At 41.2% G+C, this 1,142,417-nt stretch overlaps 20 protein-coding genes, 3 long non-coding RNA genes, 4 other non-coding genes and 3 pseudogenes across 73 annotated transcripts; 13 read left to right on the forward strand and 17 right to left on the reverse strand.

The window, feature by feature from the left end:
* Positions 1-2,102: 2,102 nt before the first annotated feature.
* Positions 2,103-3,442, reverse strand: LOC130844727 (small ubiquitin-related modifier 2-like; annotated as a pseudogene).
* A 2,734-nt stretch (positions 3,443-6,176) lies between these two features.
* On the forward strand, positions 6,177-17,126 carry LRR1 (leucine rich repeat protein 1). 5 transcript variants are annotated; one of them, XM_057725172.1, is made up of 4 exons: positions 6,210-6,494; positions 9,496-9,597; positions 11,742-12,463; positions 16,146-17,126. In XM_057725172.1, the coding sequence occupies exons 1-4, from the start codon at positions 6,297-6,299 to the stop codon at positions 16,384-16,386; spliced, it is 1,263 nt and encodes a 420-aa protein (XP_057581155.1). In that variant the 5' UTR covers positions 6,210-6,296; the 3' UTR covers positions 16,387-17,126. The 5 variants fall into 5 exon arrangements, with proteins under 5 accessions (XP_057581158.1, XP_057581159.1, XP_057581155.1 ...); XM_057725173.1 differs by having other exon boundaries at positions 9,499-9,597; XM_057725174.1 differs by lacking the exon at positions 6,210-6,494 and adding an exon at positions 6,624-6,794 and having other exon boundaries at positions 9,499-9,597.
* An 870-nt stretch (positions 17,127-17,996) lies between these two features.
* On the reverse strand, positions 17,997-19,274 carry RPL36AL (ribosomal protein L36a like). 5 transcript variants are annotated; one of them, XM_057723759.1, is made up of 2 exons: positions 19,150-19,274; positions 17,997-18,443 (listed from the first exon to the last, which is right to left on the reverse strand). In XM_057723759.1, exon 2 carries the CDS (start codon positions 18,407-18,409, stop codon positions 18,089-18,091), a length of 321 nt encoding a protein of 106 aa, XP_057579742.1. In that variant the 5' UTR covers positions 18,410-18,443; positions 19,150-19,274; the 3' UTR covers positions 17,997-18,088. The 5 variants fall into 5 exon arrangements, with proteins under 5 accessions (XP_057579742.1, XP_057579743.1, XP_057579744.1 ...); XM_057723760.1 differs by having other exon boundaries at positions 17,997-18,440; positions 19,150-19,202; XM_057723761.1 differs by having other exon boundaries at positions 19,040-19,170.
* MGAT2 (alpha-1,6-mannosyl-glycoprotein 2-beta-N-acetylglucosaminyltransferase) lies at positions 19,104-21,854 on the forward strand. The gene has a single exon (XM_057723758.1). The coding sequence runs from the start codon at positions 19,791-19,793 to the stop codon at positions 21,138-21,140; it is 1,350 nt and encodes a 449-aa protein (XP_057579741.1). The 5' UTR covers positions 19,104-19,790; the 3' UTR covers positions 21,141-21,854.
* A 1,424-nt stretch (positions 21,855-23,278) lies between these two features.
* DNAAF2 (dynein axonemal assembly factor 2) lies at positions 23,279-29,870 on the reverse strand. Its single transcript, XM_057723756.1, has 3 exons — positions 28,137-29,870; positions 24,896-25,039; positions 23,279-24,114 (listed from the first exon to the last, which is right to left on the reverse strand). Exons 1-3 carry the CDS (start codon positions 29,853-29,855, stop codon positions 23,614-23,616), a joined length of 2,364 nt encoding a protein of 787 aa, XP_057579739.1. The 5' UTR covers positions 29,856-29,870; the 3' UTR covers positions 23,279-23,613.
* A 2,599-nt stretch (positions 29,871-32,469) lies between these two features.
* POLE2 (DNA polymerase epsilon 2, accessory subunit) lies at positions 32,470-61,977 on the reverse strand. 2 transcript variants are annotated; one of them, XR_009051480.1, is made up of 19 exons: positions 61,866-61,977; positions 59,062-59,162; positions 57,434-57,509; positions 55,239-55,316; positions 55,014-55,107; positions 51,381-51,455; positions 48,882-48,965; positions 48,208-48,264; positions 47,741-47,789; positions 46,882-46,954; positions 42,431-42,603; positions 41,381-41,470; positions 41,157-41,211; positions 40,402-40,461; positions 40,236-40,313; positions 38,380-38,488; positions 37,367-37,543; positions 35,265-35,663; positions 32,470-32,592 (listed from the first exon to the last, which is right to left on the reverse strand). XR_009051480.1 is itself a non-coding variant. In XM_057723757.1 (19 exons), the coding sequence occupies exons 1-19, from the start codon at positions 61,931-61,933 to the stop codon at positions 32,574-32,576; spliced, it is 1,584 nt and encodes a 527-aa protein (XP_057579740.1). In that variant the 5' UTR covers positions 61,934-61,977; the 3' UTR covers positions 32,470-32,573. The 2 variants fall into 2 exon arrangements, 1 of the variants encoding a protein (XP_057579740.1); XM_057723757.1 differs by having other exon boundaries at positions 35,596-35,663.
* An 11,552-nt stretch (positions 61,978-73,529) lies between these two features.
* Positions 73,530-122,670, forward strand: KLHDC1 (kelch domain containing 1). Of its 3 annotated transcripts, XM_057723776.1 has the most exons (14): positions 73,586-73,718; positions 74,214-74,585; positions 85,642-85,712; positions 86,190-86,307; positions 86,743-86,861; positions 95,360-95,438; positions 97,055-97,138; positions 100,096-100,179; positions 100,656-100,714; positions 104,015-104,127; positions 105,643-105,715; positions 109,993-110,077; positions 111,706-111,758; positions 120,889-122,670. In XM_057723776.1, the coding sequence occupies exons 4-14, from the start codon at positions 86,194-86,196 to the stop codon at positions 121,073-121,075; spliced, it is 1,050 nt and encodes a 349-aa protein (XP_057579759.1). In that variant the 5' UTR covers positions 73,586-73,718; positions 74,214-74,585; positions 85,642-85,712; positions 86,190-86,193; the 3' UTR covers positions 121,076-122,670. The 3 variants fall into 3 exon arrangements, with proteins under 3 accessions (XP_057579757.1, XP_057579759.1, XP_057579758.1); XM_057723774.1 differs by lacking the exon at positions 74,214-74,585 and having other exon boundaries at positions 73,530-73,718; XM_057723775.1 differs by lacking the exon at positions 73,586-73,718 and having other exon boundaries at positions 73,854-74,585.
* LOC130847157 (U6 spliceosomal RNA) lies at positions 91,312-91,418 on the reverse strand. The gene has a single exon (XR_009051948.1). It is a non-coding gene; the product is annotated as a U6 spliceosomal RNA (small nuclear RNA).
* Positions 122,671-127,396: 4,726 nt separating the features above from the next.
* KLHDC2 (kelch domain containing 2) lies at positions 127,397-180,223 on the forward strand. 6 transcript variants are annotated; one of them, XM_057723768.1, is made up of 17 exons: positions 127,397-127,469; positions 127,506-127,722; positions 130,180-130,259; positions 131,957-132,074; positions 134,403-134,518; positions 134,815-134,896; positions 135,061-135,144; positions 135,663-135,743; positions 135,820-135,878; positions 136,296-136,405; positions 136,805-136,877; positions 137,949-138,036; positions 138,133-138,185; positions 139,199-139,236; positions 171,035-171,111; positions 173,013-173,079; positions 179,817-180,223. In XM_057723768.1, the coding sequence occupies exons 2-17, from the start codon at positions 127,570-127,572 to the stop codon at positions 179,906-179,908; spliced, it is 1,371 nt and encodes a 456-aa protein (XP_057579751.1). In that variant the 5' UTR covers positions 127,397-127,469; positions 127,506-127,569; the 3' UTR covers positions 179,909-180,223. The 6 variants fall into 6 exon arrangements, with proteins under 6 accessions (XP_057579751.1, XP_057579752.1, XP_057579753.1 ...); XM_057723769.1 differs by lacking the exons at positions 127,397-127,469; positions 179,817-180,223 and adding an exon at positions 173,666-173,688 and having other exon boundaries at positions 127,472-127,722; XM_057723770.1 differs by lacking the exons at positions 127,397-127,469; positions 173,013-173,079; positions 179,817-180,223 and adding an exon at positions 171,833-171,898 and having other exon boundaries at positions 127,472-127,722.
* LOC130847260 (small nucleolar RNA SNORA11) lies at positions 133,517-133,641 on the reverse strand. The gene has a single exon (XR_009052043.1). It is a non-coding gene; the product is annotated as a small nucleolar RNA SNORA11 (small nucleolar RNA).
* NEMF (nuclear export mediator factor) lies at positions 134,890-191,312 on the reverse strand. Of its 4 annotated transcripts, none has more exons than XR_009051482.1 (34): positions 190,199-191,312; positions 189,277-189,345; positions 189,054-189,156; positions 185,944-186,069; positions 177,291-177,439; positions 175,946-176,013; positions 174,859-174,945; positions 173,585-173,658; positions 172,655-172,725; positions 172,499-172,574; positions 172,046-172,108; positions 170,375-170,452; positions 170,078-170,286; positions 169,641-169,832; positions 169,258-169,321; positions 167,478-167,566; positions 162,198-162,301; positions 160,748-160,810; positions 156,186-156,298; positions 154,818-154,875; positions 154,180-154,238; positions 153,976-154,096; positions 152,528-152,804; positions 150,701-150,743; positions 150,506-150,555; positions 148,225-148,378; positions 143,106-143,183; positions 142,755-142,952; positions 141,501-141,533; positions 140,633-140,733; positions 140,490-140,533; positions 140,328-140,407; positions 136,552-136,656; positions 134,890-135,245 (listed from the first exon to the last, which is right to left on the reverse strand). XR_009051482.1 is itself a non-coding variant. In XM_057723767.1 (33 exons), exons 1-33 carry the CDS (start codon positions 190,255-190,257, stop codon positions 139,980-139,982), a joined length of 3,231 nt encoding a protein of 1,076 aa, XP_057579750.1. In that variant the 5' UTR covers positions 190,258-191,312; the 3' UTR covers positions 138,890-139,979. The 4 variants fall into 4 exon arrangements, 2 of the variants coding, with proteins under 2 accessions (XP_057579750.1, XP_057579749.1); XR_009051481.1 differs by lacking the exon at positions 134,890-135,245 and adding an exon at positions 136,278-136,412; XM_057723767.1 differs by lacking the exons at positions 134,890-135,245; positions 136,552-136,656 and adding an exon at positions 138,890-140,057.
* Positions 191,313-223,264: 31,952 nt separating this feature from the next.
* ARF6 (ADP ribosylation factor 6) lies at positions 223,265-227,280 on the forward strand. Its single transcript, XM_057723779.1, has 2 exons — positions 223,265-223,404; positions 223,494-227,280. Exon 2 carries the CDS (start codon positions 223,974-223,976, stop codon positions 224,499-224,501), a length of 528 nt encoding a protein of 175 aa, XP_057579762.1. The 5' UTR covers positions 223,265-223,404; positions 223,494-223,973; the 3' UTR covers positions 224,502-227,280.
* Positions 227,281-263,735: 36,455 nt separating this feature from the next.
* On the forward strand, positions 263,736-273,296 carry LOC130845920 (uncharacterized). The gene is made up of 3 exons (XR_009051483.1): positions 263,736-264,002; positions 264,376-264,567; positions 264,987-273,296. It is a non-coding gene; the product is annotated as an uncharacterized LOC130845920 (long non-coding RNA).
* A 1,365-nt stretch (positions 273,297-274,661) lies between these two features.
* Positions 274,662-275,660, forward strand: LOC130844728 (cathepsin Z-like; annotated as a pseudogene).
* A 7,214-nt stretch (positions 275,661-282,874) lies between these two features.
* On the forward strand, positions 282,875-305,672 carry LOC130845921 (uncharacterized). The gene is made up of 3 exons (XR_009051484.1): positions 282,875-294,170; positions 294,778-294,899; positions 304,296-305,672. It is a non-coding gene; the product is annotated as an uncharacterized LOC130845921 (long non-coding RNA).
* A 9,960-nt stretch (positions 305,673-315,632) lies between these two features.
* On the forward strand, positions 315,633-318,151 carry LOC130843901 (uncharacterized). The gene is made up of 2 exons (XR_009051091.1): positions 315,633-316,159; positions 317,724-318,151. It is a non-coding gene; the product is annotated as an uncharacterized LOC130843901 (long non-coding RNA).
* An 84,381-nt stretch (positions 318,152-402,532) lies between these two features.
* Positions 402,533-408,704, reverse strand: VCPKMT (valosin containing protein lysine methyltransferase). 2 transcript variants are annotated; one of them, XM_057724767.1, is made up of 6 exons: positions 408,376-408,702; positions 408,180-408,290; positions 407,943-408,015; positions 406,950-407,069; positions 405,883-405,987; positions 402,533-403,653 (listed from the first exon to the last, which is right to left on the reverse strand). In XM_057724767.1, the coding sequence occupies exons 1-6, from the start codon at positions 408,639-408,641 to the stop codon at positions 403,639-403,641; spliced, it is 690 nt and encodes a 229-aa protein (XP_057580750.1). In that variant the 5' UTR covers positions 408,642-408,702; the 3' UTR covers positions 402,533-403,638. The 2 variants fall into 2 exon arrangements, with proteins under 2 accessions (XP_057580750.1, XP_057580751.1); XM_057724768.1 differs by lacking the exon at positions 406,950-407,069 and having other exon boundaries at positions 408,376-408,704.
* Positions 408,705-409,274: 570 nt separating this feature from the next.
* SOS2 (SOS Ras/Rho guanine nucleotide exchange factor 2) lies at positions 409,275-507,047 on the reverse strand. 2 transcript variants are annotated; one of them, XM_057723783.1, is made up of 23 exons: positions 506,774-507,047; positions 476,879-477,004; positions 474,289-474,420; positions 473,312-473,476; positions 464,259-464,462; positions 460,609-460,752; positions 457,831-457,941; positions 454,103-454,201; positions 444,659-444,786; positions 443,504-444,159; positions 443,016-443,097; positions 441,469-441,591; positions 437,490-437,593; positions 435,400-435,622; positions 431,150-431,269; positions 430,802-430,964; positions 426,765-426,882; positions 425,647-425,819; positions 422,329-422,445; positions 420,864-421,125; positions 420,292-420,333; positions 411,955-412,064; positions 409,275-410,976 (listed from the first exon to the last, which is right to left on the reverse strand). In XM_057723783.1, the coding sequence occupies exons 1-23, from the start codon at positions 506,858-506,860 to the stop codon at positions 410,467-410,469; spliced, it is 3,999 nt and encodes a 1,332-aa protein (XP_057579766.1). In that variant the 5' UTR covers positions 506,861-507,047; the 3' UTR covers positions 409,275-410,466. The 2 variants fall into 2 exon arrangements, with proteins under 2 accessions (XP_057579766.1, XP_057579767.1); XM_057723784.1 differs by lacking the exons at positions 476,879-477,004; positions 506,774-507,047 and having other exon boundaries at positions 473,386-473,476; positions 474,289-474,308.
* A 5,920-nt stretch (positions 507,048-512,967) lies between these two features.
* On the reverse strand, positions 512,968-513,131 carry LOC130847445 (U1 spliceosomal RNA). Its single transcript, XR_009052208.1, has one exon. It is a non-coding gene; the product is annotated as a U1 spliceosomal RNA (small nuclear RNA).
* Positions 513,132-513,185: 54 nt separating this feature from the next.
* L2HGDH (L-2-hydroxyglutarate dehydrogenase) lies at positions 513,186-557,336 on the reverse strand. Of its 2 annotated transcripts, none has more exons than XM_057723790.1 (10): positions 556,783-557,336; positions 551,503-551,618; positions 550,558-550,709; positions 544,930-545,061; positions 533,683-533,845; positions 532,404-532,438; positions 525,492-525,659; positions 524,438-524,595; positions 523,276-523,407; positions 513,186-515,190 (listed from the first exon to the last, which is right to left on the reverse strand). In XM_057723790.1, exons 1-10 carry the CDS (start codon positions 556,920-556,922, stop codon positions 514,995-514,997), a joined length of 1,392 nt encoding a protein of 463 aa, XP_057579773.1. In that variant the 5' UTR covers positions 556,923-557,336; the 3' UTR covers positions 513,186-514,994. The 2 variants fall into 2 exon arrangements, with proteins under 2 accessions (XP_057579773.1, XP_057579772.1); XM_057723789.1 differs by lacking the exon at positions 556,783-557,336 and adding an exon at positions 556,660-556,703.
* LOC130845931 (histone PARylation factor 1-like) lies at positions 525,667-532,390 on the reverse strand (annotated as a pseudogene).
* On the forward strand, positions 556,784-568,105 carry DMAC2L (distal membrane arm assembly component 2 like). 7 transcript variants are annotated; one of them, XM_057723793.1, is made up of 5 exons: positions 556,784-556,901; positions 564,032-564,143; positions 565,072-565,280; positions 565,874-566,042; positions 567,823-568,105. In XM_057723793.1, the coding sequence occupies exons 2-5, from the start codon at positions 564,037-564,039 to the stop codon at positions 567,935-567,937; spliced, it is 600 nt and encodes a 199-aa protein (XP_057579776.1). In that variant the 5' UTR covers positions 556,784-556,901; positions 564,032-564,036; the 3' UTR covers positions 567,938-568,105. The 7 variants fall into 7 exon arrangements, with proteins under 7 accessions (XP_057579776.1, XP_057579781.1, XP_057579775.1 ...); XM_057723792.1 differs by having other exon boundaries at positions 556,883-556,901; positions 565,871-566,042; XM_057723796.1 differs by lacking the exon at positions 556,784-556,901 and adding an exon at positions 557,058-557,165 and having other exon boundaries at positions 565,871-566,042.
* A 2,495-nt stretch (positions 568,106-570,600) lies between these two features.
* On the reverse strand, positions 570,601-622,229 carry CDKL1 (cyclin dependent kinase like 1). The gene is made up of 9 exons (XM_057723791.1): positions 621,950-622,229; positions 592,957-593,078; positions 582,783-582,855; positions 580,325-580,415; positions 579,538-579,738; positions 577,298-577,380; positions 574,599-574,655; positions 573,104-573,259; positions 570,601-571,137 (listed from the first exon to the last, which is right to left on the reverse strand). The coding sequence occupies exons 1-9, from the start codon at positions 622,115-622,117 to the stop codon at positions 571,030-571,032; spliced, it is 1,059 nt and encodes a 352-aa protein (XP_057579774.1). The 5' UTR covers positions 622,118-622,229; the 3' UTR covers positions 570,601-571,029.
* A 25,161-nt stretch (positions 622,230-647,390) lies between these two features.
* MAP4K5 (mitogen-activated protein kinase kinase kinase kinase 5) lies at positions 647,391-763,369 on the reverse strand. The gene is made up of 32 exons (XM_057723801.1): positions 763,229-763,369; positions 762,820-763,036; positions 744,959-745,016; positions 716,576-716,666; positions 716,061-716,125; positions 713,923-713,978; positions 708,954-709,001; positions 708,496-708,538; positions 707,649-707,721; positions 704,020-704,151; positions 702,033-702,095; positions 699,976-700,057; positions 698,928-699,044; positions 685,945-686,023; positions 677,649-677,707; positions 676,598-676,665; positions 673,529-673,571; positions 672,688-672,898; positions 671,731-671,828; positions 671,520-671,561; positions 670,545-670,629; positions 668,057-668,136; positions 667,693-667,753; positions 664,255-664,369; positions 663,826-663,884; positions 661,268-661,371; positions 658,569-658,746; positions 656,421-656,489; positions 655,545-655,637; positions 652,921-652,991; positions 650,228-650,283; positions 647,391-649,023 (listed from the first exon to the last, which is right to left on the reverse strand). The coding sequence occupies exons 2-32, from the start codon at positions 762,925-762,927 to the stop codon at positions 648,936-648,938; spliced, it is 2,595 nt and encodes an 864-aa protein (XP_057579784.1). The 5' UTR covers positions 762,928-763,036; positions 763,229-763,369; the 3' UTR covers positions 647,391-648,935.
* Positions 693,420-693,560, forward strand: LOC130847560 (U4 spliceosomal RNA). Its single transcript, XR_009052313.1, has one exon. It is a non-coding gene; the product is annotated as a U4 spliceosomal RNA (small nuclear RNA).
* A 234-nt stretch (positions 763,370-763,603) lies between the features above and the next one.
* ATL1 (atlastin GTPase 1) lies at positions 763,604-847,243 on the forward strand. Of its 6 annotated transcripts, XM_057723805.1 has the most exons (16): positions 763,604-764,095; positions 765,292-765,379; positions 774,179-774,346; positions 800,315-800,562; positions 802,546-802,680; positions 803,090-803,194; positions 815,525-815,575; positions 817,727-817,783; positions 832,699-832,791; positions 833,887-834,025; positions 838,506-838,633; positions 839,965-840,021; positions 840,834-840,905; positions 842,779-843,210; positions 844,470-844,484; positions 846,392-847,243. In XM_057723805.1, exons 3-16 carry the CDS (start codon positions 774,313-774,315, stop codon positions 846,500-846,502), a joined length of 1,677 nt encoding a protein of 558 aa, XP_057579788.1. In that variant the 5' UTR covers positions 763,604-764,095; positions 765,292-765,379; positions 774,179-774,312; the 3' UTR covers positions 846,503-847,243. The 6 variants fall into 6 exon arrangements, 5 of the variants coding, with proteins under 5 accessions (XP_057579788.1, XP_057579785.1, XP_057579786.1 ...); XR_009051486.1 differs by lacking the exons at positions 765,292-765,379; positions 844,470-844,484 and adding an exon at positions 844,092-844,239; XM_057723802.1 differs by lacking the exon at positions 765,292-765,379.
* A 74-nt stretch (positions 847,244-847,317) lies between these two features.
* SAV1 (salvador family WW domain containing protein 1) lies at positions 847,318-875,334 on the reverse strand. Of its 6 annotated transcripts, XM_057723809.1 has the most exons (6): positions 874,185-874,324; positions 873,412-873,471; positions 871,603-872,046; positions 855,832-856,102; positions 855,016-855,159; positions 847,528-849,253 (listed from the first exon to the last, which is right to left on the reverse strand). In XM_057723809.1, the coding sequence occupies exons 3-6, from the start codon at positions 872,039-872,041 to the stop codon at positions 849,052-849,054; spliced, it is 1,056 nt and encodes a 351-aa protein (XP_057579792.1). In that variant the 5' UTR covers positions 872,042-872,046; positions 873,412-873,471; positions 874,185-874,324; the 3' UTR covers positions 847,528-849,051. The 6 variants fall into 6 exon arrangements, with proteins under 6 accessions (XP_057579795.1, XP_057579791.1, XP_057579792.1 ...); XM_057723808.1 differs by lacking the exon at positions 873,412-873,471 and having other exon boundaries at positions 847,525-849,253; positions 871,603-871,980; positions 874,185-874,304; XM_057723811.1 differs by lacking the exons at positions 873,412-873,471; positions 874,185-874,324 and adding an exon at positions 875,235-875,334.
* Positions 875,335-918,774: 43,440 nt separating this feature from the next.
* On the reverse strand, positions 918,775-1,015,450 carry NIN (ninein). 9 transcript variants are annotated; one of them, XM_057723816.1, is made up of 32 exons: positions 1,015,335-1,015,401; positions 1,014,864-1,014,917; positions 1,006,402-1,006,605; positions 996,294-996,375; positions 984,000-984,169; positions 970,644-970,683; positions 968,751-968,941; positions 964,799-964,945; positions 964,144-964,311; positions 963,495-963,631; positions 963,037-963,177; positions 962,649-962,823; positions 959,961-960,071; positions 959,497-959,586; positions 957,362-957,500; positions 955,370-955,491; positions 953,760-954,265; positions 950,700-952,841; positions 949,290-949,415; positions 949,108-949,177; positions 947,134-947,349; positions 944,210-944,323; positions 940,757-940,879; positions 938,767-938,880; positions 937,821-937,967; positions 936,146-936,325; positions 934,976-935,125; positions 934,006-934,053; positions 932,433-932,534; positions 928,229-928,429; positions 924,691-924,804; positions 918,775-922,635 (listed from the first exon to the last, which is right to left on the reverse strand). In XM_057723816.1, the coding sequence occupies exons 3-32, from the start codon at positions 1,006,582-1,006,584 to the stop codon at positions 922,426-922,428; spliced, it is 6,459 nt and encodes a 2,152-aa protein (XP_057579799.1). In that variant the 5' UTR covers positions 1,006,585-1,006,605; positions 1,014,864-1,014,917; positions 1,015,335-1,015,401; the 3' UTR covers positions 918,775-922,425. The 9 variants fall into 9 exon arrangements, with proteins under 9 accessions (XP_057579799.1, XP_057579800.1, XP_057579807.1 ...); XM_057723817.1 differs by lacking the exon at positions 1,014,864-1,014,917 and having other exon boundaries at positions 1,015,335-1,015,450; XM_057723824.1 differs by lacking the exon at positions 950,700-952,841.
* A 44,055-nt stretch (positions 1,015,451-1,059,505) lies between these two features.
* On the forward strand, positions 1,059,506-1,085,484 carry ABHD12B (abhydrolase domain containing 12B). Its single transcript, XM_057720810.1, is given in 14 exon segments — positions 1,059,506-1,059,567; positions 1,064,569-1,064,696; positions 1,065,782-1,065,883; positions 1,067,730-1,067,752; positions 1,067,755-1,067,856; positions 1,069,755-1,069,796; positions 1,072,244-1,072,289; positions 1,072,395-1,072,524; positions 1,072,941-1,072,978; positions 1,075,011-1,075,090; positions 1,083,066-1,083,148; positions 1,084,607-1,084,685; positions 1,085,245-1,085,363; positions 1,085,463-1,085,484. Coding segments are annotated over 14 exon segments (1,056 nt in total).
* A 500-nt stretch (positions 1,085,485-1,085,984) lies between these two features.
* PYGL (glycogen phosphorylase L) lies at positions 1,085,985-1,122,557 on the reverse strand. Its single transcript, XM_057723830.1, has 20 exons — positions 1,122,228-1,122,557; positions 1,117,631-1,117,732; positions 1,114,909-1,114,987; positions 1,112,642-1,112,745; positions 1,105,396-1,105,527; positions 1,102,157-1,102,268; positions 1,101,741-1,101,823; positions 1,096,824-1,096,967; positions 1,096,210-1,096,302; positions 1,095,379-1,095,525; positions 1,094,874-1,095,037; positions 1,094,289-1,094,403; positions 1,093,374-1,093,475; positions 1,093,097-1,093,244; positions 1,092,942-1,093,000; positions 1,092,697-1,092,838; positions 1,090,635-1,090,842; positions 1,089,573-1,089,707; positions 1,089,056-1,089,122; positions 1,085,985-1,086,342 (listed from the first exon to the last, which is right to left on the reverse strand). Exons 1-20 carry the CDS (start codon positions 1,122,468-1,122,470, stop codon positions 1,086,166-1,086,168), a joined length of 2,556 nt encoding a protein of 851 aa, XP_057579813.1. The 5' UTR covers positions 1,122,471-1,122,557; the 3' UTR covers positions 1,085,985-1,086,165.
* Positions 1,122,558-1,142,417: the final 19,860 nt, after the last annotated feature.

Here is a 1,142,417-nt window from a genome sequence, read left to right on the forward strand (position 1 = left end):
CCCTTTCTTCTTCTTTGTTTGTTTGTTTGTTTGTTTGTTTTTCTTTCTTTCTTAAATACAATGAAATACAAAGAAGAAGAAGAAGAAACGTGCCATCATCTCCTAGCCCAGATACCCCTATTAACAGTTCTGTGTCAAAATTCTAAAAAGGTTCTACTGCATTTTCTGGTTGTACTGTTACATTTTTGGTTTTCAGTTTAAATCTTGAATCCACCTAAAATTTATATCATTGTCCCCCAGAAACAAGAGAGAAATCCAGTTTTCCTCCCTCCCAAATGGCTAGCTACTTACTCTAACACAAGAAATATTAACCAAATGCATAATCATCAGTAAGCTTACTCTATTCTAGCACAATGAAGGCTCTCATAAATATTTGTTAAATGAATGTTAGATATTCATTTACTCATTCATTATTTCTACAGATATGCATTGAGTACCTACTATATGTGAACACTATACTAGACCTTGCATTTAGCAACAGTGACTCAGAACCCGTCCAGGAAGCCTGTAGTCTGGAAGTGAGGACAGGCATTAAATAAGTAATCATATAGCAATTATTTTGGACAAGATAACCTAAGATTCCTCTTACTGTGAACACCTAAACTTGCTAGAAGAAATATGGTATGCTTTATTTTATTTAGAACTTTTATTGAGATACAACTGACATACAGAAACTGCATATATTTAAAGTGTAGAATTTGATTTTTTTTTCTTATTAATAATGTATATATGTCAATCCCAGTCTCCCAATTCATCCCCACCCCCACCCCCCCCTCCGGTTGGTCTGCTTTAAAATGCAGAGTTGAGCTCCAGGGAATCCCAAAGACCAGGTACTAAGAGGGAACTGAAAACCACAGAGACTGCTCTAGGGAGATTTGTCCATCTAGGTAACAGGACCTGGATTCCAATGGGGAAAAGAGACAAGGCTTTGGGTAACTGTATTTAATTAAATTACAGAGTGGAAATCCATGAAGGTTTTGGGGAAGAATTAATTACAACATATGAGACAATTTCTAGCACTATTCAAACAGTGACTATCTGTGAGGTCACAGGCAAATCCCTGTACTCTTTTCAGCTTCCATTCCCCTGTATCAAATGAGAGAATTGAATTAGAATATCTGTAAATTATGTTTCAGTTGAAATTTTAGCATTCTGTGATGCGGGACACCTTCGGAAATTTAATTTGTCAGCAGTGTGAATGGTGGAGTATTGTATTAGCCTCATAACTGATATTGCTGCCTCTGGGCTTGCTTTACCTCCAAATTAATCTCTTCACTGACAACAGTAGCCTCTCTTGAACAAGTCTAAATGTTATTCCCTGCTTCAACATTTTCAATGGTGTTCCAAAATTTTCAGGCTAATGTTAAAAGGCCTTAGTTTGGCAAAAAAAAAAAAGAAAAGTTTTCATCATCTGGCTGTTTTATACTCCTCTAAGATCCTCATCTAACATTTATCCCATTATAGTATAATTATTGGTTTATCGCCTCTAAACAATGTAAACTCACTTTTGCCTTTTTTTTTAAACAGACATTTATTTAGACAACAAGACAGTTGAAGGGAAAACTATCTAGGATTCATTTCTTTTACAGTAATTTAACCCTACTTAAAGACAGATTGCCCATGTAACAGCTTCCTTCCAAAAAGTTATAAAATTGTCCTTGGTTTTACAATGATAAATGAAAAACATTAAAATTCTCCAATTTAACAAGGTATGCAAGGATTTTTATGTTGTCCTTTTTTTTGTTAAACAGTGAGAATAAAATAACTTACTGAAACATAAAGATAAGAGCTGAATGCGCATGCCACTAATGGAGAAAAGGGAGTATTTTCACAAAATCAGTATTTTTCTCCATCCCATTTCCATTTGATGTAGATCAAAACATACCATTGGCCATTTAGTTTTGTTTTTTTTTAATGCAATATACTTGTGCACATACATCAGTTACTTTATGTAAAATAAAAGAAGAGGGAAGGGGAAAATGAAAGAATAAACTATACTGTAGTACTCAGGATGTGGTGGAACCAAACTGCAGTTTTCTAACTGAGAATGTCTTCTTGGTCTGGAGGAAGAGAATTCTGGAGTAATGTAGCAGGTTCCCTTTTTAGTAGACACCTCCTGTCTGCTGCTGAAACACATCAATTGTACAAATCTTCATCTTCCACTTCCAACTGTGCTGCTGTGTCTGTTTCATTGATTGGCTGCCTGTCTCATTGACAAACCCTGTCGTTCACAATAGGTTTTCATTAGTTACTAAGTGGTGCATGCCTCTTAATCTTCAACTGCACCACAGAATCATCCTGCCCTGCCACCTTCAAATTAACATGATGGTTGTTCTCAGTCTTGACTCCTTCCTTGGGCTTTTTGTCAGCCAAGGCGAACACCGGAGTCTCTTCAGCTGCTGCTTCACAAAAGAGGTACCAAGTCCACACTGAATAAGCACAGGAGCAGCACCAGGAGTGGCAGAAGAAGGAGGTGGCGGCAGTGAAGGAGGGAGAGCACTTTGCCTTTTAAACATCTAGCATAGGTGCTGGCATACAGCAAGAACACAGTAAATGTTAAATGAATGAATACATGTACTGAAGTAAGAAGACCTGGTAGGTCTAGAAATAACTGTGGAGGGAGGTAATGCAGCTCTGAATTGACATAGCAACACTAAGAATGAGAAGGTGGGTATTAACAAGGAAATCATAGTGGAAACACAACCTATAAAACATGATCGAAGAGTGTCAAAAGAGAGTGAAACTGCACTCCTTCTTGGATGGGACGCAGATTGGGACTTGAACTCAGGATCCCTGACTTGGGAGGAAACTCAAACACACAATCTTTTAATTGAAACCACTCACCTAGCGTCAGGACTTACTGAGTCTCGGATTCTTTTGTCTAGTCGCAGAAAAGGCAAAGTAGCAGGCAAAGAGTGAGTTTATTAGCATAGGATGCTTGTGAGAGATACAAACGGGCAGGCAAGGCAGTCCCCAAAACAAAGAGGGCTACATGTTTATAATCAAACAAAACATGGGGAGGGGAGAAGACCACCTTCTTCCTCATTCTTGGGAAGGTGTCCAGGTGATAGGGACAGAGTAAAGGGACAAAGGTAAGTAAATGGTTAATCCCACTAGGGGATTGTAAGTAGGAAAAGAAGTATGGGAGACCCCTGTACGTTAATGATTACTCAACAAAGCAGGTTTGCTTCACCACAAAACCAAGCAGGCTGACTTAGCAATAAAACTATGCAACAGAAGCATGAGACATGCCCCCAAACAATAAAACAATGGTGGCATGAGACCCACATCCTGCCCAGTGAGCTCGGTAAATGAATGATTCCTAGGACATGCTCCTCTGGGCACATTAAAAACAAAATATAAGGAAAGGATGACATTAGACTGAAACCTGAAATGCTTTACCATTTTTAGCATACGGTACCACCTTTCTGCTCATTTCCATTGTGCCATGACAGTCCCAGCTTGACCACAGAGGGACAAGGAAACTCACCTGCCCGACCTGGAGGAGGAGCTGGAGGAGCTGATGATGGAAGCGTCATGTCTACTCAAGAATGAAGAAGAAGGTGGTCTTTTCCCCCTCCCCACTTTTCTTTGATTATAAAACTGTAGCCCACTAAGTTTCGGGGTGCAGCACCCTCTAACCCACGTGCTTGTAAGCCTCACAAGTGTCCTATTCTAATACATCACTTCTTATCTATCACTTTGCCGCTCTCTGCGATGAGATATAAAGAACCAGAGCTCTTCGGAGCCCCCTGAAGTGCCACCTAGCAGTTTCAAAGGCTTACATCATTAGCTCCTCTTCTGACCCTGTATGGTCTAATCGGGACTGTCATGGCGCTATTTAAATCAAATGTATATTAGCAAAAGGGTGGTGACGTATTCTAAAATATGATCCTGCATCTCAGGTTTCGGTATAATGTCCCCTTTCACCTAGTTTCTTTCCCCTTTCTCCTGTATTCCTGTCTTAGCTACGTGCAGAAATGCAACCCTTCAAGGACCATTACCTCCCTGACTTCATGTGACAAGATTCAGACCCTATATTTATTGTCTTGTGTTTTAACTATCAGGGTTTGTGGCTTGAGTATGCCTGGGGCTTGGATGCACCTGGATTCTTTTTTTGAATGGTGGTTAGTTTACAACAGTCTCCCAAACTCCCTTAACATTTCCTTTTTGTCTTTAATCCCCTGGTGGGATTTCTAAACTATTTAATTATCCTACTCTATATCAAAAGTAGCACTATAAAGGTCGAGTTCTTAGGTGTATATTTGTTAGCTACATAGCTTTATTTAGTTTAGATGAAATTTACCATTAAAAAACCAACTCCAAGATCTGGTCCCCATGTGCTAGGGCAGACAAGTCTACACTGTCCATAGACTGTGACCTCTCTAAGAATATGATGTCATTATGATTTTACTAGCTTGAAACCAGGTGAGCTACATACGTGAGTAAAGTTTACTGTGGGCACAAATTTGGTAAGTCAGAGATATTCAGTTATCTGTTGTATGCCTGGTGTGCACACAAACCTGGGGAATAAAAGACATGAAAAGTAATTTTAGGGAATTCCCTGGTGGTCCAGTGGTTAGGACTCCGTTGCTCTCACTGCCAGGGACAGGGATTTGATCCCTGGTAGGGGAACTCCTGCAAGTTGCACGGCTCGGCCAAAAAATAAATAAATAAAATAAAATTACAACAGTTTTGTCCAACATTTAAGATGTTCCCAGCTCCCAACTTTTTCTACAGGTTCAGAGGTATATTTTAACATACTTGTTTAGGCAGGTGTTTTATTGTTTTCATCTATACTATCACCCACTCAAAGAACAAAAATAGGTAATTCCTATAAAGTCCAATTTCTTTGAAAATTCTAGCTTAATTCTTTTTCTCTCTGGCCATAAGATTAACTGTTGCTGAGCAGTGTTTTCATTCTCTACATGCAAGAAAACCAAATAGGAAAAAAATAATTTTTTATTACCTTATCATTACTTTCCATGAACCAACTGTTTTTAAGATAATCAACAGATAATACTTTAGATTCAAATTGCTGTACACAGAGGCGGTCATTCAAGGATAAATCATTATATTGCCACAGTTGAATGGAAAAGTACTTTTGGACGCCGTTTCTCACTGGTGAAAGTACATCTCAGACGAAGTGGAATATTTGATACAAGTCTGGGACTAGGGAGAGGCGAGCACGCAAAATTTAAAGGGGAAGACCGCTAGGCCCTGAGGGTAAGTGCCTCTCCCGCCCCACGCAGGGCCGGGCCCTTCTTTAATAAACGGAATAAGGAGTCTGGAGGGTATGCACATGGTCCAGGTCCCAGCGCGGGTTGGAAAAGAATTTCCAGACACAAAGCATCGCAGAAGAGAGTGAGTTTATTGAGAATAAAGAGCAGAGCTTAGCGAGGGGCGCTGTAAAGACAGCTGCAGGACCTCCCCGCGTCCAAGGAGAGTGGACCCTTTCCCGGGCTTGCAGCCAATTTCTATACCCTCAATAGGATAAGGCTTCCTACTGGAGGGGTCGTGTTAGGTGATTGGTCAGGTTGCCACATGTTGAATATTTTACCCAGTAAGGAGTTGGGGGCTGTTTGGCCAAGGTCGAGAGCGCCCTTGTCAACAGCTGCTGCTGGACTCAGCCCAGAGACTTCTTTGGTTCTGTGCCCTTGCCACAGGGCTCCACGCCCATGGGGTCTCAACCGTCTTCCCAGGTCTTAGATGCAGTGAAGCTACTCCCTCCATCCCAGCCCCCAGCGGCTGCAAAGTGGGAATCTGTTCAACAGGAACCGCCAAGTCAAATACTGTCCTATCAAGTCCCCCTCTGGCGTGGCAGGTGTCGCCTCTGAAGCCCCCAAACCAAAACAACACCGCAGCCCATCCGCGCCGGGCCCCGCCGCGCGCCCCCACCCTCGGCATCGGGCACCTCGCGGGGCGCCCACTTCCCCGCCACAGAGGACCCGCCGCCTCCCCTCGGGAGCTCGGGGACCCCGGCGCCGGCCGCGCGGGCCCGCGTCGCCGCGGAAGCCAGGGCGGCGCCCCCGCCGATCGCCGGTTTCGGGAGCGCGAGCCGGGCCCCCGGGGCTGGGCGTCGGCGCGCCGCGGCCCCGCGCGGACTCGGCCCCGCGAGGGAGGGGGGCCGCCGCCGGCCCCGGGGGCCGCGGGGGGGAGGAAGCGGAGGGCGCGGGCCCCGCGAGCCGGCAGGCGGAGGCCCGGGCAGCCGCGCGCCCGAGGACCCCGGGCGCGGCGCGGCGGGAAGGCGGGCGTTCAAAGCCGGGCCCGGGAGCGGCGGGCGGCGCGGCGGCGCGATGCGGCTGCACTGCGAGGTGGAGGTGGTGCGCCGGCAGCTGCCGGCCCTGGGGCTGAGGAACCGGGGCAGGGGCGTCCGGGCCGTGCTGAGCCTCTGTCCGCGGGCGCCCGGGACGCCGCCGCCGCCGCCGCGGGCCCGGCGGCCCGCCTGCCTGCTCGTCTCCACCCTGCGGGACCGGCTCGGGACCCGCTATGAGGTGCGCGCAGCGGGCGGCTCGGGGCTGGGGGGCGGGGCGGGAGGGGGGTTCTGAGCGCCGGGCCCCCCCACCCCCGCCCCCACCCCGGACCCCGGCGCCTCCCTGCGGACCCCGAGGGCGAACGGTTTGTGGGCGCGCCCTTCGCGCGCTCCTCGCGCGTTTCCGCGGCTCTGTCGGGACAGCCGCGCCGTGTCGCGGTGGAGAGCGGCCCCGGCCCCCGTAGGGCCGTGCACGCATCCGCCTGCCTGACGAGACCGTGAAGGGAGCGTCGGTCCGGTCTGGGGGAGCTGGAAAATGGCTGTAGGTTCTGTGTCGCCCGCAGTCTTTTCGCTGGTTTTTGTTTGTTTGAAGGCTTTGTGGGATGGATGCAAGGTCATGAGGCCAGATTAGTACAGTGGTAAACCCGTAACGCTTGTATCGACCTTGATGTTTTTATTTAAGCTGTTGGTTACTGCCTCTCTCTCTCTCTCTTTTTTCCCCCGCAACTGTTTGATCTCCTGAGTCTGGATGTGTTAGGTCCAGGACTTTTTTGTTTCTATCTAGCAGGAGGAAACCCTCCAGAAGAAGCTGGAAGTTGAAATGGAATTTTTGAAGCACAAGTTTTATAAACTCCTTTTACGTTGATTACCAGGCATGTTATTTTGTGAAAGTGCCTGGAATACCCTTGTGCCTGCTGCGATAAAATTCAGGGGGGCAGTTCTTCATCACCCACCGTTGCATCTGACTCTGGGCTGGATTTTATTCAGTTTCTGGGATCATACTCGTAGTTGAGGAAAGGAGTTACTGCTGTTTTCATTCAGAGCCACGTAAATGTTTGATGTAAGCAGTTGAAAGTCTAAATAATTCCCCCCTTTCCATGAGATCGATTCATATAATTTTTCAAATTAAAAGGACTTTAGAAATCACCCGAATTTTAAATGTTAGAAAACTGTTAGGTGACAGAAACAAACTCATAAGCAGAATTGAGTCTCCTTTGTCTTCCTTAAAACCTATCTTTTCGTGCCCAGTTTAGATACTGCCTATTTTAAGAGTTTCTTATGATCTCTCCTTTAGAACTTATACTGCACTAATAGTCAGTAGCTGAAAATCCTAACTAAAATTTTATTGTAAACTGCTAGTTGAAGACTTATTGTGTGCAGGGTGCAGTGCTAGATACTGTGGGAAGTAAACCTGAGTTAAGTCACGGTTTTTCCAAGACTGGAAAGGGAGAAACAGAGACCACCACTTACAAAGGTGGGCAGTGATAAGTGCTGTAATAAAGGAAGAGGCAGAGTAGTACAATATCAGAAACGAAAGGTATTCTGATTAAAGGCCTTGAGGAAATTTTGTAGAAGAGGTGGTGCCACAGGGCTTGGGACATAGTAGGTGTCAAGTAAACATTGGATGAATTAAGGTGGTTTGGTCCTGCGCCTTGGGTAGGAATTGGTGCTGAGTGTGCAAGTACCTTCACGCTCTTTCTTACAACCCTCTACTTTTCTGTCCCATGACTTCAGCTGTCATCCATCTGCCTGTGATTTCCAAATCCATATCTTTAGCTAGTCCTCTCCCTTAACTTCCCCCCTGAGCTAGCTACCTACTGGAAATCTTCACTTGGATGTGTTGCAGTATTTCAAGCTCAAAATAGCCCCAGATTAAATTTCCTTGCCACACTTGCCACTTGCAAGTGTTCTGAAACCTTTTAAGTAGTATTCTGCCCCATTCAGGAACCTTAAAGCCGTTCCCTCCCTATAGCCAATGTATTATTGAATTCTTTAACTTTTACTTCCTAGGTAGTTTTCATATTTTCATACCTCCTTCCATCCCAGCTTTGATCTAAATCAGCATTGTCCCTTGCCTGGTTAGCTTCTTAAAGCATCGCCCTCCCTCTACCATTGTCTTTCATACATCCCATTCACCCCGCTCCCAAAGTTCATTCTCACACTGTAGTTAAAGGGAACTTTTCAAAATGCAGATCTAACCACATTCCAAGCTTAAAGTCATTCAGTGGATACCACTGTTCTTAGGATAAAATCCAAAATTCTTAACATGGTTTACGAAATCTTTCACTATCTAATCTCTGTTTACCTCTCCAGGCTTACCTGCCTCTTTTCACGGGATCTTTCAGGCATGCTGAACCTCTTTCAGCTCCTGGCAGTTGCCAAGCTCTCTTACCTTCAAGGCTTTGCACACATCATTCCATCTTGTTGGTATGCTACCCCTTCTCTCTTCCCCCAGTATCTTCACTTGGCTAACATCTCTTAATCTTTCATTTCTTACTTTTTAAGTCACTTTCATACCTCCAGACGAGGTAAGATTCCTTTGCTAATAAGGTCTTATAGCAGCCTGTATTTCCCTTGTCTTAATATTTGTTACGCTGTAATTACTTGTTTAATAACTGTCTCTCATGAGATTGGCAACTTGATAAGTGTAATTCCCATGTTGTCTTCTTTACCACTGTTGTCCCAAGCCCCCTGTCATGGTGCCCGGTACGTAGTGGCTTCTGAATAAATAGTTGCTGAAGTCTGAAGCAGAAGCAACATCAGTCATTAAAAATTTTCAAGCAGCTGTCATGTGTCAGCCACTTTTCTGGCTCTGAGGAAATAATAGTGAACAAAGGAGACAAGATTCCTGCTTTCACTGAGTTCCTATCTTGCGGGAGGTATGCTGACCCCAGATTAATGGGCTGAAGTTGAGAAGTCCAGTAACTATTATTGGCAGCTCTTACTACAGCCACGTAGAATGGCAGAAAAGAAGCATTCTCCCCAAACACAGGGGATTCTGTTCTCAAAGAAGAAAGAGTTACTGGACAGGTAGAACAATTACGTCTTACCAGAAGCTAGATGAGTATAAATACCTCCCAAACCGAACAAACCAAAACCTTTAAATCTTAAAACAACAAAACACCCAGACTTAAGGACTAAAAGTCAAACCAAAGCCCGGCAAAGTGACTGCCACATTCTAGTTGTAATAAATGTTGAATAACAGTACCTGGTTTTGTCCTTCTTTTCCCATTGGTTTTAAGCAGCTAAAGGAGAACGTTGAGCAGTTCTTCACCAAATTTGTGGATGAGGGGAAAGCCACCGTTCGGTTAAAGGAGCCTCCCGTGGACATCTGTCTAAGTAAGGTATGGTATTAAAAACGTTAATGCTTAGGTTGGTTGACTGTAAAGAGAAGAGACGCTATTTTAGGATCCTGATGTCCCACATAGCTGAGCAGAGGCAGACACTTGCAGGTATGTTTGAAGAAGTGATGGCAGCTTCCCTGGCATGCTTGTGTGGCCTCGAAAAGGGCAGAGTCAGTCTTAGAAAAGTTGCCCAGGATAGGAAGGAAAACTGAGTTTGCTTCTGTGCCCGAGATGGAGCCTCGCAGTGTGCTTACAACTCTATAAGGCACACGTGTACATTTTGCTAGCTGAATCACAGGTGATGAATCTAAATTTGGTGTAAAAAAGAATGGATAAAATACAATTAGAAACACTTTAGGGGGTATTTTACTTACTATAATCACTTTTTAAAAATACATAAACCATTAGAATAAAAAACTGTTTTCTTCTTTGCCTTACCTCTCTTTTTCCATCTTCCCCTTCCCAGAGGGTAGGAGCAGTGATTTTGTTCAACCTTGCATTATCCTTAACCCCAAGCCAAGAGCTTTGTAAACATTAAAAGTTTAATAACTGTTTAAGGTATTTATATCAAATGAAGGTGTTTTGTCCTACCTCCTCCCTGTTGTGGTTTTTCATCTTCTCTTGATACTCAGCCTATCCTTCCACTAACTCCTTCTACCTAAAAATAAGCTGAAAGGTCTTAGAATAGACAACTTTCTGGAAAGTCAAGGCTAAATCTGTTGGCTCCACTTTCTTACTATCTCTTTTGACCTCTGCCTTCACTGGTTTGTTGACAAAACATGCTTCAAAGATCAGTGATCTTCCTATTTGCCAATCACATTGCCATTAGTTCTCATCCTTTTTGAGCTCTGTAGAATTTGATGCTGATGACCACTCCCTTCATAATAAAACTTTCCTTTCTTGCCACCCCTGATAGGGCATTGTGCTGGTTTACCTTCAGTTTTCTTGGCTGCTCCTTTGTCTCCTGTCCCGGGCAACCTTTTTCCTATCTTGGGAATGAAGGCTTTATTCCCATTCTCTGCCATACCTACTTTCTGCTCCCGCAGTTCAGCCTTTAGTGTATGTAACTCCCAAGTCTGCAAACCTATACCCTTTGCATGGACCTACTTGGCCCAGGTCACCAGACTTTCCTTACTCCACTGTGTATGCTGCTGCCAAAATAATATTTACTCTTGTCATGTAATTCTCAACTCAAAATTCTTCAGTGATTTCCCACAGCCTGATCATTCTGTCCTCCTTAACCTAGGCACCAAGCTCATCTGCGAGGGTGAGTCAAAAATTATCCGCACTCCGGTTGTATTAAAACTTGTATAAATTCTACAGCCAGAGTGCGGGTGATTTTTGACTCATCCTGGTATAATCTATCCCCACACTATATTTCTACTCTTTTTCTCCTCCACAAAGCTCCTACATTCCAGCCAAATAGGATCACATACTTAGTTTCCCAAACTTGCTGAAAGTTCAGTAGTCCTTCACACATAAACTTTATGAAACTTCTGAAGTACCCTGCAAGTATTCGTTATTTTTATCGATGATTTAGTTCACATAGCACTTTATTAGTGATTCCTCTGTCCAGCTGGAAGCAGTCTCTTGCTTTTGGTGTTTTCTAGTGCTTTTAGCATTGAGAGCTACTTGGCCCTCCTTTTGACAGGGCCGTTGCTTTTGACAACTCCTCGTCTTTGTGAGTAACCCCCCTGAGTGTTTTGCAGCACACAGTGCTACCTCAGTCTATGTCAGAGGCGCTGGGGATTTGGGTCAGTTCATTGTTTCTTTTTTTTTTTTTTTTTTTTTTGACTTTGGTTACTAAGGTTAAGTAACTTTTTTTTTTAATTTCTTAAACCCAGATCTTAAGTGGAGTCTTTTCATGCTTTCCTGTTTTACTTTATACTCTAATGGTTCCCCCATGAACGGTTTTATTTAGAGTATGTCTCTCAACTTAATTTTTTCAAAAACTTTTAAAGTTTTTTGTATCTGTATTGAAGTTTAGTGAAAATAGAATACTAAAAAAATGTTTACAGCCGTTTTCAATAAATGATTGCATGATTTACATATATAACTTTACAAAGTTTGTTTAGGCTGAATTAGCATGCATGCATTATCTAAAATGGAATTTATAATTGTACAACTTATTTTTATGTATTCAGGCCAACTCCAGCAGTCTAAAGGGTTTTCTTTCAGCCGTGAGACTGGCTCACAGAGGCTGTGATGTGGAGGCACCGCTTTCAACCCTCACACCGGTGAAGACTTCAGAATTTGAAAAATTTAAAACTAAAATGGTTATCACATCCAAAAAGGACTATCCTCTTAGCAAGAACTTCCCCTGCTCTCTGGAACATCTTCAGACTTCTTATTGTGGGCTTGTCCGGGTTGATATGCGTATGCTTTGCTTAAAAAACCTTAGAAAATTAGACTTGAGTCACAACCATATAAAAAAGCTTCCAGCTACAATTGGAGACCTCATCCTCCTTCAAGAACTTAACCTGAATGATAATCACTTGGAGTCATTTAGTGTAGCCTTGTGTCAGTCTACACTCCAGAAGTCACTTCAGAGTTTGGATCTCAGCAAGAACAAAATTAAGGCACTGCCTGTGCAGTTTTGCCAACTTCGAGAACTTACAAATTTAAAACTTGATGATAATGAACTGATTCGACTTCCTTTCAAGATGGGACAACTGACAAATCTGCGTTTTTTGTCAGCGGCTCGAAATAAGCTTCCGTTTTTGCCTAGTGAATTTAAAAATTTATCCCTTGAGTACTTGGATCTTTTTGGAAATACTTTTGAACAACCAAAAGTCCTTCCAGTTATAAAGCTGCAAATGCCATTAACTTTATTGGAATCTTCTGCACGAAGCGTATTATATAATAGGTAAGCCTTTGATAGCATCCTGGTATTCTATTCTCGTCATCCTCAGAGTAACACAGTCTTGAACATAGCTTATGATGCTGTGCGCAGTCTGATGCTTGGCTCCAGTGGCCTTCTTGCTGTTCCTTACTTCTGCTTGGAATGCTTGAGTCCCATAGCTCACTTTCTCACTTCAGTTCTCTGCACAAGTGGCACCCCAGAAAGGTCTTTCCTGACTACCCTATCTAAAGTTTTATCCCCCACACCCTTACATTGCTCGATTTTTTTTGTCACAGGATTTATTACCTGGAATGATATATATATATTTTTTAATATTTCTTTTTTGTGAGGTATTTCCACTAGAATGTAAAATTCATGAGGGTGTGGACTTTGCCTTATTCTCCACTATTTCCCTTGGGTCTAAAATGAGATATCTATCCCCCATGCCTGCAATATGTTAGGCACTTAATAAACACATGAATGAATGAATGAATGAATGAGTGAATGAATGACATTGTTTCTCAGAGTCTGGTTCCCTGACCAGCAACATCAGCATCACCTAGGAATTTGATAAGAGTTGTAAGTTCTTGAACTTCACTGCAGACCTGCTGAATCAGAAATTCTGAGGGTGGGGTCCAGCTCTCTGTGTTTTAACAAGTCCTCCAGGTGGCTCTGCTGCACAGTCTGAAAGGCTGGCATAATGGTAAAGTGTGGTCTTTGGAGTCAGACTTAGGTGTGACTCCTGGCTTCATCCCTTAGTGTGGCTTTAGCAAGTTATTTAACCTCTTTGATTGAATCTCATCTGTGAAGCAGGACCAACAATACCTACTTTACAGAATCCTGAAGGTAAACGATCTAATGCAATGGCAAAGTGTTTGGCCTGTAGTAGGACTCAATAGCTGCTGGTTCTTTTCCCTCGTCTTTGAATACTAACTGCAGTTGGTCATGAGACACCAAACTCCAATTATTCATTTTTTTCAGGCTTCTTTCATATAGGAGTGGAAGCTAAGATGTGAACCAAATTACTATTGAGTGCCTATAAAATGGTAGGCAGTATTTCACAAAAGAGATTTTTAAATTTTTTTAGTCGGGGAGAGACTTAAAAAAAGAAAGAAATGACAAAACTTATGGGCCTAGAAAAATGCACGCATGAATAAACACAGACTTTTGCATACAGTTTTATAATGCTCATAGGCCCCACTGAAACCCGAGCCAGCCTTCCCTCTTCACCAACCCTAGCTTAAGAGCTCTTACCCTAAAGCAGTGGTTCTCAGATTTTACTTCACATTTAGAATCATGTGAGGAACTTTTTTCTGACGGTTAGTCCCCACCCCAGACCTATTAAATCAGAATGTTTGGGAGTAGGACCCAGTATTTTTTTAAGTCCCGGAGTGGTTCTGATGTATAGCTTGCTTCTTAGACTTGACGTGCATTCACATGACCTGGAAGTCTTGTTGAGCAGATTGTGTTTAAGAGGTCTGAGGTGGAGATCTGCGTTTTAAATCTGCATTCTATGTGAGGCTGCTCGTCCATGAACTGCACCTGAGTACTGAGGCTCTAAAGTAACCAAGGGCTCATTATGGTTTAGGGCAGTGGTCCTTGAAAGTGGAGGGTGCAGCATGGTCGTGCTTGCTGTAGCACAGCGCTTATTAGAGCGGAGTGCTGGTCCCCACCCTCAGAGACTCTCACTCGGTAAATGTGGAGTAGGGGGGAGAAACTGCATCTCTCACGAGGTCCAAGGGAATGCTGATGCTGCTGGCCGGGGGACCGCGCTTTGAGAACCACTGGTGTAAGGCATTGACTCTTAGCTAGGAGATTAAAATTATCTGTTCAACGACAATGCATGTAAGTTAAGTGCCTAGAACAGTGCCTGGCTCATAGTAGGTCTCAATAAGTACTTACTGGATGTATAAATACATGTAATTTGCTTATCTGGCAATTAAAAATCAATGTTGCTATCATTGGTTGTGGAGGAGTTCTAAATAATGTAGATGAAAGATGTATATCTAGATTTTCTGGTAATATAGGTTGTAGATCCTACCTCAGACCAACTAGTTCAGAATCTCCAGAGAGGCGCCCCTATTGTACGTCATATATTTTTCAGAATCTCCAGAAGTGATACTGATGATTCAGGTTAAGACCCCTGATTTGAGAGAACTCTACGTGGTGTCTTTTGGCAATGTGTCCTGCTCCCGAGTCTCTTATTCGTTCCCTGAGACTTACATGTGAAAAAAATATGTTGTACTTATTTAAATTTGAAAATTATGTCCAAATGAAAAATACTGTAAATGGTTACTGATGATTTGAAAAGATCATAACGGATTGGCTAAGATGACTTCAATCTTTGCCAAAGTATAAATTTGCATGTTTTCAGCTACCTTGTTTTAAAAAGAATATAGATCCAAAGCCATGAGAACAATATCTAGCTATTGATAACTTGTCCTAACTACTGGTTACAAACATAAAGTTATAGTCTATTAGAAGAATAGTGGGAACTTAAATTATGTTGGATAGAAAGTACAGTTTTTAACTGTTTCCTGTTTCCTTGGACTATAACCAGTAGCCTGAAATGTAAACTTGTGGTTTTAAAAAAAAATTGTTACTTACACGAGTAACAAATTAGTACATGTGAAAAAAGGAAAAATTGCAAACAAGGCCAATAGCCAATCCCTTATGAAAAGTAAACCCGTATTTTTGATTTGATGTTTATCTTTTCAGACTTTTCTAATACGGTTTTCAACTCCAGTTTAAGTTATAAAAATAGATTTTATTTATTTGTTGAAAAAGCTCTGAACACCTATTATGTGTTAGCCTAGGTACCAGAGAAACAACAAAGAAAAGCGTGTGTGGGAGACACAGTGACTGCAGTATGGTTGTTTAGGGTGGAGGAGCGAGGTGGGCAGGGGGCAGGTCTCAAGAGACTGTCTCTTACTGTCTTGTAGGTGAGGGCAAGGAGTTTAACTGGATTTGATTTTAATTGTATTGAGCACCATTGAACTTTTTTTTTTTTGGGCTCTCAGGCTTAGTTGCTCTGCAGCATGTGGGATCTTCCTGGGGCAGGGATCAAACCTGTGTCCTCTGCATTGGCAGGCGGATTCTTAACCACTGCGCCACCTAGGAAGCCCCACCATTGAACTTTTAAGCTAGAGAGTGAATGACTTAATTTAAGCAAGGTTAAGTTGCTTCTTTGGCTAGTAAAGTAAAACTAATGTCCCAAACATGTGTTTTAAAATTGTTTCACACAGTTTAAAATTCCCTTTTGAACGCTTGATGCCTAGGAGAGTATATGGATTTATTTTAATGAATGTTTCTTCAGACAGAACTGAGTAATTCTCTCATTACCATTTATAAGAATTGTATGACAGAGTCATACATTTAAATTATGTTACACTGGTCATACAGTGTAATTTTATAAAGGACAGCTGACTCTTTCATTGTATTCAGTAGGTTATGCTATTAAGTGGCAGTGCTAAAAGATACTTTATGGAGTGGTACAGATCTTCTTAGGTTTACAATATGTCATATTACTGTTATTTAGTATATTTTTCCCATTCTTACCAGTTTGTAAAATAAAACAATATACTGAGTTGAGTAATTTTATTTTTCTATGGTTATAATTTCAGTGTCCAATAATTCATGTCCTATTACGTGAAGTTTTGAATCTAGTAACATTAAAAAATTTTCTTAAAATAATTTTTTCCAATAGGATTCCATATGGCTCTCATATCATTCCTTTCCATCTTTGCCAAGATTTGGATACTGCAAAAACCTGCGTTTGTGGAAGATTCTGTCTAAGCTGTTTCATTCAAGGAACTACTACCATGAACCTGCACTCTGTTTCTCACACTGTGGTCTTAGTGGATAATATGGGTGGTACAGAAGCGCCTGTTGTCTCTTACTTCTGTTCTCTAGCCTGTTATGTAAACTCCTGTGATATGTTAAAGTAGTAGGTAAGATCACAAAAAGAAATTCCATTAGTTACAGATCAATTTGGGACTTGCTTATGGTCTAAATGTCAAATTGGAGAAAGGGCAGCTTTTCTTGTGTTTTGTATACTTGCTTGAGGGGAAGAATGTGTGTTAGTCTAACATTTTCCATCAGTTGACTATAAAACCTTAAAATCATTAAAACCTAATCGATTTTATTGTGGTATCAACTTTTAACAGTTTATTGCACTTGTGTTATTTCAGACTAGTGTTTCCAGAGTGGGTTGTGGGGTTATCTTTTCATGTTAAACAGATATTGATCCCAACCACTCTGGTCACAGAATTTTCTTATCGATTTTTGTCTTGTATTTCAGTTAAAGAAATTGAGTTTCTGGGATTCCCCTGGTGGCCCAGTGGCTAAGACTCTGCACTCCCAATGCAGGGGTCCAGCCCAGGTTCAATCCCTGGTCAGAGAACTAGATCCCATGTGCCACCGCCAAATAAATATTTTTTTAAAACACAAAGAAATTGAGTTTCTGTATGCAGAAAATATACTTTGGACTAATATAGTCTAAACTGTAGTGAAAACTTGTTTGATATGAAACTATAAAAGTTTTTAAGCACTTTTTTCTGTTTCAGGTGTGTTATTCTAAATATATATGGAATTTTATTTTCACCAAACATAAAGTAGGAGTTGCTTTGGACAAATAGACTTGTTTTTACAAGTTTTATGATTTTTGTGTGTGTGAAAAATGATGCAAATAAACTTACTTACAAAACAGAAACAGACTCACAGAGAAGGAACTTCTGATTACCAGGGAAGAAAGGTGGGAGGGGGTAATGGACTGGGAGTTTGGTCTTTCTCTGACTGACTTCACTTAGTATAATCTCCAGGTCCACCGATGTTGCTGCAAATGGCATTATTTCATTCTTTTTAATGGCTGAGTACTCTTCATTTACTTTTTTTCAAAGTTTGAGAACCTTCCCAGCAGCTCATCAATCATAATTATGAATTCACCCAACATATATATTTGAAATTGACCCGAAAAAAGTAAAGTTTCAGTTTTTTCCCCACTTTATGATTTATCTCCATAACATAGTTATAAAGTCTGAGGTGGGGCTCCTATCTTCTTTTTATACAAATACAAAATGCCAATTCTTGTGGAACTAAATTTAAATAATGAATTGAGACGAGGATGAACCTTAATTCACTTACAAATAAATTTACTGTTACTTTCTTAATTTAGAGCCAAATTAGGTGTGCAATTTTGCTTATATTCTAAAAACACAGGGGCTCCCTTGCTGGTGCAGTGGTTAAGAATCCACCTGCCAAAGCAGTGATGTGGGTTTGCTTCCTGGGCAGGGAAGATCCCATGTGCTGCAGAGCAACTAAGCCCGTGTGCCACAACTACTGAGCCTACATGCCACAACTACTGAGCCTACATGCCACAACTACTGAAGCCAGTGCACCTAGAGCCTGTGCTCTGCAACGAGAAGCCACCACAATGAGAAGCCCACACACAACGAAGAGTAGCCTCCGCTCACTGCAACTAAAGAAAGCCCGTGTGCAGCAAGAAGACCCAACACAGCCGATAATCTAAAAAACTAAAAAAAAAAAAAAATACAGAAGATTTGATAAGAGTATCACTATTTATTCTCATACAGATAATTTTTCTGTAACTTTCACATTTTCCTCTCAAAGATAGAACAAGACTCCCAACGCTTAGAACTGGATCACTTGGCCCTTTCTCTTCTTATCTCCTCCTAGTTCAAAATGCTTGCATCTCTTAATGGCCAGCATCCTCTTGGACCTGCAGTTGGGCTCAACACATTCAAGCCTCAGTACGATCTTCTTTGTGGTTTTAGCCTTCTTCCGGAAAATCGGCTTTGTTTGCCCACCATAGCCACTCTGCTTCCGATCGTAGCGCCTCTTTCCCTGGGCATACAGGGAATCTTTGCCCTTCTTATACTGGGTCACTTTGTGAGGCTGATGCTTTCCACACTTCTTACAGAAAGTCCTTCGGGTTTTAGGTACATTGACCATCTTTGCAGCAGAGGTGTCTTCACGGTGAAAACTGCTGTGAAATATTTAAAATACGGCAGCAAACAAACATTTTGAAAGTTAAAGGTGTTTTATAAATATTTACAGGAAAATAACATTACATCAAGTACCGCATAAACCCACCAAGGACTCATTTTCCGTATGAGCACATGCAACGTAAGGGCACAACTTCTCGGAATGCTTACTTTGCTGGAGCGTGTACAGAATGAGACTCACTGAAAAACGGCAAGGGAAGGGTAGCAGCATGGGGACGCCCAGGACGGGCGGTTCCCCGCACCAGGGGGGCTCCCCCGGGGTCTAATCTGCCGCGGTTGCCCGACCACTACGGCGTCGCGGCGCGACCCCCGACCTCCTCCCGCGGGCGAGGAGGGCCGAGGCGGGGGCTCCCCCCCGCGTCTCCGCGCACCCTCTCCCTGCACGCCTAGCTCCCGGGCGCGCCCGCCCCGGCCCCCCTCCGAAAGCCGCGTCAGCCTGGTTTCACTTTCGCCTCCCGAGCCCCGTGAGCCGTCAGCAGCCCGGAGGCTGACGTGTCCTTCACCGGCGCATCGGGGCCCAGCAGCCGCCACGCGGGAGGCCCTTTCCGGGAGGGAGAAGCCAGGCTTTGAAACCCACCAAGCAAGGCGGCGGGCCTCGCCCTTCCTCCGCCACCGGGGCCCGCCCGGCCCCGGCCCCGGCCCCGGAGTCCAGGCGGCCCCAGCTGGCACCTCGGGCGAGCGGCTCACCTGGAAAGCCGACGTCCACGTCCCGGCCTCGCTCGGCTCGCGCCGCCAGGAAAGGGAGGGGAGCGCCGGAAGCCGGCGCGGAGCCTGAGCGACAGCGCGGCGGCCCAATAGGCGGCTCCGCTCGGGCCCGGGGCGCACCAACCGCCGGCGCGGGGGGCGGGCCCGAGGGGTGTGGGCCCGGGGGCCGCGGCGCGCGGCGGGGCAGTTGCCGCTTGTCAGGACGGTGGCCGCCGGCGCGGGGCGGGCGTGTGTTCCTCGGTCCGGGACGTCCGGGGCCCCGTAGAGATGAGAGCGCGGGGGACGCAGGGCCGCGGGAGGCGTAGGTAACGGAGCCGGGGCGCGGTGGGGCCGCGGCGGGCTTCCTCCCGGACCCGCGCTGCATGGAGAGGACCGAGGCGACGCCGGGCCCCGGCTCCTAGTGGCCGCCAGGCGAGGATGTGCGGCGCCCGGGCGGCGCGGGGCGGCTGAGAGCCTTCGGGCCCCAGGACCCCCGGGGCCCGGGATGAGGTAGCGAGGGCAGCCGCGGGGGCCAGTTCCGACTGCTGCAGGCCACGGCCGCCGCCCGCCCGTGCCTTCCGCGCCGGAGCCGCCAGCTCCCTCCCGCGCCCGCCCGTCTGCCTGCGCTCCCGGCCGCGGGGACCATGAGGTTCCGCATCTACAAGCGGAAGGTGCTGGTCCTGACGCTCGTGGTGGCCGCCTGCGGCTTCGTCCTCTGGAGCAGCAATGGGCGACAGAGGAAGAGCGAGGCCCTCGCCCCGCCGCCGCCGCCGCCGCCGGACGCCGAGCCCGCGCAGGGTGCCGGCGCCCGGCCCGGGGACCCTCCCGCCGCGTCCGTGGGCGTCCGCCGGGGCTCCAACGAGTCGGCGGCTCCGCTGGTCGCGGCGGCCCCGCAGCCCGAGGTGGACAACCTGACGCTGCGGTACCGGGCCCTGGTGTACCAGCTGAACTTTGACCAGACGCTGAGGAACGTGGGCGAGGCCGGCGCCTGGGCCCCCCGAGAGCTGGTGCTGGTGGTCCAGGTGCACAACCGGCCCGAATACCTCAAACTGCTGCTGGACTCCCTTCGAAAAGCCCAGGGAATCGACAGCGTCCTCGTCATCTTTAGCCATGACTTCTGGTCGACCGAGATCAATCAGCTGATTGCCGGGGTGGATTTCTGTCCCGTTCTGCAGGTGTTCTTTCCTTTCAGCATTCAGTTGTACCCCCACGAGTTTCCGGGCACTGACCCCAGAGATTGCCCCAGAGACGTGGAGAAGAAAGCAGCTTTGCAGATGGGATGCATTAATGCCGAATATCCCGACTCCTTCGGCCATTATAGAGAGGCCAAGTTCTCCCAAACCAAACACCACTGGTGGTGGAAGCTGCATTTTGTATGGGAGAGGGTCAAAGTCCTTCGAGACTATGCTGGCCTCATACTTTTCCTAGAGGAGGATCACTACTTAGCCCCAGACTTTTACCATGTCTTCAAAAAGATGTGGCAGTTAAAGCAGCAAGAGTGTCCTGAGTGTGATGTTCTCTCCTTGGGGACCTATACTGCCATTCGCAGTTTCCACGGCGTTGCTGACAAGGTAGATGTGAAAACGTGGAAATCCACAGAGCACAATATGGGTCTGGCCTTGACCCGGGATGCCTATCAGAAGCTGATTGAGTGCACAGACACTTTCTGTACTTACGATGATTATAACTGGGACTGGACCCTTCAACATTTGACTCTATCTTGTCTTCCAAAATTCTGGAAAGTGCTGGTTCCTCAAGTTCCTAGGATTTTTCATGCTGGAGACTGTGGTATGCACCACCAAAAAACCTGTAGACCATCCACCCAGAGTGCCCAAATTGAGTCGCTCTTAAATAATAACAAACAGTACCTGTTTCCAGAAACTCTAACTATCAGCGAGAAGTTTATGGCAGCCCTTTCCCCACCTAGGAAAAATGGAGGGTGGGGAGATATTAGGGACCATGAACTCTGTAAAAGTTATAGAAGACTGCAGTGAAAAAAATCACAATTACAAAGGCAAAAGTAGTGACAGTCTTCTATTTTTGATATTTGTCCAAACAATATACAATTGAATAAAAGGGTTTAGGAACTGGTTTCTGCTTTAATACAACAACAAAATTATTGTAAAAGGTGTCCAACTATAGTATCTTTTCACGTCTGACTGATTTAAAACACAAGTTTTCATTTTGAGAATTAGGTTTTAAAGCTCAATGTGTATCTGCTAAAGGTAATCATTATTGTTAATTGATGAGAGAAGAGGGGAGATGTTATTTAAATTGCATCTATTAATCTTTTTATCTGAAACTTTGTACACTTTTCCACTTTCAAGACTTAAGTACAGCAAAATTTTATTTAAAATTGTCGTATCAGTAAAAAGTATTACATGAAATTGTTAAGAGTATTAATGGAACAAGGCTGGCTTCACTCTTGACACAGTTACTAGAAAGGGATTGCTTCACTGGTTTTATAATTTGAAAGTTATGTTTGCTAAACATCCTGTCAGAGCAGCGTCATTTTCAGTATTAAAAGATTCCTGTATTATTGTGTTAAGATTTGCCTGTGCTTTGGAACCTTCATAGAACTCGCTTTCTTTTGGAATGTATTTGATTGATAAGAGTTTAAAGACAGTTTTCACCTCAATGTAGAAATACAGTGGTTTCGTTTCTTTTTCTTCTTTTAGTGCTGCCAAAATAAAATCCTCATTTTTGCATAAAAACGTTCCTAATCATTTTGCATAATAATTTTTACACCAAAATCCAGTAAAGACATTCTAGAAGGTTTAAAGTTACCATTACATCTTATCTGTACATTGTATAACTGAGTTTGAAAAAAAAAAAAAAACAGCTCTTAACAATGCATTCCCTTTGGAAGAAACTGGCTTTCACATTAGTCAGGCATAGAAAATAACAATGAAAAGCTGCTGTGTAAGTGAAATACAGCCAGAAATGACACAAAGTTCAGTCCTGCCAAAGTGAGACATGCTCTAGTGCCAGCTTTATTTTAACAGAAATCATACTTGTTAAAAGGACCGACAGTAAATAATAGGAAACAGGCTTAAAATTTAATCCGTATTTAACAAGTTTCCCTTAATAGTAAATAATTGCATTCAACCAAAAATATAGCCTGATTTCTGTGTAGATGTTGCAGATAGGCATTTCAATCTAAGAAAATGGTGTACCTAATGGACAGTCTCAAAATTATTGCATCAAATTAAGATTACTGTTACGACTGAAAAATGTATATGGTCATCTACAATGGGGCAAATAGTTCTCTTGCTTTATAAGCTACCTTTATCCTGTCCTTAGCCCAGTCTGGTTGCAGCTTTTATTGAGGTTATAAATGTAGATCAGGGTGAACTGCTAGGCTTTGTACTAGATTTTGGTGCTCCAACCTGACCACCCCAGTTAAAAGGACTAAAGAAATCAGGTAGTTTCCAGGACTAAGGTAAGGCCAGAGGTTTATGGAACAGAAAAAGATCAGTTCATGGCCTTGGGGTTACAGATTAGATCAACAAATATTTTCCTTTCTATACTGTCTTTCATGTTGTCCTAAGATTTTTCGTGAGAAAAAAAATCTATTGAGATTTTCTCCTAGCCTCAAATAAAAATACTTTTCCACAAAATTCATACCTTAGCTACTGTTAAGATACATTATCTGCTGCCCTTTTATGTTATAAAAGACATTGATTAGAAAACACTAGCTTTTGTTGTTGTTTTCATGTAATTATATAATGAAAACAATTTTCCTACTGGAGCAAATTCTCAGATTTTTTAATCATCCTGTTCTAAAATTTGTAAATTAATTCTATAAAACCAAGGGATGTTTTAGTAATCTCAAAAAAATTCTTTTAAAATTTTGAATTTTCAGTTATTAACAATTTTATATATATATGCAAACATACATATATATGGTAACTTACATATAAGAAGAGTAAAATACAGAGTTTTTCAGTGTATTTGTATTGTTTGGATCATTTAATATTGGTAAGACAGTCCTTTCCTCTCAGAATCTCTGACAAGCATAAGTGCATCCTATTTATAAACCCATAGTTTTGAGACTCTCCTCCCCGCAACACACACTCTAGTGTGCTTCTAGTTAATTGCATTCTTAGAATTACTCTGTCACAGACACAACTTAATACTCACTTTGAAACTTTATTAAAGTAATGGCAAACAAAGCCAAAAACAACACAGAAGTAAATATAAACAGGTTATATTAAAACTAACTCTCCATTAGAAAAAATATACACCAGAGGAATCATAAAACTTATTTCTATAATTAAGGAAGCTTCGTATAAACTCTACATGCAAAAAAATAAACAGCTTCAGTTTCCCATGAGAATAAAAACTGCAAATTTTAATTTTATACTTTCTTGAATACCTTTGGTTTTAGGATTTGTAAACAGAAAGGGAATCTATTTTAAGTCCAAAAGTTTTTATTCAGCCTTTAAATTCTAAGATGATACAGAATTAATCCAGGTCATAAAGCAAAGAATTCTGAAAACTGAATGAGCAATGAGTCACATGATCTTTAATAACCTGCACACTACCATCCTGCATATTGGTTTCCTTTATGTTGTCAAAACCAGGTGTATTGGGAACCGCAGTTTTGTTCAGTAACGAAGATGGGTGATCTCCATCTAATTCTTTCTCTTCAGTTATTACCGGTTCTTTTAAATTATCTTTTTCTTCATTTGAGTGAACAGCACTTTTGTCTTTTATAAATTCAGGTTCCATTTTTGACTCAGGTTGCTGAGACTTTGCAAACGGTTTTTGAGAAACATCAAGGGCCCCTTGTTGCAAGCCTGCAACTGAACTACAACTGTCTGCTTCTAGTACTTTGACTGCTACAGATGAATCAGTTGTTGAGGTAGCAGCATGTTCTAGACTTTCTTTTTCAGTTAGATGATTTCCTTCATTGACTCTTTCTTCTTTCTCATGAAGCTGCTCAGAGTTACTACATTCCTGCAACTATGTCAACAGAAATAACAAATTAATAATTCTTTGAAACAAATAGAAAAGTAAATTGTACCCTCTATAAACTTTAAGTTGTGAAAGAATAACCCAGTAGACTTACAGATAGGCTTCCTGGCTTCCCCCTCAAAGTCATTCTCCAAATGCTGCCAGTCATATTTTAATAATGCAAACCTGGCATTGATTCTCTAATTAAATCCTTTATTCAACCCTTCATCTCCTTCAGGATAAAATAATCCTGGCCTACAAACCTTTTAACATGGCCTAAAAAACCCATTAGTAGTCATTATAAGGGCATTCTTGAATTCCTTGAATTTTCTTGTATTTCTGTGATTCTTCAACAGTCTCTTTCCCCCAAATTCACATACAAGACAACTGCGCTAGTTACTCATTTGTGTCCGATACTGAGGACTATAAAAACAACCAAACTTAAGTTCAACTAGAAAGAATGAACAAACAAAAGTATGACATAGTTCTCATGGTTTGAGAATCAAAAAAAGCTGTTTGTCCCTGGACTAATAATTCCCAAATGTTAGTTTTTCTCTATTCCTCACTGGACAGTTATTTTGGGATTAAATGAGATAACATAAGTGAAAATGAACTGCAGATGTTTAACAGTAAAATACACATAAAAAGTCTTTACTCCTCGTAACATCACTCTTCCCAGCCATCATGTCCATTTAAAGTTATGATATCAAGAAATCAAGAATTAAGTTATTTGTTAGGCTTCACTCTTGTCGCAAATCGCTACTCTTATACAGCCTACCAAAATCCTTACCTTTGCATGGATTTCAATCTTCCTATCAGTCACCTGAAGAACTTCGATCAATGGTGGGGTTAGGGGCATTGTTTGTTTGAATGGAGGGCTCAGGACCTCTTCAAGAAACTCATTAACATTTTCTTCATTGACAAATAACCTTTCCTAAAGTAGAAAAAGAAAAAAATATTCCACCTTACTGGTCATACTTGACAGAGTTGTATCAAAAAACAGCTCATAAAAGTTCTCACACAGTTCAGGACTGCACTTTGAAAGTGTTTTTTTTAATGTTATTCCTATGTTGTTTTGACAGAAGAAAAGTGAGTATTGTACAGAGCAGTAAGGACAGCAAGAGTACATACATATACAGGAAAAGGCCCTAAAAGAAAAAAGCCTGCATTTCTTTTCTAGGTCTCTGTTAAATCTGAGGTATGTATTCCCTTCAGATAATCTTATCATATCTTTCCTTTTTTCCCTCTATTTTGTAAGAATAACATCATCTGTAGAATTATAAATGCAGTCCAAGCTATAAAATGTAATTCAATTTTAGAATACCTCCTAACGAGTCATCTAAAGATACACAAGACAGGATCTATTCAAATTTTGTGGACCAGTTTGCCTTTTAGTTCTTGGCCAAGTATAATATTTTATCTAACAGAAGTATATTCTATTTTAAGCACTAAGATAATCCATTGCAACACTAGCATATAGCTATATAAGAGTGAGGAAACACTGTAAATGAACTATACTTCAATAATTTAAAAAAAATAAGGAAAAGCAACACTGTAAATAAACTATATTTAAATTAAAAAAAAAAAAAAGGAATGAGGTACATTTCCAAACTATAGGATATGCAAAAATCACTTTCACTGGAATCCCAAACAGAAAGCAATCTGTTCATATTCAAATACATCAAGTGAATACAGGTATATAGTTAGGGCTTTGAAGGAATAACCATATTTAAAATTCTTAAAGTCAGTTCACAGTTGCCCCAAATAAAAGTATCTTCCTCTGTACTCTGATATAAACAAATTAATTACAAATAAACACAATTCATTATTTGGTTCAATTTGGGGGATGCGGGGGGATCAGAAAGAAGTTTCAAGTTCCCTCCTATTAAACATTATTTAAACCTGTGAACACCTACCTACCAAACAAATGTGAACTTTGGTGAAAGAAAAACTTTACTTTTGGAGGACTTTGCCTTGTTATTATTTGAAGATCTAGAATAACACTGTATTGTAGAAACAACCCCCCACCCCAAATCAAAAGCATTTCTAAGGTTCATGTCTCTGCAAAAGACTTACACATTAACTGCAAAAAAAAAAAAAATACACCAAATAGTTAACTCAGGGAAGAATAATATTTATAATGGAAATGGTTATGATGAAAATACAAAGAATTTGCATAAACTTGCCTTCTCAGTCTAATGACTGATTTTACTATAAAAGATACTGAATTCAGTTGTCCTAAAGCTCTAGTAAAATTTCCAATGAATATTTAAGGCTTATAGAAACAGATTTTGTACTTGTTTATGTGTAAAGTAACAAATTCTGGCCTTGACAGCCACAGATTAGTCTCTTTATAATTATTTTCATATAATACACATGATAATGTAATTGTTATATGTCTATCCACAAAATACTCCTGTGATTTTTTAAAAAAATTCAGTTTAATACTTACAGCCTAGTCCACTAAAACGTAAAGAAAAAAACTGAACATTATGGTTCCATGAGCCTCAGCAAATGTGACCATTAATGAAGTAATTATAAATCTATTTCAGGCTTAAAGATATAAAACACAATGGTCCTAATCCCATTTTGGTCTAGTTTCTTTGCTAAAATAATGTTCGCATACTGGAAAATCAGATGAAAATATATTCTTTAGTATTCTCTCAAATGCTTGTCCATATAGCTTTTTTCCCACATTGTGAGTTATTTTCACATTTATTAAAACAATTACAGGAAAACAACCGCCCTTTCCTAAATTTCTCCCTTCTGATGACATAAACAGATAGTCAAATTCATGCTTTATACCTAGCCATGGCTATTTATTTCACCTTTTTGGGGGGGGTTTCAAATTAACAACTTCTCACAGAAGATTCACCTCATAAAATAAAAATTTAACTAGCAAATTTCTAGAAAAACACAGGAAGAAGGAAAACTTTTTGGCAGGTTAAAGCCCAAGGCCCCAAACTTAATTTTTAATACATAATTAGTGCAACTAGTGTTGTGAATTAGAGAATTTAACCCCTGAATATCTCTTTAAAAGAGCTTAAAAAATGTAATATTAATACAAACCTCAATCAAAAGGACCAATTAATTGTTCACTTATGAGTTTAAAAAGGTCTGTAGAACTTCAAACGAAGTAAACTAAGCAGTTTTTTCTTTTGTCAATATTTGCCAATAGTACTGGAGTATTGACTCTCAAGATCCTCAATAACCTAAAAAGTATAGCAGCAACTACAAAATTATATGCTAGGTAAACTTGATAATGTTCAGCCTCAGTTTTTGCACGAAAGAGATGTAGCTGATGTTGGTACCAACCAAGACTTATATTACACTTAGTTAAATGCCCACCATTCTGCCAAATACTAGTAGAGTGCGGATTAAAACAGATGCAAAAAGAGGTAATTTTAATCTAACATAACGCCCACCAGAGGACAACCCCACCAACATCAGCGACTAAAGTTAAGCAGTACAATATGGCCAAGAGAGCAAGGGATTTAGATTCTCATCTGGGTCTGAGCAAAACAACTGTGGGGCACAGGCTGAGTTACTTTTGCTCTCTGGAGGTAAACTCTTACTTCCTAAGGTTAGAGAAAGCTGTTTACCAACTTACAATACGGCCATGATAGGATGCCTCAAACCTATTTGTGTCACAACCCCTTTGAGAATATGACTCAAGTTACCGCTCTTCTCCCCGGAAGAAAGCACCCTCAACTTTCTGAATACAGTTTTAGAGGGCTACGGATCCCTGAGAATCCATTCATCGCATCCTTCGGAGTCAGCTGACTCCTGGGAAACAACTGCATGAAGCTCAACTTCGCAGATCTGAAACCCACCCACCAGAGAGGATGCCTTAAGTCTTTTCCAACATGCGTGAAACGTGTACCGACATCTTTCAAGTGCGTCAGTTTCAAGTCGGCAGGAGAGAAGCGATGACGGAAAATCCTTTGATCAGGATAAAGTGAGAGGATGCCTGCGATAGCAAGGGGAAGAGAACTCGTTCCAGGTACGGAGGCTCTAGAAAGAAGTGTTACCTGCAGAGAACCGCTGTTCACACCGTAATACCACTCTCTCCACTGTCCGCGGCACTCCGGAGACTTGGCCAGCTCTATCACCGCGTTGTCGGAGGAGACGCTAACCACGGGTTCCCCGGGACTCAGTCTATTCTCTGGAGTGAACTGCAACACGAAGGAATAGCACACTGAGTCGCGGGTGGCGAAGGCCAGTGTGTACCGGAGAGCGGTCACCTCCCCGCGAAGACTGCGCGGCTGGATCCGAGGCACTTGCACGAGCAGAGTCAGGGAGTCCTCGCGCTGGTGACACCGCAAAGGCGGGCACAAGGGCGGCCCGCGGGCTCCGTCAGCCGGCGCCCCGCGGGCGCCCTCCCGGGCCGCGCGCGCCTCCACGCCGAGGGCTGGGCGCGCGCCCGCTGCTCCCGCCGCCGAGCCCGCGTCCGGGTCCCCGGATGCCGCCCTCGGCGCGCCGGCACCGCCCTCCTCAGGCGAGGCCGCGGCCCCGCGGGGCGGCTTCTCCCCGCGGCCCGCGGTCGCCGGCTCTCGCCCGCCGAAAGCCCGCCCCTCGCCGGCGGCCTCCGCGGCTGGGCCGGGACCCGAGCCCGCGGCCTCCCCGCGGCGGGCGGAAGCGCGGGCCGCGCCGTCAGTTCCGGGCCGGGCGGCGGCCTCTTCCGGGGTGGCGGCGCGCTCCGGGCGCGTGGCGCTCGCGGCCACGGGCAGCGTGACCAGCAGCCGCCGCCGGGCCCTGTCGAAGCGCGCGCTGCCGCGGCCGTCCTCCACCGGGTACGGGAGCCGGAGCCGCAGCCGGTAGTCGGGCTCCCTCGAGTCGAGGCGCAGCAGCCTGCCCGTCACCTCCAGCGCCGCCCGCTCGGCCGAGCGCAGCAGCGGCAGCTCCACGGTGACGAGCAGCTCCCGGGGCACCGTGCTGGGGGCCGAGTCCCGCGAGTGGCGGTAGTCCTGGAGGTCCACGTGGTGCCGCTGCACCACGCGGTAGCGGGGCTCGGTGGGCGCGGGCGGCGCGGCGGCCTGCGGGGCGGCCTGCGGGGCGGCGGGCGCCTGCGGCCGGGGAGGCCGGGGCAGGGCGGGCAGGGGGCTGTCCGGCTCCGCCTCGGGCCGGGCCGCGGCGCCCCCGGGCAGGGCGGTGCGCAGCACGGCGGCCTCCGGGGTCCCCTTGTACTTGGCCTTCAGCGTCTTGGCGTTCCTGCGGTCCAGCTTCACGCCGAACTGCTGCTCCACCGCCTCCAGGGCCGTGGCGTCCAGCATCTGGCGGAAGCGCTCGTGGCGCCGCGCCAGCGCCAGCGCGTCCGGGTGGAAGACCACGTCGTAGACGGTGTAGCGGGTGCCGCGGCCCCCCGCGTACTCGCGGCCGGGCGCCAGGCTGTAGGGCAGGGACCAGCGGCGGCCGGGCGCAGCGCCCCGGGAGCCGGGCTGGCTGCGGGGCGCGCCCACCAGCGCGTTGCTGCACACGTTCACGAAGCAGCGCCGGGTGCCGTCCAGGCTGGTGCGCAACACGTGGCCCGGCTCCGGGTGCACGAACCGCACCTCCACGCCGCGCTCACGCTCCAGGGCGATGATCTCCTCCTCGTAGCGCCGCCGGTTCTCGGGGTCTGTGATCTCTTCGGCGTACTCGGCGAACATTCGCCGGAACTCCGGGTCCTGGAAGGCGGAGGTGAGCCGCTGGACCTCCTCTCCGCTCAGGTCCAAGTCTTCCAGCGGCGAAGAGGCTGCCTCCCTGGCCATGCCGCCCCTCGGCTCCTTGCCCAGGGGCCAGGGGAGATGAATCCGAGATCGAGCGGGTGGGACGCGCGGTGGAGTCGCTGGTCTGCGGGATAGAGGTGGCGGAGGCCTCGCAACCGCCGGAGACTTAAGCGGTGCGCGGCGCGTGCTCGTTGCCATAGTGACACCACCAACAGCCGGGAGGAGGGGTAGGAATAGGGGTGATGGAAGCGCCAGAAATAGTCTTAGTTTCTTCAAACCAACACTGCGTTTTTTAGATTCCTGGGCCACGGTGCGGTTACCTCTGCAGAATAACCATCTTATTAACTGTCATAATTTCCAGCATCATGTGCATTATTCATTGTTCACAACAGTTCAAGGTGGACTTGATCCCCATTTCAGAGATGGGACCTGAGAAAAGCAAAGTCACACAGCTAATACATTCACAAGCAGTGATTCTAACAAGTTTATCTGCTTTATTCACTTCGCTAAACCAACACTTCAGTCTCCTAGATATTTCACCAGTTTGCCTTGTTTACAACTCTCATTTGGTGCAAGAGATATGGGCAGGCTATTCATAAATAACCAGTGATCAGTAAACATGACTTCTTTAATAATAAAAATGCAAATATAAGATATCACATATCACCTATCAAAATGGAAAAGGCTTCTTTAAAAAGCAATTACTGTCTACTTCCTTGGGGTGGTGGTAGAATTATATTAATAAAACCTTTCTAGAGAGTAGTTTGGTAGCTGTATAAAAAGCCTTTAGAATGTGCATACTTTTTTCCATCCAGCAATTCCAGCTTGAGAGTATGCTCAAGATTTGGGAAGAAGCTAAGAATTCAATAGTGGGACTGGTTGAGCAGATTTTGGTACAGCCATGCAGTGGGATTCTATGCTGCCATTCGAATTGATATTGTAGAAGAATATTTATTGACGAGGGTAGTTATTAGTTGGTAGTTGTTAAATCTAGTGATCATTTTGCTGTTTTCCTGGTGTTGAAACTCTCAGCAACGTTTAACACAATGTTGGCATTACCTCAATGTCAAGACACCATCCAGATTCCTCTCCTACCTCATCAGATGCACTGGCACTTCCTGTGGTTTCCCCACACTGAGACCAAGTGTTGGCTTTTCTCATAGCAGAGAAATCTCAACCTCCCGTCTTGTGTGATATACCTGACCGCTAAGGCATAATGTCACATGATGGCACCTCATACCCAGATTTCTGCGGTGAGGTCAGCCATGCTTTAACTGACTAAACACCGAGTGGGGGAGCACACCACCTCTTTGTTGTTCCCCAAAGTATTAGCTCTGGATACCTGGATACCCTTACAGTGCTGTTCCTCTGCTAGCCCATTTTTCAGACCTCTTCTTCCTTTTCATTTCCAGACAATGCCCACCTCCACCTGATTCTAGTTCCTGTCTTACTTTAATGATTATTGCCTGATCCTGGCAACTTACCTGCTTTTAGTTAACTGCTCTGCTTCATGTTACTTCACCTTGCTAACTCCTAAGCATACCCTGTACCCTATTTTTTTAGGCATTAAATGTGTTTTGTTTTTTTTTTTAATTTTTTTGGGGGTACACCAGGTTCAATCAGCTGTTTTTATACACATATCCCCGTATTCCCTCCCTTCCTTGACGCCCCCCCCTCGAGTCCCCCCCACCCTCCCTGCCCCAGATTAAATGTGTTCTTAAAGAAACCTTTCATATTTAGCTCTGTGGTTCTTCTAACTGGACCAGCAACCTCACAGTGTCTATTTCACTACCACTTTCAAGGCCCAAATTGTAAATTTTTCCAAGTAATCTAGTAACTTTTGAACTTATGCCTTGATTTCACCTTTAACCAAAATTTCCAGGCTGTTCTTGAAATTAAAGCTCAATCTTGCTCTTCTAACCTCAGACCTCTTCTGATATTCTGAAATTTTCTATCTTTAAACCACATCTCAAACTGCCACTTCATCCTTAGCCAGAATTCACTTATTACAACATTCAGATTAAACTTCTTGAGGAATTTTCCTTCAATGTCATTTTTGTTTTCTTACCAGTATCAATTCCCCGAAAAGCTAATTTCTTTGAAAGAAATATCTTCCATTCCAGGCTGTCTGTAATATTGAGATTATTCCTACATTTGAAACACTCTTTGTACGTTTAGGAACTTCCTGTCATTCAGATTCACTTCTGGGCTATCATCACAGTCCCCCCCATGAACTAAAAGGGGATGGTGTTGAGTGATTATACCCAAAGTAGCAAAACAGACTGCTTCAAAGTGAATATTCCTTTTCAGTGTAAAAGCTATGGGGACAGTGCATTTTAAAATTTTCAGTGCCAAAAGGTAATTATGTAATGACTACCATAGTAATATAATGAAACAGAGGTTTTCACTATCATTAGAATAATTTGGCTGTGCCAGGTCTTAGTTGCAGGATCTTCATTGCGGCATGCCAGATCTTTAGTTGTGGCATGTGGGCTCTTAGTTGTGGCACACAGGATCTCGTTCCCTGACCAGGGATCAAACCCAGGCTTCCTGCATTGGGAGCGTGGAGTCTTAACCACTGGACCACCAAGGAAGTTCCTACTGTGTTTATTATAATACTGAAATTTCATAAAATAGAAATTTAAGCAGAACATTCTAAGGTTTATCATAATTTTATTGTTATTTAATATCAAAATTACATAAAATATAAAATTAAGCAGAAAATTGATGAATTGTTTCTTCAGATGGTCTTTAAGAATTTCAAAACCCTTGGAGTTTGCTGAAAATAGAAAATATTCATAAAATTAAACATTTTGGAAATCTAAGTTGTACATTTCTTAATATTTCATTTTAGTTAATTTTAAAAATAGGCCAACACATGCACATTGTTCCAAATTCAAAAGGGGATGCAGTGAAAACTAAGTCTGTCTCATACTGTTTCTGCTCTCCAGAAGCAACAGTATATCCTTATAAAGACTGTCTAATCATATATGAGCATGTGTGTGGGGTAAACTCTTTAAAAACACACACACAAGTGGTAGAATAATGAACACTACCCCTTTTTTTCAATTAATAATGAATACATTATGTTTATAATTTTTAACTAATCCCTTCCTTTATGGCTTTGAAATTTAATAAAAATTAGAAAAGTTCTGAATAAGTATAACTTTTAAACAGACATACATATAAACTTTTGCTATTATAAAAAAAAAACTATAGTAAAAACAGCTGTACCCACTTTTATGCATCAACCCAAGTATACATCTATGATAAATTCCTGGAAGTGGAATTGCTGGTATATGCAGTTGAGGTCTTAAGAAATCTTGTCAAATTGCCCTCCACAAAAGTTTTTACCATTTTTTATTCTGACCATCTCTGTGTGAAAATGGGTGTTTCTCCCCTACATCACCAACATTGTGTTTTTAAATAAAACAACTGCATTTGAGAGCACATGTTGAAACAGGATTAAGTTTATCTACTTTGGCTACACTTCTGTGGTTAACACTATAATATGATTTCACAAATATTCTAAGAAAAAAAATTTTTAGGAGAAACTAGCAGTAAAACCAAATTATTTCACTATATCATGAAAATCTTTCAGAAAAAAACATACATCAACTTGTTTGATCCATCACTGAAAAAAATTCCTCATATTATCACTGCTAAGTTATAGTTTGGAAATTATGTCCAGGGTTTTCAGCATGTGACGCCACATACGATAAAGGGACCAACTACCTCAACTCAGCAGTGAGTGTCAACTACAAGTCAGGGACTGTGCTAGAAACTTTTAAGAGGCACAGGCACAAAAGTGACTTCTAATACAGTGTGTTAGGAACCATCATAGAAGTCTGTATGCAGTGCTTAGAACACTGAACAATTCTGCCTGGCAATCAGAGAACATTACAAGAAATGTAACTGAAGTGTCTCGTGCTATCATAACAAATCAGTTAATTTTCTATTGTGGTTTATTTGCTTATCTCCTAACTCATTTAAAAAAGAATATTCAATGGTTTGCCAAAATAGATGTAATAAAAAAGATAAAAGTAAGGAAATAAGGAAATTCAGGAGAGAAAAATACAGGTTATTAAAGAGGAAGCCAGAGCTGCAGCCAACATTTATGCTAGCGATTCCTCTGCTGCTGCAGAGGCGGGCTGCACGTTCCGCTGTGCTTCTTGGCAGCTAACGCAAAGGGAGTTTACTAGGAGATTTACTGTCTCCCCAAGATGAAAATAAACAGTTGCTTGGGGCAGACACAGACTTCTCTTATCCCAAAATCTGTTGAAAGCGCCCACTACTGGTTTTTATAGCAGAGTAAGTTTTATATGTCTGTAAATTTATAACAAATCTCAGTTCAATAAAAGTCAATCTAAAGGTGAACAAAAGAGAGAATTCCCTGGCAGTCCAGTGGTTAGGACTCTGCGCTTTCACTGCTGAGGGCCTGGGTTTAATCCCTGCTTGGGGAACTAAGATACCACAAGCCACATGGCATGGCCAAGAAAAAGTGGACTTTTAAAAGGTGGGCAAAATATACTCCAGAGGTGACTTAATCCTGGGGTCATAAAATCACTGTCAACAACAGAGAGTGGTTGAGACTGGGTAAGAGTGTTTGCCCTTACCTAAAGGCATTCCAAGTCAAAAAAAATTTTTTTAAGGATTCATTGTGAGCTAGGTAAAGTCAAACACATGTTCAGCTTATGGAATAGAGGCTAGAATATCAGTGACTTTTATAAGAACTTTTTCTCTGTCTGGTTATATTCCAAAAACTAAGCAGTGCCTGGAATACAGTAAGAATCAAATACACGTCAAATGAGTGAATCCAAGAATAAAATTTAGAATATCCCAAAGCGAATGGACTTTAATCCTCCATGAATACTGAGCAGCAAAAATAATGCAGAAATTTTTTTTCAAAAAAAATATATAAGAAGCTATTAATCATGGTTTCAGGGTTAGAAAGCACAGCTACTTTTTCCTTTTCAATTTTATACTTTAAGGCATTGTTTGAAATTTTTATCATGTACTTGTGTTTTTATTTAAATAAAGACGTTAATTACAAAAAGTAAAAAAGACAGTTGGGTTGGGTGTTTGAGACTATATTCTCTAATGAGAACCTGGAGGTATTTTGTTACTGTTCTTAACTGGAGGTGGGAAACAAAATACAGTTAACCAAGAAATCCCGTTAGGATGCCTGAATCTAAGGGAGACTGTTAAAAATGCAGATTTCTGGGCCCTACAACTAGAGAGAGACATTTGATACGTTTGGGGTGGGATCCTGGAACTTAACATTTTTAACAAGGACCCCAGAGGATTCTGATGCACGTGGTCTATAGGACACCCTCTGAAAACCACTACCCACCAGGTGATTATTCTTTTTTCCCCAAGACCTACCCCCAACATCACCACATGCAACTCAGCTCGCCCACAATTCTTTGCTGCCAATTTAAGGCAGATTACCTAGGTTTTGAGAATCAACCGTGTGGAGCAAGGCTGACCTCTCGGAATAAGAACATCATCAGGAGTCGGCCTGCAAAAGAACCAGCCCACCTCCACAGCCAGGCTGAGGTTTCCCTCAGAAAACAGTTCTTGGTCTATTTCATACAAATGTACCATCAAGTACATACAGTTCTGTGTCACACAGCATGAACACAGTAAGTTCAGCCTAGAACATTTCCAATGAGCTACTGTAGACATTTTTAAAAACCTCAGCACACGTATAGAACATAGGAATTTTAGCAATATTTACACCAGGTGACAGCTGTTGTCTTGTTTCTGAGGGCACACTTACCTATCTTCTACTATCTTATTGGAAGGATAAAAAACTTTGAATGAAAATCCACTTCTTGGAAAAGAGCCCTTTGGAGAGAAAAATGCCCACAAGTGAATACTCAACTTTTAAAAAAGAATCCCTATTTTTAAAATCAAACTCCTTGCTCATAACTTAGTTATAAGATGTGACTATAAACAGACAAGTTCTTGCATGCTCTTTATAGAGAAAAAATATTACTATAAAATATCTCCACTTGAAGCAAAAAGTCAAGTTGACTAGAACAGTCATGCTAACAAATGTGACTGGAAATGCTTAGGAGTGGTTCTACTTAGTATAAGAAATAAACAGTACTGGGTGATGCTAGATAAGCATATAAGACATTCAACCCTCATGCTGGAGAAGTCTTTCCTGCCCCCTCCCCAGTGAAAATCTGAGTTTGATGCCCTGCCATTGTTCCCCCAAAGCACTGTGAGCAGTAGGCACACATACAATTGTCTGTCCATTTCTAAACTTTGAAGTTACTGAGCACTCTGTCTTCTCAGTCTTTGCATCCCTGGCAGTAGCTCAATGCCTGGCCCAGTGCAGGCAGGCATTCGTGGGAGTAGGTATCAAGAAACAAAGAAGCAATGTCAAAACCAAGCCTTGGGCTTGCCCAAAAGGTATAAATAAGGTTAAAAAGAGATGAGGATGGTGTAGGAAGTGGTTGTTTACTCATTGACCGTATGAAAAAGTGGAAAAATTCAGAAATAAAATGGTCTCAGAGCATTAACTGTGAGAATACCCAGAGTTCAATTTAAATAAGGAAATAGCCTCATTGTGACAAGCATATCAAAATGTGAATAAAGATTCTACAAAAATCAGGCCACAAATTTCAAACAATGAAACTAGATCAGTTGACTGGGCGCATCCTTAGAGCAGCAGTTCCCAAGCAGGGACAATTTTGTCAAATACCTAAGAACATTTTCAATGGTTACAGCTGGGGGCTGCTACTGGCATCTAGTGGATGGAGGCCAGGGATGCTGCCAAACACCCTGTAGAGCCCAGGACAGCGCCCCCAAACAAAGAATTATTTGGTCCAAAATGTCAATAGTTCTGTGGTTGAGGAAGCTGGACAAAATAAATGTGTATGTGAGAAAAGCTGTAGGGCTGATGTTTCTAGAAGTGACCTAGATGCAATTAACAAGTACTAAAGTTTAAAATTCACAAGAATCAAGGGAACATACAGATTAAAAATCACAAGTAAAGATAGTTGACATAAACAGCAACGTTTATGCAGCATTTAGTCCCCAAATTCAAAAAGTCAATCATACATTTATAGAAATTCAGAAGCACCTTGATGACTCTGAAGCAAATTCAAGGTTATGCATAAAAATAAAATATTAAACTGTGTCCCAGTAAGAATTTCCACATTTATCAGGCTTAGATTTTTGGGACTTGGGCAATTACAAAAAAAAAAACTAAAACCATTAATATGTTTAAAGAGAACGAGATATGTGCTCTGAAAGTAATTTCCAGAAGGGAGTCCCAAGGCCAGTTACTTTGAAGGGGAAAATACTCATCTAGATTTATAAGCTTTGGTGTACTTTTTTTTTTTTAGAAATAGAATACTTTATAATCACATGCTCTTTTGCAAGTTTACAAACTTTCTGTTTATACCAAATTAATTCAGTGTTTCATTTATAGTATATTTTTATCGCACAGTAACTGAATAAACATATATTTTAAATTTAAAGAAGTAACACTCTAATCTTGACAAATTATGACTACATAATGTTAACTACATTCTTACAGGGTTTATGCAGAGGCATTCAGTATTGGTCAAAGTAAAAGGATCGTATTTGTCTGCAATGACAAGTAGGTCAGGCACAGGGTACACTCTCAGAGCATAGTCATATGCCCAATACACCGGGCAGACATAAAGAGGGAGAGGAGTCAGGTGTCCTTGGGATAAGACAGTCTTCACAAACTACAAAAGAATGACACGAAACAAACTTCAGTGCATTTGTAAAAGCTAAAAGAGCAACAGAGAATTTCAAATTAAATACTAATTACCAAAGAGACTTGGGAAATTTGAGAAATGATTGGGAAAACTGAATCACAGAGCTTTGGGAAAAATGATATAAAATGAAATTAACTATCCTGTATTTTAGGAGAAATTTACGAATTTTCATTTAACACCATAAAAGCTACTTCCCCAAATAGCCATTTTGGAGCAATTGTAGTTTTAGCTGTATTATAAACTCATTTACTAATTCTGTTCATCTAAAAATAATTCCACCGCTTAAGTAATGCCAAGAGTACATACTTGGCCTACATACACTTTAAATGTTATAAAATACGAAAAATGCTCCGTATGAGCTACTTCCATACTTGCAAATGAGGGTACACGTAATCAGGGATTGACAACTGGGAATCCTGAAGCTACAAGATAAACACTACACATCCTCCTGATTTGGGCAAATCATAGGAAATATTTAATAAACATGATAAACACAAACATTTTATTTAAACAAATATGTATATGTTGAAGTACAATATAAAATTTATGAGTTCTAAAGGCAAAACAGGAAGCTCCGAAGAAATTTCCTGCTCCTTCCGGGCTTTCTTCTGCCCATTAGGGGATACCTCAGTAAGAAAATAGAAACACTGATTTAGGAACAGAAATCACCTTACTGACAAAAGTGTGTTGAAATTATTTTGAACTATAAATAAAAACAAGAAAAGACCAAGTGATTAAGTGGCTTAACAAAATTTTATATAAAGCCACACGTAAGACACCTTAATGAAGAAGAGACAACTCACGTGATTAGGAATATCCAAACTGCTACTGGGAAAACGGACACAGTTTCTGCACATTTTATTCACTAAGTCTTCACGAAAGACGATAATTTCTTGTGTACAATACTGAATTCTGAAAGAAAAACAGTAGTTGAATGTGACTTCCTCAGAACAAAATATGAGGTAATTTTAAAGGCAAGATGTTTTATAATACAAAGCCATTCCCACTTCCCATTGTTCACCACAGCAAAAATTCAACCAGAATCTATTCACCCATTCATTTGACAGTGATTTACTGAGCTCTTAATATGTGTCTGGCACTATTCTAGGGATCAGCGAACAAAACAAAAAGATCCCAGCCCTCATGCAGTTTATATTCTATTGGGGGAGGGCGGTCAGAGAAAATAAACACCAGGCACGATAATTATATAGCATGTTGGAAGATGATTAAGTGTGGGGCAAAAACAAAAAGGCTAACAGAGATCTTTTGTGGGGAGGGACAATCTAGAAGGCTGGAGTATTAAATAGGAGAATTGGAACAGGTAGGGCTCATAATGAAGTCTGATCTGAGCACAGGCTTGAAGGAGGTGAGAGAGTCAACCAGACATGCAGAGGAAGAACACTCCAGGCAGAGGGAAAAGACAGAGCAGAGACCCTAAGATGAACCATGCCTGGCACATTTAAAGCACAAAGGAGGCTGGAGTGGCTGGCATAAATGAGGAGGAGAGGAAAGGAGGAGAGGAAATCACCGAGGAAATCGGGGGCCAGATCATGCAGGGCCATGACTACCACTGCAAAGGATACGGGCCGTTACGGAATAACATGAGGGGCCCATCTTTCTGAATCAATGAGGGGGATGTGATATGCCTTATGGTTTAAAGGATCACTCTGACATTGTTAAGGATAGACTACAGAGGAGCAGGGGTAGAAGCTAGAGACCACTGAGGAGGAGATTACAGTAATCAAGGCTAGAGAAGATGGTAGAGGGTTGTAGAGGGGGAGGTATAGAGATGTGGCCAGATTCTGGATATATTCTGAAGTCCTTCTTCAAATTTTTGAAGGACTTCCTAGAAGCCTGCATGTGAGGAAAACCCCCAAAGTTTGGCCTGGACAACTGGAAGGATAAAGGTGCCACGAACGACAATGAGGAAAGCTACAGAACAGGGTTGGGACTGGCGGGGGAAGAAGATCAGAAGTTCAATCTGAAGCTACTAGACATCCACGGGGAGATGACGAGTAGGCAACCAGACATGTGAGTCTGGAGTCTGGGAGGAGCTTAGAGCTGGAGACATCAATGTGGGAGCTGTCAATACACAGAGGGTGTTGAGAGCCCTTAGACTGCAAAGGTCACTGAAGGAGTGAGTGTAGGCAGAAAACAGAGGAAAACCAAAGACTGAGGGCATTCCCTCAGCAAGAGCGCACGGCCACAGTGAGTGCCACATACAGTAAATGTGTGAGCCTTTCCACCTTCCACTGTAACTTTTTTTAAAGGATATGTAATTGGCATATCTATTTTAAAATCTCCATCCATTATTCAATGAGCTTCTAAATTCAGTATTAGTGAATTAAATATAGTTAAAATATTTTTAAAGTTCTGAGAAACCTAAAATAAGGAGAAATTTTCTTTTTCTTTTTATCCCATAACAATTAAAATTCAGAGACAAATTTTAAGAAGCAGGTTAATTTTTTTTTCACTTTTTTTTCTTTTTTGGCCACGCCACGTGGTATGCGGAATCTTAGTTCCCCAACCAAGGACAGAACCCACGCCCCCTGCAGTAGAAGTGTGGAGTCTTATCCACTGGACTGCCAGGGAAGTCCCAAGAAACAGGTAAATATTTGAATGAAAGGAAAAAACCACAACACAAAATACTACTACTTACCTGCAAGGATTAGTAGTAAAAACTGAAAATGGTACCCTCTGTCTGAATTCATTAGTGGTGCTTTCAGCAAATGGTGGCCTATAAAAACAATTTATGTGATATAGTATGTATTTTTTAAATTTTACAGAATTTTCTTTACTGTTGCAAATATCTGAATAAAACTTACCTCGGTAAGATGGAACCAAATCCAGGATCCTCTGGACCAGGTACAAACACAAACCGACTACTGTAGCAAAATACAACATAATTCATTCTAAAGATATTATTGCACAACTATACAGTGGTCTAAAACCAAATTATTGCCTTTAATTAAATTACAAATTTTTAAAAATTAAATGTCACGCGTTTAAATAAATGAACTACTAAAAGTCTCCAGACCAATACCATCCAATAGATCTTTTTGCAATGATGGAAATGTTCTATACCTGTACTGTCCAATTACTGAGTGCTTGAACTGTGGCTAGTGTGACTGAATTTTAAATTTCATTTAACTTTAAATGATTTAACTTTTTTTTTGGCCACTCCGCATGGCTTGCAAGACCTCACTTCCCTGACCAGGGCCCCCAGCAGTGAAAGCGCCGAGTACTAATCTCTGGACCACGAGGGAATTCCCTTAAATGATTTAACTTTAAATTTAAAGAGATACATGTGGCCAGAGACTAACATATTGAAAAGTGCAGCTCTAGACCCTTAGAGTAATGTCACCAAGAAATCTGGAATATGGCTGAAATTATTACTCTTATTTTCACTATAACTCTCTGCTAGAGTATAACATACATTATTGTGATAGAAGGACAATTTTAGCTGTTAGCTGTACTAATTTTCTCAACTTTTTCTTCCATCCATTTCTTAACTTAGGATTCATTTTTTGTGTTTCTTAAACAACACTTTAAATTAAAAAAAGGCAACAGAAATCATTACCTTTGGTGAATATTTGGGTATTCACATATTATATCTGCCAAAGTTTTTAGGGAATCTAAAAATTTAAAGGGATATTGAATTTTATTTGCATATGATATACATAAATCAAATCAAATAGATTAGATACAACTCTACATATTTTGAATGAAATTAAAATACATATTATTTCTTATCAATTTAGTTTATATAAATGTAGAAACACTTATTAAATAGACCCTCAATACCTTTCAAAGCTTGAACTTGGTTTTTTCCATGTGGTGCAGATGAAAAATTACCACACAGAATAAAGCAGGTTGGAGGTGCTGGTGAATAACCTGAAAATAAAAGAATAAACGAACATCACTTTTCTAGTCTAGAGATCAGATTAAAATCTTTTAACCATGAGTTTTTAATAATAAAACCTTACTGTTTTAAAAATACTCCCTTATTTTAATAAAGTTATTATTATAAAAAGTAGTAATAATAGTGCCCATTTATTTAGCACTTATTTTGTGCCAGGCCCTTCAATGGCTTCATTAATCCTCACAACATCCCTATAAACTAAGAGAGATTAAGTAACCTGCCCAAGGTACTAGGCTGCAGCTTAAATCCATTTCTGCCAAACTCCAAAAGCCTAAGCTGTTTTTCACTCTTGTACTATTCTTAGGACTAATTCTTATTTATCATGAACACACACACACACACACACACAAAGTTATTTTTCAAATGTAAAAGTGTAACTCTTTAAGATGAACTCATTTAAAATACTTCATGGCTGAATCAATGTTTTTTAAAAAAAAACAGACTACCCAAGGGCTTCCTAGGTGGTGCAGTGGTTGAGAATCCGCCTGCCAATGCAGGGGACATGGGTTCAATCCCTGTTCCAGGAAGATCCCACATGCCGCAGAGCAACTAAGCCCGTGCGCCACAACTATTGAGCCTGTGCTTTAGAGCCGGTGAGCCACAACTATTGAGCCCACGTGCTGCAACTACTGAAGCCCATGCACCTAGAGCCCGTGCTCCGCAACAAGAGAAGCCACGGCAATGAGGAGCCCGTGCACCACAACAAAGAGTAGGCCCCACTCACCGCAACTAAAAAGAAAGCCCACGCATAGCAAAAAAGACCCAACACAGCCAATAAAATAAAATAAAATAAAATAAAATAAAATAAAATAAAAATAAAATAAAAAAATAGACTACTCAAAAAGATATATATATTTTTAGGAATTTAGTTTTAAGACATGGACTCTTATACATAAGAGTTCAAAAAAGAACAGAAAAAAAATGACACCTACCAGAAAACATGGTGTGAAGTTTTTCCAAAACTTCTACTTGGTCCAACCAAACATCAGATATAAACACAAACATGGTATCTTTATTCTCATCCTCTAGTTGTTTTAGTTTTGCAGAAGTCTTCACAGATGTATTAGAAGGTCCTCCAAAAAAATTAATATTTCCATAGTATGCCCTAGGTAATTATAACACAATTATTACCTTCTATCCTTTATCCTGTTGGAGATATTTTTCTGATAATTCCACAAATTTAGCTTCTGTCTATCTAATGAGGTTATTTCCCCATCAATGTAAATCGTACCATGAAAATGTATTACTGTATTTGTAGCACTTAAAAAACAAAGTTTATGTAAATGTTCTAAAATGAGAAAGGAAGCAATACGGAAGCAGTAAACAAAGTAAGATAGGTAGACTATTCCTGTACCTTTTAAAACTTAGTAAAGCAAATATCAAAATAAATAATTTCCTATGTAGTTGAAAGTAGGAGAAATAGGTACTCAATTTGAATAATAACTAATAAAAGTCTCAAAAAAAAGTGCTAGCCATTTGACCAAGCAATTCCACTTCTAGAAATCTGTTCTAAGAAATTAAGGATGTCTACAAAGACTAACGTACATGCCAGAACTGGGAAGATCTGGAAGGAACACTAAAGCTTGCCAAAAATGGTCAGTAGGAAATTGGGGTGATCTTCCACACTCCCAGCCACTACTGCTCTTGCCACCCACCCTTCACTGGTTGCCATCCTACAGTTCCCAGCTTAAACGTACTACATCAGAAAAGCCTCTCCTGAGGATCCCAAAACAACTTAGATTTCCCCATTACACACATTTGTAGGACTTGGCACTTCTCTTTTGTAGAACTTACCAAATTTGTAATCATCTAATTATTCGGGTGAAGGTTTAATGTCTATCTTCCCAACCTAACACCTAGCACAGAGCCTGGAAATACAGTATATGCTCAAAACACATTGCTGAATGTAACAAATCATGTAATAAAAAAATATTTCATAGTAATGGAAAATGTTGACTGCATATTATTAAATGAAGAAGCAGGTTACAAAGCAGTGTACAGTCTGTATCCATTTTTAGGGTCCAAAAAAAGGGAAGAGATATAAACTCTTCCCTTTATGTATGTGGCTAATGTGTATCCACGCATAAAAAGAAACTGTGTATATGCATATCTTGTTAGAGTTGATTCTTGTTAAGTCGCTGTAATTATATCCTATAAAGTCGCTGTAAACACTGCATTAGGGAATACTGAACCCTTGCTCCTAAGGAAAATATGTATATATATCAGATAGATTCTAATATTAAATCCTAAAAACAACAACAACAACAACAACAACAACTCATCTTGGTAGATTCTATTTTCTTTATTTTCTCAAAAGAGAAAGCGAGGTTCAGGTTCAGAAGTGTTAAGCGACTCGCCATCCCAGTAACAGGTGCCAGTGTTAGGTTACAATCTTGCAGTTATCAGAGGAATGAAATAAGATGATATAATCATATGATGATTTCAATTATATACCCAAACACAAACCAGAGCATCACAGACAGAAATACATATTAAGCTGCTTCTTGAGAAATTAAAGCTTAGAAAGGCCTCACTAACATCTTCCATCCTTGGTTCATGGAATACAGTAAGTCCCCTACATACAAACCTTCAAGTTGCAAACTTTCAGAGATGCGAGTGTGCCCCTGGATGCCAGCTGTTGTACTGTACTACTTACTTTTCAAGGTACTGTACTGTAAGATTAAAAATGTTTTTTTTTATGTATTATTTTGTGAAAAATATTACAAACCTATTACAGTACAGTACTACATAACCAATTGTATTAGTTGGGTACCTAGGCTAACTTTGTTGGACTTATGAACAAATTGGACTTACGAACTCACTCTCGAAATAGAACTCGTTCGTATATAGGGAACTTACTGTATAAGGTGCAAAGACAAGAGCAAGAGGAAGGCCTATTTTCCCAAGAAATACTCTAGGAATTCTAGGAACTCTAACAACACACTGGGCTCAGAAAACACAAGTCACATGCCCTGTACCAGTGAAAGAGAGCAACAGGGCAATGAAATCCCAGCAAATCTGTACCCTAAAAAAAATTATATGGGAGACTAGGCAATGGTGGGAAGGCATTAGTCAGTGCAAATCCTTTGGGGATGGGGCCACGTTGTAGACCTATTCGTATTCATTTATCCTTAAAACAGTATTTTACATATAGAAAGAACTCAATAAAACATCTACTGTTGAATTCACTGACTGCCAACAGAATACAGCCCTCTGAATTTTACTTTGGAGGTATTTTAAGAGAAAAGTAATTTATAATCCTAATAGGAATAAAATGATTATTTTACTTCAACATACTTTATGACACCTTATACCAGTCCGTTGGTGTACTACACACACACACACACACACACACACACACACACACAAGTTTAATTTAGAGAAACTGGGACAATTTAAATGGAAGATTATTTGAGACATTACAGTGAACTCTTGGCTAAACTGAAACGAACGGTAATACTCATGGCCAGCTTCCTCAATTAAACCTCTCATTTCGAAGTAGCAATTTTGAGGCTTGTATGAAACTAACACATCAAGACAACAGCAATTATGCTTAAATATAATCCAAAAAACAAAAAACCTACCATGATATAAACCTAGCCACAAACTAGCACTAAAAGCACTCACTTAAAAGTAAGCTGGCTTCAATCCCACTACTGGGCATATACCCAGAGAAAACCATAATTCAAAAAGATACATGTACCACGACATTCACTGCAGCACTATTTACAACAGCCAGGACATGGAAGCAACCTAAATGCCCATCAACAGATGAATGGATAAAGAAGATGTGGCACAAATACACAATGGAATATTACTCAGCCATAAAAAGGAATGAAATTGAGTTATTTGTAGTGAGATCAATGGACCTAGAGTCTGTCATACGGAGTGAAGTAAGCCAGAAAGAGAAAAACAAATACTGTATGCTAACACATATACATGGAATCTAAAAAAATGGTACAGATGAACCCAGTGGCAGGGCAAGAATAAGAATGCAGATGTAGAGAACGGACTTGAGGACACAGTGTGGGGGGAGAGCGGTAGATGGGACAAAGTGAGACAGTAGCATTGACATATATACATTACCAAATGTAAAACAGATAGCTAGTGGGAAGCTGCTGCATAACTCAATGATTGGTGACGACACAGAGGGGTGGGAAAGGGAGGAAGGGAGAGAGGCTGAAGAGGGAGGGGATAGGGGGATATATGTATAAATATAACTGATTCCCTTTGTTGTACAGAGGAAACTGCACAACAGCATAAAGCAATTATACTCCAATAAAGATCCGGAAAAAAAAAAAGTGAGCTGGCTTGATGAGGGTTTGCATTCTCTGTGGTGTGAGCAGCACTTTCCCCCGGATTATGTACTTCCGCAGGAAGAGAAGATGCACGCCAAAGGCTGCCTGCCAGTGACTCCCAGCCAGCAAACGTGGCCTTGGCACCTGATTTATACAGGCATACTGGGACTACAATCTTAATCCTCACACTTCTTCTTGAAAGCATCACCATCATTATGGAATCTCAAGATAAGAAGGCAATTACTTTAATTCCCCCAGATGCTTACTGGCTCCAGGAAGGTAACACTAAACATCAAAGCAGCAGCCAGCTAAGAGACTGACTAGGTGTGAGTGAGGGTGCACACACATACTCTGCCCAAAGTGGGCCATCACTGCAGTACCGATGTCCCAGGTGAGAATTCAGGTGCGAAGTGTGGCCAGATGTCATTGTTGGAGGGCACTCAGAAGTCTAGACTTTTATGAGAAATCTCTTAAGTTTCAAATATTGGAAACTAATTCAAAATGTGTTTTAACACCTCAAAGAGGAAAAAAGAAATGTCTGTAGACTACATTCAACCCACAGGCCACCAGCTACAGCTTTTACACCATTATTCAGCCTCTGCTCAGATACCTTGAGTGACAGGGGAACTCACTCCTCTCAGAGAAGGCCCTTTTGGAACCGTTCTAATATTATAATAATTTTGCATACATTAAAGAACTATATAATCTGCCTCTTGCAACTTTCACTCAGTAAAATACAAAAATAAGAGCTTTACATTAACATGGGAATTATATTCTTCTACATGTTTTCCGATCTCTTATCTCAGCTGAATTTCTCATCAATCCTATAGATAAGACTAATAGATTGGAAATCTTTCCCAGTTAAAGCCAAAGTACAGAGATGCTATTGCAATCAATCTGAAGTCAACTCACTAGTTTTCAGTTTCATGTAAAGCCCAGTCTTTTAACTCTCATTTTCCATTGCTCTTTACCTTCTGACACAAAGCCTGAGGACTTGTAATGATTGAGATATGATATACTATCTTACATTCATTACTGCCAGTAGTATAAAAGTCCTATAGAGTTTAAGTCAAACATTTTTATACCTAGTAGTACTAGAGGGTTCAGTGGGTGGAAATCCAAAGGCATTGACATGAAACACCTGATCTTCAAACCAACCTGAAAGAAGATAAGTAACAAATCACTTTCATTTGTCCAATTCTCCTACTTGTTTGAAAGGACAAAACTATGGAACACAAAGCAGTAATGTTAAGCCATCGTCTCATACCCTGTCAACTATGGAATTTACCAGTCCCACTGGGCTACAAAACAGCTTCAGGTTCACAATTTTAGTTCTTCAGTTTTTGTTTTGGTTTGGGGGGGGGGACTTTTTGCTACACTGTATGGTTTGCGGCTTGTCTAGTTCCCAGACCAGGGATTGAACTGGGGCCATGGCAGTGAAAGCGCCAAGTCCTAACCACTGGACTGCCAGGGAATTCCTGACAGTCTTAGTTCTATCAAAAAATAAAAATAAAAAATTCATGAAATAGTAATAGATTTAAAAGTAAAACTTTTCCCTTTTTTATTTCACAATACATCTTAACAGTACAGACAGATAAGGTACACAGATTTTTTAAATGTCTCATTTTATGACCGTACGTACAATCTGTTTTTTCAACTTCAAGATTTAATTCATATATCATACAACCCTTTAAAAGTGTATACTTCAGTGGTTTTTAGTATATTCGCAAGTTGTACAACTATCACCACTAATTTCAGAATATTTTCATCACCCCAGAAAGAAACCCCATGCCTATCAGCAGTCTGAGAGTTATTTAATGTCAAAAGTATGCTCTCATAATCAATGTTCTCCAGAGTTACAAGATGTTAACATATTTTAACCAATGTAAAAAGGGTTTTACTGTAGAATGATGAGGGGGACAGGGAAAAAATATACTGACTTACCTTCTGCTAAGACAAAGCATGACTCTGTGTATAAACCACTATGGAACTGGTACACAATAATTGAGGAAAATAATTCTGTTTCTATGCTTGAGGTGGTGATAAAGTCAACATACATTTTGGGCTCAAAAGGACTTCCAAATAAATTCAAAGACTTCACATTTAAAACTCTGAATAAATCATAGCTTAAAAAAGTTTAGGTTTAAATATCCCCATATCTGATTCTAAGATGTAATACTGACAGTACAGATCATTCTTAGCATGTTATAAACTTCCTCAGTGATTTGTCTGGATTCTCCAAATAAGGGGGAATTAAAGGTTTTTTGTTTCTGGTTAGTTAGGATTATGTCTGTAGATTCCTACGCCACCATACAGAAGTTACACTAAGAACCCAAATACATTTGAGAATGATATATAATCAGTTTTCCCAACTCATCTAACAGATGTAAAACAAAAAAAGTGAAGGATATAGCTTTACTAAGATCCAGTTGTACTGTTCCTGTAGGATCTTCCAGAAAAAATTTTCCCTAAAAAAAATTAAAAGAAACATCCACATTTATGTAAAAATGAACACTATGACAAAACAATTAAAATACTGACAATTTTGACAACAGAATATAGTAGAGAGTACAGTGGATTGTTAAAAAATCAGTAATTCCTAGTTTAGACTTCTCCATTTGCTAGTCTGGTGATCACAAACTAATCACTTAATTGAGACTCAGAGTCCTCATAGGTACCTAGACAATGACCACTGCCAACCAAGAGATGGCAGGAAGAACACTTGCTGGCTGCCATAAGAGGGGCCTCACCAGGTGCCTTCACCTGAAAGAGCCAACAGCATCTCCCAGGGAGCAGGATGTGGTCTGCAGCTTTGATTATTTAGAAACCCGGTATTCTCTCTTCAACCAGAGGTCAATGGGGGACTAATTTCAGTCTATGCAAACTAGTGGCCTGTATAAGACACTCCTTCCTGATGTCTACTCAGGAAACCAAATGCAAAAGAAAAGGTTACTTGGTGATTCAGGTAGCCACTTTCAGTGAAGAATATGTCCCTGTGCCCTCTGTAAAAATACTGTACGTAACTGACATTCCATCAATCTGAAGGCTGAAAATAAAGGTTGGATGCTTATCAAGTTCAACTTACCTCTTTTAACTGGGTTATCATACCAAGAACAATCACATCTCCGATTTTGGTTGTACTGCCCAATAGGGTTTCTACTGTCTTAAGCTAAAGTAAAACAAAATAAATTTTTAAGAATTGAAAATATGCTCTTTTAAGAAATCTTTTTATAAATAAGTAAATTCAGAATGCACATTTCAGTATTTACAACTATTTTACAGCAGAAAATCAAATAAAACTTAGAAAGTATAATTTTACCCTACAAAAAGCTAAAATATTAACTGATAATGGCTTGGAAGAATTAATGCCTTAAGAAATACCATATCAACACAGGCCCTTACCAATGACTGAAATTTTATATCATATTATTTTGAATAATAAGTATATTTATCTTTAAAATATAAAAAAGAAACACAAATTTTATTTGGTCAGTAACTCTTCAGTACCTGAATACTAGTGGGCTATTTAAAAAGTTGTATTCTAATTTCATTTAGTATTTTGAAAGTCTGTCATTATTATTTACATTCTCAATCTGATCCTTATATTTTTATCAGAAAGTTAAAGGTAGTAATAATTGGGGCACTATTTTTAAAGAACCCTTTCTGACCCTTTTCTATATCTATAATCCTAAGTATATGTTAATTTATGTTAATACACACATATATAATTTATAAGCGCATACCCAGTTTGTTTTATTTGCAAAGATAAAATCATATTATTTATATTATTCTTTAACTTAACTTTTTAAGTTTAACATATCTTAAACATTGTTCCATTTAACTATATATAGATACACTCTTCATTCTTTTAATGGACAGAGATATATATAGTATATATACAACAATTTACCAAACAACTTAAAGGACATAATCACATCATCCCATAATAATCACTGTTAACACCTGACATTGACGTTCCTCTTTAAAAACGTGAACCACAAGCAATACAGGAATACGTTTATTTTAAACAGTTTTAAAAAATGAAATACAGTACTTAGGGATAAACCTAAAGAAAAGATATGTAAGACATGTATTTTAAAAACTGGGTTAGGTAAAGATTTCTTAGAAATAATACCAAAAATATGAGCCATAAAAGAAAACTTGACGGGGATATGTGTATAAAAACAGATGATTGAACTTGGTGTACCCCCCAAAAAATAATAAATAAATAAATTAATTAATTAAAAAAAAAAAGAAAACTTGATAAGTTGGACTTTAACAAAATTAAGAACTTATGTACTTCAGAAAGACCTTTACGAGAATAAAAAGACAACTTACAGACTTGGAAAAATACGGCAATTCGTAATCAATTAATAAAGTAGCACAGGAGTACAAAGCTATAACAAGATATTTGTGAGGACACCATATTTGCAGTTTGCAAAGGGAGAATGCCATATAGGGACTATAAATGGTGGTTTAAATAGATAATATGCCAGCAGGGATATAGAATTAAACAGCTTGGCAAAATAACATTATTTCGCTAAGCCTTAAAGTTATTTTGGCAAAGAGGAGAGGTAAAATAATCCTTCTGGGCTATGGGTATCTGAGTTGCCATAGGAATCCTAATACATATAAGAAAACACATAGACAGTCATTGGTAGAGAAATATAACTACTGCCAATTTCCAAAACAATATAATTTTTTCTCCAACAAAAGTTAAAAGCAGAAACTATCAAATTCTATAAATGTTTTCCCCTTATGGTGCTTCCATCAAACATTAAGCATTGGCTAGTATTATTGCTTTAGTACCTATCAGACGGCTCATCACTGTGAATTCTGATCTAACATGGTAGAGAACTGAATGAGCCTTAGCAGAGGCTGGGCCTCTTCAGAAGCTATTTGGAACCTCACAGAAATGGTGGGGCCTAGCCAGAAGGAGCTAAGGACGATCCCCCAGCAGGATTCCATGTGCTGAAGGGGGAACAAAGCCACAGATGGACTGATGCTGACCAGGTGTGTTGCTAGAACAAAAGTGACGGTGCTGTTTGGTAACCACTTTCTGAAGTGTAACAGTGGAAGAAGCACACGTGGGAGAAAAGAGTCTCCCTCTCCCCAGACAACCCTGTGGCCGGCCTGTGCTCTCTCATGCATTCATGTGGTTTCTTTAGTGCCTTCAGTAAAATTTTCTCTCCAACTGATACAACACATCTCAGCAGAACAAAGTGTGGGGGGTCACTAGAAGGCTGGGCTGGGCAAGAAGCAAGATTTTAGAGTATGAGCGAGGGCAGCAAGGGTAATGCTGAGGGCTGGTCAGGAAGCCAGCGTATCATCCAGCAAATGGACCAGGGGGACTATGGTTCTGTCCTGGTGGCCAGAGACTATCTGGGGGCTACCACAGTCTCAGGGCCTGCCCCAAAGAAGGAATTAGTTGCTTCTATTAGAGATTTGCAGGGCCTAGCACAGTTAGCTCATTAAACAGTTATCAGTTGTTCATTTTCATTTAGAATTTAATAAATTAGAATAAAGCAATAAATATTAAACTTGTATACTTACACCCCTTAAATAACTAGGATAAAGTTCTAACCTGAAATTTGCTTCTGCTTTCATCAGGGTGAGAACCTATCACCGGAGGAGTAAATAATTCATGTCTGTGGGTCCTCTACAAAAAAAGAAAGATTCACATGAATTACTGAGGCAAAAATTTAAAACTAAGATTCATTAAAATAGCACCCTGACAAATAGCACTGTCCTTAAACTAACATTACTATTATTTATTCTCAACAAATCTGAAAACCCACAAAATTTAACGTAGAATTTTTTTTTAAAAGTCATTTCAAAACTTTTTTAAAAAAGGTCAAGGGACTTCCCTGGTGGCACAGTGGTTAAAATTCTGCCTGCCAATGCAGGCGACACGGGTTCAATCCCTGGTCTGGGAAGATCCCACATGCTGCAGAGCAACTAAGCCTGTGCACCACAACTACTGAGCCTGCACTCTAGAGCCCACCAGCCACAGCTACTGAAGCCTGTGTGCCTAGAGCCCATGTTCCACAATAAGAGAAGCCACCACAATGAGAAGCTTGGGCACTGCAACGAAGAGAGGCCCCTGCTTGCCACAACTAGAGAAAGCCCAAGCGCACCAATGAAGACCCAAAGCAGCTAAAAATAAATAAATAAATAAATGGGGGGGGGGGGAGGTCTATTATGTACCTGGCAGTAGTGCACTCTGGGCTGAGGATATAAAGACAACAAATCAAGTTGTCATCCTCAGAGCACAGGGGCCAGTGAGAAAGAAGTGTCAACAGGTCACAACAGAACGAAGGACCCTGAGCAGAAGAGGCCATTTAACAACACCCTAAATGATAAAAAAAAGACTTCACTAGTAAGAAACAAAAGGAGGCTGAGACAAGACATGTCAGGCAGAGGAAGGGACGTGTCACAAAAAAGTTATAAGAGTAAAGGCGTATTCGGGAAGTGATGTGAAGTTTAGTACCGTTGGATCACAAGGTGCACAAGGTAGCATGTGGGACAATGCAAGAGATTGGCTGGAGCTTCTATTTGGGAGACTGCCCTGCCCCCACTGTGGTCCACACAGTTTAGTTAGGGCTGGTGCCCTTCCCCCTTCCACAGACAGACCACCAAGGCTTAGCAAACCAAAGTACTCCATCCCCGTGGCCACTGATTGGTTCAGGGTTGAGCAAGTGCCTGAAGCTGGGCCAGTAAAAGACAGATGCTAGAACTATTGGAAAAGAAGACCTCTCTAAGAATTCCTAAGGCTACTAGTGGCCATCTCTGTCACCTCACAGGGAGAACTTGTTTGAAAGTAAGATCAGTTTTTTAAAATTGCTGGGAGATGGAAAGAGGTAGATGCCTCATGACATTGTGTGAGCACCTGGACCCAGCCATGCTTGACACAGCTAGACCTCTAGACTTCTCCACAAGCCAAGAGGTTCCTTTTTCTGTTTTAGCAAGTCTGAGTTTTTGTATCTTCTAAGAAGAGGGACCCAACAATACAGACTTTGTATGCCAAACCAAGAAGTTTGTCTTATAGACAAAGGAAAACAACAATTTTGAAGTAGGATGATAAAATCAGATTTGTTTTCAGGAAGATAACTGCAATACAAATACACATGGACTATAAAATTCAACCCTTTCGATGAGGCTCGGGAGGGTTTAGTGACACCCCCAAATAATATCATAGGTTTTAACATATCATTGTTAGAAAGAAAAAAAGGAAAAAGAAAGTGGTATTTACCAAGTATCTTCTCTGTGAAAAGCACTACGCCAAATGCGGCAGAGGACACGAACATGGAGTGTGCAGTCTGACAACAGGGACAGGCGCCCCAAATGCAAGGTAAGGGTCGTAGGAGACACACTGAGTGGCCCGCAGGTTGAAAGCAGGAAGAGACTGCATCCAACTGGAGATCAGTAAGGGCTTCAGAAAAGAGGGGGAATCTGAGAAGGCCCTTCCAGAATTAGGAGGGTTTCGACAGTGGAGATAAGATGGAGGAGCAGTAAGAGAGGGAATAGCATAAGCAAGTCACAGAAGAAGTGGAAGAAACAGAAACAAAAATTCCATGTTTCAGTTTTGGCTTCTCTGCTTTTCGGAGGGAAAAGGAGGGATTAGGCCAAAAAATGTGTGACAGGAAGATCTGTAATTAATCCAATAGGCAGTAAACTTCCTTGAAAGACTTGTGAGCAAAATCATGATGTGATCGGGGGTGAACTTTGGGAAGATTAATCTGGCAACACTCTGTAGACGATGAAGGCAGGAGAGAACAGACATCCTCAGTGCTCATTCTCCTCAACCTCTGTTCAGTGCTCATTCCTGCTGACCCTCCTCTCCTCCTGGAAACCTCCTTGTGCTTCTGCCATATACCACCACCCTGGCCTAGCCCTGAAACTCTATCCTCTTCCCTTTTCCATCATCTCTGCAGTCCCATCTACAACTCTAGGCGGATGTCTCCTAATCTCTCTCTACCCAGATCTCTTTCTTTAGCTCCAGATGTACATTTCACCTGATATCCTACTGGTAACCTTAATTCAAATGTGCGAAACAGAACCTGCCATCATCTTCCTCATTCTCCTTTTCCTATTTGTTAATATATTACCATTATTCTACCCGTCCACTATCTCAGGCTCAAAACCTTAATCATCTTTGAGTCTTCACTCTCTCCGTTCTCTTTCATGTCCAACCAGTCACCATGAATTCTGGCTTCCGCTGCTCCAGGACTGTCCCCTCTTCCCACTCCCCTTGCCTTCCTTCATTCAGGCTGTCATTTATGCCAGGACTAATACCACAGACTCTTGAAAGTCTTCTCTCATATTCTAATTCATCCCAAAATCTGCTGAGAGAGGACGTGCTCAAGGAACCCGCTACAATTGAGTTGCTCTGGTGTTTTAAGGCTCCTTGTACCAAGAGAACAGAGTCCAACTCCCAAGAGTGGCATCCAAGTCATTCCCATCACTTAGTTGCCACTTGACTTATTCCATGCTACTCCTCTTCACGAGCCTTCCTCTCCACACAAAGAAGCCTAATTCCTCATCATTTCCTGCATGGAGTCCACTTTTTCCTTCTGCTCTTTGTTCACACTGTTCACTACCTTTTCCCCATTTCCATAAGATCAAAGCAATCAAGGCCCATGTCAAATGCCATCAATTCCTTGAACCGTTCTCTGATTTTTCTATGGAATTATATTCCTTCTATATCACATATAAAATTCTACTTTATATTTATTTGTGCAAATGTCTTTAACTTCATAGACGCTAAGTTTCTTGACAGTAGTATAGTGCAGGAGGCAAAGGTTGGGCTCCAGAGTCAGACTGACTATAGGTCCAAATACTGTCCTTACTTATTAGATGTAACCTCTGGGCTAGTGACTAAACTTCTCTAGGTCTCAGCTTCCCCATCTGTAAAATGGGAATAATAGCATTTATACATACATTGATGTTATGATGATCAAATGAGATAAATAATGTCTGTAAAGATAAACAATGCCTGGCATATCAAAAGCATGTAAAAAATGTTAGCTATTTTTATCATCATGATTGTTAAAGAGAAAGTATTTTTTTCATATCTATATCCTCTATATGGTCTCAAACATAGAGAGCCCAATAACAGTCTATTGAATGACAAACTTGAGAGTATAAAAGTTCCTCCTTTAATTATCCCCGAGTCTTACCTAAGCTGAAACAGTCTCTTTCTCCTGCTCTGACTTACCTGGTGCAAAATTGTGTACCGTTCACGAAACAGCTCTGCTTTATCTCTTGCTGTCCCAAATAAATTTGGTGCAGGGTGGTTGGTCATTAATAAACTAGAAGAAAAGGAATGCCTATTTATGACTATCATAATACAGATCAAAAATGAAACAGGAGACTTGTATACTTTCCAAAAAAAAAAATGTACGTTTGAAACTAGCTTAACATCAATAGATGGCATACTTACGGAAGGAATTTTTTTCTTTCTGAATTGTACACAAAGCGTGGGATGTCAAACGCTCCTATGATATTGAAAATATGTTCTCTGAAAAACAACCCACAAAAACAGACCTGATTTACTAAAACATAAGTATTCCAAGTGGACATGAAAACTTGCATTATACTCATGTCATACACACATACTCTTCACAGATCATGTACACAATTTCTTGTAGTATCAAAAATAATATGCGGGTTAAGTTCTTAGTCTGTGCATTTTCCCCTCAGAGACAAGAAAGCACTGCCACTACTCTGAAGCAAACAAAAAATTTAACCAACTTTTAATTAAGAATGTCACCTGTTGAAAAAGAACTTTTACATATAAAATAGTCACATCTTAAAGAAATCTCTCCTAATGTGTACTACTTTTATAAGATACATTATTAAAGGGTATAATTTATTTCCAACAATTTTTTAATCCAAAATATCATGCGAAAGTGACTCAGGAAAAGATGTAAAACAGAAAAAGAACCCCCCAAATTCTGGGGGGATAATTAGTGAAGGATAATTCACAATAGAATTTACCTTCAGAGACTTTAATATCATAACCATGTTTGAATGAGGTTTAAAAAAATTTCACAGCCCTATTTTATAAATATTCCAACCTAAAAAATCTTCCTCAAAATTATATCTATTTCCCAAAATGAAAATGGTCCAAAAAATTTCAACGCTAGTCTGTTGATAGCCCTAATATAGAGTAGCAGAGAACCACTGAACTTGAAGCAAGCCTGATTCTCAGCACAGCTCCATATTTTCTACTGGTTCAATTTTAGCAAGTTATTTAACTTACCATGCCACTTATTCATCTATAAAAATGAGAGCCTCTCCCTTGTCCTATAATATAATGCCTTTCTGACAACTGGAATTGCAAAGATCATTTATCATCCAGTCCCTACTCAACTTCTATACTGGTTGACTTTACAGTGTATGAACAGCTTGACAGAAACAACAGGTAACTTTAAGGCCTATTTTAGGATTATAATCCTTACACTTCGATATAATCGTTTTGAATTTCTACTGATGGCTTTAGGAGCAAGTACTCTAGCATCTTAAACAATGAACTGGCAAGGATAAAAGTAATTAATTTATTAATTTATTTATTGGCTGCGTTGGGTCACGTCGAGTCTTCGTTGCTGTGTGCGGGCTTTCTCTAGTTGTGGCCAGCAGGGGCTACTCTTCATTGCCATGAGTGGGCTTCTCTTTGAGGTGGCTTCTCTTGTTGTGGAGTACAGGCTGTAGGCGCGTGGGCTTCAGTAGTTGTGGCACACGGGCTCAATAATTGTGGCTCACGGGCTCTAGAGCGCAGGTTCAGTAGTTGTGGCGCACAGGCTTAGTTGCTCCACAGCATGTGGGATCTTCCCGCACCAGGGATCGAACCCATGTGCCCTGCATTGGCAGGTGGATTCTTTACCACTGCGCCACCAGGGAAGTCCAAGGATAAAATTTAAATACCTCAATTTCTCTATTTTTTAGCAGCTCTAATAAGTTCTGACAGGAAAAAGATTAAAACTACTGACCAAAATGAGTAATGACTCCTTTCAGTTATCTCCATTGTCCCAAATAGGAAAAAACTTTTAAAGTTAAAACTGTCTCTATCCATTTTCCCAGATGTTTTCCTCTCAGTTAAACCCTGTGAATTTGGGGGAAAAAGTATTATATTCAAAGGAAGAAAGGAAAGAGGTACACTCAGGGAAATAAAACCCAGAAAAATTACTGCCATATAAATTCCTAAGCTCCAATAGCATGAGACAGGGTAAAGAGTCATAAAGCTAAGGTTCTACCCTCCTGTGCCATTCACCATGTGACCCAAGTTAAGTCACTTAACTTTCAGAACTCAGCACTTTCCTAAGAAAAAAAGTAAATTATACCTCTGAATAATCAATTCAATTCACCTGTAGCATACAGAATATTAAATCAAATCAGCTGAAGTGGCAAAAGTTTGTCATAGTGCAAACAACACCAAAATCTCAAATCTTAGGATAAAAATAGTAAAGATGAGTCATTTCATACTGAGATTTATAATGTAAACTATCACAAAAAGAAACGCTTAAGAAATAACCACTGTAGGAATGGTGACCACTGATAATTTCCCCAAGAAAATAATTTAAAATAACCACTCAATAACACTTCCAACATGGGGAAAAAGTGAATTTTTGCACATACACAGTTTCATCTGCTGACTGACTGCATTCCTGGACTGCTGCTTCCACTACAGATTGTTCGACCATGTTTGATGACACTGAAAAGAGAAGTTCAAAGTCAAATTTTAAAAACAGGTATAAAAAGGAGTTCTTTCCACACATAGCTTTTTTTCTCAAAAATAATCTGCAAACATTAACCCCAAAATTCTCATTATAGGTTTTAGGAGGGAAAAAGTGTTAGGTTAGAACAGTAACTAACAAAAGCCGTATTACAAATGCCTTAATTTTCCATGTTCAAATACACTTATAATACCTTAATCCACAAATGCCTTACTTTTCTAAACATTGTTTAATAATATACATTCAGGTATACAAATGCTTCTGCGAGCTCCTAGGCTTAATATGGTTACATTACTATAACTTTTCATCACAACTGCTGTGTTTCAACAGGTGTGATAGTAACAGTGCTAACGACAGCAACCACCACTCATGAAGCCCTTAGTGAGTGTGTGGCACGGTGCTCAGTTCACAAGCATCATTAGACAGATGTCCTATAAGACTGATGTTCGTAAGCCACGTCTTACACATGGGGAAAGTGCAACTCCAAGAGGCCAAATACCACGCTCACGAACACACCTGGAAGAAGCAGAGAGCAACACAAACCGAGCATGATTCCAGACTGGGTGCCCTTAACCACTGTGGTATGTTCTCAGGCAAAATACCACCTGCCATCTTAAATTACTGTATACTAATTTTCTAAGTTTAATCATTTTCTAAATGTTCAACTGTTAAGGAAATTTTTAAAGCAAAGGGATATTTAAAATTCTGCCTTTAGAAGTGAAAATGAGTTATAACAGCAATTTCTCCTCTATCATAGAACATCTCCTCCTGTTTAACTGAAGAAACTGGGATCTATACAACATATGAGAGCAAACCACACCCACTTCTCTCCTTCAGTGCTCTAGAGAGTGGACAGTTTTAATTAATTAATTTATTTAGTTATTTACGGCTGCGTTGGGTCTTTGTTGCTCCCCGCGGGCTTCAGTAGCTTCAGAACGCAGGCTCAGTAGTTGTGATGCACGGGCTTAATTGCTCTGAGGCATGTGGGATCTTCCCAGACCAAGGATCGAATCCATGTATCCTGCATTGGCAGGTGGATTCTGAACCGCTGCGCCACCAAGGAAGTCCCTGAAACTGGACATTTTTTTCTAGGAGATTCTAAGAGAAGAGCATTTCTCTCTTGTAGGCCCATGTTTATGGTGAAACGTTAAGTATTTAACAAAAAGATCCCTTAAGAAACGCTGAAGCAGGAAGGGAAAGTTATTCTTGCTCACTTACTCTTTTTCCCCTCAAACACTGAAGGGTACCTAACTTATGTAAGACAAATAATAGGCATGCAGAGAGAAAAAAGTGACCATAAAGGAATCTGAGGAGAATCCACACAGGGGAAGAACTGTAAAAGGGTCTCTGAGAATGCCCCAAGGTTGCAACAGAACTAGAGAAGTGCTTGGCAAGAAGTGCTACCAGAGGTATGTCTCATACCACCAGGACATTCAATACTGAATCCTCAAGTTCTCCTGAAATCTATATATCTAATTGAGGATGTAGAACTACATGAAAATTTAAGAGCTGTCCGAAAATGTTACTTACAGGGTTGCTTTTCAACTGCATCAATGATCTTTTCCAGTGCATCTTCAAGCTCTACTTCATTGACAGACTGAAGAGCTTCGGTGAGGTACTTAATAGCTTCGCTAATAAGAGAGATTGGTAATTAAGGTTAAAAGTTTTACACCAAAACCTGGCAAACATACATCAATCTAGCGTTGAAATTAAGATCCACTCACTCCTCTCTGCAAGCAATACTCTCCTTTCCTGTGCTTTCTGAACAAATTATTCCTCCTATCCCCTGCCAAGATAACTGTTCTTAAAGCCCCAAGTCACACCCTTCTTCTAGGAAGCCTTCCTAGACCAGCCTACCTGCTGTGATCTCTCCTTCCTTCTGAAATTGTTAAAAAAAAACTCACTTATAAATACCTTAGATCTGCTGTATCACAGTAGCCTTGTTCTATTTATTACCTGACATCAATAAACTGTCTACTTCAATGTTCTGAACATAACAGACACTTAAACACATATTTATTAATTTGATAAGGCATTTGCTTAAGTTCCAGTAATTTCATCACTGTTTTTAATTGTAAAATAAGAAAAAATTAGGCTACAAAAAACTGACATTTGAATATAGTCATAGAAGTAATAACATTAAAATCACATGAATCCCTCTCACCCCTCAAAAACAATAAAACTGAAATTTTTTTAAAAAATCACATGAATTCCTGATTTAAATACCAATAATACTCAGAATGAACATGGTCTACTTAAGCCATGTGCTAATTCCCTGCCATTCTGTATTTGCAGACCACAGCTTTACACTTTACATCAGTATTACTGTTACAGTCATCACACTAACTGGTTCTAGATTTTGGGTTGCTTATTGTTTCATGTGTGGGTGTCACATGCCTCCAAATTATTATAGATGATGCTCCTTGAGAAGGGGAACTGTGTCATCCTTTGCCAGAGTGCTAAGCACACTGAAGGTGGTCCATAAATACTTGATGACTAAGTCTCTAAAAACTACAAACATATTGGGTGAATCTTGGGAGAGCTCTTAGGATAGACCAAAGTCATACAAGATCTGGCTCCTGCCAAAGCTCACTAGTTTCACCCAGTGTCTCTGGCCCTCCTGGTGCTCTCCTGCCTCAGGGTCTTTATACGGTCATTTCCCCGCCGCTCTTCACCTAGTCAAGTCCTACTCATCCTTTAACACTCAGCTCAAACCATTCTTTAATGAAGCCTTCTCTGACTCCAGAACTGTTTATACACCTGGTTATACAGTAACATAGCACTTCCTTCCTCAGATCCTTTTCACAATTAAAATTAAACAGTTGTGAATGAATATCCGTGGTAGCCAGACTCCTCAGATGACCCCTAATAATCCTTACCTCCTGGTACTCACATCACTGTGCAATCACCCCCCTTTTGAGTGTGGGCTGGACCTAGTGACTTGTTTCTAACAACATAATAGCAAAAGTGATGGAATGTTTTACTGTATTGTAGCTTTAAAGATAAAAAATTTTAAGTGACAAGACGTCCCTTTCTTCCTTAGGTTACAGAAGACTGTGACATCCACTTCCTCACACACTCCTGCTAGCTTTGATGAAGTAAGCTGCCACGCTGGGGAGGCCCAACAGCCGGCAAGGACCGAAGCCTTCAGTCCAACAATCCTGGATGAACTGAATCCTGCCAGTCACTGAATGAACTCGGAAGCAAATCCTGCCCAAGTGACTCTGAGATGACCCCATCCTGACTGCAGCCTTGTGAGAGACACTGAAGCTCAGCCTACCTGAACTCCTGACCCACGAACATGTGAGACTGTAAGTGCCTGCTGTTTTAAACTCCTAAGGTTGGGGGTAATTCGCTACGCAGCAATAAATAATTAATACGCTGTTTACCCCCCAACCTCCACAGTGTCTTACTCTCTCCTACACCCTTGCCCCAGAAGTACTTGGCAGCTAACAGATTTCAGTGTATTTCTGCATGAATGAATGAATGACAGGTCAAATTCAGGTCAAATTCTAAGTGAAAAGGAAGAAAAATTAACTGCTCAACTGCTCGTATTTTCAAAATGTCAGGGAGCAACTGAACAAAATTTCTTATGTTCTCCGGAGCCTGTGCACTCTTGCCCCCCTGTTCACCCCTAACCCAAAAGTGAGGTAAAAGTCCCATAAGACTCATCATTACAAAAACAAAGAAACCTCTACACGCACAAGAGCAACTGACACCTGGTACAGAGACGAGTATCCCGTCCAGCAGATATTTACATATGTACATACTGTATTCTTTATTATTATTATTTTTTTAAAGGCAGACTTGATGAGAAGAATCTTGGAAAGGATCATTCTACAAGTCGTAGGAAACACGGATGTGGGCAGAGAAGTCCTAAAGGAAATCAGGACAAAACCCAGGGGCCTTGGGAACATGCTTCAAACCCACGCACGTGTTACCGCTCCAGGAATTCCCTCGGGAGTACCGACGGACCCAGGACTGGGGGCGCTGGCGGCGCCCACAGCCCGCCCCGGGCCTCGCGTCGCCGCCTCCGTCAGCGCGCGGTCCCCACCGGGCGGGGGCGGAGACTCCGCGGGCTGAGGGCCGCCCAGGCACCGCGGCCGCCGCACCGCTCGCCGCGTGCCCGGCCGCGCGGGGCAGAAACGTGGCGACCCCGCGTCGGGGACCCTAAGAAGGCCCCGCCAGCTCCTCCGCGCGTCTTCACCGTCTCTCAGGGTCTCTGTCAATTGAAGGCCGAACCCCCTCTCGGCGCGCGGTGCGTCCCGCTGCCCCGCACAGTGGTCTGGCCCTGGCTCTCCCCGCCTGCCCCGCACGCCGCCCAGCCGACTCACCCCCGGAGCAGCAAGCCGCGCAGCTTGAAGGCGGAGGCCGCCCGGCTCCGCAGCCGCTCTGGCGCCATGTCGGCGTTTTGGCGCCACGGCCGCGGCCCCGCCCCTTCCTGCGCGCGCCCCGCCCCTTCTCCGCGCACGCCCCGCCCCGTCTCCGCCCTCTCCCCCGCCCCCGTCTCCGCCCCACACCCGCCCTCTCCCCTCCCTGTCTCCGCCCTCAGCGCGCGGAGAGGTCAGCGGCTCCGCGTGCCCGGCTCGCTGCGGCCCCGCACCCTCCAGGCTGCAGAAGGCGACGCCGCACGGCTCTGTCCTTCCCCGGTGTCTGGTTGGGAACGTGCTTCGCTATCTCAAGGGCTTCCTCGAGCCCGCTCAGCGCTCTCATCGCTGCCCTCCACCTTGCGTGACCCCGGCCGGGCTCATCCCGGACCTCGGGGCGCTTGTGTGCTTATGTCCGCTGCTTCGCCCCGGCCCTGGAAATGCTCTGTGTCGCCACAGGGTCTTCCCCGACAGTCTCTAGAAGCTGCTGCACATGACCATCATGCCCACCCACCACGCTGTTTATTTAAGTGGCGGGCTTCCTGCGCACCATGCACTGTCCTAAGCGCTTTCAATGTATTAATTGATGTATTGCTCGTAAAGCCGAAGGAGTTGCGTGCTGTTTCCTCAACATCCTCATTTTACAGATAAGGAGAGTGAGATACAAAGATGGCAGATGGCTCACTGGAGATGAAATGTTCTGTAAGGAAGTGATGGAGCCAGGACTGGAACTCAGTCTGATTCCAGCAAGTGAGCTGTTAATCTGCCAGCTTCAAAATGCTTGCTCCAAAGAGTTAAGTAAAACCGTGGAGTGCTTATACGTGGACACGCAGTCCTATAAAACGTGAGGATGACTTCTATGAACTGTATTCGGTGACCTCCAGGGTATCCGGATAATAACAATATAAAGCAAAATACGGTAAAGGAGGGAAAATAAGAATACAAATACGTGTTTATTTACTTGAATCTGTATTTTAAAAAACCTCTGAAAGGTAACACTGGACACAGCAAAAAATGGTTAGCCATAAACGGCTGGAAGGGATAAAGATGGAAGTGAGACCTTTCTTTGTAGTGAGACTTTGAACTGTCAGTCCATGTACCAGTAAAACCTTGGGTTGCCAGTAACTTGCTCTGCGGGTGTTCCACAAGAGGAGCAAACATTTCCAATAAATTTCAACTTGATAAACAAGCGATGTCTTGCAATACGAGTAGTACCTGACGCCGAACATCACATGATCACAACTGAGCCAATGGTTCTTCTCTCCCTCTCGCTGTGGGATTTCTCCAATTGTGCTTGGAGAAAACCGTGGCCTGATTGTGTTCTTTGACGTCACTTAGAGGGGCTCACTCATGAACAGGAGCGGCCAGTTGTCGATGAAATTGTGTCCTTGGGGAAGATCATGATACTGGAGGTGAATGCGGACGACATTCAAGAGCTGGTGGAGGAACATGGCCAGGAGCTGAGCACCGACCAACTGATGGATCTGCATCGCGAGCAACAGCAAGAGGTTATGAAGGAGATCTTGTCTGCAGAGAAGGAGAAAAAGGCGGAGGAATCCCTCACTTCAGATGAGATGAGGAAGCTGTGTAAAAAGTGGGAAACAGTGCAAAATTTTGTAGAAAAGCACCACCTGAATAAGGCTGTAGCAGTGCGAGCTATGAATTTGTTTAATGACAATGCAATGCCACATTTCTGCGAAATCCTCAAAAGGAGGCAAAAGCAAGTGTCATTGGATAGGTTCCTTGTTAAAATTGCACAAAAAGAAAAAGATTCCACTGAGCCAATAGATAGCAGTGATTCCGTTAGTGATAGTGAAAGCCGTCCTACACAATAACCCTCCTCTCGCGTCTTCCTTACACCAGCCACGAAGGTTTTAAAAGGTAAGTGCAGGTTAATTTGTTTATTTTTCTTTATATTTTGTATTTTCTTTATTATTTTGTATTATATTACAGTATTGTAATCATTTTTATGTGAATAGTTTTGGGTTGTGGAACGAATCATCTGAGTTTCCATTACTTCTTACGGGGAAATTCGCTTTGATATACAAGTGCTTTGGATTACAAGCATGTTTCCAGAACGAATTATGCTCGCAAACCAAGGTTTTACTGTATATGTTTTCATATTCAATAAATAGAAAAGAAAAAAAGTAAACAAAACTGAAAACAGACCAAGACAAATATTCCTGTATGTTGAATTGGTAATGTAACATCACAGGGAAGAGTGATCTTTGAACACAATTCTCTGTATATTTTCAGTGAAATACATTCCAATTATGTTTTCAATCCCCTTTTCTCTTTCTTCTCCTTCCGGGATCCCTATTGTGTGTAGATTGGCACACTTTATATTATCCCAAAGACTTCTTATGTTGCTTTCATTTTTTTTAATTTGGCTTTCTGTCTGCTGTTCTGATTGGGTGATTTCCATTATTCTATCTTCCTGAACACTTATTTGTTCTTCTGCATTATTCGTCCTGCTATTCATTGTCTTTAGTGCAGCTTTCCTTCTCAGCAAATGAATTTTCTAGTTTTTCTTGGCTCCTCCTTAGAGTTTCTAATTCCTCTTTACACTGGTCTGCAGTTCTGTTGATAGCCTTTCTTAATTGCTTCAGTATTTTCATTGCTTGCTTTTTGAACTTGGTGTCTATTAGACTAAAGAGGTCTGTTTCAGGGCTTCCTAGGTGGCGCAGTGGTTGAGAATCCGCCTGCCAATGCGGGGGTACATGGTTTCGATCCCTGCTCCAGGAAGATCCCACATGCCTCGGAGCAACTAAGCCCGTGTGCCAAAACAAAACAAAACAACAAAAAAAACAAACAAACAAACAAACAAACAAAAAAAGAGGTCTGTTTCATTGTTTGTTCCTTCAGGGGTGTTCTCTTGGTCTTTTAACTGGGAGTGGTTCCTCTGCTTCTCATTTTGCTTATATTTCACTTACTCTGTGAGTTTAGGAGAAAAAATTATCTACTGTAGTCTTGGAAGTCTATTTATACGCAGGAGCTTCTCTGTGTAGCTTGCGTGGGTTTAATATTTTTAGCCCTAGGGCTGCTTTTAAATATTTATTTATTATTTATTTTGGCTGTGCCGGGTCTTAGTTGCAGCATGCAGCATCTTCTTTGCAGCACGCAGGACCTTTAGTTATGGCATGAGGACTCTTAGTTGCGGTATGCATGCAGGATCTAGTTCCCTGACCAGGGATCAAACCCAGGCCTCCTGCATTGGAAGTGCTGATGGACCACCCATGGTCTTACCCACTGGACCACCAGGGAGGTCCCAGGCCACTTTTTTTTAAATTTATTTATTTATTTATTTATTTATTTATTTATTTATGTATTTTATTGGCTGTGTTGGGTCTTTTTTGTTGTGCACGGGCTTTCTTTTTAGTTGTGTTGAGTGGGGGCTACTCTTCGTTGTGGTGTGCAGGCTCCTCATTCTGTGGCTTCTCTTGTTGCGGAGCATGGGCTCTAGGCACGTGGACTTCAGTAGTTGCAGCACATGGGCTCAATAGTTGTGGTTCACACGCTCTGAAGCGCAGGCTCAGTAGTTGTGGTACATGGGCTTCGTTGCTCCGCGGCATGTGGGATCTTCCTGCAGCAGGGATCAAACCCGTGTCCCCTGCATTGGCAGGCGGATTCTCAACCACTGCGCCACCTAGGAAGTCCCTGGGCTGCTTTTAATTTGGATGCTGCCACCTCTTTTCTCAGCATGTGCTGCCCATTTCCCCCTTGATAGGGGGTGTGCAGGTGCAGGGGCTGGCACGTGTTCCTGTGGGTGCAGAGGCAGTGATTGTCACCTGCTCCCAAAATGCATTCCAAAGACAAAAAGCTCCGAAGAAAATTTGAACTTTTATGTAAGAAAAGACAGGAAATAAATATAGATAAATATACAGTTGATTCTCATTATTCAAGGTAATTATGTTCTATACAGTCACCACCAACACTAAATTAGCAACTATTCAATCATTGCTCCTAGGGGAAATACAGGGTAAGTTTCCTCTGAGCCTCTGGTCACAACATTTTCATCAACTGATCAGTACATAACCCTGTTTCATGTGTGTTTCTGTTTAAAGACATCTTTCACATGTATTGTTGATTCATTAACACTGAACTCAGAGTCAGCAGCACTGTAATTCATGCCTGAAAGAAGCTTGTCTAACACATGTGTTTGCTCCCCAAGGCGCATGACAGCCTTCTTATGCCTTGGAACACTAGGAAGGACTTCATCACTATGCTTGGAGTCCATTTTAAGCACAAAATCACTCAAGATCTCTTGGGGGATGCCAGCTGCCCTCAAGCAGCTCTTGGAAAGGTCTGTGTGTTAAGAAATCAAGGCCTCCTGCGACAGCCGGGACCACCTTGTCATCCACACGCCAGCATTGTGAACAATTTCAGAAGCAGATCTTCCCAACCTAGTGAAGTTTTCAGATGACTGCTTCTTTCTCCAACATCTTGCCTGCAACCTCATGAGAGACAAGACTGAATCACCCAGCCAGGCTGTTCCTACATCCCCAACCTACAAAGACTGTGTGAGATAATAAAAGTTATTTATTTATTTATTCCCAGTGAAATTTGGGAATCTTGAATATGGATTGGATGTTAAATTATATTAAGTAATAACTCAATTATTAGGTGTGAAAATGATATTGTGATTATATATACAAATGTCCCTATTTTTAGGAAACGAAGTGTAACTGAAGTGTAACTTTCAAATAATTCAGCAAAATGAAAAATGTAGACATACATATAAACAAATATAAAGCTATGATGGCAATATTAACAATTATTAACCTTAAGTGTACAGTTTACAGGTATTCATTCAACTATTTTTTTCAAGGGAAATAGTTCAAGGAACTATTTTTTCTTTATGTTTGATATTTTTCATGTTAAGAAATTGAAGATAGGGACTTTGTAGGTGGCACAGTGGTTACGAATCTGCCTGCCAATGCAGGGGACCCAGGTTCGATCCATGCTCTGGGAAGATACCACATGTTGTGGAGCAGCTAAGCCCATGCACCACAACTACTGAGCCTGCGCTCTAGAGCCCATGATCCACAACTGTTGAGCCCGTGTGCCACAACTACTGGAGCCCACATGCCTAGAGCCCGTGCACCACAACAAGAGAAGCCACTGCAATGAGGAGCCCACAGACCACAATGCCGCTGCTCGCTGCAACCAGAGAAAGCCCATGTGCAGCAAGAAGACCCAATGCAGCCAATAAACAAATAAAAATTAATTAATTAATTTAAAAAAAAGAAACTGAAGATAAAAGAATTTATCCCAACTTCCCAGCTTCCCCTCACAATCTGATAATGATTCCTTTTCCTCCCATGAATTTTCAATTTCTTTTCCTATGACTCCTTCACCTGGCCATAAAGTCCTAATACTTCAGTGAACAACTAAATGCTGATGACTCCAAAATCCATATTTTCTCAAGCTTCAAATTCAACTCAATATGTGCCCAAATGAACTTACCATCATCCCTCCAAAATCTGCTCCCCCTCCCAAGTTCACTACCCCGGTGAAGAGCTCCATCCCTCCCACCCCGTGACTGTGCTAAAAACTAGGCAGCATCCTTGACTCCTCCTTCTCCTTCATCCTCCATAAGCCAATCAGCCAAGTTCCTTCAGTTCTACCTTTTAAGTATCTCTCAAACCTGACCACTTCTCTCTCTATGGCTAGGGGCCTTAGTAGGATATCAGCCTCTCTAGCAGCAGCGACTGACCTGCCAACTGGCCTCTTTTTCTCCAACCTTGCCATCAGAATAAACTTTCTAAAACATAATTCTTATTATGTCACTTCCCTACTTAAAATGTTTCCAAATCTCATATTAGGATAACCTGAACAAGTCATCTTTTTCTTCCTCTCGTTCCATCTGCCAGGAACACTTCCCCTCCTCTTCCCCTCCGTTTGCCTAATGACTTCCAGTCATCGTTCAGTTTTTACCTTAGACTTTACTTTCTCTTGGGAGCCTCCCCAGATCTGAGTTAGGGGCCCTCCTGTGTAGCCCCAAGGTGCCCTGGACTTCTGCTATCATTATACTTACTACAGAGCATGGTAGTTGTGTGTTTGCTGGTCTGTAGCCCCCATGAGACTTTAAGGTCCAGGAGGACAAGTGGGTCATTTCAAAAATACAATGTCAATATTACTCGTAATAACTTTAAATATATGTACCTTTTAACTGAGGTATAATTTACATTGCACATACATGAAGAACACACGTGAGTTTCGATAAATGTGTAAAGCTATGTAATTACCACCCCAATCATGATATAGAAAATTTCCACCACCCAGAATGTTTCCTTGTACTCCACTCCATAAACCCCCTCTCCCTACCCCCAAACAACTACTCTCCTCTTTCTATCACCATAAATTAATTTTGTGTGTCTTGAATTTCATACAATGAAATTATACAGCAGGTATTCTTTTGTGTCTGGTTTCTTTTTCTTCTCTAACATTATCAAGAATGACTGACAAATAAACATTGTAAGTACTTAAGGTGCACGTGATGTTTTGCTATACATTGTGAAATGACTGCCACAATCAAGCTAGTTAACATAGTCATCACCCCCCATAGTTAGCATCTTGCCTGTGTGTGGTGAAAACACTTAAGATCTATTCTCTTAGAAAATTTCAAGTATACCATACATTATTATTAGCTATAGTCCCTTGTAATACATTGGGTCTCTAGTATTGATTCATTTTATTACTGAGAGTGTGACCACTTGACCACCATCTCCACATTTCTCCCACACCTCAGCCATTGATAACCACCATTCTACTCTCTCTTTCCCGTGCTTAAGACCCCACACTTCCACTGCAGACGGTGTGGGTTCGATCCCTGGTCGGGGCGCTAAGATCCCTTGTGCCATGCGGCATGTCCAATACACAAATAAATTATTTCATTGAGATCATGCAACATTTGCCTTTCTGTATCTGGCTTATTTCAGTTAGCATCATGTCCTCCAGGTTCATTCAGGTTGACACAAATGGCAGGAATTGCTTCTTTTTTAAGACTGAATAATAGTCCATTGCATATGTATACCACATTTTCTTTATCCCTTCATCCACAGACAAATACTTAGTTTGTTTCCATATCTTAACTGTTGTGAATAATACTGCAATGAACATGGGAATGCAGATATCTCTTGGAGATATGATTTTTTTTTCCTTTGGATATATACCCAGAAGTGGGATTGTTAGATCATATGGTAGTTGTATTTTTAATTTTTTAAAGAACATGCATACTATTTTCCATGGTGATTGCACCAGTTTATATTTCCACCAACAGTGTACAGGGCTCCCTTTTCTCCACATCCTTGCCAGCAGTTATTATATTTGACTTTTAGACAACAGCCATCCTACTAGGTGTGACACAATATCTCACTGTGGTTTTGATATGCGTTTCCTTGATGATTAGTGATGTACCTGTTGGTATTATACATCACGTACCTGTTGGCCACTTGTATGTCTTTTTTGGGAAAATGTCTATTCACGTCCTTTGCTCATTTTTTAATCTTTTTTCTCTACTGAGTTTTATGAATTCCTTATGTATTTAAGATATTAACCTTTACTGGATATATTGTTGGGAAATATTTTCTCCCATTCTGTAGGTTGCCTTTTTTCCCCCCCAAAAAAATCTTTCTTTATTACTAGGAAATCAACACAAAGTCTGTGCCACACTGTTTCTAACTCAGAATCATTTCTCTTTTCCCATTTTCTTTACTGATGTCCTATTTCAGGTCCTCATATCACTTGCCTGGACTGAGCTGTCTCGCGATGGTCCACGTGTCTTCTGTTCTTCCTCCACCCTGCCTGCTTGTGAGCTTTCTAAAGTCAGATGCAATTGGGTCAACTCTTTTTCTGTATATTTTAAAAAATAAATTTATTTATTTGTTTGTTTGTTTGTTTGTTTTTGGCTGTGTTGTGTCTTTGTTGCCGAGCACAGGCTTTCTTTAGTTGTGGCGAGTGAGGTGGCCACTCTTCATTGCGATGCACGGGCTTCTCAGTGCGGGGGCTTCTCTTGCAGAGCACGGGCTCTAGGTGCGCGGGCTTCAGTAGCTGTGGCACACGGGCTTAGTTGCTCGGCAGGTTGCTTTCTCATTGTTGATTGTTTCCTTTGCTGTGCCGAAGCTTTTTAGTTTGATGTAGTTCCGTGTACTTATTTTTGCTTTTGTTGCCTATAATTTTGGTGTCATCTCCAAAAAAATCACTGCCAAGACCAATGTCAAGGAGCTTTTCCCCTAGGAGTTTTAGGGTTTCAGGTCTTATGTTTAAGTCTTTAATCCATTTTGAGCTGACTTTTGCATAGTGTTAAAAGGAATGCTACTCCTGAGGGCAGTCTTGGAGGGGAGAGTGTAGAGAGGAGTCAGCAGAATGTCCAGAGGCTAGGGCCTAAGGAGAGAAGGCTAGTGTAAAGGTGATCAAGACTCTCTTTTTCTTTCTCTTGTTTTTTAAGATTTTTTTATTTTTTTGTTTATAAATTTATTTACTTATTTACTTATTGGCTGCATAGGGTCTTTTTTGCTGTGGCAGGCTTTCTCTGGTTGCAGCGAGCAGGGGCTACTCTTAGTTGCAGTGCACAGGCTTCTCTTGTTGCGGAGCACAGGTTCTAGGTGCGCAGACTTCAGTAGTTGTGGCATGAGGGCTCAGGAGTTGTGGCTCTCAGGCTCTAGAGCACAGGCTCAGTAGTTGTGGCACATGGGCTTAGGTGCTCTGTGGCATGTACGACCTTCCCAGACCAGGGCTCAAACCTGTATCCCCTGCATTGGCAGGCAGATCCTTAACCACTGTGCCACCAGGGAAGTCCCAAGACTCTCTTCTTGACCAAACTCTAGTCAAGCTCCTCTGAGCCCTATTCTCAACTAGGCCTCAACCTTGGGTTGTAAAAACTGCAGACTCTTGGCACAGATGATTTCTTCCAGACCCCATCTCAGCCCCTCCCTCCCACCCCCACCCCCACCCCCACCCCCCAATACCAAGAGACTTGAGCAAACACTAGCAGTTTCTTAACACCTCAAGGCCACACCCCTAGAGTGACTCCAGTCCCCCTTAGAGTGCCTGCCTGAAAAAGCTCAAGTCTGCCAAGAGAATTTACTGTTTGTTCCAGCCCCAAACCTGGAGATAGGCAGACAGGCCCCTGAACCCTCCCCCATCCCCACCCCCCTCCCTTTATAGCAGTTACTTTAGAAAGTCTGCAATTGTAAATCTTTTCCCTGCCTTTGAGGTGTAAATCTGTGTCTCCAAGCACCTGAGAGCTCTTTGAAATACAAACATATAGGGAGATAATTCTTAACTCCCTCGCTCTCAGTCCCCGTGTGCAGATAAAGGCCTAACTTTGGCAGGTGCCTTGCTTTAACTTGCATCACTGCCTCTAGTCATAAAGATAGAAGAAGTTTTGTTTCTTCTCTGGATATGCTCCAGCTAACAAGCCCAGATGGCCTAACCACAAGGGATCAACCCTCTTGAGCACCGCTCAGGGCCTTCCCTCCGCACACCGAAAGCTTTAAAAAGTCTCCTGCCTTCAGTTTCCACGAAGTTCAGTTCAGTTCGCAGTGAACCCTCTTCCCCACTGCAATAGTTCGTTACTGAACAAAATCTATCCTTGCCTCTTAAACTAGCGTCTGACCTGGTTTGTCTCTGACAAGGCCAAATTGGTGGGGTGGATGATGGGGTTTCAGGAACGAGGGTAATCATGTTCTATTTGAAATTATTTTCTTTCTGTGATATAAACCCCTTCTCCGTCATCCTTTTCATCTTTTACTTCAGTAAAATTCAGTAGAAATACAAATGACCTTTAAGAGTGGGGTTTAAAAGAAAATACAGTGTGCTCTGTGTTTCATGTCTGGCGAGATGCATCAGAGAAGCGAAACGGCATGCTCCATGCAGAGAAGATCCACAAACCTGTGAATGGAATTATTCCAGTAGCAGCAGGAGTTCAAAGCCAGAGACGACGATGAGATGACAGCCCTAAGAATTCGCAGAAATCTTGGAGAGAGCTCTGGCATTCCACTGCAGGTGGAAAGGGAGTTGACGGGACAAAGGACCACCAGGTCCCATATGTTAATAACAACGGGAGCTGGTCTCAGCACCCCCAGAGCTCCTGTGTCACTGCTGGGGACACAGGATGCCATCTGGAGACTCATCCCACCTCACTCCTGGACAGGGAGGTCAAGGCCAGTGCTCAAGAGGGACTACTACTACTGCTACTACCATTTATGAGTGCCCGCATTACACCAGAGCTGTCCTATGGGGCATCTGCCTTTCTGCCTTCAGTCCTGACTGCCCCTCTGGCCCCAACGTGAATCCAAAACAAAAGTTCTGATAATCAAGTTGCATTATTTACTCCCCTGCTTAAGACCTTCTGGCCTTACAGTTAAAGTTCACACTCCTTAGCGTGACAAGGCTGTGAGATTGACTATTCCAGCTTTATCCTTGACTGCTCCCTGCAAGCATTCTACACTCGCGTGGAACTATTTATACAACTTGTAAGAAAAACTTGCGTCTCCCTTTGTGCACCCCTGTGCCTGTCCGCTTTTCTGCTGTGTTTTCTCCACGTTTCTACTATGCCACTTTTCATTCCACATTGCATGCATTTCTTTACATCTTTCCCTCTAACTGGACTTTGAAGCCCCTGTGGTAGAACTATGTCTTATTTATCTTAAAATTCATTTTGTTTATTCATCCAGTCAACAGATTCCCTCGGTGCCTGTGTTTAACAGGGCTTCAATAGCAACTATCTACAGCAAGCAGGCACTTAATAAATATATACTGAATAAATAAATAAATTAACTTGTTCTGGGTGGTGGGCAGCCACGTGCTCTTCATAAGGCACTTATTATAGACACTGGTGTAATTATTTTCTTTCCTCCTGGCCCTAGTTTTACTTCAGTAACATCATTTTATACCAAGGGTTAACCAGCTTTTTCTGGAAGGGGCCAGACAGTGAATACTTTGGGCAGTGGGGAACTTTCTGGTCTCTGTTGCAGCTACACAGCTCGGTCCACTGAACTCTGTGGCTTACATCAGCAGCCACAGACAACACCTAAACGAATTAGGGTGGCTGCGTAACAGACTTGTATCATTTTCATGAGTAATATCATTCTGTTAATTTTTTCAACCATTCAAACATGTAGAACTGTCCTTAGCTTGTGGGTATTACAGAAACAGGCAGCGGAAAGATGTGGTCTGCAGGCCGTAGCTTGCTGGCAGTTGGACACACACACACACACACACACACACACACACACTTCAAGTTCTCGTTCTCTCCCCCCCTCTCTCTGGATAACTCTCTCTGCTGGAGGCTGAATGGAAACGGCAAAGCCTCACGGAGCATTCACGCGTTAGCATCTTAAGCCACAGCAGCGTCCAGCCCGTGGACCACAAAGCCCCCGACCCGCCGGATGAGGCGCAGGGTCAGGCTGTCCCGCCCGCACGACCCAACCGCGAGAGACACACCGCGAGCGCGGCGGGGGGCGGCGGTGCCGACACGCCGGGGCCCCTCCCCGCCCTCTCAGACCTCGCGCGTCCCCCCCAACCCCGTGGGCGGGTGCCGCCGCCGCCGCCGCCGCGGGCTCGGCTCCCCGGGCGGGCTCGGCGACGGCGCAGCCGCACTGGCGCCGCCGTCCCACCAATCTCGACCCTCGCCGCGCTCCGTTCGTGCGTGGACGGGCCGGGCGGGAGGAGAGGTCGCTGCGCGGGCAGGGGCTGCGGCGGGGCCCAGCGACCGCGCGGATGGCGGACCCGCAGCTGTTCTGCGTGGCCGAGGAGCGCAGCGGCCACTGCGCCGTGGTGGACGGAAGCTGCCTCTACGTGTGGGGGGGCTACGTGGTAAGGGGGAGAGGCGGGGCGGGCCGGACGCGCGCCGGGAGCCCGCCCCCCGCCCGGCCCCGAGGCGGCGCCCCCGCGCCCGCCCGCCCGCCGTTGCCCCCGCTGGGGGCGCCTCCCAGCCCGGCTCCCGGGCCCGCCCCGCCCCCCGCCGACCACCCCGCAGGCCCCGCTCTCAGGCGTCGGCGCGCGGTGGAGGAGCGGGTGTGAGGCGCGCGCAGACTCAGAAGCCCACCGAGGGTGCCGCGCTGTGTGCGTGTGGAGATAGTTCCTTAGCCCCGCGGCGCGACCCGAGCGCCCGAAGGCACGGAAGCGCTGACGTGTTTCTGAGGGAGTTTTAGCGGCGTTCCTTTCCCCGTGGGCGATTACGGTTCTTTTTCTCCCGAGTCTCAAAGCAGACTCGCGTTGGCGGCAGTGTACGCGAGAGTATCGTGCTTTACGGTTCTTACCACAGTGGAGGTTTGAATATGTGTGCTTGTTTTGTTTTTGTAATCGGAGGGTGACAGGATCAAGGATCGTGAAGGTGGAAAACAACCCCTTTAGTTTACAGATTTAAAAAAGAAAAAAAAAAAAAAAAGCGAGCCATCTGGAGTGCTACTGGATGTGGAACCTACGTTCTTCTGACGCGATGCTGTTCTGTGACAGATGTAACGTGACTGAATCGCTCCCTGAAATAAAGAACGTTCTGTATATGTTAAAGGAGTCTCAGGTCCCAGTTGGGTTTGTTGTTTTGTTTGCGTGTTTATTTTTAATTTGATTCAGGATCAGGATGGGAAAATCAGAACTCACGTTTGAGTGCCTGCTGTACGTGGCATGTGCTAGGAAATCTCACATCCCTAACCTTGTATAATCCTTACCATATCTTGTAAGGTGAGTAATATCCCCGTTTTAAAAAATAAGGAAAATGAGTCAATAAGAGTAAATAATTGGAATGACTGTTTGAACTCAAGGGCAGCAGGTTCCAACTTAGGTATATTGGATTTCCAGAGGCTGTTTTTTCTATGGTAAACATAAATTAGGTGACTGTGCATTCTTAAGGTCTAATATTTCCACCACTTGTTCGTGATGAAAAAATAGTCTGGATACAATGATGGTTTTAGCTGAAGAAATATTTTGTTTTTGAGCTCTGCCACTTGAAAATGTGCACGTATCAAACTTCATCTGCTACACTGATTCTTAGTGTTGTAAAAGTTAAATTTAAAAAATCTCACTTAAAATAGTAATCTGTAATATTTTATATCTGGTGACAGTATAGACTTCTGTTGGACCCATAACTGAAATGTCTGAATTTTTTATATCTCATTTTAATCTTGAAAATTGTGTAATTGCTAAGATTTCAGGTCTTCAGGTGGCAGTCAGTGAATAGAAGTACTTCCTACTACTGATTGAGCCAATGAGTAAATGCTGTAAGAACCACCCTAGAAAGTGCCACATCGATTTAGATGAAGTCTACTACTTTTTAAATTATAGGGATTGTCAGCACTGAAAATACGTCTAAGGCACACCCAGAAGGAAAGGGAGAGTGGGAGGCAGAAAAGAAGAGATGAGAAAAAATAGAATCCTTCCAACAATTGTTTTATTCAGATCCTCTGAACAGCTAAAAGGCCCTGGGATCTAGAGGTAATCCAGTAGTTGGTAGTTAATAATGGTCAGATGATTCCAAACTGTATGTTCCAAGCACAGTTTTCCTCCTCATTAATACAGTGTGTGTTAAAATTGACAAACGTATACCCTAAAACTTGAATGGCCCGCATATAGCTGTCTAAATTACTTACTACTCTATCGCTGAACACTTTCTAAAGGGCATTGTATTTGAAAACAGCCCTACCTCTAGAAGTAACAGCAGCAATGCTGAAAAACGTAAGTAGTACATTCTAACTGGTGCCAGAATATTCTTTTGCTCTTAGTTCTTCCGTACCCTTTCCACATCACTGAAATTCATACAGACTTTACTATTGCAGCTAAGAACATTTAAAAGTTGTGAGTAGGTTTTTCCAAATTTTGAAGGAGAAGCACAGTGTTTTAGCATGTTTGAAGATATGCTTTCTTCTTAAGGTTTAATCATAAGAACAATTTTATTTCCAAAATGCAATTGATATTAATACATTTTGCCCCAAAATTTTCCTTATAGAAATTAGCTGCTGAATCTGTTTAACTGTATGTTTCTGTTTGGATGAGGACTGAAAAGGAAATAGAATCAACTTAGAAAATCTCTGCAAAGAATGAAGGTTGGAGGTTTATACTACCAGATATTAAAACATATTACAATACTTTTAAATCAGTGGTCCTGATGCAAGTTGGGATAGCATGATGGGATGGAGAAGAAATTACATAAACAGCCAAGCATATAAGAGTATTTTGTATATAAGAGGTAGCATTTCAGTTTTGGAAAAACAATTGTTTATTCAATAAATGGTCCTGGGACAGTAGGAAGAAAATGATAGTGGAGTTTTAGGATTGACAAATTAAATGTAAAGAAATTAAGCTGTATGATACCAAAGAAAATATGTGATTCCTGTAAAATCTTGAGTTGGGAAAAGAAAAACTGAATTGGGGAAAAAAATATAAGGGGAAAAGATTGATAGACCAACATTTTTTTAATGTAAGTGAAAATTGTTTAATTGTCTTAGAGCAGTCAAGATCGAAGTTTTAAAAAATTAAAATTTGTGCTTTTTAAATACCATAAAGTAAGAAGGCGAATGACAAACTGGGGAAGGTATTTGCCACATTTATGATAGAGGTCCTGTAAAAATAAAGATTAATATTTCCCTTGAAAAGTGAGCAATGGTTATGCACAGCAGTTTACAAAAGAAGAAATAGAATATGAATCAAAGAAACCCAGCTGAAAATAATGAAATTTTTCTTTTTCAGTTTGCAAATATTAAAAAATTTTTGAGAAGAGCATGGGGAAATTAGTCACTCCCTGGTAACCTTTTCTGAAGAGAGATTTAGCAATGTGTATTAAAAGCCTTAAGTGCGCATTTCTTTAACTTAATAGTTCACTTTATATATTCATAGGTGGTCACACAGACCATCCATGTTACGTGGAAGACATTTATTCCTTATAGGTGCCCAGCACTTGAATCCCCTTCCTCTTGTAGTATCCCCCACTGAGTGAGTCTTGGTCGAGTATTTATTTTAGTTGTCTGAGTCTACCTACCGTCATGGAATGTATATTCTGTAAAGATAAAGATTTTGTTCCCTTTGCATCCCCGGTGTCCAGAATTGGGCTTAGCTCATAGTAGGTGCCCAATAAAAAAGAACCTGAGTGCCAGTCATTTTTCCAGCTTCCCTTGCTGCTAGGCTGTGGGCATGTAGCTTGGATGCTGTTGGTTAGATGTATGTGTGCTAGATTTGGACTCAAGAATAAAGATGTAAAACTCAGGACCTAAAGAGGATTCTTAGCCAGCAATAGAATTTATTGGAAGATAAGGTCCCTGGCATAAAAGGCAGGGCTGCAAGCTGCAGTGTGATGCTCTCCAGTGGCTGAGACAGTTCATGCGTCAGACTGGTTCTCTGGAAGGGTTTCAGGCCTTGCTTCTCTTTACGTAGATCAGAGGCTTGTTCTCCAGCTTCCCTGATGATTCTGTGATCTACCTAATATTTGTTTCTTAAAATTTTATTCTTTAATTTTAAAATTTGAAATATATGTACAAAAGAGTATGTAAAATAACTGTCATGTTTAACTTCCAGATTAAGAAATCAGCTAGAATCAGTACCTTAGAAGCTTACTGTTTTTCCTTGCCTCCCACCCTCACAGGGTATAACTATTTTGATTTCTTATTAATCACTATTTTCTTTATAGTATTATCACACATGCATCTGTCTCTAAACAATATATTATTTGGTTTTTTAATCAGAGCATGTGTTTTCTTTCATGACTTAATAGTTTTAGTTAGCATTGTGTTTTTTAGATTCACACATTACTTGTATTCAGCTGGTGTGCACTTACTTGCATGGCTATACCTGTGTTTACTGGGTGTTTATTCTGTTTGGTTAGTTTCTGTGCTCCCCAGTTATTAAATATTTTGAAAATCATCCCTGGATTCATTCATTTGATGTGTGTTCTGTATAATATTCTATTGTGTGAATTTATGGCAATTTCCTTATCTGTTCCACTACTGATGAATATTTGAATGCTTCAAATTTTTTTTTGTTTTTTTTTTAGCAATGCTACATTGAGCATTCTCTGTAACATGTCTCCTATTATACATGCAGGAGGGCATGTACACTCTTTAGGGCATAAACCAAGGAATGGAATGCTGGGTTGCCTGGTGCAAACATCTCCAAATTTACTTGGAAATGTCAGTGTTGCCAAAATATTTGTATCAATTTATACTGCCACCAGCCTCCTGGCTCCACATCCTTGACGACATTTGATACCATCTGGCCTTAAATTTTTTGCCAATCCAGTGAGTGTGACATGATATTTCATTTCATTGTGGTTTTTGTTTGCTTTCCATGATTACTAATAAAGTGGAGTGTATTTTCATAGCTTTATGAACTATTTGTGTTTTCTGTAAAAATACTGGTTCATATTTTTTCCTCATTTGTCCATTGAGTTGTCTTTTCCTGATTTATAGGACTTAATTATACGGTGGTATGAGTTGAATATGTCTTCTCAGTTTGTAGCTTTGCTTTGTACTTTCTTGACGATTATCCTTTGTTCAACAGAAGTTTTTAATTTTAACGTAATTTCAGTCTTTTCCTTAATGCTTTGTGCTTTCTATATCTTAAATCTTTCCCAAGGTGGAGATCATAAAGTTTCCTATATTATCTTCTTTTTTTTTTTCTTTTTTCCCTATATTGTCTTCTAAACAATTTCTGGGTTTGCCTTCCATGTTTAAATCTTTTTTTTTTTTAATCAGAATTTTTTATTTGGTTGGTTTAAGGTAGGGATCCAATTTCATTATGTTTTCAATGTGGATAACCAGTTGTTCTTGTTTCTTGTATTAAATAGTCCCTTTTTTCCTGCTAACATGCAAACAGTCTGTCACACATCATTTCCATGTACATGTAGTCTGTTTCAAAGTTCTATATGCTGTGCAGTTTGTCTGTCTGTTTTTCTTGTGACAGAACCTCAGTATCAAGATTACAACAGCTTTAGTAGAAGTCTGTTGGGTGGTAAAAGCCCCATCCCCACTCTATCTTGTTCTTCAGGAATATTTTGGTTATTTAGGGCCTTTTGTTCTTTTGTATAAATTTTTCAATTATAGTAAAATATATAAAACATTTAATTTGCCATTTTAACCAGGTTAGTGTACAGTTCGGTGACATTAATTACATTCACAATGTTGTGCAATGTTACCACTATCTAGATCCGAAATTCTTCATTACTCCAGACAGAAACCCTCCGTCCTTCCCCCAGTCCCTGCTAACTTCTAATTATTCTGTCTTTATGTATTTGCACCTTCCTAGATATTTCATGTAAATGAAATCATACAATATTTGTCTTTTTGAGTCTGGCTTATTTTATTTAGCATAATATTTTCAAGGTTCGTCTATGTTGCAGTATGTATCAGAACTTCATTCTTTTTTATGGTGAATACAATTACATTGTATGCGTGTACCACATTTTGTTTATCAATTCATCTGTTGTTGGGACACTTGGGTTGTTGCCACGTTTTATGTATTGTGAATAGTCCTGATGTGAAAATAGGCACACAAGTATCTGAGCCCCTGCTTTCGCTTCTTTTGAGTACCTAAGAGTGGAGTTCCTGGGTCATGTGGTTATTCTACATTCAACTTTTAGAAGAACTGCTAAACTGTTTTCCACAGTGCTTCCTCATTTGTATAAACTTTAGACAGGTTGTCAAATGAAGTACCATATTGAGATTTTATGTTACTGTACTCAATCTTTAGATCATTTGAGGGTGACAAACGTTATGAAATTGAGACGTCAAATCCAGGTACATAGTGTATTTCTCTATTCAGGACTTTTTGATGTCTTTCAATAACGTTTGATAGTATCTTCATAGGGATCTTGTATATCTTTTGTTGGATTTATTCTTGGCTTGTTTGTATTTTTTTATTGTTTTTTAAAAACTAAATTTCTTGATTGTTGCTAGTGTTTTGAAATACAGTTGACCTGAATATTTTTGATTCTGGCAAACTTTCTTAACTTACATTAATTCTCAAAATTCATCTGTTAATTATCTTTTTATTTTCTATGTAGAGACATTTAATCTACAAATGATGACAGTTTTATTTCTTTCATCCTAATCTTTATTCCTTTTTATTTCCTTTTCTTTACTACACTGGTGCACCTGAAGTACCATGTTATATAGAAGCCATTTTGTCTTGCTCCTAACCTCAGAGGGATTGTTTTCAACTATTAACCATAGAGTTTGATGATTGCTTTAGGGGTTGGTTTGTTTGTAGATGGCCCTTTTCAGATTAATGACGTGCCCTTCTACCCGATTTTCAGTTTATGAATGTGAGTTTTCAGGAGTGATTTTTTTGCATCACACTCAGATAATTGTTTTTTCTTCTTTAATCTCTTAATGTGACAACTGATACAAAAAATAAGTAATGTTTATAATATTAAACCAATGTTCCATTCCTTGGATTAAGTACAAGTTAGTATATTACCTATTTTATACATCACTGGATCCTGTTTACTGATTACTTTTTTTAGCAATTTTACATCTATGTTCAAAACTGGACTGGGTAGTGTTCCTTCTTTTATATTCTGGAGTAGATTTTTTTGAAGATTGAATTATTTGTTCTTTGAGTGTTTGTAAGAACTCATCTGTAAAGCCATCTGGGTTTGGTACTTGTGGAGGAGGTTTTAAATCTCTGATTCAATCTATTTAAAGCTATGGGATTATTCATATTTTCCATTTTTTCTTGAGTCAAGTTTCCTCACTCCCACCTCTAGCCCCAGGAGTCTATCCATTTCATTTAGGTTTTAAAATATATTGCCATAAAATCAAGTTGTTCATAATACAATTTAATCTCTGTAGTAGCTATAGATATGGCCCCTTTTTCATTCCTAGAATGGTCAAACGGTGCCTTCCTTTCTTCCCCAACACCGACCTTGAATAGTCTTGCCAGAGATTTATCAGCCTTCAGAAACACCAACTTTTGGTTTACTTGAACCCCTCTGTTGTGTTTTTAAATTTTTCATTAATATCTACTCCTTATTTCCTCCTACTTTTTATGGGTTTATTATGCTGTTATTTCTTGAATGTCTGAAGTTGAATGCTCAACTCATTTGTTTTGAGACTTTTTAATTCTTTAATGTATGTAAAGCTATACATTTTCTTCTAAGTACCTCTTTTTTTTTTTTTTTTTTTTTGGCTGCACTAGGTCATTGTTGCTGTATTTCTCTAGTTGCAGCGAGCAGGGGCTACTCTTCATTGCAGCGTGAGGGCTTCTCATTGAGGTGGCTTCTCTTGTTGCAGAGCACGGGCTCTAGACACGCGGGCTTCAGTAGTTGCAGCACATGGGCCCTAGGGCGTGTGGGCTTCAGTGGTTGTAGCACGTGGGCTCAGTAGTTGTGGCACATGGGCTTAGTTGCTCTGTGGCATGTGGGATCTTCCCAGACCAGGGATTGAACCCGTGTCCCCTACATTGTCAGGTGGATTCTTAACTACTGCACAACCAGGGAAGTCCCCTAATTACCTCTAGCTGTATTCCTCAAGTTTCGATAAGCAGTATTTTGTCATTTCACAGTTCTAATGTTGTATACTTTCCATTATTATTTACTATTTGACCCATAAGTTGTTTAGAAAAATATTTTAAATTTCTTACAATATGCTTTTTTTATAGTTTGCTTTCTGTTATTAATGTCTAATTAATTGTCATATTTATAAAGTGTGGTCTCTGCTTATCTAATACCAGTCCTTTGGAATATGTTGAAGCTTGCTTTAAGGAGTAGCATGTAATCAGTTTTTGTAAATATACTCTTTGTTCTCATAAAGAATATACTAATTATATATATACATATACATGCATATATATATACATATACGTGTATATATATACACACACAAACACTTCATGGGAGTGTTTTATATATGTGCATTTTATTAATCTTGCTAGTTGTGTTCAAATCTCCTGTATCCTTTTTTATTATTTTACTTCCTGGTCTATCAATTACTATAATAGGTATTAAAATTAAAAACTCCCACTCTGACTGTAGATTTGTTAGTTTCTCCATATAGTCCTGTCAGACTTTATGTGTATGTGTGTATCTTTAGGGTATGTTTTTGGGTGTATATGAATTTAGAATTGTTATAGCTTTCTGGTTAATAGAACATTTTATTATTTTGTAATGAGCCTCTTTATCTGTAGTAATGTTATTTGCCTTAAAATCTATTTTGCCAGTGTTAATGCAGCTACACTAGTTTTCTTTTGGTTAGTATTTGCGTGGCATATCTTTTGATGGAAACGTTATATATCTTTATATTTTACATATATATGTCTTATAACCTGCAAATAGCTGATCTTAATTTTATCCAGTCTGACATATCTAGAGAGTTTAACCTATTTCTACTGAATGTAATTGATACACTTTTTTTATGAGGTGTGTTTTATATTTGCCACCCTGCATTTCTCCTGCTTCTCCTTAACTGTCATTTTGAAAATTTTTTTGTTTTTTGTTATCTTTCCATTTTTTCTCTTTGCTTGTATAGAGACTAGATGATTTATTTCTAGTTATCTAGTAGATACTCTATTTCAGCATGAATACGTCACAAAGTTCAAAGTCAATAATTTTACTTCTTTCCACAGTGTTCAAGTACTTAAGAAATTTTTAAGTCTGAGCATGCCCTTCTCTAGTTAGTCCTGTCCTCTTCCCCACAACCCCCGCCTCAAATTAGGCATAAAAAAAAAACAGCCTTTTTTATGTTTAAATTTACCCACACGCTTTACTAGTATCTTGTCATACTATTGCTTGTTGCATTTCAGATGTTTAATTTTGATCATTTTTCTTTTGCCTGAAGTACAACATCTATTAGAATTTCTCAAAGTGAGGGTCTGTTATTGGCCAGCTATCTCAGTTTTTGTTTGAAAATTTCTTTATTTTTCCTTAGTTCTTTTTTTTTTTTAATTTATTTATTTTATTTTTATTTATTGGCTGTGTTGGGTCTTCATTACTGCGCACAGGCTTTCTCTGGTTGTGGTGAACGGAGGCTACTCTTCATTGTGGTACGTGGGCTTCTCACTGCAGTGGCTTCTCTTGTTGCAGAGCACGGGCTCTAGACACACAGGCTTCAGTAGTTGCAGCATGTGGGCTCATCAGCTGTGGCTCACGGGCTCTAGAGCCCAGGCTCACTAGTTGTGGCACATGGGCTTAGTTGCTCTGCGGCATGTGGGATCTTCCCGGCCCAGGGAATCGAACCCGTGTCCCCTGCATTGGCAGGCAGATTCTTAACCACTGTGCTACCAGGGAAGCCCTCCTTAGTTCTTAAAAGATATTTTCACTGAGTTTAGAATTCCAGGTGGACAGTTACTTTCATTAAGCATGTTGGCTAATATTTAGTCTTGAGTTGTTGCTAATGAGAAGTCAGTCCTTAGTTGCCATTCATTTGAAGATAATCTGTCTTTTTTCTGGAAGCTTTTAAGAATGTATCTTTTTCTTTAATATACAGTTTTACTATGATGTATTTAGGTATGGATTTCTGTTTATTTACCCTGCTTAGAACTTGTTAGGACTCCCTAGATCTCAGGATTGATGACTTTCAACAATTTTGCAAAATTCTCAGGCTTTGTGTCTTCAAATATTGCCTCTTCCTCATTCTCTCTATTACATCCTAATGTAATTTTGATTAGACTTAGCTCTTCTCTGTCTTCCCCCGTGTCTCTTAACTTCTTTTTTTCTTTTGAATATTCCATCTCTCTGGACTATGTTTCTAGATGAATCAGTTCACTAATTCTCTTTTTTAAGGTGACCTTGACAAAAGCAGTTTTAGTGGAATCAGTCTGGGTTGATTAGTCTGGACTGATGAAATAATGAGAGATGAAGCAACAGAGACTTCTACTCTAGTTAACTCAGTATGGAGATTTTGTTGAGAAAGGAGCAGAGAAATAAGAGAAAGGGTTATGGGAGAGTTTGTTTGTTTTTTAAGATGAGTAATACTAAGACATGTTTAGGTATTGAGAGGAGTGATCTACTAGAGAAGGAAAACTTGATGATGTAGACGAAAAGGGATAATTTACGAGTGAAATTGCTGAGAAAGTAAGAAAGAACTAGGGCCAAATTGTTCAATTCTGTGCTTCATTTGTGTTTTTGCAACACCTCTTTAAAGATTAGTGAAACAGACTTCTCTTTTTAATCAGGAGATGAGCATGCAGTTGGTTTAAATAGGTATTATTCATGTACCCATTCACTCAATCCACAAATATTCCATTTGTCGTTTATATGCAAGTCACTGTGGTAGACTCTGGGAACAATGAAGCTTATACCATGGTGGTGGCGGTGGGTGGGTACGATATAGACAAAGGACTTGGAAGGGAAAGCACAGGACTTAAAAGAGCATTTAACAGGGACCTTAACTCCTTAACCTTATTATGAGAGATTAGAGAAGCAACATTTAAGGTGATTCCTAAAGAATGAGTAATTAGCCAGGTAAATTCTGGGAGAGCATTTCAGGAAGAGAGAAGAGCATAGATGAAGGTCCTGTTGCAGCAAGGAACTTGGATGGGTTTAAGAACTGAAAGAAGACTGCAGCACAATGACTAAAGGCAAGAAGAGCTCTGAAGGGCAAGCAGGTACCACATATCACAGAATCATAAGGATTTTAGACTATCCTGAGAGCAACATGGAAGCATTGAAGGGACTTAAGCAGAATAGTGACTGAATCCATTTTCATACTATTTCTGTTGTAAAGGTGTAGGCATGAGACCGCTAGAGCCTGGTGCCATTAAACCTTAGAATCATACAATTAACTCTCTTTCTTAACAGTTATTTACCTAACCATCTAATATGGTTTCCTCAGTCAGACATGAGTGAAAGTTTCCTTGGAATTAATATAATGGTTTTCTGCTGTGTGTGTGTGTGTGTGTCTGTGAGAGAGAGAGATACAGACAGACAGAAACAGAGACAGAGACACAAACAGACCTGGTAGTCAAGATACTATTTTAAAAATCTAACTAATATACCAATGAGAAAACTAGCTAACTCTGCTTAGCATGTTAATAATTTACGCACCATAGTCTTAGAAGTTACTAAACTGACATCTTTTACAACTAGCTATTTTTGAGTTACAGATTCTAAGTAATCATGACAGATTTATGTAAGGATTTGTTTTAACCCCTAAATTTTAAAATTTAACCTAAAATTGTTATTCTATTCTTATTTTTCTCTTCATCGTAAATATCAGAATGTACTATTCTCTTTATGCTATCAGCTTCTTCAGAGATTATTCAGATTCTGAGTTGCCGTTTTGACTAGATAAATTTATCTTTGTCCTTAGATTCTATATTTAATGAACATCTAACACTATGCCTTGCACATAGTAGGCACTCAAAAATATGTTCAGTGAATCAAGGTATGTGATACAGTGCTGTTAATTGTACTTGAAGTTTCCTTTCTTAACTGCTCTCCTTCACCCAAGGTGCCCTTTTTTGATACTCCTTTTCCTCCTGCCTTCATAGTCTTAAATATTCTTCTTGAATTTTATTGTTTTGCTATTTTCTCTTCCTTAAAATTCCTTGTAAAGTTTAACTACCCTGAGTCTTTTCTTGAGACTCACGTACTTGCTATTTTGCATTCTAGCCCTGTTGTTTGCCCACTTTCTCTTAGAAAATGTCTCTCTTCCCCTTTTCTTTTGATCTGTATTTCTACTGAAAAAGTCATCTTTGAGGCTGTTTATGGCTTTGTTTTTTGTACTATTTTCATTGTGGTTTTCCCATCCCGAGGAACTATTTAGTTGTTACTTTGCAATTAATAAACATAATTTTATGTATTCTATGTTTTTAGTCTATTGAAGACAATGAAGTATATTTGCCTAACGATGAGATTTGGACCTATGATATTGATAGTGGGTTGTGGTAAGTAATTTTAAATTGCAGAATGTCCATCTTAATATCTGTTAGACCTGTTGTCATAGGCTACAGGGCATTTGAGACCATATTTAGAACATACTGCAACACTATATTGTCTCCCTTTCCTTTTCTTCAATGATTTATTCTCTCTGGCTGTTTCTTTCCCCCATTCCCTTCCTCTCTGCATTCTTTGTCCTTTACACCTTCCTCTCAAGACTAAGGCAGTTTCTGAAAACTTTACTTTGTTCTACTAACTAATTCCCAATTCGGGTGATGTGTGAAGATCTTGTAATTTTTTTTCCCCAGTAAGTTGAAAAATCTTTACCATGGATCTTCTTATAGTTTTTACGGTATTGGCTACCATTACAACTTAATTGTAATTGTCAGTGACAGTTTTCATTGAAAAAGTACTCGTGGAGTTCAAAGGGAATTTTGATTTGCCTTGCTGGAAAGTTATGGAATTCCACGTTATTCTTGCTGCAGGACAATGCACCTCATGGAAGGAGACCTCCCTACCTCCATGTCAGGAAGTTGCGGTGCTTGCATTAATGGAAAGCTGTACGTTTTTGGAGGATATGATGACAAAGGATACAGCAATCGAGTAATATTTTTTTTTTTAATTCAGGAGTGCAGAAAAATGTAATGTTTAATGTATCGGTTCATCTCACACATTTACGGATATTTTACAAAGAAGACATGTAGAAAAACTTGAGCTTATGATGATAAGGTTTTAAAGATAGAGTGAAAATGCAGCATTCGTGCTTCTCTCTTCTGCCATGTCTTTCTGCTTCAGAATTTACATACTTCATTGCTATCCATAGGGCAAGAGCATGATGGGGAAAAGATCCATTTCATTATGTTTCACATATCATTTTTGCTTCTAAAACATAGTCCCATTTTCATTAAATCTACAATTAAAATCTTTCCCTTTTAGAAATAAAAAAGTAATATTATTAATTTTGAATCAATATCTCTGTGACATATATTTTAATTTTCTAATGCCCTGTCTGCTAATGGTGTTCTCCTCTTTTAAAAGCTTTATTTTGTTAATTTGCGAACAAGAGATGGAACCTACATTTGGGAAAAAATCACCAACTTTGAAGGTCAACCACCCACACCACGTGATAAACTTTCCTGCTGGGTATATAAAGACAGGTAATGCCACAAAACCATCTCATTAACTGCGCTCAAGTAAGGATTATAGCTTGTGACCAAAATAGAGAAAACTTGAAAGTCTGAATTTTTTCAATATAGTTACAAACTTGTTTTGACGCTGATGGTAGAGGCAGTTTTGAACCCTGGTAAGAGCCAGGTCAAAAGAATAAGCATGATGGAAGTAACTCTTTGGTTTTTTAAAATTCATTACTGTATTACTTCATTTTCTGAATAGTTAGTACAGTTACATGGTTTAAAAATCAAAACCATGTTAAAAAGTATACAATGAAAAGTCTGGTTCCCACTGCTGTCCCCATCCATACTGTTCCCACCCTCCACATGCACAAATCGCTACTTTTATTAATATCTTCTTAATATTTTTATAGCAGTAGTTCTCAAACTTGCCTGCCATAGGCATAATCTGGGGATCTTTTAAAAGCTCTGAAGCACAGGTGATACCCCAGACTAATTAAATTACAATCACTGAGGGTATGATTTTTTTTTAAGCTACTCAGGTTATTCCAAGATGCAGACGCGTTTGGGAACAACTGCCATCAGTGTTACTCTGTGCAGATAGAAGCAGTACATGCATGTGTGTATGTGTGGCTCTTTACTGCCTCCTCCTTACACACATATCAGTGTACTCTGTATACTATTCTGCACCCTGCTGCTTCCCTTTTTTGGGGGGGGAGGGGAGCGTGGCGGGGGGGCACTTGCCACATGGCATATGGGAATTTTAGTTTCTTGACCAGGGATTGAACCCACACCCCCTGCACTGGAAGTGCAGAGTCTTAACCACTGGACCGCCAGGGAGGTCCCCCCTGCTACTTCTTTTAGTCAACAGTATACCATGGAGAACTTTCATCTTTCTGTATCTCTAGTTAGAAATCTTGATTTTGTTTTTGTTTTTATCGCTGCATAGTATTCTCTGTGTGGGTATACCATAGTATATTTAAACTTCCCCCTATAGATGAAGCAAAACTTAGATTATTTCAATTCCTTTACTCTTAAAAACTATGCTTTAATGAATATCTTTGTGTGTGTGTATATATATGTATGTATATATATGTATGTATATATATACATATAATTGCAGATCCATCTGTTGGATAAAATTCCAGAATTTGATTTCTGGTCAGAGGGTAATACATTTATAATTGTGATAAATGTTTATTTTGCTAGGGCTGCTGTAACAGTTCTATAAACTGAATAATTTAAACAACAGAAATGTATTGTCTCATAGTCTTGGAGGCTAGAAGTCTGAGATCAAGGTGTCAGCAGGATTGGTTCACTCTCTGGGTTTTGAGGAAGAATCTATTTCATGCCCCTCCCCAGCTTCTGGTGATTTGTTGGCAATCTTTGGTGTGTCGAAGCACCACTCTGGTTTCTGCCTTCACAATCACATAGCATTCTGTGTGCTTGTCTGTCTCCAGATTTTCCCTTTTTGTATGAATACCAGTCATATTGGATTAGGGCCTACCCTAATAACTTCATTCTAACTTGTATGCCTCTATAGGGACCCTGTCTCTAAATAAGGTCACATTCTTTTTTTTATTGTTATTTTCTTATTTCTAGAAAATATAATTGTTTTGCCTTCTTAATTGCAGTGATTCATACTCTGATTTATTCAATATTCTGTTTATTTTAAAAAACCTCTTTTTGAACTTCATGGGGCACTTATAATAATTGAGATAGAGGGTGTTAAGTTTTAAAAAACAATCAGTTTTGGGACTTCCTAGGTGGCGCAGTGGGTAAGAATCTGCCTGCCAATGCAGGGGACATGGGTTCGATCCCTGCCCCAGGAAGATACCACATGCTGCGGAGCAACTAAGCCCGTGCGCCACAACTATTGAGCCTGCGCTCCAGAGCCCATGAGCCACAACTATTGAGCCCATGTGCTGCAACTACTGAAGCCCACGTGCCTAGAGCCCGTGCTCTACAACAAGAGAAGCCACGGCAATGAGAAGCCTGCTCACCACAATGAAGAGTAGCTCCTGCTCGCCGCAACTAGGGAAAGTCTATGTGCAGCAACGAAGACCCAACACAGCCAATAAAATAAATAAATAAATAAATAAATTTATTAAAAATATCAGTTTAAATAATACATATTTATATTTTGAATACAAAAGGCAGACATTAAAATTTGACAAAATATTTTATAATTCTCAAAAAAGCATATCAGAATTCTAAAGAGTGAGGAATAAGATTATCTTGGTCATGAAAAGGTACATGGATCAAAATGCTCTGTAGAATATGAGAATTTGGAAGGGAAAATCTTAAACCTTTGAATTGTGGATTAATGAAATTTAAAGAGAAACCAACTATGATTCTGCTGCGGTTGCTGCCTCTGACCCTACGAACTGATAACCATTAGTGCTCTGCTCTGAGCAGCCAATAAGGTCACATTCTAAATACAGGGGATCAGGATTTCAACATAGGAATTTTGTGGGGGACACAATTCAATCCATAACATTGGATTTTGCCAACATTTCCTCCAAAAAAGTTGTGCCATTTTGCATTGTTAATAATGGAGTGCCTCTCTGTCCACAGCCTTGCCAAGAGTTTGCAAGCAAACTTCGATTTTTTTGGCCAAATTGATAGGTGAGACATGATGCCTCAGTCTTATTTTAATTTGCATATATTTAAGGGCAATTTTTATTTCTTTTTCTCCAAACTGAAAAAAAAATCCTTTGCTAATTACTTTTTATTTGATTGTTGCCAGTTATAATCTTGATTTCTAGGAATTATTTATATAGAGAGAGATTAGTGTTTGTGATATATGAAAATATTTTTTCTAGGTTATTTGTCTTTTGACTTTGCATAAATTGTCTTTTGCATGTATTAAACAGCTTCTTAAAGCTGTTATTTAGGTAAATTTATCAGTAATTTCTTTTCTGGCTTCTTGACTTTGAGTCAATTGCAAAGGTTTTCTCCACTCCAAGATTATAAACTAATTCTCACATATTTTCCTCTAGTACTTTTGTTATTTTTAAAAACCTCTGAGGGATTCCCTTGCGGTCCATTGGTTAGGACTCCAGGCTTTCACTGCTGAGGGCATGGGTGTGATCCCTGGTGGGGAACCAAGATCCTGCAAGCGGTGTAGCATGGCAAAAACAACAACAATAAAAACCTGTGAATGGTATGAGATATGAATCCAAGTTTATCTTTTATTGTTTAATTTTTAAATTTTGTAAATGGTGGTTTCTAACTCTTCATCCCTTCCCCTATTTCACCCATCCCCCCACCCTTCCCCTCTGGCAGCCACTAGTTCATTCTCTGGGTCTGTTTTTTCATATTTGTTCTTTGTTTTGATTCTTAGATTCTGCACATATGTGAAAACATTCAGTATTTGTTTTTCTCTAGTTTATTTCACTTAGCATAATATACTCTAAGTCCATCCGTGTTGTCACAAATGGCAAATTTTCATTCTTTTTTTTATGACTGTAATATTCCTGTGTGTGTGTGTGTGTGTGTGAGAGAGAGAGAGAGAGTATACATACATACACACCACATCTTCTTTATCTATTCATCTGTTGATGGACACAGGTTGCTTCCATATCTTGGTTATTGTAAATTATGCTGCAGTGAACATTGGGGTGTATATATCTTTTTGAAGAAATGTTTTCATTTTATTTGGTAGAACACTCAGGGGTGGAATTGCTGGACAGCATGGTAGTTCTATTTTTAGTCTTTTGAGGTGCCTCCATACTGTTTTCTCTAGTGGTTTTATCAATGTACGTTCCCACCAACAGTGCATGAAAGTTTCCTTTTCTCCACACCTGTGCCAACACTTGTAATTTCTTGTCCTTTAGGTAATAGCCATTCTGACAGGTGTAAGGTGACATCTCATTGTGGGTTTGGCTTTGCATTTCCCTAATGATTGGTGATATTGAGCATCTTCTCATGTGCCTGTTGGACATCTATATGTGTTCTTTGGGAAAATGCCTGCTCAGGTCTTTTCCCACTTTTTAATTTTTTTTTTTTTGTAACTGATACTGAGTCGTTTGAGTTCTTTATATATTTTGTATATTAGCCGCTAGTGGACATATCATTTGCAAATATCTTCTCCCATTCAGTGGGTTGCCTTTTTGTTTTATTGCTGGTTTCTTTTGCTGTACAAAAGCTTTTTAGTTTGATGTGGTCCCACTTGTTTATTTTTGCTTTTGTTGTCCTTGCCAGAGGAGATAGATCCAAAAAAATATTGCTAAGACTGATTTCAAAGAGTGTACTGCCTAAGTTTTCTTCTTAGGGTTTTATGGTATCAAGTCTTATGCTTAAGTCTTTAACCCATTTAGAATTTATTTTTGTATATAGTGTGAAAAAATGGTCTAGTTTCATTCTTTTATAAGTAGCTGTGAGTTTTCCCAACACCACTTATTGAAGAAACGGTCTTTTCTCCATTGTATATATATATATATATTTTTAATGTATTTCTTTTGTTTTTAAATTTAACAATATGGAATGCTTCACACATTTGCATGTCACCCTTGTGCAGGGACCATGCTAATCTTCTCTGTATCATTCCAATTTTAGTGTATGTGCTGCTGAAGCAAGCACTCTCCATTGTGTATCCTTATGTTGTAGCATTAACTGAGCATATGTGCATGGGTTTACTTCTGGGCTGTCTGTTCTGTTTCATTGATGTATGTGTCTATTTTTGTACCAGTACCATACTGTTTGTTTGTTTGTTTTTTGTTTTTTTGGCTGCATTGGGTCTTCATTGCTACATGTGGGCTTTCTCTAGTTGTGGCTAGTGGGGGCTGCTCTTCGTTGTGGTGCGTGGTCTTCTCATTGTAGTGGCTTCTCTTGTTGTGGAGCACAGGCTCTAGGCGCGTGGGCTTCAATAGTCGCGGCACACAGGCTCAATAGTTGTGGCTCACGGGCTTAGTTGCTCCACGGCATGTGGAATCTTCCCAGAGCAGGGCTCGAACGCGTGTCCCCCTGCGTTGGCAGGCAGATTGTTAACCACTGCACCACCTAGGAAGTCCTGGCTTATTTCAAGTAAAAAATGTTTTCAAGATTTATTATGTTGTAATATGTATCCAAACTTCATTCCTTTTTAAGGCTGATTAATATTCCATTCTGTATATACACTGCATTTTGTCTATCCGTTCATCTGCTGATGAACACTTGGATTGTGTCTACTTTATGGCTATTGTGAATAATGTTGCTGTGAGTATTGACTTAAAAGTCTTGTTTGAGTTCCTGTTTTCAATTCTTTTGGATATATACCCAACAGTAGAATTGCTGGGTCAATATGGTAATTCTATGTTTAACATTTTGAGGAGAACCAAACAGTTTTCCACAGTAACTATGCCACTTTCTATTCCCAGTGACAATGTGTGACGGTTCCAGTTTTTCACATCCTCACCAACTCTCGCTATTTTCTTTTGTTGTTCGTTTGTTTGTTTTTTATGATAGCCATTGCAGTGGGTGTGAAGTAGTATCCATTGTGATTTTGATTTGTATTTCCCCAGTGACTAATGATGTTGATCTTCTTTTCATGTGCTTGTTGGCCATTTGTATATCTTCTTTGGAGAAATGTCTATTCTAGTCCTTTGCCCATTTTTTAAAAAAATTGAATTGTTTTATCTTTTTGTTATTGAGTTGTAGGAATTCTTTACGTGTTCTGGATAGTAAACCCTTGTCAGATATATGTAGTTTTCTTGTATTTTTATCTGACTTCAGTTTCAGGATAATGCTGGCCTCATAGAATGCATTAGGAAGTGTTCCCTCCTCCTCAGTTTTTCTTAAAGGTTTGAGAAGGGTATTAATTCTTCTTTAAATATTCACCACTGAAGCCATCTGGTCCTGGGCTTTTCTTTTTTGGGAGGTTTTTGGATTATTGATTCAATCTCCTTACTTATTATATATTTATTCAGATTTTTTATTTCTTCATGAGCCCCTTTTGGAAGTGTGTGTCTTTCCAGGAATTTTTCTATTTCATCTAGTTTATCCAGTCTGTTGACATGCAGTTTTTTGTATTCTCTTATAATACTTTTTATTTCTGTAGTGTTAACAGCAGTGTCCCCTCTGTCACTCCTAAGTTTAGTAATTTGAGTTTTCTCTACTTTTTTTAGTCAACCTAGCTAAAGATTTGTCAATTTTGTTGATATTTTCAAAGACCCAACTTTTGGTTTTATTGTTTTCTCTATTGTTTTTCTATTCACCATTTTGTTTATTTCCCCTTTAATTTTTATTATTTTCTTCTGTTATCTGTGGGTTTAGTTTGCTCTTCTCTTTCTAGTTCCTTAATATGTACAGTTATATTATTGATTTGAGATCTTTATTTTTAAATTTGTGGGTGTTTATGGCTATAAGATTCCCTCTGAACACTGCCTTCACAGTATTCCGTAAGTTTTGTTTTATTGTGTTTGCATTTTCAGTCATTTCAAGGTAATTTCCAACTTCCCTTGTGATTTTTTTCACTCCTTGGGTTGACAGATTTTTTTCTTTCTTTCAGCACATTAATGACTTTATTACATTGCCTTTTGGCTTCCATTTTTCTAGTGAGAAATTCACTCATTTGTATATATCCAGCTTGGAGTGTGCTGAGCTTCTGTGGTTAATGGGCTTATATCTTTCATCAGTTTTAGGAAGTTATTAATTAACAAATATTTATCTTACCCATTTATTTGTCTCTTCTCCTTCTGGGACTCCTATTATATGCACATTAGATCATATGATATTGTTCTATAGAGCTTGGGCTCTCTTCCTCACCCCCACTCTTTTTTTCTCTTTGCTTCAATTTGGATACTTTTTTTGACCAATTGCTTTGTCTTCAGATTCACTGATCTTTTCCATTGTTGTGTCCAGTTTCCTGTTATGGCTATCTAATGAATTTCTTTATTTCTGACATCTTATTTTCCATTTTTTCTTTGCATTTTCATTTTGTTCTTTTTCATGGTTCCATGTCTCTGCCAGAATTACCTAGTTCTTCCTTTACATTGCTCATCTTTTACAAACTGGTCTGTTACTATTTCTATTATAGTCATTTTAAAAACCATGTCTAATAATTCCAATACCTGGGCAGCCTTGGAGTCAGCTTATGTTGACTCTTTCCTCTCTTGATCATGGTTCACTTTTTTACCTTTCCTTCCTTCCTTCCTTCCTTCCTTCCTTCCGAACTTTATTATTTTTTGGCTGCATTGGGTCTTCATTGCTACATGCGGGCTTTCTCTTGTTTTGGAGAGTAGGGACTACTCTTCGTTGCGGTGTATGGGCTTCTCATTGCGGCGGCTTCTCTTGTTGTGGAGCACGGGCTCTAGATGCACGGGCTTCGGTAGTTGTGGCATGTGGGCTCAGTAGTTGTGGCTCGTGGACTCTAGAGTGCAGGCTCAGTAGTTGTGGCACATGGGCTTAGTTGCTCCGCAACATGTGGGATCTGTCTGGACGAGGGATCAAACTCATATTCCCTACATTGGCAGGCTGATTCTTAACCACTGCACCACCAGGGAAGTCCCTTGCCTTTTCTTATACCTTGTAATTTTTTCATCATATAACAGACATTCTGTACAAAAGAACAGTAAAGATTGGAATAAACAACATTTCTCTCCAGAAAAGGACATGCCCTTTCTTCCTTTTTCAGGTTGCTAGAGTGGGATTTAAATCAGTCTAATCTATAGTTGATCTGTGTTTGGGCTTTGTTGCAGCTTTAGTTTGATTCAGTTTGACCACTGGCTTCAAGTGTTTTGATGCAGGATCAAGACTTTCCTTTGCTAGGGCCCCATGTTTGGGCACCAGAGATTGTCTACAGATTTTGAGCAGTGCTTCACAGCTGAGTACCTACCTCTCAGAACTGTAGGAGATCTCTCCTTGTTTCATAGCCTAATTGTGTTGCTAGGAGTTCTCTTTGCTCTCCAGTCCCACTTTATACCTTCTGTACCTTGGGAGAGCTCTTTCAGCATTGCACCTCCTGCCCTGGCCTTTTGAGGGCAGCTACCCTGTATGCTATAATGGGTTGGCATACCTCTGAGGTGTTTCCTTCAGATCTACTCTGCTGGTCCCAGACTTTAGAGTTGATAGCTCACGTGGCCTCAGGGAGAGTGGCTCGGCTCTTCTCTGCTCCCAGCTGTTGGTGACTGACCCTGAGCACCCCCTGAAGACTGTGTGAAAAAGTTGTTGGGAAGGTTCAGACACCCTCTGCAGCTGAGTTTCTTAAGATTCTAATTTGCTATGCCAGCCTACATGTGACTTAAAATTGGGGGTGGCTTCTTTTAAAAACCCTATCTATGCTGGATTCTTTCTCCTCCTGCTGTTACATCAGGGATGAAAGCTTCCATGGCCCTCTTCCTTCCTACTGAAAGCTCATCACTTTTTGGAATTAGTTCATTTTGGTCCCTTTGTTCCTGTAAATTCTTTGACTTTTTTTTTTTTTTAACTATGGTTTTGTAGTTTGTATGGCTTGTTTAGGTTTTGAGAGAAATGATGTCTTCCAGCTTTCTGTGAACAAACTGAAAGTAGAACTTCTAAAGTGTGTCCTTTGTTTTGTTTTTCAGATTGATATATTTTGGTGGCTATGGGTGTAGGAGACACAGTGAACTGCAAGATTGTTTTGATGTTCATGACGCATCTTGGGTAAGAGAGTAATCACTGTTTACATTTTCCTCTAAGTTAGTGTCACCTCAAAGTCTTTAGAAATAATGAGCCCAGTTTTTCTCATTTTAATTTGCTGTAATTGATACTATGAAAAAAAATGTGTTTTCTCTTTTGAATTTGGGTTCAGTTGCAGAAGGTTCTCTCACCTAATGGTATCAGCCTTCATGGCTACTGGCAGAATAATTTCTTTTCTAATGCCATTAATCACTTATAGCTGCTTCTCTTAGACAAGTAGTGGCCTTAGCACAACTTGGAAAAACTTTGTTCATAGGTAACCACAGTGGCTATTGCTGATATACACCTCCTTTTAGGTACGTCCACCAGAACTATTCATAGCTCAGACTGGCTTCTATTAAGAGTGAGTAAGTTAGTAGTGATATTATTTTTTCTATTTATTCTTACTGGTTAGAGAATAAACTATTATTGATGAAAGAAGTCATGACATATAAAAGTGAAATCTTTTAAAAGATAACTTTAAAAACCATTGATCTCACCAAGATACACAGTAACTCTTCAGTTTTACCTTCTACTAGCATGTATTATTATTGTACATTATTAATGTAATGGTATATGTACATTTCATGTATGTCTTCATATATGAGTGTTTAAAAATTTTCCATAGACTTTATTTAGACTATGTGTGAAATTTATTTAGAGTATGTGTGAAACTTTATTTAGACTATATGTTAATTAATAAAACTGAATGGTTTTTAAGTGTTAAAAATGGTTTACATGGTGTTTGAGTTTTTAAAATGAAATATATTGTTTTGCTACTTACAGTATTACTGATAATTTTTAGTAATATAAGTTCCTATTAATTATTGTCTACTCATCATTTTTTTTCTCCCCTAGTACAGTTAGGCTAATGATCATGTCCTGAAGTTTATGGTATACAGGTAGATTTTTTTCATTTAGATTCTAAACTAAGTAAATTATTTAGTTTATTTTGACTTATTTGACAAGTCCTGACAAAAATGAGTGATGTATTCCTGACATATAATATAAAACTGGTGCAGAGGTAAGCTAGAGTAGTGCTAGAGGATTTCAGCAATTCAGAGATGCTAAATACAGTCTAACTGCTAAATCTTTGCCTTACCAACAGTTTTGTCTTCCTAGAAGACAAAGAAGAGAGTGAGCATAAGTTTGATGTATAAGAACAAGCTGCTTGGTTAAGTAGAAATGTTTGGAATTTTTTGGAAAGAGGAACCATTGTTCCCTAAAGTTTCTAACAGCAAAGATTAGGAATTCTGAGCTTGTACTTTAGGAAAAGAGATTTCCAAATATAAATATCATTCTGTTCTCTGCAATTTTAAAAGAGAGAATCCTTTGAGAGAAGTGGAAGATTGTCAACAAGTAAAGTTATGACTCATGCAAGCAATACTATGAGAAGGAAAGTTGCCAGGTGATGCTGCCATGGCCAGGGGACCGCACTTTGTGAGCCACTGGTGTGTGCAGTAGCTTTATGACTGTGGTCACACTTCACTCTATTTCTGTGAAAGTGTCTATTATTTCACCAGTAAATATGCAGTGAAACTATAAAACTAATCTAAAAATTATGAAAAGCTTTTAAAATATTTTAAAAATTTCTGTTTTAGGAAGAGCAGATATTCTGGGGATGGCATAATGATGTTCACATATTTGACACAAAGACACAGAGTTGGCTTCAACCAGAAATTAAAGTAGGTATTGTAAAAAGTTACCTTTATGTTTGTATATTCATTAATACTTTAAAAATCTATTTCTTTTACTAAGTTATTGGATTTTAGTCATGAGTTTGTAATCATGTATAGACGGGTTCTCTTGAGTACTGTCATTAGTACTTTTTTTTTAATCACCTATTTTTCTCTAAGGTTTTCTAGAAAAATCTAAAGAGGTGCCATCATCATTCTTTAACCACAAGTGTGTAATGCCCTGACTTCATGAAGGCTCTTTTAAAAAGTCCTTTAGTAACAAAGTCCATGATTTTATAAAGCCCATGTTTCATAAATCCTTGAAATTTTAATATTCTTCAATGTGCTAGTGAGTGAACACAAATTGACATTAGTTTAAGCCATCAAGAATTCTCACATAGCTGGGAAGTATATTTTGTAGTGGTTCATACAGTGGAAGAGCTACAGGGACCAGGGCCTTAACTTGTTGGAGCAAGTTATCCAACACCATCACAATATTTACATCTCTCTGTCGGCTTCTCCCTGCTTCTCTGTTGTGCTAGCTTCATTCTGTCTATTGCAGACTGGCCAGCTCATTTAGGAGGGAACATGGCCCTGGCTACACCAGCAGTTCTTTCTGTTGGTGCTGTATTCTCTCAATGTCTATGTCTTTGTCCTAGAAAAGGACTCTGGCTCTACTCAAGCAAAGCCCTGCTTTACATCAGTCCCTGCTGCCAAGGGGATGAGACTCAGATCTGTCCCTAGGGGAGCAAGGTATTGTGATTGATCATCTCACCAGAACTGTGCAGAGTAGGATGCTGAACAGGCACTAACATGAATGTATGATTAACATTCCTTGCCGTTCAGCTTTTGTTGATGGTAATGAGGGAGGTTCTATGCAAAATAGCAAGTGTTACAAGGTTTGACACTTCTCTTTTTCCAAGCAGTGACTTTCAGGTTTCCAGTGCTCTTCTGCTCTCTTCTAATTTTGGAACTGATCAGCTGTCAGTTGATCATATTTGTTGATTGAATTTTCCTGCAGTCAGCATTTGAATGTTACGATTTCTGTATTAATGAAATAAAAAGCATCTTATCTCTGTTAAAATAGTTTCATATCAGCAAGCAGGTGGAGAGAAATGTTATTGAGACTGCATCTACTGAAACTCATCCTAGATCTCTTCCAGGCCTTTTAACCCTCTGCTTCCTTAGAGAATAAGCAAGAGTCTGGAGCTACTGCAGGCATATTTTTAAAATATGCTCCTTGGGATAAGTGAACTGAGGTAGCTTATAATTAGTTCTTTGGACTTCAGGTCTTTCTGTGACTCCTTCTCTCTCTCCTTACCTTAATCAGTATCTCTCCCCTCCTTCCGTGCCAATAACCTAACAGGCACTTGACACTATTTCCGTTAATGTTTAACAGTATTTTCACTGTGATTTCTCTGATTATTTCTTCAAATAAGTTCTTACATTGTTTATTATATCTGAAAGTTTTTCTGATGTGGTCGCAACTAGAATCTGTTCTCTTTCTTTTAGAGACATTCTTAAATTAATTAATTGTTCCTAAATATCTTCATCAAAAGGCAAGGTGATGTGGTAGAGTGCAACAGTTATTGCTGTTGAAGAAACTGGATTTGCCTTCTAATTGTGTTGTAAAAGAACTGTGTACTTTTAGATGAGCCATATACCGTCATCCATCAAGTGGAAAGTTGACAGTGTTTTCCTACGTGGGATTTTTAACCCTTGGAGAACAACAGAGTAGCTATAGGGGTCTTTGAGTTATTTTCAGTATTTCAAACAACCTAATAAGCATTGTGCATTATTTACACAGCCACACAGGCTAACACAAATGCTGTTACTTTGTTTTTGTTTGGACTGGTATGAACTCAATTTATTCAGAAGCTTTGGTTGGCTATTAAATGTATTTCATAAATAACAAAGGAGAAAGTCAATATTTGTTTCATAATGAATGTGTATATAGTAGAAGAATTTTTCCAAAATTTCAGATCAAGGATGGGACAACAAAACTTTTGTTTTGCTGGAAGAGTTGGGAACTGCAACACAAATGGTTCTCTCTCATTTATTTGTCATAAAGGTAATATCTGAATTATTTCTTACCATGTTGATCTCATAGTTATTCAAGTAAAAAAGTCTAGGAAGTTATGATATTGGAAGTAGGGCTTAAATTTCCTGTGCCGACATTCAGTAGCCAATGAGCTGAAAATGTTGGATCCTTTCAGAACTTGGCATTAACTATATACAAAGAAGTACCCATCATGAACACATGGAAATCATGCAGAAAATTCTTCCTTCAAATCTTATTCATTCATCTACCCATTATACCCTCTCTTTTCCCACCAACCCCAAACTTCTGTGAAGAGAAGATCTGCTATATTTACTCCAAGTAAAGTGTCAGGAAGTATTATCAGTTAATGTGAAGAGTTTCAGTAAGAAAAAAACACTGGCTTAAGCCAAGAGTGAAGTTCTTATTGTGGAATTTGAAGCACCAAGAGTTCTGGGGGGCAGGTTTAATTTTTTTTAAGTGTCTGAGATCACACTGTGCACTGATCACTCACATTAATATTAACTCGTGTGTGTGTGTGTGAGTGTGTGAGAGTGTGTGAGTGAGGGAGAGAAGAGAGAGGGAAAGAGAGGGAAAGAGGGGGTGAGGTGGCAAGGGAGAGAAAGATAACGTTTTCAAATTTAATTTTTAAATCTTTTAAGCTAAAATTTATGTGAAATCTTATTTTGCCAAATAATAGGCATTTAAGAAAAACACTAGAAAGTAAAGGTCAGGGTGAATAAATTTAATTCCTTAAGAACAGTATTTGTCTATATTACTATTTAGAACGAACTTTTGCCTTAAGGTTTTGAATGAAGTCACATAGGTAGTGGGAGCCTCGCGGTCACGTACTTCCGCACGAGCACAGGAAGGAGGCTCGGTTACAGACGGTTCACGGCTTTGCGCTGTCTCTGATCTCTGCCTGCAGGCTGGTGTTCCACCGCAGCCGCGCGCCGCCCATACGTGTGCAGTTCTCGGAAATAAGGGCTATATCTTTGGAGGACGTGTTTTGGTTAGTGTTTTTTATGGAAATGGTCTTTTATGTTTGATGCTTCTTATAAAAATTGATCCTTTGATTTTGTGGAATAGCTGAACATTCAAATAGTCTAGACATTAAAATGCTATTCAATAATAACTGTTTAAAATCTTCTCTTCCCCAAACAGACCATACATGAGCAATCACAGATGATGATAAATCAGATTTTAATGGGGGAGAATTCTTCACTTCTGAGATTTGTCAAAAAAGTTTAATTTCTTATTACCTAAATCTTGTTAGTTTAAGCTCATTTTTTGCTTTCCCTCTTGACACATTAATTTGGTAGCTCTATGCTAATTTTATTAGTGCTTAGCATTGTTAACCAATGTATAAACTTCCGATGTTAAGTAAAATAGAGTTAATCTATTTTTAATCTGAATTTATTTTAAAACCAAAATTTTAGCTCATAAACTATGTTAAACACTGACTAATTTCATACACTTTTATTTTAGCAAACTAGGATGAATGATTTGCACTATCTAAACTTAGATACCTGGACCTGGTCTGGAAGGTAAGTTTGAAATTTAAGTATGTTTTAATCTATAGGCATTTCTCTGTGCGTGTGTGTGTGTGTGTGTGTGTGTGTCTGTCTGTCTGCCTGCACAGATGTGTATGCACATGCATGATGCAATCCAGATTTGGATCTGTAAAACTGAACTGATATTTTCTTCCCCTTCAGATTGTTTGTGTGAAAAGTATTGGTTTTATACTACATTCTTGAGGACTGGTTAGTAGAAGAAATGAAGTTTTAATGGGGTCATCACGGGTCAGCAGATAACCGAGTGAATCAAAGACAGAGTTTACTGCTCATGATATATATTTAGCAATAGAATAAATATATTTGTCTATCAATTCAGCTGTTCATGTAATGAGATGGAATCAGAGCTATATATTATGCCAAAGTATAAATACTATTGAAAATAAAACCACAAAAGTGCTAGGAGAGAATATAGCAGATTATCTTTAAAATCTTGCATGGAAAAAGCTTTTATAAAGATGATATAATCCCAAAATTAATAAATGAAAAGACTGATTGATAAGACCACTTAAGAATTAAGTATTCCTGTGTAGAAATATAGCTACAAAAAGTTAAAAGGCAAACTGGAAAATGCAAGCAAAAAACAAACTAGAAGTAATATTTACAGTATTTCTAACCGAAAGGGCTAAGATTCACAAGAACTCAGAAAATCAGTAAGAAAAAGATTAAAAGTGAGCGAAGAACATGGATGAGCAATTCATAGAAGAAATACAAATATGCAGAAATTATTTTTAAAAGATGTTCAACTTCATAAATTATTAAAGAAATTGAAATAGAAATAATAGTTTTCACTTAACAGATAATAATAATTACAAATGGGGCTTCCTAGGTGGCACAGTGGTTGAGAATTCGCCTGCCAATGCAGGGGACATGGGTTCGATCCCTGCTCCAGGAAGATCCCACATGCCACAGAGCAACTAAGCCTGTGAGCCACAACTACTGAGCCTGTGCTCTAGAGCCCGTGAGCCACAATTGTTGAGCCCATGTGCTGCAACTACTGAAGCCCACGTGCCTAGAGCTGGTGCTCCACAACAAGAGAAGCCACAACAATGAGGAGCCTGCGCACCACAACGAAGAGTAGCCCCCACTCACCGCAACTAAAAAGAAAGCCCGTGCACAGCAAAAAAGACCCAACACAGCCAATAAAATAAATAAATAAATAAATTTATTTAAAAAAATAATAATAATTACAAATGACCAGTGTGTGCTAGGTTGTGACAACACAATTAGTGGAATTTTAAATTGGTATAATTTTCTGGAAGGTAGTCTGGCAGTATGTTAAAAATATAAAATGGAATTTCTACTTTGATCCAGAAGTCCTCCTGAGACAAAAATTGGACAAGTATTTATATGTGTGTGCATATATCGTTGTATGTGTGCATTCACAGCGAAGATGGTAATTGCAACATTATTTATAAATGCAGAAACATGATATCAACCTCAGATCCATAAGTGCGGGTGTTTAAATCATGGTGTGTTTGCCCAATGAGCTGCCATTCTTCTATTACCAAGGGAAACTGCCTCCATGGAAATATTCTGCAACATAAGAGTTGAATGAAGAAAATCTACAGAACAGAGTATATGATCCTATTTGTATATTTTTTAATAAATATGCTTATATGTATATTAAAGTTAAGAAAGATATATACCAAATTATTGGGTTGGTCAAAAAGTTCATTTGGGTTTTTCCATAATCGCTTACCAAAGACCCAAATGAACTTTTTGGCCAACCCACTATCATTTCTTATTGCTGGAGGACAGGATTATAGAACCGCTCTCCTTTTTAAAAAATATTTTTGTGGTCGTTGAATGTTTTGTAACCCAAATGTTTTTTTACACTTAATAAAAACAGTAAAAGTATTTCCATTTTGGAAAAAATAAATTACGTCTTCTACCAGGGCCCAGGTTATTCTGGAGCTTTCTGGCATGTTGGCAAATGGTGTCATCTCACCTCCTAAATCAATTAAACTTTTGTGCTTATGGTTTTTGGGGTTTTTGTTTTTTGAGGTTTTTTTGTTTTGGCTGCACTGCTTGACATGTGGGATCTCAGTTCCCTGACAAGGGATTAAACCGGTGCCCACGCAGTGGAAGCTCAGAGTCTTAACCACTAGACCTCCAGGGAAGTCCCTGTGCTTATGTTTTTATTTCTGTTTTTATTTTAAGAATATGACAGTATTTGTTTGAAATCTGTAGAGGTTTATCCTGCATCTGGAATAGCTTGCATAATTTTATTTTGAAGTTAGAGTGGCTAGCATTTTCAGGAAATTCTACAATAAATAGACCAAAGTAAGCAACAACAACAACAAAATCCCATAACATCCTTAAGGAAGTCAGCTGAAAATACAAAATTCAGTGTGAAATGACAGTAAAAAATGATAGACATGAAAACAATTATGTTGAAAACCTGAGGAAGTTTTACTGATTAACCAGCAGCGAAGCTGAATCCAGCCTCTGGACACGGACACTGAATTAAATCTCGGAGACAGAGTTTTGAGTGAAGTAAAAAAGAATAGCTTTATTGCTTTGACAAGCAAAGGGGGCCACAGCAGGCTAATGCCCTCGAAACTGCGTGTCCAAACCCGGGCCGCCTGTGAGGAGTCTTATAGTTCAGGGGCGGGGTTGCTGATAAGGATCAGGGTGTGTGCAGGGACCACATTCCTTCTGTCCAGAGGTCATCTGGCATCAGGTGGTGATGGGCACACTGTGACCTTCTCTGGAACGAAGAGTGTTTCATCAAGTAGTTAACATCTTCCATTTGCTGGGGGTTTCAGTTCAGCAGAAGTGCTCAAAGATATTATGTATATCCCTTGAGATGGAACCAGGACCTTTTCCCAAGGCTGCACTATTGTTTCTTGACTGTTCCTCCCTTGTCTCTGCATCCTCTCCCTTCCCTGATTAGCACCTGTCTGAACCTACCTTTGGAACTCAGGGAAGGGGACACAGAAAGGCTTTTGTGCCCAGGAGCCCCACAGGGTCCGGCTCGGTTTCAGTAGGAGTGGTGTGCCGTGTGCATTGTGAATAACTGGGAACTGACTTTTTAATTTTCAGTCTGTGTTCTGGCCAAGTGGAATAGACATTAAATGGAAGGAAATTTTGTAAATTTGTCTAAGAATTTAAGAATGTTTAAAAAAAATTCTTATAGGTGGGGTTAGTAGAATCAAAATGTTTTCAACTAGGAAGGGCAGGTTTTTCTTTTGAGATCTAAGATGATCAAAAACCTTTTATTTTGACTAACACCGTACCTAGGTTTTTCTATTTTTTCCCTCATCACAGAATTCCTATTAATGGAGAAAACCCCAAACATCGGTCATGGCATACTTTAACACCAATAGCTGATGATACGCTTTTCCTATTTGGTGGATTAAGTGCCGACAATACTCCATTAAGTGAGTTGATTAAAGCATCGCCTACAATTAATATCTTATGCTTTTGGCTTGACTGTATTTGATACTTAAGTTATCTTTCTTTTTCTGATCTTCTGGTTTACCTTTTTCCCCAACTATGTGATTATATCAAGAATTAGAAGTAGAAGGCCCCTTTCCTTTTGTACCCTTGCCTCTCTAAGTTCTCCTCTTTCCTAGGTGTAGGGAAAGGAAGAGTGTTGAACCTAGAGGAATTGAAGCCCCTTTCAACTATCGTATTCTGTGGTTTTGTGTCTCCCAAATTTTTGATCCAGATGGTTATACTATAGGCTAGAATGGGGATTCGAAGAGGAGCCTTTCCCAGAAGGCTCTGGAAGTACCAGGTGGGAAGGCCAGTTGCCTCTCTTTTTATTCCAGAACTATAAAGGAAAGTGCTTAGCTAGAGTTTTTTAATTCTTGTTACTGCTGATCCCAATGACTGTGAGTTTTGTAATGCAGTTTTTCTTTCAGCAGTATAATTGTGGCATCAAGATAGACAAATGACCAACAATATCCACTTAGTTTGATACGTTAAGTGTCTTGTAATTTAACACAGAAGTTTTCCATGGCTAGAGACATTTTTCTTAAGAAACTTTATATACCATTAAAACCATTATATAATTTTATGTAGGATATAAAAACAAGTATTTGTTTTTCAACAAAAATTTCTTGTGCATCAATTGTGCATCTGGCAGTCTGCTGGCCAAGAAGCACCAGAAGGTGGCTGGAGGAACAGCAGTTCCTCATAGGGGCTGTTAGTTCCTGTAGATTATTATACTTCTCTAATTTGTGGGGTTTTAATTAAAAGAGATTTGGAATCTAATTTAAAAACTAACATCTATACATCTTAAATATATACAGTATTGTGTGTCAATTATAGCTCAATAAAACTGGAAGGAAAAAAAAACCGTAAAATCTGCCCATTTCTCTAGGGGTTGTTTAATGTCATACCTCCATGAGCTCTATTGTTTCAAATTCCTATTTGCTGGTTTTTGTCACTGAACTACGGAGAATTAAATGTCCTAACTCCTAGTCCAGTCAGTTTCCTACCTCAGAGATTCAGCTTAAGATAGCTGAGATTCAGATGATCCCAAGAAATTACTTTTAGTTTTGTTGATTGTGACAGTGGCATTGTGGTTAAGTGATAATAGCATTGTGGCCGTGTAAAAAAAGTCCAGTGTTTTTTAGCGATGCTCACTGAAATATGTCTTGGGAAAATGTTAAGAGCTCGGATTTGCTTTAGGAGAATTCAGCAACAAGAATAACCAAAAGAGATGACTGGAGCCCATATGGTAAAATCCTAATAGTTGTTGAATCTGGGTTATGTGAAGTTTCTTTGGCATGTTCACTTGACTTTTGTCCATGTCTGAGAATTTTTATGATAAAATATGTACACACACAAAAGATAGTCATATAAATGTAGCATGATAAATATGGGGAAAAAATTAAAATTTATCCCAAAGACCGAATCTTAATTTCTGAACTGTCATAACATTGCAGGTGATGGTTGGATTCATAATGTCTTAACAAATTGCTGGAAACAGCTTACACATTTACCTAAAACAAAACCCAGGTAAGTCTGGAAGTTGACAAATAGTGAAATAGTTAAGAATTTTAAAGTATTAAGATATAGCACTGAATTTATAGTGTTTGCCATTAAAACTAGAAACCATCAGGAAGGATGTGTTTCAGATAAGCTTGATATTACCCAAATAATTTAATTATAATTTTAATTATATCTAATTGTAGAAAGGATCTATTCAGTTTCTATCCATATTTGTATATTTGAAAATATTATTCTTTTAGGTAAATTCATAATCTTGTCTGATAAATATGAGAAGGCTAAGAAATTGAAAGTATCATATAATGTTAATATTTTTAATAAGTAGACAAGAATGGGGTTGGCTTTAGCAGTAGTTATTTGGGTTTAGAAGAGGTTTAGAGCAATTTAATGAGGAAATTGCTTTCATGTTGATCAAGTAGATGACATTATTTTTCTTTATTAACTGTATGATGTATTCATTAATGTAAATTTGTTAAAAAAGAAAACATGTTAGTTATTTGTGGTATGTTATAGGGTAAAAATCTGTAGAAAAATATACTATTATTAGACTGCAAAGAAAATCACATTCATTCTATCATATTTTTTTAATTTGATTGAATAGTATAATAAAGATATATTCATGGGAGATTCAAATTCAGTACCTTATAATCATCATACTTAGTTATTTTACTCTTTTTCATGCCATGTATTTCAGAATTTTTTATTATAGATTATATTAATGTAAAGTCAATTAATGATAAATTAATGCATAACTTAATGATATGCATTTCAGAAATTTAATAAATAACAAGTAACTTACTTGAGAAAAAGCCCTGTAAATATTTATATATATATATCATTGTGTATATATGTATTAATATGCACAATACATTTAGAGTTTATCATAACTACATGTGTGATTCTTATATTTTCATGTATAAAAATTCAGTGGAATGTATTATTTTAGCAATTCTGGATCTTTTGAAATATATTGTTTAACTTAAAGAGTTTTACATTAAAATTCAGGAGCCTGGTGTTCTAGTCCTTGCTCAGCTACCACTTAGCTTTTTGGCTTTGGGAAAGTCACTTAAAGAAACTGAGCATCAATTTCTTCATCTGTGGAATGAGGGAGTTGGACTAGATGAGCTCTTAGTTCTCTTCCAGTTGTTTGATTGTGTGAATGAATTAATTATAGACCAAAGTGGTAGTAAGAATATGTTTAATTTTCATTTGCTCCTATTTTATATTTTAATCCTTAATGAGTAATTAGAGCCATACAACTGTTATCAATAATATGCTAGTTAGAACTGAGCTATGTAAAGAGATTTCTTTGAATTCAGCTGATGTGTCATGTAAATCATATGCTTTATTAGAATGTTTAGGTGATAAGTGTAGAGCAGCTGTGAGAGGACATAAACTGTCAGTCTGTAGAAAAAACATCAGGTTGCAAGCTAGATGTCACCAAAATCAAGGCAGGAAAGGCTTTCCAGTGTTCTTCGATGATGAAGTCCAGGCCAGAGTTCCCCTAAGGCAGATAAGACAAAGGCAGATCTATCTCCAGGTATGAGGTGAGGAGGAGAACAGGTGGGATACAGTTTAGTGTAAGGAGAAAATATATATGTGTAGATATACTAATTTTTTATGAAAGTAAGAATTTACTTAACATCTAAATATATACTGTGCAAACTTTTCCAAGTTATACTTTGAAATGTAAGCTGCCCAATTCTCCTCTTGTGATCCTACGGAAAGATTTCTCAACTTTGGTACTATTGACATTTTGGACCAAATTATTCTTTGTTGTTAGGGATGTCCTGTGCATTTTAGGATGTTTAGAAGCATCTCTGGCCTTTACCCAATACATGCCCACTCCCCCACCCCACCCCCACCACACACACCTGGAATTGTGACAATCAAAAATATCTCCAGATAGTGTCACATGTCCCCTTGGGGGCAAAAATCGTCTCTGGTTGAGAACCGCTGTCCTACAGTGTAGCACCCTCTTCTCCAGGTCTCACCTTAGATAAAACTATGGTTGAGCGAATAGCCATCTATAGAGCCATATCTGATCGCCTGTATAGGTGGTATCAACAGGGTCCCTTTTTTGTGTGTCTGCAAGGATGTGCAGTAAGGTGTTGATGTATAGCGCCTTAGGCACTGTTGGATCCCATGAGTATTTCCAAAGTTACACATAGCTTTCTCTCCTGGAAATGAAGCTATTCCATCCTATGAGGGCATTTGTTATACTTTATCTCCTTTTCTCAGTCCTTCCTCCAATCCCCATCCCCAATCCCACAACATAATCTGGATATTGCTGGAGATCTGTATCAAGTTATGTTCTAACATACAAGTTGGAGAATTGGGCAGAGTATTTCCCAAACAAAATTTCTAATGACTCACTTCTACTCTGGGTCCCAAGTGCATTTGTCCTCGAATGTGTCGTGATTGTTTGAGGAAACTATTTTAACATATGTGCATAACCCCACTGTCTGCACTTGTGGAAATTAAGTTAAAAGCATTAACGTACTAAAAATAAGTTATGTGGTAATAAAAGACGTGATACTGTGTAATTATTTGGGGTATCTGATGCTTCACCAATTTGATCTATTAAGAAAAGTGGGACTTCCCTGGCTGTCCAGTGGTTAAGACTCTGCACTCCCAGTGCAGGGGGCATGGGTTTGGGGAACTAAGATCCCACAGTCTGCATGGTGTGACGAAAAAAAAAAGTAATCAAGTACTCTCAGAATCAAAGCAATGACTGTGTAAAACTTTTATTTTTCTAAAATTGAGAAATTTATGTGTACTTTTTTTCTGAGAGTTAGATCCCCAGAAACATTGAACTTTATAAAACTATAACATTATTTTTGGTAAATAATGTGAAATTGGAGATGGATATGAGCTATCAGAGCATTTCCAAAATAACATTAGATGCTCTACTTCTTTATGAAATAATTTGTTTATTTAATCACTGAGTAAATTATGCTAGTATTTTGTGTTTGCTCTTGTTAATCAGAAGTTTATGAGCACCTACTGGATGCAGAACACCATATTAAGCATTTTTAAGGAGAACATAAAATTAGATTACCCAAAAAAAAAAAATTAGATTACCCAAATTCCAGTGGTGTGCTGGTAAACAGTTAACAACCACTCTCCAGGAAAAACAAAACCAAACAAAAGCCCTAATTTGTAGCATTTGCTGATTTCCATCATGGCCAATGTGATGTCATTGAACATAGAGCTGACAGGCACGGTTGGCTTTACCCAGCTGCAGGCCCAGTTCCAGCACACCACTGGGGCCATTTTTGACCTTACGGAGCTTATAGTCTTTGTAGGGAGTTAGGAGACAAATTACATCAAACAATTAAAGTAGTATATAGAGCAGTTTGTCTTCAAATGTCAATTAGGAGATTATAAAATAAGCACATAAATGTTGAAAGGTGCTTAACAGAGAGGGTAACAGAGCCGACTTGGGTGATATTTGGAACACTTCCGGGGGATTTTGAGCCTGTTTTTAAGGCTCTGAGAGAATTTTTTGGAATTTTAAGCCCAAGAAACAGGGTGAACAAAAGCCTAAAAAGAGATATAGCTTTTCTCTTAGGGAATAAATGGACTTGGCTGAAATAGAGGCTCATTTGGGGAAAGGCAAGAATTAAAATTTATGGGAAAAAGAAATAGCTATTGATCATAAATTTTAGGCTGAGAAAAGTGGCACAGATGCTTCCGGATGAGGAAATGTCCATGGTTAAAATCAATAAATATTTGAAAAATATTATTTATCCGCTATAAGTAGCTAGAAGAGATTAGAGACAGGAAAATGAAGAATGTGTACCCAGGGTGATGAGTAGTGTGACCATATACATGGAAAGAGAATGACCAATTGGATTTGCCCGGTGGTGGGGACCAGAGAACAGGGAAGGAGGTCAAAATGATAACAGCACCATGGCGGGTAGCAATGACACAACTGTTTCTGCGATAGGCGGACCAGTTCTTTTTAAAATTGTTTTATTTCATGATAGTATCTATGAGATAAAGAGGTCAGAAAAAGGTTGGAGGATATAATAAGAAAGTTATTGGGAGGCATCTCTTTCATTGAAACAATGTGATTTAATGAACCCTAGAATCTAATTCTCTAATAATTCTAGAGAAATCTTTAAAATCTAACCCCTTTGAGGATATGACAAAGGCTCAAGTTCAATCACGCCCCTTTTGAAATAGATTAAATTTTAGAGTGTGCAATTTAAAATTGGTTTCTATGTTATGTACAGTGTCTTCCTTGATAGTATTTCACTGTTTATAATTTTCAATCATAGGTTATGGCACACAGCCTGTTTGGGAAAAGAAAATGAAATAATGGTATTTGGTGGGAGCAAAGATGATTTACTTTCCTTGGATACAGTAAGAAAATTTCATATCTAAACATTTCCTCTGAGTAATTGTGTCATTCAGACTAAATGGCTGGTCAGAAAGATTGCTGAGATTCTCACACTGAAAACCATGGAAGGGCACGAAGTGTTACACTGTTGTATGTATGATTAGTCTTCAGAATGAGTGGCTTTTGTGAAGCATTTCAGGATATTTGGGGTTTACACATCAAAATGGGTCTATTAACTTCATTAGTCAAATTATTAAGAAGAGCCTTTAAAGGATGATTCTTCCTTTTCTCTTTGACCCTCCCTGTAGTCCTGAGTGTTGATAATTTTATTGAATCAAAATATTTGTACACAGTATTGGGTACATAGAATGTATATGTAACTACTAAGTATGATAATAAGTACTTGCGAAATTTGCTACCTAACCTGATAACTAGCACATTATCAACGCTAGCTTCTCCCCTCAAGAGGAAACTGCTTTGGAATGTTTAAAGTGTATTTTCTTTTTATTTTATGTGCCTGTTGCTATTGCTTCACCCCTGTTTTATATTTGAGTTTAAAGCATTCTGATTTTAAAATTTGATAAAACTAAAGTCAAAGGAATAAATGAGTAGCATTTGGAAAGTACTGTTCTTTCACTCCTTACACCTTGGGAATTCAGAGAGACAGCTACACTCAAATTCTGTATGTGTTGGGCCCGGGGCTCAGGACTGCTTGCTCTGGTTTGCACGGGACCCTTGGGAATGGCTGCAAGGAGACAGAGCCCACCCGGGGCCCCAGCACCCTCTCACCTCTTCAGGCGTAGATATCTCCAGAGTTGTTCCTACGGGAGTGGTGAACCCTGAAATAAGGTGGCTTTTCTCTAGGGAACTTGGTTTATTTTAAGTTTCTGAGGCCTCCAACTTAAATGTTATGTGTAGTGAAAGTTTTAGAACTTTCTTTGGCTGAGAATTCAGTGCTTCACTAAAAGATTAAAACCACAACATTACCTTTAATTAAAAAGCAAATTTTGTGGTCTGTTTTCTTTTTCTTGGCACTGGAAATCTTTATTTAGGATGCAAAGTTCATCATTAAAATATGAGCTCTGGTTGAAGTCATGGTCATCAATCATGAAGTCCCAAAGACCTATTTGAAAGGATTAGAAAAAATTTCTGCCGACTCCTCCACCTTCATTTTTAGATGAGAGAGTCATTCTTCAAAAAATCTTCTGGATCTGTGATTTTCAAATTAGGAATTATCAGGGAATCAATCTCTCACCTGGAAAAGGGAGGCAGAATAAAGAGGAGATTTTTAAATGAGTCATTTGGAAGAAAAAAGTTCTGCTTAAAAAAACAAGAAACTTGAAAAACACTACTATTCTCATTTTGAAACCACTGTTCTAAAAGAAAAACATGTTTCTGATTTTAAAATTTGCAGTTATATAGGTCGTAGTTAGGTAAAAGTTTGGTCACTGAAAAAATGGTACCACATACCCAATGTTTGTAGTAGCTAGCGGCTATGTGCATATTTGTGTGTGTGTGTGTGTGAATAGTTAGAGATTTATTTGCTGCTTTACATAATTTCTTCTGCATTTATAAAATAAAAATATTCTGTTATTAATGTATTGTTATTTTTAATCAAAAGTCTTGATAACTCCCTTTTTATGTTGATTAGGGTCATTGTAATGATTTATTGATCTTTCAAACACAGCCTTATTCGCTACTCAGGTAAGAAAATTCATTACATTAAAATATATATGTTATTAATGTATGATAATTTCTTTCTTCTTCCTTTTTGGGAAATGTTATAATATTTTTCAGGTATTTTATTACTTGAATTTGAGTTTACATCTTCCTAAGAGTATAATAAAATGTGTAGTGATGAGCCATATACCATGTGATTTTTAAAAATTAAACAGTACAGTCACATTTTTGCTTTGTAAAACTGAATTTAGTTCACGTAGGAATGTTAAACATACTGCATTTCCTTGATTCTAGGCCTGACTTTTTTCATATTTTAACTTTTCTGAAATCAGAGTGTGTCTAATAATAGACACACATATGTATTTGTTTAGTTGAGTAGAATTTCTTTTTTTAACCCCAAAGTTGTTATTAAATTGGTGACTTGTATTAGCTGATATGCTTTTACTTTAAAAGGTATATATACAAAGTTTAGTGGGTAGATTTCTGCCTGGGAGAGTCAGGAAGAAGGATTTAAGTGAAGAGGAAGTTGCCTAGTATACAAGTGTGTGGGGATTTTATGCAGCAGGGATAACGGGTGGGGGATGGGATGGAGGGAGGGGAAGAGAGAGAGAGGAGTTTACATGCTCTGTGTCAAGGAGTGTACTATAACTTCTAGACATTCCACAGCGTAAACCACTTGAAGACCATTGTACTAGCTCAAACTGGATGTTCCTTAAGTCTTTCTTAGCCGCTTCTCTGTTGGTGCTGTGGTTCCCAAATTTGCCTGGACATCAGAATCTCATGGGGAACTTCAAAAAATATTGATGCCTGTGTTCCACCCCCACAGATTGTGATTTAATTGGTCTGGGTTATGGTCTGGACTTTGGACTTTTTGAAAATACTAGAGGTAATTTCACTGTGCAAAGTTTGGAAATAACTGGTGGAATGACTTATCCTGCCTTGTATTGTTACTTAACTTTTGTTGTGAACGTAACCACTTTCTTTAAGTAGATTATATACAGGGATCAAGAAATATAATATTTGAGTGCCTACTGTGGGAAGGCACTGTGCTATGAAATGAAAAGCCATGACCTTTCCCTTACATTGCTAATGATATAGAAGGCAGGCTTTCAAACAACTATGATAGAAAAATAAAATTGCTTTAAGAGGAACAGATACAAAGTTCACGAGGATACTGGAGAAGAAGGCCCTTGGTTAAGATAGCAAAGGTTAGGGAAGTCTGCAGAGGAAGAAAAGTTTGAGACAAGAATTTGCTATGAAGAAGCAGTGCAAAGGTGTTAGTGCAAGAAATATATTTGAGCATGATATGTTCTGGAAACTGAATTCTTGAGTATTCCTGGGACATAAGAGGTTAGGAATTGTAAGAAATGAGGTTGGATAAGAAATCAGAAACTGTCATCTAGCACCTGTGTCTCTCATGCACAAGAGTTTACATTATCTTGTGGGAGGTCAGGAAGCATTGAAAAATAAGAATAAGATGATTATATTACAAGTTATAAAATTTCTTTGGCAACAGTGTAGATGAGAAATTGGAGGGATAAGTGACTGGGTTAGAAAAGTTGGTAGAGACTGTTACATTGATTAGGAACAAAGTGAGGGTCTGATTTAGAAAGTGGCAGTAGAGCTGGAGAAGGGAGGAAGGTAGAGATATTTAGGAGGTTGAATGGACTTGGTAGTTGGATGGATGCTAAGGGGAATAAGAAGGAAGAATTAGTGATAGAATATGGAAAAGGCCTTGGATTTGCAGGTGGGATGGGATAGAAATGATGAACTTGGTTTGGGGCATATTGAGCTTGACTTCTGGCGGAGCTCTCCATGAAATAGTCACATACATGGGGGAAGGTCCAGGCTAGACATAAAGATGTAAGAATCACTGGAGTATGAATGTGTGTGGGTTAGCTCTGCCCAGGAAGAGTTTTGAGAGTAAGGGAGCAGCCAACAACTCATTAAGAACTCATAACATTTGAGGAGTAGGTAGAGGACAAGGAGGCACAAGAGAGTGACCAGAGTTAAAGAAAGGTGAAGCAGGAGATAATGGGAGCACAGAAACTGAGGGAGGAGAGAACTGAAGATAGAGCATCTGCTTACTGTAAGGTCACGGAACACCTGGATTGACACGTGCCGAGGAGTGTGGCAATACTAAGAGGTTGTTGGCAAGGAAAAGGGGGAGCCAGGATGACTTCTGGGGGTGAGCATCACAACCCAGGAAGGAGTGAGCATATGTGTTTCTATGCTCAGGGAAGAAGCCAGTGGGGAGTAAGTTGTTGGAAACACAGTAAATGAAGGGGAAATGAAGGGGGCAGCCTCTTGAGGAGGTCGATTTTAGCAAATAGGTAATAGAATTATCCCTTGACTGGAGGAAGGGATAATAATAATGGGAAAAGAAGGACGTACAGCTATAAAATAGATGAATTTGTTGGTTGGGGGCAGGGCACTGAGAAGGTTTTGGCTGATGGTGAGGTTGTCTGATGAGGAGGAGGAGAGGTGAGAATGTGAACTTAAGAAGGGTGATGAACCAGGGTGGGAAAACAGCCCCACCCATAGGCAGACAAGCAGATTAAAGTGTCACTGAGCTCCACCCACCCAGCCCAACCCACCACCAGTCCCTCCCATCAGGAAGCACCTGGAGCCTCCTAGACAGCTTCCTCCACAAGAGGGGAGACAGCAGAATGAAGCACTATCAGCAGTATTTCATCTTGTGGAACTGAAAATCACAGCCACAGAAAGAGAAAATGAAAAAGCAAAAGACTTTGTACCAGATGAAGGGACAAGATGAAACACCAGAAAGACAACTAAAGGAAGAGGAGATAGGCACTCTTCCGGAAAAAGAATTCAGAATAATGATGGTGAAGATGATCCAGGACTTTGAAAAAAGACTGGATGCAAAGATCGAAAAGTTGCAAAAAAAGGTTACCAAAGACCTAGAAGAATTAAAGAGCAAACAAACAGAGATATGCAACACAATAACTGAAATGAAAAATACACTAGAAAGAACCAATAGCAGATTAACGGAGGCAGAAGGGCGAATAAGTGACCTGGAAGACAGAATGGTGATAATCACGGATGCAGAAAATAAAGAAAAAGGAATGAAAAGAACTGAAGACAGCCTAAGAGACCTCTGAGACAACATTAAATGCGCCAACATTTTCATTATAGGGGTCCCAGAAGGAGAAGAGAGAGAGAAAGGACCCAAGAAAATACTGGAAGTGATTATAGTTGAAAACTTCCCTAACATGGGACAGGAAATAGCTACCCAAGTCCAGGAAGCTCAGAGAGTCCCAGGCAGGATAAACCCAAGGAGAAACATGCCAAGACATATAGTAGTCAAACTGACAAAAATTAAAGACAGAGAAGAGTTATTAAAAGCAACAAGGGAAAAACGACAAATAACATACAAGGGAATTCCCATAAGGTTAACAGCTGATTTCTCAGCACAAACTCCGCAAGCCAGAAGGGAGTGGCACTTTATATTTCAAGTGATGAAAGGGAAGAACCTACAACCAAGAATACTCTACCCAGCAAGAATCGCATTCAGATTCGAGGGAGAAATCAAAAGCTTTACAGACAAGCAACAGCTAAGAGAACTCAGCACCACCAAACCAGCCCTACAACAAATGCTAAAGGAAATTCTTTAAGTGGGAAACATAAGAAAAGGACCTACAAAAACAAAAACAAAACAATTAAGAAAATGGTAATAGGAACATACATATCGATAATTACCTTGAATGTAAATGGACTAAATGCCCCAACCAAAAGACACAGACTGGCTGAATGGATACAAAAACAAGACCCATATATATGCTGTCTGCAAGAGACCCACTTCAGACCTAGGGACACATACAGACTGAAAGTGAGGGGATGGAAAAAGACATTCCATGCAAGTGGAAATCAAAAGAAAGCTGGAGTAGCAATACTCATATCAGATAAAATAGACTTTAAAATAAAAAATGTACAGGAGACAAGAAAGGACACTACATAAAGATCGAGGGATCAATCCAAGAAGAGGAGATAACAATTATAAATATATATGCACCCAATATAGGAGCCCCTCAATACATAAGGCAAATGCCTACAACTATGAAAGAGGAAATCGACAGGAACACAATCATAGTGGGGGACTTTAACACCCCACTTACACCAATGGACAGATCATCCACACAGAAAATTAATAAGGAAACACAAGCTTTAAATGACACAGTAAATCAGCAGGATTTAATAGATATCTATAGGACATTACATCCAAAAACAGAAGATTACACATGCTTCTCAAGTGCACATGGAACATTCTCCAGGATCATATTTTGGGTCATAAATCAAGCCTTGGTAAATTCAAGAAAATTGAATTCGTATCAAGCATCTTTTCTGACCACAACACTATGGGATTAGAAATCAATTACAGGAAAGAAACTAAAAAACACAAACACATGGAAGCTAAACAGTATGCTACTTAATAACCAACAGATCACTGAAGAAATCAAAGAGGAAATCAAAAAATACCTAGAGACAAATGACAATGAAAACACAACGATCCAAAACCTATGGGATGCAGCAAAGGCAGTTCTAAGAGGGAGGTTTATAGCAATACAATCCTACCTCAAGAAACAAGAAAAATCCCAAATAAACAATCTAATCTTACACCTAAAGAAACTAGAGAAAGAAGAGCAAACAAAACCCAAAGTTAGTAGATGGAGAGAAATCATAAAGATCAGAGCAGAAATAAATGAAATAGAAACAAAGAAAACAATAGAAAAAATCAATAAAACTGAAAGCTGGTTCTTTGAGAAGATAAAATCGATAAACCTTTAGCAAGAGTCATCAAGAAAAAGAGGGAGAGGATTCAAATCAATAAGATTAGAAAGGAAGCAGGAGAAGTTACAACTGACACTGCAGAAATAAAAAGCACCAGAAGAGATTACTACAAGCAACTATATGCCAATAAAATGGACAACCTGAATGAAATGGACAGACTCTTAGAAAGGTGTAACCTTCTAAGACTGAATCAGAAAGACATAGAAAATATGAACAGACCAATCACAAGTAACGAAATTGAAACTGTGATTAAAAATCTCCCCAAAAACCAAAGTCCAGGACCAGATGGATTCACAGGTGAATTTTATCAAACGTTTAGAGAAGAGCTAACACTCATCCTTCTCAAACTCTTCCAAAAAATTGCAGGGGAAGGAACACTCCCAAACTCATTTTATGAAGCCACCATCACCCTGATACCAAAACCAGACAAAGATACTACAAAAAAAGAAAATTATAGACCAATATCACTGATGAATTTAGATGCAAAAATCCTCAACAAAATACTAGCCAACAGAATCCAACAACACATTCAAAGGATCATACACCATGATCAAGTGGGGTTTATCCCTGGAATGCAAGGATTCTTCAATATACGCAAATCAATCAATGTGCTACACCATATTAACATTTCTGAAAAAGTTTTTTATTTTTTTATTTTTTACAGTAAACTGCATATATTCAGAGTGTACAATTTGGTATCCCAATCTCCCAATTCATTCCCCCCCATATTAACAAATTGAAGGATAAAAACAACATGATCATCTCAATAGATGCAGAAAAAGCTTTTGACAAAATTCAACACCCATCTATGATAAAAACTCTCCAGAAGGTGGGCATAGAGGGAACCTACCTCAACATAGTAAAGGCCATATATGACAAACCCACAGCAAACATCATTCTCAATGGGGAAAAACTGCAAGCATTCCCTCTAAGATCAGGAACAAGACAAGGATGTCCAGTCTCGCCACTACTATTCAACATAGTTTTGGAAGTCCTTGCCACAGCAATCAGAGAAGAAAAAGAAATAAAACGAATCCAAATTGGAAAAGAAGTAAAACTGTCACTGTTCGCAGATGACATGATACTATACATAGAAAATCCTGAAGATGCCACCAGAAAACTACTTGAGCTAATCAATGAATTTGGTAAAGTTGCAGGATACAAAGTTAACACACAGAAATCTCTTGCGTTTCTATACACTAACAATGAAAGATCAGAAAGAGAAATGAAGGAAACAATCCCATTCACCATTGAAACAAAAAGAATAAAATACCTAGGAATAACCCTAACCAAGGAGGTAAAAGACCTCAGAAAACTATGACACTAATGAAAGAAATCAAAGATGACACAAACAGATGGAGGGACATACCATGTTCTTGGATTGGAAGAATCAACATTGTGAAAATGACTATATTACCGAAAGCAATTTACAGATTCAGTGCAATCCTGATCAAATTACCAATGGCATTTTTCACAGAACTAGAACAAGAAATTTTACGATTTGTATGGAAACACAAAAGACCCCAAATAGCCAAAGCAATCTTGAGAAGGAAAGACAGAGCTGGTGGAATCAGGCTTCCTGACTTCAGGCTATACTACAAGGCTACAGTGATCAAGACAGTATGGTACTGGCACAAAAACAGAAATATAGATCAACGGAACAGGATAGAGAGCCCAGAGGTAAACTATGGTCAACTAATCTATGACAAAGGAGGCAAGGATATACAATGGAGAAAAGGCAGCCTCTTCAATAAGTGCTGCTGGGAAAACTGGACAGCTACATGTAAAAGAATGAAAGTAAAACACTTCCTAACACCATACACAAAAATCAACTCCAAATGGATTAAAGACCTACATGTAAGGCCAGTCACTATAAAACTCCTAGAGGAAAACATAGGAAAAACACTCTTCGACGTAAATCACAGCAAGATCTTTTTTGATCCACCCCCTAGAATAATGGAAATAAAAACAAAAATAAGTGGGGCTAATGAAACTTCAAAGCTTCTGCACAGCAAAGGAAACTATAAGCAAGATGAAAAGACAACCCTCAGAATGGGAGAAAATATTTGCAAATGAATCAACAGACAAAGGATTAATCTCCAAAATATATAAACAGTTTATTCAGCTCAATATCAATAAAACAAAGAACCCAATCAAAAAATGGTCAGATGACCTAAATAGGCATTTCTCTGAAGAAGACATACGGATGGCCAAGAGGCACATGAAAAGCTGCTCAACATCACTAATTAGAGAAATGCAAATCAAAACTACAATGAGGTATCACCTCACACCAGTGAGAATGGGCATCATCAGAAAATCTACAAACAGTAAATGTTGGAGAGGGTGTGGAGAAAAGGGAACGCTCTTGTATTGCTGGTGGGAATGTAAATTGATACAGCCACTATGGAGAACAGTATGGAGGTTCCTTGCAAAACTAAAAATAGAACTACCATATGACCCAGCAATCCCACTACTGGGCATATACCCAGAAACCACCATAATTCAAAAAGACACATGCACCCCAGTGTTCATTGCAGCACTATTTTCAATAGCCAGGACATGGAAGGAACCTAAATGTCCATCAACAGATGAATGGATAAAGAAGATGTGGTACATATATACAATGGAATATTACTCAGCTGTAAAAAGCAATGAAACTGGGACATTTGTAGAGACATGGATGGACCTAGAGACTGTCATTCAGAGTGAAGTGAGTCGGAAAGAGAAAAACAAATGTATATTAACACATATATGTGGAATATAGAAAAATGGTACAAATCAACCAGTTTGCAAGGCAGAAATAGAGACACAGATGTAGAGAACAAACATATGGACACCAAGTGGAGAAAGCGGGGAGGGTTGCGGGGGAATGAATTGGGAGATTGGGATACCAAATTGTACGCTCTAAATATATACAGTTTATTGTAAAAAATAAAAAATTTAATTAAAAAAAGGGTGATGAAGATGAGACAGCTGCAGAGGTGACTGTGCGCGGATGCTGACGAGGGATGTATAACTTCATAGTGCTGAGCACTCAGGAGGGCTCAACTGAGATGGAACAGAATCGATATGCAGTGGGCCACGTCTGCAGAAATGTGGTTTTTTTCCAGAAGCACCAAGCAGCCAGGTTGCAAGTGCAGAAAGGAAATGATCGGCTGTGTTGATTCATGGTTGGAGTTTAGCCAGGATGGTATAACAGGGACTGTGGAGGAGGACATTAATGTTGGCAAGGGAATGAAGCGCATATCCATAGGAAAGTGCCTGCGGCTACACTATTAAGTGCGCAAGGACAGGCTGGATAGGAAAGGAAGTTACAACCGGAGGGGTCTTATTATTTGGAGAACCAGAAAGAGTCAAAGGAGTAAAGGGTGTAAGAGTTAAAAGGATACAGGCTTATGATCCATGAGCAGGATATGCAAGTTGAACATTTCAGATGTGGAACTGTCCTGAGTAAGGTCATAAGAATAAAAAGGGTTTTTCACACAGATGCTAAAATCAGTGAAGAGACAAGACTATGATGAGTCCAGGGCCAAAGTCCTCAGTGATGGGGGAGAATGAGTAGGAGGTTAATAGAGGGCAACACTGGAGGGCACAGTGATCGCAGACTGGAAGCAGCAGTGAGGAGCGAGAAGACATACTAATATTGGCTCCTGACTGTAAAAACAGAGATGAGGGGAAATTTGTCCTTTTTTCTCAAGAAAGCTGCACACAAAGCAATTTTCTTAGATTTCACTTAAAGCAAGGACAGAAAGTCAGAGGAAGCAGGGGTGTTTGTAGACACACCTGGTGTTACAAAAAGTAACAAAGGAAAGGTTTGGAAGGGGAGATAAGCAGTGATAGGGAAGGTGAACCTGTACAGAAATGAGAGGAAGTTCAAGGACAGACTAGATGCACCTGCCTTTGAGGTCAGGCCAGTGCAGTCATTCGTGGAGGGGGTATGGGGAGGGCTGGGTCACAGGGTGAGTGGATGCCAGGTGCTGCATCTGGCCAGGCTGGAAGAAGACAGCTCACAGAGGAGTAAATGGTTATTGGGCTGGAAGGATACGTGGAAAGGGGTCTGCTTCAGACTAACCTGCTTCAAAATTGAGTCTGAATCTTTTTTTACTTAAAGAACAGTACGCATGGTAAGTTGTAACTGGATTTTGGTCAGATACACTCCCCATGCTATAAAAATATACAATTACCGTGGTGCTCTGGAAAGAATATATATCCTATCCATGTTCCAGACAATACAAAGGGGGTACATAATCATGTAAATTTTTTATAATTTTATTTTTTATAATACCTATAAGTATTTTACAAGTTCAGGTTCAAAACTAATAATTCCGTTATGTTTTGTTTACAGGTCATGCCTTGACTGCATTGGTAAAAATGCTATAATTTTAGAAAGTCAGATATCTTTATTACCTCCTAAACTTCTCCAGCAAGTACTCAAAAAAATAACATTTTGGACTGCAGCTAATCACCGAGAAGAACAAAGAGCCCAAAAAGAAGAAACAGAAAATAAGCATCCGTGGATCAGTAGCAATTAAGTTGTTATATAGTCTATATAGTTAATATGTTTAAACATTGTAACCAGACTGTATATTTACCCCCCAAGTTGGAGGCTTTATTTAGAAGATAAAATTTGAAACAAAATTTCTATGTTAGAGTGATTGTATGGCATGAGATATATAGGAAGAAGATGTTAATGGCAGATTAATTTATATTTATATTTGTAAATTAATTTCCTTATAAGCTGCAGGAAAAAATCTACTTTCTGAAAGTAAGTATAATTGTAAGAGACTTTAACTCACTGTGTCCTCTTTACTGGAAAGATTATACAAATTTGAGGTGAATAAGAAATTACCCCAGGGACTTTAGGGATTCCCCAACATAAAGATAGATATATAAAAACACCTCATACCGGCTTTCAGAAAGAATAGATTTTTCTCAAGTCACTTTAAAATTACCTAAAGCTTCCCATTAAATAACTCAGCTATTAAAGAACTTCTTTTTAAATAACTCATGGAGCTGGCCGACGTGATAAAATAGGCAAGCACTGATGTGGGAAGAATGTTGACCTCCTACCCTTTCAGCACTCCCCTAAGTAACGCATTCTTCCTGACCTTCATCTCAGCGGGGGAATAAATGTCTGCCGTCCTCTTCCTGTTGGCTCTGCGTTGTTAGTCTGTCCCATTTTATATGTATATAAGGACCATGTTTGAAAGTGTCTAAAGTGGAGATTTATTTATCATACAGGCTTTGAAAATATTGAGAGGCAGTATAATTATTAACTTCTGAGACCGCTTAAAATACATTTTGCCTTGGGGGAGTACTTCTAAAGTAATTTTCAATAAATAATGAAATGGGATGATAACCTAGTAATTTGCCTTTCTAGAAACCCCTCATTTTGGCCCACACCGTTCTACAGAGTTGGTGCTCAAGACCCAGGATATTCAAAATATGTTATTTCCCCATTTGTTTTCAATATTAACTGCCTGTAAAGAAATGGACATGAATATTTATCTTTATATTCCTTAAATAGTACTTTTGTCATAATTAAGAAGTTGTTCATATATCACAGTCATGCCTGTCCATTGAATTACTAATAACAAGGAATTACTAAAAACTTGGTATATAAAATTACTCTCTACCATACCACCATGCAAGTTGACTCTGAAATTTAAAATGTTAGAGTAAATATATTTCTATGTTGAAGTGTATGTATAATTTATAACGAAAATTACAGTAGTTTGTAGATCTCATTAAATTTTAGAGATATATTTTATATATATGTACTGTATTTTGGATGTGTAAAGCTTCTATTTATGTATTGAAATATTTTGTGTTTACATTTTATTTATTATACAAACTATATAGAGTTACTATTTTCCTAGTTTTGTTAGTGTGAATCAGTCATTAGAATTGATTGTGCAAACAATATTTCAGTGTAAGTGTTCATTTTTTCTTACTATTCTTCGGCGGAATAACAGATTTAGAAAGTGAATCTCACAGGTAATATGGGTCTTAGAAGTAATTAGTTTATTACCATGAACTTCAGTATCAGCATCATATAAGGAAAAAAATATCAAAACCTATTACTGATAGATGACATTGGGTGGGATGAACACTTTTTTTTTTTTAATAAATTTATTTATTTATTTATTTAATTGGCTGTGTTGGGTCTTTTTTGCTGTGCACGGGCTTTCTTTTTAGTTGCGGTGAGTGGGGGCTACTCTTTGTTGTGGTGCCCGGGCTCCTCATTCCCGTGGCTTCTCTTGTTGGAGAGCACAGGCTCTAGGCGCATGGGCTTCAGTAGTTGCAGCACATGGGCTCAATAGTTGTGGCTCATGGGCTCTAAAGCACAGGCTCAATAGTTGTGGCACACGGGCTTAGTTGCTCTGTGGCATGTGGGATCTTCCTAGAGCAGGGATCGAACCCCGGTCCCCTGCCTTGGCAGGCAGATTCTTAACCACTGCGCCACCTAGGAAGCCCTAATAAACGCTTTTTAAAATGGCTTCTGGATTATGTGAATGCCTTTCCTAGCCTCCTAGGAGAGCACTTTTTTTTTTTTTAATATGTATTTACTTATTTTATTTTTGGCTGCTTGGGGTTTTAGTTGCAGCACCCGAGATCTTCATTGTGGCATGCGGGATCTTTTGTTGCGGCGTGGGGGGCTTCTCTTTCTAGTTGTGGCATGGGTTCAGTAGTTGTGCATGGGCTGCATGGTGCATGGGCTCTGTAGTTGCAGCACACGGGCTCTCTAGTTGTGGCTCTTGCACTCAGTAGTGGTGGCGCAACAACTTAGTTGCCCTGCAGCATGTGGGATCTTAGTTCCCCGACCAGGGATCGAACTCGCATCCCCTGCATTGGAAGGTGGATTCTTAATCATCAGACCACCAGGGAAGTCCCAGCACTTTTGTCGTTAAATGGTTTACCTAAACACTAAAAGTTAGATTAGCCCCTTCAAAACACACACTCTTCATTTAGGCTTCAATGAATGAAAATCTGTATATTACCTATGGTACACAAAACTGGTGCTCTTCTTAACAGACTTAATATATTGTACTGCTTCAAAAAGTTATATGTCCTGTGGTAGCCCTAGGGTAGGAGTGGCAGGGAATTCTAATCTGATCTTCAGTTTCCAAAACTTGGCTTAAACCAGGGCTTCCCTGCTCTTACTCCTAAGAGTAGAAATTCTGGGAGCTGGCAAAGCCAGTTTTGAAGATCCCTAGTCAAGCAGTTTTCATTCCTCACTTCTTACCACTTATGGTTTACTATGAACTTTCGTGTTGTTGATCTGTGCAGCGTATAGGAGCCCAAGACAACATCAGCTTCATAACTTTACTTAACTCTCCTTTATAGGTTCTCTGTTTGAAAGATGACTCTAGAGGGTTGGCTTTTTTTTTTTTTTTTTTCAGGTGGTTCACAAAATAGGTTTCTGGTTTGATTCTCAAGGAAAAAGAATTTCTGGCCATCTTCATTATATCAGGATATTCTTCTAGTTGTCAGGAAGGATTCTTTTGAAGTATTTTACCATTTTTAGAATGATAGAGTAAATGGCATTTCAAAGTTGGCGTACATTTTTTACAAATTGTATCTTTGCATAAACACCTTTTAAAAAATTATTAGCCTTTTGATAGAAGCTTAAAAATATTTTTTAGAACTTCATACTGTCAGCCCAGGAACAAAGTGATGTTTTCACCAATACATTATTTATATGTATGTATGTATGTGTGAGAGAGAAATAATATAAAATAAACTCACTAAGAGAGTAATTTTCAGGGTAGTACATACTGTCTGAAAAATTTAAATTTTGATTTCATAACACTTCAAAGGAAAAGAAACAGTTTTAAGAAACAAATAATACCCAATTCCCACCTTTTTCTGGTGCCTGTTTTTCCACTGTATTAATGTGATCCTATTGGAATTTCCAGTTCGATGAGGTTACTATTATGGTCAACCATGTGGGTACAGCAAGAACATTTTTTAAATCACCCATGTAATGGACTCTTTGTATCCCCACAAAATTCATATGTTGAAACCCTAATCCCCAATGTGATGGTTCCAGGAGGTGGCTATTTGGGAGGTAATTAGGTTTAGATGAGGTCATGAGGGTGGGGACCCCATGATAGGATTTGTGTACTTATATCAAGAAGAAGAGACCAGAGCTCTCCTTCTCTGTCCCTATCACGTGAAGATGCAAGGAAAAGGCAGCCATCTGCAAAGCAGGAAGAGGGCCCTCAGGAAGAACCAAGTCTGTCAGCACCTTGATCTTGGACATCCTAGTCTCCAGGACCATGAGAGAGAAATGTCTGTTGTTTAAGCCATCCAGTCTATGGTATTTTGTCATAGCTGCTTGAGCCTTAGCTCAAGTCCATGCCGGAAGTCCACAGTTTACATGAGAGTTCACTCTTGGTGGTGTACATTTTATGGGTGTAGACTACTGTGTAGTAATATGTATCTGCCTTTATAGTACCATACAAACTAGTTGCACTGCCCTAAAAATCTTATGTGCTCTGCCCATTCATTCCTCCCTCCCCCAACCCCTGGCGACCATGGATATTTTATTGTCTTCATAGTTTTGCCTTTTCCATATGTTATATAGTTAGAATTATACAGTATGTACCCTTTTCAGATTGGCTTATTCATTAGTAATATGCATGTACTCCCCCCATGTCTTTTCATGGCTTAAAAAGGTGACATTTCTTTTCAGAACTGAATAATATTCCATTGTCTCAATGTACCACGGTAATTTTTTACAGTTTTCTATATAGATAATCATGTGTCTATGATTTGTCATAAACAAAAGAGGTTTTATTTCTTCCTTCCCAACCTTTTATTTCCTCTTCTTGTCTCACTGCACTAGCTAGGATGTTGAAAAGTTGTGGTGAAAAGGGATCTTTCCCTTGTTCCTGATCTTAGAAAGAAAGCCTTTAGTTTCTCATCATTAAGGATAATATTAATTGTAGGTTTTTTGTAGATGTTCCTTATCAAGTTAAGGAAGTTCCTCTCTGTTCCTAGTTAAATGTTTTTTCTTCATCTATTAATATAATCATGTGATTTTTCTTCATTAGCATGTTATGACGGATTACATGGTTGAGTTTTGCACGTTGAATCAGCCTTGCACATCTGGGGTAATCCCACTTGGTCGAGGCATATAATTCTTTTTAAATTTTTTGTATTTGATTTGCTAATATTTTGCTAAGGGTTTTTACATACATGTTCATGAGAGATACTGGTCTGTTGTCTTCTTGTGATGTCTTTGGTTTTGGTATTAGGGTAATGCTGGTTTCAGAATGAGTTAGGAAGTGTTCTCCCTGCTTCTGTCTTCTAAAAGAAATTGTAGATAATTTCTTCCTTAAATGTTTGTTAGAATTTACCCATGGACCCATCTGGACCTGTTGCTTTCTGTTTTGGAAGATTATTATTGATTCAATTTCTTTAATAGATATAGGCCTATTCAGATTATCTATTTCTTCTTATATGGCTTTTGGCAGATTGTGTCTTTCAAGGAATTGGACCATTTCATCTAGCTTATCAAATATGTGGGCATAGAGTTCTTCATAATATTTCTTTATTATCCTTTTAATGTCCATGGGATCTGTAGCGATGTCCCCTGTTTCATTTCTGAGATGAGTAATGTGTGTCTTCTTTTTTTCTTAGTTAGCCTGGCTAGTGGTTTATTGATTTCATTATCTATTCAAAAGACTAGCTTTTGGTCTGATTGCTTTTCTCTTGATTTCCTGTTTGCAGTTTCATTGGTTTCTTTATTTCTTTTCATCATTTATTTCTTTTCTTCCACTTATTTTAGACTTAATTCGTTCCTCTTTTTCTAGTTTCCTGAGATGGAAACTTAGATGATTGATTTTAGATATTTCTTCTTCTCTAATATATGCACTCAATGCTAAACATTTCTCAGTTCTCTTTTTACCCACCTCACACACTTTGATAAGCTGTAAACATAGGGGCAGTGACTAGGAAGAAATTTCAGACTGAAGATTTTAGTGAGGACAGCCTTTTGTTGTTGTTGTTTGAAGTATTCCTTCCACATAGCGGTCCCCGCGTGAAGTGGGGAAGGGAGAGGATGATAGAACACCCTCCTCTCATCAAACACATGCAAATACAGAGGCAGCATTAGAGTAGGGGTTTAAGATGCAGTCTGTTCTAACCGTGTTTTACAGGTGAGGAATCAAATTCAGATGACAAGAATTCTTCATGTCCTCTTGAGCTAACGGCACAGTATATAAAGTGTAAGCAGTATCTGTGTGAACAGGGTTCATGTTCCTCCCTGAAGGCCCGGGCGGGGAAGGTTTCCGAAACACCTTCTGAGCACAATTTTCCCAGCTGGGTGGAAGGCGCCGCACTCGGGGAGGATCTCCGCCGGGCCGGAAGCGCTTACCGACAGAGGCCACGCGACGCCCCGCGCAGCTCCCGGCCCGAGAGGGAGGGCCGCCGCCCCCGCCCCCGCCCCGGGCCTCAGGCGCACGGGCCGCGGGCGCCCGGGGCCCCGAGGCCGGGGACGCCCGGCCGCCGCCGCCTGCGGCCCTCCCTCTCGGGCCGCGGGCGCGCTGAGGCCGCCGCCCCGTGAGGCGAGGCCGCTGCGCGAGGCCGGGCGGGCGCGCGGCCGCCGTGGGGGGGACGCCGTCGGGCCGGCGGGGGGGACCGCGCGCGGGGGGCGCGGAGCCGCGGCCGCGCTTCCGGAGCCCCGCGGGCGGCGTCAGCGGAACGGGCGGTGCCGCCGCGGCGTGCACACGGGCCGTCGGCCGAGGCGCGGAGCCCGGGGCGGGGCGGCGGGCGGGCGGGCGGGGGGCTGGCCCGGCGGAGGCGGACCCGCGCCGGCGCCTCCCCGCCCCGCGCCCCGCCCGCCCGCCCCGCGCCGGCGGCAGCGGCTGTGCGCGCCCGGGCGGGGAGCGGCCCCCGCGCCTCCCGCGCCTCCCGCGCCTCCCGCGCCTCCCGCGCCTCCCGCGCCCCCCGCGCCGCCGCCGCCGCCGCCCCTGCGCCTTTGTCCTCTGCTCGCCTCCCCGCGGCGCGCGGCCGCAAGATGGCCGAGGGCTACGAGGACCCGCGGGAGGACGAGCTCCCGGGCCCGGCCTGCGAGGGCTGCGAGTCCGCGGAGCTCGCCTGCCCCGCCGAGCGCAGCGGCCACGTCGCCGTGAGCGACGGGCGCCGCATGTTCGTGTGGGGCGGCTACAAGGTCAGTGCGCGGCCGGGCCGGGCGGGAGCAGCCCCGGCCGTGGGCGCCTCCGCTCGCGAGCGGGCGCGGGCACCCCCTCCCCCCACCGCGCGCCCCCAGGCTCCGGGGCCGCGCTCACGCCCGCCGCTGCCCCGCGCGCCGCTCGACATCCCGGCGCTCGGCGGACCCGGCTCGGGCGCGGCGCCGGCCCGCGAGGCGAGACGTGTCTTCCTTACGAGGGCTGCGGGCGGTAAGAGGGCACGCGGCGCGCGGTCCCCCGCCCCGCACCGGGCCGACCCCGGGCCAGGCGGCCCCCCGGGAGCCCGGGCCGCGTGTGCGGAGACGGCCGTGGAGGAAGATGCCTCGGGTCCCGAAGGCCCCCCCCCCACCCCCAACCTTCCCGCCTGCCCAGGAGCTCCAGCCCCACCGGTGCACCTACCATCCCGGTGCTACGTGAACGCTTCAGGGCTTTTTTCCTTTTGGTTTCAGTTGAGAGAGGGTTGAGGGTTTTCACCAGAAACCCCTATTAAGAAAATGAATGGAAACGCTGTACCAATAAACAGAAAAAAGTCAACAGCAACAACTTTAACTACGGAGTTCAGCTCTTTGACCCCTGCTCCTGAAAAATATAATTAGTTACCAGTTTCGTGCATTTAGTTGCATTTCGTCTCTTCCTCTGTCTGGAAATCCTAGCCAAACGTCTCCTATTTAAACCTCTCATTAGTTCGCCTGCCCTTTTGCTTTTAGAGCTTCCCAACAGCACTCCACATTCTAGAATCATCTTAGTTCATTTGCTGGGGTCGTTCTGACCTATTCCTACCGACAAGAGTCTTTTTAAGTTCCTTCTGGTTTTAAACATGATCTTCTTCCCACCCCCACCCCCATGTGCTCGAAATCTAGTCCACTACACCGTAGGTGCCTTCCATAACTTGGAAACACTCTGTGATTCTGGTAATAGGTTTCAGCGTATGGTACAGTTGACACGATCGTAGTTGACCATTTTTGAGATGACTCTTGAAAGATAGATGGGATAACGCTGTCCTGATGACTTCATTTGGCTCCTTTTTGCCAGTCCTAATTAATCTGGAATGTTTTCCCCAGCCTCGAATGAATAGGTGTTCAGAGGAGGGTATTTGGTAGGAGGAAAGTGACCAGGTATGTGGTGACCTTCATTAAAATGTAAATAATTCCCTTGGAGAAAAGTAAACCTGTTCATCTTAAGTCTAAACTACTTTATTTGTAATCCTAGTTGTAAAAATCAGCAGTATTGAGGGAATGGGACTTTTCACAAAGAAGGAGGGTGGGGAGGAGGCTTGTCGGGGTGGAGGATTTCTGAAGCTGGGTTGTGGAGGGCCTGGATGCCTAGGGCCGAGGCAGGGTGAAGCATCATCAATGAAGTAGGCTGGCAGCTCCAAAACAGGCCATCCGCCACGTTTTGGCTAGAATCCTGACAGTACCACAAACAGGAAGCCCTTGGAGACTGTTTTGATGGCAGTAAACTACACAGAAGTCAGTTTTCCTCCTCCAGCCAGACCGATGTACTCTGGGTCAGCCTGCTATCTTGCTTCCAGCCTTTCCTTTCATAAGTGGTAGAGTGGAAAGAGAAATGTTTATATGGCCAGCTGTTCCACTCTGTGTAACAAGTCAAGCTTGTAAGACTCTGACATCCATTTCAGTGAACTGCAGTTGTTTACTGTATATCGACATTGTTCAGAAAGAGGCCAGGGTGGTTCAAAGACTAGAGAGGGCAGGCAGTGGTTGAAGTTCCAAATTCAGGGAAAGGAGGCTGGAATCCTGGCTCCACCATTCCTTCCTAAGTAGGCTTGGGCAAATTACCTCTCTGAAGAACCTGTACCAGCTATTTTTTACAGTTGTTGTAAGGATTAAATAAAGCACTCCGTGGATAGCACTTAGCCAGTTCTGGCATATGGTAAGCTTAGTCTGTTACCTGAAGGGAAATGGAGCAGAACAAGGAACTTAAAATTTTGCACAAGGACTTAATATTTGCAGTTCAGCCCTCCCTGCTTCTCGGTAGAGAATGAATGGATGAAAGGGAAAAATGGCTAGAAAACTCTGCATCGCCTGTTAGTATGGATCAGGTACTTTCAAGGTAGACCTTGCTTTAGCCTGCCGACCATGGCACAGGTAATCTCTCATGAAGTCATGCAAGTGAGATTTGGTGCCTGGGCTGTTCGAGATAAAGTGGCCTTAGAGATGACCTGGAGATCTCTTAACTTCCTGCACCACTGCAACTGCTGTATTAAAATTTTTAATTGTGGGCTGTCTATATTAAGCATTACCTTAGAGTATGTGGCATGGTGCAGGGAGGACTGTGCATTTGATAGAACTGTTAAAATCTATTTAACTTTTCATAACTCTCAGTATCTCAAATAACATACATATGAGAAAATATACAGTAGTGCCTCTTAAAATATAAATTATTTTTTTATTTGCAATTTTTTTTTGCTTTTTTCTCAGAGTAATCAAGTCAGAGGATTGTATGACTTTTATCTGCCTAGAGAAGAACTCTGGATCTACAACATGGAGACTGGAAGATGGTAACTGTGGCTATTATGAGGGGGACTAAAAATCCAAATAAGGTTGCAAACAAAAACATACTCTGTAAAACTCATACTAATGAGTAAAAGTACTTAATGATGCTAAACTATCTATATATTCTGAAAACAGTGTTCCGCTAGTTTAGCTTAGCTGCTAAGCTTAGATACTTTCACGGCTCTTCAGTAGTTCAGTAATTACTAGATGCTTTTATGATCTTTGAAGAAATTTCTGTTCAGAGCTGTCAAGTATTACAGTAGTATTAAAGAGGTAGAGGCTTCAGATCCTGGAATGGAAATATAATAAAGATGTTGTATCTTCTGTTATGTGGTACCTTGAATGAGAAAATTTCTAGATTGTATCTGCTAGAAATAAAGGTAGTATTCTATTTTAATGAGCTCTAATATTAAAATTTCTATGCAGATCTCTTTGAAATACCATGTTTTGCCTAAAAAAACAAAATTAAATTTGCTTTCCATACAAACTGGGGATATTCTGAAAGGACCTTTTGCCAGTTTCATACCAGTATTACTCGAGTATGTTCTTAGCAGAATTAATGTGATTTTCAAAATACTGGGTTGGCCATGTTTGGGGATTTATAGAGCAGTCTTCCCTATGGTTTGCTTTGTGAAAACTCTGTGCAGTACATATTTTAAGCATATTAGAGATCTCAGAACTAGAAGAATAGTTTCACTTGATTTAAGAGGTCAACTAAAAATAAACCAGGATTATTTTTGCACATAGCCAGTCAGTGTTAATCTAGCTGTTCGATGACCTTTTTCTAGAGAATTGGACATTTATAATAGTATTCCTTTAATAGGGAAATTCTAAAAAAAAAAAAAAAAAAAAATATATATATATATATATATATATATATTTTAACAATTCATCCCCATGAGGAATTTTACAAAATAAGCCTGTCAAAACTTAAAGCTTGGGAATTCCCTGGCAGTCCAGTGGTTAAGACTCTGCACTTCCACTGCAGGGGGCACGGGTTCAATCCCTGGTCAGGGAACTAAAATCCTGCATGCCACATGGCACAGGCCAAAAACCAAACAAACAAAAAACTTAAATCTTAACATAGATAACGTGATATTCTGAGCACAAGACCTTGAGTGTCGTATTAATATTTTGAATCTTAGAATTATTAGCTTCTTGATTCAGATTCGCTTTCAGACTCAGAACGAGTTAAAACATGTAAAGAGCACTCAGAGGAGTGACTGGCCTGTAGCAGACACCACCTGACAGTCTGTAGTATTACACAAGGTCCGAATCAGATTCATTTAAACGGCTAAGTGGTGACTGAATTAAAACACCTATTAATGTGTCAGGACTGAGATAGTGAAGTTTTTTCCTTTTGGGTTCTTGGCCCACTCAAAAACAAAACCATCGTTTATGGCCAAGTAAGTAGAAAAGCAAACAATTTAGTTTGAGATATGTAAGATGGTTTGCTCCCAGGATAATAAAATATGATACATTGGCTTTTAGAACCTCCTGTGCTGCCACGTGTAACACCTGCTGTCACAGCCTGTGGGAGGGATGGGTTCATTCTCTTAACTAATTTCAGAGCTAGAAAAGACCCTCGACATAGCTACTCAGCCCGCTTATTTTACTTTTTCCTTTTATTGTGGGAATAGAATTAGACGAGGAATGAATAGATTTTCTGGGAAATTTATTTACATTGTTTTTTCCCCCTCAGGAAAAAAATTAACACTGAGGGTGATGTCCCTCCTTCTATGTCAGGAAGCTGTGCCGTGTGTGTAGACCAGGTGCTGTACTTGTTTGGAGGACACCATTCAAGAGGCAATACGAATAAGGTTAGTGTTTCTAAGGACGACGGTTCAAGGCACCTTTGTTCTTTTTCAGACAACTTCCTGTTCCAGTTAAAACATATGTGTCCTTGACTGTGGTGTAAGTGTGCATTTTAGTATTTCTGTCTACCAGCTGGAAGATCAGCTTTGGTTGGTAAGGCGTGTGCAGTAACTTCCTAGGTTGTTTTTCTTTGTGTTTTTTACAGCTACTTGTTCTCTTAGAACCCTGGAGTATTAGACGAATATTCGTATACTAAGTGAAAACAAGATGCAGTTAAGGGTGGGGGGGTGGGGGCAGGGTAAAATTTCACAGGCCACAGCTCAAAAAGTCATAAGGAGAAATTAACTGACAAAATTTTATATACTGTACATTCCTATAAGGTGCCACCATAAGATACTGTTGTTCAGACTTAGTCTACATCTTTCCCAAATAGGAAAAAAGTATCAGTTTTTCTCTCAGGCCAGTAAGAGACAGATGCAGTCAGAAAGGTGCATGTGATACAGGGAGACTCTTAAAAATTCATTTGTTTGGCAACTTAGTAAGCACCTTAATGCTGAGCACTGGCTTAGATACTGGAGAGACAGAAATGAACAATACTGTCCCCGCCTTTAGGAGCTCACATTCTAGAAGGGACACATAAGTAAATGATTTCAGTAGCACATCATAAAGAGAAACTCAGATTCGGCTCACAATAACAGCTCAGTAAATACTGTTGAATCTGGAAAAGATTCCTCACCATTGTGTTTGGTAGGAAAGAGGAACAGAAAAATGAAAAGTCTTCACCTAAGAGGTGATGCTTGAATGGAATCATACAATTGGAAGGGGTAGCCAAGATAGAGGTAGGTACCATGATGCAGAGGTGTAAGCAAATATGTCTTGTTCTTAGAAATGCCACGTGATTTGGTGCAGCTCGTAGGAACGCTAGGGATTTCTTTGAGATGCCTTGGGACACCTGTGAGAGGAGCATATGGTGTCAGGCAGGCTCCAGACTGCCCCTTCTGCCTGCATTTTAACAAATGTAGCCCCACTTTTATTTTGATTCCTTCATTCACAGTTCACCTAGGGTTCACTTTGAGTAGTGGTGCGCCTCCTACGGGCTTGGACAAGAATGATGACATATATCCATCATTATAATGCCACACAGCATGGCACCGCTCACAGAGGCTTCTGTACTCTGTGCACTCATCTTCCCTCTCCCCTCAAACTCCTGGCAACCATTGATCTTTTTATTGTCTCCACAGTTTTGCCTCTTCCAGATGGCACATAGTTGGAGTCTATTTTTCTTTTCTTTTTCCTTGAAAAGAGACATTCAAAGCCTTTGTAAGACATGCGTGGACCTGACAAGCTCTAGGTGGCAAACTTCCCCACTAAATACTGTATCTTTTCTCCAGTATTGAGCCCTGTCCCACGGGTCCTTCCCAGCAGCTGCGTGGAGGTGCAGGGGGACACGTATGGGCATTTGTTCATAGGAAGGCCACCAGCTTTGTGCCCGTTGTCACAATGAACCCAGATTCCATCTGGGTATGTTGTAAACAGAGGAGCCATTTCTCCAGGCCCTTATTTTTATATTTAGGCTTTTGCTTAAGATTTGGTTTGAAGAAAGGGTTCTATGCCTAAAGGGTTTTGTGAGGCACTGTTGTAGCGTAATTGAGCCATGTATTTTTCAGGGCCAAGGAGGAGAAAACTAACTTGTTGATACAACATGAGAAAGCCTGGGAAAAAGAGAAGCTGTGGCTTTAGGGGAGTGGTCAGAGAAATGGTAGTAGTTAAATGACTTGGGTGGAGGAAAGGAAGCTTTAGCAGTCTAAGTGAAAAAAAAAAAAAAAGTCAGATTTATTTAAATATTTGGCTGTGAACCCTTTGAAAGATAGACGAATACTTAATCTTTTAAGATGTATCCTTGGCTCCTACAGTTAAGTAGGCACTTAAGACATGTTTGTTAAATTGAGTTTGAAGATGAATTTCTAAGTCTGATTTTTTTCGTAATACCATCTTGATACCCATAGCTCAGTACAACTCAAAGTGCCTATCTAAGGCAAAGAATGTAAATCAACACACTTTCTATTCCTTCATCAAAAAGTGTGGTATGGGAAGAAAATAAGCTGAACTAAACAGCGTGCTCAGTGACTTATGTAATTTACATCCTGGCAGAAATTTCTTAATCTAGACTCAGACCAGTTAACATTTTGCAGACTGGCAGCCACTCTGCAGTTACACTTTTAGTAATACTGAATTAGATGACATTCTTATTAGCATAAATGCAGTAAAATTAAATGCCAAGGTTGAATTTCTTTCACGTAACCAAATCTAACTGAAATCATTGCTTCTGACAGTTCTACATGCTGGATTCAAGGTCTACAGACCGAGTATTACATTGGGAAAGAATTGACTGCCAAGGAGTTCCTCCATCATCAAAGGACAAACTCGGTGTCTGGGTATATAAAAACAAGTGAGTTAGCAGCACTAGGTTTGGGGTTTTATGTGTAAAGTGCTTTGCATTCAAGTATCATTAACCAATAGCCATTGTAACCATAGAACGTGCCTTCGAGGGCCCATGAGGATTAAGTGAATTAATGGTAAAGCGCCTAAGACATAACTGTTAGCCATGTTAGCCATTATTATTTGAAAAAGTATTTTTATATACTCAAGTGTGCCTTCTCAACTCATGGAATATGACAAAGCAAAAAAATCTCTTGTATCCTGTGGATGTTTGAATTTTTAATGTCTTGCTTTTTTATCAAACAGGTTAATATTTTTTGGAGGGTATGGATATTTACCTGAAGATAAAGTATTGGGAACTTTTGAATTTGATGAAACATCTTTTTGGGTAAGTGAAGTTTCATATTTCCATATGGCCTACTTAGTCTGTCACAATAATACATTTTGTTCGCTGTTAGCTTTGTTCATTTTGCTCTGTTAATAAACCAAAGGCTATATGACTTTACAAACATTATTTATAAAATAACTCAGATTCTTATTTATTTTCCATAGAATTCAAGTCATCCAAGAGGATGGAATGATCATGTACACATCTTAGACACTGAAACACTGACCTGGAGCCAGCCTATAACTGCTGTGAGTTCCTGAAGAATAACGAATCCTTGAGGCAAGGCTGCTTAGGGGAAGGGGAGTTGGCACGTGGTGTAAAATTGACAATTCACTATTCTCCAAGGAGTCTAAAATTCAAAAAAGTTTAATGAATGTACAGACTAGCCCAGCATCTACTGTCTAATAGCTGTTAACATGGTATTGTTTGTAATTAAATAAGTGACCTAGTGCTGGACTGGAATTTAAGTTACTCAAATATTAGATTTCTTTTTCCTCTGACACAGATGTCACATAATATGCTAGCTTTTATTTTAAAAGATAAAAGTAAAGCAAGCAAGCATTCTATTAACCAGCCCCTTCAGTAATGTATCTCAAAAATTCCCAGTTTTGGTAGTCAGCCTTCAGTACTGCTGTTTACTACAAGTTTGCACTTCAGTTTAAAGCTCAGATGTCTTGCACATTCTCATCCTGCGTCCAGAGAAGACTCTTTCTGGTATTTATAAAACATTCTCGTATTTATTTAACTGCTTTTATGACTTTACTAGGGTAAAGCACCTTCACCTCGTGCTGCCCATGCCTGTGCAACTGTTGGAAACAAAGGCTTTGTGTTTGGAGGAAGATACCGAGTAAGTATATAAAACAGTTTCAGTGATTTGCTTTTGAATTATTCAAAATGATAACTAGTTAATTATCCTTTTTTAGGATGCTAGAATGAATGATCTTCACTATCTTAATCTGGATACATGGGAGTGGAATGAACTGTAGGTATCATTTTAGATAATTATTTAGAAAAGTTTTTCAAAAAAATTTCAATGGATTTTTCCCTTTCTATTATTAGTATATAATGTCCTTGCTTACATTTTCTGTAACTATGAATTTAAGTAAACAAGATCATTAAATCCTTAAAGAAGGAATTTTTAAGTTTTCAGTTCCCATAACTGTGCCTGGCACATAGCATGTGCTCAGTGTTTACTGAGAAGAAAAGATCTAAAGATGATTCTTCCTTCAAAGAAAATAGTTCATTCTAAAGCATGTAGTTGTTAATACCAAGAAGCCTTTTTAAAGTCTCTTTTCAAAATTCCATATAAATTTTTAAAGAAAACTTCTTCAGCATTTCTCTGCATTACATACAGTTGCGGCTTTTAAACAAGATACTGTAACTCAGCTATTGTTTTCAGAATTCCGCAGGGCACGTGCCCAGTCGGCCGATCTTGGCACTCACTAACACCAGTTTCTTCAGATCATCTCTTTCTCTTTGGAGGATTTACCACGGATAAACAGCCACTAAGTAAGTACTTCAAAAATATTTAAAAATTATTACATATCACTCATAAATAATATATAAATAGCTGAAAAAAATCAGTATTCTAAATTTATCGGAGGGCTATAGGGTTGGTTAGAAGGTTTACTATTAACTTTGATCCTATACCATACCTGTAATTGTTTTCATATGACGCATCTATCAGTCCAATAAGATAATGACGTGGAGCCCTTTGCCCTGCTAAAGGGCTGTAACATGTAAAGGGCTTACTTGGTTAACTGCAGGAAAAAAAAAAAGGAAATATACTTTCTGTATCTACTCAAAATCCGATTTATTACCGTTCTTACTGAAGCCATGCTCCTTAAATATCAATGTCACATGGACAGAATAACATACTTCATAGCTCTTTTTCTTTGCTTCAATCAGGTGATGCCTGGACTTACTGCATCAGTAAGAATGAATGGTTACAGTTTAATCATCCCTATACTGAAAAACCAAGGTATGAACTATTTAAAAGGTTAATTCTTATGCTGAATGAATGAAGTCCATAGAGATGTACAGGAATGGTAATGACTGAGGAAATTCGACTGGCTGCATTCAGTTCATCATTCTTATTACAAAAACCCTAGCATTCACTAAGGTTTAACGTCGTACCTTTTGAAAGAAAAGAAAACCAGTGTTACCCTAGTCTCAGTGCTTTCTTTTCCATCATCTGTGTATGAAAAATAGGGCTGGATTTTGATTTTTGCTTCATCATAAAATTACTGACATCGTTAAAATTTATACTCAAGCTCCTTAGCCAAGTGAGTTGAACTGTTTCTAGGTCTGTCATCAAAAAAAGGAGAAACTGGAAAGGAGAGAATTTCAAAACCCTAAAGAATGTTTATGGGGGGGGGAGAGGGAATCAAGAACTTTCAGTCAGATTTGCAGTTGTGCTGTATAACAAAGATTAAGAAGTCAAATTGTCCAAAAAAGAGCCTATTAAAACACTGATAGTTGTTTTTCTTGTTAATCTGAAAAAGAATTGTTACAAATACAGCTGAAGAAAATGATGTAGTCAAAATTAGTGTTCCAAGCACATTTGGATTTGCATTTTTCCCCATGCCTCTAACCTAAGTACAGTCATGTCACTAAGACGTCATTTGGCACAAATATTCTCTCCATAGAGTTATCAGGCCTGAAGACACTTTGTTCACTCAGGCAGAGTCATTATCCCTCAGATGTTTTGTGTAAGGCCAACTGGCCCTGCCTGTGAAAAGAGGAAGAAGGAGAGGGCATATACCACTCATCTCCTGTAAGGCTTTTATTGCTAACAAAAACCTAGCGACCAGACCATTCAGTTCAAACTCCTCATTGCATAAATTAGGAATGGACCAGAGGGATAAAATGATAACATCCAGATAAAAGACATTGATTTTTCTAGCTTTTGCTACTTTTCCTTGAGATAATTGCGTCTCACCATTATGTTTTGGTCTGTGCTAAAGATCTTTCGTCTTTATTTCATCATCTATAATATAAATGATCAGTTTGGTATTTGGGGTGACTTCAAAAGTTTCTGTTTTAAATGCAGATTATGGCATACAGCTTGTGCCAGTGATGAAGGAGAAGTCATTGTGTTTGGTGGGTGTGCCAATAACCTTCTTGTCCATCACAGAGCTGTAAGTACACTACCCTTTATTAAAGGACACTTCATAATATTGCTGAAACTTTCTCGTGAAGTACTTTTAATGTATTATTCATGTCTATTTTTTTAGGCACACAGTAATGAAATACTTATATTTTCAGTTCAACCAAAATCTCTTGTAAGGTAAGTAACTTTTTACTCAGTACTTAAGTTGCTTCTTAAACAGTTCAGTGCTCTTGTAAAACAGGTTTATAGATAATTTAAGGGCAGTAACGGGCCTTCATCGATAAAACTATCCAGTTCCTATGAAAATCTTTAAAGTGCTTTTTCTTTTTTGGTAGTTCTTCAAGTGAGTGTACTTCTAAACAGTAAAATGAAATCATTTTTCTCTTTCTTTGTCCACTTTCAGGCTAAGCTTAGAAGCAGTCATTTGCTTTAAAGAAATGTTAGCCAACTCGTGGAACTGCCTTCCAAAACACTTACTTCACAGTGTTAATCAGAGGTTTGGTAGTAACAACACTTCTGGATCTTAAGGCTTCATAGACAATGCCTCTGACCACTTGCATGGACAGCAATTCTGTAAACATCAGAGTGACATCGTGTGCATAATTAGATGCATTGTTGTAGCTTGCAGCTTTTTAGCTTTAGTGTGCATGTGAATGGCCTAGAGAACCTATTTTTGTGTCTAAAGTTTACAATAAATGTATTTAACACCAGTAACTGTCTTCTATTAAAACAAACGTAAGTTAATACTTGGGCTTTTTACCCCAGGGAAAGGTTATTATATAATTTACTATTTGGTAACATCAGGATATATATCTATAGAAACATTATACTAATTATTCTTACCACTATCAAAATGGTGAAGTTATTTTTAAAGACATTAATATTGTAGACTTTTTTTAATGGCATGAGTAGTCTATTATGTTGTGTTTACAACACTAGGCTACATAAAGGGTTTTTTTGTTTGTTTTTAAACAATAATTTCAAAAGGAAAAATATTCTTGACAGGACTAAGCCGGTAAAAGAAACCTTGGAAGGACCAACAGCTGTTCAGTACCTTAACCTTAATGCTTTGGTGTAGGGGCTGGGGCAAGTGCTCATGTTGACTCTAGGCAGCTGTTGTCTAATTATTTTTAAAGTAACAGCTCATGAAGAATGGAAATAATGTATAACTTTATTCTCCATTCTGTTAGGAGACAGAAGAAGAAAGCTGGGTCAGGAGTCTTTAGTGGTAAGCCTGAAACTGCACTTATGATATTATAGGTTAAGATACTCTGTAACATGCTACTGATAATTACTAGAGGTGAAAAATCAAATGCTACAGAGCTGAATGAGATTACAAAGAAGAAATTAAGATGAAAAGTAAAGGTGTATAAATGTGTCGAAATTATCAACACCAATTTTTTCTAGGTGTTATTAAGTAAGTCATGGAAATGATTTGTATTTAAAATCTGATCTAATGCGAGTAAAGGGAGAAGAAAGTCTACTCTTTCAATACTTTTTGGGTTTTTCAACACTTAATCTTAAATGTTTAACCACCCCCAACCCCCACCAGGAAAAAAAAAACTTGTGACTGGCCTGTAGTAGATCTATTAGACGTTATATACAATAGATTACCAAGTCAATAGTCTTAAGCAGTTGAGCCACTTAACTATTCCATTTCTTTACAACATGAAATGAATACTTAGTATTAACCTCCCAAATTTCAAGAAAATGTAGGAGGATAACTACAGATGTATACAATTAGCCATTTAGCTGTCCACAAATATTTTAGGAAATCCTCTCATAGACAGTGTTTCCTCTCTATAAAACTGGAAAAAAAAAAAACAAGAATAAGTCCTTTTGGTGAATACAACAAGGCAATGTTTAGTTCATTTTTAAATGTGGAAGTCTTGTTACATGATGTTTCCATCTCTGAACTTCCAAAAGGCTATAAAATTGACTCTTCTCAAATATTTTAGGATTTCATTTCAGCTATTTTCTTTTTACATTCAGAAGATTGGGTGCAGACACTTTCACTTTGCCAGGAATGTTTCTTGATAAATCCGTGTCCTAAAAAAAAAAAATTGCTGAATATCTTCACAGTCATATTTTCTTTTATGACACTTAAATGTCTGTTGTCAAAAGAATGGCATTTCTAAAATTTTCACCTGAAATGATTTCACTTATTTTATATTGCTTCTAGCAAAACAGGATTTTCTATCAAAATAATAGCTATAGCTTCCATCTACTAACAAAGCAAGAACAAAAATAGAGAATTACAACTGCCAACATTTTTAATTGCACCACCAATCTCCAGAGAGTTCTAGAGGAATACTTTACCTTTACACTGCGGAATAAGTCTTTTTCTCTTGCGGTTGCTTCTTTGGAATGCATGAAACTATTCAGGGCTGTTTTTGCAGCTGTAAATAGAAAATAGAAGAATCTACTTCTGTTCAGTCAAGAAATGTTTAAAATCATAATTCAAGAAGAGATTTTAAATACCTTTTCCCTTTTTCTGAACTCCAGGAGTAAGTTTCACTTTGTATCTTTAAAAAGGAATTGCATGTGTTACTAAACAGAGGTTACAAAATGATTCGTTAAGTCAGTGTTGTGGCAGCTGTTTGAGTAAACTCATGATGACTTACTTATAGTTTGTCATGGTATTGTATGGGGCACATATTGGAATGGCAAACAGGAGTACATCTTCAGGATGTGGCTGCCCTGTCAAAGAGTCAAACAGGTTTTCCTAAAAAGGGAAAACAATAGCAATTATAAAAGTAATTTATACCAGTCCTAAAAAAGGAAAACTCTAATAAAACACTGTCAGAATCAATATATGTTATCATTTTCTGATATACAGTCTTAATGACAATTTTCAAAATGGCACCTATACATTTAAGAAAAAGGAAGAAAAAACCTTGTTGGAGCCATTTTTGGTTGTCACAACTGAAGCTGGGTTGGGGGAGGAAACAGAATACTACTGGACAGGTACTGGTGGGCAGATGCCAGGGATGGGACAACTCCCCACAACAGAGAATTATTCACCCCCAAATGCGGACAGTGCCAGCGCTAGGAGAGCCTGGGCTGGCACCGCCTCCTCTCACGCCTGTTCTCAGGGAGAACTGCTGCGGCTTCTGAGAGTTCCCCTTTTGTGGGCTGCCTACGTGATTACCCATATGTACGTAAAAACGTGGGTAAATTTAGATTCAGGACAAAACACTTGGTACAGTTAGTGCTTACTGTATGCCATGAACTTTTCTAAATGCTTTATATACATTATCTTAGTTTCTGTAGGGGCCATTATTATCCCCATTTTTCAGAAGAGGAAACTGAGGTGCAAAGGATGTTTCCAAGGTTGTAGTTATATATATAGTATAGTTGGGATTCAAACCCACAATGTGTGACTTCAGAGCTTGTAATCTTTTCTTAGCCTTTTAAGTTTTAATTAGTTAGACATTCTGGGAACTGGATTGCAGTCAGTGTTATAGTAGGAACCCTAACACAAAATCATACCTCATTTCCCTGCTGGTCCAGATCTTGCTCTTCCTGTTCCAAACATAGAAAATTTTAAAAGTCAGTTATAACTTAAGTTGAAATTCCACACCATTAAAAACTATGAGGAGAAAGAAACAGTGATAAATAAGACTGTGAGTAAATGAATATGTGTGTCTGATACATCAGAAAGCAATGCCAAAGAGAAAAAGGGTTGTTTCCCTAAAGTTTCAAAAAAAAAAGACTTCCACAGAATATATGCTAAAGCAGTGAATGCTATTAGGGTAATTTAAAGTGACAAATAAGCTTGATAGGTTTGCCAGGGGGAAAGAAAATGGAGAATTCTGGTGAAAAGAACTTTTATTTGCTAGTTCAGTAGTTTCAGGATGAATTTTTCCTAAGAAAAGTAAGCTTATATTAAGATAAGCTTAATTTTATTTGCTTATTCACATTAAAAAATCTGAAGATAATCTACTGGTGAAAGAACATTCATAATTAACACCTCTGAATATCTGAGTCTAGGGTTTACAGAATAAATAGTATAGAATTTTGAGGCCAAAAATGAATTTTAATATTACTAAACAACACTGTTCAGGGAAAAAAGAAAACAGCGATACACTTAGGATCCCTGTAAGCATCGCCTGCACTGAACAGCGCACAATCACAACCAAAGCTCTAACTGCCATAAATAAACATAAATGGTGAAACGAAATTTTTTTTTTTTTTTACAAATTTATAAAACAATAAGTCCTTTGTTCAGAATTTCAAAAAGATGTGTGTATTCATGCAAGAAGATATATGTAAGGCTGGGCTTTTGTACTGAGATGACAGAACAATTAGGTAACTGTCTTTAACTGGAAAAACTGTTAACGTCTCACACTGTGTCGCCCCGTTCATCATCATGTAACATAATATAATTTATATTCTTATAGAAAACCCTAGAAAACTGCAAGTTCATTTCCCACTCATCATCAAGATGATCCTAATTATGTTTCATTTTAACTAAGTTCCCACCAGAATTTAGCCTCTCCATAAAAATTTTTAATGGCTTGTGATAAACTTGTTATGAGCTGTCAACACTGCCATTTTTATGCTTATATACTGCAATTTTAGTCTTTTAGGTTGTATTTTTTTTTTTTTTCTAAGATGACTTTCCATTAAGAATAGAGTTACCACTCATCCTGGTTTTAGCACTATACATCCTATGTCCTGGGAACCCTGGGATGGTTGGTCACCTAATTAAGAAGCAAAAGCCCACATGTGTGGTAGCCTTACCTTGTCGTCATGTGGATCATCTACAGCCAAGTCTTGTAACTCGTGAGTTGTAACCTCAAGGGATAGAGTTTCTTTCTTTATGCTGTCTGACACTCTTGGCCCACCTTTAGGTTTCTGGGGCTGTTTCTTCACTGGTTCATCCTTTATTTTACCTTTCTTCCCCTTCTTCCCCTTTTCTTCTTTGTTTGAACCTGCAGACTTCAATTCATAGAGGGAAAAACAGTTAATGTTGTCAGTATTTTCAATTTTGTCAATATTTTACCAAAGTATTGAATGCAAAGCATATGAAAGGCAGTGGTCTGGATGCCCCTTGAAAATCAAAAGAAGAAAATGTTTGTAGATGTTACTTACCCCCAGCAATTTCATGATGAGCTCACGTTCTTCTTCATCTTGGTCCTTGTACTTTTCCTTCATTTTTTTCATTTTACTCTACAAAATAAAAAAATTTTGACTGGAAAAATTTAGCAGTAAAAAAAATGTCAACACATGTTTGTAAAGAGAAAGTGTTTCTTTAATTCTGTCAAAAATGCTTATTGAGTAAGGCACTATTATAACAAACAATATGGAGTCTATAAAGATGGATAAACCAAAGTCCTCACCTTCCAACAATTTACCATCTGGTGGAAAAAGAAGATATGCAGAAGAGTGAGGACATACTAATGCAAAATATTCTAAGTGCAAACAAGTTTACTTCTAAGGTAATTTATAGAAAGAAGACATTTTTTTCAGCTTGAGCAAGTATTGTAGAGAAGAAATAAAGCAAAACTGAAAGATTCATAGTACCTAGGAATACAGGATCAGCAAGATTATAAGGTAAAGTTATTGCACTTGGTTGGCATCAGGATACACATGTACAGGAAGAAGAGGAAACAAGGCAGCAAAGCTCAGCTGGGCATTTATTGTAGAGGCTCTTAATACTTTGAATTTTATCAGTTATACTACTGATTCTTTACTCTGGGTACACATCCAAATCACCCAAGCAGTTTTTAAAACTATAGTTGTACAGGCTTTACCTCCAAAGACTTTTATCTTCACTAGTCTTAGCTAGGGCCCAAATAACAAATTTTCTAAAATTTTAAAGATTTCTTTAAACATGACACAAAACAACTACTAACTATAAAAGACTGACAAGTCAGACTGCATTAAAATGAACAAATGCTGCTCATCAGAAACACTGCTACAGGGACCTCCCTGGCGGTGCAGCAATTGGGACTTGCCTTCCAATGCAGGGGGTGCGGGTTCGATTCCTGGCTGCGGGAGCTAAGATCCCACACGCCTCACTGACAAAAGACCAAAACATGAAACAGAAGCAATATTGTAACAAATTCAATACAGACTTTAAAAAAAAAAGTCCACGTCAAAAAAACACTACAAAAAAACTACTACTATAAAAGTGAAAAAGCAGGTCTCAAAACATGAAAAGTATTTGTAATACACATAACCAAGAGAAGATGTGTATTCAGGATTTCAAAGAACTCCTATAAATCAGTGAGAAAGCTAGACAATCCAACTTTTTTAAGCCAAATTAAGATTTCAATATATACACACCTGAATGACTTAAAAAACCTTAACACTACCAAATGTCAGTGATGATGTGAAGCAACTGGAACTCCGTTACACTGCCTCGTGGGAAACTGGTACAGGTACTCTGGAAAACTGAAATATCTACTAAAGCCAGACACAACATGTGTGCTATAACCAAGCATTTCCACTCCTAGCTATATACAACAGAAATGCATACTTGTGAACCTAAAAGATACAGGTCTTCAATTATCAACAATACAACACAGAAATTGTGGCAGATTCATCAATGGAATTCTATTTAGTGATGCAAATGAACTTTCACACACAACATAGATGAGTCAGAAGGCTGAGTGAAAGATGCCAGACAAAAGAATATGTACAATATGATTGCTTTTTTACATAAAGTTTAGAAACAGGCAAAATAATCAACAGTGTTTAAACTAAGAATGATGTTTTTTTCTGGTGGGGATACTATTTAGAAAGGGACAAGAGTGAGCCTTCTGGAGTAATATAAACATTCAAGTGTCTTGTTCTGGGTGGTGGTTTCACAAATATATGTGCATGTAAAAACTGAGCTAAGGACTGCCCAGGTGGCACAGTGATTAAAAATCCACTTGCCAACGCAGCAGACATGAGTTTGATCCCTGGTTGGGGAAGATCCTACATGCCGTGGAGCAACTAAGCCCGTGTGCCACAACTACTGAAGACCGTGAACCCAGAGCCTGTGCTCTGCAACAAGAGAAGCCACCACACTGAGAAGCCCATGCACTGAAACTAGAGAAAGCCCATGCACAGAAATGAAGACTCAGTGCCGCCAAAAATAAAAATAATTAAAAAAAAAAAAGCTAAAAAGATTTGTGCATTTTACTATATGTACATATACCTCAAAAAACAAAAAAACCCTGAGAATAAAATGAACAATATTACCAATAAATTGAACCAAGAAATGGAAAACCCAAAAAACAAACAGTTTCTTGGAAAATATAACTTAGGAAAACCAACTTTGAAAAAAACAGAAAACCTGAATGAACCTATAATCACTAACAAAATTTAATAAGAACTTTAAAACCTACCCATATATTCCCAAATATCAGGCCCAGCAATTTATAAGCAATTGCTAAAAAAAATTACAAGGAACAATCTCCATTTTACACAAAGTACTAGAGAGCAGAAAAAGGGAAAAGTACCAAACTTACTTTATGAGGCTGGTATCCCCTAGTTTCCCAAAACAGGTAAGGACAGTATTAGGGGCCAGTTTAAGAGATTTTCTTAAGTAATTTACCACACTAACTCATTAAGGGGAGAAAAATAATTGATGCAGAAAAAACAATAAAATTTAACTCATCATAATAAAACTAGCCCTTTGCAAAGGATATCTACCAGTAATCCACAAGAAACGTCCTACGATGTTTAAAGTTTTAGAAATAATCCTTTTAATGTATAACAAAGAGGCATGCTATTGTTACTTTTATGCAACAGTGTATTGATGTTTGAGCCAGTACAAGAAACATGAGAAAAACAATAATAGATATTAAGATTAGAAGAAAAGCCATTATTTGCAGACAGTGACTGCTTGAATTTCATCTATAGATGAAATATTAAATATTCAATGAGATTGCCTAATACTAGATTTACACATGAAAATGGTCTTTCCATATACCAGCAAATAAAAACTATGAAGTGGAAGTTTTAAAAATATACCATTTACAAAAAGTAAGACAAATTATAAGCAGGAGCAGATAGGATGTACAAGACTCTAAAGGGAAATGCATCTTTGTTGAGGAATATAAAATATTCTTATGTACTTATAGTCCACGTTCACAAAGTTATACTCAACATGGTAAAGATGATAGTTCTCCACAAAATTATCTAAGAAGTTAATGTATTTTAATAAAAATTCCATCAAGATTCATCTTGGAACTTAAACTATCTTCAGAATATTTCATTATATAAATGCACCATGTTATTTTTTGTTATTTTAATATTATTAGGCATTTGTGATTCTTTTCAGATTTTTTTTGCAATTATAAACATCAACTTATGAGGATTCCCTGGCGGTACAATGGTTAGGACTGTGCGCTTTCACTGCCAAGGACCCAGGTTAGGGAACTAAGATCCTGCAAGCCCCATGGCGAGGCCAAAAAAAAAAAATCGATGAATATCCTTCGTGCATACATATGATTTTTTTAGGATGAATTTCTAAAAATAAGATTTGCTGGAAAAAAAAAGAGTGACGTGAGCATTAGAATTAGAATTTCTCAATTTTGAATAAATCAATTTTTATTATAACAAGATGGCTATTATTTGCTATTTTATTTTCTTAAGATTTAAATTTAGTTATTGTAACAATTGTCTTTTCATGTTTTTGCATGTTAAATGTGTTTAGAAAAAAAAATGTTAAAAAAAAAAAGAATTGCTGGGTCAGAGGGTAGATGCATCATTAGGACTCCTGATGGAAATTCCCATGGTATATATTCAGACTTTTATTGAATGACTCAACACATTACCTGTTAATTTCAAGGGTGAAAAAACTCCCCGTGTTCACATCAGCATTTCTCTGGTCCCTGCCCCGCCCCCTCATTTGCCATTTGTCTTTCAATTTTATTGATGGTTCTTTTTTCTCCACCTAATATTTACTTTAGTATTTTTGAAAACATGACTAGCCACTAACTTTTAATGTTTCATACCCTCCCAATCTGTAATAATACTTTATAAAATACTAAATTTTAAAATACATAATTTATGGTTCTGTGTCGATTTTATTCTGCTTCACTTTTCTATCTGGCTGCTCCTCTGTTAATACCATACTGTTTTAATAATTCTAACAGTAAATGTTTTACTACTTAGTAGGGAAATCATTCCTTAATCTTCTTTTTCAAGATTTCCTTAGCTATTCTCTGGTATTTACTCTTTCAACTGAACTTTAGAACTACTTTATCCAGTTAATTAAAATCTCAATTCTTTTTTGAATGACTTCATGTTGAATTTACATATTAATATGAATTGATTTCTTCCCTACCATATGTATAGTATATCATTTCACTTATATGAAGCCCACTGGAAAAAAGCACAGGAAATTCTGACTACTATGGATGGAAGAAAGATAAAACGTGATCTTTATTAAGATTTCAAAGAAATTTAATTTTTTTTTTTATTTTCTCCTTGATTTATTTATTTATTTTTTGGGGGGGGGTACACCAGGTTCAATCATCTGTTTTTATACACATATCCCCGTATTCCCTCCCTTCCTTGACTCCCCCCCACCTCGAGTCCCCCCCACCCTCCCCGCCCCAGTCCTCTAAGGCATCTTCCATCCTCGAGTTGGACTCCCTTTGTTATACAACAACTTCCCACTGACTATTTTACAGTTGGTAGTATATATATGTCTGTGCTACTCTCTCGCTTCGTCTCAGTTTCCCCTTCACCCCCCGCCCCCTCCCATACCTCGAGTTCTCCAGTCCATTCTCTGTAAGGAAATTTAATTTTTTTGGAGATACACCTATACATCAGTTCACAATCTCTTTACACTGCTACATTTTTTAAAGTATAGTCTATATCCACTACCTTTTCCTTCCTCCCCTATCTTTATAAAATATGGAAGAACTGTACCCAAAACTGCATTAATAATTGAAAAACTACTAAGTTAAATTACCCATTGAGACCAGCATTGCTGAGAGTCTCTGGCAAATAAATCACAATCTCCTATTCCTCTTCTACGTAACATGAAAGCTTCTGTATAGATGATCTTAAAAGAACAGAACAGTGATCTCTATGTTCCCTAAACACTGTATCTTTTCAACTAATTTTCAAAAGAATTCATACATGATTATTCTTTCATCTACATCTTCTGTTTCACTTAAACTTTAAAAACTTAAGAGGAACCTCAAGACATCATTTGTGAATCATATAGTACTAACTTTAACAGCTCACCCCAAATGTGTATTACCTTCTGTCCTCGTTTCATTGGCTGCACAGGCGGGACATTTTTGCTTGTGTTCTGATGAGTTTCAATGTGTAGAGCATTTTCTTTTTCTTTGTCCTTCCCTTCTATCATTTCTAAATCCCCTGAGTCACTTGGAAGCTTTTTCTTCTTCATTTCCCTAAGATATAAATGACACAGAAACATCTACTTCTTACCTTAGAATTTTATGTTCTTAGTACCCTAAAAAATTACACGGGGAGGAGAGCGTGCAATCTATGAGATCGTGGCTTCTGCTTAACTTGTCATCACCAGGCTGCAGTAAGTACACAAGAGGGGCAAGTCATCACACAAGAAAAACCAAAAAATTTTACTCTCGTGCATTTATCATTCTTGCTGTCATCCAGGCTCAACATACTGTCATCCCTGACTTATCCTGATTCAGGAGCCACATGTAGTCCCTCGACACCTTGATGGCCAGGCACTGGGATTTGTAGTCTTTGTATCAGCATGGCCTTGGCAGATGTTAGGTATTCAATAAAACATTTGTAGATTGGTTAGCAGAATAAGTGGATTTAAAAATTAAGCAGATTAAAGAGGAAAGGAAAATTCTGTTACTGTCATATTTTTCATGTGTGATCTCTTCTATTCCCAATGTCACTGCCCTAAGTCCAGGTCTTTATCACTTACTACCCAGACTTCCTCCGTATTTCCCCCATAATCTGTTCTACATGAACTTCTAGATTAATTTTCCATAACTGTTTACCTAAGTCACATTCCCATTCAAAATCTTCCAGAAGTCCTCCTCACATCACTTTCAGGGTAAGTTCAAAACACTTAGCTTGTTATTCTAGGTTCTCCACTGTTGGTCCAATCTCACTTTCCCAATTTTATCATCTACCAGTTCACAAACATGAACATTCCATCCCTTTCACCTCAATCATTTCCCCAAAGCACCCTGAATATTACTTCCAAATACGCACCACCTCCTCCCGCTCTGATCATACTAATTCTCTTTGGAGTCTCTGATCTTCTTAACTTCATTTACCTAAGATCCTGCTATATCCTCAAGGTATAAACTTCTGATGGTATTTCGCAAAACACCCAAACTCACAGTAAATTTCTACTCCTGAACTAACGTATCACTTTCAGATAATACTATTTATAGATTTATGACTATTTCCTGAATCCAGGACTCAAAAGCTTCCTGAAGGTACAAACTTTATATTTTAACTCTGTGTACTCAGTATCTAGCATAATACCATGTACTCAGAGAGTCTTCTGTCATTGTTTATAATATAATGATTATATTTCTCAAACAAAAGGGCTTATTATCCATTCCAACCCAGCCTCTTTCTGGGGTACTTTACTAGTTGTAGTCTTTTTCACTCTACAGTAGTTGTCTTAGTTGTCCCGTTCATTCTTCCTCTTTTTCTATTCACCTCTGAGCCCTACTATATTAAAGAAAAAGAAAAGACAAGGAAAAAACCCCAGGTCTTCCTCTTGCATAGAATTTCCTAATTTCAGTACAGGCGTGCCTCAGATCTCTGCAGGTTCTGCAATAAAGTGAATACTGCAGTGAAGCGAGTCATGAATTTTTTGTTTTCCCAGTGCTTATAAAGTTATACTGTAGTCTATTAAGTGTACAAAGCAATATGTCTAAAAAAAGCAATGTACATAACTTAAAAATACTTTATTGCTAAAAAATGCTGACCACCATCTGAGCCTTCAGTGAGTCATAATCTTTTTACAACAGTAACATCAAAGATCACTGATCACAGATCACCGTAACAAATACAATAATGAAAAAGTTTGAAATATTGCAAGAATTACCAAAATAAGACCCAGAGACATGAAGTTAACAAATGCTGCTGGAAAAATGGTGCCGACAGATTTGCTCCATGCAGGGCTGCCATAAACCTTCAATTTGTAAAAAAAAAAAAAAAAAAACCATATGTGCAAAGCACAATAAAATTAAATATGCCTGTATTCCTGTTTATTTCTGTCAATATTATCCTAGAATTGGCCTGCCTATTTAATACACTGCCATTATTACTGTACATATTTATGTAATAAAAGGTCTGGTCTTGTGTTACTTGACCTATCTCACTGATTACAGTGGCAGACTGGGGCCCTAAAAGAGAAAAACCTATTAGAATGATATATGAAAAACTAAACAAAATTTATGCTAAATCTTGGTAATTTTAACAAGGGAGGCCTTTAGAACAGTCAAATGATCTGTCATAACGGAATTGCTAATTAAAAAAAAAATAGATGCATTTCAGTTAAATAACACAAATATACTTACCTTCTTTCCTTGGCTGACAAATGCCTCCGGCTCTGTGATTTACTGTCATTCTATTAAAATTAAAACAAAAAAGCAAATACAAACAATAATGTCACTACTGTTAATTTTCAAAAGTTAAAATTAAAAAGTAGAAAATTAGTCTATTTATTGAGAAGGACGTGATGTTCTTCATAAAACTTTGAAAAAAAACTTTACCATATTAGAAGATTCCTCTCTTGAAACCAGTTTCTGGAGGGACCTATGGAAACAAACAGAAAGGAGAGTCCACTAGCCTGTAAAAGGGAATCATTTACAAAGTCCCAAAACATTCCCATATCATACTCTTATTAATTAATTATTGGCAATCCTACAAATTTTCAAATTTGGTAAAATTAGAAAAATAATCATGGGCTTCCCTGGTGGTTCAGTGGTTGGGAATCCGCCTGCCAATACAGGGGACACGGGTTCGAGCCCTGGGCCAGGAAGATCCCACATGCCGCAGCCATAACTACTGAGCCTGCACTCTAGAGCCCGTGATCCACAACTATTGAGCCCACATGCCACAACTGCTGAAGCCTGCGCGCCTGGAACCCATGCTCTGCAACAGGGGAAGCCACTGTGATGAGAAGCCCCTGCTCACCACAACTAGAGGAAGCCAGTGAGCAGCAATGAAGACCCAATGCAGCCAATAAATAAATAAATTTATATACATAAAAAAAAATCAAATTGTTTATCTCACTTTAAAATATATTCTTAAATAGCTGACATGTACTAGACACTTACTATGTGCCAGGCACTGCTAGCTACAATTTACACGCATATAACCTTCACCAAAACCCTATGAAGGCGGGTACCATTCTATTTTCACCAAGAAGAAAAGTGAAGCTTAGACATTGAGTCACCTGCCCAAGGACACTATGAGACTCAATACTGGTCTGACTCCTAAGCCTTTTTTTTTTTAAAGACTTATTTCAGTGTTTATTTATTTATTTAGGCTGCATTGGGTCTTCGTTGGTGTGTACGGGCTTTCTCTAGTTGTGGCGAGCGGGGGCTACTCTTCATTGTAGTGTGCAGGCTTCTCATTGTGGTGGCTTCTCTTGTTGTGGAGCACGGGCTCTAGGCTCGTGGGCTTCAGTAGTTGCAGCACATGGGCTCAGTAGTTGTGGTGCATGGGCTTAGTTGCTCCCTGCCATGTGGGATCTTCCTGGCCCAGGGATCGAGCCCATGTCCCCTTGCACTGGCAGACAGATTCTTAACCACTGCGCCACCAGCGAAGCCCTCCTAAACCTTTCTTAACTACTCCAGTAATAAAGCTTTTATAGCTATGGTATTCTTTACCTGGTGATCAGTAAGACATTAAAGACTAGGACACTTTTTTTTTAAAAAATGTAACTGCCTTTTACTATTAGCATGTATAACCACTTACTTGTTTCTATTTTGGCCTAGTTTGGTCACTTTTATATTTACTGCATTTTTCCACCCTGGGTCCTAGGAATTTCTTAAGAGAGAGCTACTCGTCTACCAAATAGTGAAAAAATAGTAAGACTGTAGGACAATGGAGGGTAAAAGCACTGAAGTCAATCTTGGTATTGTTTTTATAAGGAGGATTAACTCTTCATCCTTCCCAGCTTACAAAATAAAACTTAAAATTATTGTTTTTAAATTACCTTTGGGGGCTTCCTAGGTCGCGCAGTGGTTAAGAATCCACCTGCCAATGCAGGGGACACAGGTTCGAGCCCTGCTCCAGGAAGATCCCACATGCTGCAGAGCAACTAAGCCCATGCACCACAACTATTGAGCCTGTGCTTTAGAGCTAGAGCCTGTGAGCCACAACTATTGAGCCCACGTGCTGCAACTACTGAAGCCCACGCACCTAGAGCCCGTGTTCCGCAACAAGAGAAGCCACGGCAATGAGGACCCCACGCACCACAACGAAGAGTAGCCCCCACCCACTACAACTAAAGAAAGCCCACGCACAGCAAAAAAGACCCAACACAGCCAATAAAATAAATAAATAAATAAATAAATAAATGTATAAATTACCTTTGGGGTTGAAGGTGGGACAAGTCAATGGAAGTATCAGGAAAATTTAACATCTCTTCCCCTTGGTCCTTCATTTCACCAACAGGTTCCTGATCTTTTACCACCTCCTCAGATTCTCCTTCATCTTCAGAGCTTTCTTCCTGAATTAGTTCATTAAGCTCATTGCCACCACTCTGAATAGTAATATCATCTTGGTCAACCTGAGTCACAAGTTCCACTTCCACAGGAGTTTCATGTAATTCCTCTTTATCTTCTTCACTGCTACTGTCACCTCCATCTGTTAAATTACCATAACAAAAGTCAGAGTGCTACCACCACAGCAAAGTTTGATGATTTCCTTGAAAACGTCATAAAAATATTCTATTCACTCCCTCTTTCTCCAAAAGATCACCAGAAAAATGCCTGATCAACCCCAAAGGTTGCTCTGACTCGACAAAAGGATACCCTGTATCAGGAATTGTTTGGAATAAATGATCTCCAAGATCCTTTAGTACAATAAATTTCTTAAACATTGCAACCATTTCTACAATAAAAACTATAGCTTGTCTTTGTTAGGTATTTCCAAAAAGGAGGAAAATATAAGTAGTTATATAAATTCTGCCGCTTTTATTATAATTTGCACATGAGAACTGAAATGAGATAAAACAAGTTATATAACTGGCACACAGCAAGTGTTCACACTTTTGCAAAAGGAACACCATCTAGCAGTAATAACATGGTCTAGTTACCTCACCTATAAAATGAGATGCCACCAACCATGTGACAACGATGGTTGTGAGAATTCAATAAAAAATAATGTAAATAAAGTATACATGTCAGGAACATGGTGAAAATTCAAAAAAATGGAATCATGTGCAATAGTAGTTGTAAGTGAAACAATGAAATACTACTCCTAAAAAGGAATGACTCTAGATGTAAAAATAACTTAGAGGGCATATATTCCCTAGTTCCTTTAGGTAGGTAAGTAAACTTATTCCAACAATAAGTTCCTAAAGGAACTAGGTAGGTAAGTGAACTTATTAGGAACTACCTCTTTACTTGAAGCAAATTCATTATTAAATCAAGCTAAATTCTCGTAAGAAATTGCACTTGTTGTAAATTCATCTTTGTGTTGCTTCTAATTCCTAAACCCAAAAGTAAATGCTTACTTGTATATATCCGAGTCTATCTCTCTTAAACACATTTATGTATTACTCATTAAATACTGAAGTTTTACAATATAAACATATATTCAAGTATTAGTTATGGATCTGATTAAGCACTTCATAATTCACTAGAATAAGTATAATTTAACATTTCCAAAACCAAAATTCAATAGTTGATAGCAAGTTGGGTTTTTTTTTAATTTTAATTACCCCAAAAGAGATGATCTTCTAAGTAAGAATTTAGAAGCAAAACTAGACAAAGAGAAAACATTATAAGCTACTTTATTAAAATCTGTAAACTACCTAGTTGTTCCATTTCTTCTGATATGAGTTCACTTGTGCAACTCGCCAGTGTCTCCACGTCTTCATCCTGCACTCTGACTTTTCGTTCACCCTGATGTCTCCAAACACAAGATTCATCTACCTATGGAAACAGTTCTTTTCATTGGTGGAACTTTAGGTTAAGACTAATGAAAATTTGAAAAAAAATAAGAAGCTGAAGAGTACCTTAAAGAGAAAGCTAAACCCCATCATTAGATGTGAAGGAGGAAGGAAATTCTTTTTTCCTACAAAAGATAATGTACATAAACATTTAAAAAATTCTGTTTTCTCCATTTTATGCTTGTAAGAGATCTGACACAATGGTCACACCTGTTCTTTTCTCTGTCATGAAAGAATATTTCCCATTTACAGAATTTTGCATTATGCATAGGAACAAGAATTAAGAAAGAAAAAATATGAATGCTTGCTCTCATCTTCTGGGTTAGTCAGATCCTGAATAATCTATTTTTAGAAAAAAGGAAGATGGTTTTTTGGAGACCCTAGTCTGCCATCTTCTCAGTTTGCCAGCTTTCCAAATAAAGTTGTATTCCTTGCCTCAGAAAAAAAAAAAAAAAAGGAAAAAGAAAAAAGGTCATGCTATACTTTCTTACCCTTTTAAATGTAAACTATATGAAAGTACACTGTGATCAATAAAAATATATGTAGAGATAACATGTCAAATGCTAAATTTGCCACACCACAGCAAAATTTTCCTTATTTAATAACAGACTTCATACATGAAGTCAGGATAATTAGTTTCTGTTATGAGAATATTAGTAGATGGTTCTCAAACCTGTCTCCAAAATCCATTGGCAAGTCATTACCTCTTATCATGAAGCTTCCTGTTGTCAAATATTCTCCAGTTGGTGCTGTTTTAGACACCTGAAAAACACAATAATACATTATACTCTTGTCTTAAGAAATACTTTTTTTAAATTTTCACCTGAGAAAGTAAAGCCATATTGAAGTAAACAGCACTACGTCCTAAAAAGTTTATAATTCAGCAGAAATTCTTAACACTGAAGGGATAGATAGCTCTTCAAAGATAGATATATCTTTGTCAGTAACAAAGAAAAGAAATAATGAAGGATACACTGCATCAATCGTTTTCAAATGCCACGGACTAGAGCCACAACTGATCCACATTTCCTCTAATGTAAGATATAATAAGAAAAACAGGATAGTTTAATAAGCTTATCACAAAGGTATAAAACTATATTTACTATGCTTATTATATTAAATCCTTGCCTGAGATTTTTCTCTTTTTTTGGTTATGAAATAACCTTTCATCTTAGTAAATAAAGACAACAGTATATTTTTAAAAATATATTCTAATTTGGCAAAATAGGAAATGAGCAGGCATAATCCCACAATTTAAAAAAATTTTATACATCTGTGAAACACCCAAATCTGATAGTATCTCTACAAGGGATTAAAACTACACTAAAAAAACCTATTCCTAAAAGAAAGTCCCTTTTATGACAGTAAGGCAGAAAACATAATCCCAGAAGTGATATTAATTTCCTAAGAACACAATATCACAACATAGCAGAAAACAAATATAAATAGGTATAAAATGAAACTAAATCTAAGGGAGGATAATGGTATTGAACTATTTTTATCTTGCTGTATAGCTTTAAGACTTTGTAAAAGCGTGTCATTATCAATTATAATTCTTGAAAATGTGAAATGAATCACAATATGAAGTCATGTATGGAATGAAGTATCACCAAAAAAAAAGCATTAACCACAAAGAAGGACAATTACTAAAACCAAGTGTATAGAAAGAACCACTGGATATACCTACTTTACGGGAAGGGCCAAAGAGAATTCAGAAAATTTCAACAAAGATGAACAGGAGAAAGAACTTTTAAGTCAGTATGCCAGTCATAACTGGAACAGTCTTTATCCCATATAACTGCATGGATCATTCTCTCCATTTAGGTCTCTGTTCAAATCTCACCTTTCTAGAAAGGCCTTCCCTCACACTGTATTCAAAATGGTAGCCCCTATCACTCGCTATCCCCTTACTCTGCTTTAAAAATAAAACTAAATATACGTATTTTTCTTTAGTACCAAAACATCAACTCCATCACAAGGTACTCTGTCTGCCTTGCTCAGTTCTGTACCCTCAAAATTTGGAACACAGTTGCCCTTACTAAATTAAGAAAAAGGACCAGAGCCCTTATTACCTGATGATGGTACACCCACCAAGCACTAGTGATAACTCGTGCATCCCAAGCAGCACTGTAGCAAAGTGCCATCGTGCCAGCTTCAGTCAGGGTCCGAGGGGGAATCGGTTCTCCTGTAACAACAAAACAATAATGCTTCAGTACCACAGTACAGACTTCTAGAGCAAGACATGGAAACCACATGCAGCATGACAGGTTCATTCCTCTTATATTTTAAATAATACCACACTTTAATTTCAATGTTACAAGAAGTTACTGTTTTTATTAAAAATGTATTTACACAGGTTTTTAAATGGTCTAATTAAACAAGTCAGAGAAGAAATATCCTCTCACTTGTATCAGTAATTCTAACTTCATTCCAGAAAAGGATAATTTAGAAAAATCTATTTAAAGGTTGAAGACTTCCAGAATTACTATATATTACCTAATCTGTCAAAATAAAGAGCATATTAACATATCCCTACAGTAAGAATTCAAATATTTTACAATTGGGATATAATTCACAGACCATAAAATTCACTTTTTAAAGTATACAGTTCAGTGGGTTTTAGTATATTCACAAAGCTATGCAATCATTACCATTAATTCCAAAACATTTTCATCATCCGCCAAAGAAATCCTGTATCTATTAATAATCACTCTTCATTTTCCCAGCCACTGGCAATCACTAATCTACTTTCTGTCTCTATGGATGTGCCTATTTTGAAATTTCATGTAAATGGAATTATATACATCTAGCTTCTTTCACTTAACGTTTTCAAGGTTCACTCATGTGAGAGCATGTCAGTACACCATTTCTCTTCAAGTCTGAATAATATTCTATTATATGGATACAGCACATTTTATCTATCAATCAGTAGACAGACATGCAGGTTGTTTCCATTTCCTGGCTATTATAATGCTATTATGAATATTTGCAAACAAGTTTGGACATGTGTTTTCAATCATCTTGGGTGCATACCTAGGAGTGGAATTGCTGGGTCACATGGGAATTCTATGTTTAACTTTTTCAGAAACTATCAAACTATTTCCTATAGAAGCTAGATCATTGTCCATTCGCATCAGCAGTGTACAAGGGTTCCAATCTCTCCACAACCTCACCAACATGTTACTGTCTGGGTGTTTTGTTTGTTTTGTTTTTGGCTGCCCTGCACAGCTTGTGGGATCTTATAGTTCCCTGACCAGGGACTGAAGCTGGGCCCTTGGCAGTGACAGCATGGAGTCCTAACCACTGGACTGCCAGGGAATTCCCACTGTGTTTTTAACTATTTTTGTGGGTGTTGAGTGGTATTTCACTGTGGTTTTTATCTGCATTTCCCTAATGGATGAATGATGCAGGACATCTTATCACGTGCTTGCTGGCCATTTGTATATCTTAGGAGAAATGTCTATTTCACATTTAAAAAATTTTGTTCATTTTAAAATTGCCTTTCTACTTGAGTCAGAAGAGTTCTAGAGTTCTTTGGATACTGGTCCTTTATCAGATAAATGATTTGCAAATATTTCCTCCTTTCTGTGGATTATCTTTTCACTTTCTTGATAGAGTCCTTTGAATTAAAGTTTTAATTTCACTTAAGTCTAATTTATGTTTTTTCTTCAGTTGCTTACGCTTTTCGCATCATACCTAAAAAATGACTTCCTGATCCAAGATTATGAAGATTTACACCTTATTTTCTTCTAACAGTCTTATGATTTAGTTCTTAAATTTAGGTCTTTGATGCATTTGAGTTAATTTTTATAAATGGTGTGAAGTAGGGGTCTAAACTCCATTCTTTGGCACATGGATAGTAGTTGCCCCAGCCCTATTTGTTGAAAAAATTATTCTATCCCCACTGAATGGCCTTGGCACCCTTGCTGAAAATCAACTGACGATAAACAAGGAATTTCAATTGTCTTCGTTAATCTATCAGTCCATCCTCACACCAATACCACACTGTCTTGATACCACCATGACTGCTGTTTTACAGGTTTTGAAATCAGAAAGTGTGAGTCCTCCAATTTTGTTCTCCATTCTCAAGAATGATTTGGCTAATCTGGGTACTCTGCATTTCCACATGAATTTTAGTATGAGCTTTGTCCATCTCTGCAAAAACAGGCAGCTGGAATTTTGAGAGGGACTGCACTAAATCTGTAGATTAATGTGGGAAGTACTACCATCAGAACAATATTAAGACTTCCACTTCATAAACACTGGAAGTCTTCTCATTTATTTTGGTCTTCTTTAATTTCTTTCAATGATGTTTTGTAGTTTGGTGTGTATATCTTGCATTTCTTTTTGGTAAATTTACTACTAAATATTTTATCCTTTTGTAATACTGTTAGAAGTGGATGTTTTATTAATTTCCTTTTAATACTGCTCATTGCTAGTATATAAAAATATAACTGACCTTTACATATTGACCTTATATCCTAGACACTGCTGAACTTGTTTATTAACTAATAATTTCTGGTGGGTTACTTAAGGTGTTTTTTTTTTTAATCAATTAATTAATTTAATTTATTTTATTTTGGCTGCATTGGGTCTTCATTGCTGTGCGCACGCTTTCTCTAGTTGTGGTGAGCATGGGCTACTCTTTGTCACGATGTGAGGGCTTCTCATTGCAGTGGCTTCTCTTGTTGTGGAGCATGGACTCTAGGCACTGGGCTTCAGTAGTTGTGGCACATGGGCTCACTTGCTCTGCAGCATGTGGGATCTTACCGGACCAGGGCTCAATCCCATGTTCCCTGCATTAGCAGGCAGATTCTTAATCACTGTGCCACCAGGGAAGCCCTAAGGTTTTAAATACATAAGCTTATATCATTTACAAACAGAGACAGTTTTATTTTTTCCTTACCAATTTGGATATTTTAAACTCTTCATTGCCTAATAGCCTACTTAGAACCTCCATATAATGTTGAGCAAAAGTAAGGCAAGAACAGATGTTTATCTTGTTCCTGATCTTGGGGGGGAAGTTCTCAGTCTTTCACCATTAAGCATTTAGCTGTACATTTTTTCACAGATGTTCTTTGCCAACTTGAGGAAGTTTCCATCTATTCTTAGTTTGTTAAGTGTTTTTACCACAAATGAGTACTGTATTATTACCAAAGGCTTTTTCTGCACTGAGATCATCATGTGGTTTTTGTCCTTTATTGTACTAATATACTACATTACACTAATTTTCACATGTTAAACCAACCTTGCATTCCTGGGAATATACCCCACTTTATCATGTGTATAATCCTTGTGATATGCTGCTGGATTCAGTTTCCTAATATTTTGTTGAGGATTTTTGTGTCTATAGTCATAAATGATATTGGTCTGTACTTTTCTTTCCTGTGATGTCTTTAGTTTTGTTATTAGGGTAATATCAGCCCTACAGAATGAGTTAGAAAGTTCCTCTCTCATCTATCTTTTGGAAGAGGTTATGAAGGATTGATGTTCAGTCCTCTATAAGACTTCTGTAAATTTTAGGAATTTGAATCTTATTTTTTTGGTTAGTCTAGCTAAAGGTTTTTCAATTTTATTGATCTTTTCAAAGAACTAACTTTGGTTTTGTTGATTTTCTCTATTGTCTTTCTATTCTCTGTTTTGTTTATTTCCACTCTAATCTTTACCATTTCCTTCTTTTCCTTACTATGGGTTATCTGCTTTTCTTTTTCTAAATCTTAATGTGCACAGTTTCATTACTGATTCGAGATCATTCCTCTTTTTTGTTTTTTTTGTTCGTTTTTTTGTTTTGTTTTGGCGCACAGGCTTAGTTGCTCTGCAGCATGTGGGATTTTCCTGGAGCAGGGATTGAACCCATGTCCTCTGTATTGGCAGGCGGATTCTTAACCACTGTGCCACCTGGAAAGCCCCATTACTCTTTTTTATTAGAGGTATACAGCTATAAATTTCACTCTGAGTACCACTTTAGTTGTATCTCATACGTTTTGATAAATTTTGTTTTCATTTCATTTATCTCAAAGTATTCTCTAACACCCCCTGTGATTTCCTCTTTGACCCACTGGTTATTTATGAGTGTGCTGTTTATTTCCACACATTTGTGAATTTTATTCTATTAGTGGTTTCTAATTTCACTCCACTATCATCAGAAAACTTATTATATGATTTCATTAGTTTTAAATTAATTGAAACTTATTTTATAGACTATCATGTGGTCTATCCTGGAGAACATTCCACGTGCACTTGAGCAGGAGGAGTAATCTAATATTGTGAGGCAGAGTGTACTAGAGACGTGTGTAGAATCTAGGTAACTTGAGTGTTGTTCAAATCTTCTATTTCCTTGTTGACCTTGTATCTCGTTATTCTATCCATGACTGAAAGTTAGGTATTGGTGTCTTGAACGACTATTATTAAACTGTCTCTGTCTCCCTTCAGCCCTGTGGGACTTGCCTCATGTGCTCCAGGGCTCTGTTGCTGGAAGCACATGTGGTTTATCACTGTTAGATCTTATTGATGGATTGACACTTTTATCATTATAAAGTGTCCTTTTTTATCTCTATTAGTGATTTTTCTCTTATGCTAAAAATATTTTAAACAAAAGAATTAAAGTTCTGAATAACAGAAAGAAATATGTTACCTGTTGGATTCTTAATTACACAGCTAGTCGCTCCATGAAGGTCAGCATGTACATAAATGTCCCCTTTAAAATAAATAAATATTTTTTTAAGTTGAAATTGTTTACTTATTTATTGTTTAATGGGTTCAAAATCCAAAAGGTATAAGAAGACATATAAAGAAAAGCCCGTCTCCCACTCCTGGGAGATTTCTCATAGCCTCCTCAGAGGAAAGCAATGCTAATAAGGCAGATTACAAAAATGGTCACAGCTCTTCTCCCTCCCTTGATCCATACCTCTTTGCTTGATGATCTGGAAGCTTTTCCCATCGAGAGGTGGAATCTACTTCCCCATCTCTCAAATGTGGAGCCTGCCCCTTGACCTGCCTTGACCAGCTGAATATGGCAGATGTGACCAAATGCCAGTTACCAGCCTAAGTCTTGAGAGGCCTTGTATGCTTCCTCTCTTTCTCTCAGAAATTTGCTGAGCTACCATATAAGCAAGCCCAGGCTAGCTTGCTGAAGCATGAGAGACACACAGAGATGAATCATCCTAGCAAGTGCAAAGGTCCCAAGGACCGCAGATGGTTGACAAGTGTGACAAACAACCACGAAGCGAGACTGAAGGAAGTAAGAAATGAGGCTAGAGGAGCCAGGAACCTTGTAAGCCACAATGAGGACTTTCAGTTTTATTCTGAAGTGTGTGATAGCAACAGATGAATAAATGAGCAAACACTGAATGCAGGAATGAATGGTCAGCTAGGGAAAAGTAAAGTGCATGGTTCCTAACAGAAAAAAATGAGCAGCCATTGTTTGCCATGGATAGTTCATCTGGGATTTGAAAGTCAAAGAAGAGCAAAGCCCATACAGCTCCATGAAAGGCTCAGCTCACAATGAACAGAGTTAGAGAAGACAGAGATCAAGCCCTGGGTACCATGTAACCTGATTCCTGTCACTTTCTTTCCTGATTCTGGATCCTCAAAGAACATCAGATTAGCTCTGATATCGAGTATTGATTTCTGATACCCACACTGAGGGCTCAGCCACAGTGAAGTGGTGGTGATCAGCAAACAAAAACAAATGAGAGGCCTTACCACACATGGCTTAAGTCTTGTTTCTAAATGTGAAAAACGGTTACAAACTTCAGCACTGAAAAATTAAGCTTTTAAAAATTTGATCTACAATGACTTTGGAGGATTGAAAGCTAATGTTAATTAGCTTTATTAAAGTTAATGTAGTAGAAAATAAAAAATCTAATACCGCAGATTAGTTCAGTATTACTACTTTAGGAATATTCACTTAAAATGAGAATTAAGTATCAAAGCACATATTCAATACACCATAAACCATGAACCTCTTTCTACCAATTAAATCTGTCAAACAAAGGAGTACAAGATGAAAATCTACACCTACTATTGAGATAACCGACCCAATTATTTAAGAGAAAATTCTTTAGAATTTTAATCTTACCTACCTGGAGTCAAGTATCTTTTCACAATTATTTCATTCTGTTGCTGATCTCGTCCACCAATAATCAGATAGTTCTCTGAGCTAATGAACCAGAGGAACTTCTCAAACCTACCAAATTTTAAAGAAAAAAAGTTAACATTTCTTTCCCTTCACAGTTGCCTGAATTCACACCCTTTTAACAAAATAAAACAGAAAGCTCTCCTGTCTGTGTAGGTTAAGACAACTTGATGGCTTAATTTCTTTTCTTAAGACATCAGGCTGAATTTTACTCAAAACTTGTAATACAAATTGCCCTAGGATATTCTTAAGACAGTCTCAGTAGAAAGCAATTGCATATTATGTTAAAAACAAGTATGTACTCTTTATCTCCCTCCCATATAGACAGCCTTCTTAAGCTAGCTGTAACAACGCATTTCAAAAAGCAAAAGCATATAATGTTACATGGTCCCTAGGTTTAGCTTTCTTTCAGTGAGGCACTGGACAGGCTTTGGGACCACTGGTAAGAAAGAGAAGTTGTTTGCCATTCTGTCCTCAGTTAATCAACTGAATGTTTACATATACGACATTCTTTACTTTAAAAAAATACTAAAACCCGAAAATTGCCATCAGAAGTGTAAAATTATGACTTGTCTCAAGAAACAAATTAACCTGGGTTTTCATGATTAATACATACCACCATGATAAAGTAAAGAGTGTGTATTTGTATGACATTTATAAAATGAGACTGAACATAAATATTTCCTATGTTACATGACTAGCAAGATAGTCAGTCTTTTTACAATTTAACCTACAATTAAAAAATCTGTGGTTAAAGATGATAGATTGAGAACAGGCATTAAATGAAACTCCCTCATAGCTCCCAAAATATAATAGCAAAAGGATTCTATTCCTATTTTCTAATCTGATTTTTTATTGAGTAATATATATACATGGTTCAAAAAATTTTTTAATTACATAAAAAAGTATAGTGAGAGATCCTACATCTCTTCAGTTCCTACCACTACTACTAACTAAGGGGCCATCAGCTTCCTGTGTATCCCTCTCTAGAGTTTCTTTCTACATACAAAAGCTAAAATAAAATGTTTATTCTAAACCTTTGCTCTTTTTTAGACTCAACACACCGTTCTGCATATTTTTTTTCATTTAAAAATATACTTTCCTCATTGCTGAATGGATACACTATACTGATTTAACCACTTCCCTATTAACGGTAAAGAGGTTTGTAAAAAGACATAAGCCCACAAGGACAAAAAGAATGAGAAAGATAAATCAAAGATGTATTTTGTAATAATCCTAGCTGAGGAATACATAACAGGCAAAAAGAAAAAAAAAAAAAAAAAAAAGAGCCAACTAATCAAAAGAGAGCAACAAGGAAGACAAAAAAGGACACAGAACAAATGGACAAATGGGACACATAGAAAGCAAATAGTAAGATGGGTAGATTTAAGTGCAAATATATCAGCAATGATATTAAATATAACTGTAGTCAATTCTCCAGGTAAAATGCAAAGACTGTCAAACTGGAAAAAAACAATGATATACATATTCCTTTAAAATATAAGGATATAAAAAGTTTGCAGTACAATGATGGAAAAAGATAATACCATGCAAATATTAACCAAAAACAGTTTATACAGTTTTAACATCTCACACAGATGGAAACGATATGAGTTAAAAGGACATTTCATTAAAATTAATAAAATGCTCAATTCACTGAGAAGATATAACACTTGTATATTTGTATCACCTAATTACATAGCCTCATATACATATAGCAAAAATGCAGAAGTAAAAGCAGAAACAGACAATCCATAGTTGTATGATGTTTAACACACCTCTCTCAGTAATTGGGAAAGCAATCAATAAAAAGATAATTAGTAAAGGTGCCAAAGATTTGAACATGATTGATACACATGACCTGATATTTAGAGAAATGCACTCAGTAACTGTAGAAAAGACACTCTTTTCAACTATATATGAAACATTTATAAATAAAAGCTATCCATAAATAGACTGGGCCGTAAAGCAAGTTTCAACAACAAACACCAAATGACTGAGATAATTCAGAGTATCAACTCTATTATACAAATGAAGCTAAAAATCATTAACAAAGAAATAATCAAAAACCCCCCATGTGTTTGGAAAGTAATACATATACTTCTAAATAACACATGGGTGAACAAATCACCATGGAAATCAGAATATATCTTGACATGAAAGAAAATGAAAATGCTAAACAACAAAACTTTTTAAATGCAGTTAAAGCCATGCTGAGGGAAATTTACTGCCTTAAATATATTAGAAAAGTGGCTGGGGGAGGGGGGATATCAATGAACTAAGCTTCTGTCTCAAGAAATCAGGAAGGGAAATGCAAATAAATCCCAAAGAAAAGTAGAAGGATGAAAATAATAATTAAAATAGAGAGCACATAATAATACTGGAGATAGTAGTCAAAAACTGGTTGTTTAATGATATTAATACTATTGAAAATCCTCTGGTCAGATTAATCAAGAAAGAGAGAAGGCACAAATGATTCTTGAATGAAAAGGGAGAAGTAACGAAAGATTCTAAGGATGTTAAAAAGTGATGTGGAGGGATTTCCCTGGCAGTCCAGTGGTTAAGACTCCACGCTTCAACTGCAGAGGGCAAAGGTCTGATCCCTGGTCAGGGAACTAAGGTCCCCCACGGAGTGCAGCCCGGCCAAAAAAAAAAAAAAAAACAAAATATGTAAGTGGAATATTATAAACTTTTTGCCAATAAATTTCAAACTTCGGACAAAATAGAAAAAGTCTTAGAAAACACTGCTAACCAAAACTAGAAAATCTGAATAGTCCTTTCATCTACTAAAGAATTTGAATCTGTAATGAAAAACTGTCCCATAAAAGAAAACTCCAGGTGACTTCCATCAACATTTAAGGACAACCGATAAAGGAAAACTTCCTAATTTGCTTTATGAGATAATATAACCTTGTACCAACAGTTAACAAAAACATTATGAGAAATGAAAATTATGTCAATCATATTCATCAAAAGAAATATTAGAGTGAAAGAGAGAAAAGAAAAGAAAAAAGCATCAAAATTATGAAAGCTAGAAAATAAATGGACAAGTAAGCAAACTCAAGAAACTGAATCCTGAGCTGATGGTGCAAAAAGCCAAGAAACAAATCAACTTACACTGTATGACTCATAAAGAGCACAAGGTACTGCTAGAAACAGGGTCTAAGATGAGGTTTAAAAACAGAAGGATTGGCTGAAAATCTGATCAAGAAGCAATGACTTCCCTACATCTTTCCAACTCTGAACATGGCGGTAACTGCCCCTTCAACACTCTAATAGAAAGCCAAAAATTAAGTCTCTAAAAAGGTTACAAAGAGGATCTCTGGACTAAGGGGAAATGTACCACATTGTAAGTAGGAGTAATATACATAAAATAGGACAATTAAGTAAATGTATGAAATACTAGATACCAAGAATCTCCAGCTCATTATTTCCACTGAGCTCCCAAAACAGTGACAGCCAGGTCTTCAATTTATAAGCGGAAGAGAAAGAAGCTTTTCTGGGAAATGAGACCAAACGAAGAGGCAAAAAAGCTAAAGATATCAAGAGTTCCACAGAAGACTGCCCTCACAGACCATTTTACAAGTCCAACAACCCATAAAGAAATTCCAATTAGCATTTTAATGTTCTACTATAGAAAGTGAGTAGACAATCAAGGATCACCAGACATTAACACAAGTGAATGCTGGAGACAAAACCAACAAACAGAAAAAAGAAACTTGGAGAAGACAAACCTGCAAGAAAAGGATATTAAATAAAATGTAATACATCAAAACTATTCTCAGTTATAAAGAAACTAGAGCAGTAAGTTTTCTAAAAGTAACATTCAAAGAACCCAAAACAGCTTAAAATTAAAACATGATAGGAAGAAATAAAAGATTAAAAAATTCAATGGAAGGATTGAAAGATAAAGTTGAGAAAAATCTCAATATAGAACAAAAAAAAGAGTTGAAAAACAGAAAAAGCAATAAAACTGGAGGACTGTTGAGGCGGTCCAATATGTAAAAAATAAGAGACTTCTAGAAAGAAAGAAAAAGAAAACAAAACAAACAAAAAAAACAGACAGAGGGTATGCAATTTTCTAAGAAGTAGCTCAAGAAAATTTCTCCCGAGTTTCCAAATTAAAAAGGCCCAAAAGGATCCAGCATAATGGATAAAAACATCATCACCAACCTATATTCCTGTGAAATTTTGGAAAATTGAGAGGAAGAAAAAAAAGATCTAGAAGCTTAGAGAAAGGCAAAAACAAGTTTCCTATTAAAATATCAACTATCAAAATGACATCAAACTCCTCAAGATCAAATCTGGAAGTTAATACAATGGACAATGCCTTTTTAAAAGTCTGAGGAAAAATGTTCAAATTAAAATTCTATACCCATCCAAACTGTTAAGAGTAAAATAATAATTTTTTTATACATTGGAGAACTCAAAAACTTTATCTTCTACATACCCCTTCTCCTGAAGCTTCTAGACCACATAGTCCATCACCAAAGAAAAAGGAAATTTGAGATTCAGGACAGAAAATACAACACAGAGAGAGGTTAAAGAGAACTTCCAGGATAATAATAAATCTTAAAATGCTTAGAGTAACCAATCTAGAACAAAGTAGGTCAAAAAGCTCCAGGAAAAACTTCTGCAAGAAGATGATACTGATAAAATTGCAATGTGTATGAACACACTTGGGAGAGGATTTGGACATGTCCAATAACAAGAACAAAAATAAAAAGAAAGCAAATGAAAGAAGACAATTATTAACTTCAGGGAAGATAAAATGCTGAACAGGAAAGGAAAAGAAGACAGAATACTGTATGATCCAGCTCTGACTACAGTTTAACTATCCATGATAATGTTAGTACAGAATATCACAGTCTTAACAAAGCCACATTGTAAGCACACTGAGAAGCCAGGTGATGTGTGTGTGACAGAGCACAAGTGGAAAGAATAGAGCCTTCATCCTTCCATAGCGGGAAGTTATTAACAGACTGTAAGACAGAAAAATTAAGAAGCAGCAATATATTACAAAGAGAAAGGGAGGTATATACCAAAAGGATCAGCTAAAAAAGCTAAATGTTTCCTTGGGAGAGGAGGCAATAAGAGTTAGGTATAACAGTTTGCAGGGTTACTGGTTTTTTCACAAGCTTTCTAGAACTGATTGATTTTCTAAACAATGTGCATGTATAATTTTGATAAAAACAAAAAATATATTTTAAAAAGGTCGAACACTTACCAATACACTTTTCTTGCTTTTTGAATAGAGGTAACTGTCTGGACTTCTTTTAAGGTTTGCTTTGTTTTCTTTTCTGCTGATTTGAATGCCTATTTATAAGATAAGAGTTTTTAAATAATTTGTTGAAAATTTATTTAAATAACACCAAATAAATGATAGGGCAAGAAATGGTTTTTTAAATGTCACAAAATGGCACTATCTATACACACACACACACCATACACACATGAAAGTAATGAAATGAAAAAATTTTTGCCTTAAATATTAAAGTAATTTGTATACAAATATCTGCTCAAGACCTACAAATGAAAAACAGGTCATCTGTTTACCCAATACTCAGTGCAACCACATAATAGGTTTTGGGCTAGATGTCAGAGGCACAACAATGAACAAGACAAAGTTTCTACTTCCTATCCCACTGGGGTCTAGGAGAAGAGACATATTTAAAGCACATAATTATTCAAATAAACATGGCAAATGCTTCAAAGGATGCTATGAGAATATAACAAGGGCACCTAATTTATAATTGATTACGGTCAAAGAAGGTATTTCTGAGGAAATGGCATTTAGGCTGAAGCCTGAAGGGTTAATGGAATTATCAAGGCGAAGAACACAAAGAACACTGTAAGCGTTAAGGAAAAGGCAAGCCTGACCACAAGTATGATCACAGGGTAAAGCATCAAAAAGTGAGGCTGGAGAGGTAGATGGAGAGCTAAGTCATGAAGGCCACTCATTTAACAGATACTAACGTGACCATGTTCCAGGCAATATTCTATGGATGGGGACATAGCAATGAACAAAACAGATAAAGATCCTACTTTCATGCAATCTACATTCTAGAGGGAAGACAGATAAACACATGTTGGCATGGGTGTTTTTAAAGAAAAAAAAACAAGAGTAAAGAGGGTGTGATTGAGGGTAGTATTATTTTTACTAAGAGTGGTCAAGAAAGGCCTCTCTGATAAAATCTTATTTAAATAGACACGTAAATGAAGAGGGGGATCAAACCATGAAGAATCTCAGGGGAGAACATTCTTGACAGAAAGAGCAGCAAGTGCAAAGGCCCTGAGAAGGCAGTATGGGCCACGGTTGTAGAAACAGCTTAAGAGCCCACTATAGCTGGAAAGAGTGTGTAACAAGAGGAGTGTGGGTGATGTGGTCAGAGGGAAGCAGATCGTAGGACCTGATAGGCCAGGAGAAGGGCTTTAAAGTGTCTTGAGTGAGAGGGGAAGAAACTGGAAGATTTTGAACAGAGAGAAATGACTTCATTTTCTATTTAAAGGATTGATTGGATATAAGAACATTCCAGGATGACTCCAACATTTTTAATTTGAGCAAAGGGAAAATTACTGAGATAGAGAGACCTGGGGAAGAGAGGGTTAGGGGAGAAAACAAATACTGTAAATATACACATTTAAAGCAAAATTAAGTTTTTTGTTTTTTTTCCCCCTTTTTATTTTCTGTGGCTTTTATTTATTTATTTATTTTTAATTTATTTATTTTTTGGGGGGTACACCAAGTTCAATCATCTGTTTTTATACACATATCCCCATATTCCCTCCCTCCCTCAACTCCCCCCCCACCCTCCCTTGAGTCCCCCCAACCCTCCCCGTCCCAGTCCTCTAAGGCATCTTCCATCCTCTAGTTGGACTCGCAAAATTAAGTTTGAAAGATATTTCTGAATTTGAAAACCCCATTTAAACAGAAAAAATAATTAAGTCCATTAAATTAATAAAGCAGAGAAAAATAATTAACGTTCACCCTAAGAAATATTAAGTACCTTCTCAGCAGCTTCAACAGTCTTCTGTGTTTTCTTAGCAGCATATCTCTTGTGATCATAATACCTAAAAAAATATACATCTCTTAAGTTTAGATGAAATCTTTATTCTTAGCTTTCTATTTATGTTATTTCTAATTTTACAGACTCAAGTCATCAAGAACAAGTTTTGCACATTATGCAACTTTGCTTCGTATGTTCTGTACGAAAAAGTTGTAAAATGCATGAAACAAGATTTTAAATACTTTTAAAAAAGTATTTCACCTCAAAGAATATGCAGTCAAAATAATGATATTTCTTATCCTTAAGACCCTTTGCAGCACAGCCAAAAAATAAATAAATAAAAGTAAAATAAAATAAAATTTATACTTAAATTTATGACTTACTTTTTGGCATTGGCATATGCTGACAAGCTGAGATCAACATCAACAAGCAATGGCCTGTTTTTCTGAGGCTTCTGCAGTTGTTTATTCTTCTGCTTTTTCTTTTTTCCTTTTGGTGGTTCACTTTCATTTTTCTCAGTATTGATGTCACCATCAACATCATCATCTTCCTCCTCTGATAACAAGTATGGATTTCTATTAAAAATATTCAATAGTATTTCACTAATGTCAATCATATCACTTTTTTATTTTCAATTTTTTTCTCAATGAACTTATAAATGGATTACAGTACTTAAATAGTTGCATTATTTTAAGGTAAATTAATTTTTTTCTGTATTTTCAAAGATAAATTTCCAAATAAAATTTTTAATGAATACAGTGAAAAATTAAATAGCAAAATAAAGATAAGCATTAACTGCTTAAATATGAATCAAACTCACCTCAGCAGCATTGTAACATGATTTGTTTGTAGTTTTAATTCTTTGATTGCATTTGCCACAGGGTCTCCTTGAGCTTGAGCTTCTTTCACAATTAACCCGATTTCTGTCCAGTCTATCTGGTTGGCTAAAGCACTTCGAACAACCTGGATGGCTCTGTCAACTATCTGTAGGTTCATTTCTATAAGCTCTCCTTTAAGTTTGTCTATTTCCTTAATTTAATAAACCAAAAACATTTGTTACAATGCCAATTAAAGTTACCATTTTTGAAAAAGTATTTGAAAAAGATAAACATAATACCTGAGCCTGCTGAAGAGCTTCTAATCTGTTTTCGTGATCCTTTCGGACATTATCTAATTTCTTCAATGCTTGTTTTTCCTTTTGTTGACAAAACAGAGTTTTTAAAAATTAGATTTCTTCTACCTTCCATACCTTCTCTTTTACATCCTGAAACTCACTATTCCACCACTGCTTCTGCCCCGCTCAATGCTGTTACCTGAACTTCCCCACAGTCTACCTCCCCAGGTCTATCCTACCCCAAAGTGTTTCATGCTCCAAAATTACCTCTCCTGACCATCTACCTCCCATTCTCTATATAGGAAGGTATTTTGATTACCAGTTACACTGTAAGTAAGATATGCCCCTAATGCCCTTGCATTATTCAAGCAGGCAGAATTTAAGACATTTTTCCCTATGACATTAAAGTTTGGGGGAATTCCTAAAATAGCTTCCTTTTATCTTAATCCTGCTTCTAATTTTCTCAGTATTATTTCTAGCATTTTACAAAATATTCTTTTTCCTAAATAACACAAAGGCTCATGGTGGTTATTTGGACTTTAATAAGTCAACCCTCCGTATCTGCAGATACAAAACCTGCAAATATGTGAGGCCAACTATATTCATTGTACTACACCATTTTATATAAGGGACTTGAACATCCTTGGATTTTGGTACCCACAGGGGCTCCTGAAACAATCCACTGCAGACACCAAGGGATGACTGTACAGCATTTTATCATATGGAACTCACATTTTAAGGTGAGTGATATGGGGGCTAATTTTTTTAACACTAGTAATAGCATCACCAATTGATGAATGTTTGCATGCTGGATGTAATATTAAAAACATTTAAATTATAAGGACAGTGACTACTAAAAGAATGCACAATGATTACTCAAATAATTCATGGGATTCTGATGCACAGAAAAACATGAGGTTCAATGTTACTCTTAAACATCTCTTTACTTGCTAAAGTGCTGCCACTATGTAACTCATGTGACACACCTGCTCTGAAATTCTACTCAATTCATTTTTTACAACCAAGGGGGTGAAGATACAGGGATTCACAAATTTCTAGTTTTTGCACACATATATTAAGATTTTAATATTTCTGAAAAATCAAATCAAGAGTGACTTTGGCCATTTTCTAAAACTGTTCTGCAGTAAGAGCTCCCCAAACATGGTCAAATGTGCTGGGAAAACACAGCATATTAAACCCTCCTTGTGGAGTCATGATACATGCAAAGCACATTAAAGGCCTAGTTCAAAAGCCCACTTTAAAAAAGTTTAATAATAAATAAATACATACTTATTTGTACAGAAAAATCCTCCCCCTCTCCTTTGGCTTATTTAAAAATCTCCTCCTTGAAACACTATTCCCTTTACAGCAAAGTTTGAGAAGCTCTGGGTTGTTGTAATGAAGTAAATCATGCTAGGGAATAAATAACAGGTCTCCTTCCCACTGTTTTTTCTGGTTTAGAGAATATCTGATATTCCGATGGAGCAAATGAGGGATTTCTTTTTTTTTTAAACACTGACAGTTCCCTTGGACCATCATTAATATACCAAGAGATCAGGGAGTTCCCAAACTACTTCTAAAAGGCTGCCCATTCCTGTATGAAAGCATCACCTACCCAGCAAACCACATTTAAGGCTAGTTGGTTTAATATAAATGTTTTTAATAATACCATACCTGCTGTAAAGCTTTTAAATCTATTTTCTGACCTTCTATCTTGGAATAAAATTCATCTACGGCCTTATCAAAAAAAGAAAAAGACAATCAACTAGCTGAAAAAAAAGAAACACAATAACATGGTTGCTGCTTCAACTTGCATACACAGAATTTTAGATTCCATTTTGTATCATAACATCACTCAAGGAACTTGAGTGGATTCCCAGTAAATATACTATATAGCTAAACAGTCAAGAATCAAATTAAGTTCAAATCTTTGGTCCTTCACCTTGAAATAAAGTGGCAACAAACATTTCCAACAGTTTGTATCTGTGACTGAACTGATTTTTAATGTCCAGATTCATAGTGACTGTAAAGCAAAAATATTTTCAATTTCTTAATCAAAGCAAGTTGATATTAATTTAACAACTCATATCACGTTAACTGGTCAAAAAACAGAATCAGAAAACCCACCTTGTCAAATGATTCAAATTCTATATATGGACATTGTGAATGTTGAGAAAACAAGAAAGGATGAAATTCCTCATACCTGTAAAACATATTTACTGTATCACATTCAAGAACATTAATAAACACCCAAAGCAACTTGACCCATGCCTACATACTTACGTTAGTATGTCTTCAGTTGGTTTATCTACTTCCAGGCTTGGTTTCATTTCTCTTTTCTGAATGATATACCCCTACAAAAAATCCAACATTAAAACTAATTTCTGTTCATAATTTACAAAGATTTACTCCTAGAATGATATTAATTTTATTAACTTATTATTCTAGTTATAAATAATCAGCATTTGTCTATTGACTGTATCACTTCTCAAAATGATGTTTTTAACACTCAGTAAGTACCATTAGAAAATACTGACATTCATATGGACAAGAACAACAGGGAATAAAGAAAATGAAAACTAATGATTTGATAAAGCAGTGGGATTACACATGTGCATTTTGTTTTCTTTCCATTTTTCAGATGTTCTGCAATTTAAAGCCAAAAGCATTTAACTTCCAGCAGAAAAAGTCTTCGGTTCACTTTGCTGGTAGGAAATTTTAATTCATAACTGGGCGCAGGGTTTATATATTTGGACTGAATTTAGCTATAATTAATCAGAACTTTTCCTGAACTTTTTTTGTAAGTAAAGTTATACTTGGAATAGGGAAGAAAAACAAGATATAGGTAATTCAGAAGATATTTAATAATTTAAAAGATGTTAATCAGTAAGTTTTTGGAAAGTGCTGACAAATTAAGATGTGCTTCTCTATCTAAAATCAACCTAAGAGGAAATGTTTTCCAATTCCTCAACTTTTCAGGAAGATACTGACTTGACCCAGTGCCGATACTGACTTGACCCAGTACTTCATAGAAGATTTAAGGAATAGGAATAGCAATTTTAAAAAAGCTACCCTAGAATAAGCATATTACAGGTGTTAAATTTCCAAATTACAACAAAAAATTTACATATACTGTTTTCCACGAACATTTAAATTATAAAAATTTAAATAAGTAAAACCACAACAACATACAATAAGTATATGTGGCACTACCTTTCCACTGAAGTTAGATGTTGTTCTCATATACTCTTCTGCTTTCTGTAGACAAACAAGTACTTTTTCAATATCTAATAGGGGAATAAGAAAGGAAAAAAGGAGTGCCAATCAACTGTCCACTAACTATTATTAAACAACTATGCAGAAAATAGAAAGTGCTTATGAAATAATAAAAGTTGTTGAAGAAAATTAAATACAGTTATTTCATGTTTATAATCAGTTTATTAAATAAGAATATATTTTGGCCAGCTTGTGGTCCCAGTAGCTTTTATTGAATCCATCTTTCTCCTCATGATCCAAAAGGCACTTTGTTCATATGCTGAATTTCCATATATATTTGGGCTTGTTTCTGAATTCTTTATTCTGTGTGTTCCTTCTCCCAAAACTTAACTTTTAATTACTATAGCTTCATGATATATTTAATGTATGAAAACATTATTCTCCATCATTACTATTATTTTCCAGAGTTTTCCTGAACATTTTTGTATGCTTTTTATTGCATATATCAGATTCATTTAAAAAAGGAAGTGCAATAGCAAAAAATAACCGTTTGCATTTCACACAGGATTACAGTGAATTCATGTATTTCAGAAACTAAAGCATTTATTTCAAACGTTCAATTTGTATTTTTAAGTGCACAAAATAATTTTACAGCATAAAAATGATCCCTAAACCTTAAGAAATGTTATAAATCACAAAATATAAATATCAAGAATGATTTTTTAAAAATTTTACATGAGAATCTGCAGATAAAAATGTGTCAAAGATCAAAGCTTCCATTTTCCTTATATTTCCTGTAACTTTTTATTATCCTCATCTGGAAGTTAATTTAGGTTCCCTTAAGTAGTTAGAAAAGTCTAACTCATCACAGTCACACCACAGCACTTACAGAATTAAAATGCATAAATAATGCTACTTCTAGAAGCCCTTCAGGTTCTGAGTCTGAAGGTGAATAATTCAACTCCTTCAAGCCTTGTACCAGAGACTGTCTCACGTGTAGTAACCCCTTCCAAAATTTAGGGGGAGGGAGAGAGAATAATCTAAAGTTGAAAGGTAATAAAGGTAGATCAAGAGATTAAACTGCACGTTACCAGGGATAAAGCATCACATTAGAGTAGGAAGTCAGGAATACCATATGGATAGAATACTCATAGGTCAAATGTTTTAAAGTCTAAAACTACCCACTCACTTATTACTTTTCCCAGCAATAATTTTCACAGGTTTAAAAAAATGAAATAAAAAGGGGCAAAACTTGTAGCATGCACACATACCTTTACTTTCAAATTTTTCATCCACTTTGACATTGCCAGAGAACCCATTTTCTATAAGACAGTGTTCAATGAGAGCTGGTCCGTAGGCTATAAAAGCAGAGGATATTATATGTAGTATTTTCCAATAAAATTTCACATTCAAAATATAACACTAACATATATACCAATGTAAAATGATCTACTCAATAACAGTAGCCAGTGAAAATAACAATTAGTTTACTTACTTTAAATGTTATTAAAAATGACAGTTCAAGTATTTATAAAAATTTGAGACTATAATAAAATTGTAGAAGTCAGTGCGAAAGTTATAGGAATTTAATGGTATTTAGCCACATATAAAAAGGATTATAAACCAGGAATGAAAAGTTAGTTTAGCATCCAAAAACTGGTTAATGTAATACACCATATTATAACAGAATAAAAAAACATAAAAATCCAAACTTACAAATTTTATACATGCTATACTAACAAACAGAAAGTTTTAAAGATAACTTTTTAATGCATTCTAATTTCACAGGAGAGGAAGAGTAACTCCCTTAGCAATGGTACCTGGGTTCCCATATGTCCTTCCCAGATTCCTTAGTATAGGGATAAGTGATGATTTTCTCAAGTACATTGAATGATCTTTACCCTGGTTATTAACAGTACCTGGCAGACCCTGGAATGCCCTGAGTCTCACCAATAAAAAACAAAAAGCAAAACAAACTCAACTAGGCTAAGTGGTTACTAAACCAAAAACACTTACACTGAAAAAAAACAAAACAAAACGGATTTCTTAGAAAACTACAGCTAGTGCTCAAGTGCTAGATAACATATGGTTAGTTTATGTAACTGTATTGCTTTTAAATAAAATCTAACAACAACAACAAAAGATCTAACAGATAAAGGTCAGCGTTCATACAGTATAACAAATTTCTCTTTCCTTGAAAATAAACCCTTATTTACTCAAAAGATCATTTTTAACCCCTTTCTACATTTATCGAATTTTTCTACTTTTCTACTAGAACTAGATTTCAATGTGTTAAATATATTCCTGAAAACCATATTATCTTACAAACACTTCACTGCTCAATGTAGGATTACTCACGAAGTAACGGGTTAAGAACTCTCTTCAGTAGTTCACCCTTAGGTGCACTGGCTATTACTTCAGTCAATCTGTGAAACAAAGTTGACACATCCCTTACTATCTTATATTTAATAAATCTCACAGCAATATTCACGATACTTTCACATGCATCAATTCGCCTGATCTTCAAAATACCCTAAAATATAAGAGGAGTTAGTTCACTTTATAAGTAAAAAATGGGTCATAAAAAGTAACTTCTCTAAGGTTAGTAGGTTCCCGAATAGCAGACCGGGACTTGAAACCAAGTTTTCCGAGGAAAAGCAATACTTGTTCAACTAAGCCATCCTGCTGATTGTCAGCACACCCATATATGGCATGAGAGACACGTTCTTACGCAACACTTAAATGTACTGTAGTTTGTGGAGACTTGTGAAGTGTCTTTTTTAAAAATTTTTATTGGAGTATAGTTGATTCACAATGTTGTGTTAGTTTCAGGTGTACAGCAAAGTGAATCAGTTACACATATATCAATACATATATCCACTGCATTTTTTTGGTTTTTTTTTTTTTAGATTCTTTTCCCATATAGGTCATTACAGAATATTGAGCAGAGTTCCCTGTGCTACACAGAAGGTCCTTATTAGTTATCTATCTTACATATAGCAGTGTATATATATGTCAATCCCAACCTCCCAAGTTATCACTCCCTGGTGATATATCTTAACACCTGAAATGGCTGTACCTAATTACACACTTAAAAAGAACTCAAGGATGCTGTGGGCCACTGTGGGCCACTGTGGTCCCCCAAATCAGCATCAACCTCACCTGCAAACTTGTTAGAAATGTAAATTCCCAAGATCTACACCAGATCTACTTAAAACCAGGGGCGGGGGTGGGGGCTATATTTTACCAAGCCCTCTAGGTGATTCTGATGCATTCTGAACTTTGAAAACCAATGCTGTAGCCTATTAGTCAGCAAAGCCTTCCAGCCACAAGACTAGAGCTACAGTCAGCCCCTTACCCCACCATACTCCTATTTTTTAGCTAAACCAGGATTCCTATCTCCTTTTGCACTCTGCCAAGATATCCGTTTGTCTTCTCACAGAACAGCTAATGAGCTCCCTCATTTTACCAAGAATCATAAACATCTGAAGTAACACAAAACTTAGATTAAAAAAACATGCATTTGCTACTCCCAAATAAGGCATAACTGCTTATATTTAAGTGCACATTTGTGTAGTTCAAGCAGCCCGAATTTATTTTGTGCAAGTAAAGAAAATATTTTACGTAACAGTTCTTTCATGTTCTGACATATGACCTATTTTACTATATAATACAATATGAAATGAGTTAATAAACACGTTACCTTTCCAAGGTAAGCAAAGGTACGGCAGTTCTAGCATGATCAACCGGATAGCGTTCACGAACCGCAAATTTAACATCATCTGACTCATCCGTTCGAAATCTTAGGATATTTAAAATTAGGTACTCATAATCTGTAAGAACAATGTTCCCCTGTAACAGAATAAAATATAATTTAATGCTTTTCCCAGATCATTCTTAAATCTTCTTAAAAACTGAGAAAGAAAATGTAATCTCTTAAAAACCCAACCAAGGCTATAGAAATGAAGTTACACACAAAGAGCATTTGAGCTGCGTCTGAACAGTGCTCCTTGCACTTGCCCAGCACAGGCTATGAAATAAAATAACTAAAGCTAAACATCCCAAGTCTGAAGCATAATGAAGGAATCTAGAGCAACTTTAAACTCACTGTCTGATGGTTCTGCAGAGGTCACTATTAGAAGCAGAATAATCAATTAACAACTTGAGGACCACCAGTTGAACTTATGTTGCACTTGGTTCAGGCAAATCTACAAACACTGTGGCTTATTAAGAAAAACAACATATATTTCAGAAGCCAAACACAGAGCTATTTATACTTTCACCTGCAATTTGTCTTTTAATAGCAATTAGTTATGTGGCAAAATCAATAAAGGTCATTATACCCTTTGGCCGTGGAATTCCACACTTGGTTATGTGGCCTAATGAATAACCCAATAAAACCAAAAGCTACACGCTTAAACTGCATCATATTTACAATAGAAAAAACTGGAAACAGCCAGATGTAAAAATTGGAGATACTGTTAAATAAATTATATCAATATGACAAAATATTTAAAAGCTGTTAACTTAAGACTATGTAAAAAGAGTGGGAAAATGTTTATAATGTTCAGTAAAAAATAAGACAAAAAAATCCTGTATCCTGGGAAGTGGAAGGCAAATACAGGGAAAAACTAAAATACTTATTAAAGAGTGAGGATTAAAAAACCTTTTTAAAATTTAATATTGCTACATAATCTTTTTAATAAAAAAGAGGGGAGAAATCTAATCAAAATAAAACTGCCCAAAGAATACAACCTTCCAAATTTATTACAGACAGTGGAGCTACAGGTTGTTGTATAATTAAAATACAAAGAAGCATCCACGAAAACAAACAGTCACAAATGCCTTAGCCAGTACTTAGAAGGTGGTCATAGAAGATGGTGCGAATAACCCCAATCTCATGAGGAATAACAGGTTGCAAGATAATGTGCACTAGATGGGGGCACCATTCACCTTGATCACAGATATACAGGCATACCTCGAAGGTATTACAGGTTTGGTTCCAGACCACTGAAATAAAGCGATACTGCAATAAAGCAAGTCACGTGAACTTTTTGGTTTCCCACTGCATATAAAAGTTATGTTTACACTATATTGTAATGTATAATAATATATGTAAAATACAATGTATAATAACACAATGCATAATATAGTATATAAAAATAATAATATACTGTAAAAAAAACAATGTACGTACCTTAATTTATAAATGCTTTATTGCTCAGAACTGCTAACCATCATCTGAGCTTCCAGCGAGTTGTTCATAGGAATATGATCACTGATCACAGATTACCATAAAAATATAATACTAGTGAAAAAGTTTGAAATATTGTGAGAAATATCCAAATGTGACAGAAACATAAAGTGAGCAAATGCTGTTGGAAAAATGGTGCTGACAGCAAAAAATTACTTGATGCGGAACTGCCACAAACATTCAATTTGTAAAAAATGCAAGTATGTGAGAAGCACAATAAAGCAAAATGCTCCATAAAATGAGGTATACCTGTAGATAATCTGAAGTTACTAGGTGCTGAAAGAGTAGAAATCAAAGAAATCATGCATTTAGAAATTTAAACATTTATTTAACAGAAATGGAGAAGGAAAGGAGACTTGAATAGAAGTCCATATGGTTCATAAAGATGTGACTTGAAAAACAAACCTGGCCATAGGGCCTGCCACACCAAAAGTGCTCAATAAATGTTTGTTGAATCAAATTGTGCAGTTATCAAGAACATCTGGAAGATTCCAGTAAGGCAGTTACTTCCCTCAAAGGGCTTTCTTTAAACCAAGGTTTCTCAAAAGTATTCTGTTAAGATGGCTTCCACTACTCCAATTAAAAAAAAAATTTTTTTTCTGTAATCTAGTAAACTTTGCAAATCCTATGTAACATCCTTCTCTAGGGAATGTACACATCACACTATCATATTAAAGGCACTGGTAAGTCCTAGAGTTAAAAAAATTTTTTTACCTTATTTATTCTCAAAGTTCTTCAGACTTTTATGACTAGGGGACCCATTTTTCTAGGCTATTATCTTATGGAAGTGGTGTCAAGGAACTTACTTGGGGAAATACTGCACTTGACTCTGATGTACTCAATAATCCACTTTCTAATATTACTTTCTCCAGAGTCTTTCTTACTGGAAACTTCTTATCACAAATTAATAAATCGACTTTCTTAAATGAGTTTGAATAGCAATAGCCTCTTTACCCGAGGTCTGATCAACTCTAGGTAAACCATACATCAAAAATCCAGACATGAAGGCTAGAAGCTCAGACCCTGGTATAAAAAGAGGAGAGAGCAATCTTCAAGATCTACTGTAAGAATCAACCAACATACTTTTCTTAGATACCACAGTGAGTACTGAAAATTCCCAAGCACATATATACAAATCCTGAATATATATTCCAAACGCATCACTAACTGGAACTCTGGAACCTAGACAGTACACATGCCAATTGCACAGAGCCTTCAAAACAGAAAGGCCCTAATGCAAGGGGGTATCCTGGATTGAACCCTGGGAAAGAAAAAAGAACATGAGTAGAAAAACTGGTGAAACCCGAATAAAGTCTGTAGTTTAATTAGCAGTAATGTATCAATGTGAATGTCTTAGTTTTGACAACTGTACCATGTTTATGTAAGATGTTAACATTAAGAGAAACTAAGTGAAGGGTACACAGGAATTTTCTTTATTATCTTTGCAACTTTTCTACAAATCTAATAATATAAAATTAAAAAAATCTTCAAGTTTTTAAAATGATACAGGTTTTTTATTCTATGGAAAGAAATTTTACATCATTAACAGCTAAGTTTAAATTGAAAAAGGAAAAAAAAAAAGGAAAGGCCCATGTCTGATATATAAGCTTAAACTTCACGTTGACTTAAACTAAAGGCAGCCTGCAATTCGTTACATTCTAGAGATTTTCCCCCCAATGAAAAAAACCTTCTCTTGCTTTTTAATTGGCAGGGTGGGGGGAAGGGATCATAAATAGGCCACCAAGCATAACAGTGGTTCTTCTGGGATGAGGAACTGGCTGGGCCAGGAGTGATGAGACCTTCCATTTTAATTCTACAAACTTCTCTATATACTGAGAATGTATTCATGTACTACTTGTACAAACATTTATAACTTAAATGGTAGTCTAGACAATTCTAACTGTTGTCACACTGAGAAAAAGAAAACCTGGACAAAATACAAAGCAAGTCCTTTAAGAAACAAAAAATGCAAACATGCAGTAAACATTTATAGGATCAAAATCTTGGAGAGGAAAACTCAGAAAGGTGAGCTCCACACTTGGAGCTACTTTTCCCATAGGATCATTTATCTAATAGTTAAGAAGCAGCTGACTGGCTGGGAAGCTGAGCATGAATTCTGATAAGACTCACAGGACAACTAAGGAGAATAAAAATTTGAGTTCAGGGTCAAGTAAAGGGGGTGGAGGCTAGGGGAATTTATCCCTGATGAATTCAGCTATGAATAGTGACCCCTGAAAAGGCTGTATCCCAGGAGGAGTGAACTGGAAATTTTCCAGGTTTCCCAGGCCCAGCTTCTGGTCAATTCAGTACTTGACTGGAGTAAGGTAATCTAGGATTACTTGTGTTCTTAGCTACCTGTCAAAAGCCAACAGCCCCTCTAAAGGAAGATAACATCATTCCAGGTCTTATACTGTATCTATTACTTTTCCTACTCAGTGCCTGGCACACAATAAAATAACCAGCCATGTGAGGAGACAAGACAATGTAATTACAATTAAAAGAACAACAGACTATAAAAAACAGACATCAGAGGAATCTGATAATAGTACAATTCCAAATGATTCCAAATGATTCTTGTCTGATAGCAATAAAATTAGTGAATTGGACGACAGATCAAAACAAAATATGACTGAATTTTCCCAAACTGATGAACAACACCAACCCACAGATTCTAGAAGCACCATGAACCCCAGAAGGTAATTACAAAGGAAAATCAACTAGGTACATCATGGCAAAACTACTGAAAACCAAAGACAAAGAAAAAATTTTAAAGCACCCAGATAAAAAGCAGAGATTACCTTCAAAGGAGCAACAGTATGACCGAGACTGGTTTCAACAGAAACAGGGGTCACCAGAAGACAATATACTATTTTTGTAACTGCCAAGAAGTTATTTAACTAATTAATGAGAGAACTAGATGACAAAACTGGTTCTAAGAGAAATGAAGTAAGTGAAGTGGGTGAGAAAAGAATGACTGCATAAGATTGGCAATTTGGGGCAATTAAACTGCAACCTCTGGGGATATCTTTTCTCTGGACAAATAGTTTGAATCTCTACTAGATGAAATTAATTTTCACTGCTATCAAGCAAGAATTACTTGCATTGTTACCAGTTTTCTACAAGTTAAAGACCACCCTTACCAAGATGTAAAAAAAAAGCCTACTCAAGAGTAAATAGCAAATCAAAGATACACATGCCTAGAACCCCCAGGAGTGCCCGCTAGACGACACCTGGCAGGAGACTAAAATGACATTTCATCCTTTTTGGCTCTGTGCAAATTTTGGATAATTTTTAACAGTCTCCTCTCATGATCACAACATCTAAAATTATTCTTGATTACACATATACACACATAGAAGCTTTGTTTCTTGGACTGATTTATTTACACAAATGCAGCAAGAAATGTTAGCTAACATATATAAACCTTCTTGAACTATAGACAGAAAATCTAGAGCCACATGGTATCAAGCAGTTACTGAAACCATAATAATCACTACTGCCTGAAGAATTCATAAAAAATTTGGAATTATATTTTCAATAGCCTCTATTATTCCAGAGGCTTAAAAATTACTATTTGCTTCTAACTCAAAGCTATGGAAACCAAAAAAAGAAAAAAAAATCACTACTGGTTTCATCTGTGGTACACTTATAAATGTAAATAAATTCTTCTCTACCTGAAGTCACACAAATCTATAAGAAGTGACCTTATTTACTTCCTGCCAGCCAGGATCCTATATGCCACAGAAAAGGTACAAGACTAGGTTCTCTGGAGGGCTTTGTGGACACTGGCTCTACATATGACATATAACCTTTGTTCCTTAATGGTGAGCTTTTCACACCTAATTGAATGAGATTTATTCTCAAATGTGACACTCTAGATTTGACCTTAGTTACACAATCAATTTACCTAATTGTAACCTGGTAAAAAGGACAAATTCTTATTGATCTTATGTAAATATACACATTGTCATGGGCAATAAAACAATCTTAGTAAAAGGCATGTGTTCCTTAATTCTAAGGGATCAAAGAGAGCAAACTACCATTTAAAGAATATATATCACTCCAATTTGCACTAGTTTAGTCCACTAAATTATCAGGTCAGAGAAAGGTAAAGGGCTTTATCATGTAACTATCATAAAAATAATATCAACAATATTCTGAAAAAAATAACCACAATTAGATTCTCCCCAGTTTATTCAGTCCTGTGTAATCAATTCTGATTGTCCTAGATCATAGGTTAACACTCTATTTCCATGAAAGCATCTGCTTCTAGACTAAAAAGAATCTTAAAAATCCTAACTTGGTATCCCTGATACAGTCTGGCATCTGTCCAAGCAATATTGGCTCAGACAATATGAATCTATTATTTAAGAGTAGGGATCAGCAAATTCTTCCCATAAAAGGCAACATAATAAATATTTTAGGGTTTGTGGGCCACAAATAGTTTCTGTTGCGTATTCTTCTTTCTTTTTAAAGAGCTCTTTTCAAATGTATTGTAAAAACCATTCTCAAACTCACAGGCTTTACAAAAAGGGGCCACAGGCTGTAGTTTATTAACTCCTATTTAAGAGTATCTGGTATGTCTTTTTCACCAAGGTTCTGAAACAGCCTTCTTTGTTAAAGACCTGATTTATAATGACAAAATTAAGGAGATGGAACAACTTAGGAGTTTCCAGGGTGTAAGGATGGGAGGAAGAGGGGTGGGTGTTACTACAAACGGGTATCACAAGGAAGATCTCTGTGGTAATGGAAGAATTCTGTATCTTGATTGCAGTGGTGGTTACATAATCGACAAAAGTGGTAAAATGCATAGAACTATATGCATGCATTGTACCAATACTGATTTCCTGATTTTGATACTGTAATGTAATTATGTAACATGTAACAACTGAGGGAAACTGGGTGAAAGGTACACCACACCTCTCTCTTCTATCTTTGCAACCTCCTGTGAATCTATAATCATTTCAAGACAAAAAAGCTTTTAAAAAAGTTATCATACAAATTTTTTTAACTGACCACTACCTGAGACCACATACAAAAACTGATTCCAGGAGGGCAGCAGCTATAGCCGCTGCTGCCTGCAGGGGAGGGGGGCAGAAAGAGGGGTACAGGAGTCCCTGCAAAGAGAAGTGCACGGTTAAAGGCAAGCGCGAGGATCAGCAGCCGTCGCGCTGCCCCCGTCCCACATCCAGGTCCACAACTAGTACTGGTGTGTCCACTAGTGACAGCTCACCGAAGTGCACACTTATGACATATGTCACATACCCAACAAAAACCTTAGAATGATTAACAGCATGTTGTACAAACATTCATTAGAAAGAAAAAAAACGCTCAATATTGTTTTTAAAAATTACACAGTATTCTATTATTTGGGTCTCCCTTAATTATTTAACCAATCTCTTATTCAGAGAAATTTAGCTTTGAATACTGGAGTTGCTTGGAATCTAGCTAGAAAAGTTTCACATATGAGGAACAACTAGGGACCAATTTCCACCCAAGAGCTGTGGTAAATCCAGCCCAAGTGACTCATGCAAGAAATAAATGGGAACATTTAAGAGGTGACAATCACAGAGAAATGGAGAAAAAGCAAAAAACAACAAAATAACAAAGACATTTATGTTCCTTCCAAGTTTTAACTATTATAAACACTAAAAAGAATATCCTTGGACTTGAGGACACCGGGGGGAGGGGAAGCTGGGAAGTAGTGAGAGAGTAGCATCGACATATACACACTACCAAATGTAAAAGAGATGCCTAGTGGGAAGCTACTACAGAGCACAGGGAGATCAGCTTGATGCTTTGTGATGACCTAAAGGGGTGGGATAGGGAGGCAGGGAGGGAGGCTCAAGAGGGAGGGGATATGGGGATATATGTATACATGGGCTGATTCACTTTGTTGTACAGCAGAAACTGACACAATACTGTAAAGCAATTATACTCCAATAAAGATTAAAAACAAACAAACAAACAATATCCTTGGTATGGTCCTTCCTGAGCACTTGCCTCAAACATTTCTTATGATAAATTTCTAGAAATGGAATTCCTGGGTCAAAGGTTATGCACATAAACTTTAAAAATCATGTTATATACTGTCAAACAATCTTCCAAAAATAATGTTCTAATCTGCCCTTGTTCGTGTACATCCTTTTTTTTTTTTTTTAATTCTCTCTTTTTTTTTTTTGGCGGCGCCACACAGCTTGCAGGATCGCGGTTCCCTACCAGGGATTGAACACAGGCCATGGGGGGGGGAAGCCCAGTATCCTAACCACCAGGCCACCAGGAAACTCTCTGTACATTCTTGATAATACTGGTTATTGTCAAACTTTCCAAATCATTTATATATTGACAGAGAAAGAAGAGGAGGAGGAAGAAAAGTATCATTTTTATCTGTCAGTAATCTGTGAATGTATACATGTATTCATGCTTTCATAAGCCATTTGTATTATTCTTTTTTGAACTGTATAACTAAGCACTTTACCTACTTTTCCACTTGAATGGTTCATGAAAACTACACAATAGGATTATGAACATTTTATTTACCATACAAGTTAAAATATTTTTTCCCAATTTTTCACTTTTGACATATGTATCAATAGTTCACGGTATTTTCTGCTTTACACAGTTTTTAAACTGCCTTATGCAGTTTTAAAATTAACTAGTCATATCTATCAATATTTGTTTTCACTGTTAGGCCTAAATATCTTTTTCATCCCAAATTCATCTATCTTAATCCATATTTTCACCTAGTGCTTCTATGGTTTTACTTTTTATATTTATATTTTTGATGCAAATGGAATTTATTTTGCTGCAGGTACATGGAGATTAATGGAAAATTACATTTTACTTGTGTTGTACTTTATTATCCTAGTGTATCAATGGCCTTTGACTAATCTCCATTTTATCTAGAGGCCAGAATTTGGCAGACCGTAGCCATTTAAAATAGCATTTGAGGGACTTCCCTGGTGGTCCAGTGGTTAAGACTCTGCGCTTCCACTGCAAGGGAGCACAGGTTCAATCCCTGGTCAGGGAACTAAGATCCTATCACATGAATAATTAACAATATAATGAATTCTCCTCACCCCATCCCCCAAATTTAACTTACCCTGTCATAGAGCTCAATGATTAAGTGATAAGCAGCTTCATCACTTCCAAACTGAAAATCTACAATTCTATCCACACCAAGCTGTTTTGCACTGACTAATCTCCGACTCTTCAAATGTTTTCGGCACTAGCAAGAAAGAGGAAAAAAAGGCATTTATATAGTAAAAGTGAACTCCTAGTCATTCGATATTGGTTTATAAGTAAGCTTCTTTTCATTTCCATCAGGAATAACATCTTAAGACAGCAGAAAAAAACAGTATATAGTCAAAAAATTAAAACGTAGAGAATGATAATCAGAGGAAACATTTTATTTCAGACAACTCTGATTGCTAACTCTGAAACAGTATTTTATATTCAATTTTTAAGTAGACAAAAAGAGACCTATAACAAAATTTACTTTGTTTTATACCGCTGCTAAATAAATCACTGTTCTTGTCCTGATGACCTCACACAAAGCTATAATCATTTTTTTAAGCTTCTTTCTACTCAAATTTTTTAAGTATCCCAAATTTCCTTTCATGTGTTTGTGTTCAAGATTAATTAGTGGTTTCCACTGGTCTTTCATTTCAAATACAAATTCTGAACCAGGAGCTTACTGGAATTCTATAAATTAGTGCTCCAGCTTATAACCAATTACCTTCTAATCCCATAAACTTTATTAATAAAAGCCAAACGGAATTTTTCTGGTATGACCTCCAAGCTTTTGAACAACCTAGCTCAAATCCAAATGCAGTAATTCCTAGCCGTCATCAAATCCCATTCCTCCTGTCCCTAGTCAGAATGTTCTTGTTCTTACTAGCAATTAAAACAAAATTAACGTGTTAAACCCAAAGACAATTTACCTGGTAAAGCTATTTATATTAAATGCACTATCCTTTAGTACAAATATTTAAGCATGACATGGACCAGAAACAAGAATATGCTGTAGCTCCTAAAAAAAATTTTTTACAATTGTTTCTAATTTTTGAATTTGAAAGAGTCCTTAGTCAAGACCAGAAAGAAAGAATGCTTTCTTTTCTTCAAAACTCAAATCCAAGACAAATTTTACAGAGAAGTTAATCAAACACCACCTTAAAAAAAAAAAAAAAAAAAAAAGAGGAAGAAATATACAGGGTCACTCTTCACATTAATGCCAATTCTTTCATAACTAAGAAGCATTCTTCTCCAGATCTATAGTTCAAACTGACTAAAATTCTCATTTTATGTATTCAGGCAGAATTATATACTCACATATATTCAGGCAGATATAAGACTTTTCAACCTTCATAGAATAAATAATCTCCCCCTGCTAAATTCAACAGTTCTCACTTTAAAGTGGCCTATATTAATTTTGATTTAAACAGTGACCTACATTCAGGGCTACATTTAAATCCCCAGGTGAAAATTATAATCAATTCCCCCAGTAATATTTTTATTTGAGGAAAATACAGTTAAAATGAAGGTAAAAGGCATCCTTGAATGAAAAAGAAGTCCACACCACAGAATGGCAGAAAAGGGAAAATTACCGTGAGTGTAGATGGACATGTAATACATGTGGAAAACTTGCTTTTCTCTATTTCCCTACCAGCAACTTGCTGAAGACAAGCTCTGTCAGTGCCACAGAGCTATAGCTGGCACCCCCAAATGTGAGAATCAGGAATAATCCCAGTGATTTACCCCATAGTAAGCATGGCCCTGCCTGTGACATACAACAGTAACAGCTCTACAGTTCCTTGTAAAGTACTTAACACTGTCTGCTCCATTGGAGGGGATTTTTATACACAGGCAGATTGACCTGCACACCTAACTCATAAAACGCTAAGTTGTGTTTTGTTTTTTTTTTTGAATGTCTGACCTCCTATTGATGTAGCCTGATTTGGGGATGTTTACACAATCCCAGTATCGTATATTTTATTATCTGTTATATCATCTGTAAAACTGAAACAATATTTGTTCTTCATATCCACTGAGTTATTAAACAACTTAAATGAAGTATGTATTATTCTTTGAAAAGTGCTATACAAAGTGTCATTATTATTAAGGACAATCCCCAAAAGAACCATTTTGGGTTACTATTAAATAAACTTTTAAAACTTTGATAATTTTGAGATAGGCCTTGTGATTTGGGAAACACTTACCTAACGTGTAATCCAAAACAGATTCTAAGTTGCTGGGGATAAGGATCTTCTCTGTAAAGCCTCTAATGAAATAACACAATGCCAAAACAAATAAATTTCTGAAGGAAAGTGAGGAGGAGAGGAAGAAGGAAATTAATACATATGGAGCCCTATTATGTGTCAGGCATTGTGTTAGGTGCTTTACGTGTAACTTCAATTAATCCTCACCAATAACCCCATGAGGGAGGCATTATCTACATTTTACATTTAAAGAAACAAGTTCCAAGAGCTTAAGTAAAACTTCCAGGTTATGAAATTATCCAGCAGCAAAACCATTAATTCAAAGTTAGGTATATCTGACTCATGTCTTTTCTCTGTATCATGAGCTTTCAGTGTATGTTTTATGTCAATAAGCGAATGGGTAATACATCCACAAATGCAAGATTTCAGTTTTAACAGTAAAAACAAAAATAAAGAGAGAAGTGAAAAGAAAAAAGATACAGTTGGTAGCATATTAATGTCCTTGAGTACTCCAACAAAATACAGGTTGGTAGCTGAAAAGTGAGCCGTGGAAGACAAGGGCAGGGAAGGAGGAAGAAGGGCAGATCACAGAAAGCCAAGAATGCTAGGGTATAGGATATGGATTCACAAATTATAGGATCATAAAAGGTGGGATAACTAATGAAAATGATGCTTTACAAAAATCAATGTTGGTGTAATACAGAATTGTTTTGATAGTGAGAAGTCTAGTAGAGTTAAAGACTATAATGTCCAGCATTATAAAAACTTGAATTAGAACAGTAACTGCGGGAACAGAAAGATCTGGAACACAAAGTGGTGTGAAGGGTAAAGGGAGAAGTTAATAATAAACATCGCCTTTATTCATCCAATATCTGTCAAGTACACTAACTTTATTTTATTTATAACAGTGAAGAAAAACCAGCTTATAACTTCAGTTATCAGTGACCAACCTCAGGGCCTTAAAATTTAGCTTCAAGTATAACTTAAAATTTACCTTCATGGCAAAACTAGACGGCATCATATTCTTAGGCCACTCAAATTCTGTCGTGTGAATTCGTATGCCAGATTCAAGTAAAAGTGTAGCTTTAAAGTCTGGTCTGTAGCAGAAAAAAGTCAAAAAAACATTCAGGGCGTTGCCAGCACTAACTCAGGTTAAAAAAAAACAAACTCATATTTAGTTACACAAAAGAGAAAACAAGCCTATAAAATGCTCTTACTTTTGAAGACGAATAAGATACGTCTTATTATCCACGTCGTAAACATTGTTGACTCTCATTCCTAGCAAGCTGCAAAGAGAAAGGAAACATGCGACACATCATACTATCATTTGAAACATAAAACTTCACACCATTTAAAGCCGTAGGCGGCAGCGGGGCCGGGGAAACAGGGACTCTCCGACCCCAAAGCTGAGGGTCAAACCAGCGTGCAGCCTCTGAAGGCCATCAGACATTCAGCCCAAAGCGTGAGTGTTAACCGTTCAAGAGCAGACGTGGTAGGTCAGCTCTAGGGGCACCACACGATGCCGTGAGTCTTTTTAACAACATTCAATTACAGTAAAACCTAACCCACCTGATTAAAAAAAAAAAAAAAATACGCGAACGAGGCCCTGGAAAACACGGCAAAGCTCACGGAGCTGAATCGCAGACACCAGGCTAGCGCGCGCGCACCTCGGGCCACAGCGGCGACCTCCGGCTGCAGCGGCGATGCTGCCTCCCTTCGGGCCGAGGAGGAGCGTCCGACGAACCGAGCTCCCGGCCTGGAAACCCCTGGGGCACACCACTGCCTGGCGGCCCGGCGTCCACCCGGCGTCCACCGGGCGTCTCGGCTCTCACGAAACGTTCGCGGCCCGACCCGGGCGACTCAGGCCGACGAGGCGAGAGCCCCGCCAAGGCCGGACGCGAGACCCGCAGCCCACGAGAGCGGGGCGCGCGGCTGCCGGGCCCCCCCCACCCCGGCCCGGCACCCCGAGGGCCACGGAGAGCCGCCACGCGCTCGCGCACTCGGGCCCGGCCGGGGCCACGGCGGAGCAGCCCCGGGGGCGCCACGGCGAGACGCCGGGCCGCCCGTGTTCCCGCGGCGGCGCCCTGGCCTCGGCCTCCCGCACCGCCCGCGCGCGCCCGGCCCCCCGCCGCACCGCACCTGGCGTTCAGCTCCGCGAGCACGGCGCGCAGGTCCACGGTGCTGAAGCGGGTCTTCATGGCGCGGCGCGCGGGCCTCCGCCGCAGGCGCTCCCGCGGCCGGCCGCGCTCGACGCCGCACCGCTCACGCGCAGGCGCGCTCGGCGGAGCTACGGCCGCGCGGAAGGCCCAACAGGCCTCGAAGCGAACGTCGTGGCGCCGCTCCGGTGCGGTGTTCGGCTGTCGAGTCGCCGTCCGCTCGCCCTGCGTTGCACCCAAACCAGTCGAAAGGGATCCACTCTATTCTCTTGAAACGGCACTCCCTCCTGGAGCGCTTACGGACCAGTCGGGCTCCTTGGCTCCCCTGCGTGTCGGGACTCGAGCCCGCCTCCGGAGGGACCCCTGCTGGTCGCAGCGATCTAGGGACGCGCGCGGGGCGGGTCCCCCCGCGGGGGCTCCCCCGGACCCGCGCGGCGCGGCGGTCTCACCGGCCGGACCGCTTCACGCGCGCTGCAGGGACCCGCGGCGATCAAGGCAAACCAGCCCTGCGAAGGGAGTGCCTGTGCTGAGAAGTCCCGCTCTCCGAAGGGCACTTTGCCGCGTGCTGTGGGATTCTCCTCCAATCTAGGCATGGGGCTGCCCTCGGCTCAGCACAGTGCCTGGTATGCAACAGGCGCTCCGTAAATGCTCGGCAGCCTGAAGAGCTGTTTCGCTCGATCATGGTGACGTTAGATGAAAAATACAAATAAGACAAGATTGCCCCGCCAAAGGCACACACGATGCCGTGGGAAATCAGTCGTCCAAGGATGTAGCCCGGGAAGAAAGCCCGCTGTAAGTCAGGAACCCAAAAGAGACGGGGTCTCGCTATGTTGCCCAGGCTGGAGTGCAGTGGCTATTCACAGGCGCGATCCCACTACTGATCAGCACGGGAGTTTTGACCTGCTCCGTCTCCGACCTGGGCCGGTTCACCCCTCCTTAGGCAACCTGGTGGTCCCCCGCTCCCGGGGGGTCACCATATTGATGCCGAACTTAGTGCGGACACCCGATCGGCATAGCGCACTGCAGCCCAGAACTCCTGGGCTCAAGCGATCCTCCTGCCTCAGCCTCCCGAGTAGCTGGGACTACAGGCGCGCGCCACCGCGCCCGGCGGTGAGTCCCGACCTAGCAGGAGTCTAGAGTCTGCGGGCTGCGCGTGGTGACAAGCAGAACTCCCACCAGCAGAAGGCGACTCTAAGGGAAAAGGGCTCCGTTGCCATATCAGAAGAAGCCGAGAATTGTAAAGAGACGACTGTAGCACGTACAGAGCAGCATTACTGCGTCGTAGGGCACAGTAAATCATGCAGAATGGTTAAAAATACGGAATAAACCATTCGGAGGGTTTAGAAAAGACTGGGAACCAAGTCGACTCTAGTGCAAACAGTAAAAGCGAGAGGTCCAACTGCACATAAACAATGCTAAGGTTCTTATGTTGGCTCTGAAGGCATTCCCCAAATAATGCCTAAATGTTTTGCATAAAAGCAACCCATGTATAAACTCCACATTGAAAGGGACAGATTCTTCTTTATAAAGGAAAACTGAAATACTTTATAGCAAAACTCCCACTTTAGGGCCCTAGACCCATGAGATAGGAGCAGGATACTAATTGAAGTTATACGTGAGACCGTCAGCCACTCGACTAACCCATACATTGCTACTGCTTTGTCCAGGAAAGTGAGCATCAGAAGGAAAATGCAAGTAAATACATAAGGGGGAGGAGGAGATGAAGATAAGTGTAAAAGTTATAAAGAAACTGTATCATTTACTATTGAATTCTATCATTTCTGGGCTTTGGGATCATTTCTCTACTTGGAAAAAATTCTGAACCAGGGATACTTAAGGACTTGTGGGGAAAATAAGAGGCAACAGGAAATGGGCAAGTCATCATCCAGTTTTCAAAGAGAAGATAAAGGTGAATATCTGAAATCACAAACAGATGCCACTGTTTTTCCCAGCCAAAGATTTAGAGGTGATTATTAATGGATGACTTATGGGCACCTAGAGCTGTGATTCTCAAGTTTTAGTGTGATTCACTGATTACTGTGGAGCTAATCAAAGCAAATTCCTGGACACCACACCCAGAGATTTTGAATCATTCGTTCTCTTTGGCTCAAGGTATCTGCATTTGTAACTGTCAGGATGAAAGGGGCCTGCAGCCCATACTTAGAAGTTTACTGATTTCTAGAAGATAAAGTGGTAATCGTTAGGAACCAATATAGTTTCACTCAGAATAAGATATAATTCATTAATTTTGCTTTCCACTCAACTCATGGAAATATTTGATGTGTAGTGTGGGTAGGGGAAAATCTCCCCTTCTATCCCTTTTGAGTTCTTGTGGCTGGACTAATAATAAAATTGATGCTGGACAAATTAACAGGAGAAAAAAAAAACAAATTTTAATTAATGCACATGGAGGTCTCTTAAAAATGGGACCTGAGAAGGGGCCAAAGCAGGCAGCTTTTATACTTTTAGACAAATAAATAAATTTGTAAGGAATTGACAGGAGAAAAAAACTTAAGTTTTGGGTGCTCAATTACTGAAGAATCTAAACAGAATATGGGCTTGGGTAGTAAATTAAAGAAGTAACAAAGTTCCTTTACATAGGCTTCTCAACCTGAATTCCCTATCTCTGGCGATAAGGGTATCCTTCTACCTCCAGATGCAGGGACTGCACCTTTTACATGAGAGAGTATTTCCTGCTTTCAGGGAAAGAAAAGGAGGGTGAGAGTATCTCTTTTGTGTTGGCCATTTCTTAATTAACTTCAAGATAGTCAGTATGCCATTGGGGCACATTTTGGGGTGCCCACCCTGGCCCAGAGGACACTCCTTTCCCCACAACACTGAGAAATACATTTGTGAGGGGCTCCTTGGCACCCTCGAAGAGCAACGTGATCATGTTTCTCTGTAGGCCAGAACTCACGGTGGGCACTGCTGCCACTCACTTGGGAAACCTAAATGCAAGGGGAGTGATTGGAGCCTGAGTGGCAGAGTCCAATGGCAGCACCCCATGGCCAGAGGCCAGGTGGGTGTGGTTACCAGAGTGGCCAGCAGAGTCAAAGCAGCGATCAGACTAGCCTGACTCGTGGAGACTGATGGTGTTGGCTATTTGACCACGGTGTTCCTGGGAGCAAAATGATCGGGAAGCTAACTAACAGCTTCAGCAAGAGAGTTGTAGCTCAAGTGAACAAAAATGATAAAAATAGAGTCATAGTCTTTTAATCAATTCCCAGACTTGAGCCAGTTTACAGACCCAGAACCCTTCGTATGAAAGGAAATCTGGGTCCCCTTGAGGAAGGACATTGCCCAAAATGCATGCTGTTAATCTTTCTCCCAGACCAGACTTCCCCGAAGGGATCTGTGGCCTTTTACCTGGGTAATTGTGCGTTGGGGAAAAGGAAATGGTCAGGCTTTGGGGGGAACTACTGGACACTGGCTCTGAACTAACACTAATTCCAGGAGACTCAAAACATCGCTGTGGTCCAGTCAGAGTAGGGACTTATGGAGGTCAGGTGGTCAATGGAGTTTTAGCTCAGGTCTGTCTCACAGTGGGCCCAGTGGGTCTGCAAACGCATCCTGTGAGGATTTCCCCAGTGCTGGAATGCATAATTGGAATGAACATACTCAGCAACCAGCAGAATCCCCACACAGGTTTCCTGATCTGTAGAATGAGGGCAATTCTGGGGGGAAGGCCACGTGGAAGCCACTAAAACTGTCTCTGTGTGGGGAAATGGTAAACCAAAAGCAATACTGAATTCCTGGAAGGATTGCAGAGGTTACTGCCCGCATCAAGGACTTGAAAGATGCAGGAGTGGTGATCCCCAGCAAATCCCATTCAACTCGCCTATCTGGCCTGTGAAGAAGACAGATGGATCTTGGAGAATAACAGTGCATGGTTGTAAGGTTAACCTGGTGGTGACTCCTGTTGGAGTTGCTATACCAGATGCGGTTTCATTGCTTGAGCAAATTAACACATCCCCCTGGTACCTAGTATGCAGCTATTGGGCTGGCGATGTCTTTTTCTCCATCTCTAAGACCACCAGAAGCAGTTCACTTGCAGCTGGCAGGGCCAGAAATGCAGCTCCACTGTTGTGCTTCAGGATTATCAGCCCTATATCATGACTTAATTCACAGGGACCTTGATCACCTTTCCCTTCCACAAGATACCACTCTGGTCCATTGCATTGATGACACCATGCTGATTGGACCTAGAGAAAAAGAATAGCAACTACTCTGTACTCATTGGTAAGACTGGCAAGTTGTGTGTCAGAGGGAAGAAATAAACCTGACGAAAATTCAGAGAACTGCCTCAGAGAAACTTCTAGGGATCCAGTGGTGTGGTATATGTCAAGATATCCCTTTTAACGTGAAGTTTAAATTGTTGCATCTGGCCCCCTTACAACGAAAAAAGAGGTACAATGCCTAGAGGGCCTCTTTGGATTTTGGAGACAACATAGTCCTCATTTGGGTGTGTTACTCTGGCCCTTTTACCGAGGGACCCAAAGAGCTGCTACTTTTGAGCAGGGTCCATATCAGGAGAAGGCTCTTCAGTGGGTCCAGGTGCCACCCAGCTGCTCTGCCACGTGGACCGCATGATCCAGCAGATGCAGTCGGGCTTGCCGTGGCAGTGGCAGATTGAGGCGTTTGGCAGGCCCCTGTAGGGGAAGCACAGTGTAGGCCCTTAGAATTTTGGAACAAAGCCCTGCCATCCTCTGTGGATAACTGCTCTCCTTTCAAGAAACAGCAGTTGGCCTGCTACTGGGCCTTAGGAGAGACGGGGTGCTTAACCATAGGCCACCAAAGTCATCACGCAGCCTGAGCTGCCCATCGTGAACTGTCACCTGACCCACCAGGCCACAGAGTTGGGGATGCACAATAGGCCTCCACCATCACATGGAAGCAGTAGATATCAGATCAGACCCAGGCAGGTCCTGAAGGCACAAATAAGTTACATGAAAAAGTTATCCCAATGCCATGTTCTGCACTCTGGCTACACCACCTTCTCTCTCGCCGCCTGCACCGATGGCCTCGTGTGCAGTTCCCTGCAATCAGTTGACAGAGGAAGAGAAGCCTAGGGCCTGGGGTCCAGATAGTTCTGTATGGTACGCAGGCACCACCGTACAGTGAACAGCTGCAGCACTATAGCTCCTTTCTGGGATATCCCTGAAGGGAGGTGGTGAAGGAAATCCTCCCAGTGGGCAGAACTTTGAGCGGTGTACCCGGTTGTTCATTTTGCTTGGAAGGAGAAATGACCAGCTATGCAATTATATACCAATTCATGGGCTGTAGCCAATTATTTGGCTAGATGGTCAGGGACTTGGAAGGAATATGATTTGAAAATTGGTGAGGATGAAGTCTAGGAGAGGTATGTGGACAGACCTATCAGAATGGGTGAAGAATGTGAAGGTATTTGTGTCCCATATGAATGCTCACTGAAGAGTGATGGAAGCAGAGAAGGATTTCACAAGGATAAGATAACAAACTTATTCTGTGGATACTAGCCAGCCTCCTTCCCCAGCCACCTCTGTCATCATCCAAAGGGCTCATGAACAAAGTGGCCATGGTGGCTTGTGCGTGGGCTCAGTGACACGGACTTCCACGCACCAAGGCAGATCCCTGGCTGCAGCCAGTTTCAAGTGCCCAATAGGCCAACAGCAGAGACCAACACTGAGTCCTGGGCATGGCATCCTCCCCCAGGGTGGCAGGTTGATTACATTGGACCACTTCCATCATGGAAGGGGCAAGGTGTTCTTGTTCTTGGGATAGATATATATTTTGGGTGCAGATTTGCTTGCCCTGCATGCAATGCTTCTACCAAAACTACCACCCATGGGCTTACAGAATGCCTTGTCCACCATCATGGACTTCCACACAGCATCCCTTCTAATCAAGGAACTCACTTCACAGCAAATGAAGTGCAGCAATGGGCCAGTGCTCATGGGTTTCACTGGTTTTCCCACTTTCCCACCATCCTGAAGCAGCTGACTTGATAGAATGATGGCATGACCTTTCAAAGATTCAGTTACAACACAGTGAGGTGCCAATACTTTGCAGGGCTGAGGCAAGAGTCTCCAGGAGATTGTGTATACTCTGACTCAGTGTCCAGTACATGGCGCTTTTTCTCCCATAGCCAATATTCGTGAGTCCAGGAATAAAGGGCTGGAAATGGGAGTAGCTAGCAAAAATTATGCCGCCTTTTCCTCAGGGTCTTGTAATCTGCTGGTCTAGAGGTCTCAGTTCTAAGGCGAGGAATGCTTCTTCCAGGAGACACAATAATGATTCCACTGAACTAAAAGTTTAGATTGCTGCCTAGTTGCTTTGGGCTCTTCACGGCTCTGACTCAAAGGCAAAGAAGGGCGTTACTACGCTGGCTGCAGTACTTTGTCCTGACTACTAAGGAAAAACTTGCCTGCTACTCCACAGTGAGGTAAGGAAGAGTGTGCCAAGAATATGATAGATCCCTTAGGGCATCTCTTACTGATGAAACGAGAATGGGGAATGGTAACTGAGAAAATGAAAATGCCATAGAGCTCTGGTACTGAAATTCTGCAGTTTTTTTCTTCATTAAACATTTCCCTGGTTGCTGTAAGTTTTTAAACTTAGATTCTAAAGTTCTGAAAAAGATGATTCTGACAGTTTTTTTCCGGAGTATTCATTGCTTCTGAGAGGGACAGATAGAGCCTGAGAGTTTCCTACTGCACCATATTCCAGTCTGCCAAATTTTTACAAGGTGTTTTATTCATCCATTTATTTATTCAGTAGCTATCTGTGGAGCCCCAGGCATTGTTTTGTATTAGGTGTTTCAGTCTCCTATAAAGTCAGCATTAGGCATCAGTGTTATTTGGCTTTCTCAATGCAAGTTTTTTGGGAGCTGGAATGAGAGAGAAGATATTCTAGTCCTATGCTTAGATGATAAACCAGAGATAGAATACTGTGCTCTGTACTGGGGATCCAAGTAAGATACACAAACTGGACAAACAGGTGAAATGAGACTGAAACCATGCAATGCAAGAAATGGTTGAGGTGCTGATGGGTGGAATTGTTTGATTTCTTATCTGTAACCCCTAGGGTTATAGTTGCTACTAATGAGAGAAGATTTCAGGGAAATACATTGTCTTAATACAGTGAAGAACTTCCTAGAAGTCACCATGATTCAAAGAAGGAAGAGCTATTTAGAGATGCATACACAGGTGGTAAAACCATAAAGTATAACAAGATAATGTCATAAAGTTAGAATTGTGGTTATGTCCAAGAGGGAAGGGTATTTGGATCTGGGCTTCCAGGATGCTAACAAGTTTTATTTCTGAATATCAGTTACATAGTTGGTCACTTTATAAACACTTTAAACATCTGCGTCTTTCATATGTATGACATAGCTCACAAAAGTTAAAAAAAAGCAAACAAACCACAAAGGTAAGATACACGTGGTGGGAATTAAAACTGGTCACAAATTCGTTTTTGTTTTGTTGTTTGTTTGTTTGGGGCCATGCATCACAGCATCTTAGTTCCCTGACCAGGATCAAACCCATGCCCGTGCGATGGAAGCATGGAGTCTTAACCACTGGACTACAAGGGAAGTCCTGGTCACAAATGCTTTCACACCCATAGACTAGGTTCTATTCTTTCCACACCTTTAATCTAGGCTGGCCTGTCACTGCTTTAACTAGTAAAGCACAGCAGACAGAAGTAATGCTATACTATTTCTGCCTCCAGTCTTTGAGAGCTAACCTTTAAGAGGACGGGTAACTTCCAACTTGGTCTCTTGAAGCCCGAGTCACTATGTAAGAAATCTCAGTCTGCCACACAGAGACCTTACGACTGACTGCATGGAGAGGGAGATGGGCCTGAATGAATGCAGTTTTACAGCCAAGCCTGCCAAGGTACCAGTCATGTGAACTAAGGCATCTTGGACCCTCCAGATTAGATCAGCCATCAGCTGAATACCACCAAGTGGCCACACTCAATATTACCTGGAGCAGAAGAATTGTCCAGCAGAACTTTGCTCAAATTCCTGACCCTCAAAACAATGAGATATAATAAAATAGTTATTTCAAATGACTAAGCTTTAGAGTAGTTTATTGTACACTGTCTTAGTCCCTTCAGGCTGCCATAACAAAAGGACCATAGTCTGAGTGGCTTAAACAAGGATTACTTTCTTCTCACAGTTCTGGAGACTGGGAAGTCCAAGATCAGGAGGTCCACAGATTTGATGTCTGGTGAAGACCTGCTTCCTGGTTCATAGGCAGCCCACCATGCCTCAGTTCCACAAAGCTGAGAAGTTCTCCCAGAGGGCGGAAAACACCAAAGGTGGGTAGGAATCCCAGGGCTAACAGAGGTGGCTACTCAAATGCAGTCCTTACATCCACAGCTATGTCATTCAGGATCAAATTCGGGGATCTGTTTAGTGAAACATAAATGAGACACGTCAAAAGTATTTTGCTTCCTATTTTTTGGGTGAAGTGGGATAAAGATTTAAAAAGTGAAAAACATCTCCATATATTAAAGTTTAATGAAAATGCATTCATTTAGAGGTGACTTTTATATTCTTGAAAAGTTGTCCTGAATAATTGGGAAAAGACTTATTCCACATAGTTCTAGAGGGCAGACCCAGAAGCTACAGAGGGAAGAAGTCTGTTCAACTCAAGAAAGGCCTTTCTAACAGTTACATTTGTTCAAATGGAATGAGTCACCTAAAAAAAAAAAAAAAATTGAATACAGTTAGCCTTTTGAAAAGCTTACTACATTGTCCCCTTTCCTCTTCATTTAGAAGGTGTGAAAATCTGTGTTTAGAGCCTTTAAATGCCCAAAAGATTATCAGATTAATGTTAAGACTGATGTGAATGCTTGATCAATGTCCACTGTCCCCAAAATGCCTACATTTAAAAGGGAATCCTCTAAGACGGTTCTTTCATAAAGATGAAACTACTATCACAGACCACCAAAAACTTCCGACAACTTGAAAGATTCTTTTCGTTCATACCTTCTACACGTCTTTCTTTTAAAAATGAGATAAAGATACAACACTTGCTTTCCATAGCTCAGGGGAGGGCTCTGAGGCGTTGCTCCCATCCGCCGATGTCCGAGACCCTACCCCACCCAGCGCTCGGATTGCCTGCACTTCACGTGCATCTCTAGCGCCAGCTGTTGGAAATCCGAGACTCAAGGGGCGCCACAGGCCGCCGGCACCCTCCCCCCTCGGCTCCTCCTAGGCTGCTTTTTCCCCCACCAGGGGGCAGTGTCCGGGTTCCCCGACGGAAGGTCAGCCCTATCCGTACATGGGTAGAATGTGAAAATTCGGACGAAAGCCAGATCTTCCGCCAGCAGCATTTAAAAGCAAAAGGAGATCAACTTGATGATGGGTGATGCCTTGGAGGGCCAGGACAGGGAGGAGGGGAGGGAGTCACGGGAGGGAGGGGATCTGGGGATATATGTATAAATACAGCTGATTGACGTTGGTGTACCTCAAAAACTGGTACAAGAGTGTAAAGCAAATATATTCCAATAAAGAGCTTTAAAAAAAAAAAAGCAAAAAGCTTGACAGGAGAGGGGTGAATGCAGGTGACAGGAGGCGGGGAGGGAAGGTCCGGTTGGGTGAGGGAAATGGCGGTAACAAAGCAGCAAACGGGGCCGCCGCGGGGAGAACTTAGGAAACCTGGCCTCGGAGGTGCATTTTTTTTTGCCCTGATGCCAGGCAGCCGTGCTCTGCGATAGGTCGTGAGAAAACGAGCACCCCCTGCTGGCCTCGAGGGGGATAACCGCTTTCCGCGAAGGCTGTTGGGCGCTTCCCCAGTAGGGGTCAGCGATGAGCAGGGCCGCGCCTCCCCGAGCATCCAGGTTCCGCGGGCAGCCTTCGCTGGGAAGGAGCCGTGGAGCAGCGGACGAGCGTGAAAAACAGCGGGAAGAGAGACCAGTCACACCTCGTCTCTTTTTAATGCATACATTCGTGAACTCCTGAGCACGTGAGAGGTATGAATCTTTAAAACAAAAAGTATGAATCTGGGAAAAAAAGAGGTAAAAATGAATCTGGAAAAAGAAAAAGGTAAAAATGAATCTGGAAAAAAAAAGGTAAAAATGAATCTGGGGGAAAAAAAAGGTAAAAGTTTGTTATTTGTTTAGAGGGATGAACGGATTTAGAAGATACAGGATTCCCTTAGCTCAGGGAGAGGGAAGCAAAAGAGACGGGGTCTCGCTATGTTGCCCAGGCTGGAGTGCAGTGGCTATTCACAGGCGCGATCCCACTACTGATCAGCACGGGAGTTTTGACCTGCTCCGTCTCCGACCTGGGCCGGTTCACCCCTCCTTAGGCAACCTGGTGGTCCCCCGCTCCCGGGGGGTCACCATATTGATGCCGAACTTAGTGCGGACACCCGATCGGCATAGCGCACTGCAGCCCAGAACTCCTGGGCTCAAGCGATCCTCCTGCCTCAGCCTCCCGAGTAGCTGGGACTACAGGCGCGCGCCACCGCGCCCGGCGATGAGGGCCGCGGCAGAGAGACACTAGAGGCTGCGGCGCGGTGACGTCATCCGGGGGCGGGCCGAGGCGGAGGCCCTGGCGGGAGAAGACACGCCCCGCGCAAGGAGGCCTGCGGGCTGCAGCGTGGTGACGTCACCGGGGCGGCGTTGTGGTCCTGCCTCGGCGGCTGCTTTCCCGGTTCCGGCCTCGGCTCCTGGCGGCCTGCTTGGACCAGAGTTCTCATTTAAGAGAAGTTGCTCGGTGCGCGCTTCATGCTCGTAGGTGCTGTGTCCGGACACGCAGCGAGCACACAGAGAGAGGCAGTTCCCTGGTCCCCCAGCATTGCCTGTCTTCAGCAGGCCTTAAATACGATCTGCAAGCTGGGGGGACGTTATCTCCGAGAGAACCGGACCATCTGTCCCTAACCCCCCCACTGTCCACAGCGAGCGTTCAGGAGGTGCCTCTGCTGTGCCCAGCGTGTACCCCGTAGCGGCGGAGGCTGGGGTCCGCAGAGGGCTGCGGGCAAGCTCCGCTTTCACTGGGGGAGCGCGGGGGAGCGTCTGTGTTCAGTCCCCACGTGCTCGTTGCCCGTTTTCGTTGGGGAAGAAAAATCCAGTATCTGAGCAGACTGTGCAAGAACTAGGATCGGGCAGCCTGACGCCTTTTTGGAACAAGGCTAGGTTAGGAAGGCACAAAGAGGAAGAAGGAAAAAATGTCCAGCCGCGACAGATCTGCAACCTGCTGACCTTTTTTGTCTCCCACCAGCAATCTTTTCTCTTAGAAACGAGTCCAAACTTCCCCTCAGCCTCGTCCCGTGCAGCAGATAAATCTGCTCCCTCCTTTATATTGATACGTTAAAGGCCATCAGAAAAAATTCAACTCCACCCTTCTCTAAAATTCATCTCTACATCTTTAAGGAAGGGCAATTCTTTGTCATCTCTTCCTGTCTTAGACACAGTAGGTCAAAATTCCTCCATCCAGTAATCCCACTCCTGGGCATATACCCAAAGAAAACCATAATCCCAAAAGAAACTTGTACCATAATGTTTATTGCAGCACTATTTACAATAGCCAGGACATGGAAGCAACCTAAATGCCCATCAACAAATGAATGGATACAGAAGATGTGGCATATATACACAATGGAATATTACTCAGCTATAAAAAGGGATGAGATGGAGCTATATGTAATGAGGTGGATAGAACTACAATCTGTCATACAGAGTGAAGTAAGTCAGAAAGAGAAGGACAAATATTGTATGCTAACTCACATATACGGAATCTAAAAAGGGTACTGATGAACTCAGTGACAAGAACAGGATGCAGATACAGAGAATGGACTGGAGAACTCGAGGTATGGGAGGGGGCGGGGGGTGAAGGGGAAACTGAGACGAAGTGAGAGAGTAGCACAGACATATATATACTACCAACTGTAAAATAGATAGTCAGTGGGAAGTTGTTGTATAACAAAGGGAGTCCAACTCGAGGATGGAAGATGCCTTAGAGGACTGGGGCGGGGAGGGTGGGGGGGACTCGAAGGGGGGGAGACAAGGCAGGGAGGGAATACGGGGATATGTGTATAAAAACAGATGATTGAACTTGGTGTACCCCCCCCCAAAAAAAAAATAGTCAAAAAAAAAAAATTCCTCCATCAATCATTTCCACACCTATCTCTCCCCCCACCCTCTCTCTCATAAAGAGATTCCAAGCTTTCTTTCAACTTTCCTTTGACCTTGCCTCTCCTTCCATATAAAATCTGTTGTTTTCTGGCCTGCACTTCCTGAAAGCATGTTCTACAACGACTACATTCACTTCCTAACATTCTGTGGTTAGAGCACAGCCCACCAACCTGTTGAAATTATTCTAAGGCTACTATATCTAAGCCTCCTAATCGTCAGTTCTAAGGGACACTTTCAGGCTTATGTGACATAATTTACACCCCCACCTCCCCCATCTGAACCACTTGTGACCACTACCTCCTCCCTGAAGGTTTCTTCTCCCTGCTTCTTGTTGACAGCCTCTGCTGGGTCCTCTAAAGGTCTTCTGATCTTTCTGCACACTGTTTAAATGTTGCTCTTTGTAGTTCTTTCCTAAACCTTCCTGGTAGTCTTGCCATGCTCTTCATGAGTGATCTCACCAATTCTCAAGGCTCTCAAAGCTATAGCGCCAATGTGATGTTCCTTCCAGGACTCTAGATCTGTATTTCAAGCTGCCTACTAGGTGTCATGTAGAAATTATGCAAAACTTCAAATTCAACATGTGCAAACAAAACTGATCATCTTCTGATCCTTTCCTCCAAACGGTGTCTAACTTCCTGTATTCTCACTCTGTCCCATGCATTTAGTTGGTCACTTCAGAACTCTTAGTCATTCTTTTTTTTAAATTAATTAATTAATTAATTGGCTGCATTGGGTCTTCATTGCTGCACGGGCTTTCTCTAGTTGTGGCGAGTGGGGGCTACTCTTGGTTCTGGTGCTCAGGCTTCTCATTGCAGTGGCTTCTCATTGCAGTGGCTTCTTTTGTTGCAGAGCACGGGCTCTAAGGCATGCTGGCTGCTGTAGTTGTGGCACGTGGGCTCAGAACTTGTGGCTCACAGGCTTAGTTGCTACGTGGCATGTGAAATCTTCTGGGACCAGGGCTCAAACCCATGTCCCCTGGATTGGCGGGCAGATTCTTAACCACTGTGCCACCAGGGAAGTCCTCAGAGTCATTCTTGACCACTGTTTCATTCATTTAACACCAGATGATTATTTCTAGTCTATCCAACGACAGACAGTGTGCTAGGTGATGGAAATGTAGTGGTGAAGAAAAGGGACACAGTGGGGAGACAGAGAACAACATAGCAAAAAAAATAGTAATTACAAGTTGTAAGTTCTGTAAAGGAAATGTAGTGCTGTGGTAAAAACAATAATGGAAGGAAAAGTGGAAAGGACCTGCTTTAGAGAAAGCAGCATGTGAGCAGGGGGGTCTCTGGAGAGAGAGAACCAGGCATGGCTTTCTTGACATAAGAGAAGCCATTTTTTTCATAAGCCATTTTGTGATCCAAGCCTGGCCACAATGCTTGTCCTTGAACAGGTCTCTAATGAATGATCTTAAGGGAAAAAAAGAATGCAGGAACAAGTGACTGTTACAGGCAAGAGAAGTAACAATAGATAATAAATGATTTATAAAGACTCCCAGTTCTGTTTCAGTGGTAACAATTAGCCGGAAGCTCTCAACTACAAGATTACCTGGAACCTGAGATATGATGATGTTGACCTTTTCAGACCCTCAGGACTTCAATCAACTAAAGCTTAGATTCTGTCTACTTTTGCCCCAATTCTATGCTGAATTCTCCTCTGCCCAAGCCCCTTCATGATTATGCATTTACCCTTAGCTTAAAATTTCCCCAATTTTGCAGTTCCGGGGATGGGGGGACACACTGCTTTGGGAAAGATCCCTGGTGTTCTCCTTACTTTCTACAAGTAATAAATTCTTCCTTCTTCCAATCTTTGGCTTAGTTGTGTGTTTTGGCTCAACACCCACCAAGAGGCCAACCAGGTTTTTGGGTAACAGCCAGATAAGCCTCCCTGAGGAGATGTCATTTAAATTGGGACCTGAAGAATGGGGCATCGGTTAGCGTACTTCAATCGCAAGCAATAAGGACTGTCTATAAACTGAAGTAAGTGAACTCCTCTTAAGAAGGAATTGATTGGAAGGAAATGGGAGTGTGAAATAAAATTCATATTTTATGGCAAGACGAGAAAAATTTAAACACAAAAAAATTTTCTCTGCCCTTTGGCTTCCTCTCTCCTGCCACTATTGCATTGTGTATCTGCATCACACATTGACCAAACCTTCCCCATCAGCAGGAATATCTGTCCAACCATAAACAGCAACATTCTCCTAGCATCAACGAGACAATGCCTTAAAAGATAACATTCCTTCTTAATCTTGTAAGGGGTCACCTGACCTACCACGATGACATTTAGATCTAGATCATGTAAACTGTCGATAGTAAGTCAGTTGATGTACAGCCTCTGTCTCAAAAAAAAGTATAACTGTGACTTTACTTCTAATGGATGGAACAGTTCTCAGAGCTTTATGACATGCTCTTCCTGGGTTGTAAGCCTCAAATTTGGCTCAAATAAAATTTCCAATTCATTCTTAGATCGACTGATTAGTCTTTTATCAACAGGAGAAATGTGGAATTGTAGCTGTCTCCCCCAAATCTTTTCTTCCCTTTTACTAAACTAGTAAATTTTTAGCTGGGCACATGAAGCCCGGGTTAGAAACCGCATTTCCAAGTTTCTCTTACAACCAAGCGTAGTCAAGTTCTCGCCAACAGAATATGAGTGAAAATGATATATGCCACTTCTGCATCACTTGCTGAAAAATAAATCATTTGTCCTCCAGGTCTGCTCTTTTGCCCTTTCCCAGCACTAGATGGCGCCAATGCAAACCTCTGGCAATGCCCAAGCTTTAACCTTGTAAATGAGGAAAATATCCCAGTGGTAGAGCATTAAGAGGAGAAAAACCAGGGTCCATGGGTAACTTAATAAAGCTGAACCACCCTGCCAGCCTGGGCCACTTCTGCCTCCAGACTGCTACATGAGAAAAATAAACTGTAACCAAGCAGGACCCTACTGGGCCTTACCAGGACAGACCCTCCCTACACCCCCCGGCCCCAACAATGTTCTCTGCTTGCCTCTTGTTTGTAGAAAAACTTTAGCCTCCTAGGCCTTTCCCGAGATCCAAAGAATGAATTTAATCAGAGAAGGGAGAAAATGCAAAAACAAAGGAAAACAGTCAAGCAAGACAAAATAATAATTGATTAGCTATTAAATAAAGTCAAAGACCTTTAGCTCCGCCTCAAGGGCTATAGATGATATTCTAAGCCATATCCTTGGAGCTGTTTCTCAGATACTGAAACCCCCACCAGGGGGAAGACGTTAACTGCATGCTGCCCCCAGGAAAGTAGACCCCAGAAGGCTGCATTCGGAAGGTTGATGATGCTGACTCCGGATGACCTCACCGCCAGCCGATCAGAAGAATGTCCATGAGCTGATCACACATCCTGCAACCCTCTTGCTCACCCTGTCTTTAAAAACCTTTCCCTGAAAGCCACTGGGGCGTTTGGGCCTTTTGACCATCAGCTGCCCAGACCCCTTGCTTGATGCCTGCAATAAACACCACTTTCTTTCACCACAACCCAGTGTCAATAGGTTGCCTTTACTGCACTCCGTTGAGCAGATGCACGTTTCATTTGGTAACACTGCTATTTCATTCAAGTCACTATATTTTGGGGTCTCTATTATTGCAGCATACTCTGTACTCTAATTTAGGGATGCTCACAGAGGAAAACCTAGCTAACCAAAACTGAGAAAGGGCAGGAACTGAAAGAGTTCCAGGCATCTCCAGGGCCACCCCAATGGGGTGAGTCAGCTTCCCCCTCCTGTAAGGGGTCTTATTTTCTATTTTGAGTCCTGTATCCTCCTACAATCTTCTTTTATAATGATATCCATTTTTTTGTACAATTATGTTGTAGATAAAACTTTTATGTTCTGCTTCTCAAATCTGTCACTAGACTTTCAGTGGCAGTGTGTCTCTTAATTAGATGTATAATTTATGATTTAAATGAAACCACTGTCAGTTACACTAACCACCACTTCACTGTTCTATACTTTTCACCTATATTTTTTTTTTGGGGGGGGGTACACCAAGTTCAATCATCTGTTTTTTTTGTTTGTTTGTTTTTTTAATATATTTTATTTTATTTTATTTTTTTTTGGGGGTACATCAGGTTCAATCATCTGTTTTTATACACATATCCCCGTATTCCCTCCCTGCCTTGACTCCCCCCCCTTGAGTCCCCCCACCCTCCCCGCCCCAGTCCTCTAAGGCATCTTCCATCCTCGAGTTGGACTCCCTTTGTTATACAACTTCCCACTGACTATCTATTTTACAGTTGGTAGTATATATATGTCTGTGCTACTCTCTCACTTCGTCTCAGTTTCCCCTTCACCCCCCGCCCCCTCCCATACCTCGAGTTCTCCAGTCCATTCTCTGTATCTGCATCCTTGTTCTTGTCACTGAGTTCATCAGTACCCTTTTTAGATTCCGTATATGTGAGTTAGCATACAATATTTGTCCTTCACCTATATTGTTTTATGAATTAGTGATAAGTTAATTACACACAAGCTTGAATCAGTGCTTGATTTTTTTAGGGTCTGTCATTTTTCTCCCAGCTGTATTGAGGTACAATTTTCAAATAAAATTATAAGATATTTAATGTGTACAATGTAACAAATTGTGTTCATTGTGAAAGGATTCCCGCCATCAAGTTAATTAACACAGCCCTCACCTCACACGTTTACTTTTCTTGTCGGTGGTGGTGAGAACATTTAAGTTGTACTCTCTTAGCAAATTTCGATTATACGACACAATGTTATCAACTACAATCACCATTTTATACTTTAGGTCCTCAGACCTTCTTCATGGCATGACTGAACGTGTGCACTCTTTTACCAGCCTCTCCCTATTTCTGCCACTCACCTGCCTCTGGCTTCTGTTTTCTATTCTCTGTTTCTGTGAGTTCAACTTTTTTTTTTTTTTAATTCCATATATAAATGAGACCACACAGTATTTGTCTTTGTCTGGCTTATTTCCCTTAGCATAATGCTCTCCAGCTTTATCCATATCACAAACGATAAGATTTCCTTCTTTTTAAAGGGTGAATAATATTCCTGTGTGTGTGTGTGTGTGTGTGTGTGTATTCTTGATCCATTCATTTGCTAGTGGACACTTCGGTTGTTTCCACACCTGGGTTATTGTGAGTAATGCTGCAATGAACATGGGAGTAGGAATGTCTCTTCCAGATGATGATTTGTTTCTTTCGGATGTACACCCAGAAGTGGAATTGCTGGATCTTGTGGTAGTTCTACTCAGACTTTCTTGAGAAACCTCCATACTGATTTCCATAGTAGCTAAACCAGTTTACACCCCCCACCAACGGTGCACAAGGTTTCCCTTTTCTCCACAACGTAGCCAGCTTTTATCTAGGTTTTTAACTTTTTTTTAGCAGTGCAAAAAACAAGGTTATGGTCTGGCTCTCTGGGGTTTTGCTCTTTCCAAACGTAACCTGAATGACAGGTAATTTTGAGGCACTAGATGTTAGAATAGATTCTGCATTCATCCCGAGTGGTATGTCTCCATCTGTCTACAGAGCTCCGCTCACGGAGCTCAAGCCATTTATAACTCAGCCCTTCGCGGGCACGTGAAGCAAGGAAGAGCAGGGGCCCAGACGCAGAGGCTCGCCGCCCGGGCGCGGGGCGAAGGCCTGCAGCCTCAGCCACGACCAGGCAGGGGCAGGGCAGTGGGCTGAGGCCGGGCCAGGGCCGCGCAGCCCGGGCAGCACGCCCGAGGAGGAGACCCGACGCGGCGGGAGAAAGGCAGGCGGAAAGATCACCGACCCACGAGAGAAAGGCCTTGCCCGCGGTTCTGCCGCCCGCGCGGGCCGCCAGCCCAGCCCAGGCCAGCTCGCTACTGAGCAATGGGAGAGGCGCCTGGGCGGGACAGCGCAGGGGCGCGGGGGAGGCGGGGCCTCCGAGGGAGGGAGAGGCGGGGCCCCCGGGGGGGAGGCGGAGCTCCCTGGAGGGGAAGGAGGGGCCCCCGGGGGAGAGGGAGAGGAGGGGCCCCCGGGAGGGGGAGGTGGGGCCTCCGGGAAGGGAGGGGGAGGCGGGGCCCCCAGGAGACGGGGCGGGGCCTCTGGGGCGGAGGCGGGGCCTCCGAGGGACAGGCGGGGCCCCGGGGGGAAGAGAGGCAGGAAGGGGAGGAGGCCGCCCGGGCCTGGGGAAGGTGGGGCACGGGACGGAGGAGGAGGGGAAGGGGCGGGGGGCGGGCCCACCCGGGGAGGGAGGCGGGGCTTCCTGAGGGCCGGGAGGCAGGGCCCGCGGGGAAGAGGCGGGAGCCGCCGGGGGCCGCCGGGGGCCGCGGCGGGCGGGGCGCTCCGGACCTCAGGCCGGTCCGGGCCGCGGCTCCCCAGCAGGTCCGCCGGGCCCGCGCTTCGGCAGATGTGCTGGCGGCCGCTCGCAGCCGCGCGGTTGGCTGCCGCGGCCCCGGTGTTCGCGGATAGTCTGTGTGCGCTTCAGAGACGTGCCCCGTGGGCTGACCCGGCTTCCCGTACATTTCATAAGCGAGCACTGGGTTAACGGGAATTACTTCTTGGGCACACCCTGCGTGGAAGAAAAGCCTTCAATATCGTTCATACGCAGTATCTCCCCATATCTGTCGTTGACCCAGAAACACTGCTTGTGGCAGGTTTTCAAATATCAGCGTAAGTCCTGACAGTGGACACAGTTGCTTGCACGGTGTCACGCTGCTAGACCTATAAATATAAGTGAAATTTGTGGGGCTGCCTTCCTCCATTTGAATATGCGTTGGCTTTCGTCCGGCAGTTCTGCGGAAACGTTTTCATGGTTTAGAGCTGAGTAGACCTCCACGGCAGCATGGCTGTTTGTTACATTGATTCTGATCTGACGTGGAATAAATCACGTCCCCAAACCGAACCTTAAGACATTCAAATCCCGATATGTAACAAACCTTATCGCAGCTGTTGATTCTGTCTCTTTACACCAGTGTGGCGAAAGCTTTCTGCTGTATTTAATTTATTCGTTTTGAAACTCTTAGAATGCATTAGCATGTTTCAGTTTCATCAGATAAAGTTTGAAAGAGTGCTTCCTTTGTTTGAGGACACCGTAGACGGAGGCTGTCACACCCTGCCAGAATAATTGGCAAACGGATTTGCTTTTTCGTAAATTGCTAGTCTCAAGGATAATTATTTATCGAGGTTAATAGAGTCGAACAGCCTGGCTTTTGGTAGAAAAACAAATACTTTAAACTGCATACAGCTTATACTGACTAGGTGAGAGAGGATCAAGATAACACTCTTTATTTAAATCATTCATTCACTCATCCAACCATTAACTATTGAGCACCTGCTATGTGCTAGGTGTCCTGAGGTGTTAACTATCAGTTAACATTGGGGATAAAGGTTATTTTTGAGAATGAAACTGTAAGCAGAGAAACAAGGAAGTTGCTTGACATGATACAAATAGTCTAAGATATAAGCTTATGTCTATTCACCTTGGACCCTGAGGAAAGGGCATAATTTCTAAGAGAAGAATGACTGGAAAAGTTCTGATCTTGCCTGACTGCTGGCCTCTGGATATGACTAATATAAAAGTCCTAGGGCTTTCCCTATGTAGAGGTGATGAGGAGGGTAATATCTTCCCCTTGAACTCCTTGCCTTACCATCAATCAGTGGAAGATCACTGAAGCCTTCTGAGGTTCAAATGGCAACCTATTTTCACTTTTATTTTGGAGGGGGAAATTTTAAACTTTTTGGGTGTGGTTTAGACAACTTCTTCATATTAATTGTTGAGATATGATGGTTGAATATATAGCACTGTGGTGCTTGCTAGGGGGTGCTTTATAGATATATTGTTATCACAAGTCACATTGTTAATAATTAAAATACATTGTATGACACTAAGTTTTCTGCGTATGACAATTTATGATCAAAGTGATTTGTAGTTTCCTCGGGGGTTGCTTTTAGGGCTGAAGTGCCCTGAAAGCAGCCCTGTTTATATGGAGAGCACTGAAGACACAGGCTGCTTGTGTCTGTTGGAATGAAGCCCCTTGCTGTACAGTAGCAGAGTTCTACTTCATTTTGTGGCCGGGCTTATTTCCCAAGGGGCCGTGGCCTGGCATGTGGCAAGAAACAAAGAAAGACAAAACCACTATGTATTTTGTTTTTTATTTTTTTTCAGCTCTATTTTTTATAGCATTTTTAAAATTTTTATTTTATTTTATTTTTTTGGCTGCGTTGGGTCTCTGTTGCTGCACTTGGGCTTCCTCTAGTTGCAGAGAGTGGGGGCTACTCTTCATTGCGGTGCACAGGCTTCTCTCATTGTGGTGGCTTCTACTGTTGTGGAACACGGGCTCTAGGTGCACGGGCTTCAGTAGTTGTGGCCTGTGGGGTCAGTAGTTGTGGCTTGTGGGCTCTAGAGCGCAGGCTCAGTAGTTGTGGCGCATGGGCTTAGTTGCTCTGCAGCATGTGGGATCTTCCCAGACCGGGACTTGAACCTGTGTCCCCTGCATTGGCACGCGGATTCTTAACCACTGCGCCACCAGGGAATTCTGAAAACCACTATGTATAAGTTGCAGTATTCTGTAAAAGGAGACAATCTATAGTCACCATGATGTATGGATAAACAATATTACACATTACAAAATGGGTATTTGTATAATCAAGACAAATAATGCTGAGTTATGATTTATCATTAAGAAAACAAACAGTGCTCTTATGCAGTAATATAATAATAATATAAACTAGAAGTGATCTATCCTTTGTGATAAAAAATTATTAAACTAGTAAGCTCCTTTATGCATTCATTCACGCATTCACTCTATCATTAATCATTAAGGAAATGCAATCGAAACCATAATGAGATATGACTTCACACCTATTAGGATCGCTATAATTAAAAACCAAAACCAAAACCAAACTGGATGCTAACAAGTGTTGACGAGAATGTGGGGAGCTCTTGTACATTCTTGGTGGGAATGAAACATGGTGCTATGAAAAACCATTTGGCAGCTCCTCAAAAAGTTAAACATATAATTACTATATGGTCCAGTGATTGCACTCTTAGGCATATACCCAAAAGAATTAAAAACAAGGAGTCAGTTACTTGTATACGGATGCGTGGTGAAGCATTAATCACAATAACCCAAAGGTGGAAACAACCCAAGTCTCCCAACAGAAGACTGGGTGAACAAAATGTGGTATTATGGACCGTTACTCGCCCATAGAGAGGACTGAAGTTGTGATACATGCTACAACATACATGAGCCTTGAGACCATAATGCTAAATAAAATATGCCAGACACAAAAGGACATAGATTGTATGATTCCACTTACATGAAATATCTAGAAAAGACGTATACATCGAAACAGAAAGTAGAGATAAACTGAGGGGAGCAGAGAATGAGGGGGTTATTTTTTAATGGGTATAGAGTTTCTGTTTTGGGGTGATGAGAAAGTTTGGGAAATAGTGCTATAAATTTTCCTTTCAGCACTGCTTTAGCTGTGTCCTCCAAATTATTATACATTGTATTTTCATGTCCACTCATTTCAACGTATTTTTCTTTCCCTTAAGACTTAGTCTTTGAGGGACTTCTGTGGTGTTGCAGTGGTTAAGAATCTGCCTGCCAATGCAGGGGACACAGCTTCGATCCCTGGTCTGGGAAGATCCCACATGCCACGGGGCCACTAAGCCCGTGTGCCACAACTACTGAGCCTGTGCTCTAGAGCCCTCAAGCCACATCTACTGAAGCCCGTGCATCTCGAGCCCATGCTCTGCAACAAGAGAAGCCTCTGCAATGAGAAGCCTGAGCATCACAACGAAGAGTAGTCCCTGCTCTGCATCTAGAGAAAGCCAGCGCGCAGCAATGAATATCCAATGCAGCAAATAAATAAATAAATTAATTTAAAAAAACAGAAAAAACTCACTCTTTGACTCATGGATTATTTAGAAGTGTGTTGTTTAGTTTCCAAGAGTTTTGAGATTTTCCTGTTATCTTTCTATTATTAATTTCTAGTTTGATTCCATTGTAGATAGAAATATACTCTGTATGATTTACGGTTCTTTAAAATTTATTGATATTTGTTTCATGGCCCAGGATATGGCACTTGATAAGAGTGTGTATTCCGTGGTGTTAGTGAAATGTTCTGCAAATGTTGATTATCTTGTTGGTTGATTCCGCTGTTGAGTTTTTCTATAACCTTGTCAATTTCCTGTCTAGTTTTTTTCTATCAGTTATTGCAAGAGAGGTATTGAAGTCTCCAACTATAACTGTGGATTCATCTATTCTTTCAGTTCTATCAGATTTGCTTCACACATTTATGTTCCTTTGTTATTGTTTATAATTGTATCTATAATTGTATCAGCTTCCTCAACAGATATTTAGAACCAAATCAGACAGTGTTATAAATTTTTGCTGCAATCATCAAACATAATTTAGAAAACTCAAAGAAGAGAAGGAAAATCTATTGTATTTACCAATATTTTTGCTTACCATGTTCTTTCTTCCTTCCTGATGTTCCAAGATTTTTTTTAAAAAATTCTTTCCTTTCTGTTCAGAGAACTTTCAACTTTTTTTGGCCATATTTTAGGAAAGGTTTGTTGGTGAAATTCTCTTAATTTTCCTTTATCTGAGAATGTCTTGATTTTCCCTTCATTCTCAAAAAATATTTTCACTGGACATAGGATTCTGGGTTGACAGCTTTTTCTTTCTGCACTTAAAAAATATCATGCCACTTCCTCTTGGCCTCTATGGTTTTGGATAAGAAATTCATGGTCATTTAAATTATTTTTTCCCTGTAGGTAGGGTGCTGTTTTTCTCTGGTTTTGTTCAATATGTTTCCTTTGTCTTTAGTTTTGAGAAGCTTGACTGTGATGTATCTTATATATGATAGGATATATAGATAGATACATATATATAGAGAGATATCTATATATCTATATATATCAAATATATCTTATTCGGAGGTTTGTTCAGCTTCTTAAATCTGTAGGTTTATGTCTTTTGCCAAATTTGGGAAGTTTTTAGCCATTATTTCTTTGGGAACTTTTTCAGTCTACCCTCTTTCTCCTCTCCTTCTGTGAGTCCAATGATATGAACGTTAGAAGTTCTGTTTATAGTCGCACAGGTTTCTGAGTCTCTTCTCATTTTTTTAAAATTCTATTTGCTCTCTATTGTTCAAATCAGGTAATTTCTGTTGTTATAACTTCTATTCTACTGATTCTTTTCTCTGTCCCTTCTATTCTGTCTTGAGCCCATCCATTGAGTTTCTTTTTTATCTGTTATTCCACTTTTTCAGTTCTAAAATTTCCATTTTGTTTTTCCTTATATCTTCTATATCTTTGTTGAGACTTTCTATTTTTTTCATTTGTTTCAAGAGCATTAACAATTGTTCACTGAAACATTTTTACGATGGCTGCTGTAAAATCTTTGTCAGATAATTCTAATATCTTTGTCATAGTGGTGTTGGCATTTATTGATTGCCTTTTTCTCATTCGGTCGAGATCTTTGAGAATTTGATGGTTTTTTGGACAATAATCTGTGATTTTTGGTTGAGAGTTGAATATTTTGAGTATTATAAGACTCTGGATTTTATTTAACCTTCTGATTTAGCTGGTTCCTCTCGCACCTCTCCAACAGGAAAGTGGAGCACCATCTCATTACTGCCAGGTGGGAAGGGAAGTCCGGGTTCCTCACTAGGCCTCTGTTGACAGCCTAGCGGAGTGGCTGGGTGGGGGTGGGATTACTGGCTCCCTGCTAAGCCTCTAGTGATACCTACCGGCTGGAAGGGGTAGAAGTGCCTCATTACTGCTCCCCACGTGGTTTTCACTGATACCACACCATGAGGGGCCAGCAGTGTTAGGGATGAAGAGGGTGATGGTGGAAGAGGGGGCTGGCCCCCATATGGTGAAGATCCTGACTCTCCAGTAGGCCCCCTCTGACACTGCCCCCTAGGCTTACCTCCTTACTGCCTAGTGGAGGTGGACGTCCAGGCTCCAGTGACTCCAAAGGCCTGGGTGGGGCTCATCACCACCTGATGGGAATGAAAGGCCCCATTCCCTACTCTGCCTAGTGGGGAGGCAGGAGATTGGGGCACCTCATTAAGAGCCTGGCAAGGGTGAAGGTCTAGGCTGCTCACCTGGTCCTGGATACCATGGGCGAAGGTGGAGCTACAGATTTTTTCTTTGGATTTTGTCTGGAGTAAAGTGGTTATTTTCTAAAAGTTTTCTCTGTTGCTAGGTTGCCCCTTTCCTAATCCTTTTTTTAAAGAGAGCAAGCTTTCCTTGAGGCTTTTTGGCATTTCCAGCTTGCCAGCTTCTTAAGCTCCAAGTCTGGGATAGATGAGGCAAAAAGAGAACCCAGGGAACTCACCACCATATTATTTCTTGACCCTCTAGGTCCCTTGTCAGACTGCCTCTCTCCATCTTTCAGAGTCTCCTTATGCTTGTTTTATATGTAACGCCCAGGGTTTTTAGTTATACTTAGGAGGAACTGGAAAAAGTATGTGTACTCCATCTTCCTGGAAGCAGACTGTATTAACTTCGTCCCCCCTCCCCGCCCCTGCTTTTTTTGCCTTTGGCTGCACTGCGTGGCTTGTAGGATCTTAGTTCCCTGACCAGGAATTGAACCCTGGGCCACAGCAGTGAAAGCACCAAATCCTAACCACTGGATTACCAGGGAACTCCCCCAGATTTTATCAATTTTTATGATTATCTTCTGTTTAGGGCAAATGATATTGGTTGAAAAAGTTCTCCAGCAATTCTGTGATGTCCCTTTTCCTCCCACATTAAGAGAACTATTGCTATAGCATAAGGGAATGCATTAAATTATTCTAAGAGCTCTATAAAGCAATTCAGGGATAGGCAAAAAGACCAGGTCACAGACTGGTTTAGAGCTTTTTATAAATTAATTAGATTTGTCAATAGTATATGCCTACCTACTCTAACTCTAATGCTGGTTTTATTATGTAATAATAGTGATGATAGTATATAATTATTTTATATTAGGTATTATTATATCATATGTAAGCATTAAAGTCTGTGATTTGATATATTTATGTTATTTGATTGTTAAAATTTTGTTTTGCTTACACACTACATTGATATGTTTTGTAAAGCTATAACTTTTATTTGTAAATAACAGAAGCCTTCTGGAGCTTGCTTTAGGAAAAAAGAAAGGTAATTTTATATAAAGATAAAGGTGTTCATGAAACTCAGGGTTGGTATGGAGACAGACTCCAGGAAGGCCCTGGAACTGTGCACTGGAGCCTGAGGAGTAATCTATTTTGTCTCTACTTCTCTCTGAACATCTGCTTTTCCTTTTCTTTTTTTTTAAATAAATTTATTTATCTATTTATTTATTGGATGCACTGGGTCTTCCTTGCTGTGCGCGGGCTTTCTCTAGTTGTGGTGAGCAGGGGCTACTCTTTGTTGTGTAGGCTTCTCATTGCTGTGGCTTCTCTTGTTGCAGAGCACTGGCTCTAAGCACAAGGGCTTCACTAGTTGTGGCTCACGGGCTCTTAAGTGCAGGCTCAGTAGCTGTGGCACACGGGTTTAGTTGCTCCACAACATGCGGCATCTTCCAGGACCAGGGATCAAACCTGTGTCCCCTACATTGGCCTGTGGATTCTTAACCACTGCACCATTAGGGAAGTCCTTGAACATCTGCTTTTTCTTTCTTCCTAAAGACTAACTTTGTCTGCCACCCACTATTCAAAGCAGAATATGGCTGTGACACAGTCCCTAGTTAGCAGGATACGGACCTATTGGGAAGAGACAGGCTATTATGGTCTTCCTTCAGATCTGATTTTAAATTCTCAGCAATAAGAATCCAATTAGCAAATTAGGGTAATGAGTCTATCTGTGGTGCAGCTGGTATGGCCAGAGAGGTATGTGTGGAAGGGTCACATGGAAAAACCAGTAGGACTTACAGGAGTCTATTCCTGTGTTCCATTTCCAAAGACAGCCTAAAAGTGTCTAATACACTGAGTATCTTGTTTTATGCCTAGAATCTTTGATATACATTAACAATGTATCTGTATTGAAATTGTTATATGATACGTGTATAAAAACAGATGATTGAACTTGGTGTACCCCCCAAAAATAATAAATAAATAAATATAATTTTAAAAAAACCTGCATAATACTCAAAAAAAAAAAAAAAAGAAATTGTTATAAAGTTCCAGGTTAGCCTTCTTACATAACCAACATTACTACTGTGAAAGCAAGTTGAGTTCATGACTTATGTTTCTTGTGACATTTAAAAGATACAATAAGCAGCAGAAAGACCCATTTTTACATTTGGAAATGAAGTCAAACATCAGAAACTGCTTCAAAGGCTCTAGAACTTTTCTTTTCCACATCAATATAGTTAATTTGGGAAGTCAGCAAGGGTAGCAAGTTTTCCCATGGAGAAGAGAGCATAGAACTGTCGCCCTAGTTCACCAGAGAGAGTCACAGCACCGCTGACCCTGATTTATGAAATTGCCATGTTACCCCTGAAGCCAATATTTAGCTCAGCAGGCTCATGTTATTTGACTGTTATTTGTGGACATATAATCCAGTAGGTGTCTTTCTAAGCCTTTTGGAATATAAATCTTTCTTACTTGAAATGGAAACAAACTCATAAATTTTGCCCAGCTAAGCCATAGTTAAATTGGTTATAGTGTAACGTTTGCCTAGGATTTTATAACCATTTCCACACTCATAACTCTTGGTCACCATGCTCAGAACTGTATATTAGAGTAGGAGCAACTACAGACAATAACATGCAGGTGGTCCGGAGGTACTGAACAGCAAAAAACTGTTCCACTGTTTATTCTTGGTGCACGTAAAGCAATATTAAAAAAAGAAAAGGTTATGGAGGAGGAAGTCTCATTTGAATCTATCTGGTTATGCTCTTCTAAGGAATTCTTTTCAGCCCCAAACTGGGTTTTGGATTAGGTTAGGGTATCAGTTTACAACATTGTTAAGCTCTGCTTTTCAACACAATCCTATTCCTTTTCCCTTCCTTCCTCCCTACCTCCCTTCCTTTTTTCCTTCTATCTTCCTTCTTCTTGCTTCCTTTATTCTTCTTTCCTACTCACTTTTTCATTCATTCATTTATTCCCTCTCTCTGAAAGAGCACTATCTGGCATTTAAAACCATTTAATTATCTGGTTTCTAATCTATAAACAGTTGTAAATTTACTGACTTACCAACTGTTTCTTGAGATTTGAAAGATTAATTCTTTTCTCTGGATTCTGCAATGTGGAAAGTTCTTCCACTTTTCTTTCACCACCAACCCAGCCATTAGGAGCATCTCCTAGAGAAGCTGAACCTCTAACCAACAAGTCAGAAGGTAAGTCAGATCAAATGCAAAATCCCAGGCTAGAGGCAAAAAGTAATATAGAGAGCTAAAACTTCATGATGCCTTAATGTAGTAAATCTACTTGTTTAGTGCCATTGTGACACATTCACCAATTAGAGGTCAGTGTTTTTCTTATATGCCATTTTCTCTCTGTATATCTAACAATAAGGGAAAACAAGAACAGAAACAAAACAAGACAAAGCAAAAGACAAAACTTATAAATTGCAAAATTTAAAGCTGCAACCAGTATAAAGACAAAACAAGGATTTTAACCATCAGATCTTTGGTGTCCCTTGAATGTCTTCCTGAAGAGCACATTGTGCACCAACACACCACTATACAGTATGTGACTGTATAATAACAACACAGCTGCATAGCTGATAGCACAGGACCCAACAACTGTTACCGCACACACCACACACACTGTTGTTTACTACTTAATGACAAGGTTTGGAGTATTCAGTCAATTAAGCAGTCTGAACCACTGAGCCTCTCTGTTCGAAACAAAACTCTTTTTCTGAGCATCAACTCTCTGTCAGTTTAGGCCAAAGTAACAGTCCTGCTTTGGCTTAAAAACACTCTTCTGATATTGAAAATTATATTTCTGAGATTATATGCTTCTTCTTAACAGGGATGTTATAAATAGTTTCAGGATATGAAATGTTTCTCACTCCGACAATTTTAGTGATTCAAATGGTTGATTTGAAAACAATACATTCCTAAACTTCCACGAGAAGGAACATAATTTTAACAGATTAGAAATAATGGTGATTCTATAATTTTACTTGTCTGAGTCTACTTTCAAATGACCACCTAATGGGAAAATTACTAACATAGTCAGATGTTCAGTCTGTACAATGTTGGTAAAAGATTTTATTTTGCATTCTTTAAATTAAAATGCGTATTATTCAGGGTTCTTATTCACAATTGAGAAAACCCGACCTTGGTTAACTTGAGCAGAAAATAATTTTATTGGAAATGTATCAAGGGGACCCACAGAATTGCCAGGAAGGCTGTAGAGACAGGGCAGAAAACGCTCCGCTAGGACTATGTCATAGAATTGCTGGCTTTAGACATGTCCTGCGGGTGCTGTCACTGTGATACTGGTTGCCACTGGCACTTTTGCCACTGGATATCTGCCACCATGCTGCTGGACTCAGTCACTCTGGACACTTGTCCCAGCAACTGTGGAATTTTGAACCTGTCAAAATTCAAAGCCCGGACAAGGACGTTGATTAGCTAGCTGGTTGAGCCCAGTTCACTTACCTAAGCGCTACCTACTGGGGAAATAGGAAAAGGAATATCTATTTTCCCCCCTTCATCTTTCCTTCCACCTCAGTTGTGATTAAGTCAAATAGAAGTGTTTGCATACTAGGCAGCCAAATGGAAAGTATCCATGGGCAAGTTTTAGTCTAGAGCTTATCACTGTCATCAACCTATAGTTGCCAAGTATTCTGTCTTACTTTCTCTTCATTTAATGGTGTTTAGTTGATACGATTCTATTAATAATTCAATAAGTTTAGCTATAATGATAGTATATTTTCAAAATACTTTTTTTTTGCAAGAATTTAGAAATATTTGTGCCTTTGTTTGACAGGCCTAACGCCTTGGTAAGTTATAAAGGATTATTGTGATCAAAGTTTTTGCACAATACAATGCAAAAAATTGTGTGTGGGGGGATGTGAAATAAGAAAATAGAGTTCAGAATTCATAGAATTTAGATGTGAAGGGAAGTTACCAGGTAGTTTAGTGGTTCTCAATCTTAGCTACACATTAGAATCCCTCAAGGAGTCTTCAAAAAAAAATACTGGTGGGTAGAACTTCTATCACAGATATTTTGACTTCATTGACCTGGGGTGGGGCTCAAGAATTTACAGTTTAAAAATGCCCCAGTTTATTTTAATGTGCAGCTAGAGCTGAAAAGCATTGATCTAGTCCAGCTTCCAGAGCTCACACAATAGAAAAAAGGACACCAGACCTGGATCCAAAAATGTTCATTCAGATCTCCTCTGTACCATTTATTGATCTTAAGAAAGTTGCTTACCCTCTCAGAGTCTCAGCTCCTTCAACTGAAAAGCAGAACAGCATAAACTGCCCTAATCAATTAAGAGAGATGTCTCTATTGCAGGGACAGAGAAATTGATGATCAATGAGGATGAACAAATTAACCAAGTTAAACCTAAGTCAAGGAGTATTGGGAGTAAATTAAGGATGTAATTTAGTTTTTTCGATTCACTTGTGCCACTAGACCACGTTGCCCCAGTGTTTATTGTTATGGTCTGGAGCCATAAATATTAAACCGTTTGCTAAAATATCAAGTGTAATTCAGCTATCAACTGTTATTGGTTCCATCGTTTCCACTTTTAATACTGCTGAAGATGCGATGAACACTTCATACTCAGGCATAGCTAAAGTAATTATCAAGGTTTTGATGGGGATATAAGGTGTCTTCTGTCTGTTTGGTTTTTCTTTTTTTATATGGTTAAAGAGGAAGAACTAGAAAGTGGCTCCTCAGCTGACACAGGGAGAGGAAGAGGGAGTGAACTATCATTTTGGTTCCCACCCTTGCTGTGTGGTTAGACTTTCCCTGGCCCTGCATGGGATAGGAAGAAAAACATGACAGAGTCATACGGAGTGAGTGCTTTTTAAAAGCTATAGGAATTCAGAAATAGGGGTAAATAGCCTGCGGTGCAGTTGTTAAAGAAGACACTGATTTCATCTTAGAGTGGAAAGCGAAGTCATTTTGTGAAAGTAAATATTTTTCTTATAAGATGGTGTTTTAGTCAGGAATATAATACGCATACGTGGCTGTTGAACAGATCAGAAATTATGAAATGGTGTTTTCTAAAAGGGAAGGCTGGTTTGAAAGCAAGCTGGAGAAATCTCTTTATCTGCAGGCTTTGAGTTAAAAAGCAGAGATCCATTTTTCTATAGCAATTAGTCTTTGGAGCTTTCATTTGTATCCATAACTTAAAACAGTGAAACAGAATGCAAACTGAGGAATCTAATACTTTGTTTTATAAAGGTAAATTTTAGTTTATTTCTAAAATATTTCACTGAATGACAATGTTTTTTAACTTGAACTTTACTTTTTGAATTGTTAATTGTTTCAAGAAATTGTCACGAAAACAAAATGTTTCATCAGTGGTATGACTCAGTAGTCCCTTAAATTGCTACTTGTTGCAGCTATCTTTGTTTTGTTGAAGTTCACTTTTTAAAAAATTTTGTATATATATATATATATATATATAAAGTTAAAAATTTTCACTGTATTTATATTCTGGCCATTATTATTTGTTTTATTTTATGATCATTACTTAAAATAATCTATTGTATAATTTATTGTATGAAGAAGCACTATCAGATATGCCACTGTATGAAAATCTTGATTAACCTATTATTTCAAACCACAGATAAAAATAGTATGTGCCTTTCCTTTTTTGTTTCGTCTCATCTGTGGTATAAAAGGTATTCGTTCATTCAAATAATGACTGAACTCCTGATACCTACATGCCGTCACTGGGGACATGTGGACAAGGCAGTCTCTGCTTCCATTTATTCTGGTAGAAGATAAATGGAAGTTGGCTTTCAAAAATAAACTTTTTTAGCCCTGGCACAGTAGCAGTGCCAGGTAGATGCTAGTGCTTCAACTTGCTTCTATTTTTAATCTCACATCTTTCACTGAAAAATAAATCCAAGTCTAGCAGACCGATCTTCCATCTAGTTGGAAAAACTGGAATCTGCTCTGAGAAAACTATTATGTTGGAATGAAGCAAAATACAGTACTCGCTGCCACATATAAAAAAAATTCCTTCCTCAAATATAATAATAATTACTATGGCACTTTATTTATAAAGCCTTTAAAGAAATACAGTTGACCCTTGAACAATAGGGGAGTTGGGGGGGCTCCCCTCGATGCCGTCCAAATCCTGAGGATAACCTCTTCGCCGGCCCCCCACATCCCAGGTTCCGCACCCATGGATTCAACAAACACAGACTGTGCAGTAACATAATACGTATTTATTGGGAAAACGGCCAAGGACAAGTGGATCTGTGCAGCTCAAACTCGTGTTTTTCAAGAATCAACTGTACCGTAATTGGGCTTCCAAACAACTGGGTGAAGTACTCAGCAAGAGAGCATAATTTTGGGGTTAAGAGGATGAGCTGTAGATTCACCATCTAATCTCAACTCTGTGACTTTCAAAAAATTACTTAACCTCTTCGACCCTCAGTGTCCACTAACACTCAAAGCTACCTCACATGGTTGCTGGACAGATTAAAGTAAAATATTTAAGGTATTTAGTACGGTGTTTATCATAATCAATAAACAGTGACTGTTTTCACTGGAGATATTCTTCATCTTGTTCAACAGATAAAGAAAATGAAGTTTACAAAGACTGAAAGGAAAGGATTCACAGCTATAAAACAGGGGTAACACTCTGAAATCTGTCTCCAAATCCTTTCAGGTTTAAGACAGTGCAGACATATTAAGGCAGACGGTTAAGTAAATTAAATCATTGCCAGAATATTAACAACTTTAGTATAAATTTACTTCAGGCTGAAGCTTATAAGGTTATCATTTAACCAATCTATCATTATCAAATTTTCTCAAATTCTGAAATAAAAAGTATGTTACGTTACTACAGCATCTTCTTAAGACAAAACAAAACAAAAAACCCACTCTTTTCCTGTTTTTCCTCCCTTTGGTTTATTTACACTTCAAGCTTTCACTTTTTTTGAATTTTTTCACTAACCGTTTGATACAAAAAGGTTTCTTTAAGTTTTCTACAAACATCATACATGTTATTTAACCCTCAACTGGGTTTACGGACAGAAAAGATCAGGATTGCCCTCCGTTCACACGAGGTAACTCAGTAAGGTTGTGTCCACATCCAGGCGACCTAAGTCAGTCTTTCTGATTCTAAATCCTACGCTGAGGCTGTAGCGTCGAGGCTCCTTAGAGCTAAGAGTGAGTGGCTGGCTAAGAAGCTACGAATCACACTAAAATGAGATGATATTTAAAGATGAAAAATGACCGCCTTCTAAAAAGGTGAAAAAGCGGCAAGGCGCGGGACCTCTTGACAGCACTGCAACGTTTACGAAACGCGGGCTGGTCCCGAGGAGACGGGTCAGATGGGGCTCCGGCGCCCGAAAGACGCGCGGCAGAGCGCCCCCGAGCCCCGCCAGAGCGCCGCGCCGGCCGCCCGCGTGTCTCTCAGGGGACGCTCGGGGCGCCAGGGGTAAAGGAAGCCAGCGAGAGCTGGCCGAAAGGCGACAGCCGCGGCCGGGCTTCCGGGGCGGGCGGCCGGGGGCCCGCGGGGCATCCGAGAAGGGCCTGCAGGCAGCGCGGGGCAGCGGGCGGCCCGCCGGCCCCACCCCGCGGAGCGCCGCAGCGGCTCGGCTCCTCCGGCTCGCACGCGGGCGGCGGCGCAGAGAGCGCGGACGGGGAAGGCGGCGAGGGCGGCGGGCGCCGGCGCAGGTCCGAGGCGCGCGGGGGGGAGGGGCGGGGCGGGGCGGGGCGGCCGCACCCGCGAGCCCTCCGAGCCGCCGTAGCCCCGCCCCCCGCGCGTGGCGCCCCGACGTTGGCGCGCGGGCCGCTCTCCTTCCAGAGGTCGCTCTGGGCCGAACGGTCGGCCTCTGCCGCGCCTGCGTGGTCGGGAGGGGAAGTGAGGCGGTTTCCTCGGCGCCTTTTCCGGCGGCGGCGGCGGCAGAGCTGGGAGGAGGCGGCGGAGGCCGGAGCGAGCCCGCGCTCGGGGCGGCGGCTGGAGGTACCCTCCGGGGCTGAGCGGCAGGGCGGGCCCCCGCGGCCGCCCGGGGCTGCGGCGGTAACTCCCTTCTCCCCTCTGTGTCTCCGCAGGCGGCGCGCCGAGGTCCCGCGAGGATCGATGAGCTGACGGGGCGCCGGAGCCGCGCTGCTCTCGGGAGGCCCGGGCCGGCGGGGAGCGCGGCGCGCGCGGGCCGGGGGTCGCGCCGGAGGGCCTCGGGCGCCCGCGGCGGAGCGAGGAGCAGGCGGCGGAGCGGGCGGCGCGGCGGCGCTCGCGCGGCGCCGGCGGGGGGAAGGGCAGTTCCGGGCCGCGCCTCGCCGCGCCGCGCCTCGCCTCGGCAGGGCGGCGGCTCTCCCGGCGCAGACGCGGCGCCCCGGCGAGTCCGGCCGCGCGCCGGGTGATGCCCGAGTGAGCCGCGGGCCCGGGCCGCTGCCGCGAGGCGTCGACCCCCACGCAGGCCGCTCGCGCGCCCTCGCCCCTGCGAGGCTCCGTTTCGGTGTCGCGGCGGCGGCGTTGCTGGCGGAGGGGACCCGGGACACCTGAATGCCCCCGGCCCCGGCTCCTCCGACGCGATGGGGAAGGTGCTGTCTAAGATCTTCGGGAACAAGGAAATGCGGATCCTCATGTTGGGCCTGGACGCGGCCGGCAAGACCACCATCCTGTACAAGTTGAAGCTGGGCCAGTCGGTGACCACCATCCCCACCGTGGGTTTCAACGTGGAGACGGTGACTTACAAAAACGTCAAGTTCAACGTGTGGGATGTGGGCGGCCAGGACAAGATCCGGCCGCTCTGGCGGCATTACTACACCGGGACCCAGGGTCTGATCTTCGTCGTGGACTGCGCCGACCGCGACCGCATCGACGAGGCCCGCCAGGAGCTGCACCGCATTATCAATGACCGGGAGATGAGGGACGCCATAATCCTCATCTTCGCCAACAAGCAGGACCTGCCCGATGCCATGAAACCCCACGAGATCCAGGAGAAACTGGGCCTGACCCGGATCCGGGACAGGAACTGGTATGTGCAGCCCTCCTGTGCCACCTCAGGGGACGGACTCTATGAGGGGCTCACATGGTTGACCTCTAACTACAAATCCTAATGAGCATTCTCCACCCATCCCCCGGAAGGAGCGAAATCAAAAACCCATTGATAGGATTATCGCCACCATCACCTCTTTCAATTGCCACTTTCTCTCTTTTGAATTTGAACTCTGGAGTTATACAGTTCTGTGGTTTGGGGGAGGGGGTTAGGGGTTTTCTTTTTGTTTCTTCTTCTTTTTTTTTTTTTTTGCTTTGCGTTAGGATGCTCTGATCTGACTTTTTTTTGACATGAACACAAAGTGCTAGATGCTCTTGTTGACTTCCAGCAAATGGGATGGGGGAAATATAGCAGTTCTTGGTAAATACCTTTATAATAATGGTTTGATTTTTTTATTTCGAGAGAATCTTCTTTTCCAATGTATGCTTTTTTCCTTTTTGCCCAGTTTCCTTATCACTTGCTGTAGATGGCTTATTTTGCATTCATGCAGACTGTGTTGCAAGTCTGTTTCATCTAGTAAACTGAAAATTATTGCTTAATCAAACTGCCGTTTGTCTTTTATATTTAAGGCCTTTCCCCCTCCCTTATGAGTTCTGACTTTAACTTAGTAAATTCAAATGTGACCTTTTATATCTGAGACCAGTATAGTAAACAGCCCACAGTGGCAGATAATGAGTAATGTCATTGTAACATGTTCCAGTTGCACATCAGTGTGTTAAACAGGTAATGTAAGAAGTTCTTTGAAATTTCAGCTATTAAGTTCTGAAACATACATCATGCATGAGTGAAGATAAAACTCAAGTTCCCCATTACATAGCTAACTTACACTGCATAAAACTATGAAAATGTAACCTGTCAAGGACATAGATTTTTTTTTTTTTCACTGCAAAGCTAGCAACTTTGCTGTGTTTTCCCTTTTTTTAACTTTAAAACTAGACTCTTCCAGAAAATGGAGCAATAATGGTGTATGCCACACACAGATGAAATATTTGTAGATATTTTAAGTGACTTTTGGGCAAAACTGGAATTATACTTTTACCATGTTTCAAATGTCTAAGACCAATAGTTTATACATTACTAGAAGGTTTACTTCATTAATGAAGCATTTAACAATTCAAATTATATGGACCTTTTACCTAGTTGGAAAAAAAAACATTCCTGTTTCCACATTACAGCAACTGATTAAGCTGAAGATATGTCTTTTTTTTTTTTTTTTAATAGATGAGTGATCCATATCTCCATTAATTAGAACACTGGAAAAGATATTTTATGGAAAAGGTATTCTGTTTGATTAACTCATGCAAATAGTCAGATATCCTGTTGGTTCAATAATACACTATCTCGATTTTAAGTAAGGAAATGTGATGAATGAATGATGTGTAGACTTGAGGAATGACAAAGGGGAAGTAAGATGCAGAGGAAGAACCTACAGATGACAGTGAATGTAAACTTATTTTTCTTCAAGGCTAAGCAGTGTGCTCACTGGTGATAGCCAGATCCTAACAAGATTACTTGCTTAACTGGTTAGGACCAGTAACTAGGTTATTGAGACCACTATGATAATACTTTGAACCAAATGTTAATGCTTGATACGGAATTGTGTAGCAGCATCTGGTTCTTATATAGCCTTAAGGATTAATTTTAGAGATCCTCAAGGAATTAAACTTAGGAAACTTCAGAAATGTAGACTGCAGAGGCAGTATACAGGAAAATGTGGAGTGGGTTTTGTTTCTGAGGGTGTCTGAAAACTAAAATTGAACGGGATATCATGGTATATGATTGGACAGTATTGGTCCTTCATGCTTTGGCCATATTGTATAATGGAGCTTTTACCAAAGATGTATGAGAAGTATAAGGCTATAAAAAATTAACTCTTCAAAGTAAAACTCTTGGCAAACATTTTACTTAAACCAGATGAAAAAAGGTGCTATGTTGTAGGCTCCTAATGGTGCAGAAGGGTTTTTGAATTCAAACGCAACTAAAGTATAAAGTTCTCAGTTTCACTTTAGTAGAAGTATCTCTAGAAATGAAGCTGACACACATTTAAGAACATTTTAGTTGCTTTTAAAATTCCCATAGCTCCATCATAAACTTAATTACTAGTGTTTTAAATGATTATATATTAAGGTACATAAACATGGGTTATACAAATATCAATGTTATAGTAACATCCTGAAGCGACAAGCACAAAGGTATAATAAATGCCTAAACTGGAGGAAACTTGAAACCCTCATGTTAATTCTTAAATGTAGTATTTCTAACTTGTGACAGACAGATTGGTAGGCAGCCATTTTTTGTGTGTCTTCAAGTAACTGGGGGCATAGTTAAAATTTTATACATCAAGTGATTGCTATGGAATGTTGCAGGTGAGATGTGGTTATTAGTTTATTTGAAATGTCTTAACTGAAGGTGAGGGGAGGAGGGAAAGCAAAAATCTGAAATTTGGAAAACCCTAAACCTTTTGGTAAGAACTTGTAATTTTCACTTACATTTTCTTTGAGGATATAAAAGATTGATAATTGATATTGATGTAGTTAAATTGAGCTATAACCATTGGTGATCATGGGGCAGGTAATTATAGCCTGCAGGAAAAGTTAAAATCTACAAATTTAAGAAATAAGATCCTGAAGTTTTTGTTTAATTGCATCGATTTCTGTATTTTATGTGAATTTATAAACTGAAGTAAGTTTTGAATGAGGTTAATCTTGTCTAATATAAGTAAATGAGTCTGTAGACTGTGATCTCCCCAAACTAAAAAGTACAGTACTTGGAATTGTGTTCTTTATGGTTGTAGTGTTGGTAAAGCACTAATATGCAGAAAATAAAGGAATTACACAGTGCAGTTTCTCACGTTATGTTACTCGTTTGAACTAGATCAAGTGGGACGTGTCGGTGTGTTGGGCCGTGTTATTCTCCAGGGAGGTATGGTATAAAGAGACTTAGTTTGGGAGTCACCTAGCTTTTATATGAAGAGAAAAGAGAAACAGTTTGGTTCTTATAATCCTGGCTATATAGGAGGTCTTGCCCTGATTTAGTTCCACCAAATTTAATCTTACTTAGGACACAAAAACAGTTGAAAAATTTGAAGGTCCTATAGCAGTTTTTATTATGCTACTGTTTTTTAAAGAATCACAACCTTAGAGTTTTTAGAACAGAATTGTCTCAAGAATTGGCCTACAGAGTAGTCTTAACCCTTGACAATTGACTTGAATTTTAGAAAGTTTGTCTTTTAGAAACCAGGTTTGCATGTCCGATAAGAATGGCAGAATTGTAGCCATTTAGAAAATAAAATAGCAGATGAATACTTGTTGGATAAAGGGTATTTTAAAACACATTTTCTTTTTTGTAGGCATTCCTTCTTGTATTAGCAATTTTTGTAGTTTGATTTTAGAATATCTTAGTGTGATCTCTGATATGATTTAACTCCCACATTAATGTTATTAATGGCTGTCAAGTATCAGTTTACCGGAGATAGCAGAAGATATTTTACACTTGAGTGATTTTTTTTTATGTTTTAATATAGTTAGAAATATAGTAGCCATAACCTGAATGGTGGTGGAGCTTACTAAATTCCCAGTTATTTCCTCTATACCTTGCCAAGTATGTATATGTGGATTATGACAAGGCACATCTTTCCTTACAGGTAAAAGTTGTAACACCACATAAAGCAATTAAAAATAACTTAAGTCTAATCACTGAGCATAATGTATTTAGAGGATAATAGTCAACAGAAGCCTTTTGCTTTGTATTGAATGGTAAAGACAAAGAAAGATTTGCAATTACAGTATTATGAAATTTATGAAAAGGGAGTGTTGGGAGGTAGAGTGACAGACGTGAGGCAAAGTAAGTTTTCCCTCCCAGCTTTGCTAAACTTTAAAGTTACCAGATTAGATTAGTGAGTTGAATGGGCAGGGAATGCATACAGGTGAGGTCAAAGAGGCGGAACAGGTCTGTAGAGGGGTTTAGGACTAACAGTTGAAATTTGTTATTAAATAAGCCAAAGTAATGGTAAACTAACAGGAAATTAGTCTGGGAATACCTTACTTTGTGGGACAGTAAAAAAAAAATAGTTTTGAACTTTCCCCCCCTTTGAAGTGTTTTATGACTACATGAAACAATTTTAAAAAGTATTTGTCAGTCTTCTTGAATACCTTTCCACTTGTCTTCATTTGGGTATACAGTTGGCCCTTGAATAACATGGGTTTGAACTACGTGGTTATAAGTGGGTCCACTTATACATGGATTTTTTTTTAGTAGTAAATACTATATAGCATTACACAGTCTGGTGTTGGTTGAATTAGTGGATGCTGTACAGCTACAAAGGTACGTAAGGATTTGGATTTTTTGATTTCACAGAGGGTCAGCGCTCCTGACCTTTGAGTTGTTCAGGACTCAACTGTGTATTTCCTCCATGGTGTTTGTTTTGTAAGTGTGAGGAGATAAACCTGTATCTCCTAGGGACAGAAAATACATCAGTGAAAAAAAATCTGCCTTCATGGACTTTATATTGGTGCTGGGGGGTGGGAATGAGAAAACTGTTAGGTGATACCCTGTGTATTACATAGTGTGTTACATACACAGGGAGACAGGTAGGTGTGTATTCAGAGAACTCCTCATTGAGGTGAGGTGAGCAAATACTTGAAGGAAGAAAAGTTAATATCAGTGGAATTGACACAGTAACAAAAAGATAATGTGTATACTGTAAAACGGGTGGGGAAACTGTGGCTAAGGGCAAATCTGGCTACACTTGTTTTTATAGGGACTAAGCTAAGAATAGATTTTACATTTTAAAGGATTTTAAAAGGCTGCTGCAAAAAACAAATGTGAATATGGGGCAGAGACAGTGTTTATCCTGAAAAGCCTGAAATATTTACTTCTCTGGCCTTTCATTGAAAATGTTTCTTGACCCCAGATCTAAAGCCCACTTTGTTTGGTTTTTTTTTGGCCACACTGGGTGGGATCATAGTCCCCGACCAGGGATTGAACCCACACCCTCTGCCATGAGAGTGCAGAGGAGGCCTAACCACTGGACCACCAGGGAATTCCCGCCACAGTCTTACCACATTTGAAGAGTTCCTGATCTTTGAGACTTGTATTTGAGTAGTCCCACCTGGATTTTTTTTTCCCCTAGATAAGTTTAAATATGTGAATTCAATAGTTTTTCAGTATCAGTTTTAACATTCTTTTGGTTTTTTTTTTTAGAGTTTTACTTATTTTTAGATTTATTTTGTTATTTTATTTATTTCATTTTTGGCTGCCTTGGGTCTTCCTTGCTGCACACAGGCTTTCTCTAGTTCTCTAGTTGCAGTGTGCAGGCTTCTCACTGTGGTGGCTTCTTTTGTTGCTGAGCACGGGCTCTAGTCTCACAGGCTTTAGTAGTTGTGGCATGTAGGCTCAGTAGTTGTGGCACACCAGCATGTGGGATCTTCCTGGACCAGGGATCGAACCTGTGTCCCCTGCATTGGCAGGAGAATTCTTAACCACTGCGCCACCAGGGAAGCCCATTTTTAACATTCTTAAACATTTTGTGAATCATTTCATTTGAAAATATTTCCCTGATTTTTATGGTAGTTTTACTGGTCTTTGGATATAAGTTAAACATGCTTTTCTGTTCAAAGTGCCCTTTCCTTCAGACAACCTAGATTAGTTTGGAATAGTTTCAGATAACATCAGTGAACTGTGGCTTTTATTCAGTTGGTATTACTGTAATCAAGTCCTGAATCTAGTACTTCTTATTATGAAACTTTTTAAGACGAAGTGTTTTATTGACTTGGAAACTAATATGATGCATGATATTTGGTTTCTTCTTGTATTATTCCTCTAACCAGTATAAACTAGGAAAAATAATTTACTAACAGTTCTATACTACTTACATAGTAGGATGTGGGAATCCACAACTATCTTAAAAGAGAACCTAAACAATTTAGGAGTTATGGAAGTAAGTTTTATGGAGGACACTTACAAGTGAGCTTTAAAAAATAAAAATAATTCTTGTTCATAGAAAGATTTATGTGAAACTGATTATTCATGACCATAAAAGCTGTTTCCAATTACATCTGAATAGACTGGCCTGAGAAGGTGACAGCAAGAGAGGGCAAAACCCAAATTTGTTAAAGGGGTTATAGAAGCACGGATCCAGACCTTCGAAGTTTATTCTAATGGCAAAACAAAGTGCTTTCTCTCCCTATCTTTTTATTTTTAAAAGTTAGTTTTGTGAACAAGTCCTAGGTTGGAGCTAGGTGAGCCTGAAGAGATCAAATTGGGAAACATTCTAAGAATAATTAGAGTTAGCGTCTTTTGAATGTTCACTATGTGCCAGGCATGGTTCTAAGCATTTCATGCATGTCCTCTGAATCCTCACAATACCTTGGGAGGAAGGACTCCCGTTTTACAGTTGACAAAACTGAGAGGTAGAGAGGTGTGCGTTACTAAGTAGCAGAGCCAGACTTTGGACTCACACAGTCTGTACTGTACTGGGAATGTGACTGAGGTGAACCATTGGTTCATAATGTACTTAAAATTTTGTGTGGTTTGTTTACAGAAGGCTTACGCTGAGTAATATCTGATACTTTTCTTATTTGATCATCAACAGATTTTGAGTCCCTGCATAATGTGAGTCTTTCTGTATAGTGGAGAACATGGTATTGCTTTAGACTTCACTTGAGAATTTTTTTTTTTTTGTAAAAATCAGATGACTACCTGATAGATTGTGAATTTTACAGATCGTCGTGAAAAAGGAAAAGTTAGTTTTCACTGAGCTAATTATTTGTCTGGTTATATATAGACTCCTGATTTGAGAAAGTTTTAGAAAATTCAGAGTGCACACTTTATATTGTCTCTACCTGATAAATTCATAACTACAGACATTTCAGGTATTGTTTAATAAGTGAATCTCTTGCTTTTTAGATCTCACTGCAGCTCATTTTTTGTAAGTGAAGTTTATTGAACACTGTATCCTCCTGACAGCAAGAGCCTAGAGTCCAGGCTTAGCGAGGGTATTTTAATCATGTATTTTGGAATTTAAGCTGGGACTTGAGTGAAAGTTGATAATTTTGGTAAAATGCAGAATGCCCTATGTAACAATCCTATTTTATCTATCAGTAATTTCTATATGAGGTGGAAATTTAAGGCTAGGTAAGACATACATATGAAATGTTCAAAGTAAGTAATCAAGTCTATCAAATACTAGACTCAGGAGAGAGATATATTGTAGATTGGAGTGAGCTGGAGAAGGCCAGTGGGAATTGAGTTGGATGGATCTGCACAGTCAGAGGAATAACAGTGTTACTACTTACTGCATGCTCATTGTGTGCTAGGCATTGTTCTAAGTGCATGCATTGTCTCACTTAAAATGTGTGAGCAAGGGTAGTAATCTATGTACAGTATTTGGGAGACAGAGAATAGTCAGAATGTCTGACTGCGGTTGCCAGATTTAGCAAATTAAAATACAGGGCACCTAGTTAAATTTCAATTTCATGGAAACATTAATTTTCAGTACAAGTATATCCCAAACAATATACTAAAATTATATACTAAAAATTGTTGTTTATCTGAAATTCTAATTTAACTGTGTGACCTGTATTTTATCTGCCATCCTGTGTCTGACTGGGGTGGTAGGAGAGGAGGTAAAGATCAAATGGAAATTAAAAATGAGAGTTTTAGAATGCCTCAAGAACCAGACCAAGTTGTTGGGATATTATCTTGTGTATCATGGAAGCCACTGAATTTTTAAAATATTTTTATAGCAGGAGGGAGTCACAGTGTTTAGGAATATTAATCTAGTAGCTTTGTACAAAATCATGTATCAGGGTCATGGATAGAGGCTGGAAGAAAGAAGTCCTTTCAAGAGATCAAGAGATCAACTGCTAATTCAGTTGAGAGAACAAAGACTATAGCATAAAGAAAATGAGAAACAAAAAAATGAAAGAAAAAAATGAGAAGCAGTGAGATAAATTGGTGGACATACATTAATGTGGGGGGAGAAAGAATTAAAGATTGTGACCCTTAATTTTTGTGTAAAAGATAATGATAGCACCATTGATAGAAAGAAACCAGGATATACAGCAGCTTTGACTAGAAACACTTTGATAATTGGGTAAAGTATCTCATTTGCAATCTTGAAAAGAGGTTGAATCTGTTAGGCATACTCTCTTTTGTAACTATTTTCTCTTAGAGCAGTGCTGTCCTATATATATAAAATATATATATATATTGCAAGCCACATATGTAATTTTAAATATTTTAGTAGTCACATTTTAAAAAGTAAAAATAAACAGGTAAAATCAATTTTAACAATATTTTTTAACTCAGTGTATCAAATATTTCAATGTCACCGGTATAAAATAATTATTAATGAGATATTTCACATTCTTTGTTTCATACACAATCTTTAAAATCCAAGTGTATGCAAAATTGTATACTTAAAGCACGCCTCAGTCAGGACTAGCCACATTCCAGTGCTCAATAACTTCATGTGGTTAGTGGCTATCGTATTGGACAGTTCGTTTTTAGAGGATGGTCATTTCTTCCTGATACTATGCCTACAATTTCAGTAACTGCATTAGAGGGTACCAGTTAAGATCACTGAGATACCATGAACTTTCTAGGCCAGGGATTGGCAAACTATGGTTTATGAGCCAAATCTGGCCCACTGCCTGTTTTTGTAAATAAAGTTTTATTGGGACGCAATCATAGTCATTTATTTGTGTACAGTCTGTGGCTGCCTGTGCATAGCGACAGCAGAGCTGCGTAGTTAGGACAGAGACCCACAGAGCCTAAAACGTTTACTATCTGGCCCTTTACAGAAGTTTGCTAACACCCTTCTCCGTCCCAAACTAAACTTCCAAGGGTAAAACCCATACTTTATACATTTAAGTGAGTTTTCAGAAAGAAATAATATTGAAACTGTTAAGAGATAGTGTAAATATTGATTCCTTTATTCACCAAGCATTCATCTGCTGGGTTCCACACCCTGCACTAGGCCCCATAGCAGAAATAAATGAATGTCTTTAATCTTCAAGAAGGTCACAGTCTAGTTGAAACATAGAGACATGTTCACAGATAATTACAAAATGTGCTGTAATAGACAGTGCATTGACTGCACACCAGTGAGGCACCTTCCTCTGACTGGGGAATGGAAGGTTTCAGAAGAAGACCATCTGAGGTGAGTTTTAAAGGATGAGTAGGAATTATTCAGATAAACGTGATGGTTGTCATCTTAGAACAGTTATGCGCAAAAGCCAGAAAGTATGAACATAGCACCACCAGGGATTTACAGTTTATCATGCCTGAGGTACAGGGTGGACTGGGGTGAGATGGAGATGGAGAGACGATGAGGAGCTGGACCACGAAGTGCTTTTGGTTTTTTAAGGACTTTGGGTCCTATAATTTGGGTACTAGGAGAGCCTTGTGGGATTTTTAAGCATGAAATTACTTGAGATTTACACTTTAGGGAGCTCACCAAATACAGCATAAGGGGTGAGGAAAGATCCTAGGCAGGAAACCTACCGTATAGACTAGGTGAGATAGAATTCCCCAGTTGAAGCAATAGGTATGGTGGTGGAGAGAAGAGGATACATTTGAGAAATACTTGAATGACATTTTGCCAGTTATGCTCTGTGGCACACTAATCACAGATGATAATCCTTGGAAAAAAGGCTGCCAAGCTATTTGGGAAACGCTTCATATTGTATCTGCGTTTGGGATTCATAAAGCAATTTAGCAGTATATTGAAGATTCTTAGAAGTCCTGCCTCCTTAATGCAACATTTCCCAAACTCATTTGATCACCAAACCCTAATTTTTAAAACAAACAAACAAACAAACAAACAAGGGTTCCAAGGACTATAGTTTGGGAAACAGTATTTTAGAGACAGAATAAAGTTTGGGCCAACAGAATGAAAGAGAAGAAGGGGAGAAGTCTACGTGAATGACCTCTAATGAAGGTTATAATTATAAAAATATAGAAGGAAAAGAGCAAGTTTAAGGGGAGGAAAGAGATGACAAACCTAGTTTTGACAGCAAGTTTTAGGAGCCTATGGTTTGGACGTTTACGTGGAGATATCCAGTCTATATCTGGACAGGTCAGGAGACATCTAGTCTACAGATAGAGGTTTAGCAGTTAGCTTGTCAGTGGCTTTTGAAACCATAGATGCTAGTGAGATTTCCTGGGAGTAAGGATAAAGGGCAGAGGATGAAACACCTCCCTGGGAACCACCAGTGTTTAAGGGGTGGTAGAAGAAGAGGGTGTTTAACAGAGAAGACTGAGAAGATGAGGAACAGAATATCAGTGATGTCATATCCTCCAGGGAGAACAAGACATTTGAAGTTCAAAATGAGTTCTTTGGAACTGACATTAGAAAGTCATTGAGATCTTCCTTAGATACGTTTGAGTGAAGTGGTCAGAAACTAGTTTGCAACGAAAAAGACAGGACGTAGTAGAGAAGCTGTTAATAGAAGCGGTTTGAAAAACTGGAGATGAAGGGATAACACTTTAATACAAGAGGGTCATTTAATTTTCAAAACATTCAGGTATTGATTATTGAGGGTGGAGTGAGTAACAAAGCGCATGTGCTCCACCACCCATTTCCTAGGGGAGATGAAAATTGGAAAAAAAGAATCCATTTGAAAAAATGTTCATCTAAATTCCTTTAAGGTACTTTTTTTTTTTTTTTTGCTTAGTTAGAGCTCTCTTCTTGGAAGTGCCTACAGTGACCATGCCCAAGTAATTCTAGTCCCACTATAATTACAGATGTGGTGATGGCTTCCCTACCTCACAAATGTGGAAAGTAAGCCATGGTGTCTATGACGTGTCTGGTAACTCACAGCAATTAGTGATATGGCTGAGACTAGACACAAAATATATTTGTATTTACCAATCATATAGCCATGGAGCAAAATTTAAAGGAATTTCTAATATGTAGGCATCATGATTAACCTAATCCCAGAATTACCAATATACCATGACACTTAAGATTTGCAAACGGACGCTTACTACTTCCTGCCAGCATCAGTTCTGAATTTCAGGATGTTTCTTCCGCAGTGATTTGGGAGTTAGAGGGAAAAATTCTATAGGATGACAAAATGGAGTATAGTATTAAATAATAGTATATGTTATTGACTAATTATCGTGTGCCTGCCAGTGTGCTGCAGGCTTTAAATGTTACCCTCACAGCAGACTAGAAAAATAGGTGGTTCTCATTTTGCAGGTTAAGAAACTTAATGTATAAAGTTTAAGTAATTTGTCCATGATACCACGGCTGTTAAGTGGGAGAGCCGATATTCAAACCCAAGTCTTGTGGACCCCAAAGCAGCTGCCTTTAGGAAGGGAAGGTTCTAACAAACAGCAATTTTTTTTTTTTTTAAAAACACGGAATCCAGTAAGACATGGTGGCAGTGATCCAGGAGATGTGTCTGTCATTATTCCAATTTATCAGGTGCTTGTAGGTGTTCCTGAAGACAAAGCAACATTTTGGAGGGGCAGGGACTTGTTTGAAGTGTGTGAGGAAAGTGCCTCCCTCCAATGAATGAAAGAGTTGGCAATTTTAAATAACTCACAAACATTCTTCTTTATATATCCACTAGCACCTGAGGGCCTGGCTGACAAGGAAGGCTTTGGGGTCGGGGGTGGGCACGGATGGTGAGGAGGAAGAGGATAAGGTGACATCAACTTAGTTTGAACTATACCTCTATATACCCTCGATTAGGGGATGGTTTGCAAGCTGTTCTTTTTCAACAGCAGCGTCATACACAAGGCTTCTGAACTCTGTGTAGCTGGCTAGATACCATCTTGCCCTCACTTGGAGAGGAGGAGCCAGATGTATTCGGTTTCTGTGGTGCATTCGGCCAGGAGTTGTGGGCGTGTGTAGACGTGCCTTTGATGTATTCATGTTGAACGCGTTTCCTTTGTCTTTGTGAGTCTGAACTTTGTATTGGGTAAGCTCATGAACGTATTCATAAGGAACTCAACATTTGAGGTATATAAATATTTAAAGAATACACGGAAAAACAAGATGAAGCACAGGCTTATTTTCAAAGGTTTGTGCAGGGTAGCAGAAAGATACACATTTTCATGAAATCAGTTTTGTGCCAGTGACATTTTTAAGAGGTGGAAAAAACACCTCTGAATTTTTGCAATAACTTCTGGAAAAATCCACGTAGCATGTTTGAGTTTGAGCCACGGTTAATTGAATTATATAATAGGACTTCAATATCAAACATGAACAAAAGCTTGTAGAAAGAGTTTATTTCAAAGATTATGATGTGGTAGCCCAGGAAAGCTAGCTCTATAGTGTCAGAGGTTGATCCCCCCCCGAATTAAAATTGGAAGGGGGAGGGGAAGGCAAGGCCGTGTTAAAGCCGGGAGGTTGAATCATCTAAGGAAATGAGTCAGTGCCTATGAACCGTAACTTTCCTTTTTCTGAGGCTTTGAGTTTGAGAGCTTCATGTTGAATTATTTGAAAAACCCTCTTCCTTGCTATAAGTAAATTTAAAACAGAAGTTTTTTTTGTTTTGTTTTTAAAACAAGAGCAATTTTAATATTAGTATTTGGGATTCATTCAGTTTTTTTCAACACACATTTAGACATATTAAAAGTAGTAGATATATACTTCGAACTAAGAAATATGTAGTGATCTGGTAGTAGGGCGTTATGTCAGCATCTTTGTATGTATATTTAGCTCTAGGTAACCAATAGTGATTCTTAATCAACTTTTAAAACAAGACTTGTGAGGTTAATAACTGATGACTCATTTATAGACTTAACAGGACGAACCTGGGACACTGGTAGCTACTGACACATCGTATTTCTGTTTGATACACCGGAGTTTTTTCCTAAGCCATGAATTGTTTCTTAGGAACCTTTGGCCTGTAACTGAAATGAACACATTGTGTTATGGCTTATTTTTGATATTGGAAAAATTGGAGCTGTAATGATCAAGTTTAGGGGTAAAGATAGGTAGGTATCTCAAAGTAGACACTAGTACTGGTATATGAAAAATTCTTACCCGTTTGTGTTTGATTGCCTGTCTTTATGATTTGAATTCTTTTTATAAGATTGAATTGCATTTTTTAGTCTCTCCAATTCATAGATAATACTTGATTTAAGATAATGAATGAATGCATTTCATACAAGAACCTAGTATTTATAAACCTACCTGAGGAATCTTAAGCCCTGTTTTTTGTCATTGAGACAAACCTGAGTTATAGAACAAAAAGTAAATTTTTAGGGTTTTTTTTTTTTTTTACTTAAATAGAGATATCTTGGAGAAAATATTTTAAATAAATGCTAAAAGTTACTCATTATTTGTTAGAAATTTCATTGAATGGAATATAGGTTTTATTTTGTTTTTTTTAATTAAAAAAATTTTATTTACTTTTTTTGGGAGTATAGATTTTAGACTAGCACAGCAAATGTTCTAAATTACATCCTGGGTGACTAATCTTCCTGTTAGTATGACTGGCAGGGTTATTGTTTCCATATGCTTAGACACGTTAATATTTCTTTTTCCACACCTATGGCGACTTCTGGGCTGTGGTGTCTTTTGTTATTGTTGTTTTGTTTGTTTGTTTGTTTCTTGATGCATGTCCCATCCTAATAAAACCTGAAGTATGTTGCCTGCTTGTACACCTCAGAGTCTATTTTCCTTTTCAGAGCATCAAAATAGTGACTTAGGAAACTGTATGACTTTTGGATTCTGGATTGCAGTTTTAGAAATACTAGAGGAATTAGGCTCTGGAAACAGCATGTGTATGATGTTGTGAATACCATTCATGGCAGGGAGGACTGAAGGCGGAAGGGTTGCCCCTCTTCTCAAATAGGTAATATAAGACAATTCCTGCCTTTCCACAGGCATTTTTAGGGCCCTGCCTGACAGGGTAGATTTGGGGAAAGAGCATAGCGTTTTGAGTCAGACAGACCTAGGTTTGAATCCTAGCCCTGCTACTCCATAGCTGAGTGACATTGGAAAATTTATCTCTTTGTCTGTTTCCTTTTCTAAACATGGGACTGGCAATGTTCACCCAGCAGGGTTTTATCATTAAACGTGGTGATTTAGGAGAAAGTCTCTAGCATAACATCCGGCATGGTAAGCACTTAATAGATGTTAGTTCTATTTTCCCTTTTCCCTCTAATTTAATAATTTAAAAAAATTAAAGAAATAAAATTCAAATTTTATGCTATCATCATCAAAATACTTAAAGATGAAATTATGTGACTAGGACTTGTATTAAAATAACCTGAGAGTGGGGAGTGAGTTTATAGGTGAAGCCGTGTTGACCATGAGTTGGTAATTGTTGAAGCTGAGTGAATGGGTACATGGGAGTTCATCATTTGTATGTTTGAAATTATCCATAATAAAACATTTAAAAATTATGCGGTACATAAAAAAATATTCAGTGAACAAAGACTTTCTCAAGGTGCTAAGGAGCCCACTGTTTGTTACACTGTACCTTTTTAAAGTTGATGATTGCAAATAGACATTATTGATTTATGAATGGTGGTAGGTTTTTCCCTTCAACTACACAAGATGCGTAGACACCAATTCTTTGCCTAAGAGGAAGGAATGTCAAGAGGGAAGTCTGAAAAAATCCTGGAGAGGTTTAGATGCTTTTGTCTAATTATCTGAGTCACTTCTCAGGGTGGAGGTTCTGTGGCGTGGCTCTCAGCCAACATAAGTTTCAGCTGGAAAAATAGAGCAGTTGGGCCAGGAAACACAGTAACCAAAATGACTGGTGTGACATTGAAACCAGCTTTATGTGCAGACTTCTTCTCTGTTATCTCAGGACAATAATGAATATGTAACAGTGTTTCCTCTTCTGAACCATATTAAATATTCCAAGAATGAACGTATACTGAGGTACAAACACAATAGAAAAAATGCCAGCGAGTGAACAAGTGTGGACCACTTAGTCATAAGGGTGGCTGTTCTGTACAGCACTATGTAGAAAAAAAAAAAAGCTTGACTTTTTTGTGTTTAATGATTGAGTCAAGGCACATTCATTACTGCAGAAAGCTAAAGATCTACTTTTTAAAAATCTCCGCAAATCTTTTGGGGTGAATTTTAGAGACTGATGTATTTGAGAAATACAGAATTGCTGTTAATATGCTTAAACAATTGGCATTCATAATCTAATGTTATATAATGAATGTTTTTAGTATTTCAATCAAGCTTGATGTTCTTGATCATTAATTAAAGACTTGCTTTTAAAGAACAAAATTAGAAGTCAAGTACAAATTTAGAGAGAACAGGGACTTTCATTTTTCTGTTCTGCTTTTATAAAGTAATTGTTTATTTCTTTAAGCTTTCCCTGAGGATGTTGGTATCCTTACCATAACCTGGTGTAGTAAATTGATATTTAAATAACTTTTCATTAAAGTTTCAGTTCAGGAATTATGACCATTCAACAATGACAACCTCTGTGTAGAATATTACTATGAAAGAGGTGTGAGCCAAGTGCTATGGGGTTGAGGGGTAGTGAGGGAAGGAGAAGGCCAGGGAAGGAAGAAACCTGGAAGGGGACTAACATTTATTGGAAATTTACTATTGTGGGTACCGAGTTTTTAAATGTACTTAATTTGCTTTGCAAGAACTGCTTGAAGTTACTGAAAATTAACCACAGTCGTTCCAGACTCAGACTGGCTGGATTCCCACCCTGGCATATCACAGCACATACTACTGTGAGACCTTGGGCAGAATTGCATAGGACATAATCATACTAAAAAAATTATTTTTTTATCTGAAATTTAAATTTCCTGGAGTGTCCTTTATTTTATCTGACAGCCCTCCCACAGGGGATTAAATTAGCAAAATCTTAGAAATTACCTAGAGCAGCACAGGTGCATGTAAGTGCTTCATATATGTTAGTCTTTACTTTGGGAATTATCCCATTTTATAAATGATGGGAAACTCAGGTTAAATAATTTGCATTTTGCAAAAAGTAGTTTATCTGGAATGTAAAATGCTGCAGCCACTTTGGTAAGACAGTCTGGTACTTCCTCAGAATGGTAAGCATAGAGTTACCCTATGACCTGGCCACTAAATCCAGCCCACACTGTAGGGGAGCAGATTAAACAGGGGTATAAATACCAGGAGGTGGGGAACATTAAGGGCCTCCTTAAAGGATGCCTGCCACAGCATGGAATGGTCATCTGTCCAAATCAGGACAGAGGATACTTCAGTACTTTACTGTGAGGGCTCGCCCATCTCTTTAGAGAGAAAGCAAAATGTTAATATATAAAAATTCGATAACTTAGGACTCTCTTTTTAGTTGCGGTAAAGGAGAACTAAATGCTTACAGAATAACTTGAACCCATGTTGCTGTTGAAGAACTGAAACTCTCCCTTTAACTAATATAAGTATTGTAATTGTTGGTTCTCCTAGACTCTGTGAACTTCAGAGAGAATAGCTTCTGCAAAAAGCTGTAATTGGTAGAAGATATGTTTGTCTACCTATCTTAGCCGTTTCTTAGATACACGTTGGAACTATCAAGTGAATGTTAATTGTTGTGCATAAAAAGACTCACGAATTTGTTAGCTATTAAGGGTGTGTTATTGTTTGAAAATAAACATGTATATCAATTTGGAATTTTTTCTGCAGCAAAAACAAAGACAGGCAACTGTAGCCTGAACAATTAAGGGCTTATTTTCTCACACATTTTAAATCCAGAAGTAGGCAATCCTGGCCTGATGTGGCCTAGGGATGGAATCAAGGCCCTCACAATCCATGTTTTACCAGGCTGTAATACTAAACGGACTGACTTGTTTGTTTACAATCCCATGATGGTTGCTACAGTTCTGGGTACCTGTGCCCATTTTTAAGGCAAGAAGGAGAAGGGAGCAGTACTGTTGGCCAGAACTGTGTCACGTGCTCGCTCCTAGTTCCAAAGGAGTCTCAGAAAACAAGTGCTGAACTTTTCCAGCCTCTTTAGTGGAAGAAGACAAGGATGAAACAGGTTGAGAATGGGTTTTAAGTTAGCTTTATCAAAGGGAAATGGTCAAAACGTTAAGAAATACTGTGTGAAATGTTTAACGGGATTTGGATCAGCTGAGAAGAGGAAATTACAGATTAGGGGTACAGCGTGAGCCGAGGATGGCATGAACTCTAGGGGCTAGTTCCCAGGACACTGAGGAACCTAGTCCTGTAAGGTGGAGAATGATGTTGAGATGTGATGGATACTGAGTGTGGGGTTCAGCTTGGCTGTAGTGATTAACAGCGCACCGCTAAGGTGTTCTAAACAGAGGAATAAGGTATGAAGAAAAGGATGAGAAATATTTGGCAATATGAATTATAAGGAAGTGAGCTGGGAGGTAAGGAAGCCAGGAAACTGCGGAGATAATGCAGTTGTGAAATGCCAGTTACTAAGGTTGAAACATATGTAATTCCAACATTCAGCCATTTTTGACAGATGATACCATCAGATTCATTCATGTTGGTGGCAACAGTAGGATGTCCAAATGGAAAAGTCTCGTAATAAGTGAAGATAGAGGACACAGATTTTCTTTTCTTTTTTTTTAACTTTTTATTTTTTCATTTTTTACAATAAACTGCATATATTTAGAGTGTACAATTTGGTATCCCAATCTCCCAATTCATTCCGGCCCCCCCCCCCCCCCCCCCGCCGAGGACACAGATTTTCTAAAAGCAGAGTATTGAAGAAAAATGTGAATATCTACATAAATGTAGAAACTTTTCATCCTAGATTTCCTGGATAATTTCATTTCTTTTCAATGCTGAAGCTGTCCCTTGCGGATAGCTTTAACCCCCGTATTTATTTCTAAGCTCCACATTCTCATATTCAACTGTTCATAGAATATCTGCCCTCAGATATTCCAGTGAACTCTTCCAACTCACCATGTCAAAGTAGATACGTTTTTTTCTTCCTTTCCTTTGCCTCGTCTCTCTCGTACTTGCCTCATACTCTTCGTTTCATTTAGTGACATCACATCCAACTAGCTGACTATGCTAAAATCTTGCCTTTGATCAATCCCTCTCTTTAACCCCCTACATTCTTTTGCTTACAGATCTGATCAATGCTCTTGAATGCATCCTTCCTCTCCATCTCCCACTGCCACTCTCTTAGTTTAGGCTTCCATCATTTCTCACCTGGATTATTGAAATGCTTTTTACCTGCTTGGGTCTTAGCAAAGGAACATCCAGATTGCTACCAAAGGGATCTTTGTTTGTTTTTTTAAAAATGAATTTATTTATTTTATTTGTTTATTGGCTGCGTTGGGTCTTCGTTGCTGCACATAGGCTTTTCTCTAGGTCTCTAGAGCGCAGGCTCAGTAGTTGTGACGCACGGGCTTTAGTTGCTCTGCAGCATGTGGGAATCTTCCCAGAGCAGGGCTCGAACCCGTGTCCCCTGCACTGGCAGGTGGCTTCTTAACCACTGTGCCACCTAGGAAGTCCCGAAAGGGATCGTTTTAAAATAAAAATATGCCCTTGTCTCCTTCTTGCTTAACCCCTTTTAATGGCTTTTAGTACATAATGAATAAGGTTGAAACTTATTACCAGGGCTTAGAAGAACTCTCCATAGCACTCACTTTATCGCCAGCCTCACTTCCTTCTACCTCCTTGAGCTCCGCTAAGTTCTTCCTCACCAGACTGCTTGTCCCTTTCCAAACGTGCTATGCTATGTCTTTGCACTCATTGTCTCCTTAGCTTGAAATTCTCATATCTACCTTTGAGCACTTCGGTCATTCTCCAGCACCATCTCCTTTACGAAACTTCTCAGATGTTGGTCACGTCCTTCTTTCTGTTCCCATGATTTGCATTGACCTTTGGTAGAGCACTTACCACATCACATTGTTGTTACTCAAGTGTTTTTCTCTGGCCACGGACAATGTGTTCTTTGTGTGTCCTGGTGTATAATATAGTGCCTGGTTCATAGCTGGTGTTCAGTATGTTCTCATGCATTGCTGTGGCTGTGGATAAGTTGTCCCCAGGAGAAAGATTAGGCTGGGGGACCAAGGACCAATCCAAAGGGAATGCTCAGAATTAGAGGATGGGGGGGGCGGATGGGGGGGGGAAACAACGAATGGAGGATCAATCAGTGAGATTAGGCAAGAACCACACATTCACCATGCAATAGAGCACTGCTCTGGTGGAAGGAAGTATGCGGGTGTGTTTGTTTTGGCTTAGCTTTGTCTCCAGGTTACATCCAGCCCAGCTACCTAAAGCAGAACTTTTCTCTGTTGCTTGATTTGTAGTTTCAAAACAACTCATATAAGTACTGTCCTATTTTCTTATAGATACTCAGCCTATAGATTTTTGTACTGAAGTGTGAATTAATTTTAATTTGGTGAGGAGACATTCAGAGGGAAAATGTCTGCATCTAAAAATCCCAGAGATAAGGTCCTTCCTAGGCCCTCACCAAGTGGACACAGCCCCTCTGTCGTGGTTTGAAATCATGCACACTTTCTGGGGATGTTATTGCCCGTGTTCACTGTTGGTCTCCAGACTAATCTCAGTTCCCAGAAAGTGAAAGTGAGTTTACCAAGCGTGATGCTCAATCTCTTCTATGTTCACCAACCACAGAAGCGACATTATTATATAACAACCTAGAGGCAAAACTAACAGCAGCTATGCTCCAAATATTAATGCCCAATTGTTTGTAACCTAGTGTTTACACTCCACTATATGTAAAAAGAAAAAAAAATCCTTGGCTTTTTGTGTGCGATTTTGTGGTCTGTTGATGGACTTAAATATGCAAACTCCAGCAACACCTACGTTGAATGTTTTCTTTAGTCGTCCTATTCCACGTATTATTTAGGTGATCACTATGTCCATGTATTCTGGTCTGTGTTTCATTTTTCACTTCCTATGGCCTTGACTCCTGGGAGTTGCCGTATTTCTGTTCCTCTTGGGTTTGTGCCATATGTGTTTGATTATTTCCTAATTCAATTTTCCAAGTCATAGCCTCATCAAACTGCTTCTTCTCTACTAGCCTATCTTACTGCCAACATCTGCTCTTGATCAACCGCCGAGCTACTCACAGTAGATCCTGGCTTATTTAACGAACCCAAAGTCACCCTCTTGAATTTTTTTAATGTTTTTCATTCTTTTGAATTTTCCTCTTTGAATTTTACCTTCTCTAGTCTCTCTTCAAGGCTTTAAAATTATGAAAGTGAGGCATGGATGAAAAATTTGCAAAATACATAAACAATGGGAGGCAGGGAGGAAAATAATCTCTAGTTTCACCACCCAAAGAAAACTACTAAAATAGATATTTCTAGTCTTTTTCAGTTTTTTTCTTAGCATGAAAATATATTTCCCCATGTTATAAACTCTTTTTTTAATTTTATTTTTAATTTTTTAAATAAATTTATTTATTTATTGGCTGCATTGGGTCTTTGTTGCTGCGCACGGGCTTTCTCTAGTTGCGGCAAGCAGGGGCTACTCTTCGTTGCAGTGTGCGGGCTTCTCTTGTTGTGGAGCATGAGCTCTAGGTGCGTGGGGTTCAGTAGTTGTGGCACATGGGTTCAGTAGTTGTGGCTCACGGGCTTAGTTGCTCCGCAGCATGTGGGATCTTCCTGGAGCAGGGATCAAACCCAGATCCCCTGCATTGGCAGGTGGATTCTTAACCACTGCACCACCTAGGAAGTCCTATAACTCTTAATTATAATTTGTAAGGGTACTATATGTTCAGCTTTTAAGACTACCATGTCATTTTTTTTCCTGTTACAATACTGACTTAAAAAAAAAAAAGACCACTGACATAATACCAAATAGCTTTCTAAGAGGATTATACCAATTTATGTTCCCAACAACAGTATGCTAGTGCCAATAACCTCTGTATTTTCCCCAGAATTGATTATTATTATACTAAATTGATAGGCAAAATTTTCTCTTTAAAGATTACCAAGAGCCGTGAAAAATAGCACCATGAACTCTTATAGATCAGAGTCAGAATTCAGGAGTTAAAGGGAGCTACAGACATCATCTAGTCCAGTTTCTGCATCATTCAAATGAGGAAAAGGATCTCCAGTTGATTTGCCCAATGCCATAGGCAAATCATGATAGAGTTGGGGCTAGAGTTTAGGTGTCTTGAGTTGTGGTTCATTTCTTCCCCATTCTGCTCCTTAAACGGGTACTACTTTGAATACAGTGTATAGGATGTTTGATATTGCTTTGAATACAGTTTATAGGACGGATTAGCATGTAAGAAACTTTTATCATTTTTCCTCCTCCCCCAATTTCCAGGAGTAGTTGATTGCTTAGAATTGTTTGGCTATAAATACAAAGTTACCCAAGTAACACTGGCTTAAATTTATCTTACATAACAAGAATTGTGATATATTTGTTACTTAATGCTGCATAACAAATCATCCCTAAAACTTCATGGATTAAACAATAATAATGATTTATTCTTGATATTCTTGATGATGTTCTGGATGATTTATTCATGATTCCTACAGTCAAGAATTCAGGGGTAGCTTGGGTGGGTGATTGTGTCTTCAGGGCTCTGATGAGATTGCTGTCAGCTCTCATGGCTGTAGTCATCTGAAGGCTTGACTGGTGCTGGAGGATATACTTCCGAGGTGGCTCATTTTCGTGATTGCTAAATTGGTGCTGGCTGTTGGCAGGAAGCTTCATTTTCTCTGCACGTAAGCCTCTCCACAAAGCTCCTTCAATGTTTTCAGAGGATGGCTGGTAGCTTTTCCCAGAGCGAGCAATCCAAGAGGGCAAAGCAGAAGCTGCCGATGCCTTTCATGATTCGGCATCAGCAGTCACAAGCATCACTTCTGCTCGATTCTTAGTTATTTCTTTGGCCATGCTGCAGGCATGCGGGGTCTCAGTTCCCCAGCCAGGGGTCGGACCCGTGCCTCCTGCAGTGGAAGCAGAGGAAGCTCGGCTCCTAACCACTGGGAAACCAGGGAAGTCTGCTCGATTCTATTGATCATACAGGCCAACCCTGATTCATGGTGGGAGGGGACTACTCCAAGGTGTGAATCTCAGGAGTGGAGGGTCACTGGGGACCAACCTGGCCTCCAGAGTAGGAGATCCATACGTAATGTGGAGATGTAGGTGTGTTATCTGGGATCGAAATTTCTTCTCGTCTTGCCAGTCTGCCATCACCAGCTATGCACCTTTCTCCTATAGCTGAAATGTGGCTGTGGTACTGCCAACTGTTACGTTTAGGTACTAGAATGGAAAGTGGAGGAGAAGAAATAACCCAAATTAAACTTAAAACTTTTGCGCAGGATAGGAAGCCATCAACAAAATGAGAAGACAACCAAGGGAATGCATTTACATATTTGCAAATGATACGACAAACAAGGGGTTAATATTCAAAATATACAAACAGCTCATACAACTCAATATCAAAAAACAAATAATCCCATCAAAAAATGGGCCAAAGACTTGAATAGACATTTTTCCAAAGATGACATACAGATGGCCAACAGGCACATGAAAGGATGCTCAACATCCCTAATTATTAGAGAAATGCAAATCAAAACCACAATGAGATATCACCTCATAGCTGTCAGGAAGGCTACCATCAAAAAGTCTACAAATAACAAATGTCAAAGAGGGTGTGGAGAAAAGGGAACACTCTTGATGGGGATGTAAACTGGTGCAGCCATTATGGAAAACAGTATAGAGGGTCCTTAAAAAACTAAAAATAGAACTACCATATGGTCCAGCAATTCTACTCCTGGGCATACATCCAGAAAAAACAAAACACTAATTGGAAAAGATACATGAACATCAATGTTCAAAGCAGCACTATTTACAACAGCCAAGACATGGAAACAACCCAAGTGCTCAGCAACAGATGACTGGATTAAGAAGATGTGGGGTGTGTGTGTGTGTGTGTGTGTGTGTTGTGTGTGTGTGTGTGTGTTGTGTCTGTGTACTATGGAATATTACTCAGCCACGAAAAAGAATGAAATAATGCCACTTGCAGCAATGTGGATGGACCTAGAGAATACCATGCTTCGTGACATGTCAGAGAAAGACGAATACTGTATGATTTGACTTATATGTGGAATCTAAAAAATAATATAAATGACTGTATATACAAAACAGAAACAGAGTCACAGACATAGAAAACAAACTTGTGGTTACCAAAGAGGAGAGGAAACAGGGGAGGGACAAATTAGGGGTGCGGGTTTAATAGATACAAACTATATATATAAAATAGAGTAGCAAGGATGTACTGCATAGCACAGTGAATTATACCCAATATCTTGTAATGACCTATAATGGAGTATACTCTACAGAAATTACTGAATCTCTGTTTTGTACACCTGAAACTAACACAACATTGTAAATCAACTATATTTTGATTAAAAAAAATACAGCATACTTTCACTTGTGTCCTGTTGGTCAAACTGTGTCATGTGAGCACACCACACTGCCAAGACAACTAGGAAATTGAGTTTTTAACTTTTATACCTTCTTCAGTAGAGGCAGGCAAGGGAGAATGGTGTTGGAAATGTTGGCTGGTCAGCCAGCATGCAGTGTTCGCTACCAGCAGCTTTTGCCGCTATCACCGTAGGAAGGTGGGGATAATATTTAATATTGAAGGAGTGCACATTAAGTATTATGCATTCTTATAAGCAAGTAAGAAAGAACTTTTCAAATAATGACATAGACTTTCCCTCTCAGAATTTTTGAGAGCAAAGTGATTAAAGGCCTAGCTTGGAAAGAACTAAAAGGATAACTGGATGTACAAAATTATGCTGACTGCTAAATGGTTTTATGTTTAGGTTTCTACTATACCAGATTTACGGTATTCTACATGTGTTTTAGTATTATCCTAGCATCATAAAAACATTTTCTATTTTAATATAGATGTTATGCTACACATGTAAGTGCATAATGCTTATATTTATGTCATATTTTCTTCTCTACCAGTAATATCTTAGTCAACATTTACTGTTAACTGCAATATAACATGGCCATTGCCCTTGGGAATTTATAATCTAGTCGGGGAGGTAGTAGGATCATCTGTTAAACACATAAGCAAAGGAAATATTACACATAATTTTTGAGGAAAAGAGAAGAGTATAATGTTTCCATAAATAATTTGAAATTAATTTAATATACATAAATTCGTTGAATTAAAGGGGTCAATTCCGGTAAGACAGGGACAGTGAGGCAGAGAAAAAGAAACCTAGAAAATGTGATTTACATGATCTCAGTTCCAGTATGAGAGGTGATGTTCAGCTTCTCTGCTGCACTTCATTTCTTGGGACTGTTCTGGAGTCATAAGCTCTTAGATCTTTGGATTGCATTGAGGGATGTTATATTTACAAAGGCAACTTGATACACAATGTATATTTATCAGAGAACACATAGTTGAGAGTATGTACTACAGAATCACTCAGAGTCTTCTTATGTGAAAACCTACAGGAGAGATTCCTCATGCCTAGTGTTAAGATAAACCCCTCGTCCTGAACAACGAATAAGTTTTTACCATGTGAACAGCATAAATCCTGTAACTGGTCACGTTTTCTGCTTTGTTTTGGCTACTAAGCTGCTCAGAGTCTGATGAAGTGAACCACCTTTAAAAGCTACGAAGCACTTACTTCATGCATATATTTCTTTGTACTAATGCTTCCTGGACTCATCATACCTTTGGACTCTTGTTCTTTCTCTTCACTCTGATTTTTGTGTTTGTTTTTTCACCTTAAATGGATTTTAGTAACCTGAAAATATTTTTTAGAATAAGGAGAATATTTTAATTTAAAAATAAAATTGCTTACACACCCACCAAAAGGCTAAAACTAAAATGCTTGACAATACCACATACGTTGGTGGTGAAGTGGAGCAACTGGAATGCTCAAATATTGTGGATGGGAACGTAAAATGTACAGCCTTTTTGGAAAAGACCTGGCAGTTTCTTATTAAACTAAACATAGCCACTTGGGTCCCAGAAAAATGAAACCATGTTAACAAAATGTTCAGAGCAGCTTTATCTATAATGGAAATAGCCTATATATCCATTAATATGAGAAAGGATAAATATACTGTGATATAGCAGAATGCAACACAGCAGTATAAAATAAATCACTGGTACGTAAAACGACATGGATGAATCTCAAAAACACTGTGCTGAGCAGCAGAAGAAACCATGCACAAAAGAGTACACACTTTATGATTTCATTTATATGAAATTCTAGAACAAGCAAAACTAATCTATGGTGGAAAAAGTCAGAATATTGAGAGCTTCTAAGGGCATGGAAGTGTGGATTAACCACGATGGGGCATGAGGGAACTTTTGGGGGTAATACTAATGTTCTATATTTTGATAGAGCTTTGGGTTACACAAGTGTAACCATTTGTTAAAACTCAGTAAATATATGCATTTGTTGAAACAGCAAACATTAAAGTGTGTATTCATTGTATATGAATTTTACATAAAAACTAGAAACAAGTATTGAATTCTAGTTAATAATAGGGAGGAAGTATTTAGGGGAAAGTGTACTGTTGTCTATAATTTAAAAAAATGCATTAACGGGAGTTCCCTGGTGGTGTAGTGGTTAGGATTCGGCACTGCCATGGCCCAGTTTCAATCCCTGGTTGGGGAACTCAGATCCCGCAAGCTGTGCATAGCAGCCAAAAGAGAAAAAAAAAAGCATCAAAAAATAAAATGAATTAATGATGCTGGAAGGATGGATAGGGTGATAAAGCACATATAATAAAATAGAAATGGTTGAATCAAGGCAGTAGGTATATAGGTGTTCATCACAAAATTCTTTCAACTTTGCTGTTTGTTTAAAATTTTCATGATAGGACTTTTTTTTTTTTGCGGGGGTTTTGGGGGGTGGGGTGGGGAAATGCCCTTAGACTTTCTTTAATTTGCTCTGGCTGGATGTATCCTTTCCTATTAATATCTCACATCAACTTTCAATCATTTCCTCTCAGGGCGCATGTGTCATACTTTTCAGAATTTATATAATGTCTCATTTAATCTGTTTCTCAGGAAATCTATGAATGGCCCTCAACCTTGACACAACTCACTTAAAAAACTAGCTAAGTTGTGGTCTATTTTGATACCGTTTGCCTTGTTCGTGGTGGAATATTCCCAGGGATGCAGCCAGATGTGTGCGCTCTGCAGCGTTCAGGGTTTCCCACCTCTCTTATGACCCTGAAATAAAGTTAGCCTATCGACTTTCTAAGAAGACTGAGAGAAGTTCCTGTTATGTTAGCAGAAGACCTGGCATGTCAATAATACTTGTGTCAACACACATGTCACCGTCAAGTTTGTCCTCTTTCACTTAATCCAGTTTGGAATTCAATAGCCTAATAGACCAGGAGTATGGGCTGTGGGGCATCTTCATCCCAGAAAAGGCCAAGTTAAGTGAGGACCATTCTAATTCATTCCACATCTGAGATTTTGTGTTGATTTGGCACATAATGACAGCCAAGATGGGCACACAGAAAGATCAGTCAGTCAGGATGGCTGAGGTGCCCATAGACTGGAGGAAACGGAGGATGGAGAAGAGAAACCAGCTGATGAAGGTGGGAGTAAGGCAGACTCTTTTCTAAATCAGATTTAAACTCCTGTTATGGCTACTTCCAAGGAGAAGAAACACAGCTGATGAAAATCAGTTGCTTCAAAGCAGGTGGACTTTGCCAAAAAAAAAGAAACTCTTGAGTTACGGAGATGTAATGCATAATAAAGAAGTGCTTTAAGTTGTAGATATCGCACTGTCCGTTTTTAAATATTTAAAAAACCTCACAAATCACAGTATTTTATTTTTTGTAAAAAGGCTTTTGTGTTGGTCACCACTAGCCCATGCTTTGGGTTTAGTATTCCAGAAGGATTTCTTCTCTCCCCTCTGCCCCCTTCACTGAGTGCCCGCTGCAGCTAAGATCCAGGCGCTGGCAACATGGTGGTACCATAACAGGCCACGTCAGTGAATAAAGAAATGAACAAATGGGTACTTTGGAAGAGTGAAATGCTTCCACTGAATTGTCGTGGGAGGCCTTCAGAGAAGGTACCATTTGAACTGAGACCCAAACGTGGGGGGAGGAATCCGCTTGGGGAGCTCTGGGAGCAGAGCGTTTACGGAGGACTCAGCCGGTGTAAAGACCCTGAGCGGGGAGAAGAGCCACCATGTTCCCACTATGCAGCTTTGAGACTGGGAGAGAGATCATTTCTGTCACCATAAGGAAGTAGTATCTGTCTATTCCTCTTCTAGGGAGAGTTTTTAATCAAGGGGTGAGCGCATTTTTATCAAATCCTTTTATAGCATCTATAGAGATGACTGTACACATGATTTTTTCTCCCTATATCTATTAATATAGTGAGTTATAGTAATAGGTTTTCTAATATTGAACCAAACCTGCCTTCCTAGGAGGAAACCCCCTTGATGTATTATTATTTCAATGTAATACTGGATTCTGCTTGCTGACACTCAGTTTAGGCTTTTTGGCATTGATAATCATCAGTAAGATTGGTCTGTAGTTTTTTTGTGCTATCTTTGTCATGTTTTGGCATCAGTGTTATCTTAATTGATATTAGTAACATAAATTAATTATTAATTGTAGATAATATAATTAATTATTATAAATTAATATACAAAGTAATAATAGTAATACTAATATTGCAAGGTAAGAATTTATTTGTAAATTATTAATAATAATTTTCTTTATTTTTCTATGCAAGGGAGCAGTTAAATTTTTTTTAAAATATTTATTTATTTATTTAGGCTGCCCCAGGTCTTGGCTGCAGCATTCGGACTTGGTTGCAGCATGAATTTGGTGTCTAGTTCCCCAACCAGGGGACCAGGAATCAAACCCAGGCCCCCTGCATTGGGAGCATGGAGTCTTACCCACTGGACCACCAGGGAAGTCTCAGTAGAACAGTTGAAATAATGTTTCAGTGTCTTTAATAATTTGATATTGTGGTTCTCAGCCTTGGCTAAATATTGGAATCACTGGAGAGCTTAAAAACTACTGCTCTCTCCCACAGAGGTAGATTTAATTTGTCTGGGGCACAGCCTGGTCTTCTAGATTTTTCAGAAGCTTCCCAGGCGATTGTAATGTGTGATTTTTTGAGTGGGAGAGCTGTTTGACCACTTTCTCTATTTCTTCTCTACAGTTGGTCTGTTTAGATTTTCTGTCTCTTCTTGGGAAGTTAGTTAAATTATACTTTCTTAGGTAAGTATTCACATCATCAAGATTTTCAAATTTATTTGAAAGAAAAGATTTTCCTTTATGTTTCATTTATTTTGTGTGTTCAAGATTTCTGTTTTTCCCCTTGATCTGTTAGACAAGATTTTATTTGTTTTTTGTTTCTTTGTTTTTAAAGCAATAGCTCTTGAGATTTATTTCTGCCTTTTCTTTGGTTTTTAATTCACTAATCTCTACATTTATCTTTATTGCTTAAGTCTGGTTTCCTTAGAAAAGAAGCAAACAAAAATAAATAAACCTAACATATTGAGTTGTCAGACTTTAAAGTTTTTCTTTCCTTTTCATTTAGACATAACTATTATCAAAGACTATGAGATTCCCTGAGACCAGGATTTTAGTTGTACCTCTAAGTTATGATTAGTAGTGTTTTTGTTATTGCTATATTTCGGATATTCTGAAATGTAAATTTTTATTTTCTCTTTGATACAAGAGTTTTCTATTAAGGATGATTGATACCATCCTTAATCTTCTATTTCTTTAGCCAATATCTGTTAATTCTCTACTGTGAACACTGATGTTATATTGTACTGTACATCCTCTTTATCTCCCTTCCCTTCCTTTTTCCACCTGTTTTAGTTATATTATCTATTATCTATTTATATTATTATAAAAGATTATACCATCTTTTCTGGGTAACAATTATTCCTATATTCTCATTAAGCGATTTCTCAGTTTAAAGAAATCTTGTGGCCCCCAGCTTGAAAAAAATGGAGAAATTAATATTCTTTAACTACCTCCTACCTTTCCCCATTTCCCTCTCAACTTTTTAATTCAAATTGTTTCCACTTAGGCAGAATTTTTAGCATTTACATTCGGTTCTGTAATCATAATTCCCACTTTTGTATTAGTTCTAGTCCCACTATTAAATAGATTCAGGGCTCACAGGTGGTTCTTTGCTGCAGTTTTTCCGTGTATGTCTTGGTTGACTGAAATTTGTCCTCTGATAGTTTCTTCAGAAAGAGCTCTTGGAAACAGTGTTCCCCAAGTGTTTGCATATTCAAAACTGCTCATTGCCTTTAGAAGTGAATGTCAGTTTAGAATATATACTTTCTTTCTGGGAGGAATTTCCAGATATCGCTACACTTTCTGCCTAATATTGAGTGCTATCATAGAGAAATCTGGGGCTAATTTGATTTTTCTCCTTTATAAATGTCTTGATTCCTCCCTTTACCTCCCAAACCCCTTGGCTGCTCAAAGAACATTTCTTTTAAAATCTTTAAACTGCAAATTTTGGTAAACATTCTGAATCAAGATTTTCGTGGGATGTGATATGAAATTTCAATTTGTAAATTCAAGGCTTCTTTTATTACAGGAAAATTTTCTTGAAATATATCATTAAATGTCTGTTGTCTTCCATTATTCACGTTGTCATCCTCAGGTCCTTTTATTTTGTGAATATTGCCTACTCCTGCTTTGATATTTATAAAGTTCTCTCTTAACATTTTGATCTTTTTTACATTTCCTTTTGTACCTTCTTCTCTTTTCTGACCGCTGTGTTCCATACTGTATCTTTGTACCTTCCCCTGCTTCCGGTTTTGCATGCATCTCTACCATGGTTTTATTTTTTCTTTTTCATTCACTTCTTTCCTGAGCTCTGTGAGCATATGTTTCAGCTCCTTCAGCCATCTCACCTTTCTTCTCTGAATGTTGTTTCTTTGTTTCAGGCTCGCTTTCTGAAAACAATTGTTCCATTACTTTTTTTTTTTTTTTAATTTAAGGCAAAATCTGTGTTCAGAATTTTCATCCCTTCTGAGGTAACATTTTCATGGTGACTTTTCATCAGCATTTGTTTTTGTTTGTTTTTCATTTTTTCCCTATATCTTTGGTTGGTTCCTTTCTCATCCCTCATCTTTGAGTGAGATTTCCTACGTTAAATATTTATTTACAGGAGGTTTGTGTTGTGAAGGGACCAAAGACAGCTTCTACACTGTGGAGAATTTTTTCTTTTGAACTGGGGTTTTGCATGTGAAATATTTTAGCCTTTTCTCCTCCCCAAACAGTGAAGATAGGCAGTGCTGAGCTGTTCACAGTGTACCCTCTTTTCTTTCCACATGGACGTATGATTTCCTGTGTATATGCCTTCTTTGTGGGATTCTAGTATAGTTCTACCTTCTGTGGTACTCAAAACCAAGCTAGGTCAGGACTTCCCTGGCCGTCCAGCGCGCTTGGGCCTCTGCGCTTCCACTGCAGGGAGCATGGGTTCGATCCCTGGTTGGGGAAATAAGATCCCACATGCCTCGCTGTGCGGCCCCAAAATAAATAGATGATAGATAGATAGATAGATAGATAGATGATAGATAGATAGATAGATAGATGATAGCTAGCTAGCTAGCTAGCTAGCTAGCTAGCTATAATAGTTAAAAACAAACAAACAAAAAAGCTAGGTCCGGGGAAACTCAGGCTACCAGCCTACCCATCTGCATTAGACAGCTTGAGCTGCTGTAACAAAGTATCACAGATCAGGTGTCTTAAAGCAACAGAAATGTATTGTCTCACAGCTCTGGAAGATAGAAGTTCGAAATCAAGTTGCTGGCAGGGTTGGTTCCTTCTAGAGGCTCCGAGGGAGAATCAGTCCGGTGCCCGCATCCTAGCTCCAGGTGGCTGCCTGCAGCCCTGCTGTTTCTTGGCTGGTAAATGCGTCACTCCAATCTCCGTCTTCATCTTCACATGGAGTTCTCCTCTCTGTGTCTCTGTGTCCAAATTTCTGTCTTATAAAGACACCAGTCATTGCATTAGCTGCAGAGACACCCTAATCTAATATGACCTCATTTTACCTTGATTATGTCTGCAAACTCTATTTCCAAATAAGGTCACATTCATAGATACTAGAGGTTAGGAATTCAACGTATCTTTTGGAGAGATGCAATTCAACCCACAACACCACCTTACTCCCACTGGTGCATAATGGAGGTACTGGTTTTTCACCTCAGTATGTGCATCTCACTGGTTGCACTATTAAGCTCTTTCTGAGATAGGTAGCGTTGGGTGCCCTCTCTCAGCTTCTTTTCGCGCCTTTGCTCAAACTCCACTGCTTTTGATACCTCTTCCACCTCTTTTGTGGTTAAATGTAAAAGATTTTTTTTTTTTTGAAGATGAGATTTCTTATTCCTGTCTCTTGTTTATTTTTTGTTGGGTGGTTTTTGAGAGATGACAGAAATGCCAATTGTATGTGACATCTTCTAACTGGAAATGCCTTGGGTCTCCCTCATTTTTTAGGGGTCACTGACATACTAAGTTGAGCAAGAAAGGAATGTACACTATTTTTAGTACTTATTTCTGTAAAATAGTCTTCTAGTATCCTAATCTCAGTCCAGCGTGCCAGTTCTACCAACACAGTTACATAGGGAGGAACTAATAGAATTTACTTACATTGAGACTTAAAAATCTTTCATAAGGATCATACTGAGCTGATATGCAATTGTCATTATTTTTTACTTTTATATAACAATAAGCGTCACATTCCTTTATATGGTAATTAGAGAGTTAATATTTATTTTTTGCAGTATTTAACAAGACCGTCGTGTTTTTAGAACTATGTAGAGCCGAACAATTTTTTAAGGATTAAATTGTTTTTGCTCTTGTTGGACCTTTCTAAAAATAAACATTTTAAGAAATCTAAACTATTCTGTCAAAAAAAAAAACTATTTTGTCAACTTAAGGAATTCATTTCCAGGAATAACCACCACTTCTTACATACAAAATACTTAAAAAATTCTTAGCTCCCAGATATTCCTGGAATCTGCTGATTTATTGAGATTTATTCTTGTAACACTTTCTACTATGGTCTAGTAAATACTTGATTCCATTAAATGCTAGTAACAAGCCTGGCTTTTCACATCTCTCTGAGCCTGTCAGTTTTGAATTATGACCCCTTCAGCTTCAGGGTGCTTCTTCTGAATGGCAGTCAGCAGTTACATTCTGCGAAGGAAATGGATGTGCTCACCATACACAACTGCTCAGAACCGCACAACACACGAAGCAGCTCATTTTAACCACTTCTTTGCTCGTGACTATGAGAGGTAACATACAGTCACATAAATGATTGTTGCGGGGGTTGGCACCGGGGAAAACATTTGTCTGCTTTTAAATAATAACATTCCTGGGCTACCATCAACCCAATCATGTAAGAACCAACGTAGCACAGTGTTTCAGCATGTGGACTTGGAGCCCAAATGCCTGGGTTCAGATCTTGGTTCTCTAAGCTGTGTGAGCTCGGGCAAGTATCTGAACCTCTCTGTGCCTCAGTTTCTTGAACTGTAAAATGAGGGTTGGTGTTGAATTAAATGGGTAACATATGTAAAGCCCTTGGAACTGTGTCTGGTCCTTCTTAAGCCCTGTGTGCATGTTAGCTCTCATGATGAGTGTTAGTTATGTTATCCATTTACTCCCTGGACCCGCAGCCAAACCAGCAGAGTAGCAGTTACTGACGAACCACACTGAGAATTACTAGCCTAGTGCTTAGCAGGTGTTCAGAAACTGCTGTTGAAACAAGTCAATGACTAGAGAAGTTAAAAGTGAAGGAGGAACCCCAGATGTGAACCCTTGCTTCAGTATCTGTCGGACAGGAAGTTGCATTCAAAAGACAAAGCACCTCACATTTCCAAGAACAGTGTCTGACACATGGGCGCTCGGGAATCTGAACCGTGAACAACATGGTTTCAGAGTGGGAATGTTTAAATCCTCATTCCAGCTGCAGAGAAGGAAGGCTAAGTTACTGAAAACCAAGGAATGGACACCTTCTAAAAGGAACAAATCAACTGGTGACTCTGTAAGAAAAAACAAAAAAATTGCTGGCCCAGGAAATAGGCACCGGAAAAAATGAAAGAGATGAAATAATAAGATTAAGCTACTGTAGCTGATCTGTTCTATGACTGTTTTAACTCTTGTGAGTAAAACTTCTCCCTTCCTTGTTAGGAAGAACTTATGAGTTTTTAACAACTAAACGTTCTAGGCAGGGTGTTTGGCTTCCCCTTCGGTCTGTGTGGAAAAGGCTGAGTGAGGTGTGCTGGCCATGTCTGTTCATCCCCTCTAAGGGCCCCACCCTGCCCACAGACCTCAACTCACTACTCCTTGTGAGATGTTTCAGTTTTCTTGTGGGAGGACCAAGACCTGTGAAGCTATTTTGGGGCGGGTAAGAGGAGGCCTGGCGATCTGTTAGAAAATAAGAGCCCTGTTTAATAGGTCAGGTGGTGCTATGAAAAGAACAAAGGCTTTGAAGGTAAAGACTGATCTTCCAATCCAGGCTCCAGGATTTACAAGCTGGATGATTTTAGGCAAGTTACTTAACCCCTCTGAACCACATTTTTCCTATCTGTAAAATGGGGTTGATATTACCTTCTAAATCTGTTGTAAGGATTAAAGATAATCTATGTAAAATGCTAAGTACAAAGTAGGCCCTAAGCTATTAGAGTGTTTCTCACTATTAAGTGCAGACAGAAGCATCTGACCTGATTCTATTTAAGCCAGCTTGATATTTCCTGTCTCCAGCAGTGAGGTGAAAACTAGAAGTAAGACAAAACTTTATGTACATAGAGATTATATTCAAGGTCTTATAAAATAATGGAGGATCTAAATTTTTAGAAAGTCATCTATTTTATCAGATGATTAGAACAATATGGCCACTTGTTTGCAATGAAACAAATGTTTTGATGTTAGCTGAGGAGCAGTATAAAGTCAGATTTAGACACTAAGGGTGGAAACAATCTTCTTTAGGGTTCCCGGAAACAGCTGCTCTGGTGTGGTATACACAGGAAGTGCTGAAAGTGCTTGTAAAGTATTTTACTAAAGTGCCCTTTATATATATTTATACACACATACATTTTTATAACTCATTTCTGTACCTTTGAGAATGAATCTTAAAAGAAAAAACGTAGTCAAGCGAAACCTTTGCTAGGATTGTCAAGGCTAGGCTTGAACATTGATTCATCCTTTGTCATTGTCATTGTCAAGAATTCCTGGTGCTGTACAAACAAGCAAGCCTGGGTAGGCGAAAAGATGTGGGGGAAGTAAACAACAATGTGAACTCCTGTTCTATGAGGGCTTGGATGTGAAGAAATTTTCTTCTACCTATGTTTTAATTTTCTTTAATGAATCTATTTTTAAACTTTCAAACCCTGATCTTTTCCCTCTAATCATGGATATACAAGCACATATGCACCCGCCTCCATACACATACGTGCTTTTACAGATGCATACTTGGCTAGGCTGAAGCTAAACTAAAATATTAAACGTAGGACTGAAGGACCAAATGAAAGAGTCCTCGTTTCATTGTTCTCTTGGGATGTAAGTACTGATGCCTCAGAATATGGTCTAAAGAGGTTTGGTTCTTGTATATACAAGCTGGGCTTACAACCCATCATTTGGTCCATAGCTCTGAATTTTGGCATTGGTTAAGGATTCTGGAAAACATGTGAAAATATTATCATGCAACAGATTTGGATTTTTAAAATCAAAGTTACATGAACATAGAGTATACATAGTTTTTGTATTAGTTATCTGCTGCTGCGTAACAAATTACCCGAAAATTCGATGGCTTGAAACAGTGATGAGGACCTACTGTCTCATAGTCTGTGGGCCAAGAACTTGGGACAAGTTTAGCTGTGTGGTTCTGGGTCATTCATGAGGTTGCAGTCAAGATGTTGGACAGGGCTGCAGACATCTGAAGGCTTGACTGGGGCTGGAGGATCCCCTCTCAGAGTGGCTCGTTCTCATGGTTGGCAAGCTGGTGCTGGATATTGGCAGGAGGGCTCAGTTCCTCACCACATGGGTTTCTCCACAGGGCTGCGTGTGTATCTTCATGGCATGATAACTGGCCTCCCTCAGATCAGCTGAGTCACAGAGAGCAGGATGGAAGCTGTAATGTCATATGACTTAGCTTCAGAAGTCATATTCCATCATTTCCACATATGCTATTGCTTATACAAGTCAGGCCTATTCGTTGTGGGAGGGCACTATACAAGAGTGTGAATACCACCAGACAAGAGTCATTGGGGTCACCGTGGAGGCTGGCTTCTAGAGTTCTACAAAATTGGATACAAAAAAAATCACCTTTTAACATCTGTGGGATAGAGATGGAAGTGAGTGGTGTGTGGGGGGAGATTTCCTTCTTTCCTAAGACAACCATTTTTAACTTTTCACAGATTCTTTCGGTATGCTTACTTTTTGGTTATAGCATCTAGAGTATTTTTAATTTCAGTTATTTTGTTATCCATTGCTGTTTGTTTTTCTGAGTTCTTATGAACTGTTTCTTGTACTTTCTCTGTTTTGTTATCGAGATTTTGTATCATTTTTACTATCATTACTCTAAATTCTTTTTCAGGCATTTTTCCTATTTCCTCCTCATAGGTATGCTTACTTTTGATACAGATTTTCTCTCTCCTCTATGTTTTCTCACTACCTGTCTCAGTTTCTAAAATGCTCTCCTTACTCTTCTTATTCTTGTTCTATTTTTCTTGGATTTGTGGGCAAATAAAAATATGGGGTGCTGATGAAGGGACTGAGGTGCCCTTCTCTAAGATAAACATTTAAGTTTCAGGGAATGATTTCTTCAGAATGATATCTAAAACAAAACATTTACAAATTGTACAGTGTTTACCATAAGAACGTACAATTGGCTCATCACAGGAAGAAATGGAATTCGTGATCTGTGTAATAAAGACATTTGTGCATTAAGCGCTATATGACACATTATGAAGTTAGATTTATTAGATGTGATTCCTGGCTTCAAATCCAAAACCTGGGGAAGAGCTGAGATGAACTGAGATATTTCTAAAGACAGTTTGATGGTTGCATATTCATAAAAAGAATATCTACTTAATCCCCACACAAGCTTTTTAGTAGATTCACATGTTTGCCAGCTCTACAGGGCTACACACTGCCCCCAGTGCCCTGGAGGACCCACTCCCCGTGAGATGCTGCTCTTCAGGGTCCATAGAAGGTGACCTCCTTGCTCTGAGGGCTGGCTGTGAGTCAGGCAATGAAGAGACATGAGAAGGGTGGGCTCTGGGCACATCTAGAGTTCCCATGGCTCTTTCTTTTCAGGCTCCTTCTAACTCTCCCAGTCACCTCTTACTGTTTTCTGGGCTCAGCCTCCACCTTACAGTCGCTTCTAAGTTTTTATTCCTTTAGAATTACTGTGGATCAGGAAGCAAAATAAGCAAGCATATTTCACTTGTCTGAAAATGTATATTAATACTATTAATAAAATGAATAATTTAATGCTGCTTAGGCAATATTAAATGAGCACAGCCACTGGGGACCCCTGGGATCTGGCTGTGGGTTGGAGCAGGTCCCGTGCTGGGTAGTTCACAGTAGAAGAGTTGTAAGTTAACCCAATTAAAGTGCTGACCTGCTAATACTGAGTTACTTGTGCAGAGCAGCTCCGATGGCAGCCTCACCGGGGCATTCTGAGAAGGCAGATGACTGCTCCCTGGTGTGCAGGTTGGGGTAAGGGATGGTAAGAAAGGTCTCTGGGTTCCGTCAGTGCAAAGACTTCAGGCTACCAGCTGGGTAACCTTGAGCAGATTATTTAACCTCTTGGAGCCTTAATACCGCTTCTTTAAAATAGGAGAGAAGGGACTTCCCTGGTGTTGCAGTGGTTAAGAATCCACCTGCCAATGCAGGGAACACGGGTTCGATCCCTGGTCAGAGAAGATCCCACATGCCGCAGAGCAAGTAGGCCTGTGCACCACAACTACTGAACCTGTGAGCCACAACTACTGAGCCCATGTGCTGCAACCACTGAAGCCTGAGGGCCTGGAGCCCATGCTCCGCAACAAGAGACGCCACCGCACTGAGAAGCCCCCACTCACCACAACTAGAGAAAAGCCTGCGTACAACAATGAAGACCCAGAAAAAAAGATTAAATAAATAAAATGAAATAGGAGAGAAAAGTACCCAGCACTTAAGTTTTTGTAAGGATTAATGAAAAAATTCATGTAGAGGGCTCAGTACACTGCCTGGCATACAATAAGCTTTCAAGTACTAGCGTTTATTAAAAAACACGCACACAGCTTGGCTCCTCACTGTGTTTCACCATGGGGTTTCATTTTTTAAAAAAATATTTATTTATTTATGTATTTGGCCGCCCTGGATCTTAGTTGCAGCAACTGGGATCTTTGGTTGCGGCATGCAAACTCTTTCGTTGCGGCAAGCGAACTCTTCAGTTGAGGCATAAGAACTCTTGGTTGCCGCATGTGGGATCTCGTCTGACCAGGGACTGAGCCCAGGCCCCCTGCTTTGGGAGTGCACAGTCCTAGCCCCTGGCCCACCAGGGAAGTCCCGGGGTCTCATTGTTAAAAGGTAGGACACTTTAAAATGAGAATCTTCTCTTTTTTCCACCAGTTAAAACCTCTTGGTTGAAGAACCGTGATAAAGCAAGAATCGGTCGTATGGAGTAGCACTGAGGATGTGATTATGGGATGGAATGTCCTCATGGATGCATCCCTCGAGGGCTCAGAGACTTTGCAGGTGTGGTTAACATAGGAAGCCGTCCCTTCAAGAGTTAGATTCTGACCTGAGTTTAAAGGCTGGAGGGGAAGATACGGAGAATTTTAGGCAAAGACAATCCTCTAAATAAGTCAGGAAGAAGCTGGGGAGGGGATGAGGTTAGGTGTTTATTCGTAGGGAGGCTTTCAGGGAAAGAACCACATCCTACGTAGCTTAAGCAAACGTGGGACTTGATTAGCCTGGACGTGAAATCCAGGCTCCAGGCAGGGCTGGAGGCAAGGCTCGCAGGGTGTGGTGTGGGAAGGCCCCCACCTCCACGTGGTAGATGGATTCTCTCCAGTTGGTAGACAGTGAGCAAAACTCACATTCTTGGCTTCCCTGGTGGTTCAGTGATTAAGGATCCACCTGCCAATGCCAGGGACACGGGCTCGAGCCCTGGTCTGGGAATATCCCACATGCCACGGAGCAACGGAGCCCATGCGCCACAGCTACTGAGCCCATGTGCCGCAACTACTGAAGCCCACGTGCCTAGAGCCCGTGCTCCTCAACAAGAGAAGCCACCGCATTGAGAAGCCCACGCACCACAATGAAGAGCAGCCCCCGCTCGCCGCAACTACAGAAAGGCCAGCCGCAGCAAGGAAGACCCAACTCAGCCAATAAATAAAAAAAATAAAAAATTAATTAATTAATTAATTAAACACACACACACACACACACACACACACACACACACACATTTTAAAAAAGACTCACATTCTCTCAGCTCAGGGACCAGGAAGAAAGCCATATCTGAGAACCCAAATTTCAAGAGGTTTGGCTTGATCGGGGTCACAGGTCCAACTTTCTCCCAGTCCCTGTGGCCTGGGAGGACTCGGGTACTCTGGGTAGGGCTGGAGCGGGTGGTCAGCTGACTGAGCACGTGAATGGGTCCACCGCCACCAAGAGGAGCTTTGCTGCCCGCAGACAGGGCAAAGATGCCCGGCAGGCTCCCGCTGCCAGTGCCGGGCCTGGCTGCCCCTCCCCATCTGCCAGTGCCCCCTGGGCATCCGTACCTTCTGCTTCGGCGTGACGCCAGCCCCCTGAGCCAACAAGTCCCCCCGGGGTGACCATGAAGCCACAACGGGTTCCTGGAAACCCCATCTTATAGCAGGTAGCTGTCAAGAGGACTACACGTGGACCGTTTCTTTGTTCCCGGAGATCTCGAGCTATGGCAGAACTCACTGTGTACGAGATGGGCAGAGGGGACAGTGGGGTACGGTTAGCGCTCAGGCGGCCACTGGGACCATGTGGGATCGGCTGCAGGCTGGAGGACGTCCAGGGCTGGGTAGGCTGCCGTAGACAAGCTGTAGGTTAACCCAGGGGAAACGCTGCCTGGCTCGTACTGAGTGACACGTGTAACCCCATTTCTAGTGTTCTTCCTGTGTACCATATGTGGTCTTCAGGTCAATGGAATATTATTTTCCCTAGTAGAACAATCTCAGGGACGTTTTTAGAGAGCTGTTTATTAACAGTAAGAATTAGTGCACGTCCCGTTCGCGATAGGCATGCTTCAAAGGCTTCTGGGCGAGGAGGCGCGTGGGGCTGGGGCATCGAGCCGAGGAGAGAACAAGCACAGGTGACTGGAATGCTTGAGAAACCCTTTTCTGCTTCAGATAAGTGGCCAATTAAATTTGGGGTTGGCTGTTGGAAAAGTGCCAGTTATGGAAACGAGCATCTGTGGATCGCACTTTGCTTCGGATGCTTGGCTCCTGGCTAGAGCCGCGCTGGGGAGAGAGCGGGGAGCCGCGCTAGCACCACACGCAGGCATGGGAGGAGGAGTGATTCATCGTGTTTGCTTTCATCTTGTAACAAGATTAATTCAGTGGAGTTCAACTTCCAGAGAAAAATGGACCATTTATTGTTTCAGATTCGGGCTTAGGCACAGCAGGTGGACTTTCCAAACTGCCTCATCTGACGTTTCCTAGAAATGTAAGCGAACATGATTCCATTTTTTTGGCAACTGGACAGTTATATTTGAACATTCTACAAGTCAGTTGGCAGGACTGGGAATTTCGAACGCTTAACTATCTTGCTTGAGCTTGAGCTTGATTTTGTCGAGTGATTTGTAACTGTGTGACAGCCCATTTTTAGATCTGGAAATCATCTCAGAAAATTTAAATCATTTGCCAACGGTCACTGAATAATATACACGCTAGAGCTGGGGACCAGTGATTACTGATTAGAATCCAGCCCTATCTCAGAGTCATGTGTAGAAAGTGACTGTAATTTGTGATGTAACTTTGCACATGGAGTAAGTGAAGATTTTTGACACCCGTCTTCTCCTTCTGGCTTTTCCCCCCAGTACTTCTAGGGCTTGCTTACTCTGGTGTCTGCCCTTACCATAAGTGAGCATGGAAAGCTGCAAATCATTTACTTTTCCTCTGGAGGCACATGTTCCTGCTGCGCTGGGCAGATTCAACAGGCAAACCCATTTTGCCAGAAGTAATACCATATTCCAGATAATGATGTCCTTTGATCTTTTCAATGGGAACGGGTAGGTCTAAGCGTATTAAATCCCAAGTACCATCGGCTAATGACTTCTTAATTATTAGATGTCTCCTCTTCACCAGTTGTCTCTAAGATACCATATTAATACACTATTTTAATATATGTTTCCATATTCCTTTGGGGATTTCTTTATTCAATAATCTTTTAGGTCATTCTTCAGTGTTTTGCTTGTATGTTTTTATGAGCCTCACAGATTTCCCCTATATTCTTCTATATCTTTGGGATTATTTACTGTGTGTAGTCTTTTCTTGTTTACAAAATTTCTTTCTTTTTCTTTCTTTCTTTTTCTTCCTTCCTTCCTTCTTTCCTTTCTTAAATTATTTATTTATTTATTTATTTATTTATTTATTTATTTATTTATTTATTTATTTATTTATTTATTTATCTGGCTGCCCTGTGTTTTAGCTGCAGCACACAGGATCTTCATTGCCTCCTGCAAGATCTTCATTGTGGCATGTGGGATCTTCAGTTGCGGCATGCGAACTGTTAGTTGCGGCATGTGGGATCTAGTTCCCTGACCAGGGATCAAACCTGGGCCCTCTGCCTTGGGAGTGCAGAGTCCTAGCCACTGCACCACCAGGGAAGTCCTAGAATTTCTGATATTTGAAAATAACTCAGGTTGATAAAATTCAGGCATTTTCTGGGGGTGTGGGTTTGAGAAGGGATGAGACAGTGGATGAGTTTGGATTTAGACTTATTTATTTATATGCCTCTGGTATACCCAGGTGGATATGACCAGTATGCACTTAGCAATGGACCTCAGACAAGAGTTCAGGGCTAAAGGTAGATATTTGGAATGATCAGCTTTTAAGTAATGCATGACACCATGACAACAGATGTAAACATCCAGAGGAGCGAAAGGCTCGTATTAAGCGCAGTCAGTGTGGCATGAGCAGCAGGTGAAGAGAAGGGAGGACAGTGGATTCAAGGAGCCTGGCAGCGAGAAGGTGAGAAGTAGAACTGAGAGCGTTAACCATGTTTCTCAGGGAGGAGAGGGAGGGGGGAGTTACTCGCAAGGGAGAAAATGAAGAGGGAAGAGGATGGGGCCTGTTGAGGGTCTGAGGTTTCCAGGCGGTGGGGAGAGTATCAGAAGCACCATGTGAGCCTTGGAGGGGCTACCCGTTCCTTTAGCTGGAAGGGAGGAGGTGAGTGAAAATGTAACTCAGGAGTAGGAAGGAGAGAAATGGAGGGAGTTATCAGTCATGATAACTTCCTCTCTCACCCTTTCCCTTCTTCATGAAGCGGGAGGGGGGGTTATCTGCTGAGCATGAAGGGAACATTGGTAAAGTTTGGGAGCATCTTTATAAATGAAAATATGTGGTGTACCTAGATCTTGTTGAACTCATATGTTACATTTCCATTTTGGAATCGAAGTCATTTTTCACTTCCTTCTGAACCCTAAACCATCATGATCAAGACAACAACTTATACCAAAAGCCACGGACGCATGAAGGTCCCAGCACTGCTTGTAAAACTCACCCCAGGAATTTCTGACCAGCTGAAGGCCTGCCCTGAGATGTGCAGCTTTGTCTAAGACAACAAATCTATGCAGATCTGATGGATGTAAAGACTGATGGCTGAGTAATTTATGTCTTAACTAACCTGATAAATTGACTCACTCTTTGAGAATGTTCTATCTTCTTTCGAGATGGAGTAAAAACTCCTTGGGGTAGGGAGGTCCCCTGAGAAATGTTAGTGTTCCTGAAGTAATAATAGGCTAGAAAGCCTTTTATTGTGGGATGAGTGTGACAGAAAGAAAGAAACGGAAAGAAAGAAATGTGAGTCACACAAAAACCTCATCCCATGAGCTTCAGCCATTGTCATTCATATTTAAGAAAAGGTTGTGAGGAATTTCAATATTAGGTATTTTATTTGTATTTTATGTAATGTTTATCATCGCTGTATACTTTGGCTTCACCTTGGATGAAAAGTCAGACAGATACGAAGTTTCAGCTTCCCCCTCTGCTTTAGCCTACTTGCTGTGACACGAGGCAGAAACTCCTTTAGCAGAGCCCCTGAAGGGAGGGAGGGGGAGGAGACACAGGCTTCCCTGTCTCAGCGGAGCCCTTAGGATTTGAAGATGTGCTCTGTTCTCCTTCAGGACTCTTTACCTTTGCCCTGGGTTTCCCATTTCGGAGCCTGACTTGGAGGAAGCCCAGCGCGGTCTCCCCACACGCATGCATCCCCCAGACCTCGGACAAGCTTGCCCGTTCCTGTCCGGGGTTCACGCTGCGCCTCAGGTTTGGGTACAAAGCAGTTTCCAAACCTGAGGCGTGTCCGGCTGGGGCCTGTTCACTGGGGGCCGGTGGCCAACGCTGGGGCCACCAGGGCTGGGGCTCTCCAGGCCCTGCTCACTGGCACAGTCAGTGATGCACAGGCTGGGGGAGGTGGAGCAAACCGCAGTCTGGGGTGGCTTGGCCCAACCAGCAACACGAGACCTTTACCTGCAGAGTGAACCGAGTGAAGGCGTGAAGGACAATCAGGAGGAGAAGCGCTGGAAAGATTTTGCCTTTACTTAAAACGTCCCAGCTTTTCATTTTAAAAGAAACTTAACCAATTAGCATTTGTGAAGCATTGGTCACTCACGGCTGATAAATGCTTTCTGAGACCTGTAGCGCTCACTGCAGGTTTGTAGCATAGCTGTCGGTGTGAATGTGCCCTTAGACCTCACCTAGTTTTTCCCTTTCCAGAGCGTGCGTTCCCCTCTGTCACGTCCTGAATCCTGATGAACCTCTTGAAAAAAGGAGGTTCTTTTGTACGACACAGACCCTGAGGCTTCTGCCCTCCAGCGCTGACAGATGTGAGAGAGGCCTTGACCTCTCACCGAGGCTCTGTCTGCTCGCTCTGTCTGCCGCCGAAAGCAGCTAGGAGCAATCATAGATGTGGGGATGCTGTGTCCCTGGTCAATGCCATGACCGCTTGGACGGACCCTTCCTCCTGTGCCTGTGCATCTTCCTTTCCGTTTGGGGTTTTTTTTTTTTAAGTGTACAATTTGATATTTTTTTCTTAGTAGTAATGTATATATGGCAATCCCAATCTCCCAGTTCATCCCCCCCCCCCGCCCCCGCTTTCCCCACTTGGTGTCCATATGCTTGTTCTCTGCATCTGTGTCTCTATTTCTGCCTTGCAAACCGGTTGATTTGTACCATTTTTCTATAGTCCGCATATATGTGTTCATATACGATACTTGTTTTTCTCTTTCTGACTCGCTTCACTCTGTATGTTTTGTTTTGTTTTTTAATTGAAGTATAGTTGATTTACAATATCATGTTAGTTTCAGGTGTATAGCACAGCAATTCGGGGATACATATAAACTCTTCTTCAGATTCTCTTCCCTTATAGATTATTACAAAATATTGAGAATAGTTCCTTGTACTGTACAGAGGGACCTTGTTGGCCACTTATTTTATATACAGTCGTGTGTCTGTTAATCCCAACCTCCTAATTTGTTCCCCCTCCTTCTTTCCTGTTTTTATCAAGTGTTTTCTGTTTTCTCCTGAATCTTCAAACACAGTTTGTGTCCTATTTACTGTTGGATGTGTGGAGGATAGTGTTTTCCTGCCTCTGAAGAGCTTAAAAAACAGGCCATATCCCTATTTTTCTGAGAATTTAGTTCTGCCTCTAAGTAGGGAGATCAAAATAGCTTTCTAATTCTATGGTCCTTAAGCTTATCTCCCCTCTTCACTTTGCCAGGTAGCCAACGGGACTCATGTGCATTGGGCTCGAGGTAAGAGGGGAGCGATGAAGTGAAAATGTTGTTCTGAGTGTGGGTGCCTGGCAAGTGTCTCTGTCCCTGAGCCGCGGAACTGCTATCGTAATCTAAGATCAACAGAAGAAGCAACCCAGGGCCAAGCCCAGGGCAGAAATCAGGGTCATGGGTTACAAATTGATCTGGGAGTGAAATTACAAGCCTACCTAAAGCTTTTATAGGGCTTGATTCCAGGAAATAAGGCCAATATATGTCCAAGGTAGCTCATTTAAAGCCAGAGCTTTCAAAACTTTAACACTCTTTGTTCTCCCTAAGACGTGGTTGGGAACGTGGTGGACATGGGTGTCGTCTGTGTGTTTTCTGCTCAGTGTCCCTCTTTCCAACTGAAGGCAGTGCCCCACTGTGTGTCATATTAAGGAGGTGCAGTGCTCCACCCTGGATCCAGGGTGGTCCCCCTCCCTACCCCAGACCTTTAGGGTAGGACCCAGGCTCAGCCTGTTAGACCCTCCTCTCTGGGACTTTGAATATCGAGGGAGTGAAGCAAACATTCCAGGATGGTTCAGAAACCGCTTGCGGTGCTGATGTCATGCTGTGGGTAGCAGTGGAGTACCAGCAGGGGCAGACAGTCCTGTGGCGTGACGCTGGCTGTGGTCCCCACTGCCCATCCTCTCTTGGTGTCCAGCCCATTTCCTGAGCCTTGGTCTCCAGCCCTCCCACGGGTCCTATGACGTCTTCCATATCCTCCCAATACACTCCAGCTGAGACACAGTGAGCAGGGCTGTCTTCTGTTGCTTGCAGCCAAGCATTAGATTGAGCCATCGGACGTTGCTGTCCTCACGTGTAAAGAGGTGTTTCCGGTGCTGCTAGTTGGTCTCTGTCTAGAACGGTCTGGCAGCTCGCCTGCTGTGCCTCTCCACATGAGAGCTGCTGTACTTAGAGATTTCAAGACAAGTCTAGAGTCAAGGGTTTCTGGCATGTTACCAAAGTGGACACAACTACTTTGATGTAGAGAGGAATTGCATTGAGTAAGGGCCCCACGTAGCCACCGTCTGCAGGTGTGACTCCCAGGCCACAGACCTCGGTGGCAAGATATACCAAGTTTTTTTATGCATTTACATCAACTTAATTTAACGTCACCTTTTCCTACATAGCAAAAAAGGAAATGTATCCACAGGCATACCTGATTGCCCCCAGAACCTCCTCTCCCCAAGGGTTGTTTGGCAGCCCAGGGTCTCACAGCCCCAAGATATAGGGGAAGGCCCTCTGGTCTTCAGTCCTGGACTCTCATGGTGACCTCTGAGACACCCTCTGCCCTAGCCAGTACAGTCCCTTCAAACCTGCTGGCTCGGTTTTCTTCCCCTGTGGCACTTGAAGCATGGGGACCTTTGGCAAGGCTACTGCTTCAGGTGTATCATAAAGCTGAGCCTTTGAACGTCTGGTCACATCCTTAGGGCAACGTGATGGAGATGGCTCTGGTCCCTGATGCGCGAGGAGCCCGTAGACCTCTGTCCTTCCCTCCTATCTCCTGGAATCTTTTAGTTTGATGAATATTCCACTTTCTTCATGTTTCCTTTACAGGTCCCCCCACTCCCCCCCATACACATACCCCACAAATTAATCAATGGCTTAAGCTTTTGAAAACAAAAATCAAGAAGGAAAATATATTGCGGGAAACTTGTGTTTCATGCTCTCCCACAAGCACCCTCTGAGACAAGGAAGCACAGAACTTGTTCTTTGCTCGAATGGTAGAAGGGAGAGAGGGGTCATTGCATGGGGTGGGAGGGGAATAAAAACAAATGAATAGGTTAAAAAAAAACAGTCTTGTCAACAGCATTTAAAATGCATGAGGGGAAAAAGAAAATGGAGGTGCTGAAAGGCTCTCAGCCACCAAATAGAGGGGTTAATTGGCTTTGTGTTTGGTGTCATTCACTATCTTCTGTGACTCCTTAAAGTTTCCTAACTGATGCAACCTCATCTCTAATATTCTGGTATGAATAATGTCACTCCCTCCTTTCCCCCTCTAACTTTTTAGAGTCAGGAATGAGGAGTGTATCCTGTCTACGTTCTATAAACCAAGTCAGCAATTCTAGCTCTAATTAATATGGGACTTCTACTCCAGCTGGAAGCAAATATTTGTGTAACAAATGAAAGAGCATAGAATCCACAATCAAGCATCTTACTGACCCCTTGTTCCAGCTGTTTCTCTGAAGACATTCCACTTATTTTTATAATCTCCAATCTTGGGTGGCAAGACGGCTTGGGTGAGGTACCTCTGCTGACATGTGAGTCTAGTCATTTACTGATACATTTAAAACGAGCGTATGCTAAGATTTTTTATTCATTATAGATGCTGATGCCAAGAAGCAGAGAATCCACATTTTGGGAATTTACAGGTCTAATTCATTCCACACATATGAAAGCTGGATTCTGGTAAAATTGATGAATCACTAGAAGAGGGAAAGTCAGGTCTTCTTAAGCCCATAATCAGGATTGACTTTGAGTCACAGAAACTCTGATTCAAATGGGCTTAAACAATAGGGGGATTTATTTTTCCATTTCAAGGCCAGAGGTGGTTTGGGTCTAGAATTGGTTAATCCAGTGGCTTGGTGACATCATGGAAGACCCAGGTTCCATCCAACTTTCCTCTCTGCCACCCTCTGTGCTCTTCTCTTATGGTCCCAAGACAGCTGAAGCACTTCCAAGCACCAAATCCCAGCAGGATTTCTAGAGTCAGAGGGAAGGAATGGTTACCTCTTGCCTGTCACTCCTGAATAGCAAGAGAATTTCTCCCAGAACTATGCCTCCACCCAGCAGATGTATTCTCACGTCTCATTAGCTAGAACTGAATCGAGAACACTGCATCAGGGCTTGACCCATGGTGCCCTTCCCATGGCACCTGGCCATGGGGACCAGATCTGGGTTTTCCCAAGAGGAAAGAATAGATTCAGACAGGGGATCAGCAGTGTGTATCAGGCCAGCTTATCCCCGTGAGCTAATAAATGGCTTATAAATGTGTTTTCTGGAATGTAGTTAGAAGTAAATATATGATGTTAATACATACTCTATTAACTGCCTTTTCTTTTTTTCCTTTTTGGCCTCGGTTTTAGTTCCCCGACCAGGGATTGAACCCGGGCCCCTGGCAGTGAGAGTGCAGAGTCCTAACCACTGGACTGCCAGGGAATTTCCTACTCTATGAACGGCTAAATATTTCATTTGAACTTTCATCAACTTTTGGAAGACACAAAATAATTTTTCACAAGCACCTTTAATAATCTAACTCTCCCTTAACCCAGATCATTTTTACTTATTTCAGAGATGTCTTAGGAGTCAGGGAGATGTTGTACGATCTGGAGACTCCTACTTCTTGAGAGTCATCCTGAATTCTCGGATGTCTTCCCCAGATCCTTTTCAGATGCATCCGGTCATTGTCGCCACATCCTGGTCCTTTGCTCGTTGCTGTGCTCTGTGCACACCTGCTCCTCTAGAGAGGACATCTACTTCTGTGATGTTGCTATTACGACCGTTTGAATTATGCCCAAATTTACATTTTGGTTCTTTCTTTCGGCTGCTAACCTCTCATTTCTATATGACTGATGGATGTTTCCAATCAGATATATTGCTAGTAACTCAGACTCAGTACACTTAAAATCATCATACCTTCCCTCATCATCTCCAGTTTTGTTCCCATCATTTAATCAAGGTCAACCAACTCAAATTCCATCTTCTTCGTGAAGAACTTTCTGATTGTCATCTGTCCAATAAAATAATACGTATCACTTGCCTGTCATGGGACTTGACCTAGTGTAGACCCAAGTATAAGGTGGTGAGCAAGCCCCACAGAGAGAACCTTCCTGTGCGGTGATGTATCAGATAATGAGGGACCAATCATCTCAGCTGAAACTGATCGCTTGTCTCTGATCTTCTGAAATTTTCATTGTCTATGTGATAAAGATACAGCGATAACAAAGGTGTACCTTGGAGATTTGGGCAGGGCGTTGTTCTAAGTGCTTAAAACGTAATAACTAACTTAACCTTCACAACAACCTTGTGAGGTGGCACTATTTGCCCTACCCTTTTTACAGAGGAGGAGACCAAGACACAGAGAGGTTAAGAAACTCACTCAGGTTTACAAAGCTAGTAAGTGATGAGATTGCTTCCTTGGTAGCCAGGAAAGTAAAATTAGAATAAATTCTATTTTGAGTAAAAATAAAATATTGAAACTTCAAATAATGTGATTTTTTAATACACCTACTTTTTCATTTTCAGTATGTTCTCAACTGTATCAATGTCCCAGAAAAAAAAATAACAGTTAAAAATGCAATGAAACATCTAGGTAGGGATGCACATTTTTTCCTTTTGCTTTGGGCTCCTGTTGCCTTGACACGGGATTGTTGGAGCCTGTCTGTATTTAAATTTTGGCTATTTTGTGCATTGTGAGTTTTTTATATTAATTTTGATTTTTAAAAATATTGCATTAAAATATTATTTATCTTGATGACCAAATTTTTGACACCCTTGTAAATTTTGCGCCCAAGGTGAGCGCCTGGTCTTGGGTAGAGCTGGGATTCAAACTGAGGTGACCTGGCTCCAGGTCTGTACTTTTGACCACAGCACAACTCATGTCCTAGAACTGTTGATTTTTGTATCTATATCTACATACCACTGCTCTTTCCAATTAAACTACAAATGCCTTGAGGGCATGGACCACTTATCATACTGCCTTCTTGCATTCCTAAAGCATCTGGCATGGTGTTTGTCTGGCATGTCGCATGCTTGATAAAGGTTTGCTACAAGGGGGTCAAAGGAGACTTTTCTAGTGGGCTAAAATTTACCATCACCACCAGCCACTTCTGCCACAATTTGTAGTTTTTTGTTGTTGTTGTTTTTACTGCAATTTCCCTCTTACGTATTGTATTTTAATTTTATAAAAATAATTAACGGAATAACCCATCTCATATAAAATGATGAATGAATACATGTTAAAAAACAATATGAAAATAAAATGCTTTCTCCAACCTACTATTTTCTTTTTAGTGAAACTTTTTGCATTTTTCAGAAATATATGGTCTTTGGGAAGAACTTCTATAAGTTTTAGTTTGGTAAGCGAACACCTGAGTATAGTAAAGAGAAGGTAGAATGTCCATTGACATAACCATCGGCTCTTTGGCTACAGCGTGGCGGTTTCTGAAGTACAGCAGTTCTGTGATTTATGCTTCCCTCAAACCAGAGCTCTGCTCATGACCTCCCACACCCCGCTAGGAATCCGCTTCACCTGTAGGTGTACCCCTCTCCGTGTAGTAATGACATGCCTGGGTGGTTATATTTTCCCCAGCACTGCTTCTGGGAGTGACAGGAGGGGATGAGTATTTTCTTTCCTGCCGCTGAACTTAGAAATGTGGCTTTTTGGGGGGAGGTGGGAGTCGATAATAAACGCAGCAATGTCTTCATTATAGAAAAGCCCGTGACTTGTTTTTCTGTATGTTTACATCCTCTGAACGGGTTTTAGCAGCTTTTGAATTTTATCTTTGAGTATTCTATCGTTACTAAAATTCTATAGTATAGTATACTAAGGTATAGTATATTCTATATTTTACTATAGTAAATATAGAATTCTACGCTTTCTAGTTTACTTACTGATTTTACAAAAGAGCCTTTACAGAGCAGAGCCAGGCAAATTGTCACTTGTTTGACATCTGGGAATAACATGGATGCTCCTGTATGCTCGGGGTTCTGCCGGGAAGGCAATAGTGCACTCAGGGTAACTCGGAAATCATACTGTTACACGATGCAGCATGAAACACTGTGTAATTACCAAAATTCTGCAGCTATTAATATCTGCCTAACTGTATGAGGAAACAAGGTGTGAGAAGAACTGGATAGAATTGTAAGTTTGTGTTAAAGGCAGTTTTACTGAATGTCATCCTCCGCAACAGATCTGTGCCCTGAAAACCCTGCTCTATCTTTGGTGCAAGTACAACCTCATGTATTTTAGGGGAAGAAGACGTGCTCTTGGAGAGCACAGTCTGGGCACAGCCTTTAGCTACTCCAGGGGCACATCTGTGTTCATCACTTAGACCAGCACAGACTGTAATGGAAGGTAACAGACCTAAAGCTTAACCAAGACTCAGGTCCATTGTAACTTCTATTTTAATAACCTGAGCAGAGAAAATAGTTTAGTAGGTCATCTGCGTGAAACTGGCGAGAGACAGTCTCCAAATACATGAAGGAGAGTAGCAAGAGTTGCTACCAAATGAGAAAAGCAGTTGCCAAGAGTGGACAGTGGTAGGGCCCAGTGCCTAAGTCCTGGTGTGGATGTTCTCTCTCTGAGTCCTCAGGGAAGGCTGGAACCTTTTGAAAATAAGGCAGCCACAATGCTGTGTGAGGTAAGCCAAGCTTAGAGCAGACACGGCAGAAGTCAACAAGCATCCTTTCCACTCCTCCTGCATCGAGGCGAGTTCTCTGTACCACGGCAGGGCGCTTGAAATTTAGAGACGCGAGGGTTTGGCGTTCCCTTCTCGTCTTAGATTTGGATGTCAAAAGGCTAAGAAAGTAAAAAATAGGAGGTCTGGAAGGATGTGATGCAAGAAACAAGAGCTGGGGGTCCGAGTCGGGTCTGAGCGCACCACGGGCGTCGTCTGGGCCGGAGGGGCCGCCGCGGCTGCGGCTCGTGCTGCGGGAGGCGGCGCCCACCAGCCTCCGCGTCCGCCTGGGATGCCCCGTCCTGCGCAGGAACCAGCTGCCCCAGCTGCGGCGCAGGACCCACCCCCGGCCTCGTGAGCACCTGTCCCCACCGCATCTACCCGAGAGCCGGGACTGGCGCCACGTGGACGGGTCCACGAGGCCGGTGTCTCCGGGCCCCAGCGCGTCCCCCAGCGCGGCGGCCACGTGCGCTCCCGCGAGCGCGCGCGGCATCCCCAGCGAGGACCTGCAGCAGCGACCAGGCCAAGGACCGAGAGTGCGACAAGTTAAGCCGTGCAAAAGATGCACTGAGTTCAGAGTGCCACGTCGTGCAGAGCCGCGCCCTCTGGACGGCTGGCGACGCCGGCTCCCTCTCCGGGAGGGAGAAGATGAGGATGGAAATCTACGCCAACGGTCCCATCCGCGGCGGGGCAGTGACAGGAAAGATATCCACCTACACTGGAGGCATCTATGCTGAGTACCATGACAAGGCCGACGTAAACCACATTTCCCGGGCCGGGCGGGGTGTCAGCGATGGGACGGAGTGCTGAGCTGTCCGGAATTCAAGGGCCGAACCACGGGGTGACAGAGGCTGGCAGAGGATAGCGACCAGCACCTGCAACGATGGGAACGGTGCCGATTACAACCTTGCTGGCGAGAAGAACAGCACATCTGGGGACTCCATCCTTTAAGGCAGACGTCTCCAGAAGGGCAGTTCTTAAAGAAATGACCTCACGAGCCATAATCAGAGAGGATCCCCTCGTCACGGGCGCGGGGTTGGTACTGCCATGGTTGATGTTCAGGTATCTGACGGCTGGTAACAGCGCTGAGCACGGAGGAGGGACACCCGTCAGAACGCCGCATGGGCTGAGAGTGTTCCCGGGGGAGGGTCTGTCAGTGGACCACTCAGCACCTGCACAGGACGGCTTCCTGCCGCGATGACGGCGGCGAACCATCTACCTGGAGAAGTGATCCCCAGACAGTGAGTGATGTGACCTACATTTTCTTCAATAGATGAGTTGACAAGGGTGGTCTGTGATGTATTTAAGAGGTAAAACAGTTCAGACTTGTCACCAGTTCCTTTGTCACCTTGAAATCAATGGTGGGGTGTGGGTGGGGGGGGGATGGCAACTTCAAGTTGCCCAAGGGATGAATACAATACACACTTCACACAGGGAAGGAGGGAGGGAGGGAGGGAAGGAAGGAAGGAGGGAGGGGAGGAAGGAAGGAGGAAAGAAAAAAGAAAAGGGAACTGAGAACGCCTCATGGAGCCTGGTGTTGGCCCCAGGGCTGGAGACACAGGTGTGATCAGACATAACGCTGCCCTCGTGGAACTGTGATCTGTCCAGGATTGTGTGTCTTACATCCCAACCCACTATAGGTTTCCAAGATGGGACGGGGTTGGATAAAGTACAAGGACACTCTCAGAACCATGTGCTAATATGGAAATAATAACTAGAAAAGTCTGCAGTGATAGGACTCTGTTTTCTTCCCCAACTTTAGTGGTATTGCCCACACTTCAAATAACCTTTATGTTACACACCTTCCATGCCATGTTTCTTCAATACCTGCCTTGATTTCTCTCCTCCTAAGCTCTGCTCTACCACACACATTTGCCTCTCTAGAGAACTAATTATAAGCCTGTATTTTAGTGGCTACTTAAAATGAAAGCTGTGTTAAAAGCAGCACATATCTATATAGAAATTGCAAAGAGTATAAGTCCAGAACAGTGATGAAGTAATGCCCTTGGATATGTTGGCCAAATAATGATTCAGGAAAGTTGAAATAGGTCTGGTCAGGTTAGTGCTGGCCAAGTGGATGCCTAAGGAGTGTTTATTGACAATAACTATCATGATAGCGATGAAATGACCTGGTGTGAGTTTATCTGGGACATTTTATTTATTTATTTATTTATTTATTTATTTATTTATTTATTTATTTATTTATTGGCTGTGTTGGGTCTTCGTTGCTGTGCGCGGGCTTTCTCTAGTTGTGGTGAGCAGGGGCTGCTCTTCGTTGCGGTGCGCAGGCTCCTCATTGCCTTGGCTTCTCTTGTTACAGAGCACAGGCTCTAGGCTCATGGGCTTCAGTAGTTACAGCACATGGGCTTAACAGTTGTGGCACAGGGGCTTAGTTGCTCCATGGCATGTGGGATCTTCCTGGGCCAGGGATCGGACCTGTGTCCCCTGCATTGGCAGGCGGATTCTTAACCACTGCGCCACCAGGGAAGCCCTGTTTGGGACATTTTCTAGCTATAAAAAGGGGCAGAGGAACTTTTGTGCTCATCAAGATCGGAGCTCAGGCTACTGCAGCCTTGCAGGGAAGTTTACATCTTTGCAGGCCCATAAGGTTTTTCACTAGTCCTTCTCAATCTTGAGAAATAATGTTTCTGATATAACAGTAGCTTAGAATATTTGAGCATTAGGTCTTAAGTTTTGGACTTTTAATCACAAGCTTTCTTGCTAACGTTACAATCTCTTTTAGGCCTTTGGGCTCTTGAGCCAGTTCTGCATAGCTGGGATGCTGTTATCACTTTCTCTTCTCTATTTTCAGGGTATGAGATGTAAGGGGGAAAAAAGTAGAAATAGGAATAGTTTAAGTGTGCATTTACATCTTGGATTTTTGAAAAGGAAACTCAGATCTTCCAAATTGTCTTTTATCATCTATTCAAAGTCTAGAGCACTATAGAAGCTCCCCTCCCCTTAAAACAAAACAAACACCTTTTTTCAGAGCTCTCATGCACTTTTGTGTTTATAGGTGGAAATATCTATGGGACTACACATTGTCAAGCCTTATTGCAGATCCCTAGTTTTAGTGGGATTATATAAAACCTTATATTGTTGAAAACCCTCCTTCTGTCTTCCATCTTGAAGCAGGGTTGAGCATTTTATCAAATTGATAGCAAGGGAGTGTTTTACCTGCTTGACTTATTCTTACTATTTTACTTGGGTTTCAGTGCAGTGTGTCTACACCCTGCTGGGTACGGAGGCCATGACTCACCTGGAGAGAGGATGCGGTTCTCTGGGCATGTCCAGGGTGTTGCAGGATGACTGAGGCACTTCTCATTTGGGCTTGGTGCCATTTTGTTCCTTCCCTTGTTCTCACTTGGATATTTACTTGGCTACTTGCTCCCAAGGAGAACCAGTCCGTCGAGTATTCAAATATTAATTTCTCTTTCTACACAAGTGGCCAAGCAAGTTTTTACTGGAAACGTAGACTAGTGCCTGAGGAAAGATGGGGGTGGGGAGAAGAGAGATTGAGGTTAAAAGGCAAAGGCACCTGCAAAAAATAGCTTTTCTATCTGATTACGAGTTTTATGATACTTTTCCATTGTCCATGATCTTTGTGCACAAGACTAGGAAAACCTTTTCGTAACAGTAACCTCCCGTTAATCAATTTGTGTCAAGAAGCTTCCTCTTCCTGCTGCAGCACCACCCGCTTGGCCCACTAGAGCTCAGAGAGGGAGAGGGACCTGACCCCTGGCCATCTGACTCCTGTGAGTTGCATTTCATACGTTTTGTACACCTCTTTCCTTCACCCACTCTCCGACTAAGCAGCTGCCCAGAATCCTAGTGGCTACAGGCCAGGTACAGCTGTGGGGAGAAGCTATCTGGATGGAAACAGCTGCTTCAGGTGAAGGGTGGAAGCTGTACACCAGTCACCTGGTTTCTCCTGAGGCTGTCAATGCTCTCCTCACTCCCAGAGGCTTGCTCACCCCTTGTCTTTCTCTTTCCCTCCTGTGGGCACTTCCACAGCTTGGATACGCTTCTTACGCAAAGCTTGGGTATACTTCTTACCCAAGGCTTTTTCTCTCTTTTTAAAAATACAACGTGACTAGTTTATCAAGAGTTATATCCAGATGGGTTCAAATCAGGTATTTGAGGTAGTTAGTCCCAAACCTAACTGTATATCAGAAACATGGGAGCAGGAAAGAGAGAGAAGTTGGCTTAGAAATATGTGTTCCAAAACAACAAGGTCCTACTGTATAGCACAGGGAACTATATTCAATATCCTGTGATAAACCATAATGGAAAAGAAAATGAAAAAGAATATATATGTGTATAACCGAATCATTTTGCTGTACAGCAGAAATTAACACATTGTAAATCAACTATATTCAATAAAATAAATTTTTTAAAAAAAGAAAAAAAAATAAACACACATTCCAGGACTGGACAGCTTTACTGGAGGCATTCTACCAAAAATTTAAAGAAGCATTAACACCACCCTTTCTATAGACCAGGGCCCATTAAGCATATAGATTTTTAAAACATACTAGCAGATAAAATTCAGCAACATATTAAAAGGATTATGTACCATGACCAAATGGAATTTATTCATGGAATGCAAGGATAGTTCAACATTTAAAAATCAATCACTGTAACATACCACATTAACACAATGAAGAAAAATCCCACAGGATCATTTCAATTGATGAAGAAAGCCACTGACATTCAACACTCAGTGACAAAACACTCAATAAACTAGAAACAGAAGGAAACTTCCTTAACATTATAAAGGCCATATATGAAAAATCCTCAGCTAATATCATACTCAATGGTGAAAGACTGAGAGGTTTTCTCTTAAGATTAGGAATGAAAGAAGGATGTCTGCTTGTATTCAGCATAATATTAGACGTTCTAGCCAAAGATATTGGGCAATAGAAAAAAGGCATCCAAATTTGAAAGAAAAGAGTAAAATTATCTCTGTTCACAGATGACAGAATCTTTCATGCAAAAATTCTAAAGATTACACACACACACGGATACACACACACACATACAAAGTAGCTCTAGTTAATAAAAGAATTCAGCAGTTGCAGGATACAAAATAACATAGAAAAAATCAGTTACATTACTATACACTAGAAGTGAAAAATCTGAAATGGAAATTAAGAAAATCATTGCATGTATCAGTGTCAAAAAGAATATAGTACTCAGGAATAAATTTTTAATCAGGGAGGCTAAAGACTTGAACATTGAAAATTACAAAACATTGCCGAAAAGAATTAAAGAACATTTAAATAAATGGAAAGACATCCTGTACTAGAAGACTTTATATTGTTAAGATGAAAATACTACCCAAATTGCTCTACACATTCAAAAATGCAATCTCTTTCAAAATCTCAACAGCATTCTTTTTTCAGAATAGAAAAATCTATTCTAAAATTTATATGGAACCTCAAAGGACCTGGAATAGTCAAAACAGTGTTTCAAAAGAAGAACAAAGAAGAACAGAGTTGGAGGTCTCACACTTCCTGATTTCAAAACTTACTATAAAGCTACAGTAATCAAAGCAGTGTGGTATTGGCATAAGGACAAACATATAGACCAATGGGATAGAATAGAGATCTTAGAAACAAACCCTTGCATATATGATCAAATGATTTTTGACAAGGGTGCCAAGACCATGCAATAGGGAAAAGACAATCCTTTCAACAAACGTATTGGGAAAACTGGATATCCACATGCAAAAGAATGAAATTGGATACTTTCCTTATACTATATACAAAAATCAGCTTTGTTTAGGGACGAAGACCTAAACTTAAGAGCTAAACTATAAAACTCTTAGAAGAAAACACAGGAGAAAATCTTCAAAACATTGGACTTGGTAATGATTTCTTGAATATGACACCAAAAGCACAGGCAAGAAAAGAAAAAATAGACAGACTGGGCTTCAACAAAATTAAAAACTTTAATGCATCAAAGGACGCTCTCAAGAGAGTAAAAAGACAAGCCACAGCATGGGAAAAAATATTTGCAAGTCTGATAAGGAGTTAATATTCACAATGTGTTCAAAACGCCAACTCAACAACAAAAAACCAAAACAAAACCTAATTTTAAAAGGGCAAAGGACTTGAACAGACATTTCTCCAAAGAAGATATACGTGTGGCCAATAAACACACGAAAAGATGCTCAACATCATTAGTCATGAGGAAAATGCAAATCAAAACCACAAAGAGATATCACTCCACATCCCTTAGGATGGCTATTACTGAAAACAAAACAAAACAAAAAACAAATAAAAACTCAAAATGAAAAAAACAATTAGAATATAACGAATGTTGACATAGTTGTAGAGAAACTGGAACTCTCATGCATTGCTGATGGGAATGTAAAATGGTGTAGCTCTTGTGGAAACCAGTTTGATGGTTCTTTAAAAAGTTAAACATAGCATTACATGTGATCCAGCAATCCCACTCCTTGGTATATACCCAAAATTACTGAAAGTGGGCACTGAAACAGAAACTTGTACACCAGTGTTTGCAGCAGTATTATTCAAAATAGCTGAAAAGTAGAAACAATCCAACTGTTTACCAAAAGATGGATGGATAAAGGAAATGTGCTTTATACATGTAATGGATATTATTTAGCCTTAAAGAGGAATGAAGTTCTAATACATGTTATAACATAAATGAACCTTGAAAACATTATGCTATGTAAAATAGCAAAAGGACAAATATCACATGATTCAATTTATATGCGGTACCTGGAAAGTGGAATGGAGATTACCAGGAGCTGGTGGGGAGGGAGAAATGGGGAGTTATTTTTAAGCCATTACAGAGTTTCTGTTTGGGATGATAAAAATGTTTTAGGAAATGGACAGTGGTGATGGTGGCACAACATTGTGAATGTATTAGTGCCACTAAATTGTACACATAAAAATGGTTTAAATGGCAAATTTCATATTATGAATATTTTACCATAGTTAAAAAAATATTTTTTTAAAAAATACACATACCAGGGCCCCATTCTTTTTTTTTCTCATCAATTTATGTTTATTATTGCACCAACACTGTCATTGTTTATTATTTTTTTTTCTTTAAGAACTTTTATTGAGATACAGTTGACATACAATAAACTGCATATGTTTAAAGTGTACAATTTGGTATCCCAATCTCCCAATTAATCCCCCCCCAACCCTCCCCGCTTTCTCTACTTAGTGTCCATATGTTTGTTCTCTGTATCTGTCTCTATTTCTGCCTTGCAAACTGGTTGATTTGTACCATTTTTCTATATTCTGCATCTATGTGTTAATATACGATATTTGTTTTTCTCTTTCTGACTCACTTCACTCTGTTTGACAGTCTCTAGATCCATCCATGTCTCTACAAATGTACCAGGGCCCCATTCTTGAAGAACTGAGAGGCTGATGTGGTAAATACGGGATGAGAACCTAGAATCTGTATTTTCTTTTAAATGCCTTCCTGTCTTTCTCAGGCATAGACAGGTTTGGGAATTTAGGATTTCATGTCTGTCCACTCTTTCCAGGGGTACTGATGCCAGCCTGTGAGGAAATGTTCACCAGTCTATGAGGAATACGTGTTTTTCATGGATCTACGTGTATTAAATTTAAAGTGCTGCTTTTAAAATCTGAGACTGTCATGATCACGTTGTTTTGGTATTGAGGTGCCCACTCATTTATGGTGGCAAGAGTCAGGTTGTTTTTAAAAACGTCTGTACTTGGTAAAATAAAAATGAGCAATCCTTTGTTGGGCTTCCCCCCAAATGGTGACGTTTTGATGGTTTGTTAAATTCCAAAGGCTGGAAACCTTTGCTCCAGATGCCAACCATTTGAAAGTATTGTAACAGAGACTGCTCCTGCTCTTCATTTTATTTGTACAATAAGAAATTGAAAGGATCTATACATTTTTCTGTTGTTCTTAGGACGGTGGAGCAAAAAATGGCAGAGTTGATGGACAGTATTAAGATGTATTGTTACGTATGACGATTTCTCTCCTGCTGCCTGTTGCAATGTTCTTCCCCCATAGGTGGAGGTGGGGCCGGGAAGGGCTTCGCTGGGGAAGAGTTACCTTCTGGGAGGTGCCTTGAACCCCCCCACCTCCCCCACCCCAGCGCCTTCAGCTGGGGGCTGAGGAAGGGCAGGGGCCGGGGAACAGCCACTGCTAAGGGATGCCTCTGCGTTCCAAAGGACTGTGTCTGACAAGGGCGTGCAGAGTCTGTGGGAGCCACACCCACCCCGCCCTTTCGGCAGATTAGTTAATTATTGAAAAGTGCTTCGGAAGCACAAAAGGCTGGAGAGAGTCCATGGGCCAGTGGCTCAGCCCTGTGTGGGAGGTGGCATTTCTGAGACACGGAGGCTCCTCTGGGAGGCTGTGGAACAAGAAAGAGTTCTTCCCTGTCGCGGTGCGGTCGTCTCAGGATTTGTCCCGGGAAACAGAGACGATTCCAGGGAATTCTTATACAGTGCATGCTATCTCCAGAGAGAAGCTAAGTTTATTTTGTGATAGGATTTGTAAGATATTTAGATAAACGAGCCACAGCAGATTTTAGTTCTGTTTTCTTGTTTTAAATTTGGTTTGTTTTAAAAGTTTACATTCCGGTCATTTATACATAAACAAACTCATCTAATATGTTCTGTTCTCTGACATACCTTTTTTTTTTTTAACTTAACAATGTTCCTTGCCGTTTTTTTCTGTGTTAGTACACAGAGACTCCCCTCATTTTCTTTAATGGCTGCATTCTTTCCAGATTGTGGATACATAGGCGGTTTGCTATTTTTCAGCATCACAAACAATACTACAGCAAATGTTCTGGTACACAAATTCGTGTGCTTATTGCACAAATAGTTCTGAAGGATATATTCCTAGAAGTAGAATTTCTGGACCAAAAGGCATGCACACTTGAGTTTTGGGTAAATAACACCAAAGCTTCTCCCCCAAAATTCTGTTCTAATTTACAAAGACACCAGAATACTCAACAACACTGAACATTATCAATTTAAAAAAAAAATTGCCAGCATCATATGCAGAAAAAGCTGTGTCATTTAAAATTGCATTTCTCTCATTTACCAGTTTTATTGTGTATCTTTTCATATGCCTGTTGACCATTTGGATTTGGGGGAGCATTTTCTTGAAGTATAAAAATATAGAAAAGTATACAAGTCACAGGTATACTACTGAAAGAATTAACACAATGTGAGCTCTTCTGGTAACCACCACCCAGGTCAAGAAATAGAATATTATCAGACCTTTTCCCCCTTCTCCCAAAGTAATCACTATCCTGTAATATGACCCCTATAGATAAGTCGTGCCTATTTCTGACCTTCATACAACATGTGCTCATGTCTGGCTTCCTTCATTCAACATGACGAGCCATTCACGAGCTTGCTTGAAGCTGTAATGTATTCATTTCCATTGCTTGTTATAGTCCATTATGTAAATATACCACAGTTTATTTATTGATGGACACTGGATTCTTTTCAACTTTTAGCTGTTAGCGAATGATGCCATGAACATTCTTGAGCGTGTGTGTTGGAACACGTGCATACACTTATGTTGTGTATATATCTAGGGATGAAAGTTTGGAGTCAGGGGTAATATTATCAACTTGGCCAATTATATTTGTGAATTTCCTACGACTATTCCTTGTACATGAATTATTGAGTGGTTGGTTTGTGTTCTCTTTATGCTGGATGTTAATTCTGTGTTATAGCTATTGTAAATATTTTTTCCGTGTCTTTATTCATACTGACTTTTATTTCACAAAGTTTAAAATTTGTATGCAGTCAAAGCTATAAATCTTTTTCTTTATGGTTTCTGAGTTTTATATCTTGCTTAGAAAGTCCTTCCCTATCTCAAGATTGTAAAATTTTTTCTTATGTTTCCTTTTATTACTCATTTTGATTTTCACATTAGGCTTTTTAATCAGTCTGAAATTTATGAGGGTGAGAGACAGAGGCTAATTTATTATCCAACACTTAGGGCACGAATAAAATTATGCCATTTGCTGCCTAGATTTTTAAATATTTATTTTAAAAAATTTCAAGACAGGTGATAACATCAAAGAGCTAAGAAACTGTCAAAAATTAAAGTTATTTTTTTTACTTTGAAGTAGTTTCCCCTAATATAAGCCTGTTAGATTTTTTTTTTAATAAACATTTATTTATTGGCTGTGCTGGGTCTTTGTTGCTGTGTGTGGGCTTTCTCTAGTTGTGGTGAGCAGGGGCTACTCTTTGTTGCAGTGCACGGGCTTCTCCGTGCCGTGCTGCTCTTGTTGTGGAGTGCCGGCTCTAGGCTGTGGGCTTCAATAGTTGCAGCACGCGGGCTCTAGAGCATAGGCTCAGTAGTTGTGGCGCACAGGCTTTGTTGCTCCAAGGCATGTGGGATCTTCCAGGACCAAGGCTCAAACCCATGTCCCCTGCATGGCAGGCAGATTCTTAACCACTGCACCACCAGGGAAGTCCACCTCAGTTAGATCTTAAATGGGGCAAATGTTGTGTATCAGTGGTTGCCATCCCAAATGCCATGCATATAAATGGTCAGTGACTATTTATTCATTTACTGTGTATTTATGGAACTTTAAAGTGTGGTTCTTATGGACTTTGGTATCTAATGAGGAGGAAGACTCCATTCTGGAATCTTCAAGGTAGCCTGACGCACACTGGATTTGGGTTGTAAGGCCAGGAATACCACAGCTGCTTCTTCCCTCCTAAGGCCCCAGGGCCCCTCAATCTGAGTAGATGCCCGGAAGAAGGTTAGGTGCTCTGAGCCCATCCTCGATGTAGAAAGGGGTCCAGTTCAACCTTTATCACAGATGCCCAGGGGCAGCTTTTGTTTGTAAACATGACTTCCTCAAACAAGGCTGCCCACTAGAGGGAAACTATTTTCTTGACCGTCTGGATGATGGGTGTAGGGTCCCCCGTGGGAGAAGTGTGCTTGAACTCGGTCTGTTCTCCCCCGTGGTCTGAAACGGAGCACTGGCTCGTCGTGCCTGTCAGCCAGCGGCGCTGAGCACGGGCTCGTCCGGTTGTTCGAAGACTTTCCGGTTGCTCACAGCGTGAGCTGCTTTTATTCGGTTCACCTCTCCTCGTTGCTACCTTCTTCCTTGCACGTTTTTGGGAACGCTGATTACTCGTGATTTAGTTAACATGGTACAGGACTGGAGCTTGAGCTGGGATGAGGAGACGAAACATCCCCCCGGCCTGACGAAGAGCTTGGTTTAAGGCTGGTGAACTGCACGTTCAACAGTGCACCGTCTGAGCTGGTTTGCTGGGAAATTGCTCTGCTGGCCAAGCGCCAAAAATATATAATCAAAAGTGGCCTGAAATCGCTCATTTTGCTGCTTGCCTTCTTAGTGTCACAGTTTAAAGATGTGGCTGGTGCCTGTGCTGAAAGCGTGGAATTTTCTCCTGTTCGTGGCACATGGCCTTGGGTGCGTGTGCACGCGTGCGCGGGGTGTGCGTGGGCTTGTCCACGCAGGCGTGGTTTCAGCTGAACGATTTATCCCTACAGGCGGGCAGTGATTCAAGATCACAGAGTATGGCCGGTTGTCTTTGCTTTCCAGAATTGCCCATCTGGATTTGTAGGTTAGCGTCTTTGGAGGAATACGATGGACCATCCTGCGTGTGCGTGTAACTGGTCCCCCAGGCAGAGGACCGCGCCTCGGAAATATCTGAGGGTAACTTACTGAGAAGAAGTCAACCTGCCATTTTTTGGAGGAACAGGTATATTTGACCACACATTAGGGGAAGTGAAGACCTGAGCTTTGAGGAAGTCAAGTGTGAGGCCCTCAGAGGTGGTTATTTATATCAGAGTGATGCGTATTGAGAGCCGAAGACTTTCCTTCCACCCGCATCACAGAACTAATTTAGAGAAGAGGAAGGGCGTGCGTTTTGTCTTGTTAAATATCGACCGCGATGAGAGCGTCTGGTGTGGGCCAGACTTCTCGTGGTCCAAGCACGGGCTCCGTTGTAGACAAAAGGGTGCTTACACGCTCTTGCTTCAGCCACTTCGTGGATCAAATGGCTCACTTCCCACTGGTTGGTAGATGTGTGACTTGATTCTGGCTTCCTTTCCTGAGATGGGCCCCCCCGCCCCGCCCCCATCCCTGCCGTGTGAGCAGCCTGGTGTGCATGTTTGGGGGGGAGGGGAGAAAGGACCTTACATTCCCTCTCAGCTCTAAATGAGACAGCCACCCAAAACCATGCATTAGAAACTCTAGTGCTCGCTATTATAGCAACTGAGGTCTCTTGTAAGGAGCTTCCATTTCTAAGTCTCCTGAATTGTAAAGTCCCCTCCCCCACCCCCGCCACTTAGGCTCTTTCGGTTATGGGAAATGAATGTGTTTTAGGACCAACATGTCAGAATTATGAGGAAGAAACTTGGCAGTGGAACAAACTATGCGATATGCTTGACAAGAACCGAGAAACAATACATCTCAGGTTTTCTGCAGCAGTCTTCCATTTTTGGCTCAGAAATGTGACCCGGAAGCCACACACAGGGAAGCATCTTTGCAGCACCATTAGGGTCACAAAGAGTTAGTCTCGACTAAGGAACCAGCAGAGGATGTTTCTCCACAGAAAGACGAGGTGTCTGTAGGAGGAGAACTTAGTCCTGCTTCCACCAGGAGTAGGTGGAAATTGGAAAAAGAGAACTTGTGATCCTTTGCTTCAAATGAGAAGACCAAGGTGCAGAACCCCCAGAAGGATGGAGCCGTGAGGCAATGTGAGGTGGCGGGAAACATGAGCATGTTTATATAAATGTCCAGCCCCTTCTGGGCTTGCGTAATCCCAGTCCTTTGGAGTTTGCCTTTTACGAGGGTAAACATGGTTTAATAGTGAGCAAATATGAGTTCACATAATTAAAACCTGTTGAGTCGAACAGGAAACGTTCACGGGAAACCTGCAGCTGCCTACAAGCAAGGGTGGCTCTGGAAGGATGTTGGTATGTCGGTGCCTTCTCTCCCAAGGGGAGTGTCCCTGGAATGAAGCTTCCAAAGACAGGAGAGGAAACAGCTTGTAAAAATTGGAGCAGCCTGGAAGGGTTCTGAACTGATTGATAAGCTGCTAGCCTTGGGGAGAGTGTAAAAGGCATCTGGGATATTTGCATTTTTGTTTATTGAAGGGCGGAAGGCGTCTCACAACTCCCTGTCTTCCTAATTCATTCAGGACACGATATTTCCAAGACTCCTGCCGTCTCGGGGTTTGAATCTGTTTCCAGCCTCACTCCAGGTTTCACCACACATGTATGTTAAAAAAAGATGGTTCCAATAAGATTTAAGAAAGAAAAGCCACCTTGGCTTCTAAAAATCCAGTTTTGCTCTGGCATTGTGTTTTCTTCCTGGAGGAGGCCACGTGATCTCTCCCCCCTCACCATCCTGCACTCTCGTCATTCCAAGGCCTGGTCACCACCAGACAGAAGCCCTTGTCCTCAGGCTTTCAGTGGTGAGAGGAGGGCCTTGCTCAGCTCCAGAGTGGAGACAAATGGATGTGTAACTTACCATAATCTGTGGCAAGAAATGATACACGCCAGGAGAGAAAAATAAACAAAGCGCTGTGGAAAATTAATCTTATTAGGGAGATGTGTTTGTGGTGACATTTGAAATGAGCCTGAAAAATGAGTAGGATTGTAACAGATGGTAAAGAGTGTCACTGGCATTACTACGGTATTAACTTTCAATAGTATCTAAACGAATCTGAATCTGTTCAGAACTCTAGAAGCTTTTGTGAGTCCTGGTCTGGGCACACTGCTTGGCTGGCAGTAGCACCCCAACCAGCCTCTGGAGGACCATCTTTCTCCCATTCTCAACCTAAGTGGTTTGAATGGAGCTGACCCCATCTCCTGGCTTCAGGCTTAGGCATGTGACCCCAACTAGCCAATAACAGAACCATGTTCCCTTAGCACAGTGATTGGTTCAGGGGTGAGCATGTGACCCAAGTTGGTCCATTCCTGGAGCTTTTTCTGGAACCACTGGGAAAAAGACATCCTCTTTCTGCTGGGGTTGCTGAGCTGGTGCGTTGGTATTTAGGAGCTGCAAGGGGCCCGTTGTGTTACCACAGAGGGAGAACCTGAGAGATGGAGAGATTCCTGAGCACCTGGAGCCAGTTGTGCCTGAAACCCTACTTTGAACTTTTTAGTCACTCAAGGCAATAAATTCACTTTTTAATAAGCCATTTTGTGTTTTTCCCTTGCAAACAAAAATGCCCTAACCAATACAGAAAATTTTAGGTAGTCTGCTTAAACAAACAAACAGAAAACCCGAGTGGGGCAAGGGGAGTCGCAGGTTGACAGAGCAGTTTCCTAGCAAAAAAGAAATCTTCCTGTTGCTAATATTTCCAGGTCCCAGTGACTAAGGATTTGGAGACTTTATTCTTACCCCCCTTGGTCTGAGACTGCTCACCAATCTGACTCCTGTGTGCTGGATATTTTTCCATGAATCAGAAATAAAATATGCAACACTGTAGCCACCAAGCCATGAAAACAGCTCATTTGCCTTTCCTGTCTCTCTAAGCTTTGTTTTTTTCTGGGTTACACTGTTGTAAGTGAAGAGTCATAATGATAATCTTGTTTGGATTTATTAACAGTTGAATAGACTAATGAGAAAATATTTATAAATCATTAGAAGCAAATTCACCACAGAAGCATTGCAGACAGAGAGTGGGACAATTGCCTTGAGCCAACTGATTCTCTGCCCCTTCAGGGAAAATTCTTAGATGTTTGAATTAAGTGCCACATCTGGAAATGCAGAAAGATAATTGCTTTCATTGCGTGCTTATTATGTCCTTGGTAGGAAGAACAGTATTGTGCCTACATTCTCTGAATTTCATCAGCTCTATGAGGTATGTCCTAATCCTGTTTTACAGGTGGGGACTGAGATAGACACTACCAGTTGCTACCCAACATCCATCCCCTCCTTATTCCTTACAGAAAGATAACTCCAAGCAGTTACTGCTTCTAGTGCAAAGCTTAGGATCCATGGGCAATCACTGCAGACATTTATCCTTTTGCAAACATTTTATCACGTCTCTCCTGCAGCTGTGGATGGCTATGTGCTACAGTTCTGGCCAGTAAGACTTGAGTAGAAGTCTTCTGAGGATTTCTGGGAAAGTGTTGCTGTCCTTATATGGACATTACCCCTTCCTCCTTGTTCCTTCCTTCTCCATGCTTGGAACATGGGTAAGAGGCTGGTGGCGGAGCAGCCACTTTGTGACCTTGAGGCAACCGTAAGGAGGACGGCCGTGTCCTAAGGGTGGTGAAGCAGGAATACAGAAGGAAACTGGATGTTCTGACATGGTAAAGCCTCTCTTTCTGCTCCAGAAGGCCTACTTTCAGACTCGTTGTATGAAAAAATAAACCATTATTTAGTTAACCCAGTGAGGTTGGGTTTCTGCTGCAGACAACTGAATTCTATCCATAACTGACACAGGGAAACGGAGCTAAAGAAGTTTAAGGACCGTGCTCACATTTCCATGTAAAGTGGTATCTCAAAGCTGAATGAGACATAATACCCAGCCTTAAAGAGTTCAAGCCTAGTTTGGGAGGCAGATACATAAAAAATCATAGTATAAGGTCATTAGTATAATGATGTGATTTGCCTAGGTATCATGGATGCCTACGAGAGAGAGAGAGAGTGTCAGAAGTGGAACAGGAGTTAGCCGGGCAAAGGAGACAGGTGGGAAAAGAGATTATAGCTTGAATACAAGGTACAGAAGTCAGATGCAGCATAGCGTATGCAAAGCTGCTAGGAGCTGTTGAAGCATAACGTATGAGGCAGGCAGTGGTGAGAAATGCAGCGGGAGGGGTGTTTCATTTTGATATTGCATAGTAAGCCACCCTCAACACTTAGTGGCTTGAACTACATTTTATCATTTCTCATAATTCTGCAATCTGAGCTGAGTTCAGCTGGGTGGTTCTTCTGTTCACGGAGTATCTGTTGGGGTTGGAATATCCAAGGAGCCTTCTTAACTACCAAGTTTGGTGCCTTGGCTGGGATACATGGAAGAGCTCGGGCTGGCTAGGCCTCTCTCTCCCTAGCCTCTTCATGTGGCTAAGCTAGGTCTTCCTCACTGCATGATGATCTCAGGGTCCCTGGCAGATGGCTTCCAACTGAGAGGAAGAGGAAGCTTCCAGCACATTTATGGTCTGGGTTCAGAAGTACCAGAACATTACTTCCACTGCACTCTGTTGATCAAAGCAAGTTGCAAGACCAGCCCTGAGTCAGGGAGAGGAAGTAGCTTCTACTTCTTGATGGGAGGAGCAGTTTGCACATACAGGGAGAGATGAATCCTCTTTGGAGACCAACTACCACAGAGGTAAGAAGGGTGCAGATGAAGGACACCCTTGTCTGCTTGTCAGGGAGGTTGATGTGAACACCAGACCTGGGGGGTTAACCTTGTTTCATATTTGGGGTCAGAAAGGAAAACACCTCTCAAACTGCCCCAGCTTATCAGAGTGAGACGGAGCAGCATGGTTAGGCAAAGAAGGGCTGGAGCTGGGCTTCTCTGAACCCCCTTCAGTTCCTATATCTCATGGGAGATGGCTGAGTTGAGAATCAGAGAGCCTACTATGGGGTCTGCAGTGCTGAAGGGCAGGGGGAGCCCACAGCAAAGGCTGGCCTCTCGGGTCGGGCTGAGGGGGAGGATAGCAGAGCATCCCTGCGGTCAGAGGGGCAGGGGACGCTGAACAGGCTGAGTCCAGCCACCCCGCAGCGGGAATCAGTGAGGATGTGGAGGATGTGGTCGGGATTCAAGCACCTTTCTTCTACCCTCCCAACCCTCACCCACAGGGTCACAAAACACAGCACCCCCCCACCCAGTGCGTTACGCAGGCATCACACTAGAGAGCAGCAAGGAGGAGAGACACCTGAGAGCCTGAAAATGTGCCTGGAGGGACAACCTTTTAAAGGGTCTCTTCATAGCATTTCCTGGACTTCACTGACATCGCAGCGGCAAGAGAGGCTCATAAGGAAGAATGACAAGTTATCCTGAAATAAAGAAGCCACGTTAGGGAAAATTACAAAGACATCACAGGAACCATGGCAGACGCAGAACGGCAGTTACCTCTGCGGGAGAGGCGGTGGCGGGGGGCCCGTGGGGAGCTGCGGCTGTCCTAGAGATAAGGCTTTGTCTCTAAAGTTAGGGGATGGGGATGTCTGTTATTATAGTCTTTATGCCTCTTTGTGGGTTTTAAATAGTTTGTAATGTAACTTTTTTAAAAAGCTGCCATTCTGAATAGAATTGTGAGCCGCCAATGCCAAGTTTAGGCTGCGAACATATTGCCTGGGAGTGGGAACATAGAAGGAGGCTTGACGTGGCGTTAGATTTGCTTGCTTGAAAAATCACCCGGGGTTGGACTTGAGGAGGACAAGAGAGGAGGCCAGGGAGGAGGCCAGGGAGGAGGCCGCCACGCCAATCCCCTGAAAGGTGAGGGTGAGCTGACGTCCCAGGTGGTGGTTACGGTGGCTTAGGAGTCAGGCTGGTAATGGGGACTTGGTAACTGAGAAGATGGGGGTGAGGGTAGGCAGGGCTTCTGGTGTGAGTGAGCAGGGACGGCCACTCACACTGACTGAGATAAGAGACTCCAACTGGAGGGCACATTTAGATGGAAAGGTGAAGAGCTCACTCAGCACAGGCTGGGTTTGAGATGCCCGTGGGATGTCCTGGTGGGGGGTGGATGCGTGAGTCTGGACCCCAGGGAAGAGATCTGGGAAACCCCAGCACGGATGCAGGTTGGAGCTGGAGAGGCAGGTGAGATGGCCTGACGGGGAGCTGTTAGGAGAGCAGCAAAGAGGACCCAGGACAGATAAGCGCAGCACCCACTCGGCCAGAGACACCCCCTTGCCATCCCCGCTGGTGAGCAGAAAGAAGCACCCCACCACCGCCACCAGATGCTCTGGCCGGTTCCCCTCTCTGGCCTCCCCCTGTGGGGCCCCACCCATCCTGCCCCTGCCTGGGGCATTCTCTATGTGCTGTTCTGGTTTGCCTGCCTGGGGCATTGCTTTCCTTTCCCTCCAGAATTAGTAAAAGGGCCAGAGAGTAAGGCTCCCTCCATAACCAGATCTGGATTGAGATCCTCACCCAGGAAGCAGAAGGCCCAGCAACCCCCGTGGGCCTGTCTCCTTAAGGACAGAGCCCAGAAAGAGCCAATCCTGGAGCCTCCTCTGAAGGAAGGGCCTTGTGGAGGAAGAGAATACAAGACTGGTGACCGCCGGCCCCTCCCCTTCAGTCTCCCACCTTCCTTTAGTTTTTGTTATGATGAATGCAAGACAGTGTCAGCCTTTGTTTGTCCTTGTTGACTACCTAAGCATCCTATTTTCTACCTAGCCCCTGTCTTCTTGAGCTGGAAATCTCTGTTTCTTACAATTTGAATTGTGATGTGAAGTTTAGACTCTGATTTGGGCAGGGATGGCTCTGAGCTTTAGGGGAAAAAGTGTTTCTGTCTCAAATGGGAATTGAGAGAATTTGGGAAAAGTCAAAACCACAAAGTTGCATTTCAGAAATATCAATCTCTCAAGGCATTTCTCCCCAAACCTAGAAATATGTTGAAATATGAAAATATATTGGAGGGAATGTTAAAGGGTTTTGCTTTTCCAAAAGCAACCCTATGCTCAAAAATAATACAGCTATGAAAGAAAATAATCAAAAAAGGCAAATTTTCATACAGAACACATTTTAAGGAGTCAGTTTAATGCCAAAGCGTTGTGGCATCTATCTACTCGGAGATTTTAGAGCTGCTTTCAGAGTGGTTTGCTTACCAGCCCTTTGGAACTCACTTGTATAAACCATAACCTTCTGCTCTAAAATATATGCCAAGAAGAACAGGTGTGTGCAAATAAGCAATCTCTAGTCTACGATCTTTCTTTTCACCCAATAATTGGCTTTTCATCAAACTGTGCAGGAGGCACCCAAAGGTCCGTTGGCGCGCTCCTCTGCCTCCAGACTGAACATCCACCATCTCAGAGAGCTGCTCCCCGCTTTGGTGTTTGGCTTCCTTTCCTTGAGCATCTGATCGTTTCTGATGTGCCTTCTAGCTCTTGGGACCCCCACTGCCATCGCTCCTATTCTGGGCTTGTCCTTGGGGGATGGTAACCCTGCCCCAGTCCTTCAGTCTGTCCTTATTCGGGGCCAGGATCCTTCACCTGGGGGGAGGCTGTGCTGCTGAACCCGGGTTGGAAGTGGTGCTTTTCTCAGGTAATATATTTGCGTTTTTAATAGGAGTCTTCTGGGAGAAAAAGTGTTCACTTCCAAGCATTAAAACCAGCTGGGTGTGTGTGTGTGTGTGTGTGTGTGTGTGTGTGTGTGTGTGTGTGTGTGTGTGATGGGAAGGAGAGAGAAGAGGAAAAGGACGACGAGGAGGAAGAGTGGCCACCCTTTATCACTGCAGTGAGGGGACACAGAGAATACCCGGAGATGACCGCTGCTACTCTCTCGGTGTATATCCGCCCAGGCACCTATGTTACAGGTATGAGTGAACATCCTTATCTCTAGCAGTCACATTTAGACACTTTTACAAAACTCAAGAGTCGTATACATTGTTTCTATACGCCCCATTTAGTAACACTTACACTCCTGTTCCAGTAATCCCACTTCTAGGAATTTATCCTAAAGAAAAAACTAGAATAAGAATAACATTAGCTCTTACATATTGAATTTTAATTGTATACCAAGGGTTTGACACACATTGACTCACTGAATGCTTACACCAAGCCTGCAAGGCAGATAACATCACCCCTCACCGGAGGCCAGAGAAGGACCTTGTCCAGGGCCCTCTGTAGCAGGTGGGTCTGGAGCTGGGGCTCACTGTGGGGGAGGGAACCCCAGAAAAAAGCATCATCCACCTGGATCCTCCCAGGATCTCCTATCCTCCCCAAAGGCTCCAAAAGCCCTGAGTGGGAGGAATGTGACCCAAAGTCTTACCCTCACCTTCGGGGGTGGGTTGCAGAGGGTGACAACGCCTGCCGTGCCCCCCACGGTCCGGTTTCAGCGGTTCTTTGGAAGCACCTCTTCCACGAAGCCTTCTCTCAGTCTCGCAGGCTAATTCTTTCTCTCCTCTCTGTGTTCCCTTGCAGGGCTGGAGCTACCTCAGTTTAGCCTGCAAGAGGTTCTACTGCCTTCCAACCTGTCACTGTGTTTCTCAAAACCACGAAAAGTGCCGACTGAATTGGATTCTCCGGATGGGGGGCAGGAATCTGTACGTCACAAGCATGAAGGGATGGCTGTGGCCCATTCGAGTGGGAGGGACTCTGCACTGGCACCCGTGCCTCCTCGGAGCAGGGACTGTCCCATTGCTCTTTGAGTTCCCCACGGCAGTGAGCCCAGAGAGGGACAGCGGACAGTCGCGTTTGGCGGATTCAGCGTAGAGATGTATTTTTTTTTTTGAAGGAAATGAAAGTAGGGGAGGTGGAAAAAGTGGGATTGTGGGTGTGGAATAACTGAAGAGGGTGTAATTTGAGAGCTTTTCCAAGAGAATAAATGGGACAGGAAATCTTTGGGCTGATTTGGGATGCCCGCTTTGGGGTCCTTTGCTACCAATAGATATTCAGGCAATATCTTTCTCCCTCCTTTTTATTCCCACAAACATGTGCTTTAGTCCCAGGAATTTTATTTTAAAAAAAAAATCTGGACTTTCAATGCCAGAATGAGTAATTGTGTATAAAGTGGGTCACAAGGAGGTGATAACTAATGCACAGGCTGTTTTAACTGCTGAATCAGAAATCTCTGTGCTGCATTATGAAATCTGCAGGAAGGAAAGTAAGCAGATGATAGGAGTGGAAGGAATCCTAAAATAATATTTTCACAAATTCTGGCCCAGCATACGCCTGAGGGGTGAGGGGAGGAGAGCTGCAACATCACACACTTCTGAGCATCGAAGAATTGAAGTCAAATCGCCGAACTAGACGGCTTTCCGAATGACATGAGACATTCTGAGGCACGTGACCACTCAGACCCACAGCCTGAGAGGCTCTGGCAATGTCACTTAGTCACATTGCTTCCTAGCATGGGCAGGCAGGGCTTAAAGACAGCAAAGAGAACATGAAACCCAAAAGGAATTTAAACATCTCTTCTATTTGCTCTTCTTAAAACAAACAAAACCCATCTCTTTTTTTTTTTAAGCTCTTTATTGGAATAAAATTGCTTTATACTCTTGTACCAGCTTTTGAGGTACACCAAAGTGCATCAGCTGTATTTATACACATATCCCCATATCCCCTCCCTCCCGCGACTGCCTACCACCCTCGCTGTCCTGGCCCTCTAAGGCATCACCCATCATGGAGTTGATCTCCCTGTGTTATACAGCAACTTCCCACTAGCTATCTATTTTACAGTTGGTAGTGTATCTATGTCTATGCTACTCTCTCACTTCGTCCCAGCTTCCCCTTTGCTCCCTGCCCCCCCAACCCCGTGTCCTCCAGTCCATTCTCTGCATCTGCATCCTTATTCTTGCCCTGTCACTGGGTTCATCAGTACCTTTTTTTTTTTAGATTCCGTATATATGAGTTAGCATACAATATTTGTCTTTCTCTTTCTGACTTACTTCACTCTGTATGACAGACTCTAGGTCTATCCACCTCATTACATATAGCTCCATCTCATTCCTTTTTATGGCTGAGTAATATTCCATTGTATATATATATACCACATCTTCTTTATCCATTCATCTGTTGATGGGCATCTAGGTTGCTTCCCTGTCCTGGCTGTTGTAAATAGTGCTGCAATGAGCATTATGGTACATGTTTCTTTTTGGATTATGGTTTTCTCAGGGTATATGCCCAGTAGTGGCATTACTGGGTCATATGGTAATTCTATTTTTAGTTTTTTAAGGAACCTCCAAACTGTTTTCCATAGTGGCTGTACCAACTTACATTCCCACCAACAGTGCAAGAGAGTTCCCTTTTCTCCACACCCTCTCCAACATTTATTGTTTCTAGATGTTTAGATGATGGCCATTCTGACTGGTGTAAGGTGATACCTCATTGTGGCTTTGACTTGCATTTCTCTAATGATTAGTGATGTTGAGCATCTCTTCATGTGTTTGTTGGCCATCTGCATGTCTTCTTTGGAGAAATATCTATTTAGGTCTTCCGCCCATTTTTGCATTGGGTTATTTGCTTTTTTGGTATTAAGCTGCATGAGCTGCTTATATGTTTTGGAGATTAATCCTTTGTCTGTTGCTTCATTGGCAAATATTTGCTCCCATTCTGAGGGTTGTCTTCTTGCCTTGTTTATGGTTTCTTTCGCTGTGCAAAAGCTGTTAAGTTTCATGAGGTCCCATTTGTTTATTCTTGATTTTATTTCCATGATTCTAGGAGGTGGGGCAAAAAGGATCTTGCTTTGATGTATGTCATAGAGTGTTCTGCCTATGTTTTCCTCTAGGAGTTTTATCGTGTCTGGCCTTCCATGTAGGTCTTTAATCCATTTTGAGTTTATTTTTGTGTATGGTGTTAGGAAGTGTTCTAATTTCATTCCTTTACATGTTGCTGTCCAATTTTCTCAGCACCACTTATTGAAGAGCTGTCTTTTTTCCATTGTATATTCTTGCCTCCTTTGTCAAAGATAAGGTGCCCATATGTGCTTGGGTTTACCTCTGGGTTTTCTATCCTGTTCCATTGATCTTCCTTTCTATTTTTGTGCCAGTACCATACTGTCTTGATCACTGTGGCCTTGTAGTATAATTTGAAGTCAGGAAGCTTAATTCCACCAATTCCATCTTTCCTTCTTAAGATTGCTTTGGCTATTTGGGGTCTTTTGCGTTTCCATACAAATCGTAAGGTTTCTTGTTCTAGTTCTGTGAAAAATGCCATTGGTAATTTGATAGGGATTGCGTTGAATCTGTAAATTGCTTTGGGTAGTGCAGTCATTTTCACAGTATTGATTCTTCCAATCCAAGAACATGGTATGTCCCTCCACTTGTTTTCATCATCTTTGATTTCTTTTATCAGTGTCTTATAGTTTTCTGCATACAGGTCTTTTGCCTCCTTAGGCAGGTTTATTCCTAGGTATTTTATTCTTTTTGTTGCAGTGGTAAATGGGAGAGTTTCCTTAATTTCTCTTTCTGCTCTTTCATTGTTAGTGTATAGGAATGCAAGAGATTTCTGTGCATTAATTTTGTATCCTGCTACTTTACTAAATTCATCAATTAGTGATAGCAGTTTTCTGGTAGAGTCTTTAGGGTTTTTTATGTATAATGTGTCATCTGCAAAGAGTGATAATTTTACTTCTTCTTTTCCAATTTGGATTCCTTTTATTTCATTTTCTTCTCTGATTGCTGTGGCTAAAACTTTATGTTGAATAATAATGGTGAGAGTGGGCACCCTTGTCTTATTCCTGTTCTTAGAGGGAATTCTTTCCATTTTTCCCCATTTAGAACGATGTTGGCTTTTGGTTTGTCATATATGGCTTTTATTATGTTGAGGTAATTTCCTTCTATGCCCATTTTCTGGAGAGTTTTTATCATAAATGGATGTTGAGTTTTGTCAAAAGCTTTTTCTGCGTCTATTGAGATTATCATATGGAAAACCCATCTTCTTGGTTTAATTTGTTTCATAGATTTTTTTTTTTGTGGTAAAATATACACAACATAAAAATTACCATTTTAACTATGTTTAAGTGTACAATTCAGTGGCATTAAGTACCTTCACAATATTATGCAACTATTACCACTATTTCCAGAACTTTTTCATCAACCCAAACAGAAACTCTGTACCCAATAAGCAACAATTTCCCATCCCTCCCCCACCCCCACCCCAGTCCTTGGTAACAATCATTTTACTTTCTGTGTCTATAAATTTGCCTATTCCAGGGACCTCATATAAAAGAAATAATATGATATTTGCCCTTTGGGACAAAAATAATGCAGTATTTGTCCTTTTTCAAGTAGCATAATATATTCAAGTTTCTCCCGTGTTGTAGCATGTATCAGAATTGTCTTCACCTTTATGGCTCAATAATATTTCATTTTATATATATACTGCATTTTGTTTATCCCTTCCTAGCTGGTGAACAGTTGGGTTTGGCCATTGTAAATAACGCTGCTGTGAGCACTCGTGTGCGATATCTGGTTCAGTCCCTATTTTCAGTTCTTTAGGAATGGAATTGATGAATCATATGGTAATTCTGTGTTTAATTTCTGAGGAACCACAAACTGTTTTCCATAGAGGCCTCACCATGTTACAGTCCCACCAGCACACGCAAGGGTTCCAATTTTTCCACATCCTGCCAACACTTGCTGTTTTCCATTTTTTTACAAAAATAACAGTCACCCTAATGAGTGTGAGATGGTATTTCATTGTGGTTTGGAGAGATTTTTTAAACAGAAATCATACCAAGGACAAATATTATAGATAATTTCATAAATAATTTAGGTTTTGAACTGAAAGTAGGAATCATAACATATACTGAGAATAATACTAAGGGTATTTCTAACTCATCTCCTCCTGCACAGTATCTTTTGGTTTATTCTATTTTTGGTGTAAAGTTCTAAATTGCCCTCCTATATTCTCATCTTGTGTAGTAGTTGATTTTTCTTCCTGACACAAGTTTCAATTTTTATCTGATGTTCTTAAAATAATTTGTGTACATGACGCTCAAAGCTGTGTTCATCTCTGATGATCTCTGTTATTACTCCTGGTATCCTGTTGCACCAGTTTTCAAGGTTGAACAGATTCTTTGGATTCCACTGTTAAGTTATGCCGCGTTTTATAGTCGTAAGGAACAAAGATATAAGAAACTATTTCTTTGAAGTTGACCTGTGGTCTTTTCTTAAAAACGCGTATTATAGTCAAATGACAGAACTAATGTATTGAAATACTCTCTGTTAAATCTTAATTTTGGGGGGGGCATAACCAACACATTTGATAAAGAGAGACCTTGCATGAAGACTTGGTTAATACGAATATGGGGGCCTGCTATGAGCCAGCCATCGCGGGGTGCTGGATACATACTGCCTCATGGCATGTGGTAGGCTTGTCCAGAAAGAGATAGTCCTATTGTTTTTTGGTTTTTATTTTATTTTTCTTTAAGAACTTTTATTGAGATACAATTGACATAGAATAAACTGCATATATTTAAAGTGTACAACTTGATATTTTTTTCTTATTAGTAATGTATGTATGACAGTCCCAATCTCCCAATTCATTCCCCCCAACCCCCAGTCCTATTGTTTTTACTGCCTTCTTGGCTAATAACTTAAGGGATGACTCAGAAGTTCAGGGATAAATTCAGCCCAGGATCAAGTTGTACTTATTGAATTGACTTTTACCTGATTTTCCCAAAAGGATTTGAGTTAGCTTATAAAAGATACATATGATAATGTTAATATACAGAAAGGCACAATCTGGATGAAGTAAGGAAGGTAGCAAGCCCTAAGTTGTGTATGTTTGACACAATTACTATTACTTAATTACCTGTACTATGTTCGACACAAACTCTAGAGATGCATTTGCTTGGGGAAAAACAACATTGACTTCAACAAGTAGAGGCTAATTTATCTCATATAACAAGCCTGAAGTTATGCAGTCCAGGGCCGCCACAGTAATTCCGTATCGGGACCCAGGTTCATCATCTTTCTGCTCTGCCATCCTTAGCACGTGGACCTGTGTCCTCACGCTCTCACCACGTGGTTCCTGAATGGTTGCTTCACCTCGAGGCAGGAAGAAAGGAGAAGGGCCATGGCACAAGACCTTTCTCCTACTTTTCTTTTATATCCAACCAAGAACAATGAAGCGTCTGAGCTCTCATCCTGTCTGCAAACTAAGAAGTGAGCCTGCTGTGGTTTCATGGTTGCTGGTGGAAGCCACGAGGCTCCTGGGTCAGAGGCAGCCAGCCCTACCATTCCACACACAGCAAGCAGCACAACTTGTAGTAGTTCTCCTTGCCCTCGAGTTCCACGGGGTGACAGAGATAGGCCCACGGGAATGCTTGCACACTCAGTGGGCTGCCTCACGGGAGAGGAACCTTGAACTCAGGGACCCCGAATCTTACACCGTGGGCAGTAGGCAGGCCTGGCCTTTGCTCTGGAGTGAAACACCACCCCTGTCTTCCAAGGTTCTAAGCAAGCCTCCCCTTTGCTCTAGAGAGACAATACCTCTGTCTTCCAAGGTTGTATGCTATGCAAGCATCCTTGGGGAGACACGTTGTTGCTATCGGTAAGCGCTTCTGCTTGTAAGGTATACAGAAATGAGAGCAACCAAGGAGAACTGTGTCCCAGCAATATCCTCCCCAGGGACGTCTGCCTATCTTTTACTGTCCAGAACCATATCACCTGGCCACGTGTGACTGCCAGGGAGGCTGTGAAACTGGGTATCCTGGCTGTGCGCACTGCTGCTCTAAATCAAATGCTGGTTCTGTTCATAAGGAAAGGCAAATACAGGCTAGAGCTTCGCAAGAGCAGGGCAAAAACCGTGCCCATGTGTTTTGATCTGTGTGACCAATATCTTTTTCTCATTGTATGATAAATTTTATGACACTGTAGTTATTGGTCCTGCCAGAAATAATTTGTCCAACTTAGAAGAAAACTCCCAGTCAAGTACCATTTTGCAAAATTTCAAACAAGCTACTGGTAGTTTAGTGCAGAATTTTAACGTCGTAACTGCATGATATCTAAGTGTACAGGCTTATCACTCCTTAGAACGCTCCCTGTTTAAAAAAAAAATCTGTATTCGTTATTTTTACAGACCATTTTTAGGGGGTGAGAATAACAATTCTTTCAAGACAATGTTTATGTTGTGAAATTTCTCCCAATCTTTGAGTATCTGTAGCTTAAGGAACAGGTTCTACTTTGCAAACAGATAGGTGTTTGGTAAGAGGTTTATAAATATACGCTTTCCGGCTTCCTTTATTTTAAGAGAATTTTTTCACCTCATGACAGTCATTTGGGGCTGACAATGTTACCATGGTAACCATGCTCCACGATGCTGGTTGCGGGTGAGTACAAATCTGAGCACCTCAGCACCTTTCACTACGGGGCTCACCCCCTTACGGGAAGCAGACCTTGCTCAGAGCACATTCAGGTCAAGGAACCCACGCCCAGTGGCAGTTGGTGCTGTAACGGAAACCTACTGGCTTTTCCTCCCAGGACCCAGTCCAAAGCTTCCATTGAGAACCCGGGCTCGACCCATATCATCATGGCTTACGTTTCCACCGTAGCAGGGAGGCAGAACTTCTTTGTTTCCTTTTCGACTGCACCCTGAGAGCTCAGAAGCTCAGTCGATGCAACACCTAAGGCACTGAGGGAAAATTTCGGTCGTGAATGGACATGCCTTCCCCAAAGGCAGAGACGTTTGCAAACTACTTTTCAAAACTCTTACTGTATGATTTTGAAATAAAAATGCTTCTTTCCTGAGAGGGAAGGAGAGATTTTAATCTGGGTGGTGTCCTGGGAATTTCATGACAGAGCACAGGCCAGGGGCGTTCTGGAGGTGACGACGGTCGAGGCTGGGGCGGGATGATAGCAGATGGGGGTGACCTCTCTTCTCCCCAACTGGGGGAGAGCCTCTCCCCTTCAGCAAGGTTTTGTGTATGAGAAACAGGGGTGGGGTGGAGCTTGTTAGAGAAAGCAGCTTTGAAAACCTCATTCTTCTTGCCAAGAACTAATGGACTGTCTTCAACGTGCATGAAAATCTGTTTGGCACGGTGACCGGGGAGCCAAAATGAGGCCTCCACTGACCTAATTTGGCATCAGCCTATCTCCCTGTGAGAAGGTCTGGGTGTGTTTATTTTACTCTCCGCTGTAACTAAGAAAAAAAAACAAACAAAAACCCTGCGAAGGTTCATTGAGACAACAGTTGGTCACAAAAAAGGAATTTGAACCAAGATAACGCTGGTTACATTTTATCCACACGTTCTTGAAGTCGGCACACGAACGGTTGAATACACAGACTTTCACCATGACGTGAAAAAGTAATCAAATCAGCCTAGACTTTACAAAATTAAAGGAGTCTACACACGTACACACATAGATATCTTTTGATATCTCAAGAACCAGTGACAGAATGAAAGGGTTCCTAGACCAAGGGATACATGTCCCTTTCTTATCACCTTTGTCCCATGTTGGGAGAGGCAAATGTGTGTTGGTGGAGTGGAAACCCAGGGAGAAACCGCCCCCTTGTCACTGGCAGCGACAGCCAGCAAAAGATGGAGGGAGCTCTGTGAGCCGATCCGCCGTGCTTCCCTGGGGGCCTCCGCTGAGTGCCGGTTAGCAGCCCTTCCGGGTGAATGTGACCACAGTCCCCGCTTCACTGCGATGGCAGCTGAGGCCCTGGGAAGTTGAGTGACCCGCCCAGCATCACACAGCCAGTTATGCAGGAACGATGCCTCTTGTGTAAAATGCCACGCGCGCCCCCAGCTTGAGCTTTGCGGCTCAAGGTCCCCAGAGCAAAGTGCTGCAGCAGGAAGGGGAGAGGACGCTGGCTGGGCTGTACTGGAGGCGGAAAAACGATGGAGGTGCTTCAAGTCCAGGCAAGGCCGTGTCTCCAAGGACAGTGCCACCTCTCATCGGTGAGCTCTTGGTCAGGCTCCCCAGCCTCAGAGGCCTGTCCAGGGCTTCTGTGCTGCTCGGGTCACATTGCTCAACCACCTGTAGGGGAGCTGCAGCCCTGGAAAGAAGCCCAGGCTGTAAGGCTGCCAGGACCTGGCTGGTCCTCCACTCCAAGATAGAGGAGAATGTCATTCCTGGATAAATTTTCCTTCAAATGACCTTTCTGAGATAAGCCGTGTCCATTTCAGCATCTGCCTTCCTCAGTGTGTCCTCTCCAGCAGCAAAGAGATACGCCCTCTGAGATTCGACCAGTTCTCTGGACATCCTTGGGTACTGGTGACGGTGCTTCTGGGGGAGTGAAGTCATTTCCAGCACTGCTTTTCTGCAGGGATCTTGGCAGGCTGATGGTGGTGTGACACCTGAGTACAGACTGGCTTTTCAGCAGAATGCACTTCTTTTTAGTTTATGCTGCTGGTTTCCCCTGGAGAATCAAGTTCTGTTTAATCCAGATGGGGAAATGTTTGTAATGGTGATGTCACTGTCATTGGAAATTAAAAAGCAGAGGGGACATATGCCAACACCTTCTCTTGGAATTTCTTTACCTGCTCTTTCAATATAGCAACAGAGTCTCTTAGATCTCAAATCTTTTCACCATTTATCACTTGGTCGTCAAGATGTTGAACGCTTCTGGCCCAAAAATATGCATTAGTACAATTCTTTGGCTTAAAAATATATGGACAGCTTTAATAAAAGAGATGACTGGACCAATTAAACTCTCTAAATCCAAAGTCAAGCCCTCTTGGTTAAACCAATGATGTAATGTCTCATTGGTTTAGTTTTTAAACCAGGGATTTAAAGCATAACTTATCTGTTCCTCTGAAAATTTTAACTTAAAAAACAATCCAACTGGGGATAATTGTTCACATCTGCCTAATGATGTTGCTATTTGAAAAGACGTAAGAAAATGTACATTTTTGAGTTACAATACCTTTCAGTTTATAATTAAAATCAAAATGGGAAAATTCAATTTTATGTGAGGACTCAGGGCAACACACGTTCTTAGCATGATCAGACATTAACTCTTTTTTCTAATTTTTTTCTGCTTTTGTGCAGGCGAGGTGGGGAGGAGCAGGTGTTTTTGTCTCTAGCAGGACAACAAGTCACCTCATTATCATTGTTTGCTCGGCCTTGTGTGTGCTGTTCATTGCTAACTGAGGCCTGCAATGCTGTCCAAGGGGTCTGAACTGTGCAAGAAAAGTTCAGAAGAACTGAGAGAGAAGAGAGAACTGAGAAAGAAGTCACTGCCTTGGCCTCAGTCACCTGTCCCCAGGCAAGATCACACCCTGTCATCTACAAAGATTTGGAGACCAGCCCACACTCAGCTATTTTTGACCACAGTCCTTGTCGCCCTAGGCTCTTACCCATGGGACCGAGAACGTTAACGCCAGGAAGAAGTTAGAAACTGATGTTGAAGAACAGACTTGTGTTGGAAAGAACTAGTTCCAGGGAGACTGGTGAATGGAGAAGGGCAAGTACAAATGGGGTCTGACTAGAGCATGCCAGAGAAGACGTTCAAGTGTGCCATGAGTTGAACTGAAGCCAAGATTCTAATGAAAGACGAAGGTGTTCCTATAAAAGTCAGCAGGTGCTCAACAAATGCTTCTCGGCTGGATAAATCAGAAGATGTTGGTCAGGAGATCCTTGGCAGGTGGAGGGCAGGGTGAGGGGGCGGCCAACTTGGGTTGTTAAAGGTCTGCAGAGAGAGTGATTGCAGCTTGAACCAGGGTGTCTCTTTGGAGGAGCAGGTACCAAGCAAAAGAACTGAACACAGAAGCCAGGCTTGGTTGTTAAGTGGGGCAGAAACTGCTAATTGCCTACCCAGTATCTACTCTCTCCTTTTTCCTTCATAACAAGACCCACATGTTAAACTGGATGACAATATGCCCAGCTGGAAGGCTACATTTGTCAGACACATTTGCTGCTGGGTTGGCCGTTGAGATACAAGCAGAAGTTGTTGGGTTGATCTTCTGTGAAGACTCTTTAAGAGGGGCTAGACTACTGATATACTGGTTTTTTGTTTTGTTTTGTTTTGTTTTGTTTTGTTTTGTTTTGTTCCCTTTCTCCCTTCTGCCTGTGCTTTCCTGAAACAGGAAGATCAATGTGATGGCTGGAGCTCTAGCTGCCACATTGGACCATGAAGTGAATTCAAGATGGAAGCCATATACTAAGGATGGCAGAACAAGAAGAGGAAACCTGGAACTCTGATGACACTGTAGCTCCTACACCAGCCAGAATCCAGCCTTATTTTGTATGAGAGAGAAATAAGCTTGTATCTTATTGAAATCACCGTTATTTCCTCCTTCACTTGGGACATCACAAGCCTAGGGAAACTTTGAGAGGCTTTGAAAGTGTGAAAAATGAAGGATTTTATTTGTTTTTTGGCATCTTTATTCTTTTAAGTTAAATAAGCTATAAAATAAAGGTGATATAACTTGACAGAATAGTCTTTGAGCTCAATCATAAAAGGTTATATACTATTGTATTTAGTATTCATTTGGCTTAAACAAAAAGAGACTTTGTTTGCTTATGTAATTGAGAAGTCCAGCAGTTAAGTGGGCTTAGGTAAGGCCAGATGCAGTAGCTGGACAAGCCAATGAAGACCCAGTGTCTTTCCATTTCTTTCTAGTTTCCCGTGGTTTTATTCTTAGATTGTCTCACCTAACGATCACAAGATCCCAGAAGCAAAGTCTCCTTATATCTGGACCAGGTGGCCATCCCCAAACCAATCATTGTGACTAGAGTGGCTAGGACAATGGAACCCACTGGATGGCTTGACCCTACCAACCACCCAGAGAACTGCAGTTAGGTTAATCCCTCCCAGATGCGTGGCTGGGAAGTATGGGGCCCTGCTAGGAAGGGGAAAAAAGAAATGTATATGGGAAGACCACCGTGTGCTCTGTATCTCTCCTGGCCATCCTTCCCAAGTAGTGCTATTTCAAGGGCTTCAGTTTTTAAAAAGACAAAGGTCTTTTGCTCCCAAATTCATTTTTATCAGCCTGAAAGCCAATATCAGACTTGTTGGTTGGGAGTGAGGCACGGGATTGCCAGAGAAACTGTAACTCTTACTTTCATTTATTCATTCAGCGGTAAATATTTCTTGGGTGTCATACAGTCCGTAGGTCTTGCCTGAGAGGAGGAGCACATTTTTTTTTCCATATTTTTAAGACTTTTTGTAGAGTAGTTTTAGGTTCACAGGAAGGACCCCGGAGGATCAGTGGCACCAGCACACAGGGACGCACACACTCGTCACGAAGGTCAGGAAGCAAGTACAAGGGCAAGGGGAGTAGGGCGGGGAAGCCTCGCTGTGAGCAGGAGCTGGGCATCGGGTGATGCCCAGAGAGAGCGCCCCTGCGCGGTCCCCCGGCAATGCCCTGGGCAGGCGGCTGGCTCTGTGCGGCTGAGAAAAGGGGAAACAGGATGAAGGGGTGCCTCTGGGGGCTTCGAGCTGTGCCTGTCTTGCAGTTTTACCAGAGCTGGATTTTGACTGGGGTTCTGAATCCTCCTAGTTAGTCTCTGGGAGGAGGATGGATAGAGTTGGTGGTTCTTCACTGGGGTCTGGGGAATGTTTGGGGGATAAAGTGCTAGGAAATGAGGGTGCAATCCCTGAAACTCCCAGGAAGACTCTCTGCCAATCCAGCTGGCCTGCTGCTCTCCTGACCCTGGAACCGCTTCTTGGGACTTCTCCGTTGATCATGACACAATTCTTTTTTCCTGCAAGAATTAGAGAATAAGGGCTCCGTAACCCAAAATAGTTCACAGCATGGTATTGTCTCTATTTAAAATCATCTCCCATGGGGTTCAGTTAACAATGTACATGTCAAATTATGTCACGCCCTTTAGCTGCTCTAATTTGGTCAAGCTGGGTCAGGCAGTCCCTGAACCGACGGAGCTGTGAACGACCCAGCAGACAGTCACAGCCGCAGCGCCTGAGCTGCCCTTGACTTGAACCGCATCAGGGCGTGACATCCCAGCAACAAGTACCAGGCAATGTCATGTGGAAGGTCAACCTCATGATGACAGTGACCTGTCATCAACCCCCTTTCTCAGAGCTTTGCCCCTGGAGACTGGAGTTTGTGGGTTTGAATCACCGCTCCATCCCGTAGCAGCGACATGATTTTGGGAAAGTTCTTTAACTTTTCTGAGCCTCATTTTCCACATCTGTAAAATGGGAATATTTATAACACTTCACTTATAGGGCTGTAGTGAGAATTCAGTGCATGTGAAGGGTTTGGCAGAGTGCCCAGCACTTAATAATAACTCAATGCTGGCTATTTACTACTAGTAGTAATATTTAATTTTTTATGTCGTTTAGTCCTGCAAAATTGGGGCTCCTCCCAAGATCTCTCACAGGAAGTATTTCACCAGCCCTCCAGAGACGAAGAGAAGACGAGCAGCCCTTCCTGGAGGGCAGGCAGGGTAGCCAGAGGAGTCACAAAGGTATTTGGACCTAGAATTATTTAAAATGTGGCAAGAGTGGCCTTGACTTTAGCTTTGTGTGGGTATAGAAAGCTTCTTTCTCTGCCTGGGGGGCTCACAGGTTGGCTTTGTGTGGCCATGCAATGGGTCTGCAGGGTTCCAAAGAGGCAGACATAAGGGTGCCACCTTCTCTCCATTTTCTACAGAGGTGAACTGAGGCACAGAGACGTCTATACACACATGCACAGTTCTTTCGCCAGCCTCTCAAAGGACAAGTGAAACTGGGGTAATTATAGAGCCGGAAGCAGAATCTCTTGCCCAGATGTCATGAGACTGGCACCATGGGAACCAATAGTGGGGAAACTCTCTGGGGTCACCCTACACGCACAAAGACTACGCTTCTTAGCCTTTTCCTCATCCAGATCCTCTGGGGTCGCCTGGTGTCTCCTTCACAGGTACATCCAGGAGGGGGTATGTTGTAGAAAAAGCCCTGGATTATATTCAAGAGACCCGTCCTTGAAGCCCAGTCCTGCCAAACCAGCTGTGTGACTTTGGAAGTTACTTAGCCAAGGATGGTGCTTCAGAAACAGAAGTGAAGGGTTTGGACAACATCAGTGGTTTCCCAACCTGACGGGTCAGGAGGATCACTGTGTGTGTGCTGGGGGGTGGGGTGGGGAGGTGAGATCTGGAGCCTCCCAGTCTGTATTCTGAACGAGTTCTGGGTGATTCTGAAGAGCAGTTACCATGCGGGACCCTAGGGCAGATGCTATCTAAGATGCCTCACCGGGCTCCAGCGTTTTCTGACTCCAAAGCCCCCTCAAGCACATTCTGCACAATTGCACACGATTCGGCCCAGAGGAGATGGCAGCCCTCACAGTGAGCCCTCGTGAGAGCGTCGGCGTGCACCCCAGGGAGCGGCCAACACGCAGAGCACGTGGCTGGCGCGGTGTGTGGGAGGGGGCTCCGGGATGTGCCTGTTTCTTAGCTGGTTCTGCTTTGCAGCCAGTGAACTGGGCTCGCCTGAGGCCAGCGGGACCTTGGTCCTGACCGAGACTGTCCACTGCCTTGTTCCTGGGGGCCCGGTCCTTCTCACCATTGTGCTGTGGCCTGGAACACCTGATACCCCTGCCCCAAGTCCGAAAAGCCCATCAAGGATCCCGCAAGGCTGTCTTGCATCCTTGAGGCCGGGACCCTTCACGTGAGCATTTGAATTCAGCCACCAGACATCCCGGTTTGGGGGAGGAGCTGTGGAACGCGAAGGCTAAAGCTGCCTTCAGCTCTTCTTTCCCAAGTTTCCATTGTGGGTTAATCCTGACATTCTTTGGCTCTAGTAACTGGGAGGAGGCTTTTGTGTTGGCGTGGGGGCTGAGGCAGGAATAAATCGTGGCTCTCGGGGCTGACTTTGATCCGGAAATGTGTGTCTCGACTGCTTCTGAGGGGCAGAGGGAACAGGGGTGCCGTGGTCCCTGGCGGGACCCTCCCTGCTTGCAGGGCAGCCTGGCAGGCGGGGGGCCGCGTGGGCACGGGTGGGGCAGGTGTGAGGACAGGCGAGCCTTGGTGAATGGGGGGGACCGGCACCTGCTCTAGCCTGCTGTTGCCACACACCAACGACAGCCTAATGTTGCCGACACTTGTGCTTCTTTAGAAAAGTCAGAAGTCTCCATGTCACCTGAATTCTCCCAATTTTAAAATGACGACACCTCGAATTTCGAAAATTCCTCAGACCAAGCAAATCACACCTTCTAGCCGCAGTCTGAGGCTCTGCGTAGAAACCCTGACCCAGAGGACTGCTCTGGGCGTGCTCTCAGATTCTGCTCCCGCAGAAGCAGAACCCCCAGAGGAGGCTATTAAGTCTTAAGAGCTAAATCCACCTCCTTGGTGATTTCCTTGGCTGGGGGGGAGGAAGTTCTCTGGCTCTCTCAGGCCCTCGACATCCCCTTTCCCCGCTGCTGGGTAACCCCCCGCCGCACCCAGCGCCAGCAGCGCTCGCCTGCCCTCTCCCTCTTCTGCCCTGCGCCCAGCAACCCCTAATAACACAGCCCGTTCCCTGCCCTTCCTCAGCCGTGACACCCAGCACACAGACCGTATCACCACCTCCTCTCCCACCCACAGAAACACCCAAACCCAAGCAACATGGCAGAAACGTACCACCCGGACAGCCCTGAGGTTTCGTTCAGTTTTTAAAGGTTAATCACTCGTGTCCTTTGGTACTCCAGCAGAAACAATGGATTCATGACACATCCCAGTGGATGAGTAGTGGCTCCAGAATTTCTATGGGGGCAAATCTTGGGGATGGCATTTTGTTGGAAGCAAGGAATAGCTGAAGGATTGCTTCTAAAGCTACACTGTATATCAAACTCTCTTTATCCTTAAATTGTACATTTATCTAAAAAACAAAGGAAGTCTCCAGAAGCAAGGCTTAGGCCCTGCCGTTGTGATTGGTCAGGACACGTGCAAGAGCAACGCTACAGGTAGAGACACGCCTTCTTCTTTGTGGGGAGGGAGATGGGCAGGATGAAGTCCCAGAAAAACCCACGTGCAGCATAGGCCCCAGTGCTCGAGAAAATGTTCAACTTGTGGCCAGCACCAAAAAGTCTACAAATAATAAGTGCTGGAGAGGGTGTGGAGAAAAGGGAATCCACGTACCCTGTTGGTGTGAATGTAGATTGGTGCAGCCACTGTGGAAAACAGTGTTTTCCTTACAAAACTAAAAGTAGAGCTGCCATATGATCCAACAATTTCACTCCTGGGTATATACCCGGAAAAAAGGAAAACGCTAATTCAAAAAGATACATGCACCCTAAAGTGCAAAGCAGCCCTATTTACAATAGCCAAGACATGGAAGCAACTCAAGTGCCCATCTACAGAAGACTGGCTTAAGATGTGGTGCATATACACAATGAAATATTACTCAGCCATAAAAAAGAATGGAATATTGCCATTTGCAGCAACATGGATGGACCTAGAGACTATTATGCTTAGTGAAGTAAGTCAGACAAAGAAAAATACTATATGGTATCATTTATATGTGGAATATAAAAAAATGAATTTATGTACAAAACAGAAACTGACATAGAAAACAAACTTATGGTTTAGCAAAGGGGAGAGTGAAGGAGGGAGGGAGGGAGGGCCGGCCAAATTAGGAGTATGGGATTAACAGATACAAACTACTGTACATAAAATAGATAAGCAACAAGGCTTTACTATATAGCACAGGGAATTATACCCAATATCCTGTAGTAACCTATAATGGAATATAATCTTCAAGGAAAAAAAAAAACAACTCAAGTTACCTTGTTGTACACCTGAAACTAACACGATATTGTAAATCTATACTCCAATGAAAAAAATACTTAATTATAAGAAAATATTCAATTTGGAGGCTGAGCATTTTGAGCGGAACCCCTGAAAGTGTCCTGGACCAAGAGGATGTGTTCTTACCACCAGCCTGAGCCATTCTGGATGAAACCAAAGCGGCTCCCTGGCAAGCGTCTGTGGTAATGTCAGTAACACCTCAGACACCTGCTCCCATGGGCTCCTTCCACCGGGCAGCCAGACGGCTCATTATGACCAACTCGCATCCCTCCGGGTCCGGTGCCCTGGCTTGTTGGCAGCAGATGGCCTGGGGGACAGGGACTTAACCCCATTGCTCAGAGTGGACCCCAGGGGACACTGCCGTCAGGTCCCTTTGGGGATCAGCAAACTCAGGGATCACCAGGGAAAAGTTTACGCTGACGTGACTTCTAAACTAACTGCAGAAAAGTAGAATAAAATGAGATGTCATTACTTGCCAGGAAGTGGTTGAATTCTTTCCATCACCATAATGCTACTATTTGGTGTGATTTCAAGTAAGGGATCCACGTATATAACTCAGAGGGTTTCAATATTTAAAAACAAACAAACTAACACACCCCTGACCCTTTGCTAGATGGGTGGCTGTCCTCACACTTAATAACTGCCTGGCCAGCACATCATTCCCTTCTGGAAAACCAGTCGTCAGCAACTGGTGGAAGCTTGCGCCGTTGTTGCTTAAGTTTATCTGTTACAGATGGTTGTACGGTCCTTCTTTTCGTTGACTTTTTAAGCAGTAGTAACTCAACACTGAGAAGGCACGTGATGCGTGTAGCTTAAGTTTCTCCCCAGGAACAAAGAAACCTGGTAGGACGTATACACAGGGATAGACATCCACACACCTGTGGGCCTGCTGCCTTCAGAGGTATGCACGATTAGTATTTTTTAGTTGGAGAGGGTGTTTGGGGCATGAGGGGACCGGAAAGTCACTTCTGTGGAAGGGCCATCCATACTGTGGTTTCCTCTGTGCTCAGCCTCCTGCCTGCAGTCACCCTGGGTGTGCACTGCTCTTCCCTCGCCTCACCCAGCTCACCCTCAGCGCTTCCTCCTCTGCCCGCCCCGGGCTTGGCAGACCAGGAAGTCCAGCCACAGCAGAGACGCCGAGCTGAGCATCTTCAATGGCCCCGAAGGCCAGAGGCACTTGGTGACATCCAGGGCAGGTCTGAGGCTTGGGGCCACCTCGCAGCAGGACCACTTTCTGCTTCTCATTTTGGTTTAGAACTCCATGGGATTTCTTTGTCTCGAATGCCCTCAAATGTCTGCGGGTGTCCTGAAGGCTCATCCGGTTTGCGATGCCATATTCTGCTGAACACAGATGATAAGATGGTGGGTGAGGGAAGAGGTTTGGTAACGGCAGTTCTTGGTGATGTGAGATGTAGATGACACATGTGTGATTTCTCAACACGCATGTGGCCTAAACACTTGCACATGCAGCATCTTGAGAACAGAGAGTGACTTCTTTAATCTTTTTTTCTTAAAGGAATGATCGTCATCCAACAAACACACATCATCTGAGAACAGTCACTATTTTCCAGGCATTACCACAAGACCATGAGGTTCAATGTCAGAGAGCCCCTGCCCTCTAGAGTTTTACAGATTCGGTGGAAAGAGATTCTCGCGAAAAAGCACAAATCCAGATTCCTCTTGCTTCTCCTGTCGGGGTTGTGATATCCCAGGATAAGCGGCAGCCTGCCAGAGCCGTGGGCTTAGCATGGTCCACAACTTCCTGCAATCAAAGATCCTCAAAGATTTGGAGGGAACATTAATGATTTTTTTAAATTACAAAAACCACAAACCTATTCTGGAATAGCATACAAAAGTCATGTAGCCCTCCTACCCCCAACTGCAACTCCTCTTCCACCCGTGTCTCTTCAGTGGAAAAGGGGCTGCTGCTTAAGACAGGGATGCAGGGAGGACAGAGGGCAGGTGGAGAAGAGGGAGGAAGTGGGGGCTGTTAGAGGGCCAGCCACAAAGAGGGCAGAGGCATCAAAGAGGTATAAACCACAGCGAGCATCCCTGCCGGTGGGGAGTTAGAGGCCTTGCTGTGCAGGCCCAGGGGGCCTCTGTTAGAAGGAGGCCCACAGAAATGCCTTTGGGGACCTCGTAAACTTCAGCAGCTCTTCATTTTCTTTCAGAAATGGGGGAAGAGGCATTCACTAAGAGCTCCAGACTTGGGGGAGACACAGTCTTTGAAGCAAGCAGGGGTCTTCTCGGCTGTGGCCTTGTCAGCGTTGAGATTCTCGTCCACTCTCCCCAGGAAGTGGGGAGGCTCCCGAAGGCCTGAAGCAGAGACGTTGTGTGGAACAGAAAGAGCTGAGGGAGGCAGGCCATGCCCTCCAGCACGCCAGCCTGGCAGGAAGTGCTGCGGAGCAACTTTGGTTTTAGTTGGAAACCTGCTGTCATGTTCCCACGTCGGGGCCGCAAGGCTTGCGGGGAGGAGTGTGGTTAGATCTCCTCCTTCCTCGCAGTGGACAGGGACAGTGGGTGGGCGTAGTAGGGGGGATGGAGCAACGGACGAGTGGAAGTGACCTTGAGGGGCGGTGGAGGTCACCGCAGAGGGCTTTCAATTCACACATGCATTTCTGCTGTGGGGAGATGGATGGACGTTCGCCTGTGGAACCGGCCACTGGAGGAGGTTCCAGAGGAGAGGCCTGCCAGGCCTCCTGACGTGTGGCTTTAATTACCCGGTTAGTCATTGGTTTACTGTCATCCAAGTTTAATAAGCTTGACTGTGACCTGTGAGCAAAACAGTCGTCCAAGCCAAAAAAACCCACAAAAAACAAAACCCCAGCCACTCTGAACGCTCCAGCACACTAAGGATCAGGACATTGGCGCCCACCAGCCCTGGAGATGTGAAGGCTGCCCACCTTTTCCTTTGCTTTCTTTCTTTAGAGCTGGGATCTTGAACACAGGGCCTCGAGCACAGGCCAGTCCAGTTAAACTGGAAACATTTAGGAGCTGACAGCCTGTAGCACCCTCAGTGCTGGCCCAGAGCACCCTCGGAAAACAGAACCCAGATTTCCAGGCCTGGGAGGCTGTGGCGGACGTGCTGGGGCCCTGGCAGGTGCTGGGCTGCTCCCCCAGCTTTTCAGGGCAGAGGCAGATGCCCGCTGGCCCTGGCCCCTCACCCACGGCCTGGGAGGAACGGGTGTGTCGGGTGGCGTCCTCCTGGATGGGAAGACACGGCATTTTGTCTCCCGACCTTGGCGCACAGCCTGGAGCTCAGCGCACAGCTCAGGCTTCCATATGAGAAAGCTGATCCCGGGACCTGAACTCTCCCCGCTTTGTGTTTTGCACAAGATGGCCCTGCTCCTCACTCCGCTCAGCGAGGCCTCTGGCTTCGGCTTCCCGCCTGCTCTCCTGTCCCCACGTGAATAATTTCATCCCCACGTACTTGTCTTCCAATCACCCGGCCATGTGAGCTCCCCTGCACCACGCCAGCCCATGGCCCTGGCGGCCTGCACCCTCAGGCAGGACACATCCCCTTGAGCGTGCTGGGAGCCTCACCACGCTGGTTTCTTTGTGAGGTCATCTTTGCAGTGGTTTCCGGACACGCTGGCCTGCTTCCTGGTAGCGTCACACATGTGGGTTTGCCAGAGTTCTGAAGGTGCGCAATTCAGTCAACATGTAAGGGGCCTCTGGCGCTCAGCTCTGTGCTTCACGCTGTGGAGGGTACAGAAGTCCCTGGGGCTGGGTAAGAGTTGTCAAAGCGGTGTCCACCCAAAGGGAGACCCAAAGAGAAAGAATTCCACTGTCAGGAGACTGGGGAATCTTGATCCTTCAGAACACCTATTTTTGTATTAAAGTTTCTGAGAAGTCCTGTTGTAAAGGAATTCTGCTGCCTTTTTTTAACCCACCATTTTCCAAACTCAGCATGACATTGACCGTGGACTCTTCTCATAGCGTTCCTACTGACATCTCAAGGAACCAATTAATGTCTTTTGGAATACAGTTTAGGAAATGATTTAACTGGTTTTCGACCTAGTGAGGCACATAACCTCTAAGGAGCATCTGGACATCGGTGGTGGGCTTTTGGGTTATTACAAAGAGAGGGAGGTGCTATGGCATTACTGCTATCGGTGGTGGCGGCAGGGAGGTGCGCCAGGCCTCCTGCAGTGCAGCCCTGCATGCCCTCCGCGTCCCCCGTCCCACCCACAAGCGGTGGTCGGACAAGTGCTCAGCGCTGAGTTTCCAAACCCCCCTCTGCAGGTTCCAAGCCCTGCCGGCTATCTGCTTGGTCCCCTGGTTCCTGGCTCCGTCTTGGTGGGCTGCCCCCACAGGTTACTGGAGACCTTTTGCGGGTCTGGCGGAAGCAAGCAGCGGGCAGGCTCCATGTTCCATCTCCTCTGGAGAGGAAAAGGGGGCTCAAACCTGAGTGGAAACCCCTGGCGCTTAGCCAAGGTCAGGGCCATGGGAAGGAACGTGAGACGGGCGGGGGCAGCCCTCCATCCTTCCGGGGGAAGCGAGACTCCAGCGTTACAACCTGCAGCTCGGAGTCGGGGGATTCGGGCTGTCCCTGCTTCTGTCAAAACAGAAAACGCCCATGGCAACCGGCTGGTGTTGCCTGAAACCACGGAGTGTGTGTCACAAAACAAGGGTGCCTCGTTGATAGTCACCCGGGGAGAGTCTGGCCCCTCCCTGGGGCTGGCGGGCGGGGTTCTGCCGAGCTGGGGGGGTCCGGGCACCGTCGCCCCTACAGGGTGGAGCCGTGGCCCAGCCGCTCGAGGGATCGAGGGCAGCATCCTCTCCCGCACGGGGCCTGGCGAGCGACGTGGCTTGTGATGGAGAAGGGCGGTCATCCCGTCCGCCTCCTGCCCTACACACAACGAAAGCAGCGCCTGTAAATCTGCTCGTTGCAGGACAAGCCCCGTTTCTGCTCTGTGATATGCATGGTTGGGGCGTGTTCTCTGCAGCCGTCAGGACGGCCCTCTCCCAGGAAGCTGCTTCTGTGCCTGTTCACTTCCTCTCTCTCGCTCAGGATGAGTGTGGGTGATGAGGGCGGGGGGCAGGGGGCGGGGTTTTTGTGTTGTTTTTTTTTATTTCCAAAACGACCTTTAGTGCAAAGTCCCGCCAGGTGTACAGTCCAGAAGTCCCATTTTATAGGCAAGGACACCGAGAACCAGTGGATCAAATTTAAGGTCATCCTGCTGGTGAGTTGCCAAGCCGGGTAGAGAACCCTGGGGCCCCACACCTTGGGCATTTGGTCTCCCAATTCACCATCACGTTCCCTTCTTTAACACCCATTGAAGCAAAATGTTGTTGACGTTTCTCCTTGTTAAAAATAATATTTAAATCTTGTGGGGGGAGGGGCAAAGCCCCCTTTCCTATTGAATGAAAGCAATGTGTAATGAGCCCACCGCGGGGCTCTCTGGGGGAAGGTAAGTTTGACTATTTACAGTATTAATTAGAGTCCAGACATGCGTAATCCTGTAAAATTAGATGAGACTATGTAGAAACTGTTAAAATGTAAACGACTTTTCTGTTTAGTAGAGATGCAAATGATTTCTCTCTGGTAGGGAAAAATAACCCCAAAGGTTATAGTTCTGTTGGCCCTGTAGGACGTGAGCCAGTTTTGTGTCTGCCTTTGCATTACTTTCTTCAGCATTCCTTTTTGCTCTCTGAGTGCACAACATCTTTGTTCCCGTAGCCGCTAAAACCCAGCCTTGCCACCCGTCTACATTCGCTCCTCAAATAAATGAAGTCGTGGGCACACGGTCCCCACCTCTGTCCAGGCTCATGCCCGCCTTTCTCTGCAGCCATCACCAGTCCACAGGCAGCTTGAAAGGCACACTGAACACTCACTGCTGATTCATTCTTTGACCCAAGGGGCGCACACACAAGGCGTCAGGGTGGACCTAGGGATACGCGCTCACCGCCTTTGCTCAGTAAAGGGCATCTCTGATTGTCAGAAACACGCCAGACGGTCAAAAGTATACAAACGGCACACGTTACTCCGAGCAGTCTCTGCCCTTCTCCTCTCACACTGTCAGCACACCATGTCTGCCATCAGGGGCTGGAGGCTCTGGCCCTCAGGAACACCTGCTGCACCTTCAGTCCCTGCAAAGAACTTCGGCCGGCACACGGAATCAGACCCGTGACCCTGCCACCCTGGGCCCTGCACTTGGTCCAAGCAGCTGCCCACTTCTGTGTGGCCAGCCAGGGACACCTCAGCCAGAGACACCAATGAGATCCTCTTACGTGGCAAACTTGACAAGGAGACTTAGAGGGAACCCTTGTTAGTAAAGGAGACAGAGACGGAGCAGGCATTTGAGGTCCTGAAGCAGCGGAAGTGTAAATAAGCAGCAGGAAGAACAGAGGCAGAGGCGGAGTCGCCCAGTTGCCCCACTGACAAAGCAGGACGGCAGGGATGGATGGGGCCTCCTTCTCGGCTGGCAAGATGACGGAGTGTCTGTTTCTCAGGGCTGTGTTTGATCTTGAAAGACCTCTTGGTTCCTGAACTACATCTGGGGGTCCGTTGGGCTCCACACAGGTTCTGTGCGGTTTGTCCTGTGTTGCCGTTAGACCGACCGGTCATCTGGTCTATGGCCCTTACTTCCTTATCTATGTGTGGCGTTAAAATCAACCCTCTAGTGCTTAAGGGAACTTAGTGGCTCTCTGCTCCTTCCAATCTAAGACCTGACTCACCTTCTCATCTTTTTGAATACCGTAATAAGTTAAATAATAACGCAGGACTCTTTATGACCTTTTGTTCAGCCACCTCTCTCCAGATTCATCAAGAGTTTTCCAGGAAAGAGCAAGTTTCCCTGCTTGGAGCTGCCCTTCCGCTCAGCGCTCCTCCGTTCATTCCTGCTGGGTTATTGGTTCTCTCGTTCATTCTCTCCACGAGCACACGTGAATTCTGAAACCAACAGGGCCGCATCCATGCTTTGAAGGAGCTCACCGTCTTGCGAGCACAGCGTTTTAGGTGGGGTGAGCGCAGGAGTGAAGAGAAGGGTGGGGGCGCTGGGACCTGGGGCGTCAGAGTGGGGGCAGGGAAGCCTGCTCCTGGGCCCTACGGTCTGCACTGGCCGCGTTTCCTCCCGCCTTCCCACGGATGCTGGCTTCCATGCCTCTGGCCTGGAACCACATGTAATCAAAGCCATATGTTCTACTTGGATTAATTAAATGGTGGCCTCAGCAAATTTCTGGTGTTGCTTCTGATGTTTTGTGTTATAATATCATTAAAATTTGTTACTGGGCACCGTTTGTTATGTTTAACCCTAAGGCTTAGATAATATTAGTCAATAAAGTTTACATGTTGAGAGGCTTCTGGTCTTGATTTTTAAAAGTCAGGATTCTTTTTCATTTATTCCATGAGAACATATCTTCTCTAAGTTGAACCTGGGAGGGTCCACCGTTCTCATTTTCCTGAGAGGTGACGATCATTTCAACTGATTTTAGGAAATGTAAGAAAAGGTTGTGCTGTGAACTCAAAGACCTGAGATCCAAAATTCTTAGCCCCAAACTGCAGAAAAACTTAAATTCCCAATGCAGTTTCTAAGTGCAGGTATCCAAGCACCCAAGATGGCAGGGAGAAGGGAAAAGGAGGTGCCTTTTTCTAGGGAAGGGCCTCTCAGGCCTGGCACAGCCCCTCCTTGCCCGGGGGCCACAGTCAACCACGCAGGTGAGGGGCAGCCTTTGCCCGGGAGCACGTGTGTAAGTGAACCCACTCGTGTCCTCTTGACCACAGAGGTTTGCAGAGGCCGTGCTGCTGCCACCCCGGCCATTTCTCACCTGCCCACAAGGACCAGCGCCAGTGCTGGTGCCTGAAGGGCAGATTTGGTCATTTTTCCTTCTGGGGAGGGGGGTGTCACAGTGATGAAGAGTCCCTGTGACCTTGTACAAGTCCCCTGAAGGGCAGGTCTAAGTCTCTGCTTGTTCCTCGCCTGGGCCAGCCGAGAGCATGCCGGCTTCAGAAGGCGATGGTGACGCAGGATGATGGGGGAATGATTCCTTTGGGGGAGGGGGAAAGAGGACATTGCCTTTCCGATCCTTCCGTCCTACATTTGGGCTGGGGAGACTTTCAGAGGCAAACAGGGCAGGGGCGTGTAGGTGTCTCCCTGAGGCCCCCGGTCCCCGGGCAGGGCTGCGGTGCTGACAGCTGCGCTCCCTGCCCAGCTACTGCAGTGAGATCCTCCTGCCCATCTGGCTGGGCCGGATCTGCGGGGAGCTGGGCTTCCCCTTGGGCACGTCCAGCGCAGGGCCCTCACCCCACCTAACTGCTCTTTACATCCCGCTCTTGGGTCCAGGGAGACTGGCCATGATGTCAAATACGCAATCAGGATTCGGAAGACAGGCTGGTACCGAGTTCCAAGGCCGCTGCCCCGTCCTCCTAGGTTTCAGCTTGGGAAAAACCAAATTCCTGCCCTTACACACTCCAGGCCCCGCCCCAGCCCTCCGCAGTTTCCCTTGCTGGGTCTCTCCTGCGTGTGTCTCTCTAATGAAGAGCTCTGAAATTAGCAAGCCGGTTCTGCCTCCTGGGCAGCAGGTGCCCCTGGACGTAACACATTTAAAAACTTTGTCTTGGCTGTTCCGCCGTGTCCTGATTTTCCCTTGGCGCGTTGCCCCTCCCCCACTCACTGGGGAGGCTGACCCCACCCAGGCCCAGGACGGACAGGAGCCTGGCGGAACAGCCTAGACCACCCTCAAGGTCAATCAGCTGTGCGTTCGTTCAGAGACAGGCCCAGGCCAAGTCAGTCGCACAGTCAGTCCCAAGATTTTTCCTGAAACTGTTGGAAAAGAGGGTCTGGCCTTCCGCAGGGCTGGCGAGGCTGGAACCGGGTGACCCTGTGGCTCGTGGTGGCTCTCTTGCCACCGCCTGGGGAGGGGGAGCCTTGGAGGAAAGCAAAGCTGACAGAGAGTCCCGAGGACGAGGACGCAGTTTAAATCCCTAAATCCAATTGTGTGTGGAGCCTCTGGCCTTCCCAGTTAGATGAGCTGATAAATTATTCCACTGAATTGAAATTTATTTCACTTTCAATTTTAAAAGACCTGACTGCTAGCTGGCTGATGTGTAAACTGATTTCTAGCAATCAAAGATGGTGTGTTTCTTCAGGTAAAGGAAAGAAAAAAGCAGGGGGAAGGGATAACAGAAACCCGGGTGGAGAGGCAGGAGTCTATAAAATGCTGCTTTTTTCTCACTGCTTATTAAAACCCATCTCCTCCCTCCCTCATAATTGTGTAATCTGTCTCTACTGTGCTTTTAGAAACACTCTCTTGAAAAGGAGACTCTGAGCGACTTGCTCTGGTCACGCAGAAGGTTTGGACCATAGTGAGGTTTTCTCCCCAAGATTCCCTTGTGCGAATACTTCTGAGATTATTTTGAGCCGATGGTGATGGCGGCGGCCGTGGGGAATGGGGATCTGGAGCCCGCCTGTGACTTGGAAAATGATTCTTGAAGTGTTGGACTTCCAGGAGTCTTCAAAGCTCCGGTGGGACAAGCAGCCTCCTGCCCTAACCAGGTGCCCGTGAGAATTAGATTCAGTTTGCAAGGACCCCACCCTCCACCCCAAACGGTTAAAACCAGACAGAAATCTGTTTTTTTCTCCTGTAAAGGAAGTCTGGACTTAGGCTTCAGGAAGTGGTCTTTACCTCTCCTTCTCAGCATCCTCAGCACGGGGTGTGGTCCTCCCATAATCCCTCCCCTGCTCCCCCCTCCCTCCCACCCCCACACACCACATCCACATCACGGTGCAGACAGATACCCGATCAGCAAGGAAGACTGAACTACACCCTTCACTCTGCGCGCCAGCTAAATGTTGGGGGGGGGGTCCACTACGGAGGAAGAAAGGTAACGTGGATACTGGGGGGGGCACTAGGAGTCTCTGTCGTATTGGTTACCCTGTGATGAGATAGAGCAAAGCCCCTCCCAGGAACTGCTCCAGTGCTGGGGGTGCCCATGAGGGTGAAACCGAGGCTCCCTAAAACGGAGCTCCCCCACCGAGTTTCTGATGAACCTCCCTGCCCCAAACTTTATTCCCTTTCTTGTCCCTCTGTTAGGGAACTGCTGTCGGAAACCACCCACCTTGGCCAGGCCCGCTTGCCTGAGTTGTCTCGCACCCGGAGGTCCTGATAAGGAGCCCTGTGCTGCCTGCAGAAACTAACCGGGAGAATTTGGGAGGGGCCAGAAGGGGGAGGAGATGACCACCCCCCCAGAGTCCTTCTGGCTGGAATCCATCTTGGCTGAGAGATGCGTGCGTCCCCAGGACGGACCCCGAGTCAGAGCACGGGCCAAGCAAGATGACTGGCCAGGGACGACCCGGAAACTGGCCCCATCACCGTAACACGGGACTGTGCGCCACGTGGCAGAGCAGCCCTCCTGGCTTCCCTGACCCTGCTGCCTCCGCCTTGCTTTGTCAGCACGTGCGTCTCCTCGGACAACTCACTTCCGCGTGCTGGACAAGAGCCCCCTCTCGGGCCCTGGAAGGGGTCCCCCTTTCTGCCGCACCTCCCCTGCTCCCCTCAGGCTAGAGGACTATCAAACAAACGGCGGGACTGGAACCTACCAAGATGCTGCGGGGCCTTCCCAGGTACCAAAGCCCCTCCGTGTTCCCCGTGTCTTATTTTGGAAATAGGCCCTAGAGCCTCCTAGGCCTTCTCTGAGTTCCAAAGAGCAGTCAAGCAAGAAAAGAATGATTGTAAAGCCGTCCTAGTTCCTCCTCGCGGGATAGTCGCAACAGTCTGGCACGTCTCTTGGAGCTGTTTTGCCGAAACGAAGACCCCCACCCAGGTGGACGCTGGTAGCCATGTGCTGAAAACCCAGACTGGCTGGAACCAGAAGGTTGATGACTGAGATTCCTGGAACACCACCCTGTTGCCTCACCACCAACCTATCAGAAGAAAGCCATGTACACTGCAACCCTCCCCGCAGATGTTGCCTGAGGAGCCCTTCCCTGAACGCCAGTGGGGAGGTAGGGTCCTCTGAGCACGCGCTGCCCTTTCTCCCTGGCTGGTGCCTGCAGTAAACGCGGCACTTTCCTTCACCACAGCGCGGGGTCAGTACGTTGGCTTTGCCGCTTGGCAGGCAGACCCAAGGTCAGTTTGGTCGTAAGGGCCACTGGGGAAAAAATAATTCATTCCACTGGCATCAGTTGCGTGTGTAACACCCTGCTGTTCCAAATGCTAAGGAATGGCCCGGGACCACCCGGGGAAACCTGCCCCACCATTATGTGTCCTGACCCTTCAGGGGTCGCTGTCCTCAGGGAGTAAGGACCCAAATCCCACCTCAGTTTCTCAAGGACGGCTGGACCTCTGATGGTATCAGATCCACAGACAGGTCTCAGGAAACTTCCAGGGAACCAGAGAACAGGCAAAGGGGCTGTGTCCCTGCGTGACCCCGTGTCAGCTGAGATGACACAATAGCAGCTTTCTTAGCGAAAAAAGAAAGTGGGGGAAGTTTCTTGATGTATTTCACTACCATTTGGTATGAGTAAGCGAACTGTGGAATTCCACACAAGCTTGTTGGATACCAGAGCTCCTTCTGCACCTTACGAGAGCGGTAGCCACACTGGTAGGGCATTCACAACCAGGCAGCTAACTATCTTAGGGAAGAAATCCAACCTCCTCACTCACTGCTTAATATTTGCAAAGTGCGTAAAATGCTGGTTGGTACTTGGTAGGACCTCAGTAGATATTAATAGAATATGCGCCTGAGTATTTCTGGGTGAGAAAAGCACTTACTACTATCTTTTAAAATAGTTGTTACACATCTATTATGTATAAGGGCCTGCCCTAAGAGCCATGGAAGGTCACAGAGATGAAAAAGATACCATCCTTGCGCTCGAGGAGTGTACAGTCTAATAGGGAAGATGAGAATTGTGTTTTATTTCACGACTGTTTATGTCACGTCAATTACCAAAACAACATAAAAAATAATCAAGAGAAGCTGGAGTCCTGCTTCCTGCATTTGTAGTTTAAGTGTTTTTGAAGAAGCTGGTTTCTAAATCCACACGTCTGTCTCCTGGAAAAGATGGTGACGATTCAGCGTACTTCAGGTGGGCCCAGGCTGGGGGAGGCGCAGGTAGACACTTGGAAGCAGCAGCAGTGGTGCCTCTGTTTGCCCCATCACCTCCCACTCCCTAGCTGAGACTCTGCCTCAATTTACCCCTTCCCAAAATGAGAGCAAGCACATTCGTTCCTTCCCAACTCCCTCCGTCCCTTGCAGTCTGTGCTGACGAGAGCAGTGATCGCTGTGCATCGCGTGGAGTTTCCCGGGAACTGGTTTTACATCAAAACTTTCTTGGGAACGTAGGGGTGAAACCTGGCTTTTCAAAATGGCTGTTTCATGTTGCATTCATCTTCGCGTGAGCGCTTCCCAAGAGACACGATGAGCGAGGGGACGGAGGGCAGCATAAAGTGCCACTGGCAGAGGAGAACCAGATGCCAGAAGACCTGGGGAAAGACCGCCGATCGCCAGAGCCTACTCCTCTGCCACCAGGCGGCTCTTCCATCTCGGGGCACCACGTCCTCCCGGTCTTTACGTTGAGCAGCCCTATCCCTACCGCGGGGCCACGTGCCTCCCACCGCACAGCAAGTGTGGGCACCCAGCAAACCATTGCCCATCAACAGGGGCTTCCAAATCATCCACATTTATACTTCATTCGTTCGTTGTCTCATTTACTCATTCTCTGATTATCCGGCATTTACTGAGCACCAGTAGGTGCTATCTGGAAATCTTGCCTCCCTTTGTGCCAGGAAAAGTGTGTATTCGCACGGACCTTTCTGTACAATTAGTTTCATTTCCCAAGAGTGGTTTTGAACTTGAAAGTAGAGGTTACTCACAAGCTTTTCTGAAAGCTGTGTCTCAAGTTCTCAGGGAGGGGCCCACTTCTCCAAAGAAGTCTTACACATCCCGGCCCAGGTGAGCACTTGTCTCCCTGTACATCCTCACAGGCATTCAGAAGACCCAGAGGTATCTTTGCACAGTCCCGGGTTGTCCCCAGGGAAATCAGAGCCGCTTGGCTGAAAACTAACAAGGACTCTTTGTGCGGATGGGGCTGAGTCACCTGACAGGTCTGAGATATGACTTCCTCCTCTGGGGCCAGGGGAACTGAATCCGAAAGACTAGAAGGATGGGTCAAAAGGAAGATAAGCTTTTAAAGGAATCAAAGTAGAGTGTTGTACTTAGTGGTTAAAAGGAAAAAAAAAAGTGACGAAAAAAGAAGGAATTCCATCTTGATGGTGTGGTATGTGAAACGGACCTAGAGATTTTGTTTGACCGCAAGCTCAGTGTGAACCAAGGTCTGATCCAGCAGCTGGAAGCCCGAGCAACCTTTGACAGCGTTGGCAGTCACAAGTGTCTAGAGAGGGAGGTGGGAACCCTCTGGGCTTGTCCCAGGGTAGCGCCATATCCGAAATGTTTAGGCTCAGCTCTGGGTCCACACTTTTTGTTTGTTTGTTTGCTTGTATCAACTTTATTTGTAATAGCCCAAAACTAGAAACGACCCACGTATCTTTCAATGGGTGAGGTTAAACAAACTGTGGGTGCACACTTTAGGAGACACTTAAACACATTGGAAGGATCTTTCAAGAGGATGGTATTTGTGTGAAACCACACCACGTGAGAAACCACTGACGTTCAGTCTATTTATGGACTTGATTTATGGACTTGAAAACGTCTGTCAAATAGTTGATTGGTCAGGTGGAAAGGGAGCCTGGAGAACTGAAGAAGGGTTACATCATCCTCAGATCACAACTTCCAGCCCCTTCACATTAAAATTTGACCTGCATCTTCCTCTCTATCCTTTCACTTTCTCTACCCTTTCATTCTTATCGCAGAAGAATCGCTGCTCCTGCATTTTGGAGGTTGACCTCACCCTCTCCCATCTCCTCTAGGACATACGCCACCGATTATCACCCCCTTTGAGAATCTTTCATTTCTCCTTCTCCACTGACTGCTTCCCATGAGCCTGCAAATATGGGAAAGGTGATGATCAGGGTACCTACTGTGTGCCAGGTGCATGGTGATTTATCTGCCTTATCTTGCTTGATTCTTGCACCAACCCGATAAAGTAGGAGATATCCTTTCCATTTATAAATGAGAAAACTGAGGCTTCAAGGAATTCAGTGACATTCATTCCCAAGCTCAAGCAATTGCCAAGTGATGAAACTAGGACTCACTCCAGGTTCATCTGCCTCTAATACTCTGAACCTCACTTGTACTCAGGCTGTTAAAAACTCGCCTCCCCTTCCCAGCCAAATTCCTTTAATGGAGTTCCTTTTCCTGTGTCTACTTCCTCCCGTCTCATGCACTCCTCAGCCTGCTGCAGTCTGCTTTCTTCATTCACCCTCTGCAGAAACAGCCCCTAAAAGTTCATCTGAGACATAACAGTCAATCCCAACAGCCTCTCCTCAGTTTCTCAGTTCTCATTCTAGCCAGCCCTCTGCAGCACTGGAAACTGCCGAGCACGCACCCCTTTCTCCCTTCTTCTGTGTCTGTCAGAACTCACTCATTCCCACCACTTCACCTCTCATCCTTCTTATCCTCATCTTAGGTCCCTCCTTCCAAGTGTCACTAGTCATTTTAAAGGATCTGAGGACTCAGCTGAAGCTGGAAACCAGGCATCTGTGTGTGAGATTTCCCTGGTAGGGGTAGGAGTAAGACATGAGGTGCAAACAATTGAACATGCTGGAAAGCGTAGTTCCAATGGTCCAACTGTGCTCACACCACTATTGGGTAAAGGTAGAAGAGGTGGGGAAGTTATAGAGCAGAAGCAAAAGGGCCAGGAAAGGGGATTGGTATAGTCTCAAAAAGCAGAGAAAGCTGGCAGGGCAGAAGGCAGCGCTTAGGGAGGGAGATGCTAAAGTTCAAGAAGAAAGCAGGCTGAGAACCCTGGGAGAAGGTGACCATGATACAGAGCAGGTGAGTTTTGCTGGAATTACAGGAACATTGCTGGAATGTCAAGGAATTAAGAATCTAGACTGCTGGCTGGCTCCACCTAGACTCTACCATCCCCCCAAATCATGGCAGGAGGTGGGCTGAACTTCCCTGACTCGTGCCTGCCTCCCCTGTGAAGCTGTGTCCTCAGCAGCAACCACGTGTGTGGCCCTGGGGTCCATCTTCAATTTTCCAGTTTGCCATGAGCTCGGTGCTCCTGCTCCCGTAAAGGAGGGGCGTACATCCAGGGCTGTGCTGAGTGGCGCGACTCCAGGAGTGCCCGCCACACGGAATTCCCCCTGGGGGCCCCAAACCACGCCAACAGCACGGTGCTCAGCGTGCAGGAGCACTTAATGAACGAACTGATGAACGAGGGAATTCACGTCCTGTGCGTCTTACTCCCGTTCAGCTCAGCCGCATTCTTTGAGCGTTTACTGAAGCTGGGCTCTGTGTGAGGAATTTAGGCAGATCAAGAGGAGAGAAGGGAGCAGAGGGGCAGCCTGCTACCTGGGTTCTAATATCCTTGCTGATTCTAAATTAGGGTAAAACCTTAGAGGGTTCCAAAGGCAGCCTTCATCTCTCTCTTCTGAGCTAAACATTTGCAAATCTCATTTCAAATCTCAGAAACTCTTTAGTCTGATAAATGACAGGAAGTCAGCCTTGGTGAGATCACTCAAGAATATCTGGCCTCTCAGGTAGCAGGCCGTGCCCCACGGAGTCACCAGGTAAAGGAAGTCAAATGTGTGCGCCCTGGACAGAGCTGCTGCTGGTCCTCGAGGGAAGCCCCTCAGGGCTGCATCCAATAAAGCCCTCTAGATTCTCCAGATGGCGTGGGGGGCGTTAACCACTCATCTGTTTTGCTTCCTCTTTCATCTAATTTTATTCTGCAATGAGACGAAGGAGCTCTTCGTTATTTTCACATAGAAACAACCCCTTGTCTCTAAAACCCTTGGCGTATTTCTCGGAGAATTACCTCTGAGCTCCTCCTGTCTGCACCAACAAGAGCTAGAGTTTACAAGAGGTTTCTCCTAATTTCTGGAATAAGAGTGCAGGAAAGCAGCCTTCCAAGGAGAGCCCCAAATCCCTACTTGCTTTTTGCACAGTCAAGGAGCCATTTACCCTTACTCCGTCCCACTCTGTGTGGTGACGCATCAGTGGACCAGGGCCGATGATTCAGCTAGACGGAAGCAGAGGTCTTGGGTGGCTGCCACCACGGACCTGCCCTCAGAGACTTCCAGAAAAGCCTCCCTCTCTGTCACTTGCCAGGGTGGCCCTGAATGTTCCTGCTGCAGGCCCTGGGCACCCAGGTTCCAGCTACACGAGCTGTGAAAACCCAAGCAACGTTGGAGCGTCCGACAGCGGTGGGTTCACCTTTGGCTGGCAGACCTCCTCCATCAGTACCACACCCCCTGCCCCCAAACAGAAGAAAATGCAGCCTGGGAGGAAGAAGATGAAGCGAGGCGCTTAGGACAGTGGTGAGGAATGGATTGACCCACCAGACGAGGGGGAGTCCCTTCACACAGAGCCAGCTTTGATGTGTGGCTGGAACAGGGAACCCTTTGCTGGAGGCTGGACCCCAGACCTGGAGCGCTAGGGTGCTGATTCTATGTAGTTTCCACAGGGAGACCCTGGAACTGGACGGCTCCGGTGATAACTGGCACCCCCGGGGACATACTCACTTGCAGATGTGCTGCAAACTATTGTAAAAAAAAAAAAATTTGACCCAATTTTTATGGACTAGGAGAGTCACAGATTTATGGCTTCTTTTAGAGGAAAACAAAAAATCAAAGGATATTCTATACTGGGCTCTTGTGGCAAAATGGTCTGTGCTGGTCACACAGAGCACGGGCCTGACAGCTCCCACTTCCCTCCACGCCCGTGACAGCCCTCACGCGGCGTCGGGGCTTCTGACCCTGCAATTGTGCTGCTGGTTTTCTCACAGTAGAGGAAGATTTCTCAATGTGCCCTTTGCCATCAAAAGTGATTTTTCCACACTGGACCTCCAGGCTCCTGTTGGCATTTGCATCTGTGTCCCCTGACCCACGTCGCCTAAGGACGGCAGAAGGCACCGGAACGGCCGTTGCAGCCGGCAGCACTCTCCCTGCTCCCCTTTCTGCTGGTTTCCCCGTGTGCTTGCCGGCGGCCCTCATGCTCGTTCAGCAGAGACGCCTCTGCCCCGTGGTGAGGACCGTGGCACCAGAAGCCCCAATTTAGAAATCTCCGTAGAAGAAGGAGCTTCTTTTCTCTACGTCTGAAAATCAACCCCAGTAAAGAACGCTGGCCTCACGTGGGTCGTGTGTCTTAGAACTGCAAGATGTTTTCTTTGGAATCCAGCACTGACGTAGCTGGTCATTGTTCTAAGCAGGTCACAGATAGTACCTTATTTAATCCCTGTTTAAAAAAAAAAAGCCTGTGATTTAGGTTCCATTCCTACCTCTGATGCAAATGAAGCAACTGAGATGCAGATAAGGTATGCTGCTTTCCCAAGGCCGCACAGCGTTCGCTGGTAGAACTGGAATTTGAAACCAGTCTGGCTCGCGTCCATGCTTCCTCCCTCGTGCCATGGCTGTGCCTACGCTATGCTGGTGCCTCCATGCTGTGACTGTACGCCATGCCACGGCTGTACCCACAAGCTGCGGCTGTACCCCATGCAACGGCTGTACCCCATGCAACAGCTGTACCCCATGCAACGGCTGTACCCCATGCAATGACTGTACCCACAAGCTATGGCTGTACCCCATGCAATGGCTGTACCCACAAACAATGGCTGTACCCCATGAAATGGCTGTACACCATGCTATGGCTGTATCCACATGCTATGGCTGTACCCCATGATATGGCTGTACCCCATGCAATGGCTGTACCCCATGCTATGGCTGTACCCACAAACAATGGCTGTACCCCATGAAATGGCTGTACACCATGCTATGGCTGTACCCACAAGCTATGGCTGTACCCCATAAAATGGCTGTACACCATGCTATGGCTGTACCCACAAGCTATGGCTGTACCCCATGCTATGGCTGTACCCACAAACAATGGCTGTACCCCATGAAATGGCTGTACCCCATGCTATGGCTGTACCCACAAGCTATGGCTGTACCCCATGCTATGGCTGTACCCCATGCAACGGCTGTACCCACAAGCTACAGCTGTACCCACAAGCTATGGCTGTACCCCATGCAATGGCTGTACCCACAAGCTACAGCTGTACCCCATACAATGGCTGTACCCACATGCTACGGCTGTACCCCATGCTACGGCTGTACCCACAAGCTACAGCTGTACCCCATGCTATGGCTGTACCCCCATGCTACAGCTGTACCCTGTGCTATGGGTGTACAGGTTTTCACTGCACAGCTCTAGGGAAGCAAATCCTGGAGTTGCACAGAGCATGACCTGCATAGGCAACAAGGAAGGCCGGCCTGTCCCTTGAGCCAATCCCTGTTGTCAGGGTGGATGGGAGACCCACCTGGCTGGGCTCATATCCGGTGGGCATGGGGGTGGGTTATGTGCCTGACAGCCCCCCTCTACCACATCTACTGGGGGAGGACTGGTTCAGGCAGACAGTGGTAAAGTATGACATCTCAGGGACATCTAGAGAAGTCATGGTTACAGCATCTGCCTGTCTTCCTTCTCCCTAAAGATGTCTGAGTTGTGAAATGGACCCAGAGGGATGGAGGGATATTCTGACTCAGGGTCTCTTTTGAAAAAAAAAATATAGATGCAATTAACTAAACAATAAAAGATAAATAGAAATAGTCCTTAAAACTTTCGTAATCACTCTTTACATGTTCTGAGCCTCTTATAACTCCACTTTTCAGTTGAGAGACCACATACAGGTTACCTAACCTTTCTTAATCTCAGTTTCCTCATCTGTAAATTGGAGGGTAAGCCCTGTCTTCCAAGTTGTCAGGCTCTGATGAGATAAGAACTGTCTATCACGGCTCATGGCATGTGGAAGGCTCTAGAAAATGTTGCCATTAATGAGCTAATTCTCACCGTGGCTTTCATGGGCAAGTGTCATTCAGAGCCCTCTGCCCTCACTTTCAACCATCTAGTGTGTCCCTCTGAGACTCACACAGAACCTGCCACCTCCCCTCGTTTAGCCTGGTTTCTCAGGATAAAACATGAGACCCTGTCCCTGTTAAGGACACTTGCAAAGGGCAGAGAGAGGGTTGTGTGCTGGGGCTGGGGGGACTTGGTGCCAGTGACCGAGGGGAGACCAAGTGTCCTCATGATGGAATGTGATGGGCGGTAACTGAGGTGCTGTGAGAAGAAGGAACAGGAAGGGGGTGGGAGCTCGACTTCAAAACAGCTAAAACTCTGTGCCTGGCCCTGATCATTGCATGTGTGAGTTAAAGGAAACTCGGCGATGATCCCATTGAGGGCGTGGTCAATCTGTCTTGAAAAATAAAATCTTGGGACGTCCCTGGCGGTCCAGTGGTGAAGACTCTGTGCTCCCACTGCAGGGGGGCACAGGTTCGATCCCTGGTCGGGGAACTAAGACTCTACATGCCATGCTGCACGGCCAAAAAAAACAAACAAACCTTACGCAGAATCCAGATCTGCAAAACAGATAAAAGCAGGGTGCCCTGGATGAAGTGAGGGCAGGGCTTGGGGAGCAGTTCGTCTGGCCACCCCGTTGCCCTCAGTGCAGGGCTCCTAGGAACAAAGTTTGAAAACCAGACCGAGTCCATCCAGGAATCCAACACCACCGCTGATATCCACTTGACCTGCACTCCACAAACACATGATCTATTTCACTATCCACCAAAACTTCGTGTCCTAGGTAACAACTGTCTTATTTGTTCATGATTCTGTGGGTCAGCCATCGTGGTTGAGCTCAGCAGGGCGCTTCTTCTGGGGTTTCCTATGCAGCTGCCGTCATCGAGAGGCTTGGGGGTGGCGCCCGGACCGTCTAAGATGGCCTCACGCCCACGGCGGGTCGTCGGTGCTGGCTCCTGGCTGGGCTTCTGTGGGTACCTGGCCTCTCCCCCTAGGAGAGTTGCTCTGAGACTCTTCATGTGTAGCGCTGAGTTCTGAGGGGGTGAGAATGAAAGCTGAAAGAGCGCGAGGTGTGAGCCAGGAAGTCACATAGCATCACTTTTGCCACATCCTACTGGTCAAAGTGAGTCCCAAGACCAGCTCTGGACTCATTGAAAAGAGTTGTCTACACGGGAATGGGAGGAATTGGGGGCTATTTTTTGCAATCTACCACAGCTCATTTTCTACCACCTTTTTTCAATAAACTTGGCATGTGTCTGGTATACAAAGATGACAACTTGTAGTATGTGTGGGAGAACGTGGCAAACCCTGCTATTTCCCTACTCATTATTCATTCTCTGTTTCTCTCTTATTGACAGAACCCCAGTTCTGTTTTTGCAGGGCGGCCATGTGCTCAGTTACAAATATCCCCTCATAGCTGGGTGACCACGTGACCCAGTTCTGGCCCGTGAATGTAACTAGAAGTCCTCCGGGCAGGGCCTCCAGGAGAGCTGTTGTTTTCTTGGTCAAAGGGAAGAGGCTCTGTGTCCCTTGCCTTTTGCCTCCTGCCTTTCCCCCTTCCTGTCTCATTCCTGCCTGGATCCCATATGCAACACTCAAGGGGGGGCGCAGCCACCTGGAGACCACGAGGATGTCGTGAAGGACGGCAGAGAAGAAGCACAGAAGAAACCTCATCTCCGACGGCACCGTGGGGCCTCTGTTCTAGTCCTGGACGCCCTACCTCTGCACGTCCCTGAGAAAAATAACCCCTACTTGGTTACTTCACAGTTAGAGCTGTGGGTTCTGCTACTGAAACAGGGCGTGACGAGGAGATGAGACTGCAAAGAGGGCAGAAGGCTGGCCGTGAAGGGCCATGACTATGAGGAAGCCTCCGCAGTTGCTGTGAACACTGAAATGAGTTTCTGTCTTTTGTTATGTGCATGCGAGTTCGTGTGTATTTGATGTGCGTACGTCTGGATAAACGTGTGTTTGGGTATAAAGGTGCATGTGTGCATGGAAGGAAATGCGATAGTCGTGGCAAAATTTAAAATCAAACCGGAGTCCAGATTTTGAAAGGCTGAAATGACAATGTGGAAAGCAAAACGGTAAGTTTGATGGTGATGACTATAAACCTTGTACTTGGATTCTTTTTAAAAAGAGGTCAGGATAGGAGAGCGTAGTTTCGGAGCCCGGGGCTTTGAGCTGACTGCAGAGGCCGGGGATGAACTCACAGAGTGAGCTGCGAGCGCCAGCAGCTCTGGCTCAGCCTCGGGCTGCGATGACTATCTCGGATCCAGAACGCAGAGCAGACGGCCCGGCCTCTGCGTGGGCAGAGCACTGGGAGCCAGCACCCTGTCCATCCCAGGAGCCGCGAATGGAGCCCAGCCAGAGGGCGAGCCCGAGATCTGGGAAAGTCTAACTCGGACAAGAGAAGACACGGAGGCGCCTGATAGGGTAAGAACTGTAATAAGTCATCCATCACGGTGTATAAACCACACCTAAAACTTGGTGTCTTCAGCCAACAACAGCCATTCATTTGCTCACAATTCTGCAGTCCGGGCTGGAGGGATTTTCTCTGCCCCATGGGGTGCAGTGGCCTGGGCTTCGCGCATGGATGCGTTCGCAGCCAGCTGGCAGGCAGACGGGGGCTGGAGGAGCCGTGATTGCTCCACGCGTGTCTGTCGCCTTAACTGAGACGGTTGGAATGGCTGAACTGGCCGCACGCCTCCAGCTCTTTCATCCTCCTTCTGCACGTGGCCTCTCACCCTCAAGGAGGCTAGCCTGGGCTGCACGGCTTCTCAGCACAGCAAGACAGTGAACGTGGATGCTGTAAGGCTTTTTATGCCCAGGACTGGAGTTTTTGTCACATTGTACTGAACCAAACACGTCATGAGATGAGCCCAGATATACTGTGGAAAGATGAATTCAGGAGTGTGATTCCTTGGGGACTATTTTGTAACAGTCTATCAAAATAAATAATAGCTACTATTTTATAGACTTTACAGTTCACACAGGATATTTACTTGCACTGTCTTAATTGATCTTTGCCACTGAGTTGAGAGATGGCCAATGGGGGACTGGTAAAACAAAAAAGAAGGCAACAAAAAGTCCTGATTTATATAGCATTTGCCAAGTTTCATGGTGTAAATACTCCCACCGTGGCTCCCTTGAAGTGACCAAGGTGAGATTCCTGGGCACAGAGGTGAGGGGAGACACACTCAATATCTGGTTCCGGCACACCACTGTATACAGGGGGTACCATCCCTACGTGCAGATGGTCTTCCTCAGAATCACACACAACCAAGAGGGGCAGACCTGGAATTCAACCCACATCCAGACTGCATGCTTTGGCTACGGCATTACCCTGCCTCATAGCAATTTTCTTCAAACATCTGAAAGGCTGCTATGGAGAAGAAGTAGCTGTAGCCCAGATTGCCCCAGCAGGCAAAGTAAGCGTCAACATGAATAAGTTTCAGAGGGGCCGACGTCAGGATGAGAACGTCAACAAGAAAATGGGTTCTGCCGTCCTAGAGCCGTCCGAAGAGAATGAATTGCTTTGTACTGTAGGGTTGTCCCTACCATAAAGGATCTGCCAGAGGCCAGATCTCTGAAGATTTCTGGATTTGGGGAGAGGCTGAACTAGGTAACCTGTAAGACCCCATTGATGTCTTAGATGCTGGGTTTAAGAATATTCCGAACTCCCAGATCTGGAGTCACGTAATGTCCTTTTAAGACCGAGGAAGGCAAGGGAAGGAAGAGAAGAGAAGGGAAGGGCAGGGAAGGAAGAAGGTGAGGGTTAAACCTGGGAGGAGCTTGGCTAGACGAGGAGTCCCAGTCCTGGAGAGCTATAGCCAGGGTTGGGAAATGGGTCTTCGCGAGGGTGGCTCTGGTCCAATCGATGGAGCCATATGACTCATGATACGGAAACACAATATTTACTTTATCCCAAGTCAATTCAAATGGCGGCAGACAGCTCCAGACCTTTTGTCTGAAATGTCGAGACGGATGTTCTCCGTGTAGTAGAATCAAACCCTTGATACTGCCTGGCTGTTTAGAATGCTCTTTCTTTCCAGACAGGCTTCCCTAGTTTTTCTCAGAAGGAGAGCTTGCTGAAGACTTAGCATGTAGTCTCTTTGGCTTAACCAGAACCCAGCTGCTCCTACTGGAGGGTCTGACAGTCTTCAGACTTGGGAGCTCCCTGAAGCAATTAAAATTTCTGTTTTTATAATGAGAACCACAAAACTGGAAGCTTTCCCAAAGGAACAGCTCAAACCTTGAGGAATAAATCTCGGCATTTGGGAATAAACACCTGGGATGTTTCCTGGAATGACTCAAGCATCACCAACAAAGCCAAGAAATTACACGAGTCATCATACAGCCTGGGAGCTTTCAGAGAATGCCCAAGACAGTTACCGGAGTAGAATAACTCATCTCTGAGAACATGTCTTTCAGCTCAAACATTGCAAAAGTCCATGCATCTGGTTCTGAGGCACTGTTATTTCCCTGTGTTGAACCCAAAGAAAGAAAGGCAAGTTGATCCAGGGACGCCTGGCCCTGCTCTTTCAGCAGGTAGCCCCCCAAACTGGGAACCGCCCCATCAGAGACTTTCAAGGACAATTCCATATCGCGGTTCCCAGTTGCAACAAAATATTAGCAAAGTCAATCCAACAACTCATAAAAAGGCCCATGCCCCGTGATCAAGCTGGGTGCATCCCAGGGCCACAAGGATGAGGCAACATACGCGAATCAATGTGATAGACCACATCAACAAAAGAAAAGACAAAACCCACACCATCATCCCCACAGGTGCAGAAAAAGCATTTGATAAAATTCAGCATCCATTCATGACTAAAAAAAATAAAACCTTACCAAAATGGGTGTAGAGGGAACATATCTCAACATAATAAAAGCTATTTATGACAGACCCACAGCCAACATAATACTCGATAGTGCAAAGCTAAAAGCCTTCCCACATCAAGGTTCCCGGGGTGCCTACAGGGCGACGTGCTCCCCCAAGTCCAGTGGATCCGTCACCCATGGGAGGAAGGGTCTGGAACAGCTGGGTAGGATGTGAAATAAGAAGCGATGATGGTCTCAAGAGCTGCTCCCCTGGAGACAGGTCCTGGGGTGGCTGTACTCGACTCTGAAACACATGTAGACAATAAGGAGCCAACATCCACTTACACACAACCCAGCACCAGCGCTGGAAAGCAGGGGCGCCCTCTCCCCAGGCTCCGGGTACCCTCAGTCATCTCTGTGTGGCTCTTGCACAGAAATAGGTCTAAAACCCTCAGAGAAACAGGGCAGCTGCTGTTCAACTAGAGCTTCTCACTCCCATCTCCTTGCGCAGCAAGTGGTGGGACTTGCATTCAGCCTGGGCTTACAGCCAGCTCAGGGCTTAGGTCCTGAGGCTGCTTCCCGAGACCCAAGTTCCTTTCTCTTCCGACTCTTTCCCTTCTTCACTCTTCTCCTCACCAACCTCAAATGACTAGAATCACAGACCTCACAGAATGTAAAGACCACGCTAGTCCAAACACCTGACTTTACAGGAAGGGCCCAGAGCGGAGGAGCCTAGATGTGGGCTTGTGAAAGACACTGGACTAGTTGATATAAGAGTTCCTCAACAGCCAGTTCACGCCATGAACTTTTCCAGTGCGTGACCATCTTCCCCACTTCTCTCTTTCCCAACAGAGTGTGGTAGCCACTCTCAAAGAGGGTCCCTGGGATCCCTGCACCCTGGGATCCACACCCTGGCAGAGCCCCCCCTTGCACTGGGTTGAGGTTAGTCTATGTGACCAAGAGCATGTAGCATTCATGTTACGAGAGTGAGTAAATCCTAAGAGTGCTCATGACAAGAAAAATCTCTTTTTCCCGTTTCTTTAATTTTGTACCATATGAGGTGACGGACGTTCGGTAAACTTACTGCGATAATCACTTCATGTAGGATGTAAATCAGATCATTGTGCTGTACCCCTTACACTTACACAGTGCTGGATGTCAATTATATTTTAATAAAACAGGAAGACAAAAAGAATATAGCAGATGAGATGGGACTCGCTCCTGGGATTAGGTTATAAAAGACGGTGGCTTCTGCCTTGGGCGCGCTCTCTCTTTGATCACTGACTCTGGGGGGAGCCAGCTGTCACGTCATGGGGACACTCGGACAGGCTATGAGATGGTCACCTCGTGAGGAACTGAAGTCTCTGCCCAACAACCAGTGAGGAGAGGGGGTCTGCTGACAAGCGCGTGGCTGGGCTTACAAGCAGATCCTTCCCTAGTTGAGCCTTCAGATGACTGCAGCCTCGTGAGGGACCATGAGTCAGAACCACCATCGGAGCCGCTCCCAGACTCCTAACTCACAGAGACTGGGAGATGCTGCATGTTCGTTGTTTCAGCTGCTAAGTTGGAGAGTAATTTGTTGCGCAGGCGTAGATAAAAAACCCTGGGCTTTTTTTCTTGCCTGTTTTCTTTTCCCCTTTGGGAGAAAGAGAGGAAGGCCAGTCCCAGCTTACCAGTCAACAAGGCCTTGTCCTACACCCCTTTAAGAGATGGAACTGCAGCAAATCAGAGAGGAAAAGGAAGCTTCTCTGGAGGCCTGGGCTAAGGGCCTCATGGGCACAGGACTAGGTGTCTTTCCAGGCCTAAATGAAAGAATTTCAGCTGGCGGGCAGCTAGCACACACCAGCTGCCTTTATAGCACTTTGGAGCACGCGGCCACTGCAGATGCTCTCTGCACACGGTGCATTATGTGTAAACCCGGCAGAGCTGTAGAGATGCAGTGCCTTGCTGGTGACGGCTCTCCAGCTCAAGGGTACTCCCTCAAGTTAAAGGCGATTTCCCATGATTCTAGCTTCCCAGGTGGCATGGAGTTTCCAGGTGATGCTTTCAGAGGCTGCAGCAAAGACAGAGCCCGCACTCCACATGTCCTCCTCCCCGCAGTCCACTCCCATGGTGGATGCTGGACCAGCCCAGCTCTGTCTGCCGTACACGCACCACCAGGAGAAAAGGCTCTTTGAAAGAGGCCTGAGCCAAAAACTTCCTAAAATGCATATATTCAACAGAATATGGTCACAAGCGCTCCTTCTGGCAGACTCACTCATTGGCGGGTCCCAAACGGCAGGGTTCTTAAGCAACAGGCTCTGTCCTACGCACTGTATCCCGTGTGCTCAGAGGTGAGCTTTGTCTTGTTTTCTCTCCAGAAAACCTACAGCTGGAAGCAAAACGGGCTTTCCAGTGCCCAGCATTTGTTTCTTAAAATATAGTTAAACTAGGTTAATTCTTTTTTTTTTTTTTTTGCCCTTGAAGCACAGATTCAGAGCCTCTGGGAAACTTCCTAACTTCTTATTTTAAAGATCCAACAAAAATACGGTTGTCACCTTCCTCTAGGGAGGGGTTTCAGTTGAACACCCTGGAAGCAGACAAGCCAGGGGGTGGGTCTGGCTGGCTCTCCCGGGCCGGTTAGAGACCGTGGTGCATGCAGTGCTCGCCCTGCTGTGGCATCGTGTCTTACTCTACAAGACAGCGCCAAGTTCATTTGGTGCAGCTGGGGCAGGGCTGGAGGCGCTCTCGGGACCTGTCACGTGTGAGCCAAAAACCTCATCTCTCCAGCTGTTCCTTGGTCTTCTAAAGGAGATCAGGAAGTAGAAGAAAATGAAGAAGCTGGAGCCAGAGCCCAGTCTCTGACAGCAGAACAATGGGTGCCATTGTGTTTTCCACATGACAGCAACTGCTCTCAAGGAGCGTATAATAGAATTACACACACACTCTTCCCATCATGAGAACCTCCCCATGGGAACTTCCGGATGCCGTCTTTTGGCGTCTGAGGGATCTGGGAAGACCATTCTAGTAAAAGAGAGATTCTGTAGGAAAACTGGGGAGTGGCCAGTTCTTGGGTGACTTCTCTAAGCAAGAGAAAATGCAAATATGTGCTTTAGGAGTTGTCCCCAAACCAGTGCAAATCTTTCTTAATGCAAAAGCCGTGCTTTCCCCATAGTATTAGAGATAGTCCTGGTTCTCCCTCTGGAAAGCTTCCAGGGACAGTGGCTAAACTGTTACCAAACTCACAGAAAAGGAAGAGCTCCTCAGAGCTGGGCAATGATCCCTTTACGTCAGCGGTCCCCAAGCTTTTTGTCACCAGGGACAGGTTTCGTGGAAGACAATTTTTCCAGCGTGGCGGGGGGTGGCGGGGGGAATGGTTCAGGCGGTAAGGCGAGTGATGGTGGCAGCAGACCAAGCTTCTCTCGCTCCCCCGTGCTCACCTCCTGCTGGGCGGCCCCGTCCTAACAGGCCGTGGACCCGGGACCGGTACCCTGCTCCGCGTGGTTTCTTGCCCCTTACCCTGAACGGTTCTCAAGCCAAACTCTGCGAAGTCTCCAGATGGGGGCTCCTGGGTATGTTGTGATTCTGGGACTTCTGAGAGGGAGGCTGAGGTGGGCTCACAGAGGCCACGTGGTGTGCCAACAAGAGCATGTCACTTGCGTCCTGCGTCCGGAAGTTCCTTAGCTTCTTCCCCCCGGCCTCTGTTTCATCTGCTTTACGGAGATGCTCCATACTTTATGAGGTTTTTTAGTGAGACATTAATGAAACAGTGTATGTGAATAAGGTTTGAAAAGGGAAAAATAATCTCTGGATTCCATTTAATTGTACGCAATCTACCACATGAATAGTCCAATGACCCAGGGTCAGTAGGGGAGGCCTTGTCATGTGCCCCGCACGTCGGAAGACCTCACGCCAGACCTGCCTGAGAGCCCCGCTCTACCAGACGATGAGAAATCCCTGGTGGGCCAACTTGGTAGTCTTGGGACCTCCCTACGGCGATGGAGTGAGGCTTCTGGAAGATCTTGATGTTAGTCCCCCATCTTCCGTCTGTCCATCTAGTATTGCTTTCTCTCTGCTAATGTGGTATCTGTGTTCCAGTCTCACAACCTGTGATGTTTACAGATCAAAAGACCAGTTTCCAAAAACTCACTGGCCCAACTAGCCCTGACCCCAGTCCAAAGTGCCTACTGGAAATTACTACTAGATGTCCACCCTACTTTAAGTTAAATTTTTAAAAAAAGGATATCTTTCTCTTGAAATGGTTCCAACTCTCACCTATGATAAGCTAGTAAATAAAGGATTTGTGTATTTATTTATTTACCCTTTACTCTCCTTTATTCGCTATTCCAACCTGTTACTAAAACCTTGTACATCTTCCTTCAAAATGGCTCTTGTAGTCTCCTCATTCTTTCCAGGTCTTCTCTTGCTATCCTGCTTCAGTCTTCCTTCTCTGATATTTGGATTCATGTCTCTACTTCTTATCATCTCTTCACCTCCAACTCTCTCTCTCCCATTTATCTGAACACACCTTGACCTTTGTATCAGTCAGGCTAGGCTAGGCTATACTGCAGTAACAAATGACTCCAAAATCTCAGTGGCATAACACAACAGAGGGTTACATCTTATTTACATTATGTAGATATCCATCATTGAGTTGCTCTGGCTCTCTTCCAAGCTGTTTGCATTCTGGGACCCAAGCCGATGGAGTCTTCCCTATTTGGGACAGTGATGTTCTCAACGCAAAGGGAAAAGAACATGGAGAACCATTGTTCAGTTATCAAAGCTTTTGCCTAGAAATGACATACATCCATGTTACTCACATTTCATTGGCAAAAGCGTCACATGTCCAAGTCTCCTGTCATCTGGAGAGGGATGTATAATCCTTCCATAGGGAGGGGAAACAAAATTGTGACTACTACTACAAGCTGCCACAGTGCTCACTTCAGCTTTCTGCTTCCCTCTCATGACTCAAATGCCATGTGTTGAAACCCTAGCCATCTTCCTGCCCTGGGAAGCCTACTCTCTCTAGTGCAGAGTAATTTCTCTTTTTTATGGCCTTTGGTTGACTTTATCACCAGTAGCCCCTGTTCTGGATTTGTTTCAGGTGTCTATCTGTACATGGCCCTTTAGATGGTCCTGTGATCCACTACTCCTGGCTCAGCTGACTGGACTTTCAGGGATGGCAAGTGATCCAAGGATAACCAAATATAGGCTCACAGAGGTCTAGAGGCTGGGCCAATTAACCATAAAAAGAACTACCAAGCAACTACCAAATACAGAAAGACTATACTGCTTGGGATGCTAGTTAAGGCTAAAAGGATGCCTTGAGGTGGAGTGAGAGCAGGTGGAAGCTATGGGTAAGCTGGGGTTAGGAGAGAACTGAAACTGAACTCGGAGAGAAGAGCAGGAGCCAGGTGCACGGAAAACGCAGAGGCACCGTGAGAGGGGCTGGACCCTTCCACGAGACAGGCGGAGAAGGCTCGCCAGGCCTCCGTGCCAACCACGTGGACTTGTTACAATCTATCCCTTTTTCCTTGAGACAATTTGAGGGGTCTCTGTCTCTAGCATGAGCAAATCCTGAATAAAGCCGCTTTGAGTCTAGAGAAACATCAGTTGTCAACTCATTTCACACCAGTTTAGTGGATCTTCCCATCTAGACTTTTGGCCCCTAAAAAGCAAGGCACACACTTGTGTTCTCCGCAAGCCTGGCACAGCGCAGGCCGCCTCTTGTGTTCTGCAAATGGCTTTCCCTCCGTTTCCACACATCTTTGCCTCACATCACAATCGTCTTCTTTGTAGCCATTGCTATACGATCAACCCAAAGCTGGGCTTCCTAGGTGGCGCAGTGGTTAAGAATCCACCTGCCAATGCAGAGGTCACAGGTTCCATCCCAGCTCCAGGAAGATCCCACATGCGGAGCAACGAAGCCCGTGTGCCAAAAAAAATAAAAAAAGATCAACCCAAAACATTATTGTTGAATAAATGATACAGGAAATGCAAATTTCCTTACCCAGGAGACGATCTCTACGACCACTTAGCACAGACTTCTGGGACCTTCCTGAGCAGTGCGCTGTGGACCATGGGCACAGAGGGACCTTCTCAGCCTCCCATCCGGGTGCCTCGGGGTGAATTGCTGGGTCCCAGACTCAACCTCTTAACCATAGGGCTCACATCTGCTATGGGGAGCGGTAAACAGTGAACATGAAGGGTCCTCAGCAGAACAAGAAGCAATTCAGACGCTTAGTAGCCACAGGTCCTCGCTCCGCTACACGAAATGCCCCGTGTGCCCAAAGCAGCCTCAGGCGACCTGGTGACAGGAGATGGTGTCAGTGGCCAGATGGGAGGAGCCAGCCGTGGCCGCTTGGCCTGCTTCTGCAGAGCCTTTCGATGTCCTTTGTTCCTCTTCCCCCATCCCTTCCGCCTTCCAATCCCCTGGGCGGAAAGCAGAGTGTGTGTGTGGCTGGGGAGACAGAGGCAGGAGAGGCCACATGCAGTTTTTTCATGGGTGTGTTTGTACACACACAAGAATCATTCAACAGAGAAAGTCTTCAGGTGGGGGTCTGAAAAGACTGCACAACTTGATTCTTACCCATCTAGATATTGACTTTCTGCCAGGAAAATGAAAAAAGACAGAGATGATAGATAGGTAGGTAGGTAAATAGATGGTAGATAGATAGATGGTAGAGAGATAGATGATAGATAGATGATAGATGATAGATAGATAGATAGATAGATAGATAGATAGATAGATGATAGATAGATGATAGATAGATAGATAGATGATAGATAGATAGATAGATAGATAGATAGATAGATAGATAGATAGATGATAGATGATAGATAGATGTTCACAAGCAGAGTGTCAGCCCTTCACCCTCGGGGCATATCCCTGTTTAACATGACTCCTGAGGGAGAGCAGAAAAGCCTCTTCTTCTGATCTCACCCCGTACGCCGCTGGCTGCCTGCCTGCAGGGGTGAAGAGAACTCCCCCGGGGTCTCTGTGGAGAGGAATGACCAAGGGAGACTCCAGCTGCTCTTCGTGTCTTCATCCCCCGAGGTGAGGCAGCAGGGAAATCACCTGAGACCAGGGACTCTCACCAGACTCCTCTGTCACGGGCACTTAAGGGACCTTGTGTGAGTTGCTGGGGTGGCCCTAACAAAGTACCACAAACCGCGCGGCGTAAACGACAGAACTGTATTATCTCAAAGTTCTGGAAGCTGCCAGTCTGAGATAAAGGTGTCAGCGGGGCCGGTTTCTCCTGGAGGCTGCGAGAAGCTCTGCACAGGGGCCGGGAGGGTTCATCCGAGGCGTGATTACTGCTTATTGAAAACCCAAGGCTGTGAGGGAGGATCGGTCCCATGCCTCGCTCCGGCTTCCGGTGGGCGGGTGGCTGGCCATCCTTGGCGCGCCTTGGCTTGTAGAAGTCACCCCACCTCTGACTTCATCTCCACGTGCTGTTCTCCTGTGTGCTCGTCTGCCTCCCAATTTCCCCTTTTCATGAGGATTCGGGCCCACCCTAATGACCTCATTTTAACTTGATTACTTCTGTAAGATCCTGTCTCCAAATAAGGTCACATTCTGAAGTACCAGGGGTTTAGGACTTCCACCTAGTTTTTGGTGGAAGGAGTGTAACTCAGCGTACACCAGGCCTCAGTCATGTGCCCCTGCAGGCCGAGGGCCGAGGTCTGCACTCACCCTGGCCAGACGCCCAGTTTATAGCCGGACACACAGACCTGCTCCCTTTGAATCTTGACCTCTTGGACTCAGTTAGCCAGAAACTGGGGAAACAGACCAATTGAAGCCTGCACAGCCTGGAGCTCTCAACACAGGGAGGTCCCATCGATCACTCCAGTGGTTTCTCCAAGTTGGTGCTCATTCTCAGCTTTGCCTGATTATTTTAACCTCTTCACAGCTCCTTGGGAAGGGGAGAAGGGGCGCAGGAGGCTGGCTGCCTCCCTGGCCTGCCTGTGACTCTCCGCAGTGGGACTCTTGCCAGGCAGCCATGAAGGGAAGGCAGCAGGAGCTCCGAGAACCTTTGGGCTGTGAGCTTGTCATTCGTGGAGGCGGAAACACTGAGGTCAGGCCTAGCTCTGGTGTGGGAGTCAGGAAAGAGAGGAGGTTCAGGGAGCAAGGAGAGCACAAGGGGACAAGGGAGGGGATGGAGGGGGCTGGGAGAGGAGGTATTGTTATCATAGACTTTTCTATAAAATAGATAATTTGTGGGTAGTGTATATAAATGATCTCTTCATTAGCTGAAAGGTCATTGTGTGTAATAGTTGGGATTAGATTTGGCTTTGTATAACAGAAAATCCCCAAATAATAGAGGCTTTGTGAAGACTGACCTTTATTTCTCCTGTCCATAAAAGAAGTCTGGAGAAAGGCAATACAGGGCTGGTGTGGCAATCCCGTGGTCATCGAGAAACCAGGCTGCACTTAAGATACTGCACCTCCAATCTGAGCATGTCTCCTCTTGGTCCCTGATAGCAGCTTAGCCTCCAGCCATCACATCCAGGTTCCAGGTAAGAGAAAAAAGTCCTCTCAGAGACCCCACATGTTACTTTTGCTTACACCTCCTTGGCAGGAACTTAGTAAGATGGCCGTATAAGCTTTTCTCTGGCTAGCTATGTACCTAGCAAAAACTGGGAATGTGCTATTAAGAAAAGAAGAAGGAATGTTGGAGGGCAAACAGTGGCCTCCACCATCGCACCGTATGAAGGGAAGACACTTATCGTCTAACTTCCCAGACTCACCCTTGAGGAAAGAATGTTTCTGAAGCGTAAGTTCTTCGTGTCCCGTAGGGTCTCCCCTTCCAAGCCCACCTTCCACTGCGTTTGAATCGCTCCTCAGGTCTCAGCTTCAACCTCAGTCCCTCAAGGAAGCCTCCCCAGACCCCTCAGCCTGCACCAGCCTCCCTGCCTTACGCTTCTGCCGCACCTTGTGCTTCTCCTTCAAAGCCCTCTGCACCCTCGTCATCCCTGCATTAGCTGATGCCACCCATGTAAGGACCGACTTCCCTGTAAAGCAGACCGTCAGCTCCAGGAGGGCAGGGACTCTGCCTAGCCCACCGCCCGCTCTGTAGCTGGTGCAGGGCAGGAAGAACTTCCTTCCACCCCTTTAGGTGCTGGTGATGGACCTAAGACTGAAGCTGACATAAGACACAGTAGCAGGAGAAAAGCATATAATTTTATGTACAGTTTTTACACCTACACAGGAATCTTCAAAAGAAAAATGAAGACCTGCAGAAGCCATTGGGCCCTGAAGTTCATACACCTTTTTAAACAAAGAACAGAGTGTGGGGATGTGACAAGACCAAGGGGCTTGGGTTGGGGGCAGTAAACTGTGGGCCAGTGACCAGGAAATATATGGAAGATAAGTGTCATTCTAGTCGGGTTGTTTGTACAGGTCCATTTGGGCATCTTCTCCCAGTCTCTGGTGATCAGAATGTCCCACTCTTCCTGGTGCAGGGAGGGCACCTTTCTCGGGGGAGAATTTTGTGACGTACTTTTAGATGGAAAGGGGGAGGTCAGTGAGCCCTTCCTGCATCTGCTGTTTCTCGAGTGACTCCGGCTCAAAACAGTCAATACGAGTGGCATGTTTTGGGGTGGCGTGTTCTGCACCCCTTCACAGACCCTCAATAACTAGTTGTTAACTGACTGACTTTGAGTGATTAGAATACTAGAGAGTCAAGGCCATTTCCAATGAGACTTTGCTTTAATCGACTGCCCTGGCGGAGGCCAGGGATGCCTGGCTGCTCCTGTGCTGTCCGCCCACCAGGGTTCAGGCAGCACGAGCGCCCCTGCTGAGGCCTGGGAGGGATGGGGTTGGGGCTGTCAGACCAGCATCCCTGAGGAGGACTCCCACGCCAAACACTGCTTGACGAAGCCAGCTCCGGCCAGAAGTACACGCAGGAGGGCAGGGGAACAGGAACTGCTGCAGTGTGGGTGAGATTTAGATCTGAAAATGTAACCGGCTGCCCAGTGTTTGGGGAGGAAAAGTAGGTCACCATCTTCCCCTCGGTCTGGTCTGACGTCATCCCCGGCTCTGAAGGAGAAGGAAGGGTGTGTGATCTCTGGTGCCACGGGCTGTGGGCAAATTCGGTCACACTCAGCCTTGTGAGAACTATCCGCCCACCCCCCCGCCCGCCACTGCCATTCTCAGGACTCCCTAAAAATCAAGAAACCCTCAGCCCGGGCTGTTCAGCCTGAGGTCTTGGATAGAGAGTCTTCCCAAGGCCAGCTTTTGGAGAAAGAGTCCATTTTCCCCCGCTCCGTGCCGAAAAAGCAGGACCCAGCATCCAGCATGGTTTCCAAATCCTCCATTTCAAACCCGTCCAGTTAAGGAAGGAGCCGTCTGTGCTCTGGTGTGGGAGCACAGGGTTTAAAGGAGAGAGAGAGAGAGAGGTGGGAGCCCTGGGAGAGCCCTGAGAGGCCGCGACACCGGCGAGCAGCCTGAGAACACGGCCTCCCCCAAGCCCCCAGCCCCAGGAGAGGTGAGACCAGGATGGAGAAATGAAGACTCGTCTCCAACTTGGCGGACCCCAAATCGCCCCCTGCATCCCATCCTTCCACATCAAGTCAGGGCTCCTTCCACCACTTCTGACTAAGACGCTAGGAGGTCCCAGCCCTTGGTATGACGCGGGGATCTCCTGGGGCAGGGCTGAGAGGCTTAGGCCCTGTCTCCTCCAGGTTCACAAGGCCCGATGATTAAATAGTCAAGAATTTTGTGAGCCAGTTCCTAAACCGTTAGTAACTTGAAATCTGCCGCGGCGGGAGTATTGACACTGTGGAAATTGGCAAATACGACAAAGTAGGGGGGTTGTTTTTTGTTTTTTTTTTAATCCCAGAGAGCTGCTGTACCAGTCACACACTCATACGGGAGAAGCTCTGAGAGGGCTGGAGACGGCAGGGGAGGACCACGGGGCGAGCGGCGCTAAGGGCGATCGGTGGTGTCCCGACGTCCTAGAGATGTCATCCTCGGCTTTCAGACATTGCCTTGGGGGCCGTGTTTTTTCTGTGGAAACGCCTGTGGCTACCAGTCTTTTTCCATCAGGGAACGTGAAGAAGTTTGCTTTGAGCTGCCCCTATGCTAAAGGACCCCGAGAGCACAACTTCCAAGGCAGGAGCCCATTGTCCTGCAGAAAGAGGAGGGAAGGAACAGTGGGGGTGGCACCTTTCACAGCAACAAGTCAGGGGAAAAGTAGGTACGGCAGCCTGCTCTCCAAAGCTTGGCTTCCTTCAAATCCCCTGATAGCATCCGCAATCCAGGCCCGCCACAGGGGACGTTTCTTAGGCAAGTGGATCCCTCTGCTTCAGATTTCATTTTCAGAGGTCACAAAAGTTTGAAAGGGAAACATTATTTTCATGAAAAGGATAGTAAAGGAGACCAGGATTGGGATAAAGAAAGGTTCTTAAATTTCACCGTGTTGGTCAACCTGGAGAAGGGGGTATGTGTGGGAAAACAGATTTCTAGGACTTTCTCTGAGAAACTCACATTCTGGAGGTCTGCAGAGGGGTGAAGCACCAGCCTTTGTAACAACCCCCACTTCTATCCCGTGATTCAGCTGCTGGTGGCCTGAGGACCACACTTTGAGAAACGGGTCCTCAGGAGGCGTTTTGTAGATGGAGTGACCCCCGAGGGGGACCGTCCTCTCTACCTGGATCAGCCGCCTGCGGCCAGAGTCCCCCAGGGCCATGCCCAGCACAGGGGCAGCCTCCCTACCCCAGGTCCTCCCCTGGGAATCGAGGGACGACGGTGACCTTGAATCTCGGCACAAGGGCAAAGACGTCCTTCCCCCATGGACTCAGAGTACCCCCCGGGAACGACTGAAAGCCATCAGATCGGTTGCGCTCGTTGAAAGCGCCTTAAGAGTTTGCATTATAAGGCCTAGCAAAACGTATCTCGTAACTCACATCCACTTGCAAAGATGAGGTGGAGAGAAAGAAAAGATGCCAGGCTTCCCCTCTGCCCACGGCACACAGGCTCCTCCGAGGAGACTTCTACTGCAGCCCTGCCTCAGCTGTACTCTTTATATTTCTAAGCCACTTCCTGTTTCCATTTCTAGGTCATAAGCCAGGCTTGCAGTCGGTGGGGCTCACTCACCCAGGAGGCCCAGCTGTTATCTCCCCTCAGAGACCACGAGCGCCTTGCAGGGAGCGTTCAGAGGGTGCAACTTGGAAAACACACAAATTGTCCTGGGCTTTTCAGAACGCCAAGGCCCAGACGCGTGGCCTGCCTGGGAAGTCTGTGGCTTGTTTGGTGTGTGTTTCTCTGCTGTGCTGATGCCCACGTGCTCAGTTCCCTGGAGGGCCTGGGCGAGTACACTTTGTAAGAATCTTTGCAAAGACCTCGTTGGAAACCTTGCTTTTCCAGACTGTTGTCAGGCAACAGCTAGCAGTCCCCGAGGAAGACGTGAACAAGAAGCCACTCACAGGCATTCTCTTCTGGAAACCAAATTTCAAAACAAGGAGGAAGCCACAGCTCAGGTGTGCACTGGTGTTCAGCAGCGTGGGTTCCCTGGAAGAGAGACAAGCACAGACTTTGCACAATTCTGTTGCCTTCGCTCTATGATTTCTCAGCAGGTTACTCGTGACTTCCACAGCTCACTGGGGAGATTATTCTGGTGGGATGCTACGTGCTAAGGGCAAGCCACTGGGATGATCTGGTCAAGGTGCCAGGTCAGCATCGGGCTGCTATTTTTGCCTCTTGGTTCCATTCTCTAAACTTTTTTTTTCTTCCCCTGTGAAAATGGGTCGTAATCTGACACACACCTGAGGTGGCACAGAGGACGCACAGCTTCAACCTTTTCCCCGTACCCCTGAGTGAGCCAGGCATTCAAAGATGATGCTGGGGCCTGGGGCAGGGTCCCTTACGGGTCACCTACGTGGCAGACACCTGCACACCACACCTCCTTCTATAGCAGGGAAGGGAAGAGGAGAGGGAAGGACAGGCAGGAAGACCCAGAAGCTCAGGCCAGCCTGTAACCAAGCAGGACCCTAGGGGGGCTTCCTGGGACAGAGCCCTCCCCCATACCCTCTGCTGTAGCTCCTCTCCAAAGCACCTGGACAATAGCATCTCATGCATATTTCCTGAGATTTTCAGACGCTAAAATCCCCACCAAGGGGAAGAAATTAACTACTTGATGAGGATGAGCTCGTAGCCCCAGACCTCCTAACGCCTGAGGGTCGATAACGGGACACCGTCCTGTCATCCCACCATCAGCCAATCAGCTGTGCACAAGCTGCTCACGTGCCCTGAGCCTCCCCGCCCTCACCTGGCCTTTAAAATGCTTTCCTGAAAACCATCTGGGAGTTGAGGTGTGCTGAGCACCCTGGACCCCTTGCTTGGCGTCCTGGGATGAACGCTGCACTTCCCTTCACCACAGCCCGGCGTCAGTAGGTCGGTTTTACGGCACACGGTGAGCAGACCCGAGTTTGGCTCGGTCGCAAGCCTGGGAGAGGGGGATGCAGGCTGGTCTCCTGAACGCAGTCAGGAATGCGGAGTCCTGGCTCTCCCGAGGGGATGGGCCTGATGGCGGTGACATTATCCCCAAAGAGAGAAACAGGTGCAGAGAAGCAACAAAGCCACATGAAGACCTAGAGAAAACCAAACACAAAAGGCTGTCATCCTCTTAATAATGGAGGGTGTAAGGAAATAGGCATTCTCATAGCCTGTGGTAGAAATATAAACTGGGAAAACTTGGTTGGCAAGTTTGAGGCAGAGACGATACTCTATGTTCATAAAACTCTGTGTTTTCCTCCTGGGCACACACAAAGACTACACTTCCCAGCCTCCCTTGCGGTTAGGAATGGTCACTTGACTGAGTTCTGGCCGAAGGGGACGTGGCAGGGGGACTGATAAGAGTCACTTCCACGTGTGGCCCTAAAACCACCTGTGCAGTCCTCCATGTGCTCACTTGTGCTCTCTTTCTCCCTCCCTCCCTCCCTCTCCCTCTGCCTATCGGCTGAAATCAGAGCGTCCAGGGAAGAACGCCAAGGTCCTGGCAAAGGGAAAGCCGTCCTATGAACAAGTCCTGGTTCCGGGTGACTGGGCAGAGCGCCCCCCACCTCCAGCTCCATAACCTACATCGAAACGCAACTTCAGAGAGAAAAATCCTTGCTCTGTGAAGCCACTGAGATTGGGGGGGGCAGGTGTTTGTTACAACATCCAGCCTGTTCTGACTGATGCAGTATCAAAAATCTTAAAAATATCCTCAAGCTTTGACCTATCAATTGCATTCTTTAGAACACGTGCTAAGGATGTAATTAAGAGTATTCACTACAGTATTGGATATAATACCCCTCGAAGACTCCTCTTTCCCTGGGCGTTGGGAACCCCTGCAGCAAATGAAGACCAAAGCCTGGGACCTAATAGAAGTTTCATTAAATAAATAGTATAGCTCTGCAAAGAAATATTAGACACAATATCATTGAAATGCATTTCTTGATATGAGAAACCTTCATGATATAGTGTTATGTGAAAAAGAACAAGTAACATAACAACATAACCGTTTATATATATATGCATTGAAAAAATCTGTAAATATATTAAAACAGCAGTGATTATTTCTGGTATTAGGATTACAAGCGGCTTTTTTTCCCTGCAGTTTTACGCTTTTTCTGCAATTAGCATGTATTTCTTCAGTTAAAAAAAAATTTTTTTAAGTTGCCTGCTGGAAATGGATGTGTCTCCTTTGAATTTGAAGGCTGGTTTTTCTCCCTCTGTGTATAAGTGTATTATGTGAGAAAGAAACCTAGGTCCTTTGGATGCTCTGTTGGTCAGGGGCTAAAACCCCACCATCCCTAAGGTTAAATAAACATCTGTTTGATCTTCACCACGGGGGGAGCAGTGCCCAAGCCCTTCCGGTGGCTTCCAGGCTCAGTTACAATGACAGGCTGCCTTGGCCTTAAGGAAGAAACTGACTTTTCATCATGACATTGTCCAGGATTTCCTCAGAGAGTTGATGGGCCTCAAAACTCTCTTCTTTTTGGGTCCCAATTTGGATGATTTTGGAAAACTGTGGCCACAGATCCCCTCTCCCTTGAGATGAGCTGGGCGATGCAGACCTGGCCCACGGCCCACGCTGCAGAGAGCAGGGCAGGAAATGACACTCCAACCATAGGCCTTTATTCTGAAACCCAGCAGCCTCGCCACAGAATAAACTCAAGAGCCCTGAAGGCTCGGTGCCTGGACCGACAAGATCAAAGAGTCTTATGCAATCTCTCTTAGTGAACTTTGAACGCAAAGTAGGTCTGCAGCTTTTTGTTTTGACCTTCCACCCACATGATCGTGCCAGAATTAAGTTGGAACTCCAATTTTTTTCCCTCCCAAATGACTCCCTGGCCTTTTCAACAGACCCTCACACAGAGAGATTAAGTCACTGAGGTTTCCTGTGGTGGAAACCTCTTTGTGTTCTGTGACGAGACCATATATTAACACACCCCCTGTTGAAGCTGTGTGTGTAGTAGGACAAAGCTGTTTTGGTTGAACTTAATGTCTTTTTGGCACATCACATGTCCCCCAAATGAAGACCTATAAGGAAGGAACGGCTTATTTTTGACCTGGGATCCTGACGGGCTGCGTCTGGAAAAGGGGCTTTCCCCCACAGCAAATGCAGACCAAAGCCTGGGACCTGAGACAGCCGACAAGAACACCCTCACAGTTCTTTTCCATGCCTTCCCACAAGTCAAATCCTCCCTGCCTTTCGAAGCCCAGCTGCAGAAAGTACCCACAAAGGCCTGCGTGGGCAGGTTAGCCTGCGCCAGTGTCTTTGCTGCTCCAAATCCCCTTCTAGTGAAAAGGCTCTGTCATGCGATATACAACCCGGGGGCCGAGAGCTCGAGTGAACACCTTCCAGGCAACACAGTCACATTCACCCCGGCGCCCAGCCCACCACTCTCGGGGTTCCCACCCACGCAGGTCCCCGTCCCCTGAAGACGCCTCTTTCCCTGGGGATTGGGAGCCCAACAGAATAGTAGTTAAGCACACAGGCATTGGAGCTGGAGTGCTGTGTGATCTTGGGCAAGTCACTAGCTTTCTCTGAGTCTCACTTGCCTCTGTGCCTGGTTCCTCATGTGTAAAATGGTCTTAATAATTGGGAGAATTTAAGGAGGGAGCACACGTAAGGCCCTTCACGCGTAAAAAAACTTAGTGTTCCCGTTTTTAAAAGTGGCCCCCAAGTTCTTTGATTCACCTCCCATCCTCTCCTGGAATCTGGTCTCTGAAACTGCCTGACCGACAGGATGTAGGTGAGAGACGCCCCACGCCTTCAGAAGCTTGGACAGGACTCGAGCCCCGCCCTGCTCCTGGAACCCGGAGACCACACTGTGAGAGAGCCTGGCCGCACGGAGTGGTGTGTTCTGGCGGATGCCCCCGTGGAGGTGTCAGCCAACAGTCAGCACAAAAGCCTACTCCAGGTGCAGCCAGCCTCTGACTGTAACCTCGGAAACTGGAGATGAGAAGCCCTGAACAAGAACTGCCTCGCTGATCCCAGTCAACCCTCAGAACCACAAGCGATAAGAATAAAATAATTGTTTTAAGTCACTACGTGCTCCAGTGATTTGTTGCTCTGAAACCTTTACGTGTTGCTTGCAGGAGCCTCACGTTGGTCCAGGAGCGGTCCTGACCCTCACACACCTTTCCTCCCTCGGCAGCTGGACCCTCAGTCATCCTGCTTCTTCCCCCCACCTTTGCACCGTCAGGTGTGCCCTTCCCCCCGACGTGTTTGTAGGTTTCTGCACCCAACGACGGACCAAACTCAACTTTTCTTTCCAGAAGAAACTTCTCCACTCCCAAGTAACTCAGTGCATTCAAAGAATTGCCTTGTTGGAAGGGTACGGCCTGACTCTGAGACGGAAGAGTCTGAGACATTCCTGGGCTGCCTTGTTCTCTTCACTGTATTTTCCATGTGTGTTAGCTATTGTTTTACCCAAAGGAACGTAAGTTCCTTGGGGACAGGGACCCTGTCTTAATTTTCTTTTTGGAGCAATTTTAATTTTTGAGCAAACTGTAATTTTTTGAGGAAACGATGATCATACCTAACTGGAAAAAGATGAGTCTGTTGAAAAGCCTAAGTTCACGACAATTCTAAAAAAGGGACAGGGCATCAGCTGTGCTGGAGAACTATCTCCCTGCCCCAAGTGAGTCTACCAGCGTCCAAAGTCTCAGTAAATGAAACAGGCGTATGGGGATAAGTCATTCATTTGTTAAAACAGGGTGAAGGTGGCTCACATACATGAAGGGTCCAGGGCTTGGAGGGTTTCAATGATTTCTGTGTTGTCTCCTTATTGGGTCATTTAAGTCATCTGCTGTAGTCTGCCTGAGATGCAAGAAATAGTTTACCTTCTGAGTTGACAGCTTCAAAAGTCTTGACCTTTAGGTCTGGTACTAGATTGCAGGAATTGTCAGGCCTGAAGGAGAGTCCGTGGCTGGGATGGGGACGGGGGGGGACACTGGTGGTCCTGGGGGGTGTTTTGCAGCCTGCATGATGGTTCCTCTACACATGCGGTGTGGAAGCATGTTACATGATGTCGCCTTCTCTGTGGAACCAGCTCCATGACTTTCCCTATGGGTTGCCAACCAGGGAGCTTAATGTGCTCTGTGACTACGGCACGTGATTCGTCAATCACACGCCTTCCCCCCGGGAATACACAGACCGCACCCACCCCCAGCTGGGTGGTGGTGTCCTCCCTGTGCTCTGACAGCTTTCTGTGCTTATTTTTATCCCAACCCTTACTCTGCTATGCTGTGTCTGTGTACACACCTCCCCTCCCAACAGACCGTGAGCTTCTGGAGGGTTTTGACAGGCATTTGTTTTCCTCTTCCTGCCCCTTAGAAGTACCAGGACCTCCTTAATAAGGTTTTAAATGAATAAGGAAGTGAATGAGGGAATAAATGAAAGAATGAAATAAGTTTCCACTATTTCCTTCTAGGTTTCAACCAGCACAGGCTAACCTGCTTCTTCCCAAAGGTACCCGGTGTTTCCTCGTCTCTGAGGGGACCGTGTCTCATGTTTCTGGAAGCCTTCCCAGTGCACGCGGTAGCGTAGCCGCAGGATTGGCTGCATACTTTGTAGGATCCAGTGAAAAATGAAAAAATGTGCAGTCACAGTCTCCGCGGGGCCCGTACTTCAAAAGTTGTTAAGAATGTCAAACGGGTGACAGGAGGGCATTAAACCCAGCACAGGGTCCGTCGAAGCACTGGGCCGTGTGAGACCGCACAGGAAACTGGCCTGTGTTAGCAGCTGTTGTTCGCATCAGCGATGCACACCACCCCGCCCCGTGGCGACGGCAGCTTTCCTTTCTGTGTGGCTCGTGTGGGACTAATGTCACCACTGCCACCTCAGGGGCAGGCGTGGGGTGCCAGCCTGGCCACTGAGAGCACTGCATCCTCTCGGTTGTGATTCGTCCAAGGAAGGGCACGTGACCCAGGCACCACCAATGAGAGCCACACCTCGGAATTTTGCTGTAGGAGAAGCAATCTTTTTTCTGGTGTCACTGAGTCCCCAGGAAGTAAGCCTGGCGTCCCTGGGGGTTGCTAATTGGGGAAATCCTGCCTGAGATAAAGCTGACCTTGAAAAATCAGAGCTGAGAAGATGGGGCACCGAGGGCAGAGATTCTTGCCGGCATCATTTAAACAGTTGATTAAGCTGACCTTCTGGACTTCTCCTTTCTTCATTTGTATAAACCACTAAATTTCCTTCTTGGCCTAAATCAGCTTACCTTGGGTTTCAGTCACTTGTAATCAAAATGGTCCTGACTACTGGGTCAAGCTTAATAAATACCTTTCAGTTTGAGTAATAGACCTGCACGACTTAGCACACGTTCTTTGCTTGGTTCCATTTGACTTGAGAATCAGGGCAAGGAATGGAATAGCCAAAGGAGACTGTGACTGTATTATTAATATGAGAATTTAATAGTACGTTAGGATGGATCTCTTACTCATGTCCATTGTTTTGTATGTAGAAGGAGACAAGAATGAGGAACACGGTTTGGAAGACCTTTTTGCTTTGAAGATTTGAAAACAAAGTTTTAATGTTAGGCGTGTTTTACGTTTATACTATGAAAGAATAATAACAAAGTTTATTGTCTCAAAGGATTTGAAGAGATGCAACTCAAGCCAGTTTACCTTTCCACAGACTGCTAGGGTACCGGTCCCACCTAGGTAACTCTGACCAGCTACGCCAACCCTTCCTGTAAAGCCAAGCTCTGCAGAGCACCCAAGTCCAAGCAAGCCCTGCTCTCCGACCGCAGGGCTCGGGCTGCCCGCGCCTCCCCTCTCTGCTCAGAGGGGCTGTGCCAAGGCCGGCAGGGCAGCTGGGAGTTTCCCTACTTGGACCTAACCACACCCCACCTGCATCCTTTCACATTTCTTTTGGAATCCTGAGCAAATCCTCAGATTGCTGACTCTACTGCCAACAGCAAACGTTATCTATCCTCTGGATGTATTGGCAAGAGAATCAAATTTTTATACCTCCAGTCTGGCCAGAATCTTGAGGCCAGTTACCTTCCCTCAGGATCTCATCCAGGTCATCCTTCTCTTCCGCCCAGAGCGAAAGCCTCGTCTGTGCTCTGCTCAACTCTCAGCCCAGCTCTGCTCTCTGACACCCGCTCCTTCCCCCACCCCCACACCTGTCTCCCACCCCCGTCTTCCCTGACAACCCCTTCCTTTGGGTTGCCCTCCTCTGTTCTATTGTGGATGGCCTCTCCATCCTACTCCTGTGGGCAGACTCTTCACTGACTCCTTTTTGCCCTGGTTGAAACTCTGAGAGATCTTCCCAAGGATACCACCTACCCCATGGGCCTCTTACAATTCTCAAGTGGAAACTTCCAGGGCCTCTTCCCACTGTTAGTCCTGCCATCATCCTGGGAGATTTCAATTTGCTTATGTGTCCTAGCCTTAAATTGTCCACCTCCTCATCTTCAGGAACCTTTGCCCTCTTTAGGATGGGCCAGGTCAAATCACTGGGGTAAGGAGGTTGGATTTTATTCCAGGAACAGTCAGTGCAAAGCCACTGAAGGGCTTGAAGCAGAGAAGACCCAGAGACATCGTTAAAGGTCACTCTGGCTGCCGCTTGGGGAACAGGTTGTGAAGTACAAGCATAGAAGCAGCAAGACCAGTCAGGGGCTGCTGGGGAGCCCAGGACCAGGAGATGGCAGCTCGTTGGGCTGTGGGATGTGGGGAGGAGAAGAGTGGAGACTTGTTTGGGGGTTGGGCCATCAGGAAGAGTCAAGACTTGACCCTGCTCGGTCATGGTTCAAGTCCCCTTCATGCCTAGGTGATCACTGCAGAAGCCTCCTGCCGGTTCCTCGCCAACGCTCCCCACAGCCGGTTGTCACAGTGAGTGCCCCTCCTTAAACCGCATCTTAGCGTTTTTAAGACGTTTTAAATTCCGTATCTTTGCATAGAAGCCAGCCCTTCATCACAGGCTCTACTCCCCACTTAGGCTCGCTTCCAGTCCCTGTCCCACACCTGCCCTTTGCTGCAGCCCTGATAGTCACTGTCCCCCGACCGTGTCCAAGGTCATGATCCCGTGCCTGACACGTGCCGTTTCTTCTTCTTGGAACACATCTTCTCCCCTGCCTCCGTTCGTCATCCCCCAACGTCTATTCCACCTTCAAAACCTAACAGGTGTCACCGCTTCCCAGAAGCCTTCCCTAAAAACCCAGGTTTATTTAGGTTTCTGTGCACCCAACGCAGGGCGCCACAGGTGTCCCCCTGCCTGTCTCTTCCAAGTGGGTGTGGGTGCCTGAAGGACCGGACCTAGCACAGTGCTCCCTAAGTGGAGGGAGAGGGAAAGGGAGCAGAGCTCACACTCTCCTATTTGGCATGATTTGCCCTTGGAGTCAGAAAATGTGCATTCCAAGGTCAAATCCCAGCAGAAAGATGGGGGTGATGGATCCTTTTACAGAGGCCAGTTCTGGGAGGTTAGACTCACCACTTGAAAGAGAGGAGAACTTACCTTTCTCTGGGAAGAGTCTGCCCTCTGTATACACAATGTATCAACATCACTGTTGAGAATAGGATTGGCTTCTGGCAAAATTAGTCCTCAGATTGCCTTTCCCCTGGGAAAGTCTGAAAAGCCTACTGCTGCCAACACGTTCACTGTGAGGTTTAATGGTAAATACGCTACACGCGGCTGACTTCTGAATCTATACCCAAACCTGGTCCTTGCCCTGAATTTCAGACTCTGAAATATGAGTGCTTGCTGGCCCCCAGATGTGGCAGGTCTAAAATCAAACTCATCACCTCTCTTACCCCTGGATACGCAAGACTGGGACTCTACCAGGAACTCACAGGTGAGTCATCGGGGACTATTCGCGTTCACCCTCCTCCTCCTTCTGATTGCCAGGTTCTGGTCCAGGGCATCGGCTTCTCTGGCCTTCACCAGCCTCCCTGCTCCCGGCCTGTCCTCCTCTGGTTTCCAGGGGACCCACCTGAAATGCCAGTCCGACCTCATTCCTCCCCCAACCCCAAACCCTTTCATTTGCCAACACAGGTTAGCAAACCTGAGTTTGCGTCTGAATCACCTTGAGAGCGTCTTAAAAATGCAGATACGAGCCCTTCTCCAGATCTGAGAAATCCAGGATGCGCTGGGTGAAGCCAAGAGACGCACACTCGTAACGTGCTCAGTGCCCAGGTGGGGGCGGGGGGAGGGCCACCTCAGGATGAAGTGTGATTCATGGGAGGAGACCAGGCTCCTCATTCATTTTACCAGGCCCTTCTTGCATCCCTTGCTTTCTTAGGTAAGGTCGCAGCCACCTCCTGTCCTCACCCACCCCTCCCCGCACACCCTGCTCTCCAAGGTACTTCTCATCTTTGACCTTTGCCATAGCTTGCCTGTTTCCAGGAATGTCCTCTCTGAATGACTCCTCTTTTCAATGAGTTGATGAAACCGAGTCCCCCTAAAACCGAGTCCCCCTGACAAGTTTATGATTAGCCTCTCTATCCAAAATTTTACTCCCTCTCTTGTCCCACCCCTGTGCTCCTCAGGATTGAGGAGTATGAAAGCAAAGGAGGCATGGAAACCACGCAGGATTTGCAGGACCTTCCCAGATCCGAAAGCCACGCTGCGGCTCCCACTTCTTTTTCATAGAAAAAGACTTTATAATCTCCCAGGCTTTCCCTAGACGTTCCAAAGGGCAGATGCAAGCAGTTACTCATTAGAGAAGTGAGGGAAGGCAGAAACAAAGGAAAGGCAGTCAAGCAAGCAAAGTAATGATAGTCTAAACAATAGTTGAGCGATGAAACAGAGTCCTCGCTCCTCTTCAAGGGATAAAGGTAACAATTGGCACACATCTTTGAGTTTTTCTGCAGAAACTAGACCCCCACCCAGGTGCAAGACGGTAACGACCTGCTGACTGCCAGCGTGCGGACCCCGGACGGGTTGGAAACTGAAGGTTGATGATTGAGATTTCCAGAACGTCACCCTGTTACCCCACCACCAAACAACCAGAACTCATGCACCCTGCGACCCTCCCCCAGTACTGCCTTTAAAAACCCTTGCCTAGAAGCCATTGGGAGTTCTGGTCTTTTGAGCTGCTGGTTCTCTTTGCTTGGCGCCTGCAGTAAATGCTGCACTTTAACCACAACCCGGGGTCAGTACATTGGTTTAGCTCTGCAGCAGGCAAGCGGACCCAAGGTCCGTTCGGGAACGGTAACTCTTGCCCTTGTAACTTTCCTACTCAGAGCTTCAGGATCACCGGAAGCGTGTAAGAAATGCCGACCTGAAGGCCCCACCCCAGCCCACCTGGATCAGACCCCAGGTGGTTCCTGTGCGCTCCAGAGAAGAAGCACAACTTTACAACTTGGCTCAAGAAGCACATCTTCCAGGAAGTCTTCCTAGATGGACACATTCCCCCCAAGCATTTCTGCGAACTAACGCTGGGCATGACTTCCATGCACTTGTAACAGGTCACGAGTTAGGACTCCCACAGTCCAGTGGCAGAGGACTGTCGTATTTAAAGTGCTGCCCAAAGAGGGACTTCGGTCCCCAAGTATCCCCGAAGCCAGGGGAACACCCCCGTCTTGGTACCGCTCTCCCCTTTCTTCTCTGCCGGTGCTCAGTCTCCCGCCTCACCCAGCCTCTTGGGTGATGCAGTTGGTCTGCTTTGCTGCTGAGAACCTGGCCGTGTGGGGCGGTCTCCTCTCCCCTCCGAGCGCAGGGCAGGCAGAAGGAGGGAGAGAGGCGGGCCCCACAGCTCCCAGGGGCTCAGAGCCCCAGGCTGCCGTAGAACGATCCTCTACGTATCTGCCCGTCCCGCCCCCATCTGTGAACAGCGAGTGTCCTATTCACTGCTGAACACCTGACGTGTTCTTCACAGGACACGGGAAGAAAGATGGGAGCCAGAGCTCTGCCGCTGACTGGTATGTCACCTTGGGCAGCTCCTGGACCTCTCTGAACCTCTAGTTCTTGGTCTGTGCAAGACGAATAATAATACTTGCCTGGTCTACCTCACTCCACCCGGGAGGTGTTTCTACGGAGCCCTGACTAGGTCTGGGTGTGGTGTGTCACACACGCTCATGCACGCACACACTCACAGTCACTCCCTCTCCGTGCCGTTCCTCGGCCCAAACTCAACAGAGCAAAGCCTCAGTCTTTCCATCATGCTTCCATGCCGCCGTAATGGTGCCCGTGGCTCACCAGAGCATCAGCCGTGCCAGAAAGAAAGGCAAACATCAGGGTCTTTTAAGGTCATGCCCCACAGTCATGGCCTGGGTTCCAGCTGTGAGGGTGCAGCATGGTTACCCTGGCGATTTTGAAATCATCGTTGGTCGCAGAGCTGGGAACACTTTTATGAAACTGATGGGCACCTTGACCAGTGTGGGAGGAGCCCCAGGGCTGATGTGCAACTCAAAGGTCGAGAACAGCGGCAGGGAAACCCAGCAGGACCCTGCGGAGCCCTTCTGGATACAAAAGCCACTGTTTCCCTCATTTCTTGTTTGTAGGAAAAAGGAGTCTGCCTCCTAGATCTCCCCTCAGTTCCAAAGGGCAGATTCAGACAGTAGTTCATCAGGGAAGGGAGAGAATGCAGAGACAAAGAGCCGTCAGAAAACAACAGGGCAGGAACATAGAGATCTAGTTCCTCCTCGAGGAATGTGCGCAGCCACCTATCTGTGACTTTCTCTGCAGGAACTAAGCTCCCCCAGGGGGAGGATGGCGCCTTCGGGCTGAGCGCAAGATTCCTGGGCCACCGCCCTGTTACCTCACCACCAACCAATCAGAGGACGGCCACACACCCTGCCACTCTCACCCCAAATTTTACCTGTGAAAAACGTCTCCCTGAAAACCACCAGGGAGTTCAGCATTTTTAAGGAGCCACCCGTTCTCCGTGCGTGGCCCTGCAGTAAACCTTCCTCTGCTCCAAACCCCAACTGTTTGTTTGGCCTCAGTGTGCGTGAGGCACATGGACTCCGCGTTTGGTGACAGCAGGACCATCTGCCCCTATCCCTTTGGTTTGATTGTAGTGATGACCTCAGTGGGCATCATGGATGAAAACACACAGCGGGGAGAATCCTGGGATTCTTTTTCTAGGGATGTAACACATGCATACAAAGAAAATGTCCCAACAGACAAGCGAGGTGGAGAGAGAGAGAGAGAGAGCAAAGCCTGGGTGAGCTGTCTGCCAGCTGCCACTCTGAGCCTCAGCCAGAGGCCTGGACGACGGGGAACTCAGCCCCGTGGCATCCACATGAGTGTCTAGACTGGAGATTGTCCTTCTGGGGAAGGGCGGGCAACCGGTACAGGTGGAAGTTCTCCCTGAGGAATGTCCTGGAGCTGTTAGCGTGCATGGAGGGACACGTGCACAGAGAGCACCGCCCAGCAGAACCTGGGCTTGCTCTAGCAGAAGGGGGAGGGGCTGCAGGCCCCAGAGCTGGGGTGCTTTCCTAGAACCTCTCTGGTACCTGTTTTATCTTTTGCCCGCTGAGTGCAGAGCTAGGGGGTGCGATAAGCTGCTATGGGGCCAGAAAGCACGCGTTTTCCTTTTGGAATGATGCGTACTCTTTGGCAGAAATGAGATTTGAAATTGGACTACACCTCCCCGCCTCCCCTGCCCCGTTTTATTAACAACAACATTTGTGAGATGCCCACTGTGTGCCAGGCAGAGTATTAGGCACTTGAATTAGGCAGTCTGCTCACAGAGTTGAAAATGAGGCCCAGGACCTCACGTGATTGTCAGAACCTAAAGCAGACCCAAAGCCTTTGACTCCAAACTCCACGTCCCTTGCCCCGGTGGCCTTTCCCACAGCACTGTCGGTAAGCACCCGTCAGAGGGACCGTCTGTAGCCAGAGGAATTTGAGAATGCCTGCATGCTGTGTCCCCTCTGGTTTCAAGATGCTGTCAGTTGAAACACACAGAATACCCACGGCCTGAACAAGGAAGAAGCAAACCCAAAGAGACAAGGCAACAGCTTAATCTCACACCAGGGATGGAGTTCAACATCTCTGGATGGTCTCAGCTTTCCCCTCATGACCCCAATACGGCTGCAGCAGCTCCAGGCTCACATCTTCCTGTGATAATGTCCAAGGACTGGAAGAGGCAAGTACTGTCTTGTGTTCTGTTTTGTTTTTTGAGAGTGAGGAACACCTTCCTGGAAGTCCCCACGCCTGATTTGCCTTACCTCCTGTGGGCAGGGCTGCATCACATGCTCATGCTTAATAAAGAGAACACCGTCCAGGAGAATGGCTCAGATCAACCAGCATTCCTCCCTGGGACTGGGGAGGAGCCCACGAAGCACACAGGTATGTAACCAACAAACTCTAGGTTATTTGAGCAAAGAAGTGGGGGCAGGGAAGGGTACTGAGTAGGAAATCAAAGGGTCTTCCAAACCCTTCTTGGAGAGTCACATAGCACATGCATATGGTTAAGACTCTTAAATATGTTTCTTTTCATTTATTTATCTTTGGCTGCATTGGGTCTTCGTTGCTGCACAAGGGCTTTCTGTCGTTGTGGAGAGCGGGAGCTACTCTTCATGTGGTACACAAGCTTCTCATTGTGGTGGCTTCTCTTGTTGTGGAGCACGGGCTCTAGGCACTCGGGCTTCAGTAGTTGTGGCACGTGGGCTCAATAGTTATGGTGCACGGGCTTCGTTGCTCTGCGGCATGTGGGATCTTCCTGGAGCAGGGATCGAACCCGTGTCCCCTGCATTGGCAGGTGGATTCTTAACCATTACGCCACCAGGGAAGTCCAACATGTTTCTTTCTTCTATTAAGAAACCCACTTTACTTCTTTGAACCCAATGCTTCCCAAACTTATTTTTCCTGGGGTTCTTCTTCACCTCCTGCAGGCATGCTGAGACGAGCCCGGAGCCCACCTTGCTGTTTGTCCTCAGTTAAAGGTCTGTCCTGACTGCTCTGAGCACAGCCTCGGAGCCAGACAGCACTCCATGCGCACGCTGGAAAACAAGAAGTACCGCTCAGTAATTTGAAAGAGAGACTTTCCTTTGGCCCAATTAACAGGAAATAAAGGCAGATGCTCTCTGCCTCTGGCAGGCTCCTTTTCTTGTTGGCCATGCTGAATTAATTAAAGGTTTAAGACATAACTTTTAGTTGAATTTCTTACCACTAACCTTGCCACCAGGGAGGGGGATCTGATGGCTTTTAATAATGATGAAAGAGGGACGGGTGGTGAGGTCAAGCCAGGACAGCGTCAGCACCCGCGAAGCCTGGGAGAGCGCTGTCCTCAGCACCTCCCGGGGCTGCTTCTCCAAGGCCGACGCCTGCCTGAAGCCTGGCCGTGGCCGGCCGTCAGCTCTCAGCAGGCGCTCAGCTCTGCAAGCCTCTCTTTTCTCTCCCCCTCCCTTACCCTCCTGTCTTCCCACCCCCAGTGCTCCTCTGGGTCTCTTTCCTTGTTTTTGGACATCTCGAACCAGTTTACAAAAAGGAGACCTTGAGGTTCCTTTGTCACTGATATTTGAATGAAGGTAGAAGCCCAGCCGTGGCCCTCTGCTCGGGAGGACAGCCCGGCACTGCCTCCCCATGTCCTCAGAGCCACAGGGAAGGGGCAGGGGGTGGGCAGGTGGGAAGGCCCCTCTTCCCATGCGAGATGACCAAGGCCCGGGTTGATTTCACAGATAGAACCACTGTGCTCTCTCCTGTCCACCCCTGGCCCTCTTGTGGGCACGCCTTTGTTTCCACTCTTGTACGTGGGTTTTGAGAGGCAAGGCCATCGTGCTGGGCGTGGCGGGGAAGGACAGGCACCCTCGGCCTCTGCTGCCTTCCTCAGAGAAGACGTCCCGCAAGCGGAGACGCCGAGGCCTCCGGGCCAGTGTCCGCTGGAAAAGATTGGGTGACGGGGGTCCATCTTGCTGGGAGGACGGGGAAGACCTCAGCTCATTCTACCTGGTTCAGTCAGATGCAAGAACAACGCAACCAACAAGCACCGTTTGCAAAACTGAGGTTCCTGCCCCCGGGGTTCGAGGCAGGTCTGTGCGGGACCCGGCACAGGCTTTTGTGGTCTTCTCTCCCCCCACAGTACTGCCTTCCTTCTCCGTGGCTTCAGTGGCTGCCTGGTTAAGCCTTCCTGCTCCCTGGACTCTCGTTTCCTTGATGTCTTTGTCTCCCATTTCTTGGGCCCTACATCCAAAAAATATCTTCCATCCGTCCACGTCTCTCCGTTTCCACGGCCTCTGCTAGAGTTTGGTCCCCATCATCTCCTGCCTGGACTGGTCAGCCACACTTCCACTCTTTACAACCCACTCTTCACACCACAGCCAGTGTGACCTTACAAGGTCACTCGTCTGCTTTGGAACCCTCCGGTGGTTTCTCACTGGCCGGAGACCAAATTCTGAAATACTGACGGTGGCACACAGACCCTGGCGCCATGCGGCCCTGCCCCTGCTCTGCTCCCCACAGCTGGCTGTGATGGGTCGTGCCGGCCTCCTGTCAGTTTTGAGCAGGGCCAGGTTCCTGGGCCTGTGACCAGTGCGGCCACACAGGGCGCTGCCCTGAGAAAGGGGGCCCTGTGCTTGGGGTTTAATGCGCTGGGGTCGCCATCTTGAAATTCTTAACAATGATCTTGATTTTTTGTTTGTTTTTGGTTTTTTTTCTTCTTCGGTCATGCCGTGTGGCTGCGGGATCTCAGTTCCCTGACCAGGGATTGAACCTGGGCCACGGCAGTGAAAGCCTGGAATCCTAACCACTAGGCCACCAGGGAGCTCCCAGTAACTATCTTTGAATCTGTGTTTTACGAGTGAAGTCTGATGGGACAATAGAGCCATTTGCACTGGGCTTAGAGCCTGAGCTCTCGTCTGGTCCTACTCCTGCCGCCTCTCTCTCCCTGGGTCCCACCTGGCCTCCCCTTCCTCCCTGTGGCCACTGCCTCCCTCTGCCAGGAGCGGTGATCAGGTACATTGCAGGCGAGGCCCACATTCTGCTGGCACCCTTCACCACTGCAGGGTTGTAGGAAGGGCTGGAGACAGGCGTCTGACATGAGGCCGTCTCCACCCAGGCTGGCAGGCCCACATCTCATTTAACAGGGCATCTCAGGGGTCTCTCCCCCAGTCTGGACCCAGGTATCAAGCATGTCCTGGGACACAGGCTGTGGTTCTTTGGGGATCTCCCGTCAGCCGTGGGTTGGGGAGAGAAGCCCCCAGAGAGGGGAGACTGACTGTCCCACCCCTGGTTGGGCGCCTGCATTTTCGTCTGCACAGGGCTTAGCAAATCACTTAGCCAGCTCTGCCTCTGAGATTCTCTGGGCCGCTGCTGGGACCGCCCTTTCCACGGGTGATTCCTTCTCATCCTTCAGGTCTCAGCTCACAAATCACCTCCTCAGGTCACCCTGCCCCACTCCTCCTGTCTGAAGTAGCTCAAACCTCTTATCCTCTGTTTGCTTTCTTCATGTCGCACTTTGAAAGAACTGCTCGGTTCCCAGGGCTTGCACATTTCCTAGCGTAATTGATACCACGCCTTTATACCCCTCTTTCGCACAGAGGGGACCCCCAGGGAGGCGAGGTGAGGGAGAAGCTGTGTATGGCTCCCAGCTGACGGACGGACTTGAGCTCCCTCCCCAGCCTCACGCTGGCTGTTGCCTCTCCCGCCTTCTCTGGTTCCTCACGGGGGCCGTAGGGCAGGTCCTGGCAATCACGTATCTCAAGGAAAAAAAAAAAAGAATGACTCCCCTTCTCTGTTTCTGTTCAGTCACTCTGTCTTCACCTGGGAAGAGAGCAGGAGGGGAGCAGGAAGCACCTGAGAAAAGGTGCAAGAAATCCTTTGTTTTAAAATAGCAGAAAACAGCTGCTTGGTGTTTCCCTCAATTTTTATTTATTGAAAACTCCGACTCCAGCTGCTCTTGAGATCGAGAGGGACCACAGCAAGGCTTGGAGCCGTTGTGGAGTCTAGCATGCTTATCCATGCAGGAGGCCTTTGCGGAGCGCCTCAGGGGCAGAGCCTGGGCGCTGCTTAACCAGGAGGTCACTGGCCCATTGCACACGCAGGCTGTGGAAGCCCCTACTGCGCACGTCCGTGCCTGTTTAGTTGCTGAATGTTTGTGTTTCCCCAAAATTCATATGTCGAGGCCCTAACTTCCAATGTGATGGTATTTGGAGATGGGACCTTTGGGAGGTAATTAGGGTTAGAGGAGGACATGAGGGTGGGGCCCTGGTTCATGTAAGAAAACACACTGGAGGGAATTCCCTGGCCGTCTGGTGGTTAGGACTCAGTGCTTTCACCGCCGTGGCCCAGGTTTGATCGCTGGTTGGGGAACGAAGATCCTGCAAGCCGTGCGGCGGGGGAAAAAAAACACTGGAGAGTTCTCTCTCTCTCTTCCTCTTTCTCTTTCTCTCTCTCCTTTCCTGTGTGTGTGTGTGTGTGTGTGTGTGTGTGTGTGTGTACAAGAGGGCAGCCTTCTGCAAGCCAGGAGGAGTGCCCTTTCCAGAATCTCTCTCCAAGAACTGACTTGGCCAGAACTATGATATTGGACTTCTTGGTGCTCCAGAACTGTGAGAAAATTAATTTCTGTGGTTAAAGCCACCCAGCCTATGGAATCTTGTTACGGCAGCCTGAACAGACTAAGACTGTTGGGTACCTGGGAGGTACCATGGGGGGTACATGAGGACTTGGGGCAGCGGCTAGTCACCAACTGGTACAGAAATATTTCAGTGTATTTTAACAATTGGTACAAGTATACTGTGATGCATCAGCACCGTTCATGGCATTTACATTACAGAAGAGGCAGACAATACACAAAATAAGCAACATAAATAGTATCTCAATGGTTTTATGTGCTGTGAAAAAAAAAAAAGGCAGGGGAAAGGATTGGGAAACACCACGGAAGAGGGAAGTTGCTATTTTACGCTGTAGGAAAGCGCAAAGAGATGGAAAACGGCAGGTTCCTGTCCTTTAAGGGCACTTTCCAGAAGTTACACACTGCACGTAGAGCCTGTTGCTCAACACTTAGTCACACGGCCACACCTTGCTGCAAGAGAAGCTGGGAAATGCAGGTGTCAGTCTGAAAACCCTTGTGCTCAGCTGTGCTGGGGAAGTGCGGTTCCTTACCGGAGAGGCGAGAACGGATACTGGGGAACAACAAGACCGGATTGTGTGTGGAAAGATAATTTTCACAGATGTGTTGGGAGGCAGTTCTCCATGGGGCTCTCACATTGCTGGGTGTTCTACACGCAGAGGCACTAGCTGCCTTTATTCTGAACGACCTGCAGGGGTGTTTGTAGAGCAAATAGTCTTGGAAGACAGGGACAGTGTCTCCCCGTGCAGCAAAGTGCAGGCGTGCCGAGTGTCCAGTGTAATGAAGATGATGTTTCCTTCTGCAGAAGGGTCAGGGCCTATGGACCATTATAAAATACTTGAGTTCCCTGAGCTCAGGTTCCTCCCCTGCCACGTAACCCACGGCAGGCTCAGGCATCACCTGGTCTTCTCTGCATTGACCTGTGGGAACTGGGGCTCGGGAAATCCCCATTAAAATATGTATTTGTTTAGTCATTCCCGGGTGTGGAAGGGAAATGGTGGCTTTATAATGAAGAACTCTGACTGATACCACCTTTACAAGGGGCTCCAACAGCACAGCCAATATTGGGACAAATTGACATCACGTGCCCCTAATGTAACCCCTGAGAAGACCCAGCACCACCTCAGTTGTTTTCTTGTTAAAAAAAAATATATATATATATATATATATAGCTTGATTCTAATCATTAGGAAAAACTAAGTCAAATCGAGGGACATGCCGTGAAAATATTAACATCATGAAATACAGAAAAGGATGGGGGAACTCTTCCCAACCACAAGGGACTCAACAGACGGGGGAGAGGGAGACCTTGGCTAGTTGGAGGAAGCAGAGGCTGGGAGCCGTTGAAGGCACTGCATCCGTGTTTCTGTTCCATGACTCCATGAAGGCGGCTTCTGCTGCCAGCGCCAGGGCTCCCCGGGAGTCGCTGGGAAAAGAGCTTAGGGAAAAAGCCGAACGAACTTTTTGGCCAGCCCCATACTTGAACAGCATTTCAGCCCTACCCCTGCAGTGGCCTGAGCTCCCCAGGTGCAGGGCCTCCTGCCCTCTCAGTATCTCCTTCAAACCCAGCCAGAGCAGGGAGCCATCGAGCCACTCGAAGCTCAAGTCTGGCTTCCTGGAAACAGCCAACAGCCTTGAAATGTGTCACTCAGGGACAGAAGGAAAAGAAAATACAACCAAAGGGCCAGGGTACAGGCACCGTCTCCTCTCTTTCTCTCCTGCAAACAGAGGCCCCCCCTTTCCTTACTGTGACCCCTTCTCATTCTCGTTATCTGTTCAGGGGAACTTGAGTCTGTGCTTAATCCTTGAGACCCGGAATGAGTCAGACACGGGGCTGGATTCCAGGTTCTCCGTCTACCAGATGAGAATAACACACCTTTTTCCTGGGAGTAAGTGAGCGTCAGTGAGATGACGCCCTGCGGGTGGCGTGCCGGGGCTGGAGGTGAGGCTCAGCTGTGCTCCCCCAGGAGTGTCTGAACAAGGTCGGAGGTGGACATCACCATTCCCGGTGCCTCTCAGAACACCCTGGGGAGGTTTCCAGTCACGGAGCTGGAGAGATGGGCCTCCGATCAGAGGCCCCAGGATGCCGTAGGGAGGGGGACTGGAGGAGCGTGGCTGGGACTTCACTTGTGTAAGCTGCACACCCAAAATAAGCCCAGGCAGAAGACTCTGGGGATTTCCTGCCCTCTTCCCTATAGATGCCTTATTTATAAAGCTGAGTCATGGCAGCCGTTGTTTCACCGCCACTCAGCATGTGCAGACAGGCCGTAACAGGAAACGGGGAGCACACCCAGAAACGGGGGCCTCACCCCCCCACAGGCCCGGGGGCTGCCCTGGGTACAGCCTGGCTGTTCCCCTCTTGGAAGCACCTTAACAGGCTCAGCTTATTTGCGTTTCCAGACCAGGCTTTCTCTCTCTTGTCCCATGGACCCTGTCTCTGGCTTCTTTGCTCCAAAACAGCCTGCTCTGTTTGGGGTTATACACGTCCAAGGAAAGCCTGGCATCTTCACAGCTTGCTTACAAGCAGGGCCAGGCCCAGCTCCCTCTGAGCCCAAAGGATCAGGCATGCTCCTGGACCTGAGGGCGTCTGTCTGCTTCCCTGCACGAGCACATGGCCTGGCTGCGTCCGCTCATCCCGATCTCTGTGTGTGAGAAAAGCACGTTCTCCTAGGACCGCGTCCTGAAGTTCAGGGTGCGGGCGCTGAACGGCCGTGAGGGGGCGACAAGGGGAGCAGAGGTCAGCCAAGACCAGCTGGCCTTGCCCGTTCATCTGCCCGGCCTGGCGAAGCCCTGGCAGGAGGGATGGGGACGGGGGGGCGCCCTCCTCACTTCCTGATTTTACCGTCATTTCTCCAGCAACGGACGTTGGGGTCACCGACCACAGCTGTGAACTGAAGCCCCGCCCTGCCCCCGGCAGCCCCATAAATGCTGGGCGGGGCAGAGGGCAGCCCCATGTCCCCACCTCGCAGGTGTGCAGACACGTTTCCCAATGAAAGCAACCTTCGCAGTCAGCCGCGGTCACCCATCACACAAGGCAAACCAGCCGCCTGGTTAAAACATTCCCCTCCTGACCCTCCCTCCGTGAACTTCCGTTCAGGGCCGCGTGTGGGGACCCCAACCTGGCGCGCCTTGTGGCTCTAGCTCTGACGCGTGGGAGTTCTGGGGATGTTCTGGGGATGCAGGCGGTCCAGACCCTGGGAGATCCCAGGCCCGCAGCTTTGGGCGTTATGGTCACAGCAGGGCAGGCGACAGGGTGGTGTGGGGGGGCCGGGGGACTCTATCAGTTGGCCAGCGTGGGGTGGTGCTGGGAGGAGGTGCGGGCGCTCACGCCTGCCTCCCAGGTGCTCGGGCTCCTCCTGCATCCCCAGGGCAGGTGACCAAAGGCCCCCAGGGCTTCTCTGGGTGACACTGCCGGATGCGGGGTCTGTGGTCCAGCTGCTCTTCTGGAACGGAAGACTCTTTTACCATCTACTGTCCGTGATGTTTCCCCAGACCGACCCCCACCCCATCAAAGCCCCCTGGAAAGAGTCTTTCCCTTTCCTCTGTCTTCCTCCTCTTCTCCAAACCCCTCCCTCTCTCTTTCTGGTGGCATTCCCTCCCCTCCCCTCTCCTGTTACCAGAGAACTTTAGGCCACCCTTTCTCCCTTCATAGTGGGCGATGGTCTGCCTACAGGTCTCTGACGCTGTGGAGACTCTAGATGTTCGCATCACAGAGGCCGGGCCCCTCCCTGTCGGAGGGGGAGGAGGAAACATTTTCCACTCCTACTGAGTCATCCCTCCAAAGCCTGCCACCCATCTACCACAGAGAGTAAATGCGGGTGGGGTGAGGTGGGTGGGGGTTGGTTCTTACCGCAGCAACGGAAAAACAAAATGTCAGCTTAGAAAAAACAAAGGCTCAAACAATTAGAACGAATGAGGTTCAGAGAGTTCGCCAGACACAAGGTCTCCCTGCACAGACCAGTCGCATCACGCCCCCACCCACAATAGCTGCTAGGCGATGTGACTAAAAAGACACCATTTGCAACAGCAACAGGAGGGCATTCCCTGGCGGTCCAGTGGTTAGGACTCTGTGCGTCCATCCCTGGTCGGGGGGATTGAGATGTCACAAGCCGTGCGGCCAGAACAACAACAGCAGCAGCAGCAGCAGGAATTATGAAACATCTAGGGGTTAACCAAGAATATATGAAATCTCTACACAAAAAAATGTTAATTCTAACAAAGGAAAGAGAAAATGATTTGAGTAAATAGAGCGCATGCCATGCTTTTGGACCGGATGCCCTAACATAGGATCACTTCTCTTGGATGAGTCTATAAAGACCTAATGGAATTCATGATTAACCAACAAATTCAGTGCAATCCCACTCAAAATTCCAGTTGGATTTCTTTTCGAGGAATAATAAATAAATAAACTTTATAAAAGAAGAGTGAAGAAGGGAGACTCGCTGAATCAAACACACTACGACCCCATGGTACTGGCTCAGTGACACGGAGACCAGCGGGGCAGAATAGAAAACACGCAACACATCCACGGACATATCAAAACATCACATAGAAACACATCTTCTCAATGGATTTTTTAAAGAACTTTTATTGAGATATAATAGACATACCATAAACTGCATATATTTAAAGTGTACCATGTGATTTTTTTTTCTTATTAGTAATGTATATATGGTAATCCCAATCTCCCATCTCAATGGATTTAGTCACAAGTTCAGGTTTTGTTGGGACATCCTGCTCCCCTACAAGCATCGTAACAAGCAGACCTGAGAAATAGCCTTCATCACAGGACCTTGAGGTCCCTGCTGCATGACTCGGTATGAACTCCATGAAACTGGCTCTGTGGGGAGGACAGCCCTTAACGTTCGACAGGGACATGACAGGAGCCTCACTCTCTGGAGCTGCCTCCCAAAGCCAGCAGCAGCAGCACAGCCCTGCAGCGCGAGATGTAAGAAGCCTCCGAGGCCCGCAAAGCCGAGGCAGGTCCGCACACTCAGCCGCGGGGCGTCAGCGCGCCCCACGTGAAGATCACCGTGCAGCAGGCGAGAAGGTGAGCTCCACCTGCCAGAGGCGCTGGAGGGTGAGCCGGAAAGGAGGTGGATTGAAGCAGAGCCGAAAAGCAAAGAGTCCACAAAACAGCCTCGTTCTGAGTATCCAAAACTTTTACTCCGACTAATCCATGCAGCTCTCCTGAATTCCCAAAAGCATCAACAACTTTCAGAAAACCATGGCAGGAAAAGAAAATCTCATAAATCATGTTTCTGTTCTCTTTACCTGTCACTCATGCAGTATTTCTATGAAATAACATCCTTTCCCCCTGTTTTAGGCAGGATTAGTCTAGGATGTGCTGTGGTATACAAACCCCAAATCACAGAGGCTTAGATCTTGATAATTGCTGAAGTTAAAGTAATGGCTAGAGCAGGTTCAACATACTATTGTCTCTGCTTTCATATGTTTGAAATTTTCCATAATAAAGTTTTTTTTTCTTTAATTTCCATGGCTTAAAACAACAAAAATTTGTTTCTACTACACACCCATCGTGGATCAGTCAGGTCTCTCCTCCCACTTTGTCCTCACTGAGAGCTGGTGAGCTTCTGCTCTCAGGGCATTGCTGGTTACATAGCAGAGGAAAAGAACCGTGGGGGAGTCATTTGATGGCACTTAAGACTTTTGCCTGGATGTGCAACATACCATGCTATTGACATTTCATTGATAAGGCAAGTCACACGGCCACACTTAACTTCAACGGCTTAGGAAAATACAGCCCACCTATCTGCTCAGTAGAAGGAGACCTGGAAACATCTGGTGAACAGCACTCATGATTACCACAACTCTGAAGCTGTGAATCTAGGCATTAAAGGCCAAAAAAGTGCTCTGATACACCACAGTTTTTACCTATGGATTTCAGCACCACCCTGCCAACCCTCGCTGCTCAGGCTTCTCACTCATGATAAACCACTCAAAACTATACCAAGATTGGGAGTTCTGCAGTGCCAGGGACGGTTTATCTGTCTTTACCTTTCCAACACAGAGCGCCTGCTTTGTCTTTATCAGGTGCTCAGTTCAGCTTTGCTGCCCTGAAGAGGCCCTGGAAGTGAGCAGGCTGAACTACCAGGGACTTCCTTACAGAACCCATTTCTCATCTCTCTTCTTACTTTTACCAAATTCTGTCTTAGGACATTCCCAGGCAGAGCAGGGAGGGGCTGCTGCTTTTCTAGGCCCCTGGGTAATTGGGGTGGTCCTCGGTGGCTAGTCTTTCTCGGCCAAGAGCCCCGAGCTTGAGCTCACCCATGTCAATCCCGAGATCCTTCAACCTCGGGATCATCCCACCCAAAAGCACGCCTCTTACAGGTGAGGAAACTGAACCCCAGAGAAAGTAATGATTTCCATTCGCTTTAAGGGTCTGTGGCCTGCAGGGTGCCTGGTGGCACCACAGATCTGTCTCTTGCTTCAACAGTGTTTGGACGGAACACACCCATACATGTCCCTTCTCCCAGCCTCCGGCCACCCTCCAACTTCTTTTCTAGTCGCAACCTTCAGAGCCAACCAATTAGACATCCTCTAGCTCCCTCTCCCGCTCACCCCCACCCCCACCCCCCGCCAGGACCAGCCAACACCATCTTTTGAGCTTCGTTCTTGCCGATCAACCACGAGCTCCCGGATTCATCAGAATTATTCCAGTGAGGTGGAGGCCGCCGTCGACCACCTGGTCCACACGCATCTGCGGGCTTCCCACATCGTCCCCTCCCTGGGCATCTGTTTCAACCGCGACGATGTGGCTCTGGAGGGCCTGGGCCACTTCTTCCTCGAGTTGGCCGAGCAGAAGCACACGTGCCCTGAGTGTCTCTTGAGGATGCAAACCCAGCACAGCAGGTGTGCCCTCTTCCAGGACGTGCAGAGGATGAGTGGGGTAAAACCCGGACCACGTGGAAGCCACCGTGGTTGTGGAGAAGAACCTGAACCTGAACCTTTAGGATCTGCTCGCCCTGAGGTGTGCCGCGCAGACTCCCAGCTCTGACTTCCTGGAGACCCGCGTCCTAGAAGAGCAGGTGGAACTCATCAAAGAGATGGGCAGCCACCTGACTAACCTCCCAGGCTGGCAGCCCCCAGGTGGGGCTGGGTGAGTAGCTCTTCAAAAGGCTCCCCTTAAGCATGAGCCAGGGCCTCCAGCGGCCTTTGAGGAGCCCCTCTGCACCCCCTTGGTGTCAGGACTTCTGCCTGAGGCTCTCTGCAGCCACTGGGTGGCTTTTCGACCACCCGAGACGCCTCTCCCAAGCCCTGGGCAAAATGGAAACAATTAAAAAAACAAAAAAGTCTATGGCCTAAGTTCCTTTGCCTTAGCGTTCTTCCAAATGCTTGTGGCTGAACGGACAACGTAACCCCAGCCTGGTGGTCTCTATCTGCCATGCTGTATCCAGCCACGCTATAAACTGCCGTGTGTTCAGCAAAAGTAAAATTAACAGAGAGAGAGAGAGAGAGTGAGAGAGCACTGTTTGTATAATGCAGGCAATTCTGCCTGCTGTTCCGCTCAGTGAAGGGTTATGTATCTGCTGTTCCCAGCGGGTCTTGGTTCCCGCCTCCTTCTCATTGTGTAAGAACTGGCCAGGCTTTGTGGAGCTCTAGCACAGACCCTAGACCCAGGCCCATCCTTCCCCTGGGGCTCCACTGAAGGGACAATGTGCTGTCCCAACCCCGGAGGGGAAGCTGGTCCAGCTGGACCTCGTGAGAAACGGCATCGCGGTGTCTAACACTGCAACGTCTGACCGGATTTCCCAGGGTCATCTGGCCCATCCTCCCAGGCTTTAGAACCTGAGCCTGGGTGTGATGTGCTCCGCTGTAATCGTTGCCAGCACACGAGATGGGCTGCCAGGAAAGAACCCATTCAGAACAGCACATGGGTTCAATTGCCCCTTGGTGAGCTCTTGGTGGAGCATCTTGTGGGCGAGGGAGCGTGGAGAGAATGAAAACTTGAACAAACCTATACATCACTGGACTATAAAAATCATTAAAATGTTGTCGGGTTTAAAGGCTTAATGAGCCAGTGAAGATGGAAAATACACTTAAATGCAGATCTCAGTCATTAAAAAATGCATTTTGCATGCCACATTTACCTCCCGTGAAAATGGGGGAGGGAACACATTTAGGGCAACGTCGCCACTGTTCCCTGAGAGGGTGTGTCGGGAACGCGAGTGACAGCTCTCACTGAGCGCCCAATGAGGTGAGCGCTCTCAGGGGCTCGGGTGCTCTTTCTGGGGAGGCCGGTGGCTCTGTCACCATCAACGCTGCAGCCAATTCACCGCTCCAGAGACTCCTGAACTGGGCGGGATGCAGGCAGCACTTTCCCGAGAGACAGTCCCTCACAGGGAAAGATGCCAGAAAGGGTCTGGCTTGGCAGAAGCAACCAGAGCTAAGGCAGCTGGAGAAATGTGCATGGCAAGAAACCCTGAGCAACTGGGAGAAACTGGGAGAAGCTTACCAGAGAGACCGAATTAGCCTCCTCCCAAAGCACGTTTCTTTTTTCTCACCAGACCTTAGTCTCTGTATGAGTTTTCTAGGGCTACTGAAACAAAGTACCAGCGACTAGGCGGCTTAAACAACAAAAATTTATTTTCTCACTGTAATGAAGGCTAGACGTCCAAGGTCAAGGTGCCGGCAGGGTCGGTGTCCTCCGAGGCCTCTCTCCTCGGCTCGCAGACAGCTGCCTTCTCCCCGTGTCTTCACGTCATCTTCCCTCTGCCTGTCTGTGTCCAGATCTCTTTTTATAGCGACACTAGTCGTGTTGCATTAGGGCCCACCCTAAAGACCTCATTTTAACTTCATTACCTCTTTCAAGACCCCGTTTCCAACTTGGTCATAGTTGAAGGTATGAGGGGTTAGGACTTCAACATATACATTTAGGCGGGCACAAGTCAAAGCGTAACAGTGGCTAAATGCTTATAACGCCTCCAAAAGGAGGCCTGGGGAGTGGTTGCTTCGTTTTATACAGGAAAGTATAAGTTCATGGTGTACGGAGTGGCTTCTGCCTTTCTACATTATTCGATTCAATGAAACGCCAGCTTACGAGGACTGCCATCAGCAGGGACAGTGTGGGGAAATGCCCGGGCTGTTGGCCACGCGCCCGTTTTGTGATCTTCAGCGAATCACACAGCCCTCCCAACCCTCAATTTCCTCTCTTGTGAAACAAAGGAATGAAGCGGGGAGCGGGACGCGGTGACTGGCACCCAACCCACTGCTTCGAGCTGTCCTGTGCGGCAGAGACAAGAAAGCGGAGAACTGCACTTCTCAGGTTCCTCTCCAGCTCGAGTTCTGCTTCCCCGCAATACGATGCTGTGGTATGAGACCGCAGGACAAAAACGCAGCGAGACCCCCTTCCTGTTGCTGTTTCTACCGGCCTGGCCGATCTGTGGAAGGGAAAGGAGGTGTGGAGGCTGGAGTCCGCATTCCAGGGCCTCAAACCCAGGCCCCCGGGGCACCAGGACAGCCGTGGGGGTGGGGCTGTGGCAGGGCCGTGCCCTAGGAGTCCCTCCTGAAGACGCGTGGCAACACAGGAGAAACGTGCACAGGTGGGTTCATGGCTGCCCTGTTGTAACAGAAAAAGACTACTCACAACCCTAGTGGCTGTGAGTAGGACCGTGGTGGAATAAACTACGATATCCACACGCTTCTCTTACAGCTCTGTAAAGCAGGAAAAAGACCACTTCCAAACACTGCCATGGAGTCATCTTCAGCTAAACGAAAAAAAGCAAAGTGGACCAAAAGGGATCCTGTTTAGAAGGGGGGGTGGGTAGCTATGTATATTTACAAGAAATCTTGGAAGAATTAAAAAAAAAAAAAAAGAGGGAAAGAGGGACTTCCCTGATTGCACAGTGGTTGAGCACCCGCCTGCCAATGCAGGGGACACGGGTTCGAGCCCTGGTCCGGGAAGATCCCACAGGCCGTGGAGCTACTAAGCCCGTGCGCCACAACTACTGAGCCTGTGCTCTAGAGCCTGCGAGCCACAACTACTGAAGCCTGCATGCTTAGAGCCCGTGCTCCACAAGAGAAGCCACTGCAACGAGAAGTCTGCGCACCACAATGAAGAGTAACCCCCTCACCGCAATAGAGAAAGCCTGCACGCAGCAACGAAGACCCAACACCGCCACAAATAAATTACTTTAAAAAAAAAAAAAGAGGGAAAGAGAGAAGTAGTCCTAAAGACCTCCTTGAATGCTAAAAATAGTGTGACTAAGATGTCAGGTCCTGACCTCCGTAGTGAACGTAGAAACCAAGGGGCAAGGGCCCTGGCTTGTTTCTGCCGCCCAGCTCAGGTGAGAGGTGAGGAGGAAGCGTGCAGAAGGGAAACAAGCACTGGCTGAGCGCCTGTCGTTTACAGTACCGGGGCCAGGCGCTTCAAATATGTTTTCTCCTTTAACCGTTTCCAGCTTTACTTTGAGGTGGGTGTCTTTATTGCCCACATTTCATAGATAAGGAAAGGAGAGCCGAAAGAAGCAAAGCAACTTGATCAAATTCATAAAGCAAGTAAAGGGCCAGAACCAAGGCTTTACACCCAGGCCTCTGGGACCCCAGCTGCAGCTGCTCTCTTGCTGGGCCCCGGAGGGAGCTCGTAGGCTGTGGCCACAGGGAGGTAATGCTTCCCTAAGACCCCGTTTTTGTCTCCTGCCTTCACGCCCTCCCAGAGGGGCAGCAGGCCTGGCTGCAAGGGAGAGGCCCCGGGAGGGAGGGCGTGCCTCTAAGTCGCTGGCTTTCAATTTGATTACGTATGAAAATCATCCGAGGTGCTTTCAAAATCACTGATGCTCAGGTCCTACCCTCAGAGATTCTGATTTAATACGTATGGGTTGCAGCCTAGACGTAGGGCTTTTAGAAGCTCCCCAGGGAATCCTTTATGTGCAACCAGGTTTGAGAAGTCGGGCCCTGAGCGCTTGCTGTTTTCACGTGTGGTCAGTCAGGTCCAGAATCACTGGCACCACCTGGGCATCTGCGAGCCCCGCCTCAGACCTACGGAATCAGACACTAGTGGGGAGGGGCGCAGGGTAAGGGACGGGAAGGCGGCAGTAACCCCTATTTTCACAAGCCTTGCACGTGATTCACAAGCCTGTGCCCTAACGCTGGAGAATCACCGCTTGAAGCAGCCAAGGCAGAGACAGATCTTCAGGCGCAGTGGTTTGCTTTGTTCATTGTCACACGACTGCTATGTTATTACCAAGTAAGATAAATTCGATGGTCCCAGGCAGTGAGACCGTCCAGGCTTTTCCCCCAAGAGCAACACTTTAAGCCACGTGAGAATGTGTTTAAATGCGATGTGGAATCAACTGGGACTCAGCGTAGCTTCTGAGAAAGGGACCGGCATTATGAAAACATGATGACGCTATGAAACAGCTCCTGTGAAGCAAAAGCCGCCAAGGGGCGAGTTGGCGGCTGAGAGAGAACATGGCCCTCGGGGACAGAGGGCCAGCCTGGATGGCCCAGGCGACCCGGCACCCCGACAACCTCCCCTGCCAAGGCCTCGCCACTTGAATGGTGTATTAATTGTCTGGGGCTGCTGTAAGAAAGTAATAAATGTGATGACTTGAAACAGCAGACATCACATCTATTCTTTCACTGCTCTGGAGGACAGGAGTCTGAAATCATGGTATCAGTGGGGCCGGTTCCTCCTGGGAGGTTTAAGGGAGAATCTGTTCCAATCTGTTCCTGGCTTCTCGTGGCTGTGGGCAACCCCTGGCGTTCCTTGCTCTGTACACAAATCGCTCCAATCTCTGCCTCTGTCTTTTTCTTTTTTTAATATAAATTTATTTATTTATTTATCGGCTGCGATGGGTTTTCATTGCTGCACGCGGGCTTCCTCTAGCTGTGGTAAGTGGGGGCTACTCTTCCTTGTGGTGCACGGGCTCCTCATTGCCGTGGCTTCTCTTGTTGCAGAGCACGGGCTCTAGGTGCATGGGCTTCCGTAGTTGTGGCACACGGGCTCAATAGTTGTGGCTCACGGGCTCTAAAGCACAGGCTCTGTAGTTGTGGTGCACAGGCTTAGCGGCTCCACAGCATGTGGGATCTTCCTGGAGCAGGGATCCGACCCGTGTCCCCTGCATTGACAGGTGGATTCTTAACCACGGCGCCACCAGGAAAGTCTCTCTCCCTGTTTTCACATGACCTTCCCTCTGTGTCTCAATTCTCCCTCTCATTTCTCTTATAAGGACAGTCACTGGATTTAGGGTGGACCCTAAATCCAGGGTGATCTTATGTCAAGATCCTTCACTCAACTTGATGCTTGGTGATGACCTAGAGGGGTGAGATAGGGAGGGTGGGAGGGAGTCGCGGGAGGGAGGGGAGTTGGGGATACATGTATACATACAGCTGATTCACTTTGTTGTACAGCAGACACTGGCACAACAGTGTAAAGCAATTCTACTCCAATAAAGAGCTGGAAGAAAAAAGAATCACATTTTAAACAAAAACAAAAACAGACCTTTTACTTAATCACATCTGCAAAGATTCTATTTCCAAGTCAGGTCAGGCTCATAAGCTGGGGTTGGGAGTGGGGTTTAGGATGTGAAGGTATCTTTGGGGGTTGATTCTGAGCAGAGATTACCTGAGGAACCTCCATTTCAAACCCTCGGGGCAAACACAGCGGGCCTGGAACTCACGGAGTTCTCCAGCAGCCGGGGTGCTCTCCTGCGAGCTCACTGACGCGTCCGCAGAGCCGAGGCCTCTCTGTGCGCTTGTGTAAAGCAGGAACAGAGGCTCGGGGGGCGGACGTGCCCGAGCTCCCAGAACGAGGAAGGGGTGCCCCCCCAGTCTCTGCTGCCCCTTCTGTGGGCATCACGGGCTGTCAGGAGTCGTGACTTAGCCCGACTGTCTTCAAGCAAGTGGGGGGCTGGGATCTCTTACCACCAGAGGCTCCTAGCGGATGGCCTGGTCACGTCTTTCTCTCTCTCTCTCAGTTTCCCATGACCTTCAGCGCCACTTCTACAAACACAGAGAGCCTTGTGCCCGCCAGGCACTTGGCCTCTGGGAGGAACTCAGTAAATGTGAACAGAATGATTTTTTTGTTTGTTTCTGGCCCTAGCTCAGCAGGAAACCTGTTTGATACACACAGTGGAATAAAGTACACCTATTTGCAGGACTGAACCATCCAGGGGACCCACAGACACACGTGGATGTCCAGTGAAGCGGAAGCAGTGGGTTCTGACACCCGTCTCCCTGCTCCTGTCAACTCAAAAATGGATGAAAACCCGTAACCAGTCAGCCAGGAGACTGCCGTGGGTGCTGTTACCTTCGGGTGGGTGTCTCATTTCCATGGGTTCCATGTGGTCTGGTCAGGGACGTGACGTCGGCTTCATCTTTCGGGTCTTCGTGCCTGAGCCCAGCGGTCTCAGGGTTCCTTGCTCACCTCGGCCACGGCGGCTGCTGCCTCTTCCAGGAATTCAGAGCTACGTGCGGCACGAACAACCCCGGCCTCCCAGCTCCGGACGCCTGCCTCCCTGTCCTCCGTTGCCAGCTCTCAGGCCGTGGGTTTGCAGCCACCAGGACTATCCCACCATCACGGCAAACTCTGAAATTAAAACATCAGCCTGTCTTCCCCTTGGGAAGAGTCTGCTTTCTCACTTCTTCCGTCCGCTTGACGGCACTGCCTGGAGAGCAGACCCCGCGGCTCGGCCCCGTCCTCCCCTGTCTCCCCTGTAGTCCATCTCCTACCACGAGACAGAAGGTGGGGTCCAGAGGAGGCGAGGGGAGGAAGGGAACAGGCGTTGCGGAGCACTCACCACGACGGGACAGACCAGGGGCCTGATGCCAACTCACTGATCTTCTCCGTGATCCTCTGAGGTGGGGACAGGGTTACTGTCCTAATTTCACAGGTGAAAAACGGAGGCTCGATTCTATTCAGGGCCTTGGGGCCATGTAGCCGTGAGGTGGAGATCAGAGCCCAGCCCGTGCTCGTTGCAGGGAGGCTGGGGCTGCTTCATGCTTCCTTTGGCAGCTCCGTAACTGCTGCTTCTCCCTTCTCTTAGCTAGCACTGGCCCGGTCCGGGCCGTCACCCTCTCCCTCCCGAATAGCAGTAACAGCTTCCCTGGTAGTCTCTGCCTCTGCTCTTCTCTGCGGCAATTTGCCTATGTCCAAAGCTTTCTGTTTCCTTTATGTCTCCCATAGTGCCTGGCTCAGGACTGGATGTGGGGTAGACACGTAGCACATTTGTTACTAGAATGATATGGGCCTGGTGCAGCAGGAACTTTATCTTGAAGCATCTAAATATGAGTTTTGGTTAGGCTAGGCGTTACCTGCGGGTGCCTTGAGAGGCTGCAGTAAAATCATACCAGGTACAGACTAGGTTAGTAATGCAGTTGACGTGTTACCATTCTTAGTAATGACGGATAAGGATGGAACTTACACGGGACGTTCATAGCTCAGTTACAACACTTACTTCTTAAAGCCCATAGCTTTAATCTTCTCCCCTGACAAGTCTGTTTCTCTGTACAACTTCAAGTGAAGACAGAAAGTCCCAGGGCATCAATACCTACACACAGGAGCCACAGATCAACAGAAGTACTGGATTCTCCGGCGACTTGGATGAAGAAAGTCAAGTAACTTTAGCTTAACCCGACCCAGGAATGCACACCTTAAGATGTACATTTCAGAGGAGAAGGTGAATTTTATAGTGATGAGTTCTATGTGCTTATCTGAAGTAATCAGGAACCCATACAAGCTTGAATCAGAAATTCCCTTTACTAACCTGGGTGTAGGCAGAAAAAAAGTATGGCATTAGGAGCTCCCAGTGAAATACGGTAAATATCCTACACGAGTGATCACTTGCCAGTTACCAGACATGAAAGCCACAGCTGATCCTTCTCCTCTGAATGCGTGTCACGGCCAGGGAGGGGTCCACCAGGCTCCCACCCTCCCGCCCACTAAGCAACTCAAAATATCTTGACAAATGTGCCCATTCCATTTCCCACCACTCGTCATCACCATGTGACTTACATGTCACACCGCACAGCAAAGCTGTGTTTCGGATGAAAGTCTAGTTAGATAGCAAGGGTGCTAGACCCAGCAGTTCAAATTCTTTCTCATCAAGAGCAAGTTGGTGCAAAGTTTTTGTAGGATAATTTGGAAATAGTGATTAAAATTAAAATACAAATATCCCTTGACCCAACAGTTCCACTTCTAGGATTTCTCCCCTGTGGATAATAATAAGTTATTAGTAAGTGTGTGTAGCCATTTCTTTCCGCATTATTTGTAAGAGCACAGGACTAGACACGATTAAATGTTCTTTAATAGCTGATGGTTAAATAAATTCTGATACATCCAAAAATGAAATTTTATGAAGTGATGAGAAAGAATGAAGTAAATCTTCACGTGAGAATATGGAATATGAAACGTGCTACCAGATGAGTGACAAAACAAAGGCGCGGAGGAGTGGATATAGCATGTATAGCATGTGTCATGTGTGGTATCCTTCCTTGTGCATAAAAAGGGTATCAGTACCTTCACTTATTCAAACTAGATGACTGGTAAGTGCTTCTTCACCATGTATTCACTTCTACTGAGTTTATTACGGATTTTTGAAGACAGTGTGTAATTTACCTTGTTCTGGGAAGCAGTGGTGCCAACATCTCTGAATCAAAATGACGAGAGGGCTTCCCTGGTGGCACAGTGGTTAAGAATCCGCCTGCCAATGCAGGGGACACAGGTTCAATCCCTGCTCCAGGAAGATTCCACATGCCACGGAGCAACTAAGCCCTTGTGCCACAAAAAAAATGATGAGAAAGGGGATTAAGATCCAGGCGCCTCTTTACAACCTCAGGGGGAAAAAAAAAGGAATAGATTGGCTACCATCACACCCCTTCATTAGCCTCCTCACTGAACCATCCTGCTCCCTTTAAGCTGGTATTGGTGTGTTCTTGGGGGTGGGTTCATGTAGGATCCTTTTGAAAAATCTGTGCTACTGAGCCTGGTGCTGGCCTCTGAAGCCGTTTGTGGACTGAAAAGCTGAGCTGGGTTCTGACGTTCATCCAGCAGTGTAAAGTAAGGGGTGCATGCTGGAGATTATATAAGAAAAGATCCCAACTGTGTTTCCAGGGAATTTCCAGGCCAACAACGTGGTAGAGGCAGCTGGACTAGAGAACTAGTGACCACGGACTCAGCTCCGTACACTGAACCGTGGGGTAGTGATGTGATGAAAAGTGTATGCGCACGAGGAATGTCAGGATAGTTCCCGGTCTCTTTGGTTTGGTACCTTAACTCTCTCAAGGTGGGAGAGCACAGTGGGTAAGAATCTGCAGCCAGACTCCAAGATCTGGTCCTGGTGATGCCATGTATTAGCTATTTGACCTTGAGTAAGTTACTCTCTGGTCTTAGTTTTCTCATCTGTAAGATGGGGATAATTCTAGCACCTGCTGCCTAAGGTTGTCATGCTGATTAAAAAAGTAAATATAGGCAAAGTACGTAAGTACTTAACCAATGTTACCACATCCTTTTTTTTTAATTTTTGAATTTTTTTATTTTGACTGCGTTGAGTCTTTGTTGCTGCACGCAGCCTTTCTCTCTAGTTGTAGCGAGCGAGGGCTACACTTCCTTGTGGTGCATGGGCTTCTCATTGTGGTGGCTTCCCTTGTTGCGGAGCACAGGCTCTAGGTGCATGGGCTTCAGCAGTTGCGGTGCGCGGGCTCAGTCATTGTGGCCCATGGGCTTAGTTGTTCCTTGGCATGTAGGATCTTCTCGGGCCTGGGATCAAACCCATGGCCCCTTGCATTGGCAGGCAGGTTCTTAACCACTACGCCATCAGGGAAGACTCACTACATCCTTAAAAGCTAATCTATTTCAGAAAAAAATATCATATTTCTGCTTCAACCCAATTTGAAGCATTAAAAGCTTCAAACTCCTCACTGCCCCTCCCCTCTCCAAGCTCCCTGAGGCCATGAATTAAAATAATAGATTTGATCTTTGTCTCCTAAATTCAACAGTGATTATCCCTAAGCAGTGTTGTCTACTGCAATACCAATTAATGTAAACTATTCATTTTATCTCAAAATCATTTCAGAATCCCACAGTCATTAATTTCAAATCCAGACTTGCCTTGGTACATGGTAATTATTAGTTCTTTTCTCAGGAGTCAGGGATGTAGCACTTTCATTCATTTACAAAAAGTTTAGGTACCCGCCTTGGTGGTGGTGATAGTGGTGGTGGTGTCTGAAAGCGTCCAACAGAGCCCTTGAGCTGATGTGGTAGAAATTCCCATTTGCTGCTACAGAAAAGAGATACCATCTCAATGGCGTTTCTAGGCTGAGAGCGTGGAAGTTTCCCTACCTTGTTGGCAGGATAGGGGATTCCAGAAAAGGAGGCAGCTGTGGGATCCCAAGCAAGCCTTCACTTGTCTGGACCTGAGTTTCATCATCTCTAAAACAAAGAGATTGAATTAAATGGTGTAGTGGTTCTTTCCAGTCCAAAAGACCCTGTGTATTGGTTGGCCAAAAAGTTCATTTGGGTTTTTCCAAAAGATGGTATGGCAAAACCTGAATGAACTTTTTGGCCAACCCAATAGATACAACTGTGAGATATGTCTCAGGAAGTTGGGCTCTTTTTTTGGAAAAAACTATACTAAAATACTCCCCTCTGACCCCAACACTGCCACCACACACCTAAATACACACACACGGTGAAATAATAATAAGTTCCCATTTATTGAGTGCTGAGTGCCAAGTGCTTTATATACATCATTACACTAAAGCTCACAATAAAACTTTGAGGTAGCTGTTAATTTTTCAGACATCCAGAGAGGCCACGGTGAAGGCCACAGTGGGTGCCTGGATTCTCTTCTGTAAAAGAATCTGAGCTGGATGACTGAGGCCCCTTCCAGCTCTAGGCCTTTCTGTACGTCTAGATTCATTGCCTTCTTGAGATTTCCAACTCAGCCACATTCGGGGTGGTGGTTCTGGGACGGGGCCTTCCTGAGGGGCCCTTCCTGATGCACCAGGTGTGAAATGGGACCATTGCCCTTGGATTCCTACTTTTTGAATCTGTTTTGCACTGGCCGTGCTGGTTCTATGACGCGGCACAAAAGGAGTTCTCTTAGGGCCCCTGAGAGCAGACAGAGCAGACAGAGATTCTGTACATTTGATTCCAAACCGCCTCCCTTCCTCTCAAAAACTCAGCCCCTGCACAGTTTCACTCGGGGGAGAGATTCAGCCGAGTTCCCCTCCTGTGGGTTTTCAGCTTGCGTCAGGCCGCTGGGCCCCGCTGAATCAGAGCTCCGAGCGATGTGACCTCACTTTCGGTGTCTGGTTTCAAAGCACATGTTTAAGTCTCCGATGCTACTGCAGCTGCACATTTTCTGAGCCTTTATCTGCCATCCCTGCCTTAAGCATGTCGGTCTCCCCAGCCACGCTCCCTCTCACCCTCTCTCTCTCTTTCACACACATATTCGCATTCATTCTTGAGCTCTTTGAAAATATTTCACAGTTGAAAATAAGCACATCAAAGTTAAGATGATTCCCTGTGACAAGAAAGCATATACAGAAGTGAAAACCAATTTCTTAAAACCTCAGTCCTTAAGGAGTGTCTTTGGAACCATCCTCCTCTTTGCAGGGCTGAGAGCGACAACAAATAGAGCTCATCCGCGACTCCCACATACTCAGAAGGAGAAACACACGTATTTATTACGAGCAGCTGCACTCATCTGAGTTCCTGGAGGGGTGGGGGGATGACTGGATTCATTCACTGCTCTGGAGAAGTTTGATGCCATCAGCACCCAGAGGAGCAAGTTCCCAGCGCCGTGTGTGGCACCCGCCAGGCAGCAGCAGCTGCGGGGGGGGGGGGGGGGGGGGTCCAGCCTCTCCAGGGAGCCGGGGACGCTGGCTCTCCTTGCCCCCACCGCTGGGGCACCAAGGGGCCAGACACAACCTGTCGGAGGTGGGCGGGGCCGCGTGGGAGGAATTCCCGAGCAGCTCTCCACGACGCCCCACTTTCCCCCCTCCTCACCACCCCCCTGCAATCCTCCGAAGAAACGGTTCAAGGGCCCTAAGTCGGGGGCCCGCCCTGAGGGTGGGAGAGCGGCAGAGCCCAGCCCCTCAGGGGTTAAAATCCTGCCATCTGCAAAAGGAAGGTGCCACTTTATTTCCCGTTGGACGGTTCCTTGGGTGGGGCTTTCCCTCTGGATGGTTTTTAGCAAACAGAAATCCAGAACACCCAGCTAAATTTGAATTTCAGGTAACAAATATGTTTTGGCATAAATATGTCCCCAAGACTGCAAGGGGCATGCTTATACTAAAACATCTCTTTGTTATTTATCTGAAATTCAAATAGAACTAGGTGCCCTGCATTCTGTCTGGCAACCACACCCGCTTACAGTTCTCCCAGGGAGTGTTTATTCTTGCTGTGCACTTTCAAGCAGAAATTGTTCCGTTTATTCTCCTGGGATTCCTGATGAAAAAGCAGAGATTTTGGGCCACATCTACTGAATGAAATTTCCAGGGGCAGGACCCAGAAATATACATGTTATCAAGTTGTTACCTAGGTGATCTGATGGACATTTGTATTAGTTGCTTACTGCTTCCAAACAAATGTCCCTAAAACACAGAGGCTGAAAACAGCCAACAATGACTGTCTCACAGTTCATACGGGTCAGGAATTCGGGGTTGATTTAGCTTTGTGATTCTGGCTAAGCGGCTCTCGTGATGCTGCAATCAAGGCGTTGGTTCAGGCTGCAAACACCTCTAGACCGCGTGGTGCTGGAGAATCTGCTGTCATGCTCAGGTCCTTTCTGGCGAGTAGCTGGAAGCATCATTCTTCACTCCATGGCTGCTGGCTTTATCCAGAGCTAGGGATGAGAGAGACAGACAGAGACAGAGGCAGAGAGACACTCCTCAAGACAAATTTAAGTCCAGAGTGAAAAGGGCAGAGAATTACACAAGGTCATCCATCCAAAAGGCAGGCATCCCTGGGAGCTGTCTTAGAGGCTGTCCACCAACATATTCAGGTTTGAGAATTACTGTTACAAAGTAGTTCTCAATATACCACAACCAAAACCACATCTTTAGGATGGGAGCCAATATCTTTCTTTACTTACTTTTTTCCTGTTTCCATCCCTCCTCCCCATACGCCCCTTGGGGATTTGAGACAACAGTGAAGAAGTAAAAATTGAGAAAGAAAAAATAGTCAAAATGACAGTCTTAGGAGAACAGCAAACTGTTAAATTTTTAAATGCTTGCAAATACTGTTTGGGTAGGAGGAAATTATATGCCAATCCCATACATATATAGCTGTGTCCTCCTAAGAAGTCTTAGCACTCAATGTGACTCTCGAAGACTCTCCTATGAGGACTTCTGGAAACATAATACATGAGGTGACCAGTTGTCCCAATTTGCCCAAGACTCTCCCATGTCCTGGAAAATGCTTCAGTTTCAGGCACATTGAGATGTTGGTCATCTTCTTAACGTGGAGCCAACAAGACATCAATCAACCACTCTGTCCCTATCTGCAGACGGTGTGGGTCCACCTTGTGATGAAGCAGAGAGTGCGGGCTTTGAGCTAGAAGCCCACCAGTGTGGGCCCTCAGCTGTGACCGTAAGCTGTCTCACCTGGAAGACAGGCCCCGTAAATCTGTTTTAGTGAAGCTTAAGTATAACGATGCCCATAGAAGTGCCTTGTAAACAGAGAAGTGCTGCACGGATGCTCTTGACGGCTCTTTTGGCGTTTGGTTTGTTTTTACTTTATTTTATTTTTTAAAGAATTTTATTGAGATATAATGGACATACAATAAACTGCATATATAAGTGTATAATTTGCTTTTTTTTTCTTATTAGTAGTGTATATATGGCAATCCCAATCTCCCAATTCATCCCACCCCAACGTTTACTGCTCTTTTGAAGGGAAGACGCTGATCCTAGAATGAGAGGTAGGACCCAAAGTCACCCCTTTACACTTTTGCAACTAAATGTGACAATTTCTTTTTCAATTAGGTGGATGCAATGACCTTCAGAAAAGGTGACCACAGCCCACAAAAGCCACATGACACACCTTTAATGTTCCTTTTAATTTGCCATTTAATTCCCAAATTGATTTACACTGTTCCCTCCAGAAAATGCTACACTACCCAAAAGGACAGTCATCTCTATTGTATCCTCAATGACAAGTTTCCCAGAAAATCTGTGCGAAGTCTTGATAAAAAAGACATGATTCATTTTTCACAGCTGCGAGGGTGTGAGTTCCTTCTCTCAGGAGAAAACCTGTCACCAGTGGCGCTCCTTCCCTCACCCTCTTCCACTTCCATTCCTGCAGGCTTGGGGGACTGTTTTTTGCTGGTGAGAAAGGCAGTAGTCTGTAAATTGTGTTGAAGGGTGTACAGTCCCTCTCTTTTTTTCCTTCTGCCTTTATGAGTTCTGGGCAGGCCTGCACATTTATATGGTGCCAAGTCTCAAAATCAAAATAGGCAATCCATTTTGTTAATTTATTTTATTGGCTGTGTTGGGTCTTTTTTGCTGTGCGCGGGCTTTCTTTAGTTGCAGTGAGTGGGGGCTACTCTTTGTTGTGGTGCGCGGGCTCCTCATTGCTGTGGCTTCTCTTGTTGCGGAGCACGGGCTCTAGGCGCGTGGGCTTCAGTAGTTGCAGCACATGGGCTCAATGTTTGTGGCTCACGGGCTCTAAAGCGCAGGCTCAATAGTTGTGGCGCACGGGCTTCGTTGCTCCGCAGCATGTGGGATCTTCCCAGTGCAGGCCTCAAACCCGTTTCCCCTGCATTGGCAGGCGGATTCTCAACAACTGAGCCACCTAGGAAGCCCCAGGCAATCCATTTTGAATGGACTCTAGTTTTCTCTGAAGTGGGCCGGTTAGCAAGAATGGCCATGACTTGTGCTTTGTCCACTGTTCTCCTCCACCCACCCCTGTACCCTGGCTCTGCATCCCAGGCACCCAACAAAGATGCTGGACTGACAATGATGCAGAAGAAAGCCTATCTGGTCTGCTCTGTTCCCTGCCACTTTGCAGGCATATAACCTAGAACCTCTCTGAGTCTCAATGGAAAGAAGGCTATCTGGCCTTCCTGCAGCATGGGGTACTGTGCAAGGATCAAATCAGATGAATGTAAATGAAACATGTTTGAAAATCTTCAGAGTGCCACATAAATACAGGTGTTCAGTTTTTATGAGTCCTTCCTTTGACATGCTGCGGGTATCCGGCCGGCTGAGTATTCCTGTAGTATTATAATTTGCATCATTTAATAGATGAGAATTTCCACGGACTGACCTTCGCAAGCTTACCTAATAGTTATCATAACCTTAATGCCGCCACAGAGGTGTTGCCTTACGGTTTCTGTTTTATAATTTTAACACTTCAGAGGCTGATTTTCACCCCTGCCCTTCAGGCCAGGCTCCACCCAGTGTGTGTCCTTTCCGTGAAGTTCAAGATGGTGACACTTCAGTTTATGAAGCGTTTAGCGTTTCGTTTTATACCATCTCTACATAAATACAGGCTATTTTAAAAACCTATTTTTGAAGTCATCAGTTCCACTACAATTTAAAAAAGTTTTTAAATGAGCAACCCTTAAGCAAACCTCAAACAAATACCATAATTAAAGAAGGGATTATAAACACATTTTCCCCCAGTTCATTAAGTTGCATGCAAGCTTACAGTTAATATATGATTCGAACACTTACAGCCATAGCAAAAGACATGACAAAAGAAAAAGAAACGTTCACCGACGGCCCTACTAGTTTGATGCCACAAGTGAACAGTCTGAAAATGAAACTAATTATTTCACTACAGCATTTTTCTTCAGAAGGAGAAGGGATGAGAGGGTTGGGCTCAAAGACTCAACCTTATTCAGGGCATTTGGGGAGTAGGGCTCAGGGTAAGTGCCATGCATAAGCTCTCTCAGAAAATCCCTGTGTCTTCTGAGCAAAGACACCGTGAGGGTTAATTGTGTGTGTCACCTTGGCTGGGCCATGGTGCCCAGATATGTGGTCAAACATGATTCTGGATGTTTCTGTGAGGGTGTCTTTGAAGGAGATTAACATTTAAATTGGTGGGCTTTCAGTAAAACAGATTCCCCTCCCTAGTGCGGGTGGGCTTCATCGATCAGTTGAAGGCCTAAACAGAACCAAAGATTGGGGGTGGGCGGTGGCAGGCCCAGCTGAGTCCCTCAATTTCTCTCAGCCTTGATTTCCTCGTCTGAAAAGTTGCAAACACTACTATATAATGTCTGATGTTATATTTATTTATTGCACTTCCTAAACTCATAGTAGTAGCTAAGCTTTGAGGACATCATAGTGCCAGGCTCTGTGCCAAGCACATGTATTATTCCATTTACTCCGTCCACCAACCCCTGTGGTGAACAGCAGTATTGATCCCAGCTTACGGACGAAGAAACGGAGGTATAGAGACGTTAAGCCACTTGCCTTAGGTCACACGGCGGGGACGCAGCAGAGCTGGGACTTACACCTGGAACTATCAGAATTCAGGGGACGTTCTCCTAACGATTAGCTCTGTGACCAGGAGGAGTTATTTACCTGCTTTAAGTTCTGACACTCTTGTATGTACTGAGGGATACCTGTCCATCGCCTAATCCTGGCGTGAGAATTCAGGGAATCACAACGGGAGAGGCATCCAGCACAGAGTCTGGTGTGCACTGCGTGTGCAACCGGGATTTCCACCCTTGACCCCCAGGTCCCGCACTGCCAGCCCCTGTGCACAGAGGACAGTTGGATCACACGTGCAGGGAAGCAGCCGGATTTGCTGGACATCAATGACCAATCTGCCACATTTATCAAAATCCTGTCTTAAAAATCTTCTTCCTGAAGAGTCAATGAATTTGAACAAAGTTTTTTGTTTTTTATGTTAAGACTTTTAATACGTTACATGAATATCTTCTTCTTGAATATATTTATGAGAAGTCTAAAATGTACTCTATAATTCAAACCTTTTGGCAAATCCGACATTTCTTAAAATACTAATGAAATACATCTCACATTTAAAAATATAGCTATAAGATTATTACGCTAGTTTGCTAGGGCTGCTATAACAAAGTACCAGAGACGGGGTGGCTGACACAATAGAAATTTGTTTTCTCCCAGGAACTGAGGTTAGAAGTCCACAATCAAGGTGCCGGCAGGGTTGGTTTCTCCTGAGGTCTCTCTCCTTGGCTGGCAGACAGCCACCTCCTCCGTGTGTCTTCACATCATCTTCCCTCTTTGTACCTCTGTGTCCTCATCTCCTCTTCGTATAAGGACACCAGTCACGTTTGGTAAGGGTCCACCCTGACGGCATTTCAACTTAATGAGCTCTTTAAAGGCTCTATCTCCGAATACAGTCACATTCTGAGGTACCAGGGGTTAGGACTTCAGCATATGAATTTTGGAGATACACAATTCAGCCCCAAACAAATATATATTTATGAACTGTATTCACATTAAAAATATATTCCTATTTGTTGGACAGCGTCAGAACCACTGACTATGCATGAGGAATGTATTTATATTCACTGACTATACTTGAGAAAAATAGATGCAGGAATATATTCACACAGAGAGGCTCTCTGAAACAAGCTTTCAGTACACTGGTTATTTTAGTGAATTTGACAAGCTGGCCATATGGCGAGATGATACGTTTCGGTAGTCTCTCTGAGAATGAACATTTGGGCATATTGATCCAGAGCTGATGAAAAGCCGCTGTGAACCACCATCTAATGGGACCTCCACCCCCAAGAGTGCCACCCTGTTACCTGAGAGAAAAGCACCCTAAGACATGATCACCTGCTGAAACAAGGCAGCAGGCGGCTGGCAGGAGGCCAGGGAGGGGTGTTGTGCGGGAGACGGAGCAGGGGGGGCCTCCAAACCTGGGGAAGGTCAGTGCAGCAGGGCGCTCCCCGAGGAGCCTCCAGATCCTGGTACACGGGACGGGTGGGGGAGGGAGGGAAGGGTGACTCTAGGGTAGCTCCTATTTCCCAACTTGGCATTTCCTCCTCCCCTTCCCCCAGATCTCCCCCAATCAGGCTACACGGGCAATTCTGGGTCACAGATGTCACTTCCAAGGCGCCCCAGTAACGGATCCTTTAGCGGCTTAAGCTCCTTAACGTCGAAGCCCAAGTCCCCTCTTTCATTCATTTAACAGCAAAAACACAGGACATTAGTGGCGAACCCCTTTCCCCCCCCACATCCGTGTCCAAATTTAGCTACGTCTTCCTCCCTCCCTCCTTCCTTCCCTCCTTCCTTCCATCAGTCCTTTTGAAGACTTGACCCTCCTCTTTCCAGGATCAGTGTACCTGCTTGTGTCCTGGATCTCATTCCTCCCCTCTGGGCTCCTCCCCTTGCCCCCGGCAGCCCCCCTCTTTATCTTCAGCCACAATCTCTCCTCTCTCACCCTTTGCACAAGCTTCTTTCAACCCTGACTCTCCCCTCATTCCCACCAAACTCTACGAAATAAGCTACTGTTTTCACTTTCTCCACTCTGTCACTTTTACTCACATCTCATTTTTGCTTTCCCTCCAGGACCTACCACAAGCATCATAGGCGCTCAAGAGAAGAGAGGTGAATTAATTACTGGGTAGCGGAATATTCCTCGAGCGAAATGTGCAAGGATCACGCAGGATGCAAAGAAGGCTCTGTTCTTGTCTTCAAGAGGCGGGCCGAGCAGTTAGCGAGACAAGGTGGAAACATGACAACAACGTCACCAGAGCCACACTGGAAACAGAAGAGAATCTTTAAAATGGAGGCATCGGGAAACGAGCACTGTTGCGTGTCCGCCCAAGGCTTCCGCGAGTGAGTGTGAATCAGCGAGGTCGCAGTGAATGGCAAGGACTAAAGGGACCCCCGGCCACCATGCCCCAGCTGCGCCACAGAGTGAGGGCGCATTGTAAGGACTGGGGACACTCCTCTTGAGAAGGTCAGTGTCCCTGGCGGGAGGAAGGCAGCGGAGGACGCGTGGGATCCGGGCACAGGCCAGGGGCAGGCGGCTGGGCTCTGAGCACCTCACTGGCAGGCTTCCCACGGCTGGGCGCCTTTCCATCAGGCCCCGGAGCCCCACAAGCCGCGCAGTGCTCACAGCCTGGCTGGGCGGGCCTGCTATCCTGATTCTTTCAAGAACAATGAAATAAGGCAGTGCTGAGTTGAGGAGAGGCTGGAGAAGTTGAGGAGACACATCTGCAAAACCAGGCCAACCGTGTCCGCGCCCACAGGAAGAGCAGCAAGAAGAAGGAGGACTTGTAAGTGCTCGGCACACTCTGGGCCCTGCCCTCGAGTGCTCACTCCTTTCAGGAACCTCCCCCTTTCCACGACAACAAGCAACTCACAACCCATCAGTGTCCCCAGCACCTGCCACGAGCCTGGCCCACTGAACACACATGACAAGAGAGGGTGACTCTCTCTGGATCTCTTCTGTGATGAGAAGGAGCCGGCGAGCCATTGATAAGCTCTGGGCCACGATCAACTAGGGTGTGAAAAGAAGAAAGACTGAGAGACAACCTTCCTTACACACACACACACCCATCATACTCTCTACTCACATTTCACAGACCTGGGCACAGATCTTCAGCTAAAGCAAAGCTCTGAATTGCTAAGTAGCAGTATTAGTTATTAGCCTGGGTTTTGTATTAGCCCGGATCACATGAAGCATGATCACACAAGGTAAGACGTACATCAGATTTGACAGTCCCGAGCCCATCCATATGAAACCCCAACATTTAATCTGGTTTCCTATTGGTTGGTAATTTAATTCTTGTACAACTGCAGCCAATCATCTGTCAATTATCAAAGCTGCCTTTAAAATTAACCCAGGTCCCTATTGTGAGAATAATAAGTGAATGGTGTCTTATGCCTTTCATAAACTAGCCCTTGTGAGAGTCAGGGAAACTGAAAATTCATGGTCTTATACTTTCTTTTTTCTCAACTTGCTGTACAGTCACAGCATAAGGACCTCAGATATCCCATACAAGAAGTCACAATTAATTTTAAAAACTGCCCTACCAATTTATTTGGAATAACATGACGTGAGTATAAATTGTATCGACAGTTTCAAATCTGGTGATATAAAAAAAAATGAAGAAATAGAAACCATGAACAGAGCAATCACAAGTACAGAAATTGAGGCAGTGATTAAAAATCTCCCAACACACAAAAGCCCAGGACCAGATGGATTCACAGGCGAATTCTATCAAACATTTCGAGAAGAGTTAACACCTATCCTTCTCAAACTCTTCCAAAATATTGCAGAAGGCGGAGCACTCCCAAACTCATTCTATGAGGCTACCATCACCCTGATACCAAAACCAGGCAAAGATGTCACAAAAAAAGAAAACTACAGACCAATATCACTGATGAATATAGATGCAAAAATCCTCAACAAAATACTAGCTAACAGACTGCAACAGCACATTAAAAAAATCATACACCACGATCAAGTGGGGTTTATCCCTGGGATGCGAGGATTCTTCAATATACGCAAATCAATCAACGTGATACATCATATCAACAAATTGAAGGATAAAAACCATATGATCATTTCAATAGATGCAGAAAAAGCTTTTGACAAAGTTCAACATCCATTTATGATAAAAGCTCTCCAGAAAATGGGCATAGAAGGAAATTACCTCAACATCATAAAAGCCATATATGACAAACCAAAAGCCAACATTGTTCTCAATGGAGAAAAACTGGAAGAATTCCCTCTAAGAACAGGAACAAGACAAGGGTGTCCACTCTCACCACTGTTATTCAACATAGTTTTGGAAGTGTTAGCCACAGCAATCAGAGAAGAAAAAGAAATTAAAGGAATCCAAATTGGAAAAGAAGAAGTAAAATTGTCACTCTTTGCAGATGACATGATATTATATATAGAAAACCCTAAAGACTCTACCAGAAAACTGCTAGCACTAATTGATGAGTTTAGTAAAGTAGCAGGATACAAAATTAATGCACAGAAATCTCTTGCATTCCTATACACTAACAACGGAAGAGCAGAAAGAGAAATTAAGGAAACTCTCCCATTCACCATTGCAACCAAAAGAATAAAATACCTAGGAATAAACCTGCCTAAGGAGGCAAAAGATCTGTATGCAGAAAACTTTAAGACATTGATGAAAGAAATCAAAGATGACATAAACAGATGGAGGGACATACCATGTTCCTGGATTGGAAGAATCAACATCGTGAAAATGACTGTACTACCCAAAGCAATTTACAGATTTAATGCAATCCCGACCAGATTACCAATGGCATTTTTCACAGAACTAGAGCAAGAAATCTTACGATTTGTATGGAAACGCAAAAGACCCCGAATAGCCAAAGCAATCTTGAGAAGGAAAAATGGAGTTGGTGGAATCAGGCTTCCTGACTTCAAACTATACTACAAGGCCATAGTGACCAAGACAGTATGGTATTGGCACAAAAATAGAAAGGAAGATCAATGGAACAGAATAGAGAACTCAGAAGTAAGCCCAAACACATATGGGCACCTTATCTTTGACAAAGGAGGCACGAGTATACAATGGAAAAAAGACAGCCTCTTCAATAAGTGGTGCTGGGAAAATTGGACAGCAACATGTAAAAGAATGAAATTAGAACACTTCCTAACACCATACACAAAAATAAACTCCAAATGGATTAAAGACCTACATGTAAGGCCAGACACTATCAAACTCCTAGAGGAAAACATAGGCAGAACACTCTTTGACATACATCAAAGCAACATCCTTTTTTGACCCACCTCCTAGAATCATGGAAATAAAATCAAGAATAAACGAATGGGACCTCATGAAACTTAAAAGCTTTTGCACAGCAAAAGAAACCATAAACAAGACTAAAAGGCAACCCTCAGAATGGGAAAAAATAATTGCCTATGAAACAACGGACAAAGGATTAACCTCCAAAATATACAAGCAGGTCATGCAGCTTCATACCAAAAAAGCAAATAACCCAATCCACAAATGGGCAGAAGACCTAAATAGACATTTCTCCAAAGAAGACATACAGATGGCCAACAAACACATGAAAAGATGCTCAACATCACTCATCATCAGAGAAATGCAAGTCAAAGCCACAATGAGGTATCACCTCACACCAATCAGAATGGCCATCATCACAAAGTCTGGAAACAACAAATGTTGGAGAGGGTGTGGAGAAAAGGGAACTCTCCTGCACTGTTGGTGGGACTGTAAGTTGGTACAGCCACTATGGAAAACAATTTGGAGGTTCCTTAAAAAACTACAAATAGAACTACCATATGATCCAGTAATCCCACTCCTGGGCATATACCCAAAGAAAACCATAATCCCAAAAGAAACATGTACCATAATGTTTACTGCAGCACTCTTTACAATAGCCAGGACATGGAAGCAACCTAAATGCCCATCAACAAATGAATGGATACAGAAGATGTGGCATATATATACAATGGAATATTACTCAGCTATAAAAAGGGATGAGATGGAGCTATATGTCATGAGGTGGATAGAACTACAATCTGTCATACAGAGTGAAGTAAGTCAGAAAGAGAAAGACAAATATTGTATGCTAACTCACATATACGGAATCTAAAAATAGTGACAAGAACAGGGAAGCAGATACAGAGAATGGACTGGAGAACTCGAGGTATGGGAGGGTGCGGGGGGTGAAGGGGAAACTGAGACGAAGCGAGAGAGTAGCACAGACATATATATACTACCAACTGTAAAATAGTCAGTGGGAAGTTGTTGTATAACAAAGGGAGTCCAACTCGAGGATGGAAGATGCCTTAGAGGACTGGGGCAGGGAGGGTGGGGGGGAATCGAGGGGGGGGGGGCGTCAAGGAAGGGAGGGAATATGGGGATATGTGTATAAAAACAGTTGATTGAACCTGGTGTACCCCCAAAAAAATAAAATAAAATTAAAAAAAAAAAAAAAAATGAGGTTCACGTCAATCTTTCCAAATACCTTGACTGTCCGTGACACTTACATCTAAAGTTCAGTGAAATGTTTATGGCATATAACGTGGGCACCCTGCGGGTCCGTCCCGCCTCCTCTCCACAACCCCCCAGCGTGGACTGGGAAGGGTCTCTGCATCCCTCTCCGTGGCCCCTCCAGTGCTGGAGCCCCCTCTGGCCCTTCCAGCTCTGCCCTGTCCATCTGGTGCGCTCCGCCGGGCCTTCCAGACCCACCCCCCATGCAGTGGACGCTGCTGCCTTCCTGTGGGGACCTCCACAGGGTGAAAGTGGAGCAAGTATGTTTCTTACACCGGCCTCTTCACCTTCTGCCACCACACATAGGCTAGACCCAGGTGTCGGACTTTCCTGAAAGCTGTGTAACTAAAGGGAATTAAAATAAAAGAGGTAAAAAACGTCACACTAAATGTAGGCTTTTCCTGTAACCCAAGGGAAAAAGCAAGGACGTTTCTTAACCTTTCTTAGATGACACCTTCTGTTCCTAGTCTTGCTCTCCAGATCTCAGACCTCACCTAATATATGCTGTAATTCTCCTTCCACTTTTCAGGCAGCCCCCCTAACCACGGGGGTTAGTCCTACCCAAGAATCCACTCACTCTCTGAAGCAATTCGTTTTCTCAACAACTCCTTTCCTCAACACTAAATAAGAACCCCATGATGGGGATGGAGAAGCTTGAAGATTTTCCAGGTGCAAAGGCAGTGGGTGTGCTCTTCTGTAGCACAGCTAAACCACTCCCACAACGGGTTTTCATGTCTTCACTTTTGCTTGCTAAGTAGTTTTATGATGTTTACTTTTGTAGTTTGATAGGTGAAGATTTCCACAGTATGATCAGCAACGAACAAACTTTCTAGGAAGCTTGGAAGTCAATTGCTGAGATGATTTCACTGGTATTATGGGCAATGAAGACAAAAAGCAGATGAGAATACTTCTTGGGAAAGCAGTGGTGGAGAAGGATCATAAGATGGGGTACGATCTGAAAGGCAGAAACGTTTGAAGGATCTACCAGTTAGGACCTGCTCCAAGGCAGGGGAGAGAACCCCAACCCCAAAGCAGCAGAACAAGGTTAACTAGGTTACACAGCGGGGAGTCCCCCCGGCTTCAGGCATGGCTGGTCTCAGAGGCTCAGCCTGAATCCTCAGGACAGTGTTCCCATGTCTCTCTTTGCATCTAGACTGTGCTTTCGCCTGTGTTGATTTTTATTTTGGGGCAGCTCAAGTCTTATTGTATCCTTAGCATTAGCTACCCCGGAAAAAAGGAAGTGCCTCTTATCCAGGAGGGCTCTGTGGGGTTAGCATGGGTCGTGTGACACCCTCTAAACTACAGCGGGGGGACGTGAGGCTCTTCGGCTGGGGCAGGCAGAAGGGTCGGTGCAGTGGGTCCTTAGAGATTTGGTCTCCGTCAGTCAGTTAGGAGAAGTCATAGCTACAAACATCCACCACGTGAAGACTGGGAGCAAAGACACAGCAATGACGCACACGGCGTACGTCCAGAAAAGTCCATTTTGGTAAGAGAGCAAGAAGGAAGCAAAAGGAGACGCACTGAAGAAGGTCCGGCATACCCGGCGTGGAAGTTTCTGCTTCACCCGGCAGCCTCTGGGAAGGTTTCCAGCAGGACGCTGAACAGTTTGGAACTCCAAGTCAGGAGCGTGCTCTGGCACCCCTGTTTGCACAAGTGTGTGTGGAGCGATACTGGAAGTGGGAGACTTTACAGGAGCATAAATTAGAGGTAATGAGCCCTGGCCTCAGGTGACAGCAGTAAAAGGAGGAAGAGGACGAAGACCGGACAAAAAATACTGCTGGGTGGGCGAGCAGAGGAAGGTATCAGGCAGGCAGCTGAAGAGGCAAGGCCAGAACTTAGGAGAGGGGTCACGGTCAGAGGGCCAGAGAGGGGGACTCTACACGCGGCCTGTGGTTGGAATCAAAAGAATTGCAAGCTCTCCCCTGTGACTTCTTACTCCCTTCCTGGGATGAAGGTGGGGTCTAAAGAGAAAGTGAAGAAGTCAGGGTGGGAGTAAAAGAAAATGACAGGCATGCTGCCGCACTGGGAGTCCCGCCTTTCTGACAGTCGAGGCTTTTGTTTCTTCTGGACCACGCTACATGTTGTTTACTTGGGATGACTGCTATTGCACCGCTAGTTTGCAAGAGATTGTGAGTCTGAACTCTCAGAGCAAACAGCTGAGGCTTATGCTGGGGAGATGCCTTCTTCCCCACCCTTGTCCACATATATTATCGAGTTTCAGCATCACCACAGTGCTATCCGGTAGGTGTCATTCTTACTTTACAGAGAGGGACGCTAACATTCAGAGAACTCAACTTGCCTGAGGACATACAGTTAGATTAGGTGGTAAGTCAAGTGAACCATTTTCTTCTTAGGAGAAGAACAGAATGTTCAAGCTTGGGTGCATAAATGGAAGGTGAGTGGATTCAGGACAGATCGGGGGCTGTCTTCCAGAGTTCATTTGGAATCTCGTTCCTACTGGCCACACTAAGCCTCCGCTGTTCTGTCTTCCTCGGAATCTCAGGTTAACAACCAGACACTTATCTCAGACAGAGAGTAACAGACTGAATGTGGGTGTCAGAGAGATGCTGGAGAGTGAAAAGAGTTTTGAACGACAAAATTTAAAAATAAAAAAAAACCCTGTGGCAAGATTTAGAAAGTCGACAGCTATTTTAAAAGTACATTGTACCTACATTCATAAATGTCACTGAAACCCAAAGGCATTCTCTGGTTAAACATTTATTATTTGTGGGAGTGTGAAACTTGTTTTTCCTGTTCTTAAGTTTCAAGAAACCAGGCCTATGTTCAACCTCCATTATATGCCATCAGATTATTCTTTACACTCATTCAGAATGTAAATATCAAGCTTCTAAGTTTTGGATAAAGTGTGCTATTTATACTTGGTGCGCCCCAATATGCAACTGTACTGTGCATGCAGTACAACCAGGTTTTCAGGACACATTCCGAAAAGAACAAGGTCAGGTACTGAATGTAGATACATGGGATTGTTTGTATTACATACACATAACTCGGCAATGATTTATCAAAGCACCGGTGAGCCAACACATGAACCTGGAACTCAGACTGTTAAATGCCTGCACTTCAGTAGATTAACAACTTGGAATAAAAGTTAACTTTTAAAAAATTACTCAAGAGTGTTTAAAAGCACTGACCCGTCAAGGGTTTAACAGAGGACCAGGGGTACTTCATTAGAGCTAATGACATGAAGGAAATTTGCTAAGTACTCAACATTTAACCCTGTAAGAACTGCATCTAGAACAGCTCTTTTCCAAAAGCCTTAATTTTGTTTTGCAAAGAAGAAATATCATTGTTTCTAACCTTGTGAATATTAAAAAGTGTGAACTTATCCTTCATCAAAGTACACTAGTGTATTATAGGTAAGTAATTAAGACATTTCTAAAAACTAAGACCAGCTCTCTAGTGTTCATGACAATCTTTTCCATCAATGGCAAACCAAAAGGCCTGGAACGTTTAATGCAGTTAAGCACTTGTGCTATTTTACACTGGCTGATGGAGAAGCAGATACAATTCACCGTTGTGACTCTCATTCTTGCCTATGGGTACAGACACAGTCATCCTGAGGGATCAGTTAAACAAAGCTCCTCCATCCCCTCATACGTACCGATCACATGGTAGAAGATGGTTTATCCAGGAGGCAACTGCTACAGAAGTACTATATAGTCACCTTGCTCTTTTAGAATGAACACATCTAAACTCTGAAAGTAATTATGCAGATACATCAAGCCCCAGACTTCAGAAGAATGACCTGGTGCCACTTATCTGCTGCTTGTCTGGTCTCAGTTTAACACAGATGAGAAGTACAGAAGGAAGGACTGGCTAAGGGTCCGGATGGTGGAACCTTGGCGCTCCAGCCAGCAAGCCCAGGCTCCGGTATTTGGAAATGAGGATTTCCTCTGCTTTTGTTGGCCTCTGAATGCTCACAGCACTTGCTTTAGAACAGTAAAAATGAACAGCAAAGGTTTTCCTTCTACTATATTTTCTTCTTTCTAAAATTGCTTACTTGTTCAACGAACGGTACTGTGCAAGAGTGGTCTCAGCCTCCTCCCACCCCAGGTGCCATTCCCACCAGACTTGCAGGATTACATTTTCCCAGTACCCTCACGTAAAGGGGTTCCATCCCTAGTGCAAAAACAACATTTACTGAAGGCTCACCGTGTGCCAGGTATTGTATGCCGTACACTCATTTAATCCCCGTGGGAAACGACGAGGCCATCCATCCTGGTCCTCGCCTCACACAGGAGGAAGCTGAGGCACACCCAGTCACAGAGCTGAGGAAATGCAGGAACTGGGGTTTAAATCCAGATAATCTGGTCTCAAGGCTTGTGCTCTGATAGTTTTCAGAATGCTTGTGAGGAAAACATTATCACAGAGACAATTTAACATATTTTAAAATCTATTCTTTGAAAACTATATTATTTACAATGAATTACATAAAATGTATCTCGCAACTGATGGACTCACTAGATCGTCACCAGAACTTCAACAACACGAAAGGACCTAAGACAAAGTCTTAAATGATCCCAAATACCTAATGGTTTTAACCTAACTTGTGAAAACGGCTTCAGAATTTGCTTCCCTACCCAAAGTGAAAATTTTGTCTCTCCATTACTTGATAATTTTCAGTAAAATTTTGTTGCCACAAACTTTTTCTAATTCAATACAGCCTGAAGGTCTCTATGGTGTGAAAACTGAATATTCTACTTTTAAAATGTTTATTATCAGTGAATCAAAAACTCTTTCAAATCCTGAGGTTCCTTGAGGAGAAATTAAAACTGAAAGTCAAATAGGCAGCCTGAGCTTACAAAACTGTGATACAGCCAAAGACAGAGCTTCAGTGTTTTGATGTAAAAGCTACCTACTACTCTAGTGAAGAAGGTGTACTGGTTTGAAAAACTAATTAAAATTAATTAGAAATTTCAAGTACCTCAGAGGTAAGGTCATGCATTATATAAAAGGAACTTTTAAGGTGAATTTAATGTTTAGAACTTGAACTAATTTAGCCTTTGAAATGTCTCTCACAGAAGATACCAATAGCAGAGAAATGGTCTACAAATTGCAATTCATGCAGCTCTATGAAAGGCATTCATAAATTCAAAAGGCATATCAAAAATGCAATAAGCAGAAAGGTAAATCAATTTTATAAGGAAAACAAATCCCGCTTCACGTACGCTACTGTTATGGTCCGAGTGTGTGCACGGCCCCAGCTCCCACGTCATATATTGAAAACTGTCCCCCTGGCGTGATGGTATTTGGAGGCGGGGCATTTGGGAGGTGAGCAGTCAAGCGGGCGAAGCTCTCATAAATGGCATTTGTGCCCTATAAGAGAGACCCCAGGGAGTCCCTGGTCCCTTCTGTCCTGCGAGGTTACAATAAGACAGCTGCCTATGAGGACGTGGGCACCTCGATCTCGGACTGCCCAGTCTCCCAGAACTGTGAAAAATACATTTCTGTTGTTTATAAGCCACCTAGTCTGTGGTGTCTTGTTGTAACAGCCCAAACGAACTACGACGACCACATTATATTCTGAAAGTGACTCACGATAGGTAGGTTTATTCTTTAAAATCTAATTTACTTCACCTTTAAAACACAAGTGGATTCCATTTCAAAATAGTCTATTTTAACAACTTCCTGTCTATAAACTGTTTAATGACAAAGTCGAGCAATGCCATCTACAGGGAACCTTAGGAACAACGTATTTCTAGGACCCACACTTTTCTTTACATGAACAGGATGTCTGTAGTCTGAGTTAATGACTGTATTTGGCGTCATTTAACCTACGTATGCTGTGTAACAAGCCCGCTAACAATCATTCTAGATAATTAATACTTCTTAAAATAATCAAAATAACCTAACTTTACTCCCAAATTCACCAAAGACGATCCACAAGCCCTTGGTTATGAACTGTAGCAGGTTACGATTTAAAGCTATGTAACCTTACAAACTTGTAAGTTATAATTGCTATATGGAGGAAACAAGTCATGGGAGCCCACACCTGTAACAATTTTCTTTTCCCAGCTCTTGAATTCCCCCCCCCGCTCCCCCCCCCCCCCCCCTTTACTCTTGAGTAGCATCACCTTTACCTTCTTGGCTGGATTCTCTAAATTTTCAGATATTTAGTTTCTAAAACTCAGCGCTGTTTACTTTAAAACGTCCTATTTCATAGAAAATTGCACATCGGATTCAAAGCTCTTTCCCTCCCTTTATAGACGCACTTTAATCACAGATTTTTTTTTTTTTTTTTATATTTCTCTTTCCTTTGCTTTCTTCTTAGGAAGCAGATGTTAGACGCGGTTTCTTTATTGCAATAGTTCTCCGTTTAGACTAAACATTAAAACCACCTGAAGCCCTTTAACAAACAAGGGCTCCGGATGCCTCTGGTTTAATTGGACTGGGATGGGGCCTGGATATGGTTTTCGTTTGCTTTTCATTTTCTAGGTACAGTCTGAGACGCACTGCCTTCCTGGGGCGGGGCGGCTCTCTAATTGGCCGTCACTGCATCGTGGTACGCGGCTTCTGGGTTTCACCCTGCACAGCGGCGACCCCCACCCGCCTGGAGAACCAGAGGCTCATTCCTGAGCAGTTTCTCCCAGGACGCAAATCCTCTGAGATTTTAGAGTTGGCTGTATTCTGGCTGACCGCCAGCTAGCGCATCACACCTCACTCATCTGCTGCCCAGCCCTCTTTACCGCCCCACAGTGCTGCAGAAGTCCTCGCGCCTTCAACGCGCGCATCAACTGTCAGGCTGGCAGCATCCATCCCTCATGCCTCTCTGCCTGACAGTCCCCACACCGCCTCTCCAGTGCCATTCCTATGCTCTGGAATTAAACACGTGTTCATCTGCTCAGGAAAGACAAAGTCCACCAGGTGGGAAAAACGCTGGTCTCCCCTTCTTGGAGGCCTCCTGGATCTTGAATTATTCCTCAGGTCTCCCTCCTGTGGCTTCTGAGCGCAGATGCACTGTTCCCTCCCTCATCAGAGCTCAAAGGACTAAATCCCTTTCCCCAACTGCACTCCTCCAAAAGAAGGCCCTTCCCAGGCCTCCCCAGGTGTCTGTGGGATGGAGATTGGTGATAGCATGTGCTATACGATCTGGCACCCCTCAGTAAGCCCTGCAGTGCTCACTGGTCCTGATCACTGTAGTTCTCTGATCCTAGAATGTGGGGATTGGTACCTTTTAACCTCTGCTTTGAACTTATTCCAGAATAAGAAAAATCTCACTTGACTTCGTTACAAATTAGTTTTATAGTCAGTACCACAGGTCAGTCCCCCAGAAACAGATGGCAATGAATGGAGGCAAGTGACTTAGTAAGGAGGGGGTAAGTGAGGCAGTGGGACTAGGACAGGAAAGAGGAGGAAACGCACACAAGCAAGGGTGTGATTCTGGCGAAGTTGCAAAGAGGCCCACCTCAGCCCAACCCCTCCAGGAAGTTTTGGTGTAAGGTTACCTGTCGGAGAAAGGAGCTGGGCTTTCATTACAGGAATGTCAAGGAGCACTTCAGGCTGAAGACCCCCAGCTACTGTTTTAAGAAGTACAGGGAAAGGGGGAGGAGGGCGAAAGGGATCTGAGGAATCCGGGTGGACTACCAGAAATAGCTGGTCAAAGTAAAACTAATTTCTACAAGTTCTATAATGTTGTGAAACAAGCCAGAAAGTGATGCTTTGTTCCAAGACTTCACTAATAATACCTGCCTGGTATTATTTGCAACTAAAAAAGTGTCATATACTTAGGTTACACTAACTGCTCACTAAGCTGCTTAATGAAATGCTAAGAGCAGTTTGAACAAAAACCAGCAGAACAAATGTTAAAGACTGAAGCATGCCTGAAGGGAAGAACTTGATGTTAATCTTAAATTTCTCTAGGGCTGCTTTTGCTCTTTCTGGAAAGCAGTCACTTTCTTTTAAATGTTCATTTTCTCCAAAGCTATTTCGGAAACATTCACAAAGTCACAGGATCTCAAAAACAATGTTTATTTTAACACATAAATTGTGCCACCGAGCACCAGTGCCTGTGAGGACCAGAATTCCATCTGGTTGCTATTACGCTTTGGAACTGGTGCCGCTGAAGTCCTGACAGATCAGTCAGTGAATGGATGATCACCATGAGAACATAAAACAGAGACCACATAGAATCAAAGTCATTTGATAAATGTATACAGAACGACACGCGTAGCTATTTAAATGCCTTTCTCTGTTTCATATAAACAAGTTAACACCAGTGATTTCAGCCACATTTTCCTGGAAGCTCCATGAGGAAAAGTGCATGAGCCACGTACATGCATGCGCCTGAAGGGGGCGTCTTCTTCTCACTCCACTCAAATCAGAAATTTTGTAACCATACCTTTTCCTCCCTCCCAATCTCCCGATTTCTTACTTTCATCTTTATCAACTGACTAATAACTTACTATCTAACTCACATAGTAAATTATACTCTAGTCAGTATGGTGAAGGGAAAACACAGAACTTTGGCCACTAAACAGTATTTTCATTTTTTTTTTTAAAGTAAAAGAACACAAGTATTAAAGCTATTTTAAAAGCAACGAAGTGGAAGATACTTATGATAAAAACCACTGCCTGAATACGTTAAAATAAAACCTTCTTTTAAATTTACCTTGAAGACAAACTAAAATTTATTGATTTGAATTTAAACATCATATAGCAACTGATATCTCTCTTTAGAAACCAGATCAACTTGTCTCTAGTTTCCTGAAAATACACCAAGTCAACTATCCTACTTCACTATTTTTGGCAGACTTTAGGCTAATCTCAGTACCTATTTTTATTTGAGGAGTGACTGATAACACAACGTTTCTTTTAAGCAGGACCAGATGCCCAGCTAAAAGTAAACTAAATCGGATTTCAGGCCCGTTGGCAGGCAGGCAGGCAGTCAGTCAGTCAATTTTCGTATTGCAGGCGGCCCGTGGTGGTTGTCTGTACGTCGGATCCCTAAGGACATGCTGGAAAAATCTATGAACACAATCTTCCCATGCTGTATTCACGTGCTCCATTCACATCATTAGCTTACCCACGTTGTTAGAGGCTTGGGTAAGGTGACTAGATTTCACGATGGAAGTTTCTATAAGAAAAAAATGGAAACCTTAAAAGGCCTTAAATTTATGATTTCTTATCACAAATTAAATATTTACTGGATACTTAATACTAGGTAGTATGCCTAGTAATGGCTAAATGCAACCCAAATGAACAGCCATGCATAATGTTTAGAGATGGTCTTTGCTGATGCCTAAAGTACAAGCAACCAAATGAAAAACACATACAATGGACATCAGCAAAATTAAAAAACCTCTGTGCATCGAAGGACATACTATCAAGAAAACAAAAGGACAACCCAGAGAATGGGAGAACGTATTTGGAAGTAATATATCTGGTAAGGGTCTAATATCCAGGATATATAAAGAATGTTTACAACTCAACAGTGAAAAGACAACTCAATTTTAAAACAGACAAACAATTTCTATAAAGATGTACTAAAGGTCAGCAAGTACATGAAAAAGATACTCAGCCTCATTAGTCATTAGGGAAATAAAAACCACTTCATACCTACTAAGATGACTACAATAAAAAAAATGGACAACAATAAGTGTTAGTAAGGATATGGAGAAAGTGGATCCCACAGACATTGCTGGTGAGAAAGGAAAATGGTACAGTAGCTTTGGAATAGTTTGCCAAGTTCTCAAAAACTTAAACACAGAGTTTCTGTATGACCTAGCAATTCTACTCTGTGTATACATACACTCAAGAGATTTGAAAACATGTGCGGCACAAAAATTTTTACATGAATATTCACAGCAGCATTACTCATTAGAGCCCAAAAGTGGAAACAACAGAAATGCCCATCAACTGATAAATGGATGGATAAGATGTGGTACATCCATACAAAGGGATATTATTCAACTATAAAAAGAAGCGAAGTACTGAGGCATGCTACAACATGGATACACCTTGAAAACTCCACTGAATGAAAGAAGCCAGACACAGGAAGCCACATAATGTGTGATTCCATCTGCATGAAATGATCAGAATAGGCAAATTCACAGATACAGATAGGCAGCTGTCAGGGGCTGGCGGAGACAGGAGTAAGAAGTAATTGCTGACAGGTACGGGGTTTCTTTTTGGAGTGATGGAAATGTTTAAAAAGTGGCAATGGTTGTCCAATTCTGTGAATATACTAAAAATCACTGAGGCGTAAACTTTAAAAGGGTAAACTTAATAGTATGTAAATTATGTCAAGTTAAAAAAAAAAAAAGCCTTTATATTTAAGAAACACAAAATCTTTATACCTCAAAAAGTATATATACGAGGGTGAGTCAAAAATTACCCACATTCTGGTTATATTAAAACTTCTATAAATTCTACAGCCAGAGTGCGGATAATTTTTGACTCACCCTCGCACTTTTAAAACTACACAACAGCTTCAGTTAAAACTGGATCCCTTAAGGCATAAAACATTTTAATCTTTTTATCTCTAGCGCCAGGCCACATAATAGTTGATCTGAATTACTAATCCTACTATTCTTCTTTCCTTTACAGTCCCAGCACCTAGTCTTGATTCCAAAAATCATACTTTATTTGCTTTTGGCTAGAATTCACATAATCAGAATACTCCACCACAAATTCAAAGGAAAGATAATAGAAACAAATGGAACTAAATAAATTTAGCACCCTCAATTCATAAAACTGATGTCACCCCTGCCTTATACCAGTCACATACACAGAAGGTGCTGGGGTACAAAAACGGATGAGATACAATTCTTCCTTTCTACAAGTTCAAATTCTAGGCACTGGAGAGACAACAGTGTATAAAATGTAACTATTATAACAGGTAAAGGAAGCAATGAAAAAGGGGAACATATATAAATTCTATTTAACTGAGTGCAGTTTTCTTTATCGGACAGATCTGCCTTGTTACAGTTTACCTGGACTATTAAAAAAACATTTGAATGGTTGGAGAGAGTTCATAAAGGTCAGAACAGGAATTTTAAAACCTCGAACAGGTAACATAAATTTATAAATAGTTAAGTTACTTGTCTGAGGTAATGCCCAATTATAAAGCTATATAATTTACAGCTAGAGAAGACCTTTAAAAAACAGGCCTGTCTCATTTTAGAGGAAAAACCTGAGACCAGGTAACTTAGATAATCTTAACACTGAGAGTCAGTGCCCGAGTCCAGCATCACAGCTGTTTCCCACAAGAAAATTAACATCTACAACACACACAAGGCTCAGAATCAGCACCTAGCTAGTGAAATCCCCTTTTCAAAGGATGGAGAGCCAAACACGTAGTTACCGATTTTTTCTTTCTGATGTATAAAATGTGAATATCTTCACTTCGGTATTCTTCATCATGTTTTTCCAAAGGAATTTTTTCAAAGTCAAAGTCTAGTTGAAGGAGCTATAAATTAAGAAAAGGTATATTTCAAATTCAATCGTATGAACTACCCTGTGGTGACAGAAATCAGCATGGTGGTTACCTCTGGAGTAGTGACTGCGGAGGCACACATGAAACACTGAGCTAAGCGCTGATACATGCACATTTTACAGGGTTTGAGTCTATTGAAACCGATTAACAATATAAAAATTTCAAGTATACATTATTTCAAAAGTTCATTACTGTTCTTCACATTCAAGAAAAACATAAAAGTAAAAGACCATTTCACCATATATCTGAGGCAGAGTCATGAAGAGTCACTTGACCCAAAGTAACCCCTGCAGAGCATAAAGCTTCAGGGGTATAAAGATGTACCCTTAAGAGGAGTCACTTCTAACGTGATGGATTTTGCCCATAAAAAGGGTTTGGGCGACCACTGGAGGAAGATGCGTGAAAGATAAATGGGATTCTATGTACTACTTTCTGCAGCTTCCTGTGGGTCTTTAATTCTTTCAAAAGAAAAAAAGAAAAGAAAAACCTCAAAATAGGTAGGATACATTGGTCAAAGCCATCATAAGTATACAGTGGAAAACAGTGAAATAAAAACATACCATATATCATGTTTCTATGATGTAGTCTCCAAAAATAATACATACATCATTAATATGTTCCTAAAAGCCAGCAACATGTTTAATAAAGAAACACTGAAAACTTTCTCAGGAAAGACAAGGGTGTCATATGATTATTTTACATTGTTTTACAGATACTAGATCAACAAGTTAGAAAAAAATAAAGGATCAGAAAGGATGAAGGGGGGAGGGTTTGGCTGTTACTAGAATGGTGTGCTATGAAGGATCCTCTCCTTGGGTTCATACAAGCAGAATGTTTTCCCTATTCAAAATTACCACAATATACTTGAACACAAAGTCACATACAGCCTCTCTGAAGGGTAATCACTACAAAGATAGATTTAGTAAAATACTCACCTCAAAATATTTTTTCTCGATTTCTGGATTTTTTCCCATTGTTCGTTGTTCGTAACAACATATAATACAAGTCTCAGATCCACTGAGATCTTTTAGGGTTTTCAAAAGTGGCTCCAAAGACTGTTCAAAAAGGAATATGACTTTTGTTTATGACTTTAAAAAATTTATGTTTACTATAAAAGCGGGTAGGGGAGGTGGAGGGGTAATTATAACTCCCCGACAACTCATCCATCTTTGAATCAATCCAACCAAGTAAATGTAGTTACAGCTCTGTAACTGATGATTAGTAAACTCTTCTTAACTAATCAACCATTGTATTAATTTCAGTTTCCAGAGAAAGGATTCAAGTGACTGCATTATGGAGTCCCCACGGGTAAACAAATGGAATTGACTGCACTCTTAAAATCTAATTTAATTTAATTTAACTTGGGATCTAAACAATCAACAATTTACCTACAAAAGCAAGTCCGACCCTAACTGGAATATAGTAAGTTGGCTCAGTGCTCATTATTGAAAAAAATGAGTGATACCCACAACACTGTATAAACAGATATTCTAAAAAAAAAAAAATCACTCTATAAATACAATAAATCTCGCCACAGAACTATGAATTCTTTATAATGCAACTTAATTATTAACGTCATTTAACGTCACAAATAATAACACATTCACTAGGAATAGCTAACTAAACAAGGAGGAGGAGACATCTTAGTCTTTTACAGGAGACCCAAATGGCAAAGTGCTCTAAAAATTGTGCAGACGCCTGCCGTAAAATGCACATAACACTTTTCTCAAGACGCTTCGCGGGCCTCTATGTTAATCATGAGTGCGTATGTGCAGTTCCCGGTGACCTTTATTTTCTCCTTGTCACCGACTACGGAACAAACATCCTGCATCCAGAGAGGTCAAAACGCGAAGAAACGCGTGCTTCAGAATCCACGAAATACAGCTTACATCCTCCAGAGGACGAGACTTCCCTCGTTAAACACTCACCTCCTCGTAGTAGATGCAGTCGGCCATGAGGATGTAGTCTGGCGGAGAAGGAAGGTCTTCTATTTCTTCCCCCCTTAAAAACGTCAACCACGTATTTTCAGGTGTCGCTTTACTCACCTAGCGCGTTCTTGCTTTATAAACTAGACCCAGGAAGCCCCCCGGCACCCGCCCTGCGCCGGGTGGGCCGCGAGCGAAAGGGGCGCCGAGGGGCGCCGAGGGGCTGCGAGGCGGACGCACCATTTCAGCGCCCTGGCCCGCACAGAGCCGGTGACGAGATGCCGGTTCATCGCGATGTTGGTCCTCAGCAGGCCCTGCAGCTCCTCCAGGTCGGTGACGGTGACGTCCGCCCTGCGAGAGAAGGCGGACGCGGGCGTGGGCGCGGCGGGCCGGGGCCGGGGCCGGGCTTCCCGCGCGGAGCGGCCGCGCCGCCTACCCGAGGGTGGCCGCCATGAGCCCCGCGGCCCCGGTGCCGGCGCCCAGCTCCAGCACCGCCCGCCGGCGCAGCGCGCGCGCCCCTGCGCCGCAGAACCCGGGCGTCTCCAGGAACTTGGACAGGACGATGGCAGCGTCCCAGACAACGCAGCCCACGCTGCCGGAGCCGCCCTGCTGCAGTCGCAGCGCGGTGCCGTCTCGCTTCTCCAAAACGCGCACAAAGCTCCGCCCTGGGTCCTCCGCCGAGGCCTCCGGGGGAGCCGCCATCGCGGCCCGGCCACCACAGGGGTCGCGCGCGGTGACGTCACGGCCACGCGCCCCGCCCGCCCCCCGGGGACGGAGCCGGAGCCGGCGCCACGGCGCGTGCGCGGCGGCACAAAGCCCGGAAGGCGGCTTCCCCCCACTCCGCGCGCGCGCGCGCGCGCGGCCCAGCCACGTGCCGCGGCTTCCCTTACACGCGGAACCGCCGCGTCCTCCGCTAAGGTACAGGTCTGGCTCGCGGCACGGGCAGTTCAAATCACTCTTCCAGACAGAGCCAACCTGAGCGTTTTCACCTGGCTGGATACTGAGTCACACACTTTTTTAAACTACTGGCCTTAAATCAAGGCAGCTTCCAAGATCCTGACAATAATAGCTATGATCCTGCATATGGAGAGTTCCTCACATAACTCCTAATTTTTCATCTGAATGCATAAAAATGATTGCAGGAAGCTTGTGATTGCGTTTAACGGGGAGGACAAAGTTATCCCTCTAAAGTGCACATCACTTAAAGTCTTTAGGATTGCGGAATTTAAACCGTACAAAATTCTGGAAATAACGTGTATATATTACTTCTAACAGAAATCGACAATCTTACCCCCCTGTTCCTTATAATGAAAACACATATTTTAAAAGTCTTTTAAAAATTAAGACGGGGTGATTTATTAATCTTGTTAGGAACTCTGATACAAAGCACAGTAAAAGGCCACAGACCAGTAAATAAACAATGTGGCTTTTGGCTACTTTACAACTGCTGCTAGGGCACTAAGAGCAAAACACACTTTTTCATCACTTTGAATGAAGGAATACAAATGGCAAAAGTTTTAATCACTTCTCTGATTAAAAAGTTTAATAAAGCTTTAAGTGTTTGCTGGTTTAAATATTACCAATCTAAAAAAATACTTTAAAAATTTTTAGTTAACGTGAGATTTATAGAGAAAGTTACTTGGTTTTGAAGGCAATGCAGTTGGTTCCTATGCCATAAGAAACTTATCCTCGGGATTTATGATTAGTAAAGTAGCAGACTGTATTATAGGCCTTGAGTCACATAAATTTATATAGGTTATTAGCATTATCTTTAAATATACAATATAAACAAAACTGTACACATATGGCATATTAACTTTGTTTTCCAAAACAATAGGCAACTCGTTAGCTAAAGACACCATAGTCTGCAAAAACAAAAAGGCACATCTGTATAAGATCTATGCTCTTTTTTCCTCTATGATTGGGTTAGGTAGTCATTACATTTTGACAAAATAAAAAACACAGTGCATTCTATTATTTTCATTCTATTTTTCATTTTTGTCTTCAGCAGCAAATTCTGGCATTTAAGACATGGCATTAAAGAGTTTAATAACAGTGGGTGTTATTCACGATTTTCTTAAATGTAAAAACTAAATGTAAAAACTAGAAGATGGTCAAAGAGGCTTAAAAAATAGTATCACCACACACCCCCTACATGTGTGTAAATTCACTGCCTTAAAAACTAATCTATTACTCAAATTTGAAAAATTCCACAAATGCACTATCCCCTTTCAGTGCAATCAATGTCACTTTAAACCATATTTTAGCAGAGACTACAGTGCAAATATAAATTCTTTATACTGGCCTTTGGGCAGCACTGAGGCAATGCTACTGATCACCTGAGGATAATGGTGAAGGACTTCTGTATTTTTATTTTTCCAATTTTTAAAAGCTTATTTGATCAGTAGCATTTTTGTAAGAGCATTATTTTTAAAAAGTACTAAAATACTATGCCTTTTTTGAATAAATTAAAAAAAAAAACCTTTACAAATACCATTCCAGTGTCAATGACTACATATGGCTAGGGTCATTGAGGAGTTTCTGCATTTTCTAGCAAAGGCAGTCCATAGAGTGGGGGGTGCGAAAGCTCCCGTTTGTAAGTCTTTGGTGGCAGTTTTGGTAGGTGAGGACTTGAATTCTGCCTTGGTGGAACAGGAGGAGCTTGAGGATGAGCAAGATTATTTTGACTAGAACCGAGCAGATAGCATCGACGTGGCACCCTTGGAGAGGGTGTGCTAGGAGGAGTGTTTGGAGAATTTGGACACGTACTAACGTCTCTGAACCAGTCTGGATCTCTGTGAAGATGTCCCAGTGGAGGTGGCTGAAGAGTAAACGGACAGTTTATAAAGTGTTCTGGAGGCCGAAGGGGAACCGGAGGAGGGGTATCAGGAAGAGGATCTCTCGGCGGTGGTGGAGGTGGACTATGCAGAGGCCCGTCAAATGCACCAGTAGGAGCAGGTACTCTGGGTTTTATCTTTGGAGGAGGAGGTTGTCTTGGTGGAATAGCAGGGGGGTCATCATCAGATTTCATAGTTCCCTCAAAAACAAAAAAATTAAATTAGACCTCTGTCTCCTGAAAACTCCGTAAGAAAAAGTTTTAAAAAGACTAAAAAATTCTTATGTGTTAAGTTAAATCTAGAGGCTCAAAATAGGTTAATCTGGTTTAATGATCAGATTTGTGAGTAAATGACTCCCGCTTTCACTAAGGGCTCCGTTAAATATTTTTATATATGAGATGTTTTAAGGGAAATCTTATAAAGCCTCAGATTATCTTCCTTTATATATAGTTTCTCAATTTATGCATTTTAATTATAATGGTAAGTGAGTGAAAAGAATATACAGCTTTGTAGACATGAAAGGACATCATGTCAAGAGGACTTAATATCCAGCTTCTGCTTTTTGGCCAATTACTTCTACTATGCAGCGAGGCTCAGTGGTGGTTCTCAAAGTGTGATCCAGGAATCAGCAGCATCAGCACTAGTATAGTACTTGTTAGAAATGCAAATTCTTGGGCCCCACCCCAGACCTACTGAATCAGAAACTCTGGCCATCTGGTTTTAACAAGGCCTCCAGGGGCTTCTGATGCAACCTAAAGTTTGAGAAGTACCAGCTGAAAGTTTGGAGAATGCTTTGAATACTACAGTTTTTTCCATCTCTACCAGAAATAAAATGTACTTCTGAGCATCTGTGAATCTGCCCAGCCTCTTTTTTTTTTAAGGAAAAGTTATTATGAGGATTAAACAATTACTTAAGGTATTTTCTAAATTAACTTAAAATTTTAAAAACCATAAAGGGTGACCAAATTATAATTGACAGACTCTTTATAAGAACAAGCACTATTTTGAAGATTCAGAACTTTGAATACGTTGAGGCAAACCTAAGTCCTCTTGACTACCTTGGAATGTGTTTTCGGCATGTGGGATCTCTAATTCCCTCACCAAGGACTGAAACCCTGCCCCAGGCAGTGCCTGCAGTGCCGGTGGGGCGAACCACTGAACTGCCGGGAATGCCCTACCTTGGAGTTTGAAGCATCATGATCAAATTTTTTTCGAGGAGGAAGTGGGGGAGGAATCAGTGGCTCTTCACTTAGTTTATGTAAACTACCACATGAACTGAAGAAAGACTCTGGGGGTAAAAAAAAGATTAGTTTAACCACAACTCACAATGCAATCATAAGACATAACTTTATTTCAATCTGTGATCACCTCTGCTCTGGCATCTGTCAAACTGCACTGCAGCTGACTGCTGATTTAGCTACCCTCTCCATTAAGGTGTAAGCTTTTCGAGGGCAGTGTATATTTATTTTCATATCTGTAGCATGTAACACAGTGGTAATGCCTGGCATATACCAGGTACTACTGCTAAATGAAAATATACTATTCAACTAAGATTAACAGGGAGATTCTGCTCCCTGAAAAGCCTTTTGTTTATATAAACTGTACTAACTTCCACAGAAACATCATCCACAGAGACCATGAATTTTTGAAGCAGCTATTACTGGACACGCTTCTACACAGGTAATAAAACCTCCATATAGGAGACTATAGGGTAGGGTTGTATCACAGGACTTGCCTCTTTGCAAGTCTCTCATTGATGACGGACACATTACATAACCACATTAAAGGAAATTTACAAAATAACAAAATATTAGGTGAAAAATTACCCCTGAACATGCCAACCAGACATGGAATAAGAACGATTTTCATGTTCAATTATTTTGTCTTTTTCATATGGTTAAAAAAACACCTGTAATTATAGACCAACTCCCTAGTTGATACCTCCACACACAGCTGTTTATCATTATACTGAGATTGGGTTTATAGGAGCTAGCTGGGAAAGAAGTTGGTGAGCTTAATTTTAAACACACTCAGTTTGTGTGAACTGCTTATGGAACATCCAAGTAAAGATGCCACTCATTACTCCATGTCAAGAACTGCTGTCCTGTTCACGAGACTCTGCGGTCACCTCAGGGCGCCTTGCTGGCTCAGAGTGCCAATAGCAGAAACGAAAACTAATGCCTATGTGGTGCTGGCAGATGGTGTGAGGAGGTCAGGTAGAGCACTACCTGCTGTGAATATGTTCCTTTTGCTTGCCCAGCAAACTCTGCCCTGTCTTTGTCTCTTGGTGATGGTTTAGTCAGCCAGTTCTGCCCAGGGCACCCCAATTCTAGTCAAGAAGTGGACAAAGGGCTCACTTTCTTAATGTGATCAGATTTTAATCTACCTCTCTTTTACGCATGCAGCCATGTGCTTCAGTGAAGGCTGACCTTACCCCTTAGCTCCAGAGATGGGACCTGATTAGACCATTCCCTCAGCCAGAGTAACTGGTTTAGCTGTCGACACATGAACTGTGTCAGTCTGTCAGTCAGTCTTCTCTATACCTCTCTTTCTCACGTGACTGAACAAGGAAGCACGTAAGCTTTATTGCTCCTGCCACCACTCTTATGACCTTGGAAAAACAGCCTTAGATAAAGCTGATAACCTGGACAAAACAACGAAGAGTCAAAAAGAAGCCTGGTCTTTAATAACATCATTGAACCACTGAATCAACCAGTCTTAAAGCAGCCTTCCTCCAGACTTCCAGCTATGAGAGTCAGAATGCTTTCTTATTGTTTAAGGCAGGCTTAGTTGAGTCTTCTCTTCCTTACAGAAACACACATGCTTACGGAAGCAGAAAGTATCTTGATGGTGGGACAGCTGTGAAAGTTTCTGAATCTGAGTCTGACTCTATAATCAGACCACTTAACCACTACGAGTGTTTCTCCATAGGAGGCACTCAGTAACCCTTGTTGAAGTGTGAAGTTCAACTTGTTTTATTTTCTATTAAGAGCATTTCTCCACAAGATTTTACAGGTTTTGTGAGCATTTTAAATAACCTCAGTATTCCAAATTAGTGAATGCAGGATAATTTACTAAACAATTTCTGTAATGTTAATTAGCTATGTAAGTTACTTCCAGTTTTTTATCATTCATTCGTCCATCCACTCAACAAATGTTTATTGTGCATCTGCTGTAGTGCCAGCACTGCTCGAGGAACCAGCAATACAGCGGTGAATAAGAAGCAAACGTTCACGTCCCTATGGAGCTTATGCTCTAGGTTGATAAGAGAGAATAAACACCATAATTACGTAAAAGTATAATGGCTATCAGTTAAAAGAAGAAATATTACGTAGGGAAGGGGGAGCAATTTCAAACAGGGTGATCAGGGAAGGCCGCACTAAGGTAACACTGAGCAAAAGCCGGAAGGAGGCAAGGGAGCATGCCACGAGGCCAGATGGGTCAAGAGCACTCGAAGCAGAGGGAAGAGCAAGAGCAGAAGTCCTGATGTGGGAATGTGTCTGTTTCGTTCAGGAGGCAGAGTAGCTGGAGCAGAGTAAGCCACAGGAAAGAACAGTAGGTGATGAAATCTCACAGATCAAAGAAGGCCAAACTGCATAGGACCTTATGGGTCCTTTTTGAAGGAACTTGGGCTTTTACTCTAACATGGAAAGCATATTAAAGCACAGGTGAGACAAGTCTAACCTATATTCTAAAAAGGACCTACTTGCTTTCAGAAAACAGACTAAAGTGTGGAAGGTGGGAAGTTAGGATGCTGTTATAATAAACCAGGCAAGTGACTGTGGTCACTTAGACCAGGGTGGCAGCAATAAAGATAGCAAGAAATGGTTAGATCCTGGATACATTTTGGAAGTAAATAAGGCTTGTTGATGGATCACATTTGGGGTATGAGAAAAAGAAAGAAGTAAATGATAACTAATATTTTCAGCCTCAGCAGTTAGACAAGTGTGGTTATAACCGAGAAGAGGCGGCAATGGGAAGAACAACTTTAGAGGAGATGATATCCAAATACAGGCATTGAACAGGTCAGTGAGCCTAAAGGTCAAGAGAGAGGTTCTAGGCAGAGGAAAAAAACTGGGGAATTATCATCATACAGATGAAAAAACAATGAATGAGACACCAAGTGAATGAGAAGAAAAGAAATCCAGAGACGCAGGGCCTTTCAATGTTAACAGGTTGGGAAAATGATCAGAAACCAGTAAGAGAGACTAAGGAGTTAAAAGTAAAGTAGAAAAACCAAGGGATTGGGATGAACAATGTGATCTTCATGTATGTGGCTTCTTCACAAAAATTTTTGGTATTCCACATTCATGAAGGCAGAGACTTTGTCTTTCTAGTTTGCTACTGAATCCTTAGTACTTGGCAGAGTAGCTGGTACAAAGTACTCAATTTTCCACTGAATGAATAAGACCAAAGGGTGTGAACATTTTTTTGGTTTGATATGTTGTTTTCAGATTTCCTTCCAAAAGGATCATACTAATATATCAATTTACAAGGGATAAGTAATATATGAGTACCTTTTAACATAGGCTGGCTCATACTTTGATATAAACTGTCTATTCATGTCCATTGTTAATGGAGTCTTGCTGTTTTTCTTGTATGTGAGTACTTTTCATACTTACATTTTATTTCACGATTTTACAACATTAAGAATTTTATGCAGTTATTCTCCATATTTCCTATTAAAATTCAGAACATGATTTTCTTTATCATACAGGAAATGTATTTTACTACTACTCAGAATAATGTCTAGAACGCCTGGTTCTAAAATGGCATAGTGTTATGGGTTGAACTGTGTCCCCCCATAAAAGTTATGCTGAAGTCCTAACCCCAGTACCTATAAGTGTGACTGTATTTGACAATACAGTCTTTACAGATATGTAATCAAGTTAGGATGAAAGTGACCCCTAATTCTGTATGACTTGTGTCTTTATAAAAATAGGAGAAGAGAAAATGAGATACAAGGAGAAGATGGCCATGTGACAAAAGCTGCAGAGATTAAAGTGATGTATCTACAAACCAAAGGATGCCAAGGATTGCCAGCAAATGCCAGAAGCCAGAAGAGGCAAGGAAAGATTCTCCCTTAAGGGTTTCAGAGGGAGTATAGTCCTGCCACCTTGATTTTCAGACTTCTAGCTTCCAGAACTGGACTTTAAGCCACTCAGTTTGTGGTACTTTGTTACAGAAGCACTAGAAACTAATATACGTAGTAAAAACATTTCCACTGGACCTCCTAGGTGGCGCAGTGGTTAAGAATCCACCTGTCAATGCAGGGGACACAGGTTCGATCCCTGCTCCAGGAAGATCCCACATGCCATGGAACAACTAAGCCCATGAGCCACAACTATTGAGCCCGTTGCACCTACTGAAGCCTGCACGCCTGGCGCCTGTGCTCCGCAACAAGAGAAGCCAGCACAATGCTGAGCCCACGCACCACAATGAGGAGTAGCCCCCACTCACCGAAACTACAGAAAGCCTATGCGCAGCAACAAAGACCCAATGCAGCCAATAAATAAATACATACATACATAAATAATAAATTAAAAAAAAATTTCCACTGCTGAACAAGGAAAGTAAGAAACATACACAAACTTCCATGAAGCCAGGAAACATCTGAATCCTGAAGCTTCAGTGCATGAAGGTGGACTACAATGTGTATGAAGGGGACAAGTGGAGGAAGATGAAACGTAAATGTCTATAGTTAGTGGGACTGATAAACAGCAACAAATTTGCCCCCACAGAACCTAAGGAGGGATCAGGAATGAAAGGCACTTGGTATAATGGAAGGCATGGGCATGAAAACAGAAGACTTGATTAAGTCTATGCAAGGGACAATGAGAACCCCAAAATCCTATTCTTCACTTAAGTGAGGCCAGACAATTACCACATTCCCACCACTGCAGGAGACCGAAGGTTTTATTCTCTGGAGAATCTATACTTCAGACTTGGGGACACTAGTCTGTGCTGAAAACACAGATTTGCATATTAAATGCATAGATCCCCCAGGCAGAAGATTCAAAGATCTTTCTTTGGAGAAACTAAACACTCTTGCAGAAAAGGCCTCGTAGATTCTGAAATTTGGGGATTTAAACATTCTCATCACTCTATCACTATATGGTGAAACCCACAAGTCAACAAGCTTTTGCCCACAGATATAGCATTTCCCATCAGTTTATACTGCCTCACTCTAAAATATAAACAGAAAGCTAAGGATACCAGACAAAATAGAAAAGCCTCCAATAAGAAAGACCACAACTAAGAGAAGAAACTCAGAAGAGAAACCAGACCAGAAACAAAATTTTTTCAAAAATTGAAAAATGAAACTAGGATGATATAAAAATGGCATGATCAGAGGGAATTTTGAAAGAGTTCTTAGAAATTCAAAATCATGATAGATGGGAAAAAAAAGAAAAGCTAGGCGATAAAGGAAATCTCCCAGAAAACAAAGCACGAAAACAAAGAGACAGACAAGAAAACATTAAAGAAAATCAGAGGATGAACCTAGGATGTACAATATGGAAAAGACACTCCAAAAAAAGAGTCAGAGAACATGGCAGGGAAGAAATCATTAACAAAATGATACAAGGAACATTTTCTAGAAATCAAAGACATGAATCTCTAAATTTAAAGGGCTCATTAAATACACAGCAAAATGAAAGAAAAAAAAAAAAAAGACCCACATCAAAGCAGATCATTGTGAATATACAGATCATTAGGAATAAACAGAAGATCCTAAAAGTTTCTTGAATTTAATGTGGCAGAGACTGCTAACTGTTCCCCAGTGCACCTTCCCTTCTTCCTTTTAGTAACAGAAGCCCATGAATTTTAGCAAGACAAAAGGCTGCCTAGTTAGAGACAACATTTCTTAGCCTCTCTTGCAGCTGTGTCCAGGTGACTAAGTTTTTTGGCCAATGGGATGAGAGCCAGAGTGATGTCTGCAACTCCCAGATCATGTTTTTATAACAAAGCTCTTTGCCCTCCATGTTCCTGCTGGCAGGAAAATGGTAACAACTCAAATCAGTTGCTCAAGACTCAGAGATGGAAGCCACATTCTGAAAATCCTAGCTTGCCCTGCTGGCTTGAAAACCTTATAGAGCAGAGTTGTTTACTTGCTCTGGCTATTTTGAGAAATAAACTTCTATTTCATTTAAGGCACTGTATTTTTGGGTCTCTCTGCTACAGCAAAGAGAAAGATTGAAAACTCCAGTTTTCAAAAAAAGGATTAAGAATGTAGGATCACTGACAGAAGGATTTTTGTCTATTTTGTTCAATGCCACTTTTCTCACACAATAGTGCCTGCATATAATGGGCATTTAAAAATTCTGCATGGGGGCTTCCTACGTGGTGCAGTGGTTAAGAATCCACCTGCCAATGCAGGGGACACGGGTTTGATCCCTGCTCCAGGAAGATCCCACATGCCGCGGAGCAACTAAGCCCGTGCGCCACAACTACTGAGCCTGCGCTTTAGAGCCCATGAGCCACAACTATTGAGCCCATGTGCTGCAAATACTGAAGCCCACGCACCTAGAGCCCGTGCTCCGCAACAAGAGAAGCCATGGCAATAAAATAAATAAATAAACTTAAAAAAAATTAAAAAAAAATTTCTGCATGAATAATTTATGAGTGAATGATATTAGACTCCTAAACAGCAAGTATGAAAGCTAGAAGACAGTGGGAAACTGTCTTCCAGATTCTGACTAAAAATGATTTAAAATTCTATACCCAGCCAAACTTTTTTTTTTTTTTTTGGCAGTGCCACGCAGCTTGCAGGATCTTAGTTCCCCAATGAGGGACTGAACCCAGGCCCTTGGCAGTGAAAGCTCGGAGTGCTAACCACTGGACTGCCAGGGAATTTCCCCATCCAAACTATTAACAATTAAATGTATAAATACATTTTCAGAAATGCAAGAACTTAAAAATTTATACCCTATGTATCCTTTCTCAGGTAGCTACTACAGGATGTACCCCTACCAAAATACAGGAGCATATCAAGAAAGAAGACAAGGAATCCAAAAAGATTCTAACACAAGACAGATGAAGGGAATTTCTAGTATAATAAAAAAGAAAGTTCTAGGATTTCAGCTGGGTCAGAGGTCGAGACAATAACCAGTCTCAACTGGAGCAGGAGGACAAAAGAGCATCAGGAAGGAAAGTTTCCAAGTTAAAAAGCACACACAAACCCCCAAAACAAAAAAAAAACCTTGATAACTTCCCTAAATGGTTTGACTTTAAGGAAAACTGTACTGTAAAAGGGTGTGGGAAGACATAACAACAGGTGTTTAAAAAACTAATGAATAAAAATCCTAAACATTAATGCAGCTATTATTAACCAGGAAACAGAGCTGTACAAGAAAGGAAGCATTATCACAGTATATACTCCTTGACTTAGCAGTGAATAATATTTTCCCCAAATGCGATAAGTATATTAGGTAAAAGATAAAATCCTCAACTACTGTAATAGGAAAACAGTAAACACTGTCTAAAATTAATGTTTTGAGAGAGAAAAAAATATAAAAACATCATTTAAAAATGTGGAAGAATCACTGGAAAACAAGGGGTGGGGAGTCATGGAGTAGGAAATTTGTTAATTTCATCTTAAGTGTTTTAAGTACTATTTGACTTTCAAAAGTCTATGCATAAAGGGGAAAGGAGGTGGGGGAGGGATAAATCAGGTGTTTGGGATTAGCAGACATAAACTACTATGTGTAAAACAGATAAACAACAAGGTCCTACTGTATAGCACAGGAAACTATATTCAATATCCTTTAATAAACCTTAATGGAAAAGAATATGAAAAAAAAAGTCTATGCATATATCACCTAGATAAAAATTAAAATAATACAGAATTAAACATTTAAAGAACAAACTTACTTTTCTTACAAGACAGAGACTTTCTTGCTACTATCTAAATGATCTACACTTTACTATGATAGAAGCGGAAGTCCTGTAGATTGGGAGAATATTCCTGAAGCTGCTGTGTCCCTTAGGGTTATGTTGTTTTAAACAAATGACCATAGAAAGAAAGGTGACAGTATTTTACTTAAAACGCTGCTTTAACTAAAAGAAGCTCATAAGAAGAAATAAGTGATCAAGGCTAGCCTGGGAACCTGATAAACATTTAGTATTATTACTATAGGAAAATGAATTGGATGGAGTGCAGAAGAGGAGAGGCAACCGATAGGAAATCACTGCTCATTCTGTGCCAAGTAATGTGTGAGGTGCTTCTAGCACATTATCTCATTTGACCCTTAACAAATTGGAGATGCTAAGTAATTTGTTCAATGTCATACAGCCCCTAGAACATAGATAGGCTGTAAAATGATGAAAATAAACTATAGTAAAGTCTAAATAGTATCCAGTTGGAAGAAGAAAATTCAATTTATTTATAAGCATTTCATTCATTTCTTAAAATTTTAAAATGTTGCTAAAACCCAAAATATTCATATATAAATTTCATCAATTCAATTAATATCTTTACAGTCATCTCATTAAAGTCAACTAAAATTCTTACTTACTTGAATGAGGCAAGAGGACTGGAGCAAAGATGCTATTGCTTCCTGTTGGATTAAGAAAAACCAATTTGAAAAGGAAGGTAGTATGTACGGTTTTATTTTAAAAATATGTTTGCATAAAGTAACATATGTAATAACAGACAGAATTCAGAATTGTATCATCTTTTGCCATGTTAGTTTTTAAAGAATGAACCTGGTATTCTTTGTACCTGGAATGTTTTTCTTTTCTTAGCATAAGTAGTTCCCTCTCTATCAGTCTCTTTTTAAATTTCCTCCATAGAACTCATCTGCTTTTTCTTTTTCTTCGTCTACTGCTCCCTTTAGAGTAATATTGGGGCTCAAAAGGTTCTAAATAAATCTTTGTTGAATGAATAAATTAGAAAATAATATGCATAAACAATGCACAAATAATGCTTTACTCCCATGTTAATCACTATTTTCACATACAGATGTCACTTTTCACACTAATATAGTTTGCAAAGGATTCTAGTCTCCTAATTAAAATGATGAAAAAAATTAACTGAAACACAAGATTTTTTTTTTTTTTTGCCAAATAGTTTACATCAAATACATACCATAGGAACTGTTGAGATCCACATCTGAAAACACACTAAGGTCTGAAGAAGCAGACACTGGTGGAGTAGACGGTGTATTTGGAGAGGCTGGTGCTGACACTGTCGATTCGAGCTCTGTTTCAGCAATCCGGCTAAAGCTTATTTTACATGGTTCTCTTTCTAATGGTGTTGGATGACCTCGTAAAGTACCTGAGGTAGAGCCATGTCGGCCTGTATTAGGCCTTATTCCAGGAGATTTTAAAGAGAAAGTTGATTTCCTAGGCTAGGACAAGCAAACATAATTACCATTACTAACTTGCATGTACTTTATTATGACTCAGCACCACCTTATTAATTCTCAGCACACAGTTAAGAGAGTACAGTAAATCCCAATCTGCAAGGACAGTCTGGAACATTCCAATAGACCATTTTGGGATTTGATTGGCTTAATTTTAAGATGGACTCGAATATTGTATCAGTAAACCTCTTTTCAAACTACAGAAATAATATACTGCAAATCTATGTGAAAACAACTGTTTACTTCCCAAACACTTGAACCTACACTCCTTCAAATTATTGATATCAATTTTACAAATACTCGCTGTAGACATAATATATGCAACATATCATGCTTGGTGCTTTAGAAAAAAAGACACCCCCCCGCCCCAATAGTAAATGACCAACCTCTACAATGATATTTTATAGTCTTTGGAAAAAATTGCTATCATTGTCTACCACCTTCAACCTCCACTCCCTTTTAAAATTCTCACAGTGGTAACCTAATGAAGAAACACAAACTCAGATTCAGATAACTTGAGTTAAAACCACACGTGTGCCGCTGTGCAGCCTTGAAAAAGTTATTCATCTCCTTCGAGCCTCAGTTTCTATGTCTGTAAAATGACAGGAAGGTTAGTATCATACACCTGTTGTGGCGATGAGGTAACACGAAACTACCTGGCCCGAAGCTGGTATATTACAAATGTTTTCACTTCCTTGCACACCTTGCTTCCCTTTCAGCTACTCAGAATTGGTTTTCCATTACTTCTGTTTTCACTGCAAACCCCAGGAATAAAAGGAACTACTGTATAGCAGCAAATTTCAGCTCTTATGGCAGGAGTCATGGTCAAGTCAGAAAAACCACAACATTTCTCCTTACTCCTTCCCAGGTCTTTTCATTTCCTGTTCCATTAGCTACCTGTCATTTAGGTTCTCACTTTCTCACAGCTTCTCCCCTTATACTCGAAAGGATCAAAAATGGACAGATAAATAAGTGGTACTAAGATAAAGGATAAACCAGACTTTTATCAAAATGCTAACTTTGCCCCCACAGTATATATAATTTTAGAAACAGTATAATACTGCAAAACAAAACACTTAAAAACAGCTATTCGAACAAAGTGCAATTTTAATAGAAACAGTCTGTTGAACATTAAAGACAACACTGTTTTAAAAAACAGATTTTTTTCCAAAATCATAATGGACTTACAAATCTAGGTGGCTGTTTGCAGTTTCGGGGTTCAATTTCTAGTGACTTGTTGAACAAATAATCTGTAAACTCTTTTTCAGAAGTACTTCCCATGGGGTTAAGGTTTTCAAAGAACCTCTGGAATTAAACAAATATCCATTAAGTACATATTTTAGATTTTATTAAAACATTTACTTCATCAGTTTAATACAAAAATATTATCAACAAATTAACAGTTCCTAATGTCTGAAAAGTCCTCAAGGATTGCTGATTCCAATCTCTCTATTTTCTGATAAAATTATAAAGTTTTTATGGATGTTGTATATTCTGGTCTTAAAGTTCTATTAAGATGAACAGACTTTCACTTATTACCATCTTAACGGCTCAGTATCCCTCAGGTAACATTCCTACGCATTATAACAACATAAAGATCATCAATAATAAGTTGTCAAAAGTGTTTAAAAACAGAATCATCATAATCCACAATGAAACTTCAATGATCAGAAAAAAATAGAGGTAAATTGGATTAAAGTTTATTCAAAAGTAATTTTAAGAACAATTATATATCTAAACATATCTGTGCTAGCCTCTAGCAAAACAACTTTTTAGTCTTTACTAAAAAAATTTTTCTAAGCTTAAATATAAGCTTTTAAGTAGAAATTTTAGATGATTCAACAAAGTGCAAAAAGAAAAATAAACAGTAATCTCAGCAACCAGAGATCTCACTGTTAACATTTTACTCTTGGAATATCCTTCCAGTGTTTTAACTGTGTGTGAATATATACACATATATATATTACAATTCTTTTTCCCCACAAAATTGGGGTCACAATATAGCTATTTTTAGCCTTCTGAAAACATTCAATTAATTTTTTTCTGTATGGTTTATTTACTTTAAATAATACAGATTTTAACCACATAGTACTTCATCAGATGGATGTTCCAGAATTTATTTCACCAACTTCCATACAGGTAGTAACCCACATAGGTGCTTTCTAATGCTTTGCTATTATAATAATAATTACTGTTATTATCAACTCCTTGTGCACATATTTTCCTGTGCATTTCTGATGACTTCATCAGAAAAATTCCTTAGAAGCAAATTATTAGATTTAGCTTTATTTAATTTTGAAGTGGCTTAGAAGCATATATAAAAATAAGTTCTGGGTTTTAGCTTTAGTAGTGGGCAAAGCGAGCTTTAGAATTTCTAGTATAGAATTCTTCCATTTTTCAGGCTTTCTGTTAATTTCAAGAAAATTATATTACTCCTTTAACAATACTGAAACAATATATTCTTATATTCAGGATAACTAAATTAAGTCATATTGACCAACAATAATTTAAAGACTTTTATAAAGTTATAATCATATTTTCTCAACCTTTGCCCTATTTTTAAATACTGTTTAGTTTGGTTAACTATGGTATGAAAGTGAACAGCTACTTTATCTACATTTTAAACTTACTTTGAGTCAATCATAAAGCATTCTCTACCCCTCATCCCTAAGAGGATGCTTTAAATGACTGGATGCTAGATCAAATCACAAAAACCTATTAGGAATTACTAAGCTATGAATGCTAAAGGTACTATTTTAATTACACCCAACTACAATACAGTGGCAAGAAATACAGTGTGAACTCTAATCTGGGCTTCGAGAACATTCCTTTCTTTTCTTTTCTTTTCTTTTGCCACACCCTGCAGCTTGTGGGATCTTAGTTCCTCAACCAGGGATTGAACCCAGGCCCTCATCAGTGAGAGCACAGAGTCTTAACCACTGGACTGCCAGGGAATTCCCTCAAGAACATTTTTTTAGCCCTACAAAGCACCATATCACGGAGAGCTGGCTAAATGGTGAGAGAAAGGAATGAAATAGGTGACCATTTTCTTTACAGCAAGTATCTGTCTATAATTTAATAACTGTATACTTCAGGTCATTTTTTTCTTAGGACTTTGGGGTTCTTTGTTTTGAATTTGGAACAAAGAATAGTTACCATCTTATAATTTAGGAGGACGGGAATGATGGTGACCATTTTCAGTCAATATGCCCAACCTGCAGACTACATCTCAAAGTGTAGCACAATTTTTAATGTGAAAGGTGAATTTATTCTGATAGTTATCATGTTCCGAATTTCAAATAAGCACAAGAGTGAGTGAAAAATTATCCACACTCCGATTATATTAAAACTTCTGTTGGCTGCACTGTCTTATCAGCGGTTTCTATTCAAGGCTACTGTCTCCCCAGTCACTGCAGTGCAGGTGTGAATGTGTTACATCAGTTCATTTGCAACTGTGGTGGGAGCAAAAATGGATGCCCCACTTGTGATTTACATGAAAGAAGAGCAGCGTGCAGTGATTCATTTTTTGTGGTCTGACGGTGTGCACGTCTGCACACTTCTGCCCACACTGTCGACCCTCTACAAAAACTTCGTTTTGAGGTGTTAAAGCATCCTCCCTACAGTCCTGATCTTACTCCACTGGACTTTCACCTGTTTGGTCCCCTGAAAGCAGCCCTACAAGGACAAAGATTCACTTCTGATGAAGAACTGAAGACAGCGGTGCATTCGTGGCTCACAGCTCAGCCTAAAACATTTTTTTAATGAGGGGATACGAAAGCTTGCTGACAGATGGACAAGGTGTATTGAGAAGCAAGGAGATTATGTCGAAAAATGATGTATTTGTCTTTTCTAAAAGTTAATTAAAATAAATTCTACAGCCAGAGTGCGGATAATTTTTGGCTCACCCTCAAATAACACAATAAAATTCACTTACTATAAACACGATACTTTAATTTACTCTAATTTAGAAGATATTTCACATCTTATAGTATCACAGAATCAATATGAACCACTGCTCAAGACAGAGAGTATCAAGTGAGAAAATGTTAAAAAAAGTCATTTTTTACTATGCATATATACATACCACTCTCCCCACCCCTTCCCCTATTTAAACAGTGTTCTTATAAAGGGATTAATGACAATGTTATACTGGCACATGTAAAATCTCTAAAATGTCTATCAATCAATGATAGTACTGGTAAGTGGATTTTCTTTTTACTGTGTAAACACCAGAAAGCTTCTTTCATTCCATTTTGTCACTCATTTTTTGAAAGTGTTACTTAAACCAGCTGCACAAAGAAGCAACGTCAAGACAAAGTGCCTAATAATATTAACAACTGCCGACTGTCTTAGTACAGAGTATCTAATAATCAACACTTCTATCGATTAATTATTAACTCATTTTCATAGCAAAATAAAGATCACAATGTATGGTTATGGCATATCTTAGAGAGGGCAGAGGATTTAACATGTTCTCTTTTAAAGAAAAGCAAAGAAAATATTTACCCTCATTTCTGGTTCTATCCGTAAACAGTAAGGTTGATTCTGATACTGCTGAATTTCTCCAGTAATTTCCGCTACTTTCCTCCTCTTACTGAAATTGATTAAATCTTTCCCTTTCTTTCTTAAAAAATCATTATTCCCTTCTTCAGTCTTCAGAATATTTGTTAAATATATTCCTTGTAAAAAAAAGTATATGAAGAAAAGTTTTAAAATTGGTTACTTAACCATTTGGGAAAACAACTGATCTAGTAAAGTTGAAAGACATTCTATAATACAGCAGTTCTTACTATTAAAATCTCTGATATAGTTAATAATCAATTCTACATTAAGAAGTTTTTTACCTGGATGGAAACGATTTTAAATTGAAAGAAAATTAGGGTTTGTAAAGAGCTTAATTTGCCATTTCTTAGTCTAATAGCCTAAAATAAAAGGGAGGATTCATTCACAAAGTCTAAATTATAAGTGTTAAATCTGTTCTATTTTAATATTTACTTATAAATATTTAATGCCAATGATCTTAAATGATTACTGATCAATAAATTAATTTAAAGCCAATTCTGGTTAATAAGGCCACAGATTTATAAACTAATTCTGCCTTCCTAAAGCCCGTAATTTAGACAGAAAAGAATTATTCTTCAGTTCTGGACAGAAAGAAAGTTTTCAGTTTCTGTTGCATGCATAATTACTGATTCATTTAAATCAGTGGCTCTCAACTGGGGGCAATTTTGCCCCCAGGGGACAGATATCTGGGAATATTTGCAGACATTTTTGGTGCATGCTATGGTTTGAAAGTTTGAATGTTCAAAATTCATATGCTGAGATCCTACTGCCCAATGTGACAGAATGTGGAGGTGAGGCCTTTGAGAGGTGCTCTCATGAATGAGACTACTGCAGGCGAGATCCCACAGAGCTCCTTACAAGTGCATGAGGTAATTACCAGAATCTTCATTTTACAGAAAGGGTTTACATATAGAGTTCAGGTTTTATTTATCAATACAGACAGCTAATAAAAGCAGATGTGCTCAGATATAAAATCAGGACAATCTGCTTCTAAAGGCTGGTCTTTTTTTGTTATATAATAAACTCTCTCTCAAAATATAAATCCATATTTAATAACTTACCAAAAAAAGGCACACAAGGTGGATTGATTGACTTAAGTTTCACTAAATACTTTTTAAAATGATCTTGACTTAATTCCACAGCTTCATCCAAAATTTTCCTTTTTCTTTCCTGCAATGCCTTTAAAATATATAAAATCAGCATAATTCGTTTTTTACAATTCATATTTTATAGATGTAGAGCTTTCAATTCTAAAATTTTGCAAATATTTGAAAAACAATTTTTAAAATTAAGAGATGAGTAGTATTCCTATCTGCACTTGCTGAAAAGGATTTCTTATCTATAAAATAAAACTTTAACACTTAGTTTTTTCTAATATAAATAAGAGGATTAAATAACAAAAAAATCTTCCTCAGGGCATTATTAGTTATAATCCTGATTAGCCAGAGTTCCAAGTTATAGCTATAGGAGAAAAATATAATTCCACAGCATTCAAATATTTTTCCACTGAAAGTTCTTCTGGGGCTAATAAGGGTAATAAGGTTTTGATAAAAAGAAGGTTGTGGGAGAGAGCCTTCCCACCTGAAGAACTGAACAAGAACTGAACAAATATTTAGTAAACCAAGTAAGCACACATTTATTTTACATTTCATTATTAATTTTTTAATTAAAAATGAATTATTTTATTTTTAACCTGATACACACACACACACACACACAAAGTGACAGTGAACATTATACTTGATGGAAAACTATTCAACTCATTTCCTTTAACTTAAGGAAAAAGCAAAGGTGACTGCATTGTAACTTTTAGTCAGTACTATAAAGAAGTCCTACCTAGAATGGACAAAAAAATAAAAGACTAGGGACTGAAAAGAAAAACTGTCAGTATTCACAGAGGAAATGACTGTGAAGAAATGTAATAAATCTACATATAGAATATTAATGAGAGAATTTAGCAATATTGCTGGATATAAAACAAATGGGCAAAAAATCAACTGCATTTCTAGATATCATCTATAAAGAAAAGATTTTTTAAATATCCTAATATAGATCTAACAAAACAGATGTGAGATCTTCATCAAGAAAACTATAAAACTTTATTAAATACATAAATAAATGGAGAGATACACCATGTTCATAGTTGGGAAGACTCATTGTAAAAGTGTCGGTTCTTCATAACTGTTTTATAGAACCAGTAAAATTCTTATCAAAATCCCAACCTTTAAAATAATTAAACTTAAAATGATTCTAAAATGTATATAATGGCAAGGTGTCAAGAGTAAGTCACTCTTGGGAGTTCCCTGGCAGTCCAGTGGTTAGGACTTGGTGCTTCTACTGCTGGGGTCCAGGTTCAATCTCTGGTCAGGGAACTAAAAAAAAAAAACAGAAGTCACTCTTGAAAAAGAATGATTGGTGGGGCCTTCCCTACTACACTGTATCAAGAACTAGTATAATGGGACTTCCTTGGTGGTCCAGTGGTTCAGACTTCGCCTTCCAACGCAGGGGGTGTGAGTTAGATTCCTGGTCAGGGGGTGTGAGTTAGATTCCTGGTCGGGGAGCTAAGATCCCACATGCCTCATGGCCAAAAAAACCCAAAACATAAAGAAAAACAGAAGCAATACTGTAACAAATGCAATAAAGACTTTAAAAATGGTCCACATGAAAAATATCTTAGAAAAAAAACTAGCATAAAATTATGGTTAATTTAAACACATGGCACTAGCACAGTAATAATCGAATACATCAAAGGAACAGCACAGAGGGACCAGAAACACACCCACACATTTACAGATACTCAGTTTATGACACAGCTGGCACTACAGATCAACGAGGAAAGAATGCAATTTCAATAAATGTGTGGGATCAACTGGCTAGCCAAATGGAACACAAAACAAAAAATTAGCCTCCATACTCAAAACTTCTTTCCAGCTAGATTAAGGACTTAATGAGAAAGACAAAACATTAAGATAACAGAGGACACGAGACACCAAAAGCACAAATTACAGAGGAAAAAATAAGTAAATGTGACATTAAGAATTAAAAATGGTGAAAACAGAAGCTTCAATCTGGAAAAAGATATTTACAACACACATAACTGACAAAGGATTAAAATCCAGCATATGAGAGATCTCATACAGATTCATGAGGAAAAACTCAACCAAAAAAAGTCAAAAAATTTCAGCAATACAAAGAGCCAATAAACATCTTAAAAGAGGTTCAAACTCATTAGAAATTAGGGAATTATAAATCCACACCACCACACTAGAAAAAGGAAGAGAAATGACAATATCAAGTGTTTGTGAGAATGTGGAACGACCAGAACTCATATATTTCCGGTGGAAGTATAAACTGGTGTAATTAATACTTGAGAAAACAATTGGGCATTATCTATTCTATCATCCAATAATTCTACTTCTAGATATATAACTTAAGAGAAATTTATGCATGTATGCACCAGGATATATGCAGAAAATGTTTATGGCAATATTACTGATAACAGTGCCACACTAGAAACAATCCAAATGACCATTAACTAATAAATAAATAAGCAAATAAAGAAATACATTTTGCTAAAGTTATTTCTATAATATGATACAGCTATAAAAAAGAATGAACGATTGTTACAAGAAACAACATGGATGAATTTTAGGAATGTAACACTGAGTGAAAAAAGTCTTGAAGGAATTATATTCACAGACAATTAAGAAACATGCAAAATGAAACAACACTGTTTAGAGATACAAACAGTAAAACTATAGAAAAAAGCAAGAGAACGATAAGCACAAGACTCAGCACAGCAGTTGGCTCTGAAGGGACAAGGAAGCAGATGGAATCGGAAGGGGTTCTTAGACTGGATGCCAGGTAAACAGGTGTTCTTTGTATTTTTATTCTTTATACCATATACCTATTTTTATAAATACTGTTGAGTATAAATATTCAACATTTTAAGAAACTAAAGCTTACCCTCTCAAAATGAATATACTTCAGAGTTTTCAAAATGAGAACTGAAATTATTAGTCTATTAGATTAATATTTGGCAATATTTGACTATTAATATCTTTAATATATAAGTCCATACAAATCAATACCATGCAAACACCCAAGTAGAAAAATACATACATGAAAGCAAATTAATCCTCCATTCCCCTCTAATCACAACCAACTGTAAGAAACAATGTTAAGAGTATGTATCCTTCTACACTCTTCTCAATGCTTATGCAACTCCACTTACATGTTTAAAGTTTGTTCTGTTTTGTTACATCAAAATGAAAGCATATTAGTTTTTCGAAAGATTTTTTAAACAGCTTTTCCCCTAAATGTCACAGCTATTCTTCCAAGACAATACACATAGATTCTATTCACTTTTTTTCTGTAGCTAACCAATATTCTACACCATAGGTACAGGATAACATAATCATTCTCCTTTTGATGGACATACAGGTTGTTTCTAGTTTTCTGCTACTACAGTTAATGCTGCAGAAACTAGATCTTTGTAACTTAACTTTTATAGTCCAGTGCTTTTATTTCTGGGTCCAAAACTATGTGTATTTAAACATATATTGCCAGGTTACTTTCCACTAACACTGTAAAAGTTCACATTCTCAAAGGCAAATATATTTTGCATGGCTGAGTCTCTCACTTTTCTACACTTTCGGTATCTTCTGAATTTTCAATGATGAACACTAAACATACACTATTTCATAATTTAAAAAAAAAATTTAAGTTTTAGAAAGCATTCTCTCCATGTTAGTCTTTCTTTGACTTTATACTACAGGTGATTAAAGTAATTTATATATTTATATTTAAAATTCTTTGTCATTTACTTGAAACAATCAATGTACCACTGAAAAAATCCATTTGGAACTTCATTATATTTAGGTAAGCATATTAAACAGTCACAAAGTCCATATTCTTTGGTGAGTTCTAGGCTTACTAGCATATACTGATGTATTTTTTAATACCTTGATATCACTGTGTTTAAGGAGTAAGATGGATTTATAAAGGATTTACTCAAAAAGATCGGTGGTAGAAGGAATCTTTTCACATTAATTTTATCTCCCCCCAAAAGGATAAACTACTTAAGCCTAAAACTTACCTCAAAAGTATGATCTAGTCTATAGACTGACACTGAATTTACTGCACTGACGATCTCTAGTACACCATTGAAATTATTCAAATCTTGAAAAACTTGAAGAATTTCTATAATTCTACTTAGTACTGCTACCCGTTCCTCAAAATTTTCTGCTTCCACAATGCACCTAATCAAAAAAAAAAAAAAAAAAAAAAAAAAAAAAAAAAAAATCATGGCTTAGAAAGCAAGTTCCTTGTTTCACATAGAAAAGAAGAAATATATTTTTAGCCAGAATTTTAGCTTATATATGACTTAATGTTATAGAAGTATAATATAATAATAAGTAATAAGACAAAGTAAGTAAAAACTTACTTTTCAAACCAGAGGGTGAGATTTGTGGTGTGGCGAATCATTTTTAATAAATTTGGAGAATTTATTTCTTTATCTTCTTTGGTCCATACACTCCCTACAAGTTCAGAAGGCTGAACCTTCCTGTGGAACCAAAAATCAATGCACTTAATATACAAAGGATTAGTATCAAAATTTTAAAGGTCTCCTAAAACTTAATAAGAAAAAGACACCTGGCCTAAAAGATCAATGAACAAACATACAAGCAGGTAATTCACAGAGAAACAGAACTGTATAGCCATGAACATGAAAAAATACTTTTACTCAGGGAAAAGAACATGAAACCACACTGAAATCCCATTTCATTCCTATCACACTAACAGAGGTATAAAACCAAATGGATAAAAATGTGGTAAAAGGGGGAACACTCCATCACTGATGTGCAAGTAAAAGTTGATACAACCACTTTGTGAAATAATGTGGCAATATCTCATAATATTGATGATATACATACTAGATCACCCAGCAATTTTACACCTAGGTATATATTCTAGATACACCAGTTTATAAGAAAACACTTATAAGAATATTCAGTTAAGCACTGTTTGCAACAGTGAAAAATCCCAAACAACCTAAAGGCTCTTCATCAAGAGACTGGATAAACTGTGGAGTATTCACACAATGGAATATAATACAGCAATTAAAATGAGCAAACGAGCTATACTCAGCAACCTGAACAAAATGCCAGAAACAATTTAGGTAAAAAACAAGTTGCAGAATGATACATCAGTATAAACAGCCTTAAAATGTGCAAAAGAACGCTACAAATTGTTTATGAATGTGTGTATGTGTATAAATTATAAAGACATACACAGGAACAGTAAATACCAGATACAAGATAGTGGTTATCCTTTGGGAGGAAGAAGAGGAACAGAATTAGAGAGAATTACACAAAGGGTTTCAATTTTATTTGTAATGCTTTTGTTATTGATGAGCCCTCATTGTATTATCTTCTACATTTTTTTAAATACCTGAAATAGTTAATAAAAAAATCAGATGGAGGAGCAGATTAAATCACTGGATATAGTGATTCAGGATTACATAATTTTAAAAAAAAACTGACCAGCGGAACTGCCATCACTGTCCTATAGACTTGGCTATTATAATAATAAAAAAGTTTAGTAGATTTGGGTACAAATGGGTACTTTGAGCAGTTTTGGAAATGTTTTCTTAAGTGGTTCTATTATTTCACCAGGAATTTAGTTTATAAAGAGTGTCAATGTTTTACATATGGTATCCTTCCTTCCATAATACACATATCACTTGACAAAGGTATTTCTATGTTTTGAAAGTAGGTCCACATAGAGCTAAGTCCTTTTTTATTACTGATATCCATTCATGTAACACTATAAGGAAAAAGCTGATTTCATACTATTTACTTTATTTAATTAGTAAGTCCCTTCATTCCTACCTATCACAAATCCCACACTAAAGAAGCAACTTAAGTGTCCATCAACAGATGAATGGATAAAGAATTTGTGAGAGGGCTTCTTAGGTGGCTCAGTGGTTGAGAATCCGCCTGCCAACGCAGGGGACACGGGTTCAATCCCTGCTCCAGGAAGATCCCACATGCCACGGAGCAACTAGGCCCGTGTGCTACAACTACTGAGCCTGTGCTTTGGAGCCTGTGAGCCACAACTATTGAGCCCATGTGCTGCAGCTACTGAAGCCCATGTGCCTAGAGCCTGTGCTCCGCAACAAGAGAAGCCACGGCAATGAGGAGCACACACACCACAATGAAGAGTAGCCCCCACTCACTGCAACTAAAAAGAAAGCCCGCACACGGCAAAAAAGACCCAACACAGCCAATAAAATAAATAAATAAATAAATTAATTAATTTAAAAAAAAAGAATTTGTGAGATACACATACACACACACACACACACACACAGAGGAATATTACTCAACCATAATAAAAGAATGGAGTTCTGCCATTTATAACAACATGGATAAGCCTAGACGGTATTATGCTAAGTGAAATAAGTCAGACAAAGAAAGACAAACACTGTATGTTAAAACATACACAGAATCTAAAAAATATAACATACAAATAAATATAACAAAACAAACAGACTCACAGATATGGAGAACACACTAGTGGTTACCAGTAGGGGGAGAGAAGGAGGGGCAAATTAGGGGTAGGGAATTAAGAGGTTAACAAAGTACTATGTATGGAATAAATAAGCTACAAAGATATATTGTACAGCACAGGGAATACAGCCAATATTTTACAAATAACTTTAAATAAAATAGCCACAAAAATAATGAATTACTATAATGTACACCTGAAACTAATATAATATTGTATATCAACTATACTTCAATTTAAAAAACTGTTTCTTCAGGACTTCCCTGGTGGCTCAGTGGTTAAGAATCCGCCTGCCAATGGAGGGGACATGGGTTTGATCCCTGGTTCGTGAAGATTCCACATGCCTTGGAGCAACTAAGCCCGTGAGCCACAACTCCTGAGCCTGCGCTCCAGAGCCCGCAAGCCACAACTACTGAGCCCATGCACCACAACTACTGAAGTCCACGCGCCTAGAGCCTGTGCTCCACAACAAGAGAAGCCACTGAACTGAGAAGCCTGCACACCGAAACGAAGAGTAGCCCCTGCTTGCCAAAACTATAGAAAGCCCATGCAGCAACGAAGATCCAATGCAGCCAAAAATTTAAAAAAATAAAAATAAAAAATATAAAACAAAAAACTGTACTTTCCTTTCAAAAAAAAAAATCCTACCATGTAAACAAAAATCACCTGAACTCCAAATTAACTTAAACTATAACATGACACTCTGAATCAGACGGTAACAACCTCTGACGTGTGTGCTAAATTCTGAATAGCACAGCCAGGGCAAATCAGAAACCGAATTCTAAAGAAGGTAAAGTTTTATATCTGGTGCCTTCCTACATTCTCCACTTACACTAAACTTTATATACTCTTGCTTTTCCCTGTGTAATCCCAGTTTAAAAAACAATGGCTGCTAATCAGGATAACTTCTTAAGGGTGTTTGTATTTTAAAAGCGGCTCCTGAATGCTAGAAAGTTTTTGATGGAATGATAGTGGTAGGGGTTATTTTTTGGCCAGGGTTGGCGGGTGGTGATTACCTATAAGGCCTGCACTCTTTTTTTTTTTTTTTTTGCAAAGTCTCTACTCTTCATAGGAGTCTGGGTTGAGACTGAAAGAAGAAAGCTTAAATTATGAAGTAGGAGAGGACAGAAAGGGGCTAATGCACTGGAAAAGGATAGTGGTTTAAAAAAAAATGACAGAGGAAGAAATTGATAAAGTAAGCTTTTTGAAAAGAGAAAAAAACTGTGGTTAGGAAGGAAAAAGATGTGTGAGTCAGTAATTTTGGAATAAAATTTGGAATGATGACAAAATTTAGACTGTGACCATGGGAAGTATCTGATTTGGAGTGGAGAATGACATTGACAGTGATAAAGCCATGAGACTAAAAGGTTGGGTGTAAATGGGTGACTGTGTGGATACAGGGTGACAGCAGGCACTGCTTTATACATAAAAACAAATGATGGGACACAGATAAAAATAAACAGCCAAGCACATTTCCAGTGATCCGTGAAAACAAAAGAAAATGGTTCAGAAGATTTAAGAATGGTTTGTCATCATTCTACTTCAAAAATATACTTTTCTTTAAAGTGAATATTGATTTCAAACAGCTAAAGTATTTGAGACTTCTTAATAGAAGTGAAGAAATCTTTATTCCTCTAAGAATTTTGTTAATCATTTGCCTTGCAAACCTAACCCCAAATTAAAATTCTGATTATACAGTATTTGGGGGAAAAAAAAGAAGAAAGCTTATCTCACTCAATATTCTATTTACTTAGCTGCCCGAGCCTAGCGTCCATACTGACTGTCTTAACTGAACCAACTCAAACCAAAGCAAGATGAGGAAGTATCAGAAACAGGAGCTGGGTGACTGCCTGAAGTGGTTCCTCTCCTACTGCATTAGTCTTCTCTCTGCCACGCCTCTTGTGAAGGATTGCTGGGACCTAATCTAGGCCTAAAGAGCAATAATTTGTACGACTTTCACCTGCAGAACAGACTGCAGTTAAAAACTGTGCTGTGAACTTTCTTCCACAAGAACAGATGAAGTATTTTTAAGCACAAATGAGTAATTTTCAAAATGTTCTGAAAATAGATAGAACTCTTCAAAGTCCTTGAAAACAGAGCAGCAAATTAATGTTAATTGTCTACCTGTAAAGATCAGATTCCAAAAGTGTCAGCTGACGTGCAATTTCTATTGGATGAAGTGTCATGAGATCAAACATTTCAAACTGTCCTGGTCTGCTGATATGCCATTCAATTGGTGGAGGTGGACTTTCAAACGTGATATTATGGCTTATTCCATTTGCCTGAGCTTGTTTCTTCCTCTTGATGATCTTAGCAATTGACTCTACCCATTTCTTCATAGCTTTCCCTAGAAACAGAACACAAACAAAAATGCCCTTTTATAACAGACGTAATTGCAAATCTTCGAATAATCTGTAACTCTCATCCACTTTTAACAACTATCAACACATGGCCACTTTTTGTTTCATCTAACCCCACTCATGTCCTGCCCCTCTACTCCCTATGTTATTTCAAAGCAAATCTAAGATATCATATTATAATTCCATTCCTATTTAAGTATGTACCTAAAAGTTAAAGACTTTACAAGAAAACGACAATATCATTATCACATATATAAAAATGACAATATCTTCATAACATCATCAAATATCTAGTTAGTATTCACTTTCCCTGATGGTCTCATGTTTTATTAGTTGGTCTGTATGAATTAGGATCTGAATAAGATCTACACATGCATTGAGTCAGTATGTCTCAAGTCTCCTTTAACCTATAGGTTCCCCTTTTAGCTCTCATTTTTGCTTGCAATTTATTTGTTGAAAATCAACCACTTGTGGTGTTTCTCAAGCCTGAGTTTTGCCAATTCCATCTCTGTGGTGTCAGTTACCATGTTTCTGTTCCTGTATTTCCTATAAATCAACACATACAAATTTGACCTGGTCCAGGATAAAGTTTTGACATGAATACTTGCAAGACTATTTCTTACAGGAGGCATATAATGTCTCTCTTTTTTATGATGCTACTAGGAGTTCAGAAATGGTAATATTCTATCATTCCTTCTTCACTTATCAGCTGCAATGCTTCTATAAAAACTTTCCCTCATCAACTATTTAGTTATCTTGAGGTATAACTTGTATAGGAAACGCCCCTATTTTTTATTTATTTATTTTTAATATTTTATTTATTTACTTGGCTGCACTGGGTCTTAGCTTCTGGCACACGGGATTCAGGTGGGGCATGAGGTATCTGTTGTTGAGGCATGAGAACTCTTAGTTGCGACATGCAGGATCAACCCTGGGCTGCCTGCACTGGGAACTCCGAGTCTCAACCACTGCACCACCAGGTGAGTCCTGGAAAGGCCTTTAAACAAAACCATTTACTTGCTTTATTCTAATTTGTGTGTGTATTTTAGAAGCTTCTTAGATCACATGTAATCTAGTGTCTTCATTAAGAACATTAAGTTAAAAATTAACTTAGTAATATAAACAATTTTAAAGCACACGATTAAAATGTGTTTTTAATTTTAAAGCACACATGATTAAAATGTGTTTTAAACCTCTCAAAATTGAAACAAAGGAATCACATTCTCTATTTTAAGTAAAATTCGCCTTAAAGAACAAGTAGGAGATGAAAGAAGCTAGACTTAAATATGCTATTCTTAATTACTGCCTTATACTATCAGAGAAAACATGAATTTTCTTGATTCAGCAGCATATATTTGGTATGTACATTTGTTTAATGTTCAGTGTCTAGAGTCTCATTTCATGGGCTGTGTTCTGAAACTTCAGGTAGGAAACTCCTACCTTTAAGGTGCCAAAATACACCAAAAACTTCCAGGGGAAGTAAATATTATTTAAGCTGTTACCATTCAAAACTGAAGAATAAGATTAAGGAGGATAAGAAAACAGATAAAATTACACAAATATTTAATTAAAGGAATGGCAACCATGAGATGAGATAAAATTAAATTTACTAAAGCGGACTTTTGACTTCTTTGAAAAAAAAGATTCTCCTAAAAAACTTCAAAAGGCAAGGTTTTAACATTTCAGGTGGTTTTAAACATATGTGAGCTCCTTAGAGTCTATAAAAATTATTCCAAATGTTATTTCTGCTTTTTAAAACTGAAAAATAGTTTAGCTTCTTAAATTGAAAATCATATAAATAAAAAAAAAAATCAAGTGAGACAGAAGATTCAATCAAATCTTTAAATAATATACCTCTTACACTTGAAATGAAGGATTCTAGCCTTTCAAGCAACTCCAAGTCTCTTTCAAAGTCATAAAAATGGTGTTCAACCCAGTGCCGAAACACATTTAAGATCCTGACAAAATGAGAAGAAACACATTTTAGCGAAACCCAAGCATTCAATTATACTTCTTTCACTTCTCTAATGCCATGGTGATAACCTTTATATACTAGGGCCAATATAACACTCAAAAGAGTCTCTAATTTCTATTTAATTAATACCTTAGGTGCTTCAGTAATATAAAGACTATTATTAAAAAATTATACTTTAAAAAATTATAAGCATAAAATTCATGGCTTCTAACTTAATCATCCATTTAAGTTCTGGAAAAGTACTTTTTATTTATTCATATGTAGAAAATTCATACTCTATACAGTACAAAAGCAACTTTTAAGTTCTTCCATTGTAAAGGATTTTTTTAAAAGATCTAAAATTTGATATATTTTCCACATGAAATGGAAAAACCAACTAAGACTTAGTGTATCTGGTTCTAAATTCAAGTGCTATCACCAAATTTCTATGTAATTTACAGGCAGGTTCACATTCTTATATTTTATTTCAAAAGACAAAAATATTTCTGACAGAACTATTCTGTTTTACAGTACCTCAAAAATAATTACTTATAACCTTGCAAATAGAGATTTAAGCAATCCATATAAATATAACATTCCATTAATTACATTAGCATTTTTCCTTCATTATTTCAATGATTATTTCCAACCCTAACCCTAACCCTTTTTTTTCTGGTAGAACAAACACTGATTCAAGCAACAACAGGCTCAAAAGCAAGATGGGTGAAAGAAGCCAAACACAAAAGAGTATATAATACATGAATCCATTTATATGAAATTATAAAACAGGTAAAAGTAATCTACATAGGAAAATGAAAGCTCCTTTGGGCAATGAGAACAAAAATTGAATAGAATGGGCATTAGGGAACTTTGTTGGGTGATAGTAACATTTTATATCTTGATAGGAGTTTGGATCATAGAGATGTATTTGTTAAAAATTCAATCAAAGTACACTTGAGATGTGTGTTTCATTATACACACATTTTTCAACAGAATAAACAGTGAACTGTTAATTATATACAAACTGCAGTATTTAAAGAGAAATGTACTTTGAAATATGTCCCCCAAATTAGATGATTAATGGACCAAGAGAAGAATGATAAATCCATAGATCTGTGATAAAATGTTAACAGCAGATCTAGGTAGTAGATTTCTAGGTGGTACAGTTCATTGTAAAATTCTTTCATCTTTGCTTTATGTAAAAATTTCGTAATATAATGTTGGAAAAAGTTACTATCATTATAAAAATTACTATCATTGCTAAATATCCTTCAATGCTTATAGGACAAGTTTAATAACTTGGCATGCATTTCAAGGCCAATGTCAACTCCACCCATTCCATGTAATTAATCTCATCTACTACTACTTGCAATTCAATTCATTCCTCTCGAGTCATTTTCCTTCCCTATTTTCTCTGCACACTATCTTCATTTCTGCCTTCTTGCCTTTGTTCATACTATTTCTCATGACCCTGAATACCAACAATCACCTTTCTGCCTATCTAAATCCTACACATCCTTTGGGGACAATTTCAGATTTTACCTCTTCCAAAATGCTTTCCCCCAACTACTCTAGCCTAATCTTAGCTATTCTTAACTTTATAGGGATGTATTTTTCTAAGCCACTTAAACACTTGAACATTTAAAGTAGAATAATATATAACTGTTTCATGTTTCCCTTTTCCCCAATAAAACTATAATATCACAGTGGCAAAGAGGATATTCTATGCTATTTTTTTTTTTTTTGGCCGCGCCATGCAGCATGCAGGATCTCAGTTCCCCGACCAGGGATCAAACCTGTGCCCCCTTGCAATGGCAGCACGGAGTCTTAGCCACTGGACCGCCAGGGTAGTCCCTCTATGCTATTTCTGAGAACACAGAAGACGCTTAGAAATAAATACTTAAACAACATATATGACTGAGAGTCTAAGATTATATTCTGCTCTAATACAGCAACCTCATAAATGTGTGCCTCATGTCAAGGGGCTTAATTTGAGTGTGGATTAGTACAAATGCATCACAGCTAGTAGAAAAAAATTAATTACTTCTTTATTGCTCATGGGTAAATAAATCTCATCTTCTTATGCACAGAATGACATATTAAAAGTTTTGGCTGAGAGACATGTAGTTGGGAGCATTATCATTCCTCTAAAACTGCATTTATTTGTGGCAATTATCCTGGAAAATAAACAATATACTCAGTTTCGAAATTTCAATTTATTGGTTAAAATTAATCAAGGTAATTTAACATTTACAGGGAAAAATATTTAGATCATATGCAATTAGTAAGATATCTCAGTTTTCCCATGGAAAAAGGTAGATAATACTTTGGTTTTCACTTGGCCTATAAATAAGCCTAATAAAAGGAGCTTCCAATTTTCAATGCTCAGAGAACATTGAAACAAACAAACAAACAAACAAGCACTGGCTTAGGAAGTCAGATATGGGTTTGAATCCTGTCCTGTCACTCCCTTTATATGACCTATCTCATATCACTTTATCCTGTTAAGTTTCAATTTTCTCTTAGACAAAGTGGAAATAGTAATTGTTCTGTGAGGACGAGATAAAAAAGATAAAGCACTTAGGCATACAGAGCAACCTAACTGGCAGTTGTTATTATCAAATACATTTTTAGAAATTATTAAATACATAACCAACAAGGACCTACTGTATATAACTATATTCACCACCTTGTAATAACTTATAATGGAAAAGAACCTAAAAAACATATATATAATATATATAATGAAACTGAATCACTTTGCTGTATACCTGAAGCTAACACAAGATCGTAAACTATATTTCAATAAAAAATTTTTTAAAAAAAGCATGATAAAAAAAGAAATTATTGAAATGACACTTTTTAGATAAGTAACAAATGTCTATATCTCTTGTGGGGAAAGAACTAGAACTTTCCTGGATATTATAAATGGTAAAAAAGCCCAGAATTATGAAATGATCAAAATGAGACAACAAAGAAAAAAAGGGAAGGAGGAACTGACAGTAGGCAAAATGCATATGAAAATTTTGTAATTTCTACTTATTAGGTACCCTGGTTTGTAAAGCATAACATATTGCATGCTAGAGATATCTGATGCATATAACACAGTATATTTTATTTTATTTTATTTTTTATTGGAATATAATTGCTTTACACTTGTACCAGTTTTTGAGGTACAGCAAGGTCCATCATCTGTATTTATACACATATCCCCATATTCCCTCCCTCCCTCGACTCCCCCCCCACCCTCCCCGTCCCAGTCCTCTAAGGCATCATCCATCATCGAGTTGAACTCCCTTTATTATACAGCAACTTCCCAGTGGCTAACTATTTTACAGTTGGTAGTATATATATGTCTATGCTACTCTCTCACTTCGTCTCAGCTTTCCCTTCACCCCCCGACCCCCCAAACCTCGAGTTCTCCAGTCTGTTCTCTGCATCTGCGTCCTTATTCTTGTCTTGTCACTGAGTTCCTCAGTACCATTTTTAGATTCCGTATATATGAGTTAGCATACTATATTTGTCTTTCTGACTTACTTCACTCTGTATGACAGACTCTAGGTCTATTCACCTCATTACATATAGCTCCATCTCATTACTTTTTATAGCTGAGTAATATTCCATTGTATATATATGCCACATCTTCTTTATCCATTCATTTGTTGATGGGCATTTAGGTTGCTTCCATAGTATATTTTAATAATTAAATTTCTTCAGGGAATTAAGAGTAGCTTCATATATAAAGAACTTTGGACGTTTAACTTAAACTGCTATGAAATTAATAACAATACCTACATCTGAATTAAGGGTTAAAAATTTTTGTGCTAACTATATATTGAAAATTGAATGGCACATAAAAAATATAATATTCAGCCAAACCTAAGTTGTACTGGTTGGACGTATTCCTTGCGAAACCTTTTGAGGTCTGCACTGATTGGCTGCTCGCCTTTCTCTACTGCCAATTTATCTGCTTCAGTAGGTTCTGGCTCTGGAATTTCAAATCTAAGAAGAAAAGCAAAATGAGAGAAATTTTTGGTTGTTCACACAGAAATGAGAAGAAATTCAAATACAGAAGGAAAAATATTTTAACTAAACAACCTCTTTCCTACCATTTATGTGGAAAGTAAAATTATTGATAAACTTCTCTTAAAGTATCACATACTGCAAAAACTGCCCTTTGGCTATATAGTACTAAGTACTTATATTCTTACTTTTATAAAAAAAAAAAAGTTTAATAACTAGCACTGACCAACACAGAAAAAGTCAAAGGAGAAGATCCAATAAAAGAATCTATAGAGAGTATGACCTCTGTAAAGAACATAACAGAGACACCTTATCTAATAATCTGTCCTTAATATTTCTTTTATTAAAATGAAAGCAAATGTAAATTCCTTAAATTTAAGGAAATTCAATTTAAATAAATGAATATAAATCCAAAGAGAAGTCCCACAATGAATTTTAAATAGCATTTTAAAAACATAACTAAGTAGATAAGGTAAAAAAAATCAGTTACAAAAATTAAACCTTCCCCAACCACAGGAAATATACCTGAAATATAAGTCTAACATGTGCCTTCCTTATTTTGGAGATGGAAAGGCAGCTAAGTAAATCTTCATAGCACATTATACTGACTCAGTCTGGTATGCTTAGTTTCATGAAACAATGTAATGATAGAGGTCCAGATAAAATTCTGGTATTAAGTTTGAAAATGTAAAACAAAAATTATTTTTAAGTCCAGATACTATAGTTTAACCTATAAAGCATTTAAAGTACCACTAACACAGTAAAAAAGAAAGTCAATCCAAAACTTTTTAAAAATTAATAATAAAGGAAATCAATTTTTTTAGGTCTAATAATGATATTGTGATTATGCATTTAATAAGAATACTTATCTTTTAGAAGTACAAATGGAAATATTTATAGATGAAATATGTTGCCAACGATTTACTTCAAAATAATCCTGGGATTAGGGTGTTCAAGTCAGTAGGGCAAAAGATGAAACGAGTTGATAATTATTGAAGTCGGATGATTGATATTTGGGATTTATTATATTCTACTTATTCTTGTGTGTGTTTTGAAATTTTCCACAATAAAAGTTTGTTTTAAAAGTAAAAAAGTCTCTTTCAAGGAAGTACTGTTTTATTGCATAGAAAAAATTTCATTAAAATTCAGTTTTTTTATCCTGTAAAAATGGGTCTTTCTGATTACCACTATAAACGTTGCTAAAATTGGAAAAGATCTATGATAAACAGGGACTTCAGTAAGCATGCTGCTTGAAGAGAATAGTTAATACTGTAAATTTCATGTCAAATAAATTATGTTCAAAAACTACCTGAGTACATACTAGATACCTAGCACTTTGCAAGGTACAGAACAGTTAACTTTTTAAAAAATGTAAATATAAGTGAAATAAATACTTTTCTTACCGTTCAATCAGTAAGCTTAGCAATTCCTGTGGTTTACAAAATGAACGATACGTAGTAAGAAAAGTACGAACAAAATTGGGATCTGAAAAGGTAGAGCATAAAACAGATTGCATATTCAATTTACTCAGTTTAATTAATTCAAAGTAGCATATTTTGGAGGACTTCCTTCCTTTTTCTTTTTATTCTGGCTCCTCCCACTGTTGCTCTTCCTGCCAATCGTGGTACGTCTTGATAAGGGATTGTTTCTTGATAAAGGATTGTTTTCAAATTCAAGATTCATGAATATAAAATTTTTATGAATATTAATAATTAATGAAGTTAACATTATAGAGACACTTAGTTAGTTATTCCTTCTGATTCTGCAGTATTCTTTTCATATCTTAGAGGCAGTCCTTTTTTTTTTCCCAGGCCTCAAGTGTTTTCGAACATTCTTGAAAAGGTTTTAGATCCTCTGCCCTACATAACCACTGGTAATAAGTTTCACATACCTGCATACATATGATATGTTAACCTTTCAATTAATTTCACCACAGTTCCTCCTTTAATAATGGGGATGCCACTTCTACTTTGCAAGTTTTCTTCAAAAACAATGTTTTCCTCAGAGTCTTTTACCACAAAACGATATACTTCAGGACTTGGCAATCTCAGTGGCTGTTCATTTTCTTCCTTCAGTAACACCGAATCTAGCATTCGGTCTAGAGTGCTGCGATAATGAAGAGAAGTAAGTGCTGCCATCCAACTGCTTTTCTCTTCAGCAGACTTAGCGGCAAATATTATGCTGTTTTCATCTTTGGATACTAATTCAAAAGCATGTCTGCACTCGCAAGTATCTTCTTTATCACATATTTGTATTTTCCTCATGACAAATTTTTCTTTTAGTCTGTATTCTGCATTACTGCATCCTGGAAGGCGTGACTGGCTATGATTGGGTTTGCAGCTAATCATTAAGCCATCAAAAAGAAAAATATGCCGTTCATGTTTAGCACCAATTCTCGTCAATGGGCCTTCCATAATAAATTCATTACAACACTGCCCAATATCTTTGCCTTCCCATCCATCTATGTTTTTCTGAATTTCATTCATTTTTTTAATGGCCAGGTGCTTGCTTCTTAATTGACGATTATAAAAAGGGCAAACAGGATCCCTAAGAAAAACACACAACAAAAACAAGATAAACTTAGCTCATTCAATGGCTAAGCAACCTTAATTGCCTTACGTATAAACTACCTCAAATCAAGTGACAAAAATATCAAATAATAACTAACACTAGATTTTGCACACAGCAATTACTCTCTTCTACGCCACTAAATCATACATGCCTCAATTTCACTATTGTGAAAGAGAAACAGTAGAGGTGCTTTATATTCTACTGAACGCCATAAGGATTAAAATGAAAATAATACTAAATTTCTTATATAAATGATACAAAATATTATTAAATATATCTTTAAAAATTTTATTAAATATATCTTAACAATGTGACAATGCCAATTTTAAAAGACTAAAGGACAAAAGAGAAATGTAAAACCAAAGTATAACTTTCAAGAATGCAACTATCACTGTAGGTAACACTTCCTTAGAAAACCAGACATCAGATGTAAGTGAAGTATTGCATACGCATATTTTCAACAGTTCGGAATTACCCAGGTCGGCGTCTAGGTGAATACTGCTTGTAAATCCGGTCCAGACTACCTTGGAGATTCATGAGCGCAGTGATAGCCTGGTTCAAACATTCTCGGTCTTCATGCTCTTCACTACAAGCCTTCAATTGCTAAGGAATCCAAAAAGGAAAATCAAATCTGTATTATTCAGTTCCTTCCCTTTCTCATAATTAGAGGAAGCAGCAACACATATTACGAACTCCCAAAGAATTTTAAACACCTAATAAAAACAACTATAATTTTATATAATTATGTAGTACGCCTCCTGATCTTTCAAACCAGCCCTCTTTCTACCTATGTAAATACAATACAGATATAAAGTATTATTACCATTGCAATCAGAAAAAAAAAAGCAACTGTGATAACCATTTGGACACTTTCCAGATATATATGGTTTAAAATACGCAAAACGAAGCTTACAAGTTACTTTTACTTATGAGTAACTATGAAAAGAGAAAAAATAAACACTGATTATTTCACATTCTCTAATGATTACATTCTTAAGTTTTAGAGATTTCTAAAAGCTTCCATATGCTTGTTACACAACACAATCAAGTATGCTAACTTCAGCAATTCAACCTATCATAAACTTTTCTACAAACAGCATCACAGAAAGATTCAATCAATATTTTTTACAACATAAAATCCACCTATTCTAGTAAACATCAAGAAACCATGAAAGTTAACAGCCTTACTAATCCTTAGAAATAAGATTTTTAATTACAAATTACATTATTAACCCTAACAACTCTAGTTTTATTTCATTTAACCAAAACTTCTCTGATAGCTCAGTCTCAAAAGGGAAGAAAATTCACCTTATAATAAATAATTCAGATTGGATGATGCGCCAGTGTTTTAGTTTGTTTGACAGAAGAATTCAAAGTGGAGCATTACACAGAGATTATGTAGATACAAATACAAACTTATGTGAGAATATGGAAAAATTACAATTGCTTCAGAAAATTTTAAAAAATTTAGGTCTACTTCATGATCTTAAACTACCTCACTAGAAATTTTATGACAAATTTTCCTTGTATTCCAAGAACAATCTGAAAATCATTCAGCAATGGTTCCCATTTCTCAAAAGGAACTGAATGGATATTGCTTAGGTACTAGGTCAGATCCATTACCTTTCGTTTATACATCTAGAAATTATTCTCTCCAGGGAGCACAGAGCCATCTGATATTTTTCAAGATACATATAGAAGCCTTGCTATCAAAGATTTGCAATATAAATAATTTGACTACCCTCAAAAATAAAACCTTCATCTCTACATTTAAGAAATAAAAAATGAAAAGGTGAAGGAAAAAGAGACAAAAACCACAGGAAGCCTGAAAAATGATCAGCACTACATCAATCTGACTTCTGAAGGTGAAAAATTACTACCAAATCACTTATTTTGCTGTGAGAAAGACTTCTTACAAAAAGATTCTTTTCAGCTCCACTCTAAAATAACTCCCTAGTAAATATGGACACTGATGATACAAAATGCTTAATTACAGGTTTTTTATTCTTATTGCTTTTGTTGAAACAAATTTCCAAATAATCACTAATAATGAGATTCTACCAAAATGAGAACTGCTTTTCAATTTAGGTGTATGAGGATACGAAATTTCTACTGTCCACTTGTTCTTAAGGCTGCTCAGACTCTTCCACATAAATGGCCTTGTCATTTCTAAATATCCATGAATAATTACAGGCTACCAAAGAGAAACAGAACTTCAGGATATTTAAAGCATAGGATTTCCTGGTGATATAAGTACACAAAACAATGGCTTTCTTTGGCATGAACGTAGTCCAACAATTTGCTACACGTTTCTTGAATTTCTGGCAGTGAGATTCAACAAACATTAGATTAATGAATATCCAAGCTAAATTCTCTTATAGATATTTGAGAATGTATTCTTACAGTGACATAGAAATTACCACACTGAACTACCTTGCAAATGAGCCATGCTTTTTCACACTGAAATGGCTTTCTACATATCTGCCTCTGCTCCTCCTTGTCCACCTGGTGAATTTAGCCCCTATGATACAGTTCAAACCACCCCCCCCTCCCCCCGCCACGAAGCTCTTTCCTTTTTTCTCCTCCTTAAATTTTTTCTTTTGAAATAATATCAAATTTGTAGAAAAGCTATAAAAATAATACAAGTAACTTCTGTATACTGAGTCACCAGTTTTTAACACTTTGCCACGTAGGCTTCAGCACTCTGTGTGTGACTGTACATACATTCTCCCCCTGAACTATCTGAGAGTAGTCTGTGATACAATCCTCTCAGTTCCTTGCTGAGGAAGGTGACCCACTGCTAAATGGTTCTGAGATTGTTTTTGGAATATCAGGAAAACTCAAATATATAACAAACTACTCTCAAACAGTGTTATTCCTCTTTATTCCTTTGATATTTCAGCAGTGTGTCTTAGAACAAAGATTCTTTTACAGTATAGTGATCAACTTCAGGAAATTTAACATTAGTAATGTTCTATAATCTAACTTACAGTGTATATTCAATGTAACTAATGTCCCAATCCTGTCCTTTAATGCAATCCCCCCCCAAACACAGGATTCAGTCAGTGTGTACTAAGCTGTCATGTTTCTATTGTCTCTTTTAATCTGTAATAATGTCTCAGCATTTGGCTTTTTATTGCTCCCCCAATTAAATAACGCCAACACAGGACTTCCCTGGTGGCAGTGTGGTTGAGAATCCGCCTGCCAATGCAGGGGACACAAGTTCGATCCCTGGTCTGGGAAGATCCCACATGCCACGGAGCAAAGCCCGTGAGCCACAACTACTGAGCCTGCACTCTAGATCCCACGAGTCACAACTACTGAACCTGGGTGCCGCAACTACTGAAGGTGGCATGCCTAGAACCTGTGCTCTGCAACAAGAGAAGCCACCGCAGTGAGAATCCTGCACATTGCAATGAAGAGTAGCCCCCCCCCATCCCCAACTAGAGAAAACCTGCATGTGGCAATGAAGACCCAACACAGCCAAGAAATAAATAACTGAAATAAATAAATAACACCAACACACCAGAATACTAGGATAAAACCCTGCATACCCAACACTCATACGAATTTTTTTCTAACTGTCCTAGACAGAGCCAGTTACTCCTGTCTCAGTAATCCCACAGAACCACTTCTGCTAGGCACTGCTACTGTAAATATTTGTCTGATGCTCATCTTCTTTACTAAACCATGAACTCCGCAAAGCTTGGGGATATATTTTATTCATTTTTAGTAGAGTACGCACACATGGTAGGTACCCAATAAGGTAATCAGAATGAGTGATTATTATATAAATACTTTTGTTACATTTTCAGACAAATAACAATGAACATTTATGAGGCTCCTATTCTGTGCATGCTCTTTTATGCATTCGCGTGTTTAATGTTTGTTATAACTCCGTAAGACAGGCACTCTTACTATACACACGTTACAGATGAAGAAACTGAGGCACCCAAGATGAGTGGCAGACTCTGTGTTCAAACCCAGGAAACTTTGACTCCAGGGTCGAAGCTTTTTGCCATACTACTACACCACCTCTCTCTAATGACACCAAACACAACTATGCAAAATACTTAACTATGCCCAAAGCTGGTGAACACGCGTTAAAGGGACCCCCTCTATCTCAAAAACAAACTGGATAATTACACAGTTTAAGAAATAAAATGAAGTAAGTGTGCTCTGGAAAAGAGGTCAAAGAGAATAAATACCGTTGCCATATACGCTTAAACTAAGCAGTAAAGTGCAAGTGGCTCCTTCACTAACGTGTAGCACCTTATGAATCTGACTGAAGAATATATTCCTTGCTTACCTGATAATCATTATTCTCCGCAGCTGTGTATATGTGTGTCCTTACACTTCATGTAAGCTTTTTCTTGACTCTATGAGACTTCACTGAAATACTTACCATGCTTCTCTTGAATTTCTATAAAATGCTGTATCTATCAGAGATATGTGTGACTAAAATAAGGCAGGTTACAATAAATTATGAATTTGTCTCTAATTCATTATGCCGGGAGTTCAGTTTAAATGGGAAATAATACATGTGATCAGTTCTATTTTGGTAAAAATAAACCCCTCTAGATTTTCATAAAAATAGAATTTTAGTAATTTGGTGGGAAATTCAACTCATTAAAACCTATCATTTTTCTTTATGTGCTTTTTTTAAACTGTGCATTATCTTCTTCCAGATGTCACTGAGTGATGTTTTGGTATTGAAAGAATAAATATGACAGTAAAATATTCTTCAGTTATTTTCAAGAGTCAGAACTTTTTTTCAACAGACTATCTCAAGTTCTTGATGTTATAAATACACTTACACATACACAAACACAGGAATGCAAAGAAAGTGACAAAGTAATTGTTACATAATGTTACCAATTAGCAAACCTCAATGGAATTCACCATACTATTTTTGTTACTTTTTTCTATGTTTTTCAAAGTAAAAGGTTAAAAAAAGTATCACTTAAAGAAACAATTTCAGTTTTCTCACTGAAATAAGGGCTTATCTTTCCCAATGAACCTCATTACATTAAAGTCATGAATAATAGGTCTTCCTGTTAAGCTTTAAAGTAAATTAGGATGGATTAAGTTCTCTTGAGAGGATAATTTTTATTCTTTCCATTACTAAATTTCCAGGGTATGACCAGAGTTAGACGGTAAAAGAATGTGACCTGGCTTTGAATAAATCAATTCTGAAGTGAGAGTCAGTATGTTCTTAGAATAAATGTAGATTTTTTTCTTAGAATATGAGAAGTATTATAAAGGTACTTATAAATCAGGAAATAAATTCGTTATTTCTTTTTCCTCTTACATATGGACTGAAATATATATTAAGGAAAAAATCTAAAATTTATCTGAGAAAAATAAAGAAAATGAAAGTAGCTTATGATTAACCCCAGAGGGGCTTAAACTGGAAAAAGATAAAAAAAGAAACATATTACCTACAGAATGAACTTTATTGTTATAAATAATAATAACCCAACAACACACTGTAAAATAATTTCAGGAAAACTATATATGGTATTCTATAATTTCTCATTATGTAGTTGCTTTTCTATCTTGTTTATCATAAACTCTGATTCTGGGAAATGAAACTCAAATAATATTTAAATTCTATGTCCACAAATAAATCTCCCTTGGTATATGACTGAGGCAGATACTGCAAATTAAACCTGGCTTAACACTGCTCCAGGACTGTGTTTTCTATTTCCAAAGGAAATGATAGCCTTACGTCACACTGGTCAAGCCTTCTTTCGTATGGTTCTCATCCCAAAGTAAGCAACATGAAACGAAATTTCTTTTGGATGAGTACTTGAGCCCAAACAGTATCACAAAAAGGCTATCAACAGAATGGGAGAGAGTATTTGCAAGTGATAGATCCGATGAGGTATTAATTTTCAGAATATATACAGAACTCCCATAATACAACCACAAAAATACAAACCATCCGAATAAAAAACGGACAAAGGACTTGAAGAGATATTTCTCCAAAGAAGACATACAAATGGCCAACAAGCAAGTGAAAAGATGCTCACCATCACTAATAGGGAAATGCAAGTCAAAACCACAATGAGATACCACTTCACATCTATTAGGATGGCTACTATCAAGAAACAAAAATACAGAAAATAACAAGTGCTGGCAAGGATGTGGGGAACTTGGAACCCCTGTGTGCTGTTGGTGGGAATGTAAAATGGTATAAAGCTGCTATGGAATACTGTACAGTGCTTCCTCAAAAAACTAAAAATAGAATTACCCATGATCCAGCAATTCCACTTCTGGGTATATATCCAAAAGAACTGAAAGCACAGTCTCGTGGATGTTTCATAGCAGTATTATTTACAATAGCCAAAAAGCAGAAGCAACCCAAGTGTCCAACAACACTGGCTGTATAACAATACAGTTAACACTACTGAACTGTACACTTAAAATGATGGTTAAGGACTTCCCTGGTGGCGCAGTGGTTGGGAATCCGCCTGCCAATGCAGGGGACACGGGTTCAAGCCCTGCTCTGGGAAGATTCTACATGCCACAGAGCAACTAAGCCCGTGTGCCACAACTATTGAGCCTGTGCTCTAGAGCCCGTGAGCCATAACTATTGAGCCCGTGTGCTGCAACTACTGAAGTCCACACGCCTAGAGCCCATGCTCCGCAACAAGAGAAGCCACTACAACGAGGAGCCTGTGCACCACAATGAAGAGTAGCCTCCACTCGCAGCAACTAGAGAAAGCCTGTGTGCAGCAATGAAGACCCAATAAAGCCAATAAATAAATAAAATAAATAAATAATTAAAAAAAAAGACGGTTAATTCATGTTATGTTTTACCACAATAAAAAATAAAGTGTTATTAAAAGGAACAGTATCAGAACAGATATAAAAGTAAAAAGTAGTTTCTAATCTGAACACGTGATAATCCTCTTTGCTTGTGTCTAGAATTAGTCCTAATTTGTGTCTTTCAAAATGCATGTCATAGTCTACTGAATTATGACATGAATGATCCTTTTTTTAAAAAGAAAGGAACAGAATAGAACACAATACACTGTATAAATATATTGCATGAAATGCTAAGTAACATTTTTGTTTCGTGTGCAGAGCATCGTCAGGATGTTAAATGTATTTCTGACTATGGGTCATTCCCACTGTATAGCATACAGACTGAGTCCCACAGGACAAAATGCTATAAATAAGTGGGCCACTTTCTAGAATACCTAGGTCCTTCTGATCCCGCTAATGGAGTCATACACTTACCAAGAATCAGTAGTACGTTTCCAAGTATGTATGACAGTTGTGTTTATGTTGCAACTATGTAATTTAATTACTATATAAGTTAAAGAAATATGAGTATAAAAATATTTATATGAAAACTCAAATCGAATAATTTTAAAGGCAAGTCTTTTTGAAAAGGTATAGGGAAGATAATCATAAAAGATTTGGAAAAATTATAAAAACTTAGATTCTGCATTCAGCTTGCTTCACAGCATCTTCAAGTTTATGTACCATCTAAAAGAAATGGGAAATAGAAATCACAGAAGATATTTTTGTATTTAAGCAAAATTCATACTCAAAGAAAAGGTTTTACCCCAAGTCAACAGATTAGCATATAAATACATATACCATGTTCATTTGTAGGGGTTTTGCGTGTATGTGTTTATAAAAATAAAATGTACATTTTCCTTTTTTATGATTCTTGCTTTATTTTTAATTAACTGACCAACTACTATTTCCAATCACAATGGCTAAGAGTACTTGGAGTCCAGTAATTAACCGGTAGTAAAAGTAGGTGTGGCCCCAGGATGAGTCAGGCCATCATAGTCAATGTCTGATTTTAGATTCTGACCTCAGAGACTTTAAAAGCCAATCATCCAGATAGGGGGAAAAAATAAGCTTCAATTATAGCCAAGCCAGGATTTTTAAATGTTGGCAAATATTAAAAGGCAACTATAAGACTAATGATAGGCCTTTCAATTAGACATGAATTGGAAGTCCTAAAATTCCAAATCTATATTTAGATTCCTAAAATTTTCTGCAATTTTAGGAATCTAAATATACATCTGGGACTGCTAATGTATTATTCATATGAAGCCCACAGTCCTTTTCATGAGTTCTTTATGGATCCATTAGTCTCCATGGAGACACACAGAATCAAGTTGCTCATATATTTGTGCACAAAAGCTAGTGAGTTTCAGCATCACACATTACGGGTAATAAGACGCCATAAAAAAAGAATTATTGAGGTAGGTATTTATTAGAAATCATCAAATGACTTCTTTGCCTAGATGCCTACCAAGTACAGAGTTATTCTGGCTTTTATTTTCATTATTACTAATGAGTTAGATGGAAAAAGTCTGAATAGACGGTCTAAACCAACAACTTGGTACAGAAATATGTCTGTCTATAGATTTAGACATCAGTGCTATATGTATATCAATAGATAGATAAGATAGACAGATACAATATCTATACAGCTGTGCTTTAAGGCTTCAAAGAATGAATAATAAAGAGAAACCACACATAGATATCAACAGTGAAATGAAACTCTTAGAAAAAATATGGACTATACTCAGTTTTAATTAATGCACAACAATAAGAAAAACAAATAGAAATGTGGACTGCAAAGAAAAGTCACAGAAGAGAAGATATTTACAATGGCAAAAGACTTGAATAACCGTATAAAAGGTTATCCAAAAGGCCAATAAATATATACACAAACACATTAATAATCAAGAAAATACAAATTAAAAACACCAGATACCATTATAAGTACACCATATGACAGAAATTTTAAAATATGAAAATATGGATAAAGAGAGATATCACATGCATTCTGATAGGAGTATAAACTGTATAAACTACTTCGGAAAACTGCTTGACATCATGTATTAAATTTGAAAATATGCACACCCCATGACCAACCAATTCCAACCCTGATCATATACTCTAGAGAAACAAAATGCATGCAACATGTGTACCAAAAGATAAAAAAGAACGTCCATAGTGTTATCAGTAATAGCAAAAAAAACTGTTGTTCAACCAGGAAAGGATAAATAAATCATGGTTTATTCAAACAACAGAAGAAAATTAAACTAGAACAACATACAACCACAACCACGAATCTTACAAATATAACTTTGAGAGAAAAGACACAAAATTATATAATTTGATCTAATTGATAAAAAGTTAAAAAACAGGCTACATATATTTTTAGTGATATATACATAGGTGGTTAAACTGCAAAGAAAAGCAAAAAAAAATAATTGTCATTAAAGTCAGGGTACTGGTTTACCTCTGGTGTGCTTACATATTACATTTATTTATTATAAAACATGTTTATGTTTTTATACTTTTCTCTGAGTATATAATATATCATAATAAAGTTTATGCTACATATTAGACCTTTATATATATTTTTATGTGTACTGATCTTTAAAAAGAGTTCAAGTTTTACCTTAATTTTATTTTTTAATTTGTTGCTTGGGTTCTAGCTACTAGACTGCATACTGCATGGGGAAAAGGTGTCAACTTTAAAAGTGTTTTTCTTGACAAGTTATAACACGATGGAAGTTCAGAACAATGTTATACATAAAAGTTATTGATTACTTATATAAAATGAGAGTTAAACCATAGTTGCTGTGTATTTCCAAAAATTAATTTTTAAAAAGTCAATTTTGTAATGTTACTACTTTGAGGATTTATATTATCATATGACAGACAGAGATACATTTTCCTCTATCTGCCCCTTGGAAATGATATGAAGATAAAAAATATAGATGTTTCTGTATGGTCCATGAAAAGACGGGAGACATTTAAGATACGTTATTTTTATGAATAAAAAGTATGAAAAATAACATCAGATTAAGAAAAAAGTTTTTAAGCCTCATAAACGCAAGTATTTTTTTGGCTCAGGATGCTCTCATCTTACCTTTAATAATTCAAAATAGTGCCAACAATGATACACTGGCACCAGCATAAGGCGCGGAAGGACATAACGAACTGCCTCTTTAAAACCATCAGCAATGGACTGCAAAGCAAAAAGACAAAAAAATAGTATATCTCTGATATCAAGGTTCTATAACAGCAGTGCCTAACAGAAGTAGCTTTTAAGAATATAAGATACAGCAATTCTCTGGTGAGGACTCAGCACTTTAACTGCTGGAGCCCTGGGTTCAATCCCTGGTCAGGGAACTAAGATCCCACAGGCTGCTAAGATCCCCATGAGCCATACCGTGCCATGCCGTCCCCCCGACCTCCACAAAAAACCAAATACAAGATACAGATGTATCAAAACTATAATGGAAAGCATGTTCTATATTGAAATTGAAGTGCTATGAATCAAGTTTTTTCCTCCTTTAAGTTGTCAGATAATTAAATATATACCTTTCATCTTTCATGGCTAAAATAACTTTAGCAATAGTCTTTTCAGCTTTTCTTCAAAAGTTTTGACTTCCACATACCCTAAAGGAATGCTGAAAAGCTATGTACCATCTCACACATTTCTATGTCACTTTTATTCAAAATGTTTTAAGTTTAAGTAGTTACAAAGAATGTGTTTTAGAGGATGTGGTACATTGTAGATGTGATTTAAATACATTTCACCAAACAATAATCAAATAAACTTCAGATTTAGCTCATTTAATTTACGAAAAATGTCTGCCATATAACTTATTGATAAAACCAATCCTCACTGTCAAAATAAATAGCCAGATCAGACTTAATTTCTGCAACTAGTCTTACTTCATTCTTAAACTGAAATACACATGTTAATGTCAGTCTTAAGTACAGCAAGCATCTCTTGGAAGAAGCTATAACTGCTTCTAACATAGCACATTCAGGTATGAGAAATTTACAGGCCTCCCTTCTTTATCACAATGTCCAATGAATGATGAAGTATTTTTTAAATAAAGGTAAAATATTCACCCTTGTTACAACCTTCTCATTTCTTAATTTTTAGATAGACATGACAAGACAAAGGTAGATATGGCATTTCAGCTACCAAGAGTTTTTAATACAATCAAGCCATCCTCTGCTTTTGGAACTCTTTTTGCTTTGCACTCAAACTCTCCTTCAGGAGCAATTCTTTTTTTCCCCCTTTTTTCCTGGCTGGTACCCTGGTACCCAAGGTTTTCACATCTTGGATCAATGCATAATGGAAAATTCAATATGACAAGAAATAATGTGTAAGAAAAACTGGAAGAGAATGCAAAAACACAAACAAGGTTAGACTAGAAACTAATTCCTTTAAAGATATCTGTACCCTTATATCGCCTGGAAAATCTTAGTGTACAGCTAGGGTTAGGTATATCCCAGTTTTGAAAACAATAGTCTGGCAGGATAAATGATTTTCTAAAATTTATAAGGCATTTAAAAGTCACTCAATGTTGATTTTAAATGTCATTAAGACTGACTTATTTAAAGCGGTATTTCTCCTCATCAGGTAAATACAGACAAAAGCAATACACAATTTGAAGAAAGAGTTCTAGATGCTGCTTTTAAAACATATCCTCATAGGTAAACACTCCCATAATTCTCACCTATTGTTAACTGAAGTAAACTATAATTTGTTCAATAGACTTTTACCAGGATATGCAGAAATTAATTTCTTTTATCACTTATTTAAGACAGTGATACAGATTATGCTGGATATAGTTTTCTATATTTTATACACAGTGCTTTAACTGGAACCAAGATGAAACTTTAAAATTAGCCTACAAGAATCATTTGTATTGTTAATTAGCACTGAAATGGCTACTAAAGTGCATTCCAAAATATTAATTCAATGTGTGTTTATAGTGTAAGGAGTTCTCTAAAAACAGCACAAGGTAATGTCTGAGTGTTTAATATGTGCCAAATGTGCCTAGTGTAGTCTCATTTACTTTTCAAAACCGTAAGAGGCATACGTTATCATAATTTTACGAATGAGCAAACTGATTCTCAGAGATTAAGTGACTTGTTCAAGGAAAGACAACTACTAATTGGCTCAAAGCCCAAGTTCTCACTCCAAAGCTCATATTCTTAAAGTGTGCCTACATCTTCTAAAGAAGTTTTGTTGTGTTTTTTTAAATAAAGCCTTGCTTTCTCATTTTACAAATGAAGAATCTGTTTTAGGTTAATACCGGACTTAAGTACTGTATTGAGTTTGGCCTGAAAAAGGTTTTTATCTAACTCTGAATTTCACTGAGTAGTTGGAACAACAGCTTAAATAACTGGGTCTTAAACATTCAAATCCCATAGTAAGAATTACTAATAAAATAAGAATGAAACAAGAAACGCTGTGAGTGCTTTTAATGAGTAAGCAAAGATCTTATAAGCAGATTGTCCCATTTAATTAATGCTTACTTTATGGTTTATATGAACATATAAGATTTAACTTAAAAATTATTCCTTCAATTAAGTAAATTTTGAGAATTAAGTGTAACTTTTATTCCAAGTTGACAAGTTTTTGAGTAGAACAGAAGCAGAAGATGATAATAACAGGAATTCACAGTAAAGGAGGCAGGGAGAAGATGGTAAGTTCAGTTCAGTTTTAAACATTTACATTTGAAGTCTTCGTGGGATATTCAAAAGAATTAGTTCAAAGGGCAGCTGGTTATACAAAAGTGTATACATACACACACATACATCTAGTGTTCAAAAGAAAGTTATGGCTTAAAAATACAAATAGGAAGTCACCAGCATATAGGTGAAAGCAAAGGGTATGGATAAAGTCACCTAAGGACAGCATAGAGGAACAGAACAGCAGGGGCTGATAACAGAACTTGGGTAACACCTGCAACCAAGGAGACTGAGAAGAAACCAGAGAAGATGAAAATTAGGCGAAAGTAGTACCATAGGAGTCAAAAAGGACAAGAGGGGTACTAATAAATACAACAGACATAAATATGAAATCAAAATATCCATGGGATTTGGTGGTTAAGTTCATTGTCAAGGGCAGTTTTTGGTAATATATCCTGATTAGAACACAGATGGTAGCAGTTCAATGGAGAATGATAAAAAATAATATGAAGACAACTGGCTACAAATGGAAAAAAACAAAAGGGAGAAGAGCCAGAGTGACAAAGTTTTGTTTATTTGCTTGTTTTAGGACAATAAAGATTTGACCATGTTCATATGCTAAGAGAGAAGGGCCAGTCTAAATATTTGCAAGAAGTTTCTACAGCAATAAGTGGTCAAGGATCATCAATGCCAATGTAACCTTCATTAAGTGTTGAGAGAGTAAAAATATAATTTTGTCTCTTTCCACTTACTCTCATTTTATCTAACTGCATTACTGAACCACTCACCTTGCATACTTTCCATTAATATATCTATTTCCTTTAAATGACATGCCTGAGAGAGAAGTCAGTATGAGCATACATGAGGATATTCTCCGCTCCTTATGATTTCAATTCTACCTCCTGTAGGGAATGAGACCCTGAAATAGCTCTCCAAAATCATCTCTACATCTCAGACCCAGAATGTGCCAGATTCTTCTAGTCAATCAGTATTTGTGATAGTATTCTATAAAAGATTTCCACGTTAATGACAAATTGAAAGAAAACAGAAGACAACCTAGACAACCTAGAACAGGCTTACAATTAACAGATTTTGAAGGATTGGTGAAATATTTCTTCAGTTGCTTTATAAAAAAAATAACATTCAATTTAAGTTTACCTGAAAGTGTAGAGCCACTGCAGGTCTGGCCATCAACTTACTGAAGTGTTCATTAAATTTTGGTGAAAGAATATCCTGTGATAATGTTTCATAAGGATCAAATGCTTGCTCCTATTTTTTTTAAAAAAGGAAAATGTGTTAGGTTTAAAAGAACATCTTTTCTTACTAATATGGCACAGATTATTTAATGGCAAATTTTTATTTAAGTCCTCCATTAGGTTTCAGAACTTTTTCTTTATTTCAGGGACAAATAATAACTATGGCTGTAACTTGGAAATGTTTTAGAAATGTAAGTAATGACCTTGAATGATAGATGACAAGAAGCTACTATTCTTAAGATAGGCCACTGACTTGTGGTCACAAGTATCAAACTATTAAAATGCATATGCACATTTACCCCAGATAAATAAAAGGTGTATTTATTAATAAAATAAAGCTGGGATTTGAAATTTCAGTTAGGTTTACCTAGGTTGAACGGAGTTTATACTGAGGATACTTTCAAAGGAAGCAAAGAGTGATACTCCCGTTGTTTCATCCACTCTACACTTTTTTAAAATTAGAAAAAGAAAGCAAAGACTAATATACAGTAAAATAACAAAACAGAAATGGCCCATGTTTTGTCCATGTTTATATTTAAATAAATTTCTATTATTTTGTAAAAATCAACATCCCCAACGTTCAGTTAGAACTAAGATTTGTTTCATTTTTGTATGTTAAAAATACAGTATGTTTTACAGAAAATAACAAGTGTTGGCAAGGATGTAGAGAAATTGGAACACTTGTCCATTGCCAGTGGGAGTGCAAAATGATGTACCCCTCATGGAAAACAGTTTGGCAGTTCCTCAAAAAGCTAAACAAAAATCACCATATCACCCAGCAATTCTACTCCTAGGTATATATATATATGTATATATATATATACCCCAAAGAACTGAAAACAGTAACTCAAACACATGCTCATATGTTTACTGTAGCATTTTACACAAAAGCCAAAAGGTGGAAAAAGCACAAGGGTCCATCAACAAATAAACGGATAAACGAAATGTGGTATATACACACAAGGGAACCTTATTTACTCAGAGAAAGAGACAGAGTTCTGATACATACTATGACATGGGTAAACTGTGAAAACATCATGTGAAGTGAAATAAGCAGACACAAGAGAATACTGTAATGATTCTACCTTTATCAAATATCTAGAATCAGCAAATTCAAAGAAACAGAAATAGATCAGAGGTTACCAGGGGTTGTGTGGGAAGGAAGAATAGGGAGTTATTACTTAATGAGTACAGAGTTTCTGTTTGGGGTGATTAAAGTTTTGGACATAAATAGTGGTTAGTAACGGTTGTATAATACTATGAATTTAATTAATGCCGTTAAACTGTACATTTAAAATGATTAAAATGGCAAATTTTGTTATATGTTTTACCACAAAAATAAAAATTAGAAAGTACATTTTTGAATACATGTTTTTGATCCATGATATCTTTAAGAGCACAAGAGGCAACCAGACTACAAATTAATATGCTAAGACATCACAATATAAAAAAGCTTTCTAATAAGAGCAAGCCTGAATATCTTGGTTAGGCCTCAGTAACTAAGTATTTCTATGCTATCCGTTCCATTGTCTACAAAATGGATGTAACGCAAGTGATCTATATTTTCAGAAAAATTAGGAAGACAAATTAGAAAAATTTACATGATATCTAAAGAAAGCATTTTTAACACCTGTTTTCCAGAAGAAATAAAAATGGCCAATGAGTATAAAAAGATGTTCAATATCATTAGTTTAAGAGAAAGCAAAATTAAAGAGCAATGAAATTTTTTCCCCCTAGACTAGTAAAAATTAATGCGATAATAACAAAAATTAATGGCATAGTGAAAATATGGGAAAAAAGAGGGCCTGCATATACTGGTACCTATCTGGAAGTAAATTTGGTAAAATATTTCAAAGTTCTAAAAATGTACCTGGTCTTCAGTACCACAATTTCACTTCTAAGACTACCTCCTAAAATAATTACTAGGCTATGAAGGCATTATATAAATATGTTTGTTACAGTGTTGTTTACAATAACAAAAAGAACTGAAACAACCTACACGCTTAATAATAATAAATAGTTAAAACATAGTGTCTCCACAGAACATGGTACTTTCAGATTTTAAAAGCTGTATTGAAGTATATTTATTAACACGGAAAATGTTCATGATATTGAATGAAACAAAGCAGGTTATAAAATAATGAGATCCTATTTTTGTAAATATACATAGGTTTGTATGAATATGCAAACATTCATAAGGATAAATAAATCTTATAAAGATAACTAATCTCTAAGTATTGCAAAACAAAGTGATTTTTGTCTTGTATTTATATTTTTCTGAATATTTTTACAATGACCTACATTACTTTTATAATCATTTGAAGCACAAAAATATGACTTTCACTTTGGGAAAAAAATATAAACTTCCTTTTTCATTTCTGGAAATTAAGACTAAAATCCACAAAAACTAAACAGCTATGGTCAATAAAATTTTTCTTTCATCTTAGATGCACCTTGCCATTAAAAAAAAAGATCCTAAACATTACTAGTCTATCAATGTTTGCTATAAATACTATAAATACACTATAAAGTGTCACTATAAAGACAATGTAATTTTAGTTTGCTATTGGTTAAATCTTAAGTATTTTTTATAGCAGCCAGCAGTGTTTTCTAATTTTCACAAAGAATATCTTACTAAATAACTTAGGACTTTAATGAGAAAACAGTTTTGTAAGCTTACCTCTGCCAAATCTTCAAAACAGCTGCCAGCTAAGGGATGAGGGCTGCTTTCATCAGTCATTTCAACTGTGTCTTCAATCAAACCTAAAAGTTTCACGGTCAATTCATGTATATCTAAAATGTTACTAAAAATCTTTTCAATATCCTAAAAAAGAAAAAGAAAAGGAAGGTTAAGACATGTCAGGTTGAGAATTTCATTACTAAGTATAATAATGTAATTGGGTATATTTTCACCCAATTGCATACCAGTATATTTCAGGACATAAAATATATTCCAAATCATAGCAAAATATAAAGGAAAAGAAATTAAAAAAACCTCTTGGATTAGATTTAGAATTACTGAACAGAACTATATAGAATCTATATCTTCCAGTAAATTTATGGTAAATTTCATACGGTGGATGATTCTAAGCAACTCTTTACATAAAGAATTCCAGCATTTGAGTATTTTAAAATTGGTTAAGTGCTAAAAGTCTTGATCAAGGTCTCATAGAGCTGGTTAATAACAAAAACTGGGATCAAAATGAAGATCTGACTGCTAATCCAGACACAAACTGGTTTCACAATATGTGGCCTGTCTCTTAAATCCAAGGAGGAATTAAAGATTTCATTCAAGCTCTCAGGTATGAATTTTATCTGGGTTAAAACATGTTAAGTCCTCTGGAAACAAGACCATATGACTGATTATCCACGTTATGGCCAACTATTATTCATTCTGCATCTTGTAATGGAAACATCATGGATTAAGTAACCTGACACACCTGAGCTTGGATCCTGGCCCCACTACCTGCTAGGTGAACAACCCTGGATTAGGACAATAATGATGACAGTAACAGCTAACATCTCTTGGTCACTTATTATGTTCCAGGCACAACTGTAAGTACCTGACATGTAGTTTCATAACAGTCTTATTAGATAGATATTATCATCATCCTCATTTTATGAATGAGGAAACAGAGGCACAGAGCAGTTAACTAATTTGCCCAGGGTCACATAGTTGGTATATTAATACCTACCTCATAAGGTTCTTAAGAGGATTAAATGAGATGATTTCTACAAAATGCTCCAGGCATATATTAGGCCTTCCACAAATGTGAGCTTTCTGAAGACACAGGAGTAGGGCCCAAAGGAGTAAATTAAGATCAAGAGTCATTCATTCTTTAATCAAATATTTACTGAGTTCTATGTGCTGATCTTCAATGGTCTTTATTTCAAAATTTTACAGTCCTGTCTATGCTGCAAAAATATAGTAGATACAGACAGAGAAAAGGGATTCTCTCTTTCTCTTGACCCTTCAGTATTATAATAAAATTTTTCTATCAAATCAGCACAAATTCAGTGGAAACGAGACCCATAAAAATTAATTCCTGAGGAATGAAAACTGATGGGATGCAGAAAAGGCAAAGAGGATAATATTAGCTAACAGCATTTGTTAAGTTTTTAATTCTTCATACCACTATAGACAAAACCCAATTATACTGTGGTATAAAAGAACCAAAATTCCAGTTCAACCACCATAACTAACTTATCATGTCTTAACTATTTTGTGTCAATTTCCTCACCAGTAAGTTAGAAATGATAATACCAGTCCTACCTAGCTCACAGAATTCTTAAGGGTCACACAAAATAGAACCGTACTTTGAAAAACATAAAATGTTGACCGCTTAAGGTAGTGTGCCCAGTAGGAGTTATTACCAAATGTTAAACTTAATATGCATTTTTTTTAAAAAAGGATGAAAGCCAATTAAAATACCTTAAATTATCACTGAAATTAATTCCTCTGGAAAAGAATAAAAAGCTAAATCAGGGACTTCCTTGGTGGTCCAGTGGCTAAGACTCTATGCTCCCAATGCAGGGGGCCTGGGTCTGATCCCTGGTCAGGGAACTGGATCCCACATGCCACAACTAAGAGTTCGCATGTCGCAGCTAAAGATCCCACATGCTGCAGCTAAAAGATCCCACATGCCACAACAAAGATTCGACACAGCAAAATAAATACATAAATATTCTTTAAAAAAAAACCCTAAATCATTTCCTAATTTGAAGCACACAGCCAGCTGTGTCTGAGCATCACTCCTATTCACTTATGTAACAGTTATTTGGGGGGAGGAAGTCAGAGGTAAGAGAAAAGCTAAGTATTTAAAGTGAAACACACTCAGACATCTAAGGAAAAACAGATCACGTGAGAAATAAAGGAAAGAAAAAGAAATCTAAAACAAAAAACAAAACAAAAAACAGTATTTGTCTAGCTAGATGCCTTAGAGTTGACTTCAGAACCTACAGAGGTCGGCAAAACATGGACAAACCTCCCTCGATCCCCATACTACTCACCCCATTCCTACCCCGTCTTCCAACACTGGAGCTCTGCCTTTATGTGACACTCTGTATAAACTTTTATTCTTAAAAAGTTCCACTATGTAAAACTTTAAACTACTGCCTTAAAGTACTTACCAAAAGACAGGAAAAAGCCTAAGTCTTTCTTTTCTAGACCATACATTTCTTTCACCATCTTCAAATGAAAGACTATAAATCTCAAATACTGCACAGTAGGAAAAGATTTTATTCCAGTGTAATCCCCCTAATTTTGTGTCTGATTTTCACTGTCACTGCACTTATTATATTAGTATAACAATTCACAAATTAAAAAACCCACAATATCCCCAATGTTCACATCAGCATTATTTACAATTGTCAAGATATGGAAGCAACCTAAGTGTCCCTCAACAAATGAATGGATAAAGAAGGTGTGGGATATATATACACAATGGAATACTGCTCAGCCATTAAAAAAAAAAGAATGAAATTTTGCCATTTGCAGCAACGTGGATGGACTTGGAAGGTTAAGTGAATTAACTCATACAAAGACATATCACTTACATGCGAAATCTATAAAGTACAACAAACTAGTGAATATAACAAAAAAGAAGCAGACTCACAGATCCAGAGAACAAACTAGTGGTTACCAGTGTGGGGGTGAGGCAATATAGGGATGAGGGAGTGGGAGGTAAAAACTATTGGGTGTAAAATAGGCTACAAGTATGTACAGCAATTCCCCTTATATGAACAAGTTCCGTTCCGAGAGCACATCTGTAAGTCCAATTTGTTTGTAAGTCCAACAAAGTAAGATACCCAACTAACACAATCGGCTATATAGCACCGTACTGTAATAGGTTTATAATACTTTTCACACAAATAATACATAAAAGACAAACAAAAATAAAAAAACATTTTTACTCTTACAGTACAGCACCTTAAAAAGTACAGTAGTGCAGTAATAACAGCTGGCACACAGGGGCATGTTCGCACCTTTGAAAGCTCGCAATTTGAAGGTTTATATGTAGGGGACTGACTACATTGTACAAAATGGGGAATATAGCCAATATTTTATAATCACTATACATGGAGCACAACCTTTAAAACTTGTGAATCACTATGTTGCACACCTTTAACTCATACAATATTGCATATCAACTATACTTCAATAAAATTTCTGAAAAAAATTAAAAACAAAGCAAACAATCCCACAATACTATATAAAACAATACTTTTGTTTTACATACTCATAAGGTATATAAAGTTACTATTTACAGTTTTAAGCTACTATCTGACTTTTTGGGATAGACAGGATTTGAAACCCAAAAAGGTACTTACAGAAGGTTTAAAGAGCTTCCTGTCAGAAAGAAAAGCTTCTCGAAACACTTTTATGATCATATTTAGTTCCCGCAGGTACTGTCTTTCTTCTGCAATTTCAGTTCTGACAAGATCATAGTAGTTTAATTCACCTGAAGAACTAGGTTCATCTTCACAAAGAGAAACCAAGCCTATGTCATCCTGATCAAACATGTCCATCAAAACCTAAGAAATATAAGTCAGTAATGGAAAAACTTATTTTCCTTACTGCTATAAGACCATCTCAAAGTACTTGGCATTAAAACATTATTAAACAATGAGAGTTGTGTGCATTAAGGCTAAACTTATAAGAGAAAATTCAAATAAGAGAAATATGAAAAGCTGAAGTGACATAATGTTCAAATAAAACTGGATATGGAAAAATATTTATGAAAATAAGATTAACCTAATAGTGAAATATATATACATATATGTACACATATATGTGTCTGTCTGTATATATGTACATACGCACACATAAACACAAAATATATAACAGCAAAAAGAGCACACATTTGGAGAACAACAATCTGAGCCAAAATCTCAGTTCTACCACTTACCGCTGATTATAGACAAGTTATTTATTCTTTTGAAAGTCAGATCCCTTATATGTAAAATGTAACCGATGAAAGAATTCAATGAGGTAATGAACAAAAAAGAATACTATTACATTTGGCAAACAGTAGGCATTCAAAATGGTAGTTCTTTGTCCTACTGTAAGGTTGCTTATATGCATCCTTGAGTACAGTTTAAAGGAGAAAAGTGAAATGATACACAAAATATATTAACAGCGTGATGCTTTTCTGATGCATATTTGCTACATCAACAACCGCTGTTAAGGTCATTTGTTAAAATCAAGCATCCCAGAGATGCTTAAATTGCTATAGTGACAATTTCCCCTTTCAGAAAACAGTACAGATAACTACTATGGATTTAAGTCAACCAACAGGGGACTTCCCTGACGGTCCAGTGGTTAAGAATCCGCCTTCCAAAGCAGGGGATGTGGGTTTAATCCCTGGTCAGGAAACTAAGATCTCACATGCTGCGAGGCATGGCCAAAAAATAAAAAATAAAAAAAAGTCAACCAACTGGCAAGAACTAGCCATATATCAAAAGCAATAGGAAAAAAGTGACCATACTTCAGAATTAAAAAGTTTAAAAAGAAAAATTGGACCTACTTAATTATATATTCAAGACTGACTGAAAACAACTTCCTTAGAGTTCAGGGGGTAAAAAGGCACAATCCCAAAAAGGAAGCTCCAAAAAGTAAAAATTTCAAAGGGATGAGAGGAAATTCTAACAACACAATATGAGATATTCACTCATTCATTCTCAAAAACATCTACTGATAACCAGAAATTCTGCCAGATGTTGGTAAGATACAGCAATAAGCAAAATAAACACGAACACTGCCCTCCTGATCTTCTTAAATCTAACTCAATATTTCTTAGTGGTCAGTTCTCTCCATTCTCCTCCATGCTTCAAATCAGACTATTAAGCAATCACGCCATCTCTTAGAAGGTCTTGCCATATGATCTCCCTGCCACTGGTTTCTTCCCAACACCATTTCCAAAATTATGTTCCTAAAACCAAATTTGTATCATACCCTACATTAAAATACTAAATTTCACCACTTTTGGTACACAATTTTTTGAAGTAGTCTGTACTTGACATCTCTAATTTCTTACTTCTCAAGCTCACTACTCTATTGAAACTGCTGTAATGACCTCAGAATATTTTTGTTTTCTCTAGTTATTGACAGCTAACCAGAACTTCTTAAAACTTTCTCTTCCCTTGGCTTCTCATATACCATTCTGTCAGTGAGGCCCCCTTCTCTACTACTCACCTTCTCCACCACCCACTGCAGGGTTCCATTTTTGGAACTGTTTTCGTCACACAACACCCAAAATCTTGAATGTAAATGCTACAGGGGTCAGGCAGATAACATCGTGTTAATACCTAAGAAGAGGTGATGGGAATGTGACAAAGTAGAAGGTGTATGCACCTAAAGAGGAAAGGCACTGCTCAATGCTAGCTATTTTGTCACGTATTTTGATTTTGTTTTTTCAAGAAGAGTCTGGAATCTCGATTTTTATGTAGAATTTTCATATTTGTAAATTGAAACAGATTGTAAATACTTCAAAATTTTAAGAAATAAACCTGGAGCTCCTATTCACTAGCAGGCCAACAGTCTGAAACATCTACTATGCTTTCTCCTAAGTGAGCTCACCTTCTTAGACGATTTCCATGACTAGATAATGACTCCCTAAACACTTATCTCAGCACCTCTCTGGACTCTTAGACAAGTGCAACAAAAGGCTTGCTAGACATCTCTCTGTCTGACACACCCATACACATTTACTCCACTCCAGAACCACGAATCACAGCATCATCTCCTTGGCCTTCATAGCTAGAAAATGTGTCATTACCCTGGACTAACAATTCAACTTCCACACCAGATCAGTCCCCAAATCCTGTTAACTTGAACTCAGAAACAGCTCTTAAGTCTGGTCAGTTCCTTCTATTCTCCTGTCTAGAATGTCTTCTCTTACTTCTCTTTCCTTCTAACTCTCACATTTATTCATCTGATAAATCTCTAGCCATTTTCATCACTTAGCTCAAATATAATGTCTTTGTATAGCTTTTTCCACCAACTCTCCCTGAACTCTGTCAAAATCTTTTCCACCAGCTTCAGTCCTCCATTAGCAATCCTTTCTCTTTTCTACATAAGCAGCTTATGTTGACATTTCTAAGGATAAGAGCCATTTCATCTTAAAACCCACAGCACCTGACAAACAGTAAATGCATAAAAGATACTTGCTTAAAGAGTATACATGTACTGTATGTTTGTAAACTGTTAGACTTGTAATGAAAGGCTAAAGCTCAAATGAGTTAAGGATCAGAATAAATGTTAGGACAATAAAAGTATTTTTTCATCATGTTCACAACTAGAATAATAAAGGAGAATCAGTTCTCGGAACAGATGGAGTAATATTACAACAAAAGAAAAAATACAGAAGTGTTCTCTTACTCTCTCTCACCTTTCTTAAACATCAATTTCCTCTTAAGCATGTACGCTCTTATTCTTCCAGTCTGAATATTATTTTCCTTAATAGTGACAAGTATATTAGGGACTGAGCTCTAAAATTCCTTCCTACGATCGTCTAACTATTCTCCGCAATCTCTGATGTGCCAGAATACATCATATAGTCAAATATTGCTTTTATATTTAGGTGTGGAAAAAGGGTTGATTCTCAAGTTTTCTGTCAAATTATACGACCTTGTCTGGGAAATTACACAGATCCCTAAAAAGCGTTTATTTGAATAGTTTATTAAACAGACCGTTTGTGAGCTCTTGAAAGAGTGATCACAGGAAATGAGTTTAGATTTACTAAGATCACACGATGTTACACTAATCTCATTACTCCATTCACATGACTAGTCCCACAAATAAAATCATCTGGATCTTAGCTAAGATATGACAGTCTCTTGTGACAAACTTGGAATCATAGTAGAAAAGGATGGGCAGGGAACTTCCCTGGTGGTCCACTGGTTAAGACTTCATGCTCCCAATGCCGGGAGGCTAGGTTTGACCCCTGGTCAGGGAACCAGATCCTGCATGCCGCAACTAAGACCTGGCTCAGCCAAATAAATAAATAAATATTACCAAAAGAAAGAAAGAAAAGGATGGGCAAACTATAGCCCATAGGCCACAGTGAGCCTACCGCCTTTTATGTAAATAAAGTCTTCCTTAGAACACAGCCCACACTCATTGGTTATGGCTGCCTTCCTCTACAAAGGCAAAGATGACTAGTTCCAAGAAAGGCGTATAGCCCACAAGGCCTAAAACATACATCCACCCATCTGGTCCGTTATGGATAAAGTTTGCTGACCCCTGAATTAGACAAAGAAGTGAAATAGTCGCTGATAAAAAGGCCATAGTGAAAAAAAGTGGTAATTTATTAACTTAGAAGGACTCCTCTAATAACATATGTGAGAAATCTCATCTCTTAAACTTCTCCAGTATTTTTAATAAATAACTCCAACTAAAACAAACTAAGCTTCTCAGATTGGCACATATTACAAAAAGCTGGTAGGATATCTACAATGATGAATGACAAAATTAATTTTTTATAATATCTTGATATGCTGGAGCACAGTCTCAATAACAGTATGAACTTTACAGAGATAAATCTGAGTTCAAGCTTAGATGAAAAAAACATCAACAGCACACATTGTAAGAAATCAAAAATATAACATAATAGTATCTTATGTGGAAAGTCCTAGGGAGTTGAGACATCTGCAACTTATTAAGTAAACAGAGTGATACGTGTGTCCCAAAAAGTTAATGCTGAAATTATAAAAGAACAGCACAGAATAAAAGAAGTGGGCATTTCACTGTACTCTGTGTTGGTCAGACCAAATCTAGAGTGTTGCCTTTAGTTTTAGAAATCACGGTCTAAGAGCAATGCAATAATGAGACCTGAAAATCATGTCACAAAAAGACTGGTTTTCAAAGTCTCAAAAGGTGAAAATTTAATACATGGAAAAATGCTATAAATGACAGAATGACTTATTCTGAAAAACAGTTTGGTCTTACCTAACACAGTTCAGAGGAGAGATTAGAATTAGTGAATGAAAGTTAATAGGAAAGTTAGAAGGAAACTAATATAGATAATATGGATAAACAACAAGGCCCTACTATATAGCACAGGGAACTATTGATATATTCAATATCCTGTGATAAACCATAATAGAAAGGAATACCAGAAAGACTATATATGTATAACTAAGTCACTTCACCATACAGCAGAAATTAAACACAACATTGTGAATCAATTATACTTCAATAAAATTTTTTTAAAAATGAAACATAAAAGCTTCTGCACTGCAAAGGACACTATAAGCAAGACGAAAAGACAACCCTCAGAATGGGAGAAAATACTTGCAAATGAATCAACAGACAAAGGACTAACCTCCAAAATATATAAACAGTTAATCCAGCTCAATATCGAAAAAACAAGCAACCCAATCAAAAAATGGACAGAAGACCTAACTAAGCATTTCTCCAAAGAAGACATACGGATGGCCAAGAGGCACATGAAAAGCTGCTCCGCATCACTAATTAGAGAAATGCAAATCAAAACTACACTGAGGTATCACCTCACACTGGTTAGAATGGGCATCATCAGAAAATCTACAAACAGTAAATGCTGGAGAGGGTGTGGAGAAAAGGGAACCCTCTTGCACTGCTGGTGGGAATGTAAATTGATACAGCCACTATGGAGAACAGTACGGAGGTTCCTTGCAAAACTAAAAATAGAGTTACCATATGACCCAGCAATTCCACTGCTGGGCATATACCCAGAGAACACTATAATTCAAAAAGACACATGCACTCCAATGTTCATTGCAGCACTATTTACAATGGCCAGGACATGGAAGCAACCTAAATGTCCATCAACAGATGAATGGATAAAAAAGATGTGGTACATATATACAATGGAATATTACTCAGCTGTAAAAAGCAATGAAACTGGGACATTCTTAGAGACATGGATGGACCTAGAGACTGTGATACAGAGTGAAGTGAGCCAGAAAGAGAAAAACAAATACCGTATATTAACACATATATGTGGACTATAGAAAAATGGTACAAATCACCCAGTTTGCAAGTCGGAAATAGAGACACAGATGTAGAGAACAAACATAGGGACACCAAGTAGGGAAAGCGGGGAGGGTTGGGGGGGATGAATTGGAAGATTGGGGTATCAAACTGTACACTCTAAATATGTGCAGTTTATTGTATGTTAACTGTATCTCAATAAAGGTTCCAAAAAAAAAAAAAAAAAAAAAAGAATACAAAGGGGGAAAAAAAAAATTTTCTCCCCAAACCAAAAAAAAAAAAAAGCACAGCCATAGCTGATATTTGTAATTCTACTATAGGTTTGTGCTCTAAAAACGCAAGGAATTTTAATAAATTCTCTTTTGTATAATTCTATCCAAAAAGAAAAAAAATGCATGGTGTGTTTAAAATTGTATATATTGAATTATCAAGTATTTCTTGCTAATAAAAAACAGCTGTTCTGGAAAAAAAAAGTTAGTAGGAAAGTCAATCTTAACTCTATGAGGAAGACATTTCACCTAACTAGAATTTTACAAAAATGAATGGACAGTTTTATGAGAAGTAAGTTCCCCAGTGCCCAAACAGAGGCTACATGATCACTTGTCAGTTTGTATGTGGATTTGGTCTCTTGTAATTCTGAGACTGTGAACTGTTTAGAATTTAACTACTTTGCCTTTAAAAAGCATCATGGAAAAGGTAATTGACTCAGCTATGGAATAAAGTCTCTCCTACCCACAGTCCCTCAATAATCCTGTCCAAGGCCACTGTTTGGGGGGGAGGGGGAGGGGAGGAATGGGGAAAATAACGTAGGAATCCCTGCACGAGGGGTGTGGGGAAAGCTGTGGTGGCCCATTTCAGTGTGCTGGTTCCGAGAGGAACAGGGAGGGTGCTTACAGGGGAAGGGGCACAAACATGGCACAAGATGTTAGAGACCAACGGAAGCAGAGACTATCCACACGCTAGAGCAGCCTGATGCAGGGTGTGCAGCCCTCGTGGGCAAGCGGGGTTTCTGCATGGGAAGGTGGTCCAGCAGCAGCAGTGGCCCAACATGGGACTGTCAGAACTTGAGTGGAGTAAGGAGAATGTATACAAAGAAGAAGGGTTTCTATGCCAAAACAGGGTGCCTACACCAGTGGGGGAAGAGAGGCCTGCTGGGAGACTGCTCATGTACAGAACAATTGATCAAATAAATATATTAAGAAAAACAGGAGCTAGGTTTCTCACTATCAGATAAGGGAGTTACAAATGTAAAAAGGGGAGCCTAAAATGAATCCTGTGGTTCTGAACTTGGATTGAAGAGATTTGTGAGCTCATATAAAGATAGATAAGAAATAAACATAGATGTGTGTATGTCTATATATATGTACACACACACAAGAACACACACACTCCCTAATTCTGGTCTCTAAGCGACCAGAGCAGTGACACTTCAATATCAATGAGCTCCTCTAGCACCAAGATCTTGGTTTCTAAATACCATTCTCCACTAAAGGGAACCAGGATTTTTTAGAAAACAACTAATTCCAGGCTTGGGCAGCAGGTAAAGAACAAGTTGAACCTGGAGCATCTTGTGTCAAAAGACAGTGTTCAAAGAATGATAGGGACAGAGACGCCAAATTGAAGGAGCTCCCACTGCCAGATCTGAGACAATGTGAATATCAAAATAAATAATGAAGTAATGGATATGTTCCACTGAATAAAAATCAATGAGTCCACATTAAAATAAACACATTTTAAAGTGTGATGAGGAACAAGATATTTACATAGCCTTAAAATATTGCACAAAATATTTATTAATTACATAAGGGAAAGGAGTCCTTTAAAGTAGAGAAGCCTACTTACAAAACCCTTAATCACGTGATCGAAGTGATCATCACTAGTAATGGGACACATCAAAATTGTGTGTCGTGTGAGAAAAATGAAATGAGAAGAACTTCTATGATATTCCTGCCACAGATCTAGAACCTAAATCTTATCAAGAGAAAACAGCAGAAAAAACTAAAGGAAGGGGCATTTTAAACACTGATTGGTATAATCTTTAAAAATGTCAAGGTCATAAAAATTAAGAATGAAGACCTGTTTCAGAATGAACAAGGAGAAAAAAGATACATAACACGATTTTGAACTGGATCATTTTGCTCTAAAGGACACCGTTGGGAAAACTGGCAAAACTTGAATGAGGTCTGAGGATTACATACTATGATGTATCAACATTCATTTCCTGGATTTTGACTGTCATACTGTGGTTATATAGGAAAATGTTTTTGTTTGTAGGACACACTAAGCTATGTTGGCAACCTACTCTCAAGTGGTATAGGGCACAGGGGAGAATTTTTATCGCACAAGCAACTTTTCTAAAAGTCTGAGCTAGAAAAGAAGTTTAAAAAAAAAGTATTCATTCTTTTCATTTTTTCATAAGTCAAAATAGAAATAACAAGGAATTTTTACTATGAAATTTAAGTGAAAAGTCATTTTTGAGACTACAGCTTAGTACAATGCCTCTCAATCATACTGTACATCAGAATCACCTGTGATAGTTTCAAAAATTTTGAAAATACTGAGGCTTAGAGGTCCATCCCAGGCCAAGTAAATTAGAAGCTCCAGAGGTGAGATGCAGGCATCAGTGTTCTTTAAAAGCTTTCTGGGAATTCTCCTGTGTGAAGCAGAAAACCACTGGCATGTGCCAGGTCCTGGGGTAATTCACCCTTAGGGGTCTAGGTTAGGCACCTTCGCTATGAAGTGTTCCTGGTCTCCCCTATGGCAGAGTTAACCACTTTCTCCACTGAACCTTTGATTTATTTCTGTGATAATTTTAATTACACTGTGCTGAAATTATTTGTTTATAATTCTTTTATTTCCCACTAAAATAAATTCCTTCTAACACAGGGAAGAAAAGGAGGAGAGAGGAAAATTTTAAAGAAGACTCCATTTCTTTCCTCAGTAGCTTACAGCCAGGAAGAAAGAAGCTAAGTAACAAAAAAAATTATCAGAAGGAAGTAATTCTGGCATTGCAAAGTTGTCTTCTCTCTATCTGTGCCCCACTGAACTATGCTGTGAAATTAAAATATGTTTTTAAAAATTACTTCTTAAACTTAAAAGCATCTGAATATTCTGTATTTATTCTCTTTCTAAAAATACAAAACTCAAAGTACTTTTTTAAACTGGTTTGAAGCTTTGGATGTTTTTTCCTGTAGGTAAAAAATTCGTGATAAGAAAAATGAGATTCTCATCCTGTCACATGCTAAAAAACCTGAAAATATCATGGTTAGTATGTAAAGCCACCATTTTTCTGTCTTCCAACATCTGGAATTATAAAAGCACTAATGTACTCATGCATTAAAAAACAGAGGTAGAAGTGACACATAGTCACTATCATTCAAATTAAGTTTAAATACCTTTTAACACTTACCTTATCTGCACACATTGACACTTTAATATCCTGTTGGGATATTTCATAATGTCGGATATTAAAAACATAATTACCAGCCAATTTCAAAATATCTGCTGAGATGTACTCTAGTACAGCCACAATGTATAGGGACACATGGTAGTCCACTTTGTACCCTAAAACTTCCTGTGGAAAAAATAAACAATTTAATTCCAAAAAATGGTAGCGCTGTCAAGTAGCAGTCAAACACTTGAAAATTTTATTTAACATTCTTGCTTATAAAGAACTTTCTATAAACCAAATGTCTAAATTCAAAGGTACCACAGGATATAAAATGAGCTACTGGCTCAGTATCAGGGTTTTTTTCTTTCCTTTTTTTTTTTTTTTTTTTTTTAAAGAGACATCTAATCTAACAAATCTGCCTTTAGTATCAAATAAGAAGAGACAGTTGATTCTAAGACAGAAATTTTGGACTGAACTTCACTGAAAACTTCTTGATATATTATCCAAAACCCACCTAACAAATATCTGCTATTTTCAAGGATCTTGCTTTAATTAATAGCTCCAAATTACAATGGTTTCTATTGAGGGGAGGATGTGTGTATGTGTGTGTGTTGGGGCAGGGGGTGTGCGCACGAGGTCTTGACATTGCTACCAAGGGGTATTCAAATCCACGTACGCCAATTATTTTCTATAGACAAAATAATATTCCATACCCATCTTTTCCAATGTATATAAAAATACCTGTGATACATACAGATGAATTTAAAAACAGTTCTGAACTCACAGTAGCTTTTGCACATATTAACAAACATAAAAAAAAGAAACATATATATGTATGTATGTGTATATACCAGTATACACATCTTCAAGCACACACGCACAGTAACACAGACCATGCTATATAAATATACAAATACTATATAAAGTATTATTTGTTAAAAATAACTTCCCCAATGGTTTTTTGTGCGTGTTTTTTGTTTGCTTATTTGTTTTACCTTCAATGAAGGATGGATTTTGTCCACAGGCAGTAAGAGAGGATTTCTTCGTTTTCGTTTCTCTATGGCAGACTGTGCATCTGCAATAGCCCATTTATCAATTGGATGAGGAAAGGTCTTTTGAACTCGTTCCTGTTCAGATTCACAGCAGAACTATGGTTAACAGAAGTGCTCACAAAAAGAAAATTCATACAAAATTACACTTTATCATCATCCTAATGCCAGAAGTTAATAGTAACATAACATGGTCTGATTCCCGTAATAAATGAAATTTTTTTATTTAAAAGAAAAAAGATCAACATGCTATCAAGATTTTTCCACACAATTTCCATGGGTAAGGAAAAAGGTGAAGTTTAAACAGAAAGCTTTAAGTGTAAGCATAATTAAGATAAAACTGGAAAAAGGACAATGTAATAATATTAGCGCAGACTAAAGCAAACATGAAATACTCTATCAGTAATTTTCAGCTCAAGGTTTCTAGGGCTAAAATTGTTTACCTAGCAGAAGTTGTTAACTTGTTATTAATAATTATTATGTAGTCACTCTCTTTCTGCTAATCTCAGAGCTTTATAGAGAAGATTTTTAAAAGAAATATCATGTACCTCTTAAAGGATCAAGTGTGTGGCAGAGTTCAGAATGGTTTAAAGAAATATATCTCTTGGCAAAAACAATCCAAGCCTTTACATTACTATTACTGTTCATCTAATCTTAAATGTAACCAGTAATTGGTATGAATAATGAGAAGTAATGATAACTGATTCAAACTCCAATTTAGCAGGATTTCCTATTTTTAAAATTATATTCTCAGCTTAAAATTATATTTTAGCTTCTGAAAACTATGCTTTTATTATATTTACTTATGTCCAATTCTTACAGCAGAGAACAGGGAAACAAATACTTTAATTCCCAGAGTCCCTGAAAATCTTAATAGATCTATTACTTCAAACCAAGATTAACCTTTATACTGGAAGTTGCTGCCTAGTTATGGAAACAATCTTCAAAAGAAAGGTGATATAAACAGTATCATGCCAAGGTTACTTTTAAAAGCTATACTGACAGATATTTCTAAAAATCTAGAAATACTCCCAAGTAACTAAGCCAAAATAAATATTTCAGCACTAAATTACACATGATCTTTTAGAGGTATATGTATGTATACATATTAAAAAGATGTATATATTTTTTAAATCAATGAGTAAATATTCTTTATTCTATACTAGTCCTTTGAGGTAATATTTATACGCAGTAAAATGCACAGATCTTAAGTGTACAATTGAATGAGTTCTGAAAAATGCTTGTAACCATCACCCTAATCAAGATTACAGAAAATGTCTATCATCTAAACCTCACCCCTCATAGGCAGCCACCATCCTGATTTCTATCATCATTACTTTTAGGTATCTCTGATTTTTCATATAACTGGAATGATGCAACACATACTCTCTGCAGGATGGCTTATTTTGCTCTATATGACATCTGTGGATTGTAGCTATGTTACTGTATATATCAATAGTTCATTCTTTCATTTTACAATATTACTGAGTAGTACTCCATTTTATGAATCTATCGCAATTTGTTTTCCCATTTTCTTGTAGATGGAAATTTTAGTTGTTTCTAATTTTTGCCTATTATGAATAAAACTGCTTGAATAATCATGTATAAGTCTCTTTGTGAAGATATATTTTCATTTCTCTAGGGTTAAATACCCAGGAGTAAAAAAATTGCTGGGTCACAGGCTAGATACATATTTAACTTTATAAAAAACTGCAAAACAATTTTCCAAAGTAGTTATGCCATTTTATACTCCCACTATCAATGTATAAGAGTTCTAGATGCTCTACATCTCATCAATATTCCATGTTATCAGTCTTTAATTTTATTCCTTTTAGTGGGTGTAAAATAGTATCTCAGTGTAGTTTTAATTTCTATTTCCCTGATGAATTATGAGCTTGAGTGCCTTTTCATATGCTTATCGGCGATAAGTATATCCTCTTTTATGAAGTATCTAAGACTTCTGCCCATTTGGGTGAGCAGGGTATCTTTTTATTATTGATTTGTAGGAGTTTTGTTTGTGTTTTTTTTTAACATATTCTGCATACAAGCCCTTTGCAAGGAATACATACTGAAAACATTTTCTCCTAGTCTGTGACTTATACCTTTTTTATTTTTGCATCAATTTTATTTTTTGATATTTACGGTGTTTTGAGTTCTATGTAAAAAATGTATTTGTTTAATACCAGCTCATAAAGATATTCTCCTGCATTTTCTTCTAGAAACTTTACGGTTTCAGCATTTAAGCTTAAGACTATGATACATCTTGAATTAATTATTGTGTTGAGACAGGTTTCAAGGGTTTTTCCCACCATAAATTTACCCGGTTGTTTCAGCACTTTTTTTTTTGCTGAAAAACTTTCCTTTACTCACTGAATTGCCTTGACATCTTTGACAAGAATGAACTGACCATATATTTCCCATATGATTTCAATGGTTTTAGTTTCCATAATAATTTAGAATGATATAGATTTATATATATATAAATTAATTTGTACAGTGGTTCAATGACTTTTTGAAGTAACAAAATAATTTTTACCTCCACATCTTGCACAGTCCTTGGTTGAGCCATGCATAATTTACTCAGCAGCTGAAAAATCAGCTCTTCAATATAATAGAGAGACTCTTCATTAGCTGAGAGATTGGGATGTACTTGCTCCTGAACCTTAAAAAAAAAGTTCTCAATTTAAGTACAGGCAAATTGATATGTATTAAACAAAAGTCAGAGAATCTTATACATAATTAATACTATTTTACCAGAATGGTTACTCAAATACATACATAAAACACAAAAAAATGAAAAAACAAACTGTATTTGTTGGTCTCTGTAAACTTTTCTTAACTCAGAGTAGTGGTTCTTAATCTTTATCAGACTCTATGAAAATCAACTGAAAGCCGCTGGCCCCTCACCTCCTTACCACCAAAAAAGCATATACACATAAAATATTCTACACAATTTCAGAGGAAGCATGGATACCCTGAAGTTAATTAATAAACCTACTATGTACCAGGATCCCAATCAGGGAAGATATCAATCACTCTCAAAAAAGTCCTGAGGCTGCTAAATGTCTGTGATAAGAGAAGAGGCAGCCATCTGTGATAACTCACCTGACCACCTTGTACACGGTCTGGGTTTTGCCCTTCCTGTGACAATTCTAATCCCAGTGTCTTTTCTTTTCCCTTTGAGCTGCTGCAGTGCCTCAGTGGCTTGCCTACATGCTTCAGTGGGTCACATGTGATAGTAAAGCCCAGGTGTTGGGGGTGGGGTGAAGGAAGATGCTGGCTAAGTGTGGGCCACTGATGGAGCTGAAGGCACAACCTGCCCTGTGCCTGCTTCCCCACAGAGGTTGCCAGAGGGGCCCTGCTCCAAGCTGTATTTTCCCTTCCCCAGAATCCATGCCACTCCTGCTCCCATTCTTACACGTCCCCCTCTCTGGCTAAGGTGAAATTCACAACACTCTGCTTAGAGATAAAAAGTTCAGGTGCTTTTGGCCACTGTCTTGAATTTGCCCTCCCTTTCTAGTACTGAGATCCAACTCCAGAGGCACCTTCTGAGAAAGGTGGTTTGGGCTAGCGGTTATCACTGAAAAGTGACACCAAGGTTGTGCCACCCACGTGAGTCAAATGCTTCTCTTCGGTTTGGGCATGAAAACTACCACCCCCCACCCTCTCAGGCAGGCAAGGGGCAGGACCCTCTTCACTCGGCCTGCTGACTTCATTACAAAACTGTTTTCCTACAGTTCAAAAGAAAGCCACGCCCACCCCTTGACCTTTTCCAAAGGGCAGAGCATTTGAGTAAGATCTACTTTGTACATCTCTAGCAATAGTTAAGTCCCTGACACTGGGGCCAAATTCTTACTGTGAGACACACACATCCTGCCTTCCCTAACTGCTCCTCCCAAATCTACTTTTGCTTCAGATCTGGGCCGTGCACCAAATAAAAGACTCTTTTTTTGATCATCGGCTACTGCTTGAAGCCTGTTTTCTACAAGGGCTCCAAAGGCTGAAGTCTCCCAGGGCACAACATGAGGACAAATTTCTCATCAGATAAACGTGGCTGAGCCTCAAGGAGCTTCCCTTTGTTGGTGTCGTTCTCAGACCATGTTTTCCCGTTACATTGCTCTGACCCCCTTTTCAGTCAACAGGTGAAGTTCTTCCAGCGCACAGAGGCAGTAACATCATCTTTTGTGTCTTCTCCTCTCCTTTGGCCATCTTAGGGAGCAAAATCTTTTTTCTTTTTAGCCTAGGCTTGACAGACACTCTTCGTGGGCAGCCCCCATCTGGATTCCAAACCCTGGCCTAGGGGAAGACAGAGGCTTTCTGACAGATTTCTGAATGGATGTTACTGGGATGGAGGGGCCCCCCAACCTGCTGTAGGGAACAGCCCGAGAAGACATGTGTTTGGAATCTTAATATTTCGGGGGACTTCCCTGGTGATCCAGTAGTTAAGACTTCACCTTCCAATACAGGGGATGAGGGTTCGATCCCTGGTGGGGGAGCTAAGATCTCACATGCCTTACAGCCAAAAAACCAAAACATAAAACAGAAGCAATATTGTAACAAATTCGATAAAGAATTTCAAAATGATCCACATCAAAAAATCTTTAAAAAAAAATATTTGACACATGGCTATGTCCATTTTAAGATCTCTGGTGGGTTCAAGATATTTAGGTGTGGATTAGGGGGACAAGGTGCCTTTTTCTTAGCTAAAGTGTTCAAATACTGTTTTGAACAGTGCCAGCTATCTTTATCACCAGCCCTTCTGAACATCCTACCCCCACACCATCTTCTCTAGTATTAACAGAATCTCTGGTCTTACACGCTTGCCTTCAGTTTCGAGCTATCCCCAGTGACTGACTGGCCTTGGTATTGGCTACAACTTTCTGTTAGAACCACACAGGTTCTACCCTCACCTGGCCAGACTGGTTACTTGGGGCAGTGGGTACAAAAGACCCTTCCAAGGAACAGGTGTTTATGACTTCAGCTTTCAGGGACCCTCTGTGTTCCCCCTTACCTGAACCCTTAGACCTACTCCTTCTATTCTCTTTTCTCTGGAAGCCTCTTTCCAAGAGCCGTATTTTTTAGAGCTGAACTGCACAGATTATAGCTGTTACCATACTTAGTCAAGGAAGAGCAAAAGAAGGCTCTTAGACACTGACTTTGAATTTCTCTCAAGCCAAGCCAGTTTAGAATGGTTAGAAAACGCTAGCAGAACTGGATTTCCATATTCTCATGTCTCCGTGTTTTCCCCCTACACTCTAGAGTTACCCGTTTCTAGCAAAACAGAAGGGAAGGACTCCTCCCTACTCCTCCCACATGTCCTTCTTTGAAGGCCTCAGCTCATTTGTTCAGACCACATCTCTTCTCCTCAAGATGCTTGGTATACATCATCTTGAATATTCCTCAGTAGGTTCATCTCGTGGGCTCGGGTTCTGGATTCTCAACTGAAGACAAGGAGCCAGATTCTCCAGATCTCTGCAGGCACTACAGGGTCTCACAGGGAGAAAAGGCTGGCTGGGGGCCTCAGGAATGTGTGTGCCTGTCTGCCTCCCTGGCAGGCTGGGGAAGGGTGCAAGGCTCAGTGCACTGAACCACAGAACAGGCTCACAACCAGTAAGCAACATCTTTCAGGTAGGACTATCCTAGAAACAAGTACATGTAAGATTGAGAAATCAGAGTAGGTTTCTTCCACAGCCATTCTAAATTGCATATTTTAGACCAATATTGTCCAGTATTTTTTCTGTCTTAACTTTTGCATTTTTCTATTAAGCCAACAAGCCAAGAATTTGGCCCTGCAGGGATCCAAGTGTAGGCAATAGCTGCTCTTTGGCCAAGGCCTTCATAAAGGATTCAGTCATTCCACTGTCTGTTCCCTAGCCCCACCCCCAGACAAAGTCCACCATGAAGGAAGAACTTTGAGGTCAGTACAAACTAAGTAAGTCTGTAAATTACAGCTGTTAGTTTTCCTCTGAGAGAGCATTTTGCATCAGACCTGGGCTATGTGCAGAATCAAACCTGGCTGTTAGAATAGGCACCATTAAATTTGGGGCCCAGAACACCCCGGGAGGAAGGTTTGTGTAGTGTGTCATAAAGGTGTTCAGTGCGTTTGGGCCCACCTCACTACTTCTAGGCCAGCCTGACTGCTGATGTCCACATGAGCACATACTTGAACCCCTCTGCTAGACTCTAGCTCTGCTCCCCTAACTAGGTCAAATTTTTGGCTTCTGGGTTTAGGAAGAGAAAACTGCTATTCCAAGAACCCTCAGGCCCTAAAGTTAGGTGCTGGCTCTTTTAGCCAGCTTTTGTGGGAACTGCCTTTGATTGAACCACTAAAGAAGCAAAGAGGGTATGAGGTCCCAGCTATCCAAGACAGACTAGGTGTCCCTCAAAAACAGCTTGGGTTTCCGGCTACAGACCCTACAAAGGTGAATCAAACCTTTTTCCTCACTGGTTTTTCTTTCCAAATTTATTTGCTTTTAAGAACTATAAATTCTGGCTATTGTTTTCCAAGTTCTCAGGGCCCCTGGATAGGCAGACAAAGCTTGATGATTTAAGAGTAGATATAGGCCATGAAACCATGGCATTCGGTATGCTGAGTCCACGCAAATGATATTTATATACACATCCAAATTTGAAGAGAAAATATATTTCTTTAGGTTTCAAACACTGTGATAGATACAAAGCAAAAATAAAAACCTGCTGCAAAGTTAAAATAAATAAATAAATAGGGACGGGGAGGGTGGGGGGGACTCGAGGGAGGGTGGGGGGGAGTTGAGGGAGGGAGGGAATATGGGGGTATGTGTATAAAAGCAGATGATTGAACTTGGTGTACCCCCCAAAACATAATAAATAAATTAAAAATAAACAAACAAACAAACAAATAAAATAAACCTACTAGAAGTCTGTGAACACTCGGTCACAGAGAGGTATCTCTGAACAACCATACTACTTCATAAGTTACACAAGTGCTCTATGAAGTAGATGCTAGTCAGATTTCTTTTACAATGGTATATGCTGCTTTCTGTTGCCATGTAGCTGTGCTAAGCCTCTTCTGTTGTTAAATTTTTTTTCTTTCTCTCTTTTTTGGCCACACCGTGAGGCATGTGGGATCTTAGCACCCCACCAGGGATCGAACCTTCTCCCTCTGCAGTGGAAACATGAAGTTTTAACCACTGGACCACCAGAGAAGTCCCTGTTGTTAAATTTCTTTCTTTCTTTTTTTTTTTAAAGAACTTTTATTGAGATATAATTGAGATACAATAAACTGCATATATTTAACGTGTACAATTTTATACTTTTTTTCCTTACTAGTAATGTATATATGGCAATCCCAATCTCCCAATTCATCCCACCCCAACACCCCCCCTCCCCACTTTCCCCCCTTGGTATCCACATGTTTGTTCTCTACATCTGTGTCTCTAATTCTGCCTTGCAAACTGGTTGGTCTGTACCATTTTTCTATATTCTACATATATGCATTAACATACGATATTTGTTTTTCTCTTAAATTTTATTTATTTGGCTGCGCCGAGTCTTAGTTGCAGCACATGGGATCTTCGTTGTGGCATGTGGGATCTTTAGTTGCAGCATGTGGGATTGGGTTCCCTGACCAGGGATGGAACTCAGGCCTCCTGCATTGGGAGCATGGAGTCTTAGCCACTGGACCACCAGGGAAGTTCCTAAATTTCTTAAAATTAGAATCTAGTAATCTGTCTAAAAATAATCCAGTCAAACTGAATATGAGGAATAACAAGGTAAAAAACAGTGCCTACCGTTAACAGGTGTCATGTAAATATTTGTTCAAAGAATGAGTAACAGAAAACTATTGTTCTAATCCATGGTATTAGAAGGAGATCAGTGCCACTGCCAAAAAGTAACAAAAAAAATTTAAACAGTCTCATAGTTATTCTGGAAAAATGATGCAGTAATTAAAAATCTTCCCATAAAGAAAACAGCATTAAGGTGACCACTTCATCTAAATTGTCAACATTTAGCATAAAAATTAACATAAAAGCTCACTACATGGCCTAGATGGCGTCACTGACAAATTCATCGAACATTTAAGGAAAAAAATGCAACAATCTTAAGCCAGCTTTCTCGAAAAATAATAAAACAATAAGTAGGCCTCTTATTTTGAGGCTAACCTTGACATAAAAACTCAAAAAGATGGAAAGTATAGCTCGTTTTCATTCATGAACCTAGAAACAAAAACCTAAATAAACTATTAGCTAACTTAATTCTGTAGTATATTAAAATTATACAACATGACCAAGTTGCATTTATTCCAGGAATGTTAAATTGGCTTAATATTGGAAAATCAAGCAAAGTAATTCACCATGTTAACAGATTAGGAGAGGAAAATAATATGATCATCTTCAACAGATGTAGAAAAAGCATCTAAAAATCTGAATATTCACTCATAATCAAATCTCTTAATGAACTTCCTTAATTTGGTAAAGGATACCTACAAAAAAGCTATAACGAACATCATAGTTAATGGTAAAACAATGAAAGCTTTCCTTTTGAGATTAGGAAAAAGGCAAAGATACTAGCTATTATAATTTCTATTCCACATTGTACTGGAGGTTCTGGCCAGCAAAGTACAGCAAGAAAAAGAAAAATATAAGAACTAGAAAAGAAGAAACAAATTTGCAGATGATATGATGCCCACTGTGATAGTTAATCTGATGTGTCAACTGCTGGGCTACTGGGTACCCAGATATGTGGTTAAATATTATTTCTGAGTGTGTCTCTGAGGGTGTTTCTGGATGAGATGAACATTTGAACTGGTAGACTGAATAAAGTAGACTGCCCTCCCCAGAGTAGGTGGACCTCATGCAATTCACTGAAGGCTTGAATAGAAGAAAAGGCTGAGTAAGAAAGAATTCTCTCTTTCTGCCTGCCAGCCCGGGTTTTTGGTCTTCTCTTGCTTTTGGACTAGAACCTGGACTAGAATTACACCATCAGTTCTCCTGGATCTCCAGCCTACTGACTGCAGATCTGCACTTCTCTGCCTTTATAAGAGTGTGTATGTGTGTGTACTTCTGTTTCTCTAAAGATCCCAGACTAATACACCTATGAAGGAAAATAAAAATATTGTACACATAAACTATCTGAATTCATAAAAATAGAATGTTATTTCTATGTAACAGTAACAAAGTTAGAAAATAAAATTTAAAAATATCATTTACGATAAAATAAAAATTATACCATGTATCTTGGAATAAATCTTTGGTAAGTACAAGACTCTGGGAGAAAACCAGACTCTGAGAAAAATTAAAAATCTAAATAAATGAAATAAAATCCCATGTTCATGAATTATCAGACTTAATATTGTAAATACATCAATTCTCCTCAAACTGATCCATGGAGTTAAAAAAATCACGGTCAAAACCAAACAATTTCTTTGGTTAAACTTGAAAAGATAATTTCAAAACTTATATAGAAATACAAAAAGCTAAGAAATCAGTCATATGTTCTTAAAGAAGTATCAGTACTTGTTCCAATTGTTACTGGAATTTATTACAAAGTCACAGTATTTAAGAATGTGCTATTGATATAATGTTAGACAAAGAGATGAATGTAACAGAACAGAGAGTACATAAACAAGCCCACAGATATACAGACCCTTGATGTTCAACAAAGGTGGCACTATGGGCGGGGGGAGGATTGCTGAGGGAAGGTGGGGTAAGTGGATGAACAATGAACAACTAGACACCCACGTGAAGGAGAATTAAACCAACTCCTATTCACACTTGAGACAAAAATCAATTTTAGCTGTATTTTAGACCTATTAAATAAATACTGTTCTGATAATATAAAACAAGATAACAGATAATTATCTTCACGACTTCAGGACAGAAAAGGATTTACTAAACAGGACACAAAAATTACTATCCATAAAGGAAAGAATTTACAAACTTAACAACATTAAAATTTAAAACTTAAGTTCATCAAAAGACACCCTTAAGAAAATGAAAAGGCAAGTTACAGAGTTGAAGATCTATGTAACACATAAAATAAAAGGGCTCACATCCAGAATATATAAAGAACTCCTAAAAATTCAATAGGGAAAAAAATGATAAAAACCCCAATAGAAAAAAATGGGCAAAAAATACAGAAACCAAGGACTTCCTGGTGGCACAGTGGTTAACACTTCATGCTCCCTACGCAGGGGGCCAGGGTTTGATCCCTGGTCAGGGAACTAGATCCCACATGCATGCCGAAACTCACAGTTCACATGCCACAATGAAGGAGCCTGCGTGCCGCAACTAAGGAGCCCACCTGCTGCAACTAAGGAGACCACGTGCCACAACTAAGGAGGCAGTGAGCCACAATTAAGGAGCCCTTGAGCTACAACTAACGAGCCCATCTGCCACAACTAAGGAGCCTGCCTGCCACAACTAAGACCCACCACAACCAAATTAATTAATTAATAAAAAAAACAAACCAGCACTTCACATAAGAAGAAACTCAAATGGCCACTAAATGCGAAAAGGTGCTCTAGCTCTTTAGCAATCAGGGAAATGCAAATTAAATAACAATGAAAACTATTACTCATGTACCAGACAGGAAAACTTAAAAAGTCTGATAATACTACTGCGGGGGATTATGTAGAAAAATAGGAACTCTCACACACTGCCACTGGAGTGCAAAATGACTCTATCAACTTGGAAAACTTTGCCATCATCTATTAAAGTTCAAGATATACATACCCTATGATCCAGTAATTCTACTCCACAACATGTTTATACCCTCTAGAGCACTAAAGTCCAATACAGTAGACCCTAGCCTCATGTGGCTACTGAGCACCTGAAATGTAGCACTACTGAACTGAGATGGGCTGTAAGAGTAAAATATATACCACATGTCAAAGATCTAGCACACACACACAAAAAATGTCAAATATCTCAATAATTTTTATGTTGGCTATATGCTGAAATGACTAGATTTACTGGGTTAAACATGTTACTTAAATCAATTTCATCTGTGTTTTCCTTATATTTTTAATGTGGCTACAAGAAAAGCTTAAATTACACGTGACTAATATTATATTTCAACTGGACAGCACCACTCTAGAGAAATGAGCACCAACGTTTACAGTAAGACATGTACAAGGAGAACCTTCAAGATGTGGAGCTCAACCTTCTCCCCACAGATACATCAAAAATACACGTACAAGTGGAACGAACCCCACAGAACATCTACTGAAAGCTCACAGACCTCAAACTTCCAAAAAGGCAAGAAAATCTCTACATAACTAGGTAGGGCAAAAGAAAAAAAGAAAAAAGAGAGAGAGAGACAAAGGAATCCGGACAGGACCTGCACCTCTGGGAGGGAGCTGTGAAGGAGGAAAAGTTTCCGCACACTAGGAAGCCCTCTCACTGGCGGGGACAGGTGGGGAGCTTCGGAACCTCCGAGGAAAGGAAAGCGCAGCAACAGTTGTGTGGAGGGCAAAGTGGGAAGAGTCCTGCACAGAGGGTCGGTGCTGACCAGCACTCCCAGTCTGCTCACCCACTGCGGCGAGTGGGGGCTGGATGCTAAGGCTCAGGTTTCAGAAGTCAAACTCCAGGGGGAGGACTGGGGTTGGCTGTGTGAGGATAGCCTGAGGGGGCTAGTGAGCCACAGCTAAGGGAGTCTGAGAAGAAGCCTGGACCCACCAGAGAGGCGAGGGACCATTGTTTGGGGGTATGCGAGGAGATGGATGGGCCCGCTATAGGAGCTACTTTCTCTGTGTGCTCACAGGCAGCAGGACACGTCCTATGTGAGCTCCAGGTGTGGGCGCAAGCCATGGTTGGTATCTTGGACCCCAGAGGCGGGTGCAGACCACTACTGCTGCTGCTGCTACCAAGGGTCCTGTGAGCAAATGCAGACCACTGCCCACACCTTCCCAGAAGCCAACACAGCTCTCCACTGCCGAGGGTCCCGTGATCCAGAGTCAACTTCCCCAGAAGAGTGTATAGTACGCCCAAGGCTATTGCAACTTGCTACTAGCCTCTCCCGTGGCAGGCACTCCCCACACATTCCAATTGTGGCTGCCATACATCCCTCTCCCCGTCCTGAGTGAGCCCTAATCAGCCATTGTTTTTGCTCCCTCTTGCCTGGGTGGGGAAAAGACGACTGAGAATGGCCATAAACAGACATGGGGCCAAAACCAAACCTGAGCCCCAGTATCGATGTGACCAAAGAACAGGAATGGAAATCTCTCCATGCAGCTGTAGGAGCAGCAGATTAAATCCCCACAATTGGCTTAGTAAATCCTGTACCTGTGGAATATCTGAACAGACAATGAGTGTTCCACAACTGAGACTGGTCTAGCTTTAACAACTGTGGACTTTGGGGCAAGTACATGCAGGAGCTGGGCCACGTCAGAGTCTAAGCTGGCCCCACAGTGTCCACAGTAGGTCCTGAGACCTATCTAGAGGTACTGGAGGACCTGCTGGTAGGCAATGACACTGACAACTGAGGCCCCAGGAAAACATTACTATTACTATCACTTTTTTGTTTTTGTTCTGTTGTTCTTCATTATTCTTTTAATTTTTTTATGCTTTTATTTTTAATATATTTTTATTATCTTTTATTTCCTATTTTTATGTAACTTTTTCATTACATTATGTTTTTTCCTTGTTTTTTTCTTTGTTTTGCTTTGTTTTTATCTTTTTTTAACTATGTTTTCAGTTTTTCTAGTTTTACTTTACTTTTTTGTTGTATTGTGGTTTTCCTTTGGTTTTCTTCTTTCTTTCATTTTTATCATTTTTTTAAATCCTTTTTGTGTGTTTCATGCTTTTGTTGCCTTTTTTAAGTTTGCTTTCTGCTTTCGATTTCTTTTTTGTTTTTCTTAGTTTAGCTTTTACTGTTTGTTTTCATTTTGGGGTTCGTTTGGTTGCTCTTTTCTTTCTTGTTTTCTCTTCTTTCCTGTTTGTGTGTGTATGTGTTTCCTTGCGTGTTTTTGTCTGTTTGGTTTTGCTTTTACTGTTTATCTTGGGGTTTTGTTTGTCAGTTTTTCTCTTTTTTTTCTTCCACACTGTGTGGCTTGCAGGGTCTTGGTTCTCCGGCCAGGGGTTGGGCCTGAGCTTCTAAGGTGGGAGAGCCAAGTTCAGGATGCTAGACCACCAGGGAACTCTCAGCACCAGGGAATTTTAATCAGAGGGAGCTCTCCTGCAGGTCTCCATCTCAACACCAACACCGGCTCCACCCAACAGTCAGCAAACTTTACTGCTAGATGCCTCACGCCAAAGAACTATCAAAACTTTAACAAAACCCCACCCATAGCAGATAGGCTGCCTAAATTCACACTAAACTCAAAGATACCCCAAAACACACAACCTGACATGGCCCTGCCCATCAGAGGGACAAGATTCAGCTCCACCCACCAAAACGCAGGCACCAGTCCCCCTCACCAGGAAGCCTACACAAGTGACTGGACCAACCTCATCCACTGGGGACAGACACCAGAAGCGAGAGGAACTATGACCCTGCAGCCTGCAGAAGGGAGACCCCAAACACAGTAAGTTAAACAAAATTAGAAGACAGCGAAATATGTTGCAGATGAAGGAGCAAGGTAAAAACTCGCAAGATCAAATAAATGAAGAGGAAATAGGCAAGCTACCTGAAAAAGAATTCAGAGTGATGATAGCAAAGATGATCCCAAATCTCAGAAACAGAATGAAAAAAATACAAGAAATGTTTAACAAGGACCCAGAAGAACTAAAGAAAAACAGTGATGAACAACACAATAACTGAAATTAAAAATACTCTAGAAGGAATCAACAACAGAATAACTGAGGCAGAAGAGCTGGAAGACAGATTGGTGGAAATAACTGCCATGGAGCAGAATAAAGAAAAAAGAATGAAAAGAACTTAAGACAGTCTCAGAGACCTCTGGGACAATTTTAAATGCACCAACATTTGAATTGTAGGGGTCCCAGAAGAAGAAGAGAAAGAGAAATGGTCTGAAAATATATTTGAAGAGATTATAGTTGAAAACTTCCCTAACATGGGAAAGGAAATAATCAAGTCCAGGAAGTGCAGAGAGTCCCATACAGGATAACCCAAGGAGAAACATGCCAAGACACATACTAATCTCACTAACAAAAATTAAATACAAAGAAAAAGTATTAAAAGCATCAGGGGAAAAGCAACAAAGAACATACGAGGGACTCCCCATAAGTTTCAGATGATTTTTCAGCAGAAATTCTGCAGGCCAGAAGAGAGTGACAGGATATATTTAAAGTGATGAAAGGGAAAAACCTACAACCAAGATTACTCTACCCAGTAAGGATCTCATTCCAATTCAATGGAGAAATCAAAAACTTTACAAACAAGCAAAAGCTAAAAGAATTCAGCACCACCAAACGGGCTCTACAACAAATGCTAGAGGAACTTCTCTAAGTGGGAAACACAAGAGAAGAAAAAGGCTTACAAAAACAAACCCAAAGCAATTAAGAAAATGGTAATAACACACATATCAATAATTACCTTAAATCTGAATGGATTAGACACTCCAACCAAAAGACACAGACTGGCTTAATGGACACAAAAACAAGACCTGCACACATGCTGTCTACAAGAGATCCACTTCAGACCTAAGGATACATACAGACTGAAAGTAAGGGAATGGAAAAAGATATTCCATGCAAACAGAAATCAAAAGAAAGCTGTAGTAGCAATACTCATATCAGATAGAATAGACTTGAAAATAAAGACTGTTACAAGAAACAAGGAAGGACACTACATAATGATCAAAGGATTAATCCACAATCCAGGAAGAAGATAAAACAACTATAAGTGCACCCAACATAAGAGTACCTCCATGCATAAGGCAAATGCTAACAGCCATAAAAGGGGAAACAGACAGTAACACAATAACAGTGGGGGACTTTAACACCTCATTTACACCAATGGACAGATCATCCAGACAGAAAATTAATCAGGAAACACAAGCTTTAAATAACACAACAGACCAGATAGATTTAATTGATATTTATAGGACATTCCATCTGAAAGCAGCAGAATACACTTTCTTCTCAAGTGCACATGGAACATTCTCCAGGATAGATCACATCTTGGGTCACAAATCAAGCCTCAGTAAATTTAAGAAAACTGAAATCGTATCAAGAATCTTTACCAACCACACTATGAGATTAGAAATCAATAACAGGAAAAAAAAATGTAAAAAACACAAACACATGAACAATATGCTAATAAATAACCAAGAGATCACTGAAGAAATCAAAGAGGAAATTAAAGAATACCTAGAGACAAATGACAATGAAAACACAAAAACCCAAAATCTATGGGATGCAGCAAAAGTGGTTCTAAGAGGCAAGTTCATAGCAATACAATCCTACCACAAGAAACAAGAAAAATCTCAAACAATCTAATCTTACACCTAAAGGAATTAGAGAAAGAAGAACCAAAAAAGCCCAAAGTTAGTAGAAGGAAAGAAATCATAAAGATCAGAGCAGAAATAAATGAAACAGAAACAAAGAAAACAACAGCAAAGATCAGTAAAATTAAAAGCTGGTTTTTTGAGAAGAAAAACAAAATTGATAAACCTTTAGTCAGACTCATCAAGAAAAAGAGGGAGAGGACCCAAATCAATAGTTAGAAATGAAAAAGAAGAAGGTACAATGGATACCACAGAAACACAAAGGATCGTAAGACACTACTACCAGCAACTATATGCCAATAAAATGGACAACCTGAAAGAAACTGACAAATTCTTAGAAAGGTATAGCCTAACAAGAATGAACCAGGAAGAAACAGAAAATATAAACAGACCAATCACATGTAATGAAATTGAAACTGTGATTAAAAATCTTCCAACAAACAGAACTCCAGGAGCAGATAGCTTCGCAGGAGAATTCTATCAAACATTTAGAGAAGAGCTAACACCCATCCTTCTCATACTCTTCCAAAAGGTTGCAGAGGAAGGAACACTCCCAAGCTCATTCTACAAGGCCACCATCACCCTGAAATGAAAACCAGACACAGATATCACAAAAAAAGAAAATTTCATACCAATGTTACTGATGAATATAGATGCAAAAATCCTCAACAAAATACTAACAAACAGAATCCAATGACACATAAAGATCATATACCATCATCAAGTGGGATTTATCCCAGGGATGCAAGGATTCTTCAACACATGCAAATCAATCAATGTAATATACCATATTAACAAACTGAAGAATAAAAATCGTATGATCATTTCAATAGATGCAGAAAAAGTTTTTGACAAAATTTAACACCCATTTATGATAAAAACTCTCCAGAAAGTTGGCACAGAGGGAACCTACCTCAACATAATAAAAGCCATATATGACAAATCCACAGCAAACATCATTCTCAATGGTGAAAAACTGAAAGCATTTCCTCTAAGACCTGGAACAAGACAAGGATGTTCACTCTCGCCACTATTATTCAACATAGTTTTGGAAGTCCCAGCCACAGCAATCAGAGAAGAAAAAGAAATAACAGGAATACAAATTGGAAAAGAAGTTGTCAAACTGCCACTGTTTGCAGATTACAAGATACTATACATAGAAAATCCTAAAGATGCCACCAGAAAACTACTAGAGCTAATCAATGAATTTGGTAAAGTTGGAGGATACAAAATTAATGCACAGAAATCTCTTGCATTCCTTACGCTAACAACAAAAGATGAGAAAGAGAAATTAAGGAAACAATCCCATTCACCATTGCAATGAAAAGAATAAAACACCTAGGACTAAGCCTACCTAAGGAGTTAAAAGACTTGTACTCAGAAAACTATAAAACAGATGGAGAGATACCATGTTCTTGGATTGGAAGAATCAATATGGTGAAAATCACTATACTACACAAAGCAATCTACAGAGTCAATGCAATCCCTATCAAATTACCAATGGCATTTTTCACAGAACTAGAACAAAAAAAAAAAAATCTTAAAATTTTTATGGAGACACAAAAGACCGTGAACAGCCAAAGCAATCTTGAGAAAGAAAAATGGAGCTGGAGGAACCAGGCTCCCTGACTTCAGACTATACTACAAAGTTACAGCAATCAAGACAGTAAGGTACTGGCACAAAAACAGAAATACAGATCAATGGAACAGGATAGAAAGCCCAGAGGTAAACCCACACACCTATGGTCAACTAATCTATGACAAAGGAAGCAAGAATATACAATGGGGAAAAGACAGTCTCTTCACTAAGCAGTGCTTGGAAAACTGTACAGCTCCATGTGAAAGAATGAAATTAGAACACTCCCTAAGACCATACACAAAAATAAACTCAAAATGGATTAAAGACCTAAATGTAAGACCGGACACCATAAAACTCTTAGAGGAAGATGTAGGAAGAACACTCTTTGACATAAAGCACAGCAAGATATTTTTGACCCACCTCCTAGAGTAATGAAAATAAAAACAAAAATAAATGGGACCTAATTAAACTTAAAAATTTTTGCACAGCAAAGGAAACCATAAACAAGACGAAAAGACAACCCTCAGAATGGGAAAAAAAAATTTGCAACAAAGCAACGGACAAGGGATTAATCTCCAAAACATACAAACAGCATATGCAGTTCAATATCAAGAAAACAAACAACTCAATCAAAAAATGGGCATAAGACCTAAATAGACATTTCTCCAAAGAAGACATACAGATGGCCAGCAAACACATGAAAAGATGCTCAACATCACTAATTATTAGAGAAATACAAATCAAAACTACAATGAGGTATCACCTCACACTGGTCAGAATGACCAGCAACAAAAAAAATCTACAAACAATAAATGCCAGAGGGGGTGTGGAGAAAAGGGAACCTTCTTGCACTGTTGGTGGGAATGTAAATTGATACAGCCATTATGGAGAACAATACAGAGGTTCCTTAAAAAAACTAAAAATAGAATTACCATATCACCCAGCAATCCCACTACTTGGCACGTACCCTGGAAAACCATAATTCAAAAAGTCACATGCAACCCAATGTTCTTTGCAGCACTATTTACTGTTGACAGGTCATGGATAAAGAAGATGTGGTATATATGTATAATGGAATACTATTACTCAGCCATAAAAAGGAACAAAATTGGGTCATTTATAAAGACATGGTTGGACCTAGAGACTGTCACACAGAGTGAAGTTAAGTCAGAAAGAGAAAAATAAATATTGTATATTAACGCATATATGTGGAATCTAGAAAAATGGTACAGATGAACCTGTGTGTAAGGCAGAAACAGAGACACAGATGTAGAGAACAAATGTATGAACAGAAAGGGGTCAAAGGGGGAGTGGGATGAATTGGGAGATTCAGATTGACATATATACACTAAAATGTATAAAACAGATAACTAATGAGAACCTGCTGTATAACACAGGGAACTCTATTTAATGCTCTGTGATGACCTAAATGTGAAGGGAATCCAAAAAAGAGAACTGTAACTTCTCTGTACAGCAGAAACTAACACAACATTGTAAAGCAACTATACCCTAATTAAATTTTAAAAAAAAGAAGACATGTACAAGTAGGCTCCTAAAAAATGTTATTGTTAACACCTTCAAACTAGAAAGTATCAAAAGATAAATTGTGCCATATTCATACAATGGAATACATATACAGCAAAAAAGAAAACATGAGTAAAGACAGTTCCATAAAATGTGGATATATTTTCAAAATAATGTTGGCAGAATGAAGTCAGACAAAAAAGGAAAGCTACAATGGGATTTCATTCACAAAGTTCAAGATTAGACAAAATTAAGCTTTAGTGTGTTAGGGACACATGCTTAGATGGTATAACTATAAAGAAAAGCAGTGATTACCAAAAAAGTGGTTACCTTCAGTGAGTTCTACTAAGAAAAATGCTAACAATGTGCTGTTTTGTCACCTGTGTGATGGTTAAATAAGAATTCCTTAAACTGTATATTTACGTTTTATGCATTTTCTGGCTGCATGTTACACTTCACATAGACAAGGTTTTAACAGTTAGAGAAAATATCAAGCAAACAGAAAATCAAAGGGTCAAATTATCAATAAACTAAGTCATTTTGGGCCCTTCTAGTCCCAGCTCAATGACTGAAATTAAAATGTCAGAACACTGGAGACATAGAGAATAGCTTACAAGCTTAGGGTGGAGAGAGAAAGCAGGTCATGCACAAAGCAGACAACATTAAACTAGCTCCAGACTTCAACAGTAACACTAGAAGCTAGAAGGTAATAATTTCCAACCAAGAATAAGATCCTAACGAACTATCAATCAAATGTCATGGTAAAATAAGGACATGCTAGATATAACATGGCCAAAAATTTATCCCCCATGTACCCTTTCTCATTAAGCTTTACAGTTTGTACCACACTGAAACAAGAGTACAAATCCAAGAAAGAGAAAAATATGGAATATAAGAAACAAAGGAACCAAAACAGAAGAAAAGCCAAAGGAATGCTCAGGATGAAGTGAAGCAGAATTATAAGATGAGAGCCGTAAAACAGGCAGAAAGGTTGCCAGTCCAATTAGAGCAGATCAGAAGGCTCCGAGAGAAACTATCTCAAGATGATGAAACTAACAGAGTATGTGATGGATCTAAAAACTCTTGAGAGGATTCACACAACCGGTAGAGAGTTTGAGCTTAAATTAATAAATACACAGAAAATACACAAACAAGAAAACAATACAATTATTAACTTCAGTAAAAGTAAAAGGTTAAGTAGGAAAGAAAAAGTGGTTTAACTATAAATGACATACAATATAGTAGATGGTCATTATTTATGGTCATAATACTATAAACTCTGAATACTGACCCAATCAAAATTAAGATACAACCACTGGGTGGGAGGAGAGACAGGAGAAGTAAGTACGTGTGGTAAGGTACATGTGGTTGGAGGGGGGAATGTATATGTGTATTAATAAATATTAAATCTTTATCTGCCATAGTAGGAAATCAACAGATAATGCCCTAAACAGAAAAGTCATAGGTAGCAATAGAAGCACTTTTTTTCCTTAGAGATACAGAATACTGAAACTAATCACTCTGAAAAATTAAAGGGACAGCATCTAGGAAGCAAAAAATGTTGTGAATAGTGAGAAGGTACTGCTATTTTTCATAACAAGCCTTATAGAGCTGTTATATTTTTATTTCCATGAATAATTTTGATAAAATACAAACAAATTTACAAAGAAACATGATTTGAAGTGGGGAAGTGAGAAAGAAGGAGGACACACGAAACTGGAGACAAGAAGACTACGTTTTGAAGAAATCTGGATAAGAAGAGTTTAATTAAGGCAGTTAGAACTTCATACAGGACTAATATCCAAAAACCCTGGCTTTATATTTTTTTAAGAAATTCAAAATAGATTTGGGAGAAATAAATATTTCCTCTTATATCCTGCACTTCTTCCATATGACAAGAGGAAACAATTACAGCCTACCATGTATTTCTATTAGATCAACAGAACAAAGACTTTTTAAAAAATAGAAAATAAACATTTATATTGGAAGTTTAGCTTGGAGTTCATAAGGCTGTTTGTTACAATATCCTTCCATAAAAGCCAAGGGCCTTACTCAGTTAAAATGACTGCATGAGAATGAAGATAATGTATAACTGGGATCGATTTATTTTCTGTGATTATAATTTCAGTAAATAACCTGCAAAGCAATCTTAACACTGAGCATCTGAGTTTCTTATGCCAAACTTGTTAAAGTGCGAATATGAAAAGTCATAAAAACAAATACGCAGTGTTAAAATCCCAGCCATTAATAATAAGGACATCAAGATGACACTGAAAGATAACCATACTTTGCACTTTCACAGTATTTACTATCTCAGTACCCTGAGAGAAAGTAAACATAAAATTATCACATCAGAACAAACTCACTTTTCATATTTTTCTCAAAGACTGGTCAGAAAAAGAGCAATTAAAGTAATTTTCAATCAGTAACAGTAGATTAACAAGTCAGACCTATATTTTAGCTACACTGTATTTTCAAATTGCCAGAAGGTATTTTCTTACACACATGCTGTAAACAGAATAGTCATAATACTATATAGATCCATGCATAGACACATATAAAAGCATTAAACTTTATTTTTTAAATGGATGAACACCAGATTTGACAAATTTCAGAAAAATATCAAAAAAAACCTGATGTAAAGATAGGAAAAAAGGTACTTCCCTGGTTGTCCAGTGGTTAGAATGCCATCCTTCCACTGCAGGGGGCATGGGTTTGAGTAAATTGCAGATTAGAGTTTAGAATTAGGTTAGTTTGGAAAAATGATGCTGTCATATATGGGTTCTAGCACATTTCACCATAAAAATTCTGGCCATCAGGTAATTGTAACCTGGTTAATTTGGGATGATGGATATTTTGGACTAATAGTGACAACGTAAATACATTTCAGGACTAGTATCCATGTGGCATACGGACTCGTGGGAAGAATGAAAAGCTAAACGATATAGTTTATAATCCATAACTATTTTATAGTATTCAAAAATAAGGTATCATTATTGATAGTATCAAATAGTTACCCTGAACATTGATGGGTCAAAACACTTTACTGGATTACAGAACGTTAACCCAGAATTTGCTTTGATTCTTGGATGTGTATATATATAATAATGCCAACAAACTTTACTTTCTTGTTTACATGTGGGGTTTTTTGTTTTTAAAAATTATTTTGTTAAAAAAATCCCGGTAAAGCTTTATTGCTGTTTTTAAAGAGATAATATTAAGAGAATAAAAAGACAAGCTACAGACTGAAAGAAAATTTTTGTATACGAAGGACATATTTAAACACAAAAAGAACCCTCAAAACTCAACAATAAGAAAATAAGCAACTCAACAAAAAGAAAGGCAAGAGATTTGAACAAATAGTTCATCAAAGAAGATATATGGATGGCAAATAAGAACATGAGAGATGCCTGACATCATCAATCATCAGGGAAATGCAAATTAAAACAAGATACCAGTACACACCTATCAGAATGACTAAAAATAAATTTAAATACCAAGTGCTGGCAGGAAGAACTGGAATTCTCATATGTTGCTGGTGGGACTGAAAAACCGTACAGTTCAAATAGAAAACAATTTGACAGTTACGTAAAAAGTTAAACATATACCTACTACTGATCCAGTCACTCTTTGGTAATTACGCATGAGAAAAGGAAATATATGCGCATACAATGTCTTGTATACAAATGTTTACAGCAGCTTTATTTGTAACAGCAAAGATATGATAACCAAATGTACATCAACAGGTGAATGGATTAAAAAAAAAAAAAACAAACAAGCACAGTGATATAGCCACACAATGGCATGCTACTGAGCAATAAAAAGGAATGAACTACTGATGTATGCAACAACATGGATGGATCTCAAAATAATTATGCTGAGTGAAAGAAGCCAGGTAAAAAAAAGAATATATACTGTGATTCCATTACTAAAAAACTCTAGAAAAAGCAATCTATAGTGACAGGATACAAATCAGTGATTTGCTTGTGGATGAGGGGTCAGGAGGGATGGGAAGGAGAATTACAGAGAGTCAAGAGAAAATTTATGGGCTGAAGGATACACTCACTATCTTTATTATGAATGTTTCATTTAGTATACATACATACAAACTTAAACTGTACACTTTAAATATGTGCAGTTCATTGTATGTCAATCACATTCTCAAGTAAGTTATTTAAAATAATATAAAAATTAATATTCCAAGGTTGCATTTTGCTGATCAGGGTATATAATCAAGAACTCAACCAGAGTTGTACACTATAAACTCATTAAGGTCAGGAACTATTTCTTATGTTTTTGGTCTCTTCCTATTTCCCCACTCCTTTATTCCTAACACAAAGGTAATTTAGCACCATGCTTTGCATAAAGAAAGCACTCAGTAAATAGCTGCTAAATAAATTCATGGTAGCAAACAGATTTCTTGGACTTGCTGAAATTTGGAGACTGGGAAAAATTAAGAACTCCATAAAATCTGGTTTTATTTCACTGGATTTGTAGGTGGAGACTCAGTTATTCCATATAACATTATAAATGAGGGGATTCCCCCAGTATGTTTCTCTCTTCTCACTGTCTATTAACAGTCACTTCCCTGGTTTAGTGCTCTTAATTAGGTGCTTTCTTGACAGGTTTTCAAGGTAGGTTTACTTAAAATGTAGAAGGTGGACTTCTCTGGTGGTGTAGTGGTTAAGGATCCGCCTGCCAACGCAGGGGACACAGGTTCGATCTCTGGTCCGGGAAGATCCCACATGCAGCTGAGCAACTAAGCCCATGAGCCACAAATAGTAAGCCCGCATGCCACAACTACTGAAGCCCAAGTGCCTACAGCCCATGCTCCCCAACAAGAGAAGCCACCACAATGAGAAGCCTGTGCACCACAACAAAGAGTAGCCCCCGCTCACCGCAACTAGAGACAAGTCTGCGCGCACCAACGAACACCCAATGCAGACAAAATAAATAAATAATAAAGTGCTAAAAAAAACTTTTTTAAATAAAATAAAAAATAAAATGCATAAAGTACAGGCCAGAAATCTCACTCTATTTAGCTTAATATTAGGTAAGGGCTTCCCACAAAATAATCAAAACATACAGGAAAGACTATTATTAGCTGAAACTGAAAGTTTTGTCATTAAAATTTTCCTTGACTGGAATGAAATGGCATAGGAACTGTAAGTACCTTCCCATATAGTTAGGCCAAGAAAGTACAAGATAGATCAATGATTCCCAACTTATTCCAGTGGCAGAGCATTTGGAAGTCATGGTGCTCTTAGAAGAATATGAAATATTAAGATACACTTCACAGTAAGCAAGAAGAATGTTAATAAAAATGACTATAGGGACTTCCCTGGTGGCGCAGTGGTTAAGAATCTACCTGCCAGTGCAGGGGACACAGGTTCGATCCCCGGGCCAGGAAGATCCCACATGCCACAGAGCAACTAAGCCTGTGCATCACGGCTGCTGAGCCTGCGCTCTTGAGCCCGTGTGCCACAACTACTGAAGCCTGCATGTGCCTAGAGCCCATGCTCCACAACAACAACAAAAAAGAAGCCACTGCAAAGAGAAGCCTGCGCACCGCAACAAAGACCCAACACCGTCAATAAATAAAGTAAATAAATAAATTTTTAAAAAATGACTATAAATCTTTAAACTGTAGGCACATGTCTGCGAAAAAGTATCATAAGCAGTTCTCCCCATAAAACCTCTACATCTCTTGTCCATTTACTTTACAATCTTGCACTACTCATTAGCAGATAAACTGCAGCAGGTACCACAGACTTAAGAAAAACTTAGGAGAAAAAAATAAAACTGAAAAAAATTAAATACTGGCTTTTCATCCTGTGACCTGTGGAAAGGATCACTATTACTAAATATGTCTCATTCAAAGTTTAAGACTCCCTGGGCCAAACAGCCATGTCCTTCAGCACAGTATCAAAACTACTATATACACTCTTTCTTAAAGATCTGCCTGTAAGGTGCCTGCAGTCAAGGAGTAAATAAAACAGGTTCTCCTTTCCTACCTCTCCACGACTGCCCTCCTCCCACTAAACTGAAGAATGGCAGATCTTCTACTTATTCTGAATCTCATTATGGTGTGTTGCTCTGCAGTGGAATAAAAAATAAATTCTATGACACAAAACAGAGACAATGGTAAATATTCTTCACTTAACCCTGCTTCTTCCATCCCCTAGCCTATTGTAAAAAATACACTATAATGAGGGCAAAAGCTCATGAGAACAAAGGAAAGAAAGTACCTTTAAGAAATACTAAATAGGATTTCCTTGACGGTCCAGTCTGCACTTCTACTGCAAGGGGAGTGGGTTTGATGCCTGGTCAGGGAACTAAGATCCCACATGCGGCAGGGAGCGGCCATAAATAAATAAAACTAAATAAAGGCAACATCACCTTATTTCATTCAGGAGAAAAAATTCAAAGCAAGTTTCCACACCTTATCTATCTTTCTTACAATTAGAATTCAGAAGTGAGATGGTTGGCATGTGACAGGTATTAACACATTCATTCGAATTGAAAAATTAAGTCAGACTTTGTTTGAAAGACTGTAGAGGCCCTAGCAGGCCACTGAAAGGACTCTGCTTTTATTCTGAGAAGCACTGAACAAGTTTTGAACAAAGGAATGACATGATCCCACTTATCTCTACTGTGTTGAGAAAAGGCTGAATGGGGCAAAGGTAGAAGAAAGAAGACCAGTTACGAAGCCACTTTAATACTCCCAGAGGGTTCCCAGGTGGTAGAAGTGGAAGAGTAAGAAATGGTGACTGAATATTGCTATAGTGTGAAGTAGAGCTAAAAAGGATTTGCTGACAGATTAGATATGGGTTATAAAAGAAAAACAGGATTCACTAACTCGATACCTTGAGCAACTAAAATGATGGAGTAGCCATTTACTAATGTGGGAAATATTACAAAAGGAGCAAGTTTTCAGGGGAAGAGAAAGAGCTCAGTATTAGCTATGATGCCTATCACACATCTTTGTGGAAGTGTTAAGAAAGAAACTGGATATCCAAGCTCAGGAGAGAGATCTGAGCCAGAAATATAAATTGGAAACCATCAGATAGAGATGATATGTGAAGCAATGAGCCTGGGTGGCATCTCCAAGAAATCTACTGCAAACAGAAACAGAAGTCCAAAGACTAAGCTCCAGAGAGGTCAGGATGATGTAGCTGGGAAGATGAGGAGATCAACGAAGGAGAAGAACTAGGAGGAATAGTCAGAGAGGGAGAAAACCAGCAGAGTTTGGTGTCCTGGAAGCCAAATGAGGAAAAGATTTCAAGGAGGAAGAGATCAACTATTAAATGCTGCTAATAAGTCAAGTAAGAAAAAATTACTAAGCGCTATGTAAGTAAGAGGTAGTATTTGAGCTTACAAAGTGTTTTAATGAAGAAAACCGGGGTAATGAAAACTTACTTGGAAGAGATCATGTGAGTGCTCACACCTAGATCTTGATGTTATTTTCATTGTGTTGCTTCATCTTCACACATTAAAATGTGAAGTGTATAACACTTTACACATTTCAAAAGCTTTATACTTACTATATGTTTTGCTTTTTTTTTTTTGGCTGCGTTGGGTCTTAGTTGCGGCACATGGGATCTTTAGTTGCGGCATGCAGGATCATTACTTGCAGCATGCAGAATCTTTAGTTGTGGTATGCACTCTTAGCTGCGTCATGCATGCAGGATCTAGTGTCCCCAACCAGCGACTGAACCTGGGCCCCCTGCATTGGGAGGACAGCATCTTACCCACTGGACCACCAAGGGAGTCCCTCTACTTACCATATGTTCTTAAAAGAATTTTACGTTGTTAATTTTTAACGTGACTGAGATAATGCTAAATCCATTAGTTCCATTAAAATTCCTTCCTGATTTCAAATATTCAGGCTAACAGAGGATATAATCAAACTACTGCTCCCTTGAAAGAAAGGCCATGGTTAATATAAAAGAGATGTACTTGATTTATGTCAAGTGGTAACACAAGTAATACTTTGGATGCTCAGCATAAAACACCTTAATGGAATATTACTGCTCCAAATATATCATATCAAAATTAAACTGAAAATAGAAGGAGACTACTAAATCATGGCTGACAGGAAGCTAAACGCAGCAAGCTAAAATGCATTCCTAATGCTCATCCAGTTCTGGCTGAACCCCCTGGGTCAGTTTGGGTCTTTATTAGTTTGGAATAATTCCAAATGACTCCCCAGAGTTCCACTGTTATATTCAGTGGCTTCAGGAAATCCAGAACAGGCCTCATGTCACAAAAATCATAGTTTTTCCTATTCATTTTAGTTGCAGTGATCTTTTCAAAACAGCAAGTTTGATCAAGTTAATCTAATTAACTTGCTACATAAGTAACCCTACAGGACTTTCTATTCTCAGGTAAAGACCTTAATATGGGTCTATACTAGAGTCTCTCAACTAGCTCACCTCCTTTTCACTTGGTATTGGTTCTTTAAGTCATGTTCCTACCTTCCCCTAGGGCTCAAATCCTTTCTCCCCACTGTCTTTGCTTTGTTAATTTCTATTGATCTTTCAGATAATTGTTTACTTCTTTACTGTCTGTCTCTCCCAGGCCTCTCCACCACAGACATTTAGAATGGAAGCTTTATGAGAGGAGGGCCTTGCCACAACCTCAGTATCAAGAATAGCGCCTGGCACATATGAGTCATGAGTCACCCAATAAATATTTGAATATATCCTCTAGAACAAAGCACAAATGTTACTTCCTTAAAGAAGCCTTCCTTGACCTTCTTTTCTTTTTTTTAACTGTTTTTTAAATTTTATGTATTTATTTATTGGCTGCGTGGGGTCTTCACTGCTGTGTGCGGGCTTTCTCTAGTTGCGGTTAGTGGCGGCTACTCTTCCTTGTGGTGCGTGGGCTGCTTACTGCGGTAGCTTCTCTTGCTGCGGAGCACAGGCTCCAGGCGCGCAGGCTTCAGCAGTTGTGGCACACGGGCTTTGTTGCTCCGCAGCATGTGGGATCTTCCTAGACCAGGGCTCGAACCCATGTCCCCTGCATTGGCAGGCAGATTCTTAACCACTGCGCCACCAGGGAAGCCCATTCCTTGACCTTCTTATGTCAGTGACACCAATTTCATTTTCTCAAAGGACCCCCATGCTTTTCTTCTGGGCCCCAGGAAAGATCCAGTGCAATCTTCTTAAATAGTTTCAAGAGATATTAGTACAAAGGCATAAACACTGGAATCTTTCAGATTTCACAAAAGCATTTCTGAATCAAAACCTTCAACCTTCTTCCCCTCTACCCCTGCATCCTCCCACACCATAACTATAGGCTGCTATTAATGAACTCAAACATTCTCTGGCACCTCTTGAATTTTAACAGATACTAAAGAGCAAATCATAATGGCTGAGGTGGGAGATCAATATTTAACCTGAATCAAATTAGACTCCGGAACAAGGTAATTCTACCAATTCTCTAGAGCTCTCTGTGACATTTGTAACTACAGATAATAAGACAACAGACATTTTCTTTTCCATGGCTAGCCTGGTGAATGGTATCTTACAGAAAAGGCATCTAAAGGGAAATACCAGGGACTTTTTTAAAAACCTGCTAAAATGATTTTAAGGCATGTTTCTCACATGTAGAATGCTTACACTGATTTGTGTCGGCATACAATCAAATAGCACACACACAAAATACCACAGGTATTTCAAAGACACAGGTAATAAGCTTCATTTACAAATATTTATCCCATACTCTTTCTTCCCACAAGTAATATGATAGCTTCAATGTTCTCAGGGAGTAGTGACGAAGGCATTTGTGTCTCTGACTCTTTCAGGTAAGATACATAATTTAGCAGTAATGTTAACAATGCATGTATTATCCATTAGTAGTGTCATTTAGCTCTACCTTACCCTTTGTAGTTCTGTATGTACAAGGATGAGTCAAAAATTATCCACACTCTGGCTGTAGAATTTATTTTAATTTTTAGAATAGACAAATACATCATTTTTCACTATAATCTCCTTGCTTTTCAATACACTTTGTCCATCTGTCAACAAGTTTTCGTATTTCCTCATTAAAAAATGTTTTAGGCTGAGCTGCAAGCCACGAATGCACTGCTGTCTTCACGTCGTCAGAAGTGAATCATCGTCCTTGTAGGGCTGCTTTCAGGGGACCAAACAGGTCAAAGTCCGATGGAACAGGATCAGGACTATAGGGAGGAGGCTTTAACACCTCAAAACAGAGTTTTTGCAGAATGTTAACAGTGTGGCCAGAAGTGTGCAGATATGCACAGCCTCAGACCACGAAAAATGAATCACAGCACGCTGCTCTTCTTTCATGCAAATCACAAGTGGGGCATCCATTTCTACTCCCACCACAGTTACAAATGAACTGATATAACATGTTCACACCTGCACCACAGTGACTGGGGAGACAGTAGCCTTGAACGGAAAGCGCTGATGAAACAGTGCGGCCAACAAAAGTTTTAATATAACTGGAGTGTGGATAATTTTTGACTCACCCTTGTATTTAAATGCCCTAGGTGAAGTTCTGTTTTAACAGTTAACAAAAGCACAACAAAACAAAAAGTTACAGACAACATATTTCTATTTCCAAAGTTATTTTTTCTTAAGTCTATTTCTCAATGTTCGTGTTTCTACATAGTGAAACGAATATTAAATGTTGGTTTAAAAAAATCCCTTGCATTTTCAAAGTCATCCACAGTGACTTTGTCAAATAAATGTATTTTCTGGTTTTCAGAAAAATCAGCTGAAACTTGAAAGTAAGAGATAACTAGGTGTTCTTCAGCACAGTGCTATGCATGAACCTCTGATTACTTTCTATTGACTGGGCTATTTCACAAATTGATAAGATGAATTTTAAGATTAACAGATTTTTCTGGTGCAGATGCAAAAATCTAATCAGCAAACCCCAAACTTACTGCTTATGTTCCTACAGGATATTAACTAATTTTGCGTTTAACCCAACAATCTTACCTTATATTCCTTTATTAAGTTGCCTATAAATACCTACCTCCTCCGATTTTCAAATGAAGTGGCTTTAACACCTTATGAGTTCCCTCACTAAGTGGTAAGTTGAATCAAAACTACTGATACATGTTGATTCACACTGTCATGAGAGTTGTGATTTTACCTTTCTGAAAATTCCATTTTAACAGTTTTGGAGGTTCCATCAAGATGCCCAAGTAGGGACTTCCCTGGTGGCACAGTGGTTAAGAATCTGCCTGCCAATGCAGGGGACATGGGTTCAATCCCTGGTCCAGGAAGATCCCACTTGCCACGGAGCAACTAAGCCCATGTGCCACAACTAAGGAGACTGTGCTCTACAGCCCACAGGCCACAAGTACTGAGCCCACATTCCACAACTACTGAAGCTCATACACCTAGAGCCTACACTCTGCAACAAGCCACTGCAATGAAAAGCCCACGCACTGCAACGAAGACCCAACATAGCCAATAAATAAGTAAATAAATTTATTTAAAAAAAAAAGATGCCCAAGTAAACTAACCTCACAGAGCTAATTAAACAATCTTGTTCTTTTCACACACACAGGTATTCCTTACAGAACTGTGAGCTCATAATTGCTATCTCATTTACATAAACCAAAACCTCAAAGTTTAGAATTTTCAGTCTAGGTGGTAAACACCTTTAGAGCAAGGCCTTTGCTTTTATTCATGTTTGTATTCTTAGGATCCAGCCTGGTGCCATGTACCTAAAATGTATTCAGTAAATGCTAAATGAAAATAGCCTACACATATTTGAAGGCAATACCACCTGGAGGAGAAAAATCTCAGTAGTCTAATACTATTGCTGCTTCTACTATCAATCCTAGTAGTCTTTGTAACAATCTGGTCAGCTAGAAGAAGGAAGCCAAATTCTAGATGCCTTGAATGTGAAAACAGAGCCTTCTGGTAAGTGGCAGGAATTCTCATTGTACAAAGATAGGGGTGGCAAGCACAGACCAGCATTTAACTAATCCTGCAAAGAAAAAGTGAACCTTGAAGCTCTTTAAGAACTACAACTTTCAGCAAGCACTATGAACCTACATGTTGCAATACCACAAATACCACAAAACTGGACATAATCTGAATTACAAACACCAAAAATTTTCCAAAAACATAAAAGATGTCTTCCATGGGAATATACCTCAATTCTAGAATAACAGTAAATTCATAAATTAAATAGAAATTGTTTTCTGAATTCACCTCAAAAGACCAGATTTTCTTAGCTGTACTTATTCCATAAGCAAAGGATATACAAGAACTGTGGAATAAGACAACAGAGATCTACAAGGCATCTGAGTTCCAAGAAAACAAGCATAACATATAAATGCAAAATAACAGACTCAAAGCAAAGGATTAGGATTGGACGATAACCATGGCTGCGTTTCCAGGCTAACCTGAAGATATAAATCTGTATCTGTGCATGAAGAATTATTAGGGTCAAAGCTACTACTGAATAAGTTATGCAACACATACTCGTATTCTATTTGCTACCAGAAAATACTAGTAGGTGGAGACCTACACCACACTGCCAACAATACAGGCCTACCCAATAACTGCACTCACATTTCTATGTGGTGGAAGGTTTAATTACTATCTAAGCATTTCCCCCTTTGCTTTTACCTCAAGCCAGTGTTCATTATTACCACTAAGCACACTTTCCAATCCTTTCCCTCTCCTTAGAGAATCGCGCTGCCCACGGAAGGAAGGTCAATTTAATACTTTAACACCTAACATACCTGTGAAGTGATAACTGTCTAGCTGCTCCTAGCCACCTTCACCAAATTCTTTAAAAGGATATTGCTTAGTGTTTGGCCCAAGGGAGACAAGATCTCTTCGTAAGGATTATTAAAATACCGGCAAATCTTAAACTCTGAATGCATGAGGAAAATGTTTTTAACTTTAAAATATACTACTTCCTTTCATTTACAGAAATTTAATGTATCAAGATTTATTTTCCAAGAGCAGTCTTTTAAATTAAATTAATGTTTATTCTTTCTTTATTATTTTAAAATTTACTCTTGGTTATTTTGCACAAAAGCTAGAAGGGACTAAGTCTGCATCAATGGCAAGGAAAACCCAAGCTCAGTAGGGATGATATCTTCTCCTGCACCCATTTACACTCTTCAAATGTCTTGACCTTACAAAACGTTTTCACATAAAAATGAGAGTATGATTAGTACCTAAATTCAGACGAAAACTGACACCATCTACAGGAGAGATGCAGCTTAGCGATGCACCCAAACTTAAAAGATCGATTTCTATGACCGGCACCTTTTACGTCCCCTTAAAATGATTCTAAGCTCTAAATTGCACTCAGTGAAGAAAATGACCAAATTTTATAGGGGAAATCTCTAGTAAACAGGGGGGACGCCTTTTGCAGGAAGGGAGGAGGCACTCTGACCTCAAGAACTGTAAAAGCAATGCTATGGCTCACTGACATTTCTCGAGAAACACAACCTTCTTACAAAAAAGAAAGAAAGAAAAAACGAAACATTGCTACCTCCTGAGTGGACACCCTTTCGGAGCACACTGCCTAAGGAAACAGCCCCACAGAACTTCATGAAAAGTAATTACCCGGCCTAGAAACGTGCTTTTGTTTCAGAAACTGTCTAAATCCCAGCGGGACCTTCTCTTGCCCGAATCCAGCCTGAGGACAACAAATTGGTCAACGGCGGAAGTCGCCTGACGAAATGACTGCAACATGAAATCCAGTTTTATGATCATAACAAAACCTCCCTTCCGGGGCCAGCCAAGGACTTGGGAAAACGTCCCTCTGGACGCCACAGGCAAGCCCAAGCCCCCCGCCGCCGGCCGCCCCGAGAGCGCGGGGAGGGCGCGCGGCTCCCCGTTAGAGCGTCCCAGGGGCCGCGCCCCGCCCGCCGCCCGCCTCGGCCCCGGCGCCCCCCTCGGGCCCCGCGGCGCCCGGGCCCCGGCACTGACCTTCCGCAGGGCCGAGACCAACAGTCCCCGCCATCTCGGACTGTTCTCTTCGCTGAAGAACTCGTACGGCTGCGGCGCCTGCTGCATGGCCCCGGCCGCAGCGCCTCCGCATCGGGGGCGGCCCGCGGGCCGAAACGGGCCGGGCCGGGGGCCTGACAGGCAGGGCGCGGGCCGCCTCGCCTCGCCTCGCCTCGCCGGCCGCCGCCGCCTCCTGCCCGGGCCGCGGCTACGGCCGAGGCGGCTGGGAGGCGGCGCCGGCGGGCGGGCGGGCGGGGGCTCCGGGGGCGGCTTCCTCGGCCCCGCGGCCTCGCCTCGCGCAGCGTCCGCAGAGGAAGCGCGGCGGCCCGTGAGCCCGGGCGGCCCCCGGCTGCGACCCGAGCGGCGGCCTCCTTTCCCGGCGGCGCCGGCCCGCTCCTCGGGCGGCTCCTCCTCCTTTGTCTGGGCTCGCAGCCCGGCGGGAGGGTCCCGCTGGCCTCGCCCCCGCCCGGACGCCCGCTACGGCCGCGGCAGGCCGAGAGCGACGGCGGCGGCGGCGGCGGGTCTCCTCATCGCCTCATCTCCGCCCTCCCAACCGGCAGCGCCGCCCTGCCCGGCCCGCCCGAGTCACCTCCAGAGGGCCCTGGGGACCGACCGGGCGTGCGCGTCGGGCGAGCGAGCCACACTCTGGCGCGCACGGGGCTCGCCGCCGCCGCCGCCCCTTCCACAGCCGCGCACAGCGCCCCGGGGCCGCCGCCAAGCGCCGGGCCCCAGCCGCCGCGGCTCGGCCCGCCCCCTCGCGCGCGCGCGCGCGCGCTCGCCTCCCCGCGCAGCCGGAGCGGCGCCGCACGGAGCATGCGCGCCGCGGAGCGCGCCGAGGAGCCGGCCGGGCCCGGGGGCGACCGCGGGCGCGCGCGTGCTCTGCGCGGCTTCTGGGGGCGCGTTCCGGATAGGCTCCCCGACGCGCTGGCGGCCTTGCGCGCACACCGTGCCTCCGCCCGACCTTGCCGAGAAGGTCCTGACCCGGCGCCGCCCCTCGAGCCCCGGGACCCCGCGTGGGACGCGGTGTAGGGATGTGGAGAGAGAGGGGCTTTCCGACGGGAGAGGCGCTCTGTGAGGAACGTGTGCGCTGCGCGGCTGTTCCGTGTGCGTAACCACCTCACAGGCTGCGGGTGTGGGGGCCCGAGGGGGTGAGGAGGGGGCGGCCCTCAGCGCACAGGCGGCCCCAGCGGTCAGGGGTCAACGTTCACCAGGCTTGCACGTGAAGGTCCTTCCCTTGCAACAGTTTCATACCGTTTTGGTAAAACTTTCCACGTTTTCCCATTGTTTTCTTAATGGTCTCCTCCAAATTGGGGCGGTGTGGAGGTGTCAGGTCCCCAAAACCTGGGTCCGCCCTTGGGGCCGGCCGTGCTCATGAGCAACCCCCCTCCCCCCCAAAAAAAACCCATCCCCAGACCTTGAGCTCTCCTGAGTTGAAGACTCTGGAAACCTTATCATCCGCATACATTTCATCCCACTAAAGACGCTGAGCACAGACGTGAGTGACGAGAGATGGTTCCCGGCCACCAGCAGTGAAGAAGGGGAAGGAAGAACGCGGTGGAAAAAAACACCAAAAGTCTGTGCGGAGCTTCAGTTCCAGATCAGTTAGCAGAGCGATTATCCTCCCCTAAAACAAGCACCGTTTTGTCATTTTAGTAAAATCATAATAGCAGAGTTGGAAAACGTAGTATCCGCTGAATCATCTTTCTAATCCAAGTATCCACTGAATCAAGAATCTTGTCTAATAGATAAGCAACAAGGATATATTGTACAGCACAGGAAAGTATAGCCATTGCTTTGTAATAAGTTTAAGTGGAGCATAATATGTAAAAAGTATTGAATCATGTTGTACACCTGAAACTAATATAATATTGTAAATCAGAAATAATTCAATTAAAAAAATCTCCTCTAATAAATGGCCATATCCACATTCCCATGTACAACACTTGGGATAAAAGGTGGGACAGTGAAATGCTTGTATTTCTCCAATCTTTCCATCAGTGGGGGCAAAGACCTTGGCTTATATAGAGCGTGTTTACTTTTCTCTCTCTTCCTGAACTCCAGCTATAATCTGCTAGGCTGTTGAACTACTGGACTGTGAGTGTATTTTTTTTTAAGAACTTTTTTATTGAGATACAGTTAACAGACAATAAAGTGCATATATTTAGAATATACAATCTGGTATTTTTTTTCTTATTAGTAATGTATATATGGCAATCCCATGTGATTGTATTTTCTTGTAGGAGAGTAAAGTTCTTAATGGGACGTTTCATTCTTGGCTCAGGAGATCAGAAGCCTTCTCTCGGTCAAATCAGGTCTGAAGACACGTTTCGTTCAGCCAGAGCTATATATAAATTTTTAAAACTGTTGTTAATATTTTAAAATTAAGAAATTTCATATGACAATCTAGATTCCCAGCTTCTCTTGACAAAGATCTGGCAACACTGGGCCCTGATCCTTCCTGCAAGGGAAGAATCAGCAGGCAGTGGGGTGGTGGCTGCCTCTTTAAAAAATATGCCGTCCCGTTTCCAGCTGGCTATACTCCCCACCTGGCACTCTTCACCCTTTTATGTAACCTGCTAGTCTCTACAGGCATCTGAGTTGTGATCTCGGGGCTAGGCAAACAGAAATGTGATCCACGTGCATGTGGAAGATAATCCAAAAATGACACTAGTGAAAAGGGTCCTAACCAGACAAATGGGCCACCTCGAAACACATGCTGGACCCATAGCCTATACTCCACACTAGGCTGAATGCCAGATGAGGCAAATGTTTACGTGTAAAAAAGAAAATCATTAAAATAATCTGTTTATAACTTCAAAGACCTTTCTACTGTGATATAAAATGTGGACTGATAAATTCTATTTTTAAAAATGTATACCACAAGCTAAGCCAGAAGGCAAATGACAAAACTGGAAAAAAATATTCACAACTCATTTCCTACAGAGTTAATCTCTCTAATATCTAAAGGAGTTCCTACAGATTAATAAGACTAAAAATAAGGGAAAAAAAGATAAAGGATATGAAAAGGCAGTCCACAGAAAAGGAAATAAAAATGTCTCAAACATATTAAAGATGTGCAACTTCACTTACAAAAATTGCAAATTTAAATTGTGCTGTTATCATTTTTCACCTATTAGAATAGCACAGATAAGAAGGTCTGATTATATACTATGTTGGTGAGAATATGGGGAAACAGGTACTCTGATATACTATTGGTGAGACTGGTAAATTGGTTCAAGCTCCATCAAGGGCAACTTGACAATATCCAAGTTGCAAAGGCACATACCATTTGACCCAATAAATTCTAGGAATATGTCCTATAGATATACTCGCTCATATGTGAAATGATTTTGCCAAAGATTATTCATTACAGTATTGTTTGCTACAGCAAAGCAACAACAACAAAACACCCTAGAAATAAACAATTTAAATAATCATCAGTAGGTATAAGGGAATGGTTCAACAAATAATAAATCCAGAGAATGGAACCTCTAAAGTCATTTAAAAAGAACCAGGCCAGGACTTCCTAGGTGGTGCAGTGGTTAAGAATCCACCTGCCAATACAGGGGACACAGGTTCTATCCCTGCTCCAGGAAGATCCCACATGCCACGCAGCAACTAAGCCCGTGTGCCACAACTATTGAAGTCCATGTGCCTAAAGCCTGTACTCCACAAGAGAAGCCACTGCAATGAGGAGCCTGCACACCACAATGAAAAGTAGCCCGTGCTCTAGCAACTAGAGAAAGCCCGTGTGCAGCAATGAAGACCCAACGCAGCCAATAAATAAATAAATAAATTTGTTAAAAAAAAAACAAACCAGGTCACTGCGTCAGGTCACTTGAACATTCTCCAAGATACACTGCAAAGTGAACAGAGCAGGATGTATAAGACAGTATGCAAAATATGCTACCACTTGCATAAAAAAAAGATGGAGACTATTTTATTATATATAATATTTCTACAAGGCTGCACAAGATATTGACAAGTTTCGTTGCCGCAGGGATGAGAACTGGGTGGCTAGAGGAGAAAGGGTGACTTTCCACTTTGTACTTTTTTATGATGTCTGTATTTTCAACTATATGAATGTTGTACTTATTCAAAACATTAATTAAAAGCTGGTTTGTTTTTTTTTAATGAAAACTTCCAACCTCATTAGAAATAACTGCTTCAAGTGTTAAAAAATAGAAGTATTAAACACACTGATACCATGAGAGGGAGGGCCTATGGATATATAACAAAAACTCAATCAGAAATTTGAGTTTAAATTAATATGCTATCATATTAATAATTTGATAGTAATTTTACTTGTCTTTAGATTTTTTAATATTTTATTGAAGTATAGTTGATTTACAATAGCATGTAAGTTTCAGTTGCACAGCACAGCAATTCAGTTATACACACACACACACACACATACATTCTTTCAGATTTCTTTTCCCTTATAGGTTATTACATAATATTGAGTACAGTTCCCTGTGCTATACAGTAGGTCCTTGTAGGTTATCTACTTTATACATAGTAGCGTGTATATGTTAATCCCAGTCTCCTAATTAATCCCTACCCCACCCCCTTTCCCCTTTAGTAACCCTAAATTTGTTTTCTGTGTCTGTCTCTTTCTATTTTGGGAGTAAGTTCACGTGCCTTTTTTTTTCTTTCAGATTCCACATATAAGTGACATCATATTTGTCATTCTCTGTCTGGCTTACTTCACTTGGTGTGATAATCTCTAGGTCCATCCAAGTTGCTGCAAATGGCATTATTTCATTCTTTTTTTATGGCTAATATTCTATCATACATATTATACCACGTTTATCCATTTGTCTGTCGATGGACATTTAGGTTGCTTTCACGTCTTGGCTATTGTAAATGGTGCTGCAATGAACATTGGGGTGCATGTATCTTTTCAAAATATGATTTTCTCCATATGCCCAGGAGTGAGATTGCTAGATTATATGATAGCCCTATTTTCAGTTTTTTAAGGAATCTCCATACTGTTCTCCATAGTGGCTGCACCAACTTACATTCCCACCAACAGTGCAGGAGGGTTCCTATTTCTCCACACCCTCGTCAGCATTTATTATTTGTAGACTTTTTGATGATAGCCATTCTGACCAGTGTCGTTTTAGAATTTAGAATGGCTTTAAGGAGATAACTTGAATGATCCAAGCACATCTCAAATTTTAAAAGGCAGTAAAAATTTTACCATTAATAATCTCCCACTGAAAAACACTTTCAAGAAGGACCTAACTTGTTCTCCCATTTACTCTCTCCTACTTCCTCAATTTATCTGAAGGTACAAGTGCTGCCAGTCAGTAGCAAACCAAAGCAATGCCACCGGAAACAATAAATGTCATTGTCACTCACTTCCATGGTCCGTTGCTGTAGCTAACTCTGGTCCTCTCACAGTCCACCTGCTGGAGAAAAGTTGGAGCAGGCACTCAGACAGATCATTTGCCCTATAACGCTTATGGGAGGCTCATGCCCAGAACCCCAACCCCCCGTAAGAGGTAGCATACCAAAAATGCCTTCCCAAGAGGAACAATAACTGTACGAAATTCCAAGACTGATGTATGTATTGCCTTCCTCCTCACGAAAAAAGCACTGTGTACTGATATGTTACATAACATTCTACTGTGGAATAGAAATAATGTTCCCTGGTACTCTGGGTATGAAGATGACACTGAGGTCAGCCAGATATTGCCACCACTACCAAATGGGAAGCCATTGTTTTTAACTTTTTACTTTATATTGGAGTATAGCCGATTAACAATGTTGTGATAGTTTCAGGTGCACAGCAAAGGGGCTCAGCCATACATATACATGTATCCATTCTCCCTGGAAAGCCATTTCTGTAAGTAGGAAAGTGCTCCACTTTTTACCTAAAGTATAAACTACTCTACATCACTTTTATATTATACACAAGTACCAGCTTTTGTTTTTGGATTGGCTGCTATTTAAAGCCTATGATAGTTCATGTTTCACACATAAAATTTATATGAATCAGAGTTTTTAAAAAATCTTTATTTCTCCATGTCCCTGTGTCATATTAACCACCACCCAGTACCCACGCTGAATGGATGACACACTAAAGGTTCCCTCCAGTATTAGATAAACACAAACCACTGGACCCTAGAAAACAGTCTTAAAGGATCTCTATCATTAAAACAGAAAAAAAATAGGGTAAAGCCCAAACGCAGTTCCCCACTACCACAAATCATGCAGCCAGGTATCCCACACTTGGGGAAATTGCTGGAGTCAGCACATCCAGCGTGCGATGGACAAGCTGCACCCCAGGAAAACCACCTTCATGATCATGGCACCTCTCCTGCCAGGTAAGCACTGAATCAAGAGTTTTTATGAAACTAAAAATTATGTTCACAACACCAAGGCTCATTAAAATACTTTTAATATTAACATACAATTCTTCTCTCTTAGAAATACACAAAACTTTTAAATATTATAGCATTATTCCACAACAAAACTCTACTGACATAAATACAAAATGTTTTACAAATAGAATAATCTACACATTCAAAACACTTTCAGTAATTTTTTCACTTGTATTTTTGGGGTTACAGTAAAGACCCAAATGGAATGAGGGTTGCTTTAATTAGGGTAGTTATTTTTATAATTTCAGTCTTTCACAGCTTAGTGTATATGCAACCTTACTGTTAATGAAACAGAGAATTGTAATATTTTCCATCTCTTAATAGTCTTGTAATGAAACAGAAAATACCCTGTGTGTCCCATTTCTTGGAGGAATCAGTTGTTACGAAGAACCATTAGGGCTTGTTTCCTCTGTGAATACTTTCCAACTGCTTTCAGTATTCTCATTCCAAGCGTCGAATAACTGCCTAATCTATTCACCTGGGATGTGCTGTTCTGAACAGGAGCTGATGATGTGTAGCCTTTCAAATTAATTGATGAGGTAGCTCAATCATTGGTTTGAAGTGAAAAGGAAGAAAACAGGTAAGTTTTCCTATTAACCAAAATGCTTATCTTTCTAACTCATCTGTCACAGAGTTTTGGAGAGATGAGAGGAAAGAAAAAATTAAGACTGGAAGATTAATCAGGAGAGAGTATATTTGAGAGAATGGATGAAAATTTCTCCCCTAAATGGTGGTTCTGTAATAAAAGTTCCCCCTATAGTCTACCATATTTTCATTTATATTCTATTTTCCAACATTCTGAATTGCAAGAATCATTTCAACAGATACCACACACACACACATATATAGTATATAGTACACAGTATGGTACTGGGCAACAATTTAAAATCTCATGAAATACACATGATGGTAAGGCACTTTTGCGGTGTACAAAAGTGAATGCCTCAACATTAGGTATTTCCCCAAAATGAAGAAATATCCTCATAAAGGTTTATAGGATTCCAGAAAAGTCAAATAGGCATGAATCATTAGTGATCTTGGCGAACATTTGAGAACCTTGGTGTAACTGAAGAAAAGAGATATAAGAGGTAAATGCTATTTTAAATTACAAAGTTCTATATGTCAGTGTCAGGATTCTAAGTTCTTTTAGTTTCTCAACCACAGAAGACCGAAGAGTAAGCAAAGCACTCACAGTGGATGGCTAGTTAGATTTAGGGATGACACCAGACCAAGTCAATTATAAAGACACTGGAAATAATAAACGCTTTGAGTTTCTTCCGCAAAGTTACAAATATAGATAAGATAGAATCTTTTCCAAACTATTTCAAAATGTGAAATTTCATGTATTTTTAATCAACAATTTTACATTTCCAAATATAAATATTGTTGCTCTAAATAATGTGAGCTTTTCTATGACGCTTCAAAGTTAAAAGGAGGTTTGCAACCTACAATATATTTTCTTGTCTAGGAAAGACAAAAAAGCTTAGATATCATAAAGCCAAAAAGTTAAGGGAATAATCACTTTTTCATGTTATAGTTCCCAGAAATTCCCAAAATGCCAAATCTCTAGATCATGGATGGTGAGGACAGGTCATTAGCAAAGTCAAGAATTCAGGACAGATACAACTGTACTTTTTTAAAGAGCACGGACTTTAAAAAATTATTTCCACATTACATAATTTAAAAAATTCAGCGGTTACCTAAATGGTATACCTAAAAATGACATCTTAAACCATTTTTCTTAAAGAAAGTAGTTGGTACATTCTTGCTGCTGAATGTGGAGATTAAAATGCACAGCTAGCTGCTTTCATTACCTACAATTTAAATCTCTGTTGCACTTCATCTGCAATCATTCCAGAAATTGCAAGGGAAGAAGTGGCAGCAGGGGAAGGTGCGTTTCTCACATGAAGAATGCGATTTCCAATATCCCCAGCTCCTCCGTCAAATACAAAATCTTCCACGAGATTTCCATCTCTATCCAGGGCTTGGGCTCTTACGCCAGCTGGACCTCTGCAAAAGCAAAAGTGGTAGTCATTTGACAAGAAGAGACAGGACACTTTCCTATGTGTCAGCGGTTTCAAAGTATTCTTAAAGCAATAAAGTCTATTCTTCTAAAGGCACAATTATGTGAAAACCCAATAGGTTTGCGTTTAGCCAAAGGCTGTCAGCTGCAGCCTGTCAAGCATATATCCTTAGCCTAAAATACACAAATGGGTTCTTTCCAAAAGTAGCAGATAAATCCCTATTTAATTAGAATGGGTGTATTTTTATTTAAATTTACAAAATAAATTTATTATAAAATCAATCACTAGAATAATAAGGCTCTTCTGATGAACACAAAGCAAAGAAAGCAAGAATTATGTGGGTCGGCTACTTTCCTACATCCGTTACAGAATTCTACGTATTTTTATGTTTTGGTTATACACTATAAAAATTTATGGAGAAAGATATTTGCAAATGGCAGCAAATTCTTGTTTTGTAGTTTGTTTTTATTTTTAACAGCTTAGCATTCAATATGAGGATAACCTGCAATTAGTTAAAAAGAGATGACAGGGACTTCCTAGGTGGTGCAGTGGGTAAGAACCCACCTGCCAATGCAGGGGACATGGGTTCGATCCCTGGTCCGGGAAGATACCACATGCAGCGGAGCAACTAAGCCCGTGCACCACAATTATTGAGCCTGCGCTCTAGAGCCCATGAGCCACAACTACTGAGCCCATGTGCTCCGCAACAAGAGAGGCCACCGCAATGAGAAGCCTGCGCACCACAATGAAGAGTAGCCCCCACTCTCTGCAGCTAGAGAAAGCCCATGTGCAGCAACGAAGACCCAACACAGCCAATAAAATAAATAAATAAATTTATTAAAAAAAAAAAAAAGTGACAGGAAAAACACAAAAATGAATTAACAGCATGTTAATACAGTACGAGCCTTTAATACTAAAAGTTGTTTTACAACACTTGAGTTTACAAGTTAGACTCTTTTTTTAGTCTTTAAAATAAAGTTTACATATAAAATCCGGATAAAATATTTTTGGAGTCCAAAAGCACCTCCACGGAAACTGTTTAAGAAAACCCAGTTTGAAAACAGCTGCCTTATACATACCACCAAGACTCAAGAAATCAGGCAACAATATTAAACACGCTTTATTGATTCTGGGCCAATGAGGAAGATACAAAGAACAATATGAGGGCACTGCCCTCTAAGACCTCACCCTGGCTGAGGAGAGATCACGACTGGCTGAGGAGAGATCACGATAGTAATAGCTATTTTTTTTACTAAGTGCTTTCTCCATGCTAGGAATTCTCTCAGTTAATCCTCACAACAACTCTAAAAGGCTGATATAGTTTATGTTTAACAGCAAAGAAAATAGAGAGATTAAGTAACTTGCCTGAAGTTACACAGCTATACAGTTCCTCTGCAGAAAGATAAATAAGAATGACAACAAAAAGGGTGAAAGGTTCTATAATAAAAAGTAATCTGTAACATAGAAGACTGCAGGGCATCTGGACAGGAGATTTCTGAGCTGTAAGGATTTCCAACTAAGAATCAGATACAACACTTCTAACACAAAAAGACAGAATGGGACTGAAGATGAAATTTCTTAGGGTAAGGATACATGACAGCCAATCAGCCTGCGTGTGGTCCACTTTGCACATTCTGTGTTTGTAGCTTCTCTCAACTGATTAAAGCAAGCATTTCTCCTCTCTTTTCCTGGATAATCTCCTGTTGCTGCTGTGAGCACCTCTGTGAGTTTTCTTGTCCCTCTCCTTTTACCTCGCAGAAGGCCAACATGCAGGGGAGATAACGGTGGCATGACCAGCTACTGATGCTGAGTGTTCAAAATAAAAACTTTCTTCTCCATGAAGGTTTAGTTAGTATATTCTCCTTACTCCCTCTAAGCAAATAGAAGTTCATACCGATTAACTACAGTTAAAAATGTCTGTAGTTTTTATTCCTCTTACAAACACCAACTATGTTCTCAACATCCCCTACACTCCTGCCCAAGTATTCAAAACCTATAATGTAAAAAACAATATACAAGGTTAAGTTTTACTAAGAAACTAGCTTTAGTTCAAACTAAAGTAACTATTTAACATGAAATGTGTAGATTACCAAATTCTTCATGCCCCCTATTCGGCTCTTAATGCAACTTCAGAGGTTTTCTTTGCGTGATTACATACAGGCATTCCCCCTCAGAATATCTCTGCTTGGGATGAATATTATAATTTGAAATTTCAGCTAAACTAAGCCGGAAACGTCTTCACGGCCAGAACTGAATCTTGTACAACACTCCTACTTTGCCCCCATGTCTAGATTTGTGGACACAGGAAGCATTCAACAGGGCTAGAAAAGTTTAATTGTTTAACTTTTAATTCTTTTAAGCTCTATTTTAATAGTTGAAAGAACAAATGATTCAGCAAATTTAATATTTGTGAACTTAGCTATATTTACTTGTTCAATGCTATTTGTAGCCACATACTTTGCCATATTTGTAGCTAAATTTAATAGGAATGCAAGCCATAGACCCTTAAATATATCTAGAAACAACAGGTGAATATGTAACTAATGGCATCCATTCTTCTGAGAAGTGTTGCATTTATTGCTTTATTATTGTGTGGCAGCCATAATCCTGTAGGCTAGAAAACAGCTATGACAGGCTACAGCTGACATCTCTGGCCAGTTCCAAAGAGGACAATTTAGTATTTTATAAAACTCACATGGGATCTACTGTTAATCTAAATTTAGAAGTTCACAAAAGCATACTTAAATTGGGAGTGACGATACAGGGCAAGTCAACCATTTCATCTTAATTTCCAAACGTGAAGGAAAGGTATTTTTATTATTAATACTCAACCAAACTGGATTGTGACAAGAGAACATCGTCTTTCTATGCCTGATTTTTGAATTTTGTTGACAACCTGGTTTAGGGCTTAGATCATTTTGAACCTTTGTAAATGTTTTGTGAGGGCCTGAATAACTGGAGTATTCTGTAACGGGGGTGAGGGAGTTTTATGTATCCTTTAAATAGAGTGGTTTTTGGTTTTGTTTTTTAAGTTTTTGGCCATGCCACGCAACATGTGGGATCGTAGTCTGTACCACTGGACCACCAAGGAAGTCCCTAAATCAAGTGTTTTAATTGTGTTATTCAAACCTTTTTTTTTTCTTTTTGGCCTCACCACGTGCCTTGTGGGATCTTAGGTTCCTGACCACAGATTGAACCCAGCCTTGGCAATGAACTGAGTCCTAACCACTGGACCACCAGGGAATTCCCCTCAAAGCTAATATTTTATCTGCTTGATCTATCATCTATCAACAGACATGTCTTAAAATCACCCACCACAGCTGTAGATTTGATTTCTGCTTGCAGTTATCTCAGTTTTTGTTCTCTGTGTTTCATCGCTCTGCTGTCACGTGCAGCAAGTTTAGTGATCCTCTTTATCTCTAACAGTAATTTTTTGCCTTAAAGTGTCTTTTACCTAAAATGAACCTAGGATTCCTCTTTCTTCTAATAAGCATCTGCCTAACACACAGGTGGATTTTTTTTTAATCCTACCTGACAGTCTCTGTCTTAACTATTAAGTACATTTGCATTTATTGCAGTTTCTGATATTTGATTTCTACTATATTATTTTATGCTATTTAATGTGATTTTTCCTAGGGTTTTCTTACCTCCTTTCTTGACTTACTGAGTTTTCTACATTCTTTTTTCTTCCTCTATTATTTGGAAGTTATATAATCTATTTCCATTCTTATATTTAGTTTTTTAATTCAGATGGACTCACTGTGCATCTTTGAATTTTGTTTTTTTGTCCATTCCAGAAAATTCTCAAATACTTCTCTTCAAAGTATTGTCTCTTCTCCACTTCTCTGGAACGCGTATGAGATGTAGGTTGGAATCTTCTCATCTTCTCCATGTCTTAATTTGTACATGATGCCTCTTTAGCTTGCAACATTGTTCTCTAAATTCTTCAGATTTACCTTCCAATTTACTAATTTTCTTTTAAGGGAGGTCTAACCAGCTATCCAACTTAATCATCTGAGTTTTGAAATTTAAGAACTACATTTTTCATTTCTAGAAACTCTGATTCTTTGGTTTCTAAATTTGCCTAGGGCATTTTTAAAATTATTGTTCTTTTTCGGTTTTTTTATTCCCCCCTTTTTTAATTCATTGGAGCACACTTACTTTATAGTTTCTAATATTACTATACCCAAAGTTGTCAGGGGTCTGATTCTAGTGTTTATTCTACCTGCTTGCTCTCACTTTATGGTGCTTTGTAACTTATGCTGGCGAGTTTCTATCCTGCAGGACTGTATCTGGGGGAATAGCGTGGGGGTTGGGCTGAAGTTATGTCCCTCCACAGAGCTTGCACATTTGCTTCCATCACACGCTCCAGGTGTATCACCATTCTGGGAACACCTTTCTTCTTTTTTTAATGGGAAGTCTGAAACATGCACAAGCGTATAATGAGCAGTATAATGAACTCCCATGTACGTACGACCCAGTTTCAGTAATAATCAACACACAGCCCGTCTCGCTTCACCTACACACCCACTCCCTCTCCACCTGTCTCCACTGGATCATTTTAGAGCAAACCCCGGATGGCATATCATTTCACTTCAATGTATATTTCTCTTAAAAGGATGCTTAATCAAAACTACTAATTGCTTAGTATCAACAATATTGTCTGTGGTCAAATTACCCTGATTTTCACTCACTCTAATCTGTTTAAAGTGAGAGAGGGAGAAGGAGAAGTGTTAGTTTGAAACAGGATCCAAACAAGACTGGATCTACTTTTTAAGTTAATTTCTCAGCTTAAAGTTCCCAGATCAAACTGGTGGTACAAACTGAAACTCCAAGTACTTGTGAGGGCAGGCCCAGGGTTCTAGATTTTTAGGAGGTTTTTTTTTATAGACCTATTTTTCACTGAGTGTATAGCCCTTCCAGAGTCCCTGGTTTTACAACAGGATCTCAGTTTCAACTTTTTGCTTTTTACAGACCCAACACTTCCTTTCCAGCACTTGAGTGGCAATTAAACTATAAGTCCCTAACATTTTATATCTCGATTTTTGTGGTGGATACATGAGTTTATACAATTTCCAAAATTCAATGAGCACTTAAGATCTACATATTTTATTGTCTGTAAATCACATATCAATTAAGAATAAAACTCAGTTATATTTACATCAAAATCAGAAAAGCCTCCCCATCCTTCCAGGTCAGCCTCAGCACTAATTCCTTTTAGTTCTTGCGTTTTCAATTTCCTCTTCGTTTTCGTTTCTGGGGTGCCCTTATTTTCTTGCACTCTCAACGACAAGTATTTCAAAGGATTTTTATTATATTTTCTCCAGACTCTCTTATTAGTATTTTGTAGTGAGGGTCACCAAATTCTCTAAACCAGAAGTTCTCAATCAGGGGAGATTTTGCCCCCGAGAGGACATCTGGCAATGTCTGGAGACATTTTTGGTTGTTAGAACTCAGGCCGGAGATGCACTGCTGGCCTCTAGCAGGGAGAGGCCAGGGATGCTGCTAGACATCCTACAGTGCACTGCACAGTTCCCACAATGAAGAATTATTTGGCCCCAAATGTCAACAGTACCAAGGATGAGAAACCCTTTTTTGCAAAAGGGACTAGATTACCCTTATTGCGGATGTTTGGCTTTTACCCTTGCATCTCACAATGACATAGTGTGGTCTTTAGGTATCACTTATGATGAAAACATCTTGCCTGAAAATTTACTACAGAATTCCCCAAGAAGATATTTTCAAAATGAAGCGTAGGAAAAAGAAGGGATTTTGGCAAATATGTCTTCATGTTTTACATCCTTACAATGCTGACAGATCCAAACTGCTGTTAGTATTACCATGTCAAAATTAATCACAGAACAAATTAAAGGACTTCAGAGCTAAAATTAGGAACCTTAGAGATCACCATTTAATAATGAGAAGTTTGTATACCTAATGCATATATTTGACAGGTTATAACTTTACATTCTAATCTAATGTTCACCGGTAAGTTATTGCCCAAGATACTCTGGCTAGGCAATGAGCAGTCAAGCTGGATCTCCTTTGGTGGTAACGCAACTGAAGAATACCATCCTGAGCTCAACATCCCACTAAAAGTGCTGCCTAACATGCTTCTGCCCCAATATTCATGATACAGCATTTACGGTGTCACACTGGTTGCAAGATAGGCAGGACATGGGCTTCAAAATGTGGGAAAGTCTACCGATCTTATTTATTATTATTATTTAAGATTCTAGGAAAATAACAAGGCAAAGAGAGTAACATAATGAACACAAATTTTTTTTATCAAACAGCTTAAGAAATAAAACATTATAGATATGACAGAAGCCCCCTGCCCAACTCTCCGGATCCCATCCTCTTCCCTCCCGGAGATAACCACTCTCCTCAATTAGGTGTTTATCACTCCCAGGTTTGTTTTTATTTTCACATTACATGTGCAATCCATATACATATATGGTATAAACAGATAAACGGTATCAAACACATCTTCTGCAATTTTCTTTTTGTTACTGATAATTTCCTGCATTTAACAGCTACAGGAATCAAATGGAACTGCTGAATATGTTCAGCTTCTCTATCTCCAGAGAGAAACTCATCTGTGACTGGGCTGAATTTGTCCCCAAATGCACCTGCCTACAGTGCTGTGTGCCCTTTTCTACTACATGGTAATGAAACTGGCAACTGAAATTCACACCCTTCCACCAAGAGAAAAGAGTATTCACCAAAACCCACAAGCCCCAGGTTCAGTTGTATAAAATCCACTGGTCTAAAGAGTTTTCCTCAGGCTTCTACAAAAAAGTGGTCATCAAATCTGGGTAGTGAATTCATTGCAACTATTTATACACAGAATTCACTACGCCCATCTATTGTGTTTTCCAAGGAATATTAACATCAGTAAAAGATACTAGATTTGACCAATCTATTTTCAGATATAAAACATAACAAGTCTGCTAAAGCAGACCACTGAAAACATAAAAGCCTTCATTTATAGGTGAGTAAAAGAACATAAAGCCTAGATATTTTTACCCCTCCACTTCAGGAGGCGAGTAGAGGGGTGAGAGAGAGAAGAGTAGACATTAGCTGGGTTTTAATAGTTCTTCTACGGACTCAAGGAGAGTCAGATTTAGACCAGGAGGCTGCCCGGAGGGAGACAGCTGACGTGATTATTGCTCTCCTCCCAGATACACAGCCGGGCTGCTGACCTTTTACACCGCGCAAGTTCAGCAGCTGTTACTGAGGAGACAGACATTGGTGCTCTAGAGCTTCACGGAGGGATGGATTCAGGCAGGAGAGGACCTCAAAGTGCACTGCTGATTAGGCCTAACCCATGGCTGGTTCAGGGAGAAAGATGAGCATTCTAAACACACCCCCAAACAGAAAACAGGTGTTTGTGGTCTTCAGGACAAGGTATAGATCAAGTCCAGAAAGTCTTTCAAGAAAAAACAATGTTTTTAAGTGATCCTTCCTTTGCCCCAGACCCCTGCAGCAAGGACTTAGACTGACTGCTACCATACGGTCTCCCACTTCTGTTCCGCAAATAGTCCTTGAGTGAAGTAGGACCCAAGAAATAACAAAATAAGTAGAGAGGAAGCAAGACACCAGGTATGAGTATCAATCAGGGCATAATGTTTTAATATGCTTACTACCTAATTAGGTAACAGGGTGATCAGTGATCTTACACAGAATTAAAGTCAGAAGGCTTTGGAATCACAGAAGTAAGTGACCAGGAAGATTAAAAAAAAAAAACTTCAGGTGAGATGTTTTATCATGAGTGACAGCTAGACACAAAGGTGAAGGTGGCATCACAATACAACTGCAATGGAGATTTCGGCTTAGTGCTGCAAGGTAGTCTAGGAAACCATAAATGGACCTAGTTCAAGCACTAAGGGCCATGATGCAGCAATGCCCAAACTGCACGGGAACGAACAACTTGCTGGGAAAGAGAGAGCACACAAAAATTCAGTGGACACACTGACTGAAAGTGTGCTTACAAATCACCAGGCTACACCCACCTCCCAAGTTCACCTAGGTCACGACTGTGTTTACAATCCTTATGGCTTTTCCTTACCTAAGTATGTCACTGACAGTAATTTCAGGGATAAACTTCTGAAGGTGCTTCACTGTTGCACTGAGAAAACAGGCTTTGTACATTTCATTAACGCCATAGGAGAAATTCTGGAACACCAGTTTAATCAAGCCACTGAAAGCAAAGAAAATAAAATCTCTATGAGAGAAAGGAATTCTTTACTATTATATAACACCTTTACAACTATTCGATTTGGGGGTGGGATGTGGCATCACAGAAATCTATGCAAAGTCAGAAAAACCACATATTAAAATCAGTTTTGGGCCTACGTAAGAAAGAACCTTCATCAAAGGAATACTTTTCAAACTCCAAAAGTAAACACCCTTTAAATTCAAATTCCCAGGGAATGCTGGTTTCAAACCAGGATTCTATAAAGCCTGTCAACACCAAGCCTTTCTAATGCAATGTTACATGCTTTCAAAACACATCTAAAGGGTATTACAGATCTTTAAATCAGGGCATTAAACATGTGCGACGTTTGCCCTACTTTTCTGTAGTCGGCCAGCGGTAGGAGACTCCAGCAGTGATTTTCAAGTGAGACTCTGGGGAGCCTACGCACATATGTATTTTCACAACCACACACTGCTTGGAAGCCTCACCCTAAACCTGTTTCAGAATCTGTGCAGGGTGAAATGCAAGTATAGCTTGAAAAGCTCTCCAGTGATTCTCATAATGTGAAACCCTCTAGAGAGCAACACTGCTAAAAGGACAAAATACTTCACTGAGTTATTTCTTACAATAGTAAACAATCTGCATTCTAGGTCAACACAACAGTATTGTTAGTTTCCCACAAAAGGAAACAACCTTGCTTATCAGCAGCTTCCCCAGAGGTTTTCAGAATCATGCTGACTGGCCTGAAATGATCTTATCAAAGTAAACAGAACGAGGTCTGCACTGTCAGATGTGTCACCACTTTTGGTCTTATTCTCCTTAACCAAGACATCACGCTAGCTCATCAGAATGTTCTTCAAGTAGTTAAAAGGTTATGCTTATTCCAAAAGCTCTTAATTTGGGTTAATTAAAAAACCAATATGCCAATCATAAATATGAAGATTTATCCAATAAACAGAATACCAAGAAAGAAAAAATTCCCATATTAAAAATATAAGCACATAAAATCATTTTTTTAAGGAAATAAAGTTACCTCTTGATAATTATATCCACAATATCTCTGGCACTGAAGTCGAAGGGTCTGTAGCCCTCTCGTTTAAAGGCAAGAATTGCATTTGGCCCTAGCCAAATACTGCCATCCATCCTTGGTGTAAAGTGAACTCCTAGAAAAGGAAATCGGCTATCTGGGACCTATGGATTTACCAGAGCAAAGAACTATTAGCCCCATTTCATACTGCATTATATCACACATGCAAACATTCAACTGGTAAAATAAAACACTTTCTTCCCATGCATCTGATTTACATTACTTTTGATCCGTACTCAGATAATACTTTTCTATTTACATGCTTCTGCCTAGAAATGCCACACAGGAAACTTGATGCTATGACAATAAGGCACACTGTTCCATCTATTGCTCTTTCTGGGTAAAGAGAAAAGCCAACTGTCCTACTTTAGGTTCTTCCCCGCCCCTACCCTCCCCAACTAGAGATATATGTGGCTAGCAAGTAAACTCAGAGCTGCCAGAAAAAAACACACCTTCATAGCATAGGCTTTTGTAAAGTGGGAATGGAATACGTTGGAGAGATGAAATGGAGGTTTTGGCAAGGTAAAAAAAACATTAAATAGCTGAATATTGGTAGTTTGACCTAGTAGTTCCAGACAGAAAAATGAGCTTTTCATTTAAGCAGCTCTGTCTTCTATACCATGAAACTACAGAGTGGCCATATCCCCTTTTTTGCACGTATAGATAGTGAACTGAGAAAGTGGGTTGGCATCTGGGCATGCTATATGGAAAAGTTCTCTTCTGAGTACTCCTTCCACCAGAGAGGTGCAAGAATCAGGTTCTTTCTTCACAGCCCTTCCCACGGTGCACTCAAGCTTTCCTCTACTCATGGCTAGTAATTATCATTTAATGACTATGAAATCAGAATAAAGATTTGGGGATTTAACTGCAAGAGAAGCAGGTGAAATGACTGCACCAAAAGCCCTTCAAAACACCCTACTTCCAGCCCTGGGAAAAGGTTTTGTTTCACTCCCCTTTATGCTCACAACCACCTTGAGCAGGCAGAAGCATCACTACCTACCGGATAAATATTTCCTTTTACAAGATAGCGTTTTTCCGGCTTCAAGAGCAGGTAATCTCCCCGGAATGGTACAATTCTTGGATTGGGATTGCAGCCACTCAACTCAGAAATACGGTCCGAGTAAAGTCCTGCACATGTCACAACATACTGACTTCGAACCTCCTCTCCCTGGTGCAAGAGAAAAGAACCATGACTTGTGGGAAGCAGAAAGAATAGGTGGGGGAAGGGGAGAGGGAGGGCAGAATAAATGACAGAAAAGATAATAAGGGCACAGATACAGGCGTCTTTCTTTTTATTCCTCTTAAAAGAGGAAATTAAATACAAGTATCAACAAAATAAGTTCTGTGGCATTTAGGTGGCAGGTTGGAACTTAGGGCAGGGGCACATGAGAGGATGTCACCTTACATGTTGTACTTAAATCTAGACATACAGTAGTTGACCTAGCGAGGATACCTAACAAGCCACACACACATACACCCTTATTTTACTAAAAGACCTAGCGTGGAACTTAACTACTTGCTGCGTAAAGCAGCAAACTTCATTTAGGTGGCCCCAACCAATCTGGCCTCCTTTGTATTTCAGATAGCTTCTCCTGTCTTACCTAGGAGTAATTTATCTTGTTACTCTCAGGTTGCTTCACATTCAATAACCTTGCTCAGTTCCGACTGTAACCTACCCACCAACCAATTTCTCCTTTCTAATCAGTATCAACTTTGCAAACTGAGGCTACTTTCAAAAACTCACTCATTCAACCCATATTTCCTAAGAATGCACACTACGGTCAGGGTCTGCTTTAATGATTAGGAGACTTTCTGAAGCCTTGGAGTTCTCACCTGCCTCAACATTCTTTCTTTCTTTCTAGCTCTTATTGATTCATCCTTATTCTGGTGCATCCTATTTTTGCCTAGCTACCAAGATAAGCCTCTTTTCAAGAGTTAAACAAGTCACATTTTCGACAAAAATCAGATGAAACTTCTTTGCAGTGAATTCAAATTAGCTAGACTAAACCATAAAAGTTTTAAGATGCTTGAAGTCAAAGGACGTCAACAAAAACAAAAGTAGGTTAATATCTTTCCTGTTCATCTAGAGTTATATACCAGAAATACAAAAAAAATTTTTATGTGATATAAATCTAGTATTTACTACTTCAAAGGTCAGCAATTCTTTTGTTCTTAGAACATAAAATGAAGATAAGCCTTATAAGTGTATAGACAAGAAAATTTGTAGAATGGTACCAGAATGCAATAACCTAGAAGTTCTCTTTTAAAAATTCAAGGGACAATTCCAAAGGAAAAAATGATTAAAAACTGTCATTTGTCTCTGAAATCGGTTTATGCTATATATGAAACATTAAATTCAATAACATTAATTTCACACCCAAAATGGAAAATTTGAATTTACACTGAATTATTTGTTCAAACATAAATTTCTTGAAAAAAATAAACTATGCATTGCTATTGCTATTTCATACGTGAAACAGACATTTTCCCCATATGCAATCTATAAATCTTTAGTTTGCAAATCCTCTCCCCAAAAGCTTATTTAAAAAATTTTCTTTTAACCTGTCATAAAAGCACAGATGTTCAACTTGGTAAGTTGATAATAAAATATATTAAAATTATATTTTAAATTTTAAATTATATTATGCAACTATACTAAAAGAAAATGCCAAAATAAAAGCCGCAACTATAGCAACTGTGGGTGAAGCACATACCCACTGGTACCCCACAGGCCCCTGCATCTCCGGCATCACATGATGCCGTACTCTAGTGAACATGTTCCTTACGTGAGGGCAGGGGCAGAAACACTTCTTTTTTTTTTCAGCTTTATAAAAGTTTTTACTAAATGCTTCCATCAGTTTATTTTATGTACTCCTTAAAAACAAAAAAATCACAGGTTTGATATTAATGCTTTCAAGTATTGCACACCAAAGAAAGCCAATTCTCACTGACGCTGCAAGTTGGTCTGTGTTCTCTTTACTTCTGTTTACCAGGTAATCTTCAATCATTTCTGCAAAGAGACTTCTCAAGAGTATATGCAAGAGGTAAAAGCTGGCCAGTAACTTTATGAAAACAGCCTGAACCACAAGAGAAGTCCATTCCCCCTTAAGGCCCATTCGATTCATCACTAACAAACTGCACAAAAGTCATCATTTCTTGAATGAGAGCAAAAGCTTTTGGTCTCTCCTCTTCACTTGGTACTTTAACAATTATCTTGCAAATTCCTTGAAGTCAGCGTATGTTTCAGGGAGCTCTCCATACTCAGTATCATTTTCATCTACTGGGACAACTAAGCCTGAATCAGGAAACGTCTTTGTCATGACTTTCTTATCTCTGTTTCATCTTCATGCCTCTGTGCACTTTTCATCTCTGTTTTTCAAGAGACTAGATTTCTTTTTTATCTGTTACTTAAGTTTTCCATCAAAAAAAAGTTGACTGCAGCAAAGACATTACCTCCGTTTTGATCAATTATACAATTGTTCTTTGCTCCCTCTGTACCCACACACACAGGAAGTTCGCCACGAGACTCCCTGAAAGACCCCACGTGGAACTGCGCTCTACCATCTCCAATAATAACTGTCTGGAACTCAGGAGAGTCACAGTAAAACCTCCAGCGAAGGTTAAAATCGGGCTTGCTGGTTTTTCGTTCATTTTACATTTCATAAAGACCCACCGATCGAAGCCCAAGGCTTGCAGAAAAGTGAGTCAGCTGACTTCTCAGAATCAAGCTCTACACAGAAATTCCAGAAGTGGCAGAATCTTCAGGCAGAGGAAGCTTAAAATGATTTTCTACCGCTTTTCTAAAGTCACTGGAGACATCGGCTTCACCGGATTCACTCCTCCTTCCCATCAGCTGTGTTCTCACGGAGCTGTGCCTCCCCAGCGGGCCCCCACGCCCCGCGTGGCCCACCCTCCTGCCCCCTAATCCGCTTCTGAATGGAGACCCAGTTGCTCTGCCACTTACGGCACATGCTCCAGCAGCTTGGGTGGGGACTGCGACGTGTGGCCACAGCACTGCTGCACAGAGCCTGCGGGAGGCCCTGCACGTGGGACACAGCACAGAACCCGAGGATGCTGCAGGAAAGTCACACCATCCTCTGCAGGTAATTAGCCTCCTTCTGAGAAAGGGCTTCTGCCTTTGACCCAACACAGGTCACCGAGTTACCATGTGAACGACCCATTATGAACTAGGTATTGTCTGACTTACCAAGCCGTAACACTGGGTGTGTACACAGCACTCTGTCATCAAGGGGAAGCGGAATATACAAGATCAGGGTTGTACAGGTCCTGCAGGCAAACGTACACTGTGCAGGCAAGTGCCTCAAATTCCCATGACCTCTACTACTACATCATCTCCTGCCTCCCAGCCTGCCCCCATGGCCCCATGGCTAGTTCTCTGTGATCAGCTGACCAAAGCAGAAAGAAACACAGGCCTGGTTTACAAATGGTCCTGCACATTCTGGCATCACTCAAAAACGAGCAGCTATCGCACCAGAGCCGCACTCGGGAGCAGCCCTGAAGGGCTGTAGCGAAGGCTCATCTTCCGAGGACAGAGCACTGAACGTCATACTTGGTTCCTTATCTCACCTAGAAGGAAACATGGCTAGAAGTACGGATCTACACCGCTTCATGTGCAATGACTAATGGTTTGCTGGGTGGCCAGAAAAAGGAGCTCTGGAGAAAAAGTGTGTAGTTGGACCTCTCCAGACAGGCTCAGGTGAAAAAAGATACTTGAGTTCTATATGAATGCTCGTTAACAAGTGAAGAGGAAGGAGAAGATTTTAATAATCAGGAGACAAGATGACCTGCTCTGTGGACGTGAGCTGGCCTCTTTCCCCAGGCACCCCTGTCCTCATCCAACGGCTTCATGAACTAAATGGTTACGGCAGCAAGGAGGTAACGCGTAGGCTCAGCAGCAGGGATTTAACTCACCAAAGCTGATCTGTTTACAGCTGCCACTGAATGTTTCCAGCAGAATCAACAGAGCCACTGATATGGTCCCTGCACCATTTCAGTCAAAAACCAAAGGCAGCACTCATCCTCACTGGAACAGACACTTGCTCTGGACAGAACTTCGTCTTCCCTGCCCACAATGCTTCTATGGAAACCACCATCTGTGAACTTATAGGATGCCTATTCACTGCTACGGTATTTCACTCAGAAGCATTACTTCTGGGCAGTGAGCTTATTTTACAGGAAATGGTGCATAACACTAGGCTCATGCTTGAGGAATGCACTGATTTTATCATTTTCCGCACAATCTTGAAGCTGCTTGGTAACAAAAAGCAGAATGGGCTTTTGAAGATTCAGTAACAGCACTAGCTCGCTGGCAACACCTACAGGCCTGGGCAACGTCTTCCAGGATTCTCTACGTGCTCTAAACCAGTGACTACTGTGTGGTGCTGTTTCTCCCACAGCCAGGATTCACAGGCCTGGAAATTAAGAGGTAGAAAATGGGAGTAGCTCTTTATTATTATAATACATTTTTTTTTGTTTCCTATCCCTACAACTTCTGGCTCTGATGTTCTAGAGGTCCTAGTTCCCAAGGGGAAAATGCTTCCATCAGAGAATGAGCAATGGCTGCATTAAGTGAGAAACTGACACTGCCGTACTTGGCCGCTTTGGGTTCATCCTGCCAGCGAATCAACAGGCGGGGGGATTCCTGTTCTGAGTGGGTTAACGGATTCTGACTCTCAAATAGAGACTGAGCTGCTACCACACAGAGGGCTCAGGGGTGATAAAGAGAAGTATGTCTGGAATGCAGCTCTCCTGGGATATGTCTTAGTTTCCCCACGTACTATTATAAAAGTTAATGGCAAGTACCACAACCCCAAACCAGCAGGGCTGCTAACAGCACAGGCACATCAGGAATGAGAGCTTGAGTTACCCCACCAAACTAGGAACCGTGACCAGTTGAGAGGCTTGCCAAGGGCCAACGGACTATGGAATGAGGAGGGGAAGAAGGGAATTATAAATATCAGCTACGACCACACGACCGGGGACAGCAGTGAGGCGTGTCGGAGCTATGGCTATTTCTTCCTCATTTTGAAATAAATATATTTGTCTATAAATTACCCAATTCTTTCTTTATCCTCATTATTATGGACTGAATTGTGTCCTCCCCAAATTCATACACTGAAGTCCTAACGCCCAATGAGACTGTATTTGGAGACAGGGCCTTTAGGGAGGTAATCAAGGTTAAACAAGGTCACAAAAGTGGAGCCCTAATCCAACAGGAATGGTGTTCTTATAAGAGAAAGAGACACCAGAGACTGCTCTCTCCCTCTCTTTCTCTGCACACGTGCACGCACAGAGAAAAGGCCACAGAAGAACATAGTGTGAAGGCAGTCATCCACAAGCCAAGAAGCGAGATCTCAGCAGAAACCAATGCTGATGGCACCCTGACCCTGGATTTCTAGCCTCTAGAGCTGTGAAAAAATAAATTTCCGTTGTTTAAGCCACTCCATCTGTGGTATTCTGTTACAGCAGCCCTAGACGACTAACGCACCCATCTCTGCCACTTTCCCATTATCTAATACAGGGTTTCTCGACTTCGGTACTATCAACATTTGTGGCCGATACCTCCTTGTTATAGGGGCCTGTCTCTCACATTGTAGGATGTTTATCAGAATCCCTGGCCTCTACCCACTAAATGCCAGTAGAACCCCCCCCCCCACCTCTTCTACTAGATGTGATAATAAAAATGTCTCCAGATATTGCTAAATGTCTCCTAGGAGGAAAAACTGCCTCCAGTTGAGAACTACTGATTCTCAAAGGGGGAGGATCTCAAACTGCAGGATCAAACTGCAGGACCTCAAAGGGAAAGAGTGACAACTAGCAAAGAAATGAACATTCGTGATCAATAAAGTAGACTTCCTGTAGAGTAAGCACGTCGCACGTCTTCAGGTGTATGAAGGAGAGCTGCACCTTGCGGATGGAAGCATAATTTTTCTACTCTCTTTACCTGGAAGTTAAATGTGGTTATAAGGGGTGTGAATGGATGCCAAGTTGAAAAGGGATGAACCGCAGGGGTTATACTGGGAATGATGCCTCCCTATATGGTTCCAACTTAAAGCTGACCAAACAGGAATTGCATGGGATTTGGCAGGCAGTACAGCAGCAGCCACTATTCTCTGAAAGCCATTCTAGTCTAACGAAGTGACAAACACCCCTGCCAAGTAAATTACAGCTCTGCATTCAGCTTGCTTCCCAACTACCAACCCTACTGGCCAGGCACTGCTCCAGCCCACTAATGGGTGCAGACAGAGGCAGGAGCTTCCTGTAACTCCTCAAGAGCTTCCTGCCTGCATTCCCACGTCAGCAGCTGGACACACCTGGCTCCTCAGACAGGCGGGAGATGTCTCTGATCTACCAACTCCCCTTCTGAACCTTCACTTCCTGGATCCTTTCAAAATTGTGTGAGGCCTCATTCCTATAATATACTCATTGATGACTCTCCTCTCCTGGCTGAACTCTGATCGTTCAGTGCACACACAGCTAACACAAAGCGTCCGTGCCATTCAATACCTCTCGGTTTGGACGACGAGAAGGTGAAGACAAGCAGCCCATCTTCTCTGTACAACCTGCTCCCTGCCCCCAGCCAGTTAGCAGAGAGCTAATAAGTGAATGCAGATAAGCAGGAAGAGCAAAACGTCCACCAGTTTTTATTACTCCAAGTGCTTATAATCCCATCCTTTGCCGGCACCATCACTTTATGAAGACATTTCCAAGCTGAAACCCTTCTTAGAATGAAAGCTGTTACACTGCTCTCAAAGGGTTTCTCTCAGAATAACTTTTACATTAGATAAATTTCATTCAGTGACATAAAATACAGCCCTGTAATTAATTCAACTTTTTAAGAAAGGAGATGGCATTAAAATAGATGAAAGTAGTTTTGCTTAAGAACCTTTACCTTTGTATTCCTTATAACAATTGGATATTTCATCCCTGAAAAAAAAATTAGTGAAAAATTTATTTTTAGCAAAAGAAGGCCTACATTAAAGGAAATATTATTCTAGTAATAAATTTAAAGGGTGGTCTCTGTCATGACCATGATTGCCCCCAACTTTTCTTTAAGTTTTTTTACCAAGTTACAAGATTAAACTAGCCCACATTTGATAACATACAAAACTCTGGCATGTTTTCAGCATATTTTATTTTAATTCATTTAATCCATGCTTATAAACCACTCCCCGCCTCAGCGCCAACACAGGCAGTTCCAGCTTTCCTGTGAACTGTAATCCTAGAATACAGGCTATAAAACAGATCATCGTATCAGTATGTGTTTTCCCACAGGAGTAATGCTCTGACACTTGTTGTTCAAGTGTTAGTTATCTGAATCCTTCCAGATTCTAGGTTGTATAGAGAAGTAAGAGGTATCACAATACAAAATTTCCAATGATAAACTACTTATAAAATTAGTTCTCAATCAGATACACGTGATCTCAAAAACCTATAAAGCCTATGTGCAGCAGGTAAAAACTACGATCTGCTGACTTGTACCATAAACTCGATGGGTCACGGCACCTGCCTGACAACATCGACTATTTAACAACCCTGCTCCTCACCTTAGGGTCTAGGAAGACACTGGGAGGGTGATTCAGACAGCCCAGATCTCCTTAAAAACCTGTCAAGGAAGAATGAACTGAGCACTACTTTTTTCCTCCTTCAAATTTCCCAACAACAAATTAGCTTAAAAGCTAATTCATTTGCTTTAAAAAAAAATTTGTCCCCAAAGTAGAATAAAACAAACTCTAAGTGCAGGCTACAATGGGGGAACTGGGGGATGGGGGTGGGGGAGTTCAGAATGGCTGGGTCCTGTTCCATCCCCAGATAGACTGATTCGGAAAGACTGCTAACATCTGCATCTTTAACAAGCATCCCCAGGGGATTCGGATGCCAACCTACTGGATAGGGAAGCGTCTGGGGGCTAACTTTCCATAAACAGACTTGGCAGTTCGGGTCTTAGCACCAGTCAGGAGTGTCCCACCAGTGCCTAGTTCTATCAGCACAGGACTCACTAGAAGTGCCGGTTCTCACCCTCATCCCTTCTGCACCTGCCTCCAGCTCTGCACCCTACTGTAGCTTATCTCCTAGTGGCCCTCCTGTCAGCGCTACCCTAGGCAAAAACAGTCCCAATTTTGTTTAGAAGTCAGTTCACGTATTCAAAAGAAAAGACAAGGAGAGCTTACCATCTTTACTTTTTGAAGGGCTTTCTTTAGCCATTTCAATATCTCCTACTTCAAAACTGGTCAAAATGGAGCCACCTGCTTCTTGGAAATCCTGGGCAAACGACAAAGCCACCTGCCGATAGTCCACAATGCCAGTATAAGGACAGTCAATGGCCATTAGACCCTGGAACAGAATTGTGAAAACGTCAAGACAATACAATTAAAATTCACTGAGGACAGGCTGTCCAACAAATTTGATTTGGGGCTGAATTTTTTTACTGTTTGTACTGATGGATAACACACAATTAGCCTTTCCTGGCAAACATCTGATAGTCTTAAAGAAGATAAAAGTGCTCAATTCAATGCCTCAATCTGATATTGAATACATATACAATTTACCTAACAGATAAAAGAAATAATACTAGCTCAATAAGAAAACCTCTATAATCAGGGAATCATTCTCCTCCTTAGAGGAGTTAGTTTATCCAGGCTCTTCCAGTTGCTACAATGTGTTTCTCAGTTTTATTTATCCCTCACCATATCTGATTCTGAGTCAAATTCTGTATCACCAGTTATATTTTAAATAAACTACAGAGATTTTCCCAGTAGTATATGTCACGCACACTCAGCGAGAGCTCAGCTGTCCACAATGTTTGCAGAGTGTTGATCTGATTTGCTGCAGAATCTATCTTCAAGACTACAACTACTGAATGGAGATTTTATGTGGTGAATTCAAACTTTCTCTTCAGGTTATACGAGAAATTAATGGCCTGGGTCTTTTGTTGCTATGTTGGTGTGTGTGTTGCCACTCAAAACATGTTTAAACTCTGAATGACCTACTACCACACCTATTTAATTTTTTGGAATAAGTGTTCTGTGTGCATTGGTTTTTTCTAATTCTAAAGAAAAGGACAGGAGCAGAATTTCACACACTAAGTACTAACTGCATTTTGGTGAATCCCTTGGAAAGGGAACCATTTTCTGTCGCCATATTGAATATAAGAGCATATCAGTTCTCCCAATCAACTTCCCCTGAGAGGGCTGCCTGGCTCCCAGGACCGCTAACAACCAGAAGCTGAGCGCCGCCAGGAAACGCCGCCGTCCTCCCGTGTGGCCAGCACCACAGGGCTGCTGCAGTTCCAAAGTGGTATCTGATAACAGTATTTTAAATGCCTCGTCTGCATTCACTGCTCCACCCCTACCCGCTATGTTCGCCTGCTTGGCCTTTCAAAGCCTTGGACTTTGCCACCCATCCCTGACCAATGCTTCCAAATGGCCAGAGGCCACTGAAGGTGAAGGCTCACGAAGGGCCTCACAGTCTCTTTTCACGCACGGAACATAGCACTTGGCAAATTTCACCATTTTCCTGACAGTGTTTCTTCAACATGTGAGAGCATTTGCCAAAAAGAGGAAATCATTCCTTCTGTTTCAATACAGCAGGCACACATAAGATTTTACATTAGAATTACATTGCCTGAAATCCCTAAATTCAGAGGCCAAATAAGCATAATTCAACTTCAACCTACAAATGGTATTTGGGTACAATAATCTTGGAAGCTAACTTAGGATAATGCTAAGAGTTTAGTCACAAAAAACTTCCTTATGAAGCATAAAACTATGTGACAAGGACGGTAACAGAGGGATAAAACCATGCTGTAAGAGTGCTTCACATCAATAGTTTTTTATACTCCTAAACATCCCCTTTATTCACCTTCTCCTCCTATAACCCAGCACACGCCTGACACACAGAAGGCACTCAAATACCTACCGGCTGAAAGAACTTTCGAGGGCTGTGTTGAAACACTAGATTTTCCCCCCTCTAGACCTTCCCTAACTGGCGTTCCTTCTTCCTTCCCTTTCCAGTCTTGGCGGGGGCCCTCCTCCTAAGTCGCTGGTGCGCCTGCACGCGCAGCAGGGGGAAGGCGGAGGAGCCACTGCTGCCAGCAGTCCGGGCTCCGGCCCAGGGCGGGGCTGGGGGACAGGCTGGCTGTGTCTGTCGGCCAGCAGGCTGGGCGTGCGCTGTCCAGATCAGCAGGGCAGAACTTGAAATCTGAGCTCACGGCAGGTCAGGTGGATGGAAGAGAACCAGGTAGGCAGGCCAGGGAAAGCTGGAAGTTGGAAGTCAGTCAGGAGGCTAGAGGAACACAGGAGCGTGCGGCTGACCAATAGCGTTAGGAAAAGGTAGACGGCTCAGCACAGCCAAGGTCAGAGGACGCAATCAGGATTCACCCCAGAGAGCGCTGTCAAGAGCTAGCCTTCAAAGTTTACAGAGGCAGTTTAAAATTTTCCAAGATACTCCCCCAGGGGCATCTAATTTTCTTCTTCAAGAAACACCGCCCAAGAAGCCCTTTCAGAGTTTCCCTGATGAACTGTTTCTTTCTAGAGGGCCTGGAAGAAACAGAAGTGACCCTATAGCATGGAAATTTTGCCACTCATTCCTGGTAGTGGTGGTAAAGTTGGAGGAAAAGGGAGGAATTCACTCAAGGCAGCTTTATGAAATAACCAGAGCATATTTTCCACTATATATTGCCACCCCTAAATACATCTAGACATTCATTGATAATTATAATGTGGCATTCTATAATGTAGATCACTACTGCAGAGGTCTCAGAGAAAGGTAGCATATACCTTTTTTTATAAGTTACACTATTCATTCATCTTTCAAGTGGGGGTTCACCTCTGAGAAGACTTTTCTAGACTCTCACACTAAGCTAAAAGCTCACCCTTACCTTGGTACAAGACAGAGTATCAGTTTTATCATAAAACTTATCACTGTATTAAAATTAAGTCTTCTATAACTTCCTTCAGGATGACGACCATGTCTTACTCACCTTCATGTCCTCAGTGGCCAAAACAGTGTTTGGCACACAGTAAAGAAGAAAATGTTCATCAAACTGAACAGAAAAATGTCAGCTCTGAGTCAGATCTGGGAGGAGGGGACTTTTTAGGAGCTGTGCAACCTTGGAAACTTACCTTAACCAGTTTCTTCACTTATAAGACACAAAAATATGCATAAACACATTATTTGATTATCTATATACACGTTTCATCTACTTTGTTCCGAGAGATGTGAGGATCACATGGTCAGGTGCACAAGACAATATCCAGACTCATTCTTAACCTTTACGATGTGAGAAAAGTTGTTCTTTTTCTTTTTTAACAGTAAGACGTGATATAAAGAACCATGGGTTCCTGTTTCTATTTTTTTCTATCTTTAAAGTCCCTCATGGGGATTTCCCTGGTGGTCTAGTGGCTAAGACTTCGTGCTCCCAATGCAGGGGGCCTGGGTTCAATTCCTGGTCAGGGAACTAGATATTACACGCATGCTGCAACTGAGTTCGCATGCCACAACTAAAGATTCCACATGCCGAAACTAAAGATCCCGCATGTCACAACGAAGATTCCGCACGCCTCAATGAAGATCCTGCATACCACAACGAAGATCCCAAGTACCGCAACTAAGACCTGGTGCAGCCAAAATAAATAAATAAACACTAAATAAATAAATAAATAAATAAATAAATAAATAAATAAAGGCCCTCGCAAGGATACACAACAGACGACTGTTGTTCCAGTTGATTAGCTGGAACCTTCCAAATCCTCCAGATTTTAATACCACCATGAAACCAACAATCCTATTTTCCAAACTCCACAATCAATACTGTTTTTACATCATGACCAAATCTACAGTGGGGTCAGAGGCTCATATGTCCTTTTATTTATCTTTTTTATACCGATGTTTTCAAAGAGCGTCTCGTTAGTATAAAAATAGAAACATCTTAAAAAATAGCATGCTTTTCTGCGGGAGGTTATAAATTTTTTATTCTCAAATGGCAGGGTAATACTTGACACGGATCAGTGAGATTCTGAATCTTAGTTTCACAATCAAATCCCATCAAAATCACATAAAGCTATACAATAGCAACAGGTTTAGCTGTTTTATATTCAGGGAACACTCAATAGTTTTTGTAAAGCACCTACAGATAAAGGATGGGAAGTGAGTTTAATGTCTTCAATTTGTTTAGACTTGGTTTTTTAGAGCAGTTTTAAGTTCACAGAAACACTGAGCAGAAGGTAGAGACTTCCCATATACTTCCTGCCCCCACATATGTAGAGCCTTCTAATCTCATTTTAATACGAGTATGTTTTTTCCTTTAAGTATGGCATCACTGTAAACAACAAGTTTTGCTACAGACTGAATGTCTGTGTGCCTCCAACATTCGTATGTTGAAACATAATAACCAATGTGATGGTATTTGGAGGTGGGGCCACTGGGGAGTGATTAGGTCATGATGATGGAGCCTTCATGCATGGGATTAGTGTGGTTATAAAAGAGACTCCAGGGAGCTCCCTCAGCCCTTACGCCACAGGAGAACACAGCGAGAAGATGATGAACCAGGAAGTGGGTCCTCACCAGACATCAAATCTTCCAGAGGCTTGACCTTAGACTCCCAGCCTCTAGAACTCTAAGAAATAAATATCCGACATTTATAAGGTAACTGGTCCAAGGTACTTTGTTGCAGCAGCCCCAACTAATAAGACAAGCTCTTAACATCAGTTATTCACAACTCTGGTTTGAAGATATGCTGGAATCTCTCTCTCTACAATGTTTTCTGTTTGTTTGTTTTAATTTTTTTGGCTGCATTGGGTCTTTGTTGTTGCACACAGGCGTTCTCTGGTTGTGGTGAGCAGAGGAGGGGCTACTCTTTGCTGTGGTGCACGGGCTTCTCATTGCAGTGTCTTCTTTTTTTTGTGGAGTACAGGCTCTATGTACACAGGCTTCCGTAGTTGCAGCACGCAGGCTCAGTAGTTGCGGTGCGCGGGCTCTAGGGTGCTCAGGCTTCAGTCGTTGTGGCTCACGGGCTTAGTTGCTCCAAGGCATGTGGGATCTTCCCGGACCAGGGATCGAACCTGTGTCCCCTGCACTGGCAGGCAGACTTTTAACCACTGCACCACCAGGGAAGTCCCTCTCCAATGTTCTAAATAGCCTATTTTACTCTGTAGAGGAATTGATATGGCTTAAAGGAAATAAACAATAAAATAATGAGTTACAAGCAAAGCATCAGGAAAAGGGGCAAATGTAAACCAGGAGGAAAAGAACAAACATAACTAAGTTATCTTAACAGATATCATGAAAAGTCCCCAAGTATGTCAAACAAAACCAATTTGAATTACTGCTTAAATGAGCACAAAATAACATCGACCACTTCTTGAGGATTAACATAAGCTGGATGCCTTACATATATTATTGTATTTAATTCTCAGAACAACCTCCATTTTACAAATGAGGAGCCTGAAGGTTAGAAAAATTTTAATCCACTCAAAGCAAACAACTGCTTAACAGGTAGATATGAGATTTAAATTCATGTCTGTCTGACTTCTCAGCCACAACTTTCTGCTGCTCACCTTATGTTGGATCCCACTTTATGGAAAAAGAAAAAAAAAAAAAAAAAAGACAGAATATAGTGAGATAAAGAACAGTATGTCAAAATTCCCTGAAGTCTAGAAATTACTGACCCATGATATACAAGAGTAGCAGAAAGAAATCAGCTATTCTAAAAATAACTATAAGTGGTGTTGATGGTGCTGTGGTGAGCACAGCTGCCTTCCAAAAATAAATATAAATGGCTTTGACCTCCCACCTCAAGGCTCCCCTCTCTCCCATGTCCAGTTCCAACCTATGTAGCAGAACTTGATTAACTTTCTGAAATTAGCACAGTTTGCGTATCATTTTCCTGCCTAAATCTGTCAGTGGCTCGCTACTGTTTAGATCAGGAGCTGGTAATCTTTTCTGTACAGGGCCAGATAGTAAATATTTTTCTTCATGTGAGGCTTAGGGCCTCTGTTGCGACTGCTCAAGTTGGCTGTTTGGCACAAAAGCAGCCATCAACACATAAATAAATATCGTTATATTCCAATAAAAAGTTATCTGTGGACACTGAAATTTGAGTTTCATATGTCACAAAATATTATTCATCTTTTAATTTTTTCAACCACTTAAAACAGCTTATAGGTCATTAAAAACGGGTGGTGGGCTGGATTTGGCCCACAGGCCACAGTTTGCCAACCCTGGCTTAAGACCATGTAGCATTTGCCGAGAGCCTGAAAGAAATAGTCAAAATCAGATACTCAATGACTGTGTCTTCTTTTTTAAAAAATCAGCCATTCATTCACCATCTCAGAGAGGTAAGAAATGTATGGGGAGAGAAAAAGGGAGAAGAAGGCCTACTCCCACAAGCAAAACACTTGGATTATTCTGACTGAGTCCAAGGGGAGGGAAAGGTGAGGTTTGCTAGAATTGAAGACGCGATGACTTTCTCGCCAGGAAGAACTCATTCAACACTATTTGGATTTCTAGGTACTATCAGTTTCTTGAGAACTTTATACTAACTAAGAAAATCAAATATTTTGATCCAACTTTAACTGCACAACTAAAGACAACTTAAGGGAAGTAATCTATTTCTATCTTGTCTTTTCGTGAAAGGATTTGAAGCAGCTTGTGAAAACAAACAAGAAAAACATACAAAACAATATATACTAGCATTAAATACTGATCCGGACAAGTATATGGATTGGAAAGGAAGAAATAAGTTATTGTTTGCAGAGAACATGATTGTACATAGAAAATACAAAAGAACTGAGACTCCCCTGGCAGTCCAGTGGTTAAGACTCTGCACTTTTACTGCAGGGGGTGCAGGTTCGACCCCTGGTTGGGGAACTAAGATTCCACATGCTGCACAGTGTGACCAAAAGAAAAAAGAAGAAGAACTTACAGACAAACTATTAGAATCAATAAGCGAATTCAACAACCAAGATGATTACATGGTCAAAAACCAATGTGATTTCCACATATCTGCAACATATAAGTAGAAAATAAACTTTAAATAACAATACTATTTATGAGAGCATAAAAAAATCAAATCCTAGAAATAAATCGAAGAGACATGTAAGGCCTCTACACTGACAACTGTAATACTTTTTTTTTTCAACAAATTAAAGATTCAGATAAATGGAGTGATCCACGTTCATGGATTGGAATAGTCGATATTGTAAAGATGTCAACTGTCTGCAAATGGACCTCCATAGTCAGTGCAATCTCAACCAAAATCACAAGAGACTATCTTGCAGACTTAGCAAATTAACTCTAAAATGTATATGGACGTGAAAAGACCCAAGAACAGGCAAGACAATGCTCTGAAGAACAAAACTGAAGGACTTACTCTACCAGATATCGAGACCTATTGAGAGGCTACAGTAACTAAGACATTATGGTGATGGTACAGGAAGAGACAACAGAAGAGAACAGAGTCCGGACATAGGGCCCACCCATATATAGTTACCTGATATCACACAGGTAACACGGCGGTGCAGTGGGGAAATAATGGTCTTATTGATAAATGGTGCTGGGTTAACTGGATATCGATACATGAGGGGGGAAAACATACCTTGACCCCCATCATATACCATAAACAAATATCAATTCCAAATGGATGGTATATCTAAATAAGAAAGGTAAAACAATATAGCTTTTAGAAAAAAAAGCATAAGAGAATATCTTCCTGATGCTGAAATAGGCAAAGATTTCTCAGAGTACAAAAAACACTAAGCATAAAAGAGAAATATATGCGTAAATTGATTAAATGATTATATTAAGACTAAGAACCTCTGTTCATCTAAAGACACTATGAAGAATGAAAACACAAGCCACAGAGTCCTAGAAAATACCTCCTTTCTCTCTCCCTCTCTGTGTGTATGTATGTGTGTATTATGCATATATAGGCATATACATACACAAGACACATATTCAGACGATATAATAAACTTACACAGTTAATAAGAATTAATAATTGTTACGAAGGACAGTCAATCCAACAGAAAAATGGGCAAAGGACTGAGTTATTTCACAAAAGAAAATATCCAAATGGCCAGTAAACATATGAAAAGGTGTACAATTTTAAGAGTTAACAGGGACACTACAATATTGTACTCCTGCATACCCACCAGAATGGCTAAAATGAAAACAATAAATAGTATCAAGTGTCCGTGAGGATAAGGAACAACTGAAACTCTCATACACCGCTGATGAGAGTACGATTTCAGACAAATGCTAAGGAAAAAGTCTTTGGTAGTACCTGCCACAGGTAATCTCCCTCCTAAGCATATGCCCAACAGATACGTGTACATGTGTTCACCAAAATGTATGTGCTAGAATGTTCCTAGTAGCACTATTTGCAATAGCTCCAAATTGGGAACGACCCAAAACACCCAACAATAATGTAAAGAACCATGCAATATTCATACAATGGATTATTATACAGCAATGACAACAAAGTATAACTACATGCAATAATATGGATGAATTTTATAAACAACACTGAATAAAAGAAGTCCAGACACAAATGAGCACATACTATATAATTCCACTTACATAAAATTCAAAACCCTATGATGTGGGACTTCTCTGGTGGGGCAGTGGTTAAGAATCCATCTGCCAATGCAGGGGACATGGGTTCGATCCCTGCTCCAGGAACATTCCACATGCCGCGGAGCAACAAAGCCTGTGTGCCACAACTACTCAGCCCATGTACTACAACTACTGAAGCCCATGTGCCTAGAGCCCGTGCTCCACAACAAGAGAAGCCACCACAATGAGAAGCCTGCGCACCACAACTAAGATTATCCCCCCACTTGCCACAACTAGAAAAAGCCCACACAAAGTAACGAAGACCCAATGCTACCAAACATAATAAAAATAAATAAATAAATAAAATAAAATAAATGACTCAAGCCTTAAAAAAAAAAAACAAAAACTTATGATGTAAAAAGACAGTGGTCTTCCTTAAGGGAAAGGCAGTGTCCAGGAGGGGGCATGAGAGGAATACTGAGCAGCTGGTAATGTTCTGTTTGTTGGTCTGGGCGCTGATCACACAATGAAAATTCATCAAGCTGAATACGTTTGTGATTTCGGATGTATGTTATCATTTAATAAAAAGTTCCCAAAAAATCAGAGCATATAGAAGACAAAGGTGGAAAGATAAGATGAAACAAAGAGCAAAGTTAGTACACAAAAATAAAAATGTATGCTTAAGGCTCTCGATGTTTGGCAAGAGTAGGCACGTATGTGTCTCTGCTTAGAGCCAGGGCACACAGGACAATGAATCAGTTAAATAATTCTCAGTGTCCACAGATAAAAACAAGCCAATTGTGTTCAAGAAAAAATTATTCTTAGAACTGGCATCTGAGAGAAATTTCTCCTGAGTGTTCTCCAAGAGATGCTGTTTGACAGTGCACCTATGTCCTCAACCACCTCCTCAGAGGAGAGGCCTGCGTGAGTGACATGATGACGGTCTCCACAGGCTGATGCCATAAATCCACAACACCACTCAAGGAGAGGAGCCCGAGTCAAGGGTTAGGAAGGGGAGAGAAACACACCGCAGTGTAGGTGCACCACAACCTGATGGTCCGGAGAGATGCACAAGAATGGACGGTCTGCATATCACCTAGGCGCTCTCCTTTGAACAGTGTTTCTGTAAAGCAAGCTTTCGATGAGCCCTGCCCGCCAGTGAGCGCGAGGTCATACCCCCTCAGATAGGTACCCAGAGTCCAGCTATTGTATCATGTCATTAAAACACTCAGGACAGATGTAGAAAACAAACTTATGGGTACTGGGGGTAAGAGGGGGAGGGATACATTGGGAGACTGGGACTGACATACACAAACTACAACTGTAACAGGGCAGGACCCTTGGGGCCTTCCCGCATATCCTCTGCTTTAGCTCCTCTCTGAAGTACCAAGATAACAGTATTTGATGCACTGTTTTGCAGATGTGAAAACCCCACAACGAACAGAAGATGTTAACCATTTGATGACCACGAACAGTAGCCCCAGGCCTCCTGGAGCCTAAGGACTGATAATGTTAACCTCCCCGCCTCCATTACCTCACCATCAGCTAACCAGAGAGCTGTGCACAAGCTAATCACATAACCTGCGACCCCCTCCCTCACCTGGCTTTTAGAGATGCTTTGCCGAAATCCTTAAGGGAGCTCAGAGCTTTTTAGGGCATGAGCTACTCCTCTCCGTGCGTGGCCCGGCAATAAATCTTTCTCTGCTCCAAACGCTGACATTTCAGTTTGTTTGGCCTCACTGTGCATCAGGCACACAAACTTGCATTAACAATGTATATAAAATAGGTGACTTGGACCTTCTGTGTAGCACAGGGAACTCTATTCAAAACTCTGTAATGGCCTATTTGGGAAAAGAATCTAAAAAAGAGTGGATGTATGTGTATGTACAACTGATTCACTTTGCTGCACACCTGAAACTAAAACAGCATTGTAAATCAACTATACTCAAAAAAAATTTTTAAGAAAAAACCCACTGGGGAATGGGGAACAGGAGATACAGCGACTCACTGGAACAGTCAGTGGAATGGGAGTTGGATGGATAACCTCTAAAAGACTATAAAGGGAAGTTGATATACAGAGTAACTATTATGTTATTATTCATGTCTCTATCACAAATAAAAGAAAGAAGATCTGGTTTTCCCCATAGCATGTTTTAAGCCAGATACAGGAAGTCCCCTACATATGAACAGGGTCTGTTCCAAGAGTGTGTTTGTAAGTCCAATTTGTTTGTAAGTCCAACAAAGTTAGCCTAGGTACCCAACTTTTACAGATAACGCCAGGTACGTGGACTAATTCACATGACTGGACGTGTGAACACATGTTTGCATCTTTGAAAGTTCGCAACTTGAAGGTTCATATGTAGGGGACTTACTACCGTACCCTGTAACCTACCTTCACACCCTCCTGAAACAGATCAGATATTGCAGCCACTCTCCTCAAAACTTTCCAGTGGCCACCCATGCCTACTGGATAAACTTCAAGGTTATCAGCATGAATATCAGGCCCTGTATGTGGGCTAATTCTCTGCCTTTCCAGTCTCATCTGTTATTTCTCGCTATGATCCAACCACACCTCACTGCTCAGTGCTTTCCAAACATGCCGTAAAGTCTCAGACCTCCTCTCGCCTTTGCCTACGTTCTCTGGACCTGGTAGTTTCTCAGAGGGAAAGAAGAAAGCAGGTATCCAGAGTTTGTGGCAATTGCCCTCTTGCGTCTGTCACCTCAATGCGTCTGTGACAGGATTATTTAACTCTTTCTATGATTCCTGCTTCCTATAAACTCACCCTCAGGCTCCACGTCGCAAGACTGAGCCCTAACTGACGATGTCCCTGCAAGCACGGATGTGGGGTTAGTGAGTCACTTACCCTACAATACGGCTCCTTCTTTTTTATGTCCTCCTGCTGGATCAGCCTCAGGCCCTGGACACCATTCTGCAGGCCCCTCTCATACAGGGCCTGAAGTCTGGGAATTTCTTCTTGTTCAACAGCTACTATAAGCTTAAAAAGAAAAAAAAATAAAATATGAATAAAGGTAAACAAATCATCAGCTATGAAAGATAAAGTCAATGGAAAATCACAAATTATTCTATGATTCAAATTGTGTTGATTTTTAAAAACTGTTTTTTCTTCATATATTCACATCTCACTTTCTTCATGACTTCACTTTCTTCCTCTACCAAAAAGAATTTGGTTTAAGACTGCATTAAAACAAAGGTGAGATGTAGCCTCAGTTTTCACATCTACTATCACAGTTGCTACGTGCATCTTGGCAGTAAGTATAATTGGATATCACTAACAGAAAACTATTTTATTTTCTAGAATAAAGAACATTTCAAAGTATTTACTAATGCATTCTGTTACAAAGGAGAAAAACATAAAATTCATCAACTTTACTCAAGACTCCTTTACTAAGAATGAAATTAGAATACTTCCTAACACCATACACAAAAATAAACTCAAAATGGATTAAAGACCTACATGTAAGGCCAGATACTATAAAACTCCTAGAGGAAAACATAGGAAGACTCTTTCACTATTTATTTCTGGGCAAAGTATCTGTTTGAGGTAGTTTCTTTCTCACTTAATAGCTACCAGTAAAGGAAAGCACAGGTGATACTCACAGGTACATGAGAATTCAAAAATCACTATTTCATAGCAAAGAGTCAACCCAACTCTATGAAGTAATACTTTTAGTCAAGGTGTAAAGGTTATTTAGATCAACAAATAATTAACCTTAAAAACAGATGAGGAATCACAGCGCAACATCAAGAAAGTGAAAAGATAACCCACTGACTGGGAGAAAATATTTGCAAATCATATCGCTGATAAGGGTCTAATATGCAGAATATATAAAGAACTCTTTACAAACTGTGTACAGACTTCCAAATATATAATAAATAAGTCATGGGGATGTAATATACAGTATGGTGACTATAGTTAATAATTGTGTATTGCATATTTGAAAGTTGCTAAGAAAGTAGATCTTAAAAGTCCTCATCACAGAAAAATAATTTTTTTTTTACTGTGAATGGCGACAGATGTTAACTAGACTTACTGTGGTGATCACTTCACAATACACATAAATACCAAATTGTGTTGTACATTCGAAACTAGTATGATGTTATATATTAATCACACCTCAATTTAAAGAAATAAAAGGACTTCAAACTTGAAAAAAAAAAGAACAGTTGTCAGGGAGGGGCAGACACTCAAAGGCTCAAATAAGGGACTGAACCAGGAAAACTGTGAGATCAGGTCACTAAGTCACATTAACACCACTGTGGCCTGGAAGCAGCAATCTATAAATTAATACCTGGAGCTGAGCTGAGATGGGTTAAAAGCAATGCTGTGATTTGATGTGAAGAGGGAATATGAAGCAGTGTTCAAGGCTCCACAAAGAAGTAGGCGTTACAAAGCTCAAAATCATCCTACCGGCAGGCATGGGGCCTGGAATGTTTCTCAAAGGTGTTCAGTGGATGTTGGCTGGTTCCTTTGGCTTAAAGGATTAAAAGTAAAAAAAAGAACTCATAAACTCATAACTCAACTATTAAAACTGCAAATACAGTTTTATATCTTGCTTTTTTTACTTAACACTATGTTAGGACCATTTTCCCATATCATTAAAAAAAATCTTCATTGCCTCTTTAATGGTGACAATGAACTTTTATTCTTAAAAATTACATGGAGTAGAGTTATAAGGAAATGCTTTGAACAACTGTATGCCAACAAATTAGATAACCTACAGGAAATGGGAAAATTCTTAGAAAGACACAAACTTTTGAAACTGACTTATGAAGGAAAAGAATATCTGAACAGACCCATAACAAGTAGAGGAAAAGAATCAGTAACTTTAACAACTCAGGCCTCATGAATGCTACCAAATGTTTAAAGAAGAATTAATACCAATTCTTCATAAACTCTTCCAAAAAACAGTGGAGACGGGAACACTTCCTAATTCTGAGGCCAGTTAACTCACAAACGAGACAAAGACATCAAAGAAAAACAATACTGCATATCAAATCCCTTATGACTATTTATACAAAAATTCTGAACAAAATACTAGTATACTGAATGCAGCAACATAGGAAAAGGATTTTATACCATGACCAAGTGAGATTTATTGCATGAATGCAAGATCTATTTAACATCCAAAAGTCAATTAATGCAATAAATTCATATCAACAGAATAAAGGACAAAAACCACATGACTACCTCAATAGACATAGAAAAGGTATTTGAGAAAATCCAACACCTTTTCAGATTAAAAACACTCAACAAACTACAGGTAAGAAGGAACTTCCTCAGTCTGATAAAGGGCACCTGCAAAACACCCACAGCTAGCATTATATTTAATAATGAAAAACGGAATGCTTTTTTCCTAAAATCAGGAACGACACAAGGACATCCACTTTCAAGACTTCTCTTCCACACTGTATTAGAGCATCTACCCAGGTAAATTAGGCGAGAAAAAAATATCCAGCTGAAAAAAAGTAAAACCATCTTATCTGCAGATGAAGTGATCCTGCATGTAGAAAATCCTAAGGAATCCCCGCCCCCCAACACACACACACACACACACACACACACACACACACAAAACATGAGACTGAGAAATGAGTTCAGCAAACTTGAAGGATAAAGACCAACACACAAAACCAACCCTACCCTACACAGTAGCAGTGAATAAACCGAACGGAAATGAAGAAAACAACTCCCCTCACAAAAGCACCAGGAAGAATAAACTATCAAGGAATAAAATTAACAAAAGATGTATCAGATCTACACAGCGAAAAATAAAAAACACTGTTGAAAGAAATTCAAGAAGATCTAAATAAATGGGAAGACATCCCAAGTTCATGGGTTGCAAAATTTAATACTGTTAAGATGGCAATACTCCGTTGATTTATAGATTCAATATAATCTCTATCAAAAATTCCAGCTGCCTTTTTGGAGAAACTGCCAAACTGACCCTAAAATTCATATGCAAATACAAGGGACCCAGAATAGTCAAAACATTTTTGAAAAAGAACAACGTTGGAGGACTCCCTGATTTCAAGAAATAAAGAGCTACAGTAAACACGTTTGGTACTAGCATAACAATAGACACACATCAATGGAATAGAATTGAGAATTCTAAACAAACCTTCTTACATTTATCCTCCACCGATGTTTGATACAGGTGCCAAAACAATGTAGAAAGAATAGTCTTTTCAACAAATGGTGCTGAGACAACTGGATATCCACATGCAAAAGAATGACGTTAGACCCCTTCCTCACACCATACATCAAAATTAATTAAACAGTGAACCTACGCTGGAGGAACACGTGCAGGGGGTGGGGATGGGAGCGCTGCTTCTGGTGGTGGGGTCTGGGGAAGGGGCAGCAGGCCAACTGCAAAGGTGGTAAGAGGCACCTGGAGCAGCCCAAGGAGCAGGCCAAGGAGCTGGATGAGGACGTAAGGCCCTCAAGCAGAAACAAAGAGAGAAGCAGAAGGCTGCAGGGAAGGCCCCCCGGGATCAAGATATCTGTCAGGGCTTCCTAGGTGGCGCAGTGGTTGGGAATCCGCCTGCCAATGTAGAGGACATGAGTTCAATCCCTGCTCCAGGAAGATCCCACATGCCGCGGAGCAACTAAGCCCGTGTGCCCCAAAAAAAAAAAAAAAAAAAAAAAAAAAGATATCTGTCAAAAAGGAAGCTGGTCCTTGTGCCAGGAGCCATGGTGATCCCTAATTCCATTCCTTTTTAAACAACTGGATTCCCTGCCATAACATCTGTTGCCACCTATAGTTAGAATGAAGTGTTGTCTTGACGCTTGCTCTGTAAGTTTAAGAACAAACTTTTGTTATAGTTTAAAGAAATGAAATCATACAGTGGCTCATCTTCTCTTTAGTTCTTCTCATTCAGCCATTGCTACCTTAGCTGTGTGGTCAGCGTAAGCCCAGCCCAGAATCCTGCCAAACTCTGTTCTTCAGTCTTTGTTCTAGCTACAGTTCTATAGTGCTCAGAATTAAACCAATTCATTTGGGGGAGAAAAGGATCACAGACCTGAATGTCAGAGCTAAAGCTTTGACATTTAGGGAGAAAATGCAGGAGCAAATTTTCAGGATCTAAAGTTAGGCAATGATATCTTAGATATGACACTAAAAGTACAAAAACAAAAGAAAGAAAAAGATAAACTCGACTTCATCAAAATTTAAAGTCTCTGTACTTCAAAGGATACCATCAAGAAAGTAAAAGAGGGACTTCCCTGGTGGTGCAGTGGTAAAGAATCCACCCTCCAATGCAGGGGACACGGGCTTGATCCCTGGTTGCGGCCCACGCACCACAACTACTGAGCCCACATGCCTCAACTAGAGAGCCCGCATACCGCAAACTACACAGCCCATACGCCACATCTAGAGAGAGAAAACGTGATGCCACAGCTAGAGAGGAGCCCGTGCACCACAACTGAGGAGAAGCCCACACACCACAGCGAGGAGCCTGCGTGCAACAAAATACCCCAGATGCCGCAACTAAGACCCGATGCAGCCAAAAATAAATAAATAAATAAATTTTTTAAAAAAAAGAAAGCAAAAATCTATAGAAGAAAATATTTAGTAATATTTAAAACACTATCATTACTATTACTATTATTTTATTTAAAAATGAAAATATATATTTTAATATTTTAGTAGTATTTTAGTAAATATCATATAGCTGATAAGGGACTATATTAAGAATATATAAATAACACATAGAACTCAACAATAAAAAGACAACTCAATTTTAAAATGGGCAAAAGATTTGAATAGATATTGATATTTTTGCAAAGAAGATACATGAATGGCCAATAAGTATATGAAAAGATGCTTAACATCATTAATTACTATGTTTAATTACATAAACCCCACAACAATACAGCACTTCACATCCTCTAGGATGTGTAAAATAAAACAGACAATAACAGGTGTTCATGAAGATGTGAGGATACTGGAATCCTCATTAACTGCTGACAGGGATGTAAAATAGTACAGCACTTTGGAAAACAGTTTGGCAATTCTTCAAATTGTTGAACATGTAGTTACCATATAACCCAGCAACTCCACACCTAGGTGTATACCCGACAGCAATGAAAACACAGGTCCGTATATAAACTTGTACACGAATGTTCATGGCAGCATTATTCATAGCAGCCAAAAAGTAGAAACAACCCAAATGTCCATCAACTGAGAAACGGATAAACAAAACGTGGCCCAGCAGTACAATGGAGTACAAAGAGAAATGAAGTGCGGACGTATGCCTCAAGATGAATGAACCTTGAAAACACTATGCTAAATGAAAGCAGCCAATCACAAAAGACAACATACTGCATGACCCCATTTACATGAAATGTCTAGATTTTGCAAATTACATGGATACAAAGAAAGAAAAGGCAGGTACTTTTCTTAATCAACATTAAAGATTACTAAGAAAATGCTATTTATAAGTAAGTCAAGGCCCTAGGAAAATGCCATACCTTGCCACATTGCTTGTAGGAAATTCCCTTTTGGTTACAGTACTCATAGATGAGGGCAGCACCTTGTACACACAATTTAGCTTTCAGAGAGGCAGGTTTATAATAAATTCCACTATGTATGACACCGCTGTTATGTCCAGTCTGATGAACAGCTATAGAAGAAGAGAAACAGGTTAAGAGGAAGTACAAGACTCATTCAAAACCTAAGGAGTGGGGGAACACACTTACAGTTGACGCTATTAGAGACCACTATTTAAAATTCTGCCTGAGTTTGTTCTTATAGTCAGAGCACTGGTAGCTTCCCCTAGCAGCCAACCATGGTGACTGTGTCACACTCCTCCAGCCCATCTCTGTTTCCAGCTACACCTTTGGTGCACAAACTCACCCCTCACCACCAGCAAACCACTTCAAGCGCCCACTACAGCTCTCTGCCTTCTGCCCCGGGCCTCTGCCCCGGGCCTTCTCTAATTTTGGGGCGCAGAGGGACTCAACCTCCCTAGGGACAATCCTCCACCCGAGGGACAGAAGCTGATGGATAAATGAGCACAATCCTGGGAAACATTAGGGAGCTCCTCCGAGGTCTCAGTGGAATCGAGCTCACAGCTGCAACCTGGAGAATGCACCCTCACAAGGTTTTTCCTCCTTCCCTCTTTTTTTTTTTTTTTTTTTTTTTTGGCACACGGGCTTCGTTGCTCCGAGGCATGTGGGATCTTCCTGGAGCAGGGATCGAACCTGTGTCCCCTGCATTGGCAGGCGGATTCTTAACCACTGCGCCACCTAGGAAGCCCCTCCTTCCCTCTTTACTCTCCCTACCTCCTCACTCCTGCCTCCTCGGACAACCTCGCAAATCAATCACCTACACCCAAGTCCTAACATTTAGCATGAAAGAGGCAGAACTGACAAAATGCACAGGTACTCATTAAGCAACACTGATAACATACATACCTAAATCTTTCTCCTTTTCCAGAACACCAATGGAAAGTGCTGGATGTCTCAGGATGAGTGCTCTGGCAGAGGCAAGCCCCACAATTCCGCCACCAACAATGACTACATCAAAAAAGCTTTAAAGAGAAAGCCACCTTTAAAGAAATGCATGTTTACAATAGACTTTATCAAACTTCACATTTTCATCATCAATGGACAATTAAACTATGAATTAGTAATCATTAAAATCAAACATTTATTGGGCTTTGTGATACTTGCCTTTATACTAATGAAGAAACCTTCAAAAGCCACATGCATGTATCATCAGCCACAGCCAGCAGGCAGAGTGGCTAGTTGCCCAAGCTGCTCTATAATACTCTGCCTGAGCTGGACAAAACAGTGATTACTCTGTTAAGTATCACGCTCTCCTCTACCATCTATTCTTTAAAAATTCAAGTGCAGTGTTCTTGAGGATAAGTTAACATTAAGTCTTTAACACCTTAGTGTACAAGAATTTATAAATTTTTTATTCTGCTGAGCAGGAAACAGTCAGTGAGAACATCATGTCTTAAGGAAATAAATGGTCCAGAAATGGGCTCAGAACTGGTTTTAGTCATGATAACTCTGATTACACAATCATTTAAAAAATTAGAAAGGGTATGTACAGTCTATCTAACTCCTCAATGAGAAGCTTAAAAGATTACCATTAGCATTGATCTCATGGACAACAAATCTAGGTTTCACAGGAATGTGGCCAATCTTGCTTCTTCACCCCACTTATTTATTTTTTTCACCCCTCCTGCATTATATTCTTTTGATCTAAATCCTAAACATCATCTGTAAATATTTCAATATGTTATTTCTAAAAGGGCTCTTTAAAACACACATAGAACAAAAAATTCAGTTTTAAATATCATCAAATATTCACAATAAAACTTTTAGAAGAAAACACAGGAGAAAATCTTTGGTATCTAGGGCTACTTGAAGAGGTCACACCAAAAGCATGATCCATAGAAGAAAAAAGCTGATAAGCTAGATTTCATCCAAATCAAAAACTTTTGCTCTGCAAAAGACTCTCTTAAGAGGATAAAAAGACAATTAACAAATACGGAGAAAACACTTACAAACCATATATCTGACAAGGGACTCAACTACATTTTGGGTTAGCCAAAAAGTTTGGTTAGTGAACACACTGTTCAATAAAGTTCTTCGTGAAAATGAAAAATGTGTCTTTCATTTTTACTTAAAACCGAATGAACTTTTTGGCCAACCCAATACTATCAAGAACTCTCCAAACAAGTCATTTAGAGAATGGGCAAAAGATAGGAACAAACATTTCATCAAAGAGGAAAGATATATGGATGGTGAATAAGTATATGAAAATATGGTCAATACCTTTAGTCATTCGGAAAATGCAAACTAAAACTACAATGAGATAACACTATGCCCCTATCAGAAATGGCTTTTTTTTTTTTAAAGTGATAACACCAAAACACTGGTGAGGATGAGAGGAAGTGGATCAATTCACACATTACTGGTAGGAATGTAAAATAGTACAGCCACTCTGGAAAAAGAGTATGGCAGTTTCCTAAAAATCTAAATATGTGCTTACTATATGTTTTGGCAACTGCACTCTTTGGCATTTATTCCAGAGAAATGAAAATGTATGTTCCTACAAAAACCTGTGCATAAGTGCTCACAGCAGGTTTATTCATGATAACCAAAAACTGAAACAGCCCAGATACCATTCAACTGGTGAGTGGTTAAACAAACTCTGATACATCCACACCACAGACTGCTACTCAACAATTAAATGGAACCCGCTATAAACCTAGGCAACACTTTAGATGGATCACAAGGACATTATGCCGCATGAAAAAAAGCCAATCTCAAAAGGTTACATACTGTGTGATTCCACTTACGTAACATTCTCAAAATGACATAGTTATAGAGCTGAAAAACAGATTCGTGGTTGCCAAGGGTTAGAAAGGGTGGAGAGATGGGATGTAAATATAAAGGGGTAGGTAACAGTTTCTGTATTGATGGAACATTTCTGTTTCTTAATCGCAGTGGCAGTTACACAATAAACACATGTGATTAAAATGCAGAGAAACCCACACACAAATAAGTGCATGTAACAGCAAAGGAAACCATGAACAAAACGAAAAGACAACCTACTGAATGGGAGAAAATATTTGCAAATGATGCAACCAACAAGGGATTAGTCTCCAAAATTTACAAACAGCTCATGCAGCTCAATATCAAAAGAACAAACAACCCAAAACAAAAATGGGCAGAAGATCTAAAGAGACATTTCTCCAAAAAAGACACACAGATGGCCAACAGGCACATGAAAAGATGCTCAACATCAGTAATTATTAGAGAAATGCAAATCAAAACTACAATGAGATATCACCTCACACCAGTCAGAATGGCCATCATCAAAAAATTTACGAACAGTAACTGCTGGAGAGGGTGTGGAGAAAAGGGAACCTTCTTACACTGGTTGTTGGGAATGTAAATTGGTACAGCCACTATGGAGAACAGTATGGAGGTTGCTTAAGAAACTAAAACAGAGCTACCATACGATCCAGCAATTCCACTCCTGGGCATATATCTGGAGAAAAACATAGTTCAAAAGAATACATGCACCCCAATGTTCACTGCAGCTCTGTTTACAATAGCCAAGGCATGAAAGCAACCTAACTATCCATCTACAGATGAATGGATAAAGATGTGGTACATATACAATGGAATATTACTCAGCCATTAAAAAGAATGAAATAATGCCATGTGCAGCAACATGGATGGACCTGGAGATTATTATACAAGTATCATATGATATTGCTTACATATGAATCTAAAAAAAAGATACAAATGAACTTATTTACAAAACAGAAACAGACTCACAGACTTAGAGAACTGAACTTATGGTTACCTGGGAGGCAGATAGATTGGGAGTTTGGGATTGGCATGTACACATTGCTATATTTAAAACAGATAACCAACAAGGACCTACTGTATAGTACAGGGAACACGGCTCAATATTCTTTAATAAGCTAAATGGGAAGAGAATTTGAAAAAGAATAGATACATGTATATGTATAACTGAATCACTTTGCTGTACACCTGAAACTAACACATTGTTAATCAACTATGCTCCAATATAAAATAAAAATTAAAAAAAAAACCCATGAATTCACTTGACATCAGATTTCTAAATTGTGACAGTGAAATCAAGAAGGTAATGGAGCATTACTTTCAAGGAGAAAAAAAGACTCTAACCTAGAGTCAAACTATCCCAATTAAATATGAGGGTTCAATAAAGATATTCTTGGGTAAATAAGGCTATAGGAATTTTAACATGCAAGAGACACTCCTAAAAAGACTCCTGTACCAAAAATTAATAAGTCATCAACTGAAGAAGTTAAATAAAGAAAAAGTACATATAAACATATATATAATATACAAAACAAATATATAACAAAATATAATAAATAAGAAAAACCTTTTATTTGAAAAGATTTATAATATAGACAAACCTCTGGCAAGAGTAATGGGGAAAAAAAGTGAGATGACACCAATAAATAAAACAGAATAATAAGGAAAAAATACGTACAGAGACAACAAGGATCTTAAGCATAATCAAAGAGTATCATGAAGATGTACATGCTAATAAATTTGATAACATAGATGAAATGAGGTGGAGGATTCCTCAGGCAAAATTATTGAGGCAAGAAGAAACAGAAAATTTGAATCAATCACTATACATTAAAATAGTCATCAAAAGCTTTCTACCTAATCCCTCCCACCCACCCACCCACCCACACACGCAAATTTTACCAAACTTTCAAGGGAATGGATAATCTCTAACATCAAAGATGTTACAAAAAAATCTGAAAGGCTGAAAACTCCCTAACTCATTTTATGAAGCGCATGTGAACCAGGTTCCAAAACTGGATTAGAAGTACAAAAAAGCATCTTCTATACTGGTAAGATTCAGCTGAAAGAATAATGTAAGATAGTATTTACAATAGCAACAAAGCAATAAGGGAGTCTAAGAATTAACCTAAGAAAAAAGAACTTCACAGAGAAAAAGTTTAAACTCTATTAAATGAGTATGCATAAATTAAAAGATATGCCAAGTTCACGGATGGGAAAACTCAAAATCACAAAGAAGTAAATCTCCCCCAAACCTATCTACCTCATGTAATTTCAGTAATATTTTCAAAATAGTATTTTAAGATACTAAATGTTATATAGAATAAAGGTCTATAAGTAGTAAAGCAATTTAAAAAAAAAACCAGTGTTTGTAAATCTGATGAGAATCTGAACAAGGTCTGTGGATCGTGCTAACGTCCATTTCCTGGTTTTGACACTGTTATTACAGCTATGCAAGATGCTGTTGGGGTAAATGGGGTGAAGAAGGGTCCATGAGAGTTCTCTGGTTTTTCTGCAACGTCCCATGGATCTATCATCATTCCAAAACAAAACCTTTGCCAACCTTGCTTTTCTTCCCTAAGAAAAGCGTCCCAGAAGAACGGTCTACACACTCCCACGGTGAACCACACATCCCGTCCCCCTGCGGCCCCCCTTCGATGCGCTCATCCACCGCAGCCAGAACTGACATCCGGGACACCAGCGAGCGCGTCCTGCAGGGCAGGCGGGAGCCGCCCGCGCGCCGGGGACGGACGACCACGTGCGCGGCCGCCCTCGGCCGCCGCGCAGCCCCTCTCCGGACTCAGGCCGCGCCGCCGCCTCCCCGCGGAGCCCGGGCCCCGCTCGTCTCGCCCGCCTTCTAGGTCCCGACCCGCCAAGCCCCGTCCCGCTCGGACACCTTCGCGGAGGCCGCCCCCCCACCGCGGGTGGGGCAGAGCTCCGGGCGTGGCCTCCACACGTCACGTCACAGGACGCCGGGCTCCGCGCGGCGGGTGGCCGACGGGGCGCTTCTCCCGGGGCGGCCGCTCCCGCTCCCGTCGGGGAGGCCCGCCCACAAACCCGCGTCCTGCGACGGCGCTGGGCCTGCAGGCGACCGCTCGGCCGAGAGGCGGGGACCCCGCCACCGCGGAGCCCCATCCGCGGGGCTGGGGGAGCCCGCCCAGAGCCGCCCGGGAGGCAGCCGCCGGCCTCTCCCCGGCGCCGCCTTGCTCGTCCCGCCCCCCTCGCCCGCAGACCTACGAAGGCTCCGGGCAGGCAGCGCCCGGCATCGCGGCTGGAGCGCCGGCTCCCGGGGCCCGACGCGCTCCCCCGCCGGGGGCAGGGACGCGGCGCGGGCGCGAGGCCCGGCCCGCCGCCACTCACCTGCTGCGCGCCCTGCGGCCGCCCTGGCACGGCAGCCAGCGCCTCCCCGGCGCGGGCGCGCACGCCGCGGAGCGGTCCCCGGGAAGGCCCGCGCGGGCCCGCCCGCAGACGCCGCCCAGGTAGCGCAGCGCCGGCGCCATCCCCGCGCCCGCAACCCTGCCTGCGGCCCAGAAGCCGACCCGCGAGCCCCGCGCGGCGCAGGTCTCGGCGCCCCCCCGCCCCGCCCCGCCCCCCACGCAGGGGCCAATGGGCGCGCGCCTTCGCGCCACGTGAGCGCAGCGCCCGTGGCCAATGGACGCGCGCGGCGGAGGGCGGAGGGCGGAGGGCAGGCCGGCGCCGCCGTCGACGCTAGGGACGCGGGCCCGCTCCCTCCTTCCGACCCTGTGAGTAGAGCAGCCAGGTCCCGAGTGGGGCGGCGCCGGGTGGGGGGGGGGGGTTGCCCTCTGCCCTCTCCCTTCGCTCGTCCCTAGGCGGACTGAAAATCTGGCCCGCCGAGCCGCGCGTCCTCGACCTTCCCCGCCGAGCGGACTCGGGGCCGCGGCAGAAAGCCTGGCGATAATTACGGTGAAAACTCTGGTTTGGCCAGGCCCATCGGCCTTCCTTCGTGCCGCCAGGCCCCGCCCCTCTAGGTCCCGCCCTCTCTCGGCCCCGCCCGGCGCCCCTCGAGGCTCCGCCCCTAGGCCCCGCCCCTCTCGGCCCCACCCGGCGCCACTCGTGGCTCCTCCCTAATCCCCGCCCCTCTCGGTCCCGCCCGGTGCCACTCGAGGCTCCGCCCCTAGGCCCCGCCCCCTCGAGGCCCGGCCGCGTGTCCCTCGAGGCCCCTTGCAGGGCACGGCGGTGTGCAGCGCGCTAGCAGCGAGTGGAGTGCCCGCTCAAGGGGGGCTCGCTGTCCAGCCCCAGCCCTCTCCGGATGGAGGCGCTGTCATGGCAACGCCTGATAGCCTGCAGGCTTAGGGACTTCCACATAGGCGACTCCCAGCGCGTCATGCGTTCATTTGCTGGTCCTGTAATTGCGGAGCGCCTGGGTGAACCAGACGTCTCGGTTTCTGCCGTCGTTTAGCAGTCTAGTTCCTTTTTTTTTTTTAAGCTCTTTATTGGAATATAATTGCTTTACACTCTTGTACCAGCTTTTGAGGTACACCAAGTGAATCAGCTGTATTTATACACATATCCCCATATCCCCTCCCTCCCGCGACTGCCTACCACCCTCACTGTCCTGGCCCTCTAAGGCATCTCCCATCGAGTTGATCTCCCTTTGTTATACAGCAGCTTCCCACTAGCTATCTGTTTTACAGTTGGTAGTGTATATATGTCTATGCTACTCTCTCACTTCGTCCTAGCTTCCCCTTCTCCCCTTGGCCCCCCAACCCTGTGTCCTCCAGTCCATTCTCTGCATCTGCATCCTTATTCTTGCCCTGTCACTGGGTTCATCAGTACCATTTTTTTAGATTCCATATATATGTTAGCATATGGTATTTGTTTTTCTGGCTTACTTCACTCTGTAGGACAGACTCTAGGTCCATTCACCTCATTACATATGGCTCCATTTCATTCCTTTTTATGGCTGAGTGATATTCCATTGTATATATATGCCACATCTTTATCCATTTTTGAAAAATTCCTGGGCTGAGATACAGTGTTAGATATGCTATGCGGGCCTGGGAGCAGCGACTCACCTGTGCAGGTCACTCCACCCCACTGTGTATCTGTAAAATGAGGGAAGTGGGCCGTGTGATCTATAAAAGACCAGTGTTAAATTACGTGATCCGCTGTCACCACGCCTGTTTAACTAACTCTTGTTCTCTGTGCTTGATGGAAGTTGTTTGATTTTTAGGGTCAGGACAGCTGGACAAAACACATATATAATGATGCAGCTTTATTGCTGGAACAACTTACACTTGCATGTCCGAAGTTGGCTCCAGGTATTCGTGGGGTAGCTTGGGGAAGTCGTTTCACCTCTTTGCCTTAGACCCTCCTCTGTGAACTAGGAGTAATAGGGTCTCCCTCAGAGGACTTTTGTGCGGGTCACATGCGATAAGGCTCATCAGATGTTTAGCACAGTGAAGTGCTCCATAAAATGATGGCTTTTATTATGTTTATATGGTTTTTATCACCTGGACAGTTGTACATATTTTTTAATTTAATTTATTTATTTAATTTATTGGCTGTGCTGGGTCTTCTTTCGTTGCTGCAAGTGGGCCTTCTCTAGTTGCTGCGAGCTGCAGGCTTCTCGTGGTGGCTTCTCTTGTTGTGGAGCACAGGCTCTAGGCGCGTGGGCTTCAGTAGTGTGGCACACGGGCTCAGTAGTCGTGGTGCACCGGCTTAGCTGCTCTGTAGCATGTGGGATCTCCCCGGAGCAGGGATTGAACCCTTGTCCCCTACACTGGCAGGCAGATTCTTAACCACTGTACCACCAGGGAATCCACGTATTTTCTTTATTTGTGAAAATAATATGGAATGTTGCTTGCTTGTCACAAATGAAAAAAATAAGTTATTTTTTTAATTCAGTTTTTTAGTTTTGAGCTATTTGTAGATTCCCATGCAGTTGTAAGAAACATTAGAGATCCTGTGTACCCTTTACCTAGTCTTCCCCAGTGGTAGCATCTTGTAAAAGGATAGTACAATAACATAACCAGGAAATTGACGTTGACACAGCCCATGGATCTTATTCAGATAACCCCAGTTTTACATTTGTGTGTGTATTTACTTCTGTATAGTTTTTATCACGTGTATAAATTCTTTTTTTTTGGCAGTGAGAGTGTGGAGTCCTGACCACTGGACTGCCAGGGAATTCTCCATGTGTAGGTTCTCACATCCACCACAGGCAAGCTACAACACAGCCCCATCACCACCAAGATCCCTCGGTTGCCCTTTTATAACTACACCTCCCTCCTCAAGGCACCCTCTTCCCCATTCTCTTCTCCCTTTCTAAAATTTTGTCACGTTATAATGTTATATAAGCAGAACTATATAGCGTGTAACTTTCTGGAATTGGCATTTTCACTCAGCATAATCCCTTGAGATCCATCCAAATTGTTGCGTGTTTTGCTAGTTTACTCTTCCTTATTGCTGAGAGAGAGCTCACGGTATGAATGTACCACCGCGTGTTTAACCATTCAGCCATTGAAGGACGTCTGAGTTACTTCTAGCTTTTAGCGATTGCAAATAAAGCGGCTGTGAAAGTGAGCACACAGCTTTTTGTGTGAGCCTGTTTTTGTTTCTCTGGGAAAACTGCCCAAGAGTCCAGTTGCTGGGTCATATGATGAGCACACGGTTAGTCTTGTAAGAAAGTGCCAAGCTGTTTTCCACAGCGGCTGCACCAGTGCGCTTTCCCAGCAGCAGTGCTGAGGGACCCAGCCTCTCCTCAGTGTCACCAGCTTTTCCTACTGTCACTGTTGTTTATTTTAACCATTACACGGATGTAGTGAATTTGCTACTAGGCTGAGTACAGAATTATACAATTCTAGGGTCTGCGGTCAGGCTTTCATGGGTCAGCCGGTAGTAGTGACTTTTTTACGACGGTGATTTTGAGCACGTGCTTCTTAGTTTAGCAAAGTGAAAGAACTCAAGATACACATGCTCTTTTTATAAAGTTTTCTCTGCTTACCTTCTCCCCTAGGCTTGACTGTACATTCATTTGTTTCACTTAGATAATCTCAAATCAAAAGCTCGCCTTGCATTCCTTCACCCTGTTAAGTCTTCGGCTAGAGACAGTTGTATTCCGCCACCACCCTCCTCAGCTAAGAACTCGTGTTCACCTCCCATCTAGCTCAGAATCTGTGAGAAGCTGGTTCAATGAGTGTCTGGTGATACTGGCCTAGGAGTGGCTTTGGGACCTTTGCTTCTAATTCCTAAGGAATTGCTCCGTTGTTCGGTTTCACTAGATTCTAGACACCTCAGGAATAAATATTGGCATCCATAGTGGATGATTTGCAGTGAACTGGGGTTATAATTTGGGACAAAAACCTCCCCAATTCTGATACCACCCCTCCCCTCTCCCCGCACTTTTACTGCCCTCAAGAATGAGTGGGCTAGTTCAGTCTTTTGACCACTAAATTAGCCATCTTTTTGAATAGCCCACCTAAATAAGTATGTTTAATATGTAAAAAAGAACTTCCACTTTTTTAAAAAACTTGTTTTTATGCAAATTGGGGGACTTCATATCCCATTTTGAGTCACACTGTAGAGGTCTGGCCTTATCTAAGTCACAAACATAACAGCAACTTTTAGAAACATCTGTTACAAGCTTATGACTCTAAGCCATGTTATCATAATAAGAAGAATTTTTTAAATTTAATTCCTGGATTATTTATCACAGCGGTAATTTAGTGGTTATTTTTTAACTTGCATTTAACTGGTTTCTTTTAATTTTTTAAAACTAAATTCACCAACTCACCACCAGAGGTCTCCTCTTTCCCTCTAGAAAGCATTTTCAGAGGTAGCTGCTTAAATTCATCGGAAATTCTTAATATCGATCAACAAAGTCGCAGTGGAGAATGCAGAAACCTACCAATTAGTTTTTTGGACTTATTGCTAAATAAAAACTTAATTTTCGGGCTTCCCTGGTGGCGCAGTGGTTAAGAATCTGCCTGCCAATGCAGGGGACACAGGTTCGAGCCCTGCTCTGGGAAGATCCCACATGCCACGGAACAACGAAGCCCGTGCACCACAGCTACTGAGCCTGTGCTCTAAAGCTCACGAGCCACAACTACTGAGCCCATGTGCCTAGAGCTAGTGCTCTGCGACAAGAGAAGCCACCTCAATATGAAGCCTTCGCACTGCAATGAAGAGTAGCCCCCAACACAGCCAATAAAAATAAATAAATAAATACAATTTAAAAAAACAAACAAAAAACTTAATTTTCAAGTTTAACTTATAAATATAATATCTAATATTTTTAGAGATCATAAGCTGAAGTAAATTTGGCCTTTTCCTTAAGCTGAAATACAAGATGGGCCAAAATTTATCAAGTGAAAGTACTTCAGTTTTCGCCAACCTCTCTAATTTACCTGCTTAATGACAGTTTCCCTGGTTTCTGCATGAAAATGTAACAGCCATTGAAGATTATTAATTGCCAGATATTTATTACACTTGCATTAGGGGTTGGTGCTGTGCTAGGTGCTGAAAAAAATGGAAATAATATGTGACTCTTGCCCTTCCTTCTGCTCTGCGTACTTTTGTTTTTTCTGCCTGACTAGCAACTCTTAATCATCCTTTGAGACCCATCTCAAAAGACACCTCTGGTATGAAGCCTATCCCTCACTCCCTTCTCTAGGCTCTCACAGAACCTGTCCATACCTCCATTAAGACATCGTGTGGCATGTTATTCATTTGCTTATGTCATCTATACACACATGGTACATATACTACACATCCTGTGAGGACAGGAACCATGTTTTCCTCTCTCTTTGTTGTCGTTTTCTGTTTCGTTTTCATCTTGCCATTGACTCTCTTACACTAAGGATAGCAGACATTCCATAAATACTTATTGCGTGAGTGAATGGATGGATGGAGATGGCACTGGAGTAAGGTCTTGAGGTTGGGAAAGATTGCCATAGGATTCTGGGGGGCGGGGAGGGACGGTAAATGGAGGGAACAGCCTGAGTTGAAGCCAGAAAGCTCCAATTTGTAAATAACGTTGGCAGGCCAAAGGAGTTACTGAGGTGGGGCACAGCTGGAGAGAGATTTAACCAAAAGCTGGGAAGGGCTGAGAATGTGGGAGGAAGCAGCAGGAGAGACGTTTGCAGCGATGAAGACAGAGTGATGGTGGAAAATGGGTGAAGGGGGCAGTAGATGACCCCACGGTTCTGTCCTCAGACCTCAGCTCTCATTGTTCCATAACCTCAACATCCTTGGGCACTTCCTCCACACTGAGGTGGTTCCCACTCAGGCCTCGCTCTAGTCCTCTTCTTTTTCCTGAGTTCTAGAATCATCAAAGACCGAGGAAAGAGCCCTGGACTGTGAAGAGGAAACTAGGTTCAGGTTTCAGCGCTATCTATTCTATTAGCCACGAAACATCGGGCAAGTCGCTCTAAACACATGCATTTATTAACACCCCACCTTGTTCCAGAAAGGATTTAGGGTGTCAGCAATTACTTAATGTCAGGGCTTCAACTTCCTCATCTGTAAATGACCCTCAAACTTGATGCTGCTGAGTAATGTTCCGGAAGCATCGTTCTCACTGTGCCAGGGCTCTGTGCTAAATTCTCGGTGACTCACAGCCACCTGCAGAAGACAGATTTGCTGGCTGATCGCGGGAGACGCTTCCCGATGCGACTGTGTACATCTGCCTCCACTTCTCATGACCCCGTGTGCTAAGCCAAGGGAACCGCAACATGCCTTAAACGCTTCTGCCTCAGCTAAGCACCTGACCTACCTGTTCCTGGCATCTGTGTCTGTTGAAATCCTTGTTTGTCTTTGTTTTCACGCTTCTGCGGTATTTTTCAGGTTCTGTCATTTACCTTAACTACCTGGTAACTTGTTTCAGCTCACGTCAGTCTGCCTGAAGTTGTCAGCTCCTCAAAGGCAGAGACCGTGTTTCATGGATTGATTTCCCCCCACCTGGTACACTGTCAGTGAAACTTGAATTGAGATAAATCAGGTTGAGACCCACTTCCGAAATCACTTTCTCAACTCATAGTTATGGATTTTTACAGCTGGAAATCATCTGAACAAATCTTCTCATTTTACAAATGTGAAAACCAAGGGTCAAACAGGTGAAGTTACTTTCCCGGTCTTTCCTGAGCGCCCTTGCATAGCTCCTGGTTTGCAGCGTTCTAGGGACACTGCTTGCAGCCTTGTCATAGGAAGATACATTTACGTGACTCCTCTCCTTTCCCAGATGTAAGTATCGTGACCTTGACACATTGCTCCTTGGGTGACTTTAGTGTATCATTTTGATAGTGGAAAGGTAGATTGGGACTAGAGCTGGTTTCAGTAAATTTGTAGATGCATTGCCTGGATGGACACCAGGTGGCACCACTGCAGGCGGACTCCAATTGAACAGCTGTGACAATGCCAAGGCTGGATGGAATCATAGAGACCATCCAGTTCTGCCTCTTGTTTCTGCAGCACGAGAGACCAACATACAGACAGGAGTAACTTGCTTAATAACTATTGAGTGGCAAGTGAGCCGTCAGCTTTACCAGCACAAGAGCATTGACTCTGAACTTGTGAAGTGAGGTACCGTATGTATGGGACTCTGACTGCCAGCTGATGATATAATATGAACGCTGTTTTATGTGTCTAGATCGAATGATGTTGTTTGGAAGAATTTCCCGGCAGTACTGTGGCTTAAAGAAACTCCCACTGTCACGTGACTCCCGATACTTCTGGGGCTGGTTGAATGCAGTATTTAATAAGTAAGTTACTCTAACTAAAGTGAAGACACATGGGGATTGTTACAGCTTGATGAGTTCCCTGTAGCTAATGTGATTATTTCCCATATTTCAAATGTCTTTTGTGTCATGCGTGCAGTATAATCCTAATTTTCTCTTAAAACAAGTAAAACTTACACACAAGCATTGAATAAAGACCAAAAAAATAGGTTATAGAATATAAACTGTGACTGTCTGGGTTGCAGGACTCCACTGATTCTTCTTATTCATCCTTTCATTGCCTTTCAAATTTTCTAAAATGAACATTTATTACTTTTATAATCAGAAAAGCTCAGTAAATGTAATTTTAGAATATTTTATTCTCTGGCTTCTTAAGGGGTGTAGTTAACCTTTTGAATACTATCAAGGGAACTCACATTTTTAAAAAGTTAGCTGGTGGCATGCTTAGAAATATTTTGAAACTGACAAAACTAACCTCCTTGTTGCTTAATGCAGCATTAATACCACTAACTAGAGAAAAAGGCATATGTAAAAATTAATAAATATCACTTAAAAACATTTATTTGAACAAAGGTTCAAAATTATTCCCTTTTTGATCTTTTATCATTAATAAAAACGAGAACCCAGTGTAGTCATTCAACCAATACACAGTTACTGAGTGCCTCCTGGGGTGAAGCCGTTGTGCTGCCTGTGAATCAACGAAGACTCACGTCTGCCTGATAAACTCAGATAAGAATAGGCCTTGACAGAATTCACTTGCGAACATAAAAGCACAAAAGGTAGCAGGTAGGGCCATCGAATGTTTCCTTTACGTGGATTTCACCGATATACTTATCTCCCTCCTCATCACATGAAGTGAAACGTGGTTGCTGTTTTGCATTTATGTTGGTGAACACAGTTAAGAAGCTAGGGATGACAGTAGAGCTACCTGCGTTTGTCCTCTTACCGGCAGAGTGGATCATGAACGCATCAGGGCGGTTGGCCCTGACAGGGCGGCGTCTGAGTGGCTGCTGCGCTGCGGGGCCATGGTGCGCTACCACGGCCAGGAGAGGTGGCAGAAGGACTACAGCCACCTCCCGACAGGCCCTCTGGACAAATACAAGATTCAGGCGATCGATGCCACTGATTCTTGTATCATGAGCATTGGATTCGATCACATGGGTAACTCCCCTGTCCTTTGTTACGGGAAATGCAGGTGATTTGCTGTGATATTTAGCTGCAGTTGACTCACTGCTATAGTCATAGGTGTGTCCTTTTTGCCTTTTTCAGTCCCGTCCAGCTTGTTTCTTCCTGTGTGTGATATTTATTTTTAAATGAAACAGAGGTTACAAGTACCTTCCTCCCCTTTCTCCCCTCACTAAGCTTGTCTCTACATGCCTTTATTCTGTGCTTTATTGACTTAAAATTCAAGGCCTTGTTTGTCAAACTATCTTTGTCAAACTTCTGTCATTGAGAAACCCTCACTAATGTAGAAATAATTATATCCACACAGCTTCTGCTTATGTGACATTTCCTTCCTCCAGTGCATTGGGCCCCTGACTGCACAACAGCCCTGTCCATCCGCATAGCCTGTATAGTGAATACCTTGTGTGGTTAATAGGGTGAATACTCGTTCTTTTTTTCCTGGGACTAAGAGGTTTCCTAGGACTTAAGACTTTCAGTCCTAAAACTAGAACAGTTCTGGGCAAACTAGGATAGTTGATCCTCTTAATGGTAAAGCAGCTTCTTAAACTGTACTTTTTTTCCCCCAGAAGGCCTACAGCATGTTGAAAAAATAAGGCTATGCAAATGTCACTATATTGAGGATAACTGTTTGGAGAGACTTAGTCAACTTGACAATTTACAAAAAAGCATATTGGAAATGGAAATAATTTCCTGTGGGAATATCACAGACAGAGGTGTCATTGCTTTGCATCATTTCAGGTAGGTGGTCAGTGCCAGAGTGGAGACTTGATCGTGATGGTAAGGTGAGTAATCGGAATTTAAAACAGTTGAGAGGTGGTGTCTTTTCTTAATTCTGAAAAATGTAATTTAAGAAAATGGCTTAACTGTCGGCTGTAATATTTTTAAACGGCTTATCACCCTTAATATGTTATGGTTGTATTGCATTTTTTAGGGAGCATCTTTTTAAAAACTTGGTCTACATAACGCACCTAGCGTGGTTCCTATTACAGAAGGCTCTCAAAAAGCATTAGTTATTATACTTCCCATCTTTTAAAGGAATTTCCCCCACTTTCTGCCAGTACCCTCAGCATCACAGGAAGTTTGAGAGATCTTAAACATTAGAACCAAAAGTGCTAGATTGGTTACCTCTTACATTAGTTTAGGCTTTAAGGTTTCATCTTTTAATAGAAATTTGAGTTCCTTTAAGAACTTTACCGGTTTCTTTTCCTTTCTAGGTTAAGATTCATATTTTAAAAATTCAATTTACTAAAACGAAAACCAAAAACATAAAACCGTTCACCCATTTCTCTCACTCCCTACCCCCTGCCTTTGGCAACCACCAATCTGTTCTGTGTATCCATGACCTTGCTTATTTACTTATTTTTAGCTTCCACATATAAGAGATCATACAGTATTTGTCTTTCTTTGACTTATTTCACTTAGCATAATGCCCTTGAGGTCCACCCAAGTTGTTGCCAATGCAGAATTTCATTTTTTATGGCTGAATACTACATCATTGTATACATATACCACCTTTTCTTTATCCATTAATCCATCAGTGGGCACTTAGGTTGTTTCTGTATCTTGACTATTATAAATAATGCTGCAGTGAACACACGGGGGGTGCAGATATCTTTCCAAGTTAGTGTTTTTGTTTTCTTCAGATAAATACTGAAAAGTAGAATTGCTGGATCACATAGTAGTTCTACTATTTTTAATTTTTTGAGGAACATCCACACTGTTTTTCATATCACCACCAATTTACAATCCCACCAACAGTGCACAAGGATTCCCTTTTCTCCACATCCTCACCAACACTTATTTCTAGTGTTTTTGATAATGGCCATTTTTACAACAGTATAAGGTGATATCTCATTGTGGTTTTGATTTATGTTTCCCTGATAATGACGTAGAGTATCTTTTCCTGTACCTGTTCTCCATCTGTATGTCTTCTTTGGAAAAATGTCTATTCAGATATTTTGCCCATTTTTAAAATTGGACTGTTGGGGGTTTTTGCTATTGAGTTGCTATTGAGTTCTTTATATATTTTGGATATTAGTTCATTATCAGATATATGATTTGCAAATATTTTCTCCCATTCTGTAGGTTTCCTTTTCATTTTGTTGATGGTTTCCTTTGCTATACGTAAGCTTTTCAATTTGATGTAGTCCCACTTGTTTATTTTTGCTTTAAGTGTCAGATTCAAAAAATCATCACTATGACTGATGTCATAGTTTATATTTAACATGCAAAGGAGTTCTATGCCATAATATACATATAATATTTGGGAAAATTCAGCAGCATTATTGATGTAATTCAGAACAACTAAACTTTCCAAAGTCCGGCTTAGCGCCTAGCATGAATTTCATGTAAAGTTGTTCTCTAAGACTACTGTTCTAAAAGTCATTTTGAAAGTGTAAGATGATATGAACATATTCTGCATGTAACTGTTTTAAAAGTCAATAAAGCAAGTTTATTTTTAATGCTAAGAGAGTAAAGGCCAAATTAAATTAACTTTTAAAAATTTCTCTTTTTGCAGAAATCTCAAGTATTTGTTTTTAAGTGATCTTCCTGGAGTAAAAGAAAAAGAAAAAATTGTCCAAGCCTTTAAAACATCACTGCCTTCTCTGGAACTAAAATTAGAGTTGAAGTAAAATAATAATATTCAGTAAGCGTCTTACTTCAGTATGAAGTATCATTTGAAATGTTGATCCTAAACAGCAACAAATGTTATATAATCATCAACAGAACTGTAAGGACATCACAGCATTCCAGCAGAGTCCATCACGTAGAAGATAAACACTCAGACGTGATTCAAGTTATTATACTAAGTTAGAAGTCAGAATTCATGTACATTAAATCATTTGAAGAAAAATGCAAACCAGCCACCATTTTAATTCTAATGTATTCCTTAGTTTATATCAATATCTATATAAATATCTCTTGATGTAGATACATGAGTTCTTTAAAATGATTTAAATGCACAACACAGATACTCTTTATTTTTTAAACAGTAACTTGTTACATTTTACTTTAAAGTTATTGAAGCATGTTACTATAAAGGTACAATTAGGAAAAGCTGAAAGTTAAACTGCAGATTCATTGAAAGTAGTCAGAGGTTGCTGGGGCCTCACATTGCTTCCCAGGGTCCGCGTGCATTTGTCACGGTCCTGCATTCCTGTGCTCCTTGTAACACGCATCCTTTCTCTGAATGAACAGTTTCTGGCTAATTTGTCTTATCTTGTGGGCCTAGACTAGTGTCTTATTAAAATTAGACATAAATACTTGGCTGGATTTAAATAGCTTTGCTGACTGCAGTAGAACAGAGGAAACAATGATGAAGGCCAACACAGCTATATTTACTTTTTGCTTAAATTAAAAAACTGCTTTAAACAGAAAAATTTAACATGTCGATCAGAAACGAATTTGTAGTCTCTCATATGTGGGATAGTACTTCCCGTGAGCGCCAGGGACGTCATGAAAAGTGTAAGCACAAAATTCATTTTACATCTAGAAAGCAGTGAGAAAGGATATCATAAATAGATAAAAACAGATCTTTATTTTTACCTGCTTCAAATGGCCCTGATTCTATTATTGTTACTTATATGCCAATTTGTGGATTTCTGCATGTTTGGTTTGAATATTAATCTATTGATTATAACCTTGACTGGAGATAATTTTAAAATAAACAGTTTTTATGATGCAGCATTAAAGTAGAAACATGAATTTTAGTTGTGTTTAGAAACCAGCTTATGTAAATAAATAGCACATACCATAAATGATATACTTTTTACTAATATAATTCCGTCATTTTAAAAATCAGAAAATAGTAAATAAAAAAAAAAAGATAAGGATGTAGAACAGTCTCATGTGAAACAGTGGTGATTCCATGATGAAGAAAGGATCACAGAGACGGTTAAATTAAGTATAAGCATACATTTAATAGAACTCATTGGAAGAAAATGACCACTTCCATTTCAGGTTTGTTTGATTACTATGTGGTGAAGCAACTGATTCAGCACAGGTTGGTCTGGAGCTGCTTTTCTACTCTGAATGGTAGTCTTTAAAACTACTGGATAGATTAGGCAGGTGCAGTCATCTGCCTCATCAAGTACCCTGCTGGGGGTAAGAAAAAAGAGCAACACAAAATGTAAACTATTTGCACAAGTTGGATGTCCTTCTTTGTCATTTTAATCAATTCTGCAAAACAAGAATTAGATTATACTGTGACTAATATCAGCTCTATGCAAGAAGCCTCAGGATATCAGTAAACTGACTGGGGTAGCCAAAATTATTGAACAGAGTTTGGTAGATTACTTAGCAGTAAGTGAATAAGGTCAAGTCCTGTCATGAAGAAAATGAACACAACAGTAAGCTGAGAGTGCAGAAGAAATGTTTTGCAGGTGCAGTAAAATACATCTTTAAAAACCATAGCTGAGAACTGCTAGGAAATAGCACATCAATCAGAAGTGGGGCTGAGCAATAAGAAACAGACTTCGCTTCATGCGGCCCTTGTGTCCAGGCAACAAGGATGAAAAAGCTTTTTGTGTAGGAGCAATAGGCCAAATCAGAGCTAATTAAACGTCATCATTTTAAGTATCACTGTTACAAAGCTAGGAATTCCCCATATCATTTTGGTCTGTTATTAGTTGTTAACTTTTAGTTAGGTTGGTATATATACACACGTGTGTGTGTGTGTGTGTGTATACACACACATATACATACATACAGTGTAAAAAAGATATTTCAGGGAAAACATCAGCTTGTAACCTCATGTCTTTTATGTCCCAAGTGAAAGCTCATAAGCAGTTTCTTCCAAAACCCAGACCACTGTATAGGGTCCTGCTGGTAGCTGTCTCCAAGTCTGAGGCTGAACTGGAAAGAATGAAGTACTAATTACTTTCAGGCTGGCAGGCCCAGTTCCTGCAAAGCCTGTAGGTCTTGTTCTACCCCTGGGTCAGCTGTCAAGCTTCATGCCATTGTCTGCAAGGGGAATTGGGTGAACAAGTGTAGACGGATTATAGTAAATCTATCCTGCCTGCAAAAATGACTACGATGAATCCTTTACTAAAGGTAAAGACCAAAGTATGTGTAAGAAATATCTATAAACATATCATTAAATATATAAGCACGTAAATTACAGACCTTTTATGATAATCCTTGTGATTTTAAGTATTCTGAACAACTCATATATTCAAAAAAGTTTCAGTGTGTAAAAGTCAAGAGCTGGAGCACGCAGGAAATGGAATTTTAAACATTTTGATTTCAAGAGCTAAAACTCTCCTTAAACATGATGAGAAAGTCTGAAAAGGCAGGAGCTAGGACTCCAAGCAACAGCGATCCAAGGAAATACATATGGGCGTTCTGTAATCCATTTTTCACTTGTCGCATATGGTACAATTGAAGCATCTTTTTTTTTTTTTTTTTTTTTGCACCTCTAATTTTGCCAGAGGTGTGGGCAAGTGCAGTAGATAGTTTATATTCGGTCCATAAGCTCAGCTTCTTAGATACAACAGAAATAAAAGTGAAAATCCACAGAAGTTTTTGCTTTCTGTCCAGACACCATCGTCAAGCATAGAAGACGGCCTCTGGAACGTCCCTCCACATCTTGCCAAGGGGCCTCCCCCAGTGAGCTACTCATGTTTTCTCCTGATGTTTCTTTCAACATTGTGATTGTTTTCAATCAAATATATGTTTTATTCAAAGTAATGATCTATTTTTTTTTTATTATCAATCTCCAAGGTCTTTAAATGTTTGGGAAACGGTAGTTAGGTTTCTTGGTGTTACAGTAGTACTTCTTGTTATCCAAAGCTGGAAGGACGCTGCTGCTGGTCAGCTGAGGTAGGTACTGCAACTGAAAATACAAAACACAGAATTAGGTTCAACGCACACTTTCTTCATTATTGATAACGCATCCAAAACAGGTAACAAATAACTTCTTGAGCACAGAAATACTTTTTCAGCACAGAATCCAGGATCTGAGGGGGGACAAAATGTTTATTTAAATTTGGTCTCTGCTCAGGGGCTCCAATTAAGATGGCAAAGTTGAAGGATGTGGAGCTCACCCCCTCCCATAAATGTGGTCTCTGCTTTTTCTTTTCAATATTTTATATTACAAAGCAAAACATGCACATTAAAGGAAATTTAGAGAATATGAAAAAGAAGAGGAAATCTACATTAACATTATTGGAAAAAAGCATAGATTCATGGGAGTTAAGAGCTTGCTGGGATCTCAGGGATCATTTAAGCCAATATCTTGTCTTATAGCAAAAAATACTGATGTCTGGAGCACTTGGGTGATTTGTCCACCTACTACCTTAGTTAAAAAGGCAAAATTGCTCCTTTCACGCTGCCAGAAAATGTTTGAATTTATTGTCAATGTCAAATGAAAGGGAATACATATTTTTTTGTACAGTCTTATATGGCCTTAGGGATCTGAAAAACAAGTACTTTTAAGTCAAACAGTTGGGACCTACAAGAACACACAGATTAGTGGGTCCCCTATTCCTTCAAGAAAAATATTGCCATCAAGACCCTTTACTCTCTCTCTCTCTCTCTTTTTTTCACAATTGGTGCCTATTTCAGTAGCATTTACGAGCAGGTGGCTCATCCTGAGGTTCTAGTCACAGCTCGGCTACAAGTCTCACTTTTTACCACTGACAATCCACTTTTTAAAGTTTTAATTTCAATTTCTTTAAAAGAAGGGATGAGGTTTTCTAAAATCCCTTGTAACTCAAGGGTTCTAAGATTCTTGAACACGGAGAAACAGCAAGATAAGGGGTAACTCTGAGGGGAAAGTCTATTTCCAGTCTGCTTTGCATGAACAGCATTCTTAACTGTGCGCCTCTGGTCTCTTAGGGCCCTGGGCTTCGCGCTGGACTGTTCCTAATGGACTGTCCACCCTCTGCTCTCCTCCAGACCTCACAGGCACCGCTCAGGTGCCACTCAGCGTGCTGCAGTGGAGGCTGCAAAGGGAGTGACTCAGGCAAGAGAATTTACAGCTTAAGGGGCACCTGAGCAGATCCAGAAGCAGCCCGAAGCCAGCTCCGCTTGACTGTGGTTCCAGCTGCAGTCCATTCTAAATGATTATGGCTTTTGGCTTATGACAAGACACCTGATGGGAGGCCGTTTTGCCACTTGACGCCAATCACAATTCTTCACAGGCTCCCAGTGCGCAGCTCGGATGCTGTGCTCTGGTTACACGGACTGTCCTGCCGCCCTCACTGAAAGCACTCATCTCCACACTTACACTAGCCAGCTCTCACGATTAGCCGATCAGGGAGGAAAACGGTTCCTTTTTCAGATAAACCTGGAATGTCAGTCCACACTGAAGGTAAACATGATGGCAGAGAGCTGCCTGGGATAAACTTGCTTTCATTTTCCAAAGCACAAGAAGCAGCCCCGCTGAACTCACTCACACCCGCGCGCCTGGCTGGTATCCGCGCGCCTGGCTGGTACCCGCGCGCCTGGCTGGTACCCGCGCGCCTGGCTGGTACCCGCGCGCCTGGCTGGTACCCGCGCGCCTGGCTGGTACCCGCGCTGATGCACACCCAGAGCCCCGCCCCTGGGTGGCAGCAGGGAGCTGCTGGGCGGGGGCCCCTTTAGGATTCCGGGAGAAGGGCCCTGGGCGGGCAGATGTCTCTGGGACCCTGGCTGGCGGACCCTGTGACCTGCGTCCCCACGCAGGAATAAGGCGCTGGAGCTGCAAGCCACAGCTGCCACCTCAAGGATAGCTTCAGACTCCCCGCACCAGGTGGCAGGTATGAGCTCCTTTGAAATCGCAACCTTGGATGCTTCTGTAAGCAGCGCCCCGTTTTTACCCCCGGCAGGTGCCTTCGGCTCTGTCTCAGGGTCTTCCTTGTTGGCTTCTCATGCTCTTTTGCCGAATCCCCTGTTTCTCTGATGCTGTCGAAATATGGGTGCAACAAGAGCTGCTCACACGTCAGTCTCTCGGCAGGATTCATGTGGAGACAGCCCTAAAAGATCAGAAAATCCCCTCTTCATACTTCTTTAAAATGGTATGAACTTACTGATGTCATTTTTTTCTTCTTTGAAAGATTCAACTTTTCAGTTGGGAACAAAAGTGGGGGAAAAGTAGGAAGAACACACCCATCATGACTTTCGTTCCTTCCGCAACCATTCATGGGTAACCACATGATGAATTAATAAACAGTTTCTAGGAACAGTAACAAAAAATCATTTTCTCCACCTTGCCCTGTTCTTGGGGCATTTGGTGCTCTGCCCCGAGGGAGCAGGATACAGTTTTTGAGTTCAGGTCGGTGTCCCACTAGGACGGTCCACTTAACCCATTGGGTCCCTTGCCTGAACTTTGGTTTTGGTTTTTTTCATTTATTTATTTTTATTGTGATATCTAACGTGTGCAAAATATTTTGTATATGTACAATTTAAAGCATAATAAAAACACTTATCTGCCTTTTATGGAACTCGAGAAGAAGAACATACTAACACATTTGAGGACGTTGAGCTCCCTTGCCTGTACTTTGTAAAAACTAGTTTTTTATTTAAAACATGATATCTGCACACAGTAAAAATAAAGTTCATACAGGATGCAGCAAAGTCTCTCCATGACTCGAGTTCTTCCATTCTCCCTTCTAAAATCAGGTATTTTCTGTATTTTCTTCCAGAAACAGTCTGTGCATGACAAGCATCTATGTGTACGTAAGGAAGGCAAGGCATAACATACATCTCTTCGTATTACATCATTCTTAGCTATTTGCTTTGCCAGTAAATAGGCCAGAGGGCTCATACTTGGATAGATGAAATCTCACAACTACATACCCCAAGGAACCATCTCATTTTTTTAAGTTATAAATACATTAGTAAATGTCTTAAATACTTTTTGAAATGGGTGGGACATTGACCATAAAGTGCAGATATCTTAATTGGGACCTCGTTACATAAGGGCTACATATTTCTGAACATGTATATATAAATCAAGTTTTAAAATCAAAACCTACTTCCAGTACACTAGGGAGCTGGCTATTTAAGAGAATCCTATGGCTAAACATTTTTTTGAAGAAAAGGATCCTTTTGTGAAACAAACATCCCCCTCTTAAATTTCTATTTTGCGTAAATTTAGATTTCAAATACAACGTTAGGTTTATTAAGTGAAAAATGCAGGTGTTTTCACTGTTATGTGACCCATTTTAAAAATGGAAAATATGGATAATTTTCAAAGGAGAAGAAGAATTCTAAGAGGAACACTTTGAATCCACGGATTCACATAAATCATTCAGATTCCCCAGTGATATAGCTGCCGTGTGCTTCCAGGTCTGCTGGAAGCCATGATTTTACCTTTAAGAGCCCCAGGGCAGGATAAGAGATGTTTGGAAATTTTAATTCAAGTGGTTCCTGTTTAAAAGAAGAAAGAAAAAGAAAAGAAAACAGGGATTTTATTTACAGCATATATTCAAATATAAGTTTACCTCAGACTGAATTTCTCTTGAGTGAGGGAAGCATCTTCCTGGCACTTTCCCTGCCTCCTCCACCTTCTGCCCACGCCACCTCCCACCCGAAACAAGCTCCCTACATCTGTTTCCTAAGCTCCCTCTTTTCCCACCTCCAAGCTGTTTCCTAAGCTCCTGCTCTCCCCACCTCCAAATTGCTTTCCTAAATTTTCTTCCTAACCACTTACCCCCTTCACTTCCTAAAGAACTGGGCTGCCGGTCACTGATTGTGAGGGGAAACTAATGAAAGAAAAAAACCCAAAACACTTGTCAAGCAATTGTAATTTCCTTTTTTTCCTGCTTCTATTTATGTACCTTGCCTTGCCTCAGGACAATTTTTGGCATTTATATTGGCTTCTATAGAAAGGGGCGCTCATTATTGCACTTACTGACATTTACAGAATGGGAGCTACAAAATAGATTTTTTCTTTTCCTACCTAGGTGAACAGATGTGTCTTGCTTTTCTGGAATAAACACTCTTCTCTCCTCCCACAAGAGCCTGCTGTTTCCCTGATCACCCTACGGTTTAAAGAGTCTCCCCTTTAAGGCTCTTTTGCTCCAGTCACAGGCAAGAGACAAGCAGAAGAATAAACACTATAAAGAAGAAGGAATGCCGTCTGTCAGGCGGACAGGCCCGTTAAAGAGATACACGCTGATGAAGAGGCGACAGAGGCGGGGAGCTGAGAAATCACGAGCTAGCCAAGCTGAGTCAAGGAAGTGATGGGAACCGGCCAGCAACAACCAGTTCCCAAGTGTGCAGTTACTCATCACCGATAAAAGAGATGAGAGCCTGGGTTTTGGAGTTTCCTAAGATCAGCAGGGGGAAAAAAAAATCCTGAAGCAGATTTGTATGAGCCTTAGAGAGCAGCCCTCTCCACCCGCACAGCTAAACGCTCTCTCTTGCTATTTCTGTGTGTTGAATCCGAGCACGGCTGGGGATCGCCTCGACCGTGCCGACACGGAGCCCTGCCGTCTCAGCAAGGACGCCCGGGACGAGGCCGGCTGCTGCGCTGTGATAGGACGGGCCCATCCTGCCTGCTTAGCCGGTTTCCCTGCCCCAGGAGCAAGCGGGCCTCCCTCCGACACGGCTGCTGACCGGCAGAGGGACTGGGGCACGGATGTTCGACCAGCGCAACCCCCGCACTGCTTCTTCCTGCGTTTCTGTCAACAGGAAATCCCCGGCAGGACAACCTCTGGGAAACCATGGGAAGCCTTTTACATGGATGAAACCGGGTTGTTTCGGAGGCTTCACTGGTACAAAAGCGAACAGGAAATCGCTAAGGGATATTTAGTGTGAAACTGGGACCGTCCAGGTCACAGGGGAGCCGGCTGGGTCACCTCCCATATGCCAAGTATCATTCCTGCCTCTGCGGCCCCAGGCTTCCTATTCCTAGTGATGCAGGAGGTGGGGCGGTGGGGAAGTGGGAGGTAGGAGACGTCACTGCAGGACAGGCCAGGAGGTTAGGGAAACAGCTCCCATGGACCTGCCACGACTCCCGTCCAGAAACGGCACGGTGGAAGCAGGTTAGCTTCAACGTGAAAGTACCTTCCTTAGACAGGAGGAGCTCAGGATCTCACACACCTTAACTGTGCTCTGAAATGTTTTTGATTATCATACAGGCTCATTAGAAGACATTCAAAAATATTTAAAAAAAAACCATAAAGAAACAAATCATCCCACCACAAAGAGACATTCACTGTTGATATTTTGGTATATAGCTTTGCAGCCATGTATTTCACAAACGTAAAAATCTTTGCCTGGTTTTCCAGAGGCTGTCATATTACTTCATATTTATATGTGTAAATATATGTATTTATTAAGTATTTATACATGGAAATGTGTGTATTTATTAAATATTTATTAAAATTATGTCAAATATATACTGTTATATATACTGTTTTATAACTTTTTTTTTCATTTAGTAATGTTACAGACTTTTTTTTAGGTTACATATGAATCTAATTATTTTTATTGGCTATGTGTTATTTCTGTTGTTAATTCCCTACTGATGGAACACTAAAGGAAATGCTTTCTAGTAAAGAATGTCATATCTTTAGGCCCTTGTCTAATAGTTTCATTGGAATAAATTCTTGACAGTGGGTTAGGAGATGCACATTTTTAATTTTTTCAAGTTTTGAAAAATACGTGTTTTCCCCACACTGGCCATAGAGGACAGGTAATATGAGAGTGAGGCTGCCCAAGCAAGTTCATCCCTGTTTTCCTCTGTGGTCTGGGAGTGAGAGCACAGGAGAGTAGGGGGTCTGGACAATGCAGGGTCTTCCCTGGATGAGGTAGCTTCAGCTGCTTCGAATGATGAAGGACAGGTGAGGCTGGGGCAGGCAGCTCTGCATTCCTGTCCAACATGCTGGCTGAACTCTGCTGTCAGCAGCCTGTACATCAGCACTGAAGGCCAGGGTCACAGCTACCAAAACCGAGGCGGCCTGCAGCTCCCCACATGCGTTCCTCGAGCGAGAGTGATCACCGCGTAAACACCCCGGTGACCTTAGCTCTGACACGCAGAGCTCTTTCCAAAATGGGTCACTCACCATATCTTCAGGGTCTGGAATTTTTACCCCACTGAAGTACTGATTCGCGCTAAATACTTGCTGGTGCCTAGGAATGAGGTCTCCTTTGGAGAAGAAGAAAGACAAAGGTAAACTTAGATGGTTTACGTATATTATAAAATATTGAGTATAGGTCCCTGAAACTAATATAATATTGTAAATCAACTATACTTCAATAAAAACTAAAAAAAAAAAAAATAGAGAATAAAGTCTTTTTCATCCTCTCAAAAAAAAAATTAGATCAGTTACAAGCGCTGCTCTGTGGTTTCCTTCCATTGGTGCTGTATCAGTGTATCAGTGCCTATACCTACAAAGGCTGCGGTTTGCTTCTCCAACCAGGGAGAGGCACTGAGGGGCCCTGAACAACCGGTGTGAGACCCACAGCGGGCAGAGTCCTGTGCTAGGCACAGAGGGGGCTCCAAGGGAAACTGAAGGCTGCAAGGTTCTTGCCCCTCAAGGGCTCAAAAAGTGAGGAATCCAAAGCAAACAACTCAGAAGCGTGCATACACATACATGTGCGTGTACACACACACACACACACACACACATAATGCCTTTTTTAAATAGCAAAAGTGCAACAACCACGGATCAAAATTATATTAACTGGATACAGATGGGTCGAGATACAAGTGTATTGGCCTAATGCTTAGGACAGTGCCTGACACACAGCAAGCACGCAATAAATGCTTGAGGAAGGAAGGGTTAGGGTTAGGAAAGGAGGCGAGGAAGGGAAGGAGGGAGGGAGGAAACAAAGCATGGAAGATCTAGCTGGAAGGAATGTGTTTCCAAACTGGAACCACCTTTACTTGTTTCACCAAATAGCCATCACTTGGAAATCTCATTTTACTTACTGTTGAGAAGCACTTATAATGTGAAGTAATGAAACAAAAGCAGCATTTCTATATTCTGGGGGTTATGTAAGGCTCACCCTGCCCATATTTCAGCCAAATAAGCTAAAATCACCCTCGTGTAAAATCCCAGGAATATGACATCTGAAGAGGAACACTGTTCAGAGAATAGATGGAGATACTCAGAAGGGGCCCCTGGGGATGCACCCAGACCCACTTCCCAGAGCAAACAATGAAAACCTGCCACCGGACTGGGCTGCAGTTCCTAACTCAGGGTATCAAGTTGTCTAAATTGACCAGTTTGTTTCGGAACTTTACCCTCACTCAGATCCCCAGGCAGCCAAAATATGCTCTCTAACGCCTTATCCCAGGTCTCAGTGAACTTCCTCACGAGCACACGGTGTTCCTTAATAACCTTCTTCCATCAGAGAGCTGGCGGGTGGGATATGAACACAGCGCCCTAAAATCACTGGGAAAACATGGCAAAGGAACGCTGACTGCCCCCAGAAGGGCTCCAAGGTGACTTACATGTCACTCAAAAAAGCTATCTGCAAATTTTTACTGCCTACTGTGTGCAGACGTTGGTGGAGGATAAATGGAAATAAAGGACAGGATCTCGGACTCAGGCAGCTTACAGTACCATTGGAATAATGCAAGTACAAGATACAAGTCCAAGACAAGACACGGCAAGAGCAGAAGCTACAAGACTTTCGAGGAAGGAGAGTCTGCTTTAAATTGAGAGTTGTAGCTCAACTCCCTGACTTCTGAAGGGGACAATCACTTCTCATAGATCTTTTCATCTGTCCTGTCCTTCCCCCACCTTTCCTCCCCCTGTTCCCCAAGAATAGAAACAAAGGGAAGGGCTTTGGGGAGGGAAAGTAAAACAAGAAAGGTGACATTAGAAGAACCAGGCTTTCTTCCCGACACTTAGAAGGTTGAGCATCTTCTAAATAGCATCTGAATAATCCAAGCTAGCCTGGCAGGCTGGAGTAAGGACGTCCAGAGAATGAATTACCACGTCATAATAAATGAAGCAAATCACAACAGCCTTCTGTGAACGGCAGGGCCCTTATAGAAATGCACGTTTTACTGTTCTCATCATTATTCGGAGTTTCACTTGATCCAAATGACGTTGTAGAGAGAATCTTGTGTCTTTTTGGACAATTAGAACCTACTCAGAATTGTTGATTCTTTTTATTAAAACCATCACGGACACCTTTCATGGAGCCAATGAGACTTTTCAAAGCCAATGAGACTTTCCCTCTTTCGTGACTGTAAAGGCATTAGATGAGACCAGGAGCCTGGCTCTGCCCTGCACTGACATGGGTAAAGCTCTCCAATTTCCAAAAGGTGGGACAAAAGCACACCGCTTACCCAAGGTTTTCCTAATCAGATAGAGCTGATCCGCATCTGATTTTCCTGGCCACAGAGGCACCCCTGACAGCAGCTCAGCAAAGACACAGCCAATTGCCCACACGTCTACTGGGGGGCCGTACTGCGTGTCCCCCACCAACAGCTCCGGGGAGCGGTACCACCTGGTGGCCACGTAGTCTGTGTAGTAGTCACTCGGTCCAGCTGGCCAGGGATGGGTCATGGAAAACAAAGAGAGCAGTGCAAGTGAAGAATCAACACCGGGAGGGGAAGACCTGAGAAATCAAGCTTGTGTCTCATCTGTGGTTTTTCTAAATCAGTGGTTCACAATACTGGTTGTACATTAAATCACTTGGAATACAGTGTTTTTAAAATGACTGATGTTTGAGTCCTACCCCACTTCAATTAAATCAGAATCCCTGGAGGAGTATCAGTATATAGTTTTTATAGTTACAGTTTATAGTTTCCCAAAGGATTCTAATCTACAGCCGAGGTTGAAAACCACTCTTCTAAAATAGTAGTTCTAAAAAGTACTATTTTAGCAAAACATGGTAGAAACCAGGAGGATAACATACTTTTTAATAAGCACCTTATTGTGGTAAAATTTACAAATAGCATACATTTTTAAACCACTATATGTCTAGATGTTTTCAGTAATTTGCAGACTTATAACTTATAGCAAGCTTATGCCCTAAATATACAAGAACTAGCTTTCTATGGCATTTAGATTCTGTCATATTAAAAATCTTTCCAGCTTTGACACTTAACTAAAGAAAACTTCAATACTCACTCAAAAGCCTAGCGAATCCAAAGTCACAAAGCTTAATCACAGAATGTTTTGTGATGAGGATGTTTTCTGGCTTCACATCTCTGTGTATGCACTAGTCACAAACATTAAACCAAAGCACATTAAAAAGGAGCAAGTATAATACAAGGACTAAATAAAACATGAATATTTAGCAAATATTTGAGAAATTGCTTGAACCTCTCACTGGCCTTTTGGAAAACAGACTACAAAATAGCAGCCTAAAATAAATCTAGTACCATCCCCATCATAGCCTGAATCAGCCCACATTCCTGAAGGGCCCCAAAGGACCAACAGGCGTGAAAGGGAAAATGAAAGTAGGGTAGCCAAATAAACAACAAATAATTTTTTAGTATACGTATGTCCCATACAATGTTTGGGACATACGTATACTAAACTGTTATGATTGTTTACCAGAAATTCAAATTTAACTGGGTGACCTGTATGTAATCTGGCTACCTTAGGTGACGGGGAAAGTGTTAAGAGGCTCTGGGTGAGGCCTGCATCGTGGGTGCAGGCGTCGCACGTTGGTGTCGAAGCAGAATTCACCACCCAGTCGTTTCACTGAGAACAGAACACACTCCGCCTGGTAAACAGGACAAGCCCTGGGCCTGCTGAGATAAGCTGGGGAAGAGAAGGACGGGAAGCCGCCGCCTGCCAAGAGACCTCCCTTCCAGCGCTGACTCTGGTCCCCACGAGATAAACAAGAGCCGGCGCTCACCCTCCGGGGAGTCGCTAGATGTCAGCTGCATCCCACACACACCCAGCCCTCTTGCTGTGCCTCCCCCCCAGGGGATGGGATGTAGCCTCCACGCCAGCCTTTAGACCAAACCACAGCTGACACCGTTTAACAGGGTGATGGTAGAAGAATGCTTAAGGATCTTCACATGATTTTATGAAATAACTTTTTTGGGGGGCAGAAAACAAATCAATAATTACATAAAAACAGTGGGGCAAAAATACCGTTTAGGTTCCTAATAACCTTCCCTTCTTCTAAGCGTTTTCCTCCCTGGAGGAGAATGCTGGAGGCTTCTGCAATCTGCGAGACCCTCTCTGGCTTGGCTGATACCCTGGGGTATTCTTGACTTTCTAGAATTTGGAGAGAGGGCAGAGGTTCCTTTTGGGCCTGACCTAGTTCTCATTGCAAAGGGTCTTCAGGGTGAGACCTCAGTGTCCGCGTTTCCCCACGGGTATTTATTATTCCGGAAAAATTGGGAGGAGACAGTTTCTGAATTGTTTTATGACCATCTCTCTGATTCTCAGCAATTAATGGCCCTGAGATCGCCACTTTTTTTTTCACACCACTGGCTTCAAATATTACTAAAAATGGGTACACTCCTGAATATCATGATGACAGATGGTCAGAAGTACTTGTAAGCAAGAATGTGCTCCTATTCTGTTCTGGGAATTCTTTACAAGTTTCTACACCCCTCCCCCCATGCACATGTGATCAAACAGTTTCAGGGGCTCTCCAGGGAACTGTGGTATGAGTTATATTTGTTTAGTGTCTCTTTTTTTTCCCACCAGGGCCTTTCTGCAGTCTCTCTTGCTCCCCCATCCTAAAACCTGCTCTCAGGAAACTGCCAGCCCTCACTTGCAGTGAAGAGCGGTACGGATAAGGTGTCCACGCTCCCTGGTAGGCATGCATTTGGACAAGGATTGTCGCCTTGAGCTAGGTGAAGGCTCAGCAGGGAAGACTGCTGCCTGCTCTCCTATTTTCTTCTCCTGGGAAGGCAGCTTCAGGAAGAAAAAAAATCATTTAGAATAGCACGAGAAAGGGGATTCAGCCCTACCAGCAAATTGACCCTGGCCGTTGCAGTAAATTGCCCTTGGGGCCAACATGAAGCTCTGATATTGGAGTCTGGCTTCTGGGTGCAGGGAGTGGAGCATGTTGTGTTGGAGGGAATAGCAGGCTTCCCAGCATCTGTGAAGTCACACCAATTGGAGAGTGGTCCACTGAGCATCCCGCCAGCCTCACTGTGGCTGAGAGGGCTACAGGTTTCCACCGGTTGCTTCGCTGCAGACTTGGCACTGCTACCTCACCAATGCAAACACTGGCACGTGTACATCGCACCTGGGACTCCACGTACTGTGATTCAACAGGCGTGAGTCACCGGGGGTTCTCCTCTCCAACTTCAGAGTATTTTGAGGGTATCAGACCAACACGGACTCCAAGTGAATGGGACTCTACCTTAAATTTGAGTAGTTTGTACACAATGTAAAAATAACTACTTTCTTAAAATCATAAAAATGCATCTTTAAAACCTGAATAAGAAGGGCTAGCTAGGTTGGCATTTTTAGCCTCTATTTGCCCCAACCAGGCTTATGAAGATTTGGGTAAAAAAAATTCTATCCACAAAAGTATGATGTAAACTTTGTACAAAGGCTCCACCTCAGCTTAAGGGCAGCCTTCTGGTTTTTAGAGGGAAATCATAAGACTTACATTGTGTTTATGGCAAAAATTTACGGCTTGCAATGTCTGCCAAGCTATGCTCTTCACAAGATGTTCTGGTACCCTATTAAAAAAAAAAGAAGCAACACAGACACATTCTTTACTGTTGCCATGGAATTCAGCTCAAAAACAGAAAAAAGTAAACCAAGACAGGCTTAAGTAGTGGAAAATCCTAGGTGATACACACACTCATCTAACTCATGGGACAGGATTCCAGGCTCCAAAGTGTAGCGAACACGTGATCCGAACACTGCTGAATTCCAGGCACAGCAAGGTGACAGCAATGTAACATCTATGTCCACAAGGAGGGGCCACAAAGACCCACAGGGATTTCCATAAGTAATGAAGACCACCTACCTCCAACATCTGTGACACCCCTGGGAACCTGCCTGGTAACCTGAGCTCCCTTTCTATAAGGAGCTTTTTATTGGGGCCAAGTTAGCGAACATCGAGCATGAAAGATGCTGTTTATTTTTTCAAGTTGCCCCAACTGATGGCCTTGAAGCAGAGCTCATCTTCTACAGGTGGGCATGTGGTTTCTTCAGAGTCCCTAGGCAGCACTGTTTTTAAGGCAATGAAGCTTTTACTGAAGGTAAGCAAGAGGTTTCCATTGCACGCATGCAGCAGGAGGTCGTAATAACTAAACTCCCACCTGGGCAGCTTGGTCCTTTCCTCACACTGCTCCACTCTGGCAGCTGGCTGCACCCTGATCACATCTTCCCGCCCTGTCCTCCAGCACAGCGTCTAAATCTTATGCCACTGTTCCCAGTGCTTCTTCCCTGGCTCTAAGCTTCCACAACCAAGGAAACCAGTGGCCCCAGCAGGTCTTTTGTGGGCATCAGAAAACGGCACCTGCTCTGAGAGTATTTTTTTAAAAATATTAGGCAACAAGCAAAATGAACCACAGAACGAGTACATTTATTGTCAGAGACCCCTCCCCTCGCCACCCACCAGTTACACTTGCTGTTTGTTTGTTGGGATTTTTAAAAATAAATTCATTTATTTATTAATTATGTTGGGTCTTTGTTGCTGCACGGGCTTTCCCTAGTCGCAGCGAGTGGGGGCTACTCTTTGTTGCAGTGGGCAGACTTCTCACTGCTGTGGCTTCTCTTGTTGCGGAGCATGAGCTCCAGGCACATGGGCTTCAGTAGTTGCGGTACGTGGGCTCAGTAGTTGTGGCACACGGGCTTAGTTGCTCCATGGCATGTGGGATCTTCCTGGACCAGGGCTTGAACCCGTGTCCCCTGCATTGGCAGGTGGATTCTTCACCACTGCGCCACCAGGGAAGCCCAGACTCACTGTTTTTACAAATCACACATTAAACAGCATTGCTGTCATCCTCAGCCAGAACTAATACTACACCAGGGAGGAAACTCCAGTACTTGTGTCAAGGTGACCCAAAAAAGTCACTTCCAGCCTCTGGGAGGGACTCTGAGGCCACTGTTGTCACAGGCCAGATGTTCCGGAAATCCTTTCAAGCAGATAAGAGGATGCTGGAACAGTGGGACGATGTGGAGGAAATGAAGAGGCCACCTCGAGGAAGAAGCACTGGGACATTCCTGGGCTAAAGTAGCTTTCCTCCAAATTCCCTTCCTTATTCTAGTGACATAAAGGTACAGATGCCAGAAAATCTCACCTGTCTAGAAAGAAGGCCTAGAAAAATACAGCTAAGAAGAGCACATTTCAGGGGACATGTTTTCCCCCAGTCTCCACTTTTTATCCAGAAAAAAATAGAATATATTTTGATTATGTAATGAATTAAGTATTAATATAAGGTTATTCAGTACCAGGCAATTTTAGTCTCTAAGAACATTTCCCAAAAGAAAGTATGCAAAAGAAAGTATGCAAAAGAAGGCCTTTAACAGTAAACTATGACAGCGTAATCTTAGTGCTCCTCTAATGCCAAGCACCTTATTACACAATTTTCAAATGTAAAAATTCTGTTCTAGCTACCAAGGGTCATCTTGGATCAGCTACTCAGTTCACTTCTTTTAAAAAAAAATTTTTTTTTAATTTATTTATTTGCTTGTTTGTTTATTTTGGCTGTGCCTGGCCTCAGCTGTGGCACGCGGGATCCTCCTTGCAGTGCAGGATTTTTCAGTTGCAGGATGTGGACTTCTCAGTTGCAGCATGGGGACTTCTTAGCTGCGGCACGCAGGATCTAGTTCCCCGACCAGGGATCGAACTGGGCCCCCTGCCTGGGGAGCGCAGAATCCCACCCACTGGACCACTAGGGAAGTCACTCACTTCGCTTCCTGATTACTCTGTTTCTGCTCTGGAACCTGGGGCCTCAGACTCCATCTCTAAGATCCTTTTCAGCGGACAATGATAGAAGCCAGGTTCTTCACTGTTGGAGAAGGGAGTTGAGGATATGGAAAGGAAGAAAAATTGAATCTAATCTGTGGCGCTGGACTGGGGTTGGATACACACGTATGTACAGAGGTCGCTGTGCTGGACAGGTGCTCCAGAAAGCTTCTCTGCTTAGGACAACATCTGATGGAATGGATAAGGTGATGAGAAGTGGCCAGGTTTGGACTGTATTTTAAAAATAGTCTTCAGGATTTTCTGAGAGAGAGGATGTGAGATTCGGAGAGGAATTGAAGAATGCCTCCAAGGTGTCAGTTTGAGTCGCTGGCTTATGGTGGAGCCGTTTACTGTGAGAGCGCTGGGGGATGAGCTGGTTTCAGGGAGGGAAGGGGCGGGTGGTTGGGTGAGATGCTTCTCAGCCATACAAGGGAAGACTCTGGGAAGGAAGTTCTGAATTCAGAAGGAAGGTCCGGAAAGATAAATTTGGGAAGGATAAGCATATTGATGGCATTCACAGCCCTAGGACTGGATGAAGCCACTTAAGGAGTGAATCCAGAAAAAAGAAGAGAAGGTCAAGCCCTGAGGCCCTGCAACATGTAGAGATGAGAAAGAGCAGGGGCCCAGCAAGGGATTGAGGCTGAACATCAAGTGAACTAAGATGACACTCAGGAGAACACAGTGTCACTGAAGCCAACGGAAAAAAGTGTTTCAAATGACTTCTGGGTTAAGATGTTGGATGGAACACACCCATCTATGTTCACTCCCTCCTAAAACCTAAATAGAACTACATTGATGGTCAATCGAAATATAAGACATGATGTCACCCTCAGGCAGCGTACGGTATTTGGGGGAAAATAAAAGTATAAGACAAGACACGGTGACAACAGGTGAGAGAGTCCACTGGGCTATGGTCCAGCTCAGCACAGGCACTCCCCCCAGGGAGGGTGGAGTGGAATCCATCTTCCACTAGTGGGAGGAGGTGGAGGAGAAGTACTCTCCTGGATCCTCCACCAGTGTGACCTCACGGCACGCCTCCTGCCTGCTTCGGGGACTTTGTTTCACCCCTAGGAACACAAAAGGTCTCCAAATGTTTGCCTCCAAGGAGGAGTGAGGGGGTGTTATTAGAAATGTCTGTGGTCTAGATTTCTGTGTGACTGTACCATCTTTTTAACTGATTGGAGATAGAGACACTTGGTCACGGTAAGTAAGCAAATCCAGAAAGAGGAAGACAGGAGATCCAGGAAGGACTGAATGCATCCACAGAGAAGTTCCAAGAGGGGATTCCAAGGATGACAGCAAAGGAAGTCCCAGGAGGGCAGCTGGTCGGCAGGCTTGGAGAACAAGCCAGACAGATTGTGCATGGGGGTCTAAAGGCAAGACATCACCAAGGGGGGAGAAAAAGGAACTAATAGATTACCTGATGTGATTATCCTGTGGAAAAGTATACTGAGAGACTATTAAAAAGAGTGGGAAAAGTTAGCAATAGGGTTAAAGAACACGAAGCAAACTTAAAAAGCAAGACAAATATTAATTTGCCGAAAAGGTGCAAAAAGAAACCCTCGTATGATAAAATGCTCAGCTATAAGTAATATTTACATAGGCATAATAACGGGACTAGTGAATGCTGAATGAATAAAATGTTAATGTATCTGGGGGAAGAAGAAAGGGGAAGCAGAGGAAATAATGGTGTAAGAGAGCTAAATCTTCACCTACCAGAACAGTCTGTAGATAATGTTTAAAAATTAACACATCAAGAAACAGCACTGTATCACTCTATTACATTATATTGCTAGATTTAATTTGCCAAGGATTTTTGCACCTAAATTCACAAGGGATATTCATCTGTCATTTTCTTTCCTTGAAATACCCTCGTCTAGTTTTGGTATCACACTGTAGTGGCCTCATAATACAATTTGGGAAATGTTTCTTCCTCCTATATTTTCTGAGTTTGTGTAGGATTGCTATTATTTCTTCTTTCTATGTTTGATAGAACTCATTCATCAAACATTTTAATAATAGAAACCAAAGTAGCATGACTATAAGGACAAATATGTATATAAATCCACAGCATTGGTGATAAGGTAAATTGGTTCAGTTTGACAAACCCTGTGCGCCAATAATCCCATTTTGAGAACTTCTAAAGAAAAAGTGCAAAAGAAAAATCTATTTGTAGGAAGATTTTGATAGCAGAGTCATTTATCAGACAAAACACTGAAAATGGCCTCAGTACTCAACACTGGAGGAATGGTTTAGACGGCAATGTAACTAGGTGTAATATCTTATTAGTTATTAATAATAGATCTAAAAACTACACTGCAACATATATAGAAATGCACATGAGAAAATATTAAGTGAAGAACAGAACTGGGGAGAGGGGGACCGTCATTACATCACAGCAACATGGAGAATATGGTGCTTTGTTTGGAAGGATGGCCAGCAGCCTGGCTCCTTTCACAATGGTCTTCAGGCTTTCCGGTATGGACACTTCATTTTGCCAGCACACCAAGACAGTATCCATTTCACAGGAGCAGGTGAACATTAAACACATTTGCTAGGCTGATATATAAAGCCAGAATGCTAATTTATCCATCCATCTTCAAATTCTGAGTGCTAGCTTATGCTCTCCTTGTAGGCAGTTCCATAGGGGAATTCAAGTTCTTATCAGAATGGTGTTTGGGGAGCAAAGAGTTGGAATGAGAGAAAGGACACAGTTTGACTGGTTATTGCCTTTAGGCTGAGATAGTTTAATTGCACCCATCTCCACATTAGGAGGGTCTTGTCCTTAGATAAAACGTATGCAATCAGTCAAATCTAACCAGCCAGGCAGCCATCCTGTCGCTTTGAGGACGCTTTGCACATCTCTGCCCTGATGCATCCTGTGTTGGTTTCACAAAATAACTCCCGAAAAACAATCTTCTGTCCCTCCTTCCAAGTTTTGGGAAGGATGGACTATGACCCTAACGTCCTGATAACAAAATTGAAATGAAGAGAGAGAAACTGAAACAACCGCTGTGTGAAAGTGAAGAGATCAAGCTGCATTTTAAACATTCCTTCAGAAATAAGAGACAAGACAGCTCACAAAGAAAGAACATGGATCTTTTCCCAGGTTCTCAATACAGTAATGGTCCTTTCCACCCCTGCTCCTCTAATACTTGTCACATCGCAAGAAGTCAAACAATTCACATCCATGCAAGCTTCACTTCGCCATAAGGCTGCAACAAAGATGGGGACGAAGGGGCTGGCCAAGCTCTTACAGAAATAACGTGTTCTTTGAAATTTATCCTACGGAAGTATTTATACAAGTGGTTGTTAACTGTAGCCTTATTATTAGAGAAAAACCAGAAACAATCTAAATATTTATCAGTGGATGGTTGAACAAAGAACCCATGGTATATTTGCACAATGGAACTCGATACCATTTTAAAAATATAAAAGATATGCACGAATGGGGAGACAGTTCCAAAATACACATTAAAAAATGAAGAATAGTATGTAGGGTACAATCTCTTAAAATATATATGTATAAATAATACATATGTATAATATATATGTAAATATATATATATCTATACCTATGTATAGAAAAATAATTAGAAAACCATTGCTCAAACTTTGTTTCTATATGTTTCTGTGTTGCTTGAAACATTTTTACAACAAACAATATATCACTTTTAAAAAGAGATTTTTAGGGTTAGTTCCAGAATTCCATTGTTAGAAACTGAAAACTTGTAGTAACGCCCTTCACCCACCAGGACAAGGTATGTGAGAGTCAGAGGAGGATCTGGTGGTAATGGTGGTGGTGATGGAACCTGCGCAGGAAAAAAAAATGGGTGAAGTATTGCGTCTGGCTGCACTTAAAGGGGCAGAAAAATAAGAAGAGAACACCTACACCAGCTGTTTACAGCACGTTGACAGAGGAGAGACCCATAGTTTACAGAATAATAAGTACAAGGCCTACTAAGTCCTACCGAGATAAGGAACATGCTTGAGAGCAGATGTAAGCCACACCAGCACAGCACGGGCAATTACAAGGCGCAGGTATTTATGCCCCTAAAACAAGATATATCTTGGCATAAACCCGCTTCTTAGTAGCAACATGAATGTGAATCTCCTCTCAAAGCCTTCCAAACCGAGTTCTAGAAGTCACCAACATGTTACAAGGAGATGCATTAGTATCCATTTCAGATTCAAAGTAGAGATAATCTTTGAGTCTGATTTAGCAAGAATTATCGTTAATAATGAAAACATTGCCAAAGTAATAAATGGAACGTGGAGAAAATATTTTTTTAAAAGTTAAAAATACCTATACGGTCATCATGTGCAGATAATCTATATTAAAATATGTATATTAATTATTTTCTACCTATATATAAATTCTATGACAATGAAATACATATTTTTTATTATAGCTTTTTTTTTTTCATTTTGCAACCACTCATGAACATTTTTCTATGTCAGAGTTTTATCTTACAAGCATGGTTCTTAGCAGCTCCACTATATCCACTGTAAAGACATACTATAGCCTACTAGCCAATCCTCCATCACTGGACACTTCAGTTGTTTCCAATGTATTCATAAAAAACAGTACTTTCACAATAAACACTTTTACAACTAAATCTTTACATGTGTACTCAATTATTTTCTTGTGGTAAATTAACAGAAGTAGACCCACTGCCAAATTGCCCTCTGGACAGGTTGCTCTAGCAGTGTACTATAATTTCCTTTGACAATATTAGGTTTTAGAAATTTTTTGTCAGAGTAACTATTTTTAAATGAAAAATAAAACATTCTTATGATTACTCTTAAGATAGTCTTGTAAGGATCAGTTTATCTGTTTGCTGATTCAGTCATTCCACAAGTATTGAGAATGTACCAAGTGCCAAGAATTAAGCTAGAAATTACTAGGGATACACAGGTGAGGAAGACACAGCTCTTGCCCTTGAAGATTTTATACTTTACCAGGCAAATACAAATAATTCCAGAAGATGTAATGGGTACCAGAGGAAGGGACTCCCAACCCCTGACTCTCCTAAGGGAGGGCCTCTCACAAGGAGGTCATTTTTGAGCTGCACCCAAGGGCAAGCAGGAGGTTGCCAGGCAGAGTAGAGAAAACAGGGCAACCCAGGTGTCCTGAAGCCTAGGACACAAATGATCCCATGGGATTGGAAACTGGTGGGAAATGGGGCGATCTTGCAGAGTGAGTGAGATCTTGTTTCCCATGCTAGGGGTTTTTAACCACACCAGTAAGCTTTGAGGAGCTATCAAATGAGCTATGTAGGGGAGTGGCGTGACCCACTTTATATTTTAGAAATTTGTACCTGGAAATATAGTGATCACAGGACATTCTCAGGGTAAATGTGCAAACCCAGGGAGGACCAACCTGCCACCAGGCAGCAGAAACACCGTTAGCACATTATCCTCTATTGGCATTATCTAACAGAGCAAATGTGAAACTAAAAGAGAACCTCAGTCTTCTGAGCTCCAGGGTATTAGATCATCAACTCATAACACTGTAGCGCTGGAAGTTCTCTTAAACTTTACCTGGGAATGTACTTAAAAAGTTTTATTTTATAGTGTGAGATCTCTAAATTGAAACAAAAAGTTTTCCTATGAATTTCAAAATCGTTGGTTGACAGAGTTAATGACATTTACTCCTTGATGACAAGCAAAAATCTGAAATAGCATTTAAAAAGACTGAAGAACCCAAGCAGTATAATGGAAAATAACTTTTATTTTTAAAACACACACAAATAAAAATCCTGAAACTTCAAAGTAAATGGATATGATCTGACTTAGAATAAATCTTATTTTTCAAACTTGCTCATTTATTAGTCTTCCTTAAGTCAATCACATATTTGACAAATAATGACACAGTGTCATTTGGAAATGAAGTTGCTTGTATAGTACTAACCACACACGTGTCTACCACTGTTTCCCTTCTCTAACCCACCTCTGTATTAAAGCATTTTCTGGAACGTATATAACAGATTTTAGCCAGTGGAGTTAAAAAAATCTGCTTCCAAAACTAATCACTCCTTGTGCTGTCTTTCTATTCTTCTGCTTAAACTGTGTGCGAACAAAGAACTGACTCCCAATTGCTTTCAACTTCCCACCAGTCAGTGTTTCCAAGTGACTCAATCTAACACGATCAGTCAAACTGCCTGCAACAACTCCCTAGTTCCACGTAGCACGAGTAACTCATAACCAGTAGGTTTAATTGAAGTGTCACTCGCAAGCTGTCAAAAGAGCAAATGTCAACATACTAAATGTTTTCTCCCTTGAACACATAATTTATGGGTATCAGTGACTTTCTAAAGGGAGGGAGGTGTGTGTTCTCTTGGCTCTCTCTGGCTGTGTCAATTAACAAAAAAAGCCTGTGCCATGGTCACTAACAAACCGTGAACCACTGTAATCCCACCTGCCCGGAGGTCACGGCAGACCATACCTAACCACCACCACACGGCAGAGCAAGCTCTAAGCCAAGGCTTGAAAGCCTTGTTGAAAGAGCCTCAGCCTCCAGCCACTGGAGTGAGAACGTGAGCCAGGACGGGGAACCCTTCCATCACTCTGATCTGCAATGCACTCTGCGTATTGCCCGAAGCCAGAGCTGGGCTCCCAGGAACACAGCCAAAAAAGGAGAAGATGGAGTAATCCTTCCCTGTTCAACTTCTCTGGAGTCTCCTCACCTTTCAAGTCAAAGGCCACCTCCTCCATGAAGTCTTCGACTGACCCACTTTGAATCATATCTCCCAGGACCTTCTGATCATTCTACCCTCTCCTTCTGGAACAGTGATTGGGACTATCCAGGGATAGTTGCATCTCCTGAGCTGAGCCACTCAGTCTTCCACTAGACTCTGTATGCAGACGCTACCCTCTTCTAGAACTTCCTTTCTTCTAGAATGGCTACACAGGTTGACAAAAGCCTGTGGCAATGCTTTCTATTTCATACTTTTCCCTTCCTAGACTCTTTCCATCTCAGAGCACACACACGTGCCCTCCAAAATCAACCCTGCAAGGGAGGCTCACCTGCAAGGCAGAACAAAGCCAAAAGGGAGAGGAAGAGTTGGGGGGGGGGGGAAGAGAGAGAGAACGGCCCCACCTAAGGCACTCTGCCTTAAAGACACCCAGCTGAGGAGTGGGTGGGAGCCAAAATCCACCATGTCTTCTGCTCTCTCCTGGAAAGGAGCTACCTTCAAAGGAAGGGATCCACACCTCCCCACCGCACCCCCCCACCGCACCCCCCCACACACACTTTTTTTCAAGCAAAGGCTCTGTCTGCTCACCAAGCCCTCTGCTGCTACACACAAAAGGTGTCACCTGTGCTAGAAACGTGTTATAAGATCAACAGAGCCTGAGGTCACCTTCCAATCACAGCCACGACCACTTCTTTTTTCACCTACACCTGCTTCAGTTGGGTTTTTGTCATTTGTAACCAAAAAAGTTCTGACCAATATAGCCGACCGGATACCGGGATTGCTTCAGATAAAACACCATGTTTGTTTTAGGCTTAAACTTCCTACTAGCCATTGTCTTTGAACTCTTCCTTTCAACCTCCAAGTCCTTATACTTCCCTAGGCAGGCACGGAATAACTAATATCCTTCCTTTTCTTTCCTAGAGACTGATTATAGCATCTATGCAGAGATAATATACCAAGGAAATCAAGTTCAACCTCATAATGTAGTTGCTGCTTTCTTCATGAAAACAATTAGTTACGATTTCTTTCTCAATATAGCAGCAGAGTATGCTGGCCAAACACGGGCTGTCCTTGCCAACTGTGAAAAAGGGTCATAGCTCATTTTCCCTTGCAAACCCTGATGTGTTGAACTGTGTTTTGTTTGTAAAGGACGGGTCACTCACCCTCTTTGGTGTCTGTCCAGCTCGTGGAGCACCGTGTGGTCACAGTATTCAAACACCAGGTGAAGCTTCCGTTTCCTCCTGAAGACTTCGATAAGGTTGACGAGGTTGGGATGCTTGAGTTGCTGAAAACAGAAAAAGCAAGGTGCTAAAGTGCAGTTGTGAAAGACAGTTTAAACCAATTTTGGCCCAACAGAAGAAAGCTGTGCGTCCTTTAGAAAAATTCTTGTCTTGGATTGACGGAGGCTGTAGACAGTACTATCTTTCTTCTCTTGATGATCTATCTGTTCGTTAGCAGCCTGTAAGTGAAAAATAATCATAGCCCAGGTAGTTGGTGAAGGCAGAGATATGACAAGGCTGGGAAGAAAGAATGAAAAGGTGCAGGGGCAGTTGTTAGTTAATACGAACTCATCCTTTAAGGCTCAGATCAAACGTCCCCTCCTAAAGAGGTCTCCCTGATCTCCCCCGACTGGTTCAGTGTCCCTCGCAGCTCCCTGAAGTATGAATCCTTCAGAATCCTTCAAAACTACGAAGTAATTGTTCAACTGAGGGTTTAATGTCCTCTGCTGTCAACACATATAATAGATACAGTCTATAGAATATGAGAACCATGACAGACGGCAGGGTCTCTGTTCCCTTGTTTACTCAGAATGATGCCCCAGCACGGGGCCTTGCACATAACAGGCATGCGATCATTGTTTGTAAGGAATGAGTAAATCCGGCTTCCTGGGCTGATGAAACATTTTAAAACAGAAAAATGAAGACGACTCCAACCTGCTGAGCCTGAAGGGGTGTACCTAGAGAAAACAGGCAGGAGTGAATGCAGGCACCGACAGAGCTCCATCGGGTCCTTAGCTCTCTGGCCCCTTCTGTCCATAATCCTACTGGAAACATCACAGCTGAGCCAACGAACGACTGGGAAGCGAGCAACACTGGTTAACTTTTCTCGGAGTTAGAAGCCTCGAGGCAGTGATGGAAGAGCGCAAACGACGAAGCCCCAAGTCTGAAGGCCTAGTCCCAGAAACCAGGTGATGGCGCTTCTGCCTTATGCCAGTGGGCAGAGCAGATCATGAGACCCGCCCAGATTCAGCGCAGGATGAAGTACCGCGAGCAGAGCGGAGCCCGGGGGTCCTGGCTGAGCTCAGCCCCGGCCGACCCCCACCTAATCCAGCCGCACGAGCGAACCCACACGAGGCCAGCTGAACGAAGGAGCGCTCAGCCAAGGCCCGCTGTGAGAAATAAGCAATCGGTCTTTTTTAAGCCACGGAGTTTGGAGGAGGTTTGTTAATGCAGCACTAGACAGCCCTGTCGTGGAATCACCAGGGGGACTTTTGAAAACTGCCAATGCCCAGGCCCCACCCCCAGAGATCCTGAGCTGGTCGTGGGCAGCGGCCCAGCCATCTGGGTTTTTTCCCAAAATTCTCCAGGTGATTCGATATGTGGACAGAGGTATTAGTCACAAGCAAACAGATATTTCATGAATGATAAAAGGCAGAGGGAGAAAAACGGAAGTTCTTGAGCTGTGCACTATAGCACGTGTATAGACAGTGAGAAGAGAGGCAGTCAGCAAGAGAAATACTAAAAAAGACAATTATTTTCTCCTTTTCTTTGTAAAACCCCTCTACTTTCAAGATGTAAAATTCCTGCTCCAGCAGTTCCATTTGATGCAACCAATATAAAACAGCCAAAACACTCCAAAGCCCATCAGCCACCTCTGAGCCTTAGAACGGAAGGCCCTCCAAGCTATAAAGCAGCTTCTAAACCAGAAAAATGAAGACTCCAATCTGATGTGCCTGAAGGGGTGTGTCTAGAAAAAACAGGCAGGAATGAATGTTGGTGTTGGCGGAGATAAATCTGGTACTTAGAAATTCTACAGCCAGAGTGCAGGTAATGTTTGACTCACCCTCGTACACTCTTATAGCAGGAAACTTCTAGCCTGAACTAACACTTTCCAGACACAGGAGGACAGAACTGACTACTGTTTTAAACCAAAGAATTGCATTGGCTCAGATGTCTCAAACCGAAAGCAAACAACCAAGTTGAAAGGGGGTAAATAACAGCTTTGTGGCAATTAGCAGAAAGCACAGATTTTCTTACAGGCTCTGAAAAATAATTGTCCATAGGCCCAGACCTCAAATCTTAGATTCTTTTAATTTTCCATGTTCCATACGTAGTCCTCACTTACGTCTTCAGCCAACTTTTGTTTTTAGTACAAATGTACCAATTCTACCAAAACAAACACCTGGACCTTCTCAGGTGCACTCGTCACATCCATACCTGCAGTGATCACCAGGGGCACTGCTGCCTTAGGATAAAATCCAAAGAGCCTCTCCGTGTGACCTCTGCTTACCTCTGCAGCCTCATCTCTTAAACCCCGGACACACTGAATTTCTCTCACTTCCTCAAAGCCTCACGCTCCCTCTCGCTCCAGGACCTGTTCACTCGACTCCCTCTCTGAAACGCCCCCATCGTCCAGGTGTTATTTTCTCTGTCTGGTCCGTGTCTGCCCCACCCAACACCCTGGTATGAATTAAAAGAGCTATAACTCCGGAACCCAAGCATGGGGACCATGTAGCAGGTAAAGGTCACGGTCACAGCAGGATCTGTTGAATTGAGTGGGACTGTAAATATGACACACATCTTCCTCTTACTACACACCTTTTGAAAACCTAGATTCAAATAATTGCTGGATATCCTATTCAAATAACATAGAGATTCTCTCCAGTTCTTGTATATTATAATTAAGGTTTTGATGAACAACCTACTAACCGATTGACCTTAACTTTGAATAAGCTAATGTCGCTAAGCCTCAGTTTTCCATCTGTGGGAGCAGAAAGCTCAAGGGCTGCTGTGACAGCTTCATAATACAAAGCACATGAAACCAGTGTTGACCTCTGCTTACCTCTGCAGCCTTTTTTTTTTATTCAACTTTTAATCTTAAATACAATCACAAAATTATACCCATCAGGAGGCGTTACAACCTTTTGTACAGAGAAGCCACTTTATTTATACAATGTTACTGGAACAAGGAAGATTCAGTTCAACTCAATTTGCTCTTACATAACAAGGATAAAGTAAATGAACAAGTGCCATGAAATATGTGCCAGGCTGTTCTCTCCAGGAAGCTTAACTGTTAATATTGTTATTGGGGGTTCAATCTGTTACTATCTAGGCTGGCTTTCTCAACTCATTTCATTCAACAAGTATTTATCTTAATGTGCTAAGGCACTCTGCTAGTCCTAAGGATACAGAGACAAATAAAGCAAGTACTAACCCTACTCTCATGGAGCTTAGAACCTAGGACAGATGTTGAACAAGTAATTACAGATGTGATAAATGTTACAAAAAGTCCCCAGGTAAAGGGTGCCTGGCTCGAGGGTAGTGAGTGGTCCAGGGAAGATCTCCTTGGGGAAGGTGGCTGTTTAAGAAGTTAGCTGGGCACCATTTAGGCTTCCAGGAGTACAACGTAAAGCTCTAAACAGATATGGCCAGACTGCTTTCCGAAAGGATCAGACACACTTACACCTCTGCCAGGAGTGTGAGTGTACTTTTTACCATGCCATCGAGGCACATATAGGCGTTGAAGGCTTGTGATGTGTATTGTCAAATGTACTTCCTGCGAGGGCTCACACGTCTCCAGCGGCACCGGAAGGCAGCTCCTGGTGTTTACACCACTTGTCTCTCCTATTCCTCGCCACGAGATAACCTTTATGGAGCTGCAAACAGCCATACGTTATTTCTCGACCCATTCTCAGAAAATTCTTCATTGAGAAAAATCAATCACTAAGACTATAAATTCTAATTAGGACTTACAAATATTAAATTATATGTATTTTTAAATAAATTATTAACTCTTTGTAGGTTACCAAGATTCTGGGTGACCCGAAAACATTCCAGGGTACCAGATACCTGGGAGCCAGTCCCTGTCCCGGCTGTGTTCATTTATTCAACAAAAATCTGCAGAGTGTCTGCTCAGCCTCAGGCACTGTTCAAGGCACTAGAGACACACTGGTGAGTGGGACGGAGGACTCAGGCATTATAATAATAAATAAATGCCATGAAGAGCCTTCCATATACAAAGACTAGAGAAACTGTCCTTAGGAAGTGACTTTGCATTGCATCCTGGAGGGTGAGAAAGGTCTGACCAGACCAAGGGAAGGGGTGGTGGTAGAGGGATGGTGGCTTCCCAGGCAAAGGACTGGCTCTGAGCCAAGAGGGAACTTATACGCCACTTAAGGAGCTGCGAGACAGTGTAGTCTGAGTATCAACCACACGGAACCGATACCAGTGAGACAGTCAGAAGGCAGGTTCTGCAGGGCCTTGCAGGACATGCTAAGACATTTATGCTTCATTCTAAGTGCAATGGGAAGCTGCTGGAAAGAAAAGCTCCATATGGTAGCAGGATACAAAATGGCTCAGAGGAGGCAATGTGGTGAGAAGAGACCAGCGAAGAGCCTGTTGATAGCTGAGAGCTTGGACCAGAGCAGAGGTGGGGAGGTGGCAAGAAAGCACTGTTTGGAGATAGATTTTATTATCAGAGGAGGCAGGTGTGGTGATGGACCGGAGGTGAGGGACACAGGAGAGGGTGTCGAGAGTGACCACAGGCTTGTATAACAGGGGTGGATGGTGGTACCATGACTGAGAAGAGGAGCAGGTTTGGGGGGAAGGAACTACTGTTTTGGCTCAGGGACTCTGAGATACCAGCATAGTCGTCAGATTGGCTGGAGGCTGAGCTGACGATGAAAGCTGGGGAGTCAGCATGAGAATAAGCAAAGCCATGGATAGAAGCGGTTGCCCAGGGGAGTGAGCGGGAAGGAGGCCAAGGAACCCCAGCACCCAGACACGCGGGAGATGAGGAGGAAGCAGAGGAGGGGAAGGGAACAAGGTCCCCCGCGATACGGGAGAAGGCAGCACAACGTGACCCACAGAGACATCGTGGAAGGAGGAAGTGGTCCACAGCGATGATGCTGAAGAGTCAAGTGGGAAGAGGCCTGAGAGGCGCCCGGCGGGGCTTCCCAAAGGGGTTCGAGCGACCTCGCTGGAAGCAGCGTCGGTGCCGTGGTGAGACCAGGAGCCAGAGGCTGCGGAGTCAGCACCCCCAAACCGCCTTACTCCTCTCTCTCTCTGTGGACTCCCCTGACCTCAGGAGCAGGGCTCAGAGGCACACCTCTGGTCCTGAGTCCAGTGTGCAATTGGTAGCCTGGAGTTCTCGATCACGCTCCAATATTGTGAATGTTCGCATTGACAAAGGTTCGGATGTTTCTACTTCAACCCTGAAGGGGTTCCTTTAGGAGCATCGGGAGGAATTAGATGAAGAACCAAGCAACGTGATGGATGGATTGACCACAGGCTTGTTCCACGTGCTTATTATACATACGAGGAGTCTTGACAGAGCAGACTAAATTACCACGTGTACTAGGAAGATGGAGCTCAGGGCTCTTTTAACTCTAATTGCTTCCTGTTTATGAATACGTGAAGCCGAAGCCTCAGGCCTGGTCTTATTCCTCAGCACTCTGAACTGTGCTGTCCCAATCCTGAGGACGTCAGTGCCTCTTCCCAAGCCAGTCACCATCCTTCCGGAATTCTTTATCTAGAAGCCTGGGCCGGCTCAGACTCAGATTCAGTGTCACTTATATATAGTTTCTGCCTTTGCTGCTGTTTTATTTTGGTCTCCTTTTCATTTTCTCTGCATTTTGAACACGGATATTTCCTATTATGCTGCGAAACAAAGCATTTTCTCTGACATTAAAAAAAGAACGCTATTTTTGCCTGCTGAATTTAACCTGAGCCCGGCTCGGCTGCCCTGCAGAGCCAAGAAGGCTTCTTGCGCAGCACCTCCATCTGTCATTGGCCCCTTGTCCTCACTGCCCACCTATCCACTGTGATAAGCTCAGGCTCCCACATCCTCTAAGGTCAAACGTTTGGCCTGAGCATGTTGAAGAATTTTTGACCCAGCTGCCAACATTTCAGATCAGGAAATGTTACTTTAAAACTGTGGTTGGGACTTCCCTGGCGGCACAGTGGATAAGACTCTGTGATCCCAATGCAGGGGGCCTGGGTTTGATCCCTGGTTGGGGAACTAGATCCCACACGCATGCCACAACTAAGGAGCCCATGTGCCACAACTAGGGAGCCTGTGAGCTGCAACTACAGGAGGCCGCCTGCTACAACTAAGGAGCCAGCACTCCACAACTAAGGAGCCTGGCTGCTGCAACTAAGACCCGGTGCAACCAAATAAATAAATATTAAAACAACAAACAAACAGACAAAACCCTGGTTACCAAGACCCTCTTGAGAAGGCTGTCGATCTGGCAATACTGGGCCCGCAGTCTCTGGCACCGGCGGGCTGGGGCTGAGAAACAGCTGTCCAAGTTAGATAAGGCTGGGTGCTTGAGTTTATCACAGTCCCCTCCACGCCCTACCACGCCCTGATCCTAAGGCCAGATGAAAGCTGCCTGTTATCACCACTCTTCCACTATTAGTTTTCTTAAAGTTAAAAGTGAGATATTTAATGCGCCCATGTTTATCCAAAGTGGGGAAATGTGCAAGCAATAGAAATAACTGTATAGTTTAAGACAAATAAGAAGAAATATATTTGTTTATGAAAGTGAATCATTTCTGCCACACTTGCCTGGCCCCTGTAGGTACTGGGTTGGGAACCTCTACCCTAGGGATGCCTCAACGCTTACACATTTCTGGATTGACCAGTGTACAAACCATTACACCTGTGGTCTCTCTTATCCCTCAAGTGCCACGGATTCTCTGGTCTCTGTTCTTTGTGGGGAGAACAGGGGGATATTTATCCTGTCTGTGCTTCAGAGAAAAACAACAGACCATTTTCCAATGATCATATCCTGTTTTCCCTTCAAAAACATTCTTCTTTTCCCACAAATTTGTGATAAATAACAAAAGAACAGGGATTAAAGTTTAGAAAGTGAGAGCTGTCTTGGTAAAATGTTTTTCACAAGCCTTTACAACTTTTGAACTTGACTTTGGTCTCAGTGACATAGATCCCTTTGCAGGAATCTTTTATCCATTAACATTCACCCGGAATGGAGAAAAGTGATGTCCCCCTCCTTTATAATCATTAATCCTGGGTACTTCCCAAGGATGCCCAGATCAGCATCTCATAACACTCTCAAGGGCTTGAACCCCAGCAAGGTTTAGAGCTTGTCTAAACTAAGAAGCTTCTAGAGAAAGAATCAAGGTTCGTATTTCCTCTCGTTCTTCCTTCTCACCCAGATGAATGCTCTCAACTAAATCATGCAACTGCGGGTAAGAGTTGATGGTGCAGTACCCAATTTCACTTCTGATTCAGAAAGAAAGCTCTAAATTTTACCTTTACCTCATTTAAGGACTTTGGAAGTACAAGTATGGGCCTGATAAAATGATACCAGTGAAGAATTCATATCATCGAAAAATCAATTCTTCTGAAAAATAATATGTGGATGTAATGCAATTCCAATCAGAATCCAAAAAGGATCTTTTTAACTAGATAAAATGGCTTTTATGCTCATACAGAACTATAACTGTTTTAAAATCATCAAGGAAAAAACAGGGGCAACTTGCTTTACCAGACAGTTAAATTTTCAATAAAGCACCTGTAATTGTCATCAGCAACATCAGCCCAGCAGACTACAGACACAGAAATGAACAAATAGTAGCAGTACCGAGTCTAGAATTAGATCCATATATTTAAGGGAAATTGATATATGACAAAGGCAGTACTTCAATATAGTTGAAAAAAAGTGCTTTATTTAATAATGATTCTGGGAAAACCGGCTACTCATTGGGAGAATCAGAACCATATCTTATCACCCCATATAGAATAAATTTTACATATATTAAAACATTTGATATAAAATAATATAAATACTAGAAAAAAATTGAGGAGAACTTTGCAAGACCTTAGCTTGTGGAGAAAGCATCCTAAAAACAACACAAGAGTTCCAGGATTAAAAAGAAAAAGATAGGTTAAGTTTGGCTGCATAAAAATAATGCTGAGTTGACAAAAGTTCTGGAGATGAATGGTGGTGATGGTTGTACACCAATGTGAATTCACGTAATGCCACTGAATTTTACGCTTAAAAATGGTTAAAATGGTAAGTTTTATGTTATATACATTTTACCATAATAAAAAAATAAAATAATGTTGGTTTGGCAAGAGAAAAAAAACAAGTACGCTATAAACAATGCCAAAAGACAAATAATTGGCAGGGAAATATTTGGTAAAGTTACAACAAAGAGAGAATGATAGCCCTAAAAAAACAAAGAAGTTTTATGCACTATGAGGAAAAAGACAACACCATCAAAGAAGTTTTATGCACTACAAGGATAAAGACAACACCGTGGAAAAAATGGGCAAAAGATATAAACAGGTAATACATACACAGAAAAGGAAATACAAAACCATCAAGAGACATGAAAAGATACTATCTCACTAGCAGGAAGAGAAAGGCAAATCAGAGCAACAGCTTGACGGCCTTTTTTCCTAACACATAGGCAAACATTGCAAAATTGGTAACATCGGTGCTGTCCAGAGTATAGGGAAACAGATCTTCTCACACGTGGCTGGCTAAAGTGCAAACTGCTACAAGTTAACAGCACTACTTATCAAAACAATATACCCCCAAAACATGGGCAGAAGATCTGAGCAGACACCTCACCAAGGAAAATAGAGAGATGGGAAATAAATATAGGAAAAGATGATCAACATGGTTTTTCATTAGGGAATTCCAAATTACAAAAGCAATGGGATACCATCACACACTTACTAGAATGGCTACATCCTGAAAAAAGCTGACAACACCAAAAGCTACTGGTGATTCTGAACAACAGGAACACTCATTCATTGGTGGTGGAAATGCAAAATGGGACAGCCGCTTTGGAAGACACTTTGGCAGTTCCTTACAAAGTTAAACACAGTTGCGCCATAAAGTCCAGCAATCCACTCCTAGGTGTTTACCCAAATGATCTGAAAACTTATATTCACACAAAAACCTGAACACGAATGTTTATAACAGCTTTATTTATAACTGCCAAAAACTGGAAGCAAAGTGTCTTCCTATAGGTAAATGGATAAACAAATTGTGCTACCTCCATAAAATGGAATATTATTCAGTGATAAAAAGAAATGAGCTGTCAAGCCATGAAAAGGCATGTATGAAACAAATGCATATTGTTAGGCGAAAGAAGCCAGAAGGAAAAGACTAAATACGGTGTGATTTCAATTGTATGACACCCTGGAAAAGGCAAAACTATGGAGACAGTAAAAAGGCCAGCGGTTGCCAGGGGTTCAAAGGATACGTGAGAGGGCTGAATGGATGAAACGCACAGGATTTTTTAGGACACTGAAACTATTCTGTGTGATACTGTCATGGTGGATATGTGACATTACACATTTGTCAAAACCCACAGAACTTTACAGCACAAAGAGTGAACCTTAATGTATGCAAATTTTAAAAAACCATTTAGGTTAGGAAATGCAGAATGTGACAAAAGACCCTAACTGTATTACAGAGGAAACCACCCCACTGAAGGGGGTGGGGAGAGGAAGTGCTGACCTCAGCAACTTTGGAAATGGGTAGAGAGTGTAAGACAAACGTCAAAAGGAAATACACATAAGCCTTATACGCTTGTTGATAAAGTTGTTTCCCATGGGAGGAGGAATTCGCAGTGCTGATAATGCTATATATGTATGCTGGACCTGAACGATGAAGTAAATGAATGCCGGATACGGGAGCCGGGTTCTCGCTGTTAGGGTGGGAGTTCACAGCTAAGCGCGGAGAGGAGGCCAGTGCAACTCACCATCCCGTCTATTTAGGCACTGGAGTTGGAAGCATCAGCATAAAGTCATGTGTGGTTTAAGACAGATACAGATGGTTACATATAAGCATCACTACAGCACAGTGTATACCCGCGGGTTAGTGTGCACGCACACATTGCCTTGCTCTGTCAGCTGGGAGGCCTGGAAGCAACCACATCCGGCAGCAACAACTGTCCCGCAGAGAGCTAGATGGTATGAGAAACTACACTCGGATCTTAGTTTCTAATGCCATTCTCCAGTGAAAGGAACCAGCGCTCCTTACAGAAAACGGATGATTCCACGCAGGGTGGGAAAACACAAGATGAGGCTGAACCCTCTTGCACGGCCAGACAGGAAGGTGCTAAAACAAAAACAGGCCCTGCATGGATGGGGGTATGGCAAAGGACACAAATATCCATGAGTCAGTAGCGACTGACTGACTGACTGGAGAGAGTAAATCAATCTACGTAAGAGAATTCCAAATAACTTACGCAAATTCTCTGCCGTCGAGGAGGAGACCCTAACTCCCCACTCCTCAAGTGCGGGCTGCCCGTGGTGACTTCCTCCCAAAAGAGTACGGTGTGGAGACGCGGAGTAGGAGTAACTTTGCAGGGAGAAAACCGTCAGACGGGTGATGATCAGCCAGGTGACTGAGGTCAGCACCAGCACTGACCGTCTGTACGCTCAGCGCCTTTCGGGCTTCCTTCCCCTGCAACCCGTAACCCCCGTCCAACTAGCAGAAGAACACCAAACAAATCCCAAGAGGGGGCAGCCTACAAAATACCTGATGGGTACTCCTCGAAAGTGTCATGCCATCAAAAACACGGAAAGCCTGAACGGGGCACAGCCAAGGGAAACCTAGGGCCACGTGGCAACTAAATGCAACGTGGTGTCCTAGGTGGGATGCTGGAACAGAAACCCGTCGTCTCAGACCTCACTTTCTGGGAGACACACGGGCCAAGACAGTCAGTACCAGAAGTGACTCCAGCCAGTGGATCCTCAGAATGGGATTCTGGAACTGGAGGCATCGCCAGGCAGATGGCGGCAAGGACCCCTCTGCGGGTGGGAAGCGGGGCGAGAGGCAGCCCCAGGGAGCTACAACAGCACAGTCGCTAAGATTCCACGAGGCTGGTTTTGAATGAGGTGCAGGTTGGGCTCCTGCAACGCGAGCGCACGTGCGTGGTGCAGGGCGGTGGTGGCTACAGGGATTACTGAGTAAGACGACTTTTGCTAACACCTTTATGTTGTTGAAAAAAGAAGAGAGAAGAATGACAGGTTTGGGTCAGCCACCGGTCAACTGCGGGAGTCAGACGGCCTCTGAGGCAGTATTTAAAGAGACATTTGTCTCCTGCAGACACAGGCGGCTAAAACCAGGCGCAGGACTTTAATAAGAGCAGCAGTAATACAAAGGAGACCGTGCACAGCCTCAACAGGTCTCTCGTGCCTGGAGAGAAAGGAGAGGGATCTGGAACGGGGACATTTAGGAGGATGAACCTGAGAATCTTAAACTCTCAAATTTCCCCAAACCCTCTGGACTGGGAGAAGCAACGTCTGCCCTTTTGCCAGAGTGAAACACCTCCTCTCACACAGAGACCCTGAAAATACGTCATTGAGGAAAGTGCCGGAAAGTGCCTCTTTAGGAAGATGACGTGTCTCCTCCTTAGATTCTGCAGATTCTGCCCCCACCTCCTCCCGGGGCGCACAGACCTATGACTAGGGTGAGGCTGTAGCAGTGCCGGAGTAGGGCAACGTGGTTCGTCTCCAGGAGGAAACCACGCTACTCAAAGAACTCAAGACCTGGCTCATACGTGACAGCAGGAATTTTGAGGCTGTTGGACCATGGCAGCAGTGAGATGTACAGCTGGATGAGGGGAGGATTCGTTGGTAATCACTGTCCTGTAACTTGGGACGTAACTCTGACAGTGACTCCTGAAGGCCATCTTTAATATGTTGCTGGAATTTGAAACCTGGGCTTTCAATAGGTAAGATGGAGATGCTGGAACTGCCTCGGCAGAGTATTGAGGAAGGGGTCTGGGAACTCAAGGAGGTGGAAATGTTAGAGTGGACTCAGCACGTAACACTGCAAAATCCACCTCCTGATTATCTTCCCTTGGGAGGCCAGGAGAACACTCCCTGCTCTAAAGCAGTAAGGAAGGCACAGGGAAGGAGCTCACTGGCATCTTCGAGAAGCTCCGTGGTGGCTGTCCTCTGCAGGCTGGGCGGACAGGCTTGTCATTTGTAGGCTAGAGATGCTACCATGGAATTAGGCTCTCTGGTTCCAGTGGGAGTGATAAGATCCCAGAGTGGCTGAGACCAGGTGCTGACAGTGGCAAGAGGCACATAAGGACCATTACGGGAGTAAGACCAGATGCCTTATTTCCCGGAAATCTGTGCTCACGCACAGGTAGGAACTCACCATGGAGTGCTTACAGGTACCATAGAAGGGCAACGGGCAGGTGTGTTGCTTGGTTTGTCTTACCAGAAGAAATGGAGACGTGGCAAGCAGAAGGTTGATGTCAACGGTTAGAATGGAACATTGCAGTCCTCGCCCAGTTTCTAGAGCTAAGTCAGCCCAAAACGCTGTTGACTGAGTCACCTTGCCAAAGGATCCTGCAGTGCTACCACAAGTACTCCCCAATCCTTTCCCAAAGCGATCTGTGGCCATTTACCAGGACAGCTGAGGAAAGGGAAATACCCAGACCTTTCAAGGGCTGTGGCTACAAAGTCTGAGGTGGCACTAATACCTGGAACCCAAAAGGCTGTCATGGCCCCAGGTTACAGTAATGTCTCACAAGGTCCATGGATCCACTTTTGAGATTATTTCCTCCACCCCCAAGTGAATATTTGGGATGGGTACACATTGGTCCCGTGATCTGTGACGTAAGAGCCGACGTGGCAGAAAGGGCCAAATAGAAGCTCCTGAAATTGCACAGCCCCCAACATGACCCTGGCCAAAACAGTAAATCAGGAGCAAAACCACATCCCAGGAGTAACTGACGAGATTCGCACCGCCATCAAAGATTTAAAGGATGCAGGAGTGGTGGTCCCCATCACACCCGTACTCAGTTCACCTGGGAGACTAAACAAACTAAACTCAACCAAACCGTAGCTCCAGTTGCAGCTACTGAGCCAGGTATGGAACCTTTCCTGGAGCAGATCTACACAGCCTCCGGCACCTGACCCAGAACTACTGATCTGATGCATGTATCCTTTCAAATCCCTATCAGTAAGGAGGACTGAAACAGTTCACTTTTTGTGGACTGACAGCAGTTCACATTCACCGTCTGGCCCAAGGCCTAGCTTAACTTTCCTGTCCCCTGTTTACAAAACTTCCACCGGGACCTTGATCACCTTGACACTGCACGGAACATCAAGCGGGTCCACTTCACTGACAATATCAAGCTAATCGGAACTCCTGTGTGAGCAGGAAATGACAGGTACTCTGAGTGCCAGAGGGTGGGAGAAAACCCTCTGAGGGTAATGTTCTAGCGGTCCAGTGGCGTGGGGCAGGCTGAGACCCGCTAAAGGAAAGGACACTGTTGCACCTTGTATCCTCCACCACTAAAAAGGGGGCATGGTGCTTGGTGCTTCTCTTTAGATCTTGGAGGCGGCACATATAGCGCTTGGAAATCCTGCTCTAATTTACCAGGTGACTTGGAAGACTGCCAACATTGAGTAGGACCCAAAGCAAGACAGAACTTTACAGTGGGTCAAAGCCACACCTACCACTCAGGCCATAGGACTCAGTATATCCGATTGTGCTAGAGGTGTCCAGCTCCGGACACGTCCCTGAGCCCTAAGAGAGACTGAGTACCTGACCGTGGGACCTCAAGTAACTACGTGATCCAGAGCCGCCCACCGTGAACGGGGTGATGGAGATACACTGTCATAAGCCTGCATGGACGCAACAGCTAAACCATGACACTGTGAAAAGTACTCATTTGTCATCAGGTTTAAGCAGGTCTGGAGGGACCAAGCAGGATACAAATAACAGGTGGCCTATTCTCCTGTGTCATCTAATTTGCTAGTTGAAGATGGACTGCCACTACACTACAGCCCCACATGGCGGAGCCTCGAACAACAATGGTGAAAGGGAATCCTCCCCCGGAGGAGAGCTTCAGGTAGTACCCAGGATGGTTCACTTTGTACGGAGGAAGAAAGCACCTGAGACACGCATGCACCTGTGGGCAGGGGCACATAGCTTGTTTAGTTGATTAAGAGTCTGGAAGGAGTGAGACTGAAAGATCATCTGGAGAAGAGGCATAAACTGTCCTTGTGGGAGGAACACAGAGCTCGAGGGTTTTGGGACCTCACCAAAGAGCATCTACTGCGAAGGAAGGACTGAGCAACCAGGTAGAGGATGTCTTTTCAGGGTCAGCCTGCTTTGTCTTTGGCCACCCCAGCCCTTGTGTAATTGACCTGTGAACAGAGTGGCCACAGCTGCAGGGATGGTGGTTACATGTGGCCCAACAGCACGGGCTTTCTCTCCCCAAGGCTGACCTGGCCACTGTCGCTGCTGCGTATCCGACCTGCCAGTAGCAGAAACAAGATCCTGAGGTGCTGATCTGCACTGTCCTTCAAGGGGACCAGCTGTTACTCAGAGAAGGTGGAGATCGTCCTTACTGGAACTGGTACAAACTCTAGATATGGGTTTTCGCTTTCCCACCAGCACCATAAAACGGGCTTAGAGAATGCCTGCATTACTTGCAAGGGAGTCCACACAACATCAGACCAAGGGCCCATTTTACAGCGAAGGAGGCATGATAATTAGCTCGTGGCCATGGGATTCATTGGTTCTACCATACACCTCATCACCTACGACCAGCCAGCCGAACGGAATGATGGAATCTGTACACCAGCCCTTCAGAGGTATATGCATTGAACCAGCAGCCACCACATGGTGCTGTGTCTTCAGTGGCTAATCCCCTGGTCTGGGAACCAGGAGTGGAAGAAAGATTAGACTCTCATCATCACTCCCAATGATCTATTTATGGAAATCATGCTTCCTGTGCCCAAACATGATTGGTCATTGGAAAAACCCAAATATCTATTAATAGGTTATCACTTAAATAAACTATAAGACTTTATAGTACATTCTGGACTGGAGGACACGAGGTTGCAGGGGGCGGGGGGTGAAGGAGAATCTGGGACGAAGTGAGAGAGGAGCAAAGACATAGATATACTACCAACTGTAAAACAGATAGCCAGTGGGAAGTTGCTGTATAACGAAGGGAGATCAACTCGATGATAGAAGATGCCTTAGAGGGCCGGGTTGGGGAGGGTGGGGGGGAGTTGAGGGAGGGAGGGAATATGCAGATATGTGTATAAATACAGCTGATTGACTTTGGCGTAACTCAAAAACTGGTACAAGAGTGTAAAGCAATTATATTCCAATAAAAAAAAAGACTTTATAGTACATTCAAATGATAAAATAGTATGCAGCTGTCAAAAAGAACAAGGCATGTTTATACACTTTGGAAAGATGTCTAAGACATACAGTTCACCCTTAAAACAACATGGGGGTTGGGGTGCTGACCCTTCTCTACCCCCCACGTGGTCAAAAATCCACGCATAACTTTTGACTCCCCCAAAACTTAATTACTAATTGTCTACTGTGGACCAGAAGTCTTACCAATTACACAAACAGTAGCTTAACACGTTTTGTATGTTATATGTACTATACACTGTATTCTTATAATAAAGTAAGTAGAGAAAAGAAAATTTTATTAAGAAAATCATAAAGAGAAAATACGGACAGTACTGTGTCGATATCTTAAGTTTACATCATCTGTTTACAAGATGAATCATCTCGTCACCTACATCGTTGTCGTATATGATACGAAACACCATACATGTTGCATGTATTACTAACACTAGACATCACAAGTGAAATGATACTGTCCAAAAGAAATTCATCTTTATAGGCATCATCATTCATGCACAGATAATGAAGAAGCAGCAATATGACTGCTTTAAGGTCGCCTAGCATAACCGACAGAACTGCTTCAAGGTAGCCTGGCCTATGCACTGATGAATGAAACGTTGTAATAGTTTTATGGCATATAGTATTACAGTCATATTCATAATACAGTACTGGCAACACTGTTGCACTTTTTTAAAAAGTCTCTTGCCTCTGCTGACAGGCTGATACGCAGCTTCTCCCACTATGAGAGAGAGAGAGACATACTATACAGTAATGTAATCCTTTGAAAGCAAAGTTATAAAGCAGTAAGAAAACTAACAGGTTATTAATTTTATATTAAATATCACTCACCTTATGCTTATGTAAAGATAGATTAATATCTACATATATTTAATGTATTCATGACATGCTTAACTTTTTCTTAATTTTTTCCATATTTCTAGGTTACACACATCATCTGCAAGTTTTTTCAATTGTTGCAAATCTCCAAACAATTTTCCAATGTATTAATTGAGAAAAATTCACGTTTAAGTGGATACAAACTTATACACGGAAGGAACGGTTCAAACCCATGTTGTTCAAGGGTCAACTATCTCAAGTGTAAAAAGGAAATTATAAGATAGTATATACAATGCGATCACATTTGTATCTGTTTTTCAAATACATCCTTGCATAAGCACAGGCACCCCCTGGAATGACACACCAGACCGCTGTTGTTTGGGGGATGAGGATGGGGCGGGGGCAGATTTCCTTTCCACTGTTCATTCTTCTGTACCTTCCGTTTTGTTTTCTTACATAAGCATACTTACTTTATCATACAAATGGTTTTAAATGATTTGCATAAGTTTCTTCACTATACTGTAAAACCAAGATAAATATTTTGAAGTTAGTTTCAGAGAGCTAGTTAAATACATCAGCTTCGTGGGGGGAAAAGCTATTTTCATGATTTAAAAAGCTCTTTAATTATCACTACCATCTCCAGGCTAGAGGAAAATATTCTGCACCCCTCATGGTGTTGCTGAGGAATCATTCTTTATCACTGCTTTGGTAAAGAAAAGCTGCCTCGATCCCACATTTTCTCCAAATGCCAAGAACCCCATGGTAGACACCGTGGCTAATGGCTTAGTTTTGGGGATGGGTAGAAGCGGGGAGGAGTATCAAAAAAGATGGAATTACAGGTGAAGAGATGAAGTTAATTTATTTTAGGTCTGCTGCAGACAACATGGACAGAACAGAATGCACCAGGCTGGTCCTCTGGCCAGAGACCTGGGCTGAGATCGCTTCTGGATTCCTCTCAAGACCCAGCACAGGCTGCGGATGTGCACAGCGGAGGCTTAGACTGTTTTACAGACTCGTAAGGTATATGGAAAGCACTAGGAAAGACGCAATAGTGCAAATGAAACCAAAACGAGAATTAACAATGACATAGCCCAAAATTCACGCAGCAGAGTACTGAGAGCTATAAAACAAATGATTAGTTTGGTTTTTAGGTATGGTTGATGGTGTCAGTTGGTTTAGAAACTCATCTTTCATTATTCTAACAAAAGAGAAATGGAGTTCAAAGATTTTCAACCAGGCAAATTTACATCAAAGCATTTTTACTACAGTGCTTTTAAAGTTAATAAGTAACAAAGAAAATTAATAATTAGCAAGAAAATATGCCTGTTGAAGGCACATTTGTGGCCTAAAACATCCATCTTGCCAAATAAAAAGGTGAATTAAAACATTAAAAAAATTAAAGTGAAAGATACAAGCTTGGTCCATTAAAAAAAAATTTCCACTGCATATAAAAAGTACTACTTTCTACTGTGGTTTGAATGTTTGATAATAACTGTATGTAACATGGTTGTCTACTTACAAGGTTTTTTTTGCTGGAAATAAAACTAAGTGACAAAAAAAGCAACAGAATAACTATATTTCTTATCAGTGTGCATTATAAAATCATTTATTCGGCCTCCTCCTGCTCTATAATATTTTATTTTCTAGAGTAAGATGTGTGGCAGAATGTGTGTAAGAGCGTTTAGGGCACTGAGAGATAGTGGTATGCTTTTAAATCTCCTTGCAAACTAGGTATTTTTAAAAAGGTAACGAGCCAGCTTTGTTGATTTCTGCTTCTTTTGTTGTTGAGGTAGGAGCATGGCAGCTTCATTACTTAGGAGTTCACTATACAGCAGGAACAATCTTTCTAGACAAACATACTGTGAGTTAAGCCAAAGACATCCTCTAACAGACAAACAAAACAGTCTGTTACTATTTGCAGTTAGTATGTTATCTTGTAAAAATAAAGTCAAACAGGTCTCCACTTGTTGAACAAATAAGGAGAGCGGATGATAAGGAGGTGTGTTTGGTTTCTGTCCCTGTGGGCAAGGGAATGCTCCACTCCGTTCTCCATGCTGCTGACAACCAGCTTCCATAAACTCCCAACACCTACGCACACTAGCAGTGAGCCTCCAGGGGTCAGAGCTGCCAGTCTCCCGTGAGAACATCTGCATAGGATAAAAGCTCTGTAACTGAAAGGCCCCAAACTGAGCCTGCGGGCCAAACACTGTCTGCAGATGTGTTTTGTCTGGCCTGGATGGTGTTTAAAACTTTTTAAAATTACTTGTCAACACTTTAAAGTCAGATTGCATTCACTAAAAGGAACCCGGGCTCTTTGGAGAAAGAGATGATTCTAGAGCGGGAGCAGGATAAGCCCGGAACATTTTGTTGGGCCCCACAGTAAAGAAGTACGCAAGGAATGACGGGCAGCGCTAAGACCAAGCGCTGGGTGCACGGATCCCAAGTGGACAAACGTGTGACAATCTGAGAATCAAAAAGAATGACAGTGATGATGTGTAACGTTGAATTTTTCAAAAATCCAGAATTCACAGTGATACTAAAAACTGTGTGTATTGGGGCATGGGTGAAAAAAAGCTTTTTTTTAACAGAAAAATTATAACTACTGAATGTAGAAAGAATCGTTGAAAATCACTATTTTACAATAACTCATTATAACGGATTCAGACAAGGATCACTGGGTGACAGCTGTTGGGGAACAAGGCAGTCACACTGTCTCAAAGTATCACCCCACAGCCTGCTTATCAATTACAGAAGGGAAAATGTTTCTTTACAATCGAGGAATGTGACAGACCCATCTTAACCAAGAGATTAAAACTGAGAGCACCAAGTCTAGGACAAATGATATCATGTTCTTCCTGATGAGAACTAGCATGACAGACCCAGCCTCATCCATGTGTATCCTTGCTGAGATCATTCACCCTGTATCGAATCCTGTGGAAACAGTCAGACGTACGCTGAGGCACATTCTGCAGAACAACTGACCTGGGCTCTTCAAAAATGTCAATACTGTGAAAGACCGAAAAAAGAATTTAAAAGTTAGAGAACTGTCGGACAGCCGCATGTAAATCAATGAACTTAGGACACACCGTCTTACCATAACAAAAATAAACTCAGAATGGCTTTGACTTAAACATAAGACATGACATCATAAAACTCCTAGAAGAGAACACAGGCAAAACATTCTTTCACATAAATTGTACCAATGTTTTCTTAGATCAGTGTTTTCTCCCAAGGCAGCAGAACTAAAAACAAAAATAAACAACGGAACCTAATCAAACTTACAAGCTTTTGCACAGCAAAGGAAACCACAAACAGAAGGAAAAGACGACCAACAGAATGAGATAAAATATTTGCAAACAATGCGACTGACAAAGGATTAATTTCCAAAATACACAAGTAGTTCATACAACTCAACAACAAAAAACCAAACAACCCAAAACTGAAAAATGGGCAGAAGACCTAAACAGACATTTCTCCAAAGAAGAAACACAGATGGCCAAGAGGCACGTGAAAAGATGTTCAACATCGCTATTAGAGAAATGCAAACCAAAACGACAATGAGGTACCATATCACAGTCAGAATGGCCAGCATTAAAAAGTCTACAGATGATAAATGCTGGAGAGGATGTGGAGGAAAGGAAACTCCTTTGTTGGTGGGGATGTAAGTTGGTGCAGCCACTGTGGGAAAGTATGGAAGTTCCTCAGAAAACTAAAAATATAATAGAATTACCATATGATCCAGCAATCCCACTCCTGGGCATATACCCAGACAAAACTATAATTCAAAAAGGTACATGCACTCCTATGTTCACAACAGCACTGTGCCCAATAGCCAAGACACGGAAACAACCTAAATGTCCATTGACAGATGAATGGATAAAGAAGATGTGGTGCATAGATGCAATGGAAAAATAATGCCATTTGCAGCAACATGGATGCAATTAGAGATGATCACACTAAGTGAAGTAAGTCAGAAAGACAAATACCATATGATATCACTTATATATGAAATCTAAAATATGACACAAACGAACCTATCTATGAAACAGAATCACAGGCAATCTTAGTGGTTGCCAAAGGGGAGGGGGTTGAAAGAGGGTGCAGTGGGAGGTTGGGGTTAGCAGATGTAAGCTTTTGTGCACAGAATGGATAAACAACAAGGTCCTACTCTAGAGCACAGAGAACTATATTCAATATCCCATGATAAACCATAATGGAAAAGAATATAAAAAAAGAATGTATATATACATATAACTGAATCACTCTGCTGTACAGCAGTAATTAACACAACAGTGTAAATCAACTATGCTTCAATTAAAAAAAAAAGTTAGAATACTGTTTTAGATGAAAGGAGACTACTGCGTAGAAACATGGCAATTAAATGCAGTGTATGCAGACTTCCCTGGTGGTCCAGCAGTGAAGACTGCACCTTCCAAAGCAGGGAAGATCCCACGTGGGATCTTCAATCCCTGGTGGGGGAGCTAAGATCCCACATGCCTCATGGCCAAATAAGCAAAACATAAAACAGAAGCGGTACTGTAACAAATTCAATAAAGACTTTAAAAAATGGTCCACATCAAAAAAATCTTTAAAAAAAATACATTTAAATGCAATGTATGCTCACTGATTAGATCCTGGACTAAAATATACACAAACATACATACACATGTATGTATATATACATATATACACTTACATGCATACATACATTATTATATGTATTATTCAGACAACATGAGAAATTTGAGCACAGACTGTTATTAGATAACAGTATTGAGTCAATGAAACATTTCTTGAATGTGGAAATCACATTGTGGTACACAGAAAAATTTCTTTGTTCTAGGAGATTCATGGAATCTTACTTATGAAATGTGTGTGTGTGTGAGAGAGAGAGAGACAGAGATAGAAAAGAAATGAAGCAGAATTCTAACTATTAGAATTACCTAGATTGATGAATCCAGTTAAAGATATGCAGGTGTTCACTGTATTATTTTTCCCACTTGTGTGTGTGTGTGTATAATTTTTTTTTCAAAACAAGAGTTATGGGGAAAACCCAGCAGATTTTACACAAAACTGATCTCTGGCTTTAAGAAAAAGGCTCTGCAAGTCTAGTCCCCTGGGCTTGCAGCCTGTGAGCTGGGTGCACAGGGGCCACTTGCTTCCCACCAGACAGTCTCCAGTCGGCGCTCGTCTCCACTGCTCCAACCTGTCTTGCATTCTGCCTGCTTCCCTCATTTATGTTACCAGCGTGATTCCCCACAGACCCTGGGGTTTGGAATCCCATATAAACCATAACAGAAAACGCTGAGCATGGCTACAAGTTACAGAGATATGCTACTAACTTATTTCAATAAGCCAATGATGCAATATGAAGAAAAGGGACCTAGAAATGGCATCGATTAGCAACAGCACAATTAAATTCTTAAAAATGTCACGGGATTTCCCACGAGGCTTTTATTGAGTTGGGACATGTTATTCAACAAATACCGGGGAAACATTCCTTCAAGTACGACGAGGGGAGAGAAGCCTTTAGAAACTACGAATACTCCGCTTAGATTCTAGCGCTAGGCAGCACTTACATGGTGCTCTGCTAGCATCCCGTGGAATGGGGCCTGGGCACAAGAGCCCATGGAACTAAGCACTGAATAAGTGCCTTCAAAACAGGGAACCTGGACCGTCCTGCTCCCCACAGCACATTAGCACGACCGGAGCGGGAATCTGCCCAGCGGCGTTTCTGGTCTGATAGTTAGAAACCGGCGAGGCCGTGTGAAGTGCTTTACCTCCCGCTCCTCCCCGTGGTACCCCCTTTCTGCGTTCCCACCTGTGCCTTTCTCTCTCCTTCTCTACCGCTCCTCCTTCCTCCTGCTCTCTTTCTTTCTCCTTTGCTAGTGCTCTTCTTGACCCTCTACCTTCCTGCCCTGGCATCCTTAAGGCTGCCTGACCGCTGTGAGGTGTTTGTCCCAAAAGCATCCTGCTGCCCTCAGCAGTGGGCCAGCAAAGCGACACCAAGCAGAGGCAGAACTCGTGGCGAGGCAGGCCGGGTCCGGGAGGCGCTGGGTCTTGCCCGCCGCCACCCAACAGCTTTGAGCCGGATCAGAAACGGCAATTCCTAACTGCGGCTCCTGCCCCCAGACAGTCGCACAGCCCACAGCCTCACTGCGAGCTACTGACAGTGAGGAGACAGTAGGAAAAAGGGGGTGCTCTGGACACGCGGGAGGTTATTACTATTCATGATTAATTACAGTCAACCGAGAGCATGCTTCTGGCACGTAGCACACCCTCAACATGTCCACCTTTCCAGACCCGATGGACCTTTTTGTTTTTGTATTTGTCACTCAAACGAGTCTTTTTACCCAGTTTTTCCTGGTCATCTCTCAATGAAATTTTAATTCGACAAATATACTGTCTATCTGTACATGTACTGTATGTGTATCTGTGCTTTGACAATAAGAGGATAAGGACTCCCAACTCCCAGGAACCAATTTTCATCCTCTTGGGGGTGACACGGCTCTCATCAAGAATGAGTGAAGTTTATTGTAATACTTATAGTAAAGTTGTATTTATTTTTTAAATTAATTAATTAATTTATTGGCCGTGTTGGGTCTTCGTTGCTACACACGGGCTCTCTCTGGCTGAGTGGGGGCTACTCTTCAGTGTGGGGCACGGGCTCCGCATTGCAGTGGCTTCTCCTGTTGTGGCGCGTGGGCTCTAGGTGCATGGGCTTCAGCAGTTGTGGCACACGGGCTCAAGAGTTGTGGCGCACGGGCTTAGTTACTCTGCGCCACGTGGGATCGTCCTGCAGCAGGGATTGAACCCATGTCCCCTGCGTTGGCAGGCAGATTCTTGACCACGGCACCACCTAGGAAGCCCCTACAGTAAAGTTTTAAACGGACATTTTACCCCATGCTTATCCTTTACCTTCGTTGGTGGCAAACCATAACTTTGTGCCTGCTAAAATAATCTACAGGATTAAGGAATAAGAATTGGAAAGAACTGATACTCAAGTAAGAACCCCAGGCTTCCACAAATGCCACGAGTCGCAGAACTAAGGCCCGCTGGAGGCAAATCCTGAAGGGTGCATGGGTCATAACACAAACCAGACGTCATACATCCTGGAGGAAGAAGTTCCAGGCCAATAGCTTTAAGACAGCTATGGGTCCTGTCACCTAAAGATTAAGGACAGTGTAGGGAAAGAAACCAGCAACATTCCAAATACAAGAAAAAGGAGGCCTCACCTCCTAGCTGGCCCATGAGCTGGCCTTTCATTACACTAGAATAGCTATTTTTGGTCAAGGTCCAGGTTGGTAACGCAAGGTCATGGCTGCAGGAATTCTCTCCCTCCAGCAGCATACAAATATACTTATTTCTCCCATATTAAAAACAACAACTTCAAAAACTCTCTCTGACCGCCACCTCCTTCTAAGCACACGCTGCCCCATTTCCTGGGCTTCCTTTCGTAACAAAACTCCCCAGAAGACTTGTCTCTTTCAGTGTCTTCACTTTGCTCTTCTCGTCCTCTCTCGAACCCTCTCTGACGAAGCTTTCATTCCTGCCACTCTACCCAACAGCTCTTGTCAAGATGTCAAATGACCCCCATGTTTTCAAAGCCAATGGCTAATGCTAAGTCTGTACTAAAAGTGACCTTTCACACCACTGAGCGTCCCCCTCATTCTTGAAACATTTCCTTTTTCTTTTTTTATTTTTTTTCTGGCTGCACCACGAGCCTTGTGGGATCTTAGTTCCCAGATCAGGGATCAAATCTGGGCCACGTGCAGTGGAAGCAGAGAGTTCTAACCACCGCACCACCAGGGAATCTCCTTCCCTCAGCTTTTAAGAATGTTGCTCTTGGGATTTTCCTGCCTCGAAGATCATGCCTTCTTACCTCTTTTGCTGGTTCCTCAGCTTCCTGACCTCCAGGTGCTGGAGCTCCAGGGCTCAATCTCTGGTATTTGTCTCTCCATCCCCCATGGTGGTGTCTCCAACCCGGACTTTTCCCTGAATGCCAGACTTGTGCATTTAATTGCCCACTTTACAGTGGGTTTACCCCTCAGAGATAACGTATCTGAAACAGAACTCTTGATGTCCTTTCTCCCAGATCTGCACCTGGGTCTCCCTGTCACAGTGAACGATCCCTTCCTTCTTCCAGGACTGAAGTGAAGAACTTTGGAGCCGTTCTTGATTCAACCATCAGATTCCTATGTGCTCTTCTCTCAGAATAAATCTTGAATGTGACCACCTCCACTGCTGCCCCTCTGACCCAAACCCCATCACAACTGGATCACATCAGCAGTCTTCTAATGGCTCTTCCTGCTCATGGAGCTGGAGTAGCCATCAGCTAGAGGAACCCTTCTGGGATATGTCATGCCAGGGCACCCCTCTACTTCAAACCCTCTGATGGCTCCCATCTCACTCACAGTAAAATCCACAGTCCCTACCATGGCCCACAAGGCTCTCACGTCTGACCACCTCATCTCTCTAACTTCATCTCCTATGACTCTCATCCTCACTTACTCTGCTCCAGACACACTCATCTCTTTGCTCCTCCTAGAACACACCAGAGCACACCTAGAACACATCACTTGATCTTGCCTTGGAGCCTCTGTCTTACTCTTCCCCCTGCCTGGAATGCTTGCCCTCTAAATAGCTGCAAGAGTCACCCCTTCACATTTCTTCTGGAATGTCTTCAAATAGCATTCATCAGGAAGACTTTTCCTAACCACTCTATATAAAAAAGCAAGCCCCTCCATCACCTTTACCCCCTCATCCTCATTTTCACCACTTGACATACAATCATTTGTTTACCGTTGGTCTCTCCTAATTTACGAGGACAGGAGCCTAGAACAGTGCCTGATACATGGCAGTTCTGTAAAAACTTGCTAACACGTCAATGATCTTACACACAGGTGTCTCATCAAAAATACTGACAATATATCAGATTCTTTTTTCTGTTTCCACAATGGAGTTTGAGAAAGGGTAGGGTAGTTGCTTTTAGTGTAGATACGGCAGTATCATTTTATTACTGTCACTAGAATGGTACTTAATGTTCTTAAAGTAGAGTATGAGCTGACTAATTTTAACTGGAGCAACTGTATATTTTTTCTAAAAGCCTAATTATGTAACCTGGAAAAGATAAGATTCAAAATGAAAACATTAAAGGGCTGACTGCAGTAGGACCTCTTGGTGAAGAGTGAATCGCATTTAGTTTAGGGAGCAGTTTATTAGCACAAATACTGAATTTATCTCATAAAAACATGTCACACTTTTTCCCCCAAATGGCATCAAATAATGCTATCTTAAAAGTGTTTCAAATTTTCAGAAAAAAAGTCTTCTAAAAATACTAGCAGAATAGGTCTTGATAATAATTATCATCCTTAAAATCATTTACCAATGGATAGTTACATCTTCACAATGCTTTTACATCAAGAACAGGAAACACTGTAGATGCGCCGCTGTAATAATTACGCAATTGACTGCTGGACAATTCGCTCCCATGATCTTATCTGCTTAACGGGAACAATGTAATTTTTAAAATAGTCCAAAAGCAACTCTTGGGAGTTGCTTTAAATAGTTAAATAAATGGTTTAAAAAAACATACAAGCAATTCTCTGACAATGTCAAATTCTATTATAGATATAGAATCCAAGGGATCATTCAGTTCTTCTGTAGTATTAGTATTTGATCCTATGATTAGGACATCATCTGATCTGGGGAGTCTTGTTGTTCCCAGGCATAGTGCTAACTTTCATGAGATTTAGGCTGCACAAAACAAATGTCATCTTCATTTTCATCGATGGACGGTGAAATAAACAAGGTAAGGGCAATGCTCTCTCTCTCTCTCACACAGACACACACACACACTCTTACACTCTCACACACCAGAGAAATGTATATATATAGGGATGCTGTTTTAGCTGTCAACTACTCTCTCAGGAAGACTGCTTTTTTCCTAAAATTGTGTCTTTTGTAGTTTTTAAAAAATATTAAAACATCCTTTTGTTTATGAAGTGATGGTGATAAACTAGTCTCTTACAATGCTGACCACCCAATCTGTAAAAAAAAAAAAATTTTTTTTTTTTGAAATTTTATTGTTCCATGAAATTCAAAGTCTGTAAATGATAACTTTCTAATAAAAAATCTTGGCTGGCTTCCCTCTTTTCAGGCGAAAGCCAAACTCCTCAGCCTGGCATTCGAAGCCTTCTACATCTGTTCTTAATCCACCTTTCTTGCTTTCCTTATCATGATAAGAGCAGTCTGGGGCTCAGCGCTTGCCTGTTCTCACCTGCTAAGGTCACTGAGGTACCTTCAGCCTCAGTCTTCCTGGTTCCTGACCTTAGCAGGGGTCATTAACAGCCCCAGCTCTGTAAGGGGTGCGCAAGGAAGCTCCTAGAAACTCACACTCACTGAGCCCCCGAGCCCCTGAACCTGGGCCTGCGGAGCTGTGCTGGGCTCCGGTTCAGTATTCCCCTCCCTGAGCCCTGGAGCTCTGCCCTGAATGCAGCTCTGATGGGGCCCTAAAACACTAGCCTGGACCTCACCAGTTTCCTGTTCTCTGGGACGACCACATGTCCCCAAGGCAGGCTCCAAACCCCGAAGGCCATGTGGGACCAAGGCGCAGCTAGGTGCTAACCATCACGTATCCTGGCGCCAGACTTATAGGCCAGGAAACTGCTCACACCCCCTCCTAATGGACGCCGGCTTCCGTTCCTTCTCTTTTCTCCCAGGCCTGTCAGCACCCAGCAGGCATGCTGGCTAAGACTCAGGGGTTATTACTTGCGTTCCCTCAACATACTGCTTTCCACCTGTGCACCTCTTTTTTCCCTAGGACAGACTGTCTGCCCTGAGTGCCTCAGCTCTCACTCCAGGCCTCCCTAAACATTTCAAAGTCTAGCTCAAGCAAGCCTCCAAACACTTTATTCAAAGGCTTCATGCCAGGCGTGGGGACACGAGGTGAATGACACAGGCCCTGCCCGCTAGGAACCCAGTCCACTGGGTGTAACAGCGGAGGGGAACTTCATCTTCCACCAGTCAAGCATCTGAAAGACAGGATGTACAGCTGCATGGAAACACTGTTTTAGGTACAACGGGGCTCCACAAATAGTTACTGAATAAATCAGTGGAGAAAATATGCCTTCATTTAACAAACCCTCAGTTCATTTATTCAGCAGACATTTAAGCACGTATCATGTGTAGGGAACATCACAGAATTCTGAAAAGTGATTGAAGGGACAGGCTCTAGAGATAATCTAGTCCTATCACCTCACACAGATCAGGGGAGTCTACAGCCGGGCGCTTGGTTTTGGAGAATGGAGCGCTGTGAGCTTTGAAATCAGGCGCCTGTGCACACAGCTGCATCCTTCAGAGGACATCAATATGCAGTTACTCAAGAGAACACATCTGACTTCCTAATTTATTGGCAACACCTACCCTGCCTAAGAGCTTATGTTATTAACATCTTTTATTCAATCCGACGATCACATTTATTGGTATTACATGCCAAGTGGCTGATACAGAGATCCAGAGGCAAGGTCCCCATCCTGGAGGAGCTGAATTAATTCAGGGACTAAACTTGTAAACACTGTCTTGCTAAAGAGTAGGTGAGAAGTTTCAGAGAGGCGCGTGCAGGTGACCTTCAGAATCAGAAAAAAAGAGCCTCTCTCCACTAGAAACAGACTGCGGCTTTTCTTTGGAGTAAACAGACCCTTTGAAATACAATCATCAACTTCTCCCCTAGGGAAGGCCTGAGAAAGTGAAACACGCCCATGGGCCCCAGAGGAACAGTGAAGCCCTCTCCCTGTGGAGAGAGTGGGGAGGGCAGGGCGTCCAGGAGGAGGGAGGGGCAAACACTGCTGGTCTCACTCTTCCCTAGGGGAGCACCGCACAGGCGCTTTGGAAGTGTCGTCTCAGAACATCCAGCTGGTAAAGAATGTCCTAGATCCAAATTGAGAAAGTCATCCTATTATCCACCCATTTTAATGTATCCAAAGCCCACTACTTCCCATTCGGGGTCCTTATCCAGAGATAACCCCACACACTCAACTCATGGGGAGAAGAAGATTTGGAGAGAGGCCTGCGGAAAACGGAGAAGCAAAGGTAAGAGAAAATCTCCTGGATGTTCCATGGAGCTGCCATGAGGTTGCGCTTCCCTTGTTGGACACTTGTCAGAACACAGAAGCCCTCACTGCTTAAAACCAGCCCCTACAGAGAAAGTTCATCTGTTGAAAGTTAATCCCCAATGTGTTCATTACAGGTCGCATTCTACATAAGGTAGGATTTGGGTTTCATCTTCAAAGAAATGCAGAAACGAAGGAGAAATACTTTCCTTCTTCGTTTCCATTCCAGGAAAAAAAATACTTCCAGCTTGTAATAAACAACACCCCTGGCCTAAACATCACGGTCTCCAAGAGTTAATTAATGAACATTTTTAAAGCAATCATTTCACTTCTTTGACAAAAATCCTTCTACAGACATTATGAAGCTCAGCAGTAAATAAATGTGAGGCATAATGAAAAGCTGTCAGCTTCCTAGCACTTTGAAAACAGGTGCATGATTAATTCTCTTCGTGCACCGAGAACATCAACAGAAGCTAGTCTAGAAGTTTAAGAATCATGGAAAGTTCTTGTACTATCAAATTTGCTGGCTCTTGAAGAACCAGATCTACAGGTGACATGCGAAAGAAGCTACTGGGAAGAAAAATAAAATATCCCACGTCAAGTCTGAACGTGAACAGCATCTCTCCCTGCACCCACAGCTCCACTTTCTGATTCGTTATATAGTTGGTGACTCGTGCGCAGATGTCCCATTCGCGTCACGGAAGACAAAAGTCCGTGAAGGAAGGGGATGTGACCCCGTCTCAAGGCATTCATGTCACCTAACACGACTCCCTTTAATTTTTTTTCGTCCCTGAAAATCCACGTTAAAGAACCCATTACCTTGAGCACGCGGATTTCTCGAAGGGCGATTTTCTTTATGACAGGGTCATCTTCCGATTCCAGAAACCTCTTGATGGCCACACTCTGACCCGTGTCCCTGTTCTTGCATTTGAAAACAACTCCGTAGGATCCTTCGCCAATTTTCCCAAGTGTTTCGTATTTCTCCATCACAGAAGCATCAATCCTCTTAAAATGGGTCTTCACATCGTTTGAAAACGGCACTTAAAGAATGCTGGCGTGAACGCCCTGCAGGAGACAGGCCTGGGTCAGGGGCCGGTCCCGGCGGGAGGCGCCCGCCCGCCCCCGCCCCCTCCCCCTCCCCCTCCCCCGCCCCCTCCCCCGGGCCTGGGACGCCCCCGCCCGCCGCCCCCGGGGAGGCCGGTTCAGGCGTCTGCTAGGCGGCCTGCAAGCTGACGCGCAGCCCGTCGGCCTCAGGAGTGCCGCACCGAGCCGTCAGACCGTCGGGCTTTCTCTCGGGGGGCTCCTCCGAGCCGGGACACGCGAGCCGGCGCGCGGGCGGGCGGGCGGCTCCCCCGGGGCCCACAGCCGGGCGCACCTCCCTCCCGGCGGGAAGACACCGCGCGGCGGCCCGCGGGGGCGCGGAGAGCCCTGCCCGGCGCCCCCACCCCGCGCCGCCGGGGGGCCCGGGGCTCCGCGGGGAGCGGGACCAAGCGTGCCCCCCCCCCGGCCTCCCTCCCTCTCTCGGCCTCCCCCCCCCCCCCCCGCTCTCTTGGCCTCCCTCCCTCTCCCGGCCCGGCCTCCCCCCGGGCCCCGGCCTCCCGCCCGCCCGCGTAGCCTCGAGCGGCGCCACGTGGCCCCCCCCACAGGACTCAGGGCGCCGCCGCGGCCGCGGGGCCCCCCGCTCCCGCCTCGCCGACTCCCGCCCGGCTGCTCGCCCCGGGCCCGCGGCCCCGGTGGGAACCGGCCCGCGCCCCGGGCTGGCCAGGCGGACGCGCCGCCGCTCCCGGCCCCCCTCCCGGCCCCGCCGCCGTGCTCGGGGCCGCGCAGGCCCGGGCGGGAGAGGCGCCTGCGGGACCGCACACCCCGGCGGGCCGTGGGCAGCGCCGCTCGGGCGCAGTCGGCGGGGAAGACGCCTGCGCTAGGGGCCCCCCCGCACCCCACCCCACCCCCACCTCCACCCCCCGCCCCCCCCGCACCCGCACCCCCACCCGCACTTCACCCCCCACCGCGCCCCCCCCACAGCACCCCCCCCACGCCGCCACCCCCCCCCACGCCTGCGCTAGGAGCCCCAACCCCCCGGCACCCCCCACGCCCCCCCCGCCCCCCACGCCGCGGGTGCCACACCCTGCATCACTGAGATGAAGCCCCTGTATTCTCTGCGAGACTAAAGTCCTTGAGAACAGCCTCTGCCAGGAACGAATGAATGCATGATGAACGAATGAATGAGAGAGAGAGAGGAAGCGAGCAGTATGATGACTGAAATGGGTTCGGGTCTGCACTTCCCCCCCCCAGCCTGGGAGTGGTTGTGGGGGGGGTGGGGTAGTCCTTGACCCCTGACCTCCACGAGAGCTGGGCTTACGATGTGGGAGATGCGGGCTTACAGAGCCGAGCCGGCCTGTCTTTCGTTCGCTCCTGCTGCCTCAGGCCTGAGCACAGTGATGGAAGGTGAATGGCCCTAGGGAACATCACGAAATAAGGTAATTTGCCGCTGGGCAGGTTGCCTCAGGACTTTATCCTCTATCCCATTCCGTGTGCCCAGCCTTGAGGATGGCTGTGGCCCTGGAAGCTATAGCGGAGGAGAGAAAATCATACCGTCTATGAAACAGGCACCAACCTGTGCCAAGCAGAATGCCACTACATGCAAATCTGGGTAGGGTTCAGGGAGGAGCTGGAGCTGGGAGGACAGAGATGGGTGGCTGCCTTGAAGATGGAGTGGCATCGAGATGGGGTCCAGGGGTGGGCTGCAGGTGGTCTGTGAACCTCCCAGAAATTGTTTGCGAATGGCAACCGCGGATGTGTTTTCTGTCTCTGTAGCTATGCCTCTTCCAGTTGGTCATGGAAATGGAATGATACATTAGGTAGTCTTCTGAGGCTCAGCTGCTTTCATGTAATATTAATATATTTGAGATTCATCCATTGTGTTGCATTTATCAGCAGTTCTTTCCTTTTTATTACCGAGTAGTATTCCACTGTGTGGGTATTTTTTATCCATTCCTGGTTGAAGAACATTTGAGTTGTTTCCCGTTTCGGTGATTATAAACCAAGCCACTGTAAATATTCATGCATGGCCTTTTGTGTGAGCATATGTTTTCATTTCTCTTGGGAAAATAATACTTAGGCGGAGTCTGCTGGGTCATATGTTAAGTGTATGCTACTGTAAGTGACTGCCGAAATGCTTTCCAAAGTGGCTGTACCATTTTACATTCCTGCCAGCAGTGTTCCAGTTACGCTGCATCTTTGCCAGCACTCAGTGTTCAGTTCTTTTGATTCAGCCGTTCTAAGAGGTGGGTAACGGGCTCTTGTGGTTTTAATTTGCATTTCCCTAATGACTAATACTGAGCAGTTTTTCATATACTAACTTGCCATCTGGATGTTTTCTCACAAGAGCTGGAAGAATGTTGTAAATTCCTTGAGGTTTTCTATGTAGACAATGTTGTCACCTGCGAAGATGGACAGTTTTAGTTCTTTCCTCACGGGCATGCCTTTTCTTTCTTTTTCTTGCCTTATGGTGCTTGGTATGTCGGCCCTCCAGTACAATGTCAGATAGGAGTGGTGAGAGGAGACGTCCTTATTACCGACCTTAGGAGGAAGACATTCAGTCTTGCACCATTGGGTATCTTGCACTAACTGGATTTCTTTGCAGAGGTTGCGGGGGGCAGTCTCTGAGAGGGCCCTTAACGACCCCATGAAAAACCTCACGGCATTCATGCCCTTGTAGACTCCCCTTCCATTCAGTGCAGCTTTGACCTGGTGACTTGCGTCCAAGGAAACACATATGTTTAAAGTCACACAGTGTCACTCGTGAGGTTAGGTTACGAAGACGCTGTGATTTCCGCCTTGAGTGGCCCTTGCTCCCTGCCTTGGAGGGAAGCCAGATGCCGTGTTGTCAGCTGCCCTACGGCAAGGAATTGAGGAGGCCAATGGCCGAGAACACAGGCACTCCCTCCGGCGTCCTGTGAGGAACTGCATCCTGCCAACAACCTCTTGAGGCAGCTTGGGAGTGGACCGCCTCACCACCGCCCCCGCTCTGCTGAGTCACCCGGTGAGACTGTAGCCCCAGCTGACAACATAAGTCCTCTCTTGTGAGAGACCTTGATTCAGAGGTACTTAGCCAAGTCATCCTAGATTCCCAACCTCCAGAAACGGAGAGAGAATAATTGTTTGATATTTATGTTTTGGGGTGGTTACACAGCAATGTAAAACTAACACAGAAGCCATTTATTGGATTGAGAAACTTTTTTTTGGGGGGGGCTCTTTATTGGAATATAATTGCTTTACACGCTTGTGCCAGCTTTTGAGGTACACCAAAGTGAATCCACTCTATTTATACATATATCCCCATATCCCCTCCCTCCCGCGACTCCCTCCCACCCTCCCTGTCCTGGCCCTCTGAGGCATCACCCATCATCAAGCTGATCTCCCTTTGTTATACAGCAACTTCCCACTAGCTATCTATTTTACAGTTGGTAGTGTATCTATGTCTATGCTACTCTCTCACTTCATCCCAGCTTCCCCTTCGCCCCATCCCCCAACCCCATGTCCTCCAGTCCATTCTCTGCATCTGCATCCTTATTTTTGCCCTGTCACTGGGTTCATCAGTACCATTTTTTTAGATTCCATAAATATGTTAGCATATGGTATTTGTTTTTCTGGCTTACTTCACTCTGTAGGACAGACTCTAGGTCCATTCACCTCATTACATATGGCTCCATTTCATTCCTTTTTATGGCTGAGTGATATTCCATTGTATGTATGTGTCACATCTTCTTTATCCATTCATCAGTTGATGGGCATTTAGGTTGCTTCCATGTCCTGGCTATTGTAAATAGTGCTGCAATGAACATTATGGTACATGTTTCTTTTTGGATTATGGTTTTCTCTGGGTATATGCCCAGTAGTGGGATTGCTGGGTCATATGGTAGCTCTATTTTGAGTTTTTTTTAAGGAACCTCCATACTGTTCTCCATAGTGGCTGTATCAATTTACATTCCCACCAACAGTGCAGGAAGGTTCCCTTTTCTCCACACCCTCTCCAACATTTATTGTTTCTAGATGTTTTGATGATGGCTATTCTGACCTGTGTGAGATGATACCTCATTGGGGCTTTGACTTGCATTTCTCTAATGATTAGTGATGTTGAGCATCTTTTCATGTGTTTGTTGGCCATCTGCATATCTTCTTTGGAGAAATATCTATTTAGGTCTTCCACCCATTTTTTGATTGGGTTATATGCTCTTTTGGTATTAACCTGCATGAGCTGTTTGTATATTTTGGAGACTAATCCTTTGTCCGTTGCTTCGCTGGCAAGTATTTTCTCCCATTCTGAGGGTTGTCTTCTTGTCTTGTTTATGGTTTCTTTCGCTGTGCAAAAGCTTTTAAGTTTCATGAGGTCCCATTTGTTTATGTTTGATTTTATTTCCATTATTCTAGGGGGTGGGTCAAAAAGGATCTTGCTTTGATGGATGTCATAGAGTGTTCTACCTATGTTTTCCTCTAGGAGTTTTATAGTGTCTGGCCTTACATGTAGGTCTTTAATCCATTTGGAGTTTATTTTTGTGTATGGTGTTAGGAAGTGTTCTAATTTCATTCTTTCCCATGTTGCTGTCCAATTTTTCCAGCATCACTTATTGAAGAGCCTGCCTTTTTTTCATTGTATATTCTTGCCTCCTTTGTCAAAGATAAGGTACCCATATGTGCTTGGGTTTACCTCTGGGTTCTCTATTCCGTTCCATTGATCTACCTTTCTGTTTTTGTGGCAGTACCATACTGTCTTGATCACTGTGGCCATGTAGTATAATTTGAAGTCAGGAAGCCTGATTCCACCAACTCCATTTTTCCTTCTCAAGATTGCTTTGGCTATTCGGGGTCTTTTGCATTTCCATACACATCGTAAGATTTCTTGTTCTAGTTCTGTGAAAAATGCCATTGGTAATTTGATAGGGATTGCATTGAATCTGTAAATTGCTTTGGATAGTATAGTCATTTTCACAATGTTGATTCTTCCAATATGTCTCTCCATCTGTTTGTGTCGTCTTTGATTTCTTTCATCAGTGTCTTAAAGTTTTCTGCATACAGGTCTTTTGCCTCCTTAGGCAGGTTTATTCCTAGGTATTTTATTCTTTTTGTTGCAATGGTGAATGGGAGAGTTTCCTTAATTTCTCTTTCTGCTCTTCCGTTGTTAGTGTATAGGAATGCAAGAGGTTTCTGTGCATTAATTTTGTATCCTGCTACTTGACTAAACTCATCGATTAGTGCTAGCAGTTTTCTGGTAGAGTCTTTAGGGTTTTCTATGTATAATATCATGTCATCTGCAAAGAGTGACAATTTTACTTCTTCTTTTCCAATTTGGATTCCTTTTATTTGATTTTCTTCTCTGATTGCTGTAGCTAAAATTTCCAAAACTAAGTTGAATAATAATGGTGAAAATGGACACCCTTGTCTTGTTCCTGTTCTTAGAGGGAATGCTTTCAGTTTTTCACCATTTAGAACAATGTTGGCTTTTGGTTTCTCATATATGGCTTTTATTATGTTGAGGTAATTTCCTTCTATGCCCATTTTCTGGAGAGTTTTTATCATAAATGGATGTTGAATTTTGTCAAAAGCTTTTTCTGCATCTATTGAGATGATCATATGGTTTTTATCCTTCAATTTGTTAATATGATGTATCACATTGATTGATTTGCATATATTGAAGAATCCTTGCATCCCAGGGATAAACCCCACTTGATCATGGTGTGTGATCTTTTTAATGTGCTGTTGGATTCTGTTAGCTAGTATTTTGTTGAGGATTTTTGCATCTATATTCATCAGTGATATTGGCCTGTAATTTTCTTTTTTTGTGACATCTTTGCCTGGTTTTGGTATCGGGGTGATGGTGGCCTCGTAGGATGAGTTTGGGAGTGTTCCTCCTTCTGCTATATTTTGGAAGAGTTTGAGAAGGATAGGTGTTAGCTCTTCTCTAAATGTTTGATAGAATTCACCTGTGAAGGCATCTGGCCCTGGGCTTTTGTTTGTTGGGAGATCTTTAATCACAGTCTTAATTTCCGTACTTGTGATTGGTCTGTTCATATGTTCTATTTCTTCCTGGTTCAGTCTTGGAGGATTGTACTTTTCTAAGAAATCCATTTCTTCCAGGTTATCCAGTTTATTGGCATATAGTTGCTTGTAGTAGTCTCTCATGATCTTTTGTATTTCTGTGATGTCCATTGTTACTTCTCCTTTTTCATTTCTAATTCTGTTGATTAGCGTCTTCTCCATTTTTTCCCTGATGAGTCTGGCTAATGGTTTATCAATTTTGCTCATCTTCTCAAAGAGCCAGCTTTTAGTTTTATTGATCTTTGCTATTGTTTCCTTCCTTTCTTTTTCATTTATTTCTGATCTGATTTTTATGATTTCTTTCCTTCTGCTCACTTTGGGATTTTTTTGTTCTTTCTCTAATTGTTTTAGGTGTACGGTTAGGTTGTTTATTTGAGATTTTTCTTGTTTCTTGAGGTAGGACTGTATTGCTATAAACTTCCCTCTTAGAACTGCTTTTGCTGCATCCCATAGGTTTTGGGTTGTTGTGTTTTCATTGTCATTTGTTTCTAGGTATTTTTCGATTTCCTCTTTGATTTCTTCAATGATTTCTTGGTTGTTCAATAGTGTATTGTTTAGTCTCCATGTGTTTGTAGTTTTTACAGTTTTTTTCCTGTAATTGATACCTAGTCTCATGGCATTGTGGTCAGAGAAGATGCTTGATATGATTTCAAATTTCTTGAATTTACTGAGGCTTGATTTGTGACCCAAAATGTGATCTATCCTGGAGAATGTTCCATGTGCACTTGAGAAGAAAGTGTTTTCTGTAGTTTTTGGATGGAATGTCCTATAAATATCAGTTAAGTCGAGATGGTCTAATGTGTCATTTAAAGCTTGTGTGTCCTTGTTTATTTTCTGTTTGGATGATCTGTCCATTGATGTAAGTGGGGTGTTCAAGTCTTCTACTATTATTGTGTTCCTGTCGATTTCCCCTTTTATGGCTATTAGCATTTGCCTTATGTATTGAGGTGATCCTATGTTGGGGGCATAGGTATTTACAATTGTTATATGTTCTTCTTGATTGGATCCATTGATCATTATGCAGTGTCCTTCCTTGTCTCTTGTAATAGTCTTTAAAGTCTAATTTGTCTGATATGAGTATTGCTACTCCAGCTTTCTTTTGACTTCCATTTGCATGGAATATCTTTTTCCATCCCCTTACTTTCAGTCTATATGTGTCCTTTGGTCTGAAGTGAGTTTCTTATAGACATCATATGTAAGGGTCTTGTTTTTGTATCCATTCAGCCAGTCTGTGTCTTTTGGTTGGAGCATTTAATCCATTTACATTTAAGGTGATTATTGACATGTATGTTCCAATTACCATTTTCTTAATTGTTCTGGGTTTGTTTTTGTAGGTGTTTTCCTTCTCTTGTGTTTTCTACTTAGAAAAGTTCCTTAAGCAATTGTCGTACAGGTGGTGCTGAATTCTCTTAACTTTTGCTTGTCTGTAAAGCTTTTGATTTCTCTGTCGAATCTGAATGAGATTCTTGCTGGGTAGAGTATTCTTGGCTGTAGGTTTTTCTCTCTCAGGACATTCAGTATATCCTGCCACTCCCTTCTGGCCTGCAGAGTTTCTGCAGAAAGATCAGCTGTTGTCCTTATGGGTTTTCCCTTATATGTTGTTTGTTGCTTTTCTCTTGCTGCTTTTAATATTTTTTCTTTGTGTTTAATTTTCGTTAGTTTGATTAATATGTGCCTTGGTGTATTTCTCCTTGGATTTATTCTGTATGGGACTCTCTGCACTTCTTGGACTTGATTAATTATTTCCTTTCCCATGCTGGGGAAGTTTTCCACTATAACCTCTTCAGATATTTTCTCAGACCCTTTCTTGTTTTCTTCTTCTTCTGGGAAGCCTATGATTCGAATGTTGGTGAGCTTAATGTTGTAACCAAGGTCTCTGAGACAGTCTTCTACTATTTTTTGTTTTCCTGCTTTGTGGCAGTTATTTCCCCCATTCTATCTTCCAACTTACTTATTCGTTCTTCTGCCTCAGTTATTCTGCTGTTTATACCATAGAGTATTTTTAATTTCAGTTATTTTGTTGTCTGTTACTGTTTGTTTGCTCTTTAGTTCTTCTGAGTCCTTATTAACTGTTTCTTGTATTTTCTCTATTTTGTTATTGAGATTTTGTATCATCTTTACTATCATTACTCTGAATTCTTTTTCAGGCAGTTTTCCTAGTTCCTCTTCATTTATTTGGTCTTCTGGGTTTTTTTCCTGCTCCTTTGTCTGCATGGTGTTTCTTTGTCTTCTCATTTTGTCTAACTTATAGGATTTGCTGTCTCCTTTCCCTATGCTGCCTAATAGTAATTCCTCTTGTTTCTGCCCTCTGCCCCCTGTGGTGGGGTTTGTCCAGTGTCTTGAGTAGGCTTCCTGGTGGGGGGTCTGGTGTCTGCTTTCCAGTGTGTGGCTCTGTGTCTTTTCTCTCTGATGAGCAGGGCCATGTCAGGTGGTGTGTGTTAGGGTATCTGTGAGGTTAATATGGCTTTAGGTAGTCTGTGTGCTGATGGGTGGGTTTGTGTCCCTGTCTTGTTTCTAGTTTGGTGTGAGGTGTCCAGCACTGGCAGTTGTAGACAGTCCGATGAAGCCAGGTCTTAGATTGTGATACAAGGCTCTGTGAGAGTTCTCTGCAGTTAATCTTCCCTATGGCTGAGGACTCCCTAGTAGTCTAGCATCCTGGATTCAGTGCTCCCTCCGAAGAGCCTCCTACTTGACTTCTGATTGAGTAGTCCAGACTTCAGAGGTTGCTTGTCCCAGTTATGTTGGGATCTTTGCAGTCCTTTCTGGTGTCTGAGGTCTTCTGCTGGTGTTCAGCTGGTTCGCTGTGGGAGCTATTGCGTCTTTTGATATATTCCTGATGCATCTGTGGAGAGGGATGCATTCCATGTCCTTCTACTTTGCCACCATCTTTCTTCCCCTCCGAAAGTTCTTTTTAATTGCAATTTGCTGAAAGGTGATTTTTTGTTTTGTTTTTATTAATGAATGGATGGTGAATTTTGTCAAATACTTTTCTGCATCTATGGAAAGAATTGATTTTTCTTGCTTAGTCTATTGTTATAGTGAATTACTTTGATTGATTTTAAAATGTTGAACCAACCTTACATTCCTGGGATAAAACCAGCTTGGTTTTGGTATTGTATCATTTCGATACATTGCTTGAGTTTGTAAATAATATTTTTATTTTTTTTATTTTTTTTATTTTTTTGGGGGTACACCAGGTTCAATCATCTGTTTTTATACACATATCCCCATATTCCCTCCCTTCCTTGACTCCTCCCCCTCGAGTCCCCCCCACCCTCCCTGCCCCAGTCCTCTAAGGCATCTTCCATCCTCGAGTTGGACTCCTTTTGTTATACAACAACTTCCCACTGACTATTTTACAGTTGGTAGTATATATATGTCTGTGCTACTCTCTCGCTTCGTCTCAGTTTCCCCTTCACCCCCTGTTAATAATATTTTATTAAGGATTTTTACATTGTTTCTGAGAGATATTGATCTATAGTTTTATTTTGTCAGGTTTGGGTATCAAGGTAATACTGATCTCATAAAACGAGTTGGCAACTATTTCCTTTTCCATTATCTTCTGAAGAAGTTTATATTAAATTGGTATTATTTATTCCTTAAATGTTTGGTAGAATTTTCTAGTGGAGCCATCTGGAATTTTCATTGTTGAAATGTTTTTAATTACACAGTCTACTTCTTTTTTAAAATATAGGACTATTTAGGATATCTATTTCTTCTTGAGTGAGCTTTGGTAGTTTGGGTCTTTCAACAAATTTGTCTACTTCATCTAGATATTTAAATTTATGGGCATGAAGTTGTTCATATATAATAGTATTACATTATTATCCTTTATATAGTAGTGTTCTCTCTGTCATTTTTGATATTAGTAATTTGAGGTTTTTTTTTTTTTTTTCCCCTTCTTTTTCCTGATCAGTTTGACTAAGGATTATCAATTTTTTTTGATTTTTAAAAAGAAACAGCTTTTGATTTAATTGATTTCCTTGGTGGTTTTTCAACTTCATTGATTTCATCTATGTTATTTTCTTTCTTCTCCTTGCTTAGCTTTCCCTGCTTTTGCTAGTTTTTTAAGCTGAATGCTTAGACCATTAATTTTAGATCTTTCTTCTTTTCTAATTTAAGCCTTTAATGCCATAAATTTTCCTCTAAGCATGACTTTAAATGCATCCCAGACATCTTGATATGTTGTATTTTCATTTTCATTCAGCTGAAAATATTTGTTAATTTCCCACATGGCTTCCTAGTTGACCCATGGATTGTTTTGAACTGTGTGTTGATTTCCAACTTTTTTTTTTTAAGTAGATTTTGCAGGTATCTTTCTGTTACTCTTTTCTAGTTTAATTCTGTTGCTTTTCGGGAAATTCCTTCGTGTGATTTAAGTTCTTTCAGATGTCTTCAGGTTTGTTTAAGTGCCTAGAATATGGTCTCTCTTGGTGAGTGTTTGTATTTGAAAATTTGAAAAATTATCTTTAAATGAGGTGGGAAAGTCAGTGTGAATTTCTCCAGAGCTACCTTGTCTGAAGTTCATTCCAGGTCAAAGTTAGTCTGGAAAATTAACTTTATGGACTTCACAAGGTTCAGTACCCAAGGAGCGTGGAGCCATGCCAAGCCCAGCAGTGACGCAGGGAAGCAAGTGCACAGTGGTTTAAGCCTAACCAAGCAGTGACCCAGAAAGCTGGTATGACCTGCAGCTGCACCAGTTGTTGTATTTGGAGGAAGCTGGAGCAAAATACGAAAGAACAACTTTGAAAGGAAGACAAACAGTTGATGTACTCATTTGGCCCCATACAGAGAGGACACTATGCCCTTTACACTGCCAAACTGCAATCAGCCCATTCAGCTGGCAGGACTGGAACTGTTTGTTTTTAATGTTTTGCTGTTGTTTGGTTGGTTTTCTTTTAATTTTTTTTTTATTTTTGGCTGTGTCAGGTCTTACTTGCGGCATGTGGGATCTTGGTTGCGGTGTGCAGGCTTCTCTCTAGCTGAGGTGCGCGGGCTCTGTAGTTGAGGCACGTGGGCTCAATAGATGAGGTGCTCCGCCTTTGTTGCCCTGTGGCATGTGGGATCTTAGTTCCCTGACCAGGGATCCAACCCACGTCCCCTGCATTGGAAGGCAGATACTTTACCCCCGGACCACTAGGGAAGCCCCTGAAATTGGTTTTTGATATCAGAGAATTATAAACCCCCAGGAAGCAGAGTTCCTGGGAGGGTGAGAAATGGTCTGATATGTGGGTTCTTTTTCTCAAGCAAGTGCAAAGAACAGTGAAACAACATTGTTATTTTCTACTTACAGCGATCTTTGATTTGCACCTCTGCGTAATTAGAGAGAATACTTCAGTGCCCCTGGATAACACAGACAGTACTGTGGTATTTTACTCATTTAAGAAAGCAATAAACATTCAGTAGAGTACCACATGGTGGGAGAAAGAGCCTGGGATCTGGAGTCAGAAGACCAGGATTTCTACCTTCTTACTGGTGTTTGATTTCGTAGCAAGATAGTTATTATTGGCCAAACAAAAACAGCAATGATTATTTAGCTGGTACTTACTTTGTGGCAGGCGCTTTGCTAAGAATATTTTATGGGTGAGCCTTGCAACAACCCTAGGAGATGGGCATCAACATTATCCTGGGTTTCAGATGAGGCAAGCGTGTCTGCGAGTGGGTAGGTTGTGTGTAGGGACATGAAGCTCGCGAGTTGTGACGTGGGGACTGGGATGGAGGCAGTCCGACTGCAGCACCTTTACTCCTAACCCTTTTGCTGCTCCTACCTAGCATGGCAGGAGTGGTCTTCAGGATCTTGAGTGAATGCATAGGACGTTGGCAGTTGGCCCAAAGGACTTACTATGTGCGGTAATAGTCGTACCCTCCCTCTTTTTTTTTTTTGTTTTGTTTTTTTGGCACACAGGCTTAGTTGCTCCGTGGCATGTGGGATCTTCCTGGAGCAGGGCTCAAACCTGTGTCCCCTTCATTGGCAGGCGGATTCTTAACCACTGCGCCACCTAGGAAGCCCCCTCCCTCTTTTAAGTTGCCAGGAAGGTGAGTCTTGTCATCATGCTTCCTCATCGCGGAGGCTGGGCAGCTTCCTCTGTGTGCGGCCCCCGCTGAGGAGCAAGGCTCCGTGAGTTTGTGCAGAATCCTGAGGCCTCATCCGAGTGCTTGAAAGCAGGGCAGTGCCACCAGCTTTCCCTCCCCAGCTGTGCTTCCTGTAAGGAAAAGTGAGCTCAGTCACTGTGACTAAGTGTAAGTGATCTTCAAATGACACTCGAGAGCTGCTTGAGGAAATACTTGAACTTACTTTCTCCGACATAAGTGGATTTAGAAATTGTTTCCAAGGCACGTATAGAAAAACTTTAATAACTACCCTTTGGGGGTATTTATGCTTCAGGCTCAATATCTATATTATCTCAAATCTTTATAACGATCATATGTAGTTGGATTTGTTAACTGGTTGGAATTATCAACTACCCCATTTTACTAAAGAAGAAGCGGAGACTCCGAGAGGTTGGTCCACGCAGACAAGGCCGCCCAGCTACCCCAGATGGCAGGATTCAAACCGGACTCCACCTGTTTGCAAAGCCCCTGCTCTGGGGTGCATGGAGTTACAACAACTAAGAACACCTTGTAAACAACCTAATGAGAAGCCAGGTGTCAGTCAGGTTCTTCCTGACCAGTCACTGCTTAAATGTCGCAAAACCAGGTGTGTAAACAACTTTCCTCCTTATCTGGAGATAGTAAAGACTATAAATACTGGAAACCAGTGTAAACACTGGAAAATCAATTTAAATAAAATAAAAGCCTTATCATCCTTGGCTTTCTACGTGGGCCCAGCCAACAACAGAGTAAAGTGCTTTCATCCCTAACCACCATAACTTTAGTTATTTTGTGTGTATTTTTCCCTTTAAATACTCATTACATTTTATACATGAAAGGCATTCTTTCAAAGCACCTCTTCTTCTAAAAGCTTTATTTCTGAGTCTACCTTTAACAATGTGGATACTTTTTTGCATTTTCAGATTTTAAAACAACCATCCAGAACTTTTGCCAGCGAACCCAATATTAACACAAAACCCTGGAGGGTGCATGTGGTTGGCCCTGGGCCACCAGTGGCTGCAACAATGTGCAGGTGATCCGTCTTCAGGAAACGAGCCTCCAGATCTCCGGGTGCACATCTCTGCCCCTTTGGACGGATGACTGCTAACCACACGTTAAGTGTGGGTGTTCTATGGACATTTCAGGGCTTGTATGGCTTTTGAATCATTATATTCTAGGGAAGAGGTAAATTTCCAAAAAAAGTTTTGAGACAATAAATAAGAAAGAACATTCATTACTTTCTGAACTTCAGCTTAAAGCTCTGGCACAGAAACAGCTGTTCGGAAAGCAGACTTTTACTGGATGCTGTCCTGGATCAGACACCACGCTGGGCTCTGGAGCCTGAGAAGAGACTTTCCAGAGACCAAACACAGTATCAACGTGCACAGCCCGCTCTCCTGCCTCCTCTCCCAGCGAGTGTCTTCCCGGGAGGAAGTGAGATAGGAGAACTTGGAGGGCTGGAATTTACATTGTACGTTTTGCTTCTCAAAACACGTCATCAAGTTCTGTAAAGGAAAACGGGCCCATCTGGTGTTTGAGGAAACAGATACCAAAAATCAAAATGACCTTTTTGGAGTCCAAAAAACAAATTTGTTCTAGGCAACAAACAGGACTAGAACCTGGGTCTCAATTCTGATTGTATTCTTTCCACTTGTACCACACCGTCGCTTCAAATTAGCTCTAATAACATGGTTAAAGAAATGTAAATCTTCCTTATGAAAACCCAGTATCAAAACAATATTCACGTGTGTGACAAGATGGAGAAGGAGAGCAGGAAGTAGAAAGTATTTGCATTAAAAAAGTATTCTTTACTTAAAGTGAGATTCTTTTCATACAGATTGTTTTAGAAATGCATACGTTTCTTGAATGAACTTAATACTCTAAGTCTTCTCAACGTTCCCTCTTTAGAGAAACTTTACGATGCTTATTCACTGATGTCTAAATAACTCTCTGTACAAACAGAAACCTCTGGCACCCTAGATACATTTCCTGTGCCAACCACTGAATTTTTAGACGTCTGTTGATCCAAAAGATCTAAACAGTTTCATCAGGTCCTCTTTAGGCTGCATGCATGCCTAGGATTAGAGGACGATCACAGTTACCACCACATGGGAAGATCCAGTTCTTGTAAATAGCTTGCATAAGAACGGCCCATTGTCAGATATTGGTGGTGAGCTATTGTTGTGAGGCATCTACAATGAATCCATGTGTAGGTCCTCGTAAAAAATATGAATTTAAACAATATTGCCTCTCAGTGACAAGAAATCCTTCACCAGCAACATAGTTTTCTACAGAATCGTCTCACCTGAGGTCCCCACGAAGCGCACAAACTCCGGAGCAAATCCAGCTCTGCCGTGACCCATCTGTGAGGCAAGTCACTCAGCTTCCTCAGGCTTCATTTGTTTCATCAGCAACACAGATACCAGCCCCCTCTGAAACCTGTGAGCGTTAAATGAGTGCTGTAACCACGTTCGCTTTGTTATTATTGTTATGATACGAATGATCTCTGTATACTGTTTTCTTTTCAGGTGGGAATTTCATTTACACTAAAATGGATGGAGTACGCTACGGATGACACGTAAATTTATAGATGCACTTAACGCCCACCACTCAAGGAAAAACCTCTTCTTTTTCGTCATTCAGAGAACTGAGCAACACTCCCAGGGGCTTCTACTCAGGAAGTCGGCACCTCCCCCGGGCAGGGCACACTCTCCCCACCACGTCACGCTGCTCCTGGGATGGTCTCTAAGAAAGGAGACCGCGTGTGATGGAGGACGCACCGGACCTGGGTTCATCTCTGGGTTCTATGCTTTTTTGGTTGTGCGAAACCAGGAAAATTACTTTGTGTATTGTCTGGGATTTTTAAGTTGTTTTTTTTTAATTAACCTTTCTAATTTGAGATCATTCTAGATTCACATAGAGATCTCATAAACGTTTTCCCCCAGTTTTCTCCAGTGATAACATCTTTTTTTTTTTTTTTTCCAGTGATAACATCTTGCACAGCTATAGTGCCATATCACAACTGGGTATTCACATGGATAAAGTCACGCTACAGAAGGGCTCTGTCATCACAGATATCTCTCACGTTGCCCCTTTCCTCCACTGCTGGCCCCTGGTTGTAAATACACTTCCCTGTGGGCACGTGTGTTCACTTCTCTTGGGTGAATACCAAGAATTGGAACTGCTGGATTGTATGGTAAATGTATGTTTAACTTTCTGAGGTACTGCCATATGGTTTTCCAAAACAGCGGTACCATTGGGTGTTCCCATCAGCAACACGTGAGAGCTCCAGTTGCCCCAGATTCATGCAAGCAGTCGGTACTGTCAACCTTTTTTAAAAAATTGTAGTAAAATGTACAGAACACACCATCTTAACCAGTTTTCAGTGGACAGTTCAGTGGCACTAAGTGCTTTCACATTGCTGTGCGGCTGTCACCTCCACATCGTCTCAGACGCCTTTTCATCTTGCTAACGGACACTCTGTACCCATTAAAGAGGAGTTTCCCATCCTTTCCACCCCAGCCTCTGGCAACCACCATTCTGCTTTGTGTCTGTGGTTCTGACGACTCCAGGTACCTTACACGTTTTAGTTGTTGTGGACAACGCCGCTATGAATGTGGGTGTACGAGCCTCTCTTCAGGACCCAGCTTTCAGTCTTTTTGGTGTACACCCAGAAGTGGGATTGCTGGCTCACGGTAATTATATTTTTAATTTTTTGAGGAACCACCATACTGTTTTTCACAGCAACCGTACCACTTTACATTCTCCCCACAGTGCACAGGGTTCCCATTTCCCCACATCCTTGCAAACACTTTTTTCTTTTCTTTCTTCCTTCCCCGCTTCCCCTCCCTCCCCACCTCCCTCTTTCTCTCTCCTCTCTCTTTCATAGTCGTCATCTTAATGGGACTGTGGTTTCGAATTGTGGACTGGAATCTTACTTGTCAACCACAGAAGCCACTTCAGCTAGTTTAAGGATCTGTTAAGGAATATTAAGCAGTTTGTGGCACCTCGAGGAGAGTCAGAGTCAGATCTGGAGGCTGCACAGCCAGAGACAGTACCCACACCGCCAGGCAGGGCTGCCGCAGCCGAACCCCTGCTGCCGCGGGCGCTGCAGAGGGGGGGACGCCACACGCCAGACGCCGCATCGTTCCTGCCCCTGCAGACCAGACTCCTCGTCACCACCCAAGCCAGGAGGAATGCTTCCAACACAGCACCTGCTTCCTCGAGCTGCTCTGTTCTCGATGAGACTTGTGTGAGTAGCCTGGTGGGGAGAGCTGGCGCTCTAGCTGCTGAGGCGCTGAGAAGGAGAACTTGGGGTTCTGCCTGGAAAAGTCCAGATTCACAATGTGGGAAATTACTCTGAGGTAGGAAGGGTTTTCAAAGACAGTCACAAAACATGAGAAATCCCTACTGTATTTTTCTCCCCTGTTTCTAAATATATAACTTTTTATATTATATAAAAATTTATGAGTATGTACATTTATAAAAATAAATAGGGATAATAATAGCTACTTCACTGACTTGTTTTAAAGAGGAAACGAAATCCCACATGTAAAATGTGTAACACAGTGTCTGGCACGTGGCAGATGTCAACCATGTGATCTTTGTTTCTCTCAATAAAACGTAAGCTGTGAGTTAAACTTGTGTGTGACGTAAGGCTGTTTTTGGTTTGTTTTTGGGTTTTTAAAAATATTTCTTTGATTTATTTATCTGATTTATTTTCCGGCTGCGTCAGGCTATAGCTGCGGCATGTGGGATCTTTGCTGCGGCATGCAGGATCTTTGCTGCGGCATGCAGGATCTTTTTGTTGCAGTGCACAGGCTTCTCTCTAGTTGTGGTGCACGGACCCAGTTGCCCCACAGCATGTGGGATCTTAGTTTGACGAGGGATGGAACTGGCAAATCAGGGCTCGTCCCCCGCATTGCAAGGTGGACTCTTCACCACTGGACCACCAGAGAAGTCCCCATAAGGCTGTTCTGTAGGCAGCTGTATGATACAATTTTAGGAACCTCAAAAGAGCTCTATGACCGTCCCCCCCAATATCCTATTGAACATAAAGTTCCATGTTATTGTTTTAGCTTAAGTCCTGATCTTGAAAGAAGGCAAATATCTGAAAAAGGAATGCTATTTTAGGCTATAAATGACATTAATACAAGGATACATTATATGTTAGAAAGAGCACTCTTTTGGACATTAAGAGGTCTGAGTTCAAATCTCATCCCCTTATAACTAACTGTACAATCCTGAGCAACTGATTCCCCTCTCTCGACCTCTCTGCTAAAAGGAGGGCGAGGTACTGAATCACCATCTAGTCCTGCAGCATCATGCTGCCATAAATGGAGGCTCTTGAGAGTAGGTTTTTGATGTGGAGCAGACAGGAGAAAGCAGGAATTCCCTGGTCCCTTGAAGGCGTGTAAAAGAATTCTTGGGGAAGAAAAGGACACCAAAGCACATCGAAGTGATGGAGATAGGGGTGCTCTTTCCTGTGCCAGGAGGGCTGTTATAAGCTGAGACTCAGTAAAAACATTACAGCATGAGTGGAAGAAAAGTTAAGATTTTGTGGATTACATAAGTATCTTGAAATTCTCTCTTGGGAAACAGAAATAGAAAGTTATTGAGTAACTGTTTCCTGTAACACACTGTAGATACAAAGTTGAATTAACATACAGTCCTTGTTCTCAGGCATTAATTTCAGAGGGGAAGAGAAATATAATAAGAATACAGTGTGGCACATCTTAATAGAAGCAAGTACAGAGTGTGGTATTATATTAAATTATCTTCATTTTGGAGTTATGTATGGAAATGCCAACAATTAAATTTTTTTCTGGGGAATTCCCTGGTGGTCCAATGGCTAGGACTCTGAGCTTCCACTGCAGGGGGCACAGGTTTGATCCCTGGACAGAGAACTAAGATCCCACATGCCGTGCAGCAGAGCCAAAAAAAATAATTTTTTTCCCTGCAAGTTTTCTGTGGTTTCGTTCCCATCATTACTATCTGAAGATCAAGTAGAGACAGTTTGATAAAGGGGAGTACTTATGTGTTAATCTAACACACACACACACACGAGTTTCAAGTCAGGAAGATAAGATTTAGCTTTTAATATAATGGGAACCATAGTATGTTCGATAAATATTAAGACTGTTGAGATGACCTTGGCAAAGGATTCTTCAACCTGTCTCAGGAAGAAAAGTGGAACCAACTTTAAGAGCCAGGTCTCATGCCACACTCTACAATACCCTGGCCCTGTACACCTGGCAGGTGCCCCGGCAGGTGCTCAGTAGAGCACTGCATTCTCTGTGTCCTCCAGTCATCACAAGCTAATCGCACTGAAGTAACTAATCCAGGAAGATTTAGATTTGAGAAACATGACCAGAATGAAGTCATACACTGCAAATTAAATGTCATATTTAGAACATGCTAAATCTTACGCTTACCAGAATTACTGTGGTTGAAGACCGTAATGCTTTAATGAACCATTTCACTCACACTCGGTAAATGGGTTTGTTTTTTAAGCTTCACCAAGAGATGGTTTGTAACTATATAGGTCATCTGTTTCTTTTATCAGCTCAGGTTCCATTTCTCCTTCTTGTCGAAACCCCAATATTCATTCCTTCTTCTGCTCTGGGTTTCTGTCTCAGTGGGACTGTCGTTCAAGGTACGGCACCCCCCATGACCAAGGGATAACCAAACCTAGGCCAAGCATCCTCTTCCCTAGGAACCTGGCTCTTGCCTGAAAGGACAGCGTAGAAGCCTTTTGGAGTAGATTCCTTCTGAGGGCCCAACGGGTCTATCCACTGTCTCCTGCCCCTAGGTCTTCTCTGAACCCAGTTTTCAGCTTTTTCTTTAATCCATGACAACCAAAGAACAGCCAAAGAACCCTGATACAGGAGCTTAACTCTTAATCACAATTATTTCAGATACAGTTTCCTCTGCCTGGAATGCCCTTTACTTCCATCTTTACGTTTCCAAATACTACGTTTGCTTTAGGACTACGGACTTGTTGAACCGTTTTCTTAGATATCTGAACCACACTTGATGGGTCTCCATTTAAGCAATCATAAAGGGACTGTCTGGATTCAGACAGATTCATCCCAACTTCCCAACCAACTTAATGTGTGCGTGTGGCAGCCGTAGACATGCGACAGTCAGATCTCCCTTCAAGAGAGAACCTGCTGCAAGAAATTAGTTAACCTTCAGAATTCACCTCCGCGTTGGCCAAGCGTCCCCTGGGCTGCTCATATCTGAGCTCTCCTGCGTGGGTCTGAAAGCTGAGCCATTCCTTTCTACAACACGTGATTCCACTAGTGGGCAATCTTTGCTCTGGAGGTCCCCACTGGCCGGCCAAGATGTTCTCAGAGCTGCTCTGCAGTCCGAGGCTCTACCCAACCCTCCTTCCTCCCCTTCTCACGTCATACGTGTCCGCTCTGCACTGACAGTCTCCCTGCTTATCTTGCTCACCCTCCCTTTTGTTCCCCACATAGGTTATCCCCCCAAATAAATTTCCTGCCCTTCTAATTCCATCTGGATGTTTCCTTCTAGAGAGCCCAACCTGTGGCAATGACTAGTCATGCTGGGGGATGGGTAAATAGTACCGCATTGTGGTTTTATTGTGTAGCAGCATTCCTGTTTTAATTTGTATTTCCCTGGTAGCGAATGAAGTTAATACCTCTTGAAGTGTGTATTGACCTTGGATGTTCTCTTTCTCCCTGCTTGGTTTTACTGGGGTATCTTTTACATACTACAAAATTCAGTCGTTTTAGGTGTGTAAATAAATGATTGTTTAGTAAGTTTACAGTTATGCAACCATCATTACAATCTAATTTTAAAACATTTCCATCGTCTCAGATAGAAACCACTTGCCCATTCACAGTTCCTCCTCACTCAACCCCTGCCCCATGCAACCACTGCTTTACTTTCTGTCTCTATAGATTCACCTTTTCTGGACAGTTCATACAAATGATGACAACATATGAGCTTTTGTGACTGGTTTCTCTCACACTTAACATGTTTTTGAGGTTCATTCATATAGTAGCATGAAATCAGTGCTTTGTTCATTTCCATTGCTGAATGGTATTTTATTGCATAGATATGACTCATTTTATTCATTTACCAGTTGTTGGATATTTGGGTTGCTTCTACCTTTTGGCCATTATGAAAAACGCTGCTATGAAGATTTACATGAGTCTTTGTGAGGACACGTTTTCTCTTGGGCAGATACCTAGGAGTGGAATTGCTGGGTCTTATGGTGAATCTATGTTTAACATTTTTAAGAAACTGCCAAACTGTTTTCCAAAGTATCCACCATTCCCCTAGCAACGAGCAAGCGCTCCAGCTTCTCCACAGTCTCACTGATACTTGGTTCTACCAATCCTTTGCCCATTTTTCCATTGCATTGTCTGCCTTTATATCTTCTTTGTAGGTCTTGTGTGGATATATGTAACGCAAGCCTCTTTTCCATTTTGTGACTTGTCTTTTCATTCTTGTAAATGTGTCCTTAGATGAACAAAGCATCTTAATTTTAAGTATGTCAATTTTACCAATTTTTTCTTTTATAGTCAAAGTTCTGTTTAGGAAATCTCTGCTTACCCTAAGTTCATGAAGATATTATGCTTTATTTTTTAAAGCATTATAGTTTTATATATTTTACATTTACAATCTATTTGGTGTTTACTTTTGAATGAAGTTGCAGTTAAGATTTGTTTGATTTTCCATTATTGTTTTCAATAAATTTTCAATAGAATTTATTGAGAAGGGTATCTTTTTTTTTTTTTTTTTTTTTCCCACTCCAGTGCAGTGGATCTGTTATACATAAAGTGATTAAGTGTGGCTCTGTCTCTGGACTCTCAATTGTATTTCATTGTCTATCTTCATGCCAATATCACACTTCTTAACTGCTATAGCAGCTTTATCATAACTCTTGAAATCTGGTACCTAAGATTCCCAGATTTCTTTTTCAAGATTGCCTTGGATATTCCTGGCCCTTTGCATTTTATGTAACTTTATAATCAACTTGTCAATTTGCATAAAATATCTGCGTGGATTACAGAGGCTCTTTAAATGAACTGACATTTTGACGATGTCAAATCTAATTCATTAACACTGCATAATCTGCCATTTATTTAGGTCTTTAATTTTTTTCAGCGGTAGAGTCTTATCTTTTTCAAGGGCAGCAGTGCATTCTCTCACAGTTCTAGAGGCTAGAAGTCGGAGACCAAGGTGTCAGCAGGGTTGGCTTCTCTTGAGGCCTCTCTCCTTGGCGTGTGGATGGCGGCCTTCTCCCTGTGTCCTCACGTGGCCTTTCCTCCACGCCTGCCCCTGGTGTCCTCAGTGATGAGAGTTTTAAGTACAGAGATCTTGCATCTCATTTTCTTTGATATTTGACAGTTTTCTATAATGTAAATGGTATCCTTTTAAAATTTCATTTTCTGTTTATTGCAGTTATATGTATATATAATTGTTTTTTATGTTTACCATGCATCCAGCTGCTTTTCCAAATTCACTTACAATTTCTAATTTGCAAATAATGGCATTTTTATTCCTTTCTAAATCTTTGAATCTTTTATTTTTTTTCTTAGTTTTCTCTGTTTATTGAACTGACTAGGACCTCTGGTGCAATGAATAACAAGTGGTGAGAGTGATAATATTTGATTCATTCCTGATGTCAATACAGCAGATTTTAAACAAATGTTTCTTACTCTTCTCCTAAGTGAGATCTATTAGGAACAATCTGAAGTTCTTGGTAAAACCTAAGATGGTCCTTGCTGCTAGGCTTGGTATGGAGGAGTTTCTTGGACCTTTGACACAAGATACTGGTTATTTTTCTAATGAAAAAGCATGTAAGAAACTTGAAAAAAGCAGAATTTAAAAAGCCCCATGATAAGTCTACCAGCGTGTGACATACTGAAAGGAACAACTAAGTGAAAATGCACTCACTCTTTACGCCTTTAATGAACTGTTGGGTGAAAAATAAAGGAGCTGACGTTCTCTTTTTTCTTCACTGTAAGAAACAGCTTTCCTGCTCACAGGCTCACTTAGCCCTCCTAACCACTGGATGAAGTGGCCATATCTTCTACCAGCAGAGAAGGGAGATGGAGGCCTAGGCAGGCTGAGTGATTTGTCTAAGGTACGTGGTAAGTGCTACACGGTGTGGCTGGCAGGTGGCAACTGAGTATTAAGTTGAGATGTATAATCTACACGTGCTGTATAAATTCTGGGAAACAGAAAACAGGAAATAAACAGTCAGAGGTGTCATATAAAAGTTATGTCTTAAGTGAAGTAAAGTGAGTGAAGTAAAGGATTTAAATTTTTGGTGAAAAATCAGAATTTCAGGATGGGAGAGCCATTATTAGTCAAGCAATGAAGATGGACTGATTGTGGGTGGTCTCTGTGTACTAGTGCTCCAGGGTGTTTAGTGGAGTACCGGGACAGAAGGAGGTTTAGCAAAAAAAAAAAAAAAAAAAAAAAAAAAATTTATACAAATGCTTTCTCTCACAAGACCTGGATTTACTTACCAAGTTCCCCACCCCATCCCCCAATTGCTCTGCCTTCTTACACACTATACATATATTATCTATAGTCAATATTTATTGAGTGCCTACTATATGTAAGGTACAGTATAAAAAGCTTACCTATGTTTGTTTGTAGGTTTGTGTATATTGTGTGTCATGTAACAGAAACATGCTTTTAAAGTTTTCTTTTACATTAAAAACAAACAAAAAAACCAAACGTAGGCATGCACAAAAATAATCAAATGGTCCTATAAAGTCTGTCATCAAAAACAGCATGGCCCTCCTCCATCTCTCTCTCTTCAAACAACCTTTCCTTCTTTTAGCAGATGATTTTTTCATGTCACTGAATAAGCCACTTCTTGACTTATACTGTTTAGCTGTGTTCCGCTGACTTCTCACTGTGGAGATGCGGGTTGAGGTTATCTTCTCTGCCTCACCTCCACACCACCATATCCTCTCTCAGTGGAACTGCTGTAGTTTTGATGAGATTATTATTTACCGTTAACATCTTTATGGCGTTCAACCCCTGGTCACAGTTTACCTTTTCTTTCCTATACAACATTTTGCTTTCCTAGAGGTAATCACTGCCAGTTTTTTGATTTCAACCCTAGGTAAATTTTTGTTTAAAAATAACATCACCACCGATTGAATCCCTCCACCCATTTCTGATTTCAGCCAGAGGCAGTGGATAGCTCTATCTGAGCTCAGATTTCTCACCCGCTCTTCCAGCTTTCTGCCTCAGGGCATCCTCGGATGCTGAAGGAGCTCACGGGGCCCAAGTGCAAGCTGCAACATGGTACTTCAGGAGGTAATGCCCTGGCAGTGATGCAGCCAGTGAGGAGCAAGCCAAGGTAAACGGCCCAGCCACTCGACCTTCAGGAGACAACGGTGGGACTATATCACAGAGCTTCACAGAAGACCTGGTGAGTCAAGCCGCCTTACGTTGGCCTTTTCTTCTTCTCCATTTCAAGATCACAAGTCTCTCACTCTGACTTCTTGGGGTCTGGGAGATGCATCATGTAGTTTATGAGTTTGATCTTCCTGAAAAGTCTCTCCAGGAGCTTCCGATAGGCTCCGCTCTGCTCTGTGTGCCCGGCGTGCTGTCATCCCCTCATCATCACCATCGGAGGATTTCCTTCCCCGCTCTCCTATGCTGAACCCGTCTTTGCACCTCGTCTTCACTTTCCTTGGTTTATGCCCTTATTTTTATGAAGCGCGTCCTCTAGCAGCTTCTTGAGAAGGACTATATGAGAGGTAAAGTTTGTAAGACCTTGCACAAATAAAAATGTCTTCATTATACCCTTAGGTTTGACTAACAGTTTATTTGGATCCAGAATTTTAGGTTGAAAATCTCTTTCGGAATTTTGAAGGCACTGCTTCTGTTGAAATTTGAAGCTATCCTGATTCTTATTCCTTGGTATTTGACCTGCCCCTTTTCTTCAGAAGCAGAACAGATCTTCTTTTTGACCCTGACGTGCCTGAAATTTCATGAGATTTTTTTCATCCAGTGTACTTTCAATGGAAAATCTGAAGCTCTTTGGTACTGGGATTATTTCTTGAAACCCTCTACTGATTCCCTATTTTCGTTGTTCTTTTTGGAACTCCGGGAGATTGGATATTGGGCCTCCTGGGCTGTTAATTTTCTTAACTTTTTTTCTATTTTCTGAGAAATTTCTTCAACTTTATATTCCAAATCATCTACTGAATTATTCAGCTATGCTATCATATTCTTTCTAATAGCTTTGTTTTTTGAAAGCTCCTTTTTTAGTATCCTACCCCTGATTCATAGCTGCAAAGATACTTTTTCTTTCGACATTTTCTTCATTCTGTATAGTCTGTTTCCTTTAGGTGCTTTTCCCCAATTGTCTTCTCTCTCATGTTAAGAGGCTTTCCTCAGATGTTTCATAACTCCTGGCTGTTTAATCATTTTTATTATTATTATTTAAAAAATATTTACTTATTTATTTTGGTTGTGCCGGGTCTTAGTTACAGCATGCAGGATCTTTAGTTGCGGCATGCAGACTCTTAGTTGTGGCATGCATGTGGGATCTGGTTTCCTGACCAGAGATCGAACCCGGGCCCCCTGCATTGGGAGTGCAGAGTCTTACCCACTGGGCCACCAGGGAAGTCCCTGTTTAATAATTTTTAACAGCAAAAGACTAAAAGACAAATGCAAGCTCTGGATGCACGCGTCGGGTGGTGGGCACGTTAACTGTGATTTTCACTGTGGAGTTATCCAGCTGGGCGGTTTAGCCAGGACACCTCTGATGTCAGGATCTTTTTAGGTCTTCCCACATGCACTGACCACATGGCCCAGAGTAGACTCCTCCAGTGTTGTGAGGACAGAAGATCTGGCTGCCAGGATTCAGGCAGGAGGAGGAGGAGGAGGAGGAGGAGGAGGAGGAGGAGGAGGAGGAGGAGGAGATTGGTCTTTGTATCCAGAATGTACCTATTTCCTGTTTTAAGTATGGTCCCCTGGCTTCTATCCTATCCGGTGTCCTTCAGTCCAGAGGCCCCATTTAACATACCCAAAATAAACAGTGACAACTTACTGAAATCACAGCATTTTTAAAGAACAATGCTTTATATATTTCATTTGCATAACATTTTATTGTTTGCATACTGCATAGTGAAAAGAACAGAGTCACAAGACTCATGGTCGGGCTTAACCACTAACTTGCTGTGTGAACGGGGTAAGTCTCTTAGCCTTGCTAACCCCTTATCTCCTCATCTGAAAAATGATGACAGTGACAGCACCTACTATACAGGATCGTTAAGGCTGAATGAGATAGTTACACTGTCTTCCTCTCAAGGAACTGCTCAAAATGAATCCACAGCTTGCTACTGCCAATCCCCTGTTCATCATCTCAATGGTCACTGTTAAATGCATTAAGACAATAGGTACCAATGTGACACTTTAATTCTGAATACTAACAATAGCAGAAAGAAAACTCAAGAATGGTCCAATCCTTTCTTATCTTTAGAATACTGGTTTTTATAATACTTATTTATACTATCCCATCAGGAATTAAATTTCATTTAAAGATTTTTTTTTTTTTTAACCTACTCAAAATGAAGATCTATATATGTGAAAAACCCAAGAATACACATGTAGTTGCTTTACACTTTCCCCTCTGGTAGAGTATAAGTAAAATACATATCATGGGCAGTTAAATACTCCCCCCACATCAGGGATGATAATATATATGAAGATTAATTTCTTATGCATTATCCCTAACATAAAAAAAAAATCACAGGTGTATTATACTGCTTGTCAAGAATACATACACACGGTGGTCACATCTAGAAATACACACTCCTTCTAACAATATTTCAACCATCATCATCTTCTGTATGACCCCCTACAACTACATGTAGTTGAAAACACAAAACTCTCTTGTAAGGCAATTCTGGAAGATATTATATTATAGAATACTTGTGTTAAATAAAACTGCATGTATGTATTCAACCTCCAAACACAGCCTTTAAACCCTCAAAGTACTAGTCTTAAAAGGTAAACAAAATTTTTATACATTATAAAAAAATTTAAGCTGCTCTGCAACCTTCCTTTACTAAAAGTTAGATACATTACACCACTTCAGCAAGAGATTAATAAATAAGGATTAAATATTCTATTTTACAAAAACATACAGAATGGCCAATGTAAAAGTGAAAGGCTTATCTGATAATTTCTTTATCAAATTATGTTCAGTAAGAAGGAATAAAACATGGTATAAAATGAGAAAACTGTCACTAAATTTATCTCTCTGAAGATAATCAAATGCGCTGTTATCTAAAAATATCACGGCATCCTTGTTACAAACATTATTTTTTTTTAAAAAAAGACTGTGTTTCCTGGAACTAGAGGACTATCTGTCTCATAGCTTTTATTAAGCAAACTTGATAAAACCACCACACAGTGGCAAGAGATAGAATAGCTGTTTCCAGCTACAGAAAATATTGAATTCTACCTTAAAGTACAGATCATTTGAGATGTAACCCATAACAATTAAAGCAAATCATAGTGTAGTTTGTACTGAATTTCCTTAAGATATTTTTGCTTTCAATGGTGTGTATTCATTTTCCTGTCATTTGAGACCAGTTTCTGTTGCTTAGTAACTATTTTCATGTCCAGCCAAGATGTACAGATTGCTGTGTGCAGTAGGATTTTCGGTTGGCCTACTTTCCAGAACAACAACCCTGCAATTAAATCAAAACAAAAGTCTTGTTAAAGAGTAAAAACAGAGATTTCACCTTCAAATATTAACATCAAGCCAGGAAAGAATATCATTGTTCACATTCACATAAGATTACAGACATCATATTAATAGATGCACAAATTCAGCTTTACATCTTATAACTTAAAAACAAAACAATAAGAATTGATGAATTTATGTAGATGTAGACAGTCTCATCTTATTCCCACTAAAAACAAACTTGCTTACTCATATATGCCAACAAAAGGTACAGTAAAGTTTCAGAATACACACGAACAGGAAGGGGATGGAGGAGGGCTGAGGGAATAAAACAGGACTCTAAGAGACACCCACTCACACTGCTCTTCAAGGTATTTGCAAATAAATAGTTTTACAAAGCATGAAATGAGGCCATCTCCCTTGTCCCTGGAACAAGGGCAGGGAAAGAGTTCAATGAAAGGACCAATAGGAAGAAAAACCAATCAGGTGTCACATCATGGGATCTACACTGTGGGGAAGACGGGTGTGAGAGCAAAATAAAAAACAATATGCCCACGCAGAGAAAAAAGTCTAGCAGGGGAAATGGGAGGGGGGAAGTTGCAATAAATAGTCTATATTTTTCTAGTGTACGAATTTCCTACAACCAGCATATTATCACTTTTGAAATGGCAACAACAAAAAAGTAATATATACTTAGATAATGCATTACAGAAAAGGAGACGGGGAAAATAAAATTACCTATAATTCAACTGCCCAGAATGTACCATTATTACTATTGTGACACAGTTTTCTTTCCTCCTAGACATTAATACCTATATTTAAGCAATACGATTTAACAAATCACTTTAAAAATTAAGACTAAACAAAAACTTTGGTTAAGATATATATCTTAAAATCAAGGAGATGCCCAAGTAAGAAGATAACCAGAACAAGACAATGGTCTGAAAAAAGGAGTTTTTTTAGGGCAAATAGTGACAGAGAATGGAAAAACAATATAGATAAAGAAGGCAACAGATGAAAGAAAATTCTGGGGGAAGGAGTTGGAAGGAAAGAAGTAACTGAGAGTTGGAGAAATGGCTTCTGATGCCTACCCTCTATCCAGCAGAAGCCTGTCATCCTACGTCTCACCAGAGTACTATCTGTGCTAGGATCACTGAATGATCTACAGTCGCTGGACTCCTTTGGTAATAAAACAACCAAACTATTACCTGTCTGATCCTAATAAGCGGAAAACTCTTGTTTCATCTGAAATCTCCTGGGTAACCTAGGAAAGAAAATACCCCATATGATTAGTCCCCATATTATTTACATAATAATTTAAAAATCACTTAGAGCAATTATTAAAAAGAATGATCATTTTTGATACTCAATTCTGCAAATGAAATAAACTTTAGGAAGTTTTTTTCACCTGCTTATTCGTAGAGGTCAACCAACATTCACGGGACATCTGGCGCGGGTCAGGCACTTCCCTCAGAAGACCCCTTGGTGGTGTGTCTTCTCATTGCCACATTATTAAAGCAACAGCGAAGACTCAGAGAGCTTAAGCAACTTACTCAGGTCATGGAACGGGCAGGTCCAAGACCTGAACACAGCTTTGCTGGACGGCACAGCCCTACTCTTTCCTTTATATCACAGTGCAGATGCTTGAGGTGGCGCCCCTCGGCCCGCCTGATCTCCGCAGAGCTGCGGCAGACACCCCCGTGCACCGCTGTCTTACGTCCGTGTACCAGTGTCACACCTCTGCTCTGTCTTCTCCAAAGCTAACGAAGGTACTCAGCCACGCACAGGCGCTGTTCTGAAGCGTGGGGAGGTTGTATCTCTGGGGGCGACTGTTCACTGCCTGGGACAGCAACTGGTGTATAAAAGCACCCGCCTCCCCACCTTCCGAAGAGCCAACTCTGAGGCGTGCCACGCTGCCCCCCAGCAGGCCCTAGGGGGTTAAGCCCTGGCGGCCCGCGGGCAACCAGTCTCCTCCTGGCTCCCCGCCCCTCTCTGTCTTGCATTCCTCACTCTATCACTTGTTTTCTGGAATCTACTCCCAAATAAACTACTTGCACTTGAGTCCTTGTTTTAGGGTCAGCTTTTGGAGGAACGGAAATTATGACAGTGTGGATACAAAGTAAGTATAAAAATAGTTTGCTATCAATGAGTTTGCCGTCTAGCTGGGAAGATGGAATGAATAAACTTGAATCAGAAAATAAATCTGGTGCTATACAGTGCAGCTGATTTTCAGACTATTAAGTTCAGAAATGTTCCAATCATTGTGGACTGTGGCTAAATATTACATTACGAACATTACAGCTAGGCCCAAATTGAAGGATGAGAACAAAACCAGAAAGAAAGGGGTAAGCGAGATGCCTTACAAATGGGAAGCAGAATCCACACTTCATATGGGAAACAACAAACATCTCCCGCAGATTTCTAATCACAGGAACGACACAATGAAAACAGCATCTAAGGGCAATTAATCTTATTGCAGTAAGTAGGACTGCAGGCTTCATTAAATGCAGGGGGCTGGTGACATTTAGTGACACAGGTTAGTAACTAGATGAACTGACACTTTCAAAGACGGCTGATTTATGTCATCGTCTCTTGGAAGCATTCTAATTCCACTGATTTACATCATTTTTTTTTTTTTTTCCGCGCTTCCCCAAACCCAACCCCCTGATTTACATCATTTTTACTTGGAAGCATTCTATTCCTGCATTCATATAAAAGGTGGAAATAATTATATATAAATAACAGTGTAAAGGTAATTCAAATAGAAGATTTTAAGCCTCAAAATAAGTCCGTAAATTTGTGAGGCCCTGGTACACAAGAATTACACAGGTACTCTCACAAATGGGAAGTGTCTCTGCTAGCGTCCTAACTGTTAGGATTCACCTCTCAAGGTGGAAGCCCAAGTCCCATCTCCTATGAAATGTATCCTGATTACCTCAGTAGAAGTGATTTTTGGAGACCCTTCACATCCAAGCTGTCACTTAACTAGCTCTGTAACTCTAGGTAAGTTACAGGCCACTCTGTGCCTGTAAAATCAGGAATATGAATAGTACCTAACCTCACTGTGAATGGCACTTGGACTCCACTACATTGTAAAGTGCCTGGAGCACAGACACCATAAGGGACTGATATGATTTATAATTACACTTCACTATGTCTTCAGTGCTGAAATAAGTGTCCTAAACGTATTTAATACTCAATAAATATTTCGTAAACAAGTAGTTTTCTTAGATTTTCCTTAGTCCTGTGATCCAATACACATTAACTGAGAATTTTAAATATAATATTAAAAAAGCTGCACATTTATAGATGACAGAAAAGGCTTATTACTTTTAGAAAAGTTTAGTAAGCTTGGCAACCATATTTATAAATTACAAATAAGAGGACTGAAATTGTGTAAACTCATGTTTGACAATTCTTCGTGGCCACTGAGAATACAACAAATACAAATCTGAACGTTATCTGAAGGGAAAATACTGGCAATTTTGTTCTACTGGCATTAAAGGCACTAAACATAGCAATGTGGGTTCAGAGAGAAAATACATAAAACAAACATTTCAACTTTTAAAGCCTTTTGTGGGGAGACTTCCCTGGTGGCGCAGTGGTTAAGAATCAGCCTGCCAATGCAGGGGACACAGGTTCGAGTCCTGGTCTGGGAAGATTCCACACGCCAAGAAGCAACTAAGCCCGTGCGCCACAACTACTGAGCCTGAGCTCTAGAGCCCGTGAGCCACAAGTACTGAAGACCAGGCACCTAGAGCCTGTGCTCCGCGACAAGAGAAGCCACTGCAAAGGGAAGCCCGTGCACAGCAACAAACACCCAATGCAGCCAAAAAATAAATAGATTTATTAAAAAAAAAACTTTAGTGGGAATCACTGGAGGTAATTTGAGAAATCTTACCTCATCTGATTTGAAGCTTTTACCCTGCATTCCATGTTTCCAGAAAGCCAACACGCTGTCTTGAAGGCATACTAAAAAAAGATAAGGGAGAACGGGACTAAAATAAGGCACAGAGTAGTGCATTATACATTTTCCTTAACTGTCTTTAATAAATGATAATATAAGGCCATTCAAGTGCTTGGTGCAAAATTCCACTGTCGGGACCACCAGTTCCCAGCATTTTTGTGGCAAAGCCAAAGCTCAACTAATTTATTGAGGCAGGGTCAGGGAAGTGTTCAAAGATATAACAGGTATTTATTTAAAAACGGGCTAACTTCTGATGAGCCTGGATATCAGCACATTAATTTTTCTTTCCTATACTATCTTTTATCTCAGGTAAATAAAATAGAAACATAATTGGTTTTTTAGATAAAAAACAGGATCATCTAAATACTGTGATATATTTAGAAGCAGCTATTAAGGAAGCATCCTTTATTTATGTTCACATTTTCCCTATTACAAACTTAACTTTTAAATATAAACCTGTCTCGTCATCTGAACGTCAACCACAGACGGAACATTTCAGGTCTGTGAACCAGCTCTCACCTGGAGGGGCTGAGCCACAGGACTCACTGCTGCTGCCCCAGCCCCACCAGGCCTCCAGGGCCACCTGGGCCTTTGCCCTGGCCTTACAGGGCAAACCGCCCGCAAGAGTGTTCACAGATTTGAGCCACGCTTGCCCACATTCTTGATGGCTCTGGATTCAGGAACGACCATGACCCCAAAGTGTGCCCACCTCATGACATGCCATATCCCCTCCTGCTCCCCACCCATCTCCCACAGTTCCCTGGGGTGGCCTGAAGGTCTTGGGAGGAAACCTGTTCTCACGGTGCCTTGTCCATGTCTGGGTCCTACCTGGTGCCAACCACAGGACTGGACCCACTGAGGCACACATATGGGGTCACTTAGTGGTTTAGAAATAGTGGAAGGGCCCCCAATTTTGGGGGGTGGGAGGCAGCACCTCCTTGGGCCCTTCCTGGCCAGAGGCTGGAGTCATTACAGCACAGTGAGAGAGGGAGAAAGAATGAGGGAAAGAACCAGTCTGACTGTTGGAGAGTGAGCCATATGCCTTATACCAGTAAAGATGACGGAAGAAAGTGATTGAAATTTATTGTATTTCTTACTAGAATACTGACTGCAAAAAGTTAATATAAGAATGTTCTTGAAACATAATTTAGCTTAATAAACATAAACGTATTTTACAATAACAAATCATACAAGTTTCACTAACCATGAAACAAAAAAAACAGGTAGTCCTGGCTTTGTTTTTAAAAGGTGACTTTAAGGGACTCTTTTTACCCAGGATGATCCTTGGAATTATTCCAAAGTTCACTGGAAAGAAGAGATGGTAGCCTAGGAGGTACCAAACGTCTGTATAACAACTAAAATGTCCTCAAAAATTTGGCACATATGAAAAACTTGAGCTACTAGTATGTTTCAGTTAAAATTAAAAAGAGATGTTGGAATCTCTACTGAAAATACTAAATCTTAGAAACTGGCATGCAATATCCAGCATAGAAGGGAGTAAAAGAAGAAACTATTTTCAGAATTACTTTTGTCATGGCATCTATAGAAAGTTTAGGTTTTCTGCTTGAATAAATTAAAATATCCAATCATAAGCAAATTATTTCTATGTAAAGATGTTTACCTGTACTTTGTGACAGGGCAAAACTTTTCTTGAGAAACCATTAAATTTAAAAAAAATAAACAGAAAACTGTCTAAATAGTGAGAAACACATTTTAAAAAGTATGTATATTTAATTATAAAATACATGTATTTTTTACAGCCCAAATAAAAATCACCAATTTTGTTTTAACTGTTTTTGACTTATGGCAGAACCATATCATAAATTGTTCAAAATATTTCTACCCATGGTATTTTTTCATAAGTTCTATCACCCCTGAGGAAAATACTTACTGACATATAATCAGTGAGAATGCAAAAAATAATAAAATAATTTTTACCATAAAACCAATGATATTACAAAGTAAAACACTCATTGACAATGGAGCAAATTCAAAAGGAACAGTATTTTCCAGATTCTGTGGGAAGCTAGTTATTTATATTTAAATAGACCTAAAAGCAAAAACCATCCACACACATCAACCAGAATCTTACAGGCAAAGAATTCTAGCATACGTAACACTGTTTAATCATATCACACAAATACCTTCATGATTTGGAAAGAATTGGAAGACGTAAAATTCACTTGATGCAGCAAAGGGAACAATGAACAGAAGTTTAAGAAATGATTTCATGTATTAAATATTCAAGAAACAACAATAAAAGATTTATTATGGTCCAGACCTGCACTGTCTAATATAATAACAACTAGCCATGTGTGCCTATTTACATCAAAATGTAAGTTAATTAAAATTTAAAAAATTAAAATTAAAATGTAGCACTAGCCATGTTTCAAGTCCTTAACAAGTGTGGTTAATGACTATTGTATTTAAGAACACAGAGAACATTTCTATATCAAAGAAACTTCTGTGAGACAGTGCTTGTCTAGACAACCCGAAGTGCAGAATGAACAAAAACCCAACCACTCTAAATGTATTATTAAAGAAAAAAGGAGACTTACCTACAGATTCAATGCGAAAATCAAAACTTAGCTCAGAGGCCAGTTTCTTACTCGACTTTAGTTTTCCTTGTAGATTTACAATTTTTACAAATTCTTAAAAAAAAGAAAAACAAGTCAAGACTGGAAATGCAAATTTGCCAAAATAAATGTAACTTGATATGTGGATTTTACATGGATATAGAAAATATTCTTAATAAAGTTCAATTATTTCTCTTGACTGAAGAATGTGCAGTGAAAAACTGTCATTGATGTGTTCTATAAGAGCGAGGCCTCCTTTGTAAATGGCAATTCCACTACTATTTGGTTGTTGTAGGTTTTTTTTACATGGTTTATATTGAACACTTACATTCTCTTTTTTTAAAAAGTGCAGTGTTTCTTTAATAGTGGTTACCTTGGTGCCCAAATATTCAGCAGTAAGAGTTTTTTCCCCTTACAAATTACATAACATGATAAGTAATGTTTGCAATAATTCTTAACTTTAGTATGTAACTAATACTCTACAGCGGTACAAGGGAGGAAAAAATAGTACTCTCAAGAGTCAGAATTTCTTTATAAGTAAACTCTGATATAGATAGTATATGTGAATAATTCTATTCCTCTTTCGTCCATTGGTTTGTTAAGTTAACCATCATAGCTCTGTAAAATGTTTCCAAGTAGGCCAAACAAAATAAAGAAAAAGGTCACAGAGGATAGTACTGACAAACAGATCAATTAATTACTATATCTGTAGCCAATTTAGGTTTTTCATCAATAAAACAAGGCCACTTAAGGTGGAAAAGTGCAAATCTACTTTAGCGATTCTATTAGAATCAATTCCATGAAAAGGTATGTTATATCAAGTAGTATACTCAGAATAAACTTTAAAATAGTACTTACTGTCTAAGCACACTAAAACAGTATCTCTCTCCAACTGTGTTACATGAATGGAATCTAACTGTTGGCTGCCTTGGGGCGGGGGGAAAAACAAGGTTACAGTTATATAACATGCTTTAAAAACTAGAACTTAGAAAAGAAACCCAAACTCTGATTTTTTTTCCTGTGATTTTAAACTAGTCCACAAATACCCCAAAATAATATGTTCGTGCATTTATTTAACAAATATTTCTTGAGTGCTGATGATAAGTGCTAAGTACCATGCTTGGAGAAAAGGATACTGCAATGATACATTAAACTAAGACTTAAAAGAGGCTTAGAATAGGAATTCATTTTAATTGTTACAACTGTTGCCAATTCAAGGCATGGCATCAACAATCAACATACCTGGGAGACAGATTGGCAATCATTTGTTAAAATGGAAAAGCCTAATAAGGACAATCTCTGTTTTAGGGTCCCGTGAATGTTTACCCTCAGACAAAGTCCTAGCTCTCCTCAGGAAGTAATTTTGGATCTGCCTTAATTTTAGCCTAGACAATGTTAAAAGTGGGTAGAACAGTTTGCCTCTGGCATTAAAAAACAAAACAAACAACAAAACCCCTCACCCCTCACTCCCACAAATTCACAAGAGGACTCCCTGAACGCCCAGCCTTAAGCAGTGTAACCTCCTAATACATCATACAAAAGAAAGCAGTCTGCAAACTCACATTAGGTAATCATATGAAATGAGTTTCCCTCACTATTACCATATACTAACCAGTAAAAACAAGTTGGAGCTGTCTCCCAAACATGATCTTGATTTTTAAATAAACTGCCCCATAACCCTTCTTTTTAGCAATAAGTACATAATAGGAACACATTTCTATTTGGGCTGCTTATATTTCATGATAATAAAACAATGCCATTTGCATCTTTCTGTTAGGTATACCAGGAGGATATGCATCTAACTCAACCCAAAGCATTAATAAATTAGAAAGGTAGTTGCAGGTGGGGTGGGAGGGTAAAGAATATATTCCTATTTTATTCTACTGGAAATTATGACTTGGTCTCCAAAGACAGCAATAGTAGTCTGGGGCCTGCTGAAACTGGCTTGTACCGGACTGATCAATTTTCAGAAATTCTGCAAGCCAGATGACATCAAGTTGGTAGTCTGAAATGGGGTGTGCTGTGAGCATATATACCACAGAAATAGGCAACTGCTACAAACCAGGCTTCTCTGCATCCCAAGAGTGTCCTGTTAAACATTTACTAGGACACCGCTAGTTCATACTGATTCTGAAAGTGACATGCGTGCAGTTCTACATTAACTTCAATAGCTGGGTTGTATCAAAGAGTTCTTATAACTTAGCCTATAAATGATCAAAAGCCAAAGATATTTAATAAGAACTTTCAAACTTATGATACTTGTAACAGACTTCTCACGGTGGTAAAGAAGGCAACAGTGATCAGCAGTGGAACAGCTGTAACTAGAGCCTGCCTGACTTCCTGTGTAAAAACGGCTTGATAAATGCGGGGTGACAATACGCTAGCACAACAAAAACAGTAAACTGGCAAAATGAGGACCTTCTTCATTCTACCTGTTTTTTAACATGAATTCTTGATTGATTTGTTCTCATTTTAAAGCCTGAAAACAAACTACCTAACCCTTTCAGAGCATTCATCAAGACATGTCTGATAAAATCTTGGGCTAGTAAACCATTCTCAGAAGATGCCAGAGATATTACCCTGTATCTTTAGGTAAAGCTTGGAGGCCACACATAAGAAGCTTCTATTCAAGCGTGAAAAGTACCAGAACTCAATGATTTTAAGAAGTGTGATAGCAAAAAGAAAAGTAAATCTCTTTGCTTGAGAAGCTGATAAAATTTGAAAAATATCTTAGAAAACGTAATTATTTAGTAAATCCAAAGATTAACTGGTAACAACTAATACTTTCAAGTGTCAGGCATCAGGAACATTTTCCTTTTTTGCTAAAATACTTTGTATCAAATTGCCTCTGGCAAATAGAGATCATAAAGGATATGTACACAACCCTCTTACTTGGGAAACTATGTTCTGAATCTTTATTTGAAAGAGCCCACGCAGGTTGAACCTATTCTGCTAATTTTATAGGCAAAAGCATCAATATTTTACCATAAAGTAAAAAGCACTTACCTGCACCAATTTCTGTAAACCATGAAGATGCAGAGTTCAAATTGATTGTCTCAAACTGAACTACCTGATTTAATTCGGTGCCCTTGCTAATAGCTACACAGACCATAGGGTATTCCTGTTCTGGTATTACCAGCATTTCAAAAACATTCAAAGGACTTGGTAAAGGAAAATCAAAGTGCTGCAAAAAATAAACAGAAGTATAATTTAGAAACAATCTCCTCATTCATACTGTTGAATAAATTCAACAGAAAGGCTTTCATTTTCTTGACTGATCTAATTCTAAAAAATGACTACCTCTTATTGGCACAAAACCAGACATATAAATCAATGGAACAGAATAGAGAGCCTAGAAATAAACCCACACACCTATGGTCAGTTAATTTAAGACAAAGGAGGCAAGAACATACAATCGAGAAAAAAAAGTCTCTTCAACAAGCAGTGTTAGGAAAACTGGATAGCCTCATGTAAATCAATGAAGTTAGAACACTCCCTCACACCATATACAATAATAAACTCAAAATGGTTTAAAGACTTAAATATAAGATATAGCACCATAAAACTCTTAGTAGAAAACATGGACAAAGTATTCTTTGACAAAAATCGCAGCAATATTTTCTTAGATCAGTCTCCCAAGGCAAAAAAAACAAAAATAAATAAGCAAAAATAAACAAATGGCACCTAATTAAACTTAAAAGCTTTTGCACAGCAAAGGAGAGCATAAACAAAACAAAGAGAAAACATATAGAATGGGAGAAAATACTTGCAAACAACGCAACTGACAAGGGGTTAATATCCAAAATATACAAACAGCTCATATAACTCAATATCAAAAAAACAACCCCAATTAAAACATGGGCAGAAGACCTAAATAGACCTTTTCCCAAAGAAGACATACAGATGGCTTATAAGCATATGAAAAGTTGCTCAACATTGCTAATTATTAGAGAAATACAAATCAAAACTACAATGAGATATGGATGGCCTCACACCAGTCAAAATGGCCATCATTTAAAAAGTCTATAAATAATAAATGCTAGAGAGGGTGTGGAGAAAAAGGAACCCTCCTACACTGTTGGTGGGAATGTAAACTGGTGCAGCCACTATGGAGAACAGTATGGAGGAGGTTCCTTAAAAAACTCAAAATAGAGCTACCATATGATCCAGCAATCTCACTCCTGGGTATGTATCTGTAAAAGATGAAACCCTAATTCAAAAAGATACAGGCACCCCATGCTGTTCACAGTGGCACTATTTACAGCAGCCAAGACATGGAAACAGTCCAAGTGCCCATCGACAGATGACTGGCATAAGATGTAGTGTATACACACACACACGTATATGTATACACACACACACAATGGAATATTATTTAGCCATAAAAGAATGAAATATCACCATTTTTAGCAACATGGATGGACCTAGAGAATACTATGCTTTGTGAAGTTAAGTCAAAGACAAATACTGTATGATATATCACTTATATGTGGAGTCTAAAAAATAATACAAATGAATCTATATACAAAACAGAAACAGACTCACAGACATAGAAAAGAAAGGGAGTGGGTGAGGAATGAATAAGAAATAGGGGATTACCAGATACAAACTACTATACATAAAATAGATAAGCAACAAGGCTTTACTGTATAACACAGGGAAACATATTCAATATCTTTTAATAACCTATAATGGAAAGTAAGAAATATGTAACTGAATACTTTGCTTTATACCTGAAACTAATAACACAATATCGTAATACTTCAATTAAAAAAATGACTACCTCTAAACGACCATAAGGTTCAGTTTTCCATATAAACATGTTTTAGAGAATTGGCGACATTCTTCTTTATGGATGTGATGTTTCTAAAAGTTTATTAACATAAAGATGAAATCTTAAGAACACGAAAATCCCTAAACCAAATAAACACCTATAAATAACTATAAATGTGCTGACCCTAGATGGCAGTGATGGGATCTTATAATTTTAGGTTCAGTTATAGTGTTTTCTTTTTTTTTTTTTTCCATTTTATATTCCAATTTTATTTACCTTTTCTGAAGAGTCACAACATTAATCTACTGGGGATAATCTAGTTAGTATATTTGAAATTCCATTTATTTTTTCTATTGATATACACGTATTACTTGTGAATATAATACAGAATTTCCAGTGTTGTTTTAAAGGACACAGTTTAAAAAAATGAGAGGCATGATCTATAACTTCAAACCCAGGACAAATTCATAATTTCCAAAATAACACAGCTTTCCACTTTGTTCAAAAGAAATTAATGACATTATCACTGATGCAGAAACTCTAGCACAACTGTTACTCCTTCCTTCCTGAGTTCGGACGGTCTGAACCATCGCAGGATTCTCTCAGGGCCATCTAACCCTATGCATATCAGAGACGGGAGGAAGTCACTTCATTCCAGGGACTTGTGGGACAGCATACTTTAGTTCCACATCAAAGGCATACTTTACAAATTTGACAGTTAACAAATTTTACACTTTCAGGCATTCTGCCGAGAAAAGATTCTGGGTGACCTGTTGGTCTTTGAAAGTTGTTACCGACTTACTCTGGAGGGCTTTGGTCTGTATGTCAGCCTCCATCACGGAAATCAGCATATACCTAAGCGGCCATGTCAGTGAGCTTTAAAAACAGTTATAGTGTTTTCTAAAGAAGAAAAAGGGAAAGTAGTATCTACCTTTATTAACATGAATTTCTGCATTGGCTCATACCACTGAAGTAAAACAATTCCAGACTGTAAAGCTCCACAGAGGTATTTATGTCCTGTGTAAGGGTTTCTGACTGGAAAGAAACAAAACAGAAACACCCAAAACACTCAATATTTTTATATATATAAAAATGAAGTTTAGCTAAAAGCAACTACTAAGTTACACTCACCGAAAAGCTAACCCAGCTTTCTTTATAAAGGTAGTGCTGATACATGAGAAAAATCAATTAAATGTGGCCTGCCACTGATACCAAAATATGAATGGGGGCTTCCTGGTGGTGCAGTGGTTAAGAATCCGCCTGCCAATGCAGGGGACATGGGTTTGAGCCCTGGTCTGGGAAGATCCCACATGGCGCAAAGCAACTAAGCCCGTGTGCCACAACTACTGAGCCAGCACTCTAGAGCCCTCGAGCCACGACTACTGAGCCCACGTGCCACAACTACTGAAGCTTGTGTGCCTAGAGCCTGTGGTCTAGAAGAGAAACCACTGCAATAAGAAGCCCACAGACCGCATCAAAGAGTAGCCCCCACTCACCACAACTAGAGAAAGCCCGCGCTCAGCAACGAAGACCCAACACAGCCAAAAATAAAATCAATAAAATAAATAAATAAGTTTATTAAAAAAATGTAAATGGAAGAATAATCATTTGTACTGTTAATTTAGCTGATAAAGGATAATTAGTGTTTCTGTTCACTAGGAAGATAAGAGTGCAGAAAGTAAAGAAAGATGATGTCTTTTTCCTTCGGCTTTGTCACCCGTTCCTTTTCACTCTCTTATCTCAATTTTAATTGCATACATTTACTTCTAAACATCTTTAATATACTAAGTTCTTAAATACAGAAATAATATTTTAAGCACCAAAACACCTAAACTATTTTACAATATAAAGAGCTGCTTAAGTAAATGGATCAAAAGAGTGAATTCTAATAAGAAGGTCTAGGAGGCAACTGCAATCATGATTCCATTTTTAGTAGAGTAGTTTACAGCTGCCTAATTAAGACAAGATGAAAATAACTAATTATCTTGCAACTTAATAAAGATGTAAATTCCTTACCGCAAACCTACAGAAATTCACATTGGCCTTTCCTTCTCCCCAGTTTGATTCCCATCAATACTAATGTATCTGACCATAAGAGTAGTTTTTGCAGTAAGCTCTATCTCAATATATTTATGAGTTTTACCTCAGATTGTAAGCATCAAGACCTTTTGTGAGTCAAAGATACTGGCAATCTGGTAACACAGATGGAGCTGCGTCTCCCTGGGAAAATGCTCATGCAGTCTGCTTATAACTAGAGAGTATACTGTGGACCTATGCAGCACGAAGGTCATCAACGCTCAGGCTCACTGACTCAACAAAAAGAATAAACAGAACGTTAGGAGCCCAGAATCTGAAGTCATAGACCAGGTCTGATCCCAGGTTCTGCCACGAGTGACATAAGTATCATAAACGGTTTGAGAGTTAAGGGAGAGAAGATAATGATATAGCACATAATTTAACCTTGCCCCAAAAGAGGTCTGGCCTCGGCCTTCTCTTTTGGGAGTTAATCTCTAAGCCTCTGGAATGTCATGCCTGCTAGGAGTGCCTTTGTTTGCCTGGGGCCTTGGGTCCCTGTACACTTTAACAATACGATTTAGCGTGGGGGCTGGCAACACTGGAGAGCCTTAGGGTGGGGAGAGTGATGCCAGAAAGACCCACCACGTAATTTAGGGGAGGGGCTTTGGGTCGTGCAGAATCCCTTGACCTCTGGAGGGGCTGCATACCGAGACCAGCCACATGGACAACCAAGTATGCCTGTGGGGTGGAGCCCTAATAAAAACTCTGGACACTGAGGCTGCCGAGTCAGCTGCCCTCGTTGGCAACGCTGTGTGTATTGTCACACGTCACTGTCAGAAAAGTAACACGGTCCACATGGTGTCTATCATTCCACGGAGAGAGGACAAAAGAAGCTCTACGTCTGGTATTTCTCCTGGACTCTGCCCTATGCACTTCTTCCCTTGGCTGATTTTAATCTCTACCCTTTCCCTGTAATAAACCATAACCAAGAGGATAACCACTTTCAGTGAATTCTGTGAGTCCTTCTAGTGAATTATTGAATGTGAAGGTGGTTTTGGGTTTTGGGAACTCCCCAAACCTGAAGTGAGAGTGGTCTTGAGTGGACTGTTCCCTCTAACTTCGTAGTTAACCAATCTCCTGAAATAACAATGTTCATAAAACTCTAAGCAATAACTGTTAAATAAATGGTAAGTGTTACATGAAAGGTAGGATATTAGCAGAGACAGAGCCTTAGGGACGATGGTTAAAAAACTCGAGGAACGTTACACTCTGAGAAAGCATCAGGGCTACTGTCTTCAAGCATTTTTATGCCACTTCCCACTATACATTCCTGAGCTTCGATGACCCCTTAACTCTTTATTTAAAACAAATATAAAGCCTACCTTCTTTCATTTAATACTGTAAGACTCTACAGATAATTTTAAAGATGTTAAAAGTTCTAGTCATCCAGTTTGAGAAATAGCATTTACTCACCTATGCAACATTTGTGGCAGCCTTTTGTATCAGGAATCTTTGTCGTTAACGCGAACTTTCTGAAAACACAGAACACAAATGTACTGTATGGCAGTGGTTCCCAAACAGTGAGACGTCTGTGAATCCGTTCCATGAGAACCAGTCACGGAGCTTTAAAGACAACTGTCTGAAACTCTGACCCGAAACTGCCTGGTTTTACAGGGCTGAGGCAGGGCCTGGGGGTCTGTACTGTAAAGCTTCTCTGTGTGACTGTCATGGACAGTCAAGTCACAAAGCACGCATCTTTGAATTCCAGATGACATTTACTTTAGTGTAAACTACCTCTGACAATTAAGACAAAGGAAGTTTTTTAGTGGGCAAGGAAGACTGGCTGTTTTAAAAATAGACACTAATTCCCCTCACTCTCAGTAGAATCAAAGTATTCTGTACCTTGGTAGTATGCGGTCTGGAAACCTATGAGTTTGAATATGGGCAGCTAGTCCTGGTTTTTTGGCTTGTTCAAACAAAGCTATAAGATTATGAGAGTAGAGCTGAAAGCTTTTTCCTATAAAAGAGAAACGTTATTTTTATTAGAATTATTTAAAGCAGAGAAATACAATTTTCAAGCAAAAGAAGATAATTACCTTCTAAAATGAGGAGTCCAGACATGTTCAAAAAGCCAAGCAAAACAGAAAAACACAAACAAAAAAATCTAGTTAATATTATTTTGAAAGATAATAAGTAAAATGAGTTTTAAGAAAGTAGATAGTTGTGTTTCCCAATATATAAATTAGATATATTTTGACTAACAGGTGATCTGGGCAGAATATATGTAAACCTTAATGAAGCCAACATAGAAAAAGAAACTGCTAAACATCATTGTACAATAGATTGAGTTACAATGATACACATGTGATTATTTCAGTACAGCATGGAAAATTATATAACTATTTTAAAGATAACATTGAAATACTAAGTAAAGCAAGCTACTATTATATGCCATGTTATATAGGGCTACAATTATATCCTATCATTTATACAGGATAATAGGGCTACCATTTCCATATAATCAAAACCATAGCTATATTAAGAAGCAGGAGCTGGGCTTCCTAGGTGCCGCAGTGGTTAAGAATCCGCCTGACAATGCAGAGGTCACGGGTTCGATCCCAGCTCCAGGAAGATCCCACATGCCACGGAGCAACTAAGCCCGGGTGCCAAAAAAAAAAAAAAAAAAAAAAAAGAAGCAGGAGCTACGGGAAACATCTCTGGCTCCTTACTGTACATGACATGGTACTGTAACAACCCAGAATAGTGTTTATCATTTTACTACTAGAAAATATGAAAAAAACCCAAAAAGTTTGCAAACATCCTAACCCTAACCCCCCTCCCCCTTTACACATAACTAGCTACCTAGCAGCTAACACACACACACACACGTATGTGCGCACATGCATGGACATGCAGACCCTACACAGAACGCTGTCTCCTGTTGGGCACTGCTACCCATCTTCATCCAGTTCCACAGGTCATTTTAGCTAGAATATGGAAAGAAACCATTTACGGGCTAACTTCTCCCTGCCTCTCTACAGTTATTTTATAAATGTATAAGATGTACTCTGGGGGGGTTAAGTTTATTCCCACAGACGGGTATAAACAGGGATAAGAGCAGTAACAGAGTTAGAGGAAAATGACTGTACATAAATACAATTCAGAATTGTTAATTCAAAGAGATGTGGGCTTTAAGTTTATTTTCATAATAGTACTATGATACTAACTTTTTATTAAATAAAAGTAAAAAAAATTGTGAGAAGCATAATGAAAATCAAAGAGATTAAATACCCTTTTGAGTGTCTCAGTTTTTTCAAAGCTATTTATGGACAATTAGATAATATGCTCTTCGTAAACACTGTCATAAATATACAAATTCCTGAAGAATCTCTACCTGGCGACGGTCAGTAGAGGAGTTCATACGCACACACACATACTTAAAATTATGAAAATGACATTTCTTAAATTAGGCCACAATTCATAATGATCTATCAGTGAGTTAAAACTATATCACCAATGATGCTTTAAAGCATAAACAGCTGAAAGGTACACAATAATGAAAAGTCTGACGATATAGTAAAAAAGAGCTCGGACGTAATCATCACGTATCTATTGAGATACAGAGCATGAAAGAGTATCAAACAAAAAAACAAAAAATTGAATAAATTTTAAAATAATTTAATTATTCAAAGTGGAGAAAAGGATGAATCCTATTTTAATAGCTTAACATTAGGATTAAGGAACAGAGAGAAATAATTAACTATTTTGTACAGTGGTCCTACCACAGAGTATTATTCCAGGACTCCCTGCGGATACCAAAATCTGAGGTTGCTGAAAGTCACTTATACAAAATTGTGTCGTACTTGCATACAACCTATGCCCATCCTTCCATATGCTTTAAATCACCTCTAGATTATGTATAATACCTAATATATGTACATGTTATGTGAATAGTGATTCAGTGCCTGGCAAATTCAAGTTTTGTTTTTCTGGAACTTTACAGAAGCAAAAAAAAATTTCTAGCTGCCGTTGGTTGAATCTGTGCATGCAGACATAGAGGGCCAACTGTACTATCAGGATGAAAGCAAGTAGCGAACCTTTAGGTAGCCACTTACATCTAAAATGCAAGAAAACAGGTTTTGGCAGGTAACAACTGGCAAAAAAAAAAAAGCCTAAAACACCACCCACCCACCGCCAACAACAACAAAAAAAGAAAAATACAAACAACAAAGTTAGAATAGGTTGCTCTGAAACCCATTTGATTATTTATAAGACGTCAAAGCATTGGTCCAAGTTGGTTAATAAATATGTGGTCCAGAATAACGTGAATTCTACCAGCAAACATCTGTAAATCTACAGTTTTCTAAGTACTCTGGATATCTCACTTCATCCTCACAGCAATCCTGGGAGGCTGTTATTGTTCCCATCATCCTCATGTTACCATGAAGAAAACTGAGCTCAGCATCATGGATGGACTTAAGAGATTATCACACTAAGTGAAGTAAGTCAGAAAGAGAAAGACAAATATCACATGACATCACTTACAGGTGGAATCTAAAATGTGACACAAAGGAACGTATCTACGAAACAGACACAGACTCACAGACGCAGAGAAGAGACTTATGGTTGCCAGCGAGGAGGGGTGGTGGGGGAGGGCTGGACTGGGAGTCTGGGATGAGCAGATGCAGACTATTATCTACAGAATGGATAAACACCAAGCTCCTGCCATGAAACACGGGGAACTGTATTCACTATCCTGGCATAAAGCACAATGGAAAAGCATATGAAAAAAAGAAGGTATATATGTGTATAACTGAATCACTTGGCTGTACAGCAGAAATTACAACATTGTAAATCAACTACATCTCAATAAAAATAAATTAAAAAAATAAAGATACAATTTATGAAAAAAAAAAAAAGACAACTGAGGCCTAGAGACGAGACAGTGACTGGCTCAAGATTACAGAAAAAAGGAAGCAGCTGGATGGTCTGAGTCTTTCCCTTCAACTGCTGACTCTCAGGGGAGGCAGGGATGGGGACAGTAACAGAGACAGTGGAGCAGAGCACGGCCTCAGGGAACAACCACCGACACGTTCCCGAACTGTGTAACTTTGGGAAGGTATGGGAAGGTATGGGAAGTGCTAAATTCACTGACAACAGGGCCCCTCTTCAAAGTTTCTTCCCAGTCTACGTTGGTAAAAAACACCTTCAAGTCTCAAAGTTAACTATACGAGGTTATAATTACCCCAAATAACAACATTTTAAAATACTGTGTATTAAAATTACATTTCTCTGCTTGTCCATGGTATATTTTTCATGTTACTTTCATCATATACATACCTGACAATGACATTAAAGTATTATTGATAACATACAGCCAAGTACACTTCCGTGGAAATAACTAATAAGAAAAAAAAGAGATAATTAAAACTCTCCAATTTTCATTCCTTTACCCCTTAACCTCCAAATTCCAATAGTCTGTAAGAGCAGAAAAATAAGTATTTTCTATCTTTCAGTAAATTACCAAAACCTTATGGAAAAAAAAAATCTTTCAACATGAACATGTAAAGAGTACAATTTCACCCCTTTAAATATTTAAATCATAAATATTAAAACTGAGGCCCATATAAATTATTTAAAATTAAGATATTTCCTTTATTCAATTCACCCAAACGGATTTTTTAAGTTAAAACTCCTAAATTACCTGTTCCATCGTTGCCTCATGTAGCTCATTGAGATTCAATGTATAAATACCATCTTCAGTTCCAAAAATAATGTACTGATCTAAAACAGTTGAGAGAAATCACCAGAAGTTACTATCATCTTCTGAAATCATTCACTAAAATAATGGCCCTATATTTTAATGGTATTAAGAGTTAGATAGCCACCCACCCATCCAAAGAAAAATTATTTTCTAAAATCCATGCCACCTTCTTTACCTCTTTCCCTAACTCTTTTTTTAAAGTAGATATATTCTGTTACTAACTCTGCTTTATCTTACTATAAAATCCTTTTTTAAAACATAATTTTCACTACGTCATTTATTCAAACATAAGTGAATAAATGAGAAAGGAGGGAAATTGTCAGTAGATATTAAGGGCTTGTCAACGGATGCTAAAACTAGTCAGTTGAAAGTCTGATGAGCAAGAGGATATTTATAACGTCTCAGTGTGTCTCCACACTAATTACTCATTAATTAGTTTGGGAAATTAATTAATTAAGCAATTACTTAGAAGGGGACAAACAGGAACTTGGCAGAAGAGAAGGCTAGTAAACACCACCTTAACCCACTGGTCAGTGTTAATATCACCAGTATCTGGGCAAGCTGATACCATGTGCCTCCTGATGTGATCAACTGAAAGAGCACACAAACACTCCTGTGATATTCCTGCCCAAATGTATAACCTGATCTAAGCATGAGGGCTCATCAGACAAACCCAAATTAAGGGGCATTCTACAAAATAAGCAGCCTCAAAAACAGCAAGATCAGGAGAGAAAGGTTGAGAAACTGCTCCGAACTAAAGCAAACTAAAGACAGGGACCTACATCTAACATGTGAACTTGAACTGGATATTGGATTGGGGGAAAAAAAGGAGGGAGAAGATGATAAAAGACATTACTGGGATAATTAATAAAATTTAAATATGGACTGTAGATTAAAAAACAGTATTATATCAATGACAAATTTCCTGGTCTTTATAAAGGCACTGTGATTAGGTAAGAGATAATTCCTATTCCTAGGAAATTCAAACTGAAGTATAAGGGGAAGAGGGGCATGAGGTCCACAACGCACTCTCAAGTGATTCAGAAAAAAATGCACGTATAGATAGGAAACAGTAACACAAATGTGGCAAAAGGATGAACACACACACACACACACTACTATATATATAAGACAGATAATCAACGAGGATCTACTGTATAGTACAGGGAACTCTACTCAATATTCTGTGATAACCTATAAGAGAAAAGAATCTAAAAAAGAATGACTATATGTATAACTGAAACTAACACAACACGGTAAATCAGCTATACTCAAATAAAATAAATAAATAATCTGATGGTGAGGGTATTAAAAAAAGAAACAATTGATGATTCTGAGTATACAGGACTTTCTTGCACTACAAAATTTCTCTAACTTCTCTGTAAGTGTAAACTTACAGCAAAATAGAAAGTTGCAAATAACAACAACAACAACAAAACCCATTTCCTTACTGCTAAAAATTCTTTTTCTCTGTTATACCAACAGTGGCATTTAAAGCAGATAATTATACAACCTGTCTTTATGATTGTGTTGAGGTAGAAACAAACATTTCCTGAACACCCTCTACTGCCTAACCTCTACTGATTCCCAGACAAGCAGGCAGGCTCCTTCCTTCCCTGTGACAAGGTGAGCGTTATGAGTATTTATGTTATAGACGTCACAACGGAAGCAGAGGTGGTAAGTATCTTTTCCACGTCACACAGCAATGACAGAGGGGATTCAAACCTAGATCTATTTGATTCCACATTTTTGCCTCTATATGCTTCCTCACTTTAAAATTACACAGCCTAAATTTTTACAAATAAATTTTATTTTGCCATCATTTCAGACTTTCAGAAAAGTTATAATACAGTGAATTCCTGAATAGCCTTCATGCAGATTCCACAAATGTTAACATTTACTACTTCTGCTTTATCCTTCTCTCTCTACACACATTTTTTTTTCGTTTTCTGAACTGTTTATTTACGAGCGTGAAACCCCTTTATTGCTAAATATTTGTGTGCATTTCTTAAAAAAGAAAAAAAAGGTCTTACCACAGAACAATGATCAAAATCAGAATATTAACACTGAAACAATACTATTATCTAATACCTTGATTTTACTGAGATTATCAATTGTCCCAGTATTGTCCTTTTACATAAAAGAAAATGCCAAATTATGGTTGCAAGCAGTTGTGATGTTGCTTTAGTCCCCTTTAATCAGGAACTGTTCCTGTATACTCTTAAATTCTAATGCCTTAAACCAAAATGACTTACCTATTTAGGTTGTTACACTAAAAACTATAGGTATACTACCTATACTATTTAGTCTCTAAGTTGTAATTTTAAAGTAAAAAGCCCTCAGTTCACAGATCATAAAGATCCTTTCCAATATATATTTTCCAGTATATATTTTGTTGGAGATGTATATAAAAATTCAGAAATGTTACCTTTTGTATCAGGATGTATCCAGGATGTTGCACAATTAATTTTCAAAGGGCAGCCATCAAACACTTTGGAAAAACATGCTCCCATCTTATTTATAAAGAAAGAGATGTTGACTTACTTGACTAGAAAATTTTATATATTCTTAGAAAATAGCTAAGATTATTATGAAATACTAAACTGACTTTTATTTGCATATAATTATGGTCTCATTACAAAACAAAATTCATATTTTGATATAATTTAACCCCTTTTATCAAGAGAGGCTCATACCCCTTCCTTGTGTAATCCATTATTTTAGAGCAAAAATATCAAATTTATCACAACATCTACACAGTCAATGATACAGTCTAGGAATTTTAAATCACTACTTATCTTTAGGACTAACATTTAATAATGTGAAACAATGAATGATTTTACTGGGTAACATCATAGAGATTGTAACTGGAGTATACCTCCATAATACTGATAAGAGACAAAAAGACTAATATTACACTAAACTTTTACTGCATAAAAAGGCACAATTTATAAGGCACCCATTCACATGACTGGCCGAACTACCTTCGATAAGTTTCACTGAAGGACCACAGAATAAGTGTTAACAGAAGCTTCCCTGCTCCTTTTCCCTGTGTATATAGTTCAATGTAAAAATGCCTTCAGGGGTAGAAAGATTTTTAACCCACATAATGAAGAGGACACAGTACGATTAATATCATCACATTAAAATTAAATTGGCCTTTGTAGGCTAATCAGAGAACCCAACTGTCCGTATTTATAAAAAGTGAAATTCACCCAATTCTAACTCACTCAAACTAGGGTACATGATCTGATTCATGGTATATTCAAATGCATTTCATGCCTTTGTATTTTATGAATCCTTCCTTTCAATGGCTCAAGGTACTTGACAGCAAATAAACCATCTTCTGCTGCTTCTAAAGAGAGAAACATTGGCAAATGGTTCATACAAAAATATTCCTTACCAGCACTTTTGGGGTGGGTGGGAGGCCATTGATTACTGGTTTCTGTGGGAAAAACAATTTTTAATACTTTAAGACCTCTTAAAGCCTTAAAAAAAACTTCGTACATGTTAGGAATCCAGTTATTCAAATTCTTTAATTAAACAGATTATGCCCCTTATATGAGAAATACAGTATTAGTTACCACTGACCACCAAGTTCCCGTTATACCTACAGGGAAATCTCGCTTGTCCTTCTTTCGTGGTAACTGTGGTGCTTGCGCTGATCCTTCTGTGTTTTCACTCATCAGTTTTGAAATACCATCACCATTTCCTAAAGAGAATCATGGTTAAAAGTTGAATGACCACAACTTCCTTGAAAAATAATGTCCCCTCCCCCCAATACTTGTTTTCTATTTGGCTGATCCCTTATTGGGAAATATTCTCTACTGTCAGATGAGTTAAAGTATCTTCGGTGCCTTTCTCTAGATCCTGTAGAGGTAGCACTGCATCTACAGCAGTGGTCTTAATCCATGAAGATAACGAATGTCTTTCCATATTGCGAGAAAAATGAAATCTGACTTACTAATGCTGATATTCAAGGCCTTTCATAATTTAACTTCAATCTACCTTTTATATTCCTATCTCCCGTTACATACCCTTCAAAAGCTCACACTTGTACCACACTAGACTGTACTTCCAACAAAAGTCAGATTTTCCTGCCACAGTGCATGTTTTCACTCTTTCTTGTTCTCTAACAGTGCCTCTCGGGACTGCCTGCACCTGTTGAAGACTCACCATGCCCTGTAACAGTCTGCAAGGGCCTACCTCCCCTACTCCCTACCCTTAACTCCCACAGGGACCTCCTGCATCTTGTTAGCTACAGCTACTTACTGCAGGAGACACACAAGATGTCTCATCTGATGTTATGTGCACATGGGTATAACTTTTGCCACAGACCCTGAACTTCCAGAGGGCAGGGTCGTCCATTCATCTTTCTGGATCCCATAATATTCAGTAAGGGATCAAATCAGGGTTGAATTGGATTGAATCTATTTATAGTCTATCCATGTGGAATTTTAAAGAACCTTCACAAAGCTTTAAACAGTAATAAGACTGACTAAAGAAAAGAGACTTTCTTTAAAATACGAACAAAATGGCTTTCTTCTCAGTTTTCACTTTGACTGACTTACCGAGATCACAGTATCTAGCCGTATGCACTCCGGGGCTGCTGACGCTGCCAGCCACACCAAGAGGGGAAGTCTCCGCTACAGGAGCACAACTTGGGCTACTCTGTCTTCTGAGAACCTGCGGAGCTCTGTTCTCTGAGTCAGGACAACGTTTTACAGTTGATGATTTTTCTTCATCTGGGAGGCTGTCTTCAGGGTAATTGTTTATCCTTGGCTAGTTGATAATAAGACACAAAGGTACGTTAATAAGTTTGGACATAAAACATTAACACTGTTATTATTATGCATCAGAGACGTCAGGGGGAGGAGAGTACGCCGTTTCTTCCTTCTCCTACACAGTTCCACTCACAGGGCAGGTAAGCAAGGCAAGCAAGAGCTGAGTTACTGTCTCACCACAGCTGCGAACTTGCCCTGTGACTTTTAATCAGTCCTAATCCCACACTGATAACGTGTTTATAACCACTAAAATCAGATACACAATCCATGAAATATTTAATAACTAGAAACAAGCAAGGAAAATGACTTAATGAAGTACGACTCTAGCGAAATGTCCAACAGTAAATGAGGACTGTAAATGATGACCTCTTCTCCTCTCCATGTGGGTCAAGTATTTTCTCAAATGAGTAAAGACGTATCTTTGCCTTTCTCTAATAGCTATAAAAATATCATATTTCTCATGAAATCTTCTTTAATATATTTTTTACCTCATCATAATATGCTCTTGAAGAAAACTGTACCTAAAATATATTTAAGAGAATTTTGAACAAATTCAATAAAGTTATTTTTAAAATTTATTTTATTATTTAAACAAGGATTTACTGTTGAAAATCTTTAAGTAGCTCACCTTAGGAGGTAGGGGAGGTGGTACTGCACGTTTTGAGGTTGATCTAATGCAGAGAGAAAGACTCAATTTAGACAGTGATAAATGACCGTAACATAAAGCAAAGAGAGCAGTCAATGTGCATTAAAATCTGCCTCTATTCAGGGGTATAAAAGACAATTAGATCATGGTACAGAGTGTTTTTAAAACCTATAAGAAGACCTAAGATATATTTCTGTCAAACTGTATTAGTATGACTATAAAATAGATTTTTTATAAAGTGAATAGTCTTTTTTACTTTATGGTTATGCTTTGCTGCATTTAATACGTAATAAAAACTAAATTAAACTTAGCAGTAAAAAAGAGATTCAGAATTTTAGAGTTGGAGTGCACAGTGAATCATTGATTCAAATGGCTGTATCATCAAACCCTTTGTTACTTCAAGTGGTGTCCACAGATCAGCAACACTGGTATCACCTGGAAATTTTTTTTTCCTTCTGGCAGCACCATGCAGCTTGCAGGATCTTAGTTCCCTGACTAGGCATTGAATCCGGGCCCTCAGCAGTGAAAGCGCAGAGTCCTAACCACTGGACCTCCAGGGAATTCCCATGAAAACTTTTAAAAATGCACCCTCTAGACCTACTTAATCAGAAGCTGTATTTTACCAAAATTTCCAGTGATCCTCCAGGCACATCAAAACTTGAGAATCACTGATCTAGCCCACTGGTTCCAAACATTTATCCACAGTCATTGCAATCATTGGGAAGCTTTCAGCATTCTTAGATTCCAAAGACTGTATTCTATAGCAGGAGTGGGAAAACTCTTTCTATAAAGGGTTAGACAGTAAATATTGTAGGCTTTATGAATCGTATAGTGGTCACAACGACTTAACTCTTTTGTTGTAATGAAAGCAGCCATAGGTAACATATAAACTAATCAGCATGGCTGTGTTCCACCTAATCTTCATTTATGAACTACAATTTAAATTTCATATAATTTTCATGTGTAACAGAATTACACTCTTTTTTTTAAAATTTTTTATTTATTTATTATTTTTTGGGGGGTACAGCAAGTTCAATCATCTGTTTTTATACACATATCCCCATATTCCCTCCCTTCCTTGACTCCCCCCGCCTCAAGTCCCCCCCACCCTCCCCGCCCCAGTCCTCTAAGACATCTTCCATCCTCGAGTTGGATTCCCTTTGTTATACAACAACTTCCCACTGACTATTTTACAGTTGGTAGTATATATATGTCTGTGCTACTCTCTCGCTTCGTCTCAGCTTCCCCTTCACCCCCCGCCCCCTCCCAAACCTCGAGTTCTCCAGTCCATTCTCTGCATCTGCGTCCTTGTTCTTGTCACTGAGTTCATCAGTACCATTTTTAGATTCTGTATATGTGAGTTAGCATACAATATTTGTCTTTCTCTTTCTGACTTACTTCACTCTGTATGACAGACTGTAGGTCTATCCACCTCATTACATATAGCTCCATCTCATCCCTTTTTATAGCTGAGTAATATTCCATTGTGTATATATGCCACATCTTCTGTATCCATTCATTTGTTGATGGGCATTTAGGTTGCTTCCATGTCCTGGCTATTGTCAATAGTGCTGCAGTAAACATTATGGTACATGTTTCTTTTGGGATTATGGTTTTCTTTGGGTATATGCCCAGGAGTGGGATGACTGGATCATATGGTAGTTCTATTTGTAGTTTTTTAAGGAACCTCCAAATTGTTTTCCATAGTGGCCGTACCAACTTACATTCCCACCAACAGTGCAGGAGGGTTCCCTTTTCTCCACACCCTCTCCAACATCTGTTGTTTCCAGATTTTGTGATGATGGCCATTCTGATCGGTGTGAGGTGATACCTCATTGTGGCTTTGACTTGCATTTCTCTGATGATGAGTGATGTTGAGCATCTTTTCATGTGTTTGTTGGCCATCTGTATGTCTTCTTTGGAGAAATGTCTATTTAGGTCTTCTGCCCATTTGTGGATTGGGTTATTTGCTTTTTTGGTATTAAGCTTCACGAGCTGCTTGTATATTTTGGAGGTTAATTCTTTGTCCGTTGTTTCATAGGCAATTATTTTTTCCCATTCTGAGGGTTGCCTTTTAGTCTTGTGTATGGTTTCTTTCGCTGTGCAAAAGCCTTTAAGTTTCATGAGGTCCCATTTGTTTATTCTTGATTTTATTTCCATGATTCTAGGAGGTGGGTCAAAAAGGATCTTGCTTTGATGGATGTCATAGAGTGTTCTGCCTATGTTTTCCTCTAGGAGTTTTATAGTGTCTGGCCTTATATGTAGGTCTTTAATCCATTTGGAGTTTATTTTTGTGTATGGTGTTAGGAAGTGTTCTCATTTCATTCTTTTACATGTTGCTGTCCAATTTTCCCAGCACCACTTATTGAGGAGGCTGTCTTTTTTCCATTGTATACTCGTGCCTCCTTTGTCAAAGATAAGGTGCCCATATGTGTTTGGGCTTACTTCTGAGTTCTCTATTCTACAGAATTACACTCTTTTGATTTTTTTCACCAATAAAAAATGTAAATATCATTCTAGTTTGTGGGATGTATTAAAAAATAGGCATTGGGCCAGGTTTGGCTTATAGGCCATACTTTGCCAACCCTAGATCTACAGGCCTAATGTGGGGGTCCAGGAATCTGTATTTCCGAAGAGTTCTCTAGGCACTGCAATCCACTAATTGGTTTGGAACAACTCATCTAGGTCAGCCCTGTCACTTAATTGTTGAGGAAAGACAGCTCTAGAATATGAAGTAAGCACACTGCAGAGATGGAACTGGGGCTTTCTGATTCCTACTATAGTATTTTATCCCATGACATTATGTAGCTCACCTTTCAGTATACTAACATTACACATACTATGTTTTGATTTAAAGAACAAAACCCCAAAGCCTTAATGATCAATACATGATGCCTTCTGGCAATTAAAAAAAATCAGAAGCTTTTCACTGACAAGAGACATAGTACAAGTTTTATAAGAATAAAAATTAAAGCTTATTAGAATAAATCACTCCCCACCAAATACTGTTCTTATATAATCAAGTAAAATAAAGTTAGAAAAACAACTTACTTGCCAGTATTTGCACCATCAACAAAAGGATTCCACCGTAACAGGAAGTTTGAGTCTGATGACACTCCCTGCGAAGGTAAAAAAAGAGTTTAAAATGTTACCTTATAACAGGCATCAATCATTTTATTTGACTCAAGAAAATACTTATTGTCATGATTATTAATCATCTTGACTTTTAATTGTTTAATCTCTAGCTACATTTGCTGTCATTTGACATATTTACATCAATAACTCATTATTAGTTGACTTAAACTTAAGAAAATCTATAAACATACTTATAGCTTAAAATGTGACAAGCCCTCTTTACCAAAATGCTAGTATATTCCAAAGCAAAACAGAAAAATGTTAACTTTGAATTACGTGCATCACTACTCCATTAGCAAGTAGAACCAAACATTGTATTATTCAATTATCTTTAATTTAGTGGTACCATATTTTTTCTGACTAGCATGGAAATTGAGAATTTACTGTCCAGCAATACATGCAGCAGGAAGAACACCATATCCAAGTGTTAACAGAAGACAACTGTTCTAAAAACTATACTTTACTAAGTAGATATTAGGACAACATTTAGGCTGACTCTAATAATATCTTGTTCTGTCTATTGTTCTTTCTTTTCAGATAAGGAAAGTTAACCAAATAGTAATCTCAAAATAAGAGCAAAGGTTAAAAAAAAGTAGCTATATTAACAAATAAATATTAAAAACAGTAAGGCAATGCAAAATTGTACTACAAACCTAACAGAATCAGTAAGTAAAAAGATCCTGAGAGCTTCAAGCTGAGCATCAAATTCCATATATTGAATAAATTTATGTGAATTCTTCAAAAGACTCAGAACTGTCAAAATGTATGGTTACAATGGTATATTACACACTGTACCTTAGTCAAAACACACCTAACTATAAGCTTTCTCAAACTTTAATGTGTGAAATACATGATCAAAATTAATGCTCTGAAGAGTATATTACTTTGTTCTTTAGTCAAAGTACACCTAACTAGAAGTTTTCTCAAATTTTAATGTGTAAAATACTTTAAAAGTCGTAATTCCTACCATTTCATCCCGTGCTTCTGTTTCTTTTCTCAGAGGAGGTTCAAATTGTAACTTGTCAACTGTAAAATATAACAGATATTCACAAATTCTATCTTAAAGGATCAACCTTGGAGCTGTGATGAGCAGCATGTGCACTGGGGAGGGGGGAGGGAGCCAGGAGACGAGAAAAAAGAGGAAAAGACAAAAACTCTTAATTTTTTACTACCAGAGTGCCCCTTCCGTTAGGCTCACCAAAATAAAGTAAGAGTTTGGTATCTTCCCAACAATTCTACTTAATTCTTGGTTGGAATCAGGAAATTAAACAGCAATTTTGAATATAAGAGATTTTTAAAAATTAATTAAAAGTAGGTGACTAAGCAAACACTTCAAGAATGTTTCTATCTAGGTTACAGACTGTTCTGAGATTAATTTAAACTACAACTTTATGGCAGGATGAATCCCCCCAAATCACCTATAATTATCTAAAAAGAACAAATATTTGTCAAATTAAATATTACTATGGCATTCAGGAATCCAATATTACATTTTGCTAACTGTTTTTTATTTTGCCTAATCACACCAATTTTAGAATTATTCCTAATAGTCCAAGAGTAACTTCTTTAAATATTCTATAAATTAAAGGATGGCTTATTATCTACTCATAAAGTACACAGAATTTTAAAATTCTAAAATATGTGACTAAAAGACCAAAAAATTAAAATATACACACTTGCATCATAGAGATTCAAGTTTCCTAAAGACAATGTTGGTAAACAAAATACACTAAAAAAAAAGCACTTTCAAAAAGGATCCAGTTGTCTTTATCCCTAAAAACAAAATTTGTAAAGCAATATAGAGTACTTATATAATTCATTACACTAAACAAAAACATTTGTCATAAAACTTTCAATGAAAGATATTCCATAAAATATAGTATTTACTTTTCAAATATAATGTAAAATAAAAAGGAATTGTTTATTAATGACTTACTTCTTAACATAATTTAAAAACACCTTAATTCAAGAGCCATGACTATAATTCACGAGGAACCACGTCCTCATTTGAGACATAGATGAGTTAAAGATTTTTTTGGGGGGGGGTTACAACTAGAAATACTGGCAAGCAGGTCTAGAGATGAAGGCATACATATGGAAAGGAAAGAAAGAAAATATCACTTTCAATAAGAATTATGTAATTAGCAAATTTTAAGACTTAAAAAATTACTAGAGAAAATGAGTTCATAAATTTCAATTAAACACATAGTAAAATATCACTGCATCTACCCATACCAGTATCAGTGATTGAAAATAAAATTTTCAATTTCATTTCTTTTATAACAGCATAAACATTTAGGATGTTTTACGTTAACATGTAAGAAAAGTATTCCGTAAAAAAAAATCAAATTCCTGATGACAAGTCTAAAATTACTATAGCCATGACTTATAGCAAAGAATGCTAGAGTCTCCAATATCATTGCTCTGTGTGGAAGAAAGGACTCCAAGTTGTTTTGTTTTGCTTTAAAGAAAATCCTGGCAGTATCTTTGGGTGTGTCTTTGGCCTATAAAGATACAAAGATGGGGAGGTCTTCTATTTTACATCCTCGTTTATCTCCAAAAGATGTTACTAATTATAGGCATAATAATTATAGGTATAATAAGTAACAGGAATTAGACTTATTCTTCTGCTATAAACAACTACAACAATGTAACAGAAATATGTGTGTGCATACAAGCTGTATGAAGCAATGATTTTGAGGCAACAGATTAACAGACATCATAGGACTGTAATCCTTGAAAGATGGTGTTAAAATCCCCACTCACCCTGGCCTTCTTCATGGGGGTACTTTCCAGGAAAGTAGAACCCAAAGAGAGAGTTTTACTGGGTGCAGGAAACAAAGACTGTAGTTTGGGGCTACTTAGGCAGTGGGAATTTGAAGGGCAGAGTACCAGAAATGAGAAAACTATGTAAAGAAGGAGCTCTAAAAATATGCCAAGAGGTCTCCTTAGAGAAGTCTTTAGTTGCATACTAAATTGCCCACAAGCAAAGCAAGACTATGCAACGTATGTCAGAAAACAGCTAACACAGTGCTGTGAGCTAAATGCAAGTTCTAGGGATTACACACTACCAGGAAAGAAATGAGTTTCCACCCAGAGGAAAGACTTCACTAAATATTGTAGTAAAACCTGACATAGGCCTTGACCGAATCGAGATAACCTACCAGGTAATTTAAGTTTTAAACACTCTCTAAAATAAAGAGGTCAAAATTCAGACACTCAATGTTGTATCACAACATCAAAGATGAAATAAAAAATGACTAGAGAAGTAGAAAAAAACATAACCAGTTTTAAAAAAAATACAGACTCAGATGACACAGATGTTGAAATTAGCACACAAGGACTTTAAAACATCTATTATAAATATATTAGAGGATTTAAGAGAAAAGATGGACACGATAAGTAAACAGATGGAAATTCTCAGTAAAGAGATAAAAACTATATATGTACGTGTACTATATATGTATCCACCCATCCATTTATCTATTTTTCCATCGATCGATTGATCGATTGATCTACCTACCTACCTATATCATTGAAAGTCTAGATCCAGAAAATACAATATCTGAAATAATATTCACTGATAGGCTTAAACAGCGCACTGAACACTAGAGAAAAAAAGATTAATGAACTTAAAATTAGGGCAACAGAAACTAAACTGAAGTATAGAAAATAAAAACACCTTATGTGTGTTTATCAGGGGCAGGGAGAACAGAGCCTCAGTGACCTGTGAAACAACATTAAGTGGTCCAACATGTAACTGGAGGAGAAGAGAGAATCTGGTGCAGAAAAATTAAAGAAACAGTGGCCCCAATTTTCCAAATTTGATGAAAAATATCAACTCATAGATTTAAGAAACTCAATAAACACCAAACAGAACAAACAAAAAGAAAAATACACCTAGGCACATCACAGTCAAATTGTTAACAAAACAACAAACAAAAAATCTACAAAAGTTTCATGGTTTAGTACCTATTAAGAATCCAACTGAATCACTTGAATATTTTCTATTTTGTGCCTTTAAAAAAAATCTGAACAGATGCCATGCTGGGTTGCAAACTGCAGCAACCCAATTTAATAACTGGTATTAAAAAACACCAACGTAGAGGAACATATGGGCATGCTATACTTGAGACAATTTTTTATAAATCGTTTTCCTGATAACAAATGCTCTTGTTTTGCTTATCGTATGTCTATTTCCAGGATGGATCAAAGGTTGCTTTAAAAGGCTCAGCTTTAACAATGGCCAAAGAATGTTGCTTGAGTTTGTGTTCCCTACCTGGGAAAACTCTAATTACTTCTCTAGTAAACACTCACTTCTCTAGCACTGTTACTAAGGAGATTTGTGAGACAATGCATCTTCTTCAAAAATCTCTATCATCTATATCATCCCTAGTCTTCACAGAATAAAAATGACATGTGGAATTTTCAAACTTAAGCTGGGTAAACATTTAGAAATTTTTAGATCCCCTTAGCCTAAAGTGGGTTTTGTTTGTTGGTTTGGCTTGAATGGAAGTGAGGTGAATTCCTTCAGGGGCCCATTAACTCTCTCCCAATGAACCCCAAACGGAGTACCTTATACATCCTGGAATGCTGCCCCAACTCCAGTTTCTACATTATTGCAGACCAACGTAGCTGAGGCTTTTTTTTTCTTTTTTGCTGGAAGAAGCTGCCCTTTAACGGAGTGGCACAGACAACAGAGCTCTCAGCCAGAAGCCAGAGGACCTGCCAGCCAGCATGACGTGGCAGAGTTTTGCAGTAACTATAGATTCAGGTGATGGGCATAGGTGAAGAAGGGGTGGGCATCCAGCCAGAGTACACAGCTTTGTACTCAAACATGTCCAAGAAATGTTTCCTCTGAAATAACCTCAGAACTCAGAAAGTGCCTCCTGGAAAACTCCCTAAGCTGAATAAATAGGATGTTGCCAGGTACTGTTACCAGCCAACACGGTAGCAGACCAGGGTGATGATCCTTACGTTCATGTCTCCTACCGACAGAGACATGGGCCAGTGTTAAGTCAGTGCAAGACTGTCTCAGGGGGACAGCTCAACCCGGAGATGACAAAGAATCTTCAGAAGTAGACGACTGCAAAAAGAAGACAGTTTTCTACACAAGTCTGTTGAATCAAGCTGATGACAACATGAAATGAGTCATCTGCCCAAGACCTATGGGACAAGATGACCGAAGATACTGATTGCCATCCTTTAATGTACATATTATAGCTCTTTAGCTATATTTTTTCTTCCTCTCTGCCAGCTGAAGGTATTGGATTGTTGACAGACACTTGTTACCTCTTAATTATGACATCCATAGAGTCTTTATTCTTAACACTGCTCTGTGTAGCCTTAGTCAGTCCTCGCTAGGAGTCCAAATACCTGGCTAAAATTTATTTGAGTCAGCTGAAATCAAACACTAAAACCTACCGTTGGACAGTCATTTTCTTTGTTGATACCTCTCATATCCCTTTGGTGCCAATTCTTTGTAATTAGTTGGTTTCCTAGGTAACTGTGAAACGGAGCAGGACCCTACAGGGCTCCTGGGCACGGAAGCCTTTCTGTTCCCCATCTCTTGATTCCAGCCTCCATGACCTTCCCTGAGTTCCAAACTGCTATTCCAGGAAGGGAAGGGATGCAAAGACAAGGGAAGGGCAGCCAGGAAACAACAGTGCTGCCTTGGGGCAGGGTCCGGGTTCCACCTCGTAACAACGTCTTTAAGCTCTTTTAAGAGGTCAGCATTCCTCATAGCAGAGAAAGACCACCTGAGGCTACATTAAAGGAACCAGAGAAGCTCATCAAGAAGACTACCTGAGACCAGATCAGAGGACTGGAGGCCCTGCACACACTCTAATTTTATCAGCAACCCTACCCTTGAACCGTTGCTATAAAACTCCTCATCAAATCCTTCCAGGTTGGGACACACAGTTTTTTTGGGCAGGAGCCCTCTTTGTCCCCCTTTGCCTGGCAAAGCAATAAAGCTGTTCTTTTCTATTTCACCCAAAACTCTGTCTGGAGATTTGATTTGACACCAGTGCACACAGGCTGAGCTTTCAGCATCAACTGGACTCAACCAAAAAGTGACTTTTCAGATGAAAAAAAAATTTTTTTAATAGGAAATTTAGGTAATACACCCATATCTGAACAAGAATGAGAAAGTAATCTGCCCTGCCATTCATCAGGCTGGGAGGACACACACACATCCAAAGGCAAAGTCAAGAAGAAACAATGCTTCTTCCAAGGACAGGCTGCCTATGTAAAGTGTCAGGTGCTGACACACTCTCTGAATTACCAATGCCATCGTACTGAGAAACATCATTCTCTCACATCACAGGCTGTCAGAAACTTTGCTTATGAAATCATATCCATTAAAATGAACCATTCTACTCCTGCCTAGAAGATTTAAGTCACTGACAGAGAGGAGCAGATACAGAGCTTTGAATAAAGGGTTTTCTGAATACAACATTCCAAAATTCCAAGGAAACAGGTCTCTGAGTCTATTTTTACAGTATAGACCCTTTCATACACATCCCTACTTTGCTTTAAGTTTTCACTTAAGGTTCACTTGAACACCACTTTTTCCAAAACCCCTCTAACTCTTCCTGTTAAAAGAGATGTTCCATGGTTCCTGTGGTATGTGTTCTCCCTCACTGCAAGGAATCAATAACTCTGACTTTGATAGACTATACATTTGTTCCTAGTGGTCTTAGATTAGGCTGGGATCATAATAATTCTTTATGTCCACTAAAAACACATTGTAAGGGTGATTATAGCAGTCACAATAGTCCCAAACTGGAAACAAATCAAATGCCCGTCAAGTAAAGAATGGATAAATTGTGGTATAATCATACCATGAAATATTACATTACAATGAAAACAATACACTATTACTGCTACACATAACACAAATGACTCTCATAGACATAATGTTGAAAAGAAACCAGGCAAAAAAGGTGCTTACTGGCTGATTCTATTTATCTGAAGATCAAGATCAGGTAAAAACCCATCTACAGTGACAGATCAGAAAAGTGATTAGCCTGGGCAGTGGGAGGGCAGGTGGTACAGGCAGATGGAAGGGTACTGATTGCTAAGGAGCATGAGCGGGCCTTCAGAGGTTCTGATAATGTTCTACACCTTGAAAGGGTGGTAGTTTCATGAGTGTATGTATACAAATTTAGAAATTCACTGTGCAGTACACTTAAGCATTTTACTATATGTAAGTTATCAGGTCAATTTACAAAACTGAAACAAAAAACTAAGAATAGAATTAACTAGGTGTGTATAAAATCTATTAAACAAAAACAAAACTATAAAACACTCCTGACGGACACGAAAGAAAACTTTGGAGAATTTAAAGATTGATCAACCAATAAAATGACCTTCGATTCTACCATCTTCTGTCTGGCACTTAAAGCACGCAGGGCTCACTCCACAAGGATATTAGTACTCTGGACCCTTATAAGAGAACAAAGTCTTGAGCCCTCTGAGGAAGCCTATTTTGATTAAGAAGGCGAAATATCATAAAGATGTCAACTCTCCCAAAGTTAGTGTACAAATTTATGAGATCTCAGTAAAAACACTGAGAGTTTTTTTAACTTGGTAAGCTGATTCTTACGTTTATGTGGGGAAAACACAACAGCAAAATATCATAACAATAAAAAAAAACAGCAACAGGTGTGTGTGTGTGTGTGTGTGCGCGTGTGTGGAGGGGTGAGGGAGAGGAGGAGGAAGATTAGTTCTAACACATTTTAATAGGTATTATAAAAACACAGTAATCAGAAGTATGCGACTGGCACAGGACTACGTATATTAATGCAACAGAACAGAATTTCCAGAAAAAGCCCTAAAATATGTGGCAATTTAGTACAGAATAAAGATGGCATATCAAATCTATTAGTGAAAATATTAAGTTTTTAATAAATAGCATTGAGGCAAATGGAATAGACTGAAACTGAAGTTGAATTCATATTTCATACCTTCTACCAAATAAGTTAATACCTTATATTAAAGATTTAAATATTAAAAAAAATGAAACTGTAAAAATACAAGAAACAATAGGAAAATCCTTTTATAACTTTAAAATCAGGAAGGCCTTACTAAATATGACACAAAAGACAAAAGCTATACCAGAAAAGATACACTTAGACTACAGTAACTGAATACTATACAGCTGCATAACACAAAGAAAACAGCTTTATAATAGAATCCTAACTTTGCTACTCTTCTGTCTGCTGTGTGAAGCTCAGAGCTCACTGGGGATTATATAAGAAGACAGCATAAAAACGTATCAGCAATCTGGGACTAACAAAGACAGAAAACCTTGAATTACTGATTTAACTATGAAAAGGTCTTACTGGAACAGCTGATATGGGAAGGACATTCTAACTCTCCATTGACCTAGATTTCCAAAGCTGTATCCAGAAAGCTAGAGATGTTTGGTTTCAAGAAAACAAAATGCTCATTTGCAATAATTCTAATTAGCCTAAATATATAATAAATTATCCTCCTCCATTATGGTTTATAATTTTTATTTATAGCTTATTTTAATGTCAACTACTTTAAATATCTTTTGAAACAATTATGCATTTAAGTCAATATACTCATACCTAAAAATTCTTTGCAAATCTGTTCTTCCAAATTAATGTGGCTAAAATGACAAATACTGTTAATATAAAATTTTTGTCAATGTTTAATTTATTGAATAAAAATCAATTTCCTCTTTTAAATATGAATTTTAGAAAATATTCACCTTAGTGTTAACATGACTTAAAAAACTTAAACCAATCCAAATGTTCAACAATAGGAACTCAATAAAAGAGGATAAAACCAGTAAACATAATGGTTACAAAGCCTAGGCTAATATGTGGAAAATACTTCTGACCTGTTAAGCAAAATTTTATGTATAGTATAAATTCAGTCATGTAAGCCTCTACATGAAAAACATGAGGGAAATTCAGCAAAATATTATCTGTGGGTGGGTGTAGGGTGATATGATTACAGGCAATGTTAATTTTCCACCTTTTTCCTCTTGCAAATTTTCTGCCATGGACATATATTACCTTTATAATTAGAAAATGAAAACTATTTAATTATAAACCAAGAGAATTCCATTATAAACCAGAAAAGCAACCTTTATTTCAGAGGCATCCTGTCATGTTAAAGTATGTAGCTGCAGTCAGTCTGAGATTTTATCATTCCAAAAAACTCCACAAGAACACCCAGCTCAACCCGCCAAAACCACCAATTGAAAATGTATACCAAACACATACAATTTATTTCTGAAGCTGTCCGTTCAGCTCTGGCATTCCTGTTTGTAGATCTAATGGTATGACGAATGATTGCATGGGGCTGTGAATATAAACATAATACATACACTTTAAAAAATTTCAAACTTTCTCCTTTTCATTAAATTATTATTTATTGACAAGCATGACTACCTACTAATAAAGTAAACTATAGGATAAATATTTTAAAAAATGAACACTAAGACACTTTTATTCATTTATTCCTTGTTTATACTGTATAAAATACTGAAGAAATGCAAAGAAAATCAGATGGAAATCTTATGTTCAAAAAGAGCATATAGTCTAGGAAGATAAGACACACAAACACTTATAAGATTAGAAAAGGATAAGTGGTATTCATTAAGACTATTAATTGCCCAGGGGAAGAAGAAATGACTTCCACCTGAAGGGGTAAAGAAATTCTTCATGACAGAGCTGTAATCTGATGTGAGGCCCTAAAGGACAAGTAAGCACTGAATGTGCAGCAAGGTGGGAAAAGCGTTTCAGCACAGAGAATAAGAACAAAGCGATGCAAGAAAGAAAGGAAACTGCGGAGTGTTTAGGGGAACTGGAGCTGGTTACTATCTGACCGCAGTGAACACTAAGTGAAGGGATGACAAAGCTGGAAAGACACACTTGAGGATGAGCCAGATCAACAGAAGCTCTGAATGTCAGGAGAGAGCTCTCAATTTTGCTTTCTGGCAAAAGAGTTTTTTGGAGATTTTACAGAAAGGGAGTGCCATTACAAGAGTCAGCTTTAAGAGTAACCTGATTAAGTATGTAAGAGGGTATGGAGGCGAGAAATACTGTATGGAGGGAGACCGAGTACGAGTATTACAGTAAACCAGGTGAGAAAGCTTACCACTTCCACTCTTTTCTATAAGCTCCTGGTCTTTGGGAACAATGCCTTCAGCTCAACCCCTCTACCAAATTTCTGATGACTCGTTCTCATTCACTGACGACTTGGACATTGGCTCACACGGCTTTTTCTCTACTTTAAGACCCATCACCATACCAAAGAACTTCGAAAGCCCACTGCTCTGGATTTAAGTTTCCTGACCTTACTTCTAAAGACATTCTACACACTTCAATGCACTCTAATACTACTAAGATCACATCCCAGACTCTGTCATTAGCTCTGATATATTAATTCACACAACACTCCAAACTTCTCCTCCTTTGAGTTTACTCTCTCATTTGCTCCAATAATTTTTAAGTGTTCACACTGAAATCTCAAGTCCACCAATCCATTACTTTCTCACTCTCTATTTGCATTTCTCTGACCTTCACTTTTCTTCCTATCCAGCTTAGATCTGGTGGCCCATAATTTCAAGCAATCTCTTGCTTATATTCTAAATTTGATTTGCCACCACATAACCCCCGCTATCCTTCTGTACGCTGGCGTACCAAAATGACAACCCTGGATGACTTAAACCAACTACCTTTGGTTAATATCTGGAGTACCAATCACTGCTGGAGGAAAATCACACATTGAAAATTAATCACATCTGAGGCTTCAACTTTGCCCACGAACACTTCTCTAGGCATTTAACCTATCCATTCTCCTCAATTACTATTTCACAGCTTCTTCACCACACTTTTCAAACCCATCTTCTCCACACTTTCAGGAGATGACGTTGCCACCTACCTCACAAAGAAAACAGAAATCAAACACAACTTCTAGCTATACTCTCAACTATCTTTCTAATGCAAGGAAAGAAGTACTTCTTTTCTTTTTTTGTTAAACACATACAGTTAAATGCACAATATTATGTTATTTCTGATATACTACAGAATTACTAGACATTTGTATACATTATGAGGTGATCACCACTGTAAGTGCAGTAACCATCTGTCCCTATACAAAATTAGTATCACTGACCATATTCCTTATGCTGTGTACAACAACCCTGTGACATCTATTATATAACTGGAGGTTTGTACCTCTCAATCCCCTTCACCTACTTTGCCCACACCCACAAGCCTTCCTTCTGGCAAACACCCGTTTCTTCTCCGTACCTGAGCCTGTTTTCTTTTGTTCTGCTTTTTAGATTTCACATATAAGTGAGAGCAAGTGGTATGTCTTTGACCTATTTCATGAGCATAATAGTTTCTAGATCCATCCAAGTTGTCAAAAATGGGAAGATTTCATTTTTAATGGCTAAGTAATATTCCACTGAATATATACACCATATCCTCTTTATCCATTAGTCTATCAATGGACATTTAAGTTTGTTTGCATATGCTGGCTACAGTGAATAATGTTGCAGTGAACACAGGGGTACATGTATCTTTTCAAATTAGTGTTTTTGTTTTTTCCAGGTAAATATCTAGAAGTGAAATTGCCAAATAATATGGCAGTGCCGTTTTTACTTTTTTGAGGAACCTCCATACTGGGTGCACCAATTTACAATTCCACTAACAATACACAAGGATTCCCTTTTCTCCACATCCTGGTCAACACTTAACTTCTTGTCTTCCTTTTTTTAAAAAAATAAATTTATTTATTTATTGGCTGTGTTGGATCTTCATTGCAGTGCGTGGGCTTCTCAGTGTGGTGGCTTCTCTTGCTGTGGAGCACGGGTTCTAGGCACGCAGGCTCAATAGTTGTGGCTCGCGGGCTCTAGAGCACAGGCTCAGCAGCTGTGGCTCACAGGCTTAGTTGCTCCACGGCATGTGGCATCTTCCTGGAGCAGGGATCGAACCCGTGTCCCCTGCATTGGCAGGCGGACTCTCAACTGCTGTGTCACCAGGGAAGTCCCGGTTGTCTTCTTAATGCTAGCCATTCTAACAAGTAGGAAGTGATATCTCACTGTGGTTTTGATTTGCATTTCCCTTATGATTAATGATGGTGAGCATTCTTCATGTGTCCACTGGCCATCTGTGTGTCCTCTTTGGAAAAAATGTCTATTCAGGTCGTCTGCCCACTTTTTATTTGGGTTATTTGTTTTTTTGATGTTGAGTTGTATGAGTTCTTTGTATATGTTGGATATTAATCCCCTATCAGGATAGACCACTTACAAATATCTTCTCCCATTCAGGAGGTAACCTTTTATTTTGTTGAGTTTGCTTTGCTATGCAAAAACTTTTTAGTTTGATATAGTCCCATTTGTTTATTTTTGCTTTTGCTTCCCTTGCCTGAGGAGACATACACACAAAAAATATTGCTAAGACCAATGTCAAATACCATACTATGGTTTTTTATGGCTACACTTACATTTAACTGTTTAATCCATTTTGAGGTGTTTCTTTTGGTGTATGATATGAGAAGCTAGTCTGACTTGATACTTTTGCATGTAGCTTTCCAGTTTTCCCAATACTATTTATTGAGGAGGCTATCTTAGATTAGTTGCCCATATAAGTGTGGGTACACTTCTGGGCTCTCTATTCTGTTTCATTGATCTATGTGTCTGTTGTAGTGCCAGTACCATACTACTTTGATTCCTGTAGCTTTATACTATACTTTGACGTCAGGGAGCCTGATTCCTCCACCTCCATTTTTCTTTCTCCAGATTGCTTTGGCTCTGTGGGGTCTTTTGTGTTTCCATACAAATTGTAGAATTGTTTGTTCCAGTTCTGTGAAAAATGCTATTGGTATTTTGATAGGGATTGCACTGAATCTGCAGACTGCCTTGGGCAATATGGTCATTTTAACAATATTAATTCTTCCGATCCATGAGCACGGTATATCTTTCCATTTGTTTCTGTTGCCTTCAATTTCTTCCACCAATGTCTTATAGTTTTCCGAGTACAAGTCTTTTACTTCCTTGAGTAGGTTTATTCCTAGGTTTTTGTCTGTCTGTTTGTTTTTTGCCCACGCTGAGCAGCATGTGGGATCTTAGTTCCCCAACCAGGGATCGAACATGTACCCCCTGCATTGGGAGCACAGAATCTTAACCACCAGGAAAGTACCTATTCTTTTTGATGCAATTGTAAATGGGATTGTTTCCTTAATATCTTTGACAGCTTATTTTAGTGTACAGAAATGCAACAGATTTCTGTGTATTAGTTTTGTATCCTGAAACTTTACTTAATTCATTTATTAATTCTAATAGTTTTTATTTTACTGCATCTTTAAGATTTTCTATATATAATATCATGTTATATGCAAACAGTGACAGTTTTACTTATTATTTTGCAATTTGGATTCCTTTTGCTTATTTTCCATGTCTGACTGCTGTGGCTAGGACTTCCAATAGGATGCTCAATAAAAGTGATGAAGAGTGAGCATCCTTGTCTTGTCTTTGACCCTAGAGGAGATACCTGCAGCTTTCCACTGCTGAGTATGATGTTGGCTGTAGGTCTGTCATACAGGGTCTTTACTATGTTGAGGTATGCTCCCTCTATACACACTTTGTTGAGAGTTAACATAAATGGATGTTGAAGTTGGTCAAAACCTTTTTCTGCATCTACTGTGATGATCATGATTTTTGTTCTTCCATTTGTTAATGTGGTGTCTCACCTGGATTGATTTGTGGATACTGAACCATTCTGGTAGCCCTGGGATAAATCCCACTTGCCCACAGTGTATTAGTCTTTTAATGTATTGTTGAATTTGCTTTCCTCATATTTTGTTGAGGATTTTTGCATCTATGTTTATCAGCAATATTGGCCTGTAACTTTCTCTTCTTCTTCCTTTTCTTTTTTTTTTGGTGTGTCCTTATCTGATTCTGGTATCAGGGTGATGCTGGCCTTGTAGAAAGAGTTCAGAAGCATTCCTTCCCCCTGCAATTTTCTGGAATAGTCTGAGAAGGATAGCTGTTAACTCTTCCTTAAAAGTTTGGTAGAATTCACCTGTGAAACTGCCTGGTACTGGACTTTTGTTTGTTGGAAGCTTCTTTTATTACTGATCCAACTTCCTTAATGGTAATCCATCTCTTCACATTTTCTATTTCTTCCTGATTCAGTCTTGGGAGTTTGTATGTCTCAAGGAATGTAACCATTTCTTCTAAGTTGTCCATTTTATTGGTGTATGACTGTAGTATTTTCTTATGATTCTTTTGATTATCTGTGATCTCAGTTATAACTTCTTTTTCATTTATGATTTTATTTGGATCCTCTCTCTTTTCTTCCTGATGAGTCTGGCTAAAGGTTTATTAATTTTGTTTATCTTTCAAAGAACCAGCTCATAGTTTCATTGTTCTTTTCTATTTTTTAAAAATTTCTATATATATATATATATATATATATATACTACCAACTGTAAAATAGATAGTCAGTGGGAAGTTGTTGTATAACAAAGGGAGTCCAACTCGAGGATGGAAGATGCCTTAGAGGACTGGGGCGGGGAAGGTGGGGGAGACTTGAGGGGGGGAGTCAAGGAAGGGAGGGAATATGGGGATATGTGTATAAAAACAGATGATTGAACTTGGTGTACCCCCCCAAAAAATAATAAATAAATAAATAAAATTTTAAAAAATTTCTATTTCAGTTATATCTGCTCTGATCTCTATTATTTCTTTCCTTCTACAAACTTTTGGCTTTATTTATTCTTCTTTTTCTAGTTCCTTTAGATGTATGGTCAGATGTTTGAGGTTTTTCTTGTTTCCTGAGTTAGACGTCTATCTCTTAAAAATTTCCCCCTTAGAACTGCTTTTGCTGCATCCCATAGATTTTGGATGGTTGTGTTTCCATTTTCATTTGTCTCCAGGTATTTTCTGATTTCCGCTTTGGTTTCTTCAGTGACCCATTGGTTGGTTAGTAGCATACTGTTTAGCTTCCACATGTTTGTGTTTTTTGTAGTTTGTTTCTTGTAGTTGATCTCTAGTTTCATACTGTTGTGGTCAGAAAAGATGCCTGATACAATTTCAATCTTAAGTTTACTGAGACTTGTTTTGTGGCTTATAATGTGATCTATCTTGGAGGATGTAGCAATTGAAAGCATATATATTTTGCTGCTTTTTGGATAGAGTGTTCTATTTTATCTATTAAGTGCATCTGATCTAAGGTGTCATTAAAGCCAGTGTTTCCTTCTTTCTCAGTGATCTATTCATTGATGTAAGCGGTGTATTAAAGTCCCCTACTATTATTGTGTTATTGTCAATTTCTCCCTTTGTGTTTATTAATATTTGCTTTATATATTGATGTGCTCCTATTGGGTGCATATACATTTACAACTGTTACACCTTCTTGGACTGATCTCTTGATCACTGTTTAATGGCCTCCTCTGCCTCTCGTTACAGTCTTTTTTTAAAGTTTATTTTGTCTAATATAAGCATTGCTACCTCAATTTTCTACAGATTTCCATTTGTGTGGAATAGCTTTTCCCACCCCTTTACTCAGTCTATGTGTGTCTTTAGATCTGAAGTGAGTCTCCTGTAGACAATATACATATGGGTCTTGTTTCTGGGTCCATTCAGCCACTCAATGTCTTTTTAAAAAAATTATTATTATTTTAATCTTTATTGGGATATAATTGCTTTACAGTATTGTGTTAGTTTCTGCTGTACAACCAAGTGAATCAGCTATATGTACACATATATCCCCACATCCCCCTCCTTGAGCCTCCCTCCCTCCCACCCTTCCTATCTCATTCCTTTACTCTTCACAAAGCATCAAGCTGATCTCCCTGTGCTCTACAGCAGCTTCCTACTAGCTATTTCTTTTACATTTGGTAGTGTGTATATGTCAATGCTACTCTCTCACTTTGTCCCAGCTCCCCCACCCAACCCCAGTGTCCTCAAGTCCATTCTCCACATCTGCATCTCTATTCCTGCCCTGCCACTAGGTTCATCAGTATCATTTTTCTAGGTTCCATATATATGCATTAGCATATGGTATTTGTTTTTCTCTTTCTGACTTACTTCACTCTGTATGACAGACTCTAGATCCATCCACCTCACTATAAATAGCTCAATTTCATTCTTTTTATGGTTGAGTAATATTCCATTGTATATATGTGACACATCTTCTTTATCCATTCACCTGTGCATGGACATTTAGGTTGCTTCCATGTCCTGGCTATGTCTTTTGATTGAAGCATTTAGTCAATTCACACTTAAAATAATTACTGATAGGTATGTATGTGTTGCCATCTTGTTAAGTGTTTTCTGGTTGTTTTTGTAGTTCTTTTTGTTCCTTTCTTTTGTTCTCTTATCTTGTGATTTAATAACTAGTGTTATGTTTGGATTCCTTTCTCTTTCTTTCGGGTGTATCTATTATAGGTTTTTGGTTTGGGGTTACCATGAGGTTCACAGATAAACACACACACACAATTATTTTAACCTTATGATCTCTTAAGTTCAAACACATTCTAACAACCCTGAATTTTTACCCCCACCTCTGCTTCATGTTTAATGCTTTTGACATCATGTTTTACGTCTTTTTTGCTTTGTGAATTCCTTAACTATTTACTGTGGATATAGATGATTTTGCTATTTTGTTTTTTAACTTTCATATTAGCTTTATAAATGACTGGTCTCCTACCTTTATTATATGTTTGCCTTTACCAATGAGACTTTAGCTTTGTGCAGTGGCAGGATCATAGCCAGTGAGGTTTATCCAAGGTGAGATTATTGCTAATTGAAAACTTTCACCAATGAGATTTTTCCATTCATAATTTTGATATTTCTAATTGTGGTCTTTTCTTTTTGCTTAGAGAAGTCTCTTTAACATTTTTTGTAAAGCTGGTGTGGTGGTGTTGAACTCTCTTAGTCTTTTGCTTGTCTGTAAAACTCTCTCTCCTTCAAAACTGAATGACAGCCTTGCCAAGCAGAGTATTCTTGGTTGTAGGTTTTTTCCTTTCATCACTTTGAATTCAATGTGCTACTCCCTTCTGACCTGCAGAGTTTCTGCTGAAAAGTCAGCTGAGAATCTTACGGAAATTCCCTTGTATATATCTAGTTGCTTCTCTCTTGCCGCTTTTAAGATTCTGTCTTTATCTTCAATTTTTGACATTTTAATTACAATGTGTCTTGCTATAAACCTTGGTTTCTATTTCCTTTTCCAGGTTAGGAAAGCTTTCGGCTATCATTTCTTCAAATAAGTTCTCTGCTCCTTTCTCTCTCTTTTCTTCTTCTGGGATCCCTAGAATGTGAATGTTAGTACACTTGATATCATCTTAGACGTCTCTTTGTTTTTGTTTTTTAATTAATTAATTAATTAATTAATTAATTATTAATTGGCTGTGTTGGGTCTTTGTTGCTGCACATGGGCTTTCTCTAGCTGTGGTGAGTGGGGGCTACTCTTCATTGCGGTGCGTGGGCTGGCTCCTCACTGCCGTGGCTTCTCTTGTTGTGGAGCACAGGGCTTCAGTAGTTGTGGCACATGGGCTCAATAGTTGTGGCTCATGGGCTCTAAAGCACAGGCTCAATAGTTGTGGCACACAGGCTTAGTTGCTCCGCAGCATGTGGGATCTTCCTGGAGCAGGAATCGAACCCATGTCCCCTGCATTGGCAGGCAGATTCTTAACTACTGCACCACGTAGGAAGCCCTCAGAGGTCTCTTACCACCCTCATTTTAAAAAATTCTTTTCTTTTTTTCCTCTTCAGCTTAGGTAATATCCACTATTCAATCTTCAGGAACTTACTGATCTGTTTCTCTATATAACCAAATCTACTATTATTTCTTTCTAGTGTATTTTTAATTTCAGTTATTGTATCCTTCAGCTCTATTTGGTTCTCCTTCATATTTTCTCTTTGTTAAAATTCTTACTGTGTTCTTCCAGCCCTCTCCTGCATTCATTGAGCATCTTTATGATTATTACCTTAAAGTCTTTATCAGGTAGATTGTGCATCTTCTCTTTAATTCTTCTTCTAAGGTTTTGACTTGTTCCTTTGTTTGGAACACAGTCTTCTGCCTCTGTTTGCCTAGTTCTCTGTGTTTATTTCGAAGTATTAGGTAGATTGGCTATATTCCCTGAAGTTGGGAGGAGTGGCCTTATGTAAGAGACATCCTATGGGGCCCAGGAGCACACCCCTCTGGGCAGTAGAACTATATGCTCTAGGCATGCCCCCTATGTGGGCCCTTCTGTTGTGGCAAGGCTGACCACTGTGGGTGTGCTGGTAGGTAGGCCTGGCCCCTGGCCCACTTGGCTGCTAGGACCTTCCTGGTACCGGGTCCCAGGGCTGGTGCTGGTCTACTGGTAGGCAGGGCCAGGTTCAAGGGTGGCTAGCTATGGGGACCAGAGAAGGGGTTAGTGCCAGCTTGCTAGTGGGCAGGTAAGTCCCCAGAACTCATAGGGTAGAGAGAGGATTACAAAATGGAGCATATCAGCACCAATGCTCTAGTGGTAGAAAAAAATTCCCAAATACAGCTGTCACCAGCACCTATATTTTTAGGGGGACTATCAGTTGTCTCCTGCCTCTACAAGAGATTCTTCAAGATCAGCAGGTGGGTTCCTTTCAAATTACTGGCTCTGTGCTAGGATATGGACTGTGTGAGATTTTGCACATGCCCTGTAAGAGCAGAGTCTCTGTTTCCTACAGCCCTCTAGCTCTCCTGTACGTAAGCCCAGAATGGCCTTCAAAGCCAGATGTTTTGGAAGCCCATCTTCCCAGTGCAGGACTCCTCAGCTGGGGAGTCCAATATGGGGATCGGATGCTTCGCTCCTTGGGTAGCACATCTGCAATTGTAATTATCCTCCTATTTGTGGGTTGCCCACCTAGTTGGGTGGGTCTTGACCATACTACGTCTCCACCTTGCCTACCCATCTCATGTGGTTCCTTATTTATATCTTCAATTGTGGAAAATCTTTTATGCTCATCTTCAGGTCATTCTTATAGACAGTTGTAATTTGGTGTGCCCAATGGAGGAGATGAGCTCAAGGTCTTCCTACTCCACATCTAGGCCACATTTCCCAAGAAAGCTTTTCAAGAATTGTGCCTTTAAGATCAAGTCCCTCATTATAATCTAGATTTTACCTTCTTCCTTTTCAGGGATTTTGCCTATTCATCTTGCTTCTCTTGACTCTTCTAACTATTTGATCCTTTTAATAAGCATCCTGTTTAAACTTTTTTTTGCCCCACATAAAAAATAAGCAATCAATCAACAGCCAAAAAATAGAGAGACAGAAGACAGTCAAATCCACCATCAACTCATTTTCCTCCATCTACTGGTATATCTTACCATATCTTTCACAACTAAATTTCAAAAATAAATTGATCTTTCAAACCACTCCAATCTAGCTTCACCTCTAGTATTTTTAAATTATCCTTTTAAAGTAATCAAACACCAACACCTAAATCCAAAGATTTTTTAGATGTAACTTCTAGGCAGTATTCTCATTGAAACTTTCCTTCTGTCTTTCAATGTTCTTTATTAATTCTTTGACATTCCTTTTAGGGTACTAGATTTTTTAATTTGGCACAGAAATCTCAGGAAGCTGACCTAGGCCCTCTTCTCATTCTACATGCTTCCCTTGGATGATCACATTTACTCTTTAAGGTATCAACTACAACTATTATATCTAATGACTCTCATATTTATATCTCTGGTCTAAACCTTTCTCCCCAAGCTATAACCACATATCTAACTCCTTGTGAGACTTCTCCATTTGGAAATCTGGTGCAACATCAAAATTACCACATATAAAACCGAACTCACCTTTCTTCCCAAACCTGATCTTATTCTAGTATTTATACCTCAACAAGTGGTCCTTTTATATCCACTCAGCTGTTTAAGTCAAAATCTGGGGCCCCAACCTCATGTCTACGTCCAATCACCTACTCTCATATACTTCTTGAATTGGCTCACTTTTTTCCATCCTTGCCCTACCATCCTATAATAAAACATCAGTATCTCTATCCTGGGTAACTTCAGCAGTCTCTTTGGAGGACTTCAGGAATGAAATCACCACTCTTAAGTCAGAGGTCATAAAAACAACAACAACAACAACAACAACAACAAAGCACAGTTAATTATATCATTCCCCTACCCTTTAATGGCTTCTACTGCCCTTAGAGTAAAGCCCCCAATTTTTTTCATTTGAAATGTCTAGCTTTGTAACCTCGTCTCCCACCAAATTCCTTCCTTGTTTTCTGCTCTAACAGACTAACTTTTCTCTAGTTCCTCAAGTACACCATGCTCTTTCTTATCACTAGGCTTTCAAACATGCTATTATTCCTTCTGCATTCTGACTGGTCTCTTCTTTTAATTACTATTTATCCTTCAAGTTTTCAGCTTACATACTGCTTCTACGGTGAGTCCTTTTCTGTCCCTAAAATACGCCTGCATAGCACCCTTCCCATTTCAAAACAGCTATCACACTTGTAAACTATTTGTTGCTATTTCTAAATTTCCTTTGAGACCATTCCATCCTTTGAAGATAGAGATCATGTTGATCTCATCCACTATTATGTCTCCAATTGCCTGGAACAAGGTTTTGCATTTCAAGGACTAAAAAGTATGGCAATATCATCAAACAGAAACAGAGAATTCCAAAGGTAAGAGTGGATTTAGGAAGCCTGGCAAAATGGTGTGGGGAATGAAAGAGGAGTTTGGTTATTTACATAACCAGTGAAATACTAATTAGGGAATCAAGTAATATCGAATGCTACATTTAAGCTAAAACAATTATAAGAGTTTTGAATTTTTAAGAGATTAAAATCTTATTAATTATTACAAGTCTGCAAATGTTGGTTTAAGTAAAAAAAAATTTATGTATAGCTGGTTTACTTAATATTTTCAATTAAGGTTCACTTAACTATAATAAAAATATTCACTGGGTACCTTACTACACAGCAAGGCTACGTTTTATACTAGACAATGACTAGCTTCTAAAGTCTGTTTAATGACTATTTCTATTAAGTACATATATAGAAATGATGGCATATTAACTAAGAGTAGGTTCTAAAGTTAATTTGCCTGGATCCAAATCCTGGTGCTACTACTTGCTAGGCATATGACCTTGGGCAAATGAAATTACTTCTATTCTTTCTCCTTCATTTCTTATTTGTAAAATGGGGACAGTAACTGTATCTATAGCAAAGGACTGTTTTGAGTATTAGATGAGTTAACATGGAAATTATTTAGCCTAATACTTGGTACACAAAGACTATGCAATGAGTGTCAGTAGTTATCATGATACTTATCTGATATAATTTAAAACTTAAGTACATGAAGTAGCAAACTTCCTTCAATAAATAATAACACAAAAAATTTAGTTCTATAGTCTTACCAGAATTGAAGATAAAGGTATAAAGGGAAATAAAGGAAAAAAGTGAAATGAAGAGACAGAAATAAAAAGGAATCATAAAAGGAGAGAAAGAGACACCGGTTAAAATATATGTTTGTATTATATAAAGAGAGGCATAAACAGGTGACCTGACAATAGGCAGAAAGTCCCTCATTCCTGATTTACAAGTTGTGTTGTTAAATATATTCAAAATAATTCCACATATTTTCAGAGAAGGGAAGCATAGTTATGAAAAGCTCTATATGTAGTTACATAAGAAATAATAGTTTTTAGTAAGTACTGGAAAAGATAACAGTTTCTATGGGAACCTCAGCTTAATTTAAAAAAATTATTTGTATTCTGTTAATTCTCTGTCTAATAGAGAAACTAAAAAAATGACCACATGGATTTCCAGGGAGTCTCTTTTGTGAAAAATAATATGTACATGTGCTCTGGCTAAACTCTTTCCAAAGTAATGCTCCTAACACCTGTATTTCCTTGGAAAAGATCAAACGCTCACTACAGAAGCAGAGGTCTAGGGAGAAAACACTTGTGGATTTCTGGGAGGAAAAAGACACGGGTATGATTCCAACTGTAGCTATCTCTTAGTAACTTTAAGCAAACCAACTAAGAAAACAAAATGATACAGTACTAAGAACAGTAATCCTAGTTCCTTCCCAGAACAAGGATTAAGAAAACTATCAACTGGTAATTATGTGCAGGACAAGCCTAGTTTACATTGCTAATTAATCTTTGTTACTAACTCTTTTTTAACTAAAAAGAGTGAATTAAAAAACAAACTCTAAGGCCACGTTAAACATTTCCTTGCAAACACCAGACCACAAACACCCCTTACCTCAAAGTCATCATCGTCTCCTTCGGGACAATGTGCGTGGTGGTCTGGATTATTCACTTTGTCCAGCAGTTCAACGGCTAGGGCCCTGGAGAGACCTGGCTGCCCTACAAACGTATGCTAAGGAAAAACAGAACAAAACCAAACAAGACCTCACGAGTGTGCGTTCACATCTGTGGCTTACAGAAACTGCTATTTGTTCTTTTCCATTCAGTAACTATCAGAGACAAGCACATGGAAGCCTACTAATGCAAATAAGTTAGAGAATGTATTAGTAAAAATATTAATCAGAGAACTCATGATTATGTATTATAAAGCTAAAGAATCATTGTGCGGTAAGTTTGTAACATGAATAATTTCTCTATGAAAAGTTAACTGATCTATGTTACGTTGTCAAATTACAACCTGGGCTATAACAATGACATCTATTACTCATGTCATTATAATAATATGCAAATGAATACTGCGGTACAGTCCATATCACAATAAGAAAAAACCATCTATATTCAATGTTTACATATATTTATTCAACAAAATTATGTTACTATGGAAAGACATAATTAAATTATATAACATTTAAAGTTCTCTTAGATTGTTACAATCATCAACTTTTTCTAACATAAAAATATTTTATAAACACACACAGGAGCAGTCTATAAATTTACATAAGCCAAGAAAAGCAATTAATTTTAGATGAAAGCAACATTTTTAAGAGCTTTCTTCAAGGCAGGGGTTGGCAAACTACAGCCCATGGGCAAAATCTGGTGTGCAGCCTCCTTCTGTAAATAAAGTTTTATTGGGTATTAAAGCCATACCCTTCATGTGTACTGTCTACGGCTGCTTCTGTGCTAGCATGGCAAAACTGAGGAGGTGCAACAGAGACTGCATGCCCACAAAGCCTAAAATACGTACTATTTGGCTCTTTAAAGAATGTTTGCTGACCCCTGCTGTAAGAGATCACCAACATTAAAAACCTAAATACTGTTGTTCTAGTGATATGCCTAATTACTGCATGACTACAGAAAATACTCCTATAAATTCAATGACTTACAGTCAGAAGTCTTTCAGCAGTTGGCCTTTTTTTGGGGTTTTTGGTTAGTGCTATTTTGACAAAATTATGGAATGTTGATGACCTTCAAATAAAAAGAGACATGTACAAAAATATTTCACTAATATTAGTTCTTTGGTGTTACTAAATAAAATTAACTTACAAGCAGTTAGAAAGACTGAAACATGATTTTTTTTCTTAGACCTCTTAGCTCTATATAAGCCAAAAAACTAAACCCAAAGCACAGTATATTCCCTGGAGAACATACCAGCTTCACCTCTTAATAAAATGCAATTAGTTGACAGAATACTAATTAATATATAACCTCTAAAATGTACACTAAAAACTACAAATGGGTAGGTGTGTTATCTATAAGGTTTATAACTTCATGTTCTAGGTACCACATAGCAGTCAAAATGACCTTTTCTCACTGTCTAATTCATAGGGTATGTGAATGTCTTGCTATACCCAAGTTGCTGGGTGGCATGAAGGTAGGGTAGGCAATGTAACAGACTGTTTAAAACCCTTTAAAAGTCACTGAATTTCTTAGGGACAAGGTCAAAGAAGAGGGAGTGATCTTAGTAACCAGATGAGTTTTCCTACCACCTGTGCTGATGTAATGGGGAAAAGAAGATATAAATTAAAGGAATCTGGGAATTCCTGGCAGTCCAGTGGTTAGGACTCAGTGCTTTCGCTGCCTTGGGCCCGGGTGTGATCTCTGGTTGGGAAACTAAGATCCCGAAAGCCACACAGCACGGCCAAAAAATTAATCAATTAAAAAGTAATTAATTAATTAAAAGAATCGTATTTTGATTATGAATTAATGGCAAAGAGAGGTATTGCTGAGATTCCACTGGAAGAGGGACCGGGCGAGGACCAAAGAGAATAACCTTAATCATTACCAATGACAGCAACGACACAGCAGTTCTCTTCAGAGAAGGCAAATCACTACACTACATTTGGTAGCTTGTGCTACACATATCATGGAGTGAGAAAGTACCTGAGACTGGCAAAGGTACCCCAATGGTAATGACTGTTCTGGAATGTAGCTGCTTTAGCTAACCATCATTCATTCCTGAATGAATATTCAGTTATTCCTGCCATAAAGTCCTCCAGTACCAGTTGCTTAGGAACTTAGGCTAACAAGGAATAGGAAGAAACCCACATCAATACAAAAGAATGCAGCTAGCAGTGGGATATAAACTCCTTTACTTCTGCAGTGTGATCTGCCTCTCATTCCTGGCCATTATCCCCAGAATAGCCTGGCTCCTAAATAACACTATGCACAGACAGACTAATACAACATAAAAAAGTGATTTAGAACTTGTTTTGGGGACAGGCCTCTTAGAATCGGAAATGAGATATGGACTGTCTCCCCAGAAAAAAATCAATACACATAAAGAATTCTGGGGGGTTCATCGATTTCCCAAGATCTCCCAAGAGATCCATGTAATTTAGAGGAAGAATTACGGAATTTAAGAATTTGGAAACTTTTATTTGCACAGTTTCTTTTATTAAATGCATGGAAAGACATCAAAGAAACAACTTTCAATTTTTATCATCTAATTGAAGATGTCCTCATGGACTATAAGAATAGGCAAACTACTTTACTTTGTACGAGAAACAAAAGATTAGGATGCAAATAAGTAATAACCTTTTGAATGTTAGGGAAGGAAGGTAGAGAAAAGCCAGCAGGAATTGATTTTAAGTGTCACTGTATCTGGAAAACCTTATCCTATCACTTCTCATAAAAGTCAACATGCAATTAATGGAAGTAAAGGAATACAGGGCAAAATATGAATCTCCAAAACCTTAATGTATTCATTTCAAATCATTTTTCTCACCACACTTCCTATTCAAGCTGCCAAAAACTAATAAAGTGATCAGAGTTTTATGAGAGCAGTACATTATAAAGGAACACTGATCAGAAAATAAACCTCGACTCTTGCCATAGCTCTGCAAGTAAATTAGATGTGTAATTTCAGGGAAACTGTAAGGGAATTGAACCTCTGTCCCTTTCAGCCATAAAATGCTATAAATCTATATATTCTATAACTCACCATTTTGTTTTGTCCTTTAGTTTCGGAGGCTGAAAATTACTTTTTGACATTAAGAAGAGGGCCCTGGAATAAAAATTTCAGTTAAAGAGCAATACAAAATACTTTTATTACTACATCTAGTAATTAGAATCAATATTCTGTAATGAATTTATGCAAAATTACTACATATGCTGGTACTCATGACAACTGATACAGAATATGGAAATTAATATTTTATATTTTGGATACTCTATGGAAAATTTCTCCTGGCTATAGAGAAGATCTTTAAATTTCCAACAAACTCTTACTCACAAGGCAAACTGACCAAACGTTTGAGAAGGTTTTTATTACCATACTGTTACATATACAACTAGTATTATATCTTAAGCACAAGTGTATATAATTGTATATCATTCTGTAACACACAGAGATGATATGCTATTCTAACATTAGGTTGTATGTTTAACCAAAGATTAGCCTCTACAGTTATTTTGGGTGAATAGGCAAATTATATTCACTTCCTAGTCTGTTTCTCCTTTGGGAAAATAATTTTCCACATTCTCTTGTTATGAATGATACAGAAGTCAATCTGTAAGAGGACTTTCTTCTCAATGAATTTACCTTTGACCAATTTTTTTAATGGACTATGGGGATAGAAGGATGGAGGATTTAAGAAGGAAGTTTTATTTCAGTATTTCCTACAAAGTCCCCTTCCATGTTTCCAAGCAAACTCCTTAGTCTTTTTTTTTAATACCAAAGATATTTCCTCTTTTTAACAATTAAATGATTCATATATAAAGGAAAACTGAAAAAAGAAAAAAGGCTATATTCCTCCCAAGACATTATTTACAAATTTCTGCTTTTCTTTTCAGTCTTTATCTAAATATTACCAATTAATAAATTATTATAATTGTAATAGGTAATATTATGTTCTGCTTTTTTCACTAATAATCAATTTTCCATGTTGCTTTGGTTTATACATATATAATAGCTGCCCTTAACTGCTAAATAATTTGCTTAATAATTCACCAATGATTGGACACTTAGATTTTTCCCCTGTAATCCTGAAGTGGATCATTCTTAGCTTTTTCTTTTCTTTGATTATTTCCTAAGTATCATTTTCCCAACAGTGGAATCAGTGCAACACTTGTATTGCCCATAACAAATAGCATCTAAATTATTTTCCTAAAGGCCTGCACTTAACAGCATTCCAGCTAAAAGCAGATATCTTTTAACTTACATATCTCTAGGTAACTGCAAGGTTAAATAATTTTCCATGTTTCTTTGTATCTGGTACTTGCTCATAAACAATTTATCTTTTGCTCTTAGAGTTCATGAATGAGTTATCTACGTAATATATGTTAATCTGCTATATATCATATGTTAGGAGAATGTTTTCCCTATTCTGTTGATTTTTTTTTAACTTTATACTATTTACATTAAAAGTTCAAATTTTAGCCCAATTTATCTCTTCCTTAAAAATATTAGAAACCCCTTCACAGTCTCTCAAATATTTTTTTCTGAGACAATATACTCTAAAACAAATGATTATACTAAGCATTTACCTCTTCACATCCCTACACAAAGTGAAAAGAAACAAAACCAAACGAGAATAGAAAAAAACTCATTTGCATTCTATCATTTGTTTATAATTCCACTTAGGACAAAAAAAGTGGAAGAATAAACAAATTCTTAATTTGTTTTTAATTAATGGAAGGATAAACAAAGACTTAAAAAGCCTTTTTTTTAAATTAATGATCACTGCTATATCCTCGTATGATTATTAAGGGAAATTTTTTTTAAGCAAAAGCTTCAGATTGTATAGATGAGTCACTCTATGTTGTCTTAGAAACAGCAATACAAGAGATCAGGTTTTAGATGAGATTATCCCTAACACTTTTACTATTTCAATATACTTGAAAATGAGCTTGGAATACCCAAGGTATCAGTATTTCATTCTCCCTGAAGACCTTACTAGTAACAGCATAATTGTAAATACTGAGAACACCTCATGGGATGAAGATCAAACATAGGTGGCTGAAGTTCTCCAAGTTCGATTGCTGTTATTCCCACCGCCCAGATATCACATAGTTGGTTGTAGCCACCATTCTTTTCTACTGCTGCCACTTCTGGGGCCATCCTAGGAGGAATCAATGAATATAACATTTCCACTTTTAAAAAATGAAATGAAATCTGCTCTCTGTGATAGTCACTAGACTTCTTGGAGGAGAAGAGGCTGAGAGGCATTTACTAGAAAATTAGAGACTTCACTAGAAAAGACTTACAAAGACCACACGTATACACAGACACACACACTCTTTTAAAACTTATTTAAAAATCTTGACTCTTCTCCTCTGAATACGGTTGTTCTGAGGGAAAAAAACTGTGCTGTCCTACTTTAGTTTCTGTTTTGTGACTCTTGTTTTGTAACAAGGGAGAAGAAAACAAACACCTAAATCTCTGTGAATGTCAGAGAAAAGTTCCCAGAGGAGGTGAAACTTACAGACTGAATTAGCAGGGAACTAAGCGGGGCTGAGGAACCAGGACATTTCAGCCAGAGAAAACAAATACAAACGCAGGGAGAGGGCAGAGCACGCAACACCTGGAGAGCTGACAGGACACTGCTACTCCATGTGTGATCTACACACAGATATGGGGCCATAAACAGCTTACTATCAGTCTGTGATAAGCAGAGAAATTAAGAGTAAGTATTCTCACCCAGATAAATGACCATTTTAAAGCAATTTATTTTTAATCTAATTTTACAAACGTATTAGTCTATGATGGACAAAAAAATGAAAAAATTAAAAAAAAAACAAGGTCATTCATCACAGTTTGAGAGGGTCTAGAAAGTATCTGGAAAATAAACCTCAGAGACAGAGGCTAGATAATGAATGGTCTACTCATTATATAAGGAAGTTTAGACTTTACTGTGGAAATGAAAGATTTTAAAAGATTTAATTATAATATAAAACTCATGGCAACATGAGGGAATAGTGTGAGAGGAGGTGAAACCACAATCAGGTACATGAGTTAGAAGCCTATTTGAAAAACACAAAGGAAAAATAAAGGACTTTTCAAAGGCAGTGTCGGGGGGAAAGAGTGAAAGGGGCTGACTGAAGAGACTGATTTGAGTATAACACGCTTGCTGATACCGAAGCAGCGCTATTACTGAACACCTGCTGAGTATATACAAGACTAAAGGTTAGCTAGTGTCTGAGTTAGAGTTACCTGTTTGGGAGTCAGTGGTGGGTGTATAATGATGACATCTGAAGTTATAAAGCACAGATGATACTGCTCAGGGGAAATTTTTTTAATTTTTTGAATGTTTATTATTTTTAAAGTAATTTATACTTATACTGAATATCCACAAGGTAGAAGTTGCTTTTATGTGCACCTAGGTTACAAAAACTTATATGACACAATGTCACTCAGCTTAAGTGTGGTTAAGGATATAAAACAGATATACCAAAAACGCCACATGCAGATGTACGGGCTACATGCAAGTACTACATACATAATAATGGGCACAGGATTAAAGAGTAGAAAATGATCCCCAAGGAGCAAGCAAGATGATTAAACGCAAGACTCACAGAGTAAGGAAGCTGAGCTGGAATCCAGAGAAAACATACAGATTTCATCTCCTGTGCCCACTAGAATCAGTGGTGGCTACCTGGAGTGCCAAGTTGACCAGGAGCCTATCTACTGACCATTTACCTTTCAGAACATGATTTTTAATATCAGCAACTCATTCCATTGATCTGAATGACTGTGCATAATTTCCTTAACTAATTCCTGTTGCATATGCATACTTTCTCTCAATTTTTCATTACTAAGGAATTGTGATAAAGCTCTTCATACATCAGTTTATCCATCTGATAAATTACTACAAGGGGAATTGAGACTAAAGAACACAGACATTGCTTAAGGTTTCTGAAAAACACTATTGCCAAATTATCCTTCAAGACTGTTCTACTAATTTCCACTTTCACTGTCAAATATTTAGTGATAGTGATAGGTATTGCCCATGATTTCAAATATTTTTTAATTTGATAGAAAAGAATATCATTGTTTATTTAATATGCATTTTTGGTCATCACTGGGGGAAACAATTTTCACATTTTATGAGCTTTCATATATTTTATTTTAATAACTGCTTCTAATCAGCAGAAACATTCTTTTTACTGATTTATTAAGAACCTATATATTAACAATATTAAAACTTAATTTGTCATACTTTATTTCTTGATTTGTTACTTGCCTTTTACTTTTGCTTAAGCTGGTACACATATAGAAGTTTTAAATTTTCATGTAGTTAAAATCTATCAAACAAATCCAGCAATGTTTTATGCTTTTACACCAAGAAAGGCTTACTCAACTCTTGAAGCAGACAGTCACTGATAGTTCTTTTGGTTTCATCTTTATATTTAACTATTTCCATATACAACTTTTTAAAATTGAAGTGAGGGTTTTTATTGTATAACTTGTGAATTTTATTTTTAAAGAAAAAGTATTAGCAATGTGAGTTTTAAAACTTTATATAAAAACTTGCTGATGAGGACTTCCCTGGTGGCACAGTGGTTAAGAATCTGCCTGCCAATGGAGGGGACTTGGGTTCAATCCCTGGGCCGGGAAGATCCCACATGCCACAGAACTAACCCCATGCGCCACAACTACTGAGCCTGCGCTCTAGAGCCCGTGAGCCTCAGCTATTGCGCCTGTGTGCTGCAACTACTTAAGCCTGTGCACCTAGAGCCCATGCTCTGCAACAAGAGAAGCCACTGCAATGGGAAGCCCACACACACAGCAACGAAAAGTAGCCCCCGCTCGCCACAACCAGAGAAAGTCCGCGCGCAGCAATGAAGACCCAATGCAGCCAATAAATAAATTAATTTTTAAAAAAACTTGCTAATGAGTTAAAAAGAATGAACACATCAATCTAGCATAAATATCAGCTCTGATCAATAACTCTTTAAGGGTCCATATACAATTTATTTTGGCATTAGGTATGAGGTATGGAGCTACTCTAAAATTCTTTCCAAATAAATTATGCAAGTACTGCATATTAAAGAATCTAATCTTTCATATAAACTTTAAATGTCACCTTTTATAGTACCCGCTAAATTATTTTACGTATTAAGGTTTATTACTAGGCTTTTTATTATATTTCAATTATCTAACTTCATTAATGAAAGCAATGTTTTAGAAAGATTATTTTGTCTGTAATTGGTAGGATGCATTAGAAGTAGGGTCGCTGGTGAAGACTTATGGTAGAGTAGGATGCATGAGTTTTAACAATGAGAAAGTGAAGTCCTAGATTAAAACAGAAGCAATACCAAAAGAAAGGGTAATAAAATGAGAGACTGTAATACAATTTTCTTTTGAACATCTCATAACCTATGAGTCCTTTCAACACAGCATCCCAGGGACAGTAGGAATTATTAGCACTTTAACACAGGGGAAGCTGGACAATGAAAGTGAGTACTGAAGCTTCCTAACCAAGCAGAACTGTGATAGAGCCAAGGAACATGCAAGTGTCCAGACTTCAGTCAAGTGTGAACTGTATTACCAAGCACCAGTGCTGATCACCATCCCTGAAGAAATGAAAATGCACAAAATTCAACCATAAAATCTTACCAATAAGGGGTGCCAATGAAAGATTTTCTCTTTGCAATGGTAGCTGTTATTTTTGCAGCCACACCAAAGTCAGCTGGTGGGGAAAAAACAGAACAGAAAATTTTAGTTTTCAATAAAACCGCCACCATTTCTGTCACCCTCAGGGATGCCATTATTAACAATTCAGACAGTAATACTAGAGAAATGTATATAAACTGAATACCTAAATACCTTCTTGCTTAGTTCAAAACATAATCATTAAAAGAAAATAATTTATTGGTACTTTATTAGAATGAAAACATATTTTTTAAGAACAAAGTTAATAAAAAAGTTTTCATTAGAAGTATCTTGAGTTAAGTTGGAAAAAAAAGTCCACCTGGATTCTTTTTAGTCTAATACAACCAGGTTAGTATTCTGGTGCTATTTTTAAACGTCCTCTTTTCTATGTATAAACTTCTTTATTATTGTTAAACACGGTTGTAAAAAACTAAAGACTCATAGTTCATTTCTGTCTTTTAACACATTAGGGGATTTTACTCTTATTCTTCTTAACTACTAATTTTGATGACTGAATGACGTTCCATAAGATGATTTATCACAGTTTAATAGTTTTTCTACTGCTAGACGTATGTTTCCATTTTTTTCTATTATAAATAATGTTAAGATTAATACTTTAGTGAATATGGATTTTTTATCTTTGGGATTAATTTCCTTAAACTGAATCTCAGGAGTAACATTACTGAGTCAAAAGATGAACACTATTGTGGCTCTTCATATGAATATTAAATTTGTATAATGTTAATTCTCATTTAAAATTTTACTAAAATTTTTTTGGAAAAACTATTTTCAGGAATTTGCAATAACATACCTAATTTTACATCACCATGATCTGTCAATAAAATATTTGCACCCTAAAACAAAAATACAAATACTATTAAATCAGCATCATAAAATTCCTTTCAATAAACTTATCAATTTAAACATATAGAGTTTATTTATTATTATTTTTTTACTGAAGTATAGTTGATTTACAATGTTGTGCCAATCTCTGCTGTACAACAAAGTCACTCACTTATACAAATATAGACATTCTTTTTTTTAATATTCTTTTCCATCACGGTTTATCGCAGGATATTGAATATAGTTCCCTGTGCTACACAGCAGGACCTTGTTGTTTATCCAGCCTGTATATAATAGTTTACATCTGCTAATCCCAAACTCCCAATCCTTGCCTCCCCCACCTTCCTCCCTTGGCGACCACAAGTCTGTTCTCTATGCCTGTGAGTCTTAAACATAGTGAGTTTAAACTGAGTTGAAGAAACTTACTTTGATATCTCTATGCATTTTGCCTTTAGTATGCAAATAAGCAAGACCCTGGAGTTTAAAAAAAAAGTATATGTTAGCAAAACCGCAAACTTCACACCTAACTTTCTACTTAAATTCTTACTGAATAAAAAAAACTAAAATGTCCTTTTTTGAGGGGAAAAAAACCTAGATATGTTTCTTTGTTTACAAAGAAAAATTCTAAAAATCAATGTTTATTATATTTTAAGATTTTGAATTCATTTTCTGATAAAAATCAGAAATATTTTACTATAACACCATCGCCACAATCAAGATAATGAACATTCATCACTCCCAAAAGTTCCTCCCACATATAAATGCTGACATACTTTGTTGCTATAATTTTAAAGCTTTCTAGAGTTTTATGTAAATGGAATCATACAGTATGTTATTTTTTATCTGGCTTCTTTCATTCATAATAATTGATTTGACATTCCTCATTAATGTGTTATCAGTATTTCATTCTCCTCTTATTACTGAGTCTCATTTCACCGTACAGATATTACAGAATTTATTTATTCACCTGTCAATAGACATTTGGGTTGTTGGGTTGTTTCCAGATTTGGGCTATCCTATCTAAACCTGCTATGAAGATTTATGTCAAGTATTTGTATGATTTTTCTCTCTTGGGTAAATACCTCGGAGTATAATGGCTAGATCATACGGTGGTATAAGTTTAAACTTTTAGGCAACTGCCAAACTGTTTTGCAAAGCAGCTATACCATTTTACATTGAAACCAGCAGTGACTGAGAGCTCCAGTTAATTCACATCCTCACCACCCTTCCAAAGGTCAGGCGTTTTAATTTTAGCCATTCTAACTGGTGTGCAGTGGTCTCTCACTGTGGTGTTAATTCACACTTTTCTAATAATTAATGATATTCAGCATGTTTTCCACATCCTTATTTGCCATCTATACAGCTTCTTTGGTGAAGCGCCTGTTCAAATCTTTTGTCCATTTGTTTATTTGGTGGTTGTTTTCCTATTATTGAGTTTTGAGAGTTCTTTATATACTCTGGATACAAGTCCTTAACCAGATTTATACTTTGCAAGTATCTTCTTCTGGCTTGTAGCTTGTCTTTTTACTCTCTTAACAGTGCGTCTTAAAAAGCAGAAGTTTTAAATTTTGACAAAGTCAAATTTGTCAAGTTTTTTTTCATGGGTCATGCTTTTTGTATTATGTCTGAAAAGGCTTTTATTAACTCAAGACTGAAAATTTTTCTCCTATGTTTTCTTCTAGGAATTCTAGTTTGAGGTTTTATACTTGAGTCTAAGTGATTAGCACTGAGTTAACTTTGACATATGGTGCGAAATGTGGTTCAAAGCTCATGTGCTTGTGTATGGACGTTCAATTATTCCAGAACCACTTACTGAACTCGACCCTTTCTCCTGTGAACTGTCTTTTCACCTCTGTCCAAAGTCAGCAGCCACACGTCGGGGGTTATTTCTGGTCCTCCTATTCTGTTCCACTGATGCCCATGCTTACCGCTATGCTGTTTACTGTACTTTTATAAGTCCTGAAATTGCTACTGTTCTTCAGATTTTTTTGTTCTTTTTCAGTTGTTTGACTATTCCAGGTCCCTTGTGTTTCTGTAGGAATTCTGGAATCAGCTTGTCAATTTCTAGAGGGGAAAAAAAAGCTTCCACTGATTCTGATTGGAACTGCAGTGAATCTACAGGTCAATTTGGGGAGAACTGGTATCTGAACTGCAGTGAGTTCCCTGACCCATGAATATAGGAACACTACAGATGGCGAAGCTCGCAGTGTATTTGGTCTTCTTCAACTTCTCTAAGCAATCTCGCGGTTTTTAGTACACCGATATTTATGCGTCTCTCTCATATATATCCCTAAGAATTTATTTTTGTTATAAATTGTATTTTTAATTTTAATTTCTGATTGTTGCTAGTGTATGGAAATCCAATTGATTTTGTATATTGATCTTGAATCTTGCAAAACCTTCCTAGTCTCACTAGTTATAGTAGCTACTCTGTAGATTCCATTCCATTTTCTACAAAGATGGTTACGTGGTCTGTGAATAAAGACAGTTTTAATTCTTACTTTCTAGTCCAGATGCCTTTTATTTCACTGGTTTTGCTTTTTGTCCGGGCCAAAAAGAAGTGGTGAGGGCACACATTTTGCCTTGTTTGACTGACCTTGGTGGGAAAGCATCTAGTCTTTGACCATTAAGTATGATTTAGTTGTAGGTTTTTCATAGGCGCCCTTTATCAGGCTGAGTTAGTTCCTTTCTAGTCTCAATATGCTAAGGATTTTTATCAGAAATGAATATTGGGTTTAGGTAAATGCTTTTACTGTGCCTATTTAGATGATCACATGGTTGTGCTTCTCTTTTTGTCTGCTAATATAATCAATTACTTGAAATGATTTTTGAATGTTAAATCAACACTGCCTTCTAGGATAAACCCCACTTGTTTATGATGTATTTTTACATATTGTTGGATTACCTTTGCTAACCTTTTATCTTCCTTTTTAATTTTTGTATCTATTAAACATTTATGAAGGATGTTAGTTCGCAGTTCCATTCTTCTGTAAAGTCTCATTTTGGCTTCGCAGAGATGTTGACCCATAAGATGATCTGGGAGGTGTTCTCTAGTCTTCAATGTTCTAGAAGAGTCTGTGTTGAACTGGCGTTATTTCTTCCTTAAACGTTTGGTAGAATTTATCCCTGACATCATCTGGCTTGAGTGTTCTTTGTGGGAGCAGACATAAGACTATCCAGATGATTTTTTTGGTGGGGGCGGGGGGGGGGGGGGGCTGTGTTGGGTCTTAGTTGCGGCTTGCGGGATCTTCATTGGGGCATGTGGGCTTCTCTCTAGTTGTGGTGTGCAAGCTTTCTCTTCTCTAGTTGTGGCACGTGGGCTCCAGGGCACATGAGCTCTGTAGTTGTGGTATGCAGGCTTAGTTGCCCTGCAGCATGTGGGATCTTAGTTCCCGGACCAGGGATCAAACCCAGGTCCCCTGCATTGCAGGATGGACCTACAAAGGACCACCAAGGAAGTCCCCCAGATAATTTCTAATTGAGCTTTCATAGTTAGTGCCTTTCAAGGACACTGTCCATTTCCATTTCATCTAAATTGCAGGCTTCTTTGGCATAAAGTTGTTTATAATATTCCTTGGTTATTAAATATCCTTGTCACCCTTTTAATATTTGTAGATTCTGTTATTATATCCCCTCATTCATTCCAAATATTGGTATCTTCTCTTTTTATTTTTACTGATAATCTAGCTTATCAATTGTATTGATTTTCTCAAAGAATCAGATTTTGGTTTCATTGATTTTTCTCATTTTTCTGCTTTCCATCTCATTACTATCCACTCTGATTGTTATTATTTCCATTCTCTAATTACTCTGACTTTAATTTGATCATCTTTTTCTAGTTTCTTAAGGTGGAAGTTGAGGATTTTGTTCTGTGAGTTCAACTTTTTCAGATTCTACATATAACTGAGATTCTACATACAAACATTTAACTTTCTGTGCCTGGTTTATTTCACTTAGCATAATGGCCTCTAGGTTCATCTGTGTTGTAACAAATGACGGGATTTCCTTCTTTTTCATGGCTGAATAATACTCCACTGTATATCCATTCACCTGTCGACAGATGCTAGATGTGGAACTTAGTCAGCATAATAGAATTTTCAAATCGGAACCAGTATCTTGGAGGTCATCCCTTCCAAAGACTCATTTTATACTCAAGGAACTACAATCATAGACAAGACTATGGTCACATACCAGGGCCAGAATGTAAATGCAAATTTTGTTTTCTACTTCCATTCAATACTCTGTCCGTTATTTAAAGAAGCAATGAACTTTGGAAATTAAAATATAAAAACACTAATCTGTCAACAATTCTGCTATGAGTGCATGAGTAGCTTTCTATTTTATGTGGGTACAAAAAAGCAGATTTCTATGTTATGTGAATATTACAGAAATACATGTAAATTACTCATATATATAAATTTCATATATCTAACAATAAAATTTTGAAGCATATGGAAAACAACTCTTTTGGAAATGACTGGAGCTTTCTCTTAAATCAGGTCAAATTCCCAAATTCTAAAATATGGAAGAATAACATACAAAACATCAATTTCACTTCTAAACAAACTACACAATCTAAGAAATGTAGAGACAGAAGCATCAGTTAACAAATATCAGTTGTGAACTGCCAAAATAAAACACACAATCACTACTACTTAATCCTGCTTCCTAAATTAAATGCCTTAAGGTATATGAACAAAATTATTAACTGCTAATTTTTTCAATGAGTAATCTTCCAAGGAACTACAAAAATAAATAAACTGGAAGAAATGCTGCATACTCTATATACCTATCGAAGATTTGTAACCTACTTAAACATACTAAAAGCTCTCGCAGGGTCTGAAATAAAGAAGTAAAGAAATCTCTACTTAATGTAATTTTTACCAAGCTTTTTATAAAAAGGGATTCTGACATCAATAACACTTATTAAAATCACAGAGAACAAAGGTTTCTAGATAACAGTCTAGGTTACTGCTATGCAACTTTATCCTCATTTTGGTAGAAACAGTAAAAGACTTCATGTCTTGTGCAAAAAGATTCCTTTTACCGCCATAAAACTTGAAGGGAAAGCTTAGACAATTTGTTATAATTGAGCGGTCTGGTGATTCATTTATGAAAACCAATTCATACCTATGGCTTTCCTTAGCTTTGTAGCAATTGAGGGCCAAACACTACAAAGCAGAACACCAAACATCACCAATGTGTATACCAGCATCAGCTTAAATGAATTATTGGGACTCATTCACAAAAAATATAACTAGGCTTACAGAATTACAATACATGACCTTAACAGAAAAATTTGGTTTACTCTTTTTCTTTTAAGCAGATCACCATTTTATAGTTTTCCATTGTTAAACTAGAACTGCATTTCAACCTACTTAAGCAAATATAGTACCTGTAAAGTTTCTCTGCATACATAGGCTATTTGCAATTCTGATAATGGTCCAGTAACTAGAAAGAAAAAAAGAGACCACATCATTATACATCCAAATAGAACAGGTTAAAAGCACTTTAAAAATGACAATTATAAAACTTCTGTTATATATCATTGGGCAACTTCTCATCATGAACATATATTATTCTTATAATCAGGAAACAAAAATAAGTAAAGTTGAAAAATTTTTAATGTACTTTAAAAATGGAAGATTTGCTCCATAACAGTGAAAATATTAAGCACCCATTATGAGCACAGCACAGTACCAGACACCACAGGATGTTCTATACAAAGAATGGACATGATCTCAATCCTGAACAATTAAAAAAAAAATAAAGTCCCCAAATGAGAAAAACATATATAATTAATTACAGTCACATACACAAGTTAGAGGACCATAAAGAGATCAATTGCTGAAACATACTAAAAGGCATCATATACTTTTTAAAAAAAGTCAAGATATTATTTCCTTAGCATTATTCTTTACCATATCTATCAAAACAAGGAGCTTGATTCAATACCTTATCTAAGAATCCAAAAAGTAATCAGCTCACTTCTGACAAGCAGATCTCTCCCTATGAAATATACAATCCTTCTGCAAGTACCCAACCAGGGGCTTTGGAAATACGCCTTCCAATACCATGAGAGAATATTCAAAATCTGGGGTGGTACTTGCTGACAGTGAAATCAAAATCAAATACTTACATGTAATCTTTACTTAAGAAAATATTTTACTACATATTTTAATCACTGGTTCTCTACACCTACTCAAAAACATAAAATTTTGATTCTTAGTAACTTGATGAAATAGTAGTAAAAGAAGGGAAACCACTTTAATAACAATTATTTTAGATGTTGTTCTTGATTACTATGCTATTTAGTATATTATTTACAGGGATGAATACTTTTTAGATTCAATTTAATTCAATAAATAGCAGGTGTAATAATGGAAAGCAGAAATTTCATAAAGAAATAAAATTAATGTCTCAAAACAACTCTTTCAGTTTAAAAGGGGAAGTAGTAAAAAAAAAAATGCCCGCTGCATAGTTTAATTAATCTATATTCTTGAATTCTCATCCTGTGAAAGTGTGGATAAAAATTATAAATATTAGATAAAAACTCTTCATATAAAAGATTATAGGGACTTCCTTGGTGGTCCAGTGGTAAAGAATCCACCTTCCAATACAGGCTATGCGGGTTCAATCCCTGGTCAGGAAATTAAGATCCCACATGCCATGGGGCAACTAAGCCCACGTGCCATGATTACTAAGTCCATGTGCCTCAACTACAGAGTCCACGTGTCTCAACTACAGAGCCCACGTGCCTCAATTACAGAGCCCATGCGCTCTGGAGCCTGCACGCCAGTGAGAGAAAACCTGCTCGCCACAACTGGATAGAAGCTGGACCACTGCAACAGAAGATCCTGCATGCCGCAACAAAGATCCCGTGTGCCACAACTAAGACCCGACACAGCCAAAAATAAAAGTAAATAAATAAATATCAAAGAGAAGGAACTTTAAAAAAAATAAAACATCTTAATTCTTCATAAAATCATAGAAAAGAATTTTAAACAGAGTGGCATAGAGCTGTTTTCTACCAACAATTTTTTAAAATCAACAACGGGGAAAGTAAAAGAGAATAGTTATTCTAGTATAGCATTATAAGGGAAAATCAAATTCAATTCAGGAAGTTGTCTAAGTTAACATAATGCTAAATAAAATACTCCAAATTCTTAAAATTATATATTTTTAATACAAAAATATTATAGTAACAACTAAATTGCTTTTCTAGTTAGCAGGTTAAGTTATCATTGAGCTAGATGTAATTTATTAGCTTTATGTGAGAGTCACCCTTTGCTCTAACTTACAAGGAAGTTTAGGCAGTTTTGTTTGTAAATAAAATACTTCCCTAGAGACTACATAAGGCTTCTGAGAGACGACATCTGAAAATATAAAATTTAGATTTCTTTTATGCAATACTCCAGGAGCAGGAGAGAACAGAAAACAGTAAGTCTACCTGTTGGTATCCCTTGTTAACTAGAAATGTCAAATAACAATCATTAAAGTCAGTTTTAAAATGTAGAGTCAAATTAACAGTACCGTGGTAAATATCCTGAAGTGATCCGCCACCACAGTATTCCATACAAATCCACAGTTTTTCCCGACTAATATGAAAGAGGAAGAAAATTATATTAGCTGATAATTCTCAACCACTGACATACTCTGAAGACTGTCACTCTTCAGCATGCCAAGATTTAGGATAGACTGCAACAGGAATGCCCTGGCAGGCTTTCTTCGGAATACAGAAAAGCGTATTAATTTCAGCTTTGTTCCCACCTTAACAGGTTTAGAATGTGATCAGTTTTATAAGCTAAAACACTAACTTGTAATCATTCATAATATTTCATTAAGGTTGCCAGATACCGTATAAATGCAAATATGAAGTTGTTATTATGAATAAAACAGAAGAGACAATAAGAAGACCTAAGAAATTTTAGAACTTTAGACAAATAATTTTTAAAATTTATATACAAAGCAGCACTTACATGAAAGCGAGGGGGTGTGGGAGCAAAGAAATATGAAACACAAAGAGTAGATGCTTTTGTGTTTTTTACCTGAGATAGCTCCCAAAGTAGGCAACAATGTTGCAATGCTTACATTCTTTAACCATAAATATCTCTTGTTGAATCAAAGAAAAATCATCTCCTGAAAAACAAAACGATAACTTGGTCACCATGTTACACTGTGTCTCTATGTACAGGAAGGAGGAACGAAAACTTTACAGTAAGTATCAGAAATGAGGAATTAGACATTCTTAATACTTTAATGGGAAGGTACATTGGTACATTCTTTCCCTAAAGCCAGGAGCCTTAAAAATGTATAAAATCCTAGAACTTCATAATTGCACTTCAAAATTTATTTTCTTGAGATATTCAGAGATGATATTCTCTACAGTGTTCCTTAATAATGAAAGAATGGTAAAATAACTTATGGTACAGTCACTGATATAACAACACAGTTAAAACATGCTTTGATATGAAAACACCATGATATATTAAGTGAAAAAGGGATATCATATATATATATTATGTAAGTACATAAGTATAGAGAAAAAATGTCTCAAAAAACAAACACAATGTTTATGTCTAGGTCATAAAATTTAAAGTAATTTTGCTTTCTTCTTTTTTAATTTGTACTTTCCAATTTGTCTATCAAAAACCTATTTGGGTTGTTTAACTAGAAGATGTTATATTAAAATAAAATATTGGTTATTTATGGGAATTTTATGGTTATTATGGAATACTGCCTAGAATGACACTATCACCACCAAACTTTATTTCACATAGAAATAGTGTCCTCCTCCAGTAAACAGAGTTTAGGAGTTGATCAAATGATTGCATTTGTATTATGTAAATGCAATATAATGTAGAAGAGCTCAAGGTCTGGGTTAGACACACCTGGATTCAAGTTCTGACTCGGCCATCACTGGTAATGTAAACTTGAACAATCTAACTCTTCTGAATCACAGATGAATCCATTAAGTACCATCTGATACTCGGAAAACTATCAGATACTGATGAAAGAAATCGAAGACAACACAAACAGATGGAGAGAATACCATGTTCTTGGATTGGAAGAATCAACATTGTGAAAATGACTTTACTACCCAAAGCCATCTACAGATTCAATGCAATCCCTATCAAATTACCTATGGCATTTTTTACAGAACTAGAGCAAAAAATCCTAAAATTTGTATGGAGACACGAAAGACCTCAAATAGCCAAAGAAATCCTGAAGAAAAAAAACAGAGCTGGAGAAATCAGACTCCCTGACCTCAGACTATACTACAAAACTACAGTAATCAAGACAATATGGTACTGGCACAGAAACAGAAATATAGATCAATGGAGCAGGATAGAAAGCCCAGAGATAAACTATGGTCAACTAATCTATGACAAAGGAGGCAAGGATATACAATGGAGAAAAGACAGCCTCTTCAATAAGTGGTGCTGGGAAAAATTGGACAGCTACATGTAAAAGAATGAAATTAGAATACTTCCTAAACACCATACACAAAAATAAACTCAAAATGGACTAAAGACCTAAATGTAAGACCAGACACCATAAAACTCCCAGAGGAAAACTGAGGAAGAACACTCTTTGACATAAATCACAGCAAGATCTTTTTTGACCCACCTCCTCGACTAATGGAAATAAAAACAGAAATAAACAAGTGGGACGAAATGAAACTTAAAAGCCTTTGCACAGCAAAGGAAACTATAAGTAAGACAAAAAGACAACACCTTATAATGGGAGTAGATATTTGCAAACAAATCAACAGACAAAGGATTAATCTCCAAATATATAAACAGCTCATGCAGCTCAATATCAAAACAAACAACCCAATCAAAAAATGGGTAGAAGATCTAAATAGGCATTTCTCCAAAGAAGACATACAGATGGCCAAGAGGCACATGAAAAGCTGCTCATCACTAATTATTAGAGAAAAGCAAATCAAAACTACAATGGGGTATCACCTCACACCAGTTAGAATGGGCATCAACAGAAAATCTACAAACAATAAATGCTGGAGAGGGTGTGGAGAAAAGGGAACCTTCTTGCTCTGCTGGTGGGAATGTAAATTGATACAGCCACTATGGAGAACAGTATGGAGGTTCCTTAAAAAACTAAAAATAGAGTTACCATATGACCCAGCAATCCCACTGCTGGGCATATACCCAGGGAACACCATAATTCAAAAAGACACATGCACGCCAATGTTCACTGCAGCACTATTTACAGTAGCCAGGACATGGAAGCAACCTAGATGTCCATCAATAGATGAATGGACAAAGAAGATGTGGTACATATATACAGTGGAATATTACTCAGCCAGAAAAAGCTCTAAATATTTTTGCCATGCTATAAAACACCTTCTAAAAAAATCAATCATTACTAATGTGGTTTATACACACATTTAATTTAGGTATCATACATAAAATTTTTTTATAATCGTTAAGGTACTCTTTAAACATTGATAATTCAGTTAAATAATTTAATGTTAACAATTTTAAAGAACTAGATAAATCAAATAATGGTACAATCTTCTAACAATAAAAAATCTGAGTAAAAATCTTTAAAGAAAATTTAGCGTTTATTTCTAAAATGGGAAAACATGTATTACATGGATAGCTACATATACCTTACACATAAGTGCACAGTGGCAACATTTTACCGTTAGAAATTTATTTCGGCAAGCACCAAATAGAATTTCTAAAAGGTGAGGAAAATTATTTTTTAACAGTCTGCCAATAGAAGGGGATCAATGAAGATAATCCAAAACAGATGATGATCTCATGTTCCCATCATCAACAGAGGCGGAAGTATGGAGTAACTCCTGAAGATGACAGTAAAGAGCCTGCCCACCTATGTGCGGGGGCTTTCTCAGTCCGCTCACGGGCACAAAGGACTGTTTCTCCTTCCCCTCCCCCTGAGCCTTCCCATTGGAGTACTTCTCACCCCTTCACCAAAACCTTTTCCATTCTACCAGCAGCATTAAATCGTATTCTTTACACATGCTAATTTCAACAAGCTGGCTAGATTCTAGCCCATCCTTCATTTTATCAAGAAGCCCTGGGTTACAAAGGAAAGAAGAGTAAAGAATCACCTAACTTTGTTAATATACGCTTTGGATTTCTATCTACTCAGTTTTATCGGTTTTTTGTGGGGTTTTCTGGCCAGGCTGTGTGGCTTGTGTGACCAGGGACTGTACCCGTGCTGCCTGCAATGGAAGCTCGTAGTCCTAACCACTGGACTGCCAGGGAATTCCCTACCTAATCACTTTTAAATGTGCAAAAAAGTCTTATAGCTGTGCTGTGCTGAACAATTCTTCAGCTAAGTCTAGGATTAGAATATATTTTCTCACAGGAGTAACTTCACAAATGGTGCTTAACTTCTTAATGATGTCTAAATTCTTAAACTGACCTGTAAAAGTCAATATGTGGCTGAATCAAAACTACGAGTAACAAACTAATTCTTCAGGAAAATCAGCTGAGCTCCTCACCACACCTGTGCTCCCAGCAGCAGCTGTGTGAAGTTTCTGCCAGGAAAGATGGGGTCTTGGTGAGACTGCAGACAGAGCTTTTTATGATTATAGCTAGAAGCTGGAATTCACAAGAACAGGTCATTAATAACTCAGATGTTTGGGGAGGGCTGTGTCTTCTTTAATGTGTGTAACTTAGTAAATAAACTTCAGTTTTGAGTATGTTATTCATTTATCTGTTTCACAGTATTGTCTTAAGCTTCAATGCAAAATGGGTAGAAACTTCTGTGAACCTAAATTGTACCACAAAGCGGATTTACATAAAGATAATATTTTTGTAGTCCATCCTGAAAGGCAGGTAAGCTACATACCCTTATTTGTCATAGATTTAGCTATTCTTTGATGGCTTACATCAGCCTCATCAAAATTATCTGAAACTTGGATTTCTTTCTTTCTTCTGATTGGGTGATACCAGATTGCTGTTACCTTTCACTGAGATACAGCATAAATTCCACTAGGTTCAGAAGCCTCAGGCCTGAAGGTTCCAGCTCTGTTGTTCATGCATAAATGGGTTTTGAGAAGCTATTTTCTCAAAAAAGAGAAGTTTCATTCTTCATATCCTGGCAGTGTAAGGATGACTATACTAGTCAGCTAAACCAGCTGAGGAGCAGACCCCATATCTCAATTCTGACTGCGTACCTGTTATTTTCATGGGAATGCTTTGATAGCACCTTGAATTTAATACGCCCAAGGGTGCACTTTTGTCTAAAGGACTTATCACTGCCAGCCTGTCCACAGCCCTCCTAAGAGAATCCACCTCCACGCAGCAGAATCTACTGTGTGTGCCATGCCGTTTTCTACTTGCTGAAGGCACTGAGGTGGGACAACTGACCTGAAAAAATGGGATGAGCCAATCACATTTGGTCTCTTGAAAATTTGAAGCATGGAGACTGAGTCAGTTGTTAGTTACAGGAGAATCACATTAAAAGTAGAATATTAAAATAAGAGTCCATGAATGACTGCGGCTAAGGTTCCTAGAAATGGCTAAACATCTGGCTGATGAGTATGTCTTGACATAGGAAGGGAAAAATCCACCAGAGACTCAATGTGTGGGTATTTTTTCCCTTTTTCTCTGCTGAGGGCAACTGTTGCTTGCACCAAAGCACAGACAGAGATAGCTGGGAAACCACTAAGCCAGAAGTTTACTATCTTAACTTCTTTACGGACTGTAGGGTGTGTGTGTGTGCGTGTGTGTGTGAACTCGACCTGCTACTCCGGGAAAAAAAAAGAGTGGTCCCCTTCAGCCGGAAAGCTGATCCATAGGGCGGCAAGAGAGATGGTAGCTATGTGTCTGACATGGTATAGTGGAACCAGTCCTGATTTTCAATGTTCTTAAGACTGGCTTGAGCTGAGAGAGGTAGCTGTAAAAAACAACTGAAAAGTGCAGATATTAGTTTTAGCATTTTGGGTTCTAAATGGTATTCTTGTTTAATTAAATTAATTAATTAATTAATTGGCCGCGTTGGGTCTTTGTTACTGCATGTGAGCTTTCTCTAGTTGAGGCAAGCAGGGGCTATACTCTGTTGCGGTGCGTGGGCTTCTCAGTGCAGTGGCTTCTCTTGTTGTGGAGCATGGGCTCTAGGTGCCCAGGCTTCAGTAGTTGTGGCACATGGGCTCAGCAGTTGTGGCTCGTGGCCTCTAGAGCACAGGCTCAGGTAGTTGTGGCGCACGGGCTTAGTTGCTCTGCAGCACGTGGGATCTTCCCGGCCCAGGGATCAAACCTGTGTCCCCTGCATTGGCAGGAGGATTCTTAACCACTGCGCCACCAGGGAAGGCCCTTTGGTGGTACTGACACAGGAATTTGTGTTTTAAATTTTTTTAAAAAATCACTGTGTTAGGGTTTAACTTTGGCCTGCTCAGTGATGCCAGCCTCCACCACAGTGTTTCAAGGCTCACATTCAGAGAGAGATGTGCTAAGAGCAAGGGTAAGAAGCAGAGCAAGATCCCGAAGGCCAAGTTTTAAAGGCGGACAGACTGCCACTGTCCCACGTTTCCAAGCCGTCTCCTGTCTAGCAGCACATGGAAACCCTAAACTATCACTGTTAACTGAAGTGGGAAGCCCACTCCCCAAAACATGCTACTCTATAAGGTACAGCCTTGGTATCCGGGGTCACTCTGGAGTCTCGTCTCTGCTCTCAGTTTCTTAGCTCTGGATACAATCAGCCAATGCCAATGTTTGTTCAGCTACCCGCTGCCTCTGCCTCAATCAGGCCATCATAATATCATTAAGTTAGACTCTAATAATGCCACACTTAGGACATCTGCAGAAACATAGTAAGGAAATAGGAGAAGTCTTGGAAGGCAAGGGACTAGAACTGTAGGGCCTCCTGATACTATTGGAAAGCTGACATAAAAGGCTTAAGTGTTTACACTCTGGGAATGAACTGAAGTAATCTGGTTGCATCCCTCATGTATAATAAGGGTCCTTTGGATTACACTTGGATTCAATATCCTCTTAAGGGTTTTGGTAATCAAATGGGTCCTAAAAAACAGTACTTGGTGAACGATCAAAAGCAATATGCCCCTCAAATTTTAACAACAACAAAAAGAGTCCTAGATACTAAAAATCTGTGGCAAAATGAAAGGCAGCAATAAGATTCACCATATCCCTCCCTGAAATAATATGGTAGTAGATAATGAACTTAATATTGAGGTAATTAATTAAACTCGTATCTATAACTACATAAAAGCTGCAGACCTAGAGTAATTTAAAGGGCTTAAAGAATGAGCCACAGTATGGAAGAGTTACCTAGTGCTTCAAATAACAGGGCAGTGAGCAGCAAGAAAAGGACAATCCTAATTTCTGGAATGCCTGGCCCAAGACATAAAAGAAAAGGGCATCATTACGAAGGCCTAAGCCAAAATCAGAAAGTGATCTCCGGAGTTGCTGCATCATAACCCCAGCTGACTTTCCAAATGCAACCAGGAAAAAAAAAAAAAAAAAAAAAGGATCTGGCAACTGGAAAGGGAATAAATATCTGGGAGGAGGTTCAATAACTCCCAGGACCCTGGCAAAGTACTTACTACTATGTCCTCCTTTCCAGCAACAGAGGAACAATCACCTTATTAAGATATGGCCTATTATAAGAATGCCAACACAGCATGGGCTAAAAAATAAAAACACAGCACGAAAGAGATTACATCCAGAAAGAACTGTTGATTTCTAGGGAATATAGTCAAAAGGTAGACTCTCTAGACATCCATTTTACGGATGTTAGCCCAAGAAGAACCAAACAGAACAGCTGATACCAATGTCATATTCCTGATCTCTGAACTTTGCTATGATTCTCTAAAAGGAATCCTTTGGACTGCACCAACTAATTTCTAATACTAGTATTCTCAATCTGACATTTCTAAGCACTCTACAAAAACACTAAAAAATTATCCTCAGATGAAGAATCTTGGAATTTCAAAATCAACTTTCAAAAAGTATTTCACAAATAACTCCACTCTCATACTCACCTTCAAAAGCAGGCTAAGAGAATGGATGGGTATTTCATAGTAAAGGAAATATAAATGCCAATAAACTTATAAAGGATGCTCATCCTCAAATTAAAGAAATGCAAATCAAAGCTATTTTTTTAACCCCACCATTTTTTTTTAATCCCAAAACAGTTTTGCCAAAATTTTATAATACCCAGTATTATGTATTTTGAAGACAGTATTGGGAAACATATTTTCAAATCTGCTTGTGAAAATGAAAAACTGATGATGCTTTCTGGAAGCCATCTGGCACTAACAATCAAACTTTATAAACCCAACAATACCTACAAGGATATTCCCTGAAACATTGATTCCAACAGCAAAAAATTGCAGAAATCACCTAAATGTACGTCAATAAGGGATTTAAGTAAATCACGTTACCTTTGTACAACGAAGTACTCTGCAGCTATTAACAAGAACAAATAAAGCAATATATGCTGACATGCAAAGATGTTCAAACACTTGTAAGATGAGAGGACAAAAAAAAGAAGCCTGCAGAACAGTATATAGGGAACGTCTGGAAAGAATTCGAAAAAAAATAGTAGTTATCTCTGTGAGAGGAAATAAGGACATGCAGCTAGAAGAACTTATTTTCCACTTCAAACCATTCTGTGTAGATTTCATTTAAAAAACAAAAACACCATGAAGAGTACTTTAACAAAACATAGTACTCTAGTCTGATAATCTTTCTCTTTCAATTAGGTCATTTAAGAATTTTTTATTTTTCTAGTAATTACTGAAATATATGGACACCTATCTACCTCTTATTTTGTGATTTCTATTGGTTCCATTTTCTATGCTTCTATTTTGTCATGTCTAACCTTCTTTTAGATTGAGTTTTTTTGTTGTTGTCCTTTGGTTTGTTTTTTCCCCCACAACCAGTTTGCAAGTGACACCCTCTATCTCTATTCTTTAGAAGTTACCCTAGAAATTTTAACACATATACTTTCCTTGGTAAAGGCTACACATCATTCATATCTTTATTCTCCTCTCAAATAATACAACAGCCTTAGAAAATGCATTAACTCTATTAACTCTTCCAAACTCACATGCAATCTTCCTTCTTTTTCAGAATCTCACAAAACATCATCTTCATTTTCATTATTTGATACATAGGTATATTTCCTTTGAAGATTTACCCACATATACCATTTTCTTTGCTCTTCCTTCCTTTTTGCACCTCAGACTTACCAACTGGGATCACATTCCTTCTCCTTACTGTTTATCTTTTAGGATTTCTTTAGTAAGGGGTCTACTTGTGCCAAACACATTGATTTCTGTCTGAAAATGCCTTTACTTTGCCTTCATTACTGAAAAATATTTTCATGGATAGTCCTCTTTCAGCTCTTTGAAGAGATCCACTGCCTTCTTCCTTCGTGGCTTAAATAAGTCACTGTTAGTCTTAATAGCCCTTCTTCGTAGTTAATGTCATCCTTCTCTACTTGATTTCAAGATCCTTTTGTCTTTAGCACTCTGCAGTTTCACTATAACATATGCACATGCACATTTCTTTTTATTAATTCTGGCTGGAATTCTTAAATATTTGGTGTTTTCTATCAGTTCTGGAAAATTTTTCAACATAAATGCTTCAAATATTGCTTTTGCCCAATTATATCCCCACCCTGAAGATCTAATCTAGATCTTTTCACTCTATTTTCCATGTATTTTATATTCTTTCCTATTTTTCATCTCTTTTATTTCTGTGCTATATTTTGCATACCGTCATTCTGTCTTCAGCTATGTTTAACTTGTTATAGCTACTGAATTTTAAATCTATAATTATTTTTCATATCTAGAGGCCAATCTGCACAGATTTTCAAAATCTGCTTGTCTTTCTTTTAATAGTTTACTGTTCACTCAAAGCTTTATATCATTCTTTTATTTATCTAATATTGCCAAACATAGAGTATATAATTCCAAAATCTCATGTCTTCATGAGTCTGTTCCGTTGTTTCTGCTGGCTCTTGCTCAGAGCACTGTGTGTCTTCTGGAGTTTTTGACTCTGAGCTCTTATTTCTTAGAACTTTATCTGTGTGAATTCTCAGAACGTGAGTTAAAGGTGAGAGATTCCATTAGCTTCTGCTAGGTGGCTGGATGTGCTACCCTCACAGATATTCGCAACTAAAAAACAGGTTTTTAAAGCCAGACAAATAGCATGACTCCAATTCAAGACAAGCATTACTTTTGTAGTCCCTGACTGGGGATGGGCTAATTTATTCCTAGTTTACCCATGTAAAAGGCCTTTGGCGGGGGCAGCTTTTTGTAGGGTAGTGACTTTTCACCTAGGATAGGTCTTGGACCTTGTCTCCTCTCCTTTATGCCCTATGTTAAGGATCTAAAAGGCAAATCATAATTTTATTTGGTTAAAACAGTTTCCTCAAGATTTCAGCCTGCCTCAATGCCTTGGCCATTTCTCTAGGTTTCAACACTTCATTATTCCTTAATTTCAAGACACTCAACCTCTTTGTGTCTCAGTTTACTCATCTATAAATGAAGATATCATACAACAGCAGGGGATTATTTTGAGAATTAAGTTAATATTTCTAAGATATATATAAGCACCACATAAGTGTCTGTTGTTGTTATTATTTCTACTGTACTGGTGTATTTCAAAAGATTAGAAAAATGTAAATCCATCATTTTGTGTATTTTTTTTTAAGCAATGGTAAATTTAAGTAGGATAACTGGCTATTGAGCAATTCAAAAGAGAATCTAATCAATTATTTTATTCTATAGCTTTTAACATGTCCATTCTGAAAATGGAGAACTGAGTAAAGCTATATATTGTTGCTTATATTACAAGGAATATGCAAACAAACTCCTTAGGACAGCTAAAAAGTACTTTTTTATTAGTATTATCAAATATTACATAAAATTAAGGATATAATATAACTTACTAGTTATATCCCATTAAAATTCTAAATTGAATGTTGTAAAGCACTGTACCCATTCTTAACCAATCATAAAATCACCTATTAATAACAGAGATTCCCAGGCTCACGCTATACATTCTCAATCAGAACTTTCAAGGGATTCTCATAATCAGCCAAGTTTCAGGAACACTGTTGTAAGTAACTTTGTTTGGATAAGTACTTCCTGAGTTGTAGGTACCTGACTGATAAACAGTTTGTAACAACAGTTATTTATTTTGACACAACCCTTCCATTCCAAGATTATGCACTTTCATTCTGTTTTGCAGAACAACAAGCCTGTCAGACAACTTTAATAATTGGCTACTAGTATACATCATTATTTGATTGACAAATTATTTTGCTCTACTTCCCTTCACTCCTTTGGGTGGTAGGATCTGGGGAAGGGGGAGACAGACAAGCACACATATAATTTCTGTCTCACTCTCTGACAGTTACTTTTGTATCAGGCAATCTTTCTTTCTCACAAATACATCTATTTTCCTTAATCTTATTCCTCATTTCTCCCTGTCACTTAATTCCTGGTCATTTACTCCAGGAAAAACTCAATCTCTACTCCTTGTTTTATGCATGAAGCAAAAAGTAGCCCTAAACATGACTAGCAAATTTAAGAAGAACTATTGCTACATCTACTCAAGAAAAGGAAAGTCAAAGCCCAGACATTACACTGGACCAACAAACAGAAAAGAACAGTACCTGTAACAACTAAAGCCTTTGCAAGTACCTGAAAATCTTCTTCAAAATTAAAAACAATCTGATTTTTTAAAATATTTTGTGGAGGGTTTTTGCATCTAAGTTCATTAGAGAAGTTTTTGAGTTTTGTACTGCCTTTGGTTTTGGTATGAGGGTAATATTACCATTATACAATGAGGCAGGCATGTCACTAATATTTACTGAGTGCTGACTCTGTGCTAGGCATTGGGGATGTATTAGTGAAAATTTTAAAAACAGATAAAACCCTTGCTCTCTGGGTGGGTGTCAGAAAGTAAAACAAATAAGCACATATGTCAAGTAGTGATCAGTGCTAAGAAAAGAAGTTAACCAGGGATAGGGAATAGAGAGTGATGGAGGGAAGTGCTGTTTTACTCAACAATGAATGGTCAGGAAGGTCTTTCTGCTGAAGTAATACATGAACAAAGAGACAGATGTAGTGAAGGAGCAGATCAAATGGGTACCTAAGAAAACAGCACTCCAGGCACTGGGAACAGCAAGGATAAAACCTTTCAAGCACAAGTGTGTCTGGCATGCTTGAAAATAAAAAAGCCCAGTGTTTCTAAACTGAACCAGAAGGGTGGCAGAGGACAAGATCAGAGAGGAAGTAGAACACCGGATCATCTATGGCCTTTTTGGCCATCAAAAGGACTTTGGATTATATTCTGAGCAAGATGGCAAACCTTTGAGAGTTCTGAGTGTAGTATCCTACCTTAGTTTCAGAAGGATTGCTCTGGTTGCTGTGTTAAAAACAGATTCAACACAGTATGTGGGGCGGGAGGGAGAAAACAGGGGAGGTTGGCATCAGGGCCTAAAGTAGGAAGATGATGATGATCACTCATGCTAGAGTTCAGGCAGCAACACCAAGGTGGCACCAAAGGCATCGAGAAAATGAAAAGTCTGGATACGTGGTCATCCCGCAGTATGCATGGGGGATTGGTTCCAGGACCCCCACAAATACCAAAATCCCTGGAAATTCAAGCCCCTTATATAAAATGGCACAGTATTTCACATAACCCATGCATATTCTACTGTATATTTTTAAATCATTACTAAATTACTTAAAATACTGAATACAATGCAAATGCTATGCAAATAGTTGCTGGAATGTGACAAGTTCAAGTTTTGCTTTTTGGAACTTTCTGGAATTTTTTCCCCCAAATATTTTTCATTCACAGTTAGCTGAATCCATGAATGTGGAACCTGAAGATACCAAGGGCTGGACTATATTCTAAAGGTGCATCTTTCTGAAGGCAGGAGTACTTCGTTTTTAAAAGTTCCACAGGTGATTTCCATCCATCCTTCTTCCCCCAATACAGCCACTCTAGTATAATTCCTAGTACCCTGCCTGAAGTTATGCAGTTATTAAGTGGCAGATCCCTGTTTAGAACTCCACAGCCCCAAACCTATTCTGTCTCTTAGACCCCTAAAATTCTGTTCCATTCATGGGACAGTGTATTGGAAAAGGCTATGAGCTTGATTAATACCAGCAAAATATTCTTTAATATTATATATACATTTTTTAATTAATTTATTTTTTTTATAGGCTGTGTTGGGTCTTTTTTGCTGTGCACGGGCTTTCTTTAGTTGTGGTGAGTGGGGGGCTACTCTTCGTTGTGGTGCATGGGCTCCTCATTGCCGTGGCTTCTCTTGTTGCGGAGCACAGGCTCTAGGCGCATGGGCTTCAGTAGTTGTGGCACATGGGCTCAATAGTTGTGGCTCACGGGCTCTAAAGCACAGGCTCAATACTTGTGGCACACGGGCTTAGTTGCTCCGCGGCATGTGGGATCTTCCTGGAGCAGGGATAGAACCTGTGTCCCCTGTGTTGGCAGGCGGATTCTTAACCACTGCACCACCTAGGAAGCCCTAATATTATATATTGAGCTTTCAAGAAGTCAGCATATTTTAATATTTCTACAAAAAGCGTATTACTGAGCAAAATTTTCCAGTTGTTACTTCATCAAATATCAACTGGCTTATGCTTTTTATATCTACTATAAGTATTTCTACTTCATGGTTCATATATTAAAATTATTAATCATGATGCTTCTGAATTGCATTTCCTACTTTAATCCTGTAATTATTAATAAATATTGACAGAAAACTATCAGAAGCATGCCTGGTTTTATATGGGCATCCATAAAGGAAACTGCCTTTTTTAAGCTAAATAAAACTTCCACGTTTTAATTTTTATTATCATGTCACACGAATATTCCTATCTTAGAAAAATCAGCCAATGTAGAAAATATAAAGAATAAAATAATTATCGCTTATAAAACCACTATCCAGAGACACCCACTATTAGCATTTTGATATTTTCTTCAAGTCCTATAAATACATAATTATGTGGTTTCTCCCACCGTATACACAAACTGTGGGCTCATACTCCACAGTGTCCCAACCTATTTTCGCTCAATATTTTGTTAACACCGTTGTGTCATTAAAAATCATTTAAAAGGCATCCAGATTGGAAAGAAATAACTAATATAATCTCTGTTTGCAGATGACATATGTTACATATAAAAAACTCTAAAGATTTCATAAAAGAGCTGTTAGAACTAATAAACAAATTCAGCAAAACTGTACAGGGGACCCCTGAACGACAGAGGTTTGAACTGTGTGGGTCTACTTACATGTGGTTTTCAATAAACATACAAAAAATACATGTAGAACATTGTGTTCAAGATATGAAATGGATCACCTATCCTTACATAGGCATAAGGTGAGTGATACATAATATAAAATTAACAATGTGTTAGTTTTCTTACTATTTTATAACTTTGTTTTCAAAGAATTACATTACTGTACCCTGTGTGTGTCTCTCTCATAAATGGAGAAAGTACATAGCAGCTTATCATCACAGGTAAGTGGTTTAAAGAAAAAAGTAACAATGTTTTCAAGACTGTATTACTATATGCTATAAAAATTTTGCGACTGGCTCATCAGTGTATAGGCTAGGCTACTATGAAGCAACTGTACTGATCGCACTAGGCAACCATAAAGCTGCGTCTTCACTATCAATGCATGAACTGTTACACCTGTAAATAAAAATGAATCTCTTTCTTGCATTATCTTGTCATTTTTTATGTCTACAATTAGAAATACGTATAACATCTGCAGTGTCTGGTACTAGAAAAGACAATACTGATGTCATTACTGATGTCATTACTGACAATGATTCATCCTACAAACAGACAATGTAAACTTACAGTAGCAATAAATATGGTACAATACTATAAATGTACTTTCTCTTCCTTATGATTTTCTTTTTTCTTTTCCTGAAATGTGTATTTTGTTTTATTTTTTTATTTTTTTAACTTTTTATTTTATACTGGAATATAGTTGATTAACAATGTTGTGATAGTTTCAGGTGTACAGCACCTTATGATTTTCTTAACCTTTTCTCTAGCCTAGTTTATTCTAAGAATCCAGTATATAATACATGTAACATACAAATATGTGTTAATCAACTGTTTATGTCATCAGTAAGGCTTCTGGTTAACAGTAGGCCATTAGTAGTTAGGATTTCGGGGAGCTGAAAGTTATACTTGGATTTTTGATGGCACAGGGTGTTGGTGCCCCAACCCCTGCACTGTTTAAGGGTCAACTGTAAAATACAAAATCAATGCAAAAAAATCAGCTGCACTTCTATAAATTAACAATGAATAATCAGAAAAGGACATTAAGAAAACAATTCCATTTATAATGGGATTGAAAAAAAATACTTAGGAATGAACTTAACTGAAGAAGTAAAATATCTGTACACTGAAAACTACAAAACACTGGTAAAAGAAATTTAAAAAGATACAAATACACAGAAAGATATCCCATGTTCACAGATTAAAAGATTTAATATTGTCAAACTGTCAACACTACCCAAAGTAATCTGCAGACTCAACACAATCCATCAAAATCCCAATGGTATTTTTTGCAAATAGAAAAAAATCATCCTAAAATTCATACGGATTCTCAAGGGAACCCAAACAGCTAAAACAATTTTGAAAAGAGGAATAGATTTGGGGGACTCACACTTCCTGATTTCAAAGCACATTACAAAGCCACAGTAATCAAAACAGTGTGCTGCTGGCATAAAGACAGACATATAGACCAATGGAACAGAATAGAGAGCGCAGAAGTAAACCCACACATATATGGTCAAATGATTTTCAACAAGGGTGTTGAGATCATTCAATGAGGAAAAGACAATCATTTCAACAAAAAGTATTGCGAAAGCTGAATATCCTCACACAAGAGAATTAAGTTAGATCTTTATCTTACACTACATACAGAATTTAACTCAAAATGGATTAAAGGCCCAAATGCAAGGCTCAAAATTATAAAACTCCTAGAAGAAAACACAGAGAAAAAGCTTCATGACAGTGGATTTACTGGATATGATTTATTGGATATGACACCAACGCACAGGCAACAAAAGCAAAAACAGACAAATGGGACTACAACAAACTTCAAAATTTTTGTTCATCAAAGGCCACAATCAACAGAGTGAAAAAGCAACCAATGAAATGAGAGAAAATATCTGCAAATCATGTATCTGATAATGGGTTAATATCCAGAATATGTAAAGAATTCCTACAACTCAACAACAACAAAGTAAGTAACCTGATTAAAAAATAAGGACATAAAAAGACATTTCTCCAAAGAGGGTGAACAAATGATGAACCAATACATAAAAAGATGCTCAATTTTACTGATCATGAGAGAAATGCAAATCAAAACCATAATGAGATACACCCATTAGGAAAGCTACTATCAAAAAAAAAAAAAAAAAAGGGAGAGAGAGAATAACAAGTGTTAGCAGGGATGTGGAGAAGTTGGGACCCTGATGCACTGTTGGTGGTATTATAAAATGGTACAAGCACAATGAAACCAGTATGCAGTTCCTCAAAAAATTAACAGTAGAACTACCATATGATCCAGTAATCCCATTTCTAGGTATATGTTCAAAAGAACTGAAAGAGGATCTCAAAGAGATATGTGCATGCTCATGTAAGTGGGTTATATATATATATACACATATATATTCATAATAGCACTATCCACAATTGCCAAGAAGCAATTCAAATGTTCATCAACAGAGAAATGGAAAAATCAAATGTGGTATACACATACAATTGAATACTATGTAGCCTTAAAAAAGGAAGGAAATCCCGTAACATGCTACAACATGGATGGACCTTGAGGATATTATGCTAAGTGAAACAAGCCACTCACAAAAGGGCAAATATTATATGATCAACTTACAAGAGGTATCTAAAGCAGTCAAATTTAAAGACATAGAAAGTACATTCTGGTTACCAGGGCTAGGGGGAGGATACAAAGAGGAACAGTTGTTTAATGGATATGAAGTTTCAGCACTGCAAGATGAAAAATTTCTGGAGCTCTGTTTCAGAACAATGTAATATACTTAATACTAGCTATGTGTTTAAATATGGTTAAGATGGGAAAGCTTATGTTTTTTACCGTAATGTAAAATAATTTCAAATTATGTAAATACAGATTAATTTATTTAACCATTTCCTTACAGTTCGATATTTAAGTTTAAACAAATACTCTTTAAATATATATAAATAGCAAAATTATAATGCAAAAGGTAGATCTTTTAATTAATATTTGCAACATCACACGAGGGCAAAAGATTTCTGCACTAAGTACTAAATATATTTGTGAAGTTTATGAAGTAAAATCAATGTTAAAAATAGATTCTGAAGGGAAAACTGATTTTACTGTACAACTAATAAGTTGGCAGTATAATCTTCAGAAAACCAATTAATCCAATGCTAAATATGTGTCAGTTAATTTTCAAATGTCCATGAAAAATATAGTGGTGGCAATCTTCTCAGTCTGACTGTTTTGGTTGCTAATAAGGAAATGCTCATGAATGTTTTCCACTGGGCAAAATGAATGTTAAATATAAATAAAAGTCATTCGTAACAAAACATTTTCTTTGAAATGCTTATCTTAGATTCTGAAAACTCACCTAGTCAGAAACTCCCTCTCAGTTCTAAATTCACTAATTTAGAATCCCATACTGAAGCTCACCTTTTTTTTTTACTACATCATGACAAGAAGTATCTTCATTTCAATTTCCTCTTGTGCTCAAAAGGAAACTGGAATCTAAGTGAGACAGAGTACTCTGGCATTCCAAGTGATTTTTACCTACTAAATGGCAGAAAATGTCTACTTAGCCTTTATTAGTTTTCTGCATCTATTATTTAAAACCAATAAAAGAACATTTTTGGTGGGCATGTGTAACCTCAAATTAACATTTTCCACCAATTCAGACTTGAACTTGTTAAATAGTGACGGTATGGTACCAATATTTAAATTTACAGATTATTTTCAAAAATCAAAATTGTTATATTTTAAAATAAAAGTAACTATTGAAAAGCAAGAACATACCACTTAATCAGAATAGCTGACATTTGTCCTATTTGGCCAGACCTCCTACGCTGGGATTTCTTTCAAGAACATTAACAAGGCAAACTTATGGCTGTTTAAATCTTTATATATTTTCTGGCTTTCAAAAAATTTACTGTACTTTCTCCACTTATATTTCCAGGAAACAAGGTGAGATATCATAAAGTAAAACTGAGAAAAGTTTAAACATCTATTTAAAGATTCCCACTTATTCTGAAAACTGTCTAATATAGTAAAATACATATAACTTGTTATTTTATTTGAAAATATTGGATTATTTCATGAATATTTCCAATTTAGCATTTTAAAAAACAAGCAAATAACAAAAGCATATTGCAATAATCACCCTGGGCAAGGATTCTATTAAATTCTATCCCTGCATGCAAGGCTTACAGTTTTAAACGAATGATAACCTGCAGAATTTTACAGTACCATCATGCAGTTCTGCCATCACAAGGGGATAATGGGAGGAGAGAAGAGTGGGAAGACAAATTAGGATCCTGATGGTCAGCTTTCCCAGGAAAGCTTGGTCTTGCTCTGGCTGTGGCTGGCACTAGCTACAGACTTGTTGAGCAAAACGAGCATGTGTGAAATGAGTTAGAGGGTAGGCTGGGATTCAGATACAGACAGGAGACCATGGTGGCATGCAGCATCATCGAACCTGCCTGCTTCTCCAAGGCAGTTCTGATGCCTGACCAAAGAGACAATAAAACTGAAAATGGTATCATTGGTATTGTTTATTTTCAATAAGTCAAACTTTATTTAAATGTTACCATTTGTAAAATGCTGCCTATCTTTAATAAGTATATACTATAAAAATGAGATAGAGAAGTGGTTAAATCACTCTTAAAAATAATTGTTTGCTTTTGTACACATACAAAGGGCAACAAAAATACAGGGAAGCATGCTCAGTCATTTTCTTTATGAATTATTTTTGTGGCTGATTAAAAAAGCAGTTCTCTGTGCGAATCTATTTTTGCTCCTAACCCTAACGTTCACTTTAGGATTTTTATAAATATTAGAAGAGTCTCAGAGATAATCTGTCAGTGAAATTTTAAATATAATATTATAAAATTAAATTACCAGGGAACAAATCAGTAAATCTGTAATAAAATTCAGGACTTTAAAATTACTATAAATTTCAATAATCTATTTTTAACTGGGGTAAAAAGTATAATTAAGTTTACAGCTGAGATTTCATTTACTTAAAAAAAAAAAAACCTGTTTATCTTTTACCGTAGGCTTTTCCTAAGTCATATTGGCAAATAATTATCTTTTCATGTCTACATAAAATTCTAAACCAGCTCATCTGTTAAATAAATACATGGAAGCACTTGTGCATTATACTGGCTTTAGTGCAATTTTTAAAAAAGCTGCTTAGTACAGTCAAGAATTCATTTCTGAAATACAGCTGTCTCCAGAATTGAGTTATCTGAACTCAATGTTGGGAAAATTCATTACTATACCATCATACCTGACATAAAAACTCCCCAACTCTGTTTCAAAAATGTGAAAAACACCATCTACTTTGCCTTTCCTGAAAATGCTTAAAAAAAAAAAAGGTATAAAAACCTACTGCCAACATAGAAAACATTTTTTTTTTTAGAAAACATTTTTTTAAAGGCAAAAAACAAAAGAAAACATCCATAAATAAAATGTAATGAAACAATCCAAATGAATAAAATCACTGTCACAAGACCAATTTCTCAAATTCTAAAACACAGATTATGAAAATAATGAAACTATTTACTAAAAGTATATATATTTAAAATACAAGAAAAACAGGTGACTAATTTTATAGTTATTTACTAAATTTATTAAAAATCACAATTACTATTAATCATGAATTGAAACCTAAAGATATAACAAATATTAAAATCTTATTTTTGAACATCACAGATTAGAGAAGATACGCAGTATTAGTGTCACAAACAATCAGGCAGAAGCAACAAGTCACCTACAAGAGGAAAAACATCAGGCAAGCCTCACAGTTTTCTCTAATGATATTCAAAGGAGAAAATGTTTATAGAATTTTTGAGGATGGGAGAAGAATGTATGAGGCACTAATTCTATGTCTAGTCAACTGGTCAATCTCATTCAAAGGCAACAGAACGGCATTTATAATATTCCTCTCTACAAAGATATTTATTGAGTGCTGACCATGTGCCTGTACTGTTTCAGGTGCTGAAACATAACAGTAAAGACAGATCACTATTCTTATGGTTCCTACATTCTAGGAGAGACAGACATTAAACAAACAAATACAAATAATTCGGAAAAGTGTCAGGCAGTCACATGTCCTAGGCAGAGAACTAAAATAACAAGGGCCGGGGTGACTACTTTAAACTAGGTAGTCAGAAATGGGTCTTTATGAGGATGCAACAGTTTAAGCTGAAATCTAAATGACCAGGAGGGCTTCTGGGCAAAGATCATGCAAAACAGCCCTTTAGGCAGAATAGAAGAGCCAGTTTAATCTTGGACTGTTTAAATAAAAAGAAAAAAGAAGAGGGGAGGGAAAAAGACACATGATGAGCTCAGAGAAGCAGACAGGGCTAATCACATAGGCTTTTATAAGCAAGGTTGAAAGTCTGAATATTATTCTAAGTGGAATTTGGAAGCTCCAGGAAGGTTTAAGTAGGAGAGCACTATAATCTCATTTGTCTTTTAAAAAGCTCATTCTGGTGGCTTTGTGGAAACTAGATGGTAGCAGACGGGAGGTCTGGGACAGGAAACAGGGAAACCAGAGGGTGAAGATGGCAATAAGGAGAAGGAGAAGGATTCCAGGATATGTTTTGAAGGTTGAGTTAAAGGAACTTGATGACACTGACTCTGGAGTGCAAATGAAAGAGAAATCAAAGACAAGGCCTACATTTTTGGCTTGGCTAACTGCTTACCAAAATGGGGAAGACTGAGGGAAGAGCAAGTTTGAGAAGAACAATTAATCTGTGGGTCAAAATTATATTATTCTTGATATTCATAGGAAAATCACTGTGATATGACCCAGCTAATCAAGAACTGATACAAAATAGAATGACAAGGACATGGAATGTAAGGACAAACAGCACTGAATCTGTTTAAATAAAACTAAGTCTAAATAGTTGGTATCTTACAATTAAGAAAAAAGATGCAGACTAAATGCACACTCATGCCCTAGTATAATCAAAAAAATTCCAACACTAAAACCTCCAAATAAACTAACAAACATCTGAAAACTGGGAGATGAAGAGGCAGAACGAATATAAAGTTCAACATCTTTAAACCTAGGAAGTCAATGACTGTTTCATTTCTTAAGTTGATAAATTAAAAACACAAATTTAGTATATTATTCAGTCTTAGAAGCCATCCTCTGATAAAACTACAGACTGTTTATCTTCCAAATTATCAGCAGTAAAAAGAAACCTTAGCCATATTTTGTTTAAAACCTTCAAAAAAAACATTAAAAACAAAAAACCACAGTAACAGAAGATCAATCATTTCACTAATCAATAATAAAGTGACTGACATCTATCAAAAGGAGAAAGATTCAGATTGGGTCATAAAATAAAATTTAAATACGATTACTCACAAGACAAACACCTAAAAACCAATGATCCAGAAAGGATTAAAGTAAAACGACAGGCTCAAATATAACAACATTATCCATTTGTTATATGCCACACAAATACAAACAAAAAGAAAGGAGGATTGGCAATATCAATGCTTGACAAAGTTATATTTGAAGCAAGAAGAACATCAAAGAGCACTAAAAATAACAATTCTATTAGAAAAAACATGAATTCTGTAAGACTGTCACAGAGAAAATAAATCCAATAAAATCAATGCCTCACATAAGTATCAACAGTAACCAACTAGAAAGTGTAAGAGGGGAAAATGTTATTCACAACAGCAAGAATACCATAAATATGAAGGCCCACGTGGCAAAAGCTATAGCATGTTTCTGAAGACCCGAATAAGAAAAAATCCTTACTATTGTCAAATGCTGTCTTCTAAATTATTCTCACAAGCTTTTTTTCACTTTGATAAAAATAATTTTAAAGTTTTCCTCAGAAAAAAATTATTAAAACAGAAAGGAAATAACAAAAATAAAAGCAATGAAGATTATAAAATACAAAGTCAGATTAATAAAAAATAGGATAATCCTGAACTACAAATAGGAGGGGGTAAAATCACTGACATAGAAAACAAAACTCATGCTTACATGGAAATTCTGTTCATGACAAGCAAGGCATTTCAAACCTGTGAATAAAAGACAGAGTCTGTAGTAAACAGCTTTGGGAAACTGTCTAGCCATTTGAAAAAGAAAAGACCAAAGATCTCCTTCACATCTTAGAGCAAAACTGTCCCTGATGGAACAAATATTTCAATGTTGGAAGGGGGAAAAACCATAGGAAATTGCAGTTAAATAGCTTTGGAGTTGACTAGTAGAAAAAGCCTAAGTATGGGGAAGAGAGGAATAGAGAAAGGAGAACTGCCAAATTTACCTAGGAGGAAAAAAAAACCTTCCACATAAAAAAGTACAAAGATAAGCAAAGTACACAGCATAAGCAAAATACAAAGATAGAAGACAAACTGAAGAAAGCTTTGAAAACATATGAAGAGTCATTATTTTCAAAGTGTAAACAGCATCTAAAAATCAATAAGAAACTTTCCTCTTGTAACTGCTTTTGCTGCATCCCACAGGTTTTGGATCATCTCGTTTTCATTTTTATTTCTCTGGGTATTTTTTAATTTCCTCTTTGGTTTCTTCAGTGATCCACTGGTTGTTTAGTAGCATCTTGTTTAGCTTCCACCTGTTTGTGGTTTTTGCAGTTTTTTTCTTATATTTGATTTCTAGTCTCATAGTGTTTTGGTTGGAAAAGATGCTTGACATGATTTCAATTTTCTTAAATTTGCCAAGGCTTGTTTTATGGCCTAGCACGTGCTATGGAACATGGATGTTCCATGTGCACTAGAATGTGTATTATGCTGCTTTCAAATGCAATGCTCTCTATATATCATTAAGACCATTTGCTCTAAGGTGTCACTGAAGGCCTGTGTTTCCTATTGATTTTCTATCTGGATGATCTACCCACTGATGTAAATGGGAGACTGAAGCCCCCTACTATGACTGTGTCACTGCTGGTTTCTCCTTTTATGTCTGCTAATATCTGCCTTATATATTTAAGTGCTCCTATGTTGGGTGCATATATATTTACAATTGTTATATCTTCTTGGATTGAGCCCTTGATCATTATGTAGTATCCTTCTTTGTCTCTTGTAATAGTCTTTACTTTAAAGTCTATTTTGTATAAGTATTGCTACTCTGGCTTTCTTTTGATTTGCATTTGCATGGAATAACATTTTCCATCTCCTCACTTTCAGTCTTTATGTGTCTCTAGATCTGAAGTGAGTCTCTTGTAGACAGCATATATATGGGTCTTCTTTTTGTATCCATTCAGCCAGTCTATATCTTTTGGCTGTAGAATTTGGTCCACTTATTTAAGGTAATTACTGATATATATATACTCTTATTGCCATTTTGTTCATTGTTTTGGATTTGTTTTTGTAGGTCTTTTTTTCTCCTTTCTTCTTTTGTTCTCTTGTGATTTGATGACCATCTTTAGTATTTGGATTCCTTTTTTATTTTTTTAAATCTCCCTCCCTCCCTACCTACCTTCTTTCCTTTCTTTCTGGCTGCAATGGGTCTTCATTGCTGCACACGGGCTTTCTGTAACTGCGGCAAGTTGGGGGCTACTCTTCATTGCGGTGCAAGGGCTTCTCACTGCAGTGGCTTCCCTTGTTGTGGCGCATGGTCTCTAGGCATGAGGGTTTCAGTAGTTGCAGCACATGGGTTCAGTAGTTGTGGCTTGCAGGCTCTAGAGCACAGGCTCAGTAGTTGTGGTACATGGGCTTAGTTGCTCTGCAGCATGTGTTATCTTCCCGGACCAGGGATCAAACCTGTCCCTTGCACTGGCAGGCAGATTCTTAACCACTGCGCCACCAGGGAAGTTCTGGATTTCTTTTTGTTTTTGTACATATATCTATTAAAGATGTTTGGTTTGCAGTTACTGTGAAGTTTCTGTATAGCAGTCTATATATAAACATGATGGTTTTAAGCTGCTGATCTCAATTTCAAATGCATTTAAAAAAACTCTGCATTTGTATTCTCCTCCCCTCACAATTACTGTCTTTGATATCATATTTTATATCTGTTTTGTGAATTCCTTAACTGTTTATTATGGATTTGGATGATTTTATTACTTTTGTCTTTTAACCTCTCTACTAGCTTCAGGTATGGATGATTTCCTATCTTTATTATATGTTTGCCTTTACTGGTAAGCTTTTTCATTTTGTAATTTTTTGTTTCTAGTCGTGGCCTTTTCTTTTTTGCCTAGAGAAATTCCTTTAACATTTGTCGTAAAGCTGGTTTGGTGGTACTGAACTCTTAGCTTTTGCTTGTCTGTACAGCTTTTGAGTTCTTCATCAAATGTGAATGAGAGCCTTGCGGGATACAGTATTCTTGGTTGTAGGCTTTTCCCTTTCATCACTTTAAATATACAATGCTACTACTTTCTGGCCTGCAGGGCTTCTGCTGAAAAATCAGCTGATAGCCTCATGGGAGTTCCCTTATATGTTATTTGTTTCTTTTCCCTTGCTGCTTTTAGTATTCTCTCTTTATCTTTAATTTCTGCCATTTTAATTACAATGTGTCTTGGTGTGTTCCTCTTTAGGTTAATCCTGGATGGGACTCTCTGTGCTTCCTGGACTTGGGTGATCGTTTGCTTTCCCATGTGAGGGAAGTTTTCAACTTTAATGCCTTCAAATATTTTGGAACTCCTATAATGCAAGTATTACTGCATGTGATGTTGTCTCAGAGGTCTCTTAAATGGTCCTCATTTCTTTTCATTCCTTTTTCTCTTTTGGCAGCAGTGATTTCCACTACTCTGTCTTCCGGCTCACTGATCCATTCCTCTGTATCACTTAGTCTACTGTTTATTCCTTCTAGTGTATTTTTCATTCATTACTGTACTCTTCATCTCTGTTGTTCTTTATATTTTCTAACTCTTTTTCTTTATATTTTCTAACTCTTTGTTAAAAACTTTTAACTTATCACTTTGTGCATCCATTCTTCTCCCTAATTAAACTTAAAAGACTTTGCACAGCAAAGGAAACTACTGACAACCTACTGAATAGGAGAAAATATTTGCAAATGATATGACTGATAAGGGATTAATACCCAACACATACAAACAGCTCATACAACTCAACATTAAAAAAGCAAGCAACCCGATTAAAAAATAGGCAGAAGAAATGAACAGACACTTTCCAAATAGGATATGCAGATGGCCAACAGGCACATGAAAAGATGCTCAATATCAATAATCATCAGGGAGATGCAACTCGAAACAACAATGAGATATCACCTCACACCTCTCAGAATGGCCATCATCAAAGAGAATGCAAGTAACAAATGGTCAGGATGTGGAGAAAAGGGAACCCCGCAACACTGTTGGTGGAAATGTAAATTGGTGCAGCCACTGTGGGAAACAGTAGGGAGGTTTCTTAAAAAACTAAAAATAGAGCTACCATATAACCCAGCAATTTCACTCCTGGGTATATATCCAAAAAACAAAAACACTGATTTGAAAAGATACATCCACCGCAATGTTCACAGTAGCCAAGAGATAGAAGTAATCTAAGTGTCCACCAACAGATGAATGGATAAAGAAGATGTGGAGTATGTGTATACACATACACACACACACAACAATTCTACTCAGCCACAAAAAAGAATGAAATTTTGCCATTTGCAGCAACATGGATGGACCTGGAGGGCATTATGCTAAGTGAAATAAGTCAGACAGAGAAAGCCCAATACTGTATGACATCACTTACATGTGGAATTTAAAATATACAACAAACTAGTGACTATAACAAAAAAGAAGCAGACTCACAGATATAGAAAACAAACTAGTGGTTACCAGTGGGAGAGGAACAATATAGCAGCGGATGAGCTGGAGGTACAAACTACTGGGTGTAAGACAGGCTACAAAGATGTATTATACAACATGGGGTATATAGCTGCTATTCTGCAATAACTATAAATGTAGTGTGACGTTTAAAAATCGTATTAAAAAATACAAAAATTTTTAAAATTTAAAAATCAATTTAAAAAAGACAAGTAACATGATAAAACTGAACAAAGCATACGTATAAGCAATTAACAGAATATTAAAATGGCCAGACATTAAAATCACATCATCAAGGATTTACTGGACTTCTTTGTTTTTCTTTCTGGGGGGCAGAATTTAAACACTAGTCAACCTTTGTGTATGAGTGAACACTAACACAAAAGCAGCAACTTTAAAAAGCCAAGTCGTGAGAAATTTCAACCTTTCAAAGTCTTAATTTATGGCCCCAGCAATTAATCCTTATATGTTAAATAATACACACCATACAATGGTACACTTTCTTTTTTATGGTTTGTTGAGAAATCAAAATTGTAGGATTTTAAAAATATACTCAATTCATTACATGTATCAGAATCAAAAGTAGGCCATAACCTTAAGTCGAATAAGTGAACCTGTGCTATGATGAGCCCAAACTTGCTGAAGGCAGAAAAGGGAGAAACATCTTCGTTTCCTCTGCAAACAAAGCCTATTCATTATCTGGACTATAATTGTTCCTTGAACATAACTTGAATATTTATTTACTCAAGTAACTCAAGAAGAGGCAAATGCTTGCATAGCTCTATTATATTCTCTTCTATGTGTATTAATGACATTTTGGAGATCATTCTATACTTATTAAGTGGAACTTAATAAGAGGACTCTAAAAGAGTATTATTATAATGATTCCTATTATCCAGGAAAAAAAAGGATAAGGTGATGTATCTGAAAGCTTATTTTAAAAGTGTTGCAGCATATGCTACCTCAGTAATCTCTCCCTAATGAATCATACACATAATGATCAAAATATTGTATTTGAAATGTAAAACCATTTTAACTGTGCAAATTAATAAATTGTTTGGCATAATTATGGTCATATAATCACTCTACATGTCTAACTTTATGAAGCAGCAAATGCACAGATCACACATTCACCCACCTGGTCTAGTATTACTATTCCTCATTCCAATAACATTTTTTGCAGAAATAGAAAAACCCATCCTAAAATTTACATGGAATCTCAGGGGACGTTGAAGAGACAAAACTATATTGAAAAAGAAGTACAAAACTGATGACTCACACTTCCTGATTTCAAAACTTACTACAAAGCTACTAAAATCAAAATAGTGTGATACAGGTACTCTATAGACATATAGACCAATGGAACAGAACAGACAGCCCAGAAATAAACCTTCGTATATATGGTTCAAATGATTTTTGACAAGGCTGCTAATAAGACCACTCAACAAGGAAAGCATAGTGTTTCCAAAAATGATACTAGGAAATAATGGATATCCATAAGCAAAAGAATGACGCTGGACCCTTACCTAACATCGTATAAAAAATTAACTCAAAATGGATCAAAGACCTAAGACTATAAAACTCTTCAAAGAAAACATAGGGCCAAAGCTTCATGTTATTGGATTTGGCAATGATTTCTTGGGCATGACAGCAAAGGCAGAGGCAACAAAAGAAAAAATAGCAAACTGGACTTCATGAAAATTTATATATTTTGTGCACCTAGAGACACAATCAACATAGTAAAAAGGCAACCCACAGAATGAGAGAAAATATTTGCAAACCATTTTTCTGATAAGGGATTAATATTCAGAACGTATAGAGGACTTCTAAAATCCAATAACAACAAAAAACAAACAACCTGATTCAAAAATGGGCAAAGGTTTTGAATAGGTATTTTTCCAAAGCAGATATACAAATAGCCAATATGCACATGAAAAGATGCTCAACATCACTAATCATTAGGGAAATGCAAAAAACAAAAACAAAAACCTACAATGAGATACCCCCTCACATCCATTAGGGTGGCTGCTATAACAAATTAAACAGAAAAATAACAAGTGCTGGAAAGGAAGTGGAGAAACTGGAACACTTGTGTAGTATGGATAGGAATATAAATTGTATAACCACTATGGAAAACAGTATGGTGGCCATTCAAAAAAATAAAAATAGCATTACCATATGATCTAGCAGTGCCACTTCTGGGTATGCACTGAAAAGACTGAAAGCAAGGTCTTAAAGACATACTTTATATGCTCCTGTTCATAGCAGCATTATTTACAATAGCTAAAATGTGGAAGCAACCCAAGTGTCCATCAATGGATGAATAAGTAGAATGTGTTATATACATATAATGGAATGTTATTCAGCCTTGAGAAGGACAAAAACTCTGACACATGTGACAACATGGATGAACCTTGAGGACTGTTTCAGTTGGCTAAGTGCAACAAGCCAGTTGCAAAAGACAAATACTGTTATCCCACTTATATGGAGTACCTAGAGTAGCCAAACTCACAGAGACAAAAAGCAGAATGGTGGCTGCCAGGGGCTGTGGGGAAGAGAAGAATAGGGAGTTATGCTTTAATGGGTACAGAGTTTCAGTTTTACAGAATGAAAAGAATTCCGGAACGGATGGCGGTGATGGCAGCACAACATTATGAATGTATTTTACACCACTGAATGGACACTTAAAAATGGTTTAGATGGCAAATTTTATGTGTACATTACCACAGTAAAAAAAAAAAAAAGAGAGAAAAAAAAAGAAATTGGAGAAAAAAGAAAGCTACTACTGGTCTCATTAGAAACTTTTAGGATATCAAAATTAAAAAATTGTTTCAGGTTTTATAGTTTTATTTTCAAAGCAAGTTACTCAGTATGTCTAAAACAAACTGCCTTCTGACAGACAGAAGTGTAAAAAAATAAGCATTAGGCTAAGACCAGAATTATTAAACCTGTATCAACCAGCCAAGGAAAGGCTGACATACAAAATATAATTATCCTGAATTTCACCAAACAAGTCCCCCCAAATCAATGAATACTTTATTAATCAAATTCTCATAAAAACTAAAATTGAAGTTCAAATATTCCACTACAATCTTAAAAGAAAATTACTTTAACACTGTTAATGTGTCATTCAATTTTTGAATGTGTACATTTCAAACTTTATTTAGCAATAAAACTACTGCAACAAATTCATCTTTAACCAACAACCTCCAATGGAATTTAATATAACCATACTGGAGATACCCTACTGCCTGACAACATAAAAAAGACTCTTTTGGAAGAAGGGAAGCAAAGAAGGAAATACGGAAAATGCTTTTAAGTGCTGTATTTATGAACTGCACAAGAAAAGTGTTCAAAAATTTTCTTGAGAGTTTTAATACATACCAGGCTCCAATTTGATAATTTTTACTGCGGCCAGCTCTCCCGTATGTATATTTCTGGCCTAAAATAAAAATGAAAGTAAAGCTTTTTAAGTCTGTCAACTGTATAAAAGTTACTTGTTAACTATATAAAAGTTACTATGTTAATTAGCTGCTTATCAATCAGGTTTTTAACAAGGCTGAAAAACAAAATCTTTATTTCCAATGAAATGAGTATACTCATTTTCCCAGTAAAGAAAATATAGAAAAAATACACACACACACACACACACACACACACACACACACACACACACACAGAGACACAAAATTACCTTTAATCCCACCACTAAAAAACAACTACTGTTTAAAATTTCGGTGTCCTTCCTCCAAGTCTTTTCTTATAGTTACTTTTCTTAATTAAAAAAAAAATACTCTTTTTTTAATATATTTTATGAATATAGTCACAGGTCATTAAAGGAAAATAAAAAACCAAGTCAACTGTAGTTTACTACCCAGAGAAAAAGTTCATGCTTAGTGTACGTTTCCTTTTTCGCCCTGAGCGTGTGCTCAGGTGTGCATGTGCTGTGGAAGACGTGCCATCACAGTCTTCTACAACATGATGTGCAATGCTGCCTAATGTCCCACTGATGGTATATACAATTTAACTTATCTGCTATTAATGGACACAGGATTTTAATATTATTCTGGATTTATAAATAGAGGGATATCTCTTGCTCTCTCTCACAGTTTTATATCTATCTACAGCCTTGATTACTTCCTTCAAATAAATCCCTAGAAGAGAAGCTATTTACCACTAACAAAATACCATGGACAGACTTAGTATAATTAGTGCTTCGATGATTACCACTGCAAATATTTTAGCATGTATCAAAGTTTATCAGGAAGGCAACCTATACGCATAATTGTTAGGTCAAAAGGTGTAGTGGGTTTAAAATGGACATACTGCCATACTGCTCTGAAAAAAGCTATGGGGATTTATAGTCTCACCAACCTTAGATGTTTAATCTATGTCTGACAAGTTCTATTATAGGTATAGATTTTTATTTTATTTTTTTAAATTATGCACTCTCTCAGTGCTATACATAATTTTAAATGGCTATATAACAGTTCACATAATCATTCTCCCTTACTGTTAGATTAAGGATGTTGTACAAAGCCTTTCCAGTATTTAAGATGATTTCTTTCAAATGGACCCTAAGGTATAAAATTACCAGGTCAAGGGTATAAATATGAACAATTAAGGCCATCAACACATACTGCCAAAATAGTTTAAAAGCACTGTACCGTAACACTGTCAGCACTAACGTGAGTGCTCATTTTCATTACACCCAGTGGTGCATCATATGTGCAAATGCTATCTAATAATCCACAGCATTTTTCACTTTAGTATATTAGATTCGAATGTGAGTTTTCACACTTGGTATAAAAAATAAGGAGCACACAATAAAACAGAAAAGTGTGATTATACTCTTTTGCTGGATTAAGTAGCTCATATTACAAGATGAAAGAGAAAAGAAAAAGGGAAGGGAAGAGAAGAATGACAAAGAATGTAGGGAAGGGAGGCTTAGAAGGGGTACGTTTAGAAATGACATATAGTGAGAAAAACAGAATGGGGGGAGGGATGCAGAGGGAAAGTCACACACATAAAGGCAGAAGAAGAAAAAGGATTTTTTTCTACAACAGCAGTCGCAAATATTTTGTAATGAGTTCATATTTTTCTCATCTATGGTGGTCAGTAGGGTAAGGAGGAGCCTCAGGAAGAGAAAACATTTTAACTCCTCCCATCCACCCATCCACCCATCCACCCATCCATCCATCCATCCATCCATCTGTGGTGACCATTCCCCCAACTACAAACACATTTAGAGAAATGGGAAGAGGTCAGCCAGAAGCCTCACACCCTTCCTACCCTCTCCTCTTCCTTGCCCTTGACAAAAGAATTGCCTCAGGTCTTTCCCCAGTTCCTAAGATCTTTCAGTATTTTATGTCCATACAGTGGACTATTATTCAGTGATAAAAAGAAATGAGCCATCAAGCCATAAAAGACACAGAAGAACTGTAAATGCATATTGTTACATGAAAGACATCTGAAAAAGCTACACTCTGTATGAGTCTAACTATGTGGGTGAGTCCAAAATTATCTGCACTCTGGCTGCAGTTTTAACAGAAGTTTTAATATAATCAGAGTGCAGATAATTTCTGACTCACCCTCATATATGACATTCTAGAAAAGGCAAAACCATAGAAAGAGTAAAAAGAACAATGGTTGCCAGGGGTTTGGGTGAAGAATGATGAATACGTTAAGTACAGGGAATTTTTAGGGTGGTGAAACTATTCTCGTGTGAAACCGTCATTATATATCTGTCAAAATACACAGAACTGTACAACACAAAGAGTGAACCTTTATGTAAACTATGAACTATAATAATATATCAATACTGGTTCAGTAATTGCAATAAATATACCACACTTAATACAAGACGTTAATAAAAGGGGAAACTGCGTAGGTGGGTGGGTGAGGTGTGGATGAATGTAACTGTATGTATCTGCTCAATTATTCTATAAATATAAAACTGTACTAAAATTAAGTCTATTAATTATTTTTAAAAGAATACATATAAAATTAAATTTTAAGTATACTGATATTTTCAGACATATTGAGTCAGTTTTTATGATTAGATTCAACACAAATATGTTGTATTTCAATTTAACAGAACAAAAATGAAGACACAAGAACCAAGGATGCCTTTTTTTAGCGATTCTGAGGGACCTAGGAAGGAACTGATCATTGGAAGATTTGAACAATCACAGGACCACATAAAATAAAGATGGTATTTTAAAATTCAGCTACACATTCAGCTATCTTGCATAAGCCAAAATATATGTCGTTACAGAAATAAAAAGTAAAGAATATAAGCTATAACTCCCACTAACAGGATAAACACTTAAGTGCCAGTCTTCATTTTAAAGACACACTTCTGTTCTCTCCAAATGAAGAACTGGTGGGCAAATGTTCACACTCTGTAATTTTCCAGCTGGATTTTTAAAACAGAAAGCAGTACCAGGCTCTTTTATAATGAAAGGCAAAGAGGCTTTCAGAAAAAAAGATCCAAACAGAGGCTTTACAGATTCAATTTACTAAAGAGATCTTTCAGAAATTTAACTATACAATTTCACACTGTAATTCAGTGGAGTCATACGTAGTACTAGTTTTTGAAACCCAACATTTCCTTTCAACAAATTAAGTGTGATATTCTCAAGTATTTTTGTTTTTAACTTTAACACACGAGAATTTGAAGATCCTGCACTGTACTTATAAAAGTACCTAACAGAAATACCACAGCACCTCTACAAAAAGATCTAAATATATTTCTGATTCCTATTTTAGTTGGTTATTGCTATACACTAATATTTAGACTTAAGCATATACTGAACACCCAGAAGTCTAATAAAGTACTACTACAGTTTATCTCTTATTTAACTCTTTATTAATCAGGAACTAAAATTATTAGGTGGAAAAAGATAAACTAATACTAAATGGGATCAATGTCACTATAAAATCCATAAAAGAGCCTGTCCACTTAAGTTTCTATTTTCATTGCCAAGGTACTTCCCTTATCTCTTAATATTATTTCCAAGCCAATATACTACCAAAGAAGTATTTTTACTCAAACTCTCCTGTCTTGGATTTTTAATTCACAGTAAGAAGTTAAATTTCCACTTACACCAAGAAAAAAAATTAAAGATGTTCATCTTCCTAACTAAGCCATTTCTATTTCAACAATATTATAAAGCTGCCAATTTTATAAGCCATGAACTTTCCCACGTGCTGTAAAATTTTTAATGTGACTAAAAAATAACTAAAGGGAAAGTCTTGACTTATCAACAAAGAATAGGAATATATGACTTAAGGCACCTCAACATACCTCAACATAATAAAAGCCATATACGACAAATCTACAGTCAACATCATACTTAACCATGAAAAGCTGAAAGCATTTCTTGTAAGATCAAGAACAAGACAAGGATGCCCACTCTCACCACTTTTATTCAACACAATTTTGGAAGTCCTAGTCATAGAAATCAGAGAAGAAAAACAAAAAGAATGCAAATTGAAAAGGTAGAAGTAAAACTGTCAGTGTTTGTAGATGACATTACTTAGAGAAAGAATCCTTAAGATGCCACCAAAAACTATTAAAACTAATAAATTAATTCAGTAAAGCTGCAAGATACAAAATTAATATATTACTGTAGCTTTATAGTATAGTTTGAAATCAGGGAGCATGAACCTTCAGTATTGCTTTTCTTTTTCAAGATTCTTTTGAATTGCTATACCCTAATAATTAATTATCAGAAAGAGAAATTAAGAAAATCCCATTTACAACTGCATCAAGAAGAATTAATTACTTAGGAATAAACCTAACCAAGGTGGTAAAAGACCTGTACTAAGAAAACCGTAAGACACTGATGAAAGAAATTGAAGACAACACAAATAAATGGAAAGATATGTCATGTTCATGAATTAGAGTAATCAACACTGTTAAAATGACCATACTACTCATGGCAATCTACAGATTCAATACAGTCCCTGTCAAAATACCAATGGCATTTTTCACAGAACTAGAACAAATAATTCTGAAATTTATATGGTAACACAAAACATTCCAAATAGCCAAAACAATCTTGAGAAAGTAGAAGAGGTATCACACTCCCTGGTTTACTTATACTATAAAGCTACAATAATCAAAACAGCATGGTACTGGCACACAGGTCAATGGAATAGAATAGGGAGCCCAGAAATACCCACACTTATATTGTCAACTAATCTATGGCAAAGGAGGCAATAATATACAATGGGGAAAAGACAGCCTCTTCAAGTAATGGTGCTTAGAAAACTGCATAGCTACATGCAAAAGAATCAAACTAGACTACTTTCTCATACCATATACATATACCTTACACTCAAAATGGATTAAAAAGTTAAATGTAAGACCTAAAATCACAAAACTGAAGAAAACATAGGCAGTACACTGTTTGACGTTGGTCTTAGCAATATTTTTTTGAATATGTCTCCTCAAGTAAGGCAAAAACAAAAATTAAAAAACTGGACTACATCCAACTAAGAGGCTTTTGCACAGCAAAGGAAACTACCAACAAAAACAAAAATGGTAAAAGATATCTGCAAACAACATATCCCATAAGGGGTTAATGTCCAAAATACATAAACAGCTCATACAACTTAACATCAAAAACAAACAAAACCAATTTAAGAATGGGTAGAGGACCTGAATAGACACTTTTCAAAAGAAGACATACAGACAGCCAACATACGTATGAAAAAATACTCAATACCACTAATCAGGGAAATGCAAATCAAAACCATGTTGTCACAGCTGTCAGAATGGCTATCATCAAAAAGACAACAAATAAAAAGTGTTGCCAAGGATGTGGAGAAAAGGGGAACTTCGTGCACTGTTGGTGGGATGTAAATTCTTCCAGCCACTATAGAAAACAGTATGAAAGCTTCTCAAAAATTCAAAAACAGAACTGCCATATGAACCAGCAATATCACTTCTAGACATCTTTGTGAAGATAACAAAAATACTAATTTGAAAAGATACATGTGTGCCACTGATCACCGCAGATTTATTTATGATAGCCAAGATATGAAAGCAACCCAAGTGGAAATACACACACACACACACACACACACACACACACACACACACACTGGAATATTACTTAGCCATAAAAAATGAAATCTTGCCATTTGTGACAATGTGGATAACCTTGTAGGTATTATGCTCAGTGAAATAAGTCAAAGACAAACACTGTATGATTTCACTTATATGTGGAATCTAAAGAACAAAACAAATAAAACAAAGCAGAAACAGACTCATATATCAAAGAACAAACTGGTGGTGGCCAGAGGGGAGAGAGGTGAAGGATGAGTAAGATAAGTGAAGGAGGTTAAGAGGTACAAACTTCCAGTCACAGAATAAATAAGTCACAGCAATGTAATGTACGGCATAGGGAATACAGTCAATGACAGTGTGTAATAAATTTGCATGGGGACAGATGGTAATTAGACTTATTGCTGTGATTATTTTGTAATGTATAAAAATATTGAATCACTCTGCTGTACATCTGAAAGTAATATAATACTGTCAGTCAACTACACCTCAATAAAAATAAATAGGTAGGTAGGTAGGAAGGAAGGAAGGAAGAAAGTAGACAAAACTAAAACAACTACTCTAGAGTACTGTTCTATTAGAATCTCAGTTTGGAGGAACTTTTGGAAATCATCTAATTCAATCTTTTTTCTAACAAGTAATTTTCCTCTACTTAGCCTATGGAAGTCATTTGGTCAATCTGATACATTCATTTTTAGGATAAATTTACTTGTATAAAGACTTTTATGATAAGCAAAATCTACTTTCCTATTTTTCTCCTCAGTGGTCCCAGTTTTGGTCTATGAGACAAAGCTGATTTAGTCTATTCCTCCCATGACAAATTTCAGATATCTAAATTCATTGATTTATTCAGTAAGTATGCATTGAGTTCCTATGGCAGTCAAAGGGCCTAGATCTAATTTTAACCCTGCTTAGATAGAAACATAAAAATTCCCTTCTACATATGGATGAAACATGCTAATTTACTCAACATGCTACACACAGATTCCAGACCATTACCACCATTCTGATTACTATGTGCTTTCAACATGTGCTCAAAGTTTGATGTACAACAAAAATGACAGTAGTTAAAATATTAGATTCATTACAAAAAGTCATGTTATACGTGATTCTTCCTTCAAATTTCTATAAAGTTATGATATTTTTAAAATTTAAAAATAAATGTTGGAACTATTATATTCAAAACACAATGCAGTACTTTATCCTACAGAAAGATAGGGTAGGGGACATACATACTGTGTAAGAGGTCCCTGCCAGCTCCCAAATTCCTTAATTTTTGTGGAGCAAGTTATTTCCAAGCTGCCTTCCAGATCTAGACAGGTGCTCCCTCCACAGAAGGAGGCTGTACTGCAGGGCTTGCCTCACTACCAGCAGACATATTCAGTCTAAGGCCTGCCTGTTAGGGTGACCCCAAATCTGTCCAAATAACTTATATCTCAGAACACACTACAGTCTTAGTCTGCTAGGATATTTACTTGCCTCTGAAAAGAATTTTCCTAACCCTTTCCTAATGCAGATTGATTTTATTAAAGGGAGTGTTCCTTCTAGAGGATTACTTAAACTGAATTAATTATCTGAAGGTCTTAATGGCATAGGAAAGGGAGAAAAGGGCTTGAGTTATGATTAAAAGAGGTAGCGAAAAAACAAACATGAAAACATAAGTGTAAAATAAGGTGGCAGAAATACATTACATTATTAATAATAAAAAAGAGGTACGGAATATGTAAACTCTCAATCACTGCTGGCAGGTGCAACTTTTGGGGGGAATAACTGGTCAAATTCACTATAAGATAACAGAAAATTTAATTCTAGAAATTTACTTAAAGAAATAATTAGATATGTGAAAAGAATCTGTTCAAGGATATGGATAACAGCATGCTTATAAGAAGGAAATACTGGAGATAATCTGCTTTTTTAATAATAATGAATGAAATACTGTACAATGATGCAAGGTCATAACACACAAATATTAAATGTGTATATTTACCCATATGAAAGTTGTTTGTGACATACTGTTAAATGAAAAATATTTTATCAACTATATATGCTATATAATATACTATATATAACATGCTTATATATATACTTATATAATATATATTATGATTTACATGTGTCCTTAATATGATTTTTTGTCTTGAAAGATAAACAGAAATGTTCATCTTTCAGTAAAAGAGGTACATGTAATTTTCCATTTATTCTTACGTCATAGTTTTCTAAAATAAACACATATTACTTAAAATGCATTTTTTGAAAAAAAAAAAAAAAAAAAAGGTAGGAAAGAAGGCTATCTATTCTGAGGCAAGGAAGAGAGAGGCAAATAGGAAGGCAAGCCCTACCCATGGATCTACAGAAAGAATAGGAAATTATTCCTGAAAAAAATATTATAGAGGACCCAAGCATCTCCACTGTCTATTACAATTAGGAGCTAAAAAGCTTAAAATGCAAAAGTTGTTAATAATTTATTGCAAGTTATGTCTGTTAAAATATGCTGTCATGCCCACACTGTATTCTTCCTGATATTGATAAGAGGTAGGGTTAAAAAAGAAGGGCAAAAAGGCACAGGGCACCTAAAAAAGAGGGTGTTTGTATGTGAGAGGTAACACAGTGGTTCATAAGACATCCTTCTTAGGATATGACCTAAATTAGAAGTAACCAACTAATGCTACAGAAGGCAGGCTATTCTACTGCCTGAAATAATTAGCATTTTGTTTATTTTAACTTAGAATAGCACTAGCAAATCTAGTCTATGGGATTCAGTTAATTTAGGTAATAAGTCCAAAGTTCCAACAAAACTAGCACAAGAGAAGGCACATCAGGAAGGGTGTCTAACAACCAAGAAAAAGAACAGTTTTTTCACTAAGTAACATTGTAGGGTGGCTATGAGCTAAGTTCATCTCCACAGTGATAGTAAATCAAGCTTGAGCTTCAATTTGGAAAATTTAAGGGTAAGAGTAATGACCAGATGGGTAACCAGGAACAAGTACTTCTGAAAGTTGGTGCTGAGACCTGAAGCTTATATACATATTCAAATCAGTCCCCCAAATCCCTCACCTCTCAGCAGAGGGGTGAGGCTGCCAAGTCTCTGACCATCTGACATAATTTGCTTAGAGCTTATTATGTGCTAGGCAATGTGTTAAGGGCTATGTGTACAGCTGTGGATTTAAAGATGTGGTCGCCAGGCAGTTTGGTATAGTGGAAAGAGTCAGAAGATCTGGATTCATGTCCTCACAGTGCCACCTACTCACTGTAAGAGCAAACAGTAAATTTCTTCTTGGGTAAACCAGAGATGATAATACATCTGTCCCACCTACCTCATAGGATTATCGTGAGAAACTAATATACTGATTATGAAAGAGCTAAACAAACATTCAGTCACTCTTAGTCATTTTAATCCAATTTCATTTTTATAAAAATGTTAGAAGGGGGCCAGTATGACTCCCAGGCCCAATCACCTCCAAGGACGGGCGAGGCTATCAGCCTGGCTTCCCACATCATCTTCTCAACATCTCAGTGGGAGACTAGGACATTTACCAGAAATAGAGTTACACCGGACTTAAACTTACCCTGCCTTTTTCAGAGAGTTATCTACATTCTCTAACTTAAATAGTACTTCACATAATGGAAAAGCAATAGCCTTCTAATAACATTCAAATGTGTACAAATACTCAAAATAGTCCAATGTGGCCACGTGAAAGTGCCTGCTCCAATTTATCTGATCTAGGACTAAGTTCTCAAATTGACAACAAAACCCTGAAAACACCAGTATCACTTGTTAATAAGTTAATAAGTGTCACATGTTTCTCTTCCTGTGTATTTGGTCTGAAACCACAATTTAAAGCTCAGAGTGAAACTTTTATAAATTTCAAAAGGAAAACTAGAATAAGAAATCTACGTCCATCTGCATCCTATTCCATTTGTCTTCATCAAAAACCTGGAAATGATGGTTAGAGTGAAAATACTGAACTTATGAAGATGAAAATAACAAGAATGCTAAATATATTATAAGCTAAGGAAGAGGTTGTATCTAAAAGTCAATTTGGGAACTAGAACTTATACACCTGCACCAGTGATGGCACTGTTTTATGTCTATTTTCACAACATTGAAAGTATTTAAGACTTCTACAGTTTTCACAACATTTCTATGAAAGTAAAAAGGATTTTTAAATTATTTGCCTCTAACCATGATCCAGAGCACCCACCATCAGAACCATGGTCTTTTTCTAGGCAGTCATGACATAAGCCTACTTCTACACAGTAAGGAAAATAAATACAAAATAAGAGTTTATTTAACCAGATGATGTGCAAAACAGTAAACATCCATAACAGAACACTTCATCCTAATGAAACACATTTTATTTTCATAGTAACCTTACACAACATTTAACATGTAATTAAATAACTCTTAATAAGATATCCACTAGCTTAATAAAAAACATAATTTTAAATAAGATTCTTATTTCCTGCTGTTAACCTATTTTTGCAAGTTATTCACTCTTTGTCACCCTAATATGACAACCCAACAGTCTCTCATGTCAGATCACCAGGACACAGAAAGGATAGTATATTCACACACACTGTGTTAGTATCAATAAGAAGAAGGAGGAGGGAAAGGAGGGAGGGAGGAGGGGGAGGAGGAGGAGATGTTTTGATATCAAATGTCAGAGAAATTACAAGCAGAATATACATTCATCCTCTATCGCCTTCAGATCTGGGGCCATTCAGCATATCTATTTTACTGGCATTTAAAGATTAAAGAACACCAGTGGGGAAAGATATAGTAGAAGCAGCTACATATCCTTTGTGTGCAACATCATGCTATTAAAAAATGACACAGAAATGGGTAACTTACATACAACGGCTGGACTTAATTAAAATCACAATGACTTGCATGCCTGCACCAGTCAATGAGATGCAATGATGGCAATGATTGTGTCTCAGTTCTAATTTCTAACCCTAAGCTTACAATTCAGCTGTAGAGATAGGTTCAGGTAATTTAGTAAGATAGAGAGATAGTTAAGACTTCCTCTGATTACCCAGATATCTGCTTGGCCAACTCCTTAGATGCTTCAAGTCTTTGCTCACATCTAAGGTTCTTAATGTGGCCTACCCTGCCCGTCCTAATGTAATTCCTTAACCTGCCCTCCCCATCCCACCCTGGCAATCCTGAACCCCTTAACTTGTTCAGCTTTTTCTTCTTTCAACATCTTTAGTCACCTTCCAACATATCATATAACTCATTTATTATGTTTGTTTATTCTCTCTTCCCCCTAGAATGTAACTTCCACAAGGGCAAGAGTCTTTGTCTAATTGTTCAGTGGTATATTCCAAGACCCCAGAACAGTGTCTGGCACAGAGGCCCTCTAGAAATACTGGCTGAATCTTAAACACTCCTTTCTACCCTGTCATCCCCCGGCTTCATTCCAGTTCCCCAGTCATCAGTGTGCCTCATCCTAACCATACCCACAGGAGAATAACTGGGGCTGGAAATCAATGGAGGCTCTGTTTCAGAGAAGAAGAGAGGGAGAGAGGGAAAGAGGGAGGAAAAAGAAAGGAAGGGAAGCAGGTTTTAAATTTATCACCTACCTTGGTCCCAACAATTCCGTCCTAAATTTTTGCATTTACTCTTTCTAAATTTTCAATTCCTCCCAAATTCTTTGTCTTGACTGCCTTCTCTGTGAAATTCCTTCTCTAAACTCGGCAACACTCCTGGTCAATTGGGTGATAACTTTAAAGAATAATAACCGATAAACTATTACCAGTCTCAATGGAAGAAAAAAAGCCAGAAACAGTGGAGGAAACATCTGTGCATCTCATTTCTTTTTCCCTTCATAACTAAGCTGCTTCAAAAAGGGGTCTACATTCACCCTACTTCCTTACTGACCAGTCACACCTCAACTCTTCTGCTCTTAATGAACCCTTTCGACTCCTTACTTAAGGGACCACTATGTTGCTCACCCCTCAAAACCTTTGCGGAGCGCTTGTTACGTGCTAGGCACTAGGCTAGGCTAGCTGGTTCAATGGTAAACACAAGTCCCTGGTCTTGCAGTTTGAGCAGAGGAGGAAGACTGACAGCAACAATGATGAGTGAGAAATGACAGGTATTATGTAAGAAGTCAAAACAGCAGACAGCTATGAACTTATCTAAGGGACAGAAAAGGCCTCCCTGAAAATGCAATGTTTAAAGATAAATGCAAACAGTAGAAGAGAGAGAGATGAAAGACAAGAGGAAGAATGTTGTAGGAAAAGGAAACAGTACCTGCAAAAACCCGAAGGACAGAATAGAGTCCATGTAAAGAACCAAAGGAATCTCAGTATGGCTAGGGTCAGGATGGGCAGGGCCTTGAAAGCCATATTATTCTAAGACTTTATTCTGTGGACAAGGAGAATAAAAGGGAATGACACGAAATCTCAAATTTATATTTTTTGGAAGATGAAAACGTTTGCTTTATTGCAGTTAGAGTGGAAGGAAACAAGAATGGACACAGAGATAGAGTTCCTAAAACTCTTGATTTCTATGGAAAGAACTTCCTCATAACATTGTGTTTCTTCTCATAACACCCTCAATATATTGTTTTCTTCTGCCACTACTCTAAGACTACTGGCTTTCCTTAGCCCTCCTACAAATGTACTCTCCTGGGTGACCTCACCTATACTACACACGTACCACCCCTTACAGTGACAATGACTCCCAAATCTGTATCCCCAGCCCAGCTCTATTACACCGGAGCTGTATTTCCTACCATATATTGGACATAACCACCTATGCACTGTCATACATCCAAAACCAAACACAAGATCCAGACCCCACAAATCTGGTATTTCCTAATTCTGTTCATGGCATCAATGCAGTCACCCAAGCTAGAAATTCTAAATGCCGCTGACTATGTGTTTTTCCCTCACTCACCACCAGATAATTTTGATCATCTAAAGCTATCACTTCCTTTCATCTCTAATACCAGTGCCTAAATTTAGGCTTGCACAAACTCATCTGGATTATTCAGTAACTGGTCTTTATACTTTCAGAAACTTTGTCTAATCCAGTCTGTACACCATGAGAGATTCCCTCCTAAAGTGTTTCTTCAGTTTACAGAAAGATGCCCAAACTCTTTGCTATGGCATACAAACTCCATTATCTAGTCCTTTTCTGCCAGAAAACAGCTTGTGCTCCCCGCCTATGGAATCCCTGCCAGGTTTGGTCACAGTGAGCCTGTAAAAGCAGATGTAGATGCCAAGACTCATCATGGTCTCTCAAGCCACCAGGTATGTGCACACACTATTCCCACAGCCTAAAATGTCTTTCCCATCTTGTCCACCTGGAAATCATCCTGCACTCTTTTAAAATCCAGTCAATGTCCTCTCCGCTTTTAATCTTCCTTGGTTCACATCATAGTTCTCTCTCCTTTCCTCCCTTCCCCAGTCCCCACAAAAAAAAGTTGGGCATTTCTTCCATTTCACTTCCATTCTGGCATTTACCAAATTATGACTGTTTACATGTCTGTTTTCCTGACTAAATTATATGTTTCTTGTTGATAGTGTACTTTCTCTTTTGCGTGTTTGCATCCCCATACCCTACCATACAGCTGGCACTCAAGAAGTATTCCTTGAATAAATGAATGTTTAGGGATGTGTTGTGATATATCAAGCTTTGTCTCTATACAATGGGATCCTGGGGTAAGCTGTAAAGTATCAAAAGCCATTCCAGAATTGTGACTTCTGGCTTGGGGAAGAGAGAGGGAGGGCAGATATAAAAGAGGGATTCACTACAGCGGATCCAGTTCATTCAGCACCCAGAAGTGATAACATTCTGTGACAGAGATTTCTACACAAATTATAACATGATTTAAACTTGTATTTTTTTTAATTAATTTTTTTTGGGGGGTACACCAAGTTCAATCATCTGTTTTTATATACTTATCCCCGTATTCCCTCCCTCCCTTGACTACCCCCCCACCCTCGCTCGAGTCCCTCCCCATCGTCCCCCTCCCAGTCCTCTAAGGCATCTTCCATCCTCGAGTTGAACACCCTTTGTTATACAACAACTTCCCACTGGCTATCTATTTTACAGTTGGTAGTATATATATGTCTGTAAAAGTTAAAAATTGAAAACAACAAATATGAAACTTATAATGATGAATTAAATGAGGGTTTGTTCAATGGATCCTTTAAAAATGGTATTTTTGAAGACTATTTAAAGACCACAGAAAATGCTGGCCATTCCAATCCAGTAGAAAAAAGAGATACATCATGATCCCAATTTTATAAAAGCCATGTTTAAACATAATGGTTTAAAAACATTTAGGAAAAAAGCCTGAAATAATCTATATTAAATTGCTCACAGTACTCCTCTCTGGTAATTTTCTACAGCTAATATCATTCAACAAATATTTATTGAGTATCTACCTGTCTGCTACTGTACAGAGATGAGCAGGAGACATCTGCTCCTGTCCTCCTGGAGCTAAACATGTCACCCTGTTATAATTGATCCGAAAAAGCAATACAGGTTAGGAAAAAATACATAATATTGCCCACTCTAAGTTTATAACCCACAAAAAATAAAAAAGATCACTAAAACTTCTCTGGAATCTAGGTTGGGAACAATTTTGATATAAATATTTGGATAAAGACCACCCAAACGGCTGATACTGATAACTGTGAACTGTATCATGATACTACAATAGTCCGGACCACTGGCTTCCTCTCCCTATTAGAAGATTTAAAAATTAATGGTAATTAAAAAAAGTTAATGGTAATTATAAATAAAGTTTGCTCGGTTGAAATTTAATCCTTCATCCATCTTCCGCCACATTTTTCTCTTTTGTGTTTCTTTCCCCTCCACTATTGCCTGCTCTCACCCTTAATGATTTACCCCATTTATCTAAAAGAAGCTTTATAGTATTCTTTCAATCAGGGAATAGCCAGTTTAAGATTGAGCTCTCCCGTCTTATGGATTCTCAGGAAAGAAAGGCGCTTCAGCAGGGATCTGTGGTTTTGAAGAACATAAAAATAATTCACAGAAATCTCAAAGCTGTGGTATTTTTAAAGCTCTAGCTTCATAAGACAAAAAAAGAAGTAGGGATAATATCTAACTAGAACAGCAGCTAATTTACCTGCATTATCCTTCACTGTAATTATTTTGTTAGTTTACATCACAGACTGAAATTCTTCTAAAACTTCCTAGGATTTGCAGTTCATCTTAAACACAGTGATAAATAACAAAATTACTCTAAGTGCTCTGAGTTAAAAACTTCAGCACTACAGTTTGAATATTACATGTTTTTAGGCATATTAAGAAGTAAATATAAAAACTGACAAAATTTTGTAGCACTAAGAATACTGAAAATAGATATGCTATGAAATAGTTTTCCAGGAATATTTTTCCTAGAGGAATCAAATAATTGAAATTTGTAACAAAAATACATATGGAGGATAGCATAATAGGCATTACAGGAACATATAGAGTATTGAACGCTAACTTAGTGTTGTGATGTCAAAAGCATGCCCAGAGAACTAGGGGACAGAATTACTGACATTCATTCATTCATTCATTCATCCATCAAATTTTCAGAAAGTACTTACTCTGTGACAGGCATAATTCTAGGAACTATTAGATACAGAATAATGAATAAAACAGATAAAACTCGTGCCCTCAGGGAGTATGTAGTGGATTGAGACAGATAATAAACAAGAAAAAAATAAGTAAAAGGGTGGCATGAATTGGGAGATTAGGTTTGACATAAATACACTACCATGTGTAAAATAGACAGCTAGTGGGAACCTGCTGTGTAGCACAGGGAGCTCAGCTTGGTGCTCTGTGATGACCTAGATGGGTGGGATGCCGGGTAGGGAGGCCCGAGAGAGGGGATATATGTATACATACAGCTGATTCTCTTCATTGTACAGCAGAAACTAACACAACATTGTAACGCAACTATACTCAAAACAAACAAACAAAAAAACCCCAAAAAACCACCACATTAGATGGTAATAAGTGCAAAGAAAAAAGAAGTAGAAAATAAAGATTGAGAGGCTATAAAAGCAAGGAGGGAAGGGAGCAAGCCGTGTGGCTGTCTGAGGAAAAACATTCTGAGCAGAGGGAATAGCCAGAACAAAGGCCCAAAGGTAGGAAGATGTGGATTATGTCTTAAGGAAGAGCAAGCAGGCCAGTGTTGCTAAAAGAGAATGAAAGAGGGAGAAGGGTAATAAATGAGGTTGGAGAGATAAAGAAGAGGGGCTGGGGCCTCCCGGAGGCTTTGAGTAAGGCTTTCCTGGACAGGTAGGAGAGTAACAGTTGGAAATGGGGGTGGGAGGTGATTCCAGGTAATTAGAACAAAGGAAAACAAAAACAAGGAATCAGGGTTTTGAGGATATTTAGGAGTCAGAGGCTGGCTTGCTGTGGAATGAGTATACACACAAAGTGAGGGAGCATGGATATGAGGGAATGGGACCACGTGGAGGGGGTGTTGAAGGTGGTACATGATTAATATTCAGTCTTGGACTCTCTGTTTAGGAGCTGCAGAAGAGACACAGGGCAGGGAGGCACGAGGGTGGAAGGCAAGCATTAGCTGCCCCTTTAATATAACCCTCTGCCTTCCCCAGCAAGGATAAAACCCTGCTCCGCACAGCTGCTTTAGCTGCTGTATTCGTAAAGAAAAAAGGTGAAGGTCTTGGGACTTTTGTGGGGAAAACACTTTAAATTTTCTTGCAGTAGGGAGGAGAGGAAATATACAAGAACTATAATTCAGATTATTGTATTAACATGAACTGAATTGATGATTAACATGAACTGGTGTAATCCACAGTGACTCATAACATGAAGATGACTAAAAAATGGGACTGAGAAAGCAAACAGGAATTTCAATTTTTTTAGAGCATTCCACAAAATGGCTAATCCATGAATAAACAATTAAGACTTAACTACCTTTAATTCTACATAAAGAAGAAGATTCTATTATGATTACCCACTTTGGATTAAAATTATTCACGAGGCAAAAGCTGGAACCTTCCTCTCAATTCAACGTGCTGTACAGAACAGTACCTAGTACAAAAGATTCAAAGACCTATTTAAAGAATAAAAAGGCTAACCATTACACTTCCTCTCAATAGAATCAAACAGTGCTAGAGCGGTCATAACACAACCTCAGATTGTGACTATTAATAGGGACGATCTTAAACTAAAACAGAAAAGTTAGGAAGAAGGGATGTTCTTCTTCCATATGACCACCTGTGCAAAACAACATACCCTCAGAGGATGCTATTGGTTAATTACTCATGTGACACAAGGCCATTTCAGATTTGTGCAGTATTGTTTGCAATAATGGGATACATAACAGGATTAAACCCAATAAACAAAGCTATTCCAAATCAAAGGACATTTCCCTTGATACACCCATGTGAGTTGCATTAGTGCTCCCTTTTTGGAACAGAGAAGAAAAAGCATAAGGCAACCTAAAACAATCTCTTTCCTCTTGATCCTTCAAGAACTCAGTGGATTTAGGGAAGTGGGTTTGCTACTGTATGTTTTTTTTTTTTTTTTAAATCTCAAACTAAGAGTGACTCGTCCTCATCATTTGTCTCAAAGAAAGCAAACGAGCACAATTAAAAACTACAGCAGCTCTTCACCACTCTTGGTCATGGGATGTTAAAAATCCCAAAGAGAGGAAACGCTAAAGCAGAAAAAGGATCACCAACCGGATACAAAAACTGAAACTTCTGCCGGGAAAAGCATCTTTCTTCACAGTATAACGTTTGCGCACAAGCCGCCTGGAGCCGGCATGAGACTGCTTACAGGTAAACCTGAGAGGCAGGGTTCCCCAGGACGGTGTAAGCCAAGGTTATCCACCAAAAAGGTTTTGTGCAAGCGTCGCGATGTCAACGTGCCTTCTTGCCTATTGTCTTCCAGGAGGCACTTTTCCTCGCTAAGGCAAGAACGTCCTCGAGCGCAGCTCCGCAAGCCGACTCGGACTTCCCGGGACCCCACAACCAGGCGCCGGGAAGCCCCCGCGGCACGCGACCGGCGCCAGGGGGGTCTGCCGGCGGGCGCGGTCAGAGCGCGCGGGGACCCCGAGGCCAGCCCGCGGGACCCCGGCCCCCGCACCCCCGAGACGCGGCCCGACGAGCCCCCGGCCCCCCGCGCCCCCGGAAAGCGGCGCAGCGCGGCCGGCCTCACCTTGTAGACGTCGCCGTAGGTGCCGCTGCCGACCCTCTGCACCAGCTCGTAGTCCTGCTGCGGGTTCCGCCTCAGGATGTCGGCGCCGGGCCGCAGGGGCGCCTCCATCTTCGCTCGGGGCCCGGCCCCCGCCGGCGCTGCCCGCGGCGCCCGGCTCCCCGCTAACGAGCACGGGCGGCGCCGCTGCCCGACATGGAGCCTCGGCCCGCCGCTCCGCCTGCGCGAGGGGCGAGCAGAGGCTACCACCGCGAGCGGCCCGGCCCCGTCCCTTCCGCCCGGCCCGGCGGGCCTGCGAGGGGCCCCGGCGCCCGGCCGCCCCCTCCCGGCCGCCCGCGCGCCGCCGGGGCCCGGGGCCGGCGCGGCGCCTGAGGGGGACGGCCCGGCTCTTTGTGGGGCGCCCGGGACCTACCTCCTCGCCCGCCGGCCCGCCCGCGGCCCGCTCCCCGGCGCCCGCCGCCCGCCGCCGTCTCCCGCGCGGCCCCGCACGTCCTCTCGCGGGCGCCGCCGCCGTCGCCGCCGCACCACGTTCCCCCGCCGGGGCTGCGTCACCGGGAGGCGCGCTCCCCGCCAGCGTGGGCCGGCGCCCCGCGGCCCGCCCGAGCGCGCGGGCCGCGGGCCCAGAGCGCCGCCCTGAGGCCCGCCGGGGACATGACACCCTCCCGGCCGTGCCGCCGCGTCCGCCCTGAGCGCGGGCTCGGCCCCCCGTGCGCGGGGCTCCGGGACGCGCCCGCGCACGCGCGGGGCCGCCGCCCGCGTCCTCAGGGACCCTCGCGGGGCGGCGGGCGGAGGCGGAAGGCGGGGCGCGCAGGCGGCGGGGGCCGCGGCGCCGGGCGGGAGGCCGCCTGAGGCGGGGCGCCGGGCCCACCCCGCCGCCCCGTCCCGCTCGGGGGGCTCGGCCGCGCGGCCTGTGCTGGGCTGCGCGTCCCAGAGGCCTTCCCGAACGCCCGGGCTCCCGGGGCGTCTCGGCGGCCTTTCTCCCGCTGGGGCGCGCGCGCTGCCTCCGCGCCGGCGCCGCGCCTCTGCCTGGGTCAGCGGTCCTGCCGCAGCTGAAGCGACGTCGGGGACCACCGCCCGGTTCCGGCCCCGCCGCTTCCTCGGGGGGCGACCTGGGCCGAGCAGGACATCGTGGTTGGCGACGTCTGCGCGTCCTCACCTGCGGCTCCGAGAGGATAAGGTTTCGCATCTGACACCCAGGAAAGTGTCCATGAGGCGCTTTACAGCATTCTGAGGGGGGCGATCGACCTGAGAGGCTCTGAGATGCTCCGCAGGGCGCGGGGTACGCAGCAGGAGCTTAGGGCAGCGGTGTGGCTGGCGTTTCACGAGCGGCCTCACCGTTTCGGTTCCAGTCTTGTCCTGTAGGTAGAGAGAAAGTTGCCAGCTTGCAAACTGGCAGAGTTATTTTTAGAGCCCGGCGAAGGTTTTGAACAAAAAAGCCAGCGAACGCTTGGCCGATGCGTTTAGTGGCTGAAAAATCACAGAAGAGCCAGCTGCCGATGTTGGCTTGTGGCTCTGAACATCTGATTCAGCTCCATGCTTGGGTAACGTGCTCCTCGCTGTGGACCATTGTACCCGATTGCATAATGTAGGAACTAAATGCACACCTGAACAGGACAGGGAATATATGTATTTTCTTGTGCTCCATGCACAAAGAGCGCTTATTTAGGAAGCATAAGTAAGCTCAGACTTACATGCCCTGTGGACAAAGCCTGTGTGTTTGCGGCATTGAAAAAATGATTGAAGAACAGTTCCTTCTTTCAAAAGCTTCTTGGCACTTGTTTTGGTGGGCAAATACTTTTGGCTTCAATGACTCAAAATCTTTTCAAATGTTCTATTGGTGTCCTAGTACTTACTGTCATAGATTCCTTTTTTCCCCCTTCAACCCTATAAGCATTGATCCTTTTTCTAGTCTGAAATGGATTTATCCTACTTATTTATACCTGCATTATTCCTCAGAGAACTTGAGGCAGCATACAGAAAATGCATGCTATAGCATAAGATGAGAATGCGGAAATTGGTATGATGTTAAAGGAAGGAAGGACAGGATACCAGGACAATACAGCAGATTGGCCAGCGCAGAGTGTTTTATAGTGTTTTTGAGATCACAATAAACTAATCGATTGACAGAGAGGTACACCTTTTCCTGATACTAGCAGTTTAGGAAAACTTACTTCATGGGCCTTCCTGAAGTGGAAACTCTGAATTCCCAGTTTGAAACAAGGACAGATGTCTTTCTGACAATCCTGTAAGCATGTTATTCTTGAAACACTATGTTTGATGTGAATTAGGCAATAAAAAGTTTGAGGTCATAGGCTTGGACAAGACCCTGGAGTGCAGATACTTTATGTTGCCAGTAATGACAGATCCACATGCTTTGACCATCAACCGAGAGGTGGATAGCATGCAAAAAGTCAAGGTTCTGTGTGGCGGTGAAGAAATGTGCCTGCCATAATTGTTTTCTTACTCTTACCACAGTTGTTGCAAGGAAAAACACATCTGCTTTATACTTACTCCAAGAGAATCTTCAGAATTTTTAACCACTGGTTGAGTTTATTATATCAAGGTCAGTGAAGTCATAGCTTGTGTGTTAAATATTACATGGTTAGTAAAGAAATTCACATTCAATTTGAATAAAACAAACATACGGTGCATAAGCTTAATTTTACACCCTAAACAATTTAGCATATGGTTTCAAGGTTGACGGTTACATAACAATAAAAAGTTGTAGCAAACAAAAGTTTCTTACAAACTACCAAATTTTATGATGCCAAAGTATTGAATAAGAATAAATGTGGCTTGATGTAATTGTCATATATTCTTTGTGTCTTCATAATATCTGACATGTAAATATCTTCCATGTTTTACTTTTATCTACCTAACAGCTTTTTATGGTTTTGCTCTATGCTTTATAGTGTTTACCCCTTCTTTCAAAGTTCTTTAGGAAAATGCTAATTATAATCTGGGGCCTCTGGTTTCAATTTTAGCCAAGGCTGAATTTTTTAAAATTGGGAGACACAGGGACTTCCCTGGTTGTCTAGTGGTTAAGACATGGTGCTTCCATTGCAGGGGGCACGGGTTAGATCCCTGGTCAGGGAACTAAGTTCCCACATATAGCGCAGCATGGCCAAAAAATAGGGGAAAAAATGGGGACATAAAATTTTTTAACTTCTACCTAGTTAAATTTCACAATTTACTAACCAAGACAATGGCTAATTAAAACCTTCAAGCGTGACAAAACAGAGCATGAGGTCAATAATTTTAGTGTGGAACATATAGGCTTAAGCAATATAATTTCCTGATGAATCTGCCAACATAAACTAGTTGCAAAATGTAATTTTATGTGATTGAGCTTTATAGGTTTGTTAAATATAAATCAATTAAATGTTGGAAGGCATTTGCCATAATTATGATTTGGATTTTCAAATAGTTAATCTTAAACCATTCTTTTTGTTACTAATGAGGATCAGTTGTCTGTTGAGGCCAAAACTGTGTTTTCAAAGTACAGGGGAATTCTGTTTTGTTCTGGAGAGCAGAAGAACATGTGTCTCATTCAGAATCAATATCAGGTCATTATGATGGGAGTTAAAAAAAAAAAAAAGAGTTGAGGAAGGCAGTGCACATCCTTTTTTTAATCCAGCTTGGATTGATCATCTGATATGTAGCCTTGATCCTCAGGGTGTTTTTAAACTTTGTATGAGAATTGATAGCGGGGTTCCTGTATTCAGCTGAGTTGAAAGGCAACCCTTGGCTTGCTACAGGGCTAGGCAGATGCTAAACACCTGACCACAGGATTCTAAGTGATTTTTGTGATGTGAACTGCCCTTTAGGAACTGAATGTTATCTGATGACTCATAAATTGAACGTAGGCAGCAGAATTCCATTGTCCAATGGAAAGGTATATACTGGGCTGGCCTGAGCTGATCTGGAAGGCACAAGTAAAGTACATGGACTGACTTTCATTGTACCTGCCCCTACTTCTTTGCCACCTTTTTTGAACCATCTCTTTGGGCTCATGGTCACTTACCAGAGGAAGGAGAAACCTGGGCCTGGTTCATTAATGGTCTGGATGGTACACTAGCACCAACTAGAAGCATAGAGCCACTGAATTATGGTCCTACTTCGTAGTGAAATTGTCCTGAAAAGTAGAGATGAAGAGAAATTTTCCCAGAGGGCATGATTTTGAATAGAACATCTGGTTGTCCTCTGTGTTAGGAATGAAAGGTGCCTGAGGTATGGATCTATACTAATCTATGCACAGTAATTAATAGGTCGGCAGTAACTTGGAAATAAGAAGATGAGAAATAAGGAAGTCAGTGGGAGATATGTTATGGATAGGGTCTCAAAATTGACCCAGAATGTGAAAATATCTGTGAACCATTTGCCCACAAGAGGGCATCTGTCCCAGTAATCAGGTATACGAGATGGTCTGTCCTATGGATGTCAGTCAGCCTCTACTCAGTCACCCCAGTACTAGTTCAGTGGGGCCATGTGGCAATAGGAATGGAGGCTAAACATGAATTCGCTGGCATGGACTTCCACTTGCCAAGGGTAATACAGTTACTGCCACTATGGAGTATTTAACTTGCTTATAGCAGAGGCCCCTGCAGTGACCCTAGTAAGGTACTATTCCCTAGACAGACCAGGTGGCAGTTTAATTAAACCAGATCCCTTTGATTATGGAGGGAAGAGCAATTTGTCCTCATGAGAATAGATACATAGTCCAGATACAGGTTTACCATCCCTGCTTGGGAAACTTCTACTAGTACCACAACTATGGATTTATAGAATGCCTTATTTTACCACCACGTGTCACAAACAACATTAAATTTTACTATGATGGAAGTATGACAATGGAGTCATGCCCATGAAATTAACTGACCTTACCTCAAACCCATCACTTAGAAGCATCTAGTATGATACAATGGAGGAAAGTCCTGCTGAAGGATCAGTTGGCTGAGAGAGAACCCCTGTGAGGATATGATGTAAGATATAACTCAGTAGCCAATATATATTGCCATCTACCCCCTATTCAGAATGCCTGGGCCTAGGAACCAGGGGGTGGAGGTAGGTCCTTTTATTATTCCTAATAATTCACTTGAAGAATTTTTGTCTATACAACTTTGACTCTAAAACATTGGGCTTGGTGGATCTGAAGACCCTAGTGCCCAAGGGACAGATACTTTCCCCAGATAACCCAGTCACAGTTCCATTAAATAGGAAGCTGACACTACTACCTGGGCTACGTGAGGTCTTCAGACCACTGAGCCAAGAGTTAGAGAGGGGGTCATGGTACTGGCTGGGGTGATTGGTCTTAATTACCAAGGGGAAATTCGTTGTTGCTTGACAAAGAGAGTGAGGACCTGTGTCTGGAACCCCAGGTACGCACTAGGGTACATCTTGGTTTTCACGTGTCCAAAATTACTGAAAAATGGGAAACTGCAGCAATCCAGTAAAGATAAGACCACTAAGGACTCGGATTCTATGGAAGTAAAGTTTGGATCACCCCACCAGGTGGGAGACTAGTAGAGGGTAAGGGGAAAATGGAAGCTATGATTATGACCTTGGGCACTTTACTTAGAAACTATCCTCTTTCCCTATTATCAGAACCACAGTCTTGTGGGCTTTTTCTGAGTGGCTACGTCCATTAAAGGAGACTGAGACCCTCCCCAATCCTAGGGGATAAATGTTGGTTGGCCAAGCCTCATTCCTCTTGTTAAGGGAATGGTTTAGGCTTAGACAGTTGTGGACAATGACACATGAGGAAAAGTCTGCTGGAGTGCTTCTAGGTTTTCTTTGCTTTTAGCAAGGTGCACAAAACATAGACATGCCTTCCTCTGTCTCCAGGTATGACTGTCTGCCTCTGATGACTGGAATGGCAGATGCTGTTTTGGAACTATGGGAAGAGCCCGCATTAGAAAATAAGCCCACACACTGAGTATGATAGAATGCAACCTTGGTCCTTGTGAAAAAGTCTGCTTGTATTCTTTGATATCCATTTCTCTTTCTGTGATATTAGAGTCCCAAAATTTTAATTAAATACATGGTGTATTTATCAACTGCACAGGACATGTATGGTCAGTGGTATTTGAGTTGAGATGATGAGTGCAACTTCTGAGTTATACCCTCAGAATGGATATATGCACTTCTTCCTTTTCTTTCCTTTTACCTGCTGGAATGAGGATGTGAATGTCCAAGCAACCATCTTGAATTACATGATGGAAGTCCCGAGTTAAGGATGGAAGTCCCAAGTTAAGGATGGAAGAAAGTATAGAGAAAGAGCTTGGGTTCCTTGATATTCCGAGGCCACCATATTAGTCCTGGATGGCTTACACTCAGATTATTTCATGAGAGAAAAATAAGTATGTCTTAAGCCACTGTAATTTTTTTATAGCAGCCAAATCTTTATCCTAACTAATATAATCCATGATGATATTGAACTGATGAACAAACCACCATAGAACCAACCTATCTTCAAAAAAATTGTGATAGTAAATATCCTTTTATTTAAGCCATTTTGAGTTACAGCCAAAAGCATTCTAACTGAAATACTTTTCCAAGATTGCTAGTTATAGAGGAAGGAGCAAGGTGGACAGTCAGTTACTGAAAAACTCCTGATTGAAAGAGTTCTTTTCTTATGATGGGAGAAAATGAGCATGATGAAGGAACCAACAGAAGAAAAAATAACTGAGGATATAGGAGGGAGGGAATAATTTTTGGCGTAATATCCCAGAGGAGTCAGGAAGAGAGAGGATCTAGAGTACTAAAGTACAAATACCTTTTCTTCTTTTTTTCTGATTTAAAATAAACTTGACTTTGATTTTTAAAAAATAGCTTTATTGAGATATAATTCACCTACCATATAATTCACCAATTTATGTAAGTTGGTGACTTTTAGTATATTCACAGATTTGAACAGAATTGATTTCATAGTCAATTTTAAAAGGTTTTTATTACCCCCCAGAAGAAACCTCATGTTCAACAGCAATTGCTGCTCAGTTTCTCCCCAGCCTCCCACCCACCCTCTCTAGCCTTAGGCAACCTTTAGTCTACTATCTGTCTCTATAAATTTGCCAGTTTGGGGCATTTCATATAAATGGGATAATACAATAAGTGGTCTTTGTGATTGGCTTCATTCAGTTAGCATGTTTGCAAGGTCCATCCGTGGTGTAGCATTTGTCAGTACTCCCTTCCTTTTCATGGCTCAGTAATATTCCATTGAATGGCTATACCACATTTGGTTTATCCATTACCAAATGGCATTTAGGTTGTTTCCACCTTTTGGCTACTATAAACAATGCTGTTATGAACATTCCTGTACACATTTTTGTGTAAACATATGTTTTCATTTCTTTTGGGTATGTATCTATGGGTGGAATTGCTGGGCCATATGGTAACTTTATATTTAACTTTTTGAGAAGCTGCCATACTGTTTTCCAAAGTGGTTGTATTCCCACCAGCAAGGCCAGTTTCCCCACATCCTCACCAACACTTTTTATGGTCTTTCTTTTTGATTATAGCCATCCTAGTAGGTCTCAAGTGATATCTCACTCTAGTTTTTTAAACTTTGATCTGCATTTCCCTAGTGACTAAAAACGTTAAATCATCTTTTCATGTGCTTCTTGGACATTTTATTTTCTGTGGCGAAATGTGTATTTAGATCCCCTGCCCATTTTTTTTTAATTCAGTTATTTGTATTTTTACTGTGTAATATTGATACCTCAGGTTCCAGTTCAACACCACAGAGTTCATTCTGTCCTTCCCCTTTCCTTATTACAGCTTCATCTCCAAAAGCAAGAAATCTGGCTCTGATTATGCACCATGTATTTGTTCAATTCTAGTGCACACATAAATACTTCAAAATTGCTAACCCACGCATGTCCTGGTAGAAAAATAAATTATGAACTAAAGAACAAGACTTGTGTACAGTTTTTGTCTTTAGTCGTAGAGCATACAAGCAAAATTCTGTTTTCTAAAGCTCCTCAGGTTTAGAAAACCCTTCAGGGTAGTTATGTTAGTCACCTGTAATATAGTTAGGTTCCCTTTTTTTTCTTACTGTTTGTAATTCCATTTTGAGTTCCTTCCACCCCTCAATCCATCTCCTGATTGATTTTAGTTATTTACCTATTTTGGAGAATGTGAAGCATTACCATGGCTCTAACAGTCAGGGCTATATAAAAAGGTTGCACTTGGGGAAGTATCAGTCCTCCTAATCCTTACTGCCCTACTCCCATTCTTCCCTGGCTTCCATCCTGTTCCTGCCCATCTCCTGTAGATAACTGATCTCCCTGGTTTCTGGTTTATCCTGTATTTCTTTTGCACAGATGAGCAGATACATTTTTTATATCCTTTTCCTCCTTACAGGAGGGATAAAGTATTTGTGCTTTTGGGTTTTTTTTTTTCTTTCAATTTAACAGTGTATTCTGGAAATCAGTATGTTATCAGTTCATAAAGATCTTCCATATTCTTTCTTTTTTTTAAGTCTTTATTGCATTTGTTACAATATTGTTTCTGTTTTATGTTTTGGTTTTTGGTCCCCGAGGCATGTGGGATCTTAGCTCCGGGACCAGGGATCGAACCCGCATCCCTTGCACTGGAAGGCGAAGTCCCAACCACTGCACCTCCAGGGAAATCCCTGTACTCTTTCTTATAGCTGCATAGTGTTCCACTGTGCACATGTGCTATAGTGTATTTAATGACTCTCCTATATATGGTCATTTAGTTATTTCTAATATGTTGCAATAAAAAATGTTGCAATAAATTACTCTGTATGTATGTATTTTCATACTGTTGGAGATATTTCTTTAGAGTAGATTAAACTTATGGTTTTAAAAAATAAATATGTTCTAACAATGTCCACTGAGTCTAGAAACAGTGAAATTCCAGCTAGCAGTGAGCACAATTAGCACTCAGATCTTGGTTTCTAAATTCCTTTTGTCATTAAAAACAGCCAGAGTTTCTTGGAGGACTGGTTATTCCTAGTTCAGAGGCAGGGAAAATACAGGGGAAACTTGAAACATTTTCTTGTGCCAGAAAACAAGGAAAATGATCAAAGACAAATAGAACGTGTTTAAAAGGACACAGGTATTAACTTGAAGGGGCTACCATTTGTCAAATTTAGGGCCATTTGAGCATGAGAAAGAATAATGATGGTAAATGAAACAATAAAGCTTTATTTTAGATTTCATGAATCCATGAAGTGGATAGTGGTACTCAACAAAGGTGGCAAAGGAGATGCCAACTACTAAATGTAAAATGTAAAAGAAATGGTAACATTATTATTATTATTATCTTAATTTATTTTATTGACTATGTTGGGTCTTCATTGCTGCACACGGGCTTTCTGTAGTTGTGGTGAGTGGGGGCTACTCTTTGTTGTGGTGTGTGGTTTCCTCATTGTGGTGGCCTCTCTGGTGGAGCACAGGCTATAGGTGCGTGGGCTTCAGTAGTTGCGGCACATGGGCTCAGCAGTTGTGGCTCACAGGCTCTAGGGCTCAGGCTCAATAGTTGTGGCACACGGGCTTGGTTGCTCTGCGGCATGTGGGATCTTCCGGGACCAGGGATCAAACCCATGTCCCCTGCATTGGCAGGTGGATTGTTAAGCACTGCGCCACCAGGGAAGTCCAAGAAATGGCATAATTATTTTTAAGTCACCATTTTAAAATCACTAATGTAAAGTCGATTCAGGCAAGGATGTCAGTGGATGCTAAAAACCATCGGATGAAAAGTTCTTGGCCAAGACATTCACACAGTCTCAAATATTATCTCACAGATTACTTATTAATTACAACAGAAAAAGGGTTTTTAAAAAATAAATTTCTTTTTCAGTTAGGAATAGATATTGAATTACGTATATAACTTTTTTGGGGCGGAATCTACTGTACTCTTTTTTAATGGGATTCATCTGAAGGGGATTATCAGGCTGGAATACAAGCTGAGAATTATGGTAAAGAACTAGAAGAAAACCAGAACACACTTCTTTTTGTTCAGTGAATTTGGTTTGTAGGTATGGGGTGAGATAATTTCTATCTTCCTATGTTGTCTCATTCGTGTTTAGGGAATGCAACTCTTTTGAACACAGTCCCCTTTAAGACCATAATGTAAATGTCGTTTACAGTGTTCTGAGAGCATAGAACCACTAACTGAAATACGAAATGCATAAGATTTGGCACTGGTGAGTGAGAGAGTTTGGTTGTTGACATATTCACTTTGAAGTGTCCGTAGGAAAACAAAGTGAAGGTGACCTCAGGCAGTTATAAATTCAGCTCTGGAATGATGATTTTCTCTCCTCAAGAGAGCTTAAGACTAGAAGAGTAGATGTGGGGATCAGCAGCATGGATGGAGGGCCCATGTGAAGCCATCATAGGACATTACACAGAGGGAACCCAGAGTGAAGAGTTGTCTGTGAAGAGGACTAAACAGAGACCAAGGATCTGGTCATTAAGAAGCGAGCAGTAACCTCCCAGGCAGAACTGATCTGTGTAGAGTAGGGGCAACCACCAAATGCGGGAGAAAACTGTGAGGAGGTGAGGAATGGGACAGTGGTATCCTGAGGGTCAGGTAGCATGAAGGGACAGTGTTTCTAGGACACTGAAAATTAAGTTTATAGATAAAGAGGAAGAAACCAGTGAAAAGGGAGAGATTGAGAATATTTTTTAAAGTATTTATTACCTTTTGCTTTCTATTCAAAGTTGTCTGCAACCTTTGTTATTGCCAAGGCTCTCCCAGACTATGTAATATGACGTTACTTAGAATATCTGTCCACATAACTCCAGAGGCTATCTCTGCACATCTAGTGGGAAATTTTGCCCACTAGACATGGAGTTAGTTGCAGATTATGGTGAACCTCCAGCTTTCGTTTATCTTGACCTTCTTAGTCTAAATTTGCTATCCTAATATTCAGACAGGCCTGTTCGGTATACAGGTACAAAAACGCATGATACCTTCTTTACCAACATGACCTTGTTTTTAGATTAGGGAGGAAATGGTGCCTGGTAGATACATGCAGATTATTTTAATTTCTTTGGCTCTGTAAATGTGGGTCGCCTGCATGTTTCTACTAATATGTAGCTGGTCTAGGAGACAGGTATTTGAACATCTGGAATCACGCAGTATATTGGGTTGTGTATTTCTGACTGTATAATGCTGTTAACTTCTTTGAGAGTGTGTAAAGGGAGTGCTGCTTATTTGTACGTGTTTTCCATCGAAACCGTTGCAGGGCATCGTCTGTCACTGTCTTCAGGCTCTGGGGGTGGGCTGAGGCAGGGAGGGTGTGACGCTGCTGTTTGTGTGAACTCGGGCTTGTGATGCTGAGCTCGGTTCATCCGCTCTCTCCTCCCTTCTCCTCCCCACGCCTTCCCACCAGCGCCACAGCAACATCCTCAGAGCCGGAGTGAACTGCGCCCGGCGCGGGCACAGGGCCTCCCCCGCCAGCCACCTGCGGCCGGGAGAAGGCGAGCGCAGGGACAGCGCCCCACCGCCACCCGTCCCCGGAGCGCCATGGCCAAGAACCGCAGGGACAGAAACAGTTGGGGTGAGTCGCGCGTGGGGACCTCGGCCGCCCGCACGGGCCCGGGCCCTCCGCTCTCCGGGTCTGGAGACAGGAGGGCCGAGGGCTGCCCGGCGCCCGCCTCCGGGCTGGGAGACGGCCGCGGCCGAGCGGACCCGTGGACGCGGCATCTCGCCGCGGGGCGGAGGGGCGGAGGGGCGGAGGGGCGGAGGGGCGAAGGCCGCAGCTCCGCGCAGCCGGACACTCCCGCTTCTCCCCCTCCCCTCCTCCCAGCATTTGGACAGCGCCCACCGGGTCCTCGGGGGACCCGCCGGTCCGGCTTCGGCTCGGGAGGTTGACGGGCAGGGGAGAGCGCGGGCAGGGGGCGGCGGTTACGGCGAGGGGCGGAGACCCCCGCCCCCCTCCCCCAGGAGCTGCGAGCGCCAGGCCTCGCGGGGCTCGGTCCTGGCGGGCGGGCGGGCAGCGCGGGAACAATGCGGCGGAGCGCTGCAGCCCCGAGCAGCGCCTGCGAGGCCCCTGGGGCTGCAGCGCCCCTTCTCATCTGGGTGTCGGGTGGGGAGCCTGGGAAGGAGGGGAGCGAAGTTGTGGTTTCCAGCCTTCTGCCCCACCCCGACCTGGCACCCCGTTCAGGCCAGCCCTCAGGGTGGCATTGTTCTTAGATTTTACCTTTTGGAGATACTGGGCTCATGATTCAGCACCAGGCCGAGGGGAGGGGGAGAGAGAGGCTAGGCCCCGTGGGTTCACGCCGCGAGTGGGTGGGCGGCGCTCACGCAGGCGGAGAAGAGAGAGCGCAGTGATGCAGGAGAAATCGCAGCCCCGCCCGCTCTGCTGAGCCAGACGTGGTTGAGGACGGTGAGTGTGGGCAGGATGGGCGTCTTTTTCCTCTCTGGGCTCCCGACTTCTTCCAGTCACGGTGCTACACTCCGTGCCATCTTAGGGCATCTTATTATCTGCACGAGAGCAGATCTCACACCAGTGTGGCTTAGTGGCTGGAGAAACAGTTTGCTCATTAGCTTTGAATTATTTGCAAGTTTACATCCTCTAGGAGTTCAGAGCTCCTTGATTGATTCTCTTCTGTGTCTCAGTTAAGATCTCTTCTATAACTGTCCATCGATTGAGAAGTATAAATTTACATTTTAATTAGTTATTTTAATTAGTAATTTTATGAAAATTGGTTATCTTTTCTGAAAAGATCATATTTTTCCTTGCCTCCGATTGGTTGCAGGACCAGCTTAACTCCCAAGTACACAAAGTCTACATTTGAGCGATTATCCAAGGCTTATGGTGGATGTGGGGACTTGCAGCAGGGAGGTCTGCCTTTAGTTGTCTCAGTTTGAGAGCAATCGGTTCCATTTTCCGATATCACCAAATCCCAGTTTTAGTAGGCGTGACTATTGCATTAACACCGTTTTGTTTGCTTCTTCTGAAATACGGGTAAACTTTTCAGAGTATCCCTTTTCCCTCCTTTCTCTTGGCCTCCAAAATAGGAATTTCCTGAACAGTCACCATTAAGGTGTGTGTGTTCAAGTCAATTTTGGTCTTAATCTCTGTGCACTGTTGACCCTATTAAGAGACAGGAGTGTGAAAATTTATTCTGACCATGAAAATTTTTCTCCTTCATGAAGCTTCGGATCATTATTTTTCAGTATTTCCTTTGGTTACAAATTTCTTATGTAGTGGGGGGTTCTTCTTTCTCGGGAATGCGGTTCTCAAACGGGATTTGCATAAAAATGACATTGAGAACTTATTAGAAATGCAGATTCCCACATCTTCCAGCCAGAGCTTTTGAATCAATACATCTGAAATAAGGCCTAGGAATCTGCCTTTTAATTAGCATTTTAGGCGATTGAGAACTAGATCATCTTTGAATGTTACTCTCAGAAACATTGTCTTATTTACATCTGATAGAAATGTATTCAAGACAGTTTACCCAGGAGGCATCAAAAGAGTTTAGAGTCAAGTGATGAATTAAGAAAAGAAATACCAGAGTTACTATGTGTTCACTGGAAATTTCACAGGAAAGAAATAGTGGAATTGTGGAGACTTATCTTGATGCTCTATGGAAATGCTTTACTACTCAGATTTTTCTTTGCTGTAAAGTGTGTATGATAAATGACTTAGAAAATGTAGCATATGGAGTACGACATAGAAATGTTTGGCAAAGATGTTAGCTATGTCTCTCTTGTCTACTACAATGCCTAATATGTAATAGGCATTTAATAATAACAATAATAACTAACATCATTGAGCTAATATCATATGAAATAGGTATTATAATCCTCATTTTACATATTAGAAGTTAAATAATAGAGCTAGGACTCCAACTCTGGCAGTTTGACTTAATTCTTTTGTCATCATCAGTATTTTGTTGAATGGGTAATACTTTCTGCATTGTATAGAACTATAATTTTCAAGACACATTCATCTACATTATAGCATTTGATCTTTAGCCTCCTACGTTGTCAAGACATATTCTCTATTTGCAGATGAAAAAACTGAGTCTCAGGTAAGTTAAATAACTTGGTGAAAGTCACATAGTATTTAGTAAGTTAAAGGACTGAGATTAGAACCTAGAGTTGTCTTCTAATTTATTTTCTATAACATAATGCTATGGAATGTTTCTATGTTTAATGGGGCATGGTGGGAGGTTAATAGAGAAAACAGGCCTTCTTAGAAGGCACAGGTCTCTGATGAGAAAAAAACTCAGGTGATAGCTTAGAAAAGAAGACAGTAAATTGACCTTATCATCTAGTTAAATACATTATTTTTCAGATGAGTTAGAAATCAAAAGGTGGAGGGGAAAGGTAAACTATACAGAATTAGAAAATATAAGATTTCCAAGAAAAGGGCAAGAGAGATACTTGCAAAATTTGTACGGGGGACCTAAAATTGAGATAAGGACCCTATAGGACCAATAACAGGCCTTTTTATCTGAGTGGTCAGAGACCTGTTAGGTCCTACAGGGGCCATGGAAGCTAGAAAACAGGAAAGCATCTCTGCTGACACCCAGAGCTCGGTGGTATTTGAGGATCATACCCATATATACAACTGGGAATCTCACCATATGTACCCGAGTCCACACTGAACTGGAAGTCTGAATAAATGTAAGCATTTAAAAGTCAATTCTCAAAAAATAGGCATCGTTATCCTTATTTTAATATATAAGGATTCTGAGACTCAGAGTGTAACTTCCCAGAGGTTCAATGATTTATGTTATAGACCTAGGATTTAAATTTAGCATTGTTTGTTTACCTAGTCCATGTGATGAGGACAAGGAACTAAAATAGAATGCCAGTAGGTGCCACCACAAGCCTGTCTAGGCTTAAGCTGGTATAAGAAATCAATGTTCTATAAACTTGATCGCCTTGGACTTGAAATGAAAGCAAAGAATATGCTAGTGTGGAAGATAAAGGAGACAGATGAGTATCAGAAACAGAAGCCAGAAAGCAGTCTTTCAATGTTGGGCTTAGAGTTTAAGTACTCCCAGAAACAAAACAGAAGTGTACCCATTTTTGTTTATTTGTTTTCATTAATTACAGTTGTTTAAAAACTTGGGATACCACATGGAAATTTGAGTTTTCTACAACATAACAGAAACTCAGTGCAATATTGCTTTTGAAGAATAATATTTGCACTAGAGTGTCAGCTTTTCCTGCCCTTTTAAAAAACAACTCTTATACATTTGTTGAAAATTAATTTTTAGGTTTCTGTTTTCGTTTTTTGAGGAGAGGTTAAAAACAATCTTGATTATAGTAATCTCCTGATCTTTCTTTTCCAGTTGGCTGTATTCTATTTTCCTTGAAATGAGACTGTTTGTCCCTTTGTACTTGCCTCATTTTCTATGTATCTGTTCCTCCTGAAACAAAATAAAATTTCTGTTGGGTCATATATGTACTTCCCCTACAGACTCTCCCCTCCACATTATTCTAATTTAATATGCCTTCCCTACATCTTTTTTCATATACGTATAAAACTTTATATCTGCTTACCTTGTCTTAATAGCTCTTGGGATATATCTTTGCTCCATTTCAAACTCTGCAGCCTTTATTGTCTTCAGAAACCAGTGACTAGACTGTAAGTGTAACCTGTGATCATCAGGAAAATGATTTACTGTGAGAAACTTTAGTCATAAAAAATAGTTGAGTATTTTTAAATTTGGAGGCTCTTCTTTTACATAAAAATTATTCTATAAAAATATCTATATATACAAAAGAAAAATAAAACATAGATATTCAGTTTTAAAAAGTATAATAATGAGAACCTGTATTCCCCCCTCCCCAGCTGAAAAAATAGAACTTTATCAATATTTTGACACTGCTTGTGTGCCCTTTCTTAATGGCAAAGTCTCCTTATAAATACTTTCATAAATTTGGTGTTTCTCATTTCCTGATCATATATATATATGTATGTGTGTATATATGAACATATATGTCACTAAATAATGTATTATTTAGTTTTACATTTTTAAGAACCTAAAATAAATGGAATCTGGAGTATACATTTTTCCACAAAGTATTTTGTTTACTTACTTATAATACCCACAGTTGGTATTATAATAGATGTGAAATAATATCTCACTATGGTTTAAATCTGTGTTTTACTGATTACCAATGATGTGTGAGTATATTTTTATATATATATTAACCATTAATATTTCCTACTCTGAGCCTGTTTGCCCTTTGCTGATCTTTTGTCAGGTTGTTTGTCCTTTGCTGCTTTGTGATGTGACTTTGCTCTATTGATGGTATATTTTAGTAAACAGAAGTTTTATATTTAAAAATAGTCAATTTAATATTTTCCTTTATGGTTTGTGCTCTTTGTATTTTAAGAAACCTTCCTCTACCTCAAAGTTACAAAATTTTCTCCTATGGTATTTGGTTTTAAAGTTTTGCATGTCTCTTTTTTTCATTTTTTAAGTTGTAGTTAAATATACATAACATAAAATTTACCATCTTAACCATTTTTAAGTGTACAGTTCAGTGGTACTAAGTACATCCATGTTGTACAATCACCACCAGCATCCATCTCCAGAATTCTTTTCATGTTGTGAAGCCTCTGTACCTGTTAAACACTAACTCCCCATTCCCTCCTCCCCCAGCCCCTGGCAACCACCATTCTGCTTTCTGCCTCTATGATATTGACTACTCTAAGTATCTTATATAAGTTGAATCAAGTATTTGTCTTTTTATGACTGGCTTATTTCACTTAGCATAGTGTCTTCAAGTTTCATCCATGTTGTAGCACAGTAGTCCCCAACCATTTGGGCACCTGAGACTGGTTTCATGGAAGACGATTTTCCCATGGACTGGGGTTGGGGGTTTATGGTTTTGGGGTGATTCAAGCGCATTGCATTTATTGTGCACTGTATTTCTGTTATTATTACCTTGTAATATATAATGAAATAATTACACAGCTCACCATAATGCTGACAGGAGGCAGAGCTCAGGCAGTAATTCACGCACTGGGGACCGGCTATAAATACAGATGAAGCCTTGCTCACGCGCCCGCTGCTCACCTCCTGCTGTGCGGCCCTGTTCCTAACAGACCACAGACTGGTACTGGTCATGGCCCCGGGGGTTGGGGATCCCTGTGGTAGCATATATCAGAATTTTCTTCCTTTCTAAAACTGAGTAATGTTTCATTGACTGTATATACCACAGTTTGCTTATCCATTCATCTGTCAATAAACACTTGTGTTGCTTCCACATTTTGGCATCTGTAAATAATGCTATTATGCACATGGGTGTTCAAATATATCTCTTTGAGGCCCTGTTTCAATTCTTTGGGTATATACCTAGAAGTAGAGCTGGTGAGTCATGCGGTAGTTGTAGTTTTAATTTTTTGAGGAACTGCCATACTGTACTCCACAGTGGCTGTACTGTTTTACATTCCCATTAGCAGTGCACAAGGCTTGTGATTCCTCTACATCCTCACCAACACTTGTTCTTTTCTGTTTTTTTGAATAGTAGCTATCCTGGTATATGTGAGGTGGTACCTCATTGTAGTTTGTATTTCATTTCCTAATTTCTCTTATTTCTTCTTTGATTCATTGGGTATTGATGAGTGTGTGGCCTAATTTCCACAAATTTATGAATTTTCCAGTTTTACTTCTGTTACTCATCTCTGACTTCATTCCACTGTGCATTAGAGAAGATATTTTTTATATGATATCTATCTTTTAAAAATCTACTGAGACTTAATTGTGTTCTAACATATGATCTATCCTAGAGAATGTCCTTGAGAAGAATGTGTATTCTGTTAGGTAGAATGTTCTGTATAAGTCTGTTAGATGGAGTTGATTTATTATATCGTTCAGATTCTCTATTTCTTTGCTTATCTTCTGTGTGATGGTTCTATCAATTATGAGTGTGGGGTATTGAAATCTCCAACTCAACACTTCACATATTTTGATGGCCTGATTATTAAATATATAAATGTTTATAATTGTTATATCTTCTTGCTGTATTGAACCTTTTATTAATGATGATGTCCCTCTTTGTTTCTTTTAAACTTTTTGAGTTTGTCTATTTTGTCTGTATATTAATATAACCACTCCTGTTCTCCTTTGCTTACCATTAACACTGAATATCTTTTTCCATCCTTTCACTTTCAAACATTTGTGTCTTTGGACCTGAAGTGAATCTCTTGTACACAACATGTAGCTGGATCATGTTTTTTTATCCATTATACCAGTCTCTGTCTTTTGATTGGAGAGCTTAATCCATTTATATTTAATGTAACTTACTGATAAGGAGGGACTTACTTCTGTCATTTTGCTGTTTGTTTTCTATATGCCTTATAGCTTTTTTTGGTTCTTTATTCTTGGCTTTTGGTATTCAAGTTCTTTGGAAAGCCCAGTTGGGATTTTTTAAATTAAAATTGCATTCAATTTGTAGACTAATTTGGTAGAATCAAGATTTTTACTCTATTAAATATTCCTGTCCATGTACATGGCATATTCCTTCATTTATTTAGCTTTTGTTTCCTGATGTCTTGCAGTACTTTAAAAACTCTCCTTGAAGGGCCTGCTTATTGTTTGTTGGTTTTCTTATGTTCCTTACATTTTTTATTGTTATGATTTTTTTCCGTATTACAATCATTCCTCAGTATATGTGGGGGATTGGTTCCAGGATGTTCTGCAGATGCCAAAATCCACAGATGCCCAAGTCCTATAGTCTGCGCTTCCTATTTGTGGGTTATGCTTAGGTGGAGTCAGCCAACCATGAATTATAAACATAGGATATGATTCACAGTTGGTGAATCCACAGATGTGGAACCTGCCATTATGGAGGACCAACTCTGTATTTATTGAAAAAAATCCACGTATAAGTGGCCTGCACAGTTCAAACCTGTGTTCTTCAAGTATCAATTGTATATGTATATATATATTTGGCTGTTAATAGTATACAAAATGCAGTCGACTTTCACATATTTATCTAATATCTAGCAACCTTATAAAACTCTCTTATTAAGTCAGCTAAATTGCCTTTTGATTTTTTAGGGTTTTCTACATAAAGAAACCTATCATCTGCAATAGTTATTGCTTTGTTCATTCCTTTTTAATCTTTGTGTGTTATGTGTCTTCTTCCTCTCTTAATCAGATTAAGAATGTTCTCCTTTATTCCCAAGTAATATTTTAAAAAAAATCATCACTGGATGTTGAATTATAATGAATGCTTTTTCTGTAATAATTAAAATAATTGTATAGCTTTTATTCTTTAGTTTTTTAATGTGTTTAATTATATTAAAAGACCTTCTTTGTTGAAGTGATCTTGCATTCCTGGAATAAATCCGGGCTAGGCATACTGTATTACCTTTTAAAATACATTGCTGGATTTGCTAATGTTTTAAAGATATTTCCAAGCATGTTTACAACTAATTTTCTTTTTTTTTTTTAATTTATTTATTTATTTATATATTGGGTCTTCGTTGCTGCACACGGGCTTTCTCTAGCTGTGGCAAGCAGGGGCTACTCTTTTCTTTTCTTTTTTTTTATGGTTGTGGCACACGGGCTTAGTTGCTCCATGGCATGTGGAATCTTCCCAGGGCAGGGCTCGAACCCGTGTCCCCTGCATTGGCAGGCGGATTCTTTACCACTGCGCCACCTAGGAAGTCCCTAATTTTCTTTATTTTATAATTTCCTTGTCTAACGTTGGTATTAAGATTATATTAACTTTATAAAATGAGTGGGGGGAAATTATTTTTCTTTTCTTTTTGATTCTCTAGAAGCGTTTATATGAGATTAGAATGATCCAGTTTGGGAAAACTATTCTATTAAACCATCTGGACCTCCTGTCTTCTTTGTAGTAAGATTTTGAACTATTGATTCAACTTCTGTATTTGCTATAGAACAATTAAAGCTTTCTATTTCTTCTTGAGTCAGATTTAGTAATTTGTATTTTTCTTGGAATCTGTCCATTTTGTCAACTTGGCATGAGATTGTTCTTAATTTTCTATTATTTTCTCTGCTTAATTTTATCTGTATCTTCCTTATATCTTTTATTGTTAATCTCTCCATTTTTCTTTTATATTTACCTACTTTCTGTGCATCTCTATCATTCCCTTCTTGTACTTTTTTTGGTTTCATTCTATATTCTCTTTTTAACTTAAAAAAAAGTTGGATATCGCGCTCATTTATTTTGAGCTTGTCTTCTTTTTCTAATATATGCATTTAGGGCTATAAGTTTTCTCTAAATATCAATTTTGCTGTACCCTGTATGTGTTGATATGCAGTAGATTCATTCTCAATCAGTTTGAAGTATTTTTTAAGCTCTTTATTAGAACATAATTGCTTTACACTGTTGTGCCAGTTTTTGCTGTACAACAAAGTGAATCAGCTGCATCTACACATATATCCCCATATCCCCTCCCTCCCATAACTCCTTCCTACCCTCCCTATCCCACCCCTCTAAGGTATCACCAATCATCAAGTTGATCTCCCTGTATTATGCAGCAGCTTCCCACTAGCTATCTGTTTTACAGTTGGTAGTGTATATATGCCAATGCTACTCTCTCACTTCGTCCCAGCTTCCCCTTCGCACCCCACCCCCTGTGTCCACAAGTCTGTTCTCTACATCTGCATCTTTATTCTTGTCCTGTCACTGGGTTCATCAGTACCATTTTTTTAGATTCCATATATATGTGTTAGCATACAGTATTTGTTTTTCTTTTTCTGGCTTACTTTGCCCTGTATGACAGACTCTAGGTCCATCCAACCTCACTACAAATAACTCAATTTCATTCCTTTTTATGGCTGAGTAATATTCCATTGTATATATGTACCACATCTTCTTTATCCATTCATCTGTTGATGGGCATTTAGGTTGCTTCCATATCCTGGCTGTTGTAAATAGTGCTGCAATGAACATTATGCTACGTGTTTCTTTTTGGATTATGGTTTTCTCAGGGTATATGCCCAGTAGTGAGATTGCTGGGTCATATGGTAGTTCTATTTTTAGTTTTTTAAGGAACCTCCAAACTGTTTTCCATAGTGGCTGTACCAAATTACATTCCCACCAACAGTGCAGGAGAGTTCCTTTTTCTCCACAACCTCTCCAATATTTATTGTTTCTAGATTTTTTGATGATAGCCGTTCTGACTGGTGTGAGATAATACCTCATTGTGGCTTTGACTTGCATTTCTCTAATGATTAGTGATGTTGGTCATCTTTTCATGTGTTTGTTAGCCATCTGCATATCTTCTTTGGAGAAATGTCTATTTAGGTCTTCTGTCCATTTTTGGATTGGGTTTTTTGCTTTTTTGGTATTAAGCTACATGAGCTGCTTGTATATTTTGGAGATTAATCCTTTGTCAGTTGCTTCATTGGCAAGTATTTTCTCCCATTCTGAGGGCTGTCTTCTTGTCTCATTTATGGTTTCTTTTGCTGTGTAAATGCTTTTAAGTTTCATTAGGTCCCCTTTGTTTATTTTTTATTTTATTTCAATTATTCTAGGAGGTGAGTCAAAAAGGATCTCACTTTGATTTATGTCATAGAGTGTTCTACCTGTGTTTTCCTCTAAGAGTTTTACAGTGTCTGGCCTTACATTTAGGTCTTGAATTCATTTTGAGTTTATTTTTGTGTATGGTATTAGGAAGTGTTCTAATTTCATTCTTTTACATGTAGCTGTCCAGTTTTCCCAGCACCACTTATATTGAAGAGGCTGTCTTTTTTCCATTGTATATTCTTGCTTCCTTTGTCAAAGATAAGGTGCCCATATGTGCATGGGTTTATCTCTGGGCTCTCTATTCTGTTCCATTGACCTATATTTCTGTTTTTCTGCCAGTACCATACTGTCTTGATCACTGTGGCCATGTAGTATAATTTGAAGTCAGGGAGCCTGATTCCACCAGCTCTGTCTTTCCTTCTCAAGATTCTTTTGGCTATTTGGGGTCTTTTGAGTTTCCATACAAATGGTAAAATTTCTTGTTCCAGTTCTGAGAAAAATGCCATTGGTAATTTGATAGGGATTGCGTTGAATCTGTAAATTGCTTTGGATAGTATAGTCATTTTCACAATGTTGATTCTTCCAATCCAAGATCACAGTATGTCCCTCCATCTGTTTGTATCGTCTTTTATTTCTTTCAGCAGTGTCTTATAGCTTTCTGAATACAGGTGTTTGTCCTCCCTAGGCAAGTTTATACCTAGGTATTTTATTCTCTTTCTGCTCTTTCATTGTTAGTGTATGGGAATGCAAGAGATTTCTGTGTATTAATTTTGTATCCTGCTACTTTAGTAAATTCATCAATTAGTGCTAGCAGTTTTCTGGTGGCATCTTTAGGGTTTTCTATGTATATCATGTCATCTGCAAAGAGTGACAATTTTACTTCTTTTCCAGTTTGGATTCCTTTTATTTTGTTTTCGTCTCTGATTGCTATGGCTCAAAGTTCCATAACTATGTTGAATAATAGTGGTGAGAGTGGGCACCCTTGTCTTGTTCCTGTTCTTAGAGGCAATGCTTTCAGTTTTTCACCATTTAGAATGATGTTGGCTGTTGGTTTGTCATATGTGGCTTTTATCATGTTGAGGTAATTTCCTTCTATGCCCATTTTCTGGAGAGCTTTTATCATAAATCGATGTTGAATTTTGCCAAAAGCTTTTTCTGCATCTACTGATATGATCATATGGTTTTTATCCTTCAATTTGTTGATATGATGTATCACATTGGTTGATTTGCATATATTGAAGAATCCTTGCATTCCAGGGATAAACCCCACTTGATCGTGGTGTATGATCTTTTCAGTGTCTGTTGGATTCTGTTTGCTAGTATTCTGTTGAGGATTTTTGCATCTATATTCATCAGTGATATTGGCCTGTAATTTTCTTTTTTTGTGACATCTTTGCCTGGTTTTGGTATCAGGGTGATGGTGGCCTCGTAGAATGAGTTTGGGAGTGTTCTTCCTTTTGCTATATTTTAGAAGAGTTTGAGAAGGATAGGTGTTAAGTCTTCTCTAAATGTTTCATAGAATTCGCCTGTGAATCCATCTGGTCCTGGGCTTTTGTTTGTTGGGAGATTTTTAATCACAGTCTCAATTTCAGTCCTTGTGATTGGTCTGTTCACAGTTTCTATTTCTTCCTGGTTCAGTCTTGGAAGATTGTACTTTTCTAAGGATTTATCCATTCCTTCCAGGTTATCCAATTTATTGGCATAATGTTGCTTGTAGTAGTCTCTCATGATCTTTTGTGTTTCGGCCTTGTCGGCTGTTACTTCTCCTGTTTCATATCTAATTCTGTTGATTTGCGTCTTCTCCCTTTTTTTCTTGATGAGTCTGGCTAATGATTTATCAACTTTGCTTATCTTCTCAAAGAACCAGCTTTTAGTTTTATTGATCTTTGATATTGTTTCCTTCCTTTCTTTTTCATTTATTTCTGCTCTGATCTTTATGATTTCTTTCCTTCTGCTCACTTTGGGGTTTCTTTGTTCTTCTTTCTCTAATTGTTTTAGGTGTAAGGTTAGGTTGTTTATTTGAGATTTTTCTTGTTTCTTGAGGTAGGACTGTATTTTTATAAACTTCCCTCTTAGAACTGCTTTTGCTGCGTCCCATAGGTTTTGGGTCATCGTGTTTTAATTGTCATATGTTTCTAGGTATTTTTTTATTTCCTCTTTGATTTTTTTCAGTTATTTCTTGGTTGTTTAATAGCGTATTGTTTAGCCTCCATGCAAACAATTTTATTTAACTTTCATTAATTTAATTTAAACAGCCACATGTGGCTAGTGGCTGCACTATTGGGCAGTTTGGATTTGTAGAATACCTGATGTGAACTTTGCTGAAACTTGTTTTATGTCCTACTACATGTTTAATTTTTATAAATATTTCATGTAAGTTTGAAAAGCACTTTTTGTTTACTAATTTGTGATGCAGTGTACGATATATGTTCGCTAGCTCAAACTGTAACTGATTTCTGAACTGCTTGATCTACCAGACTCTGATATCTGATAGATACTCTAAAATTCTGAGAGATGTTTTAAAACATGACAGTGGATTTGTCAATTTTCCCGTAATATTCCCTTAAGCTTTGTTTATGGACCTTAAGCTGAGTTGTTGGGTGCACACAAATGTGGATTTATTACATCTTCCTGATGAATTGAGCCTTTTATTTTTATGTAGTGAACCTCTTTCTCCTGAGTAATGCTTTTTGCCCCGGAGTCTATTTTGTCGGATATTAATATAGATACTTCATATGCCTTTTGCTGATTTAGTTTATGGGCCTACTGAGCAGGAGTGGCTGGAGTAGGAGACTGACTGACATTCACAAAATGAGTCAGTCACCTTGTCCATCTGATTTTTGAGAGCGTCCTCTGCAGTAAATGCCCTTTGGTGAACATTCACTTGGGTCCAAATATTCTCATACTCTGTGCCCACTCTAAAGGTGCAGGCACATACCTCTTCAAAGTACCTTCAAAATGTTGGCTACTGTCTGTGAATTGGTGCAGTTCTTTTCCTTTGGCATGTGCTGTAAGCCACACAGGTGCTACCTGCTCACATCTGTCCACTCTGTTAAAGACAGTAAAGGTTTCTTCTCTCTTGCCTCCAAACGTCACGAGTGCCTTTCATGGGCAAAATCTAAACTGGAACCCTGCTAAGAAGGGCTTGTAAGAATTGTAGTACTGTTTCCATACTTCCAGTCTCTGCAATATAGAGAAGAGCTTAGAATGGTGGAGATGGACCTGAGCATGACACAGACAATATTCAGCAGAGAGAGTAGCCACCCATTTTCAAAATAGCTGACTCAGAGATGATTAAAGGATGAGACAGTTCCTTAGAGACCAAATACTATAACTGCATGAGGATTTGTTTGTTTTCCTTAATAGGAATTGTACTTCCCATCTGCTTTTTTTCTTAAAATATATGAACATATTTTCTCATGATTAGGTATTTTTCTATAACCTGCTTTCAAATGGCTCCATATTTTGTACAGTATAGCTGTGACATAATTTATTTACAGTACCCTAGAGTTAGGGATATAAATTGTTTCCAATTTTTGGTTATATAAATAATGCTGTAATGAATCTTTATGTAGGTAAATACATATGCACAATCCTGATATTTTCCTTAGGATAAATTCCTGGAAATTGAATTGTTTCATTAAAGAGTATGTGTATTTTTTTGGTGTTTTTTAATGTTTCCAACTCTGAGTATATATATATTTTTAACCTCTGCAAGTTATAGAAGCTAAAAAGTTTATCTCCTTTTAAATAGCATTTCTTTAATTACTGAGAAGGCTGAACTTTCCCCCCATGTCTATTAACCGTTAGTATTTCTTCTTTTTATCAGTTACTTATCTATCTGTTGAAGTCTTTTCATGTACATACATGAATATGTGAAATATATGTCTGTATATTTTTTACATACACACACAGTGCCCTAATCATGATGGTATTGTTCTTCTCGAGGCATCCTTTAACCATGTATGGAATGCTTTTGGATTCGATATAAATAAACAGCCTGCTAAATGATTTGTTTCTTCCAAGGCTCTGAAGTTGCAGGACCTGCATTATTCCCTTTAACCCTCTTCCTCAAGGCTGATGTTAAAAGCAGAACAATCTGAGAGTCTGCGTGGTGGTGTTTTGTGGTCTGTTGTGTATAATCATCTCGTAACTTCTATCTTGCTCTTGCTGAAACATCCTTAAAATTCATTTCATGAGTTAATCTTTTGCTTTGTTTCTTCAACTCCATTTGTCCCTTTCTGTATAATCTCCCTTTTGCTGTGTTTTTGGAAGTCCTTCTCAGGTGCTCATTCCAATGTTTTCTCTGTCATTCTTCAAATTTTACTGTTAGAAAGAGACATAATTGTATAAGAATAAATAATATTTCTTTTTAATTTCAGTTGCCAAGAGACAGTTTCCTAGGTGCTATGTGTTTTCTCCATTAAGGCTTCGATATACTCAGAGTTAGTCATTTTGTGGGGTTTAATTTTTGCTGGAGACATGAAGTATAGATTTTTTTTTACAGAGTTTACAATTAAAATTAGAAATACATACCCACAGCATTTCCAGTATATTAAAATGATTATTCTCCATATATGTTTTTTTGGTTTTGTTTTTATTTATTGGCAGTGTTGGGTCTTCATTGCTGCTCGCAGGCTTTCTCTAGTTGTGGCGAGTGGGGGCTATTCTTTGTTGCAGTGTGCAGGCTTCTCATTGCAGTGGCTTCTCTTGTTGCAGAGCACAGGCTCTAGGTGCATGGGCTTTAATAGTTGTGGCATGCAGGCTCAGTAGTTGTGGCACACGGGCTTGGTTGCTCCATGGCATGTGGGATCTTCCCAGACCAGGGATCAAACTCGTGTCCCCTGCATTGGCAGGTGGATTCTTAACCACTGCACCACCAGGGAAGTCCTCCATGTGTACGTTTTTGAAGATTCCCTTTCAACATATCTTAATTCAGTGGCTGAGTGGCCAGCTTCTGGTGATTTAAAACGCTGCATAGAATGGAAAAGTCCAGCCACTATGGAAAACAGTAGGGAGGTTCCTCAGAAAACTAAAAATAGAACTACCATATGACCCAGCAATCTCACTACTGGGCATGTACCCTGAGAAAACCATAATCCAAAAAGAAACAAGTACCACAATGTTCATTGCATCACTATTTACAATAGCCAGGATATGGAAGCAACCTAAATACCCATCAACAGATGAATGGATAAAGAAGATGTGGTACATATATACAATGGAATATTACTCAGCCATAAAAAGGAATGAAATTGAGTTATTTGTAGTGAGGTTGGATGGACTTAGAGTCTGTCATACAGGGCAAAGTAAGCCAGAAAGAGAAAAACAAATACTGTATGCTAACACATATATATGAAATCTAAAAAAAATGGTACTGATGAACCCAGTGACAGGACAAGAATAAAGATGCAGATGTAGAGAACAGACTTGTGGACACAGGGGGTGGGGTGTGAAAGGGAAGCTAGGATGAAGTGAGAGAGTAGCATTGGCATATATACACTACCAACTGTAAAATAGATAGCTAATGGGAAGCTGCTGCATAACACAGGGAGATCAACTGATTGGTGATACCTTAGAGGGGTGGGATAGGGAAGGCAGGAAGGAGTTGTGGGAGGGAGGGGATATGGGGATATATGTGTAGATGCAGCTGATTCACTTTGTTGTACAGCAAAAACTGGCACAACAGTGTAAAGCAATTGTATTCCAATAAAGGGTTTAAAAAAAAAAAAGAATGGAAACGTCCCTAAAAACCCTTTACTGAATATAAGATTCAGTGTGTAAAAAGGTGAAGTGATATATATTTTTGGGTTCTCTCCTTGTAAGCTGTACATTTGTATTATCCATAGTAAAATGCTAATTCCCATCTGATTTGCTTCTGACCTGTTTCCTGCCTTTTAAAGATTTACATAGTGCTCTAGGAATTGAAACTAAGTTTAGTTTAGCAAAACGTATTTAAGAAGGTAGAAATATGGTGCTAAAGAGACTTAGCATGCATTCCAAAGGACTTTTGGATTCTTTTAGAACAAGGATAATATTTATTGCTTAGATAAAATATAGTTATGAATAATGAATTAAGTGCAAAACATTTGTTCTAAATGATACTGTATAATCTAATACTTTTCAGTTATTTTCTATTAAATTCATATAAATATTTGAGTACCTACTGTGTAAGCTTCTGTTATAAGTTTTTTTAAGAAACGGAAACATAAGTAAGACAATCTCTGCTCTCCAGATATTTTCAGTCTATGTCTTCAATTTTGACCTTTTTTGTAGAAACTGAAGCTTTTCTAAATAGTTTTTTAACAACTTTATTGAGATATAATTCATATACCATACAATTCGCCCACTTAAAGGTGTACAATTCAGTGGCTTTTAGTGTATTCAGGGCTGTGCACTCATCACCCCAATTTTAGAACAGTTCATTAGCCCCCAAAAGAAAATTTGTCCCTCTTAGCCATCACCCCCTAATCCCCTTCCCCTCCCCAGTCATAGGCAACCACTAATCTACTTTCTGTGTCTATAGATTTGCCTATTCTGGACATTTCACATAAATGGAATCATACTGTATGTTGGTCCTTTGTGACTAGCTTCTTTCTTTTTCTATTTTTTTTAAAAGATAATTTTTTAAAATTTCTTTTATTTATATTTACTGGCTGCCTTGAGTCTTAGTTGCTTCATGTGGGCTTTCTGTAGTCCTGGACCAGGGCTCAAACCTGGGTACCCTGCACTGGCAGGTGGATTCTTAACCACTGTGCCACCAGGGAAGTGCTGTGACTGGCTTCTTTCACTTAACATTGTGTTTTCAAGGTTCATCCATGTTTATGATGTACTGGTTCTGCATTTTTATTGCTGAATGATATTTCATTGTATGGGTATACCGCATTTTGTTGATCCATTTCTCAGTTGATAGAATCTGGTTGTAGCTTATCTAAGTAGTTTTATATGTAAATGTTGATTACCGTAAATATATGTATAGATTGACAGTAGCAATAGGTTTCCGATAGGAAGAGTTTCTTAACTTTAGATGATACAATCTGATGATTGTATATTTATGAATATTCCACAGTTCATTCTATTCCATTTTTCATTCTATTAATAACAAAATATTTCTTTATTTTTTAAAAGTTTCCTTACTGAAATGAAATATTTTAATATGATAATTGGCTTACGTTGTAATGAGACTTTTTCCCGTAAACCATCTCATTATTTTAAAGTCACGACTCAGATATTTGTTTTATTTTACAGCATACTTACGTCACACTTAATATATAACCTCCTTCCTCTTCATTAAGCCTATTGTTAGTTCTTCAAAGACCTTGAACATCTAAACGAAAAGTTCAAAGTTATGTGTCTCATCCACACCTACTGTATAAAGGCAGAGCTGGAGAGAATAATCATATGCAAACATCCATCGATGCCTCTTCTCTTTCCCTCACCCCCAAACATCCACTCTGTCCAAAATCCCTTCGGACCTTGGCTTGTCTAACGTAGCATGATCTGGCCCTTCATAATCTTCCCAACCTGCTCCATCCATACTCCTTGCTGTTCCTCAAACATGCCAAACACACTCTCCTACACCCTTTTTCCCCAATGATACCATAGTATACAATACACACTGTTTTATACCTTGAATTATTTTTTCGTAATATATATTGACAGTTGTTTCAAATGAGCTTCCTTATTCTTTGTAACTACCTTATATTTCATAGGTGAACGAACCATAGTTTATTAACCAGTCCCAGTGGGCATTAACATTGCTTCTGGTATTTTGCATGTATGTGAGTCTGTCTGCAGGATGAATTGTTTGAAGTGGTATTGCTGGGTCAAGGAGTATGTATATTTGTATTTTTGATAATTATTTGCCAAATTGCTGCCTCAAGATGCTGTATCCATTTAAATTCCCACCTGCAGTGTCTGAGGATACAGATTCACACTCCACCTAATGAAAGGACTCATCTCTAATCTTGGTAAAGATGATGTAAAATGTTCAATATATTTTTTATTTTCATGAGAATGAATGTCTTTTCATATGTGTAGAACCATTTGATATTGTGTTTTTTGTCAATTGCTTGTTTGTATCCTCTGTCCACTTTTCCTATTTCACATTTAGATCTAAGATTTATTTGGAATTGATTTTTATTTATAGTGAGAGCTAGGATGAAGGTTCATTTTTTTCTCTACATGAATATCTAATTGAATTAGCATCATTTATTGAAGATCATCCTTTCTTCATTTATTGCAGTTGCACATTCTTATAAGTTACATACTTGTGTGTATGTGGGTCTGTTTCTGAAATCTCTCGTCTTCTCTATTTGTCTGCTTGTCTATCCTTGTGACAGTATCACCCTGCCTTAATTAGTGTAGATTTAAAATATCTGTTGGTATCTGTTCGTGTAAATCCCAAAACCTTGTTCTTCCTTAGTGTTCTTGGCTCTTAGCCTTTCCCTATGAGCTAGTTAATCTTCATAAAAAGGATTTGTACAAGAAAAAAATAAACTTGTTAATTAACTAGAAAGATTGCTGAGGATTTGATTGATATTATAACCAATCTAAGAATCCAGGGGAGCATTGACACATTTATAACAGAGAACCTTCTAATCTGAGAATATGTATCAATATAGACTTCTCTCAGTAATGTTTTGTGTTCTTCTGCACAAGTCTTAAATATCTTTCATTAGATCTCAGTGGTATATTGGAGCCAGCTCATACTAGCTCATGAGAGCTGATCAGGTGCATCTTTTCCCAGCTGCACACTCAGTGAGTCACACTGATAGATTGAAATGGGTCATAGGGGTAGTATTTATATCACAGAAACTGGCAAATGCTACAAATCAGGACTTTTCTACACCCACCTAAATAAATCATTGATTTATTACTAAATGTATCAGGTTTTATGATCTGTAACTGATGTTTTTATTGTTTAAAAAATTAAGGTGTAATATACAGACAGTAAGGTATAATATACAGACAGTAAAATTCTCATCCATATATTTTCCTTAAGTGTTAGTTCAAGTCTTTTTCCCATTTTACATTGGGTTATTTATTTCATCATTATTGAGTTTTGAGAGTTTTATGAATTATTTGTATAAGTTCTTTATTAGATATATGATATGCAGGTATTTTCTCCAAGCCTATGGCTCGTCTTTTCATTTTCTTAACAATATTTTTTTGAAGAGCGGGCATTCTTAATTGATGAAGCCCAGTTTATAATTTTTTCTTTTATGGGTGTTATGGTCTGGATATTTGTATCTCCACAAAATTCATATGTCAAAATCATAAAGCCCCATGTAATGGTATTAGGAAGTAGGACATTTGGGAGGTGCTTAGGAAATTAGGGTGGAGCCTCATGAATGGGATGGATGCTCTTATGAAAGAGACCCCACAGAGCTCCTGAATCTCTGCCAGCATGTGAGGACACAGTGAGAAGTCTGCAACTGGAGAAAGCGCCTTCCCTGGCCATGCTGGCACCCTGATCTCAAAACTTACAGCCTCTAGAACTGTGAAAAATAAATTTCTGTTGTCTATAAGCTACGCAGTCTGTGGTAGTTTGTTATAGCAGCCTGAAGAGACTAAAACAATGGGTCATGTTTTTGACATCATATCTAAGAAATCATTCTTCCCAGCACCATTTGTTGCAAAGACTATTCTTTCTCCATTGAATTGCCTTAGCATCTTTGTCACAAATCAATTGAACATCCTAGAGGAATGAAAACATATGTCCATATAAAAACTTGTACATTAAGTTTATAACCGTTTATAATTCATTATAGCCAAAACAACCCAAATGCCCATCAACTTATGAATAAAGTGTGGTATATCCATACAATGGAATATTATTTAGCCACAAAAAATGAAGTACTGATACATACTACAGCATGGATAAACCTTGAAAACATGCTAAGTGAAAGAAGACAGTCACAAAAAAATCACATATTGTATGATTCCATTTATATGAAATGTCCAGAATAGGCAAATGTTTGATAGACTAATGGTTACCTAGGGCTGGAGGTGGGTAGGGAGAATAGGGGTGACTGCTAAAGGGTGTGGGTATTTTGGAGGCTGAACACAATATTGCAAAATTAATCAGGGTGATGGTTTGCAAAACTCTGAATATGTTAAAAACCATCAGATGGATTTTTGACTTTAAATGGGTGAATTATATGATATGAAACTGTTGCAAAAAGTCAGTTGACCAAGAACAAGTGAATTGACTATTTTTGAGTGTTTTTCTAAATTTCATTTTGTAATTGTTTGCTGCGAGTATATAAAAATAAAATATAATAAAAAATCAACTTCATATCTAGAGACTTTGCTAAATTTATTAATAGTTATCTCTATATTCTTTTGGATTTTCTACATACATAATCATGTCATCTGTGGATAATGCTATTTGATTTCTTGTTCTCCAGTCCTTTTATTTTGATTAATTATCTTTCCTATTGCACTGGCTAAGACTTCCAATATAATACTGATTACAAGTAGTGATCTATATCAGACCTCCAGTTTCAGGGAAAACTCAGTATTTCAAAAATAAATGTAATTTGGGACTTCCCTGGTGGTCCAGTGGTTAAGACTCCATGCTTCCACTGCAGGGGGTGCAGTTTTGATCCCTGGTTGGGGAACTAAGATCCCACCTGCCATGCAGCACAGCCAAAAAACAAAACAAAACAAAACAAAACAAAAAATGACAATGAGATACCACTTCACACTCAGTATTATAAAAAATATTATTTTTCTATAATAACTATTGACTATTATAAAAAATAATTTTTTTTAAAAAAGTGTAATATTAGCTGTACTTGTAGGTACCATTGGTTAGATTAAGGAATTTTCCTTCTATTCCTAATTCGTTGAGAGTTTTTTTAAATCAGAAATGTGTTACATTTTCATACCTGTTTTTATGAATCTATTGAAATTATATGGTTTTCTCTTTTACTTAATGTAGCCAATTATATTGCTTGCCTTTTTTTTTTAACATAAAGTGTTTTATTACAGAAAGATTCATTATACTAAACCATTAAAACAAAAACATAAACACTGAAAAATAACAGAATGATTAAAAATATTCTGGTTAGGTCCAAATGATTATCACCATATTATTGCTTGGCTTTTGAATGTTAAACTAACCTTGAATTCCTATAATAAATACCATGTAGTTGTGATGTATTATATTTTTTATTGTCTCTGGAGTTGAACTGCTATATTTTTTTAGAACTTTTTGAGTTTATCTTCATGAGACACTGGCTTGTAATATTCCTTTTTTTAAATGTCCTTGTCACTTTTTGGTATGATGGTCATTCTGAAATCACAGAACAAGTTGAGAATGGTCCCTCATTTTCTGTTCTCTGGAAGAGTTTGTGTAAGATGCCTATTATTTTTTTCTCTAAATATTTGGAAGAATTCACCATGGAAGCCAATTGAGGCTTGAGTTTTATTTTGTTTTGTTTTGTTTTTGTATGAAGGTTTTAAAGTATGAATTTAACTTATTTTCCAGATATAAGATTATTCATATTTTCTATTTATTCTTGTGTGATTTTTCAAAGTAAATGGTGTTTTTCTTTGAATTTGTCCATTTCATTAAAGTTATTAAATTTATTAGCATAAAATTATTCATAATATCCTCATATTATCTTTTAAATATCTATAGGGTCTGTAGTGATATCTCTTTTTCACTTAGAAAAAAATTTCTGAATATGCTGTAAAGTTGAATATTTGAAAAAAATTACAACCCAGAAATTCCACTCAGAGTACCTCTTGCATATATGTAGTTTGCTACAAGCAATCTTAGAGAATTGTCTGAAGAAAGTTGTGATCTAGTTTTCAGCTCTAAAGATGTTTTTCTATCCAAAATATTATGTGTAGCCAGGGTTCCTGATCCACATCAGTTGTATATGCAGATTATAACTACACCATAGGTAAGGAGGTTCATCAAAGAAAATGTGTTGTTATCCTCAAAAAGGGGCTTTTACTGAGGCTGAAATTAGGTGGGTAAGTAGTACTGGAATAAAATATAAATAGGTCTCCCTTTGTTATACAGCAACTTCCCACTGGCTAAAAGGAGATCAACTCGATGATGGGTGATGCCTTAGAGGGCTGGGATGGGGAGGGTGGGGGAGAGTCGCGGGAGGGAGGGGATATGGGGATATGTGTATAAATACAGCTGATTCACTTTGGTGTACCTCATAAGCTGGTACAAGAGTGTAAAGCAATTATATTCCAATAAAGAGCTTAAAAAATATCAATAGGTAATAATAACAATATTAATAGTGATCACCATTACTAAGCATGTACTATTTATCAAGCTTTTTGGTCTTCATTTAATGAACATTACATTTAATTATCACAAAGCCTTGGATGTCAGTACCATTCTTAATCTCATTTTTCAGGTGGAAGATAGTGAGTCATTGGGAGGTTAAATAACTTTCCTAACTTCATATACGTGTAAGTTGTGAAGCTGGGATTTAAACAAAGACTCTCTGACTCCAGCATCTGTAATATGGCAATATAGAAGCTCTTGTCTGTTGGATATAAAATCATTTTTTCTTAACTTTGCAGAGAGAAGAACTCTGATTCATGGCTAAGGCAATGGTTTTGTTGTCTCCAGATGCTTTGTACTATTGCTCAGAAAGTAATGGTGTATGTCTCCACTAATAAAAAACTAAAATTATGTTATATCTGCAATATTTCAATAGCATTATCTTATAGATGAACAGCAGTGCATATCAATGTGACATATATGTATACATACATCCATATGATCTGAAGACATTTAGAATTATGCTGAAAGATATAATTGCCTTTTTTTCTCTAGTTATGACTTCTTATCAAATAGACACAATGAAGAATGTCTATTTAAATATGTTTTGAAAAATTTGGATGAAAGGTTGTTTAAGAGCCCAGTTTACTTCAAAATTAATATCATTAAGGGTTGATTTGAGGCTAGGTCGTATATCTGATCTGAAGAGTTAATTGATGTATGTTTTGACTTTTTTCCTTTGGTAGAAAGCAAATGAACCCATTTATGTGTTGTCCAAAAGTTATTTGATTTCCACTAAAGAAGCAGAATGTTATAGTGGAAAGTTCTGAGATGAAAGTTTAATTACCTGGGATCTAAACCCAAATTGACAGTTACTATGTGAACTCTAGTGGCTGTGATCTTGGGCAGGTTGCTTAATCCAGTTCTTAATTTCCTCACGTGTCAAAAATACAGATAGTAAATACCTTGCTGGAATATTGAAAGGAATAAGTAAATAACACAAGAAAGCATTCATGGTAGGTTGCCTGATATAGATACTCCATTTATTTTTCTTGAGAAAAGTCAGTTACATATTTGGCTTTAGTTTCCTAAGTCTGTACTAATACTAATAGCATATACCCAAACATATACCAGCCAGTGTTCTAAGTGTGTTACATGTATATATTAATTCACAACAACTTTATGAGGTGGACACAAAGAGTTTAAACAACTTGTCTAAGGTTACCAGCTAAGAAATGGGGAAGTATTGATTGGAATCTCAGCAGTCTGGTTCCAGAGGCTGTGTTTTTAACCACTACGCTATACTGTCTTTCTAAAGGAAGGGGTTGTAGGGTATGTGAGTTATTTATTGCCTGTTATGTTGCATGATAAACAGTCACAAAACCTCAGGGTCATAGAACAGTAGTATTTCTTGATCACATGTTGGAATGGTTGTTAGGCAAATCTGTTGATCTTGGCTGGGCTCCCTCACATGGCTGGGGGTTGGCTTGCTGTGGGCCTTGACTGGAACTGGGCAGTTTGCCTCTGCTCCAAGTGTCTCTCATCCTGCAGCAGACTAGTCTGGGAATATTCTCATGATGAATGGCAGAGGCGAAAGAGCAAAACACGCAAGTGCTTTTTCAAGCCTCTGCTGTTTCATGTCTGCTAAAATGAATTATATGGCTGACTCCGGAGTCAAAGTGGGAGGACATTACAAGGTTCCATGAAAAAGGCTATGGATATAAGAATGTGTCACTTGACACACTGAAGTTGTTTTGTAATATACTGCAAATGCCAAGGTCTAGGGTTCTAAAATTGTTGTACATTAGGGGTGATTTCTAAAAAGAGAGCCTCTGTCAAAAACAGCATTTCTGGCCATTAAATAGAAACCACGCACATGTGCACACACGCATGCATGCACACACATACCCAAACACACAAATTTATAGCAAATAGGCAGAAACTTCCTCCGGGGATACTTAGTTCAGTTTATAATCCCAAGGTACTGATGGTGAAGATGATAGCTAACCTTTACGAGCTTGGACGTGCCAAGCCCTGTTCTCAACACTCTACACGTAGTAACTCCCTTAATCTTTCCAACAGCCCTATTAAATAGATATTATTAATAGTTTCTATTTTGCAGATGGAGAAACTGAGAGGTTTAGTAATTTTCCAGAGTCACACACCTTTTTTATAAGATCTCCACACAAAGTAACTTGCAAAAACTTTTTTTTAAGGTCTTCATTGGAGTATAATTGCTTTACACTCTTGTGCCAGTTTCTGCTGTACAACAAAGTGAATCAGCAGTATTTATACATATATCCCCATCTCCCCTCCCTCCCGTGACTCCTTCCCACCCTCCCTATCCCACCCCTCTAAGGCATCACCCATCATCAAGTTGATCTCCCTGTGTTATGCAGCAGCTTCCCACGCTATCTGTTTTACACTTGGTCGTGTATATGTGTCAGTGCTGCTCTCTCACTTCGTCCCAGCTTCCCCTTTGCGCCCCACCCCCTGTGTCCACAAGTCTGTTCTCTACATCTGCATCTTTATTCTTGCCCTGTCACTGGGTTCATCAGTACCATTTTTTAAGATTCCATATCTATGCATTAGCATACGGTATTTATTTTTCTCTTTGTGGCTTACTTTGCTCTGTATGACAGACTCTAGGTCCATCCACCTCACTACAAATAACTCAGTTTCATCCCTTTTTATGGCTGAGTAATATTCCATTGTATGTATGTGCCACATCTTCTTTATCCATTCATCTGTTAATGGGCATTTAGGTTGCTTCTGTGTCCTGGCTATTGTAAATAGTGATGCAGTGAACATTGGGATACGTGTTTCTTTTTGAATTATGGCTTTTTCAGGGTATATGCCCAGTAGTGGGATTGCTGGGTCATATGGTAGTTCTATTTTTAGTTTTTGAGGAACCTCCATACTGTTCTCCATAGTGGCTGTACCAATTTACATTCCCACCAACAGTGCAGGAGGGTTCCCTTTTCTCCAAACCCTCTCTAGCATTTATGTTTGTAGATTTTTTGATGATGGCCATCCTGACCGGTGTGAGGTGATACTTCATTGTCGCTTTGACTAGAATTTCTCTAATGATTAGCATCTTTTCATGTATTTGTTAGCCATCTGCATGTCTTCTTTGAAAAACTTCTTACCTTTTTATCGAATTATATCCAGACCTCTTTGCCATATATTTGAAGGTCTTCTGTAATCTGGTCCTACCCAGTTTAATTTTCTGTAACTTCCATTGCTGCAAGGCATAATTTTAGACAATTAAGAATCTAGAATTTCATGGATGGGTTGCATGCATTGCAGGGAGCTGAACTGGGTGCTTTAGAGATTTATTCCACTTTCAAGAATATGTGATTCTGAGTCCCTCTGTGTATTTCCTCCTACGCATGTTCAGCTTTAAAAAGCATTGCAAGGATCTTTGCTGTGAATAACTAAACTTATTTGCAAGGGATGAAGTGTAGACTAAAGCCATTTTGTTCTTCTGCTCCAAAAGTAGAGTCCTTTGCTTTGATTTTTTTTTTCCCCTCACTCAGCAAACAGAGATCTCTGTACTGATTTAGAGCTTTCTTAAAAATAAAATTCTATTTGATTTGGCCACTTGATCAGAAAGACCAGATGTAAGTCTTTCTGAGATATGGTGTAAATGACATCATATATGTCAATAAAAAGAGCATTTCAAATTCCATGGTGCTCCTATTTCAGATGTTTGAGAATTGGAAGGTACATATGCATTTCTTGTGCTTTGAGATGCCTTGCTGAATAAATTCTTATTGTATTCAACAGGTGGGTTTTCAGAAAAGGCATATGAATGGAGCTCTGAAGAAGAAGAGCCAGTGAAAAAGGCAGGACCAGTCCAAGTCCTCGTTGTCAAAGATGACCATTCCTTTGAATTAGATGAAACTGCACTAAACCGGATCCTTCTCTCAGAGGCTGTGAGGGACAAGGAGGTGGTCGCCGTATCTGTTGCTGGAGCATTTAGAAAAGGAAAATCATTCCTGATGGACTTCATGTTGAGATTCATGTATAGCCAGGTAGGGAAGGGGTGCTTTAAAAAGTTTTCTGGCTTCTGTGCTTTTATCACTTCGTGTTTTTACTTAGTAGTAGTGTCCAATATTTCCAATATTATGTTCCCTAAAGATGAACTAGTTTAAAAATGCTGTCATGTAACGATTCCAACTTTGGTGCTTTGGGCGCCAAACTCTATAGGCCACTTTTGTCTGAAGCCGCTTTGCTACATTTCCCATAGAACGTAACATTTTTTTTAAACTCTTTTGAAAATAGGTAAGTACAGTGATATGGTTATAAACTCTACATGTTAAATAGTGTTTAAAATGTCAAATTACTTTTGTCATAATTTTTATTATAATCATTTTCACCCCAACATTTACTGTGACATTTTTCATGCATGCAGCAAAGTTAAAAGAATTTTACAGTAGACACCTGAATATGTACTATCTAGATTCTACCATTAACATTAATATTCTTGCTTTATCACATGTGTCTCCCTCTATTCTTCCCTGTTTCAATCCATTGCTCCATCTTATTTTTTGGTTTAGTGCAAAGTAAATTGTTGACTTCAGTATGTATCCCTGTAAATATTTCAGTATACACCATTATTATATATTTCAGTATTTCAGTTTTTTCTTTTGTTGTAAATTTTTCATATAGTTACATGCACCCATCTGAAGTGTACATTTGCTTTTTTTGGAAAATGTAAATACCTGGGTAACCCCAAATCCTATCAAGTGTATCTTGCTGTTACCCCACGAAGTTCTGTTATCTTTTCCCACTCAGTTCTCACCCTTAACCCGCCCCCAAAGGCAACCAACAGTGTCATAACATTTGAGACAATAGTGTGACATAGAAAGGAGACTTTCAGGGACTTAAGATCAACCAAAACAGAAAGATAAATGGAGATTAGAGTTGGGGAAAAGAAGGTGAGGAGTAGAAAGCATACCAGTATTTTTTTTCCTACTCTTTTACCCATACCAATTCAGATACGACTATGGATGTTGAGGCAGAACAGACATACTACCCAAAGAAACTTTGTATTATGCATTTATATCATAATTATCCATCTGGATTGATCTTTTATATGTGGAATACATTTGAACAACTTTGTAATGTTAACTTGAACATCTTCTATCTCTAGCCTCAGTCCAAACAAATCAAGAACAGAACATACTATCAGGCTTTTCTCTATCTATCATACCAACATTAGTACACTATATAACATAGGTGGGAAAACTGAATTAACAAAATTAGTGTACTTTCCATTCCTTGGGATTATATAGTTTTAGTCATATTCATAATTTTAACTGTGAAGTAAACATTAGAATGAAATACTCAGTAACGCTTGTCATGTTGCATATGTTAAATAGCATTTGCTCAGATTAAAGTGTAACAGATTTGTTTTTTGTTGTTCTACACCTACTACTAGGTGCTTCTCCTCCTGCTATTCACTCCCCGCTCCGCCAGTAGTGACGCATTTGTGTATATTATTATTCTGTATCTGCTGACATAATATGCTCTCTCATACCTTTATTTGTTAGTTTCTGGAAAGCCCTCCCTGAGTTTGCTCACCTGGAAAATTCCTAAACATCCTTCAAGTCTTAGCTCTGATATCACTTCTCCTATACATTTTTAGCTGACCAGGAGTTAGTTGTTTCTTTTCCTGTGCTTCCATTTATGTGTAATATACACGCCTGTTCTGGCATGCACATGTTGCATGGGGATGGTTTGTTAGCACGTCTGCCCCCCTGTTAGGCTGTGAGCTTCCTTTTATCTGGAATGATATCTTTGAATCCCCAGGAAGCAGCATAAAATGTGACAGATTGTTGCTCCTCTGTAATTATTTTTTGGATGAGGAAATAAAGTAATTGTCTCAATATAGTAGATGTGCATGTGTTGTTTGCTTTTGTCTAGAGTTGGAGAGGGATACGAGCTCATAGGGGTGAGTGGGAGAAGCTGTACTGCATACCTAGTTCAATATCATAGACTTTCTTAATTCATAGGAATCAGTTGATTGGGTTGGAGATTGCAATGAACCATTGACTGGCTTTTCGTGGAGAGGTGGGTCTGAACGAGAGACCACGGGAATCCAGATATGGAGTGAGATCTTCCTTGTCGATAAACCTGATGGTAAAAAGGTATCATGTGAACTTCTTAAAGAAAATTGTGTTTTCACTTGCCAACAATTACCACTTATCAGGATCCTTGAAAATTCTCTTTTGAAAACTAGTTTTGACCAGTTTCCCTTTCTGCTGATCACAGTAGACAAATCATAAGGACAATAGGACAGCAGACCAGCTAGCTAACGTCTATATTCTGTTTCAATGCCATGTCTATGTTGGATTACCAGTGAAAATTAATCATTACAGTATTCAGCAGCTAATTAATATTTTTATTTTCTGTGGCATTCATGGAACATGTGAAATATTACCTATTAAGTATTCATTGCTAATGGTTTGCTTTAGTTCTTAGGGTGTAAACTTTGTAGTACCCCTAATACCCTGTGTGTTCTATAAAATATCAATAACGTACTCTACTTGCCTATAGGTTGCAGTGCTACTGATGGATACTCAGGGAACCTTTGATAGTCAGTCAACTTTGAGAGATTCGGCCACAGTATTTGCCCTTAGCACAATGATCAGCTCAATACAGGTATGGGATAGTATAAATCCATTTTGACGAATGTCTCTTTAAATAAAAATTATGAATATATGTCTTTCTAGATACATGTGGTAGTGAGACCAACAACAAAAGTGGTAAATTATGTATATTATTTGACTCAGCATACCAGTTCTTATGACTTCTGTAAGAGTAGAGTTGTCTGTATTACTGTAATCTAATTTCTGATTGGTTTTCAAATTGCCTAGTCAGAAAATGTTCTCTTATCTTATTGATAATTTTTTGTATTAAATCTTATATGTATATACATTGGGACTACCTATTATTAGTTATATTTAATGAAATAAGATTTATAAATGCAAGTTTTATTTCACATAGCCAGTAGAAATATTTCTGAATGTAAAAACATTTATATATGTTCACAACTTTTTATAGTACCTTAATGTGCGTTTAGGAAAGTAAATGTCTTTCCTTTTTTCTCTCTCTTTTTTTAAGTATTGTTTTTGAAGTTATTGTATGCTTTATAAATTGTCCTGGAAGTCCTTGAGGGTTTTACCATGATCATAGAACACACAGAATAAAAATTTTAAGACAATTTTTAGATTTTCTATTCATTGGAAAGAGGAAGAAGAGATAGTGACCAAGAAGCAGACCATTAAAGTGAAATAGTTTTAAAAGGTAAGAATGCAAAGTGGTTAGGATGAGCAAGTCAAAGCTGAAATTATAAGCATGTAGGGAGAATGGAGCTAGTGAACTGGCAATGAAAGCATTACGTGTAGTTAGGACAATGAAAGGATGGGTAGAAGGAAGACTGAATTTTTTTTATAAAGGACTTTAAAATAAAAGTCATGATTATAACCATGATTGTGTAGCTTTTTAAAAAAATTATTATATAAGTTTCAGGTGTATAGCATTATAGTTCAACATCTGTATATAGTGGTGACCACCACAAGTCTAGTTACCACCCATCACCATACAGTTACCCCCTTCATCCATTTTGCCCAGCCTCACCCCCTTCTCCCTAGACTGCTAATCTAATCTCTCTATCTATGAAGTTCATTTTTATTTCATTTTATTTGTTCATTTTGTTTCTGTTTTTAGATTCTGCATATGAGTAAAATCACATGGTCTTTGTCTTTATCCATGTGACCTATTTCACTTAGCATAATACCATCAAGGTCCATCCGTGTTGTCACAAAGGCTGGATTTCTTTCTTTTTTATGGCTGAGTAGTATTCCAGTGTGTGTTTTGTGTGTTTGTGTATGTTTGTGTTACCTCTTCTTTACCCATTCTATCCAGTGTTGGACACTTAAGATGTTTCTATACCCTGGCTATTGTAAATAAGGATGCATTGAGCATAGGGATGCATATATCCTCTTGAATAGTATTTTCATGTTCTTCAGATGAATACCCAGATGTGGAATTGTAGGGTCATATGGTAGTTCTGTTCTTAACTTCGAAGGCTCTCTATACTGTTTTCCCTAGTGGCTGCACAAATTTACAATCCCACCAACAGTGTATGAGGGATCTCTTTTCTCCACATCCTCTCCAATATGTATTATTTCTTATCCTTTCAGTAATAGCCATTTAAACAGGTGGGAGGTGGTATCTCATTGTGGTTTGTTTTGCATTTCACTGATAATTAGTGATGTTGAACATCTTTTCATGTGCCTGTTGGCCATCTGTATGTCTTCTTTTGAAAAATGTCTGTTCAGATCCTCTGTCCACTTTCTAATTGGGCTGTTTGTTTTTTTGATGCTGAGTTGTATGAGTTCTTTATATATTTTGGATATTAGCCCCTTATTGGGTATATGATTTGCAAATATCTTCTCCCATTCAGTAGGTTGCTTTTACGTTTTGATGATGGTTTCATTCACCCTGCAAAAGCTTTTTGGTTTGATATAGTCCCATTTGTTTATTTTAGCTTTTGTTTTCCTTGCCTTTCAAATCACATCCACAGAAGCATCACTAAGACAAATGCCAGTGAGGTTACCACCTATGTTTTCTTCCAGGAATTCTATGGTTTCAGTTCTTTTTTTTTTTTTATGTGCTATGAATTTTATTAGATAAATATATGAGATTTTTAATAACATTTAATAAATTTTAATTATTGAAAGAGCACAGTAAAATAACAGCAGCTGATTCTTTTTTTTTTTTTTGAGGTACACCAAGGTCCATCATCTGTATTTATACACATATCCCCGTATTCCCTCCCTCCCTTGACTCCCCCCACCCTCCCCATCCCAGTCCTCTAAGGCATCATCCATCATCGAGTTGAACTCCCTTTGTTATACAGCAACTTCCCACTGGCTAACTGTTTTACAGTTGGTAGTATATATATATCTATGCTACTCTCTCACTTCGTCTCAGCTTCCCCTTCACCCCCTGCCCCCCCAAACCTTGAGTTCTCCAGTCCATTCTCTGCATCTGTGTCTTTATTCTTGTCTTGTCACTAAGTTCATCAGTACCATTTTTAGATTCAATATATATGAGTTAGCATACAATATTTGTCTTTCTCTTTCTGACTTACTTCACTCTGTATGACAGACTCTAGGTCTATCCACCTCATTACATATAGCTCCATCTCATCCCTTTTTATAGCTGAGTAATATTCCATTTATATATATGCCACATCTTCTTTATCCATTCATTTGTTGCTGGGCATTTCGGTTGCTTCCATGTCCTGGCTATTGTAAATAGTGCTGCAATAAACATTATGGTACATGTTTCTCTTTGGATTATGGTTTTCTCTGGGTATATGCCCAGTAGTGGAATGACTGGATCATATGGTAGTTCTATTTGTAGTTTTTTAAGGAACCTCCAAACTGTTTTCCATAGTGGCCATACCAACTTACATTCCCACCAACAGTGCAGGAGAGTTCCCTTTTCTCCACACCCTCTCCAACATTTGTGGTTTCCAGATTTTGTGATGATGGCCATTCTGACTGGTGTGAGGTGATACCTCATTGTGGCTTTGACTTGCATTTCTCTGATAATTAGTGATGTTGAGCATCTTTTCATGTGTTTGTTGGCTATCTGTATGTCTTCTTTGGAGAAATGTCTATTTAGGTCTTCCGCCCATTTGTGGATTGGGTTCTTTGCTTTTTTGGTATTAAGCTGCATGAGCTGCTTGCATATTTTGGAGGTTAATCCTTTGTCCGTTATTTCGTTGGCAACTATTTTTTCCCATTCTGAGGGTTGCCTTCTTGTCTTGTTTATGGTTTCTTTTGCTGTGCAAAAGCTTTTAAGTTTCATGAGGTCCCATTTGTTTATTCTTGATTTTATTTCCTTTATTCTAGGAGGTGGGTCAAAAAGGATCTTGCTTTGATAGATGTCATAGTGTTCTGCCTATGTTTTCCTCTAGGAGTTTTATAGTGTCTGGCCTTACATGTAGGTCTTTAATTCATTTGGAGTTTATTTTTGTGTATGGTGTTAGGAAGTGTTCTAATTTCATTCTTTTACATGTTGCTGTCCAATGTTCCCAGCACCACTTATTGAAGAGGCTGTCTTTTTTCCATTGTATACTCGTGCCTCCTTTGTCAAAGATAAGGTGCCCATATGTGTTTGGGCTTACCTCTGAGTTCTCTATTCTATTCCATTGATCTTCCTTTCTATTTTTGTGCCAGTACCATACTGTCTTGATCACTATGGCCTTGTAGTATAGTCTGAAGTCAGGAAACCTGATTCCACCAACTCCATGTTTCCTTCTCAAGATTGCTTTGGCTATTCGAGGTCTTTTGCGTTTCCATACAAATTGTAAGAGTTCTTGCTCTAGTTCTGTGAAAAATGCCATTGGTAATTTGATAGGGATTGCTTTGAATCTGTAAATTGCTTTGGGTAGTACAGTCATTTTCACAATGTTGATTCTTCCAATCCAGAAATATGGTATGTCCCTCCATCTGTTTGTGTCGTCTTTGATTTCTTTCATCAATGTCTTAAAGTTTTCTGCATACAGGTCTTTTGCCTCCTTAGGCAGGTTTATTCCTAGGTATTTTATTCTTTTTGTTGCAATGGTGAATGGGAGAGTTTCCTTAATTTCTCTTTCTGCTCTTCCGTTGTTAGTGTATAGGAATGCAAGAGATTTCTGTGCATTAATTTTGTATCCTGCTACTTTACTAAATTCATCGATTAGTGCTAGCAGTTTTCTGGTAGAGTCTTTAGGGTTTTCTATATATAATATCATGTCATCTGCAAAGAGTGACAATTTTACTTCTTCTTTTCCAATTTGGATTCCTTTTATTTGATTTTCTTCTCTGATTGCTGTGGCTAAAACTTCCAAAACTATGTTGAATAATAATGGTGAGAGTGGACACCCTCGTCTTGTTCCTGTTCTAAGAGGGAATGCTTTCAGTTTTTCCCCATTTAGAACGATGTTGGCTTTTGGTTTCTCATATATGGCTTTTATTATGTTGAGGTAATTTCCTTCTATGCCCATTTTCTGGAGAGCTTTTATTATAAATAGATGTTGAATTTTGTCAAAAGCTTTTTCTGCTTCTATTGAGATCATCATATGGTTTTTATCCTTCAATTTGTTGATATGATGTATCACGTTGATTGATTTGCATATATTGAAGAATCCTCACATCCCAGGGATAAACCCCACTTGATCATGGTGTATGACTTTTTTTTAATGTGCTGTTGGATTCTGTTAGCTCATATTTTGTTGAGGATTTTTGCATCTATGTTCATCAGTGATATTGGCCTGTAATTTTCTTTTTTTGTGACATCTTTGCCTCGTTTTGGTATCAGGGTGATGGTGGCCTCATAGAATGAGTTTGGGAGTGTTCTTCCTTCTGCTATATTTTAGAAGAGTTTGAGAAGGATAGGTGTTAGCTCTTCTCTAAATGTTTGATAGAATTTGCCTGTGAATCCATCTGGCCCTGGGTTTTTGTGTGTTGGGAGATTTTTAATCACAGTCTCAATTTCCGTACTTGTGATTGGTCTATTCACATTTCTATTTCTTCCTGGTTCAGTCTTGGAAGATTGTATTTTTCTAAGAATTTATCCATTTCTTCCAGGTTATCCAATTTATTGGCATATAGTTGCTTGTAGTAGTCTTTCTTGATCTTTTGTATTTCTGAGGTGTCCGTTGTGACTTCTCCTTTTTCATTTCTAATTCTGTTGATTTGCATCTTCTCCCTTTTTTTCTTGATGAGTCTGGTTAATGGTTTATCAATTTTGCTTATCTTCTCAAAGAACCAGCTTTTAGTTTTATTAATTTTTGCTATTGCTTCCTTCCTTTCTTTTTCATTTATTTCTGCTCTGATCTTTATGATTTCTTTCCTTCTGCTCACTTTGAGGTTTCTTTGTTCTTCTTTTTCTAATTGTTTTAGGTGTAAGATTAGGTTGTTTATTCGATAATTTTCTTGTTTCTTAAGGTAGGACTGTATTGCTATAAACTTCCCTCTTAGAACTGCTTTTGCTGCGTCCCATAGGTTTTGGGTCATTGTGTTTTCATTGTCATTTGTTTCTAGATATTTTTTGACTTTCTCTCTGATTTCTTTAATGATTTCTTGATTGTTTAATAGTGAATTGTTTAGCCTCCATGTGTTTGTGTTTTTTGCAGTTTTTTTCCTGTAATTGATATCTAGTCTAATAGCATTGTGGTCTGAGAAGATGCTTGATATGATTTCAGTTTTCTTGAATTTGCTGAGGTTTGATTTGTGACCCAAGATGTGATCTATCCTGGAAAATGTTCCACGTGCACTTGAGAAGAAAGTGTATTCTGTCATTTTTGGATGGAATGTCCTATAAATATCAATTAAGTCGAGATGGTCTAATGTGTCATTTAAAGCTTGTGTGTCTTTATTTTCTGTTTGGATGATCTGTCCATTGATGCAAGTGGGGTGTTCAAGTCTCCCACTATTATTGTGTTACTGTCGATTTCCCCTTTTGTGGCTGTTAGCATTTGCTTTATGCATTGAGGTGCTCCTATTGGGTGCATAGATATTTACCATTGTGATATGTTCTTCTTGGATGGATCCTTTGGTCATTATGTAGTGTCCTTCCTTATCTCTTGTAATATTCTTTCCTTTAAAGTCTGATTTGTCTGATATGAGTATTGCTACTTCAGCTTTCTTTTGACTTCCATTTGCATGGAATATCTTTTTCCATCCCTTTACTTTCAGTCTATATGTATCCCTTGGTCTGAAGTGGGTTTCTTGTAGGCAGCATACAGAAGGGTCTTGTTTTTGTATCCATTCAGCCAGTCTGTGTCTTTTGGTTGGAGCATTTAATCCATTTGCATTTAAGGTGATTATTGACATGTGTGTTCCAATTACCATTTTCTGAATTGTTTTGGGTTTGTATTTGTAGGTGTTTTCCTTTTCTTATGTTTCCTACTTAGAGAAGTTCCTTTAGCACTTGTTGTAAGGCTGGTTTGGGGGTGCTGAATTCTCTTAACTTTTGCTTGTCTGGAAAGCTTTTGATTTCTCCGTCGAATCTGAATGAGATTCTTGCTGGGTAGAGTATTCTTGGCTGTAGGTTTTTCTCTCTCAGGACTTTCAATATATCCTGCCATTCCCTTCTGGCCTGCAGAGTTTCTGTAGAAAGGTCAGCTGTTATCCTTATGGGTTTTCCCTTATATGTTATTTGTTGCTTTTCTCTTGCAGCTTTTAATATTTTTTCTTTGTGTTTAATTGTCATTAGTTTGATTAATATGTGCCTTGGTGTATTTCTCCTTGGGTTCATTCTGTATGGGACTCTCTGTGCTTCTTGGACTTGGTTAATTATTTCCTTTCCCATGTTGGAGAAGTTTTCCAATATAACCTCTTCAAATATTTTCTCAGACCCTTTCTTTTTTTCTTCATCTTCTGGGTTGCCTATGATTTGAGTGTTGGTATGCTTAATGTTATCACTGAGGTCTCTGAGACTGTCTTCTATTCTTTTTATTCTTTTTTCTTTTTCCTGCTCTGTGGCAATTATTCCCCCCATTCTATCTTCCAACTCACTTATTCGTTCTTCTGCCTCAGTCATTCTGCTGGTTATAGCATCTAGAGTATTTTTAATTTCAGTTATTTTGTTATCCATTGCTGTTTGTTTGCTCTTTAGTTCTTCTGAGTTCTTATGAACTGTTTCTTGTACTTTCTCTATTTTGTTATTGAGATTTTGTATCATTTTTATTATCATTACTCTGAATTCTTTTTCAGGCATTTTTCCTATTTCCTCCTCATTTATTTGGTCTTGTGGGTTTTTTTCCTGCTCCTTTGCCTGCGTGGTGTTTCTTTGTTTCCTCATGGTAGTCCAAACTTCTGGGGTTGCTTGTGCCGGCGATAGAGGGGTTTATAGAAGACTGTCCAAGTGCCAGACTAATGTCTGAATGTTGGGTTAAACAAATACTAAGTCTAGGAAACACATACATGTATAAGACACAGAATTACTGAATCCATTAGGACATAAGGCTCTGGAAAGACCTGACAGAAGAACCCCAGTATGCTATCAGATATTCAAAGAGAAACCCAACAGAAATTGAAAATCAAAACAGAACAAAACAGAAACAAGAGCATAAACAAACAAAAAAACAAATAACATCTTACACATACAAACACATATCCAGGGAGATATTGAAAGCTAGGATCAACTATAAAAAAGAGCTTGAGTACCACCAGACAGAATGGAGATTCTCAGAATGAAATTAGACAATTGTACTAAGAACTAAGATAAAGACAAAAACCTAATATTAAATACCAAGGCTGTGTGTCATCTGGAGAATAGAGCAAGGAGTCTGAGCAGATCGATAGTGTTGCTTAGAAGTATGTTAAGATAAAATAAACTAAAAATGGATGGAAGACAGAGGAACAGAAGAGCATAGTGTGCCTGGAAATATACAAATAAAAAGAAGGGAATAGAAAATTATAAAAGATAGCGATGAAAGGAAGGTAGGAGAGATATGGTCCATACTACCAAAAACTTAGCTAGAAATAGAAGTATATAAAAAGGCTAAAAATAAAAATAGAATAAAAAATAGAAAAAAAATATGTTATAAAACTTGTAGATTCCTTAGGACTAAGATTGTAATTAATAAAGAAAAAACAAACAAACAAAAAAAACTAGAACTGATCCCAGAATGGACCAGTTCAATAGAATTGATACTAATATTTCTGTTTCCTTAGAGTCTCAGCTGTATGTGTCCTTCTACTTGCCTTGGGTTTTTTGTATTATTCTGTGACCAGCAGAGCTTCCTTTATCGTTCGTCTGTGAGCGTTGGTGTGTGGGGAGGGAAAGGGTACAACAGTGGCTCCTTGGCTCCTTCCCCTGGGAGTGAGTGCGCAGTGGAGCACTGTCGTTTCAGTCGGGCTTGGAGGTGCCTGTTGCAGAGGGACGCTGGTGGCTCAGGTGTAAACAGAATGTCTCAGAGTTGGGCCTCTCTCCAGTTTTTTGTTTTTTTTTTTCTCGGCAGCCTCCCTGCTGCCGGCATTCTAAGGGGTTTTAAGCTAGCCCCGCCCAAGGGCCTGAGGGTCCCTGTTATCCCTGAGCACCTTAGGTGGCCCACAGGGGTCCCTCCACTGCCCATTGCAGGCACCGAAAGAGAGAAAGAGGCTATGCCCGTGGCTCCTCCCCACCACCCATGAGCCTGCAGCATCCAGCTGCCATCATGGCCGGGCAGCTCTCAGGGGCAGGCACTCCTTGCCGCGGACCTCTTCCCTCCTGTCCTCTCAGTCCGTCACCTTACTGGCAACAATTTTTCTCACCCTGAACCAGCTTTCCGATTCCCATGCTCCCACTCCCGGACCCTCTGTTCATCTGGGAATCGATGTCTGGGTCCAGGAATGCTGAGCTGTGGTGCGGACCCTCCATGTGTTTCTCACTCCCTCCCATCTGCCACAGCTCAGCCGCTTCACCCTCTTTGAGCTGTCATAGATGCCTCCCTGCCAGTTATGTCGGGATCTTTGTAGTCCTTTCTGGTGTCTGAGGTCATCTGCTGGTGTTCAGTTGGTTCTCTGTGGGAAATATTGCGTCTTTTGGTGCATTCCCAATGCGTCTGTGGAGAGGGATGCATTCCACGTCCCTCTACTTCACTGCCATCTTTTCTCTCCAGCGGTTTCAGTTCTTATATTCAAGTCATTAATCCACTTTTAGTTAATTTTTGGGTATGGTGTAAGAGTGGTCATTTCATTTTTTTGCTTTTGGCTGTCCAGTTTTATCAGTACCATTTATTGAAGAGATTGTCCTTTCTCTGTTGTATGCTCTTTGCTCCTTTATCATAGACTGATTGTCCATATATGTATAGGTTTATTTCTTGGTTTTCAATTCCATTCCATTGATTTATATGTCTTTTTTGTGCCAGTACCATGCTGTTTTGATTACTATAGCTTTGCAGTAAAGTTTGAAATCAGGGAATGTGGTACCTCCAGCTTTGTTCTTCTTTCTCAAGATTGTTTTGACTATTCAGGGGCTTCTTTGGTTCCATACAAATGTTAGAATTATTTGTTCTAGTTCTGTAAAATATGCATTTGGCATTTTCATAGGGATTTCATTGAATCTGTAGATTGCTTTGGGTGGTATGGACATTTTAACAATATTGAACCCATGAGTACTGAATATCTTTCCATTTTTTGTGTGTCTTTAATCTATTATCGGTGGTGTATAGTTTTCAGTGTACAGGTTTTTTATCTCCTTGGTTAAATTTACTCCTAGGTATTTTATTCTTATTGATGTAATTGTAAATGGAGTTGTTTTCTTAATTTCTTTTTCAGGTAGTTTGTTATTAGTATTTAGAAATGCCACAGGTTTCTGTATATTGATTTTTTTTATTAATTTTATTTATTTATTTATTATTTTTGAGGGGGTACACCAAGTTCATGTATATTGATTTTGTATCCCATGACTTTACTGAATTCATTTTTTAGTTTTAACAGTTTTTTTTTTTGGTGGAGTCTTTAGAATTTTCTATATATATTATCATGAAATAGCAAACAGTAACAGTTTTACTTCTTCTTTTCCAGTTTGGATGCCATATATTTATTTTTCTTGCCTAATTGCTGTATCTAGGACTTCGAATACAATGTTGAATTTGTGGCAAGAGTGGACATCCTTGTCTTGTTCCTGATCTTAGAGTAAAAGCTTTCAGCTTTTAGCCTTTGAGTATGGTGTTAGCTCTGGGTTTGTCATATATAGCCTTTGATATGTTGAGGTACATTCCCTCTATACTCACTTTGTTGAGAGTTTTTATCATAAATGGAAGAATTTTGTCAAATGCTTTTTCTGCATCTATTGAGATGATCGTATGATTTTTAACCTTCGTTTTCTCAGTGAGATGTGTTATGTTGATTGATTTGCGGATGTTAAACCATCATTGCATGCCTGAAATAAGTCCCACTTGATTATGGTGTATGACCCTTTTAATGTATTGTTGGATTCAGTTTACTACTATTTTGTTGAGGATTTTTACACCTGTATTCATCAGGGATATTGGCTTGTAGTTTTCTTTCTTGTGGTGTCCTTCTCTCGTTTTGATATCAGGATAATGCTGGCTTTATAAGATGCATTTAGAAGATTTTCCTCCTCTTTAATTTTTTTGGAATATTTTTATAAAGCTAGATATTAAATCTTCTTTGAATGTTTTATAGAATTTGCCAATGAAGCCATCTGGTCCTGGGCTTTTGTATGTTCAGAGATTTTTGACTCCTGTTTCAATCCCTTATTAGTAATCAGTTTATTCAAATTTTTTTTCTTCATGATTCAGTCTTAGAAGATTGCATGTTTCTAGAAATTTATATCCATTTCTTCTAGGTTGTTCAATTTGTTGGCATATAACTGTTCATAGTAGTCTCATGATCTTTTGTATTTCTATGCTATCAGTTGTAATTTCTCCTGTTTCATTTCTAATTTTATTTATTTGAGCCCTCTTTCTTTTTCTCTTGGTTAGTCTAGCTAATGACTTGTTGATTTTATATTTTCAACTAGCTCTTAGTTTCATTGATATTTTCTATTGTTTTTTTAGTCCCTATTTTATTTGTTTCTGCTCTGACCTTTTTTATTTCCTTCCTCCTACTAATTTTGGAATTTGTTCTTTTTTCTCGTCTCTTTAGGTATAAAGTTAGATTGTTTATTTGGGATTTTTCTTGTTTTTTGAGGTAGGCCTATATTACTATGATCTTCCTTCTCAGAAGCGTTTTGGCTACATCTCATAGATTTTGGTATGTTATATTTCTGCTCTCATTTATCTTTAGGTTTTTAAAAATTTCTCCTTTGATTTCTTTGATGATCCATTGGTTATTCAGTAGCACATTGTTTAATCTCCACATTTTTGTGGTTTTTCCCCATTTTTTTTTCTTGTGATTGATTTCTAATCTCATACTTTTGTGGTTGGAGAAGGTGCTTGATATGATTTCATATCAAGAGAATGTTCCACATTCACTTGTGAAGTATGTGTATTCTGCTACTTTTTGGTGGAATGATCTTTATATATCTATTAAGCAATCTGAACTAATGTATTTTTTGTCTCATGTTTCCTTATTGATTCTCTATCTGGATGATCTATTCATTGATATAGGTGTAAGATTGATTAATTTTTAAAAATATACTTCTTAATTTAATTAGCCTTTAAAATACTGACTTTAAATATTTAACTTCTTCATAGTCAACAATATGTGCAATTTACACAAGTCAATTAAAACTGGATTGATTTTGCCTTTTAAATATTTGTTATTTACTATTTATATTTTTCCTGAAGTCATTAAATATTTTCACTAAAAAATCTGCTAAGTCCTTAGTAATGACTATGTTATTATCTGAGATGTGATCTGTTATTTAAATAAGTACACGAAGTATACTGCTTGTATCAGTACCTAAATGTATGAACAGCATTAACTTTTCTTTGAAGTTACTGATATTTCTCCTCCTCCTCAGGAAAAAAGAATTTCACCTTAATTCTGTGATCTGTTTATGAAACAATAATGCATATGTGTGAGGATGTAAGCACGATATTCAGAACTTAACTTCCATGTGATGGAACTTTCTATAGACTTAAATAATTGATTGTAAAGAAGCCAACATAATTTTTCAAGACAAAATGTTATATATGGGTTATTAAGATCTAGATTTCTATTGTTTTGGTATACTTGTAAGAATGATTATTTTATTACTAATTGTTGAATTAGGTTCATAAAATGTTTAATATTCTGTCTCCAAGGCAGGTGGCTACTATATTTCTGGAACAGTTTTATGATCATTGTACATTATTTATTGTCTCTCAGGCTTTCCTTACTCCTCTCTTAAGGTCTTATAAATATCATCATAGAGGAATACATGTGAGAGTGTTTGATTTTGTGATAACTGATATTTCAAAAAATAGCGAATAGCAAAACAAATGCTTATATGTTGCTAATTATTTCCTCATTTTGACTTTACTTCTTAATCAAGGTTTATAACTTGTCTCAAAATGTCCAGGAGGATGATCTTCAGCACCTTCAGGTAACAATGTTTACAGTCTCGTTTGTATATCTGGTGACCTTTGGAGCATGTATAGTAGAACTTTAGGATTTTGTTAGGTCTCCTCGTACTTGAAAAACATAACAGTCAGAAGGATTTAAGACCATAACCAAATGGAGGTTGTCTCATTTCCAGGATTATTGTTCTAGCCCTGTATGATTATGTTCTTTCTAATTCAGTTCTCAAAGTCCTTTGTTTCAGTAAAGCTACTTTCTGTAAACCCTGTATATGGCAAGAGTGGAGAAAGAACCTTTCTTTGGTTTAAAAATGACCCAAAATGTGAAGTTGAAGTCTTATGGTCAGGAACTTAATAATTGTTAGTATGATATCAGTTGTATGCCAGATTTTTTTCCCTGTGGACCACTTTATAGCTAAGAACTATGAGGGATTCCTGATGCTTACTCGTAGAATTCTATTTTAGATCTGAAAAAGACCTCAGTGACACCTAATTTATCCTTAATATTTTATGGATGAGAAAATTTTTTCTGGAAAAAAAAATGACTTGCCTAAACTCATGTGGCTAGTTAGTGGCAGAGTGGGAATAGAAATTTGATCGTCTGACTGGACTCAGTGCTTCTCCCACTCTCCAAGCAGCACTTAAATCTCAAATAAATAGAAGATTAGGTGTTTCCTAAAGATAGTTCACCTCTCTGTCACACTCTCTATTCTCTTTCAATTCTCGTTATTCTTGGCTACATAGAAAAACCTGTTGTTTCTCTGATAGTTTCCCTCTGCATATTTTATAGAAAATTTTGCTTTCAATATATTATTTTATCTTGGCAATAAGAGCCCTGTGCAGTTTACAGATAACAGAGGATGATAACCCAAGGTAATTTGTGAGACTGGAAGTATCGTTTGGAGTTCACATCTAGCATTACTCCCAAACATGTTTCTAGTACATCACAGTGACCCATTTATAACAAATAGGCAATACGCCAAGTAATTGTTAGATGTTTCTTAGAGTGAGTATAATCGCTTCTTTAGGCATGTGTCGTAACCTAGCCAGTTGCTTTCCAAGTTAATGACATGGTACTGTTCAATACCAGTTTAGGATTTCTAAAAAAAAGGACTAATTTTGGACTTTGATATTGAGTGAGTAATCTTTTTTGCGATCATTTAAAAATTTTCCTGTAAATGATGACCGCTCATCCTTCCTCAAAAAAGATGGTGAATTCAAATTAGGTTAGTAAATGATTCTAATGAGAATGAGTAATGATTCTAATCCCTGGACCAGCTGCCTTTTGGACATGATATTCCAGACTTTCACTTAATCACTCCAATCAGATGCCTAGTTATTTGCTTTCTAGATTCCCTTAGTTTTCACAGGAGAGGCAGTGTGGTACTTTGGGGGCTGTTCTAAAGGGGCAGAGGAGGGGAATCCTCTGAGGTAGCATCTTTCCCCAGCTCGGAGAGGCCTCTGTCACTTGGTTCTCTTGTGTGATGAAGTGACATTTCCTGTGTACACGTGGGGAAACCCACTTGGCCAGTCTGGACGGAACTCTCACCAGAGGCCCCATCACAGTCACTGCCTCAAGTCTACGTTCTCCAAAACCTTATGTTTCTGGCAACACAAAATGATATGGTACCTCTCAGTTGGCAGCAATAAAAAAATCAAAGAAGGTGGTGTATTTGATTCTTCACTTTTTAAACCAAATGCCTATATGTCTTTGTAATAATCGAGACCATTGGTGCTGTTAAATTTCCTCAGGCAACAACTTTTGTAAATTATCCTACTTAATTTGTAGCTCTCTGGTCTAATCTATGTAAATTTTGCTTTGAAAGGTCATTTAACATGTTTCTTTGTCCCTTATCTTCCCCTCAAAAAAAAAATTGTCCTATATTCTAGATATAAAACGTGTTACCTTTAAAATTGAAACTTCATTTTTAAAATGTACTTTATGTCCTTAATTTTAAAATATATAAAATATATGTAACTCAGCTTTATCTAATACTTAGTTACTTAAAATGATTATTGTAATCTTAATAATGTAGTATTATGTTACACCTAGAGAAAAAAATTAGTGGAAGAAAGCCAAGAAGTAAAACTTTGCAGATACTGAAGTTTTGGTGTGTGTGTGTGTGTGTGTGTCTGTGTCTGTCCACATGCGTGTATATGTGTGATTTTCCTTGCAGCTTTTCACTGAGTATGGCAGGCTGGCAATGGAGGAAACATTCCTGAAGCCATTTCAGGTGAGTGAGTGTAAAATGATGATAAGTTCTTATTTTCCTGAAGAAAAAAGTAACAAGGTATATTGAGAGATTCATGTTTCTTTCTCCATTCACAATAGCAAAGAACAAAAAAAAAGAAAAAAGAAAAAAAGCTTTGATAGTTAACTACCAAAATCCAAAAAAAAAGACCTTTATGGAGAAAATATTTTCAGTTTCATTAAAGATCATAAAGGAAAATTTATGTAAACCAGAGAGATATGATATGATTCCAAATGGGGTGATTCAATGTTGTGGAGAATTTAATTTTTCCCAAATTAATCAATAAACTCAGTGCAATTCCAATTTAAACTACAACAGGATTTCTTTTTGAGAAACTCAACACATTTTTCTATAGCTTATATGGAAAAATTAAGTTCTCTTTTGATTTGTCAGTTTTTATTTTATTTTTTGAATACTTATTTATTTATTTAGGCCGTGCCAAGTCTTAGTTGCGGCATGCAGACTCTTAGTTGTGGCATGTAATGTGGGATCTAGTTCCCTGACCAGGGATCGAACCTGGGCCACCTGCATTGGGAGCGCAGACTTACCCACTGGGCCACCAGGGATGTCCCTAAGTCAGTTTTTAAAAGGAAAATCCAAATTAGGGGATTGAATACATACTGGAAACCACAGCAATGAAAATAGCATGATTCTGTGCAAATACAAGAAAAAAGCCCAATGAAACTAGACAGAGTTCAGAAATATCCCTCTACACATGGAAACCCAGTATTCAGTAGAGGTGACATAAACCAGTGGGAAATGGATGGATTAACAGCTGGGGTTTGGAAAAACTAATTCACTTTTTGAAGAAAAAGTTGAATTTCTACTGAACACCATATGTGGAAGAGCGCTCCAATTGTATTGAAGAACTAAATATGAAATTTAAAATTATAAAGTTAATAGCATAAAATATTGGAGAACATCCTTCTGCACTGGTGTGAAGAAACACTTCTTCAGTAAGACCGCCCCCCCCCCACTGAAAAAAACATATAGTGAAAAATTGATGGATATTCCTGTATCAGAATAGAGTACCGCTGTTTATCAGAGGACTCTATAAGCAAAGTAATTGGATTGGTAGAAAATATTGATGATGTCAGAGTCAACAAAGGATTACTATATAGAATGTGCAAGGAAGTTTTGCAAATAAGACTGGGATGCCCATCAAAAAATAGGCAAAGGAGCCACTACACACCTGTTAGAATGGCCAAATTCCAGAGCACTGACAACACCACATGCTTCACAAAAGGAGGATGTAGAGCAACAGGAGCTCTCGTACATTTCTGATGGGAGTGCAGAATGGTACAGCCACTTTCAAAGATAGTTTGGTGATTTCTTAAAAAACTAAACATACTGTTACTGTACAAGCTAATGATCGTACTCTTTGGTGTTTACCCAAAGGAGCTGAAAATTTATGTTCACATAAAATCAGCACGCAGATATTTGTAGCAGCTTTATACAGAATTGCCAAAACTTGGGAGCAACCAAGATGTCCTTCAGCAGGTGAATGGATATATAAACTGTGGTTACATGCAGACGATGGAATGTCATTCAGCACACACACACACACACACACACACACACACACACACACACACAGGAAAAGGAAATGAGCTATCAGCACAAAATCCGCGGAGAAATCTGAAGTGCACATTACTAAACAAAAGAAGTCAACCTGAAAAGGCTACATACTGTGTGCTTCCAAATACATGATATCCTGAAAGAGGCAAAACCATGGAGACAATAAAGAGATCAGCGGTTTCGGCGTGGGCCAGGGCTGCAGCATGAGGGGCAGAGGAGTGAACAGGCAGAGCACAGAGGGTTTGGGGGGCAGTGAAAATACTCTGTAAGATATTGTAGTGATGGATATATGTCGTTATCCACTTGTCCAAGCCCATAGAATGTACACACTAAGAGTGAACCTTAGGATACACTGTGGACTTCGAGTGATTATGATGTCAATGCAGGTTCATTCTTGGTTAAAAAATATATATATATATATATATACACACACACACACACACACACACACACACACCATTCTGGCGAGTGATGTTGATAATGGGAGAGGCTATGTATGTGTCGGGGCAGGTGGTATATATATGGCAAATCTTTGTACCTTCCTCTCAGTGTTACTGCTCTAAAAAAAAGTCTTAAAAAGTCCCAAACCACTCAAAAATGATAAACTGAACTTCATAAAAAAAATTAGGCAATGGATGTACAGACAGTTGACAGAAAGGAAACATCTTCTAAGGGATGTGAAGTCTTATTGATAATCAGTTAAAAATTAAAACAATGAGGCACCACTTTATACTCATTAGATAGACAAGAAGTAGAAGGTGGGGATACATACCAAATGATCGCTAGGATTTGGGTAAACGGGAGCACTCAGGCCCTGCTGGTTAAACTGCAGATTGGAGCAGGGCAGATATATACAGGTGCTCACTGTAGCATTGCTAGAGTCACAGTAGCAGAAAGCTGTAGGCGACTTAGGTGTCCATCACTAGCACAGATACATAAAATAGGGAGAAAAGCATACTCTGCAGTAAATTGCAACATCCAAAGGTGATGAACCCAAAGTATAGAGTGGCAGGAGTGAAGTCTTAACATTTGTACTGAATTAAGCAGGGAAAAGTTTGAGTTCTGTGACATGATACTATTTGATTCTCTAAAACTTCTACATAAACAAAATAATATACATTAGCGTGAGTGTGGTTGAGAGCAGACAGCTGAGGAATGGGAGTTGGAATCTGGGAAAAATATGATAAAGTAAAGCAAGAAAGGGGCCTTTGCGTGGAGAGATGTCGGTGCTGTGAGTGAAGGAGTTTGAATCTCTCCTCCGAGATCTGGCGAAGCTGGTGGGGAGAAGAGTTGATACAGAATGAAATCAGTCCCTGCTTCCAATCTTCTGTGCGATTTACAATACCCATTAGACTCTGCTGTCTTTTAAAAAATCATTAGTCATGTTGGTAGGTGAAGTGTTGTATGATGATTAGGCTATTTGCTCTGATTTTTCTGTTGTCGAAACTTGCCACCTCAGGACTCATAGATTTGGTAACTCTATAGGCAGTTCTGGAAGGGCGTTTGCAGCCTTACCAGCAGGTGTCACTGCCTCTTACACTAGCTGGATAAACTGAAACCAGAAGAGACCAACCAGTGCTCTGTAGATAGATAATAGATGATGATAGATAGATAGATAGATGATAGATAGATATAGATAGATGATAATAGCTAGATAGAGAGATGATAGATGATAGATAGATGGTAGATAGATGATAGGCAGGCAAACAGGCTTTGATAAAACAAAGAAAACAACAAACTGAAAACAAACAATAGAAAAAACTTTGAGGTCACTACCTGTTGGTAAACTGTTGGCATTACAAACTGTCAATGAAAAGAAAAAGTTTTGACTGAATGAGTCAACAGTGACTCCCGAACAGGTTTGGGCTTATAAATCTAAGTATCTGAAACTGAAATGAGAAACTCGTTAAGCAGCGAAAGTGGCTTCCAAAGCTATTTAATAATATTTAAGATTAAAGCAACCAAATTCAAAACAGAAATACTACATGTCATGAAATTAAAAGATAAAATGCAAACATACTAAAATCTCAAAATAACATTTAAGAGATCAGCAAAATAATTCACATTTAAATTAGAAAAAAAACAGAAAAAATTCCAAAATAAAATAACTTCTGAATAAAAGTTTAATTTCAGCAATTTTTTTAGCAGGTCCCTTTCTATCCTCTTCCTCTATCTGAGAAGATAGGAGTTTTGTTTATTTGGATAAAATTGTGGAGAAATTATAAATACTGCCTGAGAAAATAAAGCGAGGGGCAGTAATATTTTTAAAATAATAATTTGTACTAAAACTAAATTCAGCAAATTTAAAATAGAATTCTTAACTGTGAAACAGTGAAATTATAAATAATAAGCAAGATCTGTCTCAGGCAGCAAAAGTGAGGGCACGTGGCCAATGAAATGAGCAGCTGCATTAACAGATTAATGTGCCTTAAACCAAAAGCCCATTTACACCAAGCAAACAGAATATCTGTAATTGTATTTTAAAGCTATATTTTTCAACAGAGAACTAAAAGCTAAGTGAATTCAATTTAAAAGCAGTTTTGAACTGTTACGTTTAGCCAGTGGTTTGCTAGTTAGTGTTTACAGCGGGCGGAGGATGGGGTGGGGTGGGGGTGGGGGTGGGGGTGGGGGTGGGGGTGGGGTGGGAGGGTGGGTCTCATATGGAGCATTTGCTGATTTCTGTGCTGGAAATACTTTTTTCCGTGGCTAGTTTCAAGCAGCCAACATGCTGTCACCGGATTTGTAAAATTCCTCAAGTTTTAGTAAGTCTTCCTTGCGAGCCTATACAAGCCAACTGTAAAGTATTTAATACACTCAAGAAGTACAATCCAAATTAAGACATACTATAGCATTCTCTGAGTGGCATTACTTATTTTCTCACTTGTTTTGCTGTGAGCACTTGCATGTTGAGTACGGTAATCCAGCAGGAGCCACCTCACTAATATAACTCTTCTTTAAACACAGGTGCTTTAGCGTCTCTACCTTAGGACTTGAAGAGGTTTGGTTGAGAATGACTACATTTCCATTAATTTAAACATGTAATACCCATGCATATTTGACAAGGACTTTAGATGATAATTTCCAATTTGCTTTAAGGACCTGGTGAAAATATCTCAGCAAGTGGGGTAGGAGATATGTCTCTATTTGGGTCTATGAATTTTTCTACCTTGGTCGTAAGGCACACCTGGCCCCACATAGCTCTGCAGTGAGATGATTACAATCTTGTATCAAAATCCTTGCTACTTACTACAAAATCCTTATTAGGAATTTTTCAGATTGTTAGACATTATTTGAAGTGCACTTTAAATGAACTGTTTCATTTACAGACTGTTTTTCAACACCAAGCAAGACTGTCTTCCTCTGATGCTCTGTGCTAAATGGTCATTAGTTACTTGTTACCCTGGGAAAGGCTCATTTTCCATTGCGTGGCTCTACATCTTTCTCTTGTGTGCTTGTCGCTTCCTCTCAGGTCTACTGGGCTGAGGTGGTGGAGAGGGTTTTCACCTGTTCTGTAATGTGGTGATAACAGTAAGTTTGCTGTTGGGCTTGAGCTGAAAAGGATTCCCCAGTATGCTGGAAAGTGGACTCTAAGACGCCTTTACATCATTAAATGTGCCTGTTGGCTCTAGCAGTCCAGGAGTTTACTCTTTAACCATTTCATGTCCTCTAGTTATATAGGCTGCAAAGAAATGGAAACATCCCCCCGCTTACTAGGGTATGTTCTCAAGATTCACTTGAGCCAATTTTTTAGATGTCAGTACATTTCCCAGTGGCATTTCTGTATGGTGGGTATCTTTATCAGGCAGTCCACAAAAGCCTATTTAATCTCTAGTAAATCTGAATACTAGTAGCCACAATATTCCTCTGTCCTCGTCTCTTTAAGCTGGAGCCCTGAATATATCCAGTCATTCCTGGACCTCTCTGAGGCATGGAGCCCTGAGATAGGTTGGTAAGAGTGTTGTCAGTATTTAGATCGTGTGCTGACACGGAAGAGATGGCTTTTAATGAGCTCTGCAGCCTTGGTGATAGACACAGAGCAAGATTTTATAAGCACCTAGATTGGAATTACCTGGTGAGTTTATTAGCTACATTTTTGAGCTATATCCCAGTTCTGTTGAATCACATCCTTGTGTTGAGACCAGGGAATCAGCACTCACCAGGTCATTCTTAAGCACGTGACATTTGTGGACAGAATTCGCAACTGGGCACACCGCGGCAGAGGGCGTCTGTGGTAGGGGAGGTTCTGGTAGCAGAGAGACTGGATACCAGTTCTTTGTACAGGTAGTTAGAAGTTGAGATTTGCCTGTAATACACAGATGTAGAGAACAAACATATGGACACCAAGTGGGGAAAGTGGGGAGGGTTGGGGGGGGAATGAACTGGGAGATTGGGATTGCCATATATATATTACTAATAAGAAAAAAAAATGAAATTGTACACTTTAAATATATGCAGTTTATTGTATGTCAACTGTATCTCAATAAAAGTTCTTTAAAAAAATAAAAAAATAAAAAATAAAATAAAATAAAAAAGATTTGCCTGTAATAGAAAGGATAAAACCTAAAAAAATTTTCCTGCACACAAACTTGAATTCCCGTCTCTTAGAAGCCTTATTTCATTCTTGAGCATATGTTTTTGGACTAATTACATTTATTCTCTTCTCTTTCATCTCCTCAGTATTAAGTACTCCATCTCCTGGATTAATTCGTCCCAGTTTTCTCCCACAGCATTTTTATTAACCATTTTTTATACACTTAAAGGCCCACCAGGACCCTAAACTTTAGAAATAGATTTGACTCACACACACACACACACACACACACACACACGCACGATAACCATGTGATGTGATGAAGGTGTTTGCTAACCTGATAGTGTCATCGTTTCACAGTACATACGTACTGGAATCATCACACTGAAGACCTTAAATATGTGCAGTGTGTTATGTGTCAATTATATCTCAGAAAAGCCGGGGCGGGGGGGCGGGGGATAAAAGATCTGAATTCTCTTTGTGACCTAAGAGTGAAACTCAATCCTTCATGTCCCTCTTAGTGGAGATGTAATTATTAATGAGCCGATCAGTCCACGTCAGTTTTAAGGTTAAACTGAAGATTGCTAGAAAATAATAGTAGAGGAAGCATATGGTAATGTACTATTAGGAGAAACCTTCTGTTTCTCACAATTTCCCATTCAAACTGGGCCTACATATGGCAAATTAGGAATTATTTTACACTAGTTTATTTAATTATATTTAAGGACCCTTTATTCCCGTGATTAAGGGCGTCCCTCTACAGAATAAAATTCTTCGATAGTAATTTCAGCTACTTTGAAACAGAACATCCTTGGTCAAATAATCTATGATGACTGCAACTGACTGCCAAGTCATACCAGAGAAATCCATGATTTCACAGAGAAAATGAGAAGCTGTTGTTTGGCTCCTCCGGCTGTAAATGACAGGAAAAGACACCTTGGTAGGGCTGAGGAAAAGGAAAAGCTGTCTATCTGAGAAAGCTGCCTCATCCCATGTTCTGTCCAGACAGCAATTTAGGTGGTCTGAGGATTGCATGAAATTAGAATAAAATATTCATCTGGCTACACAGAATTGTCAGTGGTGTAGACCAGGATCTCCCCAATGTCTGGAAGATCTACATAACAGTAACCATTTATTGAGCACTTATTTTTGTGCCAGGCACTGTGCGAAATATGTTTCTTACATGATTCAAATGAACGTTCATTATAGTTATATAAAATAAGTAATGTTGTTACTCCTTTTTTATTCTTTTCTTTCTGTTTTTTAACTGATGAGGAAACACCAAGGCCTGGAGTAGTTAAGAAACTTGTCCTTGGTCACATGCACCTTTAAGTTGCAGAGCTGTCCTTCAACCTAGGCCACAGGCTCAAAGCCCTTGCACTTCACCACCACCCCTGATGGCTCTCTTCCTCCTCCTAACCTAGGCATTTATCGAGCTTTGGTCTTCCGTTCGAATGTGCACATCCACTCCCACTGAGTTATAAATATCTTAAGAGCAAGAGCTTTGTAGTTTCCTTTTTTTAGTCTAGAGCACCTACTTTTCACGTAGCAGACGTCCAATTGTTGTTTGCTAATTATGATGTTATATGCATATTTAGGGTTGTGTGTAGTTTGTATACAAGTAAACTCATTGGATTCAAAATTGGAATGCCTGGATTCAAGGTTTGATGTAGCTAATATATATCTAGCCTAGTATTATTACCTCTTTACATTTCTAAGAAAGACCCATAAATAAACACTAGCAAGTCATAAATTGGTGTGAGTGTCCAAAATATTTATAGGTAGGCATGGCCCCTTCTTGAACCGCAGAAACACAATCATGAAATTCTTTCTCAATGGATAAAGTTAGTAGAATTTCTAAATTGAGCATATTACATCGATGGATGGTAATACAAAACAAAACAAAACACACATTTCATTAGTTAAGACTAACAGGAAAAAGTGAGGTGTTTTCAGTTAGCAATAGTGATTGTGTGTGGTACCATAAAGGTGGTCCTAGCACAGAGTCTGTAGATGCTTCAAGTAATTAACAAGGATGCCACTGCTCTGAGGCAGGAAGGATAAGGCTTGGCTACTAGAACAAGGAATAGGCCATGAAAGGCAATGAGTCTTTGATGTTGACTGTGTTGTTGATTTAATATCTGCCATGACCTAATCTTTTTATGTACATAAAAAAGAACCAGCTACAATAATTTGGAAGGGGCTAATCTGCACTCTTACAGATTCTTCTCTAATTTTTCTGTCTATATCCTTAGAGACTTTTACTCAAAGAGATTCTCCAGTTTCTTTTTGAATCATACACACTGTAGGTATCTTTAGCTAATATGAAACTTTGGTTCTTCCAGTGGATTTTCTGCTTGCAATATCTATAGGTGTCGTTTCAAATAGGCCCCTGAGTCTTAGAGAACAGAGGATATTTTGGTCTTGTTTTTATCTGGAGGGCCACAGATTTTTTAACTTCTACGCTATTAACTATCCAAGGCCCTCTGAAAAGCCACCCATAAATTGGAAATTTCTTTTTATTTATTTATTTATTCATTCATTTATTTATTTATTTTTTGGCTGCATCGGGTCTTTGTTGCCATGCGTAGGCTTTCTCTAGTTGTGGCAAGCTGGGGCTGCTCTTCATTGCGGTGTGCAGTGGCTTCTTTTGTGGAGCATGGGCTCTAGGCACACGGGCTTCAGTAGTTGTGGCAAGTGGGCTCAGTAGTTGTGGCTCGAGGGCTTTAGAGTGCAGGCTCAGTAGTTGTGGCGCACTGGCTTAGTTGCTCCAAGGCATGTGGGATCTTCCCCGGCCCGGGCTCAAAGCCATGTGCCTTTCATTGGCAGGCGGATTCTTAACCACTGCGCCACCAAGGAAGTCCCCATAAATTTCTGAGTTGATAACTTCTCATTCAAGTTTTTTTTCTGATTCCTGTATTTTATGTCTGAGCCCATTTTAAAAAAGACAAGACAAGCTTCCCTTTACTTTGGCTATTTAGATATCCAGAGTCTTGTTTGAAAATCTCCTGAAGTCTGTTTTTAAAGTTTTCTATTGATTCATTCTTATATTGTTCACAGTATAAGAATTCTGAATCTATGTCCAGTTCATCTCAAAGAGAAAGTCTTCTGAAATGGCCGTGTGTGGTGTTTTTTCTATTTTTCTTGCCCTTGAAAGGCTGTTAAATTTTTCAATTTGTTTTTTAATAATGAGCTGGGTTATTTTAATATCCTACTGCTTTTAACCATTTTTTTTTCCCACGTGAGGGACTAACAATTAAGTGAACTCGTTGGAAAATAACTGATAGTTCAGGACAGTAGGTAACAAAATCCTGAATTCTGCAGCAAATTGCTGTTTTCCTGGGCTAAAAAAGTCCTTAAAGCTGAACTCTGGACCAGGGTTTAAATTCAGCTTCTTTACAATAGCCTTCTCGTCTAGCAGTTTTAAGTAGTTTAGGGGCAACGTGACTACATTTTTTTCTCCAAAAATCCCTGAGGAAATGGGTTAGGATGTCAGGGGAAGGAACAGAAGGAATTGAAGGTGTAAAGTGATTGGTGAAGATAAAACTGAGTAGAGAGAGAGATAAGGAGGGTGATTTCAGAAGATAAGAGAGTCAAACTGAGTTTGTTTTGAGTTTGTTTTGAGGCCTTAGCTTAACAAATTAAAGAAGCTGAGTGTTTGATATTTTCTCTTCATTTTTATAGAGCACCTCGTAAGTGTATTATTTATTTTGACACGTCCAAAGCTCAACACAATGTTATTCTAAATTTTTTAAAAGATCATTTATTATTTTAAGTGCAAATATTAGGATAATAATGCAGTACAAATAGGAAGCAGAAATTCTTCCAGGCGATTTCAGTTTTGATGTACACAAGCCTGTAACAAACAAGTTGGTAAAATTGTGTGCTTATGAAAAGCAGCTGGTTCCTCACGCAAGGAGAGGTTAGAACAGTGCTGTGCAGTCAATAATCTGGCAATCATCAATCCTGTGTTACGGCCTAAAAACAAAGCGACTCACAAATCGACAAGAGTGAGAGTGTCCTCTTGAAAGCCTTTTAGAGGACCCAAGGCAAAATTTGACCAATTACTTTTGCATAATTTTTTTGCTAGTTTAACTGACCTCCAACTATTAGTCTTTGGGGCATCCTGATTAATCTGGGGACTTTTTAGGCCTTTGCCTCCATCTGTTCTTTATAGAACACCTCCTTATACATTCAGTGACGCAAGACGATTCAAGATAAAATACACAAGACAAGACTTTGTACAGATTTTCAAACAAAAGAAGGTAAAGCAAGCAGCAAAACCATTAACAGATTAATGGCAAAAATATTTGTTGAGTAGTAGACCTCTAAACCAACAGTTCTAATAACCTTATACAAAAATTAGGTATAACTGTTAATGAAATGAGTACACTCCCAAACCTAAAGGTCGAGTCACCCTATACAAAGACTTAGAACTAATGACCCATACAAGACCCATTGAGTCTTTATAACCAAAGTCCTAGGATGACAAATTAATCAGCAACGAGCGCAGTGAAACAGATCAGAACTCGGATCAGATCATCGCTGAGGTAGATTCCCCTGGACGTGAACGTGAAGGGCAGGTGGAATTTGGGAACAGAGGACAAGGAGAGTGCACACGTTCGTCTGAGGGTCGTGGGGCGTGCTGCCAGGTGAGGGCATTCACAGCCCTCTCAGCAGGACTCCCAGAGTCATCAGAGAAAGAGACCATCACTCAAAACCTGATACAAAACCAAAGCTGAATGTATTGGTTACGTCAGAGAGTCAGGCTTGTGAGGCCCAGGCTCATTGAGCAAAACAAACAAACGATTACATGTAGGGTTTAGGGGCTTGTTTGCTTTGGATTTGAATGGTTTAAAGAGACAAGAATGGGCTGACGTCAGTTTTTGAATGACTGTTTGTGGAATTCAGAAGCATGTTTTATTTTGGTTATAGAGGTGAGAAACGGGTTGACACCAGCTTCAGTCAATTTTCTGGAGTGAGTCTTCTTCTACTTGACTGACTTTTAAAGTATGAAGCTGTCATTCGTTGGCTTTCAGTGGGCTATTGATTGACGTGGGTTGTTAATTAGATGGGTTTAAAACAAGTTCTAGTATTTACTTATTACCTGAAACTGAAATTAAAACTGAAATTGATTGATTAAACAGGTTAGGACCAGTTCAGGTATTTACTGGCTACATGGCTCCAGAACAGTTTTTTCCTGGGAGTTTGGGAGTATTTTCACATATTTATAATGGATGTGCACATAAATTTAGCATTATAATTCAAATAACTGTTTTATATAAGCTTTTTTATACTGACATTATCAACACATGTATTGATATATTCCACATATTTGTAATATTAATAGGTATATACTATCATATTACTATGCCATAATTTGTATAACCGTCCCCCTTTTATCCCATTTTTCACTATTACTAATAGTAGCGCTGTAGCACTCCTTTTGAATTATTTCCTAAAGGAAATGGTCTCCAAAGGGACATGAGCAAAGGTTATGATGTTTTTTGTGATTTAAAAACTGCGATCATTTGTAGGATATGCACGATGTAGGTCCATCATTTGTCCCAGTTGCCTGACTGGATTTAATTTATTTTAAAAAGTATGACTTTAGAGATTTTTATCTGAGCTAATTAGGGTAACTTGTATTCTTGATTTTTATGTCTACCTATATGTATGGACAAATCAAAATTCAGCAGTGTGGAAAAATGGATGGCTTTTGAAATAAGGACTGAGATCCATAGCATTCCATACAGGATAAATGTAAAGCATACAGATTATTTGGGGAGGGGACGGGGCCAGTGGGTGTACTGTCGCTGGCTCATACCACTTTGAGAGCTAACTAGTAAATATTCAGAAGTTATATAGGCCAATTATTAAACTGTTAGTAGCTTGAAATCAGCCATGGTGGGCATAGTTGCACAACAGAAATTGTCAGATGCTACAAATCAAGGCATGTTGTTATTGGGTAGGCAGTTTACACCAGCACATCACTGGATGGGCGCGTTCGGCAGGGGGCTTGGAATTTGACACTATAGGTGGATAGAATAGAGAGTGCTCATTTAAGAAAATAAGACTTCATCTCTGATCCTATTCTACACACGGTCCTCATTATGTTGACTTGGGAAGATGCCCAGTGAAAAAGACCGAGAAATAAGACAAAACGCGCCCAAGAAAAATGCAGAATATAGCCAAGTCCACATAGTTGGTTTCATGTATCCTGGTCCATGAACCTCTGTTTTGCAAACGTTGCTTCTTGCTAACCTCTTTTTTCAAAATGCATGTTTTAGGTAGAAATGTTCTAAATACAAATTGTCATATTTTATTTTGACAAAAATGTTGACAAGAATGTACATCTATCTAAAGATAGTGAACTATTTAAAGATAGTGTATATGGGTATTTTAAAAGTCTCCTCTCCACAAGAATCTCTCCTCTCCCCACAAGAATCCACAAAACATACACACACACACACACACACACACACACACACACGAGAGAGAGAGAGAGAGAGACAGAGACACAGAGAGAGGTAGAGAGAGAGACAGAGACAGACAGACAGAGAGAAACAGAGAGGGACAGAGAGAGAGAGAGAGAAAGGACTTCCACTGTAGTGAAACAAGAAGTATCCATAATGCAAACTAAGAAGAGTCCCTGTTTAAGGAAGGAAGATGTGAGCCAAGGATTTTATATCCAGCAAAATTGACATTCACTTATAAAAGACACAAACTGTTATCAGCATGTAAGACCACAAGGAATGCTGTCCCATGAGCCCATAATGAGAAATCTGCTGAAGAATGAGCTTCAGTTAAGCAAAGGTGACATAACTTCACCAAAGGAGAAATAATCATATACTATGTGCCTTCTAATAAAAGAACACTCTGCTTCCTATAGTCTTGCCAAAAAAATAAAGCCAGAGTCAGATCAAGCCTCTGTATCCAGCTGCCAATTTGCAGGAAATCCAGAGGACAAAAGAACTGCCCCGTAAAGATGCAATCAGCAAGGTCCAGGTTGTGGGAGTCTCTACATGTCAGATTCCTAGGTTCTTCAACAGATACACTGTAAGGGGCAAAAAAGGTTGAGAAAGGAACCTAGAGCCTAAAAGAAAATTAAAAGAGGTATCAATAAATTTGAATGAGGAAGACTAAAAGATTCTATTAGAAACCCAAAGATGTAAACTCTTGGAGCATTTAAAGATAGCTAATTTCATAAAAATATTCTTATATTTTCTCAACGTCCTACTTTTTTCCAGAAACAAAATTTGAAGTATAACTTAATCTAACTTATAAAAGAGTGTTTTAATGCCTCAGGTTGTAAACGATGCTTTTATACTTAACTTTGAGGCAGTGCAGCAGGGATTTTGAATAAGTCCCAAGTTTTAAATGCCAGCTCTTTCACTCTGGCTGTGTGGCTTTGGGCAAATTACTTACTGTCAGGTAGGGGGTGGAGGTGATTTTTATATATCTCTTTTAAGGTGAAGAATAAATTATAACCTCTCTTGGGGCTGTTGCAGGAGTGCATGAAATATTATGTGTGTAATTCTTGTGGTTGGCTTATAATAGGCACTAAATAAATGAAAGCTACTCTTACTTTGGTTTCAACAGGTGTGGGGTGGGACCCAAGAATTCTGTGCTTTTAAAAGCCTCTCAAATGATTCCAATGATTGTTCTAATTTGGGAAACACAATTCCTGATAAAATCCTTCTGGATGTGAACACATACTCAGCTTCAAGGACGTTTATCAATGCATTTCTTAGAATAGTAGAAACGCTGGAAAACATCTAGGAGAATGGCAAAATAAACCGTGGTCTGTCCATGTGCTAAAATATTAGGTGGCCATTGAAATCAAAATCAGACAGCTAACGTAGCATTATGTGCCAGGCACTGTTCGAAATGCCCTATAGGCGTTATCTCATTTATCAGTCTTGTGAGGTGGGTTCCATTATTATTTCTATTTGACAGATGAAGAAACTAAAAATCTACATGACGTTACAAATAACAAGTTGTGAAGCTGAAATATTTCTAAACTATTAATAATAATACCATTTTTATAGTAAAAAAAAAAAATTGGCCCCGTTAGAGGAAAGACTGAATTAGCTTTCTAACAGAAAATATTTCAAAATTGTCATATGAAGACGTGATCACAGCATGTGCAGCCAAAAGCTGGAGGGAAAAAGTGTTACCAAGCTATATTAGTTATTTTTCTGGATTTTTTTCACGTGTGTGTTTGTGATATTTGTCCGTTTTTTTTTAAATTTGCAACTTGTTATTTTCTCCCTCTAAATAAATATTAACTGTCAGGCCCACGTTTTTACCTTCTTCTGAGCCCTCCACACGCGGATTGTATGACCTCCAGGGCCCCGCCCACCCTGGAGTCTCCCCCCTCTGCCCGCCAGATATGCCTAATGAGAGCCCCTGAAGAAGAGAATGGAACAAATAGAGGGAAAATATTTAGACAGAGGAAAGGAGTAAACTTTCCTCAAGGAAAACTTGAATCTTCATAAAAAGCTTCCTGAAAACTGACCGAGGTGCCCCAAACTGGCTGAAGGGCACTATGTAACTTTTATCAGCCTGGGGGCAGCTTTCTGTTTCCATTCAAGGGAAACAGAATGATCTCAGAGGGGGGAGATTGCTCAGAAACAACGTTCATGGGTTTTATGTGTGCTTGTTAATTCCATTATGTGGCGAAGAACGCCATTCAGATGACAAAATAGCATGTGATCCACTTCAGTCAAAAGCAGAGGGAGGCAATTTAGAGTCCCCTCATCAATCCTTTCTTCTTATTTCTTAGAGTCTGATATTCCTTGTTCGAGACTGGAGTTTCCCATACGAATTTTCGTATGGAGCTGACGGTGGCTCCAAATTCTTGGAAAAGCGCCTCAAGGTTTGTTAGTTATTTAGATGCATGAAATTTCCCCAATAGTAACCTAAATTATTTTTGTTGAATGATTTGCTGAAGATACTCAGTAGCCACAATCTCATTTGACCTTCATAGTATCTCTGTGAACAAAGATTGATACTTAAAATAATGTCAGTTACAATTTTAAATATAATCAATAATTATGATACAGAAAAAGAGTTCTTTTGTAAATATCTATAAAACAATGATGTCTTCCTAAAGGTAAAACTTTTAATTTGAAGAATTATGTTAGTTCAAGACTGACAGTACAAATATCTGGATTCATGTTTTAGTAGAAGTTTAGAGTCAATTTAACAGAAATATTTAATTTTTGAAATCTCCAAAATTCGATCTTAGGACATTTTGCTAGTTCATAGAAAGTGATATGAGGAGGCTTTCCACTTACTGTGTCATGATAGGTCAATATGGAAGGAATTATTTACATTGGACAGATATCCCCCAAAATACCTACTGAGTAATCAGAAAAAAAAAAAATGGAGATTAAAAAATCTTCCTTGATAATCAGGATCTCTAAGCTTAACTTTTTAGGTTATGGGTTTTTTTTAGTAGTTTGTCTGAACTATTAAATATAAAATACATGTGAAAAAAAAAGGGGGGGGCAGTTTAGCTTGTAAGTAAACATCCAGCTATCCATATGTCTTTCTGGAATTTAAACGTATACCTACCAGGTGACAAGAGGATGTCTTGAGTACCTCCTAAAAAGAAGGTAGGAATGTCTTGTGATCTATTCATATCTCTTGTGAGTACTTTGAATTAAAATTTGAATTTGTAGGAACTAGCTAGAGTAAACCCCCACTAATTTGTACTAAAAAAAGGCCCGTCTGAGTTAGCATAAGAGTAGACATTTGTTCACTGTAATAATAATGCCATATGTATGCTATACTTAGATATGGCTATGTGGCAAGTTCACCCAAAACTTTTCTTTATTTAGTATCAGCCCTGTCATGTCATTTTTGATCGTTGTGACCAGACAGACATTGCAAATACAAATGCCACAGAATTCTTTTGGCGTTCCATTTGTGTTGAAAGTAGTTTAAACTTCAGAATGATTTCCTGCAGGTCTCAGGGAACCAGCACGAAGAACTACAGAACGTTCGAAAACACATCCATTCCTGTTTCACCAAAATTTCCTGTTTTCTGCTACCTCATCCTGGCTTAAAAGTAGCTACCAATCCAAACTTTGACGGAAAACTGAAAGGTTTGTCTGTCTTCTAATGAATTTGTTTACGTCACTTAGTCCGATTACAAAAACGTCATTTTATCCACTGGGCTTATGGCTGCTAGTTTAGTTTATCCAGTGATGTGAGGCCGCTGATTAGAAGTGTTCAGGTGGGTTGGGAATCCTGGGCTCGTGGCGAGGGTACCTCCGTGGTGAACTGTGGGACTCCGTGGGTGCTGACCATGTACACTGAGAAAACAGGCGAAATCCTGCCCTCACCTGGGTGGCCAGTAACCCTCACCCTTCGTCAAGTTTCCTGCTCCCCTCTGCGTTCAGAAATGCCCCTTAATATCTTCCTTTTTAATTTCCCTTATTTACATTAAAAAGGAAAACAGATGTCTATATTATTGGAATGTTTGTATTGTTATATAATTAGAGATAGAAAGATATTTCATAGTACTGAAGTGAAGCTCTTTAAAACTGTTGCTAAAGAATTTAATTATAAATCATTAAAAACTTCACGAATAATGAAATCCTGTTCTGGATGAGGACCAGTTTCTTAAAAAACCAAAAGTATCAGAGTGATTTTCAAACTAATAGTGTGTAATTATCTCTTAAACAGAGGTATGACTAATGTTTTAAGATTCCAAAGCAACTCAAATTGTTTAAAAAAAAAGAAAAAAGAAAAAAAAAAAGGAAGCAGGGGCAGCAGGAGCTGGAGGCCGGGGTCTGCAGAAGCAGAAGCTCGTCTTTCCTAATAATCACCAGGTCTTTAGATATTTGCTTTGCAGTTAATACAAGGTAGTACAAAGACATTTCTGACGTTTTTCACTTGGAAGCCTAGCATTGAGTTCAGACCTTTGCTTAATTTGCAGTGTCCTTTCTGCCTTGTGCCAGGGGTGATGAGACAGTGACACAACAAGCTTTGCACCACAGTTGTTCTCAAAGGGCTTTAAAATTACTTTTAAAAAGGGCAGCATAACTTGTGTCCAGTTGTATGGAACTGACAAGCGTGAAAAGCAAACCTATCTTTTTGCCCATGCATCCATGGCGATTACTCTCAGATACCTTATATTTCACTATGGCAGTTAATGTCATAAATAGAATCCCCAATTTCTCAGTCATCAGCATTGTTTTCGTACATGTTTTAAATTGTCTCTTCTTTAGACAACAGAACAGATAGCTGTAGGCACATGTTATTGCATGGTTCCAGGATCCTACAATTCCACTGTCACTTACGATTTCCAACCCACTAGTAAGTGCACAGACCTCTTGGTACTGTGCAATTACCTAATGGCTTCAATGTGTTTTGAATAAATTACGTAAAGAGAGGGCTCCCACAAGGCCTTTCTTTCTTCTCTGGGGTTGGAGAGCCATAAACAGGCAGAGCAGGGGCAGGCCTTCAACAACAGTCCTTTATTGGGACAAAAAAGTACTCTGCCTTTTTCCATTCCTATAATACACAGCGACAGCTCCTAAATTAATGGATACATTTTGCAGTGAAAGAACTCAGGGAGAGAGTTTAAGACAAATCATGCCGACATAAATCGCACTCTTTGATATGTTCTCCTTCAAATTTTACTCACGTCTAAACATATATTGACTCACACAGTTGGTTTACGGTTACCCGTAAGTTGTGAGTTTACCAAAGTGGCCAGCCTGAGAGAAAGAGAAGTGAAAGGCAGCTTCAGCTGGCCATCAAATGTCCATGTTATTGAGGCTTTATAGGACGGCTGCTGAATCCCTCTGTGTGCCCAGATGTTCTACTTGGCCTCCGTGTTTCTTTGGGCAGTTTTGAAAGTCTGCTATCTGCATTATTTTTCCATCCCGAATCTTATAATGTGGTGTTATTTCTATCCGGGGTATCTTGTCTGCCGGCCACGCTGTTCTCCAGAGGGCTGGCATCTGAGTGGTTGCCTCTGGGGAAGGAGTGTCTTTGAATAAACAACTGTGCAAAACTTCTTCGCTGATAGTTTCTCACGTACTCTCTCAGCACACTTACCGAAATAATTCTCTAGCTCAGCATCGGTAGTAGTAATTGTTAGTGTTTCTTCACGGTCCTTCACGTGATTGAAATTATTATCTTATCTTACTATTTCCAGAGTTATTTAAAACTTATAGGGCTGCGATTAAACATGATTGCTGTTACTTTAATAGCTTCCCACGTAGGAAATCAAAAGGACCAAAAGCACTGAATTACATTCATTCATGCTACATTCAACCAGTTCTGACATCAAGTGCATACTGAACACCTCCCCTGGGATAGCAGATCCACTCTTCTCATTAACAAGGAGGTTCCTTTTCGCTGAGTTGGTTCTGTGTTATGGTACCACCAGAGGAATGACTCGGTAACCACATCATGATCTGGGGAGCTGCTTCCTTAACAGCTCCAGTTAGACTTCAGGAAGCATAGCCAAACACCAGCGCAAGGTTATTATTTTTAAAAAGGTATTTCTAACGACTTGTCAGGGTCAGGTAATCCTGAGGGTATATCTTCCTTCGTTAGTTTACACAGCAGTGCTACTACCTCCGGTGTATCTGTCCTGCGGAATTCTCATAAAGCACGGATCATGTCCTCAGTTATTGTGACAAATAACCACTTTGGCCCTAGCTCTTGAATTCCTAGCAAGGTTTTCCTCTTGTGGCAAAAATTGTTGAAGAAATGATGACAACAGAACCTCACCCTGAATAATCATCCACCCGCACATATTATTGAACACTTGCAGTGAGCCAGAGCTGCTGAGCATACCTCTGCAAGTTGATCTAAACCGGCCTGCACATTTCTGGCGCGTGTATTTACTCGCGTTCCACTAATACTGTTGGCAGGAGCTCCCCACTGTGTATGTCATGAATATATGTTCTTATTTTTTTAATCCAAAACTGGAATACCTGGTGTTGGTGAGAACAGAGTTAGACTAATGCTATCTTCAGAACACATTTTGAATCCAAATGTGAAGTGCTGTGCTGGTTACTTTGATGATAAAAAACACACTTGCTGGTGCATTAGGAACACAGGGTGGATCTTATTCCATTAACAATTTTATAAGGAAATTTTGGGGAGGAGTGCGATTTAAGTACATGTTTTGAAAGCGATTTTAAAGTGGTTTTATAAGGAGAAATCTTTTTGTTTTATACAGAAATTGAGGAAGAATTCATATATTCTAGATACATAGTAATATTCTACTAATGTGCAAAAAAGCATAAAATCGTATCGCAAAAAGGAAAGCTGTTGGCATTAGTGAATACAGATACGTAGTAGGCAGCAGATCACAGCAAAGGAACAGAGTAACATGATACAAACACCAGGGTTTCCGTGAAAATTGGCAACTAAAAGCAAACCACAATAATAAATATGTTTGAATAAAGTTATACTAATACAAAGCACAATTATTAGTAAAAATTGGTACAATACAAACAGAAAAATAAATTTGAATAAACTCCTGTCCAAGTTCTCATGAAATATGGACACAAATTTCAAAGCTGTACGAAACATGGAGCAAAATAAGTTAGAAGAATTTCCAGATCGCGCTCATACATGTCATAAAAGCAGTAAGCGGAGAAGAGAGCCGGCAGTTCTTATGTAAATCAGTATTTCAGTGTGTGTTGGGGTCATAAGAGCAAGCGAGGAACACGCAAACACAGTCATAAGATTGGAATCTTTATCCTTAAGACCTCAGAAATCACCAGTCCCAAAGCCTGGAAACTCAGTGACTGCTGAAATTCAGATGTTTAAAAATAATACGCAGTTACTACATTTACTTGGATACCAAGTCTCTGGACGTATTTTGCTTTTCATGTCTTTTTCTAAATGTCTTGAAATAATGATTTTTAAAAATTATTGCCGTGTTCAAAAGACTTCTCTGAAGACCTGTTTTCTGTGTCACTTCACTAAAGCTGTAATGTCAAGCTTGAACCTAATGCTATAACATGGGTTCTGTGTAGTCAGTTATACCACACAACTCAGACTACCTCTGATGCACTTGCTGTAAGGCCTGCATTGCTCTTCCTTGCAGTGTTGTTTTGTGTTGCTGAGTTTCACTACTGCAGCAGCAGCCGCACTGTCTCTTTGAACTTGAGTCCTGGTTCCCACACCCTGCCCAGTTCTATACACTTTTTATAAAGTCTTCACACTAAATACAGAACAACTTTTGGAAACATTTTCTGGAGGGAATACATCTTATAAAGCAGTAAACACCTACCCTTTCCCAACCATGAACAGGACTCAAAGTCATCAGAATACATGAAATGGTTATGTGAATAGGGTGTAAAACATTTGTGTAGCATTTAATATCAAGAAAGCTATTTTATACGTGGAAGACAAGATAAATACGTAATTGGAGTGAAGATAAGAAAGACTAGCAATGGGAGTTTGGGCAAGGAGTATCGTCCACCCTGAGAAAAGTGGGTTTAGATGATGGGAAAGTGAGTGATGGCTTTGTCACTGGGGATGTTTTATTTTATGGCATGGAGGGGCTGGATAGGAATTTTTAAATAGTGATGAATTTACTTTTACTTGTAGAAATAGATGAAGACTTCATCAAAAACTTGAAAATACTCATTCCTTGGCTACTTAGTCCTGAGAGCCTAGACGTTAAAGAGATCAATGGGAACAAGATCACCTGTCGCGGTCTGGTGGAGTACTTCAAGGTATTACTCTCATTTCTAGAGAATTTGTGAGTACTTAGATTTGACGTGTTTGGGAATGCAATTCCTACTCTAAACAATAAAAAACTGTAGACTCTAGAATATGGGGCAGAGACGTGAGGAATATATAAAAATGGTTTTTATAATGATTCGACTCCCAAGAGGAGCTTGCTCTCTGAAATTACTTTGTGAGAAAACTCCTTGAGGTAACATTACTGCTGCCTTTTATCTCAAGGGAAATATATTTTGAAACATAAATGTATCTAGGAGTTGAAAAAGTCTGTTTCTTTTGAGGGCAGGAGTGTTTCCCAGGGTCCACACCACATAATCTTCAGGCATGACCCATACTGAATTTCACCTTCATTCTGGAGGTTTTCCTCAACGGGCTATCCTTCTTCCACATCTCCTGCTCTCTGTGCCAAGGGCCAATTTGAAGTGGAAATATTTTTTTTTAAGTTCTTTATTGGAATATAATTGCTTTACACTGTTGTGCCAGTTTCTGCTGTACAACAAAGTGAATCAGCTGTATGTATCCATATATCCCCACATCCCCTCCCTCCCACGACTCCTTCCCTCCCTCCCTCTCCCAGCCCTCTAAGTCATCATGAAGAGGAAATATTTTATATTTGCATTTACCCATTTACCTCAGCTAGCCCCAAATACAACATTTTTTTTTTTTTTGGTAACTAACGCACATATATAGTGTATTTCAGTTACCAATCTAATATTTGGATTGATGCACCAAGGACTAAAATATCAGTTTTTTAAATTCATGTTTTGTCATTTAAAATGTGGTTGTATATTTCCTATGTGATGATTTACCTTCACCACTCTCAGCAATAAATGACATATTAATTATCTAAAATCTGAATTCTTGCTGTGCATAAAACACTGTGGAGGAGCTTAGAATTTAGTAGGAGACTCAGGGCCCTTGCACAGATCTGTTCTGTAAAGCTTGTGGTGGCAGCAGGTACAAATTCCCGTGGCTCACTGAAAAAGAAATGTCACTCCTAGCAGAGGGATCTGAGAAAGTCTTAAAGGAGGTGCTAGTGAGTTAAGCCTTTAAGGAGGGTGGGATTGGCAGGTGGAGATGTGGGGAAAGGACCTTTCAGGAGAAGGGAACAAGAACTAAGAAAGAAGGAATTAAAGTACTGAGAAAGAGATAATTCCTGAAACTGTCAAGACCTTATTTGTTTTTTTGAACTGTCAAGACCTTAGACCTTAGAATACAATTTAGCAGACTTAGAGAAATATTGAATGGGATTACCTGAACATGAGTCTTTTTCTTTGTTTTTTTTCTTTTCTTCTTTCTTGTTTTGTTTGTTTGTTTTTAGGCTTATATAAAGATCTATCAAGGTGAAGAGTTACCACATCCCAAATCCATGTTACAGGTATTTATTCATCAGGAGGCTTGACTGTCACTAAAGCTAAGCTAAGGATATGCTCCAACCTGGCTGTTGGAAATCACCAAATAAAAATAGTAGATGGAATGACTTATTGGCAGATTATTTTTCTAATAACTACCCATTTGTGTGTTCATCTAAACATTTTTACATACACATATAGCAGCCTCACTTATGCTGAGATCAAAGTCTTCATTCTCTTTGTACCAAATTTGTTTAGAAAAGACTCACCCTGTGGGTTAGAGTCATACATGTAACAAAAAGTAGAAAAGTAGGTCCAGGTTTTAAACAAGTGGCCTCTACAAATAAACATTTAGAAAAGGGAAAACCTGCTTTCTCCATACGTATTTTTTAAGTTTCTTAAGTTCTTAATGGTTTCTTTTTGCTGTCAGTGATATGCTGTTCTATCCGTTATCCTTAAAGCTGATGTTTTTTGTATATATTAGTGTATATAAAATGTACTATATATTACTTCCCACATGTTTGGATTTAAAGAGTTAAAGATCTCCAGTCTCCATATTTGGTGAAAGGCTTAAAAATATTTTTTAAGAGGAATAATCTTCCAAATGCAAATTCATTTTAGGATGATGGTTTATTGAGTTAACTATTTTATACATTTTGAAATTTTAATTTTACTAATTTTAAAAGATGTAGTAGAAATACTTTGACACTTTTCAAATTATTTGATAACCTTGAGTTTTTGCATATTTCTTGCACATGATGCTCATATATGAAAACTGCCTTGGAAGCTTAATAAATGTGAATTCCATTTTACATCATATTTTGTACTTTGTCCAAAGGCCACAGCAGAAGCTAACAATTTAGCAGCCGTGGCAACTGCCAAGGATACGTACAATAAAAAAATGGAAGAGGTAAGAGTTAATATTTTAAATGTTTTAAATAAATCAGTATTTCTTCCATGAGCTCATTCTTTTTTGCTACCAGGTTACACTGTATACACATGCAGAAGTGGCTTTGACTTATTCTCTCTCAAACTATGTGTATCACATTTCTTTTTAGTGTATTCCTAAAATATTTTAAAAACAAATCAAGAAGAGAACATTATATATGCTCAAGTTAAATGTATTTTAAATGAATTATCTCTTTATTACAGTTTTTTAAAAAATTCACATTGCGGGGGTGGAGAGGTACAGATTTTCCCACTATTTATAAGATCTAGTGGCTAAAATAATATATGCTACCCTCTCCACTATACCTCCCTACATTCCACAATCCAATTTCTATCTTAAATATAAAAACCTGTTAGAAAAAAATAAAGTGCAAGGGCCAGTATTTCTACGACTATATTTCCTCTTTTTAACATTCTGAATTAGGAAGCATCTAATGATTGTGGTGTATATCTACTAATGTGATGAGGTTTCTTTCCACTGAAAATGTTATAAACCAAAATTGCTTCTAACATTGATAGTCTTAAAATCAAGGGAAATATAGTATATGGAATGGTGCTTACAACATAATTAAAGGGGAAATGGAACGAGAGTCTCCTTTATGTAGTTAAACCTCAGATAAGTGAAGTGAATGGTATGGGTAACTGACATTTCCCTGTAACTTAAAAAAGTTGAAAATGTGGTCCAGGAACATTTAATGTGCTTCCGTTTAGTCTGCTGAAGAAAATACCGGTGGCATATATATACAATGGAATATTACTCAGCTATAAAAAGGGATGAGATGGAGCTATATGTAATGAGGTGGATAGAACTACAATCTGTCATACAGAGTGAAGTAAGTCAGAAAGAGAAGGACAAATATTGTATGCTAACTCACATATACGGAATCTAAAAATGGTACTGATGAACTCAGTGACAAGAACAAGGACGCAGATACAGAGAATGGACTGGAGAACTCGAGGTATGGGAGGGGGCGGGGGGTGAAGGGGAAACTGAGACGAAGCGAGAGAGTAGCACAGACATATATATACTACCAAGTGTAAAATAGTCAGTGGGAAGTTGTTGTATAACAAAGGGAGTCCAACTTGAGGATGGAAGATGCCTTAGAGGACTGGGGCAGGGAGGGTGGGGGGGACTCGAGGGGGGGGCGTCAAGGAAGGGAGGGAATATGGGGATATGTGTATAAAAACAGTTGATTGAACCTGGTGTACCCCCCCCCCAAAAAAATATATCATATAGTAAATATTAAATGTGATACATATAAAGCAAAAAAAATAAAAATAAAAAAAAAATAAAAATAAGGCAGAATGAGGTTACTGGAAAAAAAAAAAAAAAAGAAAATACCGAATGGGCTCCAAACAAAAATCAGGCAAAATGCTGAAGTAAACGCTTATTACTATTTTATTTTAGGGCTTTATAGCACTGCTCACTGTTTTAAATTAAACGTCACTGGTCAAAAGTAGTTCGGTGCAGTTAGAATAAACTGCCTACAGGAACTTGAATAGAACTAGTTTTCTTGAATTTGGATTCATCCTATGAATGAGCTCAGATTGCAGTCCACCTCTTCCTCTCGAGCAAATCAGATAAGTCATGGATATTCCTTCACGTGTCGAAAAGAGAATAAAAATCAAGAAAGACTTTATATATAAGTCCCCTATAAGGTACGAGTCCCACTTATAGTCACGCCTGATAGAAACGGAGCGTGGGAAGATGTGGGTCGACACAACATAATGCAGGCTCCTTCTGATTAGAAAGTCGACTAGCTAAGGGCAACGCCCTGGTACAGCTGCTAGTTTTACATGGCGCGGCATAAATAGTGTTTCTCTACCCGATGCAGATCTGTGGTGGGGACAAGCCATTCCTGGCCCCTAACGACCTGCAGACCAAACATCTGGAGCTTAAGGCGGAGTCCGTGAAGCTGTTCCGCGGGGTGAAGAAGATGGGCGGGGAAGAATTCAGCCGGCGTTACCTGCAGCAGCTGGAGAATGAAATAGATGAGCTTTACCTGCAGTACATCAAGCACAACGACAGCAAGAACATCTTCCACGCGGCGCGCACCCCCGCCACGCTGTTCGTTGTCATCTTCATCACGTACGTGGTGGCTGGCGTGACTGGGTTCATCGGTTTGGACATCATAGCTAGCCTGTGCAACATGATCATGGGGCTGACCCTCATCACCCTGTGCACCTGGGCGTACATCCGGTACTCTGGAGAATACCGGGAGCTGGGCGCTGTCATAGACCAAGTGGCTGCAGCCTTGTGGGACCAGGTAGGAACACTCAATTCTCTTCAACCAAATGGAGCGCCCATTTGAATGCTGTCTATGCTCCAGACATTGTGTTAGACATAAATGTATTCAGGTGAACGGGAGGTGTGGGCCCCAGTCTTCAACAACTTTAGAGATCTGTCGAGGTGGCCAGATACAAACAACTCACTATAACATAACATGTAAAGTCCCACACGACTGTTTTCCAGTCAACATTTCAATATTTATCAAAAATACATGGATTAGGTAGTTTTCTTACTTTTCCCAAAAGTTAAAGCTGTTGAGAAAACACAGTCAAGTTTTTATTTAGCTGATTGTGACGCGATGATGTGTTGATTACGTCGTACAGCCTATCATTTGACTAGCATGGGCTGTCGGGAGCGTATCTAAACCCCCATCAGAAGTCGTGTCACTGTCTCTTTTAGTGAAACCCTAAGCACAGTATCTGATGAGTTCAGACTGTCTCTATTTGAACTCTGCATCTGGACCGGGTCCTGGCATGAGTCCAGATCCCCCCCTCTGGATCAGCTGCTTATGGGTCCGTTGTCCTTTATGGTCCAGTTAATAAGCAAGCCGAGATCACCATGGTCCATTGTTCAAATAACTGATTATGGACAGGGGAGACAATTATAAACACACCTACAATAATCATCAACGCACTTGTCATTCTCAAAAGTATAAACACACCCAGAATGATAATCAACTCACTATGTCATTCTGGAAGTGTCTTCAGTTAAATTAGGGGAATTTAGTGACGCTAAAGTTGAGATTCTTCATAAAATCTTGGAGTTAAGACTTGTGGATATTTATGGTTGGCAGGTAGCAAGTAATATCTGCAGTTCTCCCAGCATTAAGAGTATACTTATACATACTCTTTAAAACAGAATTGAAACTGACGGATGTGCCCTGCAGTTGAGAGAACACCACACACCGTGGTAACACTATGGGAAAAGAACGAATTACAATCCCATCCTCTGAGCCACTGCCTCCAGTAGCCCCTCAACCTCAAAAGATGAAGAGGGGCTATTTGAGGTAAATCCCAAAGCCCTCCTAGAATATGATGCTGAAACCTGTGATGAATATAGAATTTGGTTCTTCAGGAGATTCAGATTAAATATGTCATCTAAGCTGAAAAAGTCTGCAGGGGTGTTTGTTCTTCCATGCTCACAAATTACTGCTGTGAACAGTTGATTATCGTGATGCTATTAACGAAGCAGGATATACATTTTTCTTTTCTCCCTTTCAAACTGCCTTTGCCACAGGGAAGTACAAATGAGGTAAGTTACATTTTCTTCTTATGTGTTTGTAAACATTATGATGTTCGTATTTTATAAACCAAGTAGCCATTAAAGGCTATCTCAGTGTAGATTAAAAAATTGGGAGTGACTACTGCTCCTGTGTTCTTCTAGCATTTACAACTTTGTGAATTCTGGCCACGGTTTTAACATATTTAATTTCTTCTGGAGCTGATGCATGATTCTATATGCATATGGAACTCAAGAATTGACTACCATGAATATTTTATGTTTTGTTTCCTGAATGTTTAGAAAATTTCCAAATTCTTAAGTTCCAACACCGGGCATTTTGCTCTCCTGCAGAGCGACACAAGTACAGTTATGAATCTGCAGGAGACGTAACTGCTGGAGAGTAAATGGAGCTACAAGCTTTAGTTGTTTTTAACTTCGGCGTCTGCGTGAGTTACGGTACCATTTGAAGCAGGCTCCGGCCAGTGTGCGGTGTGACTGTCTCGGCATGCCTCAGCCCTGGCCTGTGAGCTAGCGCTCCCTTCGCCCACTCACTGCGCATGGGCAAAACTCTGTATCCGAGGAAAAGCCTAAGCTTCCAAGGAGGAGTCATTTGTTACGTAAGAAAAATCCTCTCTGTGGAGTCACTTAGGTCATCACCTTCAGCAAGCAAAAGTGGTCTTCAGCAACGACAGACAGCACACAATTCTTCCTCGGTTTCTGCTGTTGTATATAACTAGGTTATGTCCTCCGGTCAAATACCGAGGATACAAGTTAATAAGGAATTATTTTATGTAAGATTCAGTAAAAGGAATTCACTAAAAAAGTAAAAATAAATTTCAATTTGTAAATCAAATCTTAAAAAATCATCTGAGCTTTTAAGAGAACATGGATTACACTGAATGTATTCAAATCAGAATATAATAGAACTAAGGTTGCACCAATACACATTCATAGAATTGAAGACGGTACAATTCAGACTTAAGAAAATCAGAAGAAAATAACCATACAGACTCAAAATGATAAAAACGAATGGGATTTCCTAGGAATTGATTACTATTTAAGGATATCAAGCTTTTATCCAACTAACTTTTAAAAATATTCAGACATTTTACAGACTCCAGAATTACATCAGACAAACTGGTCTTAACTGAGTGTTCATTATGTGAAAGTCAGAGGAGGTAATGAATCTTAGACACTAGCTGCGGGGGAAAAAAGAACATAAAAATATTTATGGACAGTTACATAAAGCAACATGTAAAAATTCCTATGATTCAAACACTGTTAAACAGACAACGACAAAGGTAGTTTTAATGAAGAAAGACATTCTGAGGTAATGTTTCTGAATAAGGTTTTCTAAGATATGAACTAATTAATGGAAACAAGGCAAGAGAGCATGTTTGAGAGAGCCCAGTGTGGCAGGGGAGGGGTAACACACGTGCTTATTTGCATGACCATATCTGGAAATCATGGAGAATAAAAGTGGTCCCTTACTGAAAAACCTATCAGGAAGCTCCGATAGCAAGTGGTCTACCTATGTATGATAAAGTAGCTGTTGGCAATCAGAAGTTATAAGCGCATATAATTCCTCTAAAACTAGTAATACTCACAATATGAGTTTTCAACACATCCCTGGGGCATAGTGGTTAGGAAGCTCTGCTTCAAAAGGTGTGAAAGGTAAAAGAAAATGCAGCCTGAGGACAGGACATATACCATGAAGATCAACTCACAAAAGTAGTAACATTAACACATTCAAGAGCTGAAAATACTTTTGATTTCTAAGATATTATTAATGTATATCTCATATGGATTAATGATATAAGAATTCCAAATTTAGCATGCTAAATTTGATATAGTACCATAAATTACACTAAAAAGGAAAACATTTATATGTGTGTATCTAATAAAATGCTTTATAGTCTTGATTCTTCTATTTCTAGGCTTTGTACAAGCTTTACAGCGCAGCAGCAACCCACAGGCATCTGTATCATCAAGCTTTTCCTGCACCAAAGTCAGAAGCTACTGAACAATCAGAAAAGAAGAAAATTTAATCCAAAATTTCAAAAATACAGGTGTGCATGACCAAATTGCCAGTTAAATATTGTTTTATGTCTCCATGCAAACATCCAAAGTGCTTCCATCAGAACAGAGTAAAATACCAAGCACCTCTGAAGACTGCAAAATGGTTTAGTTCCTTTACTTCAGTGTTTAATAAGCAGATGTACGTATGCATGGTTATATCATTTTGTTAACATGTACAGTTTCCTGATTTTGTCTTCAAATATGCTGTTATAATTTGAAGAATTTGTATATTTATGATAACAGTACATGTGTTCTGCTTGAATTTGCTAAATTCTACTACCAGGTTATAGTTAAACCATGTAGTAATATTACTCCACATTTGGATATGCTCATTTAATTTCTACAGAAGAATTTTAAAATTATTTCACAGTCATTTGTTAAAATACAGCATCATAGCTCAACAGGCTTGATTCAATCTATACCATCTTACATATACCATTAGCTCTTATAAAAGACATCTAAGAGAGCTTTTCAGTTGCTTTATCAAAAACTATATCTTGCTTTTCTATTATGATTTAATATAGAATATAAACCTTGATCAAAAATGCACAAAAAATCACTTTGTATATGTATTTGAGTTTCACTGCATTGTATATTTTTTCATTTGGTACACAAAGAAATGTATTCATCATAGGTTTATTCTTTTAACATGTGAACTATTATTAAAGTTTACTCTGGTTCCTAAGATTAAAAACAACTGAATTTGGAAATGTTTGGGAGGTGTTGATATAGAATGATGCAGATTTCTATCTCTTTTTTAAATTCAAAATCCATTACAAATTCAGGTTTCCAGTTTAAGAAATGTATGCTAATCCCTTCTAGGTATCTTCCAGTTCTTTTAAACCAGCGATTCTATATTGCTTTTCTAATTACTAAAATCTGTAGCAGAATTTCATTGAGCTTACTTTTTAGAGGAAAAAAAAAGTGTGGTAATGAAAAAAAAAAGTAATGTCTCTTATCCGGGAGCTCTAAAACAGAGTTATTTCTAACTTTCTTAGAAATGGCTAAGCTTTAAATTCAATGAAATGGTAATATTAAGTAAGGAATAAAGAATGATTAAGATAGAAGAGTGTGTGAGAGTTGATAAGATATATATGTTCACGTCTTAGGAAAGTTTGATCACATGCCCTTGCAAAATAACTTTTCCCACTGATAACATTCCACTAGCCTATTTTCATTTTGGAATACCCCTTTCATTATACTGCTTCCTTTGCCTATGGGCCTCTGGATGGAAAAATTGAATATTTATAAGCACTATGCATAAAACATGGACTCACAACACAACACATTTAGTTTCCACAAAAATATATTTAATAAGCTTGTTATATAAAATCAAACATTTAACATTTTCAACATTTTATCAATAAATCAGATTCACTGATATCTAACTGGGAGTGCTTTATATTTTGGAAGATTACCTAAACTAAAAATTTATTTACATATTTACAACACGTGTAAATATAACTGAAAAGCTATTGCAACAAGTGTTGAAATTCACAGAATTCTAGGCTAGACATGCCATAAATTTGCCCGCAATCAAATGTACTGTGCTAATTATGAACAATGTCTTAATAACTATTAAACCAAAAGGAAAAAAAAATTGGGAGGGAAATACTGGGTTTTAAAGTTTTGTGACAAACTCTTAGAAGATAAAGGATATGTAAAATCAATTTAATGACCAAGATTTCTTAATGAATCCCTGATTGTCATTTTTGGCAGCTCAACCCAGTCTGCTAGGATGGCAACGTGCTATGCTGTTGGGAAGCCTCCACTGTCTCATCAGCACCATGTTACTAGACGCGGTGAGAACCCTGGCCCAAAGGAAGGGAGTTCTGTCATGTTAGCAACTCGAGTGCTGTGCACACCTTTCCCACACAGGCTAAGGCCTTACACCTAAATTTATTCCTGAAACATTATAGGCCTTTCACCCTTTCATACCAAAAAATACTTTCTCAACACGTTTTAAAAGGGTTCTTTACATTTGGGGGGTGAGGGGAGGGGAAACTCCATACATCACATATAAAAATTTATCACAATAAAGGCCCCAAATCCCATTTTATGTTTTGCACTAAACAATGGTAATGTTTAAACCATCCAATTCCAGACAATATTCCACACTAAAGCAGTAAACGTATTTTTTAAAATAATGCATAGGTTCTCTCTTTCTCTGTTTTTTAAAGAAAGGCTGCTACTTTGAGAGTTTACCAACTGATCATTTCCTATTTAATATCTGGTTAAATGACATTTCTTACTGCATTTGTCTCCACTGAGAATATTCAAAGCAGTTTCCAAATATACAGCATTTAGAAGTGTCTGCCATGCTGGCTCTTAAAATGATAAACTCATTTTTTTCTCAATAAAAGAATATTTTTAATAACAAAATACATGTAAAATTAGAACTTTATAATTTCCAAAAAGTAAGCTGCCTTTATTAACCAAAGTTCTTGTTTGAAGTTTTTTATCTGTGAAAATATTTTAAAGCCCTTATAAAACTTAAAATTTGTTTTAAAAAATTAACTTAAAAATTCTTGCCATGTTGCTGGGCATACCACTGCTGTCTCTGCTTGCGATTTTCCAACTCGGTGAGAAGAGCCTGTCTGTAGGCTTCATACATTTTAACAATCTGTTCCAGTTCTTTCATGAAAAGCAACTTTAGCATTCCCTGGTATGTATCCAGGTCAGCCAGCTGGAAGAGTTCCCACTTCAGAATGTGGTCATATCTGTTTTAAAACACAATCAGACATATGTTCACAACATATACATAAATATGTATTTATAACAATAAACTCTTCTCTTTTTATAAATATCAATTTTATTATAACTAAATAAACCATAAACTTCAATTTAAAATAACCAAATTATTAACTGCTAGTTAAATACACTACAGGGAGATAAGAAAATTGCTAATATTCTTCTAAGTTAAAAAATACCCATTTCTTTTCACCTTATGTATCAGTTATTCTAATACTAACGCTGGATAACGCTGGACACAGATTTCAAACCCCTGTGTTGCTGTAATTTGTGAAGAACACATTCCATGTTATTCATAAGTTCATTCAAAGTTAATTGTCAGGAAGGTGAGAATACTTTAGACCACACTGTTCCTGCAAAGAACAACACAGAAAAATGGGCAAGATCATTGGTGTCATTAGTGTTGATAAAGCTGTTTGAGGCATACTTGTTTACTGTTTACAGCAAACAAGGAAGTAAACAGGCAGAGGAACAAAAAGGAACCACTTGTGGGCTGAATAATCCTGAGGTTGAGTATACAGTATTACAAACAAACAACACAGAAAAACCCTAGCAGAAAGTAAAGAATACGCTCTTTTCAAAATGAGACAACAGATAGACTGTAGAAGACTACACAATGTGGGGACAGACTCACCTAGGTTTATATTTATATACATTTCAGAAGGCTTTTAATCCTTCTTCAATGTTTAGTAGATCACATACTGAGATGAAGTATGCAACAAACTACTAAAGCAGTAATTTACACTTTGGATTGAAAGGGACCTGAAAACAGCACTCTAACCCAATCTTCTCATTTTATAGATGAACCCTAAAGAGGCTATATACATATCTCTTGCAAAATTGTTTAGTGATTAAAAGATCAGAAAGGCAGAGAACTATACGGACTAAGATGTGTCAGAGTAATAGTTTTGAATGATAATACCTACTAAGACCAGAGAGAACTTGAACTAGAGCAAGGCATATACCTATATAATATTAAAGTTATACTTCTCAAATCATACTGCACAATAGACATAACAGGAAGAACTTTAATTGTAAATTCTAGTAAATTTATTCCTAATAATCATTTATAACATTTCCTACCCAATGATCCTTTGTTTGGTAATTCATTTACCATCTTATTCCAAGGGGATCATGTAGTATTTTTTTAAAAAGGGAAACAGTAAACAAATACAGAGCAGCCAGTATGAGCCACATATTGTGCTTGGTATGTTGCCACACATTTCTGTACAACTTGGGTATGTGTACCAGGAATACCAAAAGCACAATACACAAAATCACAAGGTAAACATATTCTGCTGGATCCCGAATTTACTAATTTAATTACTTAATGAGCACTGCAAATTTACTAACAGATATACTTGGCAGAAAGCTTTACATTCTCTTTAGTGGGAAACCATCTGCCAACATAAATTGGAGAAATACTACAAGAAATACTCAATGAGCCTCCATGAAGAAACAGTTCCTAGAACCTCTGCCATTCATGTATCTTAAGATTTTACTTATTTGTTTGAAACAAGTTATAATTCCTAGCAAAAAAACCTTATTTTTCCCAAGTCTGAATTCCATAGCTAAGGGGCATTTCAACAATGTCTACTAATTCAAGATGCTGAAATTTATGCCAGGTGAACTATAAGAAGTTAAAGCTCATTTATCATCTGGGTACTTTCTAGCAAGGAAAAGAAGGGAGAAGAATATGGGAATACTGGTAAATATCAAATTTGTTTTTAAGACGTGAATATCATTCTGTATAAGTATTCAAGTTTTTTTAAAAAAGGAAAAAGAAAACTTCAGACAATTTTCTGACTTTCCAATCACAGCATTTAGCATCAGGAATAGGATTTTGTGTAGAAGCAAGACAATCAGAATATTTAGTGAAAATACTTTGGGAAGAAGAAAAAGCACTCTAAGGAAGACCACAGATGAGAAAAGTATGCAAGGTGTCCATTTCCATTCCAAATCCTTGCCCCTGCTGTTTCTATACAGTGCTTCCCTTCTGCCTATGCCTGCTATTTAATTTTTTTCAGAAAGTACATAATTCCCATTCTTTTCTTCTTAATGAGCCAAATAATCTGCTTCAGTTTAACTTTTAGCCACTATACTCTAAATATACAGGTAAATCATTCAGAAAATAGGCTATGTTTAACCACTCCAGTATCCTTTTCTTACAGCATCTCTTCTGCTGTATTTTTCCTACAGCACTATTCTATTCAAACAGTACTTACAAATAACCCATATACGCAAACAGCAATTGCTGCAATGCTACCAAAAAACCCTGTTCGCGCTCCAGGGGATGCTGCCCTCAGGAGCCAAAAGTACTGCTATTCCCAGCCCCGGGGGAGTCATAACATAGCCCAAGTTCCCCGTGCCTGTCTTATGTAACAGCCTGCCCGCTCTTCCTTTCCTCCTACACCCGGAAGTGAGTCAACAGCGATAGTGCAGGATCACAGACACAGAAATAAAACAGTCTGTGCCACAACGCTACTGGGGACTGGGGTGGGGGGAGGGGGGTGGGCACGAGGCAGAACGGGAAGTAAACTCGGTCCTGTTACAGATTAAATCTTAATTTTATCCTACAGTTCGGCTTGCTTACAGATACGTTACAGACTTTTGTGAGTAAACTTAGAAACGTAACTTTACTAAAGTTAATAAATAAAACTTTAGAACATTATCTGTCCTAAGTCTGTTCTGAAAGTATATACAAAAGTTATTTTGGTAAATTGCCGCTAGAGATAGAATTAAAGCATTTTAGAAAGCTAGATGATGTATGTCAACTGTTTGTTAAAAGGAAGAAACAAGCTAATTTTCTGGCTAAAACCTCTCTTTTGGATAAGTAATTGATTCTCTGTGATCTAATTCACAGGTAACAACTCACCTTTTGTTGATAGAACAATATTAACCATTATCAATATTAACCATTTCCAATGCTCTTTAGTGACAAAAATTTAGTATCAACTAAAAGGTAACAGGTTGCTAGACCTCTTATTTTAAGCAGTAAAGTAGCTGCTCTCTTTTCTCACTGGCCCATTCTGGGAGAGCTCTGATGTATTTGAAAAAAACTTAAGTCGCCAGTTTCCTTAAGCTTTATAGCTATTAGTGCACAGAGCCAGAGCTGAAAAGGACTATAATCCTTAGGAATCGTTTCTTTTCATAAAAAGCAAAGAATTCCATTCAAGTACTATCTCACCCCCACCCCACCCCCCGCCCCAAAAGGAAAGCTCTTTATGTTCTTTCTTTCTAACAATGGCTACAGAGTAGAAATAACATAAAGTAGAAAGAATAACCCTACTCAATCTTGTCAACTCCGAAAAATAACAAAGGTTAACAGTCAGGCACATATTCTTCCAGACTCGAGGAGATATACAATACATGCACATATTATATGTGACTTAGGAACAGCACATGAACAAAGGCTATACACAGCAGCCGATCAAGTGGTGTCGACCGTGAAAGAAGAGAGGGGAAAAGGGGAAAAAAGTCCATCTGCTATTATTCTTCACCCCATTCCTACACTATACTCCTACACTTTATCAGATAAAGAGGCTTCTGTAGGTTTGCTCAGACACCAAACCATGCTTCATTTCTAGGATGAATGTCTACGTCATTTCAAATAAACTAAAACCAAATTTCTGAAAAGCACCGTTTATACTTTGTAGAATAACATCTATAATTAAAACCTTTTTAAAAATCACACTGACACGGCTTAAATTTGACTTAGGAAAAAAAAATTGATGCTTTTAGACTACAACCCCCAAATATCATCTTGTGTCTCTGCATCAAGCCACACAGATCATGAATTTATAGACTGAGAAGATCAGAGGGAATGGAAGGGAATGTTTATGCTGGCCAAGAATTAACAAATAATTCATAGTAAACAACATAGTAAAGTAAATCTCAATAACTTTATGAGATTTAACTATTTTATTCCAAACTCACTGTACAATCATCTTAAACTTTCTAAAACTCTTCCTTGGGCTATTTTATGCTGATAGTTTTGGTTTTTGAAATACAAAAGGAATATTAAGAGTAAGGCTACAAAATGTCACCTTATAAAATTGCTAACAGTACTATAGGGACTTCCCTGGTAGCACAGTGGTTAAGAACCCACCTGCCAATGCAGGGGACATGGGTTCGATCCCTGGACCAGGAAGATCCCACATGCTGCAGAGCAACTAACCCATGTGCCACAACTATTGAGCCCACAAGCCACAACTACTGAAGCCCGCGTGCCTAGGGCCCATGCTCCACAACAAAGGAAGCACTATGGTGAGAAGCCCTCGCACTGCAACGAAGAGTAACCCCTGCTCTCCGCAACTAGAGAAAAGCCCGCACACAGCAATGAAGACCCAATGCAGTCAAAAAATAAATAAATTAAAAAAAAAACAAAAACCCAGTACTATACATGCAATTATTATGTGTAAAATACCTAGCAGAGTACCAGGAATTTAACAGATACTTAGCAAATGATAATTATTATTAAATAAGGAAGGAGTAATGACAAAAGTTAAGAGTATGAACTTTGAAATAAGAGAAAAAGGTTTGACATCTACCACTAAATATTTGTGCGATCTTAGCAAAGACAAACTGTTTTCCAGCTGTAAAATGGATTTGGGGAAGGGTATGTGAGATAACATATGTAAAAGTTTAGCACAGTATGCACTGGATTATCAATAACTATTTGCCTTCAAACACCCCCTTTTCTGAAATCACAGCACTCTGTATGTATCACTGTCACTGATTCTTATCGCACTGGATCACTGATCGGAGTACCTACTTCTGTCTTCCCAGAAGAGAGAAGCTCTTTGAGGCAAATATTTAACTGACTCATGATTATATTCCACGAACAGCACCCTCTATGGCACCCGACAAATATCCTCCATGAGCCTTGCAAATTTAGAGCCATCTTTAAAAACTAGCCCATGTATTTTACTTTTTGGCACAGCTTTCCTTGCTCACCCATAATAATAAGAAACCATTACTAAGGGCTTACTCAAGTCAGCAACTGTGCCATCTGCTCTGAAATGCAGGATCACTTTTAAGCCTCACCACACCGAGCAAAGAAACTTTCAGACGGTTTCCCGCCTAACTGATCTTAATCACTATTCTATACCTTTACCATAACGGTAACAATATACTACACTCTCTCAATGTGAGACACTGTGATACGTATTTTAGATGCATTATTTTATTGAATACTTTATAACCTTAAGAGTAGGTACTATTACTATCTCCAATTTACAGAAGACAAAACTTAAGTTAAGTACCCTGCCCAGGGGAACAAAGCTAAAGTATCAGTGAACACAGATCATCTTGTCCCAGAACTTGAGCCACCACACATACTACTGCCTCAACACCCTGTGTCCTGCTCTGTTTCACCTGTGTACCTAGGACTTACCTGGGTCCTTCCTTTTATAACAAGCTATTGTATCACTTACTTACAAGTTATTCTACCCCTATGAGAATGTAAGCTTTTTACTGCATCCCTATAATAGCCTAGGTCTGCACACAACAGAGAGTGAAGATTCAGTAAATGTTTGTAAAACTTCTATTTCTAAATTAATGACTTTTAAACTTCATAAGCTGTGAAATCCCTTCTGTAAATAATAGTGGGCTTTTAGATAATATTTCATTAAGAGAAAAAACATGGTGCTGTGTGCTTTAAGCAGCCCAGAGACTCCATTCAGCCTTCTACTCAACACTCAACAAAAATTTGTACTCTAAATACACTTACTTCACAGGGGCTCGAGCATACACCTGAAGCCAGTCAGGAATTTCTGCAGTATGATAAGGATTTGCAGGCACCAAAAGGGACTGATTTCTTTCAGTTTGCTGTGGCTGGTATGTGACAGGAGGAGGTTGATCATACCGAGGCACACTAAGAAGAAAGAATCAACTTTCATTAGGATAAAGACCCTAAATAAAACAAGAACTATAAGAATAATATTTAAGTGTTTTTCAATGTGCCTCTCGCCCAAACTTCTACCACCTCAAAAACATAAAGATCTGGCTTTTTTTTTTTTAAAGCTAAGGGAAGTAAAATCCACCTTCTCTTGCAAACTTGTACGTCATTAGTGATGGATATAAAACTAAGCTAAATCTTTACCTATTTTTAAGAGACTTCTTCTGGCTGGTATTTATTCTTTTCAAGGGCAACTTCAAAGGTGGCTGTTTAAAAAATTAGAGCTAACTTATAAATAACCTTTATACAGAGGCTTAAAACTAGAATCATAAATTTTAGTAATAGCTAGTATTTAGCTATAAATTTATATTGGGAAAGCTGATAATTTTTCTCCAAATAAGAATGGATACTTTCTTTTTCCTTTAGGCTGAAGGGGGGTTTGGAATAGGTACTACAGTAGGAGTGAGTACTGTGCTTCCAATATCCACATTAACCATACTATTTCCTTTCCATTTTTACTACCCAAGAGATCATACAGAGTTATAGCTGATTGAAGTTTTAAATCAGAGACTTAAAAAAAAAAGACCATGCCTTTAATTAGTTCCAATGGCCTATATAGACAATCTCAAAATAAAATCGTTACTCTACCTCGGAGCACAGGGATGCCTATATTGAGCCTTCTTATTTGTGTGATCTACATAATAGGTTCCAAACTCTGATGACTCAACTCGCTCCCATCCTGGAGGAAGTCCTTCTCGCTCCAGAGGATGGCTCCAATGAGTTGTATTTGTGTTGTGGTCTATATAATATTTCCTCCCTCTCATTGTCCAGTCCACAGACCAGCCAGGGGGAAGGGGTAAATCTTCAGAACCATGGTTAGTTAAATTTCCTAAAGATGTAGCAGCAACTCTCCCAATACCTGAGAAGAAAGAGAAAGAGAGAAGAAACAGAACAATTATTCATAGCTAAAAAATATGCCATGTGAAAAACACTTACAAAATTAACCATCCCAATTATACTTTTCTGTTAAAAATCACGATTTTACTGTTACAAATAAAATTTTTCATAAAACTAGCCAGTGTTACTATTTAATTACAGAAGAAGAGAGAAACTAGACTCCCTCTTTGAAACTGAGCTTTTTGGTTAATGCTTCTATCACCAGGTCATACAAATATTTAACTACTAACAAAGCTAATTAAGTATTATATGTATACCACTGAAGGAAAAGTGAGGAAAAGAAAAATTCACCTCATTCAAGATTTAAGATTTGACGTTTCATCTAAAACAGCAGAAATGAACTTGTAAAACCATTCCCAGTTTGTAATTTCTTAAAAGTAATCTGGCTGGGGGCTTCCCTGGTGGCGCAGTGGTTAAGAACCCACCTGCTAATGCAGGTGACATGGGTTTGATCCCTGGTTGGGGAAGATCCCACATGCCGCGGAGCAACTAAGCCTGTATGCCACAACTACTGAGCCTGCGCTCCAGAGCTCGTGAGGCACAACTATTGAGCCCACGTGCCACAACCACTGAAGCCCACACGCCTAGAGCCTGTGCTCAGCAATAAGAGAAGCCACAGCAAACGAGAAGCCTGCGCACCACAACAAAGAGTAGCCCCCACTCCTCGCAACTAGGGAAAGCCCACGTGCAGCAACAAAGACCCAACACAGCCAATAAACAAATAAAATTAAAACAAAAAAGTAATCTGGCTGTACCATAAAACTATTAAGTAAGTTTACCAAAGATAACACAGTATAAACTCAACATACAAAAATCAATTAACAGAAAAAAAAAAATCAATTAACAGTCTCTATACTGGGAGAAATTAAAAAGAAATTATACCACTTAGCTCCAAGAAATTAAATATTTACATATTGATATAACAAAAAAAACTGTGGGATCTGTATACTGACAACTACAAAACACAAGAAATGAAATGGGTGTGGTTAAGATGGTGGAGTAGGAAGAGCCTGAGAGCACCTCCTCGCACGGGCACACCAAAATTATAACTATCTACAGAGCAACTATTGATGAGAAAGACCAGAATCCAGCAGAAAAGATCTTCTACAACTAAAAATATAAAGAAGGAACTGCAACAAAACGGACAGGAAAGGTGGAAACGCAGTAGAACCTTATTACCCCCAGGTGGGCAACCCACATACAGGAGGATAATTACAACTGTAGAGATTCCCCCCAAGGAGCAAGGGGGTCCAAGTCCCATGTTGGGCTCCCCAGCCCAGGGGTCCTGCACCAGCAAGACAAGTCCCCAAAACTTTTGGCTTTGCAGGCCAGCAGGGCTCACTTTCAGGAGAGCCTGAGGTCTGTGAGAAATAAAGACTCCACTCTTAAAGGGTGCACACAAAATCTCACACACTGGGACCCAGGGCAGAAGCAGTAATTTTGAAGGAGCCTGGGTCAGACCCACCTGCTAATCTTGGAGAGCCTCCCAGAGAAGCAGGAGGAAACCAGAGCTGATCCTGCGGAAACCGACACTTGTGGCAGATATTTCAGAAGCTTGTTCTGCCGCAAGGACACTGGTGCTGGCAAGCGCTATTTTGGAATCCTCCCTCTAGCTTATCAGCACCAGGACCTGGCCTTGCCCACCAGCCTATGGGCACCAGTATTGGGACACCTCAGGCCAAGCCAAGCAACTAGCCCATATGGGACACAGTCCTGCTCACTAACAGGCCAGCTGCCTTAAAACCCCCTGTGACCACAGCCACCCCAGGACATGGCCCTGTCCACCAGAGGGCCTAGGACCCAGATCCTCACACCAGTGCATCAGCACTAGTCCTGGAATCCCCAGGACCCTGCAGCCAGACACCTCAGAACCTGGCTTCAACCACCAATAAGCTGGTGAGACTCAGACATTCATATCTATGAGATCAGCTCAAGATGGTGGGAGTAGAAGGATATGAGCTCATCCCTTCTTACAAAACCACCAAAATAACAATTAACTCCTGAACAACCATCAACAAAAAAACACTGGAACCTACTACAAAAGATACCCTACATCCAAAGACAAAGAAGAAGCCACAAGACAGTATGAGGGACGCAATCACAATAAAACCAAATTCTATACCCACTGGGTGGGCAACCCACAAACTGGAAAACAATTACACCACAGACGTTATCCCACAGGAGTGAACGTTCTGAGCCCCACGTCAGGCTGCCCAGCCTGGTGGTCAAGCAACAGCAATAGGAATCCCCAGGGAATGTGGTTTTGAAGCCCAGAGGAGTGTGCTCACAGGACTTCCACAGCACTGGGGGGAGCCAGGAACACCACTCTTAGAGGGTGCGGAGTCTCATGTGCGCCAGGACCCGGGGGAAAAAGCAGTGATCCCAACAGAGACCGGGCCAGACCCACCTGCCTAGTACTGGAGGATCTTCTGCAGAGGTGGGGGGTGGCTGTGGCTCATGGCAGGGACAAAGACACGGGCAGAAGCGGATCTGGGGAGTACACATTGGTGTGGGTCCTCCTGGAGGCTGCCACTAGCCTTACCCTACAGCCTGCAGGCACTCGTTCCGGGCTGCTTCAGGCCAAACAACCAGCAGGGCAGGAACACAGTCCCACTCATCAGCAGATGGGTGGCTTAAAAGTCTCCCTGAGCATGGCCCTGCCCACCAGATGGGCAAGACCCAGCTCCACCCAGCACTGGGCAGGAAGCAGCCCTTCCCACCAGGACGCCTCTTGGACAGCCTCATCCACCAGAGGACAGACAGCAGAAGCAAGAACTACAATCCTGCAGCCTACGACACGGAAACAGCAATCACATAAAATTAGACAAAAGGAGATGGCAGAAGAATATGTCCCAGGTGAAGGAACAAGATGCAACCCCAGAAGAACAACTAAATGAAAGGAGACAGCCAACCTACAGGAAGAAGAATTTAGAATAACAACAGTGAAGATGATCTAAGATCTTGGAAATAGGATCCTTGGAGCAAGGATCGATAAGCTGCAAGAAATGTTTAACAAAGACCTAGAAGAACTAAAGAACAAACAAACAGAGATGAACAACACAATAACTGAAATGAAAAATACATAGAAGGAATCAACAGCAGAATAACTGAGACATAAGAATGGATAAGTGACCTGGAAGACAAAATGGTGGAAATCGCTGCTGCAGAACAGAATAAAGAAAAAAGAATGAAAAGAAGACAGCCTAAGAGACCTCTGGGACAACATTAAATGCACCAACATTCTCATTATAGGGGCCCCAGAAGGAGAAGAGAAAGAGAAGTGACCAGAGAAAATATCTGAAGAGATAACAGCTGAAAACTTCCCTAACATGGGAAAGGAAACAGTCACCCAAGTCCAGGAAGTGCTGAGTCCCAGGCAAGGTAAACTCAAGGAGGAACACACCAAGATACATAGTAGTCTAACTGACAAAAAATAAAGATAGAGGAAAAATATTAAAAGCAACAAGGGAAAGGCAACAAATAACATACAAGGGAACTCCCATAAGGTTATCAGCTGATTTCTCAGCAGAACCTTTGCAGGCCAAAAGTGAGTGGCACAATATATTTAAAGTGACAAAAGGGAAGAAGCTACATCCAAGAATACTCTACCCAGCAAGACTCTCATTCCGATTTTGACAGAGAAATCAAAAGCTTTACAGACAAGCAAAAGCTAAGAGACTTCAGCACCACCAGATCAGCTTTGCAACAAATGTTAAAGGAATTTCTCTAAGCAGAAAAGACCATAACTAGAAACAAGAAAATTACAAATGGAAAAGCTCACTGGTAAAGGCAAACATACACTAAAGGTAGGAAACCATTCACACACAAATATGATATCAAAACCAGCAACTGTGAGAAGAGCAGAGCACAAATGCAGGACACTGGAAATGCATTAAAAGACCAGCAACTTAAAACAATCTTATTTATATAGAGACTGCTATATTATCACCTCATGGTAACCGCAAACTGAAAATCTACAATAGATACACATGTAAGAGAGAAAAAAGAACCCAAACACAACACTAAAGTTAGTCATCAAATCACAAGAGAAGAGAATGAAAGAGGAAGGGAAGGAAGTTTATAGCAATACAAGATTACCTCAGGAAACAAGAAAAATCTCAAATAATCTAACCTTATATCTAAAGGAACTAGAAAAAAAAGAACAAAACCCAAAGTTAGTAAAAGGAAAAAAATCATAAAGGTCAGAGAAGAAATAAATGAAATAAACACTAAAAAAGCAATAGGGGGACTTCCTAGGTGGCGCAGCAGTTAAGAATCTGCCTGCCCATGCAGGGCACATGGGTTCGATCTCTGGTCCAGGAAGATCCCACATGCCACGGAGCAACTAAGCCTGTGCGCCACAATGACCAAGCCTGCGCTCTGGAGCCTGTGAGCCACAACTATTGAGCCCATGTGCCACAACTACTGAAGCCCACGCACCTAGAGCCCGTGCTCTGCAACAAGAGAAGCCACCACAATGCAAATCCCGCGCACCGCAACAAAGAGTAGCTGCCACTCACCACAACTAGAAAAAGCCTGCATGAAGCAACTATAAAGACCTGACACAGCCAATAAACAGGAAGGAAGGAAGGAAGGAAGGCAGGCAGGAAGGAAGGAAGGACGGATGGACGGAAGGAAGGAAGGAAGGAGAAAGAATCCAAGCAACACCACAAACCCATCTCCACTCACAGAGGCTGACTTGAAAGCACTTCCCTACACTTCTTAGCTCCCCTGGGGAGGCTTGAAGAAGAGGGGCAGGAAATACATGAAATGATTGTTGACACTGTGGGATGGGTATATGGGAGGTTCTTTGGGTAGGTTTAAAACTTCACACAATAAAAGATGTTTAAAAAAAAAAAAAACATTTCTTCATGCCATATGAAAAAATAAACTCAAAATGGTTTAAAGACCTAAGGTTAAGACATGACACCATAAAACTCCTAGAACATAGGCAAAACATTCTTTGACATAAATCGTAGCAATATTTTCTTAGATCAGTCTCCCAAGGCCAAAAAAATAAAAGCAAAAATAAACAAATGGGACTGAATCAAACTTAAAGCGTTTGCACAGCAAGGGAAACCATAAACACAATGAAAAGACAACCAATGGAACGGGAGAAAATATTTGCAAATCACGCAATCAACAAGGGGTTAATATCCAAAATACACAAACAACTCACACAACTCAGTATTAAAAAAACAAACAACCCAATCAAAAATGGGCAGAAGATCCAAACAGACAATTCTCCAAAGAAGACATACAGATGGCCAACAGGCACATGAAAAGATGCTCAATATTGCTAATTATTAGAGAAATACAAATCAAAACTACAACGAGGTATCACCTCATACTGGTCAGAATGGCCATCATCAGAGTCCACATATAATAAATGCCAAAGAGAGTGTGGAGGAAAGGGAACCCTCCTAAACTGTTGGTGGGAATGTAAACTGGTGCAGCCACTATGGAAAACAGTATGAAAATTCCTTAAAAAACTAAAAATAGAGTTGCCATATGATCCAGCAATCCCATTCTGGGGCATATATCCAGAAATGAGGAAAACTCTTAACTTAAAAAAAAGATACATGCACCCCAATATTCACAGCAGCACTATTTATAATAGTTGACACGGAAGCAACCCAAGGGCCTATCAATAGACAACTGGCTTAAGAACATATGGTGTATATGTGTGTATATACACATATGTGTATGCATATATGCTGTACGTGTGTGTATACATACATATATATGTATACACACATACACACACATGCACACACAATGGAGTATTACTCAGCTCTAAAAAAGAATGAAATACTGCCATTTGCAGCAACACATGGATGGACCTAGAGAATATTATGCTGAGTGAAATAAGTCAGACAGAGAAAGACAAATACTATATGATATCATGTATTTGTAGAGTCTAAAAAATAATACAAATGCATCTATGCACAAAATAAAAACAGACTCATAGACATAGAAAACAAACTTATGGTTACCAAAAGGGGAGGGGAGGGACAAATCAGGAGTAAGGGATTAACAGATACAAATTATTAATCATAAAATAGATAAGCAACAAGGGTTTACAGTATAACAGGGAATTATACCCAATGTGCAAAAAGTGAATTATGGTGCTGTACACCTGAAACTAAATACTGTAAATCAACTATACTTCAAAAAAAAAAAATAGAGAGAGAGATAATCCCTAGGTTTAATATACATACAAGAACTGCCAAAAGCAGCTGGGTGAGAAGAACAGTAAAGAAAGATATGGAAATGAGAACAGCGCACTGTGAAAAACTACATAGCACAACACATCACCCAGGTAATTTTTCTTTTTCCCTACACAACCCCCTACACTCTCCAGCAACCACAGGAGCCAATTTCAAATAACTGGCAGAGAAAAACCCAAATTATTCTCCAATGTATAATAAGGTCAGTATAACATCAATTCTACAAGAAAAATTCAAGAGGCAAAAAGGTAAAGTTGATTAAAAAGAACACTCAATAAAACGTTGTCCCAAAGCAGAGAGAAAAATGCAATGAAATATTCTGCCACTGCCATAAATTAAAAGAGAAAAAAGAATGAAGCAATCAACTCCCTAAAAGAAGACCACAAAGAAGAAAAGCAAGAACCCCCCAAAACAGATATAAAGACAACAGAGGAAATATGTGTGCTTAAGGAAAGAAAGAAAGATGAAGACAAAAACTGGAAGAACAAACATGGAGTGTTTGTAACGGTAGAGAAACCTGGCAAATCGTAACCAAATACTGACATCACCAATAATGTCATAGAGAGATCGTGTATCTCCTTCATATGATACGGTGAAGACACTTCACCTCCGTGGTAGTCTTTTCATAAACCATAAGCCCAATCTAATCGTGAGAAAAACATCAGACAAAATCCAAGTTGAGAGACAGTCTACAAAATATTGGACAAATATTCCTCAAAACTGTCAAGGTCATGAAGAACAAGAAAAGACTAAGAAATTGTCACAGACCAAAGAACGCTAAGGAGATATGACAACTAAATGCAATGTGGTACTCTGCATTGGATCCTGTAACAGAAAATGAACATTAATGAAAAAACTGGTGAAGTCCAAATAAAGCTTGGTGTTTAATTTTTTAAAAATCCTTGAGTTCATAAAGATGCTAAAAATAAAAACTCACTGGTTACCTCTGGAGGTCGTTAGGGTACCAAATCATTATTTTGAAAAATAGTAGGTAAAGAGAAAGATCTAGCATTGATCCTGTCTTATATGAGTAGCCAAAATACTGATAAAGGAAATCAAATAATTGATAAAGTTCTTCATTATAGAATTCCAATAAATAAAGAAACAACAGCCTTAGAGTATCACTATTTGCAACAACTAACGAAATATTGAATCTAGCCAATAATCAATAATGGCTTCCAAATCAATAGGTGAAAAGCTGACAGACAACATCATGATGGATGAATTGGGATGACATCTGATCCCATGATCAATTTTAGTATCACAAAAAGAGAAATCAGTCATTATGTGTCTCTGGAACTGATGCACCAGAATGTACACAACCTCACCTATAGAAGTACTCTGGCAGAAAGGAAGATGCAAGAAAGAAAACAAAATCATTCTTGCTCAGTACCCTTTAGGAAGAAAGGCATATACTTATAAAACATATGGTGGGGACTTCCCTGGTGGTCCAATAGTAAAGAATCCATCCTGCAATGCAGGGGACGTGGGTTCGATCCCTGGTCTGGGAATTAAGATCCCTCATGCTGTGGGGCAACTAAGCCCATGTGCCACAACTGCTAAGCCCGCGCGCCACAATTACTGAGCCTGCGTACTTCAACTATAGAGCCCGAGTGCCACAAATTACAGAGCCCATGTGCTCTGGAGCCCACGCTCTACAACTACACAGCCCACGCACCCTGGAGCTCATGTGCCACAACTAGGGAAGAGAAAACCCACGCGCCACAACAAAAGATCCTGGGTGCTGCAACAAACACCCAACACAGCCAAAAAAGATAAAAATAAATAAAAAATAAATTTAAAAAAAGCATATAGTGACTATAAAACAAAACAAAGCTAACAAGCCTTTTGGTGAAACTGACTTTGGCTTCTGTCACCTGCAACTGAACATTTAGTAAGTGTAGTTTCAGGAACTTCAGTACTTAAAGAGAAAACATTTAAACAGAAAAGAAATAAGCCAACTGTACTAAAGACACGCATGTAGCAAATAACTAAAATCACGCTGTTTAAGCATGCAGTGGCTTTATACCTTCTCATACTTCCGTAACTAAAAATGTAGCACCAGCCACAACCAAGGATAGCAATTTTTAAAAAGAATTATAGTCAATTCAATGTATTCAAATTGAGTTACTGATAAGAACCATAACATTTTGGCCCGACAGAGGAACCCGTGGAAATATATAAATAGATTTCTAAATGCAGCATTAAAAACAACAAACTATTATAGTAATTTAAAACCACACAGGTTCAGAGAGTATTGAAGTTTATGACAATTTCATTCACCTGCTTAGAAAATCCAGATTTCCATATACTGAACTTGCCTAAATCTAGAAACATGTACTGTTACATGTAAACAATAGTAGGTACCAAACATCAGATTTTAAACCATGATAAACTTGAAATTCATATTTAGAGGAAACACAAAGCCCTCTCTGTAAAGCCTCTTGTGTCCAGGAACTAAACTTTGACAAGTTGATAAGGGGGCCATGAAGTCCACAAAGTCCCAACAAGGCTCATCAGCTTTATCAATGCCACATGAAACCCTGATTCCTAACCTTTTTAGAGCTATCTATAAACAGTCTGTTCTAGTTCCATGGCAAACCCCTGCCACTTCACTTTCTGAAGCTGCCACGTGCACTAAATTTTTTTCAAACTATTATTTGGATAATTCTATAAAACCTATTGAGACATGAACATACAATACAAAAAGAATGGAAACTACCAATCTAAGACATAAACTATTAAGTCTAGCAGACTTAAAAAAAAAAAAGAAAGTTATATCAAGCTCTAACACACCAGACCTGCTCTCTTACGTTCAGTTAGAAATCTGAAACTTCAACAACCAAACGTGCCAAATCTGGACAAGGCACAGAAAAGCATATAACACTCTTTAAAAAAACATGAGCACTAACAATTATGAATGTCTACTCCGTCCCTGGACCTTTCCACATGTACTATTTCATACTCAATCAGCTCTATGAAGTAGTGGTATCATTACCAACTTAAAGATGAGGAAACAAATGTTCAAGTTAAGTTATTTTACCAAAGACCATACAGGTGGTATAAGGTCAAATGACAAATTTATTACCTACTATATAATCTTACCATAAAAGATCAACTGTAATTCTTCAAACAAAAATAGGACTGCCACTAATAAAAGAAAATGCAAAAAAAAAAAAAGAAAACGCAATCTATAATTTTGAACTTGTTTATGAGCTACAAGGAAAAAAATAGTTTTCCATAATTCCAATTAGTCCCAGAAAAGAATGAGTCACATTCACAATCTTCAAAATAACTGGACAGCTACATGTAAAAGAATGAAATTAGAACACTCCCTAACACCATACACAAAAATAAACTCAAAATGGATTAAAGACCTAAATATAAGACCAGATACTATAAAACCCCTAGAGGAAAACAAAGGCAGAAGACTCTATGACATAAACCATAGCAAGATCCTTTTTGATGCACCTCCCAGAAAAATGGAAATAAAAACAAAAATAAACAAATGGGGCCTAATGAAACGTAAAAGCTTTTGCACAGCAAAGGAAACCATAAGACAAAAAGACAACCCTCAGAATGGGAGAAAATATTTGTAAATGAAACAACTGACACAGGATTAATCTCCAAAATACACAAGCAGCTCATGCAGCTCAATATCAAAAAAACAAACAACCCAATCCAAAAATGGGCAGAAGACCTAAATAGACATTTCTCCAAGGAAGATATATACAATGCCAACAAACACATGAAAAGATGCTCAACATCACTAATCATTAGAGAAATGCAAGTCAAAACCACAATGAGGTATCACCTTACATCAGTCAGAATGGACATCATCAAAAAATCTAGAAACAATAAATGTGGAGAGGGTGTGGAGAAAAGGGAACCCTCCTGCATTTTTGGTGGGAATGTAAGTTGATACAGCCACTATGGAAAACAGTATGGAGGTTCCTTAAAAAACTAAAAATAGAGTTACCATATGACCCAGCAATTCCACTACTGGGCATATACTCAGAGAAAACCATAATTCTAAAAGAAACATGTACCACAGTGTTCACTGCAGCATTATTTACAATAGCCAGGTCATGGAAGCAACCTAAATGCCCATCAACAGATGAATGGATAAAGAAGATGTGACACATATATACAATGGAATATTACTCAGCCATAAAAAGGAATGAAATTGAGTTATTTGTAGTGAGGTGAATGGACCTAGAGTCTGTCATACAGAGCGAAGCAAATCAGAACAAGAAAAACAAATACCATATGCTAACGTATATACGCGGAATCTAAAAAAAAGGTACTGATGAACCTAGTGGCAGGGCAGGAATAGAGATGCAGACATAGAGAATGGACTTGAGGACATGGTGGGGGGGGGGACGTAGTGAGAGTAGCACTGACATATACACACTACCAAATGTAAAACTGATGGCTAGTGGGAAGCTGCTACAGAGCACAGGGAGATCAGCTGGATGCTTTGTGAAGACCTAAAAGGGTGGGATAGGGAGGCTGGGAGGGAGGCTCCAGAGGGAGGGGATATGGGGATATATGTATAAATACAGCTGATTCACTTGCTGTACAGCAGAAACTAACACAATACTGTAAAGCAATTATACTCCAATAAAGATTAAAAAACAAAAACAAACAAAAATAACTTCCATTTGCAGGAATTAAATGCACAAGCACTTTCCACTTATAAAAAATAAACTAAAACACTAATAAGCTAAATACATGATTTCCCAAAGACAGATTAAAGTATTACTTTGTCTCTCCACCAAGCTTTCACTGAATATGCCTCCAAAGAACTTAACGTCATACAAAGTTGGCAGATATCTACAAGAGATCTGCCCTTACAGACAAGCTCAAAAATTCTAGTTTCTTAATGCTGAAGTGGCTACAGAGAATAAAATGGAATCTGGAACTCTAATGAAAGCTACAAGCTCCAGGGTAATATAGCCCATGTTATGGTCAAGATGTTGATAAAAAGATACAAGGATTAAAAGAAGCCAACTGCCTTTTTTCCTACTCTCCAAAATAACTACAAGTAAAGCTGTGCCCCTAAGAATTATTAACACTTCCTCAAAAGAAGATTCTGGTTTACTAATATTTATGCGGTTCTTGGAGTAAATACAACTCAGTACTTTTTTTGGTAAAGCCTGGAACTTTTTAATTTGATCTTTATTACTTGATTTCTTTAGCTGTCTTTAAATATAAAAGTTAAAAGTTTGTTACTTAAAATTGCATAGAACTAAATTATTTAGGCACAAAACAAAGGGATTCAATCTGCCTTTAGTATTCCAACTAAAGACTTCCTGTTAACAGCAGAATTCCTTCCTTTGGCACATACAGTAACTGCCTGACTGGTATGCAGGCCAAAATGTTAAAGGTCAAATTTCACAGCTAAATGTAGAACATGCTGGGCCCTAAAACCCTTTAAGATATTATATGACTTGTTTTTTTGTACTTCTGCTTAATACAATAAGATGACATTAACCCTTGAGATAAGGTGTTTCCTAAAACTCTAAGAAATAATCAATTGGAAGGAATTACTACCCTCAAGTCATTAGAAAATGATTTTCTTTCATACCTTTTTTATGCTTATTACATTAGTAACAGCAATCAAAATTTAAAGCTTGTGAAAACAAATCTGTGTATAGAACATCCTTACGCTCCCACAAACTTACTTTCTCCTTTACGCTCACTCAAATTTCTTGAACTCTGCAGCATAAATCTTAAAAATATAAGTTTCAAGTCTTTTCAAGATGAATTCAAGAAACTTCCAGCTATTGTCTCATATTCGGGTTTTTTTCTTCTGGAAAAGACAGTTGTTAGGCTTTTCTGTTTGGTTAATAATTGGTTATTACTCCTTCCCTGCCACTTAAGAGATTCCTGCAAAAAAGTACCGATTTTTTCTCAAAGGTAAAACATTAATCTTATTGCCGTGATATAAATTAATGTTAAGTGAAATTTCTCAAGCAATCATCACTGCCATAATAAGTGCAAATCTTATTTTACATCACATTCTTTAATTTGAAAAAGTATCCAATTAAATTGTATTTTATTTATTTCTAAAATTTATTTTATTTATTTAAAATAGGGGAAAGCTATTTTAAAGTGTCATTAAAATTACAAAAACTATATCAGACAGCATAAAAAGAGTCCTAAGAGAGAGGATCAGTAGAAATTTAGTTTTCACAGTATTTCCTCAATGATATTTTGCGAATCAGAATTTTAATAAGATTTTTAACTTGGTATCACTAGTTCTTCATACTTCAGGCATAAAAGTGTCATGAACTAACAGTGACGTCTGCAACATAAACATACATGGGAAAGGTAAGTGTAAAGAACAATCTGTATTAATGGCAAACAGATTGTGGTGTAAGCTATTATTCCCGCTACACCTTCACTACCAAAAAAGTCTTAAGACTCCAGACTTGAAATCTGAGAATCTGTTCACTCATTCAACCATTTACTTTTAGAGCACCTCCTATATAGCCAGGTGCTTTGCTAATCCTATCCGACTCTTCTCTTTCCCTCATCCCTCAATACACATCAGTGGCCAGGGCCCATCAATGCTAATGTGTCCCACTTCTCCCCTTTCCAAACATCCCCAGCCTAGGTCAAGTCCTCATTAACATTTAAAGTATTAACCATAAGACATGCACCAAATGTAAAATTATGGAGCACTGAAACTACACATAAATAGTGTTTAACATTAAGAAACTCATTCAAGCAAAAAAGCAAGTATATGAAACTGAACAGAGTATAATTATGACAATGTTAAAAAAAAAAAAAAGGCGTGTCATGGAAAAAGGTGAAGAAAATAACTAAATACGAAGAATCCTTGTTGTAATGAGTGCTTCCCCTTTACTTTTCTGCATTTTGCAGATTTCCTATAATAAGCAGGTATTACTCTCAAAATATACATAAAAACGAACTTTATTTTTTAAACTATTTTGATCTAATAACAAATTATTTCTGCGGTTTAAAACTACACGATATCAGAAAAGCCAAAATAAACACTGAAGTACACAACTGTCTAATCCTTTAACATAGAGGTTCTTTAAAAACAAAAAAGGCACCCACCTATTTGCATTACATTTTTTTTAAAACGATAAAGAAATTTATTATTTCACAGAACACAAAGTTCAAGGATGAGGTTGTCCCAGGGCTAATCAATTTTGCAGCTTGGCAACATTATCAATATCCAGGTTCTTTTCAACTTTCTATGCTGCCATCCTCAGGGAGGTCCTTAAGAACATCTTCTCATAACTGCAAAATGACTGATCAAAAACATTCCACACAGCAAAGCCCTTCTCTGGGTCCTTCATCAGGAACCAAGATAACCTTCCCAGAAGCCACTCCGTAGACTTTAGCTCACATTTCTCCAGCCAAAACCACATTACTTGCTCAGTCCCAAACCAATGCAAGGGAAATGGAATAACCACGACTGCCTCAGACTACCCAGGATCCAGCTCTTGGAGATGGGACACCAGAGTCCCAGAGGAACTCAAAATCCCTCAAGAACATGGACACTCTTTGAACAAAACTGGAGTTCCTTTACATTACTTCTATACGTCTAGAAAACCTTTCCTCTTCAATATCACAATGAGACTTGAATGTCAGATTTCACAAATTAAGCTGCTCTTAACTGTTCCATACTATTTTTCAATTTTCAAAACTTCAGTGACCTACTTTCTCCCAAACCCATAATTAAGTCTCATTTTTCCTTCAAAAGCATCACAGATTTGTACTACCACTGGTACCTGAGTTCCTCTTTTCTCTAGCAATCTGTCCTGAGTACTAGTAAACTAATCTTTGAACACTGTTTCCGTAAAATGAAAATCTTGTCCTTTTGAAATCTGCAATGGCTTTTCCTTGACGCGAGTTTAAATCCTACAGCCTGTTGTTGCACCACTCATCTCCACACCACCTTACAGCTTATTTTTTCAAATTAGACAGAACTACACAGTTCCTTGGATTTACAGATCCGCTGTTTCACTGATTTTCCAGCTAAAATGTCCTTCCTATGTCTCCTGTCAATCTAAAGTCCAAGCTCAAAGAAAACAGTTCAGGTTCCATCTCTCCCACGAACCATTCTCGAAGTGTTCTAGCCTACCCTGATCTCTCTCTCTTCTGACTCCCTATGGCACTTACAGTCAGTACCACATAGTATAACAACTAACTGTTCTGTGATTTTTTTTGCATATAGTGGTTTTGTTCTCCCAAATAAGGTACCAGAAGGCAGATACCAAACAGGAAAGTGCTGGACACATAAATGATTAATACTAAATGAATGAAATGTTTTCCACTCTCAAAACACTCACGCACCAAACTGTTTTTAAGTCACTTTATTTGTACCAAACTGTTTTTAAGTCACCTTATTTGAAGTTTTGTGGGCTAAAAAAGTGTCTCATGTATTTTTTATTTTTATCCTGCCAAAACATAAACCCTATAACTTACTAGGAAAATAAAAGTCAAATGAAAAAGTTTACTTTTCAGCTTGCTTCACTTTTTCTAGTGTAATCCAGTACTTTAGGAATAAAGTAGAACAGTGCATTTCTATCTCTTCTGCTCCCTGTACAATTATCCCAAAGTCAGGATATATAGAAAGCAGATTTTTAAAAATTATATGGCAAATATTTTTGCCCATTGCAAAAAGAAGAGCAAAAGGACAGAGAACACACAATGAATCATGTGACAACAGGTCTTTTTAAACTAGTGAAACAATTCTTTAACTACAAAAACAGTCCTGTTCAAAGAAACAGTGCGAGTTCTGCTCCGTAATGATGCAGCTGGCCCACAGTGTCACCTACCATGCCCAATCCTTCCTCTTTGCCTTTCCTTTTCCAGGTTTAAGTCCAGTTTCTCTGAATCCCTAACCTCTCCAGTCTACCAAATCTAAACCTAGATTCAACCCAACTACAGACATTAAAATCTCAACGTTTTCAAGGTTCACACTGTTAACAGTCTAGATAGTCTTCAGATATGAACAAGTTTTTTTTAATAAAATAAGTTAATTAGATGAGTTAACAGACACAAAAATCTTTCCCTCAGTGTGGGTTAATAATTATTTGCATGCTGGCTTAGCAAGACTGGCAAAATGGAGTAGTGGTTCTCTAGGAGTTATCTGTTCACTTCCCAAGAAAATCCAGAAAAGAGCATCTTTTTAATGAGGTGTTAATAAATCTAAATACAAACTGGTGTGGTATTTATAATTTTAAGTTACCTGAAGCACGCCTGCCCTGGTTCAGTGGCTCCCTTTGGAAGAGATCATGGTTGTATGCATAGTATCTACGGTCTTCGTGTGTTCGATCTCCAAGTGGGCGCCTCCTCTGACCATCAAAATAATTATCTGAATAATAATATCGGGAACCAGAGTCTCCATTTTCAACAGCAAAATTAAATTCTGTTAAAAATGACTGAGAAGAGCCATATTCCCTAGGGACATCTGCTAGACTCCTGGCAAGGTAAGATGGTGCAGATAATCTGTTGCTTTCTCTTCTCATTATTTCATGAGGTGTTCTCTGAATTGGAGTTCTAAGGAAACTATGGTTTCTTGAAACTATTCCATCTCCAGAAGCTGCAAAGGCATTTGAGCTTGAATCTGGAAGACAGATATCAGTTCGTCTTGGAATTGTTGGACCGTGCCGGATAAATGAAGGCATAAGATCTATAATAAAACAAAGAGTAAGATGACCAGCAAGTAACACATTTTTCAAAAGTTGTTCATTTACATCTATCACCCCAAAGTGAAAAATTTCAATGGACTTAAGAAAACATGATTTAAAATTTTAGGAAAGTATATGGGTATTTTAAAATTGAGGCTGATTGACATCTTCCCACTCAAATGAATTTATAATTTGTATAAATGTGTTCTGTGTAAGCTCTGCCAGAATCAAAGGTATTCTGCATACCACCGTACATAATGCGATGAAACGCCAATAAGCTTAACTACGAAATACACATTAATGAAACACTCATGAATAAATGTGTAAAGAATCTAACAAATGGACACTCTGTTACCAGCATAACTTAACACTACAGTTTGTTTTGTTGATTTTACTTCATTCTCAAAATTCCCCAAGCCCTTCTTCAAGCAAACACAATTTAAAAAATACAACAGAACATAATCCTATTCTCAAACATGTAAAGGTGAATTCCTTTAAAAAGATTTTAAAATTATTAACCTGGCCTTCCTACTCTTGGAATTATGTGTAAGTACAGTAATCAAACAGTGGGAAAACTAAAAACTTAGCTATGAGAATTAAAAAATAAAAAAGAGCTCATTTCAAAGAGACACACAAATGTTGAATCAGTTAAAAAAAAAATACCAAGTCTAAAACTACGGCTCCTTTAAGAACAATTATAATTCAAAACAGAAGATAACAGAAGAACAATGGCTTTAAGGATACAGTACTTCTGAATAAAGTACTTAAATAGCTTAGGCACTCCCGGTTAGAAAGCAAATACCTTTAAAATAAGAAAAAACTGGATGTGGAGACCGTTTCTTTAGTTCATTAAGTAAACAGTACCAGAGGGCACTCATATTAATATGCAACAGAAGCTAATTAGACAAAAATTAGCATCCGAATAAACAAGGCTCAACATTTGATGAAACTAAAACAAAATACTATAGCAAAAGTTATTTGCTTAAAGGTGTGGCAAATATATTTCACGATTACAAGTAGTGATCCATAAACTTTATTCGCAGCAAACTGCACGTTTTCATACATTTAGCCAAAATCCTAAAAGAATGTGTAACTGGAAAATAAACTGTTAAAAAAGGTTTAAAAAATCAAGTTTCAGGTTCCTGATGTACCCATCTGATCTGTTCTATTCTGTGAGAAAGCACTGCACATACAAGGATAAATCCGGAAGGTTGACGATGTGGTTATAACGGAAAAACATGCTCTCCACCCCTTTCTGTGTGATCCTGGGCAAATATTACTAGGAACCCCTATGAAAAGCTTCCCCAATTACAATATGAGGTCATGCTTAAGTCACAAAGTCACCAGCTTCCAAGAAGGAAACTTACACAAAGGGCCCAGCCTGCAGTACGAGCAGCAGCAAACTAGCTCCTCAGCTCACAAAGGTTCTGAACGCGCCAGCAGGAATTAAACATTCAAAAGAGTCAGCCCGGTAATTAGGGTCAAACATTTAAACTGAACATAAGAAACGTGCCGGTGTGGGGTGGGAGAAAAACGCACTCTACCAAAATCGAAATGAAAAAAACCCACCACAACAAACTTTTTCGCCACGTCCCCTAAAGCACGACAGAGCGTCCCCGGAGTCCTCTGTCCGTGCGCGGTCTCGAGGGGGGTCACCCGAAGCGCTTCTCGGGGACCCAGCCCGACGCGCCTCCGCTGGGCTCCCCTCCCCTGGAGCCCTGCTCCCGACGGGGCGCGCGGCGGCGGCGGCGCCGGCCAGCTTTCCCCTCCTCACGCCTGCGGGCAGCAGCCGACAGGCTGAGGCGTTCCAGCCCGGAGCTCGCACACCGCCCGGCACGGGCAGCCACGCCCGCCCCGGGTGCAAACGCGGGGCCCGCCTCGACGTGACGGGCAGCGCAGAGCGCGTGCCCCCGGGGAGGCGCGTTAATGCCCGCGGCTTCCCCAAGAACCTCCTTCCTCCAGGAACCCACACGCACACCGCCGCCGCGAGGGGCCGCGAGGGGCCGCGGGAGTCCGCGGGTGCCGGGGCGGAGGCGGGCCGACCTGTCAGCGGCTCCCCAGCGGCCGACGGCGCCCGGCCGCGCGCGCACGGCTCACCCGGCTCTCCCCGAGCCCGCGGGGCGCCCCGCCCGACACTCACTCCGCAGCAGGGGCGACGTCTCCTTCTTCACGTACTTGCCCTGCACCTCAGCCGGCTTGGACACCTCGTTTTTGGTTTTCTTGCGGGACAGCATCCTCGTCCACGAGGCCCCAGGCCACCCCGGGCGGCCGCCCTAGAGCTCCGCGCCGGCCGCCGGGCGTCCCCGCCGCCGCCCTCCCTCGCTCCCGAGCCGCCGCCGCCGCCGCCTCTCCGCAGCCCGGGGTCGCCTGCAGGGACTGCCGCATGGTCGGGGCGCTAAGCGCGCCGGCCGCCGCTCCGCCGCCTGTCGGTGCCTGCCCGGACGTCGGCCGGCTCGGCGACGCTGCCCGAGGACTCGGAGAGGCGAGGCCGCGGCCGCCCCGCCAGGGCCATGGCGGGCCGCCCAGGAACCGCTACGGCCGCCGCCGCCGCCGACGTCCCGTAAACTTTCCCCGCGGCCGCTGGGGATTCTGGGAGACTCGACGCTGCGCGAGCGCCGCCGCCCCTCCCCCGCTCTCCTCCCCCTCCCCCGCTCTCCTCCCCCTCCCCCCGCTCCGGGGCGCGGCTTGGGCTGCGGGGCGCCGGCCCGGCTCTGCGCCCACCGGCCCGCTCCGGCGTCGCCCCCTCGGCGAGAGGCGCGTCCCGCGGACGCGGGGGACGACACCCGCCAGGCCGCGCGCGGGAGGCGGCGGCGCGCGCCGGCCCGGGAGCCGCCGCTTCCCACAGATGTTCCTCCGGGAGCCCTGGGAGAGCCGGGGACGCCCCCGAAATGCGGGCCCTCCTCGGCCCGCGGAGAGGCCGGCGGATTGGAGACCGGGGCGGCAGAGGACGGCCCCAGAGGGAGAGCGGCTCCACCCTCAGGCCGGCGCCGCACCAGGGCCCTGCAGGGCCCCCTTTCTGTTGAAACCATGAGCCCGGCCGGTCCTCGTTATTAAACAGGACGAACCGCTGGTCTCCCGAGTGCCAGGGAGGCCGAGGAGGAGGCCAAGATGGAGTTTCTCCGCTCCCTGATGCAGGCCGCCTGGGATACTAGCATCGCTGTTCAGTCGTCCCTGTCAGCACTCTGCTTACCGCGTAGTTCCTCCTGCAGTTGTCGCTGGAAAAAAGTCCGTAAATCATCTATGATAGGAATAGGAAAGGGTTTTCTCTGAGCCACACTGGGGAAGTATGAGCCCAGAAGACAGCTTCTCAGACAACTGAGGAAGTGCGGTTTGTGTCTTGTCAGAACAAAGAACATTCAGGGAATCAGGGGTAGCTCCCTTCAGGGTTTCCAAAAAAAATAGATCAGTTTGGAACACGGGTCCGCATGGCCGTAGCACTTGGGTAGGGAGTCTTCTCACTGAAGGAGTAATGGCATTGCCGTCCCAGGAGGGGAGGCATTTAATTTTTATTTTTAGCACAGACATTCTTTCCTTCTGGTCAGTGAGCCCTTTTCTTTCATGATTAAAACACGTGTACAGTGTGTGTTTGATAGGCCACAAACAGGCTATATTTTAGCTAATGTAAAGTTAACTCTCGTGCAATCCAGAATGACTTCTCCATACCTCAATATGTGAAAATTTATTTCATAGAGTTAAATATGCAAATATTAGATTTTTTGAGAATTTTGAGCCCTAAAGATCAAGACCTGGGTTTTGGTTTCTTGGTCTTTTTTTTTTTGGCTGTGTTGGGTCTTTGTTGCTGCACCTGGGCTTTCTCTAGGAGCGGGGGCTACTCTTGGTTGTGGTCCGCAGGCTTTTTTCATGGCAGTGGCTTCTCTTGTTGTGGAGCACAGGCTCTAGGCGTGCGGGCTTAGTAGTTGTGGCACGTGGGCTCAATAGTTGTGGCTCTCGGGCTCTGGAGCACAGGCTCAGTAGTTGTGGCTGACGGGCTTAGTTGCTCCGTGGCATGTGGGTTCTTCCCACACTGAGGATTGAATCTGTTTCCCCTGCATTGGTAGGCGGGTTCTTAATCACTGTGGGGCAAAGGAAGCCCAAGACCTGGGATTTTTAATCTAAAATAGACCCTGCTTTCTTCTATATAACTTAACAGAGGTGCAAAATGTACAGGATAACATTTGGAAAATAAGATGGGATCCACCCCGCTAGTGACCAAATTGAGGCTTTGACAATGGAAAGTGCTTTCCCTGAGATAGGAAACATCTTACAAGAGGTGTAAACAATTAACAAAAGGGAAGGAATTTTCTACTTAAACAAGGTTAGGAAGCTGTTCAAATTTTGTTTTGTCACGAACAAACAAATGACATTTTGTCTAATGCCTGTCTCCATCTTTGCATACTGTCATGGTCCCTTTGCACAGATCTCTCACAATTTATTCAATAACCAACAAATATTTATTGATCACCCACTATGACAGGCACTGTTCTAGGTGCTTGTGAAATAGCAACAGGCAAAGAATCCCTACTCTCATGGGAAAGAGAGGCAATAAAGAAGAAAAATAAATAAAATGTACTATGCTACATAGTGATAAGTGCTGAGGTGAAAATAAAACAAGAAAAAGAAGGTTTATGACTTCAGTGTGACCAGCTCATGAGAAGGAGCCCTTGGAGTTAAATGACAAAGGAAATTGTCAATGCAGCTATCTGGAGGAAGAATATTCCGGGCAGAAAGAGCAGCAAGTGCAGAGTCACAGCAAGTAACCATGTTCCTGGCAATTTGAAGTAATGTAGGAAGGTCTGTGTAGCTGGAGCAGAGGAGGTGAGTAGTAGGAAATGAAGTTAGAGCGGTAACAATGACACCTATGGCCTTGTAGGTCATTGTAAGGAATTTCACTTTGAGTAAGGGAGTGACATGATCTAACTTAATGTTTTAAATAGGATTGCTTTGGATGCTGTGTTGGAAATAGACTGAATGGGAGCAAGGGTTAAACCAGGGAGATCAGTCAAAAGCTGTTGCTGGCTTAGACCAGGGTAACAGCAGTGGAGAGGATAAGTGGTCAGACTTCGGACATTTTGTTGAAGGTAGAGCCAATGAGATTTGCTAAGAGATTGAATATGGAGTGTGAGAGAGAGGAATCAGGGATCACTGCTGTGGGTATGTAAATCTTAACAATAGAACAGACATATTGTGTATCATATAAATAAGCTACAAGCATATATTGTACAACACGAAGAATATAGCCAATATTTGATAATAACTATAAATGGAGTCTAACCTTTAAAAATTGTGAATCACTGTGTTGTATACCTGTAACATAATATTTATATCGACTGTATCTCAATTAAAAAAAAAACAGACCCTCAGTTGTGGGAAGACATTCGGGAACCTTTTTGTAACCTTGAAAATGTTGAAGTATGTGGGCCGAGCGATGGGATTCAGGGTGTCCTGCTTGAGCAGTGGAGGAGCTGAGGGTGCGGGGCGTGGAGACTAATATCACCCTGTTTGGTCCTGAAGGATGGCTGGTTAGCCAAAGACGGGTAAGATTCCTCAGAGGAGGAACAACCTAAGACAGGCACAGCCGCAGAGGGGCCAACAGGGGTGGTGCATAGAACCTTCCTTATATCACCCTGTTTGGCCCTGGAGGATGACTGGTTAGCCAGAGACGGGTAAGATTCCTCAAGGGAGGAACAACCTAAGACAGGCACAGTCGCAGAGGGGCCAACACGGGTGGGGCACAGACCCCCAATATCTGAGAGAGGTCTCCTGCCCCCAGGGCTGTTTTGCTCTCCACACCCAGCTCAAATCCACACCTGCTCAGCTGGGACCCAGGAGGCAAACAAGGATCATTGCCCCAGTCATGTGAGGCCTTTAACTGTTTATGAGTGTAACCTGAGAATGTTAACCCACGAACTCAATAAAAGCAACCTGGGATGAGTCAGCAGGGCTCTTGATCCAAGAGGTCTTGAGCCCCCCGGTCCCATCTTTCTCTTCAGTCTGTGTCTGTGTCTTCTTCAAGCTTGCGGCACCCGTCACTCACCTCGAGTCGCCGAGCTGGTCTCGGCAAGTGGCGCCCAACGTGGGGCTCGAAAGGCTTGAGTGACGAAGGTTCACGGAAAGTGAAATTGATAAAAGTAAAGAATTGGGAAGTGCCGTGAAGCCCCCAAGAGGAGAGTAAGAGGCCTCTGAAAAAATCCTGCCAGTAAGTAAATCTCTTGGGTAGTTTGTGTTCGGGGTAAAATATGGGAAATAAAGTTCAGATTAATATCGACCAGATGTATGCCTGTTACGGCAGCTCCTAAGGGCAGGTGGAGTAAAAAGCAAGTGAAGGTCTTGTAAAAAGCAAATGAAGGTCGATTGTTAAAAATTCTGTAAATAGTTGAGAATATTGTATATAGTTTCCTTCTTTAGGCTAACACTGGGTTTATGTACTTGGGGATAAGGTTGGGAGCAAACTTAAAAAATTGCATTCTAAAGGGACTCCCGTACCAGGTTCTGTTTGGTCAAATGTGGTCTCTGATTAAGTCAGTATTAAAGCCTCTATTAGCGCCTCTATGGGCTCCTGAAGGCTCAAATGATAGCTTTGATGAAGAAGCCCGTCCGTCAGAGGACCGATGGGCATATGCTGTGCCAAACAAAACTGAAAAACAAAAAGGTTCCCGAATGTCTTCCCACACTCAGTAGAATAGCAGATTGTACTGTGAGAGGAACATCAGAAAAGCGATTACTTGTTGTTCAGATATAAGGACCAGTACTAAATTGTGGTCGTGTGGATGGAGGATAGTGGTGAAACATAGATGGAGAGACCATGGGGTTTTGTTACAGATGGGGTATGATGGTGGGAGATGAAGGGAGAGAAGGGGGTGCCCAAGGCTTACTTCAGAAGGATAAGAGAACAAAAGCATATTGAGACCTTGTTAATACAGCCGACTCTTCACACTTGGGGCTTTCTGAGAGACTGAAATACAGGATACCTTTCGCATTCATGTAAGGAAAAAATCATAGAATTTTATAGTTTGAAAGAATTCTGAGATCAGCTAGACTAACCTCACTTTGTCATCGTGGAAACCAAACTAGAAAAATTAAATGTTTTGCTTCAGATTTTATTCCTGGTCAGTAGCAGATGCGTCTCAGAACTGGGGTTCTGTATTCCATTTTGGGCCTTTTCCTGCTGCAGCATATTGAGTCCCACTAATGCAAGTCTAGATTCTAACAGTTATTTTGAAAGCCATTCATGTTCCCAACAAAGAACTTCCCTTTTCAATGCTATTTCAATTCTTTGAATTGAGAGAAAGCCTCAACTAGGTGCTCTTTTTAAGAGCTATAATTTGCCTTTTTATCAAGGAGGGTGCCTTCCAGAATCAACAATCTGCAGACCTCATCAGCAGTAGCAATGCATAGCATTTTGTGAAGTTTGAATTTGAATCCTTAAATCCAGACACTTTGAATTCACATCTATTTTCTAGAAATTCCTGGATTTCTGGTAGTTTTTATTAAAGAATCTAGATTTTGCAGCTATAATTCTCCAGGCATAGCTTTTGAGAAGGCTAATATTATATTACATAATAGGGATATTTTGTTCCCCTTGCAGTTGCATTCTTTGTGGAGAAAATCTTAGTTTTCTCACACGAAAATTAAGAATTTGGACTAGTTTTTTTCCAGTGTCTTTCAGCCCTACAGTTGTGTGCCACAGAGGCAGAAGAAAATACACAAAAATAAAAACAATTATCCTAGTAGTAGTATAGGCATATAGGTGATTTCTTTAAAAATATTTATCTTTATTGCTATGTTTTTATCTAAAAACTGTTATTTAAAATATTAAATTTAAAACTGTTATTTAGGGACTTCCTAGTTGGCGCAGTGGTTGAGAATCCACCTGCCAATGCAGAGGACATGGGTTCGATCCCAGCTCCAGGAAGATCCCACATGCCGCGGAGCAACTAAGCCCGTGCGCCACAACTATTGAGCCCATATGCTGCAACTACTGAAGCCCATGCGCCTAGAGCCCGTGCTCCGCAACAAGAGAAGCCACGGCAATGAGGAGCCTGCGCACCACAACGAAGAGCAGCCCCCACTCACCACAACTAAAAGCCCACACACAGCAAAAAAGACCCAACACAGTCAATAAAAATAAATAAATAAATAAATTTATTTTAAAAAATGAATAAAACTTATTTAAAATATTAAATTTAAATAAGTTTTTAGATAAAAACAGCAATAAAGAAAATATTTTAATAAATATTTTAATTTAAAAAGTAAATTAAAAAACTATTAAAGCAAGTGTTAAAATATCAGCATCAAAAAAAAATCAGCATCATATAAAGTCATTAGCATAAAAATAAAATTTTATGCAAAGTTGCTACTTTCAAAGAGAGCCAATGTTGTTATGCTCTTTTTACCTTCTCTTGCTAGAAGCATGCAAAATTTAAAAGGGTGAGCTATCTAATGGAGAACTGTCCAAGAAAGAACCAAGTGCAAATAATCCCTATATATGGAGCCTCTTCAAAAAAAAAAAGTAGATCTTCCACTTGCCAACCCACTCTTCCTGGTCATATAACAAGATAAGCTTAATCTGTCCCAGGAAGAAGTAATAATTATGCTAGAATATAGGGCTCTTCAAGCCTCCAAAGTTTTCCCTTAAAATCTGGGAAGGTAGATTCCTGAGTACCCTTTTAAGCAGAAGCTTTGTTTCCTATGAAGGAGAAGGATTTGTGATGTCTATACAGCTCTGAAAATATATACTTAGTATTAACTAAGTTGGGGTCCCAAACTCCTTTAGTGTCTGATGAATCATTCCCACCCCCAAATAATGTAGAAAATTAGTATCACAAGTGTGATCAAAAGGAATCAAGCTGGGAGATTTGGTGTTGCTAAGTAAGCTTAGGTCTTGTTCCTATATACTATTATTGCCTGGATTTAGAGGTCCTCTAAAACTGTGATAGCTAGCCAAAATGAGTCTTTTATTCTTGGCAGTGCTAGCCTTTGACTTCAGTTGTCTGTCTTTATAGGCCTCTCTGTCTCTCTGCTTCTCTAACCCTAGAAACTTTTATCTTTCTTCCAACATTGGCCTTATCTTCAGTCACTTTTAATTTTACCTTTAACTATTCTTTGCAATGATGAGTTTTTACTTGGCTTTTAGTAAGTTTTTTGTTGTTGTTTTGTTTTTTTTGGGGGGGGGTTGTTTGTTTTGAGAACTCATTAAAAATTTATCCAGGGTTCTCATTATGAGGGGTTTACTGATGTGTATCTACTGTGGAAACATCTGCATCCCTTCTACACCACATGGGAGCCAAGGGATGATCAGAAATATCATCTAACAAGCCACACCACTCTTTCTTCTTTGCTGTGGCCACTCCATGCTAATGCAGAGGCTCCCTGCAAAGATGATTTCCAAGAGTCTCAAGTGAAAATCAAGGTAAAGCATCCCTCTTGTCTTCAATAGCTGTGCAGGTTTCACTAGCCTCTTAACACTGCCGACTCTTACTCAAGCCTGGGACCTACTTTCTGTACTCAAAGTCTCTCTTCTTCTTGCCAAAATCTCTTTACTTCCATTTCATGTCTTGTGGGAACTTCTTCTGTATCACCTCTTCCCTGTCTTGTGGACTGCTTTCTTGAAGTACCCACTGATCTTTTTCTCTGGGGCTAGTAAGCTTTAGCCTTAGGATGTAAGGTAAACATATTTATGGGGAAGGAGGGAATGAAAAATACATTTGTTTGAAATATTTTCAAGAAAGCAGTTTAAGTAGAATTCTTGCAGTTAGGGCCACAATGCAAAGCTTTAAGGAAAAAAAAAATGTAACTGTCCTATTCCATATGGAGACTGGCCACATATATATGTCTTCTCTTCCTCCTGGAACCCCAGTTAAATGACAGTGAAAAAAATAAAAGGGGAATGAACCCATTATGAGAACACAAGATGGGCCATCAGTATACTTGACATCAGTGAATTTCAATTAGAGAGTGATAGGGCTGAGGCAAGGTAGAAAAGAGGTTGAAGAGAGCAGAGGAAGTAGGACAAAGGAAGCCACAGCCTAAAATACATGTGAAAGCACATACAGCCAACGATCTAGGAGAGACTTAGGACTCACAAGTAACTGATTCAGTTAACAAATTTAGGAAAGAGGGACTTCCCTGGTGGTCCAGTGGCTGACTCCACACTCCCAATACAGGGGGCCCGGGTTCAATCCCTGGTCAAGGAACTGGATCCCATGTGCTGCAACTAAGGGTTTGCATGCTGCAACTAAAATAAAGGTCCCACATGCCACAACTAAGACCCAGCACAGCCAAATAAGTAAATATTTGAATGAAAGAAAGAAAGGAAAGGTGTGGAGCTGGAAAAAGGCATTAATTGAGAGTCAAACTTCGTCTTTCCATCCACCATAGAATTTTAGGTAGCTAGGCACCCATCCCCCAGAAAAGGGACCTTAGGGTTATTTTCTGGAGAAATCAAATTGCCCTAGAAAAAGGTCTTGGCATTCTAACGTGTAGGTCCTGCAATAAAACAACCAACTCATCTCATAGGCAATGGATCTGATCCCTTATACAGACTCCCAAGTGTTTTTGTTTTTTTTTAATGTGTCATTCTTCAATACAGATACACAACTGAGGATTACTAAAAATTTTAGGAAAATTTTCAACATAAATGATAGCAAGATAAACAGAAAAATAGGCCCCAAAGGAAATACATAATTCAGAGGATAGATGAGTATGGTAAGATAAGTAGTTTAAGTACTTAATACCATCAACACAGAGATTTGATAAAAGTTATTGCATCCATAGTCAACAACAGGATGCTATGAAAAAGAAACAGTCAACAATACAGAGCTCTTAGAAATTAAAGATAGGGGTTGCCAACTAAAATATTCAGAAGAAAGTTAGGAAAGTAGGTGGAGCAAATCTCCCAGAACACAGAATAAAAGGACGGAGGTGTGATATATGAGGGAGAAGATAAGAGAAATAGGCTCTATATAAGCGGCCCAGTATCCAGAAAATGTGAGTTCCAGAAAGAGATGATAGAGAAAGCAGAAAGGGCATCATCAAAAATAAATACAAGATATTTTTTCAAAGATGAAGGGAAGGAATTTCCTAATTGAAAGTGTTTCCTAAGTGCCCTACAAAATGTTGAAAAAAGTCCATGTCCTTTTCTCCAAAGAAGACATACAGATGGCCAACAAATACATGAAAAGATGCTCCACATCACTAATCATCAGAGAAATGCAAGTCAAAGCCACAGTGAGGTATCACCTCACACCAGTCAGAAGGCCATCATCAAAAAATCTAGAGACAATAAATGGAGAGGGTGTGGAGAAAAGGTAACTCTCCTGCACTGTTGGTAGGAATGTAAGTTGGTACAGTCACTATGGAAAACAGTTTGCAGATTCCTTAAAAAACTAAAAATAGAACTACCATATGATCCAGTAATCCCACTACTGGGTATATACCCAGAGAAAACCATAATCCAAAAAGAAACATGTACCAAAATGTTCATTGCAGCACTATTTACAGTAGCCAGGACATGGAAGCACCCTAAATGCCCATTGACAGATGAATGGATAAAGAAGATGTGACACATATATACAATGGAATATTACTCAGCCATAAAAAGGAATGAAATTGAGCTATATGTAATAAGGTGGATGAACCTAGAGTCTATCATACAGAGTGAAGTAAGCCAGAAAGAGAAAAACAAATACTGTATGCTAACATATATACGGAATCTAAAAAAAATTGGTACTGATGAACCCAGTGACAGGGCAAGAATAAGGCTGCAGATGCAGAGAATGGATTGGAGGACACGGGGTTGGGAGCGGGGGGAGGCGAAGGGGAAGCTGGGACAAAGTGAGAGAGTAGCATAGACATATATACACTACCAACTGTAAAATAGATAGCTAGCAGGAAGTTGCTGCATAACAAAGGGAGATCAACTCGATGATGGGTGATGCCTTAGAGGGTCAGGACAGGGAGGGTGGGAGGGAGTTGCGCGAGGGAGGGGCTATGGGGATATGTGTATAAATACAGCTGGTTCACTTTGGTGTACCTCAATCTGGTACAAGAGTGTAAAGCAATTATATTCCAATAAAGAGCTTAAAATAATAATAATAGGGCTTCCTAGGTGGCGCAGTGGTTGAGAATCCGCCTGCCAATGCAGGGGACAAGGGTTCCATCCCTGCTCCAGGAAGATTCCACATGCCGCGGAGCAACTAAGCCTGTGCGCCACAACTACTGAGCCTGCACTTTAGAGCCCGTGAGCCACAACTATTGAGCCCATGTGCTGCAACTACTGAAGCCCACGCGCCTAGAGCCCGTGCTCCGCAACAAGAGAAGCCACGGCAATGAGGAGCCCGTGCAACACAACAAAGAGTAGCCCTCACTCACCACAACTAAAAAGAAAGCCCGTGCACAGCAAAAAAGACCCAACACAGCCAATAAAATAAATAAATAAATAAATTAAAAAAAAAATAATAATAATAATAAATTCAGCACTTAAAAAAGAAAAAGATCCATGTCTTAATGTGACATTATAAAATTTCAGACCAAGGGTAAAGAGAAGATCCTGAAAGCTTCCAGTGAAAGTAAAAGTCAGGTATAAAGGAATGAGAATTAGACTAGCATCAGATTTTTAATCATCAGGGACTACTTTAAGACAATGGAATGATGCCTTTGAATAGTTGTGGGAAATCAGTTTTAGTTTACAATTCCATATTCACCCAAAATGTCAATCAAAGTTGGGGGAGAATAAAGACATTTGGGGGCATGAAGGGGCTCAGAAAGTATACTTCCCGTATATCCTATCCTAGTAAGTTACCAGAAGATAAGTTCTAACAAAATGAGGTTATAACTCTCACACCACAAAGAACAAACAAAACAACAACAGGAAGATAGAGATTAAAGAAATAGTGACTCTAAGGAGAGAAATGTATTTGTCTCTGTATCACAGCTGCACAGCTGGAACTCAATCCAGATTGGAATTTAAGAGGATTCTAGGAGGAAGTACCTAAGAAAAGGTGGAATTTAAGAAATCTGTATAATTTGGAACGAATTAAGAAGATGATGAAGGCTGACGATTCAAGGAAATAAGGCAATGGAACATGAAAAACTTGAGGGAATACAGCATTGCGTTTCTTCTGAAAAGACTTATTAGAGGATGAACTCCAACAAACCAAGATTAGTCAAAATTTAAAATTTGGGATTGGAGGAGTAGTTGAAAATGGACTGGTGGTAACTATTAAAAACACTTTAATATAGAAAAGCCTAAACAGTTGTGGGAATCAAGATTTTTAAAGCAAGCAGACTTTGCCTTGGGTTTTCCCATGTCAATACATCTTTAACATTCTTTACTTTAAAGAGCTTAGTATCTTTAAAAAAAAATTAACCCAAATCATGCATTTAGTCAAGACAGGTCTGAACACAACACTAAATATCAAGATCCTCTGCCTTTGGCTAGTGATGCTGGTTACCGCATGCTGATCAGGATTGAGGAATTAACAATAACATTGTAGACAAAGGGTAGATTCAGTGGAGTGAGGAAATTGGAGGGCATGGACAGGAGGTTGTGGTCAGAGGGGAATTTCAAGAGTTTTAAATGAGAGCAAGTACGACCACGTTAGCCAGTACTTGTAGTAGAGGTGGAAGTGATGGAAATGAGAACGTTAAGGAATGTGAAGGCAGCATGTCAGAGACGTGGAATATGGTAAAAAAACAAACTATGAGCCATTGAAAAAGGATGAAGGGAATGTCCCAGAAATCAGTAGAAAAGGAAGACTAAAGGATAGTATAAACAAAAGGCATAAAAATAGCAGATTGTTTCCTCATGATTCATGTATTACTCAGAGGCCTCAAAATACTTAGAACGTCTATTAAGTTTTTTTGGAACTTCTATTCCAAATCATTTAATAGTACCATTAAAATATAGTATTTCACGGATGTGCTTCATTGCTAAATTCACAGTGCTATTGGGCCTCTAAACCAGTTAATGTTCAGGATTTCCATAATAGTGTCTTCCAGATCTAGAGCAGGTGTGGGCTTGCATGCAGGGCCTGATTATCTCACACATGGTTAGTTAATGGAACTGAATGATCACATCTGGCAGCCAAGACAATTTTCTTTTTTTTCTTAGCTTTTAATTTTTTTTAATTTATTGAATTATAGTTGATTTACAATGTTGTGTTAATTTCTACTGTACAACAAAGTGATTCAGTTATACATATATATACATTCTTTCTCATATTCTTTTCCATTATGGCTTAACATAGGATATTGGATATAGTTTCCTGTGCTATACAATAGGACCTTTTCATTTATCCATTCTATATATACTAGTTTGCATCTACTAATCCAAACTCCCAATCCATCCCTCCCCACCCCACCCCTTGGCAACCACAAGTCTGTTCTCTATGTCTGTGAGTCTGTTTCTTTTTTGTAAATAAATTCATTTGTACTATTTTTTAGATTCCACACATAACTGATAACATGTAATATTTGTCTTTGACTGACTGACTTCACTTAGTATGATAATCTCTAGGTCCATCCATCTTGCTGCAAATAGCATTATTTCATTATTTCTTATGGCTAAGAAGTATTCCATTGTCTATATGTGCCACATCTTCTTTATCCATTCTTCTGTTCATGTACATTTAGGTTGTTTCCATGCCTTGGCTATTGTAAATAGTGAGGGGTGCGTGTATTTTGAATTATAATTTTCTCCAGATATATGCCCAGGAGTGGATTGCTGGATCATATGGCAACTCTATTTTTAGTTTTCTGAGGAACCGCCATACTGTTTCCCATCATGGCTACACCAGCTTACATTGCCAACAACAGTGTAGGAGGGTTGCCTATTCTCCACACCCTCCCCAGCATTTGTTATTTGTAGACTTTTAAAAAATTTTGTATTGGAATATAGTTGATGTATAGTGTTGTGTTAGTTTCAGGTGTACAACAAAGTGATTCAGTTATACATAAACATATATCAGCTCTGTTTTATTTTTTAATTTTATTTATTTATTTTGGCCACATCACGCGTCATGTGGAAAGTTAGTTCCCTAACCAGGGATTGAATCCATGCCCCCTGCATTGGAAGCCCAGAGTCTTACCCACTGGACCAGCAGGGAAATCCCTATCCACTCTTTTTTAGGTTCTTTCCCACATAGGTCATACAGAGTATTGCGTAGAGTTCCCTGTGCTGTACAGTAGATCCTTATTATCTATTTTATACATAGCAGTGTGTATATGTCAATCCCAATCTCCCAAATTATCCCTTCTCCCACCCCCATATCTGTAGACATTTCAATGCTGGCCATTCTGGCTGGTGTGAGGTGGTACCTCATTGTAGTTTTGATTTGCATTTCTCTAATAATTAGCAACGTTGAGCATCTTTTCAAGTGCCTGTTGGCCATCTGTATGACTTCTTTGGAGGAATATCTATTTAGGGCTTCTGCCCATTTTTCACTTGGGTTGTTGTTGTTGTTGTTGTTGTTGTTGTTGTTGTTATTGAGTTGTATGAGCTGTTTGTAATTTTTGGAAATTAAGCCCTTGCAAGACAGTTTTCTTAATTACAGTATCATCAATCTTTCCAATGACAACTTTGATGGTATTTTTGATTTGGGATGACAATGACTGAGAATATAGGGGAAAACAAGAAATTTCAACCTACTTTCTTTAGTCTCCATTTCTTTCACCCCATAAACACACACATCATTTCTTACAAAACTGCTCCCATCTAAATCCTAAACTTTATTGTAATATTGCCATTAATAAGTAATATTAATAGTAATATTAATAACTAATATTTGAAGTCTGACGCTACTGAGTGTAATATGAGGATCCATGGCTAGAACAGTTCAGATAAAGTACAAGCACTGTAGCTTTTGTTACGGATATGGAGAAAGTCCTTCTTCCAGGATCAAATCAGCGACTGGTCCCTCATGTGAATACCCGTATAGTTGAATTCCTGTGCACATTTCCTTTGGATTAAACTCTAAGAGGCAAAACATTTGGGTCAAAGAGTATAGTAGGCTATCTAATGGCATCCCAAAGATGTCCATACCCTAATCCCTGGAACCTGTGGGTATATTAACATAATAAAGCGGACTTCACAGATGTGGATAAGTTAAGAATCTCAAGGTGTGGAGAGCAGCTTAGATTTTCCAAGTGGGCCCAGTTTAATCACAAGGGTTCTCATGTTACCGAATTAAATCATATGGACCCTGCTGGGGCCCTAGCACGACCAAGGCTCTCTGCCTCAGCGGGGGAGGGTTCTTTTTCTGTTCGGCTTCGAGCAGCCAATAACGAAACCAGAGCTGAGATCGGGGCAGCACGAGCTTTATTTCCCGGCCAAAGAACGGAGAAGTGGGAACTCAGTTCACAGATGAACTTCTTGCCCACCTGGCAGAGAGATTTACTTTTGAAGAGTAAAGATGGGGGGAGGGGAGGATCATGCGGCTAATGATGGGGAGGCGTATCCCTCAGTCTACCGGGAAGAGGCAGTGCGGTGCCACCCCCTTTAATCCTTCTTTTGGTCCTTAACGTCCGGTCATGGCCACCAGTAAGTGTGTCATTTAATATGTTAATGGAGTAAAATCAACGCGTCATGAGAGATTCAGGGCCTGTTGGAGGTTACATTCGTTGTCATCTTGGTCTCAGCTGGTTCCAACTGTTTTCTTTGTTTGTAGCCTCCTTTCTTATTTCTGGATCATTTAACTTAAAGATTTGTGTTAAGCCCTGCTAACGTGGGGGTGGGCGGGTTTTGAGCAAAGGCTTGGAGCAGCTCCGGCAACGCTTGTAAGAAGTCCGTGATGTGATGATGGACACAAGCGGTTGGAGTGATTGAAGGAAAGAGCCGTGCACTACGGAGTACAGATAGCCTCCAGAAGCTGAAAAAGCCAAGGAAATTAGTTCTCCCCTCAGAACCTCCAGAAGGAAACAGCCCCGCTGATACCTGAACTTTAGCCCAGAGAGACTGGTTTTGAACTTCTAACCTCCAAAACTGTAAGTACTAAATTTGCGTTGTTTTATGCTACTAAGTTTGTAGTAATTTGTTACAGCAGCAATAGGAAACTAATGCAGAGAGTTTGCAGATAGTTTCAAGGTTTTAATTGCCAAATTTCCCATCAGGAGTATATGAGAGTGTCTCTCTGATCTCTTTTTTTACTTTTCATGTCCCTTCTCACATAAGTAGTCTGTAAACTTTGCTAGGGTGTAGGATGTGTCCTCTACCTCTCTTTTCATCTCACACAAGTATCCTGAACCTGATAGATCCACAAAAGTATATATTGACAATGTTAATGCATTTCAGTAGAGTAAGAAGGCATGGAAGAAAAATTTGACCTGATTTGTGTGTGTGTGTGTGTGAAGAAATAAGTTCAACTTTGAGTCTTCTGAGTTAGGTTGAGTATCATATCATGTGTTTTAGAGTTAAAAAAAAAAAGTATCAAGTAGTAGGTATAAATGTATCAGGAATCCCTTATCTCATGGTAAAAGGGTAAGCTTAGGGGACCCACTATGCTATTTTGTTACCAAAGTGAGACAAGCAGTTGGAAAAACAATTATAAGAAATAAATAGAAATATATTGCACAGATCTATACACACCTGAGCATAGAGCATGATTAACACATTCTTCCATATTCTTTCTTCATCTGTGTTCTAACACGTTTCTATCAGGTTTACCCTTTTTTTTTTTCCTCAATGGCTTTATTGAGGTATAATTTACATAGAATAAAATGCACATGTTTAAAATGTACAATTTTATAAGTTTTGCCATGTATAAAACCTGAGAGAGCATGGCCACGGTGAAGATAATGAACATATCCATCACCCCCAAAGTTTCCTTGTCCTCTTTTGCATTCCCCCTTCCCACCCCTGCAACCTTCCATCCTGTCTGCTTCAAGTCACTGCAGATTAGTTTGCAGGTGACCGGAGTTTATATAAATGAAATTATACATACGTACTCTTATTCTCTGGTTTCTTTTACTCAAAATAATTATTTTGAGATTCATCCATGTTGTTTGTACAATAACTCATTGCTCTTTATTGGAATAGTAGTAGTGCATCCTATGGACATACTACAGTTTATTTATACATTCATCTATTGATGGATTTGGGCTGTCAGTTTTTGGCCATCATAAATAAAGTTACTACGAATCATCATGTACGTGCCTTACATGGGCTTTCATTTCTCATGGTTAAATATCAGGAAAGCAATGACAAGGTGTACTTATATTTACCTTTTTAAGAAACTTCCAAACTGTTTTCCAAAGTACCATTTTAGTCTCACTGTCAGTGTGTGTATGAGAATTCCAGTTACTTTACATCCTTATCCACATTTGTTCGGTCATTCTTCATTAGCCATTCTAGTAGGTATGTAGTGATATCTTATTGTGGTTTTAGTTAGCCTTCTCTAATAACTAATGATGTTGAGTTTCTTTCAAGCGCTTATTTGCCGTTCTTTTATCTTACTTGCTGCCTGTTCAAATCTCTGTCAATTTTTATTGGGTTTATTTATGGTTGAGTTTTGAGAGCTCATCATACGTGGTAAAATTTTTTTAAAAGAAAGTTTACTCTGTATGACTTGAATCCTCTAAATGTATTGAGATTTGTTTTATGGCTCAGAACATGGTCTATTTTGGTAAATGCTCTATATGCACTTGAAAAGAATTGTATTCTGCAGTTGTTGGGTGGATGTTCCATAAATGTCAGTTTAAATTTGTTGATAAGTGTTCAAGTCTTCTGCATCTGTGGTAGGCACACTTATCATCCCCAAAGATGTCCATGTCCTAATCCCCAAAATTTGTGAATATGTTACTTTACGTGGCAAAAGGGACTCTGCAGACATGATCATGTTAAGGGTATTGAGATGGGGAGACTATCCTGGATTGTTCAGGCGGGTCCAATTTAATCACAAGTCCTTAACAGCAGAGAACTTCTCCCAGCTGTAATCATGTTACCAAGTACAAACTCGTACTGCTCCTACACAACAGGCCAATAAATGGAGAGAGGAGTTGTTAGGACAAGGAATAGCAACTTTATTCAGAAAGCCAGAAGACTGAGAAGATGGTGGACTGGTGTCCCAAAGAACCATCTTGCCTGGGTTTGGATGCTAGTTTCTTTTATAGAGCAAAGAGGAGGAGATGAGGTGCCATGAAAAAAGTGGTAAGTTGTTGGAAATATTTCCTGGTTCCCAAGTGACTCTGGAGAGTTAATTTCTTCTTTCCCCCAGCCATTCACAGGTGGGCCTGGTCAGGATGTTTCCTATGAGCTAAACAAAGGTATTTTAGTTTAAGCTCAAGCGTGAAAGGCAAGGTTCCCAGAGGTGAGCCGTTATGTATATTTTAAGCTATAGGCTTAAAATCCTTTTAGTGATTAACTTGCAGCAAAAACAATAGAATAAAAAAGATTAATGTAAAAGAAACAGATCCAATATGGAGTCAGATTTGTTCTTTCCTGTTACAAACAGAGGGAGACATGACTAAGGAAAAAGGGTCAGAGAAATTCAACACTGCTCGCTTTAACGGTGGAGGAAGAGATCCATAACCAAAAAATGTAGGTGACCTCTAGAAACTGGAAAAGATCAAGAAATGGATTCTCTCCTAGAGGCTCCAGAAAGGAATGCAGTCCTGCCAACATGTTGATTTTTAGCCTGATGAGACTTGTGTTGGACTCTTGATTTACAGAACTGTTAGATAAATTTGTATTGTGTAAGCCACTAAGGTTGTGCTAATTTGCTATAGCAGCGAGAGAAAAATAATATATTTGCTCACTTAGTTGGCATTTCCAGTGCTCATCATTTCTGGGATTGTTTGCTTAGATCCAAATTTCCAATTGGTATAATTATCTATCAGTGTAAAACTTTAACACTTTTTCTAGTGCAGGTCTACTGGTAATGTAATATTTTAGCCTGTTTGTCTGAAAAAGTCCTTGTTTCACTCTGCTTTTTTCACATTTTTTTGTTTTGTTTTTGTTTTTTCAAAAGAATTCTAAGCTAGCAGTTTTATTTTCTTTCAATACTTTATAGATGTTATTCCAGTATAGTTTTACTTACATTCTTGAAAAATCCTGTCATTTTAGTTTTTGCTATTCTCTATGTAATATGTCTTTTGCTGCAGAAGAATGAATGGGATATAGATTGATAAATCATGGTTTATGATACCATAAAAATGTATTCTTTGGTGAAAAGTGGATCAAATAACACCAGGCTGACAAAATTAGATTTGTCTGTAGGCTGACTGTATATAACATGTAGTGATGCTTCTCAAACTTTTTGGTCTTGGGGCCGCTTTGCACTCATAAGAATTATTGAGGACCTCAGAGGGATTTGCCTATATGGATTCTGTTTATCAATATTACTGATGTCAGAATTTCAAACTGAGAAAAATTTTAGAGTATTATTTAAGGCAATAATAATAAGCCCATTACGTGTTAATGCAAATAACATATTTTTGTGAAATGACCATATTTTCCAAAACAAAATTATCTGATGAGAAAAGCTATAAAGAAATTTTTTTAGCTTAATAGAGAATAGCTGAATTATCCCATCAGCTTCTGCATTCAATCTGTTGTATGTCTGTATTGTTTTGTTTGAAGAATATGCAGAAAACCTGGCCTCACATTAGGTAAGTAGTTGGAAAAGGGAGGAATATTTTTATATCTTTTTCAATTAATTATAGGTATTATTTATTGATACTAAACCAAATTCAACAAATCGTGGTTTCTCAAAGGTAGGTTGTACTGTGAAATCTGAAATGATACCAATGAAATTTTTGTACTCTGTTACATTTATACCCATTGGTCTATTTTGGAATTTGTATCTTTTATCTATGATTTTATAACACTATACATTGGTTATTTTGAAAATACTCATACCAAGTTATGCAGGTCTTCTAATTGCTGATATATATCATTCTACAGTATCTCAAAATTATATTCATATATATCACCACTGATTTAGCCTAAAATATCTTTACATATTGGGAAGCTATCAAAGTCAGATGGCAGATACAAGTTTTTCAAAATTCTTCCTTTCTCTTGAAAGCTTAAATTTGGTCACTGACAACAAATATAGTCAGTTGTTCTTGAAATTATAGGTTCACTTCATTCATTTTCAAGAAAATATCCAGATATTAGATCTGAATAACTATAGTTTTCCTATCATTCTTTTTTTCAACTTTGAGATACAAACAAGGTATGTAAATGATATATAACAACGTAAGTTAAGGTGTAAAATGTGATGATTGGATGTATGTATATATAGCAAAATGATTATCACAATAAGGTTACCACATCCCTTACCTCATATAGTTATTTTTGTGTGTGTGGTGAGAACTTTTAAGATGATCTCTCTCAGCAGCTTTCAAATATACAATACAGTGTTGTTAACTGTAGTCACCATGCTGGACATTGCATACCCAGAGGGTATTTATCTTATACCTGGATGTTTTTACCCTTTGACCACTTTCACCACTTTCACCACTTTCCTCCACACATCCCATCCCTACTCCACCCTTGGCAACCTCCAATCTATTCTCTGTTTTCATGAGTTCAGTTTTTTTCTACATATAAGTGAGGTCATACAGCATTTGTCTTTCTCTGTCTGACTTATTTCATGAGGTATAACGCCTACAAGGCTCATCCATGGTGTCAAAAATGGTAGGGTTTCCTTCTTTTTTATGGCTGAATAATATTCCATTGTATATGTATACCACCTTTCCTTTTAAAAAAAGTTTTTATTGAAGTATACTTGATTTACAATATTATTTTAGTTTCAATTTTACAACATAGTGACTCAATATTTTTTATAGATTATAATCCATTTAAAGTTAATATAAAGTATCATCTAAAGTTACTATAAAATACTGGCTATACTCTGTGTTGTACAATATATCCCTGTAGTTTATTTATTTTCATTTGTAAGAGTTTGTATATCTTAACCCCCTGTCTTGCCCCACCTCCCTTCTCTCTCCCCACTGGTAACTACTAGTTTGTTCTCTGTGTGTCTCTCATTTGTTACACTCATTCCTTTGTTTTATTTTTTAGATTCCACATATAGGTGATAACATAGTATTTGGCTTCCTCTATTTGACTTATTTCACTGAGAATAATACCCTGAAGTTCCATCCATGTTGTTGCAAATGGCAAAATTTCATTCATTCTTTTTTATGGCTGATTAGTATTCCATTATTGGTGTGTGTGTGTGTGTGTGTGTGTGTGTGTGTGTGTGTGTGTATCTCCCATGTCCTTATCCATTTATGGACACTTTATTCTGTTGATGAACACTTAGGTTGCTTCTGTAACTTGCCTATTGTAAATAATGCTGCTGTGAACATTGGGATGCATGTATCTTTTCCAATTAGTGTTTCTGTTTTCTTTGGATAGATACCCAGGAGTGGAATTGCTGGATCATATGGTAGTTTTAGTTTTTTGAGAAACCTCTATACTGTTTTCCATAGTGGCTGCACCAATTTACATTCCCACCAACAATGTACAAGAATATACTTTTCTCCTCATCCTCGCCAACATTTGTTATTTGTGGTCTTTTTGACCATAGGCATTTGGTTTCACCATAGGCACTGATCACAGGTTTGAGGTGATACCTCATTCAGGTAGGCAGCATAATGATTCAGTATTTTCATAGATTTTATTCCATTAAAAGTTATTATAAAATAATGGCTATAATTCCCTATGCTGTGTAGTATATCCTTGTTGCTTATCTATTTTATACATGTTAGTATGTATCTCTTAATCCCATATCCCTCCCCCTTCCCACTCCTGCTGGTAACCACTAGTCTTCTATATATGTGAAACTGTTTTTGTTTCACTATATACATTTGTTTTATTTTTTAGATTCCACATACAAGTGATGTCGTGCAGTATTTGTCTTTCACTGTATGACTTACTTCACTAAGCATAATAGTCTCTAGGTCCATCCATGTTGCTGCAAATGGCAGAAATTCATTCTTTTCTGTGGCGGAGTAATATTCTTGCATGTGTGTGTGTGTGTGTATGTATGTATGTATATGTATGTGTGTATATATGCATGTATATACACCCCCACATATACATATGCACTGCATCTTTATTCATTCATCTGTTGATGGGCACTTAGGTTGCTTATGTATCTTGGCTATTGTAAATACTGTTTCTGTGAACACTGGGGTTCATGTATCTTTTCAAATTAGTGTTTTCCTTTTTTCTTGATATATACCTGGGAGTTATTTGTGGTCTTTTTGACCATATCTATTCTGATAGTTGTGAGGTGATACTGCAGTGTAGTTTTGATTTACATTTCTCTAATAATTGGCCATGTTGAGTAGATTTTCATGTGCCTGTTAGCTATCTTTGTGTCTCCTTTGGAAAAATGTTTATTCAGTTCTTCTGCCCATTTTTTGATTGGGTTGTTTGTTTTTTTGATATTGAGTTGTATGAGATGTTTATATATTTTGCATATTAAGCCCTTGTCAGTCACATTGTTTGCAAATTTTTTCTCCCATTCTGTCGGTTGTCTTTTTATTTTGTTGGTTTCCTTTGCTGTACAAAAGCTTTTAAGTTTGGACTTCTCTGGTGGAGCAGTGGTTAAGAATCTGCCTGCTAATGCAGGGGACACAGGTTCAATCCCCAGTCCAGGAAGATCCCACATGCTGTGGAGCAACAAAGCCCGTGCACCACAACTACAGAGCCTGTGCTCTAGAGCCCATGAGTGACAAGTACTGAGCCTGAGTGCCACAAATACTGAAGCCCTAGAGCCTATGCTCCACAACAAGAGAAGCCACTGCAATGGGAAGCCCGCACACCACAACAAAGAGTAGCCCCTGCTTGCTGCAACTAGAGAAAGCCCTCGCAGCAACAAAGCCAATAAAAATAATTAAATAAATAAAATAAATTAAAAAAAAAAAGCTTTTATGGGCTTCCTAGGTGGCTCAGTGGTTGAGAATCCACCTGCCAATGCAGGGGACACGGATTCGATCCCTGCTCCAGGAAGATCCCACATGCCACGGAGCAACTAAGCCTGTGCGCCACAACTATTAAGCCTGCACTTTAGAGCCCATGAGCCACAACTATTGAGCCTATGTGCTGCAACTACTGAAGCCCACGTGCCTAGAGCCCGTGCTCTGCAACAAGAGAAGCCACGGCAGTGAGGAGCCCGCACACCACAATGAAGAGTAGCCCCCACTCACTGCAACTAAAAAGAAAGCCCACACACAGCAAAAAAAAAAAAAAAAAAGACCCAACAAGCCAATAAAATAAATAAATAAATACATTTATTAAAAATAAAGAAAGAAAGAAAGAAAAGAAAACCCCCATGGGTGATTTTTGGGGAAAAAAAAAGCTTTTAAGTTTAATTAGGTCCTGTTTGTTTATTTTTGTTTTTATTACTTTTGCCTTAGGAGACATCCAAAAAAGGTACTATTATTTATGTCAAAGAGTATTTTGCCTATGTTCTCTTCTAGGAGTTTTATAATTTCAGATCTTACATCTAGGTCTTTAATCCATTTTGAGTTTATTTTTGTGTATGGTGTGAGGAAATGTTCTAATCTCATTATTTACATGTAGCTGTTTCATTTTCTCAGCACCACTTATTGAAGAGGCTGTCTTTTCTCCATTGTATATTCTTGCCTCCTTTGTTGTAGATTAATTGACCATAGGTGTGTGGGTTTATATCTGTGTTCTGTTCCATTGATCTGTGTGGCCATTTTGTGCCAGTACCATGCTATTTTGATTTCTGTAGCTTTGCAGTATAGTCTGAAGTCTGGGAGAGTCATACCCCGAGTTTTGTTCTTTTTTCTCAAGAGTGTTTTAGCAATTCTGGGTCTTTTGTTGTATCATAGAAATTTAGGATTATTTGTTCTAGTTCTGTGAAAAATGTATTTTGATAGGAATTGCATTAAATCTGTAGATGACTTGGGGTAGTATGGCCATTTTAACAGTATTAATTCTTCCAATCCAAGAGCACAGGGTATCTCTCCCTTTTTTTGGTATCATCTTCAGTATGCTTTGTCAGTAGTTTATAATTTTCAGAATAGTTCTTTCACCTCCTTGGTTAAGTTTATTCCTAGGTATTTTACTCTTTTCGATGCAATTTTAAATGGGATTTTTAAAAACTTTCTCTTTCTCACAGTTCATTAACTGTGTATAGAAAAGCAACTGGTATCTGTAGATTAATCTTGTATCCTGCAACTTTGCTGAATTCAGTTATTAGTTTGAAGAGTTTTTTGGTGGAGAATTAAAGGTTTTCTGTGGAAAGTATATCATCTGCAAATAGTGACAGTTTTATGTCTTTCCTTCCAATTTGGATGCCTTGTATTTATTTATTTTATCTTGTCTTATTGCTGTGGCTAGGGTTTCCAATACTTTGTTAACTAGAAGTGGTAAGAGTGGGCATCCTTGTCCTGTTTCTGAATTTAGAGGAAATGCTTTCAGCTTTTCACTGTTAAGTATGATGTCAGCTGTGGATTTATCATAAATGGCCTTTATTACATTGAGATATGTTTCCTCTATACCCACTTTGGTGAGAGTTTTTATTATGAATGGATGTTGAATACTGTCAAGTGCTTTTTCTGCATCCATTAAGATGATCATGTGACTGTTTTTTTCTCCTTTCTTTTGTTATTGTGGTGTATCGCTCTGATTGATTTGCAAATATTGAACCATCCTTGAATTCTTGGAATAAATCTCATTTGATCATGGTGTATGATCCTTTTCATATATTGTTGGATTCAATTTGATAATTTTGTGTTGAGGCTTTTTGCCTCTGTATTCATCAAAGATGTTGGCTTGTAATTTTTCTTTTCTTTTCTTTTCTTTTCTTTTCTTTTCTTTTCTTTTCTTTTCATGTGTGTATGTGTGTGGTATCTTTCTCTGGTTTTGGTATCAGGGTGGCCTCATAGAATGAATTTGGGAATGTTTTGTTCTCTTCTGTTTTTTTGGAATAGTTTGAGAAGGATAGGTTTTTTTTTTTTACATTATATGAGGGTGAGTCAAACATTATCCTTACTCCAGTTATATTAAAACTTCTGTTGGCCACAGTGTCTTATCAGTGCTTTCTGTTCAAGGCTACTCTCTCCCCATCACTGCTGTGCAGATGTGAACATGTTACATCAGTTCATTTGTAACTGCAGTGTGAGCAAAAATGGATGCCCCACTTGTGATTTGCAAGAAAGAGCAGCATGCAGTGATTTGTTTTTTGTGGTCTGAGGGTGGACCTGTGCTGTTATTTATTGACGACTTTGTGTGCAGTATGGAGAAAGTGTTTTGTCATGAAGTGTGTATGAATGGATAGAGAAGTTCAAGGAACGTTACACAAGTGTTAGCTGTCAAGAAGGAGCCAGACGCCCGTCCATATCCACAGTTGATGACAACACTGAGTGTGCACATGAAATGATTCTGTTGAATAGACAAGTGACAGTGGATTATATGACAAATCAGTTGCAAATCAGCCATGGCTGTGCCTATGAAATAATGCACAACAGGTTTAGGTTTCAAAAAGTTTGTGAAGTCTAAACTTCAGATTAAACACAGAAGACTGCCATCCAAGGGCATGGTGATCTTGCATGACAATGCACGTCTGCACACTTCTGCCCACACTGTCAACACTCTGCAAAAACTTCATTTTGAGGTGTTAAAACATCCTGCCTATAGTCCTGATCTTGCTCCATCAGACTTTTACCTGTTTGATCCCCTGAAAGCAGTGCTACAAGGACGAAGATTCACTTCTGATGCAGAAGTGAAGACAGTAGTGCATTTGTGGCTTGCAGCTCAGCCTAAAACACTTTTTAATGAGGGAATACGGAAGCTTGTTGACAGGTGGACAAAGCGTATTGAAAAGCAAGGAGGTTATGTTGAAAAATCACGTGTTTGTCTTTTCTAAAAGTTAATTAAAATAAATTCTATAGCCAGAGTGTGGGTAATTTTTGACTCACCCTTGTACGTTTGGTAGAATTTCCATGTGAAGCTCTCCAGTCCTTGACTTGTGTTTGCTGGGAGTTGTTGTTGTTGTTTTTTAATTACAAATTCAGTTTTACTACTAGTGATCTGTCTGTTCAAATTGCCTGTTTCTACTTGATTCACTGTTGGAAAGTTGTATGTTTCTAGAAATTGTTCATTTCTTCTAGGTTGTTAGAATTTGTTGTCACATAACTGTTCATGATATTCTCTCTTTTTTAAAAATTAATTAATTTTTGTGTTGGGTATTTATTACTATGTGTGGGCTATCTCTAGTTGCGGTAAGTGGGGGCTACTCTTTGTTGTGGTGCACAGACTTCTCATTGTAGTGGCTTCTCTTGTTGCGGAGCACGGGCTCTAGGCATGCAGACTTCAGTAGTTGTGGCATACAAGCTCAGTAATTGTGGTTCTCAGGCTCAATAGTTGTGACACACAGGCTTAGCTGCTCAGCGGCATGTGGGATCTTCCCAGACCAGGGCTTGAACCCTGCACTGGCAGGCAGATTCTTAACCACTGCACCACTAGGGAAGTACCTATAGTATTCTCTTTTATGATTTTTGTGTGTGTGTGTGTGTGTGTGTGTGTGTGTGTGTGTGTCTCTGTGGTATTGGTTGTTGTTTCTCCTCTTTCATTTCTTATTTTATTTATTTGGGTTCTTTATCTTTTCTTCTTGATGAGCCTGACTAAAGGTTGATCAATTGTGTTTATCTTTTCAAAAAATCAGCACTTGGTTCTGTTGATATTTTACATTGTTTTTTGGTCTCATTTTATTTCCTCTCTGATCTTTATGATTTCCTTCCATTTGGTGACTTTGGGCTTTGATTGTTCTTTTTCTCATTACTTTAGGTGGTAGGTGAGGTTGTTTGTTTGAGATTTTTCTGGTTTCTTGAGGAAGGCCTGTATCCTTACAAATATCCTTCTTAGAACTGGTTTTGCCACATTCCATAGATTTTGGACTATTTTTCCATTTTCATTTGTCTCAAGTTATTTTCTGTTTTCTCCTTTGATTTCTTCATTGACCCATTGTTTTTTAGTAGCACGTTTTTTAGTTTTCATGTGTTTCTTTTCCCATTTGTCTTTCTGCAGTTGATTTCTAGTTTTATAACTGTTGTGGTTAGAAAAAATGCTTGGTATAATTTCTATCCTTTTGAATTTGCTGAGACTTATTTTGTAGCCTAGTATGTGATTTGACCTGGAGAACATTCGTTGTGCACTTGAAAAGAATATGCATTCTGCTATTTTTGTGTGGAATGTCCTATGGATATCTGTTAAGTCCATTTGATCTAATGTGTCATTTAATGCCAGTATTTCCTTACTGATTTTTCTGTCTAGACAATCTGTCCATTGATGTAAGTGGGGTGTTAAGGTCTCCTATTGTTGTATTATTATTGTCAACTTTTCTCTTCATGTCTGTTAATATTTGCTCTATATAGTAATGTGTTCCTATATTAGATGCATATATGTTAATGAAAGTTATACCCTCTTCTTGTATTGGTCCCTTTCTCAGGACACAATGTCCTTTTTGTCTTTTGTTATAGATTTTGTTTTAAAGTCTACTTTGACAAGAGTATTGCTACCTTGTTTTCTTATCGTTTTCATTTGCATGAAATTTCTTTTTCTATTCTTTCACTTTAAATCTGTATGTGTCTTTAAGGTCTAATGTGAGTCACTTCTAAGCAGCATATAGGTGGGTCTAATTTTTTTATCCATTCAGGCACCCTATGTCTTTTGATTGAAGCATGACAAAAACATTGACATTTAAAGTCATTATTTAGAGGTATATACTTACTGCCATTTTGTCATTTTGTTACTTGTTTTTTTTATTGTTCTTATAGTTCTTCTGTGCTTTTTTTTTTAATTGAACTGTGGTTAATTCACACTGTTGTTAATTTCTACTGTATGAAGTGATTCAGTTGTACATATTTATAGATTCTTTTTTAAAATATTCTGTTCTATTATGGTTTATTATAGGATGTTGACTATAGTTCCTTATGCTATACAGTAGGAGCTTCCTGTTTATCCATTCTATATATAATATTTTACATCTGCTAATCCCAACCTCCAACTCCATCCCTCCCCCAATTCCCTCCCTCTGGGCAACAACAAGGCTGTTGTGTATATCCACGAGTCTGTTTCTGTTTTATAGAGAGGTTCATTTATGTCATATTTTAGACTCCACATATAAGTGATACCATATGATATTTGTCTTTCTCTTTATGACTTACTTCACTTAGTATGTTGATCTCTGGTTGCATCCGTGTTGCTGGAAATGGCATTATTTTGTTCTTTTTTATGGCTAAGTAGTATTCCATTATTATTCCATTATTCCATTCCATATTTTATATATATATATATAATATATATATATATATATAGACTCATATGTATATGAGTCAAAAATAATCTGCACTCTGGCTATAGAATTTATTTTAATTAACTTTAAGAAAAGACAAACATCATTTTTTGACATAATCTCCTTGCTTTTCAATACGCTTTGTCCACCTGTCAACAAGCTTCCGTATTCCCTCATTAAAAAGTGTTTTAGGCTGAGCTGCAAGCCACAAATGCACTACTGTCTTCACTTCTGCATCAGAAGTGAATCTTCGTCCTTGTAGCGCTGCTTTCAGGGGATCAAACAGGTAAAAGTCTGATGGAGCAAGATCAGGACTACAGGCAGGGTGTTTTAACACCTCAAAATGAAGTTCTTGCAGAGTGTTGACAGTGTGGGCAGAAGTGTGCAGACGTGCATTGTCATGCAAGATCACAATGCCCTTGGATGGCAGTCTTCTGTGTTTAATCTGAAGTTTAGGCTTCAGCTCTTCAAAAAGCATCTCACTGTAATGAGCACTGTTAATTGTTGAACCTTTTTCCTGATAGTGTTCTAATACTGGCTGTTGAGAATCCCAGAAAACCGTAAGCATCAATTTTTCAGCTGACGGTTGACTTTTGAACTTTTTCTTGGTCAGCACTTGAGGATGTTTCCATTCCATACTCTGCCATTTACTCTCAGGCTCATAGTGATGAATCCATGTCTTGTCACCAGTAATGATTCGCTTTAAGAACTTTGACCTTCCTTAGTGTATTGGTCCAAATTTTGTTTGCAGATATCCAAATGCTTCTGTTTATGCTCTTCTGTGAGCTGTTTCAGTACCCATCTCACACAAACTTTTTGAAACCTATGTCTGTCGTGGTTTACTTCACTTGGAGGTGTTAAAGCATCCTCCCTATAGTCCTGATCTTGTTCCATTGGACTTTGACCTGTGTGGTCCCCTGAAAGCCACCCTACACAGATGAAGATTCACTTCTGATGAAGAAGTAAAGACAGTGGTGTGTTTGTGGCTCAGAGCTTAGCCTAAGACATTTTTTAATGAGGGAATACGAAAGCTTGTTGACAGATGGACAGAGTGTATTGAAAGGCAAGGGGATTATGTCAAAAAATGATGTTTGTCTTTTCTAAAAGTTAATGAAAATAAATATTACAGCTAGAGTGCAGATAACTTTTGACTCACCCTCGTGTGTGTGTGTGTGTGTGTGTGTGTGTGTATCTTCTTTATCCATTCATCTGTCAGTGCACATTTAGTTTATTTTCATGTCTTGGCTATTGTGAATAGTGCTACTATGAATATTGGGGTGCATGTATCTTTTTGAATTTTTAGTTTTGTCTGGATATATGTCCAGGAGTGGGATTGCTGGATCACGTGGTAATTCTACTTTTAGCTTTCTGAGAAATCTCCCTACTGTTTTCCATAGTGGCTGCACCAACTTACATTCTCACTAACAGTGTAGGAGAGTTTCCTTTTCTCTGCACCCTCTCTAGCATTTGTTATTTGTAGACTTTTTAATGCTGGCCATTCTGACTGGTGTGAGGTGGTACCTCACTGTAGTTTTGATATGCATTTCTCTAATAATTAGTGATATTGAGCATCTTTTAATGTGCCTATTGGCCATTTGTATGTCTTTTTTGGAGAAATGTCTATTTAGGTCTTATGCCCATTTTTCGACTGGGTTGTTTGTTTTTTGTTTGTTCATTTGTTTGTTTTGCTGCTGAGTTATATGAGTTGTTTATATACTTTGGAAATTAATCCCTTGTCGGTCGCATCATTTGCAGATATTTTCTTCTATTCTGTTGATTGTCTTTTCCTTTTGTTTATGGTTTGCTTTGCAAAAGCTTGTAAGTTTGGTTAGGTCCCATTTGTTTGTTTTTGTTTTTATTTCTATTACCTTGAGAAATCTGACCTAAGAAAACATTGTTACAATTTATGTCAGAGAATGTTTTGCCTATGATCTCTTCTAGGAGTTTTATGGTGTCATGTCTTATGTTTAAGGCTATGAACCATTTTGAGTTTAATTTTCTGTATGATGAGAGGGTGTGTTCTAACATCATTGATTTACGTGAGGCTATCCAATTTTTCCAACACCTCTTGCTGAAGAGACTGTCTTTTTCCCATTGTATTTTCTTGCCTCCTTTGTTGAAGATTAATTGACCATAGGTGTGTGGGTTTATTTCTGTGTTCTCTATTCTGTTCCATTGTTCTGTAAGTCTGGTTTTTGTGCCAATATGATGCTATTTTTTTTTCTTGTTTGTTTGTTTGTTTTGGTCATGCCATGTGGCTACATGGCTTGCAGGATCTTACTTCCCCAACCAGGGATCCAATCTGTGCCGCTTGCAGTGGAAGAGTGGAGTCCTAACCACTGGATTGCCAGGGAATTCCTAATATCAAGCTGTTTTGATCACTGGAGCTTTGTAGTATTGTCTGAAGTCTGAAAATGTTATGCCACCTGCTTTGTTCTTTCTCTTCAGGATTGCTTTGTCAATTCTGGGTCTTTTATGGTTCCATATAAACTTTAGGATTATTTTTTCTAGTTCTCTGAAAAATGTCATGGATAATTTGACAGGGATTGCATTAGATCTATAGATTGCTTTGGGTAGTATGGCCAACAGTATTAATACTTTCAATTCAAGAGCATGGGATAGCTTTCCATTCCTTTGAATCAAGTTCAATTTCCTTTATTAATTTTTTATAGTTCTCAGCATGTAAGTCTTTCACCTCCATCAGGTTTATTCCTAAGTATTTTATTCTTTGGGGTGTGATTTTTAAAGGTATTATTTTATTTTTAGTGTAAGGAAATGCAACTGATATCTGTATGTCAGTCTTTTTTTTTGGCTGTGTTCTGTCTTTGTTGCTGCACGTGTGTTTTCTCTAGTTGTGGTGAGCAGGGTCTGTTCTTAGTTGCAGTGCACGCACTTCTTATTCCAGTGGCTTCTCTTGTTGTGGAGCATGGGTTCTAGGCATGCGGGCTTCAGTGGTTGCAGCACATGGGCTCAGTAGTTGCAGCATGCGGGCCCTAGAGCTCGTGGGCTTCAGTAGTTGCTGTGCGTGGGCTCTAGGGTGCGCAGGCTTCAGTAGTTGTGGCACATGGGCTTAGTTACTCCATGGCATGTGGGACCTTTCTGGATGAGGGATCGAACCTGTGTCCCCTTCATTGGCAGGCAGATTCTTAACAACTGTGCCACCAGGGAAGTGCCTTGTATGTTAATCTGGTATCCTGTTTCCTTGCTGACTTAGTTTATCAGTTCTACTAGTTTTTGTGTGGAGTCTTTAGGGTTTTCTCTATATAGTATAATTTCATCTTCATGTAATGACAATTTTACATATTCACTTCCAATTTGGATACCTTTTATCTCTTTTCCTTGTTTGATTGCTGTGACTAGGACTTCCAATACCATGCTGAACAGAAGAAGTGAGAGTGGGCATCCTTGTCTTGTTCCAGATTTTAGTGGGAAGGCATTCAGCTTTTCACCATTGAGAATTATATTGACTGTGTGTTTGTCCTTAGTCACTTTTATTATTTTGAGATATTTCTTCTATACCCACTTTGATAAGAGTTTTTATCATGATAAAATATCATGATAAAATATTGAACTTTGTCAAATGCTTTTTCTGCATCTGCTGAGATGATCATGTGGTTTTGTCTTTTCTTTTTTTAATGTGGTGTATCACATTGATTGATTTGCATATGTTGAACCATCCTTGTGAACTTGGGATAAATCCCGCTTGGTCATGGTGTATGATCTGTTTTATGTATTCTTGGATTCAGTTTGCTAATATTTTGTTGAGAATTTTTGGATCTAAATTCATCAAAGATATTGTCCTGTAATTTTCTTTTTTGGTGATGTGTTTATCTGGTTTGGGTATCAGGGTGATGATGGCTTTTTAGAAGGTCTTTGGAAGTGTTCCCTCCTCTTCAATCTTTTCAAAGAGTTTGAGAAGGGTCAGTTTAATTTCTTCTTCATAAGTTTGGTAGAACTTGCCTGTGAAGCCATCTGGTCCTCGGCCTTTGTAGGGAGTTTTTTTTAATTACGGATTTTGTTTCACTTCTAGTGATTGGTCTGCTCAAATTATCTGTTTCTTCTTGATTCAGTTTTGGTGAGCTGTATGTTTCTAAAAACTTGTCCATTTCTTCTAGCTTGTCAAATTTGTTGGCATTTAATTGTTCATAGTATTCCCTTATGGGTTTTTGTTTTTTTGTTTGTATTTCTGCAGTATTGGTTGTTATGTCTCCTTTTTCATTTCTTGTTTTGTTTATTTGGGTTTGCTTTCTTTTCTTCTTAGTGAGTGTCACCAGAGGTTTGTCAATTTTGTTTATGCTTGCAAAGAACCAGCTCTTCATTGTATTGATTTTTTTTCTATTTAAAAAATCTCTATTTCCTCTCTGATCTTTAATATTTCCTTCTTTATGCTGACTTTAGGTTTTGTTTGTTCTTTTTCTATTTCTTTTAAGTGGTAGGTTATGTTGTTTTTTGAGATTTTTCTTTTCTTTTTTTAAGGAAGGCTTGTATTGCTATCAACTTCCCTCTAAGAACTGCTTTTGCTGCATCTCATAGATTTTGTATGGTTGTGTTTTCACTGTCATTTGTCTCAAGGTGTTTTAAAATTTCCACTTTGATTTCATTGTCAGCCTGTTGGTTTTTTAGTAGCATGTTGTTCAGTCTCCATGTAATCTTTTTTTTCTCATTTCTTTTTCTGTGGTTGATTTCTAGTTTCATGCTGTTGTGGTCAGAAAAGGTGCTTGAGATAATTTCTATAATCTTAAATTAGCTGAGATTTGATTTGTGCTCTAGTATGTGGTCAGTCCTAGAGAATGTTCTGTGTGCACTTGAAAGGAATGTATATTCTGTTTTTCTTGGATGTAACATCCTGAAAATATCAATTAAGTATAGCTGTTCTATTTTATCATTTAGGATCTCTGTTGCCTTATTAATTTTTTGTCTAGATGATCTGTCCATTGATGTGAGTTGGGTGTTAAAGTCTCCTACTATTATTGTATTCCTGTCAGTTTCTCCCTTTATGTCTGTTGGTATTTTTTGTATTTGGGTGCTTCTATATTAGGTGCATATATGTTGACGAACGTAAAATCCTCTTCTTGTATTGATTCTTTATCATTATATAGTGTCCTTCTTTATCCTTCTTTATGGCCTTTGTTTTAAAGTCTCTTTTTGTCTGATATGAGTATTGCAAACCCTGCTTTCTTGTCATTTACATTTGCATGAAATATCTTTTTCCATTCCCTCACTTTCAATCTATGTACGTCCTTTACCCTAAAGTGGGTCTCTTGTGGGCAGCATATTGTATGCTTTTTTTTTAAATTCTATCTACCACTCTGTCTTTTCTTTTATCTTAATTTTTTAAAATTTTGTATTGGAGTATAGTTGATTTTCAATGTTGTGTTAGTTTCAGGAGTACAGCAAAGTGATTCAGTTATACATATACATATATCCATTCTTTTTCAAATCCTTTTCCCATTTAGCTTATTACAATTTATTGAGCAGAGTTCCCTGTGCTATATAGTAGGTCCTTGTTAGCTATCTATTTTAAATATAGTAGTGTGTATATGTCAATCCCAAGCTCCCAATTTATCCTCCCCCCACACACAACTTTCCCCTTTGGTAAACATAAGTTTGTTTTCCAAGTCTGTGAATCTGTTTCTATTTCATAAAGAAGTTCATTCTCATCTTTTTTTTTTTTAGATTCTGCATATAAACAATATCATATGACATTTGTCTTCTCTGTCTGCCTTACTTCACTTAGTATGATGATCTCTAGATCCATCCATGTTGCTGCAAATGGCATTATTTCATTCTTTTTAATGGCTGAGTAATGTTCCATTCATATGTGTACCACATCCTCTTTTTTTTTTTTCCCCACCACACCTCACAGCTTGTGGGATCTTAGTTCCCTGATTGAACTAAGGGATTGAACCTAGGCCGTTGGCAGTGAGAGTGTGGAATCCTAACCACTGGACTGCCAGGGAATTCCCTGTACCACATCTTCTTTATCCATTCTTCTGTCAATGTACATTTAGGTTGCTTTCATGTCTTGGATATTGTAAACAGTGCTGCAGTGAACATTGGGGTTCATGTATCCTTTCAAACCATGACTTTGTCCAAATATGTGTCCAGGAGCAGGGGGCTTCCCTGGTGGTCCAGTGGTTAAGACTCCATGCTTCTACTTTGGGGCATGGGTTCAGTCCTTGATCAGGGAAGCTCCACATGCCTCGAAGTGTGGCAAAAAAAAAAAAAAAAAAAAGGATGATGGGGAAACTGAGGCCCAGAGAGGAAGGCATGCACCAGGTCACCTGGCTGTGTCCCAGTTTTCAGTTAAGTCTCCAGGATCAGCGTGCCTTGGTTCACATCCTTGCTCTGCCCAGGAGTGGGATTGCTGTATCATATGATAGCTTTATTTTTAGTTTTTTAAGTAACCTTCATACTGTTCTCCATAGAGGCTGTACCAATTTACATTCCCACCAACAGTATAGGAGGGTTCCCTTTTTCTCCACACCCTCTCCAGCATTTTTTGTTTGTAGACTTTTTGATAATGGCCATTCTGACTGGTGTGAGGTGATATCTCTTTGTAATTTTGATTTGCGTTTCTCTAATATTTAACAATGTTGAGCATCTTTTCATGTACCTCTTGGCCATTTGTATGTCTTCTTTGGAGAAATGTCTATTTAGGTATTCTGCCCTTTTTTGATTGGCTTGTTTTTTTTTACATTGAGCTATGTGAGGTGTTTGTAAATTTTAGAGATTAAACCTTTGTTGGTCACACAGTTTGCAAATATTTTCTCCTATTCTGTGGTTTGTCTTTTCATTTTGTTTATGGTTTACTTTGCTGTGCAAAAGCTTTGGAGTTCAATTAGGTCCCATTTGTCTATTTTTGTTGTTATTTCTATTACTCTAGATGTATCAAAAAAGATATTTGTGCTATTTATGCCAAAGAGTGTTCTGCCTATGTTTTCCTCTCAGAGTTTTGTAGTCTCTGGTCTTACCTTTAGGTCTTTCATCCATTTTGAGTTTATTTTTGTGTATGATGTTAGGGAGTGTTCTAATTTCATTTTTTTTACATGTAGCTGTCTAGTTTTCCAAGTATCATTTATTGAAGAGACTGTCTCTTTTCCATTGTATAGTCTTGCCTCCTTTGTCATAGATTGATTGACCATAGGTTCATGGGTTTATTTCTGGGCTTTCTGTCCTGTTCCATTGATCTGCATTTCAGTTTTTGTGCCAGAACTATAGTGTTTTGTTTTGTTTTATAAATTTATTTATTTATTTATTTTTGGTTGTATTGGGTCTTCATTGCTGCGTGCAGGATTTCTCTAGTTGCGGTGAGTGGGGGCTACTCTTTGTTGTGGTGCATGGGCTTTTCATTGTGGTGGCTTCTGTTATTGTGGAGCACAGTCTCTAGGTGTGTGGACTTCAGTAGTTGTGGCACACGGGCTCAGTAGTTGTGGCGCACAGGTTTAGTTACTCTGCGGCATGTGGGATCTTCCTGGACCAGGGCTTGAACCCATGTCCCCTGCATTGGCAGGCAGATTCTTAACCACTGAGCCACCAGGGAAGTCCAAACTGTAGTATTCTGATTACTGTAACTTTGTAGTTTAGTCTGAAGTCAGGGAGCCGAGATTCCTCCAGCTCCATTTTTCTTTCTCAAGAATTCTTTGGCTTTTCAGGGTCTTTTGTGTATCCATACAAATTTTAAAATTTTTTGTTCTAGTTCTGTGCAAAATGCCATTGGTAATTTGATAGGGAATGCATTGAATTTGTAGATTGCCTTGGGCAGTACAGTCATTCTGACAATATTTATTCTTCCAATCCAAGAATATAGTATATCTTTCCTTCTGTTTGTGTCATCTTTGATTTCTTTCATCAGTCTCTTATAGTTTCCTGAGTACAGGTTTGCCTCCTTAGGTAGGTTTATTCCTAGATATTTTATTCTTTTTGATGTGATCATAAATGCAATTGTTTAATTTCTCTTTCTGATCTTTTATTGTTAGTGTATAGATATGCAACAGATTTCTGTGTATTAATTTTGTATCCTCCAACTTTACCAAATTCATCAGTGAGCTCTTGTAGTTTTCTGGTATTGTCTTTAGGATTTTCTATGTATAGTATCATGTCATCTGCAAATAATGACAGTTTTAATTCTTTTCTAGTTTGGATTCCTTTTATTTCTTTTTCTTCTCTGATTGTCATGGCTAGGACTTCCAAAACTGTGTTGAATAAAGTGAAGAGAGTGGACATCCTTGTCTTGTTCCTGATCTGGGAGGGAATGCTTTCAGCTTTTCACCGTTGAGTATGATGTTAGCTGTATGTTTGTCATATTTGGCCTTTATTATGTTGCAGTATGTTCCCTCTATGCCCACTTTCTGGAGAGTTTTTATTATAAATGGGTGTTGAATTTTGTCAAAAGCTTTTTCTGCATCTATTAAGATGATCATATGGTTTTTATTCTTCAACTTGTTAATGTGGTGTATCACATTGATTGATTTGTGGATATTGAAGAATCCTTGAATCCCTGGGATAAATCCCACTTGATCATGGTATATAATCATTTATTGTATTGCTGGATTTGGTTTGCTAGTATTTTGGTGAGGATTTTTGTGTCTATGTTCATCAGCATTATTGGCCTGTGATTTTTTTTGTGGTATCTTTGTCTGGTGTTGGTATCAGGGTGATGGTGGCATCATAGAATGAGTTCAGGAGTACTCCTTCCTCTGCAACTTTTTGGAATAGTTTCAGAAGGATAAGTGTTAAGTCTTCTCTAAATGTTTGATGGAATTCACCTGTGAAGCCATCTGGTCCTGGAATTTTGTTTATTGGGCGTTTTTAAATCACAGTTTCATTTTTAATATTTGTCATTGGTCTGTTTATATTTTCTATTTCTTCCTGATTCAGTCTTGGGAAGTTGTACCTTCCTAAGAGTTCATCCATTTCTTCTAGATTGTCCAATTTTTTGGCATATGGTTGCTTGTAGTAGTCTCTTGTGACCCTTTGTATTTCTGTGGTGTCAGTTGTAACTTTTTCTTTTTCATTTCTAATTTTATTGACTTGAGCCCTCTCCCTTTTGTTTCTTGGTGAATGTGGCTAAAGGTTTATCAGTTTTGTTTATCTTTTCAAGGAACCAGCTTTTAGTTTCTTTTATTTAAAAAAATTTTTTTTTTAATTTTATTTTTTTACTTTGTTCTCTTTTATGGTTCCTCTTTTTTTTTTTTTAATTTATTTTTGGCTGTGTTGGCTCTTCATTGCTGTGCACAGGCTTTCTCAAGTTGTGGTGAGCAGGGGCTACTCTTTGTTGTGGTGTGTAGGCTTCTCATTGCAGTGGCTTATCTTGTTGCAGAGCATAGGCTCTAGGTGCAAGGGCTTCAATATTTGCAGCATGCGAGCTCAGTAGTTGGGACACCAGTTTTTAATTTTATTGATCTTTTCTATTGTTTTCTTTATCTCTATTTCATTTATTTCTGCTCTGATCTTTATGATTTCTTTCCTTCTACTAACTTTGGGTTTTGTTTGTTCTTCTTTCTATAGTTGCTTTAGGTGTAAGGTTGGGTTCTTTGAGATTTTTCTTGTTTCCTAAGGTAAGCTTGTCTTGCTATAACCTTCCCTCTTAGAACAGCTTTTGCTACATCCCGTAGGTTTTGGATCATCATGCTTTTGTTTTCATATTTCTCCAGGGAGTTTTTTATTTCCTCTTTGATTTCTAAAGTGATCCATTGGCTGTTTAATAGCATATTGTTTAGCGTCCATGTGTTTTTTTCTTTTTTTTTTTTTTACAGTTTTTTCTTTGTACTTGATTTCTAATAGGATTGTGATCAGAAAAGATGCTTGATATGATTTCAGTTTTTTTAAATGTACCAAAGCTTGCTTTTGTGATCAGTCCTGGAGAATGTTCCATATGCACTTGAAAAAATAGTATTCTGATGCCTTTGGAGGGAATTCTCTATACATGTCAATTAAGTCAATCTGGTCTAATGTGTCATTTAAGACCTGTGCTTCCTTACTGACTTTCTGTCTGGATGATCTGTCCTAAGTCATATTAAGGAACAGAGATTGAACTTGAGGACATGGGGAGCCATTGAAAAATTTTAAACATGAGTGTGATATGCAGTTTTATATTAGGACTACTTTTGGAGGCTGTGTGGAGTGTAAGTTGGAGTAGGGTAACTTTAAGAGATTCATAGTGACACTAGCAAGCAGATTTGGTGAAATGATGGGGACAGGCATTGAACAAGAAAGCAGTCCCAAATCTTGGCCTTTCAGATCCCTGATCTCCTCATTTCTCCTGATCTTTTCCTCCACCCACTTCGTCACCATTATGTAGACCACCTCAGAAATATTTTATACATTACTTTTTACCTTTTAAGCTCATCTACTTTAGCACCTTCACTTCAAAGAGTATTTATTCCCAAACACTGGCTCTATCACTTCTCAATATACAGTCATCCCTTGGTTTTCATGGGATATTGGTTCTAGGACACTCCCCCACCCCTGCTCAGACACCAAAATCTGTAGATGCTCACTTCCTTTATAATTGGCACTCTGTATATCAACAACCTACCCTTATCCAACTCCTGTCCTCACTGCCATCTTTACCTAGTTTAGATTCTGTCCTCCTTCCTAAACCTCTACCCTGGACATACGCCCAATTTTCTTGTTCTTTTCTCTTTATCACAACCTTTGTTTCTGTTATTCCCTCCTTTTCCACTGGCATCTTCTCACAGCATTTAAACCCAAGCATCTCCTATCTGAAAAACAACAGTCTTTTCTCTAGGCTATATCTTCCTCTACCACCTACTCTCCCTCCTTATTTGCTGCCTAAAACTCTTTACTTCCTCTGCTCACAGCCCAACTTATTTGCTGCCTAAAACTCTTTACTTCCTCTGCTCTGGTCATTTATGTGCAAATTGAAGTCACCAAGAATCATGACAGGAATATTTGTCGAGACGACAGTGACCCAGGAGCTAAACTCTTCAATAAATGGGGGTAAAGAAGGGCAGTAGCCTAAAGGTCAGCAGATGGGACTCTTGTACAGTCTTAAAGAGGTGGAGGACCATTCAATTATGACTAATCACTGACATCAGAATGAGGAGCTTGAAGCCAGATTTACACTAGTTAAGGGAAATAATGTGGCAGGAAAACCGTTGTGGGAGAAGCCATATGTATATGTCTGTAAATATTTTTACACGTATATGTGTATGCTATCATTTACATAAAATTGTGTAAGTGTGAATGTGCATGTATGTGCCTCTGTAAGCATAAAATTATGTCTGGAAGAGAGTTCACCAAAATATTAATAGTGACTGCTACTGGGTGGTAGGATTTTAGGTAATCTTTATCTTTTTTATAGTGTTCTTTTTATTTATTTATTTTTAAAAATTATTTTATTGGCTGTGTTGGATCTTTGTTGCTGCACACAGGCTTTCTCTAGTTGCGGAGAGCAGGGGCTACTCCTCATTGTGGTTGCGCGGGCTCCTCATTGCAGTGGCTTCTCTTGTTGCGTAGCATGGGCTCTAGGTGTGCGGGCTTCAGTAGTTGTGGTTCACGAGCTCTAGAGCGCAGGCGCACGGGCTTAGTTGCTCTGTGGCATGTGGGATTTTCCTGCAGCAGGGATTGAACCTGTGTTCCCTGCATTGGGAGGTGGATTCTTAACCACTGGGCCACTTAGGAAGTCCCTATAGTGTTCTCTTTAAATACTTGAATATTGTTTCAAAATATGTATCATCTTTGAATTTAGGAAGATGCAAAGTTACTTATCATTTTGGGAGAAAATTTTAATGGATTGTTCTGAGGTGGCTCTGGTCCTTGCCTTATCTTCATTTTAACTACATATATGATGAACAGGAGAATAGAAATAAAGAAGAGCATATGGAAAGTGACTTAATCTTCTCATAACATGGCATTATTAGATTTAAGCAGGTGGGTGAAAATTTGTTGTTGGAAGACATTTAAATCACACCTAGGCACATACCTGGAGGCAGAGGCTAACCCCACTTCATGAAATTAGAAAATGAACCAACTTTCAAGTTTTTGCTTCCACCAGAAAAATGATAATGTTGGAATTTATTGAATAGCAAAAACTAAACATTGCAACATTACGTGAAATAACACAAGCCAAGCACCTCTACCAAAAAAAAGGCCGTAGGAATTTAGTCCTTTTTCTTTAGAAAGTCATGTTTAACTTGTTACAGTTGTTACAAACCACTAATCTGAGTAAATGTCATGAACTTGTACTACTTATTGTCAGAGTTATCAGATTGGGATTTATGGACCCAAAAGGGAAATGTATTCTTTCAACTGCTGGAATATAGCACTTAATTATTATCACACTGAAAGATGATTTTTCCTTAAATTACTTGGAAAAATTTCATCAATTCGTTGCTAATACATTCTATTTATTTTTTTAAAATGGTTTATTTATTTAATTTATTTTTGGTTGTGATGGGTCTTCATTTCTGTGCACAAGCTTTCTCTAGTTGTGGTGAGCAGGGGCTACTCTTTGTTGTGGTGTGCAGGCTCCTCATTGCAGTGGCTTCTCTTGTTCCAGCACGGGCTCTAGGTGCATGGGCTTCAGTAGTTGCAGCACGGGGGCTCAGTAGTTGTGGCTCCCAGGCTCTAGAGCACAGGCTCAGTAGTTGTGGCACATGGGCTTTGTTGCTCTGTGGCATGTGGGATCTTCCTGGACCAGGGCTTGAACCCATGTCCCCTGCATTGGCAGGCAGATTCCTTTTTTTTTTTTTTTTTAGAACTTTTATTGAGATACACTTAACATACAATAAACTGCATATATTTAGAGTGTACAATTTGGTATCCCAATCTCCCAGTTCATTCCCTCCCAACCCTCCCCGCTTTCCCCACTTGGTATCCATATGTTTGTTCTCTACTTCTGTGTCTCTATTTCCGCCTTGCAAAATGGTTGATTTGTACCATTTTTCTGTAGTCTGCATATATGTGTTAATATACGGTATTTGTTTTTCTTAACCACTGCGCCACCAGGGAAGTCCCTTGCTAATACATTTTAAAAACTTTGATCCTTTTAAAAATAATAAAGACTGAGAAGAACACTATTAAATCATGTGCATAAAACAATTAGCATACATACTCTCCTATGAGTGCCACTACAGGACGAAAAACTCAGAATAGAAATGTGCACCCTCTTCCATCCGTGTAATGAACACTGACCACCAGTTTAGTTTCCAGCAATGAGTTGGGAACTGGGAATAGCATGGTGAATAAGACGGCAGTTATTGTCTGGAAAGATCTGAGTCCAGTGGAGATCAGACAAGTCAGTAGGCAATTACAGAGCGGTACCTGCTTCACATGGGAATGCTCAGGGCGCTCACGTGAGCACACGAAGGGCTTCTACCCCATTCTTCAAGAGTGAGGGAAGATAGCTTGAAGAAGTTCAGTAGAATTTCTTTTACTCATGGTCTTAATACAAAATTTAAATCTCCTTTAATGATACTTTTCAAAAGACCTCTAACTTTTGCCTTCTCTGGCGATATTTGAAATAAGTTACCGCAGGCTTATGCTGCTTAAGTAGGATATGAGGGGTGGCATTTATTATACGCACTGTGACTTGGATGGACACCTGGATGAAGCTCTGTAAGTGACATCTAGAGAATATGTAAGAATCAGGACAAAGAAGTAGGGGCAGGGGACAAGGACAGAAGATAGGATAACGTGAGCAATAGTGACATCTGTCACCAGGCGACATTTTAAAAGTGTTTCTCCTTGAACAGTCAGCACACGTCCATAAAAAATGTGAGTAAACAGGAAAATCTATCTTTGAGATTCTACGTTTTAAAACCGCTTTTATCCACTGTCTACACATCTTGAGTCCACATTTCCCTCACTAACTGTTCTAACTGCTTACTGTGAGAGTATTCTTTGTGAGGTGGTGTCCTCTGGAGCATGTACCCCAAGATCCTGACCCTTGCTGGCCATAGTTGGATTATGGAAAGACTCTGCCTGATCAATCAGATTCCTTAAGAATTTGGAATTGTAACTTGGAAGTCACTGTTGGACTCCATTTGGCACTTAAGAAAATGAGATATCCACCCCCCACTCCCACCAGCCTCAACAAACAGGTGCAGAGAAGCAAAAACAAGAGACCAAGTGATAAGAAATTGGAGTAGAGGAGGGGAAGAGAAGGGGAGAGCACCAAAGGTCTTTGTTTTAATGCCTCATGAAGTCTTTACTTCCTGCCCTTTGGTTCCATGAACCAAATATAATGCCTTACAGTAAATCCCCTTTCACTTAGACTAGCCAGAACAAGTTTCTGTTTCTTTGTCAAATTCTTCCTGAGGTAGCAAAAGAGTAAAAGACATGGATAAAGTGTGTCTTTTACCTCAAGAAAAATACTTGTGTGCTATCAAGTGTAGAGATAGAGGAGGGGCACCGTGTACTGGAAATATCCTGAGCCCCCCTGGGCCTTTATGTGTTGCTTCATGACTGTCATTTGAGTATGTGGGGTTCATTTGCTCTACAGCCCCTCCTGTACCTTATGGGCCCCCTTAATGCTTCCTTTTGGCTTTTACTTCTTCTACCAACTGTCTTAGTTTCCCTCATTTCCCCATTTTCTACATGCCCAGGGAAATAGGACAAATGTCTGATGATGCTGAACTTTTCGTAAGACTACAGGCATGTGGATAGGCTGCCACAAGTGGTTTCTAGTCAGTTTCCTCTTCTGTACCACTGAAATACCATCTACTCTTCAGAGTTGCTATGCGCCTAAGGAAAGTAAAGTGCCTAGGACCACACTTAGTAAATTTCTGTCTGTAACACTTTACATGTTTTATTCGGAAATAATTTCAAACTTAAGATTGCAAGAATAATGCCAATAATGCTTGCATACCCATTACCTATTTTTTTAAACATTTTGCTTCATCGATTTGTTTCTCTCTGTAATTTTGTTATAAATCATTTGAGAATAATTTGCATACATTATGGTTATATATCCCTAAATACTTCAGTGTGTATTTCCTTAGACTATACTCTTATATAAACACAGTACTTATAAACTTCAGTAAATCAACATTGATACAATACTATTTTCTAATCTACCATCCATATTCTTTTTTTTTTTTTGGTGAAGAAACAAAATGTCTTTATTTTAAATTTGAGAAAAAAGTGGAGGTAATGAGATAATTCAATATGGTAGCTATATTTGAATAAAAATACAAAAAAATAGCATTTTACTAATGCAAAAGTAACCAATTATTAGTGGATATGGGAAAAATAAATAGTATTCACAAAGGTAATATAAACTATAAAATATGTAAGAATAAATTCATAATAAAGTTACAATGTCTTCATAAACAAAACTTTAAAGTTATATAAAAGACATAAAATAAGAATTGAAAAATACAGTTACAATATCAATGTAACTGGCAAATGACTTTAAAATGTATGTGATGAAAGCCAAAAATGTTTACAAAAAAAGAATAGTGAAGAGTACTTTCCTCAGATATTTTAACAGTCCATAAAGATGCCATAGTCAATACAGCATACCAGCCATATTCTAATGCCTATTTATTGCTTGAGGTCTTAAAGACAGGTGCTCAAACAGAAAGAAAAATGATTGGCAAACACTCATCCGGGCTGTAAGGACCATTCAGAGTTGTTTCCTTTGCCTTAACTAGTAAAGTGCGTCTCAGGTAATCATTTCTCAGAATTCAGTATTATTTTAACATAAGGGTATCCAGCTCTATTTTTACATTGTTGCCTACTCTTTAATTTATAGCATTTCACTGATTCAGTTTATAGTTCCTTTTTTGAAGTTTTAATTTTTTTTAACGTCCATTTGTCAAAATTAGTCATTTTTCCTGATTGCAAATGAGGCAAAACCAAACAAAGAATAAACAATTTTGTCACTTATATTAACTATATTAAACTTCACATAAACCAGAAAGAGAAAAACAAATACCGTATGCTAACACATATATGGAATCTAGAAAAATGGTACTGATGAACCTCGTGGCAGGGTAGGAATCGAGATGCAGACGTAGAGAATGGACTTGAGGACACCGAGGGGAGGGGAAGCTGGGAGTAAGTGAGAGAGCAGCATCGATATATACACACTACCAAATGTAAAATAGATGGCTATTGGGAAGCTACTACAGAGCACAGGGAGATCAGCTTGATGCTTTGTGATGACCTAAAGGGGTGGGATAGGGAGGCTGGGAGGGAGGCTCAAGAGGGAGGGGATATGGGGATATATGTAAACATGGGCTGATTCACTTTGTTGTACAGCAGAAACTGACACAATACTGTAAAGCAATTATACTCCATTAAAGACTTTAAAAAATTTAACTTCACAGATTATAGATATTTTGCATTAGGTCAAAATTCTGGTCTTTTGGACAAAATTTAACCATTATGGGAAAATGTGTATCAGGTATATATTAGAAAAATAAGACTTTTTCAATGCAAAATGAGTAAGAGACTACAAAACGGACAGTTTACACTAATCTCAATGAAGTGCAGAATTATATTCAATGCTAGGTTAAGAACTTTCCCCATTTTGTGTATTAAGATTCCTGAGGATGCTAATCTTCCTTATCTCAGTGCCTATAGCACAGAGTCTATCAACAAAATGTGATTGTCTTCTGTATCAATGTAATTTTTTCTAATTTTTTTGTGCATAAATCCTACTACTCTACCCCAGTTTGTAACCAGAAAACCAGGAATTTTTTATATTTCTCTTTAGAGTGTAGTGCACATGGTAGGTATTCAATCACACCAATTAAATGTTGTCTGCCAGAAGGAGAAATGGATACCTGTTGCAACATAATACAGACAAACCTGTCTAGGAGTCCTGAGTCCCCTGCTTAGCTGGCTCTGTGGCCTTGAATAAGTCATAACTCTGCTAAGTTTCAGTTTTCTTATTTGTAAAATGGAGTTAATAATAGCTCTTGCCTCATAAAGGCAGTGTGAGATTGGTATAAAAGCTTTGCAAATAAAACGAGGCTTCTGAGATACATCTAGTTTGGCCAATATTTCCATTCTGTGTTTCAGTACTGAGCATATTACCTTGATGTGCTTTTAGGTTAACGTTTTGTGCCAGTAGCTGCACATATCTCATCAAGTAGTTCAATTAAAAAAGTCTGGGTCACCCATAAATATGGCAAAGTGAAATAAAGCCACCTCTGAAGCACCCAAAATTCCAAGCAGGGCCTCACCTGAGATTGTGAGAATTTTAGAAATAAATTATGAACCACCACAGGGATCTCAAACTGGCTGATGTAAAAGTCATCAATTCTGTGAAAGAAACATAGTCTCAGTGCTCTAAATTACAAATCATTTCAGGATTTTTTTTTTTTAATGCAGCCTCTGATTCAGTAGGTCTGGAGTGAATGCTCCAGAGATTCTGCAATTGTAAAATGTGTTTAGTGCAATGTTTTGATGCTTTCACTCTAAAAATCAACAGTAAACATACTGAAACTGTTTATAAAAGTTCAAGATGTACAGAAAATAAGAGCCATATTTGCAAAATTATTTATTTACATTTTTAAGCTCATGGTAAATCTTTCTAGGATAGAATGGCTTAGATGAAATATACAAGGTCAATATAAACATATACACATTAATCTTTATATGAAAAAAATCCTAGTGATGGCTATAGATGAACTACGGTTTTCCTTTACAAAACCAATGTTCCCTTCAATTATGCTGTGATAATGTCTTCCAAAAAGAATAGGTTTAATGTATATCATTCAAAACAAGCTGAGAAACAAAAAGCTAACTTGGATTTATTATGAAACCACTATCCATTTATCATAAAACCAAAACTGTTTTACAGGGCTGAGATGTTCAAATAGGTCCAAACATGATATAATGAATAAATTTTAAATAAGGAATGCTTTGGCTATTAGGTTTTGACTTAGTTTTGGCATTACTTGTATAATGTATATCATTCCAGTGAGTCATTAGGTAATCCGTTCAAAACAAGCCTTGCTTAATACTATCACGAAGCACTTAGCCTTGCCTTGAGTGGGGATACCTTAGATGCTGACAATAGCAACACATTTCTCTCTTCCTTCACTCAGAAAAAAAGAAATCACAAAAATAAAAAATTCATTTTCACACATTAAAGTCCACCATAAAGTCTTATTCATTCTTAAAAAAATGAAAGTTTCTCATCATAATACCTGCTCTGGGTATTGGTACATTATTGAAATACTAGACCTGTAAGAACTCCTCCTAAACTCTGAAAGCCTATGACTTTGTGATCTACTTATGTTTAAGGTTAAAGATATAAACAATGCATTTGAAGCTTCTGGGAAGAATTCACATTTAAAATAGTTTAAAAAAAATCTGGGTTTATTAAGTTTTAGAAAAATAAATACTATGATTGGTTCTGTCACTCCCCTTCTACTTCTCTCCCTTCACAAATTTGAGCTTAAGAATTCAGGCTTCCAAAAAGCAGAAGAAAGTAAAATAGAACAGTGTAGGCTTTATTATCCACATTTTCTAAGGGTAACATATTATCACAGAGGCAAACTTGATTCTCTTTCCTTGAAATGAAGATCCTATCTCCTAAGACTTAATTTAAATAACCGTTTTTAAGAAATCAAGAGAATTTAACAGGCTGTACTTTTAATAAATGCCTATAAAAGATATAACATGATTTTAAACAGTTCTATTATAAAGTCTGAAAGCAAAATCTGAAGGTTTAATAGTTTACATTTAATCTCTTTAAAAGGTCTTTTAAAAGCTGTAAGCTATATTATAAATTGCCAGTTAAATTCCCACTCTAGTCTACAAAAATAATCTGCTGCACAAATATATAATTTAAGGTAACTATATATTTCTTGTGTTGATCTTTTTTCCAATCTTATGAGTGCAGTAAAGCAAGAAGTAAGCACCTAGATGTTAGTTAAATTAACTTCCATTTGAACAGCATTTTGATTTTAGATAAAGGGATTCTAAATGTAGTCTAAAACTTTCCAGAAGTCATATTTACATTTATTGTACAGCACTTTATATACACATAAATACAGATTTATAAGAAATAAACAAATTAACCCACACTTTTTGTAATGTAAAAAAATGACAAAAAAAAATACAACACGTGATCATATGGTAAGCCATCTATTTGAGAAACATGCTTGCTGTTCAGTTCTGATGGCAAAAACCTTGAATAACTTAAAGCATATCACATAAATACACCACAGGTGCTTAGTTTATTTATGACCTTAACCTAGGCCTATCCACAGTTTTAAGTGTTAAAGTCAATGCCATACAAGTAGTTGAGTTTACTAGTAATGTTTGCACTAGAGAAAAATGATTAGGGAAGGCATGACAGCAGATATGAAATATTTTAAAGTATAATTATAGGGAGGGATTAAAATTAATTTTTTTCCAGGGGAAAATCAGGAATTTCTGATCACAGACTGTCCAAAAGTGAAAAGGTCGGCTTCTTAAGTGTGAACTCCCAGTCCCACACATGACTTTGCCATGTCAGGGCTCTTGTAGCAAAGACTCCTGTGTTGGCACGTGGGACTAATAGTGTATAATTAAAGTTCGGTTGAGACTGAGTTTCTGACGTGACTTCTTAAGCAGTTTGCTTTATCTTTTGTTCCAGCCCACAAGGAAGTGTTTGATTTTGCTGTGATACCTCTTATAAATTGACGGGCTTGGCTTTCCTGGAATACATCAAAGTGCATTTTCCTGATCTAGTTACTCTTCCACAAAAACAAACAGATGGCTGTGACGAGCTCTGTTTGTGTCCCACACATAGTAAATTCTTTACCAGCCAACTCCTGGCTGGAGTAGGCTAGAAGCAGAGATTCTACCTGGGGAAGTAAAAGTTATTCAAACTGTTTACTGTTCCATAATGTTCTAGTCTTGAGACTGAATGGAAAATCCTACTTGGCGCTCCTCCACCTCAGATGGCATGCCAACGCTTATCACAGTAAGAAATTCTTATAATCAGATTTGAGGTACAGAGGAATAGGAAGCATGAAAAATGTAACCTAAAACAAACAAGCAAATAATAACTCTTCCATATGTTAGAAGAGGTTTTTAACTCTAAAAAAATCAAGGGCTTTTTCCAGAAAAGTAAATTCACGAAAAATGTAGAAATAAAAATCCCACTATGGCTCTACATATATGACAAATAAAAAAGGTCACATGGTTTATACATTTCAAATTCTGAAAGAGGCCCTACAGTATTTCAGGAAGACGACTTAGAGCATTGTTCCCTGAGTTCTTGAGGCAGCCCCAACTATCAGTTCATGAACTCCAAGACTTTAGAGAGAGAGAAACCCATGTGCTTTCCTTCTCTCTCTTCTAGGAATAGCTGTTGACGCCAAAGCAGTTTGTTCAGTGCTTACCCTATAGTTCAAATGCTTTAAGAATGTGGCTTTATCCATTTCTTAGGAGACAAGTTCCCAAGTGACACTTCTAAGGGAAAAAAAATGTGTAAAGAAGGTAAAGTTTAAACATTAGTTAACAGTGCAGTTGAGTGAATGAGTTTTATGTCTGTAATACAAGAGTGGTAATACTGTCACAAGTGTTAGAAGGCAGATTTCTATGGACTCTGGCTTTTCTGACCTCAGTGGTTATTGAGACCAGCTTCTGTTACCACACCAAAAGTGTAACAATTAATTCAAAAACACCAAAACTATCAGAAACAGAATGACTTTTTCATATTTAAATGTATGAGAAGACATTTGGTTTTAAAATAAATATCAAAACAACCAACTAATAATATCTCAATTTTAAAGTATCTGCAACTTACATATAAACTTATACATAATAGTAATTTTCAAAAACTCATTCAAAACTGGGGTTTTAGGATTCTTGAGTTGTTTTCATATCACCTTCTTGGTGGCTATAAGAATATTTTAAAAAATTCAAAGATTGGGAATAATTAATTCAAACAGTGAAAGATGTGAGTATCTGCAACTTCCATTACAGTCTATTTAGAAAAACTAATTACAATGAATAGAGATTTTAATTCTGTTGCTGAAAGTTTTAGGTTAGGCTTAACTTTAAGCCATTAAAGGTTAAACAAAAACAAAGACAAAACAAAACAGAAAGCAACGGCTGAGAGAACATACTGAAATGTTCCATCCATTTCAGTAAAGTGCACAACTGTGTGTTTATCCTTTGGCTTGGCTATGACCTCAAGGGAGGTGTAGAAGTCAACGGTGCTGGTGTCAGATTCCTGACTATATTACTGAGGCTGGCAATCTTCTCCTCTAGGAGGTAATTTTTCTTCTCTGCTGTTTTTTGTCGCTGTTCAGTCATTTCCAGAGCTTTCAACAACTGGGCATTTTCCACATACAAATCCTTCACCATCGCATCTGCTTTAGTATTCTTGCAGAGCTAGAAACAGAACCAGAAACATCTTGACTTCATTTCTGTAATTCTTTTAAATTTAAGGTCTGACATAAAGACAGCTGTTTATAAAGGCAAATGGCTTCTGTCAATTATATCCTTTCATTTTACAATACAGCTTTAACATCAGACCTGGCACCAGAGATACAGGTAGAACAAATCCACTTATTCCAAGCTGTTTCTTTGCGTAATATGTTTGTAGACGTCACTAATAAAAAGAACAAATTGATATTTGAGGGCTCAAAATGAAGGTATTTTTCAACCTAATAAATTAGGTGTTTTTTCTTTATTTGTTCTCTAACGATATCAAAATATTATTATAACTTAAATTTCTGAGGGTATGAACTCTTATGTTTATTCAAAATAGATGCATGAGTTTCTCATTCATAACCATATACAACCTATTGATTATTTTAAAATTTGGCTCATATAGTATAACAAAGAGAGAAGATTTGGCAGTTACTTTTTCTTAACTCTTCCTCTTTGCATAAAACCCTGTCTAGAAGAGATATCATGAAGATTAGAATAGATAGTCTTGGTTGGGTGGGAAAACCGGTCTCCCGTATTAGGGTAATTTTTATTATTGCTCCTGTTAATTAATATCTTCCGATCTCTTTTCCCTCACTGTACCTTTAACTCCTCATTTTACACCCAATTTCAGGCAGGGCATCTACAAGTATAAAGGTTTAAGGGAATAAAGAAAACTAAGGAGTGGCTAATTCATGTACATAATGGCATATCAAAGGGCAATGATAAGGGACTATCACACTGAAGCCCAGGACCTAGGTGACTGGCAAGTTTAATGTAATACTAACACACTTTCTATTGAACTGTTTTAATACAACCTTTCCTCCTTTCCTGCTTCTCTGCTAATAAAAACCACTTTGATGACTCTTACCTACTACAGAACGCAATTCAAACTCTGTGGCTTAGCACTAAGCCCCTCTACTGTCTGCTCTTCCCTATCTCTCATTTCTTTTGCTTCTCTCGGGACAGGATGAACTGTTAATGCCAGTGTTTGTAGATGACCACACCCCATGTTACCCGTTTTCTTTATTTTTGAAACTGCTACCTGGCCAAATGCTCAGCACTGTGGAGGTGAACCACACTGCATGGAGGCAGGGATTTTGTTTGGTTCACTGTGGTATTTCTCGTGCTTGGAACAGAACTTGGCCTGTAGCAACTAAGTGTTGAATAAATGATTAAAGGATTGAATCAATAAATGTAAGTACAGGACTTTCTCTTTCTCTCCAGTGTGTTAAGATACAGGGCAGAGGAAAGTTCCTGTCCACCTCTGCCGTAAGACTTTCTCTCGGGATTATTCTTCTTGGACTTTATACATCTAAAAACCAGGTTGGGCAGTTTCCACCCTCCCACCCCTGCCACAGTTTGTCTCAATCTCAGATTCCGGAGAAGTTATAAAACTTTCCTGGAAAGTAGTCCTTTTTGTAGGTCTCTGCAGTGGAGGCACAAATAATTTCTCAGCACTGAGGCCATACGGGCCGCCAGCAGGGAAAAAGGATCAGGCTACTTCGTGGTCCTGAATTCAAGAGTCCAGATTCTAATTCAAAAAACAGCCTTCTGGGGTCTGGCTATAGCCATGAGCTAGTTTTTGAAGTTGTCATAACTATTGCAAACTGGAAAGCTAAAGTTACACTTATTATCCCCCAATTTTGTTACCAATATCAAATTTCTGGTTATTTAAATAGGAATATTTCCTTTTGGGAAAAAAAATCTATAAAAATTCAATTTGAATGGAACCTCATTAGAAATGCTTTAGGCCCATGAGAGTCACTGTTAGCAAACACACATTTTAAAAATTGTAGACAAACATATGACTCAAAAGAGCTTTGGGAAAAACAATGTAGAATACAGAATCCATATTTTTGAAGTGGTATGGGAAACAGTGACTCCTAAATTCTTATAAACATTTATAATAGGATTTGCCTTTTTTAGACAACAAACGTTAACAAGTTAACAGCAATACAGGAATGTTAAAGTGGGGTGCGAGGTGGGTGGGTAGAGATGACCTGGGAGGCTCACTTGTTCTTTGAGCTGATTCACTTTCTCCTGAAGAAGCCTTTTCACGAGTTTCAACTTCTGTTCAACTTCCATCATTCGTTCCTCCATGACAGTTACCAGGTGTTCCTGGTTTCCCTGAAGGAAAGAAAAAAAAAATTGTATTATCATTTGAAAATCATGCCACACGAAAGTACTAGTAGTTAATTTTCCCCATAAGATGCCTAGAGAAAGGACAGCAAATGTTTGCCTCTGAACAGGAAGGGTGGATTTCCCATGAAATGGGAGTTCTGAACACTGCATGGATTGCACACCTTAGAAAAGTAATCCCATCAAAGAAAGAGTCAAAGATAAAAAAAAGAATCTTACCTGTGTTACCATCTTCCCCTGAGATAAAGCAGAAGTCTTAAAACCCATAATTTAAGATCTTTGTGTACAAGGTAAATTAAAGGATGGTTATCAACCTTTCATCTGTGATTTGGGTCTCTGCAATACTGTGGACCTCTCAACAACAAAATAAACAAAATCTGAGTTTATTCAGGATCACTTAACATTTCCAGTCAGCTTGCAATATGTGTGTCTGGTTTTCCTTCGAAATGGCTGATTACTGTGGGGGTGTTCGTGTTTCTAATAGCCTCTTCCTGCTAGTTATTCTAGTTACTGATTTCCCAATTTGACTTGTCAATGTGAGGCAAATATCTGAATTGGAGGATGGGTTTATCATTAGAACAGATAAAATCTTCTCCCCATAAATAACTCCTAGATAAAACAATAGGGCAGTAAAAGGACGCTGGCTTTTCCTCCTCTCCTCACTCAGCAAGGATGGATTAAGGAGTACGTGGGTTTCGGAGCGCAGAGGGACCTAGAACAAGATTTAGAGTGCAACGGACTGCCCCTTCTCCCAGTCCACCAAAATAGTCACATAAAGAATTTCCGATTTTAAAAGGTTCTTCAAATGTTGAAGCAAGACTCAGGTGTTAGTGGCTGATGGCATAACTTGTCCTTAAAAATATTCCCAAAAAGGTGTCCTTTAAAAAGCACAAAGAACAACCAAATGTGAGTTGAAAGCCAATATTTGTTTGGATATTAAGTAATAGCATTTATTCAAACATAAAAGAAGCCATGCAACTACTCTAGAGACATAAATCATAGGATGCAAAAGACTAATGCAGAAATTTCAAGAAACCAGGTCTTAAGAACATCTAAAATCCTATATTTTAAAAGATATAATGGCTTTTTAAAGTCCAAACGTAAATGGAAAATGCCAGATTTCCACTTGCCTAAGAAAACAACAACAACAACAAAACACCTAAACAAACCAAAAAGACCCACATAATTAATTCAAAGAACATGGGGCATGGCAAAAGAGTGGGGAAAGAGGAAAAACAAAAGCAGTCATATGTTTACAATTTACTTTATTTCATCAAAAATTCCCTTTTTCCTGTCAAAAAAAGTATTATACATCTTATATAAAACAGTATAAATAATCCTGATTTTCTTCAAATTCCATATATAAAAGTAGTACCTTTTGTTAAAAATAGTGACAACATATGGAATGAGAAAATATATAGAATACATCCTTTCAAGAATCTCAAATCCACACTCTTTAAATCGTATAAATAATTATGTACAACTAGCCGAAATTTGTGAATTTGATTCACGAAATCTGTCATTTCTACATAAATAAGAAACAATACTGCAAAGGCTTAACAGCAATAATAATAATAAACTTAAAAGAGCTCTTGATTCCAAAACATGTCTCCGCTTATGTCTGTGTTTGTGTGGTGTGTGTGGGTGTGTGCATGTGAGTATCTGCCATGGTAAGAAATGCCATCAATAACAGCCCAGTTTTCACAGGTGCCCAATCCTTCTGTAGGAATCTGCGTGCACCGCTCGCTGCTCCGGTAGCAAGGCCTAAAGAAAGAAGGCAAGTGGTACACTTCACCCTGATGTCAAGACTATGTTTCTGGGGGGAGTCTACATTCACACATTTATAATGCAAACAGTTTTTAAAAGCACACATGAATAGTACGTATGCAAGTGAAGCAACACAAGGCAGAAGAAATCACATCACTCCACACACAGAGGCAACGTGCAGATTCTAATAACATTCTGTACTCTTGAAATTAGCGTCGGCTCAGCTACCAGCAACAGCAGAGCCTGCGGTGGCCTTCCAGTGAGAGCAATAAGCAGTCCACCCTGCCAGCTGGCTGCAGGAATTCTTTTTTTTTTTTTTTTTTTTTAAAGTACAAAAGTCTTAACAGATTTTGTCTCTCTAATCCTCAAGTAACTGCAGTAAAAGGATATTTTTTACTTTTAAACACTGGTGGTTGGGTTGGGAAGAGCATGCTTTGAAAACAGTGTATATGAGAAAGCAATGAGTCGGATCTTAGTCTAATCATTCGGTTTAAAATGTCTCTTAACAACTGAGGTCAAGCTTTATAACTCAGTTCTGTAATGAAGAGCTGAAGCCTCTGTCCAACACCCACCATCACAATTCAAATTCTGGAATTAAACTTCAGTGTTTGGAAATTGAATGCAAGAAGCTTCCAAAAATATGGATTTGAAAGCCTCTGTTAGAAAGAACAGATGGCAGAAGTACATCACGCAAAAGCACAGGTGTATAGGAGTGGGAGAAGAAAACCAAGTTGGCCAGTAGAATCACAGTGCTCATGTGACTGTGCAAAGCCCCCGAGAGCGGTTACAGGAAAAGAGGCGGGAAGCTGCCTGTCAAACATCCACTGAGAGGCAAGGGATTCGAAAACAGAAGAAGAGCATTGCAACTAGAATGAACTAATTTAGAATTCTACAAACTAAGGAGTACTTTCTAATTTGATTCCTAATTCTGAATCAGTGGGCAAGACCAAAGAGTTCAGAGACTTCTGAAAGAGGAGAATCATGAATGAAGCACCAAAGAGAAATAACTGTTTGAAAACCTAGGTGACAGAAGACTGTGTCTGATAGTGAGCTGGGATGATGCGAATTCAAAGGGGAGGGGAAGAAGAATCTTTACTTTCTTAAAAATAGAGTTTTTCAAACTAGATCATTAAAAAAATAAGTTAAATGAACTATGTCAACTTAAAAAAGTCACTGATGACACATTCTCCTTTATTAGCTGTGAAAAGTCCCTGTTTGTGAATTCCATGGAACTCAGCAGACTACGCTTCTCTAGTACAAGAAAACCCACAATGCTTGGTTAGTACTACATATCCCAGAGCTGCCCTTGAATGCTGTAATATTTTTGGCATTCGACAAGAATGTTAGGTCAATTGTGCAGTATGCTCAAGTGATCCTGAGACTTCATCATCGATTACAAATGTGCAGAGGAGACCCAGAGTACTTGATTACCCAGCTTAGAAGCTGAGAGCTCAAAAGCAGCACTGCAAAAACCAAAACCAAAACAGCACTGCAGTTCTGTGGATTTGTAATACAAGCGAGATGTAACTGTCTGACAAAAGATAGAGGTTCTTTGTCCCCACCCTTGAACTGGTACAACTTTCAAATAAACAGGTAAAATTAAATTAAGTGATCTGAGTTTACTATTAGGGAAAGATCCTCATACCTGTGGTGTGCTGGTTTCAGAAGTCCTGTTTTCAAGTTCCTCCTGCAGGCACTGGTTTATCCTTTCTGCCTGCAGCAGCTGGTGCTGAAGCTGCAGAAACTGCTCCCTGGGAACCACTGGACAGGCTTGCTGCTGGAGCAGCTGCAGGTCCCAAGCATGAGGGGTTGGGCTAGGCATCGCAGTGGACCTTGGGTGCTGCATCTAGAGGACAAGGGCAAAGCCATGGTCAGCTGCACTGCCTTCCGTCACAGAGCTGCCCTTGCGAGTGGCAAGCAGAGAGCAACGAAACCTACAGATTCATTAACGGCCTCTCAGACTCACAGATAACTGGAAACAGGCGGCACGCGGTCCTGAGTCAGAATAAAGAATCATGTTGCTTGGGAGACAACGCCTTTAACGAATAAGCTGCCTCATGAGTTTTAGATGTAAACTGTACTTCCTCACTCTTAAGTGACTATAAGACCTGAGCTGCCTGAGGTACACGTCTGAATTCTCTTTTCTTCTTATACTAGAACATTTAATTATCCCTCTCAAAAAAAAAAAAAAAAGAACAAAAAAACAAAAAAAAAAAAACAGGGCTGCAATAGGCAAAGGGGAGAGAGTGGTTATGCTTTAGAGTTTTGCCACTTACCATTCATAAAGATTCTTAAGACCAAATGTTCAATGACTACATTTTTTCCAAGTTAGCAGTTTGTTTTGAAGAATATCATCTTGCATCTCAAATTATTTTAACCTATCTTAGTTTATCAGACAGACAGTTCTGTGGCATAAGGTGACACCCCAGAACGTCTGGGAACTGAAGTACATGGAATGACAGTATTTATTCAAGACAATGAGGAACTGGTATGTGTATCGCATGCCAATCAAAGTTGGGGTGAGGGAAAGCAGAGGGCACGGCATGTGGCCAGTGAAGCATGCCACGTCACATCTGTCGACACATCCAGCAGACACAGAGCTCAATGGAAGACATGCAACAAACATGACCAGGTACTAAACTCAGGAAGAAGCACCCCCGGCCGTGTGAGAAGGGAAAGGGGCCTCTAGGACGCAACTATAATTACATGTCATCATGAAACTTCAGAGCCACTATCCATTTCCTTAAATCTAAACTTCTGAGGTGGGGTGTTACCCGTGGTGACATATTTCTAGGTATAGATTTAGAAAACCCATCTCTTTATTTTCAACAATAAAGAATATGGAGAATTACGATCCCCTGATTTTATATCAGTGGGATGATTTTCTTCACACACGTCTTTAAATATTGAGGACAATTCTTACGTAAATGTACACAGATATATTCCAGAATTAAAGCAAAATGAAAATGAATATTGGCTCTTACCTTAAGTGTTTATTAACTGTCAGAGTAGTAAAAATGATTACATGAACAAGGAGTTTAATGAGAGGTCTCCATGCCATGACATTCATTGAAAGAGAAGATTCTACCTTCACACACTATCTCAGGCAGAGAACTGCACCCTTCTCTGCTAGTTCCAACCACAGAGTTCTAGGTACAGGTTAGCCACAGATGAAACAAAAACAAAAGAGAATTAAGGAGTTATAAAAGAGGAAGAAAATATGAATTATAAAGAGAAAGAACAGTACGAATTAGGTATATTATATACCTGAACACATGTGCTCTAGTAGGAACCATAAAGGAACCAACATTTACATTTCTCTGTATGTAAGTTTTATAGATATTATAATGTCTCACAGCTCTAAGTCTGCACCCACTTCCTCATCTATTGCAATTGGGTTGCTTTATGAGCGTGCTACCTTTACCTCCACCCATCCCAATTTAATAATTCAGAAGATTTCAAGTTCCATGGAATGGACCTGATGTTCAATACTTTGCCATGTGGAGATGCAGAATATAAACTATAAAACATTTCTGTTGCTCAAGTGTCTGAACCGTTGGCTATCGGAGGTGCACAGCAGACTTTAAGAACTGCTAATAGTCTGTAACCCTGTTTTGGAGTATTCAAAATGAACTGTTTAGAACATTGCCTCATACAGTTGAAGAAACAGTGCAGGGGGAGGTAAATGCTTCCATTTCCTTGTCTGGTGATTTGGGATCTTTAATTACCGTGGGGTAGGGGGGATGTGTGATATTGCATCGGTGCCTTTTAAACTGGCATATAGGGATGAGCAGAAACCCCGTCCCCCGAGGGGGTGCATACATCACATGAGAATCCCCTAGGAAGCTTCCCCTAAATTCCTTGATCCCAAGGATTCTGATGTGGGAACATCTCCCCACCTGCCTACGGGCCCTCCCCCAAATCCGATGCGAATCCATGCCTGAGGGAGAGGCATGCACCTACCCCTCAGGTGAGCTGGGCACAAAAACGGTGTGAAGACCACTGTGCAGCCTCAAATTTGGCCTAATCTACAGATGTCATAACATAAATAAAAATTCCGTTTACAGGGCTGGTGGGAACGGGGGATGGAGTATTACTGCTGAATGGTTAGAGTTTCTGTTTGGGGCGATGAAAAAGTTTTTGAAATAGTGGTGACAGTTGTAGAACACTGTGAATGTAATTAATGCCACTGACTGCCACTTAGCAGAACTTGTCATTTTAACCATTTATATATATATATATACACACTTACAACAATGTAAAAAATAATGTAATATACCTAAGCCACTGAATTAGACTTTAAATGGATGAATTGTGTAGTGTGTGAATTACATTTAATAAAGCTGCTGAAGAATCGAATTTATATGTCTGTACAGAGTTCATAGCTCGGTCTTATTTCTAATGAAAGTTTCATTGGAATAGTGTATGAGATGTTCTTTTCAGTGTTCCAATTAAAAATTCATGCTTTTTCTTTTTTCAGCTCCAGTGCCAAGAACACTCAATTTCCCGCATCCAGTAGCAAATATTTACTACTAGATCAGGGAGAGAAGTAATGAGGGCAACTTGCCTCTGATGGTTAATCATGCAAAGTAGGAATGGGGAGAGAAGGGGCTTCCGAGGCCAGAGAGAGCGGGTGGGAGAAGAACCGGCCTGCTGGCAGAGCATCTGGAGAGGATCTAACAGTGATTAAGTATATACCCGGTTACTTTTCAGTCAGGTGCTAGACGTGTCACGCTTAGCTGCAGATACCTTATTCATTTGAGTATATAATTATCTCATCAGAAAAGCATATCTACATCTAAACACAAGCCCGCAGCTCAAGGTTTTAATAAACACATTTATTATATGCTGTCAGAGAAATAAAAAATGGTTTGGATTTCACTCCCTATTAGTAGATAAATCAGAGAACATAAAATTGACAGAAACCTTAGTGGTCATTTAAATGTCAGTGCGATATGTTTGCCCATATTTCATATTTAAAAACCAAGCATCTATTGAAATTTACCTTTGCATGTGTCCAGCTTCATGAAAGAAAATATTTACATATCTCTCTTCCTTCCTATAATTCTGGCTTAAAAATATTTGTATATATGGTACTTTTTAAGAGCACAAAAAGACATTTTCTACCCATGCCTCTCTACCTTATATAAATTTTACAGGTCACTAAGTGTTGGATTAACTAATATTTTCATCACCCAAAGCAAGTATCTCAAAGAAATTTTTGCTTATTAAGGGGGACTTTACGTAAGTTGTGTTAGATCCTATACTTGTACTCAGTATTCAGAAAGCAATGTATGAGACTGGAGAGTCAATGTCCAAGCTGGCAAGTCTTACAAATTCACTTTTATATTTAACAGGTGTACCTCTCCCAAGGCAGTGCTGAGTTGCAAATGTAGCAATGAACAGCAGCACCTGGACATCCAACCTCTACGGGCCGATGCTCTCAAATTCCCTGCACCACGGCCGCTGCGCACTCACATCCATAAAACACTACCCTGTGGCGGTATCAGGAAACTGTTAAAAGCCACAGCAGTGGCGAGGGAGCTCTGAGCCCCTGCTCAGTCCTGAAAAGAGTCCCTGCCACTTGACTCTGCTGGGGCACTTTAGGACAGTCAGCGTTATTCCTTCCTCTGGGAAGCGGTGTATTCGTATGTTCCTGTGGCTGTGCAGTTAGCAAAAGTATCCGTCAGACTTGGTAAGACAGACCAAAGAATCCAGCTTGGCAGTGTACTCAGATTTTCACTGTTTTCATAATAGGAATTTAATGCTATGCTCATCTCTCTCAACAAATGGCTCATTCACGGATCAAAATATTCTCCATAGCTAAGGCCATTTGCTTAAAAGCTTACCTCCATGAGCTGCTCATCCAGTTTTACTTGTTTCTTTTTCAGGCCTTCATTTTCCAGATGAATTGTTTCTAATTCTCGTTCAAGGGAATTCATCTGACTAACCTGTTAAAAGACAAAAAACTCCTTTAAAAAAAACCAAAAAACCCAAAAAGCAACACCTGAGTTGCTCTACTTTATTTTGACAAATTTACACTATTCAGAAATCTCAACTCTTGGAAGAAAGCTGAGTTCACGCATCAGGGGAGAATCACGAACAATAGGATTCAGTGCCTTGATTGTATGCAGGTGGTCTAGTTTTAATCACCACTCCCCACACAGAACAGATTCCCAAGGCAGGCAGCCTTCACACTTGAATGCCACTCACTGTAAGACACACATTTCCTTTCTGTAACCCGGTACATCCGCGCACATCCACATGTACATATGTGTGCATAATCAGTTATAAGTATGTATCACCAGAAGAAAACGTCCATGGAATAGTACTTATCCGCACCATGAGCCGTGCACTCTGATATTTGCTAGCATATTTTATTAATTAAAAATGCTGGTGTTTCACTACATTGATTTCATGATCCTCTACCATGGATCTGCAGTAGGAAAACATGTCTTCAGGCAAAGTTTAAAGGTTTAAAACTGAGAGTATATAAAACCTGATTTATTTAACTCCTTTCTCAATTTTAAAGAAGAAATTTGGAGATTTTATGAGTATCTGTTTTCAAATTCTCTTTATTACAGAATCTTATGAGAATCTAAGGAGCTAGAGGACACTGGGATTCAGAATATTGCCAACAGAAAACATGACTATTCTAGATGCCGATTTTTGCTGCTATCAAAAAGAGCTGAGGATGGTAGAAAGAATAAATGGAATTGAGTGTAATCTTTCCAAGTACACTTAAATTCATTGTTTTCTTAAAACCTATCATTAGACTGTCCCCTTGGTGAGCAGCTGGATGAAACCCAATGTCTTTCTGAAAAGTTTACTCGAATGTACCTAAATTTAAATGACTTTTCAGCTGTAGAGCACAACCTATCTCTTTACTGCCAATGGCCATAACTTTCACAAACTTAAAAAAATTTTTATGAAATTTTTATAACAAAAGTAATTGTTCATCATTTCCCCCCACATTTTTAAATAAGCCACGATCTTCAGAAGAGGCAGGTGATACAGGCATAGCTTGTTTTATCGCACTTCGCTTTTGCTGTGCTTCACAGAGTTTTTGTTTTTACACATTTAAAGTTTATGGTAATCCTATGCCAAGCAAGTCTATTGGTGCCATCTTTCCAATAGCATTTGCTCACTTTGTGTCTCTGTGTCACATTTTCATAATTCTCGCAATATTTCAAACTTTATTATTATACTTGTTATTGTGATGTGTGATTAGTGATCTTCGATGTTACTACTACAACTTGCTGAAGGTGACAGGTATTAGCATTTTTTAGCAATAAATATTTTTAAATTAAAGTACATACATTGCTTTTTTAGACATAATGCTATTGCACACTTAAAAGACTACAGTAAAGTGGAAACATAATTTTATATGCACTGGGAAACCAAAAAATTTGTGTGACTCACTTTATTGTGGTGGTCTGGAACTGAACCCAGAACATCTCCAAGGTGTGCCTGTAGTGAAAACTCTGAGTTTTACTTTAGAAAAAGAAAGGAAGACAAGTAACAACAAGAACGCCCACAGTAACACTGGTCTAGAACTCTAACTTCATGGAACCAAGAACAGAAAGCAAACTGAGTCGTGCTACAGAGGTTTAACCACGTGGTAGCCAGCTTCCAAGCGGGGGGGTCCCCAGTGATCCCTATCTCCTGGTATTCACACCCTTGCCTTGCCCGCCCGCCTCCCCACTATGCCTGGGTTAGTCTGTGCGACCAATAAAATACAGCAGAAATCATGGTGTGTGACTTCTGAGATAAGCTTGTAAAACATACTACAGCTGATCTTTCTCTCCCTTAACTCACTGCCGTAGCCTGAGAAATGGCCCAGGTGGAGAGGCGCTGAGCCTCTGGCAATCAGCCAGCAAAGAACAGCAGCCCCCTCCTCAGTTATATGAATAAATCGGGAAGTGATTCTCTAGTACCGGTGAAGCCTTCAGATAAATGCAGCCTCAGCTGCAACCTCAGGACAGACCCTGAGCCACAGCCACTCAGGTAACTTGCTTCCAAATTCCTGACCCATAGAAACTGAGACGATAAATGTTTGTTTTAATTTGTTACACAGCAATAGTTAACGAATACAGGCCCTATTAAGATGTTCCTAATATTCAGGCTATATATGTTTTACTAACTTATGAACACTCATGATACTAACGAAGACGAATAATTGTCTTCTTTATAAAAACTTAAGTTGCTCCTTTTTAGCGATCAGTCAAAAAGAACAATGATACTGTTTTGACAAGATTACAAAAGCATAGCTATAAGGAAGAACCAAAATATGCCATTATAATCATTTCCTTGGAAGCACGCACGGGAAGAAACATACTCTTAGGGATGCATCACAGTCACAGCCACTTGGTATTAACACTCAAAAACCCACCTTCCTATTAGTAGGAGATCGTTCCTTTTGAAACTGTTCACACTCTCTCTTTAAGCTCAACTTCTCCAGCTCTGTGGGCTTCACGATACCTGATGAGCTCAGATGCTTTTGGTGCTTAGGAGGAAGAAGGTTGGATTCCAGTTGACGGACCTAATAAGAACCAGTATGTAAGAAGAAATGCTAATATAAACCACCCAGCCAGGAACAACAAACAGCGAACATAAGGAAGGTTTTTATTCAGTGCTTGGGTTTCGTCGTATTAAAAAAAAACTTTTTCCAGTCAAGTCTGCCAATTCTTGAAGCTACATTGATTTCTTTCTAGGTAAATCTATGTTTAGTCTGATCCAACGCTGTAAGGGTCACACAGGGAAGGGGGGCTCCTGGCGCAGCCAAACCGCCGGGAGTCAGCAGTGGGAGGTGGCCGCCACGAAGACAGACACAGTCTGGAGGCACCTTTGCTCTGATGCGAGCGTAACTGGTAAGGAGCGAAGGGGGTGACCACCCCGTTGCCTTTGTACTGGACTGCTCACACCTGAAACAACGCACTGACACCAGCTGAGCTCCCCGAGGACAGCGACCACGTTTAGTCTTGTTCAACACTGCGACTTGAGTGACCGCAGAGTTTCTGGCACAGGGTAGGTGTTCTAAATGAATATCTGTGACTCCAAAGAGAGTAACTCCTCCAAAGAGGTATTTGAGCACAGGTTAAATATAGCTGGTCGACTACCTAGCAGAGCTGAAGAATTTAAACATCAGCTTAATGGATGAAAAAGATGATCTTTGAAGACTATTCTAACCTTGACATGTGGAGTCTTTAAAAAGGGGTACCTTTTCTCTTATAAGGAGTTAGACCAACAAGATTTGAGTTTACTTTTGCCACTTTTGTACTGCCAGTCTTGGCGGCTAGCCTATTTGAATGAGGAGTGTATGGTTAACATAATTTCCATTCATAAAATCACAGATTTGAATACAGAACTGCTTGTACAAAATGAAAAGCCGTGTACAAACATATCATGGTAAAAGTATATTGTAAGTAAATGATAAATTATACATTCTTAAAATAAGTGTGCCACACCAGAGTGCCCAGACCCACACCCTAGAATCACTGCAATCACATCAAACATTCCTTTATAAACACACAAAGCCACCAGGTACAACTTTTCAAGTTACCTTCTCCCGGGAGTGTGAGAGTTCCGCTTTGGTGTTCTGCACCACGGTTTGGAGTCTCTCATTCTCTTGCCAAAGCAGCTGTTGTTCCTCACTCTTCAGGTGATCCAGCTTGTCCCAGGACAGCCTCTGCTGTTGGTTATAGAATCCTGATGGATGGGTGCCTATTTCCGGGGCCCAGTTCTTAAAGAGAATTGCAGAGTTAAGCCTTAGAAACAAGCTGATTTCTTTTCTGAGTGTCTTCTAATGCGAGTCGGCACATGTATATATAGATATAAGTAAAACAATATTCTTGAGTTTTGATTAAAAAAAAAGGTTTGGAAACTCTTTGTTTCAAACGGTCTTTGGCAAAATAGTCACATCAAGTCTAATAGCAACAATGATTGTAGGGCAAGTCCCAGTTCCATACAGGATCCAAGTGCATAGAGATTGGTGACCTTAAACATTACCTCATTCTCTATTTTTTTAAGGTTTTTTTTTAATACATCTTTATTGGAGTATAATTGCTTTACAGTGTTGTGTTAGTTTCTGCTGTACAATAAAGTGAATCAGCTATAGGTATACATATAACCCCATACCCCCCCCCTTGAGCCTCCCTCCCACCCTCCCTATCCCACCCCTGTAGGCTGTCACAAAGCACCAAGCTGATCTCCCTGTGCTCTGCAGCAGCTTCCCACTCGCTATCTATTTTACATTTAAAAATTACTTCATTCTTATGAAGTTATGCTTTGAACCCAAATAACTATTCTTTAGGTTAACAGAGGACACAAAGAGAACTCTGAAATGCACTGCTAACTTGAAAACGTTCACGTGCTAAACTCTACTTTCGTTTTCACATATGCAATCATAGCCCTTTTTAGAATCCAAACCATGTATCATCCATATAACTGAGGCTTGAACTCAGGAATATGCTTTAAGCTACTATGGTGATTTTTTGGATACTGAAAAATGCTTTAAATTTTTTTTTAAAAAGGTAACACAACTAGATAAGCCTTTTGCCTTTTAAGCCAAAACATGAAAAAGAAAAAAAAAAAAGTACAGTCTCATTTTGAAAAAAATTTCAGCCCAGACGTAATTCTTTAAAATGGAAACAACTATTATGTTTTTTTTAAAAAACCACAGTTTAAAAAAAAAGTATCACTGAGAGACAAAGCAGTTGAATTTAGTGCCTCCTTTTATGGTAGGACAAAATCTTAACATCTACCCAAGACTGACGCACATACATCGCTCTTAATGCATCTGCACAGGTGAAGCAGCACTGTGATATGTTAAAACGAGACATAGTTTCCACATCAAAATGTTTTCATTTTATTACTACAAAACAACTCAGCCACTGTCTTCTGACTTGCACAATGCAAAAAATTACCTTGTCACTATGGTTCCATTTATGTGTTCAGAAACAAACATCCCTAACCTGTGGTGGCAGAAGGTAGAGAAGTGGTTCCCTTGAGGTTATCAACTGAAGGGGACAAAAGAGAGCCTACTGGGTGCTGGGAATGTCCTTTGTTTTGAGCTAGGTGGTGGTCACACAAACACATACATGCACACATTTATAGGTAATACATATATTTATGTATGCATACATATATGTATATGTAAAAACAGCTAAGTTATAGACTTAAAATTTGTGCCCTTTACTGTATAAAGTTATGTCTCAATAAAGAAGAAAAGAAATTACCTTGTCACCAGCATTCTGAAGTTGCTTATGTAGAGACGTCACTTCTTGTTTTAAAGCCTCCTTTTCCTGCTGAGTTGCTCGTAGATCAGATTTAATTCGGGACATTTGCAGGTTGACATTCTGCAGGGTGTCTTCTAAATTCTGAACCTGCATCATGAGAACACTCTTACACTGTGACAAGTCCTCAAGGTCTCACCTACAGCATGTCCGTTTATGAATGAGCTAATAAGACAGGAGAGCTCCAAGGTCCCTTCTGTTTCTACTCACTATATCCAGCTCTTTTCAGTTGTTCCAGTGCAAATCTAGGATATTAGGTATCTTTACAGGATGCTAAGTTATATTTAGGACAATAATGAACTACGCCTAGAGCAAGGTATTGGTAGTATAGTCATCTGGTGTATTACCAAGTAATATCTTACACAACCAAGGAATACCAACTGGCTTCACAACAGATGATTTTACTGAATTTTGTAGAAATTATGTTTTAGACTGTGGTGGGTTTGTGAAGGACCTCTTAGTTGAAAATAAAAGCATATCTTTATAGAACCCTACTCCATGCTAATATCTCATATATATTTCAATTTTAAAAAATTTAAATTGGTAAACAGAATGTTAACAGACACCTTTAACTATAATAGGGCATGAACCTACCTTAGAAATCCTAATTCTAAATTAGAAACAAGCAGTCATTTTTACACACTATTCTCAAGCTTTCATAAATAAGTAATCTCATAATAATGAGAAACTCATTATTTCACAATCATGAACTTTGGGGGAAATATTGTTCAAATTTTACTATACTCTAATGTGTCAAATATTAGTTAAACTGAATCATTCTGAGCCCTCTTAGACCACATCCACCTGGAATATTCTTTCCACTTGGAGTTCTGCTGGAAGATATGGGAAAATATGAATTGTGCGGATAAAACAAGAACTGTCCACATACCTTTTCCTGTGAAGCCACTAGCTGTGATTTTAAGCTTTCATTCTGGTGTTCCCAAGACTTCTGTTCTTGCTTCATAGTGGCAATTCTGTGCTCTAAAAGACTTGCTTTTGCCAACTGACTCAGCAAAAGAAAAGAGGTAACGGCATTTTTGCAAGCATGTCTAGCCTCAATTCACATGCCTTCACTTATACTCAAAAGAACAAGTACCATCTCTTGACACAGGGTATCAGGGCAGGGTGAAAGAGAGACATTTCCTTGACTTGTTTTGTTTTTTGTTTTAATTTTGAGGAGTCTCTTCTCTATGGGGATTTTCATTTTTTCCTTCTTATTGCCTCATGTCTGTGGGTTAGACATGGTAGGCTGGAAGGCCATTAGAAATCCCAAGAGTATGCCACAATAGGAAAATATGGAATGCCTATCAGCGCAGGTGGAACAAAAGCAGGGTTTTTAGATTTGCTGCGGAAAATACAGTAGGAAAAAAAGTGTTCATGTAATGGATTTCAGATTATTAAATACAAGGGAAACCATCAACAAAGCAAAAGGACAACCTAAAGACTGGGAGAAAATATGTGCAAACGATGTGACCAACAAGGGATTAATTTCCAAAATATACAAACAGCTCATACAACTCAACACCAAAACAAAACAAAACAAAACACCAAAACCACCAAACAACCAAATCAAAAAATGGGCAGAAAACCTAAATAGACATTTCTCCAAAGAAGACATACAGATGGCTAATAGGCACATGAAAAGATGCTTAGTATCATTAACTATTAGAAGAAATGCAAATCAAAACTACAAGTTATCATGTCACACCAGTCAGAATGGCCATCATCAAGAAGTCTACAAATAGATAGTCAGTGGGAAGTTGTTGTATAACAAAGGGAGTCCAACTCGAGGATGGAAGATGCCTTAGAGGACTGGGGCAGGGAGGGTGGGGGGGATTCGGGGGGGGGAGTCAAGGAAGGGAGGGAATACGGGGATATGTGTATAAAAACAGATGATTGAACTTGGTGTACCCCCAAAAAAATAAAAAAAATAAAAATAAAAAAAAGTCTACAAATAATAAATACTGGAAAAGGTGTGGAGAAAAGGGAACCCTCCTTCATTATGGTAAGCATGTAAACTGGTGCAGCCACTACGGAGAATAGTATGGAGGTTCCTTAAAAAACTAAAAAAGTTACCATATGATCCTGCAATCCCACTTCTGGGCATATATCCAGAAAACACAAAAACTCTAATTAAAAAAGATATATGCACCCCAATGTTCATAGCAGCACTATTTATAATAGCCAAGACATGGAAGCAACCTAAGTGTCCACTGACAGATGAATGGATAAAGAAGATGTGGTACATATATACAATGGAATGTTATTCAGCCATAAAAAGGGATGAAATCATGCCACCTGCAGTGACAGGGACGGACCTAGAGGTTATCATACTAAGTGAAGTCAGACAGAGAAAGACAAATATGACATGATATCACTTACACGTGGAATCTAAAAAATAGTGCAAATGAACTTTACAAAACAGAAGTAGACTCACAGACACAGAAAACACACTTACGGTTACCAAGAGGGAAGGAGGGGGCAGGGATAAATTAGGAGTATGGGATTAACAGGTACACACTACCACATATAAAGTAAACAGCAAGGATTTACTGTATAGCTTAGGGAATTATATTCCATAGTTTGTAATAACCTGTAATGGAAAAGAACTGGAAAAAAGAAGTATACACACATGCATAACTGAAACACTTTGCTATATACCTGAAACTAACACAATATTGTAAATCAATTATACTTCAATAAAAGAAAAAAAAAAATCACAGCTTCAGGAGCTCTAAGGTCACAAAACGCCAGCCAAAGTGCTGTTCCAGGAGACTTTTAGGCTAACATGTAGGCCCACATGCCATTGGCATTAGAGAAATGCTCCTTATGGTACACACTGTATTATGATGGTTAAAAAGGAGTCTTATTTTTACTACCTTATCAACACAGCTATTTAATTCTTCACTTAGAGCTTCCTTTTCTTTCAGCAGTTTTTCATTGTGGCTTAGAATACTAGAAATTTTTTGCTGGAAGTCAGAGAGATCAGGACATCTGTGCAGCTGTAAGAGATAAACAAATGAGCCTGCCCATCACATCTCATGGCTGTATTTATAAAGATGTATTTATAAACAGGACATTTTCATGGCTGCTGTATTTCCCTATCTGTAGATATTTCCAAGGACATATAAACTCTAGGGGACTATAATTAACTTGAACAAAATGTTCCCTGCTGGCTTCTCTCTGTTCTCCAATGACTGCCGAAATGTCTGCTTAGACAAAATCAACCAGACATGGTTAACTAATGGTCCTAGCTTTCTGTTTTACCTTCACGATAAAATAAATAACATACTGCCATTCTGTCATCAACTTAACTTGTGTACATGTGACACAAAACATTTTCTTCATGCTTTTTTAACTAGAAAAGAATCTTTTTCAATCAAGACTGTAGAATTGGTATCAACCAAGTATAATGTATCAACCCACAGAAAGGGAGGTTTTTGTTTTTTGTTTTTTTAAATTTATTTATTTGGCTGTGCTGGGTCTTAATAGCAGCATGTGGGATCTTTTTAGTTGCGGCATTCAAGCTCTTAGTTGTGGCACGCGGGATCTAGTTGCCTGACCAGGGATCAGACCTGGGCCCCCTGCACTGGGAGTTCGGAATCTTAACCGATGGACCACCAGGGAAGTCCCAAGGGCAAGTTTAAAGATAAATCAATGAGTGCTTTTTCAGCTCGTTCCGCATACCCTTCCCTTTGGAAGATGCCTAAAACTGACTTGCTTAGGGAACGGTCACTGGGACGGACACACTGGCTTCTTCCTCTGCACTTTAAGGAATCAAGACAAACCAAACATTTTTGTTCCTTTTCATTATCAACCTTAGCACTGCTGACATTTTGGGCCAGGTACTTCCTCGCTGCGGGAGACTGTCCTGCGCACTGTAGGATGGTTACCAGCATCGCTGGTGTTACCTATCAGATTCCAGTAGCACCACAACCCGCCTCCCCATACACCGGGTGTGATGGCCGAAAACGTCCCCAGTTACTGCTAAATGTCTCGGGGTGGGGAAGCAACCTCCACCCCCCACAACCGCTGCTCTAAGAAGACTGATTGTTTCTTACACTTCTTAACCCCTTCCCACGGTTCATATGTTTTCAGCTTCCCTCTATCTCACTTGGCTTTCCAATTTTCAGTTATTGACTGTCATTATGACTTAATGGCCACCTTTCAACTTTTTACCTTGAAGCTTTAGGAATCGTATGACAAAACAGACTTTAAGGATTGAATCTTGTCTTCAACTGGCAACGAATCCAGCATAATTTACAAATCTAAACAAGTCAGAAGGATGAAGGACAAGGTATTGTAAAGCACCTGGGCACGGGGAAACAAAGGCCTCTTCCTCTGCTCACTGCCCCATCCCCAGACCCTCACAAAGCCTGGCACCATCGTGGGTGTCTACAGACTGGCGTGTGACTACTGCTGATGCCCTTCATGTTTCTTTTCAGTGCAACGGATATTACAGATAAAAGAGTTCTGTGAACGAGAAATTATGATGCTATGCAGAGCAGCACATGCTTTCCAGGTCCAAGCTGTATGACAGCAACAGTGGGCTGACACCATCTCACGCATGTGATCCGAGAGTCCAGGTGCCATGGACAACTTCCTACCAAAAGCAAAAGGGCTCCCTGTCTTTCCATCTCACTCTACACCGATGCTTCTAAAAAATGTGCAATAAAAATGTGCCGAAGGATGGCCTCATCGTGTCATTTTACTCCCGACGCTGCTCCCTGTCCTCTGATCCCTAGCTTGGCAAGATCGCAAAGCATGCATTTCCCTGCTGTGGATTTGGAACCCATCGTCAACACCTGAAAGGGTGAACAACAGACAGAAAAAGACAAAGGAGAAAAGTATGCCCGAGTCAATAAGGATGAATTTGGTAATAACAGCTCTGGGATACTCATCCACCACAGAGGAGCCTTTGAACTTCTGGAATGTTTACAAGGACAGACAGCTTCTGCTATGGCCGGACAGATAAACTTTGCATAGCAGCATCTCACTTGCAAAGGTTCTTATAAAGCACCTCTCACGTACCGGTACTATATTAGGCACGGAAAGAGAGAAAAATTCCCTGAGTGTCTTACAATCCTATCAGGAAATCAAGACTTACAGGTGTCAATCAGGGATCAACATGAACGTGACACACTCGGTGGTACAGACTCAGCATTCAGAGAAGGACACCTTTATGCTCGTAGGCTGAACAGATACACGAGAATTTTATAGCCTATGGATATCATAATATTAAAGTAATCCTTTGGTGAAGCAAATACATAAAATGGGAAAACTAAATTCTCCTACTATAAATCAGGACTGCTCAAACTGAAGGATTCCTGTACTCGCTGAAAAATTCAGAATAAAGAATAAAATTGGACAGGACTTCCCTGGTGGTGCAGTGGTTAAGAATCCGCCTGCCAATGCAGGGGACATGGGTTTGAGCCCTGGTCCAGGAAGATCCCACATGCCGCGGAGCAACTAAGCCCATGCACCACAACTACTGAGCCTGCACTCTAGAGCCCGTGAGCCACAACTGTAGGGCCCTTGTGCCACAACTACTGAAGCCCGTGAGCCTAGAGCCCATGTTCTTCAACAAGAGAAGCCATTGCAATGAAAAGCCTGCACACCACAACGAAGAGTAAACCTGCTCCCCGCAACTAGAGAAAGCCTGCACACAGCAACAAAGACCCAACGCAGCCAATAAGTAAATAAATAAACTTATTTAAAAAAAGAATAAAATTGGACAATGTTCAGAATATAAGTTTAAGGTGAACCCTCTTTTATATTTAAAATTAGGTCTTTGTTTGAAACTTTGAAATATGAGTCTTAGAGCCAAATTCATAGGTGAGACTGCATCCCTGATAATCCACTAGAATCTACTCTTCTGCCCAAGATAGATGCCTCAAACTCACTGAGAAAAAGGGATAACGAGGGACCAGCTTCACCTATGTCTCACAAATCTGGGTGAATAGTTATTAAAGTTATGAACAAGAAAGTCACCATCTTTTTAGACAAGTTTATATTATTTAACATTTAGCCAGGAGAAGGTAGAGCACCACGTTTCTTAAACTGAAATGGTTGTGATTCATTTATAGTAATAAAAGGTCAGTCTACAACATGTAAGTTACATAACTAGGACAACATTTAGAGAATTAGCAATAGGAGCCCTTACAAATAGACCTGTACTGCAAGTCCTCAACTTTACTAAGCAATAAGCGAATTAACAGGAATCAGTAAAAAGGACATTTGGTAGCTAGAAAAAAACAGACCACCAGGTTCCTGTTATTCTGTAAGCCCCCCACCCCATCCCCTGCCCCCACATAAGCAACGCATGATCTTACTTGTTTCATTTTCTCCAGTTCATCTTTGAGAAGGAGGTTTTCCTGTTCCACGATATGAGTCTGTAGTTTAACTTCAGAAAGTTCTTCTTCCAGAGAAGACACTAAAGTGGAAGACTAAGAAAAAAATTAAAAAGTCAAATAATACACATATTCACTTATCCTGGGAAAACATGGTAAGTTCCCAAAAGGCGTCATTAAGAAAACACTAGCACAAATTCAGTTACATACTGTTTTAAGATCATTTGTTCTTATAGTCAGTGGAACTCACTGTAACTATCTTTTAATAGACTTTCCACTAAATGGCATGAACATGATTTCTAGGTTCATTTTTGAACATTTTTTCACTGTAAAGTTACGGTCTTTCTCTGGGGGGAGATGCTTTGAGACCTTGTAAACTGTGTTTATCCTCAAGCTTTTGCTCGTTAATTTCAGGGTCTATCAGTGGATTTTGTCTACAACAATTACTACTCTGGTGTGAAGACTTTCTATCTCCTTCTTTCTACATTTATTAACTGGAATTCTATTGTAAGGAAGAGCTGTTATTTCTCCCCCCTTTATTTACTTATTCAATTTTTTTTTATAACAATATGGACCTATAGATACTTATTTTACTCTGTATTTTATAATTATACCTATTTTACATTATACTTTATTTTGTTGATCAAATTATTCCAACTTTGGCCATTAGGAGCTTCTTCAGTTTGTGCCCTGTCCTTTTGACATGCCCCATCTTTTGGGGGGAACCTTTGGCTTTCTGGCACCATGAGATGTTCCAGGTTCATCTTGAGTTGACCCTGCCCCAGCCTTGGGAGCAATCATTTTTCCTAGAAGCCCTGGTTCCACTTATACAAGAAAAGTGTTTAGAAACCAAGATCTAGGCACTCCATCCATGTACACACATCTACATCTCTGTATTTATCTATCTGTCTATATATTAAGAAATACGGGTTTATACTAATACCTCAAATTCCACTCCAACATCAGAGGGTTCATTTCAGCCTTCCTAGTTTCCCCACTTGCAACTTCCTTCTCCAAAAATGAGAAACTCAGTTCTTATTATCTACATTTACTTATTTGTTCAACGCTAGCGTACATGAAGTAGTTCCAGAATTACTAACACACCCCACCACGAGAACACATTCACTGCCTAGGTTATTATAGCATTTATGCACACTTTTTGTCTTAACTCTACCGTATATGGTCAAGATACTAACTTCTACATTGCTTATTTTCTCCACATTGTAGTTATGTTATCCACTTATAAGACAGTTAGGTTCATTTGTTAGTGTTTCTGTTCTGTTTTAGTCCCCTCCCCCCATCTTTGTTTTTTGGATTGGTTTTAATTGTGTGTTTGAGGGTGTATGTGAGGAGTATGGGAAACACTCCTACGGTTCTAAGCGTCAGAGCTATAGGAGAAGGTTCTCAGAAGTGGCACTGCCTTCCTCATCCCTCAGTCACCCTCCCATTCCTCCCTTCCATCCTTTGCCCACAGGTAACCCTACAGGTAACCGTCTCTTCAGTTATCTGGTTTATCATCTCTGTATTTCTTTGACACACATTTCTGTACTTCTTTTACCCAAACACAGGTGTATTGTCTCCTATCCCCTCCTTTCTTACGTGGACAGGGACATACGATCTTAGATATGCTTTTAAGCTCTTCTTTTTTCACCTAACAGCATGTCCTGGAAATCACTTCATACCAGAGATCTTTCTCATTTGTCCACTGTTTCTTTTTCTTTTCTTTTCTTTTTTAATAGCTGTATAAAACTACTCCATGATGTGGCTGTACCCATCACATTTATCCAATAACTCTCCTATTTATGGGCATCTAGGTTGTTCCCAGTATTCCGCAGTTAGAAACAATACTGCAGTGAATAGCCAGTCTTTTCCATGTGAATTTTCATAGTTTTGGAGGAATATCTTTAGGGTAAATTCCTAGACATCAGACTGATAGAACAAAAGGTAAATGTATATATGTAATTGTTAGGTATTACCAAATTTCCTTCCAGAAATACAATATCTGTTTATATTCTACCAGCAATGTGTGAAAGTGCATGTTTTCCCAAACCCTTGCTAACAGAATATGTTGCTATATTTTTAAATTGTTGCCAATCTCACAAGTGAGAAATGAGATAGTGTTGTTTTATTTGCATTTCTCTAATTCTGAGTAATTCTGAACATTTTTTCATAGGTTTGAGAGACATTTTTGCCTCTTTGTGTGTGTGTGTGTGTGTGTGTGTGTGTGTGTGTGTGTGTGTGTGTGTGTGAATTTTTTGTTCATGTATTTTTTCCCATTTGGCTATCAGATTTTGGTCCTAAGCCCTTTGACTTTTAAGAGTTCTTTACGTAGGAGGGATATTAGCTCCACTCTTTGCAGTATATGATGCAAATATGTTCTCCCAGTTTGTGAGTTTATTTTTGACTTTGCTTATGGTATTTTTTTTGTCATGAAAAAAATTTTAAAATTTAATCAGGTCTTTTTTTGCCTCTAGTTTATGAGTCATAGTTACACACCCTTTCTCTACACCAAGCCTAAAGATGAATTTGCCTATTTTCTACTAGTACTTGTATGTTCTACCTTTTTATATTGAGATTCCTAATCCAGTTGGAGTTTACCCTTATGTATGGTATAAGATATGGATCTAAGTTTATCTATTTCCAAATGTCCCAGTTGTCTAGGCACCACTTATTAAGAAGTCCATCTTTACCCCAGTGATTTGAGAAGCTACCTTTGTTATAAACCAAATTTCTATATGTACTTGGGTCTGAGTCTAGACTCTCTATTCCACTTTTCTATCTATTCATGTGCCAGCGCCACACTGTTTTAATTATTAGGACTTTACGTGTAAGAAATTAAATACAAGCCCTTCTTTGATTCAGTGGGATTTCCTCCAGAAAGGCTGCAGAGGGGCTGTAGACCATACCTGCACTTTACAGTGCTCCAGTTCTTCTTTCAGATTAGACTTTGCTTGCTCCCAGTCCTCACATGTACTGCATCCTGGCTCTTCATCCTTCTGGCTTAGCATTTCTGCCAGACGGTGAGTAAGCTCTTGCAGTTCTTTCTGATTTTGAGAATTCTTTTGGCTAAGCTCTGTATTTTCCAAATCCAAATGTTGGTTTTTGGTTTTTAATTCTGAAATCTAATTAAAATTGAAATAAATTTAAAAACTAGTTACCCTACTTCTGCTACAAAATATATTTAGAGACTAATTGTTTTACCCTCTCTGTGTAGATAAAGTTTTATATATATATATATACACACACACACACACATTTCATAGCAGAACACATACTCATTATTACAAAGTCAGTCTGTTCCGAAGTGTACGAAGAAGTGACAGACACTGTGCAATCCCACTCCACAGGGGTGCCCACGGTTCACAGCTGGGTATGCATCCCTCCAGATGGTTTTCTATGCATATACAAGCCTATATACACATAGTTTTCGTCTTCATTAGAACAAAAATTTGCATTATTTCAGATGTTTGGATAGTCTGCTTTTTCCACTTATAAAATCTCACAGACTCTTCTCTCTCCAAATCAGTGCATTCAGAAACTACCACATGCTTTACTTTTAGTGGCTGTGGAGTATTCCATGTATCAAGACATTCCATACTGCATTTATCCATTCCCACACTGACAGACGTATAGGTTTATTATCATTCTTTAATTATGGAGAAACAAAAAGATCTTTTGGAAGATTCATTTGCGCATGCTAGCTTTCTGTATTTAGGATCTTGTTTTTGGCAGTGGGGCTGCTGGGTTAGAAGGTGCGCAGGCACATCCCTGTTCCGATGGACATCTGCCCCAGATCTTCCTCAGCATTGCCAACTTACAGTCCTGTCCACAACGTGTGAGCATATTCGTTTCCTCACTCCCTTTCTAACACCAGCCAAGACCTATCTTTAATTTTTGCTCATCTGATAGGCAAAAAAAAAAGAAACATTTAATTTGCCCTTCCCTAATTACTAATGAGGCTAAACCATCTTTTTATATGTTTGCTTCTTTTTTTCTGACTTGACCATTCATATCAACTATTCATTTTTCAATTGGGTTTTACAATTTGTTTGTAAGAGTACAAAATGTATTTTGATGTTAACACCTTGTCTATTTCAAGCACTGAAAATACTCTTTTCCCAGGATGTCCTTGTCTTTTCACTATTTCACATAGATTCACAAATGACCTTTCCCCACGCAATTGCATATTGTTGAGATTATACAAATTGGGCATTGAATGGCTCAAGCTATCTAAATAAATCATAATTCTGTGAAAATATACATGGATTAACTAGCATTCTATATCTGTAAAATTCTGTTGTTAACTTTCTGCTTTTAATCGCGGTGAGGAAAGAGGAATGAGCTAACGTGAATCAAAACCACATATGGGGACCTCCCTGGTAGTCCAGGGGGTAAGACTGCACGCTTCCAATGCAGGGGGCCTGGGTTTGATCCCTGGTCGGGGAACTAGATCCTGCATGTTGCAACTAAGCCTGCGTGCAGCAAGGAAGACCTGGCACAGCCTAAACAAACAAACAAACAAACAAACAAACAAACCATCTGCTAGAAAGAGCACAACCGAATCTAACTTAACAAAATAAAAACATGCAGCATAGAGGTAGTATTTCATAGGTTCAGTTTTAGAGGTTATCATCTCCCCACTTCCACCGATTATAAAGCTTGTATTAAGCACCAGAGTCTAGAGATATATATACATTATCATATTCATAAAAAATATAAACCTAGTTTAGAATTAGCATGAGGTGAGTTTCCATTTTGAAACTCAAGATTTACAACCTTACCGTTATTAGCTACGTTTCCAGTAGCATGTGCTATAAATTTCAAATTTAAAAAAAGAAAATTTTAGCATCAGCAAACATTGGGAAATAGTCTCTCTTTACCTGTTTCTTTAAATTTTCAACCATCTTCTGAACTGCAGCTTTTTCCTGTTTTACAGTTTCTACTTTTTGCCTAAAGGGACAATGAAAATATAACTTAAGAGTTAGTTAGGCTTTAAAAGTTGAAGTAAACGAGTTTTAGTCCTTGCAAAAATGCCTTAAGAACATTTAAGTATATATCTTACCACACTTCTTCCTGAGGTCCATTTAATTTCCCTAATTTCAGGTTGGAAACGCTGTCTTCTTCATTTAAAGTAGTAATTTCATTTCTCAAAATAGAATTTTCCTCTTGAAGCTTCTCAGATTCATATCTGAAGTACAGAGATTTTTTAAAAAATAGTTATAACAAGGCAGTCATCTGGCATCTTTGGAAAATACTTTCTAGTAACTTCCAATTAAACACGTATTCCATGCCAGTTAAAAAGAAAAGCCTAGATTAGTAATCTCTTGGTCCTTGGAAATCAAGCTATGACATATTGACTCATTTCTTTTAGAAAGTAAGAGTTTCACTAAAAGACATTAGGGAAGTGTGACTAAAACATTTGAGCACGGAGACAGAGAGGAGGCTCAATGCCCATCCTGGTTGCTGATTTTCTCAGAGGCAAGCATACTGCTTTGAGCAAATAACTTTATTTCCATCTCAATTCCTGCCTGCTCCTAAAGGACAAAAGCCACATTACTAAGCGGTATGAGCTTTAGTTTTAAACCCCAGGGTACCTAGAGGAAGAAAATTCAGTACACAAATGAAAGGGCCATAGCAAAATATGCACACTAATGTTTACTTGGTGATTTCTTTCATCTCATTATGATTTCTAGAACTAAAAATGGTCTGAAGCAAAAAGAGAAAAAAACCACACCCAGAATTATTTTGTTTTTTCATATCATTAAGATATTTCAGGCATGATGTAATATTTTATAAGTTTTTTTTTGAACTAAATTTGTTAGAAGACTCTTGCAATCATATTTTATAAAGTCAAGTGAGCAGTGGTTCAAATTAGTATCATTTTTGTCTTTGTTCTTCAAGCATGTTTATTAGCATCTGATAGCTCCTCAAAAAATTATATGTTCTAAGATAAATTTCCAGTGTTTACAGAATATCAGCATGTACGTCAAGTGATATACGTGAAAAACTATAAGCCACGAAACACAACATTTTTTCTATATTAGTATCGGGAGAGAGTTCTTATCTACCAAGTGAGTTAATGATACACAAAAGGCATTCATTCTCATATAACTTGTTTCATTGAAATGAGGAAAGTAACATTTAGCCAAAAAAAAAACCTATCCATCCAAATAAAGTGCCAGAAAAGAGTTAAAGACTTGACATACATTGATGATGCACATTGTTAAACAACAAACACTCTCCAGGATGAACTTTCACACCCCACATGAACGACATTTATCTCCTATAGAGGAAGGAGTGCCTCCTAGGCAGGGTTATTCTACTGGTTAATATGAAAAAGAAGCAGAAGGAAGTTCTAAAGCTCTCTTCTTGAAGACTAACAGGTTAGTTTCTCTAGGCAGCAAGCAGCGGAAGTTAGATTTGGTGAGGTGCTCTGTGGGATTCCATGAAGTGCAGAAGGTACATACGTTACCTCAAAAGCTCAACCTTTTGCTGCATCTCACTGCACGTGATTTGCACGTCACGCATCATTGCCTTCAGCTCTTCCTCCTTTTCTCCTTGAGAAGGTGCATCTTTTTGCTTAACTAAAGCAGTGACTCTTTCCCTCAACTTCCTAGTCAGCTCCTGCAGCTTTTCCTTCTCCCGTTCTAACTCTGCGATTGTGGCCTGGCGCTGAACATGTTTGTCTTGAAGGCCAAGGAGAGCAGTGTTTTCCTCCAGTATGACTTGGTTCTGTACTCCAGGGTCTTCTCGGGGTGTCCAGAGTGTTCCACGTAGCCAGGCAATTTCATGTGCTTTTCCTTTTTCTAAGAGCTGTGTATTCTCCTGCTCTAGGTACTGGTTTTCCTGATAACGTTCTTCTATAATACGGTGTACATTCATAACCTTTGGTACACGCTCTTCCAGCGTCTGATTTAGTGCAAGGACCTTTTCATCAGGTCCGACTCCCGGGTTCTCTAGATGGGCTTCCCATAAGGAGAAGCAGTCACACTGCAGCACTGCTCTTGCATGCAGCGTCTCAACCTTGCCTTGAAGTCTCAAAACCAGAACATGCAGTTCCTCATTTTCTCTTCTGACCTCATCGTAGCTCTTTTCCAGGCTCAGGAATGTGTCCGTCATTTCTTCAGCTTTCTTTAGCTCCTCCTGTAATCGGAACATTTCCGAAGTGAGTTCTTTGTTATTTTCCAGCGCTTCATTGTAGCGCGTCTCCATCACTCTCAGCTCTTCCTGAAGACACTCGTTTTCTCTACTAGCATCTTCATATAACAATTTATACTTGGGAGAAGCCTCGGGGATTCTTTCAAGCATCTTTAATTTCTTTTTTAGCACAGAAACATCAAAAAGTAGGTCCTGTTTCTTCTCAGAAGCTCGATCACAGTCTGCACGTAAGATCATCAGCTGTTCCTGAAGCTGGCCGATCTGATTCTTTAGGTCCCAGGTTTCAGTCCTGGTCTCCTCACTATTCTCAAGCTCGGAAAAACTCTCTATTGATGCTGCAGACTCCCCTCTTCTGACCTCCTGTCTCTGACCAGAGCTTGTCCCTGTACTTTCCAGATCCCGGACCTCATCGCCTTGCAGGTCACTTAGGACACGCTGCACGATGCCACCTTCTACCTGCTTCATTCTGTTTGGCAGTAAAAATGGCTCTGTTTGTTCCACAGAATTTCCAAAATACCCAGTAGCTGGCTCATCTAAACAAGACATTACGGACTCCGGTTCTAATTTTTGCAGCCTCTGTTGCAACCTAGAAATTTCAGTTGCCATTTTCACATTTTCCTTCACTGCTCGCTCATGAGCTCTTTGCAGGCTTAAGAGGACATCTCCGTTCTCCTCCAACAGCTGCTCTCCTTGCTGGAGCAGGGACATGGCTCCCCTTCCTTCTGCCTCCTCCCCCACCATTGCCTGGCAGCCATTCTGAAGCCTGGCGGGAGGCGAGGTGACCTGCTCCATTTCCTTCATTTTATTCTGGAGCCTGGAGATTTCTGTGGTCATCTCAGCCCTCTCCCGATCTGCTTTCTCACAGATCGCTTTGTGGACGCTCTCCATGGCCAGAAGCTTGGACATCATCTCCTGCCTCTCCTGGTCATGTTCCCTTTCTAGCCTTTCAAGCCTCTGGCTGGCCAGCTGCTCCGAGGGGCCTGCCTGGCACAGGACCTGCTCCTGGTCCTTCAGTTCTCTTTCATGACTGCTCTTCAGCTCAAGTATCTGGTTGGATAGTAGACTTTGCTGACTTTCAGACACAGTTCTTAGATCTTCCAGGTCTTTGAGTAGCTGTTCTCTCTCAACAACCATGCTATTCAGATGTTCCGTGTATGTTTTCTCCAGCATCTCTCTCTCCTGGGTCAGGACCAGAGCAGTCGCTTTCTCTCTCTGGAGAGTCTCTTTAAGCTGCTCCTGGGCTTCTGCACACTCCTGGGCGAGCTCGTCCTTCTCAAACTCCCACTGGGCTCTCTCCTCGTGTTGCTGGTCCAGGAGCTCCTTCAGCTCTCGGTGGTAGCGCCCCTCCAGACTTCTCAGAGCATTTTCGCACCTCTCCGCGACTTTCTGACAATCAGCCTGAAACTGGGCTTCTATCTGAGCGGTTCTTCTATTACACTCAGTTTCCATTTTTTCCCTAAATGTGGTCAACATACAGCATTACTGAAACTGCCATCAACTCCGGAAGCAAACAAAAAACATTTTCCTGTGCACACAAGAAGCAGCCAAGCAAACAATTTAAATATTTTCTAAAAACGGTCTTCACTTATTCCTAAGTGATTCATTTACACTGAGAAGGGATCTCACTTCTGAGAGCCAGTGCTGGCAGCCGTGATTAATTTAAAAGACCTACCTCTCTCTGCATTTAAAAGGAAAATTTAGGAAACAAATTCTTTGGCATACTCCCAGATGTATTTGTTTATGGATTTTTTAGCCAAAAACTTAGACTGATATTTCACATTAAATGTTCAAATGCATATTGGCCTAAACCCTAATTTGGGAAATATACAAAATTCTTTCATTTTTAATTAAGCAGACATTAGTGGATAGTTGTCATAGAAACCACACACATTAACAAACTCGTGTTTTGCTTTTTATTTAATAAAGTAGAACCGAGTTAAAGTATGAAGCACCAAAGCCCTGAAAAGTACGTGAGATTCCCCATGAGGAAAGTAAGCACAAGATGATGTTTCATAACTCTGGAAGGAAATGTAACTTTGCCCAGAATCTAGCTTATAAATGGCCTTTCTCAGAAAACAACAGGACTGAACTAGAAAGAAATCACATTTGTGATAATCTTATCCTCATCTGGAACTTTAAAAGGTACACGCCTGATCCAAAAAATACTTTCCTCTTTAAAAAAAAAAGTTTCAATACCCCGAGGTAGGCTTATATCTAGACAATGGCAAAACAAGTTGAAAAACTAAAAAAGAATCTAGTCAATCCGTGGGCTATTTTGTCTGCTGATTTTTCGAAGTCTCCCTAGTTGACGGGGACTTCTGATGCCCCTGAGGAATGGTGCCCCAGGTGCCTCCAGTTTCCCCCACTTTCTTACCTTCCCTTGTGTAGTTCCCTTTGGTGTTTTTCCAAGAGCTCTTTTTGCAACTCCTCTTTCTCAAGAGTGTGCTTCTCCACCAGGCTTTGCAGCTGCTCCTGGTGACCTTGCTCTAGTTCCTGAGTCAAGGTCCTCACCCTCTCTTCCGTCCAGGCGCCACCCTGGACGAGCTTTTCCCTCTCCCCGTGAAAGCTCTCCTCCGCCCGCGCCAGCCTAGCCCTGAGCTCCGTCTCATGCTCCAGCCTCAGCGCCTCCTGCAGGCGAGCCTTCTCCTCATCCCACTTCATCTGCAGTTGTGTTTTCTCCTCCTCATGTGTGCAGACAGCCGCGTGTTGCGCCTCCTTGAGGGCCACTGTCTGGCCCTGAAGTTCTGCAATTTCATTTTTAAGGTCACTTATTTGTGCTTCCAGGATGTGCACTCCAGTCTCATGCTTCTGCTTCATGCTCTCCTGCTGCTTCTCACAGGCCGCCTTGCTCTCCTCTAGCTGCTTCTCACACTGACGTACCTAAAGCCAGAAAGTGAAAGCCACCACAGTGTTACTCAGCTCCAGGCCATGGACAGACATTACTTGTTTCCTCCAAGACACTCCTCAGTTTTCTCATTTTAGTTTTTAAGTAACAATTCAAAACCGCATTAAATAAGATATTTTTAAGTCGGGCGTGGTTTGATTGCCTTTTTAACTTGGTTGAATTTTATGAGTTTCTGAACGACTCTATTAAAACTGACGAGACCCTCACGGAGATATCATTTGTCTTCACAGGCATCCTCTCCAACTGCAAACTTAGGGTCTTAACATACTTAATTAAAGTATTTATTTAACACCTGTCAGGTACTCCGCAGGCCTCGTGGGGACACAAAGTGGGGTGAGACGTAGCCCCCGTCATTAAGGAAAAGCCATTCTAGACGTGGTTATGACAAACACAAAAGAGCACACTACGAGTCAGAATAAAACATATGAAAGGTACAGGAAAAACAGCTACACTGTAACCTGGGGATTCAAAGGAGGGAAAAGTCACATTTGGTTGGGAGAATTCAGAAATGTAAGAGGTAGCCTTTGATACAAACTCTGGAGGTTAAGTAGACTTTCTGGAGGTAGTAAGAAAAACTAACACGGCGCATAATAGCAGGAGCGAAAGAGGACAGCTGGATGAAGAGCAGCCAACTACCTGGTTTGGGTGGAGGGGACGGTAACTCAAAGGAATGGCTACAGAGAAGACTGGAAATATAACCTAAAGCAACACGGCAAAGCGTTTTGAAGGCCAAGATTCAGAACTTGTACTAATTTAGGAGGCAATGCTATATCAGAGGGCTCTTTTGGTTTTATTAAGATGTTTTCTGACGAGCTGGAAATAATGGAATGGTCTGCAAGTTCCATGCTTGCTAGGACTGAAGATGTTACATTGTTAAGAAACTCTCTCCTATGAGGAAAAGGCCTCACCCTTGGCCTGTGAAACCCTCCTGAGGCAGTGAGTTCCTGGTAGCCACCAGGGCACAGAGGCAAGGTATACAAAGTGCTGCTTTGTGAGAAAAAAGAATTGAGAATGTCCCACATGCAAAAGCTTGTCAGAGCTCAAAGAAATCGGAGAATAGCATGGATAAGAAGTCTTACTTTATCTTCAAGCTCCAGTCTCAGGCGACACAATTCCCTGTGATGTTGTTCTTTCATCTGTTCGATGACCAGCTCCGCCTCGATGCTCATATTGGATGGATTGCACTCTTCAGGCCCAAGCCCTGAAAACACATGGGACCTGTTGACCCTGCAGCAGGTTCTTTTAATAACACAACTGGCATCTGAGGAAGGCCATCCAGTTTCATTAAGGAATAATTTTTGGCTTAAATTGCTACAGATGAAACCTACTAGGAAACAACAGATGAAGAAGTCTCCTGTTTCCAAGCATTAGGGAAAACAAGAAAAAATGAAGGCGAGCGGATTCGTTCACATACAGGCAGTGTATCAAACCTTAAAAGAATCCAACAGAATAGCAGGGGGGAGGAGATGTGGAAATTGTTGCTGAAAGGTGACCTCCTCCCAGTGAAAATGCTGCAGAATGAGGCAGTTCGGTCAACCCAACCAGCCTTCTTTCCATGCAACAGCTACTGGGTGACAAGTCAGCAGAGGGGCAGTGTGGCAGGAGAATGACCGGCCAGCCTACCTGCTACACTTTGAGGTGTTAACTTCATGGGTCAAGATATCCCACCCACCACTCAACGTTACAGAAGATTTAGTGTTGTAATGTTAGTTTCCCGGAGCGCAGATGGTGCCTTGTCTGAAATTATCAGTCAAAATCTTTAAAGAATAGGGCACGGGTTAGGAACCTGGATATCGGCGGATTGGGTAGGAATTCTCAGCTCGTGCATGTGAGCTCACTCGTGCCATTGCTCAAGATGATGACCGAGAAGGACACTGAAACGTGAAGCATGAGCTGGGGGCTGAGCTGGTACACAGACCAAAGTTTTACATCTAATACTATGCAGAGATCTCTTCAGGCAGGGGGCTCAGAAAAGCTTTTCACGCGGAGGTACACAGGCAGACGCAAGGAAGAGTGTAAGTCTAGCATCTGCAATTGACAGTCTTGCTTTGGGCTGTCTCTTCATCTCTCGTGGCATATCCCCAACCGGGAAGTGGTACCTGGGATGTAAACCACCCCAAGACGGCACAGCCTCACATACCCACGAGGAGAACTCCCAGCCTTGGGCATCAATGGAGATGCCCAGAAAAGCTTCTGAGATACATCGTATCAGTTGGGCTCCATCCTTATACCACAGTAAAGCTACAGGGTACAGACTGAGAAGCAGAGGGAAAGTGTTCAAGCCTCTTCCTGCCCCCTCCCCAGTCCCTCATTTATCCTAGAGTAAATAGGTAAGGAGAAGAATAAACAACGCTTGTGAGACACTGCACTCCTGTTCCAAGCAGCAGTGAGGAAAATTACTTACAATGAAGAATTCGTTATAAAGCCTTTCTCAAACTCACACTCCACACACTAGAGGAAAGGAGCAGGAGGCCGGGAGGGAGGAAGGAGCTGACCGTGAGTGTGGGTTCCCAGACGCCTCTGCCTTCCAGCCTCACTATGCAAAATCCTCCCCAGAGGCACAGGCAACCAAGGGTTATTTATTTTATTTGTCGTTTTGCAGACATTTAGCACAGCCAGCATGAGGAAATCAGATTCTGTGGTTTCTGTCTGGCTCCACTCTCCAAAACATTGTCACACCAGTTAGGCACTCCTTTAGAAAGGGAGGATTCAGCAAGAACCCGGTGACTGAATTCTAACACTCCCAAGGCCTGGATTCTCAGGCTTGCGGCCACTTTTTGTTTTTGTTTTTTTAAACGAAGCAAATATCCTTGTGGTTTGATTTTTCCATTTCTTTGTTGATGCATATCAAAATCAGATGGAAATAGTCTCATGAAGACTTCAAGGACAAATGAAAAAAGCAGACCACAAGTGAAACAGCTCAAGAACATAGCACTGCCAGTCTTTTTTTTTTGGGAGGGGTGGGGCGGGGGGGGGGTTTGCTAACAGTTTGCAATTTTACATTCAACCATGGTTTTAAAAACAAAAGTCAAAGGCAGAGACTCTGAAAAGATGGTGTCTGAATGGCTTACCCTGGTCAGGCTCGATGCAGCCTCTGTTAACATCAAGTTCCTCTGACAGTGAGTTCTTCAAGGGAAGTCTGAACACTCTGCCTTGCGTACGATATTCTTCCAGTTCAGACTGGAGTTCATCTACCTGGTCTTGTAAGAGCTGGAGTTTAAAAACCAGTACAAGCCTTAAATGTGACGTCAAGAACAAAAGAAAAAATCAACTGTACCCCATCAAAATTAAAAATTTTGTGCTTCAAAGGATACCAGCAAGAAAGAAAAAAAGACAGCCCACAGAACGGGAGAGAACTTTCTGTAAATTATATGTCTGATAAGGGGCTTGTATGTAGACTACATAAAGAACCATTACAATTCAATAAAAAAAGGCAAGACATTTAAATAATCCAGCAAAGGATCTGAAGAGACATTTCTCCAAAGAAGGTATGCCAACAAGCACACGACAAGATACCCAGTGTTATTAGCCATCAGGGAAATGCATCTCAAACCCACAATGAGATACCACTTAATACCTGCTAGGATGGCAAAAATAAAAAGGACATACAATAACAACATCGGCAAGGATGTGGAGAGGTCGGAACTCTCACGCTGGTGGGAATGTAAAAGGGTGCAAACATCTTGGAAAAAATCTGGCAGTTCCTCCAGAGGTTAAACACACAGTGATCATGTGACCCAGCAATTCCACTCCTGGGTGCACACCCGAGAGACATGAACACGTACGCCCACACAGAAACTCGCACACAACTGTTCACAGCGCTATCCGTAATGTTCACGATAACCCAATGTCTGTCAACTGATGAATGGATAAATAAAATGGGGTATACCCTTATAACGGAATATCATTTGGCAATGGAAAGAAATGGAGTACTGACACATGCTACCACGTGGATGAACCTGGAGAACGCTGTTCTAAATAAAGGAAGCCAGTCACAAGAATGACATATTGTATAACTCCACCTACAGGAAATGTAGAGAATGTGCAAAACCAGAGAGGGCAAGTAGATTACTAGTTGCGTAGGGCTGGGGGTCGTGGGAGCGATTACAGCTGGGTGGACTGGGAGTTCCTGGCTGGGGATGAAAATGTTCCAAAATTTATTATGCTGATGGCTGCACAATTCTGTGAATATACTAGAAGAGACTGAATTGTGTGGTTATGAAAAGCTGTTAAAAGAATGAATACGTGGACGAATTCGGGGAATTTTGGGAGGTAGAGCTGACAGATTTTACTGATGAGATAAAAGAATAAGAGAAAACACCTCTACTCGATTAGAGCCAAGAGCCAAAATTTATTTACAAGTGCGGCATAAATGTTTCATTTCTTTTCTCAAAGCGTGTGTGTGTATCTCCTGAGACAGCAGGCTGTGAACAACCTCATAAAGAGGTGACTGTTTTCTTCATTTCTGCCCAAGGATGATGCCCGAGTTCTAAAGCAGTTAGAACTCAGTTATGCTTACCTTGTTAAAATAAGCAAGTGTTTGTGGTTTAAGAAAAAAAAAATCCCAAATTCCCGAGCTTAGGGTAGTCACTTTTTTAAGAAATCAAAGGTTCGTATTATTTATAAGGGTGTTATTGTGTCCTCTGGCAGGATTTGTAACGACGTACTACTTAAAGACTTGAGTGGTTTCTGCTCCGTTTGCATTTTGTAAATAATATAAGGACTGTATTCAGGGAAAAACCCCCACAGAATAAAGGCAAATTATATCAGATCAGTCCCACATTGATCACCCAGGAAAGGATAGTTCTGGAATAAGCACATCAACATGACCACGTTTTCCTTCTCTTAGAATGAAACTTGATTTTCCTGTAATTACTAGCAATTTTGGACACAGATAAAGCAGACCAATGCAGTTTGCACGATTCTCTCATATTTCAGGATACTAAATAATAGCAGTAATTGCTAGCGCTTAGGTTAAGGGTTTTCCGTGTCTCAGGCTCTGTTCTAAGCACTTTACATGTGTTTACTCACTGATTCTCCACAACAGCCCTATTCAGTGGGTGCCCTTATTTTTGCATCTTATAGGTGAGGAATTGAAACACCCAGAGATGCAGGGACGTGCTCATGGCCACACAGCTAGTAAATGGTGAAGCAGCATTTGAGCCCAGGCTCTCCTCCACTTACTAAGTTCTCTTCAGTCACTCACCCTGCACCGCTGCTCACACTCATTTCTCATCTGTGTCAGCCTTTCCTCTTGCAAAAAGAATTCAGCACTGCTGGGGTCAAGGTCACCAAACTAGAAAATGAAAAGGGCAAAGTTGTCATTTTTCCCAAGTGTCCTTCTTTGACCTATAACATACCAAAGGCCCCGTTTCTGGTATTCACCCAATCTCTAGAGTATGAAAGGAATGTGACATTTAAGCTGAAACGCCATCAGCTAGCTGATGGGGAGAACATTCTAGAGTGATGTGTTCAACCAAAGCAGAGATTGTTCCTTTGGTCCATGTCATGTTTCCCTCATATCAATTAGATCCCTGCAAAAATGACAGCTGCCTTTAGTCACGTAAATAATCCTGTAATAGAAATCTTGTTGGTGGCATTGCTTCTGCTCTTTTGAGTAAAGTACACTTTGGGGCTACCTATCAGGAAATCCGATTTAAACAGATTTACCTTTTCTGCCAAAACATTTTCCAAATTTCGCTGAAGTTTGTTTGTCAGATTCTCGTATTCTGCCAGCTTCTCTGCATTTTCCAGAAGCTCATTTTCTAGACGACTGTTTTCCTGAAGAAATTTGGGGAAATTAAGTGGGCACAGATTAAAAAACAAACTGTTGTACCATTTAATATCATGCAGGAATCAATCTCTAGATTGAAAAAATGTGTTCATCTTGAAAGTTTCAGTACATTAGAGCAGAAAAAGTAAATATTTTTTTGATGGTATTATTGCATTATTTTAGAAAAAGAAAATATTTACAAACCGATGTTTCTCCCATAGCCCCAAAGCATGCCTCCTCTTTTTCTTCATGGTTCTAGAGAACCATGCAGTCCAAGAGTGGCCACTGGCAGTCACAGCAACTGCTGAACACTTGAAATGTATACAGTACAAACGGGTACAAACTGAGATGTGCTGGGAATATAGAATATTCACCAGATTTTGAAGAGTTAGAACAAAAATATGAAAAAAATCAATAAGAATTTTTGTATATTAATTACAAGTCAAAATGATGTTTTGGAGACAGATTAAATAAAATGATTTAAAATTAAATTCAGCTGTTTCTCTTTACCTTTTAATGTGGCTGTTTGAAAATTTGAAATTACATATATGGTTTGCATTATATTTCTATTTGACAACACTGCAAGAGAAAATTTGACATGGAAAAATCAACAAATTGTCAAAGGAAAGACTGATTGCAGAATACGTTGTTCATCTGACAGCAAAAGAGAACTCAGAGAAACTAAAAAAGGAGCTCTAACAATTTTCATTTAATGACGATATAGACAAAGTTTATATTTAATTTACAATTTTATTTTGGTTTAAAGGTGTAAAAGCTACATAGACAGGGTTTTCATAACTTGTATGTTTAAAGTATTATATTAAAATAACATATCAACCAAAGTCCACAAAACGTGGAGTTTTTCTGTACATATAAAATGCTTGTTAGATTTCCACCCACATTTGTTAAAAAAATAAAACCACACAGATGTGCCAACTGACATATTTTCTATTCCAGCGCTGCAGGCTGACTGCAAGAACATTATTTTCAAAGTATATTTTGCCTAAAGAATATACAGCCAATATATTTTAAATACATTCTTGTTCACACCCTCACACAGTAACATGAAGGGAAAAAGAACGTGCTTTCAAGTGTTTTAAAAAAAATACGACCTTCCCCCAAATGACAACTCTACAGCTCTACTCTGTCAAAGCACGTCTGAAGTCAGATGTTCAAACAATCAGGAGCCGTCTGTGTGCATCGGCCTATGCTGGGTGCTCTGGGAACGGACACAGCAGCTCTGCTGCCGACCACAGGGGACATGCAGGCGAGGCGTGGCAGGGAGACAGACGTGGATACAATTATCTACAAGGTGACAGGAAATATGCCATCTTCTGGCAAGAAAAAAGTAAATGTAATGGGAACAAAAAAGTAATTGGGACTGCAGAGTGGGAGAACGCAGCGAAGGAGCCTAAAGTCTTCCTGAGAAGCTGAGACCGCTGACGGCGGGCACGGGGGTGGGGGGCATGGCCCTGGCATTGCTGGCAGGACCCGAGTGACAGGTATGAAGATGACCCTCCTTTTCAGGGCCCTTCACTGCTGTCACGTGGCACTTTTATAAAGGACATAGTATGATTTTAAGTGTTCTTTAGTAAGATAACTCTTGGCCATATGGAGGGAGGCTGGGTAGATGGAAGAAAGGATGCACATGTATCAGCTGAGAAATTGTGATGAATTCTGAACCTGTGCGAAGGCTGCAGAAATGCAGAGATGGGATAAATCTGAGAAGCATTTCAGAGCATCGACGGGACTCAGACACTGATAATCAAGGAAGACCGGGGACTTGCGCTTCTGCGACTTAACAGCACGGGGTGGTGACGTGGGGTGGGGAGAAAAACTCCAGAGAGGAAGCAGCTGGATGGTTAGGGAGTGAGAATTAGCTCAGTTTTTGATGTGTGGAGTTTCAGGAACCTTTTATAACCTCAACAATACTGAATATTCCATAGGTACTTATTACCTTCTAGATACTGTATATGTAGCAACTCATTTTACAATGGTGTCTCTTTTGTACATTAGGAAACAGGTTTGAGTAACTTGATCAAGACTTTCTGTGAGTCGTGGTATCCAGATTGGAACCAGGCAGTCTTGAGACCAGAGCCCCCCCCCGCCCTTATCTCTAGATGACACTGTACCATATTATCTGGTACCACAGTATCAGAGTCCAATAAAAAGAAGGATCACGTCCTCCACTGAGGCACAGGGAAGGAGGGGACGATGTATAAGGGAAAAGGTACTTCTGGAAGCAGAGAAACAAAACCGGTGGCCTCTGCGTGGCAGGAAATGAAGCCATCCGCTAGGAAAGAGGAAGGGGAAGGGCAGGGAAGGGACAGAGCATCCACCAGGTGCAGAACAGCCCTGAGGACCCAGCGCAGCTGCAGGGGGTCAGAACAGGCTACGCTGTTGGCAAAGCAGAAGGCTGCACACCCCTGAAATCTCGATCCCAGTGGGAGCTCTACTACGTCCAGGTCATGACGCAGCTGGCCAGACCTACGCGCTCTGCGCAGACCTGTCTTCTTACAGAGCTGTGGTTTTCCACGCGGTATTTCCAGCAGGGACACAGACCACACAACCAACAGGATAGCTACCTTCACAGAGAGGGCAAGGCGGTCCCGCAGGTAACTCTCCTCGGCTTTTGCCTTTTCCATTTCCTGCTCGAGCTCCAGACGCTGCTTGGCCACCTGCTGCAGGATCTGCTCTCTCTCCTTTCGCAACTCGTTCTTTAGGGCTGCGACCCGCTCCTTGTACTCTTCCTCCAGCTTCCTGGGGGGAGGAAAGACAGACAGGCTGCCGTCAGATCCCTCAGAGGTCCTCACCTGGGTCCAGCGAGTCACAGAGCAGGGAGCTCCTGGAGCAAGTGTCTGGTGAGTCCTGCTCTCCCTGAGGCTTGGCCACACCTAGGTCACCCCAGCCAAGTGTGGCCAAGCAGGCGGGCAGGCTGCGCCCCCGGCCCTGGCCTGCCCAGCCCAGGCGCACCTGAGGTTGTGCTCGTTCTGCCGCTCTATGGCCGCGTGATGGTCGTCCACCTCCGAGGCCATGAGAGACTTGAGCTTCTCGGCTTTGTCCAGATCTGACCGCAGCTTCTCTTTTTCTCTGACCACTTGATCAACTCGCTCCCTAGAATCAGAAAGAAACCAAGCGTGAGGGAAACCGTTGCTGAGCAGCAAGTAGACCCAAAAAAGCTCTCATCTGGCTTGCTTCAATACAAAAACAAAACCAAGACAACCAAAGCCCTTCCAAAACACAGAGAGAGTCCAACGCCCTCTTCCAGAGCCTACGTGCAGATCGAAGCTCGACCTCATTTTCACAGAGGTGAGACGCTAGATTAGCCACGTCTGCGCACAGAACGGAAGCACGTGTGCCACAGGCATCGTAATGACTCGCTCAGCAAGCAGGAGAGGGAACAGAGCAGGTGAACCTTCTGCTCAACTCACAGCAGATGCCGGATCTCAGCCTTAAAGCTGGCCAGAGCTGCCTGGTGAATGCTGTTCTTGGTAACCAAAAGTTCGTTTTCAAGAGCCAGTGTCAATTCTGTCAAGTTCACATGTCCATCCAGGCTGAAATCCAAGGCCTAGAAATCAGAACAAGTTCAAGGCAATCACAAGTTCTGTCCTCTGAAAGCAGAAAATGTGAAGGTTATACAAACTCGGAGAACTGCATGTCCAGTCTGCAAGCTGGATGTTCACATTTCTTTAGTGATTGCTTAGGATCCATAGTCAACCCACAGCCTAACTAAGCTCTAAGGAAAACGTAACACGATTATTTGCGTGTTTTTTAAAAAAATGCTGTCTGGCACTGTAAATAAACACAACGGTAAAACTCTAATCTTTACCAACCAGAGATCAGTTAAGAAATTTCTTATCCATAATTTAGGGGTTAAAAACATGGAAAGAAGTTAGCAACACTCCTGGTTAAAGTGAGTAAGAAAAGTTACCTCTTATATCTGAGATCTTGTGATTAGAAGAATCATTAACAAGAAATCAAATCAAATCACAGTCCAAAAGAAAAAAACAAAACAAAACAAAACAACTGGAATTTTTCAACCCTGCCCCAATTTGTCATTTTTCTATCTAGCTGCCACACCTTCAGGATCTCCTGGCTGTTCTCAATGCCCTCTTCCTGCCAGGTGTCAAGTATTCTCTCCACCGATGCACAGCCCATCCCGTCATCCAGGCAGGAGAAGACCCGGAAGTCAACGGTGCTCATCACCGCAGAGGGGGCTGTGGTCCGTCGTCCACTCTCATCGAAAGACTGGAAGAAGAGAGAGACTTGAGCAAGCTCAGGCATTACAATATGATGTCTGACAAGACCAAAACTGGTCAGCCCTGACCACAAGGAACAGAGGCATGTTCCTCTAATTTATACTGCTAGGATAAAAAGTCACGTAGCCCCTTGGATCTCCTTTTCCCAAGGCAGTCAAGAATGCAAAGCTTATCAACAGTGACCTGGCAGAGTCCCTTCATATAGATGAGATGTGTCTCTACTTAACACCAGGTTTCTTCTGACCCACAGCTCACATTAAGGGGCATAATTTGTGGTCTTCCTACTGTAATTTATGGTCACTTCTCAAACCCAACTTTTCCTTCCCCAATGGTTTAGTCTTTTTTTTACTACTTTTCCTTTCCTTCTCTTTCTCCTCAGTATTTTTCTACAGACAGAAGATTAATTCATTAGAAATTATTCAAATGGATTTTATAACTTCTACTCACAAAGAAACCAGTTCCTATTTATTTCTTACCTGCATGGAGAGGTGCCTTTTCAATTGTCTATATGGGGTAGATGCTGACGGTGTAAGGGATTTTCCATTTTTGAACAAGCCATAGAAAAAATCTTCTACACTCATCGTACCATCAGGATCAAGATTATGGAAGACTTCTTCAAGCATCTAAAAAAGGGTAACCACATATTTTAACTATTTCACTCAAAAAAAAAAGAAAGAAACCCACACGGCCCAAAGTACACTTCCGGCCAATAGAAACTGGTACCATTCTAGATCCCAGGACTCCAGAAATATAACACGTCCCTTTATTCTCACTTCATTGAATTTATTTTCCTTTCTAGAAATATGTCCTTCCCCCTCACATAGGCTAAATAAAATTCATTTTCAACACCTTATAATTTTATGCAATTTAGCAGTGAACTGTTTTCTCTTTTGCTCTCCCTCTTAGGTCATCTTTAATGTTACTACACATTATTCTTGCGCATTAAAGAACGACTTAAAAATATAAAGATATAGCTTCCCAGTGCTGTAACAACAGAAAACAGTTAGACATTTATTAAACCATTATATGATGGTGACTCCACATGATATTCTGCCTATACTGAATTTTGGAAATTGCTATGTTAGCACCGCAGAACTGGGTCTGGGACAGACTGTGATGATCTAAGAGTCTGGGTCTGAAACCCATGACTTGGGATTTAGGACATGACTTGGAACAACACTGCATGCTTGGGGTTTTTATTTCTTTTAATGCTTTAGCACAGGAGAGGTGAGGATTGGACAGGAAGGATTTCATGTGAGTACAACAGAAGGGTTCTAAGAGATGTAAAGAGAAAGGAATTTTGCCTGACTGCTTCACACCCTGTGACAGGATCAAGCAGTCCTCACCGTACACAGTCCCTTCCAGAGGCTTGCTCAGGAGACGGGTTGTTCCCTAGCTTCACAGAGGAACGCAAAAGGGAGTGAAGCAGCATGATCCACGGACACCACAAAAGAGGGAAGGCAAAGACCTCCATCCTCATAGTCAGCGTCCTCTTTATTTGGGGGGGGGGGGGCTACAATTTTTCTATAGGACATGCCCCCGATGTACAAAACAGAAATTGCCTGAGGATCTTGTTAAAATGCAGACTCTGATACAGTTAAATCTGGGGGTGGGGCCTAAGAGTCTGCATTTCTAACATGGATACGCCCAGTTTGTTGAGTAGCAACGAACAGAATAAGCAACGAACTACTCTTGTTGCATCAGGGCCTGCAATCGGGTCCATTCTAACCAACACCTCTTCGAAAGAAATCCTCACATTTTCAACATTCATTTCATAAGTCTGGACTATTGCTAGGACTCCTGTCATCTCATAATTGTTGATTTCATCCTTCATCTAAGTGCTTGAGGCATTTCTTTTATCGTGAATGCTTTTTTCCCAATTCATGTCCAATAGGAAACATCTTTCTCTATTCTTGTTTTTATACCACTTTCTCTGGAGAGGACTCAAACAAGAAAACCTTTCTAAAGAGTGGAACTCTTTGGAAGAAGCAACAGTTCTTAATAGAGAATCATGTGATGAAACAGATGGAAAGGTATTTTGGGCAAAATTCTGAGGTTGCCAAGCTCCCTTAGCTTCTCTGTCTTATTCTTATCAACCAAAAGAACACTTTCTCAGAGGACTAGGCTTTCAGGACTATCAAGCCAGAAGTCGCAGTAAAATCCAAGTGTGCTGACTGAAGTTAACCAGCATATTTTGGCTCTAACCTTAGCTCCACACGGGTTGTCCCTGTGACCTTGGCCAAATCCACGCACAGCTTCCTGACTGCCTAAACACCCGTCACCTGATCCTCTCCAAGTGGTGGAGCAAGTGAGCTGCTGTTTATTGTATGTGGGGGAGGGGCAAGTGGTGAAGAAAAGGATGTGGATTCAGAGGAGGGCAGGTGGGCAGGGCTGGGCTGGAAAGCATGCACGTCAATGGGCAACTGGGCCCCCCCTGCAGCCGGTGCAGGAGCCGAATCTAGAACCCCGAGGGCATTCTTACTCCCCATGACCAGCCAGGTCTTTGGATGGTTGATTTCCCACACTGTAAGTGGGAAGATAATGCACTAGAATAGGCACCACAAACCCAAATACCCAGAGGCGCCAGGAAGGTGATGGGGATGAATGAGGCAGGATGGTCTTGAGGCATTAGAGAACAGGGCCTTCTAAAGCAGTGGCCAGAGCCCACGAGTGCATGCCCTGTCCACAGGGGCTAGCTGCTTCTCACTGCCAGCAAAATGGGGCCAAATCTGAGTTTTAGGAAAATCTTCTGATTTTAAAAAGTAGAGCAAAAAGTTCAATTTTTAAACACGGGGTAGGCCACATAGCTTGGGTCATAGTTGGGCATCTAGGGTGATAATGGCCTGACAGTTGTCCTTGCTTCTGGAAAGCAGGGTGCTCGTTTTAGCCATGAGACAGTGAATCTAGTTTCCCTTCATAATGATGGCAACAGGCAAAAGTGACCTCTTTCTTTATAAGATGAGGGGTGACTAAAAGTAAAATTGCTTTCAGTTGTAAAATTCTAGGATTCCAAATTGTACGATGATGAGATCATCTTGAACTTTCAGCTCCGCTGTGGTCTAGAGCTAGTAATACAAAGTACTATAGTAGTTCATGATTTTGGCAGGGGGGAGAACACCAAGTAAAAGCTGTATTCAATTAGCAATCCTCCACGCATCCTCACATCAGAGAAAAATAAATGGGCTGCTTCTTTTCCTGGGTTCTGGAAACTCCACCACAGAAGAAAACCCAACTCCCCACAAATGGCTACAGTTTATTCCAAGATTTGTTCTTAGATAAATAATCCAAGTTTGTGCAATATTTCTTGGCAAAAACAACCCAAGGTCTGCAAACGGCACTGGTTTATAATCTAGGAGGAGGAATTCAATTTTATGACTCAACAGCCCCCACTCAAAAATAAAGGACCACTGAGCCGTGAAACACAGGGGGGTGCCGTGGTCATACACAAGGGAGAAGGGGGAAGGAACTTTTCTGCAAGCTACACTACTTAGAAGCTTTGGATAATAAATCTCTTTCTGCTTTAGGAAAATAATACCACTTATTCTCTGAGCAAGCAGATAACATGGTTTCAAATATCATTGTAATCAAAGTTTCCCAAAGCTTCCACTGCAGCGCTCACCTCCAAGTCCCTCCAATCCTTATTTTCAGAAAGACGTATCTTGGAATTAATTACATTCTTATGTTTCAAGGCTGTCCATGCACCCAGTCCTGCCACCCCTCTTAATTTTTTAGAAAACGTAAAACTTAGAACTTTACCAAGCAAGAGTCTTCTGGGGGCTCCTTCAGGACTCTTCTGTTGTGATTTTCCAAACCACCAACCTACCCTTTTCCATTTCCTCATGACCAGATTATGGTCACGGCTCCTGCCTGGTCTCCTAATCTAAGGCTCTCTTTACATCAGTATGCCCCACAGAAGACGTCCAGACCACGCTCAGCAAGGAAGCTTCTCCTCCGTCTTACTCAATCTGTTGAAGAACCCAGGTGTGATACTGAGATCTCTCTAAAGAACTAAACTCAGCAGCCTGGCCCTCCAAATACTCCCCCAACTCAAATCTCCTGAACTCCTTGCTCCGCCTTTCCTCCACACCTGCCCCACCTTTTGCTCTGTGAATGCCACACCTGCAAACAGGCTGACATCAGGCCCCACTGAGCTGGTGTCTGACAGTAACGTGAGGTGACGTGCTTCGCACAGCGAGGGGCATGCGGTATGGGCTCCGTAAGTGTCAGCCACTGTCAGTTTTCCTTCTCCACGGCACAACGTGAGCCCCTCGGGGACAGAAACTTCATGGCTGACGTCCCAGGACAAAAAGAGAATGGGGTCTCCATGACATGCTGCAGGAAACCAAAATGTGGCTGTTCCTAGCCTGTGGCCAGTTTAGCGTCTGTCAGGATTACTGTTCTTGAATAAAAATACAAGGCAAGGTTTACCTCTCCACCGACATGCTGCAAACCATACTGCTCGCAGATGGAGACCAGCTTCTTTCGGTTTAGGTGACCATGGCGGGTGATGCCCAGATCGTCGCAAACCTCCTGCAGTTTCTCTTCTATCCAGTCTCGGGGAGGGGAAGACCCGCTCTGTGAGGCATTCAAATCATCCGGGTTCCAAAATCTTAGCTGGCCTAAAATAAAAGTATATATTGTGTTGTCGCTAAAGGAATTAAAGAGAAAGAGCCTATTCTCAAAAAAATGTGCTTCCTGAAAACAAATGCTACTAGAAAGAGACTACAAATGTTGATTTGATATTGACTTGATTTTGAAGTTGAAATGGTACCACTGGTTCTTAGGCTGCAACTAGGACCAACAGGCACTTTTTTGTTCACTGGCAGTCATACCCATGTAAGAAATACCTCCTGTGCAGTCATGCCAAGCTTCTAGGCTTGATTTATTTCAAAGGAAAATGTGCACAGGCTTAGGTTTTGGTGTGATGAGAAGAAAAGGCGGGTGGAGAGCCATTCTAAAGAGCTTTGTAATGCAGATGTAGAGAACATATAATGCAGGTGTAGAGAAGGGACATGAGGACATGGGGTGAGGGGTGAATGGAAAGCTGGGACGAAGTGAGAGAGCAGCACTGACATATATACACTACCAAATGTAAAACAGGTAGCTAGTGGGAAGTTGCTGCATACCACAGGGAGATCAACTCAATGATGGGTGATGCCTTAGAGGGCTGGGACAGGGAGGGTGGGAGGGAGTCAAGGGAGAGAGGGGCTATGGGGACACATGTATAAATACAGCTGATTCACTTTGTTGTAGAGCAGAAACTGGCACAACAGTGTAAAGCAGTTACACTCCAATAAAGAGCTTAAAAATAAATAAACAAATAAATAAATAATAAAGAGCTTTATACACCCTACCTCAACTATAGTTACCAGACTTTACTATCTCTACTTTCTAGTCTAAGCACTGCTTTTACTGAGAAGGAAATAATTTCATGATGAATATCATAAAATAATTATACGAGTCAAGATTAGCCTGTTTCCAAATCTTTACATATATGGATACTCTGACCTGTAAGCAACCCACCTTGAAAGAATAAATGTTTGCAAGGGCAACTTATTAACTATTGGTATATGAAGGATACGTTCTCTTTGAAGATTTAAGGATTGAACTACTTATTTAAAAATAAAAATTTATCCTCTATTAAAAATTCTCACTTCTAGTTAAAATTTCTACTTCCACATTAGAGATTCTGTAAAGTTATTACTTAAACATGAGCTAATAACTGGTATGATTCTGTGTGCCTGAAGAACCTTAGAGGGCTGAGAAGAGCATTTAGTGCTACCCCCAGTACTTATCAAAGACATCAAGCCCATCACTGCTGTGTCTTCACAGGCTGGAGACCTAGAGCACGGGTGATTACACTTAAGTACAGTTAACCCAGGGTAGGCTGTGAACTGGGCCGAGGTGCGGTCAGCTGAACCACAGTGCCACCTGCCGACCACAAGATCAACGTGCTTTGATCCTTCTTAAATACCACATCTGAAACGTGTCGATGCATTCGAACAGGGAACTATTTAGTTTAGGACGGTTCACAGATGAATGTGAAAGTCCGCGTAAGAGAGTAATGAACCCATAAGTGAAATTCTACACCTTAGCTGTCATTTCTTGAATGAGGTTAAGTGCAAGGGTTGAAACACCTATGAGCTGTCAGCTGGGGATGAATTTTTTGCTGCTGTCATTCTTCAGGTCACCTCCTAGCTGGCCTCCAGCTGGCAAGGCTGTCAGGTCGAAGGCAAGGGATGCAGCAAGGGGGTGTGCCGCGGCCCTGTGAACGGCAGCCCCCTCCCCGCCCCGGTGGCCCAGCGCACCCTCGATCCCTACCTTCTGCTTCGTACTCCTCGCTGCGCGGCGTCTTCCAGTGCTAGAGGGGCAAGAGACGGAGGTGAGTGCTCTTCCAAGACCAGGTCACTCTCTGGCTCTGAAATCATCACCTGAGTCCCATGATTCGGGACCCTCCAGCGCGTCCATCCGGGTGGGCGCTCCTCCGCCAACGAGCCCATCAGGAGGCGACGCCTAAGAAACAGCACACAGCCTTCCGCAGCATCCCACCAAGGGTTTGCCTCTCGCACGTGTGAGGTGACAACACTTACTCAACAGCAAAACCGATCACAACGGGTAAAATCAGGCCAAAGCAAACACTCAGAGTCTATCGACGACGGACACGAGTTTGCGCACATGCATTCATGAACTGGTTCTTCAAGAAACGTTTGATGGCTGTGAGTCATTACGCTACGTCTTGGGAATACAGCCATGATCAGGACAAGCACACTTCTCGTCTCAAGAAGCTTGCGTGAAGACACGCAGACAAGGAAACAGAAAGGACAGTGTTGTAGTGTCGTGAGTGCTGTTATGGGGGCGTTCCAGAAGGGGTACCTAAGTGGGGCATCCTTCAGCCTTGGGAGTTCAGGGTACGCTTCCTGAAAGAAGCAAGGTCTAACCAAGACCTGAGGGATAAGCTGGAGACAGCCGGGTGAACAGAGAGGGGCAGCTACCCTTCGCCGCCGCCGCATGGAGATGAGAACGAGGCGGGTGTGTTTGTGGCTCGGTGAGAAGACAGACATGCCACCCAAAGCAGGTAGGCTTTTAGAGAGCTCAAGTTAAATAAAGTGTACATTTCCAGCAAAACTACTGCACCAAAAGCAGGGAAATGACCTGCACGAGATCATTGTGGCCCTTACCATGCTGTGTTCCTCCTGGGTCTCTTCCAAGTCACAGCATACAGTTGAAGTCTGTGTACTGCACAAAAGCACCCAGCCCAGGGCAGAGGTCAGAAGCAAAATACAGCCCTTGCTCCACAGGCCGAGCACGGCACAGATCTGCTTCCAGCCAGTGGCGAGAAGTAGGTGCACCGCGGTCCTCGGCCTCACCAGCAAGTTTCCTGAGCCCTCCTGTTGGGAAGTTCTACGACCCTCGCAGGAAACTGCTGAGGAAAGGTGCATCCCCCTTCGGTCTCAGCAAAGATCAACTTTATGAACGAAGCGGCCTTTGATAGCAAACAACCAGGCCACTTTCCGTGGTGGCTGAACTGCACAAGATGAACTGATTTCTTAGACCCCTGTGATGAACTCAACAGGAAAATAAGCCTAATTAACGCCCATCTCCAGAGCTTGGATGTCTCACGGCAGACAGTGCGCCACCTGAAATTCTTAGATTAAACATTGACGTTCCGTAGCTTGTTCCAGTTGATACGACTTGAAGTCCTTTCAGGCAACCTAGGCACATCTGTCTTGTTCCTCTCCTCTTAACCGAAGGACGACCATCTACCAGGATTTCACAGTTCCATATTTCACTCAGAAAGATACTAAAGATAGCACCCATTCAAAGAGTTCACCAAAATCTGCCACTCTAACCTGAAACCCCAAACTGAAGGTGCTGAGATAAATGATTCTTGCCACAGAGAGACATCAAAAGGCTGTAGTTCAAAATGCATACGCTTCACGACAACTCATTCAGTACAACTGAAAGCCACTAATATACACGGTATGTCTATGGAAGGTGAATCAGGGCACAGTGTGATTTTTTACTGGTCTGTGATTACAATATTATTGGCCCCTATTTCCACATAAAGACACACCTCAAACCTGATGGATGCATGGGGTGTGGTGGGGGGAGCAATGGAGGAAAGAGCCCTCCGTAGATTTTCTTACATTATTGTTTCTGGGCAGAATTCAGTTGTTTTTATTTTTAAAGTTTTAAGTCAATAAAGTCCGCGAATAAAAACATCCTGCCTGTCTGTCCCTCCACACATATTTCCTCACCCAACAGAGCAAATGGCTTCACTGCTCACACTACGTTGGCACCCAAAATGGTGAAAAGTCATTATTCAGCACATAAGGTGGAAACACCCTAAGATGATCTAAGAACCACTGGTCAAAATAAAACCTACCAAATCACAAGAAGGGGAAGATCTTTAACAGTACAAGCTGACATGAGAAATGGCAGGGGAAGAGGGGTCCCTGGACAAGCCCCTGCTGGGATACACAGTGGGAAAAGTGCGAACAAAGCAACAAGCTGTGCATCTTGCTACAGGAAAGTTTACTTCTTACATTTGCTTACTCTCAGTTCATCTGCAACTAGTGAGCAATTAATTAGTTCAGGGGACCAAAAGGATCCAATATACTGCTTCCAAAATCTCATGAGTCTATGCAGCTGGGCGCCTGTATCTGATCCACTCTTCCCTGCTGCCCTCCTGCCCTGACTCTCACCCCTAACTCTCCAGGGTGGGAGCCAGACTGCCCGAATCCTGGCTTACCTACTAGGTTGAGCTTGAACAAGTGTTTTAACCTCTTTTGCCTCAGTTTCTCCATCTGTAAAATGGAGCTGAATCCTGGCTTACCTACTAGGTTGAGCTTGAACAAGTGTTTTAACCTCTTTTGCCTCAGTTTCTCCATCTGTAAAATGGGAATAAAGCAGGTACATATTTACAGAGCTGGGTAAAATGCTTAGATTTGTGCCTGGCACCTTATAAGCACTATAAAATTTGATATTATTTTTCTTAGACATATGTTTACATGGTACATATTAAATTTATATTTGCAGGTTTTTTTTTTTCTTTCATTACCATGTTTAAACTTAAAGCATTAAGTTGAGTGGCCCTGGGGAAGTATCACTTATATAAATTTGTAAGAAAAATGCCAAGTCACCAGCAGATATGCAAAGAATACAAACAGACGATTCACATGAGGCAACACAGTTACACAAATATGGGGAAAGGTTCTTTTCAATAGCAATCAAAGAAGTATAAATTAAAACCAAGGAATCATTTTGTTTCCATTAAATCAGCAAAGTATTTAAGATATGACTCCTATTATCAACAAGGTTATGATTTAAAATAGGCCTGTTTATGTTACTGGTAACAATGTAAATGGATATTACCCTTTAGTAGAGAAAATGGTTTTAGGTATCAAAAGCCATGAAAATGTTCAGGCTCTCTGATCCAATTCATATGATTTCTGATGGTAATAAAAATCAAAGGGAGGAAAAAAGTATATATGCAAATACATATATTTAGCACTCTTTGTCAAAGCAAAGTATTGAAAACAATTCAAGTATTCAACAACGGGGCATACGTTATAACGCTACATCACAATGTAGTTGTTAAAAGTATCATCATAAAACCACACAGGAGCATGGAAAACATCTTATGAAATGTGAAACGACCCCGACCAGAATGCCGTCCACACCACGACTACCACTGAAAAAAAACATGTGTACAATTAGACAAAGACTGGAAGGAAACAGAGACAATAAATGCGTACTTGGTTGAGGGAACGTGGGAAACCATTTTATTTCCTTTACTGTTATAAGTGTTGTTTATACCATATAAATAGGTACGACTTCACCATGTCGCCTGCCCACCTGCCCTCCGGTTCTCATCACACACGTTCCCTGCGACCTGGGGGTGGGGCGAAAGGAAACTCCTGTCCCCTTGGTACTACTGCCCTGCGAGGCAGCGACGTCCTCCTGCACTGCGTCCTGTGATGGAGAGACTGGGCGCAGCAGGAGGCCCAGGCGCTCTCCGGAGGGTGAAGGCTGCTGGTCCAGGGCTTCCTAAACTCCGCAGACGGTGGGACGGTCGTCTGAGACCTGCCTTGGGGACCGTGCCCACAGCCATCCACAGAGGCATTCTTCAGACAGCCTAACCCGACGGGCTCAGGAACAGCAGCGTAAGGGATTTCACAAAACTCTTAGGGCAAATAGTGGCAAGGAAAGGGATAACTTATTTTCACATCTCCAAGGGGAAGGATTTCTCAAGCATCCCTCCACAGCCCTGTGTAAGAAGCACAGATCCAGCTAAGACCAACCCTGCTAGAAGGAGAAGCAAGCTTATGCTAAGGACTACATTTTCATTCCAAGACCACTTCAACTGGAGATTGAGTTTGCCACCCAGATGTTTTGCTGTGCTTCTTCCGTCTTTCCCAAGGCTCTGCTCCTTTAAGGAGAGGTAAGCACATGGCCCCAGAACATTTGTTGTTCAATTGCAATTTCAGGGGGTTGGGGGGTAGGTAGGAGCCATTCAATTCATTCATTCACATCTCATTTACTTTGACTCTCACTGCCTGGAGCCAGTAGTTCCAATTAGAAAGCAGGGGGAGAGGGAGAGGAAGGCAGGTTAGAAGGTGAGGGGGATTAGATCATCCTGCTACTGGACCACCACCAATAAAAGGAGGCATCACTCTGGAACCAGGCCGTTTCATTGCCGATGCTTTTCCCCGTGCAGTGAAAGCCTGGCAGGTGGCCTCTAGACACAGACCAGCGCTGAGCACTGGAAGGGAGGTAATGAGGCACATCTCTGGAAAAGTGGCAGAGGAAGGGGGCGACCACTGCTGAGATGTGTTCTCCACACTAATTCACGAAAAGGGATTTTCACCTTCTTGCCTTGAAATCTCATGTAGCCTCTCCCTGGAGGAAGAATGGATATTCATACATGTTTAAAAATCATCCTGGGCGTCCCTGGTGGGGCAGTGGTTAGGAATCCACCTGCCAATGCAGGGGACACGGGTTTGATCCCTGGTCCAGGAAGATCCCACATGCCACAGAGCAACGAAGCCTGCGCGCCACAACTACGGAGCCTGCGCTCTAGAGCCCACGAGCCACAACTACTGAGCCCACGCACCACAACGAAGAGTAGCCCCGCTCGCCACAACTAGAGAAAGCCCACACGTAGCAACGAAGACCCAACACAGCCAAAAAAATAGCCATCTTATTAAAAAATAATAATAAATTTAAAAAATAATAAAAAATCATTCTGTGGAACGCCAGCTACTCCTGATTCTGGAGGCAAAATGGTAGCCGGGGGAGACTGCCAGGGTTAAGTCTGGCTCTGTCACTTTGTGTGACCTCTCGATACCTTACTTCATCTGCAAAGTGGGGATGACCCACCTGATAGGGACAAAGAGACATACGCCTGGCTCTCAGGAAATGCTCGCTCTTATTATTTCAATGAAACAATGAAATGGTTACGGGTTTAGACTCCAGGGCCGGACTCGTCATTTACCCACTCTGCAAGCTTGGGCAAGTTACTTAAAAATCCCTGCGTGCCTCAGTTTCCCCCAGGGGTAAGTGAATAACAGTACCTACCCATGAGGGTATGCTAGTATTTGGAAAGCACTTAAAAGTGCCTGCTACAAATTAAGTGCTAAGTGTCTGTTAAATAATAAATAAGTATTATAATGACTATCCCTGCCATGAGGGTGTCCAGCACTAGGACAGGGCAGAGGAAAGAAACAGCAGACGGACCACTGTCAGCTCTAAGGACAAACCCTGAAGAGGCTCTGTAGAAACTCCAGCTCTGAGCATGTCAGTGTGATGAAACCATCAACTCTGGATGCCACGTGGGAGCAGGGCCTCCCTGGGGGCCCTCCGCACGGTGGCCCATGTCCCCTGGGAAAGCAGACAGAGGGGAGAGGGTCAGAGGTGGCCCGGCCCTCAAGCGGCTGCTGCAGGAAGCCGTGTCCCCCCCCCACCCCGGCCGCTCAAGCAGACAAAGGGCGTCCCGCAGCCACCCTGGGGGCCGTGCGGCTCAGCCACGCGGGCCACTGTGGGCGGCTCTTGGCTTGTCCTGCGGCCGGATGAGGGTGCCCCGCACATGTGGGCCGCACAGGCAGCACAGCTTTCAGGAATGCTTTCTTTGGGGGGACACCTGCTCCGCTGGACTGCGCAGCAGATGGCCTGAGCCTCTCGGATCCCGCGGCCTCTGCCCACAAGAGCCCAGCCGCAGCCCCACCAGCCATCTGCTCTCCCACAGGCCTTTGTGCCCCTCAGAGTGTACGGCTCATTAAAACGATGAGGGGGGCACGCACGGGGCTATTCTTTCCCAGCAGAGGTTGCCGAGCTGATCTCAGCAGTCTTAAGCAGATTCGTTTTTTTTTTTTTTTTGCAAGGGGAAAGTCTTGCAAGCCCAGAGAGAAGAGAAAGGACATCTATTAAAGTAACAAAGCTCCCCCAACAAATGGGGCCGTGGTATCCATTTTACAAGAGCAGGGCGCTTAAGACAGCACGGGAAGTGTCCGTAAAAAACAGGATGAGTTTAAGAGAATGGTTATGATGGAAACCTTAGGACTTTTAAAAACACAGCATCTACAGCATATTTAACTACCAGTCCTAGATATTTATAAAGCCCGTGCTCTGGGCAGGTACTGGAAGCTAAGTGCCCCCAGCAAGGCTGGTTACTGTTCCTGCAGGGACTCACTTCCTAGGACTTCATCTCCGCCTCTCCCACGTCTGCAGGCAAAGGGGCCATGAAGGGGGCCTGCAGCCTTGCTCCCCATCTCTCTGTTCTGAACCCAGGGACGAGCTGCTCAGGTGCAGCGCTGTCATGACTAGAATGCAAATCACTTCCTTTATCTTCAAAAGCAATTAAAAGCTACAAGTAAGTGTTGGGGATAAGAACTAACGGATGATTTTTATTTTGTTTTATTTTCATTTCTTTTTAAAAGATGTTTGATGTGGACCATTTTTGAAGTCTTTATTTAATTTGTTACAATATTGTTTCTGTTGTATGTTTTGGTTTTTTTGGCCCCGAGGCATGTGGGATCTTATTCCCCAACCAGGGATGGAATCCACACCCCCTGCGCTGGAAGGCAAAATCTTCACTACTGGACCGCTAGGGAAGTCCTCATGTATGATTTAGGTGAGTCCTGTTAAAGTGCCAAACAGCCTCAGTGCTGCCGGTGTGAAGAAATGCTGAATTTAAAGGAGTCTGAGCCTTAAGGCTGGGGACTGGTTTTGGCTCACCGGAGTTTACAGTCTTCAAAGGAAAGGGATTCTTTCTTACACCTGCTTGTGGTACCCCACTCATCAGGGCTGCTCTCAACAGACAGTGAATACTGCTCTCCTATTTGAAAAATACTTAATGGTATAGTTGGAAAATGTTACTATTATCATTAAAATTAACCTGTTAGGGACTTCCTAGGTGGCGCGGTGGTTAAAAATCCGCCTGCCAATGCAGGGGACACGGGTTCGAGCCCTGCTCTGGGAAGATTCCACATGCCAAGGAGCAACTAAGCCCGTGTGCCACAACTATTGAGCCCATGTGCTGCAACTATTGAAGCCCACACGCCTAGGGCCCGTGCTCCACAAGAGAAGCCCCCGAAATGAGGAGCCCACACACCACAATGAAGAGTAGCCCCCGCTCGCCGCAACTAGAGAAAGCCCGTGTGCAGCAAGGAAGACCCAACACAGCCAATAAATAAATAAATTTATAAAAAAAAAAATTAACCTGTTAATTTTTGATGTGTTATCTATTCTATTTTCTAGTTAGAAAATAAATATTAGAAATTGTCGACCTGAAAGGTGGTCAGGATGAGGGCTGGACTCCAAGGGAATTTCCTCCGGGATCTAGTCAGGAGGACTCACCCGAACAACAAAGCCTGAAAGTCTGAAAGCTGCATCTGTGTTAGAATGAAAGCATCTTATTAGCTTTGAAGGGGCTTCTTTATATCACTTTCAAGTGATCTACAGCTGCATCTTGAATGTTTCATCTCTGAGAATAGCCAGATAATCTAATAATACTCAAGAAATATAAAGGGAAACATTGGAATTCCGTTAACAAAAAACCTATCCCGATGATGTTATACCATCTGATGGAAAAAAAAATGGCATCAGTAATGAAATTGCTTACTATGTCAAAGTCAAAGACTAGAACAAAAATATGTAACGGACAAGTGATTGGAACATAGGTGCATTTCAACTACAAAAGCTCTTAGCAGAATTTCTCTCAGTTACTAAGAAGTCTGCTCCAGAATTAAATATTTAGGACTTCCCTGCTGGTCCAATGGTTAAGAATCCACCTTCTAATGTAGGGGACAAAGGTTGGATCCCTAGTTGGGGAACTAAGATCCCACATGCCGTGGGATTAAGGCCATGCCACAACTACTGAGCCCACACTCTGGAGCCCCCGAGACACAACCAGAGAACCTGTGCACCGCAACCACTGAGCCCACCACGAGGAGCCCGTGTGCCACAAGGAAAGATCCCGCGTGCTGCAACGAAGATCCCAAGTGCTGCAACCAAGACCTGACGCAGCCAAATAAATTATTTAAAAAAAATTAAAAAGACAAAAAATAAAAAAGATATACATTAAAAAAAGAATTAAATATTTACTGTATACAATGTAAATGGATAATTCGTGACGTTCAACTGCAAAGTTATGCATGTATGAAAATGAACATAAGGGGAACATAAGTCAGTTTCACACGTCTTGAAGAAGTCTGATTTCATGGAGGGTAGTAAAATCAGTTTGGGGGTTCTCTGTTTCTGTTTTTGTTTTTTAAACAACCACCACCACATCCTCCTACCCCCACAGTCCCAACACAAAGGCTTGATTTGCTTGTCCATTCTTGGCTGAACGAAGCCACTGGCTTTAACTTTTCTCTCAAGTCCTCACTTAAACTGCACGGTTTGGGCTTACACTACTATTGTCTACAGCTGAAGAAATCATTGTTTAAAGCCTCTAGCTCTTGATAAGAATCTTACGAGACCTGATTTATTCCCTGTGGAGGAAAACAGTTAACAAGGTGTCCCCTGTTTTGAACGAGGGCAGAAAGCAAAGTGGCCCTGCCCCAGTTGTATTAATTGTCAACCTTTCCTACCATGTCTGAGTAATACAGAAGAGAACCGAGAATTCGTTTTGTTTTTCTTCCCCACTTCCAGCTACCCTTAGAAGACATGCGAATATAAAATTCAAGGTCAGTTCAGTAGCCACTACATATATGCATATATGGGGGGCGGGCAGGAATATGTACTCTTCAGATTCTAAAAGCTCACCTCTGCTTCTTCACAAAATAAAGCAGAAACAACCACCACCAAAACCTTCTCATTAATCATACCTTACGTTGGAATCAAGAATGTGCCCTTTGTGAGTCTGGATTAATTCACAATAGAATGTCCAACTGAATTACCTTGAGTGAAAACGATCCCAGGAGCAAACAAAAATCACCACTTTCCTTTCAGTACCACCCCAGAGGAGCGGTCAGACTCCCAAGGGATCCCTTTGCCAGATAAACACGCTAAACTGGACGATGAATGCACACGTCAGCCTGAGGGTGGGACTGCCTGCCACTTGTGAACGAGCACGTTTTGCTTCAGGATTTCCGAATGAAATTCTGAAATACACACTTCAGTGCTGAAAATGTAGCAAGACTACAGTGGTCTTTCCCTAGGCAAGGGCTTTACGGCCTTGTAAAGTAAACTTGGTAGGGGAGGCACGCTCAATCAATAGTTAGGTGAGATACTTTCTGTTTCATCAGGAAAGAATCAAAGTGCCTGAATAAAGCTGGAGGGAGGGTAGGAATGGAGGTGATTACAATGTTTACAATTTATGTCTGGGCTTTAACTGAATCGAAAGTCGAACACAATCAAAAACACCTCCTCACACGGTTAATACTCATATGTCCTCTTCAGGGGATGAGGCCAAAGTGTGAAGCACCCGTGGTCCCATGGAGGCAACGTGGGTTCTCACCCAAGGCGCCACAATGCGGCACCGTGAACGGTCTTGGGGCAGCTCCAAATCGCTGTAACGAAGGACGCCTAGAGCTTCCCGTGGAACTTACATTAAAAAATGTAGGTGCTTGAAAGCCACCGTCACTGCCACTTGCCTGCATTTCTGCTTTTCTGCGTGGGAGGGAAATGGTGGCGGTACAGGCAGACTACAGAGAATTATGACTACTGAGAACCACCTATAGATGTGCACGTGGGAGAAGGCCTCCCACGTGAGGGTCCATGAAGGACGCCGCGAGCCACTAGCCCAGGAGCCGAGGGCTGAACTGTCCACGGTCAGCAACGCCCCTACGTGGAACAGCCCTGGAGGAGACCAGGGCAGGGGGTATTGTTTTATCCCTTCAGATGACTGTTTGCTCACACATCCCTCGGGGAGAAGTTCCTAGAAGGAAGTGAGCCACCCCGAGGACGGCTTTTATAGCTGGCACGTGACACCATTCCGTTCCGCTGCCTGCTCCTCCCAAGCCCTCAGACACGTGAGACAGTTACTTGATTCACCCTAGCAACAGCCAGACTTCTTCTCCACTGAACTTCGGACAACAGATTCAGGTCCTTTGGTCTTCGGGAAGAATGAGGCCTGTCTGAGGACCGGAGAGACTGCAGTCTAAGTGCAAGGTAGGAACCCCTGGGCCAGGACCCAGGAGGCAAAAGAAACCCACCACCAAACCAAGAAGGCCTGTCTCCAGCTTCCCATCTGACTACTCCTCGTGAAACATCCACGTCACGGCAGAAGCAGCCCCCTACCGCCTTCAAATACTGCCCAGAGGCACTGAGATGAAGGACGAGTCCCCTGTAACAAACATGCCCAAGGAAGAAATTCTTAGCACCCACGGGCAGCAGACAAATGGGCCTGAGGCAACCAGAAGGGAGAAACAAGAAGCCAGCAGCACACCAAAGAACTCCTGACAGATTCTGAACTCCCTGTAAGTTAAGAATGAGTAAGTCCCACAGTTCACTGAGAACCTGGCCCTCCCCATCTTCCCCACCTGAGGGTCCCTCTGGAACAGGGAAGATGAGCTGGCACTCTGCGGAGCCCTAGACAGCTCCGGTAGAAGGGACAAGGGTTTCTAGAGCAAGCCCATGCTACCCAGGGTATGAACTGTGCTGGCCAACTGAGTGGCCCTCGGCTGCGGAGGCCACTACAGAAACCGGCCAGGAAACAGAGCTCTGTCTTAACACAGCGGGATGCAACAAGACCGGTGCGGAAGACACTGTGCCGTGACCGCGAGGGCGGCGCACGTGACCCACGGCCACGGTTACTGCATGAAGCTGGGGCCGGCCCTTCTCACTGCCCACAGGAATACCAGAAACGTCACACATGCTGCTAAGCTCTGTGAAGTGGTGCATCGATCTGGAAACTGACAGGCTCCATTCAGTTCACAAACACTTTATTTTTAGGCAGGAAAGCAGCTGGATGAACTGTGGTTTGAGTCCACGTTCAGCAATTACAAAAAAAAAAAAAAAGGTAGGTTAAAGACGTGTTATCTGATTCTGCCACAGGCTTTCTGGGTGGGATATAACAGGCTCTGAAAGTCAAGTCAGCAGAGTCCTGGGGAGAGCACACACAGAGGTACGATGACGTCCTCCGGCCCTCTGTCTGCTCTCTGCTGATGCTAGGTCATTACAATAAGGCGTCTATATACAGTGCCACAAGGTCACCTAAGGGGTTTCTGGAGAAGCTGGGGAAGCTGACGTTCATCAAGGGTGAAATGACTCTCCCAATACACCCTGTGCTAAGTCAGACACAAGCAGCAAGGTTTTGCCAGACTCAGCCCTGAACCCTTAACTTTACTGACACGTAAAACCAAAGTCTCACTTTTGAAACAGTAAATCTCACTGGAAATCTGCAGATAAGATTAAATACGGATACACGAAATATCCTGCCAGCAACAAAATCCGCTCTGCCCAAGAACTTTTCTGGGTATCCCCAGGTGGTAACTAGAAACTCTCTTCTCAAAAAAAAATAACCGTTTAATGTCTCATCACCAAATAACAGTGCCTCAGGTACGGAACATGGTGGGAGAAAGGAGATGCTAGACTTAAAAGTGTTTCCCAAATAAGAAAAGCTTCCCCTGTAAAGTGTTGAGACCTATTTTAACCACTTTTGTCAGAGAGAAATGTCTCAGATACATCCACACTATTCAGGGTTATGAAAGAGATTTAATGTTGTAAAATGACACCCTTCCTGATAGCAAGATAAAGATTGTGAACGCTGCCGTAGCTCACGTATGCAAATTACTTGCCTCCCTGAAACAGTATATGTAACTTCTGTGCGTGTGAGTCTACGTGTTTTACTGGTGAAAGGGCCCTATCTAAATCCTCAGAGGGACCCAAGAAAGGGTCCGAAACCGGCTAAAGCAAGATGGGGTAGTAGCCTCCGCCCCAGGCCCACTGGCCCTCAGAGCTGTGATGCTCTAGGCAGCACTTTCCTTCTTGCTTCTCACGGTCTTTCTGTTCCCAGCTGTCACTTGTCACCCACACTCCCCACACCATCTTTGTGGTTTCTCTCTCTCTTATTCCCTCTAGCTGCTTCTCTTCCTCTCTTCTCACTTACATTTCTGTCACTGCTCCTTCACGTCTATTGTGAGGACAGGTATCACTTGATTTAAAAAAACGGTGCAAACCCGTCACGCGTCTTCTAAACTGCAGCACGTGTGGTTGGTTTCAGTTCTGCTCAATACTTGGGCTCTTTCCAGTTACTCTGGGTGTGTGGGTATTCTGGAAAGTTAAAGATGCCAGATGTCCGACTGCTGCGGGCATCATGGGAGCAAGCTTCCTGTAGCTTTCAGCAGGCTGAACATGGACGTGAGACGGCAACAGACACACATCCCCCCAGTCAACCTAGATCTACAGACGACTTCCAGGAAGCTGAGGCACTCTGTCTCTTTTCCAGCTTGTGTGAGCATCTGAAATATTTGCGTCCCCAGCCTAAGCTGGGATTGGCAAGAAATATTTAGAGCTTGCTCAGCATGGCGTTTTCAATCATGTTCTATAAATGGGATGCTGCTAAATGAGCCGTAAAGAAAGAAAAAAGAAAATGTTACGGCCTCTCCTTTCTCGGTGTATTATGGAGACACGTAAAATGAAAAGAAGGGAGATGAGGGAGGCAGGAGACTCTCTGGCTGCTGGGGAGCCAGACGTACCCGGGTGTGGCAGATCCAGCAAGAGCCCCGTGACACGGACGGCGTGGCAAAGATGCTCTGTCCCACCACAAAAAATAAGATGCTGGCTCTTAAAATGCCTAAACACACTGCTTTCCTTTCTTTCCTGTCACGGAGGCTGTTTTACAGTTTGAGGAGGGAGGGAGTTGGTTAGCTTTTCACATAACTAAAAATGACAGTGCCATGGAGAAGAGAGAGATTCCCAAGGAGAGCTGGACGTGGCGGGCCTCAGAGAATATAAAACTAGCTGGATTGAAAAATGAATAAACATAGAGCATGCACGGAAAAGTCAGCTCTCCAAAAGTCGAAACAGAGGTGAAACATAAACAACAGGAAAAGCAGTCATATACATCCAAAAGGCAAGTAATAAGATTAGCAAGTATTTGAAAAAAAAAAAAAAAGTGGCTAAGCAAAGACACAAACCCCTCCGCTCCCCTGTCTCTGCACCACAGTGATGTGGGTGCCCGTGGGCTTCCACACCTGTGACCCGGAGGGATGCGCCTGTCCAATTTCTTACCTGACTGCCGTCGGGGGCCGGCATGTGTGAAGGCCGTGCTTCCTCGTCGAGTGGCTCAGTCGCGGTCACCTCGGCCAGCTCCTCCACGGATGCCTGAAACGCGGGTAAGGACCTTCGTCCATAGCGCTTCCCACCTCTCACATATTTGGGCTGAGCCTCGAGAGCGCAGTCTGGGCAAGGAGACAAGAGTTGAGGCCACATTACATGACAATCTCAGCCTCTAATTGACACTCACAGCCTTCGGACACAGCCTCTTATATCAGCCCCGAAATAAACCACCACCATTTGCCAGCTGCGGTGGATGTGGGCGTATGTGAGCCAGAAGGTCAGACGCAGAGCACAGCTTCTAATTCCAAATGATTTATAGCGCCCGGAGTGACACCTCAGCATGAGGTGGGAGAGACGTGGATTTGCTTAAAAGTATGGAAGTAAGACCAGGACAAAGCAAGAGGTCACACTCGTTCTGTTTATTAAGCTCTGTTTTGCAGACAGAGGGAACAGGAGAGGCAGGGATCACACTAAGAGAGACGCGTTGGAAAATGATGATAAGACAAACACCCTGTCAGCACTGTGAAGTTAGCAGTCACGCCGATCAGGCCGGGACGCACCCCTCTGATACCTCAGTGACTCCTCTGCTAACCATCCCACCTTCTGACCCATCAGACAAGCAGGAAGACAGAATACAGAAACTGACACGGTAGATCCTAGCCAGTTAATGACCGCTCGCTGCTTATATGAAACTTGGCATCAGGATCTCGTTAGAAAATTAAAAACTGTGGCACAAAACAGCAAATGCAAAAACTGCATCAAGAAAATGACATATTATATTCTTTTTTCTTCACGAGCTTCATGGTGTACAAAATAAAAAGAAATGTGTACAGGGGGAGAGTCATCTCTTGACCTTGAAGAAGGACTTCAGCATCCTGCAGAACACGGCTCAGGTTCAACCTTCACCACCTTCAATTCACCTTCACCACCACCACCAGCAGCAGCCGCACACACTAAGCCTTTCTCTATAATGGTAGCTTTAAAGCAATAAATACTTCACTCATTAGAAATGTCAGCTTAGGCACAGACTTTTTTTTTTTTTTAGCACCTTGAACAGAATTAGGAGAATAAAATATTCCATTAAAATATAAGACTGGCAATGCTTTGATTTTAGTTCTCACCCACAGACATACTGTCTCTCTGGAGAACACAGGATGTGTTCTGTTTGAACATAACAGTCTTAACAAGATATGTCTGAACGTAGATTTTCAGATGAGAGCTGTACACATATCATCAAAACAAGGGTAGTTGGGCTTCCTAGGTGGCGCAGTGGTTGGGAATCCGCCTGCTAATGTAGAGGACATGAGTTCAATCCCTGCTCCAGGAAGATCCTACATGCCGCGGAGCAACTAAGCCCGTGTGCCCAAAAAAAAAAAAAAAAAAAAAAAAACAAGGGTAGTTGATTAGATGAGAACTAAACGAATAAAACCCTTCCTTTATCACCATGGAAACCATGTTGGGCGTAGCTATTACTTTGCAGTTTCCCTGGGAGGACTGGTGATCCTGCGGGACTCTGTCCCCGCGCCTCCCATGCCCTTCCTCTGGGATAAGCTCAGATTTCACAAATGTGGTCAGGAACATCCTGAAAATGCTCAGCCCCGCTCAGAGTGAAGTGTTTACGCTTGCTCTAGAATTTCTAGCCATATTATATATCCCGCTTTTTCAAAGTCCCAGCCAAGTCATTTTATCGAGCGATTCTCTTACAGAACGTGTTCAAGCATACAGAATTTACACTGAAAGTCACATGCATATTTGAAGGTACCTTTCATCAGAAGAGAGTGTGTCAGCTTGTGAGCATTCAGGAGAGGCCCAGACACCCGAGCTCCTTGCTGGCAGCTGACACCCACAGATGCTACAGTCAGATAAGAGGCAATGTAGAACCATCCCTCATTCATTATATAGTCTTAACGCGTAGGGGCAGACAACAAGATACACCATTAGGGATGTGGGGGCTCGGAAAAGATGAAAGGGAAAACGTACAACGTGAGAAAATGGAAGGTGGGATGTTCGCAGTATGAGCACGCACAGTCACTGCCGGCGGAAGGAAGTGGCAAAGGGGCTCTGGATGCATGTGCGCTTTTTCAGAGGAAAACAAAGCAGTGGGACAAAGCCACTGCCTTAAAAACAAAAACAAACAAACAAACAACACAAAGAACCCGCCGTGATTTAATCCAAAATCCACCTGTGACTGCAACGGTTCCCTAGCTCCTCACCACGCATCTCTCACGCCGTGTAGGCAGCAGTGCTACATCGGAAACAGCTTTGTTTTTCTATGCAATGAAAGGCAATAGATTGTGAAACACTAGGGAGCCTGTGGGGTTTGGGTTTATTTATGTACTTATTTTTGCATAGCCAGGAACTTTAAATTCATTTTAAAATCCATTTTATTTTTTAATTACAAAAACCAATTTTGAGTAAACGCTGAGTTAATATCTTTTGCAGACTATACACACATCACAAAGCCAATTTCTAGAGAAATCTATGAAAATGTAGAATCTTTTTGGAATAAAGATATTCGCACACACAAAGGAAAAATGGGGTATTAAAGGTTCCTCATAAGAAATTTCACAAACCATTCATACAACAAAGAATGAGACTAATCACACCAATTAAAAATAGTGACATTTTAGACTTACACACTCACATATCCTTCTTTTTAGAGCATCAGCCTCATGGTTCTTACAAAATAAGAAGGGGACGACATTAAAAGTAAGGAGGTCCAGAGAGAACACGCACGGTCAACGGCCACTGCTGAATTAATAAGCGTTTGAAAACTCTAATGTTCGCCTTATCAATCTCAAGCAGGGCTTTACAAGTGCACAGCAGCAGTCCAACAGCCAGGAGGCCTTAAGTGGGAATGTTAGGACACTTTTGCCCACCCAAATCAAAGAATGCCTTACCCCTTCCTTAACCATGCCCAACACACACTTGCCAAACCTCGGCCCTGGGGCAAACTTTCTTTACTTTTATAAGCACAGCCAGATGAAACATACATATTGCAGGGGTTTATCCTGAGACAATTTTACCTATGCCAGACAATACAGGGTTATGTAATTGATTAAGAAATGAAAGTATTTACATATAGCTTCCTTTACCACAAGTGGAAGTCACTGCTCCGATCACGAGCTCCAGGCAGGGACAAGTAGGGACATGGGTAGCCAGTGAGGGGAGAAAACCAACATACAAAGGACTGCTTGTACGTCCGGTGTTTTATTTCCTTGAATGTATATTTATGATTCTACCTGAACTGTCACACTTCTGAGCCATTTCCCCTTCCTCCCTCTTTTCCATTTCCCCTATTTGGCATCACTACATAAAAATACACACGAGCTTTGAAGGAGAGCAGACAAGCCCAGGCTGCCCAGAGGCGTCCTGGACTCCTGGAGCCCCTGGAGAGCTCACAATGAGACGCACCCAGAAGAGAAACTCCAGAGATGTGATAACATCCACTTTCCAGAGTCAGGATGGACCACAGTGCACATGCACGACTTGTAACCAGAAGGTCTTGCACGTATAATAAATGACACATTGAAATTCAATGTTAATGAGAATGACCACTTGTAACAGGCCAGCTGCAGGCAGGGCAAACAGCCAACGGCCACGCCACCCGTCCCTCCCCGCCTCTAACCGAGCAGGGCAGCTCACACTCCGTACTTGCTCCCAGGACTGCCCCAGCCACCTGTGTGATGAGCACGGCCGCTTGGAACACTCAGTTCCCCCAATGGCCAAAGGCAAAGCAACGAGGACCCAAGAGGAAGCTGAAACAGCTACTCGAGAGCCTAAACACGATTTATTCCATCCATGCTTTTCTTGAAAAACACAAGGCTTGGGACCTGGGATGAAGCACCATCCTTAGCACACACACGTGAAGTTAAAGGAGAGGTTCGAAGGTGCATTCCAGTATTAGGTGGGTTCATTTAACTTGTATCTATCAGACACCTGCCATGGGTGAAGCATTCTATTTCCCTTGTTGAGGGATAGGATAGATATCTTATCACTTTTTGATTCCAACTTCCCTATTCCCCAACATGACCTGAGCATACTTCCAGTATGAGGAAGAAGGCCCCGCCTTTACAGGGCTGACCTTATCTTGGAATCCTCATGCAGACACCTGCTTTCTACTTCCCATCCTGCCCCATTTCGTTCACCTGGGAAATCATGTCCAGAGACCCCGCCCCTCCCAAAGCACCTGGGCACAGGGGGAGCGTCGGAGACCCTCTATCCCACATTTCTGCTGAACTCACGGGATTCCTGAAACCTCTTTGAAAATAAGGCGTCAAAAATGAAGCACGGGGCTTCCTAGGTGGCGCAGTGGTTAAGAATCCGCCTGCCAATGCAGGGGACGTGGGTTCGATCCCTGCTCCAGGAAGATCCCACATGCCGCAGAGCAACGAAGCCCGTGCGCCACAGCTATTGAGGCTGTGCTTTAGAGCCCGTGAGCCACAACTATTGAGCCCATGTGCTGCAACTACTGAAGCCCATGGGCCTAGAGCCTGTGTTCTGCAACAAGAGAAGCCACGGCAATGAGGAGCCCGTGCACCACAACGAAGAGTAGCCCCCACTCACTGCAACTAAAAAGGAAGTCTGCACACAGCAAAAAAAGACCCAGCACAGCCAATGAAATAAATAAACAAACAAAAACAAACAAACAAAAATGAAGCGCGTGTAAACCTCAGGACAAGCACCCCCAGAAAGCCTCCCTGGAAGAGGCAGTCATACGGGAAATGAGCACTGCCAGCCCTGCCATACATCCCAGCTCCTCGCCTACTGCACAGGGGTTACACAGTCAGAGCGCAAACCCACACCTGATACTAAATAAGAGAAAAGGGAAGAAAAGAATCAAAGGGGAGGCCGACACAGAGAGAGAGATGGAGAAAGACACGGAGACAGACAGAAAGAGAGACTGAGACCAACAGGGAGTCTACGGCCACACCACCCTGAACGTGCCCATCTCGCCTGGTCTCGGAAGCTACGCAGGGTCGGGCCTGGGTAGTACTTGGATGGGAGACCCATAATGAGGGAAGGAGGTGAGGGACAGAAGACGGACAGAGAGCGAGAGGCCGAGGAAGGGATGCAGGCGGGGAAGCAGGAGGAACGGACGGGTCGGGGACCAACAGGTAGGAGAAGAAGGGAGTGAGGGGCCAAGGAGGAGAGGAGAGGGAGGCAGAGGTGAGCCGGAGTGGTGGAAAGAAGACGGGATGGGGAGGGAGACGTCCCAAGGAGGGGGAGAAGGGAGGCCAAGCGAGAATGAACAATATGAAAAAGACACCTGCAAAGCCTTCGGACACTACCGGCCATTCCTTCTGTCCCCGAGTGCACCCCGCCTCTGCGGGAGACCACCCGCAGGCAGGGTCCTCACCCCACACTGCGTGTGCGCGTGGCCCCTGCCAAGGCAGCTGCTATGTGGCCACTAGCACCCACTCCCCCGTCACGCCTCTCTTCCAGAATCCTCACACAAGATGCAGACATCAGTTGGAGCTTCGGGGTCCCCTGGATGCAGTGACGGGATTTTAGGAGCAGTCTCCATGGCAACTTGTACCAACCTGAGCGAGGCTTCCTGCTGGAGCACAGGGGCTTCTAGGCCCAGAGGGAACGGGGTGGCTCCCACTCGCCTTGCCTGGAAGGGACGCGTGAAGGGGAAGGCTCGCAGCCCACGAGGGTGCTGAGGATGGTGGGGGGGGGTGGCCTGGCGGCCCCCAGGGTGACGGGGCTGATCAGAGGGTCTGTCTCATCCCTCAAGCAGGTGGAGGTCCGTCCACAGGAAAAATCCTTCGCGTTGGTGATGATGTGACTGTTCCCCAGCCTCCAGGGCAGATCAGCCTGCCTGCGTCTTGAGCCGTTTCGGGGAAGAAGGCAGAGACGCACCTATCACCTAACTGAATCCTCCCCATCATTCAAGGTTCAACTCAAAACTCCGTTCTCTCGGGCTTCCTTGGTGGTGCCGTGGGGAAGAATCTGCCTGCCAATGCAGGGGACACGGGTTCCCTCCCTGCTCCAGGAAGATCCCACGTGCTACGGAGCAACGAAGCCCGTGCGCCACAACGATTGAGCCTGTGCTCTAGAGCCTGCGAGCCACAACGACTGAGCCCATGTGCCACAAGTACGGAAGCCTGCACGCCTAGAGCCTGTGCTCCACAACGAAGAGCAGCCCCCACTCACCACGACTAAAAGAAAAAGCCCGTGCACAGCAAAAAAGACCCAACACAACCAATAAAATAAATAATAAATAAATAATAAATAAATAAATAAATTTAAAAACTCCGTTCTTCCAAGTACCTGCTTGGCACGACTTTCATGGAACCTTTTTTTTTTCCTGTGAATTTGGTGCAACCCGTATTGTTGACAGCTCCGGATTGAATAATGATCATGGTCCTAGTTTTCTAAAAGCATCTTACATGTTAGAATTACCTACCCAGCTGGACTAAATGCTTTCCAGGGCAGCAGTGCTTCACGGAAAGCGCCTCTGGGCTCTGGATTCAAACAGACCTCGACCCTCGGTCCTTATCGAGGTGAGGAGCACCTGACATCCTGAGGCTTGGTCTCCTCATCTGGAGGAAGGGAAAACGACAGGAGTTCCGTGGGGCAAGGTCACTGTTCTGTCAGGCAGCTCCTGCCCTGGATTGGGTCCTCCCACCCAGACTCCTGGGGGTCAGCGGTGGCCCAGAGCCAGAGGAGCAGAGCCAGGGAGAGCCTCACAGCCCCCGGTCCCACAGCAGATTCCTCGACCTCATTTGTTGTGATGGGTAAGATTACTGGCGAACACACAGTGACGGCATCCAGCCCATCACCTCAGAAACCGAAGCTTCCTCCGTCTCATTCTCGCCTTAATTTTCTCTTCCTCGTCACCTCCTTTCCCTTCATCAATGGACTGACATGAGAGGACACACCGATTCTCTAAGACTCCCTGTAGGAAACTACCATTTTCACGTCCCTGGTTTGGAAAGCTTCTCATACACTGGAATGGAAATAAACTTATATCAGCACAACTCCCAAGCAAACTGTTGCATTGTCAAAATTCTCACCAGTCCTACTTACTTAATTTTAAATAACAGGAGTTATCTTTTTTGCACATACACATATATATTTTTAAAAGAGTGCCTTCTTACTCCTTGTAAAATCATAACAGTAAGTATTCTTCTACAGGACACTTGAATAGTTGCTCAGTCTTTGATTACACAGATACACCGTCATTTGCGTAACCATAATACACAGTCAAATATTGATGCCTGAAATATGTGTGTGTATATATATAGTTTTTGTTTGTTTGTTACTATTTTAAATGACTATCCTTACATACTCATTTTCGTGCACATCCGTAATTGCTTCCATAGTATAAAATCTGAGAGTGGCGTTGATGGGCCAAAGGCATTTTTTATGGCCTTTGGTACTTGTTTGACAAAATTCCAGGAAGGTTTTATCCATTTACATGACCACCAGTGGGCGTGAGTATTTCCAGTTCCCTCTGGCCTTAGGAAATGAGTCCTCACGCTGTCTTCTGATGGTGGTGGTGGTTCGTGGTAGTGATTCTGCCTTGCTTCTAATTTCTGAAGACATTTCCTGGTCCTCACGGGGTTAGCATCTCATATATAGCAAGAGGACCAGGGACTGAGCTCTTACTCAACCAGAGAGAGGACAGGAGAACACGTCTGTTGAGCCATCCGTGTGTATCTCCTAAAAACAGGGTCCTCAGCCAGAATTCAGTTCAACTCTGAACACAGCTGCAAACACAAATCTTCAATCACTGCAAACCAGGATCTAGCCTGCTGTCTGGCTATGAGACCCGCTTTAATCACACTTGCCGAGTGAATGAAGAGATTTGTTTATTATATGTATAGCTTCCCCAAATATAAGGAAAATAACTAGAAGTAGGGCAGTTTCTAGAATTAGTAATGTTTATTACCAAAAAAAGAAAAAAAAGAAAAAGAAAAAAAATCATCTGCCTTGCCTTATTTTTCTAATGATTTGGTTTTTCCAAACCTGAGTTTTCCCTCACCAGATAAACAAAGGAAAGATATTTTACATTAACTGTATGAGGGAGAGAAAGCACTTCCTGCACAAGCTACATCTCCCACAGAACGGAAACCTAACATAAGATGCCTCAAACAAGGACAAAATCTCTGGAGAGCAGATCCAGACAGCACGTTAGTGCCACGTAGCTTAGAGCCTGTGCCAGCATTTCCATGACAAAAATTCTATCATCCAAAGCACAGCAAATTGAATAAATAACTAATAATTAAGGTGTCCCTCCCTTATTCTTGGAAAACGATTTCAAAATTAAATTGTGCATTTAGATGTGAGGGAGCTGTACGATCGGGGATGTTAACCGGTTTGGAATTTACCAAAGGGTCCCTATATCCCCAACCCATTTTTCTGACCTTATCTGAATTTTGGTGCTTATCATTGTGTTATTGTTACTATTGTTGTTATCACTGGTTTTTTTTTTTTTTTTAGGGGAAAATATCTCTCTCCTAAGAGTCTTAGAATCATAAACATCAGAGTTAAAAAGATGCTAAAAATCACCTAAGATCAGCTTGATGCTTTGTGACAACCTCAAGGGGTGGGATAGGGATGGTGGGAGGGAGGCTCCACAGGGAGGGGATAAGGGGATAAATGTATACACGTGGCTGATTCACTTTGTTGTGCAGCAGAAACTGACACAATACCGTAAAGCAGTTATACTCCAATAAAGATAAAAAAAAAAGTCATCTAGTCCGTACCCGCTAATATAAAATAAAGACATTGTACCTCAGACATAAGCAGCAGAACCCAAGACTATGGAAATAAGGACTTCACTTCATCTCCTCTGAAATTCTATTACAGCTTTGCTTTTGTATTATGTATATATAACTGCCTTTTATTAGAATATGAAAGCATGAACCATCCTGGGCGTGTGTCCTGAGGAAGCAGACCCTTACAGTGTCAATTTATGTTGGGTGAAATGTTACAGAAGTACAAAGCTAGCTTTTCCGTAAATGTAGATGTCATTTAGATATTAGGAGACCACACAACTGAATCTTGGAGCTGAGGGGATTTTAAGTATTTTCCAGGACAGCTGCTTTCACACGAGGTAACCAAAGACCACAGAGGCTGACACGTATAGCGCCACCCAATTAGAGGAGCAGGGCCAGTATGTCCTAACTCCTGGTTCAAGGGTCTTTCCACCGTAGCAAGCTGGATCTTCTATATTATAGTCAGGTGCAACATCTGGTATTGTTAACTTATAAACATCTTGGATGTTCTAAAACATCAATTCCTGACCCACTCAGGGTCTAAGGCTGTGCACTGGGGCCCTCCTGTTTCCACAGTTTAAGGGTAACCTCTTCTCTCAAAGTCCAGGAGGTCCATTGATTTCAAAAGGCAAGACAAAAATACCACAGCCCTGGCCCCTTATGGCAGAAGATGAATTAAGTACTGAACAACCAAATAATGCTGAGGACACAGGCATCCCCATCACTAGTGATCAGGTGAAACTTGCCCTTCTTTGCTCCGTCCTTCTGCCTCTGGCCGCTTGTCAGAATCTTTCTGGCCAGGCTGCACTGACGGAAGACTGCGTTGCCCCCAGCTTGTCCATCTGACGGTTCACACCCTTACACCAAAGCCTCCCCGACTCCCAACCCTTGGTGGTACAGTGTCCGCATCTTCCTCTGCCACTATCTGTGAGACTTCAATTAAGCCACATCCCTCGTTGAGCCTCGATTTGCTCTTGGATAAAATGGCAGCGTTCGCTCCAGCCCTACAATCATACGGTCTACGATTTAAGGGATAGTTATTTTCATGTAGGGGAAGGAGGGGGCGAACTCACTCAAGTGGCCTCGATGTACAGCATGTGAGTCCTGGTCCTTCTTTCTCTATCTCTCGCCAGAAAAGCCAGGCGGCCTGTGGGGGTGGAGTCACATTTTTTGAGTGGGTGGGAGAACGTCTGAGTGGAAAGAAATGCATGATTCCCAGAAACAACTGGCAGGGCCAGGGAGCGACAGGCAAAAGACAGAAAAGGCAGAGATGCTCAGGAACGAAGCGGGAATGACTCCCAGCCTCAGAGCAGATAAAGCACCCTTAAGGCACAGGCTCGATCCTAGATTTCATCCTGCCAGGTCAAGTGGCAGGAAGTCACATACACGCTGGATGGACTGCTGCCTCATGACACGGATGGGGGGCAGCTCCGTAAAAGAGGTTTGCTGCAGCCGCCCCACAGGACGGAGCACACAGGGAACTATAAAAACCCCTCTGCGTGGCCCCCTGGAAGACGTGTCGAAACGACGGCCTCAGCCTGCACAGCAGTGAGACACACACGCAGCTCTGCAAGTACCGCCCGGAGCCGAACTCATCAACGTCACTTCCGAGCCGCTGCCAAGCCCAGCCACTGTCTGCCGCCTCAGTGCATCGCTGGGAGCCCGACGCGGCGCAGCTCCGCCGGGCACCCTCCACATCTGTGGCCACCGTCAACCTGTGCATTTATTATGACAATTGTCCGGCAGGCGACAGGACGGGTTTTGAAGAAAGAGCAGCAAAAGGACCACGTGGACTGGCGGCAGCAGGGCCCACTCCACACCCACGTTATGCGCACAGAGAAGACGCTGAACTTACGCTCACGTGAACTGAAACGGGTGTGGAACTGTCACCTAGAGCTCTAGGCGGGGTCCCTAGATCTCCCACTACTGTTATCAAGAGGACAACCTTAACTGTTACAGTGTATGTATTTATACATTTTCGGCTGCGCCGTGAGGCTTGCGGGATCTCAGTTCCCCAACCAGGGACTGAGCTGCGGCCCAGGCAGGGAAAGCACGGAGTCCTAACCGCTGGAACGCCAGGGAAGTCCCAGGGGGACAACCTTAAAAAAGTAAAACTGCCAATAAAATGCGAGACCCCCTAAGAACAAACGTCCATGTTCCAGCGGTGGTCACCTACAGAAATTCTATGTTTTGTCTGGAACATCCCTAGAATGCAGTAACCTCCCTCCTAGGCTCCCTGGGGGCTTGCAGAGAGCTCTGGGATGCCTCAGAGCTGGCAACAACCTTAGCAGAAAGCAGGAGACTCAATCCAGAAGCCAAAACACTGCCAAAGGCAGAGTTCAGACACGTGACACAAATCTGGAGCATCTCAGAAAGTATGATGAGGAACTAGATCACCAGTGGGGATGAGACACGAGTTCCCATCTGTGCTGCTCCTAAGTAGGTCACGCTCAATGACTCCTTGTAGCGACACACGTTAATGATTTCTCCTCAGTCTCAAAACTGGACTATATGTTTAGTTCTCTTTTTCACTGAGCAACTCTATGGGTTAGAAAAACTGGCAAAATCTGCAGCCACCACCACAATCAAGATATAAAACAGTCTCATCCGCCCCCAAATTCCCTCGAGCCCCTGTGCAGTCCACCTCTAACCGGAGCCCCTGATAACCACGGATTTCTTTTTATAAAATCTGACTGTATTATAATATAAATTTCAACACTGTTTAGACGTCCCCTTAAATAATGACCATATTTCATTGATTCTAAGACATAACCTCCCTGCTACGCACACAGCCCTAGATTAGAACATTGAAATTACGACACGTCTCACAATCCATGGCATTTTACCGTTATAATTGAGAAGAATTTTTCTTTTTAGAGGTATATAAAATAATGATGTGTCGTAATCTATGGTGCCTTAAAAAAAACAGTGACGTATAATATTAAGTTTTTCATCTCATGACATTCACTGAATACTTACTATGTGCTAAACATCCTACCAGGCACTAAAAATACAAAAATGAACAAACATGGACCATAAGAAACTATCACTCGAGAGGACATAGAAGAACAATTATAATGTAATGTGATAATGTCTATAACAGGGTTATCCACTCACTGGGACTGAATAAGAGTGTCTCTACACTGGCCACCCTTCTTCAGACAAAATCCTCCCCCAGAGCACACTCTTCCATGTTCACAGGACATGAGGAGGGAGGAAGTGCCAGTCAGCTCCACTCTGCTCATTCCAGGAATGAGTTACGACCACACCATCTGACACCACCTAGGAACGGCCCAGTGCTTTCTTCATCAATTCGCTGCTGTGGTAGAGAAGGCTCATCTTGGTGTGCAACAGCTGCAAGGCTTTTATGACTTTCATGTCGGAAGACTGAAAATAACTGCTCCATCTGTGGGAGGCAGAGGCCCCAAAACTTTCACAGACAGGCTTCGAGGTCCCCAAATTCTTCCCTGGACAAATTTTAAAGCGGAAAGAAAAGAAGGAAAGTTAGTGTCCTTACCTGGTTCTTGAAAGTGTTCTTCATTTGATAGAGTTCTAGACAAGATAAGTATTAATGCTTCTTTAAACTGGTCAAAATGCACCTAAAAATAAACAATTCGAAAGAAATTCAAAATAGTTTCCACAGCTTTAAGGAAGCAAACCCATCTACCAGGTTCCAGAGCCACTTGTTAGCATGCTGACAGCCTTGAAGTGAGTTATAGAACCTGTTTTGGTTCCCTCTTTTCTTCATTTCTCTAAAGCACTCAAGGGAAAATGGGCTGATCACTTTACACGCCAGTGTCACCAACACTAACAGCAATATCTATTCAACCCTGAGGGGGAAAACTACACAGCAAAACCCTCTCTATAAACTCCGGAAAAGACAGGTTTTGAATCTTAGCCCCTTTCCTCTTTCTGAACAAGACCAAAAGAGAAAGATGTTAGGGTAGACACTAGAAAAAAACTTTCCAAGTAAATGATCCTTTGTAACAATGTCCCAAAGATGCTTTCATCTCTAAGATACTCTAGAGGAAGACGACTTGAAATACAGTCTTGCCTGAAGCAAGTATATGATATTCATCTCCCAGGGCCCCTATAATTCTATAAACAAATAGAACTCAATAGCAAACGCGAAGAATAAAAGAACCTTGAGAAACATTCTCCTGAAATCTTAAAAATACAATTACCTTGGCTGAAGGAGGAAAGAACCTGAGTTTTACTTAAGTGAATACTCAGAATTGGGATGTTACTTTGGTTAAAGGGATAAAATGGTTTTCTTTGTGGCCAAGTATATTCTACAATTTCAATTTACACGATCTCACCACGGGGCAGAAGGGAGAGACGGTACTTCTTCTCATCATAACTGTAGTTTGATAACATGGTGCCTTTTTATACAGAAGCTCGTACGTAAATACAAAACTGGTAAATTTATAAGCTGTGCTGCTATGGGTCTCTTCAGACATCATTACAAAACATTGCCTAGGAGTTTAATTATAGGTGACAGATTAAAAACCACTTCTGAATTAAATGTGGAAAAGCGGCAAACCTCATTCGTTATCTAAACAATGAAGGAAACAAATCATGTCTTATTCATGCAAGTCAATGCAAAGGAGAGGAATCCACTGAGATGCAGAGGTCATAAAATTTTATGTGCCTGCAATTTACCGCTCTCTCCCAAAGAACATGTGATTTCTCTATAGCATTCATTTTGATTACTTGAAATTGCTTTCCAAAATCACATTCCTTTAGATCACACGACTAAAAACCCGCATAGTTATGGAGCCAGAGCAGACGTCTGTTAAGGAAGGGAGGGCATCTGCTAAAAAGCCAGGGTGGTACAATCAATGAAGGATTAAAACGATTATAGAATTACAAACTGTGCTAATTAGGTTTCATAGCTGACGAGTCACAGAAAAGCCTGGGGGAGGAAGGAGGGCCAGGTTCTACCAGAGTCAGAGATGTGGGCTTCAGGCACGGTGGCATCCAGCTTCAGTTACCTGGCACAAGGCCATCTTCCCAACCAGCCAGCCCACGAACAGCACATACCCAAGCCTCTCCCATTCAGGGGCATCTTCCACCCTGGCATCTACTGCTTCCTACCAGAACCATGCCTTCCTCTTAGGGTGGGCAGGAGAAGGATGATGAGTGAAAGCCCTAAGATAGGTCCTGACTCTGGCTCAGCCACTGTGAATTGGCTCAGTTACTAAACCTTTCCAAGCTTTAGTTTGCTCCACTTGAAAAATGGGGATATCTAACAACTCATCTTGATGATTCATTCAACAGATATTTACCGGGCCACTGCTATGTGCCAGGCCCTATCCTAGGTCCTGGTGATACAGCCACCATGGAGCTCATCTTCTCAGGACCTGTCACAGGGAGTCCGGCAGGTACTATGCTAAGAGCACTAACTGCTTTAGGGAGATAAAGTGAGAGTTACGTAAAGCATCAAGAACTTCCTGGGACTTGCTAGGCACTCAGCAAGTGGCAGTTAACACTACAATAAGATGAGTCATGGGGGTGACTCTTTTCACCAGGTTCACAGAGAAACAGGGCCATATTTTCAAGCAAAGCAACTAGCCATGAGCGGGACACAGCCGGCCGAGTGGGAGGAGGGGGGGCGACAGCAGGAGGCCCAGGAGCCTGCCTCCCCCCAGGATCTGGGCAGCTGCCCAGCATCAGAGGAAGGATCCGGCCTGCTGCGTTTAGGGACCCCAACTCTGCGATTCTCCTCTCTCCTAAGGTATCAGTGGACCTGACCCAAATGAAGCCGGAGTCCCTCACTGCCACAGTTAATAAGTTGAACAGAGAGAGGCTCCTGTTTCCAAAGGGAGGTGCTTGCCTTGAAGCTTTCAACATCCTTTATACCTGACTCTGAGGGGGGTTTCTGCTGGGTCTCCTCAAGCTGTCAGTTTTGACAGCGGTCACTGGAAAGAACCCTTCGGAATTTAGTCCTAACATTGTTCAACTCAGTGAGGCTCAGCCACGCAAGCCACCCAGGGGTCTCTGGATCTCAAGTTTACCCCCTCGTCCCCGAAAAATGACAAAGACATCGATAATCTGGAAGTGAATTCTAACCAGCCTCTAAGACTACTGCACCAGATTCAAGGGACACCGAGGCCTCATACAAACTCACCCACGTCTGAGGCAGCGTGCACCTCACCGACACAGGGCTTGCCTTCCTCTCGGCCGCAGTGCTCGAGAGCACCACAGGCCGTCGGGACGCAAACAAGTGGCGTCCGGAGCCGAGGAGGGCGTCCCAGAGCCCGCGCACCCACCCAGGAGCGATGTACCCTCACTCTGCCCGGTTCATCAGCAGCGACACCGTCCTGCCTCCCAGCCCGCCACGGAGTCGAAACAGCAGCTAAGGGACAGGGTAAGCACCAGAAGTAACTGCCCACAGACTGGGATGGAGAACAGACTAGCTATCCGCCCTCAAACAAAAGTAAAGCCTAATTTTTCCTACTTAAAAAACCTTTAAAATTTTTAAAAGACATATGCACTCAGAACTAACAGGCTGGGGTTATTCAGTGTCGAGGCAAGGATCTACGTGCTGCTCAATAAACCCCGAGGGTACTGCTCTCAGTACATAGAAAAATAATTGACAGACCAAGATTTTAAATGATCAAGAATAACCTTATGGTATTTATTACACTCTTTGGTAACTTTCATAAAATTTTCTCAATCCCCAATGGTTACCTGTTTTTTTGTTTTGTTTTGTTTTTTGTTTTTAGGTTTGCCACTAAATGGGGTAGGAGATCCAATTATTAGAAAATTATATTAATGTGAGTTCTGGGAGCATTTTTGTAGGTTCATTCTTTCCTGGACATTTGGCCAGCTGAATCTCACAGCTTCCACAAGAGATGGTCAAGGCAGGCATCCCTCCTCTGAACTGAGGGGAGAGAGGCTCAGAGAAGGCATGAGCCTTGCCCAAGGCCACCTGTCTGGAGGTGAGGGAGCTACCAGAGATCTCACGCCTGCTAACTGGACTCATCAAAGTCCAGCCACCCCGGCCTGCCTCCCTCCTGGTCTGAGCTCCCAGGGAAATCCTTCTGCTGCTCCACGTCAAATCCTCAACTTTACACAAGGTCACCAGGTGTAAAGCAGGACATTGGGGCCCCAGAGGACACAAGAGCAAGACAATATGTAACCTCTGCCCTCAAGCGGTTTAACTGCTGCACTCCAGATTCTAGAGTATGGGAGGGTGGAATGGGAAGAAGAGAAGAAAGCTGATTAGTAACTGTAAGGCAGAACCTGGCAAATGCTTTAGGAGACACACACACGAAAGCTGGTAGGGGCCTCTGATAAATGAGCATGTTGTAGTAGGCCAGCAGGGAGGAAAAAAGGGACAGGTTTTTGACATTCGACTTCTCCAAGATATTCACAGGCAGAGCTTAAAGGTTTCCAAAGTGGACTCAGGATGTATCAAATCAGCCACATTTCAGAAGGAAAAGAGTCTAAACATGATTATCAACTCAGGGGTTCTTCATAACCCAGCCGTGTCCCTCTGGGTAACCCCTCCTCCCCCACAACCCAAAAACCCAAAACAAAAACCTGGCAAGCTGATCAAAACAACTGGAGCAGCTTAAAGTCTTAAATTGATCTTTATTTTCCTTCTTGCGAGGGCAGAGATACCGGACTCTCCACTTTAAATAGCAGTTAAATTCCACATCTTCCAAGAGAGTTCTCTAACAGAGGCAGGCGACTGCTATTTTCCATCCATGCTCATGAATACTGATAGGGCGGAAAAGCCCCTCAGGGCACACCCCAGAACCAAAACGTGAATAAACGCCCTCTACTGTGAAGACGGGTGCCGCAGTGGGCTCACTCAGTTCGGTCCCTGTAATGTTTAAGTACCATTTTTTCTCCTCCAAGGGAGCTTTACTATTGTATTCTGTTAAAACTGAGAAATCTTCAGAAATGCACAATGCAATTAAATCTCACATGGGAACCACCTTGCCAGAGCCAGGCATACCTTGGTTGGTACACCTCATCTGAATAATAATTGCTGCCACCCATTTTACAAGCATCTCTATACCTTGTATGCCTCAAAGGGCAGTTTGCAGCAATGGGAAAACTACATGACTGGCTGAAAACACGTGACATTTAAACTAAATTAACAGGAAGACTAGTCAAGTCTGATCCTTTTTGTCACATGTCACCACCACTTGATAGAAATTGACCTCATCACTCTCCCTCTCCAAATTTCATAGGAACGCTTTGTGAGAAACACAATTTGCCTTTCTGAAAAGAGAATGTAAGCACGGCATAAGAAACATGCTATTTCAAACCACACACAAAAAACCCTGCAACAGGAAGTAGAATGAGGAACTTAACGTTGCATAAAATCACCTCATGCAATCACGGCGATCAGATGCATACAGTTTCCCCATGTGTGAAGGCAGCACTTCAAACACACCCGAGATGAGAGGGCTCAAGCCAGCGTTCAACAAAGTGCACTTATTAGACCAGACAAAGGCCCACGTAACTCTCAGCACACTTAGGAGGTTTACATCCATTAATACACAGGGAAATCAAAGACAGGACATTTGAAACATTGAGTGTTAGCTGAAATGGGTATACAAATATGGACTCACCGTGTCCGTGTAGAGGAAAATAACATTGACGGCATTATGCAAAGAGGAATGACACAGAAGGACAAAGAGACATAGTTCTGTAATGAAAGATACCGTTACAAAATGTTTTCTTCTAAACACAGCGTTTGGGTTACTGCGGCTTAGTAGTCATTTACTGCAGAACGTGGAGAGAGGCAAAGGCCACTTTAAAAGCTGGGTCTGTAAAACCTAAAGTGATCGACCCTGTGAAGTTGTACTTCCAGATGGATCCAAGGAGCCCTGCCTACAGATGGAAATAGATGCAAACCACCACCACACAAGAGGGCTGCTAGCAAATCCATCCTCCACTCTAATGAACTTTCTCAGAAAATCATTCCTGGGAAGTCACCATTTGTCAAAAACCCACTCTCAGTGTGTAAGGGATGGAGGAGGGGAGACACAGGACATGGTGGTTAACTGTGTGCCGGGCTCCAGAGAAGCCTTGGATACACACGCGCTAAGTCAACCTCATCATAATCTTATAAGGAGGGTGTTTATTATTTTTCCCATTATACAGATGAAGAAACTGAGGTTCAGAGTATTTAAGATAGTGTGTATACATGGCTAAAAAGCGGCAGGAGTTAGCACTGAATCCAGGTCTGATTCAAAGACTGCTCCAATAGCATACGCTCTCCACGCGTGGTGGGGCGTCAGGCGTGGGTGGTGGGGCTGGGTTGTAGGGGACGGAGGATGAGATTCATACTTGCAGATGTGGGGTGTGAGCAGGCTGTGGAGAGATGGATTCACACTCAGGGACTGGGAAATCTGGCTTCCCATCCTGGTGCTGCTTCAAATGAGTTGCCTGACCTCGGACAAGTCACCGTACTTTTTCCAAGTTCTGGGTTCGAGGTTTCTCTGTCACACAGAGGAACACCGAAGTCTAACATCTGTGCTGGACACTGAAGCGCTTTAAGTCCCCTCCATCCAAGCAAGAAGCTACTCATAAAAGTATAAGTGGAATACTGCAGAAATCTAGTGAGCATTCCTGGTCCTACTTTCTCTGGCAAGACTGACTGGCATGCCTAAAATAAAGGAGGTGGAGAAGAACAGCTATTTAGCACTTGTTCCCACCTCTTGCTGGGAGCAGAAGGCCTTCCCGACAGGCTCCTGGAAGGCCAGCCCTCCCCTCTGCCCTTGCTTTATGTCAGACTAAACACCCTGTGAGCTTCACAGCACGGAACACCAATGTCGGCTTCGCAGTGAGGCTGACAAGAAAGTGTTAATAAAGAAAAGAAGCACGTCTTGCAGCCTCTTAATCAGAAGGTCTTTTTGTCTATAAATGTGAACTACAGACCCTCAGAAGTTCAGATCAACCCCGTAGAGTCACAAGACCAACATGGAATTAGAAAAGATCCCTCACCGCTTCAGGTTAAACAGTAAGAGAGATGGCGAAGGTTCAGACATTTAAGAGATGCAATGAGAAATGTTCCCACCTTTCCCTCCAACACATTCAAAAAGCCCGGACCAATACTAAGAAACAGGAACATGAACAGGGGGTGGTTGTAAACAGGCCCTGTGTGATGACCAAGTGTAATTTTGCACACAGAAAACAAGTGCAAATAATCATTGCCAGAAAGCACGGCTGTATTTCTGACTGACTTATCGAATGCTTAAAATGTATATAAGTGAGAGAAATCTTAAAAAGCTTAATGAAGTGGAAACAAACCAGCAAATCGCCACATAAAATGAATCATGATGATTCAAGAACCCCAAGCACTTGAAAATGAAAAGCGGGAAAGCTGAGTGGAATTATATATTTGTACAGTTATCAAATTTTAATACATAAAATTCCAAAGTGCCTTTGATGACCGAAGTCCACACACCTGTGGGACTCTTTGGACGCCAATGGTAAGTTCTGCTACCACATGGCTTGTTCTGATTCTAAAGAGTGTTGAGAACACGAGATTTGCCAGCAACCAGATTGCTACTAAAGAGTACAGCAGGGAAACTCGGGGGTGTAGGAGGGCAGCTTTATCTCAGAGTCAGTATATTCTATAAGGAAAGAATATGCAATGTTTCTAAAGCTGGATCTAACCAAAGTCTTCAACAAAACCAAGGTAAATTATCATCTTTACGTTCTGATTTCTAATAAAGGACATAAAAAGGCAGGTGGACACACGTCACTTAAAAGGCACAATTAACAGGAAGCACCTACAGTTGGAATCAATTGCTTGGATGAAAACTTGGTTCAAGAAGTGAGGTAACGTGGTTCCCTTTCTTACATGTTTGTGCTACTTACTCCCAGGACTATTCACCTGCCAGGAATGTTACCTGACCAGCTTATAAGTTCCTGAGTCCTTTGTCTTGACAGATGCTTAACTGATGACAAAGACACGAATGGAGCTCTTTTGATAACCTAATAGGAAACACCTACCAGCAACGTCCTCTTTCCTTTAAATCAGTGATCCACAATCTTTGGGCATTTCAAACATTCATAGGGTAACCCCCATGCTCAGGGGAATATGGTTTCAAGGTATAAAGCAAGATCAGACAGGTTAATTTGAGGGTCAATGACCTACTAGTAAAATGCGTGAAAATGGCAAGTCCATTTAAGTTACTTCCTTTAACAACCATCAAAAGAAGCATTAGGCTAAAGAAAAAAAAAGGGACGAGAAGTTATGAACGATGGATCTTAAGATAAAAAATAAACAGATAATATTGATGTTATTAGTTGAGGGGGAAACTGCTTTTTACCTTATTTCTTTTTCAAGAAAAAAGATTAATTCAGCCTAATACCAAAGGATGTAAAACTTAGATGTTTTATTTAAAAATTATACTTGTTACAATATGAAAGACAAAATTAAAACCACAAGCATCCAGGAAGCTGATGGGTACTAATGTATCCAAAAGCCAATTTAATGGAAAACTTTAGTTTCCAACAAACATAAGTTGCGCCCAAACCATAAGACCATTAGAATGCGGACACACCAGACATACACAATACATATTTGTTGAATTAATGAATAGACGAATATATTTAAGTTTGTCATGCTATTATTTCCTTCTCCCTTTTTATTAAACCAAACTGCTAACTCATACGTATTTTTCTATAAATACCATCTAAAGCGAAGAAAGAAGGCTGGCGTTAGAAACAACTTATAATTTTATAATTTTACAACTTATGGTTCCTATTCAATATATCACAGCGGTAGAACTTAGAATTCTCCAGTGAAATCTGAGGACTTTTTTTTCCTTATAATTTAAAATTGTAGACCATATAGAGTATCTTAACAGCATATGGCCTGGTTTATGTGATCATCTGAGTAGAATAATTCAGTTTCATAGAAAATGTAAATCTAACAGTAGTGCATTAATTCATGCCAACCCTGCTCTCAAGACAACCACCAGGGACCTCCCCCACGAAATCAATATGCATGCATCTATTTAACTTTCATCACTGGCTCACTAAGTAAATACCATGCTATGGACCACTTAGGTATTCATCATTCACAGGCAAAGAGCAAACGTACAAGCAGGCTGGCAGTGTCAAATCGTTAACGAATCAATCGATAACTGGTGCCCGGCTTGGTCTGCCAGACGAGGGCAAAGGTGTGCAACATCTGGAGAGCAAGCTGCCACTCTGCTGCCAAGGAGCGATCTGCTTACAGCAGAGGGTTCCGTGTTTACGCTGGCTCGCAAGGAAACCTGAAGTTGTATTCTGTCTCCTCGGGCTTTAATAAGCATGAAAACAGATACCCTCTTTGATACTACTCCTCAGATACCGAGAGGACTGAGATCCCCAAGGACCGCAGTGAGAAACGCTACTCTGCTGGCTCCCCAGAGTGTCTGAGGTCGAGGCAGAATGAGAAGACATCTGAGTGCTTTCAGTGATGAGCCAGGGGCTGACTCCTCAAAGTCCCCACTTCCATTGCTTTCAAAGCAAGACTTTCAGCGTTGTTTCAGGGATCACGTGTATTCACAAGCAGCCAACCCCGCCAGCGCTGCCGGAAATGTTCTACCTTTGCAAAAACCTCACACTTCGGTGTGAGCCCTGTTAGATACCACCTGCATGGTGCCAAGCCCCCAAGAACACCATCCCCTTGCAGTAACTTCAGGATGGCCGCCACGCCTGTCTGTCTACGTCACAGACAGCCAATACACTGTACCGTATCTGAGGCCAGCTGCCCAACGTTTCAGCGAAGAGACAGTGAGACTTAAGGAAGTTTGGTCACTGGAATAAAGCTGAGTCTCACAGCTGCTTCCTCAACTTACACCACGTGATAAAAACGAACGTCTACAAAGTGTCAGCAGCGGCAACGACAGAGCTCAAAAAGCGGTGCCCATTCTCCCCTCTCATCCATGCAAAAAAACCAGCAGCCAGATTCAACTCGAAGCCACACAAACGATGCTCTCCAAAGGACCCCTTCTCACCTCTTACTCATCTGGGACTTGATCTACAGGGAGAACAGGACTCTCTGTTTTCACATGTAAAAGTTAACACCAGCACACACGCACATGCCTGCTGGAAGCAAAACCCCTGCTGGGTTTTAAATGAACCCGCCCAGTATCTACTTACCTTCCTGTCTTATTTCCTGGGTGAAAGGTGTAATTAATACTTTACCCTAGAAACAATCCTCACTGAAAAATAGCTTGATGGGGAGCAAAAGTCCTAACAGCAAGCTGCTCTTCCTGGGAATGGCAGCTTTCTTAACGTACTTTCCTTTCCTTCGATGGAAATCTCAGCCCCCTCCCTCGATGAGTGTGGAGTCCAGAAAATGATCCACGAAGAACAAGGAAAGCACTGGAAAACATCGTCTCGTTACCCTTCTCATCTGAGATGCTCCGTGTACACCTCCATTCCAGAGCACACATGAAAGCAGGCCCTCATCACCGCAGCAAACGGCGCTACGTCGCACCCATTACTGTTTTTTCCCTTTCTGTTTGTCAGGCTAACAGTCAAGAGCACACACGGCCAGGATGTTAGAAAGAGCTGCCACGCGTGCGGCCTGCCCCACCCCCAGCGCCCGGACAGAAACCCCACCCACTTCCCACCGCCCGCCGCTTCCCAGGCCTTACCCGGCCCAGCAGGTTGTCCTGGAGCAGCGTCTCTCGCAGCAGCGGGGCCACCTCCTCCAAGCTCAACACGTGGCAAAGGTCGGTGAGTTCCTCCTGCCCCAGGGAGCCGGTGCCCGTCGTGTCAAAACTGTCGAACAGCTCCTTGAGTCGGGCCTCATGCTGGTCCTGCGCCGCCTCGCCCATCCCATCGCCCACGGCGCTCACCTGTGCGCACGGAGACAGGGCAGGTGGGCGCGCGCTGCAGTCCCGCGCGCACCCTCGCCAGCCCCTGGGCAGCGCTCCGAGCCTCCGGGTCCGCCCCTGGCGGGGGTCCGCGGGGGAGGGAACACGGCACCCCTCCCATCCAGACCGCAGGCCCCTCCAGGCCCCGGTCCAGGCCAGGGGAGCGCCCACACGCACTCACACCAGGTGCACATCCGCAGGGTGGGACCTGGCGGGGGGACGTTGCCAGAACGAGGGAGTCTGTGGGCAGAAAGGCACGCTCCTCTCCTGCCTGGAACTCGCCAGGCGGCCCGTCTGTCGACCTCCAGACTGAAAGCAGTCTTAGAGACCGCCCACGACTTGGAGAAGGTGAAAAGCCACTTCTGACATCCAGTCCTTCCAAATGAAGTGACTTAGTGACAACAGACTGCAGGGCCAGAGCTTTCACGCCACTCGGCGAGCTCCACAGGGCCCGCCAAGCTGTCGCTGCTCGTCCTTCTGCCTAGCTGCCCCCCTTTGTAGTCAGACCCGAGGGGCTGCAGCCAGAGAGGCACTGGAGGACGTGTCTGAGCAAAACCACTCCGTTTACATGAGACCAAACACGTCTTACACGAGGTCCTCGAAAAGCAACTAACTTCGCTGGTGCAATTACATGAGGTGTGACAGGAAGAGTACTCCCTGAAGTTCACTTTAGCCCAGGGAGTTTTAGGTAATGCTTAGTTGCCTAGAGAAAGAGGGAAAACACGCCTGCAGCCTTTCAGACAATGAGGTTCGAAGGAGCCACAGACCACATGTAAATCACACAGGCTCTCAGGACCCTCCACCATCTAGACCGTCTCCCCTCTGTACTCCTGGTTAATAGCTCTTCCATCTCTGAGACCCACCCTAACCCCAGACTTTCCATTTTTCCACCTTTCATTTGTGAAAACAAAGTCATCAATAACTCTCGGAATCATTTTTGCTAAAAGTATATATCATAAAATTCTAGGTCCCTCAATACTTGAAGCATGAAATCTGGTTTTTTATGTGCACAATAATTCACTTTTAACACATTGGATCTTCCAGTGAAAGCCTGGAACCTTCACGTCGGAAGGTACTTCACCATGATGCAATGGAAGCCAAACACGACCTATACCCTTGAGAGGGTGACCTCAGCCATCACAAACAAGGCGGCAGAACCAGCCCCTTGACTATAAAAGGCAGCACCTTTTAAAAAAAGTACTTATCTTGCCCATATAATCTTTTATTGTGATAAAAAAACACGTAACACGGAATCCACCCTGTTAACAAGAGTTTAAGTACGCAGTACCATCTTGTTCACTATACATGCACTGTTGTATAGCAGATCTCTAGAACTTTCCCATCTTGCGTGCCTGGAACTCTATACCCATCGCCCAGCAACTCCCCATTTCCCCATCCCTAGTCCCTGGCAACCAATATTCTACTTTTAAAAGCACACCTTTAACTAAAACAAGTCCTGGGTCAGAGAACTCTAGCTCAGAGGCGACGTTATAGGGCAGATCATTACAACACAGGAACCACACACAGTAAGATGGTGAACGCGGCCAGGCCTGACAATAAATGAGCCTCCTGTAACCCAACAGTGCTGCTTCTAGGCTGGGCTGCTTTCTTCCCGCAGACAACTGTTCCAAACAGGACAAGCTGAAACACAGCCAACGACCACCCCAAGGGTTCCAGCAAAACTAGGCAAACTCAGAAGACGCATCCAAACAGCTGGGCCGCTCATTAAAGGGAAGAGGTAATGTTCTGGTCCAGGCTCCTGGTCTCAAAGGTCTCTCCTCCTTATCACCAGTTTTTCTATTAGGGTGCTAGCTCTGGCTGCCTTCCCAGGGTTGGTCTGTTGGCTTAACTAATTACCACGTAAATGTTTACAAAATAACTTGAGAGTGCTAACTAAACAGCAAAGCATCAGAAATGAAAAACCAGGGTGTTAAGCAAAGCTACAAAAGTGAGGAATTTAGACAAGGCCCAAGCTTGGCTAATGAGATTCGCCTAGCATCTGCCCAGCTCACCATCAAGGAAGATTTGCTGAGAATCCCTGAGGAGCTCTGGGATCTTCAGGGTTGCCACAGCTCAGCTCTCAAACTCACTCTCCGAGTTCTACAGTCCCCTGGGCTGGTATCTGACCCACTTCATAAAAGCTAGACTATTCTGCTCCTGCTTGATTTTGCATATGTGTATTTTTTTAACTCAAAAGTGAAAGAATTCTAATACTTCCCCTTTTAAAAATTATTTTTGAGGGGTGGGGATTTGTCCATCTAAACCAATGAAAGAGGACCATAAAACTCACGATGGTAACAAGTGTATCAGTTAATCCCATCCTCCTAATTTCTCCGCCCATGGGTAACAGTAACCATAAGTGTGTTTTCTACATCTGTGAGTCTGTTCCTGTTTTGTAAATAAGTTCATTTATACTTTGATATTAAAAAAAAAAATCTCACAATGTACTAAAAAATCCCAATCTTATCCATGGCTTTGAATCTGATACACTATCATGTCCTGCTCTTCGGGAGGTCATTGGATTTTCATTAAATCAAACCTCTTTCATTTCACAGCAACTTTCCTTTTTAATCTCTTTATTTCATCTCCCTGCTTCCCAAGAACCTGCTTAGTAAAACATTCTTTTGACTTAACAGGGAAAACAGCCCCACCCCTGCAGAACACATGATCATATGGAAACATCCAAAAGATGTTACATATGGTGACAAGTTGTCAGTACTCTTCTGGCACAGAAGGCATTTTTACTGGCTGATATTATTCCCCAAATGTTCATCAGTAATTTCATGTGCAAGAATTCTTTTTCTCCTCACTTGGCAGAAATTTCTTTAAGGGCAAGGTTCACAATTTTGATTTCTTTTGTAGCTTCCCCCAAATGCACAGTACAGTCTGTTCTTCACACCAGGGAATCAGTAAGCATCGCAGACTGACTTAGCATATGGAGGCCCCTTGCAAGAAAACTTACCCTGAATGAACACTACGGAAATGAGCACATGAAGACTTTGAAACACCTATTTCCTCCACAAGCATACTTCTACTTCCCCCAGCCAACCCCTTTTCAAAGGCATTTTCAGTCTCAGAGGTAACCAAGCAGAAGTAGAAAGCAAGCACCCACCGCCAAAGGGCGCCACGGAGAGCCATCTGAAGTCGGATTGTACGAGTGAGTAATGAAGCCAGCGGATTCACACACTGCAGCTGCATTTCTGTGGTGGCTGTTATGGGATATGACTTTGGAGGAGAATCTGTACTCAAATACTTTCCCAAGTCCCCTTGTTTATAGAACGAGAATGATAATACCCGTCTGGAAGGTGGTCCTGTGGGTTAAATACAGCAAGTGGGGGCAGCCAATCCCAGAGGACCTGCTACTAGAGGGGAACTGAGAAAACCACCGAGAAAATATCTGCGATGTGCAAAGGAGGGGTACACTGGAGAGGGATAACCTACACACATCAACTGGTCACAGGTCTGCCTTCCAAGAAGCAAAGCAGGACCCGTGGAACGCCACATCCCAGAAAGCAAGAATGAGCAAGGGGTGTATTGTGCATGCAGGCGGTGTCCTGTCACAAAATGGTAACAGCAGCAGCTAATGTTCAGAGCTTCCTCAATCTTCAAAGGCAGATTACTGATAAATTTAAGGTCAAACAAAAGCAGAAAGACTGAAATACAGTTGGGAGTTCAGAAGACACCTTTTTTTTTTCTTTTTAACTTCTGAGCATTGACTCTACGTCGGACCTGTGCTGAATACTTCACATAAATGATCTCATTTAATCCTCCTAATTCTTTAAAGTAGATCTCATACACCCATTTAACATGTAGACGTTGGGGCTTGCCAAAGTTAAGCTCCTTGTCCAATGACACAATGCTAGCAATGGCCATGACCCAGGATTTGAACTCTGGTCTGACTCAAACATACTCTCTCTCCGTCCTACACGTGCACACAGAACGCAGGAAGCGGTATCACTGACGAATCACTGCCTCCACTTTTATGTGTTAACCAGCTGAATGGTACCAAGAACTAGAAACCACCATGGAACACTTGGCCACAAACTCCTCCCAACTGGAATGAGGAGGGGTGGGGTTCCTTCCTCCCTATGTCCCTTGATTCATTTATTGAATAATTATAGCCTACGAAGCACTAAAGATGCACATTCTCTAGGGCAAATCCCATTCAGAAATACATTTTTACATAAAAATGATCAGGAAGAGTCCTGTGTCTTCAATAATGGACATAGTCCAGAAATGGATAATTGTTAAAATACTCCCCCCCCCAACATTAACTATGTCTAATCTGTGCAATTCAATGCTTTCCAGAGTCAGAGCATAGCTGTCACTCACCGGTGACAGGAATCTTCCCTAGAGATGAAGGAGCTGGGTTTTGAGTGATAAACCGTCCTTCAAATTGCCAAGGACAATTCCAGCTTTGTAAAGCCTGCCACAAACCTGGGCTTCTAGTTACCATCTACCTTCCCAATCAAATTGCCAGAAGCCTTTACGACTCTTTTAGAATAAAAGGGCCAGTGTGGGCAATATTTTGGAGCTCTGACAAGGGATGGTTCAATAAGAGGCAGAGCCATTAATCATAACATTTACCACCCAACAAGCAACCATAATGAGAACTATTCAGAGCATTTTCCTTCCAAATACCTCAAAACAAGGCTGCCAGAACGTGCAGACCCTGACAGGGATGTCCATCAGAGACCTGTGTCGCGGTGCCCCCCTCGGCAACCCTGGCTGATGAAATCACAGTGCCAAATGGGACTGGAAAAGAGCGAGTTGGAGGTGCTACTGGGATAATGACGTCCCAACATAAGGCCCACATGAACTGGATCCATGAACTTGTGAACTTTTCAGCATCCAGGGTATAGAAAGCAGCTTGTAAGAATGGCAGACCAGCCAAAGGGTACGTCTGCTCTGAGTCAAAGGGAGTGAAAAGGGGACAAAGTCTGGCAAGGGAAAACCAAATAATAAATGAGCACAGTGCTAGAGCCCCTAGCCCAGGCCTTTTATTTCCCCTCCAGATGGTCCAGCAGCTGAACAGCTACAAGGAATGTCTGGATGCCCCTCTTGGCTCGGCAGCTCTCCCCGGGTGTCATAATAGATGCTTTTGGATCTGTGTTCAGACGTAGCTGTTGGGGGTCCACAGTCCAGGCAGTGACCACCAGGACACTAATTTAGTTACTTAATAACTAAAGAGATGAACATGGACAAACTCCGGCAAAGCTTTTCATTCACGCCTTTAGCTTTCACTGTTTGGCAAGTCAGAGCCTCATAATGCCAATGGTCAAAATAAACTGTTTCTTTTTCTTCTCTCTTTTCCACAAACACTTTAATTTGCTGCAAAGATTTCCAGGCTTACATTTTGGATTAATTTCAGCATAAAGTGAAATAGTGATGAGAATAAATAAATTCAAGTTTAGCAAAAGTTTAACAGAAAAAGCAGTTGTCCCCATTTATATGTTGATACTAGAATATTTCTGCCAAAAACTGCTGGTCATTAAACTGATTACTGTCAGATAGCCTCTTCTCCGCTCAGACAGCACCTCACTTCTAGCTGGAAGCACAAGAGTAACAGCAAGAATAAAATCAGTGTCAAAATATAACACAAAAGCTTAAATGCCACCACACAGGAAAAAATATCATAATAAATCTGACAGAAAATAACCTTTGTTAACTACAAAAAAAAATTAACTGAGGGTATTCCACTAGCATTTATTCTAAAACAAAAATAAGCTTTAGTATTTTACTATCCTAATGGTGTAGCAAACCCAAGTGTCTATGAAACCTACTAGCCAGGTGGATTGCCCAATCAAGTCCCTAACTCAGGATGGCTGGAGGAATAAAGCCATTCCGCTAGTGCATGGTAGAGTCAATAACCTGTAATCAGCTCTTAAGTAAAATTATGGAAACAAAAAACAGAGATGCACTTTTGTTACTTTCTTAAAAGAGACAGCTTGTAACAACCTTCACTTCTTGAGCCACATTTACTCAAATTAATTTAGAATGACTGCAGCTCTGACTACCATTCCCTGGGGTATAAAAACGAAGTGCTTCTCTTCTCATATCTATAAACAATATTTTCTCAACTTTGCTTTTTAGTGAGCAATAGGTCATAAGTAGTCTGTAATTTTTCCATCTAAAAGCTTGAATAAATGGTTAATTGCTGATACAAATTGCAATAAAGTGTCCTGATTTCAAACAAAGTTGCTCACTTGCATATTTCCATAATCTTTTAAAAATTCTATTTTATGTGCGAATAGGATAAAAATATCTTTTTGCAAGCTTCAGTAAATCTCTCCACCCTGCCCAACAGATGTAAGTTCAATAGCTAGAATTCGAACCACGTAATTGATTGGCTTACAAATGAATTGGCATCTATAAACATAAACCTCCTGAGAAGGCTTTGGGGCTGTTTGAATCCCTCTAAAATGCTCTAAACGTGCCAATCCTTTATCAATACAAGACTGATAAAATGTATTTTCATTGTTGACAGGAAATGGAAGCATCAAGATTGGTGAAATATTAGTTTAGAAAATCATTTGCAGTGGCATTTATTTGAATATCAGTTGACATGATAAGAATGCTGCTTATTAAGATGGGCTGTTCAAAATTCACTGGAGCCCTATTCTCCCCCTCTGCGACAGTTAACATCTTTTGATTTGAAGGGTCATCACATACCTAAAATGAAAAAAGAACAAGAAAAAAAGACACCCATGCCATTCTGAGCAAGTTTCTATTAAAATGACTGATCCTTGACGTTTTCCTGCAAAGACCGTCCCTGTGATGGCTGGCTTTCTGTCGCCCCCCTGTAAAATAAGGCCTTTTCCTGCCTTTGCAACATCTCCGCTGATTTCCAACCCACTCAGAACATCCGTAACTCCTACACTTTATCTATACTGCAATTCAGAATGCTTTCCTCTAAGGAATCACCAGAGACCAGCTGAAAATAAACAAATCTGCAAACTCCCCAGCAGTTCACTTCAACAGCTGAGGAGACCACAACAGACTGCTTTATCAGCCAGCCTGTCATGTCACTGTTTCACACAGTCTGGGAATTTTCACAGCCCTCTTCAGCTCCAAAGCAAGACCTGCCCATATTTCAGGTCAGCTACCAATACACCAGCCACTAGAGGAGACTCAAAATTGAGCTGAGAGAAAGAAAACAAAAACAAAAACAAAACACACGCCCTTGCAGATTGTCAAGCCTCAGCAAACAAGTAAACACATAAATTTGTGTTCATGTATTTAAGGGAGCTGGATGGAGAACCTTCCATGGTCTCAGAAGCTTAGCCCATGGGCCTCGGTAGACTTTATCAGGACTTCTAACCCTAAAAAGCCACCACTGTCAGTCACAAAAGACAACCACGTGATCCGTCTGGATTTCACAAATTCAGGAGTTAAGTTCTACGGCAAGCTCATCTCAGAAATTCCTCAACACCAGGAGGGGATCTGCCCCGGCGAAGCAAAGAAAGCAGATCTCATAATAGCCGAGTTGTCTAGAAACAAGGTACGCGGTAGGACGACCTTTCCAGCTCGCATTGTATTTGCACCTTAGCCCCGGTCTGTCAGGGCTGAGGCTGGGAAATCGCCGCCTCCTATCTCTCTCTCTTTGCACTTCACAGAAAGAGCTTTCAGCAGTAAACTGTTTCCATCAGCTCTGTCCTTTTGTCCCAGACCGGTTTGGTAACTGCAGAAGCGCTGTCCCTGGAACCCCGGGAGCTTTTCCCGCAACAGCCCACGTCTCCATCCCGTGGGTCTGGCGGTCAAGGGTTTCAGGCAATAGCCGAACGTCATTTTCTTCTTCTCTTAGTCGTCGCACCGGGAAAGTCTTTCTCTGTGCATCGATCCCTGACACCTTCTAAAGTCCCCACTTTACTGGGGTCGAAACAGCTCTCCGCTACTCGGACAGCCCACGCCAACACCGGGGGGTTCCCCAGACAGGTTTCTCTCGGGTTTCCCAATCCCAGGGCTGCCTGGGGGGCACCAGGCAACAGAACCACCAGCCCTCCCGCTCCCCCAGCCCTCGCCGGGACTCCGCTCAGCTCCCGGACCAGCACACGCGAGCCGCCTTCCGCGGGCGCCGGGGCGGGGACCACGCGGGAGGCGGAGGTGCCCAGCCCGGGTCCCCGGCCAGCCGCGATGCCCACGCGCCCCCGACCCGCCTGCCCATCGCCACCCCGGACACCTCAGACGCCCCACTGTGTGCCCAGGCAGCACGCCTCTCGGGCCCCGCCGCCCTCGCCTACCTTCTGTCGGCCTCTCCGCGGCGCGCGCACCGCCGGCCGCCTGGCTCCGGGGCCCTGCGAAGCGGGGGAGGACGCTCTGTTAGGGCTCCGGGAGCGGGGCAGCACGTGGCAGCCGGCGCCGGGGCTCCGGGCGGGCGTCCTTCAGCAGGACGCGGACGGGGACCCGCGCGCGCGTCATTTCCCTGTGCCAGGGGCCGGCGCTCCCGAGAGCGCGGCTCCGGGGCGCTGCGGCGCGCATCCTCCCGGCGCGCATCCCGCCGGCGCGCCCGCCCCTCCGCCCGCGCCCGGGCCCCCCCGCCGCCCACGGCGCCCCCTCCCCGCCCCCGCCCCCGCCCCGCTTGCGCGCCGCCGCCCGGGAGGGGAGGCCCCGGCCCCGGCCCCGGCCCGCGGCCGGGGCCGCCGGGCGCGCCGGGCCTCCGCGCACCCCCAGGCCGCGGAGCCGGGGTCCCCGGGCGCGGGCTCCGCGCTTACCGCGTGCCGGGGCTCAGGCGCCCGGCGCCGCCGCGGGGGCCATGGCCGCGGGGCGCTCGGGGCTCGCGGGCGGCGGCGGCAGGGGCGGCGGGACGGCCGCGCCCAGCGCGCTCGGCTCCCGGCTCGGCCGCGGCAGCGAAGCTCGGGCAGCCGCGGAGGAAGGGCCGGGCCGGCGCGGGGAGGCGGAGCCAGGGCGACGGCAGCCGGGCCGCGGCTCCTCCTCCGCGGCCGGCGCGGGAGGGCGGGAGGGCGCAGCGCGCGGCGCCGCCGGGGCCCTTCCGCGGGGACGGCGCCTCGGAGGTTTGCACTTGGAAGCTCCGGGCCTCTGGGGGACGCAGGCGGAGGAGGTCGACCCCCGGCCGGGCAGCCTCTCCTTCCTCCTCAGGGCGCCCGCAGCCACCCCTCCGCGCCGGAGCCACCCGGCCCGCCGCGTCTCCGGGTGCGGGAAGGGACCCGTGGGACCTCAGCTGGGCATCCAGGGGCCGCTTGTGCCCCCGGGCGGCCTTCGGATTCTCAGCCCGCGAGCGCCCGTTGGCGGTCATTGGGTCCGGGAGGCGGAAGACCTCCAGACTTGGCTCGGAACCCTGTAGAGCGGGTGCGACCCTCCTACCTGGTGCAGACTGGCGTCCGCCCCTGCCCACCCTGTGCTGTCAGGCTCCCCCCGACCCCCGGCCCCCATCCCGGCTTCTGTGGGTACATCCAACCCTCCGGCACCAGCCACACGGGACGGACACCCCTTGGAGTGGGTGGTTCTCAGGCCGGTGACTGCTCGGTACCTACCGCCCCCTCCCTCCTGCCCCTAGCCACTGGCTCCCCGAGAGCCTCCTCGGCTTCTCACTCCCTGACCTCTACACTTCTGAGCTGGACGCACACAGGATCCCCGTGCAGGCCTAGAGGCGCCGGCTGTGGGCCGGAGGTGACACCACTGCTCTCTCTGGGCTGCAGAGGTACACGAGCTGCCCTTGAAGAAGGAGCCGTCTGATGTATTAAAACCCACAAGTCTGGTTATTTCAGCAGGACACTGGAGCATGCTCCCTTGCTACTGAAAGAATAAGGGATAGTCAGGAAGGAAACTAGCGTTTATTGAGAATCCAGTGTGCTGGAAACTCGACGGGAATAATCTTTCCTAATCGCCACACCACCTTTAGGAGGCAGACTCTGTTGTATCCATTTTGCAGATGAGGAAACTGGGCCTCAGAGAAGTTTAGGAGCTTACTCAGGACCACACAGCTAGTTGGCAGAGCTGGGATTCAAAAGCAGATCACATGTGTGACAAAATTGCATCGAACAAAATATACAGACACACAAATGAGTGAGCATAAAACTGGTGTCATCTGAATACAGCCCTAGGATTGTACTGACATCAATTTCCTGGTTGTGATATTGTACGACAGTTATGCAAAATGTTATCATTGGGGAAAATTGGGTAAAAGGTCTATAAGGGATCCCTGTGTATTATTTCTTCTAACAATATGAATCCACAGTTAACTCAAAGTTTGGGGGTTTTGTTTTGTTTTTTAGCAGATCCGTCTGACTTTAGAACCCAAACTCTATTCCTTCGACACAGTGCCCCTGGAGAATAGGAAAAAGGAGGGGTTCGTGTTCCTCTTTTTAACCACCCTGGGCAAGCATGTACACACACACTCATGTACTTTATCAGTCCACTAATGATCACACAGCACACATACACACTGTTTGTTATGGGAATAGCTAACCTGTTACCAGAATCCTTACATAGGTGTCATAAATAAGAAAATATGTTCATTGGGGACTAAAACAGCCAACAGTCTTAGAAGGTAAGAATGGAGAAATGTTTTTTTCCAGAGTGGAGTAATGCTGTTTGCAGCGACATGGATGGACCGAGAGATGATCATACTGAGTGAAGTAAGCCAGAAAGAGAAAGACAAATCCCATGTGATATCACTTACATGTGGACTTTAAAATATGACACAAATGAACATATCTATGAAACTGAAACAGGCTCACAGACATAGAGGATGGACTCGTGGTTGCCAAGGGAGAGTGGGGTGGGGAAGGGAAGGATTGGGAGTTTGGGATTAGCAAATGCAAATGTATACGGTGGATAAATAACGAGGTCCTACCGTACAGCACAGGAAACTATATTCAACATCCTGTGATGAACCACAGTTGGAAAAGAATATGAAAAAGAATGTATATATTTAGATTTATGTATATTATAGATGTTTTTCTTGTTTCATCTAGTCTCTGTTTTGGGTGCCTCATCCTGCAAGTTCTCTCTCCAAGCATTCCTTTTTAACCTGCAAGAATCCTTAAGGATGAGACTGTCATTAGTTTTTAAGCAGTGATTCTTGGGGGCCAGGAGATGTTCCCTATAGAGAAAGATCAGAATTGGTGGGGGTTGTGTAATTTCAAAACCACAAGATACTCTTTCATGAGGGGAGTGAGTGGGGTGGAGTTAATGCTGGAAATTACACACAACTTCCAGCTTCACTACAAAGGAGGCGAGAGTGTGCTGCATGGCTACTTGATAGTGTAGCTTTGCAAGAACAACTCAGATAACTTGACACAATGTGCCTGCAATTTTGGTTGCACAAGGTGAAAGGTTAGTCTTAGTTCAGAATGAGTCACTGGAAGATAGCAGAAATTTACCTTAGAAGCTATCACTTGAGCTTTTCTCTGTTAAACAAAAAATAAAGATAACAGGAGAAGTAGTAGCCAAGCTCCAAAACCACATTATATGCAATATAAGAAAACTATGAAAAGAAAGGTAAATGTTTACCCAGACTTGATACCCTTTACAGACCACATTTCTTATCTGTCGCAGTTTATCTGCCTCTGATATCAGCTCTCACTTTAAAAAGAGCCTTGTTCAGGGACCCGATACCCTTCAAGTGTTTATAGCTGACATTTTTGAATGGCTTTCTGCTACATTTTTCAGTGCTGAACTCTTTTTCTTAGTTTGTTAAAGAGCTGTAAAAAGTTAACAACAACAACAAAATAATAATGATCCAGGGAAAAGAAAGTTATTCTTTGTTTCTTTCTGAAGTAACTTTGTAATGATTAATTTAGAGTCAAGATAACAGAAGTGAATTAAAAGGGGGGGGGGGGTGCATTGGAGGAGAGGGAGAGAGAGAGCCATTCAGGCTTCGTGAATTTCGTGGGCACTGAAGAGTTATCTTTTTCTGATTAAGGATAGGCTAAGAGCTCTAACCAAACTCAGTGTACTCGCCCTCAAAGTCCTAGTTAGGTATGTGTTATTTCTTAATCACAGAATAGTCACACACACACACACACACATTCTTCTGTCACTCTGTGGTAACTCCCAGCTCCTTCTACACTTTTTAAATAAGTGTCTTTCTTATTTCTCTGATGATTTGAACTAATCAGAACAGTGTTCATGTAAGCTGTAGAGCTGCATCAGGGAGGGCCAAGTAGATAAAGCAGATTATCAGGAATAATCCAACCCAGAGACTGTCTGGTTGAAAAGGACATCCTACACTCCCCAAGGCCCTAAGGAAATGGGTGGTGAAAGGAAGAAGGGGGAAATCTGACATGCAAGTCAAAGACTAGGAGTTTCTGTGACAAAATGTGGATGGTAAGAACCCAAGAAGATGCCAGCAGGACACCGGAGAAACACAGCAGGGGTGGGGGAAAGAGAAAGGAAGCAAACAGATTTACACTTTTGCCCTGAAGGACCTCCATTAGGAATTAGGATTCTCTGTCTTCCCTCATGAAATATATGAATGAAGAGGAAAAAAGGGATCCAGCATTTTTTTTTTAACATAAGCATTAAACGCCTACTAGGTGCCCACTCCTGTCCTGGGAGTCATGAGATGCTCAAATGAACCATCAGCTTGGGTCCTTGCCCTTGAGGAATGTGTCCTTCTCCTTTGGCGAAGCAAAAGTATTCCCACATGAGAGAGAGGGAACGCGGTGAGGTGGCATTGGACTCGTCAGGTCGTCCAGTTGCAGGACACACACATACGTAGCATGACAGAGAAGAGAGGCGTGATTTCCCGAGAACATGGCTTCTATCAAGTCATTGAGCCCATTGCCTTTCATATCAGGTCCTCGATCTCCTTCCTGACGTTCAAGACCCTGCTCGATCCGTGCAAATGTACGTATCCTCACTGTCTCCAGACAACCTGCCCTCCTTCCGCTGTGCTCATAACTGCCCCTGCAGCTTCCCTCTGCGGCTCTTTCTGCCCAGATCATCAGTCAGAAGGTATATCTGAGGCCCCGTCTCCATCCACGGTTCTTTATTTGACCCAGTAGTTAATGTACAGCAGGAAGTGGTTATTGAACCTGAGCCTTTTGGAGCCCATGGATTGAGCATGGAGGTGCTTTCCAAATACTTGGCCTTCACATGGAGAAGAGATGCTGCATGTGTGTACACAGCAGGGCAGGGTGTCTGATCTTCACTTTTGGAAATATCTTTTTTCATGTGTCTGGAATCTGGAAATGTTCTACTGTTCTAAAGATTTAAGTGCCTAAAGACTGACACTTATAGCTTCCTTCAAAGTAGAAGAAAATAAAATTCTAGTTTAAGCAGCATTGGTATTCCTTCACCTCACACTCTCTTAAACACTTAGCCAACATGACATGAAATCTTTATGTTTAAAAATAATAAAGAGCTTTGAATGAAAAATGATGTAACATTTTCCCCCAAGCAAGACTATTTTAAGTTTTCTAGAATGTGTTGTGCACACAAAAGAAATGGGAACCGAGAAACATATTTTAAAAGAGTTCTGTAAATAAATAAGTAAATAAATAAGTAAATCAGTTCTGTCCAAAACAAATATAAAGTGAGCTACATGTGCAATTCAAAAATTTCTAGGAAAATTGGACAGCAACATGTAAAAGAATGAAATTAGAACACGTCCTAACACCATACACAAAAATAAACTCCAAATGGATTAAAGACCTACATGGAAGGCCAGACACTATAAAACTCCAAGAGGAAAACATAGACAGAACACTCTATGACATCCATCAAAGTAAGATCCTTTTTGACCCACCTCCTAGAATCATGGAAATAAAATCAAGAATAAACAAATGGGACCTCATGAAACTTAAAAGCTTTTGCACAGTGAAAGAAACCATACACAAGACTAGAAGGCAACCCTCAGAATGGGAAAAAATAATTGCCTATGAAACAACGGACAAAGGATTAACCTCCAAAATATACAAGCAGCTCATGCAGCTTAATACCAAAAAAGCAAATAACCCAATCCACAAATGGGCAGAAGACCTAAATAGACATTTCTCCAAAGAAGACATACAGATGGCCAATAAACACATGAAAAGATGTTCAACATCACTCATCGTCAGAGAAATGCAAGTCAAAGCCACAATGAGGTATCACCTCACACCGATCAGAATGGCCATCATCACAAAATCTGGAAACAACAAATGTTGGAGAGGGTGTGGAGAAAAGGGAACCCTCCTGCACTGTTGGTGGGAATGTAAGTTGGTATGGCCACTATGGAAAACAATTTGGAGATTCCTTAAAAAACTACAAATAGAACTACCATATGATCCAGTCATCCCACTCCTGGGCATATACCCAAAGAAAACCATAATCCCAAAAGAAACTTGTACCATAATGTTTATTGCAGCACTCTTTACAATAGCCAGGACATGGAAGCAACCTAAATGCCCATCAACAAATGAATGGATACAGACGATATGGCATATATACACAATGGAATATTACTCAGCTATAAAAAGGGATGAGGTGGAGCTATATGTAATGAGGTGGATAGAACTACAATCTGTCATACAGAGTGAAGTAAGTCAGAAAGAGAAAGACAAATATTGTATGCTAACTCACATATACGGAATCTAAAAATGGTACTGATGAACTCAGTGACAAGAACAAGGACGCAGATACAGAGAATGGACTGGAGAACTTGAGGTATGGGAGGGGGCGGGGGGTGAAGGGGAAACTGAGATGAAGCGAGAGAGTAGCACAGACATATATATACTACCAACTGTAAAATAGATAGTCAGTGGGAAGTTGTTGTATAACAAAGTGAGTCCAATTCGAGGATGGAAGATGCTTTAGAGGACTGGGGCGGGGAGGGTGGGGGGACTCGAGGAGGGGGGAGTCAAGGAAGGGAGGGAATATGGGGATATGTGTATAAAAACAGATGATTGAACTTGGTGTACCCCCCAAAAAAAAATTTCTAGTAATCACATTTTTTTAAAATTTTATTGGCTGTGTTGGGTCTTTTTTTTTTTTTTGGCTGTGTGCGGGCTTTCTTTAGTTGCGGTGAGTGGGGGCTACTCTTCATTGTGGTTCGCGGGCTCCTCATTGCCATGGCTTCTCTTGTTGTGGAGCACAGGCATGGGGGCTTCAGTAGTTGCAGCACATGGGCTCAATAGTTGTGGCTCACAGGCTCTAAAGCGCAGCCTCAATAGTTGTGGCGCATGGGCTTTGTTGCTCCGTGGCATGTGGGATCTTCCTGGAAGCAGGGATTGAACCCGTGTCCCCTGCGTTGGCAGGCAGATTCTTAACCACTGCGCCATCTAGGAAGCCCCACTAGTAATCACATTTTTAAAAATAAAAACAAACAAGTAAAATGTTTATATTTTATTTAACAATATACGTCCGAATAATATCCTTTCAACATGTAATCAATATAAAAATTATTAATAATATGATTGACATGAGTGATTGTACTAGGTCTGAAGCCTGGTGTGTATTCTGCAGCTGATTTCCTCTCAGACTAGCCACCTGTGGCTGGTGCCTGCTGCTTCAGGGAGTGCAACGTTGGAACAAGAAGAGGGTTCTTACCTCATCCCACCCAATTCCTCGTTGTGACAAGCAGCCTGGGTTCAGGACGGTTTGGTGCTTTGCTCAAGTTCACACATCAGTCCGCGGGGCTGGGCTCACCATGCAGGTTCATGGGTGATGCAAGCCGCCTTCTTGGAATGAAACAGAGTTTTTAAATATTCTTGAAAACCACCACCCTCTAAGACATTTGGACCCCCAAAAGTAATTTAAAAAGTAAAATTTCAGAAGAAAATAGCCCAATGTACCCTGTTTTAATACTTAGTGATGACAGCCCTGTAGGCCATTTGTTAATAGCTGCCCTGCAGCCTACCTGATTCCTGCTCAGCTGTCTGTGCACCTGCAGGGGACCCCGAGAGAGGGGGCTGGAGGCCCAGAAGGCAGTCCCTGCTGTGTGAGCCTGTCCTCCGGGGATTAGTGGGAGGGGCGCCGCTCCATCCTCCATCCTTCATCCTTCATCCCGCCCACATCAGTTCCTGCTGGCATCCCAAGGAGCTGTGTTGTTTTCCATGATTAATCTCAAAGGCCTTGAAGTAACTGGGTGACCTTTTGTCTGCCACTCCGTACATTTTGCAGTGCTTTATATTCGGAACCAAGCCAAAGCTGAATGCAGGGGAAATGACCATTTCAAAAACAGAAAATGAAACCGAAAGGAAGAGAGCATTGCTTCCAGTAATGAGGACATTTGGGAATAAACTGAATAATGAGGGCATCTTTGCACCTGGATTGATGAGAAAGCACATCAGATCCTTCATTACCAAAAGCAACATAAATCTTTGATTTGCATTTTGTTTTCAAATGGGACAGAATGGGCATGGTTCTCCAAGGATATAATCTAGACCTCTTTGCACCAAAATACTGAGGTCGAAGTGATGATAAATCTTATGGCAGTGAGCTCTGCGAGTCATATTTCAATCTGAAAAAAAAAAAAGCCATCTTGGAGATGAGGTTTGGGGACTATGCTGAGATGCCCAGATGCCATGCTCAGACTTTAACTAAAAAGCATTAGGTCTGATTTTTTTTATTATTGAGGTCCCTTCCCCCACATCATGCAGCCTATTTCTGGATCCCCTGAAGTACAAATAAGATAAAAGGGGAAGGAGGGGTGGAAACCAACAGAGAGAAAAACTGGTGCCTATTTACGTGTATCTGGTCACAAAGCGAAGTCAAAAACTGGCTAAATGTGTGTGTGTGTGTGTGTGTGTGTGTGTGTGTGTGAAGATAGGCTGCTTGTCCTTCCAGATGCCCCCTCTGCCCTCTTCTACCTGCTCTATTCCCTGAGGCCAACCAAGATGTACTGCATTAAGGGACTCCTTTGCAGCTGGCACCTTGTCAGATTCAGCTGATGGGGTTCCTGGCAAAAGATTGGAAGGAGGAAAGAGTATGAGGTTGGGGTATTTATTCAGCCAGCTGCCCCCGTAGGGTCTTAGTAGGCTGGCTACAACCCTCCAGATCACAGCTTCTGCGTCTCAGCCCTCGCTACACAACTCTCAGTCACCAGGTCTGCCAGCGAGGCCTGGGCATGGTAACGGCACCCTCTGTTGTCAGCTCCTAGGCAGACACTATCCTTGTTTCTTTGCACCCGACCCACCCCTTTGTAAGGAGTGCCTTTATTAACTATTCTCCAAATCCCTAATTTGAGTTTATCCGCTATTTCCTTCTGAGACCTTGATTGATGAAGGAGGTATGCATATATTCCTGGCTCCAGAAAAACCTGTCTTCTCTCTATGAGCACAAAATGCCTTGAGTTTTTCTATTGCCCAGAATTTGACGTTGGTTCCCCCAAACCAGACTCTGAGATGAGGATTCGTGCACATGAGTTTCATTAAAGAGATGCTCCAGGAGAAACCTGGGGTGGGGTGGGGGTGGGGGGCGGCAGGAAGAAAGGGAGAGCAGAAAAGAAGAAGCCAGCCAAGGGTACAATTTCAGGCAAAGCCCCAGCCTCAGCCGAATCTTGAGTGGAGCTCTAGAGCATAAACTGTATCTCTGAGTTTGCCCTGACTTGAGTCAGAGGAGCTGGGCTTTCTATCTCCTGCACCAGTAAGTCAGGGACCCAAGGGCATCCAGGCAGAGAACCATCAATGTATACTTCACATAACATCCCTTGTAACGTGAAGTATTTAGGAAAGGAAGACACACTGTTTATTTATTGGCTTATTAATGGAATTATTGATAGAGAGGAAAGAATTGCCTCCAGATACCAGAAAAGCTCACAGCAGATGCTACAGGGACACACACTTTGAAAAAACACTGCACAAAAACACAGTATTTTCTTTTAATGGATTTGGATAATATACTTTAACATTAGTAAAAATCATATCAGGGCTGATAGTCTTCTTAAAAAGCAAAGGCATCTTTGTAGGAATCTTAGCTACCAGATGCAGGTAATAGCTGCGTGTGGTTGGGAGGCGGGTATATCAACACTTGCCATTTCCCTCTGAAGCTTCTAACACTTGGAAATTTATCATAGAAGCTTTTCTCATCTGCAGTTCAAACACTTTTTTTTTTTCAGCAGGAATTTAGCTGAAGTTGAAATCACCATCTGGCATCTCATACTGAACCAGGTCTTTGTGCGCCAAGAACTTCTTCTCTTGGCAGTGATGTTGACTGTGATCTTTCAAAAATGTTTCTTGGGTTGGCAGTCTCGACTGCGCAGAGCAAGCAGCCTCTCTTGGAATTTAGGAAGAGATGTGCTGAGCAAGTTGTTGCCCCAGGAAGAAAAGCGCAAGGTGAAAAGTTGAACCTTAGGTTTTGAAACCCCAGAAGCCATATCTTCTATTACTGAGCTAAAACCAGCTAGAGAGAAACAAACAAACAAAAACAAAAACTCAGCAATATGATGAGTAGTAGCAGACCTAGAAAAGGAGTACTCAGTTCGAACCGACAAATGTCATTTAAGCCCTTTCCAGGTGTAAAGTGATATCCTCCATGCTCTGAGGACATAAGGATGATTATGAAGGGGTCTCTGTTCCCAAGTGGTTCGCCATGCAGGGGCTGGGAGGTGCTTAGGTAGAAACAAGGCAGACGATACTAAGGGGCAGAACTGGCACTGTCTGCCTTCTCCCGCATGTTCGGGGTTCCCTTGTACCATTCCTGTGCCTCTCCAGTAGCTGACAGGCTTTGCTTTCTCTGGGCTGCATCTATGACTCTTCCTTAGTGGCCGCCCCGGGCACTATGTACATCTTTAGAGAGCAGCAAGGGCTGGGAGCCGAATTCCTAGCAGTGACTGCTCAACGTGGGAATAAAAGAGCCCAGCTCGCTTTGCCTGAGAGCAGGGCTGAAGTCAATGTCCAGGCTTTCCCTACCAGATCAGGCTGAGCTACCCCTCTTGGGCCTCCTAGTCTCACATTTGCTCTGTCTGTTTGCCTTCCTTGTTCTGCTTCCCTCATTCACTTGCCGGTCTCTTCTGGGAACATCGCCTTAGTAAAACCCTTCCCTACGCACCCTCCTCTCAGGATCTTCTTTTGGAAACCTGACCTAAAACAAAGGGCATAATGATATAGACAAAATGCTATGAGAGCAGGAAGGAGTGATTAATTCTGTCTGGCGATCAAGGACCTTTCCACAAAAGGAGGGGTATTTGAACGAGGCCTTGAAGTGTTATTTGGATTTCGCCAGACAGATACAATTGAGGAATGTCATAATAAATCTGGGGAAAATACATACACGTGCAGGGATAATGAAGAGGATGGTGGGGCGTGGAAGGCGATGGGGCGGACAAAGTAGTCGGGGAGTAACTGAACAAGAGTCTTCAATGTTGTTAAAGAGTTTAGGCTTTTTAAAAGTTGGCAAGAATGAGCCCTTTTAGATTTCCGAGCTGGGGGGAAATGATACACTTCTCTTTTAGAAAAGAACTGAATGGAAATATAAAGGGTGGGTTGGAGGGATAAGAGATTAACAATGGAAGCCAGTTTGGGGGTTACCGCAATATTCCACATGAGGATGGTGAGAGACTGACTTAGGGCAATGGGTATGAGAATGAAAAGGGAAGGATGGATCTAGAGATCAAACGAACAGATTTGTCAACTACCCGGGTGTAGGTGGGAAAATGAGAGCAATGAAAAGTGGTCAAAGTGTTGGGTTGCTGAAGGATGGTGCCGTGAGCCAAGAGACAGAGCCCAGGGGAAAAACCAGATGGGGAAGAAAGCAATGAGTTCATTTTTGGATATGTTGAAATTGAAGGCGACCCTAGAAAAAATCCCTAGTAACTCAAAGACATTTGAATGAAATAGAAAAGTAATCTGAGAATAAAGAACAAACAAACAGATTTCAGGATATTCAGAGACTCATGAAGTTCTAGTTCAGGTTTAGACCAAAGAGACACTTTTAAAAATTAGCTCTCTGGATAAGAAGAATCAAAACAAGAAAATCAACAGAAACTTGGACACCCTTTAGGGATAACAACACTTAAAATTCACTTGCAACAAAAGTGCAATGCTTCAGTTTCAGTGTGAGGTGACTTTGGTGATCAAAACTAGAGAGGGAAGTCTATATGATCTAAAGATTAGATCTGATATGTTACATTTGTATGGCTGTTTTTATGGACTATGAAATTCTACAGACGATGAAAACAGAGTCCTATAACAATGGTGCTGAAAGAAGAAAAACAGTGCTTTTAGCATTTGCAGCCTCCTACCTAATGTTACACGTTGCTGGTGGAGGGACTGCTGGAGGACCAGTCCCCTCAACGGAGAGGGGCCATTTCCCGGCCCTTAATTATCACTCTTATTTGCTTATGGTCTTGCATTGCTTTTTAAAAAATAAATCAATATGTCCATGTGTTAACTGGCATCCCTGCCCTGCACTGACATTTCCAGGAGCACACAATGAGAAGAAAAAGCAGAAGTCCAAATTCTTTAAAAATGTTTCAGCTTGAGGAAAAGTCTACTTTATACAATATACAGTGTTTCAAAAGCCAAATGAATTTTAGGGCCGCAGAGAGGCCTCAGTGCTCTGTAACAATGTTGCATTTACACTCTTCTCTTAGAGAACCCTTAGTACTTGGAAACAACTCTTCCTTCTATCCCAAGTAGGTTGTTGCAGATTTTACCAGCCAAGTTATCCATGGAAATAAGAGAGGAAGAAAAGGTAGAAAATATAGAGGAAGGAGGACATTAGTCGTGCTTATTCATTCAGTCTCTCTTCCTCCCTCCTTCCCTTTCTCCCTGGCTCAGTCCCTCCCTTCCTCCCTCCCCCACTTCCAGGAATATTTGAGGACCTACTGTGTGCAAGGACTGTACTAGGAGTCAGAGATACCACACTGAACAGGGGAAACATACATGATCTCTACCCTCAGGGAATTTATGTCTGTCATACGTGATTTCAGATTGCACATGTCAATAAAAGATAATATCACTTGTTCTTCATTCCTGTTCTCTCTCACCTTCACATTGCACATTTAAGCATATTAGGTTGACCCATTTGTGGAGTACATGTGTGAGGTATGACCCAGCTAGGCTGCCTCCATCTGAAATCCAACTCTCTCACTTAATAGTTGTGTACTTTGGTCAAATGACTTAACCTTTTGAACCTCCGTCTCTTCTCCATCTATAAAACATAGATGATAACAGCACAGACCTCATAAGACTGTTGTGAACACACAGACCTCATAAGACAGTTGTGGACATTACAAGAATTACTTCATTTAGAACTTAGATGGGCTCTGGTACACAGGCAGCCATCAACTGGTGTCCCCATCGTTATTTTTAGCACACACAGGAAAAAAATAGATGAAACAGACCATATCTTTCAAAGAGCTTACCGTCTTGCAGGTGGAGGCAGACAGGTACACAGATAAAGGCAATCACGTGTGGTGAGTGAAATGATGAAGAAGGTATGTTTAGGCTATGGTGGGAGATCACAAAGAAGGGAGTGGTGAATTCTTTTGGTGAACTCTTTTGAGATGGATGTAATATCAATCCAAAGTAGTTTCTTATTTCCCTGACCCTTAGGTAAATGATCCCTCCCTATTAAATGCCTGTTTTGCTTGCTTTATTTGCCCATAGTTATTCCACTGTGGATAATTATGTAAGCACAGATGAAGGCTTTTCATGAAGGAACATTGTGGTCCCTCTTTATTTACTCTCTGAATAAAGGAACTTACGTAGCTTACCAGCTTTCATAGTTGGTGAAGCTAGACTACATTTTCCTGATTTCTTATGTTCAGTGGCATGTTTCTTATAGAAATCAGAGTTGTTTGTGCAAAGGGAAAACAGACCTTTTCTCACGCCAGGAGGTGGTCTAATTCTTTCTGCCAGTGACTGGCTAAGACACGGCCATATGATTTAATTCTGGGCAATGGGACCCAAGGTAAGCTGGAGGTTCTGGGAAACATTTTCTCAATAATATGAGGCTAATGGGAGGAAACATCATTACTCCTCTCCAGATATTGTTGGTATGCATGTGATGGCTGGTATTGCTGCAGCCACTTTGTGACCACAATGGGGGTTACATCCTAAGGATTGCTGACACCCTAAAGATGGCAAAGTAGAAAGATGGAAATAAAGTAGGCCCCTGAACACCTCCGTGTCCTGCCGGATTTACAGACTTGGGCCTTGACCCACCTCCAGACTTCTTGTTGGGTGAGAAAATCCCCCACCACCTTTTTACTGTTTCAGCTTGTTTTAGATGGGTTTTCTGTTCACTTTCAGTTAGCTCGTTGTGATAGCTTGTCCCCAAGTACTCGGGGGCACCTCCCTGCGGGAAGATTATGCATGCTTTCCCTTTTAAGCCCAGGCATGGCCATGTGCTTTGCTTTGACCAATGAAATATGAGCAGCACGATGGGGCATTTCTGGGCAGAAGCTTCCAGAGCCATGCATGTGGCTTGCCTCCCTGCCCTGCCCCCATGATCAGGGAAGCATGCTGAGGTGGGCCTCTGCCAGCCTGGGTCCTCAATCACTGCAATAAGCAGGCCGTCTGCGACAGACCAGTGCCGTGAACAGCAAATAGACCTGAAGCTGAAATGTGATGGTATTGTTGTTACTACAGGTAAACCCAGGCTACTTAGACAGGCAAACATCCTAAACATCGTAGCACCTAAAAACAACTAAGTGAAAGCAAGAGCGTGAGATGCAGACCCTTAACCCCAGGTAATTCAACAGTGACTGGAAATTACAGGCTCCCCTCTGCCTGGGCCGTACACTTCCTGGGTAGTGAGACGAGCCTCAGAGTGGTAAGTCGTTTAACCCAAAGGCTGCTTTAAAAATGTCTTCACGTCAATGCATTATTCAGAGTAAATTAATCACAGCTCATTAAGTGTCTCTTTAGCATCCCTGACACTTGCCGCATCACATTGCCCATCAAGCGTTTCGTTTTTCTAATGACCTCACTATGCACTCCCCTAACAACCCCCCCACCCAAGACGCCTACCTGGGGGGCTTTTGGTAATAGCCTGATGGTCGTGCAGCTGAAGTTTTGTGGCACAAATATGAAGTGAGGGTGACGCGTCCGTGGAGGACAGGAGAATGATGACAGTGATGTTCGCATTAAGGTAGTGCTTGTTGTATACCAGATGTCACTCTAAGCACTTAAATACAGCGACTCACTTCACCCTCACCTTATGAGGTAGGCGTTATCACTATCTCTCTTTCACAGAGGAAGAAACAGAGGCACAGAGAGGTTAAGTGTCTTATCCAAGGTCACGCAACAAAAAAGTAATGACATTCGGGTTTTAGTCCAGGCAATCTGGTTCCAGAGTGGTGTTCTAACCATGATGCTTAAGTGAGAGTGGGTGGGGAGGGATGTTATTTTGGGGGCAGCAGTTCTTAGAGAAGCATGAGATAAGGAGCCTAGCGGAGCCTCACCTAACTTAAATCCTAGCTGGGTGTTGTTCTGCAATTTGCGAAACACAACTGCATCCTGGTTTCCTGAAGTGTAAGAGGATGCTGCTGGTAGCTCTGTCGCCTGCAAGGTTAACTGAGGCATGCAAAGACCCTCGTATTGAGCTTGTCTGCAAAACCACCCGCCAAATGTGGTTGGGGCTGCTGTACCCTTCTAGGACAGATCCCCAGAGGGTGCAGAAGTCTTGGGCATAGGGAGAGTCATGGAAAAATGTTAAATGACTGTTTGGGGATTTCTCTAGGAGTCCTTTGGAGGGTATGGATTGCAAGGTGACAGGACCTGGGAAAGGCTGTCTGGAGGGCCGTTTCCGGGATCTATAGGAGCAACAACCGCTGAGATTACCCATCGCACTGAGCAGGTGGCTGGATAAGCCCTTGGGACCAACTGTAATTTAAGAGGTTTGAGGGGGCATTTTTCTGCAGTCTGAGAGGGGCGCACAGATGTGCAGAGGAGTAGGGAGGTGAAGACAAGGGTCTGGGATCCGAAATTGTTTCAGGAAAGCTTCGGGAATGTAGCTCAAGAGAGAGAACTTAGACTTAGAAAGTCCCGGAGGTTGTATCTCTAAAACACACTTCAAATTCGAACACTTCTCACCATCCCCACTGTGGCCGCTGCCAGCACCCTGCTAAGGGCCATCTAGCTGTGCCTCCCCCAGACTCCTGGCAGTCTACCTGCCTCCATTCAGGCCTCTGCCCTTCCATGTGCCTCACAGGAGGCAGAGTGATCTTTCAAAATATGCAGTCAATTCCTGCGGCTTCTTTTCACGCTTAGAATAAACCCCAGACCTTGACTTCATAATCTGGCTCTGCCCGACACCTGGACCTCATCTCTCCCCACCATCGCTGCACCCCAGGCCACTCCCACTGGCAGCATTTCTGATACACAGACACACCAAGCGCCCTCCTGCATCAGCTGTTCGCTTTGCCTGCAGTGCTTCCAAGCCCCCCCCACCCCCGCCCCATTCTCTGCACAGCTGGCTCCTTCAGCAGTTCTGGTCTCGATCCAAACATCGCCTTCTCTGATTTCCCGACCATCCTGTCCCCTGGCCCTCGCGTGCTCTCAGCCACCCTCCAGGCCACAGGCAGATTCGCCTCCTCCACAGCAGTCATCACTCTCAGAAATGGTCTTGTTTGTGCATTTGCTTGTCTGGAGGGCTGTTGCCAGTCTCCCCTGTTAGCCTGAAGGGGCTTCGTTTGCCTCGTTCGTGGCTGTATCCCCAGCACCTCGATCGGTTCCCAGTGCACTGAGGTGCCATAAATTAAGAAGTAATTTACATTTAATTCCTGTCGGTAATACATTTCAAAACATTTACTTACATGTCCCAGTGGAAAAAAGGAGAAAAATTAATTTTATTTACATTTAATTGAATATTGATGCATTCTTTGGATGGTGGCAATGGGATAGTAATATTTGAACTCAATTTTGTGGGGATAATCTCCTGCTAGAAAACCTGAAATTACATATGGCTCAGAGTAAATTAGTTTTACACAGAAAATTGAAAATCCAGGAGCCACGATTGATAGGTTCCTATTTTTAAATATTATGAAAATATAAAATTTAAATATTATGAAAATGTAAAATATAAGCGATAATATTTCTCTAAAAAGGGGCTTAGAGTTAGTAAGGGTAAAGAATACGATGTCAAAATCTACCTAACCATGTTTTCTTTGCTGATTGCTTTGGATAATGCAATGGTACTGAAGGTTTATGTGGAGTCTGTTAAAATATAATATTAACATTATACTTCTATATGAACTGTATTTGACTATTTGTCTTATTTCTGGATTTGATTCAACATTTTTATATTTAAAGGTTGTTAATGGGGAGCCCGCTGGGATATAATCATTTTCAATCCACATATGACTAAATTTGGTCATATCTGCTGATTGTGTACAGAGCTCTTTCCGAGAAGTAAATATTAATGCTCACTGGTTTTGAAAAAAGAACCCTTTGGAGCACCTCTTCTTTTTTCCATTTTTAGACACCTCTGTTAGCTGCTTTAACACTTGGGTGGAAGTGTTTTTAAAGGAGCTAGTGAAGATTTGGAAAAGATTTTATTTTTAATATCCCAGATTGCATCCTCTGCACTGGGTTGGTTTTGTTACATGTGCTCCATCTGTCTTGAAGATATGGAAAACTCAGCAGGGGAAAAAAGGAAAGGGCAAATCTGTTTCCCTAGCTCTACAAAATGTCTAAAAATGACTTCACATGTAAAATCTAGAGTACAAATTCCTTCACTTCGAACTTTCCCATGCTACCCAGGTGCCTGGTACTCTGCCTTCCCAAGTGGGGAGAGGAGAAATTTAGTTACTCCCTGGTTAGAAAGTTGGCAAGGTTGAATGTCTTTTGCACAATCTCTACTTTGCACACTTCAGTATGATTTCTTATCATTTTAGGTGAAATTTAATGAAACTCATGGATTGTTTCTTTTATTATGAATATCCTTAAAAAAAGAATAACCAATTTACTTGCTGGCCACAGTTGATCTGAGATTTCCGATACCTTTAATGTTTCAGGTTTAGTACTGGATGAAAAAATTTGAAAAACAAAACAAACCGTTTCTTTGCCTATCCCCAGCTGCACCTGACAGTGAGAGAAGTTGAAATCTTACTCTTCACTGGACATTACATCCAGTTTCAAGCTTCTATTATCTTTTTAAAAAGCCATTAAAGACTACTTACTAAAGATTTTGTTTCTCTGAAAATCAGCCTGTTATATTTATAACTGGAGCACTTCATGGATTGGGTGTCTGGGAGATCTAAGTGCTTTTATCCATCTTACCACCGTTTAACATGATATGTATGTGTTTACTGAGTGTCGTGCAGCCTTAGAATGTGGACTTCTGGAGACTAAAGAGCTTTTATGATGTGTGTAGCACCAAATAAAATGTGGATTCCTCAGTATCATCTCAAAAGGGACTTCAATCTGGAGCTATAAAGGGACACTCCTTTGCTGTGTGTTTATCTGCAAATTATTCTTTGAACAGAATCAAACCTTCAGCAAGCAAAACTCACAGCTCCCAACATCATGAACCTACTGAACTGAAATGATGCTTGAATCCTGGTTTGTTCATTTGGGCAGGATTGTTATTTTAGGGTTATTATAAGTAAAGTGTTGTCAAGCAAGAGGTGACTGTTGGCGAAGATGATACTTAAACGTCATGTGATATTTAAAGCTGGCTTTGCAGTTTCCAAATCATCGCCTGATGATAAACACATACATCAGTGTCTAACCCACACAATATCAAATTTTCTCATGTCCTATGACTCACCTGAGAGCTCTACTCACTTGCCATCAATATCTCCTATCCTGTTACAAGACCTTGTCATCACCTAGAACTGCTTCACCTCTGAAATCCTGAACTTTGAAATTCCACTCTGACCTCAATCATATACCCTTCCTTCCCCTCCACCTTCATCCCACCCATCTTCGGTCTCACCAAGGCATCAGCCTTCAATCTTCCTGTGTAACAGTCCCCAGCCCTTTTGGATTTAGGGACACTTTAAGGACACTCTCCTCATCAGACCCCCCCCCCCCCACCCCACTCCTTTGACATGCTGGCACAGCCATCAACAACTCCTTAAATTTGCATGTACCCATCTGTCTGTTTTTCTCTGGCTGTCGAGCATCACAGGAGAAGATCACATAACACATAACTATGCAGTCAGGTGCTGATACGAATTTTGGTTTCAAACCTCAACTGGTGCACAAGACCATCTGGAGTTCTTTGATCATTCCTAGGTGGTCCCCTGTATAATCTACCTGATGTGAGACATGTAGGACCGGATAACATGAATTATAGACACTTAAAACAGTGCTAACTTCTTATTCAAAATATATAAAGTTGATTTTCTCCCCCTGGATTTCATGTGAGCAGATTTTCCCCACTTTTTGTGTTTTCTCTTATTTTCATTTTCTTTTGCAGTTTTACAAATCACTTCTTGGAGTGATTAAAGTGTTTAGAGGAGTACTAAAGAGTTTAAGATGATCATAAAATATTTACCACAGACTTACTATGTGCCAAGCACTGGTTTAGGTGCTGGGGATACAGCAGTGAATAAAATAAACAACTCTGTCCTCATAGTCTATATTTTAGTATCATGGGAGAGAAAAGAGGCAAATCAGTAAACTTAAACTATGTCAGAAAGGGACAGGTGGGACTGCAGAGTCCTGGAGTGGTGGTGCCGGCTGGGGGGTGTGCTGTGGGGAGGCTGCTCTGTGCACAAGGGGGAAGCATGCGCCAGGCTGCCTGGGTTCCAATCCCTGGCCTGGCACTTCCTACATGTGTGACCCTGGGCAAGTGCCCTGACCTCTCTGTGTCTCAGTTTCTCAGCCCGTAAAATGAAGAATTTCATAGTGCAAACATCATAGGGTTGCTCTGAGGAGTAACAAACGTAATATACACACAGCATCTCCCCTGGTAAGCACTACATAATTGTCAATGAGTTTATTTTAAATAGTTATCTCACTGTTGCTCCTACCCTCACATTCACAGCCCATGCCCTAGAGGCAGAGATAGGTTCACCATGAAGGGAAAGCCCCTCACCTCCTTTGCCCCAAGAGAGGCCCTAGCAATGCGTTCATGTGGTGTTTTTGTCAAGTTTGCAAAAGTAAGATATTTTAATTGCAATTGGTTAAGATGCCATCTGTTTCCATATGTTCCCCTCGTGGCAGGTAGCATGGAAGCAGCTGTGGGCATTTGGGGATCCAGTGGAGAGGACATTGAGGAGGTTAGCTTGGGTTTAGTGGGGAACATCTGTGTGGTTTGGTCGCTTCCATATGGACCTCAGTATTGCTGGTCATCCTGGTGTAGAAGCAGCTCCCAGGATTCCGACCACCTGCTGTGCGGGTACAGAGCAGGACACGGTGACAGGAATGTGGCCACAAAGGCCGGCAGCAGGGGAGTGGGGATAGAGAGAGAAATGGGGTTTGAAGTGTACGAAGCCGGAAGTTAGTAACCCACTGACACATAAAATTGTAAGTAGAGGATTTGGTTCTCAGGACATAGTCAAAACAGAAGTCTTTCCCGGAAGTCAGGAACATACTAGATAATGCAGCATTAATGATTGGTAATGCACTGCTATGAACTAAATATTTGCCTCCCCCACTGCCCATTCATATCTTGCAGCCCTAACCCACAATGTGATGGTATTTGGAGACGGAGCCTTTGGGGGGTCGTTAGGTCTAGATGAGGTCACGTGGATGCGGTCCTCATGATGAAACTAGTGATGTTATAAGAAGGCACCAGGGAGCTTGCTTTCTTTCTCTCAGCCATGCGAGGACACATCAAGAAGGCAGTCATCTGGAAGCCAGGCAGAGGGCTCTCACCAGAACCCAATCATGCTGGCACCCTGATCTCAGACTTCCCCCTCTAGAACTGTGAGAAATAAATGTCTGTTGGTTAAGCCACTGGGTCTATGGTATTTTGTTATAGTAGCCTGAATCAACTAAAACATATATTATATAGGTTTTTTCCTCTTCTTTTGAATGGGATTTGTGCTAGATAGAATTATAATTCCTGCATTTGCAGAGCAGAACCCTATAGTAGTACTACAAACAGCAAGTAAGTTCGTATGTGAAAATGCAAGATTTATGCATCCCACCAGTCAATAGTAAAGAGATGTCAGCCAACCACATCAGAAGAAATATTGAATTATCCTTCTAGTGTCTTCAGAAAATACTACAAAATTATTGCCATAGAGATGACCAGAGTTTATACCCAAATATATAGGGGGACAAAAGCATTGCAGAGGTGTGCCAGTTGATAAATGTGTTTTCTGAATTTTATAAGGTTTGTGGTATTTGTTTCTTAAAAATTTCTAATTTGTGTGATTTCTTTTCTCATTCTACATAAATATTTACTTTGTCCCTACTTTTGATTTCATGCGTCTTGTGTTCTTTTTCTTAAACAGGCCCTCCGCACAAACTGCACACATTTCAAGCCCACAAGCCCCGGATCCACTTCTGCCTGGAGGAAGCAGGAAAGAGGGAATGCCTTCGATTCTTCTCATCTCACCCAGACTCAGCTGTACTTTCTGTTATACTTAATACCTCCTCTTACGGAAGAGGAACAGACGGCCCTACTCTTTCCCTCCACCTGTGCCCTCTTGGCCCCGGGTCACCTCCCCCACCCGCCCAGCCCCTCGGAACGCTGTCTCTCCACTGACCTCCCCACTCTTGGATGGCCAAGCTCTTGCTCTTCACTGGCTCTTCCCTGTCAGATCACAGATGTGCACAAACATATCATCCCTTGATTCTGGCCACACCACTCCCTGTCCACCTCTTTTTCAGAGGCTTCCTGACTACTCCCCCTGCTTCCCACTCCCTTCCCAAATAAATATCTTGAAAGAGAAGCCTATGTATATGGCCCCGACATCCTCATTCCTCAATTCCCTGAGATCTGGTTTCTCGCAGCTTCGGGGAACTGTCCTGTAGAATCACCACTGCCCGACTCTGTGGCCTCTGAATGGACCCTGCTGATTTGGCCCCTTGCTGCATCTGACAGTGTTGACACCACTCTTCCCTGCATCCTTTCTGCCCTGGCTCCCCAAGTCAGTTCTCCTCCCTCCACTCTGACCACTTGATCTTGCTCTCTTTTGCCACCCCCTCTCCCTCCTCAGTTCCCTTAGATACCACTATCTCCCAGGCTCCAGCTCAGACCTCATGTCTTCCCATCTCATGCATATTCCTCCCAGGTATGCTTGTTTATCCTGTAACGAGTCTATACCATTGACTCTGAAATGAGATTTCTGGTTCCTGTGGTTACCCCTGAACTCTGTAGCCGTACTTCCCACTTTCCATCTAATAGCTCCAACTGCTTGTCACACCCAGCAACTTTACAAATGAAGACCTTCATCATCATCCTTTCCAAACAGCTCCTCCCTTCTTGTTCTCCATAGTAGGAAGAGTCACAGTCCATCACACAGTCATCACTCAGTCAGGTATTCTTGGAGTCTCCTTGTTTTCCTTCTTCCCTCTCACTCCTCATCTCTGATCATTAACAAGGATTATGTATTTTAACTTTGTCAGCTGTTCTTAACTTTTTATTTATTTTTTGGTATCATTAAACCTCTTGACAGTATGATGAAGACTTTGGATTGTTTCTCAGAGTAATGCTTTTTAAGGCATAACCAAAGTGCAAAGTGAGGTAAAAGAACAAAGCTGGAGGCATAACGCGTCCAAACTTCAGATGATAGTACAAAGTTACAGTAGTCAAAACAGTGTGGTATTGGCACAAAACAGGCATATAGATCAACGGACCAGAAGTGAGCCCAGAAATAAGCCCATGTACCCACCATCAATTAATCTATGACAAAGAAGGCAAGAATATACAATGGACAAAAGATAGTTTCTTCAATAAGTGGTGTTGGGAAAGCTGTACAACTACATGTAAATCAATGAAACTAGAATATTCCCTCATTCCATATACAAAAATAAACTCAAAATGGTTTAAAGACCTAAATATAAGACATGACACCATGTCTTGTAGAAGAGAACATGGGCAAAACATTCCCTGATATAAATCATAGCAATATTTTCTTAGATCAGTCTCCCAAGGTAAAAGAAATAAAAGCAAAAATAGACAAATGGGACCTAATTAAATAATCACTTTTGCACAACAGAGGAATCTCTCAACAAAATGAAGAGACAACCTATGGAAAATATTTGCAAATGATGTGACTGACAGGGGTTAATATCCAAAATATACAAACAGCTCATACAACTCAATATTGAAAACAAACAACCCAGTCAAAACATGGACAGAAACCTAAATAGACAGTTCTCCAAAGGAGACATACAGATGGCCAACAGGCACACGAAAAGATGCTCAACATCCCTAATTATTAGAGAAATGCAAATCAAAGCCACAATGAGGTATCACCTCACACAGGTCAGAATGGCCATCATCAAAAAGTCTACAAATAATAAATGCCAGAGAGAGTGTGGAGAAAAGGGAACCCTCCTATACTGTTGGTGGGAATGTAAATTGGTACAGTCACCATGGAAAGCAGTATGGAGGTTCCTTAAAAAACTGAAAATAGAACTACCATACAATCCAGCAATCCCTGTCCTGAGAATATATTCAGAAAAGGTGAAAACTCTAATTCAAGAAGATACCTGCACCCTGATGTTCATAGCAGCACTATTTACAATAGCCAAGACATAGAAAAACCCAACTACCCATCAATAGACAATTGGGTTAAGAAACTATGGTATATATACACAGTGGGTTATTATTCAGCCATAAGAAGCATGAAATTTTGCCATTTGCTGCAACATGGATGGACCTAGATATTATTATACTTAGTGAAGTCAGACAGGGAAAGACAAGTATTATATATCACTTTAATGTGGAGTCTAAAAAACAGTACAAATGAATCCATATACAAAACTGAAACAGTTACAGACACAGAAAACAAACTTACGTTTACCAAAGGGGAAAGGGAGAGGAGAGGGATAAATGAGGAGTATGGGATTAACAGATACATGCTACTTTACATAAAATTAATAAACAACAAGGATACACTGTAGAGCACAGGGAATTATAGTCAATATCTTATGATAACTTATAATGGAAAACAATTTTAAAAAATGTTTTAATGCAAAGGACACCATTAAAAATACAGTTTTCAAAGTTATAGAAAGTTTTGATATACTAATACACGTAATACTGCACTAATACAGTATCAGCTACTCATATCCAGGGTCAGGTCTAATTACCGTCATTTTAAAGTAGTGATAGATTTACTGATCCTCGGAGAACTCTGCAGTGACTGAAATATGAAGCGAAAAATCTGTGATTTCTATTGGGGACGAAGCCATAGATAACGCCAATGTTACTATAGCAATTTTCTCACATTAATAACTGAGGAGTATGATGGGAATTCCCTGGCTGTCCAGTAGTTAGAACTCCGTGCTTTCACTGGGGAGGGCGCCAGTTCAATCCCTGGTGGGGGAACTAAGATCCCACAAGTCCCACAGTGGAGTGGGGGAAGAAGAAGAAGAAGGAGGGGAAGAAGAAGAAGAAGGAGGAGAAGAAGAAGGAGAAGGAGAAAATTTTCAGTAAGAGAAAAGTAAAAAAATAAAGATGTAATGTTTTTCCCATAAAAGTTTGCAGACGCCTTGAGTTCCATCCCGGTTGAGAACACCTGCTTTAACATGTCTGGCATAGCCTCCTTTCCTCCATCTCTCCCATCACTGACCTAACTGTGCCCACCTGGAATCCCCACAGACACCTGAACTGACTGCTCCCCTTGCAAGCCTGCTTTTCCTGCAGTGTGCCCCACATACTCAGGAAGAGCCAGCCTCCACCCAGTCATCTAAGCGGGGGCCCAGCATCATGCCTCCTCCCTCCACACGCCATCGCGGACCCGGCCCTGTCCCGTTAGGAGAGCTCAGCTTGGTCGCCTTCTCCACCCGCCTCGACCTTCTCCTTTCTCCATCAGATTGCTGCAACGGCCCCTCCCTGCTAACCCAGACTGGCCTCACCAATCCTTCCTTCTTCCAGGGGCACAGATCTGTCTGGAATCTGAGTTCCATCCTTATCATCATCAAACCTCTGCCCACGTTTCCAGCGCGGCCCGGGCAATGCTGTGTTCCAGCCCCATCCTGTCCCCCCCGCCCCCTTTCTTGAGTTACTCAAAGTGCAGGATGACCAAGGTTTAGAGGCCAGGGCTCTGGAGCCAGGTTGCCTCAGCTCAAATCCTGACGCCACCTCTCCCCACTGCACGGCCTTTAGAAAATTCCTCCACACTTCTGTCTCAGGGACCTCAGCTTTCAAATGCAGCCACGAGAGCACTTGCCTTGCAGGGCTGTGAGCACCAAGCGATGTACCTGTGAGGTGTTCACGGTGCACCGAAGAGCTCAACAGCAGACGGACCTTGCTATTATTCCCTGTCTCCTTGGTGGCAAATGGCCTTTCTCCTGCTCTCTGCCCCACCAACTGGGCCTTTAAAGACTCAACTCAGGCATCTCCCATGACCTGGGCCGGTCCGGGCTGGTGGGCCCTGGGCTCTGTGGCACCCCTGCCTGCTCTCCTCACCAAAACTCACCACTTGGCTGTGTGCTGCTGGGAGAACATGTGGTCCTCCCGCCAGAGACTGTGGCTCCTTCCCTTCTAACCAAGGAACTGTCTAGAGCCAGGCCCAGGGCGGCTGTTCAGCAAGTGTTTGGAGGCTGCACGGATTAAAGAGCGAATGCGACTCAAAGCACAAAGTGTTAAAGAGCTGGCTCTCTTCCACTCTCCGGACAATCTGCTCTCCACAGTATCGTGCGGTACACAGACTGACCTGCTGTCTTCCGAGTGGGCCTGTCTGTGCTGAGCCCTTTCCTGGCCAGTTCCAGGGCCTGACAGCATCGAGTTTCTGAAAAAGAAAGGGAAAAAGTAGTGTGTGGGTGGGTTTGCGGAGGGGTCAGGACGCTGGGCGCAGGAAGGAAGCCCTGAGCCTGCTCTCAGGAGATGGGCATCTAGGGACACCAGAGCTGTTTAACACTTAACAAAGGGGACTTCAGCAGAATGAGCAAGAATGTGAGTATATTTTTAAGAACTGAAGAGAAAACCCTGCTCTGTGGAGTCCTGCCTGAGGGAGTGGCCAGCCTGGTGATGGCCAGAATGTAGCCCCAGCTGTCCTCATTCCATTCTTTTTAAGCATTACAATTCATTTCTTGGGAAAACATTAGACAATATGGGAGGGTATAAAGTAAGAAAGCAAAACAGCCTCATCCTCCGGTCCTGCTCCCCGTAGGTAACCTCTGCTTCCGAGTGGATTTTACAATACACACAGGACGCAGGCAGTCACACGTCTTGAGGGCTGCAGCCATGTTCAAAAAAGAAGAATCACAAAATAGGTCTAGATTTGCTCAGAGAGACACTGGATGGAAATACTGCAAACGCACATGTTGTTTCCCTAATAGTGGAAGAAAGAAACTATTTAAACCAGAACACATGCAAGGAACCCTTTTAATCTGAGAGGGCCTGTGGTGTGGGAGCAGAGGGGAAGCAGGCTTTGGAGTTTGAGTCCAGGCTCTCCTCTTCCCGTTGGCTTCTCAGCAGGCGAGAGCCCGGGGAAACGCCCCACACTCAGAGCAGGGAGGAGGGCCTGGCATCTCAGGATGCTCAAGAAAATGAGGCCACCTTGCCTGGGCCCGAGATCGATCGAGATCTTTTGGTTTAGAGATGCCTGGATGGGAGGTCCGCGAGGGCAGGCGGAGAGCTGGTTGCTGCCGGGCCGGGTAGCAGGAAGCTCGGCGCCTGCACCTCCCCACCCCCTCTCTTCACAGCTACCGCCACTCTTCCACCTTGTCAAGGCCAAACAAAGGCAAAGCGAAGCACAACACCTGCAGGCTCGGGCTTTGGAAAGCAGAAGCGACAGCTGTGCGAGGGGGAAGCCCGGAGCAGGAGGGCAGCCCCGGCTGAGCCTAAAAATAAAACCCGCCTGACAGCCTGACAAAGGCCTCCCGTGGGGCGCAGCGAGAGAGGGGCTGTCCCGGTGTCGCCAGGCTGTTCTGGGGCCACGTGGGGACGAGCCCAGGCCCTCCCCCTGCCCCCTCCCTCCGGGGTGTCATTCCCTAGCACCCCCTTCGGGAGGACCAGCCTGCCCTCGGGAAACACCCCTGCAATCGCCCGCTTTGCTTGCAGGCCTGCCTCACCGCCATCCCATTTTGGGGTGTGAAGATGGATTGGCTGTGGTACCTTTGTTTACAAAATCTCCTTCCAGCCGTGAAAGCGAACCCAGTACCAGTACCGGTCCGTGTTCTTCCGCGTTCTGATAGGCAGGGATGAAACAAGCCCACATTTGAGGAGGAAGAGCAAGTGCCCCCGCGTCCCCCTGCTTAAAAAGGAGCCCTTGACACAGGTTGCTCTCCGAGGTTGTCAGCGCCGGCGCAGTGGGCTCTCCAGGAAGGCGGGCCTTGTGGCCTTCTGCACCGACCAGAGCGTGCTTCCTGGGTCCCTGGCGTTGGGACATCTTGCTCTGCACCCCGGGCTTGAACTTGGACTTGTCAGGAGGAAGTTTCTCAGCTTTAAAATGATCAAACTCCTAAAGGGATTGAAAACGATCATTGTCAGCTGAAAAAGCAGAAACGTTTGGGAAGTAAGGACAGACATTAAACACGCGTGGGGAGCAGAAAACATATGCCAGGAGAGTAAATTCTTCTAATATTTAATTTTAAAGTTAAAAAAAAAAGTGTTTCTGTTTGGTTTAAATGATTTTAAGTAGAGCTTGGCCAGCATCTCAGTGTTTAGAGTCAAACTTTCTGGTTCAAAAATATCTCCATTGTTATGTCTTCTCATCAGCTCACTGCTGCCCCCGTGCGTCTCATCTAAACATCACGACAGAGCTTTCTGCTTTGCAAATAAATGGTGCAAACCCTCCACGTCTGTTTGCTCCCATGACAACGAACGGTACAGAATTAAAGCCGTGTTCTAGCTTGTTAGTGAGAACTGTATAACCCAGGTGAGTTTTCGACAAGTCTTTCATTTTGGAAGACGTCATTATATAGTCTTCCCCTGGCCCCTCTGTTTTTCAACGCATCGTGCCTTTGCTGAAGGGATAGATTTAATCCTTAGAGGGAGTGGTGATGATTATATCAGCGATGTAAGTCCTACTAATGATACCCCCTTCCAGAGAAACCACATGACTTATTCACTGATGTGCATTAGGCTTACTTTACAGCGTTCAATAGAAATCCTATATTCAGGGTGATGGAAAGTTTGCATAAAGAGTCTCTGATGTGAGATAATTCCTGATACGTGGCTCAAACACACATCACAGTGCAGCCTTCCTGGGCTCACCTGGAACCGTTGTCTTCCGTGGACAGATTGGATCCCTGTTCTGATGTGGACTAGGCTGCCTCCGTGGGTTTGTTTCAAGCACCAATTCCTCCTGTTTCTTGTTCACCTGTGTAGTTTATCTGAGTTGCTTCTTGCTTCATAGAAACTAGGGCCACAAAGAAGATCATGTTGTCATGGGTGGAATTTGGAAAACGCCTTCTATCCTGAATAGGTTAAGAGGCTGCTGCCTTAAGCAGAAAGGTTGCAACCATCTCCTCCTCAACCTGCATGGAGGGGATGGCCACTTGCTCCCAGGACTCATCCCTGAATCTTCCTGTACTGCAACGGCAGCTGTGGTGTCACTTGCCAAAGTCACCTGCTAGAGCAGCCTCCTGCTGTTCCTGAGTGCTTATGTATGGATCTCATTGGTTGTTCACTGTTCAATCCAGGAATAGCTCTGAGGGAGAGCGCTCAGGTATCACCTCCTTCAAAACAATCAAACAAGTTTGGTCAAATTCAGGGCCCACGTAGGACCCACTGGGGCAGATTCTCTTAGACCCAACCCCTAAGTTGGGTTGTGAAGGGCATGGTCCGATTGGCATCCAGGGTTACTGAAAAAAAGAGCTCTTGGTGGAATGTTCATCATGTTTTGTAATTCTTTCAGTCACCTCTCTGAGGATCCTGTGCACCAACGTCAAGATCAGCCTTACTGCCCTGAGGGGAAGGCAGAAACTATGGGATACAAACTGAGTGTCCCATAAAACAGCCCAGTGTTTTCTGGGTCATTTAAATTGCTCTGACCAAAGTCTCCCCTGTATCTCGAGGGATATCCAGTTTTGGTGCATCTGTAGACATTTAACTTTAAGAGACAAGATGCGAGGGAGAAAAAGATGGCAGCAAAGTAAAGGGACGTGAAATGCATCCCTCTCCACAGATGCATTGGGAATGCACCGAAGGACGCAATAATTCCCACAGAGAACCAGCTGAACACCAGCAGACGGCCTTGGACACCAGAAAGGACCGCAAGGAGCCTGACATAACCGGTCGGGAGGCATCTACGACGGCTCAAAGAGGGTGAAGCGGTGGAGCTGTGGCAGACGGGAGGGAGTGAGAAACATACGGAGGGTCCGCAGCGCAGCTCAGCGTTCCCGGACCGAGACGTCGATCCACAGCCGAACAGAGGGTCCGGGAGCAGGAGCGTGGGAACCAGAGAGCTGGTTCAGGGGGAGAAACATTGTTGCCAGTAAGGTGACGGACGGAGAGGACAGGAGGGAAGAGGTCGGTGGCGAGGAGTGCCCGTCCCTGAGAGCTGCCCAGCCATGATGGCGGCTGGAGGCTGCAGGCTCACGGGCGGGGGGAGGAGCCGCGCGCGTAGCCTCTCTCTTTCGGCGCCTCTGCAACAGGCAGTGGAGAGACACCCTGCGGGCCACCTAAGGCGCTCAGGGATAACAAGAACCCTCAGGCACTTGGACGGGGCTGGATTAAAACCCCTTGGAACACCGGCAGCAGGGAGGCTGCCGAGAACAAAAAACGCCCCAAGAGAGGCCCAACTCTGAGACTTTCTGTTTACACCTGAGCCACCAGGGTCCCTCTGCAACAGGCACCTCCAAGCCCGACTGAAACAACAGTGCGCCACTGCTCACTCACTCCCAGGAGAAGGAGCCACAATTGTACCCTCTCCCTCCCCACACACAGACGCTTACAGATGAACAATAAAGGAACATCTGCTGGTCACAGAATAATGCAAAAAAACCCAAGGTGAGCAGAAGGACACTTACAGCTGAGACTCTAAGGAAACAGAAATATTAGTATCAATCCTATTGAACTGGTCCATTCTGGGATCAGTTTTGGATATTTTTTTCCCTTTATTAATTACGATCTTAGTCCTAAGGGATCTACAAATTTTATAACATAATTTTTTAACGCTATTTTTAATTCTATTTTAATTTTTCTGCCATTTTATATACTTCTATTGCTAGCTAAGTTTTTGGTAGTAAGGACAACATATCTCTCATACTTTCCTTTCATCCCTATCTTTTATACATTTCTATTCCTTTCTTTTTATTTGCATATTTCCAATCACACTATGCACTTCTGTGCCCCTTTCTTCCATCCAATTTTTAGTTTATTTTATCTTAACATACTTATAAGCAACACTATCGATCTGCTCAGACTCCTTGCTCTATTCTCCAGATGACGCACCGCCTTGGTATTTAATATTAGGTTTTTGTCTTTATCTTAGTTCTTAGTACAATTGTCTAATTTCATTCTGAGAATCCCCATTCTGTCTGGTGGTACTCTAGCTCTTTTCTATATTTGATCCTAGCTTACAAAATCTCCCTGCATTAGTGTTTGTATGTGTAAGGTGTTATTTCTTTGTTTGTTTGCTTTTGCTTTTGTCTCTGATTTGTTCTGTTTCAGTTGTCAATTTCTGTTGGGTTTCTCTTTGAATATCTGATAGCATACTGGGGTTCTGTCAGGTCTTTCCAGAGCCTTATGTCCTAATGGATTCAGTAACTGTGTGTCTTATACATGTATGTGTTTCCTAGACTTAGTATTTGTTTAACGCAACACTTGGACATTAGTCTGAGGCTTGGACAGTCTTCTATAAACACCTCCATTGCCAGGACAAGCAACCCCAAAAGTTTGGACAACCATGAGGAAACAAAGAAACACCATGCAGGCAAAGGAGCAGGAAAAAGACCCACAAGACCAAATAAATGAGGAGGAAATAGGAAAAATGCCTGAAAAGGAATTTAGAGTAATGATAGTAAAAATGATACAAAATCTTGATAACAAAATGAGAAAGTACAAGAAACAGTTCATAAGAACTCAGAAAAACAAACAGCAATGGATAACAAAATAACTGAAATTAAAAATACTCTAGATGCTATAACCAGCAGAATGACTGAGGCAGAAGAATGAATAAGTGAGTTGGAAGATAGAATGGGGGAAATAACTGCCACAGAGCAGGAAAAAGAAAAAAGAATAAAAAGAATAGAAGACAGTCTCAGAGACCTCAGTGATAACATTAAGCGTACCAACATTTGAATCATAGGCATCCCAGAAGAAGAAGAAAAAAGAAAGGGTCTGAGAAAATATTTGAAGAGATTATAGTGGAAAACTTCCCCAACATGGGAAAGGAAATAATTAACCAAGTCCAAGAAGCACAGAGAGTCCCATACAGAATAAACCCAAGGAGAAATACACCAAGGCACATATTAATCAAACTAATGACAATTAAACACAAAGAAAAATTATTAAAAGCAGCAAGAGAAAAGCAACAAATAACATATAAGGGAAAACCCATAAGGATAACAGCTGACCTTTCTACACAAACTCTGCAGGCAAGAAGGGAATGGCAGGATATACTGAAAGTCCTGAAAGAGAGAAACCTACAGCCAAGAATACTCTACCCAGCAAGAATCTCATTCAGATTTGAGGGAGAAATCAAAAGCTTTCCAGACAAGCAAAAGTGAAGAGAATTCAGCACCACCAAACCAGCCTTACAACAAGTGCTAAAGGAACTTCTCTAAGTAGGAAACACAAGAAAAGGAAAACACCTACAAATACAAACCCAAAACAATTAAGAAAATGGTAATTGGAACACACATGTCAATAATCACCTTAAATGTAAATGGATTAAATGTTCCAACCAAAAGACACAGACTGGCTGAATGGATACAAAAACAAGACCCTTCTGTATGCTGCCTACAAGAAACCCACTTCAGACCAAGGGAGACATATAGACTGAAAGTCAAGGGATGGAAAAAGATATTCCATGCAAATGGAATTCAAAAGAAAGCTGGAGTAGCAATACTCATATCAGACAAATTAGACTTGAAAGTAAAGACAATTAAAAGAGACAAGGAAGGACACTACCTAATGATCAAGGGATCCATTCAAGAAGAACATATGAGAATGGTAAATATCTATGCCCCCAACATAGGAGCACCTCAATACAGAAGGCAAATGCTAACAGTTATAAAAGGGGACATCAACAGTAACACAATAATAGTGGGAGACTTGAACACCCCACTTACATCAATGGACAGATCATCCAAACAGAAAATAAACAAGGACACACAAGCTTTAAATGACACATTAAGACCATCTCGACTTAATTGATATTTATAGGACATTCCATCCAAAAACGACAGACTACACTTTCTTCTCAAGTGCACACGGAACATTTTCCAGGATAGATCACACGTTGGGTCACAAATCAAACCTCGGCAAATTCAAGAAAATTGAAATCATATCAAGCATCTTCTCAGACCACAACACCATGAGACTAGATATCAATTACAGGAAAAAAACTGCAAAAAATACAAACACATGGAGGCTAAACAATTCACTCTTAAACAACCAAGAAATCACTAAAGAAATCAAAGAGGAAATCACAAAATATCTAGAAACAAACGACAATGAAGACACAACAACCCAAAACCTATGGGACGCAGCAAAAGCAGTTCTAAGAGGGAAGTTTATAGCAATACAGTCTTACATTAAGAAACAAGAAAATGATCGAATAAACAACCTAATCTTACACCTAAAACAATTAGAAAAAGAAGAACAAAGAAACCTCAAAGTGAGCAGAAGGAAAGAAATCATAAAGATCAGAGCAGAAATAAATGAAAAAGAAAGGAAGGAAGCGATAGCAAAAATTAATAAAACTAAAAGCTGGTTCTTTGAGAAGATTAACAAAATGGATAAACCATTAGCCAGACTCATCAAGAAAAAAAGGGAGAAGATGCAAATCAACAGAATTAGAAATGAAAAAGGAGAAGTAACAACGGACACCTCAGAAATACAAAAGATCAAGAGAGACTACTACAAGCAACTATATGCCAATCAATTGGATAACCTGGAAGAAATGGATACATTCTTAGAAAAATACAATCTTCCAAGACTGAACCAGGAAGAAATAGAAACTATGAACAGACCAATCACAAGTATGGAAATTGAGGCAGTGATTAAAAATCTCCCAAAACACAAAAGCCCAGGGCCAGATGGATTCACGGGCAAATTCTATCAAACATTTAGAGAAGAGCTAACACCTATCCTTCTCAAACTCTTCCAAAATATCACAGAAGACAGAACACTCCCAAACTCATTCTATGAGGCCACCATCACTCTGATATCAAAACCAGGCAAAGATGTCACAAAAAAAGAAAATTACAGACCAATATCACTGATGAATATAGATGCAAAAGTCCTCCACAAAATACTAGCTAACAGAATCCAACAGCACATTAAAAAAAAGTCATACACCATGATCAAGTGGGGTTTATCCCTGGGATGTGAGGATTCTTCAATATACGCAAATCAATCAATGTGATACATCATATCAACAAATTGAAGGACAAAAACCATATGATCATCTCAATAGATGCAGAAAAAGCTTTTGACAAAGTTCAACATCCATTTATGATAAAAGCTCTCCAGAAAATGGGCATAGAAGGAAATTACCTCAACATAATAAAAGCCATATAAAAACCAAAAGCCAACATTGTTCTAAATGGGGAAAAACTGAAAGAATTCCCTCTAAGAACAGGAACAAGACAAGGGTGTCCACTCTCACCATTATTATTCAACATAGTTTTGGAAGTTTTAGCCACAGCAATCAGAGAAGAAAAAGAAATAAAAGGAATCCAAATTGGAAAAGAAGAAGTAAAATTGTCACTCTTGGCAGATGACATGATATTATACATAGAAAACCCTAAAGACTCTACCAGAAAACTGCTAGCACTAATTGAGGAGTTTAGTAAAGTAGCAGGATACAAAATTAATGCACAGAAATCTCTTGCATTCCTATACACTAACAACGGAAGAGCAGAAAGGGAAATTAAGGAAACTCTCCCATTTACCATTGCAACCAAAAGAATAAAATACCTAGGAATAAACCTGCCTAAGGAGGCAAAAGATCTGTATGCAGAAAACTTTAAGACATTGATGAATGAAATCAAAGACGATACAAACAGACATACCATGTTCCTGGATTGGAAGAATCAACATAGTGAAAATGACTGTACTACCCAAAGCAATTTACAGATTCAATGCAATCCCTATCAAATTACCAATGGCATTTTTCACAGAACTAGAGCAAGAAATCTTACGATGTGTATGGAAACGCAAAAGACCCTGAATAGCCAAAGCAATCTTGAGAAGGAAAGATGGAGTTGGTGGAATCAGGCTTCCTGACTTTAAACTATACCACAAGGCCATAGTGATCAAGACAGTATGGTACTGGCACAAAAATAGAAAGGAAGATCAATGGAATAGAATAGAGAACTCAGAAGTAAGCCCAAACACATATGGGCACCTTATCTTTGACAAAGGAGGCGCGAATATACAATGGAAAAAAGACAGCCTCTTCAATAAATGGTGCTGGGAACATTGGACAGCAACATGTAAAAGAATGAAATTAGAACACTTCCTAACACCATACACAAAAATAAACTCCAAATGGATTAAAGACCTACATGGAAGGCCAGACACTATAAAACTCCTAGAGGAAAACATAGGCAGAATACTCTATGACATCCATCAAAGCAAGATCCTTTTTGACCCACTTCCTAGAATCATGGAAATAAAATCAAGAATAAACAAATGGGACCTCATGAAACTTAAAAGCTTTTGCACAGTGAAAGAAACCATACACAAGACTAGAAGGCAACCCTCAGAATGGGAAAAAATAGTTGCCTACGAAACAATGGACAAAGGATTAACCTCCAAAATATACAAGCAGCTCATGCAGCTTAATACCAAAAAAGCAAATAACCCAATCCACAAATGGGCAGAAGACCTAAATAGACATTTCTCCAAAGAAGACATACAGATGGCCAACAAACACATGAAAAGATGCTCAACATCACTAATTATCAGAGAAATGCAAGTCAAAGCCACCATGAGGTATCACCTCACACCGAACAGAATGGCCATCATCACAAAATCTGGAAACAACAAATGTTGGAGAGGGTGTGGAGAAAAGGGAACTCTCCTGCACTGTTGGTGGGACTGTAAGTTGGTACAGCCACTATGGAAAACAATTTGGAGGTTCCTTAAAAAACTGCAAATAGAACTACCATATGATCCAGTCATCCCACTCCTGGGCATATACCCAAAGAAAACCATAATCCCAAAAGAAACTTGTACCATAATGTTTATTGCAGCAGTATTTACAATAGCCAGGACATGGAAGCAACCTAAATGCCCATCAACAAATGAATGGATAAAGAAGATGTGGCATATATACACAATGGAATATTACTCAGCTATAAAAAGGGATGAGATGGAGCTATATGTCATGAGGTGGATAGACCTAGAGGCTGTCATACAGAGTGAAGTAAGTCAGAAAGAGAAAGACAAATATTGTATGCTAAGTCACATATACGGAATCTAAAAATGGTACTGATGAACTCAGTGACAAGAACAAGGATGCAGATGCAGAGAATGGACTGCAGAACTCGAGGTTTGGGAGGGGGTGGGGGGTGAAGGGGAAGCTGAGATGAAGCGAGGGAGTAGCACAGACATATATACACTACCAACTGTAAAATAGATAGCCAGTGGGAAGTTGTTGTATAACAAAGGGAGTCCAACTCGAGGATGGAAGGTTCCTTAGAGGACTGGGGCGGGGAGGGTGGGGGGGGACTCGAGGGAGGGTGGGGGGGAGTCAAGGAAGGGAGGGAATACGGGGATATGTGCATAAAAACAGATGACTGAACTTGGTGTACCCCCCCCAAAATAATAAATAAATAAATAAAATTAATTAAAAAAAAAAAAAAAGAGAGACGAGGTGCCAGGCAATGTCTGCAAAGGCAGCCAAGAAGCCCGGCGGCAGGGGCTCCAGAATTTCTGTGTAGAAGGAGCTCTGGGGTAAGTATCTTTGACTGAGTGTGGGTGCTGGAGGGACTGTCCTGAGGTTGAGTTTACGTTGGCGCACACTGTGATAATTGTGTATGTATTGGAGGTGGCTCTGGGGGCTGTTGATGGAGCTGCCTGCTGAACTGCTGTTGAAGAGAATCAGTTGTCAGTTCTCCAATTTTTCAAATAATAGGCTCTTTCCACATACAGAGACCTGGTGTGACGCGTTTAATCAGTCTAGGTTGAAGTCTTTTCAACAGAGCAAGAGATCTGTCGATTGTTCAACAATTTCAGACATTTCAGAGTAGGCGGCCAATGCCACCGAGACTTGAAGCTTAGCAGCTCAGCCTGGAGGGGTCCGTTTCCCTAAGCGCCCTCAGGAGGGGAGCAGCAGAGGACCCGGAGCTCAAGCCAATGGGTAGCCTTGTGCGCTTGCCTTTGCCACTGACCTCTGCTGTGTCCACCCTCCCTGCCACCGTCCAGCTGGGACCATGCTGCCTCAATTGCTATATGTGTGACCGTAGAGGAACGGGGGTGGGTCAGGGCTTAGTGTGAGTGTTTTGAAGCTACAGGATAAATATAGTATATATTCTTGGATTGTCGATTTTACTTAAAGATGGGGGGAAATGTATAGTTCTATAAGCGAAATAATGATATAGAGTGTGAATTAGTTAGGATTGAGTTTAGCTGGAAGTAACAGAAAAATCGAAAATACCAGTGGCTTAAAGAAAATGGATGTTTCTTTTTTTCCTATATTCAGGAGTTTGACAGGTAATCAGTGCAGGGCTGGTAAGGCCTTCTGTAGGGCAGGGACGTGGGCGCTCTGTTTGCTGTTTGGCCTTGAGTAACTTCCATCCTCAAAGACATCTCATGGGCCAAGAGAGCTGCTGGAGGAGTAGCCTTTAGATTTGTATTCCCGAGAGCAGGAAAGAAGAAGACACGTCATTTAGGGACACTTGCAGAAGTCACATCTATCACTCCCTCTATGTCACATAGCCACAAGTATCTATCTGTGAGGGAGATCTGGAGAGGTGGTCTTTATCGGAGGCAGATGTATGCCACCTGAAATTTGACAGTCCTTTGTCTGTAAAAATAGGGAAATGGAGATTGGGGGGTCACTTGAAACAAACTGGCAGGTAATGCTGCTGGTATTGGTCCACGGGCCGCACTTTGAGTGGCACGGGACACGAGCACGTGCCAGCCGGCCCCGCCTACCCCACCTTGTCTCCTCTCTCTCCCCATCGTCCCTGTGCTTCTTGCTGGGTCTTGAACACTCAACCTTGTGTTCTCAGCTGGGTGACTTTGAACTTACTATTCCCTCTGGTTGGAAGTCTGCTCTCAAGTCTTGTCACTAAGATCTCAGATAAAACAGTTTCTCTATGACCTGATTTCATTTTGATAGCACTTATCTCAATTTTTATTTGTTTATATGATGGTTTTTTTGTCTTCCCCGTCTAGAATGCCAGTATCATGGGAGGAAGGAAGATATTGGTCTTGTCAACACTGGATCCCAGGCACTTAGAACAGTCCTAAGCACACATGCTCAAGATGTCTACAGAATAAATGGAGAATAATGAAGGGTCTCTCTAACTATAATGTTAGTTCTTGAGCTCAGAAGCCTTATCTTTTATTTCCGCTCTCCCCCACAGTGCCTGGCAGGGTGTAACATGTGCAGCTGGCATTTGATGAATGCTTGTTGGGTGGGATTGCACAGGAGAAGGAATACCTGTCAAATCCTTAGATGGGTCTCAGGTAGGATGATAGGGCATGGCAGCTACACTGAGCTGGAAGGTTGGCTCTGGGTGGAAAGGTGAGAAGAGGCCCTGGACCCTGTGACGGCTTTCACAGTAGGCCTTCCAGTCCTGGATTCTTCCTTCCTATCAACAGCATTTCAGAATTTTATAGGTGTGACTCGGAGGACGCCAGAGGAGCCTGTAGAGAATGCATGCGATGGAAAACTTGGAATCGTGTGGCTGGATGCTGTGCAGATAGATTAAAGTTTTGCAGTTATTCAATTACTCACTCATTTGCCTATGAGCACCTGCTTTGTGCCAGGTGTCATGCTACATGCTGGGGAGCCACATAGCCTGCGTGCATGACATTTTGTTCCAAACTGGACAAGTAACGTCAAACACAAGGGTTCCTAATGTCTATAGTGCAAGACTACAGGGTTGCATGTTCAACACTCTAGACTTGGCACTTGAAATTGTTTCGCGGGTCCCCTCACAATGCTACGGGCACTCTCCTCTGGATGCATGAGCTGGTGTTTGCTAGGCCATTTGTGACTGCTGGGTTGGGGGGGCTCCTTTGGGAGTTCTTGTCCTCTTCAACGCCTAGCAGGCAGGAGAGGCAAGAGCAGCTCCCACCCCACCCTCTCACATTCCTTTGTTTCACACACTGTAAGGAAGGGAGGGAATCGCGTGCTGACAGCAATGTTTAATTCCTTTTGCTTGGTGGTGAAGCAGAAGAGAGTCGCTGCGTGGCCTCCTCAGTGTGTACGCTTGTGTACATATTAGTATTTATTAGTAATTAAAATTTCTATGTTCGTCTGTGAGCCATAAGGCTGACAATTGTCTTTCCAAATGAATACATTTGAACATGGCTAGGAACCAGACAAAGATAGTGTCAAATGCATTCATCAATAAATAATACCAATACTGTGCATTTGTGGGCTGCACGTTTTTTTAACTTCAAAGAAGAGCTTTCATGTCTATGATCTCATCTCACACTGCATATTATTATTTTAAAGCTGCTCTCTAGGGGCGGGTTGTTCCACGCACGCACAGCCCTGCAAGGATAACGAGGGCCTGCCGCTGGCTCCCTCACCTGCGCCCACCGCGGTCCCCCGCGTGCCAGTCCGGGCCCCCTTGGGTCTGTCCCTGCAAAACTAAAGGCAAAGAAGAAAACAAATACACTAATTTCAAACTGTGCTGAGAGCACACAGACGGGCAGAGCAGGCACAGGGGAACTAAGGAAGTGCGGCTTCTCCCAGGACCGTCTGAAAATTCTAGACACTGAGGCATGGATGACTTCAAACTCATGTCAGGCACTCAGAAAGCCCAGAACTGGAAACCTTTAGTCTTCTGGGACTGGAAAGTCAGTTCCTGTTTATTTCTCTACAGCTGTGACTTTTTTCCTGTCTTCAACAATTTCTTCCTGCGTGTGCCTTCATTTTCAAGACGATAGTTTTACATATTCTTGCCTGATCGTTTAGCTCTTCCTGTATGACTTCCCCTGGAGTAAAAACCCCATGTCACTGTTTTCCCTAAGGCTGAAATGTGGAGCATGACGTGGCCTTACTCTGAATTTGTTAAAGGGGTGTTTAAAAAGTAACTCAAGTAGAAGAAAAAAAAAAATCCTTGATGACGAGACTCTCCTCGCCTCCTAGTCTATTTTGTCCTGAAATCAACCACGGCGTTTCCACTTCACAAGACTTCGGCTGTCACCTTCCCTTGAGTGCACAGGGTAAAGACTGCTTCAGAATCTCCTACCTGGATATCTAATGAGACAACAGGACACTGCAGGCGGTGGTAAATTCCTTCACCCTGATTGCTCACGAAGCAGAAGTAATTAACCTGGGATTATCTATTTTAATTCTTTTATTCTCAATGGTTAGTGGAAGGACCAGTGACCCAGGTTACACGTATCAGTGGGGCCCACCTCCTTCTGCCATCACAGCCCTGCCCCTTGGGGTGCTTTGACACATCCAGGTGCTACTAGACTCAGGTTCCCCTGGAGAAGTAGCCTCCCTCTGCCTGCTCTTTTGAGTAAGTGTAGTACATGCTGTGCCTTTCCATGCAGTGCGTGCTCAATACATACTGAATGAACGCAGTGTAACATGTGTCATTTGGTGTCACTGAGTCTCATTTCCTCTGTGTAAAATGAGAGTATTGGCAAATGACTCCTTATATATCTTCCAGTTTGAACACTCTATGGGTCCTTTTGGACAGCCATTCAGAATGATGTCCCATCTCCAAAGCTGTTTCCAAGCAACAGCACAGTACTTCCCTGAACTCATTGTTTGACCTCTTCAGCCTACAAAGATATTTCTCACTGAGCTTGCAGCATTACATTATCTGTAATACATATTTATTTATTATCTGGTGACATCTCAGGTTGGTATTTAGCTTTCCATCTGTGTAGATCCTGTCCTGTCCTTACAAGTAGAGTATAAGCTTCCCAAGCCAGAGATTTTCTAAAACATGCTCTGTAAATTGTTTGTTAAATAAGCAGGCAACACATCAAGAAATCATCTTAATTCTGTCTAGAGGGAATTCTGGCTTCAGGAAAGCAGAAGAATTGAGGGTGAATCCCAGGTCTGTGGTTTGGGAAACTGGGTGTGTGATGATGCGGTTCTTCAGGAGAGAATCCTGAAGGAGGAACAGGTTTGGAGGAGGGTGGGGAGGAGCCGAATTTAGAGACAAGCTGCACTGTATACCTCCTTCTGGGAGATTCTCGAAGAACATTAGCCAAATAATGATTTTGAGACAAGGGATCCTGGCCAAAGGAACGTATTTTACTGTGTGTAGCCTGGAGCTCCCCAAAGAATTGAACACGATTTTGGACACACGGATATAACACAAGAAGAGAAACAGGGCTAGGAAGGAAGCCTGCTGAACAACTACCTGTTAAGGAATGGCAGGAGGAAGTTGAAGAAGAGCATCTGGAGAATTAGGAGGGGGTGTTCACCCCTAGCTTTTAATCCTGCCTCAGCCCTTCCACAGATACAGGGGAAAGCCAGGTTCCAGCTCTTGCCAAGGAACAAGAGATCCCATGGGCTGTGTCTTGGAAGATGCAGAGTTGTTTGGAAGAAAGAAGGCACCCAAGTACTTCCAGTCCAACTCTCATCACTCACTCTTCTCAAAGAACTCACCCCCTTTGCTAAAAGGAAGTCCCCCCAAATAAATAAATAAATAAATAAATAAATAAATAATAAATAAATAAATGGAAGCCCATATTAACATGCTCAGATCCAAGCCCATGAGGATAACCCAACATCCACTCTTATAATTATAATGAATCATCTTAAATTAGATCTGATATAGGCAAAGACAACACAAAACCTAAACAACATAGAAAAATAAGTGCTCTGAATAAGTTTGTATCTGACTCACTCCCTATCTTCTGGGACTATCCTCAAACTTTCTTTTAATGTTTCATTTGAATCTCAACAGCATCAGTTTTTTGTTTTGTTTTGTTTTAATATCCCACTATCTGTGTATGAAAATTGAGAAAAGGTGAAAAGGACGAGAATGGGAAAATGCAAGGCAGTAGTTTAAGGTAGGGCTCATGCTAGTGGGATTATATAACAATGTAGCCACTTTGGGAAACAGTTTAGTAGTTCCTTAAAAAAATAAACATAAAATTACCATATGACCCAGCAAGGGGTATGGGGTTTACTTTTGGGGTGAATTAAAGTGTCCTAAAATTAAATAGTGATGATAAACTCACAACTCTGTGAATATACTAAAACCACTGAGGTGTACATTTTAAAAGGGTGAATTTTATGATATGTGAATTATATCTCAATAAAGTTGTTATTTAAAAAAAGAAAGGGCAGAGAATCTGGACGGACATTTTTCCAAAGAAGACACACAGATGGCCAATAGATACATGAAAAGGCGCTCAACATCCCTAATCAGGAAAATGCAAACCAAAACCACGAGATATCACCTCATAGCTGTTAGAATGGCTGTTGTCAAAAAGAGAAGAAATAAAAAGTGTTGGTAAGGATGTGAAGAAGAGGGAACCTTTGTGCACTGTTTTTGGGAATGTAAATTGGTGCAGCCACTATGGAAACACAGTATGGAGGGTCCTCAAAAAATTAGAAATGGAACTACTGTATGATCCAGCAATTCCACTTCTGGGTATTTACCTGAAGGAAACGAAAATACTAACTTAAAAAGATGTATGCACCCCAATATTCATTATAGCTTTATAGTAGCCAAGACATGGAAACAAGCTGTGACCATGAATGGATGAATGGATAAAGAAAATATGATACACACACACACACACACACACACACACAGAATGGGATATTATTCAGCCATAAAAAGAAGGAAATCTTGCCATTTGTGACAACATGGATGGACGTTGAGAGCATTATGCTAAGTGAAAGAAGTCAGACAGAGAAAGACGAAAGACAAAGATCTCATATGCGGACTCTAAAAACAAACAAACAAACAAAACCTAAACTCACAGGTACAGAGAACAGATTGGTTGTTGCTGCCAGAGGTGGGGGTGGGGATGGATGAATGGGTGAAGGGGTCAAAAGATACAAAACAAACTTCCAGTTATAAAATACATACGTCTTGGGGGTGTAATGTACAGCTTGGTGACTATAGTTAACTACAACTGTGTTGTATATTTTAAAGTTGCTAAGAGAGTAGATCTTAAGAGTTCTCATGACAGGAAAAAAAATTGTAACTGTGTGTGATGATGGATGTTAATGAGATTTAATGTGGTGATCATTTCAAAATACATAAAAGTATTGAATCATTATGTTGTACACCTGAAACTAATATAATGTTATATGTCAATATATCTCAATAAAAAAAGAAGAAAATTCAAGGTGAATAAATACTTCCTTTCCAAGAAAAAACATTCTCCAAAGTAATGGAAAACCAGTGATCTGTTGTTTGCTAGTTCTTTGTCTCTCAAATGCCCTATCACCCGTGGTTTACTGCCACAGCTGTATGGCAGCTGAGAGACAGTAGTTCTTATCCCCCATTCTTCTTCTCCAGAATAATTTGAGGTGGTAAAATTAATCTATCTCTAATTGAGATCTCTTTTTCTACTAAAAATGCAAATACCATTCAACTACTTGTTTCTGACGGGTTCGTACCCACAGCTTTGTCTTGCCATTTCTACGACATCAGAAAGGACGTGTTTGTGTACACAGTTTATCCATACATTTTTTAGGTCACTTCTCTAAAAGTCAGGTTTGCTAAGGTATAATTTATTTTTAGTCAAATTCACCCTTGGAAGGTTTCCAATTCAGTGAATTTTGGTGAACGCATACAGTCACGTAATCACCGACACAACTGAGATAGAGACTATTTCCATCACCCTAAAATGTTCCCTCATGTCCCTCTGTAGTCAACCCCCTTTCTGCATGTCCAGGCCCTGGCATCCCTCCCCATCCCCCCCCCCCCCCCAAATCTCATTGACTTCTGTCCTGAGGGTACTTTTCAAATCCCTATTTTGTGTTATCATTTATCTTCAGGTAAGTCTCTCTACCAGGCAGAATCCTGCTTTGTGTTCCTGCAGTGCCAAATGTGGTACCTGGCACCTAAAATGTACTCAGGAAATAAGTGCTTAAAAAATAAACAAATCACTTGTTTTTTAGATTTTGCCAAATCATTTCAGAGACTCTGCTCTCTGATTTCCAGGATGTGCTGTTTGAAAAGGGACTACTAATGCTGGGAAAAGCTTTCTCCTGGAGTTTTAATTTATACAGTCTTTTTTTTTTTTTTTTTTTTTTAAAAAGGGCCACAGTTATATGTAATTTCAGAGATTTTGCTGAGCATTTCAACCATTTCCTTAGACTTGGGACTTACAACTTTGTTTGCTCAACCAGCAAGTGGGCCTCTGACCTCTCAACCTGAATAAACAGATGGAAATGGAATCTGGGACCAAAAGCAGCTGCTGCTGTCTCCTCCCTTCTGCTCGCCATCTCTGATCCCTCCACCTCCACGGGGCGTGGCCCAGGGCATCCTCCCGAGCTTCCCCGAATAAGTTCTATGAGATGCCAGACCCACTGCGTGAGCGACTCCAGGGCTGGAATCTGACGTTGGCGAAACGTTTCTCCTCACGCAGGGTGTGATCCCGCTGCAGCCGGCTCAGCAGTAGGGCTCAGATGCCTTTGGTCCTTCCTGGTCTGATTCCTCTTCTGTCTTGATGTGCATCCGAAAAGTTGACATTCCAAGAGCAATTACAAGAAGCGGTGAACAAAGTTTCGCCTTGTCTGACCGGTGTTTGGAAATGGCCTAGTTCTCGAAGAGAGCTGCCCTCTCTTGAAAGGTGTTGGCGCTTCCCTCCAGACTGGCCAGTTGCCCCAAGCTGATGGGTCCCTGTGCGCTGTCTGTGGGTTCACAGTCCCTGCTGTGCCCTCTGCCCAGCGGCCAAAGCCCCAGCACGAGAGGCCACAGCTCCCCTCTGGGGAGGCTGCACCTCGCCTCCTAGATGACATCCTGGTGCTGGCATCGAATTGCTTCCAGGCGGAGCCTCATTCCCCCTGCTGCCCCTTTGCCCTCACACGTCGCCCTGTGGCTCCCCGGACAGCGCTGGTGGAGGGCAGTGCACTGCGTAAGCGCATCCCCGGAAAACCTCTCACAGCCTGGACTCCGGATGCAGAGGGGATGGGGAGGTTTCTGTTATCTGCTGTTGAGTAAACAGAACTCCAAAAGCGTGGTGGATTTGGGCACATGGGGTAATTGCGTGCTTCATAACCCCGTGGACAAAGAAGTACTCAATGGAAGGGAGCCAAAGACATTCTTACCACAGTGATGACGACAGGTGGGGGGGGGGGCTGGGCGGGGCGAGGGAGAAGATGGGGCTTGGGGAGGGAGGGTTCCAGAAAAAGCGGAAAAACAGAAGGGAGAAAGAAAAGAGGGGTTAAAGGGGAGGAAAGCGTATATGCTTCATGAGGCTCTTGTAACGCTGTGACTCTCAGACTTTTGTGTTCTTACTTCCATAGTAAGGAATGTATTTTACTCCACGCAGAAGGCGCGCACACGCGTATGGAATAAAACAGAACACAAGTCCGCGCGTGGCTGGCCAGACGCGAGGGGCGCTTGCTCCCATCGCACATCCGTGCGCGTGGGCCGGGCGCCCGAGGGGGCCCACGCCCGCCGCGGCCGCCCCCGCGGGGAGGAGAGCCGGGTACCCGCCACGGCCCCAGCCACGCGCGATGGAGACGGACGGGCAGGGCTGCGCGGCCGCGTGCTGGCACCTGGGCGCGGGGCAGCTGCGGTGAGCGCGCGCCGCGCCCCGTGCGCCCCGGCGGCTCCGGCTGCCCGCGGGGCGGCGGGGAGGGCACCGCCGATGCGCGGCTGGGGGCCGGGCGCTGGCTCCCGGGCCTCGGAGGCCCCCAGGGCTCTGGGGCGGCCGCAGCCTCAGCCCCAACCCCCACCCGCGCAGGCGAGACTCGCGCCTTTGAGTTCCCGCGAACCTGTATCCCTCTGGGGCTTCTGAAATAGAGGTTCCAGAAAGCTGGTTCAGGTCCCTATACCCATCTCTTATCTGCCTTGACATTTTACTAACAGCAGGACGGATTTTTAAAAAAAATACTAATGATAGTGGCAATAATAATGTGTGTTGTAGTCTTGGATGGCGTTCTGTTAGGTCAGGGGCCTGTCTGAGTAGATGGAGGAGGATCGGAAGGCCACCTCCCAGCGTGTGAACCGTCTGGCGTGTAGTTAAAGAACACCTCTCCGTAATGCTAGAGATACATGGCACACTGAAACCATAACTTGGCATTGCCTAGTTCTTACATCCTTTAAATCTGAAATGTCTAGGTCAGGGCAGGTTTTTTATTTTCTTCCTTCCATGAATCCTTGGCTTGAGCAGTAATCTTAGACTACCTGAAGCGACCAGCGGTGTACCGACAGTCCTGTTTGCATTGAAGCCAGGTATTGGTTGGAGACCCTGAACCCAAAAGACTGGGTATCTTGTTTTGTTTTGTTTTGTTTTGTTGGTGTGGGAAGGTATTGGCAGTTTTGTTTACCTTCTTTCTATTCCTTTGTTCTTGGTTACAAGATATCCAGAAATCATATCCAGGCACCGGAGACTTCACTCTGGAACGTCTGAGTGGGGAAGAAACACCAGTCTCCTTTCTTCTCTTCCTGCTGCTGCTGAGGGCAGGGGGCAGAGAGCCACGCTCCCCTGGCCCAGCCGTGTAGGCTCGAGCCCCTCTCTGTGCTGCATCTGGACACCAGTCAGAATGCCCTGACCGGCGGCATTTCCCAGACTTCTCCATCATGGGCCTTACCTTGCTGCTACAGTTATTCTGGGAAAGCTGGCATTGGCCACCTTTTACTTCTGTGCTCTTTATAGAGTGGGTGGCTGGTTATGTAACATTGATTTGGCAGTGAATCAAAGCTGCAGTTCCTGCTTTTAAACAGCCCACTTTGTTGATGGTGGAGTGGAGATGGAGAGTTGAGGACCCTCTATGACCTGCCTTCTTAGTTACTAAAAATAAGTCTCCAGATGCTTGCTGAAAGAATCAAATACTTGGGCATTTCTTCATTTCATTTGACCAGAAAATTACTGATCTGAGGCAAGCTGTGCTGAGGCTGTCCAGCATCCCGAGGCCTCCTTGCTTCTTGGAGCCCAGTTCGCTCAGCAGACATTCCTGGGGTGGGGGTGGGGGACGGTCGCTGTGCACCTGGGGCAGCCCGGGGCCCTGGATCTGTGGTGCTGTGCTGTGAGACTCCGGGAGAACAGTTAATCATAATATTTTCAGGGATTATTTTGTAATCCTTGGGGATCTATTTATTTCTTCTACAAAAGCCTCATCAGATGTAGTTGCGTCTTAAGATGGATGGGCCCAGGAGAGTCAGTCTTCACTTGCAACTGGTTTTCTTCAAATTAGAAAAATGGAAACCATGCTTAGGACGGAAGTTGGGGGAAGCCAAAGGGCTGTTTTCCCCTTCGTTTCTCCCTGTTTCATCCCAAGTTTTTACTTTTCTAGATAGCGCTTAGAAAATCCCCAGGAGAAGGCTGAGAAACTTATCCATCTTCCCCAGAGTACTGGTTATCCGCTCCCTACCAGGCACCTAGGCCCTGCGCGCGCAGCCATAAATGAAACAGGCAGAACCCCTGCTCTTGGGCAGCTCACATTGGTGACTTTTCAATTGTATGAATAACTCGGAAATGAGGAGGAAGCCCTTCCCCTGTGCCCCAGAGCTACCAACAGGCCTTACTTCCTTCTCCCTTGTGAAAGAAATGCACTCACCTTTCCGTTCTCAGCCTTTCATTCCATGAATGTTTATGGCCCTCAGCCCTGTGCTAGGCGGAGTTGAGTGTAAAAGCAGTATTGTCTGCCCCTTGGTTCTTGTCCTTGGGGAGACAGGGCTAATAGTGGGAACTCATTCAGAAAACAATTAAGGGTCAGACTGAGGCCCCGATCATAATTAGTGGGAGGGGCGAAAACAGGAAAAGTCACCATGGGAAGACCTGTCTAGAGAAGCTTTGAAAAAGAAGGGACACTTGAGTGGATGTGAAGGAAAGGGGGGAATGGGTCAGGAAGGAGGAACGGAAGGAGGAACAGAAGGAGGAGAACAGAGACGTAACTTGGTGCTCGGTGATGAGTGCGTGTTGGCGGGATGAATGGGCACAGAGTGGGTGTGCAGCAGGTCTTCACATCTGGGAAACATCTGGAATCGTCGTCTTCCCGGATGTGGTCGGTGTCGGGCTTCCCAAAGCTGGTACCCCGAGCATGGAGCAGGAGCGATTGGCCCTGCTCCATGGTAGCGGCTCAGGTCCTACCAGGTTTTGCCAGTGAGAATCATCCAGTTAGGTCCTGTGGCCCCTGTGGGATGCGGTGCAGTTACAGCCACAGCTGATCAAAGGGCAGGCGGAAGAACACCAGAGCTTCAAGGTGGCCGTTTGATGTGCTGGCCGTGAGCGAGGACCGGGCTGAAACTGCATCCTGCGCTCAAATAAGGTCTGTTAGCCACTGGTAACTTTTTTTTTTTTTTTTTTTTTTTTATTATTTTATTTTATTTTTTTGGGGGGTACACCAGGTTCAATCAACTGTTTTTATACACATATCCCCATATTCCCTCCCTTCCTTGACGCCCCCCCCTCGATTCCCCCCCACCCTCCCTGCCCCAGTCCTCTAAGGCATCTTCCATCCTCGAGTTGGACTCCCTTTGTTATACAACAACTTCCCACTGACTATTTTACGCCACTGGTAACTTTTGATCCCCTATTGATCTAGGGAAAGTCAAACTGACAGCCCCCAAGTTAAAAGGAGCCACGGTGCATAATTGATGCTCTGAGGGATCTGGTCATTCTGTTCTCTTCCCGCAGTGCTTCTCACAGAAGTGCCTTGAGCTATTTGAGAGAAGGGTGCTGTATGAATTATTCTTTAGAAACAGAAACATATTTCCCTCTATTGCCTCTGCTTCCCAAGCACCCTGCTACCTTCAAAAGGTAACAGCGGGAGACTAACAGGCAGGGTAGTGGCAGTTCAGAGAGTCAGGAGAAAGAACGCCGCAGACAGCCAACTGGAAGGCAGCATAAGAATTCAGTTCTGCCCATCCGGGCTTGATCTGGGACTCAAAGTGGCTTCTTTGGGATTTGATGTCTTATCTCTAAAATCAGAACAACAATGTCCTCTCCTCCCGATCACCTTCACAGGGGCTATTTTAAAGTATGAAACCATCGTTTTCATTTCTTTCTTGCTGATGTTATGTGTAGGCGGTGGCCCAGGGCTGATGTGTTTGAAGAGCTGTCCCTCACCCTTAGCCCGCGTATCTTTTCCAGTCCCTGCAGACTTGCTGGAAGTTCATCAGAGGTTCGTTGTCCTCTGCCTCCATGCCTTTTCCAAACATGTAAAGTGCCCTGAGTTTTAAGTTTTTAACACTTGGGGGAGAATTTTTTTTGAGGTCTTTCTTTGATGACTTTGGTATCTTCTGAGAATATGGGAGCAGGAAGGAAGAAGCAAATGGGAGGAAGGAGGGACCCCGAGAGGAGCAAGTGTGCAGAAGGGAAGAGAAGGATCCTGAAACAACGTTCTCTAAGAGCTGAATTTTGCCAGAGCCCAGCCTTGCTCCTGGGGCTCGTTTTCGCTTCCAGGATGACGCGCGGAACTCACCAGGACGTGACAGCCCCTGGAGATCATCGTGGAACTCGGGTCATACAGACCTGGGTTCACGTGGCTCTGTCATTCATTGGCTGTGTGACCTTGGGAAGGGGACTTAGCTTTCCAGTCTCCTCATTTGCAAAGTGTAGGTGACAGCAGTTACTTTCTAAGCTGCCTCTGGTCTAGCCGAGAAATCAGGGCAGGGGACACAGAGCGTCAAACATGCTTTCCAGATGCACAGCCTCACGATGTGATTACATCAACGGTCTTCACACCGACTGTTCACATTAGGGAAGGGGATTCACTTATTGGGTGATGTGGACAAAAACTGGGGGCAGGAGGTGGTGACAATGACCTCCTGTGTCCCTCGTTTCTCAAAAGTAGGAGACACTCGACCCTCATGGGAGATGTGGCTAGAGACCGAGGTGGCCTGAGGGACCCTCCTGGACGGATCGTACCTTGTCTGCTGGTGGTCCTTGGTTTCCATGGTTCTTGTCACAGGGGGCAGTAGAAGAAACAAGGTGTGCGTGGCCCCCTGTGTCCCCTCCTCTGACCAGGCCCTGCTGTGGCCAGCCTCCAGGTCCTCCCCACACCCCACCCTGCTCCCCATGGTCCCGCTCACCAGGGGCATCACCTCAGAAGTCGGGGTCTTCTCTCATTGGCTCATGTCTTCCCAAGACCCAGCCAAGGAGGGAGGTGGAATCTGACCATTATTCATACACCACTTTAGACTAATTCTAATAATAGCTGACACACTGCACTGAACTGTGGTGTGATGAAAAACCGTGGCAACTGTTAGTCTGAATCCTGTTTCCTGATGACTTCGGCGTCCAGCCTTTGCCTTCTGTGGGGTACACTGAGGAAACAAGTCTGACTCGGGTGCATCCATGTCCCCTCCCCTCCTGTCCTGTCATACCTGGGCTTTCTGAGCAGCTGGTTGGGGGCCTGACGTATTGCTTTCCTCTCCTGGTTCTCTCTTAGTGCCTGGTCTGGATCTGCCCTAGTTACATACAGCTCTGTAAAGGATTTTGCTTAAAGGCCAACTTGCCTATAATTTCCAATGTCAGTCTATGAAGTCTGATTTGGTCGTTAGAAGGAAAAACAAACCAAGACAAAACTTGGACTGATTTTGAATACCGTGTTTGTTTCACAATATCTTACAGATTTTTGCCACACTCCTATTCAACACTCGGGAGAAAAATTGCCGCTCTGTGGGAGAGCTTTACAAGTAAATCATTAAAAGAACATATTTCCCCTCCTCTGAGGAACATGCTGATTTTTTTCAACTTTTGTACGTATGTGCCTTTTGTGAGTTTGCCTTTATATTTTTTCCCCAAATAAAGAACTCACTGCCCTTACAGCTATGATATAACGAAAAAGATATGTCAGTTATAAAACTGTGGCTAGACTTAAATGATCTGAAACCTATTTAATATTGGCTTTGGGGTCTGGGATGAATCCTTGCAAACTGTTGGGTTAGATAGAAAAACATGGCCTTGTGGGTGGGGTTTCAATTCAGGAGCTCAGTCTTCAAATTAGCTGTTAATCTGGATACCTTATTGCTTTTTATATTCTGTGCCTTTGCCTGTATACCTTGAAAGAGAGAGAGAGAGAGAGAGAGAGGGGTTGATGTGAGAAATCTATTTTCCCGTGTGTTTTCTACCGAGTGCTGCGTTCGTGTAACACACTGTCCTTCTAGTGCACAGGTGATGCTCTCACCTGCATGTCTACGGGTGTACGTTGATCTTGGACATTTCGTGGCTTATGGCTAATGACTAGTTACTTAGTGCAAAAAGTAACACATGACTTAAGTAACAAAATACTCATTACCTTCCTCTAGATCCTCTTACTTTTTAGGTGAATGATCTCCTTTGCTTTTTGCTTGAAATGGGGATAAAGATTGAATAATCTCCATTAGCGGCTATCACACTGGCGCTATTTTTTTTTAAGAACTTTTATTGAGATACAGTTAACAGACAATAAACTGCATATATTTAGAGTGTACAATTTGGTATCCCAATCTCCCAATTCATTCCCCCCCAACCCTCCCCGCTTTCCCCACTTGGTGTCCATGTGTTTGCGCTCTACATCTGTGTCTCTATTTCTGCCTTGCAAGCCGGTGGATTTGTACCATTTTTCTATATTCCGCATATATGACTGGTGCTATTTTTAAGTCTAGCTTTAGTGTTTTTTTTGGGGGGGGCAACTCTCTTGCAGGCTAGTCCTAGTTTATAACATAAAATACTTTGCCTGGAACTGAGTGCAGCAGCTTGCAGCTTAGAAACATGTCAGTCAGGAGGCTAATTACTTTTTTCGATTGTGATTAAAAGACGTGGAATTGGATTCTGGGAGTTGATAATGAGTTCTACTTTCTAGTCAGTGCACCATTTCTTGTGGATTTAAAGAAACCGGAGTTAAAGATTCCTCACACAGTGAACTTCTACATCAAAGTGGAACCGGAGGTGGTTCTGGGAGTCTGGCGAGTGCCTTGACTGGACACTGGGCTGCTTGGTGGACGTGGCTTTCGTGTCACGAGGGCAGAAGTGAGCAGCGCTGTGTTGCCTGCCTGGGGAGAGGCGGGTGTTCCTTGGAGGAGGCTGTTCCACACACCTTCCCTTTGTCTTGATGCCTGGCTTGCTTGCGTTTGCTTTTCAGGGATCTTATGTTGGCGTGCGGAGTCTTCCAGGGGCCTTGGGCCTTTCTCCCACCCTTCCTTATTCCTCACGCCTTCCTACCCTGCTCTAGACTCCCTGGCCTCCTTGTATAGAAGCCACGCTCTGTCTGCAGCGCTTCTCTCTCTCTCTCTGCTCCTTTGTTCCCTCCTGTTGCCTCACCAACTGCTTACCCATCTCTTGGGTCTCTGTTTAAACGGTAGGTTTCGGGAAAGCCTTTCCTCACCCCCCATTTTCAGCATATGTTAGTGCAACCTGCGTTTGTCCTTTGCAGCATTTTCCCCCAGTGTAAGGGAGCAAATGCCTGTGGGATTATCTGATTAATGTTTGTCTTCCTTACGAGACAGTAACTTTGTAGGTGGGGGACTGTGTTGGTGGGTTTTCCTCGCTTAGCACGGTGCTTGGCAGAGGGCACTCCACAAATAGTTGTCCAACAAGGTCGTGAGTACCCTATTGTCTATTCTGCTGTGCTGATCTCAGTATTTCCTTCTGCTCGGGTCACCTACCTGTTCTTGGCTGCCGGTTCTCCAGTGCCCTGTTTCATATTTCATCTCCTTGAGGTTAAACGTGTGATCACAGAATGTTCAGGAACTAATATGGGTTCACGTAACTTCTTCCTAATCTGCAGGGTGCAGTTCCACTAATAGTGTCAGAATTTGAAAATACCTTTATTCTTTGCTCTTGCCCCGTCGGTCCTTGGTTTGGTGAGTTAACGGTCTTCATGATCGGCTTATCTAGCTGGCAGCGATGCTGTCTTAGTACAGAGCCCTTGGAGTTTGATGTCAGACTTTCTGCCTCTAAATGATTGAGACACTGGGACTTCCCTGGCGGTCCAGTGGTTAGGACTCCGCACTTCCACTGCAGGGGCATGGGTTTGATCCCTGGTCAGGGAACTAAGATCCCACATGCTGCACTCAGTGTGGCAAAAAAAAAGAAAAAGAAAAAAAGATTGAGGGACTGAAGATTTATCATCACGTGGCCGATTTTCCAAGTCTCCTGGTGATGTCATATGTCATATGGCTGCATTAGTATTATCAGGGTTCATTCATTGGTTTGACAAGGTGGAGGAACTGGAGCTCACTCAGGTGTTTAAAATCACAAGGTCGCTGGGTTTCTTGAGTAGAATAGCTTAATTTCAAGTTCTTTTCTCCTGCCTAAACTGGTTTTCCTTTCATTTCTTTTCAGCTTGTTTCTTCAGCCAAACCAATAGCAGGTGGCAAATAGCTATTATCTTTTACTTGTTTCCACCCAATGGATTGCATTTCAATAGACCACACCTAAGAACTGCAGTCTTGGTTGCATAATTGGTGTCGTAGTCACAAGAACTAAAACAATAAATGGTTAAAAGGGGTTATCTCTGGGCATGGGGCAGGTAGGGTAGGGCAGTGGTGGTTTTCATTATAAGACATTTGTGGTATTATATTTTAATTTTTACCATGTGCATATACTACTCAGATAAATACTTGCACATAAATATATTGAATATTTACATGTAAGACTACAATTTATGATATATTCTAACACTGTAGTTAATATAGAAGCATGTAAATATAAATATGTATCTGATTGACATAGGGAGGGTTTCAGACTTTGGCGAGGACAGAGAATTCTTCTGTCTGTCCACGTTGGCTAAAACCTTTCCTTGCTTGTCCGGCACACAGTTCCCAGCTGCCGGGGGGGGGGGCGGATGCTAAGGGGAGGAGCCGTAGCTGGTATGAAGCAGCCCTCCACAATGGCAACCCAATTGTTTATCTTCACGGCAGTGCAGAGCACAGATCAGTGCCTTTGCTTGGATTTTTTTTTTTTAGCAGAGCGAGAGAGCATTTCAGCTTTGTGGGGGAATGAAAGGCAGAGCTTGGTTTTTAACTCTGTAAGCGTACCTCCACATATTTTTTTCCTTTTGTTGAAGTTTGAGGGTATTCTGGCAATAGGCTTCTCTTTTAAAAAAAAAAAAACCTATATATTCCATATGTAGAATAATGTGGATGAAAGGGAGACTAACTCCCCAAATTTGGATACCGATTTCAAAGAAGAGCGTCGGAAATGATGGTTGAACCCATGGACGACTGGATAGGGAACAGGCATGAGGTATGGGGAAACGGGAGAGCAGTTTCCACATCCGTGGTCTTCTCACAGAACCGCGTGGAGGTTCCTTTATTTAGCATGAATCCTATTCATCAAAAGCATGATTTTGATCTCTAGGAGCGATTGCCTAGAATTCGGGTCCCAGGTGCTGGGGGCCACCTGACCTATTCCAGTCTGGAATACTGATGTCTCCGCCCCCTCTCTGTGGTCCCAACCTTGCTGTGTAACAGAGAGCGCCTCCCGGAAGGCGGGCCCTCCTCTGATGCGCCGCCGGGCCCTCCGTGGGCCCGTGTCGTTCCGGTGGGGGACGAGTCCTGGCTGTGACTGCGGCTCTCAGCGTGGGGGGCCGGGCGACATGCCTCAGAGGGCCACAGACCCCGCTCTGCCTCTGGGGGGACGCTTCAGACTCAGGGATGAGCTCTGGAACCCGCCCCTCAGCTCCCTGGCCTCCGTCCCTTTTACTCAGTGTCTTTTTGTGTCCGACGAGGGCTTTCTCAAGACTTGCCTTCCCTCGAGGGGCTTTCTTGAAGTGGGTGTTTGAGAGGCACAGGTACAGGGATTCCCTGTGAAACCCGCATGTTTCAGCGCTGCGTGACGTTGTTCGGACTGTGTTGCCCGGGCTCGGTGTTGCACGCACTTTCACTTAGAGCATCGCGTGGATGGCAGAGCCACGTCTGTCCTCGGAGTGACTCCGCTCTCGCCCTCAGGTGTCCCAGATTTCCTGGCTCCGGGTCAGGTGCACCGGCCTCTGTCCCCCGCCTGGAGGTCTCAGCTTGCTCTCAGCAGGGCTCAGCTGGACGGGGGCCACGTGACAGCTCACAGGAAGCCTCGATGAAAACAGTGATCCTAGACGTGGGGTCCAGAGAAGCCCCAGCGCGTCCCGGACCCCCGACCCAGAATTGTACACAGCATTTGAAGAGTGGATACGTTGTTCTGGGCGGGGGGGTCCATGGCTCTAATTACATGTTCAAAGGGCTCCATGACCCACGAAGGGTTAAGAAACTCGGCTCTAAAACAACATTCGAATGGTTTTTAAAGAATCCTCTGCCCTTTGAACCATCTTTGTCTCCCTTTTATGTGGTTCGTAGAGAGTAGACTGTTGGTACAAAGTGTTCTTGCGCCTCCAGGAGTCTCCCTCCTCCACTTCATCTCGCCCCTCATGGCAGAGTGGACAGGGTGCAGGCAGATCTTGCTTTCGTGGATGTGACGACATCCTCCCTTCACCTGAAAAGCCAGTTTCTGGAACTTCCTGTCGTTTAGCTTCTAGCTGGAGGGATTCTTGGAAACAGGCTTTGCTGTGCATCCGTGAAAGGACGTGGACGGTCAGGGGTTCCTCAGATGCTTACGTTGAGGTGCGCTCGCGGTCAGGGCAGCCGGTGCTCACTTCGGGGAAGGCGGCAGCAGAGGGGAGCCGTGGGTCACTCACCCTGACGCAGGCACGTGGGCTGTGGCCCCAAGGAGCACCGCCCTCTCTCCGGGTTATTGGTCTAACCTGCAGAAGAAAGGCGTGAGATCAGATGCCAGCAGCGGGATGTGATTATTGTTGAATCTGTCACCGTAATTCCCAATTCTTGCTCTTTTTTTTGTAAAAGCTCCTCTGCAGGGCAGCTCCTCACAGACGTGGGCTAGTTAAGGTACGTCTGAAGCGGCCTCAAGGCACCACTTCACGTCTGCGCGCATTCTCTCTGGGCTGCAGCCCTAAGGGCTCCCTCAGCCGCCAGCATGGGTGTCTCCCGAGAGCTCCTGGGGAGGCTTGGGCGATTGTGGTGTCTGGGGCCTGACGTCCCGCGTGGACGTCTCCTCCTGCTTCAACCTTGGGGGATCGAAACAAATGTGAACACGTCGGAGGCCCAAGCGCTTTCACGGATTTGTTCCTTTCACACGCGATGACACGGAAGATGCAATTCCTTGCTTTTGCTGAGGGCTGGGGGATGGGTTGAGAAACCAGATTAAGTGCAAAAGCCACTCCTTCTACTAGAAACAGCCTTTTTGGTGGTAAGGGGTAAAGACATGGAACGTCTGCTCCTAAGTCATCCAGGCCCTTCTGAAGCCCCATAAGAGGTTGGGCCGTGGGAGGGCGGCCACGCCGTGGTGTCCTCGCCAGCCTGCCGCAGGCTCCAGGCTGGCGGGGCGGCCCCTGCGTCGCCCAGGGTGAGGACGGCGGCAGGCTCTCCAGCTGGCCGCGTCTGACCCAGAGCTGGCTGGCCAGCCGCTGGCTATGGCCTCCCGCACCCCGCTCAGGTGGTTAGCAATCTCTCCCGCAGGTGATCCGGCTGCTACCTAGGTGCTGATACCAGGACTGGTGTCTCCTCCCACCGGCCAGCTCCCACTGCGGAGCCCTCCCCGGACGTAGCAGCATCAGAGCGGCCCAGCACCTTCTTCACTCTCCCTCGCCTGTTGAGACAGGGCCATGCCCTCCTGTCTCCTCCTCCCCTCTCTCGTCCCTCCGAGCGGCGGTGGGCTGGCTGCGGTTTTGCCTGGGATGTTGGTGGCTAGTAAATTTTAGGTTTGCTTTCCACCCTGAACTCCACTCTTTGTACTTCCCTAAGTGGGATGGTGTGGTGCTGATGGCTGTGAGGACATGTATTTTTTTTCCCCTTCTGCTCTTGGCAAAGGTGAATGGTATGTCTTCTGTGTGCACAGGAAGGAGAAGAGTTGCAGCTGTAGGTGTGAAGAGTAGCCAGATCACCCTCCTGCCGGGTGGGATGCGTGGGGATGGTGTGATCCGACGTCTCCCTCCAGGTAGATTCTGGATTCCACACGCCATAGTCATCATTTCCCAGCCTGGCCAAACGTCCCTAGCTTCCCGTTTCCTCCTTCGGATAGGCGATTGCTTTTAAAAATTACATCTTTATTATTAGATTGTCCTTCCTCCCTGCCTCTCTCCCCCTTTCTCTTTCATTCATTCATTCATCACTTAATCACCCAGCACAGCTATTTTCATTTATTTGCATTCCCACCTAGTTTTCATCTCTGTAAAGTTTTTTATGTTACTGACTGTATCTCTATATAATTTTGTGTTGTGCTCTTTTACTTAATACTATTTAAAAAGTATTCTCCGATGTTTTTCCATAGTCATCATAGTTACCAATGTAGAGGGTGATCATTCTCCATTATACTTATAGACAGTTGTTTATTTACTTAAATATTCCACTGCTATTTGATACAAGTTTTTTTTTTTTCCTTCTAAACTCTTTGAAAACAGTATTGCTACGGAAAACTTTAAGCAGTGAGTTTATCCTTCTTTTGGAACGTTTTCCTGGAGACAAACTCTTAGGAGCAGGCTCTGTTGCTCGAGTCGCTTTGCTAAGCGGCTCTTCAGCTTGTGGCCCCACAGACGACACGTGGATGCCCCCTTTCCCGGATGTTGAATCGCCCCGGGTCTTGGATAACTTGTTTGGAGGGGACGTAGTTTAAATAGATGTTAAAAAGTTTCATTTACTTCCTCATTATGAGTTCAGTTTGTATTTAAAGTTGAGTCTCTCACATCTGTGCCTTCGTAGGAGAAGCACAGCGTTTGGATACAGGCAGGCCCAGGTATGAATCTCGGCTCTGTCGCTGGCATTTGGGTGTCTGTGAACAAGTTACCTAAGCGCTCCAAGGCTGTTTCTTTATCTGCAAAATGCGGAGAAAACCTGCCTTGTAGGACCGTTGTGAGAATTAAATAAAGATTTAAAAATGCTTGCACGGTAAATTTTTGTCCCCTTTTATCTCCGTTCTCTTCGGCTATCATTGTATTTTTTTTTTCATTTAAAATTATGTTTTTATATTCTTTTCTCATCTATCTCTTTGGGACTTGGCAGTGGTTTCATGTAGTCAACTGTTCTCTTTATTTTTGATCAATATTAACTCTTTATCTGTCCATACTTAACATAAATATCTTCCCATTGCTTGATTGCTCCTACTACAACTCTGTGTGGAGTTCTTATCCTCCAGGGAATTCCTAAAAAAGACATTTACTATGTACCGAGGTACTTTAATACACCATCATAACCAGGATTATGGGAGTGTTGAGGAGGTGAGACCACCTTTTCTGTTTACCGCTCTTAATTAAAGTGATAACAGCTCCTTTGTCATCTAGGTGCTGAGTGATGGTGGCTTTCATGTCTTGTCTGTTGACTACAGAGGTCTGTGTTAAGAACAGTGCACAAAGATTTTTCAATAAGCAAGGGGTTTTCGAGGGCCCTCGTTTTGGAGGTAGTGATATTGTGTTTGCCTTTCCTTGCTGCCAGGGTTCGGGGACTCGACGGATAAGCCCACGGAGGACGGGCTGACTGAGGATGCTATTTGTGTCTATGAGTGGACCAAGGAGAGAAGTGGTACCACCCCCGTGTGTCTCTGGGGCCAGTCTCTGGGAACAGGGTGAGTGGGGTCTGAAGATGGGTCCTTAGGTGGGTCCTTGGGGCGTTAGTGTCATAGTATAGGCAGCAGTGAGCCGCAGGAGGACCCCTGAGCTAGGAGATGGTTTCTCTGAGGCTCCGCAAGTGGCTGGTGACCTCACACCTCCGTGTGCCTGTTTGTAACACAAGGGAGGGTATAGCTCTGTGGCTGTCTGTGACACTGAAGCCCATTCCAGCACTCTCCTTGAGAATTTTACATGAAAGGATTCTTGTTTAGGGCCAAGAACCCCTTGAAATCCTGTACAAAATTTTGTGTCTATGCACATTTGAAGGTCAAGAGCTTGCATCAGTTGCTTATACTAGATGTTGCATTTTGCACTGTTTACTTGACTGTTAAATCACTGCTTCACATGTGTACTAACTTTCATTGCTTTATAGAGTTGCAACAAATGCTGCAAAAGTTCTAGAAGAGAAAGGTATGATAAAATGCTTATTACCTGGTGTAATTTCTGGGCTTGAGGTGGGAAAACAAAAACAGTGAAGAGACTATTGTGCACAGTCTGAGCACAGAGACACCTAAAGCACCCCAACTTTAGATGGTTCCTGACAGCGTAATAAACTTTCTTTTTTCTATTTAATATGAAACAGTAGCTGCTTTTCAGAGTTATGAAATTAAAAGTAAATAGTAAGGAAAGTGTTAAAATTACCTTAAAACAGCCCTCACTGTGAAGTGATGCGTTGTTATGGAGTAATCTGGATTACAGGAGAGGAAAATACTACATTACAAAATAACAGGCAGGACTTGCTTTCTGCAGCCCTCCTTACATAACATTTATATCAGTGTTTCACAAAGTGTTCTGAGAACTGCCTTTATCAGAATCTGCCGGGGGGGGGGGGGGGGTGTTTGTTAGAAACACAGGTGTCCTGGATCCTAACTGTCTTCATGAACTGGAATCTCTGTGGATAGGACCAGGTGATTGTGATATGCATCAAACGCTTGTAATCACTTGCATTGTATCTTAAACTTTACTTGGCAATACAGGTCAGGGTGAGTTACGTAAACATTTTAAAGTGTGTCACTTGTTACACACAATCTTCATTACTTATGGAAGTAAAGAAACATCGTTTCCTTGCTCCTCTAAGCTCTCATGGCTCCTTCAGTGTTTTCAATGCTGAATTGTCTGAACTAAATTCCCGCATAAATGAAAACTTCACTTCCTGGATAATGCAGTTATCTTAGAACATTTTAATTCCATTAAGTCCCCAATTTATGAACTCTTGCTACCGTGTATATTGATTTTCTGTATATTACATACTCCATAAAACATTATTATTCTTATATTATAAAGTCAGTACTTAGATTTACCCTTTTCTTTGCTCTTTATTAGTTCCAGCATCTCTGTGCTTCAATCTGCGATTTTTCTTCCACCTGTCTGTTGGTGAAGAATTCTCTCAATTTCAGTCTGAAAATGCCTTTATTTCATCTTCATTTTTCAAGGATATTTTTACTGGGCATAGAGGTCTGGAGTGGCAGTAATTTATTTCAACATTTTGAAGATGTCATCCACTTTGTTCTGGCTTTCGCTGTTTCATTAGAAAGTAAGCTGCCAGTCTTACTGTTGCTCCTTTAAAGATAATGTTTACATTTTCTTTTGGTTATTTTTGAGATTTTTTTTTTCTTTGTTTTTCAGCATTTTTACTCTGATTTTCCTAGGTGTTCTTAGTACTTACCCTGCTTGGGGCTCATAGCACATCTTAACTGTGGCCTGATGTTCATGCATTTTGGAAAATTGTTGGTCACTGTATCTTCAGATATTGTGCCTGCTCCATTCTGTCTTCCCTTTCTCTGGGACTCTAGTTCATATGCATTTTGGTTTTTAGATCTGTTCCCATGTCTTACATGTTTCCAGTGTTCTTTTCTGAATCTTGCAGACATTTTTCTCTTTGTGCTCTAATTTACATATATTTATATATATTTTATACATCAGACAGTTCATTATATAATACAAAGTTTTATTTAACATTGAAATTTTAATAAATATTTTACTATTTTACCATCCGTTATTTTCAATAAGTTATTTTGAAGTCTGTATATGGTAGCTCCAATATTTAGATCTTCTGTTTTCAGAGGGAGCGTTGGTCCGGACAACCTAGTGTTCAGCGTCTGCAGAACACTCCCTTCCTGTAGTACTTTGCTTCCTTAAATTATCCAAGTCACGAAAATCTGCTGGTGTTTTAGAAGAAGGTTGTGGTTTTCGATTATCATGTGCTTAGAAATGTGCTCTTTAGCGGGGATCTAGTTAAAAATGCACATTCTCATACTCCCCAGCTCCAAGATCCTGACTTCTGACTGATGTCTGGTGTGGGATCACGAATTTGCATTATTAATAAGATTCACAGGTGATTTGGATGCAGGTGGTTCATGTATAAGACCTTGAAGATCCCTTATTTAGGAAAGATAGTATTTAAATGTGACAGGGGAGTTATTTCTTGTTTCTTATTTCCTAGGGTCCCCAGTTGATGCTATTATCCTGGAAGCTCCATTTACCAACATATGGGTTACAAGTATCAATTATCCCTTGTTAGAGGTGAGTCTCTGATACATCTTTACAAGATGTCACAGTGTAGGCTGTTTCCACACACTTAAGTTTATTAACCATTTTCCTTTTCTTAACTAGTTTTATATATTTCTAAGTTATCCTGACTTGTGATAGGTTATTAGCCAGTTGCTATTAAAGGAGGAGGGACACAATGGCTTTGTAGTCCTTTTATTTCCTTCTAATAGATTGAGTGGCTTATTAAGAGCCAAAGCTTTTTTTTTTCCCCATTAACTAAACTGTACCTCTTATCTTTTATAGTTTTTTCATAGGTACACTTGACTTACGTTTGTTTGTTTGTTAATTATTCCTTTTTAAAGTGAAAATAAACCTCTCAAACGTCATTTTCAGCCCTATGAATGTCAATCACATATCTTTCATTATTTTATGATAAGAAAGTCTAGAGAGTTCCAGGAAGCTGCCAAATGGTTTTACACGGCATCCAGGCAGAGAAGACAATCTTTCCAAGAAGACAAAGTATAAAAGTTGACTGACAAGATGTGTTTTTTTTAAATCTGTTGTATATATTATCCTAATTTTATAATTTCATTCCATGTCTCATGGGCAATTTCTTGTAGTCATACCTCCATAGAAATGTTAGCAAGTGAGAAAGAGAGAGAGAGGTGAGATTTTTAGAGGGGACATATGGCCCAAGTTTGTAAATTGTTGATTAATTTTGGAAGGTGTCTTAAGGGTACTTTAATCCAACTGTCTACTTTTGGAATCTTTCGTACAATAAATCATCATAGAACTTTCTGGAACTTGCTTAACTATTTCAGCTCATCACTTCCTGGGACAGCTGGTTCACAGAATTACATAATCTTTGAAAATGCCTGTACTAAGCTCCAACTCAATACAGGAATCCCCTCTACAATCGGAAATACTGAATGCTGAGTACTTTAAGATTTAATCAATAAAACATTTTAATTGGTTCTAGGCAATTAAATGTCATTTAAAAATAATTAATTGAACATCTGTTTATTACTGTAATTACTAATAAATTAACTAACTTGTAGGCATGTTACAATTCAGATACAATCTTTCCATCTACTTTTTTTCTGAAATGTGAATTTTGAAATTTAACACAATAGGGAAATCTATGATTTAATAGTTATAAACTGAACCTCCATGTAACCAACATTTAAGTCAAGAAATTAGCATCACTGGCGTCCCTAAAGTCTCCTGCACGTCACTTCTCAATCCAGTAAGCCTCAGCTTAGCTGTAACCCACAGCCTGAATTTTATGGTAATCACATTCTTGCTTTTCTTGATAGCGTTACCACCCATGTGTGCATCTCTGAGCAGTATCGTTTTGTTTTTGAACTTTATACATTAGTAGGATTATATAGAATGTATTCCATTGTTTTTTTAACCAACATATATTTGTGGGATGTTATCCGTGAGGTCTAGCTGTAGTTTTATCATTTTTTTTGCTATACGATATTTCATTGTATACACATACTACAATTTACTTATCTATTGTTTATAAACATTTGAGTTGCCTTCCGTTTGGGGCAGTAATAACACTGTTGCTATGAATGACCTTGAGCACGTACTCTGTGAAGGCGGGTACGTGTTCCCTGGAGTGTGCCCTAGGGGTGGATGCTGGATGATGAGGGGTGCTTCAGTTCAGCTGTAGTAGTTACAGCACCAAGCACTTCTCCCAGCTGACTTTTCCACTTCACTCTGCCACCTGTTGTACGTGAGAGTTCCAGTTGCTTCGCCTCTTTGCCCTCGTACTGATATCATTGTGATTTGCACTTGCATTTCCCTGACAACTAAGGAACCATTTTTCCTGTATGTTTATCAACCATTTAGATACCATCTCTCGTTAGATACTTTTTCATGTCTTTTGCTCATTTTAAAATTGAGTTGTCTTTCTTTTTATTTGTTGAAGTTCTTTAACAGGATGAGTCATTAGAAAATTATTTGCATTGCATATATATTTTATTATTTTGTTTTGCCGTTTTACTCCCTTAATGGTATCTCATGAAGAGATGTTTCTAAATTTAATGTGGACCAATTTACCACTTTTTTGTAGTTAATACTTTTAATAACAATAGCCTGTTTTTTAAAAAAAAAATCAGCTCTGCTTACTCATGAAGATACTCTTCTATGTCGTCTTCTAGAAATTCTGTTTGCTCTTTTACATTTAGAGCTATAATTCACAGGTATGGATTTTTGTATATGCACGAGGTAGAATTTCATATGGATATCCAGCCGGCTCAGTACCATTTACTATGCAGACCATCCCCACCACCGCAGTGCCAATGTTTGCGTGTGTCAGTGGCAAGTATATATATGAGTCTCTTGGTAGCTTCTCATCTGTCCTTTCTCGGATGAGTACCACAGTCTCTTAATTACTATAGTTTTGTATCTAGCTGTGTAAGTTCTTCAGCTTTGTTCTTTTTATTTGAGACTCTCTTGCCTATTCTTGATCTTTTGCATTCCAACATGCATTTTGGAATACACTTGTTAATTTCTACAAAAAACTTTCTGGGATTTTGATAGAGATTGCATTGGGTCTATAGATTAATTTGGAGGAACTGATATCCTTCTAATGTTGTCTTCCAATTCATGGACAGGGTATCCTCGAGTTTATTTTGATTGATCAATTGATTGAGGTTTTCTTAATGGCAGTTTTAGGTCAGGTTCTCCTAGAAGCAGAGCCCGTGGCAGGGATTTGGTGTGTATGATTTATTGAGAGGGTGTTCTTCAGAAAAACCCTGCAAGGTCATTTGAATGAGAGTTTTAGGATAGGGAAGGGGAACGAGCAGAACAAGATGAGACTTCAGGTCAAGTTTAGCTGTGGCCTGGTCCATGTGGGACTGTAAGCTTTGAGTCAATGGGGTGGTTTCTGCCATCCGCAGAGCTGGCAGGAGGGAGGGGGGCATAACTTTCCAGGAGAAATGACTTCTGTCATCCAAGGGCAAGGGAAGGGGGCAGCTGGCACTTACAGCAAGAGGTAATTCATTTTATCAGTCTTTTCAATGAACCAACTTAGAGTTTGTTGATTATCTATATTATAAATTATTTTATTCACTTCTGGTCTTACGTTTGTTATTCCTGTTCATCTATTTTCTTTAGACTTAATTTGTTATTTAAAAAATTTCTTGAGATGGTACTTGGATAATTTATTTTCTGTTTCATCTTTTCTCACTTATGCATTAAGGCATACACCACCTAAGCAACACCTCAGTAGCATCCCAAAAGTTTTGAAGTGTATTTTATCATTCGGTTCAAAATATTTGGTGGTGTGACTTCTTTGATCTACAAGTTATTTAGAAGTGTATTTCATAATTTCTATACATTTGAGGATTTGATTGTGTGTGTCATTGATTTCTAAGTCGATTCTACCATGATCTGAGAATATGCTGTGTATGATTTCAGCTTCTGAAATTTGTTCAGACTTGCTTTATGTCCTGACATATGGTCAGTTTTGGTTCATATTCCATATGCTTGAAAAGGACGTGTTCTGCTGCTTTGGGTGTGGTGTCCTATATGGGTAAACTGGGTCAGGTTATTAACCATGCTCTTCAGTTCTTCTGTATCTTTACTGATATTTTTGACTGGTTGTTTTATCAGTTACTCAGGGAAAAGTATTAAGATATCTCACCGTGATTGTGGAGTTGTTTACTTCTATTTTAGTCATGCCAATTTTTGCTTTAGTTTCTTTCAGGTTATGTTATTAGGAACATATATCTAATAATAATGTAATTTTATATCTCCTATGTGAACTGATCCTTTTTTAATCATGAAACATCCCCGTTTATGACTAATGCTTCTTAAGTCAGCTTTGTCCAATATTAACACACCTTTGTTTTGAGTAGCGTTTGCATGATACATCATTTTCTATTCCTGACTGTAAACTTTTCTGAATCCTTATATTTAATATATATCTTTTGTAAGCAGCAGATAGTACAGTTTTGATTTCTTTTCCAGTATGACAAACGTTGTCTGTTCATTGTAGTGTTTAGTCTATGTACATTTAATGTGATTATGATATCATTTAGGCATAAATCTCCTCTCTTACTGTGTTTTCTATTTGTGCCACCTGTTCTGTGTTCTTTCGCCTCTGCCTCTGGCTTTCTTCTGACTTGGCGGTTGTCTCAAGGAGAACAGTGGTGCTGAGTGTCACGCTCACCTCTCTGGGCTTCCCTTCTCTCTGGGATCTAGACCACTCAAGACATCACTGCTTTGGTAGGTCTCTGACACCTTCACGCAAAAGTTTAAAAAATATTTTCTTTAAGAACCATGGCTCTGGTGTCAGACTTTCTGGTTTTTCATCCCCAGGGGTGTCGCTTCACAGCTCTGTAAGCTTGGACTAATCATTTTTAACGCTTCATCTGTAAAATGGGGGTAGTAGCAGTCTATTCAAGATTGTTGTGATCAATCATTCACATATGAAAAGCATGTGTAATAGTGCCTGACACAGAGTAAGCACTCCGTGGCCGTTAGCTGTGTTTATCGTCAGTGGAGAGCTGTAACTCTGAACATTGCTGCTGAATGAGAAAGGGCAGGTGGTGGGAGACACAGATGGAGTGAAAGGCACAGGTCCTTACCCTCAAGGAGTTTCTTGTCTAGTTGGGCAGGTAGGAAATTAATGGGGGATGTAAAGTCATGACGTGGATTTCCGCATATCCCTTTGGAGTCAATTTCATTACATGTAATAGGAAGGCAGCATGGCATAGTGGAAAAAGACCGTGGGCTGTGAAACTAGACAGATTTGGATTTGGGTTGGAACTTGGCCTCTGCCACTAACCAATTATGACTTTGGCAAATTACTTCCCTTTGCTGTATTTTTCCTATTTTTATAATGAGGTTGATGCTGCATAGGGTTGTCGTGAAGGTGAATTGAGTAAAATAATCGTGCAGAAATGTGGGCACTCAGCACATGTTCAATCCCTTCCTTTCGCTCTTTCTGTAACACAGGAGACTAAGCTAGGTGTGGGGGGAGGACCTAGAACAATAATATCAGGGTAGGGAAAGTTCAGGGAAGGGAAGGGTCTTGTGTGCAGGTGTGATTCGTGGAGACTTACAGGGAGACAGGGTCTAAGCTCATTTCTTGAAGCTGAGGGAGAGCAGTTAGGAAACAGAGACCGGAGGGGAGAATGTGACCGAAGGCACACGGCCAGAGTGGGGCGGCTGTGTGTTACAAGATCCTGAGAGTCACGGAGGGCCTCTGTGTAAGATCACCCTTTCAAATCCTCACAGCACCTCTGGGTTTGGCACCATTGCCTCCACTGAGGGCTGAGGGCAGTGGAGGCTTAGAGACTTGCCCGACTGCCACACACCCTATAGAGAGGAAACGGGACTCCATCCTACATTTTCTAACTCCGGGCAGTTAGATGGAGGTGCGCAGCTCTCGGGATGAAAGACCGTGGCCAGATGTGGATGGGCTTATAGCCAAGATAGGAGTTGTTTGTTTGTTTAAATAGTGTTCCGCTCCCAAAGCTTTGTTACAGCAGATTTCAGGTAACTGGTATTTTGAGAACATGTACCTGGTGGAACTCCAGAAGCGAGAGGAGCCAGGGAGACCCGTTAGGGGCCCCTCGCTGCGATCTGGGCTACAGGGGTGGTCTGACCTCTGTGCCTCCGGGGCACCCCTGGCTGGAGAGGAGTGAGGGATAACGGGAGTAGATTGACCGGGGCCCGCTTTCTCCTTGTGCCTTCGGAATTTGAGATGAATTGCTGAAGGGCTTCTCTTATTGGATTCTCTTCCTCCGAGTCCCGACTCCAGGGGTAGCAGAACCAGAAGACAGAGAAAAGAGGAAATCTTGCCCTTAGCCCAGGTAAGAGGAGGACAAAGGAAGGAAGAGAAGGAGACGCAGTACTAGGATCTCCAGACCGCACCCGAATGCGGGTCATTTGCTGAGAGACCACCCACAAGGTGCAGGCCAGACAGAGCCCAGGAGAGCACGCGGGCTCCCGCCGGCAGCAGGCCCACAGCAGAGCCCTGAAGCAGAGGTTCGCCTTTACTGGCCTCCGCCTGCATGGGCTGTACCCATTTCCCTACCAGATTCCCTACCAGGCAGGAATTACTTTCTATAATCAGGAAATAAAACTTTTCTAATGGCCCTTATATTTAGAAAGTTCCTGTGCTCTGTGTTCCTGTAGTTCCTAGTGGAAGGCTACAACAGACGACATCTTACAGTGCCGGGCGGGGACCGCTAACGCCTATGTCTCCGCGCTCATAAAGGAGCCGTGACACGTGCACATCTAAAAATGGCTTCCACACTGAACGTAATTCTTTTCAAGTTGTGACGCAGACGTTTGCATTCACGGCCACAGCCTACCTATGCTGTACCCACTCCCTTCCCTTGGCAATGTCCCGTTCGCTACCCTGCACCCCTCCCCGCCCAGCACCACAGAGGAAGACACGTAACACTTTGCGGGTCTTTTCTCCTTGCAAATCTGCCCCGAGGAATAAACTGAATAAAATTCAGTCACACTAAGATGAAAATGACCGATAATAGCTTAAAGCGTAAGCTCTTCCTTCTTTAGCAAAAATGTATCAAGCATCTGTTAGGTACCAGGAACTTTCCTAGGTTCTGGGGATACCACAGGGAATAGGAAGTTGTGGTCTATCCTCCTATAAAGTGTGTGTAGTTGCGGAGAGGCAGAAGACAAGTATGCAATGAGAGGATTTTGAATAGTGACAAGTGCTGTAAAAGCAATAAAATGATGTGAAAAGAATGGCTGGGCGGTGGTGGGGGGAGTGGGTCGACGGCTGGTTAGGGGAGCACCTCTCTGAAGAAATATGATCTAAGCTGAGACTTGCACGACAAGGAGCCAGCTGTCATGGGGGAATCCGGGGGTCCTGGCTGAGGAAGGAGACGGGCAAGGGCCCTGCCGTGGGATCCAGGCTGACGTGTTCCAGGAGCAGAAGACAGCAGGGCCTGGGGGTGGAGAGGAGCGGGCTTAGTGATAGGAGGCAGAGGCTGTAGCCAGATTCTGTGCGGCCTCCAAGGCCGAGGGGCCACTTGGATTTAATCCACGTGCCTCTGGAGGACGTGAGGCTAAAGAGCGATGTGGTGAGAGTCGCGTGTTGAAATGATCACTCTGGTTTCCCTGCAGGAACTGGGTTACAGCGGGGTGAGGGGAGAACAGCAAGCCACCTGGGATTGTCGGTGTGAACCAAGCAAGAGATGAAGGGTGGGATGGGCTGGGTGAGTAGTGGAAGTGGAGGAGGCGACTGGACTTGGGAGTAGTTTACAGGCAGGGCTGAAACTCTGAGGAAGATGCAGTCTTGCTCAGGGTTTCTGTCCTTTCCTCATTTTCAGTTGAAATGGAGGTTTTTAGGGCATGTAAACCAATTTACCCTTCAACTTAGTCAAAATATGGCAAGAGCTGGTTTAGCGAGCATTCTTTGTACTGGACTTTGCCATTAAAGAGGAGATTCAGTATGTTTAGACTGATAATTGCTCTATTTGGAGTCCTACGGTCATTGGTAAAACCTAAAATGCCTTTTAAAAACATTGCAACGGTAAGTCGTATTCAACAGAATTTATAATGTTCAAATCCTTTAGAACCAATTATCTAAGGAGTGTATATTTTATCAGAATTTCTAACTAATCAGAATATTCTGTTCCCCAAGTAAACCACTTCTCTCTTCTGCAGTTCACTGTAGAAGCAGGTTTTAGACTATGCATATCGCTGCTCCTTTATGAGTGTGAAGAAATGTGAGTGCTGCTGTTTATACTTTAAAAAAATAAGTGAAAACAACAAAATGTTTAACGTGATTATCTGTGGATGGTGGGAGTACATGTGATGTGTTCCTTGTTTCTTGTATTTCCCAAATGTCCTACAATAACATGAATTACTTTTAAAATCATACAAGTTATGTTTTCAAAAAAAAGTTTATTATATTTAGAAAGTCACTATCTCTATATTACTGCAGTTAATAGTGGGAAACTATAACAAATGACACAGCTATAGGCCATGTTTTCCTTTTCTTAAAAAATAGATTTACAGGAAACTTCCGGGATTTTTAAGCACGGTGATGGATGCCCTGAGGAAAGACAAACTAGTCCTCCCCAATGACGAAAAATCAGTTCACGATGTGAAGGTGTCCAGTGTTACTGTGGCTGTAGGATTCTGGGGGGGCAATGATCGTGGCTTATTGAACGCGCAGATGAGGATGCTCAGATGGGCACTGGCATTTGGGGTACGGTAGCCACATACCTTTAGTGCTCAGTATTATCCTTGCGCCCAATCTAGTGACGTCACCAATTCAGTACGGTCTCTGAAGTTATAAAGGGGGTTGTAGGTTTAGGGTGTTTCAGGACCCGCTACAGGTCCCGTAGGGTCTAACCGATCATTCCTTGGAGGCATGTCTGACTCCTACGCCTTATTCCCCATGTAACCAAAGCCCACACATACAGTACAGTACCCAGCCGACTCACCCAGCAAGTCCGGTGACTAGCATTTGGCAGGTCAGCCTCGCACCGTCGGAGGATCTAGAGTGCCTGCAAGTGGGCAGTGGTTATCCGTATTTTCTTCTATTTCAGCACCCCTGAGGGGTCCAACATCCTCAGGAGTGACGGTGAGTCACTGTGGCAGGGGTGGGTGGTATCAGAATTTGGGAGGGAACAGGGAAGTACTACTTACTAGTCATTCTTCATGTCATAGCAGTTTTTTAAGCTTTTTAAAATTAATTAATTAACTGGCTGTGTTGGGTCTTTGTTGCTGCACACGGGCTTTCTCTAGTTGCGGAGAGCGGGGGCTCCTCTTCAATGCGTGGGCCTCATTGCGGTGGCTTCTCTTGTTGCAGAGCACGGGCTGTAGGTGCGTGGGCTTCAGTAGATGCGGCACATGGGCTCAGTAGCTGCGGCTTGCAGGCTCTAGAGCACAGGCTCAATAGTTGTGGTGCACGGGCTTAGCTGCTCCACGGCGTGTGCGATCTTCCTGGCCCAGGGATCGAACCCATGTCCCCTGCACTGGCAGGTGGATTCTTAACCACTGTGCCACTCTGGAAGCCCATCACAGCCTTTTTGAATTACCCAATAGGAAGTTGACCAGGAAGCTAATTGAACCTATTAATCCCATGTCCATCCTGTACATTTATGGGGAAATGTAAATAAATTGTTATGCAGAGTTCTCCTTGGTCCTGTGTCATGTTTATTATTTTTTGGTTTTGAGTTAATTTGTTTTATAGTCTTTTGAAAAAAACATTCCAGATATTATGAAATAAGGGTAGAATAAGGAAAAAGTGAGGTTCTTTTAATTCTGTACAAATTCTGTACAAATTCAGTGTTCTTCTTTATTTTCGATGTTCACATAGGAATAAATTAAATCAAATACCTAATTAAATTGTATCTTGCCTGGAGGAAAAAAAAAGTCATTATATGAAGCTCATTATATATGAAGTTTTTATCCTGGGAGGGACAGAAAGAGCATTCTTTTATTATGGGCAAACCTCATGTTTTGCTAAAGCCTTAACTTAGAAGAGGAGAACTCTCAATGTATAATTCTTGAACTGAATGCTTTTCTTCCACATGTTCCTAGTGTTAAATTCCTGTCTTCTCCCCTTCTTATCATACATGGCGAGGATGACAAAACGGTGCCTTTGGAATTTGGAAAAAAGGTAAACCAAGCTCAGTGGCTGACGGAAACATACTATACTTATTTCACAATTTTTTCTCAGGCAGCCAAACTTTGATAGAGCCTAAAGAAGGGTCTCTGACATTATAAGGGATTCTCTGCACCCCTGAATTGCTGTGCTGCCTGGTATATACAGTAAACATCAGTGTGCTATGCTGTTCAGCTCGAAGGACTGTTTGTCGGGGATCCTGGTTCGTCATCTGGGGTCTGGATCTGCAGGTGTGGAGACGATCTCAGGATGCTCTGGGAACCTCCATGCAGTCTTTCCTGCAGTGACTCTAGAAAGAGGGATGCAGTTTCTTTCATTTTAAACAAATAGAGGGGGTCCCCCGCAGTTCCTTTCCCTTTGCAGGGAGGGATGGACAGGGGGAGGAGGAGGTCTTGCCACCGCTCCACGAGCTGTGCAGCTTTCAGTTTCTCAGACTTAATGGGACTAACTCCCTAAGTTGGCTATTTCTGTACCCTTTTTTAGGAAAATTAGACTAGAAAAACAGCTGCTTCAGTTGTCGGCCTTTGAGCCCTTGTCTTTCTGCCCCTTGCAGCTCTATGAAATTGCACACAATGCATATAGGAGCAAAGAGAGGGTGAAGATGGTGATCCTTCCTCCTGGCTTCCAGCACAACTGCCCCTGTAAATGCTCCACACTGTTAAAAACTGTGAGGTCAGGGATGCTTTGCTAAATGCAACAAGGGCTGCTCTGGCTTTCTTAGACCATGAGGTGGGGAAAGCATGCGAGCTCATTGAGGTCCTTTTCCTGCAGAGACTTCCTGAGCCAGCAGTGAGCGTGAGGTCTGAGTGCAGCGGGGAGCGGAGAGTTGGTCCAGACACCACCTGCGATGTGTATTTCTTACGTGAAACTACTGGGCTGCCTGGGTGAGCTGAAGTTACTGACATTTCTACAAGTCACTTGCCCTTTTAGTAAGGGAAAGCACGGATGCTGGGCATTAAGGAATGTTCTCGTTTAGCTTATCATAGTCTGCTTTGTGGAACATGCCGAAACTTCACTGTGGAGAATCAGAATTTGGTAAAACTTTGATCCCATCTAAAAATGTTCAGTTACCAAACATTCTGGGGATATTTGTGGATAAGGTGGTCTTTGACTTGGACCTAGACAGCAAGCAGTGTAAGAAAGACGCTCCAGTGTGGTTAAATAATTTGTATTTCAGTTTAGTTAATTTAAATAGCATTAAAAAGTTCCAAGCTGTTTTCTAGCTTTCTGAATAGCACTGGGGAAAGTCCTAGGATGCTACTCAATCTGCTATGAAATAGTAAGATTGGACACTTGTGTAGCCTTTGGAAACTGACACTTTATTTTTAGCCCTGATATAGTCATACACTTTTCCTCCCAATTCCCAGAGATACTTAACTAGATTATTGTTTAACAAAATGAAACAAAATCAAAGAATGTTGTAAACATGTTCAAGTCCAGTAAGAAGCTATTCTCTCTCAGGACATTTTACAGCTTACTTTCTATTGGCTTTGTTCTCCCCACTGCTGGGTTCACTGGACAGGGAAATCTTTATGTCAGAAGGCTCCACGTTCCAGATGTCCTGGGCATACTCCTTAATTGTTCGGTCGCTGGAGAATTTCCCCGAGGCGGCTATGTTTTTGAGTACCGTGATATTCCAGGCCTTTGGATTCTGTAAAGAACACATGCGTCTGAGGCCCGGGGCCCGAGTGCCCCTCGAGCTGTATGACAAACATCCAGCCAAACGCATCCACGTACAATTTATGGGGAAGGTGACAAGAGTAAATTGTAATGATCACACAGGGCAGGCTGTGCTTGTCTCCTGCTAAGATCATGTTTCTCCAAAATGAAAAAGGAAGTATTTTCCCTCTCACGGAAACCCTGATCGGTAACCTCTGCCGCAGTTACAGTGCTTTGGCACGTAAGCCGTATTTCCCGTGCTTCACTGTGAAGAAAGGTACCTCCTCTCCCTTTAAACTGCAGGGGAAAGGGAGGCACTGACATTCACTAGATGCCACGTGAGAAATCAACCTTGTGGCTCACGGGCAAAGCCTGGAAAACTCTCCCCTAGAACGTTAGCTGTCCTGCAGGCAAACGATCCCGCAGGAGACTTTATCCACCGACTTCCCTTTTCTTGTTTTTTTCTGTAGATACTCCAGTAGGTTTATACTGAATCCCAAATACTCCACTGGAGTTGGAAAACAGGACCAATTAAGGTTTTGTCCTAAATAAAAAGATCTAAATAAAATACGTCTCTCTCATAATTTTATGTAAAAAATATAAGAAGCTATTTATTTTATAGCCTATGATTTTGTAAAGAACTCTTAGAAGGAGTTCAATGGAAATGCCCAGAATATTATTCGAAACCAACAGCAATGTATTATGGGCATTTAAAAGAAAACCTAAAACAGAGTGTGAAATTAGTTTATTCAGACTTTGGAAACTTACTAAACTAAGAAGAGAATAAGAGCGTCCTCTCTTCATGTTCTTTATCTAAAGGCATAATGACAGGACTTCCCAAACACAGGGGCCATGTTTTCTACGCCTCAACGATACAATTATTGTTAAGAGTAAAAGCTGCAGTGTGCACTTGTGAGCAAGAAAGATGCAGCCCAATGCTGGGCCTCCAGGTGAGCATCCTTTGGGTCAGGGCCATCGTTTGAACAGAAGGGACCATTGTGCAAAACTGACATTCACAGCTGTGCATGCCCTCACTCATATTTTCCTTTCCTGCTCTGTTTCACTTCTATTTCTTTTCCTCTACAGCCTTGCTACATTCAAGTGTGGGTTGAGGTCAGGAGGAAGGAGCCAGACGTGGCCTTTTTCTCCCCTCTGTCTCTGAGTTCCCGGAGGCGGAATGCAGCTGCTCTCTCCAGCGGTCAGGGAGCAGGAGGTGAGCCACTCCACTTAGCTCTAGCCTTGCCTCTCCTGGGGCAGTGTAGAAAGCTGGTTTACATACACTTTTGGGGGACTGGATTTGCTGTAAAGCAGCCCGGGCCCGGAGTGATCCTATTTTAAAACCCCAGTGGGATATCTGGGATGCTGTAGGAACTACCTTGTCACCTGGCCTTGGGACAGGAATAGAAATGTCAGTGCAGTATGCTTCTGTCGGAAGTAGTTACTGATGCATCCAAAGGGCAGCAGGTGCAGAGTTTATGGACTGCTGCTGTTCCGCTGTATGGTGGCTCTCTGGCTGGAGAGCCACCGTGGAGACCGTGTGGGCAAGGACAGCCGCCCCAGGAAGCCCAGGCTGGAGTCTTGGCACAGGGCCAGCCTCCGCCTGTATCTTTTCTTCTCTGGTTTCTGCAATTCACTAAAAGAGTCTTTCCTATCAGAGATATTTCCTATCAGAGACACCTTTCTGTATATTTACTGACTGTACCTAGAGGGCTGGGCTATTTGGTAAAGACGTGTAACTCTGCGTAACAAGGGTTCCTCACATGGCTCTAGCCCTTTTCTTTTCTTTTTCTCTCTCGCTCTCCCTTTCTTGCCTTGTCTTTTCTTTCCTCCCTCCCTTCCGCCCTTCTTTTCTTCCTTCCTTCCTTTCTTTCTTTCTTCTTTTTTCTCTTTCTTCCCTTCTCCTTCTTTCTCTCTCTCTTTCTTTCTTAGTATAGTCTTTCTTATTTCATTCCTTTTTCTCCTTTTTTTAATATTCAAATGTGGAACCTCCCCTCTTTCTATACAGCTATATCCTATTCATATAGAATAGAATATGTGCCACTCCAATAGGTAATCCAGGAGAGGTCCTTATTTTGCAATTTTCAAATACTAGGGGGTCCGTCCTTTCCCAGTAAACTAAGGCTCAGCCTGACAGTCATTTTAGCAGGTTTTTCAAATGCTGATGGTGATCCCACCCACTACCCGGTCAGAGTCTCTGGGGGCGGCAGGCACCTGTACTTTGAAACACCTGCTTGGTGATTCTGATGGGCTTCAGGTTAGGGCCCTGGCGCTAGACAGGCTCCCTGAGGGGCACTGGCTTTGTGCACGTAGGGACCTCAATGCCCAGCACGGTGCCTGCCGTGAAGGAGCCCCAGTGCCTCTCTGTTGAATAAATGAGTGGGTATAGTGGGTGTTTAATTTGTCTTTATACTGTTCGTTTCCAGGACATGCCTGCTGCATGGTGGGTGCTCAACAAACATTGCATTACTTGTGACTTTTTACTTGGATATTAAAAAACTTACACCCGTAACTAACGTGTCAAATCCCACGCTTTGCCTGAATTTGGGAACAGTCAGGTTTTGATCTGAAAAACCTAAAGGGCTGCCTCCCTCCCCATTTTTGATTGGTTAGCAGGGCCCTGTTATTTAGATTTAATACAAAGAAACCAAACTTTTAATGAACTGTTGGAAGCTGGTTTCCTTGGTCGGTCTCGGCCGTGCACTCACCATGTACAGCTGACTGACTTTTTCTTGACACTTGACGTAGGCTTCATAGTCTGCAAACACTTTAAACCTGTTTTTGTGATTAGAAGGAAAAACACAAAACAACGAAACGCTTGATTAACGGACGTGTGCTAAGATGCCATTGACGTTCTCTTTTGCTTAATGTCAAGCATGGCTGGCTTACAGGGCTGGTTCCCACCTGACATTCCTGTTCACAAGGGTTTCAACCAGCCCTCACCCTTTCTACCGGTCTGCCCACACGTAAGAATGGCATCACGTGGATGCATCTGAAAGCTGGGTACACCCGCGGAAGGAGGAAAAGAATACCAGATGTGTGGGTCTTGTTCTTAAGCCTTCCTAGCATTGTTGGTGGAGAATATCTAATTTTTCTTTCCAAACCTAGGTTAGCTTATCAGATCACAGATCTATGCTGATCTACATGGTTGCGGTGTCGTTGGTTTAAGATGTTCTCATGCCCTGTCCACAGCCCAAATAGCACCCTCTTCTCGCGGGAACTCACCTGTCATGATAAAATAGCATGTTGACTAAGTCTTTGAAGAGGTCAGGCTGCGTGGGAGAGAAGAAGCCCTTGTCAATTTGATCCATGGCCAGCTTTAGCTCTGGAAGTTTCTCGTAATATTCTTTGGCCTCATACCTGTCGGGGGGGGGGGGGGTAAGAAGGAAAGGTTCTGTCTGTGTGTGTGATCAACCACACACTAGACACTACAGCGGCTGTGAAAAATGCTTTCAGAAATAGTGGCATTTATAAAGTCACTACAGACGTCGACAGGGGTATAAATAATATTTAACTAGATCCTGAAATTGTCTTTCCGACTAAATTCGATCAGTTCCTGGGAACCAAAGACACTAAGGAGAGTAGATGATAAAAATCCTAGTCCCAGAGTGATCGTCTAATCTGGTAAAATACAGTAAGATTCATTTCAAAGCAGACTTTATGGCTCGAAACAAGCACGGTACAGTTGCTTTCTGGACCCACAGATGCCCAAATTTGTTGCTACTGAACAAAAATTTGCTCCCGAGGGTTGGGACGTATACTTGACACCCTCCAGATTTTGGGATCCCAGTGGTTCCTTTGAGCGGCCCTCTTTCTTTACTTCTTATGCGAATCCAGGTGAACAAACCTATCCAGGTATTAAGTGCAACAAGTATTCTGGGTGCATCTATACAACCAGGCCTGTCCTGTACCACATTTTAGTCCATCTCTTTGAGCTCTTAAAGGAACACTAGATGGTTTAAATTTTAGGCAAGAATTTCAACTACACACTGGTTCAGTTTTTTGCTCAAAATCAAAATCCCAGAGGCGGAGAAGTGGCTGGCAGGCCCATGAGGCCATGCCTGCCACGGCTGATAACACACAGCAACGAGACCTGTGTACCTGTGCCCAAGCTCCTCTTACTCTACCTCCTAGGTGTAACAAGACTCATCTGTGGTCAGGAGGGTCCCCTGACTCACGCGAGATGTTCTGCTGCCACTCTCACGGGACCTGCCTCGATGGGACACCTGGGTGGGCAGGCAGCCTCTTGGGGGGATACCTGCTCAACAAGCAGGACTGCTCTCTCACCCCCTCTTGTCCAGAGCAGCCACGTCCTCTATTCTCATGCCGAAGATGAACAGGTTCTCCTCTCCGGCTTCCTCGGCCATTTCCACGTTGGCCCCGTCCATGGTCCCGATGGTCAGGGCCCCGTTCAGCATGAACTTCATGTTGCCCGTCCCCGAGGCTTCGGTGCCTGCGGTGGAAATCTGCTCCGACAGATCTGTGGCTGGAATGACTGCAGACAAGGCATTAGTGACTGCATCTCTCTGGATCTGCTCGTGTGGCATCCGAGCGTTCATCTAGCCGGCCTGCTCTAATCGTTAAAGTAGTACGTATACATCAAGATAAACGATCAAATGGTGCAGGACGGATCTCACTCTTGCCCTCGACTCTGGCAACCACTTTTGCCAATTTTTGATGTGCTGTCTTGGTGGTTCTGGCCACAGTGCTAAGTAACTATATGCTTACACTACTCTTCCGTGGCCTATAAAGAGGATCTACTGACTCTCTGCTATAAAAGTGGACAAAATTCATATTTTACGGCAAGACGAGAAAAATTTAAACATGAAAAATCTTCTCTGCCCTTGGGCCTCCTCTCTCCCCTCTGCTGTGCATTGTGTACCTGTATTATGCGTGGACCAAACCTCCCATCGGCAGAAATAGCTGCTCAACCATAAAGAGCAACGTTCTCCTAGCACCAAGGAGACAGCTCCTCAGAAGACAACACTCCTTCCTGAGCCTGTAAGGGGTCACGATGACCCACCACTCTGTACCTACACACCTGGGTCGCGTAAGCTGTGGATAACACGGCATTTAATGTAGAGCCCTCTGTCTCAAAAAACATATGTAACTGCTTTGCCTTCTACTGGGCAGGACAGTTCTTAGGCTGTCTCATCTGCTGTTCCTGGGTTATAATCCTCAGTGTGGCTGGAATAAAATTTTCCGCTCCTCTCTTAGGTCGGCTGGTTAATTGTTTCATCAGCACCACATTTCTCTTCTCCCCCTTCTTTCAGTTTTTGTTATGGTTTGATTTTTATTTCTTCTATTTTATAACTTTATAAAATATATGGAAACGACTCTTTCTTGACCCTTAAAATTCAGAATCTCTGCTGGCCCCTCTTTTGCAATCTGAGGAAACTGGATCGTGTCATTCTTCCACTTCTTCCGTCCACTTTCACTGCAGGGAAGTAAGGTGTGCCAGGGGCCTGGGCTGTGCCAGGGGCCAGACCTTTCAGCCTGATTCACACAGAAATGTGTGCTGCCTGCAGCATCCCTCCCCTGCCCCCACAGGACCAATTCTCTGTTTTGCTTTGAGAGCTTATTTGTGGATTAGACATATCTTCATTTGCATCCATAAAAATCTGGCTCTTTTTTTCTTTATGCGGACAGTTCTTAAGTTGTAATGTCAGAGGACCCAAAAACACCTCAAAAAGAGAAAGGTTCCTTTTCAGTGTGGGGAAAGGGTGAACATACAGTTGGCATTTGCATGTGGATGGTGCTTTGTGATGTAAATAAGTAAAGGTCCCAGTGGAAGAGAAAGGGATGTAGGCTCCTTGCCAGTCTGGCGGTCTGCACGGGGGAACTCCATCCTTGCTCTGAGTGCCTATCTGAAGCACATCTAAACCTAGGGCTTTGGCAGCCTGACATCTGCCCTCATTTCCTGTTGCCCCATGAGCAAATGACAGCCCTTCTTTCCATGAAAGGACCAGAGGAATATCTGGGGACTGGGGCTTTGGTGTTCTACTGCAAAACTGGGGCTGGGAACTGAAGAGCTTGTTTTTCCTTTTGTAGAGCACAGTCTGTACTTTACCAAAACCTCAGGGCCCCCTCCTCTAGCACCCAGCTCTGACCAGCTGGGAGGAAAACGTGCTTGCAAATGTAACCTCTGATGTAGACTCTGGGGACAGTCATCTCAATGTCAGCTGGCTCACCTTAAACATTCTTAGCTTAAGGGTCTTACTCTGCCTAAGAGGGACACCTTCTATCCTGAGTCACTGGCTGCTGAGGTCAGCTGCTCCGTTTTGCTCTGACGGGTAATCCATCCCTAGAGCGTGTCCTGGCCCCGCGTGGTTTGTGAGGACGGCACTACCTTTTTCAGCCAGAGACACTCTGTAGTTCTCCAGGAAGATGAGTTTCAGCTTGCTTCCCACCACAGGGTCGTTGTTCACCACCTCTGCCACGGACGTGATCAGCTTTATGATCAGTTTGGCCATGTGATATCCCGGGGCCGCCTTGGGGGAGGGTGTGGACACACGACAGAATGCAGGCACGATGAAGTGGGGAAACGGCAAGACGCCAGAGCCCCCCCGTCCCCAGGGAGGAGAAGCAACTCACCTTGCCGCCGATTATAACTGTTCTGGGCACGAAGAGCTTCTTCGGGTCTTTCTTAATGCCTGCAGAGGACGGAGAAGGGGATGGAGCAGAGGGCAGCGGGCGGCCGGGCCCGTGAGCCCCCCGCCTCCGGGCGGCCGGGCGCGGGCCTGACTCACGGTTGTACATGGTGACCACGTGCAGGCAGTTCAGCAGCTGCCGCTTGTACTCGTGGATCCTCTTGACCTGCACGTCGAACATGGAGGCCGGGTTGATCGTCACGTTGTACTCCTTCTCCAGGAACTGAGAAAACTTCAGCTTGTTCTCCTGTGGAGACAGTGCGTGGGGTCGGGGCCCTCCCGGCTCAGGAGCACGGGGCGGGCGGGCTGCTTTTAAACGCGGGGTACCCTCCGAGCACGTGCTGCCCGGGCGGGAGGCCACCCCGGGGAGCCGCACCTGCTTCACGTTGGAGAGCTCGCGGAGGAAGAGGTCATCACCCAGGAAGCTGTTCAGCCTCGTCAGCTGGCTCAGGTCCTTCACGTAGTCCTCCCCGATTTTCTTTCAGTGGAAAGGAGAAGGTGACGTGCATCCGGGAAGGCAGTCAGACTGTGGGGAGCGCCGCCGTTCCCCTAAAACCCCCACCCCACAGCACACATAGGCCTCCTTCACAGAAGACCCCAGACGCGCCGTGCGGGAAGAACACCTGCTGCACGAGCACTCTCCGCGGTGCTGCGTTCAACACAGGAGATCTGCCTACAAAGGGTGACAGAACCCCCAGGTTCTGCTGCTTATTTACATGACCTCTGTCACCCTCTTATTAAATAGCGGTACCATCTGCGTGTCACGTGAGCAGGAAGCAGGACCCGCTACATAACGTGGGGGCCTCTTTTCCTGAAATGAAGGACTGTAAGGCGGCCACAGCGGAGGAGGGAGCCAGGCGCGGAGCCCGTGGGGCTGCACGAGCCGCCGGCCTGGAGGGGAGGCCCGCACGGCCGCATCCCGGCTGCGCACATCACCCGGCCTGGAGGGGAGGCCCGCGCGGCCGCATCCCGGCTGCATCCCGGCTGCGCACATCACCCGGCCTGGAAGGGAGGCCCGCGCGGCCGCATCCCGGCTGCGCACATCACCCGGCCTGGAGGGGAGGCCCGCGCGGCCGCATCCCGGCTGCGCACATCACCCGGCCTGGAGCGGAGGCCCGCGCGGCCGCATCCCGGCTGCGCACATCACCCGGCCTGGAGCGGAGGCCAGCGCGGCCGCATCCCGGCTGCGCACATCACCCGGCCTGGAGGGGAGGCCCGCGCGGCCGCATCCCGGCTGCACACATCACCCGTGCCCCCCGTGCCTCCCGCACGCCGCTCCGTGCCCGCTTACCTCCGCTATCAGCTCAGCCAGCCCCGGGTTGCAGAGCAAGAGCCAGCGCCTGGGCGTGATCCCGTTGGTTTTATTCTGAAACTTGTCTGGGTCGAGCTCACTGAAGTCCTTGAATCTGGAGACGGAAAGAGACGCATCACTGACCTTGGCGGGAGCGGCAGGTTCCTGCATGCTGGATGAAGTTCCGAGTTACACTGAAGAAGCCACGTGTAGGCTTAGATTAAATAAAAGTGGAGGGAGGGGCTCACAGAAGCTATGGCTGTCCTTCTACACAGAAATCAATTCAAAGTAATTACAAGAAAAAAATCCAGTCTGATCACCTCCATATGAGTTCCTGGCACTTACAAATACGTCGGGCTTTTGAGCAGAATAGTTTTTTTTGTTCATGTTTCTAAGGCTAGAATTATCATGGTTCAGAGAGGAAGGCCTTTTCTTTTCCTTTTAGAGAAGGGTTCTTTGTATGGAAGAAGATACTTTTAAACATTTAATGGGGCCTTTCGTCATCTCCAACAGCAGCCCTGCATTCACTAGCACCGCCCCTTAGCTGAGCGCTGTGAGACCCTCTACGACAGGATGCGGGCTCACACTTGGGTCTTCACGATGTCTGAGTGAATTTTAGCCACCCCATTCACAGCGTGGGAGCCCACGATGCAGAGGTGGGCCATGTTGATCCTTTTGCCTCCATCCTCTTCTATCAGGGACATCCTTCTCAGACGGTCAACATCTTTAGGAAACAAGGCGGCAATTTTCTAGGCAAAGGAAGAGAAAGACCGTCCTGGTCACTCAGGCTTCCGGCAACCCTGGGATAACGCCATTCACTTCCCAAGCAACGTCTCTGATGGAGCAAATATGAAACTCCGCTCTCACAGAGAGGGGCTGGGTTAGCCCTAGGGAGATGACGTTCCCTCCGTTTTAGTATTTTCAAAAAAGGTGTCGTTAACAGAGCCCCAGCCAGACTTGAATGCTTTTGATGTATCAGAGATTGAAAGCTGTTTGGGTCTCAAGCTTGGTAAGAGGGAAGACTGCGGCCACCCTTCGCATCTCTAGACCTCCTTCTCAAAAGGGTTACGAGTCTGTCTAAGTGACTTACGTCTAAATGCTTCTGATTTATTTCGTAAATGATTTGCAAATGTCGAGGAAGCAACTTCTCCACCAGCGCTACAGGCCAGCGCTCCAAGGCTTCCGGGAGCACCGTGTGGTTGGTGTAGGCGAAGGTCTTCTGGGTGATCTCCCACGCCTGGACGGGGGAAGAGGGGGCTCAGCTGCTTCCCTCTGCAGGAGAGGCTGCCCGAAGTTGCAACCCCTTGCACAGGCCGAACATTTCCTCAGCTCCCGCCCGCCTGCACCAGGACAATTCTATCTGTACGTATAGAGTTAGACACAATTCCCCGAGGTTCCTGAATGGTCCAGGTAACGGGAACATGTATTTGGGGGGAAAAAAGAAAAGTAAAATTGTCTGATAAAACTTAGGACAGCACGTAGGACGGCATGTGGATAAATCTCCTGTTATTCTTTGTCTTTTACTTATTACAAAAACAAAACTTAAGAATGAAAAGGAACGTTCTGAGAAAGTACAAAGTATGTTTAAAGTCCATGAGGACGCTTTCAATTGGCTGTATTCTGAGGCTAGACAGTTTAACTTAGAATCCTTTCAGACACAAAAATGGCAAACACAACATAAGCCTTCACACAGCTCCTGAGCGGCGTCCCAGGAGGACTGTTAGTTTACTTCTTAGTCTTCCTCCCTGTAAGGCGGTGAGAACTGAGAAACGCCAGCACCAGGGCAAAGTGTGCCCTTCATCCTTGGCAAGTCAGCAGCAGTAACTTCTTTTGAAAAATGGTAAAAGGAGCTTTGGGCAGGCTCTCTTAACCACACATATCCTGGTCAATCAAAGGAAAAAAGAAGCCAAACTATTCAGACCTCGGACCAGGGCAGCTTCTCAATATCCACAAAAATCCTCATGAGCTCAGGGATGGCGAGGGCCGGGTGCGTGTCATTCAGCTGGATGGCGACCTGCATGGGGAAAAGAGAGCGGGGTGCAGGTGACGGACGGCCGAGGTCCCTCTCCTCACCCGTCCCTCCTCCACGCGCCAGACAAAATGTGTACCTTCCACGCGACGCGTCGAGGGTACTGAGGCGCCTCAACTGTCTCGCTTTTTATTGGAGTATGGTTGATTTAGAACATTGTGTGAGTTCCAGGTGTACAGCGTAGCGACTCCGTTACATATATATACTTTTCAGATTTGTTCCCATTATAGGTTATGACAAGATATTAAGTCAATTGCCGGTGCTACACAGGAAATCCTCGTTGCTTATCTTACTGATGTAGAGCAGTGTGTATCTGTTACCCCATACTCCTTATCTGCTCCCTCTGCGCCCTTAGGTAACCACAGGTTTGTTTCCTATGTCTGTCAGTCTGTTTCTGTTTTGTATACAGATACTCAGATCCTTTCGCACTGAGACAGAGGGGTAAGTCTGAGACGAAGTCCCCCTCCCCTCACTTGTTCCCGCCTGTCTTCAGACTGAATACTTGCCTGATCTGGGAAGGCATCAAACGCAGTTCCGGCACTACTGCTGGAGCCAAACTTAGAGGCTTTGAAACGTCGGATGACATCTTGCAAGGTGGCAGCCACCACAAAGTACTCCTGCTTCAATCTTAGCTCCTTTCCTTCAAAAAACTTCAAGCCAGAGAGACTGAGTGAGAGAGGGCTCACATTGCGTGGAGTGGCCAGAGCGCGGCTGGTGGCCGCTAGCAGGGGACTGGAAGGTAAAGCCCATGGAGGGCTGGTGGAAGATGGTGCGTTGAATGCCAAGCATTGGCCTCTTGAAACTCCATGGAAGGGACAGGAAAGGGACTTTAAAAGGGCATCCTGATAAAGGATGAAGGGAATGGACAGAAGACAACTGCAACAACTTTTTAGAAGCTGAAAAACAGATGAATAAATGGTAATTGAACCAGAAGACACAGGGACGCTGCATCCTGGCCTGGTGGTGGCGAAGAGCCAAAGGAACAACCCAGTGCATACACTGAAGCTCGCAAGAGGCCCAGGAACGGTCAGCGTTGGGCGCCTTTAGACGTAGGGGTGACGAGGGGGTGGTATCAGGTTAGGTGAGAGCCTAAAAAGCAGCTGGCCTTAGACCTCATTTCCAGTTCCCTCAATTGAACAATCTCCTTTGCCAACTCAGGCAGAAGCTGGAGGTCTGCTCTCTGAAGATGATGGTAAAACAAGGGCCTCTGGACTGCAGGGAAGCAGGTGCAGTTAGAGGCAGGGGTACCATCCCTTACTAAAAATGGGGGAAGAGGGTCAGTGGACGTTTATGTGCTGAATGCTGATACAGTCAGCCTTCTTCTCCCAGCCGAATTTGAGTCAGTGTTAATTCCACCAGGAAAGAAGCTGCAGGCATCTTCTCTAGGGAATTTGACTGGCCCAGGAGGGAGGACCTAAAGACATGGACATGAGGAGCTCCACCAGGAAACGGCCCCAGCAGGTCACAGGAGAGGGAAGCCAAGTAGATAAATCCCAACCAAAAGTGCACAGAGTCCCCTGAGCGTGTTGGTACCTCTCTCTTAAATTTTAGTGGGCAGCTGAGGATAGTTAGACATCTAAGAAAAACTTCTAAAAGACATTAAAATAATACAAGACAACTTAGAGGAAATAGGCATTAGAGAAAAGAATGATTATAAGAATACTATTAGCTGTTGTATTCAAGAAATAATAAGGGGACTTCCTAGGTGGTGCAGTGGTGCAGAATCCGCCTGCCAATGCAGGGGACACGGGTTCAAGCCCTGCCCCGGGAAGATCCCACATGCCTCCGAGCAACGAAGCCCGTGCACCACAGCTGTTGAGCCTGTGCTCTAGAGCCCGTGAGCCACAACTATTGAGCCCGTGTGCTGCAACTATTGAAGCCCATGCACCTAGAGCCCGTGCTCCACAACAAGAGAAGCCACTACAATAAGGAGCCCACGCACCACAATGAAGAGTAGCCCCCGCTCGCAGCACTTAGAGAACGCCTGTGTGCAGCAACGAAGACCCAACACAGCCAAGAAATAAATAAAATAAATAAATAAATTTATATATAAAAAAAAAAAGAATAAGGGACTTCCCTGGTGGTCCAGTGGTTAAGACTTTGCCTTCCAATGCAGGGGGTGTGGATTTGATCCCTGGTTGGGGAGCTAAGATCCCACATGCCTCATGGCCAACAAAACCAAAACATAAAACAGAAGCAGTACTGTAACAAATTCAATACAGACTTTAAAAATGGTCCACTTCAAAAAAATCTTAAAAAAAAAAAAGAAAAAGAAGATGCTTTAAGAAAATATCTAGAGCAAAAAACAATTTCTTAGAAATTAAAACATGATAGCCAAAATGAAAAACCCAATAGAAAGACTGGAAGAAAGAGTTGTGAGTGCTCAAAAGGTGAGCAAGAAGAAAAAGAGGAGATAAATAGAAGAAAAAAGGTAAGAAAACTAAAGAATCCGTTGAGGATGTTTAATAATTCCAGACCATTTCTCAGAAAGCCGTAGTCCTGTGTCCCCAGACTGAAAGGGTACCCAGGCGTAATGAGTGAAAGCAACACCCAAAACCAGGAGATTAAAAAAAAACTTTGAGTCTTCAGTATCCAGGCGAACTACCCATGTGAGGGCAAAATAAAGACATTTTCCAACATGCAAGGTCTCAAAAAAATTGACCTCCCATGCAGCCTTTCCTAGGAATCCCCAAGCATGTGTGCTACCAAAGCAAGGGAGCAAACAGAAAGGCCTGGGGTCCTGGAAACAAATGACCCCACAGAGCACATGAGTTCAGAGGTGCTCAGAACACTGGGAAAAGCTGATCCCAAGATGACAGTGGAGCAGCCAATCAGGAGAGGCCCAGAAGAGACTTCTAAAGGACGGAGTCACTGAGAATACCTGCGGTGTTTGAGTACGTTGAGAGGAAATTTCTACAACGGGGGTACAGTGTAGGGTCAACTGGGGAAAAGTACTCAGAAGACTGAGCAAACAAAGAAAAGAATTACTAACTCCAGCAGAGGAAAACTTCTTAAGGAAAGGAAGAATAATCATGAGATGATGACGTGTATGTGCTGAGATCAGCTGCCTGTAGCACCGACAGGGTCAGAAAAATTTAAACACGAACTGAAGGGCTAGTGAAAATTATTATGTGATTATGTGGAGACACAGGGGCATAGGAAACGAGTTTGTGTGATGGGGGTGGAAGTATGTGGGAGGAAGTGAGCTAAATTCTCATCTTCAGTAGCACGGAGTCAATAAACAAGTGAAAAAAGAGGAAAATCACGAAGCAGCAGGAGCAGCATGTCATCAGGAATAGGGAGGTAAGTATCCAGAAAAACAGTTAAAAGCAAGGGGACGTCGTTGCTTTGGGGAGGTGGGAAGTGGGAGGCTGTGATTTTATAGTAAGCCGCAAAGAACGGCTTTTCACTTTAAATTGTGTGCATGTACAACTTTGATAAAAACTTAAAAACCAGATTAAAAATTAAAAGCCATTAATAGGAAACTGTCTGGATTGATACTACCAATGGGAATTTATAGGTGGTAGAATTTGGAATTTTTTTTTTACTTGGTAGTCTTTTATAATGCTTATATTTCTTTTTCTAATAGCATGTTTCATGGTAAAAAAAAATAAAATCATTATTCTAAAAAAAGCATATGAATCCATCCACAATGAATTTAAACATTTAGTGAGTTAGGGAATTTTTAATGTGCTAGAAATAAAATGATTAAACATAATCACTAACCTCAGTAAGTTCCAACAGACATACAAACAAGGCTTGAAATAAAATATGACAGTTTTTTAAAAAAATTTCTGTTGTATTTAAGTATATACACAGTATTCTGGGAGCCTGAATACGCAGGTGATTCTTTATCTGAGCTCTGAAAGATGAGTAGGCATTTAAGGTGAGCACAGAGGACCAGAGTATTCCCTGCAGGCAGAGGAAGCCTGGGCAAAGCATGGAGGGGAGAAAGAACAGGACAAATGATCTTATATAGCTGGGACCTCGCTGCCAGGGCAAGATCACGGAGGATGTGTCAGAGGACTCACGACCACATCCGTAAAGATACACCTAAGAGTCTGTACTTCTCTTAGGGGTGAGCAAAAGCCTTAAAGAATTTTAAGCAAAGAAAAAAAAACCTCATTAGTTGTGGAGTGAGGACTGGGGCAAGACTCTTGGAAGGCAGACGAATAGGGCTGTGGCCAAGCTGGGGAGTGGGAATGAGTTTGTTCTTGTGGTTACAGTACGAAAAAGATTTATCAACCTGTACTTAAAAACAAGTGTAACCCTGAGGGCTACCTTTTTTGCCCAATGAATTTAGTCAGCGTTGCACCCCATGCTAACCTAACAGGTGTTATCAATTGTTGTAGATGATTCTTTCCAAGTAAAGTTAGGTTTGGTCCTCACTGAAGATAGGAGGATGAAATCAAGCCCCTTCCAGTTAAACAATCCTGCAGGCTTGGGTTTGGCTAGGCAGTATGGCCCCAGTCACGGAAGGATTCTTATTTTAATTGACCTTGAAATAGAACAATCTTTTGCTTTTGGGTTACAGATTTCTCCCAAATGTACTGAAGTCACATTGTTTCTCCCAAAGGAAAAATAACATAAAGCACTAAGCTCCTGACTCCTTCTTGGAGGCGGGTTTAACACCAAGTGGACATCTGGTCTTAGGACCACTTACGTCCTAGTCCCCAAGATCCTTATTCTGCGGCATCTTTGTGGAGCAGAGTACTAAGCTGGTTGCTTCTGTGATTATCATTAAAAAAAAAATCATTGTAGCTTCCAGAAAATTATTTTACTCATAGAGAAGTTAGAGCCAAGTATATTTAAACCCAGGAAGAATCCACAGTAGTCATCCGAGATCCAATTCCAAGTGGTTTTCTTTCTTTTTAAACTAAGTTATTTTTAGTGTAAAATTAGGAATGATCACCTATAAAAAAAAGTTTAACGAGATAAATAAGTGGCATAAGAAACAAGCGTCTGCTCCTGGGGCTGTTCTGAGGTCCATGACCCCACCGGGCCTGGGGGCACAGGGGCAGAGGAGACCCAGGAGTAAGGGAAGAGCACAGGCAGGATACCTCCAGGGGCTTCTCATGCTGGGGATGGAATTTCTGTTTGGAAAAGAAGGACTGCTTCACCTATGCTTGCACCTCATCTTTTACATCCAGGTTTTGTTTCGAAATACATGTAGAGAGCCTCCCAAATAGTGGCTGGGTCACTAATCAAGGGTGAAACACCAATTCTGATTTCATGAATTGTACAAATTTGTTTTCCTTATGTGGGTGGGAGGGGAAATCTAGACAATTCAGGGAGAGATATGGAGATTACTCCTCACCAAAGGAAAAACACCAACATGAAGCATGTGCTTTAGGGCTCCTGGAACAGGTGTTTCTGAAGCAGGCTGCTTGTGTTTCCCCGAGAAAGCACGTGTCACCACTCACATTATCATTGGGATAGAGGACCCGGGAGATGTTCTCGGCCAGGTTCCGGTCCAGCACGGCCTGGATGTAGTCTCCAACGTTAACTGAGGGAGATGGTAGAAAAGTGAATAAACAGACAAGCCAGCCACTGCTTTCAGAAGCCCCTTGATCTTACCGGATGCTTGCTGGGTACCACGTGGGGTTCCTAAAATTCCTAAAAATGCAAAAGGATTTCAGCAGACCTTCCTGCTGTGATTCACCGGAGAGTGTAAGGGGGCGAGACTGAAGGACTGCTTTAACCATGCCCTCCATACCTGCTGCACGTAATGCTCAGTCACTAAAGAGTTCGCTCATATCAGAAACAGCTCAATTTGGTTCTAATGAGTGAACAGCAAGACTGAAGACACACGAGGAGAGGGAGCCCGTGCTGTACTCACAGTCTCTGAGGTTAAAGTCGTTGGGTGCCCGAGCAGACCAGAGGCGCATGGTGTTGACGGTGTTGTTCAGGTACCCAGGCACCGGCGTGTCATATGGAAGAGCAAGGACCACCTGTGGGTGAAAGCAAAGCAGCTGCTCACTGTTTCCCACGTGGATGACATAGATGGAACAGAGCTGGGAGACAGCAGCTAGAATCTGGTTCCTGGCTCCATCACCAACTCAGATCGCATGATCCCTAAACCAAGACGAGGGTCCCAGGGCTGGAGGGACCACGTGGGCCCACCTCCCATTGGAACAATCTGGATGGCTGGAACCGCCCAGTCGGACGGTCCTCTACCTTCTTTCCACGTTGACATCCCTTTGTGTCCCTTGCCCTGATCTGGACAGAGATCTTTCATATTTCAAGATCAAGCCATTGCTCTAAGAAGAGCAAAATGCGATGTGGACACAAAGTGGCAAATGTGAACCTGTACCCATTAAAAAGTAACAATCAGGATAAGTTTCATGTAGGTTATTCAATGACCTGATTTCAAATATGGTGAAAACGGAATAGGGAATTTATGGAGATAAATATTACATACGATGTTTAAAATGCTGTGCTCGATTTTTCAGAACTGCATGAATAAGAGTTATTCTGGTGATCTAACAAATCAGCTGATAATTAGCTGAGATGGGCCTACGAGGTGAGCTTTGGAAAATCTAGCTCAATATTTGTGACAGTCATGGAACTGGAGAAGAGCAGGAAGATGAACCTTGTCTCACGTGAATTTATAATTTATGAGGGAGATGACATAAGAATGAAGCTCTAAGGAAGGGGGATGACGGACAGATTGAATTGCAGGATGCTAGAGATGATGGAGTGCAGCTTGCTCCTCTTGGATATGAGGGGAAGGAGGCCGGGGAGGGGCTGACCCAAGGGCACAGTCAGCGGTAGTGCTGACACGTAATCACAGAGCTCTTTCATCTGGTCTGCTGAATTATGAAGGAGTGAAGCACTCTAGCCTGTATCCATCAATCACATACATGCAGTCGTGCTTTCATGACCAGCGTAAGCACAGAGGAAGAAATCACACTTATCTGAATATCTTTTACTGGAAAATAAAGGTCTCTGGAGTTTCTTAAGTCAAGTTGTGATTCAGCAGGAAACGTCATTTACACAGTGGGACTGAGTCTGGGTTCAAACAGGACGCGTCCTTCGGACCCTGGGAGCATCACTGAGGCAGCTGGGGCAGCGCGTGGCTCAGAGGTCCCTTGAGAGGACTTCAGGGAGAAGTTCCAGCTCAGAGCCCGCGGGAGGCCGTGCTTTCTCTGGGATGCCTCCATCCACGTGGTGGGCGCGTGAGAGCCGGGACGCCCCTGGGGAGCAGCGGCCCGTCAGCCAGGGCACGTGCCCAGAGCTGCACTGCAGCGTGAGGCTCTTCCTGGGAATCCTTTTTCCCTCTCTCTCTCACGGGGTCACACCTGCGTTGCAGTCTGATCGACGTCCCTCTTCCTCCTGTTCCCTTCCCCTTTATCTTTCACAGGCATTTCTGCAATAGATCACTTGCACTTCTAATTCCCGCTGCCGTCTGCTTCCCAGAAGGCTCGAAGTGGCACGAGAATGAAACAAATAGCTCAGTTTACTGGAAGCCCTCACAACAGGCAGACCCCAGGTCTGACCCCATGCTCTCCGACCTCACTGGCTACAGATCTGGGGCTGATCAGGCAATAGCATCAATCCATAGCGTTCTGCACAGGTTGGGTCCGCTCACCCTTTATTACATCCGCCCCCTAACCCTGCCTTTGTGGGCACAGAAAAACACCCTCTCTCTAACTGAATTTCTGGATATGTTATGAAAATGTCTAGAGGTGATTCGTAAATGCATCATCAGGTCATCATAAGGTCCTCAGTGGGACCTACAGAGTAAACAGAGTGCTTCCAGGATTGAGTGTGTAAACTGCGTCCGTTTAAACAAATCAGAAGCCGCTGGACGTTTCAGACACCAAACATGCTACTTTGATACCCCAAACGTGGGAATTCTTTGGGCATGTTAACAATTGATTTGTTGCAGTTCTCCCGATCACATCTGTAACCAACTGCAACCGAGACGGTGGTCTATTGTTCAACCAAAATAAAAGAGGCGGCAGCGGACAGAGGGAAACATCTTGAAATCACAGTATGAGTGTATTTCTTCTATCATTATATGTAACGACCTATTTTAGCTTCTAATCCATCACCTCATATGCTGAATAAATCATGTTCAGATAGGAAAAACTCTTCTAAAAAGCCTTACTTTTCTGAAGTGTGAATAGCTTTGCATGGGTTAGCAGAATAAAGCATCAGTTTAAAAGCCCGCTATGACGTGGGTCTTGATTCTTCTAAGACAAAACAAAGCATTTATTCATGGAGATTAGTCCACAAACCAACTGAATCTAGCACTGCAATACTGAATTCCGCCCCTGATTTTGCTATATGAGAACAACATTTCCTTGGTCTTTACCATTTAAGCTTTTAAAGAATGGCCAATGAGACTTCTTTTCTAGCCTAAGTCCAAATTTACTCAACAAATATCTCAGGCAGAGCCCCCAGCAACTGGACAATGCAATCCAGTAGTTCTTAGGGGTCATTTATCAGGACGTACGAGGACAGCAAAGCACAAACCTGAGGAGCTGAAAAGTAAATTGTTCAGTAACAGGGTAACATTCAAATCTAGTGGCAGGATAAATACATGTCCGTGGATTAAGTACACTTGGATTGACACCAGCCTTATTTCTCTAGAAGTGATCTGTCACACAATAACAGAGTACATTCTAAAATATTTTGCATTGTTTTTCTTGACGTTGTAATGAAGAAGAACTCTGGTCATCCTTTGAATAGATACTTCAGTTTAAAAATATTTACCCCTTAGAATTTACAAGTCAATGTGCATATATGGCAGTGGGGTGAGGAACGACATTTAACTTTACTCAGTCTTGGCTGGAGAACTAAGCGTGCTGGGGTTACAGACTCGATGGACCTCTGACAAAGCGGATGACAAAATGACCCTTGTAAGTCACTTGGCCTTGGGGAAGTCACGTCTCTCTTGGCCTCAGCTCCCTGGTCTCCAAAATGAGTGGGTTCCACTAAGAGAAGTAACAGATTTGTTTATAGAAATATACCCTATTATTCAACATACAACACTCTACACTCAATACAATATACACAGCGTACGCTGTGTCATCCTCTACACAGTGCTCAGTGTGAGGACTCTGGGAGTACCTGGGTGTCGATCCACTTGGTCCCTGTCTCGGTGTGCTCTACTCTTCCGTAGAAGTGAACAGGCAGCATGAACTCGGGGCGGGCCTTCTCCCAGGGGTTTCCATGCCTGAGCCAATCGTCTGCCTCTTCTATCTGCAAAAAGGACACGGCTTAGAATTTGCTTTTCAGGAGATGTGGACCTCGCCCTTCAACGATATCAAATGAAAAATATTTTTGACTGAGTCAGCTCGCGAATACTGTTTTGGCAACATGTTGGTTCTGTCAGTCTCAGTTCAGCTTTGCTACTGTCTTACAGCCTAAATCAACAACACTTGCTGACATTGCTCTAACTACTTTACACATATTATTGCATTGAATCCTCATAGCAACACTGTAGGAGGGAACTATGGCTTCTCCCTTTTTAAAGGAAATTGTCACTGGCTCAACGTTGCACAGATAGTAAATGATACAGATGAGATTTGATGGTGGGGTTGACTATGGGTTCTAAAGCCTGTCTTAACATCTGTGAATCCAATTGTCTAGCTTGAGGGAAAGAAAGAGGCCTCCAGGGATGTTTATTGCTGGACACCTGGACCTGATGGGTCCTACGTTATGGTTTCTGTCAAGAGCTTTGTGCCTAGAAAGCACAGAACCGGTTGAGAAAGGCTACTCATAGAAAGCTCCCTTAAGATAGCTTATTTCAGCATAGGTACAGAACACCATTACTTCTTTTGCTTCACTTTTTGAGTTGAAGTATAGTTGATTTATAATATCGTGTTAGTTTCAGGTGTACAGCATAGTGATTCAGCATTTTTGCAATTATACCCCCTTATAGGTTATTATAAGATAACAGGTGTAATTCCCTGTGCTACACAGTATATCCTTGCTGCGTCTCTATTTTACACACAGTAGTTTGTTAACCCCGTGTCCCCCGTTTGTCCCTCCCCTCTTCCCTCTCCCCTTTGGTAACCACAACTCACTGTATCTGTGAGTCTGTTTCTGTTCTGCATATACATTCATTTGCTTTATTTTTTAGATTCCACATATAAGTGATAACATACAGTATTTGTCTTGCTCTGTGACATTTCACTAAGCATAATATTCTTTAGGTCCATCCCTGCTGCTGCAAGTGGCAGGATGTAAGTCCTTTTTTATGGTTGAGTAATATTCCACCACATATATGCACCACATCTTCTTCACCCATTCATCTGTTGATGGGCACTTGGATTGCTTCCATGTCTTGACAACTGTAAGTAGTGCTGCTGTGAACACTGGGGTGCATGGATCTTTTTAAATTAGTGTTTTCATTTTTTCCAGATATATACTCAGGAATGGAATTGGTGGACCATATGGTAGTTCTATTTTTAGTTTTTTAAGGAACGTCCATACTGATTTCCATAGTGGCTGTACCAATTTACATTCCCACCAACAGAACTCATTTTGTAGTCTTTGCTTAATTTAATCCTTACGTAATTTGGATCTGAAAATGAACTATTATTATTTTTTAATTATTTTTTTGGGGGTACCCAAGTTCAATCATCTGTTTTTATACACATATCCCCGTAATGAACTATTATTTATAATTCATTTTGAAAGTAACATATACTAAAAGGTAAGGAATTTATTTTATTGACAATTTCAACATTTTCCCATGTATTTATGTCAATATATAACAAAATATTTCTTATAAAAATTTTAAAATCATAATTTGTATTTAGGGTATGCTGGACATCAAATGAATTTTGTATAAAGAAACAAATAACAATGTCAAAACAAAAAACACTTGGCGGGGGGTGTGTGCATTTTTTAAGTAAAGATATTATTAGCAAAACCTTTAAAATATTATATACATATTAAAAAATGCAATTGTGGGGCTTCCTAGGTGGCGCAGTGGTTGAGAATCCGCCTGCCAATGCGGGGGACACGGGTTCGATCCCTGCTCCAGGAAGATCCCACATGCCTCGGAGCAACTAAGCCCGTGTGCCAAAAAAAAAAAAAAAAAAAAAAGAATAAAAATGCAATTGTGTTCTGGCAAGAAGGGAGGGGTAAGGTTTTTTACTACAAAGTTCCCTTGTCAATGAGATTACCCCAAGTGTGGTTATTTTACCTATCTGATTCACCCTTCCATCTTAGAAAACTCAGCTTTAGTTTAAAAAGATATTAACTATGAATATGACACGATGCTGGATGCTTCAGGATCACCTACGTAAGAGTCCAGTGTCTGCCCCAGGCACAGCGTGGAGAGAGGCAAACAAACGCGGCCATCTTTTGAGATATTAGACAAAACATCAACGTCCACAGCCAGACAAGCAAACACACATCCACTTATTCAAACACTGATCATGACTTTATATCAGAAATGCCAGTAAGCTGCCCCTTAGCCAGAACTACCGGATCAGGAAGGATGAGAAGGGGACTCATAGAAACGACATCTTTAGGTAGAAGGTCTGGAGTTAGCTGCTGGAGGCACGAGGATGTGCCAGATGCAGGATGAAGCCTAGGGAAGGCTGGACCTAGATGTGCACTAATCAGTAAAATGCATTTTGTTAAAATGCAGAGTCCCAGCCAGTGTGGCGAGGGGTCTCAAGTTTTGCACTTAAAAATGTGCATCCTCACATGTAGCCAGCAGGTACGCGGGGCAGCCCGGAGCTACACGGCGATACAAAGTCAGGAACTGTAATTCAGAATTGAGACGTCTGCCATCTCCGTCACAAGGAGAACAACAAAAAATACAATTAAAATTTAACAAGGCAAGGACTGAATTTTTTCAGCTGATAAGACACTGGTTAAGTGAGCGTCCGCTAGCTCACGCTAATAACTAGAAACTCTTTGCAAAACAAATGAGGATATGCACAGAGGATCAAACATCCTGACTTACGAAACACTTCACGCTGCACTTAGGCAAGGGCAGGGTCTGGGTTTCAAATACTGGTCAGTGTGAACACACAACGCTTCCTGTAACAGGAAAGAACTGTAAGGCCTATTTGCCTCATTTCAGCACTCAGGACTGTTGTAAAATACACCTTAGGGTTCCGTATGAACCAGGAGGATGATGAGGCAGAAACAGCTTTCTTCTTGAAAATCATGTGCACAGGCGAGCAGACAACATGTTTCCTGCTGAAAAATGCAGCAAGGTCAGCCTGTCCTTCCATCAAGCAGCGTGAAATGCCCGTGGAAGAGAGGCGGAACACCGGCCCCTCCCCACTTCCCGTGCAAGTCAGGGCTGCATGTGCTCTTTTGAGGACACACTGTTAAGTGACAAGGGACTAGTCAGCCAGTCACTCTCAATGCCGTCCAGTGCTGGTCTGATTTTTCCCTGCCAAGTAACGGCTGATTTTAACTTCACTGGGTTCTGTAGGAGAACAGAACGTCTAGCTCGCTGTTCTTTGTCGAGTCTCTCCCTGATTTTGGCAAGGAATCAGTCAATAATTCCCTCCATTAGACAAAGCTTGTTTTTAAGGCAAACTGAAAAATAAACATTCCATAAACACAAGCTGGTCTGAGCAGATCAGAGGAGAAAGAGAGAACTGCCCCCCGCCAGCCCTACTCCATCCACAGAGGCTGTGGGATGGTGATAAACCTCCTTTCTATCTTGCTTTCTTCCAACAAATGAACACGCTGGCCTGCAAACGTCGATTTCCACGTCGCCAGTGATCCCTGAATGCACTAACTTGCTGAGCCATGTGAAGGGCAGGGGCCAGATGGGAGGAGAGCTTTCACTGATATCCAAGTGGGCTGTGTGGCTCTGAACATCCAGATGAAAAGAAGCGGAGACAAAGCAAGCGGGAGGCTGTGGCATGAGGAGCAACGTGCCCGTCTCGGGGGTGGGGTGGGGAGGGTGGCAGCTAGATCTGGCATCTTCCTAGAGAAATTACTCAGCGGAGTCTATTCCAGCCGGCATGGAAGCAGGGCTCAGCTCAGTGACTGAATTCTAAGAAACGCTCTTCCCCTCCACTGTGGGATACACAGGACACGAAGAACCAGTGAGCAAACATCAGGAGTTGTCAACAAACTCTGCTTTCCGATGGTACCAATCGTTGAAAGATATTTCTGGGAAACACCGAGAATGCAACAGTGGCCGTGAGACGCTTGCGGGTCCTGTGAACTGTGCACGGCTCGTTGTAGCAGGCTCGGCTCGGGTTCTAAGAGACAGAAGCTTCCAGCAGACTGCCTGATTCAACCCTGAGACTTCTACTGTCAGCGTCTGTCCAATTTACTGTGTAACGGTTACACTTTAACGGGAGGCTGTCGCAACTGTCTTTCCCCGTCTTCCTCCCAGTGGCCCGTCATTTTCAGAGGACTATTCCTGATAAGGTTTCAGGGATCCCCATTAGAGTTCAAGGTAAGTCAAGGATTTCAGCAATAAAATTATTTTCCTTGGGGGCGGGGTGGAGCTCACAACGAACACTTTACTACCGCAAATATTCCTTGAAGAGAGCCTTCAAAAACTGAAAGTCCATCAACCTTTAAAAATCTTCCTGGGACTTCCCTGGTGGCGCAGTGGTTAAGAATCCGCCTGCCAATGCAGGGGACACGGGTTTGAGCCCTGCTCTGGGAAGATCCCACATGCCACGGAGCAACCAAGCCTGTGCACCACAACTACTGAAGCCTGTGCTCCGCTAGAAGAGAAGCCACCATGATGAGAAGCTTGGGCACGGCAACGAAGAGTAGCCCCCGCTCGCTGCAACTAGAGAAAAGCCCACGCGCAGCAAGGAAGACCCAATGCAGCCAATAAATAATTAAATAAATAAATAAATAAATAAATAAATAAATAAATAAAATGTTAAAAAAAAAAATCTTCCTAGCTTGTGCAATTTTCATCAGCCTTCTCCACTGTAAGAGCAACCATGTAGCTGATGTGAGTGGGGGAGTGACCATGCCCTGGAACGGCATGCTGCTTTCCTGGAAGATATTTTTTATTTTTCATGGACATAGCTTCTTTTTTAGGGTATGATGTATGTTTGCTTTTTGAAATCCCATCCCCAGTGAACAGTGGCTATGGTAGATAAAATTAGGGGTCTTTCTGACTCAGTTTCAGTTGTAATGAAAGAAGTGATGATGGCTAGAGAAGCTGGCTTTGGAGACTTAGCAAAAGCCATTTGGTCTCTCTTTTTCCTTTAAGAACACTGGAAATATATACGTCCTGGGTCTCACAGGAGAGAAGGGATGTTTTCCTGGAATAAGCCATTTAAAAGTAGCCAAGTGCGTAGGTGTGATTAAGAGTGACCTTTCATAAGACTTTGGGGAAAATGCACCTGAAAGACAATTTTTTGAGATTGGTTTGCTGAGTTTAAAAAACATCTTTCACAGAAAAGTAAGAAATAAAATCCTTAAACTTTCTGGGGTATAAGGAGTATCATACAGGACACAAAGTATCCTGAGTACTGATACCATGTATCGCTTGGTGAGGCTGTGTTAAAATCTTGGTCTTACTGGAGATGCCTGCCAAGCTAGGTTTCTCACCATGTTAACTCTAGATTACTTCATTGGTGAAGGGAACCAATTATTTTGTTTTTATAACCTTTTATGATTATAAAATACACATGTCTTATGGACTATGAGACGTAGAAGAGTAAACAGGAGATAGTCAACATCACCCATAATCTTGTCTCCCAGAGATAATTAATTACTGTTGAACCTTTGATGTATTTTTTTTCTAGCACTTTTTCTTTGTCCTTTCAGCTTCTTTTTTTGGAGAGGTCATACTATGCTCATAATCCCATACCTCCTTTTTTCAACTAACATAGACAGTTTCCCATTTCATTATAATCAAAAGCATGATATTAATGGTTACATTAATATTTTATTATATAATACAATTTGTTAAATTATCCTCCTTTTATTAAGTAAAATTAACATTTTATTGAGTGCCTATTTGTGTGCCAGACATTGTACATATTTTCATCATAATTCTGTGAAGCTGGCACCTCCATTTTGCAGATAAGAAAACTGAGGCTCAGAGAAGTTAGCTAACCTAACTGAGGCAGCATATCTCATAAGGGTAATAAGTTGCAATTAGGCCTAAAATTAGAAATTAGATCTCAAATTAGGGCCCAAATGTTTTTTCCTACCCAATACTGCCTCCTAATTGATTTAGGAGTAGCTGAAGACATACTGGTCCTTAACAAAATTTGGACGTTTTTCTTCCCATATGTTCCCAACATTCTCCTTCTGGGACTTTCCTCGGTGCATCTTCTCATCACATCAAATCTGGTAGTAACTTCCTTCCGTGGCCCAGAGAGCGCCCCAGTGCTGAGGGAGGGGAAAGCGGATGGCAGGGACGTCAGCTTCTGCTCCTTCCTCTCCCCTGGATTAGCTCCAGCCGTGGTCCCCCCACGCAACGCCTGAGCACGCTGCCTTTGGACTGACTCTTGGACGTGTGGGAGGGGCTCAGAGAGCTCAGACTTTCTGAAAATCCAGTATCTTTGGTGTGTGTATATGAGGGAAAGATAGGGAGAGAAAAAAACCTCAATCGCACTTAGCATCAGGGAAAGCTGTCCACACCAGGGCTGACTGTAGCTCAAAGAGTTACCAAAGATAAAGAGAAACAAATCCTGACTCTGGTTTGGTTATAAAAATTAAATGAGAGTCATTTGTGCAGTTTTCTACGATTATACATATTACATATGTGCCAGATTTTTTTGATATAATAGTTAACAAAATTGCCTGTTTTCATTTTATACAGAAAGAGAACACTGAGCTTACACATCCTATAAGATAGACACGTGGAGGAGGGCAAGACTCGGAGTGTAGAAGAGAATCCTGATTGTGGGCCTGGCCATCTGGGGATGTAGAACCGTATATGCCAGCAGTGTCATCTAAGGTAACTTTACCTCTTAAGAGCCTTAGTTTTCCCACCTACAAAAATGGTGATACGGTTCCTACCATCAAGGGTTATTGGGAAAGATCCTGAACGAAAAAATGTGCTCCCCCATTTCACACACCGCAGAGCTAGGCCACAGCACATTACAGGAGGTCTGCACTCAGGCAGTCAGCGATCAGTATTTTCAGAGCACCCTTGTGAGTCCAGCAACCGTACGAGATGCTGTGGACCTGGTGGTGAATGATACTGGTGACACTGGCAGGCTCTCTGCTCTCAGGGAGCCTACACCCCAAAGTGGGAAGGTGGACGGTACTCACGGATGTCAACCGAATGCCACAGAAAGTAGTGAAGCTCTGTGTTCAGTGTCCACACGTTGTAAACCATCCACAACGCCACAAAGACAAAGTACTTTAATGACAAAATTAAAAAATACGTCTCACATACCTGCCATCCATCTCGAATCTTCTGATTGAAGATTCCGTATTCGTAGCGGATGCCGTACCCGTACGCTGCCAGCCCCAGCGTCGCCATGGAATCCAGGAAGCAGGCTAAGGGCAGAGGCATGAAGGAGAGTCAGAATTCCGTCCTTCTCTAAAAAACGTGGCAGCCACAAAATATTTTGCTCGAGAAACCACATTTGTATTTCAAAAGCACAGAGGGTATTAATCTTTTAAAGTAACATTTTTAATTATAAAATAAATACTATAGAAAAGTTAGAAAATACAAAAATGTATAAAGAGGAAAACAAACATCACTTATTACCTCACCAATCAGAAATAACCACTGTGTACACGCTGGCATCTCAGCTGAGATGAGATAAGGAAGCTGGCCTGCATCAGATACGTCCTTTATCGTGTCTGTCCATCACACTGCCCTCTCTAGGGGATGCTGTCTCCATGTGCTCCCCCCTCCCCCCCACTGAAAAGATGTGTGTAATTTACATGTGACCCCATCTGACTGACCAGCTGGACATCTGTGGCAAATTCTCCGTCTAATGGAATTCCAGTGATGTTCACATTTCAGGTGGCCTTATGTTTCAGGGAGGCTGGACCAGGAATTGAATCTTGCTTGACTGGTCTAAACCTCTAAGCGAATCATAGTAATTCTATGTCCTTCACCAGTTTTGGTTTTGCCACGAGCGTACAGTGATATTCAATCCAATGAGAGGTGCTAGGAAGCCTGCCGGGTGCAGTGAAAGATTCTCCCTACTGCTGCTGTCTTTTTCCCATGAGGGGAAAGTCAAAAGAACCACAAAGACGCAGAGTCCGGACTGAACTGTGCTGCTGATGAATTAAACGTGGAGTGGCCAACCTCTGGAGCGCTCGTTCTGTGGTAACACAGGCCCTTGTTGGTTGAACTGGCTTTTGCCAGGTTTTCTGTTACTTGCAGCCAAGAGCTTTGACAGAGCACCTGACCTAGAGTGGCCAACAGCAGGCTGGACAGGATGTATCCTGTGGCCGGTGCAGTCCAAGGGGTCACACTAACCAGACTGTCCCTCCCAGGAATTTGAACTGAGAAATGCCGGGAGAAGGAGAAAATACAGTGGCATCTAAAACTGGAAAGAGCACCGAAAACTGCAGATCAAACAGGAGGAGACTGAGTGAGGTTCACGGTGGAGTCCTAAAGCAGACCCACAGAGGCCGACGGCCAAGACCTTCAACGGCTGTAACCTCCTAACGGTCTTCCAGTCCCCGTGCTCACGCGGGCTGGCTCTGCCCCCGTTCCTGCTCTCTCAGAGCTGTGACGATGCGTCTCTTCCTGGGTCCTGATCAAATTATCCTTAGAGCCTCACCAGAATGGGGTCCCCGTTCTTTCACCTGGTAAGAGATGAGGTCATCTCACGAGAAGTACCCAGCCTCATCCGCCCCTTCCCTGTCAGGCCCAGAGTGGGCTTAACTCTGCCAACAAATAGGCCTGGGACTTTACATAAAAGGCAGGCAGGTTGGCTGTCACTCTTAGACGTGCGTGTCGTTGGCTCTGCGGATGTTCCTATAGCTCCACGGAAAGCTACTCATTACCCCATGATTAACTTCCCAAGGTGGCCAAGTACCCCACAGGCAGTGCTTTCTATGACTAATTGCAATGTTAAAACACACGGCAACTAATGCAGTCAGGAATAAACAATATGAAACACATGCAAATGTGCGTTAACTTGATGGCACTGGTATTATATTTTTAATGTTTGCCTCATATTTGTTGAAAAATCACTTCCTGGATAAAGCAGAGAACTCAAACTGCATCCAAACAAAAAAGATATTCATTAATTAAATCATACCAATAGTATAACATGTGTATCACTGCCTAGTAGTCAATCAAAAAGCAAACTGTCAAGTGCACAAGACAACACAATGGCTAAACAGCTTAGGTCACACCACACAAGGGTGTGAACTGAGCAGCTGTGAACAAATGAAAGGGAAGGGAAGGGGCCGCTCTGGAACCCTTCCGTGCACAGGAAGGATCTGGTTAGCTCTGGGGTTTGAAGCAACGTCTCAAAACTTTTTAAGCAATGTCTCTTTTGTTCAAGTTCCTTTCTCTACTGTCTGTCTAGAACTGGTCAAACCACAGTGCAGACCCAAAAACAAATACATCTACAACCAGGTCACACCTTGCACTTCTCCTAGACCGTCTTCTGCTTCTTTAAGCATGGTCGTGCGTGGCCTCTGAGAAGGCAACAAAGGCCAGACGGCACTCACCCTCACGACGGCACTCACCAGCAAGCCTTCCAAGACCGCCATTGCCGAGCCCGGCATCCTCTTCAATTTCCTCTAACTCCTCCATATCCAATCCAAGCTGGCGATGAAAGGAAAACAACACTGGATGTGGATACGAACGCAGGCCACTTCACAGAGAGCAGTCCTTTCCTAAAGCTCTGGGTTGGCTCTCCAGGTTCATCCGTGAACTCAATCCTGCCAGGTCCCTCAGTGCGAGAACGGGCATCAGACACCCCTGCAGGTGCTGGTGACTGAAGATGCAAACTGTCCGAGATGGCACAGCACCAGCCTGGAGAAGAGTATGGGCTCCAGATGTCCGTTACTGACTCTGTCACTTCTAAGCTATAGGACCCTGGGCGAGGTTCTCAGTCTCACTATGCCTTTCATCTCTTGTTTAAACATGAGGATGTGGGAATTCCCTGGCGGTCCAATGGTCAGGACTCTGTGCTTCCACTGCTGGGGGCCTGGGGTTCAACTCCTGATGGGAGCACTAAGATTCTGCAAGCCATGTGACACAGCCAATAAAAATAATAATAATAAAAATGTAAAAAATAAAATACAAGTGAGGATAACAGTATCTATTTCATTTAGGACTGAGAATTAAATGAGAGTATACAAGCAAAGCACTCAGCGTGATTCCTGGGCAGATATTCCTCAATAAATGCCGGCTATTACTATTTCTTAAAATTATTGTTTTGTTGTCGGGGTAAAACCTCAGAAATAGTCCAGTACCAAGCTGACACTAATTGGACTAAATTTTGAAAATTCCTGAAAGGTATGAGTTCAGATATTCTGGGATAGACTAAAGTTCATCTTTTCATGACCACAACATATTTACTCAGTAAAGTCAAAGGTTGTTAACCCAAAACCAGTTACTGAGACCCTGCCCATGAGACCAGGGGCAGGACAGCATTCAGGGAAACCTCGGCCCTGTGGTCCAGCTTGATGGGCCTAAGGTCCTCTACTTCTCTCAGGCGTAGATACAGACTGGGGCGGGGGGCGGGATAGTGGGAGAGAAAGAGAAATTAGGAGCAGGGGTTAACCCATACACACTACTGTATACAAAACAGGGAAACAACAAGGACCTACCCTATAGCACAGGAAACTACACTCACTATCTTGTCATAACCTATAACGTAAAAGAATCTAAAAAAGAATATATAACTGAGTCACTCTGCTGTATACTTGAAATTAACACAACACTGTAAATTAACTATTTTCAATTTAAAAAAAAAAAAAAGAGAGAGAGAGGCTGTGGGAGGCCAAGGAACGTCTGTGACCTTGGGGATGGATGGAACTGGCTGCCAGTCAGCTCCCTGCCCCAAAGTGGTGGGACCCGCACAGCCACAGGCCTCCAGCAGCAGTGTGGACTCATTTCAAAATTCTGCAGCCCTGGAGATCACTTTGGACGGCTCATCTTACAATGAGGAAATCAATGGCCAGGTAAATTAAAGGACCTGCCCTCTGCTGACCAGATAATAAGCTAGCCCGTGCCTAGCTAATGATGGTCCCTTGTGAAATGATGGCATTCCTATCTGAAAGTGATGCAATCCATGAGATGTTACATGGAAACACAATGTACACACTTGAAAAGGTATGCATTAGATATAACGATGCTTGAAGTGGATGTCCCAGTGGCCATGGGCTTACCTACTTGGGTCCCTACCCTCATAACAAAAGTTGCAAGTCTTGATAACGAAATCGTCCAGGAGTCCAAAAATGGATTTGCTTCTGTTCACTGTTAAAAGGGCTTTCAAAGTTGCCCCCTGGTGACCTGAGTACTGGGGTCCTGGTGACACCACCTGCTGACGCTAGCGCTTGGGAGTTTGAACATTCTAAACGTGGGTCTGGAGTAGGCTCTACACTTTGAGCAAGGAGGCATGGGTCACTTCATCCCACCTGGTTAGATTCTGGTCCAAAGGAGGTATACTTTCTTCAGCGCGTATCGGGGGAAGCAAAGAAAGCGGAAGCAGAGAGGAGCTGCAATGGTTCTTTCACACGAAAGGCTCCACTAAACTCACAAGAAGGAAGCCAGCCCTAGTGAGGAGCAGCTGGCCACGTGAGAGAACAGCCCCATGCCGGGACAAAGCAATGTGAGTAGTCTCTCATTTACAGTGCATCTCTGCACATACACGTTCCCCGTGTTGACCACGTCAGAAAGGTTAAGGATACTAGAAGGTCAGAGGACAAAGTTCGATATGTTCATACAAATTAGCACACTAGGTTCAAGACCTCAGGCTCCTCATTTAAAAAGGAAGTGTATTTTACATCTCATTAAGCAATAGAGAAAGTATGACAACAGAATTTTAAAAGTGTGTTACTTTCAGATATTGCCTTGATACACAAATAACAAACTTTGATCATTTTCAAAGAGTAGATAGGAGCCCAAAGTAAAGCTTTTGATTCTGATAGCAGGGACTCAAGTACTTTTTAAAGGCTTGTTCAGACGTTAATTTCTAAAATGTAACTTGTTGTGGAATGCTGTCAAAAACGGATTGCAGAACAAAATTCTCATGAGGCAAAACTAGTTCTCTAGCTTCGTTCCTCTTAACCCAGACATCAGGAGTCCTATAGTTTAGATTTCTAATAGTTTGTGATAGCCGTGTCTACAGAAGCAATTTTTTACTGTTTTTTTGGGGGGGAGGGGTGCTACATCCCCAAGGTTCCCGAGTTGCATTGAAATTTACAGGGAGAGAGTGAGAGCAATACGGAGACAGTGTACCTGGTAAATGGCCTCGTCACAGGCATTCTGCAGGCCAAGGTTGATCATGGTGTTCTGTAACGTGCGGCCTATGTAAAACTCCAGAGAGAGGTAATAAACCCTCTGAAACAAAAGAGATGTCATGTTAGCGGCTGTGAGGCCAACCTTACTTGTCAACATACAAACACAGGCTCACCCATGAGAAACACACAGGCAGGACTACTTTCACTCAGGTTCAAATGAGACTCTTCTAGATGCACGAAGGGCTAAAGACAAGCACTGAAGACAAACGGCTTTGGAAAAACCATTTTATATCCTGGTTTCGGAAATGCTTAAAAAAAATATCTTTTACCCCCAGGGAGGGGAAAAAAGCAAACTCATCCAACTAATTAGATTCCATGTTTTGTGGGCTTTTAATTCCCATTCATGAGCCTCATGAAAAAGCATAAGTTTTGGGTAAACGGAAGTCAGACTGTCACAGCTCATCATTCATCTGTAACATGTTCCTAGGACGAGGGCGGCGCTGGCTGTGAGCATCCCAAGACACCCAAGAAACACAAAGATTAACTCCTCCAAGACACACCCAATGGCAACAAAGTCTTCCTCCTGAACTCTCACTGCAAGTAATATGATAATTCAATATTTCAGAATTAAAATTATCCTAGAAAGTCTATGAACTAGCAATCATTCCTCTGTATGACAAAAGACTACCTCAGGTTTATTGCTGTTTGTTCTTGGTGAAACGGGACATTTCTCCATCAGCTTGGAAGCTGCCTTTGACATAGGAAAAGCCAGGTAAATATCAATACTCTCAGAGTGGAAAGTGAAAGGTACAAAGCTCAGACTTGCCTAAAACCCTTTAAAACACAAGCACAGTCTACCAGTTAAAGAAACAAAAACGGTCCGCAACTTCATCACCCCCTTACAAAAGATCTTACTCTCTGTATCAGTTCCTCTTTTCTTTTTCACCAAACACAAAACAACAAAAATCTGTAAATGTATCAATATCAATAGTCACCTCAATTTTTAGGGACGCCCCCATTTTCCAATAGGAAGAACCCCAAAGAAAAGCATTTGGTCAACCAGAAAATATTAAAAAAATATGCCTCTAGTTCCCTATAAGAAATGCCTATTATAATATTTAACTCACTAGGACACAAATATACTTAAAATATTATATGAAAATGTCAATTCAGAGTCTCACTTTTTCCGACTTTCATTTTATGAAACAATTGAATTCTAAGTCTTCCCAGGGATAGTCAGCATGTGACCTAACTATTTCCCAGAGTACATCATCATTATTTTTAATCCAAGTTGCTTGAATATCTATAATGCTGTCATGAGGGCCCTCATTAGTGTATTAGATACCTTTGTGTGAGTTGGGAAAAGGTATTTTCTTGGGGCAGACTCAGGCCCAAGAGGTGCAAGGCCCCACTCCCCCGCACGGCTGGCTGGTGCCCTTGTACCGCTGTACAGATGCATCACAAAAAAGAGAAACCCAAGCCGCAAACTTCCATTTACACAACATCGGGGCAGTTGTTTTCATTCTTCTCTGGGTGCCTTTTCATGATCTCTATAATACAAGCACTATGTATTGCTTGTTACTTGTTAGTGATCTATAAACAGCTTGGTTATTAATACAGCATATATATCCAACACTTGCAATCATGAGGGCATAGTCCCAGGAATAATAACTACATCTGTGTTAAATTTCTTTGTCTCCCTTTTAAGGATCCTAAATTAGCATGGACTTAAAACCTTTTAAGACATTTCAAGGTCTTCCTAGAAAAATGTTGCTGCTTAAAATAAAGCAATGGATAGAGCACCTTCTTAGGTGACAGATTTTCCTAGGACATGAATGTAAGGTGATTTCCTATTTTCTCATAAATAAACTTTTTTTGGGGGGCGATCATGCCTTTTATTTGGGGATATTAAAAAATGGATCCCCCTCATCCTCTTAGTGGTCTCTAAACACTTAGAACACACTTCTGGCAGTAACATATTTGAGCATCTCCAACATATCTTACAAATTCTATGCGTGCACTATTGTTACAAATACCTTATGTATATTTTACAAAAGTAGAAATTTTCAGAAGGCTTGTAAAGACAAAGAAGACAGAACAGTAAGCAGCATTTAAAAAGCAATTCTGATTCATTCCTAGCATTAATCAGAGGCCCCGGTGCTTCTGGGAAGGCGTACGGAATAAATGGCAACACGATGAGACTTTTAGGGCAGGCGAGTCAAGCGCAGACGGGGTGGGAAGGGCATCCGAGTGACAGTCGCAGAGCGGGCGGAGGCCCAGAGGCGGGGAGGAGACGGTGCGAGGACGGCTAACTGGCTTGGTGGGAGAGCAAGGTAAGTCCAGGAGGGTGATGTAGATAAGACGGGAGGGACAGGCTCACCTGGGCTGAGAAGAGCCTTTAGTGCCTGATTAAGGACAGTGCCAGGCAATGGGAGCCAGTGACATAGATCTGAGCAGAGGGCAAGAGATGTCGCTTTAGCAGGTTTAATCAGACTATCACGCATAGAAGGAGATGGGGTTGCCAACTCAAATGCCTGCAGGAGCCAGGCAGAGAGAATAAATGTGTAAAGGCAGTGACAAAAAACAAGGAAGGCGACTGGGCCAAGAACTGGAGTGGACACGTCCTGCCCAAAGGCACGGAAAATAAAACTGCTTAAAGATGTCCCGACCAAACAAAATAAGTCTGCTAGCCATATTCGGCTGCCTGCCGCCAGTGTAACCATTTCTGGAAGCAAGGGAACCATGTAGAAATCTACGTCACTGAAGACCAGAGGCCAGTGCCTCAGTGAGGCCGAGAAGTGAGAACGGAGGAGAGTGGGTATGTTCAAGGTAAACTGCTGAAATCAACAGAATTTGGCAACTTGTTGAATGGGGAACACAGGAGGAAATCAAAGGTGAAACTGAAGTTTGTGGCTGGGTGACTGTCAGGATGACGATGTCATTAACATTAGAAACAGAAGAGAGGGCAGGGTTGGGAAGGGTGATGATTTGAGTTTTTAACATGCATGAGCAGGGGAGGTGGGAGAGAAACTTGGACACACCTACTGGCTGCACTCGACGCTGAGCGCAGGGACCTTCTGTTTTATGAACCCCCTGTCACAGAGCGGATACTGTATTAACGTGTGGAATGGATCTTGTTCACTTGTGTCACTGTCAGAATACCTGGCTTGCACCTGCATTCAAGTATGAAATGCTTGCCCAGGGCAGGAACTAACAAGAGAACAAGAATATTATAAAGAACCAGAGAAGTCACTGGAGGAGAAACACACAAGGCAAGTGTGTTCCCTGCACTAAATGCTTCGGAAGTGTGTGAGCAACGGGGGGGGGGGGGGGGGGGGGGGGGGCGGGTTCTAAAATATCACGTATCATCTCACTCTCCAGCTTAAAAACCTAAAAAATAATTTTTAATGTAAGGTGCAGCCCCCTCTATGCAAATAAAAATTACAGTAAACATATGTATACATAAAATGTTTTCTAAGGATATATTGGGTTGGCCAAAAAGGTCATTTGTGTTCTTCCGTAAGACGTTATGGAAAAACCCGAGCGAACTTTTTTTGCCAACCCAGTATTTCAGCAGTTGCTAACTTTGGGTGGAGCCCCAAGCCTCCGGGCTGAGGAAGTTACTTGCCATTTGAAAGCTTTGTTACAGCGGCATTGTCTTACGCTGAGGACTCTGTGTTTGCTCAGGGATTCTTTGAGCACTTGGAATACGGACTATGCTTTTTCATGCTTCACATTAAAAAAAAAATTCCTAACAAGTGTTTATGTGTATTTCCCACTGCCTCCAGGATACACCCATCATTCCCCCTTTCCAGTCGGCCTCCAGCCAGCGTTTCCAGCTTCCTCTCCGCAGGCTCACACCCACCCTCTCACGGCCGCTGCCGGGGCCGCTCGCTCTCTCACTCCGCCCAACACAAGCCCTCCGGCTGCCAGGTCCCACCCGGTCCCCCCGCCCCAGCCGCCCAGACTGGCGGGGCGGAGACGGGGTTCTCCTGGGCGCCCCCGCCGGCCCCCGCGCCGGGGTGGGGATGCTCTGCGCACAGCCGCGCTCGGCACTTCCCGGCCGGCCTGGCCCCCGCCCCACCAGCCCCGCGGTGCGCAGGCGTGAAGGACCCCCCGGGGCTCCACGCCCCCCTCCCAGGAGCTGGGGGCGGAGGGGGCCGGCAGCTCGGGCCGCGGGGCGGAGGCTCCGTCCCTGCCGCTTCCCCGCGCCCGGGGCCCAACGCAGCCCCATCCGGATCTCCGAAGGCCCCGTGGGCTCTGGAGCGCCTTCCCGCGGCCCTCGCCCCCCCGGCCCCCTCCCCCAGTACCATCTGACGCCCTTGGCATCTGTGTCCCCTCCCCAAACACTCGGCTTCCCCAAGGCTGGCTTTTCCTCCGTCCTGTTCTGGGGCGACTGCCCGGGGCCTGGACGTGCGCCCGGCGCTCAGACGGTGCTGCGGGCAGAGGCTCCGAGCAGGGGTGCGGGCGGGGAGGCCCCGGGCGGCGCCCGGGGGCAGGAGGCAGGAGGCACGGGGCCGCGGGCGGGCCGGCGGGGCGGGGTGGGGGTGGGGAGGACGCGCGGGCAGCGGCCCCGGGGGGCGGGGGGCGCGTACCTTGGGGCTGCGGTCGTAGTAGTGCTGCTGCGTGCGCAGCCAGCGCCCCACCAGGTGGTCGCGCACCGTGTGCGCCAGCGCGAAGAAGTAGTCGCGGGGGGTGGCCACGTTGCGGTCCTTGACCAGCGTGAAGTGCAGGTGCCGGTTGAAGCCCTTCTTCAGCGCCGCCACGTCCTCCACGCCCACGATGCCGCGGATGCTGATCTGCCGCCGCTTCTCCTGGTCGCTCAGGGGCCGGGCCATGGCGGCGGCGGCGGCGGCGGGGCGCGCGCTCCGGACACCCGGCCGCGGGACAGGGCGCGCCGCCCGCGCCTCCGGCCGCTTTTGAGTCGGACGCAAGGTTGGGGCCCGCCCCGCGCCGCCGCGCCCGGCGTGCAGCCCGCCCTCCCGGGCCCCTGCGCCGCGCCGCCCGGCCCCTCGGCGGGCGGGGCTCTGCGCGCCCCGGACGCCTGCAGGCGGGGGCGCCGGGGGCTGGCGGCCCGGGACCTGGGCGGACTCCTCCGGGCAGCTGAAGGTGGTACCTTCGGTGACTCACGTGGACACGGACGCTCCCTTCCGGATCTGGGGGATGGCGGGGAGGGAATGTGTCCTTCCTCCACACTGTAGCGTCTTGGGTATAAGGAGGGTGTCTTATGTGACCTGTGAAAGTCTCATAAGCAGATAGGGTGGGCGGGGGCCCCTGGAGATAGAGAACCCAGAAAGGCTTTCTTGACATAAGGGAAGGCGTTTTTGGCCGAAGCCATTCTGTGAGCGAAGTCTGGCCACAGTGGTCCTGGAAGAGGTCTCAGGGATTAATGATCTTAAGGGAAGTAAGGGGATGCAGGAACAAAGGAAGAGCAGTCACGAAATAATAGTTCCGTGATGAAAAACAGAGTCCTCGTTCCTCCCCGGGGGACGTGCATAGCGAGCGGGCACGAAGGCCCCCACCCGGGTGCAGGGCGGGATGATGGTGTTGACCCTCAGGACGTCAGTCCACTACGGCTGGGCCTCTGTCCGCCTTTGTCCCCGTCCTTTGCTGAGTTCTCCTCTGCTCAAGCCCCTTCATGAATATGCAGGTACCCTTAGCTTAAAACTTCCCCAGTTTTGCTGTTCAGAGAGGAAAGAGCCCTGGTGTTCTCCTTCCTTGCTGCAAGTAATAAACGCTTCTTTTTCCCGGTCTTTGGCTTGGTTGTGTCTTTTGGCTGGACACCCACCAAGAGGCGAACCCGGTTTTCGGGTAACCGCGTGTTGCTGGCAAACTTTTGTTTTATTTGCTGCGTTATTAGTGTTGTTATTACGTCTCACCTGGAATGGCTTCTCCCACAAGCTTCGGAAGGGACCCTGGAGGGTCAGCACTCCTTTGCTTCAGTTGTGCCACGTCCCTGTCTGTCCTTGGCATCCCCCCATCTTGGGTCAGGAAAGAATCCCAGAGCTCCCCTTTTGCTTTCATTTAGTCTTTGAGGACTCAGGAGTTCGGGGTTCTTGACTCTTAAACTCACGCGTGCCCTATCCAAGCATCCTCTCGCTCATCCGTAGAGACGGGTTAGTGAGAATCTGAAGTCCTGAGTGGGGCCTTCAGGCTGGTTAGGTGGCAGGGGCTTTTTCCTTTGGCCTCGTTTGAATTCCATTTTAGTGGAAGGCGGGGCGGAGGGAGGAGAAAAGAGAAAGGTGCGTCCTGTAAGTGAAGGGATACCTCACTGGGCTGGCTGCCTTGTTTACGTGAAACAAAGCAGTCTGAGTTCCTTGGCAGTACAGGCTGATCTTTGCACTGTTCAACTCCAGCTTTGGTGGCGGTGGGGGGTGTGTGTGTGTGTGTGTTTAAACATTGGCAAAGGCAAACACATGGTATTTTAGGATGTCAGAGGCTTTTTCTTTTTCAACGGATGTGGTATTAATCTTATTTTAGAAACGGCCTGCTGCCAGAATTGAATCCCGCCCCCCCAAATCTTGGCACAACTTGTTAATAGACTTTACTGTTAATAATAAACCAAAGCTGATTACTTTGAGTTGATGTGGTGGTGGGGGTGGGATTATTTGACTCAGGCGAAATGCAACTCTCACCATAAAAATAAAACCTCAGATCTCATAGTTCTGGCAAAATATCCAGACCTCTCATCCTCCCAGTGTCAGGGCTTTAGACTCTGGGGCAGAGCTGAGACTGAGTTACAATGTGCAGTACCTGGGGTACTGATGACGTGCATAGCTAAGCATTCAGGAGACACACGGATGAGGGTCTGGCCATCTGGATGAGTCCGGAAATGCCCTGCGTTGAAAGTGAGAGCGCAGCAGCATCGAAGTGGCTGGTCTTACAGATCGAACAAACTAGCTGTTACCAGTGGAGAGAAGGAAGTGGGGAGGGGATGAAGATATACAAACTGCTGTGTATAAAATAAGGAACAAGGATATATTGTACAGCAGAGGGAATGTAGCCATTATTCTGTAATAACTTTAAATGGAGTATATTTTATAAAATATTGCATCTCTGTTGTACACCTGAAACTAATATTGTGTATCAACCATACTTCAATAAATGAATAAATTATATAAAAAATAAATTAAATAAATGCAAAAAAAGAATAGTTGATCTTAAAATAACCAGGCCTCTATGGTAAAGTTTGAGGGGAGGCTGAAAGCTCAGGTTTCTGGACAAATTAGATGAAAAAAAATACGTTTTTAAAATCAGTTTTGAATACTTCTAGGATGGTCACAGCATGAAGCCAGTTTTGGGTCATTCACAAGTTGGTGTGAAGTAGTTCAACAGTTAGATGGAAAGTAGGGTGGAGCAGTGGGATGAGGGGAAGCTAGGTCTGAGCAGGTGTTACTCCCAGGGAGACCTGAGCAGCAAAAGGCAAAAGAACTGTCTGGGTACTTGGATGGGGAGTGGGGAGTTAGGGGGTGCAAAAAGAAGAGATGGAAGACATCAAAGGCAGCAAGGTCTTTGTTTAAAACAATTTCCAATAGTTGGATCCTAGCCCCCGTACCTACTTAGATGGACTACATTCTTGTTGGAAACCCAGGATAATGAGAAACTAATAAACACACTATTTGCTTGATTCTGTAGCCAGTTAGTAAACCTGCACCCCTGAGCTGCACATCCCGCAAAGTGGAAAATCTGTGAACGGTAGAGTGTCCAAACTATAGCGTGAGGGGAGGGACCATCCAGGCGCATGTGAAAGGGGACTCAGGTGACAGGAGTCGCCACAGATCCAGTCTTGAGTGACAGTGAATCACATTGGCAGATAGATAGTCTTTTCACTTCTCTTCCCGTCTTTCTAGAAAGTATTTGGTGTTAGCATGTCTTTAACAGAAAGCAGGTGCAGACTCTCCACCTTCTTCAGGTGTTAGCATCTAACTAGGATTTAATAACGTTGCCTTCCATTGATGGTAAATGATACTTTTCCAGTTAACACTCTGACATAAATTTGCTTTCTAAATTTTAAGTTAAAGTGAATTTACTCCAAGAAAAATGATCGTTTGAGTGGCACATGGATTGGCCAAAAACTGTACAAATGTAACTGAAGTTTGGGAATCACAGAGCTTATGGTCTCCCAGGTCCCTTTGAAATCTAACATCTGCTCATTCTGTACTGATCTAAGACACTGAGGCCCAGAGAGGTTAAGTTACTTGACCAAGAAGATTACTATGTTTAAAAACCTTTCTTTCAGCCTCTTCCCTGATTAGAAACACCCAAAACTGAGGTTCCCTGAAAAAATGTCAGACTTCAGTTGTTCTCCTCTGTTTGCACCAGCCTTGGCAACAGTGACCCCTGGTTTTCCTGTTCCTCAGCTGTGGCTTCCTCGTGGCTGCCCTGATGAAATGGCCCTCGTGAATAGATGAGCAAGCCGTGCAGACCACACAGGACAAGCATGTGTTGCCCACTGTTAGAAAAGAACCTGGGAAAGTGTGTCAGTCCGGGTCTTCAGAGAAGCAGGTGCTAAGGCAGGATTCAGCGTGCACGGGTTTTGTTAGGGCAAATGCCTGTTTGAAAGAAAATGGGGAAGGAGCCAAGTTAGCCTGGGAGAGTGTCAGGCTGTGATGCAAGTCTGACCCTCAGTGAAGGGGAGAGGGAGGGGACAGTGGGAGGGAGCCTCCCAGACTGCCCTCAGTCCCAGGAAGAGCCAGCAAGGTCCCTGGCAATTCTGCAGCCAAAGTCAACCGTCAGAGGAGTCCCCAAGCTCTCAGCCATTGCTGGGAGCACCCCGAGAGGCGTGGCCTCTGCACAAGCCCAGCAAGGATCTCCGTGGCCCTTGGTCACGTATGCTTCCTGCATTTGGAGGTCTGTGACCACCAGAAAGATATCAGAGAGCGAACGTAGGGTAACAGCCACTATGTTCCAAAGTAGGGCTTACTGTGTTGGCATACCACTTTCAGACTCATCAAAGCTGCAACTAGCATTTTCCCAGGGCTCTGGCTAGGCTCTTAACGTGCATTCCCTCCTTTAATCCTCTTCCCAGCTCCATGGGGCAACTTTTATTTCTCTTCCTATTTTACAGAGCAAGAAACCGAGGCTTAGAGAAGTTAAGTAGCTTGCTCAAGATCACTTAACAGATAAGAGGCTGAAGAGGTTTTCAAATATTTGCGTATTGTTTTCCTTCTTCTGAAAGGGGTTTGGGATCTGTTAAGTAAACCTGAATTCTCACTGTACCTTAGCTGACCTACTTACCCTGTTCCTTTAGTATGTTTTGTACTGTTCTCTGGCCTTTTGACCTACTTCTAATCAGTTCTGAAATCCAGGGAAATGCCAAATGTCCAAAGTGGCCCCCCAAAGAGGCTCTGGCACTCCAGAGATGGGCAGCGTGAAAGAGGAACTGAACTCTGTGCCCGATAAGTGCATTTAAGTACATTTCACTCAGTGTATTTAATGTATGAACCTATCACCCAAGGTGACCACCTAGGCTCTGCTGTTTTAAATATTTAGTAAGATGACTACGAGCCTGGATTTATTAAACTATTGAGTGCCCTTAGGATCTGCAGATGGCACACTGACCGCTTGTTACGTGAATATGTTTGGCTTGTCTTGAAGCAAGTGAGTGTTCCTGGCACTTTCAGGTCCTGTCATATCTGATCTGCTCATTAATACGGTAGTGTGGTCTGCTAGGCGTGGTCCATGGGAGTTCCTGAAAAGCTGGAAATATTTAACAACCCAGCATCTCCCTGTGCTTTGGTCAGTGGATGGTCTTAGCATGCCTGTTATGGAATATGCTGGAGAGTCACTTAGTGCCTCAATTTCAGCTTCTGCAAAGTGAAGATAATGCTCTCTGACCTATTCACTCCCCAAGATGGCTAAACTCAGGAAAGGTCTGGGGACTTCCCTGGAGGTGCAGTGGTTAAGAAGCCACCTGCCAGCACAGGGGACACAGGTCTGATCCCTGGTGCGGGAAGATCCCACATGCCGCAGAGCAACTAAGCCTGTGTGCCACAACTACTGAGCCTGCACTCTAGAGCCCATGAGCCACAACTACTGAGTCTGAGTGCCACAACTACTGAAGCCCGAGAGCCTAGAGCCCGTGCTCTGCAACAAGTGAGGCCACTGCAATGAGAAGCCTGAGCACTGCAACAAAGAGTAGCCCCAGCTCCCTGCAACTAGAGAAAGCCCGCGTGCAGCAACGAAGACCCAACACAGCCAATAAATAAACAAATAAACAAATAAATTTATATTAAAAAAAAGATCTGAGTGGAGGCGTGCCAGGAAGTGTTAAAAGCAATACTAAGATGTTAACTTTGGGGTTGGGGTTTTATTTTGAACTCTTTGAACTCTTTCCCGTATTCTCCTGGTGGTTTACTTTCCCCATCTCCCTTGAGGACCCATCTACTTGTGCTCAGAATCGCTGAGGAAGGACATAGCCTTCCTGGTTTGTTGCCAGCCTAGGTTAACATTTGGGAGACACGCTGGGTGAGAGTCAAGCGTCTGAGAAGACTCACAGGTCTGAGAAGATATCGCAGAGGGTGTGGGGGGAGTAGAGATGTCACTGATCTTGCAGCAAGGAGCCTGGAGGCAGCAGAAACCCCAGGGAGCCGTCTGGGGTGTTGCTCTGCTTCTTTGGAAGCTCCACGGGACGTAGCAGGACCCAGGGAGGAGGCAGTTGCTTGAAGGCTCTCAGTAGTCAGGGCTTGGACATGGTCACAAAGACTCCCCACCCCCAGGGAGGTGTGGGGCAGCCCTTGGGTAAGACCGGATGCTGAAGACTGACTCAGAAAATACCCAAGGGGAGGCTTGTCAAGGCCTGGGCTTCCCACCCCCAACCCCCTGCCACTGGCGCTTGGAGTAAGTGGGCCAATTAATTGAGATCACATTTTCCCTTTCCTGGAGGAATGAGGACTCAAATTAGAAATTCAAACTATGTATAAAAAGCAAAGCTGCATTTTGTACACACCTGAGTTTACGTACTGTTTGTATCTGCTCTACCCTCTGGTATTATTACTCATGCAACAAGACATGTTTCAGAAAAAGGTTTCGCCTTGTAATGGGAATGAACGAGGAGATAAGTTCTGGGAAAGTTTTGCAAAGAGATATGAACAAATCCTGACAGAGGACAGTGAGCCGTGTGCTAAGCCTGGGGTTTCAGCAGATAATCAGGATGCAGCATGCACTGGAGCATGTTGACATGACAGCCTCCCTGCCACCTTGGCTAAAGGCCTTTGTCATGCTGACCGTAGTTGGTCCACATTTTGACTTGTTCTTTGTGCATAATAGATTCATTGCAAGGATTCCCTATAAAACATGTAACTGCTCTACAAATATTACTGTTTTTTTAGAATTTTGTTCCCTTAAGGAGTAAACTGAAGGAATCACAAACATCAGGTTCTCAATTGCAAACCCTTTAACATCTCTGAGCTGTTGATCTCCTATCTTTGAAGCTCGAACCAATAGGATGGATGCTTGGGTGTTGAGGGCTAACGTTTATCAGCTTAAAGCATATTACAGCGAAAAGTAGCTTCCTTTGCATTTAATTTTTTCGAGGATGGAGCCTGGGAGTCTGGGAGATGCTATTAAAAGCTGATCTCATGCCCGAATGCGGGGTTTTTCTTTTTTGCATTTCTTATTGTCTTAGATGGACCAGAGTTCATTTGACGTAGTTTGGCATAGCATAGCTTCTCTCTGCTTTTCAAATTCAATGTTTTAATTTATCGATTTATTTTAAAAATATTTGTTAAGAATCTACTGTGTGTCCAGCCTTGTGCTGGGCATTTGGGATACATCAGTGAACTAAACTGATGATAGAGCAGCCAGACACAGTGATTCCCCAGCCCCTGGTTTCCTGGGAACGGACTCCCTCCCTTCGTCTGCCTCCCCTCTCCCCTTTATGCTCGAATAAGTCCATCTATTTATTGTGGGGGTGGCCATCTTACAACACTGACTATAGCACTCCCCTTTGGTCATGCTCCCGGTGAAAGAAGGAGCTGAAAATATGGACCAACTTGGAAAGTCAACAAATCAGTCATTGAATGAGCACCCTGTACGCAAGGAACTGTGCTGTTAATGCTACAAAAGATACAGGCCACGGCCTCCGCCTCACCAAGAACTTTTAAACTCAGTGAAGACACTGCACTCACATGAAAATGCAAGGCAGGGTAGGTGAAAGGAAAAATAGCCCAGGCCTTAAGTGCTCAGTTCACAGGAAGGAAAGAGCTTGTCCTTATCTTGAAGCCAAATGAAAACAGCTACTTCTCTTCCTTCTTGGAAGTGCTATTTCCTCCTCCACCCCTTTGAATGATGGTATCTTAGTCATTGAATCCCAGAACATTTCCAGCCTAAGATGAACACACGAAGCTTCACTCCACCCATAATTTTCATGACAAGTCATCTTTTACATTTTTGAGATTTGTGTTGAGAACTGCAGAGACAAGCTGATACCAGCAGGTGGAGGAATTTTCTGTTTGAACTCAACATCTCAGGCCATTGAGTGGTTCAGCGGAGGATGTGATGGCAATTTTAATTGTTGCTTTATTTCACTTTCTTTGTTCCAGATATTTATGCACCAAGACACTCTGGATAAATTACCTATGTTCTGATGAAAAAGAATGTATATGTGTATAACTGAATCGCTTTGCTGTACAGCAGAAATTAGCACAACCTGTAAATCAACTAGACTTGAATAAATGAAAAACACTCAAACAAAAATTACCTGCATTATTTTCCTCACTCCAGCCAGAGCGCGGGACGGATGGCACCTTCTCCCTTTTGAAATCTTAGATGTAAATATGTGGACATCTAAAGAAATAATTTATTCTCATAAAGAACATTGAAGAAATCTTTTTTAGGAAGCATAGGATCTTAACGTTCTTACACTAGATTTAGAACACACTCAGAGGTGGGCGTCCTGGTGGCATGGGCTCTCACACGAGTCAAGCATCTGAGTTTGCAGGTATTAGAATAGCCGAGTAGAGGGACCCCTCCACTGGTTTATCTGGGGTCTATCACAGGTTTTCAGGCCTGTCTGAGCACGTCTGTGAACTGGTGAGACAGGCCTGAGTGAACTCAACGCACCCAGGGGAGGTTGGAGTCATCGGGAGAGAAGTTGTGCCCTGTCTGTTGCTGGGGTGAGGGCGTGTCCAGCTGTGGGAGGCTGGTGGCGGGTGACGTGCTTCCTGGGCAAGAATTCACCCTGAGGGTAGAAGGAATCTGCTGATCAGCTTGAGCCTGCAAGGAGCCGTAGCCGTCAGAGGGGAGCAGTGAGTCTGATTGGGGCGTTGTAGCAGTTTCTTAATACCCTGGTCTAAGTATCCAGATGCATGATTTCCACGAGCACATAGAAGGCTGTCAGGAAAAACTGGAAGAATTTTCTCACTAAGCTTTATAAAAAAATATTCAGATCCAAGAAACACTGTTTTACCTTCCCACCTGAACAGGTGAGCCAGTGTCTTGTGCTTCACTCCTACACAGCTTAGAGGAGGGTCTGGAGGAAGTGCTTTGCTCAGTGGGCAGAGGCATTACCAGCAGAACTGGGAGTGCATGGAGACTCCCAGAAACACTAGATTTGTGTGCAAGGGGTGGCGGTTTGGTACAGAAAATGGGAGCAAGAACCAGTGACATTTGTACTGGAGTTAACGAGATTCCTCTGACCCAAAGGCTCATAAGATCTGGAGAAGTAAGCATCACATACATACTGTCGGCTAGGTTCTTAGAGTTACTGAACATTTACTAAAAGAACCGTAATAACTATGTCTGTCTTTTGATGTATAAGCTCTTTGTAAAACCGTCCTTTTGCGTAATATTTTTATAGCAGTAAAGCATACTTATAGACAGGTGTAAGAATCTTGAGTTTTTATCACAATGAATTTTTACAGATGAATAAGTTGTGCAAACTTCACCAAGACTGAGTTACAGAATATTGCGAGCAGAATACATCCGAAGCCTCTCTTGTGCCCTTCCTGTCTCCCTCTCTAAGGCTCATCGCTACCCTGATTTCCTATACTGCGAATTACTTTTGCCTGTTTTAAACTTTGTATAAATGGAATTGATTATACAGTGCATCTCTGTTTTGCTTGACTTCTTTTCCTCAACATTGTGTCTGTAAGTGTGATAGTATATTCGTGTTCTTGCCAAAACCTATGAAATAGGTTTTCATTCTATGTATCTGTGTGTATTGGCTGCGTTGGGTCTTCGTTGCTGTGCGTGGGCTTTCTCTAGTTGCGGCGAGCAAGGGCTACTCTTGGTTGTGGTGCGCGGGCTCTAGGCGCTTGGGCTTCAGTAGTTGTAGCACGTGGGCTCAGTAGCTGTGGCTCGCAGACTCTAGAGCGCAGGCTCAGTAGTTGTGGCTCATGGGCTTAGTGGCTCTGTGGCACGTGGGATCTTCCCCGACCAGGGATGGAACCTGTGTCCCCTGCACTGACAGGTGGATTCTTAACCACTGCACCACCAGGAAGCCCCCCTAGGTTTTCATTGTTGTATAGAGTTCTGTTATATGAATGCAGCACAATTTTATCTATTTTTTATTTACCTATTTTTTATTTATCCACTGTTGATGGATACTTGGGTTGTATCCGGTTTTTGGTTATTGTGAACAAAGCTGCCATAGAGATATTGGTACACGTTTTTACCGCACACGTGCTGGGAATATAATTGCTAGATCTGATCTATCTGTTCCTGATGAGGAACACGTAGTTTAGCCACAGATGTATAGTTCTCCTGCAGTAAAGGGATTGACGTGATGAAGAAAGTGAATTCGACTACGAGGCTGAAAAGAAAGAGCTGGCATTACTCAGAGCAGCCGGGGACTGGCAAATTGGGTACTTAATGTTGAATCCTTATTAGTTATCGTAAGTTGTAATAAGCAGTAACAGTGTAAACTGCTGTATTGCTCATGCCAAACTGAAAAACAATTAGGATAGTTTCTCACCGTTACCTAGAATATGTATGGGATTCCTCTTCCCGCAAGCTAATTTTTAATATTAACCTTAGGAAGATATGCTTGGAAAGTAATTAAAAATTTTAAAAAATTGTTTCCACCCATCAGTGGAGATGGCTAAAAGTTGATGGCAGTACTATAGTTTGTAGCATTTGCCAGTGGAAGCTGAGAAACATCAGTGGATCTTCTGATTTTTTATTTTTAATCGGTTGACAAATCTGTTTTAAGTGTTGACTATTGTGTTTCCTGAGTTTATCTATGAAGAATGAAGGAAGAGAACAACACAAAGTTTGGGTCCCAAGAGACAAATGCTTTGCGATGTGGGCCTCACTCAGGACGTCTGTGGCCAAAAATATCCCTGGGGTCAAGGTTATCCAGGGCATCTGGGCCCATCCCTGCAGATTCTGCATTGAATCCACAAGACCAACACTCAGATTTGTTGGAAACTAACATTTATTTCTACTTGTTTTTTAATTACAAAATAGTATGTGTTTATTCTAGAAAATTTGGAAGGCATATAAAAATATAACAAAACTCATGTAATAGCATTTTCCTTTGTTAATCTATTTCACAGTATTTTCTTTCAGGTTTTAATTTACCCATTTTTTTTTTTTTTTTTTTACATAACTCATTTATTCAACACATGTTTTTGAGAGCTTCTTTTGTACTGATGGCAAAACTGAATAAAAGCAGAGATCCTGAGATCTCTTACAGGGTTTCTAAGACTTGAGCTTACCCAACAGAATCCAGAAGAGCTCCAAGATCAGAGGTGGTGGGGATTGGGGAGAGTGACCTCTGGGAGACTGAGCAGAAAAGAGTTGACATAGCAGCCCTGAGACACCTGTTCTTAAAAAGGTCTCCTTGCAAGGCTGGCCCTTGTCTAGCATCTGGGAACTTGGATTTCAGGAGTTTTCCCACCATTCCCTAATGATAAGGATGGTCATTGTGTCTAGACTGTGCAAACAACGTGTGCACGCAGAACACCTGCTCTCCTTCCGGGAGTCTGGGATTTTGACACACGTGTGGCAGAGGGTCCCTATGTGACCGGCCTCCAGTGAAAACCTTGGATGATGAGGCCCGTAGGCTTCCCTGGTAGACACACTTTGCACGAATTCCCACACGTTGTCGTTGGAGGAATTAAGTACATCCTGTGTGACTCCACTGGGAGAGGACTCTGGAAAGCTTCTGCCTGGTTTCCTCCAGATTTTGCCCTGTGCACCTTTTTCCTTTGCTGATTTTGTTTTCTATCCTTTCCTTTCAATAAACTGTACTTGTGAGTATAACTACCTCTCAGTCCTGTGAGTTCTTCTGGCAAATTACATGAGATGAGTCTTGGGGGACACCTGATAGGGTGACTCCCCTGGGAAATTAAATTACCAGGTGGGTCGTTACCTCTACTTTTATGGTGGCCTTTAGGACAGAGCTGGGAATACAACTCTGTGGTGAGTCTCCTCACACGCGATGGTCCAGGAGTGGAGATTTGGGCAAGAGAAACGGATTAATGTCCCAGGTAACTTACAGTCACAGGAGGGTCAGGGAAGCTGTCCCCGAGGCATAGCCACCTATTCAATCCACGTCCTCCTCTGCCCTGAACAATTCTGTTGCAGGGGAACACTCTCACTGGTGTGAAAAAGAAATTGCAACTGTCAATACAGTTCAACATACCCTCAACACAAATAGAGCAGAACATTTAAGGAAAGCCAACAGCTTGACAGGCATGGATTCAATAGACAGAACTGATACACCATCAAAAAAGAGTTAATATAGGAAACAGAAGAAAACTTAAAAATAAGTGCAAGTATGTAATAAAATTAAGAAATTTTTATTTCTAGCGTTCTTACTGAGTGCACTATATGTGTTGGAAGAAACAGAATCTGTGTTACTTGGGCGCCGGCCTTTTCGATCATTCCTGGGCATTTTAGTTTACTCTCCAATCCCCGAATCATTCCCAAGCACTGAGGCACTTTCCCCTTAAAACTGGCACTGGTTTATAGAAGTCGGGGAAATTTCTCTAAAGACTTGGCAGGGAGGGTGGTACTAGAAGTATTTCACAACACTGGAAATAACTTGAAATCAGATTTTAGACAGCATTGAGGCCAGAGACTATTAGACTAACGGTGTCAGAGGAAATTCCTTACTGACTGTTTCTTTCCTTGGGTCCTATCCCACTTCTGTTTTCCTAGAGACCACCCTTGTCGATTTGAGTGGCTTTCTCGATCTTTCTCTTGGGACCCCCAGCTGCAATCTCTGGGCTTCCAGGAGGAAAAAGAAGTCTCTTAAAGTGAAATAAACAAAACCCTATTCCCAAACCTTACCTGCACAAAGATGAAACACTCACATGACTGCACGGAGCTATTTAGCTCCACATTCTCTCATTCATCCCTGCCGGGCTGGGCTGGGGCTTTCCTTTTGTATAATCAGAGGTCCCTTTAAAGCATTTTAATAGAAAAAGGGTAAAAAGAAGAAAAACAGCAGTTTTCACCCAAAGCAGTTGTTTATCGTGTCCTCAATGCCAGCAGTGGCTGCAGTTTAAAAAATTCTTTCCCTCTAGTCAGCCTGCTCCTAACTCCTTCTCTTTAGTCCTGCTTCTCTAAGGAAGATAATTTTTGTCCTCAAGAATATTAGCAAAACACCCTGAGCATGGCTGGTCTCTGAAGATCTCCCGCCCTCAGCCCTCAGATGCCAGCATCGCCTCCATGGCAGAGCACCCCCCTTGCACACAGCTGTCGTGTGTGTGCCGAAAGGGATTGTCCCGGATGGACACAAAAGGATTGCCTTCTCGGCTGCAGAGACCATTGCTCCCCGGGTGTTATTTTGTGCAGGACCTGCCTTCCTGAGCGGGTGCTGATAGCGGGATGACTCGAGCCTCTTTTGCTCTCCTTCCCAGGTGACCATGTTTTTTTGTCTCAGAGGGTGAAGCCTGTTTATTTCAATGGGTTCTTTTTGCATCTTGGCCACAGTTGTCAGCCCCGTTTATGCTGACATCAGTGTAAATTCTTTCTAGGCACTGTCAAATGGTTGAAAGGATTTCTAACACTGCTGAAAGTTTTGTATGTTCAGAAGACAATATGGATATCTTAGTAAGAAGTTGCAAGAAACGATATTGGAGTTTATTACCCTGATACAGCAATAACCTGGAAATTAAAGACTGGGAGATTTGACAAATGAGGGGCATGGAGAAGAGATTGAGCAGGAATGGGTCCTAAGGCGTGGGGTACGTTGTCACTGTTGGAAGTTTTCAGTACTTTGGATACTATATTCCTGGTGACAAGTGATGACACAGAAAGGAAAGAGAAGGTGTCGGAATTTTGCCTGGAGTTGGCTTTGTCCTCTGTCTTCACGGACACTAAATGGGAAATAAAGCCTAGAGAAGAGAGCCTCTTGCAACAGCTTAGTGATCCTCCGAGGAGGCCGAGGCCAAGGCCAAGGGCCAGGTTTCAGGGAGGCCAGGTATCTGTCAGAATTCCTCCAGGTTCTGGACAGAACCTTTTATTTTATTATTTTATTTTATTATATTATTTTATTTTATTTTATTTTATTTTATTTTACTTTGTTGGGGTGAGACCATAATATGAGATTTATTCTCTGGGCCAAGTTTTAAGTGCACAGTGCAATATTCTTAACTGTAAGCACAGTGTTGCAGGGCAGGTCTCTAGAACGTTCTCTTGCTTAACTGAAACTTTATGTCCGTTGATTAGCAACTCCTCGTTCCCACCTTCCCCAGCCCCTGACAGGCACCACGCCACTCTTTGATGTCTATGTACTCTAGCACTCCCACGTTCACTGCAGCATCAGTCACGATAGCCAAGCTGTGGAAACAACCTAAATGTCCAAATTTGGATGAGTGGATAAAGGAAATGTGGTATACACATAAAATAGAATATTACTGAGCCTTAAAAAAAAGAAGTAACATTTGCAATATGCAACAACAGGGATGAACCTTGGGGTCATTGTGCTAAGTGAAATACGCCAGTCACTTACCGGTGGATACTGCGTGATTCCAGGTATATGGGGCATCTCAATGGTCAAATACGTGGACATAAATTATTTACATTTATTCCAGGAAATGGGAGAAGACCTATTTCCCTCTCCCACTGTCTGATCCCAGTTGGTAATAGCTCTTTCATGCCATACGTGCCACTGTCGTGAGCAGATGGAGCTGAGACGCGTGACCAAACATCAGGGGTTAAAGGTGGATGCGTTGGTAGCTGTGGTTGGTTTGTTCACAGTCTCATGGGACAGCTTCTAGGGGACAGCGGGCACACGGAATAATATGGAAGGAGACACAGTCCCTGTCCTCAACTCAGATTCACATAAACATTTCTAACAAAACTTAAGACTTGAAATTTCTTTACATCTATGTTTGAGGACCCACACGACACACACCACTCTAAAATCAGAGGTCTAACTTGTTACTCCAAATCCCAAGTGGAACAGCTTGCATGCAGGGGAGGAAGTCGAGTAGCCCATGGGGGAGGTAGCGAGGAGATTAGTGCTTCTTTGCTGTTTGGAAAGGAAAGCAGATGGTTAGGCGTGAAGGCCCCAGACCCAGCACGCAGCGGTTCAACTCCCAGCTCTGTCACCCACCAACAGTGTGGTCTTGGGCACATCACACAAACTTAACCTGCTTTAGTTTTCTCCGTTTTAGGATGGGGGTTAACAATGATGCCAACCTCGCGGGGTTGTTGTGTGGATTAAAGAGGTGGATAAATACGAGGTGCCTAGAACAGGGCCTGGGACGTCGTGAGTGCTAAAGTCACAGCAACGATGGTTCTCATTACTCGTCCCAAGAAATGCTGGCATGAACTACGTTCAAAGGATGTACGTCTTTTAAATGTACTCAAGGCCAAAATCCCGTGTAAACGGTCTCCCCCTCCATGTCCACGCGAATGTAAATGCAGTACAATGTGGTTTTAACTGTGTGGAGAGCCTTCTCCCCGGCAAGCAGCAACGCGCTTACTCAAGAGGAGTCCCAAAGAGGTGCCGTGTTAGGCACCCGACTATTCTCCAATGCAGTCTCCCCGGTCATCTTGCCGTGTAGGCATTACTGTCTCCAGTTTATGACAGACTAAGGCTGATGGAGGTCAACTAACTTGTCTAAGCTCATATCTAATAAGTGGTTGATCTGGGCTGGGAAACCGGTTCCTGTGACTCTACCACCCATGTTGAGACAGATTTTCATATCAGCAAGACCCAAAGAATAATTAAAAAAAAAAAAATCAACTGTGTGGTTCTTTGTGCCATGAGAAAAAATTCCCAGCTCAGTTTTGAGTTGCTTAGAACAGTGATTTCTGTGTTCATTGCTTGGAAATTTTTATTAGGTAACATTGACTGTGGCCCCGGTTTCGACTGAGTTGTGGATGCTCTGCTGTTTTCTGAGCTAAATAAGTTCTGAGCGTTTAGTTTCCTGAGATATAAAGTCAATACTGAAGAAAACATATCCCTTCACTGTTCATTCTCTGCAGAGGTTGAAGTTGAGTCTCCTTGCTTCCTATCATTTCTAGAACATTTGCTTTTGTAAACACCCCCTCCCCAAAAAAAACACCCCCCCACCCATATTGCAGAAATTAAAGGCACAGGTGTGAGCAGCATTCATTCATTCAAAACATGACACAGATACAACCTGTCCCTTTGCTTTGTTCGTTTGGCTGTCAGCACCCATCCCCCACTTTTCTGGAAGCAGCACACAGACTGGATGCAGTGGTTGGGATCCGAGGTCATGACATCAGCTAAGAGGCAGACGCTGGACCAAAGCCAAACCAGACACTGTTTTTTCTGGAATCAAATCTTGAGCAGAGACCAAAAGATGAGACATTGTGGGAGTGTGCGGTCTCGTGGGGCTTGGAGAAGGTCGTTGCTCATCGGTTCCTCTCCCTCGAGACCTGGCGCTGCCCTGGATCCCCTCTTTCTGAGCTGCTCCCTGCCGTTCTAGTACCTTCCTCCTGTGCCTTGAGGCCAGCCCGTCAAATCTGTGTTCTGTAACCAGACCCCGAACTGGTGCCTCTGGCCTGCAGGAGCCTCGGTGGTCTGGCCTACCCCACCCCACCCCACCCCCTCAACACCCACTCCCCCCACCTCCCCATCCCCCCACCCCCTCACCCCCATTTCCTCCCCATCCCCCCACCCCCCTCACCCCATCCCTAGTCCTCCACCCCTCCCCTCCGCCCCCCACCCCACCTGGCACTGCTCTCCTCTCTCTCTCCTCTCGCTGCTTGTCAGCCCGCTGACTCTCGCGCCTTGCACATACAAAGCTTACTCTGGCCCCAAGGCCTTTATCCCTGCCATCCCCCCACCTCTTCAGCCAAACGTCACCTCCTCCGAGAGGCCACGGCCGACCACCCCAAAACCTCCTATCTCATTAGCCTGTTCAATTTCTGGTATAGTATGTATTACTACTTAAACTTATCTTGAGCTTTACTTGTTTGCATTTCTCTGTTAGAACAGCAGTTCTAAGAAGGTAGAAAACGTGCCTATTTTATCCACCCATCTCTCTAGTTGTCCTAACCGTGTTTATAGCACTTAATAGGTGCTCATTAAATACTTAGTGAATGTGTTGTGTGGGGCGCACCCTCTGGGCAGCAATTACAGTGTCCTGTGACCCAGTGGTCAAGAGCCATCTGGGTTCGAATCCTGACACCTGCTTGCTGTGTGACCTCAGGCAAGTGACTTAACCTCTTTGTGCTTCAATTTTCTCATTTCTATAATGGCAATAATACAAATACATAAGATGAAGGTTAAGTAAGATGATTCACATCAAACCTTTTGTACGTTGCATGGAAACCAATGAGATTCAACATATGGCTACTATATTATTAGAGCATCTCTCAGTTGTAAGAAACTTTTGCTGTAGACTGCAAGATGAACCACTGACTTAGTATTAGTTCCTTTGGAGAAAACCAAAATCAAATACAACATTAAATGCACACAACTTTTAAAAACTCTCATGTACAACAGCGTATATTTATACTCTCAGATACATGCTACGTTCCTCTTCAGAATGACAGTCACAGATGGGGTCTAAAATGCCTCCCTCTCAAGTATGGCCGTTGGCAGTTACATGTAATGTGATGGTCAGGTCACCCCTACTGATGACCTGGACCTTGTTAGCACCTCTGTGATGCTGCAGGATAACTTAAACACACGTCAAAGAACACTGTGGCTTCTGTGGGGGTTTGCTGGTTTGCATTTCCCTCTTGGCTATTTTGTTGGTACTGCTGCTAACTGAATTACACATAACTAAAGTAAAGAGTTATGGACAGCAGCTGGAAGCTTTGGACAGATTTGGACAACTGAATGATAGTTTTTAACACATCAGTTGGTCCCAACAATTGAAAATCTGTGATCTGGTCTCAGAATTTTGGCAATTTTTATTGCCTTCAATTGCGTTATCTAGGATATGATTATTAATTTTGTGTGCACACAATATATTGTTTCTTTTCCATGTTACATTGTAGTGGGATCTTTTTTTTTTTTGGCCACGCCCCAAGGCGTGCAGGATCTTAGTTCCCCAACCCCTGGGATGGAACCCGGGCCCCCTGCAGTGGAAGCGTGGAGTCCTCACCAATGGACAGCCAGGAAATTCCCCATGGTGGGATCTTTTAAAAGATCTTTCAAGTGACAATTACGATGTGAATTTAAACTTACCAGGTGTCAATGCAAGTGACTCCACAGAAGTGACACTGAGGAACTGATGCTCCCCCAGCGCCCCCATCTTATTAATTTCCCAACGTACAGGCAATAAGAACGGTCTCTGCGTGTATGCCACCCCCTGCTCCCGTACCCCTGCGTCCTCAACCCTGGCTGCGTGTTAGCACCACCCGGGGAACGTAAGAAAAGCCCACATTCTCAGGCTGCATCTCAAACCAATTACATTAGTAGCTTGGTATCTGTATTTTTAGCATCCTCTAGATGATGTCAATGTGAGGTCAAGGTTGAGAATCAGCACTTTACCAGTGGCTAGTGAGTTTCTTTTGACACGTGTTAAGATGTATCTTCATTGCAGAGATATTAAAGTGTGGAACACAAAAATAAAAAAGACAAACCCTTGTATTCAAGAAATAAGAAGAGTATCATATTATGATGTTATTATTAGCCAGCCCTGAGAAGATTCAGACCATGGAAAACTTTGTATTGAGTCAGACCTGGTGGAAGAACCATTGTTCTTTGTTGTCCTTTATAGCATCTTTGAGTGTTTCTACTAGGAATGTGCCCCAGTGATTGAGTTTCCTTTAGTTATTGACAAAGATTTGACCGAGGATTAAGGATGAAGCCTAACACTTACGACCTCTAAGAAAACAAAAAGAAAACAAAGCACCCCTGAAATGCATCCGAATTGCCTTGCTGCTGAGTGTGGCCCTGTTTCCTGTTCTCTCTTGTTCCCTTTGGGTTCCTGATGTAACATCCTGGTTGCCCATCTGATTTGCTGGGATTCTCTCTCCCCAGGCAATGGAGAGCAGATGCTCAGAGGCTCTCAACATCAAGGAAAAGTGTCCCCCCAACTTGAATGACGGACAACCAACTTACACACAGTATACATAACTACAGTATGTTTTAATTCTTGGTCTTAGCTGAGTTTCTAAGATTGATTTCTTTCTGATAGATGTTTGTGATTTGTTTTTTTTCTGCAAGCACAGCAGGCCTGAGAGCATCACTACACCTAGATAAAGCCTGCATGTTCTGCAGAGCCCGTTTATTGCTAACCATGAAACCAGCCTCCTGAGAATTAACCTTCACCTGCTTGTCATTTTAAGCCTCCAACCAATAAGACTGGAGACTTATTTCTTCACATCTGACAGCGACACTGCCCACCAGGCAATTAGGAGAATATATTGAGTGGAGCAGTTTTCTCGCAGATCACATGTGGAAATCAGCCTTTACAGAAGGAACAATTAGGATCCTCATTTACTTCACATGACTTGCTCATTAGACACTCATTAACTGTTACGTTGGAAATATAGTCCAGAAACAGAGCGTAGAGTAGTTCATATTTAATACCTCAGTCTTTCCTTAAAAGCAGTTTGTTAATAGCAGCATAACAATAAATCAATACATTCAATAAATCTGCAGTACTAGAAAGTGGGTTTAGACAGGATAAAGGTGGGCCCAGTTAATTAAAGAAGAAAACAGATGGCTTATGGTATACAGGCAAGAATAACAAAGGAGGGTTTAAAATGTAAAATACAAGTTGGAGAGGAGTTTTAGAAAATTGAGAAACCTATTGCATAATCTACAGTGACTTAATCCCCCTTGAGAACGATCTGATGAATATTTGCAGTGTCTTCTAGTTTATTAAAGTTTTAAATATTTCATGTTTAACAGCTTAATATCTGAGACATGATATGATTAAAAATATAGTTTCCAAGTAGTTAGCTAAGTTTCAAATAATACTTTTCAACATTTTGGAATAATGCATTTCCTCCTTTGTGATTCTGTGCACGACATTCATTGAAATATCTATTTCTGAGATATCTTGTAGCTGACTTCAGTAGTACTATACCATTTTGATTATTGTGGCTTTGAAATAGACTTTAATGTGTCATATAAGTCAACTTACTGCTTTTTCTCAGAATTTCCTTGCCTACATTCTTCCGTTAATTTTTGCAGAAGAATTTGGCAAAGAATTTTTGTCAAGTTCCAAAGATCGGCGTTGTCACCCAAGAAGATGACGGTAAGAATCACTACGGACACGCAGCGGGGATCTTAGAGAAGGGATGCAACTGACATCACCAACAGATTGCACAGAAAAGAAGAATCCCTAACACGTCACAGCACTCATTAGGGGACAGGTGCGGTTCGGAGCGGCTTACATTTATTATTTGTTTAACCCTCAAAACAATCCTGTTTCATCTCCACTTTAGAGATG

This window comes from Hippopotamus amphibius, chromosome 2 (assembly GCF_030028045.1).
Source record: "Hippopotamus amphibius kiboko isolate mHipAmp2 chromosome 2, mHipAmp2.hap2, whole genome shotgun sequence".
In the NCBI taxonomy this organism is placed as follows: Eukaryota; Metazoa; Chordata; class Mammalia; order Artiodactyla; family Hippopotamidae; genus Hippopotamus; species Hippopotamus amphibius.

Bases quoted from the DNA above. Each gene is read 5' to 3' on its own strand.
- ATL1 (XM_057723802.1), top strand. The intron at 838,634-839,964 runs GTATTACTCTCA...GTTTGTTTTTAG, and splicing joins GTCTGGTGGAGTACTTCAAG to GCTTATATAAAGATCTATCA. The intron at 840,906-842,778 runs GTAAGAGTTAAT...TACCCGATGCAG, and splicing joins ACAATAAAAAAATGGAAGAG to ATCTGTGGTGGGGACAAGCC.
- MAP4K5 (XM_057723801.1), bottom strand. From the start codon at position 762,927: ATGGAGGCGCCCCTGCGGCCCGGCGCCGACATCCTGAGGCGGAACCCG. The intron at 707,722-708,495 runs GTATGTTATTGC...TTTCCCCACCAG, and splicing joins TCATGGTGATGTAAAATTAG to CTGACTTTGGTGTGGCTGCA. The intron at 699,045-699,975 runs GTAAGTCATTGA...GTTTTTCCTTAG, and splicing joins CTGCTGAAAGACTTCTGACT to CATACGTTTGTAGGGCAGCC.
- MGAT2 (XM_057723758.1), top strand. From the start codon at position 19,791: ATGAGGTTCCGCATCTACAAGCGGAAGGTGCTGGTCCTGACGCTCGTG.
- VCPKMT (XM_057724767.1), bottom strand. From the start codon at position 408,641: ATGGCGGCTCCCCCGGAGGCCTCGGCGGAGGACCCAGGGCGGAGCTTT. The intron at 408,016-408,179 runs GTGCGTCCGCCT...GACGTTTTTAAG, and splicing joins CGGGCCAGGGCGCTGAAATG to GGGGGAAGAAATAGAAGACC. The intron at 405,988-406,949 runs GTGAGTATTTTA...CTTAATTTATAG, and splicing joins TCGAGAAAAAATATTTTGAG to CTCCTTCAACTAGACTTTGA.
- DMAC2L (XM_057723794.1), top strand. From the start codon at position 564,022: ATGTGTCTAGATCGAATGATGTTGTTTGGAAGAATTTCCCGGCAGTAC. The intron at 564,144-565,071 runs GTAAGTTACTCT...TCTTACCGGCAG, and splicing joins TTGAATGCAGTATTTAATAA to AGTGGATCATGAACGCATCA. The intron at 566,043-567,822 runs GTAGGTGGTCAG...CTCTTTTTGCAG, and splicing joins ATTGCTTTGCATCATTTCAG to AAATCTCAAGTATTTGTTTT.
- DNAAF2 (XM_057723756.1), bottom strand. From the start codon at position 29,855: ATGGCCAGGGAGGCAGCCTCTTCGCCGCTGGAAGACTTGGACCTGAGC. The intron at 25,040-28,136 runs GTAACACTTCTT...TTTCTACTTTAG, and splicing joins TGAACAGCGGTTCTCTGCAG to GAAAGGTTATTTGTCAATGA. The intron at 24,115-24,895 runs GTAAGGATTTTG...CTGTTGACATAG, and splicing joins AGATTGAAATCCATGCAAAG to TTGCAGGAATGTAGTAACTC.
- ARF6 (XM_057723779.1), top strand. From the start codon at position 223,974: ATGGGGAAGGTGCTGTCTAAGATCTTCGGGAACAAGGAAATGCGGATC.
- SAV1 (XM_057723807.1), bottom strand. From the start codon at position 874,278: ATGCTGTCCCGCAAGAAAACCAAAAACGAGGTGTCCAAGCCGGCTGAG. The intron at 856,103-871,602 runs GTAACTTAAAAT...CTTTCTTCTCAG, and splicing joins CCAGGGCAGGCGTGCTTCAG to GTATTGGGAGAGTTGCTGCT. The intron at 849,254-855,015 runs GTAAGTGTATTT...GTTTTAAAACAG, and splicing joins TATGCTCGAGCCCCTGTGAA to ATATGACCACATTCTGAAGT.
- PYGL (XM_057723830.1), bottom strand. From the start codon at position 1,122,470: ATGGCCCGGCCCCTGAGCGACCAGGAGAAGCGGCGGCAGATCAGCATC. The intron at 1,096,303-1,096,823 runs GCAAGTATTCAG...TTCCCCATGCAG, and splicing joins TTGATGCCTTCCCAGATCAG to GTCGCCATCCAGCTGAATGA. The intron at 1,095,038-1,095,378 runs GTAAGTCACTTA...TCCTTTGCCTAG, and splicing joins TAAATCAGAAGCATTTAGAC to AAAATTGCCGCCTTGTTTCC.
- CDKL1 (XM_057723791.1), bottom strand. From the start codon at position 622,117: ATGGAGAAATACGAAACACTTGGGAAAATTGGCGAAGGATCCTACGGA. The intron at 582,856-592,956 runs GTGAGTGACCCG...TTTTTTTAATAG, and splicing joins CTGGACAGACACCAAAGAGG to GGTACCAGAACATCTTGTGA. The intron at 577,381-579,537 runs GTAAGCGGTGTG...TCTTCTCCAAAG, and splicing joins TCTGATTAGGAAAACCTTGG to GAGACCTCATTCCTAGGCAC.
- LRR1 (XM_057725172.1), top strand. From the start codon at position 6,297: ATGCGGCTGCACTGCGAGGTGGAGGTGGTGCGCCGGCAGCTGCCGGCC. The intron at 9,598-11,741 runs GTATGGTATTAA...TTATGTATTCAG, and splicing joins TGGACATCTGTCTAAGTAAG to GCCAACTCCAGCAGTCTAAA. The intron at 12,464-16,145 runs GTAAGCCTTTGA...TTTTTCCAATAG, and splicing joins CGAAGCGTATTATATAATAG to GATTCCATATGGCTCTCATA.
- L2HGDH (XM_057723790.1), bottom strand. From the start codon at position 556,922: ATGGCGCCGGCGCTGCGCTACCTGGGCGGCGTCTGCGGGCGGGCCCGC. The intron at 550,710-551,502 runs GTATGTATGTTA...CTTCTTCTATAG, and splicing joins GGAAAAGGAGAAAGATTTAG to CTGTTCATCAGACTGGACAT. The intron at 532,439-533,682 runs GTAAGCTCTCCT...TTTTTTTTTCAG, and splicing joins CCCTTCAAAAAGTAAAGATG to GGATGAAATATCCAATTGTT.
- RPL36AL (XM_057723759.1), bottom strand. From the start codon at position 18,409: ATGGTCAATGTACCTAAAACCCGAAGGACTTTCTGTAAGAAGTGTGGA.
- NIN (XM_057723817.1), bottom strand. From the start codon at position 1,006,584: ATGGGCGAGGCGGCGCAGGACCAGCATGAGGCCCGACTCAAGGAGCTG. The intron at 934,054-934,975 runs GTGGGTTTTTGA...TTTTCACTACAG, and splicing joins GATCTCCTACTAATAGGAAG to GCACACCTTGGAGATGTTCT. The intron at 932,535-934,005 runs GTGAGTCACACA...GTCTTTTAACAG, and splicing joins TTCCAGACCACCACAATAAA to GTTAGTCAGATGAATTCCCT.
- KLHDC2 (XM_057723768.1), top strand. From the start codon at position 127,570: ATGGCCGAGGGCTACGAGGACCCGCGGGAGGACGAGCTCCCGGGCCCG. The intron at 135,145-135,662 runs GTGAGTTCCTGA...TGACTTTACTAG, and splicing joins GGAGCCAGCCTATAACTGCT to GGTAAAGCACCTTCACCTCG. The intron at 138,186-139,198 runs GTAAGTAACTTT...CCATTCTGTTAG, and splicing joins CAACCAAAATCTCTTGTAAG to GAGACAGAAGAAGAAAGCTG.
- KLHDC1 (XM_057723774.1), top strand. From the start codon at position 73,623: ATGGCGGACCCGCAGCTGTTCTGCGTGGCCGAGGAGCGCAGCGGCCAC. The intron at 100,715-104,014 runs GTAAGTTTGAAA...CCCTCATCACAG, and splicing joins ACCTGGACCTGGTCTGGAAG to AATTCCTATTAATGGAGAAA. The intron at 104,128-105,642 runs GTGAGTTGATTA...ATAACATTGCAG, and splicing joins TGCCGACAATACTCCATTAA to GTGATGGTTGGATTCATAAT.
- SOS2 (XM_057723783.1), bottom strand. From the start codon at position 506,860: ATGCAGCAGGCGCCGCAGCCGTACGAGTTCTTCAGCGAAGAGAACAGT. The intron at 443,098-443,503 runs GTATGTGAAACT...CTACCTTTTCAG, and splicing joins AACATATCATATGTATGCAG to ATCCCAATTTTGTTCGTACT. The intron at 425,820-426,764 runs GTAAGTTATTAA...TTTTTTTACAAG, and splicing joins ACCTTGTGTGCCTTTTTTTG to GAATATATTTAACAAATATT.
- NEMF (XM_057723766.1), bottom strand. From the start codon at position 190,257: ATGAAGACCCGCTTCAGCACCGTGGACCTGCGCGCCGTGCTCGCGGAG. The intron at 154,097-154,179 runs GTACTCTTCAGC...CTGTTTCCATAG, and splicing joins GGTTTAGCTTTCTCTTTAAG to GTAGATGAATCTTGTGTTTG. The intron at 141,534-142,754 runs GTAAGGCTACCA...TGTTTGGAACAG, and splicing joins ATGATCCACATGACGACAAG to GAAGAGCAAGATCTGGACCA.
- POLE2 (XM_057723757.1), bottom strand. From the start codon at position 61,933: ATGGCGCCAGAGCGGCTGCGGAGCCGGGCGGCCTCCGCCTTCAAGCTG. The intron at 55,317-57,433 runs GTATGTGCAAAA...GTTGTTTTTCAG, and splicing joins CAGTCAGCAGATGAAACTGT to AGAACATATTTTCAATATCA. The intron at 47,790-48,207 runs ATATCCTTCACT...ATTATTGTGTAC, and splicing joins AACTGGATCTTAGTAAAGCT to CAGTTCCATAGTGGTTTATA.